This window comes from Jaculus jaculus, chromosome 1 (genome assembly GCF_020740685.1).
Source record: "Jaculus jaculus isolate mJacJac1 chromosome 1, mJacJac1.mat.Y.cur, whole genome shotgun sequence".
NCBI lineage: Eukaryota > Metazoa > Chordata > Mammalia > Rodentia > Dipodidae > Jaculus > Jaculus jaculus.
Window position 1 is genome coordinate 27,210,346 of NC_059102.1, and position 1,153,433 is coordinate 28,363,778.

The 1,153,433-nt window shown below is 39.0% G+C and overlaps 1 protein-coding gene, 3 non-coding genes and 2 pseudogenes across 10 annotated transcripts; 5 read left to right on the forward strand and 1 right to left on the reverse strand.

Annotated features, from left to right (window-relative positions):
• The first annotated feature begins 109,481 nt into the window (after window positions 1–109,481).
• Sorcs1 (sortilin related VPS10 domain containing receptor 1) lies at window positions 109,482–710,449 on the forward strand. Of its 7 annotated transcripts, none has more exons than XM_045156934.1 (27): window positions 109,509–110,066; window positions 308,626–308,693; window positions 419,739–419,838; window positions 474,389–474,547; window positions 498,677–498,750; window positions 521,797–521,861; window positions 539,741–539,859; window positions 541,819–541,908; window positions 545,991–546,170; window positions 555,981–556,127; window positions 565,789–565,891; window positions 566,159–566,235; window positions 568,142–568,233; window positions 570,213–570,320; window positions 571,700–571,817; window positions 573,353–573,483; window positions 577,059–577,172; window positions 593,313–593,484; window positions 612,377–612,563; window positions 618,107–618,240; window positions 619,941–620,064; window positions 626,526–626,638; window positions 627,692–627,823; window positions 634,490–634,589; window positions 651,137–651,242; window positions 651,371–651,531; window positions 656,344–656,495. In XM_045156934.1, the coding sequence occupies exons 1-27, from the start codon at window positions 109,509–109,511 to the stop codon at window positions 656,421–656,423; spliced, it is 3,612 nt and encodes a 1,203-aa protein (XP_045012869.1). In that variant the 3' UTR covers window positions 656,424–656,495. The 7 variants fall into 7 exon arrangements, with proteins under 7 accessions (XP_004659421.2, XP_045012869.1, XP_004659419.2 ...); XM_004659362.2 differs by lacking the exon at window positions 656,344–656,495 and adding an exon at window positions 653,248–653,393; XM_045156909.1 differs by lacking the exon at window positions 656,344–656,495 and adding an exon at window positions 652,265–653,117.
• LOC123458322 lies at window positions 545,519–545,624 on the forward strand. Its single transcript, XR_006635602.1, has one exon. It is a non-coding gene; the product is annotated as a U6 spliceosomal RNA (small nuclear RNA).
• Window positions 710,450–752,328: 41,879 nt separating the features above from the next.
• On the reverse strand, window positions 752,329–752,435 carry LOC123458229. The gene has a single exon (XR_006635526.1). It is a non-coding gene; the product is annotated as a U6 spliceosomal RNA (small nuclear RNA).
• A 55,367-nt stretch (window positions 752,436–807,802) lies between these two features.
• Window positions 807,803–807,907, forward strand: LOC123458329. The gene has a single exon (XR_006635606.1). It is a non-coding gene; the product is annotated as a U6 spliceosomal RNA (small nuclear RNA).
• Window positions 807,908–873,096: 65,189 nt separating this feature from the next.
• LOC123459548 lies at window positions 873,097–875,499 on the forward strand (annotated as a pseudogene).
• An 18,725-nt stretch (window positions 875,500–894,224) lies between these two features.
• LOC101594477 lies at window positions 894,225–896,506 on the forward strand (annotated as a pseudogene).
• Window positions 896,507–1,153,433: the final 256,927 nt, after the last annotated feature.

The window sequence follows — 1,153,433 nt, forward strand, 5'->3', positions numbered from 1 at the left end:
TCAACCCCCAAATATAGGTTATTTGAAAATGGAAAAGCCAACCAAGAAGATATACCCCATAACCTACTCTGACAAGAAAAGAGAGATTCTCTTTTGCAGTGCAGGTCTGTATACCTGTTGTTTTTTTTGTGTGTGTGTGTCACATTTTGGGGTAGCTTCTAATCTTATCAATGCTCAGTGCTCGCCTTGATACCTCTGTGTTGTGGCTAGAAGGCTGATGGAGTTGAAAAATCTGTTGTTTGGTCTGCTGTTGCTGCCGCCACTGCCTGGCAAAGGACTGAACTGGACAGGAGCTCAGATTGCGGGCCATGATCACCTCAGTGGGCCTCTGGTCATTTTACTCCTTTCTGGTGGTTCTTCATCTCTCTGGGTTCTCTCAACAGAAGGAATGTGGGAAAGTTCTTGAGCATATGAAAATTGAATTCTCAGTTTTTTAAAACATATTTTATTTAATTATTTATAAAAGAAAGAGAAAAAATGTGCATGTCAGGGCTTCCAGGGACTACAAATAAACTCTAGATGCATGTGCCACTTTATGAATCTGGCTTTTACATGAGTACTTGGGAATGAAGCCTGTGTCATTACACTTTGCAGGCAAGTGACTTAATCACTGTGTTATCTCTCCAGCCTCAATAACTCAGATTATAACAACCACTGGGTCAAAGAGGAAAGGCAAAGAGGTTTTAAAAAACTCTTGAGACAAACAAAAAATTAAACCACAATACCAAAAGCACAAGATTCAGCAAAGGCAGTAATGATAGGAAAATACATACTAATAAACATCATCAAGAAAAAAATAAGAATACTCATAAATAAATATTTTAACTTCATTACTTTAAGGACTAGAAAAATATGAAGATACAAGTAATCCAAAAGTTGGCAGAAAGGAGGAAGTAATGAACATCATAACATAAATACCAAGAAAAATCTATTTTAAAAATCAAACTGATGGCTTGAGAGATGGCTCAAAGTTTGAAAACATTTGCTTCAAGTCTTCCTCACTTAAATTACAACCCCCTCAGTGTTTATATAAAATTAGATACAAGGTGGCACATGTATCTATAATCCCAATGCACCAACAGTAGGGGGAGGCACAATCAGAAGAATCCTGAAGATGTCAAGCAAGTGTCAAAACAACCGTCACAGAGACCGACATCAAACAAGGAGAAGTTTTTTAACCATCAGAGTTACTACCAATGCATTTCCATGTTTTTTCTTTTTTTATCATGCAACCAACCTTTGACACTTTCATGTGCTGGATTCCACATGTTTAGATGCAAAAACTCATCAATGACTGTAAAGTAAATATTGATATGAGAATGAGGTCCCGCACAGGACACTGTATATTCTGTACACATGTATTTACATTATAATAAATGAATATAAGTTCACAGCTCAAAAATTGCAATACCTGTACAGACACACAAGAAGAGAGAGAACAGAGTAGCCCTTGATAATTCAATTTTTTTAAATAACATATAAAGAGTTAGGTAACTTGAGAAGAGTTGACAAAGAAAGATAAGGTGTTCTGAAGTATAAGGAGGAGAACCTGTCAAAGGAAGATTGATGGGCTGGGTCACAGCACAAGAACTAGAGAGAAGAAGAAGATTGTTTAAAAATGCACTAAATGGGATGACACAAAAACAATTCGGAGTCTTACCAAGAGTCTTTGCATGAAACATGAATTGGAAAGTGTTTCTGGCTTCAATGAAAAAGGAATCTTTGCATTATAAAAACATAGAAGTTATTGTGAAGACTGGAAAGTTCTTAGAAAGTTAAAAATATATCTTTACCAATAAGTTTCCTCCTGAATATTTATCTCAGGTAGATGAAAATACATGTCCAAAAGTACAAACCAAAAAAAAAAAAAAAAAAAAAAAAAAAAAAGAAAAGTAGAAACAACCTGAAGTTTACTTCTGACTTCTCCATGTAAAACTTGGTGAACACATGCCCATTCTCTTCTCTCTCTCTCTCTCTCTCTCTCTCTCTCTCTCTCTCTCTCTCTCTCTCTATCTATCTATCATCTATTTATCTATCTTCATATATACATGTATATAAGTATGTAATGATATATGTATGTATATACATATATATGCATATATATACACGTAAGTAATACATCTTTAATTTTATAACTTTTCATCAAAGTCAAAGTAATATTTGCTTACTTAAAAAAACTGACTAGGGCTGAAGAGATGGCTTAGAGGTTAAGCGCTTGCCTGTGAAGCCTGAGGACCCTGGTTCGAGGCTCGATTCTCCAGGACCCACGTTAGCCAGATGCACAAGGGGGCGCATGCGTCTGGAGTTCGGTTTGCAGTGGCTGGAGGCCCTGGCACGCCCATTCTCTCTCTCTATCTGCCTCTTTCTCTCTCTCTCTCTGTCACTCTCAAATAAGTAAAAATAAACAAACAAACAAAAATTTAAAAAAAAAAACCTGACTAATCTTAAGCTACAAATACAAAGATAAAAACAGAATACTCAATTAAAAAATATATATATAAATGAAAGAGATTTTCCTATGGATGCTTAATTGAAATAAATATTACTAGTTACAATTATGAATAATTGTATAACTTGAGAAATAGATACATTACTAGAAGCGTATTCTCTCCAAAATTGATTTAGGAAAAATGGAAAACCTCATAAGATCAGAAACACATAGTTGTCAAGTTATTGATTAAAACACAATCGACCAAGAACAATACAGAAATCTATGGCTTCACAGCTGGCATGTGTCAGCACTGAACAAACAGCTTCAATCTTTCTAAGACTCTTTTGATAATAGAAGCACAGAGGTCACTTTCCATCCCATTTCGTGTTGGCAGCATCACTCTGACCTCACTGCTAAGGGTCTGGATAGAGATATGGTGCTTTCACAGGCCCACATCATGCATACAATCAGGCACTGATGCTGTGCTGAGTGTGGTTCTTGACGTGGAGTATGGCACACATGATGCCAGAGGCATATGTACTGTTACAGGGCATACAGATGTGTAAGAGCTCAATGCCAGACCTTGCAAACAGCTCAGATGAAATAGCTATATAAATCACAGCCCTTTACATACAACTTCAATGAGAACATGAGCTAGGACCTTGCAGCACTGTGAATTTCATATCACAGAGTACTAGATCATGACACTATCACCATAGCTGTGCAGCTAGCAAAGAATCAGAAAAAACAATACATTTTTACTACTATGATCATTACAATAAAATAACAGTAAAAATTCTGGGAAACCTTAAGATGTTCAACCTCTATCTAAGCAACACAATAATTCATTAAGTATCAGAAACATATTGAGAAAGGTCTCCCCTTAAAGACCATATAATAATACAATTTTTGTTGCTTATTAAAACTATATACTTGGGAAATTAAGGGAAAGGTAGCAAAGACAAGCACTGATAAACTCCTACCAGTTCCAAAATGATTGTGTTGGCCAGTACTCAGTTCTCTTTCTGGGGCTCTAGCCAGCTCTCGTATCTGAGGGCAGACTATAATCCAATTGTGAGCCGCTGAGGCCCTGACCTTGTTCATTCACCTTCCTCTCTCTGTTTCTGTTTATTCCCATCTCGCCTTTGGAACAGTGTGGGCACCTGACAACAGAGAAGACTCCAAGTCACTATCTTCAGCCATTGATTTTCCGCCCTCTTGTCAGTCATTAGAGGAGATGTTATTCGTAAGTGGGAGGCAGAGTGAAATTTGGTTTTGTTTTTTTTTTGGACCTGGTATAATGAAATCTTGTGTTTTTTTTTTTTTTTTGCTATAAAATATGATGGTAAATCATATAACTTTGATGGAATGTAATATAAAAAGGAAATAAACATCTGAGTATATAGTATAAGTGAGGTAGGAAGACTCCCCCTAAATGTGTGCAGCACCATTCCATGATGGGGGTCCTAGACTGCAAATATAGGAAAAAGCTGAACGAAGTCATTTTTTACACTCAGTTTTCTGACTGCACCTTTCAGACTGTCACCGGCACCTTCCCTCACCACGATGTTGTATATATATCCTGCCAAACTGTGAGCTAAGGGTGTGTGTGTGAGTGTGTTTGTGTGTGTTTTTGTGTGTGTTTTCTTCATCTTTAGCCCTGGGAGTGGAACCCAGACCCTCAGAGATACTAAGGCCATGCTGAATGATGCCTACATCCCAAACTGGACCTCATTCTTCACCGTCAACATGGGAATGATTGAACCATTAAAATAAGGTTGTCAAAATAATTTCTATGTTAGCTTGCATCAGAAACATTTTGCTTTTCTTCTCACTAGTTCCCATTGTATGCATGGATAAAGCAAAGTAAAAACCCATTAACTTGTTTGTGTGTTCCACAGAAAAATATAATATTTTCCCCATAAAACAACTTTTTTTTTTTTAGGAAAAAAAAAGACATGCAAATTACTCTGACTGATTTAATTAATCTCTTTCTATTTGTAAATATGAAGTGTTACCTTTCCTACACACAGATGTGGCTTCTGCCAGTACGTGTAGGCAGAGCCAACAAAAGATGCAGAAGACCCTATGTTCAGTACCTTGTCTGCAAATCAGTAACACTTAGGTGTCAATAAGTGAAACCTGATTCTTGCCTAGTCTCTAAGCTCACTTTTCTTGTGGTTTCAAAGTGCCCTTTGCCGAGATAAACTTTCACTTGGAAGCATAAAACTTTGGTCAGACCCTCCTCAATAAAGCTATATGTATCAAGCTAGTGACTAAAGAAAATTTTAAAAGATGCATGCAGACGAACAAAGTGGCACATGCATCTGGAGATCCTCTGCAGTGGTCAAAGTCTTGACGTGCACATTTTGACATTTTTCTGAACACAGCAATATGCTGAAGTACTTTGTCTCTTCTGTTTTGGGTCCACTTCCTCCTCGATGCCTGGTGGGTGACTAATCTCGTCTGTTGTCTGCAGTTCTTTTGTTCTATAATCAGAGCTCATAGAGACACTCATCCATTACGATGAGCGTTTTGAAGGGGTAGGACAGTTGAGGACAGAGACCCTCCTGTCTTCACATGTTTTGGGTCACAGAAATTCGTGTCAGACTCGCTGGAAACTTGGGTGGGGAACATGATGGTTACAGAATCTCTAGCCATCATGTAAAATTCTTTGGCCAAATCCAGCTTTGAGATGCCCCCCCCCCCCTTTTTGGTATAACAAAACTCAGCAATGATTGTAAATAGTTGAGTTCCCAAGCACATGGAGGCCAAATGTCCCATCTATGCTCATTTTGTGACATGTCTCAGCATTCCTCTAATCTAGAATCAAATTAAGAAAATATCGGAATTATCAGCCTTTTGTGGAGTCAGAACATCTGATATGCAAGTACTGAGTAGATCATGTCCAGCTTTGCTTCTGTGATCACATAAAATTGTGCACATTTGGGGTGGCATGGCCTTATACATGCCTACACATGAGTACTATGTCTGGAGATTTCTCTTTCCATCCTAAATGGTAGTTTTTCAGCACTTTAATTATTTCAGGGGCTCTTAACACAGGCTATGACAACCATATCATGGATTTCCTTTCCTCTTAAGTTGAGTCTTAATAATAGCATTCAGAATTTGGGATTCAGTCTAAAACGCTGTCATACTGGCTAAAACTTGAAACGATTCAAAAGTTTTCCATTTTTATTTTATTTTTTATTAGTTTTGGACTTTTGGTACCATTGTTAGCCTTCTCCCTGACCTCCCCCCACCTGCTGCAAGGACCCTCCTTGTTGTGGAATATGGGTTGTGCATTGTGGGGTTGGGCATCAGTTATGGGTAGGAGGCAATGTCTCTGTGTATCATCATCTGACATGTGGCTCTGACATTCCTTCCACCCTCTCTTCTGCAAATTTTCCTAAGCCATGCTGGGTTAATTTTAGGTCTGCTTCAGTGAAGAGGTCTTGGGAGCCTCTGTGTCTCTGGACATCTGGTTTGGTAGGAGTTGATTGTTCTCTGTGTCTATCTTCACTGTTGTACTGAAACCAAGAATAATTGGGGAAACAAGCAAGAGTGCTGTGTTCATGGTGAACCTGGTACTGGCACAAAACTTTTCAATTTTTAACATTGCAAATGTTGAATTTTACAAGCTGTAAGTATTCCCTACCAGGTATATTTGCTTACCTTTCCTTCTGAGCCCATTGTTTTCTAATAACAATATGAAAGTTTCCTATTATAAACAGCAAACTTATATATAAACTTTAGGCTTTCAAAGTTCCTAGCCACACCACTATGAGTAGTTTTTGTTTCCCAAAATTACCACAGGATATCAGACACATTTACCATACATTTTGCCACATTATAACATGGCATTGATTTTTCCAGCTCTCCGTATGTAGTTTCTCACCTTACTTTCCCCAGTCACAAAGGCAAGGTTTATATATTAGCTGTAGTAGTTCTCTACTCAAGTACTATTTCTGTGTCTGTCCATTGTTGAACCATAGCATTGCATAAAACAGCATTCCAAAATGTCTACTGCTTGTAACTAGTACTCTTTCTTATACTGAGAGTCCGTGCCAGGATACAGATTCAGGTTAGGCCTGCTTATTGTTTGCTGACGTCTGGGGGAGCAGTAGCTACCTGTAGCATGAAGTTCTCGGAGAGATCAGTGGAACAAATCACTCACTATCTGAGCACCATTAAAACTTCTGCTAAGATCCGGAGAAGTATGCACCCACCCCAGAGCACTGACAATTAACATGAGTGGTGGTAATTGCTAGAAGGATGTGATAACTATATGTTGGGCTAGCCCAAACCTGGAATTAATGTTAGACTATTCTTTTTCAGAGAATAATCCTTTCAAAAATATAGTTAATTGTGTGGTAGAAGATCCCATAGCATACAAAAACAGAAGACTGAAATGGGATGATCTTCCATTGCTGCAATACATGAGATTTTCTAGATTCCTAATTTTTCTCTTTTCCCATGTACCAGTCCTTCATAATAGTCAGTGGTACCTTCTAGTTTTTGATACCTTTCCTTATCCATTAAATGTATCCAAACCTTATTCTTAAACTAGTTAAGGAGGTTTTCCTATCATTGGCAGCTAAAAAGGAACATATGGGGGGGCGGGCAAAATCCTATATTAGGTTGTCATTAATTATAACCTCTGAGCCCTAGCTATATCATTTGCAGCTTAGAAGCTCTAGAGAAAGAAGTTCCCTTGGCAGAGGTAGTCATAAGGAAATAACCATGCCTCTGTTAAATTAGCAAATGGTGCCAGAGTCAGTGAAAACTACAAAAAAGCAATCACAAAATTTAACATATTTCTCAAGTAAAATATATGTGTGCTTTTATTGCTGCATATAAATATTATCAAAACATCTACCAAGCATGTTATCTTCTGTCTGGGTCCAGAGAAAGCATTTCAACTCTATAACTATTATCTTTTTTGTGAGTGAGTGAGCGCGTGCATGTGAGTGTGTGTGTGTGTGTGTGTGTGTGTGTGTGTGTGTGTGTAAAGAGCAGTAAGTCAAAGAATAATAGGGGGAAAAACCCAGATGATCTTATAAGTGTGAATCTGCAAATAGCAAAGGCCTGTGTACTACACTGCTTTGAGACAAAATTATTTTCATTTCTGGACATAGGACTATTTAACCAATCAACTTAAGCAATTCTCTTCCTCCACAGGAAACTGAATGACAACCTCAAGTGTTATGCTATTATTGGAGAACAAAGCAGAGATGCTATTCCCTGCAAGGCAGAGAGCCATATCAGGCTGATTGGAAGTATTTTTTTTTTTCTTAGTTAGTCAAAAGTGCATTATTGCCAAAATGTCTATATAATTGCCAGATTACTTCACATTAGCTAGAAAAAAAATGAAAGTAAACCTATTCTTCCATGATACATTTGGACTATGAAGTTAGTTATTTCAGAAAGATTTGAGTTGAAATGCCATATAAATAGATATTACTAGTGATTAGACATTAAGCCATTTCACCACTTGAAAGCCTATGCTTAAGGTTGAAGTAATGACACTTTCTTTTATATCTGTTAGATTATAAGAAGATGATGTGTCAAAAGTGTTCAGAATTGTGTCTGACAAATAGTAAATTTGGGTTTTATATTCCTTGCTAGTTTCTCTGATGTTTCCTTGTTGAAAATTATATATGGATGCATAATAAATACTATAACTTTTAAGGCGAGCATGAAGGCATTCACTTGACATCTATATGTCTATTGCTGTTGGTTCTAGTCTAGCTCACTAAACTAAAGCTGCTGTATTACTTTTCAGCACTTTCTGGCTTCTGTGCTGCTTTGTCATAGAATATTACAACCAGAACCAGTCATCTGTTTGACAAATGAAGAAATAGATATCGGAAAAGAAAAGTAGGCTTTCTCAAGGTCATTTAATCAGGTCACGAGATAATGGCCATGCTGAGATGGGTCTCTAGTTCATTTGCATTTCGCATTGCTGTCCAAATTTTCATTAAAGAAAAATAATTATGTAAAGTCTTTTCTGCTATGTTTTTTAGCCCAAACTGATATCATAGTAAAATAGAGAATGTAGCAATTTCCCACTTAATTGTAGCTTGAGGTGAAGTGCTTAGACAAGAAACCCAAAGTTTCATAAGCAGGACACAGAAATACAGTCAGCTGTGCTGTGCTGGATTTCAGAAGATACTTCGAACTAAACAGTTAAATAGCTCTAAAAGTCAATGTCTTTGAAGAGTTCACCAGAATGTCCAGAGAAGGGAAGGATACTCCCAGGAACCTCACAAGCTGAAGATTGAGGTGCATTTAGCAGGGATCCTAGAGTATGTGCTCCAAACAAGATAAATTAAAATCCAAAACAATAAACTTGATAAACAAAGCTGGGCCACCAGCATCACTTATATCTTGTATTTGATGAAAACAGAATAAAAGAAAAAAAAATCCCAGGCAAGAAGTATGTTTAGATGGATGGAGACCAGTGTAAGGGCCTAATTATACAGGGTCAGTAGAATGTGCAGTAACTTAGGCGGACATGAAGACACACACAGAGAGACAGACTGTTTTCAAACTTGAGACATTTTAGGAACCATGCTTTCCCATGCACAAAGGTGACAGAGAATGACTTAAAGTGTCTACATTTTGATGAAAGTCACCATCAGAAACCTCAGTGCCTTCAGAGCAAGAAATGGAATGAATGAGATAGAGTCTAGAACTCTCCCCTCAAATAAAAAATCACAAGGGCTGAGCTATGAAGGAAGATTCCAAACAGGAAGTAAGAAGGGTATACATTCTCTCAGACCACACAGACCCAGACTCAGCTTATACTTGGTTTGTGGTCATCATTTAATACATATTTGGGTCCTGATGCTTGAAGTTGGTGAGGTTATTGTGGTGCCAGTATTTGCTAAAAATTCAGTACCATATTAGAAGTTTTCTGAAAGCTGTAACACAGAGCCCCAACTCCTGAGGTTGTATCTTCATCTACCCATGCTGTTCTATATGAACAGATATTCACTAGTAGGCACTTAGCAATAGAACAATTGCTCATCTTTCTGTTTACATAATTTTCAAGATCCTCATCTTCCTAAAGATATCTATAAAATACTGTGAAATTTTTCATGTCTTAAAAACATCCATATGATTTTACTATATAAATGTGGAATAGATTTCTCTGTCCAAAATTATTTATGTTGCTCCTATCGCTAACTGCACTTAAAAAATGGTTGAATTATAATATAGAAGTTTATTTTTTTCCTATATTTGAACTATTCAATTTCTGTGATGTAAGGAATTGTGCAGACCTGGTTAAGGAAATCTCATTACTCTTCTATGCTAGTCTTTATTTTTTCATATTATTATCCCAATTTGCCCTATCGTATTAGTGGCACACTAATTCTAGACTACTCTAAGATCCTCTTAACTGTCTCGAGATTTAGGCAATTACTATTAACATTACCTAGTAGTATAACCAGGATTTTTATCGTGAAATATTTAACAATAGATTCCCTAGGGAAATTAGACCTAATTTTCTATGATTGTCAACTTCGTTAGTATAAATTCTCTCACAAAATTTGACTTTTTTATTAGTTATATACATAGTGTATATACAGTCATGTTCATACTATTGTTAGCTCCTCCCTATCAGCATCTTGAGTAGATTCAGGCTAGGAGCTACAGATGAGTGAGACCACGTGATGATTATCTTTCTGTGATTGGGTGAGTTTGCCAAGAATGATCTATTCCAGGTTCGCCCATTTTTCTTCAAATGTCATTGTGTCATTTTATTCCTTACTTGTTGGGTGCTGAAAGGCCCAGGCGTGAGGCCTAGTGGAACTTCCTGAGTCTAGCTAAAGTTTCGTGACCTGTCTCTGGCCAGCTAGGACTCAGCAAGAGTCATAATGTCTTCTGGCCTGCCACTTCCATGTGGCAATTGTAATTACCATTTCAATAGTTACAGTTTACTATTGGCCCTTACCTCTCCCACCCCCACCCCCCTTCCTAAAATCCCCACCTTTGTCCCCAACATGATATAGGCAACTGCTCATAGCAAGAAAGAGAGTTTTTTCTGTGAGTTCATGCTTCGAAAAGACTCCTGACTCAGTGTGGCTTTTTTCCGGTGGCCAGGAGAGGTTTCTGAGTCGTCGTACGCTCATCTTTTTCCCTCAACCCCTTGGGAGGATCCAGCAGACCTGGTCCTTCCACAGCACTACCTGCCTCCCCAGAAAGGAGCCCAGCACTTACTGCTGTGTCGAATTTCATCATGTATATATATCATATCTTGGCTATTCATTTGTCCAATGATGGGCATCTGGGTTGATTCTAGATCTTAGGTATTATGAATTAAGCAGCTATAAACATGATTGAGCATGTTTATAGCTGAACTGAGGTGTGGGGCTTTTAGGATAAATGCCCAGTAAGGGAATAACTGGGTCTGTTGGTAACCCTATAGTCGATCTTTATAGGTGGTTGCACCATCTTACATTCCCACCAGCAGTGGATAAGGGTTCTGATTTCTCCACATCCTTGGAAACATTTGTTTTCATTTGACTTTTTAATGTTTGCTATCCTTACTGGGGTAAGGTGGAATCTCATAGTTGTTTTAATTTGCATTTTCCCTGATGATTAAGGATGATGAACATTTTCTTAAGTGTGTGTTTGCAATTTGTATTTCTTCCTCTGAGAACTGCCTGTCCAGGTCTTTGTCCCATTTTGAGAGTGGATTGTTTGACTTTTTATTGTTTAGGTTTTTGAGTTCTTTGCAGATTCTAGAAATTAGGCCTCTGTCAGTTGGATAGTCAGCAAAAATTTTCTCCCATTCTGTGGGTAATCTATTTTGCTCTGCTTATTGTATGTTTGTTTGTGAAGAAACTTTTCAGCTTCATGAGATGCCAATGATTGAGTGATTGTTTAAGTTTCTGAGCTACTGGTGTTTTATTCAGGATGTCTTTTCCTATTACTTTGTCATGGAAAGTTCCTCCTATTTTTTTCTTCTAGTACTAGCTGAGTTTCTGGTCTTATATTGAGGTCTTTGATCCATTTGGACTTGATTTTTGTGCATGGTGAGATGTGTGGATTGAATTTCATTTTCCTGCATGTGGTTATCCAGTTTGTCATAAAACCATTCAAAAAAGAAATTGAGGAGGACTTGAGCAAATGAAAAGACCTCCGATGCTCCTGGATAAGCAGAATTAACATTGTGAAAATGGCAATCTTACCAATGGCAATATGGAGATTTAATGCAATACCAATAAAAAGCCCAACATTGTTTTTCACTAAGATAGAAAAAATTATGTCAAAATTAATATGGAATGGCAGAACGCCTTGGATATCCAAGCATCTCCTCAGACAAAGAAACACCTCTGGAGGCATCACCATACTTGAGCTAAAGCTATACTACAAAGCCATACTAATAAAAACAGCATGGTACTGCCATAAAAAATAGGATTATAGACCAATAGAACAGAATTGAGAACCCAGACTTTGGGTCAAACAATTATAGCTACTTGATATTTGACAAAGGCCCTAACAATGCAGGCTGGGGAAAAAAACAAAACAAACAAAAAAAAAAAAACAAAAACCAAAAAGCAGCATCTTCAACAAATGGTGCTGGACAAACTGGATAACTTTATGCAGGAATATGTAACTCAAGCCCCACATATCACCATGCACAAAAATCATGTACAAAATTTGACTTTTAACAACATCATTGACATTAGTGGACAAAGTATTGGTAAGAACTTCACAATCCATACACAAACCCAATATCAGTGGCTCCAGTATACCACTGAACTGGTATTATTTAATAATGCAATTTATGTTATGCAAAATAGATTTTTTTCAAATTTATAGATTGAATTAGAAAAATGGATTCAGGAAATCAAACACACTTGAATGTATGTATATTTTTAAAAGAGCCAGAAAGATCAGGGAAAGTTTTCAGAATCCACAGGAGACATGTGATTACCAAGTACAGCTATCTCACACGTATGGAAATAGTATATGTATTGTAAGTCTATACCATTAGGAGTTTTGCATAAGACATTTGCATGTAGTTGCAATATTCATTTGACCACTTAGAATGCATCAAAAACATCTTACCCATGAGAAATTAATTATTAGCACCTGGTATATTCTAGAAGAAAGTAGGTAATGCCCTGCCATCATGAAGCATAACATCCTTTGAGAAGCCACCTTTGCCCATTTACCTACATGACTGAATGTTTGCACTGTTTCTAAGAGAATATGAAGGCTCTTCTGAGAGCTCACAATAGAACAACTGATATGACCGAGTACTGAGTTATGAAGAGACCCTTTCTGAGCATACACTAAGTAACAGTACAATAAATAATGGAGTGTAACTTAGGCAAATGACTGGTAATTACATAGTAAAATGAAAGTTGAGGGAATGCCTGTGGAGTTTCTGTAGAATTGGAGTTGTGTACGTCATATTTTAGCAGCTAATGACAGATGATATGTTCAAGGAAGATGGACAAAGATGATGCTATGGAGGCAAGCAAGGGCCAAATTAAGTGGGATTTGGAGGGTAGTGTTAAGGACTTTGAATTTTTCCTCAAGAACTGGGATAGTCACTGAGCTATAGATTGTAGGCTAATCTCATGGCAGAGCTATATGCAGGAAGACAAGAGCGTCACCAAAGTGTATAAGATGGAACAGATGTCCATTCCAATTGAAGAATTTCTGCTTATAAATAAGATAAAGGAACACATTAAGTTTGGTCCTGATTCTTGGGCATCCTTTTACAAAGGAGCCCTATAAGGTTCTCTAATTCAAATGTCAATGTGGAAGCTGTCTGAGAGTTCTGTTCTCAACTACCCCAACAGGAACAGTGGGGAAGAGCATGTTTTATCCCTGGAGATGACAGAGCCTTCTTGAGTGCTACTCACTAGCTTCTTGTAAGCTGATTTTTTTTTTTTTTAAATATAGAACTTCGATCTCCCGAACTGATTGACATAGACGTGTGCCTCTTTGGGTTGGTGATGGGGAGTAAACTACTTATTGATAAGAGAAACAATCAGCATCCTATAATTTTACATTTTGAAAGATATTTGAGCTGCATGTCTCTTTCACTGAAGTTTGCTGATCTTGCCCATACAAATACTCACTTTTTGTTCTGTAGGTTAGCATGGGTAGAAGTGGGCCTTCAAATGATTAAATATCAATTTGAAGTTAACAACCTGAGGCTTGGCACATCCATAGAAATTACTGAAATCAGCACCTCGAGGTTCATTTCACATGACAAGCACAAGAAATTAGACAGGGAATTTGTTATTGATTCTTGCCTGCTATGATCTGCTAAGATCCATTCTGAGAGACATGCTTTATCAACTCAACTCATCCTCCTTTTAATGTGCCCTAACCTTACCGGCCTCCCATACTTTTTTTCCTACTTATCAGCCCAAACCACTTAAAATAAAAATGAATGAACCAAAGTATGCTTTTTTTTTCTATTGCCCATCTAATGTTCTTTCCTTGTTTTCTTTTCTTTTTTTAATTTTATTGTTCTCTTTATTGAGGCTAAACTGAATAAAGGAAATTTTCTCCAGAAATGAACATATGAATAGTTTTCAGAACTCTCTAGTAGTTAATTCTATTAAATGGATGAGTGTGATACCAGGAAAATCATAAGAGTGAAATTCTTTGAATTATTTAATGCAATTGAAAAATGTCATGGAAGATGCTCTATCAGGAATATAGCCTTTTGAGACAAATGAAAATGAAGAGAAATATAATTTTGTATCTTCAGCTCAACTGTAAATCCTATAGCTCTTGCAAAAATCAGTTATATCCAGGGAGAAAAAGATTTCCATTCCTCTGTTTCTGCATTTCTAGAGTGATGGGGGCAGCATATGATCCTTCTTCCAAAGATCAAGAATCAACACAGGGCTAGAAAGATGGATTCGCAATTGAAGGTGCTTTCTTCAAAAACCCGCCAGCCCAAGTTCAATACCGCACATTAAGCCAGACACAAAGTGGGGCATGTGTCTGGATTTAGTATGCAGTGGCAGGAAGCTCTGACATGCTCATTCTCTCCAAATAAATAAATAAATAAATAAATAAATAAATAAATAAATAAGTTTTTAAAAGAACTAAAGAACAAAAAAGATCAACTCAGAATCACATACAAATTTCTTTACTTGCACTGTAGGTCCCACAGACTCTTCCCTGGCCAGCTATTGAATCTGTAGAGATCCTATACAAGTAGATTAGTATGTAATGTTTCATGAGAAATATGCTCCTTTCCTATCAATCTCATTGTCATTTCTGTCAATAATATTGACCAATGTTGTTTTCCCCAGAAGAAAGCACCTATTTTCTGACTGCAATGTATTATAGCAATTACTGTAACATTTGCTTAGATATTGCTTTGTTAGTTAGTTAGTTAGTCAGTTAGTTAGTTACTTGGTTAGTTAGTTAGTTTATTTGTTTTGTAATACATACCAGCAAGGAAGTCTGACTTGCAAGTAATCTTTCATGCCTGACCAGTGGTTACTATAAGGTTTCATTTGATAGTCTTCATGAGGGGAAATGTCCTCCCCAAATGATACTTTTATACTATTCAGTTAATATACTGCATTTCTCTGGAGGAAGCAGATGTCAAAATAGTGGGCTGGGCTCCTTTATCTAGTCTTCCAAGGAGGAATCCTCTGCAGGAGCCTTCCCAGGAGACTGGCCAAGACTTCCTCATCCAGCACTTTAGCTGAAGGACTTCACATCACTCTGACTCGATATATTATTAATCCATATGGAGGAAAATGAATGCTTCTACACTGCTGGTGATATTGTGAATTAGAATAGCCATTAATTAAAAAAAATACATAATAGGGGTTCCACAGAAAACTAAAAGAAGAATTAGCCCATGACCTGGCAGTTAAAGGGGCTAAACTCAGTATTCAGAATAATCTACATTTCTATATTCACTGCAGCATTATTCACTGAAGCCAAGACATGGCATCTACTAAAGTTTGTCCATCAGCAACTCAATGAACTTTAACATGTTATCTATACATGCAGTGAACCATCTAAAATCAGAGAAGTCTGTCATTTTCAACAGCATAGATTAATCTAGAGGATATTAAGGTAAGCAAAATAATAAAGATACAGCATGATATTTCAACTGATCTCACCTGAAGAATCTTAAAATGTGGAACCTATAAAAGTAGAGACTAATTGGCTGGAAAGATGGCCTACTGGGTAAGATCATTCACATGCATGCAAGCACAAAGACTTGAGAGGGACTGACTCACCCTGGGTTGAATTTCCAAGCACCCCTATAAGCACCTGGACATGATAACACACACCTGTCATCTTAGTTGTGTGGCAAATACAGACAGGAAACAGTGGAGCTTGCCTGGTCAGCCAGTCTGACCCAAAGCAGTAGCTTTTGTTTCAAATTAGAAAGTGATTTTTCAATAAGTAAACTGCACCTCAGAGGATCCCATGCACAAAGAACAGGGTATTGTTCATAACAACATTCTCTTTATGGACCACTGGGAAGAGTTAGAATGTTTGATTGACTTTAATTGTCAGTGACTTCCTAAAGTCATCCCTGTCTGATTCCATCCCACCTCACAACCATCCCGATGCGAAGGTAGATGGATTAAATGAGGGTGAGGCCAGTAAAAGCCCAGGCAGCCTGGAAAACTCACTTAAAAGTCTAAAGGATTTATACTAATAGGACAATCAGTATTTAATGTTGAATTATGGAAATTAACCAAATCTGGTAAGAGCCTAGTTTGGGAATAAAGCAAAGTAGCTGAGCTTGAATAAGTTTTCCACACTGACTGGAACAAGGATTGTTTGCTAGTAATTATGAAAGCATGTATCTAGGGAATAAGAAGATATATATGAAAAAGAATTTGGGAGGGAAAGAGAAGAGATAAAAGGTGTCACAGAGAGATAAAGAGACATTCTTGGTGGCTTGACTTAGGCTTCCCCTGTAAATGTATGTGTTCTGAATGCTAGGTCTCCAGCTGGTGACAATTTGGCAACTGGAGCCTCCTGGAGGCTCATGCCATCAATTTCCCCTGCCATCATGGAGCCAAAATAAGCTCATTTCTCCCATAAGCTGCTTTTGGTTGGCTGGTTTTCCAGCAAGGGGAAACTGATCACAATAGTAAAATTGGTACCAAGAAACAGGGATATTATTACTAGAAGCCTGTGGTGACTTTTGACCTTTTCAAACTGATTTGAGGGAGGAATGTGGAAGGATTTGAAATCTTGGCATAAGAGACTCCTTGCAGTGCTGTAAATACAGCTTGATAGACCATTCTGATCAGTGTTGAAAAGCTTGACTATAATATAATGCACATATATATATATATATATATATATATATATATATATATATATATATATATACACTAGGTATAGGGGTAGAATGTGGCAATTTAATAAACTTCTGTTTCCTGAATGGTAAGTCCCCAGCTGGTGGCATTCTGGCAATTGGAGCCTCCCAGAAGCAGTGTATTATTGGAGGTTGGCTCATGGGTGTTATAGCCAGCTTCCCCTTGCCAGTGCTTGACACACTCTCCTGTTGTTGTTGTCTACCTGATGTTGGCCAGGAGGTGATGTCCACCCTCTGCTCATGCCATCCTTTTTTCCCCTGGCAACTTGGAGCTTTCCCTTGAGACTGTAAGCCAACATAAACTCTTTCCTCCAATAAGCTACTCTTGGTTAGGTGTTTTCTGCCAGTAATTAGAATCTAACTGCAACAACATTCAACAAGTTCAGGACATAAAACCATAAGACCCAGCCCCAGTGGCCCCACAGCCTTCCCAAGCAGGGCCACTATCTAGGGACCAAAATGTTCAAGCTCAGGAGCCTAAGGGGGACATTTTACACTCAAGCCATACTCCATGTGATAGGAATAAAAGGTTAAAGAATAATTAACCCAGATATAGCTACAGGAAGAAATGAAGGGCAGAGAAAAGGAAAAAAGAGCACAGAAGGTTTGCTTTTCCAGAAGGGAACAGTAAGCACTAACGCCGACAGCAATCTTTAGAATTCACACTCGGAAGTAGCATCAATTATAAGACAAAATCTGGCTGGTAAACAGTAGCAAAAAAAGACCCTAGCTGGTCCCCCACGCTCAGTCACACCGAGTCAATGTTGAGGTCCACTCAGCTGGTGGGTATGATCCCTTCAAGCAGTGCAAATGCTCTGAATAAAAACAAAGTCTTTGATTCTTGGGTTGTTGGATGTTGGCAGGATCATTAGGGAAATGAAGGATTAGATCAAGAAGTATAATCCACCTCCTGGTCTCTTAGATTTACTGGTAACCTGTTAGATTTGGGATGAGCTTTTCTTTTCCCTTCATGGAATGTATAAGGAGATCTGTGATATTAACTAGCCCTCACAGCTACAGTGAGTGTCCAGATTAAGTGTCTTGCCATCCTCCTCACCTGCTGCTGACTTGACATTGCCCCTGTCCGAGGACCCTGCTGCTACTCCTGAATTTCCTGGTGGGGTACATGGTTGCTGTATGTCTTCAGTACACACACACACATATACGCACACGCACACACACACACACACACACACACACACACACATATACGCACACACACACAGGCTTCAGAGGCTAGGAACACCAGACACCATATAGAGCCTAATGATGCAAGATACTAAAACTGTTTGGGTGGGCAACTGTGATCTATGATTTAATCAAACTTTAGGTCTGGAAGTGAAGATCTCTGTGCATTTTTAAAAAAATTTTATTCACTTGAGAGAGAGCAAGAGAGACAGAGTGTGAGGCAGACACAAAGAGAGGGAGTATAAGCAGCCAGGTTCTCCTGCCACTGCAAAGGAACTCCAGATTCAAGTGCCACTTTGTACATCTGGCTTTACATGGATATTGGGGAATCGAACCCAGGCCATCAGGCTTTGCAGATAAGTGCCATTAACTACTGAGTAATATCTCTATCCTGACCCCTGTGCTTTTACACTTAAAGTTGGTTTTTGTCAGTAGTCTCTGGCCATTCTTGTGACATGCAGACAAGGGAGGATATCGACATTTCTTAGGTACTCCACCGATTTGTGCTTATAAACCCCGATTTGCCACAGGGTAATGGCAATGCTTGTTAGCCTCCTCCCAAGAAGGAAATGACCAAGTTTTCTCATTCTGTTTTTCCGCTGTGACTATTAGAAAGGTCTATAGAACTAGTGGCAGGAAGCTATAGTGTTTGCAACCTTCACAGACAACCAAAATAAGTTACCTTCTGTCACCTACAGAGCTTCCCACGAGGAACTGGGGGATCTGAGATGTATGCCACAGGAGTCAACCTTCCCTCCAGGCTGCACTACTTCCTGATGTTGCCAGGCTCCAGCTTGGCTCTCATAACATCTTCTACTATTGAGACTAAAGTAAAAAGAAAATTAATAAATTGTCCATCCAACATCTGATGCTAACAATAATTGCTTTCTGGTTCACCTGCCTCCTCCCCTTCACTAACAGATCCTGCCGACTAGCTGCCCACGCCTGTTACTGCTCACTGTTTCACTGGGGTAAGGAAAGATGCCTTGCTTACCTGCTCAGATTCACTGTGCTCTTGACAGTAGGAGTAACCACAGGAAGACAGAATTTGAATTTTGGTAAACTAATCCTAAAATCTTCTGATTTGGCTTCAGGCAAGATATTTTACACTTCAAGAAGATCTTCACAGGAAGGAGTTAACTTAAAATATTTTCAATTTTCCTCTCAGCTAACTAATTTTGCTATGTACTATGGTCAAAGATATTTCAGAGATTTTAATTTGCCTGAGATGTTTCAAAGAGAAATAGATTTATTTTCTGACCTTGAAACTTTCTAAGAGTGATATGGTTCCGCTTCATTGTACTACTTCTAACACATGACACTCTAGGTTCAGATTTTAATTGCTGATTTAGGAATGAATGTGGGTGAGATCAGCTAATTTCATGATACAATGAAGAAAACAACAATGTATGAAATCTCCATTGGCTCAAAGGGTGAGACATGTATCAGGTAGGTGATACTAGTTAAACCTCAGCTTTCATTTCTTTAAACTGGAGGTATTATGGGCTTTGTCAGTTTTCATAAAGTTTATATAAAATACGAAATATAAGTGATATAGCACAGTGTCTAAGAAAATGAATTTTTCAGCATAACTTTCATCTTCTTGAGTTTCAACCCAATAATTGCAGGTTAGTAATTAAAGGAAAGCAAAGCAATATTCCTTTTTGCAAACTTGTAAGAGGTTTTGGATGTTCCTGCTCTACCTTTTAGTAATCAACCCTCATGCACATTACTTTCAAAATACTGAGTTCAGAATTCTCACCTCTTCCAAATATGGTGAAATGAATGTACCTACCAGGTCTGATGGTCACTATCTTAAGAGCATTGTAGGAAGTGGGGCAATAGAATCCAAAGGGTTTTAATCTTTTGTGAAATAGGTTATAGAGCCACAGGAACAATGGGAGCCTCTGCTTTCAGTCCTTACGAACACCAGACCTCTGACTAGGGCTATTAGCCTCTTTCTAGGAGGCAGGTCTATGCTCATTTTTACACATTATGCAAAGCATAAAATTTCTTTAAGTTTCATAAAGTTCACTTAATCTTTTCTTGTCTGCAGATTCTTGCTTGTCTGTCCAATCTAATCACACGGTGATTTCTGAGCAATTGAGATTTGCTATATAATTTCCTCAAATTTCATGGTTCTAGTTAAGTTACATGATCTTTTCTGAGAATTTTTTCTACAGTTTGTATAGATCAAAGGTCTTTTGTCCTTCCGCCTACTCAGCACTAATATCCAATTGTTCCTATGTGTCTTATAAGAAGATTATATATTACCTTGACACTTTAGCAAAATACACACACATATATATACACATTTCCCTGGTATCTGTTTTAATGCAAATATACTATTGCCTTTCCTACTGTATGTTCACAGCAATACAGATGTCAGGAAGGGCAATTTCTCCAACTAGTTCTTTTCAAAACTATTTTATATATGAAAAATCCTTTGTACATTTATGAAATGTTGGAATCCTATTATATCTATTTATTTAGTATGCTGCTCAGAATGTTGAAGGGGATGGTGTTATATCTGTAGATCCATTTTGACAGAACTGACATTTTCACAATATTAAGTTTTCCAATGCAGAACTATGGTGTGCACCTTTATTTAATTCTTTTATATGTCTCACAGAATTTTATCTTGGGCTTTTATTTTTTTGTCTGTAGTGTATACAATATTTTATATCAAATGTTTTTCTTTTATCTAAAGCTTTTTTCTGGACTGTAGAAATGGCTAAGTATTAAGGTATTTGGCTGGAAAGCTATAAGACCTCAGTTCAATTCCCCAGGATCCATGTAAACCAGATGCACAAGGTGATCCACATGTCTAGAGTTTGAAGTGGCTGGAGGCCCTGGGGTGCCCATTCTCTCTCTCTCTCTCCCTCTCTCTCTCTCTGCCTATTTCTCTACCTCACTCTCTCAAATAACTAACTAAATAAATTTTAGAAAAAGAGTTTTCTTTTACTCTTCTTAATAATTGTTATTAATTTTTATTTAAATGCAAGCATTGGAGATAGTGGGGAGAATGGGCACACCAGGGCCTCTTATCACTGCTACCGAACTCCAGATTTATGTTCTACCTTGTTTATTTGGCTTTATGTGGGTACCGGTTAATAGAACCCAGGTCATCAGGCTTTGTAAGCAAGTACCTGTAATCACTGAGCAAACTCTCCAGCCCTTTTTTATTTATGTTTTCATTATTCAAGCATGCACATGAAATGAACTAATATCAACCTTCACTACACTATCAAATAGAAGAGTTCAGAGTACCTTGCATTAACCCCAATAATAGGCAGGCAGAATTTACTATTTCCTTTGAAGTATGATTTTAGATGTGAAGTTCCTTTGTTTTCTGTTTGTGTTATGGTCCTAGAACTCAAAGTCATGGCCTTACTCAATCTAGGCAAGCACTCTACCATTTAGCTATATCCTGAGATCATTTTTATTTTTCATAGATGCATTTATCAGTTACAGGAGTTTTTTTAGTGTGTGTGTGGGGGAGGGGGTGTGGACAGTGTATGAATGTGTGTGTATGCAGCTGTTCTCATGTCCTATATCATGTTATGTGCACCAAGCCAGAATATAGCACCAAGTGTGTTTCTCTCTTGCTCTTCCATGTTGATTCCTTGAAAAAGAGTCTTTCACTGAAACTTGAGCTGCAATATTTTGGACCGACAGCTGACCATGCAGGACCCAGTACTTTTTTCCCTCTACCCCCTTCACGTCTGGAATTACAGGGAGCCATGCTCAGCTTGTTCTTGTCAGTGTTGCAGGTGGATCTCAGGTCCTCTTTGTGGTGAAGCAAGTGCTATTACCCACAGGACCATCTCTCTCTCAGGAAATGCTCTTCTCTTTCTTGTTTGGATTGCTTTTGTAATGAATGGGTGTTACTTTTGTCAAATGCTATTTTAATGTTTACTAAAATAATCTTTGAGTTTATCTTTGATTTCGTCAATATAATTAACAATGCTGTTTTTGATTCAAATGTTTAAAACAACATAGTAGTTTTGTATGGATCCAAATTAATAGTAATTAATAATCATTTAAATTTGTATGGTCTGAGCTTGATTTTGGCCAAATTCAAAATGAAAATGACAGATACCTTTTATTACTTATAGCTAGCTTTACTCAGAATAAACAGATATTGTAAAGTGTATAGAAATGTTTATTTCTCTGGCAGGGTTGGTGTGAACATGTGGAGAATGGGACCTCTTTCACATTTCCAACAATACAGTTTTAAGTGAATAATCAATTTATTATTCTTAGGCTACATTAGATTTTTTGGGTTTTTTATTCGTACCCTAGTTTTGGTCATTTGTTCCTTTTTATGATTTTTTGCATGTAAATTAACTTGTCTTCATTTCTTTTTAAATATTTTATTTATTTTATTTGGGAGAGAGAGAATGATGGAGGGAGAGAGAGAAAGAGGCAGATACAGAACATGCACTTCAGGGCCTCCAGCCATTGCAAACAAACTCCAGGTGCCTGAATGTACTACCTTGTGCATCTAGCTTATGTAGGTCCTGGGAAGTTGAACCCGAGTCCTTTGGCTTTGCAGCCAAGCACCTTAGCCACTGAGCCTTGTCTCAAGCACCTTTGTTTCTTTTTAATAGTGCTAAAGATGAAGTCCAAAGTTTCATGTGTGCTGCATGAAATTTTATATGCCTGAATTACACTGATCTACAACCCTAGCCCCTAATTTATAGTTACCAGAATATAAATGCTAAGCTTCTTATGTTAAATTTATTTCCATGGATTTATCATTTTAAAGCTATTATAAAGAAAGAGTGTTGCTTTCTAAAGTTTAATTTTGGACTACTCATTAAACTATATGGAAAATATATAGAAAAAATAGACTTTTTAGTTCAAAGCCTTCCCAATGTGCCTCTCTACTTAAACAACTTTATATTTGATTCCTTCAGAATATAATAGATAGAAAGATGATAGGTAGGCTGATAGATAGATAGATAGATAGATAGATAGATAGATGATATTATCTGAAGTTGAAATGGCTTATTTCTTTTTTGAGCTGGTGCTATTTACTTCCAAGCATTCCATGATCTCCCATCTATAACTGCCAGTATAAGTTTGAGTAGATGTAGAGAGAACAGTCTTTGTTAGGTCATAAGAGACAAACCTTCATTACTTCACAAGTAAATATGATCTTAAACAGAGATGTTTAAAGAAGTTTTTTATTTATTTTTTTTAATCAAGGTATTGATCTATTGGCCACCTTGTTTTTGTACTATTTATCTTGAAGGAGTATTGGATTTTTTAAATGAATTTTCAGTGTGTATTTATATGATCATTTGGGTTTCTGTCATTTGTTTTGGCAAGACGCTTTTTTAAGCATATAGACAAAGAGCTAGAGGGGACAGATAAACCAGTAAGAAAAATAAAATTAATTGTATGGAAAAATATCATAATGGAAATATGTTTTGTTGTTGTTGTTGATTTGTTTTGTTTTGTTTTGCTTTCTTTTACTGACTCCCAGGTGTTAAAGAAGCTTTGTATTTCTGGTGTAAATCAAAATAAGTCATGGTATATAATCCCATTTACATGTTGCTAAGATGTCTTACTAACATTTTGTTGAGGATTTTTCATTAAAATTCATAAGCAATATCGCTGTGTAGTTTCCTATTTTCTATATTTTTCTAACTTTGTGATAAGAGTACTACTGGTTTCACCAGGAATTTTTTTAACATTGTTTCTTCCTCTTTTGTTAAAAAAAATAGTAAAAAAAAGAAATCCAAATTTCCTAAATATCAGGTATAATTCATCATATTTACCAACTGAATCTGCAATTTTCCTGATTATTAATTTTTAGGCAAGTTTCTAAATGGATTTAAAATTATAAGTATTAGAAACGGAACTGTGTCCCCTGGACCCCTAAACAAGCTCATATAATGAATTTCTAAATACCAAATGTAACTATATTTGGAGATAGGATTTTTAAGGAGCAATTTAGATTTAAATGGGGCCATAAAATTTGGGGCACAATCTTATAGGCCTGGTATAATTATAAGGAGAAACCGCAAAGCACATGAGCTCTCTCCTCTCTCTTTCTCTTTCTCTTTCTCTCTCTCTCAAAGGTTATGTGTATTTAAGGACATTTTGAGAAAGCGATGATTTCATGATTTCAAATAGTCAATAGTGCATCATAAACAATGTTACATGTGCATTTGTGAAGAATGTTTTACCGTAGGTGTTTAAATGCTTTGTGGATATCTGCTAGGTCTAATTTCTTTTAGAGTGTTGGCCAGATTTTCTGTTTTCTTATTGATCCTCTATTTGGCTTTCTGATTCATTATTTAAAATAAGATGCTAAAAGCACTAACTGTTATTATTAACTGATGTACTGCCCTTTTCAGTATCATAACGTTTTACAGTTACAATGTTTTATGGTCCTCTTCTCATGCATGTGTATCTTAATTAGGATCATATCCTCATCTTTAGTAACTTTTTTTTTTTTTCATCTTTTGCTTCACAGTAAATTTTGTCTTATGTTGTCAGCACCACTCCAACTACCTATGGCTATAACTTGTATGATATGCCTCTGCCCACACCGCTGCCTTTCTAATGTTAGAAATTAATGTGGACAGCATGTGTTTTTGAGATTTGTCTGTTCATTCATACAGACATTCTGTCTTTTGATTAAATTGCCTAACCCACTTACATTTGAACATGTCATTGAAATGTTGGATTTATTTCTGTTTTCTGACTTATTTTTATGTTCTCCAATTTGTTCAATTATTGTTTTCTTTTGTGTTAACAGAATAATTTTCTTTGTGTTTGTTCTCTGTGTATACATATACATATTAAATTACAAGAAACTACTTCAGATTTCTAGTATGTTGTGTATAGTTCACCATACAATCTATGTTAGTCCTACATACCTGTATTCCACTTCTTACTTGTGTGCTATTTTTGTTATATATCTACCATCCATGCAGGTAACAAATGCAGTTGTTACATTTGGGACTTTATATAATTTTATTCTAGTTAAAGAAACTAACAAAACAGCACAAGTTTGTGTTTATAGAGTTTGTTATATTAACTTTTTATTTTCTTTCTTATTCTCTTGGATTTAAATCACTATATATTGTTATTTCCTCACACCAATACAATTACCTTAACTTTTTTCCTGTTTATTATCATATGTATAACATCTAAATTTCTTGTTAGCCCCATAAAACATTGGTTTATTTAGTTGTACTTTAATTTTTTTATTATTTTTATTTATTTAATTGAGAGAGAGATACAGAAATAGGCAGGAAGAGAGACAGAGAGAGAGAAAGAGAGACAGAGAGAGACAGAGAGAATAGGCATGCCAGGGCCTCCAGCCACTGAAAACAAACTCCAGATGCTTGTGCCCCATTGTGCTTACGTGTGTCCTGGGGACTCCAACCTCAGTCCTTTGGCTTTGCAGGCAAGCGCCTTAACCACTAAGCCATTTCTTCAGCCCCCTATATAATTGTTTATAATCATTTTCAAGATTCACAATGCCCCTGATAAGGTTCTATAAGGAGTAGAATTGCTGCTGCAAGTGGAGAATTTCCGACCTGCCTAGTTGCCTGCAAGTTATACAGGAAGTTGCAGGGATGCAGTATTCATGTGTCTTTCCCAGTACTGGCTAGGCAGCTACCTTTGAGTCATTCATACTCCTGGATACAACCTCTCACTCATATTCCTATAAGGTCCCTGATAAACTCACTAACTCACTGTGCTAGACTTGTGAAAGCTTATTTTGTTTGTCTATTAGTGTCCTATTGGGAATAAGTACATGTTTATGTCTACTCACAAAAATTCACAAAACAAAATTAGAATTCAAAAATGAAAATAAAATAAAGACTATTCCAAGTAAACAATAGGTTTAAAAGTTTTCTGTTTTTCTTTGTTATCCTCCAGATATTGTTATTATGTATATTTTGGTGTCTTTAGTCATATTGCACATTAGTGTGAGGTTGTGATAATTTTCCTTCATTCTTTGTGTTTTTCAGATTGAATGATCTCTTGTTTTCAGGCTAATGCAGCTTTTTTTGTCTTATTACCCTGCTTTCCATAGTTTTGAAGAGTGACTTTAGGTTTTCTCTTTCCCACACCCTTTTCCTAATGAAATTAGTTCCTTTTGAGAGAGCATCCAACTGTCCTATACAAATTGTTGTCATATGTCCAAAGCTCCAGCCTGGGCCGTGGATTACTCCTACCCAAGTGACAAGCCTACTTTATAAGCTGATGCATCTTGGGTTTATTTTCCAAGAATATAACTTCCCACAGACAAGTAAAGTGACACAGTTCATTACAATTTCCAAATTCTTATCTATTTATGATGCACATCAACCTGACCATTGGGAACTGAGTACCAGAAGAGTCTCTTGGTCTTTTAGCCATACTAGTCAGGTGTTTATGTTCTGAAAAATCTCTTTATTTACTATTTCAACCCAGAATGGCTCACCTTCTATACAAGGAAGATAGAGTAGAAAAATCAGAGTCACACATTCACTATTCTTTCTTTCTTTTGTCATTTTTTTTTTTTTATGAGAGAGAGAGAATTGTCATGTCAGACCTCCAACCACTTCAATCAAACTCGAGATGCATGTGCCACCTTGTACACATGTTCAATCTTGCACGCTTGTATCACCTTGTGAATCTGGCTTATGCGGGACATGGAAGGTTGAACATAGGTCCTTAGGCTTTGCAGGCAGGTGTCTCTGCTTGACCATCTCTCCAGCCCACATTCACTATTCTTGCTATGACTTCCTTACTGAAATTTGTACAAATTAGCTAAGTCATGAATGTGATTGTTTTCTCACAGAACAGTTTTCACAGAATTTAAGTCGTTTTTTCTTTGTTACAACATTCACAAATTTTGATTGCTTCACCATTTACATAGTACACAATTCCTCTCAGGTAACTATTCCACAAGTGGAATGATGTCAACGATTATCCTCTTGGTCAACTGTACGGTCTATAGTGTGTTCTCCTTTCATGCTTACCTTGGTAGTTGGTGCATTCTTTCTTTTTCTTTCATCAATCTAATTATAAGATAAAAATTATTAGTTCTTTTAAATATCCAGATATTGATATTACTAAATTTGTGCTAATTCTTAGATTTACTTTTTATTGATATCATTATTGCTTCTATCTTGCCATTTATTATAGGTTTAATTTTTCTCCATTTTTATATTGTGACATGACAATCATTGATGTTTAGAAACATCTCATTGTCTAGCTGAAGTATTTAAGCCTTTATATATTTTCTTATAATAATTAATTTGGCAATGAAATTAAAACAAATCTCCAGACAAAATTGGACCAACAGAAGTATTCACAGTTTGGAAAGTTCCTTTTACTCAGGAGAACAAGTAAAAAGAAATTATCTGGAACTCCTAAACTGCCAGGGGAATATGAGTAATTCTAATTCCTTGGTGATAATCAACTTAGTTGAACAGTGCAATGTCAGACTTGAATATTAGTTAATAGAGTAGAAGGCTGAAATATCCTTCCACAGCCAGAAGTATCCTCATCAGTCACCTTCCTAGCTCTTTGATTGAACCATTCTTGTTTCAAAAAATATTTTATTTTATTTATTTGAGAGTGAGAGACAGAAAGAGGGAGAGAGGTAAATAGAGAGAAAGAATAGGTGTGCCATGGCATCTGGTCACTACAACCAAACTCCAGACGCATGTACCACCTTGTGCATCTGGCTTACCTGGATCCTGGAGAATTGAACCTAGGTCCTTTAGCTTTGCAGGCAAGCACCTTAATAGCTAAGCCATCTCTCCAGCCTTGAACTATTCTTTACCATGTACCAATCTGGTGCTAAATACTACAGTTAGTATCATGCACTCCACAGTGAACAGGGTAGTGTTTTAACAATATTACGAAGTGCAAACTTGTCTATTCTGATGGAAATTAAGTTAGATTCATGAATAGTTTAACAGTTAAGCTTTGCTGTATTAAAATATACCCAGTTATAAGACTAGCTTTCTAACTTACTTTGTAAAATCAAAAACAGTTGTGTAACTTCTCACATTTTTCACCTTTCCTAGTGGAACAAAGTTGTAGTGAAGGTATTCTCTGTGCAGAAGTGGACCATAACAGTGTCTGCAACATAGGCAGGAATACCAATAACCCAGGGTTGAAAATGCCCAAGTGGACAATTGGATGGGACTTTAGGTATAAATATATTTAACTTTTCAGGTTGCAAAAAAATGTTTTAAATATAAATTACTTACTGCATAACTGAAAGATTGGCAAGGAATCTTCTTAGACTGACAGCATGGGCTTCTCTTACAGTTTCTATTTCCTGGAAGCTCTAGTCCTGTGTCTAGGTATTACGATAAGGTTCAAATTGTTTTCTATTGCTCTGACATGTTTTATTGCGGGAGAATGAACATAGTACATGAAGTTGGAAGTTTAAAATCCTAATTTACATTTTCATGAAGATGGAGCTGCATTTTTCTTCAAGAGAATATGTCATTTATTTGTTAAAAAAATAAATCTCAAGGTTATATGGTCATGATGTGCTTATAGATGGGAATTACTGACAAGTAACTCCTCAGGACAGCAAAATGTAGTAAGCATTGGTCCCTGGCAAAAGTCTTACTTAATTCATTGATAACCAATATCACTCAAAGAAAGATAAGGCTCTTCAAGCATCCTGAGGTTTTCTCCTTTCAGAATTCAGACTATTGAACATTGTGTACTCCATAACTGTGGTCTCCCTTCTCACTCTAATGAACATATAAAGAGAAATGATGCAAAGGGGTTCCAAACGGTACATAGCAGAACTTCACATTTCATTCAATCTAGTAAAACCCAAGATTGGTTCTTACTTAGCAGATCCCAAGACTTTTTAAATCCAGAGCCCAACAAATGTATATTAATACACTTCATCAAAGATCATTTCTATAATCACGCTTTACCAAAGCTCAGAATATATGTTTTAACTGAGTTGGAATTTTCACAACTCTAAGAATGAGTAAACAAATCATACAAAGTAGGGGGCTGTCATATCAGAATTCAAATTGGAATCTCAGAGGTAGCTGTAAAATAATTCATTTCTCATATTCCTAAGTTCTTTAAATTAACTTCTCTGCAGTCAAAAACTATACAGATATCTTTCAATGCTTTTTCAGGAGATTATAATGTATATGCAGACCTCAATAGTGATAGCCTAAGACCCATGAACATGAATTCAATCTAATTGGAGAAAGTGATAGCTTGACATTCACAGCCGTTACCACACAGGGAAGAAGGAGATCTCTGCATTCAGCTTCGGCTTGAGGAAGATACAATATTCAGCTTCTATAACTACCTTGCAAATACAAGGCAACTCAGGGAAGAAAAGTGTTTATTTTGGCTTATGTTTCCAAAGGATAGAGTACATCATGGTGGGCAAGGCATAGCAAGCTAAAGCAAGACGTCTCAGCTTCACTGTCATATCCGCACCAAAGAAGTAGGATAGCAAGCATGGCCAACGCATGAGCCTATTGGGTCCACTTTACATTCAAATACCATCAATGAATTAAAAAATGGAGTAAGGGCTGGAGAGATGGCTTAGTGTTGAAAGCACTTGCCTATGAAGCCTAAGGCTCTAGTTTCTATTTCTCAGTACCCGCATAATCCAGATGCACAAGGTGACATGTTTGTCTGGAATTTGTTTGCAGTGTCTGGAAGCCCTGGCGTGCCCATTCTCTCTCGCTCTCTCTTTCTCTGTCTTTCTCTCTGTCTCTCTTTATCTTTCTCTCTCTTTCTTTCTCTATTTGTCTCTCATTCTCAAATAAATAAATAAAATGTTCTAAACAGAAAGAAAGGAAAGGCCTTGTATTTAAAAGAGTCTGGGAGCCGTTGTACAAGTCACTTCTTAAAACCAGCCCTACGTCCGCACTGCGCAATGCCGGAAGTTAGCGTGCCGGGTAGCTTAAGATAACTTGGTTTTAAACTTCAAATATCAGAGACAAAAAAATGTCCTAAGTGATGTGATGTAATAGAAACTTGGACTTAAAGTTAATTTTTAAGCTTGATCTCCAGATAATCTAAACCAACCATAGCATTTCTCAGCCAGTATGTTAGATCCATAGTTACTAGTGATAAAGGTACATTAAATTCAAGAGTGCTTACCTGAATCCCAGTGCATCATTTACCACTTCATATTATGTGAAAGAGAAAAAGAGCTCCTTTTACCTTTTGAAAGCAACAACATGCTTAGCTTTATGTATTCTTCCCCACAGTACAGAAAGAATATGTAAATGAGTTTATCACATTATGCACTAAACATTATCAAACATTTTTTTTGTCCGTGTTAAAAATTGCCAAGCAATTTAGGAAAAATATATAAAAATAGTTTTTGTCTTCAATAAATACATTTTCACCCTTATGAATTAAAATAGCAACACCTGGACATGATATATATATATTCTAATTTGTAGAACATAAAAAATATGAAAAGTAGCATTGGTGTTCAAGCATCCAGGCTTATTTTTTTATCACCTTCAATCCTGACTGTTTTAATTTTTAATTATTTATTAATTCTTTGTGTGTATGTGTGTGTGTGTGTGTATGCAAGGGTATGTGAGAGTGTCTTACCACTGCAAATGAACATTTCACACATGTACCATTTTGAGTCTGGCTTTATATAAGTGCTGGGGATTTGAACATGGGCTGGCAGACTTTGCAAGCAAGCTCCTTGCCCACTGAAACTTCTCCATAAGCAATTTAGTTGCTTTAAAACAAGTAACTATGAATGATTTCCTAAAGTGAAGATTAAATGAAATATAGGTTTGAATGCTCAACACCTTGTCTGGTATGCAATGCCCAATCATAGTTGATATGATTTTCTTTATGTACATAAAATATTTTACAACAGAATTTTTGATGTAAGTATAATGTAAGATTTGATTATACAAGGAATGTCATGAAGTGATAGGTGGGTAGTTTATTGTTTGAACCTTTTGACAGGTCATTTTAAAACTATTTTATTTCTTTTTTATTTATTTGAGAGAGGGGAAAAAGGGAGAGAGAGAGAGGAAAAAATAAAAAGAAAAGCTGTGCCAGGGCTTCCAGACATTGCAAATAAACTCCACATCCATGCTCCCACTTTGTGCATCACTTTATGTGAATACTTGGGATTTAAGGATGGCTGTCGGGCTTTGTATGCAAGCACCTTTAACTGCTGAACCATTTCTCCAGCCATCATCTTGCTTTTAAAATCAAAATATATGGAGCTGGAGAGGAGGCTTAGCAGTTAAAGCACTTGCCTGGGAAGAGAAAGGACCCAGGTTCAATTCCTAGTACCCACATAAAGCCAAATGCACAAGGTGGCACATGCATCTGGAGTTTGTTTGCAGTGGCTGGAGGCCTTGACATATTCCTTCTCTCTGTGTATCTATCTGCCCCTATCTATCTGTCTGTCTTTCTATCTCTCTCTCTCTATCTATCTATCTACTTACCTCTTTTTCTATCAAATAAATAAAATATTTTAAAAATTGAAGCTAAAATATGTTTAAATTTCTACATGGCAAAAAAGTAGAATCACATTTTAGGAATATTTCCTCTCCCATTTTCCAAGTTTCTACATGATCTCCTTTACTAATTTACATGTATTTCCTGCCAACATATTAGTTGCTTTCATAGACTTTTCTGTTTATTTTTTTCTTTTTCCTTTTGCTTTTTTTTTTTATATATATACAGGCTCTTATATATCCTAGCTGGCCTGAAAAATCACTATGTGCAAAGCTAAACCTTGAACTTCTGCTCCAACTTCCAAATACAGGGATTTGGGATTACAAATAGGCATCAATACCATCATACACAAATTAGATCACCAGTTCCATGACTTGATCAACAGGTTAATCACACATGAGTTCTACTTCAATTGATGGTTGAATTTGTTTCATAGTGCATATTTCCCACTTTAGACCATTATAATTGATTCTAGGGTCTAAGAAATGCTAAAGTACATAAATATGTTTCAAAATTGCTTTAACTACAATTACTTTTCTCCCCAAAGAAACATGACTTGGCATTGGAGTATGCTAGTACAGTTTATAAATAAACCTGTGATAGATGTTATAAAGAGTATGTATGGGAAGTGTGCCAAGTGTTTCTAGCACCTCCATTCTCAAAAATAGGTTTTAAGATGAAATTCACAATCTAAAGCTAAGAATGAGAATATTTAATGATGCACTATGAAGAAATGTATGTTGAACTGTTATGAAGAGTAAAGGTGATGGGAAATGGTACTGAGGTAATTTATGACACTCTTCTTTGAGATAAAAGGTCTCCATGGAAACTGCAGAGCATGTTCATGTAAACCCAGCTTTTGAGTTGTTGCCCTGATGTGTTTCTTTTTCTTTTTCCTATTCATATCAGTACAGTGATCACATAGTTGAAATCAAAACATGTCATCACGTGGGTTTATTATAGTTTATTACATGTACTAAAAAAGATTAGAGGACTTTAAGAGTGATGGTTTTCCTTTCTGACTTGGCGTGACTAGTAACATTTTACTTAACTCCTTTGTTGAAGGCTGAGTTTTCCCCTGCCCCATTCTTGGCCTTTTATTCAGATATCATTTATTTTTTCCTGTATAGAATTGGCCTTTCATAGTCAAATTTTCAAAAACTGCATGTTAATAATCCATAGTTAGGCTAATTAAGACATTTCTTATGAAGAGGAAACAAGTTGGAAAGTACAGCGTAGGAAAACAGTAAGGAAAATAATCACCCATCAGCATGCTATCAGGCTACATTTCACCCACTTTCTATAAACAGCCTAACCTTAGCATTCCCTTCAGCTTGACTAAACTTCTGGCAGTTTTCTGTCCTCTCTTTTCCTAGAGAACTTGCCTTAGAACACTAGCAATTATAAATCCTTTCTGTGGCCTTTTGAGATGCAAATCTTCTCCTAGTCTCTTGCCAGTTTTACAATCAGTCTTTGTTAAGAAGCTCAAAGCCATATCTTTGTAATGCAACCACCAGGAAAGATAGAAGATAGAGCTCCTATCTCCTTGGGAAAGAGCCTAATTTCAATAAAAAATCATTAGCAAATCCAGATGGCCTGATCACATAGACCAGCCTCTTCTCAAAGCTCTCCAGCATATTTCCCTTTGCTCCCCGCAAGGTTTGAAATCTCACCTGTGTTTTGTTTCATTGAAGTTGACTTTGAAGTTGAAGGATCCTGCAACCTGTGCAGAAACTGTGTAGCTTTCCTTGCCACTGCCTCTTTTTAAAGGCAATCTCACTCTATAGACAAAATGGCTTGAAACTCACTATATAGATCAGCTGACCTTGAACTTGACTATAATGTCACCCTGTCTCAGCTTCCCAAGGGCTGAGATTATACATGTGAAGCAATCATACCTGGCTCAGTGCAATTATCTTTGACACACACTAATTTGGTCTTCCCCCAAATTATACATTTACATATTATTTTGTATCTCATGTAGTAAATATTTCAAACACATATTGGTAAAAAATTATTAAAACACCATCGTAAATGGATAAAATAAAACTATTCAAATGCCAATTACTATGGTAAATAGCATCACAGTATCCTTACAAAGTGGAAATTATACACAATTAAGCCAGAATTACATATAGCACTGTATCATACAGACATAATGTTGAGAAAAAGAGACTATTTACTCACAGACTTAGTTCATGCTAATGAAAGTAAAAATAGCAATTACGTTAAAAGTAGTAAAGGTGAGTAATGGGTCTCTGGTGGGATTCTGAAGTGGTTAAGATCTGAACTTTGATATAGAGACACAAATCTTAAACTGCAGGTGTGTACCACTTGCCTGCACGTGGCTCTTTTGGTCAAAGTCCAGGTGCACTGGTTCCCGGCTTGCCTAAGGAACAGAGCTCGCATGCACATGAGTCACAGGAAGTGCGTTTACTAATTACAGATGGGTAGCAAAGGGTGGCCAAACAGGAGAAATCATCACAAGCCAGTTCCACAAGCTCAGGAAGGCACTGCAGGGAAGGCTCTACAGCATGTCCCTTACCTGAGGCATGACTAAGCCTGAAAATCACTCACCCAGTATTGAGTCTCACATCACAAGGTCACATTGAGATGGGGTGCCAGTGGCCCCAAATGTAAACTAAAAATTCCTAAAGGTACGAAATGCCTTTGAGCCTACAGGGGCAGGAGGTGTTTCTTCCTTATCCCTTTCTAAGTAAAGGAGTCCCTGCAACCTCCATTTTGATAGAGGCCAGATATGCCAGAAGGGTTTGGTCTTTTCGTTGTCTCTTCTTCTATAAAGGAATTCCCCTTTTCCTCTCAGGAAATGTATTCGCAACACATTCTGTAGTCATTGTTGTGACCACAAGCAGGAAATGAAAGGGAGGGGAGATTAGTTCCTCCCACGGCCACATAGACAACTCTTCTGCATTTATATACATCATGAAAAGTGTGGGTAGGAATTACCTAGTGTGACAGTTAGTCTTTATTGTCAGCTTGATTAGGTTCAGAATCAAAGAGAATGACAAATCTCTGGGGATGTTTATGGAGGCGATTATTGACTGTATGAATTGGGATGAGAATTAATTAGCTCTTTAAAATAATATCCTGACCATAGAAGGAAGTATGTAACTTCCTTCTGGAAGATAAGCATCACTTTTCTTTATTATAAAATGTTTATTTCAGCTTAAAATTCACAGGTGAAATTAAAACAGTCCACGTTTAAAATGACCTATAACCAAAATGTTCTTATCACTTGCCATCAGTTCATTTTTAGATATTGTTTGCAAAAACTTTTTTAGCACAGGCTAATGAATGGTCATTTTATGGTTTACTTACTTTCTTTACTTACTTTCTCACATTTATCGTTTCAAGGAAACAATAAATGTTAATGCTTCAAAACTGCCTTTTCACCCAGTGGTGGAGAGCCTACTTATGTAGTGGGAAGTATTCTGTCAGTAATGATCAATAAACACGATTACTGTTACATGGAAAAAAAAAAAAAAGCTGTGTTTAGAATTCTATCTCAGCACATATAATTATGGAAGTACTGGAAAATATAAATGTAGAGTCATTTATAACATCATATACAAAGGCACCACTACTTTTTCCCCACTTCAGATTAATTTACATTTCTCATGTGGAGTTGTTTTTCTCAGTCATCTACATACAGATAATATAACTTCCTGAAACTCAAAATCTACTCATTTCCTGTGGCATTGTTTTCACCCTCCCCTCCTTTGAGGTGAGGTGGAGATACCTCCTGATTTTAGGATTCTGTTATCTCTTTATTTTAATTTAAATATATATTTTTTCCCCAGTGGATGCAAAGCACAGAGAATTTCACTTTGGCCTTTGAGTGTTCTAATGCAGGAAGAGGAAAGTTGGCAAAACACCTTAGCAACTTTAGAATTGAGATGGGTTACTTTACTACATAATCCTGCCACTTGCCATGATCTATTAATACTCAGTAACAGGCATTCTTCTTAAATTCTTCTTAAACACTGCTGGTTACCACTGCCAGAACAGGCTTTGCAATTATAGATCTAGTTACTAAGAGAAAAAAAGCATGAAAATAATGAATAAAAACTACAAATGAAGTTTTTCAACAGCTTGCTTTCAGTAAGCAATTGGGTTGTCATAAGCACCAATGAATGGTCATGGCATTATTATTTTTATTTTTATTTTTTTAGAAACTGGTAAAGATTCTTATTGCAGGATATCTACCTAACTGGAGAAATTTGAGATGTCATGGCATCTCAAACCTTCTCACTGAATGATAACTACCGAACTCGAGAAATTTGAGATGTAGCAGTCACGAAAGGCATGGATTTAATCAATGAAGATTTGTTTTTAACTAGAAAAATAATTGATAGAGACTTTGATTAAGGTAGTGTTTGTTTTCTTTTTCTCCATTCCTTCCTTCCTTCCTTCCTTCCTTCCTTCCTTCCTTCCTTCCTTCCTTCCTTCCTTCCTTCCTTTCTTTCTTTCTTTCTTTCTTTCTTTCTTTCTTTCCTTGTATCTTTCTTTCTTTCCGTTTCTATCCATTCTATCTCACTCAGGCTACAAAATGGCAACTCAAAGCTGCTTTCTGATTCTGACCTTGAAAATCATTCACAGGTTTTCATCAGACCTGCATGTCCACCCATTCCCAGGCTCCGTCAATGCCTGTGCACCTGTTCAGTGTGCTTACCAACCAGTCACCATCTCTGCTGTGCTCCTAAGCCCACGAGACACATCCCAACTAACTGCCCTTTAATTATATTTCCGATGTCATAAAGAAACCCAAATCCAGCTACCATTGAGACAACCTGGTCAGAACTCCTTCCAGGCAATCATTTTGGGAGCTTTACATCTGTTCTTTTACCTACATTCTTTCTTAAAATAAATTTTTAGATAATTTGCTCTTCATGTATACATTTCCAATTTCTTTGCTAAATAAATATGGATAAGAGGATTCCTGATGGAGATCTAATGTTACTAAAGGCTCAGTTGCATATCACAATGATGAAACTTAACAGCTTTCTATCCCATAAGTTAATTAACCAGAAAACAGAGCTGGAGCGATGGATTATAGGTTAAGTCACTTACCTGCCAAGCCAAAGGACCCAGGTTTAATTTCCTAGGAGCCACATAAGCCAGATGGACAAGGTGGCACATGCATCTGGAGCTCCTTAGCAGCACTGAGACCATAGCCCACCCATTCTCTCTCTCTATTTCTATCCCTCTCTATCAAATGAATAAATAAAAATAAAGTAAAATAATACTAAGGAGAGAATCTCATGAGTTAGAACAGCACTCACTATTATCTTTATTGGGTCTTTTGTTTGTTTTTGTTTATGTGAGGAGAGTCCCATCCACTTGAATTTAAGGTAGCTGTCTGCTTTGATGATAACCTATCCTGGAGTTCACCACTGCTCAGGGTATATGATGATAACGGCAAGGGCATTGCCCATCACGGTACAAAATGTAGCCTAAACCTATAACTTTAGAAGTAAATAAACTGCCTTTTATATTAAAATACATTCATGGACTATAAATTCAAGTGAGAAATCCTCATGACTTTGAAAAATAATCATCTATTCTTCAAGGATTCCACTGAGGAGTATAAGCTGTGTGAGATCCAGGGGCACTTGCCTTTGTTGCTCCTGCAATTAGAAAGCATAAAGAACAGAGGGAGCTGCAGTTCACTGATTTTGAAATGACTTAACAGGGGATCTGTGAACTACAGTGACTGTCACAGACCACACAGTGTCTGTGGCCAGCTCTGGAGGCAGATCCTTCTTTCTCCCCCATCTGCTCCTCATACCCACCTCACCAAGTACATAGGAGCCACAGCTGTGGTGACTGAGCAGACCCATGCTGGAAGTCTATGCTTTGTATCTGGGGTATAGATAGTATCACTAGGTCAGTGATTCCAGGTCCTATATGAGCAAGGTCTTATCTTTGCCACCCTCTGTCTTCATTCTTCTGCAACACTCTCCCTCAGAGACCAACAAACAAAATGCCTAGGTATGTGTAGCAAAATAAAATTATGTAGGAAGAGCACTTCTTTTTAAATATTTATTTATATTTATATTTATTTATTTGAGAGAGAAAGAAAGAAGCATATAAAGAAAGCATGGGTATGTCAAGGCCTCCAGCCACTGCAAACAAACTCCAGATGCATGTGCCACCTAGTGTATCTGGCTTATGTGGGTCCTGGGGAGTTGAACCTTGGCCCTTGGGCTTTGCAGGCAAGTGTCTTAATTAATAAGCCATCTCTCCAGCTCAGGAAGAGCACTTATTGCAAGCACAGGAACTATAGTTACTGCAGTTAAAAAACCTATTATATACTTTGTGAATAACTAGAAGAGAAGAATTTGAAGGCTCTAAAGATGAAGAAATTATAAAATAAAAATTCCAGTTGGCTAACTTGATTATTGTAGATTGTGTGCATGTATTGTACAACATGTATTATATGATATACATACATACATAGTAAGACTCCCTTCTTTCATGTATCCCCTAAAAGACTGTTTGTTCAGTCCCTTCTTTATCTGTATTAATAATCTATATGCATCACATGCTTTTCAATTAATCAATACATATACAAGAAAAGTGGATACATATGACCACAAAAATGCATTTAGATTATGTATGAAGCCATCTTATTTATGTTAAAACATACTGAAGGGTGTGGCTATGATTTAGTTGGTAAAGTGCTTATCATACAGGTATAATGAATGAAGTTTTGATGCCCAGTACACATTTAAATGCTAGGCAGGTGGTACAGCCTTTCTTTGATATTTGCACACTTTCTTTTCTTTTTAAAATATATTTTATTTATTTATTTGAGAGAGAAAAAGAAGGAGAGAGAGAGAGAGAGAGAATGACAGGGGGAGGGATAATGGGTATGCCAGGGCCTCCAGCCACTGCAAAGGAACTCCATATGCATCTGGAGTGTGCATCTGGCTTAGTTGGGTCCTGGAGAACTGAACTGGGATCCTTTGGCTTTGCAGGCAAACGTCTTAACCACTAAGCCATCTCTCCAGCCCCTAGCACACTTTCTTATTGAGAAGCTAAGGAAAACAAAAAAGTTACCATGTGTAGATCCCAGCATTAGCAGACATCATTGTTACTCTCACATAGACTCTATTAGTCTACTTAGATCATAACTTCCAATAAGTGTGGTATATTGCCGCGGACTGACTCTCGGGGAGATCAGGACCGAGGGAGAACAAGGGCGAAGGCTCAAGGAGAACTCGGGATTCGGCAAGGAAATGACAGACAGACACACTCTAGGTAGAATATGCTGCTGCAATTTACTGAAGGTTTTATGAAGATTTTATACAGATTGAACAGAGAAACTTAGCAAGCCAACAAGTGATTTCAGAAATCATTAATCTAAACAATCTTAAGTATTGTTCTATTGTAAGCATACATGTAATGTTGATCAGGCAGGAACTGTACCCATTTTTTAAGAAGGGCGCCTTGTATCATTGACCACAACATTATACAAACAGAAACTAGGTGTAAGGTGAATAACAGGTTACTTATTTCTTATACCCCAAGGACTGTATAAACACCAAGGCTTACGCTTCCTTGTTAAGCGTTCCCATAAATGGAAGAGAATGCCATAGCCTCCTTTTTTCTTCATAATTCACCCATCTATTACCGAATTCATCATATCCTCCCTCATAGGGGAGTGGAACTAAGTAGATTCCAGCTCTAGGAGTCCACTATCTGCCCTGATCAAGTACTGAACATATCCCCCAGGAAGTTTCCTGGTGGGAATGCCTAAGTTTTGTAACTCCTTATCTGCAGAACTGTCATGTTTCTTATGAACACTACTGATCAATATTTCTACTTTCATATTCTCAGGCTCAGTATCGTTCTCAAACATCATAAGCTGTTTTTACTTTACACCATCTAAAAACTGTTCTAGAGTTAATTTTTTATTCCTAGTAGAGTTATACATTCTCTCCATTGCCCTAATCATAGGAGGGGCACATTCAATACTTATATTGTTTCTTGTACTCTGATTGCGTGCATGATTACTAATAAGTGTTGAATTAGCTGTTCTTAGACAAACAGCTAGAAGAAAGCAGGAAAGAAACAGCATTGGCGCCAGCAATTAGGTCGTCGTGACTTCATGGGCAGCAGGAACCTTTACAGTAACTGACTGCCAAGGGGTCACCGGGGGCATCCCTCCGAGGAGTGCTGGCCCTCTGTCCTCAGCTCTCTTCCAGTGCAGAAGCATTTCTGCTTGCTACACAGGCGAGGTCGCCGTGGACGTAGCAGTATATATTTTGGTTGAACAAAACTCACATGCATACTATTTCACTTATTCTTAACAACCATAAAAGATAAAAATTGTAACACCATTTTCCTCATTTTAGAGAGGTAGAAACTTTCTTGATATTTATTATTTATTTTGATACTATGTCATCCTTACGTTAAATGCTGCAATATATAATGAGTAGAGCTCATTACCTCCTCAAGAAATTACTAGTCTTTTGATGGTAGATTAAAAATATAAAACTTAGAAGCAAAATATTATAGGACCTTGATAGTACTATATAATTTTACATGCATAAAATAATATGCATTACAATAAATCATTATTATTTATGGATTTTAATAATCAGTTTCACATAGTAAAATCAAAGTGAATGTATATCAAAGGTGAAGGTTAAAGAAAGAAATTCATCAGGAAGATTTTGGAAGAAAGAAAGGGAAATATTTTCCTTTTTTAAATTATTTTATTTATCTTTTTTTTTCAAATTTGTATTAAAATTTTCCATGATCATAAAAAATATCCCATGGTAATACCCTTCCTCTCCCCTCCCCACTTTTCCCATTGAAATTCCATTCTCCATCATATCCCCTCCCCATCTCAATCATTTATATAGATTGAAACATACTAGCCCTCGAGTACATAACTATTTAAAGACAACAGTTAGGCCAAAGCTCTACATGATCTTCCTACCTATCAGTGTCCAGGTTGCTATCAAACTGCATTTAGTGTCCTGAATGAAATGAAGTATCTATTTAATTGGTTCTACATTGATGGCACAGGGGAAACCACTGGTGGTAGTCTTGATTTTAAGCTATATTAATTTTAAGAAAAATAAGTTTGTATTGACTATTCACAGTAGTTTTAAACATAGTGTAATAATATACCAAACAATCAAATGAAATTGAAATGAAAATATATTGATTCAAACTAGAATCTTGTTCAAGTTTAATGTTGTTCTTTATGACTTTTTTAGAAGCTGTAACAGACTGGCATGTGCATTGTTTTTATTGTTGGGCAATTTTTGTTATCAACCACATCCACAAATTATAAATAGAATACTAACCCACATTCTGTTGTCTGGTTCCCCAGGGTAGGCTGAAGAAGGTTGAGTAACATGCGATTACATTCAATCTATTATCAGCAGACTCTATTTGAACTGTTGTATGCATAGGTTGTTGTAGAGAGAAAAATTAACAAATTGCTTATTTTTTTGGTTTTCCTGACGCTAGGGATTATAGACCTTTTCCATTGTTCATGGGTTTATTCTGGTTGTTATAGCCCTTCTGGTATTTCTCCTGTTGACAATTTCTGTCCTCATGTTTTTAGAGGTTAAGCACATCTAGGAGTAGGGGCTACCAGACATGTTTTGAGGCTGAGTTGCTTTGACATGAGTTCAAAGGCTGGAGAAGATGAAGGAAAGACTGAAGGAAAAATGGGGGAGTGTGGCAGCACCGTCAGGAGTCTCTTATACCATTGCCTGGAATCCTAGTTTTAGTCTTCACATGGTAGATGGAGAGAGCTCCTCTTAACAGCTGACTGTGTGCATGCTGACTCTGTGCTTAACGCAGTGGGCCTCTTCCAAACAACCCAGTGATGGGCAATGCTCCAACGTGAGGAAAGCTCACAAGAGCAAGTGAAGGCGCATCCTTCTCCAGTTCCTCTCTTATTATTTGTATCTGTAAAGAAAGGAGCAAAATCGCTCTCTATTTTTCATTTAAGATCCAAAATATTCATACATGAAGAGCATTACAACAACTGAATTTTCTGACCCCTCTACAACTCACAACCAAGACAGTAGATAGACAAAGTGAAGTAAGTTATTAGATCTATTTTTGGTGGCTGGTTGTCCCGGGATGCAATTGCAATGTATGACTCATTAACCTCTATGCTGAGGATGCATTTCTGGATAAAACTAATACACCACTATTTAGGGAAAGGTCAGCTCCCTCTAGAATTCCATCTGTCAGCTCTAAATGGAAAAAAATAGGAAATCCATCCTGATTCTCCTACTCCACTCTGACTGAATACAAACCGTTCCCCAATGGCACAAAGCCAGCCAAGCATTTGGGGAAGGGGAGGTGTTCGTGCTTGCATGTGCTTTCTGCTTGCACATTTATTAACAGGCATGTGTAGTTTACCATAAAGATTAGGAGGTGGATCCATCATTGTTTGTTAGAAAACAAATCTTTGAAAGGCATTCAAATAAAAGATGAATTAATTGTGGTTTTTCACTAACTCAATGTTCTCTGCATTCACCTCCACCAGTTTACTTCCTGTTGGAAATGAGTTTTCTTAAGTAGAGTCAATGGGAGACCGAATACTTGTAGATGGTCTATTGGCTGCCATGTGAACTTAACGTATGTACTATCTGTCTGGTCCTTTACAGGAAAAGGTCTCCGCCCTAGTCGCATAATTATAATGATAATTTTTACTCTTTTGAATTATTTGTAGGATAAAATAATGGGAGATTAAATATTATAAATTGTTTTTAAATGTTTGTTTGTTCATTTGCAAGCAGCTAGAAAGAAACAGAGAGAGAAAGATACAGAGAGAACAGACATACCAGGGCCTCCAGCCACTGGAAACAAATTGTAGATGCATGTGCCACTTTGTGCAACTGGCTGTACACGGACACTGGGGAATTAAACCAAGGTCATTAGGCTTTACAGGCAAGTGCCTTAACTGCTGAGCCATCCCTCGAGCCTAGAGAATTTTTTTTTTTTTGTAGTTGGCGATGTGTTTTCTTTCTTTTCTCTTTATTTTTTAACTCATGTATTAGAAAGTAAATGAGTAGCTTATTAGAATAAATGATTTGTATTACTGCTATAACTGTTATTAATAATGTGGATGTTATAATAGCATTTAGATATTATTTAGGTGTTTTTATGTTGTTCTATAATACTTAGAATTAGGTAACGTTATTGCATTTATTTATGAATGAGGAAATTTAAATTCAGCAATGTTCTATACCTTGGTAAATACACACATGCACACACACTACGCACATACCTCTAACCTTGCAAAAGTCAGAACCAGAAACTAGGCCCTTTAAACCTAAAACATGTCACTTACAGGCCAAGGCAAAGCTAGAATATTATGTATACCTCATGAAAGAACAGTTAGTGACTTTATTTTTATTCAATTAGTCCAAAAGTTACTTAGCCCCTGCTTGTTCAAGGTCCTATGGTGAATCCTAAGAGGTCAAGACACTGGTGTACCTTTACGGAGTTCAGGCTTGGGTTGGCATGTGCACTCCTATGAAAAACTAAATATCCCATGAGTTATAAAAATTCATTCTTTCCTCCAGCTAAATATGTTTCACTACTTTCCCTTCCTTATCTTGTGGATAAATACAGTGGTGTCTGTTGTGTTGTGTAACTGACTGATAGAAACAACACTTTTGAACATACACATGTGTATTTGCCTACCTGGACATTGAGGAAGCATAGATAAAACTCATGTTAGCAGTAGAAGAATAGACAAGAATTTGAGTTGTGGAAGCCAATGTTTTTGTCCTAGAGATCTGTAGAAATGAGGAAATGAGAAGTTAAGAAAAAAAAAACAGGATGTTGAACGGGTGCCCTTTGATAGAAAAAATTGCCTACCAGGTGCTGTTATCCACATCTGGTTGGATGGATGAGGAGTGAGAAATTAAGAGTGACTACAGTGATAGTTTAAAATTTTCCACTTGTCCTTTGCAGATTTGTAAAGTCAAGATAATTACAGGGCAAGGCCAGATCATGAGCCCCTAAAACACAGTCTGATCTAGCTCCAGTAACTGAAAGATGAAGGGTGACACAATGCCATGCTCATGGGTTCTCAGGTACAGCAACTTACAGAGGTGACCACACCTGAGGAAGTAAATGCTACCTTGCCATCAACCCTCTGTGTTTGGTAAGAAGAATCCTCATACTCTCATTCTGTCTAGTTCACTTGACATCACTACGGAGATTACTACTCACTGACCTACCCCACATCCCCATATCCCCAAAGTAGATCTCAGCAACTAGGATTCCATGCCTCATCCTGGCACTCTCCCATGTGTTCCACTTAGAGAATTTCAAATCAGTAAGGGGGAAAAATGCTTTCTTCTTCAGTTCTGCTGCCAGGCTTCATTTGTGCTGATGCCTGCCTCTAACATCCCAGATCTCATCTCAAGATGTCAATCTGAAAATAAGAGCTTTGAATCTACCAAGTCCTTTTTTAAAATTAATGAAAAGAAAAGGGGGGAAAAAGCCTCTTAGTTAGAAATGGGTACTGTTCTGAGGCCATCAGGAGAAATGAAGACTGACAGTTTAATTTTACTAAATACTGTAAGAGAAAGGATGTCAGCAAGGATGATGGACAGTCCTGCCCTAGGTGACAGTAATAGACTATGCTGGAGCATCATAGTCACATTTCAAATTTTATTTCAGAGTTTTACATGGAAAGCCTCGGGAGTCCCCTTCAGAGTGAGGACTCGACACTACATCTTGTCGCATTTTTCACTGGTTTTCCCCCACGCAAGGTGAACCAGGTTTATTTATTTACACATGTATAAACATAATTCCAAAATGCCTCTTAGTGTTCATCGCAGTTAGCTGGATGCTCTCTGTGCACCCTCCAGTCATACCTAGTCCTTAGGAATAATGTCTCAGCAGTGATAACTGTGTTTGCCAGGCTCGAGGTATCTCCACACAAATGCATCAGATGAAAAAGGTTTGACCTTATTAGAATAGGCAAAAACGTGTACCCCTTTCTTAAGTTTACCTGGGCGTAAGGGCTGGAACCTTGGACTTCATTGCAGAGGGAAGCTCTTAAGTACTGAACTGAGTAAGCAGAACTGGCTGACCGCCACAGGTAGAAAAAGAGCCAGTACACAGCAGGGACGCAAGGCATACTGGGTAGGCAACACTGGGTAATTTCAGACAACTCAATTGTATGCAAGGTAATAAGGTGACACGTAATGTAAATAGTTTTAAAGTGGAAATAATCTTATTTTTGGACTGGATGTTTACAAAAACATCTCAGGATAACACCCAGAAAGTAGGCTCTGCAGGATGTATCTGAGGAAAACATCTAAGTTCAACAAATGGGAGAAAGTAAAGGAAGCACAGACGTCATGAGGAACCTGGTTCTAATGTCATCATAACCAGCAACTCAGCTGATTTCAGCCAGAACCCGGACACTGGAAAGACCTTTCAGTGTTGCTTCAAATTTGGATCACAGTGGTGCTGGGCATTATATTTCTAGTATGAGGGAGTATATTTGGGGAAGGTGTTTCCAGTCATATAATAAAGGGACAGAGGGCAGTCTGCAGGAAAATCTTAGTCTCCAAAGCCATCTTCCAATAGAACAATGAAAGCGTGGGTCCTGATGTGGGAGAATCCCATGAGCAACGCCTCACACAGCAGCTTGAGAGGGAGTCTCAGCTCGTTTGCTTCAGTTAGATGCTAGACACTCCACTCCAAGGATGCTCGTGCACACTTCTTTAAAACACAATGCAATGCCGATCTATTTTTAGTTTGTATCCACCCAACGTGCCAAGTTATCTGAGAATTATGCTTACATTTCGTGCACCTTCACCTACTAATCACAGGTCATCCATCTGCATATGTCCGCAAAGGGGGACTGGAAAGAAGCCTTGGTGAAGTGGCTGTGGGTGGCAGGAAGGTCGGGGGCTTGTGCTCATGCAGGTGCATGCACTCTCTATCCTGTCACGGCTCAGTCCTAGATGCACCTCTCTCATCACAGAATGCGTTACTGCTGGCCTAACCTCTCCTGTGCAATAATAGGTCCAACAGATCCCAGCTGAAACTTAGGGAAGAAAGGGTGTGATTCAGCTTACAGTTTTGAGAAGATAGCTTTTCACGTTAACTGGTAGGAAGCTTAGGATGAACTGCAAGTGAGGCTGGGCTACAAAACCTCAAGGTCCACCTCTACTTCTTACAGTAAGGATCTAACTCCTAAGATACACAACCTCCCCAGACACCAACAACAACTAGGAAACAAATTGTCAAATACATGAGTCTTTTGAGACATTTTATATTCAAACCACAATATCAGTTCGTGATACACACTTTTGACTAGAGTGATTTAACCACTTCTTTGATGTCCTCTCCTTTTAAAACTTTAAAATGAAGGCTGGAAAGATGATTTAGTTCTTAAGGTAAGTGCGAGCAAATCTTAAGAACCCGGGTTTGATTCCCCAGGACCTACATACGCAAGATGCACAAGATGGTACATGCTTCTCAAGTTAATTTGCAGTGGCTAGAGGCCCAGGTATGTCTATCCTCTCTCTGAATCTGCTTATTTCTCTCTCTCTCTCAAAAAAAAAATAAATAAATAAAAATATATTTTTAAAAATTAAAATATTACTATAGAATAGATGCTCTTTCTTTAAAATCACAGACTACTAACTACATTGTGAATCTTACACATTTTCTTGCCAAAAATCCCTCCTATCTCTTTCCCTACCATAATCATCTTTGATGCATAAGGTTATTTGTATTATGGCCTGATTCTTCTACCGATCCATTTCTTAATGGTTCTTCAATATCCAGCATGTGTATCCAAACAGTATTCCTAATAATGGCAAATTCCAAAGATTGAGCCAGGCATTCTGTTTCCATCTTCATGGTAGATGTTGTGAGGTACAGTCGTATCCTTTACTTTGACGATGATGCACTGATATGCTTCATTGAAACCCTAAGTAATTCACTTATGTTGTGAGCTCTTGAATATTCATAGATTTTATCTCACAGTCTGTGAACTATTTTACTACATCCTCTGGTGAACATACCATTGCTATGATCTGTTGGATGTCTGGATGACCTGGGTCTTTTGACTATACAACTGCCCAGAAAGTGGTCTGTGCCCTGGAGCCCCTCAGGAAACAAAGTTCTTCCTCATCAGCACAGTATATATATATATATATGTGTGTGTGTGTGTGTGTGTGTGTGTATGTATATATATATGTAAAAGGAAAGTTTTCCCTTCACATGGCTCTTCTCAGGAACTTATCACAGAAATGAGAAATCGAACATACCTGAATCTTTAAATAACAGGATTTTCTATATGCATCGTGTTGTTCCCTAAGATAACAAGGGGCTATCTTGATCATTATCTAGAAGGGCAGAGTGGTCTGCTTTGTCTTCAAGTATGGAGACGGTCTGTCGATTGCCACAGAAAATGGGCAAATCTTGCAGGCAGAGAGAAGGGAAGGGTCTCTAAGAAAATAATATTAAAAAGTTTATCACCCCAATCCTACACCCTTCCCGAAATAGAGCCTGGGATCTGTTGACCTACCAAGTCAAAGAAACCTCATTCCCTTTGAAACACTCTGGGTTATGAGTTTATCCGGAGTATGGTCCTTATATTTCTCTTCCCATAAGCTATAAGACAAAGGTATCTCCTTAAATGCTAAGAAAGTGGTCCCATGGCTTCCATTCTCAAATTTTAATGGAAGATTGGCCGTCAGCCTATTATTATCTAAGTAAGGGCATCAATCGCATCCAGTAACCATGTTCTTTTGATATTTGTTCCCAGTACTTTTCTTAACTCCCGGATGTGTGGCACTTGCCAATGCATTTCATACATGGATGTATCATCTCAGTTTTCTGCCAGTAAAAGTTTTAAAGGTGGGCTGGAGAGATGGCTTAGCGGTTAAGCACTTGCCTGTGAAGCCTATGGACCCCGGTTCGAGGCTCAGTTCCCCAGGTCCCACGTTAGCCAGATGCACAAGGGGGCGCACGCGTCTGGAGTTCGTTTGCAGAGGCTGGAAGCCCTGGCGCGCCCATTCTCTCTCTCTCCCTCTATCTGTCTTTCTCTCTGTGTCTGTCTCTCTCAAATAAATAAATAAATAAAAATTTAAAAAAAAAACGCAAAAAAAAAAAAAAAAGTTTTAAAGGTGCGCTGCCGTCTTGGACAGGATCTGCGTGGTCCAAATAACACCACTGGTGGATGGTCACCACTCGACTACAAGTGGGTGATTCAGCTCCATAAGCCCATTTTAGGATTTGCCTTTTCAAACCACTCTTAGGGACAGGAATTACAGATTCTGCACCTCAAGGTCAGATCCTAGAAAGGAGATTAGGGACCAGGAAATGTACTGTGGAATGTGCATTAGATATACTCCTGTGAGAAAGAGAAGGCTAGAAGCCGAACCATCACAGAATGCCCCCATCAATGTCCCTGGGACTTTTAAGGCTCCTTAACATTTTCTAAAATTAGAGCAAGAGGTCTGAATTATTGCACCCCATATCTATTATTATGCATCTATGTGGATGTCCCCAGAAAGGGCAATGTGAGCTAGACAAAGCTTATGCCAGTAGTCAGGAATGATCACTGAAAGCGACTTGGCCTTAAGCTCTGTTAGCTCTTATCCTCTGAGTAATTGGTTGCTCCAATCCTTCACTAGTAACATCCAGTCAGCAGATCATGATAGCCATGACTGGCCACACCAGTAAGATAATGTGACAGGGTTCTACAATGGGACTAACCTGAGGTGAATGCTGCACTTGTCTCAATAGAAAAATCTTAATTTATTTAAAAAATTACACTAATGCCCAAACCATCTACAGTAGAATATATATCAAAGTTTTAAGTAATGTTTGATATTTCTGTTTCCCCCACCCCTTTGCCTTAAACTTTATGTGTCTTAATATATTGCTGATGATATGACTGGTCTTGTTTGATTTGTAGATAATTCTTCCTATAAATATACCCAGCTGTTCATTAGCCTTGGAAATGATGCATGTAGTATTGAAATTATAAGGAAATTTTACTGAGGATCTTTATTTATACAGAGGTTGGGTCAAGGCCTTTAAGTAAAACACAAACTCCAATATTTTCAAGATAGTATTATAGTTTTCATTTTATAGAGAAGAGAAGGCAGGGATGATGCAAATATTAACAATATTTATGTATGTAAAATACCCCTTTTTACATGACTCTTGGTCATTTAAAAATAAATCAGTGTCATGATTATACAGTCATATTGAAATGTCAGGAAATGAATCAAAAGCCTTGATTAAACTTCATAACAATTTTTGTTGCAAAATATCAGTTGCAAATAAGAACCCAGTAAAAGAGTTTTACTTGGCATATGATGAGTATAAAGTCATGGCCTTTGACATTTTTTGCATACTTTCTAGAAGCATGCATTGTGATTCAAGGTCCATATTATATTCTGCATTCACAAGGGTCCTTCAGGAAACAAATACTATTTCTCCTTCATAACCAGGAGTAGGGAACTCTCAAGCACTTTTCTTAACAGACACTGGATCAAAGTTGTTAAAAGCAAGATCTTGAGCTCTCAGAACATATAGTTACTCACTTGTCATTATCCCATGTGTCACATGGAGAATGCATCTTCTCCCCTGTATGCCTCTGTCTCTGCATGTTTTCACACATATGCACAATTTTTGCTTGGCATTTCTCTAGAAAAAAATTTTAATTAATCCCAAATTTTCTACTTACACTGTTCGAAATAAGAACTAAAAGGTTTCCACCAAATCAGAAACAATTTTTATTTTTTTCTTGTTTTATTCTTAAAGCACTAATTGGGTTTTTAAAGAATAGAATTTATTTCAAACTGATAAAGTTAATTGGAGATAAACTAAGTGAGATATATATGTGAATATGGTTCATTGGTTCATGAGACAGTCCCTGCAATAAAAACGTGTATGCAAATTTCTTAATATTAAATTGAAAGGGGGAAATCAGGACAAGAATGGGGCACAGTAGCAAGAAGGTAAGAAGAGAAAGCCAGGAAATTTGTAATTATTTATAAAACAAATGAATCAAGATCCAAAAGCAATCTAGGCATCAGTCTATACCAAAGAGCATGCAATAACATAAATGTATAGCTTAGACTTTGTTCCAATTCCAGACAAAAGATGTGGGATTTCATACACCTGTTAGTCAATGACTAGGGGCTGCTAGTCAGATAAAAACCCACTAATTCTGGAAGAAACTCCTGTAGCCCAAGGCCAGTCCTACAGAGTCATTGTGAAGCAAAAAGCACAGCAGCTGGGAGGGGATTCAGAAGCTTAGGGCCCTGCCTGTGAAGGAGCAGGGTAACTCGTGATCCGCCAGTGCCGAGCCCACCATGACCACTCGCTGTCAACATGCACTTGACTTTCATACTGGGGTCACTGCACCTTTTGGCTTATTCTCAAGATGATCCCTGGATACTATTTCTGAAAGAACATCCCAAGGGGAAGTTTAGCAAGATGAGCTCATGCCCTTGTTCTAATAGTTAATCTGTAGACTCTAACTCGTATTCACACCATCCCTTCCTCCACGCAGCTGACCAGAAATGCAATATCCTTCTGTGTTCACTTCAGCTGGTGATGCCGTGTGGATGGTATTTATTGAGACTTCTGAATCTTGTATAAGCAGCCATCTTTCAGGAACGGTCTGGTGTAAGACTCATTCAATGTCAAACGGGTTCCGGGATTCTTCAAACAATTCTTGGTGAATCACCTGAGTAATGAATTTCACCCTGACTCCCTGTTGTAGTGGCAACCTTGGCATCTCACAGTGATGGGCATGGGCTTCCTTTATCAGGATGGTGTTTTGACCCGATGCATTCTGATCCAGAGGACTGAGTGGACCACACTGACAATGCAGTAGCAAAAACTTCAGGTTCAGTGAGACTCATAAACTATTGTATTTTCTGGTGCAATTCTTCCCCTGTATGGATTCAGGACCTCTCTTGTATTGCCTGATATAGTAGTAACCTTGTTGCCTGGGCCTTCTAAGCACTGAAAATGTAGTTAGTATAACTAGGAAACAGAATTTTAATTTGGATTAATATAAACTGAAAGTTACATTTAAAAGCTAAGATATTTATTTATTGAATTTATTTTGTGGTTTGTCATGTTGGACATAACCAGACTGTTTTTGAATGGTTGCATTTTTCTTGTTTGTCTTTGGTGCATTGTACTTTCTCACAGTGTACATAAACACATTACCACTTGAGGTAGGCTAAACAGGTTGGTGTAGTTAGAACTATTTTCTATGCACTATTATATTTTTGCAGTGTGCTTATTTGAATATTTTATGCAGATAGAAGCAATTAGAGGGATAGCTATGTGAATCATGATTTGTAATTAAGCTGAACTACAAACTTTCAAATATAATTTAATTACTTTTTAGCTAAAAATTAGTACAAACATAATTTTACATATAAGATGTAGATATACTACTATCATGAAATCAAACAAGGATGAAGAAGATAGAACTACATCCAGTGTTTATAACAAAAATATTGACATTTTAAAAAATTGTATTTATTTATTTGTATGTGTGTGTGTGTGTGTGTGTGTGTGTGTGTGTGTACCAACATCTCTGACAGTGACAAACAAACACCCATCAGGCTTTGCAAGGGCAGCTCGTGAACTGAGCCCAAACTGTCAGGCTTTGCAAGCAAGCACCTTTAGCCAATGAAGCCATCTCTCCAGCACCAAGTATTTATATTTTTAAAGAAAAAAAAAATCCATAGGGAAAAATATGTCTTAAATTCCCCAGTGAATTTCAGCTGTGACTTATTGTGGTGAAGCAAAATATAAAATACTATTTACACCTTGACAAAAAAATTAAGTCATAAAGTTAACACTGCTAAAAGATAAATACAACATGTGTGCAGGATGTGCATCATAAAATGGTATATAGGTATACAATAGTTTCTATAGTCAATTTCTATTTTCATAAAGATACCATGTCTTTTTAAGTATTGCTGATTGGTAATCTTATGAGACAGTACCAGGTCAACTTCAGACGTGTTGAATTTCCATCAGCTGCAGGTAAATCAGCTTTGGTGAGGTAGCCTGGACCAAAAGGGAATTGGTAATAGGTGACTGGGAATAGATGTTGAAGAAGGTATGTATGGTTTTTCAAAGCATCTTTTTTAAACATGATGTGTCTGTTATCCTTCCACCAAGAAGCAAATGATAGGTTCAACATGCCCCCCCTCAAAAAAATAATTCACGGTGAGACTTAATCTCTATTGGAGAGTTTTTTAAAATTTTTTTTATTAATTAGTTTTGTATTCAGCAAATATAGTCAGTTTGGTACCATAATTAGGCTCATCCATGACCTACCCCCTCCCCCTTGGCCCCTCCTTGTTGAGGTATATGGGTCATGCATTTTGAAGTTAGCCCACAGTTTTGGGTAAGATACATTTTCTCTGCATAACATGACCCAACATGTGGCTCTGACATTCTTTCCGCCCCCTCTTCTGCAAAATTTCCCTGAGGCATGTTGGGTTCCTTTTTGGTCTGCTTCAGTGATGAAATGTTGGGAGCCTCTTGCTCGCTGATCTGACAGAAGTTGATTTTTCTATGTGTTGATCTCCTTCCCCTTGTATTAAAAAGTGGGAACATGTGAGACATTTAGTAAATTATTAGGTCAAGAAGGTTCTGTACTCAGCAATGAGTTAACCCTTCATGGACTAATGGCTCCAAGAGTTTTCCTGCAAATGGTTCTGTTGAACAGCTAGTTTAGCTTTATCTTGGTTCCTGTACAAATGCTATGCCTGTTGCCTCGGGAACGTGTGCATGTTTCTTATCAGAAAGAAAGCACTCATCAGATGTGGTTCCTTGCCCTTGGGCCTCTACCACCTTGAAGTAGAAAAACCTTTATCCATTATAATTTACTTTTTTCTGTAATGTTAAGTTATACCAACAGAACATGTCCTAAGATGAGAAAATTAGCCTATTCTGCATATGAATAACACTCAGTGAAATACAGAAATTCATTATTTCCAAATGCATCACCTTTATGTCTTTAGTCGAAGTTTCATTTTGAAATACCTTCTTTTTAATTGGCCCAATTTTGCAATTGTAGGATGGAGATGGCGAAAATTCATCATGCTGCCGGGATCTCTTATATCTCAGCCCTGGGCCCGACCTTTGGTGTGATCAGCCATTCAGCAGCAGAGATAAGTGTCCATTAGGTGAATTTCAAATCAAAATGAAACAAGGTTCACTAATATGCAGGCACAATTAGAAAGGCAAATGCCCATGAATCCAGGGTTTCAGTGACCCTCATTCATACTGATATAACTGACAATCTTTTTCAGGGTCAGGTTTATTTTTACTATACCTGTGGCATATTTATTCTATGTTTGGAGTTGAGTCTTCTGTGGAAAAAAAAAAGAGAAACTCACATAGAAGGAAGACTTTGTGGTTAAGGACCCATTATAATGGCTCAGACTTCCCAAGGTGAAATGTTCCTGTGATTCTAAACCATAACGTGTATCCCAACAGTTGCTTCTAAGTAGAATGTCACTTGGAAACCTTAGTAGAAAATTTTGCTACTTGACCACAAAGGTGACAAGGTCTATGCTGTGCAAGTTTGTGAGTATTTTCTCTCAAACAAGGCGAACGTCTCCATCTGCCTGTTAGCCTGGGTCTCCATACTTCTTAAGATCTCTCCAGAGGCTTTTGTCTGTGCAGAATCTCACTTTGACAAGGTCTCCATGCAAGGTATTTGAGAACATTTATCAACATACCCTTCTCTTTACAAATATATAAGAATGCCTCTCATCTTCCCTAACCTTCCACTCAATATATCCAAATGAAATAATGATTCAAAGTTAAGAAGTTTGTCAACCTATTGTGAAAGGCAGAAAATAAAATTTAAAAAGAGAATATCTTTCTCATGGTAAAGCTTATGATTTTGTTATAAAGTCAATGTTAGTTACTATACTTGACACAAGTAGAGAGAGACTGATTCAAATGTTTTATCTAGTCCTAAATTGGTTTTCTTTAAAATTATGGATTTAGACTATACTGCCCATTCCATCCCACCACCACATGCTAATATATCTCAAATATTACCCACAAAGTCACTTGCCAGTCACAAAGAATAGAGAGTAGATTCCTAAATCAAAGTGAGTCAAGAAGACTCTTTCCTCTAAATGGTAGTATCCACATGACTCATCCTTTATTTCTTTTTTCTTTATGTGAGAGAGAGAGAATGGGCTCACCGGGGCCTCCAGCCAGTGCAAATAAACTCCAGACACATGTTCCACCTTGTGCATCTGGATAATGTGGGTCCTGGGAAATCAGACCTGGGTCCTTTGGCTTTGCAGGCAAATGCTTTAACCCCTAAGCAATCCCTCAAGCCCATTCCTTTACTTCTTGAACTGAAGAGACACATAAGAAATGAGAGTGTCATGACTAGAATACATGCATGGAATAGCCCAGAAAACCATTCTGACTGGAATTATCAAGTCAGGAAATTATGCATAAGAAATTGGTTGAGGTGGAAGAGGAAATGGGCAGATTAACAGCCTTGGATACTGAGGTCTCCAGATGCCAGCTGAGATCCTTTACCATGTTCAGATGGAAGAGAAGACCACTAATTCCAAACATATCCTTGGTATCTTGGGTACATTTCTGTTTTTAAATAAAGTAGTCTGAGAAGTGCTTTTAGCTTTTCCCCTGAAATTAGAGACCATATGGCAGTCGATGAAGGAAGCAGTCAATGAAGGAATTCAACATGACCTTCTAAAACAGTCAGAGAAAGCATTCCAGAGGCAAAAAGACCTAAGTTAAGATATAAGGTTTGTTGGACGGAGAGATAGATTAGCAGTAAAGGCATCTGTCTGCAAAGCCAAAGGACCCAGGTTAAATTCTCCAGTATACACATAAACCAAATACACAAGATGAAGCATAATTCTGGAGTTTGTTTGCAGTGGCTACAGGCCCTGGTGTGCCCATTCTCTCCCTCTGTCTCTTTCTCTCTCAGTCTCTCCCTTTCTTTTACTCTCTCTCTCTCTCTCAATTAAGTAAATAAATAAAATATTTAAAAAAAGATATAATGTGTAATGATCAAGGAATGTTTATACACAAGTTCTTCATATATGATTGAGACATCACAAGTGGTGAGAATGGTACCTAATCAAGGCAGAGAATCAGGACAGAGTTGTGACATACTGATGCTAAGTGAAAAAAAAAAAAAAAACCTTTTTGTGAGCCTATGACCCATCTGCCAAGTATTTCATAAATACTTATACTTGTGAGCAACCCTAACTGTTTTCCCTGAGAATCTATGGAACTTCTAAATGTACAAAACTCTTCTAAGAAATGGTTGATTTCAAGACTGTGGAAGAGTAGATTTAAAATAAGCTGTAACAAGTTTAGGGGGGAGGAATTAAGAAGGCATGACAAAAAATGCAATAGGGAATGCTATGCAAACCAATGCAACAACTTCTAGTGATAAATGATTAAATGCATATTGGTAAAGTAATTGATTTTTGGAAATATAAATAAGAGTTAAGGAAAAATTCTGGGTTGCAAATGTCTATGTGTAAGTGCAGAAGCAGTATTTAAACTAGAAAGTCATTTCACAAACAGTTAGGTTAGGCAAGAGTGATCAATGCATACTAAAAAGAGATGGAAATTTTATTTTAATTTATTTGTTTTTGTGATAGGACCATGTGTAGGGCAAACTGGCCTCAAACTTGCTATGCAACTAAAGATGTCTTCATAATCTTCATCCTCTAGCCTCTGCCTCCCAAATGCTGGGATTACAGACATGTTCTACTATGCTCAGCTCCTAGAGTGAGATGTGGACAAGGCCTAGAAAACTTAGGGTCATTTTAAATGGGCCTTTTGGGCTGGAGAGATGGCTGAGGAGTTACAGCACTTGCCTGCAAAGCTAAAGGACCCAGGTTTAATTCCCCAGGGCCCACATAAGCCAGATACATAATATGACTCATGCTTCTGGAGTTTGTTTGCAGTGGCTGGAGGCCCTGGCAATCTATTCTCTCTCGTACCTCTGTCTCTCTCAAAATATAAATATAAATAAAATATTAAAAAGGGGCCTATTACCACTTACCACTTGCCATGGAAGAAAGAAAGGATGCAGGAAGGGTAAGACAACACTATGACTCAATTAGTTTGCATAATCAGGGAAGGAGATAGGCTGTCATGTGTGGTGTGCTCAAGCACATGTGTGTGTACATGTGTGTGTGCATGTGTGTGTGTGATATGTTGATAATCGAACAGTGGGCAAGCCAAGACAACCAGGTGTGTAAATGTCTATCGACAAAGAAAGAAGAGGACAATTCTATTTCAAAATGTGAATGTTATATGCAACAACAGCAACCACTGTGGGCATGTTTCCAATTAGAAGATAATAACAACTATTGACAGCTAAATCTATTGGAAGGGGAAAAATGTTCTAAAGCACATTCTATAGATAAGCTGAACAAATTGGAGTAGAAACTATATTAGAATACAAATGATATTACACATAACATTGCACTGATATTAAATTAACTGAAATTGATAACTATTATGATTGTTAAAGTAATTATAATTATTACATGTATTCTAATTACACTTATTACTATATATTGAGCATACACTATGCTGAAAGATTGATGTGTTATTTCCTTCAGTCCTCATAAACCCCAAGAGGGAGACAATCCAGTGGAGATTTGTCCTTGTAAAGATTTTCCAAAGTAGATATCACTGGGATGGCAGCCAGCTGAATATTGAATCTGGACAAGTGAAAAAATTTCTGCTGTGAAATGTTTAATTCTGATGAAAAACAATCCTGTCCATCATCAAACCAAAGCACATTAGGATGGACTTACAGAAACGAAGATGGGAGACTTCAGAAGAAGTGCTTTGCTGCATTGTAAAGCAGGGGTGTGGAGGGTTAAAAATAACTCAGTGAGGATGGCTTCACTTGGTAACAAGAGAGTATAGGATACAAGGCAGGCACAGCTATAAGTGACTCTGAAGGCTGATTTTCTTATACATATAAAAAGTGATGTGAAAAATTATCATTTGATATGAAACTCTTAATATTGATCAGATTATAATTACCCAGGGGTGATTTTTAAAGTAAAGTAGCATCCAGGCCCCCTTTTTCTTTCAAGCTAGCCCCTCTCCTATTTCAAGGCTGTTTTAATGGCATACTTCATCTATTGAGGATATGCCGATGGGCTCAATATTGTGCAGGTCTGATACAGGTACAACCAGCTGCTATGAGGAAAGGAATGCAGCAGCAATGCCACGTCTGAAAGACAGCATTCCGAAGCACTCCTCCCCACTGTCTTGTTCCTATACTTCGGCACCATTATCTATATGTGTGCATATACACGGTATATATAATCTATAAGTATATTGTTCTTTGTCATAAAAACAATGAGCAAACCAAGAACCTTAGCAAAAATGATGGTCTAAAGATGCCATTCTCAGTTATTTTTATCTTGGCCATTATTATTACTAATTATAACACTTCCCAATAGTCACTAAGGATATAATGTTCTAGAATTAAAGTCATATAGCAAGATATAAAGAAGATACTACTTTCCCTGAGTTTTATGCAGCTGATATCAATCTTTTGTTTCATAAACTTCAGACTGGTTATTATCCTAAGCATAGGCTTTGACGCATTCAAAACAGGCTTGAGAGGAATACAAATTGGTCTCCTCCCTGCTGACATCTTCCTGCTGCCTAGGCAATGGGACACAGAGACGTTCTCAAAGCAGCCAGACTTGAAGATCTTTTGAGCTCAGCTGACTCAATGACTCCAAGGAAGTTTTGCTGTTTTCTTTTCCCCACTAGTAAGAGAATATAAACAAAGGCTCATAATGAGCCTCAGATTATGACTCATAATTTGAGCAGCTTAAAATGCACAGACTCAATGTCAAGAGTTTTAAAGGATTTTTCTTACCCAGGTGACAAGTCATTCAATTCCCTGGACATGAAAGTTTATGTGATTTTTGTTTCATTTATTTATTTATCTATCTATCCATCTATCTATATATTGGCTCCTGTCAGCTTTTGTTTTCATCTAATATGTGTGAAGCAAAAAAAGGAAAAAAAATAATTTCTAAAATCAATTTTGATCTTTACTTTTTTAGGTCTCTACCACTCCTCCTAAATGCTGCGAAATACTTGACCATGCCAGTTGACCTGAGAGCAAATTAGATTATCAACCCAATTTTACAATTAACTCAACTAACAATCATTTTGGGCATCTGCATGTAGCTTTTAAAAACAATGATTGGCTTCTAGGCTCAACAGACTAACAATGAGGGGTTTTTGTTGTGGTTGTTGTTATTTGTTTTGTTTTGTTTTGTTTCCCTATTCACAGTTACAGGAAGGTGAAAATAATTCTCCAACTTGTAAGTGATTTAATCTTCGTCCTGTCTGACTGAAAACCAGAGGAAACACTCGCTCGAAAGGTCAGATTTTTCCCATGCTATTGACTACAAGTATTCATCCCGTGAAAGCTGTATATCTGCTTTGAACACACATCAGGTAAATGGCTCTTCCCTCTTCAGTAGCTTGCTTTCCGGGTCATTCTCAGTTTATTAGATCCAGATTGAGTGGTGTAAAACAGATTTCCCTCAGAGACTCGTGCGATTTCAATGCTTGATCTCCAGCTGGCAGCCATGTGGGAGCCATGTGGGAGGTAGAGCCTTGCCAGAGGAGATGTGTTCCTAGGGTTGAGCTTCGGGATATTACAGCCCAGCTTCGCCCTTAGTAGAGCTTGACGTCCTCTCTTGCAGCTCTTTTCTAGCAGTTGGCAGGGGTTGCGTTGAGCTTCTGTTCTACCATCTTTTCCCTGCCATCATGAAGCTTCCCCTTTGAGACTGTAAGCCAAATTGAAACCTTTCTTCTCTCCAGATGACTGTGGTCATATGCTTTATCCCAGTAGCACAAAGGTAACTATCACATTAAGCAAGTGAGAGATAGGGTTGGGGTTGGGGGAGGACTTACAGAAGCAGCTGTGGATGTTTCTTATGTAGGTCACTTCATAAATGCCTGTATCTATGTTTGCATTCCATGACAGCAGCTTGGCTACTGCACCTGAGGACTAGGTGTGGGGCTCATATCTCAGTAACCCCTGCCAGTTCTTCCACTTTGCCACCAGGAGTAGAACCATCAAGTTCTGAGGAACTGTCTCTGTCTCTTTAAGTTTTCATTTTTACAAAAAAAAAAAAGAAAAAAGAAAAAAAGAAAATAAAATAAAATTGTTTCCTTTGCCCCACATATTCAGGTCACTTCCCACTTTCACAGATTTGCTTATTCTGCTTTGTTGTAGAATTTTCCAGATTGTCAGATCCTAATGAGAGTACTTGAAGACCATTAGGTCTTAGCTCTATAACTCCCTTGAGGAAATTAGAAGTACTTGTTTTAACCTCAGGGAAAGAAAGTGAAAAAACAATGAATGTGGAATTTCTCCTTTGAACACAGGAAAAATAAAATAAAGACAAAATCTAAATTTTGGTTTTCAGAGCCTTAAGTACACTGACCTTCTATTGCTGTCTAGTCATGTCCAAATGACTACACATTTCCTATATACCCACTCATGGCTTCCTAATATCATATTTTACTATTTAATTATTATATTTAATTATTTGCTTTACTTATAGAGGTATCAACCTTTGCATGTCTAAGATTGCTGTTTTCTAACAATCAAGCCTCAGTTCATGTTCCTCCATACACAAATGTTTCCTAAATTGCTATTAATAACTGGTATGTTCCTTCACAGATAAAAGATTTAGACCCCCAGAAGACATGGAATTAAGGTCAAACTTATCCTTCTAAGACCTTACAGACCTAGGTGGCATGCTGATTAAATAGGTGTTTTTGACTACTAAAAACATAGGCAGATAGTAAATGTTCATACATATTTGTTGAATTTATTTGCTTGGTAATTGATTACTGTTTGAGACCATTTAAAACTCTTTCACTCTTTATTAATGTATTTAATTAAATTTTTGAGTATAACAGATGATAGATAGATAAATAATCAGTTGATAACTGTATTACGTTCTGGCTTCTGTTTTTACTGGTTATCAACACTCAAGCGCACAATAGAAACAAAATCCCATAGTTCTGGACAGGTCATAAATGGTTTTGTCTAGAGTAAAATCATTGTATTGTCATGAATGCCATCCTTCTCCAGGCTCCAGAGAAACCTCCTCTCTGCCTCTTCTAGTCTCTAGGACTTTCCCATGTGCAATAGCATGTGACTTCCTTTTCTTTTTTCAAGCAAGTTGTGTGTCCTGTCCTGAGTATTTGCTATGATGATGAAGAACTCCACTATAACATCCCTGTCAAGATGTTAATTCAATCAAAAGAAAACTATCTTTGAGATGTAAGTAACACAGCCACTGATATAGGCATCCAAAGTGCATATTTTTAGGGGCTTTTCTGATAGCTGAGATAACAGAACAAATAAGTGGCCTAGATGAAGATTGGTGTTCATATTTTACATAGAAAAAGCATAACACTTCGTGCCAGAAGGAAAGAATTATGGATCAACACTAATACTCTTTTCCTTTACTCTGTATCATGAGGCAAACTATAATTTTGACCCTAATACATAAGAAATGAAATGAACTCTATGATGTATTTCAAAGCTCCCAGATAAAGCCAAAAGAAAATGACACTTTTTCATTTTGATGCTGTAAAATATTCAGTTAACTACTAAGACACACTTACTCATGGAACATTTACAAAGTGGTGAAAAATTTACAATCCAGTGACTCAGGTGGGTGCCATGCAGTATACTGGTTCCGTGGTGCAGTCAATTATGAATATAAACATCCAAGTTGGTGCTTTAAAGCATGTGAGTGAACACAAACCTTTCTTTATAATTCCTTTTATAATTTATAATTTTCCTTTTTTTATTCTGAAATATGTTGCTTTCTTGATACTTATGAAATGACATGAATAATCTATGACCATTGTTGCAGCTTTGCATTGCTGGCACAACGCACCTGACCAAGAGCAGCTTATGGGAGGAAAGGGTTTATTTTGGCTTACAGACTTAGGGGGAAGCTCCATGATGGCAGGGAAAAATGATGGTATGAGCAGAGGGTGGACACCACCTCCTGGCCAACATCAGTTGGACAGAAGCAGCAGGATATTGTGCTAAATTCTGACAAAAGGAAGCTGACTATAACATCCATAAACCAACTGCCAGCCCCACACTTCCTCCAGAAGAATCCAGTTCTCAACCCTCCATCAGCTGAGGACCTAGCACTCAGAAAACATGAGTTTATGGGCAACATCTAATCCAAACCACCACAGCCAGACCACCCTGAACACACCAATCTGAGCAGATAAAATGACATAAATAACCTAGTTATTTTCTTCCAGAAACATCAGTCTTTTGTTTCCATAATTTCATTGCACCCTAGATGAGCTAACATGTCTTGGTCCATTCTGGGCACTCTGTGACACATAATCTAAACATACATTTTTAAAGTCAATTTTCACATATATGTATATAATCATTTTACAATATAAATGAAATCATTTTACAAATGTACAAATAAGTCTCCACTGATATTTTAGTGGCTCAATTATACTTCTAGAGGCAGAAATGACTATGCAATGCCTGAACAGCTGGGAATTTATGATAATAGACACATACCCAAAAAGGAATTGTGGCAGAAAACATAAAAAATGAGCCACACCTTAAAATCAAAGGGGTGACATGACTGGTTAAAGTTGCAAAATCAATTTGGAAGACTTTTATTTATTTTTTTTTATGGGCATGCACATTTATTTGTTATAGTTTTATAATTTTGTGGATTATAAAATATGTGATAAAGATGGTAATTAGCATTTTTGTCTCAGCAAATGTCATAATCTCTGTGTTAAACACCTTCCAATGCTTCTCAACTTACTTTAAAAATTGGAGTTAATCCTTGCAGGGAAGGATTGTGACTGTGCTACGTAATCTTTCCCCAGTGGTGTCTGGTTACTCACTGTCACCCTGATCCCATCCATCCTCTTCTTAGCCTGCATTAACTTCTACTCTATTCTTTGCTTCTACAGGACCATGTATTTTAGCTTCCTCAGAGAAGTAAAAAATGCATGGTATTTATGTTTCTCTGCCTGGATTATTGCATTTAATATCCTTCAGTTCCAATCATGTTACCACCAATGACAGGTTTTTTTTTGTTGTTGTTGTTATTGTTTTTTTTTTTTTTGCCATTACCTTCTCATTGTCGCAGCAAAACTCCAGAAGCACCTTGTGGGAGGAAAGAGTTAATTGCAGGCTCATAGTTTCCAGGGGAAGATTTGTCATGGTATAGAAAGCATGGCAGAGCAGAGGCCGGACAGAGCATCTTGTCGTATTAGCTACGAGGTAATAGTAATAGGGAACTGAGTAGAAAAAGTACTCATAAGGACTGGATTAAAAACTTCAACTTTCTGAAACCACTGTCACACCTCCTCCAGTGAGGCTCCAACTGCCAAAGACTCCTCCAGCTGGAGACTGAGTATGAATGAGGCTCAATCATAAATACACGAGGCTATGAGACATATTTTGCATAGATTTCATCCTTCCTGTGGCTGAGTAGTATTCCATTGTGTGTGTGTGTGTGTGTGTGTGTGTGTGTGTGTGTATGTATGTGTAAAATTTATTTATATACAATATCTAAAAATTTGAAGACCTGCATACAAAATTAGGAAGGCCGAAGAACTGCATGCTTAGAAAAGGGAAATATTAATCATGTATTAGTTACTTTTCCCGTTGTTCTTTTTTTTGTGGAAGGTTCTAGCACTAGCCAGGCTGACCTCGAACTCACAGCAACAGTTGTACTTCTCCTGGGTGCTGGGATTAAAGATGTGTCACCACATTTGGCTCCCATTTTTCTTTTTTAAATTTTTATTTATTATTTATTTGAGAGAGAGAGAGAGAGAGAGAAGGAGAGAGACCGTATGAGTGTGGGAGGGTCTCCAGCTACTGCAAACAAACTCCAGGCGCAGCCCCACTTTGTGAATCTGGCTTTATTTGGATACTAGGTAAGTGAAACCCAAGCCATCAAGCTTTCCAAGTGAGCACTTGTAACTGCTGAGCATGTCTTCAGCCCACATTGTCCTGACAGGTGGTAGGCAGTGGTGCTAAAGGGCACAATGCTGCTTGCTCACCTCTGGGCAGGTCAGGAAGTGGAGGTAGACCAGGTGGAGATAGCGTGGAGCCCCATTTTCTAAACATTCCATAGCCTCACAAAGCAGAGCTGCCAGCCAGAAACCACATATTTAAACACATAAGCCTGTGAAGGACACTTTATATCTAAATCATAAAAAGTAATACTAACAGGCTATTAAACATTGTGCTAAACTATAATAGGGGAATGTGTGAGAACAATCCATTTCAAATTTCAAATCAATTCTATTTATCCTTGTCAACCCCACATCTCAAGGCTATTCTTTGACCTTCCAATTAATCATCTTTTCAGTGAATGTTACAAAGAAAATTATAATATAGAAAATGCATCATGATTTGAGATATTTGGAAATGTGACGTTCATGTCAGTGGTCATTAATTGCTTCATTTAGATTTAGCTGAAACCTTGGAGCTCATAGACCATCTGTTCAGCAGCTCCATGACCTCATGGACTGACCAGTTTCACAATTCTATGCTTTTGACTCCATGCTAGGAAGACCATTATGTGAATGTGGGCCATTGTCATAAGAGGACCAGCTGGCTAACTGCCACTACCACTGCAGAATCCTACAGCATATGATATGTTGAGCATAGTACAATAGCATTATGTTTGCAAAGAATAGCTCATTTGCTCACTTTCCAAGTAATTAATGTCAAGGATACTTAGTGGAGTTCCAAACTTCTAGTTTATTTGACAGAATTTTCTGTTGTATTACACACCTTGGAAAATTAGAAGCTTACCTTCTTGTCATTTTAATCAACTTTTAAGGTCCTATGAGAGGGATGTTTGTGTTAGTATCACTTAGTTATTAGTATTCTCTGTGTAATTGTGACATTCTTTTTTCAATATTTGAGCCTATCCTTTTTGTTTATATATTTCTAATTAAATTAGCAGGTGTCTCTTGAGATGGGATCTCTATTGTAAATTCTAACATACTATTGCATTGAAATATAGTTCATTTGTATTTCCTTGACCTTTTCTTATTCACACTTTAAAGCCGTGCTTCCCACAGTACTCATCTGATGTGCTGTTACTAAATGCTGCTTCTCCAGTGGCTCTGACAATTGTCTTCTCTGATATTTGTCTCCTCTGAAGCCTCAAATCCACCTTTGTCTTTTCTATGAACTATGTCATACATTCTCTATAACTATCATCGATTCACAGCAGGTAGTAAGTTACTCAAAAGCAGAGATTTGGAGTTGAGGAGATGGGTCAGCGGGTTAAAACACTGACCTTGTAAGTATGAGGGCCTGACAGGACCTTATTCTCACTGAGTTTGACTGCAGAATTCACATTAAAAAAAAAAAAAAAAAAGTCTTGGCAGGACCACACATGCCTTAAGTCCTGTGGGGATCAGAGTCCTGAGAATTGCTGGGGAACACTGGTCAGTCTGACTGAGAAAATAGCCACTCATGTTTCTCTAAAAGACACTGAGTTCTGTCACTCTGTCACAAGAAAATAAAAAAAGAAAAGAAAGAAAAAAGAATCAATGGAACAGTTGGATCTTTGATGCTGTCCTTTAGGCAATACATTTGTGCACACAGAGCATGCAGACATATGTACATGCACACACACAGCAGAGGTGTAACCTCCAAAAGTACTTAGTGCAACATGCCACAGATGCTTTGCATAGTAACTTCAAAAAATTTCAAGAGATTCTTAGGTTTAAATCTGGGTCCTTTCACATTGCTTTGACATTGTGGGAAAATGTCCTTCTCATGGTAAAGTTGGGCCAGGTCTCCTTGTTTACATGGTAATAATAAAATGAATCCAAGCTTCTCAACTGAAATAAGCTCTTTTGTTGAAAGGATGTCAATCCCATGTGTTAAAACATGTGAAAATAGTCAAACATAGCAATTAATGTCTATTATTATATATAATGGATTTTATTTTCTTTTTTACCCTGTTCCATCTGTTTTTTGTTTTTGTTTTTGTTTTGTTTTTCTTTTTAAAATTTTTTTTATTAATTAGTTTTGTATTCAGCAAATACAGTAAGTTTGGTACCATTATTAGGCTCATCCGTGACCTACCCCCTCCCCATTGGCCCCTCGTTGTTGAGGTATATGGGTGGTGCGTTGTGGAGTCAGCCCACAGTTATTGGTATGACAAATGTCTCTGCATATCGTGACCCAACATGTGGCTCTGACATTCTTTCTGCCCCTTCTTCTGCAAAATTTCCCTGAGCCATGTTGGGTTCATTTGTGGTCTGCTTCAGTGATGAGGTGTCGGGGGCCTCTGAGGCTCTGGATATCTGATTTGGTAGGAGTTGATTTTTCTCTGTGTTGGTCTACTTCCCCCTTGTGCTGGTATCCTGTTCATCAGGAAAACAGCACCCTTGCTTGTTTCGCCAATTTTCCTTAGTTTCAGTCAGGGCCCTTTTGAAGTATGATGGGGTGGCTTTCTCCTTAGGATCTACATCTATCTGAAAAAGAGAAGCAGATTCTCCAATGGAGAGTAAGTTAGCACCAGGACAAATGAGATAACCCTTACTTTTTTTTTTTTACAGAGAATTTAATATGTAGAGGCCCTCTTGTAGCCCATGATTGATGGTAGCTTGATATTGGAGAGTGGGCTTATATTTGGATATGGTTCTGACTTGTTTCCCAGCTCCAGCTATGGGTCCCACACCACTGAGGGGATCAGTTAGCCAAATCAAGAGCAGCTGGTTCCCCACCATGGCTGTGTGCCACTATTGCACTTGTGTGGGCATCACAACATGTTATTTGCTGCTAAGTAGATTGGACCATGAGTTTCTTGGACAGATATTGGTCATTTGTCCCCAGTTGCCCATGTAGCACCTTCTGGCACTAGACACACTGACTTTCTGGGGACAGACTCTCTTCTAGCTTCCAGCCATGCCATTCCATTTTACGTGTTAACTGTATATGGTGTCTTCAGCAGTAGGGGCTTACCACTAACCTTTGGTGGGTCATCAAGTACTCTGACGGAAATCTGTCTGTCTTTTAGGAAACCTTGTAGGTCTCTCTGATCAAAAGCTCATTGTGGATGATAGGTGCATTCTGGTACTTGGAGTTACAGGTCAGTGCCCACCAAGAAAATGAGGCAAAAGATAGCTAATATACAAAAGTTAGAGAGAAGAGAGAGAGAGGGAGAGGGAGAGGGGGTGGGAGGGAAGATGTAGAAGATTAAGGTTAGCCATGATCCTACCCTCTCCAGTGTCTTATGGTTCAGGTGTTCCCTGTAAGGGCCTGGAGCAGGTTCAGCCATTTGGTCTGCCTTTTAGGAAGTAGAATTTTATGATACCATTGCCGTTTGGGTCTAGACTTGTGTTTCCCACTCCTTGGATGCCCTCCCCTCTCTCCCCATCCATCCTAGTGACTAGTCTACAAGATGCTTCCTGGATATGTAAGGTATCTTGGGTAGATTCAGGTTAGGTGCTGTAGATGAGTGAGACTATGTGGTGATTTTTTTCTGTGATTGGGTAAGTTCACTGAGAATGATCTGTTCCAGGTTCAACCATTTTTCCTCAAATTTCATTGTGTCATTTTTTTCTTAAAGAAGCACACAATGGCAGCAGGAGAACTTGGCTTTGTTTGTGGGTTGGTAGTTGGTTGGTCAGTTTTCCTGTTTTAATCAAATATTTAGCTCTTTTTTTTTTTTGTTTGTTTGTTTTGTTTTTTGGAGGTAGGGTCTCACTCTAGCTCAGACTGACCTGGAATTCACTATGTAGTCTCAGGGTGGCGCCTCAAATGCATGGTGATCCTCCTACCTCTGTCCCCCGAGTACTGGCCACCACACCCAGCTTTTAGCCATCTTATATAATAGTTTTTGTGACGAGCTAACTACAAGGCTTGTCATCTGGAACTTAGAATTTTACAATATGGAGAAAAATAACAATAATCATCAAGATATCAATAAGTATGTAATGGATATCTCTTTTGTGTACCAGCCCCTGGGATGGATTTTATCTATATTACTGTATACAGGGCATGCATCAACATCATTCCACATCTATTATTTCAACAAGTTTTTTTTTTAAGGTTGAATTAATGTATAGAGATGTTAGCCACTTCTAGAATAGCAAACAGATAATGAATTAGAGAGATGAGGTTTGAACCAAAGAAATGTAAGGTGTCTATGTCTTTATATCATAAGTTTCCAGGATAAAGGAGACAAAACACTTTCAAGACAAACCTATTATTTCAAGACATGAAGTTCCAGAGAAGTACAATTTTATAGTGAGGAGAGTCAGTGTGAAATAAACTAGATATTTTAAAAATTCTACAACCAGCATCTATAATGATGTCAGGTATTAATTAAATTATGAACATAAAATTTTGCCTTATTAGAGCAAAGGAGAAATTCATTACGAGAAGAGTATGAGGGTGAAATAGAGGAAATGAGAGAAGGTGAGAGGAGCTGAGAACCTAGTGCTATGGTTAAAGGTGCTTACTTAACAAGACTGTCAACCCAAGCTTGATCCCACTAAAGCTGGATTCACAGCAGTACACATATCTTTAATCCCATGTGCTTCATATAATGGGATTGCAAATCCTGCAGCTCCTGGTCCTATCTGATTGGCCTTTCCAGAGCCCAAAAGATAACAAAAAGACACACTGTGTCAAAATCAAGGTGGAAGGAAAGGCCCAAAAACCACAGTTTATCCTCTGACCTCTGTGCATAATCCCATGCACATGCATATATACAAACTCTCTCACTCATAGTACACACACACAAACACACACACACACACACACACACACACACACACACACTAAAAGAAAGAAAATATGAAAAGAGTGACAGGTCCAGTGTCTAGGAAGGAGACTGCTTCTTCTCCAGTGCAAGCAGTGCAAGATTAGTCATCATGTCAGAACCCACCCTCACTTATTAATTTATTTAGATAATTGTGATGTAATGTAATTTGTAAAAACAAAATGTAAAAAATGCAAAAATGCTTATACAAAATTTCTTGAATTTCATATGCCTTCACTTCCTCTTAACTACCTATCATTTACTTATCTTTATCTATCATCTATCTATCTATGTATCTTTATGACTATCTTTCTACCTATCATCTATGTGCATTTGAATATCTAAATGGTCTCTACTAGAACCATTTCAAAAAAGAAACTGGAATTCATTGCTTCTTCATTCCATTTTCTATAATAAATATGTTTAAAGAAGAATTTTCTCTAACCATAAGTTTGGGGGAATTGCAATACTTTAGACCATACATAGACTTTATTGGAATATATCTCTTTCTCCAATAATACCCTTTATAGATACTTTTAACCAGGTCCAACATTGAACAAAAGACCAAGCACCATCTTTAGCTGTCATATCACTTTAGAATTCTTTAGTATTTTCCTTTCTTGATCTTAACATTTTTTGAAGACCCAGGCTAGTCATTTAGATTGATCCTCAATTTAGAGCTGTCTGGTATTTTCTCGTGACTAGATTCAGGCTGTAGAATTGTAATATTAGCAGAAATATGGCAGAAGACATCCTGAGTCTTTCCAAGAATAGCAAGTCAAGGTCACAAAAATGTGAATTTGGCCCAACATTGGTGTTGTTAGACTGTAAATTCAGTCAGAAGTTAAAAAGCCCTGCAGGATTAAACAAAACAGTGAGAACATAAATGATTACAAACTGCAATGAAAACATCGTAATAAGATATATAGAGAATCCATCTAATACTCAAAGAAACTTAGGCTTGGAAAAGGTTCAGACATCTGGAAAAGGTATGGCTTAGCTCACCATATAGCACAGACATTACACGGTTGAGCCAAAGTAAAGTTTGGGTAAGTGAGCAACCAAGAGGCCATTTCCCAGAATCTGACTTAGGTAGAGATTTGTACATGACCCTGCAGATCTGTATGAAATCCCAGGCTCGAAGAATCTTGCTTGCAGCTGGCCCCTCAGGTGGACCAGCTTCCTCTTTGGCAAAGTTGCGGAACAGTTATCAGAAGACTAAGCTGCAGAGAAACAAAGGAAATTGTCTACACACATCTTCGTGTAGACTGTATGAGATACAGGTACATATATGTATGCATTTTATTTTGTGTGTGCAGTTCTAATTAATCAAGCACCACCTAGTACATTGGTGTCCTTGTCTTTCATATTTGTGATTCCTCTATCTAATAATGACACTTCCTTCTTCCATTATATTCAGTATATTGACTACCCAATCCTAAAATATGTGGAGGAACTTTTCCATCAATAAAATGCCAGCAAAGACACTGTTAACAAACATAAATTTACAAAATCAAGTTATGTGCTTGTACTTCTCTACCTCCTTGGTTAAACACTTAAAAAAAAATACCATTATTTTCATTTTCCCAGAAAATGATCTTGTATCTCTTATCACTAAATATAAAAAACATAAATATAATCCATTGTGGCTCAACTTTTATCCCCAAAGGCCTGTCCCTGTGGATTGCCTTCCAATTTCTGCCAAAGTTTAGTCCTTTCTCAATGCATAGCTAACAAATTGACACCTTAATGATTAAAATAACAATTATTTATGTAGCCATTTATCTGTCATCTATGTATTCATTTATCTCCTGTTGTTTGCTATTCTGTAGGTTGACTGGGAAGTTCTACTGATCTCAACTAGGCTTACATGTGCAATTGAAATGAGGTAGGATTTGTCTGCTGAATGGTCTGAAATGACTCATTCACCTGCCTAACACTTGGAAAAGCCAACAGTATTTGTCAGGAAGCAGAGAGTTCTGAGGAGAAGACAGACAGTATAGTACTAACCAGGATAAAACATGGGCAGGGTTAGTATTTTAGGGTTTGAATCATTTCTAACTACAGTGGGCTTTATGGCATATACGCTTCTTCTAGTTACCTGGTTTCCTAGTCCAGAGTTTGATTCAGGAAAATGGAGGTACTAGCTTATAGTATGAGTTGCAAAGATAGTATGAGTTGCAAAGATAATGTGCTTATGGTAAGGACCCAAGATGTTGGACTTCCATATAGAAAGATGGATTCAGGATATTCAATAACCCCATGGATTAGCTGTAATAGGGACAAGAGCTGTCTGGTATTTTCTTGTGACTAGATTCAGGCTGTAGAATTGTAATATTAGCAGAAATATGGCAGAAGACATCCTGAGTCTTTCCAAGAATAGCAAGTCAAGGTCTTTAACTAGCCAGATTCATCAAGGATATCAAGAATTCATTAAGAATGTGATTGAAATATTGGAAAAGATTATATTTGATACTAATAAACTATTTGTCCAGGAACACCTAACCATCAATGTTCTCTGTGTGGCCCATGCCAAAAAATGAGGTAGCTGAATATCTTTCTCAAAAAATAATAATACTAGTTTTAATATACAGAGAGTCTTTATTCATGAGCCATGCATGACACACATCCCACATTCTGAGTTGGAAGACTGATTTTCAAACACATTTCATAATATAGGCTGTTATGCCCTCTGTTTCTCAGATAAATGAACCAGAGACATAACAAAAGAATTTTTCCTTTGGATCAAGGACAGACAGCTCACTTATCATTTTCTTTACAAAAGAGACATCACTGTGGTTGGCCGGCAAAATGAAAATATATTGGCACATAAGAATAATTTTCTAATGTTGGTTCAGTATAGAATTCCATGTGATACCAACTTTTTAATATTCATTCTAACAAATTGTCATCTGGAAAAAATACTGAATAAGAACAACAACTTTTTAACCATTTCAGAAAATTGAAATTCTGAACTTCTCTTCTCTGTCTCTAAAGTTGAAGTACTGAACCACCTAACCCTATTATCCTAAAGAACGTGGCATGGAGAAGTTCTCCCACCATTCCTCGCCCTGTATCACTTGAACTCTTCCAGTGAAGGTGCACAGTCCCCATAGCTAAGTAACACCAACTAAGCTTCCAACTTCTTCCTTTCTTTGCTGTGCTAAAATAGTTTCTCAATCACTACAGACTTCCAAGAGACTGAATGGAAAAAAAATATTGTGCAAAATGCATAAAATGATTTTTTGTAGTACTTACTCCTTTGTCTTCTTCATGATTGCTCTGGAACTCTTCATCTTTCTTGAAATTAACATTTTAATATTTGCATAAGTAAATATGTACATTCATATATACATATATGCATGTACACGCACATATATAAAACAAGTCTGGGAAGAAAGGAAATGTTTCTGAGTATCTGAGACCATTTGCTTTAGGAGATTGCATACCTCATTCCTATCATTCTCATTAAAGTGAATGGTCCATGAAGCAGGTTGTCCCAAGTGCGGTAATTACATTCTCCTAGTGCTCTGATTGTGGTCCTTGGGGGTGTTCCTAGAACCTTTGGTGCTGGAGGGAAAATGAAGTGAACACATAATAGCATCTTCAGCCCAGAAACTTATGTGTGGAAGAAAGATCCTGGGAAATGCTGCATATCTGCTGCCTTCTGTCCTTTTAGTAGGCAGTGGCATTTACTCCACATGACAACCAGGAAAATGAGCCATGAAGGAACAAGGCCAACTGAAAACTAGTTAAGTTTTCATATTGTGTAAGTTGCATTATTAAGATAAGCATGAAGCAAAATTTAACATTATAGCATGGAGTTATTTAAAAATCCCACCTGGATTAATTTTAATGTTTTTATTACGTTCTAATCATCACCATTATCATCTACCAAAATCTGCAACCTCCTAAAGCTGAATATGACTTAAGACCTTCTAAGAGGTAGCATAAGCCAAAAAAAAAAAGCATTTGCTATCATACTTTATTCTCTAGCCTAGAAACTACAATGGGACAGTAAAAATGATTAAAATCGTATTATTTTGTGACTGAAAGTATTTGAAATTGCAGGTTCAGAGAAGAAAGGATAACTGGCTTTTCCCCATTTTTAGAGAATACATCAGCTTTCCAAATGTAGGATTGGCTTAAGGGGATTTCAAGACAAAACATGGGATCAAATGCAAATGTAAATGAGTTAGCTAACCAATTTCTCCTTATGAAAATTATATGTATATATGTATAAAATATGTTAAGTATGGATATATATATATATACATATACATATACATATACATATACATATACATATACATATACATATACATATACATATACATATACATATATACATATATATATGTATATATATATACATATATATATATATCCACCACACTTTGTTTTTTGGAATTTTGTCTATACTTCAGCTCATGAAGTAGGGAATGGTTAGAAAAGTATGAGGACATCATACTTAAAATATTTTAGTTAAGCTCCAGCCAAAAGAAAAATGTATTTTAATGGCAATGATATTTCAAATATACTTTTAAGCAGGTATTAGAAAACTGAGAAAACAAAGAAGGATTTGAAGTGACAAAGGAGTAAAACATTACTATCCCTAGATCTTGTGAACAAAAGGAAAATTCTGGAACTGCTGAATGTGATACCTGAAAATTTCAGGGATCTGTAACACAGATGTCTTGAGAGGTCCTGACCCATGGTTTGCACAATTTAGCACAAAAGCTCAGAGGTGTTCTCAAGACCTGAGACCCAAACTGAAGGCCCACAACTGCTGCTGGGATGCTCAGGATCATCCAGGTCAAGTCCTGTGGGACAAAAAGTAATACAGTAAGGGGAAAGTACTGTACAGTTCTTTTCAATCTAATCTGGTCAGTTCCTCAGTAAAAGTATCAGAGTTGTGGGCTGGAGAGATGGCTTAGCAGTTAAGTGCTTGCCTGTGAAGCCTAAGGAGCCCCAGTTCCAAGCTCAACTCCCCAGGACCAAGGTTAGCCAGATGCACAAGGGGGTGCATGCGTCTGGAGTTCCTCTCCAGTGGTTGAAGGCCCCGGCGCGCCCATTCTCTCTGTGTCTCTCTTTCTGCCTCTTTCTCACTCTGTCACTCTCAAATAAATAAATAAATAATAAATAAACAAAAAGTATCAGTGTTGCATTGTAAAAGGGCATAAATTATCAGAATTAAGCATATTAGACCCAAATAGCACTCTCTACCACATTTAATTATCATCTCCAATAATGAAGCAGCTTGTCTTTCCCTTGGAGGGAATAGCACAGCATAACTTGGATCTTTAGAAAGTCCATAACCCCAGGGTGAATATAAACAACCACAATGAGGAGAGTGGAAAGGAATGGTACCAACACATGGTTTGTTCATACAAAGTTTCTACTTAATGGGAAAAAAAAAGTAAGAAAATAAAACATTTTACAAAGACAGTTCAAGGGATTTGTCTCCTAGGTGATCTGAGACTCAATCAAGTTGACAAACATTGAGATTAACTATCATAATAAGCAACTGTAAACTCTCCTGTGATAGTTCAACTCTGGTTACCAATGTGACAGTGTTTATAACCTGGAAAGCAGCTCTCTGAACATGCTTGTGAAGGATTTTCTAGATTAGGTGAAATGAAATGGGAAGACACACCCTAACTGTGGGCAACATCACTCCTTTGGTTGGGGTCCTAGACTGTTAGTAAACGGAGAACGTTAGCAGAAGAGCACCTGTTATTTCTCTCTGCTTTCTGACTGTGGATACAATGTGACCAGCTGTTTCATGAACCCACTGCCATGCCTTTCCAACCATGATGGACTATAGCCTCACACTGTAAGCCAAAATAAACCCTCCTTTCTTAAATTGCTTTGGTCAGGTATTTTGTCAGAGTCACAAGAAAGCAACTAACAGCTTCCATAATTTTTTTTTCATTTATTCAAACATATTTTTTTATTAACAATGCCCATGATTGTAAACAATATCCCATGGTAATACCCTCTCTCCTCCCCTACTTTCCCCTTTGAAACTCCACTCTACATCACATCCCCCCCCCCTCAATCAGCCTCTCTTTTATTTTGATGTCATCATCTTTTCCTCCTATTATGATGTTCTTGTGTAGGTAGTGTCAGGCACTATGAGGTCATGTACATCCAGGCCATTTTGTGTCTGAAGGAGCATGTTGTAAGGAGTCCTACCCTTTCTTTGGCTCTTACATTATTTCTGGAACCTCTTCCACAGTGGACCCTGAGCCTTGGAAGGTGTGATAAAGACATTGCAGTACTGAGCACTCCTGTCACTTCTTCCCAGCACCATGATGCCTTCTGAGTCATCCCAAGGTCACTGCCATCTGAAAAGAGAAAGTTGTCTACCAAAAGTGAGATTAGCATTAATATATGGGTATGAACATTAAGAGAAGTGTTTACTGGGCTGTTTTATGAGCATACTAAATACATTTATTCAGGCAAAAGCAGACATAATACCCCTAGGGATCATGACTACCCCGATGTAGGTTTTCAGTATCAGGGGTGTATTCCCTCCCATGGAGTGGGCCTCCAGTCCAGTTAGAGGGCAGTTGGTTTCTATCATGACAGACATGCCACTATTGTACTTGTTGGCTCATTTGGCCTGGCTGGCAAAATATAAGGCTTACAGTGTCCACTGTTGAGTATCTTCACTGGTGATTTCTCTCTCTTCCCATTGAACTGTATGCAGAATGGCTTCTTCTAGTTTTCTGTCAGCTGGTCTACATGGAGAAGGTTATCAGCTCAGTTCCAGCAGAATTTCTCAGTGGGCTTGCAACCCAAGTATGTGGAGTCTTTGGCAATAGGGTCTTATCATCTATTCCTGCTGGGAAACCAAGGGCCTTGGCAATGGCCTGTAATGTTTTGGAGGCATCAGGGACCTCCCTTGCCACCAACTCACTGGAAGGTATCCCATTTCTTTTTGACAATACAGGAGTCTGAAGTCCAGAGTGAGGTGTTTAGTGAAAGGTTGCATTCTGCCTTGTGGGCAATGCCTTCTCCCTTAACCCTCGCATGATCTAGAGAAGGAGTGACCACTGTCTCTCTTGAACTCCTCCAAAGAGTGTGCTGATCCAATAGTGAGGGTTCCATGGACACAAAATGACTATGTCCCAGGGGTTTCATGTTCACACGCCATGATAGTGTCGGCATGTGATGGGGAGGACCATAAATGGCCCATGGATATTTCTGTTTTTCCTTTTTTTTTATTCTTATGTTATATTTTATTTTACTTGTTATGTTTTTATAATTGTTAACAACATAGTTCATATGGATACATCATGTGTTGGTAGCCTCTTTTCCCTCATCACTGCCCCCATTCCACTGGGGATGCTCCTCAGTGGGGTTTCAGGTATTCCCTATTGGGTTGTGGTTTATGTGTTGTGGGAGCAACATTCAGATATTTCTGGGGAGGGGGGAGGGAATGCCTCTGGGCATGATGACTCAACCTGTGGCTCTTACAATCATTCTACCTTCTCTTCCACAAAATTCCCTGAGTCGTGGTAGGTGAGTTTAAATCTGTCCGTGATGAGCTCTTACAGAGCTTTGGATCTCTGCTTTTGTAGATGTTGAGTATCCTCAGGGTCTGTCTCCTACACTATGGTGCCGATTATTAGGTTCAGCATGGAAGCAGCACTCTTGCTCTTCTTCCCAATTCCTCTGTGGTTTCAGCTGTAGCTTGGCTAAAGTGCCAGGGGTAGTTTATCTCCTCCAGTATTGCTACCTTCTGAAAAAGAAGAACAGATTCTCCAAGACAGTAAATTCATCAGTATAGTTTAAATGGGGTAAGCATTCTCAATTTAGGAAGAATTTGATATATGTAACACTCTCTTAGCCAAAGACTAGTGACAGCATGAAACCGGAGAGTATAGTCTTTGTCTCCATAGGATTCTGATCTGTGTCCCAATTCCAGATATGGGCTCCTTTACACTGAGCAGATCTCTCAGCCAATCCGAAAGCTATGGCTTACCTGCCGAGGCTGTATGCTACTACTGCACTGGCATGTACATCCTGTAGCAGGGTATTTGCTTCTAAGTAGCTTAGACCTCTGGTCGCTCCGACCATTGTTGGCCACTTTCCCTCAGTAGCTCATGTAGTGCTTTCCAGCACTAGACACGCTGTCTAGGGACTAGCTTTTTTCGGAATTCCAGCCAGGTCTCTAGACACTCTGTGTCAGAACAGCCTAAGGTGTCTTTAGCAATAGGGTCTTAGCTTTTGCCTCAGGCAGGTAATCAAGTGCTTTGACAGAAAGCTTTCTTGATTTGGGAACCTTGCTCACTGTGGGTAGCAACCAGTCTCTGGCACTGGGAGTTACAGGCCAGAGACAGATTTTTTTTTTTTTCTTTTAAGCTTTGGCTTCATCCCACCCTGTCCAGGGCACTACTTTTCAGGTGCTTCCCCCTTACTCATTTTATGGGCTACCATGAAGTTATTAAAAAGCCATTCTCATATATATTCCATTAGCTTCTGCTGGAATTGGCTGCCAAAATTTTGAACATTGTTTAATGGTATACCAGCTATTTTCCTCTGTATCTAAATTCTACAAGCTTTCTCTGAAGGAATTGCAAGATATTTCCTTTGAATTCTGAGTTATGACCCTGTGGTATTAACTGCAGTTTTAAAGTAAGGCATGAGAATAGACATCCTCCCACAGGTATCTTCCTCTAACATAAAGTTTTTCTAGGGCCTTTCAATTCATTTATATATATATAGGATATTCAAGCAAAAGATATCAAGAGTCTTTAGACCCAAAAGAAACATACTGTTTTCTCTAAGAGTATATTTAAAATAACTTGAGAATTTATGATTTTCTCAGTCTCATCTGAGTCTAACCATTTATATTTTTATTTTTAATAATATTTTATTTAGTTACTTACTTATTTGAAAGGAAAGAGATAGCATGGGCATCCCAGGGCCTCTATCCACTGCAAACGAACTCCAGATGCATGGGCTACTTTGTTCATCTAGCTTTATGTGGGTACTTGGGAATTGAATCTGGATCTTTTGGCTTTGCTGGCAAGTACCTTAACCTCTAAGTAATATTTCCAGCCCCATTTATGTTCTTAAATTTCAGGCTTCAGTTCTTTTCACTATCTGTCTTAACTTTTACTTGATATACTTGATATTGCTCTGTATCCAGTACAATTGTAAATCTATACTTACACAACTAGTATGTGTGTCTTGACTGAGTTTCACTCTCTGGTTTAAGACTCAGCCACTTATGTAGCCAACAGGGAAGCCCTCCAATTCCTTAACTACGCCATGGGCTTGTAATTTCTTTCTTCATACCTTCTGTAGCACCCAGACTCAATTAATTCATGCCAAATTCTTATATCAGCTCCACTGACATTACCATCAAATACAGTAAGTATATCTAGACCCCACAGGCCTTGTTTCAGAGGTCACCCTAATCAGGAACAATCACTGAATACAATCGAATACATCATGGCTGTAAATACTATGCATATCACAAAGTCCAGCACTGCCAGCCTTAAGACCTAGACAAACCTATTCACCTGTCCATCTCTGAGGACTTCTTTCCTAAAAGAATTATATTTCCCAATTTCTGTGTCACTTGTGTAACTGATTTAAACAGTCACAGCAAGTAGCAGACATTTTAACTAAACAAACAATGTAACGTACTGATCCACTCATTAGACAACACCAACAAAAGTGGTCATTAAGGCCATAACCTTTAGCAAGAAGCCACAACCTTACGGGCTTGGAGAACAAAGAGAAAAGAGGGAAGATCAGGGGCTTCTCAGAGTTGAGACTATCCTCTGAGGTGAGTTAATAACTATAATTCTCAGAAAGCCACCTCATGCAAATAGTCCTCAACTCTCCGAGGGCAATATGTGCCTGTTGGTCATTCTGTCATGCACAAGGTGTCTGGCTCTACAGCATTCAACCACAGCAGCTCAGCTGGGTGTAGTGCTCATACCTGTAAGCCTAGATCTTGGGATAATGAGAGGTGAGGACTACTGCATGTTGGAGGCCATTGGGGGACCACACGGTAAGTGCAAGGACAATCTCATAAAAACATAAAAAAACAGTAAGTTGGACTTACCATTGGCACAGAGGTCAGCTGCTAAATCCAGAGGAAGAGTCGTGTCTGTGGCAGCACAGACAGTAACCTTAAGGCCACGTGTTATTCTTCCTCCTTACAAAGTCCATCTTTTGCTGTCATTAGTTGAGTCCCACAAAAGGCTAGTCAGCAAAGGAGAAATGAAATTCGCCTGACACTAGGCCCAGTGTTGCAGAGCAGAGCTCAGGAGGTGGTTCTGTGTCTTAATCTTTAACTATTTGAATTTAAATGTATTATTAACCGATTCATAAAATATAAAAATTACTTATTAATGAGGTAGTGGGACATATTTTATACAGGTATGAATTGCATACTACCCAGTTTATTAGACAACTACTCTACCTACTCAGACATTTATTGTTATTTATTGAAAAAAAAACATTCAGAATTATTTCTTCTAACCCTGAAAAGCACCTACTCACACCCTACTATACAACATAATGCCAGCCTTTCTATGTACTATAATTAGTGAGAAAGACAGATTTTAAAGATCATACTTTGATAATCACTGCAAACTGAAAATTCAAGTAGGTCCAATATCTAAACAAATTTGAGGTGTTACAACTTTTAGGCATTAACTAAGAACTTATTGACTGTGGGAACAATTGACTATGTAAGTGTGTAGAGAAGATTTTTTTTTTTTCATGACAACATAACTAAGAATAAGATAATAATGTACTTTTAAAAATCTGTCCTAATTAAATAAAATTTTGCTTCAACAAAAATTGCAACATTCTGGAATTGGTGAGTAAGAGTATTTGCAGAACTCATGTGCATGAGATATTTAAGAAAAGACTGTGCCATCTGGAGAAGTAAAGTGAGCCCTGGAGAAGGGAGCAATTTCTCTAGATAACCTTTAAAATTTCTTCCCATTCTTGGTAGCATTCTGGTATTTCTTTTAAAATCAATGTTCATTTCTCATAATGTTAGAATGTCTACGTTTACCACCATAAGAGCTTGCATCTGTATGGAATTTAGAAATGTTCACAGTTACCTCAGCTGTCTCTGGCTAGTGTAATAAGTTAGTGCACATTTTGTGACTTAAGAAGCATTCATTTATCATCTAGTAGTCAGAGGTTTGGTGTGGCGTAGCTGTGCAAAAAGCAAAGCACCAAAAAGGCTGTGCTCCTTCCTGGAGGCTTGAAGAAGAACCACCTGCCTTGCAATGCTGATCCCTCGAAATCAGCAAGCCTCAACCCTTTCCCTATGGCTTCATCTATAAAACCAGCAACTTTAAGTCTCTCTGGTAATTCTCTCATAAACTCTGTCTTCCTGTACTCAAGAATAGTTGCTTTCCTTTCAGAAGCTATATAATCAGATTAGGCTAACAGGAATAATCTAGGATAATGAACTTCGCCTTTGGTGCTTAACGTAATCTCATATGCAAATTCCCTATACCCATGAAAGGCAGGACATTATCAGTTTCCAGGGATTAGTGCATGGAGAATTTTGAGAGCCAACCCTCTATCAAAGCACTCCATGTTTGAGTTGCACAGGACCCGTGTAGGACTGAAAGACATGCATTTTGAGGAAGGAATCATAGCATCACTTTATGGGTGGGGATGAAGGATCTCTCAGAAGGGTGAAATATTGGAAGCTGGGTCCATAGCTGAAGGATCCAATAATGGAAAGGCAGAAGGAGTTTGGAGGCTTTGGATTAAATATTTAACATAGCATTATTGGGAGGACTTCATTACTGGGGCTTGGTTGAAAAACAAAAAGGTAACTTGTCCCTATCCCCTTCCCATTTTGTGGCCAGTCTGCTTACTGGATAACATGCCATGATCAGCTCTACTGATTCTTTGCATCACACAAGCCCAGAAACTACTGGGCCAGTCATCATAGACTGAAACCTCCAAAAGTATGAACCAAAATCAATTCTTCCATTTCCAAACTATTTCATAAGATATTTGTTAGAGCAGCAACAAAAATCATTAACACAGAAAGATGAAGTAGAAAACATTATACATATCACACTTCAAGTTGATGTTAAGAGTCTAAATCGAATTCATGTTCACACATTAAATTGCTTTCACTATGATGTCACACAATCTTAAGTAGTAACATTTAAAATTACCAATTGTTACATAGAGGGGAACTGGAGGATCTAATATAGTCTGTGTTATTCCAGATCATATGCCCATGAATGAAAGAACAACTTTTCCAGGACCAGAAACAAAACAGTCATGAAAGGTATGACAATATCTTGCACTGGAAATATTGTCAAATACCTATACAAATCTCTTCAATTAAAAAACTTGCAGTTCCCATTTCTCTGGGCATATGGGCAGGTGTCCACCTGTGGGCTTGCTGTAAAATGAGATTTACATATGCAGAGCTGAATCAGCTCTGGCTTTAAACTTTTTTTGAATTTGAACCACATTTGTTACATTGTTTCAGGTTCCACCAGTATGTCGAGCAAGCATAACTCCTGACACAATCAAAACACAAATTTGTTTGTTCCTCTCTTCATCTTTCTAAAATGTGTTTAGTTCTGATAATGGTTTTTCTGGCCCTGAAGAAATACTTCAAGTCCATGATATTTTGGTTCACTTCTTTTGATAATAAACCAGCCTGGAGACACTGTAACTAAAATGTGGTCCCAGTTCAGAAATTAGGATGACCAGCTCAAGACATTAAGGCCGATTTTGGCTCTTACTTGAAATTAAGGCATTCTCTCTTTCAACCTGTGTAAACCTGAAACTCCTGGAAGCTTGTCATGAATGAGAAGGGCATCCCTGACTTCTCATCTCATTCCTTCATGTCCTCACTGTCCTGCTCCACTTACAGGAAGGATACTCATTGACTCCACAGCAGAAACAAAGTGAGCCTAGAGTGGCAAAGACAAGTATTTATTTATTTTGGCAATAGATCAAGCATTGTCCCGACCAGCGGGACCTCGTTATTCGTGGGGGCGAGGGGGACCCTAACCTGAAATAAGATGGGCGAGAGAGAGGAAGAGACTCAAGCAAATGTACACTTGTCAAGAGTCCAATTTTATTGAGCCACAGTGGCCTTTTTAAGGGTTAGGGTTAGGGTCTTGGGTGGGGGGGGGGCTGGAGGAGGCAGGTGGTGGAAGGTTACAGAATCTTCTTGGCCTTTGGCCTAGGACAGTTTGCAGTTATTCCAAGAATTCACGGTATAGTTCTCATGTCTCTGCAGTCACCAGGCAGGATGTTAATTAGTTAGGTGTGGCGGGGTGAGGGGATGGAATCAGTTAGGTATGGCAGGGTGGGGGGATGAGGAAAGGTCGGAAGTTGCTCAGGGCAGAAGTTATCTCAGGGCAGAGGTTATTTCAGGGCAAAGATCTGTTCAGGGCTCATCTCCTCGTCTCCAACATCTCCCCCTCTTCTGTATACAAGGACCAGGATAGGGAGGTTACCGCGACCCCTTAATGATGTCCCAAAGAAGGGCTTGTTTTGGTGGCCAATTATTTTTGTTTAAGAGTAGAAATGGATGCAGAGGAGCAACCTGACAGTAACCTGACATCAGAGAGGCGAGGGAGCGTTCCCCAGAGTAGGTTGAGCGCTGTTACTCATAGGTCATTGATTTTAATAAAGTCATTTGGATTGACCTTAGAACAAGGGGCACAAATGGTCTGAGCCTGTTAGAAGGGCAGTGCTGGACGCTTACCCATCATTGGATCGGCCTCCTCTCGGCGAGGTCGTCCTGTCTTAGGCGGGTCAAGACTTAGCCACCCGTTCCGTCGCTGACTTACCAGACCACTCACTTTGTGGAAATGTAATGTATTTTGCTCTCAAAAAGACCGTCAAAGCCCCATAAGGATCCTGGAGGAAATATGTTTGGTAGCCAATTAGTATGAGGGGTCGCGGAGACCTGAGTTATTATTTGGAGGGGCGGGACCAAAATTTCCACCCCAGGGTGGGTTTTTGCAGGGAGGTAAAGTCTAAGGGTCGAGATGGGGGGTTGTCTTGTTCTTTTGGCGGGTCAGCGGCAGATGTTTCTTCTGTGGCGAGGCGAGGTAGTGGACTTCCACCGGCTTGATTGCAGAATCTACCTGACGCTTAATGAAACTGGTTAGTCGTCTGAAGGCCCAGGGGCCAAAGGAGATAAGCAAAAGGAATCCAACAAAAGGGCCTAAAAGACTGGGAAGCAAAGTAGTTAGCCAGGGAGATGTGGAAAACCAATTTTTATACCAAGATTCTTGTTGTTCTCGAGTCCTTTTTCTATCCTCTAGGTTTCTTTTAACTTTATCAAGGCTATTTTGTATTAGCCCAGTCTTATCTAAGTAAAACAACATTCTTCTTTGAGGGCTACACAGAGTCCCCCTTCCTTTAAGAACACCAAATCTAGCCCTCTCCGGTTTTGAAGTACAACCTCAGAGAGCGAGGCCAAAGAATCTTTGAGATCTTGTATCCCCTCATGTATGAGGTTAAGATCTCGGTCCACTAAGGCACTGAGTTGTGAAAAATGCTGTTGGGAGGTTACCAGCGAGGCAATACCTGTCCCGGCCCCTGCAGCACTAAGTCCCAGGAGCACAGTCAGGGTGAGGGCAGTTAAAGGCTCTCTTTGTGGTCTAATGGCAATGCCTTGATCTATAGTAGTTGTAAAACTTTCAGAATCATGAATGAAAAATCGTGGCAAAACTATAACTACAACACAATAGTCCTTAGTCTGTAAAAAGTCCTTGTTGACAATAAAGGGAGTCAGCCCCGTGGAACAAGCAAGATAGGAGTTACTAGGGGCTTTAGTATATATAAAGGAGTCATTGATAATAGCAGTTTGGTTGCATACTGGTTCAAGAGTCAGAGGAGGGAGCATATCAGGGCCTAATAGACACAGTCCGAGGCCGGAAATGGATGTAAGAGTAATACCCCCCTTTGGGGCAGAGTGCCAGAATAATCCCTCTGCACTGTTAGTAGACACAGGAGATGTAAGGATGGCAATTCCCTCATAAAAGGGAGGTCCTAGAACTTTTAATCTGTATGGCATTTCAATCAAGCTCTATAATTTTATTTGAGGAACTTTAAATAAACTTATTTTAAGTAAACTTTATCTATGACAACAGGAATGTATGGTATAGACAGTCTATTTCCCTTTTATTTCTCCCTCTCATGAGAAGACACTCTAACTGCTTTAGGGGACTGGGTCGAAGACATCAGATCATTTACTACTTCCTGCTGAACGGGACACGAAGTGGAGACTTGTTGCAGTTAGAGAATCTCTCCTAGAGAGGGGAAGTATTTTAATGTACCCCAGAGTGTAGGAAGATAATCTTGAAAGATAACTTTGGAAAGAAAGAATAAAAGTAAGGAGTTACTGAGAAGTGAACACACAGCAAACTGGTCTTTTTGTAGGTCGAGGGAATCCAGGTAGACAGACTTGGATCATCTCTGGACCATCTGAGGATGAGCTGGCTGAGATTTTCTTTCAAAACTGTTCATTAAATGGCACAGTAGTATTTAACATGGCTTGTAAAACAGATGAGATGCTAGCAGAGTTATCAGAAACATATACATAACATTTAATCTTAATAATAAAGAGCTATTTTTTATCTTTGGTTATACATTTTTCTCTGAGTGTTTAAGACCTTGCAGATAGCCAAAAGTTAATTAAGGATTAATTTTGGAGGTCATTAATGGCTCTCCAAAGAGACTTTAGGGACACAGGAGTAGCCCCATAGCTTACTGGTGTCTTTTGCCTGTTAGGATGAGTCAGGGCCATGCTGGCCAAGTAGTTTTCCCTTCTTTGGGAAGTCAGGAGGACTGATTGCTTCTCAATTGTGACTCTCCTGTTTTACATTGTACACCACTTTTGTTTGGGTCTCCATATCCTCCCTGCTCAGGAAGACAGGTGACTTACCAGGGGGCCAGTGTAGAAGTGTCCCATCATCTCCAGTGGCCTCATGACATAGGAGCACAGGCCAAAATATTGACACTTTTTACTCTGATGATTCCAATTGGCTTTGGCTTCTACATAGGTGATTAACACACTTAGAAAGGAAGTTACATCAGCTTGGATGTACATACATATGGAGCACATTTAATTACTGAAATAGACTTAACTAAAGAATGGCACAGGGCTTCTAAAATCATTTTGTCCTATCTTTAAAATTTTTGTTGTACTGTGGTAGCATAAGCCATATATCTGAGGTATAGAAAGTAGGCACATCTCCCATTTTAAATATCCAACATTTATAAGTATAGGCAGAACCTGTTATCAGTCTTGAAAACAGTACCAGTTGATTTACAAACTTAACTCATTTAATCTAGAAAACAAGTAAGACAGTATAAGGTCTTAGCACCTGTGTGAAAACATCTTTGATTAGTTCAGATACCTGTGTGGGTACAAATTACCCAGAGAACATTGGAAACAGAACCATGGAGCTTGATTTTTTTTTTTTTTTTTTTTTTTTTTTTTTCAGATGAGGACCATTGTTTGAGCATGAGGCTGTGCCCTAAAGTAGGGAATATGTCTTAAGGGTTAATTTTGTTGTAAGCACTGGACTGAAGATGCCAAAATTGAGACAGTTACTTTACATATAACAGAGTAGAATCTGGTCTTTTCTGAGCCCAAACAGCTAGCTAAATATTAATATAACCCTTGATAAATCTTTTTGAAAGAAAAAAACATTATTTGACAACCAATGATTTTGGCTTAAACTTGATAACTATTGATTTCATGCACCACAGAAATTTTTTATTAACATAAAACAATTTTATGTTTTACCCATGACTTAAATTTGATAAAGCTCAAGCAAACTATCCCAACATACTTAAGCCTGAAAATTTTTTTTTTCTATCACTGCAGCCAATATCCTATTTAAGTTCCTTTCTTGTCTCCTTTTCCCGTTATTTTTTCTCTCTTCTGCTTCCTTTTTTTTTTCTTTTCTTTTTCTCTCTCTCTTATGATAAACCTTTTTAGCTTCCTTAATTATGTCTGTCAAAGCTAGATCTTGTAAACCCTCCAGATGTTGTAATTTCTTTTTAATGTCTGGAGCGGACTGCCTTATCTATGTCATTGTTATCACTGCCTGTTGACCCGGAGAAGTAGGGCCAAAAGGAGTATATCTCTGGGAAGCCTCCATCAAGCATTCTAAAAAAATAGAGGGAGGTTACCTTAGCCAGATTCGTGGGGTGGCGAGCAGCCCCCCTGAGACCTGCCATCAGAGCCTGGAGGTAGACTGTCAGTTGCTCCCTACCTTCTGCTGAGTTGTAATTCCATTCAGGTCGGGTGAGAGGGAATCCCACATCAATCTCATTTGGGAGCTAGGTAGGCTACTCATTTGGGCCTGAGACATGCTAGGGTCAGGGGGAGGACCAAAGGCTTGTGCGGTGGAATCAGGTCCTTCAGTTTCTAGTCCCTGTAGCGGGCCCATCTCCTCCTCCCTCGGGCAAAGCTGGAGCAGGGAGAGCGGGGGGCTAAGGTGGGGGAGATGGAATCAGGGCAGAGGGCCACTCGGGAGGGTCCTCTATTTCAGGATATATTTTGGGCTGAGCCGAGGGGTCTGGGGCCACTCGGCTTGGTTTTCTCGTGGCTTGTTGGGCCACTGCCAGGACTCGGGAGCCTGACCGTGGCGGGAGGTGGATCCAGGGCTTGACCCATGCCGGGGGATCCGTCAATAGGCTCTCCCAGACCAGGATGTATGGCTGTTGATCTGGGTGAGAATGGGTCCCTTCTGAAAAACAATATTCTTAACAGCAGAAATAATGGTTAGATCAAATGCTCCCTCTGGCAGCCACTCAAAGGAGCAGAAAGTCTGTTATTTACCTTTTTTAATTTTTACAGATAAGTCATGAGCCTTACTTCTAACTTCAGAGAAATGAGATACCGTCAGAGTCAGGGGGGTCGTCACAGTCTGTCCCATAATTAGAAACAAGAGTCCACAAACAAACACAAAATAGATACTGACAAAAAGAAACCAAAAACCGTGACACCTCCGATGTGTCCAGAACCGAAAACCAAATGCAGTTTCAGATGGAAGATGCCTCTGTGGTTTCTCCTGAAGGAGAAATACACAATCTTCCTTTACCAGATAGGAGACTGTCAGCCACCCTGACTCTCCTCAGATCCTGGGGCGTCCCCCAGGATTGAAGCCTGTGGTCCTGCCAACCACCATTGTCAGGTCCTCACGGTCCTGAACAACAGCTGCCCAAACTGAAATTAAAACAGATCAGAGCAACAGAAATTACAGAAATCACTCAGACAAACACTCAGACAAACACTCAGACAAGCAGCGCTGCAGACATTTACATTGTTTACCTCCAAGGGGGTCTCCGGAGTCCTGGGTAGACGTGCAAATCCCTGGACGAGCTCTCAATTGAAAGACCCCCAGAGGGAGACCTTCACTCAAGTCTCGAGCTAGCACGCACCCAAAGACACACGTGAGACCCAACTTGCTGCAAAAGCATGCGGCTTTATTTAGGAAACCAGAGCTCTGGGGTCCACACATATCTCACGCAGGAGACAGAGGTGTTGACTCTGCCATTTCTTGGGATGAATGTTAGGTCCATCAATCATTAACCATGGACATGTCTTATCAACAAAAATAAAAAACTGTATAAGATCCTTTTTCTTTACCCGTATTCCTCGCTCTCTGGTAGAGGCTTTTAAATCCTTTATGAAAGAAGCCTCTTTAGACAATGAATGGCCCATCTTGATGGGACGGAATGAAGAGGGAAAACTTACCAGGTCTTGCCGTCTTCTTGGGCGGAGAAGCGGTGACCACTTAACAAATCCTGCGGAGGTCGCTGAACTGGGGGTCTCCATCCGGTAGGGGTCCGTGCCTCGAGCCGCCACGTTGGGCGCCACTTGTCCCGACCAGCGGGACCTCGTTATTCGTGGGGGCGAGGGGGACCCTAACCTGAAATAAGATGGGCGAGAGAGAGGAAGAGACTCAAGCAAATGTACACTTGTCAAGAGTCCAATTTTATTGAGCCACAGCGGCCTTTTTAAGGGTTAGGTTAGGGTCTTGGGGGGGGGCTGGAGGAGGCAGGTGGTGGAAGGTTACAGAATCTTCTTGGCCTTTGGCCTAGGACAGTTTGCAGTTATTCCAAGAATTCACGGTATAGTTCTCACGTCTCTGCAGTTACCAGGCAGGATGTTAATTAGTTAGGTGTGGCGGGTGAGGGGATGGAATCAGTTAGGTATGGCAGGGTGGGGGGATGAGGAAAGGTCGGAAGTTGCTCAGGGCAGAAGTTATCTCAGGGCAGAGGTTATTTCAGGGCAAAGATCTGTTCAGGGCTCATCTCCTCGTCTCCAACAAAGCATAGATCCTTACATATGCTAAGAGAGTATTATGCCTCCCATCCACAACCCCAGCCTAATAATCTTATATTTAGAGGATAGCTTCATCTGACATTTTTTTTTTTTTCTCATTTTGCTTGGATTCTGTTGGGACCTGTCAGAAATTATTTGATGATAGATCTCTCTGCCTATAGATCTTATATCCTAGGCCACCATGATGTAGATAGACTTATCTTAATTTCAGGAATTTCTGATCAATAAGGATAAAACCAAGGACTCCCAGTTGAATATTATTCTTCTGCATGACCCACTTCTGATCCAAGAGAAAGACTTATACTCTCTTGGCACTGAAGAATCTCATAGCGCAGAGGTGCTGCAAGGCACCAACAATGCCATTCAGAATGAGCCTTCTCTCACTCAGGGACATTAGACTGTGACTAGTAATCACAAAGGCTTACAGTAAGTGAGTTACCTGTGTTGTCTCGGAATAATGGAATTAACAGTGATTTGTGTGGAAGAGTAAGAACCTCATATTTCCAACTCTGAACCTCTTAAAAAAAAAAAGCTTATTTTATATAGTTGTGCATATGCATAATGATTCAGGGACAGAAAATGTGTACACAATTACTTACACACATACACACCCATACATACAGATAAGAAAGCATTTTGGGTATATTTGCATACACATAACCTAGCTGAACATTACAAGGTTTGTGTAATTAGACTGAATAACTTCCTTTGAAATTTTGCTTACACTTATTTGGAAAGTTTGGACATTTTTGATTTTTGTTTGTTGGCAAGAATTTATTTAGTATATCCCCTTTAGTTAACTTTCTCATGTGATTCATCATCAATTTGCTAATATTTTCCAGAAAAGTAGTTTTAAAGTGCTATGTGCATATAAATCCCTGGAGATTCTATAAACTTGATTCAGTGAGATTAGGTCACTACAAAGAGTTTGCATTTCTTTCTCTTTTTTGGCATGGGTGTGCATAATAATTATCTGTGTGTGCAGTATATGTATAGTGTATGCATACATACGCGTGTGTATACATGCACCATATGCACACATGTACAGGCCAAAGGAGAATGCTGAGTGTACTCCTCTGTCACTCTTCTGCATTGTCTGCTTCAGATGGGGTCTCTCTCTGAGCATGAAGTTGCTATTTTTGTTCAGGCTGGATGACATGTGAGCCCCAGTGATTCTCTTACACTTGCCCTACCACACACCTGGGTTTACAGGCATGCATGGCCAGGCTCAGCTGTTTGAGTGAGTGGTGGGGATTGAATTCAGATAAAATCATGCCCTCTTAGGCCCCCATGCCTTCATTGCAAATATTCTTAGACATTGAGCCATCTTTTAGCATTTCTGACAAGGGGGAAGGACTATTGGTACTCATTCAGGTACCTCACTAGATAGTGATGGGATGCCAGTGTACATCTCTAATATCATTTTCCAATTGCTCGGCATTTATAAATATGAAGTTGTTGAACGAAATTCAATAGATACAACTCACCTTCTAATCACCTGTGATAAAAGTACTATATTTGTAATTTGGGACCTGGCTTCCAAATCACAGCTATGAATAGCAGCACTAATGAATTTTGTTCTTAAGTCCTATCAATTTGTTCAAATGTTCATCAAAGATCAAGACCTTTCAGTATGTCTGTGCCTCGTATTGCTTCTTTGAGGCAGTGTTTCTCAAAGTGTGGTCTCTGGACAGTGGTGGGAACAAGTAATTCTAATTGTTTGCTAGCATCAACATCAATTGCAGGGCTTGTGAACAAACGTTGAAAAGCTCTGCTCCCAGAGTTTCCGGTCCAGGATGTACTGGATGGGCCTCAGGGGCTTATAGCTTTAAAATTTGTTCAGGTTTTACAACAAATATCTGAGCTGTCTTACTGTAATACATGCTTGTATTCACTCTTCCCTCTTTTTAAAAGGCATGACAATATTTTTCTTAGAAATAAAAATCTCAATTTATATAAATTTGAAATTACTTATCTATTGAAGGCAAAACTGGACACCTTATCAGTGTAGACCATATCATTAGTAATAAAATGAGCTTATAAATAATCATATTTACAATCATCTTCTCTGGATTATTTTCTTTACTTCAATCAGTTCTTACAAAATCAAATTAAGTAGACATGAGTGAGAGACAAGAATTTCTGTCATTTTGTAGATGAAAATAAATCTCCAGAATAAAATTTTCATAGTCCAGTTGGCACTGAGTAAACTCCAGTGAGATACTTAGAAGGGTCAGTGGAGCTATAAAAGTGAGAGAGCATTACAATATTTTGGACTCCTGGTTATAGCCAAGAGGTAATAGCTTGAATCAGACTAATCCCCCTGTTGAAAACAACTATAAAACTTAGGCAATAACATAAAACAACTGTTTAAAAGGCCTTGGAAATAAACTATGCATAGAGGACTCAAGGGGCTACAATTCACACCCTGAATTGAGCTCCATATTCCCAGGATTTTATACTTAAGTCCTTTTCTCAGTTCCAGTTTGGGGGAATATTTTACTAACAAAAAGAAGCAGTCCCATTGGGGCAAAGAAACATGAGATTGAGTTTATGATAGAAAAGCAGCTTACACTTTAAACGTAGATATTACAGATAACAATGTAAAATATATGAAGTTAAAAATAATTTAAAATTTTTCTTTGTGTTGTTTGTAATTTCAGACTTACACCAGTTCAGGATAAAACTTCAAGGAAAGCAACAGAAGCCAGTAGCTGCTGGGATTAAAGAGATGAACTGCAGCTACTGTACAGTAATGGGAAAAGAAACAGTTGGAATTCCAGACCCATGAAGGTATAGCAGTTCTTCTCACACTTTATTTAAATCCCAGATCTGCTATACCCTAGCAGTAAAAGCTGTCTTGACAAAGACCAGGAATACAAACTCTAAAGTCACCAAGGCAAAGTTCATGTATTCTATCAGCCCTCCAGAAGAAATCCTTGCATAGTTAGTGTTATTATGACATCATTCAAAGCTCCTAAAATATTTGTATTTTTCCATGATCCAAATTAAAGTAGAAACTATACAACAAATCAGATATGTGTGTATGTGTGTGTGGGGGGGGGGAGAATGAGAGATAATAGAAGCATATACAGATGAGTCATAGTTCACATACACAAAATTTTTAAATAAATGAAATAAATTTATTTATTTATTTAATTTTTTCCTTTATTGACTTGAGAGTGACAGACAGAGAGAGAAAGAGGCAGATATATATATATAGAGAGAGAGAATCGGCATGCCAGGGCTTCTAGCCACTGCAAACGAACTTCAGATGTGTGCACCCCTTTGTTCATCTGACTAACATGAGTCCTGGGGAGTCAAGCCTCAAACCAGGGTCCTTAGGCTTCACAGGCAAGCGCTTAACTGCTAAGCCATCTCTCCAGCCCTAAATTTATTTTTGAAAATAGTGGGAAAGAATTCTATACATTACAATAACTAATTATAATTCTTACAACCCCTAAAATGTAGTTTTGAAGCATAGAATTCAATAAAAAGTTGTAATCAAATAAAATGGTACTTATTAACTGTAAAGTATGTTAGAATTCAAAACAATGGTCAAAGAGAATAAGGATAGAACCACAGAAAAATGCACAGCAGTGTTAACATTCTTTTCATTGCAGTTCAGAAATTTAAACAAGGAAAATGAAGTCTGGGAAAGATTTTAGGCAAATTGGGCAATCGTTTTGTAAAACTGGCAAAAGAACAAAGTGTGCAGAACAAAAATCAAGAATTTTCAGTAAAGAACTTCTAGGCTAATACCACTCCTTCATTAGAATTCGGGAATGTTAGATTTCATGTATGTTGTGTTTTCATCCACAGTGACTGAGGATCTTTCTTTAATCCTTGATTTTGGACTCGTGGAACTTGCTCAGTCTTACAAAAGAATAGAAACTGAAGTGCAGTTTCAAAGTTGGATTTACCCTCTAACTCATCGGCCGCAACCACGAGAACATAACTCAGAAATCGCCAAACCCCACGAAGGATGGCAAACATTAGTAGGAAGAATGTGCTCCCTTTAAACAGGCTGAATTCACCAGCCATCTGCCAACATCCTCATTGACAACTATGATGATATATACGACTGTTGTTTACTGTCTTAACTTTAAGCTAATGATTTGTAGGATTTATCATATAGTACTATGAAGCAATGGAACATAATCTAAGATATTGAATGTTACTTGTTCCAATTAGAAGACAAAGTCTAGATTTGAGGAAGATGGAGTAGACATACTTTCTGCATTCCTATTAATGATGTATTTCAGAACACCAGGTGCTATGTACTCAACAAACATTAAAGTATCTGAGGGCTGGAGAGATGGCTTAGCAGTGGTTAAGGTGCTTGCCTGCAAAGCCAAAGTACCCATGTTTGTTTCCACAGGACCCATGTAAGCCATGCACACATGTCTTGAGTTTGTTTGCAGCAGCTGGAGGCCCTGGCATGCCAATTCTTATTCTCTCTCTCTCTCTCTCTCTCTCTCTCTCTCTCTCTCTCTCTCTCTGTTTCAAATAAATAAATAAATAAAAATAAAATATTTAAAAAAGTATCTGAAGCATGGACACAAACAGGAGGCCCTGTTGAGCACATTGCTGCCCGTGGAATGACAAGGCAGCCAGATACCTACGTTTTTTCTGCCTCATATTCTACAGGTTTGCAGTTGAAAGGATAAAAACCTTAAAATGCCCAATGATATAACCAGAAAAAGAATCCTAACAAAAGTCAGGCTTCTCTTTCAAAGGAGTATCAAAGATGCAGGTAACACAAAACATAAACCTTCATTCAAGACTTGCCAAACTGAGGTCTCCTTCCCACTCATGCCAGCAAAGACCCAGAGGAGAGGACTGTAATCATTTTCATGTCACCATGGTGTCTGAGTGTTTTCCTGGTTCTTGGTGTCTTACTCACAGAATGGAAGAAAGGTGCAATCAAGTAGTTAAGCTTAAAACACTTTATTAACAACAAAGCTATAGCAAAGATTTGAATACACTATCAGGGGGCAGCAGACCACTGTGATTTAGAGTAACCTAGGGCCCCAGGAAGTCATGTGAAACTTCTATTTTTAGGGGAGGATAAGATTACCTGTTAGGGATGTAGCTTGGATAGGCTTCAGATTTGAGTGACAGCTTTGAGTTATGTAAAATTTGCTCCATGATGTATCCGGTTGTAATCATATGTATGTCCAGTTACACATAGGCGCAGGATGATAAATAGGAATTGCTCCGCAAAGTTGATTTAGAAGATACAATTTGCCTTCTGGCTCGTACTCAGAAAAGCAGTACAAGCTTCATGCCTCCCTTTCCCCGCCCCCCGCCCCCCCCACGCCCCGTGTATTCCAATCCTTGATCTACCTAAAAACAGATTGCAGGGGACACTGAGCATAAGGAATGGTCCCTAAGTGGAGAAAAAAAGCTAATTCATTTCATGGAGCAGTTACTGCAGTTGGTTACAGGTGGGGGTCCCAGATTACTAACAGGTTGCTGAGCGTGTGGCTTGGGGAAAGGGTGTGTTTACTACTCAAATGAAGTTGTATCCCACAGGGCAAACTATTCCCAATGCCTGCCTGCCTGCCTTAGTCAAGGTGTAACGTGGGGTTTTCAAAGCCCCTAGCAGAAAATAGAGAGAGGAGAAGCAAGCACATGACGTCAGAGAAGATAGCGGAGAGAGCCACGATTTTGAGCTCTACCAGGCGTCGTTGTGGAGCGCACGTGGGGTCCGTGAAGCAGGGAAGTTCCATGGAGAGTCTCTGGACTCTCGTCACCTTAGGCTACCATCACTGAGAAATTACTAAAGGAAGCAATGTACAGGAATCCTACTGTGCTGCAAAAATGGTATCAGTGGAACCAGTGAGCTCCTACTGCACCCAGTGGGGCAACTAGACCCGACATATGGGTGGCAAAGGGGCCCAGGAGATTTTTCTTAGATCTGGAAGTAACAAGCATCCTCCTCCCTTGTCGTTAAAGTAGCTAAAACAGAATGTTTAACAAACACTCAGCTTCTTACAGGATTTTGAACTTTTAATTAAAAAACAATCTATCACCACTCCATGAACTTGTAAGATCTCAGTCTCGGTGCTAAGAGACAAGCAATATGTATTCACACCAAGGTGAAATAAAATGTTAGAAATTTCTGACAGATATAAAGCAGTCACCAAAAACAGTATTAACTGAAAATTATTGACACGAATAAAACAAATATTAAAACACAACATCTCAACAAAGAAATAGCAAGATAGCGCAAATAAATAGAAGAAAGAAACTAAAAGCAAATATTTTAGAGCCAAAATACATAATAACTAAACTACAACTCAACAAATAGACTCAAGTAAGGAATAGAGAAGGCAGAAGGAGAAAAAACACAAACAACAACAACAAACCCAAGAGAAGCACCTAAAATGATGCAGTTGTATGAAAAGGCTAGAGGGTAAAATACATTCAGAACAGCTTTAGGCACATAGTACTAAAAATTGAATATTTCTATTTATATAGATACATGATAGAGAAAGACAGAAGCAGACACACAGAGAGAGGGAGAAACAGACATGAAAGCCTTGGAGAAATAGTGGCTGTAAACCACACATTTAAGAAATAAGTGAGAAATTCCAAGAGAAATATATTAAAAAGTATCATCATCAAACTTCTAATTATAAATGTATGCAAAATTTCTATTATACAAATGTTTATTTCTGCTGTTATTTTATTTTAACAAGATACTTAATATGAGTTTTATAATGAATACATTTTAAACAAATGGTAATATGTACATCTCATTGGTAAAATTTATGCATCTAGATCATGTTATTTTTATTCATTCATCTCTCAGTAAATATACAAGATGTTTCCATATCCTGTTGATTACTAATAATGAGAAATTGAATATGTAATTGCAAATACCCTTCCCATATCCTGCCTTCAAGTCTATGTAAACATGCATGGGATTGCTGGCATCATAAGGTAGAAGCTCTATGTGTAGAATTTTTAGGAGTCACTTTACATGTACTGAAATGACTACAGCATTTTACCTTTTAGAACCAATAAAGGGTTAGTATCATTTTCTACCTAACAGGAGCAGAGCCAATCTAACAGGTGTAAGAGGGTCTCAGACACTGATTGTCAGTGACGTGGATCAATTTTTCACTTACCCCTATTGGTCATCTGTGTGTTTTCCTTGGGGATATTTCTACTCAAGACTTTTCCACATTTTATTATTTTACTCTGCTATTGATATGTATGAGTAACCAATACCTTGGATATTTGCCTGTCTTTAGGGTTTTCAAATATTTTAACTCATTATGTAAGTTTCCCTTTCTCCTTCCTTACTCTTACCTTTTCCTACATCAAGCTGTTTAGTTTGATGAGGTTCCACTGTGTCATTGTTGGGACAATGGGAAACAGAATCGGAAGCAGCTTATGGATGGAAGGAATGTGTTCATTTTGGTTTTCCGTTTTAGTGGGAAGCTTCATCATGGCAAGCAAGCATGACAAGAATAGAGGGCTGCCTCACCTTGACCTACATCATCTGGGGGGAAGCAGAAAAAGTGAGCTAATAAACCTCAAGGTCCACCCCATTTACATCCCACCTCCAACAAAGCTGCACTTGCTAAAGACTCCACCAGCCCGGCTCAATTATGAGGTTTGATCACAAACACATGACACTCTTGGGGGCATTTCACATTCAAACCATTCAAACCACCATGCCTACTTAGCAACTTCAATTTTTGTTGCCTAAATTTTTGGCATAATTTCCAAGAATTCATATCATTTCAAAAAGCTTTTCTTCCACGTTTTCTTCCCAGAGTGCTAAAGCCTAATGCCTTATGTGTAAGCCTTGTCTTGAATCCACTTTAAATTGGATATGAAAAGATAAATTTTTCTTTAATTCTTTTGCCTGTGACTAACTCTCCAAATCTCCTAACATCATTTATTGTGATGACTTTTTTTGTCATTGTTTATTTTTGGCTTTTGGCAGAAAATTTGTTGGCAATATGTGATAGAATTTATGTCTAGCCTTTCTGTTCTATTCCCTCAACCTGTATATCATTAAATTACTAATTAGTAGTTGAATAAATACATTTTTGTGATGTATTTGTAAATTAGGCAGTGTGATACCTTAGCTTAATTCCTTGTTATGAACTTTTTTGGAGTATTCATGGTTCTTTATGGTCCCTTACAAATTTTATTATTCTTTTTCTATTAAAAAAGCACCTTTAGGGATGTGGTAAAGATTGCTTTGATCTTTAGATTACTTTGTGTCTTGTGGTTATTTAAATAGTACAATTCTTTCTAGCCATGAACCAGAGATTTTGTCCATTTGTGTCCTTGAATTTCTTTCATTAATATTTTATGGGTTTTCAGTTCAGGTTTTTCACTTCCTTGAGTTAGTACATTAATATCTCTTTTATTATATATGTTACTTAGAAATGGAATTATTTTCTTCAGTTTCTTTAAGATAGTTCATTACTAATATAACAAGAATCCTGACCCAGTGAGAGAAAAGTCAGTAAAGTATAAATGGAAATCATTTCTTAACAGAAACCAGTAAGGCCAGAGAAGTTATCGCAAACCATTAGTAATTAAAATAATCTCTCCTTCTCCATTTCATATTTTCTAAATACTTGTTTATAGTAAAACATTATTACATATTCTAATGTTCTACATATATATGACTGCAGTAATTAGAACAATTACATTGAAAATTAGGAATAATAATGAGGTGTCTAATGGAGTTAAGATTTACAATGTTCTCTCAATTTTGGGGAGGATTTGAGGTAGTGTCTTGTTCTATTAGAGGCTGATCTGGAATTCACTTTGTAGGTCCAGGGTGGCCTCAAACACACAACAACACTCCTACCACTGTCTCCCAAGTTCTTGGATTAAAGGAATGCAACACCATGCCCAGCTCAATCTTGTTTCTGACAGGTAATTTTATCAGTAGATTCTGATAAAAAATAATATATATATAGATAGATAGAGAGAGAGAGAGAGAGAGAGACATATATGTAAAAATATCCTGAAGAAAACAATAAAGTGACATAAAGTAGACTAAAGTGAAATTTTAAGCAAAATTTCAAATAATTCAAAAGGAAAATTAAAAATATATACTAGAAAGCAAAACAATACACCAAGATTAATCTTTAACATATCAACAATTTAGTTCATCAAATGTAAATAACTTTTCTTGTGTTATCAAAAGTAATTTGCAAAATGCAAAAAGGAGAATGAAAAACCATTGGATTTACCAATATTTTATGAGATCCCTGGTCTCAATGGATTCTGTTGAAAATATTGTTTGATAAAATTATTTGATAAAAACATTAGTAAAAATATATAAGAAGAGATGGGAAATTTAAATAGGTTTATATGTACATATTTTAAAAAAATATTCTTAATATCACTTGTTTCCCATGAAGTAAATTCCAGTACAAGGTGATTTCAATATTTATTTACTCTCAGAAGAATAAGATAGAAATAATACCAAACTTGTAGGAACTTCAGCAGAATATAATTACACTGAGAACACTGACAAAGCTATTTTACAAAGTCAGAATGACCTTGATTATAAAATCTGGCAAAGATACTATACCAAAACGAAAAATAAATAAAGACAAAATATCAAACAATAATACTTGCATAAGTCCCAAACAAAATATAAGCAGATCAGAGTCATCAATATAATAGAATCAAAGATTTTGTTTTAAGTAGCATACATTCCAGGAATGCATGATTAGCTTAACATTCAAAAATCAGTTGGTATATACAGAGAAAGGGAGCAAAATAAGTGACCATCTCAAGATAATGCAATAAAGCCATCATAAAGTCATAAAACAATTTTACATGTATTTTTAGAGCACCTTTTTTATTATTTTTATTTATTAATTTGAAAGCAACAGACAGAGAGAGAAAGAGGCAGATAGAGAGAGGGGAAAAGAATGGGCATGCCAGGACCTCCAGCCACTGCAAACGAACTCTAGATGCGTGCACCCCCTTGTGCATCTGGCTAATATGGGTCCTGGGGAATCGAGCCTTGAACCGTGGCCATTAGGCTTCACAGGCAAGTGCTTAACCACTAAGCCATCTCTCCAGCCCTACATGTATTTTTTTAAATCATGAAATTAACAATAATGGAAAATTGGTGCATAAAGTCATTTTCCAAAGAGTTTTAAGTAATAAAATATTTCATATTAAAATTATAAAATATTTCCCCTATTTGGGCATCATTGCTAATGCACAAGCTTGTGCATTAATACTAGTTATATAAACCATCTTTTTCTTCCTAGATGAGTAAGCAATCTGTCAATAAATAAAAGCTAGATAAATTTGAAAGAAAAGTGGAAGTTTAGTTTAAATAAGATCATAGGCATATATAAATTATTAAACAGTAAAAATATAGACTTAATACATATATTCATTTTTAAATAGAATTGAAAGAATACGGCTTCCAGTGGAAAAAAAATACACCTAGGAACATTGTATAGAAAAAATTCTTACAACTAGAAAAAAAAAAAAAACATCAAATCAAATGTTTGATGTCATTGACAATTTGGATTATATATACTTAAAGACTTAATTTCTTTTTATTTATTTATTTTATTCATTTGAGAGAGACAGAGAGAGAGAGAGAATGTGAGGCCTGCATCCACTGTAAATGAATTCCAGATACATGTGCCACTTTGTGAAACTGGCTTACATGGGTCCTGGAGAATCGAACCTGGGTCCTTTGGCTTTGCAGGCAAATACTTTAACTGCTAATCCATCTCTCCAGTCCTTAATTTTCATTTTTGCTTTATTATGTATCTATGATACTTCATGCTTTAGTATACTTATAATAAAATTTTACTAACAAGTCAATTAACATTTTTCTCACCTTACATGGATGCATGTATATGTGTGGGTTGGTAAGAGCATCTGAAACACACTTGTTTAGAAAGTTTACAAGACTAATTTGTACTACATAAGTATGACTTCATGTCTCTGAACTACATCTCCTCATTTAACACCCATTCAAGAAGTAGAAATTTAGTTTGTTAATATAGAAATCATAATTAACATTTTTTCTGTTGGGGTGGATTTATATGAGAAATGGTCATGGTCAAAGTACCTTCTGTGATCTTGGAAGAGACTATCCTATTCATTTGTGTAAATCTACATGTATAATAAAATCATTGAGAAAAAGCGTCATTAATATTTTGACGCAGGAACAAAGGTTAAATTTCAATGAATTTTTTTTTTTTATTTTGGTTTTTTGAGGTAGGGTCTCACTCTAGCCCAGGCTGACCTGGAATTCACTATGTAGTCTCAGGGTGCCCTTGAACTCACAGTGATCCTCCTACCTCTGCCTTGCAAGTGCTGGGATTAAAGGCATGCGCCACCATGCCCGGCTCAATGTAATTTTTTTTTTAAAAGCCTTCTAATAAACACCATCTATGTTACTTCTCCATGTTCTCTAAAGTAACTTCAGGTATTAGCAATAGGTTGGAAGAGATGAGCATTTTCAGTTAATGATGGCTTGCATTGAATTGCTTTATTCATTGATTCAACTTGTCTCTTAGGTGTAAATTTAGCTTCATGTGACATCAGTAGTGGGTGTCTATGATTCATCCTAGAACTGAATATCTGACCGTATTAAGAAAGACTATCAAAGATGTGAGAACAGTAGTTTTGTCATTCTCTTAATCAACAATTACTGTCTCTTCTGTGCCAGCACTGTAAGAAATGAAGCTAGAAGACAGATATCACACAACCCCTAACCTACAGGAATTTGTAGTCTGATGGATAAGACAGATAAGTAAGACAGATGACTATAATGATGAAAGTGTAGTGACAGAGAGTCAGGAGAATGTAAGAAATAATGTTTGTTTAATTATGACTGGATAAAGAAATATGGCATCCAAAATACTTAGAAAATGATCTCAATAAGGATAACTTTCCAATTCTGTGAATTAATTCAAATGTCCCCTCCTATCATAACCAGATATAGGAGATAATATCACAAGATACAGCAGGTAAGGATTGAGAGTTGAGCTGAAGAAAACAGGGACTGATGGGCAGCAGGAAGCCAGGATTTCAGAGCTAGAGTTGCTTCTAGAATGCAGTAAGGAAGTGAAAACAAATAATTAAGGCTAAATAAATAACTTGACCAAAATCTGAAAATATGACAGGTGTAGGTGATGGAAAAATGAACTTTTTTTTTTTTTTTTTTTTTTTTTTTTAGCCAGGCACTCTAAAAGCATCTGGATATGGAGAAGCCAGCATTAACTTCTCAGTAAACCATTACCTGGCTCACTAGACTGCCTATATTGCGACCAAAGCTAACTTAAAAACAATATAAAAATAATAAAAGTAAAAAGAGCAGATGGATAGACCTGATAGGCGACTCAAGCCCCAGGCAACAGGGATGGAAGGGTATGCAGGGAGGGGAAGAGAGGGAAAACAAGCAGAAAATTAGATCTAAAATGAGCTAATACTATAGAAACCTTTATTCTTGGGAATATTCTAAAAGATATAACCCTCCAAAGGAGTAAGGGAGAACACCTGGAAAATAGGATCTTGGTGAGAGAGGGATGAAGGCTAAGCTTCCATGCTGAACCTGATAATCAGCATAAGGGTGAAGGAGACAGACTCTGTGGATACCAAACACCTACAAAAGCAGAGATCCAGAGGCTCCTAAGAGTTCATCCCTGAAGCAGACTTCAAACTCACCCACACATGAAAAGGAAAACAAAACAAAAAAAAAAAAAAAGAAAAGAAAAAAGAAAAACTTCACCCACCATGGCTCAGGGAATTTTGTAGAAGAGGGGGCAGAAAAATTGTAAGAGCCACAGGCTGAGTCATCATGCCCAGAGGCATTCCTCCTCTCCCAAAAATAACTGACTGCTGCTCCACAATGCATACACCATAACCCTATGAAGGAATACCTGCAACCACAATGAGGAGTGTCTTCAACAGAATGGGGGCAGGAAAGAGGGTACTAACACATGATGTATCTATGTGAAATATGCTGTTAATGATGATGATGATGATGATAGGTTTTTTTGTTTGTTTGTTTGTTTTTGTTTTTTTGAGGTAGGGTCTCACCCTGGTCCAGGCTGACCTGGAATTAACTATGTAGTCTCAGGGTGGCCTCGAACTCTTAGCAATCCTCCTACCTCTGCCTCCTAAGTACTGGGATTAAAGGCATGCACCACCACACCCGGCTGATGATAGTTTTAAATAGAGCAAATGTCATCCAATAATAGGAGATTCATGTAGGCATACCTGGATAGAGTAAAAGAACAGGTAAATGTAGCAAAGCATGTTCCAATTAAAACTTCCCATTGTAAGCAATCATGGGATTATATCCCTCCATTTATCTATATTTACTAATATCTTCAGATTCTATAGTATGTCCACAGGGCAAATTGCATGCACTTACTCTATGATGTAATAAATAAGGAACATCTCTCCATGATTTTTAAAGGTAACTTTTCAAGTTGTAGAAAATAATCCAAGTGTGTAATCAAAGTCATATAAAATTGCCTAACTGTTTTTAAAAAGTTGTTCACTTATTTATTTATTTGAGAGTGACAGAGACAGAAAGAAGCAGAGAGAAGAGAGAGGGAGAGGGAGAGAATGGGCTGCCAGGGCCTCCAAGCCACTGCAAACAAACTCCAGATGCGTCCGCCCTCGTGTGCATCCAGCTAACGTGAGTCCTGTAGAATTGAACTTTGAACTGGGGACCTTAGGCTTCACAGGCAAGCACTTAACCACTAAGCCATCTCTCCAGCCCAAAATCGCCTAATTTTGACCTGACTTCCTAGAGGCTTGTAAGATGCATACTCATGGAGGATCAGCTCAGCAGATGAGTGGAAAGCCCAGAAGTGGGCAGTGGTTTAGTACATCTTTCAACTTTGCAGCCCAAACACAACTTCTGGCTTCCATACCTGTTGTCTACGTTTTATATCTTCGAGGGGAATGATGTTCCTTACAAGTCATCTTTCTTGCAATAGACAAATGGATTTTGGAAAACTTGAATGGATTTTTGACTCTTTGTTTTCCATGTAGAGACACATGTTGGAGGCCATCTTGAATGTCACATCAGAATTGGTTGGCATCCAGCATGTGAGGTAAGTTAAACATGAGCTACGAAGTCTTGAGTTTTTACTCAGTGTCATACTAAGTTGTCTTACATGAGGAAATGATAGAACTACTATACAGAGTAGACAAGAGAAATCCCGAGCTCAAATGAGCATGTACAGTTAGTGGGTAACATCCATGAGATTCAGAAGAATAATATTGGTTCAAAGTTTTTGTTGTTAAGCTTCCTACCATGGTGACTTCAAGGACTAGGGACAGACAAACATAATCACCCTCAGGACTTTGGCCACCTCCGTTCCCTTTTCTTCATTGTACCTCTGTGCCACTACCAGAGATTGGCAAGCTGTGGAGGAAATCTAGACCGGAGGTCTGGAGCACACAGCCTGTCCTGACTAAACAGGGAAGTATGTAGTCACACACAGTGAATGTCTGCTTGACCTTGCTATTTATTCTTCCATGGGTTTCTTACTTTTCTAGGCAGAATACTTCTGTGCTTTGACTAAAACGTGCCAAATGCCTTGCTCCTGAGAGCTCTCATGCATTTTATAGAGAACAATTTCACTGTACAGTATGTTGCAGAAACCTACTGCCTTTAATGGCAGAACTAGCCCCCATTCATCTTTGAATCTATTTTTCATAAAATAGACAAAAATAACCGAATACATCTTCTTCTTGTGAGATAGAAGCTTTTGGTTAACCTATCATTGGCCCTTAAAGAATTTGGGGGATGATGACTTCCTGTTTCTTTTGCGATAAGCCTTTAACTTTTGATGTCTGAATGTATTTATTCCTATTTGTACTTTTAAGGAAATAGATGCAAGGAAAGTTACAAAGTTGGATTTGTGATTTAGGACATCAAAGCCTTTGTATATTGTACTTGCAGGCTGGAGGAAGACAACAGAAAGATCTCAACGTTACCTATTGTAGTTTCACATCATTTTGTGAGTATAAAGGACTTATGTAAATGTATTCTAAGGATTTTTAATAAAGATACATTTTAAGGTCTAATAACATTTCTAAACAAGTTTACTAGTCAAAGTGTACATTTCATCTATTTCACTATGTCTAAATATTAAAATGGAAAAAATATATGTATAAGAGAGTTCACAAAATGACAGTGACATTATTTCATGCCTCTCTTTTCCTAATGAATTATACAAACTCCTCTTTGAAACATGAAATGTTTGTGTGAATAATGAATAATAGGCAAATAATATAATGAGAGGTTTTAATTCACATATACACAGACTAGAGACAGAATAGAACTGAGAGAGAAAAAAAAAAGATCACAAAATTCAGTTATAAGTTTGTCTCTAACTCCATGACCTTGGATAAATGTCTATCTATTCTGTAAGATGCAGGCAAACCCTGCCCCCTGCCTATCTGTTGGAGCTGCTGCAAGATTTATTAAACTAGAAGAGAAAAAATACAGTTTAGAGGCTTGCTGAGATAGAAGTTATGTAAATGCAAGGTAGCATCCTTACTTCCAAGGGGTATGCAAACTTGGGCATGTTCATATCATCCTGAGTCACTCAGATAATCTTAGTTCTACTTTTACAGACAACAGAGTATAAATCCTTCTGATAAAGCCACATGATTTTGGTATAAGGAATGGACATGATAACTAGACTCAGGTTGAGGCCCATATTTGTTAATACTTGAACATAATTTGAAGGACAGCTAAAAAACTGCTCTATCCTTCCCTTGGCAAGCTATGAGAATAAACTGCATAACATTCCCCCTGGTTTCCTCCCTTCAGTTCTCCATGGAATTCATCTGTAATGCAAGACACCTTGTCTCAATGGTATCCAAGGAGAGCCAAGTATTTTGAGAGCTATTAAAATACATTGTTCCAGTGATGAGGCACACATTGTGATTTAATGCAATTGAAGCCAAAGTACCCATCAGAAAGGGTGCATCCCGGGGGAAGAGAAAAATGTCAGAGCTGGGAATGGTGACACATGCTCATAATACCAGGACATGGGAAGTTACTGTAGTAAGAAGACAAATTTCAGGATATTCTAGGCTACATAGAATTTTCTCAAAATTAAAAGGTTTTCACTGTATCTCTTGTAATACTATCCTTAGAATAATTAATATTCTACTCAATTTGGCATCATTTTTTGACAAACACCCAATAAAAGAAAGCAGATATGGAGGAGAAATGCATCATTTTTATATACCTAAAACAACCAACTTGCTCACTGTTTTCAAAAGGGTTCACTCAACATCACCACATCCTGTTCAATGTGTTGAGTGCCTGATCCACAGTAATAATCAACAAATATTATTTGTTAGTTGAACTTGGACTAGAAATAGAATTGGGTAAAATTGGTGGCATACTAAGAACAAGAATGCCTATATAGAAGCCACACGTGTGTGTACTGAATTACAGTGTGACCCCAGGTAGTGTGTTAGCTTAACCTAATCCACAAAGTTGGAGAAATGAGGGTGTTATGCACAAATTTTTGCTTCTAATAACATAGTGCAATTTCTTGATACATATTTGGTTAAAGTGTTCACTGTTGGTAGGATACAGGAAGTGTGCTACAGTGGATCAATCACTCAACCAGCCACTCATTCTACACATGAGCAAAGCTCTTAAGGAAATATTAGGGAAAAAGCAGATTAGCAAATATGAGACATCCCATTCACACATAACTTTTATAGGGACACTATGATCAACAAACACAACAGCATCAGATGAAATAACTGAAGTCTGTCATGCTTGCTAAGAAGCAAATAAAAGGCTGACTCGGAAAATTGGAAGTCAGCTTCTTCTATAGGTGAGGTCAAGGAAAACCTCTGTAAGGATGCACCCTTTCTAATGTAACATATTAGAAAGAGGAGTCAGCCATATGAAGTGTTGGTAGTGCTGGACATTCCTGACCCATGAAAGAATCACAAAGGTGACAAGTTGGATGAAACTTGGCACAATAGAGGAAAGGGTAGTCTCAAAAGGCTGAAGCATATGGGTGAGCCCCTGTCATCAAGATCAGGTGTCTTGATGGCATTCTGTTTGCCATGATAACTTCATGAAGTATATTACACATGGGTGATAAGCTATTGTAATATCCTTTTGAAAGACTACTCTGGCTTTTGTGAAAGGTAAGTTGTCCAATTTTTTTGACTATGTACACCAAGCAGCTATATGTATATATGTATGTGTGTGTGTATATATATATACACACACACATATATATGTATATATATATATATATTATGGCATATCAATGTATAATTAAACATGATCAACTCAAAATTTAAATTTTTGAATTAAAGGTAAAGCTATCACCAACTTGTATTACTTTCTTTTCTGCCCAAAAACAGCACTGGTGGTGGCAACTGTGACCTTGTACCTTACCTAAAGATGAATATTGATACAAGATGGACTAGAACAATTGTGGAGGAGGAAGGATAGTACAGAGTTTGCTTCCCTAGTCCAGATTAAAAATGATAGTGAGCTAAGCTCTGCAATGGCTTAATTTCATATGCATTATATGAAACTCTGTAAGAATTATCATTGCATGAGCCCACGTGGGGGGAGGCACAGAGACATAAGAAAAAGGCTGCTCCAGGTTTAGGCAGAGTCCTGCCAGTTTCAGGAAAGTATGCAGATAAGAGTTAGAGAAAGGCTCCAAAGTTCTCCTTTGCTCTCTGCATAGACAGGTATTGGCACATGCATGTGCCACACACGGTGCACTACACTATACATACTGCACACACACAAGATCAATCATCTCTCCCTGCTGGTGACATTAATTAATTTTCAATTACAGCTGGTTGAATTGGAAATACTGTGAAGTAAGACCTTCCCCACTAGTAGCTTTCACTTTAGAACATTCTTTTAAAAGAAGTTCTCTCTCTCTCTCTCTCTCTCTCTCTCTCTCTCTCTTTTTCAAAGACAAAGTTCCACTTTGTTGATTGGAACTCATTAGGTGGTCCAGACTATTCTTAAACTTGTGATCTTCCTGTCTCAACTTCTACAGTGCTGAGATTACAGGCATTAGCGACCACACAAAACCTTAGAGCGGGGGCCTGGAGAGATGGCTCAGCAATTAAGGTGCTTGCCTGCAAAGCCTAACAATTCCAGCTCTATTGCACATTGACCACGTAAAGCCAGGTGCACCAAGTCGTGCGTGCATCTGCAGTTCATTTGCAGTGGCCGGAGGCCCTGATGCACCCGTGCTGTCTCCTCTTCTGTCTCTTTGCTTGGCTTCACTTCTCTCCTCCTCATTTTTCCTCTCCTCTTCTCTCTCTCTTTCTGCTTTCAAGTGAAAATTAAAAAAACAAAAAAACTTTTGAGGGGTCAAGGAATCATTCTAACCAGGGCGTCTGGTAAAATGAGCGTTAAATGCTGTACCCCTACTTGTATGGCTTTTCTTTTCAGGAAATGGTTCATTTTAAAACTAAAATAATTTTGGTATAGCAATAATAGACTAAGACTTGAAGACTCAGAATCCACTAATTTATTTTTCCCATTTTTTTTTCCAGTTCTATATTTGGCTGGGTATTTATAAGGATTCTCACTCTTTAATTTGATTTTCCTTCCTTGGAGGCACTACCCACACACTTATCTAGAATGGAAAGGAGGTTAAGCAGGGTGTGCAGAGAAAGCATTTGCCAATGGGCCTGAGTAGGGAGGCCCGGCTCCCTGGGTTTGGTGAAGAGAACTCGTGCAGTGCGGGGAGGTGAGAAGCGCCGGCTTCTCTAATCTCCCATGTAGTGGCTTTGGCTGGCCAAGCCCTGCTTCTTCTTCAGGAAGGCTGTGATGATGCTTCCAGAGACAGAGTCCTTCTGTTTCAAGGAAGCATTCAGATGAGCATTAGAGAAAGACTCCAGAAGTTCTCCTCTGACCTTTGCATGCACAGATATTTGCACACACATGTGCATGGGCATTTCGTTACTCTTCTGCCCATTCTTATTCAGAAGGACTTTCTTAGGACCCAGAGCTTGATGGTTCCCACACACACTCCTTCCCCAAATTCATTCTTTCCTTCTTTCTTTCTTTCTTTCTTTCTTTCTTTCTTTCTTTCTTTCTTCTTTTTTTCTTTCTTTTGAGGTAGAGTCTTGTTTTAGTCCAGGCTAACCTAGAATTCACTAGGTAGTCTCAGGCTGGCCTTGAACTCACGGCAATCCTCCTACCTTAGCCTCCCAAGTGCTAGGATTAAAGGCATGCACCACCACAACCAGCCACTATTTTATTTTAATTAATTAATTATTTTTTATGGACATCTTCCATGATTGTAAACAAAATCCCATGGTAACTCCCTCCCTCCCTACCCCCCCACTTTCCCCTTTGAAACTTCACTCTTCATCATATCCCCTTCCCCTCTCAATCAGTCTCTCTTTTATTTTGATTCCATGATATTTTCCTCCTATTATGATGGTCTTGTGCAGGTAGTGTCAGGAATTGTGAGGTCATGTATATCCAGACCATTTTGTGCCTAGAGGAGCATGTTGTAAGGAGTTCTACCCTTCCTTTGGCTCTTACATTCTTTCTGCCACCTCTTCCACAATGGTCCCTGAGCCTGGGAAAGTGTGATAGAGATATTTCAGTGCTGAACACTCCTCTGTCATTTCTTCTCAGCACCATGGTGCCTTCTGAGTCATGCAAATTTCATTGCCATCTGCAAAGAGAAGTTTCTCTAACCAAAAGTGAGAGTAGCATTAATATATGGGTATGAATGTTAAGAGAAGTGCTTACTGGGCAGGTTGGTGAGCATAGTATATACATTTAGCTAGACAAAAACAAACGTTATACCCCTAGGGATCATGACTATCTCTATTGTAGGCTTTCAGTATCAAGGAGGCATTCCATCCCATGGAGTGGGCTTCCAGTCCAATTAGAGGGTGGTTGCTTTCCCCCATAACAGATGTGCCAATATTGCACCCGTTTGCTCAATTGACCTGGCTGGCCAAACATAAGGCTTGCAGTGTCCACTGTGAAGTATTTTCACTGGTGATTTCTTTCTCTCTCCCACTGAACTGCATGCAGCATGGCTTTTTCCAGATTTCGGTCAGATGATCTACATGGAAGAGGTTTCTAGCTCAGCTACAGCAGGATTTCTCAGTGACCTTGCAGCCCAAGTATGTGGCGTCTTCAGCAATAGGGTTTTACTATCTATTCCTGGTGGGAAGCCAAGGGCCTCGGCAATGGCCTATAATGTTTTGGGGGCATCAGGGACCTCCCTGGCCAACAATTCACTGGAAGGCATCCCATCCCTGGCACTGAAAATTTTCTAGTAATAATCTATGGCTCCTGAGTGTTCCATTGTCCAAAAAAGTAAGACTCTATATGACTTATTTGTAACCCCTTAGATTTTGATTAGCCTTCCCTCCTCCTTTCCTTTATTCAAGCACTACCCCTGACCTTACTTGGGCCTCTTCACCCCCACTAATCTGTTCTTCTACTTACATCTCTACTATACTATCCGATTAATCGCCCCCACCCTTTCTATTCACTTTGCCTTGCCACAAATTTTAGTGAGTTCTTGCTCTCCTATGGGACTAGGGTTACAGAAGTACATGGCTATTCCCAGCTGTTCATGTGGATCCTGTCTTTCAGATCTCTTCAGATCTTCACACTCCCAGGAACTGCTCTTTACAACTGAGCAATCTCTCCAGTCCTCATTTTGTATTCTTTTACTTACATTTGTTTTTTAAGACAATCCAGGCAGGCCTAGAACTGATTCTGTAGCTCAGGTTAGTCTCAAATTGGTAATAAGTCTCCTGCCTCACCCTCCAAAGTACTAGGATTGTAGGTATGAGCCACCATGCACAGCTAGTTAGATTCTTTGTTGGTTTTTTTTTTTTTCCTCTAAAATCTCTATGGATTCAATTTTTATCATTTTTTTTTCCTCTTGGGCAACAGTAGAGTTTCATCAGTTGAAGAGTAATTATCGCTCTACACTATTTTCAAGTGGGTCTCTTCACAAACTTATAATTCAATTTGTTTTTCAGTGAGATTATGATTCTATGTGTGAAATTGAGCAGAAATGAAATCACAAACTAGAATCAGTACTATTTGTTATGTCATCCATTTATTAAGTCGACACGTGTTCCTTAAATGGTGTAATAATTACTATGCGCCTAACAGATGCTATCCGGTATATGTAAACTACTGAGAAATTTGAAGGCATTTCAACCCTTAGACGCAAACTGTCATTTTGTACAAAGGCTTGGGCTTTGATAAATCCTCTACAATTTTCAAAGCCCATTCACCTCCTGTAAGGGGTTAACTGCACTTCTGAACAGTAGCAGTGGGTCTGGGGTAGATTGTTATAATAATCACACAATTGTAGAGTTTTAGAAGTACAAAGGGTTTTTAAAGTCATCGACTGCAACCCCTGAATTGTATAATGTAGGGAGCTCCAAGATGATATGGTGACTGCCAGAGGGCCCATAGCAAACCAGATACAATATTCAGCACGGTTTAATAATGGGAGTCCTAAGGCATGTATTAATTTCACTTGCGGTAAGAACCTGTGACACACGTTGCATACCGAAGTCCAGAACCTTGTCTCCTTCCCTGTGTTTGACATCCAAATCTAAAATAGACTCATAATGCCACGGATATTACATCAATGACTGGTGGTACTCCTTCCTTGTAGGGTGCTGTGTCAGGCCCTGAGAATAAAATGGCAAAACGAGTAAACGGGTCACTTTTTATAAGTTATCCACAGTTTTGTATTTCTGTTCTCAATGAGTTTGCAGTCTCTTAGAGAAGCCAAGATAGATGTGGCTTAAAACAAACAAACAAACAACAACAACAACAACAACAAAACACTTAGGAGATCTTGGATTTAAGAAAATGTCCTCAAAGGTGATTGTGATCAAATACAGTCAGTGCTTAAGGGGGTCCTAGAATGAACCTAAGATCATAGAAAAACTGCATAAACTGTGTTTCTGTTCCCCCCCCCCCGTTCCTCTCTCTCTCTCTCTCTCTCTCTCTCTCTCTCTCTCTCTCTCTCACACACACACACACACACACACACACACACACACACACACACACACACACACACACAGAGGAGCCGTTAATTACATCACTCTGCTGTTTTTCGGGATCTCCCCCAGCGCTGGACAGAGGCTCTGCTCAGTGTAAGGACTAGATGCCATCTCACCCAGCCTAGGAGGACGAGCGCAGCCCATCTATCCTTTTCGCTTAGACCAGAAAAGAAAAGAAAGAAAGAAAGAAAGGAAGGAAGAAAAAAAGAAAAAAAAAAAAAACCAGGGAGAATAAAAACAGGAGACAGCTACAGAGACTGACAAACAATAAAAAAGGGGGGGGGGGCAATATAGGAATCCTGCCCCAGCGCGCCTGCTCGGAGAATCCGGGACCAGCCGCCCCCGGAGGAAAGGAGCGCGGGCTCCCCGCGGGACCCGCGAGCCCAGGGGCGGTGGGAGCCCTCGGCGACCGCAGCCCCGGAGCGCAGCGCGTCTGGGCACCGGGAGCCCGGCGGCGTGCGCCCTCCCTCGCGCGTCGCCCGCCCGTGACTTCAGTGCGGCTCCACCCCCGCGCGGCGGCGGCTCGCTCGCTCCGAACCCGCGCTCCGCACCAGCCCAGCGCCGGCGAGCGGCCGCCGCCACCTGCCCGGCTGCGCCTCCGCGCGCCCCGCCGCGGCCCAACTTGGATGGAGTTGGGGTCCTGAGCGCCGCCGCCTGCCCGGAGCTCCGCGCCTCCGCCTCGGTCAGGGACCCTCTTCTCCGCTCCTTCCCGCTCCCGCGATGGGAAAAGTTGGCGCTGGCGGCGGCTCCCCAGCCCGGCTCCGCGCGCTCCTCGCCGGCGCGGGGCTCTTGGTCCTCTTAGCCTCCGGCGTCCGCAGCGGCGGCTCCTGCTGCCCACCGCGGCCCCCTAGCTCGACCTCCCGCTGGACTCAGAACCCTGGAGGCTTTCCTCACCGGGGACCTGGACACCGGGCTTCTGCCACGCCCCTGCCCTTCCCTGCACGCCCCCTGTTTGCCCTGGCTCCGGGGGACCGAGTGCTGTCCCTGGAGCGGGCCGGGGGCACTGGGACGCCCGCGGTGGCTGCCGCACGCTCGGGCCGTAGGAGAAGAAGCGCAGCGGATCCCGAAAGGGCAGAAAGAGGAGAGGGCGCGAGTAGGAGCCCCCGGGGAGAGCTGAGGGACCGAGGGCAGCCGGAGCCTGGGACTCCCGAGCGGGACTCGGACAAAGCCACCCGCTTCCGGATGGAGGAGCTCAGACTGACCAGCACAACATTTGCGCTCACTGGAGACTCGGCGCACAACCAGGCCATGGTCCACTGGTCTGGCCACAACAGCAGTGTGAGTAGAATGGGAAGGAGGGAAGGGTGAGGCAAGGAAGGGGTTACAGTCCTCTGTGCGATCTGATGGGGAATTGGGTGTCAGGGGGTTTCTGAGCTTGAGACACTGAACCCTTCCAGATCCATCTTCCTTCGGAGTTAACACTGCCTAGCTGGAGCCCCTCCCCTAGAGCCCCCACACTCACACACCTTCTGGGTCCTCTGCTAATGACCGAGCAGCTCAATTCCTCTTGCTGCCGCTTTGAAGGCATCGGAGTGTGGAGCAGAAAACCAAGCAGAAGGTGGTTAAAGTGTTCTTAACGCAGAGACGAAAGGGTTAAATTGCGGGCCCACTAACATTCACTTAAGTGACTTTCCTGTATTTGCTAGATTCGTAGTTCGGAGAAGGCATTACACGCAGGCTTGTTTTGTTTTTATGCAGGGCTCCTAGCCCCTTCTCCCCACACGAGGGGAAACTGCGGTAGAATGGAAGGTGGTCTTTGCTAGGTTGTGTGTTACGGCACCAAGTGGATGCAAGTTTCCGCCCAGGAACTCTCCAGCGTCTTCCGACAGCAGTAGCAAGTGTGTTTTGAGAGCAGGGGCTTTCCAGCCCATGAAAGAGCGGTTGTTCTCCGGCGTGGTCAGCCCCTGGAAGACCAGATAGATCCCCCATGACAACAACTCGCTGTTCTTCCCATTGCCTGACCTCCCCTAGAGAGGAGTACCAATGACCATTTGGCATTCCCTTTATGAAGGCAGCTTAGGGATTGCTAGGTCCTCACAGAGGATCCCGGGAGGACTGGCAGAGCAAGCCCGGTTCCATCTGGAGGTTTATATTTTAAGAAAAGCCTGCCTGTCTGGAATGAGAGGTGGCTCTCCCAGTTTATAACCCGAACCTAGAACTTCAAGGAGATGACATAGTAAAGATCCAGCTTTGATGGCTTTAACTGTCGAGTGTTTAAAAAGTATGAAAAGTTCTTCAGGCTCCTATGAAGCAGGCAAAAAGACCGCAAAAATCAAGGGTTTGTAAAATGGAAAAAAAAAAAAAAGTTCTGAGTTGCAGCTTCCCTCAGGTAATGGAGGTTGGAGTGTTTGGTGCCTTCAGAAATGTTCTCTGTCGTGGTGTAATTGCCTGAAACCGCGCCAGAAAGCTGCCACTTCAGTGAGCTGCGTCCATTGTCGGCTTTTAAATGAGAGCTATAAGCGTTTTGAAATATACCCTGCCTTGCATTCCGTGTATTACAGCAAGTCATGATGCAATGGATCTTGTATTGATACTTCTGCCCTGCGGATACCAGCACGGCTTCCCCATAATGCAGCCTGCATGGCAGACCCTGTGATTTGATACGGTTCTCGGGAAGAGTTTAATCATATAATTGAAGAAGGAATTCCTTCCATTCAAGTTCTGAAACCTCTTGCCCTAGTCACTTACCTTAACAATCCTATCTTGTATATCATAACAACTGAAATTAATCCTTTAATTTGACCATAAATCTTCTTATGCTGAGTGAATAACTTTCACAGTTATTGAATGATTAATGCAAACCTCTGGGTTTCAAGAGGAGATTTTGAACATATCAAATATGTTAGATCTTGTATTAGGGAGTAAAAAAAAAAAAAGTTGGACTCAAAATATTTCTGGCTTTTAATGTAATGTAGGCTGTAAAATATCACTTGCCCATTAGACCTTTACTTCATCTCTTGAAAGATCTTGGAAAGAGAGAAAAAGGAAAGTAGATGTTTGGCAAATTTTAAGTTCCATTTAAGAAATGGCGCCAAGCATTGCCAGCTTTTTAAATGTTTCAGAACTGGTGCTTGTAAGTCCAGTAGGGTTTATTAGGGTCAGGGCAGAGGACAGGCAGGCAAGTTAGACATAATGTAGGACATGATGAAGATGGTGGTTGTTAAATTAATGTATGAAATCTGTACTCTCTGAGGCCTCTTACTCAAAAAGACCTGGCCAGTTCTCTTTCTGGTCCCTTCTCTGCTCATGACACGTAAGTATCTCTTTATATTTTAAGAATTTATATGCCTGTGTGGAAACAGACACAGTCTTTATTAAAGTCCTTCAAAATAAAAGCTGATTTGGCTTATCTCGACCAGGCTTAGGAGTATTAAATGCAAAGTTTAGAATACTATGTAAAGGGAAGAGATGCAGAAAGAAACTTCTTGACAACTTTGTGAAATGAAAGCAATCTGGACAACTGAGTTCAACTTCTGTTTCTTTATGGTTTATCCTGTTAAATTGGTCATACTCTGGGAATAGACTTAATCTAAAGGGGTGGCATTCTCTCTCAGACTAATTATGTAGAGTGGCATGCCAGGATATCCAGAAGCAGACACTCCAAGTGTGAAGGCAATTACAACCACCTGCAAGTTTACCATGTTTCCCAATATTGGGAAATCCACTAAAATAAACCTCCATGCGTGATTAGGGGATTTCATCTTTTCATGCTTAGATGTCCATAAATCTACCTTACAACCATTCAGGGACACATGCAACACACAATCTTCAAGGCTGGCTCACCTTAGCTAAAATAAATAAAAACTATGCCAAAAGAGCCTCTGATTACAATAACACCTGCATTCAAGGAGCAAATGGATGGTAATTACAGGCTGCCTGTCAAACTGGCGAGGAACTCTGGATTGTTCACTCCTCTCTCTTCTGCCCCCTCAGCCTGTGGACTTGTGCAGTTGTGTAGAGACATGAGTGGAGTGCCTCATCTGTGGGGGTGATGTGATTCCTCTGTATTGATATCTTGCTTGATGGAAATTGTTGCTAAAGTGGATGGAACACCTGCGGGGGGTGGGGGATCTTCTGGCATGAAAGGTGCCGGGTATGATTCATTTGTCATGAGCTTAGTGTCGTAAGCAAGAACATATTGTTCCTACCCTGCTCATCCCAGGCATGCTGTGTCCTGATCTAAATTTATATAGTAATCCTTAGAGTGTTAAACTATATATTTGTCTGTATCTGTGTGCATGGTTGTATATAACTTTATTCCAAGGAATTTCAAAGTGCTATGCTCACTAATCTGTACAATCCCACAAAACCCCTGGTAGGTGGGGAGTAGCAAGTAGGTAATGAGCATTTGTTTTGCTTTTCAGAGTTTTATGCTAGAGTTCATTTGAATATTTAAATTCACCACTCTGTCTCCCACTTGCAATAGTGTTCAAAGGTTTAATAGCAGCAGATTTTACTTGACATACACTTTGCCAGCATGAGAGAGTTAATGCATCTGTGACAGAACTGGATGGTCTGGTGGCTTTTGCTACACCTCCTTCCTTTCAGTGGTTCTGAGACTGACATTTTCTCTCCAACCTTAATGAATTAGCAAGCCTTTACTGGGTCCTGGTAGAAGTCTTACACTCACTGTCCCACTGAATTCTCATAAAACTACTATGCATAAGTATTCTTATGGCTATCGCATAGAGGAGGAAACTGAGGCTTCAAAGGCATCAATAATTGTGAGGAAACACAAGGTGAATGGTGAGAGCAGAAATGACCACCTGAGGTGTTCCAACTCTACAACTCTGTAGTATGGCTTGCCTTGTGAGATTTTTATGTAAAGAGTGTTACTTAGATCTTTTGGAACCTTTGTGATTAACAATCCTATTTTGGGTTCATTTTTGTTCACTGTGGGGAAGTCTTTCGCTGAGTGGAAGTCTTCATCTCCTTGTAGAAAAGCAAAGGGTTTACCATATACCTGTCACAGAGCACTCCACTTTAAGTGGGAATCTGGTTGTTCTCTCTTCCACCCACATCTTCATCTTTTGTAAGACATAGAATCAAGAAGGGTAATCTGCTATTGTTCAGATTTTGGGTCTACTTTCCTTCAGGAATGAATTCAGTTTTATTTCTTAATGACAAATCTGATTTCATATAGAGCTTGAATATACAAATAATTTGGGAAAATATTTTGATATAATTTTCTTTCTCTTGTGAGGAGGTGCTACATTTCTTAAAAGTAAAATGATAAATGAATTTAACTTTTATACATTCCTTAAAATTTTTGCAAGCCCTCTTAATTCCATCTCTGATGCATCCTTTATGCTCTTAGTGAGTGTTAATATGATGTAGCACATGAAAGGAACAGTATTAGTGGCAAGTCAAACAAATTTGAATTCAAGTCCTAGCTGTCCTGTTTCCAGCCCATTTCTATGAAGAAGACACAAAAATTTGGAACACTTTGTCTCCTCACCTAAAACTTGAGTATGTTATGTATTCTGCATGTTTTTTTTTCCCCCCAAAGAGTCAATAGCAAGCACATGAAGTATGAATGTACTTAGCAAGTCTTCATTGAGTGATAATTAATTTTAGGTAAATATGGAAAAGAGGTTTCTCCTGGTAAGTTAAAAGCAGATTTATAGGGCTGACTATAGAGATATAGCCATAACATGCAGAAGTTTTGTGATTTCAATATCAATCTCTGTTAAGTTATACAAATAGAATGCCCTTAAAGTGAATCTAATGATCTGTCTAACCTGTGGGTACCCTGCACCACTGCGTTTGATTAAAGCACACGAGGACTGTCGGGGACACAGACCTGACAAAATGACCTATAGCTTTGGCCTATTAAGTCAGCAAACCTTTTAATTCGCATAATTCTTCCTTTTAGCACAGTTCATGTACATATTAATCTATGGAATATCAGAAGCGTTGAGATGTATACATGTGGCAGTTTCAATCTAAATATATATATGTATGCATATGTATATATGCATATATATATATATACATACATATATATATATATATTATTTTTTTCACAGCAAGATACAGTGAATTATGCTTATTGCATCATGTCCTCATCTTAAGAGATATACTATCTTTTGATCCAAAAGTGGAAAAAAGGACTCATGTGAAATTGGAAAGTAAACACCTCTTATATATTTAATGGGATTATTTTGTAGAAGAAATTAACATGACTGTGTAATCTGGGAATGTTATTCACATCCCTTGAAATAAATACCATATAAATTCATAACAGGGCTACAAAAGCAGGTGGAATAATTGAATTTATTTATGAAAAATAATTCTTGTGTTTGATAGGTGCCAACATTATGTTGAGAACTGTACATAAACTTTATGTACTCTTAAGTTCATAAATACTTGCTGAGCTCCTAATTTTTATTCACTGGCAAAAGGATATTGGTGGAGTGAAGTACCAAACTATAAACAAAGTAATAATAATCCCCACCTTCAGGATGCTTTCAATCTTACACACAAAGAATCCTTCAAGGCAACATCACTAAACACCAAGGAAGCAGTCACAGCACTCAGTGGGAGCTTAGAGGAGCACTGAGCACCTCCTAGAAAGGTTGTCTCCAAGCTTTATTACCAACTAGATGTTTCAACTGAACCTAGAAATAAAGATGAAGCTTTAAGGAACATTTGAATATTATGACAAGGAGATTTTGAGCTGAACATATGGCACAAATAAAGATCAAGAGAAAAGACACACACATTACTCTCCATACCTAGTAAATTAACCTAATTGAAGTTGAAAGTTTTCATACTAGCAGTAGCCTCTCAGTTGTGTTTTTTTTTTTTTTTTTTTTTTTTAAAGTGCACATTCAGTTTTCAGGTGAGTCTGGGTGAAAGCTGAGGATAATAAGTAAGGAACTGGTCTGGTCTTTCAAAGTGGCTGCAGCCCTTACTTTCACATTAAATCCCAGCGTGAGTTATCATTGTTTCATTTTCACCTTGCCATTTTCTACATATATGTTTTGACAAAAGAACTTTTCTTTGTTTAAATTCTTGGTAAGAGACCTCATCCGTGAGATCACATGGAGAATAAATTAATTTTACTATGTCCTAGCTTCTGTGAAGTCAGTAAATATGTGTAACAGATTTCTTCTGTCCTTGTTCATTCCAGCCCTACACCTCTGGCTAGCAAGTGTAGGGAAGGCAACTTCATCTCCTGAAAGTGATTCTGGACAACTAGTCTCTCTTTGGTGGCTGAAGAGGATGTCAGAGAAGTGGTTCGAAACCATGGACATATAAAGATTTTCTTGAGGATTTGAAATCCTTCTCAGGTGGGGTGTGTGGACTAGTAAAATAAAGATGCTAGTCACAAGAAGATGGGATCTTATTGTAGAAGGATTATAATTTCAGGCTCTAATTGTATATAAGACAGAAAAGGATATGATTCCATTGTAAGAAGTTTTGCATGTGATGCTTCATTTTATTATTTTTTTATTTATTTTTGTTTATTTTTATTTATTTATTTGAGAAGGACAGACAGAGAAAGAGGCAGAGAGAGAGAAAGAATGGGTGCACCAGGGCCTCCAGGCACTGCAAATGAACTCTAGATGCAAGCACCCCTTGTGCGTCTGGCTAACGTGGGGCCTGGGGAATCTAGCCTCGAACTGGGGTCCTTAGGCTTCTCAGGCAAGCGCTTAACCTCTAAGCCATCCCTCCAGCCCAGTGATGCTTCATTTTATAAAGATACTGTGTCTGTTTCTGTAGCACTCCTCAATGGCGTAGCACATTAAAGCTGTTCCAACCCATTGCCCATTTTTCTCTTTGGAGAATGCTTCCGTTTTCAAGGATTGTAGTACTACTTCCCTGACTTCTGTTTTATTCTCACCACAATCCTACCAGATAGGACTAATTCCATTTGCATTTCTCAGATAAGGAAACCAAGTTGTTGTTATTAAGCAAGTCAATTTTTGGACAAAGACAGTCAGAAACCTTGGATTACTCTGTACAACTGATGCTTGGTTTGGCGTGCATGGCTTCCTCTAGGCAGGGATTAGAACATAGATGATCCTGGCCTTGGGTTTGGATACAACCAATGCACTATGTCCAGTCGAGGTGGGGGCCTCTGTCATGTGGAGAAATGCACTTCTTGGCAGTGGAGCTCCTGAGTTCTAGGAATTCCAGTTCAGCTGTTCAAGCTCCTCATCTTGTGTAGCAGAACAGCTCCAATCATCCAAACACCCCCCGCCCCCTTCTCAATGTTTAAACCTTTAAGAAGTGATCTTAAAACGTGATGAAGGGACTTGCTGGAAATGAGCTTCCTGGCAACAACCTTCCCTATGCAATCCACTCCTATGGACTTCAGAGATGACGTTACTTACGACTGGGTTCACTATAGACACGAGGCAGGGGAAGAGAAGTACAGCCACTCGTTTCTTTAGTTGTTTGATACTGGTGAAATCTAGCTAAAAAAGAGATATTCAAGTTCCTCGCCACGTTTGGTAGTAGCTGTAGTCAAACTTGAATAGTGAAACATGCAAATGGACTCTATGTGCTCAAGAATTAAACTGAGTCATTAGTTATGACTTTATTCACTTCTAACTTTTGACAGGAAAGAGACAATTTGAGTTTACTGGATATTAAGAACAGATGTCTATTTCTAGCTACAGAGCACTGATGACCTTAATGATAGTATAAATAGCCAATGATTCAGTGAGAGCTTATACGATGTTCTGGAACATCACATTACTTCACTCAGTTCTTACAGTGCCTTTACAAGCTAGATGGCATTATCATCGTTCTAGATCTGTGGAAATCCTAGCCTATATAACTTTCTCAAGCGTGTCTAGCTGAGAGGTTTCCAAGCTGATATTTCATTTTACCCAAAGCTTTTTTTCTGCTAAATTGTGTTGCCCCTTTATATAGGGTTATGTTTCAGCCTCTTTCGTGAGAACTCTATAAGTCAGGTTGGTAAATAAACTATTGGGGTGAATGGGACACATTTTGGAGCTTTCCTTTTCACTTCACCCCATTCTCAGGTCAGCGATGTCTGATAGTGGGCAGTAAGGTGCTTCAGGGTGAAGCTTGATCAAAGCCCTAACTTCTGCTGACACTCCTGCATGCCTGCCTCAGCTTGGTAATGCGTCATCTTGTTATCCCGGGAGGGTGTGTGGGATGTGTTGTTTGGTTTCTCCCTGCTGCCTAATGACCCTGGAGTGACAGCGTGGGCAATTTATGCTTTTTAAAGAAAGTACTAATAAGAATCGTGTTATCAGACAACCACCTAATCATACTGTGCCCTGGAGCCAGTAGATTGATGGTGCTAGTCATCTTCCCTTAAGCAGGGAATAGCAAGGGATATTGAGACACACAATCATGGGCCATCCAGCCTGCTGCTGCTGTGGGTGGGGGGGCTTACGGACGGCAGTGGAGGAGAGTACTATTAAAAGTGAAAGTTATCGGCCATATCTCAGCAATTTCAGCTTGCAGTCTTGATTAGGCTATTTTAGGCATGTTCAAAAGGCTGGTGTAGACAGTCATCAGCAACCCTGCTTGTCCTGATGCACTTTGCTGAAATGATGGAGAGGTGTTTAACTGGGCAGCCCTACTCTCCATAGTAGGTACCTTGGTTAACATTCCCCAAAGGACTGTCCTCAGGTGACTCAGACTGAATTTTCAGGCGGAAAGCTTGACCAGGAGTCTCTATTTTGTATACTTGGGGGAAATCGTTAGAAATACACAGTTTGAAAGGAATTTACTTAATATTGGCATGTGAGTTTTAGGGTCCATGAAGTTTTTTAAATACATTTTCTATGAAGTGTCTTTTTTTGTGAAGGTGCTTTACTCTTCCCATGTAGAACTGAAGCATACCAATTTTCGTCATCTCCTCAGTGGAAACTATGACTTCCAATGGTTCAGTCTTGGTGGAAGGTTTTTTAGTTACATTGGGCAATACGTGGTCCCCAGGCAATGTTATTGTTATTAGATGTACCGTAGGAAGTCATTTTTTAAAATTTTTAAAATTTTATTTCTTTATTTGAGAGAGAGAGGGGGAGAGGGAGAGGGAGAGAGAGAGGAAGAAGTAGAGAGATTAGGCATATCAGGGCTTCCAGCCACTGCAAACGAACTCCAGATGCATGTGCCCCCTTGTGCATCTGGCGTATGTGGGTCCTGGGGAATCGAACCAGGGTCCCGAGGCGTCGCAGGCAAATGCCTTAACTACTAAGCCATTTCCTGAGCCTTGACGAAGTCATCTTTATGAACTTTGCCAAATTGGTACATGGCTTAGTGTATAGAAAAATAATTTGGGGTTGTTTGTGTTTCCCACTTCATATATTAGAAATGTGAACTTGGGCAACTAACTACATAATTTTCTGCTTTAGTTTCCTCATCAGTAACATGGGGTTAATGATGGAGATTTTTTTATGGCTTCTGATTATATATATATATATATATATATATATATATATATATATATATATATGGTATAAAAATGTTTAGGGCAGTGTTATAGTCAGGTTTGCATTGCTAGTAGAAACCACCCAGCTAAAAGCAGCATTTATTTTGTATTTCAGGCTCAAGGGGAAGCTCCATGATAGCAGGGGGAAGAGATTGCTCTCTATCTTTCTATCTCTTTCTCCTTCTCTTTCTCTTGGACTGTGTGTGAGGGGTTGTATATAAGTATGTGTGTCTGCAGATGCATTTGCCCCATGCACATGTGTACAGAGGCCAAAGGATAATGCCAGGTATCCTCTAAGCTCTTCTACTTTGTGTCTGTGAAATAGAGCCTTTCACTGAACCTAGCACTGAAGTTTTCTGTTAGACTGGCTGAACAAAATTTCCCAACAATTCATCTTCTCTGCACCTCCTCTCCCTCATGCATAGGACTGGGGTTGCAGGCATGCATGGCCATGCCCAGCTTTTTTATGGGGGTGCTGGGGATCATTTGCAGGCATTCTCAGGTTCTCCCAGGCCCTCATGATTGAGGCAAACACTCTTACCATCTGAGTCATGTCTCAGCTCCAGTTCTGTTATTTTATAACGAGATCCAAATCATTGTACCCCTCTTTATTGACATGCTTCTCTTTTTTGGGGGGGTTCAAGGTAGGGTCTCACTCTGACCCAGGCTGAACTAGAATTCAATATGTCCTCTTAGGGTGGCCTCAAATTCATGGCAATTCTCCTACTTCTGCATCCCAAGTGCTGGGATTAAAGGCATGTGTCACCACGGCTGGCTGGTGTGCTTCTTAATTGCACTTTTTTTTTTTTTTTACACATAATACTTACTGTCTAACTATTTGCCACTTTATTTGTTATTACTTTGGGGAAAACTGGAATTTTCCATAGTACAGCTTGCCCATGACCTCAGAAAAGTCTGTTGTGGAATGTTGGGGCTTTAAAAAGTGAATTATATTAAGGTGTATTTTGAACTGAAAAACTTCTCACAAAATACCAGAAAGGGCAAAGGGGGAGATTCATACATAGTACAAAGAAGGGGTCATGAGCCAATGACTGTGTAGACTTTGTTTTTCCTTCATAGATTCCAATTCCCTAAAAATGTACTTGGACATAGTAGGGCTTTGAAACACTTCAGTTATGTACTACAAGGTGACCATATGCTTATAAAAATGTAGTTAAGTACTTATGATTTGAATTGTTATGGTTATGAAACAAGTTGGGATTTTATGTGATTTTTTAGTCCATTTTTGTTATTTCTCAATGAACATGCATTGGTTGTTTGAATTATTTTTAAAAATTACATGAAGTATGAAAAATAAAACAAGGAAAAGAAGAAATGAGTTTGTGAACTTAGCATCATTAGAGCTGAGTTCCAGGCAACTGAGTTTGACAAGTGCTTATGTTCATGGGCCTGTGTTTGCTCCAACCACTGCTGTTGAGAGTCTGTCTTGTAGGCAGGGTCTGTGCCGCTGTGGGATGACTTCTTTCTTGTCTGGCTCCTGGAAGTACGTGAACATTTGTCATCACGCTTTGCTTCATCATGTCTGTCACTGATCCTCATCTCAGACACCAGAGTGACCTCTGCTTCTTCAGTAAATCACCAAGCATTTCAGTTGAAAAACCCTCAGTGGCTTTCTTGATTTTGGTCTCAACCTTTACATCATGGATATGCATATGAATCCAAGCAAAATAAATGTGTGCAGCCCTGTGAATTTATAATCACGCAATGCAACAAAAGCATCCTAGTGCACTATTAATGTCTCTGTTCTTAAAAGTGTCTTCTTACTACAGGAGATCTTAGTAGATCTCCTCCCCCGCTTTTTTTTTTTTTTTTTTTTTCTTTTCGAGGTAGGGTCTCACTCTGGTCCAGGCTGACCTGGAATTAACTCTGTAGTCTCAGGGTGGCCTTGAACTCACGGCAATCCTCCTACCTCTGCCTCCCGAGTGCTGGGGTTAAAGGCGTGCGCCACCACGCCCGGCTGATCTCCTCCCCTTAATAAAATAGCCTCTCTAAATGAAAAAAAAAAAAAGTGAAATTAGAATTAGTTGTTTTGAATCACACTTGTAATCCCAGCACTTGGGATCACCATAAGTTCAAAGCCAGTCTGGACTACACAGCATGTACAGGCCAGAGTGGGGTTCAGTGTGAGACCTCTTTCTCAAAAAAAAAAAAACACATAAAAACAATAAGAGGGGCTGGAGAGATGGCTTAGCAGTTAAGTGCTTGCCTGTGAAGCCTAAGGACCCTGGTTCGAGGCTCGGTTCCCCAGGTCCCACGTTAGCCAGATGCACAAGGGGATGCACGCATCTGGAGTTCGTTTGCAGAGGCTGGAAGCCCTGGCGCGTCCATTCTCTCTCTCTCCCTCCATCTGTCTTTCTCTCTGTGTCTGTCGCTCTCAAATAAATAAACAAACAAACAAATTAAAAAAATAAAAAAAGATGAACTTGTAAAGAAAGGTTTGTTTAAAAAAAAACAATAAGGGAAAGGTAAGAAAGAAAGAGGTATACATGTAAATCCATAAGATGGGTATTAACTGACAGCCAGAGCTGGATAAGGAGCTCTTCAGAACAAGGAAAGAGAAAAAGAAGAAGAGAGGTAAAGAAAATAGAAATATAAGATAATACAAGTATATATAGAGAGGGAAGAAGGATGAAAACAAGGATGGAGATTAAAAAAAAAACAAGAGATAGGAGAGAGAGGGAGAACAAGAAGGAATGAGAGAGGGAGGAGATAGATCCAGACTAACAATGGAAGTAGATGAAGAGAGAGAAGTACAGGAATTTTTGAGAGAAGGCGAGATACAGAGTCTCTAATAAAACCAAGGCATGTTGAGAGACAGAGATCACAAAAAATCATAGTAAGAGAATAAGAATAGATGTAAGCCAGAGTAAAAAAGTGTCATTGAGTAGAGAACATGTGTAGCATAATCATGTGAGCCAAAGAGTGGACCCTTCTCTGTGCGGTTGCTGTGGCTTCCTGCTTGCGGGACACTACGCCCAGCCATGTCACTTGGCTAGGAAGTGCAGACACTCCCGCGTGTGTGACAACACCAAGAGACATATGTGTACCGATCTGGGTGTAGAATGGAAGCAGAACTGCACTACCGATGTGTCATTCACAACCTCCTCAGAGTGATCGCCTTTTGGTAGCGGGACTAATTGAATGGCGGAAAGACAACTTTTTAACGTTTTATTTTATACTAGTCTATGCTAATTTGAATGTTTTGCATGGATGTGCACTACTTTAACAACAACACAAAAGCGTGTTTTAAGTGGCTGTTATGTGAGTGCTGTACTGAGCCCTGGAAATGCAAAGACCTGGTCTGTGCCCTTGAGGGTGCATTTTCTGGTCAAAATAGACACGTGAACAGACAAATTGCAATCTGGTGTGGTAAGTGCATGAGGGTTGTAATAGAGTTTCTGCAGAGCCCTGCGAGAGCAAAGGCGAAGGGGGGTAACTAATTTTCCCTGAGAGTGGGCGGCACGGTTTTAAAAGGAAGTGACATTTAGTGAGACTATATTCAAGATTAGAAATTCTGCACAGAAAATAAGACAGGGTAGGCTGAAAGGGCATTTGAACCCTTCTTTAAGTACCTATCTCTTGGTCCTTGGGTTCATCTTAGGTAGCTGGACGAGCCAACAGGAAGATATTGGGATGACTCCTTCTCCATCATTCCAGTGCCCAAGATAACTGGGATCAAGGCCAATAGTGTTTGGTGAAATCAAAATAAACTTCTTTATTTATTTATTTATTTTTTTGTTTAGAATTTTCTATTAAGTTATTTTCCATGTTTGGGGAAAAGGAATCTGATTTTTTCCCAAAGAGATAAACTAATAAAGATTTCCCTTGAAGTACTATACACACACAAGCATGTTCCCATGTATACACACCCTTGCACACACACACACCACACAATCTTAAAACAATGTTATCCTATCTCTTCACCATAAAATTTGATTATCTAAGCAGGGATGGGATTTCTTTCAGGTTCTTCTTTTTATTTTTCTTATTTTAGAGTAAAATGTGGGTGTTTATGTCATTTTAATGCTGCCTAAACTAATATGGAGGATGGATGTCTTAAGTTCAGTTGGTCCACACTTCCTTGTTATCAACAGTACCAGAGTGCGATTTTATAGGCAGTGAGATAGTGCAGGGGAACTTTCTGCCCCAGTATTTTCCAGACTTTGTTTTGTCTTGTGAATAGAAGACAGCAGAGAACAGTTGCCTTCCCCACCCCCCCCCCCTTGTTTATCTTCTTGGTGAAAGAAACAAAAGTGAACTTAGAGGAAGGGGTGGTGAAGGGAGAATACCTGGTGATACAGAGAGCTCACTCTGCAGACTGGCTCAGCAGATATGAGAAGACGAGAGACCTCTCTCTCCTTGTACGCAGTACTCAGGCCACTGCTGTCTGAGATGATGCAGCTTTGGAGTTCTTTGACTTAGAAAACTTTCCTTGACACTTTGTGCTCTGTATTGAAATGTCTAAAAACGAATTTCATCTTTTAAGATAAAACTGAATTGAGATAAAGCTATTCAGGTGATGTCAAAAATGTTTTAGGATATATAAATGATTACCTCCCCAAAGCAGACTTTCCATACATTCCGTTGAGCCCTTACTTAATTCCTTATATTCCTTTTAATAGTCATTGAATTATATTAAAAATTAAGGAAATAGGAAAAAAAATAATTTTATATTTGCCTTAAAAGCTCATCAACTTTATGGTATCTCTAGAATTAAAAAAAATTATTTTTATTTATTTATTTGACAGAGAGAATGAGACAGAGGGAGAGAGAGAGAGAGAGAGCGAGAGGGAAAGTGGGCATTCAGGTACTCCAGCCACTGCAAACGACTCTGGGTGCATGCATCACTTTGTGCATCTGGCTTGCATGGATCCTGGAGAGTCAAACTGAGGACCTTTGGCTTTGCAGGCAAGTGCCTTAACAACGAAGCTATCTCTCCATTTCTAGAAATTTTTATTCTTTTAATCTAAATTCATGTCTTGATAATATATATAAAGAACATGTAGCGAAAGATAAATTTATTTTTCTGTTGCAGGCGGAAACAGCAATTTAAGACAGGATCCATTCAGCAAATTATAGCCATAGACCAAATTTGTCTCAATATCTATTTTTCTGTGACTCACAAATTAAAAGTGGCATCTGTAGGCTGGAGAGATGGCTTAGTGGTTAAGTGCTTGCCTGGGAAGCCTAAGGACTCTGGTTCAAGGCTCAGTTCCCTAGTGCCTATGAAAGTCAGATGCACAAGGTGGAGCATGCATCTGGAGATCTTTTGCAGTGGCTAGAGGTCCTGGTGCACCCATTCTTTCTCTTTCTTTCTGTCCATCTGTCATGCACAAATAAAGAAAAATAAACATTTTTTTTTAAAGTAGCATCTACAATTTTAAATCACTAGGAAATTTAAAAGGAAAAATTGCGATACATAGGAGTTATTTATTTGATACCAAGTAATGCTAAGTGGAACACAACTATAATTGTTCACTGAAGTGTCATCCATGACAACTTTTTGTACCAAATTGAGCCAGTGGGGCAGAGCCTCTAATCTTCATCAACCTAAAATTTCTTCTCTGACTCTATACAGGACAGTTTGCCAACTGCCCATGTCAGGGTTTGGGGGGAACATAAACAGTGAGGCATGATTGAGAATCTGCTGCCGTCTGTATGCCAAGTCAAGATTGATTCTTTGACCTTGGTTTTCTTGCCTAAAAGGCATACATACACTCAACCGTTGCAAATTCACAGTCACAAAGTGTGCCATTCATTTTCAGTTCCTGTCCCTTTGCTTATGTTACTTCCTCTGCCTGGAGATCTCGCCTGCATGTTAAGTCCTTTTCAGTTGGAAATCACCTCCTTTCTGAGAATTTCTCTGATTTTCTCAAAAGGATTGCATGCATATTATAAACAAAAGTTCTGATATGATGTGTGAGGTCACACTGTGCCTCTGTCTAAGAATGAAACATCTTTGGATCTGTATGAGTTTTTGAGGGCAAGGGTTTGTGTCCTTCATGTTTATATGTGGCATACAGGAGGTGATGAATAAATGCATTTTTTATCAGAGCACTAATATTGTCTTAGGCCATTTTATTTACCATGCCTTATATAGTAAACAAATATTCAGCATTTGGAATGCCTGGATAATTTTCACTCTCATGGTTCTAGGAATGTAAACTAACTGGGTTGTCTTTGAAATTGTTGGGGGAATGTGGCTTGAATGTTGACAGAAAGAAAGAAGGAGACGGGAGAACTAAAAGAGAGAGTGACTAATGCCTATATTCAAACTAAATAAATTAAAATGTACTGGTGGCCACAACTTTCTTGTATCAAGGATGGTTGAGGTTCATTCTGATGTAGCCGGATGCTCCACTGCTGGGGTGAGCGGATGGCTGGTAGGGGCTAACCTTGCCTGGGGCCTGCAGGAGAAAATAACTGCATACTCCTCACTTGGATAGCTAAATTGCGAAGCAACCCCTGTGGTATAGCATCTCAGTAGGGCCAGAATATTTGAACAATGAGGAAGGCATATTGCATTGTGTGAGAGAGAAAATTGTGTTTGTGATAGTGGAGTGAGCTGAGCGCAGGTTGATGATGAGAAAGGGATTGTGGGCGAAGAGTACTTCTTTAATCCCGTGCACCTGGATGGAGCAGGTTGGGAGATTTTTTTTTTTTTTTTTTTTTTTCGTCTTCTGATTGAGCTTGGCCATGGCAGGATTTCAGTTGTAGGTGCAAAAAGACTGTTAGGTGTCAAGACAATAATTAATAGAATAGTGATCTGTATTTACTCGCTGCTTCCTGCATGCCAGCCCTATGTGAGCTGACACACATATCAGCAACAAGAGGAAGTGAGTAATATTATTATTCCCAGGACATGATTGCAATGAAATGTACCTTATTCCTAGTACAATAGGAAGTAGGCATGGCCATCATTCCCTCGAAATTTCATTTCAGAGTACTTAACCTAGAATCAGGACTTAAATAACGCACTCAAAGTCATATAGATGGCAGATGTTAGAATTCTCAATTCAATCAAGTTGCAAGGCTGGGTTCTAAAAACCCAGATAGTTTGGAGTAACCAAGATTAGGCTTAATCATTATTTTCTACAGCATTTCAAACACTATGTCATTTAACTTCAAGTGACCTCAAATTTTTGATGAATTTAACAACAACTAATTGAATGCCTCATGTATACCAGACACAGCCAAACCCCGAGGAATTTCTTCATGCTCACAGCTAGTAGCCTTAAGCTCCCTGCTCTCAATGCACTGTGGCCCTTCCACTGACTCACAGAGGTCTTGGATATTGTGATCTAGATCTCCTTTGGAAAGCAGATTTCTCAGAACTCCTGACTTTACTCACTACTTAGAAAATAACACAATTTAGAGAAATACATTTTTTTTTTCAGTAAATGAACATGTTTAGTCAGCAGGTAGAGTGCTATTTGTCATGATAAAAATAGTGTAAAATGCATTCATTGTGTAAGTAAATAGTGTAAAAATGTATTCATTGAAACCTCCACTTAAATAAGCACTTTCTTCTTTTGTTTTATAGTGAACGTTAGTGAGTTAGTGTTTGTGGTTGCATGTATGTATAGAGGACATTTAAATGTATATGCATATCTCTGCTTTTGCTTGTATTTCTATACTTACGCCTACAACATATGCCTGTGTCATGCAGTGTATCAGTTTGTATTCATATTTGGGGCAAATTACATCATATATTTACACATAAAATATTTAGGGCTAGTTTTCTGTGAACTAGGATGATTGTTCCCATTATATGATTAAACAGATGTTTTGTGTGTACATAAAAATATGATAAAACTATTTCAAAATATGATAGCAGCTAAATGCACCAAATTAAAAATAGAAATTAAATGAGCAGTATCTAAAAAAAAAAAAAATGAGATCTTTCCTTTCTGTGGTAGTGCTTCCTCCCATTTGGAAAATTCCTGATTCTAGAGTTTTTTTTTTTTTTTTTTTCCAAATTAGAGATTATTTACAACAGTTTGCATATATGTAATTTGCTGTATTTCACCTTGAGAGCTAAATTTCCTTAATTCAGTCAGAATAAACTGGAATAGTTTAACCTTGATTCATTATTTAAACCACCCTAGAGCAAATTTGTTTGTATTTTTAATGGACTCACTTATTTTTAGACCTGTTTTGACTTTATTTATGGTAAATCATTTGCAAAATCAATGGTATATAATTAATATCTATTCTTTTTCTTCATTAAAATACTTGGTACATGCAGGTAAATTTTACTGCCCTGTATTTAGTGTAGGACAGAGTGTCTTAAAAGGGCAGTAAATAGACCAAAATCTTTTAGACAAGACCATTTCTATGATCTGCCGGTCTGGGATGATGTGAAATGTTTCCTTCCCCAAAGTTTATAGTGTCTGGCCCTTCTTCACTCTCCTGTCTGCTGTTGCCCAGTATTAACAGTATTCCTGGTAGGTAGTTCATCTAGCTCATACCAGCTATACCAAAGATATTTGCATGAGACTTGACCAACAAACAGTATGCTCAGTTATGGTTTGTATTGTCTCCTGAGCCTCTGCCACTTAGACTAGCGTGTATCACACTGATGGATATGAGCAGCGATCTGAACACTTTTATACCTCCCCATCATCCATAGAACTATGGACATCATCACATCCTTGCTGAGGAGATAGACTAAATTGCACCGTCACACAGCTATCCTTATAATCCTACCTGAAAGCAGGCAAGTGAATAAATTCAAAATGCTTCTCTGCCCCTAAAGTGATTCTGCCATTTCTAGATACTTATAACTGCCCTTGGACAGGTCAGCAGAAAACTATGCTGAAGAGATGGATAAAGGGATGGCAAGGAATTCACCAGGGGGAGCTGTTCACTATGAGAAGGTGTTGAGACTGGCTCCCCAGTTGGGGCTCAGGTGCTCACTGCTCAGTACTGAGTCAAGGCCTACCTCTGGCTTGTTTTCCAGCAGGTATTAGCTGCAGAATCCTATTCTGGTTTTAAGCCCAGGTGACTTTTTTCCATGAGCATGTCTTGTGTTTGTTGAGATCGTGGAATTGTGTGCTTAGATCTTCAGCTGACCATTCTGGTATTCACAATCATCACTTATGGTCAACAACCCCTCATGACTTTGAGTTATATTTACTTACAATTCACCTTTTATGATTGGTGGTACTATTATGTTATTTAATTGTTTATTAGGACTGAGGATACAGACATGTTTTTTTTCTCCTAATTTGCTTCTCAGTCTGAGAGGGAAAATAAATGGAGGAAGTCTAGTTTGGCAAGTGTCATGCACAAGTACTTGCAGAAGACAATCTCGATGGCCTAGAGGTGAGGTAACATGTTGGCAAAGACATCAAAGAAGTCACACAGGAAAGCACCAGTAGATAAATGGTCAAATGATTTTTTTGGATGAAGAAATGAAGAAGAAGGATCAGGAAGCATAGCAGATGTGAGCACAGGACAGAGTAGCCCAAGGAAGGAAGGACAGCATAGGGTGGAATCGGAGGAGGAAGATGAGGCGAAGAGAACTAGCTTCATATGAAGGACTTTAAAATTCATACAGAACAGGCTGCTGGACCTCGTGAAGGTCTTAGTGGGTGACATGATCAGCATTCATTCTGGATGGAAAGAGACATGGAAACAGCACATTAGGTGACACAGAGCCAAGTTCGAAAGCTACCTATAAAGTACATCGGTCGCTTGAGCCATGCACAAGGCATGTGCGAGCAGATAAGTGATGGGCCACGGATGCCGGTCCTGTGGTCTTCATGCGTACTCTTCCACAATAACACCGTAGAAGGCAGGGCCAATGTATGGAGTCTGTCATGAAAGTGATATTTTTGAGGTGTTATGAACCTTTTCTTTTGCTTTTAGAAACAGAAGATTGATCTCGGCAGTGGTAGAAGACAGATAGAATGATGCCTGTGCTAGAAGTCGGGGAACCTGGACTTTGTGTCCGTCTTACGACGCTTTGTCTGCATTGCTAACGGTGGTGGTTTACGTTCTTGGGGTTTACTTTTCTTAACTTTAAAGGAAATGCCACACTGAACAAGTGGTAAGGTTTTGCCCATCTAATCACCTTGAACACACAATACTGCCTATGCTCTGGTGATGAGCAGGAAGTGGGAGAGCGGGGATGGCAGGGGTGGGGATGAGGTCTCAGGGGGAGCGAAGAGCTAATGATCAGGACTACTTTATACAGATGGACATTCGATTATGAACTGCGCACAAATAAAACACGTGGATAGAAGATGCGAGACTATTCTGAGTGTACCTGCGGTGTTTAGTAAATATTTAAAGGGGTCGCTAGGAAGCTGTGAGGAGCAGGTGACAGGTGCTTTCTTGCATTCACTGTGCCTAACAGACTACCCTTCTCACACCAGTGTTTGAAAAGTGCCAGGTAACGAAGGAGATGTAAATCTTTTGAAAAAAGTGAATATTTGTGATATAACAGCACTAGTAGTTTTGCTTTCTCTTTTGAAGCCTACGTTTTCTCTTCCACAAAATCCATACTCACTCCCGATGCAGAGTTCATAAAATCAGTCACCAGTAAGAGCTCTGCAACTCAGCTAGAATCCATATCTCCAGGGCTTTCATTTTAATATCTTTCCCCCACCCCCAAGCCTCTGCCAGAGACTTCACTTGGAAACTGCAAGAACATGGAGAATGGTCCCTGGGGGATAGCAAATGAAAGACCTAGCCCAGGTTCCATTTTCCTAAAATTGAATAGGAAAGCGGTAGGAGATTAAAGTGATTAAGTTTGGCTGGGGAGGACGACACAAGGTGCCCTGATCTCTTTCCTCCCATGCCATGTGTGCCCACTCCACAGATGAAGGAACTCTGAGCGTTTTGGATTAAGAATTGCTCTGAGGCAAAGAATGGAGCTATTTTACAGGAAAGTAGAGGCTGAGGTTTTTGATTGTGCAATATTCAGGGAAGTCAAGGCATGGTGCTGCAGATGGAAAATGAGCCTGCTGCCTCAGCAGAGTTCCCTCTCTGTAGGACTCACCGCTGGGACCACGCCTGGGCCGCTTCTGTGTTCAGCATGAAGCCAGGCATCTGGGGAGTCATGATCAAAGACAAACACTCCTCCTCGTAACAAGCAGTCTTTAAAACAGACCCAATTAGCCCTTAACTAAGAACCCTGGGAATTCCTCTACCGCCCCAGCCCTGCCTGTCACCACTCTACACTGCCTAGGACTTTTGCCTACACACAGCTGAGAAACAGTAATCATAACTTTCCCACATTGCATGCTAAAGAGTCAGGGATAATTCTTAATCACTGTGCTGAGTGCTTCCTCAAAGCTAGTCTGTGTTACATAAATTCCACCTTCTTGGAAAAGAGTCCTATGATCCATGTTGGGCATGATGCATACTTTCTCAGCTTGGCAAACATTCAGTGTTCATAGCCTATTCTGGAAGGAAATGTCAAAGTCTGTGTTAATCAGGAGAAGCAAGTAATAAATTTAATTTGTTCCAATGTTAAATAGCGTGTATATGCCCTGCCCTTTCACAATGTCTGTCCCTGACAAAGTGGTCGAGATGAAACTTTGCCTGTGGTTACCCAGTACTGACTCTTATGAGCACCTGAGTGTGCACTCGCTGGAGAATGTTATACTTTGCATTTCCAACAGTTGGATTTTGATCATAGGACATTGTTTACTTTTGCGACCCTTATAAAACAGGAAGATCTCTAAGGTCATGCCTTCTAGTGCCATTTTTTACAGATGAGAAATCCAAGAACTAAATATTCATGAAACACTTTATAATATGTACACCTTGGTTTTGACAAAGGGTTCAAAGGACTTGCTGATTTTATTTTTATATTTCTATATTATTTATTTATAAGGCGAGAGAGGACAGAGAGAGAGGGAGAATATGAGATGAGGGTGCCATGGCCTCTTGCCCTCCATTGTAAATGAACTCAAGATGCATGTGCCACTTTGTGCATCTGGATTTATGTGAGTATTGGGGATTCAAACCCAGGCTGTCAGATTTTGCAAGCAAACACCATTAACCACTGAGCCATCACTCCAGTCCCTTGCTTGCTGCTGAAATGGACATTTCTGGGATTTATGTACTAGTTCTGCCATTTAAAAGTTGGGAAACATAAAGCAAGTCATTCTCCAACATACACTCTTACCTACATGAAATGAAACTAATATTATATCCATATATCAGGATTAACCTGAGTATGACAAGAGCTCATATGTAATTTGCCCAATATTCAACTGAAATTAACCACTATGTATATCAGATGTTGAGATATTGAACAATGTCTTAAGAAGATGGTAGCTATGAGAGTCTTGAAAATACAGTTATAGTAGTATGTATATATGAGTATTACAGTAAACATATATATGTATATATTCCTCACTGTATGTGTTGGTAAAACATTTGGCCTTTGTAATAAAAAATTGTCTGCTGGGACAATCACAATACCATAGGATGTTTCCAGCAACTATGAAAGGATGATGGGCTTCTGAACAGAGAAATGCTACCTGGTAGTCTGCATCAGCCTCAACGGACTGGCACATGAGTGTGTTAACTTCAACTGTTACAGTCGTACCATGTTAGAATTTGCTTCTTTAGGTAATGAAGGCTTCCCTGATACACATGGTTTGTAGCAGTTAAAAAGGCCAAAGTAGGTTAGTATACTTTCTTTACTTTATCAGAGCTTAAAGACATAATTAACAAAGCCCATGCTATGGCTGGCTGGGGGCGTTGCTTAGTAGTAGAGTGATTGCCTGGTATATTTAGTATACATATGACCGTGTGTTCAATCTCCATCATTGAAAAACAGCAAACATATGATATCATACTTATTAAATAATGTCGAGGTTGTATGTCTGTGAGTATGTATGTGTGTTGAAAACATCTGGAAGAAGAAATGCTTTGGTTGGTAGAAATAGACAACTCTAAAGAGAGAATTGGGATTAAGTACTGCAATAAATGGAGATTTTGCTTAGTATTATTGGAGTTTTTATGGAATATTTTTTGAATTACCTGGGAAATTAAAAATTATAACAGAAAAAAAAATTGTCTGCTGGGACTAGAAAGATAGCTGAGAGGTTAAAAGCACTTGCTTGAAATGCCTGAAGCTCCTAGTTTGAGCATCCAGAATCTACATAAAGCCAGCTGCACAAAGTATTACGTGCATCTGGTGTGCCTAGTGGTAAGAGGCCCTGTTATGCCCATTCTCACTGTCTCTTTGTCTCTCTGCTTTGTGAATCTCTCTCTGTCTGTCTCTAACTTTCTCTTCTTACAAATAAATAAAATATTTAAATAATTGTCTGCTGAAGACAAGTTGCAGAATTTGTTTCACTTAAAAAATATATAGATATTTGATTTAAACAGCCAGAGTTTTAATTCAGTCTATGACAACATGGTCCAATAAGAAAAAAAAAAAAAAAAGTGTGTTCATTTATTTTCAAACTCAACACTTACAAGTAAACAAAAAATAAACCAGGGGGCTAGAGAGATGGCTTAGCGGTTAAGCTCTTGCCTGTGAAGCCTAAGGACCCTAGTTCGAGGCTCAATTCCCCAGGATCCACGTTAGCCAGATGCAAAAGGGAGTATATGCATCTTGAGTTCATTTGCAGTGGCTGGAGGCCCTGGAACATTCATTCTCTCTCTCTCTCTCTCTCTCTCTCTCTCTCTCTGTCTGTTGCTCTCAAATAAATAAATTAAAAATAAAGAAACCGGGCACAAAACTGATAGTGTGAAACTATTGCTGACAGGAAAATCATGTAAGTCACAAAATTAGAAGTTTTACTTTTAATAGCAGATTTAACACAACATACTTTTTAAAAAGGATTATTTCAAACACTGATTTGTTGGAATTATTATGTGTGAAATACATAGGATGCTGATGCAAACACCTCACACATATTACAAGGAACTTTTGTGGCCCAAGTTTGAGAAAGTTACTGCATATTTAGGTAAACATTGGTAGACACTTTGATAAATACAAGACAAATATGAACCAACTCAAGATTGAGGATTAGGGTTTTTGTTTGTTTGTTTGTTGTTGTTGTCATTATTTGTTTGTTCAATACTTTTTTTTTTCTCTTTTTGGTAGGTTTTCATTCTAGCCCAGGCTGACCTGGAATTCACTCTGTATTTTCAGGGGAGCCTTAAACTCACGGCAGTCCTCCTACCACTACCTCCGAAGTGCTGGGATGAAAGGCATGCGCAGCTGTGTCTGGCTCAATACTTTTTTGTTTGCTGGTTTGTTGTGTTAGACATTGTATTGTTCAATAGCCCAGGGTACTCTGTAGCTTACTTGGGCAAAGCGAGCCTCAAACTACACTTGAGTGAAAATATTTAAATGTTTAATTACTAGATCTAATTAGAATTCTGCTCAGATGGAAGAGTGGAATGTGGTGATTAAGAAAATCATGACAGGAAGATAGACATGGATTAGATTAACATGGTCAGACATGGATTTCATTAACCAGGTGATTTTGGACAAACTACTTAAATGGGGTGCTTCATGTATATAGGTTTCACCTTACTTTATGTCTGTATTTTTGTGTGTGTTTTGGGGAATATGGTATAAAGTCTGAGTATGCCTTTAATAATATTTTCAGACTTTTGTTCTCTATCTCTGTCTCTGTCTCTCTCTCTCTCTTTTTTTCTCAGTCTCTTCGGCATCTAATAGGATGTGTCAGGAGCTCTTGGCTAAGTCCCTAGCTTCAGTACCAGGCTATAGGGTCTAGATGGTGATAACCTCATTTTATTTGGAAAGAATTTAGAGGATTAGCAATAATGAATATTGTATTTTATTTAGCCTTTGCTTTTTTTTTTCTTTAGATTGTCCAAATAAGCCAGCCTTTTATTAACAAGGCTAAAACCAAGGGCATGTCTCACCTGTCATTGGTGTGGCTTGCAATTTTAAAAGAAAATTGTGGTTCTATCTTTGAAAAAACAGTGGCATAAATGCCTATGTTTATAACTGGATTCACATTCAAAAGAAAGAGATGATATCCAGATGATTTAAGCAAATAGGAGTTTAATTGATCATATTTAATCTTATTTCTGTGCTTAGAGTCATAGCTTTAATCCATAAACAAGTAGATCGTTAGGGAGGGAGGTAATTACACAAATGAGATTGGAGGATCTTTGCCAAGAGAGATGGAATTCGTTTACCCTTGTATGTTCAGCATCAGAGGAATTTCCCTTGCACAAACTTCCACCTCGATGGCGACAGAATAAGAAACAAATGGGGAGTCTAGGAAAAAAAACATATATGCATATATATATATATATATATATATATATATATACACACACACACACACACACACACACACACATCATATATATATATGTGCATACACACACACACACACACACACACACACACACATATATATATATATATACACACACACACACTTGTCTCCATGTCTGAATGTGCTCAGGGATGCCATGGGATAGGAAAGGACAGTTGAGATTTGGAACATGCTAAAATACTAAGATTTGCCCCTTTTGAGAGTCTGACAACTATTTCTTACTAAAAATCTTTTCTTTTCTTTTTTTTTTTTTTTTTTTGTCTTGAGAGGGAAAATCTCCTAAAATGTTAAGATGTGCTCTGCATATGTTGATTTGCACTCAACAACCAGGCAAATTGCCCTGAGACTCTTTACTGGTAAATGCAATTTCTAAGTTTTTTAAAAAAAGATGCATTGCCCTCAAAGCATGCATAATCACATGAAAAAAAAAAAAACTAAATGTGAATTGATGTCTCTGTTTTACAAGTAGGACTGGTAAAAGATTGATGAATGCTGTAGACAGACCATCAGCAGTGAGGAAAGTATACAGGAGAGCGGATTACTGTGGGTTGGGAATAATAGAGAAGAACAGGAGGAGAAAAGCGTGTGAAAAGGACATAATGAAGAAATATGTGGGCAGATGGGTAATATAAAGAAAATAATAAACTTGCAAAATAGTTTGATTTCTGGACATGAGACTACCTCTCTTACAGATATTAAGGAACCCATAAATATTCTCAAATATAGTAATGGTCAGGCTTGTAGTTTAACAAGGTTGAAAGAAAGAATCCTTTAAGGAAACCCTCCACATGTAAAGACAATTGAGTATCTATGATGTGCCAAGCAACATACCAATAGTATGTAACAATACAAATAAGTTTCTCCCCATCAGGGAGTTTAAATTTGTACAAAGGACACCTGAAAATATTATGATAGCTGTGTAGATTGTGATGTTAATGGATATAGAAATGAAATTACACAGCATTTTATCTAATTACTCATTCATCAAGCAGAAATTTATTATACTCCGGGAAATATTCCTGTAAGGAAGAGTGTACATGTATCCTGTCAACACGCAATATAGAGTTTTGTAAGTAAAAGAAAGATACTCATGTAGAAGAACATTAAAGTTTTCTTGGCAAGAAATATTGAAGCATAAGATACAAACAAATGGTATGTTTTCGCAAAGTTCATATGCTTATATAACATGCATTTTGATCAACAAGTAGAAAATTATTAGCACCCAGTAATACCATTGTGATTTCCCACTGGAATTAACCAGCGTCTTGTATCTACAGGTGAAATATCAAGGCTGGCTTTTTTTGAATATAGTGTAATGGAACCAAAGTATATGCATTCTTTTGTAACTGCCTTCTTGTATACATTTCAGTCATGTTGCTCCAAATTAAAATAGTTTGTTTATTCTCAGTCTTAGACAGGAGTCTGTCATATACATGTACCATACTTTATCCATTCTCCCAGTGATAATGTATTTGACCCTTTTTCAGTATTGGGCCAGACACGGGTGCTATGGATAGTTTTTCATAAAGAACTGTGTTGCATTCATTGGGATACAATAAGCAAACGTTTGTTATGAAAAGTAACATGTTGAGGAGGTAAAATTTAAATCGCGGAGATATGACCCAATCAGAATGAATGCTATATTCTGAAACCTATCACAAGAGAAAAAAATGTGCTTGAAGTGTCCCTTTGTGGGCTGGAAAAATAGCGTAGCGATTAAAACACTTTTCTGCAAATCCTGATGGCCAGAGTTCAGTTCCCCAGTACCCATGCAAAGCCAGATGCACAAAGTGACTCATGCATAAGGAGTTTGCTGGCAGTAGCTGGAAGCCCTTACATGATCATTCTCTGTGTCTGTCCCTCTCTCTCTTTGCAAATAAATAAATAAAATACAAATGAAGTGTCCCCTTGGGGTAGCAAAGGTTGCTACTGAGATGCACCAGGACATTGACACAGAACCTGTGCCCTCTCCTTTGAACACCATCAAAGATCTACACCATCCTTCCTACCATTCTGCCTCTCAGCCCTACCTTCTGTGTCTGTGCTGGTCCTGGGCTGGGGGATTGATGGCTGTACTCCAGGCTGGTAGAGAATAGAGATTCCTCTGAGAGGGACAACAAAGCCAAGGGGAACTTCATGACCATAAGCCCTAAGGCACTTCCTTTCCAGAACAGAATGAACATATGTCGTTATGAGAGGGTGGCTGACCATGGTCTTTTACTTGCTCATATAGTGTGAAACAAGTGGAATTTGCCTGAAACAAATTGTTTGGAGCTAATTACTCTCACATTAATTTTGTAGGTTGAATCAGGGGGAAAGAGGCCAGATGTGATGTAAGGGGATTGTTATTATGGTTGTTATTATGGTTGGGCTTTGAATATGCATCCTGAAGGCAGATGGCCTGCTCCTGCAAGCTCACACACTCTCACTAGCTGGCTAGTTTGTGGGCGTGGTACTTACTTCCTCAGTGCTCCATTTCCTCGTGCTCAACTTTGACACAAAAATCAAGCTGGTTGTGAATATTAACCGATATATGAGGCATTCAGAGTAACATCTGCCATATCTAAGCCTCTTGTAAATGTTGACTATTGTTATTTGGGCTTCCTTACACCAGCTGTTATTTTAGACAAGTCATTTTCCCTTTCTGAGCCTCCATTGGTTGTGCATTCAAGCTCTGAGATCTCTAAGACTCCATAGATTTGTAATGCTTGAGGTTCTTCAAAGCAAACTTAAAGGAGTTGGGAAGATTGGTCACTGGTTAAAGGAACTTGCTTGAAATTCCTGCCAGGCTGGGTTCATTTCCCTAGCCACCCATTTAAATCCAGACAACCATTTGTTTGCAATAGCAAGAAACCCTGACTTATACACACGCACACTACACTGAACTAAACTAAACAACTTAAAAAATGTAAACACCCAACCGGGTAAAGAAGTGTGTTTTGTATGATCCTGTATTGAAAATCACTGCCCCGTATTGTTTAGCAAAGAGTTGTAGTTAAGCTTTGATAGCACACAGGCTCAATGAGATGGATGTTGTCTTTCTCACAGGCTACAGAGAACCCCAGCTTTGCTCAGAAAAATGATAATTCATTGTTTATGTACTGTTTTCTCATTTTCTTTGGGTTATTAAGATTTTAAACAGATCACTTATCTGAAGAAAAACCAGAACTCTTTGCTCTCTCCCTGGCATATGTGTTTAAAAGTCAGTTGTGTGAAAATCTTTCATGAAAATGGTCCTATAAGTTTCCATATACTGTTTTATTTTACTCTTTGATTTCAAGTGAACTTTCGTTCACCCAGTTTAAAAAAAAATTACTAAATGACTACAGTTTTCACTACTAAAGAAGGGCTGCCACTTCCTTTTATTGTGACAAGGAACTTAAAGTATTACCAGAGGTTATTAATTTGAAAGCATGATTGTAGCAAGGGATGGGAAGGAATGAGAGAGAGAGAGAGAGAGAGAGAGATCAGGGTATGGTTTTGGTTGCTATGACAACCATACATAATGTCTGTATTTTTTCCTCTTTGCTTTTAGTACCTTCTCTAATCTATCATCTGGTTTCTGATTCTAAAAAATCACCTGGGATCATTTGAAGAAAGGCCATGCGATGTTAACAGTACTTGAAAAAGCAACCTCAATGTAGCAATAACTAGCAAGTATTTTGGGCTTGCTACCTGCCAAGCATTGTCTGGAAGTATAATATATGTCATTTCATTGTGATGTTGTCTTTTTCTCTGCTGGAAGAAACATCGCCTGCTCCTAATTGTTTTATAAATGATGTTGTGTAAATCTGTGGGTAGGAGAGCTGGAGCCATTGGGAACCTCATTCTGAGTCAGAACTTCTATAAGGAGCACCTTTGGGATAAGTGGCTATTGGACAGGAAGGATAGTTTGGTCAATGTCAGCTTATGGTTTGTTTGTGTGTGTGTGTGTGTGTGTCTGTATGTGTGTGTGTGTGTGAATATTTGTGTGAGTTTGGGCATGTGCAAGCCTCAGCATACTGGTGGAGGTCAGAGAACAACTTTTGGGTTGGTCCTTGTCTTTCCACTTCACTATGAGTAAAGTTTCTTTCTGTGGATTCTGTATGATGTTGTTCTTTGCTAAGCTTATCGCATGCTTCCAGGAAATTCTGTCTCTGCTGTCCATTTTCCAGTAAGTGGGCTGGAATGTCAGGAGCCCGTCATAGCTTGTAGCTTTTTGTGTGGGGCTTAAGAATGGGTCTCAGGTGCTCCCGCTTGTGGAGTAAGGGCCTTATCCACTGCGCCATCAGCCCAGCCCCTGATTTCTTTGTGCAGTAACTTGTGTCTCTTTCATACAGTAAAACTTATTATATATGTTGTGGTGATTTGATTCGGGTGTCCCTCCCCCCCATAAACTTTGGTGTTGTGAATGTTAGGTTCCCAGCTGATGGAGATCTGGGAATTAATGCCTCCTGGAGGGGGTGTATTGTAAGGGGCTGGTTTATGAGTGTTATAGCCAGCTCCCTCTTGCTAGTGTTTGGCACACTCTCCTGCTGCTATGGTCCACCTTATGGGGGCCAGGGGGATGATGTCCACCTACTGCTTAAGCCATCATTTTCCCTGCCATCATGGAGCTTCTCCCTTGAGCCTGTAAGTCAAAATAAACCTCTTTTATTCTCAGAAGCTGCTGTTTGTTGGGTGATTTCTACCAGTAATGCAAACCAGATTGCAACAGTAACGTGGTACCTAGCCTCTCTTGGTTGGGTGATTTCTACCAGCAATGGGAACCTGACTACAATGTATGTGTTGACACAGCAGTGTAACTTTCTCCTTTGTAGAAAGGCATCCTGGCCTATGTATATGAAACTGATTGCTGAATTGGAAGAAAGAGGCACATAGGTGAATATCACAAGTCATTTAACAATTGAACTAGTCCAAGAAGAGATTGAGGGAAGCTGGTGAATTACTTTCTTCAGCATAAATATGCTGTAATGAAAACTTCTCTGGTATATAATAATACTTCTTTTCATAGCCTTGTTTTGGCAATTAAACATCAACTCATAAGTTTTTAGGGAGCGCATACTATGTATCACACTCTGTGCTCAGTATTGGGCTTACATTAGTGAAATGCACAGAATACTTATTCATATGAATATATATTCAAGAATATCATGAGGTTTATTTTCAAAGGACCTTCTCCTTCCTGAATTTTCACCTTGTTATGGAGTTCCTCATTATATGCAAAGCCATGTTCATTCAACTAATGGCTGAAACGTGCCCCTGAGCTGCTACAGTCAGGTTTTTTAACACATATTTGATTTGTCACTGTGTTACAATCCAACATGGCTGACTATTGCATATCTGGTAAAAAAATAAATAAATAAATAATAAGAAGAAGAGTCTTTCCCCTGCTCACCTTTCTACCTTCTCTTCTGCTATTTTCTCACATTGGGTGATAAGGTTACTTCACATTGTGTGGAGTGAAAGATTGAATGCAAATTAAATTGGTCAGTATAGTTTGAGGTGTAAAGAGGCTATTCAGTAAGATTTAAATGCATCAAGTTAAAACATTGTCAACAATTTGTAATAATTTGATACTTATTTCCTCATGGAATTACTAATCCACATGCAGATTATTTTCTTCTTTGCCATTCTTACCCTTCTCCCTGTTATGGTGAGAGTATGCCAAGTACTTTGCCAGTGGCATCCTCTTACCTTTTTCATATTATTATTAGCAGTAACAATAACAATAGCAGCCATGGCATAGGGAAGATAATTCTAGTAGCTCATATGAAAAAGCGTAGCAATTTGGGGCAAAGACTTTGGATTTTTTCCCCTTGTTTCAGCAGCTTCTTGGCACTTGTTTAAAGGGATGCTTTAGTGAGCTGTTTGTTTGCTCAAGAGCAGACATAGACAAGAGAAGACAATAACTGAAATGGGAAACTGGGAAATCCATGAAGACTGGTGTGATTTTCAGGGATGTGGCTAGATCCTCATTTAGCATTCACAGTTTCTGGAGTCCTGATTCTTAAGAGTTCCAGGAGTTGTTTGCAATGCCAGATCATGCATCCCAGAATATAAAAAGAAGATAAATAAATAAATAAATAAATAAATAAATTACTGAAGCCAGGACTATAGAAAAGGCATGCGTGCTGAGTTCAAGGATTTTTCTCACATCAGAGGCTCCAAACCCCTTCAAAAACAGTATGGTTCTGACAAGGGAGACAAAACAAAAAACAAAAACAAACACAAACAAAACACACACTCCTCCTGTTCTTCCTGAAGTGTGGTGGTAGTTTCAAGATAAAGAATGAAGTTTGTGTGCTGTGCTGAGATAGATGCGCTCTGGGAGGAATTCTTTTCCTGGTTGTTATTATTAAACTATATGAGAAAAAGAATATCAGAAAGAAATATGATAACATTTACGAACAGCAGGATTCTTGAGCATGGGTTTCTTTTTTAAAAAAATTATCTTTATTTATTTAAGTGAGAAAGAGGCAGAGAGAAGGTGAGAGATTTAAGTGAGAAAAAGGTAGAGAGAAGGAGAGAGAGAGAGAGAGAGAGAGGGAGAGAGAGAGAGAGAGAATGGATGTTTTAGGGCTTCAAGCCACTGCAAATGAACTCCAGATGCATGCACCACTATTTACATCTGGCTTATGTGGGTCCTGGGGAATCAAACCCGGGTCCTTTGGCTTTGGAAGCAAGCGCATTAACTGCTAGTTCCTCTCCCTTCCCCCCCTCCCCACCTTTTTTAAAAATTTTGAGCATGGGTTTCTAATGAACATTGCTAACGCTTCAACAAACAGAAAGTGCTTAGAATTAGTGCATGGATTTGTTGCATGGAAGCAGACATGCAAGTACAGCTTAAAATCGTGTGCTGATTTTCACCTCAAAGTGGGCCAAACACTATATTGGCAGTATTAATTTGTTTAGTCTTTTATGTCATTGATATTAAGATATGAGGTAAGACTCAGCACAGGCAGATGTGACTAAATAATCAAGCAACAAGTGTTTATTGTCTACTCTCTGCCAGTGATTGCTGTGCACTAGGATAGATGCATCATGTAAACAATGCATGCTAAGTGCTCTCTTCAAGGAGGCTGGGATCTACAACTGATAGTGTGTTAACCAATTAAAAGCTACGCTCCATCATATCCATGGACACATAGCATGGCAGTAGCAAGTAGAAAGTGACATCGTACTACGAACCTAAATAGGCTCTCCTAGACTTTTAAGTGAGGCTAGATTTGAATAGGAAACAAATATGAAATTTCACGACCATAGGAAAAGCTTGGGATAATTTAGCACTTATGGGAAATGTGACTCTGTCGAAGAGATAAGGAAGAGGGTGATGAGAAATAGAAGGAAGGAGAAGAAAATAAGAGAAAGAGGGTTAAAGAGAAGGAAACTAAAGAGAGATGGACCAGGGCTAGATGCTTCAAATCCTACACAGAAGAGAATTATCACAAATTCTAACTTAATTGAGTTGTAGACATGGAATTTGAGGTTTAGTTTTACTGTTTTCTTCTTCTCTATGAAAAATCAGTGATGAAAAATGTAGCTTTTCTTTTCTTCTTTCGATAAATTATTATTTTTTAATTTATTTGAGAGTGACAGAGAGGAGGAGAGAGAGAGAATGGGCGCACCAGGGCTTCTGGCCACTGCAAATGAACTCCAGACACGTGGTGCCCCCTTGTGCATCTGGCTAACGTGGGTCCTGGGGAATCAAGCCTCGAACCAGGGTCCTTAGACTTCACAGGCAAGCACTTAACTGCTAAGCCATCTTTCCAGCCCTTCTTTTCTTTCTTTTTTTTTTTTTTTTTAATTTGTTAATGTCAGTGGTTTATATTAGAGGGAGTTTGGGCCAGTGGAGTGAGGAAGAAGAAGTGATTTTTCTCACCTGTACTAGTGTGGGGTTACTCAGTCTACACAAAAGATGGAAGATAACCTAGTCACAATGGGTGTTCTTGACAGCAACCTTTGCATGATATCAACTCTGCTCAGAATTATTCTAGTGGATAAAGTAGCAAATCTTCTCTCCAAATGCCACAATGTCCAATAAAGGCCATGTAGCCAGATCAGAGTAGCCTCAGTTTTTGCAGGGCATGGAGAGGTCTGTGCAGTTTTTAGACTAGTCATAGGAGAGAAAGTGCAGACAACATGGCCGAGAAGTGATCAGATCCAAGAAGGAAAGGGCACCATTAGAATTGGCTTGGACAACAATAGTGACCACTTTTAAAATAATAAACAGTGCAAGATACTTAGCTCATAACTAGGGATTGGGGGATGCAAGAAGCAGAAGAGTGAACATAGATTGTGGACTTTGGGAAGTGATGGGTGGTGTTTGTGACAAGGAATCCTCAGAAAGTGAATTTAAATTGTGACCTGTTGTCTTTGATGAGGAATTCGAAACAGACCTGTTTATAGAGATGGACACATCAGAGGAGTGATGAAGTGTTGGGGAAGAATGAAAAGGAACTGGCTAATAGCTTTATAGTTTCTTTGTTGTAATGAAAAGTTCAAGAAACAGCAAGCACCATTGAGAATGTGCCTATAATCACTGATTGCATGTTGGAGATGGTGAAGATGGGGGCTGGAGAGATGGCTTAGCAGTTAAGGCACTTGCCTGCAAAGCCTATGGACCTAGGATTGATTTGCTAGAAGCTACATAAGCCAGATGCACAGGGTACTGCATATATCTAGAGTTCATTTCTAGTGGCTAGAAGCCCTGGTGTTCCCATTCTCCCCCGTCCCCTCATAAGAAAGGAGAGGAAAGGAAAGGAGAGGAGAGGAGAGGAGGGGAAGGGAGGGGAGGGGAGGGGAGGGGAGGGGAGGGGAGGGGAGGGAAAGGAAAGGAAGGGAAAGGAAGGGAAAGGAAGGGAAAGGAAAGGAAAGGAAAGGAAAGGAAAGGAAAGGAAAGGAAAGGAAGGAAATTTATTTAAAAAAGTGATGAAGATGGTTGGTAAAAGACACTTTCCTTCCAGTTGTCCTTTGTATGTGAAACTCAAGCTCTCTTTAGAGTTCAGCATTTCCCCCTAAACTATATAGAATTATAGACTTGGATATATCTGAAGATGAGACTAAGCCTGTATTAATTATCAGAGAGATGACACCTCCTTTGTAAGGCATAACAGCATAATTCTACCTTTGGCAAATGGGCTTATATTGGTACATAGAGAAAGTTCCAAATAAGCCAGGCCAAGTACTTTGAAGCTAAGAAAATGATCCATGGTCTGTCATGAAGCCCTCAACTATAGCAATAGTGTAAATGACGGAAAAGTCAAAATCAATGAAGGAAGAGTTTTCAGCCAAAGCATCAATGAGGTTATTAGGGGCAAAAGGAGAACTAGAAGGTCAGTTGAAAAGGGACTTAAAGATCTTCTCTTTGAAAGGTTGTATTCATAGAAGCCTTTGGAATGTGTGATGACAAGAACATAGTCCCATTTTCAAATTAAATGGCAAGCTGGGAAGAGAAGGTAAAATGTAAAAATCAAATAGCACTCAAGTGAATCACTTTCCTAATTACTAAGTTAAAGCCTCCCCACCTGGCTTCTCCCTCATGAACGAAGGCAATTGCATTATTGTTCAGGCTTGTGTGGAGCCTTTGATAACAATAGTTATTTGTACATTCTTCTTTTTCCTCCATTCTTTCTATGCCAGTGAACAATTGAGCCCAATCATTGTATTTCTCTTAATATTGAAATAAGTGGCAGCTCTTGCTTGAGCCTGGCTGATTTATTCCATGTTCTTTCGTCCCACGGCAACTAAATTCTAGTTAAATTTATTCTTGAACAAAGGTAGTCAGCCTCTGAGAGATTCTCTTTAAAATGAATGACAGCAGACAGTTCTGAGACCGTTCATTTGCTTATATCTATTTGCTGTATCTAGACAGCTATTATCATGCATGCAGTACTTCAGAACAATTTCAGCCAGTCTGCTGTCAATAGCAACCAACCCAAGGAGCCTGTTGCAGCTGGACTGTGCTTGCCGTCCTGAGTCTGCACGAAAACTTTCAGCAATGCCTTGATAGTTATATGTGTATTTCCACATACTAAAGTTGAGGAAGAATTCTTATTGGCAAGCAGTGTTTGAGTCAAAAGGAGAACAAGTGTATACGTGTGTGTGTGTGTGTGTGTGTGTGTGTGTGTAGGTAACTTTCTAATTGACAATGTTGAAGAATTGAAATGTATTGCCTCTTAAAGTCTTATCACTAGAAATAGTGACACTGCTTAGCAGTAAAACCCTGAAAGTCTTATGAAATGGTAGCATGGTAATGGCAATGAAGAGAAAATGTCAGCAGATTAATACTAAACAACTGCCTGCATCAGCATTGCCGTGCAAGGACAAATTGAAGAAACATGAAATGTTCCACCTCTCACTGAGCTAGGTGATAGAATTAATGGTGTCCCAGCCAAGAAAGCCTGTTCAGGGGGAGTAGTGCCGGCAATCACTCAGTGATCATCTATGCTGTGACTAGGGGTTTCTGTTGGGTTGGCCTTTATTTTTTTTTTTAATTTGAAGCATATTGCATGGGTTTCTTCACTAGCTGTAATGGTCACACAGTATTTATGTCACTTCCATTTTATAGATGAGAACACTGAGGCTCAGTAAGGTTCAGGAATGTCTCCAAAGTCAAAGAGCTGAGAAGGCCTGATGATCCCAAGCCCATAATTGCACTGTACTGGACAGTCTGCTTCCCCTCTTGCTGATGCCAGGGGAAGTTTGCCTTGATGTTGGCAGACTTCCCTAGCTGTGACAGGAGAGGAGCACAGTGTGGACCCCGTGCCCTGTTCTCCCACAAGACACTTCTGTTTATTGTGTTTCTTTGTGCGGAAATATTTCCTGGTATAAATGAGCATTTTGATTTATTTACATTCATATGGAATAAAGTATAACCTACTCCTGAGCAGAAGTCGATAGTTTTGTGAAATTTCTTTTATACTTATGAATAGTTTTAAGACTTTATGCTTATTTTGAAGGGTTATTATCTATATAAACACTACAAGAAAAGTAATGAGCTGAGATTCTCCCAAGTTGTAGTTTCTTTCATAGCTGTTTTGCAGAAATGCTTTTAATTCAATCTGTGAAACAGGAAAGGTCAGTTTAATGGTTTTTGTTTGTTTGTTTTATTATTTTTTTAATTTTTATTCTGCAGTGCCAAACTGAAAGTTTCAAGATGACACCTGCCTGGTTCGTGTCCACACACATAGTAAATGAGAGGCAGATTTAAAATCCCAGTATTGCTAACAGAAAAACCAGTCTTTATTACATTATTTATTCAAATACTTATTCTATAAAGCATTATGCCATTAAAATTAGAGTTCCAAATGGGCTTACCTACCAAATGCATGGAATTATAGAAAGCTCTATGGCCTTGAGCGGGTCCATAAGGAGAGGAGGGCGTGGATTCTGAGGGTGGAGGGTGAGCAGCCTATGCAGGAAGACGTGTGGGTAAGGGTGAGCTGAGACAGAAACAGGACATGCACTGCATGCAGTTGGTCTTGGTTAGTGCCAGCTCTCTTAGCTAAGGTTCCCTCCTCTGTCAGAAAATTATCCCATCTTCATACTTTCTTGAGAAACTAACTGGACCACAGTAAGGTTATATCATGTAGGATTTATTTAAAGCAGAATTTGAGATATAATAAAATGAAATAAATTCAGTGACATATAAACATTAAAACAAGGTACCTTCTAAGGAAATTAAAGTAGCAGTGCAATGTGTTAAGTCCCAAAGTTTGATACCCCCTGGAGAATGGGAATTTCAAACATGGTGCCAACTGGAAGAGAACAATAGTGAGGAGAAAGTTCATTTGTTATTGGGCCAAGACACAGAAGAAGAAATGCTCTAAATAGCAAAATTGAATCTTGAATTAGTGAATTTCACTCCATAATATTACCAAGTGGAACGATTTGGCTCACTGTCATCCAACTTCCTTGAAGACCCAATGTACCATGGGCAATTTTTATTTGGAATTATCCATCTCCTTTGAATAATCAGCCTGTCAGAAACAGGGGTGAGGATGGTCTCTCATTTGCTGCCAAAGCCACCACAGCTGTGTAATCACATTAACCACAGAGAGGCTCAAATGAGCAAGAGGCCAGGAAAGGCCACTGGCCCAGGGCTCTGTGTTTTTCCACTCCTTGTTGCTATTCATGGCAAGCAAAGTACTTAGAAGTGTTCTCCCAATTTGCTCATTAGTTCCTAACATATCTTTTAGATATGTTTTTCTGTCATAGACAGACCATGTCCCCTTCTGCTTGGAATTGATTCATTAATACAATTACATTGAGGCCACAGATCCTCCTTCATAGCTGGGATGCAGGGATGCAGGGAAAAGCCCACAGTCAGAGGAGATGCACTCCATGTCCGTGTAAAGAAGTCCCTTGGCAATGAGCAGCTCTGGTGTGTCCCCTCTTTCCGGTGTTTCACAAGGAGCTGGAGACATGGAGACAGGGTGTCTTATGACCTGCAGGCAAGGCTCCTTAAGAAGATTGTTAACTTCGCCCTAGAGGCCTAACATGATTTAAATCCAATGACTGGGATGTGAGTATCGTAACTGTCTTCTCTTTAACAGGTCATCAGGAAGCCAGAGAATTTTGGCCTTATTCTAAAAATTACTTGTTATCTAGAATTCAAGAACCTTAATAAAGTAGATACCTGTCTACCTGGATCGTTTTCTTGTTTCAGTAGTGACCAAAGCATTCATGATGCCATGTGGAATTTTCAAGGTTGCTAACTATAAACTCGAGAAGTCTGAGACAGTTAGAGATTTTTCTTTTCAGGCTTATCACCTACATATTTTATCTAATTATAAATTTTAAACTTAGGAGCAGAAACTGGAGGGTATTTTATTGCTGTTCTTCCTACCCCCTGATTGTCAGAAATGATTATTTCCTTAGATCCTTGGAGGAGGTTAGGATTAAGATAAATGTATAATAAAATGGAATACAGTCACTCAAGGGACTTCTTCTAAAGCAAAAACATATACAGGAAGGAAAGAAAATGGACATTAGGTCAAAATGGAGACAGTGAAGTTAAGCAGAGATAAATGTGATTTTTAGATAGGTATTTAATAAGATTGAATCATGTTCAATGATGTGTTATGGACATTACCCAATGGGTTAGCTTAATGGCAAATCACCTTAGGGACAACGAATAACATTCCAATTTAGAATCACTGGTGGCCTTTCTTCTGGGACTGAAGCCTCTCCCATAATGATGGTTTAATATAATCTTGGTCAATTATCTCTTCTGAGAGCTAGGGATGTGTGCCACCTTGATGGGACTACACAAATCCTATTAAACTTCTGTTATGTTTAGCAGAGAAAAGGAAAACAAAACCAAAACCAAGATACAAATGATTCAATTAAGACACAAATGGCCAGGTGTCTGTGGCACTGAATTAGTTTTCCTGTTATGACCAAGAAAAAAAATAATAATAACTTTTCAATTTGGATTATAGCCCATTTTAGCCTGTATCCACTGCTGCTGGTAGCTTCCCAACCTTTTATGCAGATCCAAAAGCCACACTATCAGAGATCCACGTTATGTCTAGAACTATTTACTAATATCTTCTATGTGCACAGAGGACGCAGTACCTACTAGGGAGGTGGGTGAAAGTGGCTGGTGGGGCTGCTCCCGGCTCACTTCCTTGCTTGGTCTGTAGAGTGAGGTTGGCGGGAAATTTTCAGGATTTGAGATATTGCCTCTTAGAACACAGAGATGACTGCAGCTACCTGAAATATGTATATGAAACATTTGTATAAGAAAATAGTAAGTTTTGTGTGTCTTCAGTCTTTTTGGAAAATAAGCCATTAATTGCAATGTTTGTTGAGGAAGGGAGAACACTACTCTCAATTCTTTGTCTTAAAGAATGTTTTATTTTCAGACCAAATTTGCTAAATCTGTGGACATGCTTTTTTTTTTTTTTTTTTCTTTTTGGCTTGTTTCTTTCATATATCAAATAAAAGCCATGGGGTTTGAGGGGCTAGCTTAGTGGTTCAAGATAGTTTGCTATCCAATAACAATGGTGCTAATATGTCCTTATAAGAACTATGCCACATAGTTATGTGGAATATATATACATATACCAAGAAATTCAAACTGAACAAATAAATTTAAAATTGCACAAAACCTTGGGATCTGAGTATTAGATATTAGCATATTTGCGGATTTCTCCATTGATAATTTATGTATTGGCTATCATATTAGTTTATCTGTATGTCTGTAACCATTGCATTTATTATGTTAGAAATATAGCTTGAATTAAAGATCATTGTGATAATCATGAAATTTAGGGATGGGTTCAGTCTGATTCATTCTCAGTATATACTTGGATTGACATATTAAATTCAGTTGAAAACCAGTGATGAGTGTTTGTATAGTTAAGAAAATGTCCATCCAGAGATAGGCCTGGCCAGTGTAGATCAGAAGGCTTTGTACTCTTCAGAGCAGGACTGGCCAGGCAGAAGTTTGCCCCAACTTCTGTTTGTAAGGCTGAAGCAATGTCATGTAGGGATGGCCAAATATCACTGAAGTCCTTCAGCTTTCTACCTGTGTAAATGGGTGAGGCTTCTCATTCTTTCTGAACAAAAGGCTGATGTTTCACTTGATCAAGTGACAGAAAAGCTCTCTGCCCTGTGAATTTTGTAAATAAAATATTATACATTTTATACAATATCTTGTTATTTCCCAGGTTTGGCTGGTATCTGTTTTGCTTTATTTTTTTAAGTACTATTTATTTATTTATTTTTATTAATTAGCTTTGTACTCAGTGAATACAGTCAAGTTGGTAGCATTGTTCGCCTCCTCCCTGTCCTCCTTTTGGTTTTTTAGTCTGCTCTAACATCATGCATCAAGTTAATAGAGCACTGACCTGTAAACGGTCTCTCTCTTTCCATTTCCTTCCCTCCTTGTAGATGAGTGTGTGGGAATGTTTTTTTAACATGTTTCTTCACTTATGACCATGTTGGTACTCACATTAAACTGATCACCACCACTTTGCAGCAGAAGCAGGCAGGGAGGAGTGGAAACTATCAATGGTGCACTTACCTTCCTTCTTACTTTTCTACACACAGCTATGTGCATGGGTTTCAGGTACCCGCAGTGACAAGCAATTTAAAAGGAAACAGATATTTCAAGTATGACCTATTGTGATTCTGTTGTTTGTCAACTACCTGAGAGTTTTTCTATTTCAAACCTGATCTTAGTGTTGAAACCAGAAGTCAAGAAGAAACAAAAATTTAAGTATATTTAGAGGGACTTGTCTCTATTGTAGAATGCCACATTTGAGGACCAGTTTTGCAACCTGCCAAGCATGTGGAGGCACCGGCATACCATTTCTCTGTTCGTCAGACTGCTGTGCCTGGCGAGAATAAGAACTCCTATGCCGTGGGCACACCAGCACTGAAGCATGTTGCGAATTAGGTTTCACACATTACTCAAGTTTTAATCTGACTCTCACAGGTGCAGTGTCTCCATTTTTTCAAGAACCAGCAGGAGTAATGTATGAAATCAACTCAGCTACTTAGTAGTGGAAAGAGCATAGACTGAACCCCAACTTCCTGTCTCTCAGAACCCACAACTTTAATCAGTAAGGTAGATATTATAGGTAGAATAAAAATTACATATACACTAAAGGAAGCATTCTAAACATTTACCTAGACGCACGCAAGATTCTGGTTTATAATAGCAACGTCATTATCCTATAATTTATTTGTATATCTTTTGTGCTCTGTTGTGGAATAATTGCTTGGGTGTGAAAGTGAATTTTGACATATTCCCTGACCACCCAGTGTTCACAATGCTATTATTATTTTTTATTATTCCTTTTTTTTTTTTTTTGAGGTAGGATCTCAGTCTAGCCCAGGCTGATCTGAAATTCACTATGTCGTTTCTGGGTGGCCGTGAACTCCTACCTGTGCCTCACGAGTGCTGGGATTAAATGCATGCACCACCATGCCCAGCCCGGGGTTCTCTTTTATAACTCCATCTCACTACTTCATGATAACTTACTTGAGATATTTCTCTTTCTTTTGTTTATTTGTACTGTGTGTGATATGCACACATATATAAGCATGTGCAAGTGGAGACCAAAGATTGGCAACAGATGTCTTCCTCAATTGCTTCCCACCTTACTTTGGAGACAGGGTCTCTCATTGAATCTGGAATTAACCAGTTTGACTAGATAGCTAGACAGCTGGCCCCGGGGGCCTTCCTATCTCTGCCTTGGCAGAGGTGGGATTACAGGACTGTGCCATCATGCTTGGAATTTCCTGTGAGTGCTGCCGATGCAAACTAAAATCCTCATGTTTGTGAACCATCTCCTTATACCATAAAATTTGTTTTCAAGGCACACCTTCCTGTTGCTGTGGTCCACCTTATGTTGGCCAGGGGGTGATGTTCACCCTCTCTCTGCTCATGCCATCGTTTTCCCCTGCCATCGTGAAGCTTCCCCTCGAGCCTTTTCCCAGAAGCTACTCTTGTTGGGTGATTTCTACCAGCAATGTGAACCGGACTGCAACAACAGACAGGAGCTGGACCTGAGGAGATAAACAACCTAGTGCACTTCATCCCAGCCCCAGCGGAAAACACAGAGGAACTGGGAAAATGAGCAAGAGTGCTGCTTTCTCAGTTAACCTGATAACAGCACAAGGGTGAAGGAGATAAGACACTGAGGACCCTCAACACCTACCAAAGCAGAGATCCAGAGTCTCCTAAGAGCCCATCACTGAAGTAAACTTAAAATGCACCCAACATGGTTCAGGGAATTTTGTAGAAGAGGGGGAAGAAATATTGTTAGAACCATAAGTTGGGACACTATGCACAGAGACATTGCCTCTCCCCCATAACTGAGTGCTGCTCCTCAATGAATGACTCACAATCCCCATGATGTTGACCTATATTCCCAATAAGGAGGGACTCTTCAGAAAAGTGGCAGGGATGAGGTAAATAATGGTACCAACATGTGTTGTTTACATACTAAGTATGTCCATATCTAATGAAAATAAATTTTAAAAAACATAAGGAGCTAAAAAAAAATTGTTTTCAAGAATTCATAAATCAAACTATATGATTTAATTTTTAATATATTTATTTGTTTGCAAGGAGAGAAGGGGGAGAGACAGGGAGAGAGAGGAAGAGAGAATGGGTACTCTAGGGTCTCTTGCCACAGCAAACAAACTCCAGATGCATGTACCACTTTGCACATCTGCCTTTACATGGTGTGGTAGTTTGAATAGATGGCCCCCAATATATTCAGTGTTTCAATAGTTTTTAGTTTATATTTGCAGCCACATGGCTGGAGGTGATGTCTCTAGGAAGATCTTAAAGTGTGGTGGGTTTCAGATTTCAATCTAAAGATATGTACAGTGTGCCTAGCTGGAGTTCCTGAAGTGTAATGTGCTGTATGGCTTTTGATTTTTCAGCTTGTGCTTTTCTCTCTGTGTTTGATCATGTGAAAGAAAGCAGACCAGCTTCTTCTGCCATTATGGAACTGCCCCCAGATCTTTAAGCTTCAGTAAATCCCTTCCTCCATAGCTGTGCCTGGTCTGGAAGTTCATCTCAGCGAACCTGAAGCTGTCTGCTACACATGGGTACTGGGGCATGGAACCCAAGCCATCAGGCCTTGCAATAAAGCACCTTAACCACCTCTCCAGTCCTGATTCCATTTTAAATCCTGTCTGTGTTAGCATGGTGTATCATATCTATAATTTACATCCCATTTGTTCATCTATACTGAACAACCAACATGGATTGAGGGCTGAATTGTGAATGCAGATGTCCATTAAGTCAGGTGTAGCTTCCTTGAGAATGTTTGTCATGCAGCTACCTGACAATGTGGGAACGGCTCTAGTTCTGTGAATACTTCGAGCCTTGTTAAATTCTGCACCCCTCCTCCCGCCAATGTGTTTCTACCTCATGGTGTTTATTTGTTTTTTTTTGTTTGTTTGTTTGTTTTTTTATGGTGTTTATATCTGAGAAAAAAAAAGGAAAGAGAAGAAAGGGAAATTGTGAGTAGAGTAGAATCATTTTCTTATCTTAAATGTGAAAGAAATAACAGTGGAAAGAAGGGCTTGTCAAATTAACTGATAACTGTTTGTTCCTTGCTTATACTGACTGAGATGATTTAGCAATACTAGGCACTGGCTGCTTACTGCTCCCAACTTGAATATTCTTTCTTCTTCATGATCAATCCACAGCTATCCCTAGCTAAAGTAATGCCTTACTTTGAATCTAAACTTGTTTATTTATTTATGAATGAATTCATTTTCTTTTAGTCCACAGAAAGAAGGTAGTCATGGGAAAATGGCATAAGGGCTACATAGTGCTAATGCGCCGTTAATATCAAAGCTAAAGAAAATGAGTAGATAAAGTTGTGTCGTACATAAAAATAAGAAACTGCTACAGTGATTGAGCATACCTCAATGAAGATTACAGTCAGTACACTTTCCTCCTCCTTACACACACACACACTCACACACTCACATACTGTCTTCTATCCATAATTAGTCTGTACAGCCTCTGTCCGTCTTGTTTTTGCTGCTGGGACAGCAAGAGCTGCAGAGCCCTGGTGTTGGAGCAGTGCTCCAGCCACTCTCTGCTTGCCATTTCTCATTCCAAGGTGAAAAAGACAGAAATGAAAAACAGACTTCTGATCGTTTTACTTGAAGAAAAATAAATAAATAAATAAATAAATAAATAAATAAATAAATAAATAAGTGGTTGACCAGGTTCAGCAAAGGCAGGCACTTTGGTTGTATGGGATCAGGGACTGACAAAGAGATGGAAATAAGAATGTCATTTTGAAGATTATTTTCCCTCACAAAGTGACCTTTTGTGCCCTGTGGAATAGACGAGGCAAGAATCAGGCTCTGCCCTCGAGATGCGCCCTTCCACCAGCCAACTTCTGAATTTACCTGGCCTTCTTTTTCTCTACCATGTTGGTGTTTTTATTATGTAATTAAGTGTGAACACGTTTTTGTTTTATTCAGTAGATTAAAAAGATGCATAAAAATACTTTTAGAGATGATAGCCCCTCTCCTCTGCCCCAAACATAGCCCTCTAATGAAAGGGAACTACTGTGTGATTCTGATGTTATTTCATCATTCTTGTGCTAGATGGTGCTTATGTAGGGAAGTAAAAAAAAAAAGTGTATTTTCATAATCATCTTCAAGTGGTGCATACTATTATGTAGTTTTGTCTTTTCTGTAAGTGATATTTCCTGGGAATTGCTGTGAAGAAACCTTAAAGAATATCCTGTGGTTTTTAATGTAGCACAGTGCTTTATAATAGGGCTACATTCCAGTTAGCTATTTTACTTTTAATGTATTTCCCTCCAGTTATCACAATAATGGTACAATGGGCACCATCTAACTCTCTCTGTTGTCATTTTCTTTAAATAACTTAAAAGCTACATGGGATGGTCTCAAACATACCTTTCAAGAATTTTGCTCTTGAAAGTACAAGTCCTTGATTAAGAGCCAGGAGCATTCTCACGTCTGTAAGTCAGCTCCTGGCTTCCTGCTTTGCCTGTGACAAGGCACTTCTTTATATTTTTGCTTTATGAAAAATGACTGTGAAGATGAAGATAAAGTGATGCATTTTACCAAACTCCTCCTTTGCGCCACGAACACCTGTACATGTCACCTTATATCCTCCTGTGGCAATGCTCAGAAACCAGAGAGAATGCCCCTGCCTACCAGAGGAAGTGAAGCCCAGAGATAGGAAGTAACCAGCTTGAGATTCCACATGGAGTGAGTGATGCATTATATATGTAAACTTCCTGCTTCGCAAACATGAGTTCCACAGTTCTTTGTCACCCATTGAATCAAACTTTATTTTCAAAGTCCTATTAATCCCTCCCCTGCCCCACTGTCCTCGTTGTTTTCCGTACATACCATAAACAGAGCCGCACTTCCCACCTTCCTTTCCTCCTCTCCATAGATCAATGCTTCTTGTTTTCCTCGATTAAAAAATATATGCAGTTTAACGATATTTTCCCCCTGTGGTTTCCTCTACAAGGAGCATGTTGCATGGGGAGGTGTTCTGTGGAAATTAACTGGGCTTTCTTCACTGTGGTTAGCCTGTGTTCTGCATGTTCAGTTGTAGCAATTTGGTGCTAGTGACGCATGGCTGCTTGAAGCAACGTGCTTTACCTCTCAAATCAGCCATCTCTGGTTTCATGGGAAAGATTGCTTAGAGGACTGATGGGTGGGGAGAGTCCTTTAGCTTACACTGTGTTCCAAGACATGCCAACTGCTTTGAGTTTTCTTGGACCTTGCTTGATCCCTAGTTTGATTGACACCTCTTATAAGTCTTTGGCCTCTTTCTATAATGAGTGTCACGGCTGTGATTTTCTTAGTTTAAATTTCTATCTGGACATTTTGAATTTGGTAGCCTAAATCAGACTTTTTTTTTTTTCATCAGAAAATAGAATTATGTACTCATTTTATTTCCAGGTACTTTCCCACAGGCAACTATTTTTTAGTTTCTATGTATGTGTAGTTACTTATTGGTTCATTCAACAAATATGTTACCTGTCTGCTATGTGTATAACACTGAAAGTGATGTTTTTTGATGCATCACTGTATGATTCATGATGACGGAAAGCACTTTACATCCCATGCTTCTCTTCATCAAGCAGGACTTGTAATTGTTTTTCTTTTTAATTTTTTTTTTTTTAGTATTCTTTTCTCTATGTAGGTTCTCAGTCTAGCACAGGCCGACCTATGACTAATTCTGAAGGCTTAGGCTTGCCTTGAACTCATGGCAATCCTCCTACCTCTGCCTCATAAGTCTTGGAATTAAAGGCATGCACCACCGTACTTGTTGACTTCTAATTATTTTTGTCTATTGGCAAAGGTAAACCCAACTTAAGTTAAATGTCAATAGCATAGATATTTAACAAATTGGACCATGATGGAGTAAGTACCTGGTAATCACACAAGATATTCTATGGTTTATCCTCCTAGTAGACAGTCCTTGTTTAGATACCTATATCAGAATGAGGTAGAAGTCAGACAAGGCATTGCTAAGTGGGAGCAGATTGAAGGTAAGTATAATCAGTCTTAGCTCTAAAGCAGATAATATCACACAGACACTGTAGCTTGCTTCACTCTCAACAACTACATTTCCTTAATTATCAATGCACTTATTCTTTCATACAACTGAATTGAGTTTGATGTAATTTGTTGCAAATACACATCTTCAAGTCATGAAAAATAAGCTTCCATGGGTAATCTTTCTTTGGAACTCTGCATAAACCATCCAAATTTAGCAGCTATAGTATCTTCTTCTTATAAGACTTCACATTATTTTTATAACATCCACATCCCTCACTCTCACCCTTCTTTTTCCCCCCTTTCTTACTCATTTGACATAGGGCACACATTGACTTGGGCTTGCATGGAGCCTCCGGCTTCCAGGTGGCAGGATCATATCCACATTCTCCATTGCTTTGATGCTAAGAAAGTCTAAGAAAATCCAAGCTCAGTACAACTTGTCTTTTTAAAAAAACCTTCGAACCGGTACTGGTCATGATATTCTGCCCCTTTTCTAACCTTCCCAAATGTACTTCAGCCTTCAAGAACTCTCTGTCTTACCACATCTTCAAACCCAACACAATATCTGAATATCCTACATTTGATTTCTAGATCATCTTCTATCTATCCTTGCCACAAGTTTCTCATACCTTAACTGATATATTATTTCATGTCCTTATACTTTTCTCACCCTTCATATTAAAAACAACCCAAAATTTATCCTCAGAGCTTGATACCTCATTTAGGTTAAGCCTGTCAAAATCCTAAGCATAGTGAGCTACACAGTGCTTTCTCCAGGCATGTGAACTATTACTATATTTCCTAAACAAGCATTTATTTTTGAAAAACAAAATTGGGTTTGGGTTCTAGTAGTTCTCTTCTTATTCATTGCTTTGAATAATCTGACTGAATTCAGCTCACTCTGGGAGCCTCTTATATCTGCGCTTCCAGGACACACACCTGAGGGCATATTGTACTTGGCAGCTCCTTATTTATTAGCTTATGGTTTGTTCTTTTATATAATTTTGTACACACGCGCGCACACACACACATACACACACACACACACACACACACACACACACACACACACACACACAGGGATTCCATACTGGAATCACATGTGGTTAAAGATTTTTTCTACGTGACAAATCCTGGAAGGCCTTTCAGCCCTCCTCTCAGAGTGGCCATCTGAGAAACATTACACTGACGTCCCTTCATCCTGCTCATCTGTCAGTCCAGGAGTTCATACTAGAGGAATTTACACACTGCAGATCTCTGGTGATTCTATATGAAAGTACAGCATTTAATTTGACCAAAAACAGTGTTTCTAAAAAAAAAAAAATCTAGACCCTTAAAGACAAAAATATTTAATGTCCAGACTTTTGCTAAAACTAGTTGATCATTGGGACTTGTTTCAAATTAGACCTGCTAAGCCAGAAACTCATTAAGTCAGAGGGAAAAAAAAATGTTGACAATCTTTTGTCCAAATAGAAGAGGAGACCTTGGATCAATTCACAGTGAATTAGTGTTCTGCTGTACTTGAGATTGAACCCTTCTGAAGGAAGCTCATGCTGTTGACCACAGGTGCTCATAAGGATTCTGCATTTGAGTCATGCATGAAGTTGCACAATAGGAAATTGCAATGGCTAATGCATTCCTTATTGGGATTTCCTTCTCTGCCTCCTATCAAATTGCAAAAGCCTACGCATGCACATGGCATATTTCATCAACACAAGCAAAAGTCCAAGCAACAGATGCTTCAGGGACCAAGGGGAAAGGAGATCTCTATATTTCGCCAACAGCAACAAATCCGATGACAAATTTCTCCCACTGAGCATATTGAACCAAGAGCAGAGAAACGTCATTTTCAAGCCTTAGGCATTCCACAGTATTTAGAAGAAAGAAGATCAGAATCAGTATTTTTGTACAGAGAGTGTTTATGCTGAGGAAACTGTGGTTCCAAAAAAGGAGTGAGAAAGGGAAGCTGGGATATTCTTTGTGGATATCACAGGCCTTGGGGATACGCCAGATTTCTAGAATTCTATTTGACTATAAAATATATATTAATAAACATTGCCCTTAACAATGACAAAAGCCCAACTAAGTCAATTAGTTGCATATCAAATACTGTGTTAAGATAGCCCTGTTTTTTACACACACACACACACACGCACACACACTCCCATACAAGTCAGTAAAGGTAATGCAGAGGTGATTATTCAGAGAACTAATTTATATCCTATAAATTTTCTCTCTTTCCCTCTCTCTGGGTTTGGTTTAACTAAAAAAGCCCATCTAAGGCTGGAGAGACAGCTTAGCAGTTTAGGTGCTTGCCTGTGAAGCCTAAGGATCCAGGTTCACTTCCTCAGGATCCACATAAAGCCAGATGCACACGGTGGTGTATATGTCCAGAGTTCATTTGCAGAGGCTAGAGGCCCTGAAGTACCCATTGTCTCCATATTTACCACTCTCTCATAAATAAATGAATAAAAATTATGTATTTTTTTAAATGAAACAAAACTCTGACCCTATCTTGCTAGGCTCAGTGAGACTTTGGACAATTCCATCTGCAGTGGCAATGAAAGGAGAGGAATTGGGCCAGAAAGAATAACATAGACCTAAATTGCTTCTATGATGCGTTGATGCTATTTTGCCAAGAGAAGACTGATAACTACCCTTTCAGGCAATATTAACTCTAATTTTTGTGACTGAAGCATTTACATTAACTTTCACAAAAGCAGAAAGGAGGCTAAGTTGGAGGTAGGGGAGGCACAAGAAGGAGAGGATCAGAGAAGAGGGGAAGGGAAGCAAGATTGTCTTTGGAAACATTTCATACTTTTCACCATGCCCACTCCACATGTGTTTGCAGCTGACTTACTCGTGTGTGTGGAAGGGGCTGAGTGGAGCTGAAGAACCACAACTCACAGCTTTGTCTCTAGCAGGCAGACGCCGGCTTTACAAGGCTTTTCCTGTCCTGCTTTTCTCTTTTGAGTGCTGAAGTAAATCCCTAATGAAGTGCCCCCTGAACTATAAAAAGCAAAATAAAACATTGAACAAATCCAGGTTAGATTTACTTTTCATGTGCAACTCCAACAGTGATAGCATGAAAGCATCAAGCATGAGTGATCTAGGTGGGATCCAGGCCTCAGTGGATGAAACGTACTTGTCCCATATGTCCTGAAACAGATCCCTAGCTTCACCATCACCCTAGATTTTGGTATTCAGAGGTACTCTCAAATCCAGCTCTAGGAAGGTGAGACATGCATTTGAGTTTATATGAGAAAGAACAAAGTTTTTTTTTTTTTTTCTTTCCATTATTCACTCTGAACCATCTTACAACAGATACAGATCCACAGTATCTTGAACTTTGTGTCCAATTCTTGGTACACAACAAAGCAAGAACAATGATGAGGTCTCAACAATGTGAATGTCCTAAAATACAATGACTGTTCCCAGCCATGCATTCATTCGTTGTTCACTTACGGATGAAACACATACAGATTACATGTTGCAGTATGTTGATCTTTTTTTAAACCATTTTATTTTTTACATATTTATTCAAGAGGAAGAGAGAAAAGGAGAGAGGGAGAGAATGAATGCACCAGAGCTTCCAGCCACCTCAAACAAACTCCAGATGCATGTGCCACCTTGTGCATCTGGCTTACATGGGACCTGGAGAATCGAAAATGGGTCCTTAGGCTTTACAGGCAAGCACCTTAACTGGTTAGCCATCTCTCTAGCCCACTGTGCTAATCTTTTAAGGGAAAATGGTGACTAGTGGAGATCTTTTTATCCAGAAAGCTCCTTTTCTGTTTTTATTTCTAGTCCAGAGTGAAAACACGTATTAGATATTTCATACCTACAAAAAAAAGTCATAGGTAGAATAATCATAGTTCAAGGATTGCAAATAGAATAGTAGATCAGTAAGAGCTCACAGGGAATAATAGAATTTGTAGTTAACTGAAAACTGTCATATTTAAAGATAGTACATTCATGTTTATCGTATAAAATATTGAGTAAATAAATATTCTACATGTGCATAAGAGCATATAAGCATTTATTAACGTTCTTAAGTTTAAAGTCTTTTGTCACTTAATACTGTGTCTGTCATTCTTAGCAGAAAGAAAAATAGTGTTTTCCTGTGAAAGGAGAATTTTGAAGTAATATTAAGAATCTTGGCAAAAAAAAAAAAAATACTGTTCTTATATGGCATTTTCTTGTTCTTTTTCCCTAAACTTCTGTAGGAGTTAGATCTTAAAATAGTGTCAGAATAGTGTAATCAGGATATAGCCCACTAACTGCCGAAGTCTTGGGTTAGAACTGGTGCTCACTCCTCTGAGAGATGTTCAGCTTGAATAGCTAAAGATAAAAACTATTCCCACAATGAGATGACTTTTATACTAACCCAAAAGAGGACTTATTTCTAAACTCTTTCCTTGAGATTTTCACTAAATGCTGTTTTCTCTGGTAACTTAGAATTCATAATAGCTTTGGCTCTCATCAAGCATGAATGAGACAGTTTACAAAGTTTGTACAGTGTACCCATGTTGGAAAAACAAATATAGGAATCTATGTACAATCAAAACATAATTAAATACTAATACTTCATGTTTCAATAATCTGTAGAATTTACTGGAGGAAAATTCTTTTTTACTATCATGTGGTTTACAAACTTCAGAATGTGGTGTTGAAGACAAGTTCTCCATTGCTGGTAGAAATCACCTAGCCAAGACAGCTTGTAGGAAGAAGGGTTTATTTTGGCTTAGAGACTTGAAGGGAAGCTCCATTATGACAGGGGAAACAATGGCACAAGCAGAGGGTGGACATTATCCTCCTCACCAACATTGGGTGAACAACAGAAACAGGAGATTGTGCCAAAGACTGGCAAGGGGAAACTGGCTATAACACCCATAAGCCTACAATAAACCGCCTCCAGGAAGCTTTAATTTTTAATTGCCATCAGCTGGGGAACCTAGCATTCAGAACACTTAAGTTATAGGGGTCACCTGAATCAAACCACCACAATCTGCCCCCATAAACTGATAACCATACATGATGCAAAATGCAAAGCATTCATCCATATTTTAAAATCCCCATAGTTTTTATCAATCCTAATGATGTTCATACATTCCCATCTTCTGAGATCTTTTAACTGAGCCATACTATTTAAAAAAGAACAGCAACAACAGCAACACATAATGGCACAGAATACATCTTCACACTGCAAAAGATGGCATTGGGCATAGCAAAGAAATATTCAACCAGGGGTGGAGAGATGGCTTAGCAGTTAATCACTTGCCTGTGAAGCCCAAAGACCCCAGTTTGAGGCTTGATTACCCATGACCCACATTAGCCAAATGCACAAGGGGCACACACATCTGGAGTTCATTTGCATTGGCTGGAAGCCCTGATGTACCCATTCTCTCTCTCTCTCTCTCTCTCTCTCTCTCTCTCTCTCTCTCTTTCTCTCTCTCCCTGCCTCCCTCCCTGCCTCTTTCTCTCTCACTCTCAAATAAATAAGTAAAAGTAAACAAAAAAATTTAAAAAAAGAAATGCAACCAATAAAGTATTTAAACGGGGTAAACAAAACTCTGTAGCAACAAGTCCAACAACTCTAGTCAGTGACAAGTCTCCAAGTCTGACAATTCTAACCAGCAACAAGTGTCTGGAGTTCTAATTCCACCCCTCCAGCTAAGCTACTCACAGTCCTTGAAAACTTCACTTGGGGCTGGCAGCTTTCCTTAGCAGCCATCTCGTGGTCCCGGCATCTCCACTGGGTTTTCACTGTAACCCACGGTCCAATCTTATGGTTCCACTAGGTCTCCATGTAGGCATCCGACAAACCTGCTTCACACTGCCCATGGCCATTTCCAAAACACAAAACTGTGTCACAATTTCTATGACCCCTTTTGTTTTCTTACATTTCTTATACTCCATAATACCAGGTGTGGTGACATTTTGTTAATCCAGGAGGTAGTAAAGCATACTTTGAAGAACAGGACACTCCTTTAGCATTCAGGCCCCTTTGAAAGATTGCATTCTTCCTATTGTCCCAGGGCAGGTCACCTGGCCCAATTTCAATGATAGTTCACTCTCAATTGCAGCTAAATGGGCAGCAAGTTCACCCAAAGATTACATTTTATTTGCAGCCATATCCCTCTGCTCACACCAGTCCATTTCTACATAATACAACTCTGCACAAAGTCTCAAGACATGGGCATACTAGCAAGCCTCTCACACGAACTGCTTCTATCCCACTCCAGACAAAACTTTTTCTCACCCTCATAAGCCAAACCACACAGTCCATAGTTATTAGTGCATTCAAGTCTTTCAACTCTGACCAGAATAGTCCATCAAGCTGTACTTACAGCACTGCAATGTGTCTCTTAGGCTAATGTTTGAAATCCTTCCACATTCCTCTTGAAAATCAAATTCAAGAAGCCAAAGCCACATAGTCAACTGTCTAGCAGCAAATGACTCCACTCTCAGAACCAACATCACTATTGCAGTCAGGTTCATATTGCTGGCAGAAATCACCCGACCAAGAACAGCTTATGGGGAAAGGGGGTTTATTTTGGCTTACAGACTCGAGGGGAAGCTCCGTGATGGCAGAGGGAAACAATGGCATGAGAGAGGGTGGGCACCATCATCTTCACCAACATCAGGTGGGCACCAGGAACAGGAGAGTATGCCAAACACTGGCAGGGTGAGATAGGTTATAATAATCATAAGCCCACCCCCAACATTACACTGTCTCCAGGAAGCTTTCATTTCTAACTGCTATCAGCTGGGGAACCTAGCATTCATGACACCTAAGTTTATGGGGGACACCTGACTTCAACCCCCACAGGTGGTGACTAGATCTGCTAGTATTTGTGTATACAAACGTGAGGGAAGTTTTACTTACTGTGATTGTACCAATGTTAGAGGTATGAATACACAGCCCGTCATATTGGACTGCAGTTGTATGCTACGTTGTCTGTATGCCATCTGGGTTTTAAGGTGAATGAGGTCAGAATCCAAGTCTATTTTGCTCATGTGTTTGCTTCTCAAATACAATGCCTGGCATCTGCTCGACACTTAAGTGCACATATGTTGAATTCATTCAAAACAAATGGAAGAACAAATCCCATTCATTTTTAGATATGTTATTCACTGCATATTCATGACTTTATCTTATGAATAGTTTCTTGTTATTGAGATTTGGAATTAATAGGTACAGGAGAGAAGACACTGATTTCAGTGACCTGGTAGAGAGAAACCATGGCAGGAAATAGGGTTGAGGTGGGTATAGTTTTTTCATTTCATTTCTGTTTTTCTTTCTTTCTTTCTTTCTTTCTTTCTTTCTTTCTTTCTTTCTTTCTTTCTTTCTTTCTTTCTTTCTTTTTTTGTATATATTCTAGCCTCAAACACTTGCCTGTTCATCTGATATGGAAGCCTGAAGCTTGGGGTCTCTGTTGTCATAGTTACATTGTCTACATCTTAAGACACCCAGTATGGGGAAGGCAAGTGGGAGAAGATCTGGAGGAACAAATGGAAATGATTTTTTGGTTTTATGTCTTTACTGTGTTTTAAACATTAGGAAATGGAATCAAGATAAATAATTTTCTTAAATGTATGCACCAGAGGATTCATAACACAGAGTTGTGGTTCTAGATTTAACGTTTTAACATCCCCCTTTCTCTTTTCCCTCTTAAAATTTAAAAAAAACAAACAAACAAACAAACAAAAAAAAAAAACAAATTGGGCTAGCTCCTCCATCCCGTTCCATCCTCTGAGCACAGATGATTGAATCTGCCTTCTTGACAGAGGACTGTGTTTTCTGCCTGCATGGCCACTTCCTGGGACTTTGCATTCATCACTTGTGGACACGATGAGAGAGTGTCTCAGATGCAAAGATGCCAATTGTGAAGAAGGTTATTGTTCTTAAATCACATGTATTGGGAAAATCAATGTTATCATAACAAAGAAAAATGTATTAGGGAAATGGGAAAAGTTATCTCAATGGGAATCAGGGGAAAAGTTTATGGTGGCAATTTTGAGTGAAAGAATGAGTTATATGACTAGACAGATGGTTTACTGGGAAAGGCTTAATGTACAGCATAAAGGCCTGAGTTTGGATGCCCAGTTATGCATGTAAAATGCTGGGCATGGTGATGAGCACCGGTAGTCCCAGAATAGAGGAGGCAGAGACAGGCAGTCCCTGGGACTCAATGGCTCAGAGTTTAGCTGAATCACTGAGCTCTAGCTTCAGCAAGAGACCGTGACTCAAAGAATAAGGTGGAAAGTGATAGCTAAAGATACCAAGTGACATCCTCTAGCCTTCTCATGCACTAAACACCTGCCCACATGGATGTCCACACACATATGAACATATGTGCACACACATCCAAACACAAGTGCATGTGCATGCCCACACATACACAGACACACACACACATGCAAAAAATGAGCTTGTGTTTGCTTGTGTTAGTAGTTGGGCTTTTAAAATATGAGAGTAAAAGAAGACGGAAATGATAATCACGAAATTTAGAAGTGTGGTTACCATTGAAGGGGAAAGGGTAAAGAACACATGAGAAGGGCAGTTAGTCCCTTTCCCAGTGAGTAAAGCTGGGTGGGTTCATGTATGTTCCTGTCATAATACTGACTAGCCTGTGAACTGATTTTAATACTTTGTGTACATTTTTGCCTATATGATAAAGTTTATACTATATTTTAAAAAATTATAGATAGGTTTTAAGTACCTTTATCAGGTGAATATGGTATGGCAATTTGGTCTGTTATAGACAGCTAGGACTTTCTGTTCCTGACCTCGACATCTCCTATGGGTAAATATCTAACCTTTCCCATGTGAGTAAATGAATGATGTTGAATGACACAGCAACAGTGTGTGATAAAAGAATTTGAACTTGGTCATATGGCTTACCTCAGAGCACATCCCTTTTACATTTTCATAGTTAATGAAGTACAGCACTTAGCCTTTGGGGTGTTATTATTCCTCAGTCTTGAAAGGCAGGTAAAGCATAACTGCCTGGTTCTTTCTTCTGCAGCATCGCAATAGCTTAGAAACACAGTCTTGCATTTATGGAATCCGGAACTCTGGACCAGATGCAGCTCATCGATTAGCAAATCATGAGTAACTATGTCAGCTTAGTAAAGTCTGTAGTGGATATGGTTGTTTCCAGTTGGATGGAATAGAAAATAGCCAGTGTCAATTTCATAAATATAAGAGGAAAATTCTCAGGCAAGTTGTTAAATGTGTCTTTATCCTTGGCATTTTATGCAAATTCAATCCCACACACCACTTGGAAATAACTGTGCTAGGGTTACATAGTTTATTGTAAGAAGGGCACAGAATAGTTTCATATTTGGCTTTATATTATTTTAGCAGAATCACTTTTAGTACGCTTCTACTCAGATTTCAGTCTAATGTTTTCTTTTTTATGTTCCTTTTGATTTCTGTCCTGTACTTGGTAGCTCTTTGGTAACTTTTTAAATTTTTACTTTACTGTAAAACTCACTACTGATAAATCACTGGTACTTACATATAAAGCAGATTTTAAATTTATATGCTGTGACTTAGGTGGGTAGATATATAACTTTATTTCTCTAAAACTGAATACTGTTATCTCACCAGCACCCATTTATGCTAAGAGAAGGAGTACTCATGGCACTTACATTTATCTTACTCACTTTCAGTTAAAATATATCACTTTTATGTTTAAGCCTATGCTCCAGAACAGACAATCTTATTCTCTTACATCTTCCTTTTTAACCAGGCTTAGTCTCAGGAGGACTCCAGGTATAAGGGTGACATGTGGCAGGATGAAGTAGGGACACGACCCTGGGTCAATGTGCATCCTCTGTTCATGGGGGATTCCACTAAAGAGTGTCACCCTTGCCTCTTTCATACTGACTACTTTCTACTGCTGTGACAGATAAAATTGTCTTCTGACTCCTGGTCTGCTCAATGTAAGGGGACTGTCCTGCTGGGAGGTAATGCCCCCTTCACCATTCTTGCTGGTACTACATTTTCTGTTAAGACTTACTGCGTCTGTCCTTTAATCCCTAGCTCACATCATTGACTGTGAACTCCCTCTTTTCCCACTGGAACACTTTCTGGACTTCACAGGCCTTAGGTAATGTTGATATCCTGCTCCAGGCCAAGAGACATTTTCACATTTTCTCAACACTAGCCCCAGGTACCAAGGGGCGATTGAAAGACTGATGACGCACATGTTCCAGAAGAAATTAGGTGGATGGGTCTTTCTTGCCCAAAGATTATCATCTGCTCCAACATGTGAAGAAGAGTTTTATCACCCTGACAGCAGGGCTGATGTCTCATGTGTCTGTGTGTCTGTGTGAATGTATGTGTGTGTATGTGTGTCTGTATATGTGTGTGTGTGTGTGTGTGTGTGTTTGTGGTTGTCTGTGTTTATGTGTGTGTGTGTGTGTGTGTGTGTGTGTGTGTGTGTGTGTGTGTATTGCTTTATCTAGCGGCAAACTGATAGTGTATTCTTCCCCTCTCAGTACTTTGCTTATTCTTATTATACCATGGGAAGTCTTTTTAAAAACAAATGCAAGCAAAAACCATTTCCTTATTTTGTGCATCTAATTATTGCTAATCAAAATGTGATTATCTCTAAAATTACTTGTGTGACCAATAATCTTAAAAAAACAAACAGTAATTTTGGAAAACATGGATGAATGATTTTGCACCGCCTCCCATCACCATGGTCTGTCAGCTGTTGTCCCTCTTTTGAGATGATATGCCACAAATCCATGGTTACTGTTAAAAAGAATACACTACTTGAAGAAAAAATATACAAAGGGAAAGGGTGACTTGGGTAATGTTTAATAATATTTTTACTAAGCTGATTCATGTTAATATGAAAGAATATTTGATGGAAAGAACTTCTCAGGGTGCTATGATTTTGTGTATGATTGGATGCCATTCTTCAGAATATTGTGTACCTATCATTCATTAATACAGCAAAGATTTACAGTGTGTCTTTGTGAGGTGTTGAAGATGTACCAAAGAAAAAAAGTTATGGCTGTCCTCCTATAGCTTGCACTCGACAGAAAGACATAATGGGTACCTACATACACACACAGTGTGTCATGTTCTGCATGGAAACCTACAACTAGCATAGTATAGCAAAACTAACTAAGTAAATAATTTTTAAAGCTGAAGGTGAAGTGAGTACATGACCTCGGGTCAATGTGCATCCTCTCAATTCCTCAATGTCCCTTGAGCCTTAGTGGGTTTATTATTAATGTTCCTTTAGTGTCAAACTTTCTATTTTCTCTGAATTTATGCTCTGATGAGTTTTGACTCGATTCAGTGTTTGTCACCATCTCCCTGGAGGAGGTTGTCTATCTAGCAGTGAGAGAAACCCTCATGTTTTGGACTTGCCACTTCCTCTGTAATGTCCCCTGGGCACCAGCAGACGAGATAGAGACAAACCTCAGTTATTTGGAAATAACACCTGCTAGGCAGTGGTCTATCTTTCTTATTGTACAGTTGGGTGATGTTGGTTCATCTTGGTATTTGCGGCCACCTGCTTAAAAAAAAAGAGAGAGAGAGAGAGAGAGAGAGAAACCCTGAGTTGGGTCTGAAGAGATTGTTTATTGATTAAGGTGCTTGTCTGGCGAGCATAAGGACCCAGGTTTGGTTCCCTAGAACCCATATGAGCCAGTTACGCATGATGACACATGCATCTAGAGTTTGTTGGTGATGGTTAGAGGCCCTGGCAGGCCCATTTCTTTCTCTACACTTGTGTTCGAGTTTTACTTCAAGCTATAGGACCATGGAGAATTTGACCAAACCAAAGCAATATCAAACCATCTCCCAAGACCTCATCACTGAATCAGACCCAAAATGAACCCAATATGGCTCAGGGAAATTCATGGAAGAGTGGGCAGAAAGATTGTTAGAACCACAAGTTAGGACATTATGCCCAGAGACATTGCCTCTTCCCCATAACTGATGGCTACCCCCACAATTCACAACCCACAATCCCCAAAGAGGAGGGTCCCTGCAGAGGAGAAAGGACAGGGAGGAGGCTAATGATGGTACAAATATGTGCTGTTTACACACTGAATATGTACATAATTAATAAAGAGAAAAATTAATATTTACACATCAAAATATAAAATAAGAAGCTTGATTCGGGGTCAACTGAGGAGTGAAAGACATCAGTGATGTTTCTAGCTTAAACAATTTGAATCATGACCCAGCGTTAGTCATTATTATTGTCATGTTTCTTTTACTCTTAAACTTGAGAAAATAAATGAAGAATAAGAAAGCATTTAGCTTTTTGGAATTCTTTCTGTTTTGTTTTTATTTTATCATGGTCTTGTTTCAGCACATGAATTCTGGGCATTCACTCCCAAGAGATGAAAGTATTTTCAGGATTTGTCTGGCATAGGTGCTTAGAAGTAAAATATAGAGCCTTCTGTTTCTCAAATCCTCCACTTGGTTTTCAAATGTTTCTCCTGGTATTGTGTAGTTATTGAGAAAGGGGGAGGGATGTAAAAATAAAACTGTGATAGCTCTGTCATCTCCAGTCACTCAGTTATTCAACCACTATTTTTTTTTTCTTTTATGCGATATGTGTGTGTTTTATGAATGAAAGCTTGGTAAGAAGGAGGGAACTAATATTTGGTCAATCGACATATTCTTATTTCCAAGACAACTGAGCACAAGAATAGTTTTCCCGCATTTGATGATGAGCACATTTGAAGCCCTGTGTTATCATATCACTTCTCATCCTGTGAAATAGATGCTGTGTCTGTTTTCCAAATGACTGATGCTCAACACCAGTTAGCTTTCATAGGCATAAGCTACCATCTACTGTCTCTCATGTTGGTTTTCACTGCAAGCATAACTCATCCTGAAAAACATCACCTTTTGAAGTATCTGTAGTATCTTAAGATCTGACAGAAGATGTATCTAGTAGTCAGTGAGACTGTTTTCTAAGCTCAAGCAGTTCCAATCACCCCTTATATAGCTTCCTAACATCCTCACCTAAGTGTCCATCAACTGCAGAAGATGGACATGCTGTCTTTGCCACATTCCCATAGTTAGCTTAAGCAAGAGATATTTTCATCTTCTTCCATAAATCAAATTTCACTATCCTTGAATCACATTTGCAACTCCTCTCACAATTCTCTTAGATTTACTGGCATCTTTTGGATCTCCAGGTTTCACTGAGACGTATTAATGTACAGTATGCTGTGCACTCTGATGGCATTACTTAGGGACTCATTCATATGCAAAGACAAGATCATCGGACAGTGAGTGATTGGTCATGAAACCATGTGGCAGATACTTGGCAGTTGAATGATACTAAGATTTTCCCATTTCGCCATCCCAAGAGGGAGACAAGTTGAAGAATATTAAAAGTAGTTATATGAGCCATTTATGATTTCACGGAAGAAAGCCAGCTGCTTAAGGCAGTTGGGTCTCTGGTGGTTATTATATCTTCCACTTTCAGAAGCTTTTAGGCAAAAGACTTTCAGGTAAGCATTACTGCAAAAGTCAATTGAATCTCAGTGACTTATTCTCTACCTAGCTCCCTTAATGTAGCAGCAAATGAACTCAGTCAGTCTCTGGAATCTCACATCCATATGCATTTATAAACTGTTCAAGATGACTTTGAAACCGACACCCCATTCATCTACCTGTATTTATGGGACTGTCAGAAGGCCAAAGACACAGGTTTAGAAATATCACAGAAAGTTATTCTCTAGGAAATGGAAATCAATGTTCTCTCTTAACTTCAGGTATCATCTTCTTATTTATATGACACCTTTATATGATGATTATCATCCGAAGACTGGCCACAAAACAGGGAGAATAGTAGCATTCACTTGAACTCAAAGGTTTGTTTATTTCAATGTCAGCATATCATGTGCAGATCAGAAGAACTGTGAGATTTACCAGCAAATCTCAGATATAACACCCCCAGCTCCAGTACACAGGAAGAAAGGAGTCAAGAGAAGAACTCATTTTAGCGTCCATGGAAGGACAAGGTGTATAGGACAATTACTTTCACTGGGGTTTCCCCACACTGCACCCTAAGAGCAGCTTGGATCTCCCTTGCTTTATCCTTCAGCAAACTCTCATAGAGGAACTAGGGTGATGGCTCAGTGGGTGAAGAGCTGGCTGCACAAATATGAGAACCAGTGTTCAGATACACATTATCCACTTGAAAGACAGATTGGAAGCTCCCAGGCCAGCTACCCTGGATGATGGAGCACCAGCAACAGAGCACAAAAAATGAAGATGGAGGACATGGCCTAACATTTCCAGCTGTCCTCCAACCACCACAGGTGAGCCCCAACTCTTACCTTCACAGTCACATGCAAGGATTTATAAATTAAACCTCAAATAGAGCACCTTGTTTCCAGGTCTTTCATTATACTCACTAGATTGTGAATATGTGTGTGGGGGGGGGGGGTACCTTTGCACAGTTGTCTGGCTATGGAGTTTGGACCTGTCAGCTAATGCCTATCATTTCTGATGATGGTATCTCCTTCTAGTTACTTCCACTTATTACTTCAGTATAGGAAGGAGGAGGCCACAAAACAGAAACTTGGCTCTTGTGTCCCGCAGACCTGGATTTCTGCATCGCAGCCAGCCCAGCTTCTTCCTGGATAACCTTTCTGGAATGCTGTTCATCAAAATAAAGGCACTGCTCCAAATTAAGTGTGCAGTCAATGAGGCTATTATTAGCTATTATTCTACCATATCTCTCATGCCTAGAATCTCCTAACTCCAGATAAGCATCCAGGCTTAGTGTTGGAAGGTCTACACAGTTCCAAAATAGTGTCTGCCCACAAGCTCACATTTTATGAAATAATTAATTTTCTCTTACTTAATACCTCCAAAATTATTGGAAGATAAAAATGATTGTTGTCCTCAGTCATTATAACCATCATTAGTTCAATTATTATTTTACATATAAGAAGGGCAAGGTCAGGAAAAACAGTGATGGAAGCCAACTTACAAATACAAGCTACTCCCTAAAGTTTCCTCTTCATGTGGGGCCAATCCTGGAAAGGCTGGGCACACCAGGGAAACTACTTTCTCTTCACCTTACCTGGTGACTGTGGGCTACACTCCCCACTCTGTTTTCTCACGCCTTGTGCTCCTTCCCCCATGACCACATTAGGCTGGTGACTCTGCAGACCCCGGGGGCCACCCACTCTCAAGACAAGTGCTCACTGCGCTCCTGATTTCCTTACACCAAATCATGAGTGGGTGGGAAAATAAAGGAGCTTATCCATTGTAGAGAAAATCTTGAGCCTTTCTGTAACAGCCCTTATGGCTCTCCATTTTCAATGGCCCTGTGATAACTCTATGTCACTGTCCAGAGTTACGAAGGGAAATAAAACATGGACTTAAGGGATTTGGGGAGTCTGTGGATAATTCTTTTTCCTGTTTTTTTTTTTTTTTCCCTCAGAATTTCAGGTTTCAAGCAGGCTTCAGCAATCTTAAAATCGTTTAAAAATTGTAAAGATAGATAGGATGGGTAGGGCTGGATTTGGGTGGGGTTAAGACCATAATAACTTATAATAACTTGAATGCAGTTGATTTTTTAAAATCTATTTTTCTTGAGGTCAGCACTTGATGTGGGTAGAAATGGGATGTGGAAGTATAGAGGGGTGGAAAAAATCATGGTGCTAATTTTATACTTAGGAGAGTTGTTTTGTCACCATCTAACATAGGACTGAAATTATCATGCTTCTCCAGTTTTTTTTTTTTTTTTTTTGGTGTTTCAAGGTAAGGTCTCACTCTAGCCCAGGCTGACCTGGAATTCACTATGGAGTTTCAGGGTGGCCTCAACTCAATGGCAATCCTCCTACCTCTGCCTCCTGAGTGTTGGGATTAAAGGCATGAGCCACCATACCCGGCGCTTCTCCATTCTATTCATGTATTCTCTCCATCCTTGTTTCCTTCCTTTCTTTCCCTTTTTTTTTTTCTTTTGATTTGTACATGAGAACTAATTTGTGCCCCATACTGCAGGTTTGGTTATATGCTAAATGATAAGGACCCCACAAGGAAAAAGGACAGCCATTTTCTGATTCTTTGGAGATAAGTAGGTGATTAGTTTTTAGATATCAGTGAAACATGTAAAAAATTTGTTTTCATCTCCAAAAATGTTCTAAGCTGATCAATTTTTTTGTGTCTGGGGTAACTTAAGTTAATGTTTACTGAAGGTCAAAGTAATAGACCTTATATATTGCTTATGCGACTTGAGTAAAAAGTACTAAATTATAGAGCATTTCTGCCACTTCTTATTTATTCCAGCAAATGTTGATAGTTCATGACCAGTAATACCAGTTTGATTATCTGATAATTCTATGAAATTTTGGCTGTGAGTTTTATTTTGCATTACCAAAATTGCCACAAAAAGTAAAATTGCCAGGTACCATTCTCTAAATGATGGCAAAACATACCATGTGCTTGAATGAAAAATACAGAAATTTGATTCTGGATGACTATGTTTACCAGCCTTTTAATTTTTTTTCTCTTTATTAGTTCTGCCTATTTTACAAAGATAACTTTTTCGTGCAATAAGAACCTAAATTTTGAATTGTAATTTGAGAAAAATTAGTATTAGTAACAACAATAAGTAATAATAAAAATATGGCAGTAAGTAGCAGTCACTTGTTCAAATTAGCTTAGGTCAAAATGATACCAGTTGGAGAGAACACACATCTTTAACCTCACAGGCAAGTAGTAGGAAGTAGAAGGTTCTAGGTAGAGTGGAATTGTGGACCACTTTAGAATTTATTTATTTATTTCTAAACTTCTTTTCCTAAGGCCTTATCATTGATATAATCCAGAATATGCATCCAAATTACAAATGAGCAAGAGTGATTAGTTATACCAGTTTCATTCAGCTGTGCATGATCTAGGTGATGAGGGAACAGAGGTGTAACAGGCCTGGCAGGAAGAACATATTCTCAAGAAACACTATTGCCATTGCCTTTGGCTATCCAATGAACAATGAACCATAAGAAGCTAGGATTTCCCCAAGAATTTTATGTTGTGATAAAGGAAAGGGTGAAGCCTGCTGCTAACCACAAGGGAAGCTATTCTCCCCGAGAGGGATTTCATGCAGTGCTTGTCACGCGCCAGACCTCATTATAGGAGATCCAGTTGCCACCCAGACATGGGTGAGTAAAGCCATACCTGGTCAAGAACTGCTTACCTGTTGCAGTGTTTTGAATCAGATGTACCCCATAAACTCATACATGGTCTCCAGCTCGTGGCATTTTGGGAGGTGGAGGCTTGTTAGAAGAGGTAAGTGGCTGGGGGCAGGGGTTGAAGTGTTAGAGCTCAGCTTCGCTCTTGCAAGAGCTCAGCTTCCTCTTGTTGCTTTCTGCCAGCTGCTGCAGCATGTAATGTCTTGCCTGTACTCTACCTTTCCCTGCCCTCATGAAGCTTCCCCTTGGGACTGTAAGCTAAAATAAATCCTTTGTTCCTACCATCTGCTTTGGGTTAGGTGTTCTGTCCATAATTCAAAGGTAACTACAACACAATGCAGTCCTCGGGCCCCTGTTTAAACCTAAACCTTATGTGAGGACCCCAACATGGACTTGGGGGAGGGGGTCACTATTGTTTCTTTTACCAGTGTGGCCACATTGAACAAATCTCTTTATTTTTTCTTTTCACTATCAATTTTACATTTTAATTGGCCAGTGAGGACAGGTGGCCGGGGATGGCATGCTGTGCCTGCAGGGCACACAGGCTTAGGCAGATTTGAGATCAGGTGTGGTAGACAATCACCATCAGGCCCACTCAGTGCACCTTTCCTTCCGCCTCCTCTATGTATACTGCTAAGCATGAGATATGTTTTCTGTTATTCTACAGCCCAAGCACACAGACACCTAGAATGCTATTCATCCCTGGTCTGAGCTGGGAAAACCCACAGTACCACCCAGAGGCTGTGTCCAGATGCTGTGTCATGAGCAGCAACTGCTGACATGGCTCTTGGTTTCCTAGGTTATATACATGCTACCCTCATAGCATCATTCAGTTCTGAGATCTATAGATAGAATCCTGAATTTACCACTTTTGCAACCTGAACACTTTTTTGTTTTGTGGGTAGGGGCTTTAGAAAATGACAACAACCAAAAAAGACCATTTAGAAAAATGAGAAAGTTAGTTCAACTGGTGAGGCAGTTACCCAACTATAGCAACTGAGACACTTCAGCAGCCAAAGGGAAACTGGCTGTGGATATAGAAATGTGCCTGCAGACATCGAAGAAGCATTATTTAATAATTCTTTTTCCCTGCCGTACTGATATTCATTCCATTTTGGCAACCACGTCATACCTTTTCCTCAGTTGAATCCTTAATGGGTCTTCGTATTGAAAGGTCTAGTAACCTGCCCAGTTAACCTCTATCACTTTTCATTTTCTTTATCATTACTTTTGCTAAATGTTGAGTGTCTGCCAGGTGCTATAAAATGAGGTGGCAGCGCATGTGTATGTCTTTATTGCATCTTTACAACAAATCAGGATATCAGGAAGTTAGAAAGGAGCTAGTGAGTATTGCAGGATGTTTACACTTTGCCTGGTATTACTATGAGGAAATCATAGAATCAGTCTAAGCAGGACTTTATATCATATTATGCTTGCTTTTATGCAGAAATGAAAACCTCTCTTTCTCTTGGAAAATTTCACATATGGATCAAGCATAAAGCATAACATGACCAGACTAAATCATGCCCATATGAAATGGCATGGTTTCCAAAGTAGAGCATGAACTGTCCTCAGCCCCTGAGAAGCCTACATGTTTGAGGGTCTACTAAGCCATGCAGTAATGGGTTAATTGTATAAGTGTCTTTCTTTCTATAAGAAACAGTTCTTTGTCTTGCTAAAGACACAGCTAGGAGTTTCAAGTAAAAGAGAAGAAGCCAAAAGAAATGAAAATAATATCCAAATTCTGTCACTCTTAAGCTAGTGTTTTCTTCTATATCTGGTAATATTTTCTAACTGAAATTAAATAGGATGAGAGTGCTATATGTCCAAGCTTCCCTGAAGGATTACTTCATCCACTCAGTAATTATGATGGTTGAATTATTTCAGTCATTATTACTTTTGAACAATAAACAAAAACAGTCCAAGAGCTCCATTTGGTTGAAGCAGCCTATGCCTATAATCCCAGCACTTAGAAGGCTGAGGTAGGAAGATCCATGTGGGTATGAGGCAACTTGGAACAACAGATCAGCGTGTTCAACCTTGCTAGCATGGGATAGACTATGACTGAAAAACAAAAAGAAGAGAAAGGACAAAAAAAGCCTATGACTGTGAATGAGAACCTACAAATGCAAATGTTTATTCTGAATCTGCCTGACTCCTCATTCATGGGTTCATGGATATTCACTCTGCTATGCTTCTCACAGTTTGATAAATTTTGATTTGTTATCCAAAGGGATAAACCATATAGTTTAATTTTTTTTTAAATTTAAAAATTCCAGAATAAACCAACATTTTAAGCTGTTCTTGAATATCTTCTCTCCATTATTGAAAAACTAATCTTATAATGACCTTAAACATTCTCATTTTCCATCTTCCCCCACAAATAACCCATCTGCATCACATAGAATATCTGCCTCATCTCTTCACACAGAATGTCTGAGACGTAGATTAATATTGCATCTATATGTTGACATTTTGGACTTTTGTGGTATTGTCTGGGTTGCACTGATGGATTAGGACTTCTGTGTGAACCAAGAGGCTGACTGTGAATCTGCACAGCAGTGGGTCCTTCAGGGACTGTGCTGAATTGAGAGCATGTAGATGTTTCTCTAGTACCTGAATCCATTCCTCTGTGAACACAGGCTTTGAACAACCCATATTTTTACAGGATTTGTGGAAGTGCTTTGGACCTCTTTATTCAGCCACATTTTTCTTTCGAGCCAGTTTAGAAATGTGTTTGGTAATAGTGAAAAGTCCTTGGACTGTTTTATTGTCAAATTCCTGTTGCTTTGTGAGGGATTGTAAATTGCAGAACTAGTGTCTAGCATGGTTGCTTTGACATAATACAAAATCCTCATCTTTGACTCGTCTTGAGAAAAACATTGCATAGATTTTGAAGACTATTCTGTTTATACTTCCACAATATTCAGCCAATAGGATCTTCAAAGATCCATCTTAATTGTGTGACATACTTTTGGATACCACCAAACTTCAGTAGTTTCTGAGCTGGGAAATGTAGTCATTGCTCATGGGAACTTATTTTCCTTGTCCCAATTCTCTTCAAAAGAGTGCATGGCATTTTTTTTTTTTTTTTCAGCCACATATCCCTACAGTCATTTTGCTCAGTCCTTTTGTAGCTTGTAATGAGGGTGCTGTTGGTAGAAAATGAATTATTTATGAGTTTAATAAAATAAAACACTGCATGAATTGTCCATAAAGGACAAATTACCAAATGTGCTTTAATCATGATCTTGTGTTTTGAAAATAAATTTTACTTTTATTTGCAGACAAATCTTTTCTGTTTTCATAAAGCCACTTCAGATTGAGGAGACCCATATTCAGTCAGCTCAGACATTATATGCCAATTCTTTAGCCAGTTTCTGCCTTTTGCATTGAAGTAGAATTGGATTACCTAAGGCTTTCTGAAAAATTGCACTACTTTTTAGAATTTTTTTAAGCACAGAGGCAGAAAAGGTCTTGGTGGGCATCTTTGTCCCTTCTTGATTTTTATGAACTGGGATCTCTTCAATGAAGCAAAACCTATGAGACCCTTGTACCATCACCCAAACTCTCATTACAACCCAAATGAATTCCAGAAAGCTGTGCTTTTGAAATTTTACATGCACTGGCATTTACATGTGGTAGATTAGTAATGTTTGTTAATCTCGTGTTACGAGGTGAGTGTAAAATGGCACCTGCCCCCCGTACTCCTGCCACACTTGATTCCCCGCTGGTAGTGTTGATTAGGAAGGCTGTGGAACCTTTTGAGGTTGGATCCTTGGTAGAAAAAGTAAGTCCCTGGATGTGGTTGGATCTTGACAATTTTTTAAAAAATTTTTTGTATTAGTTTTCTATTCAGCAAATACAGGCAGTTTGGTACCATTATTAGGCTCATTCGTGACCTAGCCCCTCCCCAATGGCCCCTCTTTGTTGAGGTATATGGGTCATGCATTGTGGAGTTAGCCCACAGTCATTGGTATGATAAATGTCTCTGCATATCATGACCCAACATGTGCCTCTGACATTCTTTCTGCTCCCTCTTCTGCAAAATTTCCTTGAGCCATGTTGGGTTCATTTTTGGTCTGCTTGAGTGATGAGGTGTTGGGGGCCTCTGAGGCTCTGGCTCTCTGATTGATATGAGTTGATTTTTCTCTGTGTTGGGGTCTTGGCATTTTTTGTATTATTATTTATTTATTTGAGAGCGACAGACACAGAGAGAAAGACAGGTAGAGGGAGAGAGAGAGAATGGGCGCACCAGGGCTTCCAGCCTCTGCAAACGAACTCCAGACGCATGCGCCCCCTTGTGCATCTGGCTAATGTGGGACCTGGGGAACCGAGCCTCGAACCAGGGTCCTTAGGCTTCACAGGCAAGTGCTTAACCGCTAAGCCATCTCTCCAGCCCCTGGTCTTGGCATTTTTAAGGTAAATACACTTCCTGTTTGTTCTCTGCTTCCTACCTGTCGATGTGACCTGCCATGATCCATGTGCCCTGCCATGAAACTAAGTAAAAACTTTTTCCTCCCAACAGTCACTTCTGTTCAGGTATGTGGCCACAGCAACAAGAGAGTTAACTAATATAGCTGCTAACCAAAAGCTAATGTGATATAGATTCCAATATTTCCTTGGAAATGGAATAGATAAATTAGAACCCCAAGTAATTTGTTCTTCTATTCCTCTTTAGATAAACTCAAAAAAGTATTATTTTTTTTAAAAAAGGTGCATATAAGTTTTTGTAGTGTTCACTTCACAGCATCATAAAATTAGCTAAGAGACATATCAAATGATGCATTGGTATATTTCTATTTCCATTCAAGGTGAAGGGAACAAAAGAGGATTTGAACAGCTTGTATTTGCAGTTATTATAGGGAAGTTCTGAGTGTTCATAAATAAAACTACAAGCTAAGTTTCCCAATTTTCTCACAATAGAAAATTCAATATTTTTTTTCTTTGCCCCTTTTTTTTTCTTTGCTCTCTTCTTTCTCCATATATATCTGGCCAAAACAGTCCATAACTTAAAAATGATGGTTTGGCTTTGTTTGCTATCTTATGTCCTATTTAGAACATTTTTCTCTTACTGTGAATATTCACATTGTTTCAATAGTACTTATTTTTGCTTTAACTATAATCAGGTTACAAAATCATTTTGGCTAGAGCATGGGAGGACATATCATAATTCTCCCAGTCCTGGATTGATATTCAATACCTTTCTTTGCATCATGTCATTAATTGCTAGATATCCTGCACAATTCAGAATCATTTCCATAAGTTTTTCTAGTCAGGCAAGTTTAGTGTGACAAAGGAATGAACCCCTTGTCACACTAAATTTGCCTGATGTAAACCTAAAATGTCTATTCTCTCTTTAAAGGTATAGTTATTTATTTATTTTGTTTCTTTGTTTTGTGGGAAGCATAAAGTTTTGTACTTAGAGTAGTCCTGACACATCAAGAAGCTGAATCACATTTCAGTGGTTCATTTGATGTGTTCCTTGAGTTCACAAAATATTTATGAGAAAGCTTTAACCTTCTGATGGCAAAAGTGAGGAAAAATACAGATGGCTTGTGACACTATTGTGTTCTAAGTCTTAGTAAAAAAGGAAATTAGTCTTAAAACATGGTTACTGGGCCAGGCAGGCTGGCACACACCTTTAATCCCAGCACTCAGGTGGCAGAGGTAGGAGGGTTGCCCTAAATTTGAGGCCACCCTGAGATGACGTAGTGAATTCTAGGTCAGGCTGGTTTATAGCAAGACCCTACCTCAAACAACAACAACAAAAGACATGGCTATTGAGCTGGAGAGATAATGGCTTAGAGGTTAAGGTATTTGTGTACAAAGCCAAAGGATCCTGGTTTGATTCTCCAGGACCCACATAAGCCAGATGGACAAGGGGGTGAATGCATCTAGTGTTCACTTACAGTGGTTAGAGGCCCTGGCATGCCCATTCTCTCTCTCTCTTTCTCTCCCTGCCTCTTTCTGTCTCTCAAATGTAAATAAATAGATAAATAGATAAGTAGATAAAATATTTTAATATCATGGTTATCAAAGTAGAATTCAGAATAATAATAAATGAAAAATTAGAAATTGGTAATCAAAGTAAAACCACATAAAAATTGATATCATATTAACGTAGCGCCACCTTGAAATGTGAGAATAAGAAGCATAATATTTCTCTAGAGGATGCTGGTTTATGGGCTTAGGTTCTCCTCTTCACACATGCCCTTAAGTTCTTGTTCCCTGCAGCAAAGACAGCAATGAGAGCAAAGCTCATCTTCAGATTTCCTGTACGTACGTGCTGCCCAAGCAGGAGGACTGGCTCCCAAGCAGTCTTTTCTGCTTTAACAAGATTCAGCTTCTCAGAAATGCAAGCCACTGACTCTAGTGGATCACACCCACTTCAGGACGTGAAACTCTTGGTATTTGAACATCAGGGAACTTATTCACAAACAAACAAACAAATACAGAAACAATGCTTAACTTTTGTTCAATGTTATGTCTAACATTAAAATGACAATAAAAAGGAAAAATTTGAAAAATCATTTTTTAAACTTGATTGTGAAAAGTTGTAAAAGTAAAGTTTTCTCGATGTGGGACCAGTTCTTTTTCACCCCAGAACTTCTGAGGTCCGCCAGGGTGATGTTCTGACAGCCAGGACAGGCACATAGGTGCTCTGAGAGTGAAGGTGTGATTAAAACTCAAACACTGAAATACAAATGAAGGAAATTCCAAAACAAATTGGAAAAATTTAAAAATATCTCAGCTACTTCAAGGATTTCAAATTGGGAAATGTTCTTTCTCTGGGATGTTTTATCCATCTTAATGGGATTTTCATTCTTTACAGTCAAGGAAATGCAGTGTTTTAAATATGATCTTTGTTACAGGTTGAGAAAAACAATAAGGGGATTTTTTTCTATGAATCTCCCCTCTCAGTTCATGTGGGTCATGTTTTCCTTTGTGAATTTTTCCCTTTGGTGTTCTGACTCTTGCTAATGACCCCATGACATGAATAACCACAGGAAGGGCCAATGATCATTGAGTACACCTTGCTTCTGAAGTGATTAATGTCTTTCCTATAGCTTGTTCTTGCTATATTTTTCTTCCAGTATGCATATTCTTACTATAGTTTTCTTCTTTTGTGTCTGTGTATATTTATATTTACAGCCATAAAGAAACTGATAGCCATGAGCAGGAAATACATGAAATATGATTAATATTTTTCTAAATAATGGCTCAATCATTATTCAAAGACAGAAAGTAGTATATATTGAAAGTGCTTATACTCAAGTTTTAGCATACAAGAGATAGAATTAGGAGAGAGAATTTGGAACAGTTCTTGAAGTAGAATCTTATGGGTCAATGATATAATGGATTAACATGCTGGTGGGTATATTTATGTCATATGTGCAACAATACAAATAATGCTATTCACTTACATCTCTATCTATATCATGTATTTATACACATGTATTTATTTATCACATCAACTTTCCATATTTTCATTGAAAATTTCTGGGAAGAAGTTCCTGTTTGATTCTTCCTAAATAATATCCTTTATTGTTAGTCTGTGCCCAAATGTTTTATATCACCAAATTTGTTAAGTTACAAAGTTATGATGGGCTCAGTTCAAGTGAAAAGGAGAAAGATAGTATAGGGCTTAGTAATGAAGATTTAAAATTGGACAAATGACACACTAGTTAGGATGGTAGCTTTGTGACAAAGTTGATTTATTTTTCTGATCCTCTGCTGATTTATTAACAAAATGGAAATATTGATGATAATTCTTAATACAATTTGGTAAATGATTCTGACATATATAATGAGCTTAACATTCTATCTCTTTTCTATTATTTTATTTTTGAGAGAGATAGGAAAGGGGGGAAGAGAGAAAGAGGAAAGGAGAGAGAGAGGGAAAATGACTGCACCTTTCAGCCTTTCAGGGCCTTTCATCTGCTATGAAGGAGCTTCTGATTTGTGTACCCTCTTGTGTGCATGGGCGACATTTCACATTCACAGTCACTGTGTGTCTGGAGATTTGGCATGTATTCTTAGGCTTCACCAGCAAGTGCTTTAACCATTAAGCCATCTCTCCAGCCCAACATACAATCTCTTAAATAATAGCTAACTATAGTCATGGAAGAAAAATATCTGGGGAGGAGGTTGAAGGTTTCAAGTGAGATCTGACATGGTGAGAACCAAAGATTCTTTTTTAGTGTAATGTTTTATTTGAAATGCAGCATCCCAAAGCCTTTGAGATCAGCTTGTATCTTCAGGTTAAAAATTACTTAATATACTGTGCATTATTACTTGTGCTTCAATAGCACAGTTTTAGCCATGGATAAAGACCAGAACTTGCTACAGTTGGCTCTTCTAAGTTTCTCAGCAGTGGAGAAATTTTAGCTCCTCCATGCAAAATGCTTCTGAGGGGAGGGAAAGATTCTCTTGATGTTTTCATGGCAGACCTGCTAAAGGTTATTGATATACAGAGCTCTTTATAAAATGGTACAGCTTTTAATCACTAAACTGGCTATCTTATCAATAAGTATTCTGATACTGAGCTACACAGGAAGTTGAGCCAGAGTCTGTATGTGGATGCTCAAAGAGTCTATGATCTTTGGATCCAAAGAAACAAGTGGACTTTAAATCAAAGGCATTATTGCTGTTCAAAGCCATTGGGCTAATGCTGGAATGAGTAAGGGTCAAGAGAGATAATTTCATCATCCTGGTTGAATACAGATAGGAAGTATTTCAGGGAGAGATTTAGTGCAGGGGAAACTCATAGAAAGCTCTTACTTGGCAGTGGTAAGATTCTACATAGATAAACAATGTTATATTTAATGTCAGCCAATCAGACAAAGTACTGGGGGTTTTATCATTCATTGGGAGACATGACTGAGATAATAAAATATATTAGAAGCAAGTTGTGCAAAATAACTCTAAAAATGGAAAAGAACCCAAATGTTTATTGCAGCAATTTTATTGCTAGGAAACATGGGCTTTATGACTGAAGTTGTGGTAATATATTCACTTTGATCTCTGAGGAACTTCCTACTGGTGAGAATTATTTGGATTGCATGAGCATAATTATGTTACAATTTGAGAGCTTAATCTCTTTGGTTTTTTTTGTCATACATTTTATTTTATTAATCTTTCAGATGTGAGCAGCTTATGAGGAAAGTTGTAAGCTCTCCCAAGATAGGATCTGGGATCTGTCCAGAATGCCTTCATTATTGGTAGGTTGATTCAGCTGTCTAGTTGCACAAAATGATTTTTTGAGCTGGTGTCTGTGTGGCAAACATGCTGTCTTCTAGGGACCTGTGTTTCACCATGGGTCTTATTTAGATGGAGCATGTTTTTCATGTAAGATCTTCCAGTTTCTTTATGAAGAATCCCTTTTCTCAAACTTTTTGTTGTCCATTTTCTAGAATTGCAGTTAAAAATGTCTTTAGAGGGCTAATTAGTGGACATCCGTGCATCTAGCAGACCTTCCTTATCACAGCTCTTAATTTTACACTTGTCAAGTGGAATAACCAGTATTTGTCAGTGTTGCATATTCGAGTGGGAGGCGATTATCAATTCCTCAGGATTTACTAGTGGAAGAAGTACTGAATTTGAGAGAAGACTTAATATCAACCCTCTACTATGTCTATTTTTGTACAATATGACTATTTAAAACATGGGAATTCTTACTTGTTTAACATTAGTGGCTAATCCTTTCTATATTATCTACTATCTATCTATCTATCTATCTATCTATCGATTGATTGATAGATAGATGTGGATATAGATATAGATAGATAGATAGATGCAGATATAGGTATAGATATATATATTCTACATTTTATTATCTGTGTTTACACATCTAAAGAGCTCTTTCAAAAACTGATAAAAATCCTCTATTCAGGGAGAGGTTGTCCTTTGGAATCTTCCCTTATGATCATTTTTAATTCATTAACTTGAGTACCTTTTACATAATGTCTGATGGGTACAGTGAAATAAAATGTGGCAGCTGGCCTCAAGGGGTTTCCAGCTAGTTGCAGAGTCATTCCCATGGATGAAAGTGCAGGGAAATAATTGAAGGGTTTACTGTTACATTATCAATTTATTATTACATGCTAACTCATGAGATATGAAATATACATTTGCTTTGAAAACTCAGAACAGAGGGATATCCATTATACACACTCAATGATGATCCACAAAGATTGGCCACACACCAACGTTTAGGTAGTTTTAGTGTTCCTAAGCACAGATGGGTAGAAAATGAAGAGAGAAGCTAGTGCATAGGAGATCGGATGCCAAAGGAATGCTAAAGAACTGGAATAGATTGGATGTGTGTGTTTAGATTGGAGACATTCATTATTTTTGGAGTTTTATCACCAGAGAATACTTCAGTCTGGAATCTAGGCAAGACTGCTATGTAGAAAGAGTTCACATGCAAACTCCCTACCTCATAATTCAATGTCAAAGGCAGTGTCCCCTTCTTTGTTGATAAATTGCCTTCTCTTTCTAATCTTGTTTTGAATTCTCAGTTAGCAGAGCTATAACTGGCTGAATTGAATGGATCCTTATTTATTATTTGTTGCAGTCAGGTTTGCATTACTGCCAGAAAACACTTGACCAAGAGGAGCTTGTGGGGGGGGTGTTATTTTGGCTTACAGGATTGAAGGGAAGCTCCATGATGACAGGGAAGAATGATGGTATGAGCAGACATTTACTTCCTGGCCAACATCAGGTGGCCAAAAGCAACAGGAGAGTGTGCCAAACACTGACAAGGGAAGACTGGATATAACAACCCATAAGCCCACCCCCAACCATACATTGCCTCCAGGAGGCATTAATTCCCAAATCTCCATCATGTGGGAGCCTAGCTTTCAGAACACCTAAGTTTATGGGGGACACCTGAATCAAACTGCCACATTCGGCCCCACTTGCCCACATAAACTGATAACCATACACGATGTACAATGCAATGCATTCAGTCCAACTTTAAAAGTCCCCATAGTTTTTTTTTTTTTATCAATCCTAATGTTTAAACATTCCCATAATCCATGTCCTTTTAACTGAGCCATAATATCAAGAAAAAAACCAAAACACAACATAATGGCACAGAATAAACATTCATACTACAGAAGATGACATAGGGCAAAGCAAAGAAATATTCACCCAAAACAGGATTTAAAACAGCAAGGGCAAACAATAAAACTATGCAGCTACAAGCCCAACAACTCCAATCAGTGACAAATCTCAAGGCTGATAATTATAACCACTGACAATTCTCTGGAGTTCCAATTCCATCCCTCCAGCGAGGCTACTCACAGACCTGGGAAACTTCATGTGGGGCTGACAGCTCTCTTTGGCAGCCATCATGTGGTCTCAGCATCTCCACAGGGTCTCCACTGCAACCCATGGCCCATTCTCATGGCTCAATCAGGTGTCCATGCAGGCAATCCAGCAAATCTGCTTGCTACCCACCGCTCATGGCCATTTCCAAAACACAAGGCTATGTTGCAAATTCAATGACTCCCTCTTTACTGCATTTCTTGTACTCCACAATATGGTTAAGGTGCGATTTGTTAATCCAGGGATGAATAAACCAGACTTTGAAAAAAGGACACTCCCTGAGCATTCTGGTCCCTTCAAAAGAGTGTATTATTTTTGTTGTTCTAATGCAGGTCAACTGGCCCAATCTCAGTGGTTGTAATCTCTCAATTTCAGCTAGCCTGGCAGCAATTTCACCCCAAAGATTTCATTTTTCCTATGCCCTCTGCTCACACTAGTCCATTTCTATGCAAAGGAACCCTGCACAAGTTCTCAGGATACAGGCATAACAATAAGCCTCTAACACAAACTGCTCTTGGTCCAGTCCAGGTAAAGCTCTTTCTCACCCTCACAAGCCCATCCTCACAGTCAATAGATCTTACTTATTTCAACGCTTACCAGAATACTCCATCAAGCTGTACTTACAGCACTACAAGGCATCTCTCAGGCCATGATTTCAAATTCATCTACATCCTCCTGCAAAGCAGTTCCAAAGGCCAAAACCACAGAGTCAGGTTGCCTGCAGCAACAATTCCACTCCTCTGGTACCAACTTTACTTTTGCAGTCAGGTTTGCATTGCTGCAAGAAAACACATGACCAAGAGCAGCCAGTGGGGGGGGGGGGGGTAGGCGAGGGGGCGGGGATTGTTTTGGCTTACGTGCTTGAGGGGAAGTTCCATGATGGCAGAGAGAAATGATGGTACAAGCAGAGGGTAGACTTCACCTCCTGACCAACACGAGGTGGCCAGCAGCAACAGAAATGTGTGCCAAACATTGGTAAGGGGACACTGGCTGTAATAATACCCATAAGCTCACCTCTAACAATATACTTCCTCCAGAAGGTGTTAATTCTCAAATCTCCATCATCTGGGAACCTAGCATTCAGAACACCTAAGTTTACAGGGGACTCCTGAATCAAACCACCACATTATTATTTTTTTTTAACACTTCTACCAACCCAAAGTGGAATCCCTTTTCTTTGCCTGTAAGTTATTAAACACCACAACCATCTTCTTAGAAAAAAACTAAAATAGGTATAGTGGACAATCATATTGGAAATTGGATGAAAATAGGGTCAACATTCTCAGTACATCACAATAGTATTCATGCCATTATCACACAGGAACCACATCTTGAAACTAATATTGTGTGTCCTTTAATCCTTCTAATTTCCCCTTACTCACATAGTATTTTACATTGATTATATGTGAATAAGGAACAATAGCTTCACCTAACAGTTGGAAACCATACATTTCTGAGATACTAAATGATTGTTTGGAATCGTAACCAGTGAAGAGGATTTTCCATGGTTCGCAAAGTTTTGCTCTAATACCTCTTCTAAATGTTCACCTAACTGTCTTTCTCAGTAGCAGCTTTTCCCCCCATGACCTTATCCCCATCGAAATTTCCATCTTCCCCTTGAGCAGTGGTGTAGTACTCCTGTGGTTTTTCTGAATGCAACAAAGCACAGTGCTTATGCGGCAATGCTCTGTATCCAGGAAGAGCTGATATTCACACCCATGCATTTCAGTAGTGTGGTCTTGATCCGGTTCCTCAACTCCTTTGTTCAGCACTCTTATTGGTAAAGAGGTTATAGCAATGGCACTTACATAAGAGATGAAATAATATTTGTAATGTGAAATGCTTCATACAATGTTTTAACAAATTTTGAATAAACTTCACTAACAAGCAATAACCAACCATATGATTAATGAAAACAGCACTTTATGTGTATTATACCTACATGCATAATATGTGATATGTACATATATGTAATATATAAGTATGCACTTATTCCATTTCTGTAGATTCATTCTGTTCTTTTGTTCATATAAATATACAGGAAACATCCCAACATAATTATGACTTAATTTACAAATTTAACAAATGGGAGGGAGCAGTAGAAAGGTCTGGGAAGATGGGTCAGTGTGTACACAAGGAAGAGGACCTCAGTTGAATCCTCAGTGCCTACATAAAAACCTGGGTGTATCCATGTATGCCCATCACTTCAGTTCTGTATGGGTAGACAGAAACAGAAGAACCACAGGATTTCCCTGGCCAGACAGTCTTAAAACAAACAGCAGCTCTGGATTCAGAGAGAGACTTCTCACAAAAGCAATGTAGTAGAGCCACAGAGGCACACACCCAGTGTTCTCGTTTGGTCAGCACATGTGCATACACATCTGCATGCACAGGTGCATCGTGGATGTACCAGGCAAACACACCACACCCACATACTACATGCACATGCCCATGTGCATGTGCAGACACACAAATACACATGAATGATCATGTAGTACTTCTTAAGAATTTTGAGACTATATTTGACATTTTGAGTTTAGAATGGATACTACAGGTAACCTTAATGTCAGTCACCTAATTGATTTTAAAATGTTTATTCAAATGATGTTCAGTGTTAGGATTTTGATTATTCAATTAAGCCACTTGGGTTTTATTTTTGGAAAAAGTAGAAACATTTTTAGGTCCTATACAAGATGTCAGATGCATATGAGAAAAATAACAAGCATTAGAAGAGAGAATAAAACATGAGCACATGTATACCCAGGTCAGTGGTGACAAAAAGAGTAAAGAAAGAGGAGGATGACAAGACATGAAGCAAAACAAACAAAACAGAGGCTGTCTAAGTCTTCAGATGTTACAGATGCATATTATCCATCAGCTGCTTTCATTTTGAAGATACACACCAGGTAGGAACATGTATCAGATGTGACCACTGAACTGTACAATTTTTCACAAAGGTGTTAAGTGTGTTGATGAAAGACGCTGTTATCATGATGAAAGTGGCTCATCTACTCCAATGTCCCAGATACCCACTAAGCTGTGAGAAATGACTTTGGGGATGTGAGTAGAATAAAATCCACCCACAGAAAAGTCAGACAAATGAATGTCAGGAACAGCTAGGAGAACCTACCTCGCTCTGGTGGTCATTTCCATGGGAGCTGGGAGATAATGGCTTCCTTCAATGGTGGCATGAAACTCTAATTTGGTTACTTGGAAGCTGAGGAAAACATGAGCCCATCTGAGATGTAGGTGGAAAACTTACTGATCCTGTCTTTAAAAATGGGGACAAAGCTGAGAGTGGTGGCTCACACCTTTAATCCCAGAACTTGGGAGGCAGAGGTAGGAGGATTGCCATGAGTTCTAGAGCAGCCTGAGACTACATAATGAATTCCAGTCAGCCTGGGCCAGAGCAAGACCCTACCTCAAAAAAACACCAACAAAAAAATGGGGACAACAGGGTGCTGGGGAGATAGCTTAGCTGGTAACATACTTGCTGTGCAAGAATGACCACCTGAGCATACAGATCAAAAGCCTGGTGTAGTACTGAGTAACTGTAAGCCTAGCACTAGGATGGTAGGGAAAGGAGGATCCTGGCAGCCCATTGGATAGGCAGTTTAGTCTACTTGGTGAGCTCCGAGAGTAAGAATCATTCTTAAGAATGGCACCCCAGGTAGTTTTGGCCTTCATCCTCGTGCACACAGAAGCACCTGCACATACACGTTCCCACTCAAACATACAAAAGTTTACATTAATTTACAAAGAAGTTCATGGTATTCCTCACCCCTCCCATCTACAAAACCGGGCTCATGAAGTGTTGATCTGAGGCCTGAAATGTAAGCTATATGGAGACTTAACCATGTGAATAAACAGCTTGTCTTTATACATTATTAATCAAGTGTTTGTTGGATGAATGAGTACAAATTTGTTCAAACATTGTGTGGTCTGCTGGGTCCAGGGAGTTTATTACACATAATGTGTGTATGGTTTAGAGGAGATATCTTCAAGAAAAGCTTGTTTCAAGGGATATTAATAGGTGTTAACAAAAATGTTTAAAAGGCTCATGGGGCAGAAGAGATGGCTTATCAGTTAAGGCACTTTGCTCTGAAGTCTTAGGACTCCTGTTCTACTTTCCAGGTCCCCTATAAGCCAGACACACAGCGATGAAAGTGTGCAAGGTCACACATGTGCACAAGGGGGTGCACGCATCTGGAGTTTGCAGTGGCTGAAGGCCTTGACACACCAATTCTCTCTCTCTCTCTCTTTCTTTTGCATTCTCACAGTAATACAAAAAAAAAATGCTCCAGTGTTGAGTGGGTTTGGGTTATGCTGGCATATACAATATAAAATTGAGACATCGTGACTGTAGGACTTTAATGTGCTATTGAGCTCTGTAACTCAAGAAGGTTACATTGCTAATTTATTTCACTACAACATACATATATATATTTTTAAACAAGAAACATTCTCACATTCCCTTTTTATTTTTTATTTATTTGCAAACAGACGGGGGGGGGGAACAGAGAATGGGTGTGTCAGGGCCTCTAGACACTGCAAACCAATTCCAGATACATGCACCCTCTTGTGCATCTGGTTTACATGGGTACTGGTGACTCGAACCTGGGTCCTTTGGCTTCACAGGCAAGGACCTTAGTGGCTAAGCTATCTCTCCAGCCGTACAGCATAGATATTTAGAGTACATCTCATGGTCCTGAGGTTCTGCTGAACAGTGTGCCATGAGACTAGTGGCAGGCAGGCATTCCCAGTGTTACTTACTGCGGGCAGTACTCAGAAGCATGGCAGCTTCAGTGATTTGTAATTTTGTTGTTAGTGTTTGAACTTCAGGAACTGTGAAGAATGTCATTTGGCTAATTATGGAGCTCAGCTTTTCTTCATAACCTTGATTTTTCTTCCTGGCAGTGTCACCCATTTGAAGCAATAAAGCTTTTTAATAATTATTTTTCTGACAAAAAGGGCATCAGAAAAGTCACTGATAAGGCAGGTGAAAATAACGAAGTAAGTACAAAGTTAGTCACGAAACTGTGGCCAGAAAGTAAAGACTGTTAGAAATGCAGAAGAGGGGAAGATTGAACTTAGCTTGGGCTTTTCTGGATAGTAACACACCCACAATATGATCTGTGTGGCAACAAGGAAGAACAATTCAAGAATGGACTTCACTGAAAGGTATCCATTGAGCAAAAGTGGCTCCATGTAAAAAATGGCTGCTGAGCTGGGCGAGCGGGGCTCGATGTGCATCCTTTCTCTGCACAGCCGTACACAGGAAGTTTGTGACAGGAGAGAGGTAGAGAGATTTAGCGCTCTGATGAAGTGTCCATGTATCCGAATTTGTACATTTCTTTTTTTATTATTATTTTATAAGTTATAGTAGGTGTATTCTTGTTTTAAAATTTTATTTTTATTTGGTTATTTTATTATTTTTATTACTTATTTGCAGCCAGAGAGAGAGGAAATGGGTGCACCAGGGCCTTTGGCCACTGCAAATGACTTCTAGATATATGCAGTACATTTTGCATGCGACTTTACGTGGGTACCAAGGAATCAAATCAAATCAATCTTCCCCTCTTCCATATTTCTAATAGTCTCTATTTTCTGGCCACAGTTTCACGGCTAGCTTTATACTCACTTTATCTGCTGTGCATATTTATCTGTGAGCCATGTCCACAGATTTGTATATTTATGGCAGCCTGGTTGGTTCATCCTTTGAGCACATTAATCCTTGCTGACCAGGCATCCTGAACATACCTAGTCTCATCTACTCTCAGAGGCTGTATAAGGTGTGGAGAGTGTGTACTTGGGTGGGAGAGGATCAACAGTCCTGTTTCTGTAGGGCGGTACTTATCAAGGACCCTGTTATCTTTTATATCTAGATGGTTTATTCTAAGGATAGTACTGGTGTCTTCTGTACAGATGAGGAAACTGAGGTCCACAGAGACTGAGGCACTTAGACCACATCAATGAGACCAGGGATTCAAAGCCAAAGCTGCATCCAAACTCTGTTTGCTCTGCCAGGCTGCTTTCTAATTAGCGATAGCATCTTCAGACAAAGGTAGTGTGGTTATTTTTCTGGTCTGTGGCAATGGCACAGCAAATCTTCTGTTTTATCATCGGAAATTCAGTGTGTTCCTACTCCTTATAAAACTGTCCATTTTACATGACAGAGAAAAAGTCATTATCATTTTTCCCATAAAACAAATAATAGACAACACTGTGATTAAAAAAGTTAACATAAACTGTGTATGTTTGGTAATAAGTATTTGTCAACACAGCTTCATTATCACAAATTTACCCTCTTATGGGGGATATTATTAAGGAGGGAGGTTATAGGTATGTAGGGATAGATAGCCGGTAAGAAATCTCTTATTCTAGTAATCATATTTATTGTGAACCTAAAAAAATGTTCTAAAAACATTATATATATATATATTGGGGTACACAGGTATGGTCCAAAGGAGAAGTCAATTTTCAATGGGATCTTGATCCATAAAAATCTTACAGTAGAACTTATTTGTAAAGGGCATATTGTTGGACTAAAAAAAGAAACAGAATTATTTGGGGATGAATATAAATAAACATGCAGGTATTTAATATCAAAGCTTGCCTTGCTTTCTGGCAGGTGATGCAAGGCAGAACAACTGCTTTTTCTTGCCAAGGCCCAGCTTTCGCTTTGGCAACATAGTTTTGGGGCAGATGGGCTGTGTCTCTGACTCATGCGGACATTCCAGTGTGTCCAGCCTTAGCCTGGAAACAGCCAAAGCAAATGTCTACATTTTACATCTATGCATTATTCAGAGTTAAGCTTCTAGCACATGACAAATGAAAACTTCTTGGTCTTTGGAATTTGGTCAATTGTAACTGTTTTGTGAGATGTCTAATTCTCTGTTGGGAAGAATGTATATTGTTCTCTTTATAGACCATGCATGTTCATATGATAATTTTATAGGTGTGTATGTATGTGCATATATAAATTGATTGCTCCAAAATATTTAGCAGTACAATCATTAAATAATAAATTTTATCTTGAAGGTTTTGCCATAGTCCATACACAGTCATTCTAAGCCATGTATAATTTTCTTTTTTGAGCCATGCATTCCCTATGAGTGCTTGTCAAGTAGATTTAAATGATTGAGAAATAGTTTTGTAAGGATGGAGGCAGGATGGGGAGTTCTGGCCTACTCACTCTGTGTGTGTACTCTCCAGAGGTTGAGATATCGTGCCCAGAGGCATTCCCTCCTCCCCAGAATAACTGACTGCTGCTCTCATAGTGCATAAACCACAAAAACATAGGGACTAGCTGCACACCCACTGAGGAGTGTCCCCAGTGGAATGAAGACAGGGACATGGGGAAAGAAGGTGCCAACTCATGATGCATCCATACAAAATATGCTGTTAATAATAATAATAATAGCAATAGCAATAAAATATGCAGAAAAGACATTGCATAGAAACTTTATAAAGATGTAAAAGTAATCATTTCTGGGACTGCCACTGGGAACAATTGGAGAATGGTCACTAAAAGGTAGGTGATTTGTTTGGGGATGATAAATATGTCTGAAATTAGATTGTGTATATGGCCATATAAGTCTGTCCATATTCTAAAACCCATAGAATTATAGTTTTAAAACAGTGAATGTTAAGATATGTTACTTATACCTCATTTTATTTTTATTTATTTATGGGGGGGTTGAGGTAGGGTCTCCCTCTAGTCCAATCTGACCCGGAATTTCCTATGTTGTGTCAGGGTGGCCCTGAACTCACAGCAATCCACCTACCTCTGCCTCCTGAGTGCTGGGATTAAAAGAATGTGCCACTATGCCTGGCTCCCTCATTTATTTTTTAGAGAGCCAATTTATAAAGATTAGTGTTTTACATTGGTTGGGATAATTATTGCATAAAACATTGTTTGGGTTTTATACTCATTTCAAAAGAAGATTTATTTACCCAAATCAGAAGTGATGTGTGTGTGTGTGTGTGAATAGGCACAGGTGTTTAAAACCTGCTCTGAAGTGGGACTTTAGAAACATGGCATGATAGACATACACAGTGGTTCCATGTGGCTATATTTTGGTTACTTGTAATTACTTCCACTTCCCCAAGCCACAGGTCTGTCTTGATTCACACACTGGAGAAAGAAGAACAACTCTGGGGGTATATATTCCATCAGAAGCCATACCTACAATATCAAGCTAAATTCAAGACACTTTTTTTGGATTGAGCACTCAGTTTATAACTAGAAAGACAGGTGAAATCACCAGCTACAGCTACAAATAGCAAGTATGTGTTTCAGTGACTATATAAAACCTGTGAAGTGTGGGCTCCCTAGTTGGGAAGGGAGCTAGCTTTCATCTGGAACTGCTTGCTGGTGGGTGATTTACCCCCTTAACGGCTGCGGAGAGTTTTCTAAGGTGGAAATGACCCCTGAGGGTTAGGCTCTGATACATTCTTGTGTTGGGCACATTGCTGACTCAACGCTTAGTTACTAAGCACTCAGAAGGCTGACCACTGGGTGTCTGGTTGCTGTTGCTTCATTGCTAGGTCAACATGGTACAGTGCATGATGTGGCTTCATAGGATCCCAAGAAACTAACCCATTTCCTGTCTTGTTACCCTTCCCTGACCCATGATATTCAACCAGGGAGTAGGCATGTTGTTTAGTTTCCTCTGTGAGTGTAGCGGTAGTCATTACTGGGACAAAACACCCAAGTGGAAGTAACATATGGGAAGAAAGGGTTTATTTCAGGCATAAGAACTCAAGGGGGAGTTTCCTCATGATGGAGAAACCGTGACACATGCAGGAAGCTGTCACACATTGGTGGGATTCTCCTATGTCCTGGGCTTGGACTTGGACTCATAAAATGCCCCAGTGACACATCATCATCAGCAAGGCTCCATCTCCCAAATTTCCACTGGCTGTAAATTGAGTGTGAGGTTTAATCACAAACATAGAGATCATGGCAGACGTTTCACATTCAAACTCCCACAGTCAGGACATTGTTGGGACATACTGGGTTTATTAACACAACTGCCAGGTCCCTTTAACCAAAAGTCCTAATGCAGAAAGGAATGATGTTTCGTAGTACAAAGGAATCTCTACAGTAGATGAGGGAATTCTCTCTGAAGAAGAGTATTACGGTCACCTGAAGTAAGCCTCATGTCTTCTTTCCTCCTAATATCATTGTAGTAACAGCATGTGAAATTTCAAGATGGAATAAAGAGAGCAAGTCTTAGAACTAACAGGTTGTTTTGCATCTGGCTTCACATGGTGCTTAAAATTCCAGCAACTGAGTGATGGAACAGAATGGTTGCCATGAGTTTGAGGTCAACCTGATATGCATAGTGGGTGCCACTCCAGCTAGACCTACATAATAAGACCCTGTATTAAAACACCAACAACAAAACGATATATATGAAAGCATCAGAGAACCAGATTTTCATCTTCTTTTTTGTGTATGTATGTGTTGTTCACATGTATGTGTGTAGGCATGTTTGCCCACGTGTGTGAGTATGTGTATGTGCACGCATACACATGAACACATGGATGCCAAAGACTGATGTCAAGTGTCTTCTTCAACTGACCTCTCCTTTATTTACTGAGGCAGGAACATGAATCCAGGGTTCATGAACTCAGCAAGTCTAGCTAGGCCATGTGCTCCGGGGATCCCCAGTTTATGCCTTAAGGGTGCTGGTATTTCATGTGGGCTATCACTCCCATCTGGCCAGGTAAACTCAAGTACTCAAACTTGTGAGCCAAGTGTTATACCAACTGAGCCATCTCTGATCCCCAGCCTTTCTACCATTTATTTATTTATTTTAATTTTTTATTGCTCAAAGCAGGTGTATAAGAGGCACTTCTCCATCATCCTCAGCCACTTAATGTTGTTCTCTATGCACTGGGCATTTTCTACACATGACACAATCATCATGTTAGTGCAACAATTTCTGTGACTGTTTATCATCTCCATTTTACTAATGAAGAAGCTGAGTAAGAGTCGGAGAAGCAGAGTGAGTTATCCAAGTTCCTACCTGCTAAGACCTGAGAAAACTGGTAAGTTAACACAGATGGTCTTTTTGTTTTCAGTTATCCTCTGTTACGTACCTTAATTCATGCGATGCTCTCATACCTTTCATTTTTGCCATGTTCTTCATTGTTTAATTCTCAGGTTGCTTGAGTTTCTCAACTACCAGGTAGCTAATTAATACAGTAGATACTAGAATTCCTCTGTACTAGCCTCACTTCCAGCATCAGATGAGGCAGTGTTATAGTATAATGGCCCAACTATAGCCGCACGAGTTTTACATATCCTGATATTGACAAATCAACAAACACCAGTTCTCCTTTCCCTCCATGTATGTGATTTTTGAACACAATATTTTCCTTCCTTTTATATCTCTTGATCTTTATTTAGAAGACATAAACCTATTTTAAATTTCTTTTCTGGCGGAAATTGAACAGTGTTTAGAAAATAACAATAGAAGTGACTAAATTATTACAACAATGCAGGCAATTGTAGCTTGTGTGTAAGCGTCACGGCTGAATCAGAAGTATGAAATGAGTCTGGATGTGAGTACTTCATTCCTGTCCAGCCTGGGATCTCCAGTGCCTGGCGCACTCGATTCATTTTTAGAGACTTGTAGCAGATGGCTGGCTTTTCACTTTCAAACAGACATTATCTTTGAAAAAGAAGATGAAAGATAGTGAGTAATATTTCCAGATTTCCTTTCGGTTTGCATAACACATTTTCATTTCACTCAAAAACATTTTTATTTGGTAAAGTGATTGAAGGATAATGAACATGGTAGGAACGCACAGAGCGGTTTTATGTCTGAAGGCATTTCCAGCTTTCGTATCACAGCACAGCACAGTCTCCAGAACAGCGTGGGAGCTGTTTCATGGCTAAGTGGCAATCCAGAGTGCCTGGGACCTGAGGGCTGGACTCTGAGCCACAGAGCTCCCTCCACTTTAGTGCAAGTGAGTAAAGGAGCCGTCAACACTGAACGTTAGGGCTGTAAGACTTGAGAAAGATCTTAAAGACATTAATGAATATACCTGTTTCTACTTCTCTTCAAAGATGAGGTTGCCTGAGGAATCGAGGTCTTCATTTATGACAGTGATATGTTTTTCACTGTGCTAAGGAGGTTTGGTTAAGCTATGGGTCACAGGCTCAATCAGGTTAGACTTGAATCCTGTCTGTGTTGCTAATATGCTTGGGACCGTGAGCCTTTATATTTTTGTGTTTTATTTTAATTTTTATTTCTTTGTTTTTCATAAGTAAGCAAGGGAAATAGCAGTATTCATCCTTGGTATTCTGGAAAAATTAAATGTGATTATGAGTTAAAACCTTTCATTTTGTATTAGAATCTTTGAAGTCACTCACTAAATGTTGACATTAACCACCCCACCCTTTGTGCATATACATACAGACATTTTATACACACACACACACACACACACACACACACATACACAAAAGACAGAGAGAGAGGGTGTTTGCATGTGAGGATGTACGGATGCATGTACAAATGTGGGTGTGTAAGTGAGTGTGAGTATGTATGCATGTGGAGACCAGAGGTTGACATCAGATGTCTTTTTGATGGCACTCCAGTTTGTTTATTGAAGAAGGTCTTTCAGTTGAATACAGAGCTCACCAGTTCCGTTAATGGCCAGCAAGCTTGATCCGTGAACCCACTATCTTTTGTCTTGAGAGTTGGGATTACAGGTAGGTAATCACATCTGCCAAACATCCATATGGATGTGTAGGATCCAGTCTCAGGTTCTCATCCATATGTAGCAAGTACTTTATCCACTAGGCCATCTTCTCAAGGCCCTATTGCTCATTCTGTTGAATTTCCCTTTTGATGTGGAAGAAAAGGTCAGTAGGATTGGAACTCCCAAACCAGTTGATCTCAAGTTCTGGGTTCTTATCCACATTAACAAAGAATTTAGAACACAGACTCAGAGGAGGGTAGACATGAAGCTTGTTTTAGGGAGAGTTGAGGGAAAGCAAAACAGGAAAGTGCCCAAGTGCCAGTGGCTGGGAAGGGAAGGGGAGAATAAGAAAACACCTCTGACATAGAGAAGAGGATTAAGGACTAAAAAATGTATGGGGCTACACATGTGGCTCAGGTTCAGTTCCATGAAGCAGACATTCAGTTAAAATGAGCATTGTCACCTGGCTTAGATGTGTAAGGGGGGCACCTAATTGGTGGGTGGGGTTAAGAAGCTGACTCAGAAAGAGCCAAACTACAGGTGCCAAGTCTGGCAAAAGTTGAGAAAGAAGCAGGAGACTGATGGCTGCAGCCACTGTGGATGAGATGGAATCCAAAGCGAGATCTAGTCCTGCCGGAACAGGCAAGGTATCATCCATGCTTCTATGGGTCAGTCCCTAGCTAACTACATATCAGGAGAACTCCACCTTGCTCCCAATCTGTTCCATTTCTGATCTTCACCTCATTGCTACATCCTCATGATTGTGTCAAAATGTATGAATCAGGAATACTTGATATGTACAGACCTATCTTACAATCTGTAGTGTGAGGAGGAAAGAATATTCATTGTACTTACAAGAATTTACCATGTTTTATAGGCAGTCCAGCTACCTTCGAGTGTGTTCCCTGCTCTGTTTTGTCACTAGTTAAGTGATGTTCTTAGGCAAGAAGCTTGAAATTAATTTCCATCCTTTGTAAAATGGGAATCACCATTATTAGCCCTTTAGGGGTGTCATAGAGATGGATGGAACTCATTGGGATAGAAATTACTTGGAAAATAACATTATTAAAAGGCTACTTTCTTTACTCTGATCGTGGCATTGTAATAAAATCTTATAGAAAACACATACAGAAATGTTATGCAAGCACAGGATGTATAGCAGTGCAGTACCAAAACAGATGGCAACACAGTGAAGAAAAAGAAAAAAAAAAAAAAGAATAATAAAGGCTAAAGTTGATTTTGGCTGGGAAAGTTGATCCCTCCTCCGGATATATTTTAAAGAGACACACTTCAGAGGGATCAGTATGAATCAAATTCCAGAATACAACATGCATATCAGTATTCAGGCTGCTCATATAAATTAGTGTTGGATGGAAGGCAGGCTGGGGGCATCGCTCAGTGAGCAGGCCTGGGTATCAACTTTTGCCCTCAAACTCTGTTTCTTGGGAAGAGCTACAACTGTGCATCAGAATGGAATCGCTTCATACTTTTCCCAGTAATTTCCTTGTACAGGAAAAGTATATATTTAGTCTGCTTATGAAAGCTTAGGAATAATAAAAGCAAAATTTCAATTAATTATTAGGGTTAAAGAGACAACTGAGGCTTTGACAGCTAAGGTCAAATCATTTCCAAAATCCCTTCCAGCACAGAGTTAAGATTCTGAAGTAGCAGGATCCAGCTACTGGCACCATCGTCAATCTTTTCTATACTTAGCCAAGGTAATTGTTTAAATGTTAAAATAGAAATGGCTTCGACTTCTTCGGAAAGGGAAATTTAAAGCCACAGTTTTCCGTCTAAAAGTGCTTCAAAGATTTGTGAACAAGAACTCTTGGTAAGATGGGTGGGGATGAGAGATGTGTATCAATAAGGAAGTCTGTGGGTGTCTCTATCTTTCACTTCAGCTCAATGAAGTTTATCATGTTGAGTTCCGCTGACTATTTAAAAGGTGACATATTTTATTTTCTCCCCATTCTATGTTCTTCTAAAGTATTTTTAAATTCACTCAGACTTCATTCTAATGAGACAGTTACTGTCATCAACTTGTGCAAGACTTGTGAGCTTCTCTACTAATGTGAAGAAATGAGGAAGAAGTGACAAGTTCATTGAGCTGCTTTGCTGTAAGAAAGCTAAAGACTGATCACATTCTTAACCATCTATACATATGTCTACATATATTTATAACATATTAATTGGTAAACATATAATTCTAAGTCCCCTTCATGTGGACTACAAAAATGAAAACACAGATAGGCATGTTTACTGCATACTCATGCTCACTGAGATTTTATATTTATTATTATGACTGTGAGGAACCATGAGATTTTTGAATTGCCTTTCAAATTGTCAAAAGGACCTTAAATCATGCTAAACATCTCTTAGTGTCAAACAACCTAGTGTTTGAGAATTGATTTTTTGGATATGGTACACATGGCTACATTTTATTAACCAGAATTCAAAAGCCCACTAGCTCTTAAGTGGTTTAAATTATTTGGTCTGGATAACTTTTTCATCTAGCTATAAGACTGGAGTATTCTCTCTCAAGGAAATGATAATATATAAGTGTTTAGAATCCTGACTTCCTACAGAAGTTTATTCTAAAACTTTTCTTTTATAACAAGTATTATGAAACTACTATTAATTATTTTGGAAAACATGGGAATAGAGAACCAGAAAGGAAAGCAAATATTTTTTTTTTTATTTGCATGAATGGGAAATAACTCATTTATTGATTCCTTTACATATCTTGGTATTTATTTATAGATGAGCTGCCTATGTGCATATGCATATCTGGGGGACACAACCATACACAATCAGTCACACAGGTGCATCCCTGTGTCCTGTGACTTTCATTGAACCAGCAATCATTTAGTAAGACACTTGTGGACCAAGGAAAGGTCAATACTTTTCCCTAGCTGATTGATTGACCTTATGGAAACATTTATTTAAGCTTGAGTAATTTGAGACAGGCAGTAGGCTCATTTTCCCTTGATATAAATAATTATTAAAAAATAAAAATGGGGGCTGGAGGGATGGCTTAGTGGTTAAGGTACTTCCCTGCAAAGCCAAAGGACCCAGGCTCAATTCCCCAGTACTCATGTAAGCCAGATATACAAGAGGGTGCATGCATATAGAGTTTTTGCAGTGGCTGAAGGCCCTGGCACACCCATTCTCTCTCTATCTCCTCTCTCTATTCCTTTGCTTGCAAAAAATAAATTAATTTAAATTAAAAAAAAACAGGCTAAAGGGATGGCTCGGCAGTTTAAGTATTTGCCTGCAAAGCCAAAGGACACAGGTTCTATTCCCCAGGACCACTGTTAGCCAGATACACAAGGGGGCACACGTGTCTGGATTCATTTGCAGTGGCTGGACAACCAGGCATGCTCATTCTCTCTCTTTCTCTCCCTCTTTCTCTTTTAAATAAATAATTAAATAAATAAAAACAAGTGCTGGGGAGATGGCTCAGCAGTTATGACACTTACTTATGTAGCCTAATGACCTGGGTTTGATTCCCCAGTACCCACGTTAAGCTAGGTAGACAAAATGGCATATGCATTTGGAGGTCATTTGCAGTGTTTAGACACCCTACTGCTCCCATTCTCCCTCTCTGTCTCTCTGGTTGTTTCTCTCTGCTTGCAAATAAATTAAACATTTTGAAAAAAGAAAATAAGATGGGCTGGATTGATGGCTTAGTGTTTAAGGCACTTGCCAGTTAATGCTAAGGAACCAGATGGTTTGATTCCCAATACCCAGAGCCAGAGGTACAAGGTGGCACATTAGTCTGGAGTTTGTAGTGGCTGAAGGACCTAGCATATCTATTCTCTCTCTCTCATTTTTTTACTCTCTCAAATAAATGAATAAATAAAATAGTTTTGAAAAACTTAGAAAAACAATAAAAAATATTCAAAAACAAAACATTAGAAACTGTTATATCTGTCTACATCTTTACCATTGAGTTCATATGTCAATATGCAGTGTTTCTGACCTTGCTGAACTATGAGAGACTCAGAATCTCCAGAAGGGGAAGAAAACCTTAAGGCGTGGCTAAGGGCTCTGTGCTTTGCAAATGTAGCCATGATGGAATGGTTGCATACTCTCTCCTGCCAAATCCTCTTGTGGCATAAATGAATAACTTCTACTTTCTTGGTTCTGTGTTTATATTTTAACTTGGCTGCTTTCACTCTCCTGAGCCAGGCCAGGGTTTACCAGTAGGTTAGCTTTATGGAATGTTTTGACATTATGTCTTCTTCAGTTTTCATGAAGAATTGTATGCAAAGGATGGCTGATGTTAACTGTCCTTACCATTTAAATGTGCCTCTACTCCCAGTTAATTTCAGCTACGCCATTCATATACAGATTTGTAGTTTCTAACATAGAAAGAAATACTAAAGAAATAGCAACACATTTTAAAGTAGCCATTTTAATAACAAAGACGTGGTAAACATGAAGGAATTTCTTTGGATTTTTCCATTGACATAGCTGAAATTACATTTCAATGATCTTTCCTTTTACAAATAAATGTTGTCAACACAAGCTCTTTTAAGTAAATAACTCTGCATATTAATATGATATGCTTGTGGCTTGTGAGTTGCATGGCTTTGAACAGGTAACCCCCCTCCACATCTCATCTAGAGATGAGGCACTGGGAATGTTTACACATTATAAGTTTTGGTGTGTGTGCCTGACGGGGGGCTTTCAGCTTTCAGTGATTTAAAAACATGGAGTGTGTTTAATCTTGTCTGCTACAAAGTGAAAATCTCAGTAAAGGTAGCTACAGATAATATTATCCTTTCGGATTAGCTTTAATACTAGTTTCATATTTATTATTCACTTAACCTGATTCTGTTAGTGTATGTCATTATTTCTGTGCAATCAGCATATTTGACGCTTTAATGATTCATTGATGCTTTTATTATGCTCTACTTATTTGCAAAATAATTTAAAGATATGTCACATGGCACAATAGAGATAAAATGAAATCAGGAATAATGCAAGCAAATAAATGGGCAAAGAATGATTTTATTAGGACATATATTTTAGAAGGGATATTCTGTTAGAGCTTTGGGTTTTTCCTCTGAAAAGACCACTAAAAGCATTAAGGGATGCATAATGAATTATGGATATTTCACCAAGTTTTAAAGAGAAGCATTTTTTTTAAGAGGTGTCTTGAGACTGGAGTGGTATCCAGTCAACCCTGAGGGCCTGGCAGACATGAAATCACCCAAGTCCGATTCCTGCGTGCTTTCGTAAACAGCTGGGTGTGGCCACACAAACCTGTAACCAGAGTCCTTTGGGAAACAAAAATGAGAATTACTGGCATTCACAAAAATGGCAGGCTCCACAGTCAGTGAGAAGCTCAAAGAAAATAGTTGAAAGCTTAAGAAGTGGGGACATCCAACATGCAGTTATGGCCTCCACACAGATGTGTAAGGGACACAGGCATCTATATACATAGATGCATCTACCTTCACCCCTCCCCCAAAACACACACACATACACACACACAAACACAGACTTGACTTTACCTAGGGGTGTTTGTTAGTAACCCTAATAATACCTTCATTATGAACATTACCCAAAACAGTAGAATGTTCTAGATTGGCAAATTTTACAATGGCCAAGTCATATTCTTTTTCTTGGCACTATAAACTGAATATAATCATTTAAATTAGAAATACACATTTCCTTGGAAATTTACTTATTTGTTTTATTCTGGATGTTATAAGTATTGATTATGTATGTATTAAAATAAATTACTCTTTTCTTTTATCTTTTGATCCTTTATTTGAACATATTCTTTCTTCATTGAGATAGATTATAATAGGTAGTATAATTTATCATTAATTAACATCAGTTTACTTTGTAAAGAATTTGAACTGTTATGTTTTATGTCTAATTTACCTTAAAGATGTCTCGATAGTAGATCTTTTATTTGCCAAGCTAAATTACTGTTATTTTATTTTATTTTTTTTTTTTACTCATAGATGTATCTAGCTAGAGTTGAGACAGAAGTCATTTTCTTGATTTAACTTGAAGAAAAAGAGAAGGAATATTTGAAAATGCAAGAATTTAATTCAGTCTGCATGTACTGAGAAGTTTAAAGACATTGGATCAGCTGTTGATAATTCCATAAAATTCATCAAAACTTGAGATTATTATCTTAAAACATCTATAGAAGAGAGACCAAATACCATAAAGCACTTAAATGCAGTGTATTCAATATTTTTTCTTATGTATGATGATACTGACCAAGAGTAATCGTAATTTCCATATTAAGAAAAAGGAGAAAACTGTGAGCTGGATGTAGGGGTTCCTGGGCACAAATATCACTAAATGAAGAAACACGTTGGCAAAGACATGAGTCAGACAGCAACTTTTCCTGCTCACAGTGGATGCCCCCGGTCAGACAGGAGTTTCAGGGCTGCCAGCATGTTATTGGTGGTAAGACTGAGCAACCTTGTCTAGGTAGACGGTAGAGAGGTTTCCGGATGCTTGAGACCTTGCTAAGTATTTGGCAATAAAAATCATGGCAAAGAAATGTGCCTCATTGTAAATTTTCTATCTTCAAAGGCTTTTCCATCTATTAATTAATTTTAACCTTAAAAGAACCTCCTTATTACCATCATTCTACTTTTATAGATAAACAGAGATTAGGTGTGTTTTAAATTATTAAGAATAGGTAGATAGAACATGCAGATAACATGTAGAATACAGATTTTTTTTTTAAATCCTTATTGCCTTTTTCTATGCTCTCTCTACATGTTAAAAATCTGGTGTGCATGTGCAGTATGTGTGCATGTTGTGTGTGATGTACATAAAGTGAGTTCTGGTATGGGATTTTCTTTAAATAGAGTAGAGCTGTATCATCAGTGAATTCTGTACATGAAGAGAAATGATTATATTTCCCAGAATGACTCTTTGACCTTCATAATAATTAAATTTCTAGTATCATGATGGACTTCATAATGAATTCTATTTCATTTGGTATAATATTAATTCCTCAGCAGAATACTGAGATTTTTAAGCTACTTTTTATTTTCATTTTTATCTAATATCTAAAATGATAAAATAGAATGTTTCCATTATTTGGATGGTAGAATGTAGGCTAGCTTGGTGATGGAAGAATGGGCCAGATGGACTTCTGAGTCTCCTTCATTTTACAGAATTTATTATTGTCTCATCTCTTCCTACTACAAAGTGTCTTTCATACAAAAGCTCAGAGTCGAAGCACTATGCCAGCCATCCTTTATACAGAATCCCCTGGTCTCTTTAGAACAGCAGAGTTGAAGGTCCTTCGATCTGACACACACAGTGTTTCAGTGACTTTTTCTTCCATTGTTACTTATGTCCTCACAGAAACACTGGGAGCCTTGTTATGCTGGGTTTTGCACATCTCTTCTGAGCACTTACTAGTTGGGCACATAGCCTTTGTTTCAATCACAGGTAATATATTTAATTAGGACAAATCATAGCAAAGTCACTGCTTTTTTTCTTAAGGTCTTATCTAGAATATAGTGCATGGGAAAATACAAGCATGTGGGACACTGTAACCATATCCTGTCACAGTTTTAGAAAAAAAAAAAAAAAAAAAGCTAGATTGTTTGCATTTGCCACTTTTGCTGAAAGAGCGTTTTTATGATCTGTGCGTGGGATTTGCTTTTGGCCTCATCGTAAGCCCTAGTCTCTGCAGCAGAGTTCCTTGTTTTGAGCTTATTGGATGGCCTGCCCCATAACCTTATGTTTCACGCAGAAAACAACAAACCCAAGTTTTACGTTTTGCATTAGAAATGTTTTAGATTATACTGAGGATTTTTTTATGTGGACACAAATCATAGAAAACAAACTCTGATCAATGAAGATATAAAAATGGCTTAGTGGTTTCCCATCACAAGATGCCTTACAGGAAAGAGTTTTAGCACATGATAAAACACAGAGAAGGGCTATTATCAAGGCTGTTTTGTAGTTGATATGCTTTCCTAGATTTTTTTTTTTTCTTAAGAGATTGAAATATCCTTATCTTAGTATACTGGATATCATGAAGATTCACATTGGCAATGCTTTAAATCATATTACACATAAAATTCTACACAACTGGAGTGTAAAGAAAAACTCTGTATCTACCAGACTTTCTATGAAATGATGTTCACATTTGCAATATCAATGTTTGCTTGCAGGCATTCTGACTTCTGTGTGCTGGAAACAGTTCTATGTATACTAACTCATCATGGCATGAGGTATTTTATGTTTATTTTAGTAGTAAGGAAACTGAAGTATAGCAATGGTGAGCAAACTTGCTCAGGACTCTGAGGATGAGTGTCAGGACTGGGCTTCACACTCAATCATGCTGACCTAGGAATTCTCACTTCCTGAGTCAGTGTAGCCCGATAAGCCTTCTGAATCATCAAAACCTTACATTAAGGTAATTCCATTCTTAATAATCTAACTCATTATATTTTGTTTATTTTTATTTTCTTTTACAAGGTAGGGTCTCACTGTTGCCCAGGCTGACATGGAATTCACTATAGGTAGTCTCAGGGTGGCGTCAAACTCATGTGATCCTCCTACTTCAGCTTCCTGAGTCCTGGGATTAAAGGCATGTGTCACCATGCCCAGTTCATTATATTTCATTTTAAAAAATCATGTTTAACTATGTAAAAATATCTATTGAGAATATATATTTATTAAACAGCAGTTTGCATCTCTCTGTCATGTTGAATTAAAGTTGACTTTAGTTTTCACAAATGTTTTCATAATCAGGTCAATAAAAACTTCCATTGTCAGAAAGTTTTTACTCTAGTCCCAAGATAGCTACATTGCAGAAAGAGTTTTTGTGTCCCCCCCCCCCCCCATTGGCAACAAGTCTGTTCTATGAATAAAATGAGATTATATTCAGGTAAGTTGTACAAAGTATGCAGAAAACTGGGCTGTGAGCTTCTAAGAGAGAGAGAGAGAAAGAAATCTGTGAAGTGAGTCAACTTAGGGTAGAAATATTCCAAGGAATTTGGAAAGTTCAGTGGAATTAATTAATGAAGGAACAAATTACACAGTCTGTCTGCTAGTCCCCTGGATAGAGTGTTCCACTTGCCACATTGTAAACCTAATTTAGAAAGAAGAATTAGGACTGGTATGTCAAAGCAATGCACTTCTGTTTTCAGGCATCATATAAGCATGCATGATGGAAGTAGACTAATTATGCAAGAATTGGAATTTCTAAGTTGAAATAAATCTTGTCTAAAGTTCAGTATTTCCCCCGTTATTACCCTTTGTTAAAAAGGTTAATCTGTCTACAAAATATGACACGGTAGTTCAATTCTCTTGTAGATTGTTAGAGCCTGAGTTATAGACGGAGGGAAGGGATTGACAGAAATGGTATAAATTAAAAAAAAAATAAAAAGAAACTCAACTTCAAATGTACTATTTGAGGGAATATGAATTAATTATGTTTCTTTGATGACAGGTCCACCCCTTATGCTATCTGGATGAGGATGTTTACTGTAAAAGTAGAAAAGTTAGCATCAGAGCATTGGCCTTAAGACTTGTCTCTAGAAGTACTTTTCATGAGCAGAGAGTAAATGTTACCATTGCATCAGTAAATAGTTTAGCTTATCCCCCCATTTATTGTCCTTTGTAAGTTATCAATACTTTGGACGTGGAAGAGAAACCTTATTTTGCTTTGTCTGAACATTTGGATCAGCTGTCAATGGTTGTGTCCTGCTTATATGATATCAGAGAGTCTTCCTTGCTCTCATAAACTGTTTACATCTATGAAGCAAAGCAGCCGCGAGACTACACAACACGTGATTCACTTTCCTAGAAATTGTAGAAAGCAATTAAAGCTGAGACAAAAGCTTAGTGAGGAGGATGGTAGGATATCTCTTTTTGCAGTAGATGTCATGCATTTATCCTTCTGTGCCACCTTACAAGACTGGGACAGTGGTCATGCTCCATGCTTTCTCAATGAGGCGAGAGACCAGAGTGCAGTTAATGTGTTTTCAGGATGTGGTGGTGGTTTGGAATCTCTTGAGTCCTGGACCATTGCTGGGCTCTCTGAGCCATGCAAGCACATCCCTGCATCTGTTCTCCTTCCTGAGGTCCCTTCTCAGTCCTGGGTGCATTTTTTAATAATGTTGGATGGGATGTGTATGGTGATTAAAGCCCCCCAGATGTCTGTTCTCTGTAACTGCTAGCATCTACAAGGAATTAATTCTACAACTTCTCACACTCTTTTCTGCCAAATGTCATAAAGAAACTACTGGGTCCTGAAATGAAATAGCTTTGTTTCTCCATGCTTAGAGTACAGATTGTTAAAGGAGGGTAATCTCTCTCAATAGTCCCTCTCAAATGTCTTAAGCTTTCAAAAGAGAAAGGTGTATATGCATTTGTTCTGAGAGAAAACAGCTCCCTTGAACAAAATCCTTTTGCTTGTTTCTGTGTTGACATGGCTGGTGCTGAGACAGCCTGTGCTCTTGGCACGCTGGGTACACACCAGCGCCTCATGTGTCTTGAAAGGCCCTATATTTCTGAAGCATCCACAAGCTAACTGCAAGGTTTAATCAGAAATATTCAAGCTGCATTCTTTCTCTGGGCTTCTGTCTCCCTGATGGCCCTTAGTTATCTTTGAAACAAACTGTTGTTGCGACTGTCAGGTAGGTAGAAAGCACACAACGCTGATGTAAATTGATAGACACTGTCATGTGCTCAGACCCCACAGCATACAGTCAAGAGGACCATTATGCTCAGAACATTCTCCCCTGCTCTGGTTGGAGCATTGGTTTTGAAAAGTACTTTTTTTAAGGGTTAGGAAGATTGCTCAGTGGTTAAAGGCCTTTGCTTGCAAAGGTTGCTGATTAGGCTTGATTCCCCTGCATCCATGTAAAGCCCCAGACCCGTGACACTGGCATCTGTGATTCCCGCAGGGCTGTGACAATAGGAGTGGAAGCCAGAGGAATCCAAAGCTTGTGGCTAGACTGCTGTGAAGTGACAAAAGTCCCTCCCTCACAGGAAGTAGGACAAAGACACTTTAAGGTTGTCCTCTGGCATCCACATGTATGATGTGGTGCGTGTACACACGCACAACAGATAAGTGAAACTTTTCTTAAAAAGTACTTTTAAAAAATACTCTTTGTTAAGTTATAAAAATATTCTCGAGTCATCTCTATTACAAGCACCATAGGGAATCGGGATGAGCGTGACATGTCCGTGGCTAACAAATCCTGCCTGTGCCACTTGAACTCATTGACTGTTTCTTTATTCCATGTCTTCGGACCTTACCTGTAGTGGATCCCAGCTTCTTTTCTAAAGTTTGTTTCAAACTGAGAGGTTATTAGTGCTGTTGGATTACTTGGACTATAGGCAAAAGAAACCAAGGGAGGGGACATGATGGAGAGTGGAATTTAAAGGGGAAAGTTGGGGAAGGGAGGGAATTACCATAGGATATCACTTACAATCATGGAAGTCATTAATTATTAAAAATATATAAATAAATAAAATAGGGAGAACATGTTGTTGGCTCTCTAGGGCTTTTCTTGGGGCACTTAGCTCTCCAAAGTTTCTCTCAGAACCTTCTCTCCCCATGAAATCACTGTTAGTCCCTCGTGATTCTAGATGAATCTCCTTTCACTCCTAATATTATGGATTTTTTTTTTTTTTTGAGGCAAGGTCTCACTCTAACCCAAGCTGATGTGAAGGTCAATATGTATAGCCTCAGGCTGGCCTCAAACTCACCGCATCTTCATACCTCTGCCTCCCAAGTGCTGGGATTAAAGGTGTGCGCCTCTACACATGGTTTATTGTGGTATTTTTAAGTTGCATGGCCTTCAGAGCCTTGTAGGTTGATTCTGAGGTAGCTATGCTAATGACTCACCTAAGTAGATTGAGTCCTAAGAAGACAGTCCATATTGATTATGCATGCCCTATTGGTAGAGGCTTGGCAAGCTGTTGCAGTCCGGTTTGCATTGCTGGTAGAAATCACCCAACCAAGAGTAGCTTCTGGGAAAAAGAGATTTATTTTGGCTTACAGGCTCGAGGGGAAGCTGAACGATGGCAGGGGAAAACGATAGCATGAGCAGAGGGTGGACATCACCCCCTGGCCAACATAAGATGGACCACAGCAACAGGAGGGTGTGCCAAACACTGGCATGGGGAAACTGGCTATAAAGCCCATAAGCCCGCCCCCAACAATACACTCCCTCCAGGAGGCATTAATTGCCAAATCTCAATCAGCTGGGGAGCTAGCATTCAGAACACCTAAGTTTATGGGGGACACCTGAATCAAACCACCACACAAGCATTATCTCATTCCTAACTTACCTAGTAAGCCCTGGCAGAAAAGTCCTCAATTTACAGAATCTTACAGAAGAAACAGAGATGATACCTATATTGCTCAAGTCAGTAAGTAGGTGTTGGTACTGCATTTGATGGATCAGAACTCATTCTGGCCAGTGCCTCTCGCAGCTTGCACCTCAGAGTTGCTGCTTTGCTAGTGATTAATAGACATCTCAGAGAGTCAAGTACTCGGCAGTTAGCCAACCCATTCCACTTCCTGAACCTAGCCATCAAGTTTGCCTTTCCACAGCACTCTAGTGTGACGTGACCCTGGTTACTAGACTGCCACTACAAACCTCTCAGACTTCTCTCAGTTCCAGCAAGATTTTCTTTCCTCTGTCGACTAAAAAAAATATATATATATATATATATTATATATATATATAAAATATATATATATATATATATTTTGTCACATGGGTGGTGAATACATCTGATTTCTGTGCCAGGAACCTTCTTGTTTTACCTCATTCATTTCTTTTCTTCCCTCAGTGGTCAAGCTGACTTTCTTTCAAGAGCCCCATAGCAAAGCCTGCAATAGCATACTGCCTTTCTTTTTTTTTTTTAATTTAATTTATTAGTTTTCTTTTCAGTAAATACAGGCAGTTTGGTACCATTATTTAGGCTCATCTGTGATCTACCCCCTCCCATTAGACCCTCCTTGTTATTGAAAATGGGTCGTGCATTGTGGAGTTAGCCCCCAGTTATTAGTATGATAAATGCTGCCTTTCTTTTTAAAAGATCATCATAGGGCTGGGAGGTGGCTGAGTGGGTAAGAGGACTTGCTGCCCAAGCATGGGGCATTAGAGGGCTTGATTCAACCTGAATTCTATTGCACCCAGGTAATACACCCAGGAGTGGTCTCACATGCTTGTAACCCCGGTCCTGGACAGAGCAGAAACCAGAGAATCACAGAAGGTCCCTGGTCGGCCAGTGTACCTATAACGGCCACTCCAAGAGAGAAGAAAACACACTGATTAGTGACAAAGGAAGTGTTTTCTTTGGCCTGTCCACTTGTGCATGCACACAGAGCATAGACATCTGCACACGCCTGTGCACACACACAGGTATGTATACCACACACATAATGTGCACTTATGCAAACTGAATAAACAAAGAATAAAAGAAAAGAAAAAAAAAAACATGAGGGGATCACAGTAAGAAGTATAAATTGTTTGTGGATCCATAGTGGGTTTTGTTTATCACTGAAACCCTTGATTCCCCACAGTGGAAACATCAAAACTGTTCATGTAACTAGTCACATTTCAACATGCTTTTTTTTTTTAATTTATTTATTTGAGAGCGACAGACACAGAGAGAAAGACAGATAGAAGAAGAGAGAGAGAATGGGCGTGCCAGGGCTTCCAGCCTCTGCAAACGAACTCCAGACACGTGCGCCCCCTTGTGCATCTGGCTAACGTGGGACCTGGGGAACCGAGCCTCGAACCTGGGTCCTTAGGCTTCACAGGCAAAGCGCTTAACCGCTAAGCCATCTCTCCAGCCCTCAACATGCTTTTAACCTTCCTGAAGGTCTCCACTTTGTCTTAACTGAATCATCTAGAAAATTTGCCTCAGCTGTTCTTGAGGCATTTCAAAAGGAAGTTCATCTAAGCCAGTGGCATGCAATACTTGTTGCATATTAAATTCACTTAAGGAACTTCAAAAATGTAAACAACTTTGTATTACTTTTGATCAATTAAGTCTGAATCTGTTATACTTTTGAACAATTAGGTCAAAATTTGTTCAGGATAAGTGTCAAGCATCAGCATTTTTTTTTTTTTTTATTCCTTTAGGGATTACTAAAATGCAACCAAAATTGAAAACTACTGACTTAAATGTTGAGTGAACCTGGTGGGGATCCTATAGAAATGCTCTTTGCCAAACAGGTATATGCATCTCAGGTGCCATCTGAGTGTGTGCGGCAGCAGGTGGACCTGCTTGATTGAAAGAGCTCTTACAAACCCCTAGCAACGCAGTTATGAAACCAAACGTTTTGTGAGACTTCACTTTTTTCTGCTCATTTGCATTTTTTAAACCTTTTTTTTTTAATTTATTTATTTGAGAGTGACAGACACAGAGAGAAAGACAGATAGAGGGAGAGAGAGAGAATGGGCACGCCAGGGCTTCCAGCCTCTGCAAACGAACTCCAGACGTGCGCCCCCTTGTGCATCTGGCTACCATGGGTCTTGGGGAACCGAGCCTCAAACTGGGGTCCTTAGGCTTCACAGGCAAGCGCTTAACCGCTATGCCATCTCTCCAGCCCTCATTTGTATTTTTAATGAAACTCATTTGGTCCCCATATCATTTCATTTGCTTCTTCATGTACTGAAGGTAGGTTGTTGTTAGCATTTCAGTGAAGTCTTGGGAAAGAATCATAATGTAGCCCACATGTGAGTTTCAAATATTGCGACTTTCCAAAGTTGTCCTTTTCTAGATATAGTCAGTTTTTCACTGGAGCTAAAGAAATGATGCAAGAAAAAAAAATATATATATATGATTTGTGAGGGATCAATATTCCTATTTGGCTCACTATGGAGTGGGTACACCATTACAAACCTACCTACCTTTGAATGCCTAACTTCATTTCCCAGTGGCTAGATGTAACAGCCAATCTTCAAAAAAAAATAAAATTTCTAAAAGCTTTCTGTTAATGAGAAATGCCCTCTAAAAGCTGTACCCATTTTAGTATAATAAGACATGTGTGTTGAAAGTGTATTTCCCTGGATGTAAGCTTTTTAAAAAACTTGCAAGGGGTAGAGTGACACTTTGAGAGGCGCCAGTATCAGAACTCGGCAGTGGAAATCCCAATTAGAGATTAAATAAGGGAGTTTGGCTTGGTCTTTTCAAACTGCTGAGTGAATGTGAGTGGGTTTACATGAAGGAAAAGCAATAGTTTTGCCTGAATGCTTTTAATTTATGCAAAGAAAATGCATTCTTTTTAAAAATGCCCTTTATTTATCCATTTATTTATTTATTTATTTGATGAGAGAAGGACATAGGCAGAGAGAGAAAGACAGAGAGAATGGGTATGCCAGGACCTCCAGCCACTGCATAGGAACTCCAGACACTTGAGCCACCTTATGCATCTGGCTTACGTGGCTTCTAGGGAAATGAACCAAGGTCCGTTGACTTTGCAGGCAAATGCCTTAACCGCTAAGGCATCTTTCCATCCCCAAGAACGTGCACTCTTGAGTTAGATGTGCTATTGATTCATAGTTTAGCTGAAAGTAGGCGATACTTGCTTTGTACAGATTTGTTCTTAAAATAATATTGAGAAGCATGACTGTCAATAAAATTGTTAAGAGAAAAGAGAGGAGAAATCCTCTGTTACACTGAGTTTTCTATGCAATTCAGTGGGAAATAAAGGTCACTTCTACATGTATTGATTTCAGGCCTTTCTTATCATTAATGTCTACAATGCATATTTTACTAGAATGTGACCTAAAAAAACTTCAATGTAAGCCATTCCCATTAGGGAAGATGAGAGCTGAACAAGAATTCATGGGGATGAGTGAGAAGATAGACATGAATTCTTGGGAGCCAAGGATCAGATTTAGGATTTTTGTAACACTGCTATACCGAAGAGCCTCTGTGACCAGGAAAACTGGCTTTCAACTTGTAGATTTTCAAGGGGTAGAAAATGAAACTGTGCCTATACATAGTTAAAGTTCTGTGAGTGGTACTTGATCTTTTGATGCAGAGAACTAAGGTAACTGCACACACACACATACCATGATGGTTAGGCACATTTCTTTTACTTTCAAAAGCAGCCTGCCATGTTGATGATTTATAAGGTCATTTCCCTTAGGAGTGTATTTTAACATTCGAAGCTCATTTCCTGAGGTGTGACTAGCTATGTAAACCTTGTACACTGATAATGACAGTCATTTGTATTGGGATTGTCATCATCCCCATGGCTGATACTGTGCCTCAATTCCCCATGATAAGAAATTATAGATGAGTCTGTCTTCTGTAACCAGCAGGCTTCCCTAGGGAGGTCTGGAAGTTGATCTTAGCAACTCCTCTAATGACCAGTTGTCTTTTTTTATTTTTCTAGTAACGAAATGTGCAGATGACTCTAAATTCCAAATTCTGGGAATTGGAAACCAAACACTGAAGCACGAATAGCAGAGGGGTTTAAGCCCAGGCAGAACATATATCCACTTAGGGTGTATGATAGGGTGACCAATTCTGTACAACCTCAGTGCTCCATTAGACCAAGGTGGGACAGAGCACAAAGGCGACATATGCCAGTGGAAAGTCTGTAACAGTGATTCCTTCAGTTTCCAAGGGAAAGGGCAATCATTGGCAAGACAGAATTACCTGCAAACTACTTGGCATTAGGTTTCATCTCTTTCATGAGTTAGCATATCAAGCAACCTGCTGCTTCCCAGAGGTTCTCAGCTTCCTTTTGTAAATACTGAATCAGTATTGTACCCATAAATACTTGCCACACCCATGTATTTCAATTACAGTTGATCAGCAAGTAACAACAGCATTTTAACAACAAAATTGACCCTATATTCCATGATAGTAAGTCGTCATGAATCTCAGTGAACATACACATACAAGTTTCGAGAGATACCATAACACGTACGTGATGTACTTTTAAAATCACAATGAGGCGTTTTCCTAGTATTTGTTATATGTTCAACAACTCTGACACGTACTCACATACTAAGAATCTATAACCTGGATTGGAAACTTGAAATTTTCTAATTATCTCTTCTTTTTGTACTGATATCCAGTAATTTTTAAGTATAATGAAAACAGTATTCTGGACTTTCTGGCTTACTTCTATGTCTAATACCCCAGACAGCACCTGATTCATGCTAGGTAGTTAATTGTTATTTGTGGAAGGAAAAGAAATGGACAGAAAAAGAGAGGGAGGGAAAGAGAAACAGAAGGAAGGAAGGATTCAAGAGGATGAAAGGAATTTATGTCATGAATCACTTGGCACCGATACAAAGCAAATACTTTGATGAATGAAAGACTGAAAGGAAGAGTGTGAACAAATCAGTGCTAATCATCTAGGCTATTGCACATACACGAATTGGAAGGATGCTGGCTGAATGGGGTAATCCCCCCATTCTTCTCTGGCAAAATAGAATTTCACTCATGTCCCACAAAGCCTTTTGTGTCATTTGCTTCCACAGTAGTTCTAGGTTTTGCTGTTGGTTTGTCACATTGGTTCTGGACTTTAAGAATGGACTAGCTTTTTTTTTTTTTTTTTTTCTAAAGAACACAAAGACACTTTGATTCAACTGGGGCCAAGATGAACTCCTGATATTAAATTCTGTTCAGAATTGAGTTTTGAGGAAAGGTTCCACTAACGGCATTTTGTGCCTACGTTCAGCAAGGCGAGAAGGTTCCCGAAATAAAGCATAAATGGAGTGACATTCTTGTTACTGGGGTTTCTACTCAATTGTCCTACAATCAAAATACATCCTCCAAAATCAGAAAGCAATATCTTAAGTTCTTCTCACAGAAATCAACCTCTTCTGATTGTAGAAAAGGCCTGTGTTCCTGTTCTTATTTGATTGAACCGTTCCTCACAGTTGATTTTCTCTGTAAAGTGTATGAAAGTGACCATTTTCTTTGAATGCCCATCAGCCCTGTATAAAAAGCTGCAGAAAGGAAGGGAAGGGAGGGAAGTGGAAGGGACTTGTGAACAAATGACTATACACCCAAGATTGAGCACTTACAATAGGCCAAAAAAAATGATTAAACCAAAGTCCACCTTGGTGAACCCATGATGTAATTGGGCTACTTATAGGAGTGTAGGTGAAGAATTACTAACAGAAGCACATGAAACTCAAAGAAAGGTGACAGAGACGTGACAATGCTTGGAAGCTGCATCCCGAGTGCTCACTGCACAGCTTTCAGGCATCAAGGCTAATTGGAATGTCTCTTCTCTCAAATAGTTCTTACTCTTTATAGAACCTTGGGGAAGATCCTTGTGTATCTTTCAGCTTTCAGGAGTTCCCTTATATTTGCAAGGTCCTTACACCCTGAAGCTTGTTTACTCCCTTGGCCTTAACTAGCCTAAATTTCAGTTTTCGGCTCCCTAATGAACCCTCCTCAACACTTGCTTCAATAGGCAAGTGTTGCAGTCAGGTTCAGCATTGCTGGCAGAAATCACCCAACCAAGAGCAGCTTCTGCAAAAAAAAGAGGTTTATTTTGGCTTACAGGCTCGAGGGGGAAGCTCCATGATGGAAGGAAAAACAATGGCATGAGCAGAGTGTGCACATCACCCCCTGGCCAACATAAGGTGGACCATAGCAACAGGAGAGTGTGCCATATTCTGGCATGGGGAAACTGGCTATAATACTCATAAGCCAGCCGCCAACAATACACTCCTTCCGGGAGACATTAATTTCCAAATTTCCATCAGCTGGGAACCTAGCTTCAGACCACCTAAGTTTATGCGGGACACCTGAATCAAACCACCACAGGAAGAAATTGTTATACAACAGAAAGGATGAAGGAAGGTGAGGGAGTGAATGCAACAAGCAAGATAATTCATCATTCACATGTAAGCATCAGAAATTGAGCCACATCTACCAATAACTTTGACACAGAAAGATTAACAATATATTTATTTTGGTTGAATCTCTCCCTTTGGCTGCTTTAAATTAAATTATGCTTTCTGGCTGACGACATCTCTTCCTTCAGGATCACATGTCAGTAGCCAGGTTTATTGAAACAATGAGGATTTGCACATGTACTGTGAAGAAACAGCTCAATTTTATATACTGCTATCCCTTACTAAATGAGCCTGAAACCAAAATCATGGATAGAGGGTATTACATTTATAATTCCTTATTTGCATGAGACATTAACTTTTGCTAGAATTGTAACCTAATCATATATGCCCAAGGTGCTGGAAACTTTTCTACTCCTAAAAATCCAAATTCATCTCTCCATGCCTCTTGTAATTTTTATTGCATAATTAACAATAATGCTTGACACGGTCATCCTCTTGACAGAGTCTAACTTGGAGCATCTGGTGTTATTTAGCCAGGAGCCTAGTTCTATTCTCCCAGTACAAAAGGCTCTGATTAATTAATCAGAATCCAACCTGAATAATACATTAAAGATAAACTTCAATGCTTAGTTAGAAACAAAGAGGAAAGTTTTTTTTTTTTTTTTTTTGAGTTATAGAACATGGACTTTCCTACTGATAACAGTGTAAAACATGTAAGCTTCAGTTTCCATCGTGGTCTAAGGATGTGCAGTAGATTAGAACATCGTCTTAGCACATTGTAACTTAGGGTTCCATGAACGGAGAACTCAGCTTCTGCCCTGTGGTCCTTTCTCACTGCTGTCTGTGTCAGCAGCATACTCTTACCCCCAGGAACGTTGTGTCGTTCTGACTCATCTTTTGTCCCATGTTCTGTAGAGTAGGAAGGACTCTAAGAGACAAAAGTTCAGTGCTAATCTGGATTATAAATTCTGTATGAAATTTGTGTATTTCCTTTTCTATTGTGCTAAATGGAGTTGGTCCCAATAGACGAGATAGGTGGATTGTTGTTCAATTCGTGAAAGGGATCTTTGTTGTGCCAACTTGGGGCCTCATTGATTACCAAGCTATTAATGCCTTCTCAAAGGTGAGAGATGGGTGCTTTATGATTCCCCTTGTTTTCCTCTGTATCATTGTGTATTATAACTCGATGGGTGACCTACAGGTTTTATTTTCCCAGAGTCTTAAAGTGATCTTTCTTGGGTTAACTAAGATATTAGCCTGAAATGACTTGTACAACTCTATCTCCTTTTGTGAACTTTTCAATTTGGTTTCTGAAAGTCACTATTATGTCATTAAATGTGGCATTTGTGTCATTTGGCTTTGTGAAATTATCTTTGAGATGCCATTTTGTTTTCTATTTGTGTCCCTTGCATGACTTTTCCTTTGAGCCTAAAATAGATCACTTTTCTAATCCATAAAAAAAAGAAAAGCAGGGCTGGAGAGATGGTTTAGCGGTTAAGCGCTTGCCTGTGAAGCCTAAGGACCCCGGTTCGAGGCTCGGTTCCCCAGGTCCCACGTTAGCCAGATGCACAAGAGGGCGCACGCGTCTGGAGTTTGTTTGCAGAGGCTGAAAGCCCTGGCGCGCCCATTCTCTCTCTCTCCTCTATCTGTCTTTCTCTCTGTGTCTGTCGCTCTCAAATAAATAAATAAAAAATTAAAAAAAAAAAAAGAAAAGCATGTTTTCACCTACAGCATGAGTGGGTGTGAAAAGTTTCACTTAACTAAGTTGATATAGAGGCTGTAGCTTGGCTCTCAAGGTCATGGGTCAGTTTAATCATCGCATGCCTCATAAAATAGTTATTCACAAGTACTTAACAGATATTCATTCATTAAAAAAATATTTACTGTGCAGTAGTATGCCCAGGAGATGTTCTAGGTTTTGAGAGTACAGCCATATGCAAATCTACAAGCTCCTTCTTCTTGGAACTAACACCCTGATGGGAAAAAAAAAATAACAAATTAATGTAGGGCATGCTATTTCATGTGATGTTAAATGCCATTAAAGAAAAATTCAAACAGCCAATAGGAAGAGAGCAAGATAACATGCTACGGTTACCTGAATAGTTAGGGCTTGATGGGCATTACTGAATATCATATATAAGAATGTTTTGTCTTAAAGCCTACCCTCTGTAGTGGAGGTAAGCTATACATAAGAATGATTAAAATGTAATATTAAGACAATGGGCCAGGCATAGTGGCACACACCGTTAGTCTCAGCACTTGGGAGGATCACTGTGAGTTCAGGGCCACCCTGAGACTACATAGTGAATTCCAGGTCAGCATGGGCTAGAGTAAGACCTCACCTTGAAAGACAAAACAAAACAGAAATCAAAAAACGCTGAGGAAATGGCTTAGAAGCTAAGGCATTTGCCTACAAAGCCTAAGGACCCCAGTTCAATTCTCCAAGATCCAAATAAGCCAGATGTACAAAGGGGCACATGCATCTGGAATTCGTTTGCAATGGTTAGAGAACCTGGCATACCCATTCTCTCTTTCTGTCTATCTACCTCTTTTCTCTCTCTCTCTCTTTCTCTCTCTCTCTCTAACTCAAATAAATAAATAAGTAGACAATGGGGTACATGGCAGTATAGAGCAGTATCCAAGGCTTGCATAGAGCTAACATGCCCGTAAAGATAGCACGACAAAAGGGACTGCCCAGAGCAAGTATATAGGCCCTGGGCTCAGATGAGGATGGCATTCTCAGGGAATGGCATGAGCAATGGTATAATGGGGGTAAACAATGGCAATGTGCCAGATTGGGAAGTGGCCCAATTTGCCTCACTTGCAGAAGAAAGAGCTGGATCTGATCAATGCAGAGAGTGAAAAGTGAGATGGGAGCCAAGGTTGAAGGGCTTCACATGACAAAGTGATAAGTGGAATCTAATACCGAGTCTTAACTTTTATTTTATCATTTTTAAACACTTTGTTACATGCATGAGCATGTGTTGATGGAGGGGTACATGCTTGTCAGGATGTGCGTGTAGAAATAGGAGGGCATTTCTCCTCTCCTTCCACACTCTTTTCTTTCACTTCATTTTTACTTATTTTTGTGCATGCATTTATGTGTGCATGTGCCTGTATGTGTGTGTGTGTGTGTGTGTGTGTGCGTGTTTGTATGCATGCAGGTGTGCACATTTCTCTATGTGCATGTGGAGGGCAGAGGACAACTTTGAAGTGTTTGTAGTTTATATTCTACACTCTTTGACCTTTTGAAATCATTATTATTATTATTATTATTATTATTATTATTATCATTATTATTATTATTTTAATGACTCAGGCTGACCTGGAACTCACTCTGTAGTCCAGTCTGGCCTGAGACTCTTAGTAAGCCTCCAAACTCTACCTCCCAAGTGAGTGCAGGTATTAAAGGCTTGTTCCTCCATGCTAGGCATGAAAAAAAAAAAAAAAGTTTAAAATACTGGAATTTTTTTTTCTCATTGTCAAAATAATGTTGTCATTGTATGAAATGAAGACTGTAATCATATAATTACAGGCAGAAAGGTGAGATAATCAGAGCTTTAGTAAAAATAGCATAACCTATCAGAGATGAGGAGACAATCTTTCAGTGGAGAGAGTCACACCATGCTATGCAATCTTCTTGCTATCAGCTAGTCTGCCAGCACTACCAAATTATATCAGATGGCCTTCTCCCTGAAACCTACTAAAACCCAAGCATGGAGACACTCATGTGATTTAGGGAATGTTAGACACATATCAAGCCTTTTCTCTTTCATGTTTTCACTTCCACTTTCTGGAAATAGTGTTGTGGTTCTCAAGGGTGATGGATCCTAATGAGCAAGTGCATTTTCTGCAAGGTTTATAAATCCCAGCACTTAACGTAGGAGATTTAAAATGCCAAATGACCTTTTTCCTGGAGCCAAAGCCCATGACTCTGTTCCACAGCTTTTCTTCCCACCCCGTGATAAATTTCTCTCTTTTCACACACTCATAGGCATGAAACACATGTCAGTGACCAATGTAACTGTTTTCAGTCTTTTGTGTTCTTGTACCTGCTCTTTCTGGACAGCTGGTTGCCTTCTTTCAACCTTAGGGACCTGTTTTATTTTTGCCACAAAACATTTACTTAAAATATATATCTTGTGGGCTGGAGAGATGGCTTAATGGTTAAGCGCTTGCCTGTGAAGCCTAAGGACCCCGGTTCGAGGCTCGGTTCCCCAGGTCCCACGTTAGCCAGATGCACAAGGGGGCGCACTCATCTGGAGTTCGTTTGCAGAGGCTGGAAGCCCTGGCGCACCCATTCTTTCTCTCTCCCTCTATCTGTCTTTCTCTCTATGTCTGTCGCTCTCAAATAAATAAATAAAAAATTTATATATATATATATATATATATATATATATATATATATATATATATATATATCTTGTGAATGTGTTGATTTGAAGACAAATGCAACAATGTGAATTAAACATTCTTTTAAATATTTTCTTGAAAATTATTTTGTTTTTCAGGTTATAAAATAAACACCAAGCACTGTGATGGGTCCTTCCATCTCTGTTGTGCCTCAGGAACTCAGTTTATGTTAGCTGACAAATATGCAAGCCCTTCCCCTCCCTGTGGGGACTAAGGTTAACACAAACTGAAAGTCAGAATGTATGACTGGGGCCAAGGGCTTTCATTTCATGCCTTGTAAGATTATACAAATTTGGACTTTGAGTCAGATACTTCCAACTTTGGAAATACCTCCCAGGTATAGAGAAGGAGCAATGGATTCATTCAGATTCATTTAGCTGACCTTTCCGATTCTCCCTATTAGCAGCACCTTTAATATCCTATTTGTAGTAAATTTATGAAATATGTGGATGTCACAGGCTGTACATGAGAACTCCAGGATCAATTGCAGTTCAGTGTCCTAGAAACTTTGTAATGGAATCAACTATTTTAATCCAGAATCTCAGTGCTCAAGGTATAAAAATCTTATGCATATCTAAGTGTACACCCACTGTTGTAACAGAAAAATCTGGTTGGGTGACTTCATTCTAGTAGGTCTCCTTAAGACAGAGTCTAACTCCTTAGTTGGGCTTGATGGTTCTTCATGATGTGTGGCTGCTTTTTTAAAAGCCAGACATCCTGCTCCCTGGCCATATGCAGAAGCTTGATTTTCTCTAATGTGTATGTATGTATGTATGTATATATGTATGTGTGTGTGTGTGTGTGTGTGTGTGTGTGTGTGAATAAGGAAAGTCAGTTCTTTAAATTAGGACTATTGTTTATTTGTGAATGTATTTTACATACCATGCTTATTTTGTAAAGCTAAGTACATTTCATATTTACCTGTATATCGGTATCTACCTATCTCCACACAGTTTTTGGCAAACAAGTTGTGTGTAGTTTTGTTTGCTTGCATATCTCATCATTTCAACTAAATGTTGAAGCTAGCCCATGTTAGTTATGAGTGTTATCTTGACTCCCTTTCTTCTATTTCTTTGTTTCTTTTTCTAAAACCACCACATAGGGGAACTTCATAGTATTTCCATTGACCTAATCCCACAGTTAAACACTGAATTGGAATGTCAAGCAAGCATGCCAGGAACTTTGCTATGGAAATTTGGGGGCTGAAGAGGAAGATGGTGAAGATGGCCAGGTCTGGGTTTGAGTGGTATAGTAATTTCAGGTCACTGAGCTGAATTTCCAAACCAGGTACCATTATGGAAGAAGGGATATTTATTGAAGCTTACAGAGCCAGAGGAAGTTCCATAATGGAAGAAGAAACTGGTCCAAGCAGAGAGAGAGAGAGAGAGAGAGAGAGAGAGAAGCCACAAGCCAAATCCTTGAAACTGCACCACAGACAAGCACACCCCAGGAACTCCAGGATATCTTTAGATTGGAATTTCAAATCCACCACCACACCTTAGGTGTCCACCATAAGATCAGCCTGGTGACACCTCTTCCAGCCAGATGGCTGGAAGTCCAAGAAGTTTTAATAAGCTCCCGAATCTATTGGGGGTGATATATTCAAACTACCACATGTTTGTGCCTCGAAGGCCATGATAACTCAAACAACTGGAGTTAATGGAGCAAATGAAAGCCTAGAAATCTTTTGGGCCCTGAAGGGCAGGGATGAAACTCGCCACAGTGATGGCTAGGGAAGACTTGTTAAATTCTTATAGAAAGTTGGGAAGACCTTGTAGCTTTATATACTGTCCAGCTGTTCTTATAATATCAATGATGTATTTCTTATGTTTTCATAAAAAAAAATATCACTTCACCTGGTGGGGTAGAAGATGGTGTTCAATGGAGAAACCAACATGATATGAATGCAACACAAAGGCCACAAAGTGAATGAAAACCTGTAAAAGAAAAAGCCCATTAAAACACTCATGCCCAAGCCCCCTCCCTGAGAATATGACAAAAGAACTTTTTTTTCCCTTTTCCTTATATGCTTTCTGGCTCTTTGTCCCGCTTAGAATTTAATGACTTGAGTGCTAGAAATATTTTCCTTGCTATCAAATTGGCTTGTTCAAAGGAGTCTTTTTATTACCCCTTCCTCCTGACAGAGACTTCTTTGCTTGATTTAATTCTATATTTGAAGGGTGACAGAAGATGAAGAGGGCCAAATTAGAAGCCTGGTTTCTTTGAAATAACTTCAGAATTCTATTTCATATACTTTAACAAGTAACTTTCATTTATGTTGGGTTAGACACAGAGTTTCTAGCATTGGAGGTCTTGGGCCAACCCCTTCCTCAACCCCAGCTACATTACTTCCCCATTGATACAATCAAAATTTGAACTGGTTGAAGAATTTCCTGAACACAGCATGAAAATAGCAACTCTGCCATCCCATGCCATATTCTACCGATGGTCTGCCCCGGGCTGTGCTTGTAGAATCACATGTTCTTTGAGACCTCAACTACCCAAAACTTGAATACCCAAACTTAGCATGCCCAAACTTTCATAGGAGAGGATGCTAATTTCCAAGCCTTATCCAAGCATACTTTCTACCTCTAGATATGAGTCCCTTGGTCTGTTGTTTTAGACTCTGATAAATGTCATGCCTTATCCAGTCAAGGCATAGCTACTTATTATGACTACTGTTGTTCATACTCTGTTTTAGAGTAATTAAGTGCATAATTGTCCCAGTAATATCCCAGAAATGATTCTACCACATCACTGCAAAAATGATGTCATCACATCACTACAGAGGGAAAATTTTTGCTCCACGTTCTAAACTACAACAGGAGATCTATGGCTTCCCTGTCTGTCTGCATCTTTTAATTCCATTACTCAGAACATAATAATCAAGGATGTGTTTTATGATTTGCTATATTTCGGTTGATAGTACTGGGACATTTTTCAGACAGCCATCACTTTGCTTGTGATGGTGCATTTTAAGGTTGGCACATTTAATTAAGGACTCAGATTTGAAACTGGAGCAAAAGAATTTAATTTAAGAAAGCTTTATATTTCCCCCAAATGTCTTAAGAGCTATTCTTTCTGTTTTAGCAGATACTAGAAGGGGAGATAAAGAAATTGAGGTCTTGAAAGGCTGTGAGGTTTATTGAGGGAGAACCACATGTTTATTTTCTAGAAGCACTTGCCACTTTGTAAGAGCTGTGAGGTATGATCTCACCCCTCAATTTACTTTAGTTTTCAATGATCAACTGGATTGGCATACCATACTTCTGAATTAAATTTTATTTGAATATAAAGGTTAAAACTACTTTAAGCAATTAGTGTAGTGGAAGAAGATAACTGTGGATTTCAACATATTTCATTTGCCAGTGAAAAATAACAGAGATAAGCTGACTCCTTAACCTCTTAACCAGGGGGGATTATTGTGTATGTAATTAAAATGCAAAAGGGTATGGCTGGGGACATCTCAGTGGTGGAGTATTTGCATAGCACATTGTGTCCTGGGTTGCTTGGCCAGTAAAAAAAGAAGAGGAAAAAGACGGAAAAAACAGACATCAAGGGATAGAACTCTCTTTAGGCTACTTTTGATAATGGTGCTTAAAGTCGTCAGAAGGTTTCTTTTCCAAATTTCAGCTTTATTTTTCTAAATCTGGTTCATTTGGGACCAGGATGTATTGGAAGGTGGTGTAAATAGCCCAAAGCCAAAAAACACTTGAATCCAACAGAAGGTACAACACTGTTTCCCAATGGCATTAGGGAAGTCTGTGACTTCACTTGTTGCATTAAATGGAGCCACTTGTTTTCCTGGTTGAATGTCTATATAGGAATATATGTCGTAGAATACATTGTATTCAGTTGTTCATTTTCTAAAGCATGCTATTTTGTACTACACATTGTTTCAATATTTGTATGTATGTATGTATGTATGTATGTATGTATGTTTGCATGTCTTTGTGTGTGAGTGTGGCCATGTGTATCCCATGTTGTGTGAGTGGAGGTCAATATTGCAGAACAGAGCTCTAGGGGTGAGGTATTAGACATGTCCAAGCCAGGTTGTCAAAGAATCCACTAAGCCATCAAGCTGGTGGCTTTCAGGTTCATGTCCACAGTTAACAAAGAATTAAGAAATGTAGTCATAAAGAAAGATGAATGATGAAGGATTCATTATGGGAAAGTTGAAGTAGGAAGAAAAGTGGGAAAGCTCTCAAGGCAAGAGAAGAGAAATTCTTCTACAAACTGAGTGAGAAGAGAGTAAACCAGAAAATCTCTCACACATGGAGGCTTGGATCAACTCTATTTATGTAAATTGACATCCAGTGAGAATGAGTCTCATTACCAAGTTCAAAAGTACATAAAATGTCGTTATTTGCTGTTAGACACAGGAGGAACAATGATTCAGGAAGGGCCCACCATAGGTGGTAAACCTGCAAAAATCTGAGGAAGAATTATGAAGAACTGATGCAGGATTTGGGGGTTCGACAGAGGGTCTCCAAAATTCAAAAAAAAAAAAAAAAAACAATTTTGGGTCCTTATTCTACTTTAACAAAAGTTGATAAGAAATAGAATCAAGAAGGATAAATTATGAATCATTAGGGAAAAATCATGCATTGTGGAGTTTAGATAAGTGAAACTAGGGTTGAGGAAAAGGCTAGAGCAGAGTCACAGCATGTGGAAGCAGGATCTAGGATCTTATGGAGAGAGATTTAGAAGAAACATGCTCTCCTCTACCCTAAGCCTCCCCATGGAACAAAGTTAAGTGTTAATGGCTTAAGGAAGAAAGGTGGAGGGAAAGTACCAAAGAAGAGATAAGGAAATGCAAAGGAGAAATTGATAGTAAAGAGAGTTAAACACATGATTACCCCAAGTTTAGAAAAAGCGTATAGGTAACAGGTCCAGAGTTTAGAGAGAGCACCATGTGGTACATCGGTAGTGTAAAGGAAGTGCACATGTGGTAGACTCAGGGATCAGAGGAATAGTATAGGGGCAACTAAAGTGGAGAAGTTGCCCCAAAGCACAAAGCAGAGACAAACAGAAACTACCAAGGACAATAAGCTCCCTCCTACCTAGGTGGCCAGGTAGGGGAAAGCCAGACATGCACGTGTTCAGACAGAGATCACAGGACAAGGAGAGAAGGAAATGGCAAGGGCAAGCTTTATAGTATATTGAAAATGCATTCTTTCATCAGATTCAAGTATGTAGGGGGAAGACGTCACCGATTTGAAGATTTCAGGGGGCTAACCCTGAAGGCCAGCCCACCTAGATAGTATGCTGGATGGTGCAGGCATCAGGGGCTGCTGCAGACCTTGAACAGATAGGAGTTTCATGCCTGCCAAGAAAGGTGCCTCTTCTGTTTTCTCCTTGGGTTTCTGTCCCTAAGTCAATCTATTTCAAAGAAGCCAGCTTTCTCCTGAATCTCTTTTAGAAGCAGGAAACAGTTGCTGTCTTTATAGCCATCCTGGATGAGACTAAATCAGATGGGGGCACCAGGATCATCATTGCAAGGCTGGCTACCTACAAAGAAAAATGCTGCTCTGATCATAATTCATATCAGGAGGGCATCCTCACCTGCTGTTCCCTCCCCTCCTTCTTGCCTGTGACAGGGTCTGTCTTTTACTGCTGTGATCGCCCAGCAATCTTGTCCATGAACTTCTGGGGATTCTCTTCTCTTCCGCTCCCATCTAACTGCAAGCACTCTGAGATTACAGAGACACAAGCTACCACATCTGGCTTCATGTGAGTTCTAGGGATTGAAATTCAGATCGTCACGTTTCCATAGCAAACACTTTACCCACTTTGCCATTGATCCAGCACCTCATGCTGCACATTTATTCAGAAATCTCTTAACAGGTATCATTGCACGTATCAACACATGATGCAGTACCTCATTCTTTTCAAGTATTGAACAAATATCATATTGTATTTGGCGGTTTTATATAATAATGTGTCTTAAGCTGATTTATGTATATATTCTACAAAACTTTAAATACTTCCTGAGATGTTATCAGATTATTTCTCAAAGACACACAATAGGAAGTAGGTGTGCTGGGTAGAAAGCTATAAACTTTGGTAAGTGCCACTTAACCTCCCAAGAGTTCATTAGGGCTCTTTGTTTCTCAATGTCAAGAGGTGTTGCTTGTGAAAGATCCTTATTATATTCTCACTCTTTAACAGGTACTAGGATAAGTGTTCTACATATACATATGACATCTTATTTATCACTTTCAGTGACTCAAAGACTGTTATTCTTTGACATGAATGCTACTGTTTTTGGCCTCTTAAGAGAAACCACTATGACTTAAAGAGCGCTAGATACTTGCCTAGAGTTTAAAGGAATTGCCTTGTCTTTAATAAAGATGGGCTTTCTATCTGCAAGTGAGAAGATATTTGGCCTAGACTAACTATTTCATCTATTGAAGACATAAATTTGTCCCCAAGGCTTGGAGAAAATGTGATAAAAAAAAATCACAAATTTTTTATCCCTGGGTTGTTGTTATATGACTTGGATTCCATGCAGTACTTCTGTAGTTATATCTGTATAATTCAATGTACATGAAAATTTAAGAGTCAATAAAAGAAAATTGTTACTGAAACTCTAAGCATAGTAGCACCTGAAGAAAAGTGACATGGCCAGGAGCAAACTGAAACTCCAGACTACTGGATAACAACACATACACATTTTATGAGGTTCACATGGGGGCATTAATTCTTTTGTCGTATATATATATACGATGTCAGTGACTTGGGAATTGTGTTAAGGATGTCAGCATTACTACTTTGTCACTGACTTCCCAGGTCCAGCTAGTATTAAGTAGCTTTATTTTACTTAATCCTATTAGGAACCAAAGGTGTTTCTTTAACCTTCAGTTCCTGTGCTTAGGCATGTAACTCTTTTTAACAGATTACACTGATGGATATTTTCTGATCTCTTTAAAACATAGATTAGCCATTGAGCTCTTACAATGTGCTCAGCTGAGTTTCAGAGACGTAAAGACACCTCGAACATTCCACGTGAATCCAGAAGATATCCAGGAACAACCTCCACCTCTTCTGGAAATAGAGGAATTTAGGCAGGAGAGAATCAAGCAAGATAAACTTAAGCTACTTTTGCTCATGATAGAAAACTTTAAAAATATTCTTGGATTATTTAAATTTGAACTTTGTTTTAATGTGTGAGGGGGAGAGTAGCAATTAATGTCAAGTAGCTGTCTTGATTGTTCTTCATTTTATTTACTGTGGCAAAGGTCTCTTCCTTGAGCCCAGAGGTCACTGATCTGGCTAGTCTAACCAGACAGCATGCTTAGTGACAGGGGTCTGTGCCTCATGAAGGGTGGCTGCCATACGCACCCGGCATTTACATGGGTGCTGGGGGTCCAAAATATGCTCAGTCCTCATGCTAGTGTGGCAAGTACTATAAACACTGAACCATTTTCACAGCCTCAAATTTGGTAGTTTATATAGAAGAAAGAAGAGAGCAGCGTTAGGGTGAACCAGCATTCCCAGTCACTTTCAGAAGTTAGGTTTCTTAAAGATTTTTATACTCTTAATACAGCTTAATATTATTGCACTTAATTGAATTTGGTAGGTATTTATAATTTGCTTTTGGAAATAATTCCTCATTATTTTGTATAGACTATCAAGGAGTTCCTTGGCATTGGTTTTTTTTTTTTTTATTTTTAGTTCTAGGTTGAAATTATATTGTGCTCTAACCTTTATATTTTTTTTCTGCTAGTGAGAGAGAGACTGAGAGACAGAGAGAGAGAAACCAATTATTGTTGTCAGCATGCAGAAGGTATATCGAAATACTGCATAATTATCTCTGCTGGTTCATCCAGTGGGGGGAAGATGGCTCCCCTTTTGCACATGGTACATGTTTAGGAACAGCATGTGCTGTGTCAGTCCAAGTCTGTCAAACAGTTGCATGTGTAAGTCATTATTATACTTGAAATGGATGCCACACACTGAGCAATGAATCTCACATATGCACTGTCATAGGTAGGGTCTTTCATCTTCTTTTTCCCTCTGTACCAATTGAATATAAAGAAAAATTAAGCTATTTGCCTGAGGCCAAGTAGGGGTTATAAAGCCAGTTCAAAGTTGGCACATGCTTGTGACTATGTCAGGAGCTACATATATTTCATTAATGCGTCCTTTCTTTTCCTTTCCTACCCTTCCTTTGGCATCCACAATCTCCATAGAATTGGAAGAAATGGCGTTTTTTTCTCTTGTTCATCCATCTAGAAAAGTTTATGAAATTTCAAGTTAGTATTCCCTGACAACCCTCCTTTCTATCTTTTTGTTTACTCTAGCTTTATTTGATCTTACCTAGTCATAATTAGCTAAATGGGAGAATCAGTAAAATGATTATTTGATTGACTAATTAATTGTCCTCAAAATGAAACAGCTATAGCTTTTTTTTTCTTTTTTTCAGAAATATTTAGGGTATGACGAACCAGTTTATTCTACTGGATTCTACAGATAAATCAATGAGAAATAACGATCCTTATGGGGTGCTTACTTTAAAGGAATGCTGTAAGAACTGTATGAGTCATTTGTTGAAAACAAAATCAATTTTATGTCCAATATTTTGAGAATTGCAAGTTTATCCAACTTTTTGACTGGAACTGATTTTATCTGAGAAAGACACTGGGTTGCCCCATTCCCACAGCTCATTTATAAAACATGCCAATATTTATTCAAGCGTTTGTGAGTCTTGGAACCAGATAGCAATGCAAACAGATTATGGTTATTTAATATTAGTATTTCTACCACCATATCTGTATGCAGTACTGAAATGAGCACATAGTCCCATTCCTTCTTAGTGAACTTGTATACTAGCAAGACCTTCTGCACTGTGCACTTGGCTATGTGACCCTTGGCACATGGAAATGCATTACAGTCATTGACATTACAGTCACTGAGCCTTTTGACCAACTTAGGTTTATATTATTCATTTCTAATTTAAAACATAAATTACCAGCTAGAAAACAGATAGCATCGCCTTCTTTATAAATAGAACCTGAACAATAGCAGATAAAGTACCCAATTAATTGCTTTAGAACTTGAAATTTTCTTAAACTAGTGATTCTCTTCACCAAAATGAGACGGGGCCTGAAGCCATATATATTATCAGGAGTCCAGGGGATGCAAAAATAGAAGATCGCCTAAGAAGACTACCCTGATCTGAAGCACAACTGATTCTAGCAACTACCCTCCCTTGTGTTGAAGTCACAATTGAGAACAAGTCATGCAGGACCACCTTTGTGAATAATAATGACTAGCTGGGCCAGACGTGACATTCTCAACGATGTAACTGTGGAAGGAGTATCTATGTTCATGTTTGTTTGCATTAGCTCAGTCACTGTGGCATCACACATGTCCATTCTGGAATGAGAGGTGTGCAGGCTTGTTCACATGGGCAATGTACACACTTACTTGAATCTCCTCGTTTAATCCTAGAGTTGTTTTCCATTCCAGGCAAAGTATGTAAAGTGTTGGTATTCTAGAGCTGTCATCCCTCTATCTATTAGTCTGTCCTAAAACACATTAGTGGCTTAATGTTCCTCAAATGTGAAATTGCTAGTAATAGCTGTATGAGCTTTGCCATTGACAGGGAAAACATGGTAGAGGTAGCCTAAATTACAGGTGGCCATCCGTGAATGAGCCTTGAACTTTATCTGTTGTCAACCTTCTTGACAGTGACACTCCAAGTGATCTAGCAACATAAATAATATGCATATCCCCCATTCAATTTTAATCTGTAAGAGTGATTAATGTGAGTTTTCCACCTCCATTCTTCTGCCAAATCATAGTTTAGCTAGCACATTGATGGCTACATGGTATGAGGGTTCTGAACCACTGAGTCTGAGTGATGACACTTTTACTTAGTTGGTGAGAAGGGACACTTTGCTTTTTCACTAAAAGTAGCTGTTGATGTTATATGTGGGAAGATTTGTTTGGCTTGATTTTTATTCACCTGCACACATGTACCACATGCACCCCCCCACACATATTCACACACAGACAGAAATAATGAAATGAATGTCTTCACATCTAAGAGGACATATAGAGCATGGAGCTCATCTGGATTGCCATCCAGCATTCAATCTGGAGATTGGTTGGTATGAAACAGGTTGCCATAATCATCTTGAGCCTTTTCTGATACACAACTGGTGTTCAACTGAGGTTCTACATGTGTTTTTGTTCTTGGTTATGAACTACCTAAATCATGGCAGTTGCTTTATATTCCCCTGAATGTTGTTAAGAGATTGATTATATCACTGTGAGACAGAGAGCAGGTTAGCACTTTAAAAATTAAATACAAAATGAGAAAATAGCTTTAATTATAATATTTGACTTTTAAGTGAAGTATGGTGTTTATGGTGGAAATCATAAAAGGGATTTTAATGGAAAGGAAGCTAGGAGACAATAACCAAATTACTCTTCCTTCAGGATTTGACTGGGAGTACAGAGCTGTTCATTTTCTTCTGTTAGGGTTACAGGCAGTAGTTGACCATGCAGGGCTCAGCTGGTAGTGGCATGTATCCCATTAAAGCCATACTTTGAATCTTGAATTTCACCCATCTTCCTGAAGCAAGATACTGTACTTGGATGTTGGGTCGAGGCAGCAGGGCAGCTGAGGGTCACCATGCAATCATGAGAATAAACAGCCATTGCCCCATAGTGTGATGTGCTGCTGAACTATGTATTCCAGAGCATAGCTGTGTTGAAAGTCTTTTTGACCTAGGGTTTACTAGGGCACAATCTCAACTTAAATTGAAAGCATCATTGTAGTGTTATTTTCACCTATAACAGAAGAAGAAAAGGTGGCAAGCTCTCTGATGACTGTCACGATCATGTTCTTTTTTTTTTAATTTTTTTTTTATTTGAGAGCGACAGACACAGAGAGAAAGACAGATAGAGGGAGAGAGAGAGAATGGGCACACCAGGGCTTCCAGCCACTGCAAATGAACTACAGACACGTGCACCCCCTTGTGCATCTGGCTAACGTGGGACCTGGGGAACCGAGCCTCGAACCGGGGTCCTTAGGCTTCACAGGCAAGCGCTTAACCGCTAAGCCATCTCTCCAGCCCAACGATCATGTTCTTAATCAAGCAGCCCGTGTGCTTCCCTTTCTGAGCTCTTTTTGATACCTGGTACATGGCCAACGATATTGACTCATCTGGCATGAGCTTCCTCCCTCCCTTCCCTACTACTCCTGTTTGTGAGATCTTCTTTAGTACACAATCTAATTAGGATTTAACCAGGGTGCTCCCAGATGTGACAAATAAAAGATTTTCCTGCTCAATAGATCTGCTTGTTTCTGTGTCTCTCCAAACTGTCTTTTGGAAATCTCTTTCCAAATGTGTTTATGATGCAGATTAACAGTTCTCCCACAACACTACCAATGAACTTGGGGATTAACTGATTTATAATTGTAGATCACTTCTCCCAGGGCATCAGGTGTGATTAATGTACCACACACAGCTGCCTTAGGAACTCTGTATTTTATTGTTAGAAGTCTCCTTAGCTCAGGCTCCCATGCTTACATGGCTAAAATATTCTACTAGATTCAGGGACCTACTTTCAACTGTAGAAAACAAAATTCTGAAAATAAGAGAATGGGAGGAGGGGTGTGAAGATTTCAGGAAAAAAAAAAAAAAGGACTGCAAATACACCATATAAACTTCAAAGGAAGAGAAGTAACCAACCAGCTAAGCCCTAGGAGCTTTCTTAATGATGATAATAAGAGTTTACTCTCTCAGATCTATAGTTTTTTCTGTCCTTATGATGAAGGAATCACTGCTTTGTGGAATTATATTGTATGATCATTTGACAATTTAATTGGAGTAAGAGGTCAGTGTAGTTCCTGATAAACAGAAATCTGTGTCTCAGATAAATCACTGTTTCTGTCCAAGGTCTCCCTCCTCACCCCTCTGCTTTGGGGTGCTTACACAACCCATGCTATGACTCCAGCCAGAACTACACCAATGCCTTTTGTGGCTGTGCTACTGAAACTCACTGTGAAGTAAAAGCTGGGAAGGGACAGCACTCTATAGTACCTCTTAGAAACATGTCTCTCTTTGAACAGACAGATGATTTACTCTTGCTCCAGACAAACCTTAGAGTGGACAGATTTTGTAGTGCTTGGGGCAGAACTTGTTCCAGTAGCCTCTTCTGTAGTTCTAAGGAAATGGCTGTAATACTGATTATGAGTTATTATGTAGTTTGTGCTGTGCTCAGTGGGTGGGTAGTGGAGAGGGAGGCACTCTTCATGCTGTTATTTCACCCTTGCCTGCTTCTGAGCAACAATCTTGGCAACCACAGCTTCTTGAGGAACTCTTCCCACTTCACAAGAGCTTTCTGTCCTGTAGACATGTCTGTGGGACAACCAAGGAAACTTCTCAACATGATTGTTTATATAAAGTTTTTCATCTCTTCTAACTCATTGATGGTTCAAGTCAATTCATTTTCTTTTCCAAAGCAGGAAACTGTCATTAAAATAAAAGGGCAATGGTCTTGTTTTCATATCTAAGGGGAACTGTAAGAGGGTGGCTATTATCTACCAATGGAACATGAGAAAAATGCAACTAAACAAAGAGAAATCAAGAAGAGACCTGGATAAGGAGCGAATCTTGTATCCCAAGGTTCTTTGTGTTCTGTTTCAGGTCATAGAACATTTGACTCATGCCATGCCACTTTAGACATATAATAACTTCCTTTATTTTCCCTTCCTTGTCTCAATTAGTCCCACCTGATGCTTATTATTTGTTACACCTGGAAGAGGCATTCCTAGTAGACGTTTGTGCCTATGCATCTATGCTAATTTCTGTGTATGTTAATTTATGTGCCCAGAGTGCAGCTCAAGAACACATGAGACTCCTGAGTCTTGAAGCTTAGAGAAGTATGGAAGCTCTTCTTGGCGATTTGTCTAAAGGTTATAAATGTTATCACTGAATTCTGAGGACTCACCCTTTTCCCCAAAGTCACCACAATGATGTGTGGAGAAAATAACATGTCAGGGGTAGTTCAAACTCCTGAGTTTGGAAGGGAGAAACATAGAATCCCTATGGAGAATAGTTGGGGAAAGGAATGGAAGTGGAGTAGAGGACAGGCTGAGTTGAGAATGGAATGCAAATAAGGTTTGAAGTAGCCAAAAGAGGTCCAAAGAATATAACATCTAAGCAGTCAAAATATCTAAAGATCTGGACTAGAGGAATGGCTTACTAGTTAAGGTACTTACTGGCAAAGCCAAAGGACCCAGGTTTGATTCCCTAGTACCCATGTAAAACCAGATACACAAGGGAGTGCATGCATCTGAAGTTCATTTGAAGTGGCTAGAGGCCTTGGCATGCCAGTTCTCTTTCTCTCCCCCCCCCTTCTCACTCTTTAAATATAAATAAAATAATTGAAATATGTATATTTTCAAATACCAAGATCCTTCTCCAGGGAGATGGCACTAGACACTAAGGACACTCAATAATCATCAAAATAGAAAACAAGAGGTTAGTGAGAGCTCAAATTCTGAAGTAGAATTCTAATATGGCCTTTCAAGCTCAGGAACTTGCAAAAGAGAAGGTAGAAAGAATATATGAGGGCTGGGGGATGGCTTAGCAGTTAAGCGCTTGCCTGTGAAGCCTAAGGACTCTGGTTTGAGGCTCGGTTCCCCAGGACCCACGTTAGCCAGATGCACAAGGGGGCGCATGTGTCTGGAGTTTGTTTGCAGTGGCTGAAGGCCCTGGCACGCCCATTCTCTCTATCTATCTGCCTCTTTCTATCTCTGTCTGTTGCTCTCAAATAAATAAACAAAAAAAAAAAAATTAAAAAAAAGAATATATGAACCGTAGGGTGAGAAGGCCTATTGTGAAGCATTGTCCTCGCCACAGGAATTAAATGGTACATTCATGAACCCACAGTGATTTCCACACTGTTAATGTCCTTAGTGTAATGGGGTGGAGGGGAGAGGACATTAGTATGTAACCTAGTTGGAAATGTGACCAATTATTATATGTTCCTATGCTAAAATTCCCAATGAAACTCTAAAAATGACCAATGGGGCAGAAGTAGATCGGGTGTCACGTTTTGAAGCCATCTAAGTCATGTTACTTTGTACCACAAATGTAACAGAAACCTTCCAGAAAATTTTGTGACTTTGAATAAAAATGGAAATAAAGTTATTCTAGGCAACTTGCCAAATGATGTTATTCACTGTCTCTAGTTTCTGGGCATTGATTTCTAAAATGATTATAGACATGATCAATTTCTTTCAGATTGTTAATTTGATGAAATTATGGTCCATGTCTCTAAATAACGCTTTAATAGTAAATATATATATACCTAGATAAGGTTGTAAAAAATGAGTGTAAAGTTACTTTTTTGATGAAACCAAATGAGGCTGTTTCTCCATAAATGAAGAAGAAAGTATTGCCACACAATAGGTTTCTGTAATATTCAGTTTTTGCCAGGATCCACCAGAGAAGGGAAAAATACATATGGCATATTTTTCTTTTCCAGCAGAGGCAGTGAACCTCTGATATCTGTTGTGATTCCATCTGGTTATTCTTGTGCTACAGTTTGGATCATAACAATAATACCTCATATGAGTTCTAATCTGTCTATCTACTCTGGAAACAAACCGGTTTGGGGAACAAGATGACAGTAAATTGAGCAATATATTTATCCCCAGTGTTGTTTCCCTAATGACAAAAATGAGGTGAATAGGACCCTGGGCTTTCCACAGATGACAGAAGATCCAGTGTCCACAGTGTCCTTTATAAGGTATCCCTGGACACTGTCATTTTCTGCTGCTGCATCTCCTCTTCTTTCCATGTTTGTGATTTTGTCCTTTTCCTTAGTTCCTGAGCACCTATTTTTTTTTTCATATTATTTTTAACTTTCCTTTCCATTTCTGTAAGACTTTCTTTAAACTTTTAAGTTTCGGGGGCTGAGGAGATAGGTCACTTAGTAAAATACTTGCCTCATAAGTGTGAGGACCAGAGTTTGAGCTGCAGGACCCCATGAAAATGCCAGGGGTGGTGGCGTGTGCTTGTGTTCTCAGCACTGGTGAGGTACAGACATGTAGGTTCTTGGGACTCACTGACCATCAAGTCTAACCTAACTGGTGACATAAAGACCAAGTAGAGTCCCTGTTTCAAAATATAAGATGGACTATGCTAGGAACAGTTCCAATAATGTTTCTATGAATACCTATCCTGTTGAGCACTGTCAGACACAGGTTGGAGAATTCAGAAGACAGGCCTGAGCTGCCAGGCATGATTAAGGACCTCTCAAGCTACAGGTGGCCACTCCTTCTTCAAGCCTGGCACACCTGAACTTAGGCTTCACAAATAGACCTGTGACCTTTGGCCAGTTGCCCAGGAAACTCCTTATCAGTCAGCAGCCATCACAGAGCCCATCCCAGTGTGCCCCTCCTCTCCCCACTATGTAGAGCACCTGACTCTCTCCCTAAGTGCTGAAATGAACATCCATAGGCATTGGCTAGATGCCTTTGGACCCACCAATCCCCTTAGGGCCTTCTTCCCACTCCCAACTGCTTATAAATACATTTTTTTGACAAATATACAAGCTGTTCACAGAGACTGCCTCCCACATTTTCATCACACTCTCCATGGTTGCCTGGATGCCTTTGGGGGGAACCATGGCCCCAAGGGTCCAGGGACCCACATTATCCAACCAAACAGTTTATGGGATGAAAAGAGGTTTATTTCAGGCTTAGAGATCCAGGAGAAATTCCATCAATGGCAGAAGAAGCTGACAGAGAAACTACCATCAGCCAGTGAACACTAAAAAAGCAGCAAGCAGAGACTCCAGGACTCATACTTTTCTTTGTGCATTTGGACTGGAATTCAGATCCATCCCCAAACACACCTTTGGGCTGGACTCCAGAATCTACCACCAGTGACACTTTCTCTAGCCAGACAACTGGAGATCCAAGTTACAACTTTAATTTGAACACCCGGGTCAATTGGGACATATATCCATCTATGTTGCTAACAAGAACTACTAAGAAAAGTCCCCAGACAAAGAATTCTAAGACATATCCATGATAATTGTATACAGAAAATTTAAAGAGGACATGAGCAAGCATTTGAATAAAATGGAAGTCAATCAAAAGAATTTATAGTTCCTCTCACATTGCTGGGACAAATACAGCTGATATGAGGAACAGATTTATTTTGCTTATAAATTTAAGGGGAAGCATCATGATGACATGTGAAAGCATGGCGTGAGCAGAGGCTGGACATCACTTCTACCATAGCAGGTATGAAATAGCAGCAAAAAAAAGAAGATAATCTCTGGAAAAGGGTAACTAGCCAGTACCCTTAAGCACATTGCTAATAACATATCTCCTCCGGCAAGGATTCACCTCCCAGATTGCCATAAGCTGGGGATCAGGAACTTGAACACATGAGCTTATGAGGAACATATGATTCAAATCACCACAAGAGCTCAGTAGACAAGTGAATGAATTCAAAGAGGATACAAACACCTCAATGAATTCCAGAAGAACATAGATAATCAACTAAAAACCATGAGAAAAGAAAACTAAGAAATGCAAGCTGAACTCAAAGAGCTAGAGATGCTAAAGAAAAACCAAATGTAAATCAAAATGAAATAATTAAAAAAGTTCCCAGGAATAACAAATATATAATAGAATAATAGATCACATGGAGAAAAGAGTATTAGGACTGAAGGACAAGGCAACAGAAATAGATTAGAACAACAAAATCTGTGACCAGATTTTGGTGTTTTCATTTTGGGTTAGAGAACCTTTTTATAGATGGCAGCAAATATGAGAAACAGAAAACACATCAAAAAAAAAAAATGCAAGTAGAACATGATAGAAATTTAGACACCTTAAAAAGACAGAACATTCAAAACATGGGCATTCAAGAAGTACTTGGGCTGGGGAGATATCTTAGTCTTTAAGCGCTTGCCTGTGAAGCCTAATGACCTCAGTTTGAGGCTCTATTCTCCAGGACCGATGTTAACCAGATGCACAAGGAGGGCATACATCTGGAGCTCGTTTGCAGTGGCCAGAGGCCCTGGTGTGCCCATTCTCTCTCTCTCCATCTGCCTCTTTCTCTATTTCTGTCACTTTCAAATAAATAAATAAAAACAAACAAAATTTATTTTTTTATTTTTTTGTTCATTTTTATTTATTTATTTGAGAGTGATAGAGAGAGAAAGCGGCAGACAGGGAGAGAGAGAGAGAGGGAGGAAGGGAAGGAGAGAATGGGCACACCAAGGCTCCAGCCACTGCAAACGAACTCCAGATGTATGCCCCCCTTGTGCATCTGGCTAACATGGGTCCTGGGGAATTGAGCCTCAAACTGGGGTCCTTAGGCTTCATAGGCAAGTGCTTAACCACTAAGCCATTCCTCCAGCCCAACAACAACAACAAAAAATTAAGAAGTACTTCAGAGGCATACAAAACACTTTCAATAAAATTATAGAGGAATTGAGGCCACCCTGAGACTACACTACACAGTTAATTCCAGGTCAGCCTGGGCTAAAGCAAGACCCTACCTCAAAAAACAAACAAACAAAAGAAATTATAAAAGAAAAATTTCCAAAGCTTATAAGAGAGGGACATTCAAGTACAAGAAGCACATGCAACACCAAACTGACAGAAAAAGGGAAGAAATTCTCCATGATACATAAAACAATGAAAAGAAAAAGTAAATAAAGTATACTAAAAACTACAAAACAGAAACAGCTTGTTATTTAACATGGCAAATCCACAGAACAAAATCTGATTTTCCAACACAACTTCTAAAAGCCTGAAGGTCTTGGAATGGGAATATTGAGAAACCATAGAAGTCAACCCGAACTAACATAATTCCTCACAACCCAACACAATTCCTCATAATAGAAACCCAGAGCAGGCCACTGCTAGAGTACTTATTTACCCACCAGAACCAGTTGGTAAGACTCCATTGCTGATGACGCCATAGGCTGTTACTGCACAACCCTAAGAAGTGAAGCTTGAACTAAGATGAAAGATATCTCTCTGCCACATAACTGACATGTGAGCTGCTAGGGGAGAAAAGTCATCCAGAGGCTGAACAAACAGTGGGTCCTGCAAGCTACAAGATTAACCAGCCAGAAAATATTTATCCATGGGTGAGGTAATAGCATACAAGTGATGGGGGTAAGCAATTGCTTTCTGATTGGATCTGAGGCCTACTCAGTGGGAAGGAATTATGCTTGGTACTAAGAACAAAGTCTGAAGCCTATGGTTTGAAAGTCCATGGACCCTAGAGAGAAGTACTCATGGTGCTATGGGTTATACCTCTCAAAAATCCTTATAAGAAGTTGAAGATGGCAACACACACCTTTAAGCCCAGCAGTTAGGAGGCAGAGGTAGGAGGATCACTGTGAGTTCCAGGCCAGCCTGAGATTACATAATGAATTCCACAGGTCAGCCTGGGATACAGTGAGACCCTACCTTGAAAATCAAGAAAAAAAAAAAAAAAGCCTTCTAAGCATGTGTTTACATCTTTCATCAATGCTGTTTTCATTTTCGGTTAGAGAACCTTCTTTTTACAGATGGCAGCAAATACCAGAGACAGAAAACACATCAAAATGACAACAAGAGGTAAAATAGGGCTTGGTGTTGGATGAGTCATTTCTAGAGGATCCACCAGGGCTCAGGGAACATGGCAGAGATAGTTGAGGGATGAGTATGAGTGCTGCTCTCACTGCTGGCCAGAGAACCATGTCTATGGAGATGGCTGTAAACACCAAGAAGACTCAAAACTCATCAATGTGGAAAATAAGAGGATGTCAAGAGCTTAACAGTAAAGTAGATTTCTATCACTGCATATAATATCTACAGGGTGCTTAGGTGTACTTTGGGACACTATCTTTGGATATGAAATGATTGATGTATTCATGATCCCCAGTGTTTACTGATGGTTACTATGGTAATGCTCCTACAAGATTCTAAGCCCATCAATATTTTGACATGGAGGACAAAGAAGGACAGATGGAATAAAGAAACAAAACAGAAGACAGGCTGCCTACAAAAAGGATCTTCAGGAATGGTTTGTTCAAGTATTAAAGATTTTTAATTTGCATCCAGACATTCCACCTGCCAGAGGTGTTATTAGGATGATTTTTTTAAAAATTCAATAAGAAGTAGACCACTCTTAATCCTTTATTGTTTTTTCCAGAAGAAAAATAGCTTACTTGTTTTAAAATTATTTAGTGTCTTGAATGACGTAGCATTCTGTGTAGTTTAATGTGCTACTTAAGGTCCAATAGGCTACTCTTTGTTACCCCTACCACACTCCAAATACCACTCCAGTCACTTCTTCACAACTATGATATTCCTTGTTGTCTCAGAACTCACTCAGGATCTTCCCTATACCTAAGATTCTGCTTTCAATTTTTTTTCTTTTTTTATTCATCACCAGCAATCCTAATACAAGGAAAGATAAATAGGAAGAACATTCTTTAGAACTTGGATAAATATGAGATTAAGGCAGAATGAGTTTCATGTGTGTGTGTGTGTGTGTGTGTGTGTGTGTATGAGATTAAGGCAGAATGAGTTTCGTGTGTGTGTGTGTGTGTGTGTGTGTGTGTGTGTGTGTGTGTGTAAATTGATTAATATCGGTTCTACACCCTAATTGTAATGTTGGGATTCGTTCACCACCTTCTACCTCCAGGGAATTAGGACCTGATAACAAGGAAAGTTTTCAATACATATTTACTATATGGATTGAGTAACCCAGGGATGATTTAGCAATGCACAAGAGAGGTTCTCACTCCATTCTGGAAATTTTGCTAGGAATGACTGATCCCCCACTTATTCAATGTTTACTATGTACTTGAATTTGGAGGAATTTAAGGAGGGAAACCATCAAGACTGACTTTGACTCCGCACCACTTGAATAAACAGAATGCAGTGAGGCTAGGAGATCTTCTGATGGAGACACAGTCAAACTTCTGGTGGAACATATTCTCACTGCTAAAATCATCACCCTGACTAGTAATAGGAAATGTTGTCTATACCACAAGTTCCCTTGGGTTTCCCTGCCAGTAACATAGAAAGATACTGATTTGCCAGAAAAGACCCAGGATCCTCTTAGAAAACAAAGGGAAGGTCAGGCTTGCCTTAGGGAATCTGCTTTAATGGAGTATTACCACAGGTAGAAATCAGATATAAGCACACAGAGCACAGTTGCCTGAACATCCCATAGGCTTGCTTAGTAGACATTAATCTTCCTCTCATTACAGTAAAGTGTAAAAAATGATTGGGCTTCATTTAGTTTAATATCTTTAAGTTTTAAGATTTTTGATTTTGTCACTAGAAACTAGAATAGTCTTTCTTTAGAATTAAAAAACCACTGTGGTAAAAAGAGTAGAGATCAACTGATTTATTTTACCCATAAGCAGTAGATGCCTAGAGAGGCTAAGTGATTTGCAAAGGTCACATGCTAGCTTTAATTTAGAAGTAACCATATATGTGAATTGATCTGTAGTTTGTGAAAAGTAAAGGTGGGGGGGAAGAAGGAGGAGGATGAGGAGGGGGAAGGGGAGGAAGAAGAATAAAAAAGGAAGAAAGGAAGAAAAAGAAGTGCAGACCTGAGAACCTTAGAAGTATACCAGTAGATATCATGGTTTACCAGTTGTATGGTTATTCAAGACAATAGTACTTAGATGAATCACAAAGGCAATCCGAAGTATGTAGGTTGTATAGCCAACCAGTTACTCAAACCAGTGCTAGTGTCTAAGATAATGGATTGATGACCAAAGATCCTATCTCTAGAATGCGCTCCTACCAAGTCCTACCTAGATAACATATTAGAAACATTAAATGTAATATTTCCCCTAAACTCTATGATAGTGACTAGTATTAGAGTGCTCTAAATTACTACTGTGGTTATGCAGATAAGAAAAGTGAGGCTCACTGGAAACTGAAAGGCTGTCAAAGTTATAGTAAGAAGCAGGGCAAATGGAAATTGTAGTTACTCTCACGTTAGTGGTGCAAAACCCCAAAGCAGCTGATGGAAGGAAGGGGTTTATTTTGGCTGAGTGTCTAGAGAGAAAATCTCATCAGAGCAGACAAATGACAGAGTAGTGAGAACAGGCGGAGATCAAGCAAAGGGCATCTGGATATTCAAAATACATGGGGCCATCTGATTTAACCAACAATAGGAGTATAGCCCAAGTTATATCTGAATAAGAAATTCTGTTGCATGGTTTCTAATTGTCATTATTACTATGTCTGTGACTACTACTTCAATTAAACAAACAAAAAAAAAAGAGGCTGGGTAATTTGGCATTGAAAATATTTAATTTTATATAATACATGATTTCAATATATTAAATATTTTCAGGTGATAAATATTTTAGTATCACTTCCAATATATGTTGGTATTGACTCTGGGATTCCTCTTGAACCAACTAAGTGGTTTACTATGGAGGCAGATCACCCTGTGACGCTCCTGCAAGCAGCCAGCCCGGAGAGAACCTCCTCTTCATCAGATACTGTCAGTTCATTCAGTTGTGAGGAAGGAAAGAAGAAAGCAGACAAGAAAATTCACCTCCAGGACTGGGAGAGGGGCTCAGCAATTAAAGGCACTTGCTTACAAAGCTTGCAAGCCTGGGTTGATTCCCTGGTACCTCCATTTAGCCAGATGCATCGTGGGACATGTTTCTGGAGTCTAGAGTCCATTTGCAGCAGCAAGCAGCCCTGGTGTGTCCATTCTCTCTCTTTTTCACTCCCCCCAAATATATATATATATATATATATATTTGCTGGGCGTGGTGGCGCACGCCTTTAATCCCAGCACTCTGGAGGCAGAGGTAGGAGGATCACTGTGAGTTCGAGGCCAGCCTGAGACTCCATAGTGAATTCCAGGTCAGCCTGGACCAGAGTGAGACCCTACCTCAAAAAACTGAAAAAGAAAAAAAAAATACATGCATACATATATATTTTCTAGTGTTCTGTCATCTCTGGCAAAAAGCCATTACTACTTCCACCAGATTTGCAATTCATTTTGTTGGCATCTATCAAATATACACTAGGGAATATATTTTGTGCAAAAAGGTAGGTGGAAGACTGAGGTTACAAAGGAAAAGTTCTCTGTTCTTTCATTAGGAGCTGATATGGGCCCTGGGATGACAGACAAGTTTCCAAATAGTTATGATACACTAATATGTGTATCTTGACAGAAATCCTTTGACCACAAAAAGGTTGCAAAAGGGGCCTCGGGAAATGCTGTGCGTAAGGGTCTGCTGGATGACCTGAGGGTGGGAAACTCTCCGTACAGCACCTGGTGATTGAAACCTCTGCGGTGCCCTTGATGATCCTGCTCATAAATCAGGATGGATCCACCACATGGCTTTCTGTGTCTGTCCTTGAGGACAAGTGTCATCCAGCTGCTCAGGGATGAGGGTAATGGTTTATGACTTCAGCACCTGAAGTCCTATCACACTTGACTTCCCCAGGGGATGGTGATCATACAGAACGAATATTGCTTAGCTGGTGATAATGTCACGCTGCCACGCTGAGTTACACGGATTGCCTGATTCCTGCAGCTAAAAAACTCGTGGCTGATTAATCCCTGTGCCATGTAAATAGAGCCGGTGTCAAGGAGATCATAAATGAGAAAATGGATGCTCGTATGGGGACATTAGTGAGCAATGGAGAGCCACCCTTACCTCTCCCATTTCTCAGTCAGCTCCTGACAACATCATTATCCAGGAGAGAGGTGGTGCATTACTCTGCAGGATTCTGGAAGGCTTCCAGACTCTTTCCCTTCCCCAAACCCCAGTCCTACTTAAAAGGTGAATATTTTCCACATCAAGTCACCAGGCTTCCTCCTGCCTCTCATGCTTTAATGGAGGAGTTATAGACACATGTAAGCATAGGAGAATCTGATAATAGAACAGTTTAATTACCATATTGATAAATTGGGGCATCATTTATTAATATTGTTAAAAAAAACTCAGAAGAGTTGCTTTAAGATGTGCTCGCTTGTTTGACTTATAGAAGTTTAATTCCACATAAAAGCCAGATTTCCAGTTTGGTGACACTCAATTCTTTAATAGGATTACATCGAGAGATGTATAAGTGAACCCATGTCAATTACCTTTTCAGTATGATAATTGTTCTACCTATCAAAAGGATTGTGGTAAAGACTCCCCTCACACTTGGCTTGGCCTCCTGTCATCATATTTGTTCCTTTCTTTTTATTTTCCTGGCTCGGCTCTCCTCATCCTCCCCCGTACCTCCTCTGATACTATCTTCCCTCTAACCCCCTCTGTTCTTCTCATCGACTATCACACAGTTAGTCAAGACATCCCTTCCAAATACTTCTTTTCTACTCCCAGATTGGTCCTCACTTAAGACATGCAGGTAAGTAACACTCCCTGTCCATCTTGTAACACTTCAACTTTCAGAATCATCCCAATGTGTGATAGCAATTTAACTCCCATTTGTTTCACATTCTGTGGAGGTTTGAAGTCATCTCTTCCCACGTTGCCTGAGACTTCCTGTTGGTGTGGGCTGTCTTCTTTCCTGTAGCAGATGGTGGGTTTTTAGGTTGGCAACCATGAGGTGTCCTGGTGGGAGAGACAAGATTTTTTAGAGGGATTCTGTAACTCGAGAGGCTGACATTCACTTGACCTTAATCAGCCATCCCAAGGTTTATCTCTTTATTCCAGGATTGTTTCAGCGTTCCCTTCCCTAGGCCTCCCCTTTTGAGCTTTCGCTCTCTCTCTGTCAGTGCTGCTGCCACACGCACCTTCCTGAAGCCTTTCTTTATCCTGTCAGAGCCTGTGGTGGATTTTTCCTGCCCGTGCAGTGAGGCTCCAGCCCCTCAGTCTGACATCCGGGCCTTCTATGAATTAACCTTCACCCAACTATCTGAATGTTTTTATCTCCTTTGAACGTACCACAAGTTTTAGATTCCCCTTTGAGTGCCCTTAAGGCACAGAAATTGACCACTTTTATATTCCTTGATTACCTGATGTTTTTGTGAGTTCTTTGTAATTGTTTTCATTTAATCTATACATAAATGCCTATATAATGTCATGCCTCTATATTCCCTAAACCCCCTAAATAGTTTCAGGTGGATTTTTTGACGCTTATATGGTGATTTCAAGACAAGGGCACTGCCAGTGACCCCTGAACTTTCCTGGGTCATGGCTACCCCTTCAAAGTCTGCACTTTCTTGGCTGTTAGACAGACATTAGTTCATATATTTTTGCAGACTATTTGATGATTATTTTATTTTTTTGTTATTCATTTGCAAGGAGAGACATAGAGAAAGAGAGAGAGAGAGAGAGGAGAGAGAGAATGGGTGTTTCGGGATCTCCAGCTACTGCAAAAGCAAACTCCAGATGCAACCACCACTTTGCACATCTGACTTTACATGGTGTATTATTAAGGGTTCTCTAGAGGAACATAACCAATAGAATGATTTGTATTAAAAGGGAATTCATTGCATTAGCTAACGGCAGTTCAACAATAGCCCTTTGCAGGCCTGAGAGTCAAGGAACCCAGTAGCTGCTTAGTCCACAAAGGCTAGATTCCTCAGCAGTCCCAATCCAGCACTGAAGGCCTGGAGGCTTCCTGGAGAGTGGCAGCTCTTCAGTCCATGCTGGATTCAGTCTGTACCGGAAAGCAGCAAGCAGCAAACAGCTCCAGCAGCCAGGCAGAACGAGGAGAGCCTTTTCCTTCCCTAAGCTTCCTTAGGTAAAGCCCCCTACTCTAGAGGAAGGGCTCACTCTGGGGAAAGGATTCCTCCTGTAGTCAATCCTCCCTGCAGCAACCTCAGAGGCACACTCATGGATAATGTCTGTAGATTCCTAAATACATCAAGTTGACACAAAACTTAACCATCACTCACGGGTACTGGGGAATCAAGCCTGGGTTGTTAAAGTCTTTGCAAACATGTGCCTTAACTGCTGAGCCATCTCTCCAATCCCTTGTTGACATTTTTGTTTTTAATTTGCAAGGTGGGAGAAAGGGAGAGAGAAGTGGAAGAAGAGAGAGAGAGAGAGAGAGAATGAATGAATGGGTGTGCCAAGGCCTCTAGCCACTGCAAAGGAACTCAAGATACAAGTATTGCAGTGTGCATCTGGCTTTATGTAGGTACTGGGGAATTGAACTTGGGTTATTAAGCATTGCAGGCAAGCACCTTAATAGCTGTGCCATCTCTCCAGCCCAAATACATCACTTTTGTTTGTTTGTTTGTTTTTCAAGGTAGGGTCTCACTCTAGGCCAGGCTGACCTGGAATTCATGTGGTCTCAGGCTGGCCTCAAGCTCACAGTGATCCTCCTACCTTATCCTCCTGAGTGTTGGGATTAAAGGCACACACTGCCTAGCTACTATTTTAATTTAATTTAATTTAATTTTATTTTATTTTATTTTAGGGGAAGGCTTTCATGTTTTCAGCAAATTTAATTTCCTGGAAACCCATGTATAGGAATGTCCCAGTTTCTTGACATTTTGGTTTGTGTCTTCTTAGACAATGCCTGACAAAATTTTTAGATATGATGTTATTGGCCACACACCTGCTCCACATCAGGTGACTTTGTGGGTGATTAATCGGCTTCGGAAGTCCCCACTGCCTGAGACAACTCCCTGCCAGCTGCATGCTGGCTAGCTGAATCTCTGCTGATTATTCCCAGATAGTCACATCATTCCAGACTGCCCAGTAGGATTCAGGACTTGGTATAGTTTTACATGTGCTTAATGTCTTGAAGCTACTTTTAAGGGTCTATTTCTTTGAAAGATTCACTCTGAAAAATTGCCATTCACATGACAGGGCCTATATGATTTCCTTTATAGTATTCTAAAACTGAGAAATTAAACATGGTTAAATGAAACAAGAATTTCCATATGTTGGTAATTGTTGAAACTGGGTCACGGGCATTTCCATAGTTATTGCAGAGGTACCTCCCAAACACTGACAAAGGAAATTACCCATAAAACTTGCTAAATTGAAGATTATGATTAGCGGAAGTTGTAGCTTAGAGTTCTGAGCTACTGAGAGCTTCTAGTTAACATCTGCGATGCTTTACATTGATTGTCAATTTAGAACCTAAAATCATCTCTAAGTGATTATGTAGATTAAATTAGCCTCTGTGTATGTCTGTGAGGGATGATCTTGATTAGGCTAATTAAGGTAGGAAGACACACATTCACTGCAGGTCTTTACTGACACCACTCCACGGATGGGGGTACTGGTCCAGACACAAAGGAAAGAGCTAGCTGAGCAGTAGCGTTCATCTCTCTGCTTCCTCACTGTGCTGAATGTGGCCAGCTGCCTCAGAATCCTAGAGCACTACTTTCTCCACCATGGTAGATTATAACATGGAACGGTAAGCTGCAATGAACCCTTCCTTCCAGAAACTGATTTTTTTCAGATATTTTTTTTTTCCCCAGGAATAAGAAGCTGAGTAATACAATGGGTCCCACAAGCACATGTTTGAATGCTTTAAAAGGCATGATGTAATTATCTCCTTTCATCTTATAGATAGTTGGGATTTCCAACGTACCACAAAATATTCCTTCCAGCCTACCTCTCCAAGTTCAGTCTCCATGACCTTCTTGAAGATTTGTTGTTGTTGTTGTTGTTGTTTTTTCCCCCTCTCTTGATGTGTGTATGTTGTTTTGTTATTGCTTTATTTCTTGTTGTATTTATCTGCATTTGGGGGTAAAACAAATACCTAATTGAAAGCAGCTGAGGGAAGAAAGGGTATATTTTGGATTATAGTCTTCAGGGGAAGCATCATGATGGCACAAAAAACATAAGCATGAGCAGAGGCTGGGCACCTCTTCTGCCACAGCAACAACAGAGGGAGCTGATGATAATAGCTCTAGCCTGACCCCAGAAATACACCTTCTTCAGCAAGGCTCCACTCTCCACATTGCTGCCCTCTGGGGATAAAACATTGGAAGCACATGAGTTTATGGTGGGGGCAATCTTATTCAAACCACCACAGTTTTTGTTTTCATTTAAATCTCTGCTAGACTTTCTGTCTTTACCACATATTGATATATTAACTGAAGAACATTTTAAGTTGTTACTTTAAATTTATGTTATGTTCCAGAGACTATAAAAATCCTCATGTCACAAGCTTCATGTCTTTTTATATCCATATATACTATGGCACATGTTTATGGGGTTACTTTTGACTTGTGAAAAATAAAAAAGAGACAGACACAGAGAGAGAGAGAGAGAGAGAGGTAGATTTGTCCTAAATTCTAACACTAAAATAGAATGTAACTGATTTAAAATACCGGAGAGGTCGCTTGGGGACAGAAGATGGCAGAGAAGGAAAATAAAAGGTCTTACTTGGCCAGGAGATCAGGCACTTGGCCATTTCTGTGTGATATAAGAACATCAGCCCTTTCTGGGCACCATTATGTGAAGATGAATGAGCCCTGAGCAGGGTATCAAGACACCTGAAGGTTGGGTCTTCATTATGTAGAAGCCAATGGCACATCTTGGTAGGTGGTGGCTAGCCTTGCATGCAGGCTCCATGATTTCACAGTGATTATCCAAGGAGACTCGTACAACCACACTGCAGGCAATGATAGTGATCTTCCCCTTTCTGGAAAATGAATGCCTCACTGTGAATTGGACATGCCATAATTAGCAATCTGTCACAGTGAGATGTAAATGTAGATATGCCACTCTGAAGCCCAAGTTTTTCATTGCTTTGCCCTCATTCTACAGAAAAGTGACGTAAGCATGGGGATTTACCAGAAAAGATAAAGAATAATGTGAAATACGTCAGATCCTACCACTCCATCCATACCTGAATATATTTGGGGCCCACAAATCCATATTTCCACAGGTTATTCAGGTAGACATTTCTCCCTTACATATGACCCCTGGCTATGATCTTTGCTCAACTAATCAATTCATCATGTATTTCTGTAGGCTGTGGATACCCCACAGGCTAGATGAAGGTGAAGTTGAACTTAAGTATAAGTAATTGTTGACTGTGCATCACCCATGTCCCTAGGGGTGTGAGTCACGGTGGTCTCAATAGACAACCTATGAGCTTACCAGGTTGTGAACACCTTGATTGCAAGGAACCCCTTTGCAGGATCGCCCCATGCCCTACACCGATGACCTAACATGGAAGGGACTACAGTGAATTCAGTTCTACTTTCTTGCCGAAGCTAGCATATGTTCATTTTGGTAAGCTACCTCTCACTTGTCCTTTTCAGCTGCCATGATCATTCAATCATCGTTATCTAAACAGTCATGATGATCCGTTGATTTTTGATATGAAGCCATGTCTGCCACTGTTTAGTTCTATCCCAAAATTATTAGTGAAAGACATAAACATCCCCAGTAGAAAGGAGAGAAGCCTAAAAGTTACACATAAAAGAGGGGGTGTCAAGAATCACTTGGTTTGGATTCTTTTTTTTTTTTTTTGGTTTTTCAAGGTAGTGTCTCACTCTGGTCCAGGCTGACCTGGAATTAACTCTGTCCTCTCAGGGAGGCCTTGAACTCATGGCAATCCTCCTACCTCTGCCTCTCGAGTGCTAGGATTAAAGGCATGCGCCACCACGCCTGGCTTTAGTTTGGATTCCTAATGCTCAGTATTTCCTTCCTTTTAACTTCTGTTTCATTCTCCATCAAGATAATAGGGTATGAAGCCATCCAACTTGCACCTAACTTGGCCTCATGAAGGGATAATGCAAGTAACAATTGTACAAATAAAAGAGATCAGTACTATTCCCATAAGTTGAAGTTAGCAGATCTGTTTACCTCCCATTTCCTTAAAATTGTATTATTTCATGGCTAAATCACTATATCCTTTAAAAATATATTCATATAAAATATTTATAAAATAATTTCCTCAATCATATGATATGGGATGTGTTTTTAAATTTTTGCTTCACTCAAAGCAAAAGGTGGTTAATAAGGACCTAGGAAGATATGTTTAAAAAAAGAAAAAAGTTTTGGCTTGGTGGTTAAGGCACTTGCCTGCAAAGCCAAAGACCCCAGGTTTTATTCCCTAGGACCCATGTAAGCCAGGTGCATAAGGTGGCGCATGCATTTGGAGTTCATTTGCAGCAGCCAGAGGCCCTTTGTGGCTGTTCTTTCTCTCTCTTAAATAAATAAAAATATATAAAAATGTTTTTTAATATCAGGCTAAAGAAAGAATGTGAGAAATTACTCTTCTGACCTTTTTATTCATTTTTAAAATTTTTTATTTATTTATTTTTTATCTTGGTTTTTCAAAGTAGGGTCTTGCACTAACACAGGCTGACCTAGAATTCACTATGTAGTCTCAGGGTAGCCTCAAATTTATGACAATTCTCCTACCCCTGCTTCCAAAACGCTGGGATTAAAGGTGTGTACCACCATGCCTGGCTTCTTCTGAACTATTTCTCTTACCTAAAATACTCACTGATCAGTTATCTATCAATGGATTGAAGTGATAAAATTATGAGTCAAGACTAAGTTGACCTGAGCTAACACTTTTCTCTCAACCAATTTTGAGATCAAGATTGTTCCAGAGAGTGAAAATGAAAGCTCTGAAATTGCACAGCCTTTGAGAGTAAAGTTGCCATAAATATGTTTATCCTGAAATCCTCAGTTAGAGATTCCCCACATAGGCAGTCCTATGGAGCGTTGTAGAGGCTCACGTTATAGCATGCACTGAAGGGAACAGCTGTGGTGTGCACACCTGAATACATCTACCAAATCTCATCCCTCTCTCTTTCTCTCTCTCCTTTCTCTCTATTCCTTCCCCTTCCTCAGTTTTAATTTTATATCAATCCCTTGTTGGCTTAGGTTACCCTACCCCCAGTCCTCACTTTCCTTGATGAATGTGAGTTGTAACTGAGACAAAATATCTGCCACACAATATGCAAAATATCTGTCCCACAATAGGCAAACAACCAATAAGATTTTCTAGTCTTATTTTTTTTTTTTCTAATTTTAACACACTTCCCCAAATTCAATATTGTATGAGTGTGTGTGTGGTGTATGTAGAGAGAGGAAAAAGACAGGGACTGGGGAGGGTGAAGCAGTTGTGCTTAAAAAGTCAGTTCTTCAGGGACAGTAAGTGTATCTGGAGGCTTATGGATTCTGTGTACGTATGGAATTCCTTAAAATAGATTTTTTTTTTTTCTAAATCACCCATGCAACCAAAATAGTGAAATTTTGAAGAGCTTTCAAAATCCACTGGAAAGGTCTGGCTCCTTGACCTGTGGGGAGAGGTTACATCTGGAAAAGGAACAGAGCATGCATATTCAGTGTATTCCCCCCATGCTATTTAGGAGTTTAAATTCAAATCTTATTTCCTGAGCCGGGCATGGTGGCGCACACCTTTAATCCCAGCACTCGGGAGGCAGAAGTAGGAGGATCGCTGTGAGTTCAAGGCCACCCTGAGACTCCATAGTGAATTCCAGGTCAGCCTGGGCTAGAGTGAGACCTTACCTCGAAAAACCAAAAAAAAAAAAAAAAAAAAAACCTTATTTCCTTAAGGCACATTGTGAGGGACATTGATTTGTTCTCTGTTCATAGATTATATTAATTACAAAAAAAAAAAAAAACCTTCTAGGACTAGTAAGCAGGTTTCCTCAGTGAAGGATCATTCTATAATATGTTAGGAATTGAGGTTACATTACCTAATCATATGTGGTCTGGGCATTCCTTCTTCCTCCAAATAGTGTTCCAAAGAATAGATCTTCCAGAGAACATTTTTCACATATCCATTTTGAACAAAGTTCTACAAGCCAAGTCATTTTCAGATTGTTATGATTCTCCATGCTTGTCCATTTTGTGCATGCAAATCTAAAGAAAGAATTTTATTTTTTTATTACTTAAACCCAATAGTAAAGTCCTCAGATTAGAGGCTGTATATGTAATTAGCAGAAAGGGTAAATGCAATTGTTGTAGTCACAGCATATTTGTGTCATTCTTTATTTCTTTTTTTTAAAGTCCACCAGGCACAGGTGCCAAGATTGGTTTTTTTGTTTTTGTTTTTGTTTTTTATTTATTTATTTGAGAGCAACAGACACAGAGAGAAAGACAGGTAGAGGGAGAGAGAGAGAATGGGCGCGCCAGGGCTTCCAGCCTCTGCAAACGAACTACAGATGCGTGCACCCCCTTGTGCATCTGGCTAACGTGGGACCTGGGGAACCGAGCCTCGAACCGGGGTCCTTAGGCTTCACAGGCAAGCGCTTAACCGCTAAGCCATCTCTCCAGCCCTATTTGTGTCATTCTTATCTGGGCAAAGTGACTTTGGATAATTTAAAGTAAAAGCATTTGTCCCAAATTGACTTCAACAGAATGATCATTAGTGTAAGGAATCTGGGATGCTCTCTGTAGCAAGAGGGAAAAGAATGGCCTTGGGTTATTGAAGTTTTGGTCAATATCTTCCATGATTTGATTATTTTTAAAAAGCTTTCTTTCTGTGGATCTGTGGTAGGTTATTTTCCCCCCTTCTTGAAACCCCGCATCAATCGCTCTATTCACAAGTCTTGCTTGGCGTTTACCTTCCTTGTCTGTCCAGCAGCTGCCATTACTAGAATTGCCTTCCTAAATAGATTGTATGTTCTTAAAGTGCAGAGATCGCCATGCCCCAGAGGGCTCAGTGCAACAGAGCTCATGGTGCAGGGCTGACAGATATCTGCTATTGGAGTGGAAGGCTTAGCCATCTGCACATGCCGTTGGCATTGGTGAAGTTCTTGACGAGACTTGATTGAATGACACTGCCTGCACTTGGATAATAGAGCTCTCAATGGGGGGAGAGGGGTTGTAAATGTAACCACAGAAGTTTAGCAGGAAAGGAATGGTGGAATAAAGGCTTCCTTCCAAATTTCTTGGCCTCTCTGGAATTGAGGCTTCAGTCTGGATCTCTGTAATATGGCTGCCTATTCTTGTTTTTAAAATCTTAGGAATAATATTCATGGATCCCCATCTCATATTCCTAGTGTAACCATTCTTGACAGTAAAAATAAAATGGTGGGCAGTGGCAAGACAAAGAACATATGTTCCCTTGAAAAAGGAACAGCTACCACCACTTTCATTCTTTTGTAGTCACTAGGAATTATAGCCAAAGACTGCTAAAAAGTGTAACAAAATGCATAATATATATGAATGATGATAGATTCACTTATCTTTCAAAACATATATGTTAAATAAAAAGAAAAAAAAAAAAAAACTACAAACCACCCACTATGTCTATGTCTGTAGATCTATGGTTCCTATTTGTTGGTTGCACACTAGCCTGCAAACAAAGCTTAAGTGTTTACAAATAACTTATATCTGTTATTTTATTCAATATTTGAAACTATCCTGTGAAGTGGGCTGGGATTCTTTTCAAGGCTGAGGTATCTGTCTAAAAAACCAGATTCATTACTGAAAAGAATACACATTTATTTTATATATATTCAGTGAGCTGACATGGAGCCTTCTGAGATGAAAATCCAAAGAATCAGAGAATCCTATGTGTTGTAAATGTAGGTGTAATGAAGATGGCTAGGCTATGAAAAGCGTGGTTAGATAAATGGGGAATGAACTCAGGGTAAACTGCAAGGGTTCTCAACACAACCCATTCTTTGTGTCTCTGTGTACAGGGTTAAGGGCATGCATTTCTCTGGCATACCTGTGCATGATTCACCAGTGGGACTTACAAGCAACTTCAAAGAATGATCTGAGAATTCTATTATGATCCTTTTAGAGAAGGATGATAGGAAAGGCAAAAGAATGGTCATTCTGCCTTTGGTCTTTCCTCAGAGGTCATGGTACAGTATTATGCAGTAGTGTATCCCAAACCCTATCTCAAAGTTGAGGGGCTGGAGGGATGGCTTAGCGGGTAAGGCATTTGCCCGCAAAGCAAAAGACCCCAGTTCGATTCCCCAGGACCCCATTAGCCAGATGCACAAGGGGATGCATGGATCTGGAGTTTATTTTCAGTGGCTGGAGGCCCTGGTGTGCCCATTTTGTCTCTCCTCTCTCTCTCTCTCTCTCTCTCTCTCTCTTAAATAAGTATCGTTGACTAGTCTTCCAGATTCCAACTCAGGAGATTAATTTTGTCTGTTTTTATTCTTTTACTAAATAATGTATCTGTTTCACATTATTCTGAGTATTCCTTTGCTCAGAATTGTGACTGTAAGATTTATGGGCATTGATAGTTGCATGTAGCAGTAATGGTCTCATTTCATGGCTTTATAATTTTGTATAAATTTTTGTATACATATTCCACAGTTAATTTATCAGTCACTATGTATGGTCATGTGAGATATTTCTAGGCTTTGCTCGCTACGAGCAGTGCTGATCTTAGCACTGACATGAATCTTCTAGTGCCCACTATATTCATTTTTGCCAGACACATCTGTTATTCATTTATTAACTTGCTAATTTATTTATTTGAGAGTGTGTGGAGCGTGGGTATGCCAGAGCCTCTTGCCACTGCAAATGAACTCCATATGCATGTGCCATGTTATACATATGTGTTTAAGTTCTTACTAGGGTACTAAATCCAGGCCATTGGATTTGCAAGCAAACACCTTTAACTGTTGAGCCGTCTCCCCAGATCTTGATATATCTAAAGTTGGAACTATTGGCTTGAAAGCACTGTTTATTTTTTCAAGACACTGCTAGTTTTCCAAGGTAGTGAACCGACTCCGACTCCTACGGCAGTGCCGGAGAGTTCCGATGACTTCACATTCCACCACAGCACTTCCATGTCTATTTTTGACTATTCTTCTTGATAAGCACAGGCACATTGTTAAGGGAGTCATGACGTTTCCTGAAAGATGGGTAAAATACAAACTTTTACTGACTGTTATTCATTTAGGTGTCATTGTCTCTAGAGTGATTGTTGCCATAATTCTACTTTTCCTCTGTGCTTCTACATTTTCTGTACATTAAAGATTATTTATTTCCTTTGTCTTTTTGTTTCCTTCATTTCTTTTATTTATTTATTTATTTATTTATTTATTTATTTATTTATTTATTTTTAATTTATTTTTTCTGGAGACAGGTTAGCTCTGGTTGGCCTGGCATGCTATGTAACTCAGGCTGGCATTGATCTCACAATTGTTTTGTCTCAGCCTTTCAAATGCAAGAATGTCATGAAGAGCCCTTACAACTTCTAGAGATGAGTACCTTATCAATTAAACTAAAATATTTGTTTTATATTTTTATTAAAAATATTTTTGTCCATTTTATGTGAAAAAGTAAGGTTTTCCATTTTAAAATAGTTTACCACCACTTTTCTTTCATGTCAGTTCTAGGAATCCATCCTATATAAGAAAACCTTGTCTACATCAGGGTTACAATAATGTTGTCTTATTAAATTGACTTGTATAAATAAATTTTGTTCTATCACCTGCCGTGTATAGACCCACACTCCATGTAGAATTAACTTTTATGTGTAGTGTAACTTGGCCATAATTGTTTTTTTTTTCCCAATATTTATATTTCCAGTTGATTCAGAACCATTTGCTAAAACAGTCTGCACTCAATTCCCCAGTGCCCACACAAAGGCAGGTGCACAAAGTGGTGAATCCACCTGGAGTTCGTTTGTAGTGGCAAAAAGCCTTGGTAAGAAAATTTCCACTCTCTCTCTCTCTCTCTCTCACCCTCTCTTTCTGTTTCTCCCTCCCAACTTCCCTACATGTAAATATATAAAAAATATTTTTAACAGGCCATATTTTCTCCACTGTTTGCATCAAAACCTTCTTTCATAAATCACACATCTATATCTGGAAAACCTAATAAATTATCTCTATTATGAACTCTCTATATATTAGTCTATTTGTCTAGCTTTTTATATTGTTATGACTATTATAGAGTAACAAAACAATATTTTACTATTTTGCATTATAAGTACTTTCAATTTTTCTTGTATCTTTTTGACCAACTATTTTTTATATGAACTTCTATTTAGTTGATAGCTGTATATCTTTGACTTAGGTATTTTCTAGTTCATAGATGCTTTGGTTTGGCAGTATAGGTTAGTAGTAATATGTTTGCTTAAAGCCCTAGGTTCAACTTTTAGCACCATACACACTCAGGTTGTAAAGAGAATCTTGCAAATAAGTTTTCAGCTTCATTCAGAAATGATAGGAATGAAATTCTTATTTCATGCAGATAGTCCTTTTTTTAAAATTTAGTTTTTCAAGGTATTAGTCTCAGGCTGGTCTCCAACTCACAGTGATCCTCCTATCTCAGCCTTCAGAGTGCTGGAATTCAAGGCATGTACCACAACACCTGGCTTCATGCAGATATTCTTAATGAGATTATGGACTCTACTCCTTGCAAAACATCTTTCCTCACTGTTTAATGACATAGTCAATTCACATAGCCAGAAAAGCCACCAGTCAAGTGTTACTATATTATTTTAGTTGCTATACTAATATCACTTGTGAGAGCAGATACTGTACTCAGAGATACCACATATAGGGCTGGAGAGATGGCTCAGCTGTTAAAAGTGCTTTCTTGCAAAGTCCGATGCCTGAGTTCAGTGCCCTAGTATCTACGTAAAGCCAGACACGCCGAGGAGCACATGTGTCTAGAGTCTGTTTGCAATGATATGAGTCTCTGGCACTCCCATACACTCTTTCTAAATGAGTAAACAAGTATCTAAACAAGCAAAGCTCCCATAACTCTTCACAGATTTTTCTTCCGGGAGAATTGTGCCTGTCCAGGGTAGTAGAGCAAGAGTGCTTCTTCCTTTGACCTTTTGCGCTGGCTGAAGCCTATGCTCAGGATGCGCGCTTCACCCATTATTAGCATAACTAAGCCCCACTTTAAGTCCTTACATAGATACTAACATACAACCTAAGGAGGTTAATTCACACCCCCTTGCTTTGCTCTATTTCCAAATGTGATCATGGAGTCATTGCTTGATTTAAAGCAAAGTACTTGCTGACCAGTAAGCACTTTTCTGTACCTCTACAATGGCAGGGATTGTGATGTTTGGGGGTCATCTCTCACAAGGGAAGGACAGTACTTTGCATGCAGAAGATGCTTTACAGATATTTTCAGAACTAATTTAATTACAGCTGACATGCACACTGATCTAAGGAGCCTCTGGAAAGAACGTACTCTGTTCTAAAGCATAGTGTCTTGATTTAGTAATGTATTATTCTTCCCCCGCAAGGGAGATTCTGACTACATTCTAACACTTGATATTTTATGTAGGTAGTTCCTATGACCTTCCTAGAGGGAGGAGGAAATGCAAATTAAGATAACCACATGTCCCAGTTTATCAGTTAATGGATAATAAACATATAGCTGGTGAAAAATAGTGGCCTTCAAATTTGAGTGAATATCAAAAGTCATTTGGAAGGCTTGGTAAACCAAGGCTGCTGAGATCTTCTATCATTATGTTTGGATTTCTGGGGTTGAGAATTTGCATTTTTAACTTTTTTTTTTTTTTTTTTGTCATGAAGATGCCATTGTCCCAGGTCACACTTTGAGAATGAGTGCAAGTAATTTTGGCCTTAAATCCATCCCCCCCCCTTCTACCTCTCATTCTCCAAGGGCAGCCAGTTACAAGGTGGGCAAGAGGCTGTCTAGACATTCTGAGTGAGAAGCTAGATCCTAGATTCAGGTTTCACAGAGGTTACAATTTCTACAGACCTTTCAGCCCCAATAAGTTCACTAGAAACAAAATCTTCAGCGACCTAGACTTACATCTTTGTAGCATGTGGAGGTCAGGCTCACTGGAAGGAGGTGGTCATGAGGGAACTGATAGTATCATTGCACAACCGATGTTTTATTTAATTCTGTCTTCAACCACTGGCTAAAGATATCCTGCAAGCCATGGTGGTGCTGTATGCTAATACATATCCCTAAAGAGTTCTTGAGTTTTCACCAAAGCTTAATTACAATGTGTAAATATGAAGACAACCCCATTATTGATGTTAATCCTACTGCTAACACATGAAGGGAAAAAATGGCAGTGAAATAGAATATGGTTGGGGAATGACCTCTTATTAGCCTATCCAAAGGAACAGAGAGTCTTCTGCTGGCTACCTGTTATTCCAGGTTACCTCGGATCTAATTACCTTCTGTTTGGCGCCAGATTCCATCCCAGCATTCTGTGGAGTTCTGAGTCATGTCTGAAACCTTTTATGTCATTTGCTTTAATTTGTTCCAAGGTTTCTTATTGACTTTTAAAGAAAATTGGGTTGAGATGTGACCCCAGGTATCCAATCTTTGCTAGTGGTTAGATTTCTTTGTGCTGTGTACTCCAGACACACTCAGGCTAGATGCTTGTATAACTTTGTTACGGGAACCTGCTAGAGGCTGGAGAGTATGGCTTTACACTTATACTTCTTGATTCTTTCAACATTTATTAACTACCTGCTGTGTACTATGTGATCTGCAAGCCCTTGCAGATTAGTAGTTTAAGAAACTAGCAATCCTCCTTCCTAAGCTAAAGAGGCTCACACAAGGGAGGGAGTTGAGCAAGCTAAGATAGTGACAGAGGCATCATGGAGAATTAGGGAAGGCAGAGGAGAGGTTCAGTCAATGGAGGGAATGGAGCACGCTGACAAAGTGACAGAGGCATTATGGAGAATTAGGGAAGGTAGAGGAGAGGCTCAACCGACAGAGCAGAAAGATCAGAGTTGTAAACAGATGTGAGTGCTTGAATGCAGCTTACATATTTATCTAGAGTTACAGAATTGTAGAAAAGATCATCAAGAACAAACAAAATGATATAAACAAAGGCACGGAGATGATAATTGCATGGTGTCTGTGCTAGGTCTGGTATGTAACATAGGTGCATATGGGTCCTCAGAGGCTATTTGCTTGGGTTCAAATTCTGTTTCTTCTAGGAGCTAGTTCTGGTACCCAGAGCAAGTTACTGAACTCTCCTGTGTATGTGTGTGGATTAGTCTCACTGTGTTCTAATTTTCACCTGGAAAGTAGGAATGATGATACTATCTCACAGATATTAGTAATAGAAAATAAGTTTATATAATGAAAGAACTTAGCATAGTAAGAACCAAACAAATACGAACTGTGATTATCCTTTATCCTTAACACTTCATACACATCATCTGTATCATGGCACCTCACAACTGCCATGAGCTTTGAATAGCTCTGCTTGGATGCCCCATAGTCTCCACCAGAACTCTAAACAACTCCAGAACTTTGGGCCTTCATTATTCTACTGGACCTTCACACACCTCTGCTAGCATGAGAAAGAGAATAGGTTGAAAAAAAAAAATGGAATAAATCCTCCTTGCAGATAAACCATACTTTGGAAAATAGAAGGCAGGTGTGAAGGTATAGCCAATCAAATTTCCCCACTTCAGTCTCAGAGTAGGTCATGAGCAAACCTATGAAGTCAAAGTCCATTGCACAAGCAGTCACTCTGTCTGCTTCCCGACTATTAATGAACCATGAAAATGAATCCCATCCTCAGAGAATTACTCCTAAGGTTAAAATTTATCAAAAGAGGGGGTGGAAATAGTAGACATATTTATAGTTGTGTTATTGCTTCCTGTTAGAAGTGGAGAATGAAGATCTTACCTCTCCAGTGTGTGTGTGTGTGTGTGTGTGTGTGTGTGTGAGAGTGTGTGTGCGCACGCACGCATTCACGCATGCGTGTGTGTGTGTGTCAATGTTTCAATAGACTCAATCTTACAATCCAATGTTTTTGAGCACAAGATATTCCAGATGTGGGAAATTAGTTGCTTCATTACCCTAGACCTCTGTGGCATATGCTAAAAGAGGCTGAGGAAAGAGCCCCATTAGTAGGTGTTTGGAGAGTTAAAAATAACTCAGGAACAGTTATGGAAGTAGAAGGTCCACAGTCTGTTTTGTCCTCTGTTATATCTTGACATATCATCTGACTGAGATCTCTAAGTGCCTCAGTGGGCAAAATTTGTAATAGGTGAGGGTTCATTTGTGCCTTCAGAGATTTGGATCTTTCCAAGGGTTTGTACTGTGAAGGTTCCATGGGTCCACATAGCATGTAGTGCACAAATCCTCAGGTGGACTGAAGAACGGGACACAGCACTGAGACTAGTAGGCAGCCGTTTGAAACTTACCTGGGTTTGAATTAAGAAGATAAACCCATGCATCTCACTCTGTTCTCCGGGAGGTTCGTTAAGAGGCAGTATTGAAATGAGGAGTGAGGAATGCCTTGAGAAACAGGAACTAGAAAACGTCTTTCCACTGTGGACCATCCTCTATGAAGCGATAGTGGCACTGAAATGGGCCTAAAAAGAGAACATATTGCATTTCATCTATGGAAAAAGTATCCAGAGCTCAAGAACAGGAATTGGGTATTGTCAGTAGTTGGTGATTCAGGTACTGTTTATTTTCTTTTTTTTTTTTTCTTCTTTTGTCCTAAGGTCCCTCCCCCTTTCCTCGGCCCAGCATGAGGGAATTGCCCCTGTCAATCTAAACACATCTTATAGTGTGTTGCAGAATAACAAGGCTCAGCTCCATATGGTTTGGTCAGTTGATTTATGCATTTTCTGGTGGGGTGTGTGAAAAATCATTGTGTTCTTGTCTCTGTTGAGGATATCTGATTTGAAAGCTTCAATGTGAGAGGAGCTAAAATTAACTGCAAGACGTGTTCAGTACAGTAGGGAAAAAAGCCATGCAGGACGGTTCTGCCAATAACGACTGTCATGACCAGTTATCTGCATCTGAAGTGGCTGCGAGCTATGCTTGGGAAAGGAAAGGGACAGCCAACTCCCTTAGGCACATGAGTCTTCCCTAAGTGATCTGGACTCCAAAGTTAGTTTAATCATTGCAATGTCCCCCATCCCAGTTTCTGAAGAGGAAGGCTGATTTTTCAGGCTGTCTGCTCCGTGGATCAGAGAAGAACCAAAGAGAAGCTGATGTCACCATGTTTATCAACATTAGAGAGCTGTGGACAAACACTTCTTCAGGAGAGATGAGCCAGTGATGAATGTTCACTGAAGCACAGTGTCTAACTGAATAGCATCTTTTGTTTTTTTTTTCCCAAAAGTCATTCAACGAACCTAGACAAAAATGTGCTCTGCTTTGTGAGCAAGTAAGTAGGTCTCAGATCAGTGGAGCAGGAGTGGCTGTGGCCAGGGTTTTCTTTCATATTCTATTCTACAGAGCACCTGTGGGGGAAAAAAAAAAAAAAAATTCTTACTCAGTTTTCAAATCTATTTAGCAGGGAACCACTTTTATAAATTAAATCTTTTTGTGAAATGCCTCCTTTTCCAACCTTTGAAAAAGGTTTAAATAATATCTCATTTAACAAATTTGCATAGACTTATAAAATATATAATGCCAAATACTGAAGTTATTCGATTGAACAAAAAAATAGAAAAAAGGTAGGATGGGTGACTATTACTTTTTTTAGAACTGTGTTTAATTCTGAAATTATTCATTTTGGTTTATTTTTTCTAGAATTGAGAATAAGAGTGGCTCACAGAGTTAAGTAATTGCATATCACAATTTTTCTGACTGCTTTAAACACAATCACAGATCTACTTCAGTTTTCTATGTACCTTTCCACATTAAATTGTGGAAACCAGTTCATAATTATTTGTATCCCCCAGTCGGGAAGATCTCAATCAAATGACATTAGAATAAAGTTCGTTAGTGCTATGGTAATCTCATTTGTCAACTGGATTGGACCTAGAATTACCTATGAGACAAATCTCTGAACGCGACTGCTTTGGAATGTTTAGATTACATCGATTGAGCCAGGAAGAGCCACATGAACTGGGAATGGTTCCATTCTACACGCGGGAGGTGTGGGACTGAATAAAAAAGAGAGGGAGCTGGCTGAGCCACCGGCATTGATCTCTGGGTGCATCCTGACTGTTCAAAGTGTGGCAAGCTGGGCTGGAGAGATGGCTTAGCGGTTAAGTGCTTGCCTGTGAAGCCTAAGGACCCCGGTTCGAGGCTCGGTTCCCCAGGTCCCACGTTAGCCAGATGCACAAGAGGGCGCACGCGTCTGGAGTTCGTTTGCAGAGGCTGGAAGCCCTGGCGCGCCCATTCTCTCTCTCTCCCTCTTTCTGTCCTTCTCTCTGTGTCTGTCGCTCTCAAATAAATAAATAAAAATTAAAAAAAAAAAAAAGTGTGGCAAGCTGGCCCTTCCTCCTTCGGCTATGCCTTCCTTGCCATGGTGACAGTATTCACTGGAACTGTAAGCCAAACTAAATGCATGTATTATAAGATTGTGATATTTTCAATCGTTTTCAAACAATGCATATATTGGCACCTACACTGTAAAACATTATAAAGTAGGAAAATGATTCGCACTGGCGGTCCAGTGATAGGAATAGCTGCTTTCCAAAGAAGAAAAGAAATAAGCATTGTTCTTTATATACTGGTATAAATGTAAAGGTGGCAAATATGCCACCCCAGTAACTTTCTTCATAGACACAATCTCAGTGCACTATGTCTGGCTTTGTGCTCATTGTGTTTATAGAAAACATCAACAAGTTGTATAAGATTCTGTCTGTCTGTTTGACTACAGTGGGTGTGGGTGTGTACCAACTTGTTTTGTGGAAACAGTTGAATGCATGTTGTCGCTCATGCATGGATGTTAGAGGACAATGGTCACATTGGCTCTTGCCTTCTGCCTCATTAGAGGAAGGCATCTCTGGTTGTTCACTGCTACATTTGTGAACTTCTGGGAAAGTATCTTGTTTCTACTTCACTTCTTGTCATAGGCAGGCTGGGATTACATAAGATATTCACAGCTTCTGAAGAGTCAAACTCTGCTACTCTGAGCTGTTCAAAAAGAACTTTTTCCACTGAGCTATCTTTCCAACCCAAGAATCTTAATTCAATATATTCAATTTAGAGAAACAGGCAGAAATTTGATTATTTTGTTGCAACTTACACATCCATGCTTTCAAATTACATTGATCATAAAAATTGAATATGTCAGTAAAAGTATAAACTATGGTGGCACATTCCTGTCATTCAAGTATCTTGGAAGCTAAGGCATAAGGATTACCTGACTATATAGTGAGATGCAGGCCACCCTAGGGTGCACTGTAAGAACCTATCTCAAAATCATTTGATCAATCAATTAATTTAGGACTACAATAATTCTAGATATCTGCAATTTAGTGAGTAGTATAGATTTTGCTATCCAAAGTTTTGAGGGAAGTGGCATTTTAAATAGCAGCACTATACCATGCAACATATAAAAACTACTAGTCCTATTTGGTGATTGTTTTTTTAAAAATATTTTATTTTTTATTTATTTAACAGAGAAAGAAGGAGAGAGAGATTGGGTACACCAGGGCCTCCAGCCATTGCAAATGAACTCCAGATGTGTGTGCCCCCTTGTGCATCTGGTTGACATAGGTCCTAGGGAATCAAACCTGGATCCTTTGGTTTTGTAGGCAAACACCTTAACTGCTAAGCCATTCCTCCAGCTCCAGCCCTGGGGAGTGTTTTTTGTAAGCATTCCTGGTATTTTCTCAATACCTATATACAGATGTAACTACATTTCTACCATAGTTGATCATGTATGTGAAACAAACAAACAAAAAAAAGTCAGATTCTTAAAGATGATTTGTTTTTAAAAGTTGAGTGTGGTGATACATACCTCTAGACATATCCTTTAAAAGCTGAGTAACACTCTCTAAGATGGTACAGAAGGATCACACACTCTTGTCCAGTCTGGGCATCGCAGTCAGCTCAAGGGCTACGTTGACCATATTGTGAAACCTTGTCTCCAAAACCAACCAACCAAACAAACAAACAAACAAGCAATAATTTTTGTTTTATAAATTTATAACAGGGATAGAAAGAATACTGAGTGGTTAAGGTGTTTGCCTGCAAAGCCAAAGGACCAAGGTTCAATTCTCCAGGACCCACGTAATCCAGGTGCACAAGGTGATGCGTATGTCTGGAGTTTGTTTACAGTGGCTGAAGGCCCTGGCATGCCCATTCTTTTTTCTATCTAGCTGACCATCTCTTTCTCTCAATAAATAAAATTTACAAAGATAAATGGGTAACAATTTAATCAAATAAATCCTATCTTTGGCATGTCATTTTTTCCAATGTAATCAAAATGGAGATTCACAATAACCATGTTAATGTTCAGTTTCCACATCATCCAAGCTTCAGCAAATGTATTCTTTATGCAGCATTTCCTTTCTCAGTTAGATCTTTGTACTATCCTACCAAATATTATTTCTAGTAGTACTTTTTACCCAGGCTGTTCATCAGTCCATTTAATGTAATGCCAGTATTCTAAAAGGAACTTTTATGTTTGCTATGGTTACATCTTCCTTTTTGCAATGAAGCAATTTATCGTAACAATGCCTCAGCTGTATTTTCATCAACATATTCGAATTATCTTTGCATGCATTTATTTAATAACATTTCTATGTTTAATTGTCCCAGAAAAAAATCAAAGTTGTATATAGGTAATTTATATAAAATGACCTGTGACTTGGCTAACAAAGTATTTTTCAAAATTGTACTAGACTCATTATTTTGAGGATTCCTATTATCTTACAAAGGAAAGTTACTGATAAGCACTCACTGTACTATCCTTTTGTGTGACTTTACACTGCTAATTCATGTGCCCATGGGATAGTCAATGGCACAAGCTGAAGGGTCATATGATGCCCATGTTGTGTAAATTCAAAACTGCCATTTTGAAGCTGATAAATGACATCATAGTCATTTTCATTTATTTATTTTTTATTGTTAATAAACCATGGACTATTTCTAACACAGTTACTATGATTATTTAACCTGTATTAAATATTGGTCACCATGGGAGGTATTACAGTTTATAAAAGCATTGAACTTCTACTATAATATAAAGCATATTTGTTATTACTTGGCTACCATGTGGTCACAGCAAGGGTCAAAGCCTCATATACTGTCAACAGCATATAACAGAGAGAACTCACATAGTACATTCTCTGCTACTAATAAATAAATGTGGGTCTGAAAGTCTGAATTTTAAAAATGTTTGAAAGCTCATGCATAATATTCCAAACACCTCAGAATGTCTGACCTTTTAAAAATTATTTATGAGAAAGAGAGAGGTGGAGGGAGAGAGAGAAAGGCAGACGGATAGAGAGGGAGCATACAAGTGCCAAGGCCTCCTGCCACTGTTCATGAACTCCAGAGGTACGTGTCACTTTGTGCACCTGGCTTTATGTGGATGCTGATGAGTCAACCCCATGGCTGTTGTGCATGGTTAGCAAATACCTCTAACTGCTGAGTCGTCTTTCCTGCTTCCCTTTTCTCTTTTCTTTCAGTCACAAGTATGTAAAGTATTCAGGGCCCAGCAGGGCTGTTTCAAGGGCTGTTGACTAGGGAGGATCTTCCGGAGCTGAAGGATGAGTTCTCAGGATGGTACCCTTACCTGTCTGGTGCACATTGTTAGGGGGCTGGGACATCTGAGCTGGGGGGGACTTCTTTCCACTGTCCAGGCTTTCTTTGGCTTCCACACAGCATGACAGCTGTTTCAGAAATATCAACAATGAAAGCTGAGGGCTGTTTAATGCCTCATGGCAAAAATGGCACAATATTTTTTCTGTCACATTCTATTTGTCAGAGCAATCAAGGAGTTGGAGCCAGTCCAAGGAGAAAAGACAAAGGCCTCTATTCCTTAGGAGAAGGATTAACAATTTTGTGACCATGTTTGGTCACTCATCATAGTCAAAGAACTTTTAAAATCACGTCCAAATAAGTACACAGGAAATGTGGGCAAAGTTTGAGACTGAGGTTAACAACAGTTTATTACCACAAAACTGAAAATTGACACATAGGGATAGGTGGAATACAGAGACATGGGGAAATGATGTAAACTAGAAGAAAATATGACATTTTGTTTTATCCCTGGGATGTTAATATTTGCTGAAAAACATATTTCCATGTGTGTGAGTCACCTTTTATCAATTATAAACATTGAAATAATTTATTTTAAAAGGAAATAAGACAATGGAAGAATTAGAGTTCTTTAGAACATAATTTGAAAGTTACTCTTCATATTCCTTCTGGTTTGCTTCCCTTGTCTTTATTACATACTGGGCCCCTTACAAATCTATTCTATATCAACTCTGAGTTCTCTCTTGCTCCCTTCCTTCTTTTTCTTCCTTCTTTCCTCCCTCTTTCCCCTATTCCCTTCCTTATTCCCTCCCTTTCTTCCTTTGCTCCTTCCACACCCTCCCTCTTTCCTTTTCCATCCCCATTCTTTCTCTTCCCTTCCATTCCTTTTCCTTCTCCCTTCTTCCTTTATTTCTTTCCTTCTTTATTATTTCTTTGCTCTCTTTTTTTTATGTTTTTTTTTAATTTTTTATTTATTTATTTGAGAGCGACAGACACAGAGAGAAAGACAGGTAGAGGGAGAGAGAGAGAATGGGCGCGCCAGGGCTTCCAGCCTCTGCAAACGAACTCCAGACGCGTGCACCCCCTTGTGCATCTGGCTAACGTGGGACCTGGGGAACCGAGCCTCGAACCGGGGTCCTTAGGCTTCACAGGCAAGTGCTTAACCGTTAAGCCATCTCTCCAGCCCTTCTTTGCTCTCTTTAACAGACACTAAATTAGTTCCTAATAGCTTCTAAGCACAGGGCTAGCCATCTTGTAGTCTTTTCCCCTCACCGCTGCTATCTAGATACAGAACAAGTCAGGCCTTGAACTCTAGGCCTCCTGCTTCAGACTTCTGAATAGCTAAGATTCCAGACCTACATAACCTCCACCAAGCTAGCTTTTGAATTGCAAATCTCTGTAGTCACCTTCCCACCCCCCCCTCCCTTCTTTCTTTCCCAACAGCTATTCAGAGCCATAATTTTATAACCAGAAGCAGAATGGTATAGAGTCCAAGGTATGATTTTTGTAAAGTATCTGTGTTCCTATGTGGCCCATACAGAATCACAAGGTACTGGAGATAAGACCATTCATTACCTACCATAAGGACTGCAGTGTAGTCTGGTGGCATCTTCCTTCATATGACGATATTTGTAAAATATTTACTTATTTGCATGTAGAGAGAGAAAGAGAGAAGAGACAGAGAGAATGGTCACTTCAGGGCCTCCAGTTCCTGCAAACGAACTGTGGACACAGGAGCCACTTTGTTCAACTGACTTTACATGGGTACTGGGGAATAGAACCAAGGTCATAAAGCATTTCAAGATAGTATATAAACTGATGAGCCATCTCTTAAAAACCTGGCCAGATTTACTGGCCTGAGAATGATGCTTTAAAAAAAATAAAAGATAAGGGCTGGAACAAGAGCTTAGTGGTTAAGGTGCTTACCTGTAAAGCGTAAGGACCCAGGTTCCATTCCCAAGGGACTACATAAGCTGGATACTCATTCTTTCTCTATAATAAACAAATAAATAAAGTACATTTTTAAAAAATTGGATCAAATAGTCTCACTCAGAGTTTTATTAAAATAACTCATGTCTTTGTTTTATGAGATGGGTCAGACAGGAAGAAAACATCCAGGTCATTGCACACACACACACACACACACACACACACACACACACACACACGCACACTTTAGCAGTCCATGAATATCATGCTCGTGCATTGGTTCTTTACTTGGAAATGTTAATGTAAGGTACACATTATTTATTTTTGCACTAAGGAAACATTTTCATAGACATGAGTGGACTGAGTGACATAATCCACATTTCTGTCAGGATGGCAGTCTTCTGGTGGAATCTTGACAACACCTCCTTAGCGATCGATGCCCACAAGTAATAGGACAGAAACCATATGACACCTTTACACTTTTATTTAATAACAGACTCTGTTATTTCCTCTAGGACTAAAAAAATAATCAGACTTGTTCCATTATGAAGAGACAATGAGCCCACTGGTTCAGCTCTTGATAGAAACAGATGAGATTCTCTGGACAGAACGAAGCCTGGAATTGCTAGACCTAATTATCTTAGTTCATGAAAAGCCAATTCCAGTATACATACAATTCCTGTAATTTGGCTTATTCAGGGAAGTTATAGTGTGTTTTCTTAAATTCTCCCAGGTTTTCACTGCAATAGAAATGAGGATTCATTACCTCAAGTTTGAGCTTCAGTGTGTGCTCTGTGGGCTGCAGGCAGATTCACACAGTGAGAGACATGAGGCATCTAATGGCCTGCAAAACTGAATGTTTCTCAAAGCTCACCAAATGTGTCTCAGGTAGTAGCTATCTCAGATTCCTGGCCTGACACTGTAATTAAAGGAAACTGGGAATAATTCACTCAGTTCACAATTATTTTTAGTCCAATATAGTTTGGCCTTGCTAAATCGGAATTATGGAGAGAGATATTAGTTGGGCTTAATGAGAAGCATAAAAAATGAAACATTTTAAATTGAAGCACAGTTTTATTACTTGGGACCATATTTGAAAACACCAGCTAATAGCTTAACACCTTTTGTGGGGTCCGCTTTAATGGTGAGAGAAGGATGAGTCTTTATTTGCTTACAGCCTTCTTTTTCTTCAGCATACAAATCCAGTGATCTTCATTGTGTATTGCAATGTGATATATCATTTTAAATTTATATATTTTTTGAATTTTTCCCCTTCAAAGTCATAAAAATGACATATAACCTCTATGAGAAGCCAAAGGAAAAGAATGTGTATAAATACAAATGTTAATAAATTTCTTCTTTCCTTGAACTCAAATCTCCAACATAAGTGATAATAAGAGTTTGGCATGAATCCTTGTAGAACTTTAGTGAGTGCACATAGCAGAAGTTTGAAAGTGTCTGTCAAGCCAACTTAAAGCAAACCCTGCCTTTTAAGCAGCTTATTTCTGCCTCTACAATGTCCCACTTATTTTCATTCCTGTTTCAGCTACACCAGGTTGAGCCTCCACGGCTTTGCTCATAAAGGGTATGAAATCGGCTACATCCAGACTTCTCCACCAGCACATTTATCCCCATTCTGCTTAGCATGTGATATGGGAATGATTGCTGTCAATTTTATCTCATTCTGTACTTCATTGCCATACCATTGCCCACTGCACTTTCCATTGCCTTACAAAGATGGTCAAAGTGTACTTTAGACACCTCTATATCAGATCCCAGCTTAACAATCACCAGTCAGCTGACTCTGTTACCCTCATAGAAATCACTCTGAAGGTGGGGAAAAGTTACTTGTGTGCCAGTCCTCAGCAGCTTCTGTAACCCTTAGATTTTGGCAGTACAATGTTGCAACAGCAGGCAGGTGGCACCCTCTGGTGATCCAGCTCTTGTGTGGATCTCAGGGACTGACACCTTTAGTCCTACAGTGACAAAAGCTATAGTTCTCAACTAGTCCTAGAAAACAGAGATTACCAGTTCTTGGCAGTGTCACAGCTCTCAAGTCTAGGGTGTCCATCAAGGCTGGTTGTTGATGTCATGGCCAATGTCTCTGTTACCACAGCTGGCTCCTGTCACTGCTGCTCGGTCATCTCAAAGCTCTGCCTCAGCTGGTGGCTCCTGCGACTCTGCCTCCTCTGTGGTCCTGACACAGTGACTCCACTATTGCTGCTCTTGCTGTCATTTGCCACTTCCCACTGCTTCTCCTTTTCTTCCTCCTGCAACTTCATACTTCACGTAAACATCTCAGAATTCTCTTATCAAGGATGGATATCAAATTAGGCAAGCAAAGACCACATAAGAGAAGCCTTTTTTTTTTTTTTTTTTTTTAGGAGGCTAATATTGCAACACCAGAGTTCATAAAAAAGGAAGAGTATCTCTTGACTTGCTTATATAACTACAAAAGATGTATTAGCATCAACCACTGAGGACATTCATGCAGATGTAGGATTGTGTTTGTATGAGTAATGGCATTGCTACATTTGCGCCTGTCCCAACAGCTCCTCTGCTAAGCCAAGAGGAAATAATCCACTTGGCCTCAGTTAAAACAGGACGGCACTAATCTAGGCGTCACCAGGGTGTCTTAGGACAAACAGTTTCACCCAAACTCAATGCTATAGTCATGGCTAGGGCTGTATCTTCCAGCACTGGAGTTGGACTTCAGCAGTGAGCAGCTGGGATTGTCGTACCAGTTCAACAAGACATGCATGGAGTGCTCAAAATGGCCTTTCCTAGAATGATGGCAGTGCAGCCAGCTGCCTGACAGACAGTCCTGTGCCCAAGGCAGCATGAACACAGAGAAATGCTTACTAGCTTTCAAATGTGTAGTCAAACTGCCCCATCACACAAGGTTTTTTCTCTTTATGGGAAAAGATAAACATTAGAATGAGGGCATAGATATCATTAATAGCAATTCTAACAGTTTACCAGATCTGTGACAACGCTCACTCCTACATGTGCTGCGTGGCATGGTGGGTCCCTCATCTACCTCATATTTTCCATGTAGTTTCCTCTCTACTCTCACATTTTAGACTCCAGGTAAGTCAGCCTATGAAAATATGATCCTTCTGTGTGCTGGGTGACAGGAATGCGCTATCACCCCCAGGTTTTCGCACTGCTCATTGTCCAGTCGGAACTGTTAAGCATGCATGTCAGCATTCTACGGTGCCTGAAGTGATCCCATCACACCCCTCATCAGGTCTGCCACTCCAAAAACATCCACCTTCCAACAGCCTCTCCAAATCGCTCTCTCCCATCATTCTCCAGTCTCCCCTTTTGCCCCCGTCCCTATTGTAAACTTCATGTTGTGTTTTGTGTATTTATGTGACCTATTATGTTTCGCCTACTAGACTGCAAACATTGAGGGTTGGACTTGGTTTCTCCTTCCACAAGTCGTGTAAAGCACAGAGCTGGAAAGAGTGTTGATAAAGTACAAGTGTCCTTCACTTACTTTATTCAGTGTTGTCTGTACAGACCTGTTGAAATGTCTGCTTGGTGAAGCCAGGTGTTAGCACGATGCTTATGCAAACTGAAGCATGAAATCAAATTCTCCATTATAGTTAAAGTACCCCTTGAAGTTCTCTTTCAGTTTTGGGAGGTGTGGTCACATTCTTAATCTCAGGACCACATTTAGTCCAGTGATATCATGTTCAAAGAATAAGCACAGTATAGAAACCTCTGCTTTCTACCATGACAACTTAAAAATACATGTTGTTGCAGTCAGGTTCACATTTCCAGCAGAAATCATATGACCAAGAGCAACTTTTGGCAAATACGTGTGTGTGTGTGTGTGTGTGTGTGTGTGTGTACTTACAGACTAGAGCAAACGCACATCATGGTAGGGGAAAACGATGGCATGAGCAAAGGGTGGAAATGAGGTAGACAATAACAACTGGAGAGTGTGCCAAGTAGACACTGGCTATAATACCTATAAACCTGCCCCCAATAATACACCACCTCCAAGAGGTGCTAATTCCCAAATCTCCATCAGCTGGGAACCTCACATTCAGAACACCTAAATTGATGGGGGCACCTGAATCAAACCACCACATATGTCAAAGAAAAAATAATTTACATTCAAGCCTCAGTTTTGTGGACTTGTTTAGATTTGGCAGACTCTTTCGTCCTCCTCTTTCCTCCCTTCCTCCTCTTCTTCTTTGTAATCTACACCCAGAAGCCTCAAACCTCCCTGTGACATCTGATGCTGTTGTCTGCTCAATCTTTTCCTAAGTAGAAAACAGCAGCATAATCTAGGTGCATTTTCGCCCAAAGCCGTTTTTCTCTTAAGAAGAATTCTGGTGTCAGTTGTTAACATAAAAATTTCCCTAGCTTGTTACACTTGAGAAATCCCATTTTCTTCACGAAGAAGTAAATATGAGCTCAGCTCGTGGCTGAGTCTGTAAGGTCTAAATGAATGAGGTGTAATCTGGAAGCTACAGTCTGATTTGGAAACGAGAATGGTGCAAAACTCCCTGAAGCTAAGTTATCCTGTGAAGGTGCTGAGCGTCTGCTGGGTGTAAATGGAAACAGTTTGTCTTGAAGCCGACTCAGTGATTCCTCCTCTGGCAGAGTGACGAGATGAGAGAAGAAATGTATACCCTGGACTGCAGAATATTGTTATTGTTATGTAATTTAAAGTCAGGACTGAGCACATTTTCTTAAGTGAAATAAATGGTGCTATAAATGGTAATGGAAACAATGCATCTTCAGATTTTGATGTGTCTCTGATGAGACCCTGTTAATGAAATGGGCCAGGGTGATGCAACATGGTCAAAGGAGAAGATGGGAGATGGGATTCTATGTGAAATACAGATATTAGTTCCCATGTTTCCCTGTCTCTCAATCTCTCTCTCTCTGCATGTGCATATGTGCTCACTAATATATGCTTTATGTATGTATACCTATAGGTGTATATTTTGTGACCTGAATATACTATGCATTTCCATTACACCCAAACTATGTATGTGCAAAGCTATCGTGTGATGCAGCCCCTTGAGAAGCACTTTAAGACTTGTACTCATTTGACCAGAGGCACTGCTAAAGCAGTTTTGTTGTAAGTTTTCTCTGAAGATTTAAGTATTGTCATCCTTGCCAACTTAAGATCCCAAGAAATATTTAGCATTAAAGTTCTATAGTCAGTGACAAACGGGAGAACTGAGAAGCAATACAAGTATATGTATTTAATTACTTCTTTACTGTCTCTCCAGTTTGATTCCACTCTAGAGACTTAGCTTTACTAACCACAGAAATTAATTTTGAAAAGTCTAAAACATTAGAAGATCAAAGTACCAGATAGATTATTTTTAGAAGGGATAAACCAGTGATTGTTTAAGATGAGGTAATGGTGTATGGTGAAAGGAGACAATTTGTAAACATTGAGTGCTAATGAATAATTCAATTTGATTTACTGGAGAGAAGATAGGGGGTGGCATTCATGCCCTCTGTTAATGTAAAAACTATAATGGCCACTTCACTTTTACAATGTATCTGGAAGTGTCTGATACAGTTTTTCTAATCCAGGTCAAGTCATTAGCCTTTAAAAGTAGTTTAAGACTGATTGTCATATAAAGTGCACTTTAAGAAATATTCTAAGAATAATAAATACTAAAAATAATCAAGAAATCTAAGAAAAAAATAGTGCTCATTTATTTCCTTTCTACATCCCTACCCAGGGATCCTTGCAAAAACAAAATGCATTTTGTAATAGAAAAGTAAACACTTGAAAGAAACCAGAGATTGGGGAGCCCAAGGACAAGAAAGGTGAATGAACCCAGTCATTTAGGCAATGTTCCCACTGCATTTCTGGTTGCTATGTTGACCCTACAGTGGCATAGGTTCTCAGAAGTATAGTTTATTTTGAAGTTACTATCACATTACTGAGACAAGGCACTCTGACAAAAGCAGCTGATGGGGAAAAGTTGTTTTGTCTTACAGTTTGAGAGGAAGATTCATGTTGGCAGATGAAAGCATGGCATGAGCAGAAGCTGGACATCACATCTGCCAAGCAGGTAGAAAACAGCAGCAGAAAAGTGAGCTGAATTCAAGCAAAGGGGAGCAGGCTATAGCAATTTAAGCCCACCCTTGACAGCACACCTCCTCCAGCAAGGCTTCACCTCCCAAAAATGTCATCAGCTGGGAACCAAACATTCAGAACACATGAGGTTATTGGGGACATCTGATTCAAACCACAGCACTGGGTTACTCTTGCAATATAATTCTATGTTACTCCTAGCTCAGATACATTGTAACAAAAGACCAATACATTATGTTTCATCAATGGATACAAATATGTGTGAATGTATGTGTTAGAAAAGGCTGATGAAATTCTGTGCCCTGATCTATCCCTGCAAGGGGGTTTTATTCGCTGAGTTTCTGTTTTCTATCTCCAGAGGTTCTCTTTTATTGCATTCGGCTGAAATCTTTCCCTTATTTAGAAATAGACAATAGACAAATCTGCAACCAGCATCAATGGTTTGCAATGCCAAGACCTTCCTCCCCGTCTCCAAACCAGTGTATGCAGCTACTAATATTGCATGGACAGCTAAGAAGTGGAGATGAAGCTTGGAGAAATAGAAGCTTGTGTGGTAGAAAAAAGTAGTTCACCCAACTGAAGCACAGTTTTGAATTGATTATTTCTTTTTTTTTTTTTTTTGTCTTCACAATGACCAAGTTAAACTCCCATTTTTTTTTTAATTTTATTTTTGAGTGAGAGACAGAAAAAAAAAATAAAAAGAAGAAGAAGAAGAAGGAGAGGGAGAGGGAGAGAGAGAGCACACACCAGGCCCTTTCAGCCACTGTTAACAAACTCCAGATGCATCTGTCCCCTTATGGTTCATGAGAGACATTGCACACTTATATTATTATGTGTCTGGCTATGTGGGACTTTGAGATTCGAACATATGTTCTTAGCCTTCGCAGGAAAGAGTCTAAACCATCTCTCCAGCCATAAATCCCACTTTTTAAACCACAGTTTGGAAGTTTATGGAAAGCAATTAGTAGGTTATCATGTGATCCTCTCACTTTTAAAGGCCCTTTGGGAAGTTTCCCAAATAAGGGTAACCACTCAGTTATAACTTTTCTTCTGATGACTTGGAACCTGCTCTATTTGCATGTGTGTATTACTGAGAGATGAGATGGATCGGGACCATTCTTCATCTAGGGGATACATTGGAGAATTTTTTGTGGCAGAAAAACCAGGATAGTGCATCTCTGATTCAGTCCAAGGAAAATCAGAGAGGGAAAACTAAAAAAAAAAAAAAAAAAAAAAAAAAAAAAAAATGGTGGGTGCATGTTTTGGAAAATGAAATTCATGTTAAGGAGCAGAGGCAAGGGTAGTGAATGGCTCAGCCCAAGCTCACCACTCACTGAGAGATCATCCATTGTGTTCCAGGCACCATGCCACAAATGAAGATGATGCAAAGATGTTCTGCTTGGGGAAGTTCAAGTTTCTGGAAGAAAGAATACCAGAGGACAGTTTTATGTGATACAGGCTTTGCATTTGTAATGCTATGCCCAACAGATGACGGAAATAGGCTATTCTGGCATATCTTTATAAGGAAAAAAAAAGATGTATAAAGAATATTATCCATTCTTCCCACCTCTTTCTTTACCCTTAAATGAGAAAAAAAAAAAAAAATCTAAGAAAAAAATAGCAATGGAAATTGAGTCCCATATGTTTCCCTTGTGATTTAAACATATTTCCTTTCATTTTTAGAAAACATTATGGACATTCCTTTATACTGTCATGTAGACACCACATAAAGCTTTCTTGAGCATTAGAATCAGGGAGTTTCAACTGCCTTACAAACTGGCTTCATCATTTCCCCCCAGAGGGGTAGCAGTGCTAATCGCATTATGTTGGTGACACACTTGGGTCAGATCATCCGGAATGGTCACCACATGGCCTTCCTGTTATTACACCACTGGGATTCCTCATTTGCAAATGGAAAAATTGTAGTCATGAAAACAATGTGCTTCTGACTTCTAGTACAAAGGAAGGAAAGTGATGGTCAGGGTAATGTATGAGGCAAGATGCACCTGTGACTGCCCTGTGGGATTCTGCTGCCTTCCAAAGACCCTGACAGTTCAGACTGTGCTCACTTTACTGTTGTGGGGGAGAGTGTGTGGTGGCGGGAATTTGGATATTGTATGTAGCGTTCTGATTGTTATCTGATTCTGATTTAAAGAGAGCTATTTTCTGTTCTTTACATCATGGATAATAATAGCATTGCAATTTTTTTTTTCTATAGACTAGTAAATTCTGCCTGAGTCTGTAGGCCTTGGTTGGTCCACACCCTTCCTCCCTCTCTGAAAGTAGCTTTTCCAACATTTCCACTTTGTTAACTCCACAGAATATCCCTGCAGCATTTTAGACCATTCCTTCAACTGGCTAAAGTATCTGCCATGTTTCCAGTGTTATAAGTAAAGCAAAATATCTAACCTGTGGCATTTATTCCCATCTTACAGTCAGAATCTTATCTTTGCTTGGAAGTACATTTTTTCATGGGTATGTGGGAGGTTCATGTGTGTGGGTATACATGTGTACACACAGGCATGTAAAGACCACAGTTCAACATTGAGTCTTTTCTTGACTCACTCTCCATCTTATTCTTTACGACAGGGTCTGACTGCACTATAGCTCACTGATTGGGATAGACACGCCCCAGGGATTCCCTGTGCCCACTTCCCTGAGACTACAAGTACATACTTCCAAAACCCAGCATTAAACATGCCTGCTGGAGAGCTCAACTCAAGTCCTACTGCTGGGGTGGCACGTGTTTTATTCAACGAGCCATCTCCTCTGCTCCCAAAATGATGTTTAAAGCATGGCATAATGACAGTCAAAGTAGCAAGTGTCTCTGCAGCTGAGGCTGGTTTCTACTTCCAGCTTCATTAATATTGTCTAACAATGTTAGTGCTCAACTTAGTCCAAGTTAAGAAAAAAAAAAAAAAGAGCAACCCCATGCCCCAGGAGAGCAATGTTCCATGTAACATTGATTAACACACTTCCCCTATGAAGCGAAATCCCACATAGCACTTTACTCCTTAAAAAGCCACTAATACCTTCCTTTTGGAACTTCACACCTGGGGGAAAAAAAAGAAAAAAGAAAAAAAAAAAACTTGTGCCACACTCACCTTAGTTTTCCTGCCCACCCAGGCAAATGAGAAAGTCCACAACATAGTAACATTCGATTCAAATCCTACTTTTTTGCTAAGACTACTTTTCTCTGTTGGGATCTCACTCATACCCACTCCTGCATACATTTTGTGTTCCTCCTGTCAGCTATTGCTAATAGCCACATTACATAGCAAGATATCCAGTTAAATTTTACAGATTACATTGGTGGGTTCACTCTCCTTTTATGCACTGAGGTTGGATGAGGAAAAAAAAAAAAATTAGAGTGCCTGTTTCTAAGATATCTGTCAACTTTCAGCCAGATTGCTCTCAGTAAGTTATTACCTCTTCCTGTTTCGCTTCTCTTCAAGAACTATTCAACAAGATTTCAGAATGTTAGTCCCTGTGTTGTTAAACCTTCACCAGTATTTTAACATTGAAGTCATACTAAATAGCACATTTGCTGATAAAAGTTAAATTGAATCTGAACGATTTCTTTAACTCTGGGCAAAACATCTCAGTGTCATGTACTTCTGACTGAAATCATTTTAATCAGTTGCTGAAATCAAAACCACCCTTTATAGTGATAGCATTTTGAAGGAAAATGGTTTAGGGATCCTTGCCCTGTCTATCAGCTCACTTACTGTAATTGTGTCTGTGCAATGCTCACTTGCTACTTATATGGGTTAATCCCATTTTTTAAAATCCTGTTTACTTAGAACAGAATCAGGTTTTGAGTAGTAATATTAACTAGTAAATAGTACTAATAATATGATTTTTCTCTAAGTCCCAAATGTAAAACATTCAACATATTCCCAAGGTATATTTTGTCAGGCTGTGGTGTTTTTAACCTCAGAAAAGTCAATTTTGTAATCAAGACACTTTTGTTCCCTGTCAGTTCCCTGGACATTCCCTGGAGTTGTGAAACTGCTCTGACACATTGAAGTATGGGAAAAACTTACTGTCAGAGCCTTGAATGAAGGTCTCCTGAAAAGAAATGTAAGGATAGGATGCTCAGCACCCACTGGGGGATTTGAAGAGGTTTAACTAATATTGGTCCAAGGTATAGTATCTGACTGTAGCATAAAAGCTCACAAAGAGCAAAGCTGTGCTTCAAAGTGGAATCGAGGGCTAGAGAGATAGCTTAGTGGTGAAAGTCTTTGCTGGCAAAGACAAAGGACCTAGGTTCAATTCTCCAGGGCCTACGTAATCCCAGTGCACAAGGTGGTGGCACATGCCTCTGGAGTGTGTTTTCCCTGGCACACCTATTCAGTTTCTCTCTGACCCTGAAATAAATAAATAAGTAAGTAAATGATAAAGTGGAGAAGAAAGCTTAGTATGGAGGTCTACAACACAGATTTGTCCCCTTGGCAAATGCTATGGTAAACAGTGCTATTTTTCACTTCATTATTTTCTCTTTATATGAACTTCAAAATGGGCCACTATTTTCCTAGCTTGAACCTAACAGACAACGGCAGTGGCTCATTATCGTGACAAGGCGTATTGAGTTCTGGGACGCATTCATGGAAGCCGTGCCCCTGCTTTTGAGCCCATGCACACTCCAATGCTTGAGAGATGTGCACAGAAGTGAGCCACACACAGCCTGTCCATTGCAATCCTCTGTGGATGGCTCAGCCCTTGCCATTTTATTTCCATGTCTCTCTTCAGTCTAAGTTACTGAGACACATAATCACAGCCAGTGTGCTTAATTACACAGAATATTTAATCTTTTTCAGTTCTGCTACCAGTAGAAGTGAAGATAAAAGACCTGAATGAGTAATTTACTTGTAGACTCAAAATGAGACACTGAGTGTATTAATTAATGTGATGTTTACTTAGTTCTTAAGTGACTCTGCAAAAGGAAAAGACAAAAGAAGTGACTTTATGAAACATAGTTCTTCCTGTGCGTGTGTGTGCCTTTGAGTGTATGGTGATTGTGCATGGGTGCACAGATAGATGCATGGAGCCCGAATGCACGTGTGTACAGGCGGAAGAGGACATTGAAGGTTCCCCTGCATCACTTCTCTGCCTCGTTTACGTAGGATGCTCTCACTGAACCTGGTGCTCCTCTTTTCTCTGTTAAGCTGACTTGTCAGAAAACCCCATCAATTTTCATATCTCTGCCTTCCCTTCAGGGTTGGGATTGCAGGTATGTTCATCCATGCCCAGCTTTCTATGTAGGTACTTGGAATTGAACTCAGGTCCTCGCATTTACACAGCGAGCTCTGTTACTCACTGAGCCATGTCCCTGGCCTGCAAAAATGACTTCATACAACCTCAAATATGTGCTCTCTCTTCCTTTCCTTGCCTCCTCACCTCTCTTCTATTTCCCTATTATTATCTTCCCTTCCCCTTATACTGTTTTCTACAACACACCTTAGAGTTAAAAATCCATCTTGTTTGGGAAGTAATGATTTTTTTTTAAATCAAAATAGGTAATTATTAGTGATGTTAGGGCTGAAAATGACAGCTCTTCACCATTCTCCTTCCCTGGTTCTGTTGAATGTGCTCTGGGAGCCTTAACTACTCTTGTCAGTGAAGCTGAAAGGCATACATTGAGGACTCACACTGAGATGATCTGTTTGGAGAAAATCAATATTTTAAAGTAAAAATTGCCTATTACAAACAATTCAGTTCTGTGTGCTTTCAAACGTCTCTTCCCAGCTCACTAGTGAAACCCGAAGTAAAGTCTTATCAATGATTTAGGTTTTATGCCCATATACCTGTGGAATAGAAAGGCTACGGTGGGGGTTCATCCTCCTCTGCAGCTTGTCAGATGTACAACTATGGAGAGAATGACTGAGCCACTTAGCTCTGGAATCCAGGAAACAAGAATGCCATAATAAAGCTCGTACTTCCAGAATGGGCTCTGAATAGGCACTGGTTTGGATGGAAAGCTCTCTGTCTCTAAGGGCTTGCATGTCAAATACGAAGCGTAAGTCAGAGTCAATGGGACATAAAGTTCTGTGTTATACCTGGTATTTGACAAAGGGTTGAACATAAACATAAGTCAGATTAGTTCATCTTATGGAATACTGAGCAGGTGACAAAGTAGCAGCTTGCTTTGTCACATGAGGTAGAAGAACTGAGTGACAGAAATCCACAGCTGAGGATGACACGCTCTTCAAACAAACTCAGTTTATTAACAATTACAGGTTTGGAAAGCGCATGTTAAAAATGGCAGTTATTCATTCTATAAGAGGTTTATGAACTTCAGTTGAAAAAGATTATTAGAATTATAAACCTGAAATTACCATTAGTTTTCTTTTTCTTCGGTGTTTTGCACATGTATATATGTATGTGGTACGTGTGCATGTGTCGATTAGTGTTTGTGTGTATATAGGTACATGTGTGGGCACTTACATGTGGAGGTCAGAGGTTGATTTTGGTGTCTTTCTTGATTGCTCTGCACCTTATTTTGGGGGTCTAGGTTTCTCACTTGAACCCACAGGTCACTGATTCAGCTAGTGCAGCTGGCCAGTTTACCCCGAGTATCCCCTGAATCTGCCTTCTGAGTATTAGGATCAGAGACAGCCTCCATGGCCACCTGGCCTTTATTTGGTTCCTGGATATCTGAAAAAATTGATCCTTATGCTTGTGCAGCAAGCAAGCACTTAATTCACTGAACCATTGCCTCAGTTCTTGCAATTAATTTTACTTGTTTTTTTCTGTTTATCTATTTAATTTTAGGAGCAAGGATACTCAAGACTGTTTATAAGTAGACCTTATGCTTTAACTGTGTGCACACATGTACACAGATGAAGGCTTATGAACTCTCCACCCTTCCTAAATCCTGCTGTCTTTAATCATATCCCTTTGGTTCAAACTAGCCCTTGGTATTTGTACTTTTATATATATATATGATCAAATGAAATAGCATCAATCTGAAGAAAGACAACTTGAAACATGTAGTTGACTTCCAAAGCCATGCAGGCTGTGAGGAAGAACCTGTCATTAGAATAAGGGGAATGCTTTCTTCTGTCGGATCTAGACTAGATGATACATGTAATATTCGAAGGAACCTAGCATGATTGGTTGTCTCTATAATATTTTTCTTAATGCATTCTAAAAAGAGGGAGATTTATACTCTTTCAGAAAAGTCTTAATCCAGGAGAACTGTTGGCAAGGCCACTCCCTTTCACTGCACAGTATATGACAGTGCCATGAGTGAGGTTGAATTAAGAAAATGGGCACACGAAGAGCAATTTGCTGTAGGATGATCATAGAAATGAAGGACTACTTACTACCCGTTTGCTGGCTTGGAACTCCTATTCAATAAAGGAGAGAGGATGATGATGGTCAATAATGAGAAAAAGCACTGCTGGGGCATTTGCATTATAACTGAGTCTCAACACTGGAGGTGGAAACAAGAAACAAACTATCCTTCAAGACAATGGAAGGGGACAAAAGAGAGAGACAGTATTAACTTTCCATATTTCAAGGTTACTGCTTACTGTTGGTGAACATGATAGAAAGAGGGTACTGCCAAGGGAGCCAGACAGCCTCAAGGGGAGTTCTAAGGAAGGCTCTTGAGATATTCTAACATCATTTCAATTAGAGGGGGAAGCCCCTCCTAAGGATATTTGATCCCTGGCTCGTTAGTACCAGATTGTATCTGAGACAACACTCATTACTTGGCTTGGTTTACTGTAGCATTCCATGAAGGGACTTCTGTCTTTTCCCCCTGGGAGGCTATTATAAATTATGAAGATATTTTTATGTTATAATTGTGTTTAAAGGTACATTTTGAGATGTGATTTCTTCCCCGGTGGAACATTACCATTTTTAGTACTATGTAAGTGTTAAATATTAACAAGCTTTTTCTATTTTGCCAATACTCAAATGTCCTGTGTGTTTAATTAAAGAAAAGAAGCCCAAAAGCTTGTTGTACATTTTTACACCTAAAGGCTATCATCTTGTGCCAGGAGCTGGCTCAGTGGGCAAAGTACTTGCTATGCAAGCACAAGGACCTGAGTTCAGATCCTGAGCACCTCATAAAAGCTCATACCTCACAAAAGTGCACACCTACAATCCCAGTGCAGGGGAGGCAGAGAATATAGGATGGATTCCCGGTAGTTGTTGAATATGTAGTGCAGTCAAATTGTTGACCTCTAGGCTCGGCGAGACCCTATCTCAAAAAGTAAGATAGTGACTGAAGAAGAGAGTCAAGGCTGCACGAACACAGCCGTGAACACATGTGGACTCATGCGCATCACACACGCACACGCATAATCACTTTATGATTATTTTTTATTGACAACAGAGACAGAGAGATGGAGAGGGAGAGAGGGTGAGGGAGAACAGGCACACTAGTGCCTGTAGCCACTGCAAACGAACTCCAGACGCATATGCTACATGTATCTGGTTTACGTGGGATCTGGGGAATTGAACCTGGGTCCTTAGGCTACACAAGCAAGCACTGTAACTGCTAAGCCATTTTGCCAGCCCCCCCCCCCCCCCCGCCGCACACACACTCTTTACCAGCCGATTCTAAATAAATTATGTGAATACTTTTCTATCCAGTGATTCTGTAAATAGGAATCTCTCCAGAAGTAAAGAGATTGCCACGGATAATGAAACTGACCAGAGGGCTTGATCTAATTCTCCTTTCTCTGTTTCCAAATAATACTAAATAGTCTGACCTTAGCTTGTGGTGCTCAGAGGCAATATATATTTCTAATCTGTCAGCATTCTTAGTAGATAAGATATGGTGCTTTCCTTTCTCTGATATGGGATATAAAAAATAGTTTTATACCTACTACTCTTTTAGAAGAGCAGCTCTGTTTGCTCTGAGTGAAAGTAAGGATTGTGGGAAAGATGTTTTATAATAAAGGAGCTTTCTAATATTGTTGGATAATAGAGATCAGCTTGAGCTTTTGCCAGTATTTCTTCAGATAGTTTAACTGGACACAATATAGGAAATTCACTGGGCATAAAAGTAATGACAGATTGATGATCCTCACATTTGTCTGCAATACAGTGAGGGGAAAGAAGGATGTATCTGGTAGAATGCTCTTTTTTTTCCCCCAAGAGTAACAATATCTTTTCTGTCTTACCACTTTCTGTTAAATAAGTTTCTGAAGGGAGTCACCTTGGATTAAACAACAACAACAACAGAGGGCTGGAGAGATGGCTTAGTGCTTAAGCGCTTGCCTATGAAGCCTAAAGACATCGGTTCGAGGCTCGATTCCCCAGGACCCACATTAACCAGATGCACAAGGGGATGCACACGTGTGGAGTTCATTTGCAGTGGCTGGAAGCCCTGGCATGCCCATTCTCTCTGTCTCTGTTGCTCTCAAATAAATAAATAAAAATAAACATTTAAGAAAAGACATGTAAAAAAAAAAACATAAAATAAAACAATAGCAAAAAAAAGCATGTAAGAAATTCAAGAGCATAAGTAAGCAGGTGACTTAATATAATAATAATGATAATAGTAGTTAACTTCCACAAATGGGAAACAGGGTTAAAGAGGATTATTATACTTGAGTAAAAGGATAGACAGTAAGTTGAAGGAGAGGCACTATGATGAAAACATGTAACTGGTATTAGACTGGCCCTTCTAAAGATAACCACAAAATCTAAGAAAGAATAACACTGAAGAGACAGGAGAAGAGTGAATGATAAGTAAAAACAGAAAGAAACACAAGCCATGAAAAAAGGCAATAAAAATGTGTGAGACCTATATTTATGGAATTCCCTCTATTTTGTCTTTAAGGCATATGGAGGTTGAATGCAAAAGCAGACCTGGTTGAGAAGCTGTTGAAGGCTGTGGGCCAGTCCTGTGCATGGGATTGTCAGTTCCTTTGTAGCAGTGTGGATGCGCTGCCTTTGAGACAAAGCCGTTTCCCTTTCCACTACTGGGAAGCAACCAGGCCACAGCCGTGCTGGACTTGGCTCACTTCTTCCTAGGGCATCCTCCCTCTTTTTATCTCTGCAGTGGTCAGCTGTTCTGTCACTACCTTTGTGAATTTCCAAAGAACTCCCTCTTTCTCTCTTAGAAATAGTTTATTCTTTCCTATGCCGACTCTACCTTAACTGGGTCCCTGGCGGGTAGCTGCACTATTTTTCTGAAAGTCCTAATGCTCAATGACCAGCCTGTGGGAAGGGGGCACTGCGGGTCACATTTTCATCACTGTGAGATTGTCAGTAGCCAAGAACTATAGTAAAGCTTACGTAAGTTGATGTAGCCAGATAGGGCAATGTCCAGCAAACAGACTCTGTAATTGACCATTGTTTGCCTGCTTTTTCAGGCATTAATTGTGCCTCAAAATATCATATAGGGCATAACGGTGTATATTAGGTCAAAGGCCTCTGGTAATTTCAACTCAATTTTAAAAGTATTTCAGGCGGTATTTCTCCTTCACAGACTTTACGAGATCTACACAGGCAGTGCTGATTGCTGAAAAAGTACTATTTACTTATCCATATTTTCATGAAGATGATGAGAGGGTGGTTTATGTTTACTGGGCCTTATAAATTAGATTCAGGTTGTCTGCAAAATTTCAATATTGACAGTATCAGTGCCAAACTCATAAATATAGCTCGATGTAGCAAAGTTTACTTTGAGGTCTTCACTGCAGTAAAGAGGGTGAGGATGCCAACTTTTATGAATAAGAATGAAGAACACTACTTAATTTTTGAGAAATTCAGTTTATCTTTGCCTAAAGCCTTAGCAGGAAAATCTGGGAAATATGATTAGACAATTTCCATGTAAGTAAATGAGCTTATAACATTATAAATATACCTAGTTTGGTCAAAACTGCAGATGAACCATTTTCATCTATCATCATTCTATCCTTTTTGAATTAAATTTTTAATTATTGCCATAATTTTATAGACTTCTCTCTTTATGTTTTTGTCTCTATGTGAATAAATTATGTCAGCCTGCTTAAATGAGCCACCTAGGTCTTCTCTTGCACAGAACATTCAAGTATTGTATTGCAAGGGGAAAAGCAATGTTTTTTGTTGTTGTTGAGTCCCCTACCATCACATGGAAAGAGAAGAAGCACTGTAGCTGATCTTTACACTGCTGCACATTAGCCTTCCTACCACTCATGAGGGAGATAGTCTAAGAAAGTAATGCTAAAGTGCAACTTTACATGTAATTATGATCAGGCCATAAAGAAATAAACTGTATACTGCTGACAAAATAAGTATTTGAAATCAGTCCTGGTTTGCATGTTCTTTGGCACCTTGGTTATTTCATTCATTTAAATCAATGATATTCACTTTTTTTTGCACCTGTTCTAAAAAGTGAAGTATGGTGAATATGGTGAATCAAGGGGAAATTGTATGTTCCCTGGTATCTAAGGAGTCTTGGTAGTATGCTTTCAGGAACTGTCAGATGTTCTTCATTTCATTATTTCTACTAGAATTAGGAGAATAACATGGTGGTGGACAAATCTGATATACTTAAACTCTGATTCAGTTAGAATATTGAAATGCAAGTTCCAGTAATCTACATCCAGCAACCTAGAGCCTTGCTCTTATAGAATATTTAAACATTTTCTGTGTAATCTTTACTGAATTCTTTAAAAACTGAGAGAAAAATTAATGCACAAGGAGCAGATGGCAAAAGATGGTTGTCCTAACAGTTAAGTACCTTGAAAAGATATTTTTCTTTTCTTAACTTTTGAATTCAGATGAATTTCTGAAAATAGCAAATTTTATGAAGGGAAAGTGTCTCCTCACTTCTGAAAACTATCTCACTTGCCATCCTGAGATCTGGGCACAGTTTTCTGTTTACATGTCCATATTCTATAGACTAAGATGCTATGAAATCTCAAGCTAAGCTTTCTTGGCTCATGAATATACTATATGTTGAGAAGTACAATCTTTACCTTTGAAGTAACAAACACAGTTTGTGTTAGTAATTTCTCTGAATGTTTCTGCCTATATCTGTATCTATCCATCATCTATCATCTATCTATATTAGTTATTCTAATAATTCAGCACAGTAAAAATTATAGGAAGTAAGCCATGGCAGAGCCTAAATCTTACATTTTTCTTGACTACAGTTCACTAATGACCTTTCTTGTTTTGGTGGTTGAAGAATCCAGTTCAAACTGTTTTAGATATATTTTTATTTATTAGAAACAGAAAAGGAGAGACAAAGACAGAGCAAGGAGAGGACATGCCAGGGCCTCATGACACTACAAAAAATCTCCAGTTGCACTTTGTGTATCTGGCTTTATAGGGTACTGGTTCAGCAGGCTTTGCAAACAAGCACCTTTAATCACTAAGCCATCTCCCCAGCTCTCAAATTCTTATATTCAAAGAATTTAATACTGTATTCTAACTCTTTTATTTAAATATGACCACTTTCAGATACCTAAAGACTTCCAGAAAAAAAAAAAATATCCTCAGCCTTGACAATGTAAATGGTTGGTTCTTGGTGGACTGAAGGTTGGAACTCCACAGAAGTGATGACCTGCAATTGACCTGAACAAGTCTTTGGACCAGAAACTCTAAGAATTCTTGGTGATAATCATATTTTCTTAACTTTTCAGGAGATTATGAGCTCTCAACCTTGTAGGATGCAAAAGAATTAAATTCTTTGAGGAGGTTGTGGAAATGGACATGTCCCTGATAGTGAGGTGAGGAGCCCTTGGCTAACTAACATCTTTTAAAGGAGGTTTGTCTAGTTTTTCTGAATGCTGGCATTTTCGCATGCCTCTGTCTAATGTTGGAAACAAAAAATTTTCAAAGATGAAACCTGAATTATTGTTTAAAAATCACTTGAAAGCCGGGTGTGGTGGTGCACACCTTTAATCCCAGCACTCGGGAGGCAGAGGTAGGATGATCGTTGTGAGTTAGAGGCCACCCTGAGACTACATAGTGAATTCTAGGTCAGCCTGGGCTAAAGTGAGACCCTACCTCAAAACAACAACAACAAAAAATATCATTTGAGATTTTAAGTACCCAAGGGAAGTGATCATATCCTTCATATCTTTCCTGTGTCTACTTTAAAAGCACATAGCTATGCATAGCTCTTTGGCCAAAATTCTTTATCTAGAGTTGAATAAATTAGCTTTGGAACATTATCCCAGAGTCTTCTTTATATTTGTTGTTCAATATACAAGGGAGGTGTCACCTATATAACTGTCATTAGGTACTTAATAAAGTAATAACATTCCCAAATACTTAAGGTTAAAAGTTTAGTAGCTAGATTCGTATCAGAATTCAAATGTAATTATTTTTTATAAGGGAAGCATTTGGAACCACTCCTGCAAGTACACAGTTATCACAGAAGCATGCTTGAAGCTAAGTTGAAAATCTTTCCACTTCTGGGGTTCAGTGCTTTTTGGAAAATCCCTCTATTTATATATTTATATATTTTTATTTTGCATGGTAGAGTGGATTTGGTGCTCCTTGAATACTGACAAAACAATCACATTTCCTGGAATACTGACTTCCTTGAAAATTGGTTTTGCAAATCAATCCTTTCTGAATCACAGTCTTCTGATTGATTCAGTTCCCTTGACACTTGTTAAGGAATTACTTATGTTGTTCTACCCTGAGATTTTTTTTTTCATAAACAAATGAAGCCTTTAGCTCAAAGGTCAATGAATTAAGCCTAAATGAAATAAATTTAAGCTGTTAAGAGAATGAGTGTTGAAGAAGAATGCAGAATTGATAGCCTATTAAAAATGATAATTCCCTACCTTGAGTTATTGACAGCATGTGACATTATAACCTTACAAATGACAACTTATACACAGCTTAGAAAGTGTGACCTTTTGCATTACAATCGGTCCTGTGGAGCCCTCAGCTTATTAAAAACAGCTGCCAACAGCATATTTCTTGAAAGCGGCAAGGAAGAGGGAGTGATTTTAACCAGAGCACTAGGTACTATTTAGACAGAGCTCAGCAAGGCCAAATCCAGGCAGTAGTGACAGATGGTGAGTGGCAACAAACTCCTCAGCCAGGGTGGAAATGCTAGACGTTTGCTTATCAATTGATTTGCAGTCACTAAGTGCAAAGAGCTCATTAGAAGTTGGTTGACTCAGCACTTTTTCTCTACTTTGGAAGCAGTCAGTATGTGAGAATTCATAAACAGAAGTGAGGCACTCTGACATATTTTTGCTTATCTTCCTACCTAACATTGTTTTCCAGGATAGAATACAACTAAAGGTCAAAACTCAGGGTTTACACTCTTTTACCAATGACAAAATAAATAAAACAAATTTAAATTTTCTTTTTTCAACATTCACCACGTGTGTGTGTGTGTGTGTGTGTGTGTTGGGGGAATGTGGTATGCCTGTGGAGTATGTACATGTATGCACAGATGTTTGTGCCCCATGAACATGCATGCTGAGACCAGAGAAGAACTCTGGGTTTCCTCCACTGTTGCTTTTTTATATTGTTTCCTTGAAACAAAGTCACTCACTGGACCCGAAGCTGCTGTTTTCTGTGGTTCTCCTGCCTCTGCCTCCTCACACACGAATGAGGTTTTAGTCATGAGTGGCCGTGCCGAGCTTTTTACCTGGATGCTGGGCATCAAATTCAGGCCCTCTTGGGTTCTCATGCTTTCAGAGTGAGCATTCTTAACTGGTGAGCTATCTCCTCAGTCTCTCTTTAAAATATCTTTACATTACCTTTGCAAAAAAGTAATCAGACATAAAATTAATATATGCATTTTTATTCCAGTGTGCTGGGGTCGGGAGAAACTTATGGAAAGGGTTCAACATGCTAAATTCATCATAATCTCTGACTTGTTTCTGTCATTTCCTCTTCTTCATTTAGGGCATACTTTTATGCTTATTAAACATCTCCATCATAACTGTCATGATGCACACTGTGACTGAAAATAGCTTCAAAGCTAAGAGAAAATGTTACTCTTTCTTCCATGACTGTGCAGTGTGAATTTTGGGTGTTCTCTTAATGTATCCCAGGGTTGCTGTTTCTCATAACTATTACAATGTTCAACATTTAAGGAGATGTTGCAGAAATTTGCAGATAAAATTTCAATTGATCATAATAATTATCTGAAATAAGAACAAAATTCTACACGTTTACTATGAGGAACCTGAAGGTTTTTATCCCACATCGGGCAGTATACGTGTAGTGGCTATGTCCTTGCTGTGAACACATATCCAACCAGAACTAGCTTCTGGAGGGATTTGACTTATAAGCCTGTGGGGAGTGTTTCTCATGGGAGGGTAGGCCAGGCAGAAACATTGATATATGGGAGCAGAATGTGAAAAGCAAGTCAGGTTACATGATAGCATCTCAAGGTGCTAACTGAATGACATATTTTACCAAGTAAGGATAAATACTTCAGAAAGGTTCTACAACCTTTCAAACAGCACCATGGGCTGGGAATTAACTGTTCAAACACAAGAATCTGTAAGGACATTTTGCATGTAATCCACCTCAGTAGAGATGTTGGTGCAGCCTGGAGGTCTAACTCCAATGCACTGTGATGAAAACAGGTTTCACAGACTCAAATGCCTGTAGTGCCATGCAAATCATGTCGGTTAGGTTGCTCCAGTCAATGGAGAGAGGAAAGATAGCTTTCCTCAGTCCTTCAGTTGATTGTGTTTACGGTGCTATCAACCCAATAATGCCAGGTATATAAAGTAGTTCATTAAGAGGAGAAAAAAATATTCACCTAAATAGTTTTTAAATGGTGGCAATGAATCCACTTAACTTTAAAAACATATTGTCGAGTATTATGGAAGGCAAACAAAATATGGTTTGGGGCTACTGTGGTTTTGTGGACAATTAATTTGCTTGCTGTCAATAATATAAATATTTTGTTTGGCTCAAAATCTTCGCGTATTATCCTATAGTCTTCCTCACTCGACCTGCACCACCCAACTAGACATCTTCTTGGACTGCCCTATCATTTCCTATTAGGCTAGTCTTTTCTTTCCATTTCCCCTTCTGAACATAGCACAGCAATATATGCCAGTTGATACTGGAGTATTGTTTTCCTTTCTTTTTTTTTTTTTTTTCCTTTCAGTAACTTAATAGGCTAAGAGTTAGTGACTTGGGGGTTGCTCATCAATTCCCCAGTGTACAAAATTGCACTGATAATTTTGGGGTGTCTCTGGATTCTTGTCTTATAAATTTGAAGAATTCAAATCTACGACCACAGGAGAAAATTTAGAAGTTTATTATAGATAGAATTTAAGGGAAGGAAGAAATACAGAAGTCATGCCCAAGAGGCATAAAGGTGGGTTTCCAGAAATGGGGAAGCCCAGAGCTTAAGAGAAGGAAAGAATAAAGAATAGAGAGTCCCTGCCCATGAGATGGCAGGGGTGGCTAAATATCACCTAGAGACTCAAAATGGGGTTACTTATAAGTCCTGAATGGTGGCTGAGATGACCAGCCTTGATACTAATTTATGGGGACTGAGCTAAACAGCCAGAATTCCAGGTTTAAGCATTCCAGAAATACTAATTCTGGGTAAATTTGTGGACAAAAATATATATACACATACACACACTGCTCCTCCCCCCAAAAAACAACAAACAAACAGATCTAGGGCTGGGAAGATTGCTCAGTGGCTAAAGGCACTTGCTTGAAAAAACAGACCTAAGGGCTTTCTTTTGGTAGCGCTAAGAGACCAGATCTTTCTGCATATTCTAGCAAGGTTAATACTGCAAGTTTAGGCTCAAGGGCATTCCCTACTTTTACTTTTGGGGCCTAGTCACCCTAAACTACCTCAATGGGAATCTACAGAATAATGCTTCAGTCTAGCCAATAATCTGATTTTGGAAAAGAAAAAAAGAAAAAGAAACTTTTCATAGAATACAGTTGTGTCCACCTTGTCACTTATCTTTTTATAGGAACCTGCAAAATTGATGTGATTTTGATTAAGATTTTGTGCTCCATAAACATCAAATATTTACTATCTAATCTTTTTAATTATAATACTAATTAATTATCTTCAGGGTTCCCAAATCAAACTTTCTATTTCTAATATCACATTTATCAACCCTCTCAAAATTCATTAACTGTTAACTATTTAAGTAGAAACCTGATATGGACACATCATGTGTTGGTTCTACCCTTTTCCTGTTGCCTGCTCCATACTGCTGGGGGCCCTCCTCCGTGGGATTGTGGGTAGGCCCCCTGGAGTTGTGGGTTATGAGAGATCAGTCAGTCATTGTAAGAGGGGTGGGAAATGCCTCTGGATATTCCCTTCCACATGTGGCTCTTATAATCTTTATGGCCTCTCTTCCGCAAAATGTCCTGAGCTGTGGTGGATGTGTTTTAAGTTGTTCACAATTCTTTACAATATTAGCATACCCAAAGACTTCTTGAATCTTCTCAACCTGACGTTAAAGACAGTGTACTTTTATTTTATTTATTTACAAGGAGGGAGAGAAGAGAAGAGAAGAGAAGAGAAGAGAAGAGAAGAGAAGAGAAGAGAAGAAAGAGAAGAGAAGAGAAGAGAAGAAAGAGAGAGAGAGAGAGAATAGGCATACTCTAGGGCCTCACTGCTACAAACCAAAGCCAGTCTCACATACCAGTTTGGGCCCGGCTTTATATGGGAGTTGGGAAATTTCACCTTGGCTGGTGGACTTGGAAAGCAGACACTTTTAATCATTGAGCTTTCTCCCCAGCCCCAGGAAATATTTTTTTTTTAAGTTCAGCAATAAAAAATGCACAAATGATTGAAAGACACAGGTAGACACGTAATAAAAATGACAATAATGTGCTTTGATGATCATGGAAACACAGTTGTTAGGGAAGCAGGACACTAAGCCAAGAGACACCAGAAAGACTTCCTGAAGAAGAGGAAGCTTGAACTGGGCCTCTGATGCATCACAGTTCACGATCAAAGAATAGCTGGAAGTCAGCACTGCAGGACTGCAGGATTATAGAGGACAAGAAGTGGCAGCAGCCAGACCTGGAAAGCTACTCTATAGAAAGCAACCTGGGCGCCGTGTGAATGGGGAGTTAATGCTTTAGGATCAAGGGACCCTTACGTGTTTCTGAACAGAGGAATAGCAATTAGATTTCACTAAGATTATAAATTTCACATGGGTGGAAATTACATTTTGTGCATTTGTTTTTCTCCCATAGGGTTTATCAGCTCTGTTTTGAACATAGAAAGCATTCAGTGGTGGCTGTTCATTGATTAACTTTTTCCTGAGGGTGAAACATTTCTGGTTGGCTAGAAGCCAACAACATTTTGAGCTATTTTTTTTTTTCCACCCTGACAAAATGCTAAACACCAAAAGAGTTCAAAACAAAGCAGCAAATAGCATTAGGGTGATGTGTAGCATCTGATTCACGATGTTTCTCAGGGTTGGTCCCCTCCACTTCAGCAGCCAGAAGTGCTGTTTTCAGCTTTCAGTAAAGTTTGGCAGATTTTCAACTGCCTAAGAGGCAAATGTTTATTCTCACTTAAATAATTTACAGTGGATACTTGGAAATGCTGCTTCTCTAAGCTCCTTGGAGATGACATGCTCTTACTATTATTATTTAAAGCACAAGGAAATAAGATGAGCCCAAGTCTATCCGGTGCAGCTGACAAGATGGAGGCGCTTGGCTCTTTCTCTAAATGTTAAAATCCAGCCTTTGATTTATCAGCCTGTACTAATGATTATAGGGCTTTGCCTAGCAGGGTGATGAGCTTCGGGCATTCTTGCCATAAGACATCAAGCTATGTCTGTGGCATTGGCACTTACAAAACAAGATACATATTGATATTTTTACTCTAAGGGACTTAATTATCATTGTGACAGGGCTGCCTGTGTCCTTCCTTAGCACGACTTGACGTGGTATTTTATACCTTGAGAGCTTTGTGACGCTGATGCCAGAGAGTAGTTCCGTATCTGATCATTATGTGACAACTTTTGTGATTTGATATAGCTTACTTAAAAAAAAAAAAAAAAACTATTTTGATTTATTTACTTGAGAGAGGGAGAGAGAGAGAAACTGAGCACACCAGAGCCTCCAGCAACTGCAAACGAACTCCAGATGCATATGTGCCCTCTTGTGCATATAGCTTAAGTGGGTCCTGGAGAGTCGAACCAGGATCCTTTCACATTGCAGGGAAATGCATTAACTGCTAAGCCATCTCTCCAGCCCTCGTTTTATAAAATATTTTATTTATTTATTTATTTGCAAGCAGAGAGAGTTAGAGATAGAGAGACAGACACAGAGAGAATGGGTAACAAGGTACTCCAGCCACTGCATATGAACTCCAGACACATGTGCCCCTTGTGCATCTGGCTTGAATGGGTCCTGGGGAATTGAACCTGGGTCCTTTGTCTTCATGGGCAAGTGACTTAACCATTAGGCCATCTCTTCTGCCCTGATGCAGTTTCATTTACTATGGTTCTGATGCACATACATTTGTTTGTTAGCCACAGGTGGGAAATAGTACCAACAGTAGTTCTTGGAGACCCAGTAGGTTCAGCTTCTGGAGCCTGTGGCCTATCTGGAGTGTAGACTGTCTGTATTGCTGTAGATTCCCTGTAAGTTTCCTCTTCTGCAACACTTTTGCTGCTTCCTATCCTTATCAATATGGGTTGATGAATTCTACTCCGTCAACACCGTAGTTCTACAGCATCTCACATGGCTTCACACTTATATGCCTCTACTTCTATGGGGAATGTTTTCCCTTTTTCCTGCCAATTGGCTATGTCAAAATCCTGGACAATGACTCTTTCTTCTAAAACCCTTTCCTTATACTACCCTTCCTAAGCAATTGTCCACATTACTTTATATACATCTCTATCATGACTGTATAAACTTGCCCGAAGCCCCCAAAGGTAGCAATCCATCCAAGAAAAAAAAAAAATCATAAAACTCATTTTGTAGATCACAGGGATGGTAATTATAAACACAGATAACTATAATTAATAAGAAGTTACTGTGGGGCTGGAAAGATGGCTTAGTGGTTAAGTGCTTGCCTGTGAAGCATAAGGACCCCAGTTCGAGGCTCAATTCCCCAGGATCCATGTAAGCCAGATGTACAAGGGGGTGCATGTGTCTGGAGTTCATCTGCAGTGGCTGGAAGCCCTAGCATGCCCATTCTCTTCCTCCATCTCTCTCTCTCTCTTTCTCTCTCTCTCTTTCTAGCTCCCTCCTTCCCTCCTTCCCTCCCTCTTTCTCTGTCTGTGCGCTCTTAAAGAAAAATAAATAAAAGTGTGTACCACCATGCCTGTTTTTTTTTTTTTTTAATCTTTACTGTGGGCTTATCAAAATATCGGATATAGGGCTGGAGAGATGGCTTATCGGTTAAGTGCTTGCCTGCAAAGCCTAGGGACCCCAATTTGAGCCTCAATTCCCCAGGATCCACATAAGCCAGATGCACAAAGTGGCACAGTTAGTTTGCAGTAACTGGAGACCCTTGTGCTCCCATCCCCTCTCCCTCTCCCTCTCTCTCTCTCTCTCTTTCCCTCTGTCTGTTGCTCTCAAATAAAAATAAACAAACAAAAAAGATAGGAAAGGGCATCACACTGGACTCTGGCTTCCTCTAGATTCAAGTGAAATCCCTTGTGTAAAGCTATCATCGTTAACTTTATTGTGCCTGCCTCTCAACCAGGCACTGTCATTCAATAATTGTGCCAAGTAGTATCTTTTCCTCATGACAGAGTGCTAGGCAGTGATTTATGGCTCAGATACACATTGCTTTCATGGAAATGATTTGTTTGAAATAACCAGTAAAGAGCTAAATAAATTATTCATCCCATGCTAATTCTTCACTTTTATGTGCTGTAGTAGCATCAAAATAAACAGCCTGTGGGCCATTTCATTTTTGCCACATTAATCCTGGACAGTTTAAAGAAGAGAAAAGGAGGGAAATCTAAGAAAGTTTTGTTTTTCAAGAAATAGATTTCTTTTTATCCCCTCAGTCTCACGTAGCCGTAGACAGTTCTTTCAGAGCCACTTGCATCCTCCTCACCCCCTCAACCCATCACTTGTGAGTCACTTTCTGAAGTGATTCACTGAAAAGTGTCATTCACCATAGAAGAGACTCTGTCACTTTGCCAGGACTTTCCTGTGAGATTTTCATTTTTCTGGAGCTGACAGAATATTGAACTTATAAATTTCCATGAATGGTGATTTCGAATTAAAGGATTATGAGAAGTGGCTTTGTGATAGTTCTCCACTTTGATAACTGATTTCCAATGTAGAATATAGACATCATTTATTTCTGGCATTCCTCAAAGTCTCATTTTCTGTGTTTGAGTCGGGGACACTCGGGTGATTTTCAGTGTATGGAATCTTCTAGAAGCAGAGAAGGACATGGATGGGATTCTAATTCCTTGGTAGCTTTTTACCCTCTGTTAAGCATGGCCACAGCTTGTGTGCTTTTCCGATGGCTGCTGCACAGGTATGTTCTCTCTGCATGTGACATCCGCAACGGCCTCAGTGCAATACAGAGATAAATACTCAAGCCATCATGGAAGACAGCTGCCAACACAGCCTGTGCCTTGTCTCTGGATCCAGGTAAGAAACGAAGAAGATCTAGGTTTAAATGTATCCTACCTGAGCTCCAGTCTATTCGAATATCCATCTCCTATAAGGAAACACCAAAAACCATCTCCCCAGATTGTGGACTACATGTAAAGATAAACTATGTATTAAGCCCCTAGCATGCCATAGGAGCTTGGAAAGGTTCCTACATGCCACTAGGCAAGGATTGCCCCTTTGCCTTCATTCGAGCTCAGTTCCTAACACAGACCCATCAGTTCTCACTCTCCATTTGGCTAGTGTGTGTTATGTGAGCAGGTCTCGCTTTATGTTAGCATTTTTTTATAGCACTCAGTGAAACATACAATAAAAAGTTGGATGAGAGAGAGAGAATAATACAAACTTAGAACAGAATGGATTGGAATGAAATAGAACAGAAAAGCACAAGACAGAGCCTAGAAGTATAATTTGAAACGTTAAAGCTCTTGACTTTCCTTCTGCTGAAAGAAAATATGGTTTCGCTGTCAGAGGGTTTAAACCTCAAGTCACAGCGTAGAAGTACACATCCCAGCTATCCTGCATATGTGCTGATCATCTTAGCCAGGTCATTACAATTTACTAATCTGTGGCAAGGGAAGGAAGAATGAAAGGAAGGAGGCAGAAAGGAGGGAGGGAAGAAACAAAATAAATAAGAAAAAAAAAATAAAGGCAGGCAAAAAGAAAAAAAAAAAGAGAACTACTCTTGACATTTTAGAGTAGTAGCTGGGAGGGAGTAAACACTCATTCGGGACATTTAGCAGAGTGACACACACACACACAAATGCTTAGTAAGCTGGTGACGTCATGTCGCTGGTAAAGGAAATTCTACCTCAACAAAGCAAATGAGTAAGAAAAGGAGAAGAGGGCAAATGAATTAACGAAGGGAAGCTATTAAGGCTCCAGCGTTGGATTTGTAACCAACCTACGCCTGTCGACTGCTAGCTTTCGCCACCTCTCTGCCCTCATGCCTTGCCCCCATTACACAGAGAAGAAGATTTTGAGGATTTCATAGGAAATAGATTTTAAAAATCTGGAATTCAGATTTAAGTCCAAATTTGTGCCTTGATATGCTTGTATTTCCTCAGTGTTGTCCTTTCCTGCACAGAAAAGCCTACTGAATGAATGCAGGTCTCTGCAGAGTCCTGGCCAGCCTTCAGGGATCTTGCAGATTTTGTGCCTGAAAGTTAACACTCTTGAATGAAAGGGCAGGAAAATCAATAAACTTTTGGACTAATCACTCATCCTTGACAAAAGAGATATACACAGAATTATCTGTGGCATTTAATCCTTCAATCAATCTAAGCTATTCAGAGGAAATCCAAGGTATTTGGATTATCATTCCTAACCTGGAGTTTGAAGAAAGAGTAATATTCTTTTTACTACAAACTTTTATTCATTTATTTATTTTGGGGGGGGCATATAGAGAGGGAGAGAGGATGAGCATGCCAGGACTTCTAGTCGCTGCAAAGAAACTCCAGGCTCATGTGCAGCCTTGTGCATTGGGCTCACATGGGTTCTGAGGAACCAAACCTGGGTCACTTGGCTTTGTAGGCAGGTGCCATAATCTCTAAGCCATCTCTCCAGCCTAGAAATGGTAATATGGTCTTGCAGTTACAAGTCTGGCAATTTGACTCAACTCTGCAGGCACCTGCAGCAATTCTGTGTAACTGGAACATGTTGTTAATGCCTGGAAAAGCTCACCACCAGTAGAGCCAATCAGCCACTCAGAGCAGAGACAAATACGGACCCTCAGGGAAAGTCTCAGTTCATGTGGAATCATGAGCACAGAACAGATGTTGGCATGATGTGTATTTGAACATCAGCGTGAATCACAGATTGTGCCTATCTTAGTTGGGGAAGTTATTCAATCTGAACTTTTATTTTAGTGTTTACAGGTATGCTCAGAAAGCTTAAAATGTTGGTGACTCCAGTGGAAAGTGAGAAAAAAAGGAGGGACGTGAGCAGCATTATCAAAAGCATCTGTGGTGGTTTGATTCAGGTGTCCCCCCATTAACTTAGGTGTTCTGAATGCTAGGTTCCCAGCTGATGGAGATTTGGGAATTAATGTCTCCTGGAAGGAGTGTATTGTTGGGGGCGGGCTTATGGGCTTTATAGCCAGTTTCCCCATGCCAGTGTTTGGCACACCCTTCTGTTGCTGTGGTCCATCTTATGTTGGCCAGGGGTTGATGTCCACCCTCTGCTCATACCATCGTTTCCTCTGCCATCGTGAAGCTTCCCCTCGAGCCTGTAAGCCAAAATAAACCTCTTTTTCCCAGAAGCTACTCTTGTTTGGGTGATTTCTACCAGCAATGTGAACTGGACTGCAACAGCATCATAGTGGTCTTTAGGAGAGCTGATGTCCCCTAGACCCCGTGGAGGGCAGTGATACCTACATGAAATTTAGACCTTGGTGTTGTTTGTAGGAAAAGGTTGTGGAGTCAAGGAGGATGCAGAGTCCTTAGCTCTGTGAATACTAGCAAGACTGAAGATGAGAGAAGGTCACATTATTGAGCAGAGTGACCTCATTATGGGAAGGGACCCTCATAAGCACTGTGTAGTCATGGAGAAGTGCAAGCCTGAAGAGCCATATTGACTTCGTTGGTGGCACCTTGTGTGGCAGAGGAGTGAGAGTGTGGGCAAAGGTACATGTCTGCTGATTCATAACCTGGGACGACAAAAACGGGTAGCTCTGCCGAAAAGACTTAATGAACATCTAGTGGGAAGGGCCTGTCGGAAAGTGAATTTACAAGAGAAGCTAATGAAGTTTTCACTTCCGAGCCTCCACAGGCTAACGGTCTGTAAATGCTGGGAGTGTAGGGAGCAGTATGTTCTTCTGGGCAGGAAGGAGAAGCCAACCAGTCAGAAGGCATATTTCTATCGACTCCCTTCTGCTCATCCACATGAAGGCGTCTCAGAACAAATAGATATGAACAACTAAGGAACTAAAAACGTTGTTGATCTAATTTATTACTCCAATAAATATTCATTCAAGGAGTTTCTCTTTTTCTGCCCAGAAGAACATACTGCTCCCTACGCTCCCAGCATTTAAAGACCCTTAGCTGACCAGGAACTTACTCTGTCACTCCAGGCTGCAAATTTGCAGTGATCCTCCTATCTCAGACTCCTGAGTGCTGGGATAAAACACGTGGGCCATCATGTCCAGCCCAATCTTTTATTTAAGTAATAAAAAAGTGCCATTTTATGCCACCTATTGCCAGTGTGACATTGTAAAGATTTAGAATTAGGATTGTATGTATTTTGATTCTATGACAAGGAATCCATAAGAATCATTAATTTCTATGGAATTTCTATCCAAGAGATAACTTTGCTATTCTTTATTTTTTTAATTTGTTCATTTTTTTTGAGAATTACTGATAGTTTTAATTATTAAATTTTTAGTATACAAAGAATTAAGTGTCCTTATGGCATTTTTCAAACAACTCTTTTTTTGATATTTATTTTTTTAATTTTTTTATTACTTTTCCATTCAGCAAATACAGGCAGTTTGGTACCATTATTAGGCTCATCCGTGACCTACCCCCTCCCCAATGGTCCCTCCTTGTTGATATACATGGGTCATGCATTGTGGAGTTAGCCCACAGTTATTGGTACAATAAATGTCTCTGCATATCATGACCCAACATGTGGCTCTGACATTCTTTCTGCCCCCTCTTCCGCAAAATTTACCTGAGCTATGTTGGGTTCATTTTTGGTCTGCTTCAGTGATGAGGTGTTGGGGGCCTCTGAGGCTCTGGCTCTCTGATTTGGTAGGCGTTGATTTTTCTGTGTTGGTCTCCTTCCCCCTTGTGCTGGTATCTTGTTCATCAGGAAAACAGCACCCTTGCTTGTTTTGCCAATTTTCCTTAGTTTCAGTTGGGGCCTTTTTGAGGTATGATGGGGTGGGTCTCTCCTTAGTATCTGCATTTATCTGAAAAAGACAAGCAGAATCTCCAACGGAGAGTGAGTTACCACCAGGACAAATGAGATAACCCTTACATGTTTAGTATAGAGTTTAATAGGTGTAGGCCCTCTTGTACCCCATGATTGATGGTAGCTTGATATTGGAGAGTGGGCTTATGTTTGCATATGGTTCTGACTTGTTTCCCAGCTCCAGCTATGGGTCCCGCACCACTGAGGGGATCAGTTAGCCAAATCAAGAGCAGTTAGTTCCCCACCATGGCTGTGTGCCACTATTGCACTTGTGTGGGCATCACAACAGGTTATTTGTTGCTAAGTAGGTTAGACCATGAGTTGCTTGGACAGATATTGGTCATTTCCCCCAGTCACCCATGTATCACCTTCTGGCAATAGACACGCTGACTGGGGACTGACTCTCTCCTGGTTTCCAGCCATGCTGTTCCATTTTACGTGTCAGCTGCATATGGATTCTTCAGCAATAGGGTCTTACTACTGACCTTTGGTGGGTCAGCAAGTACTCTGACAGAAATCTGTCATTCTTTTAGGAAACGTTGTAGGTTTCTCTGATTAAAAGCTCATTGTGGATGATAGCCCAATGCTGGTACTGGGAGTTACAGGTCAGTGCCCACTTAGAAAATGAGGAAAAAGATAAATAATATACAAGAGATAGTTTAGTGGTTAAACTTTGCTATTCATTACTGTATTTTACATGACATTTAAAGAGGTAACTTAAATCTAAGTTTTATGACAGATATTTCAAACATTATTTTTTTGGCAAAATGTCCTTCACCATGCCTTAGCACTCAAAAAAGCAAACAAAGTATATAATTAAAAATATTTGACTGAGGAAATGCTTCAGTAAGTGCTGGTCATGCAAACATAAGATCCTGAGTTTGTATCCCTGAAACCCATATAAAATGCCAAGCATGGTGGCTCGTGCCTCTAATCCCAGCACTAGGAAGGCAAAGAGAGGAAGGAAGTTCCTGGGGGCTCTGTGACTAACTAGTCTAGTCAAAAGCACTGAGGTTCAGTGACAGACCCTGTGTCAAAGAATAAGATGGAAAGAGATGGAGAAGGAAGTCAACATCAGTCAATAACTGGCCTCCACATGGGCACACAAACATAGGTGCCCATAATCATCTAGATAGACACATGATAGAAACATAGATAGAGAGATATAGGTATATACATATGTGCATAGATATATAGATAAAGATACACATACAGGCACACTCCTTATATATACAAACAAACCAAATCAGTTGTTATTCTTTACTGATTATTATTTTCAGGAGTGTGAATTTTTTTTTTATTCTTTTTCTTTATCCCCCTTTCAGCTTTGCCCATGGGTAAGGAAAAGGTGTGATGTTAGTATATGTGACTTATTGCTGTTGTTTTATTCTTACTGATTTCTTAATTGTGGTTTGTTGAAAATGAGAGAAAAAAAAATACATGTACACACATACATGTGTAAGCTCATTGTGTCATTCTAAGGTTCATGTTCTGATACATGAATCACTGTAATATGAATATTTTTGATTTATTCATTTGGCATAATATTTATGTTATTCTTAAAAAAAATAGTATCTTCTAGAATTGAGTTGAACTTCTTTAGTCCCATGAATTACACTAGAGTATGAGCCCTCATGTTCGGAGGGCAAGAGCTCTTACCAGATAAGCCCGTTGACCAGCTCTTAGGACCTGTTTTGAGTTGAATGTCTCTCTCCCAAAGCAATGTAGATCCTGGGAATTTCATCTTCTTGAATTTTTTTTATTGTTGTTAAACATAGAGGGTTGGTTCTAGGACAAGATATTAATGGTCCGTTATTATAAATATTGTCTTACTTGCCATTAATGAGAACTTGGTTTTCAGCAGACTGTGGGAGTATCCTTGGGCAAGATCTTTTTGTTTTTGTTTTTTCCTTCACCCAGCAGCTCCTGGGACAGCTCCAGAGCTTCTGTGTGGAATGTTGCCTCGAGCCTTCTATTCTACTTATGCCCTCTCCTCTGTAGGGGATTTCTAGGAAGAACATGGCAAATTTACCCAAAAAGGTTTGCACTTGTCCTTAGGGCTCTCCACATAGGGCAGTTTGCTCTGCCTTGTGTTGATTCAGTTGTCTGTACATCCCTATCTTTGATCCATTGCCGACTTTAGTTCCCTAGAGGAGAGGCAGTTGCGTTTTAACTGACTCAATTTCAGTGTTATGCAGGGGATATTGCATAGATAAACATCACTTAAACTGTGTGGGGGATGTGATAAAACAGGAAGGTCAGGTGGGGATCAAATACATTCCAGAGGCAAAAAAAAAAAAAAAAAAAAGTACTGGCTGCTTTCTGTGAGTCCACAGACCTCTCATCCTACTCAGTCTTTCTATGGATTTTCCACTCCATAGCTGTGTTTGTGCATATTATGTTGCTTATGTCTGGATTTCAGGTGTGTGTGTGTGTGTGTGTGTGTGTGTGTGTGTGTGTGTGTGTACATCATATCTACCTTTCATGTACCCTCTGGGGCGTCTTCATGAAGTTTAGCAACTATTGATTCCCTCTCCCCTGTGATGAGTCAGAGGGAATAGACTTACATGTTCACTTTCATCTCCTTGGCTAACAACACTATAAAACAGCTGGGTGAAATCCGCAAGTAAGCGTGTGTGTGGTCACCACCAGGAGCCCATGATCTTGTTACCCAAGTTCATTAGTGAGTTAAATGGAGAGATCTGTTTCTAAAGAGGATTTCACTAGGTTAGGATCCCAAAATCAAAATAATATTTAAAAATGGTCTGAAGAGCTGGGGATGCAGCTGAGAAGTAGGGCATGTGTAAAGCTCTGTGTTTCTGTTTGAGCCCTGACATCACACACACACACACACACACATACACGTGCGCACATACACACATGCACACATGCGCATGCACACATGCACATGCACACATGAACACACACACACACATTTACCACTTACCACTACTGCTACTATTATTATTACTATTATAAATAGTAATAATGATGATGATGATGATGCATAAATAAATTATCCTAACATGTTTTTGACTTAAAATTATTAGTGGAATCTCATAATTCTCTATTTTACGGAAAAGCTAATGCAGGGCTGTTCAGCAGAAGGCACACCCGAGGGGTAGGAAGGACTTGTGAGTTTTGTCTTCTATTAGAACTAATGCATCTTCATTGGATGCTTTTTTTTTTTTTTTTTTTTTTTTATTTGAGAGCGACAGACACAGAGAGAAAGGCAGATAGAGGGAGAGAGAGAGAATGGGCGCGCCAGGGCTTCCAGCCACTGCAAACGAACTCCAGACGCGTGCGCCCCCTTGTGCATCTGGCTAACGTGGGACCTGGGGAACCGAGCCTCGAACCGGGGTCCTTAGGCTTCTCAGGCAAGCGCTCAACCGCTACGCCATCTCTCCAGCCCCATTGGATGCTTTTTAATTCAGCCAACAGTGGGAATGTTTGTCTCTCCTCTAGGACATTACAATAAAGGACAGTTGAATACAACTATTAGGATTCTGCATGTGATCTCAGACTTGTCTTCCACACACTCTCCTACAAATTTAAGCTACTTAGCTTCTCTGGACCTCACATTCCTACAGAAGGAAAATGAGATACTTGAAATGCCCTTGATAGCCAAATTTGTCTGTGCAAAGAGTAGACATTCAATAAATGTTAGATAATATTCACCAGAAATGTCAGTTTAGTATTGTAGTGACTCCCCAACGATCACACAGTGAGAGTTACAATTTTTCTTCTTTGTCAGAGTCCATCTCATACCACAGAAATGTCCAGTAAACAATATGAGCCCTCAATTATTCAAGTCTTCAGGACAGCCAGAGCATGGGCATGAGGCTTTATATTCATCAGTGAGGGGAAAAAGAATTAGCTTGGAAGAAATTTTGGAATGAGATTTATTTCCTGTTATAATTTGGATCTTACATATCCCTCAAAGGCATATGATCTAAAGACATGACCACAGCATTTGATGCTATTAGCACGTGGTGGAACATTCAGGATATGCAGTCTAGTTAGTGGGAGTTAGATCAGAGGTGATGCCCTTCAAAGGGGACCCTCTCTTTCTCTTTGCCTCCTGGTCACCATGAAGGAAACAGTTTTGCTCCATCAAACGAACTCTGCCATGAGGTTCTGCATTGCAATGGGCCTCAAAAAACAATAATAAAATAAAGCAAAATCAATTGACCATGGGATGAAATCTCTGAAACCATTAACCAGAAATAGATTTTTTTTTCCTCTGTAGTAATCATTATTAGCATTTTGTCACAGTGAGAGAAAGCTAATATAGCCCGAGATGAAGACATAAGACAGCATGAAGTGAAACATACATTTCAATATACTAGAGGTCTGTCTTCCTTCTGCTGGGTGTACCTATGTCTGTGTGGGGTGAAAAGACATTTTAAGCCTTCTTTGCAAATATGAAAGTATATAATAGTGAGTGTTGATATATCCAGAGAGGGCACATAAACATCAGCAGTGTCCTTGATAACAATTTCATGCTAAGCTAGTTCTAAAAATGCACCAATTCTGGACTTCTTACTATAAAAGGTAGCCAAGCACTTATGTTTTGAGTCAATTATAGGGGAGTGGTCCTTGCTGATAATGGCATTGTTATGAATATTGTGGCTAAAACAGGACTCAAAATCTGGTGCTTGGATGCGAGGCCTCTTTGTCTCCCAGGAAAGAGCCTTTCTTACCTACTACATAGAGCCTCCGGGAAGAACCAAGCCTTATCTGTGTTCTGCATATTTTCTGTATCCCTTCTCAGGCCATAAGTTTGCGAGCAACATGGGGACTGGCTCTCAAAGCTCTCTGGTTGTCGACATGTCCAAATTACTACTAGCATGCTCCTTTTTCTTTCATCTACCATCTATCTATTCTCTCTTGTCCATCGGCATCACACATGTCTTCTGGGAATGCCCCCTCTTATATGAACTCTCATCTTTCTTGCTTTATAAAAGGTGTGATTTTTTTTCCCCCCGATTCACCATGCTGCTAGGGACCAGTACCAAGTCTCATTCTCCTCTTGTTTCATCATGGAACATATTTGTTTTAATCAGGCTGATTAATTTTTTATGGATTTAAATTGGTAGGATTTCCAAGCTAAAACCCTTTCTTCTAAACCAAACTCTTATTTTTCTTGGAATTATTAAAACTTTTATTCTTGAATTCATGACCTTGTTAGGATCCAGAAAAGATCAGTGATATCATTATTGTTGTATTCATTGTTTTGTACTCAGGTTTTTGCCCAATCCTAATCTTAATGGATTTGTGACTCCCCAAAAAAATATGATAGCCTCCTTTTAAGTTCTAAGATTGTGAAAAAAAATACTTCCTGAGCCAAAGACACATCCTAACACATGAATATTTTAAGGAAAATCATTGATGTAAACTTACCTTTATATGCTAAATCTAGAGCACAAAGAAAACTACTAAAACCAAAATTTTCTAGCTATTGAACACCTACTTTGTATTGAAATCAATACTCTTGCATTAATGCACCCGATGGATTGTTCTTTAGCAAGCTGCTAAGATAAGAAGAGAGGTGGACCTTTGAGGCGGGCAGTCATAAAACACCTCAGCAGCTGGAAGCTGATGGGGAAGGAGGGAAGTAGTTCATTCTAGCCCTGCACCAACCTGCTGACATCTTTAATGAAGTGTCTTTGGATCATCAGAACCAGCTTGTAGCCAAGTCCAGGGATAGTTTGTGAATATTAGCCTGGCTGAGTTCTGTGGGGTCTCTCCAGGTCCACAATTACAGAAATCGCTGGGACATGGTTCTCATGGGCAAGGACCCTGTCGTCATCTTTGTTATTCAGGCTACTCAGCTACAGAGCTGAGTAGAAAAAAAAAAGAAAGAAACTTCAGAATCTTGGGGGCAAATTGCTCACTGTGTAGAGAAGCTTATGGCCTACTTTTATCCCCATTGAGATTTGTTTCCACAGTTGGACACAGGAGGAAAAAGAAAATTCCAATTGTTAATAATTGATAAATGCAGAGGCATGACACCCTTTCTAAGAAATTTTGTTTGTTTGTTTGTTATTTTTTTTTATTTATGTATTTGAGAGTGACAGACACAGAGAGAAAGAGGCAGAGAGAGAGAATGGGCGCACCAAGGCTTTTATCCACTGCAAATGAACCCCAGACGCATGTGCCCCCTTGTGCATCTGGCTAAACATGGGTCCTGGGGAATCAAGCCTTAAACCGGGTTCCTTAGGCTTGACAGGCAAGCTCTTAACCGCTAAGCCATTTCTCCAGCCCCATTTTTTTTTTTTTGAGGTAAAAATGTACTATTGGTCAGTGGCCAGGTCAAGTTTCATAAATACACGATGATCTCACCACCTATTATTTCGTTTGCTACAGGGTAAAATTCTTCAGTTACAAAGTATTGGGAAGTCTTGTTATTCTCAATTAGGGAAAGGCAAAATTACTTGACTGCTACTTGGAACATGATTAACAAATTTTCATCTTCTGCATGAATGTAACACTAAAGACAGAAATTTCCAAATGTACACTGTGTAGAAATATGTTACCAGAGGGAGTATTCTTAGGGTTTCTTAAGTGTTGGAGGTTTCATTTCAATGAAAAATATTGTGAAATCCAAAGTTGTTATATGACTAATAATTCACTTGGTGAAAATTGCCTATGAGTAAGCTTACATTGTTGCCACATTAATTCATTTTAGCAAATACCTAGAAAGAATACTTGCACTGCCGTTTTGGTTCAACAAAACAATTTTCACTGTTTCTTGCTAATTTATAGGAAAATACCCTGTTGAATCATCCACACAGTAATGTCTCTCTTTTGTCTCCACAAACCTTAGGTCTTGAATCCCTGTGCATAAAGATGTTAGGGCTAGAAAGGAGGAATGAATTGGCATATTTTTTTCTTTTGGAAAATGCATCATATCCTTAGAGAGGATACACAGAGAGAGGGACTAGACTTGGTGGAACTATTTGGTGAGTTTTGTGGAAGGCTCTAGGAAAATGGGTGATTTTGAGGAGGTGATGTTTGGGTCATGAATTCAAGCCATCAGGCCTTGGGTCAATACTGGGAAAAAATAAAAATCAAAACAAAACAAACAGAAAAAAGCATTGGTTTGCTTCATTGGTTACCCTGCCCTTTGCAGAATCAGTTTCTGATGCCCTCCTACCAATGAAAAATATGTAACTTCCAGAGAATGGTTGGTGGATAGGTACTGACGTTCTCTCTGATATGGACAGCATCAGGCTGCTCCTATGAGCCTTGTAAGACGTAGATGTGACAAAGAAGAACCAGTTATGTGATGGCAGCAGTCCCCAAGCGGGTTGATACTTGAGCCATGTCACTGTGGAAAGTTCCAGAAATAACTGGACACTGAGGTCCAGGTACACTATAAGTGGAGATTATGAGCTCATCAACATTTGGCAGCAAGCACCTTTAACCAGTGAACTGTGAGCCATCTCTCCAGCTCTCCATCGATATTTGAATCCTGGCGACTGGAAGAACTACCCTGAGATGTGAAAGAAACATAAAATAAGCTGTGCATTGGTTACTTTCTGCGACTAAATGGGGAGCAGAAGCAATCTCAGGAAAGGAAGCAGTTCTTCTTGCTTACAGTTTCAGAGAGGTATTCCATCATGGCAGGGAAGACATGACTGGGTGGCTGGTCACATTGCAGCCTGCTTCAGGAACAGGGAGGTGGTCGGAGCCAGGCTACAGAACCTCAAGATCCACACCGTTCCATAATCTTCCCAAACGGTGCCACAAACTGGAGACCATGTTCAAAAACAGGTACCTATGGAGGACATTTTACATCCAACCCACAAGAAGCCATCGTCATAGAGTGCAACTCACTGTTTTAATCAGGCTTCGTGGCACCATGTGCTGAAAACAAACCATAGCTGTAAATGGGAAGCTGACAGGCACTCAATTGTTGTAACATGCTTGTGAAAATATTGTTTGTATTTTAAATGCACATTTAAACCTAACCAAATCTATAAATAAAATTGTTTATGGAATGAATAAAAAGAAATGATCAGTTATTTAGTACTTAATTTCACATTTTACTAAACAGTCCTGTTTATGTTTTTACAGATGAGAGAATGGGGCCAGAATATGCAACAGTTGCTCTTTGCATTAATCTCTCACTTAGCAGTAGTGACTTTCGACAGGGATCCCCTATTTGTAAGTGCTGATGCTGTTATGTAGTGTCAAAAATCAGAATAACCAGAACAGAAAACATCACTAACAAAGAAACACAGAGGGGCTGGTGAGATCACTCAGTGGTTAAGGCACTTTTCTCTTTTGAATTGTTTATTTATTTATTTATTTATTTGAGAAAGAAAGAGGCAGATAGATAGAGAGAAAGGAAGAGATAGAGAGAATGGGCATATGCCAGGACTTCTAGCCACTGCAAATGAACTCCAGATGTATGTGCTACCTTGTGCATCTGGATTACATGGGTCCTGGGGAATCGAACCTGTGTCCCTAGGCTCTGTAGGCAAGAGCTTCAAGCACTGAAAATTCCCCAGCCCCCTCCTTCAAACCTTTTCTTGTTTGTTTGTTTGTTTGTTTTGTTTTGTTTTGTTTTGTTTTGTTTTTCCAGATAGGATCTCACTGTAGCTCAGGCTGACCTGGAAATCACTATGTAGTCTCAGAGTGGCCTCGAAATAATGGCGATTCTCCTACCTCTGCCTCCCAAGTGCTGGGATTAAAGGCATGCACCACCATACCTGGTTTCCTCCTTCAATTCTTAATGACCCATGACCCAGGTTTGATTCCCCAGGCCCCCATAAAGCCAGATCCACAAGGTGGCGCATGCATGTGGAGTTTGTTTGCAGTGGCAGGAGGTCCTGGCATGCTCATTCATCCATCTTCCCTACCTCTCTCTCTCCCCTTGAAAATAAATAAATAAAAATGGCTTTGTAAAAAAAATAAAAAAGAAAGAAAGACCTTTAATCGCAGCACTCTGGAGGCAGAGGTAGGAGGATCACCATGAGTTCAAGGCCACCCTGAGACTACAGAGTTAATTCCAAGTCAGCCTGGACCAGAGAACCTACCTCGAAAAACCAAAAAAAAAAAAAAAAAAAAAAGAAAGAAAGAAAGAAAGAAAGAAACACAGAAGTAGGTCTAATACAATGACATATCACTTAGCTGTCCGGGAGCAAGGTGGTAAATGATGCACACAGACAGCAGAGAGGAAACAGAATGGAGAGGCCTGCCGAAACAGAGAGAAATCACACCCGAAGGTTAGCAGCTCTCTTCCCCTTTTTGGTCTTGTTCTGAAAAACAAATCAGATTGGCTCAAACAGATAGGTATGCAGTGAAGTGCCACATAGCACACCTGTCCTGAGCAGGACCAGTGCACTGCGTGACTGCATCACTGGCATTTTAGTTTTCCTAGCCCCACAAGAAGAGACAGAGAACAGATTTCTACTGCCAGTACCTGCCTACTCCGGGAATGGATCAAATAGTTTCTGTTGGTGGAGAAGTGGATGTGTGGCCTCATACCATTCCATGCTGGGTTAAAGTGTTCCTTTTCTGGCATGCCTCTGAAGTTGTCAGATGAATGCGAGACGCAGCCTGTGACCAGCTGAACTTCATTGTTTAGTTTCCTGCCCTATTATATCACAAGAGCAACTACCTAGACATGTTTGCTGCCCACATCTCCATTTCCTTCGTGGGGGATTTATACCCTATTCAGCAAAATCGTACTGAGGGCTCCTGGAGACATCACTCTCTGTCTTCCAGCAAACAGCTACCCTGCTGCCACCGATCAGTGTTCATGGGATGAAGGTGATTGAAATTTAGCACTTAGAGTGACTTAATTGGCACAGGGATCTGCTAAACACATGCCCCCACCACAGGCATGGCATCTGATGTGCCCACAGGGTGCCACACACCTCACACTAGCTCACGCTTTGCTAAAGGAGCAAGTTTTCAACAGATTATTGGAGGAAGTGCATCCTGTGGGTGAGGTGTGGGGGGACATTAGAGGTCAGGTCTTCAGAGGTCTCTGCCTGTCTGTTACCATATCATTTTCTTAATTCAAACCAAATATAAGGTCACAGATGCCCAGTGTGCTTGCTGAGAAATTGTTTGTTGAGTATCTTCTCATGGTAGCTCCTGCCTCCAGCCAATCGGGTGCCAGTGCCTATAGTCTGGAACTTGGGAGGATTCTAACTCCAAGTTAGCATGTTCCTGCAGCTGCATCTAGAACTGAGTCCTTGGCTTTCAGAGAAAATCCAGGCAAATCAGTATCAGTGGTTTTCTGCTGATTTGGAAATACCATAGCTATGCCAAAACTTCTAGGCTGTGGGTACTAGGAGCAAAATACAAATGTCATCACAACAGTAAACAGACCAACTCCATTCTTTCCTTGTGTCAGAATTGTGAGCAGATGTGTGGTGCACACTGATTCAGAAGCAGGCTGCTTTCTAACATTTTCTTAAGAACCTCTGCGTTTGGGAAGTTCAGGGAAGCAGGAGGTCCTTGTTTACTGCCACAGGTGCCAAGGACGCTATCTTCTGGAACCACAGTGATGGCGAAGACCTTCTGCAGCAGAAAGAAGTGAAGACCACCCACTAGGCTAGTGAGGAGGAGCTGGCGTTGCCCTACCGCATCACAGGCTCCCAGGCTTCACCGTGTCCCTCCTCTTCCTGCACCGGGAGAACCCTTGGACACTTCCAGTTTCCTCAGTATGGGGGAATGAGCTACATAGCTTGGTTTCCTCCCAATGGGGCTGAAAATGTTTGTAGGTTACAAATCGGAGGGCCTGAACTATGGATCTGAAGAAGCTTGTCATCAGTGTCCCTCAACTTCAGATTCTTTTTGCTTTTTCCCTGCGTGTGCCTATGCAGTGAGTGTGAGGGTATGTGTGCTCACACGCATGCAGACACGAGGGTGCACGCAGTGGTGCACGTGTGGAGGCCAGAGGCTGATGTCAGCTCTCTCCTTCATGCTCCATCTTTGTTAGTGGGATAGGGTTTCTTACTTGAACCCAAAGCTTACAAACTTGGCTCATCTAAGTGACCAGTTTGTCCCAGGCAATCTCATCTGTGCCTCCAGAGCAGGAGGATCACAGGGGTCCTCCACATCCTCCTGGGTTTATCTGGGTCGTGAGGATCCAAACCCTGCTCCTCATGCTGCCTCACTAAGTGCTTCACTAACTCAGCCATCTCTCCACACACTTCTTCTCTCGATTTTCGTGTTATATTCTTTGTCTTGTGGATGGTCTCCCATATCCAAATTCTATAAACGTCAAGACCCATCCGTTCTAGAATTGCTCCCGTAAGAAATGTTGTTAATTAGCCTTCCTGTGGTTCTTAGCGGCTGCCGTCCAGGGCTTTTCTCAGGAAGAGGGAGAAAGAAGGAACAGTGAAGACCCATATGCCGATATATGTACTTTTATTATTATAACAGTGTCTTCTACAACTCCTCAATAATACTGGTGCTACTAGATGGACATAGTGAAGTACAGTCAAGTTCAGGAACCAGACCTCACGGCTCAGCTGTGGGGGCTGGGAGCCGCTTCTCTGACTTCCTTTTCCAACCATCTTCACAGGGGCCACCTTGGCAACGTTACAGACTTCCCCCCAAGTGTGACACCCTCCTTTGTAAGACGCACACATGCATGAAAATCGTTTTTGCTATGGGATGACAGGGGGAATAAGAGGGAGGGCCCCTACCTTGACTTCTTGCCTGCCAGGCTGGGCGGCCTGCTTTCCCAGTCACAGCAGCAAAGCAGTATCTAGTCATTCAATTATGCTCAGGGTCCATTAAAGGAATCCTAAGCCTTCCCCAGGGCCACTTCAGACCTAAGAGAGTGTAATTGTTTGAGACTCATGGTGATTTCCTCTTCTGCCTTCAGGTGATTCTCATTTTGACAAAGCTCTATGACTACAACCTGGGGAGCATCACGGAGAGCTCACTTTGGAGGTATGTAGATAAACTGAACTAGTAATTACTGTGGTATCTATGCTTCGTGTCTGGGCTCGCTCTTTCTCTATTTCTCACTTTACCCCCCCCCTTTCCTTACCTCCCCTCCATCTCTCTCTCCCTGGCTGCTCCTTCATTTTCTGGTGGGAAGTTTCCTTGGCTTATGCAGCCTTTCCTGGTTTCCTTCTGTTTCCTCTAGCAATGGGGTGGGCTTTGTCTCCAGGCAGGCCAAAGAAATGCATTCTTTATTTGAACGATGAGGTCTTTGTGCTACTTTACTCATCACGCTGTGCTGGTGTGTTTTGGTTCTCAGGGTCTCACTATGTGGAGTTTAAGGAGAGCTTAAGGAGAGTAGAGGCCTCTTTGTAGAAGAGACCAACACAAGCTCCAAGTGGGCAGAAGCCATGCTTCCTGCAAGTACAGCTACCTCACTGCTCGCTGCCCATAGTCCCACAGTTTGCTAGCTGGGGACATACCAATTTGAACACATGTTCACATTTCTGCAGTTCAGGCTGTGTTGTTCATGCACACAAACTGTGTAAGAACTACTCTTTCATGGGTGTTTGGTAGCTTGGAAGTAAACTGTTTGGTTTAAAATCTGAGAACCCAAAGCCGGGCATGGTGGCGCACGCCTTTAATCCCAGCACTTGGGAGGCAGAGGTATGAGGATCACCATGAGTTCAAGGCCACCCTGAGACGGCATAGTGAATTCCAGGTCAGTCTGAGCTAGAGCGAGACCCTACCTCAAAAAATAAAACCAAAACCAAAAACAAAACAAAACAAAAATCTGAGAACCTGAGTTTTCTCTTCAGTACACATGAAATTCTGAACTTGGTGGCCTGTAATCCCAACACATGTAGACTGAGGCAGGAGAATTTCTGGAGATCATTGCCAAGCCAGTCTAGCCTAAGTTGGTAAGTTCCAAGCCAAGAAAAATTCGTTGAAAGGAGGAGGACAGTGTTGCTGAGGATATATATCACCAAAGACTTTTCTGGCCTGTGCATGTAAAGGCACACATATGTACACACAAATGTACACCCACAGTTAAAAATATGCATACATACATGCATGCATACCACACACACATGCATGTGTGTGCACACATACATTCATGCACACATACACACACACACACACACACACACACACACACACGCACACACTACTCTTTCATATGAATGGATGCTACATCTTCAGGATCAGAGATCCTTACAGAGAACCAGAATAAAGATGCATTTGTGATACTATGAGCCCGATAAAAGATAGGGAACACCTCAGAAACCCACTGTAATCTGGTTTACTGTTTATTTGCAAATAAATAAATAAATAAAAGGATTTTTCCACACTCTTGATTTTGTGCTTCTTCTTAGCCTATGTCAGGTACCCACACCTACATTCATTCCTACCTGGAATCCAGGTGAGACCGCCTATGAATGGATAATCCTGGCTCACCTGACAATGAGCCTGAGGCAAGACAGAGTTCTGTCTGTGTTCTGGCCAGTGATGGTATTCAGTGATGCAGTGTAGGTCTGGGCATTTTGGTTTGAGCGTTAAATACAGTGTTTTAGCACATTAAGTACCCAGTGCCTACTGCGCTATTTAAGTTCACTAACCTTTGATTAGATCTTGCATGACACAGTCAGCCTGTGCTTTCCTGGTCACTTCTTCTAATATGTGTCTATATATAAGAATAAAAGCAGTCTTTTGTTTGTCATGAACAGAGAAGTCTGCATATTAGGAAATTAGGAGATATGTAGCCTTGTCTGTGAGGGACAGAGGCTTTTCAGTGGACTTAACTCTCTGCCCGTACAGTGGATAGGACACTCTGGAGGCCATGAGGAGAAGATTGTTCCAGACCACTGAAACTTGGGTTCAGCTTGCTTCTTTCTCTCTGATGAGGAAATATGAGAAATGACCTTTTTAGTCTCAGGAAGAGGATAAATGAAATAAAAATGGCCCTTCCTTCCATCCATTAAAATTAATTTATTAATCTTCTGAGGGAGTAATGTCTGATGGCTGAAAATTGAGAAGTTGTGGCAAAATGTCCTGGCAGCTTTTCAATATGTGTACATATTATATCTATAAATATTTAATAAGCTTTTATATATACCCATGACTGTTATAGGCTGTATGTGCTATATATTGGAAATAAGCCCTGTGACTGTTCTGTCCCATTAGGAACAGTCTGATTTAATGTTTTAATAGGGGATACAAACACCTTACCGAAAATGTTATTTCGATAACACAAGAAATTGAGAAGGACAGTATTTATAACACTTCAAGTTAGCTTTGCTAAAACTCGTATTTCTGAGCAGCTCAGGATGCCCATACCTGGGGTTTAAGCAACCCCCAAAGGGTGTTAGGGGAGGGGTGGCAGATACAGGATGATGATCAAAGAAAAGAGGTTCTTGAAATTCTGAGAGGTGTAGTTAAGCCTTGCCTGAGGAAACTCCTCAAGTGTGGACTCGTTTTCACTTGTGCCAGCTCTTCCTTTTTCCTGTAGAAACTCACAAATGAAAAAAAAAAAAAGAAAGAAAGAAAGAAAAGGAAAAAGAAAGAAAGAAAGAAAAAAAGACCTGTGACCTCAGACCTCCTGCCACTCCAGGTTCAAGTACAAGACCTAGTACACTGAAGATACTGAATTTATCTTTTTGAACATGCCATAATCCTCATGCTGTTTTTCTTGTTCATTTATTCAATAAAGTTAAATTTATTCACATCTTTGCGCACTGGATTATTTTGGTCCAGGAATAGAAAGTGGTTCGCACATAGGCTCAGTCCTCCAAATGCTTATTTCCCAAGAATGACAAAGACCTACGTACATTCAAGGTGAGAGACACAGAAGTACTCCAGTGTGTAACTTTCCTTATGAAATTCTATTGAATAAGGTATTAAGCAGCACCAAGAACTTCCAGGTCCCTGAAGAAGATAATTCTAATTTCAATAGACAAGCTGTCATACAACCATAAGTGTCCTAATAAAGATTTGAAGTAAGTGTTGCTTCTTTGCTCTGCTTGTATGCATAGTTTGTCTACCAGACTTTAAGCTCTTAACTCAGCATCTTGCTGGATTAATGATTGTAGTGATACACTGACAGCAATAATAAAAGATATTAAGCATTCGCTGTTTGTCGGGCATGGTGCTTAGTGCTAGCCAAGTGTTATTATTGCATCCTTGAAATTCATTTTTGTGGTGCTTAAGGTCATACAATTAATAAGTATAAGCCCACAAACCTAAAGGTATGTTAGATTGTAAACAACATATGGTCATTGTTTTTCTTTCTTCCTAACCCCTGACTTCTTGTGAAGCTTTCTATGTATAAACACATAGGTAAATAAATATTTTAGGTAACTGTGATATACACATATGTATAAGATGAATATGATTTTTAAAATACCAAGCATTTTCTTAAGTCCTGCAAAATACTGGGCAACAGAGATATCCAACAACTATATCCAAAACACTCTTCATGAGCCCTGATTCTTGGGAACGTTTTACCAGCTGAATAAACAAGAACAGGCAAGTGGCAAATGCCCTTGGGGCACTGGGTAGGTGGGAGGCCAAGAGCCAGTTGACTTTGTACTGATGTCCTAGGCATTCAAAGCTCTCTGGACCCACCAGTCAAGAGATGACAAAATGCCATTGTATCAAATTAATGAGCTTTTGCTCCTGGTGTGTGCTGTCATTGATTATACCTTAATCCTGGTGCTAGTTGCTGATTTTGTTTTGTGTTGTGTTGTTGTTTGCTGAGGGAGTCAAGCTGAGAGGAGAAGGCTGGTCTGACACAGAACAATTAACGGCCCACTGAAAACCAACTCCATCTTACAGTGGATTAAGCATTGAGGTTTGTGGGGCACAGTGGTTTTATCATTCGAAGCAAGATAAGCTTAAAGGTTGAGATAAATAAAATGTCAAAATATAGATACAGTATCTCTGAGAAGTATGTTCATCTTTCCCCCTCTTGAGCAGGGTAATCAGCACTGTGCTGAGACAGGCTTAGCTGGTGAGCAAGCCCTAGGCAATTCTGAGGAGCTCTGAGTGCAGAGTGCACGGTCTTAAAGAGGCACACACCTACAGTGCTTCTGTCTTAAGAGGTTGACTGACAAGACTGACTTGTTAAATTTAGTGTGCCACTCTCAGTTCTACATAAGACACTAGTAAGCTACTAATTATGCCTCCAAAAGTAGTCATTCAAGCAGCAGACGTTTCCTTTATTTTGCACAAAATGACATGTGGTTGACACGGAGGAAATGCACCGCTTTTTAGGTCCTTCTACATTGTAGCCAGCCCTGTTTCCCATTTTCCTGGGAGACACATAGTGATTATCAAGACAAGTTCCCAAGTGTGTTGTGACGGTTGTGTGGAGGCAATGCTGTGGGATGCTCAGGGCTATGATACAGTCTGTCTGGGGAGCTCCTGGGGTTCTGTATAAAGAAGCTGATCTGAAGGCTGGGAACCTTCCCATCCCTATGGGGAGTACCCATCACTGCATGGAAGCCTCTTTTTTGCTTTCTATTTCACTTCCTGGGAAAGAGCAAAGGGTGGCTTGAATCAGTTTGTTAGCCTCTGCTATGAGGAAAGATTTTCTGCAAAATCCAATTTTACTCAGCTATAAATTCAAGGCTATCAAACAGAAATGCATGTACTAAAAATGATATGTGTGGTAATTTCCAGGCATGGAAATTCAACATGTGATACAAACCCAATTCTCCTGCTTATACCTGTGTTTACTCATGTGTGCTTCTCTCCACTAAGGCCCATCTTGCCAAACCACAGACCCAGCCAAGGTCTGGATGCTTTCTGGGTGCTTGACTTTGATAATCTGAATTCAAATTTTAGAATTTCTATTTTAATCTCATGTTTGTGCCACAGTGCTCCTTTTACATTAAATCATTGTTTGTTATTTTTCCAATCAAAAATGTTACAGATATTCAATATAATGAGTCATATAACACAGAAATGAGAGTTTCTGTGTTTCTATCAAGATCCAGGTTTCCTGAGGTTGATAAGATGATCAGCATGGGTGCTATTTATACATTTAAGACTTGATTTGAAAATGCCATTTGATAGATCTGTTTGCTGGAACTGTCTGTGTGTTTGCTTATTTAAGCAAATAGGAGCATACTATTCACTGAACTCTGACAACCTGCTTTATTTCCCCTGCCAGTGAATCATGGGAATGGATCCTGATGAACGCCTTATTAAACTGGGTCAGGTGTCCATATTGGTGTGGATGTTGCATATGCTAAATTACATCAACATGTGCTTGATTAACTTGTGCAGTTCTTTATGCACCAGTAAGTGTTCCCAGTGCTTTAGTTCTTTCACCAGTTCTTTAAAATAGGCCCTGTTAATCTTACCAGTATCTGGATAAATCCAGAGAACTAAGACAGAAACACGAAGCCACAGGGCCTCCAGTCGTGCGGCTCATGCAGAGCTGGCTCCTAAGTGTGTTTTCTCTGTGCAGGTGGAACACGCTTCTTCTTCACCTTTCTGGTGGCTTTTTAATCCATATCCTTCAGACTTCAGAAGACATTTGAAAACATGACCTTATACTTGGGTACCTTAAAAGTGCTGGACTTGATGGATTCTCAGCGTAAATCTACCACATCTTCACTGGAGAACTGGAGCCACTTCTTTTGTCACTCAACATATCAGAGTACAGGGAGTGCTCCCCAAGTCCTTCTATGGAGCCAACACCACCCCATTATCAAAACCACACAGATACACAATAAGAAAAGAGAACTGCAGTCCTGTATCCCTGATCAACTTAGAGCAAACATCCTGCACAGTATCCTCACGAACTGAATTCAACAACACATCAAAAGCATCATCCACCTTGATCAAGTAGGCTTCATCCTAGCCTTGGAGGGATGGTTCAATATATGGAAATCAATTAATCTAATATACCACATAAATAATCTTAAACACAAGAACCACACAATCATTTTAATATATGCAGAGAATGAATTAAACACAATATCACATCATGATTAAAATGCTAGAGAGAATAGGTTTAGAGGATTTATATCTCAAATAATAAAGACTATATTTTAAATTATTTATTTATTTATTTATTTGAGAGTGACAGACACAGAGAGAAAGACAGATAGAGGGAGAGAGAGAGAATGGGCGCGCCAGGGCTTCCAGCCTCTGTAAACGAACTCCAGACGCGTACGCCCACTTGTGCATCTGGCTAACATGGGACCTGGGGAACCGAGCCCCAAACCGGGGTCCTTAGGCTTCACAGGCAAGTGCTTAACCGCTAAGCCATCTTTCCAGCCCTAAAGATTATATTTTAAAAAAGCCCCTAAAGAGGCCTGGAGAGATGGCTTAGCGGTTAAGCGCTTGCCTGTGAAGTCTGAGGACCCCAGTTCAAGGCTCAATTCTCCAGGACCCATGTTAACCAGTTGCACAAGGGGGCGCATGCGTCTGGAGTTCGTTTGCAATGGCTGGAAGCCCTGGAGTGCCCATTCTCTCTCTCTCTCTCTCTCTCTCTCTCTCTCTCTCTCTCTCTCTCTCTCTCTCTGCCTCTTTTTCTCTCTGTCACTCTCAAGTAAATAAATGAAAATGAACAAAAAAAAATTTAAATAAAAAATTAAAAAAAAACGCCCCTAAAGCCCAAATCATGCTTAATGGAGAAAGACTCGAGGAGTTCCCGTTGAGATCGGGAACAGGACAGGGGTGCCACTCTCAGCACCCCTCTTCAACATAGTTCTAGAAGTCCTAGCCCTGGCAATAAGACAGAAGAAAGATTTAAAAGGAATACAAATTAAAAAGGAAGAAGTCAAACTAGCCCTATTTTCATATGACAAAATCCTGTACATAAGTGACCTCAAAGACTCTACCATAAAACTTCCAAAGGCAGTAAATTCTTTGAGCACAGTGGCAAGATACAAAATCAGCACACACAAATCAGTAGCCTTCATATTAACAACGTTCTAAAAAGTGCAGTATATGGCATTGCTATACCAAGGCCATATGCATTTATAATGTAAATAGATATTAGGATTACTTCCCAAAAATATGGAACTAGACATCCACGAATAAAAAAAAAAGACTCCAAGTGTTCCTAAGTTTTCACCAGGATAGTATATTTTCTTTTTTTTTTTTTTTTTTTTTTTTGGTTTTTCGAGGTAGGGTCACACTTTAGCTCAGGCTGACCTGGAATTCACTATGGAGTCTCAGGGTGGCCTCGAACTCTTGGCGATCCTCCTACCTCTGCCTCCCGAGTGCTGGGATTAAAGGCGTGCGCCACCACGCCCGGCTTAGGATAGTATATTTTCAATAATTACTTTTATCAATATGTTGGGTAGAGATAAAGTATTAATCTCAATGTGTTTTCTTTGCTGGGCACCATGCTTATTCTTTCAGAAGAAACGTGTGTGTGTGTGTGTGTGTGTGTGTGTGTGTGTGTGTGTGTGTAACAAGTTTTTCTTCCTCTACAGAAATTCAAACTCTAGTGGAGTAGAAATTCAATTCATAATTGTAGAAGTATACTAAATTCAGAATAAATATTATGCATAAGTTATTGTGCTATTTATCTTTTTTCCCTTCTCAGTCCAGAAATGCAAAGACTAGCCATGGTGTGCTTCTGATGGTGCCAATATTCAGCACTGGATTAATCCATTGATGACATCATAGCTGATTGGGCTACGAGGAGAGTGGATTGTAGGTCACTGAGGGCATGTCTTTCAGGGCTATTGTATCTTGTATCTGTCTCCTTCCCTGCTCTCTCTGCTTTCTGGCCCCTGTGAAGTGAGCAGCCGTGTTCCACCACCTGCTCTCCACCATGGTGATCCACCTTGACCTCACTGTCTGCTAGAAGCAATGACCAGCCAACCAAAGACTAAAACCTTTGAATCTGTGTGCCAAAGTCAATCTTTCTTCCCTTAGGTTGTTCATCTCAGGTATTTTTCCATAGAGATTTAGGACTGGTTAATAATGACTTGTTTTAGTTTCCTTTGTCTTTGTTTGCTCTATAGCCAAAACAGAACCCCGTGCATATTCATCATCAAAACCCCCTTTGGTTTCTTGGCTACAGTGTATAAAATGTGGACTAGGTTTACTAAAATCTAATTGTGTATCTTGGACTTTTTGTATCTTAAAGTGTTAACCTAATGCCTTGCATTTAACAACTATATATCTAGGTGTAGTTCTTTTTATATATTGCTCAGTGGTTAAAGGCACTTTCTTTCAAAGCTTAATGCCTGGACTTCAATTCATCTGTTCAAATGTGTAGCCAGATACATACATTGACACATGCATCTGGAGTTCATTTGTGGCAGCAAGAGAATCTAACAAACCAATTATATTAATAATTAATATGTAATTAGAAAATAGAATGTTAACCTAGTTAAATAATATTTAAGTAAGTGAATATAAAGCTAATTAATTAATTGAGAAGAATACACACACACACACACACACACACACACACACACACACATATTTCTGAAGAGAATGCTTCATGTCTTCTGACCTTACACTCCCACTCTGAGAGGAAGAACACAACCTGTGTCAAGTATGTAAAAACTAAATTTAAGTAGGGACTCTGATCACACACAATCAGACAGCCCTGACACTCCTCCTTACCAGAAACCATTTAAAGGTTGTTTCTGAGAGGGTCTGGCTGCATTCTACCCAGCGACGCCCTGAACCTCCCTGAGCTCTATGAGGCCACCTGAGAGAGCTCATAGACTCAGTGGTTGGCATTCTGCAGATTTCTCCATTTACCCTTTCGGCAAGCCATAGATGCAATACACTGTAAAGCAAGCATCACCTTGATGGTCTCAGAAAGTTGCCAATAGTATCCAAGGAAGCATGTGATGAAAGTTTTACTACAGAAAACAAAGCAAGTGGCATTTTGATGTGCAATCCACTTAGACATTCAGGAATCATATATAACATTAATTCCCCTGTGGTTACACAGCCTCTGCATGTGAGTTTCACAGCAGGTGGTGAAATCTTACATCATGAAGTCCCTTGAACTGTTGATTACTACTATCTAGTTCTCTTGAAGAACAAATCCTCCTGAATCCCTATTGTCCCTAAGGGCTTTCCTCCTCACTCCATGGCTTGTCTTACCTTTCATGTCAAAACTTGAGCTTGTTCTCAAGACGCCAAAAGGGGATTAAGTGATTGTTTGAGATTTGGGAACAAGTAAAATCAAAAGAGTGCCAGGACAAGATTTGCTCTTCTCAATTTTCATTAAGAATGATTAACATCCTCTCTTTTTTTTCCAGGTCTCAGCCAAAAATACTGATTGTTAAAAGGCCACTATTACAGTGGACCCTTCTTTCTCCTAGAGCTCTTTGTTCCCTACATTCACTGTATGTCATTATCTAATCTGTAATGATTTTATTTGTTACTTTTACTTTTTTTTAATTTATGAGAGATAGAGAATTGATGTACGGGGGCCTCCTGTTGCTGCAAATAGACTCCAGATAAATGTGCTACTTCCTGTTTCTGGCTTTATGTGGATACTGGTGAGCTGAATCTATTCTGGCAGGCTTTAAAATCATGTGTATTTAACTGCAGAGCCATCTCCCCAGCCCATTTATTACTTCTATATTGTCTGATGTCACCACTGAAATATATTCCCTGAAGGCAAGAGATCTTAATTTTCTTCTCACAGAGCCTAGAAAAGTGCAGAGCAAAAGCAGTTCCAAGTGTGATTTGGAATTGTATCTAGAAATAATAACACATGTAGATCTTTACTCAATGGTATTTATCCAAGCACTTCCCTTAAGTAATTCATTAAAAAATATAATGAGAGAAAGAGATGACTAACTGGACATCACAGTTATTAGTAACACTGATAACTAATATTAACTAATATTAATAGAAGAGTATTGATGTTCCTGAAGAGGGAAAGGATGCTTCCACAGTGTGAGTTGAATCATTAAGGAATGGGAATTTATTGAGAAAGGAGACCATTAATTGATTGAATGCATACTGAGTTCCATGCATATTTAGGTGCTGGTAGCATAGCGATCTTAGGAAACCACAGTAGGTCATAAAACAGTCTGTGTAGAATTGGTAAATTCAGATTCTTTTCTAATATGTATCTTGAGGTTTACCCTAAAGAAAGTAATACATCTTTGAAAAGTTAGGGACAGGGGGAAGGAGAGATGAAGCTATAAATTTCAGAAAAAATATGGTGTTATGTTGAATCAGAAAAATGGATAGGTCTTATTGGTTGACAGAGAAGGTGGAGAGGAGAGACCATAGGACATGTTATTTTCACTTTTGTCTTGTGTTGTCCTGTGGATGTTGAGGCCACTTACTGTAAGAGAATCAGGAAGGGAAGATAGAGATGGGCCATAGGATGAGGTAAAGAGACTAAGGGTTCTTGTCTTACATGTGGAAATAGGAGTATGTTTAGATAGCTCAAAGGGAAATTTCAGTAATTATGCCTGATCTTGGAGTTGCCCCAAGAGCACTGGGGTAAAGACATGTATTAGGAAGGCTTCTGCACAATTAGATCTTGTATTAGTTGAAAACTAGAGTAGAGTATAGAAGAAAACTGACAGAGAAACTGTATTTTTCATCAATGCTGAGCTAAACATGGATGCCTGAGGCTTGTAGCCATTGCACTTGAAAGTTAAAGGAGATATGAGGCAAGCACATTAAGCCTACAGAATTATCATAGAAGAAAAATATTTGTGAAGTAGATTTTAATTTATCAGTTCAATGAGCACTGGTCAGACGGAGACACTGAAGGGAAAGGTAGATTTCAGTGATCTGAGAACAAGCTATTGTGTTCCGATGACTGATGAATTAGGTGTATGCTAGGGGAAAGGTAGGGTAAGAAATTTTCCAGAATGAAGCTGTGATAAAACTAAAGAGAAGGATATGAATTTGTAAAAAGGAGGTCATTGATGACAGTAACACTTTCCATTTTTTTAGTGTGTACAAACCTAAGCATGTTTATATTTTCCAGAGACAAAGCAGTAGGAAACATTCAAAATGTATGAAAACTTATGGAGATTTACATGATAGAGAGCTTTTAGACAAATGATCTACCTGCTGTGCTATATCAGGACATCATGAGAGGCAGGACTATTCTTTTACCAAGCAGGGAGGCCCGATTAAGTGGAATAACTGCAGCTTCCCCATATTCCTAAGATATTAGCCTTTTTGTCTGTTTGTTTGTTTTGGAGGAACACTGAACTTTCTTTCTGGATTGGGTTGGGGTAGCTGATTTCAGATAACTTTTATTCTACGACTTTCATTTTGTGCTCAGCTGTTACTCACAGTAACACCTTGGTGATGACTAGTGAGTGGCCCTGGTACCGTGATGGAGATACATTGGTTCCCTTTCTGGTCAAAATCTGGATTTCTTCCACAACCTTATATGAAGCCCATGCTAAATATTTGAACCTTTTTTGAAATGGAAAAATGTGACATTCGTTCTTTTAAATTTTTCTTTCTTTATTTGAGAAAGAGGTGGGGGGGAGGGAGGAAGAGGCACATAGAAGAGATAGAATTGTTACTCCAAGGACTACAGCCACTGCAAACAAACTCCAGACGCATGTGCTACCTTGTGCATCTAGCTTATGTGGGTACTGGGAAATCAAATCTCAGCCCTTAGTCTTCATAGGTAAGCACCTTAACTGGTAAGCCATCTATCCAACCCTGACTTCTGTTTTTAGAGGTAAATTTTCTGGAGTCTCAGATAACTTTGTATTAGTTTTTCTCATTTTCCTGCTATTATGTACTCACTCACTTGACTGTGATAACTCTAGCTACTAAAATTAATAATGAATAAAGAGAATTATACGTTTCATCTAAGGTAAAATAGTCATATGCTCTGCCAAAACTACATGTATTTTTGGAAAATAATTTCACATACGGGACCCACTTTTGGGCTGTATTCCTGGGTGGTCTCAGTGTGGGTCCAGGCTCTGTCTATTTACATGCTCTAAGGATGGGGGCAGTAAATATCTCTTCTTTTTTTCCTCGTTGGAAAGTGTGTATATGTCCCATATAATTATAGTGAAGTTGAGTGTGCCTTACCCACTAACTAAACACACAGTGAATGATAACAAATACTGACATAAACAACTAACTTGGATCTTATACATGTGGGTGTCTTTCTTTTATTTTACCCTCTATTTGATTTGCCTCATAAATAATAATGATAGAAATTTTATAGTGATTTACAGGATGTCTGGCACTCTTCCAAGTGTTGTCTATGTGTTAGCTAATCCTCACAATAAGTCTCTGATATATACTACCATTATGAAATGGAGTGGTTTGATTCAAGTGTCCCCCATATACTTAGGTGTTCTTGATGCTAGGTTCCTAGCTGATTGTGATTTGGGAATCATTATTGGCAGTGGGCCTATAGATATTATAGACTGTTTCCCCTTGCCAATGTTTAGCACATTGTCCTGTGGTTGTTGTCCAAATGCTATTGGTGAGGAGCCCTCTGCTCATGCTCTCATGGAGCTTCCCTTCAAGTATATAAGCCAAAATAAACTCTTTTTCTTCCCCATCATCTGCTCTTGGTCAGGTATTTTCTGCCAGCGATGTGAACCTGACTGCAACAATAAAGTTGGAACCAGCATTGAGGTTTGAACTCACACAGATATAAATCCATTAATTAGATTATGGTAGTCCAATAGCAGTTGCAGGCCCGAGAATCAAGGAACCTGGTAGCTGCTCAGTCCACATGGATGGATGCTTCAGCAGTCCCCATCCAGCACTATAGGCTTCCTGAGGAGCCACTGGTCTTAAATCCACATGGATCTTCAGTTGATGCTGGTATTCAGTCCACGCTGGAAGGCAGAAATTAGCTCCAGCACCCAAGTGGAAGTAAGGGGCTCCTTTCACCCAGAGCTTCATTATATAATGCCCCCTCTGAGAGGGTCCACCCCCTGTAGGGGAGGGGCTCACCCTGGGGGAAAGACTTCTCCCTTCAGTTAATTCTTCCTAGAAGCAACCTCAGAGACTCGCCCAAAAGGGACATCTGTGGATTTACTAAATAGATCAAGTTGACAACACCTTAACCATTGCAAGTCCATCCCTTGTCAATTTGACTTCAAGCCATAGCTCCTTACATCCTTCTTGATTTCCAAATTAAAACAGTAACAAGCTCATAATTCCACCTAAAATAGTATAACTATCCCACATACAACCAAAAATGCACAGTCTTTCCCCCAACACAAAGCAAGGTTCCTTGAGGAATGCTTAGTCTCGAAGATAATAGGTCAATCATAAATTCAAGAACAGTCCGCTAGTGATGTAATCTTTTTTTTTTTTTTTTTTTTAAGTAGGGTCTCATTGTAGCTCAGGCTGACCTGGTATTCACTATGTAGTCTCAGGGTGGCCTTGAATTCATGGTGATCCTCCTACCTCTGCCTCCCAAGTGCAGGGATTAAAGGCCTGCACCACCATGCCTGGCTAGTGATGTAATCTTAATATTGGTGTAGATATGTACAAACGCTTTGTATCAAGGTAGGACAGACACATAACAATTATAGTCCTTAGTCTTGTCACTGGTCACATGGCTTTAGCTGGTATTTGTAACTGCCTTCTTCTACTACTTGTTCTGTTTTCCCCCTTCCATAGATGAAGAAGCACATGCTCAGATAAGTAACTGTAGCAGACAGCCTCAGGTTCACTGAGATGAACTTCCAGACCAGGCACAGTTATGGAGGAAGGGATTTACTGAAGCTGGCCTGCTTACAAACTAATAAAACACTGAATATATTGGAGGCCATCTATTCAAATTACCACAGTAACCAGCATGGTCTGAGGAAGATGAGCAATGGAGCAAAGATCAGATCCAAGCATTCTAGCTCCAAAGCACCAAGTCTGTCAATCAACACAGAAAATACAGCATTCTTGTGCAGATTTCTTTTTATTTTTGAATGTGTTGTTTTCATGCATGTAGTACCTTTATAGAGAACTAAAATTACCTTGTTTACCACCACATTCCTGGCACCAAGTATAAGTTCTTGTGCCACAATAGACTACTGAACATTTATTTATTGGGGAAAGTTTTTTTTTTTTTAAATCTATCTTTGTCATCAGTGTATTTAATTATTAGATGTAAATCACCCCCCTTATATCTATCATAGACAATTAAAGACTTACTGAAGGTCATTACACTCAAATATTAGGTTAAGCTCTGACTTGTCATCACCACACATGTAGGAGGTGAAAAATATTAATTTAGTTGTAGCACATAGGCTGATACTGGAATGTTTCACATACACAATGAGCTCACTATGTATGCCTGGAGCACATGCCATGGTAAAGGCGAGGCATATATATTATTTTGTAATCACAGAGTAATTTATGAACAGAAAAAATGCTTGGCCCATTGACTGCTAAGCTTGGACGCTCCATGTTTTGCCATCACTTCACAACCACCTTAGGATTGGAGATATGGATCACCACTAAAGGAAGTGTCCACCTGTGAACTAGAAGCTGTGCATGGCAGTAAAGCCAGCGTCCATGGGGAGAGAACATTTCACAGGACAAAGCAAATGAAAGGTGTCACTATTGGAGAACTTTGGAAAACCCCTTTATCTCTTATTTTAGGTGATGTTGCCAAAATCCTGTACAACCATAAATCAAGCTGAGGTGCTTTCAGGGCTGGTCTCTTCTTTCCAAAGAGAGATGGTGTGCTGAAGAGTTATTCCTCAGCACGACTTCATTTCTTCCTCCTGCTGGGATGTATTAGCAAGGTCGTCACCTTCCGTTTATTGGCTTCAAACAATCTGTGATTGCACAGGATTATGACTTCTTAGCTTGCAGAAGCAGGAGATGCAATCAATTCATGAAAGGCACGGGGCTCTTTTTCTTTCTTTTTTAAAAAATGTATATTTATTTCAGCTTTCACTTCTAGGGAACAGACTTAAAACAGCTTTTTGAAACGAATTTATCTTTGAATGTCCTGCTTCATCGCACCTTTCAAATGAGAAAACTGAGCTGGGCCACTGTAGGCTCAGTTTTTATCACTTTGAAAGTTAGGAAGAAATAAAATAACATCACCAACATCTGCCTTTCCCACCACTAACCCTTAACCTAATCAAGTAGGAAATGCATATTCTTTGAATTTTGCCAAACACATACTTTTAGAAATAATTTAAGGTGTGGATTAACCACGTTTAGGGTTGGAAGAGGAACATTTCTGTTCAGGGGCACAAAGATTTGTCTGGAATTCTTTGGAAATTGACTGTTATTTATTGGGACACCACTTTTCTCTCTTATTTAATATCATTTCCCAACTTCCTAAACAATTGTACTTCAATTTGTTACTTTTTGGTTTGTTTTGTTTCTCTGTATGAGGATATATCACTTCTGACTCAAAAGGATGCCAGAATTTTAACTGCCCACTTCCTTCTGTATTGGACAGGGGCATTTCCTTTTCAGGGTTACAGAACACTGCACCAACACCCTTCCCTTCAGAACTCGGTAAATGAATGTTCAGTATGGAGGTGGAGATGGTCTATGTTTTGGTGGGTATCAGAGGGCCCTGACCTATAGTAACTTGGCAAATGAAATTTTGCTGACACCAAGTACCTCTGGTTCCTGCTACTCTTTCCACTCAGGTCTGGCCTCTGGGTACCCTCCCCCCCTTTTTTGGCAGCTCTTTAAGCATCATTAGCTGATCACTTATGAAGAACTTGTGGATTTTGTAAATAATCACTTCTTTTCCTGGTTCAAATTTGTATGACATGTAAGTGTGGTAGTCTGTACTTTAAATGGGCAGTAAGAACACATGATAAAATACCCCATCAGTCATCAGAAAGTGTGTGTGGTTTGGAGGAGGACAGTGAAGTCAGCAACTTTATGAACTCTAGGCAGCAGGGAACAGCCAAGGCAGCTGCTTCTGTGGTGCTCCTGATCTGTTTGGCTGCCTCAGGTCTTTGCCGGTGGAGCTTAATTTAACCAATGTTCTCCATCTTTTCCAGATAAAATGTGCAGGATATATTCAGATTGGAATTTGGGAGCATTTCTTTTATCAGGCACATTGTAGTAGAGAAAAGGTCAAGGAGCATTGCCCGAGGTCATTTACAATGACAAAGTCTATACATTAGTCCTTGGAATGAGCTTTAGTAGACTAGATCAACGAGAGCCTCAAGTCTAAAATTTGTTTCCCCATCCCTGTACTTCCTGAGACTACTTTCTATCTCAATCTGATATCGCCCATTAACCCCTCGTCCCCAGACCCACTGGGAAAGACAAAAAATAACCAAAAATATACCTTACCTTTCCTTATGGATTCATCTTTCAGTTGAAGGAGATTGAAACCAGGGCCTTATACTCAGAAGAAAGCCACTTGATTATGGAACATAACCCATTTTTATTTTTTCTTATTTATTTATTTATTCATCATTTGTTTGTTCAAGATAAGTTCTTCCTAAGTAGGCATGACTCACTGTACAGCCTAAGCTGGCTTTGAACTTCAATTCTGTTGTTTTCACCACCAAAGTTACAAAGTCTACAGGTCTTCACCACAGACCAATTTCTTTATGGATTCTTTGCCCCTATGAAGAAGATAGTCATGTGATGTTTATATAGTCTATGCAGGCACTGGTTAAGATTACCGACTCTGGGCCTCATTTGCCTTGTCTAAAAGTGAATAGGTTGTTAATATTTTAGCATATCAGATCAGAAAGATGAACATATGCTCACTTAAATTTATTGAGAGTTTCTTTTGGTTCAAGCCAAGGCATAGCTTTACCAGAAACAAACTGAGCACAAAGTATGAAGAGTAGTTTTCTACTGTGTCCGAGGATGGTATTTTAGTTTCCATGATGCTTTTGGGGACATGAAGGTGGAGCTTTCTTTCCTTTGAGGCTGTGGCTGGCCTGTGAAGGGAATCTTGGAGGTCAGGAGAACCCTGTACCAGAACTATGCTTGAAGCTTCCTATTGCTCATGAAAGCCTTTCCACACATGAGTGTAGCCTATGTCTGTTTTTTTCTGAAAGAAAATATTCTTGAAGTGCCAGATGAATTGTAGGATCGACTAAATGTCATTTCCCTTCATTTCTAGCATGCTGCATGCATTCTTCTTTTCTTTATGCCCAAAAGTGTCTGCATTGTGGTTGTCCAACTGAACCCTGCCACTTGTCTCTTAGACCCGAGTGGCTCTTCAGTACGTTTCATCTCCATGCTGTGCAGTTTACTAGGCATGGGATTCCAGGGAAAGGAGCGAGAAGCATCCTGTTGTTTTGCCGGAGGAAATCGTAGAACTGAATGCTCATGAGATGCCTGTCAGGCCCCAAGTGGAAACAGGAAGGCAATGAGTCTGTGAAGAGTTCTGTGCCAGAGGCACAGCACGATGTTGACTTGAGGCCAAGTCGTAAATTGGAGGACAGCAGAAGTGGGATCCTCAGCCATGATTCAGTACTCAAGAATACTTAGCTTTCTGAACTCCATTGCAAAGACAACTTTTTTAGGTTTTCAGAAGGCAGAAGCAGTGGCTGACATTCAGATAGGCAGTAAGAGTTGTTTACTCAAAAAAAAATTGAGTTTACAGGCTGCTAGTTCTTCAATTTAATTCTTACATTTTAAAGAGGGCTGCAGAAATGTTAGAAAGTCTAAATGGAAAGGGAAATTACTTGCTTGAAATTCCCTGAAACTTTTGCAAATAAAATATAAACAGTAAATCTGTTGGTGATCACTATTTCAGTGGGTCCTTTGAAACTGCATAATCTGTAAATACTGAGAGCATGTCCAGTCTCAACACACATCCTGATGGTATGCTCTCTGGAAAGTTCTTTTGTGTGCAGAACTACAGGAGAAAAGTATATACTGGACATACTCTGATTTCCAAGTGTGCTGGAACATTTCACATTTCTAAAAAATGTTACCCTACATGTTGGCTTTGCTTATAGAAGATTTCTTTTGCAGTGTTAATGGATATCATTTTTGTCTATATTGTGTCTGAGTAGGAAAAGTAATCCTATTTTTCCTCTTAAATGTATTCATGATACACTGACAGTTGACTAAAGGTAGACAGAGGCATATAAACTCCCCATGACTTTACAGGTGGAAGTGTGGTATTTTTGAACCAATAGAGTTCCCATGTCCAAATTTAAATAAGTTGAGAGTCATGTTATCTTGAACAAGTTAGCTTATATCTGTGAATTATGAATTCCACATCATGATTGGGGAATCACAATAATTGAATTATTCATGTTATACAATATTATAATAATATGGCATTATAAAATTATATGGTACATATAATAAAAACACAATATAAATCACAACAGAAACTTTATAATTATATGAGGTAGAAACATAACAGAACCTCATGTCCTCTGATTGTAATGATACATAGAAAAATTATGACATGGGATTTTTATTTTATATTTTTTTAGGTGGGAGGACCTGAGTTCAATTCTCAGTACCCAGGCATAGTGGTTTGTGTCAGTAATCCCAGTGTTGGAGAGGTGGAGACAGGAAAATCCCTATTTATCCTAATCAGTGAACTTCAGGCCAGTGAGAGACTCTGTTTCAACAAGAGGTGGATGGTGTGCCTGAGGAAAGTGCCTAATGTCATACACATGCATGCATACACATGTATGTACACATGCACCTGTACACACATGCATAACTACATGCATATGTGCATGCACATATACATACATGCATTCCACACATGCACACACATATGAAAAAGAGGGACATTCCTAACTACCACTTATTGAAAAACAGCTGTGTGCCTCAGTTTCCTCATTTGTAAATTGGTTTTGCAAAATTCTTTCCTTAGGTAATGTTGCTGTAGATCATGAATACAAATATGTGGTATGTTTACAATGACCAGCACATCCTGGATGTCTGGACGTTGGTTGTCCCTAGCTCAGAGTAGAGCTGAAGAAAACTGCTCTTTGTGAGTTCTTCTATCACAGCCATGATGGGGCAGGCTGAAGCAACTGTCTAGGTATCTTTCTATATCACCAGATATGAGACTTCTTGGGAGTATTGAGTTTGCAATTATTTCACCTAGTAGCACCAGAGGAAAGAACAGTGGCTATCACATGGGGGTCACTCGGAAACTCCCTTTACTTGGTGTGTACACAAACTGCTGTTCTTACGCTGCTGCTACTCTACCCACCAATGCCTGGTTGCATGCTAAGTAAATTGCCTACTCAGTGCTTCTGCGCTTTGGACACATTACAGTCACCTGGAGATCATTTTATTATGGTGTGTATGGCTATATCCAAGACTAATTGAATGAGAAACTTTCATCTACCCCCAAGCATATAGGAAATCTACAGGCAACCCTGGTGATTTAAATATGCAAGAGAGGTGTTTCACAGGATGGTGGCGGGTGGGGGGGGGTAGATGCCAAATGAATGGTATCAAAGGGCCAACCAGCATCCAATGCGAAGTTGCTTCCACTCAAGATTGTATATTCCACTGGTTTTTCAGAAGCTCAGAGTATGTCCATATAGTTCAAAGAACATCATGAAAATGTCAAAAATAATATGCTTGTAAAACATATTAATGCCATAGAATTTTCCTACCCAGTAAGGATACACTTGGATGAAATTTCAAATAACATCTCTGCTTCATAAATAGGGGACAAAATGGATTTCTGATCGGCTTGATGCCTCACATCAGCGTGAGCACACTCCCACTGTGTGACTATAGCCATCATTGTTTTCAGGCTTACTACAAGGACATAATCCTGTGAACATCCTGCTGTTTTGGACCAACATTATCTTCTAGTATGCTTTTGTTTCTCCTTTTCTTCTTGTCTTTGATTCTCAAATGTTTTGAAAGGAAAGGGTGGTTGTTAATAAACAGAATGACAGGCAGGAAAATATCAACATCAAGGTGCTCATGTTGATAGACTATTCTGTCTGCAGGTAATTTACCTGGGCAGAGTGCTGCCATACACAACCACACAAGAAGGACTTACCCCTATTCTTCATCAAAATCATTCTTGAAAGCTTCCATTATTCATCAGGCCCCATCCATGAAAACTATGGGAGGCTGTCCTGTGATCATGCCCCTGAGCTGGTGGTTTTCCAGGTCAGGATTCAGAAACAAGCTAACATCTGTATTTGTGCACTTGGAGATATTGCCAGCTTTTAGAGAAAGAACTTTGCACTGGCATCCAGTATGGTGATGCAGAGCTTTCTGCCCTCATTAGAAGCATTTCCCCTGCTCCCTTGCATGGGATCTGCAATAAGTCCTGAGACCCCTGATCCTGCAGCTGCCTTTAAAACTATCACATTGAACACATTTCATCATTTTTCTGTCTTTTCCTTTCTATGAACCTCTTGATGGTAGGACAAGGTTGCTTTGTATATCCCTAGCTTAGTTGAGTGCCTGGCACATTAAATAGACTCATTAAAATTAATTAAAGAATGGATCAATGAATGAAAAATGAACTGAAGAAATATATCTGGAATTCTCTACATGGGATCAAAGTGAAATTGCTTAAAAGAATTGACTCCCAAGGGTCTACTTAGAGAATAAAGGAAGGACAAGGATTTTGGTGGATCTTTTCAGAATTTGTCTGTGTTTTATAGGATTTCATTGCATAGTATGTGGTTTTTCCAGAATCAGATTTAGGTGGAGTCTCATGCAGTATGTGATTAAAACATCTCATTGTGCCAGGTGTGGTGTCTCACACGTTTAATCTTAGCACTTGGGAGGCAGAGGTAGGAGGATCTCCATGAGTTCTAGGCCATCCTGAGAATACATACTGAATTCCTTATCAGTCTGGGCTAGAGTGAGACCCTACCTTGAAAACAAAACAAAACAAAATAAATCTCATTCTAGTTTTACCTCATATGCACCTTTAAAACTGCTAATTGCAAAGCCCCATTTAGATCTGTTGAAACTGTCCTATTACAAAAGTTAGAATGTTCCCCTCATCTCCAGTTGGTATAAGAAGGATTTTGAGACTGTAGATTTGGGGAGGGGAGGGTGCAATATGTTTCCTGGACTCTTGTTAGACAGGTCATTATAAAATTTCCTTGACTAACCATATGATTAAGAAATAAATATCCCTGATTCCTGAGCACCACCAGGTTGCATCCCAGATTCTGCTAAGGAAGGAATAAAACAAAGCCAGATGAAATAAGATGCCTGGTTCAAGCATATGAGCTGTGGAGTTCTCCTCTATTGGTGATGTGCCCAGGAACTGGTGGCTTTGTTTAATGTAAGGCATTAATTAATTCATAATGGGATAGACAAGTGCAACACACACACACACACACACACACACACACACACACACACACACACGCCCCGTACTCTCCCCCTTCTGTATGTCCCTAGTGGTAAAATGAATTAAGGACAGCAGAGAATCCTTCCAGCAGATAATTTGTATTCAGATATTCTGCAGCCAGGCCACATATTTTTCAGGGTAAACAGACGACTATTTACTCTAAGGATAATGACTCTGTTAGGGGTGACCTTTCTTGGTAATTTCCTAACCAATCTGTCTTAACCCTTTAATTAATTAATTTCCTAAAGCAAAAAAAAAGGGGGGGGTCCTTCTACCCCTGCTCCCTTAGCAATCAATCATTTAATGGTATATTCAAAATTATGAGTTTGGGAATTTTAATGACCTTGCACCATTTATTTTCATCTTGTATGCTGACGTCTCTGGCAGCTGAGTGTACTGATCCACAGTGGGTGTGCATGTATGGTCACAAGCGTACACCCTTGCAATTGTGTATCATTAGTTTGTTTGTTATAGGAACCTTGCTGAATGTTCTAAAATTCACCCAAGAGCAAAAGCTTAAGTGATAAAGTTTGATGTTCCATCCACTCAAGTTTCTTAAGCATGAATCAGGAAGCTGTAATACAACATTCCAAGGGGTGAGCTGCATTTAGAGAAGAGTCTGGGACTCTATTCTATCTCAATGTGACTTAATTGTTGAGAGAATGATGTTTTTTAATTTTCTCTTACATAGCAAGGCCATTTTAATACGGCAGGAAAGTGGGCACAAGCCATGTCTTGGGGAACTCCATTTTCCCTAATTGGCCACTTCATGTCTGTTTCCATTGTCATCCTCTAGTCTTTCCCTGGTCTTTCTTTTATTTAATTTTAAATTTTTCTGTTAACTACTACAGGGAGGCATGTGTAGAATGTACAGTGGCAAGGGATAGAAGGATAAGTCAAGGACAATTTCTAAGGATTTTAGAAATCATTTGTACTGAGAAAATTCATTCTCTTCAGATATCATAGCATAATCCCCTCAAAGTCCCTCCCTAAAGATTAATTCACCCTTTTCCATAAGGTAGTTCCTTACCATGGACTCATGGAGACAGAGATCCTGTACCTCTTCTTGCAGGGGCTTTAATTATTGCATATCTTCATAATATTCATTAGTTGAATGGAAGTGTAATTTTAATGTTCTGTGTCCATATGGACACAGAACATTAAAATATATATATAATATATATTTTAAATATATATAATTATATTTATAATATATATTTTAATATATATAAGATATATTTTAATATATATATATATATCTGTGTATACATATGGATATATAATTATGTGAAATTTTTTCTATATATTTATATGTTCATATGTTTATAGAGAAATCATAGACAATCATAGACATACTAAAATTTCATCCAAAAGCACATGGTAATACAAACAAAACAGTTAACTCTGAGGTTAGAGAATTATTAAAGGTTGGTAGTTCACAGTTTCTCCCAGATAAGAAATCAACTGTGGTCTGCAAAGTGTCATGTACACATCTCCAGATGATCTCTCTCATCTAAGTATTAGTTACAAAGAACCCTATCTGTAACCTTGGCCACTTTTTCTAAGTTTTGATCCTAATAGCTAGATGGATAAATTGGCATGGCTCATTGATGCATTTGCCAGTACCTCGTGAGTGTGTGTTTGTGTGTCCTCTAGACATTTTGGAGGTCACATGGCTATGGCTGGATATTCTCAATCTAATATCATCTTAATATGACTAAAATCCATTCATAATCCTCTTATTTTAGAGGTTACAGCTGCTGATCCGTGTCTGTGTCTACCTTTGAGTAGTATTTCATACTGTACTTAGCATTCTGTCTTTTTTCTTAATACAGTAGTGTATTATTTTCATAAGAGGTTTTCAGATATTTACCATTTTTTTGAACAAGACAAATGGTAATATCATATGGCTTCATTTGCCTCTAGGAAATAAATACTAAATAAAAGGTAGCTTTATCATTGGCTAAGCATGTCACATATATCTCCTTTAATTCACAAAGCTGACGCAGGGAGTTACAGGTTCTACCCCTCAGTTTTCAGTTGTGACTATTCAGATTTGGGAAGCTGAAATAAGTAGCCCAATAATTAGATGAACTATGAAGGAGTCAACTTAGTACTAAAACTCAGTCCTTGTGCTGAAGAGATGGCTCAGAAGTTAATAGTATTTTCTGTGTAAGCATGAGGACCTAAGGAGGCCCAAGAGATAGGCTGAGCTTCATGCCCAGGACCAACATAAACTACTGAACGTGACTATGCACATGTGTGACCCCAGTCACATAGAATCGCCAGAGCTTGCAGAGAATAGGAATGAGAAGCAGCATGCACACCGTCAGTAAGAGGCTCTGGCTAACACAGAAACAAAAAGGGCTGCAGAGCTATGCAGTGGGGCATCAATATGCTGCTCTGGACAAGGCAGCCTAGCATGTCCTGTTATAGGTGAGCATATGAGGTGCTGTATGTGCACATACATGACACACACAACACATAACACACAACCTGGAACATACATGTGCACACACACTCCATCGTCACAATTGAATATGAATACTTGGTTCTCTCTCACTCAGGAGTCTCTGTCAAGACACAGGATAATGATCCCAATAGCACATATTCTTAGGGACACTATTCACTAAATGAGTTTATTTTCTTTTGTCTTAATTCTATGCTTAACATTGAGTTTATTTCCTCTTTTTTCAATACCATGAAGAATGTTTTGGTGAATGTAAGTCTGAGGATAAAAACACATACACGCTTCAGCTTAGAGTGAGTACATATATCGCATCTCAATCAACTCTTTGTTCTACATTGATGGTAATGTGCTACTCAGTTTCCTGTAAAGGGACAGAACTGATGGGCTGAATATATGTTACAAAGATGATTTCTGAGACTGGCTTACACAATACAGGCAGGGTGCTTCAACAATGGGTGTTGGAATACTGGAAAAGCTGATAACCCACTGACTGCTTAGTCTATAAGCTAGGTGTGAAGGGAAAAGCAGTAGTCATTGGCTTCACTTCTTTTTTTTTTTAATTATTTATTTATTTATTTGAGAGCAACAGACACAGAGAAAGACAGATAGAGGGAGAGAGAGGGAATGGGTGTGCCAGGGCTTCCAGCCTCTGCAAATGAACTCCAGATGCGTGCGCCCCCTTGTGCATCTGGCTAACGTGGGACCTGGGGAACCGAGCCTCAAACCTGGGTCCTTAGGCTTCACAGGCAAGCGCTTAACCGCTAAGCCATCTCTCCAGCCCTGGCTTCACTTCTTCATGAAATTAATCTTCCCTCTAATATCACCAGCAAACATATGGGACTATAGTTTTTATTGTGCTGTTGTGTTCACAGGGGATAGTTTCATCATGACAACACATGAATAGGCTTAACATAGTTGTATATGAGATACAATTAATTATCTGAGCTCAAACATTTTCACTTTTCCCAAGTCATTGTTAGTTGGAGGGAAGAGGGAGCGGGACAACCACTGTTCACAGTTGGAGAAACTCTGCCGCTCATTGTCTTAGATGTGAAGGGGATACATAACATTAATCAATTTTGAGAGCATTGGGAGTATATGTTTATCACTTCTGAACTTCTAGATAATTTCTTGTTATGCAGGAGCCAGTGAAAACTGGACGTTAAGTGTCTGCATCGGGGACAGTCATTGTGGTGTGGTTGGTACCAACCAGATTTTTCAAAGCATAGAATAGATATTTTCCCTTATGGGACTCATTCACGTATGGGAGGGCAGTGAGTCAAGGCCTCCTGTCAGCCCCCCGGTGCGTGGGAGGATCAAGAGGCCTTGGTATAAGGCGTGGGTGAGGCATGGGAGGGTAAGTCTGTGCTACACCAAAGAATTCAGAGCCAGAATTGTGAGTTCTGCCTATCCCAAGTTAGGAGCGCTGCCAGTTTCAATGTTCTAATGTGTAACAAAACATTGTAAAAGATTCTCTACTTAATAAGATATGACACATAATATAATATGTAAGTAAAATATGGTTTAACTTAACTTAATTTCATAGTAGATATGTCCTTGAAATTATATATGTTTAATTAGGATAAACACATTGTGAGTCAGCAAAAATTATATGTATATAAAACATATATGACTTCTTAAAAACAAGAACAAGTGTATATCAAAAATCTGAGTACTAATTCAAAATGAACATGCAATGCTTTTATATTTATGTACTCATAGAAATTTAACAAAAAACATGCATTCACACTATATGCTGTCATAAGATGCAAAAATTAAAAAAACCTCTTAAATGTAAAAATAAATTCAAAAGAAAATATGCTATGTGTTTCCAGCTCTTGTGTTTTTCCAGAGATCTTCAGGTATATTCCTGGAATCTTCAAGATACAGAGGATGGTGGCCAAAGATCTTGACAAGGTCTCACTAGAGCAAAGTATTATTAATTAGGAGATGATAATGTTGAAAATATTTGTCATGACAAAGGGAAGACAAACAGAATGGTAGAATATACCCTAAAAAAAAGGACACACCTGATAGATGACAGTTACTCAAAATATGCAAGTACCGTTAATACTCAAAATTAAGGAAACAATCAGTATTTTTTTCTCTGCCAATCTTAGCCATCTGTGTTTTGCCTTTCAGAAATAAATTGAATGATATTGAAAAAAGGGCAAAAGACCCCAAAAGTTAATTTATCAAAGATATTCATATGGCCAACAGGAAGATGAAAACTTGTTTATCATCATATTACAAAAGAGGACCATAATGAAACAAAATGAAAAAGCAGTGTTACACATGTAAAACAGTATAGTAGCTAAAGTCTAAAACACTGGTACCACCTAATGCTGGCAAAATATGGCATTCAAGTTCATGGTTCATGCTGTGGCAATGCAGAATGATGCAGCCACTACACATAAGTCTGTAGTTTCATACAAAAAGAAACATAATCTTATCATAAGATCCAACAATTATGCTGCCTGGCATTTACTCAAATGGATTCTAAATGTATGTCCACAAAAAAAAAAAAAAAAAAAAAAAAAAAAAAAAAAAAAAAAACCTGGCAAAGATGTATATAGCAGCTTTATTCATGATTGCTTGAATTTGGATCTAACCAAGATGTCCTTTAAGAGATACGAGGATAAACAAACTTTCACACAAACATGCAGTGGGATACTATTAAACTCAAAAGCAATGAGCAATCATGAACAGATATGGAAGGAATTTAAGTGTGCATTTCTAAGGAAAAGGAAGCAGCGTGGGAAGCCTGAATAATGTGATTTCTACAAGGGCTGTGGAAAGGAAAAGCAGGGTTGCCCAGTGAACAGCTCCTCTGCTGTCATATGTAGAAGGAAGGTGGAGGGGCAGTGAGAGTGCTCCATTTGATACTGCAAAAGCAGGCATGTGCCATCCCACCCTTGACCAAACCTAAAGACTGTAACACCAAAAATTGATCCAAATATATACACTATAGAATTAGGTGATAAGTGCATAAATGTTGGCTCACCGGTTGTAACATTTGTCCCAATCTGGGGGCTGATTTTGACAGTGTAAAAGACAGTGAGAAGGAAGAATAAAAAATATATGAGACTCAACTTTTGCCTATTTTGGCTGTGAGCCTTAAGCTGCCCTAAAGAAAAATAAATAAATAAATAACAGCCCTCAAACGCTGCACTTGATGCTCTCAGTGTTTTGAATCTCTGAATTAACAGTGGTTTAGTAGTTGTTATGCTCATAGGTTTTGTTCATTTTCACATATGCATGCGGCATGTGGGTATGCATGTTAGTGTGTGCGGGGATACATGTTTGTGAAACCCAGGTGAAGGCAGTTTCAGATGCCCTGTTTAGTCACTCAAAGCCTTATTCTTTGAGTCAGAGTCTCTCACTACAACTAGAATTCATGGAGTTAGCTAAACTGGCTAATCAGTAAGCAGTAAGGATTCCCTTTCTCTACCTCTCCAGTGCTGGCATTATAGATGTATACCTTTATGTCTAGAATTTTTCCTGAGTAACTGGGGGTCTGAACTCAGGTCCTCATGTTTGTGAGGCAAGCACATCACCCACTGAGCCATTACCTCCTTTAGTGGGTCGCTGAGAAGGTACCAGGTAACAGAACCTGCCACTGTCTTTATGTTAAGCTGAAGCTAAATAGCTCCTCCCACATTCATTGTTGGTGAGGCAACCCCAACCCTCCTAATGCTATTGAGTTTCCACATTAGTGCTCAGTGTTGGCTGTAGTGTAGTACATGGCACCTGGAATCTGCCCAGGGGAACTTATAACTTTGTCCTTGGCTCAAAATTAAAGTGCCCAGAGAAGTTTATCCCCTTCATTCTTTCTTAAGCCCTAATGTAAGCTTTGTTCACTTCCTCAGAAGACCTTTCTACCCAATAAGACTGTCCATTTACAAGTGGCATTTTCAGATTCTTGACCTTTTTATATATTTCTTAGTGTTTTCTTCCTCTGGGATTCCAAAAGTTCAGCAGATCAGAGGGGATTTCTCAACTTGGTATAAGACATAGCACACTAGAAAGCAATTTCTTAGATTTCCCTTGTGGGAGTAAGGTGCGTGAATTATATGAGAGGACCTTAGAGAGAGAGCTTTCCTGAAAACTCTGGCAATACTGGAGAGCATAAGCATTGCTTGGGTTGAATTTGTAATGGGTGGAGGACAGATCTCATTTTGCTTACCTGGTATTGCCTCCCTGGAAACCAGAGCATGTTAACATTAATACTCACAAAGGATTTATGAAAGCTTATAGCTTCACTGCATCTTTATTAACTATACTTTTAAAAATTGTTTTTGTTTATTTTTTATTTATTTATTTGAGAGCAGCTGACAGAGAGAGAAAGAGGCAGATAGAGGGAGAGAGAGAATGGGCACACCAGGACTTCCAACTACTGCAAATGAACTCCAGATGCGTGCGGCCCCTTGTGCATCTGGCTAACGTGGATCCTGGGGAATTGAGCCTTGAACCTGGGTACACTTCACAAGCAAGCACTTAACTGCTAAGCCATTTCTCCAGCCCTTAACTATACTTTTATGGTAGGACTTGTTATGATTTGGGTTTGAAATATTTCCAAAAGCTAGTATTTTGAAGTGCTGGTCATGTAGCAGTGGACAGGGGCACTTAGGTCTTAAATGGGCTGATTTCAACACTCTGTTGATGAGATTATAGTTGAACATGCTATTAGGAGGTAGACCTGAATAGAAAACATAGTTTCTGGGAACATTCCTCTGGATAGTATACATGGTCCTGTTGTCCTAGACCCTTCTCTGTGCTTGCTGGCTGGTATGGAGTGAGAAGCAGAGAAGCTAAGTTCCACTGTGGTCACTTGCCATGATACACTGCTTCACCAAAGGTCCATTTTTATATATGCAGTAGTGGACTGAAACCACTAAAACTGTGATTCAAAGGCTTTTCTACTCCCCACTCCAGGTATATTATTACAATAAAGAAAGTCTGATTCATATGGCACCCAATGCAATATATATTATAATTGCAAAGTACATATAATATGAACATCACTCCCCAGATGCCCAACACACACACACACACACACACACACACACACACACACACACTCACCTGCCTTCTTTATACTAAATTATAAGTAAATCATTCTTGGCACCTGTGTCAGTACAATTGCACTCTTCATTCAAATATAGGAAGCAAATAAAAGATATAAGGCTGGATTAGAGGGAGAAAGTGGGAGGTTGTAAGCCTGATATTTGTGTAGAAAGTCATTCTCTGAACAGCATTTTTCCCATTTTATAACTATGGTGCTTATGGCTTCAGTTCAGCCTTGTAAGGACCAAAGTGACATGGTCACTCTGTTGGACTTGAACTTGATTCCCTCAGTGAAGAAAATTTTTCTCTTGCTGGATGACTTAGTTTCTCTATAACATAAGGGTGATAGGAGTCTGTCCCTCACTTCAAGCTAAGTGAGGGGTTGGGATTCAAGCCATCCTCTAGTCTCCAAAATTTTAGAGATAGAAAGATTGGAACCTTGTCCTATCTGAAACAATCAAAGCAATCTGTAGATTGTTGTGGTTTCAACATAAAAGCTTCCTCAAGGAGCATGTGTTTGAAAGCATATTCACTGCCTGGTAGTATTTTCGATAGTATAAATTTTATGGAAAATCTTCATATATATACATCATGTATTTTGATTATACTACCCTCCCATTATTTTCTTTTGTTCCCCTCACTCAACTCCCTTTCACATAACATCTTCTTTTCCAACGGGTCCTGGTTCCAGTGTGCCTTTTTTTCTTTTCTCCATTGTCTATGGTGATAAGATGATAGGCTCAATGTAACAGCAGTCACTGTGAGGTTGTGTGGTTTGATTCAGGTGTTCCCCATAAAATTATGTGTTCTGAATGCTAGGTTCCCAGCTGATGGAGATTTGGGAATTAATGCCCCCTGGAGGCAGCATATTGTTGGGAGTGGGTTTTTGGGTGTTATAGCCAGTTTCCTCTTGCCAGTGTTTGGCACACTCTCCCGTTGCAATGGTCCAACTTATGTTGGCCAGGGGATGATGTCCACCCTCTGTTCATGCCATTGTTTTCCCCTGCCATCATGGAGTTTCCCAAAATAAACCATTCCTTACCCCAACCCAAAGCTGCTCTTGGTCAGGTGATTTCTACCAGCAATGTGAACCTGACTGCAACAGAGGTCATAAATACAATGTCCACTCTGAGTCCAGATGATAGCATTCCAAAATACTCCTCCTCATCCACTGAGTCTTCTCGTCTGCATTAAACCTCTTTTGTGATATCTCCTGAGCCTTGGTGGGTGTGTTAAAAATATTGTGTTTGGTGTTACACATGTAACTCATCTATTGTCAGCACTTTTATGAGTCTTGAGTTTCACCAGTCATTACCACATCTGCAAAGTGAAGCTTCCCTGACTAAAAGTGAGAGAAGCTCTAAAGGCATAAGCAAATATTTTGAGGCCAGTTTGTTGCACATTGCATAATCCTTTCATCAAACAATGGTAGCTTTCCACTAAGCCTTATAATCTTCCCAAACATTCACTTTTGACTAGTTTTTAAGTATCTGGTATAGATTCCTTCCTGTGGAGTAGCCCTCAGATCCAAACAGAGAGCAGATGGTTATCCCCAAAACAGTCATGCCACTATTGCAATGCTAGATACATCTTGCCCACCTGGCTAGTGGTGTAGCTTCATGGCACACTGCTGGGTAAGACTGTTGATGTTTGTTCTCCCCCAGCACAATGTATACTGCTTTCCAACACTGTAACAGCTATCCAACAAGGAAGAGGCATCCAGCTATGTTCTAACATGATTTCTCAGTATCTTGTAACCAACACTTGTGGTGTCTGCATCAGTAGATCTTACTATCTAGTTCTGATTGGCAACCAAGAGTGTTGATGATAGCCTGTATTGTTTGGGGGCATTCATGGTTCTCCCTGACCAACAACTCCCAGGAAGATATCCCATCCTTGGCTCTAGGATGCTTTTTTATAACAAGCTGTGGCATTTGAGCACAGGAGTCTATGTACCTGCTGGATATATTAGCCCAAATTCTCTCTATATTTAAAATTATATTTTAATTGGCTAATGAAAATAAATGGGTTTCCATATGGTTTATTTTTGTAGTCTTTAGTTTTAATGAACTCACCTCAAACCAGATCTTCTGTCTTCATCTCCTGACCTGAACTCACTTAGACAGTTATGGAACCTGTGGGTGATGGAGTGCTTTGCTGAAGGAATTGAGTCACAGCAGACAGACCTTGTGGTCTTGTTGCCTAGCTACACTGCCTTGTGGCCCTGCGCATCCCAGCTGAAATGTGATGGACTAGCCTGCCATGCCTTCCTTGCCATACACCTTCTCCTAGAGTCTCCAGCCTGAAATAAACCCTGTATTAAGTTCTTCATGGTTAGGAATTTATTTGCTGAAATGAGAAAGTAACCAAGATAAAGACTGAGTTCTGATTCCTGTGGTGGGTGGAACCTAGAGGGCTAAAGAAGAGCGAAATGCCTGCTAGATGTCAGATCAGGAAATCTCTGGCTTAGACTAGAGACATGGTTTAGTGGTTAAGGCACTTTCCTGAAAAGCCTAAGGACCTAGGTTCAATTCTCCAGGTCCCACGTAAGCCAGATGCACATGGTAGAGCATGTGTCTGGAGTTTGTTTGCAGTGGCTAGAGCCCCTGGCACACCCATTCTCTCTCTCTCTCTCTCTCTCTCTCTCTCTCTCTCATAATTAAATAAAAATAATTGAAAAACAAAACAAAACAAAACAAAAAAGAAATCTCTGTCTGCTTTGGTGTGTTGGAGAAAAATATAATGTTTCCCTAAAAATGTACAAGAAATTATTGCTGGGACCTGTTCAGCACACCTATGTCCAGAGCAAATATGTAAAAGTCTTTGAGCAGGTGTTGTGACTAGAATGCTAGAACCAATGCCACCTTTTTCCTTCTCTTGCCTTCCTGTAGCAAGGCAGCTTTGATAGCAAACTCCTTACACTGGTCAGAAAGAAGAGCACCTATCTTTTCCACAATGCACATGTCAGCCAGTGTAGGAAGGAAGAGTGCAGGGACAGGGTGGGAATGGAGGTTGGATGAAGACAGGAAAAGGGAAAGGTTTAATGTAGTCACATTCAGGTTGTTCATTATTATCTCCAACTGGACATTTGCTTACTGAATTAAGATACTCCTTTGATTTACAGTGACATTGGGACTACCTATTACATAGGAATAATCAGAGTCAGAGATGTGCTAGAAATTATACCCAGAAGTAAGGGAAGATTGCTTCCAAAGACTGCAATTTGAAAGAAGATGGAAATCAAGACCCTGGTTTAAACTAGTAGTTACGTTTGTCTGTCACCGTGATGTAGGTGTGAGCAGGCTGTTGTCCCGATGATTCTGCCTCCCCGTCTGCTTTTCTCTCTGCAGGAATCATTCTTCTTATCCATAACAAGGTCATGTATGGTGATGATGGTGGGAGAATGAAGCTCTTTGGGTAAAGTAATCATGTAGCCTTCAGTGGAAAAAGAGAAAATTGTCACCCATCCCCTTAAACTTTTCTAATAAGATGAATAATGTGTGGAGTGGAAATATGTAGTCATGTTAGGTATGACTAAGCCTGAAACATGACAATATGTTAAGCTTATCATGGGTGTTGTGAAACTCAAACCATGTTAGGCATGGCTGAATTATATATCACTCAATCTAGAATGCTTTGGAGAGTGCACAGTGCAAATTGTCACATAAAAGAGTGAGTCAGGATAGGTCTGAGTCAACAGGGTGCAATTGATCACTGTCTCATATTTGAATACTCCTGAACTGTTCAAGACCAAGGATGCTATTTGTTTTTTGTTGTTGTTGTTTGTTTATTTATTTATTTGTGTGTGTGTGTGTGTGTGTGTGTGTGTGGTGGCTATATGCTCAATTCCAAGAGGACACTGTGACAAGCTGTTGCTTGAGACCACAGGATATATTAATGAATGTTGTTAATGCTGCCACCAAAAGGGTAGGTTCTGAAGACCTAAAGAAAGCGTTCAATCTTTTGAAAGAAGGGACATGAGGCAAGGCTGACTTATAAGAAAGCAGACATTGGTTAATAAGTAGCCCATAGTACCTAGTTGAAGACAGGTTACTTCTGGTGTCTGGGCAGTAGAGGTGATAGGATTGTGTCCTGCTGTCACTACAAGTGTTAATTATTATGTCTGGATAGAGAGGTGGCTGCTACACATGGGTACAGTCTGAGCAACACCTAGCTTGAGATCTAACAGGGAAGCTGAAATCAAGACCTTCGTAATACAGCTTCAGTAAGTAGCAACCGCTATTAAGTGTTGCGTAATCAGACCAGAAATCATTGCTTATTTACTTGCTTCATCCAAGAGCACACACACACGCACATTAGTATTTTTACAAAACACATAAACTAATGCAACATATTATGAGTCAGTGTATTGCTTCCTGTGGAACCATACCATTTCCTGGAAAGAAGACCCCATGGATCATGTTGAAGAGTAAGAGAAAAGCTGACCACAAGTTGGCAGGCTAGGAGTAAGGGCACTGTAGCATTAGGTGTGTTCCTTAGTAGTTTTGGGGATGAAAGAATACTTGAATGTAAGCACTTCATATGTACTGCATGAGTTTTCTCAAATGTTTTACACTCTATGTTAAAAAGAACAAAGATGTCATAAAATGGCTCCTTTTAAAGAATGCTTAAGTACTGTAGAAGACATCAAAGGGTGCATAATGCATAGATTTCGTTATGAAAGTTCTTATTCATTCCTCTCATTTAACACTGAGAACAAGCATAAGCCTCTCCTGTCCTCCGCTTTCAGACACTAAATCTTCTGCTGAGGGTGTTTCACTGTGTTTTCACTACTGTGAACCCGGATAGTCTCTGTCTGTCTCTGTCATCATTCTCTCTGTAGCACATGTGAAGGCATGAACACACACACACGCACACACACACACACACACACACACACACATAGTGTTCATTACAATTATACATATATGGATGCATAGCAAACGGCCAAGTTTGACCCAGATGTCCACTGTCAGAGCTGTTTTCTCAGGTTCCCCTCTGCCTGAAAGTAGACAGAGATTCTTTCCACTTAGCCATCTGTACTGGAAAGAAAGAATTTAAAAATAAAGTAGGTGCAATGATTAAAACATAATTTATGAGTTCAGGGAGTTGCAAAAATGATATGAATCTACCCAGTGTTGTTTGGCTTAGATTGCAGTTATTGAGAAAACAATTACTAAGGAAGATGTTAGCACAGGCTCCTGGCCAGTTTGGCTGCAGTTTCTAACACTTGAAGGCAGAACCACTCATAAGTACTGCCAGGTATTTCTAGGTTTTGTTCAATACATTGGGTCTAGTGTGAGTCATTTTAGATCCCAGAGATGTCCAAGCCCACTTTTACTGTGTTAATCAACATTAATTGGATTAAGCCCTTAGCCAGTTGGTTTGCAGCAGATTTTTGCATGTGAGGAGACAGATTTTGTCTGTAGAAGATACTGGGCAAAGTCCAGAGACTTACTGGATCACCAAATTTGGGACTGCAGGGTACTGTGGTCAGCCTGTGCATGGGGGCCAGTCATAGTGCAGGGCATGCTGCAGAGCACAGGGTGACCATGCAGGAGAAAACCTGACCTGGTACTCATTCCAGGAGCTCTGAATTAACCTAATTTTAGGTTTGATGATAAGCAGCATAAAAAAATAGAGAAGAAATATGATCTCTGGCCTCAGAAGATGTGGCCTATGATGTGGAGATGACTAGAATAGGCTCATTAGTTTAAGTAATTTCCCACTCCATGTTGTTTATTTAATCATTTTGTATGTGTATGCATATGATATGTGAGCCTGTGTGGGTTTCTACGTTTCACATATATGTGTGGTGTTCTGAGGTCAATATTGGGTGTCATCCTCAGTTATTCTTGACCATTCTCAAGCAGACCTTACTTACAAGCAGTGAGAGAAAATGGGTTTGCCAGGGTCTCCAGATGCTGAAAATGAACTCCAAATGCATGTGCCATGCTGAGCATCTGGCTTTACATGGGTACTGTGGAATTAAACGTGGGTCATTAGGCTTTGCAGGCAAGCGCCTCAACTGCTGAGCCATGTCTATAGTTGCCACCTTATTTTTTGGAGTAGTCTTTTTTTTTTTTTTTTTTGTAACAAAACCAACATTCACTGAAATGGCTATACTAGCTAGCCAGTAAGTCATGGGTACCTGCCTTTCTTTACTTTCCCAGTACTGGAATTACAAGCGCACGCTATGGTGCCTCGAGTTTACATGGGTTCCAGGAAGCTGAACTCAGGTCTTCATGCTTGTGTTATAAGTTATTAAGTCACTGAGACATTTCCCAAGCCTGACCTAATGATGATTTTTGAGAGCTTATTATGTGCTAGATATTCTGCAAGGGTTGGATATTATTTATAACTGTGACAAAATATATTTTTTGTGTCCTTCACTAAGCTTAGAGTTCATTAAGGAAGACACATGTGTAAAATGCAATCACACTCTTACACTGTGTATTCGAATAATGACATTTACAGGGTAGAGTCAAAGTTGACTGGACAGAGTCATGGGCATTTATTAGAATGGGTAAGGAAGCTAACTCTGAGAACATGGTGTTCATATTGAAAAAGCCAATTAAGTGAAAAGTAAAAGAAAAAAAATGGAAAAGTAAGCTGTCTTTTTTTTTTTTTTTTTTTTTAGAGTGACAGACACAGAGAGAAAGACAGATAGAGGGAGAGAGAGAGAATGGGCGCGCCAGGGCTTCCAGCCTCTGCAGACGAACTCCAGACGCGTGCACCCCCTTGTGCATCTGGCTAACGTGGGACCTGGGGAACCGAGCCTCGAACCGGGGTCCTTAGGCTTCACAGGCAAGCGCTTAACCGCTAAGCCATCTCTCCAGCCCTGTCTTTTTTTTTTTTTTTTTTTTTTTTGAGGTAGGGTCTCACTCTAGCACAGGCTGACCTGGAATTCACTGTGAAGTCTCTTTTAAAAAAAAGAAAGAAAGAAATTATGTGGGAATTTTTATGTGGGAAAAAAATTCCCCTGTTGGGAACATAATAATAAATTAGAAGAAAGGAATTGGATCTAGAATGATGAATGCGTTGACAGGAGAAAATAAAGCTTGTTGACACCAGCAACTGTCTACTTCATTCACTACTTAAATATAATGAATTGTCTTCTGTAAATTGAGGGCTGAGCACAAATTAGTGAACAAAATAAGAAATTGTTCAGTTCTCCAGATATTTAAACTAAGTGTCTACTAAAATAGGAAGTAAAAATGATTAAAGTATTCACAAAATTCAGTATTCAAAGAAGCAAATCTTTGTCTTTAGGAAAGCCTGTAATCAGAGGATTTGTTTTTTAACCTAGGCAGAAGTGACCCAGGCATGATTCAACAAAGCAATAGCGAAGCGAACAGTTTAATCATGTGATGTGGGCAGAAAAAGCAGTGAAGTTCCTTGGAGCTGGCTTAGGGAGAGAGCATTTGCCTCCCATGTACAAGACCCTAAGTTTGATCCCAGTACTACAAAAAAGAAAGCTGTAAAAACATCTAGAGAGACATATAGTCATGTAGCCAACATATATGGCAATAAAGAGAAACTGGAATGGCTCCTGTATGAGTAGAGTGGGAATGGGAAGGAATGTGTGGTGATATCAGGGTGGGGAGGACAAGATGGAAGTGGACATTGTGGAAAGGAAGTCGGTGGAAGAGAAGGAAAATATTCTTTTTTGGAGAGTCCAAGAGGAAACCTTTTTAAATGAGTTAGGAAATTTTTACAGAAAAAGGAGAAATCATGCATGCATCAGATTGGTTATGGTGGGAATACATGAGTTTATTCATGTTCAAGAAATCAGAGAGGAAAAGATAGACTTTGAGGATTAGCTAATTAAAGGGGTGGCATCAAACATGAAGACTAGGTACCAAGTCCACTGCAGGATGGAATGCACATCCACACGGATAACAGAAACTCTGAAGCAGCATCCATTTGGGGATGATCACCAATGCAAGTTCAGAAAACTTGACTTTGACATCAGTTGGAGATGCAGGATTATAGTTACCAAATGTAGGTCTGGAAATTCAGAAGATACGGGAGTTGAAGGAAAGCAACCACTTTGCTCCTGCATCATTCAAAGCAGAGAAGCTTCCCTCGAGAGAAGCTGGGATTTGGACTCCACACCACTCAATAGACATCTCCAGGAATCTGTGACTGAGGAGAGAGGCAAAGAAATCACAAGTGTGTGTAGTTTGCTTAGCATGTGTTGAGTGGAGAAAGTCCAAGTAATTAAAAGCCAATGGGGATAAGTTTTCTATCTCAGATAATTTGGAAAGAAGAGAGAATTGAGGTCTCATGTTGGTTCATGGTCATTCATGTAAGCCATGCAGTAGCCAACTAATATTATGGCTAACAAGCTCTTTATATGGGAAAGGACTGCTAATGTTATCTGTATCTGCCCATGTCTTTTACAGTTGAAACTGAGGTATAGAAAGGATAAATGTCTTACTCAAGGTTTACCATGGATCATACAGAGCTTGGCTGTCATCTCCCACCTCCCCGTTTATTTCCCTGTCCTACTTAGCCCTATCCTCCAGAATTTCAAATGTGAAGGGAGTGTCATACAGCATTTTTTCAGTGGTGGCATTTTGTGTATAGATGTTGGCAAAATAGCCTCAGGCACCCTTTAGTTAAAGGAGAGAGTGAATTTTGCTAGCACATTCTTATAAATCACCCCACTGAAATCCAGGATAGTTGTGATAGTGATATGAACCTTAACTTCGAATTTAGAAGTTTGTCACTGCATCCAGCAGGTTTAGTTTATGACTGCCTAAAGGAGGAAGGGAAATTAAAAAATATATAGCATAAGAAACAAGCTAATAAACTTGTTTTTAGATCCAGAATCCTCCTCCCTCCCCTAAGCAATGTTGTAAATTCTGTCCGTTTATGGTTTGCTTCAGGAAGCCAGCTCAATGTAGGAATGTTTTCATGGTCTTTGATTTACTTTTGAAGTGCTTGTAACAAGGATGGATGCGAGTGTGTTGAAACCAATCACAGTCGTGGGACTGATGGTAACTTCACCACCTTCCTCCCACTGACCAGGGGTTGGTTAGGTTTGGGGAGGACTCCCATGCACAGCAGGAACACAATCCACTTTGCCTTTGCTCTGTTACAGGTAGCTCTTGATTTTTCCTTTTGTCACTTAAAAGAATATAGTGGCACAGGACTTTTTAATTTTTAGGCTGCTCCTCTCAACGGAAAGCTCCAGTAACCACCTGATGAGTGAGAATAGAGTAACTGTGCTGGGGGCTTCCTTCAATCTACCTTCCACATCTACAAGAAAAAAACAAATGCCTACTGTGTTAAGTCATGGGTTCACACAAGAATTCTTAGTTCATTTTGCATGCCTCAAGGTTCTGCTGAAAAGCAAACCAGGTGGTCGCAGGAGTAATTGGCTTGAGTTTGCATTCGTTCCAGCCCATAATAACCGCCTCACCGTGCACAGCAGCCCCACTCTGCAGCAAAGAGAATTAAGCTGAATTTTATCCTGTGATCTTTCTGGAATACTCAATAGCCTGCCTCACTGAGAGGAATGCAGAGTGGCCTTTTGAGATGTAAATACTATGGCTTGCACGTGAAAACCATGAAGTCAGTTCCTGCGTCTTTACTTGCAAGACGTTTCAATGAAGAATCTGTGTGTCTCAGTTCCTGCCGCATTTTTCTTCCCTTTATTTAGATCTAGCTTCAGTGTTTATCAATTTCTTTAATCACACCCCTGGAGACCTTGGCTTCGGCAGTGAATAGTGAACACACAGAGTGTCCACCGCCTCAAATACTTTCTAAAGATGTCTTACCTTCTGTGTGTGAAAGGCAGATGAATAGCAAAGACACTTTCCTTTCCTCGTTCCAGGAATGACCCCAGGACTTGGTTTAGGCCAAAGAAAATGGACTTCAGTAATGTAGACCTTCAGCTTCATTACTGGCAATGCAGTGTTAATGATGTGGAAGCGATTAGATCTCTATAAAGACGCAGGATGCACTCAGACCTGTGGCCCCCAACTTTGTATCCTTGTCCAAACAAATGAAAATGGGGACACAGAGGAGGGTAAAATTGGAAGGTATGACTTTTATTTTAGGGGAAAGAAAGAGGGAAACGAAGCAGGAAACCTCAAGCCAAATGAAATTCTCCATCTTTCCAGGTTGAGGAGGGGTAGGGGGGAAAGAGAAACTCTGCCTCATGTGTGGAGTGGTCTTTCTCAGGGAGACAAAACACTGTGGGGAAGGGGCTCACATTAGAGTAAAGCAAAGCAAAAAAGTACCCAAGAAAAACTAGAGTACCAACCCAAAAGTTGTCCCCTTCCAAAACAAGTTGGGAAGGGTGAGGAGAGAGCAAGAAGATACCCTCACAAAGGGTCTGAGAGAGCAGAAAGAAAGGAGAACAGGGCTTTTATAAAAAATAAACACTCAGGGGCAGAGGGACATAGGTGTTTCAGGTCCATTTATATTAACCAGACATCCAGTTAAAGTGAGCCTCATCATTACTTAGGTGTGTAAAGGAGAGACATGACTGAAATTACATATAATGAATTATATAGATATATAAATTAGGTATATAATTGATTATGTATACCCATCAAACATATATACATATATGCATATTCATAATCTATCCATCTCTCTCTACTTGTGCCTAGGTGAGTGTTGGAAGCCATAAAGCAAAAGCCCCGCCATTTTGCCTGGGCCTGTTCTTAAATTGACTCATTTATCAGAAAGCTGGTCCATCCAGCTTTCTGTTAGGTACTTCTGGAATGTCAGTCAGCAGACTGCTTACAGAATCTTATCTTTTGCAAAAGGCCAGTTTATGGTCAGGCTGTGAAGCCTGGTGCAGTTAGGATATTAAGCCATTGAGGCAAGATTAGATAAACACCTGATTACATCCCCTCTAGGTTTCCTAACAATTCCAAGGCCCTAAATCACATCAGCCAATTTATTCCCCCCTATTTTCCTTCTCCTATATAATCACTGTGTAAAAAATAAAATTCCGAGACCTTGACCAGAAACTCGGCTTGGTCTCCTTCTTTGTGTCTTTTTCTCTCATCCAGGGTAATTTCCCCTTGGGTCCTTGTTTAACCCCCGCTGGCCGGGGCACGTGAGTGTGTGTGTATATATGTTTGTGTGTACAGATTTTATTTTTAAAACAAAGAGCAGTACTGTTTCTACCATATTGAGTCTATTGCTGGTAGACTCGAGAATCTCACCATGTCACTGCCTGCTAGAGTAGCCCACCATAGAATCCAGAGTGATATATCAGAGGATGAGCTTATGGAGGATGGCAGACTGCTTCCTGCTCATGAGTCTGCTTCTTGGCTGTTGAAGCTTAACTACAGCAGCATTAAGGAGTCACTGAGAATCTCTGAAAATTTCGCACCGTGTATTTGCATAGTTTCTTTTTGCACATATGCCTCCTTGGTCTGCACAGGAAGTATGAGCTAGACAAATGAATTTAAGGGATTTATCCAAGGTCAGACCTTAGTAATATATTAGTACTGGAACAAGAATGCAAGTCATAAGGATGTGCTTCCAAATCTAGGTAATGCTCAGGCACATTAGTACTTATTATATGCACATAAGCAGACATCTTACATCAACAGAATATTAACATGTTAGACCTATGAGGTCATCATTATTACCTTGGAGCAAAACAAAGAAAAATTGAATTGATTTAAAGAATAAAGTAAAATAACTAATAGCAATAATAATGACACATGTTTTGGTACAGGATTGAGTGTAGAGTCCTGGTGTTATTACATACGTGCTCATAGTTAGGGCCATATAGCCACAATTACACTATCAATGCATGTGTGTCCATGTCCAATGGACAGTGATATCATGTGCTAGTGAAGAACACTGATTAGCTGCTTTGGCCTTCCACAGGAACGATATGATGGTTATCATTGGTCATGGTATTTCTGTATACCACACACTTCATCAGACACTGATGAGATGAAGCTTTATGAGCCTGTGTCTAAGGTGAACACATAAGAAGGCTCATGTTGTGCCAGGTACAAGATGAACACCTTTCTATTTAAGCTAACCCATTGTTCATCTCCCTGCCTCCCTGTATAGTCTACGTCTACAACCAAATTCTTATTGCTGGACAAAATGTCTGACAAAATCATTTTAAAGGAGGACGGGTCAATCTCCATTTCCAGCTCCAGGTTTTATCCTATGATGGCAGGCAGTGCCTTGTGGTAGGGGCTTGAGGTGGCTGGAGCCATGTCCCACAGTAAGGAAGCCGAATGATGAGTGCAGAATGCTCACTGACCTTCCTCTTTTGAGTACAGTCCAGGGACAGAGTCCATGGGATGCGCTGCCCACAGCTAGGGTGGATCCTCCCACCTTAACCAATGCCATCTAGAAAATCCCTCATAGGCATGACAAGAAATTGGTTTCCATGGTGACTCTGAATAATGTCAAGTTGACAACAAAAGATTAGCCATCACACTATCTACCTGTCCATGTAGATGTAGGAAGAAAGACACAGATATGTTGAGTATCTTATCCCGAATTTCAGATTGTGAGAAAATTAGCTTCTTGTATAAACAACCTAGTTGTTTATTACTTTTCTCTGCTCAAACATATTAAAAATTGCATATGAAAGGGTAGCAAAATCAGATATGAGTTAGAAGCAGTAGCCACGGAGAACAAACTGCACATTTTATGTTTATAGACATTGCTTTGTTTGCTAAAGCAAAAGGGTGTAACCTGACAAAAATATTAAGTAGGTGGTAGTGAGTAAAAAATTTTAGAAAATAATTAAAGACATTTTTCTCTAATGATTCATAATCTGAACTCCTCATTAGTGTGTCAAGATCTGGAGCTCTAACACTCCCCTTCTCACCCCCAATGAGCAACCTCCAGCAAAACAAGACCTGTGAGTATGTGGTGTGCTTGTATCTTTTAGAGTCTGTGTGTGTATGTGTTTTGTGGTTTTGTGTGTATGTGTGTGTGCATGCACATGCATGTGTGAATGCATATGTGCAGAGACAGTGATTAAGGAAATGGAAATGAGATCCGTGGACTTAATTGAGTCATCACTAGTGGTGATTTGTAAGGTGTGGTGGTTTGATTCAGGTGTCCTCCATAAAATTAGGTGTTCTGAATGCTAGGTTCCCAGCTGATGGATATTTGGGAATTAATGCCTCCTGGAGGGAGTGTATTGTTGGGGGTGGGCTTATGGGCTTTATAGCCAGTTTCCCCATGCCAGTGTTTGGCACACCCTCCTGTTGCTGTGTCCACCTTATGTTGGCCAGAGGGTGATGTCCACCATCTGCTCATGCCATCGTTTTCCCCTGCCATCGTGGAGCTTCCCCTCAAGGCTCTAGGCCAAAATAAATCTCTTTTTCCCAGAAGCTGGTCTTGGTTGGGTGATTTCTAACAGCAATGCAAACTGGACTGCAACAGTAAAGTGGTACCAAGGAGTGGAGTTGCTGCTAGACACCTGACTGTGTGGCTTTGGTCTTTTGGAGCTGATTTTCAAGAGGAATGTGGGAGGATTTGAGACCTTGGCCTAAGAGATGCTTTGCAGTGCTGTAAGTACAGCTTGATGGTCTATCCTGGTCAGAGCTGAAAGACCTGAAGGCAGTAAGAACTATGGACTGTGACTTATGGAATTATGAGGGTGAGAAAAAGCTTTGCCTGGACTGGGCTAGCAGTTTGTGTGAGAAACTTGCTCTTATGCCCATGTCCTGAGAAGTTGTGCAGGGTTGCTTAGTGTAGAAATGAACTGGTGTGAGCAGAGGAATATGGCACAGAAAGAAAAATCTTTGGGTGAACTTCTGCCTGTTCAACTGCAACTGAGATATGACAACCTTTGAGACTGGGCTAGCTGACCTGCGCTGGGGCAACAGAAAGAATGTCGACTCTTTTGAAGGGGCCTGAGTGCTCAAGGGGTGTCCTGTTCTTCAAAGTCTGCTTTATTCCCCCCTGGATTAACAAATTGGCACCCTACCTGGTATCGTGGAGTATAAGAAATGCTGGAAAGAGGGTCATTGAGTTTGCAACACGGTCTTGTGTTTTGGAAATGGCCATGGCCAGTGTGAAGCGGGTTTGCTGGTTGCCTGCATAGAGACCCCATGGGGCCATGAGGATGAACCGTGGCTTGCAGTGGAGACCCAGTGTAGATGCCTGGACCATGAGATGGCTGCCGAGGTGCTGCGGGCCCTGATGAAGTTTCCCAGGACTGTGAGTAGCCTAGCTGGAGGGGCGGAATTGGAATGCCAGAGACTTGTTGCTGGTTAGAATTATCAGACTTGAAGATTTGTCACTGGCTAGAGTTGCTGGACTTGAAGCTACAGAGTTTGATGTTTGCCCTGGTTGTTTTAAATCTTGTATTGGTTGAATGTTTCTTTGCTTTGCCCAATGCTATCTTTTGTAGTGTGAATATTTATTCTGTGCCATTATGGGTTTTTTGAGGTTATTTTTTGGTATTATGGCTCAGTTAAAAGATCTTGGACTATGGGGATGTATGAACATCATTGGGATTGATAAAAACTATGGGGACTTTTAAAATGAGATGAATGCATTGCATTTTACATCATATATGATTATCAGTTTATGGGGGCCAGGGGCGGAATGTGGTGGTTTGATTCAGGTGTCCCCCATAAACTTAGGTGTTCTGAATGCTAGGTTCCCAGCTGATGGATATTTGGGAATTAATGCCTCCTGGAGGGAGTGTATTACTGGGGGCGGGCTTATGGGCTTTATAGCCAGTTTCCCCATGCCAGTGTTTGGCACACCCTCCTGTTGCTGTGTCCACCTTATGTTGGCCAGAGGGTGATGTTCACCCTCTGCTCATGCCATCGTTTTCCCCTTCCATCGTGGAGCTTCCCCTCAAGCCTGTAAGCCAAAATAAATCTCTTTTTCCCAGAAGCTGGTCTTGGTTGGGTGATTTCTAACAGCAATGCAAATCGGACTGCAACATAAGTACAGGATTGGAACTGGAAATGTATTTTTTAAAATTTTTATGTATTTGAGAATGACAGACAGACAAACAGACACACACACACACACACACAGAAAGAGAGAGAGGGAGAGAGAGAGAGAGAGAGAGAGAAGGGGCACACTAGGGCCTCCAGCCACTGCAAACAAACCTCAGACACATGCGCCACCTTGTGCAACTGGCTTATGTGGGTACTGGGGAATCGAACCTTGAACTGGGCTCTTTAGGCTTCCCAGGCAAGTGTTTAACCACTAAGGCATCTCTCCAGCCCCATGGAAATATATATATATATTTTTAAGATGAAGACATTGTAATTAACAAAACTGTTTGGAAGCATGTAGAATAAAGGGTCTTTAAAGCCAGGTATGGTTGTGCACACCTTTAATCCCATTACTCAGGAGGCCAATAAGCAGAGAAAAGAGAGGATTTCTCTAAGTTCAGACTAGCTTGGGACTATGTAGTGATGTCCAAGCTAGCTGGGGTTAAAGTGAGACCTTATATCGGGGGAGAGGGGGTACTTGAAGCTTGTAACAGGATATTTGAGGGTTTAGGAAATGTTCTTAAACTCCAAACCCCGAGTTCATATCTGTTTTACCAAAGAATTACAATAAAATAAGACTGAAAATGATGGTTTCCAAACCATTACATTTTTATTAGGGAGAATATGAGGGAGAGAGAGCTCAGGAACCAAGGAAGGGAAAAGGGATATGCCCACCTGGGGAAAAAGATGTGAAAAGGTTTTTTTTTTGTTTTTTTTTTTTTTGTTTTTTTTTTTTTCCCCCCTACAGAGGCATGCACTTTAAAAAATAAAAGGCAAAGCCAGGTGTAGTGGCTCACGCCTTTAATCCCACCCAGCACTTGGGAGGCAAAGGTAGGATGATGGCCAAGAGTTCAAAGCCACCCTTAGACCACATAGTGAATTCCAGGTCAGCCTGAGCTAGAGTGAGAGCCTACTTTGAGAAAACAAAAACAACAACAAAAATAAATAAATAAATGACAAAGGTGATAAAAACAAAATAAAAATTTCCATTCTGCCATGATCTTACTGTTGTTGGGACTCCCTGGTACCTAGAGACCAAAACAGCCAAAGACAAGAAAAAGAATTCTCACCTTTGTGGCCCCTAAGTATTATTGGATTTGGGGGGGGGGGTGTCTGTCCTCGGAAGAGGTTAACATCCTGTATATGGTATGAGAGCCATTTGGCCTAGACTCAGAGAAGGGTTTCACCTCTACACACCTGAGCTTGGTGCTTGGCAGAAGGTGCTGATGGGGTAGGCCTGGGGCAGAGGCTGATTTCCAGTTTCTCTGGTGTAGCAGGGCAGCAGTACAGAGGTGAAAGGAGACACTGGTGTTTCAGGAGGCAGGCAAGGGCCAGTTTGAGATTTTTCTAGTAAGCCTTTGCTCTAAGCTGCCTAAGAAAGCTATCTGACTCCCTCTCAAGATATTAACTGGGATATGAACACAATACTATCCTCCATTGCAATTATGCAGTAATGTACGGGAACCCAGAAGGGCATGCCTAAATGGTACTTGGTAGAGCTGAAGAAGGAAACTGTTTATAAGGAATCAAGAGAGGGTAAAGAATCTGAGCGTGTGTACATATGTGAGTATGAATTTCTCTGTTCCCATTTATGTTTCTGAGAGTGCCCTGTTGCTTACTTGTATTCCTCTGCTACTTATAGCTTTTTTTTTTTTTTTCAAGGGAGGGGTGGTGACTTTTGACAAAAGGAAATGCATTATTTTCACTCTAATGAAATCAGCCAGAGTCCTCAGCAAGAGGGAGATGGGTTGAGGGCATGTGAGGCAGCCAGCATAAAATTGAATACAGTCCTCTAGGAGCATGTGTTCTGTAGATTTCCAAAGAGCTACACTGGAGCCACCATTCAAAACAGCAAGGGAGCTAGCATACTGATTCCAGGAAAGCAAGTGATGGGGAGGACTGCTTCCTGTCTTCTCCAACACATACATCCATTTCTTCCAGAAGGAGTGCAGAAGACAGGAGGCTATGCATATAAAGATGAAGGACGGAGTGAATGACATGTTTAGATATATGTGGAAAAACCACAGTTGGGCAACTACAGCATGAAGTTTCCTGGGACAAACATTAGTGGTGTCCCTGGATTCTGGTTTTGATAGTTACGTAATATCATAAATGAGCATCTCAGGAGTTGGCTAGGAAAGACTGCAGCACAGTCTGCATACATTGATAACTTTTATTTTCTTGATAAGCAAGTCCATATGAGTAGGCTGTGTGTGTAAGGACTGGCGGGTCCTTTGGACATGACCAGCAGAGCCCCCGGCTCCCTGCAAATTCATTCAGCTTGGGCCTTGGATGAACACATCCTCCTAAGCAGAAAACTTCCTTAGCCATTCAACTGAACAAGAGAAGCTCTCCTGGAAACAATAATAGCAGTGTGGGGAAGGTATGAAAATTATCATTGTTGCAAAAGAGAAACCAGATTAAGTCTAGGGAAGTGCTGAGTATTTATAGGTAAGTAACATTAGATGCAGTTTTGATATTTACATGCCACATAAATGTGTATTTGTGAAACTTCTTAGTGACAAAACCTCTATTTCATATTTCACATATTTTCCAGACTAGGTGGTAGTTTAGAAGAGTTACACATGCCCACAGATCATAATACATGGAGTTGAAAGCTGGTGATATTAGTGAAAAATGCAAATACTTAGATATGCAATATGCAGGTTCAAATGTAGAGACAGGGTGAGACTAGGATTGCATATACAGTAAACACATTAGCTATGTATATTCCTGATTTCTATAAGGAGGTCTTTATACAAGGAAAATAACTAGTGAATAGTCCAGACAACATCTGTTGAGGAACAGATAATGAGAGCTTTTAACGTCACAGGAATGACAATGGTCTGTGGTTTTCTTGATGCTTTCCTAGGATAATAAGCATGAGAACTATACTCTCAATATATTTGGAGTTCTATCTACATGAACATGTTCCTTTAAAATTTATTCATAAATACAAATTTGCTATAAAAATAAGTCTGCTTAGGGGGCTGGGAAGATGATTCAACAATTAAAGGCACTTAATTGGCTAGCTTGGCAGCCTTGGTTCAATTCCCAATACCCATATAAACTGGACAAAAAGGTAACAAGAACATCTGGTGTCCCTTTGCAGAGGCAAGAGGCCCTGGCAACTTTCATGCACACAGCCGCGCTCTCTCTCTCTCTCTCTCTCTCTCATACACACACACACACAAATGAAAATAAAAAATAATAAAATTTAAGAAATGGATATAATTTTATTATTTTTCAGAGTCTAAGATAGCATTAATTCTTACATATTAGAAAAAAATGTCAGTCTATATAATCTGCCTCAATCCTAGCACCATTAGTAATCTCAATGTCAATATATATGTGTATATATATATGTATGTATGCATATATATATACATATATATATGCATACATACATACATATATGTGTACATATAATCTTATTTTCTATATCTGTACACAAACAGTTTGGTAATAATATGTTTTTATTTGTTTTTATTTTTGTTTTTTGTTTTTTGTGGTAGGGTCCCACCCTAGCTCAGGCTGACCTGGAATTCACTCTGTAGTCTCAGGGTGGCCTTGAACTCAGAGATCCTCCTACCTCTGCCTCCTGAGTGCTGTGATTAAAGGCATGCGCCATCATGCCTAACTGGTGATAATATGTTTGAACAATAGTATTTTTTATCTTAGTGTGTGCTATACTTGCTTGTCAATCAACATCAGTTTACATCATTATTTTGCTGTGTCAACATTCATTTAATATATATGTCATAAATAACTGCCAATTCCTTCAGCATTAGGCATTAGGTCCTTTCCAATGTGGTACTATTTTTTACAATGCTAAGATAAGAATCCCATTATTTAGCAAGGTCAACACTAGGAAATAATGAGCAAATTTTGCAAATATTCCAACAAGATTGTGTGCATAGTTGCTCCCTAGGAGAGTTGTACTAAATATATATTTTCTAGAAAGTACTTTGAATGCTTGTTTCCCTACAAATTTGCAGCAGTGGGAATTGTCATTCTTTTTCATCCTTCTCTATTTGTTAGCTTGGAAAAAAACCACAGCTGAGAATTTTTTTGGAAGAGTCTAGATGAGTTTTATAGTGTCTGCAGGCTGAATTCCTCATACTATGACAAAGTAGCCCCTTGGCTCACCACTCAACTTCACAGTTGATCCCTTCCCCAAGGTGTTTGTTACCCATGGACTGTCCACACTCTATTGATTAGAAATTCTTTTGGATCCAAGCAGAGCCTAGAATTTCTTAACTCGAGATTCTCAGGTTTATATTTTAAACCATAGTCACCTGTTATAAGTTACAGTTGTTAAATCCAAGTGTATCCCCAAAGGAGAGAGAAAGAAAGGGATGCTGATATGAGATAGATGAGATTTGGGTCGTAAGAGGATAGAAATTGAGTTAGTTATGACCTCAGAGATAGTACCAAGAGCTGGCCATCAGTTATAGCCGAGTCTGATAGTAAATTTTGAGATTGTTTTAAAGCATTTTAGAGCCTCCTAGCTCAAAAATTCAGTGTTTTAGTGGCTGATAGTGGAGTTGGCTGACATCTGATGTAATTCATCCCTGCAGAGCGCATACAAATGCATACCCACACCCAGAAACTGTGTGACAGAAGAAGGGGGACTTAGAGTTTGATGAAAATCCAACTATGTATTGTTGGAAAAGAAGAGTTCCAACACCCTTGATTGTTTGCAGTTATGTTCTCCTTTCCTGTATAGCTAAAATTTTTAATTTTAAAATGTATTGGAATGAAAACATCATATATACTTGTAAACATATTATAAATATGTATTATATGTGTAATTTTATGTCACTAATAAAATAGAAACATGTGCAATCTTGTAGCCTTTTCTTGAGGGCAAAAAAGAGGAGTAACATAGTTTTCTAATTTTTTTATAATTTTACTTCAAAGTTTTGGTAAGGTTGAGTTTTGGCCTTTAATTTTTATTTTTTGAAACTTTTAAATACAATTGAAAATAATTTTCTGGGGCTGGAGAGATGGCTTAGTGGTTAAGCCATTTGCCTACAATGTCAAAGGACCCAGGTTTCATTCCCCAACACCCACATAAGCCAGATGCACAAGATGATGTGTGTGTCTAGAGTTTGTTTGCAGCAGCTGGAGGCCATAGCACACCCATTCTCTCTCCTTATCTGCCTCATTCTATCCTTTTCTCTTTCAAGTAAATAAATAAAAATTAAAATATTAAATAAATTTCTATACATTTTGATAACATCTAATTTATTAGAAACGTAATCATTTCACTCATATTTTCAAATATCAAAGAATATAATTCATTTTATTTTGCAACTAAGTACTTAGTTATTTTTCTTTTTGTCCATTTATTGGCATGGGTGTGGTATGTGTTCGTGTGTGTGTGTGTGTGTGTGTGTGTGTGTGATCATGTGTGTTTTCCACTTGTATGGGCAAGCATTTATAGGCTAGAGGCAAACCTCACGGGTTGTTCCCAGGAATGTTGTTCACATCTTTTGTAGACAGGATTTCTCACTGGCTTGGAGGTCACTTGTCATTAGGTCACTTGCCTTTAGGCAAGACTGAGCTCCTGGGGTCTCTTTGTTTTACCTCACCATTCAGGAGTTTTGGGGGCATCAGGGGACCAAAAGCTGAGTGAGGTGAAGGAGAGGAAGTTTATTTACCCCAGAAGACTGGCTTTAGGAACTCTCCTTATTGACTCCAGTATCTCTCCTTAATAGTGTCGACCCATGTGGTCGTTTGAATAGATGGCTCCCAATATATTCAGTGTTTTATTACTTTGTAGTTTGTATCTGTAGCCACCTGGCTAAAGGTGGTTTCACTGGGTGGATCTTAAGGTGTGATGGTGGGTTTAAGATTTCAATCTAAAGATATGCAAAGTGTGCCTAGCTGGAGTTCTTGAAGTATGCTGTGCTATGAGGCTCTTTGGCTTGTGCTTCTCTCTGTCTGCTTGGCCCTGTGAAATCAGGTCAGCTTCTTCTGCCATTATGGATCTTCCTCTGGATCTGTAAGCTTCAATAAATATCCCTTCCTCCATAACTGTGCCTGGTCTGGAAGTTCATCTCAGTGAACCTGAAGTTGGCTGCTACAGAATTTGGTACCAAAGAGTGGTCTAAGATGAACCTGACCATGTGGATGTTAATCTTTTGGATCCTTTGTTTTGGAGGAATAGGCATGGATTTGGTGCTTGTAACTGAAGATGCCTTTTGAAGTGGTAAGCCAAGTTTTATGGACTGTTCTGATGAGAGTTTAAGAACACTAAGTGCAGATAGTATTGAGCTTTCTAAGAGGAAGAAAAGACTACAGAGGACTTTGTTGGAACTGGGCTACTGGCAAAAGGGCTGGCTGCGTTCTGCTGCTGAGACCCAGAGAGTTTGATCAAGGTTACATTTGATATGGACTGATGTGCTTGGCTAGAGATATTGGACTGAGGGATTTATGATTTTTAAGCTGGCAAACTTTAAGCAAGTTAAATTTACTGGCACAGAGACTGGTTTTAGGTTACTAAAGCTGCTGTTGTCAACACATTAGCAATCTTAAGTAAGATGGTCCAATTGCTTTTCATTAGAACAATGGAAAGGATGCCTGAGGAAAGAGTACCATAGAAATGCAAAGTCTTGGAAAGAGTTGACTGGAGTAGGACTGGAGTAGCTTTTCAAGGCTATGATTTGTTTCGTCCCTGAATTAAGAATATGGCTGTATCCTGCACAACGGGTATTGCTTTCAGAAGCATGAAAAATGTGAGGAGTGGTCCTGAATTGCACATGGTTCCAGGAGCTGCTGCTGAGATGCGGCATGAGGCAGGGCATGATGCCCTGATAGTCTGAAAGAGCCTTTTAAAGATGGACTGTAGTTTGCATGGAGACCTGAAAATATTTTGGATATACCAGGACTGTACAAGGGCTACCATGGTGGGCACTGTTAGCCTAGGATGGAAGTGTTACCTGGCTACTCTGCCCAGCTAGAGGGGCAAATTGGAAAATCTGGATACTGTTAGTCTCTGATTATATTGAACATAAACTGCAGAAGTTTGATGTTTGCTTGATGGTGGTTAGCTTGCATTGTTTTAGTCTCTCCTTGTTATGTATTATACCAGTTGAAAATGTTTACTCTGTGCCTTTATATGTTAGAAATGTTTAGCTTGTTTGATTTTACAGGTCTTAATATCTTAAATTGGTCAAGACTGTGGGGACCTTTGAAATTGAAATGAGTACAATTGCCAGTGTATGATGGTTATAAATCTACTATGGGCCAAGGGTGGAATGTGGTGGTTTGAATAGATGGCTCCCAATATATTCAGTGTTTTATTACTTTGTAGTTTGTATCTGCAGCCACCTGGCTGGACGCAGTTTCACTGTGTGGATCTACAGGTGTGGTGGTGGATTGAAGATTTCAATCTAAAGATATGCAAAGTGTGCCTAGCTGGAGTTTCTGAAGTGGGCTGTGCTATGTGGCTTTTAGGCTTGTGCTTCTCTCTGTCTGCTTGGCCCTGTGAAATCAGGTCAGCTTCTTCTGCCTTTATTGAACTTCCCCTGGATCTGTAAGCTTCAATACATAGCCCTTGCTCCATAACTGTGCCTGGTCTGGAAGTTCATCTCAGAGAACCTGAAGTTGTCTGCTACAACCTGGAGCTGAAGTTTCCTAGGTATTTTATAGTATATGGGGCTGAGCAAGCATGGGTCATAATAGTGAATACATGACAGCTGACCACGCAATTACAATGGATTACATAAATCCTAACAGTTTCACAAACAAAGATTACAATGGGGTGTATTTGGTAGTTAAACCTGCAGTAAACCTTGAGGGCAATGAACCACAAGGGTTGAGGGCACCCTCCTTAGCCCCTGCCATTCCTTTCTTACCTCTTCCTGGGGGTTCCCACTGTTCAAGCTTTTTGGCATATTTCTACCACCACTGTAGGACTAGGGTGTGCTCTATTGTGTCTGATATTTTTCTATGGATTCTGAGGATTGGACTTCACACTTCAGAGGAATGCACTTTACCTGCTGAGTTATCTCCCCAACCTATTGTTCCTTTAATAAATTTACCAGATCAAGATATTGACATTTATTATTAATTCTTTATTTTTTACCTATGTAACATTTCCATGAATATAGAGCATTTTAATGATCTCTTTCTTATTTCTCCTTAAAATCTGTTCTTCTGATTCTATTTTTAATATTTCCATCTTTCTTAGTTTTTTTTAGAACTTTGGATATGTTTGTACATTTTCAAGCTTACTAACTTTCCAAGTTGCACTTCTCTCATGAAAGTTTTAATGTTAAACATATTTATTTGCATGGTCCACTGGCTGGTCTACATTTCAAGTTTGGGTAATAGTGCTTGCATTTTCATGTTTTGTTAACCTATAATTGGAATTTTTGTGTCTTCTTTCTCTTAACATTACATTTTGGAGATTGTTTTTGATTTTTGTTTTAGAATGGATTTATTTAAAAATGGATTTTGTGAGGTTGGAGAGATGGCTCAGTGGTTAAGGTGCTTGCCTATAAATCCTAATGAACTGAGTTTGATTCACCAGTACTCACCTAACGCCAGATGCACAAAGTCACACATGTGTCTGGAATTCACTGCCAGTGGCTACAGGCCCTGGTACACCCATTTTCATCTCCTCTCTCTTTCTCTCCTTCTGTCAGGCGTGGTGGTACACACCTTTAATCCCAGCATTTAGGGGGGCAGAGGTAAAATAGTTGTTGTAAGTTTGAGGACCGCTTGAGACTAGACAGTGAATTCCAGTTCAACTTGCGCTAGAGAAAGATTCTATGTCCAAAAATCCAAAAGAGCAAAAGCAAGCAAACAAACAAAAACCACAGATTTTATTTGTGTAAGGTTGAGAAGTTGCCAAGACCACAGGGACCACTCTGAGGCAAAGATGGTAGTTTTATTTGGGAAAAGTACAAGCTGCCAGGACTGACTCTCAAGAGAAAAGCACAGCCAACTTTGAGATTACAGACAGTGGGCTGTATAGAACTCTTCAGTTGGGGGAAGGTGAGGAAGGGAAAAGAACTCCTTTGTGCATTAGCCATTTGAAATAGCTACGGTGTGAGACCAGAACAGTGACCAGGTGACCTGAGAGAGAAGGGGGCAGGAAACCTAGACCTGGGGCATTGTTAGGCAAGGAAGGGATAATGGATGGGTGGTTTCTTGAGGAATGTCGATGACCCACTTACTTGTGTTTGTCACCATCCTACAGTTTTTGGTGACTCCATTTTGGGAAGCCCATCTTCACCTAACATTTCAGCCTTTTGTTAATGACAAGGGACAGTAGTTTTTTTTTTATTCTGTAGTATCTTCATGATGACCATAGGAGGCAATGAGCTCTTTCGGGAGAGGCTGGGTAATATGGTCAATGGTCTCACTTCAGGGTAGGTGATGAGGAGATGGTTCCTCGGTGGCTAAAGGCTGGTAGGAGATAGAGGAGGGACAGGTCATTAAAAGTTGGTTGAATTTTCAGTGGGTGAATTGGTCTCCTTGATTTTGGATGCATCTCAGAAGGCAAGGGGTCAGAGCCAGTAGCAAGAATAGTCCAGATATACGCCCTGAGATTGGCAAAAGCCAGGGCCAGACTGTCCCAAAGATGTTCCATGACTCTGAGAGGATTGGTGTTCATATCTGAAGCTGGTCAGCCAGACTTTTTTTTTAGTTTTTTCGACCTCTGCCTTGCCTGATCAGTTAACATAGTAACAGCATTCCTCATTTCAGAAAAGGCAGTTCCCTCCTTTGTCCTCTGTCAAGAGGTCTAGGGCTCTGCGGCTCTGTAGCACGACTGAAGCCACAGAAATAAGTTGCTCTTGTAGCAGTCGCAGGGCCCTGGTGGATCCTCTGACTGCGAGGCTCAGTTCTACAGAAAGCCTTTCATAGGAGATGATGACTCAGGCCTCCTGTAACCAGTCCTGTGGCAGCTATGGAGGCTGCCAGGCTCACCCCCACCCTCGCAGACAAGAGGACAGCTGTTTTGTAATGATGAGCCCACTTAGGAAGAAGGACTGGCAGCTCTCCTTCTGTGTACATGGTGAGGCTCGGTCCCAAAGTGACTGGGGTGCAAGAGCCAGAGTGTGTTCTCGGAGAGATGCAAATATGTAGCATGGAGTCACAACAAAAATAAATTCCCTTAGGTAAGGTGTGATTTTTTAACAATAGAGTTTTCCCAGAAAGCTACTGACCAGCATTGAGAGATGTCTTTAGACCAGCAATCAAAGTGGCTCGGAAGAGAGAGTGGTATTGGGAGCTTGGAGAGAGGACACCAGATGTAGTGATTGTCTGAAGCAGAGGTGGCCTTGAGCAGGGCGAATGCAATAATGAGGGGGTGCTCAAGGGAAGCACACAGGAAGCAGGCAGGGTGATTAGTAAGATTGACTTGATTGAGGAGGGAGAGAGAAGAACTAAGGATGGACACCCTGACGGTTGTGGAGAAGGTTAGATCACACAGAGCTTCCTGGAGCTTGCCATGAGCCTCTTGGATGTCCATAACTGTCTGGCTATGGGAATTTAGACAGTCTTAGGGGCATTTTGAATGGATTTAAATATTTCTATTCTGCCCCCACAGCGAGAGCCCATAGTGTATTGGGTTGTCACCCCTACCATCCCATTTGCCCATTTTTGGTCCCATGCGTCTGTGACAAAAAAAAAAAAAAAAAAAAAAAAAAAAGTGAATATCCCCTGAGATTTGAGATGTGGTGGATGGATGCCATAGGACTCAGTCAGATGAAAGTCATGGTACCCACAGGATGGGGAGATGGATAGTGAGCTCCCTCCAACAGAACCCGTGTAGCATGCTGTTACGACTTGGTCCTCAGCTAAGTAGAGACTTCTTTCATACCATCCCTGTATTGAGCTGGCTTCCAGGCAGTCGTTGGCAACATCTATTATAGAGAGAATGAGGGAGATTTACTTCGCACACCCCATGAGAGGAAAGAAGGTAGAATTACAGAGGTTGTAATCCTTATCAACAGCTATAACACCAAAATACAATTGGGGTGGGGGGGGAGGATGAGCACTCAGAGGCCAGCGATAGAGGGCTTCGGGCAAAAGAGAGGAGGCAGAGGGGCATTGGTGTCAAGAGGCACATTCTGGGATTGAGGGAAGAGTTGGAATATGAGAGAGTTTAAGTTTAAGAAGGCCCTTTGGGGTGACAAGGCACTTATCCCGGGATGAGGCAGGGTAGGAAGGAGGTAGCTTGACTTTCTTGAGCTGTGATAGGTGGATGCAATTGGGCATGTCCGGAACTTTGCACCCATGGGGTGGTTAGGATCACCAATGAGGTCCAGTCCACAGAGGCTTGAAACCCTGTGGGCAAGACTGCTTAAGGTAAACTTGATCTCCAGAATTAAATGAGAGAGTTGTGGCTCTCTCTGGTTGTTGAAGAAGGTGGTCAGCATGTTCCCACAGAAGGTTCCAGATAAAGGTGGAAGTTGCTAAGTACCCATGGAGACGGTTTCTGGTAGTGGGGGGAGGTTGTTTAAACAGGAAGGGGTGTCCATACATGTGTTCAAAAGGAAGGAGGGGCCTGAGGAGTAGCTCTGATTCGGGCTAAGAGGGAGGAGCTGGGGCCAAGACAGGTAAAGTTCAGAAGTTAGTTTAGACAGGTGAGTTTAGAACGACATTTATAGGCTGGAGAGGTGGCTTGGCGGTTAAGCGCTTGCCTGCGAAGCCTAAGGACCCGGGTTTGAGGCTCGATTCCCTAGGACCTACGCTAGCCAGATGCACAAGAGGGCGCATGTGTCTGGAGTTAGTTTGCAGTGGCTGGCGTGTTTGCTTGCTCTCTGTCTCTCTCTCTCTCTCTCTCTCTCTCTCTCTCTCTCTCTCTCTCTCTCTCTCTCTCTCTGTTTCTCTCCTCTCTTTCCCTCTCTGTCTCTTTCTCTCTCCATCTGTCGCTCTCAAATAATAATAATAATAATAATAATAATAATAATAATAATAATAATAAAGTCGTTTGCTCTTTCTCCTTTGTCTGTGGACTCAGACATATATGGAGTATGGAGTTCCCAACTTATCCCCAGTACAACTGTCCCCTGGTACTTCCTGGGTTAACTTGGAAATGAAGGCTGGTCCATTATCTGATTGGATGGTAAGGGGAAGGCCAAGCAGAGCAGAATAGATTCAAGAATGTGAGAGGTGACTATTTTTGCAGTATCTCCTGTCATAGGAAAAGCTTCAACGTACCCAGAGAAAGTATCCACCAGAGTGCGAGGGTATTTAGTTGCTTTTGGAAGAGGCATGTGAATAAAATCTGTCTGCCAGTGCACCCCAGGAAGTGAGCCCCTGTGTTGGTGGGGTTTGAAAGAGGGAGGGGGATGGACTCCACCTTGTGGAGAAGCCTTGGTGCAGAGTGAGCAAGCCTGTGTCACCTAGATTAGAGAGCAGAGGCAAAGATGGAAAAGGAGCGGGGTCAAGAATCTTTGTAGAGGGCGGGCTCACACATGAAACAGATTATGTAGGTGGGTCAGGATGGTAGTAGCCTGCAGATCAGGCAGGCAGTAGAAATGCCCCAGAAGTAGCCAGCTGTGTGGCACCAAGATGGTGCCAAGTTTTGTTAGAGTTTGGTACTGTCCTGGGGTGAGAAGGAGATAGGGGCAAGGAAAAAGGCTAAAGCTGAATGCATACTGTGGAGGCTGGATTCCCTGGCAAACTCTTTCTGCAAAAGAGTTTCTCTTGGCCACAGGTGAAGTTAGAGCCTGGTGTCCCCTACAGTGAATGACAGCCACCGTTGTAGGAAGATAGGAGTTGTGGAGCAGTTCAAGGATAAGGGGTCTGTTAGTTGGGGGTACCTTTAGCTGAGGAAGCCTCTCTCCTTCCAGCTAGCAGCATGGTGATGTGGAATATGGAAAGTCAGTTGTAGTCCAAAAGTGAAAATCTGTGCCTCTTGGTCCAGAAGAGCAGCTGTAACTAGAGTGCATTGGCACGGTTGCCAGCCCTGCACAGAGGTTTCTAGTTGCTTAGAGAGAGAGGCTACGGGAGCAAAGTACGGGTCCTTCATGTGACCTAGAACTCCCACGGCCATACCCCCTTTTTCTGTGGAATAACGAAGAAAAAGCTGCTGAAAGTCTGGAAGTGCAAGGCCTGGAGCTTTCCAAGGGCATTGCGTGGGGAGGAGAAGCCAGCATCTGTCTCTGACTTAGGGTCTAGGGTCTCATGAGGGCTTCCCTTAGCCTTGTCATTAAGCGGCTTCACCGGGAGGGCAAAGTTTGGAATCCATATTCTAAGGAACCTAGCAAAGCCAAGAAAAGAGAGAATTTCTTCCTCATAGAGAGGCAAGGAGAGAGAGAGGGCAAAGATGTTCTATTTGGTCTAGGGTGAGTTGTGAGTTGGTTGTAAGGAGTCCAGCTTGCAGCAGGTGAGAAATAATAGGTTCAAGACCTTGGCAATGCTTATGTGAGATTAGGTACTGAAGGCAGCAGGGAAAGGATGTGAGGTCTTTGAGTCTGATGAGGATAGGCTTGTGATGAGAGGCTAGTGCAGGCGAGAAAGTGTCCCATGCCCTGGGATTAACTTTGGAGGCTGAGAGAGGAAAACCTGAATCCTTTAAAGGGAGCGAGTTGGCGTGAGGAGGAAGACAGTGTGTGGGCAGTAAGTTAGAGGGAGAGTTTTTGCATAAGATTTCAACCCAGGAAAGGAAAAGGACAAGAGGGTATTACTAGAAATGAATGGGAGAGGGGAGTATCCCAGATTATACAGGGTAACGGGGGTGATGTGTGGGGAGGGGGATTGGTTGTCAATACCTGACACAGAGGTCTGTGAGGGGAAAGTCTTACCAGAGTAGGATGGCAGGACTGACCCACTGGCCCTTTGTATTGATCAGAAACGAGATAGATGTTCCTTCCTGCCAGCCGGACGGTGACCCTGGGCTTCTTCATTGTGATATGGAGAGGGTTGGTGGGGGCCGAGGTCCCAGGGCACTGTCAATCTTCAGCAGCCAGGCCCAGAAGATCAGCATTTGGCTCTCATGGGGGACGAGGGGGAAGAGGCTGGCCTTCCTTGTCGAGGCAAAGAAGGACAGTCTACCTTCCAGAGTCCATCAAGTCTGCAGTGAGTGCAGGGCCCTGGAGGCAGGCATGGGCTGCATCAGGTCTTTACCCAGTGGTCAGTTTTGTTGCACTTGAAGCAGGGTCATGGTGGTGAGCATTGCAGCCATATTGTCTTCTTTGGAGGAGGCCTCAGGGCCACAGCCAGCACCTACAATTTTTACCTCTCTCTGGCCACTCTCTCAGTCCATTATTGGTCCTCTCTGTCATTAAAACTTAAATTCTAAGTCAAGCAGTTCTGAGGGGATTGAGGGCCCTTTTCTAAGTGTTTAAGTTTTTTTTTTTTTTTTTTTTTCCCTGATGTCAGGGGCAGATTGGGACAGGAAATGGGTATTGATAACTATCATACCCTCTTGGGAAGAAAGGTCTAGGTGAGTGTATTGGGTAAGGACCTCAGTTAGGCATCCCATAAACTCAGCTGGATTTTCATTAGGCCTCTAGGTAAGTGTCCGGAGTTTGTCAAAGTTGACAAACTTATGGGATGCCTTTTGAAGGCTAGCCAAGAGGTAGAGAATCATTCTATCATGGGCCACCCTTCCTGGGGAGTTAGCAGGAACATGGTATTCCCAGTTATGGTTTTCTCTGTGGACAGCAAGTGTCCCCACTGGGAAAGTGCTATCAGTTAAGTGAGCCTCATCAGCATGAGCCTGAGCAGCCACCCAGGCACGTTCTCGTTCATCAGGAGTGAGAGTGGAGGAAAGAACTACAAAGGGATCATGTCACTTAGGTTATAGACCTGAGTGAGGTAGCAAAATTCTTTGGCATAGTGAGTTGGATCAGTAGAGAAAGACTCTAGAAGTTTTTCAATATGGGATAAATCAGATATGGAAACGGGAATGTGAATGAGAAAAATTCCTTCAGTGCCTGCAACCTCATGCAAAGGGTATATACCATACCTGTGAGAATGAGTTCAGTGGGCCGGGGGATAGAGAAGGAAAAGATATGTGAGATGGCATGGGATGGGGGGCACGGAGGTGGAGCAGGAGAAAGATGAAGGGAGGGGGAGTTTGGCATCAGGCAGGGCTCAGGAGAGGCTGAGGGAGCTGGAGGAGCCAGAGGAGCTGTTGGGGCCAGATCATCTATGGTGTCCATCCAGGGTGAAAGCGGAGGGTGAAGACAAGTATGGGGGAGGTGTTGAATTGGAGCACATTTCTGAGACCTTGGCTAGAAGGACCTGGCGAGAAGAGCAGGTAGAGCAGAGAGAAGGCCATGTACACAGAGTTAAAAATGCTTGGATATTTCGGACCACTTGCCTGTACATTGGCAGGCATTTTCAAAATCAGTGAGAATTTGGAAATCAAAAGTGCCATGTGCAGGCCATTTGGACCCATTGTCCAGTTTATAATGCGGCCAGGCAGAGTTGCAGAGAATGATTAGATGGCAAGGTTTGATGTAGTCCAAGAGTCATAGAGGTTTTAAGTTTAAAGGGGTAGGCTAAGGGGGTGGTAGAAATTGTTTTGCAGGTTTTATTCTCCATGGAGGTGTGAGAGTATAATGAAAGGGCTAGTGAGAGGAGATAGAGAAAGAGCAAGACAGAGGTGGGAGGAAGAAACCAGAGCCTAAACTGGTTTTACACAGTATACCAGTATGACCACCTGGCCTATTATGGTGAATGGAGCCTGCACCTCCCACCTGGGCAGAGGCCTTACAGGTCACAACTATCGGCCTTTTAGCCTGTTAGTGGGCAAGGAGGTCGACTGTTCTCCCAATGGTAAAAAAAAAAAAAAAAAAAAAAAAAAAAAAAAAAAAAAGCAAAAAAAAAGCTGGCAGTGAAAGATAAAACCCCGGGAGGGAGAGTGGAAGGAGGGAGGGAGAGGGAGCGTCCCCAGATGGAATAAATGAAACAAAAGGGGCACCTTAGGGTATGGTAGACCAGAGAGTAAGAGACCCAAGGTATCAAGAGTGCATCTTTCTTGAGACCTAGAAGTGTAGCCTGGTGTGCTGACATGGCTTCCACGAGGAGGGATGAAACCCAAGAGCAGTCCAACCCGAGAGGGACACTTACTGAGAAAGAGGGAGGAGATGGAGAAGGGAAGAGCGAGGCCCGAATTGTGGTGGATGTGAAAGCCGGTACCAAGCAGAGATGGTCTGAAGCCTTCAGAAGGTCAAATGGCAGCTCAGTGGTCTGGTCAGGGGAAAGGAGATCTGGCCACCCATGAGAGCAAAAGGGAGACTCCTTTGAGTCATGACAACCAAATGTAAGGTTCAGGAGTCACCAAGACCACGGAGACCATGGGGAAAGCACAATCTTCCAGGACTGACTCTCAAGAGCAGAGCATAGCCAACTTTGAGATGACAGATAGTGGGCTGTATAGAGCTGTTCATTTGTGGAAAGGCGAGAAAGGGGGAAAAAAATCCTTTCTTCTTTACATTAGCCATTTCACATAGCTAAGGTGTGAGACCAGAACAGTGACCAGGTGGGAGATAAGGGGGCAGGAAGCTTAGACCTGGGGCATTGTGAGGCAAGGAAGGGATAATGGTTGGGGCAGTTTCTTGAGGAATGTGGATGACCTACTTCCTTGTGTCTGTTACCATCCTGCTGTCCATTTTGGGAAGCCCGCCTTGACCTAACAGTTTGTAAGTTCACTTCTTAAAGTTAACAATAATATGTCTCAGGAGAGAAGGCCTGAGTTCAACACAAGCTTTTAACAGAGCTTATCATCATTCAGGTCGAACTATACGATAGTAGGTGAGATTCTTCCAAACTAAACTCCTCTGTGTGGCTGTGTATCTTGTTAAAGGGAGAGTTAGGAATTCTAGATGATAGTAAAGCCTTAAAGCTCTATGATAAATAGTTAATGATGTAGTTTAAGTTCTTGTTTAAATACCCAGACCACCTCTCTTCTACAACTCTCACATTAGTAGAACTTAGATATATTCCTCTGGGGCATTTTTAATGTTTTTAAAACATTTACTGGGCCTGACCTATTGGTATGTGAACCTTTAATTCATCACTACAAGGTAGGTTTCCAGAAAGTTCTTTAGGGTCTTTATGAATGTTAATGTGGAACTGAACATTTGCCTTTGTATTAGTACATACTGAGTAGTTTAAAAGTAATATTATGATCAAATATGTATGTTAAGCTCTTTATAAATTTGATAGATTTGGCAAACTTCATGGATGTCTATGAGCCTAGTTAGAGTATGTAAAACTTTATTTTTCCCTGATAAAAAGATTGACAGTATTCTGGAGAGAAATTTGATAATCCTGGATTATAGCCATAATGCCAATAGCAACCAAGTGAGTTTAGACAAGGTCTGTTAACGTCTCTGATTCTTCTGTGTTTTCCTAGAGCTGAGTCCTGACTTTTGAACTCTGAGGGGAGGCTGGGGATATGGATGATTATTCTAAGTCATTCGAAACCAAGGAAAGTTGTGGTAATTTGAATGTATGTCCCCCATAGACTTGGGTGTTTTATTAAAGTTGAGTTTGTAGCTAGTCACCTAGTAGGCAGACTCCTGCTTCAGGGGAGTGTGTCACTGGGGACCGATCTGAATTCCAGCCTAAATGTGTGCAGAAAGGTTTTGAGTTTTGGCTGAGCTTGCTTTTGGTGCTGGCTGTGTTGTGGTATCTCTCTGCTTGGATTTATGAATGAGAGCCAACTTCTTCTGCCATTTGATGCAACTTACCCTGTAAACCTAGAATAAACACCTTTCTCCCATAAACTGTGCCTGATTTGGATGTTCATCCCAGGGACATAGAGCGGAGCACAACAAAGGGTTATGAGGCATTCTATCACTTATCTGGATGAGATGACAGTTAATAGGCAAATGCTTAAGTCCCAGGCATAGGAACATGGACATAAACTATTACATTTGAAAACCTCTGAAGTCCATTCAGCAAGAGGAGAAACAACAAAAGGATAGCGTAACCCACTTCCAAGCCAATGAGAAATCTCTTATTAAGTAGGATTTGATTCCTATGTCCCACCAAGAATCTTGTTGTTAATGTAATTTAAAGGTAATTAAAAATACATTTGATTTATTTATTACTCTTCTTTAAAATTTCTGTCTGAGAAAATCCTGCTGAGTCAGTTCTATGTTCCCAATCACATAATGTACATGAATTTTCAGCATTTCAGGCAAAATGGTTAAGATGACAGTGTGGGGAATCTTCCCAGAGCACAGTCACAACAGGATTGCCTTGGATCGAAATCTCTGTGTCATGTTGGTTAATCTCCTGCAATTCTTGGAGATGACAAGAAGCAACTGGCACTCACTGGGCACCTCATTTTTCTCAATTCAGGAAGGCAATTCATTACCAGGCATATGGCCTTGGCTCCACTGCTTCATATGCTTGTCAGTTCACACCCTAATTGAAACCATGAAAACAAATGCCTTTGTATGGGTTTATGAGCTCTTGAACCTAACACAGGTCCATCAACTATAACATGCCATAGCTGCATGTTATGGTTGGAGCTTTTACAATGAAGGGAGAGAGGAAGTATGAACCATGTAGATTTGAGGAGGTGAGTTAAATAAAGCCAATTTTACATGTTTCATTTTGCTTATTTTTGCTCTAATTATTCTTTACTTGATTCTTGGTATTCGTTAATGAAGGGATAAACACCTGGAGGTTTACTTCTAGACATAATTAATTTGAATCATTTCTAAAATAATTTTATATAACCACAAAGGTTATGCATATGCATTGCAGAGAGTTTGAAAGTTTCATAAATGTAAATAAGAAGTTACCCATAAGGCTATCATCAGTAATAGCTATTAATCACTTGCTGTATGTTTGTTCCTGTCTTGTTGTTGGATTTATTAATACAGATAAAGAATTTAGTATCATATATAAATTATAAAATATGCAGCTTGCTTTATTTATTATTTTCTTGCCATGTCACAGCATCTGGAAACTCAAACATTAAAGCTTTTCTAAACTTTAAAATTTTTTTGCACATATGTGTGTGTTTATGTATATGTACATGTCAGCAGCAATGCTCCAGGGCCTCTTGATTCTTTAAATGAGTGCCAGATGCTTGCTCTGCCTTTTAGATTTGGCTGGCATAGGTGGCTAGTAAATTGAACTGGCTTTGTAACCCAGCACCTTTAACCACTGAGCAATTTTTCCAGTCCCTCAACCTTTTAAATTTAAGTTTTAAAATTAATAATTGGATAAAAAATATATATAAATATGTATAACGTCATTGGACATATAGGTGATATATTTTTGATTTGATTATAATAAATAGTATTCTATTGATTTTAAGGAAACAATTTTATTTTATATACTGTCACATGGATGTTCTTTATAACTTAAGGCAAATCCATAGAGACAAGTAATCAGCTAAAGATTAAAATGTATTTGGACAAAAAGATCATTAAAATAAAGTGTAGAGTCTGAGTTGAACATCTGTTATAAACAAGTGGATTCCCCGACAGTATTTCTTCCCATTCATCACACCTGTAGTGCTTATTTAACTAGAATTTCACACTCTTTGCTAATATTGCTATGAAGTAGTGAAACCTCATTTTTAGAATTGGTATAACTTTATTTCCAAAGCTTACCTCCCTGGTCTTTTCCAGCATGGAAGCCCCAGCCATGCTGCTCTCTCTGCGGAAACCCTTTTATCTGTGGGAAAAGACCACTTTGGGATACTATGAGTTGCCAGGCTCAGCGATGTCGCACCTTCCCCAGATGGCTGGCTTTTGAATAAAGGGCACCATTTATAGCTCATAGGGTAACTACATTAGAGATGACAAAGTAATTAGAAGAAGAATTAAGCTGGTGGATAAATAGAGCAAAATAACAACAACATCAATAAAAAGCAAGCGGCCCTGTTCCTCTTCATTATCAGCCCTAAACTTACAGAATTTAAACTTTGCCTCAGTTCCCTTGTCTGTGTAATAAGTTCCTAGTTACATGACAATTTTTAAACTAGAATGATAATTCCACAGCAGATGGAATATCCTGTACATGCCTGAGCCTGTAAGTATCCTCATCCATGGGGAAGGCATCCCAGAGACCTCACACATCCCAGAGTAATTCCTGGCAACATGGTTGCTGGGAGAGGAGAAGTCATGTCTTCTGGGAGAGTAACCATCAGAGGATTGCCCATTCTCCAGTAAATTACCTCCCACCCATGATTATGCAAGGAGCCCTAATTTAAATCAGTGGGTCACATAAGTAAGTAAGTAAATAAATAAATAAATAAATACATAAATAAATAAATAAATAAATAAGGAATGGAAGTAAAAGGGAGACCTAATGGAAGAAGAAGTGTTTTTAATGGGTGGAGAATAAGGAAGACAGAATGTAAGTGGGGAGATCAAAATGTATTTTAAACATGTATGAAATTTTTATAAATGTTTTTAATAAATGGTGCTAGACACTGTCTTAATGGACAGCCTCTAGAAATAAATTCATAGAGTAGGATTTGAGAGCAAGTCATAATTTGGAAATTGATGTCTTGGAAACAAACTGCAGAAAGGAGAATTTAGACAGGGATGGAAATCTGATCAATAAAAGGCCAGTTCCTGACTCATCTACCACAAGGAGTGATTGGAGCTTAGTCTCCATGGAGAAGTCAGATATTATCTGCTTAGCATGTTTTCTAAGGGGTGAGGGCTAAGGTGAAGAGAGCTCCTGCAATCAGAAAAAAGAAAAAAAAAAAGAAAGCCATGCACAGAAGTTGGATAGTTAACACATTTTAATACATTTCTGAATTAGGCCAAGGGGCTGTGAATACAGAACAGAATGCTGACGGATTTGCTATGTTTTTCAGTACCAGAGAAAATAAAGATCTCAACATATTGTTGTTATTCCTCAGCCTTGTCTCACAAACAAGCCCTACGATAACTTTTGATTTCAATCCTATTTAACACTGCCCTGTCACAGCCATGAGTAGCAATGATTAAGGCATGGCCTCTGATCTCTAAACCAATTTGTGTTTAGAGGAGTGAGCCAACAGACAACAAGGTAAGTGTATGCAGATTCAAATACAAATTAGGTCACAGGGTGCATTTTGCTTATTTTTGCTCTAAACACCCTGTTTCAAAACACAAACAAAAGCCGGGCTTGGTGGCGCACGCCTTTAATCCCAGCACTCTGGAGGCAGAGGTAGGAGGATCGCCATGAGTTCAAGGCCACCCTGAGACTACAGAGTTAATTCCAGGTCAGTCTGGACCAGAGTGAGACCCTACCTCGAAAAACAAAAAACAAAACAAAACAAAAAACCCACAAACAAATAAGATGAAATACTAAGATTTGTGACTTCTTTGTACTTCAATATTACTTGAAAGTAGAAGTCCTGTGGTCCATAGGTGGTTATTGTATCCAGGCAGCCATGCCGCTACCAGATCAGCAGACATAGAAGGCCACATCAGTAAACCTCCAGGATCTTTGAACCCAACTTGAAAGGCTTAGGATGTTATTGGATGATGGTATAGAGAGAGCTCTCTGAGCATTGTCTGGAAGACACTGTAAAAATATGAATCTGTAGAGTTAGTGGGGTAATGAGCAAGAGCTGCTTTCTCAGTGAACCTGGTATCAGCACAAGGGTAAATGACACAGACACAGAGAACACTCAGCTCCTACCAAACCAGAGATCCAGAGACACAGGCACTCCCAAGACCTTGTCACTGAAATAGACCTAAAATGAACTCAACATGACTCAGGGAAATTCGCGGAAGAGGGTTCAGAAAGGTTGCTAGAGACATAGGTTGGGTCATTATGCACAGAGACATTGCCTCTCGCCCATAACTGATGGCCACCTCCACAATGCCACACCCACAGTCCTCATGGGGGATGACAGGGAGAAGGCTGACAATGGTACTATCATGTCTGTAGACACACTGTATACATAATGAATAAAAAAAAATGTGAATCTGGAAGTAGGGTGGACAGTCAGAGGCTATTCTGAAATCTTCTACAAAATAGAATATAGTGGCAGAATGGATTTATGTAATAGTAGGGATGTGAGATATAAAGAGTGTGATGTCATCCAGCAGAGTTTGGAAGCATGAACAATAAGAAGGAGCAGCCCTGGGTGAGGTCAGAATTTTAGCTGAAGGGCCTTTGACTTGGGTATTCAGCTTATTCATATAGATGCTGGAGAGAGAACCTGGCAATTTGAGGGGAAGGAAAAATTGGGGTATGAAAGATGGTAGGGTTTTGCTTGTATGTTTTCTTATTGTCCAACTTTCCTCCCCTGCCACTTGCTCTGTGTGAGTCCTCAGTCCAAGAGGAGCATGACTGACTTTCTTACCCAAACTTGTGTTGTTAAATCCAAGGCATATTGGGGAGTGGAAGTGGGGAACTTCTTGGCTGCCAGTTGTGTTACTGTGAAGATGGGGATGGAGAACATCTGGGCCAGATTAAAGTTGATTTGAAATGATTACAGAGCAATGCAGATTGGTTCCCGGTTCTCACCTCACCAGCACCATGATCTGTAACAACCTGGAAAGACTGGTAAAGAAATAGTGACACTGGTACCAGGAATCTGCCCACTATGAATATGATCGAAATACACTATGAACATATATGAAAGCCCATAAAAATAAAAGTAATTCTTTAAGTTCTGACTAATAAACAAGTAAGGACTGTGTTGATCTGCATGCCAAAAAAAAAAAAAAAAATACCAACTAAGGAGAGAAATTAGGTAACTAGCATTACTCTCATAAGAGGAGTCAGTAACACCCAGTAGGTCTTGTTCTTATGAGTTGGGGACAGAGTATAACTTACAGTATTTTAAGGTTTTGGGTAAAGGCAGTCATAATGATGGAGACAGCAATAAATGGCTTAGAATAGAGGAAAAGTATCAGAATTAATACCTGAAATAAGGAGCTGTAGCTTTGGAATAAATATGGGAAGTAAGACCAAAAAGAGAAATGATATCATCGAGCTGGCAGCCCTGTGCATCCCCCACGCCCCCACAAGCCTGACTCTGTCACCACATCACCCACATCTTCTAAGCAGTGTAGCTCAGACTTGCATCCTGGTGGGCAAACCCCACCACCAAAGCAAAAAGTCATCTTTTGATCAGTGACAGTGGCCAGGTGTTTGACACTAGGTGACTTCCTATTGCAAAGCTGGCTTGGGAATGGTGTTTTTTTTTGTTTTTTTTTTTTTTTTTTAATAAGGGGGAATTAGAGAAATATGATGGAGGTGGATGTCTGAATTGTCCCTCATCTACCTGCAAAACTACTGCATAGAAAAGCCGACAGAAGGAAAGCTGTCACGCAGAGGAACTCGGCTGCTAGCTGTGTAATTAGGTGGGAGGATGATTAGCAAGCTCAGCGCTGTGGGTGGGATGATTTTCTTCATGTTTGGGACATCGATGGGCAGAACATCAGCGGATCAGCTTTTCTTTAGAGAAATCTGAAAATTGAAATAACACAAGCAGGTGCATAGGGATATCCTCTCACCTGTGTCAGAGAGAACCAAAGCCGCGGGAGGCATTCTCCTTGCTCTGAGAACTTGACTATGGCCCCAACATTGGCCTTTTGAAGAAGATCTGAAGATAAACATTGGCAGGTAGTTTCCTGGTTGAAATCAACAATGGCCAGTACAGAAAATTTCACTGTAGGGGAGTGTCACCACACTTCCCTTGTAGCATAAGCAGTATTCAGAGAACCAACAACCAACATGGCTGAAGTTTCAACTTAACATGGCAAACGTCAGGAATGAGCCCAGAGAACTGAAAAATGGGATCCTCCACCAATGCTAGTAAGAATTCTGCTGGCATCATGCTAAGCACAGTATTTTGGCCCCTTTGTATCTTTCCAGCTTCAAGGTGAAGTTCTTGGACTGCTGTGTCTCAATGGCCAGCCTTTAGTCATAGGTTAACCCTGTGACTCTGTAGAGTAACAACAAAAGTATTATGACTCCTTTGAATTCCCATGTAAGAAACAGAAGCCTGTCTTATGATTTTTCCTTTTATCTCCTTTTTATGTGTATGTGTTTATGTGGTGTGCACGAGCACATGTATGGGTGTTCATGTGTGTGAGAACTCATACACTTGTATGTATCCATGCACATTTGTGTGTGTGTGTGTGTGTGTACACTACGCACTGATATGGGGGTCTATTCCTCTTATTTTTTTTTTTAATTTTTATTTATTTGAGAGCGACAGACACAGAGAGAAAGACAGATAGGGGGAGAGAGAGAGAATGGGCGCACCAGGGCTTCCAGCCTCTGCAAACGAACTCCAGACGCATGCGCCCCCTTGTGCATCTGGCTAACATGGGACCTGGGGAACTGAGCCTCGAACCGGGGTCCTTAGGCTTCACAGGCAAGTGCTTAACCGCTAAGCCATCTCTCCAGCCCCCTCTTATTTTTTTTTTTAATTTTTTATGTATTTATTTGAGAGCGACAGACACAGAGAGAAAGACAGATAGAGGGAGAGAGAGAATGGACGTGCCAGGGCTTCCAGCCTCTGCAAACGAACTCCAGATGCGTGCGCCCCCTTGTGCATCTGGCTAACGTGGGACCTGGGGAACCGAGCCTCGAACCGGGGTCCTTAGGCTTCACAGGCAAGCGCTTAACCGCTAAGCCATCTCTCCAGCCCCCCCATCTTATTTTTTGAGAGAGAGTCTCACACTGAACCTGGAACTCAATGATTTAACCACACTAGCAGGGCATCAATCCACAGCATTTCTCCTGCCTTCTGTCTCCACCTCATCAACACAGGGATTAAACACTTGCCACTGCGTGGCTGGTAGGAATTCAAACTCAGATCCACTAGATTGTGTGGGAGTCACACTGAGCTATCTCTCCAGTCTCCAAAGGTTGGTTGGTAAATAGCCCTATTCTATGAGAAAGGGCTAATTTCCTTAAATGCCCTTTGAATATTGGACTGTAGAGAGTCACATACAGAGAGAGCAAGAAAGACAGAGCATATGGAAGTGGTAAGAATGTTTTAGGAAACGTGAACCACATAGCTAATTTTTGAATGATAAAGATTATGAAGTGTTAAGGATTTATGCCAATCTGGAGCAAACAGAAGGAAAAAAATAAGTGCATTACTGTTTCTGCAGAACATATTTTCAGGATGGAATGAAATGTACAAAGGCCCCAGAAGGTATTTGGAGGCTGATCATCGATAGTTACCTGACCTCCCAGCCTCTGTCACTTCTGCATCCAGGCACATAAATCAAACAGTATTTGAGACAAGCACAATGGAGTAAAGCAGGCAGTGGGGAAGAACACCTGGATCTGGGATCTCCTGTCATTTCACTTCTCCTGGGACTCTAAGAACTCTGAAATCCACTCCAATATTTAAAACATTGTTACTCTGTTGCACTTGGTGCAGTCTTTTGAGATAGGTATCAAAGAATGAAGCTAGAGTATATCTGCAGAGTTCATCTTAGTATTTTTAGAAAAGTACATTTTATTTACTTATTTGCAAAAGAGGGAATGTGGGCATGTCAGTATCTCTTGCCAAATGAACTCCAGTCCCATGTGGTATTTTGTGCATATTATTTTACATGGGTTCTAGGGAATTAAACCCGGCCAGCAGGCCCTGCAAGCAAGCACCATGAACCACTGAACCATTAACTATTTCTCCAGTCATCCAAACCTCATTTTATTTTTTTTAAACTGTGGTTAAAAATTTGCTTAACACAAAATGTGACATCATAACTCTAACTGTGCAGTTCAGTACTTAAGTGTATTAAGTGTATTCACCGTGTAATAGAACAAATCATCTGAAGTTTTCATACAAGTCTGAAACCTAATTCTCATTAATCTGTAGCCTCTTTCCCTCATCCCTGGGGACACTCATTCTGCATTCAGTGTCCGTGAATTTGACTGCTTGACATATGCCACCTATGTGGAATCATAGAGTGTTCGTCTTTTTGTTACTCACCCAATTCGCTGAGCATGATGTCCACAAGGTTCACCCATGTTGTAGCATGTCAGTGCTCCTTTTGAGCATCCAGTTTGATTTTTGTATTTTGATGACGTGAAAGTTATGTATACTTAGTAGGCATCATACTTCAAATGTCGTATTTTGATCGTTTCCTGTGCTAGCCATTCCCAGTAGTTTAACTGTCTTAATTCCAAGCAGGTATGAGCTTTCTAAGCATATTCAAGATATACTGGGCTAAACTGTGGTGTTTGGTAACTCGGATGTATTGAATATACTTTCAATTTATAGCATTTTCAAACTATGATGGCCTTATGGAGACATAACCTCATTCTAAATTGAAGAATAGGTATATATACGCATGCAAATTTATCTACATAGTCATGTTTTCTTTATCTGTTCATCCATCAGTGGCTACTGGTGTGAATAACTGCTAAGCTATCTTGAAAATTGCTGCTCTTTGAGAACTTGCTTTCAATTTTCTTGCATATTTATCCAAAAATGGGATTCCTCATTACATGATAACACTATCTCCAACATTTTGAAGAGCCTCCATGCTATTTTTCAGAAAACAAAATACCATTTTACAGTCTCACTAAGGTTGTGCGGTAGATTACATACCTCCACGTTCTTTAATCCCAGCACTTGGGAGGCAGAGGTAGGAGGATCGCCATGAGTTCAAGGACACCCTGAGACTACAGAGTTAATTCCAGGTCAGCTTGGACCAGAGTGAGACCCTACCTTGAAAAACAAACAAACAAAAAAAATTTTGCCTTTTAAACATAACAACTCATCCTTCAAATGGCATGCCATGCACAGGAGAATCAGTGGATGACCAGGGAAGGTGGGGGTCCTAGAGTGGCTGCCATATGTCTGAAGGGTTTCTCATGTTTAAAAAAAAAAAAAAAAAAAAAAGCCTGGGCTGGAGAGAGTTTGCTTAGTAATTAAGGCAGTTTTGGCAAAGTCAAAAGAACCAGGTTCGGTTACATTCCCTACTGTCCATGTAAAGCCAGGGGCCAAAGGTGGCTCATGTGTCTAGACTTTGTTTGCTGTAGCTAAAAGAATGAGTATGCCTATATTTTCTCTCTGTATGCCTCTTTCTGTCTTTCTTTCTCTCTCTCTCTCTCTCCAGTAAGTAAATAAATAAAATATTTTTTAAAAATCTGCTGCAAATGAGGAAGCAGAGAAAACAAAAAAGGTACTGGAAGTGGGTTCTCAAGAAGCCACCTGACTTTGAGGACAATAGTCAATGGACAAAGTATAGGGCATGCAGCTTAAATGCTGGACTGGACAAACTTACCCTAAATATTCCCTTCAGGTAGTCTCCTAGTTGACACCTGTGATATATGTATTATTAGAAAAACTAGTGGTTTGAAATACTTCCAAAATCAGACTAATTTAGCCTCCCCCACAAAGACATACAGACTCCTTATATTATGGGTCAAGGGGTTCTAAGAGTTGTGCCAAAAGAATCTACCAAAATTGCAGTAAGAATGATTTGGCATCTAGCCAGAACTTCTGTCTTCCAGAGTTTGAGATGCTTGTTAATGTCCGTAATGTGATTAAAAAAAAAAAAAAAAAAAGTCTCCTTTTGTTTTGCCTGCTTAGAAAGGTTTGATTATTGGCATTCCCTATATATAAAATCATGTGTAACTGTTTTCAGCTCATAAGCAACTACTTTTCATGTTGGATACTATAGATTGATGGTTCCTTCAATTTGTGTACATCTTTATATGGCACAGGTTTATTCCAAACAATCTCGTGAACATGACTGATCTCCTGCACTGCAATCATCTAGCTTAGGGTTTAATGCTGGGAATATATTTCCATAAGGACTTGGCTCAAAATAACCACATCTCCTTTAATGAGGACGATCACTGCAGGCTTTACAGCTGCTTCAGAAGGCTATGGTGTGTGGTTGGAACCAATGAGTTAAAGTAAAAACTCCATACACATAATGTGAAAGAGTAATCTTCCTGTTTAATTTTCTTTACCAGAAAAGCTTTTGTGATGTTCTCACTATGCAAGAATCCCTCTCAAACCACACACGTACATGTGCACATGCACACACACCCACACGTGCGCGCATGCATACAAGTTCTGCTAACTTCCAGCAGGGTGATGGTTCTTCTCAATTTGCTGTTTATTGGGCTACATCAACTGTGGAAATAAAGTATGTCGCATAATCAAATGTTACCAGATAAAAAATGAGTTTGCCACCTGCTGCTTTCACCCGCCCATCTGGCTGATAAAAGAAACTGAATTTGCTTTAAAAAAATTCCTCTGGCTTCTTGTTTTACTTTTTCTTGAAGAATCTCAATATGTCAGGGTCAGAACACAGCTGTACTTAATAGTGAAAAGTACATCACTGTTATTAATTAAAAAAACCCTTGTATATGAAAAAAACTCCATTTTATAAGATAAACTTCCTGTTTACTGGCAAGCTCATGTTTTACATCAGAATTGATTATGCATTCAACTTCATGCTGCTGGCCTGAAGAGCTGGATAATTAGACATTTTTGAAAACTGAAACATCAAATAAAAAATGTTTAGTTTGTCATTTAGGCTGAGCTCTTACTTTACTTCCACTCCTTTTTTTTTTTTAATTCTTTTTTTTCCCCCATGAATCTGCAAGTGAAGAGAAAAAGAAATTACCTTTGAAATTATCTGCAGTGGTTTATTTCTATTACCTGCACTGACCTCCTCCTACTGAGTTTTCAGTAGCCTCAATGTGTTATGTACCAATAGCATCTTGGAATTTGTAGGCATATGGGGGATTTCTAACTTTGGATATTTAAGGTTATATTGCATTAATTTATTTCATCATTACTCATTTTATTCATTCCATTCATTACTATGGATAATATTATGCCAGACACATGTGCTAGGCACAGAGGATACCTTAATGATAAAAGGTAAACACTGCCTCTCCCTTAGAGAGCTTATGAAATAACTGGGAAGAAAAAAAAAATTCAAAAGCTTTATATGCATTAGCCATACTAAGATATGAGACAAAATAAATAATTCATATCAAAAGAAATATTTCTCATTTATTTTGTTACCTTCAATCACTACACTTTTTAAAAGTATTTATTGAAGGTGATTAAATTCAATATCTGATGGCAAGACCTAGCAAAGCATATGAGTAGGACAAGGAAGCTCATTATAATTTTCAAACTATATTTTTCATTGTGATTTGTTAGGGGAGTTTTAAAACTGTAAAATATACTTTTTTGCATTTGAAATTGAGTTCTTAGTTAATTTAATTAATTACACTTTATCTAGTGACAACTAGTGCTAATACTACCCACTGAACTCTGCAAGGTTAAAACATTCTTACTCATATTTGCATCTTGGCTAAAGGAGACACTATGAAAAAACTAAGAAAACTAGAACAAATGAATAGATGAATGAATAAATGAAGGAGCAGATCTTGGAACTTAATAAATACCAAGTGAATTTATCTACCCCTTGGTTACTCAATGGAATGTGAAGGCACATTGACAAGTGCTTTTATGGAAGAGTAAGGTGTGTTTGGTGTTTTACAGAGCACAGAGATGGCATATTCCCTAAGCTTTCCCGTTATTACTATGCTGTGATTGAAGGCATTGTCCTGGGTCTATTTGAAATGGGTAAACAACCATGTCTGTTTAAACAAAGTCAAACTCCAGGTGACTTATAATAAAAGGTTGTTTACAAATCAGAGGCATCACATGCAATTGTAATCCTGTTTGAACTGTTGCTTAACTCTAGAGTGTCCAAGGAGAACTGGTCAACTGTGGACAGGTGGTTTAGCTACAGAGGGAGTCTTAGACCATCTCATGCAATTTTATGTGGGCAAAATAGTCTAGTAGCAAATCAATGTAGGGTACAAAATGCCAGGAACTTTTACCTACAGATGCAGAGAAAGCTTTGTATCAGGTGTATTTAGTGTTCCCTGCCAACACTATGCCCAGATTAGGAGAGCTGTGGTGAAAGGGAAGATTTAATCCCCTCCTCAAATGAAAATGAAGGCATAGTAAGTACATCTACTGAGTGAGATGGCACAGGAGTCGAATGTCAAATGAAGCTACAAGTTTTAATTCTCCATTGTGGTGTTAACAAAGAATGCTTGGATTGGTTTTCCTGAGGCGCTAAATTAAGACAAAGCCTTGGTGTTGATTCCTGTTTGGTCTGCTTTAATTTGTTATTCCATGTATTTGTGAGAGAATCATTATGCTCAATAAAGATTTCAAGTGAAACTTCTGTTGTATTTATTGTTGACATATTGATCACGTGAACCTGAAGTTCAAACCTGTCCACTCATTCATCTATTTGTCACATGCTGTGTAGAAGACATTCATTGTTCATTCTCACCATTCAGTTAACCCTGTGCTAATAGGTCTTTCATCTAAGCATACTTTTGCTTTAAATTTCTGAGGGGCCATTGGTTAATAGCACAATTAACCAGGTGCACTGTACAAACAGCTTCCAACCCCCCTTCAGACCAGTCATCAGCTTGATTAATTAATTTAATCAAACACTTCAGTGTGACAGTTCATCTTAATTAGCTAATAATATTCTATTTCTCTTCACTCTTGGGACCAAGATATTTTTGTCTTGTGAAATAACAGAGTTGCCATATTGCCTTACCCTTCCAGAAAGCCCAATTTGAGCATGAAATACCTCCATTGTATGGCTGTATTTGGGGAAGTTATGGAAGTATTGAGATGGGGTACATCTGTTGGAGTTAGATCTTTCTCTTGAGATGGGCCTTTGAAGGATGCACCCAATTCTGGTTTCTGCCTGGCCTATAGGCTGCTTGTTCCAGACAGTGTGTGAGAAGTCACTGTCACACTGACATGGCTTCTCCACCAGGATGGACTGTATTCTGTAAAACTGAGTCAAAGTAACCTCTCACTCCTTCAGCTTTTTAGGTCAGAAATTTTGTTCACAATTGGAAGTACCTATTATACTACCCAAATGTGTGTGTGTGTGTGTGTGTGTGTGTGTGTGATGTGGACTACAAGATATGTTCTCTACTGAGAGTGAGACAGAAAAATAGTGTATCATACATGACACCTAGGATCAGGAATAAAGGCTCAATGCTAGTCTCATTGCTAGAGCCATTACAGCTTCTATGATGTGGTATGGATGCTGTAAACTCCTCTGTTGAGAAACTTACTAAATTGTTATTGAGTATGGACGTATGATTCTACTTTCAGAACAGTATGATTCATGTAGGCAGAAATGTCACCAGTCACTGGTCTTCTACTTGGGATTGCAGCCCTACAATGTTGCTAGTCATTGTTTTCTCCTGACCATAAGTCAGGAACGGATTTTGTGAATGTCAAAGCTACTGATAAGTTGAGAATCCAGAAAGTCTTCCCTGTGTTTCTATTCAGCATTCTCCCCTAATAGCCCACTGATTTATTTGACCATTTTGCCTTTCTAAGGTGTCATTTAGATGAGTTTTCCCTTCACTAATGCCTCTCAGGGTTGATTTTACATACTCATTGCTAGTGATCTCATTTTAATTACATGGGCTTTGTTTTTTCTTTCTCCTTTCTAATAAGGCCGTGCTGAGGAACTCTCCTTTCTGGCCCTAATCAGGCTGTCAGATCAATTAGGGTAATTGACAGCAGGTTTATCACATTCCTTAATCAACAGTGTAGCCATTTTATTAGAGCAAAACAATCCCCAGATGATTTAGAGAAAAACTAAAAGATGATTCAGTTCATGCAAATAGTGAGGGAAGGAAAAGTCACCTGAAATGTCACAAAGTCCTGGCTGGAAGAAGGCCTTGGATGAAGACCATGGACAGGGGCCTTCATGTCTGATGCCATGGAGGACGGAGCTGTGGTCCCCGGAAGTCAGTGTGCATCAGAATCATCTACGGTAATTTTTCTAAGGATGCAAACTACTATAATGCTCCATTTCATTAACTTCAGTAGGTCGTGAAATCCAAAAGTCTTTATTTGCAGCCTCTTCCCCACAACCAATGATTTTCTCTACAAGAAGACCTATTATGTTTCCACCATCAATGTCATTGGGAAAGCAGGTTGCCCTAATATCAAGTCATGGTGAGGGTGGTACTTCATATACTTTGATGGGTACACACATGCCCTGGAGCCCTTTGTCTCATGGTCAGTGTGTGCTATGAGGTTCTGTGTTAACAGGCTCCCTGGCAATGTCATCAGTGCTGGTCAGTGTGCTCTCTTTCAAGCTGTGCTGTTTCCTTGGTCCCCTTGTGCCATGGAGAACAGACAGGTGGCAGGGACAGTGGCCAGGTTGTCCATTTAGAGCTACTAACTGTTATGAAGCTCTCTGCCAATGTCTGGGCTGCCTGGGGTATAAGTGAACAGCATGTTTCAGCTTACTATCAGAGAAAACAACACGTGTTACCCATAATTCTCTGACATATAGAAAAGTACCTAATTTCTGAATACATGACACAAGGATGAAGTCTGTCTTTTTAAATTTTTTTGTTTATTTTGTTTATTTATTTATTTGAGAGCAACAGAGAGAAAGAGGGAAAGAGAGAAAGAGAGAGAGAGAGAGAGAGAGAGAGAGAGAGAGAGAGAGAGAGAACACGGGCGTGCCAGGACCTCCAGCCACTGAAAACAAACTCCAGACACATGCACCCCCCCTTGTGCATCTGGCTAATGTGGGTCCTGGGAAATCAAGCCTCGAGCTGGGGTCCTTAGGCTTCACAGCCAAGTGCTTAACTGCTAGGCCATCTCTCCAGCCCGAAGTCCATATTTTAAAAATAACTTCCTCTTCCTCGGGAGAAAAATTTATGGGAAGGACCTTAATGGTTAGTTAATGTTAGTAAATAAATCTCTCTTAGTTATTATTGAATATGAGCCTTGTTAGTAACAGTTTTAAGGTCTTACAATTTAAAATTCTTACAGAAGATCAAGATAATTTCACATTCCTGATTATTTAATTTATGTACTTAAGCTCTGTCCCACTCCGGCAGTGACTGGTGCACTGGCTTGAGCAAGGGCCACGATGTGGGCTGTGTTACTTTGAAGCACTCTTAATCTATTTGAGAAGATAAGACATAGTCTCATGCTTGATCTTTTTGGTTGTACTTTATCTCTTGATATGCGTTTAGGATATTCGGGGCAGTGCAGAAGAGGTTATTTGAATTTGAGAAGGCTGTTAAAGTGACACTGAAATTGATCACGGAAGAAAACCCTGCAAGAGCAACAGGACAAAATGTTACTACTGACATTTGATGTAATGTAACCAAGGCTAATTGATTTTCCAAGAGTAGAACTAGGATTGAAGACTTTTGTTCAAGAGTCATATATTGATTATCTGCCAGGTATTCAGATGTTTCCAGATATTCAGCAAGACCACTCATCATATATCACATGATAAACAGGACATACATGCTTCTTTCTTTATGTGACCCACAGTTTTGCAGTGTTGGCTTTCAAGTATTTCCATGATGAAAAATATTTTTTTTAAAAAAAGTTGTTAACCTTTAAGGTCCCATCCAAGGTACAGTCTAATTGTTCAGGAGGCCTTGATCAGTTTCATCATGTTAAGGATGCCCCATAGATAAAGGGACATAGATTTGAGCAATTTCTTAGGCCACTGATATTTTATTTTTTTTCCTTTCCACCCATTGTTTATTATATATGCTACATCAAAGCACCTTCTTAAGAACCAAAGTCATCTGTGTTCCATGGGTTTTATTTTAAATAGCCAGAGAATATTCTCAGATTCTATTATACTGCACCCTATGACTTCACGGGCGCAGCACTATTCATATTTATGCTTGACAAAGCTAAAGTCTTAAGAATTGGGGAATGGTAGTGAGTTGGCATTAGAGGGAAGAATAGAAAGCCTGCCTGGGCACACAGCTTGCACCTTTTTCTACATAGCTACTCCCTCATCCAATAGAATCCATCTATTTGTACGCAATGTGCAGGAAACAGATGACAAGGTATATCAAGAAGCTATTGGTCAGGCTGGATGAAAATTATAGTCATTTAAACATTAGTGACTGTAGCTTTAACTCTTTAATGTACCCAGAAATAGAGCTGAATTCTTCCTTTGGAGCGACTCTATTGCTGTCAAATGAATGAGTATTTTGTCAGCAAATTATTTGTCCTACCAACAATAATTGTCACTTTGTGAAAGCCTACTATCTGTAGATCCCTTAATATCTGTTCCTTTATTGAGTGGTTATATTTTCTGTATCATGAATCTGTGTTAAATCGATATTTTTTCTCCTTTGAATAATGTTTTAATCTATTGAATATGACTGAAAGTCAAATATATTTTCCAGTTTGATTTCTGATTTTGAACATGTCATGAAACAAATTATTGTTGAACTCATATAATATTATGCTAAATAGTGTAAATTGACATATTTCTGATTTCATCTTCATTTCAACTTAATTCTACGGTTTTAACCATTCATTAAATGTGCTTAAAATTAATGTAACTTTTATAGTTTTGATAAGTTGTTAATAGTAATATTTGCCATGTGCATTTGTGCATGTGTGTGTGTGTGTGTGTATGTGCATGTGTACACATCCAGGGGTTAATGTCCAGTCTTTTCCTAAATCTCTCTCCACCTAAAGCTCATGGATTCAACTAAACTAGCTGGCTAGTCAGTAATCCCACAGTGTGGCACATGTCAGTATCTCTTGCTCATACCACCATGCTAAGCATTTTGCATGGATACTAGGGATATGAGTTCAGGTTCTCACACCTGTTTTAGGAGAAATTTACTCCCTGTATCTTCCCATCCATAATCACTTCATACTAATTAGTGCTAATGCTGTCTTATATTATTAATGTGTGTCCACTGGTACTCCATTGGGATTTGGAAGTCTGTAACACCTATTATGACAGATAGTTATATTTAGTTCCAGAAGCCATGGGCTATCATATATGAACACTGAATCCCTCATTTTTGCAAAATCTTTTCATCTTAATGCCAAGAATTTTTCTGGAAACATGGTGTGTTAATAAATAACTGTTGGTTACTGACTCTAATTACTCCAGTTCTTGTTTTACTCAGTTATTTTTAAGGTCTAATAAATTAGAGCTTCTGATTTATATACTTTAGCCATAGGTCAGTTCATTTAAAGTAACTTATATTTTATGACAGTAAGTTATAAGTTCTGGAAAGAACTTGCATCTCCTACATAGTCTTTTTATATACCTAAAATGTGGTGCAATTCATTTTCTCCTAATGCCTGATGCCTGAATGGAAGGTCTTCATGGTCTTTAATAGCATCCATCCTTCTTTCATGACCACCCTGGTAAGGTTTAGTTGCAATGAGCTCAACAGAATAGTAATCACAGGGTGCTTAGGAAAAACAGCCTCATCAATAATTGTGGGGCAGCTCAGTTAATATTGCCACTCAAACTAGGGTGACAGGTGTGTGTGTGTGTTTGTGTGTGTGTGTGTGTGTGTGTGTGTGTGTGTGTGTGTGTGTGTGTGATGACTGAGTCTAATAACTTCTAAGGAATATTAACCCACCCACTACCACAGCTATACACTTCCAGTACACTAGTAGATCACACATATATGATGCTACCAATATCCTTGCTTCCTGTTCCATGAGTCTATCTGTCCCTTCACTTTTCCTCAGTGGAACTCAGTGATAGACCTGTGAGCTGCTGCCCTGTAAAACTTATATTTAATAAAATAATTTACAGATGATGTAGCAAATTATAAAACAGAATCCAAAGAAAGATATGATTACTATAGCACTATGTCTTTACCTGTCTAAAGTGATGTTTCATGTCATCTTTCAGGTTTCATAAAGCTTTCCCCAGACCAAAACAAAATACATGTTATACTTTTTATAACACACACTGTCTTCAGCCTAACATTAAGCCATGATATATCACACTTTGCTGTTGATAATTTTGTGTTAATTTACCGTAATAAGGTGGTCTCTTACCTCTAATGAGAATCACAGATTTCAATAGTCTTCAAACCACATCTGAGCACAGTACACAAGCCAGTCATCCCAGTACGGCAGAGACTCAGGCAAGATCAAGCTCAAAGACATCCTAGAGACTTAGGAGGACCCTGTCTCAAATGTATATAAATCAATAAGACTTCCCTTCACTTGTTTCATCCACTCTAGGTACAGAAATCCTCACCATACTGATTTTAAATTTTCTAGTAACATGGGCCATTGCTTTGTTTGTTTGTTTGTTTTCCATTACCATTATGAGATAGCTTTTTAGTAAGAGCAAAATTAACCAAATCTTGAATAAAGTGTCTAATTCTTGAATAAAGTATTCATGATTTTTTTTATTAGATGTAGACATACTTAGTATGTAAATAGCACATATTGGCACTACCCTTACCCTCATCCCCCTGCCCCACAAAGGGACCCTTCTTGTTGGGGATGCCGGTTATCCCCATGGGGATTGTGGATCGTGCATTGGGGGGGGTAGCCATCAGTTATGGGGAACAGACATTGTCTCTGTGCATAATGGCCCAACTTGTAGTTCTAACAATCTTTCCGTCCACCTCTTCCGTGAATTCCCTTGAGCCATGTTGGGTTCATTTTGGGTCTATTTCTGTGATGGGCTCTTACAAGCCTCTGGATCTCTGGTTTGGTAGGAGTGGAGTGTCCTCAGTGTCTGTCTTCTTCACCCTTGTGCTGATATCAGTTCAATGAGAAAGCAGCATTCTCATTTCCCCAATTCCTTTATGGTTTCATCTGGGGCCCTGGTAAAGTGTGATGAGCTCTTTCTCTCCTCAGGTCCTGTTTCAAAAAACTCTCATTTGTTATTTTTTTTTGTTGTTTTTCCTAATTGATGACCACTGAGATTTCAGAGTTGAAAGTGTTTATGCTTTAGACAAGTGGAGGTAAACCTAATTTGTCTGACATGGGCTTTAACTGACAAATGTTAGACATTGACCTTTTCAACAGAAATTTACTCAGAAGTCCTAAGTAAAGCTCTGCTTTAAGCTGAATTTGTCACTGAGACATGATTAAATTCTCTTAAATGTAGATCAACTGCACATATTAGTGATGGGAATTGGAAATCTCTAAATGGCACCCATATATATATATATATATATATACACATAATTTTAAGAAAATGAGAATGTGAAGGCAAGGTGTCTCATATGTATATAAGGGAAACATTTCCTAAATATAAGATGAAGAAATCTTTATATTTCCTGAGAAAGATGTGTATAGCTGAGATATCATGTTAACTCAGAACTCCATGTGGAAGAAAATTCCTTTTACAGTAGGATTTGTATATTCGGAAAGCTTTTATAATGGAGCTAAATGCCTTACTTTTTATGTCACTGAGATTAGTGTAAAACTGTGTTTAGAATGAGAGAAAGAATGAAGGAGACAGGGAAAGAGTGAGTACAGGAAAAAAGGAATAAATTTTGACAACTTCTCTAGATGTAAAGTAGCCCACAGAAATACTGAGAACAAGCAGTGTTCTTGAGATGTAGTGTGGTCTGAGAAATGACTGATGCTCTCAGCAGGGGAAATATCAATTTATTGGCGCAGAACTCCAGCTATGGTCTATCAGGAAGTTTGAACAAGGCTTGGGGCCTTAATTACAGAGGCCAACATATAAAAATAGTGAATAAGACAGGTTCTTCCTGCTGTGCCAGTGTGTTTTCAGTCAACTTACCTGTGTAAGGACGGTGCATTTCCATTTTCTTTACCCTGGTCCGTCTGAGAAGCTAAAATCAAAGAAATGAGGATGGCTGAGAGTAGAGAGATAATCAAGACTGTGGGTTAATAGAGTTGCTTATTTTACAAATGATTTTACACATTAACTTCTACGTCTCTCTTCCAGTCTTTTAGCATGGCATAGAATCCGCAAGATGAAGGAGGTGTGAATACCTTTCAAGAGGATTAAAAGAAAAGACTATGAAGGTGTTATTAGCATTGCTGATAACAGATTCTAACTCATGTCCTTTCCCTCACTAAGAGGCACTTTTAAGGATTATAACATGCTCATGCAAATTAGTTGTGTATCTTAGGTTGGCAGTAAGTGGTTCTTATCAAATCAAGTCGAATTGAAAGGCATCTGGTTGCTCAGAAATGTCAGTGGATTTCTATACATGCCGAGGAAAAGGATGGATGATAACTCCACAGATGCTTGAGGTATTTGGGATTTAACCTTTTTTTCTGAGTCATTCCACACCCATCTCTACATATTATCGGTCTTTTGTGGTTCACATAAAATAAAAATCTATTAGGTATGTGGCAATAATCATTCAATACAATCAGTAAGAAATTTGATATTATGAAAATGTTCGTAAGCTTGTGTGTGTGAGAGAGAAAGATCTCAAGGTAAAATTAGTACTGGGGGTCCATCAATATAAAATATTCATCTGAAGAATTTAGACTAGTGTCAGTAAACCCTGGTTGGATTATATCCACCACTTGTATTTATAAATAAATTTTCATTGGAACACTTCTGGAATCATCTGTTTACATATTGCCCAGGGATACCTTTATTATTTAACAGCGGAGTTGCATAATTGCAAGCAGATAGCCCAATGCCCACAAAGCTAAACATATTTAGAATCTGATCCTTTACAGAAAAAAAAAAAAGAAATAAAAACAAAAACAAAAACAACAGCAGTTTGCAAAATGCTGCTGCAAAGTATCTTCCCAACTGTATTCCAGATTCCAGTGGGCTGAATCTGGAGAACCGCAGGCCTTGCTGAAGCCACTGTGATAGGCGCACAAAGGATGCAGGCATTCTTTGCCTCCTATGGGCCAAGAAAAGTGGTAGTGACTTCCACCACTCTCTCTACGTGCACTTGCCCTCAGTGGTTCAAGACAGCAGTTTTGTTAGTCTTCTTTCTGTTTCTGTGACAACATCTTCCTACTTGTTTTTCTGCTTCCTATATTTTAATGAGCCTATGGAATACAGAAGTATGGCTTATCACACATTGAGTAAATAGACTCAGCAATATCAAATACAGAATATTATCATGAGGTTAGCAATTTACAAGGGATAAACTGGATACAAGGTTAAGAACTTTAGTCTGATGATAGTGGCTCAGTGGGGGGGGGGGGTGTGCTATTTGACTAATCTTCTTAGCTTTCTCTGTTCAGCCCACTGGTTTGTAACTACATTAGCTATGTCATTTTAATTTCTTCTCCTCTCTATGAAAACATGTTGAAGGTAGATAACAGGTTTAAGTTTCATTAGGTGGGATATGAAGAAGGTATTCTTGGTAAATGTGGTATTGCTGGAACAAATGACTAGAAGATGTTAATGTATTTTGTTTTCTGGCCTTTAAAAAAATGATGGTTTCAGCTGGGGCCCTGGTGAGGTATGGTGGTATGATTTTCTCCTCAGGTTCTGTGTTATCTGAAAAAGGAAGCAGATTCTCCAATGGAGAGTGAAGTCAGCATAACTGGGGAATCGAGCAAGAGTGCTGCTTTCTTGGTGAACCTGGTACCAGCACAAGGGTGGAGGAGGTAGACACAGAGAACACTCAATTCCTACCAAACCAGATATCCAGAGACACAGAGGATCCCAAGACCTCATCACTGAAGTAGACCTAAAATGAACCTAACATGGCTCAGGGAAGTTTGCAGAATGGCGGGGGGGGTACCCCCACAATACAAGACCCACAATCCCCAATGAGGAGGGTCCCTACGGAGGGGGGGAGGACAGGGAAGAGGCTAACAATGGTACCAACATGGCTGTTTACACATTGATTATGTACAAAATCAATGAAGAAAAAAATAATAATAAATGACAAAAATTGGGCTGGAGAGATGGCTTAGCAGTTGAGATGCTTGCCTATAAAGCCAAAGGTTAGATTCCCCACCCAACATAGAGCCAGGTACACAAGGTGGTGTGTGCATCTGGAGTTCATTTGCAGTGTCTAGAGGCCTTGGCATGCTCATTCTCTCCTCTATCTGCCTCTTTCTCTCTTCAATAAAAGAAAAAATATTTTAATAAGAAAAAAAGTAGTGGGATACAAGTTGTCCTCTATGAAATGGTTAAGAACCAGGACTGGGATTAGTCAATATGGAATGTATTTATTACCCTTGGAACTTTTGCATGTAATAGAGAGCAGACACAGTAGATATTTATTAAACATTAACATTATCCTAGGTATAAAGGACTGCTCTTCCCATTTGAAGAGAAATATACTGAACCTTAAAAATCAATAGAGAAATTTCATTATTTCCCACTGAGACTGAAAAACCCAAGGTTCCTATGAATGTCTACTGTCCCCAAAGCTCAAGGGACCTTTTAAAAATATTTTATTTTATTTATTTGAGAGAGATAAAAAGAGGGAGACAGAGAATGGACATGCCAGGGTCTCCTTTTAAAAATATTTTATTTTATTCATTTGAGAGAGATAAAAAGAGGGAGACAGAGAATGGGCACGCCAGGGTCTCTAGCCACTGCAAACAAACTCCAGACACATGTGCTACTTTGTGTATCTTGTTTCACATGGGTCCTGGGGAATTGAACCTGGGTCCTTTTCCTTGAGGCAAGCACCTTAACTCCTAAGTCATTTCTCCATCCCCCAAGGGCCTTTTCAGTGAACCATGTCCCTTTCTGTTTGAAAGCAGATTGCCCCTTTGTCAAGTGTTTTTAATGGATTTATTATACATTTAAAACTGATGTTATCATTTGGTTCTTTGGGTAGAAGCTGGTGCCAAACACTTACATGACAAACTTGCTCTAATATCTTTGTTTCATTTTATTTCTTCATTTTTGTTTTTAATGCATTTATAGCATTGTTCACACAACTTTTTTTTACCTAAACCTTTTCTCAAAATAGATTGCTCCAAATATAAAGCTTATTAAATTACAGATGTCTAAAATCTTTCATGACACATTGCATTAAAACCTCTAGGTGGAAAAAAAAATCAAGAATTTGAGTTTTTAGCAGAATTTAATCCTTACTCCAATCTCCATAAATACTATGCAGACTTTTCTTTAGAGAACAATCCTGCTAATGCCTACAATTGATATTATATTTGGGAACACAACTGAGAAATGCTTCCCCAGATATGTTGTAGATTTTTTTCCAACTCTGTGTGTATGTGTGTTTTCATGTGTGTGACTATGGCATAAATGTGTGTCAGGGCACGTGTGGAGATTAGAGGACAACTTTCAGGTATCGTTCCTTATCTTTCAAAAAGTTTAAGGCAAGGACTCTCCCTGTGCACCACTGCTTGCCCACATCGCTGGCCCACATGCTCCTTGCAGCGTCTCCTATTTCCACCACTCTTCTTGCTACAGGCACAGCGAGATTAGAGACACCAGTGCTAGAGCCTCAGGCCATACGTGAAATAAGGGGTGAGACTCCTGCCTGCCCAGCAAGTGCTTTTTTCAATGCACTTTCAGCCAGTCCCTGATATTTTCCCTTATTAATACCAACAATATTAATTCATGGTTCTTTAGCTCCAAAGCTTGTCTTTTATCACAACATTTTTAAATGTGACATACCTGAGGTAAACTAAATTTCTATGATAATTGTCAGGAAGAACTGGACTCCTGGGTATCACAAGTGTAATGGAATTCCCCTGCACAAATTTATTTTAGGTTAGAATTGGAGTTTATTGGATGACTGAGGACAGTGCCGCACTTTGCACTTGCCTTCCAGCCCCCTAACCTTCACTTGCGCAGGTGAGTCTGTCGTCATCAGCCTCATTAGAGTCAGTGTCTCACACGAACTGCGGTTAGTCTGTGTCGCTGTTAACAAATCACTGCTCACTTAGCATCCCCAGGTAACCTTACTTTTCTAGAGATCAGAATTTCCGGCAAAAGCAGTTCGCTGTGTAGGTCTTCCTAAGGCTGACATGGTCTCATGTACTCTGATGCTGACATACTTGGGAACCTGTGTGTCATTCCTCTGCCACCCACTGGGAGTCTTTGACACACTGTCCACATTACTGGCCATTTTTCATCTGGGAAGCAGCCGGAGAAGACATTCCCTTGAGTGCTTGCACTGGCATTAATCTCCGACAATGTGCTTTCATGTTACTTCCTGTAAAAATCCATCTCTAGATCCTGTGCTTGACCTGAGGTTAGATGTCAAGGGAACAAAATACTGATTCTCATTTCACAACACAATTGTTGCCATAAATAGCTTGTTTTATAACCCAGTAGATACAAGGTGTGTGCAGTGATGGATGAGTTCCTGCTGATTAAAAAAGAAAGAAAAAAGTCCATAACTTTCGAATTTTAGTTCAAGTTGAAGTAAATGGAAATAATAAAGCATAACTAATATGCTGCTGAATTATTCATGCTGAGTGTAAGGAATATCCTCAATGTCAGAGTGGCCACCTCCTTAGCGGGGTTCTCTAGCCAGCTGTCTCGGGATTGCCAAGTTCAGAGTGAGAAGGAAGGACATGAGCACTGAATCTGGGCTATGCTAATGCAGAACTTAAACTGAAGACACTCCTTTAAGTTACAATGAGAAATTGATATAAATAATACCTAGAAATTGTTAGGAATTATAAATAGAAGTGATTATAAGTAGGGTTGTCTTTACTTTCTAGCTCTGCATGTATGGGTATATCTAGCACGGGAGCATAGCTGGCATCGGTCCCTAGCCTGACACATCATCATCACTACCTGACCTGCTTTTCTGCTTCAGCCGCTCAGTGATCTTCACATAATGGCCAAAATAGGTTCCTTTAAAAACAGCGTTGATTCCAAACATCTTATCATTTCTTCCTGTATCTTACCGACTCATCCAAACCCCTAGTCCTATATAGCAAAACCGAGCCCCTTCCTGCCTTGTTCTGACCCTTACCCTCCAAGCTCTGAGCATGTGGCTGCCTTGCGGGTGTTTCCTCAAGAGACCTTGGTGCTCTTGATTCCTTGTGTGGATGCACAGTCACACCCCTCCTCAGAGGACGACATCTGCTCTGATGCAGTCTCCAAGGCCGTGCGGGGTAGCTTACCACACTGTCATTCTTAAGGCAGCACTGGTGTCATTTCTACTGAATACTTATGCAAGCAGCAATGCCAGCAGTTCTACTGTGGCACCTGATTCTTCTGATAAGATTCAGACTCCAGACAGTAGAATCATTGCTTATTTTATTTTATTTTTTATCCACAATACCCAGAGCTTTGCTTTTTCTGTGTTGTCTTTTATTTCTCTGTTTCACTGAATAATAAGTCTCATGTACAAACATCATCATATGAAAGTCTCATTCCCCTCTTCCCTTTATGTACACTTTTACCACTTTAATAGACTGGAAGCTCTGTTTTCTTTGCCTAATATGTGACTCTAAGGCTCCCCTGGTGTGATTCATTGTCCTCACTTAACATGAGGAAGCAAGACCATCCTATAGTGCTGTGGATGTTATAGAGAAAAGGATCACTTCAGACAGTGTTTACTACTTTTCTGTGGGTCAGAGTTTTCTGTGATTGTTAAAATGTCTTGCCTCTTAGATACAGTGGGCTCACCGTACAGTAAATATTTATAAAGGGCTCTGTATTGACTAAGTGTTTCACGTCAGGTTGATCAGTGATTCCTCCCCAGATACCTTAGAAGGTCAATCAGCATTATTAAAGCATATTGCAAAGAGGTTGGGAAAGTTGCCCAAGGTGACTGAGCAGGTCATTGGCACAGCCTGCATTGGCGACTTCAGAGCCTATCATTGTGACAAGCCCTGGCACCCACTCTTTTTGGAAGGGTGACCCTTAATCACTTTCCTTGTACTTTAGGCATATGAACACTAGTTGTTCTAAAGTAAGAGAAGTACAAGGGCTTTGAGTTCAAGGAGTTATTGGTGCAATTGTGACTTGAAGCCAGCTATGGGAAATTGAAAATGCTACTCAGAGAGAGAGAGGAACTGGATGATCCACTGAGAGAAGTTGAGACATACAGTTTGAATGGCAGGAGTGCAAAGGACAGAAACATAGATAAAAATCACTGGAGGTGGCTTTGGAGAGGGTTGCAATGATAAGTTCTAGGCTCAAAATGTTTTCGAAGTATTTTGGTAGATCATGGTGTCAGAAACTGAGTTCTCCAAAACAGTGTGCCTCATCCACATTATACAACACTCCTCACAAATAGGTTCTAATGTCCTAAGAGGATGAAATCTGTTTTTCAGTGTTGGAATATTTTCACCCTTAAGCCCAACATGCAATTAGCATAGGCTCCACTGTTTTCAGCATGCCCTGATAATTAAACCTAGTAATACATATCTGGGGAAATCTCAATTTTAAGCAATGTCAAATGTATCCTCTCACTTATGTTTTCTATTGGTGTATTCTTTTGCCCTTTCCCCCATATATGACTGTGATTTCAGTTTGATGTTGTCTGTGTTATAAGAAGATGAAACTTTAAAATGCTTAGGTTTCTTTTGTTGTTTCCTCCCACCCCCAAGGGAGTTGAGTAACGTCTTCATATTATATCACATGCCTCTTTTTTTAAAATTTTATTTATTTATTTGAGAGCCACAGACAGAGAGAGAAAGAGGCAGATAGAGAGAATGGGCACACCAGGGCCTCCAGCCACTGCAAACGAACTCCAGACGTGTGCGCCCCCTTGCGCATCTGGCTAACGTGGGTTCTGGGGAATTGAGCCTCAAACTGAAATCCTTAGGCTTCACAGGCAAGCGCTTAACTGCTAGGCCATCTCTTTAGCCCTCACATGCCTTTCTTGAAGTATCAATGAAGGTTTTCTTTCTGCCTAAGTGTGTGTTTGTGTGTGCATGTCAGTGTGCATGTTTGTGGGATGTGTGGCATATACACACATATATGCAGATGCTTGCTCCCCACAGTAGAGAATGCCAAGTGTCCCATCTTGATCACTCACCTGTGCACCGCCCTCAGGAAAGGTCTTTCCCTCAACTTGGAGCTACTTTTGGTTTGGAAGCTGTAGCAGTTCTCTGGTTTCTACCTCCTATGGACTGGAGTCACAGACTTTTTAGGGACATGCCCAGTTCTTTATGTGGATGCTGGGGAGTCCAACTGTGCAATCTCTAGCCACAGGAGTTCTTCATAGATAAGCACCAAGTGAATTTACCCACTGTTGAAACTTAATAAATGCCTTGCCTTAATAAGATGAAGATGCTTTCATATGTATGATAACCCATCATTCTGTGACATATTAGCATAACAATCATACAAAACCTGAGTTTTCTTCATGTCTTGATTCTCAACTAAATGCTTGACTTACTCTAATTTAAACTTCAAATACTTCTGCAGAATTATAAGTTTTCCCTGATCCTATGTCATGGGCATTCCCTTCTTTAAACCTCAGGGACTGAAGAAAATATAAACCAAGTAACCATCATGTAAGAACGCATATTCCATCATCTGTAGGAACGAAGAATATGATGGAAATGTATACAACAACAAAACACCCTAATATGTTGCCCTTAACCATCACAACATTAGAATAGCTTATATGATTGAGCTTCTTGGATCATTTTAGTCCTAGTGTGATAATTAAGTTCTATTGTCACTTCTAAATATTAAGTTGTTTTTTGTTTATTCCATACTACATATTTCTATGATGTCGATGTGTATACATTTCTGAGAGGCTAGGAGGTTGAATGGATATGGCTTTCCCTTGATAAATATTGACATTTTTATTAATATTCCAAGAACAGGGCAGTGACACTGCTTTTTCAGCCAGCTTGGTGCCTCGTGCGAGGAAGATGAAGCGTGTTAACAGAAATACAAGACTGTCGCTGCGGCTCAAATTCATTTCAGAGTGAGCTTTTCAAGACAAGCTGTAAGTGTAGCTGCAGCATTTCATGCCTGAACTTGTACATCATTCACAGGCAAAGAAGTCTAGACCAGCCTCGGTTACCACCAGTAAGTGCATCATTCACGGGCAGAGAAGAAATCTAGACCAGTCTAGGTTACCACCAGTAAGTGCATCATTCACGGGGAGAGAAGAAGTCTAGACCAGCCTTGGTTACCACCAGTAAGTGCATCATTCACGGGCAGAGAAGAAGTCTAGGCCAGTCTATGTTACCACCAGTAAGTGCATCAATACATTTGGATTTATGATGGAATAAATGTTTGGCTAGGGCTCCTCATTTTTAATAAAATTCAATGTCACAAAGATAATATATAGATATTACAAACAGCAGTGGGCTGATGTGTGGGGATCAAGTAATCTAAGTTCTGGAATTTCCACTTGGAATTTCTGTATTTTTTCGTATACGCTGTTCTATCCTGCTCAGAGTACTATACCTGAATATATTGTTTCTAACATCATCAAATGCACAATTTATTTCACACATATATGTTTTTAGTAACCCCCTAATTTATCTAATACTTGCATATCATAATTCTCCTTACTTGCCACAAACTAACCATGGAACCCTGATGTTTATTTCTCCCTTACTCTCCAAAAAGTAACACAAAAGTCTCAGGAATAAATTCTCCAATTAGTTTTCCTGGTGATGGAGACGACCTCTTCAGGGTATTTGTTCAGTTCAGCTCTGCAGCCTCACTTGAGCAACTTTTACTTTGTACTAAGAAGCTGCCGCAAGGATGTAGGAAAGAAAGTACAGGTAGGTGCACCTTGCTTCCTAGCGGATGGCTGTCTGGAAGGAGATTGGACCCTAAGAGTGAGATGCAGAACTGGAATGAATGAGCAAAGAAGAGGAGTTCAGATGAGTTGCCTGAGGCACAAAGATGAGGTCATTGTGTGCAGCAGATGGATATGAGACAGTTCAGTGAAGGAAGGCGCATTCAGGAGCAGCCTTGGAGTATATAAATGAATTGTGAAGAGAAAGGGTGAATGTATAAACATGAACTAGTCCTCTATTTGCAGAATTTAGTCTATCACCACAGGAAACCACGAATGCTGATGATGACATTATCAGGTAGAAGAGTCTGAAGTACCACTGGAGATAAAGGACATCTTGTTAATTGGCAGTCAAAAGAGGCATCATGGGAAAGGTGACTGAAGTGGAGCCTCAAAATATGCGATGAAGTATAATTCCTCTGCCTTCTCTACAGTTATCAGTGTTTCTATTGTAAAGGGGGAGAGACGCATCTATGAAAAGGGGCTACAAGTCTTCTACCCTCTCTGTAACTATCAGCGTGTCTCATGTAAGAGGGGAGGGATGCATCTATGAAAAGAGGGTACAAATCTCTGCCCTCTACACAACTATCAGCTTATCTGTGTGAGGTGTGAGGGACCCATCTACGAAAAAGGTTTGCTAGTAAATTTACCTCAACTAACTGGAAAACTGTTCTAGGCAAGCAGAAATAGAAATTTCATCCCTGAGCACTAGGGAGGAAATAAAATGAAGTATTAGGAGAACTAAAATGAAGAGTACATGTATGGAACAATGGGGCTCATATTTGTGTGTGTGTGTGTGTGTGTGTGTGTAAGAAGTAAGTCATTCATGTGAAAATAGTAAAAAATAATACTTCTCCTTACACTAGATCCTAGCCAATATAAATAGGAGAGCTCTATTCTAATTACATTGCTTTTCTTAAAACAAAATAGAGGCATTGCTATCAGGGTCAATATTGGAAATTTTTTTATATTCAGATATAAAGGGAGTATACCTTATCTTTAATGTTCTCTGTATTCCAGGAAAATTTAACCTATAGCAGGAAAATCACTGCCATACCATATTTTAACTACTATATGGCCACATTTTCCTTGGAACAATACGCATGTAATTCCAATCAAATTCTTATTTAAAATGTCTTGCATTGAACCTATTCTAAATGGCTAGAAAGATGATGGGCACAACATGAAGACACCCAGAAGAATGATAACATGAAGAAAGCCAGAAAGCTGGGAACTTTTTAAACCTATCAATGGTTAAGTACCTGCTACTTTCATTTAAGAAACAAAAGTATTTTATGGGCTATTACATGCTCTGTAAAATATAATCATACAGCAGAAATATCAATTTACATACCTTCCTTTAAATCCAGCATTTACCCTGAGCAAAATCTGCAAGTGAGGCTAAAAAGCTCACTATGTCCAGGAAACAGAAGGAAACTTGTTCAGTTCAGAATGCACCAGAACATCTGAGCAGAACATTTAAATTATATGCTCAGGCTGACAGCAAGCATATCCAGGGCAGAATCCTTAGAAAGTAGGAGACAATTTCCGTCATCATTTGATGTAGATTGCCTATTATATTCTCCACGTATTATGAAAAATAGATTTTGAGATATTTTCTTGACAGTGGGGAGACTAATGGAATCTGGTGACTATTTAAGATGTGCAGGGGTTTGTTATAACATGGTAATAGAAATACCAATTGTACTGACAGGTTAAAAAAATCTTTCAATGAATGATAATGAAGTTATTTAAATGTGGGCTCACTTGCAAACATTTTCCAAACCCTAAATTATTCTCCCAGCTTTAACCTCATGCATCTCAAGATATTAAAAAGTGAATTCTGTGAGGCAGTCCATGAGCCTTTGGCTTTGTGAGCTATTTTTTTTTATGCCACCAAATGCATAAGGAGCAATGAAAGGGATTGTTCCTACTGATTTTAGGGTAGATTCAAAATATAGATTCCACCAATGTTTTAGTAATACTCCTGTACTTTTGGCCCCCAAGCTTTACTGGGAGGCCTGAGCCTTTACTTTGTGACCTTGGCAATATTTCTCTCTGTGTCCGACATAGGGCATCTTCCGTTTTTAGGGCTCTCATGGCAAGAAATCCAAGTTGTGAAGATATACTGTACAGCTTTGTTAGAGGTGCAGCTCAGCTTATCCCAAGGTCAGAATGTGTCCATGAAGGTCAAAGCATCTCCACAAGAACAAGGAACCCTATTTGTGCCAGCTCTGTCCTGGGCAGAGAACTTATGGATGAACAAGGATGTGTTCACTGCCAAGAGAGCACTAACCATCCAGGATCAGGTGCCATGAGGAGGTTTCTTAATAAAGGAAAACATAGTCATTACCACCCATCTTAAGAGTAAATAAAACACATGAAAAACAAAAATTTGGAGAAAAAGTATACATTACTTCAGATATTTTTCAGAGAAGTGGGGTCTCAGAGCCTACAAATATCAACAGGCAGACACAGTCACAGCTAACTAGATCATGAACTAACCAGAGAAAATTTCCACAATTCAGGTTCTGAAACCCTGAGCAGAAACTGGTGAATTGCTGGACACCGTGTGGACTGTTCTGAGAGTCACAGGTGACATTTATCCCATTGTGAACTTTACTGCCACAGGCTCTATTAGGTTATCACAGTGACTACAAAAGAAAAATCCTTTGTACTTCCAGGAAGGGGAGGGGAACATAACTACTGGAAAAATTACCCAAGCATGTGTCCTTTTGATTTTTAAGTCCTTGAGTAAAATTTTACATATGTATCAGTTTCCATCTAAATTTTTATTATATTTATTATTATATTATAATAATGTTATGTATTGTACCATTTTGGTACATGCATGCATTCTGTTCCTAACAAGGTCACAACCTAATCTGTTGGGGATTTATGAATCTAACAACCTGCAGAAGGAGATACACAGCCACAACCTCCTCTTGCCATGCATCCTACCTAAGCAGGGGATACTTGAAACACACTATTAAAGTTCACAATACAGGCCCAAGTCACCCAAAAACTGAGACTTCATCACAGGCTATCACATGGTCATCCCTTTCTACCTTCTCACCATGTTGCAGAAAGCCAATTGGCAATATTTTCTTTAATCACAACTTTGTGTCAGCCTTTCCAGTATAGTGGGAGACAAAAAGCAAAACTGAACAAAGACAAAAGTAAATATATCATAGTTTGAGAAACATATATGTATATGATTACTATTTCAAGATTTTTAATAGAAAAAATCGGTAATGCACAAGAACAGATAATATTTGAAAACCAGTATCAGGTATCAAAGCGGACATCCAAAATCTCAGAGAACATCAAGTGGCAGAATTTCCCACAAAACAGAAACTGCATCTAACTGACATACTCAAACTTCAGAAGCAGTCAGGGAGTGGGGACAGAGTACCTATAGAGAGAAAAGATAACAATGATGAAATGTTATATCTAATCTGTGCTTTAACAGGAAAGAGTACGAGGAAACATTTTGAACACTGAGAGAATAGCAGCAACTTAACATCCTACATGCTGACAAATCATTAATAGGAATGTCTACAAACTTTGTCCGGTAGGCAAAAAATGAGGGATTTGTTGCCAGCAGACTTGCTTTGAATGGAATGTTAAAAACTGTTCTTCAGAGTAAAGGAAATTGGTCTAAGTCACAAACTCAGGCCAACAGAAAGGAAGAACATCAGGGAAGTAGTGTGTGAAAGTGCAGTTTCTATTTTCTTTTATCATTTTCTTAATCAACCTAACAGATAGCAATTTATAGAAACAATAACGACAACTCTATATTTGTCCACAAGTGCTCACATATAATGAAAGGTGCGTGTTCATGCCTAAGTTCAAGGAGTAATGGTGATGACAACACTATGCAGCAATTGTTCTCATGAGTCAGTACGGTGTCGCTTGAAAGTGGACTTAGAGTGCAAGTAAATGTGTGCTAAAATTCTAACTTTAAAGTAGTGAGAAGAAACATAATTTACAGGCCAAAGAAGGAAAAAAAAAAAAAACTAAAATTATATTGAACATTCAAATAAAATGACAAAAGATAGGAAACGTGAAATAGAACAGGTGGCACAAAGAACAAGGAAAACAATAGAGAATAGTAACAAATATATGCAGAATTATATTTTAAAATATCAGTGTTCTAAAAATGCCAAGTATGTATTTATGTGTCTGTCTTCTCTTTGCTAATTTCATATTGTGGTGGTTTAATTCATGTGTTGTCCATAAAGTTATATATTCTGAATGCAAGGTCCCCATCTGATGTCAATCTGGGAATTGGAGCCTCCTTGAGCAGTGTATTGTTGGGGGCAGGCTGATGGGTTTTTAGCAAACTTTCCCTTGCCAATGTTTGCACACTCTTGTGCTGATGTTGTCTCCCTGATGTTGGCCAGGAGATGATGTCCACCCTCTACTTATGCCATGGTTTTCCCCTGCCATCATGGAGCTACTTCTTGAGTCTTCAAGCTAAAATAAACCCTTTTTTCTCACAAACTCCTCTTGAACAGGTATTTTCTGTCAGAAAAGTGAAGATGACTGCAACAGTAAAATTGGTACCAGGAGTGGGGTCATTGTTTCTAGAAACTTGTGTGCTTTTGGCCTTTTGGAACTAATTTGATGGAAGAATGTGGAAGGATTTAAACCTTGGCCTAAGAGATGCCATGCAGAGTTGAAACTACAGCTTTATGGACTATTCTGGTCAGAGCTGAAAGATCGGAATACAGTAAGCACTATAGACTGTGGGGTTTGGCTACTAAGGGGAAGGAAGAACTTTTCTAGACTGGGCTAGAAGCGGTTTGTGTTGCTTGCTGTCCTGTCTGTGTCCTGAGTGCTTGTGTAGGGTTTCAATGCACAGAAATGGACTGGTGTGAGCATAAGGATAGGGCACAGAAAGAAATGAAATCTTTGGTTTGAAACTGCTGCCAATTCAGCTGCAAATCTTTGAGAGCTTACAACCATTCAGATTGGGCCTGTCTGTATCGGGACAATAAGAAGAATGCCAACTCTAAAAGGGCCTAAATGCTGAAGGAATGTCCTGTTCTTCAGAATCTCCTTTATTCCTCCCTTGATTAAGAAATGTGTAGCTCACCTGGTACTGTGGAGTGTAACAAATGCAGAGAAAAGAGGGTCATTTGATGTGTAATATGGTTTTGTATTTTGGAAATGGCCATAGACAGTGTGAAGCAGGCTTGTTGGATTATCTACATGGAAGATTAATGGAGTCATGAGGATGAACCACAGGTTTCAGTGGAGACCCGATGGAGAGGCCAGGACTATGGGATGATTTCCATGGAGAGCTTTCAGCACCACATGAAGTTTTCAGGGATTGTGGGTAGCCTAACTAGAGGGGTGGAATTGGAATTCCAGAGACTTGTAACTGGTTACAGTGATAAGATTTGGAGATTTTCTACTGACTAGAGTTGTCGGACTTGGATCTACAGAGTTTGATGTTTGTCTTGTATGTTTTAAATAGTGTGTTGTTTGAATATTTCTTTGCTATGTCCAATACCATCTTTTGCAGTGTAAATGTTTATTCTGTGCCGTTATGGTTTTTTTTTTCTTTTTCATTTCTTTTCTTTTTTTTTTGGCATTATGTCTCAGTTAAAAGACCTTGGACTATGAGAATGTTTGAACATCACTTGGATTGATAAAACGAATGGGAACATTTAAAGTTGAACTCAATATATTTATTTTTACATCATTTATTGTTAGTTTATGGGGTCTTGGGGTGGAATATTGTGGTTTTATCAGGGTGTCCTCAATAAATTTTTGTGTTCTGAATGTTAGGTTCCAAGTTAGTGGCAATTTGGGAACAGGATCCTTCTGGAGGTGATGTATTATTGGGTGTAGGATGATAATTATTTTATCTAGCTTGCCAGTGTTTGGCATACTTGTTTGGCACACTCTCCTGTTGCTACTGTCCACCTGATGTTGGTCAGGAGATGATGCCCACCCTTTGCTCATGCCATCATTTTCCCCATGTGTTGACAAGAATCGAACATCAGGGGTCCTTTTGTTTTGTTCTTTGAATCTGTTTTCATTAAATGGAGTCTCACTGAGCCTGGAGCTACAGAGCCTCTGATTTTCTTGTCTCTGTCATGCTTAAGGTTAGGGTTGCAAGTGTGTATGGCTACACACAAATTTTTATATGGGTAATATAGAATAAAATTAAGGCTTTCATACTTATGTCACAAGCTCACTTACCTACTGAGTCATCTCCCTGCACCCCCCCCAAAAAAATTTCTGACCAAGGCTGAAAGCAACAATAATCTGGTTATGTAGACATAAAAATTTAGAAAGTGTTGCAATAACGTTTGCATTGCTGGTAGAAATCACCCAACCAAGAGTAGCTTGTGGGGAAAGAAAAGAGGTGTATTTTGTATTACAGGTTTGAATGGGAAGCTCTATGATGGCAGGAAAAATGATGAAATGGGCAGAAGGTGGACATCACCCCATGGTCAACATAAGGTGGACAATAGCAACAGGAGAGTCTGCCAAACACTGGCAATGGGAAACTGGCTATACTACCCATAAGCCTGCCCCCAACAATACATTCCTTCCGGGAGGAATTAATTCTGAAATCTCTATCAGCTGGGAACCTAGTATTCAGAACACCTAATTTTATGGGGACACCTGAATCAAACCACCACATGCCACCCCACCCCCATAAACTGATATCCATACATGATGTAAAATAAAGACCCCATAGTTTTTTTTTTTTTATCAATCCTAATGATGTTCAAACATCTCCAAAGACCACTGTCTTTTAATTGAGCAATAATAGCACCCTCCCTCAAAAAAAAAAAAAAAAAAAAACCAACCATAATGACACGGAATAAACATTCACACTGAAAAAGATGGCATTGGGGCATAGCAAATAAATATTCAAACAATACGAGATTTAAAAGAGCCAGGGCCAACATCAAACTGTGTAGCTTCAAGTCCAACAACTCTAGTGATAAGCCAGTGATAAGTCTCCAATTCTGGTAATTCTTGCCAGCAACACGTCTCTGGAGTTTCAATTCTGCCCCTCCAGGTAGGCTACTCACAGTCCTGGAAAACTTCATGCGGGCCCACAGCTTTCCTGGCATCTCCACTGGGTCTCTGCTGCTATCCACGGTTCAACTCACAGCTCCACTGTGTTCCCATGCAGGCATCCAGCAAACTTGCTTCACACTGTCCATGGCCATTTCCAAAACACGAGACTGCATTTTAAACTCTATGACCTCTCTTTTTTGCAATTCATTATACTCCACAATAACAAGTAGGGTACCAATTTGTTAATACTTGGGGGAATAAGCAGACTTTGAAGAATAGGACACTCCTTGAGCACTCAGGTCCCTTCAGAAGACTCTACATTCTTCCTTTTGCCCCAGTGAAGATCAACTGGCCCAATCTCAATAGTTGTTATCTCCCAAACAATTTGCATGTGAACATGCAGCAGTTTAGGCCCAAAGGTTTTTGTTTTCCTATGCCATATTCTGCTGCTCACATCAGTTGATTTCCATGCAAAGCCACCCTACACAACTTCTCAGGACATGCACATAATAGCAACATTTTCACACAAACTGTCTCTAGCCCGATCCAAGCAAAGGTCTTTCTTACCCTCATAAGATAAACCTCATAGTCCATGGTTCATACTACATTCAAGTCTTTTAACTCTGACCAGAATAGTCCATCAAGCTGTACTTACAGCACTCAAAGGCATCTCTTAGGCCAAGGTTTCAAATTCTTCCACATTCCTCTTGAAAATCAGCTCAGGTGTCTAGCAGCAATCCCACTCATTGGAACCACTTTACTGTTGCAGTCAGGTTTGCATTGCTGGTAGAAATCACTGAACCAAGAACAGCTTGTGGGAAAAAAAGAGCTTTATTTTGTATTACAGGCTTGAGAGGGAAGCTCCATGATGGCAGGGAAAACGATGGCATGAGCAGAGGGTAGACATCATCCCCTGGCCAACATAAAGTGGACAATATGAACAGGAGAGTGTGCCAAACAGTGACACTGGGAAACTGGCTATAGCACCTATAAGTGTGTCCCCCAACAATACACTCTCTCCAGGGGGCATTAATTCCCAAATTTCTATCAGGTGGGAACCTAGCATTCAGAACACCTATGTTTATGGAGGACACCTGAATCAAACCACCATAGAAGGCAATTTGACAACACATTGTCTCCATTTAGTCCATTTCCCCCATTCTCACCCCTGCTTAACTCTTTCCAGTAGTAAAACTCCCTTCACTACATTCATGTCACTTGTAATGTACTGTCCTCCCACCTTTCCCCTGCCATATCTCATTTGCCCCTATTCTAACTTCCTGGTCTCTACAGACACTCTATGTAAACACACATATCTGAAAATCCAAACCCAGGATCCTCATATGAGAGAGAATATTCAGGGTATGGTTTTCTAGGCACGAGTTACCTCACTCAAAATATTTTCCAATTCCATCCATTGTGCAAATATTGCCATTTTAATTTTCTTTACAGCTAAGTAAAATTCCATTGTGTGTATACACCCCATGTACTCATTGCACTTTTGACTGCTTCCATCTCCTAGCCATTGTGGATAGGACAATAACGAACATGAATGTGCAAGTAGCTCTATCATGGTGTATTCAGTTCTTTGTGTATACGCCTAGGCATGGTATAGCTGGGTGATAGATTAATCCTATTTTCAGGTTTTAAGGCACCTCTAAAGTGATTTCCATATGGATTAGCTCTGCCAGTTTACATTCCCACCAGTAATGAATAAGTGTTCATTTTTCCCAACGTCTTCACCAGTATTTGTTATCATTTATTTTCTTTTTTTAATACTTTTATTAATTAGTTTTGTATTCAGGAAATACAGTCAGTTTGGTACCATTATTAGGCTCATCCATGACCTACCCCCTTTCCATTGGCCCCTCCTTGTTGATGTAAATGGGTCATGCATTGTGGATTTAGCCCACAGTTATGGGTAGGGTAAATGTCTCTGCATATGATGACCCAGCATGAGGCTCTGACATTCTTTCTGCTCCCTCTTCTGCAAAATTTCCCTGAGCCATGTTGGGTTCATTTTTGGTCTGCTTCAGTGATGAGGTGTTGGGGGCCTCTGAGGCTCTGGCTCTCTGATTTGGTAGGAGTTGATTTTTCTCTGTGTTGGTCTCCTTCCCCCTTGTACTGGTATCCAGTTCATCAGGAAAATAGCACCCTTGCTTGTTTCGCCAATTTTTCTTAGTTTCAGCTGGGGCCCTTTTGAGATATGATGGGGTGGCTCTCGCCTTAGGATCTACATCTATCTGAAAAAGAGAAGCAGATTCTCCAATGGAGAGTAAGTTATCACCAGGACAAATGATATAACCCTTACTTTTTTTATAGAGAATTTAATGGGTGTAGGCCTTCTTGTAGCCCATGATTGATGATAGCTTGATATTGGAGAGTTTGGATATGGTTCTGATGTCGTTTGTTTTCTTGATAACAGACATTCTGACTGGAGTGATGAAGACTCTCAAAGTATTTTTAGTTTGCATTTCTCTGATGACTGAGGATATAGAGCACTTTGTTATATTTAATAATCATTTGTATTTCCTCTTTTGAGAACTCTGTTTAATTCCATACCTCATTTTGGTTAGGTTGTTCATTTTCTTGATATTAGGGTGTTTTTTTTAGTTCTTTGCATATTTCAGTTGTCAGATCTTCTGTCAGATGTGCAGCTGAGAAAGATTTTCTCACATGCTGAAGGCTGATGCTTCATTAGAAGGATAGTTTCCTTTGCTGTTCATAAGTTTTTAAGTTCATGAGCGCCCATTGGAATATTGTTTGTTTTATTGCCTGGGCAACCAGAGTCTGATTCAGGAAGTCTGTATTTGTACCTATATCAACACTGTATTTCCTACTTTTTCATCCAGACATTTCACAGTTTCAGGTCTTATGTTGAGGTCCATGATTCATGCTGAAATGAATTTTTTGCAATGTGAGAGATAGGATATAGTTTCATTCTTCTACATGTAGAAATCCAATTTTTCCAGTATCATTTGTAGAGGAGGTTTTCCTTTTTTGCATGCAATTTTGGCATCTTTGTCAAAAATTCAGGTGAATGCCATTACATGGAATTATGCCTGGGCCCTCTATTCTATTCCAGTGCCCCGACCCGCGGGACCTAGTTATTCGTGAGGGCACCAGGAGGACCTTAGCCTGTGAAGAAAATGGGCGAGAGAGGGGAATGGACTCAGGCAAACCAATGCTTGTCGAGAGTCGTTTATTCAGCCAGAAGGCTCATCTTTTAAAGTCAGTTTTAGGTAGGGGAGGGGTAAGGGGAGTAGAGGGTGAGACAGTACAGAATCTTCTTGCACAAGACAGGAATCATATGGAAGACATGAATCATATGGAAGGGGGTCAGGGTGACCTAGGTGGTGGAAGGTTACAAACTCTTCTTGGCCTCAGGCCAGAGACATTGTGGTTGTTCTGGGGAGTCATAACTCAGGGGCCTTGATACTGCAGGCACAGAGCAGAATGTTTGTTCTTTAGCCAGAATGCAGCAGGGGTGGAGGAGGGGGTAAGGGAAAGATGAAGCATTTCCTAAGGGTGGTCCCCAACATCTCCCCCTCTCTTATGTAAAAAATGAGGCAAGTGAGGCAGTCACTGCGATCCCCTTGGTCACATGTTAACAATATTTAGGTTTTAGTGCCAATTGTTTGCCACATTCAGTGGGTCCCAGGGTAGCCCTGAGGATGTTAAACAGGGAGGCAAGCATCCCCCAGGGATCGGACAAATCCATTATATTATTTTGGCAGGATGTTTCTGTGGCCAGAGTGTCTAGAGTGATCCCAACAGTAGGGGCACAAACGGGACCTGAGCCTGTTAGAAAGGCAATGCTAGGCCCTTACCCGTCATTGGGTCAGCCTCCTCTCAGCGAGGTCACCCTGTCTTAGGTGGGCCAAGACTTAGTCACCTGTTCCGTCACTGACTTACCAGGTCACTCACTTTGTGGCAGCGCAACGCACCTCTCCCTCAGAATAAGCCGATAGGGTCCTCCCGGGATCCCAAAGGACGGACCTTGTATGTTAAAAAGATGACCTTAAGTATTTGAAGTTCTTTTTGTAGCCAATAGTGGGAGGGGGATCGCAGAGACTTGAACCATCACATGGAGGGACGGGACCAGAATTTCCACTGAAAGGAGGGTTTTTGCAGGGTGGTAAAGTCTAAAGGTTGAGGGGGAGGGCCGGCAGGTTCTTTGGCTGCATATGTGGTGGAGACTTCTTCAGTTTTCAGGCGATGGTAGTGAACTTCCACCGGCTTGATGGCGGCGTCCACCTGATTCTTAATGAAACTGGTTAGTCGTCTGAAGGCCCAGGGGCCAAAGGAGATAAGCAAAAGGAATCCAAAAAAGGGGCCTAAAAGACTAGGAAGCAAAGTAGTTAGCCAGGGAGATGTAGAGAACCAACTTTTGTAATATGACTCTCGTTGTTCTCGGGCTCTCTTTCTGTCCTCTAGATTTCTTTTTATTTTGTTAAGACTGTTTTGTACCAAGCCAGTCTTATCAGAGTAGAAACAACATTCCTCCTTTAGAGCCACACAAAGTCCACCTTCCTTTAGGAACACCAAATCTAGCCCCCTCCGGTTTTGGAGTACAACCTCAGAGAGCGAGGCCAAAGAGTCTTTGAGATCTTGTATCCCCTCATGTATGAGGTTAAGATCTCTGTCCACTAAGGCACTGAATTGTGTAAAATGCTGTTGGGAGGTTACCAGCGAGGTAATGCCTGTTCCTGCTCCCACAACACCAAGTCCCAGGAGCACAGTCAGGGTGAGGGCAGTTAAAGGCTCTCTTTTTGGTCTAATGGCAATGCCTTGATCTATAGTAGTTGTAAAACTTTCAGAATCATGAATGAAAAATCGTGGCAAAACTATAACTACAACACAATAGTCCTTAGTCTGTAAAAAGTCCTTGTTGACAATAAAGGGAGTCAGCCCTGTGGAACAAGCAAGATAGGAGTTACTAGGGGCTTTAGTATATATAAAGGAGTCATTGATAATAGTAGTTTGGTTGCATACCGGTTCAAGAGTCAGAGGAGGGAACATATCAGGGCCTAATAGACACAGTCAAAGGCCGAAAATGGATGCAAGAGTAATACCCACCTCTGGGGCAGAGTGCCAGAATAATCCCTCTGCATTGTTAGTAGACACAGGCGATGTAAGGATGGCAATTCCCTCATAAAAGGGAGGTATTGGAGAGAAACAAATCCAACATTCCTGGTAGGCAGGATTACTAGTATTATGGATAGCCTCTAAGGAGCCATTGACCAAGGAAACAATAAGATCAGAAGAGCTTGGGGGTCCTTCAGGAATGGTGGGACGAAACAAGGTATGTGTAGACAGCCTATTACCCTTTTATTTTTTCCTCTCACGAGAAGACACTCCAACTGCTGTAGGGGACTGGGTCGAAGACATCAGCTCATTTACTACTTCCTGCTGAACGGGACACGAAGTGGAGACTTGTTGCAGCTAGAGAATCTCTCCTAGAGAGGGGAACTATTTTAATGTACCACAGAGTGTAGGAAGATAATCTTGAAAGAGAACTTTGGAAAGAAAGAATAAAAGTAAGGAGTTACTGAGAAGTGAGCACACAGCAAACTGGTCTTTTTGTAGGTCGAGGGAATCCAGGTAGACAGGCTTGGATCATCTCAGGACCATCTGAGGATGAGTTGGCTGAGAATTTTTTTTTTTTTTTTCAGAACTGTTCATTAAATGACAGTAGTATTTAACATGGCTTGTAAAACAGATGAGCTGTTAGCAGAGTTATCAGAAACATATACATAACATTTAATCTTGACAATAAAGAGCTATTGGGTGCCATTAAAGGCTATACAAATATATAATTTTGGTCTCAGAACTTATTTTTATATTTTAGATTTGAAAATAACCCTTTGAACATCTATAGTTGTTTTTCTTTATTATCGAATTAGAACTGTGAGGAAAAGATATCTTAATGTTTATTTGTTTCCCCTCTTGAATAGCTCTTGTATTACTTAATAGGCCATTCATATACTTAAGCTATTTTTTTTGTCTTTGGTTATACATTTTTCTCTGAGTGTTTAAGACCACACAGATAGCCAAAAGTTACAAAAGTTAATTAAGGATTAATCTGGATTCATTAATGGCTCTCCAAAGAGACTTTAGGGACACAGGAGTAGCCCCATAGCTTACTGGTGTCTTTTGCCTGTTAGGATGAGTCAGGACCATGCTGGCCAAGTAGTTTTCCCTTCTTTGGGAAGTCAGGAGGACTGATTGCTCCTCAATTGTGATTCTCCTGTTTCACATTGTACACCACTTTTGTTTGGGTCTCCAAATCCTCCCTTCTCAGGAAGACAGGTGACTTACCAGGGGGCCAGTGTAGAAATGTCCCATCATCTCCAGTGGCCTCATGACATGGAAGCACAGGCCAAAATATTGACACTTTTTACTCCGATGATTCCAATTGGCTTTGGCTTCTACATAGGTGATTAACACACTTAGAAAGGAAGTTACACCAGCCTGGATGTACATACATATAGAGCACATTTAATTACTGAAGTAGATTTAACTAAAGAATGGCACAGGGCTTCTAAAATCATTTTGTCCTATCTCTAAAATTTTTGTTGTACTGTGGTAGCATAAGCCATATATCTGAGGTATAGAAAGTAGGCACATCTCACATTTTAAATATCCAACATTTATAAATATAGGCAGAACCTGTTACCAGTCTTTAAAACAGTACCAGTTGATTTACAAACTTAACTCATTTAACTTAGAAAACAAGTAAGACAGTATAAGGTCTTAGCACCTGTGTGAAAACATCTTTGATTAGTTCAGATACCTGTGTGGGTACAAATTACCCAGAGAACATTGGAAACAGAACCATGAAGCTTGAATTTTTTTTTCTTTTTTTCTCAGATGAGGACCATTGTTTGAGCATGAGGCTGTGCCCTAAAGTAGGGAATATCTCTTAAGGGTTAATTTTGTTATAAACACTGGACTTAAGATGCCAAAATTGAGACAGTTACTTTACATACAACAAAGTAGAATCTGGTCTTTTCTGAACCCAAACATCTAGCTAAATATGAATATAACCCTTGATAAATCTTCTTGAAAGAAAAAACATTATTTGACAACCAATGATTTTGGCTTACTTGATAGCTATTGATTTTATGTACCACAGAAATTTTTATTAACATAAAACAATTTTATGTTTTACCCATGACTTAAATTTGATAAAGCTCAAGCAAACTATCCCAAAATACTTCAGCCTGAAAATTTCTTTCTTTTTCACATCCGCACACCTTCATCTACATACTTTAACATTCTGATCTAAGTACTACTCAAAAGGCATTTTTAACAAGCACTCTATGTCCCAACATTGAAAAATTCCTTCCCAGTTTCTTTCTTTTTGGGGCATTCACGAACCCAACATCCTCTTTCCTTGCAATACATACATTGATCCTTCTCAAGGGGCTTCCTAAAGCCCTCAGGTTCCTTTTTCCTTGTTTGCTTGTTGCCCAGGTACCCTGGCTGTTTAAGTCTTCCTGATCCTGATGCTCTTTTTTTTTTTTTTTTTTTTCCCTATCACTGTAGCCAATATCCTAAGTTTCTTTCTTGTCTCCTTTCCCATTTATTTTCTCTCTCTTCTGCTTCCTTTCTTTTTCTGTCTTTCTTCTCTTCTTTTTTCTCTCTTTCTCTTATGATAAACCTTTTTAGCTTCCTTAATTATGTCTGCCAAAGCTATATCTTGTAAACCCTCCAGATGTTGTAATTTCTTTTTAATGCCTGGAGCGGACTGCCCTATATATGTCATTGTTATCGTTGCCTGTTGACCCAGAGAAGTAGGGTCAAAAGGAGTATATCTCCGGTGAGCCTTCACCAAGCATTCTAAAAACATAGAGGGAGGTTCTGTAGGCCCTTGGAGGACCTCTCTTATCTTAGCCAGATTCGTGGGGCGGTGGGCAGCCCCCCCTGAGACCTGCCATTAGAGCCCAGCAGTAGACTGTCAGTCGCTCCCTACCTTCTGCCAAATTGTAATTCCATTCAGGTCGGGTGAGAGGGAATCCCGCATCAATCTCATTTGGAAGCTGGGTAGGCTGCTCATTTGGGCTGGGGCATGCTAGGGTCAGGGGGAGGACCAAAGGCTTGTAGGGGCAGGGCCACGGTGGAATTAGGTCCTTTGGGACTTTGGCTTTTAGTCCCTGCAGCGGGCCCATCTCTTCCTCCCTCGGCCAAAGCTGGAGCGGGGAGAGCAGGGGGAGTAAGGTGGGGGAGATGGAATCAGGGCAGAGGGCCACTCAGGAGGGCTCACCCTAAGACTATGTGGAACTCATGTTTTATATTGGTTGATTATAGTTTGTGTCCCTCTGATGTAATTTGTAGGATTCCACATATAAAGAGCCCAAATACCACTGTAAACACACAACATAGGTTTATTGCTTCATAACTTATTTATGTGCAGGCATGTATTTAATGTGTATGCATAGGCATATTCATGCCAACCCAAGAAAGTGAATCAGATGACAAACTCAAGATGTACTTTCTCCTTTCCTTCAGTCTCCTTTCTTTTGCCTCTGAGTCTTTCTTTCCACTGCTGCTTACAAAGCTTCCAGGTTCTTCTGTCCTACCTCCACTTTCTATATTCATGCTGGGAGACCACTTTTCATTCAGATTTACGTGTATGCTGATGAGGACTGACCTCCAGTCATCAGGCTTACAAGCAAGAACCTTTAACTATTGATCCATCTTTCTGGAAACCCCTCTAAAATGTCTTAAATTTTTATTTATGTGTGATGGTAGTATGTGTTATGGGGCACGTGTAGAGTGGTCAGAGGACAACATTCAGGTGTCTGTGCTCAACCTTCTTTAGGGCAAGGACTCTTGCTGATTCCAGACTGAACAAGATTGTCAGACTAGTTGGCATGCAAGATTCAAATTTTCCTGGCTCTCCTGCTCAGTATCTAAAGCTCATGGGGATCACATATGAATAAGCCACTTTGTATCTGGCTTTACTTGGGTGTTGTGGAATTAAAACCTCAGCCATCTTTGCAAACAACTTGTCTTTAACTGCTTTGAGGTATCTTCCCAGCTCTATATTGCTTATTTATTATATTTTGTTTTCATTTATTTTTTTGATATATATATAGAGAGAATGGGTATTCCATTGCCCTCCAGTCACTGCAGACTAACTACATATGCATATGTCACTTTATGCATCTGGCTTATGTGGGTTCTGGGGAATTGAACCTGGGTCCTTTGGCTTTGTAGGAAAGCACCTTATGGCTAAGCCATCTCTCCAGTCCTACATCATTTATTTTTTTTAATGTAATATACTTAGAGTTTTTAAACACAATAATGTATTTAGCAATGAAATTCGGGCTAAACAAGGCAGAGTTTCAAAATCTTCATTTCCCAATTGCAATCCTTATGTCTCATTCTTTGATGTAAGTCCTAGATCTCTTCCTCTAAAATGTAAAAGAATAAATTCAGCTACATTTTAAAATGTTGTAACAGCTTCATGAATGTCTCCCCAGCAAACTAAGTTGACATAATTTTCATTGATTAAGATTTTCCTTGAGGGTTCACATTATGGGTATTATTGAGCAATGGGCAAGGAACACAAAAGGTAATTAAAAAAAAATGCATTAGAAAACGAACAAGAAAAGCTCTCACATATAGGGTATTTATTATGTACCAGTCATTTCCACTAAGCACTTTTCTGGATTAATTTATCCCATAAATGATTCTGTCTTCACTATTTCATTTGATCATATACAATTATAGTAGGGAAAATCCAAACACATGTTTTACTTCTGCAGATTTTGTTTTGTTAGTCACATGCTGTTTGGACCCTTTCTTCATGAGGCATGGGAGATTTTGCCATCTCAAAGATGTCATAAGTTCATGGGAGGTTGGGAGGATGCCTCTGAAGTAGTGTCTCCACTGCTCAAAGCAGCTTAGCTCAGCTCTGTCTATTTAGCAAATACTTAGCAGGGACAAGCTTTCAAATGTTCTGATAATCACCACTTATGATCTCCTTCTTAGAAGTACAGAGTAAGGCTTAAGGATCAAAAGCAAAGGAAGCAAACTTGTTTTTAATCACTTACATATGTATTTTACTGAAATCAGTTTTTCAAACTTTCAGCTTCTTCTAATATAGTGTAGGGGTTGCCAGGAGTTCGGTTATTTTTTAATCTACATATAAGTCAATTTATACACAAATCATAACACCACAAATAATTATTCAGAATATTTTAAATGATACGAACTTAAAATCCATAGACAAATATAGCATATCTTACATACTTCTATGTATACATATCTTAAATACCCTGTATTTGATTTGATTTGTTTTTGTATTTATTTTGATTTTTCCTTTTGTACATACACTCACTATGTAGTTAGCACAAGTGGGCATTTTTAATATATAATTTTATTTATGTATTTACAATCAGAGAGAAAGAGAGAGTATGTGTGTAAGTGCATGCAAGAGAGAGAATATATGGGCATCATAGGGCCTTTTGACATTGCAAATGAACTACAGATGCATGTTTTACTTTTGACATCTGGCTTTATGTAGATGCTGGGGAATCAAACCCAGACAAACAAATTTTGCAAACAAACACCTTTAAGTGCTGAGCTCTCATGTTTGCAAATTATATTTGTTTCAAATACTTTTGCTATCCTTCTTTCCTTAGGTAACCAAGTTATTGTCTTTCTTTTGCATTTTTTCTTATGATATTGTATTTCCCAATGTGTGTTGCTTGAAACACTAATCTCATTCGGTATCACTTAATAATAAATCCTATAATCAAATATATTTGGAAACCGCTACATGATCTTAGAGGGACAGTGTCAGAATCATGTAATTGTGATAAATTATGAAGTAAAGGGGTACTATATTTTATGTAATCAAGCATTTTCCCACCTCTTTAATCTTGGGGATCTATTCTCTAAAATGCTGAGGGATGGCATTTAAAATATTTTAACAACTGTGGCAATGTCTCACCATCAGCCTACCGCTGACGCTGCCTCATCTGCTCATGCATAGTCCATGGTCTTTGGAAACTACTGCTCCTGCCAAGTATCCCTATGAGGATCACTGGGAGCCTCTGACACCTGCTAATTAGAGGCACAGCACCACCCCCAAGTATACTGTTCCTAGTGTACTGAGAATGAAGCTACTTGGGCAGATATTTACCAGCAAGTCCGTGTTCTAGCCTTGGTACTACAGCAAGTTTCTGGAGGCTTTCTTCTGTGCCAGCCCTAAATCTTGTGTTTGTCAAATGGTGTGGAAACCCAGGTGTTACCCAGCTGAGAGACCATCTCTCTGATACTGGAGGATCAACTCCTCAGAGGACAGTGCATGAAATGTCCATCAACTAGCTGGCAAACATTTAATATTTTCATTCCTGTGTCACGGTGGCAATCTATATCAGCCAGCTGTGAGGTTATCTTCTGATACTTGCCGATGCCTTCATTCTAGTTATGAAACTTCATTAGACAACAGTCAATCTATACCATCTGAGTAGGTAAAAATGCATTACTCATTTTATTTTTTTATATCTATTTATTATTACAAATGTCCAATGATTAGACCGACTGCTGTATTTGGAATGAAAAATTCATGAACTTTGGTTCCAAATTTAAGCTTTGTAAAGTTAAGATATAAGGATTGTACAAAGAATAATAGCAGACACCTTAAAAGAGCTGGAACCATTAATGAGTGATTTCAAAATAAGAGAAATGTATCCAGTTAGGCGCTGTGTACACCCTGGAGAGAAATGACTAATGCAAATCTGAGTGGCTCACTCCATACCTTTTGTCATGTTAGGTTTGGACGTAACCATATGCACATGCACACATGCACCTCCCACCCACATTTGCCTATGTAGCATCTCTTTCCTATTTGGGAAAATAATCACCTGGGTACCTGTTAACAGAAATTACAAATATACATAAAGAAGCTGAATAAAAACTAGCAAAAATTTACAGACAGACAAGTCCTAAAACAGGTACAGGAATGCTATGGTATGAGTTGAGTGAAGCCCAACATCAAGTCCAAGTGAAGAAAAATATATTAGGCATTTCTTTAGAAGTAACAGAAAATCTCCTCATATCAATGTGAATGTGAAGAGGGAAGAAAATAGGAATTTCAGAGGAGTATTTTAAGAAATTTTGTAACTGACTTCCCATCCTGCTCAGCCCTAATTAGACTCATTCAAGTAATTTTAAAAAAGACATTAAAGTAGAAGGAAGTTGAGTTGGGAAGAGGAAGGGTGTCACAGGAAGGGGGACAAAAGAGGGTAATGGGGGTTAATGCAATCAAAATGCATTGTGTGTACAAGAAGCCATGAAAAAAGAAATGGGGCCCTTGGATGAGACTTGTGGAGGCGTTCTGAAGCAGAATTGCTGGCTACCAAATGGAAGATTGTAAGGCAGTCCTGAAGAAATGCAGTTACAAATCCTCTATGCCAACATTGATAATACTTTGCAGAGTTATTTTTTCCCCATTCCTCTGTGGTTTGGAATGCCATCTAAACCCTCTGATGCATTGACCTTTTAGTATGTACCATTTGTGTACAAACTTTCAGAAGAAATGTTTTGGTTCTCAGGCCAGAATATATGCTTGATTCCAGCAATACTTATGTAGAGCTTTCTTGCTCCAGCTCTCTTGAGTTCAGAGTGGACTCTTCTTCTGAGGCAGTTACACAAAGAGGCAACTATTAGTTGTTAGGTCCTGTAGGAATTTGTAACTTCTCAAATTTAAAAGTAAATTGAGGGGCTGAAGAGATGGCTTAGTGATTAAGCTGCTTGCCTATGAAGCCAAAGGACCTAGGTTTGATTTCCTAGTACCCATGTAAAGCCAGATGCACAAGATTTAGCATGTATCTAGAGCTTTGCTTGTAATGGCTATAGGCCCTGGCATGCCCACCCCCCCGTCTTTCTGTCTTTGTCTCTGTCTCTGTCTCTATCTGTGTCTCTCTCTCTCTCTCTCTCTCTCTCTCTCTCTCTCTCACACACACACACACACACACACACACACACATACCTGCCTGGTTCTCTATGTCTCAAACAAACAAATAAATAAATTCATATAGTTTTAAAATTAAATAAATAAAGGTGAGAAGAAAAGATTATATTGTTTGCTTTTTTGTTAACCCACCCTTATTTTCTATGAATTCTTAGTTTATATCCTTGTCATTGCACCTGACTATTGGATCATATTTCTCTCTCTCTCTGATAAAGCTGGTAGCTTTTTGAGAGCAGCCAGTGTGTTCCACTCTACATCTTCATAGTGTCCAGTGAATTTTAGCTCCATAAACATACATGAAGAACTGAATTACACCATGAAGTTCTTTTGTGAGAACAGAAGGCTGCGAGGAAATTAATCCCTAAAATGAAAAATAACAACAACAACAACAAAAAAAAAAACATTGAGAAGGTTGTGAAACTTCACTTCTTACTAAGACATATTTTTCCTCTGAAGTAATGGGAAGAGACTGAATGCCCTTTGAAGGAAGGAACTCACCATCTATCCTATGACTCATGAATAAAAAGACAATTTGTAGATAAATCAAGAGTAACTTATTTTATATTATGCCAAAGATAAAGTTTAGATATGTTACAGCTAATTAAAAAAATATGATTTTTTGGCCAATTCAAGGGATACCCTCATCTCTTAATGTTTTAAAATTAACTGCATCCATTATGTGAAGTACATACTTTAAGGAGCAGCAGAAAGATGGTACTTTAATTTTTACCAATTTAATTTAAATGCAAATGTTAACCACTCACATGATGCTACTGTGTACATAATTAAGCATCATTTTATGCAGCATGAATCATTTAGAAACATCCCGAGAGCCATTCTACTATGTAAAACATGCATTATACTGACAAGCAGCCAGATGACATATACTTCTGTCCTCATTAAAGCTTCTTTCAAATTACAGGTCAACCGATTATGGAACAACCTATGAGAAGCTAAATGACAAAGTGGGGTTGAAGACAATTTTGAGCTATCTCTATGTGTGTCCGACGAATAAGCGGAAGGTAAGAAATGTGTATTCAGCATGCTACTGATGTATGATGTGACATCTGTCTTGGTTGGCTAATCTCTCTTGCTACCTAAAAATCAATTATGCTTAAGCTGAGATAAGAGATGTAAAGATGAACTGATGGGTGTTAAGGTAGTGAAATGCCTGACACATCATAATTTCCAAATAAGCACCTATGAATGGAGGAGAGTGAGAGGTGGATCTGTCATTGCCATTTTAGAAAGGCAGCTGCAGTGTGTCTTACTGAATGGGAAATGCTGGATCCTAAAAAATGATCTCCCCAGTCAGTCACAAGGATTAGAATTAGTCTTGACAAAGGAGAAGAAGGGTGGGATTTTGTCTGATGCTCTCATTTTCCCTTGTCATGGAATACACAGATTAACTAGGATGTAAGGGGGATGCATGGCCAACAACAATGTGGGAAATTGTGAAGTTTCATTGGCAAACTGAATTTTATTTTTTTGCACAACACTATTAACATGGAGTCAATATATCTGTCCAAAAAGTAAAATTTGGTAAAAGTGGTGACTTTAATCTCTTCTGTCCATAGGTCTAAGTTGCCAACAGTTTGGGAATTATCATATAGAACACCCTTATTTGATAGATGAGAAAACTGAGTTTCAGAAAAAATAAATAAATAATGTATGGCCATCTCAGAGTTGTAGGCATCATTGGGACTACAACCTATGTTCCTTCCTTGGTGACCATAAGTCTTTCACTACGTAATTATTCTCTGTAATTCCCTATGAAGAGTGATCTACTTTTCACTAGACAAACTACTTTCTCAGAAATACAATGCTTACTTCTAAATGAAAGAGAAATTTTTATCATGAGAACAGTTCTGTTACACCCACATATTTTTAAAAACTTGTGTTAGCAAAATTTGAATCCTGACATATTATCCCCAAGCATTATGTAAATTATAGGAACTAATAATATGTAACTGGATTCAGAAAAGTGTTGCCTATTAATATATCCTAAACTGGATCCTGTTATCATTATAACACTGTGACCTAGGTTCTCATCTCATATTTCTCATTGGATACAGCTAGTGGACTTGGGTAGTTTCTGACTTCTGGCTTGTCATTCTCAAACCTGACTATAATATTAGAAGCCCTATGCAGTTCCTAAATATGCCAGCCACAGTTCCATCCCTATTGCTCTGGATCAGGGACCAGGTGTTTTGAGAAAGCTTACCAGATGCTTCTGATATGTACATAAGTTTAAGATCTACCAATATGAAGTTTAATCTTTCCTCTCATTCTGAGCATGCCAAATTCTCCAGAAGATACATCATACCCAGTGAACATAGGCTGGATTTAGATGGCTTAGTAAAGACACAGCTAAGCTCAGTGCTAAGCACATGGTCATGGTGAGTTCTTACATCTCCCCAAGCACAGTGTCCTCAAATTTAAAATGGGGATAATTATAGTACCTAACTTGTGAGAGAAACTAGAAGGATTATAAGAAATTAGACATTTCAAGTGAAGTAAAGTCTTAATGATTGTTTTCACTTTACTCTCATTTTTGTATTATCCTGTTCCTCCTGCTTCACATAATTATCGTGAGCAATAGTAGTGATTATATCCTATAAATAGGAGTGTTCAAGAGAAACTTTTGTGATGATAAGAATATTCATCTAAGTGCCCAATAACCTGGACGTAAACAACTTGTGGCTGACATTTTATTTATTTATTTTTATTTTTTTATTTTTTAATTTTTATTAACAATTTTCATGATTATAAAATATATCCCATGGTAATTCCCTCCTTCCCCACCCCCACACTTTCCCATTTGAAATTCCATTCTTCATCATATTACCTCCCCATTACAATCATTGTAATTACATATATACAATATCAACCTATTAAGTATCCTCCTCCCTTCCTTTCTCTTCCCTTTATGTCTCCTTTTTAACTTACTGGCCTCTGCTACTAAGTATTTTCATTCTCACGCAGAAGCCCAATCATCTGTAGCTAGGATCCACATATGAGAGAGAACATGTGGCGCTTGGCTTTCTGGGCCTGGGTTACCTCACTTAGTATAATCCTTTCCAGGTCCATCCATTTTTCTGCAAATTTCATAACTTCATTTTTCCTTACCGCTGAGTAGAACTCCATTGTATAAATGTGCCACATCTTCATTATCCACTCATCAGTTGAGGGACATCTAGGCTGGTTCCATTTCCCAGCTATTATAAATTGAGCAGCAATAAACATGGTTGAGCACGTACTTCTAAGGAAATGAGATGAGTCCTTTGGATATATGCCTAGGAGTGCTGTAGCTGGGTCATATGGTAGATCAATCTTTAGCTGTTTTAGGAACCTCCACACTGTTTTCCACGATGGCTGGACCAGATTGCATTCCCACCAGCAGTGCAGAAGGGTTCCTTTTTTTCCACATCCCCGTGGCTGACATTTTAAATATACAATTGAGTAATTGAATTTTAAATATTACTTAATTTAAATAAGCTTAAATTTATATAGCTACATGTGGTGGATGGCCACACTACCAGACCTCACAGTTCAGTGTTAGAGTTATAGCCTGGCTATTCCTTCCTTACTTACTTACTAGTGAAACATCAGTAATTAAACAATTTTGATTTGCTTTATGCAATCTCAAAATGAGAAACTTGAATTTACAGTCTGTATTTCATAATAAGATTTAGTTGTTGGTTGGCTTAAAATTGATTCTTGTAATCTATATTGATTTTACTGCTTGTTCACATTTTTAGTAAATTTAATTGAACAAGCAAGGAATTGTAAGCTAGGCAAGACAGTTGGCACAGTGAAATAAAGAGAGATATGAGTTAGAATCCAATCTTTAGTGATCCAATTCCCTTCAGTGGTAAAAACATTATGACTCTTAACTGAAAGATTCCTGAAATAATCTTTAGGAATCACTATCCCTGCCTTGATTCATTCTCACCTCCAAACTGAGTGGGACTTTAGCTTGAGTCATTTCCATTTGTAATGTGTTATAATCAAGGCATTTACAGCTGGAATAGTCTTAGATTTGTTCTGCTTTATTTATTTATTTATTTTATTAGTTATATACACAATGTATACAGTCATATTGTTACCATCATTAGCCACTTCCCTGTCCTCCACCTCCACAGGAACCCCCTTGTTGGGGGATATGGGTTTTGCATTGTGGGGTTAGCTATCAGTTATGGGTAGGAGGCAATGGCTCTGTGCATAATGACCCAATGTGTGGCTCTGACATTCTTCCTGCTGCCTTAGCCATGGTGGGTTCATTTTAGGTCTGCTTCAGTGATGAGGTCTGGTGGACCTCTGTGCCTCTGGGTATCTGGTTTGGTAGGAGTTGATTGTGTTCTGTGTTGATATCCTTCACCCTTGTGCTGGTACCAAGTTCACCAAGGAAGAAGCACCCTTGCTTGTTTTGTTTCACCAATTGTTCTTAGTTTCAGCTGGGGTCCTTTTGAGGTTGAATGGGCTGGTTTTTTCCTTAGAATCTTAGAATCTGTGCCTATTTTTTTTTTTTTTTAGTAAGAATTTAATAGGTATAAGCCCTCTTGTAGCCCACAATTGGTGGGAGCTTGATAATGGAGCATGGGCTCATTATTGGATATGGTTCTGACTTGATTCCTAGCTCCAGCTATGGGGTCTATTCCATCTAGCAGATCAGTTAGCCAAATCAAGAGCAACTGGTGTCCCATTATGGCTGTATACCACTATTGTACTTGTGTGCATCATGTTGTTTGCTGCTGAGAAGCTTAGACCATGAGTTGCTTGGACAGATTTTGGTCTACATCCTAAAAAGTCTGTCTTTTAGGATGTAGAATTGTATGGTACCATTGCCATTTGGGTCCAGTTTTTCAATTTTATTTTTTAAAGTAATATGACAAATACAGGTTATGATTATAAAGTTTTCTGTAGCTGGAGAATATACAGTGATGATCCCAAGACCAAATTGGTTTCCCAGGATCCAGACTTGAATAGTGATCAGGACCTTTGTAGAAGCTGCTCAGTAGTTAGCGGCTATGAATTAAGACTTTGAAAACCTTGCTTTCAGAAAAAGGGAAGTCATCATCCCTGATTATGTGAAATTGGCTTTCTCTAGGTTGATACTTCCCAGGTATGGGTGGGGGGGCCTCCTTCAAGTCACAGTATTTTTGAGTGAACGTAAAGAAGTGGCTGTTTATTTATTTCCCCCCTCTCAACAGATAAATGAGATCTTCAGGGTCTCCTGCTGAAATGCTGATGGATTTAAAAAATATTGCAGGAGCTTGAATATCATTACAATGGTAAAAATGCCAATAAAACTGATGTAACTGTAAATTTGGTAAAGTTCTAGTTCTTCTACTTAAGAAGAAGATTATCTCATGAAGTTTGAATACCACAAAGGGACATATGTGAGCCAAAGAGATAGTACTTGGGCAACATCTGAAAATTTGAATATATTTTCCCCAGTCAACAAAGTTTGTATAAAAAGAAAGAAGGGGGAGGAGAAAAAAGAGCAGGAAGTAGAGGGGAAGGAAGGAGAAAATGGAGGAGTAGGGAGAAGAGGATGGAGGAAAAGAGAAAGAATAAAGAAATAGGTGGAAGAGGGAGAAGGTGGAGGAAGCAAAGAGAAATAATTTTCTGACTTTAACAATTACACAGGACAGAGGCAAACAAGTTCACTTCCATTCTGCTAGGATTTTTGTGATACCTCAAGAGATGGACAGGACCCTGTGAAGGTTTAATATTAATTCTTTAGGTTCTCTAACAAGTTAAGATGTTTCCTGTGATTTTTGCATCAGAGGAAGCAATTGGAATAAAACTGACAGCATCTGCACACCTGCCTGCTGTGTTCCCCCAATCCTGTTTGTATCTACATTCTTGTTGGCTATTTTCAGATATTGGTAAGGAGAAGAACAGTACCTTAGTCATCCTATGTCAAGCCTCAGGCACCATGCCCTGGTATTGCAGGTAGCTTATTAAGGGCATTGCTGGAATTGGAGTCTAAAATAAAGCAGGCCATTATTTATAGTTTGGAGTAATGATCATCCACTGGCCTTTGTCCATAAGTCTGCAGTAAATTGCAGCAGCTTTTGTTTTGGATATGTCCATAACAGCAAAAACTATCACCCTATCATATGTCAGTCTAGGAAATCTTGACTAAGAGATACAGAAATCTTGCTCTTAAACATTACCCTAGCTCAGTCATACTTGGAGAAGGACTCTGGTACCTAGTCTCTGATATACGAGGCTTTTTGGAAAGAACAAGGCTGAATGTGTCCCTGGGCCAGTGGGCAGGTGGGTAGCTATCTGTCACCATGTCTCTAAGCAAGAACACTTCTCCCACCTCCAGCTCCAGATAAATCACAAGGCATGCTCATGTCTATAGAGCTTTCTGGGCTATACACATACAGTGTGCCTTGGGAAAGGATGATTTAACTCAAACTTGAAAGTAACAGACAGGATGCAGAGGGTTATGGGTAAGCTAACATAAATGTAACAAAGGAAAAATGTCAATGCTGAAATCTTTAATAATTTTTTTTTCTGTTTGATGAATATCATTTATTATGTTTCACATTTTATCATGTCACATTTTATACTTAAATTTATTTCTATTATGACATCAAATTAATAGGTTAATGTAGTTACCTAAGTTGACTGAGAACTAGCATATTTCACTGGGTTAAAATGAGACACATTAACTTACATGACTGGCTGAATTTTAATGGTTGCATAACACACTGAAATCATATAAAGATTATTTTTTTCAGTCAGGTTCATATTGCTGGTAGAAATCAACCAACCAAGAGAAGATTTGGGGGGGGGGAGGTTTATTCTGGCTTACAGGCTTAAGGGGAATCTCCACAATGACAGAAAAAATGCTGACATGAGCAGCTGGTGGACATTACCCCTTGGGCAACATAAAGTGGACAATAGCAACAGGAGAGTGTGCCAAACACTGGCTTGGGGAAATTGGCTATAAAACCCATAAGCCTGCCCCCAACAATACCACTGCTTCCTGGAAGTGTTAATTCCCAAATATCCAGGAGTTTGGATACTAGCAGTCAGAACACCTAAGTTTATGGGGGACACCTGAATCAAACCACCACCTTACACCCCAACCCCCATAAACTGATAACCATCCATGATGTAAAATACAATGCATTCAGTCCAACTTTAAAAGTTCCCATAGTTTTTATCAAACCCAATGATTATCAAACACCCCCATAGTCCACAGTCTTTTAACTGAGCCATAATACCAACCCCCCCAAACCCATAATGACACAGAATAAGCATTCACATTGAAAAAGATGGCATTGAACATAGCAAAGAAATATTCAACCAATACCAGATTTAAAACAACCAGGGCAAACATCAAGCTCTGTAGCTTCATGTCCAACAACTCTAGCCAATGATAAGTTTCCAAGTCCATAATACCAATTACAGTGCCAATTTGTTAACCCAGGAGGGAATATAGCAGACTTTGCAGAACAGGACACTCCTTGAGTACTCAGGCCCCTTCAAAACAATTCCACATTCTTTTTGTTACCCAGGTGCAGGTCACCGAACTCAATCTCAAAGGGCATAATCTCATATAATTGCAGCTGACTGAGAAGTTTCAGCCCAAAGATTTCACATCTGTGCCATATACCTCTGCTCACACCAGTCCATCTCCATGCAAAGCAACCTTGTACACATTCTCAGGACACTTGCATAACAGCCACCCTCTCACACAAACTGCTTCAATCATATTCCAGGCAAAGCCCTTTCTCACCCTCACAAGCCAAACCCCACAGTCGATAGTTCTTAATGCATTCAGGTCTTTCAACTCTGACCAGAATAGTCTATCAATCTGTGCTTATAGCACTGCAAGTAATCTCTTAGGCCAAGGTTTCAAATCCTTCCACATTCCTCTTGAAATCAGCTCCAAAAGGCCAAAGTTGTACAGTCTGCAATCCCACTCCTCAGTACCACTTACTGTTACAGTTAGATTCATATTGCTGGTAGAAATCACCAAACCAAGAGCAGCTTTGGGGGGGAAAAGAAAGGCTCGAGGGGAGCTCTACAATGGCAGGGAAATTGATGGCAAGATCAGAGGGTGAACAACACCCCCTGGCCAACATAAGGTGGACAATAGCAACAGGACATTGTGCCAAACACTGGCAAGCAAAAACTGGCTATAACACCCATAAGCCCATCCCCCAACAATACACTCACTCCAGGAGTTTTAATTCCCAAATCACTATCAGCTGGGAATGTAGCCTTCAGAACACCTAAGTTTATATGGGACACGTAAATCAAACCACCACAGCTCTCCCTGTAGTACATTTTAGGATTACTGTTAAAACCCTAACAGCCACTTACACTAGATGAGATGTGTATGCATAAAAAGTACCAAACACATTGCAATGATTCAGAAAATTGCCTGGATACTTACTTGTGAATCGAGTTGCTGTTTAGTCCAAAGTATAACATATTCTTTTATTTAAAATTTATCTTAGTCAATTATTCATAACTTGAGGTTATTTGTATGTAAGTGTTTGTTTTTGTTTTTGTTTTTCCTGAGGTAGGGTTTTGCTCTAGCCCAGGCTGACCTAGAATTCACTATATAGTTTCAGGTGGCCTTGAACTCACTGCGAACTCACATTATCTCTGCCTCCTGAATGCTGTTACCCTTTAATTCTTATCAAGTTTACTTGTATTCTTCCTTAAAAGACAAAGTTCTTTTACTCTATGTGTTATAGAAATGATACCATTCCAACCACCAGTCAACCAACCTCCATGGTCCTCCCTTAAAAACAGGGGTTGGAGGGGTAGTTTAGTTTTATCTTCAAACTACCTGTTCATTTAGCCTCTATAATCTTGCAATGTATATATATTATGTTATTGGGGGGGGGGGAGACAGTATTGGAAAATTTTATATTCCTTGTGCCACTTTTATATCCCCTCTCCTGCATATTTCTGTTATCACTTCTCAATTAATATCATTCCTGCTGAGAGAATCTTAAGACTTTCATCCTATAAATAGGACCCTTCCTTTATAGCACATTGATCTTTCTTGCAAGTCCCTTGGTACCTGCCAGCATTAAACACTGTTTGCATTTTCTCCAGAGGTTCGTTTTGACCCCAATACTGTGTGTGTCACATTCTGTGTCAGTGTTTGATGATTGACTTGTGTCTTTTTTCTCCTTAGGCTTGTTTAATTTCTCCTGGCATCTTTTTTTTTTTTTCATGGTTTTCATGTGACTTTTAGGGATGAGAAAGAGGTAGGATTGATAAAGTATCCTAATGTATCTTTGAGTGAATCATTCCATCATTGAATCAGATTCTAAAAGATGGGGCTTATACATTCCTATTCATTCATTTAATATATATAGAAACTGAAATCGAGAGTTTAGTGACTTTGCTGGGGTAAAAGAGAAGCAATATGAAATGCCATTTCTGTAAGATCATACAACATGCTATGGGAGCTTGTGGCCATGTCTCATCTCTCTTTAAGAAGTCAAGGTCCTGAAAGACACAATGGTCTCCAATGGGCTTTGAATCTACACCACTCCCAGCTCGGGGATGTGGTCTATGCAGAAGGTGCTGAACACATGGTTGAGTACATGACTTGAACTTAATGGTGGAATTTAGACTCTGGGGCTAAAACTTGCAAAGGAAAGGCCCTGCTGGCACTAGCTTTGACTCATTATTGTTTTTTTCTTTCAAGTGAATAAGAACGATAAAGAATCCCATAGGTTTTAGTCATTTCTAGGCAATAATTTATAATTGTATCTCCTCTAAATATGAAGCTCATGATTAAACTTTAAGTGCCAGGCCTTGCATAGTTCTCATATTAGCTAGCAAGGCCAAGGGGAACTCGTGCATTGTATAATACATCAAAGGGGGTACATGACATTTCCCTTGGCAGGCACTCAGTATTTGCTCATTCTACCCTAAACTCTTTTATCTGCCTCTTTGTACACAAACTCATCTGTTTGCCTCTAATCTTTAAAAAGAATATATGTTTCATTCATAAAGAGGTGTCATGAATGAACTCAGAGTGGAAGTGGCCTTTTCCGAACTTCTTAGTGAATATCTGTTTGCTATCCTTCACTTAACCTGGAAAATGATAGTTATAGAAAAATATCACTTCTGATAAATCTGAGTATTTATGTTGTTCAGGGCCATTGATTATTATCCACTTATCTTCCTGAGTATTAAAATATAAAATCTAAGAAAGCTTTATCACACACAAATGCACACACACACACACTTCCTTTGGTTGATTTTCCAACAGTTATCCAAGACTTCGGTTGTCAAACACACTGTGTAATCATGACAGGATGTTCTCTTTGAAGCAAGGGGAGTGCCAGGAGGTTTGTTGCCTTAGGGTGGCTGCAGGGAACTCCTGGGGTTTAGAGAACTCCATTAGAAACACATACACACACACACACACACACACACACACAGAGAGAGAGAGAGAGAGAGAGAGAGACTGATTTTAGATATTCCTCTTTCTGTGCATCTTAAATAGCCACATGCTCTGACATTTTATACTATAATAACATTCATAAAGATATGTTCATAAGGCCATTCTTTTCCATTTGAACACTGTATATTATATCATATAGCATATATCAAGTGTTTGGTTGATTTTTGTTCCATATTAGCTGTGTGTTTATAATTTGTTTAATAATTAAACATAGCATCAAGTATAGGGAACAAATTTGTGATTCATGGTGTCTGAAATGTATTTCATCGCATCTCTTTTCTCCTCACCATCCCTGATATCACCTGATTGTTGTGAGTTTGCAGAACTGATTTAAATAATGGATACTTTACTGTTTTACTTTGTGCAGTATGAAGTAGGATCTAGTAGCTGGAAGTTTCTGGTCTCACTAACATCCCATGATTGTCATTCTTCATCTGTATGATACAGTGTCTATCACATTTCATAACTGTATATTACATTAAAAATTAATCATGAATCAATGACTTTAAAACCTAACTGGTACCTGTATGAAGGCAAAATTAATGGGTTACTAAGAGTCTAAGACATGATTTCAGTAGCCATATTTATATGTTAGGGAAAAATACAGGTATTTAGCTATATAATTAAATAAAAAGGTTGTTAAGTCCACAGAGCTATCTTTTCTATTAAGGTAATTTTATCTAAAAAAATAGAAATCTGTTTTTGTTTTATTTACTTTTAAAATAAAATAAAGAGAGAGAGAGGAGAAAGAGAGAGAGAAAGACACAGATAGAGAGAGAATGGGAGTGTCAGGGCCTCTAGCCACTGAAAATAAACTCTAGACATGTGCCACCCTGTACATCTGGCTTATGTGGGTACTGGGGAATCTAACCTGAGAGCCTAGGCTTTGCAGACAAGCACCTTAACTGCTGAGACACATCTCTCTGTCCCATTGTTTACCTTTTAGCAAATAAAGGTAATGAAAATAATAATCTATTCAATCAGTCTCTAAATACTATGAAGTAAGACTGACAGTAAATCTACATAATTTTATACTGTTGCTGACTGGTACTCAAAAGGTAGGTGGCTAGGCAAAAGAGATGGATTAGCAGTTAAGGTGCTTGCCTATGAAGCCTGAGGATCCAGGTTAAATTCCACAGTACCCACATAAGCCAGATGCACAAGGAGGTGCATGCATCTGGAGTTTGTTTTTAGTGGCTAGAGACCTTAGTGTACCCCTTCTCTCTTTCTCATTCTCTCTCTCTCCTCATTCTCTCTCTCTCTCTCTCTCTCTCTCTCTCTCTCTCTCTCTCTCTCTCTCTCTGTCTGCCTCTTTTTTCTCTATGTCTCTCAAATGAGTAAATAAAATATTTAAAAACTGGAAGTTGGCCTCAGTGGCCGGGTGATGTGAAATTCTCATCTATGAATGGATACTCTTCAGAATCTAACCAATCTTCAAAAAATATGTAGTAGACTGTAAGCTTAACTTCTTTTGTGGATCAAGCTTTACTTACTAAAGAGATACTTATTTATTTATTTTTATCACATCATCTGTCCTTATAGAGCCTGTGCTTCCTGAAGTCCGCCTAGCCTAATGTTAAATGCCCATCTATTACCCTTTTATGAAGGTCAAATGTATTATTTCAGGTTGGTTCCAAGTTACGCTCTGCTGTAGAATGTGGTCAGAGGTCCTTTCAACATTCTGCTCTGTTTGCCTCCAGCACACTCCCTGTGGTTTCTCAGGGGTTTCCATCATTCAGTGTTTGACATCCTGTATCCAGAACATTTGTTTCTAGTGAGTAGCCCATGCTGCTGTCATGATGGATGAAGATGAGTGCCTTCCACTACAGGAAATGTGCCAAATTACTAGGGGGTGGGGATGTTCCACTCCAGTATATCAGAGCTGCCCCCAGCATTCTCTTGGTGATGTCAGGAAAACGTCAGTGTGGATTGATCTTTAATGAAAACTACCTTTTCATCCCCAGAGAAATTAAGAGACTACTACCAGCCTCAGGAGTTAAGTGATTTCCATTCAGACATTTTTGTTGACTTGACCTTTTCCTTGAGGTAATCTTTTGATGTATTGCCCTTGTGTTCCACCAGGGCCTCTGCTTCCCGGGTGGTGTTTTTTTTTTTTTTTTTTTTTTTTTAACTCTACTATATGAATCTCTTGTTATTTATGTTTCACCTATTTATAATACACTCTGCAAAATAAAAACACAGTAACCCCTGGGTAACAAGGACTCTTTAGATACTCCTAGGTTAAAAGACATACAGGATGGAATATGCAATGTTGCGGTTCTATTCTCACAGTTTTATCCTGATTTCTTGGGGCTATGTATGTTTGTTTTGGCACTTGGTTACTAAATGTTTCCAAGGCTTACAGCATCTGCCACCAAGAAATGAGCATGCCTGTAGTGGACAAAAGGACCTTGTAGATGAATGGGGAAAAAGAAGGAATAGGGAAAAGAAAACAACCTGGACACATACCACTAGCAGGCAAGAGCAGAAGAGGGATAGCTGCGAAGGCACAGATGTGCATCCACGAGGGAAGAAGGAAGAAACTACTGCAGAAAATTTAAGAAAATGCAATAATAAGGAGGGAAAATTAATGCAAAGGGCAGTGGGCTGAAATTAAAAAAAAATAATAAAACCATAAATATGTTCAACAGCAGAAGAATCTCTTGACACCTGTGAAAGTGAAGATGGCTAATTTAGCAAGAATTCACTAAGCCTTTGGGGGAGTACAATTCACCTTTATCTTTGTTCTTCCTGAGTGGCCTCAAATGGGAGAAAGATGTTGATGACTGCGGCTGAAATTGTTTTTGCCAGGAAGGAAAACACAATTATCACTCAAGATGTGGGAACCTAGATCTGGGCTCCCTAGGAGCAAATTCAGATATTGACTGCTGCCTACAATTAGGCTATACTGACTCTCTTTTGAAGGTTAACTTCTCTTTGTGCATCTCTATTCCTCTCCTAAGTACCGGTGATGTTTGGGCACCTACCTTATCTTTTCAGCATGGGTCAGTGAGACCTACCTATATCTGTTTCCTGTAACTGTACACTTACATGTTTTTGACGGAGTGAAGTCATCATTCTTGATTAATGGTTAATTTAATTGACCATGGTGCCAGTTTTCCCAGCTTTATATTCCAGCTAAGGCACATCCTAGTTAGGTGCCTTTAGACAAGGTACTATTTGTTCACTGGTTTGCGCTGAGCTTTTCTGTGATATTTTCCTCCTCTTTAAAGTAAAATGTAATAATTGTGTCAACATCCTAAGGCATTTATAAGAAGAGTCAAAACAAGTAAGAAACAGTATCTTCATATAAGTGAGCATTAAAGAAATGTTGTTTTCATTGTTATTAGTTTCTTTCTTTCTTTTTTTTTTTTTCTTTCAGAGTCTATGGCTATAGCTTAACCTGGCATTTGTCACCCTGAGAAGATGCTGTGGCATGCTCATTTTATCAGTTTTTTTTTTTTATTTTAAGAACTGAAGTTGGATAGAAATAGAAGACATCCTCTTGCTCTTAAGTGTTGTACAACCTGATAGAGGTGACAGATGTTTAAACAATCAACTGTAGTATAGAACTTAGGTATCATGATAGCTATGTACATAGAATTGTCTTTAGGGATTCTAAGAAGCTTTCACAGAGAAGCAAATATTTGTTAGAGGAGAAGGGCAATAGGAAGATGAAAACTGTCTTTTAGTATGCGTGCTGCAAGGAAGCAGTGTTCACAGAGCACAGTATGTAGCTTGGAGAGATTTCCAGTTTTAAATGAATTCATGCCTATTTTGAATCTTAAATCACATTAATTTCCATTAATAGCAAACTATTAAGACTAATTAGATCCAACCAACATATCTTCTTGAGCATTTGACTTATGATTTCAATGTAATAATGAAATTTATTTTCAATTTTACAAGCATTTTTCATTTATTATTATTAACAACATATTTTGCATGGATGCATCATGTGTTGTGAGCCTCTTTTCCCTTGCACTTGTCCCCATTCCACCAGGGACCCTCCTCAGTGGGATTGCAGGTATTCCCCCATGGGATTGTAGGTTAACATATTGTGGGAGCAGCAATCCATTTTGAGGGGAGGCAATGCCTCTAGGCATGATGTCTTAACCAGTGGCTCTTACAATCTTTCTATCCCTTCTTCTGCAAAATTCCCTAAACCGTGGTGGGTGATTTTTAAGTCTACTTCAGTGATGAGCTCTTAGGAACCTCTGGATCTCTGCTTTGGTAAGTGTTGAGTGTACTCGGGATCTGTCTCCTTCACCCTGGTGCTGATTGTCAGGTTCATTATGGAAACAACACTATTGTTCACCTCCACAATTTCTCTGAGGTTTCAGCTGTGGCTTTACTGATGCATGAAGGATGGTTTATCTCCTTGGGACATGCTACCTTCTGAAAAAGAACAGATTCTATAATGGAGACTGGAGCCAGCATAGTTAAATGGGATAATCATTATTAATTTAGGGAGAATTTGATGTATGTAAACCCCCTTTTAGCCAAAGACTAGTGAGAGCATGACACTGGAGAGCATAATCTTTTTCTCCATAGGATTATGACCTGGTTCCTATTTCCAGATCTGGGTTCCTTTATACTGAGTGGATCTCTTAGCCAAGCAGAAAGATATTGGTTACCCACCGAGGCTGTCTTCCACTATTGCACTGGTGTGGACATCCTGTCAACGTGTTTACTTCTGAGTAGCAGAGACCTCTGGTTGCTCAGACTATTGTTGGCCACTTTCCCCCAATAGCTCATGTAGCACTTTCCAGTAGTGCTGGACCCAAAAATCTGGGCACTGCCTATCATCCAGATTTCAGCCAGGTCTTTCCATGTTCTGTGTTAGCAGCATATGCTGTCTTCAGCAATAGGGTCTTGTCTTTTGCCTCAGGCAGATAATCAAGTGCTTTGACAGAAGCCTGTCTTGTTTTGAGGACCTCATACATCTTTCTCATCAATACCACAATTTCTTCCTTGAATGTTTAATGTTTTCATTATGTAAGTCTTTAAAATCCTTGGTTAGGGTTATTCCAAGTTATTTGATTTCTTTGTTTTGCTATTGAAAATGGAACAGCCTTGCTGATTACTTTTTCTATACATTTGTTCTTTGCATATAGAAAGACTACTGACTTTTGTGAACTGATTCTATATCCTGTCACATTAGTGAAGGAATTAGTCACCTTTCAAAGTATTGAATTGGAGACTTTTAGGTCATTTATGAATAAGATTATGTCATCTGTAAATAGGGCTAACTTGATTTCTTCCTTTCCACTTTGGATCCCTTTTATTTCTTTCTCCCGTCTTACTGCTTGTGTTAGAACTTCTATGTTCTACTATGTTGAAGAGTAGTGGTGAGGGGCTGGAGAGATGGCTTAGAGGTTAAGGTGCATGCCTGCAAAGCCTAAGGATGTGGGTTTGTTTCTCCAGGTCCCATGTAAGCCAGATGCACATGGTGCTGCATGTATCTGGAGTTTGTTTGCAGTGATGAGAGGCCCTGGTGTGCCCATTCTCACTCTCTCTCTCTCTCTCCCTCTCTGTCTTTAATAAATAAATAAATAAATGTCTTATAAAAAAGAGTAGTGATGACAGTGGGGCCCCTGTCATGTTCCCAATCTCAATGGGAACTCCTTGAGTCTTTCTTTATTGGGTATTAGGTTTATCAATCTTGTTAATTTTTCCAAATAACCAGCTCTGTGTTTCAGTGATTTTTAAAAATTATTTTCTAAGTTTCCAATTTCTTTCCATCCAGAGCTCTTATAGTTGGATTCTTCTTGTTTTTCTAACACATTTAGATGGATAGTTTGGTTATTTATTTCAGATCTCTCTGTTTGTGTCATGAAAGCATTTATTGCTATGAATTTTCTCCTTAATGCCTTGCCTTAATGGTGTCCCATAAGTTTTGGTAAGTTGGGATTGGGGATCCAGGAGCCAGAAAGTTGGGGAGCCAGGGACAAAAGGCCAGGTCCCACAGTGTCCTGTGCACCCTCTGGAAGTAGGAATTTAGGGACCCATGGGATAGTCACTCAGGAAACTCAAGTAAAAGCACTACTTCTGCAGCACATACTGACAGACCAGGCTACCTCAACCCACAGCAGTGGTACTGGGACCAGGGAACTTGGAAGTGTGGAACAAACTGGGAGCTGTGGCCTACAGCAAGTGATTTGGGGACCCAGGGGCCTGTCAATCAGGAAACCAGAGCAAAAGGCCTGATTCCAAAGCACATGCATAGACTGGTAGGGGTAAGCCAGCAGCAGAGGTACCGGGACCAAGGAACTGAGAGGTTGGAGAAGAGCTAGGATCTCTGGCCTACTCCACATGCGAACCCTCCAGAGCAGGGGATCTGAGAGTTGGAGACCCAAGTGCCATTCAATCAGGAAAGCAGAGCACGGGGCTTGCTTCCGCAGCAAGCTCACAGGATCCACACAGCCCCATTCTCGCAGGAGGGGAACCAGGACCAGGGAACTGGGAGGTGGGGAAGCTACTTGGAGCTCTGGCCTACTCACTCCATGCTCAAACCCCACCCCCACCCTGTGAGCCTCATTTTTTCTTTCTTGACTTGTCTATAAAGCTAGTAAATGGGCACTAATTTTGAATAAATAGAATGAAAAGTCCTCCTACAATAGAGTTGATAATTTTTATCTTCAATAATTGGTCAGTCACAGCTACTGATGATCTAAGAAGATGAAATATTAAGAAATAAAACAACTTACACATATTTTGTCAAATATGTGATCTTTCTTGGTTCTTTGAAAGCATTCATGAATATAAACAGAAGACACTCATGGATCCAACTCTTCAGGCTCCTTATACAATTTTTCATCCCATTGTAAGGAGGCTGTTAAGTAACATGAGGTGATGGATAGCAAGATGACTTCCTGAATCTGGAGTCTATAAACTGGACTTAATCTGGAGTCTATAAGCTGGATTTGTCAAAAGTCAGCACAAAAATGTTTCAGTTGATCAGTGGAGCAGATTTTTGTGACACATTGTCAGGACGTTTACAGCAGAACAATCATAATTCAGTAGAACCAATATTTATTGGCTGCTAGACAGTAGGGATGCTAACATGTATGAACAAAGACTTCACAGATGAGATACCATAAATGAACATGGGATTTACACTGACACAGGTAGTGTGCTTTTATTATCCTGAAACCCTTTGCTTTCATTTTGGCTTGTGTGTACATGTGATATGGTGTATGTTTGTTAGTGTGGTATATGCCCATGCAGGCGCCTGTGTGTTGCCCATGCACTGACTTGCAGTGGTAGAGGAGAATGTCCAGTGTCCTGCTTCGTCATTTTTCTCTTTGCTGCTGTGTGAGCTGGACTTTCTTACTGACCTCTTGACTTTCTCTGGAATTCTCAAGTCTCTGTCCTCAAAGGACTGGCATTACAGACTGGCATAGCCACATCCAGCAGTTTATGGTGCTCCTGGGGATTTAATTCAGGTCGTTTCTTAGGAGTCCCTCAGGTCCTCCTGCTTACACAAAAAGTGGTCTTCGTCAATGAAGCACCTCTGAGCCCCTGTCCTGAAATGTTAGTGATGTGATAACCTACATTACACATCCTACTCTCTTCTTAGTCTTAAAAGATGCTCCTTTGGCAAATCATTTGTCCTGATGGCTTATTTAAAGATAGAGTCTGTGCAGACCTATTAAACACTGAGGAGGCCTTGATCAGGGAAGGGGATAAACATTGGGAAGGGGAGGAGATGAGAGTAAGAGACAGAAACTTGGCAATAAGAGAAGCAGCCAAGCACTCGTAGGGAATCTTAAGGGATCACTGTGTTATTCTAAAAAGAGCCCAAATTTCCTGAAGGAGGTAATAGCGACAACTTAAATGCTGATGCTTTCTTTCCCCGTCAGCAAGTAAACATGTCGGTAGAACTGAGCAGCTTTTCTTAGCAGCCGGAGCCATCCAACCTCCTTCACATCATTATACTATTTTATTTTCAGAAACTGTCCAGGCAAAGAGCTTAACCTATCCTGGGGAAAAAGAGGATGGACCTTAGGAAGATATTGATCTGACATTAGAAGCTCTCTACTTTTGTTTTGAATTTGTGTTATGTGGTATGTTCATATGTGTCCATCCCTCATGCTTTATTAGTGAGTTATTTCACCAAAGCGTTCATGTATGTCCTCCACTGCCTAATGCCGTCTTTGTTCCTTGGGCCCAAGGCCGTTGTCCTCCCACTTAGGGTGCATTGCTGACATTTGAAAGCCCCCACAGGGGACTCAGTCAGTTACTAACATAGATGCCCATTGTTGCAAGACAGATGACCTTTACCCTGAGCCACCAATTAAAATCTATTGCTTCTCGCCCCTGTGGTGCTTGGTATGCCCTGTAATCCTGGCTCAGTGCCCAGTGCAACTGGTGGGTTGCATTCTTTTCAGTCCTGTTCTTCTTTCCCTTCTCCAAACAAGAACAGAGGGACCTGCAGATGAAACTCTGTACCCTCTCTGGAGGAGGAAAGGGGCTGACCACCATGGGACTGCACAAAGAGTTTGAATCAATTGACCTTTTGTGTAAACATAAAGACCCTACACCAGTGAAAGAATTTGGGGAAAATTGGGACAGGGGCATTGCCTATAAGTATGTTCTACATTTGCCTATCACAGCTCCTCAGTGACTTAATGATTATTCGTTACTAATTGCAGGGGTATTCAGCTCTAGGCCTAGCTGGACCACTCTATGGCAAGCTGACAAGCACTCTGAGGGAGGTCTTTGATCTGTCAATTCTATGAGTATCTGACACCTGCTAGGGTGGCAGCCTTTTGAGTACATTTAAGTTTCTTCCCTATCGTTAAATTCGGGATCAAGGAAGTTAAATGTTGAAGTAGTTTGTTTGAGATCACAGATGGTCATATTAGGAAGATTTATGGAACTTGGACAGACAAATGTAGAAATGGATCGCAAGATGGGTGTATCATCCCCCTTTTTCATCTTTCTGCTCTCTAGCACTATATTCCATCTTTACTTCCTAGGGCTGTAATGCTCCTGACATGTTAATGGGGTTTCAAGCTAAATTTTATTAACCATATTATTTTGGCTAAAATAGGCAGTGGCCCACAGCAGGTCGGACTATACTCAGATGGAGCCAAGAAAGCCCCGACTTGCTAAAGTTAAATGGAGCTTGAAATTTGCCTTTCCGTATCTGGTTTAACATCCCGCATCTAAGCAAGTTAAAGCTGGACCGAAAACATTGTTTATTCCTGTTGGAGAGAGAGGGCCCTCCTCCAACTTCTCCCCGAACTGTTGTAGATCTTCATGCAGAGTCCTTGCCTTGCATCCATGAGGAATTAGGTACACAGACAACAACAATAAGAAGGGAGAACTCAAAGGAGACTTGCTGAGGAAGCAGTGAGAGAGCTGAGAGGGCCAGGGAGAGCATGCTTCGGTGTGGATCCAAAGAAGTAAAAGAAAAGTGGGCAGGTTTAGCAGTGAGGAAGGGAAGGGCTTCTGGAAGTATAAGCACATGACCTCATTAAGGTACGAGTGTTCCTCCCATTTCCTTAGCATATCTCCAGGTGAAGCACATGCCCTGAGGGGTGGTTTTGCCAAGAAGTCTGACAAACTAAATTGGATTAGCTTTTAGGAGAGACCGCTGTGTGTTTTTGTAATCTTATGTTTTGTGTAGCTTGCAGTATCATGTCTCCACATGGGGCTAGAGGCAGAACACAGACTTCCAGGAGAAAGCAGGTTTTCTCTTAAAGCGTCACAGCTAAAACCTGATACTTTCAACCTCATCTCTTTCATATGGTATTTTAAATCCTATGGAGGGGTAATTGTGATGTTTCCCCTTTCAGTGTTACCAGGGAAACCGGAGATGGAGTCCTTCCTGGATGACCTCCAAGTCAGCCAATGCCTGTCTAGTTACTAAACTACCAGCACTCACGGGATGCAAGTGATTCTTTGATCTGCACCGACTATGAATGCCTCCTGTGGTTATAGTACCCCCCCTTCTAACAACATGGAATGTGATAGACTTGTGAAGATTATATCTGTAGTAGGGTTTAAAATTTCCCAAGAGCCTCGAACATTTCCCTTTTTCCACACCCTGCAGGCCTCTGTGGTAGGAACTAGGCAAGTAATATAATAAGCAGGAAGTTGTTTGGCTCCCTGGAGAATCCTGATCAGCAAGCATTCCATTACCCAGTAGCCAATAGAAACTGGTTACGCACATGTGATAAACCCCAAAAGATTATGGAGCCCAAACCATTTGGCTCTATTTATTACAAATACAAAGTTTTGCCCATGGTTCATTATGTTCCTTCCATATAAACCCAACTCAGGGGACTTACACAGTACATTGAAATAAATATGTAGGAGAGAGCTGTGTTAAAATTGGGCATTACCTATCTATATCTGCTTGATTGGTTTCTTCTTTTATTTTATTTTATTCCCTCAATTCCTCCATCCCTGCTTTCCTTCCTGAAGGCATCTACAGGGAAGCAGAACAAGAAGACCATCTCTTGTGTTTACAACAGAGCGTGTTTTCAAAATAATTATAGAAATGCCTCTATGTGTAAATGTAACCATCCTTCCAAAACTACTGTGTATAAGAGAGCCTGTGACATGTTGTTTTGTTCCTGTGACCTAAGGAGTAGCTAATCTGTAACTAGAACCCAGAGCTTTTTATTTCTCCTCTCATCATTCATCATCCTGTAAACATCACTTCAGGTTTCTTGGGAGGGTTATTTTTCACTTGTATTCTTGAGGCTAAGTACTGATTCCTTCACAGATCTTTAATAAATTTCATGTTTTAAATATGTGTTATATGATGACAGATAAAATGCAAAGTACAGAGAAAACTTAAAGACAGCCCATCCATATGCTTTAAGTCAGCCTGTAGAAGACCACTTGGCCTCCTGCTTCTCATTTCATGACAGGAGCTTTACAGGATCAGCAGTGCTTTCAGAAATCTGTAAAGAACTCCATGTGCAGGAGCCCAAGATAGCTCATCTTCATCACTGAAGCAGACCAAAAATGAACCCAACATGGCTCAGGGAAATTTTGCGGAAGAGGGGGCGGAAAGAATGTCAGAATCACATGTTGGGTCAGGATATGCAGAGACATTTATCGTACCAATAACTGTGGGCTAACTCCACAATGCACGACCCATTTACATCAACAAGGAGGGTCCATTGGGAGGGGGTAGATCATGGATGAGCCTAAACAATGGTACCAAACTGCCTGTATTTGCTGAAAAGAAAACTAATAAATTAAATTTAAAAAAAAGAAAGAAGTATATCAGCACTTGCTATTGAGTAAATGAATTAAATAAAGAAGATTTGTGACTTTTTTTTTCTCTGTTCATATTTCCAAGATTAAAGCTGCACACAGTAATCAGGATTGGTTTTGTTTTTCCTTGCATATGCATGAGTGTTTGTGTGTGTGTGTGTGTGTGTGTGTGTGTGTGTGTGTGTGTGTGTGTAGGCCAGAGGTCTTATTCCATTGCTTTCTACCTTACTTTTTGAGACAGGGTATTTCCCTAAATCAGGAGCTTACCACTTCGGTGGGACAAGCTCCTGTGTAAGCCCTCCTGTCCCTGCCTCACCAGTGCTGAAATTACAGGCACATGCCCCTAAGCCTAACATTTTATGTGGGTGCTGCGGATCCAAGTGCAGGTCCTCATGTTACACAGCAAGCACATTATTGTTTGAACCCTCCCTTCGGCACCCAAAACAGCCTTTCAGAGGTAGGAAAATGAGCAGAATGATCCTCTTAGTTCATTTCATTTCTGTTATACCATCGCTATAGCTGCACAACATTCATTGCTTGAGCTCACCTGGTGACCCAGTAGGCTACCTCTATTCACTCATAATATCCATGTTTTCCCAGGGGCATAAGAGGTAGAAATTAAATCTAAAGAATCTTGCATTTTTCTACAGAAGCTACTATCCCAATGCAATTTCCTAGAAAAGAGATCTTACAAGCAATTTTATTTCTTAAAAATAGTTTATTTATTTATTGAGAGAGAGAGAGAGAGAGAGAGAGAGAGAGAGAGAGTGAATTGGCATGGCAGGGCCTCTAGCCACTGCAAATGAACTCTAGATGTATGTGCCACCTTGTGTATCTGGCTGTGTATGGGTCCTGGGAATAGAACCTGGGTCCTTTGGCTTTGCTGGCAAATGTGTGAATCACTAAGTCATCTCTCCAGCCCACCAATTTACTTTATAGCAAAGACAGTTCCATGCATATGTACATTAAATATATAAAATATTTATTTTGTTAAGGATGGGTACATTAGCCCTAGTGAGTACATTTCCCCACACATTCTGTCAAATATTTAAAGGAAATTTTTGAAATCATGGGAGAAAAAAAATGGAAAAAAAGTTGTAAAACAAATAGTTTAAGATGGTATTTAAAACCAGACTTAAGTTGGAACTAGAAATTTTGCCTTTTCACTCAGACTCACACTTCGCAAAGACGAAATAAAGCAATGATGGTTCTCCCTTCTCAAAGCAGTGATCACAGTAAAGTGTAAAGGAGATATGATTGTGAGAGTGCAAAGGATGTGGTGTCTTGATGGAAGCTGATGCCGAAACAAGACAGCGCCAACTCCACTGCAGACAAAGGAAGCTGAGGCTCAGAAAGTAAACTGGCCATATCATGTAACCAGAAACTGTGGCCCAAGAGACTTTCCCTGTTTTCTTGTTTAGCAGATGTTCTATATGACAAGAATTCTGGTTTGAAACCATTATGATCTGAGTGCCGTCAGTAGAATATTTTGGTATCTTTGTCATTTCCCAACGTGCACATGCATGAAGGTCATCAGAAAGGTCCAGCTTCCTCTTGGGGATCCATGGACCGAAGTGGGTAAATTACTGAAACTCTTAAACCACAGCATGTGTGCACAGCCTCCAGAGAAGGTGTAGATTACAGTGCAGGAGAGACAGCTTGGTTGGTCAGTGAGTCAGGTGTCATAGGTGAAGACCTGAGTTTGGATCACTAGCACCAAGTAAATCCGAGTGGGTGTGCTTGGCAACCTGTCTGTAAACCCAGTGTTTGGAAGGTAGACACAGGGCATCCCCAGGATATACAGGATATATAGTGAACCTAGCAAGTGGGTGAGCTCTGGTTTTAAGTGAGCAATCCTGCCCCAGTAAATAAGGGGTAGAGCAATTGAGGAAGATACCTGATGTTCACCTCTAGCCTCTATACTTATGCCCACACATGCAAATATCCATGCATTCTCACATGCAGGCCTTCACATATGTCCACTCAAATACAATTACACACACACACCATATATCTATATCTATATATATTCATGTATGTGTATATATATATATATATATATATATATATATATATATATATATATATATATACATACACACACACACACACATACATACATACATACATACATACTGAGGGGTTAATTCTCAGGAATCCTTGTCTGGTCTTGTCATAAGAATCTACAACCTACCAAGTGTTACCTCTCTATTCTTTTCAGTTTTACTAACGCTTAGATCAATGACTAGATATTCCTGCACAGAGCTGCCTTGTGATAAAGGGAAGGTATTTATTTTTCTATGAAACTTCTGGTCTCATTTTCTTTGTGAAAGTTAGACAAGTACTGGTAGGGTTGATACATGTATAAAATATTAGTTGTGTATTGTAACCAGCTGCCCTCTACTGGACAACCGAGGATTTTGTTTGAAATTGAACTCTCTTTTTACTTGTTCTTTTGACTTAAGAATCTAGCATCCATAATTTTTCTCCCAGAAAGACTACTCTGTTTTGCACTTGACTTCAGTGTGGTGCCGAGGTCAGGGAGCCCATGGGTGAGCTCATTACATTTCCCGCTGTAAGGCAGGGAGGCTCACAACCTGTAGGAGTGAATTAGGAAAGCATTTGGGTTGAGATAGATGTTACCCCTACACTCTTCTACCTAGGATTAATAATTCTTAGTCACTTCATGCCAAAGTATGCTTACCAGCAATTAAACTGTGCAGACCCTGGGAGGCTACTATTGCCATGGTTTCAAAGACATTTGTTCAGCTCAGGGAGGAGGGCTCCTTGGAATGTTGTATTCTAAAAGTTCCATTCCATTATTCCTGAGTTCTAACTTCATCCCCTTACACAGCAAGAGTCTCTGCCTTGGTATGAAACACAGGCATCCCACACAGGCTTATTAGACACAAATCACTATTCAAAGAGTCTGAGAGAGAAACTTGAATAACACAAAACACAATGCAAGAATATTTCTAAAAAACATATTTGGTACTAAACTCTAAACTGTTCCATTTTCCACAGGATGAGTAAGGAAGGATTATCATTGCTTTAAATTCATACTGAGGAAGAATAAGGCTTTGTACTGTGGTTGTTATTTTTGTTTGGATTTTAGTTTAGTGTGGTTTTATTCTGCAGAGCTGGGGATCAAACCCAGGGCTCTACTCCCAATCCCAGAAAGAGTAATTTTTCAACCAGATATCTTTTTTTTGTCTGTTTGTCTTAAACCAGCATTCATAGTAATGGGTTTCACTGTAGCCGTTTCATGCACACTTTATGCACCATCTACCTTCTTGTTGCTGGGACAATGTACCCAAGAAGCATATAAGAAGAATGGTATGTATCAAGCTGACAGTTTCACAGGGAAGTTTTTTCATGGTGCAGAAAGCATGTCAACAGCTCACATCTTCACACATCACCCACAGAGAGAAGGTGTACCAAGAGCCAGCTAGCTCTGAACGTCCAGACAGCTTGACTAACCAACCCCAAGATCCACCCCCAAAACCCTCCAGCAAGGCTCACCTTCAAAAGGCTGCACCAGTTGGGAGCTAAATCAGAAGCTTGATCACAAACACTTGAGGCTATGGAGGACATTTCACCATGTGCAAGCCATCACACCCCCGCTTTCTCTCCTCCATCCATCTGCCCCTTCTGTGGGTTCTCTTTCTTCCCATGCTATCACCCCTTCTGTTTCCATGTCCCATGTACGCTATGACCCTCCCTGCCCTTCAGATTGGATTTGTGAGCTATTGCTTATTGCTAAATGTGAACTTCCCCCAGTCCTCCAAAAGGCAGAAGGATGACTTAAACATGGACATTTCTGTGACTAGAACCACACTGGCTCTCCTATCCTCAAACACAGACGTGCCTGAACATGAAATAAAGCACAGAGGAAGAAAGACTAAAACAAACAACAACGACAAAGATCAATGCTTGTTTAAAAGGAGACAGGCACGGTCGCACAAGGAGTTTCTACCCCTTTGTCAGAGTGCCAGGTGCCCAAGCCAGTGCACACACCGGTGCACTAAAATCTGTGTAGCTATGGAAGCCAGATATCCCCAGAGCCCCCACCTAGCTCCTTCCTTTGCAGTCAGCAGCTCAGCCTTCCTCTACCCTCGTGCTGGCTGCCAGAGCAGGACTGCCACTCATGTTCTGTTTGCAAGTAGGCTGTCATGTCTTTCATGTCCCTGTAGTGACAAGTGGAATTAAACAGAGCTAGCAGGGAGATCCTGACACAATGAGAGGCCCTTCCTGGTAGACCAGTACAGAGTGGATTCTGCTGTTTTCCCAAAGGGTAGCCTGGCTACAGAACATCTCAGCCAAGAGAAGAGCAAGTTCCCTCATCCCTCGCACCTCCTGCCCCTGGGCAAATGCAAGGCCAGGTTTCTTCTCCATGTCTGAGAATTTAGAGGAGTCTTTTTGTCTGGAGAGTTTCTTTTTTTTTTATTTTTATTCACTTATGTTTACAGTACTATTGAATTGATGGCCTCCTACAGGCTAGGCAAGCATTGAAACCATAAAGTTTTATCCACAGACTATGTTTCAATTTTTAAAGTATATTCCTATGCAATTACCAAATTAGAAAAGGGGGGATAGCAGGAGAATCAGAGGAAGATGGTGAAAGGGAAATTAATAATTAAAAAATTAAAAAAAAGTCTTGGATAGGAAAAAGAGAAACAAAAAAGACCATGCAAAGCCTGAATCAAATTCCCATGGCTTGGCTGGATTCCCATATCTTGTTTTCTTTATAACTGGCAGTAAAGTGGACAACTGCTTTGAGACTCTCTCAGCTTTTCTCTGAACAAGTTAGCTATCTTTTTTATTCCCTATTTGTCCTTTGGCTTAGTTTTAAAATTTTGCAGCAAATAAGAAACATGAGAGCAATGTTATTTGACAAAGAAAAGGTGCCAAGTTGATCAGGGGAGATGGGGCCAAGCTGAAGGTCAGTTAGAAGTAGCTACTGAAGATAGAAAATCTCCACTCAAACCCCAAGCTCCAGGCCCTGGGCAGTGAGCTGGAGGATGGACTTCTCTATGCCATGGGGAAATAGCATGGAAAGTATGATAGATATCAAATAAAATAGCACAAAGTATGTAGACGGGACCTTGGAGTACTAATTACTCAATACACACTGAGGTTTTCTTTTATTGTCTGTATCATGTATTTAAATAAAGATATCCAGTAGATATGAGAATTATTGTTGACACTGAAAGTATGTTTAAATAACGCAAATGAATTATAGCTGCTTCAGCAAAACTGTGGCTGCTGTGAGCACACACTGGGATTTTTAAAACTTATGTTCTCTCTCTCTCTCTCTCTCTCTGTGTGTGTGTGTGTGTGTGTGTAAGCCAAAACAAATCCTCCCTTAACTTGCTTTTTGTCAAGTATTTAGCCACAGAAACAAGAAGATAAACTAATACAGACTATGTAACCAAAATAAGGATCAGATACACATGATCAATTTAATTATAGCTAATTCAAAGTTAGTATCCTCTTTGGAAAAAAATGTCACGGGGAAGGAAGCTAGGTTTTTATGTAGAAAAGATATTAATTGAACCATGGATATGGAAGAAGATATGGATGGAGAAAAAGTACTGAAGTGAGCAGAATCCTTGAGACTTATGCTTTGTGGATCGTGTTGAACAGATTTCTCCAGACATTGCACCAGGAAATCAGTGCCAGCAAAGCAAAGGGAATTTGAGAAAGAGAACAGAAATTTCTAACTAGGACAAAGATCTCAGAATATCTGAATATCTAATCATAATTACCACTTTAGCTAACAATGGCATGCATTCACTTAGCCTTCACTATACTCTTGTCTGACTTAAACACCAGATGGTAGAGGAAGGTGGCACTCCTTGATCTATGGACATAAACGATAATACAAGCCCTGTTAGCTCATTGCGTGAGAAGGTGAACCAGGAAATCACAAACATGACATGGTATTGGAAGGCTTCACTAATTTGGGATGAGGCGACATCTCAACAGTTCAAATCTACAGTAACTTCATGAAAAGTAAATGGAATGGATGTGAGAGGCCACAATGGGCAAACACATTTGAAGGATTCTGGAAGCTCCAGTGTCTGGGAAAACATTTAGACCTTGGAAAATCAGAACACTTGGGCTGAAGTAGCCCAGTGGTTAATGTGCTTGACTGCCAAGCAAAAGGACACAGGTTTGATTACCCAGCACCTATGTAAAGCCAGAGGCACAAAGCGCTATATGAGTCTGGAGTTTGTTTGTAGTAGCTGAAGACCTGGTCCACCCATTCTTTCTTTCTCTCCCTCTCTCTTTCTCTCTGACTTCCTCTTTTCCTCCCTATCTCCCTCTCTCTTTCTTTCTCTCTCAAATAAATAAAAAAAAAATTCAAAAAATAAAGAAAATAGGAAGACTTAGGGCTGGAGGTATGGCTTAGAGGTTTAGGTGCTTGCCTGAAAAGCCAAAGGACCCAGGTTCGATTCCCCAGGACCCACATAAACCAGATGCACAAAGTGGTGGTCCATGAATCTGACGTTCATTTGCAGTGGCTGGAGGCTCTGGCGGGCCCATTCTCCTCCTACCCCCCCTCCTTCTCTCTCTCTCTCTCTCTCACACACACACACATAAATAACATTACAAAAAACAAAAATAGGAAGACTTAATGTTTTGATATTGCTAAACCATGGGCAAGATTGCATATGAGAAAGCAGCCAGTGCTAGTTGGCACTCACAGTGTGTATTCTTCAATGATTTCACTGCAGAAACTGTTCTGACCCAGAAGTAGTTGGAGCTCAGCTGCCAGTGTGTTCCTGGCAGAGATGCTGAAGAAGACTGCATGGGAAGAAGAGGCTCTTGTTAGAAACTGCCTGGTGGAATGCAATTACTTGCAAGGGAATCTAGCCAGGGCAACTGCTGTTAACATCACTGTTCCGGCAGAAAGTTCCCAGGGATCCTTAATGAGTGTGAGTGGTCAGGACCTGTTTTTGTCTTAGTGAGAAGCCTGCAGAACCACAACCAAAATTCACCAGCCAGCAGATATCACTAGACATCCAAGTTCAAGGGGGTGTGACAAGCAATGGGACCTGGAGGAAAGATGTAATCCAGAGCCCCAGGGTTTAGTCCATGAGTCTGTTTATTGTATCATGTCTAAGCGCCATTTGGCAGAAGCTTATGTTTTCACAAGATGCAGTTCAGCCTTCATTCACTACTTCTGTTTGGTTTCCATCTGGACACAAACATTGAGAAGGAGAAGTTCTTTTCATGCAAACCCTGCATCATCCTAACTGACGGAATCCTTCCCCGCTCCTCTCATGCATTCCGCTTTGCTGCAAAACTGATCATTTGGTTCACAAACATCCGATGGATGATGGTCTTGATCTATGTTGTAGGACAAGCTAAGTATCCATAGATGTTACCTAAAGAGAAAAAAAAAAAAAGTTACCAAATGAGAAAATTACTTGATTCCATTGAGTTGATGGGGAAATAAAATGGTGAATATATGTGTTCTTCTCCCATGCACTTACTGCTGTTTTATTCAGGACCATGGGAATTGAAACACTCAGTTTCATCTTCACGTATATATAGCATGGTAGTGAGTGGAGCAAGATGTGGAATAGAGTCAACCACTGTACTTTTGTCACAGGGAACTGATCAGACAGAATTTTTTACTATTTGAAAGGATGTCCTCTCTAATCAAATAGGCTTTAGTCAGAAGAACTAGGATTACAGTTTAATTTGTAGTGTTAGCATTCTTTTAAATACAAGGGTAGATATTCCATGAAACGCTCTTTTACATATTTTCTTTAAATCATTGTGATATATGCATACAGACCTAGAAAAATGAATAAATGCCATGTCCATTGGCATATGAATTTATTCCCTGATGGCATGAACTCAGAACTAGGAACTTTGAATGGCAAGGCATCAACAGGCTGAAAGCTCTGGGGCAACTTGTCTAATCTTCCCTTCATGTGGAAATAAAATACTTAGCATTATAGGATCTTTTTTTTTTATAATGAATTAAATGGATAGTAACCTCAAGATGAAATATAAATGCCAGAGGGTCCTTTCTACTTAACATATCCCAGTTTCTTTGATGTCTACTGAAACCTACTCTTACCCTGACCTTTCCTTTGTTAAACTAAGTAGTAATTTGCAGCTGTTCTCTTTCTGGATGGAGACCCTAAGGCAATAGATTCCAAGCCTCACAGGATGCAAGACACCTTTTAATGGAGTCAGTTAATCCTTTGAAATCTCTTCATCATCCTTATCAGACTGCCTACAACTTGTTTGATAACGTTCTGTAAACGAATCCATTGATTTTTTTTTTTTAATCTTTAAACACTGTTTTTGTTTAAATGACAGCAATGATGTCTATTAGCAAGAGATATGATCAGAGTTAATGCCTGAAATTTGCATATTGAGATGCGGTATATTCTCAAGTCCCTGGACATGCTTGGGGAATGCCACATCTCAGAAAGGTGTGAAAGACCAAGACAATTGGATCACTGGATCATGTTGTCCATACTAACAGCTTTGCAATCCCACTTCTTAGATTCTTAGTTTGCATGAAATCTTAGTGTACCAGTGAAAGGTCAACCTGGGAAGAACTGAATAAGCAGGAGCTAGTTTGCAGCTGTAATATAAAACAACCTGCTCTGTGTAAAGCACTTAAATCCTACAAAATGGGCCACCTATTCTTCCTAAGGCAACTTTTCTATTTCTGAGTATATTTACGCATTGTGGGTTAATAGTGATGCAAGATTTTGAGGTTCAGGAGGAGCTTCAGAATTTATGAACCCCAAGTTTTGGGCATTGTCCTACCTTTAATAAAGAATTAATAAAGACAGACTCAAGAAGGATAAATTATGAATTAAGTTAATTTAGAGGGAAATCACAAATTGTGGGGTCTATTTGAGGGAGGACTTACAAATTGTGGGGTTTAGGAAACACACTTTTTTGTGGAAACACTGAACAGGATTCACTTAAGAGAAATTAAGGCTTTGGAGGAAAAACTGGAGTAGAGCCCAAAGCCCTTGGAGGCAAGTTAAACAGGCTTTCAAAGGGAAATTCGGTTGAAGCAGCTAGTGTGTGGAAGAGGACACACTATGAGGTTCAAGGAAAATTAAGAGGGCAGATACCAAAACAGACACCGAGAGATTCAGAGGAGAAAAGAATGAAGAGAGCTACACTCATGTTTATCAGTAGTTTAGAGAAATTACACAGGCATTAGACCTAGAGTTGTTGAAAGCACCCACGTGGTGGGTCAGTGAAAGCATCCACATGGTAGACCTGGGGTCTAAGGGAAATACACACCTGGTAGATAAGAAAGCAGAAGATAATCATATGTCTATTCAAAGTGAGAAGTTACCCCAAACCATAAAGCAAAGGCAAACAGAAAAGTGCCCCCAGACCAAGAGACAGTTTTATGGTCTCTCCCCCACCCATTCAGGGATGCCTGACTCATGTGACCCCGTGTCCCAAACCAGGTAGGCATGCTGAGCAGGGGCAGAAAAGCAGAACTGAGCTGAGCTGAGCTAAGCTGGGTGGTCAGAGTCTGCAACAGCAGGAAGTTAGGAGCCTTATAGGCAAGGGAAATACCCTATTGGCTTGTAAAGAAGGGGTAGGGCTGGGTCCTTGGTGCAGCCCATCCACGGCTGTCTGTCTAAGGAGCATGCTAGTGGGTGGGCAGCAGGAGGCACTTAAATCTTCAGGCATGAGTTCCATTTCTGCAGAGTTCCAGTCTTCTGTTAGGGCGAGAGGGCATGTGAGGTGGAGTCTCCTGGTTCTCTTTTTGGGCCTCAATCTTTAACTGAAAGTGTGTTTAAAAAACAAACAAACAAAAAAAAAAACTACCATTCTATCTTCCTTCGTTAGAGTGTGTTCATTAAGAGAGCAATTTTAGTATTACTTGGACATACACAATTCTAATGACTCCTGTACTCTGTAAATTTTCTAGGCAATTGAAGCTTGTCTTTTATTTTTAAAATGTTTCAAGTTGGGTTGGAGAGATTCCTCGGTGGTTAAGGTGCTTGCCTGCAAAGCATAAGGAACCAGCTTCAATTCTCTAGTAAATCCAGTTGCACAAGGTGGTGCATGTGTCTGGAATTCCTTTGCAGTGGCTAGATACCCTGGTGTGCCCATGCCCATTCTCATTCTCTCCCCCACTTCCTTGCAAATAAATAAATTCAACATTTTAAAAATAACTCAAGTTATATTTTTATTCTTCTTACTAAAGATATCTATTTTTGGTATTTCATTATATGAATTTTACATATTTTTGTGAAGCTGTTCTTCTAGATCTATATTTATACATTTATTGCTATATTGTTTGAATTTAAGGGCCATTTATTTTGTAGTCTTCTGTGGCTAACCTACTTAGTGTGCCTTTACTTACGAAATAGAAAAAAAAAACTTAACCTTGGGAAATAGTTTCCTGTAGCTGTATTATTAAAATGTTATTAAGGTTTGTTAATGAGGAATTTTAAAATCGGAAATAAGAAACCAATGAACATGTCATATTGGCTTGATTTAAAACAACTATGTCTTGAATTGGCCTCTGATGAAGATGAGAGACTTTGAATAACTATAAAGTCATGCTCTCCAGGCTAACCTGCAGCATCTTTCTCCTAAGAAGGTTCATTTTATCAACACTTGAATTCATTTCACCTTTGCCTTGAGTCCCCATCCCATAAACACTTTCAGATGGTTGCATTTGCTCATCTCTAGCCTGATTCTCTAATGAGGTGGCCACATTAAGGTGGTTTTCATATTTGGAGCTTGAGAGTAGCTTTACCCAATGTATCCAAAGGCAACAACAACAAAATAGGATCCATTACTTTTTTCTGAAAAATGAAAAACAAAACAAAACAAAACAAAAAAAGTGGATAAGGGGGACATCTTTCTGTGTCTACTCACATGTCCTCTGTTGCCTCTGAAGTAGGTGGAAAATAAGCCTTACTTTTGTCAATTTGCACTGCTAGGTTTTGGAAGAGCCTTTTCTTGTTAAAGTGGAACATGACCCAAAGGCATATCAGGTCCTTCTACTCCCGACCATGAACAAGATGTCTTTGCTTGTTTTCCATTAGGAGGTGGAGATAGCAAGAACTGAAAGTACAGTGAAGGTATGTCTGGACAGGAAAGGCAGATCCTACTGCAAAATCTTTCACAGGCTTTCAGTCATCCCACAATATTTGACAGGGTTCCATGCTCCTGAAGAGGGCCCCAAACTCTGTCTTCCACAAGACCACGCTTGTTAATTCAATAAGGACTTATCAAATCATTCTTATTTGAGAGGAAATATGCTAAATATAGAATTAGATAGTCAATATCCATCTTCTCTACAATAGAAATCTATACACATTCTAATCGAATGCAACCATATTATGCAATAAGTGTTTGATTTCTAAAGGATATGCCAGTGGAGAGGCAGAGTTTCTTAAAAGCCTCAGATTGCAGTACATTTCCTAGATTTTTAAAAATATTTTATTTTTATTTATTTGACCAAGAAAGAGGGAGAGAGAGAGAGAGAGACAGACAGAGAGAGAGAGAGAGGGAGTGAGAGGGAGAGAGGGAGAGAATGGGCATGATAGGGCCTCCAGCCACTGAAGACAAACTCCAGACACATGCACCCCTTGTGCATCTGGCTAACGTGAGTCCTGAGGAATTGAACCTCCAGCCCCCTTTCCTAGATTTCTAAGCTGGCAGAAAGCTTGGAAAGTTATTACAGAGAAGACTTCCTTTCAAAGGAATGAGGAAATTGTAGAATTTTCCTGCTTTTAATGGAGGTTGCAAAAGTACTTATGACTAAGCAAAAGGCAGTGATAAAAAAAAAAAAAAACCCATGGGCTCACAGATGTTTCACAAGGAGTCACTTAGGGTTGTAGATAAGGAAGCTGTGTGAGCTTTAAGATGGGTGTAGGAAGCAGATTGTATTAGGTTTGGTATAGCCTGCTGAGAAGCTTGAATATGATGAAAGAGACAGGAAATCATTCGAAGCTTCAAGCAGATATGTTTGAGAGTCAGACAGGGGCAAGGGCGTGTAAGCAAACCCTAACACATGCAGGAATACAGAATGCATTTCTAAGTACCAGGCCACTGATCTTGAGAGAAAGCAAATAAATCCTACTCCCTCGTGTAAACACCATTCTATATCATTCATGGATAAGACACAAAGATTCCTGTAATGGACTAGGGGAAAAGTTTGAGTCTAAGCCTTTCAAGATTGGAAAATTTGAGGTTAAGGTGAGTAAGTGATATAATTTCAATTATAGTCATTAAAATTATTGTACCAGAAACTAAGAGGCACAAGTAATGCCCCCCCCCTTAATTTCAAGAATCCCCATATTCAGAGGTTGCTATTCTGACTGAGAGACAAGCACCCCCTTTCCTGCTGATGGCTCTGTGGAAGGATTTGGCTGTGGTGATTTAAACTCAAGATCCTTTGAATTTGAGAATAACGGCCCTTGACCTTCACTTTAAGAAGGATGTTATGGACACTTGTGTATAGTCTGCTTTTCTAGAGCAGAGATCTTTCACAGACCTGGGGGGCTTGGAGCTACCTGTACTTCCATCATAAATTTAATCCTGCAGAACCCCCATAAGCACGGCTGCCGAGTCCATGGTTCACTGCCCTGGAAGGAGCTCCTTATGTCTACATTCCAGAACTCAAGCCCCCATTGTTTTCTCTGACAAATAGCACTTTACTATGAATTTTCCCCAAGAGTGAGAGATTAGTTATTTCCATTCACCATTGTTAATTATGTTTCCAAATGGAAACTGAGATAGCTACTAGCCAAATTAGTCCCTAGGCACACTGTCCTCTGTTTTAAATAACAAAAGGCTTTTCTTGATGCAGCATTGACTACAAGTGCCTTTTCACTCTTTCTCTCCCACCCATTTATTTATATTCCCACTCTTGTCCAACACTCACATTTCAAAATTCCTTCCTTTTTTTGATCCTCAACATTAGGCCCATAACCTCCTCAAATTTATCGAGCTCTGGTAGGCTGATCGATAAATGGTTGCATGTCAGTTTTACTAACAGGTGTCATCTGTACAGTAGATCTTTGGAGGTTTTGATAAGAAAAGTACCCTGTTAGATCGAAATCAACTCTACTAGGAGACTTTCTCCAGCCATTTTCCACTACAAAGCTACATGAGGAGCTGAGATGGAGCAGCTTGATCATCTCCCGTGTCGCATTCCTTGGCTGTTAGGGTTCCAACAAGTAGTGCATTTAGAAGCTCTTTTATGAGCTGTTCATAACTTCCAGGAAATGTTACTCTCCCTACATTCTTTGTGTTAGTCAATAAAGTACATAAGCTAGAGTGAATCAAGATATGTAACTGAGATCCCCAGGCATGAAGAAGTGAGACCTGTGGAAGAAGAGATCCAAAGTGTAGCCAGGATCAGAACAGCTTGTATTCTAACAAGCTTCCACCGTAAAAGTGAGAGGACACAGTCTATTCACTCAGATGTGTAGAGATGCGAGAATAAAGTCTAGCACCAGACTGTGAGTATTTGTCTAGTTAACTTGATGAACTCTGAGTTCAATAATAGAGCCTGTTTCATAAATAAAAGGTAGAGAGTGATAAAGGAAGCCATTCGGTGTCAACCTCTGGCAAATGTGTGTATTAACCACATATACCTATGTATACATGTATGAACAGACAAATGCATATACACAAGGCACATATAAACATGCAACAGAAAAAAAAAAAACTAGCTTCTGTAATGTGACTTAGTTTTCCTGTTTCGTATATTTGCCACTGATACTTACTTTGTAAACTACTATGTATTCAAGAACACTATCTTCATTACTGAACTGTGATTTTTCAATTTTGGATATGTTGGTTAAGCTCCTGCTATTAAATTATACAAACTGGCTGATGTAGGTTGACTTCAAGTATGGTATACACAGACATGATGTTGTTACATCTAAGTGAAAAGGATATCATCCCTGAGTGAAGGATGGGCCCATCCTGCCATTACGTGCATCAAACAAGTACTTTATGTATGTGTGTGTGTGTGTGTGTGTGTACATACACATATATATGTGTGTGTTTGTGTTCATATACATATATATGTGTGTGTGAATACATACACATATATACATGTGTGTGTGTGTGTGTTGTAGTTTGATTCAGGTGCCCCCCATAAACTTAGGTGTTTTGACTGCTAGGTTCCCAGCTGGTGGAAATTTGGGAATTAACTCCTCCTAGAGGCAGTGTATTGTTGGTGGCAGACTTATGGGAGTTATAGCCAATTTCCCCAATTTCCCCTTGCCAGTGTTTGGCATACTCTCCTCTTGCTAAAATCCACCTTATGTTGGCCAGGAGGTGAAGTCCATCTTTTGCTCATGCCATTGTTTCCCCTCATCATGGAGTTTCCCCTCAATTCTATAAGCCAAAATAAGTCCATTTTTCCCTACAAACTGCTCTTGATTGTGTGATTTCTGCCAGCAATGCAAACCTGACTGCAACAGTAATGTTGGTACTGAGGAGGGGTGTTGCTGAGACACCTGACTATGTGGCTTTGGCCTTTTGGAGCTAATTTCTAAGAGAAAGGTGGAAGGAATTGAAACCTTGGTCTAAGAAATACCTTGCAGTGCTGTAAGTACAGCTTGATGGACTATTCTGGTGAGAATTGAAAGACCAGAATGCAGTAAGAATTATGGACTGTGAGCTTTTGCTTGTGAGGGTGAGAGAGAGCTTTGCCTGGACTGGGCTAGAGGCAGTTTGTGAGAGAGGCTTGCTGTTATGCCTGTGTCCTGAGAACTTACAAAGTGTTGCTTTGTGTGGAAATGGACTTGTGTGAGCAGAAGAGTATGGCACAGAAATGAAATCTCTGCAATTGTATGAGATTACAACCTTTGAGGTTGGGCCAGCTGACCGGTAATGTGATTTCTACCAGCAATGTGAACATGACTGCAACATTATATATATATATATACACACACACACATTAAAAAAAATTAAACCATGAATCCCATTGACAATGCATTTTTCTGCTTTCTCTGCTCATAAATCTTACCTGAACATATCCATACTAGCACCTTTGACTAAACTACATTCTTTGATTAAACTACATCAGACATTTCTACTGACTGCACCTCTCAGTGTACATGGCAGCTCGAGGCTTTGTCAGGAACCCAAGAGGCTTATTTACCTGCTATCTTAGAGAATGGGAGATGTACTCAGCAAGGAAAGTGTCAACACCGGGAGGTATTATCGATGAGCACATCTCTCTTGTGCCTGGACAAGTGACATGAACTGTGAAAATGGAGCTGTGCCATGAATGCCTACATGCAGAACAGAGCATGAGAACTCAAGCACTGGGCCTTGCCTGCCCATGTGAAATGCAAGTTTGGGAATCTTTTCTCTACACGATCTCTGTCTAGTCATAGACTCTTGCCTGGCCTCAGTGTATTAATCTGCAAAATGGTAGTACGTTTAGTAGTACCCAACTAACAGAATATTGACAAAGCTATGTTAATAAGCATAGACTTTTAAAAGGGTTATTAAATATGGATAAAGACAGTGTTGGTATTAATAGGCTCATGAATAAAAAAAAATAAATTTTGGGCTGAGGAGATGGCTCTGAAGTTAAGACACTTGCCTGTAAAGCCTAATGACTTAGGTTTGATTCCCCAGGACCCATATAAAACCAGATGCACCAAGCAGTACATGCATCTGGAGATCATTTGCAGCAGCTGGAAATTCTGGTGCCCATTCTCTTTTCTTTCTTTCTTTCTTTCTTTCTTTCTTTCTTTCTTTCTTTCTTTCTTTCTTTCTTTCTTTTTTTCTCTCTCTCTTTTTGTCCCTCCGTCTCTCACTATCCTTTCTCTGCTTGCTAGTAAATAAAATATTTTTGGATGACTAATGGTTAATGTACATGTGCTACACAAAATACTGTTTACAGACTTTCTTATATATTATTTCTTCTCTGATCTTTACTCTTTCTTCTTTACTTTATCCCTATGCCATGCTGTCCTTAAAACTATGTAAACTAAAATACATTTTATGCTATTATATATGAATATGAGTTATTCATATATTGGGTGATAGCTTATGAACAAATTGTTAGATAAGTTTATATTTTTCCTGGTGCATTCAATAAACAAGCATCAATTTACACCTATCTGAGTGCAAAAGGCCCTAGAGGTAGTGAGCAAAAGTAAAAGAATCACTACCTTCTGCACATATGCCAACCCAGTAGAGGTGATACAGATAAAGATACAGTAAGATGTAAGGTTTGTGTTTAGCACTACACTCAAGGTGTTTTGGAAGGACTGGAGAGGCTTGCATAACCCAGCTCCTGTTTGTTCTGAAGCTTGAACTACACTCTATATACCTGTGACCACTCATCCTATGGGGCCATTGCTCTGTTGAAATACAGCGCAATAACCCAGTAACACTTGTATTGTTTTATTAATTAATTTATTTTTGGCACAAGTCTCAAAATATTCTGACAGAGATATATTCTTTCAAAGAAATCTTATATTCATATGTTTGTTTTGTGCAAATATTATTTAGGGAATATGTTTTACTTTTCAGAATGATACATGGAAGTAAACTATTGCTTTTTACAATGTATAAAACCCACTGTTGCATTTAATTAATAATGGGATGATGTTTCTTGCTTGGAAAATTCAAATCATAGTTTAGAGCTAAAGTATTAGACGACACCACCAACTACAGATAGATTGCAAGTAAGACCGTTTGTTCCATTGTATTTGTACTTCAAAAACAGAAGCCTTGCCTGTCTTAGAGCAACATTGGACCCTAAGATAACTCTGATCCTCTGTTAGGTCCTGTCGCATCCCTTTAGTCAAATATTGCAATGTTGAACAAGCATGTAGCACATAATCTGCCAACTCTCATTCCTAAATCTGAGAAACTTCAGAATTTCTTGTAGGGAATAGAAGAGTAAAGGGGACAGAAAGCAACTCCATTTGCAGTCATTAAGAAATGCTTCCTTATATCTCAAAGGTCAAGTACAAATGGCTCTATTTTGTAGTCTATGCAGACCTGCTGTTCTGGATCAAATGTGTCAGCTTTAGTTTCCCTGGCGTCCCGCATCTCCCTGGGGATGAGGTGCTCAGTGGTGTCCAGACTCCATGGGCACAAGCTGAGTCCTGTAGAGCTTTCAGCTGGGAGCAGCTGCTGCTGGACTGACAGCGGTAAAAGCAAACTGTCCATCTGCCCGGGAAGAGTGTAAACACATAACAGCGATGACACTGGGTGATATCCTGATTGGTGTTTTACTCCAAGGGCGGTGGGAGGGTTTTGTTTTGCTTGCTTTTCAGAGGACCTAGTTTAAAATTTCATGGATGCACCTGGCTGTTTGCTTCTAGCCTCTGTTGTTTATATGTTCTGCCACGGCCAAATGCCTCCTCAAGAGACTAAATTGACTAAGGCTGTTTTTGCAGCTTATAAGGCAATCTGTGTAGTTTTCCTAACAATTGCTTGAGTATGGATGCTGAGCTGGTAGGGGAGAGCATGTGTGAGGTCAATACTCCAAAGAGTTAATACACCATGAAAATTACTATTCAATCATTAGAGGAAGAAGATCTTTCAGAAAAATGATATATTTGGGGGAAAATGCGGCATATAGGTGTGATCCCATCACATATGCATTTCAAGGTGCTGGAAGGTACTTGAAGCTCTTTAAGACAAAAAAAGCCAGAGTAAAGTGCCACTGTTTCACCTGTAGATAATGGGACAGAATCTTCAAACGTAAAGATGGTAGATCATTAAGAAAAGTGTTTGTTATGCAAGCTGAGAAAGGTACTGTTTATTCTAGGCTGTGACTTATTTCTGATTTGAAGTGAAATTCTAGTTTAAGTATGGATAAACCAAATTAAATTTAGTTAGGAGCCAAGGAATTTAGTTTCACATCAATTAATCCATAAAGTTTGTTTCCCCAAGCTTCTCCCTCCCCAGTCCATTTTTTCTGCAAGAACAGTGAGAAAAGATATTTAGCCTAAAGGTGTAGCTTTAATAAACAAAGTGACCTTTACATTTAGCTCAAAGAAGTAAATATAATCTTAAAGGTGCCACTGGCAATTGAGCCTTAGTTGGAAAGGACTTAAGAGTCTAATGTCATACTGAAGGATTTTTCCCTTTGGGGGGAAAACAAATTTCATAAAGGTGCCAGAGAGAAACCCTACATGTCACGAAGATCTACATCATCTTGAAATTTTGTAATCTTAGATTTGAAAGCATACTTACGTTTCTATAATTTGGAAATTCTGTTTAGCACAGACTTTCTTCCTTTTTACATTGCAAGCAATCTTGGAATATTTTGCTAAGAAAGAGTAAAATCTAGGTAAGATTTAAATGTCATGGTCCAGTGCCATATGGAGACCAGGACAGGGAAAGAATGTTTCTTTGGAAAATATAGTACTCAAAAGCATATAGGATTTTATTCACTAGAGTTTTGTTTTCCATAACCTTAGCATATTGGTTCTTTGACTCCAAGAAAAAAAAAACAAAAACTATGTTTGAGCTGAGAGGGACAATAGAGACTTTTTTGGTTGAATTCAGCATTTTAAGATGGTGAAATGTGGTTTATAGAGATTTAGTAAATTTTCTGTTGTCCCTGAGGTAGACAGTGGCAGAATGGGAGGCTGTCTCACATTGACTGCACACTGCCTCCACATTACCTCTGTCGAGGTTGAACTGCTATGCTGGTATTGGGAATACAGAATTACTTCTTTCCAAAACCCATATTGTAGCATATTTTCTTAATTTTATCTCACTGGACAGTTTTAGACACATAGAAAATATCTTTCCTGCCCCCCGACCCCCAGGCCAAAGTTAACAGGAAAAGCCATGGTTGTTAGAGGTCAGAACAATATAGCTCTGTCTTCACTCCATTTAGGAGGGAACTCATACCAGAGTGTCCCCTCTTGTAGCCAGCATCACCAAGTCTGGGCTTTTCCTCAGTGTTCCCACTGTTACTAGTTTGTACCTTATTCTCATAGATGAGCTTGGGAATGCTGATCTTGATACATCGCTACAAATTCTAGACCCTGACCTGATACCACGTGGCTAAAACAGACTGAGTCAAATGGGAATAATTTATTGTTAATCCTCAACTGTACTGTCTGGAAAGGCTACCTGACGAAAGTAGATCTTGCTTTAAATATATTTGCTGGCTGCATTTCCTTTTGGCTTCAGGACATGCTTTTCAGAGAGTGTATAAAACGCAAGGGAACTTTTAAAACTCTTTCTTTACTCTGATATTTCTCACACAGGCACAGCAATTATTTCTGTGTTTATCACCACTTGCTTCACTTAGAAAATGTTGTACCTTGCCTTTGCTCCATTTAATCATGAAAAAACTTACCTTATGAATTGGACCTGTTAATCCTCATTTTGTTGTTGTTGTTGTTGTCTACCAGAAAGAAAAAGGGAAGCAAGCACAATGGGTTATTTCTGAATGTCACAAGACAAGGCTAAACTAGAACTCAAATTGTTAGTGATGTTAGTCCTTACAGGCATTTCAACTCTAACATTTCTTGGTTTGAACACATAATTTCCATATTGCAAACTAATGAAGGATCATTTGAGCACATTGCTGGACAGAGGAATATTTATGAGGTGTCCTTTGATGTGGACCACAGTGGAAGAGACATTCAGGTCCAGAAGTTCTAAAGCAACATTTGTTAGCATTTGTACCCCGATTCTCCAAGGATAGCAGCTATAGACATCTTGTGTGCAGCCATTGGAGAATAATGCATACTATGCATGGACATGCCTGGAAAACACACCGAGGAACAATGATCTGGGAGGTAACCTCACCTACATCAGACAGGATGAGGTCTATGAACCACGGAGCTTTTTTTTTTTTTTTTTAATTAATTATTTATTTATTTGAGAGAGACAGACACAGAGAGAAAGACAGGTAGAGGGAGAGAGAGAGAATGGGCACGCCAGGGCTTCCAGCCTCTGCAAACGAACTCCTGACGCATGCGCCCCCTTGTGCATCTGGCTAACGTGGGACCTGGGGAACCGAGCCTTGAACTGGGGTCCTCAGGCTTCACAGGCAAGCGCTTAACCGCTAAGCCATCTCTCCAGCCCACCATGGAGCTTTTAAGGCTGTAAGTCAGGTAAGAATGAGTTCATTAAAATCATTCTTTTCAGCCTGATAGTGTCCTTCCTTTTCCCTTCTGTGGCTTTTGGAATTTGTTCAACATTGATGGGCACATGTGCTTATTTACATTGGCAAGTGTTGAACTGGAAAGACATATGGTTTCTTTATTTTTGCCCTCCTGTTAGATCCTTGAGAGGAACTGGTTTTCAGACTTAGTTGTAATTTTCCAAGCAGTAGGCTTTGGCAAATCTTCAGTTTCTAGTACTTACAAGCTTAGCCAGAAATAACTGTAAAGTAAACTTGGACTCCTAGTGGATATATTTCTGGCAATACTTAACTGGTGACCTGCCCAGCTCTAAGGCTATTTTTATATGGCCTAAGCCAAGGTTGTCATTGTATGTTTCCTAAACATTTCCTTAGCTAAACCATTATAATAGAATCTTAACTGAGATCCCCACATTCTCTTGTCTTAATGCAACCTATATGTCAATTCCAAAGGGATAATCCTAAAAAAGCTGTCGTCCTTCAATGCCCTTGATTTAAAACCTTCATTGTGCACCTATGGATTGTAACAAATTCTGTTGCCATTTATGTGAAAACCCCTTTGCTTGGTTAGTTAATTTCTTCACACGTTGCCACAGATCGCATTGCCTTGTTTCTGCCACACTGAGGAACTTGTTACCTAACCAAGCACGAGACACTTGCATGATTCCCTTTCATATGTAACAACTCTCTTGTGAAATCCTTTCTACCCCTTCTAGGAAACATCAAACACTTTTAAAATCTATCGCAGTGTGTTCTGTTGTACTATCTATCTGTACTTCCAACAGACCACAAAGAGGCTTTCCTGTGTTCAGTATATTTGTGCCTGTCACTCACTCTGTGCTAGATTCCTTCCATTGGATTCTGTTTGTTATTTATGTCAGTGCCCAGGAACTACATCTGATAAGTCATTAGGTGTCTCATTCATCCTATAGCACACAGATGCTAGTTGGCACAGGGACTACCTCTTGATGCTGAAGATGGTACAATAAATTACAGAGAGAAAGAAGAAATGAATGATAGGATGGCAAACATCTGACAACCACATAAGAAGTAAATATCTTCTCAAAAAAAAAAAAAGAAAAAAATCTATCTATAGTCCTCCAAAAGTTATGCTTTGTTATCTTTTGAAATTCCTAAAAGTATTCTAATCATTTATTTTTTTGTCTTTGAGGACTATCTCTATCTTTTAGGAAAATATATTGTAGATAAAATTCATTGTAAGGTTGCATTTACTGTCTTTTATTAAACGAATGCAAATTCTATCTATAAAATAATTTATATTTATATGAATTTAATAGTGTTTGGTAGCCCCCATACTAACCCTGTGGTCATTGGTCAGAGAACCTTCTTATTGTGTTATCTGTTGAAGACAAGGCATGAGGTCGGAGCACCGTGAATGTTGTCCCTCTAGAGAAATGACTGTGCCCATGCCTACTTCTACTGTTCGAGGATCACTTCAACTCCATTGGGGATATCCTACCTAATATTTCTAAAGTGTCCTGTAATGCTTAAGTGAAAAATGTCGTATGAGAATCAAATTGTCTTAAATAGTAGTTTAACCAATTTCAGTTTCTCATGCAATGAACTATTTTTTTTAACATCATATAACTTACAATAAATAAATTACAAGTAAGGTTTATCTATAATTTGATGGCAAAATGCAGAAAATGTGGTTTTCTTCATCTACTTTCCTCACTGTAGTCACTAGAATACTGTGCAGTTGAGACTGTCTAATCTCTTCATTGTCTTAAGCATCAAGTACTTACCTAGGGTCTGCTATGTGTATGTGGTATAATATATGCAGAGCATTATTTCATCTTCTTTGCCAGAAATATAGTTGAAATGAGAAAATGTGCAAAAAATACACCAGCCTCACAAATAACAGAATAACTATACTTTTAAGTAGAGAAATATAATAATATAATCTTGCAATCTATAAAATGACTATTCAAGAGGCAATACACAAAAAAAAATATGTAAAGGACAAGAGAAGGAACAGAAGAAAATCCATATCAAGAGGAATGAAAACAATTTGTATTAACAAAAAATGCACAGGTTTCATCAGGCATCTCAGGAAACATTACTTTAAAAGTATCTTGGGCTGGAGGGATGGCTTAGCGGTTAAGCGCTTGCCTGTGAAGCCTAAGGACCCCGGTTCAAGGCTCAGTTCCCCAGGTCCCAAGTTAGCCAGATGCACAAGGGGGCGCATGCGTCTGGAGTTCGTTTGCAGAGGCTGGAAGCCCTGGCGCGCCCATTCTCTCTCTCCCTCTATCTGTCTTTCTCTCTGTGTCTGTCGCTCTCAAATAAATAAATAAAAAATTAAAAAAATATATCTTTATTTACTTATTTGAAAGCAGAGGGAGATAGAGAGAGGAGGAAGGGAGGGGTAGAGGGTGGATGGAAAGGAGAGAGTGTGAGAGAAAGAGAGAGAGAGAGAGAGAGAGGGAGGGTGCTGCTGCAAATGAACTTCAGACGCATGTATCACTTTGAGCATCTGGCTTTATGTGAGTACTGGAGGATTGAACTAGGCTATTTAGGCTTTTCAGGTAAGTACCTAACTAATGATCCATCTCTCCAACCTTCAGAAAGCATTATTAAAATAGGAGAAAGCCTCATGATATAATCTTTAAAGTACTGTTGTCTAAAAAATACCTATAAATTAGTACTATCTTTTTTTTTGTTCCTGAAGACATTTGATGGTACACACAAAAATGGCTACAAAATACATATTATTTTCTGTATTCATTCTACTTCTAAAAAATATATGAAAAATATTAATCTACATTAGGGCATAATATTATATTACTGAAAATTAAAAAGCATCTAATAATAGATTAATAGTGGCATATCCATGCAATCAAATTCTATATACCCAGTAAAAAGTTACAGCACAGGAGAATCTTAAATACCCTGCAAAATATTTGCAAAGTTATTTTAAAGTGGGAAACACAAGCTAAGAACAGAAAGTGTCATATGCACTTTTATTGTCTTTCTCATTTCTCTTTCTCATACAACAGCTGTTAAATGTCTATGAGAGTGTCTCTGTGTATGTTGTGGTGGTTTGATTCAGGTATCCCCCATAGACTTATGCGTTCTGAGTGTTTGATCCCCAGCTGATGGCAATTTGCTAACTAGATTCTAACCAGGGGAGGTGTGTTGTTGTGCTTATGGCTATTATAGCCAGTTTCCCCTTGCCAGTGTTTGGCATACTCTTCTGATGCTGTTGTCCACCTGATGTTGACCAGGAGGTGATGTCAGTCCTCTGCTCATGCCATTGTTTTTCTTACCATCATGAAAATTTCCCTTGAGTTTATAAGCCAGAATAAGCTTTTACTTCCATAAGCTGCTTCTTGTTGGGTGTTTGTCCAGCAACATGAAGATAACTGCAACATATGTATAGCAACAAAAATTATAAAAAATCAAGTATTAAAATGTTCACGATTATAAACCTTATGATGTTCAAATGTTTTTTTTTTTTTTTGTTGTTGTTGTTTGTTTGTTTCCTATTGTTGTGATCTGAGTACACGTTTGGATGGGGAATATATTCCAGAAGATTCTGTTTTGTGTATTTTCATTCATGTTTAGACATAAATATCAAAAATCCAATGTATGATAAGTAAATAGAAATGACATTATTATAGTTTGCTACAGATATCCATTATTAGAAAAAAAAAATCTAGATACCCAACTGTGTTTTCTGATAAGGATACATTTTGCTGCTCAAAATATTCATGAAGATGTGGTGGTTGGAGCTTGAACACGTGGTTCTGAGGAGGTGGTGCTAGATGGAAGGAATGAGGAGCCTGTAGGAGGTGGAGGCGCTCAGGAGGAAGTGAGTTACAAGGACAGGCCCTTGAGATTCTATAGCTCCGCCCCAGATGCTCTTCTTCCCGTCGCAGGGTGCAGCGTGGCCGGGTGCCCCCTGCACCTGTCAGCATGCCGTCCCTGTCACGGTCTACCCCAGGGACTGTCATCCAAAACAAACCCTCTTTCTTCCCTAAAAGTACTCCTTGTCAGAAATTTGGTCACAAGAATAGCCACTAATACAGTAAGGTTTGTAGAAAACCTTAATCTGTTGTTAAGAATTGCTTTGAAAAATTATCTTTTATCAAAACACCTCATCAGAATAAACACAAGATAGAAAAGAACATTGTTTTATGTTTTAGGAGCCTTTTGGACAGTGGAAAGACAAGGATTGTGGATGGTGTAATGGAATACCTGAGGAGAAAACAAACAAACAAAAAAAAAACCCAAAAACAAAAAACAAGCATTCCTATCTCAGGGGAACAATTTCATAGTTCCAGAATGCATCACTATATTGCAATAAAAAGAATTAATTGAGATACAATATTATGCCCCCAAGTTTAAAGGAAAGGTTGATCCTTGAACTCTGTTAAAGAAGACCACACATTTATGCATAAATTTCAATAATTTTTCACTCTAATAAAACCTGGTTACTACTTCTTAAAAATTTACTCAGTTTCCTGAATGGTTCACATTGGGGAGTTGTTTTATAAGAGTCTCATATGAAAAAAAAAAGCAAGTGGAGAAGCCTTGTTGGGAGTGGTGCACCCCCACAGTTGACATCATAGGTGTCGGAGTAAACAGCTGAGCTTCTCCCAAGTTCTTGAATCAGAGAATCATGAGCAAAACAAAACGCCCCTTTAAAAGCACTGCTCTGAGATAGCTTGTTATAAAACAATATATAAAAGGTCTCTCTTTCCATTAAATATAACACATTAGCCTGCTGTTTCTGTGACATGCAATTAGCCTGAGCTACAGAATTTCCTTGAAAATACAATTACAGAAAGAAAAAAACAAAACCAAAAAACACACATCATGAGATAGCATCGTCTACTCTGTCTCCCACTTCAGATTATCTGCTGTTTTTTCTAGGAAAAAAGAAAACAGCACAGAGGAAAAGTAGAAGACAATATAATTAGGCTCAAAGACATGTCCATTAAGCACACTCACTCTCTTTTTCTTCTCAAAAACAACTTGAGATGATAAATGTCTGTCATTAAATAATTGAAGAAAGATGGAATTTTTCCCATGAAATCAACCTCCTTGTTAATAGGAGGCACTTACTGTGTGACCCTCTCTAGCCCCTTCTTCTTGGGAGTTCTGCAGATGAGCCACAGAAGGGATTCACACTCCAGTAATCTGCAAATCGTCTCAGAGAGAAGCCCCTGGTGGTCTCTACAGTCTTTTCAGGAAAGCTTTAATAGCCAAATACATTAGCAAGGTCTCTGGTGACTAAAGCCTCATTAATCTTCCCTAATACACCCTGGCATATTTGCCAGCTTATCACGGAACATTAATATAAGTAAATAAAACTAAAACATACTTGTCAGTATGCTGATGCAAACAGAGAAAGGATGAAGAATGTGGGCACATTATATTCACTAACTTTTAGAAGAGATTTTTATTCCAATGGGCTTCCCTTTTCATTTTCCTGACTTTTAACTTGGCACTTATTGAAACTCTGAAATCAAGAACATAATTTGAGAGTTTTCTAAAAATGGTGTTGTCCTCACCTAAATTGATGTTAAAAATATACTGATAGCTTTTCTTATTTTCCCCTGCTTTCTCTTATCATTTCTAGTGGAATAAAGAGATTTCTTATCATTAAATGGACATCATTCCTTGTAAAACTTTCCTATGAGTGCAGATGAATGTCTGTTTCTTCCAGCATCATGGCTGTCTATGATAGCAGCTAACATTTTAAAATGAAACAACCTTTTGGCATTTATAGATCTTTGGGGATTTAAGAGAAGTTACTCCAGGACTTGTAATGACCATGGAAGTGTGTTCTGATTACATTTTTGCAGAGGCTGTGGGAAGTACTGGCCTTTCTAAGGTGGCTCAAATATTCTCAAGGTATTTAATCAGTTTCTATGGTGACTGAAATAATAAAAGTGTCCTCTGAATTTGTACATCATTCTTTCCTTCTAAAATGCCATGCTTAAAATTTGAAACCAGATGACACAATGTTAACCATTAATCAATAGTACATATTGGCATATTTCTTGTGATCATTTTGCTATAATAATAGCTATGTCTTCAGCAAAACAAGTCGATATTTTCAGATGTCAGACACAGGATGCATTCTTTAGGAAAACAGTTACAGTTTCATAATTCTTATTGGTTCTATCAACTTGTTTATGAACTATCCTGTGGGGTCATATTTATTTCGCCAATATTATCATTAAATCAAAGCTTTTGTGTCTATTTTTATCACTTCTTTCTTACTCGTTTCTATGGAAAGCACAGAATTAATTATGGGAGAGTAGTGCTCTAAGAACAGGGGAGAAGATGTGAAGGCCATTTAACAAATCGGACTGGAAGGAACATAGGGGAATTAGGTTTTTTTTTTTTTTTTAATATTTGCAGCCCCCAGATTATCTTTACTTTTTCAAGAATATCATTGTATTATCTTGCTACCGAAGGCCAACCTTGTCTTGTACTCATTTTTTTGTCCCTTCTTTGTCCCATTTGGCAGTATTTTTTATGAGAAATTTGTAATATGAGCCTCTTAGTTTCCTTCTCCCTTTTCCAGTACCCTTCCTGCCATCTCCTTTCCTCCTATATTCTTTCACTCCCTCCATCTTACACAACCAACATTTTCTATCAGAGCACGTAGAACTGAATACGTCATTCTTTCTGGGATAAACCTACTGTTATTCACACAAACCCTTGAAGAATATTACGTAAACAACAGCATCACCACTATCTGTGTGACCTTGAGCAAGTTACCTCATTTCTCCAAGCCTCATCTCCTTGTCTGCCAAATGGACATAAAATTTCCATCTGACATTTTTATAGCAGTTAATTGGAACAATACACTTTCCAGATATAGTAAGATACTGGATAGAGAACGGATGCTCAAAAAATATCAGCTAGCTCACTGTCACTGCCTCCAGAGTGCTAAGTGAGAACACAGTTCAGTGAACCTTGGCATATACAGAGTGCCACAAATATTTGTGGCAGAGAAAAAAAAAAAACTCAAACTCAAGTCTCTGGACTCAAGCCCCAATTATTTTCTCTGTGGCACATGCTTAAGGCTTTCCCCTTTCTCAATGGTATAGATAGCTTCGCTAAACACATTCTCTTTTTCTTTCTTTAGTGAAAATGGGCATACATCAATGCAGACAATTTCAAGTCAGGTTTAGGACTTGTCTTGATTTTCCTTGTCTGTTGTGTACAAACACTCAGCCTTATGCATTACATTGTATGTGAACATGAGAGTGCCTCTTATTAATGGGCACAAGGAGCCATCTATGACTGTGGGAGCAGAGTTTTGTACTGAAAGATGCTCTTAGGTTTGAGATATTCTCCAAGTTGATTCCAGGGAGGGGTTGTGTTCAAGCATCCTAAGCAGGAATGGTCTATCAATTCTATTTTGCTTGAATTGTTTTCCTAGGAGTGTCACTCATATGTTGTCATTTCTGGCAAACATACATGTCTCTTGTGTACTTTGTATTTGTCAAAGAATATTTTATTGAATGGATTATTATTGCTATAAATAATAATTATTGGATGCAGACTACTGATAAGACAATTAAGATATATGAGAAGGACTGAAATTATATACTCCTTGAAAATCTATCCCCCCAAAAGGCAGTCTCATTAAAAAGAAAAATAAGAACGGAAGAAATGGTTCAGTGGTTAAGGCACTTGCCTGCAAAGCCTAAGGACCCAGGTTCAAGTCCCCAGTACCCACATAAACCAAATGTACTAGGTGGCACATGTGTCTTGAGTTTATTTACAGTGGCTGGAGGCCCTGGTGTGCCCATTCTTTCTCTCTCCTTTCCTCTCCTTGTCTTTCTCTCTCTCTGTGTCTTTCTCTGTGTGTATGTGTGTGTGTGTGTGTCTTTCTCACTTCTATTTCTCTCAAATAAATAAATAAATAAAATACTTTTTAAAAGCATATAAAAGTAAACTCACTGAACAGACTGTAGAATACAAGACCAAAGTTTTCCAGCAGTGACCTGAAGGTCACAAGGTCGCAAAGAGATGGTCCATTGCCCACATGTCCTCGTCATCTGTTAGTATTGAATGGCACTATTTTGTGTTTTGACAAAGATGGTGTACTAGGTAAGCATTGTTGGCTGAGTTTGGTGGGATGGGATTTAGCTCAAGTGGGTATGTTGTGTCTGTATCCACAGACTTATTTCTATCAGTGAGTCTTTATTGAAATGGTTTTTGTGATAGATTGAATGGATGGCTCCCAATATATTCAGGATTTTATTGAAGTTGGTAATTTAGATCTGCAGCCACCTAGCTGGAGGAGGTATCAGTGTGGGTGGATGCTAGGGTCCAGCACTAAGGTGTGGGGCGGATTTGGAATTCCAGCTTAAATTTACGTGAAGTGCCTTATATTCAGAGTTGGTAAGTGTGCTTGCTTGTGGTGCTGGTGTGGTTTATGGGTTTTCCCCTCTGCTTGGACCTCTGAAAGCAGGCCAGCTTCATCTGCCATGATGGAACTTCCCCTCTTTCAATAAGTCTCGTCCTCTCATAACTGTGTTGTGTCTGGAAGCTCATCTTAGTGACCTGAAGCTGACTACTACAATTTTCTTTCAATCACCTTCTTCTCTGTCCCTATTATTTATAGTTCAGTGGTTTTCTTTCCACACGTCATTCTAGGATCTGGTATAACTTAACCTGATACTGTCCCCCAAACAGCTGACCATTGCTAAGTCCTTCTTACCTGTCCCCTTAGCTCTCTGCAAAGGATACATGCTTACTCCATGTTAAGTATAGGCAGATTTTCCCACCCACATGGGTCATCAAATTACTTTCTTGCTCTGATGACATTTTTGCTTTATTTGTTTTTAATTATAAGGCCAGTGATTCTTAAATATTCTCTTGTTCTGATTATAGGGGGTGTGGAATATTTGTTTTTGAATAAAGAGGGTAGATAACTGGAGTACCCAAGTGCTATTGTTGGCATTTATCTTCCCCGGTGCCATGATCGTTATCAAAAGCATTTGTTATGCACCTGTGATGTGAGCATTTGGAGCTGAGCAAACCAAGAACAATGTCCTCAGCAGCAGGGCATTACCTGTGCTTGAGTCAAGTCCAGGAAAGACAAAGAATAGACAGATGAATAAACAAGCCGTGAATAACATAAAATGAACACTTTTTTTTTTGTCTTAGGGCCAAAGAAACGATGGAGAAAATACATGCACAGAAGTGGTGACATTCTTATTAACCCCACCCAATCTCAACAAGTAAATAATGAACATGCCAAGAACAACATGCCCAAGATAGGAATCTATAAAACTACATAGTAGCATTCCTGTGGGAAGAGTGTCTAGAGTAGACAGCTGGAAGATAAGAAAGTTGCTTGACAGCTGTCATAGAATTACATCACACACCCATATGTTGAATCTCGTGCAAATCAAAGAGTGCAGATGCAGTTAATTTTTTACCACACTGGCTGTCAGAAGGAATACTACCAAAAGGAGAGAGAAGTGATGTACTTGAAATCTATAAATTGTATTTAATGTTCATTTCTCATCTCTAGGTAAAGCAAATAAAGATTCTTCTCCTCCTGAAGTGGATGATGAATGGTTGCTGGGAGCTGGGTGGCAGGTGACTGTGTAGCAAATATTGACTCCTCTGGGAATAGTCCATCTGCAGATGTAGTCCATGTGTGTCTGCACACCCCACAGGGATAGGTAATACAGGTGCTAATCACCCTGAGTCCATCTGAGCAGAGTGATTACTCCTGTTCCAAGCAGTCCCTTCCTCTTGTCTTCACCCTCCTCCTGTCCAAGTAGAACAGCAGAGGTGGTGTGAGAGGACTGGACTGTCAATACTGCATGGGCCCTGGGTTGAGTTCAGCAGAGGATGGGAGCTGGAGGGTTCATTTATTCATTTATGAATTTACTGATTCTCACAGAGACGTGTGGACCTGCCATGGAGCAAAATGCCTCAGACAGATTCATCTCTTCTTGGAGAGCTTGTGTTGGGATTATGAAGAGCTTAGATCCATGCCTTTTTTCAAATTCTTCTAATATCCCAACATTCCATTACTCATCACATCTTCCAGAATGCTGAAAACTGAGCACAGCAAAATCACATGAAGAGATAGAAAATGTTTAGGTAGCCATCCTGAAATAGCAAAATAAAGAAACATTTTACATTTTTGAAGAAATGAAAGCTATTATTCTAGAATATTTTTATTAAAATAAACTATTTTGAAAAAAATACCCTTGGAGCACATTGAGATGACAGTACTTATTTATGAATAAGTAATAATACCTATGTCTGAAGACAGGATTATGTTTTTTATGCATTCTCCCTATAGAGGTTAAAACTTCTGTGTAGAACTTGTTAAATAATTTATTTACTCATTAACTTACTCACTGTAATCTACAGAGCAACAGGGCAATCCAAAATTTATTTGAGATAAAATCGTGAAAGAATTTTAATTTAACACTGAAATAACAAAGGCTTACATACTAGTTTAACAGGTCATTGACCATATACTATATTTCAGTCACTAATTTAGCCCAATTAATTTGAAGGATGTGATTAAGCAATTGGAATACACAGCACTGTGTGTCAAAATACATGCTTTTATTTATATGTGTATGATTCCATTAAATTATATAAGTTGTGGTATTAAATGCAAAAATAAAAATAAAAATTTCAGTCTATGATCTGACTCACAGATGAGAATAAAGTGATAAAAAGAAACAGAACCATAAATTACCTTAAGTAACAAGTTGTTTTGAAATCTCCTAGAGGTCTTACAAAGTTGTTAGTGTAATAAAAAGAAAAAATGACTTAATAAAACTGGACTCCTGTTAGCTTGCTTGTCTTGAGTGAATTTTTGCAGAAATTAAAGCCTACTGAGTTATTTGTGTAGTCCACATTTACCTGAAAAGCTTTCAGGGGAATTCCTACTCCTCCAACATTGCCAATATTCCACTTTCCCAAGAGAAGGGGTCCCAGTAATTGCTGAATGACAACAATGAGGTTTTTTAATTTTAATTTTTTTGTTTATTTTTATTTATTTATTTGAGAGAGACAGACAGAGAGAGAGAGAGAGAGGGAGGGAAAGAGAGAGAGACAGAAAGAATGGGCACACCAGGGCCTTCAGCCACTACAAAAAACTCCAGATGCGAACACCCCCTTGTGCATCTAGCTGAAGTGGGTCCTGGGGAATCGAGCCTTGAACCGGGGTCCTTTGGCTTCACAGGCAAGTGCTTAACCACTAAGCCATCTCTTCAGCCCAACAATGAGTTTTTTGATATGCCTATTTTTAGCACCAAGCAGAAAAAGAAAAGCCATCAAACTTAAGTAGTTCTATGTACATGATATTAAGTATCCATATATTGGAAAGTATTTGCATTATTCCAGTCTATCTCTACTATGACCTGGTTGCAAAATATTTCATACTCTGATGAATTTTGAGTATGACTAAATATAAAATTATTTTTTTCTTACTGCCAAAAAGTAGTTTCCATGATTACATGAAGAGGTCTGCATGAAGAGGCCCAATTTTATAGTCATCTAATGTTACAGTCCAGGTGATTTTCTGATTTCCTGGCTCCCTATTAACTAGATTACACTTCCTCTCCCATATCACACCTGCTTCTTCTAATAGATGACTTCATAAAAATAAAGTAAATTGAATTGGAGATGACAAAATATCATCAAAACAAATGCAGACCTCTTCACATAATCAAGGAAATTACTTTTTAGCAGTAGGACAAATATTTGTTATTTATTATTGTTAATTGTGATTAAGGACACAAAGCAGTATTATTACTTAGTAGATTTGTTTTTAGAAAAATAACAGCTTTTTATGTACTAATAAATATGATATCATTTGGAAAAATGTCTGCCTATTTAAAAGCCATCTAAACATCCTTGTTTACAGCTCACAGAAGATTTAATGAAACTATGTGAGTTTGTACTTAGCAGATGACCTGATGGCTCCCTGTCAGTCACCCACTGGGGGAAGGTGTCTGTTGGTGAACATGAGATAGACAGACTCATAACGTTTTTCAGAATTTATGGTGGCTTCACTGGAACCTGGCAGGAGAGGCAATCAGGCTGTGATTGTGCATGCACTTACTGTCTTCCTTCCTTGCCCAAAGTGCAGCTGACAGCCTCAGCATTCCTCTTACCCCTTTTGTCTTGTGCAAGAAGAGGAGGGTGGGGCAATGGCAAGGAACCTTAAATTCGTCCGGAGTAAGATCAGACACAGTGTGTCTGCTATGCTACCTCTGTGCCTTGGCCGCAACAGGACAGAGATGACCCAGCAATGCTGAGGGTGAAGAGTTCTCTGACTGCCCAGTGCTCTGCTCTTTCCTGTCATGACTCAGTGTATCCTCCCTGTCCCTCTCTCTTCCTGCAATAACAGCATTTTTGCCGCATAATTTTATACCCTGGACTGAGCGTCAGTGACTTTTCATCATACAGCTGCCTCTTCCATGCCTCTCTGAAGCAGGCATATCAATGCATAGGATGATGGGGTGACATCACTGGGTAGCATAAAAACCACCTGAAATGGACAGTGTAGGTGTTCACTTAGAGCCAACAGAGATGATAATGAGACACTTTATCACATATTCCTGGAGATGGAAAATGAGAAAAATAAGTATTTTTAAGGGCAGGCCTATCATTTTGTTTATATTCCAAATATGAATATGAACATGAATAAGTGCAGGCGTCCCAATGGCAGTGCAAAGCGAGCATCTGAGGCTGTGAATTTTCAAGAATTTTAGCTTCTTGGCTAAAGATGGTGAGGGACATGCAGCTGTGCTTTCCATGGAACTCCCATTCATATGTATTCAACAGTATTGAGCATATTTCTAAGTCTACATGACTACTTTGAAAACATTTTCATTCCCTCAATGAATAGTTATTAAATGCACAGTAAATCATATAGATCACCTAGCAATATTCTTGCCCATTTCATCTAAGTATCCTTTCTTACTGCTTACACTCCACTATATGTTAATGAAATCATGTTAGCTGTTGTTTACTACACAGATGGACCAAGGGTGCTGTATCTATCATCTTTAGCTACTGGGAATATTTATTTACATAAACAAATAGCCTGTTCTCAAAGAGCCTGAGATTGCCTATAAACATGTGCATACAAATGTTATAAAATAGTTATGGCATGGGTTCAATGGTGGTAAATGCAGTGGGATTTAATACCATTTGCATAATCCAAGATAAATCTTTCCTGAGTCCAGACTTTGACTAGAGACTGATAGAATCAATCTAAAGGTAGAAAGATACAAGATATTGTTGATGTAAACCAAAAGGGTAGGAAGAAAAGAAATGGGGTCTATCTTCCATGACTTCCTCTCCTACAACAAGAAGTGGGTGGCCTTAATCTTTTATTTCTACCAAGTGGAACAGAGACAAGGTACAGGGATGAAAGAAATACTATGAAATGTTTCAGGTTGAGGAAGAAACTTTAAATAAACAAAGAAAGAGTGAAGCACATTTTTAAGCGAGTCTTGTGGAGATGACAGTGTTTTCTCCCATTGCCTGACATTTTCTTGTGAGCCTACTTCTTAGTAAAAGTGATCTGGGGGCAATGGTCCAAGACTGGAGAGCAAACAATGCTGAGTCAGGGATCTTATTTGGCTGAGTTCTCTGCCTGCCTTTTGTACCTTTCTTGTCAAAATTTTAGTTTATTTTCAAGTTTCATAAATTTGCAAACTTAATTTTCTGTTGCTTTCTTCCCCAACAACTTTTACCGCAGATTATGCTACTCACAGACCCAGAGATTGAGAGCAGTTTGTTGATCAGCTCAGATGAAGGGGCCACCTATCAAAAGTACCGGCTGAGCTTTTACATCCAGAGTTTGCTTTTCCATCCAAAGCAAGAAGATTGGATTCTGGCATACAGTCAAGACCAAAAGGTGAGCCTGATTACCTTGCTTCAGACCAGGGGGGCCACAGTGGCCGGTGACAAGACCTCTAGCTAATCAGCTCTACACTTTACCTCAGTTATCATTTCTGTTTCATGCAGGAGTCCGAACTCAGTGTCCGTGAGAGAACCTCAGGTTGCTAGTTTAAACTGTGTAAACTTCTGTAACAGCGTATAGAATAAAGTTTAAGTAATGAACAACATAGTTTGGAGAAGCAGTACTTAATTTAGATGCTGTCTTGGTCAGCTTTCTGTCAAATACATGAGCAAATCAATTTATGATAAGATAAAGTGTATTTTGGCTGACAGTTCTGAAGGCTAGGTATCATGATCAAGAGCCCATGTGGAGAGTCAGCACAGAATGATTAGGGCATGTGGCAAAGGAACCATTCCATCTTATCAAGCAGGAAGTATGAAGACTTGAGGATGGTTCAAGGGGCTACACTTCCTTCTAGTCAAATGACCTAAGGGCATTCTGAAGTACCTCCCAATACTGTTGCCTTGGGGGATGAAGATTTATCACTAGGATCTTTGGGCAGTGTTTAGCATAAGAACTGTAGCAGCTAGTCAGGGTTGCCCATAGCCAATGACCTACATGGAATGGAGACTGTTTGTGGGTGTGAATTGATGATTATTTTTCTCTGCCAAAGACTCAGAGCTTGGCTAAGACCACAAAGTGAGCTTAATTCAAAAATGGTAAATACTACTAAGAATTTACTTTAAAAAAAAAGTGAAGGTTGGTCGTGGTGGTGCATGCCTTTAATCCCAGCACTCTGGAGACAGAGGTAGGAGGATCACTGTGAATTCAAGGCCACCCTGAGAGGACATAATAAATTCCAGGTCCGCCTAGGCTAGAGTGAGACCCCACCTCAAAAAACAAATCAAACAAACAAAAAAAAAAAAGTGAGCGAAATGTCCAGTAAGGAGGACAATTGTCTCTCAAGACCTTTACCTCAGAATTTTTTTCTTTCTTTCTTTTTTCTTTCTTTCTCTTCTTGGTGGCAAGGTTGAAGGAGAAGTCCACTTCTTAACAAGCATTAGAAGTTGTGTTAGTGCATGTGTGTGCATGTGCATGTAGGTGTAACAAATGTTATTTTATAGCTTGTACATCCTATGTGACTTATGCATTATCAAAAACTGCATTATTTTTGCCTGTAAGGAACCTAAATTCCCAGGTACAGTATAAGGCTTGTAATAGCCAGTAAATCTAAAATGAAAGGAAATAAAGTACATGCAGACAATGTGGGAGAAACTGTAACCATGAAAGCTAAAGGAAAACCAGTTACAACACTGGAAAAGGTTTTAAAAAAATGAAATCATTCTGAAGATGCTCCTTAGAGAAATCATAACCTAGAAATTACATATATTTAAAGAAATGCTGGGCTTCCATAAGGGAGAGAGGATTCTAGGGTTTTAATTGTCCAGAAAGGTCTCAGTGTGGGAGATTCTCCCTGCAGACAAAGGAATGATGTCGGCAACTTCCCAAGGTCTCTACTGACATGAGCATTTGGAAGAAAGGGAATTAGCATCTTAGAATTGGAGTTTTATTCATGCTGCCCTTACTGCCAAATAAAATGCACATTAAGCCTAAATATAGAAAAGATTTACAATTAGTATTTTGTTTTTCCTCTTGAGCAAGCTGGCTACCCTTTTAGCAGAATGTACAATTTTGTTCCTGGAGTACAGCCATGGTGCATCTGGTGCAGTTTACAGAGGGGAGGCTGGGCTGCTCAGGATAGAGGTTATCAGCTCTACTGGGTTATTGTACCTTATTCGACAGTTGGTTATTTTTTTCTCTTCTGATGCCAGAGGCATAGTGAAGGCCAGATTTACCTGACTATGTCAAAACTAGGTACCTTGGCAATTATGCAGGAGGCGATGTGCAAAAATGTAACCCTTTAGCTTGCCGTATTCCACAGTGTCTCACAGCTCTAGCAGAGTGGAAATCCCTGAAGGGATGATATCTAGGCTGTGGTCCCAACAGCCATTTAAGGGGAATAGTGTTTGGTATTGGCTTCTGTGACTTAAAATGTGCTGCTGTGGTTAATTAATTTTGCAGGTGCCCCATCGATGTGATTGCAGAAAATATTCCACATCTGTTTTCAGTACTTTGTGTGGTTGTAATCTTTATATACAAAAACCATATCATTTAATCCAAATCGAGTTGGAAGGTTAACACATGTAATTTCACTGACTGTTTTTAAGAAGCCTAAGAGTCCGGGCTCTCACTGAGGCATAACTGAATCACAGGAAAAGTGGCTACATAGATCTACATCAGCTGAGTGAGCTAAAGTTTAGGAGATAATCATCTGGCTCTAGAGGAAATAAGAACTGACTCTACCAAAGTGGACTCTGGCTTCCACACGCACACACACACACACGTGTACCAACAAGCATAGATACAGTGATGCACACCACATGCACATAAACCTGACAAAAAAAGAAAGAAAGAAAAAGAAAAAAAACAAAGAAACACTGAACTTTGGCAAAGATAATAATACTACACACACCACTATGGAAACTAATCATGACTAGTGTTTTTCTTTTTAAAAAAATAAGCTCATTTAAAAAAAATATTTATTCTTTTGAAAGAGGCAGAGAGAGAGAGAGAGAGAGAGAGAGAGAGAGAGAGAGAGAGAGAGAATGGACATGCCAGAGGCCTCTAGCCACTGGAAAGACTTCCAATGCATGTGCCACCTTGTGCATCTGGCTTAATTGGGTCTTGGGAAATTGAACCTCAGTCCTTGGGCTTGCAGGAAAGTCCCTTTACTGCTATGACATCTTTCAAGCCCATGGCTAGTTCCATCTTTCAAACCCATGGGTTTGACTGACAGGAAAACATAGTCTGTGTTTTCCTCATAGACAGCCTCTAAAAAGTTTGGCTAAGTGGGATATGCTCCGAGGTATGGATTACTAGAGTCAAGCTGTAGTGACATAAGGAGGAACCAAGTTTTGACCTCATGGTCAAAAGCAGAATAACCAGTTATATGAGGCTACAGCCATTCTTTCATCATGTGCTGAGTGTCTGGACTCAATAGCATTCTTTGAGACCACAGACTCGATGAATAATATCATCTCAGAGCTGAAGTAATTAACCTTTTTCTATATTATGCCAAGGATCCAAACATCTGTTTCTTAGTACATTTTATAACAAAGGACAATGAATTGATGTCACGTATGGATGTTGTAGGAATAGGAAAAGAAATCCTCATATGAAATTTGATGCGATTCTCATTTTTTCTGGTAATATTTTGAAGTGGACGCAGGAGCAGAATCCTGTCCTTCTGCTGACCTCTGGTTCCCTGAGACTGTAGGACAGACCATGTGGTGGTGGGATTAGTCAAACTGACAATGTTTTCAGTAGACCTTAGTGTCTAAGGCTTGCAACACACCATGCAGACTTGGCATTAGCTGGAGGACTATGGGCTGCAGTCTTCAGGGGAGCCACTAGCTGATGGTACTGGCTGAGTCTAGCTGAGAGGGGCAGTGGGCCTCCAGGTGGGGTCAGTGAAGGGAAGTCACAGCTGGTAATAATAGATGAACCACAGACTGATGAAATACAATGATGGACACCAAGGAGGGCTGAGTGCTGGCACTGGCTGGCCTGTGGCTTCCGTTTTTAGACAAGGTGGTTATTTCTCCAGGCATATATGCGTTGCTCAACAGTTAATTCTGTGACAGCTGCTAGTGCTGTCTTTGCAGAGCCTCCAGCTGAGACCTCAGCTCAAACTTGGTCAAATGCAACTTCAGAGAAAGAAAGAATCTCTTAAAAAACACCTTGGTATGGTAGCAACTCCTCCAGCCCTATATCAATGACTTCCTCATTGATGGGACGAAATGCCGCCTAAAAGTCAGTTTAGTGGAGGGTGTATTTCAGCTTACATTTCCAGATTACAGCCCATCATGGCTGGGAAGAGAAGGCAGCAGAGGCTTAAGGCAGTTGGTGTATTCAGTCCACAGTGAAGAAGCAGAAAGCATGAACGCTGTGGCCACTCACCAGCCACTCTCTTTTTAGTAATGCATTCCAAGACCATAGCCCATAGAATGTTGCTGCCCCCATTTAAGGCGGGTATTTCCACCTTAATTAGCTTAATGAAGATAATTCCTCACAACCTTTTGGCCCCCATTTTTCAGCAATACACCCTGAGCCTTTGCACACATGGTATAAGTCTCCTTTAGTGTTGAGCTCTCTATGTCCTCTGTATTTCTACTTTTATGAATTTTGAGTCTCCTTGGTGTCTATCACCATCTCCCTGGAGGAGGTTTCAGGCTAGCAGTGAGAACAGCTGTCATGTTTAAAACACCATTTCCTCTGAAGTGTCTCCTGGGCCCTGGTAAATGTAATGGAGATGACTCATCATGTGTTAGGCAATCAGCTTTCTCTTCTTGTAGTATTGATGGATCTTGGTTCTCACCTGTATTGGCTGCCATCTGTTAAAAAAAAAAAAAAAGGCAAATTCTCCAACCAAGAGTAAGATCAGAATGGAGCAAAGGAGATAAACATCAAAGAGGGCCCTCCCCATCCCCAAAGACTGGCACATTCATGACCCCACAGTGAATCCCAGTAACCCAACCGAGGAAGACCTCAGTAGAATAGGACAGGGAAAAGGGAACATAAAAGTATAACCCAATGAGAATATGACCAATTTGCAATATGCTCATACTATAGTGTACAATGAAAAAAAAACAATTATAAAATATGATCCCTCACAGACAGCCGCAGAGGCTAACCTAACCTGCATCACCCCTCAGAGGTGATTCTCGGTCCTTCCACCTTGATAATACAAACCATCCCAATAGAGAGAAGAGTCCTCCACCTTCGAATCTTCACTTACTTGCTTTTTTCTTAATACCTTTCAGCACTTTTTTTTTTCTTTTTCTTCTAAATATATTGCAGAGTTTATTTTTCACTCATTCTCTGATATAATTTTTTTCTACTTCAGTGACTGAGACTTTAAGAGCTCTGATGATAGAATTTGGATCCTTTGCCTAAAGAGAGCCCATGTGGACCATGGGGCTGATCTTTAATGCATCTTGGATGAGTAAATACCCAGTGGAGACCCTTTGATGTGAGCATTATAAGGCACTCAAAGAGTTCTTATGAACATACTATCTTTCCTGGCCCAAGATATAGTTTTACTGGCCACCAGTTCCATGGAAGATCTATTTTTCAAAAGAAAACACAAGTGGTTTTTGATCAAGGAGAAATTTGTATGGCCATCTGGCTTCAGACTTCACAACATCAGAATGTTTTGATGTTTTAGCCTCTGTATCTCCCTCTCTATCTTTCTTTCTCTCTCACACACACACACATACATGTTCACACATTATTCATTTCTCTCTTTGTGAAAATGACTGGTGACTTACTGTCTGGGTGATTGTGCAATAAGTGTTCTCAAAATTAAAAATAGCATAATACTACAGGGTGTATATATAGAGAAAAAGAGGGACAGAGGAGGATAGACAAAGAGAGAGATGAGCACACAATTTTATGAGAATTTCACATGCAGTTATGGAGGCTGGAAAGTCCCAAGATCTATGTACAACTTGAAAAAACAAAAAAAAACAAAAAACAAAAAAAAAAAAAAACAAGAAAACCTCATCAGTGTAACACAGTTCAAATTCAAGTCTGAATTCATGATAATTGGGTGGAAGTTGGAGGTGGGGTAGGGTCACAGGTGTCATTCCTGGTCCAAGCTCAGTAATTTAGTAACTAGGAATGTTGATCCTTGAGGGAACCTAGGAGATAGATTTCTCAGCTCAAAAGAGAGAGCATATTCACACTCTAGGGATTCCAAATGATTGGATGATCTCCACCCACATCAAGGAAGGAAAATCTCCAATTGGAGTTCTTAGGATAAAAGCCTGAGTGCCTTCCATGCCAACAAGCTAGGCTCACCTAAGGCAGCAATTAAAGAGATGAGTAATTCTGAAAGACAGAGGTTTATTCAATGTGGTAATATTTGAAAGTGGAATTAAGCTGGGCGTGGTGGCACATGCCTTTCATCCCAGCACTCGGGAGGCAGAGGTAGGAGGATCACCATGAGTTGGAGGCCACTCTGAGATTACAGATTGAATTCCAGGTCAGCCTGGGCTAGAGTGAGACCCTATCTTGAAAAACAAACAAACAAAAAAAGTAGAATTAATTTGGGGTACTAACATGAAGTTTCAGCTTAAATAAAAAAATATAATCTGGGTGCTATAGAGATGGCTTAGCTATTAAGCGTTTGCCCGTGAAGCCAAAGGACCCCAGTTCGAGGCTCAATTCTCCAGGACCCATGTTAGCCAGGTACACAAGGGGACACACGCATCTGGAGTTCGTTTGCAGTGGCTGGAGGCCCTGACATGCACATTCTCTCTCTCGCTTTCTGCCTCTTTCTCTCTTTGTCTGTCTCCCACAAATAAATAAATAAAAATAAAATATTAAAAAAATGATTTGGATCAACAGGCAAAAGGTATGCATAATTAGGCAGTTCTTTTCAAGGTATGATCATCATCTTGATGCAGGATTTTGGGGTTCAGGAGGTGTCACCCAAGTTTATGAATCATAATTTTGGGTCGTGTTCTCTCTTTAAGAAAGTATGAATGAGGACAGACTCAAGAAGGATAAATTATGAAATATTAAGTTCCTTTGGGGAGAATCACAACTGTGGAGTCTATTTAAGTGAAACTCAAATATAGGAAGACTGGAGCAGAGCCTGTGGGAAACATGGAGCATGCACGTATGTGGAAAGCATAGCCTACTCCATGAGATTCATTCAGGAGTGGTGGTTGATGCAGAGCCATAAACACATGGAAGATAGAAACTAGTTACTTATGGAGGGAGATTTAGAAGGGACACCCATGGAATTCACCCTGAGTTTCCCCATGGAAGAGGGAAAATGCTGGTAGCTTAAGGAAGAAATAGCAGAGAAAATACCCAAACAGAAACAAAGAAATTTACAGGGGAAATGAGTAGTAAGAGAGTTAGATTCATGGGGGTAGGTCATGGATGAGCCTAATAATGGTACCAAACCAACTGTATTTGCTGAATACAAAGCTAATTAATTTTTAAAAAATTTAAAATAATAAATGTTTTTTTTTTTTTTTTTTTTTTTTTTTAAGAAAAATAAAAGAGAGTTACACTCATGGTTGCCATGAGTTTGGAGAAATTACACAGGTAGCAGGCTTGGAATTAGAGAGAGCGTCCATGTGGTTGGATCTGGAGTAAAAGGGAAGTATGCATATGGTCGATTTAGAGAACAGAGGAGAGTCAGAAATGTACCTAAAGTGAGAAGTTACCACATAATATGAAGCAGTGACAAACGGAAAAATTATTCAGACCAAGACACACTGCTTTGCTCTCTCCTGGCCCAGCCTGGCTGGGTGTGGGTCAGGGAGGGGGCCACACTCACACGTATCCAAGCAGCACCGGGTCAGGCAAGGAAGAACCCACAGAGAGAATCCAGGTCAGGAATCGTCTTCACAGTTAACTGAGGTGTATCCTTTCCTCAGAATCAGGCATGTAAAAGGAAGACCAGACTGATTTGCAGTTTTGAAGGGTGGACCCCGGGGCCAGCCCACCTGGGAAGGGAAGGCCATCTATCTAGGTAGTGTACTAGACTGTGGGCAGCAGTGGGCACTGTGGCTCTTTTGTAGATCAGACAAGTGTTTCATCCCTGCCAAGAGTTCATTCATGCCAGAACGAATTGGCTTTTGTTCTCTTTGCCCACCCCCCCTTTTTTTAAATGAAACTGCCTTATTTCTCCTTCAGTCTCTGCTTCAGTCCTGAGGGAAGTCACTGTCACCCTGTTTGGGGATCAACCTGACTCTCGGGAGGTCATTGTTCCCGCACTAGGGTACAGCCTCACCACATTAGACAACGGCTCTTGTCTTCTGGGGATGGAAGAGTCTGTCATACAAGGTTCTCTTGTTCCAGCATCCAATCTTAGGACAATGACTTACCTCCGTTCCTTTGACCTTGGAGGGAGATGATATAGTTACAGAGTCTAAATACATGCACAGGTAAGCAGGCAGCCAACAGTAGTGTAGACACATAGACCAACACAGATGCCTTGCCTATATTGTTTTCAGTAGCTCACAGGCTCATGTGAGGAGTCATTAGCTTTTAGTAAACACAGCTTGGAAATCTTGTCTCTGATTCTTTCAGCCTACTAAGTCAGCTGCTAATGGATTCTGAAAACACTCTCAGGGACACACTCAGAGATAATGTTTACCTGGTATCCAGTGTCCCTGAGCCCAGTCACATTGGCCCTTGAAGTCTGGAGGTAATACTCTAGTGTATGGGCAGTGGCTAGCCAATCACCCAGAACACTGAAGAAAGAGTAAGGTTGGGTTTATTATTATTATTATTATTATTATTATTATTATTATTATATTTCCAGACAAAATGTTAAAGACATGGGCAGATAGTAGAAAGCATAGACCTTGTCCTTGTGTTTCTAGTCCCCCTCACCCCAATTTTTTTTCCTTAGTACAGGAAACCATCCAAGGAAGGTTTGACAGCAGGCCAACTCTGCCAGATTACATCCTTATTTTAATTTGCCAATAAACTAGTGTACAAACTGTGCTATAAAACACTTCCTCCAACGGCATCTCTCACTCTGTCTTAAACACCTCACGAAACATGATGTGTTGGGAAACATTTGAAATGAGAGAAAGCAAGGAACAGATGTGATTGTAAGAAAAGGGGGGAAAAAAAGGAAAGAAAGAAAGAAAAAAAAAAGACAGGAGAAAAGTGTAGGAATAGGCAGATAACCCAACTTTGTGAAGCAAGCCAGGCACTGGGCTCTGGTCTCTGTAAGAGCTTGTGTTGGACAAACAGTTTGTCAAAAGAAGAATGCAATGACGGAAATAAAGCAGGTCCTCTCTGGATGAGAAGCCCCTGTCTTCCTCATGTGTCCTGTTAAGGGCTCTTTGCTCAGGTACCCCTGGGAAAGGGAAGCTGTCTTCTCTTTCCTTCTCACCTCCCTTGTACATATATACCACCACCTAAGAATGAACTCAGTTCTTACTCAGACCTCAGATTAGAAAGAAGCGCAACAACAGAGCAGGCTAGGGATGGGTATTGGGCACTCAGACAGTAGGTGCTTATTTAGAGAGGGAAGGGGGCGTCCAGCTCAAATCTCTGCCCCTGGTTTGGAAGATAGTGGGGCTTGTGTTCAGAACTTCAGGCTTATTTGGAAAAAGTGATCAGGCTTTATTTGCACATTTAAAAAATATCTTATTTAAAATTTTAATTTGTTTTTATTTGTTTGAGAGAGTTGGGTAGAGACAGACAGAGAGAGAAAATAAAGAAAGGATGAATGAGAGAGACAGAGAGAGAAAAGAATAAAAGAATGGGCATGCCTAGAGCCTCCAGCCTTTGCAAATGATCTCCATGCACATGTGCCACCTTGTGCATCTGGCCTATGTGGGTCCTGGGGAATTGAATCTGGGTCCTTTGGCTTTGTACGTAAGTGCCTTAACCACTAACCCATCTTCCAGCCCTGCAGCATTTGTTTTAATAAAAATAAATATTTTTAAGTGTTGACAAATAACTCTTACATTTCCAAAAATATCTGAGAAAGTTTAAGAAACTTCATCAACTCACTTGTGTTGGTTTCCAATGTTTTTCCTTCTTGTTATTCCCTAATTTATTTTGTACAATTAGCATATGCTAATGAGAAAGGAAAGTTTAGCAGACAGCTTTAGGTTCACTCAATGAACTTCCAGACCAGGCATAGTTATGGAGGAAGGGATTTATTGAAGCTTACAGATCCAGGGAAAGTTCCATAATGGCACAAGCCTAAAAGTCAAAAGCCACACAGCACAGCACACTTCAGGAACTCCAGCTAGGTACACTTTACATATCTTTAGATTGAGATCTCAAACCCACCACTATACCTTAAGATCTGTCCAGTGAAACAGCCTCCAGCCAGGTGGCTGCAGATGCAAACTACAAACTAATAAAGCAATGAATATATTGGTAGCCATCTACCACAGAAAGTAATTGCATTCAAGCAGTTTGTATGGGGAGGGCAAAGCCTTTAGGGCAGTTCAGTGGGGCACTCTTTATTTTATTCTGGAATATTAACAAGTTTCTATTACCTCACCTATGAAAGGTTAGCATACACGGCGCTGGGTTTTCAGATGACATCTTTATACTTATGCATGTGTCATTGCTGTTTGCTATGCTAAGACCATCCTCTATGTTCCCCTCCTCTGGTAGGTTCTATTCTTTCCCCTTGTTAATCACCCTCTTACTTGTTTTATCACTGACCCTCTTTTATTTTCTCCCCTCTCTTAAGATCTCTTCTTCTCCTCTCATGATCCTCAGTTAAAGACCTACACACATATAAAAGAACACACACACACATGCACGCAAACACACACACACACATACACACACATACAAATACACAAGCATATATGATATGTATATGTATAATTTCAAATCTAGGTTCCATATGTAAAAGAAAGCATGTAGTAGTGGTCTTTGAGAGTCTGCCTTATTTAGCTTAACATAGTGATTTCTGATTGCATCCATTTTCCTGAAAAAGTCACAATTTCTGTCTTTTTTATGAAAGCAATACTAGCCAGCAGTCCAAGGGATGGTATGAAGGAAACCTGCTTCATTACTGACATCCTGTAAGTGCCAAAGAATCGCAGTTCATAAGAAAAAATAAAAACAAAAAACAATCCAGTATTCTCATGTTGGCCTCAACTTTAACATTTGGCACAAATGTGTGAGATATATGCAAACAAAATGTGGTTTTAAGGGGAAGAAACAGGTTGGAGGTTGGAGGGGTTCTGTTGACAAATAACAGAAATCCTGAATAGTATCCGTTGGCATTCTCAGTATAAATGAAGGTTGACTTTTAGTGAAAAGCACATGTTGGTGGGAAAGGAAAAATGTATTGTCAGTGTGTTTGAAAGCCAAATGATAGAATTTTAGTTACTTCCATAAAATATGTATCTTAAGTAAAGATCTACTATTAGTTCTTTCTCTCTCATACTTATTTTTTTAAGCAGCTTCATATCTTTAAAAAAATTGAAACATTCCTTTTAATACTTTTTTTGGCAGCTCTTAATACAGAATGCCTCTCCTAGTTGGTCTGAGTGCCCAGCCATTCCTAGGAAGTAATGACTGCTGGATAAGAAAGTATAGGAGATGTCAGCATTTTCATAGCCTTGGCCATCCCATATTCTCACCATAGACAGACAATAGAATAAACTGATGAGTGTTGGATCTCCAGTCTGTCAAGCCCTACCACTGGTGGTGTAAAGGTCAGCAGGTCACTCAACCTTGTAGTTACTTTAGTCTGCCTCACAGGATTGATGGAGGATGCTGAGATAATGTATGTAAAAATATAACACCACTCCTGGTCCCGCAGCAAGGATTGCAGAGGATCAGCCAGTGTCTTATTCAAAGACCTTAGAGGCAGCAGACTCAGGGAGCTGCTACTGGAATTAGCCATAGCCAGACTCGGTTCAGTGTCTTTCCAGTGCAGGAGACATGGACACTTTACTCACTGTGGAATTGCACTTTTAGTTATTCACGAAAATCTATCATGGAACAACAATGAAAACAGCAAGGAAAATCAGTGGATGGGGCTCAGAAAATATTATTGATTATAATAACATTAAACCGTTAACTATTAATGTATTTATCTTCACAGTAATTCTATTTGTTTTTGACTAGCAAACAGAAGCCCTTTAGTTTCAAAAGAGTAAGATTAAGATAAAAGGCAAATGGATCCTTGAAATTCAGCCCTTAGGGATTTTCAAATGATTTCTGAAAGCACAAGCACATAGGAAACTGTTATCAACCTAATGCCTTCACATTTCCCCCTCACTACATTAAATAAAAAGGCACTCAATTATTTACACGAAATACGTTGAGTATTATATACCATGCTGGCTTGGCAGGATTTCCGAGTGCTTGAAATTTTCCAATGTCAGAGCTGATTTCTAATCTTATGAATATGTAAATAATTTAAGTATCCAAGTACAAAACTGGCAATTAGAGTGGAAACCAGGGAGCTTTGTAAATGTCAAGCCCAATCCTTATTTATAAAACAAATTCTCAAGCTGAAATGCCATCATATGCAAACAAGGAAGGCCTGCCTTCAACTTAGATACCATGTTTAAACAAGTGGCATCATTATTTTCAACTACTAGTGAGAACACTTTCATCTGTCTGTTACTAATGAACGGAAAGAAATGGGCTTCTGAATGGACAAATAAAGAAATTGAAAAATTAAAAAATAACACAAGTAGTCAGAATTAACATCCGAACAGAAATGATTATATTAGTTCGTGGCTATATTGTCTTTGATATGGAGGAATATGTTTGTATATCCAAGTGTATAGTAAATTTTGATCTATTGAATGCCATCCATCTTGCCTTAAAAAAAAAAAAAAAAACTTTAAAGCTAAGATTTTGTCTCATTATTTTCCCATGTGCCCTCAGACCAGGATGCATAGGAAGTGTCCACATAGCTAATGGCCACATATTGACCTTTCCTTTCTTGCCAGCTCCAGTTCCATATGTTTAATTCCCAATTCTCGGGCTGTCAATCCTAGCTGTGGGGGCTCTGACAGATTTCAGTGACAGCTGAGGAATGGCCAGTGACAGCTTTGATAAATCTAGCCACAGGAGAGATTGATGGAGCCAGCAGCATGTCATCGTGTCATTGTCCCTCCTCACTCTTCATCAGCAAGGCGGGGTGCTCAGCCTTGGTCCTCTCGTATTTTGACCTTGCCGATATGTGCATCCTGTCACCATCAGCTCTGTAAGTTTTGAAAGATTGGTGCCTCACCACTATGCTTCCAGGTTCCATCTGTAGCTCAGGTTTCCTTATGCATAACAGTGGATCTCTTGCTTTTGAGAGAGGACAAATACGGTTCTCTGAGTGTGCTGTTCTGTTTATTTGCTCAGCACAAACCATTTCCTTGGAACACTTCCCCTCCACAAGCTCATACTTAAAGCATTTTAATTGCTGTACAAGGTCTACCTTGAAAGAATCTTCAAATTCCCATTTTCCCTCCTTTTAAACAGGCAGCCAGAATACCCTGGACAGCTATGTTCATTACAAGACATTTCTGAGATGCTCCCAATAAGATGGTATTTTGTTCTTAGATAAATTAATTTTTGGAATGGAGTGGTGGTGTAAGGTAGATGGTAAACTCTCAGGGTTGACACTGTACCAGTCAGCCAAGATTATGACTTCTCGGTTCTTGGTAAAGTTTTGTGGTAGGATCTTAAGGTGCTGTAAACTTCTGATTTCTCAGCGTGAGTTCAGACCCCTTTCCCTTCCTTGCTGCATGCATAACCAGCATGGGAATGCACCTCTGAAGCCTGCTTCTTGGGACTCACCCCTTTTCTTCTGTGAGTCTAGTGAGAGAAAGAACTTGATGTTTTCAATGCCTCAGGCCTTGTATTAGGAATGTATTTGATGTCCTTAAGGTACCTTCTCTTTCTTGCAAAAGAATGAAGGAACTGGAAAAAGAACTGGAAAGCCTTGAGGTAGATGAGAGCTTTGTACCAAGGCTATCCCCAGGGCAGTATTAGGATGAGGCAAATAAATAGATTTGGCAGGCTTTTCAAGAAGTGCTATTTGCAGGCTCCCTGCTTCCAAAATGTTCAAGGCATAGTAGGGAAAAGGAACGATCTTGCAATTGCAGAGGATCCAGAGCAGGAAGCCTGCCACTGAGGAAGCCTTTCCAGGAGTGGTTTGGAACAGGCCCAGAAACCTTCCCCTGACTGCAGAAGTAGCCCTGGGAAGCTTTCTGGTGAGCAGCATCTAACCTCATCAACTAAATACTTACAATATGTTATCACAACTCAGCTTCCATAAAAATGTCCCCGCACCTATTTCTCTGGAATTGGCCTCCTTCCCACAATTTCCTAGTGGCAAAAGAAAATCCATAATAGAGACCTACTAATCCAAAAAGAAAAGATTCTCAGATCCAAGTCAGGAGTATTGAAAAGACATGCCAGGCTGTGAGGGTTATGAACATTTGCACCAACACAGCATGCTTAAGTTCTCTTCCAGTAGCAGAAAGATGGTACTATTGGCTGAGCCAGTATGGGAGCGGTAAGAAGGCAGAAAAAGGCAGCAGGAAATAACCACCAGCCTTAGCCTCTCCTTCTCTGATGCCAGGTCTATCTGTTGCAGGAATTCATCCTAAAGACAACAGTTGATTCAGAAGTTTTCTCTGGGAAGTCATACCACATACCTTTTCACCCCAGATAGGGATCAGATGCCAAACCAAAGTAAAACTATAATTTCATCAACACTGATTTTAGTGAAATGAGTTAATTTTTAGTAGTGAGTTTATTGGGGTTACTTTCAGAGCTGGGCGAGGGGTTGCTTTCAGGAGCAAAAGGAGGCTGCATCGCTGCAAAGCCCACTGAGGGTAGGGGGTGACTCAAGGAAGCTTCATCTCTGGAGCTCGCTGCACAACCTGTGCACTATAACCTTGGGCAGGGGTCTTATGTCTTTTACTTTCTTGCTTTCCCAGATTTGCTCAGCTTCCAAATCTCCTAGCCTCCCTCCTCCATCCAATTTGCTTCAATTTGGAGGAAAATGCTACCCAACAGCAATGCACCTCATTCTTCCTCACAGTCAAGTTTCTTGGTCCATCTTTGGCATTTCTTTTTTTTTTTTAAAGTATAATTTTTTTATTAGTTTTCTATTCAGCAAATACAGGCAGTTTGGTACCATTATTAGGCTCATCCATGACCTACCCCCTCCCCAATGGCCCCTCCTTGTTGATGTATATGGTTCGTGCATTGTGGAGTTAGCCCACAGTTATTGGTATGATAAATGTCTCTGCATATCATAACCCAACATGTGGCTCTGACATACCTTCTGACCCCTCTTCCACAAAATTTCCCTAAGATATGTTGGGTTCATTTTTGGTCTGCTTCAGTGATGAGTGTTGGGGGCCTCTGAGGCTCTGGCTCTCTGGTTTGATAGGAGTTGATTTTTCTCTGTGTTGATCTCCTTCCCCCTTGTGCTAGTATCTGGTTTATCAGGAAAACAGCACCTTTGCTTGTTTTGCCAATTTTCCTTAGTTTCATTTGGGGCCTTTTTGAGGTATGATGGGGTAGCTCTTTCCTTAGGATCTGCATTTATCTGAAAAAGAGAAGCAGAATCTCCAAGGGAGAGTAAGTTAGCACCAGGACAAATGAGATAACCCTTACTTTTTTAATTCAGAGTTTAATAGGTGTAGGCTCTCTTATAGCCCATGATTGATGGTAGCGTGATATTGGAGAGTGAGCTTATGTTTGGGTATGGTTCTGACTTGTTTCCCAGCTCCAGCTATGGGTCCAACACCACTGAGGGGATCAGTTAGCCAAATCAAGAGCAGTTGGTTCCTCACCATGGCTGTGTGCCACTATTGCACTTGTGTGGGCATCACAACAGGTTATTTGTTGCTAAGTAGGTTAGACCATGAGTTGCTTGGACAGATATTGGTCATTTTCCCCAGTCACCCATGTATCACCTTCTGGCACCAGACACGCTGACTGTCTGGGGCCTGACTCTCTCCTGGCTTCCAGCCATGCTGTTCCATTTTACGTGTCAGCTGCATATGGAGTCTTCAGCAATAGGTTCTTACCACTAACCTTTGGTGGGTCATCAAGTACTCTGACAGAATTCTGTCATTCTTTTAGGAAACCTTGTAGATTTCTCTGATCCAAAGCTCATTGTGGATGATAGCCCTATGCTGGTACTGGGAGTTACAGGTCAGTGCCCACTAAGAAAATGAGGAAAAAGATAAAAAGGAGAGATCACAACAGACATAAGTGAATCTGGGGAATCAACAGGACTTATTTCTTAAACCTCTACTCCACAAAACTGGAAAATGTGGAGGAGATGGATAAATTCCTGGATGCATACCATCTATCAAAGCTAAACTCAGAGCAGATTAATCACCTCAATGAACCCATCACACTCACAGAGATTGAAAAAAGTAATAAAAAACCTCCCCAAAAAGAAGGGTCCAGGACCAGATGGCTTCTCATCCAAATTCAATCAAACCTTAATGGAGGAACTCAAACCAATCTTCCTAAAACTGTGCCACACAATTAAAGAACAGGGAAAACTACCCAACTCCTTCTATGAAGCTAGTATCACCCTAATCCCAAAACCAGGAAGAGATGCCACAAGAAAAGAAAACTACCGGCCTATTTCCCTAATAAACTTAGATGCAAAGATCCTGAACAAAATACTTGCAAACCAAATCCAACAACACATCAAAAGCATTATCCACCTTGACCAAGTGGGATTCATCCCAGGAACACAAGGGTGGTTCAACATAGGGAAATCTGTCAATGTAATACACCACATAAACAAGCTTAAACATAAAAGTCACTTGATCATTTTGATAGATGCAGAAAAGGCCTTTGACAACATACAACATCACTTTATGATCAAAACGTTGGAGAGAATTGGCATAGTTGGTACATATCTTAACATAATAAAGGCAACACACAAAGCTCCAAAGGCCCAAATGATACTTAATGGAGAGAGACTGGAGGAATTCCCATTAAGATAAGGAACAAGACAGGGATGTCCTCTCTCACCTCTGCTTTTCAATATAGTACTGGAAGTCCTACCTCAAGCAATAAGACAGGAGAAGGATATAAAAGGGATACAATTTGGAAAGGAAGAAGTTAAGTTAGCGCTATTCACTGATGACATGGTTGTATATGTAAGAGACCTGAGAGACTCCATCCCAAAACTCCTGAAGGTGATTAACTCCTATAGCAGAGTAGCAGGATACAAAATCAATGCACAAAAATCGGTAGGATTTCTATATGCAAATGACAAAGATACAGAGAAAGAAATAAGAGACATAGTCCCATTTTCATTAGCAACAAAAAATAAATAAAATACCTTGGAATAACGTTAACCTAGGAATTGAAAGATCTATATAACAAAAACATAAAAACATTCAAATAACAAACTGAGGAGGACTTGAAAAAATGGAAAGACCTCCCATGCTCCTGGATAGGCAGAATTAACATTGTGAAGATGACAATCCTACCAAAGGCAATATATAGATTTAACACAATTCCAATTAAAATCCCTACAGTGTTCTTCACAGAGATAGAAAAAATGATCTCAAATTTCATATGGAAAGGCAACAGGCCTCGCATATCCAAACATATCCTCTGCAAAAGAAATACCTCAGGTGGCATCACCATACCTGATATAAAGCTATATTACAAAGCCATAGTAGTAAAAACAGCATGGTACTGGCATATAAACAGGAGTATAGACCAATGAAATAGACTTGAGGACCCGGACTTTGGGTCAAGGAACTATAGCTACTTGATATTCGACAAATTCCTGAAAAATATAGACTGGAAAAAAAAAAAAAAAAACAGCATCTTCAACAAAAGGTGCTGGGAAAACTGGATAACCAGAAAACTGAAACTTGATCCACACATTTCCCCATACACTACACTCAAACCCAAATGGATCAGAGACCTCAATATAAGACCAGAAATTCAAATGCTACTGGAAGAAAATTTAGGAAGTACTTTCCATGATATAGGAATGGAAAAAAACTTCCTGAACAAAATCCCAGTAGCTCACAATCTTAAACAGTCACTCAACTAATAGGATCACATGAAGCTGAAGAGTTTCTTTACAGACAAGCATACAATAAGCAAATCCAATAGATTACCCACAGAATGGGAGAAAATATTTGTGGGTTACCCAACTGATAGAGGCCTAATCTCTAGAATCTACAAAGAACTCAAAAATCTAAACAGTAAGAAGTCAAACACCCCACTCACAAAATGGGGCAAAGAGCTGAACAGGCAGTTCACAGAGGAAGAAACACAAATGGCAAACATACACTTAAGAAAATGTTCATCATCCCTAATCATCAGAGAAGTGCAAATTAAAACAACTATGAGATTCCACCTTACCCCAATAAGGACAGCAAACATCAAAAAATCAAACAAAAATAAATGCTGGCAAGGATGTGGAGAAGCAGGAACACTCATCCACTGTTGGTGGGAAGGTAGGATAGTACAACCACTTTGGAAAGCAGTATGGAGACTCCTGAAAAAGCTGACTATAGAGATACCTATAGATCCAGTTATTCCCTTACTGGGCATCTACCTAAAACCTTCAAACAACAGGCCAGAGAGATTTGCTCAACCATGTTTGTAGCGGCACAGTTTGCCATAGCTAAGAGCTAGAATCAAGCCAGATGTCCATCACTAGAAGAATGGATAACTAAGATGTGGTATATCTACACAATGGAATTCTATACAGCAGTAAGAAAAAATTATAGAAAGAAAATTGAGGAAAAATGGTAAATGGTTGAGCCTAGAACAGATCATTCTCAGTGAACTTACCCAATCATAGAAAAAAAAAATAAAATTGCCACATAGTCTCACTCATCTACAGCACCTAACCTTAATCTACCCAAAATACCTTACATAACCAGCAAACATCTCATACACTAGACACTAGGATGGAGGGGGAGGGAGGGGAGGGCATCAGAGGGATGGGAAACACTAATCTAGACCCAAATGGCAATGGTACCATAAAATTCTACTTCCTAAAAGGCAGACCAAATGGCTGAACCTTCACCAGGCCCTTACAGGAAGCACCTAAACCACAAGACACTGAAGAGGGTAGGATCAAGTCTAACCTAAATCTTCTACATCTTCCCTCCCTCCATCTCCCCCTCCCCCTCTCTCCTCCCTAAGTCTTGTATATTAGTTATCTTTTTCCTCATCTTTGGAATTTCTTTTTTTTTTTAAATTTTTCTTTATTGTTTATTTATTTATTTGAGAGCAACAGACAGAGAGAGAAAGAGGCAAACAGACAGAGAGAGAGAATGGGTGCGCCAGGGCCTCCAGCCACTGCAAATGAACTCCAGATGTGTTGTGCCCCCTTGTGCATCTGGCTAACGTGAGTCCTGGGTAGTTGAATCTCGAACCGGGGTCCTTAGGCTTCACAGGCAAGCGCTTAACCACTAAGCCATCTCTCCAGCCCCATCTTTGGCATTTCTAATCATCATCACATGCCCGGTGCCCATCATCCAATGTGTAGCTTCCATGGCCTCCCGAGGAGGACGCCAGAGATGCCAGTTGGAAGCCATATCCTTTACAATTAAATATATTTTTGTCTGCACCTTTCTTACATCAGACAAAGGCAGATGGCGAGAAAACAAGTGAATGTGAGAATTTTGTCTTCAAATCCTCTGGAGAGGAATGTGGTAGGAAAGAGAGGTGTTGACAACCCTAGGCCAGGAAGTGTAGGGACAGTGTGGAGGGTCAGGCCCTCTGTCTGCTAATAGATCTCGGGTTGGATTTGCGCCCATTAAGTTATATTTACTACGTCAGGGCAGTGATCTGATTGCAGACAAGAAAGCTATTCTGCCTTGCATCCTTAGTTAACTGGAATCTTTCTCTATGACCCCTTGAAAAGAAATTTCTTCTCCTTCCCTTCATTTCCCAGATCCCTGCCAATGTCAGTAGCATGAAAACAAATATCCCCAGGGTACTGATTTCTGGGTGCATAGCAAACAGTCAGTAAATGAGCACTGCTCTCCTGAAAGTAGCTCAAATGTCCTCTCTTGCATTCCTCTCTTTCTTTCTTGTTTCCTCCAGGCTTGGCATGGTTGGAGGAAACAGCTGCTGCTTCCTCTGATGTGACAGATAGTAATGACAGTGCTCAGTTCTGTCTTCTGACACTCAAAAGGAACCTTGGAGCTGGAGACAGACAGGGAGGGATATAAATCTTATTTAGGTCCTGCCAACACTATGAATTTTATTAAGGGACACTGACTCACTCTTCAGGGAAAGTCTGGCCTGGCAGCTGAGCCAGAGTCGATGGGTGGGTAAAACCTTTGATAGCCTTCTGGTCCCTTCATTGCATAGGTCTTTGCTGTTAGACTCGGCAGGTGTAATTAGCATATTAACTTGAACTTCTCAAAGTGGTGTTTTTGCCCTTTCTTGGTATAAGACAAGGCTGGACAATTAACTTCTTAGAGAGAAGTTTGAAATACAAGATTGGGTATTAAAACCAGCTTTGCCTTTTGGTAAATATACAAGGCCATGTTTGGTAATCCCTAGGAATTTCAAATGTACTGATAAGTAGAAATTTTCTTTTTAGATCCTTCCTTCTAGATATATCCATGGAACCAAAATATAGTCCTCTAATTAATCACCATTGTCCATGCCTTGGAAAATCTGAGCTCTTTACTCTGCTATGGAGATTCATGACCAGTGAATGAATTGAGCAAAATCAATACATTTTTCTTTGTTTATCTACTATGTTCTAGGCAGCAACAGATATAAAAGATTCAAACCCAGTGAATGTAAAAATTGTTTATGTCTCGTTAAAGAGTCAGTGATATTCTCAGTGAGTTTGAAGTATGTATGTATGTATGTATGTATGTATGTATGTATGTATGTATGTGTCTATCTATCTATCTATCTATCTATCTATCTATCTATCTATCTACTGATCAATCTATCTATCTATCTGAATGCATTTCTGCTTCACAGTGTCAGAAGCCTGTCTTGAAAGACTGCTACAATAGTTAAATATAAATGTGACCAGTAATTGGGTAGTGTGGTTAATGTTGTTAGATCGTATGTCTTTGGAGATGAGGCCAGAGGGAATCATGGTGGGTAGGGGAAGGTGTGTAGAGAAGATGCACTTGGACATGAAATTTTCTAGGAAGACTGGCATTGGGATACAGCAGTCTTGAAGTAACCTCCGACAAAGTAGATAGCATTATTGGACGCATTGCAGGAGCTTGATCCACAGGTTACTGTTAGAAGGTGAGAAAGTCCATCCTCTAAAACCAGAGGGTGCCTCCCCAGAGGTGGAATTGAAAAGTCACCGAACTGATTAAGAAAGGCTAGGTTTCCTGAATTGGACTGCACACCCAATGTTCTAGCAGCCTCTAGGTATTCACAAATAACAGAGAAACCTTTCAGGATATAAGCTAGTATCATGGGACATGCCTCACTAGTCTATAGACTCTGAATGGAAGCCTTCTGGATAAATCAAAAGAGACATATAGAAAATAAACTGCCTAGGTGCTTGTCGCTCAGCAGTTCTTCACAGAGCTGAGTCTCTGTGGAACAGGAATATTAATGCTCTGGTGTCTGGTATGAGCCCTTAGAGCTTATATATATATATATATATGTATGATTTTTGAGGATGTTTGTGAGTCCAGCTTTCTCACACAGATCAGTTATTTTGAATCCTCTTGGTTCAGTTGCATTTCCATCTGTATTAATACATAAAATAAATACTATTACTTTGAGCTCACCAGAAATACAGCTCTGGGTTTACAAAATAAGCAGAACAAGGAGAGAGAAGAGAGAAGAGAGAAGAGAGAGAGAGAGAGAGAGAGATGTCTCCAGGACTTTCTGTGTTTCAACAACACTGTGTCAAGATGCAAGACGTGTGGGACTTGGGAAGAAGAACCACAATTGCATACACTGGCTGCTTCGATTCTGAATGAAGAAAGAATTGTCCTATCCTCTCTTTCTGTGAGGGAAGCTGTCTCCCTTCTGCCCTTGATATTCTTAAAATATATCAAACATAAAAATATGGCCAGGAGGGGCTGGAGAGATGGCTTAGCAGTTAAGCACTTGCCTGTGAAGCCTAAGGACCCCGGTTCGAGGCTCGCTTCCCCAGGTCCCACGTTAGCCAAACGCACAAGGGGGCGCACACATCTGGAGTTCGTTTGCAGAGGCTGGAAGCCTGGCGTGCCCATTCTCTCTCTCTCCCTCTATCTGTCTTTCTCTCTATGTCTGTCGCTCTCAAATAAAAAAAAAAAAAGTTCAAAAATTAAAAAATATGGCCAGGAAACCATAGTACCTGGAATGATGGGACTTGTCAGCTCACCATCACTGTAGTAAAATACAAGAGATAATCAGTTTATGAAAAGAAAAAGTTTGTTTGATGCATAGTTTTAGAGGTTGCAGTTCATGCTAAATTACCTTGCTTGCTTTAGGCCTATGATAAGCCAGGATATAATGGTGGAAGAGTATGGTTGAATAACTCTACTTACTTGATGGCCCAAGAGCCCAGAAGATGGTGACCCTGGGGCCCGATAGTGATAGTGACATTTGCCACCAGTCATTGTGAGCCTTTTATAATACTTCACCTTTCAAAGGTTTCAACATCTCCCATAGCATCAACCTGGGACTTCAAAACTTTGAGGGACATTCAAGATTTAAACTTTAGCAATGGGCAAATGAAAAGTTACTAAACATATTTTGGAAGAAAAGAACACTCAATCTCCTAACTGTGATGATCACATACTATCATGTTGAAGCTTGCTTCAGTAGCCAGGTGTTTCTTCCTTTATGTGATTTGATCAAATGAACACAATGTCATTTTGGGTTCTTTCCATGAGCAACTAATACTCAATTGAGCTAAGTTATTTGTTTCCCTTCAGACTTGCCTGGTACATCAAGGGCCTTGATGAGTCACTTGGTGAATACCAATGGCCCCTGTGCTTCTGTGGGGTGTTGGGACGGGAGCAGAAGAGAAGGCAGGCAATCTTTGTGTTCTGTGCACTGTGACTCACTGTCTATTCAGTGTGGGAGATGCCGAATTCAGAGATGGAGAATTAGAGGGGCAGGTGTGCTGCAAAACAGGAAGGGGATGTCTCAAGTTTCAAATTTGTAACCCAATACCCAAGGGAACTAGTGTATCTAAAGAAATGAGAATATCTAAAATGATATCAGATGACGTCACTGGGTGATAATGTCCTACACCGATACGAATAAGATCAGGAACGAAAGGAGAAATGAAGAGGAAAGGACACTTATGACGGGCCATGTTTGGAGGCTTGTTCTAGCCATGTTTCTGCTGGCACAAAACATCCAGCAAAAAGCCACTTTGGGGATGAAGGGCCTGTTTTGATTTACAAACTCGAGGGGAAACCCCATGATGGCAGGAAAATGTGGCATGAGCAGAGCCTGGACATCACCTTTCGGTCAACATCGGGTGGACAACAGCAGCAGGAGAGGACATTGAGCACTCACAGGGGGAAGCTGGCTGTCGAACCCAACAGTATGCCTCCAGAAGCACACCTCCTCCAGCAAGTCTCTAATTCCCAAATTCCCATCAGGTGTGGGCCCAGCATTCCAAACATGTGAGTTTATTGAGGACACCTGACTTAAAGCACAAAAGGTCAAGTCTTCTTGCCTGAGCAGTGACTGCTCAGAGGTACAGCTGCGCTTGGAGAGCACTGCAGCACTTTCGCAAAGGATTCGACATCTGAGAAGCTGTGAAACCAACTGCAAGACAACCGCAACGCTGTGACGTATCACAGGGGCAGTGCGGGGTGTGCAAGAGAGAACGAGAGCAAAGTGCTTGTATTATAGCAAGAGCGTTCTCTGTGGAACTTGAACTTCCTTTGGTTACTCTGACTAGGTGTGACATTGACTCCTCGGTGCCTACAGGAACAAGTCTGATATCCTTAACTTGATATTCACAGTCTTTTCCAAGCTGCTCTCATAGCCACCCCGACATTTCAATAGGCCAAGTTCATTCATATCTTGCCTCCCTACCCCCACACTTTGTCTCATGTTGTTACTTTTGTGACTCATGTCATTTTCTCATCAGTTTGAATCCCGTCATTGGTTGATGATGTCCAAATGTTTGAGAAGTACCCTTGATTGAAACCAGACTTACTTGCCTTCCTTAGTCAATGGCTTTCTTGTATATATCACTGTTTCCATCTGGCTCAGGTTTTTCTGGGCATACTTCCAGAGTTAAGCCTGGATTTTATCATGTTCTTCTCATGCTATCAAGTGGGACAGAAGACTGTCACCAGACAGAAGAATATATGAATTCCAGTGAACTGCAGTATTTACTAGACATGTGATTTCCAAAAAAATAATTAAAAAAAATCTTTCTGGGCCTTCCTTAACTTAAGGGTAAGAGTGAGATGCTAATATCTACCTTGTCAAATTCACATGAGAAGCAGAGATGTTAAAATGGGCAACTTCCTAGATGTGGCAGGTGCTCAGTACATTTCAGGCATTGTTATTATGGCTTTAAAGACCTTATTCTTCCGTTTCATGTGCCCTGGGGCCATAGTGCTGATCAATCTCTTTTCTCTCCAGCTGTACAGCTCGGCAGAATTCGGGAGAAGATGGCAGCTTATCCAGGAAGGGGTGGTACCGAACAGGTTCTATTGGTAAGTCTCACTGTATTGTCTGCCATGTTATAACGTAACTTAGCAAAGGGACATTTGAATAGTCCCCTTCCATAGAATGTGATAGACACTACAGTAATAAAAATTCTAACAAAATCTTAGAAGTGGCATCACAGGGCCTGTGGAGATTTCTCAGTGAGCCAAGTGTTTGCCACTCAAGCATGAGGACCTTAGTGTAGATATCCAGCACCCACATAAAATTCTGACACAGTGTCACACCCTGATATTTCCAGACCTAAAGATCCCTGGTAGTAGCTGGTTACATGGTTTAACGGAATCAGTGATCTCTAGGATTATGAAGACCCTACCCTGTCTCCAAACATAAGGTGAAGAGTCATTGAAGAAAAGAACCTCTGGTCTCCACATGTAAATACACATATATCCACCTGCACACATATGTGCCCACACATGCACAAACGCGTGTACACACACACACACACACACACACACACACACACGGGTGCGCTTGCTTTCTTCACAGCCCCTACAAGGATCACGAAGATTAGCGACATTCTGGGACTCTTAACCTTTGCTTTGTTAATTTCAAAGAACTGGTGAGAACACTGTGCCTTTCCCAGACCTGCCACTCTCCTCTTTATTTATTTATTTATTTATTTTTTGTGTGTGTGTGCTATCTAGAAAGGAAGGGATTGAAATAAAATGACTGAAATTAACAAAGTCTTTCCATTTCAATATGGAAATGAAGTTGAGGCTTTACCAATAAAAAAGTTATGAAGAGGGCTAGAGAGATGGCTTAGTGGTTAAGCACTTGCTTGTGAACCTAAGGACCCCAGTTCGAGGCTGGACTACTCAAGACCCACGTTAGCAAGATGCACAAGGGGGTGCACACATCTGGAGTTCGTTTGCAGTGGCTGGAGGCCCTGGTGTGCCCATTCTCTTCTATCTCTATCTGCCTCTTTCTCTCTCTGTCTGTCACTCTCAAATAAATTAAAAAAAATTTAAAAAAAGAAAAAAGTGTTATGAATAATGGGTGTTTTCTCATGCCATGACTCCAAGGACCTATAAACATCTGTATAGAACACACAGCACTAGAGGACAGAAAGTTGTAACTAGACAAAAATGCTGGTTTTGCTTCAGTTCACAATATAAACAAGAGCAATACCCATTAAGAATAGTTAATCCATCATATATTCCTGAATTGGAAATCACCGAATCTATTTGTATAATTGTTACAATAAATAACAAATGTTAAGAAAAAAAAAAAAAAAACAGCTATGGGAAAAGACTTCAGATGAGGTTGTTTTCCATATAACTTATCAATGGTCTGCCATATTTCTAGCTCATTGGAGGTCTTATTTGTACCTAACATTATTAAAAGGCAAACCAACCTCATCCCTGATTTCACCAATGAGAATTTCTAATCTTTGAGGATTTGAAAGATCAATTGACAGTGCCCTAGTAATCAAATCTCACAAAATTATTATCTTCATAAACTCATTACACATTATTGTGTATGAGTTCTAAATAATCTGCCTGTTAAATAAAATAAATAAAATTCTGTCTCTTTTTCCACTGGGAACAGAAAAACACAATCTCTAACCAAACCTGAGTTATTAAATGTTAAGACTGGGTCTGAAGAGCTAGCTTAGCAGTTAAGTTGCTTGCAGGTAACACCAAATGACTCAGGTTGGATTCCTCAGTTCACATGTGAAGCCGGGTGCACATGCATCTGGAGTTGATTTGCAGTGTCTAGAGGCCATGGTGTGCCCATTATTTCTCTCTCTCTCTCTCTCTCTCTCTCTCTCTCTCTCTCTCTCTCTCTCTCTCTCTCTCTCCCCTTCCCTCTCTCCCTTTCTGACTTTTCTCCCTCATAAATAAATATATATATATTTTAAATTAACACTTTTTCATCATAAAAACTTTTTGAAGGAAGCTATTTGTTACGAGCATTAACAGCTAGGAAATTAATGGTTCAGAAAGATCAAGTCCTTGGACCAAGGTCACACTGGTGGAAAGTGTCAAAACCGTGACATGAAGCTATCCCCAAAGTCCAAGTTCGACTTCATCAGTGGATCTGTTGCCTCTGTCTCTTGGCTTTCTCCTTTTGGCTGGGGCTAGAAATCCAGCCCATTGAGGCAGGTAAGTCATGAAAACTCACAGGTCGTCTTGACCACAGTAGCTGCTTTACATCTGGGCTTGGAAATTGCCCCTCATGTGCTCTTTTTGTTTTTCCAGAGATGGCACGCAACCTTGCACATAGCATAATACTACGACTACTGGTGAAAATCTCTTGGTGTCTGCCTGCAGAGTTTGCATTTGCATTTTTCTCATGACAAGCTACTTCTCATGATTCTGCTGGCCAAAAAAAAAAAGTAAAACTGAAAATATTGCAGATGTTTTAGCAAGCTTCATTAAAAGAAACTTCCTGTAAACATGTCTGCTTGCAGCTTAGTACGTGGGTGTGGTTGGGTCTGATTCAGTTTTTTTTTTTAATTTTTTTGTGCTAAATTGAATAGTTAAGTGATCATGAATAATCACGTAGCACTTTCCATGGGGGCTGGGGGGGGAGATGAAATTATAGCTTTTTCACATCACTCACCTAACACACTTCAGAATGATCTTTGAGTGGCAATAGTTAAGCTACCCCTGGAAGCAATCAATGGCAATTGTGAAATAATTATGAAATATAGCAGCTTACTTTCATGTTATCACAGTGACTACTACTAATACTATCATGGCTCCTATAAATAGCATCTTTCTTCCAAGGAGTTTAAATTGCTTCCAGAACTGACATAGGACATAGTACAAGATATCTCTTAGTACAATGTTACCTTTTATGGATGAGGTATTCTTTTTATTTATCTGACAGCACCAGTGACTGTGCCATCTCTATCTAAGAAATCCGTTGTATTGGGAGGTAGGAAACTTAAAGATTAAGCGCCTCAGGAACATTTACTTTCCAAGTTCAACTCCCAACAAAATAGCAGTGATTTTTTTTTTAATTATGAAATTATGTCATTTCAGCTCAATATTTGGTAAAAGCTAAGGTGTTTTATTAGCTATTAAAGAGGAAGATTAAATTGGAGGGCCAGTGGTAAAAAAATGCCCTGAAATAAGAGTTTCATCCAATAGCCTGATTCTTTATGAGATGTTAAAGAATGGGGTTCGTTGGAATTTGAGTTAACCTTAAAATAAAGCAATGATATAGTTCTCATTATTAATAATCCAGCTGTTTCTTAAATATGAAATACTAAAAAATCTTAGGACTATTTCACTTTATTGTAAATTGGTTCAAACTTACTTTATTTTGTTGATTTGATATACATGGGCATAATAGAAAAATACTCAGATGAACTATGATATATGTGTTTTGAGTGCGTGTGTGTATGTGCATGTGTGTGTGTGTGTATGCGTGTGTAGATATGATCATGATCACTTGCATGAAGAAGACTGTGGTTGACATTTGGTGTCTTTCTCTAGTGCTCATCACTTATTTGCCTACACAGTGTCTCTCACCTGAATCCAAGACTCATTGACTAGGCTAATCCAACTTGCCAGTTTGTCTCTAGGAACACCTGTATTTGCCTCCTCCAGCTGAGATTACAGGGGCATTTATGTGGATGCTGGGGGTCCCAACCTGGTCCTCATAGTGTCCTAGTGACTTAGCAATTGCCTCACCCCAGGATACATGAACTCTTATCACTTTGGAATGCCTACCTTGTTTCTATGATATATGGAGGCATATTATGCATGTATAATATTTGCAAAGAGGCAGAAGAGCTTACAACTCTATATACAATGTGTTTGTAAATATATACTTATTGTTTCCCACAGCTCAATGCCCGTAAATTTAAAAGAACACTCTATGCCATGTCTTTGGCAGGAAACCAAAAATCCTGTTTGTGGTGTATTGATTCTGTGCCAAGCTTGGTGATAAGAATTTTACATATAATATTTAATTCAATTTCAAAACAATATTTGAAAATAGTTTCTTGATCAAGACTCTGCCAAGGTAAATTGAAAAAAAAAAAAATGGGCTGGGGAGGTGGTTCAGCAGGTAAAAGCCTTGCTATGCAAACACAAGCACCTGAGTGTAGATCCCACATCCTGAATGCCAGGCTTGCTACTGTGCAGCAGTAATCCCCGTGCTAGGGACGAAAACACAGGCAGCCACTGGGGCCCACGTGCTAGCTTAGCTTGTTAGTGAGCTCTGGGCTCACAGTAATGTGGAGAGCAACTGATGTCAATCTCTGGTCTTCACACGAACATACCTGTGGATCCACCCACACGTGAGCATGCATAAATGCACGTATTCATGCCTCACACAAAAGAACATGCAAAAAAAAACTAGAAAAATTATACATTACTAAAGAAAAGAATAAAAAAAATGTTTCCTTATAGCTTTGAATCATTAAAGGGTCTATTAGTGTCTCTACTCCATTAGAGGAAGAGGATCATTAAATTCAATCAAATCAGTCTCTGACCCTGTCATTCACCCCCACCTCTTCTGTGTTTTATACTCTGTCTTCCATGGGCATATTTTATCCTCCTCCAAAGAGAAAATGCCTTCTTCCCTGGTCCAGCAAAACTCCTGGCATGAAATCTTCGGGGCCTGGTTAGGCCCATGCCTGTAGACAGACCTGGAGGTAAAAGCAACTTCAGAAAGCCACATGAGTATGGAGGGAGGGAGGGAGAGATTCCTGGGCCACTCTCTCCCAGGAAAGACAGCAACAAGAGGCACTTGCTAGAGACAGAGACATTGTAAACTTAATTTCACATGAGTAGTGTATAAAATATGCAGAAAATAAAGTCCTTAGTTCCTAAATGGCTTTATGACTAATGTAACACATGGCAGACAGAGATGGCAGAATTTAAGTGTAAGTGTATCTGGCTAAAGAGCCTGTGCTTACCATTTCCCATGCTGGATTTCCATCTGCAGTATCTTTTTGTGACCTCCATGATGCTCTCAACCAGAAAACTTGCCTTGAGCCTAGAACTTTTACTGGTAACCATAGTCCCGCACACCTGGTGATGAAAGCTGGTCCTCAGCTTAGGTTTGTCTTTTCTATAGTCCAGGACCCTAGTACCTAGAATGGTTCCACATTGAGGCGGGTCTTCCCATCTTAATTAATCACGATAATACCTCACAGGTATGTCCGGAGGATAACCTAATCAATATAATCACTCAGGTATGCCCAGAGGTTAGTTTCTTAGGTGATTCTATGTACTGTCCAGATGACCATCAATATAAACCACCACAGCTGTCAAGTTTGCAGGAAACAGGCAAGCCCATAATCATTTAGTTGCATATCTATTTGCAGCCAGAAAACATCTGGCAATTCCAGACAGTTTCTGTCTCTAATGCAACTTCATATGACTACCATTCTGCATTCGGTCGTTACTGAATATTGCAAATCAGCCTATATTAGGGTCCACCATATTGTTGTTTTACAGTTAGCTAACTTTATAACGTACTATGTTCCACGGCTTTTCCCTACTCAGATGTACTCTGTGTTCATCCCAATATATTCAGGCTCCCATACCAAAGGGACTTAGCAGAGGTGGCATGACCATAGTTTTATTTCTGATGGATTTAATGGACTCAGTTCAAAGATCTACACTTCTATATATCTCCTCTCCCAGGTCGTAAAGAATAAAAGTGAGGTATAGTCTAGTGATATTCAAAAATAAGAAAATACAGATGGAAGAAAAGAAGGAAGGAAGGAAGTTAGGAAGGAGGAGGAAAGAAGGCATCCTGGTATGGAAATAAGTAGATATGTTGGTAATATCTGGGAAGAGGCTGGCTATTTTTTTTCAAGGTATTCTGCCTCACGCTATTCTCAGTGCTATTCTGAAGCTTGTTATCATTGGTTCACCACGCACCACACTGTTCACTTTCATATTCCACTTTCAGCACTTCAAGGTCACAATCAGTTCCCACTTGTCTACTTTTTTTTTTTTTTTTTTTTGCAGTAGATCTTATTGAACCTTTATTTATTTTTATTGAGAATATACATTGTATGGGGTAGAGAAATGACTCAGTAGTTAAGGTGCTTGCCTGTGAGGCCCAAGAACCCATGTTTGACTCTGCAGATTCTCCATAAGCCAGACACACAAGGTGACATGAGAGCATAAGGACGTACATGCACACAGGGTGACACATGCATCTGTAGTTTGAGTGCAGTGGCTGCAGGCCCTTGGCACACCAATTCTCTCTCTCTCTTTCTCTCTCTCTCTCTCTTTTGTTTTCTCTCTTTTTCAGAAAAATATTAATATACTTTGTATGGATACATCATGTGTTGTTACTATCTTTTCCCTCCTCCCTGTCCCCATTCCACCAAGAACCCGCCTCAGTGGGGTTGTTGGAATTCCCTGTGGGGTTGTGGATTATGAGTTGTGAGCCCAGCAGTCAGTAATTGGGGTGAGGACAGGGCCTTTGGGTATGCTGTCCCAACCTCTGGCTTTTACAATCTTTTTGTCCCCCTTCCACAAAATTCCCAGAGCCATAGTGGGTAGATTTTAAGTCTACTTCAGTGATAAGCTCTCGGGAAGCTCTGGATTTTTGCTTTGGTATGTGGTAAGTATCGTCTACTTCATCATAGTGCTAATTGTCAGGCTCATCATGGAAGTAGTGTTCTTGCTAATCTCCCAAAGTCCTCTGTAGTTTCACCTGAGCCTTGACTGAAGTGTGAGGGGTGATTTCTCTCCTCATGTCTCACTACCTTCTAAGAAAAAAAAAGAAAAGAAAAGAAAAGAAAAGAAAAGAAAAGAAAAGAAAAGAAAAGAAAAGAAACAGGTTCTCCAACAGAAGATGAATCAGCACAGGTTAAATGAGTAAGCATTGTTAATTTAGGGAGGTTTTGATGGATGAAGCCCCTCTCTTGGCCAAAAGTGAGTGGGAGCTTCTGGTTGGAGACCATAATCTTGGTCTGCACAGGATCCTGACCTGGTTTCCAGTTCCAGCCATGGGTGGCTTTTTACTGAGTGGATTGCTTAGCCAATCAGAAAGCCATTGTTTACCCACCAAGGCTGTGTGCCACCATTGCGCTGGTGTGCACATCCTGTCAAGCTGGTTACTTCTGCATAGCTCCCACCTGTGCCTGCTCACCGAGTAGTCGGTCACTTGTATGGAAGGTGACCCATGGGGGCAGGGGAAGGGGAGGTTGCTGGGAAATAAGCACAAAACTAAACCTGAAATGATTGGGTATCACAGAAATCTTTCTTCTTGAAGGAAGACTCAAAGATTTAACCCTCAACAGGAATATTGCTTGCCTACTCTTAAATTGCTACATTTCTAAGTGCCTCAGTTCTACATTCAGGTCCCTGTCTACCACTTACTCTTCCATCCTTCTTTCCATTACACTGGTTTGACACCTGCTCCAACCCAACTCTAGAAACACTGAAAAAGCCCCTGAATGCCTCCTCTCCTATCATTGTACCACCTAAGGTACCTTGTATTTCCCCAGTGGAGGAAGCTTAGAATAAGAACCTAACGAGGGGGTTCCCTTCCTGAGTTGGAATTTATACTTTTAGAAATATTTTTCGTCTAACACTGCATGCTAAATTCCAGAAGACCAGGTAAGTAATTCCATGCACTTATTAATTTGTACACATGCCGATACTTCCCACTATTATGGTTTTATACAGGTTTCTACCAGAATATGAACTAAGCCTATTAATTTTAGCAATGATTACTCTTTAGCACTCAATGATTAGGAGAATAGTTTAAATCAGTGTACACAAAGATGGTGTGTGTAGTATGCCATAATATGTACTATATTTCAGATCTATATGAGAAATTGGTATGAAGAACACAATTTTATGTTGAACTCATCCAAGTTCAATCTCAAATTTTACTGCTAATCAACCCAATACTTACTAACCAGGTAAACTTAAGAAATTTGCCCATGCCTTATATGCCCAAGATTTGGATTCATCTATGAACTCCTATTTAGGGGACACAAAAATGACACAGTATCACTATTATTAGCAAATAAATTATCATTTAAGGTGTCCACTGTGTGAATGATTTACTCCTTGCTGTGATATAGTCCCTGGTAAGAGGGTTGGTGTCTTCATCACCATGGCTTGCTAATTTGTTGTTATGTTAAAATAGTTTAAGGAAGAGAAAGGCTTATTCTGGTTTATAACTTCAAGGTGATCCAATCTATCATGGCAGGGCAGGAATCCAGTAACATGATCACATTACAACCACAGACAAAAATTAGAGCAAACAGGAAGTGGGGTCAGGCTACATTAAGTTAAGGATCACCTCCAGTAATGCTCTTCCTCCAACAAGGCTCTGCCTCCTAAAGTTTATGCAACCTGCCAAAGTTGCACCATCAATTAGGCATTGAAACACTTGAGCCTGTGGAGATGCTTTCCTCTCAAAATGCAACAGACTCATTACCTGCATACCAAATGACCCAGGTTTGATTCCCCAGGACCCATGTTAGCCTGATGCACAGGGGAGTGCACGTGTCTGGAGTTTGTTTGCAGGGGCTGGAGGCCTTGGCATGCCTATTCCCTCTCTCTCTGTCAAATAAGTAAATAAATAATAATAAAATATTTTTTAAAATGCAACAGCTTCTCTGACGTTGTCCTTTGAACTTTCTCCTTTCCCCCTCCTGCTAAAAGGTAAGCTTCTTTAATCCAAGACACTACCTTGCACAAGGTCCTCTCTGTCTTTCACATCCCAGTACCCTACTACAGCTTGTGCACTTGCCTCTACAGTACTGCCATTCTCCAAATTCACACTTGATTTTGAATGCTTATACATAAAGCAGACACATCCTGAATAGATCTCATTTGTTACAATAGGCGAGTATCATAGATGATGTCTGTCTTTCCTTCTTTCATGAAAAGGCTAGCATTCAATGACATTGCCGGGAGGACAATTCTAGATAAGTGGAAGTCACAGTTTGCATTCATCTTTGTATTAAGCTATTTGTTACCTCAGCAGTCTGTGTTAGGAGGTCATGAGATCCATGTCAGAGGAATCCCAGCCAAAGGCAGAATGACCGTGCTTAGATCTCTCTCACAGGGAGACTGCCCTGGACCACTCTTACTGACAGATGCTTCCCATGTTTCATGATGCTGGCTTCTTGAGAAGAAATCAGAGCCCCATTCTTTTGTACTATAGGCATTATGGACTTCCTTATCTCTTTCTGGGTTCACCCTCTGAGTCCTCATCCCATGAGCTGAACTGTGTGTGGTTTGGTAAGGAGCAGGGAGCCATGGAAGGAAGGTGTTGTGAGATCACATCCTAGAGGCTGTGCTGGGCCTTACCAGCATCTGCATGGGGGGAGCTCGATAATTAGCCTTGAGCGGCCTGGCAGATCATCTGTTCTCCCCTGCTACTGATCTCCTCATGAGTGCTGCCATCCTACTCTCTTGCACCTTCCTCCACTTTTAATCTTGCCCTATGACTAACAAGTTTTCCTTACAAATTAAGCTAAATGTGCCCCTCTGCAGCATGAGCCCATCACTTTCCCTGTGGCCTGTGTGCACTAATGGTCATCATCGATTCCTGTCCTCTTATCTTTGTGATTTCCTGTCCCCCTGGGCTGCAGCCTCTCTATCTTTGAACAATTGAGATTCGATCGCTGCTTTAGATTCCTACTAAGAATCGTTTAGATGTGCAAACTGTTGCCATGAGGCAGAATGAAAGATGTGTGTTGGAGGGGCGGGGGGGGGGGGGGGTGGAGGGGGGTGGGTTGGTGCCTTCATCACCATGGCTTGCTAATTTGTTGTTATGTTAAAATAGCTGGCTTGATGATGGTGAGCATAGCACACCCACCTCACTTCAAGCCTTCTGGTGTTTTCCTTCCTTCCCATGTTTTCATGTAGAGTTGTACTACTCCTTCACTCAATTATGATCCACCTTTGATCGCTGCTTTTCCTTCAGTTGAAGATGGCAGGTAGTGTTCCAGCATGACAGTCATGGAGCCACAATGCCTTGGTTAGAGCCCTGTTTGAAGGTCATGACAGGAAGCTGTTTAATTAGCTTTAAGTCTCACAGTTGCTCATCACTAAACTAGTCATCATAAGAGAGATTGTCCCTTATACCTGTCAGCAGAATTAAAATCAGATAGCTCAGGTTTAACAGTCAAATTGTATGAAACATATGTCAATTGATATTAAAATGGGATAGGGGAGAGTAAGTTAGTCATGCCATTCTGAAATATGACAGTGCTGTTTTGATTTTATTTAATAATTTATGTTTCCGGTGGGGATCTTCCGTGAGCACCTGTGGCCTCACTTGTTGCTACGGAACTAGAGCACTGGATGGACACTGGGCTGCTGGCTCTGTTCGTAGCTTTTGCATCTTAGGACGGTCAGTTCTCACCACCAGCATCAATGGAGTCATCTGAAAAGGTAAATCCTGGCCAGCAAGAAAAAGAAGAGAGAGACCCTGTCATCAAAGGGCTTATAGCTCTACTTAGGTGGAAAGGGAGCTCCCATAGAAGTATGGGGGAGGATGTTGGCCATCTGCAAGGAAAGCTGGGCATGAGACTGAAGAAGGAAGAGCAAGGACCATGTGAGCCTGCCAGACAGCCCCTGGGCAGTGGCCTCTCATCACATCTAACCCACACCATTTTTACATGGAACGTCTGATCTTCTCTCCTGCCTTCCCACCTTCACGTTCATTTTCTTCCTGACACGAAGCCTGCGAAGCCCCAGGAATAGAGCTCTACCTTAGCCATGTCAACCTAATCCAAAATCTCCACAAAATCCTCCAGGACAACTTGGCACCTGAGCACATCTTTTAAAAACAGAGGCAACTTCTGAATCCAAACACAAATAAATATCATGCTTCAGTCTGACATGATGAAATTGCTGTCTAATAAAATTAAAATATGGGAAATACCTTCATCCAAAGATGAGGACATTTGAATAGGCCATTTTATCCATTTTTTGGATGTTATCCCTTTCCTTTTGAGTCATATTTCATTTTCTAGTTCCTATAGCAAAATACTGAGGTGTAGAATTCACCAATATTACCTTATGCTTAAACATCTGACAGTGGGTAGAGGAAAAATAAAGGTAAAGAGTCACATGTGGCACTGGAGAGATTGCTCAGTGGCTAAGGTACTTGCCAGAAAAGCCTAATGACCAAAGTTCAATTACCCAGAACTCCTGTAAAGCCAAGATGCTCAAAGTGGCTTATTCATGTGGACTTCGTTTGCAGCGGCTGGAGGCCCTGTCATGCTAGTTCTCTCGCTGCATCTGTCTTCTTTCTATCTCCATCTGCTTTCAAATGCATGAATAAAAATATTTAAAGCAAAAAAAGATTCACACATTCACCCAAGCACTAGGATGTATACAGATATGAGAAGAGCTTGAGTAAAGATTTAAGAAGGGTGATCAACCTTTGGACATTAAAGCGTAACACATCATTAAATACAACCTAATTGAGAACTGATAAAAATTTTAAGATTTTTAAATTTAAATGTACATCTTGTTTCATCTTGTCACTGTAGTCATAAAGTTGCTCTGTTCAGCCCATGATAATGGCTCTGCAATTCAATTATTGGTAGTACTGTCTTCTGGGATTTATCTGCTTTAAATTTAAGAATTCAAGAATTTGAAATTTAAAATTGATTAAACAAGCTCTGAATATTTGCTTGATGAGAGAAAATGAGAAATAGATTTTGGCGATGAGGTAGCCCCAGATATTTTTTTTTTTTCTTTCAAATGCTGGATAGGGTTGTCTAAGTACCTAACTTAGGAAGTAGTTAGGAAGGTAGAGCTTGGTTGATTTGATTGGGTCACTTGTGTGGCCAAACATGACACACACATGCATCAGAACCATAGGATTCAAGGAAAATATAGAAGCTATCCCATCTGATCTGCTAACTCTCTAGACTCCATTCTTCAAAGTGCTAGAAAAATGATGGCAAAACCCTTTGGAAAGGAGACTAGAACTTGTCTATCAGGCCCCGTCTTCCTCTAAGTGGAATAGCTCGAGGAAATGGACCTGTCTTGCTGTTTTTTATTGTTGGCACAGGCACTTAAAACATTAACACCTCTAAACAGAACAATCCCATAATTTAGAGAAAACTGTCAAGGTTTCCCAGGTATGGTAAGATGTGCACCAGGGTGGGGAAAGAACCTGCATTTATAAGATTTATGGTAAAGGGTTTTACATGAGTGCCCAAGCTTAAAGCAGATAAATCCCAGAAGACAATACTACCAATAATTGAATTACAAAGCCATTATCATGGGCTGAACAGAGCAACTTTATGACTCCGCAGTGACAAGATGAAACTTGTTAGAATATTTATGTCCTGAGACAGTCTTTGCATTCTCCTAGAGAACAAACCCATTCCCCTGTGCCTCCAATGAACCGGATTTCTCCTGAGCAATTCCATAGCCGAAGGAAACAAGCTCCTGAGGGAGAAGAATGCAAGTCAGAGAGTGCAGAGCCACATCAGGAGCAAACCTGACATGTATGCCTCCATTACAGAAGCTCCTGGGACCTTGACATGAGCACGCTGGGTTGTGATAGAGACATTACCTCAGGCACACAAGCACTGCTCACAGCCAGCCCCCGACACTGCAAGGTTCCTCCCTGTCTCTCCCTGTCTTGCGAAGGGACATTTTGTGTCAGAAATGTCACTACTTCCTAATTGACATTATCCTCAGCTATCACAACCAAGATGGTCTACCTGGTCAATAGACCCTAGACCCTGCACATCAGTCCCGAAGGAGTTTCTGGTGGATCTTTTCACCATCCCCATCTTCAAAAATGACCAGCTCACCAAAGAGCACTACCTGTGCATGGGAGTTGAGTGTACTGCCTTTCACCAGGGTATGTGACCACTGATAGCCTGAACCTCCCGAGGTTCCTATCTAGACCTCTCTCTTGTGCTTCCCTGGGAAAGATTTTACATGAGGGCTAGGGTGCCCAGAAATGTTGGCCATACTGAATTTCATCTGCCAAGGCTCATTTTAACTGGAAATTCTCAGAAAGCATGCCCCCAGCCAAGAGTACAAATAAGTCTTTTTTTTGTTTTTGTTGTTGTAGTTAGAAACAAATAAAAAGAGTAAATCACTAACAAAACAGTTGAGAATAAGAACAGCCCCATGGTAAAAGACATTATCCTAACTTTATCACTTTCTTTCTAAAACGTATTTCCTTTTTTATGTAAATTCAGAAACTATGAATTATAGACTTACAAAGATGAAATAATGCAGTGGTTAACTTGCTTTATATGGTGAAAGGGCAAAATGACCAAACCATTCCTTGTGATGATATTAAATTGATAAAAAATAAAAGGCTGCCTTCCTATTTGTAGTCAATCTCCTATCATTCAGTTTGATCTCATAAGATCTGGATATTATCCCATCTGCCCTGACAACCTTTAATTTTCAATAGTTTTAAAATTAAGGAGCAATAACAATGACACTAAGAGAATCACATAGTCTCTTAGTATACCTTTACCTAATATAAACATCTTTCATAACCATGGAACTATGCTCATGACTAATAAACTCACACTTGGAGAATAACACTAACACAACCACAAACTTCATTTTGATTCACACTGAGGTTCCTACTAATGTCCTTTTTATCTGCTATAGAATCTCACTTCACATCTGTCTGTCATGATTTTTTTGAGTCTCCTAAAATCCATGCCTTTTTTTTTTCAGTTTTCTTTGTCTCTGTTAATATAAATAATACTTACGGACATCACACAATTGTTTTGATGAATATCTACCAGATTGAATTAAGTCCATATTTTCTCATGGTTACAGGGATACAGAGTTTTGGAAAGAATTTCATAGAATTATCTTCACTTTTCTTTATGCCAAGGATCACAAAGTATCAATAATGCTTTTTTGCTGATGTTAAACTTGTAAAGATAAAGGAAGTGGCTACCAGGTTTCTGTGTTCCAAAATTAATTTTTTGCCAAGTCTTTGTCTAGCTGATAGTCAAAGGAAGGAGAACTGAGCTCCAATTCCTGGCAGGAATGTGAAACATTGTATGTGCATATGCTAAAATGACCAGAATAATCACTGAGGATTTTGTAAGAGATACTCAGAAGCTGTGAATGTTAACCACTTGCTTTGGTATTCTTCATTTAACTGATAATAGTTATTATTTATGTGTTCTTAAAAAGGTTTTGCTTTGATCATTTATTTAGACTACTTCAGAGGGATTCATCTGGAAGCAATAATTATTCCTCCATTCATCCAGGTTTTAAGATGGTTTAGTTGCTCAGAAAATGCACTGATTAAAGTAGATACTGAGCAAGCCCGTTTCTGGATAGTGTTTACTCAATAGTGGACCTCCCTCACTTCAGCACTGTGTCTACCCTGGACCTGAGCAGTGAGCAAATATCCCCTATGTACTCCAAGGCACCACTGATGTATCACCTGCTAATTATAGGCAAGAATCCCCTGCTTAATCTGATTTGAATATGGATATGAGCAATCTATGCTATGTTACAGTAATAATATGATATAAAACTTGTATAAAGAAAGAAATGCCTATAGAAAAATAGATAAAAGACAAAAATAGATAAACAAATATTCATTGGTTATTTCTAAATGGAGAAAATCTTTTCATTTCTGAGGAGTTGTGGCAGCATATAAAATCCTACCCTTTCCCCTTTGCCAGCCTCATATTTCTCAAACAATTCATTCACTCCACATCTTGTCATTTCCTCTCCCTCATGTGCTTTCCTATCCCTCTTTTCTCATGCCCTCTTTTGTTCTATTACACCGAAACATGAAAGCCCATCTCAAGAACTCACATCTATGTAGTGGCATACTGATCGAAAAGCAAACGAGAAAGAAGTGAGAAATTAAAAGGTGTGGTTTTCATTTTCCATGATCACATTGGCTTTCTTTTCCAAGTAGTTAACAGAAGTTCAGAATAAAGTAGGAGGGCCTTTGAAGTCTTTGAGAGGAAGACAGTCACCGTCTTTGCCCAGTGCAAAATGCCTCCACACCTGGTACTCAGAACTGAGTGAATCATTTATAGACAAATAAATCACTAAGAAGAAAAGCTGCTCTTAGCCAGTGCAGGAGTTTATCTCTGTTATGAAGATAAATCCAATTTCCCCATGTGTCTAACCCAATTCTATCCTTGCTGCCTTTATTGAACAGAATACTTCGCCTTCTCATGTAGAGTAATTTGGGGTAATAATTTCTTAGAGCATTTTTCCCAATGTACCACTGCCAGGAAATGAAAGAAGAAAATACTTTTTGTCACTATAGACTGATAAAGTATTGAGAAATGGCTTCAAGGAAGGGTAAACTAATATGACTGGTGGTCTAGGCACATGGAAATCCGAAGAGTTCCTGGTGTGCTTCTCTGAGAAAGCTCAGGATTTATTAGCTATTGTGTAAAAAACAAGGTTTCTTAAAATTTAGAAGTCATGTATTTGATGGTTGTTTTATTCTTGCTGTTATTATGATTTGAGACAGGGTCTTGCTATGTAGCCCAACTTGGTCTCCAGCTCATAATTCTTGTCTCAGCCTCCCAAGTGCTGGATTTATAGGCATTCATGACTATGATGGAATTATTTGAGGATCCAACCTGCAAGTTAACATCCAGCCTGGGGAAACTCTAAAACTTGAAACTAAAATGAATGCTCACACTATACTATTCTAACCCTCCCCCCGCCACACACACACCTCTATTAAGCTGCCATACATCTCTTCTTCCATTCTTTCTTATTTTTTTTTTTTAGTCAAAGACATGCATATCTTCCAAATTAGTTCTGTCTTCCCTAAGACATTAAGGGATAATACAGAAAAAATCCCCCCCCCCCCACACACACCCTTTTCCTTTCTCTTCACCACAAGGAGTAAATTACCTGTGTTAGAAATTCTAACCTTGATCATTTGGTGTGAACTTAACTAACTTGTTTGCTCTTCAGAAGCCCTGGTTTCTTTAGCTGTAATATGAATGATCAGGCCAATTTATCTCTAACACTCCTAAAGGTTCCTAAAGATCGTTGCAGAGCCATAGCAGTAGTAGCACACGCTCCTTCTTTTCTCAGCACACACTGTTTTGTTGTTGTTGCTGCCTTATTGGGGATGCTAGGGATTGACTTTAGGGCCCTTGCATGAGCTAGACAGACACTCAACCTCTGTGCTATTATACCTCCAGCCTACAAATTCATGAAATAGTGTTATTATCACTACCCTTTTTTAGACCTGGTATATAAAGCCATGATAAAATTAAACAGCTTAAGCTCTGACCTGATTTTATCATTTATGAAATGTGCACCCTCCACCAAGGGAATTGCAGTCAGAGCTAACATTGCCTTCCTCTTACCTTGCATTAGTTTTCCTGACTATTTTTTGGTCATCTGTGAATTTCCTATCTGTGCATCATGCATTTTCATTCACGTTCTTGACAGATGATAAGCAGGACACCATTATGGACACAGATTCTCTACCATGACAAAATCCCACACTTAGTAGATGAACACCCGTCATTGATGAAAGCCCTAGATAAGAAGCTTGTTTTATATATAGTTGAATGTCTCATAGTTTATATATTTTATCTCCCCTATAGCTTTCCAGAAATTTCATTATGACCTGAAACTTTATATCTTTATATCTATCTATCTATCTATCTATATTTACTATATATAACACTATATAAATACTCATATATACATATATATTTTTATTAAAAATTCTTGTTATATATATATATATATATATATATATATATATATATATAATCTTCCTCATTGACTTATAACTTTTGTGAAGTAAAGGCCTTTCTTTTGTTTTATTTACTTTTAAACCCTCATGCTTAGAACTTCACCACTCAAGCTGTAGAATGTCATTAAATTATTTAATTCATTCATTTATGCACTATAATATTTTGGTATCAGTTTGATATTGATATATTGTATTTTCTCAAGGAGCTAGCTGGAAAAAAAACATCCAACCAAAATGAGTTTATGGTAAGAAAGGGCTTATTTTGTACTATGGACTTGAGGGTGAGCTCCATGATGGCAGGGAAAAGGATGGTATGAAGGGAGGTTAGACATTATCATTGGCCAATGTCAGGTGGACAACAGCAACATGATAGTGTGTTGAACATTGGCAAGAGGAAGATGACTATCATACCTGTAAGCCCATCTCCAATAACACACCTCCTCCTGCAAGGCTTTGATTCCCAAATTCCCAAGTTGAGAACTTAGCATTCAAAACACATGAATTTATGATGGATGCTGAATACAAATTGCCAAATTCTGACCCTGATCCACATGAACTGAAAACAATCCATGATGTAAAATGCAGTACATTCAGTCCAACATTTAAAGGCCTTATACATTTTATTAATCCCAACACTGTCAAACATTCCTATGGTTCAAGGTCTCTTAACTCTTATCCTGCAAAACTAAAACAAAATAATGGCCCAGAATAAACAATCACGCTACAAAAGATAACATTGGGCAGAGCAAAAAAAAAAAAAAAAAAAAAAAAGAACCAATATGCAAACTAAAATAAAAATGGAAAATACCAAGTTCTATAGTTCTAAGTCTTATATTTCCAAATAGGGATCAAGTTTCTGGAATACCAACCACGTTCTCTTGAAGGGCTTATTATACACTGGGGAAAACTCTATCCAATTCCAGCAGCTCTCCTTCACAACTGTCCCATGGTCATGTCATGACAAAAAGCCCTATGAGTCTCCACAGCAACCCACAGTTCATCTTTGTGCTTCTATTGGGTCTCCACCCAGGGTCTTCAAACAACCCTGCTTCACATTGTCCATGACCACTTACAAAAAGCAAAACCATATTGCAAATCCAATGCCTGTCTTCCTCTCTCTCTCTTTTCTATTTTTATTATACTCCACAGTACCATGTTGGTTACCAATTTTTTTTTTAAATTCAGATTAGAATAAATCTAACTGTGAGGAGCAGACAATCCCTCCACATTCACGCTCTCTACCTTCAAAACAATCTGCATTCTTCCTACTGTCCCAATGAAGAACAGCTGGCCCAGTCTCACTGGTGGTGAATCTCAAATAATTGAAAATGAATGGAAACTTCTTCCAGCCTAAAACATCCCTTTCGTTCTGTACCATATGATTCTGCTCATGCCAGTACATGTCTACACAAGGCAACCCTACTCAGGTTCTCAAGATAAAAGCAGGCAAAAGGCATCAAACCTCTCTCTTCAACCGATTCTAGGCCAATCTTGGCAAAGTCTTCGCCTCACAAGCCGAAGGTCACAGTCCATAGTTTTTCCGAGATTTAGGTCTTTTAAGTCTGAATAGAGGACCAGAGAATGATCTATCAAACTCTGCATTCAGCACCGCAAGGTGTCCTGTAGGCCAATGTTTAAAATCCTTCCACATTCTTCCTGCAAATAGGTTCCAAAAGTCATATAGTCAGATTTCTACAAGAATCAACCCCATTTCTTGGTACCACATTTTTGTTACAGTACCTTCTTGCTACTAAGATTAACACCTGACCAATGGAGGAAAAGGTTTATTTTGGCTTAAAATCTGAAGAGGAGGCTCCACGATGGCAGGGGAAAAGATGGCGTGAGAAGATACCGGACATCACCTCCTGGCCAGCTAATTGTAGGTGGACAACATCAACAGGAAAGTGTGCCAAACAGTGACAAGAGAAAACTTTCTTTAACACTCATAAGCCTATCCGGAACAGTACACCTCCTCTTGCCCTGCTCCAATTTGCAAATTGCTACCATCCGTGGACCTAGCACTCAAAACACATGATTTTGTGAGGGTCACCTGGTTCAAACAACCACAACCCCACAGTAGGGACTGATGCTCCCACAAGACGTGCACTGTTCTGAGTCCATCCACATTTCAACATGGAGGATGCAGGCCGACAAAAGGTTTGAGACAACCAAAAAGAGGTTAGAACTACCTTGAAAGAGGAAGGGCCTGGGGGAAAGAGTGCAGCGACAAAGGGGAATAATGGGACTGAAATAAGATCGAATTATCGTGTGTTCATATGTTAACGTTCTCAATACATAATTTAAAGAAGCTGTACTCTGGAGACTTGTTCTTTCCTTCTAGCATTATTCAGAGCCCTAGCATTGTATCTACCAAACAACTTGCACAACCAATGTGCTCCCATCTCATTTACACATGCACAGGTACACACACACACTTTGCTAAAGACATATACACTTCTGGGCTTTGATCTGGGGAAGTAAGGCTTGAAGATTGAATTTGGTGGGCTTTTGGTGAGTGACTGTGCTCACCAATGGTAGGCCAGGATGCATTCAGGAAGCTAAACATGTCTGTTTATTAATTTACCTGTTTATTTGTGGTTCTTAGGACGTGGCTCTGTGCTTTTAGGGAAGCAGTGTGGCAGGGTGGAAGCCAGAATAAAAGAAGCAAAAGCAGGTATCTTTCTTAGGCTAAGCAGGTTCAAGTAACTCCTTTAGGCTGATTTCTATAGCACCTTGCTTGTTTTCCCTTAGCAGGGAGCAGATGAGACTTCAGGCTAAGCTGATTTCTTCAAGAACAAAAGCTGCAGCTTTAGTCAGGTTTTTTCCAGAGGATGTTTGTTTCCGAGGCTAACTAGCACGGCAAGAGAAGAGCAAAGCCCTTGGCTGCAGAGAAGAGTTCAAGGAATCCAACTGCTAATACTAGCCGGGAACATTGTTCTTCTGTCTGCTGCAGTCAGGACTTCTTGCTTCAATGGCACTGCTTTTGAGGAGGACCTGTGGGCCCACGAATGCTCCATGGAGAGTGAAGTTGAGGAAGGCAGGGGTCTCTCCTCCCCGCCTGGGTGCCTCTGCAGCCCCCTCCGCGCCGTCATGTCTGCTCTTGCTGCAATTTTCAATTGGAATAAATAGGTGCTGTCCAATTGTTGGGCTTAAATTTGAATACTTGCTCTGTGGTTATTTACATCAGTACGTTTTGTGGCTCTGCAGCATTTACTGTATGCTCTATTAACTTCGTGTAAACTCAAGCCAAATGTCAGGATAACAATGAATTAGTCTTATTTCTGAGTTCCCCTGAAGATCATGTCCACAGAGCCTGCACTGGGCTGATCATCTTTCGGAAATCTAATGCCGCACTGCTAATATATGGGTGGGCTATGTGGGCGGTGTTTAATTTTCTTCATATTATTGGTTTTGATCATTTTTAGAATCTATTCTAAAATGACTCCTCAATAGAAAGCCAATGTTTTATAAGTAGAGAGGTGCGAGGCCCTGGTAATGACAGCATGTGATCAGCTGTACTGATGTGCTTCCCTAGGGTGAGTGCCCGGACCATCAAAGCTGGAACCTAGTGAGACATTTAGCATTGTTTACCTTCAGTATTTTGATTTACCAGAGCCACATATTAAGAGCAACAACAGTTCCATTTCGCCCTTGATTAGGTAAGGGGTTGATTACATCACATCACAAATTAAAAGTCTTGGAAATATAGGGGTTTGTCTTAGTGTTTAAAGCTTTATTTTGCTGCTGTTGTTTTACTGAAGATTAAAAATATTTTATACGGCATAGGAAGTTGCATAATTACAGTTTCTATTTTGCCATTGCTTTGATCTCCTTATTTAATAAGAGGAAGCTGTTAATGGGAGCACTATACCCTGAACTTTGAGAGAAGACAGAGATCTTAAGACACAAGGGCAACTCTTGGGCCAGAGCAAGGAATGAATGTACAGAAAAACACAACTGGATCCAGAGAATCCATTTTACCCCCTGTTGGCAATGGCTGGCCTTTGTGCCAAACAGACCAGCTTGCTAATGCTTAACATTGTGTTTCTGGAATACAGTTTTCAGGAGAGTCTAAACTGGTTGTCCCTTCAGGGAAGAAACAGAATAACAGATGAAGGGGCCAGGGAATGGCATGCAACCCATTCGTATTTTGAAGAAGCAGGTGGCAGTTTGAGGTTTGCCAGGTAGCCAGTTTTCATTTTTAATGCTCATGACTTGTGACCCTGTCAGAAGAGGCCGCCTGTAGATCAAGGCAATGGTTCACTGTGGGGGATGGAGAGCCGCTTCCAATGGACTCTACAGTGCTTCCCTATAGAACTTAACTGAAATGATGTTGGGAGGGAGTGCTTCTGCCTATTTTCAAGCAAATTCCAGTGATGTAAAATGTTCAACTGCATGTTTCACATGTCTTTGGGGGGAATTATAAAACCCGTGTTTGGGAATGACTGTTTCTTGGGAGAAGCAAAAAGCAGGATTTAATGTTTCCAACATAGAGTCTGAATTTCAGAGCATATATCAATCAGAGAACACTTCCTGACAGCGATGATAATAGGGCCTCAAGGAGACTTTTGTTGTAAAGATGAAGAGCAGCTCAGCTAGTGAGGCCTCTGATTCTCTGAAGTGGGAGAATAAATTAAAAAGAAAATAAAGAGTTCTGGGAATGCCCCTGGGACAATGAATAATTTACTTACCACAAAGGTTTGTGGCCCTTTTTGCCCTTCCATTCTCCTTTTCTCTTCTTCCTTTCTATCTTTTATTCTTTCAATTATTACATGCTAAGAACTACAAATATAAGGTGCTTAAAACAAAGTGCCACCGATATCTCTATTTGTAAGTGTGTGTGTGTGTGTGTGTGTGTATGCTTGCACAAGGTCTTGTTGAGGGATTTACTCTCAAATTTGGAAAAACACATGAAATAATCATTTATAATAAATATGACAAGTATAGAATTTATATTAAAATTCCCATTTGTTGGTAGGAGGAAAGGCTTTCCCTAATTTAAGTGAGACATATTTAATAGAAGCAGCTTTTCAGTTATCTTAGGAGTCCACAAGTCTGCAGAGAAAGAGTAACAGAGCTTTCCAAGCTATAGGCAGAACCATTCAGAGACTCCAGGGGGTGGGGGAACAAGGGAATGAATGGGACACTTTCAAGGGTGGCAGATGTTGAGACAGCAAAGGTGAAGCCTGTTGTGTGAGATATTGGAAACCACATGAAGTCCTGACGTAACGTGTATTTATGAGACATGCATTTTTTTTTTAGTATGGTTGGGCTGAGTACCCGAGGGCAGATAGAAGACCAGTTTTGAAGCATTACACTACTTTTCATGTAGAAATGGAGTCAATAAAGTTCTGTGAATCATGATATATTTTTTTCCCAAAAAAGTAAATGAAGCCCCATCTTTCACTGATCCTGCTCTATAAAAATTTTAGAGATAAAGTATGGTTGCCCATACTACTTATGTCACTGAATAATTATTTTCTCTCTTAGTTAACTACAGAATTGTACAAAGTTATATGTGCCTCAAAAATTTTTGAATAGATTTGTTTTACACACACACACACACACACACACACACAAACACATGGATTCTGGATATTTCAGAAAGGAAATATATCTTCAAGGCCCACTGGTCCAACCATATAGGTAATGGCCACTTGCTAAAGGAATATTTGTATTTGTTTGTCCATAGAATTTGTTTATAGTTTATAAGTTAATAGTATTTTTGCAAATCCTTTAAAATGTTATTATTTACTTATTTATTTGCAAGATGAGTGATAATGGATGTACTAGAGTCCCTGGACACTATAAGCAGACTCCAGGTGTGTGCCTCACTTTGTGCTCCTAGCTTTACATGGGTACTGGGGAGTCGAGCCCAGGTTGTTAGGCTCTGCAGGCAAATACCTTAACCACTGGACAATTTCTTCAGACCTATTTTAAATGAAAACTCTAAATGCAAATTTAGATTTAAATGCAAATTTTAAATGGAAACTCTAAAAAGATGAAGTTGCTATGTAAATTACTGTACCGGGAGCTGGATGAAGCAGCCTGGCAGCAACACCGTCCCTTTGACATGTGACGTGCTGCCGGGCGCAGCTGTAAGCATGCCTGTGTGCGGCAGGGGGCTGAGCTACGCTTATGCGCTAAAGAGCACACGTGTCCTTGCTAGAGCCCAGCCTGGCATTCATCAACTGGCGGATTCACTCTTGTTTTATTTGAAGTGGAAACTTCACTGTCTGGCTTTCCTCATAGAGTAAATGTATTTGAGGAATGGGTTTCAGAAACCAGTGGAAATTAACAGTCTTTGGGCTTGATGGAGGCATATGTGACATGATTAATCTGGAGTGCTCTTTTCCTGTTTCTCCACTATTTAGGTCTGTGATGGGGTCGAGCAAGGAACCAGATTTGGTGCACCTCGAGGCCAGAACTGTGGATGGTCGTAAGTAAATCATTTGTGTCCTAAGGTCCATAGTAATATCAGTTCTATCAATCTGTCATGGACGACATCTATGCTGTCACTGTGGTGACAGTTCAAGTCATACATGTGTTCCCTGTACCAAACATTTTACATATATATGTATGTATGTATATATGTACACACACGTTTGGATAAAGACACTATCAACTAAGTAACATATCCTGGTAAAGAGAAAATTCCAATATGATGACTTCTAAGGTGCAATATTGCTGTGAAGTCTATTTTGTTTTATTATCTTATGCCCTTCATTTCATTAGCTACAATGCAGGCACTACCTCACTCTCTTATTTAGAGATTCACAGCTATCATACACAGTAAGAAGAGGAGATATTGGATTATATTACCCACCTGCACAACATAGTTCTTATGAGACCCTTTTCAATATGCTTCAAAGAAGAGCTTCACTGTGTGGGCATTATGGGAAGCAATTTGTAAATCCAGAATTCAAACCATGTATAATGTCTCATAACTTCCACTCATTAATTGTGTCCTTCTGCAAAATTCACTTAAGCCTTTTATACCTATTTCTTTATCTGTAAATTAAAGAAGGTATTAGTAATAGTTCTTTTAGAAGCTAACATTGTTTCAACAGCTACTCCATAAGAGTAGTTTTGACAAGTGCTTTATATATCTCCTCGCAATTAATCCTCATGACAACTTTTTGGGTTGTTATTACTATTTTACAGTTGAGGAATACAAAACTATATATTGAAATAATAGTGTCTATAGGATATTTTATATAGACATGGAGGCCAATGGTTTCTATATTATAACCCTTTAGATGAGAATTAGAGAAAAAATATCTATCCCTCTCTCTCTCTCTCTGTCTCTCTATCCATCTATCCACACACAGACACAATCTCTCTCACTCTCTTTCACATGCACACACAGAGTAACAGACTAGACAACATTTCTATAACAATGTAAATTTATTTCTTCTATTTTGGCCCTATGGAACCCCAGAAGGGATAAACAGTTGTTAGCATACCACTATGCCTAAGCTAGCACCAAACAAGAGGGGGCGGAGGGAGAAGGGTAGAAGACAAAAGGACCTAAGGGAAGAGGACATAAAATACAGAGGAAGAGGAAATAAAATACAGGGGGATAGAAGGTATCATGTATCAAAGAAGGAAAGGGGACAGAGCACCTGATTCTGATAGAAAGAAAGGTTGCCTGGCACAGAGCTTCTGAAGAACCCTCACAACGGGAAGGCTGCTTGGTCACTTCTCATTGTACCTGCCAACATTTCCTCAGCTCTTCTGAATGCAGAGTTAAGGGAAGCATTTACCTTCAAGATGGAAAAATGCCCATCAGTCATGCAATGCAATCCCCGGAGCTATATACTTACCAGAGCTACCATTTCTAATCTTCGTGGGGGTATTTTATCCTCTCTAGAAGTCATGGTTCCCCCTTTTCAGCATGAATACCTTCATTAGCATGATCAATGGGAGCACAAAATGGGGCTCAATATGTACCATCTCCTTTCCTAGTACAAGCAAGGAAGGCTGCCCCGTGTACCTCCCCAGCTATGTGCCTCACAAAGGACTTGGAAGTTAGGGCTTCCTTCCTTCCTCTGCAGAGGACTAGCTCACTCAAAGACCTTTCCATCTCCCTTAAGTAACTGGTGGTGTCTTGGGTGCCAAGGTCCAAACATGCCATACATCCGAGAGAGTGATCTTTTCCTGTGCACAATTAAACACCCCATGAGTTCAAGGGTCTAGTTGACTTCTGAGTCCTCTGATGGTGAAGAGAAATGCAGAAACCTTTAATTGTATCTTCAGCATAGCCACATGCAGCCTGCCCCTTTCCTCAGTCCAATTCTCTCTTCCTCTGTCCTCCCTTCTCTCTGCTCTTCACTCTACCCACAAGCCTTTGCACTTGGTTTCAGAACTTAAAACATGCCACGTTCTGTGTTTTGTCACAAGGTTGTAGTACTATTTTCTGAGCTCAGCAGGTCTTCATGTATGCCCCTATCCTGACCAACTAAGTGCAGTTAATCCCTATGAATGATTTCGTCTCTAGGTGAAACCACCATTTGTTACCCAATTTCAACTAGTTTCTTTTTTCAAGATTATGTATTTATTTCTTACATAGTGAACAATTAGAGGGAAATAGTGGTGGAAAGAGCTCTGTTCTATTTCTTTGTCCCAAACCACAATGAACTCCCCCACCACCACCACAAACACACTTACAGCTCACACAACACACCAAGAATCATACTTCCTTATTTTATCTAAGTATGTTAGTTACCCAAGTATGTTCATTTCTTCCTCTTGCTTTTATATCAACAGGAAAGTTTACATTCTGCTTATGCAATGATATGCTCACCTTTTTCATCCTGAGTGGTTTATAAATGTTATTTGTGTAGGGACCATACATACTTCCAATGCAGCACACACAACTTTGTACTCAGGAGGAGCCTACCAAGTATATGAAAAGTGAGTGGATGCAGAGGCAACTAATGGTGAAATTCACCAGCACCCTACAAGCACTACACCCCCCCCCAACATATTAAGCTGCTCACTGGCTGATTACCTTACCACACATAGTAGTTAGTTGAACTTTTTAAAACAGTAGCATGTATACAGATCATGTAAGGACCTAATTAAGGTACCAATTCTGCTTCTGAGGGTCCTGAGATCCTATATCCCCACAGTGGTGCTGGTCTGTGCAATATGCTTTGTGTAGCAAAGTGTCACAAACAGAATACTAATAAAAGAAAGCTCTGGATGGAATTGGTAGCATGCAGAGTGCTTTAATTTTTGAGCTTTGGGGGATAATGCTGCTTTTTGGCTTGTTGCATCTGGTTCACATAACTCTGTTTCCTGAAATCAACAAGACCATTGCTAATCCTTAAGCTGCATTTTTTTCTTACCCCTAGTATTATTTTATTTTTCTGTCCCTGAAGACATAGCAATAGAAGATACCAAAGTATCATCCAAGGTTCAACTTTCAAAAAGCATGGAATATTTAATTCTAATTTATTTATTTTACTTTGTACTTTTGTAAAGGCAACATCTTCAGAAACTATCCAAGGGTGAAAATTCAGTAAAGGGGTTTAATTTGAGAAGTTATCTCTGTCAAAACTAAACAGAAAAGAAAACAAGGCACCTACCAACTGAAATAAAGGATTGAAACATAACATCTGACCTGTCTCACTGAAAGAAAAATGAGATTGTCTTAGTGCCACAATATCTTTCATTCCCTTCCTGCCTCTCTGATGCCCTTCCTTCCGTCTTCACCCCCGCCCCAGCGTCTATATCAGTGACAGTTAATGACCTTGGTTCCAGGTAAAAGAAACAGAGACAAAGACATGACACAGAGATCAGATTAGAAAAAAATAAAAAATAAAACAAACAATCAGTAAATGCAGCTAGCAAGATTGGAGGATGCATTGATCAAAACCAGGCTCAAGGCTGGTCAATTGCTCAATGAGTTATCTCTTCTTATTCTGGTTGAAATAATTCATTATCATCCCATCCTTTCATTGTTTGGTGTATGGATTCCACTATTTATAGTGAAGGTTGTATGTCTACAGGCATTTTGATACTTTAAGCAAGAAATGTGTTTTTAGTTTACAATATTTGTAAATTTTGTGGCCAAAGCACTGGGACATTTGACACAAGGAAGATACTTTATTTGCCAAACTAGCCATGTGACTGACAAATGCTTATCTATGCTGATTATTCAGAGTTTCAATTTGATCTCATTTTAGATGTCCTGAGATTATATTTTAAAATTAATTTATGTTTCCACCAGAGTCCCATGTTTGACAGGGCATTAGCTCTACAGAGCCTTTGTTCTATGAGTGGCACAGATGTTTCTTATCAGTTGTGCACTGAAATATGTGTGTTACAGTTTACATATCTGACTAGAATGCTGTTACTCCCTTCATAACTCTGCCTTGGAAGGCAAGCTGATAAGAACAATCTCAATTAAAATCAATCAAGCTAGTATTGCTGGAAAAATTCGAACATATTTATCATTTGAACATGGCCTTTATTATTAGTCTTCATGTTCAGCTGCAAACAATTTGACAGGTCTTCATCCAGGATGCAAGGGTTTTATTGTCACATTTCCATGTGAGTTTCAGTGTGAGATGATCCACATATGTGTGTGTGTGTGTGTGTGTGTGTGTGTGTGTGTGTGCGTGCGCGCGCACGTGTGTTTTAATATCCTTAAGGAAAAAATATGTGGGACTGAAAGCTTTGTGAAAGTTCAGGTCATATTTAATCCTCGGTCTGCATATAAAACTTAGTGCATGAAACAGTCAAGGCTGATTGTATTACTGAGTGTGTTACATGTGGGCGTTTAGGAAGGCATACCTTCTGAGGTCATCTACAGCACCAACTTTGGCCACTAGTATTTCTTCTTTGTATTTCTGAAAGTAAAGTCCCAGCCAGTGACCTGAATGCTTCTGCACTAGTGGTGATCCATGCCAACCAGGGGACAAGGGACAATTACTTTCTCAGTATCTATTTGCATGAGTAAGTAACCTTGTAACAACTCTCTCAAGGACTAATCTCTTTCACTGGGGAAAACAAACCTTAGTTCTTTAGCCAACTGTGAAAATGACTGCCCCAAATCTCTGTGAAATGAACCTCAAACTAGCACATTATGAGTGGAAATAAAATAAATGAAACTCACAACTTTATTTCGCTGTTCAATCCACTAATTCTGTCTTGAGTGAGTACTGAAAGTCTCTTTATTTCCTGTCCTTCACCCATCTAGTCTGTTTCCACACAGAAGAGCACATGTGCTGAGAACTGGCTGTGTGTCAGCTGCTGAAATATCATAGGGCAGCAATGGAGTGGTTGGTCCTTACAGGCTTCCATAGCTGAACCACTGAGTGCTAGGGAGGTTTTCCTGGGAAGACAGACTACTATTATAACCTCATCAGCTGGCTCTACAACAAAAATAACAACAATAGCAATAAAAGGGATATATCTACATATATATAGAAATATATATCTTCTATTTTACCATATGATAAAATCCATTTCTGGACCATCCTTTTCATTTCCAAGAAGTGGTCCTCACCTTAGATGGTTTAGACCTCCGGTTAAGCATGTTTCTTAGGGAAACTTTTTTTCACCTCTGAATCTAAACTTATTTTATCTTATTTTTCTTGCTTTCATCTAACAATATTTTTTCTTTCATGCTTTCATGTCAGTTTTAATGATGCATTCTGTTTATATAATTATTTGATCACAACTTCCCTTCCACCTTCACCATTTTGTAAGTTTTCTGAGAGCAGGGACCATGTGACATATATATGTATGTATGTGTGTGTGTGTGAGTGCTAATTTTCAATGAATTTGTGTGTATATTCATAGATGGACACACACAAATTTTCATGTTGTGAAGGGTGGTGTCACATTTAGTGAGTAATAGAAACCGAGTTATTTTTTCATATCTGTAAACTGAAATTTAGTGACTTTATGGTAAATCACTACATGGGAACCAAATCCACAGTGAATTTTAAGTTAATAATCGCTATCTCATTAAAAATATATTGACCTTTTTCTACTTCAAACCATGCTGGCATGGACACGCTTTTATAAAACATTCTGTTAGTTAGCATGCACGTTTGTGCAATAGCAACCTCTACAGGGTCACCACCAAGGGGAAATCCTTGGGTCAGAGAGTACATGCATTCTTGAATTTTCCTAAGTATTGTCTCCCTGTCACCTGAAATACTTACAACAACACATAGTCCAATAATCAGAGTTGTTTTGAGGCTCTTGGCAATCAAGGATGATGAGAATAAGTTTTTAAACATAAACCATCTGATGAGGAGTAAGACATGGCATGTGTTTATTGTTTTAATCCATGTTCAATTTGGAGCAAGCTTGAGTGTTTTTATTTGTCCTGGTTGATTATTAGATTTCTGCTTCAGTGAACATCAAAAGACATAGAAACTCTTTGCTATTGTAGAGAAGATTAACACTGGCATTTTTTGAATAAAATCTAAAATGTATCAGTCTTTCCACCTCATTACAGCCAACGTTCTGATGAATGATCAGGTGGCATTGTCGATTCCCAAGACATGCACTCTTCACGTGTCTTCTCTTTCAGTAGATTGATGAATAGCTCTTAGGGTGGAGCGTGCAATGGGAGAAGATTCTATTTTCAGGTGGCTTCTGACCATAATGATTCCCCACCCCCCGCCCATTTCCCCACACACTGAACAAACATATTCACCTGTCTTCTACCTGAGGCTCTGACAGGAATCAGACACCTGCCATGCAGCAGTGCTTCTTAGGGGTGTCAACCTCATCTTTTACTCCTCCACCATTGCAAAAGTCTCTTGATTTTAGTTATTAGGTGCCCTGAAAATTAACCAGAAAAGTGTGAAGGAAGCAAGCACAGGCCTTCCCACTGAGCAGGGTAGACCTCGTATGAGAACGTCCACATCAGCTCAACAGGGCAGCTTTCATATCAGATTCTTTTTTTTTTTTTTTAGTAGATTTTGTTTATTTGTTTTCTAAGCAGAGAGACATAGAAAGAAGAGAAACAGACAGAGAGAATTGGCGGGTACTCCCAAGGCTGCTACTGGTGGCAAATGAACTAGAGATGTATTTGCCACTTTGTGCATCTGGCTTTTCATGGCTACTTAGCAATCAAACCTGGGTCCTGAGGCTTTGCAAGCAAGTGCCTCAATGACAGATCCATCTCTCCAGTCCCATGTCAGATTTTTCATAGTCACCTTGCACTACTCTTTTTGCCTTCTGTGAGCTACCAATATGCTAGGAGACCTATGGCCTAACTTCTCATACTGAGAACTGGATAGCGGAGGAGCCCCAGAAAACCTGTCACTTCCAGGACTTAACTCCAGGCCAAATGTCTGTATTTCTTAGGGTCACGTCCTCTGGATCTATCAGTAGTAGTCCATATGTGTGTATGTGTGGCTGCTTCTAGGTGCAGAAATGCTACACTTGCTTTCAAGAAACTAGGATCATAAAGACATTGGCACTTACCCATGCATTTTATGCCCTATGCATTCTCAATGAACAGTGATGCTAATTGGCATTATTTATTTTGTTCCTATTGTTTTCTTCATGCCTATGCCCCATCTACTGTTCAGCTGCACTTTTCCTAACAGGCCTTTGAAAGAAGGACTGTTGTTACTCTCCTCATTTTAATGAGAATGAAATAAGGTCTACAATGATTGCTTTCCCACTGCCTCTGTCCTACGATTTAAAGACTGCTCTGGTTGGCTCTAGGTCTGCTTTTATTTTATTTTATTTTTTAAATATGTATTTATTTACTTATTCATGAGAAACATAAAAAGAGAAAGAGAATGACACACAAGGGACTCTAGCCACTGTAGATATACTCCAGATATATGTGACACCTTGTGTACCTGGCTTTACACAGGAACTGGGGAATCAAACCTGGCTCCTTGGGCATTGCTGGCAAGCATCTTAACTGCTAAGCCATCTCTCTAGCCCAGATCTGCTCTTAGCAATTTGACAGATATTATTGGATACCTGTGCTATGCTTGGTCCTCTCCTGGGCATGAGTGAGGAATGGGGGTTACTGCTTTCATAGATGTTGCTGTCTCTGCTGTAGAGGACAGATTACAAATAAAGGTATAATGCATTGATGTGAAACACATGTACACAGATACGTAAGAAAACAAACCATGGGCAAGAATCAGAGGGGGATGATAAGGAAGAATTCTCTGACTAGACGGCATTTGACATTCAATGCAAGCCCTTACAAAAATAAAGGAGAGGTGTGTTGTCTGTGTGGAATGGCATTCCAGACAGATGGAACCACATATGGTGTTTGAGCATACTTGGCATGGTTGAGTATGACATGAAGGCCAGATGGCTGAATTATCAAAGGGAGTGCAGGCCCGTCCTTTCTCTTTGTGTACTTCATGATGGAATACATGCATGGTGCTACATTGTTAGTCGCTGTGAAGTTTCCAGGTTCAAAGTGTGATACTATAAGGAGTAGTGATGACCACAAGTTACTAAGTGAAGAAACAGTCAGATGTTCTCCGGCCTCAGAGACAACTGTTCTTGTGTGCTGGAATTAGACTTTTCTTTTATGTTGTATGTAAGGTGGAATGTAGTATATGATGTGTGTATGTGTGTGTGAGGGGGAACAAGTGCATGCAGACAGGCAGAAGCTAGAGGAAGACGTCATGCGTCCTCCTTTATCACTCTCCCACTTTGTTTCCTAAGACACAGATTCACTGAACCTTGAGTTCCCCCTTTGGTTAGATGGGCTGATCAGGGATCTCATCTCTGAGCATCCTCAGGACCAGGGTTCCAGGCACGCACATCTTTGCCTAGCTTTTGACGTCCATGCTGAGGATCAAAGGAAGAGAAGCATTCTTACCTGCTGTGCCATCTCCTCAGCCCCTAAAATTGACCTTACAATGGGTACATAAGTAGATTGTGTACCTAAACCTATTCCCCCAATTAAAAGAAAAACTGAGAATCCGGATGTGGTGGCGCACACCTTTAATCCCAGCACTCAGGAGGCAGAGGTAGAAGGATCGCCATGAGTTCCAGGCCACCCTGAGACTACACAGTGAATTTCAGGTCAGCCTGGGCTAGAGCAAAACCCTACCTGGAAAAAAAAAAAAAAAAGAGAAAGAAAGAAAAACTGAGAAAAGAAACTCTGGAAATTTTCTCAGTCATATACACCACTCCTTCACTCCTTTGTTCATCTTGCTTTCCTTCCTTCTCATATTTTTCTTTCTCTCTTGTCTCCTCTATCTCTCACAATTATATATCCTTCCCCATTTTCTTTGTAAGGTTCAATGAACAATATACTTCTTAGTTTGCCATGGCTTAGTGTGAACCTATTATTGGCTTGTTTCTTTGCTCAACTAAACCGCTGTCTGGTATCATGTCTACCATGACTTGCTTATGATGCATACAAACTGGTGTCTCCCAACCACGACGCCTGCTTTCTCATGACCTTGGCCCTTTGTGCCATTCTTCATGGGATGATGTTTGGTCCTTGTAGTTGTTCCAAGCACTCTTCCAGATTTCTCTGGGGTCTTCTATGTAGATCCTTGAACCCCACAAAGGTAATTGTTGCTTCTATGGGACAGAGTGAACAGTAAAATATCCTCTACCTTCCAGAGCACTCTGGGCTGTGGCAGATGACAGTCCACCATTCTTTGCAACATAAAGTCAATCCCATGCAGCAGCACAGTCCGGCTTTCTGATAGGAGAAGAGCATCTGTGCAGAGGTGGGATGCTGCTCACCCGTTGAAGGGAGTACCTGCACATCTCATACGCTCAGCGTACTGTGCTGTATTTGGCTCATGATTTATCTGCATTTCCATCCTTTTTTAATTCCCTTGCTTGATCCTAGAGAATGCTCAGCATAATTCTTATGATTCTAGAGCCTTCTTTGCAGTATTCACAGCCATTCAAATGTCCAAAGGCTAATACTCAATGAAGCTACTTGGGCTGGGAATCTATCTCAATGTAGACAAAATATTTCATAAGTCACAGTACCCTCAGCCAAGAGTTTTTATATAAGAAAGAAGATCACGTTTGAAGTTCATCATGATAGAGCAGAGCATGTGGAAATCCCTCAGGCTCACAGGAATGGAGGGTCTTGGGTGTGGACATTCGGGAGCTTGTGTTACTTACTCACTTTTGAGGAGCTCAAGTTTCAACTGGTACATGATACCTGCTAGTCTTCAAGGCTCACTGGAAGTAGGCGCATGTGCTCTGTGGTATGTTCACATATGTGTACAGGTATGTGTGGGTGATTGTGTGTGCATGTAGCAGGTGGGAACATGTAATAGAAATGTTTTAAGAGAAGTAGAAGTAGCATTAGAAGGACTTTAAGGAAATGGTATGACTTTAAGCATGATTCTAATTTACAGGTGAAGATGTATATGTATTGGAACGTACTTCAAAATGTTTAGGGTTACACAGTTTATAGTTGTGGTCACAGTTGAACTTCTACCGCTGAGGCATGCTCACGTATTTGGTGTGGAGGGTACATCTTTCCTCAATATGGGAAGGAATGAGTAGAGTCCTGTAAGCTTGTGATTAATATTTTTCTGCCATTATTTAGTAGCATATGAAATTGCACAAATCTCATCCCCAAGTCTTGGTCTTTTCATCTGTAAAAAGTACCAAATTCTGGATTTTTTTTTGAAAAGTTTAAAAGTAAAAAACAACAAAAGCAATAAGGTTGTGTGGTCTGTTTTACTTAGTCCAGGGCCTGAGCCAGAGGAGAGGGTACTCCAGTGGTATTGGGGGCTCCTGCAGCTGCCACTGCCAATGGACATATTCTGAGGAGGAGAGCTCTGCCTGAGCCACAGGAAACTCCACTTCGGGCTCAGGAGTACTTGAACTGAAAAACAAGAAAAGGCCACTCAAGACAGCATTCATCTCTGAATGAACAGTTTGTCCATCGACCAGGAACCTGCGTACCATTTAGAAGCAGCAGAAGTGAGTGTCAGCAATATCACAGATTTCTTGGCAGGAGTGGAAAGTAAACAAGTTTCAGTGGGTAAAAAAACATGGGGAAGTCCTGTCAGAGTTTAAAGCAAGAATTAGGTTTTTAATATCTCTTTTGGCTCTAAAATTCAAACAATGAAAGGGAGAGAGAGAGAGAGAGAGAGAGAGAGAGAGAGAGAGAGAGAGAGAGAGAGAGAGAGAGAGAGAGAGAGAGAGAATCTGAACCTAGCTTAGTAAATAGTCTGCCCACGGATATGCAGCATGCTGGAGATGGAGCTAGGACCTTGGACATCACTCCAGTGGGAAGAGAAAAGTGCAAAATGAAGAGGCTCATGTGGGATCTATGTGCTGGGTATACAGGGGACTTCCACATTCTTCTCCAAGTCCTACTTATTTTCAGATTCTGCCTGCTTACTGTTGTTTCACACTGCCTGAACAGAATATCTGTCATCTACTAGCCATGAAGAAGGGTATTTTTCATGGCGTATATAAATTACCTTGGCAGCAATAATTGTACTGCAATGTTTATGGACATAATATGATATTTTCATATAGATATGTATTTACAACATACAATAATCTTTTCATTTTTGGTGTAAAAACATGTAAACATACTCTTTTAGCCATTTTCAATCTATGTGTGTGGCCACCATTCTGTGCAAGGGACTGTGAATCTTCAGGCTCCTAATTGAAATTTTGTAACCCTTTAGTGACTAATATCTCACTTTCCCTATCCATCTTCTTCCCATAGCCACATGTATCCTCCATTGAATTTCCTGCTTCTGTGTAAGTCACTCTGTGCATTTCACATGGTAATGAGAGTACAATTTGCCTTTCTGGACCTGGTTTAGCATGGTGGGCTCCATATTCATCCATGACATATGTCCCCATTTTAAAAGCTGAAAATTAATCCATTATGTACATACGTGTTGTTGTTTTTTTAATCTCTTCATCTGTTGATAGTTACTTAAGTCAAGAACATACCTTGGAAATTGTGATTAGTACCCTAATGATCAAGGGAGGACAGTGGATTTCTTCAACATACCATTGTTAACTCCTTTCGGTGTATAACCAGAAATATTGCAGAAGCATATGATAATTCTAATTTTAGTAATCTGAGTAACCTTTATGCTGTCTTTCATAATAGTTTTATTTATTTACACTCCTATCAGCATTTCCTCTTTAACCACATGTTTACTAACATGGATCTTTCATTTTTTGATCATGGACACTCTAATGGATGTGAGTTTACATCTCATGTGCTTTTAGTTTGCATTTCCTTGATAGTGATGACAAGCATTTCCTCAGTTGTTGGCCGTCTGTATGTCTTTTTCTGAGAAGGGTGTTTTCAATCTTTTATTTATTGCTTAACGGGATTCTTTGTTGCCTTATTATTGAGTTGATCCTCACTTATTGTAGATATCAGTTTTTGATCATATGTGGTTTTAAATTATTATTACAGTTATAGGTTTTCTCTTCACTCTTATTTGCTTTATTGTACAAAACTTTTGGATTATTTGCAATCTTGTAATGATTTTTGTTTATTTTTTATATTTGTCCTTTTAAAACATCATGGGCTAGAAATCTGTGCCTTGATCTGTTTTGTAAAACACTTCTATGTATTTCTGAGTGGTTTTACAATTTTTAGGTTTATTTTGAAATCTTTTATTTGGTGTGTGTTGATTCTATATGTTATGTAAACTAAAAATCCAATTTCATTCTTCTGCTTATCAATATCCTGTTTTCCCTTAAGTTATTAAAAAAAAAAACTCTTCCTACTCTTCTGTGTATTTTTGGCTCCTTAGTTGAAAATTAATTGACTATAAATATGTTTGTTTATTTCTGGGCTAGGCTCTATATCCTGTATCATTGGTCAGTTTTTCTGTGTCCAAATACCCTGCTATCTTTATTAGTATAGATTTGGAAGTCAGATAGGAAGATTCTTCCCACTTTGTTATTTCCATTAAACATTGTTTTGGCTGCTTTGGAAGTTCTATTGTTCAACTCGGGGTAAGGAGGGGAAGTGTGGGAAAAAAACAGTATTCATCTGAACTAAATATTTTTTTTTATATTTTATTTAGTCATTTGAGAGAGGGTAAGAGGGAGAGAGAGAGAGAGAGAGAGGGAGACAGAGAGAGGGAGAGGGAGAGGGAGAGGGAGAGGGAGAGGGAGAGGGAGAGGGAGAGGGAGAGGGAGAGGGAGAGGGAGAGGGAGAGAATGGGACACCAGAGCCTCCAGCCACTGCAAATGAACTCCAGACACATACACTACACTACCTTGTGCATTTGGCTTACGTGGGTCCTGAGGAATCGAACAGAGGTCTTATGGCTTTTCAGGCAAGCACCTTAACGGTTAAGCCATCTCTCCAGCCCCCAAACTAAATATTGATTGTAACAAAAATACTGCTAACAGATATCTGTAACACTTTACAAGGGGTTACCTTGGACACAATAGTATTGGTGATTAAAGAGAACAAACTTAAACTGCATGGACAGCTGCCATAATTTGAACACAGTCTAAGCAGACACTAAGCTAAATACTTTACAGTACTAAGGCCTTCTATTGCCACAAACACTGGCAAGAGGGATACCATTCATTCCCATATTGTAGGTCAAAAGTATAAGATTGAGTGATTCGCTTAGTTTTACCAGCCCAGCAATGTTTGTCCTACACTGAACCCTGTGTTCCTTGACTCAAAGCCTGATCTTTTAAGAGCAGTTGCCTTTCCCTATATCAGCACATATCTTGGGTGGATGGGGACTATAATTTCAAGCAGCAGCTGTTGCAGAGTAAGGATGCTTGAAAGGAACAGCACAGTGTCCTAATTACCTGTGGCAAGGAAAACATCTGTGTGAGGAAAGTAATGAAATTAATTCCAATGCCTCACAGTAGCATACATTAATTGACATTAATTAATGCCAAATTACAAGAGACTTCCTATGGAATCGCATCACACACTCACCAGAATTGGATATGGAAAGAGTTCATCATACTTAATGCTATTACAGCAAGCCCCAAGGGGAATAAGAGTGATTGGTCTCTCATTATGAACAGCGGCCAATTTCTTTCCATTTCCATTAGGAGGAGAAAGAGAGCAAACCTGGAACACTTTACCAGGCAGGCAGCTCAAAATTGATCATTTACCCTTCAGCTTGTAAGTTTCACTTTGGGCAGTTCTGAGCAAGCACTGAAGACTGCTTTCAAAGCTTTCCTTATGTCACCTTCTGTGGATTTTAATCCTCAGGCTCAAAGACTGGTTATTATTTAGCTTACGCAGGGAATATGGCATGAGATCTAGAGGAAAACAGAGCACAGAGGATTCACACAACTCCTCTTGCAAGCCCTAAGCAATCCTCTCACTAACCAAGAGGTGCTTAGTCAGGGATTTGATGCAGCATCCTATTCTCTCACATTAGTGCCTCTCCACTGTTGTTGACATCTTATGCATGTTTTATTCATTTTTCCTATTCAAACAAACATGCCCACAACTTACAAAAATATTACTCCCATAATGCCATATTTTGGTAACCTACTTAAAAAAAATGTATGAGAATAATTTTAGACCCACAGAAAAGTTACCAAGATAGTATAAGATAGTACCAAGTTTTATCTGGCTTTAATTTATAGCCAAGGAATAATTCTCAAAATTAAACGTAATATTGGCATAGTATTATTAATTAGCAATCTTCTGTTGTAACCTGAAATTTATACATATGCTCATAGGAATAGGATCTCTGCAGCCAAATACATATTCCCTTTATGTTGACCATTTTGTTCTGTTCATTTAAATTATTATTAGTTATATTCTGATTTATATCCAGTGATTAAATTCTTTCACATATCATGATTATCTTAGATCATATTTTCAGAAATGAATCCAAGTTTCTAGAAAAACATTTTTGTACATATCTTGTTCCATATTGCTAAACACCACACAAAGTTATTGATTTATGGATGTTTGATTTGTTATGTAGGTATACTCATGGATACTTGGCTAGAAGCCAATATACATTTAACAAACATGTGCTTTATACTAATGGAGGTTTTCCACACAACATGGTATAGTAGAAATAAACCAAACTTGGCCTGCTAAGTCACAACTACATCCTGTGATGCCTATAGATCATTATCTCCTCACCTCAAAAATCTTGATGTGTCGAAGTCTACAGTGTGAAGATAAACTGCACTAAATGAATGTGGACATTCTTTAGAATGTCTGGCACACAGATGCTCAACTAATGTTACTTTCCATACCCCACAGTTTTCTTTCCTAGTTCCTCAGATTGTTGGTTTCTGCATAGGTGAGCTATATATGTAACTCTATGTTTATATTTTCCATCTAATGTTTGCTCAAGGTCTATGAAGAGAAAATTTGGGTCTTAAGAAGGAAGTTACTAGACAGTATTCTTCTAGAAGTTTTATTAATATAGACAATATTTATCCAGAAGTCTTCACTATCAACTGTAGACATTATCACGTTACCAGAAAAACAAGAATTCCTAATCGCTTTCATTTGACATGCTTCACTTAAACCTCAGCTTTTGTTTATCTCTCGCAGTTTAATAGTCACAGTGGTAGCCGTGGCCTCGGCGCACTCACTGCTCATTGATGTCATCAGGGGACTTGGTCTTTCCTTCGTTTTTGTGTTGTTGTTTTTTTTTTTTTTTTTTCACACACATTATGCAAGCTTGACTACAAGACAATCTCCCTGAGATAAGAAGAAAGTTGAGATTGTGTTGTCCAGCACTACTCACCCACCAATTCTGGTTTTTAATGTCCTATTCTAAACCAATCATCATCCAAGGGCATTAGGGCATAGAGGAAATCTGAGCAAGCAGATGCCATATTGACTTTCCAACAAGTAGAGATGAGTGGGTGTGGGGCAGGCCATGCACAGAACGGGAGGCGTGACGCAACTAGAACAGCCAAGTTCCATTAACCAGGATTTTTTTTTTCTTTTTGGCTTTTAAAATATCTCATTAATATATTTGCAGAGAGTTAGAGATAAGACAGACAGGGAGAATGGGCATACCAAGGCCTCCATTCAATGCACACAAATTTCAGATGCATGCACCACTTTGAGCACCTGGCTTTACATGTGTACTGGGTTATTGAACTCGACTCTTTAGGTTTTGCAGGCAAGTACCCAACTGATGAGTTGTCTCTCCAGCCCCTCAGTTGTTTGTTTGATTTTTTCAAAGAGCCTACTGTGGGCCTCAAAACTGATCTGAGCATTGAAAAATAGAAAGCCAGAAGTAGCTTTCATAATAACTACTGATATTTGCCAAAGTTTAAATGTGTAATATATTTATTATTTATGTTCATTGTCTCTAGAAGCAAATATGCAAGATAGTTGATATTATTTTCTGTTAAATTGAGGAGGGATGCATTTTTATGAACATGAAGTGTTTTCCTATGAAAGAGTCAGGTGGTAAGTGACCAGAGGAGAATTAAAGCCCAGGTCCCAGAAGACACAAATCTTCATATATATATATATATTTTTATGTGGCCCCAGGCCACCTATAGAATACAATGAAGTCACTTAAGGCTGAAAAATGGTCCACTGGACTGTGAAATTGTGAGGTAAGGATTCTGTGTGCTGTAGATAGAGAAGACCAGTTTGGAAGCAGAGGAGTCCCAGAAATTGTTTTCAAGGAGAAAGATAGAGAGATCTTGAGCAATGCTCAAAAATGTTACCTTAGGGATGTGTAAATGAGGAGCTGTGAAAGGACTGGTAGAGGACTTTCAAGTATGTCAACTTTGGAAATGCTTTCCTCAAGACTAGATGAGGTAAATGAGGGAAAGCTTGCCCATGCTGGCAGAAACCACCTGTCCTCTGTGTGGGAAGATTAAATATTGGGTGCAAATGTGCATGCCGCCCCCTCATGACACTTCTTGGGTAAAGGAATACCCAAGTTCTTTACTATAGATATTCCCAGAATGTTCTTGTTTGATCATTTTTTTTTTTTTTTTTTCCCGAGGTAAGGTTTCACTCTAGCCCAGGCTGACCTGGAATTCACTATGGAGTCTCAGGGTGGCCTCGAACTCATGGTGATCCTCTTACCTCTGCCTCCCGAGTGCTGGGATTAAAGGCGTGCGCCACCACACCCGGCTATTTGATCATTTTTTAAGAGAATCTTGAGGGAATTTACATGTACTATAGGAATTTACATAAGGGAGTTTACATACATCTTAACATACTTTTGCCATCCCCATTTCAGATATACAGTCCTCTGAAAATTTCATGTGGGAGAGGGATCTGCCTGTCTCTGATATCTTAAAAATCAAATGGGCCTTGAGAGATAGCTTAGCAATAAAGGTCCTTGCCTGTGAAGCCAAAGGACCTATGTTTGATTCCACAGTACCCTCTTAAGCCAGATTTACAAGATGGCACATGCATCTGCAGTTTGTTTGCAGTGGCTACAGGCCCGGGCATGGCCCCTCTTCTTCCCTCTCTCCCCTTTCTCTCCATCCCTATTTCTCTCTTTCTCTTAAATAAATAAATAATTTTTTATAAAATCAAATGCATTCTGTAAACAGAAATAAATACAATAACTTCTCACTCAAAAATATATATTTGAATAAGGAGGTATATTCCAAAAACATTATCTGTTGCTTACTAGTGTCACGACTGGTACAGGACCTGGGGTGCAGAGTGGGGCATAGGAAAGTGCATTCCAACTGGGGCAAGATATTGATAAGGCAAACCCATTTTATGTAAGGACTGACATGATTGCATTGGGAAAAACTAGAATAATCTCTCTGATAAAACATTCTTCCAGCAATAGAGATTGAACTGACACCAGGGTTATCAGTGTGGGTGCTGTGTCTATTGGCTGCTGTACAGTCTTGAATGAGATCTAGTTACCCACCTACACCATGACAACCGGGTTTTTGACTCAGAAATGTCTCATCCATGCTTCATTTTCAGTTCAAAATATAAGAAGCACATTTATTTTGATAAAGAATTTTACTGTCCATAACTACAGGGCTTTAACCTGAAATTTTTAGTTACTGCATATATGTGTATTTACCTACTTGTTAGACAAAGATTAAAGTGTGGAAGGGAACTTTACTAAAATAAGAAATTAAATATTAACTATTCTCCAGACTTGCTAATAGTTATTGAACATATTTTCATTTAGGTTAGCAGACAAAAAATAAAGAATTTGCAATGTAGATGAGCAAGGTTTAGTGGGCACATCAGGAGAGGGTGGTGCAAGGAAGTAAAATAACAATGATAACAATTTTAATAGTAATAGCGATAACAAGGGTGTGCTTAGAAATTGTGAGGATATTCTAAGACTTAGAAATAGGAAGGAAAATACAGGATGCCTGCTCTGACTATAGCTCTGGATGTATGTCACCTCAGTTCCATTTTCTTTTCAGACTCACAGTACCTAACTTGCCGCATGCAGAACTGCACCGAGGCCACCAGAAGTAAGCCTTTCCCAGGCTACATTGACCCTGACTCTCTGATTGTCCAGGATGATTACGTATTTGTTCAGGTATGAAAAATCCACTTCTGCCGATTGCCTCAAAGGCATTTATTGTACTGGCTTCTGTCCCCAGTGTAGCCCTTTCTGGAAGGAAGAGAGAGAGGGAATAACAGAGGGAGGGATGGGGAGGAAGGAAGCAAGGAAGACAGGAAGTCAGGAAGACAGGAAGAAAGGGAGGGAGGGAGGGAGGGAAGGAGGAAGGCTTACAGAGCATTAATTAGATTATTCTGCCCATGTCTGTAGGACTTCAGCCACAGTCCACTAAGTGCTCGCAACAGAACTAAAACTGTCCCAAGAGTGATACAAGGTTCCATTCATAGCATTCATCAGCTTCACAAAGACACACCCAGTCATTAAAAGGACTAAGCAAATCTGTTCATCTCTTTTGATCAGGGGGAATGGGCAGTCCATCAGCCCCCTCCTCAGATACTCCTTTAAAAGGAGAGGAAAGAATGTGAGGAGAGCTGTGTGGTGGCTGTGATGGTAAGAGGCAGAGTCTAAGGTCAGAGTAATCAGCTGTTACTGTAAGAAACTGACTGTGGTTAGCAGAGACATGTGGGAGATGTCTTCAAGATAAAGCGGGAAAGAGTTTGAGTACCTGATGTTTCACAAGATATGGCCAGGAAGCATGACAAACACTCTATTCTTGCTTGGAAAATGCACTAAATAATTATGCTATTGCTTTCCATGTTAGAAGAGGCAAAGGTATCTGTGCTAAATGGCTGGCACACACGAGTTTCCTTATTCTTCAGGGAAAGGAGTAATGAGTGCTCTGAAATTTCCAGTGACATTCAAATGGCTGCATGTATAGGCTTGTCTGATTCATTTCTCCATCAGCAATGCTCACAGGAACCTTTCCTGGCTTACAGTAACAGATTATAATCTGCACTCAAGATTTACAAATAAATTCTGCATTGAGACATGATCCTGTGACTCAGTTCATTTCCTCCACATAATGGTGAAGAAGGTGTTAACTTTCCAGCCAAGCCCCTGGGTCTGATGAACAGCGATCGGAGTGGTTGTTGACATTCTGAGTAAGAAATCTCCAGCTGCCATTCACATGCCAGACACTTACCTAGGCCTGAGTGGCTCCTAAGGAGAAAGACATTGGCAGGGGTGCCCTCTGCATTGCCCAGTGTGAAAATCAGATCCCCCCCCCCCCCCCGTCTTCCTCTTGTTCACACCCATCAGGATTTGTTAACCTATATGTTTTGGACAAAAATATACTAGATTTTACAACTTTCCTCCAAAAAAAAAAAAAAATAGTAGAGACCTAGAGTGGATCTGGACCCCAATCCTGACTTGGCTTTTTACCTCACATGCTGGGATACACCCACCGACATCAATGTGACACCCTCAAACTGGACTTCAGTTAGAGATAGGAACCTCTCCTTCCACATTTCCCAAAACAGCCCAGCAAGCCCTAGCCTTGGGACTCAGAGGCTGACATGTTGATGGACAGTCAATCACTATCCCCTGAGGCTTCCATCATTTGGAAAAAAATAAAAATAAAAATACCTGAGACTTTTTCCTGAAATCTGAGCCACAATGCCAATTAAAATAAAATTATAGTTTTGTGGATTGAGCTGAGTTTGGGCCTCTGACCTATCCATATACACTGTGTCAGTTGTTTTTCAAATAAATACCACTTTTTTATTATTTTTATTTTTATTTATTTGAGAGTGGTAGAAAGAGAGAGATTGAGAGAGAGATTGAGCGGGCCAGGGCTTCCAGCCACTGCAAATGAACTCCAGACACATGCGCCCCCTTGTGCATCTGGCTGACGTGGGTCCTGGGGAACCGAGCCTCGAACCAGGGTCCTTAGGTTTCACAGGCAAATGCTTAACCGCTAAGCCATCGCTACAGGACATAGTGGAGTAGTTATCCTTCCATTCGGGCAGCTCACTGTTCTTCGGTGACCTGACATCTCCTAGAAGTTCCTCTTACAGCCTTGTTTTCCTGATCCAGCTGACGTCAGGAGGGAGACCACATTACTACGTGTCCTACCGAAGGAATGCCTTTGCCCAGATGAAGCTCCCAAAATATGCTTTGCCCAAGGTATGATCTGAATTGTTTTTCATTTTTTTAAAGTTTCTCTTATTCATACAGTACTGCCTCCACTCTCTTTTCCAGGGCCCTACTAGCCTTCCATAATCGTAAGTCTCACCATCCCTCACCTCTGCTGCTCCTTCCTCCCTCCTTAATATTCGTGCCAGTCTCACTGTCTTCCTTTCCCTCTGCTCTCTCTCTCCCTCTTCTTTTCTTCACTTTTATTTCTCTCTGGACTTCTTGTAATAGAATCACCAGAATAAACTACTAATAACTTTGCTTTTGGTATTCAATATTGAACATTTTCAAACAGTAAAATTCATTTTACTGTTATTAAATCAAGGCATATTTTCTTTTGATTTATGGTTTATCAGCACAACAGGTGTTAGTGATCCTTTGGATCTGGTTATCTTTAGAGTTCATAGCCACCAGCTTTTGAAAACAGCAGCAAAGTTAAATATCCTCCACCGCTGACGTCCCAGGCTTTTTCCAGAGACGCTAAAGAAAAAAAAAAAAAAAAAAAAAAAAAAAAAAAACCTGTCTTAATATGTAGCGCCACCTAGTGGAGATCAGAATGATATGGGCTCTGAAACTGCCTACTTAAGATCTCACTGTGATCAAAATTTAACCTATAGTAGATTAATTTTAGAGCAAGAGAGTTGTATGTAGATCAGAGCGTTGGATGAAAGAGTTCATGCAGGTTTAAATAGAATTATATCTTAACTTTTAATCTTTTGGGTTGCACAAAGTACATAATTAAAGGTTTATGTCTGTTCCTCTTGTATTTTCATTTTTTTTTAAATATATTTTTCTTATTTGGGCTGGGGAGGTGGGTTAGTGGTTAAGATGCTTGCATGAAAAGCCTAAGGATCCAGGTTTGATTACCCAGAACCCACGTAAGCCAGATGCACAAGGAGGCTCATGCATTTGGAGTTTGTTTTCAGTGGCTGGAAGCCCTGGTGCTCCCGTTCTCGCTCTCTACCTCTCTCATAAATAAATAAATAAATCAGTAAAAAGTAGATTTAAACTATGTTTTATTTATAATATGAAAGAGAGAAGAGAGAATCAGATGCTAAGGCTTCTTAACACTGCAAATAAATTGCAGATCCATGTGCCACTTTGTGCATCTGGCTTTATGTGGGTACTGGAGAACTGAACCCAGGATATGAGGTTTTGTGGTCAAGAGTATTTAACCACTGAGCCACCTCCCTAGCCCGTGTTTTCTTTCTTGACCGTGTACACTGCTACCTTGGAACAACATCAGCTACATGTCCATGAGGTCTTATGATAGACACCATACGGGCATCGCTGACCGACTTTCCCAGGAGAGTCAGTGGTTAACAGATTGCACTGGCTTCTGTAGCTAGAGTTCTCTCTGTGTCCACCCCTGTACCCTGACCCTAACAGTGAAAGGTGGGTTGTAAACCCCAGCCCATTTGAGGTAATCACACATAAGGAACTTCATTATACCCATCTTGCTAGTTGTTACTATTTTCAGCTGCTATGAGATTAATGATGATGGTAAATGGCCCAGAACCTGTGTCTGCATGTGAGCATTCACACATTTTAATGCTTCCCACTTCACATTGCCTATTTTCCCAATAACATAAAAATTGACACTTAAAGCTATGCCTTTGATGATAATCGGATGAGGCTTATATATAAGAGGAAAGCTGAGGAGTGTTCAACTTACCCTGGATAATCCCCTAGGAAGGTTCCTGAGAGACAGGAGTGTACCAACTCAGTCCCTGAGGACTGGTATGAATTGTAATTTCTCTCACCAATACCCCCCACCTCAAAGAAGATGGCTTTCAAGATTTTGCCTTTAAAGATAAGATTTTTTGCTCAGCATGGTGAGATGCTTAGGTTTAAGGGGCCTGTGGAAGAGAGACCAAATCAGGAAATAGCAGGGTAAGTCACTCATTGGGTCCTCATTGGATTAGCATAGTCTGGATGGAACAAGTCTTGGCCAAAACCAGATGGCATTGACCACAGATCTGAGTGGGGCTAGCACTAAGTCCACTCACACATACTGTCTATGTTAAAGGGGTAGTCTCACTGTTACAACACAGCACCACTCCTCCTCAAATCCCCCACAAATTGATGAACTACGAACACAGAGAGGAAAATCCCCATTGGGCTAAAGGAGCCCTGGAGATGGTAGTTTAAAAATCAAAGAGAATCATTACCGTAGGTTTGGGAGATGGGTACTTTGTATTGCTGGCTCACCGTTGTCACAAAGATCACTGCTGACAGCTGCCCCCAGTGGCATCCAGCCAACATGGGAGGAAAGTTTTGCTTTGAAGCAGAATCCACTGTTTATCCTCCTTATCGTCTTCCATGACTCAGCCTCATTAGAGCTCCAAGGGTACAATGCAGTGATTAATTTAGCTTGTTACCACTAACGTGGGAACGAATACAACAAATGAATGGATTATTTGGTCCAGGTGGGTGTTTATTTCATAATGCAATGAGGTGCTTCATTATAATCCCATTATACCTTCAAAGAGAGGCCGCAGCTCAGGAGGAGTTATCTGCCATAAAGGGGCTTGTGTTTCGCGGCCTTAGAGGGCTGCTGCACCTGGAAAGAACAAAGCTTCAGGCTGACCAAAGGAACCGAGAACAACCAGCTCTTGTGCACTCAAATTTCTTTAATCATATACTGCCATTGTATCAGCCATTGAAAGAGCAGAATTGCCTTGAGTTGTGCTAAACATATATATATTAATGACATAATGGTAAATAAAGACAAGGGGAGAAGATGGGTGAATTTTAATGTTGCCAATAAGGGCATATGGCTTTTTAGACAGAGCAATGGAGACAGTCTCCCTTCCCTTAAGTGCCTAGGAGCTTATTCTGAGCAACTCAAGTGAGATAAATGAAGCAATACATATGAAAGTGCCCTGAGCATTTTGGAGGACAGATACTCTATAAAGGCAAGGTAATATTATTATTAGTATGGATCTAGTTGTCTCCGTAGTGGAAGATCGATGTGCACCAGGATGCAGGTGGTGTGATGGCTGCTTGAATCACGACAGGAGACCCTGATTCAGATGTAGATTCGTCACAAACCTGCCTGAAACTTTCAATGGCTGTTTATCAAGTTCTGTCTTTCACTCTTTTTTAAAATGAGTTTGCATCAGTATTTTCCCAACTATGTTACTCAGAATAAAATGTTCTAAGTGATATATGGTAAAAATTTGCTACCGTAATAAAATAAGTTTAAAACAAGAAGGAGGGCTGGAGGGCTGGCTTAGCGGTTAAGGCATTTGCCTGCAAAGTCAAAGGACACAGGTTCAATTCCCCAGGACCAACGTTAGCCAGATGCACAAGGGGTGCACACATCTGGAGTTCGTTTCTCTCTCTCTCTTCCTCTTCATCCCCCACTCAAATAAATAAATAAATAAATAATAAAATATTAAAAAAAAAACAAGAAGTAGGCTCTATGCTGTATTTCTTCCCAAGAGATTAATAAATAGCAGTCCAGTGGCATGTTGAAGCTGCACAAATGTCCTACCATCAAGAAAACATAAATTAAACATTTTACCACTACACATGGTGGAACACAGCTACAATCCCAACTCTTAGTATATATAAGCAGGACCATCAAGAATTTGAATGCTGACTTCGACAGCACATATACTAAGATTGGAATGACACAGAAAAAATTAACATGGCCCCTGGGCAAGGATGACATGTAAATTCATGAAGAATTTGAGAACAGCCTAGGTTGTATAGAGAATTCAAGGCCAGCCTGTGCTACATAGCTAGTTACATAGTAAAGCCCTATCTGAAAAAAAGAGGGGAGGGCCGGAGAGATGGCTCATCAGTTACAATACTTGCTTGCACAGGCTACTGACCCAGGTTTTATTCTGCAGTACCCAGGGAGAGTCATTCCTCTGTGCTAATTTGTCTTTTGCCATGACCTTACTGCACAGCCATCAGTAATGAAGAAAATACATAATTAACACAGCTAATTAATTATCATATTCATATTTGCAAAATATGTGTTCCATCAATGTCTTCAGCATGCTGACTGTGTGCTGGAGTAACTCAAAACTCTCTTCCTCCCTTCTTGTATTATCCGTCAGGACATGCACGTCATCAGCACAGATGAGAACCAAGTGTTTGCAGCAGTCCAAGAATGGAACCAGAATGACACGTACAACCTCTATATCTCAGACACTCGTGGCGTCTACTTCACTTTGGCCTTGGAGAATGTTCAGAGCAGCAGAGGCCCTGAAGGCAACGTCATGATTGACCTCTATGAGGTATGTCACCAAACATGCATGGAACTGCACCACAGCTTTTCCTAGACTGGCCAATGAATGGAGTGCTAGCCATGTGATTATTCAAACACTGGTTGTTTTTATTTCTCTGAAGAGGAGCTATGTGGATAAGGGCATCTTTGCATGTCATCAAAACTCATTCCCTTTGGCCTTGAAGGAATTTCTGACTTGATAACCTCAACTAGTTAAAACCCTTCCTCTACAGGCCATGTGTATCAGACATAATAATGTCATTTTCTCCAAGAAAAATATATTAACAAAACATACACACATATACACAACAAAACACAGTTTACTCAACTTTCTTTATCAATTGTAGCTCTTTATTTCTCTACATAACCAAATTCAAAATTATGTCATATAACTTGAATCAGTTAGTGTTCGTGAAAACACAAATAGAGCCACAGCTGTTTTTGAAGGTTCAGTAGGGAGAAAGCAAGCTACTGTTTGAGGATGGATTTTAGCATTTCCTTGTTCTTACCGGATTTGTAACAGGTTAAAATGAGCCATTTAACAATATTGTCAGGATTTGGGAAGTGCAATCATAGACCTGTATTCTTTCTGTAAAAAACTCTAAAAGTCAAATATGTGCAGTCATAATGACATTATCATTTATTGAGTAAATTCAGGGAGTTAAGTAGTTACATAAGCAAAAAATGTAATTGTATACTTTGTCTTAATACTTACTATTTTGCTTTTCACTTGGGGATTTGTAGTGATATTTTCCTATTATCTAAATTCTGTGTGCATAAAGTATTAATAACAAACTGTATGTTCCAAAAACAAATAAATAAACTAAACTATATGCCTAGTTCAGAACATATATATATATATATACATATATATATATATATATATATATATATATATGGCAGACTAGCACATGGTATGGTTCAAGGGATATATTGAGCCAAATGCACTGAACACTTTTTGATGCCTGCACAAGTTTTTCTTTTCATACTTACTCTCGTTCCCATTTTCAGATAAACATATCACATATCTCAGCCTCCAACTAGATATTTATTCTGTAAAAATGTATACATGTTTGATGATTTCATTGCAATATTTTTTGGATAAAATTTTATTTTGATTTATAGGTTTTGGATCCAGGATGCTGGGTTTGAATCCTTGCAACCTTGTCTCTATGAATTCTTGAGATATATCCACACCTCTGGGCCAGAATTGTAGTGTGTAAAATAAAGAGATGAATATAGCACCTATTATGTTTCTCTGAGGATGAAGTTGGTTGTTATAAACTATTGAACATAATGCCTGAAATACAGCAGAGTTCAACAACTTATAGATAACATAAATTGGTATCACCTTCCAGTGTTCCTAAATACCACTCCTGATCATCTATTTAGTTGCTCTTTGCATGGACCCACATCATTGACTCCATTATCTTGCAAGTAGCAGGAGCATATACCATTCTTGAACAACTCACACATGTCTTCTTGTACACAATTATAACTTGCCATACTTCCTAATTTGTAAATATCCAATGTAGCATTTAAACTTGAAGTATAATTTGTTGAATGCCATGTACTTTCTTGCCCTGAGCATCACTTACAATGGAAATATTTTGTCTGAGTGTCCAGCCATTGTAAGGTCACAGTAGCTCTGATGGCTTACTGACTGAGCTATGTCCTGACCTTAGTTCCATCCTTAGTTTCTCCACATTTTTTTTTTAATTTCCAAATTACTTTTATTCTCCTTCTTAATTAACCTTTACCCTCTTTAAAAAAAATCTGAATAGCTTCTCTACATAAATTTTCCTTCTTGCCAGAAATCAAGACAATGTTAATTGATCCGTTGATGATGGGAAAATGACAGAAAAATACTTTGTAATGTATCATTATTTACAACTATTTCTACAAATAGTGTTATGAATTCAAACATGGGTATCAGCCACAGATGAGTAGAGGAGCTGGGTGATGTGTGGACATTGCAAACATTCCTTTGTTCATCCTGAATTTCCTCCCATGCTGTGTCTCTCTCACTGTTGATGATCAGTAGGGAAACCGCTGACTCTTATTATCATCACTGAGCAGTGATGTGACTGTGTTATGTAAAGGTGTTCTGCATCCTGAGGTTGGGAGAGAAGTGTCTTTGTTTTACTATCTTGATAGTTCAGAGCAACTCAAATTGAAATTGATGCGGTCAGAATGGCAGGGCCGTGTCTGCTGATTACTTAGATAGAAAGAATATTGGCGGACACAGAGCCTGGCACAAATGTTCCCTTAAATTTGATTGTTCTGGCTAGCAGGAAGCTGAAATTCATCCAGCTTGAATTTCCCAGTAGAATTTCAATGACTGATGTGCACGTAGAGATAAATGAAAAGTAAGAAAATCCATAAATGAATTAATAAGGAACAGAAGTGAGCAACTTGTAAGAGGGGTGCGACAGAGATGGATGCATGGGGTCATATCTGTGGGTAACTGAGGACATTGTCATCCTTCTTTGCATACTCGTGCCAGCCACTTACCTGCTCTTTAGTCCCACACTCCTGTGTTCCTTAAGCTTACTTTAGCCCAGACGGACTGTTTAATGTATAAGTATGTTGCTGGGTCAACTGTTTCAACGATATATGCAGTAAATGGGTCCTTGTGAAGAATGCAGACAGAAGCCCAGATCTTACTAAAAGCAATCTTTTTTAAAAAAAACAGTTGCACTCATACTGGAATCTGATTACAAAACTCCCCACTTCACTGTGGATCTATCTATGTATCTTTCATCACATATACGGAGTGAGTTTGGGAAATGATGGGGACAAACTGATGGTGGCATGGTTTAGTTACTGCCAAAATTTTCTGTCTAGTATGAATTGGTCACAAAGCATGTGTTATATTCAAGGGAGCAAAGAAATGTGAGCCTGAAAGCTGGCTACAGACCAAAGTCACTAGAAATGCACTGAGGTGTCATTATATGCAAAGCACCCTGTAAATAGTTTTCCGTAATTCTCTCACTTAACTGATGTATTAAATTTAGGATACAGGGACTAGATAATCATTTTGTTCTAATTAAATAAACAGTGGTTTGGACAGTACAGACACTTGTCCAGGGTTCCAACAGAGACTTAAAACCTAAATCTAAGAGTCTACAAGTTTTCAACTACAAAGTACCTGCCTTCCCTGGAAGGTCAGTGTTAAAGCTTCTCTTCCATTGTGTATGAACAATAAAGTCAGGCCCGAAAGGCATTGTAGATATGAATAAATAGACTTAGGCTTTGCCTAACAGTACAGGAAACCACAAGAAAGAGAAAGCAATGAATAAAAACACAATGTAAAGAGAATCAGCGCTAATTGTTCCAGACCTATGCACCCTCTTTCAAACCATGTCTTGAATCTTGCTTAGATTCAGAGAGTAAAGACATTTAGCTTCCATTTTGTTTTCTTGTGGAAGTATGTGTTTAGGAAAGCATGGAAGCAAATGTCCTAAAACTCTGTGATTATTGAATAGTAAAAATGTTCCAGTATGGCTTGAGTAGCAGAAAAGAGCATGTGAGATGGTGGCCAGGGCAAGGGAAAGATGATTGTATCTGAAACATCTAATTCTTGGTATTTTTGTGTGGCATGCATGATGTGAGGGAGTCTGACAGCTTTGGAAAATATCCCTGCTCCTTTGGGGAGAGAATATTAATTAGTGATGATGATGAACATGTTGGCTTAATGGACAATGACAGCACAACCCAGCTGAATGGAAAAAGCTGTGATTGGGAGTGAGGGCAGTTGGCTGACAAGTTCAGAATGTACAGAACATGAAAGACACGGCAAGTGAGCAGGGTGGATTTTGCTACACACAAGGAGTCTTCTTCTAATGAGTATCTTCTCTTTTAAAGAGAAAACACAATCACAACATCTTGTCTTACATCATGATTGCTTAAAGAAAAACTGGCAGAGAAGAAATATTCTCTCCAGTTCAAGTCACATTCATCCCAGCATATGCACTGGGTGACTGTTTTTCTAGGAAGATAGTGCTACTTGATCCTGTAACAGGAAAAGAGTTAATCCTTGGGCCATTTGAAGTGGGTTCACTGATTATGGAACATCACTGGCTCTCTTGGGGCACATATCTTTCATGATTGGAATGTTGTTTTTAGAGGATGGAACTATCCCATCCTCAAACACAAAGTAACCATGGTCATGAAAATGTCTTTGATGGCTATGGTTGTTTTGTCCTTATTTTCTTCAAATTTTCATACTTAAGATTTGTAACTTAAGAATGTAGTAATAAATATTTCCCCATCAGCTTCAGAGGTAAATACAAAAAAAAAAAAAAAATCAGTACATAGGTCTTCCCAAATTCTTAACCTCTACTTGGAAAGTATGAAAAATGAGTGTAGGAAAAAGAACTCTATGGAGTAAATATGAATGCAGGGAGATATCTCAGTGACTTCCTTTGATTTATTCAAGAGACAGCTAGCATATTCTGATTCTCAAAACCCTTCTGTTAGATGAAAGAATACTTATTTAATTGTTCCAAGTATTAGATCCTCAGTCATTTAAAGAATGCCAGATGCATAGTTCAGCTGAAAAAAAAAAATTTACTATATGGCTGTTGAGCGAATATACTAAAGAATAAGAAACTTACACAGTTCTATCCACATGATATGCCAATATGATATTTCTCACAAAATACTCTAGGATGAAATAAACTTGTTAAAAAAAGCAAGCAACAACAACAACAACAAAACACAATGACTGGGTTTAATATATGGTCTCTGGAGTTAGACAGACAGTGTTGTAACTACCGTTGTGTTGCTGGCATAAAATACCAGATCAAAAGCAGCTCGTGAGAAGAGAGGATTTATTTTGAACTTCAGTCTCAAGGGGAAGCACCATGACGGCAGGGGCGGCATGCGGTGAGCAGAAGCTGGACGTCACCTCTGCCACAGCAGGTGTACAACAGCGTTAGTGAGGTGAGTCAGTCCAGCAAGGGGAAGCTGTCTGTAACAACCCTGCGCTTCCCCCCAACAATACACCTCCTAAAGCAAGGTCTCACCTCACAAATTCCTATCAGTTGGGAACCAAACATTCAAAATGCATGAGTTTGTGGGAGACAACCTAATTTAAACTACCACAGGTAGAGTCCAATGCTAAGGTTCTGTAGTTGAATGATAGTAGGCAAGTCACTTGCCATATCTGACCCCTTGTTTATTCTTCTTCAAGCGATGAAAATATTTTCTGTATGATTTGTAGCATGTGGTTGATTTGTGTGTTGACAGTTGTTAAAAAAAAATCTCTTGCGCACTACCTGGTATTTCATGAGCACTCAATAAAGGTACATAACTTATTGTATCTTCTCTCTTTTACCCTTGCTCTGTCTTTCCTGCTGCCAAGGTCAGCCTGGAGTAAGGATAGAGCATGGGGCCCTCAACTCCTGGCTGTCTTCCTGCCTCAGCCTTCTTATGTTCTGTGTTCTAATAGAGATTTCTTACTACTTAGCTAATTAGAAGCAAAACTGCCCCCCACACAAAATGACTTCACTATTAATAATTTTAATGAAGCAATAAATGAATGATAACCAAATTTATGTCAAGGCTGGAGGCCATAATGTGAGAAATCACACCAACTTGAAATACAGTTCAAAGGTTACTAGAGACATTTCTGGGAAGATTATCACCCATAAGATTCATCCTAGACAGGAGTGATGACACAGACCTTTAGTCCCAACACTCTGGGACTACAGGCTGAGGTAGGAGGATCAGAATGAATTTGAGGCCACAGTGGGTCTACAGAATGAGCTCCAAGACAGCTAAGACTGGAGGAAGACCCTGCCTCAAAATTAAAAAAAAAAAAAAAAAATAGGACTCACACTGTTGAAACCAGGATGTAGGAGGTACTATGAATATGAAAGGCAAAACAAAGAATAAAGACGTGTTGGGATCAGTAAATGAGGATGAAAAATATATATTAATTTCTTCAAGAGGTTTATTGAGTAAACTGAGGGGTGGCTATGGGGGGAAACATCTAGGGTTGTTCACAAGATTCCAAGATGGCCATGGCCAACGTGTCCACTAAGGTAAGGGAAGGCAGTAGCATTCTGAGACCGTTGTCTTGGGGCAGTGTATATGCTTCATGTTCACCTGGGGTTTGCGCTGTTCTCCTCAGGCTTAACTTTTTTTAAAAAAATTTTTTATTTATTTATTTGAGAGTGACAAACACAGAGAGAAAGACAGATAGAGGGAGAGAGAGAGAGAATGGGCGCGCCAGGGCTTCCAGCCTCTGTAAACAAACTCCAGACGCGTGCGCCCCCTTGTGCATCTGGCTAACGTGGGACCTGGGGAACCGAGCCTCAAACCGGGGTCCTTAGGCTTCTCAGGCAAGCGCTTAACCGCTACGCCATCTCTCCAGCCCCATGCTTAACTTTTAATCAAAGCAGTATGTTGGATTTTATGATATCATATGTTAATGAGTAATTATGAACTACTTTGGAGGATTCAGTTATAGAACTTTTCCATATGAAAAGTAAAGAGAGAAAAGTAGGTTTTAGGATATTCATTATCCACAGGGATTGATATGCTAAATTCAATAGGAATAAAATATAACAGGTATTTCTCCAGAGGAGGAAAAACTCCCAACAGCAGGTGTATTATTTCTTAGGAGTATATTCACTGAAAATCCTATATCGGGAAGAAGACGCAGTGCTCAGAGGATATATGACTTTGCTGATTCCATGCCATCCTTCAGGCCCACTTGGGTAGCGGATTCAGAGAAAGGTTATCTGGCAGCATAGACACGCCCTCTATCCCTACCTGGACTCTTCAGCTTACACATACACACATAGGCACACACATCCAAGGTCACCCATGTAGAGCCATGGAATTCAACTGTTGTGCACAATGATTCCCCATTTGATAAAGAATTGGCAGAAATTTCAGAAAAGACACAATGTGAGTTTACAAACAATGAATAGAAAATCACATTTCATCCAAGGAAAAAGAAGGCCGAGGTGGGCAGATGGCACAAGAAAGAGGAGGGTGAATATAAAGATGGAGAAAAGAAAAAAAAATAATAGAAATTTTACTCTAAAAACACTATAATAAAAATTAATTCTTTTTATGCTAATAAAAAAAATTTAAAAAGGGCTGGAGAGATGGCTTAGAGGTTAAGGTGTTTGCCTGTGAAGCCTAAGGATCCAGGTTCAGTTCTGCAAGTCCCACATAAGCCAGATGCACCTGGTGGCACATGTGTCTGGATTTCTTTTGCAGTGGATAGAGGGCCTGACACGCCCATTCTCATTCACTCTCTATCACTTTCTCCCTCTCTCTGTGTCTAATAAATAAGTAAATAAAAATAAAAAAAATCTAAAAACATTAAAAAGAAAATGCAGCATACATTGTAGTTGCAGTGAGAGGCAGAGAAAGGTAGGTGCGTGAAGGCCAGGACAACCATGAAGGACACAGAAACCTCTGCACAGGGAAGTCCATCTTACCGACGAAGCTAGGTGAGCAAAACAATAAGCAATAAGTAACGAAATAAAGCACTTTCAGTGAATAGAGCGCTTTGGCTCTAAGAGAAAAATAAGCAAAAGCCCTCCTTAGCTTTTCCCCCTGTTGACACTCGTTCTCTCCACTTCGCCAAGTTCTTATTCCTCAAGATAAACCTGAAGGCCACACTTTCAGAGATGAATTGCACAGCCCAGCTCTGCGCTCAACTGGCTTTGGATAATGCCAAGTAGTCAGGGGCCAATAAAGTCACCACTTCTACAAATCAAATGAACCAGTTCCCAAACATGCAGAGCCCCACTCTGACAGCCCAGCCAAAGATGGAGGCGTGAGGAAGAACACAGAGTGACTTTACCGAAATAGGAAACACTTTTTATGCCTTTTGCACATATGATTGTAACCCTCGAGCACAATGGCTCAGATAGCCATTTCTCATATCTGGTTATATAGAAAGAAAGAAGACTGGCGTAACTGATTGTCCAAATTTAATTTATGTTTTTAACAACTGGCAGTTTGGTCATATGTAAGTATGAAACAGTCTCTTGAAAGTAAACACAAGTAAGCTGGGGTTTCCCGCAGAGCAGTCCTCATGGAGCTGTTTAAGTGAATAACTAAATACCTGTTGTAATTAACATAGACCTGGTGGAGGTGGCACACTCCTGGAGTTTATGCCTTCCACGTTTCTTAGAGATCAACAAGGCACAAGAAATCGTTCTGCCTTTTGTTGATTGCCCAGAATGTCTCGTTTTCCTGAGTCAAAGTGTTCCTGTCAACAACTTGTTTACAAAATTCTTTTGTTTAATGAACTTGTTCCAAAAGAGTAGAAATCTGGCCCGAATCTAAATGATCCCAGATGCCAAATAAGCAGGTACAGACTAACCAGGTCTGACTGTGTCAAAAGCAGAAATGAAACGTGTGTCTGCTCTTGATTGAAATCCAAACTCTCCAAAGTGAAACATTCAGTTGGGCTGATCTGAAGAATTTTGGAAAGCTGTAAGATATGAGTATGAAACCACTTTTTCTGCAATCTTAAACAAAAGCACATTCTGTTAGTTCCTCAGTTTCTTCATTCAGAGACTTGGCATAAAAGCTGTTATATATGGTTCATGGCAAGCAATTGAAGTTCTACCTGCAGATGATGGGACCTAATGTGTTGCAATTACAAGAAGCATGACTCATTGTTTCACTCTTTGTTTCAAATCCATCACATAATAATGGGTCAAAGCTAAGTGAAGTCAGTTCAAATGCGCTTCCTGGCATATTGAATGGCTCCTTGTTTGTATCTCAGATAGTTGTGAACATAATCCATGTCTATATTCACTTATCCTAACACTGTGGCTAATGACTATTTCACAGTTATCACACACACACACACACACACACACACACACACACACACAAACACTTTGAACCTTTTTCTCACTGCCTTCCAGTTTCCCTGGGTCATGATCATTTCTCACAGGTTAGACCATGTGTTTGGTAAACTCTACAATGCATGAAAACTTAGTGTACAAGTGATGATTTGTTATCCCACAGTTTTGGCAATTTGTCCATTGTTACCGCTTCCCTAGCATGTAGAAGAGAGGAAGCACTTGAATTTTCAGAGTTAAGTGATTAGCAAGAACTGCTTTGGTAAGAATAATGATGTAGAGATTCAGATTGGATTATTTGGTAATTTGGAGAAAAATCTACTGCTTCTTTAAGTTTAAAAGCCAGATATTTTGGTGAATTAGCAGGAATTATTTACTAGGGAAAAATTAATAGTAATTATATTAAAATCTTTAACTGACCTCTTTCAGTTGTCAAGGTAAGCCAGTAATTTAGATAATTGCTAAGAGTATCGGCTCTAAAGCTATAAAGTTCTGAATTACAATCCCAGGTATGGTACTTACAATATGCTATTGGACAGTGTGACCTTGGGCACATCTGAATATGTCTGAGATGTCTCTCCTGTGCGAAATAGAATCAGTGCTTCTTTCCCAAAGGAATGTCACAACCATTAGAAATAAAATACTGATGATTCACATGCTAGTGCAGCATACATGAGAAGTAATAGAATTAATTGTGCTAGGCCTTATCTCTTGACAACTGACAGCTGTGGCCAGATTACCTTAAGATAGAAACCCCACATCGAGCTTCTGTTAGCACCCCCATGCAACAGGTGCTGCAAGTCTACTGGATTTTCTCCAGCAGGCTAGGGAGGTATCCCCATCTCTAATTTTTTATCCTTTCTTTCATCTAAAACAAATAAATGTCCTCAATTAAATATGGCAGCTTTTAAAATATAAAGAAATATATCTGTTCTCAGATTGATGTATTTTTCAGCCATGTCAATTTTTCCCAGGTAGCAGGGATAAAGGGGATGTTCTTGGCTAACAAGAAGATTGACAACCAAGTGAAGACTTTCATCACATACAACAAAGGCAGAGACTGGCGCTTGCTACAGGCACCAGACTCTGATCTAAGAGGGGACCCCGTGCACTGTTTGCTGGTGAGTTGGCATGTTGAATAGCACTCTCTGCACTGTGGCAGGCTGGACCTGGTGTCCAGCAGGAGGATGAATATGGTTCTGGGACTTTGTTCAGATGTTGAACAAAGCGGGCGAGGCAGGGAATGAAGTTGGAGTGTGAGGGAGAAAGAGCTGCAGGCCTATCGTTTGTGATGGGCCAAAGAAGAGACTGGAACATAGTTTTTTCATGCTAACTTTCAGGATACTTATTAGCAGCCTGAGTTGTTTTGTTGGGTTGTTTTTTCTTGGCGGGGAGTACTGGCAGCCAAATGGAGAGAACTCTACCCCTGGGCTATCTTCCCAGCCCTTCATCCCAACTTCTGATGAGTTCCTCTGAAGAAAATTTGTAGAATATGGAGTTGAGCATCTCTGGAGAGAATGCTTCCTGAAACCTTACACTGATTGAAATGTCACCTGTTACTGACTTCATGATGCATAGGTTAGTTACAGAATTGGGGAAATGAACACAGATTTGTGTGCATTTTCCTGTGGAGATGTTTTATCACATTTTGAGAGAAGTCACCCCTCCAAAAAAAAGATAAAAGATCATCTCAGTTTCCTTATCTAATTGCTTTGTTCACCTGCTTTAGTCTACAAAGTGTGATTGGAAAACAGTAGGACCAGTATGGATAAAGATAGCCTAGGACTTATTTTACTTAGTAACATTTGTGGCAGCACCATCTTCCTGATTTACTCAAGTACTGTCTATGATTGTTTCCTCTCTGTTTTAAATTACAGAGATTTCTTTTACTTGTCTTGCTTGGTCAATAAATGCATGACCTTGAAATTTTATACACACATGCACTCACACACACACACAAATATAGGATAGTACCAAAGATAAGAATGAAATGTAGATCCCCATTTTTCAATCTGTGCATCTCGCTAGTTGAGGCAAGATAAATGCTGGGTTCCATGGTTGCATCTTATTCTCATTAACTTTGGTGTTCACTGTATACTGGACAGACCCATAAGAACTGAGTGAATGCAGATGAGGAAAATAAAATATTAATGGCTGGAGAGGTGGCAATTTCCTATAAAGCCTAATGACCCCAGTACCCACATAAACTCACATGCACAGAATGATACAAACATCTGGAGTTCATTTGCAGGTTCTAGAAGCCCTGGTGTGATAGCTCTCTCTATCTCTGTCTCTCTCCCCTTCTAATCTCTTTCCCTCCCTCAGTCCCTCCTTGAAAATAAAGACTTTTTAAAAAGAAGAGATAATTATTAATTATTTAATTAATACTACTATATTGTGTAGATCAGGTCAAAATTTTTGTTTAAGATTATAAAACGGAGAGAAAAGTTTTGTGAATTTAATGAATAGACTATGACTATAAATATATTTTATTTAGTTATCTATTTGAGAGAGAGAAAAAGGGAGAGGGACAGAAAGATAGAGAGACAATGGGTACGCCAGAGACTCCAGCCATTGCAAATGAACTCCAGATGCGTGCGCCCCCTTGTGCATATCTGGCTTATGTGGGTCCTGGGGAATTGAACCAAGGTCCTTTGCCTTTGCAGGCAAGCACCTTAACCACTAAGCAATCTTCTCCAGCCCTAGACTATTACTTTAAATGGGAGGATCTCTCTCTCTCTCTCTCTCTCTCTCTCTCTGTCTCTCTCTCTTTCACGCGCACGCGTGCTCTTTGTATGTAGTTGGTCTACTCATCCTTCTTTCTTTTTTGTTTTAATTATTTATTTATTTATTTGAGAGCGACAGACACAGAGAGAAAGACAGATAGAGGGAAAGAGAGAGAATGGGCGTGCCAGGGCTTCCAGCCTCTGCAAACGAACTCCAGACGCATGTGCCCCCTTGTGCATCTGGCTAACGTGGGACCTGGGAAACCGAGCCTTGAACCAGGGTCCTTAGACTTCACAGGCAAGCGCTTAACCGCTAAGCCATCTCTCCAGCCCTACCCATCCTTCTTTCTGTCTGTCTATATCTACCTGTCATCTATCACCTATCTGTTCATCTACCCATCTCTCATCTATGTATCCATCCATCACTGTTAGCACGTTCACACAACTCTGGCATTGATGCTTATTTATCTTGCTTTCTACTATCGCAGGAAGTCCATACAGCCATTTTACTGGTTCATCTCACAAAGCACTAGATGGGTCACCCTCCTACTAGAGAAGATGCCAGCAGCTATAGCTTTGCCTTATTAGTTGAAGAGGATCTTTCAGTTGTCACTGTGTATCAGGGAAGATGCCTCAAATTCAACCTCCCACTCAGCTTCCATCCTTATTACTGCAACTTACAGGGAGAAAAACAGCCCATTGTAATAGTGAGGGCACAAAGCCAGTGACAGACTAAATGTTAACAGCTATTTATTGAATACCTATAGCATGCGAGGCACAGTTCAGGGCTTTTTTTTTTTAAAAAGGTGACCTTCCTAGCTAAATTATTCCAGTTTATTGCATTGTGATATTTAGCCAAAGATGCATGGGATGTGCCAGGACCTTAATAGCATTCTCCATTCTTACCATGTAATTTGGAGATTAATGCCTACTAGAAAGAGAGTTAGCTATGTCACCTTTAACATCCATTAAGGATGGCTCTTAAAACACTTAGCAAGATACTCCCTGTTCCACCCCCAACCCAGGATCATGCAGTTGTATTGTGGTGTTTCCAGAGTGTGTATGCAGCCTGTGTTTTCTTTCCCATCTCCGCTGGTGCCGTCTCAATTGACACCACAGTCACATCTCACACAATCCTTGATCCTTCCCTATGGGCTCCCAACTGGTTCCACCATTTTAATCTGACAATCCGTTCTTCACACTGTAACTCATGTGACCATGTTAAAAAGTCGATATTATTGAGGTGAAATGTACCTTAAAAGCATCCGTGAATTTTCACAAATGTATGTGTCAGGTAACCATTACTACAGTTATAACAGAGCATTTCTATCACATTGAATGTTTCTGTTGTGTTCCTCTGTAGTGAGGAGCACAATTCTGATGTCAAACAACCTCTGCTCATATTTATAGTGTCACATTTATATAGCTATTTACTTATTACAACTCTTGTGTGTGTGTGCGCAGAGTGGTATGTCTCTGTGATATGTGAATGTGTGTGTGTGTGTGTGCTGTGTGGGTGGGTGGGTGGTGTGTGCATATATTATGTGCCTGCTGAGGGATGGATTCAGTGCTCTTACTACCTGTGGTGGCTGGAGGGAAAGGTCAGGGGTCCTGCTCCATCACTCCTCTGCCTGCTCTCATTTAAGCCGGACTCTCTTGAGTCTCTTACTGATCCCAGTAATTGCCTTTTGTTTGTGAGCTCTGATGACTCGCAGTCTCTGTTCCTCATGGGACTGGGGTTACAGACTCATGGGCACCAATCTCAGGTGTCCTTGTTCAGACCCTTATGCTTGTATATAAGCCACTGAGTCATCGCTGCAACCATCTTTATAGCATTCTGCATTTCTCATTTCTTACTTAGAAAAATGTGTGTTTGCATGAGTATGTGTGTGTGTGTGTGTGTGTGTGTGTGTGTGTGTGTGTGTGTGCAGGCACATACATGCTAGGGCATGCATATGGAGCACAATGGACAAATTGATTTTCTCCTTTCCTTCTCATTTGAGGCAAGAGATTTTTCTCTCTGGCACTTACTCTGTTGCTATTGTTCTCTGCCACACTTGCCCTGAGCTTCTGGAAAATTCTCGTGTTTGCCTCCCATCTTGAGCATGCTGGGATTACAGAAGCCCACTACGGGGTCTGGGAAAGGTCTAACTTGGGTACTTGGGCTTGAATGGTAAACACTTTATTTCCCAGCAATCGCCTGCCTTTGTTTCTTCATTTTTATGAAATGGCATCACTGTGAGCTTTTGAGTAGCCACATCACTCCTGCTTCTGATGGTTTTCTAGTTCACGTAAAAAAATACATCATCCCAAGCTGTAAGAATCCTACATATGCCTCTATCTGGTATCCAGCGTCTCCTGCCTTTCTTCCTCATTATGGATGAGGCCATGATTCTTTCTCCATTAGGAATTTACTGTGTCATGCATGTCTCATAGCATTTGAGTTTTCTTTGTCTCTTGAAAATCCCTTTTCTATGCAGAGGTTTTCTTTGCATTCAGATTCTTACATCTCAAGTAGCATTCATGAGTATCCAGTCAAGTTTGATCTTGTCCTTACTATTTTTTCTTCTTGAACTTTATTGCTATATGAAGTCATCCCGTGCATATGTTGAGTTTCCTATCTACCTTCCCATGTGGAGTGAGCTCTGAGCCAGGCGTGGTGGCACACTCCTTTAATCCCAGCACTCGGGAGACAGAGGTAGGATGATCACTGTGAGTTCGAGGCCAGCCTGAGACTACATAGTTAATTCCAGGTCAGACTGGAGTAGAGTGAGAGCTTACCTCAAAAAAAATGAAATGAACAAACAAACAAACAAAAAAGAGTAAGCTCCAAGAACACATACCTGTGTCCCGGTCAGTGCTCAGCGTGCATGTTGTCTTTGAGTCTTTTATGTTTAATGTAGGCACTCCAGTGAAAAGTGTTTGAGCTTCACAGTTTGATTTTAGGGGCAACCATGCATGCCCTCTGTCAGTTCTTCTGATTTGTCAAACTATCCGCCTTCTGGACATATAGGCTGCAATTCACTCCAGTGTTAACAAATCAAGGGCTGCATTAAGATTAAAGAGAGATGGATTATTGGGATATAGAGGTAAGGTACCCAGGAGTTTTGCACCTTCCTGTCTTATTAGCCATGTTGCCTATTGTAGATTTAACATGACCATTAGAAGCCAAGCAACAGAATGAGGGAGGAAAATGGAATGAGAGTAGGGAATAAAGACTAAAATCACTTTATAAAAATCTGTCAGAAGTGCAAAATAGGAAAAACAAAATCTTTGAGTTACTGGATACCTAGATAGTTAATAACCTTCCTTAGCCTTGGAAGCAGTGCCAGAGAGGAGATAAAAAGTGATTTTAGATTGTGTGCACTTGGAAAGTGATAGTGTCTCCGAAAGCACAGCCTAGTGATTAGAAAGAGTTTTTTTTTTTTGTTTGTTTTTTTTTTTTTTTTTTTTTTTTTTCCCAGCAAGGCTGCTACCATTGTGGAACAAGTTCAGAATTACATCCCCAAATGGAATGTTTCTGGTAAAATATATTCTTTAGAAATAAGATATCCAGGATAATTCAGGACTGTATTTGTAGGATTTTCAGACTGATTACCCAGAGGGCCCAGCTGGGATTTCTTTTCTCTGAAGACTGTATTGTACAATAAGATAGCGTTTTACAGGTTATGGTCCACATGCCTCCAAAACCTTAGAATTGCTCTTCCAAGAAGCAAGATGTGAGTATTACTGAACCTATGACAATGTCTTAGTCTCTTAGGGAAAACACAAGAGTGTTTTAAAGAGAGAGGACCTAACTTCTTTACAGATTCTGTGTGTCTGTGTGGTGGTGTGTGTGTATGTGTGTATGTGTGTGTGTTTACTGGAGCTAAGCATTTAACTATCCCAGGAAATTCACAAGTCGGTTTTATATCTCTGCTGCATTGTCTGCTGGGTAGGAGTGGGGCTAGTACCCCATGCAGAGACAACTGTTTTGAGGGTCTCTTACTTCTTTGCAATTGACTCATTACTGAAGAGATAGTGGATTCCTAGACACAATTTGGAGTCATTGAAAAGCATGTGTATATGGGGAGAGGACTTTTGATGCATGTTATTTGTGAACTCCACTGCTGTCCTGTCACGTATGTAAGTTCTGATTTGTTTTTATATTACAATATTCAGATTAGGAGGCATGGGAGGAAGTTACCAAAATATATTACATAAAGGAGCTTGAAGAGGAAGAAGTAGAATTCAATTTTTTTGAATCTCAAATCTCTAACAGTTTATTGAGTTTCTTTATTTAGTGGAGAAATGTCTTTTGATTATTCCCCAGTAGCCAACTATAGTACTCCAACACAAAGATAATCAGTTACCTGGAGAACATTATGCTAAGTGAAATTAGATAGGCACAACAAAGACAATTCCTCACTTTCATGTGAAATCTAAATGATGGAACTCACAGAGGCAGAGAGTAGTGTATCGGGTATCAGAGGCTGAGGAATTATGGGAGTTGGCAAATGTTAGTCAAAGTACCCAGCCAGAATACATAGTATGACACTTTGTGTCCAAAATACAGCCAAATTAAAAAATAAAAAGAGTTAAAATGCAAGTGAAACAATATTTAAGTTAGACAGGGTAAATAAAAATAATGACTGATTAAATTCAGTTACTATTTATGGAATCACTTAGATTTTTTGACAACTCAATACAAGGACTATTTTAGACAAAATACACACAGATTCTATTGGTTAAAATATGAAAGAAATTGGGGATGGGGAGGGAACTGTGACCTGGAGCTTCTTCAATGAGCTTCAGGGTTTGTGACCTCCCTCAAATAAAATCATGTACTCATCCTTTCACCCTTATTAAGGTCCTTTATTTGCTTCAGATTCTCAAAGCTTGTACCTGACTATGACATGATTAAAAACTAAGACCAATGCATGGTATGCCTTAGCTTGAGACTACGTGTGAGGAAAGGCCCATGGGAGGCTTTGGCATGTGCACTCTCTCCTGCCCTCCTCTGCTGTCTGCAGGCAGCTGCCAGCTCATTGTAGGCACCAGCAAACATTCTGGCACTTTCTTTGTATGGAAAAGGAAACAATATGGAGAACTGCCCTTGGAACAGGCTTCTGCTTTTGACTGTATTTTTGTCCTAGAGACAACCGCAGAAACATCACTACTATACCTGTGAATATTAGCATTCTGCACCTGTTTTATAATGAGCCAAAGAAAGGCAGGAAGGACAGAAGAAAGGAAGAAAAAGGCATATGAAGTGCTCCTGCCTGGCCAAAATGACCACATGAATCCAAGAGCCAGCAGCTTGGAGCAGTGACCATTATCACACACTTCTTTCTTGGGTTTTGGTGACTAAATTTGGCAACCATCCCAAAGTGATCAGGCACAAACGTTTTAGTTTAAAAAGTAAAGATGAACCATTTTTAAAATCATTTTTATTTAAACATTGGTGTAAGTGATGAAAGGAATGTTTTTTGGGGGAACATAAAATGAAAGAATATAGAAGAAAGCCATTGAATATTCTCCATGTACCAGCTGGGGGCAATCCAGTACTACAAATACAAGAGTGGAGGGAAAGTGCAGTGAAGAGATAATTTCTAATGTAGCTGCCGCAGTATTATCTGGTGCTTTTTCTTCCTACATGAATACCTCGTCCCTCTGAAAGCCAGAGCCATAGAGCAGTTCTGAGACAGCCAATGAGAGACATACTCTCTTAGTTGTTACAGCAAGTTTCCATACCAAATAATTCTTGGCTCAGATGGCAAATGTTCCGCTGTGGTTGCGCAGCTGGCTCAGGACTTCCACCTGGGTTCTCCCATGCAAACTTCCTTCATGCCTGTGCTCTGTGTCCAAGCTGTAGTGGCCTTCTTGGAACGCCGTAGGGATGACCACCATGCTACTCAAATTAATGGAGTTTATAATCGAGTCTATGCCCTAGTGTTCTAAGTAAAATCATAATGTCTTTCATGCCACAACACAAAAGAATCACATGGTGTGCTCTTTTGTTGATTACAGTTTTCAGTTTTTATTCAAGATTCCACAGAAAATACAAAGGAGTAGTTTATGTGATCGCAGTTCTAGAATGTGCATTCCGAGGAGATGAAGCAGTGAGCTATCCTTAAAATTGATAACATAGAATTACCTAGGGAAAAGAAGAAAAAGGGAGCCCATACCACACTTCGGGTGCCAAGAAAATTTTTATTGGACAGAAGGAAACCAAGTGTTAGCTATGGTGTTCCTCTTCTTTTTTTTTTTTTTTCTATTTTTTTTTCATTCAGGGACGATTTTTCTTACCCTGATAAAATGTTATGAAGAGAAAACTTCCTTTGAATTCATACCATGAAATTTTCATGCAAAACCAATAATTTCCCACTCCTTGAGGGCTTTACTTTCTGTGCTGGCAGTGAGGGAAATATCCTGTTGTGATCTCCTGTTTTATTTTTCCAGTATTTGTCTGCTTTTTGTTCTCAGGTTTCATTTTTAGTTTATCATTTACTCCATCCTATATAAATTTAATCATTGCATCTCTGTAGCTCTCTGAATATCTACTGACTGAGACTTACAGAGCAGAATAAAAGTAATAACAGAGATGCACTGTGATTCCAAAAGCTCAATTCAATAAGATTAGAAAGTAATCTTCTTGGGAGATGAAAAGAAATGAGAGTTCAAACACAAACTTTTATTTTTTGACAACTCAATACAAGGACTATTTTAGACAAAATACACACAAGATTTATTATCCTTTTTTTAACGGTTGACATCTTAATCAGAGAATTTGATCGAGGTATCCAGACACAGATAAGCAAGTCCTTTAAATTTTCATTTAAAATTTTATTACTACTGAATTTTGTACAAGAATGAATTTTATATCGAACAACACTAAAAAAATGGCAGGAAAGATAAATATGATTAAAGTTTGTTAAATGCATGTATGAAAATTTCTTTATGAAACTGAATGCTTTGTACATTTAATATTAACTAATAAAAGAGGAACAAGTTCTGTTGGAAACATTATATCAATTCTCTGTGGCTTTTAGGACCATTTCATACATTATTCGTTTCTATGATGAACCAAAGTCTTTAAAAGGGAATGAATGACATGACAACCAGTGTCTTCCAACCTCCAAACTCACCCTCTCCAACCCCAGCCTGACTCAACCTTGTTTCTTGGCCTGTTTCTCATCTTAATTCTGACCTGAGCACATACTGTGCTGCTATTCTTTGTTACTGATATTACCCATATCTCAATTGTCCTTTCAAACAAACCCATGATGTCACCTACATCATATCTTATCAATACCTGCCTCGGGAAGCATTTTATCTTGGAAGATACCCCTATCCCCAAAGTGGGCTCTATCTCTTCACCTCCTAGAACATCATCATATTCTGTGTCTACTTGTCTTGTGACTCTTAATATACTATCTTTCTACATCAATGAAAAGATCTTGTATCCTATCTTTTACTTGTAAATTCTGTAATTGAAGATACCAAATTTGATCCTATATATAATTCTTTCATAAGTATCACCTATCATCTTTCAGGTAACCTATTAAAATGTCTACTAAACTCCAAAGTATCCTTTAAGTAACTAAATTAGACTGGTAATGGAGGTGCTTACTTTTTAAAGCAAGCTAAAAACTGTCCTGCACGTGGAAAATACAAGATATCTGCGGAAGGGCTGATGACATGCAGATGGGTGGGTGAGTCCAATGGGTGGATGGATGGAGGAGTGCATAGATGGAAGACTAGGGTTAGTAGATGGATGAGTGACAGATGGATGGATGTTCTGAATCTGAGGGTATTTTGTTTATTTGGTTGGTTTGTTTGGCTTCAGTTTATTTTGGTTTATTGCTTGAGACAGGGTATCACTGTTTATCTCTCGCTGGCCTGGAACTCACTGTGTAGACCATGTCACTAGAACTACCGTCACACACTCCTGCCCCTGTTTCCCAGTGAGCTGTAATTACAGACATGTGCCACCACACTCAGCTCCAGTTAACCTAGGCTTTAGATAGTCATTCAGATTATGTGCATTTGTGCCACTTATTTCTCCTTTCCCTAGCCCTACTGCTCACTGCACCTTCACCTGAAGGTCTCTGAGAACCCCTATACTTCAGGGATCATCGCCAGCAGAGACTCAGCCCCGAGTATTATAGTTGCTTCAGGTAAGAAGCTTGTATGCTGTGCTTGCTGTCATAAATTTTGTTGATTTTGAGAAGTGGAGTATCTGTGCTTAGAATTTAATGAGCAAACTAAAAATATTTTTTGAAAGGCACCTAAACCATTGACCCTGAAACAAGTATGGTAAAAATCTCTGCTTAGACAGAAAGTCTTCAGTTGAAATCATTGTGAGGCAATGCTGACTGCTGATACAATCCATAGTTTGCTTCTGTAGAAAGTTCCTTCCACTAATGGCAATGTGTTCTGTCTAGGTAATATAGGTTCTGAGTTGTCTGACAACGACATTAGCATGTTTGTCTCTTCAGATGCTGGCAACACTTGGAGGCAGGTAAGAAAAAAACGTTACTAATGCAATTATTTTTATTAATGGAATTTTTGAATACAAAATTTAATTTAGAAAAGTTTAGGCAGGTTACTATTTTTGTTATTTAATAAGACTTTTTTGAGATAGAATCTTGCTGTACACGCAGGCTGATCTAGAATTACTCTCAGGCTGGCCTAGAACTCATAGCAAATCCTCCTACCTAAGCCTCCCAGTTCTGGAATTAAAGGCATGAGCCACTCCACCCAGCTAGTAAGACCTTAAAAATAGTTTTCTTATTTATTTCTAAAGAAAGGAGAATGGGGGGCACACCAGGGCCTCTAGCACTGCAAACAAAGTCCAGATGTATGCACCACTTTGTGTATCTGGCTTTATGTGGATACTGGGGAATCAAGCCCAGGTCTTTAGGCGTTATACACAAGTTCCTTAACCACTGTCCAATATCTCCAGCCCTAATAAAACTTTTCTTATCAAGAGCCTGCATGTAAGGAACCATGGAACCAAATGAGATCTTATAGAATTTTTCTATAAAGGAAAACAGATACTTTGAGTTGTCACTGAAAGCATATAGCCTGAAGAGTCTAGTTTTGAGTTGCCCCTGTAAATGCCCTTTGCCCTGAAAGCTAAACAGAATGTGATACAGTGATATAGAAGTATCCTTCAACCAGATGATGTTTAGAGATGTTTAAATCTCATGTGCAAAAGACAGTTCCAGGCATCAGATGCATGTTGGAATCACTTAAAAACTTGTGTTTAACTTAAACACTTCCTGCCTTTCTTCAGAATGAAAACTAGATACCCATATCTTATAAAATAGGTATTTAGTGAGGTTTAGCAGTCATGAAATATATGAACCTAATTCATGGTTGTTATATTTGAATAAATGTTTTAATAACCCATTGATGTTTAAGTATCCTACAATAGCACTGTTACTTGACATCTAATGCATAGACTATTATACTTAGCAATGAGAGCACATTGTTTTAGAGAGATCCATCTGATAGTCCATTTGCTAATTCTTACCTTAGACCCTCAATGAGGTACTGATATTTTGAGAAAAGTAGGACAGAGAAGAAATTTATTTAAGAAACCCCAGAGCAATTGATTTTGGAGTTCTGAAAGAAGATGGGCAATCTAAGGAAGCCTCCTATGGAGAAAACAGACTGAATAACCTAACTTATCAAACAATTCTGCTTGTATAGTCCTGGGGTATATGTTGGGTATAAGAATTAAATGAAAGGTAAAGGGATCATGATATTTAGTGCAACTTCCCACAAGTCTATAGTAGCAATTTGACTGATAATACAGCATGCATCTTATATAGAAAGGATTTGTAAAGTGTTTCTTGCTTGGCTCCAGTTAACTTATTTTTTTTTCTCACATTTAATGAATGTCTCAATGACACATGTAATAATAGGTGACAATTTTATCTTGATCAAAACTATGATTAAGAAAAATCGTCCATGAGTCAAACAGGCTAACACTTAGATAACACTTGTAAATTTGGAAGTAATTTGGTATGAAGCAAGCACTGGCATGCAGAAAGCCTATCCGATGCTGTCTGCGCTGCCTCTCTCTACAAGAATGAGAATGTTGGAATAAGTTATCTCTGCTGTTTCTTGATCTGGAGATGTGTAGTGTCTGAAAGTTAGCCAATGTTCTGACATCATGAGAATTAGTACTGCTGTCATAAAGGTAAAGACAAATCAATATAAATATATGCCATTCATTTTCAAATTTTATTTTATGCATATTGGGAAGCATTGTTTATCACAGATTTCCTCAAAGATTTTGGGAAACCTTTTATTATCATGAAATGGACTTTTAAATAAAATTTTCACATGAAAACTGATTGTTTGTGCCTCGGGTTTGTGTGGATGTGTGTCTGGGTGTTCTTGTTTTTCTCATCCAGATATTTGAAGAAGAGCACAGTGTTTTGTACCTTGATCAAGGCGGAGTCCTGGTTGCTATGAAACATACATCTCTCCCAATTCGACATCTTTGGTAAGGGTATCTCTTATACCTGATGGTTCCTCTAGGGCCAAACTAAGAGTCAGGATATCAAATTAGACTGTGTTTCTTCTAACATGCCACTGTCTACTAAACATAACTTATACCTTTGCTCTGTTTAAAAAAAAAAAAAAAGATTGATGCTTACAGTCTTGAAAAAGGTAATTTGGAGAGGAAAAACAAAATAGAAAGGCTAGAGATTACTTCTCCTAGGGAAATAATTGTATGACAATTTTTCAAATGTGACAGTGCCCTCATCCGTGCCTTATTCTTCCAGCACTGTCACAGGCAGAAATATTTCCCAATCACCCATAATCTGAGTAGCTTAGCTGCTCGCAGTCACCCATTGCAAACATCCTTGTCTGATCCTGAATTCCAGTGTCTGCACTGCTACACACATGCCACACAGACGCTGGCGATTGGCGATCATTGTGCTGCCAGGTTGTTTCTCCCGAGGGACTTGCTGACTGTCCTTTTGTCATGTGACACTCTACACATCTGCCAGTGGCTTCCACTGCTGCATGGTGCAAGGCCTAATTTCCACAGGGATTTCTAGCAGGCTTGTTCATCTGTTTTTGAAAGTGGTTCTCTCCATGTTGGACCTGTTCATTATGTTGATAATTATGGTAATAATGCCCAAAGCTGCAGATAATGATCCAAGGCTGAGCACGCATCTTCCATAAAAAGCAAAGGAAGGGCTGGGGAGATGGCTTAGCTGTTAGGGCACTTGCCTGCGAAGCCTAAGGACCGAAGCTTGATTCCCCAGGACCCACATAAGCCAGATTCACAAGTTGGTACATGCATCTGGAGTTCCTTTTGCAGTGGCTGGAGGCCCTGGTGTACCCATTCTACCTGCCTTGTTCTCTCCCTCTCTACAATAATTAAATAAATAAAATATTTTTTAAAAAGCAAAGGAAATCTAACTGTGCCTGTCTCTATCAGTTCAGGTTGTTATGACAAAGCAATTAAACAAAGTAGCTCATAAATGACAGTAATTTGTTTCTTACATTTCTGGAAGCAGGGATTACAAAAAAAAAGGGGGGGGCATTGGCAGACTCAGTCTCTTGGTAAGCCGTGTTTGTGTGTGTGTGTGTGTGTTTTCAGATGGTTAAAGCAACCAGGGAGTTCTCCAAAGCCTTTGTTTATAATTTACTTATTCCATTCAGGAGGGCTCTACCATTATGATTGAACCCTCACCCAAATGTCCATTCCCTACTACCATGACATCATTACACAGTATTCTTGGTTAGAACCCAGATGCTTATATCATGATAATGATCTTAAGAACTACAGACTTCTATTGCTCTCAAGAGCCCATCCTCTGATACATATTCTTTACACAGTGAGGTCAGCCAGGATTCATATATAGAAGAGGAACTTGCTTGTGACACAAACACATAAAGATGGAATTGTAGGAATCATAAGTCAGTTTTATAAGACCATCACAGTCCAAGCTTACATATAAGATTTGCTCCTAGATGGCAATGCACACTTGAAGGAATCACACAGAGATTGAAGAACTGATTAAAAAAATTGGGCTGCAGATATGGCTTAGTGGTTAAGGCACTTGCCAGCAAAGCCAAAGGACTCAGGTTTGATTCCCCAGGACCCACGTAAAGCTAGATGCACAAGCTGGCACATGCATCTGGAATTCGTGTGGCTGAAGGCCCTGACACACCCATTCTCATTCTCTCTTTTCTCCGTCTCTTTATTTTTTTTTATTCTGATAAAATATTGAAATTCAAATGTGTTCTATCAGAGTCTTCCCATTTCACACTGCTCTGCTCTTGATTTTACCCCAGCATATCTGAATCACAATGGTTTGTATATCCTTATTTCTACTTTTGATATGAAGAACAGGCTCACTTTGTAAATGTGTTCTTTACTGGTTGCTAGAATATTTCTTTTAAAAGGGCTATTTTTTAAAAAATTTGAAATATAATGATTATTATTTTATTCTTCCTTACCATCAGGCTGAGTTTTGATGAAGGGAGATCATGGAGCAAATACAGCTTCACATCTATTCCACTTTTTGTGGACGGGGTTCTGGGTGAGCCAGGAGAAGAGACCCTAATCATGACGTAAGTAGAGTATTGGGATCTAATCCAGTCCTAAGATGAGAGAGAACACCTAAAAGGATGATTTGTAGATAAGCCTATCACAGAAGCCCTTATCAAAAGTAAAAGAAAGTGTGAAAAATATTTTGTACGATACCCAGACTTAAGGATGGTAGCAGAGGGCAATATTTTCTTTCTACATACAGTAAGAAGATAAATAAGGATTCTTCCCACAGAATTCTTCCTACAGAAAATAAAGCTACACATTTAAAACAGTAGTAATAAGCAAATAGATGTATAGAAAATGTCAGACAAGAATGAAATTCTCAGTTAGAACATAGCATTTAGACAAAGTCCCAAAGAGGATTTGACTTTTCCTGGGCTATTCTCCTAAGCCAATTGTGACATATATTAGGAAAACCCTGAGAACAATCTGTTTTTGTGAGATTGCATTTATACTTATTCTTGACTGGAAACTGATGATCATTAATTTGTGAGAGACTTGATTGATGACTCAGCTACCTATAGGTTTTAGAACATGGGCTTTTAAGTATGAAACTGGATTGTCCCTTCATATGGAAAAAAAAAAAAAAAAGGAAAAGTGGATAATTGTCTTGATTTTAAGTCACCTCCTCACTTTTGCTACTGGAAAAAAAAAAACTAAAAACAAAAAAAAATTGAATGTGTCTGATGGCAACATGTTTACTTTCACATGTGGAAAATATAACTGGATTACCAATTTGCTCAATAGTTTGCTTTGAGTCCTTTTTTTATATTTATCAAACACAAAACCTTAGCAAAAGTGATCTGTAAAGGTACTCCATGACTCTTACTCACATCTTTAATCCCTGGATAAAAACTGCATCGTATGTCTGTGTCCTGTAGAAGAGCAGAATGTACACAGTAAGGGACGAATTTATATACTTGGCCCTGCTGAGCATCTTCCCTGGAAGATAAATATCATAAGAGCCATGGGAACAATGTCTATTTGCCAAAGAACCTATAAGTATATTTAGAGCTACCTATACTAACATAATTGTGATTGTTTCCTCTATGATTTTTGATCATTGTTTATGGTGTAACACATATAAGTGGGTTTTAATTGATACACCCTGGTTTCTGGCTATGCCTTTTATGTATAGCCTAATTTTGGTGCTCCCATGTTGACAAATACTTTGAGCCTCAATGTATCCATCCATAAAGTACAGCCAGTGATCACATCCTCTTAATAATATGTTTGTATTTCATAAAGGGTTTTTTGGCCATTAAGTTTGTGTATTGTGACTGACACCTCACCATCCTCATAGTAGCCTCATAGTAAACACTTTGATGCAAGCTGTTGGTAACACTTTTGTCATGGTTATAATTGCGACCTTGTTTATTTGTCACTTTGAATCCTGTAGAGTGTTCGGACACTTCAGCCACCGCTCTGAATGGCAGCTCGTCAAAGTGGACTATAAGTCCATTTTTGATCGGCGGTGTGCGGAGGAGGACTACAGACCTTGGCAGTTACACAGCCAGGTAGGAGAAGGAGAACTGAGACTGAGTCCTGGGCAGGAGACATGGCAGGTAGATAAGGAAAACTATTCCTAGAGGATTTTGACCTGGACTTCAGTTCACAATGTTCAGTTGATTCTTTCCACATGTTTTATGCTCCTCAGAATCAAGTAACCAAACTCAATGTCTGTATACTGGTGTGAAGTAAATTGTGTATATTGGTATTTTTGTATATTGTTGTTGTTTCTGTTTTATTATGCTAGGATGTAATAAGATAAGAGGTGCTTGGCTTAGGCTTATCCTTCATCACTAAATGCCAACTCAGCACTGAGATCCCAACAGAATTTTTTTCTGAGCATAGATGGCATAAAGCTGTGTGGTAGGAGTGAGGTGAGGAAAGAGCTTCAGTTTCATCTAGCTATGGCAGCAAGGCAAGGCAAAGGACAACAAATCAATTCTGGACAGTAAATGATGTCAGGGAAATTCTTCTTCCCCATAGCCTTGAATTCCTAGGAATGTGCAGTGCCTCTTGCCTCCTCAAACGTGCTCTTGGTATAAGAAGGCAGAACTGCTCATAGGAAGCCTTTCTATATCCTGCTGTCTCAGTGATTCATCTCTCATCACAGTCGTTGGCCGAGAGCCTCTCTTTTTGATTTCCCAAGGCAGAACTCATTCTACAGGCAGTCAAAGAGTGCAGTAGAAGCTAAGCTGAAAATCATCCCTGTATTCAAGCTATGAAAATCTTATGCTCCATACACAGGCTCTATAATATATTTACATGTAGATGTGAAATGGAACCAGTTACAGTGAGTTTCTTCAAGAAACACAGTGGTTATTAGACTAAAGAAAATTTTACTCTGGTCTTTCAGAAACACAAAAGGAGCTATGTTTGATAGCGGGTGCTATATTATCAAGAAACACCTAGTTTATTCAAAAGCTCAACAATAAAATTATCACTGATTTACATTGCTGCTATTTTCCCTCTGTGGAATGCAGAGGCATTGGGATATTCACAGCTTTTATTTATCTCATGAAAAAAAAGAACACATTGAATTTAGATCTCTTGCTTGTCTAGTAGACTAACATAAAATCATGACTATAAAGTTACCTGGGAAGAGGCATAATAAATTGAGACAAAATAGATCTTTCTGTTTCTTAGCAAGACTCTTCTTTCAGATGCTCATAAATTGCCAACTACATAAATCTTTTCTTAGAGTAGAACTGCATTTAATTACTACAGGCTTACTGACAATTCATTTATTGTAGACAATCTTGTTTTCTGTGAGCCCTTTGTTGCCCTAAGACTAACACATTGCCAAGTAAAGTTTTGCTCAATACATAAGGAGTTGTGGATATTTTAGAAAAATTTAGTGTTTTTAAGGACTACTTGTCTAGCCATGCTCCATAATAGGTATCAAGAAGAAAAATCTGTTGGCACAAAGTAGACTACCAAAGTCAATATTACACTAAAGTTTATGAACATTTCCCCAAGTTCCATTGATGTGGAACGGGAGCTGAAGCTATGGACTCAATTGTGTGTGATGCTTGTCTGCTTGCAGGGGGAAGCATGTATCATGGGAGCCAAAAGGATATATAAGAAGCGAAAATCTGAACGGAAGTGTATGCAAGGAAAGTATGCGGGAGCAATGGAATCTGAACCCTGCGTATGCACAGAGGCCGATTTTGACTGGTGAGCTTGCTTAGTTACCCACAGAGCCATTCAGCTGTTCAGAACCCCCATAAACAGCTGTGGATGGGCACGCATGTCTAAACATCCCAGTCCACTGGGGGCTGAGACAGGAAAATCTCTGGAAGGTGACTGAAAATAGCAGATCCAGGTTCATGAAGAGACCATGCCTCAAAGAAATATTTGGAAAAGCAATAGAGAAAAAGTATTCAAAGTCCTCCAATGGCCTTTGTACACACATGCATGGTGAAAGCACTTCTGCACACTCATGGAGATACACCACACATCATACACCACACATACTACACACACACACACACACACACACACACACACACACTTGAAAAGTGATGAGTACATAGGGCTAAGTGGCTAGCTTCTTTTTATTAAGTTAAATTCTCTCTTAGAACACCATAGTTTACTAGCTATGTGATTGTATCTTTGGGAAAATCAGGAGTTTCTTTAGACTTAAAGGGTTTTTAGAAGATGGCTGGTAATTCATGAATGTTATCAGTCAGTGTTCAGCTGGCTTCAGCTAATGAGAACTGTGAATGATCCTTATCAACCCAGCGCAAGAATGGGCTATGATAGAGTGGGTCTTTGACTCTGTGAGCCAAGCAGCAATGTGCTAGTTTAAACGGGAGAACTGCCAAGGCACTGGGAGTTTAAACTGAACTTAAAGTACAGTAGAGTTCTTCCTGGAATATTTGCTAAGCAGAAACCTTGCCTGTGAAGTCAAAAATGTCCTTGCCTTGTTCTTGCTTGTTGTTCAATGCTCATGTAAAGTTGGCAAATTACTGATGAAGAATCATAATTATTAACTCAATAATCCATCACAATTGCTCTGACTGTTTCCTCTATTGTGATTTTAACATATACCTATATGATAATATATATTAGAGAACTAATGTATACTGTGTAGATGCTAAACAATTAAACTCCATATAAATGTGCCATTTTTTGATAATCTCTTTTAGCTGCATAGCAAACATGGTTCATGTATCTGGTCAACAATATCAATGGCTGGTCTGAGATAATATATTAGAATATTTGAGGAAATTTAAAAGTTGTTTTATAATTTTATTTTATTTGCAAGAAAAAAGAGAGAGAGGGAGAGAGGGAGAGAGGGAGAATGGGCATGCCATGATCTCTAGATATTGTAAAAAACAAAACAAAACAAAAAAAAAAAAACCCTCCAGATACATGGGCCATTTTGCTCATCTGGCTTTACATGTGTACTGGGGAATCAAACTCAGGTCTTAGAGTGTGCAGGCAAGTACCTTAACCACTGAGCAATCTCTCCCACCCACATTTTAGAAAATATAGTGTTCTCTATCTGTTGACTACTGGATATGTTCTTTAAATGAGTATTGTGGGAGGGCCTGGCAGATTTCGCTGATAACTGTTAAACCAACCATCCACCACTTGGTGTCAGTTCAAAAGGTTAACAAGAGCCAGGACTGTATCGCTTTGGACTCATCTAGAGTGTAACAGAGCTTCACTTAGGCTGGAGCTCACAAGCAGTTCTGCAGGGACCTCATAACTAGTTCTTCTCTGTGGGTACATGTGTGTGTGCGTGCACCTGTGTGTGCATGTGCGCACGCATGCATGTGTATATTGGAAGACAACTTCAGGTATCATTCCTTACCTTAGACCTCTTTTTTGGGGGGCGGGGGCTGTCTTTATTCACTATTCTTACCATCAGGCTCATGAGATTCCACCAGACTCCCCTATTGCCACCTACCTTCTCATTGGTAGGTGTGCTCAGATTACAAATGCATCCCTATCCCACACAGTTTATGTGGGTGCTAGGGACCTGAATTCAGGCACTCATATATGTAAAACAAGCACTTTGTTCACCAAATTGCACCCCTTCCTCATTCCTAGAAGTTCTGCTTTAGACAAGGAATGTAATGTACCAGAAAAAGCATTTTATACCTGGCCTGTCCCTTGAGATGACACTCTGAAACATGCTCAGGGAAACAACTGTCATGGAGTTTTAGTTATGCACCATACTCCTCTTTCCAAAGTCCAATTGCTTCCCATGGTCTGCTTTATTCTAGGAGAATTTGAAAGGTAGTCAGCATGGTTTGTTACTACTACAACTGATTGAACATTGGTCTTGTGAACAGACTTATCTTTAGAACAATTTTTAGCTCTAGGTAAGATGAGATATCCTTGTTTTCTAGGTTTTTCTGGAAGCATGCTCTTCCATGGAGATTTGATTTTTCTATAAGTTTCCAAAAGAAATTAATATTTTATTTGTCATTAGTATTTTCTTTTGCCCAAAGTAAGAGAAAAAGAAGAGAATTAGACTTTTCTCCTTCATTCCGCACATTAGTCTTGTTTCCATCCTTGTTGTTCATGTATGGCTGGATCACCTCACACCCTAACTGTGCTGCACTTAGAAGGGTGGAAAATGACACATACATAGGACTATTATAAGGTTTCCTGGTCAAGTGAGATTTTGGTGACTGCAGAATTTTTGCAAATATGTTTGGAAGGCTCACCATGACCTTGTTGGGTTTCTACCAGTTACTGGAGTTTGATTGTGCAAGCTGACAGTAGTATAAAGGCGCTGTTGTTAGATGGTACCTTTTAGCCTCCCTCCCTAGATGTTCCCAGGTAACCTTGTTCTCATTTGCAGCATCTGTATGATAATTCCCTAACGTGAACCCTAGGTGTTCTGGAGGCAGCATGCAGTTTTCCTATTTATACGGTGTTGAACCAGCCCCAAATCTCGTTGGTATGTACAAAATTCTAAGTTTCAGCTGCCTGGAGACTGTCCCCACAGCCGAGCGTATTTCTCCCTCACTGCCCATTTTGTGCCAGCATCTCACCTGTATTACAAAGATGGGCCAATTCATTCTAATGCTTGCGGGTGGCTGAGTGCAATTTGTCTGCGCATGTGGAGGTGCAGTTTGTTGTCTTTCTCTGTGCCTGGTTTGGTCTTCCAGTAGTCAAGAAGACCAGGCCACTCAGAGGCTGCTGGGGGGTGGAGGGAAATAAAGGGAAGCCAGTGGGAGTCTTTGATTATTTCCTAAGGAGATACAGAATTTAAAGCAGTTAGTACCGACTGGCAGTGCTAAGTGCCGAGGACATAACCTTTCCTTGGGGGAGTGCTTGTGACACTCCTGAAGGACATTAGCTTTTTGGCTGTAAGTTGGAAGCATATGGCATGTGCACAGAGAGACCTGGCTCAGCTCCACCTGGAAGATCCAGAAGTCCTGGAAGTGCATCCCAAAGACATCACCGCGTGTGCTGCTGAACCTCGGCATGAAGTTTCACTGATGCTCCAGCTTCCACCCCAGCCAGTTTGCTCATTAGTCAGTATCGTGTATTCTTCTAAGGAGAGTGCAATCCATTCCATCGGCTTACAGGTGTTCAGGTGTAATTGTGCTTCTGTAGAATGTCTTCACGGATAATTAATTGTCTACAGGAAAATATAGTTCCATTTTTAGGAATACGTTGGTTTAGGAAATGCTTACAGACTGATGAAGTTGGCTGTATGCTAATGTGGAACTGCCCTGAGTAATTTTTATACCTATTGAAGGGTTTGTCATGTCTTTTTCCAATAGCGACTATGGCTATGAGAGACACAGCAATGGACAATGCCTGCCAGCTTTTTGGTTCAATCCATCTTCACTGTCAAAAGACTGTAGCCTGGGACAGAGCTACCTCAACAGTACCGGGTGAGTGTCTGGGGTGGGTGCTTATGAGTAAGTGATATACTGACAGAATTACTTCTAACAAATGACAGCAAGGTTTTCTAATACCACAATGCATTTCTGTTGCTCATTTTACTAGTCCAGCCTAGTTTAGCATGCATGGTGAGAGTAGGACCCAAGAAGAAAACCCACGTAACAGATAAAGAAGCAACAAAGATCCCATGATTGAGAAGATGATGACATGTGCCTCTACTTTTGATACTTGATTACCATCCATCTAGTCCCATGAGGTTCCTGTCTACCTGTTTCTTTTTTAAATTTTTTTGTTTATTTATTTATTTATTTGACAGTGACAGAGAAAGAGGGAGGGAGGGAGGGAGGGAAGGAGGGAGGGAGGGAGGGAGAGAGAGAGAGAGAGAGAGAGAGAGAGAGAGAGAGAGAGAGAGAGTGTGAATGGGTGTGCCAGGGCTTCCAGCCACTGCAAACAAACTCCAGATGCTTACCCCCCCCCCCCTTGTGCATCTGGCTAACGGGGGAACTGAGGAATCAAGCCTTGAACTGGGGTCTTTAGGCTTCACAGGAATGTGTTTAACCACTAAGCCATCTCTCCAGGCCTTCTGTTTACCTCTTTTCATTCACAATGACTCTGTGAGGAGGCCAGTCATACTTGACATTGTGTCTCCAGCTTCATAGATGTGGAAGGTGGATTTGAACACATATTGGCTCATAACATATCAGGCAGGAAATTCTGTAGAAGCAGAACCAGTAGGATGTATAGCTACATAGAGATAGATTACTTTAAGGAATTGCCTCCTTTGATAATAAAGACAAGTACATCACAATTTTTGCAGGCTGGAGCCTGAGGTGACTTGATGTTTTTGCTGCAGTCCCAGTCTGAAAGCCCAGAGGCCCAAAGTGGATTCTGTAGCTCCACTCCAAAAACAGGGAGTTTGAGACCCAGGAGGAGTCTGAGTCTGCAGGCAGTGAGGGCAAAGCTGAGCCCTTCATCAGTGCCATCAGGCACTGGCAGCCCTCTCTCCTGGGGGAAGAATCAAACTGTTCTTTTGGGGATTACAACTGCTTGAATTAAACTCATTCACATTATGAAGACACATATGTTTGTCCATCACCTTAAGTATTGATATCGTCTAAAAACGTCCTCACAAGAAACACCTAAATAATGCTTAACCAAACCTAGAGACATATTTGGACCCACTCAAATTGATTTATAATGTTGTCCATCACAAATGATTTGGCTCAGAAGGTCACAAAGTATTCCAGCTGCTGATCAAATTCCAGAAGGGCTTTTCACCTTTCATTGTACAGAATTTGGAGAGTCGGCCATTTGACTGCAGTCCCATTGAAATAGGAGGAGTTGGAGGCACATGGCTTCATACAGCTTAAGTCTGGGAGTTCTCAGTGAACATGAATATGGAACAATATAGCAAGAAAAGAAAGAGAAAGAGGGACTCCTACAAATTATGATACAAAAGAAATATAAGCTGGCGAGATGGCTTAGCCTTTGAGGCGTTTGCCTGCAAAGGCAGGTTCAACTCTCCAGGACCCAATGTAAGCCAGATATGCAAGGGGGTGCACGCATCTGGAGTTCATTTGCACTGGTTGGAGGCCCTGAGCAACCACTCTCTATCTTCATATTTCTCTCTCCTTCTCTCTCTCCCTCTCTCAAATAGGTAATATTTTAAAAAAGAAATATAGGTGAATTACAATGTTCTGCTTAGAAGGACTTATTAGCTATGTCCTACAAATTGAAATTATTATTATTCATGTAGAAAACATGGTTCAGTGATAAGCATCCAGGTACAAAAATGTCTGGCACTATAACCTTCATGTCTGCAGTCACAGTATGGCAGTTCCTCCTAGGGCTTAGCCTCTCTTCTCAGGGATATATTCATATAAGTGGGTATGACATGACAACATCTGACCCTACATGAGTTTGTCTTGCTGTTCTGCACTGGTCTCATCCATTCCACACATACTTTCATACAAAACTATCAGCATTGGCATGTGAGCTGACAAAGAAATAATGTACGGCAAATATCATCTGTGGGTGGGTATGATAAAGTACTCAGCACACACAATGAATGTGCTTGCCAGGAGAGGAGTGACCACTCAAGCACACAGGTGAAAATGAGGGGGAGAGAAATTAATTCCCCACTGATCAGAGTTTTGTCTCAACTACGCAGTTTACATTAGGAACGAGAAGATGTTAGTTAGCTAAGTTGGGAACCTGAAGTCTTTGCATAACATTGAATTCCCATTTAATATCTCTAGCCAGGAAGCAAATTAGAGAAGAAATTGATGAAGAACTTACTTCTGGCCAAGTATGGCTCCAGCATGTCACAGGCTCGGTGATGACTCAATGGTGTTTCATTAGCACAGACTTGGCAGCTGAGATTGGAGGCTCTAGAGTGCTGCCATTGGACATTTCACTTTTGCTTACAGTATTTAATTCCTAAAGAATCATACACATGGGTCTTATATGTTTAAAGTGTCTATTTAGATCACCATCCTAACCCTTACCTTTTCCCAAAGCAACTGTGGTCTGTATGATGTGCAAGTTATCACACGCTTTTTTTTCTTTAACATTTTCTAACAAATAGTTGTGCCAGGAAACATATATAAAATTAATTTGAAAGTTTATTTTCATAAGATTGCTACTGTATGTAGCAATCTACTTTTGCTTTTCATTCAAAAACGTATCTTAAATATCTTTCCAATTCCAGATATACTGGGCTCCTTTTCATCTCATTTATTTTCCCATAATATTAAATATTGTAGGATTGTAATTTTGTTTCACAGAAATTTGGGTTATTCTGTGTGTCTTTTGAACACTATAAAAAAGGCACAGTTAATATTCTCATATTTTTCTGTCATGTTATTAAAAAAGCTCAAAGAGGGCTAGAGACATGGCTTGTGGTTAAGGCATTTGCCTGTGAAGCCTAAGGACCCATGTTCGACTCTTCAGATCCCAAGTAGGCCAGATGCAAAGGTGAGGCAAGAGCAAGGTCACACATGCCCACTATATCACACAAGTGTCTGGAGTTCGGTTGTAGTGTCTGAATCACTAGTGTGCCAATTATTTCTCTCTCTCCCTCCCTCTCTTTCTCCCTCTTGTTCTCTCTAAATGAAAAAAAAAAAAAAAACATAAAAAAGCTCAAAGATTAATTGGATTTCAATTGGTGATAGGTGATGTTTCTTACAGATTACAAAGCAAATTACAGTCAGCCAACTATTTCTTCTTAGACTTGAGTGTGAGGAATTGGCAATATCTCATCTACAGTAATTCAAACAGTAGCTTCCTATTCACATGCTGCTTGAGAAGACCACTAACTAGAGATTCATTTGAATTATCTGTTATCACCTTTAAAATTCAAGTGTCAATGGATTCTGTTGTGGAAGCTTAAAGAAAGGATGAAGAAGTAGGACTTTTCCTCATTCCTAAATTGAGAAAGGTCAATTCAGGCAAAAGGAACATGATCCTGGTGACAGGGCTACGATGGTCACTTTCTAAAGGAAAGGTCTTCACACAGTTGTCTGGAAGCCTGTAGAATTCAGCAGGTAAGTTTCAGGACAAGTGTTCCCATTGCCAGTTTATTTTTTTTTAATTACCTTTCTTTTCTTTATTTATTTATTAGAGACAGAGAGGGAGGAAGGTAGAGAGAGAAAGTGAGAGAATGGATGTGCCAGGTCCTCCAGCCACTGCAAATGAACTCCAGATGCATGCTTCACCATGTGCATCTGGCTTACATGGGTCTTGGAGAATCGAACCTGGGTCCTTAGGCTTTGCAGGCTAGTGCCTTAACCGCTAAGCCGTGTCTCCAGCCCCCAACGGCAGTTTTTAGCTCTTGCCTGGGTACTTGATATTTATTCAGTGTAGAATCTGTGTCAGGCGCAGGGCTAGCATGAAGCAGAGCAGAGTCTCAAATGCTTGACCTTCAGTTCTTGCCTTCTTAGGTGCTCATGGCCTTACCCGGTGCTGAGCAGCACCACACGTGGTACACCCACAAGCAGGCAGTGAGTCTGGCAGATGAGTGGGGGCTTCTCATCCAAAGCTAGTGTCAGATGACCAATGAGAAAATCTCCCAGCATCCTCTGTCTGGGCCCTTACTGGGAAACATTCAAGGACTTCTTGCTTTAGGTGTTTAACTATCTCACTGTTTAAATGGGTATGGTTATACTCACAATCAGTGTATCACTCTGTGTATATAGCAAAATTCTCAGGTTCACCCCCTTCCACTTCACCATGATTAAAAAGTCCAGCATTGGCTATTGTTTTGCCTCATAGAAACATTCTGTTTTGTTTTGTTTTGTTTCTCATTGAGGAGGTACCAGAATTTTTATCAGCTTGATTATGTAGCAAATGAATGGTTTTTAAAATTTTGTTGTAGTTGTTAGCTAGGGTTCATCAAGATAGTTGAAATAATAATGGAGTAAATGTAAACTGTCCCCCATCCACATCCTCTGGTCCAGTAGTATCAAGGTTCTAAAGTCCACACATACAGCAGGATGTGAGCTGTGTTTGACACTGTGGATTCCCTGCTTCCCTCACCTTTTGAAAATATATTCTATTTACGTACTTATTTGAGAACAAGACAGAGAAAGAGAAAGTGAGAGAAAGAGAGAGAATGGGTTCACTAGGGCCTCCAGCCACTGCAAACAAACTCCAGATGCATGTGCCACTTTGTGCATCTGGCTTACATAGGCCCTGGAGAATTGAACCTGTGTCCTTTGGCTTTGCAATCAAATGCCTTAGCAGCTAAGCTATCTGTAGCAGGTAGCTTCAGGTTCACTGAGATGAACTTCCAGACCATGCACGATTATGGAGGAAGGGACTTATTAAAACTTATAGATCCAGGGGAAGTTCCATAATGGCAGAAGAAGTTGGCCTGCCTTCATGGGACCAAACAGAGAGAAAGAAACCCCAAGCCAAAAGCCACACAGCACACTTTAGGAACTCCAGGTGCTTTGCATATCTTTAGATGGCTATCTCCAACCTACCACCACACCTTAGGGCTGGACCCTAAGATCTACCCAGTGACACTGCCTCCAGCCAGGTGGATACAGATGCAAACTACAAACTAATAAACACTGGATATATTTGAGGGCATCTATTCAAACTACCACACTATCTCTCCAGCCCTTTTTTTTAAAAAAATATTTATTTATTTATTTATTCATTTATTTGGGAGAGAGAGAATGGGTTTTACCTTTTTCCCTCAGAGCATGCATTAGTTATTACACATCCAGATTAAAAGTATGGAAGCAGACATGGCATTTCTTTTTTACCCAGGATGGATCAAGAGTAAAATAAAATTGCAATTGTTTTCTTAGGTTCACATGAGAAATATTTGAAAATTAAACAAATAATTGTTTTCCATCTAACTTCTGTACATACTGTTTACCTTTAGCATGTGACTTTGTTCCTTTAAGCCTCAAGTTCTTTATATATTTCTGTTTGCCTTCAGCATGTGACTACCTATGATACTGTACAGAGATAATGTAGACTAATGCCTATCATGTAGTCCTTACTTTATAAAATAAAAATGTATCACTGGTGACCAAGGTTTCTCTGGAGTATGAGAAAAACTTCTTTGTTATAAATCTGTGGCTTATTCATATATTTGACTCTCAAAGTCACAATATTTATATTTATAACATATTTAACTTATCTTCATTTTATTATTTGGAAAACAGAAATAATAACTTCTAAAGGCTCATAAAGTTGCATAATTAGAGTGTGATTGAACCACTGTAAACCAGAGCATGTGTTCTCCATTGCTGCCACTTAGGCCAGACAAGTTACTTATCTGATTATTGAACAAAATTCTTTTGCTCAAAGAAAATGAAAACTATATCTATTTGTATGCTTTATGACATGTTAAGAATATAATAACTCACTTTTGGGTTTTGGCACCAAGAAAAGAAAAATAGAAGGAAAAAAAAGAAAGAAAAAGAAAGTGATAAACCCAATGACTTTCTTCCTTGTTTTTCATGCTGTGTCCTTCAATATCTCTGTTTATAAGTGTATAAGCTCATTTAGCTGTACTTATACATGGCTCAACCTATTTATATCAGTTTGGACCCAGGGAATATATAGAAATTTTAGGATGCTAAATTAACTAGGATATTCTTGCTTGTCCTGCAGTAAAGGATTCTGCAAATATCAAATAAACTGGTCATCAGGTGAGTTTACTCTAAGGAAACATGATGGTTTTCTTAAGGGACATATTTCTTCTTGTTATTAAATTGAGATATTTCTAGATGTGTTTAAAATCATATGTATAGACATCTCCCTTTGTGGAGTACCCCCCCCGCCCAGGGACCTTAATTCCTTGTTCAAACTCTTAGTAATTGTTCAGTTGATTTGTAATGGGAAATTGGTGTGATCTCCATTACACAATCGGGAAATTGGAGTTCTGGGGTGCTTCCTAGAACCCCAAGCCCTGAGTTCATATCTGCAAACTAACCAAAGAATTGGCAATTCCAGATTCAAGAGAATGATTTTAAAAAGAAGCTATTTTATTCAGATTTTGCAAAAGAATGGAGAAACGGGAAGGCTGGGAGGTAAGGTGAGAGAAAGTGGGGAGAAGAGAAGTCTATCACATGAAGCCCAAAAGCCTATGTGGACCATGTGTAGCTCAGGCATCCATGTGACCAGATACATATCTGGGGGGAAATAGCATGGAAAGAAGAGAAAAAAGAAAGTTCAAGAAGCTCCTGCCATGTGGAGAGCTGGAGGGGGTGAAGGACCCATGCGCAGAGTAAGGCCTAGGGGGCTATCCCTGAGCCAGACCAGGCCTGGCTGAGGGAAAAAGTCACCTCCCGCAGGGAGGTCCCCAGTGATCAGAGGATACCAAATCACCCCAGAATCGAGAACTGACAGCTATTCCCTGTGACCTTGGGCAGCATCCGGGACTGTGCCTTATTTCTCCTTTCCAGATGTCCAACAGAAGGGATAATATGAAGGTGTGATGAAAGACCTTCAAGGGATGACATTTTCATGACCAGTAGAAATGTCTCAGTAGCAGAATTGCTTGGGCTGTAGATGCTCCACCAAAGGAAAAAAAAAAAAAAACAAACTTTTTTTTCCCCATAATCTGGTTGTACAATTTGACTCAGATTGTATATTCTATGAGCCAGTCTCATTATTCTTTATATTAAATTATTTAGTTAAGTGTAGCCATATGTCCTATTTCATCAACTGTGTGTTCATAATGAAGCCACATTCCATTTACTATTTAAATTAAAATTATGTGTGCTTCTATACTGTTTAATGCAAAGAAAAAAAAAAGAGACTATTCCATCTACCTGCCTAGGTTGTGCCTCATATCAACCCCTTAATCCATAAGTCATCCTGCTTAGTTCAAGAAAAATGTCCTGAGAGCTACAGAGTTGGAGGGGATAATTTGGAAAACTTACTTTGTCAGTCTGGACCCTCATTCTTGCTGAATGGTAATATTGTGATGGCTGCCTAATGTTGTTGTTGACTATGGGCACATTGTCACCCCCAAATAAACCTTACCACATGAGATCCCAATACAAGCACAAATTAATACTCTTTGGGCAAATGTACCTAGGGATAGATTCCCAGCAGTGCATATGCAGCCACTAAGAAAGTCTGCCTCTCTAGACGCTGGGCACAGTCCTGATTCCTTTCCATTTCCAGGCATGAACATGCACATGTTCCTGTTTTCTCATTGCTAAGGTGGGAGTCGAGGAATGTTTTAAATCTGCATCATATGGTCCACCCAGAAGTAGCCTCTTTCAATACCCCTGAGGCTCATATCTTTTCCTGCTTCAATATTTCTACCCTCACCGTAACAAAGAAGAGTTTCTCTTATAAGCAAAGGCAATATGACATACCACAGCTCAGCGGCAGTTCCCACTTGTGGTATAAGTTGACCTCAACTACCAAGGTCTTTATGTGTGATAATTACTTTGACGAAAAAAAAAAAAACAAAAACGAAGCAACTTCCTGGAGAAGCATGATTTCTAAGATGATTTGTAAGGGATGAGTCCCGATATGCTGGGAGGAAAGATCATCCCACCTAGAGTGGACCAGACTCTCTAGAGGAGGCCTGTGGTGTTCATGGTGACCTTGGGAGGCAGCACAGACAGCAAGAGGAAAGCTGAGCTGGTGAACAGCACACAAACTAAAGAAGGGAGAGAGACATGCTTTGACGGATTTCCTTTTGGCAGGGAAAGGTTTATCAGAATGGGGATTAATATACATGGAATAGCATGACAGGGTTCCCAAGCTGAGGCTTCCCTTTCAAAGAACGAGGGGAAGTGTCTGTTTTTATGTTTCTAGGGGAAGAGTGTATGTCTGGGGATGAGCTGCATAAGAGACCCCATGGAGGTAATGGAGAATGGGAGATGAAGAAAATATCTGCTCCTTCAGGGTCTATAAGGGACAGAGTATTCTGCCCTGCCACATGCACAGGAAGCTTAGAGAGAGTATATATAGATATATAGATATGTATATATGTTATTTTTGAACAAATCTAAAATATATACAATGTATCATGATCATAGTCCCATCCCACCACCTTTCCTTTTCTCCCCTCCCTGAGTCCTTCATTTCCAGCTAGTACCTCTGCTGATTTTCTTTTTTTAGTATGTGAATATTGTTGAAGAGGTGACATGAAGATTGTAAGTAAAGTCTGAGAGCTTTTTGAGGCATTGTCCTCCCCACCATAGAGACTAACTGATGTACTTATGACTCTTCAGGGAACACCAATAACCCCGCCAAAGAGGGCTATCAGTGTATTGAGGGAAGAGGAGGAAGGCTAAAAAAAAAAAAAAAAAAAAAAAAGTGTAACCTGATGAGGATATGACTAGCACCTGATAAGATCATAAAGGACCATTCATAATCAATTAAAAATTAGAGGGCAAGCCACGTGTAGTGGCGCACATCTTTAATCCCAGCACTTAGGAGGTGTAGGTAGGAGGATCACTGTGAGTTCGAGGCCACCCTGAGACTACAGAGTAAATTCCAGGCCAGCCCGAGCTGAGGTGAGACCCTACCTCAAAGAAACAAGAAAAAGAAAGAGGGCAAAGTGTTAATTCAAGGGTACCTCAGTTTGGATAGCATGAGTACCAGGACTGAGCACCTGGGCTCAGACCTACGTTCTCTAACCATCGTGATCACAGTGGGTCTCCTGTCAGCTCTCTCGAAAAGGAAAGGCTGCAAGGGGCATTGCCTTTAATGAGACCACAGCTCTGATCTAACAGATCATTATTTTAAACCTGAACACTGTTGTTTAGAATAAGCATATTTGGAACTGAAAATGTTAAATAATGCTAAGAAAACTATTGACATGGTAGGATCTGGCCTTGAGATGATTTGGGCAATTAGAACATCTTTTTCCTTCTGACAGAACAGCTAACATTCAATGTTAAACATAACTTTTTACTAACTTTTGATATTGAAATATTTATTAAATTCATAAACAGTATGCCAGGCTTTGTGCTGTTTATAAATTCATCATCTCGTTTAATATCTTTTGAAAATATTCTATAACTATCTCTATTTTACTGGCAAAGTTTCCAAAGATTTAAAGGAGAGTTTCGTTAAATCGCTCAGGTTTCTATTCCTGGGAGCTTGAACTTAAGTTTGGGCAATGTGGTTACACAATACCCGCTTTAGCATCCACAAAATAAAGTTACCAAGGAAACATCACACACACACACAAAGAAACTGATTCCCAACGTGCTCAATTAATTTAGAACTTTCAGGGGGAGGTCATGGATTTCCGTAAATTTTCAAGTTTCCCCAAGCATCACAAATACTGTGCAGAAATGGGATTGCAGTTCTCTGAGAAGCTGGGGGGTTACATGTACTGTCGCGTTTATTGTAGCATTATTCAGAATTGTCAAGTTACAGGAGCAACCAAAGCGTCCACCAACAGATAATGAATAAAGGAAATGTCCCATATATGTGCAGTGGAATAACAAGGTTTTTAAAGAGAATGAATTCCTGTTATTTGCAACAACATGGATAGAGCTGGAGGCATTATGACAATATTTGGGCCCAGAAAGATGAACACTGTGTGGTCTCATTCATATATGGCATGTCAAGAAGCCGATCTCATAGGAACAGAGAACAAAAAGATAGTTGCCAGATGGGGAAGGAGTAGGGAGTGTAGTCAAAGAGACACATCACAGGGTATAGAATTTTGGTCTGGAGAATTAAGTTGCAATAATTGTCTCTTGCACTGTACGGTAGTGATAACTTATTATTGCCATTTATGTTAATAATAACATACTGTATATTTATACTTTTCTTTAAAAATACATCTTCTGGGCTGGAGAAATTGTTCAGTGGTTAAGGCACTTTCCTGAAAAGCTTGAATGCCTGGGTTCAATTCCATAGTACCCACTTAAGGCCAGATACACAAAGTGGCACATGCATCTGGAGTTCATTTGCAGTGGCTAGAGGCTCTGTCTGCCCATTCTATCTGTCTCTCTGTGCTTGAAAATAATTGAAGAAAAGTATTTTTAAAAAATACACCTTTGTAGGAATCTTACAACAAAACAATAAAAGCTGGTAAAATGATGGATATGGATATTGAAACTTTTATGTTCTTTCAATAATGTCTACAAAGATCAAAGAGTAATATTATGTCCCATAAATACATATATATCATTTGTTAATCAAAAATAAATTTTAAAAATAAAGGGTACCCAGGGTTTAGATCTGCTCTGTTTAGATATAATGTCACTTGAGCACAGAGTGACTTGCCACAAATGTGGAAACTGAAATACCACCATGCCAAAATCATGGGGAAAAATATTAAATAGAAAAATCACACAATATGAAGACTTTTAAAGATTTCTTTTCCAGTTTCAGCTTTACAAAGGAAAAAATATATATGTGGCCTTCATCTTTCTTAAGCCTGCCAAGCAGCAATGAAGCAAAAATCAAACAAGGCACAGGTAGAAAGGCAAAGGTAAGAGAGGCATATCCAGATAGGAAGGGAGAGGAGCAGAAATCTGGGCTGTTGGAGTAATAAGGCGCTTTCTACTGATGAGTTGTAGGTAATATCAAAGGCACATTTGCAGAATGTTTCCTTTTCAGTAATTGTACAAAGACTCCCTTGCCATTACAAAGCACTTTTCTTCTTGGCAGATTGAAGACTGCTTTACCAACTAAATGCATCCTAGTAATATTCAGTGTTGTGGTCCAACATAATCATAAGTTGCCTTGTTATTACAGAAGAAGCAGCTCCATTTAATAACATATTAAATGCATTATTCATTTATGTAACTCAGACCCAACGACAGCTGCTGGGATGAAAATAGAACTATTCTGTAATGCAAAAAGCAGGTGTGTGCTTATATGAGAAAATTAACTGTATTTCTGCACAATTTTCTTCTGAATTTCAGGGACAGGTCTGTTAGGGCTAATGTGATGTCATTTTCATCCGAGAAGTAAAATGGTTTCAGGATAGTTTTTAATGAATATTAAAAAAAAAAAAAATCCCCAACAGTTCTCTCTGTGGCAGATTCCCAGGAGGATAGAGTCCTGCTTTGGATTGAAGCAGAATCCTGTTGCTATAGGATTGGGGAAAGCCTGACATGATGGTTGGTCAGAGCAGCAGCAAACAAAAGCTTTGCTCAGCATCTGATGATGCCGGTGAGATGGGGAGCCTGGGACTCTGTCACCGCTCACTGAGGCCGAGCCGCAGGTGTGCTCGGAGGCTAAGTGATTGAAAATCATGGCCTGCTTTTCATTTGCACAGGGCTTTGCCTCTGAAACATGTAGGTCATTTAGATGCACAGTTAAACTCGCCCACACGCCATGGTTATCCTGGATGGCGTTGCTGCTCATTTTCTTGCTCCCTTTGCTGGCACCAGAATGCTATCATTTTCCTATACTTGTATCCTGACTATGTTTTTTTTTCTTTCTTTCTTTCTTTTCTCCACCTGCCCTTATTTTCTCCTCTTTTAATGGCCCTTACTCATACACTCCTAAAAAGGACTTGTTTAGATGTGATGACATTCAAAATGCCCAAGTTACGCCAAGGTGCCATCAGCATGGGCAGTGATCTTCATGCTAAAGCAGGGTGCTTTGGAGGTACCCTGGTGGGAACCTTAGTTACTGGACTACAAGTAGAGGCAAGGACTCCAAGTTCAGACATTGTCACACCTGGATGGGTGGTGAGGTGCATATGTTGTTTGGACCAGTGCTAATAACAACCTGTTATGTGGGTATTTCAACATCCAAGCTCAGACAGTCATAGCAGAGTGGACACCTGGTGCCCAGGTTTGCATATCTGGAGCACAAGGTCTTTAACATTCACACAGTCATATACAGGAAGAAACTCACAGCAGGCAAAGGATGATTGTCATTTACATTATTAAGACTCAGGAGGTTAGAAAGAAGGTCAATCATATTCCATTTAAAGAGGCAGTATAGGAAAGTAAGACAGAGAGATGCTCTGTGACAAAAAATGAAAATAAAGGGCTGGAGAAGTGGCTTAATGGTTAAGTGCTTGCCTGTGAAGCCTAAGGACCCCCGTTCAAGGCTCGATTCCCCAGGACCCATGTTAGCCAGATGCACAAGGGGGCACATGCGTCTGGAGTTTGTTTGCAGTGGCTGGTGGCCCTGGCGTGCCCATTCTCTCTCTCTCTCTCTCTGCCTCTTTCTCTGTCTGTCGCTCTCAAATAAATAAATAAAAATAATTTAAAAAATAAAAATAAAAAATCAAAGGTCCTAAGTAATATTTAGAAAACTAAGGTATATAAGCCTGAACTCCTTTATTTGTATAGTGTGAATAATGACAGTATGCTTTGTTATAAAGGACATTTTAGAAAAAATAAAGATGTAATTCTATAAAGAACATGGCACCATGACTAGAGAATAGGAAGTAGTGTGTAAACATGAGTTTTTAATTTTATTTTTATTTGAGACAGAAAAAGGAAGAGAGAAAGAGAGAGAGAGAATGAGAACACTAGGGCCTCTAGCCACTGCAAACACTCTTCAGACACATGTACCACTGTGAGCATCTAGCTTACATGGAACGTGGGGAAGCGAGCCTGGGTACTTGGACTTCACAGCCAAGTACCTTAACCACTAAGCCATCTCATCTCTCCAGCTTTTTTTTTTTTTTTTAAAGTGAGGCATCCCAGGCTGACCTAAAAGTCACTATATAGTCTCAGGGTGGCCTCTAATTCATAGCTGTCCTCCTACCTCAACCTCCAGATTCTGGGATTAAAGGTGTGCACCACTACACTGAGCATTTGAATGTTGCCTGCTTTTATATGGTAGCTAGAAGAATTGATGTAGAAAGGACAGGGTATAAGCTATGCCATAAGGATGGGTAAGTAGGCAGAAGGTGAGGCATGCAGGGAGACACAGAGGCAGAAGCAGTAGAAGAAAATTGTACTTTCAAAAGGACTTAAGGGCTGGAGAGATGGCTTAGCAGTTAAAACACTTGCCTAAAAAGCCTAAGAACCCAGGTTTGACTCCTCAGAACCAGAGACACATGGTGGCACATACATCTGGAGTTCATTGGTAGTCACTAGAGACCTTGGCATACCTATCTTCTCTCTCTCTCTCTCTCTCTCTCTCTCATAAATAAATAAATATAAAATATTTTGAAATGGATTTAAAAGAGAAATTTACCTGAAATAAAAAGGAGCTCAAGAACATCGCCTGCAAGTAGCTTGTGAAGGCTTATGTAATGGATAATAAACTTTGCAATTTATCCTGAAGTTGTTTGGCAGTCACAAAGGTTGTGAACAGAAAGGAGACATTATAATAATATCAAGTAAACTAGTTGGCAATGTTTCATGAGCACTTGCTAAGTGATGGGACAGTTTTATATAATCCTTTCACATGAGTTCATCTAAGCCTTGTACCTACACTGGGTGAGATAATGCTCATGATTGGCTTAGCATCGATCCATAAGTCTTAAAGCACTTCTGCAGACAACTCTGGTAGTCAGTGCGGAGACTCAGCAGCAGACTCCAATGGACTAGAAAAGTGCCTGCAGGCCAAGCCCAATCCAGAGTGTTGCAAATAAAGTTTACAGTAAACAAGCTTTTTTCCATCATCTTAGTGGATTGCCTATAAGTTCTTTCCTTGTATAGTCACAGCATTGAGTAGTTTTGAAGACTACATAGCTAAACATTTACTATCTGGCCCTCTACAGAAAAAAAAAAAAAAGTTACTAAAATCTGGTTTAGGAATGTTGGTCTTTAAATGCTTCTGACTTGAACTCAACGATTTGGGAAGTCAGGAATGTAAACCCATAAGGCGGTCACCGTGTGTCCAGTGGTAAAGAAGAGTAAGAACTTCTGAATTCTTGTTTGTGGTCCAAAATCACAGCTATAATTTATAACATGTATGGTAAGCAGCACAGAGTAACTTTGTAGAAGAATTCCTTGATTTTTTTTTTCTTAACGCTAAAATAAGAGATAAGGAAAAGTAGGAAGGAATTGCTGAGTCTGATAAAACTGGAGACTCCTTAGAATAGGTATTAGTATTTTGAAATATTTATTTATTTATTTATTTATTCACTTATTATTTGCATGCAGAGAAAGACAAAAAAAAAAAAAAAAGACAGAGTGTGGGAACATCAGGGCCTCTAGTCACTGCAAACCACCTCCAGATTACATGCACCACTTTGAGCATTTGGCTTTACATGGGTCCTGGGGAATCAAACACAGTTTGCAAGGCTTTGCAAGCAAGCTCCTTAATCACTGAGCCATCTCCCTAGGCCAGAATTCATTATTTTAATTACTTTACCCTCCCATGCAATAAAAAGTGAAACTATATTAAGCGTGGCCATTTTTCTGCACTGTGTCAGGATTATGCCATTTTGTCCCTTCAGTGTTGGGTCACATATCCTAATCTTTTTTTTTCTCTGAATTAGGGATTCTTTTATAGCAAGCCCAGTAAACCCTTAGCTATAGCTGCACATTTGATAGCTTCAGCGACCTGTGATCAACCCCAGTCACTCTTGCACAACTCTACAGCACATGATTCATCTCATCATATAGATTTTATATCTCTCATATCATCACGAAAGTGAGTACATTATTTTTTTCGAGGTAGGGTCTCACTCTACCCCAGGCTGACCTGGAACTCACTCTGTAGTCCCAGGCTGGTCTTGAACTCACAGCAGTCCTCCTACCTCTGCCTCCTGAGTGCAAGGATTAAAAGCATGTGCCACCATACCAGGCTGGAGTTCAGCATTTTGTTAGATAAATCACAATCACACAAATCTTATTACAGTGTTTATCATAATTGCTCTCTTTTATCACATATTACTGTTTTAATGACATGCTTATTTGTAAATTAATTTCAGTTAATTTTCATCTAGAGGAAAGAGCATAATCTTTACATATTTTGGTACTCTCGGCCATTTTAGGTGCCCACTGAATGTATTGAAACATATCTACAATATTTGAGAGGGAATTCCTGTGTATTTACTCCCTTCTAGTCCTCAATCATTTGTTTTTAAATTATCACTGAAATCAGATTAAAATCTGTTCACCTAGATTATTAATCTAATTAGATACACAAATTCTACTCTTACATTTTCGGCAGTGCCAAATTTAGCAATGACTCTTCAGTGAGTAGCTCAATGAAAGAATTAAAATTCTTATAATAAGTACAGTTTATTTTGTGGCTGATTTGTCCCTTTGCTAGGTGCTATGGCACTTATTTTTCTTGTCTGTGACAGAATACCTGGCAGAAACAATTTAAGGGAGAAAGAAGTTCATGTTGGTTCACAGTTTGAGAGCTGGGGACCTTTGTGGTGGTGGCATCTTGCAGAAAAGTTTCTTTATATCTTGTCTACCGGGAAGCACATAACTCCAGGGAGGAAAATGAAAGAAGATATCTTCTTCAAGGCCCATCGTCAGTCACCTACATCTGACAGATAGGACCCATACTGAAAAGGATCTACAGCTTCCTGAAGCAAGGCCCCCATCTAGGGACACATGAACATTGTATATCCATATTGTAACAGATACTTAATAAAAAAAAATCTTAATTCTCAGAAACTTGATAGGTGGGTAGTTGGGAGGTTAGTGATTGTCTTCAGGCTAGGTAATAGTTATCATTTTAGAATTTGCTATTACTCTCCACTATAGAAGCTGGTTTATGATGTGAGATTTTTCTCCATTTAGGTATAGGAAAGTGGTCTCCAATAACTGCACTGATGGAGTGAGAGAACAGTACACTGCCAAGCCACAGAAGTGTCCAGGGAAGGCCCCTCGTGGGCTCCGGATCGTCACAGCAGATGGAAAGCTCACAGCAGAACAAGGGCACAACGTTACTCTCATGGTGCAGCTGGAAGAGGTAAGGCTGCCACTAACTACCATCTCCTTTCCAAGGACGTTGGCTTATTCTACTAGTTCCTGGCTTTGTTGTCAGATCTTTGGTAACTTTCTGGATGCTAGAGACCACAGTGTTTGTTACTTTATGTTACTTTCAGTTTCATGTTGTCTGTTGCTGTCATTCCACTTTCCCTGACATGTGGTCCTCTATGTCTTTTAATTTACTACATTTTTTCTTCACTCCCACTTAATTTCTTCCTTGTTAGTGGTTCTCTTTGAATTTAACTTTATCCCATTTGCACTGTTTGGAAAGTATTTTTTTCTCAGCATGCAGGAATGGTATCTTCAGAGTCACTCAACACACAGTGACTCAGCCAACGCACAAGGCTCTACACTTATGTCCTGTCTTTGCCTAACACCTTGACTTTCCTCCCGAAGGCAACATGCTGTTGAATCACAAAGCACAGAAGCCGGCATAAACATAACTGAGTCTGATGGCTTTGACAGGTGAGGTCTTGTATCTTAGTGACGCTTCCAGAACATCATCAGAAGCATCAGTTGTTGTTTGACAAAGTAGGGTTGTCTGAAACTTCTGAGTATGCTAATGGCAGATTAGATAAAATTTGCCCTAAAAAGGCAAACTTTTCATCTGTAAATTAGGAAGAAAGTCTCTGAAGTCTGAGTACTTTCGACAAATCTTAGTTATTAAACAAAGCCCATATCTTCAACCTCATGTTTATATCTACACCGGGGACAACACTGCAACAGGCTTTGTGAAGAGATTCGAATCTTAAAAGTCAGTCATAATCTAGGTTAAAATATATAACACTGACTTCTGTCTTTCTCTTCCGATATCCAGTGATTCTTCATCTTTATTATGCATAAAGATCACCTAGAGAGAATATTAAGCAGTGTCTTCGGTTTCATCTCCTGAGATTGTATAGTAGGTCAAGGTAAAGTCTGACAATTTTAATCTCTAAGAGAGTCACAGGTTATACAGTGTGCTTCCAGGAAAAAAAAAAAAAAAACAAACAAAACAAAACAAACAAACATGGTAAACAGGGGGAAGAAAGAGAAGGAAAGAGGGAATTCAAAGTCTCCAGAGTATGACCTGAAAGAAAAGTTAAACGATTTTGGATTGTTCTGTCATGTTTGATTGAAATGATTAGTATTATAATTCATAATACTCCTGTTGAAATATTAAATAAGACTCATCCCACTAAATACTATGATTATTAGCAATTCTTTTCTTAGACCTAGAAATATACTTGCCAGTTTAGACCAGTTAAAATATCTGATATTTCATATAAAATCTGTGGGGACTTCTCCCCAGGCTATAACAGATTTGAGTGCAGCAAAATGAATATTTGGAGGGGATGAGACAGAGGGGAATGAGGCAGAAGGGGAGTTAAGAAGAGGAGTGAGGAAGTAAGTGAGGGGTGGGGAAGGAGAGGAGGAGGAGGTAAAAGTAACGACCAAAAGACTGAGAGGACGCAGTTATCTTCCGGAGAGATGAGGAAATCATCAGGATGAAACCAGAATTTCTCCTGCACTTCGCCTCCTGCACTTTGTCAAATCATGTGTTACACTACATGATCCTACCATCATTTGTAGCTCACTAGGGCGGTAGGCAGAGAGCTTTGAGTAGGAATAAATGAATCAAGGTTAGGACATAAAGAAAAGGGAGATAAAAGATGGTAGAAAATGGTTTCAAAGGGCCTAAACAGATTGAGTTATAGTTGTGGAAGGTGAAGAGGGACTTTGGGATCCAGAAATATTGCTAAAGAGATAATGACTGAAATTTTATATAAAAAAATAAATAAATAGCTGAAGAGATAGCAACATCTAGATGTAAAAGAATCAAATTCCTCCAGGGAGAATAAATATAAAGAAAAAACAGACTTCAGCCTTCAAATGGCCGAACTGTTAATAACAAAGAGAAATGTGAACAGTAGCCCCTTAAAAATGAGGTGTGATTTTTGCAATGCTATGAAATATAAATATGTATGCATATGTATGGCTTATATATATTATATACATATGTATTCATGTATATGCATATGTATGGTTTATATATATATAAGCATTTGTTATGTTTGTATGATAATTACAGAATGAAATATTATGCAATAATCAAAAAGAACAAGCTAAAGGAATAGGCAAAAACTTGAAGATTTATCTCATCTCCAGTGTTGAGATAAAGAAATCTGGAAAAAAAAAAATGGCATGCTTCCACTTAATAAAATTGCAGAATAACTTAATAATAAACATATAGTAAAAGAAATAAGACCAAGGGGCTAGAGAGACAGCTTAGTGGTTAAGTGCTTGCTTGTGAAGCCTAAGGACCCCAGTTCAAGGCTTGATTCCCCAGGACCCACGTTAGCCAGATGCACAGGAGGCACATGCTTCTGGAGTTCCTTTGCAGTGGCTGGAGGCCCTGGCATGCCCATTCTCTCTCTCTCTCTCTCTCTCTCTCTGTCACACTCAAATAAATAAAAATAAAAAACAAAACAACAACAAAAAGAAGTAAGACTAAGTGTTACCTGTGGAGGGGGCATGATAGAGGGCAAAGCAGTTTTCTCTTGCCTAAAATGGTACCTGATGGACTCTTTATAAAAACTGAAGTTGTATTTTTAATGGTGTTTATATTTCAGTTCCTATTTTATTCCACAGAATGCTTATGTAAAATATTTTAGAATTCCATGTGACTATAGTAGTTTATATTCTTATCTTGGAGGTTAAGGAGAGTAGACCTTGGATTGTTAGGGGAAAATTCATTTTCCAGAAGAGTCCTTAAACCCCAAATACACCTGTAGGGTGACTGTACACATCCCTTTTCCCCCGTGTATCAGGAACTCAGGTGAATAAGCAGGGACTCATGAGGGGACAAAATTTAGCTGGAATTCCAATTCTAAGCATACAGCAAAGGAAAGATAACTCAATGGAAAGAGAAATTTCACTCCAGGTCAGTTCTGAAGTTTGCATAGATGATGGAGAACGCAGCTTGGGGACAGAAGCCAGACTCTCAGCTGCTCCACTTTGCTTTACTTGTAACAACAATCATTGTGCGTCTCACAGTGGGCTGAGCATGTGGGAACAGATTGGGGATCCTGTTTCTAAGATGTGTGAATTCATGCCTTCTGGGCTCAAGAGGGTAGAAAATATCACGTCAGTTCATTCCTCTTGAGTGAACAGAGCGCGAAGAGGCCATCAGGGATGAGACCTGCTGCCTTCTGCTTGGAGACCTGCCCCTCAGGCTCCTACCCCCTTGGGCAGAACTGCTGTTAGACATGGCCCCGGTGTCCTTGTTCCTTAGAGCAGAACACACAGCCAAAATGACTTCCATGGGGACTTCACATTTCTCTGTGGGTTTCTGGACTAACGAGTGGCAGTTTCCTTCTAGAAACAACCTTAGTTTTTTCTGTTTCTGAATTTTGCACATAGTCATGGCCATGGCATATGATAAACAGGAAAAATAAATGGGGTCCTGGGGAGGCTTAAGGTCTGACACAATAATAGTAGCTCTTCAGATGGCCAACATTGATTGAGCACTACTCCACTTTGTAAGTGCTTCCCATGGGGTATTTCTATTAGACCTCACAGCGTCCTTATGCAAGTAGATGGGATCACCACTATCATTTTATGGACGACATCCCTTCACTAAGGCATAGAAAAATGCAAAGTAACTTACCTGAGACCACACAGCTCCTAAGGAGTAGAGCCAGAGTCAGGTTCATGATTTGAAATACCTTTCCTTTACATTGCTTTTCTTTGGTGGAAAGAAATCTGTTCCGAGTAAGAACTTCTTGTGGTTCTAAGACTCTTGGGGTACAGATAATAATAAGCAAGATCAGAAGAAAAGCCAGAAACATTTATACCTGAGCAAGTTTGTCCTATGCTTGTGCCCATGCTCTCAGACACTAATCAGAAGATCTGTATAAAAAGTTTCTTTGATGGCTTAGTGGTTAAGCACTTGCCTGTGAAGCCTAAGGACCCCGGTTCGAGGCTCAATTCCCCAGGACCCACGTTAGCCAGAAGCACAAGTGGGCACAGGCGTCTGGAGTTCGTTTGCAGTGGCTGGAGGCCCTGGCTCAACTGTTCTCTCTCTCTCTCTCTCTCTCTCTCTCTCTCTCTCTCTAGTTCCCTCTCTGTCTCTGTCAACTAAATAACCAACAACATTTTTTTTTAAAGTTTCTTTCTAACTTTCCTGAAAATAGACATAGTTTATGGATAGTTTGTTAGAAACATTTTCACAAACACAGAAGCAAACTCCTCCTTTGTACTGAGTTGTGTGCACGTGAACCCCTCTGTATAATCTCTATGTTCTCAGCACATAAGCCAAAGCACCGAGGTCCCAAGGGATGAACTGACTGTGAAATGGTTAGATATTGCCTCTCTGTGTTTGTTTTAATACCAATATTTTGCCAAGATTTTATCATGCACTTTTCATTCATTAATAGACTTTGTTGTGTGAATGTATACTTTGAGTTAGCCATCATTACTGTTGGATTGAGTTTCATATGTCCAATCTATGAAACAGAAAGTGCTAAAACACACAAGACAAAAAACTAATTTATTGCATGATATTGCATTAACACTTTGAAAACCCTCGATGAACTATAAATATCACTGAGTTGGAAATGTCAATCCTAGTTACAACTTTAGCATCTATATGAAAAATGTCTAACATTGGTGGGAAAAAATAGTCAATAAATATGGGTGGATTTGGAAAGCTTCCCTGAAGAAAGTTGAGATAAAGGCCAAAGCTTGAAAGGGAAATGCTCTTAAATTTAAACACCATCTCAAAATCTGAAGATCATTTGAAAGCTAAATCTCTTCCTTTATCCTCTTCTCCTACATGTCCAGTTATAGCATAAGATTATAAAAAATATATATATTGGGGAAACCAAAGCCAAAAAAATGTTGTTCCTAAAGAAATTCAAAGGAAAAATAAATTGGTACTAGCTAGTATTACCATACATTATGGTAGGCACCCAAACCAGAAATATTAGCAAATTTGATGTGCGTAGGAATTAAAAACCCCTTCAAAAAATTAACATATGAAGTCATCTTGAAAATCTGGGAGATGCAAATGAGTCAGTATGACAAATCCTGCCCCTTGCCAAATGCTACAATTTGCCTCATCCAAATTGTTAACTCAGAGAATCGCCTAACTATACAAAGGTTGATAAGAACTTTCACTGCTTTCCATCCCACCACTACTGCTTTCTGGATTCTCAGCAAATAGAGAATAAAGAAGTGTCCTGACATGGAAGAACAAGGGGAAAGCAGGGTTACTTCTATTTAAGACTCACTGTGGATAGCCAAGAATTCACAACAACACATATGTATTCATATAACACACATTCAATAATGCAGCATTTCCTTACATAAACAATTGGCTGGGAAATAATCAATAGAGAAGTTATGTCTAAAATGTCAAATACTTCTTCCACTATGCCTGAATATTAAGCCAATCAACAGTGTTTTGAAATGAGCCACAAATGTACCATAAGAGGTGGCATCTCTGTTTGTGGACTCACTCAAGACAGATGTCCCCAGGATGACTAATGAGCACCTAATGAGTGCAAAGTCTTTTGGTGCCATCACTCGCTTTGCAGGGAAATCTGACGCTAGAACGAGTAAGAACCAGATGATGGTGAAGAACCTAATCAGTCTTAGTCACTCAACAAAATTGATTTGGGAGACATTTGAGAAGGACGCTAGCCAGAAGTAATGTCTCCATGTTACAGATGATAATTAAATCAGTTTTAAACAGCTGTAAGAATAAAGAGATGCAATTCTCTGCATATCTTAAAACTTCAAAATTAAAGCTGAGACAGGGAATAAAATTAAAACTTTGATCTGCATCTCATCATTTCCAACTTCAATTTACATATAAAGAATGGAATTCAATAAGGAAAATTCGTGGTTATAAGTTATGTGAAATTTAACTGAATCATGAAGGCAATATCCTCATTACACGGATTCATGTCAACTATATTTTTTGATACTTTGAAAAATTGATGGGGACAAAGAAGTAGCCACAATGTAATAACACATCAGAAATATTACCAGATGCTAGAACCTCTGGAGGTAGAGAAGATGGTTTTAGAAGTACTTCCTGAGAGATCCTTGTTTACATAGAAGACAGAATTTGAGCTGAATTTCCATGTAGAGGAAAGCCTACTTGGATCAAGCGTTTGGATAAAGCACAAAGGCAGAGTTAGTTTGGGACCAATATTAGATTCTAGCCTCTCTCATTTTCTCCTCCCACATACGCACACAAAATGGGAGCTTATATCAATGAGCCATGAGATTCAGGACTTTCTTATATATAACTCCTTAGCCTACTCAGCTTTAGTCTCTTTCCTTTTAACAAGGTCACTGGCTGCTTTACTTCTTCTCCCTTGCTGCTTGATGTTAAAAGAAAGAGACAGAGGAAAAAAAAAAAATCACAAAAAAAAACTAGAATGACAACATATATCTAGAGGCCAAGTGTCTCAAGTTCAAGATACATTGGTTAACAGCTCTAAGCCTCCACGTTTCTTGCCTCTGAAAATTGGTCTATATACATCAAGCTATTGCTATTCCTTAGGGTCACAGAAGAAAAATATTTTCAGATAACTGTAAGTTTCTCCTGATAAGCAAAGAGAGATACCTGGACCATGGCTGACAGTTCCCAGGCTGGAGTCATAAGAGTATCCAGTTTAGATTCTCTGTCTTCTAGCCTGCTTGCTCAAGGACTCATCATACTAATGTGATACTCTCACATGGGTGGGAGTCAGCCCAGGATCAAGGATTCACCACACCATGTAATCCTTATCAGAGAATAAGGCTTTCAGTTCACCATTCCATGCCTCTGTGTCAGCTACTCAGTCCTCAATCTAGCCGAGGACTGATGTGAAAAAGAAAACCTCTGTCATGTGATAGCAGCCCTTGCAGTCGTCCTGTGTTGTACCTATGCTTCAAGATTACTCCAGCTTCCCAAAAAGGTGCTGATGTCACCATATATGTATGTTCACAAATATGAATTGCAAGAATAATATGATTATAATAATAAACCAATCTAAGTTAGAAGTAGCAATGAGAATCTTTAGTTTACAAATGAAGACATTGAGATACTGCTATACAGCATACAGATGCAAGGCGATCTGACTGTGAAATCTGCCACTCCATTGATTGTCAGGGTGGACTTGACTGACCTGTCTGCATTTTCCTAGAAAATGTTTCCTTTCACCTTTATAGTCTTCTGTCCATCCCTTCAAAGCTTCATACTGTGTGTAGGGAGACAGCCATCCTCTATAGAAAGAAATATTCTTTGGCCCAGGTAATATGAGTGGCTTTGCTCCCCTACTAGAATCTTCCAACTCACATATGTAGTGTGCTTCAAAGGAAATAAAAATGAGTCTCCTAGCTCTGAGGTTATAACCTGACTGTATAGGGTAATTGTCCCCATGTAACAACTCTGTAGACTTACTAACCATGAACTCACTTTGATTTCATGGCAGCTTAATAATTTGGAAAGGGGTAGAAATAAGCTTCCAGGCCAAAAACAACAACAACAACAAAAAAATCATACCCATTTTATCAAAGAGGTCAAGTGATGCCAGATATAAAACTTTGGTAGCTATTTTTAAATGTTGATAACAAGATGCTAAAACCAGTAAGATTCTGGATCTTTTGTGTGTGGAGGGGGGAGGGTGGTATCCATGTGCATTTAAACTAAATGAAATACTCTTTACCAATCTGTTAACAAATTTCTGTATGCTTTTTTAAATTTTTCGTTACATGTATTCCCACATTTTCCCAATACGTCATGACTCTTTCTGCTTTCTTCTTTTCTCTTTTAACAAAGCTAACATTTTTTGTAGTACATATTTTACCATTAGAAAAAAAATGATTGTACAGGTTTATTCCCACAGGAATCTCTCTACTATTCATTTTTTTAAATGTATTTTTGCTCTTATTACATAGCTGAATGCTTAACTTTATTAGCGATTTAAAAAAGTCATTCAAAAGCATTTTTAAGATTTATGTCACTTAGTAGTCCCATAGTTTTTCTGCCAAAGGCTGCTGAGGTAATTTCTAAAGCCACTGTATGGTGGTAATAATATGGCAATGTCCTGAATTATCTAGAAATATCTGCATGGAGCAAAAGGGCCTTAGCTTACAGTCATCTTTCTGCTTATCCCATCCAAATGTTGTCTCTGCCCTGTGAATCCTGACCCACTGAAAGCCAAGCATCCAACCCCAAAGACAGAAAAATGAAAACTCAAAACTGGTTGCTTGGTAAAAATCATATGGTGATATGTCCCATTAGAAAATGAAGGGATAAACCATTTTATAAGGATTCAATTGCATGTCCTTGACCTGGGTTAAATCTAGAAGCATTTGGATGATTAGCTGAGCAAACCCCAGATATCAGAGTCCTCAGATAAAGGCCTGGGAAACCAGCCATGGGCATTCCATCTGATGAAGGTAAAATATGCATGCAGTCCTGATTGGGTGGCTTGATATCTGACTCCCCTAACCTTGGCAGATCTTAGTATTTGTGTGAAATTGCAAGACCCAGTGCTGTGTTCTCTTTCTCCGCAGAACTGTCCATCCTCTGGGTCAGCTCATTCATGTTCCATGTTGTCTTCACACAAAGGCAAAAGAAGTCTATGCATGCATAAGCTTTAGAAAACTAGCCCTGAGCAGGCAAGGGAAGGAGGCTGACTATATTCAGTGGTGATGCAGGTGTTTGGACATCTTAGAGCTGTCTGGAGCTCAGTTTTGAATAAAATAGCCCATAGGGCATGATGCCAAGGTAACTAGCGAGGACCATATTCTCAGTTGATCTGGTAGGTGACCTGGGCTTTCAGCCAGGGCAGCATTTCTTGAGAAGAGACCGAAGAGGTCTGGGAACTGGCTTGGGGGCAGAAGGGAGGCTGAGATCAACTTTGTCTAACCAGGAGCTGCTCTATCCGGTGAGAGAAGAACTCACTTTACCCTTACATAATGTCATATGGGACCTTCTGAAAGTTAGAGTTGTTTCCTCATCACAGTATCTCAGTGTCAAACACTTATACCAGCTGGGATCCTCACAAACTTGTCTTGCAGCTTCTCTTGTATTTTGCAGAGCTTTGTGTAATACACTAGTATCCGCATGCATCACTTTTCTGAAGAATCAGATCCCTGTTTCTATGCTTGTAAAAGGATTTGAATTCTTGACTTTATCTGTCTCTGTTGCTGTAACAGAGTGACTCAGGCTAGTTGATTCATGAAGAACAGATGTTTATTTCTCATGGTTCTGGAGGATGAGCCATTTAAGAGATACAGAGGCTCATATCTGGGTAAGAATCTTCTTGATGCATCATCACATGGTGTAAGGTAGCAAACATCCCATAGAGGAGAATCCTACAGAGAATGAGACAGACAAGAGCTACTGGGAGGGCTCAGGTAACCAAAGAACATGTCTAAGCAAAGAGGCAAAGAGGTTTAGTTCATTCTTTTGTGACAGCCAACCCATTTCCATGTTTATGGCACTGATCCATTCACCAGGTGCAAGCACCACCTCTGAACATTTTATCCTGGGGCTTCAGTTACCAACACTTGACCTTCAGATGGTCCATTCAAACCATAGCAACTAGTAAAGTTTATGAAAGCTCTGTTTGCACACATATGTGAGACCAGGAGCTTGAGCATCTTTTTTTTTTTTTTTTTTTTTTTTTGTGAAGAAGTAGTAGGAATGTTGGACTTAAAGAAGGACTGCAGAAAAATGTTGTCAGGTCTGAGTCTTTTAGAGTTGAAGTTTGAAGTTTAAACAAGATAGTATCCAAAACAGTAACTATTACTTTTGGCCCAATAGGCTTTCCAGAAATCATCTGATTTCTTCATTTTCAAGAAAATATTTTATTTAGCTATTTGAGAGAGTGTGAGAGAGAGGCAGAAAGAGAGAATGGTGTGCCAGGGCCACTAGCAGCTGCAAATGAACTGCAGACACATGTGCCAATTGTTGCATCTGGCTTTACATAGGTACTAGGGAATTGAACTCAGGTCCTTAGGCTTTTCATGCAAATTCCTTAACCACTGGGCCATTTCTCCAGCCCTGTCTTCTTCTTTAGTGACTAGTAGGGCATGTCGTGGTGCATCTCCTGTGTGCTTACTTCAGGTATAAGACTCATGCCTGTTTCACTTATTCCAAATAAGTGCACCGTAGGGAGAACTCCTTCATATACGTACAACACTTTAGCCATCACATTTTCTCCTTTCCCATCATTTTCATTAATAAAAGTAATTCTAAAACCACAGGAATGGGATAAGGAATCTGACAGTTGTATTGGAATCAGGGGTGACTATTGAATCAGGCAAAAAAAAAAAAGAAAATATAAGAACATTTTATATAGCAATATCAGGTTACAATATTAATTTCCAATAGTACAGTGGCTGTAAGGTGACAAGTCTCCTCTGAAGATAAGAACATGTTTTACCACATTTAGTTCCTTCCCCGCTCATCAAGTCCTTGCCTCGCTGAGCCTCCCTCTCCGGAGTAGGTTTTCTCAGTGATGATGATTTACTTCGCACAGCCTATATATTCTCAGCCATAAGAAGAAAAGGCTGAAACATCCAATTTTCAAAGTCCAACTCAATGTTATCTAGTAATATTTTGTGCCCTAATACAAAAGTTCATTAAAATAAAACATTCCCCCAAACATAGTTGACTATAACTTACCACCAATCAATACAATATCTAGGTTACTTTCTTATTATCCATAATTTAATCCATATTTAAATATTCACAGTAGTAGGATGAATTCACTTTTCAATGTTTATTACATTAATATGATATTCTATACCTGCTTAAATATTATAAAGTCATGATTTATCTTCAGTTACTCCTCTGTCTTTCAGTCTTGTTGGCATCTTCTTGTCTTAGCCTTACTCTACTCCCAAGGTCAATAATATTCACAGCATAGGTTATATCTTCCTGTACCATTCTCTGCTCTCATCAGAACAAATAAGCGTAAGCAATACTCTGCCTTGGTCTTTTGTTTGTATGTATGCTTGTTTTTAATAAGCTGGGAGTAGCAGTTACCTTCTCATTGCTGGGGCAAACACCCAACCAGAAGCAGCTAGTGGGAGGAAAGGGTTTACTTACAGTTTACAGATTCTAGGGGAAGGAAGTAATTTCCTTTGGAGGAAGCTGGCTTGCTCCATCATGTATTCACAGCAGAGAGAGAGAGAGAGAAAAGAGCAACAACAGAAAGCACAAACTGCCATAGCTCAATCACAAATACCCCAGGCTGTAGGGGATACACATTTACATTCAAACTACCATATTCCTCTGCTGGCCCTCATAGACCCATGACCATCTCACAAAGCAAATTGCAGTCAACTCAACTTCAAAGATCCCTGTAGTTTTTACCAACATTAACACCATTCAGAAGTCCAAAGTCTCTTGTGAGATTCAAGACTGTCTCATATCTGTGAGCCCTGGAAAAACCAAACCACAAGTCACATACTTTCACCACATCATGGCAGAGAGTACACATTCCCATTGTAAAAAGAAGGAAAAGCAAGGAGAGAGTGGACCAATGCAAAATCAATAGCCAGCAGGCAAACACCAAACAGCTGCAGTTCCAAGTCTCACACCTATAAGCAGAGATGAACTCTCTGTGTATCCAGTTCCATTCCTCCAGCATGGTTACTCAAAGCCCAGGAAGACAATCCTGAGCCAGTAGCTGTCTTTGGCAGGTGGTCCACAGCCATGATGTATCAAAAACATGCTTGAGCAAAGCCATTTATCTTTTTTTTTTAAATTTTTATTTATTTATTTATTTGAGAGTGACAGACACAGCGAGAAAGACAGATAGAGGGAGAGAGAGAATGGGCGCACCAGGGCTTCCAGCCTCTGCAAACGAACTCCAGACGCGTGCGCCCCCTTGTGCATCTGGCTAACGTGGGACCTGGGGAACCGAGCCTCAAACCGGGGTCCTTAGGCTTCACAGGCAAGCGCTTAACCGCTAAGCCATCTCTCCAGCCCAAAGCCATTTATCTTAATAGCCTCTCACGATGACCTTATTTGACTTCTATGTAGGAATTTTAACACTGCTTCACATTGCTTCATCTCAGCATCTGTTGGAACAAAGGGTACTTTAGGACCCTCTTACCTGCATTCTAATGCTTCCAAAATCAGTACCAAAAAGGCAACCTAGCCAAATTTGTAAGTCTAGGGAAGAATAAAGCATGATCTTGAAGAGCATGGTAGTCCTTTAGAATTCTTCTTTCAAGCCTTCTCCTTGCACAAGAATTTGCATTACTACTTACTGTAAGCCCTCCATTGGGGTCAATTGTACCCTCACAAATCTTTTCCATTGTCCCAGTGCAGAGCAATTGGTCCACCATTCATGGTGGTAATCTTAACTGTAGTTTAATCTAAAATGAGTCTCTGTTCCTATAGCTTCAAACTTGCTTGATTTTTTTTTCCAGTGATAAACTGTGCATCTTTCATATATTTCTCTTTTATACGTAAGAAAACACACCATTACTTTCAAATTCAACTGGTTCAAACTCTCAGAGTTTTGTCAGAACACAGCTAGCCTTTCTGCCAGTATCCCAGTTCCAACAAAGGTCTCTCTCTCTCTCTCCTTTGCAACTTCATGAGCCAAGCCTTTCTAACCTATAATTCTCTCTAACTTAGTATTTTCAAACTCTATCCAATAAAAAGCTCATCAAGCCATGCTTAACAGAACCACAAGTCTTCTCCAGTTTAAAGTACCAAATCCTTTCACGTTCCTCCCACAAATATATTCCGAAAGACAAAAACCCACCTGGTCAGATTCATCACAGTTACAACCTCACTTTTTGGTACCAATTCCCTGTTTCGGTTACCATCTCATTGCTGGGAAAACACCTGACCAGAAGCAGCTTATGGGAAGGTGATGTAATTTAGTTCAGGCTTACATATTCCAGGGGAAGCTTCATCATGGTGGAGGAAGCTGGCTCACTTCAGCACACATCCAAAACAGATACAGAGAAAAAGACCAGAGAGAGATCAAGCTGGCTCTCTACACACCCAGTACTGCTGGACTCCAAATCTGTCCCCAGTGACACACCTCTTCCATCAGGGATCCACCTACTAAAAAGATAGTAGGAAGATTAATCTTAATCAGAAATACCTTAGGTTATAGGGGACATAGATTTAAATTCAAATCATCACACTGTGTTATGCTAGTCATTTCTCTACAATGCTTTTTTTCCCTATAGTTTTGTCTTTATTTCTTTTTTTTCCTCCATCTCACATCTTACAATGATTCATTTTATTTTGCTTCTTTTATTTATTTATCTACAATACTTTTTTGTTGTATGATCTTAAGCTCCCTTCCAAGACAAAACATTGGAGAAGTCTATGTCAGAACTGCTGTCAATTTCTGTATAGACCATACAGACTATACCAGCAGAATCTCAACCCTGTCTACAGTTTTTATCTCTGAGTCCATATATGTGGCTTCCCCACATACTTATGCCCTATTCCTTTCACACTCCAAGTACTCCAGAGTGATCACTTCAAATTAAAAATATTACTATGCCATTTTCCTCACATTCATAATGTACTTTTTGCATGACTGTATGTGCAACATGCATGAACTAATGTGTGTTCCTATGTGTGTGGGCACACTTGTGTGTGTAGATGTGCATGCACATGTGTGTAGAGGCCAGAGATTGATATCAGATGTCTTTAACAATCACTCTCCATTTTGTTTTTGAGGTCTTGACTTTACTGAGAGATGACACATGCAGCTATACTTTCCAGAAAGCTCCAGAGATTCCCCTGTCTCTGCCTCCCCAGCACTGGGGTTACAGACACACATTGCCCTGCCCTGGCTTTTATGTGAGTGTGTGCTTTATGTGCTCAGTTCATGTTTGGACAGCAACACACGTGAATAACTGAGCCATCTCCACAGTCCCTTTCTCAAAGCATGTTAATGGCTTACTTTTATTCTAAAAGAGAGAGCAAGACCAGAACCTTGGCCCATGTGTCCTAAGAGACCTTTCTCTAGTCACAAGCACAAGCCATTGTATAACATGGCCTTTCTATATCTCTCCCTTTCCTCTTTTCCTTAGCTTACTCACTCCCATCATCTTGCTGTGGCTGCAGGACTTTGAACTTCGGTTTCCTCATGTTCCATTTTCCTGGACTACATAACCTCCAACTTGCTTACTCTTCTACATTCACTGTCTGTCATCTCTTTCCAGAAGATCTTAGCCTGAAAGCCAAACCTTTCTTGGAGTTTTGAATCAGATTAACTTTCCATTTTTGTGATATAAACTTACACCACCATAGGACTCACCTTTATAACACCCTATATTCATATTTTAAATTATTTGTGCAAACATTTAAAGGGCTCCTTTGTCAATACCGGTTTGTTAAGTCATGATACTCCCTAAGACATTCACTTTGCTAACTGAGTTACTTGCTTGTATGTATTTACCCATTTAGTATTTAACATGAGATCAAAACCCTATAAGTACTGGTCAGTTGTTGAATGAATGGATGAGCAAGCTAAAGTAGAGCCAGCAGGCCTTAGACAAGTGATGTTCTAGGACATAAGCTGATATCGCTTTGCTCTGCTTATTATTCTATGAAAAAGGGCCAGCATCCTTCCTCAGGTGGTAATTAGTGACTGAGAAAGCTGGAGGCTGGTGACAGGTGAACCCCAAAGTGTTCAGTTACCATGCTGTTAGGCTTACTGCCTACTGGAGAGCTGCAGACCAGAGGCTTGGGACCCAGTTTCTTCCCCTTGAGTTGACAAAGCTGCAGGTGTGAGAAACAGCACCTTGACTTAAATCTGGGTGCAGAGCTCAAACCTAGAGGCCTGGCACCAAATTAAGAGTCCTGGAACTTCATATTTATTTGTAATATCCCATGCCTTTGCCTTTAGTGTGTGTGACAATCTTATAACCGAGCATATCTATTCTGTCGTCTATGTATCTATCATCTATCTATCTATCTATCTATCTATCTATCTATCTATCTATCTATTTATCTATCTATCTATCATCTATCTACCTATATATCTGTAAAACCCTCCTCTACAATGGGAGCCTAACTGGTATACTTGTGCAAAAACTGAGTTACTCCTTTTTGCACATAGAGAGAACATTATCACGAGTAGAGAAGTAAGCATTCTATCAAACCAAACGACCATCTGGGCAGACAGAATTAGGAGGTAATTTATGTAAGTGATGAGGTGTAAATCCAGGCCAAAAAAAAGTAAAGACTTTAACATAGGCAACTAAACTGTCACTCTTTTAGGGTGTGTGGGTGGCTATTCCCAGTGGAAATTAAAGCAGATGTGAATCTCCCCTTGGTCCTCTTGCAAATGATGGGGCCTGCCTGACACACACTCTGTATCTACAAAATACCTTAAACTAGCCGGGTGTGGTGGCGCATGCCTTTAATCCCAGCACTCGGGAGGCAGAGGTAGGAGGATTGCTGTGAGTTCGAGGCCACCCTGAGACTACAGAGTGAATTCCAGGTCAGCCTGAGATACAGTGAGACCCTACTTCAGAAAACCAAAAAGCAAACAAATAAACAAACAAACAAAAACAAAAACCTTAAACTCTCTCTCTCTCTCTCTCCCACTGCTAATCCATCTCCAGTTCAATCTCTACTGTTGTCTTGTGCCTTGAATAACAACATCTGTGCTTGATATACACCTCAGAAACATTTTTTTCAGACAACTCTTCTCCCTGACACACACTGAGGGTTAACTCCCAACTGTTTAAAATCTAGAAAACGTGGATGCAGAGACTCACCAACAACAGAAAGGAATGACTGATCAATCCACTTGAGCTGTCCGCATGATGGACAAGTTAGCATGAACGTTGACATTTGTATTTATTAGATAAGGGAATTCAACCAGGTTCACAATGTGCAAACTGGAGGATGATTGCTGTAGATGGAATGGAGTTTCTTTTTGCGCCCAGGGGAGAATTGCTGCCTAAATGCTTATAGACAGTTTGGCTCCAATTGAACTGCCACTGGTTGACTGCTCAGTGTCCCTCACAGGACTTGCTGGCTTTTCAGATCAGTGGAGCAGGTCACAGAGATCCATTGCATTTGAACCACATTTCCTTTTCTTGTGAATGAATTTTTGTAATATTTTATTTACTTATTTGTTTATTAGAGAGAGTGTGAGGTAGATAAAGAGAATGGATGTGCCACAGCCTCTAGCCACTACAAATGAACTCAAGACACATTCAGCACCTTAACTGCTAAGCCATCTCTCCAGCTCATGAATGAATTCTTTAAATGTTAGTCTTCATTATAAACCTGGCCTTTTCAGAAATTATAATACCATTGTGAAGTTTACTTAACCAAAAATGCATTTCCAGGGACTTGAGAGATGGCTTAGCAGTTAAGTGCTTGCTTGCGAAGCCTAAGGACCCCGGTTTGAGGCTCAATTCCCCAGTATCCATGTGTGGTAGTTTGAATAGATGGCCCCCAATATATTCAGTTCTTTATTGTTTGTGGTTTGCATCTGCAACCACCTGGCTGGAGACAGTGTTACTGGGTGGATCTTAAGGTGTGGTGGTGGGTTTCAGATTTCAGTCTAAAGATATGCAAAGTGTGCCTAGCTGGAGTTCCTGAAATGTGCTGTGGCTTTTGGCTTTAGGTTTGTACTTTCCTCTCTATGCTTGGGCCTGTGAAGGCAGGCCAGTTTCTTCTACTATTTATGGAACTTCCCCTGGATCTGTAAGCTTCAATCAATCCCTTCCTCCATACCTGTGTCTGGTCTGAAAGTTCATCTCAGCAAACCCAAAGCTGTCTGCTACAAAGCTTGGTACCCTACACCATGTAAACCAGATGCACAAGGTAGCACATGTATCTGGAGTTCCTTTGCAGTGTCTGGAGGCCTGGAGCATCCATTCTCTATCTATCTACCTGTCTCTTTCTCTCTCTGTCTGTCTGTTGCTTTCAAATAAATAAAAATAATGAAACTATACAAAAATGCACTTCCAGTTCAAAGGTTTTGTTTTTTGTTTGTTTGTTTTGTTGTGTTGTGCTTTGGGGTTTGGTTTTGTAACAATTTTTTTTTTTGGCGTGAAAAAAAGAAGGCTGTTTGATAATTTATATAGATTCCCTCCCCCCAATATATGAATTATTTTATTAAAGCTTATAATTTAGATCTGTAGCCACCTGGCTGGAGGAGGTGTCACAGAGCCAATCTTAGGGTCCAGCCCTAAAGTGTGGAGGTACATTTAGAATTTCAGTCTAAAGATATGCAAAGTGCCTGAGTTCTGCCTGAAATGTGCTTGTTTATGGTGTGGCTTCGGGGTGGTGACTTGTGCTTTTTTTCTCTCTGTTCTTGGACCTGTGAAAATAGGTCAGCTTCTTCTGCCATTATGGAACGTTCCTTGGATCTGTAAACTTCAATAAATATTCCTTCCTCCATGACTGTGCCTTGTTTGGAAATGCATTTCAGTGACCTGAAGCTGTCTACTACAGGCTATTAAAAAAAAAAATCCTTGCTGAAGGGTAGACGAAGTGTAAGAGAAGCTATACTTTGCCAACTGAGTCTAATCTAAACTGATATTCCAAAGATGATTTTATTTACAAGTCTGGGATTTTATACTTGCAAACCTTATCTTCTGCTTATTAATGGGAAATTTAGTATCACATGATTCAAGTCACACTTTAAGGAAATTATTAAGGTCTTTTACAGCTTCATTGTTTTAGTAGCTATTTACTCTTGCATAGTTTTGTACAGATTCCCGTTTAACTACATAACTTTTATAACCATTGAGTTAAAATAGAAAGATAATATTATGACCATTTCACAGATTTTGTAACTAAAGCCAGGGGAGGTTGAATGACTTACATAAAGTCATCTAACTTGTTAATGTGATATAGGATTCTATAACAAGGGGGGCTTCCATTGCTTTAGCCACAACACTAACTTCCACTTACCATGCATGAAGAGCAAATCCAGAGAAAGTATCTGGGATCCCAGACCTGTTAACCTTTAGCAAATAATGACACTTTTCTAGACCTTAATTTCTTCATCAGTGAAGAGGATGGATGTTGCCTATTCTTCTCTGTGGACTAACGTGCTATGGAAATTCTTTGATCATGGGAAAAGTATTGAAGTATAAAGGGATTGGTCATTAAGTAATAATAATGTTCAGTCCCATGTAATATCAGGAATCAGGCCAAGGGCTTTCTGTCTTTCCTGTAGCATGGCTAGGGAACTGGAAATGAGGAAGATAATTCAGGGTTTTTGAGTACCCAGAATGTAGTCTGTAACCATATCAAGTTGGCTAAATTTATAAAGCCTTCAGATGAATGATAGGTCAATTAACAAAGCACTTCAAGTGACTAAATACCCCATTGATAATGACAATGGGCCGGGGAGATGTCTCAGTGGGTCAATGCACTTGTCACACAACTCTGATGAGCAGCATTCAGATCCATAGAAGGCACATGAAAGTCAGAACAGTAGAGTGCTTCTGTAGTCCCTGACCTCTTACTGGGAGATGGAAGGCAAAGACAGGAAAATACTAGCTTCACATATGCAGTGGAGAGCAACAAAGAGACCAAGCCTAAAACGGCAGGGCATGCTGGGACTGACCAACAAAAGACGTCTTCTGACCTCCACACACGTGCATAACAGACACAACCTCATTCACACACAGAAGCACGCATCTACATTTGCAAAGATTTAAAAAAAGAAATGATTACCAAATGCTACTAATTTTTCCAAGCCTTGAAAACTTGAATATTGGGGGCCCTTTCCTAAATGACATTAGGTATGCTCTCCCAACAGACAGATATGTCCAGCTGTGGAAGGGAGTCAGAGGTGCCCTGTTATGAGGCCAGGGACCAGGCAAAGCAACTTTCCTTCTAACACCAGGCTGTTTTTCAGGGCGATGTGCAGCGGACACTTATCCAAGTGGACTTTGGCGATGGAATCGCAGTGTCTTATGTCAACCTCAGCTCCATGGAGGATGGGATCAAACACGTCTACCAGAATGTGGGCATTTTCCGAGTGACCGTGCAGGTGGACAACAGTCTGGGGTCTGACAGCGCCGTCCTGTACTTACATGTAACTTGTATGTTATTACTGTTGTTGGCTATATACTGTTTCCTTAAAAAATCCATCCCAGAATTTCCTGTCTAAAAGAAAGCTGGTAGTTATGTTTTTCCTTTCGTGGGGGTGGGGGGGATTAAGAAAGCAAGGAAGCACCGTACAAAGGAAGCAATAAGACCAGCAGGCGGGCTGTGGACAGCCTCAGATTCTGGATGGCTTCAAATTAGTAACATTTAACTTTCTCTGCCACTTCTGGATGTTCACAGAGACACTACGCCTGGCTCTGAGGTGAGGAGCCAAGCAATCACTTCAATGTTATGTATTTGTCCTTAATTTTTTTGCCCATTTTTTCTCAGTAATAGCTAGAAACTTTGCATGTGCACAGCTCCATCCAACTAACACAAGTCAAGGGACTTCTCTCCATGTGAGGATGCTTGTTTTCCCATGGAGCGCCTTGTCCTTAGTGAGCATCAGAGACTTTTTCTATTTAAACATGAAACACAGTATTCCTGAGGTTTGATCTATGAATAATTTCATCTTTGACAAAAGATAATATAGGTGAATTATGTAAAGAATGCAACACTAAGAAATGCTGACTCTGTCCCCTAATAAGTAATTAGTATGAGTAATATGATAATAATTTCTCAGGCGTGTTTGTTTGTTAGTATTCTAAGAGTAAGGTAGATGTGAGGATTTCCCAGCAATCCTAAAGCTTGTATTGGGTTACAAAAAATTGCTTTAAAGTGAAACTAACTTCTTAATATGAATGTCCCTGGTCATATTCCAAGGTGTGGGTCAACAGTATTAAGAGTGCAAAGGCCAAGAGTGATTCCATACCTTTCCCTCACACCTGGCCCATGGAACAAAGTTGAGTAAAGAAAGTACAGGCAAGATTATCTTCTTAAAAATAAATAAATAAAAGCTGTTGTGGTCCGGTGGGGGGATGAACCTGTTGAGAGAGGCCAGCAGATTGGGTGGCTGCTGAGGGCCTCAAGAGATGACGCATCTTTCTCTTCATCTCCTGCATACTCATGGTAAGGGCCATGATAACTCAGTCTCCCTATTTTTTGGTAATACTCCATTACATTGTTGTTGTGTTTTTCAGCCCTCCTTTGCACTAAACGAGCCCTTTGTATGACTTTTCTCAATTCTCAAATCTGATCAGGATGTAGACACAGTTAGAAAGATTACTGTGATGTGGCAGGTGGACCAACTGAGGAACTCCAAATCCTGACCTCTAAGTGCAGTGCCAGTGCAAAGGCTGACCTGAGCATTCAAGAACCAAGCCCCCTCCACATTCCTTCTCCCTCCACCACTTTCCAGATCTTCCTGAAGAGATGTGAGTCTAATTAGGTTAGAAGCAGAGTCTCCGCAGTTATTGCACAGGCTACATGCATTGCTTGGGCTCCCGTCCATTTTACTGACAGTCATAAGCGTTCCTAGATAGCCTGACAAAATACCCCTTACTTACCATCCTTATAGGAATAACAGTCCTAGTAAATAGCATGAGGAGAATCTTTTAATTTTAACAATATATCATAAGCACTAATTGTATTCATATGAAGACAATTTGCAAGAAAAATCACAGTGCATATGTTGAGAATGGCTGTGTATGTGCTTGTCAGCCAGAGGCTGGATGATGTGGGGGCTATTGGCTGGAGCGCTACCCTCAGTGTGTATACGTCTGCCCCAACACGTGTCCATACGGATTTGAAGTTCAGAAACTGCCTTTGCTGTCAATTGTCTCACAGTTTCCCATCCAGTCTTCCACAACTCCCTCCTCTTGCCACCCTGTGGACTCATCACAATTCCTCCACTTGCTCTTTCCATTCAAGGGCTGCCCCCACCCCTTGCCTCGTTCCCCTCCCACACTTACCAAATCCTGAGAAGGGAAACAACACAGAGCTTGTCTCTCTCAGAGGTTAAGTACTGCTAAGGCCCTGTGACTTCTAAGAAGAAATGACTTTCTTTGTTTATATGCAGTTTCCTAATTTCAACAGCCTAGTTAATTGAGTAAAATATTTGACCTCAACCTTAGTGGGAAATGATTTGTAACAGAACATTTGTGTCTTGACTTCAATCTCTTAGACTCATCTTGGTTGAAGTGGCCGAGTAATTTTCTCTAGTATAATGGGACCTCTTTCTAAGCGTAGCCATGTGGCTGAAAGTGAACTCTTGTACTTACTGTATTAAAGCAGGGTATGTTTTAAACTGTTAGCTTACAAGAATCTGAGTCCCCTGCTCTGACAGCCTCAGCAGGTTCTCACAGTGTTGCTTGGAACCCCTGTCCTAAAGAACCCAAGCACTTTGCTTTGCATATCAACTTACTTTATTCATTTCTTCCTCACGACCATAACATGAGGTAGACCTCTTGGTTCAGATGGAGAAAACAGGGCTTGAAGGAGTACTATGTCTTTAGAGCCATTTCATACCTAAGAAATTAGAATAACAGTGACAGTCACACTCACAATGATTCTTAAACACCAAAGTGTCACAAGTAACTTTTTGTTCCAAGATTCATATATATATGGTTAAGGGAGAGGTTGGCTTTGAGGTTAATGAAATCTCAAAAGAATTAGGGAAGAAAGCATTCTGATTCAGCACAGATTTTAGATGAGTCACTCCATCTCTCTGATCCTAAATTTTCTCCAATCAAATGACATACATCTTGCACTCAAAGATTCCACCAAGCAAACATGAAGCATTCTGCCTCCTAATAGAGATAATTTATTCCATCATCATAAAGTAGCATATTCATTAACACCTATTAGATTTTTGAGGTACAGGAAAGTTAGCAGTTCTCAGCTGCTAAGTCTCTTCTTTTCTCTCCCTTCCTGGCTCTCTCAGAAAACCCATTGCTTGTCTTAAAAAGCATTCCTTCCACTGTCCTGTGCAGGAAGGCAATTTGATTCCAAATCAGAGGTTTTTCAATATCAGTTTGTGAAGGTCGTCAGGAACAAATGGAGCTGATGTTCTGGCTGTAGTGTTTCCAGGAGTGGGCCAGCAGCTCTTGCAGGGCGCCTGTGTAATCTATTGCAAGCTGACAGTTGGAAATTCCTTGGGGATAGTATTCGCTGTGCTCTGCTACTATGCAAACTAATGAGACATGCGAGGCAGCCAGCACTGCCTTCAGCTCGAAGGGCAGAGGATTTAGAGCGTGTGGATTTCTGTTCAGAAAGCTGCCCTGTCACAGCCATCCTGCAGGGAAAGAAAGCCACTGGAGTGCCTGCAAACCTGACAATGAAAGGTGAAAGAGAGAGGGTGAGTGAGTTTCATGTTCTTATCCTCCCTAGATTCGTCTTTTTAACTACTCCCTTCATAAGAGCATTGACCCTGCTAGCATAAAATGACGGGGAGCTTGAAAAAACAATGTGGCATTGCAATGATAAGACCAGGCTTTTCAGGAGCATGGCTTGATAAACCACCTGCCCCATAGTTAAATGATAAAAATATGACATTGTGGGTTCATCTCATACCTGTTTCAACTAGCACACGTGTGAATGTAGCATCATAATGTACTTGGAGGAGATCATGCAGTTCCTGTGTACCACGAGGTTTGAGGAACTATGTCTCCTCCTCAGAGTCGGAATTGTTCACTTCCAGTGACTTTTTATGCCCTCAGATAAATAGCAAGAAGATAAATATGCCATATTTAATTAGGTGCTCTGATGTGTTCAGACATAAATGCTAGAGGCAGGTCAGAATAGTCAGTAGCCATGAGACACGAAACAAACGCATGCGCGCGCGTACACACACACACACACACACACACACACACACACACACACACACACACACACACACACACCAGCAGCAGCACGGAATGGCGATGTAAGACACCAGGTAGTCTCAGTTCTCATAATCATATGGTGTGATGCAGCGCCACCTTCTGTATCTCTTGCTCATTGCAGGCACCTGCATGATCTAGCCACATTTATGGGTTTGCTCTGCGAGGGCAGCTCAAGAGGCTGGATTTTTCACTCTGTGGCTTCTTAAGGAGTTACCGCTCTGTCTCCGCAGAACAGACATGCTTAATATATAGGCTTCAGGGCAGCAGTAGCCAAGGGTTTTATAGCAAAGGAAAGTAAATGAATACAAGAGGCCACAGAAATCTGAAACATAAATTTACTACCTGTTTCTCAGTATAATACAAAATTTACATTAAGTACATATATGTGTATATTCATGCATATTTAAGAATAAGCTCATCTAAGCACTTACACACATATATTATAGCTGACCAAGTTAACATGATTTGGATCCTCAGTGCCTCTTGGATCTACGTGACACAACAATGCCCATGCCTTTGCATTCACGCTATCCTTGCCACATGCAGACACGCCTCCTCACCAAGATGCTTGCAAGTCCTCCTGTCACCATGGCACATTCCAAAAACATTTTTGGTGCAACCTTTCCATTCTGAGAGGCTTTCTTTGTCCAACTCCATCAAAAGCCTCATCACATCTCCTAACACTGCTCTATGCACTCATTGCCCTCTTTCCTACCAATCCCCAAGCTAAGTGCTAGGTATTCCTACCCCTAAAATAATGCCCAGCACCTAGAAGCACCCAGAAACTATTGAATGAAACAGTGTCCATAACCCAGCTATGATTCCATGTTTTTGGTTGGTATGGCACATACAGATTTTTCTCATTTTGATGTCATGACTTGAAAAACTTAATGTTCACTTATGAAAGAGGTTGAGAAGATGAGCTCTTGTGTTGTGCAGCTAGGATCACCTATCCAGCTCTTGTCTTCTAAGTTATGCATTTACCTTTGATCAGAGGTGTCACAGAGAGTCATAGAGGAGAGGGTGCTGGGTATGAGGGCGGCGGGTGCCTTACAAAGGTGATAAACACAGGACCCTGGGAGGACCAAGACATGTCCTGCTGATGGAAATTACGTAGTTAGAGGAGATCAAGAGTCCTATAAGGAATGAGCAAAATGTGTGTCCCAGTAACTGGACCATATCTGCACAGGGCTGTCTACCCAGTTGTGGGCACCTCAGTTCCCGACACACTTAATACCAGTGTTTTGCATGGCCATATAAACAAATGCCTTTGCCTTTGACTTCTCTCTCTCTCTCTCTCTCTCTCTCTCTCTCTCTCACACACACACACACACACACACTTTTAAACCCTAAATACTAAAAATAATTACTTGCAGAGTGGATCGTGAATGTGTCTATCTATTTCTCTATCAGGGATTCTGTAAGGTCTCTATGATTTTGCTTGACCACTGAGAATTTGATTTCATGAAAATAGTTTACATCTCCCTGTGAAATCTTATGGCTGATGATTTATGGACTTCATGAATTACCTTGAACTTAATAAAAAAAAAGACTTTTCCACATACACAACTTAGTTTATAGGTATGGTAGAGAGATCTGTTAAGTAGAAAATTACAAATTCCAATTATTCCAAGTAAGGAATACACTTCATACTTCCTCAGAGAAGGTGGTTGTAATGTTTGGAAACTCCCAGAGTGACTGTTTGTCCTTGCAGAGCTGAGGAGATGGCACTAAGGAGGCCTTTCTCTCTATGGCCCGTTTCTCTTGTGACTCAGGTCCCCTGGAGCATGTGCACCTGTCTCTTCCTTTTGTCACAACAAAGAACAAAGAGGTCAATGCAACTGCAGTGCTGTGGCCCAGTCAAGTGGGCACGCTCACTTACGTGTGGTGGTATGGAAACAACACGGAGGTGAGTTGACTTTCCACCTGGAGCCCAACGAGAGAGGCTCAGCCCATCCTGGCTGCAGTGAGGCACACTGAAAGAGCTAAAAACCTCAAGTGCAGGCATAAATCGCATAGACATCTGTGCTGACATTTTTCTTCAGTTTTCTATGTTTGTTATTTCTACCTCTACCTACCATTATCCATCTATCATGTATGTATGTATGTATGTATGTATGTATGTATGTGTGTATGTATGTATCTGTCTATCTATCTATCTATCTATCTATCTATCTATCTATCTACCTACCTACCTACCTATCATCTACCAGTCTTATCATCTATATTATAATCTGATGATCATCTATTTCTTTCTATGCGTGAATCATCTCTCTCCGATCTCACTCTATGATCTGCCTGTCTGTCAGTCATCTGTCATATATCTATTGTCATCAAACATCTGTCACCACTCTTCATAACCGTTCATTTCTTTTCATTCCCACATGTTTGTATTCTTCTCCAGCTGGACTCTTCTCTTGTCCCCTGCATATGTAGTTTTGCAGAAAAATTAACGTGGTTCCCTACAGCACTGCAGAACTCCTTGAATGGCATCTTCTCTGCCAGGCTGTCATGGATCACTGTGCCTCCAAGGTGCAGAATTTATTTGTTGAAAATCTAGTGCTAAAGGTGAAAGCAAAAAAAAAAAAAAAAACAAAAAAAAAACGTTTTATTATATTATAAGCACCATGTTTTCAACATGTTTTACACATTGTTTTCTTGATTCCTCAAATCACAATCACATTAATGCTTGTTTTTAGGGCAGCCACTTCCAGAAACCCACTGATGGTGTTTCTCAGAGGAAAACAGTGCATAGGCTGCTCTGATCTAGCAGGCATCTAGAGTGCTGGGCTCCACTCTAGTTTTGTGTAAATAGTATACCCTGAAGATGTACATCTGCTGGCTGACCGATTTTCAGTGGATGCTGGTCAACTTGAATTAATAGAAGCCTCCTGTTCTCAGTTCATTTAAAGGGATTCATGGGTTGGCTCGATGAAAGAAAATTATGCAAAAAGATATACATATCTGGATGAATTACTTACTCTTTGCTGAGAACAAATACATGACAAGGAGTTCAAGGAAGGACAGGTTTAAATCAGCTTGCTGCTAAGGAGGAAACAGTTCATGATAGTGAGGAAAGCCCAGCAGCAGATGCCGGAAGTCTTCAGGTCACATTGCATCCAGAGTCAGAGAGAGACAAAGAACAAAAAGTGGGGGCAGTGCCACCTCCAGTGACGCACTTCCTCCAACAAGGTGCTTGCTCCCAAAGGTTCCACAACCTTCCCAAAGAGCGTCACCAGCTGACTCAAATACTTGCACCTATGGGAGATGTTTCCATTCAAACAACAGCAGTAGGCTACCAACAAGCAAGACATCAGAAATAGTCATTTTCCCAGCTCTGAATCAGGATGCTACAGGAGGGAGGCTCCAAACTCCTGAGGAACTAGCAGAGTCAACTGGTGTCATTGCTGCAATGGCTCACCTCCTTCCTTCCTCCATCCTGCCCCGACTTCAGGGGACTGGGAAGCCTAGAAAGTCACACGGTGGTACACTAGGAAGAGTCCCCCTCCTCTCTGCTACTGATGAGTGCCGTTCATGGCTTGGAAGTAAAGGCTGTGCCAACTGTAACTAGATGACTCTACACTCACTTTATTCCCTTGTTTATTGTAGCCCTTGATCACTTTGGAAGGGAGCATATCATTCAAGTTTACGTCAGAAGGAATGAATACCATCACAGTACAGGTCTCGGCGGGGAATGCCATCTTGCAAGACACAAAGACGATTGCAGTGTACGGTGAGTGCCTGGCTCTCCTGCTCCATCTCTGTCCTCTGCAGATAATGTTATCTGATCCACAATGCCACAGACTCGCCTGGCTTATGACCTTCACATAGAGAGTAGAGCACAGAGTCTGAGACAATTTAGTGCTCTTAAGAAAGGGAATTCACCAGCTAAACAGCCCTCCGTAAGCCAGCCTGGTGTAGGAGTGAGAAGGCGGCCCGCCTTTTCTTCATTAGGGCTACATTTCAAAAGAATATCTCCCAGATTCTAAACATTCCTGAGTTATCCAAGAGTTACTTTTCAAAGGGACAACTGTTCATTCATATTATGTAGGCTGCACTGGGTTTCACTATCAGACTAACCATTTCACTTTTGTTGTTTGTTTGTGAATGTGTGTTATTTGAGTAGTTAGAGCCAACTATAAGTAAACACATGTAATCCTGAAAGTTTCTTTTTAAGTTGTTTGTTTTAAAAATAAATCCTCTGTTATCTAAGTACTTTAAAAAAATCTTTCACAAATTTTGAATTTAAAATAAAACTTGCCAAATCATCAGCAATAGTAAACTTTCTACCAAACTGTAAGAAAAACTAAGGCCATAACAACCAGAGGCTATGCACAGATGAGATATCAATTAGAACAAATGGCTATACAGTACAATTTTGTGATCAACTGGGGAAAATGAGTATATTTGGAGTATGAGATAGCATGACACTTACAGAAATTGAAAGATCCTATCTTGAAAGTGGGAAAATAAAGCATTTTGTACAGATTGATCCCATTTTGGTGTTTTTTTTTCTGCACGAAAGTTATTCAAATAGATATGAACAGTTATCAGCAGATGGTAAAAATGTAAATGGTTATTATTAATGTAGATGTGGTATATATGCATCTTCATGGGAAATTAAAAATGGAAATACAAGATTTTAAAATTAAATACAGAATGTATATTCTATGTACCGAGACAAAACAAGAAGGTGGGAACAAAAGAGGGAAGATGGGGAAGAAAGGTTAGCTTTTGTTCTAGGTAATATCCCCTTACCCTGCTTCCAGAATTAATTGATTCAAATGATATAACCTTGGGCTAGATTTCCCTACAAATATCCAGTCTCATTTCCCACTGCACTTCTCTCCAAGTTGATCTTCAGAGCCAGAGAATATTTTGCAAGCAACTTTAAACATGTCTGGGGACTAAAAAGGCCTAAGAGAATCATTCCATGTATGGATGCCTCAATATCAGAGCTCATACCCCTGCTCCATCAAGGGGCCTCATCAGGCCAAACAGCAAGAGAAGCCAGCCTGAGTTTCCTGACTAGGTCACATCTGTCCCATTGGTGATGCAGCTTCCCAGCAATGTAGCCACACAATGGCCTTGAATAATTGGTAGAGCTTTTGATTCTCCTTCTAGCCTTACCTCTTTTCTGTGTGCTGGAAATACACTTAACCTACAAAGAAACTCAAGCATCAGACAAGTAATATTACTAATTTTTATAGGCATAATTTATATTTGGCTGTAATAATTTACATTGGCTGCATACTTTACATTTGGTTAGAATTAAACTACTAATTCAGCCCATTTAGGCACTGGGCCTATGGCTTAATATTATCCTCACTGACTTGACTGTCATGTTTTTTTTTTTTTGTTTTTTTTTTGTTTGTTTGTTTTTTTTTCACCAGATATTCTTCCCTTCCTATAAAGATTCCTTTCTCTATCTCCTGGGTATGACAGGCTGTACCCATTAATAAGGGTCTGCTGGTTATATGTATGGGTGCCTCCTTATAGAACCATAGGGAGTATCTTCAATCTGGAAGGTTTGAGGGATTTTCTTTCCCAAGCCATCATTTCTGGATTAAACTTATTCTGCTAGCCAGTGACAGTTCTATTAGTATAGATGGAGGTAGTCATGACAGACACTAATGTTGATGAAGCCTTTATTAACCACAAGCATCTGTCTCCAGAATTTGATACACATGATCTGTTTTATTGAATGTTGTGAATAGACTCATGAGAAAAATACTGCAATTATCCCTGTTTCACAGATGAGAGAATGTAAGTGTAATTAACAAACAGAGCCTAAGAATTCTAATTCCAGAGAGAACATTTCTGCCTCCTACCATGTTCCAGGCTTGTTTATTTCCCCTTTTTTGAGGCTTTTCTGTTTTAAATACATTCTTCAAACATGGTCAAAAGTGGTGTTTTATAGACTAGTAGTAGTCTGTCCCTTCATTAGAAGTTTTAGTAGGGTAAATTAACCAAGTCCCTGGCAGATGAGTTAGATGTTCAGACTGTCTGTCATAACTTTGATTTGTAACCTTTAATGAATGAGCAATTTAAATAAGAAACACAGTGGATGGAGTTTATCAGACAGGACTGAGTTCAACTAAGAATAAAGGCAGAGAGGCTTTTAAACACTGGATTTTGTTGGTATGAAAGAACCCTAGAACCGAAGGAAGTATAAGGGGTCATTTCTGTGGTTTGGCCCTTTGGATTAATTAACGACTGCCTGAGGAAATTACTCCTCTATGCTCTCCACACACACACACACACACACACACACACACACACTCAGAAAGAGAGAGAGATAGGTGGCAGGCAGAGGCATTTCAAAGGAATATCTATCAGGTTGTAAATAAACATTCCTGAGTTGTCCTGCACTTACTTTTCAAAGGAACAAAGTTAGAATTTATAGCTATATGTTCTCTAGAGTCAATGTTTTAAGGAAAGTGCAGTTAGGGGCTATAACCAGAAGGCATCTGTATAAAACACTGGAAGAGAGGGAAAGTAAAAATGATGTCATCAAACTAGATGGAGATAAAATACTGAGGAGTCATGGAGGACACCAGGCCACCAATGGATTGAAAGGAAGAAAATCTTCTTATATGGTTTTGCTTAATATGATCCAGGACACAGCTGTGGCATTAAATTAAAAGGTGAGGGGACTAGGGAGGTAGCTCAGTGGATAAACACGTGCCTGACTTTGTATTCCCAGAACACACGTAAAGCCAGAGACTGTGTTGGGAATCCTTAATCCCAACATTCCTCTAGCAAGAAGGCAGGTGGAGGTGATGCAAGATATTTTTGGTCCAGGGAGGGATTAAATTCCATAAAGATCAAGGAGATCCCAAGCCTGTGGACACCAACTCTGGTATTCTTATCCAAGTCTGAAAACATGGATCATGAGACAGGTAAATTATGAATTGTGAGATTTATTATAAGGGAGAGTAAGGAACCAAGGGGAAGGCTAGCAGAAATCCCAAGCCAACAGCTGTTTCTCCTCATTGCCCAGCTCTAAAGCAAGGGGACGATGGAGCAAATTTCCTTCACATCAAGGTCCAAGACACAGTGTTCCCCTCACATAAGGGATCAGAGAAAGTGAAGAGATAAGAAAGAGCTTAGCACTCAAAGCGAGCACATACATATAACAGCGAGAAAGCACCTTGAAACTAAGTGGGAAAGTGTTCAAATGAGAATATTCCTCCCCCTTCTTGCATACTTGTGTTCAGACAAAACCAGTGGATGAAGGGGACTTAAGAGAAGATTGATACCCTCAGGGTTAGGCAAGAGAGCATCCAGAACAAGGCACACACGTGGAAAACCGTAGAAAAATGCCCTAGCCTCAAGGAATTTTACCAAAGTAAGGGCCAAGAAAGTCAGGCACCAGAAGAAGGTGTGGACCAAAAGAGTTGTACACACGTGCCAGGCCCACTTATAGGATAAAACACCCCAGGAAGAGGAACCTCATTACTACATTTAGGTGTGTGAGGAAGAGACCTTATTTGTTTGTGGACTCAAGAAGGTAATTGAGGAGGGCCCATCCCACATGGGTGTGCTAAGCTGAGGAGGAAGAAGAATTAAACCTGCCATGGAGTCTTGCTTGCAGCCCTCGTGGGTGAGGCAGGATCAGACACAGGCTCTCTTCCTTCCAGAGCAGGCAAGGTGGCATCTCCTTGGGCCTCTGTCCTTGGCTGTATGCCTGTATGAAAGCTATATTGCTCCTTCCATTCAGAAATAAGAGGATACATCCAGTCTACGGCCATACTACCCTGAACACACCCAATCCAGTCTGATCTTGGAAGCTAAGCAGGGTTGAGCCTGTTAGTATTTGGATGGGAGAATACACCCAAAGGTCACAGGCCAGCTAGCCTGGCAAAATGAGCAGGAAATGAGAGAGCCTGCCTCCAACAAGGCAGATGACAAGGACCACCACCCTGCGGCATGTTCCTACCCTTGCTCACACTCACCCGTGCACATGCTGTACACATACATCATATACATCAAAATATGCATGTACACATCCCTCTCCTTTATCAACTAAACTGTTGTGCTGATTGGTCCTTTCTGTTCCTTCTGTACACACCTTGTATTTGAATACTTCGTCACACATAGAGTTTCTAGGCCATTTTCTTGGGCTGTTTTCTGATAAGTGATCACAGATGCATCAGAACATTTGTGTCCTTTTTCTATGATAAACATCTTCCCCTATAGAAGTCACTAGCCTCTCATGAGAGGTATGGAGGAAGAAAGAAGGCCATAAACTTCTGCCTGAACCTGAGAGCTGAAATGCCTAGACTCAGTGGGTGACTCTCATTATTATGCATTTCATTATGCTCTATCGAACTGAATCGGTGAAATTCCCAGGGGTAGTCACTCACACAATAGTCAGGCTTTAGGAAATACATTTTTGGGATAGTGTAGCTGCCATAGTGAGGGAGTCATCAAAGCTTGCATTGGGTAACTTGTTAGTGTGATGAGGAAAGGCACAAGTTGCTATTTTATGCTTCATGGATGTATGATTAGCATTACTGATGTCACTCAGCCCATACTGAAACAAAAGGACGTTCTGAAAACAAAAAGGCTCATTGAATGAGCAGTTGTATGACTGACAGAGTCTTCACTGTGATTTACTTATTTACGGATTCAACACACATTCCCTAATTACATGACCCAGCCTCCATCATTAAAGACCTGTACGGTGTGAGGCTTTGTCCCACAGCCGGGAATACCAAGTTCTTGTTCTCAGTTGAGCTGATATCCAAGTTGGGAGGCATTTAGTGAAACAAAAACCTTTTGGCAGCAATAGGTGTAAGGAAGACAAGCAGGGATAGGTGATGAAAGATAGATGGGGTGGTGAGTGGGAGGCTACCTAAGCTTGGATTATCAGAACAACCTCACCAAGGAAAGACTAAATGATGTGAATGAGCCAGGCATCCCATGGGGAGAAGCCAGCAGACATGGAATGTGGACAGTACACTGGGGGGACAGAGTGATGGACAGGCCCTGGAGCACATGGTGTGGAGAAAAACCTACAGGACATGAGGTGGGGCGGAAGACTGCGACCGATGGTGCAGAATGAAGAAGGCTGTGCTCAGACCTGCATGTTATTCAAAGTGCAATGTGGAACCACCAGCAGATTTGGTAGGAAGGTTGCTAAATACTATCAAGGGGTAAAGGTGTGAAAAAAGCACCCTACAGCTCTCTAATTACAGGGAACAAAATGTAAAGAACCTGGATCTTTGGTCAGAAATGAGTCAGTCACCAAGCTAGAGCCCAGACTGTGCTTTCTACAGGGTGACTCTAGCCAGTGACACTGTGTCTTAGGGGTGCTAAGGCTGACTCACTCATGGAGCACAGGGATTCCTCTGCCAGGTGACTGGTTCAAGGACTCCCACATGTTTTTGAATCTTTTTCAGACTTTAGACCAGACAACCCAGTTTCCTGATCTCTTCCTGCCCTGCATGTCTTGAGCATGCAGGGCATGTTCCCCATGCCTCCTCTGGGCGCTTCTCCATTTTCTCCCACAAACAGTTCCTTTTATGAGGTCATTTCTTATTTAATCATCACCATGCATCCTACTTCCTGGAGGAAGAGGACTAACTCAGTTGTTACAGAAAAACTAGCAAGATCCCTGACTACTTCAAGACCCTAAAATTCCATTCAGCGAAATTTCTATGCAAACAAAATGTAACAATAGACTAATTATAATAAGAAAAATAAGTTTGTAGTTACATAATATTTTATCATTCCATAATAGAAGAAAGGCTGTGCACAACACAGTACTACCAAGAAACATTCCAACACCAATGGTGAGGCTTTAAGGCTACAACTAGATTTTGAATATTTTATAGGTAGGCAATGGAATGGGCAGGCATTTTCCATAGAGGATAAAGGTATGCAGATGCTCTGTGATCATAAAGCTGTGATGTATTCAGGATCCTCAGATCACTTAGTGCGTAAGAATGTAACCTCTATGAGTGTTGAAGATGGGCAAAGGCTATAGAGCTAGGCACGGGCTGGAGTCCAGAGCTTCATTTAGAAGCTGAAGAGCAAATGAGATAATGGGGTGGGACAGTGGATTTGTCTTTTACACGGATCCCTCTGGCAAGTGTGAAGGGTAAGTTAGACTCTTCATAAGGGTTTTGCAGACTAATTGATAGAACTATTTGATGTGTAGTAATCTACATACTGTCGCATCCACAGAGGAATTCCGATCTCTTCGCTTGTCCTTTTCTGCAAACCTGGATGACTACAACCCTGACATCCCTGAGTGGAGGAGAGACATCAGCCGAGTCATCAAAAAGTCTTTGGTAGAAGTGAGTGTAAATGATTCTTCCTCTTGGTCACATGCATTGCTTCTCTGTCCTTGATGAGCTTCGTGGAGAGTGAACCCATCACATAGGAAGGGCAAAAAGAGCTCGAGCCCGAGGGAAGTCAAGTATATCTACCTGGGCTCTTCGCCACTGGGACCCACACAGGCCGGTCAACCTCAGTGTATGGGGACTGTTACCCTCACAAACACATGGTGCTTGCTTGCTTTCTATGACACTGATTCTGCTTAAAGAAGAAGGATTTGCATGGCCATGGAACATATACATAACTAGGAGTACTAAGTACGGCAATTTGAAAAACAAGGGTTCTGGGGAACAAACTTAGGTCTGAATCCTTCTTGCCAGGAAAGCACTTTACCATTTGTGCTATCTCCCCAAGTCCACTATCTGAAATTTTAGCAGTAGAGTCCAAAAGGCCAAGCAAAGAGCCCATGAATCAGAGGTGGTCATCAGCTGTTGTGGCTGTTGGGGAGTCACCATGTCCCAATGAAAGCTGTGACATGGAGTGCCTTGTTCAGTGAGATGATCTGATGTGACTATCAATCAGAAGAGTCACTCTCCATGGGGTAACAGAAAGAAGAAGCTGGGATAGCCAGGGCTAACTCACGAGAGACAGAAGTAATGTGTGAGGGTCTTCTCACCAGTCTGGCCCACATGTTTGTGGGAAAATAAAAGATAACATTTGAACCTCATCAGAAATACCTCATGTAAAATTCACTTCATTCACAAAACCACTCATTATCAAGTCAGGTGATATTCTTACTCTGTACTCAAAGTAGTGTAAGTATGGAGAAACTGGTTAAGCTGCCACAATAGTAGAGCTGGGACTGAACGGGGGTAGATTCTGACTTCAAACCTACACTTGTGGCTCACTGCTCTCTTTTGCACCTCTTTCTACCACCAGCACCCAGGTCCTTACTCTAAAGCTCCACATTCCCTTGCAGCTTCCAATCCTTATTCCCAGCACCACAAAACATCTGGCCCTTTGTTACCATTCTTTCCCGTGATAATCACTCAGCCACTATGTTTCTCCTTCAGGCCACTGGGGTTCCCAACCAGCATATCCTGGTGGCAGTTCTGCCTGGCTTACCTACAGCTGCAGAGCTCTTTGTTTTGCCATATCAAGATCCAACAGGAGAAAACAAAAGATCACCTGAGGATCTGGAGCAGGTGAGTAACTCCAGGAGATATTTCCAGACAGGGTCTCCCTGAAGCCCATCACCCCCTCTAGTCCAACCACCACGGTAGCTTTGAGAGGTCTTGGGGAGTCTTGGGCAAACTCTATATAGGCATCACCAGATCATTTAATCAAAGATCTGAAAGTAAATGGTTGTTTGTAGGCACACAGGTAAGAAATCTTGGCATTTTGGTAGAAAGATCACTTGGTTTCTTAGAGAAATATTTCTAGTTTCTGTAATTTTATTTACAATATTTATATGTTGGTCTTATATATTAGATAAACAAAGACCAGAAAAGTTAAATAATGTAGTCAAGATTACAGCAATCCCCATAGGAAAAGAAAGAGGGGTAGAAGTGCAAAACTCCAAAAGATATCACCTTTCTTCTCACCACTCCTATGCAGGGAAAGTGGGCATCTCTGTCCTGCATTCACACAGATGGAGTATTGAGTGGAAATCTGATGTTTTAGTCCCTCCATGGGTCAGGGAATTGGGATATCCCTTCCTGAAACAGATGGAGTAAAAGCAGAGAAGGATATAATTCCTCATAGGAAAACAGGAGTGGAGGAGATGGTCCACTGGGAAAGCAAACACAAGAGCAAACTTCCCCTGTGGTAAAATGCACACAATCTTAAGGCAAATTAAGCACAAGTCCTAGCAACAAAAATAAGCTCCTCACTTGAAGGTTAGACTTGGCATGGCTGATCTTACCTGCTCCAGTCAGGCTCTGCCCCTTTCATACAAAGAAGCAATGCAGAATACAGGAAAAAGAGCTAAGATCCTGTGCATTGGGCCCCAGAGCATGGGAGAACAAAGCCACAATGAGGAGCCTCTGGTTAGCCTCTGCGAGCCTCCCCTGAGAGTATTCCTTTGGGAGCAGAGGTCCAGGCTGGATGGAGGTATCTTGTCTGTGAGATACACTGAGAGTTCTTCACAGTGAAAAAGCACTTGACCCTGCTATCAGGATGATATGTCTGGGTTAATCGAGGGACCTCTGTCTGGAGGGTTCCAACAGTCTTGATTTCAGATCTCAGGTGAGTGAGGAAAGGCTGTTTTTCCCTCAGTTGCCTCATTAAGGAAGACACAGCCTGCTGTCCCCAGGCTGGCTGCTCACAGATGGAGCCAACTCTGCCTTGGGTTCCGCACTCCCTTAATTCTCTCTAAGTCCTCATGGGTGACAGACACTGATTTGTCTCTCCTCAAGAAGGAAAAGGCCACCAATGCTCTAAGGAGATGTTGATACTATGCTTGGGATATTGGGGGCTTATGTTTTCTGAATCCTTATGAGGCATTAAGATCACTTAACAGTAGCAAAAGAGACTATGAAAAATGTTTACTGCTCATGATGCTTTTCCTCCTAGTCTCCGTTACTGCTCACTTTTGATAGATAAAGATTCCAAAATCTAGTGAAAAATGGAAAGCAGATTTGCAAATGGATTGGTCTGTTGGTAGCATTTTAAGAAATATATGCTTCTCTAGGAAATGTAGTTCATAATTTGAGTCTTTTCTGTATGTCTATATGGTCTTCTCTGTCATTTCTGAATTTTTCACATTTTTTTAAATTATAAAGGCCTTCAGTAGATCACAAAGAAGAGCAGTGAAATAGGAGCACCATAGGTTAAAATATATTTGGCAAGATATGAACCAAGGCATAGCAGAGTGGGCAAAGAAATTGAGAGCTGGTGATTAGCCACCATCCATGGGAAAGAAGTATTTATGCCCAGTTTGTTTCTTCAAGTAAATCTCTCAGTGAACTCCTTTCAGTGCTTTAATCAAACCAAATCTTTGTGCTAAGAGAGGAAAAAAATTGGGGTGGCAGTATAAACTAGAGTATAGATTTTACCTTTAAAATATAATTCAGAAATTGTGTGGCATGAGTTGGGAAAGAGCTTCCTCTGTTGGAAATGAAAAGCTCTCTTAATTGTTATTTGAAGACCCTTAATAAAGTGGCAGGACCACATTTGACCAACTGGATCATTTCCAAGGTCACCCAGTCCTGGATCTTGAAAGATGGCACCACTGAGCTACTTACATGTAATCAGCAGAGTTTGCATTTGTCACAACAGCTGCATGAGTACTACTCTTTGGACCCAGAGTAGCCTTGCCAGTGATAGCTTGGCCAAAGCATTTCAAATCTATATCTTTACCTTGGACCACTTCTTTCCATTATGTACCATAGGCTTCTCAATTTATTTCTTCACCTTAAATGCCTTTTTTTTTTCATGTTTCAATGATAGACACTCTAGCAATCTAAGAGTGTGCTTTTATCTAATAATTTTATGAAAATTTTCTGTTGTATGGTAATCACCAATGAGATTGATCAAGTATTTCTAGCCTTATGCCTTTTGGGTACACGACAGAATTGTATTGATGGGTCTCTTCTGGTAGAGCACAGCCACAAAGTGTATACAGGCCAATGAGTTGGGAAAAGAAGTCACTCTTAAACTAAAGAATTTTAGTGCTTTTGAAACGTGAGTAGTTCTTTCCCTTCCCATGCTGCAGTGAATGGAGAAGTATGAGCAGACTGCTCCCTCAGGCTAGCTCAGAGAGAGAGAGAGAGAGAGAGAGAGAGATTGTTATGAACTGCCCACCTGCAGTGGCTGGGATATGTGAGCTGGAAGCATGCCTTTTTTGTTTTGGTTGTTTCGTTCAGGTCCCTGAGATCGTCCCTTGTCACTTCAGTCTAATCACTTTCCTAAGGCTGCTTCACTCAATCACCTTTTACGATAAAGAAGGAGAATCGATGTTTGTGCTATCATAAGTCCCTCCCACGCCATCCTTTTGATGTTAGCATTTCTACTACATTTTTATTGAGTTCCCACTGTCCTTTAAAGCGGTAATTTAAATAAAGTGTGGGCTGCTTCTGAATCATAGGCATATTCTACCAAATAGGCAGATACCAAGAATAATTGGGTTGTTTCTTTGGCCATGATTGTTTAGCTGAAGTAGACTAGTAAATGGACTGTGTGGGAGAACAGCAGAAGAGAAATGACAGTATGAAGGAAAAATGAAACTTGCTCAGGAAACACACTTTTCACCAGGCAGGAAAAAAAAAAAAGAAAGAAAGAAAGAAAGAAATGGAACTCACTTCAGCACATTTGGTCTCTCAGCAATCATATATTATTTCACTTGAGTCTCGCCAGAAAAAGTGTTTGTTCATCTCATTTAGACACTTGCTATGCATTTCCTGTAGATCGTAGTTTGCTCTTGAGAGCCAAAGGTTCCTCATACATTGCAATGTGTATAAACTGGAGGGATGTAGCTAACTTGGGGACAATATTAGGAATTGGCTATCCGTGTGGCCCATGCTGATCGCTGTGAAATTGAGAAGGTGTCTTAATCTATGTGCTGTACAGGTGGGTTAGACATGACAACATAGTTTATGTAATCTTCTAAACCTACTCAATCAGATTTTTCTCTCTTAGATACCATCTTCTCTCCCTTTTGGTTAAGTGGTTCAAGAAACATATTTAATACAGGGACAGGTCTAGTATTAGGAGCCAATCAAAGATGAAGTCTAGTCTCATTAACTGGATAGGTTTAGGTATTTCTATGAAAGTTCTGCTCTTTTATTTGATGGAGATAGTGGCAGTGACAGGTAAGACATGCAGTGTTAGGAAAAGCAGACAGACCTAAGCAACTTTACCAAAATTAAGCATGCAAAACGTACGTCCTGACTTAACTATGTATGTAACAGCTCATAATCCAGGCACTCAGCACAATAAGTACTTCTGCAAGTAACATGGTAAACATTTAAAGTCTTGTCAAAACTTGTCAATGGTGTCATGCTAATATATTTGCATAGAAAAATATTTCAAATGAGTTTATCCTTTTATGGAATATACATTTCATTAAATTTTGTTTTTATGCATAGTTTTTCCCCAAAGAATGTATGTTCTTTAATGAATGTACTTTGATGCAAATTAAATACATGAATCACATCCTCTGTTACCAGATACATTTTACATGGCCTGCTTAATTTTGTAAATGATACGGATAAAGCCAATGAAGCAACGCTATAAACCAAAGCACATTTAGGAAGCTAATTATTTATACAAGGGACTCTCCTAGAGATAAGAAAGTAGAAGTATGTTGTTCTCATGAATAATATTTTCTGGTTTAGTTATTTATAATTCCCACTTGGGGGGGAAACATTTTCAGGGGTAAGATATAATTATCACTTCACCTGTTCGAAAGTTGAAAGTCTTTCCATTAAATATAGATTGTTCCATTTTGGCTATTTGATATTTTATTTTAGAAAATGGATCTGTTCCTTATTTGCTTATGAAAAGTCATATTTTAACTAAAATACTTTTAATTGTACATATATATTCAATTATTCACATTCAACATATATCTACATAAATTCAAATATATATATATATATGTATATATATATATATATATGGCATACACATATGCTTGTATTTTAATGCATGTGCATATATATGTGAGCAATTTATATATGTTTAGGCACTTCACAACCAAAACTTTTGTGATAGACTTTTACTAAAAGCTCGCTGTCAGAGTCCTGTCAAAACCTTACTAGTTAAATATCTGAGAACACAGAAGACACACTTTTGCTAAGGTATCTTGGAAATCTATAAACCTGGACCACTGAGGAAGGTTCCACTGCTAACAAAAGTGAGTACCTCACTAGTGGGGATTGAGTTGTCTGTAACACAGCTTTAACACAGCCTGCTTTTCTGCATGATTTGGCAAATACCAACATCTGAGAGACTACTGTATCCCAGCTGACCATTTCCAGGGCACAGAAGGTCACCCTATACTGCTCTTGTTCAACGAAGATCAATCAGTTCCATTACAACCTAGGGACTCTACTTGAAGCTAAGTCATCAGAACCTGCTTTAATTATTAAAGCTCCACAGTGCCATGTTGCCAACTCTTTTACTTGGAAAGTGAAACTGAATAAATACAAAAGGAAAAACAAAAAGACTTTATGTAGCAGAATAATGGTCAGAAACCATTTAACTAGATTTAAATAGCATGTTAAATCAAATATGAACTTTATCCTTAAAATTGAATATTAAAATAAGACAAGGGGCTGGAGAGATGTCTTGGTAACTAAGGCACTTGCCTGTGAAGCTTAAAGCCACAGGTTCAATACCCCAATACCCATGTAAACCTGAGGTACAAGGTGGCACATGCATGTGGAGTTCATTTTCAGTGGCTAAAGGACATCACACACCCATTTTCTTTCTATCTGCCTCTTTCTCTTTCAAACAAACAAACAAATAAAAGGAAATACCAAATTTAAGAAATAAAGAGCCTTTAAATATGAGTCTGGAGGAGTGGTCTAGCTAATGTGCATGTATATTCACTATTTAAAGTGTGGCTTCACTTTCATTGCATAATTTATTGTCATAGTAGAACATCTATAATTCAATAAACTATCATAAAGCAAAAGCCACAGTGGCTGGTTTAAAGAAAGGAAGAAGTAAAATAAATGCACATGAATCTCACCTCAGTGTGGGAATTGCACATAGCTACTTCCTTGTTAAAGATCATTTGTGTCAGGGGAGTTGGCCCACACTTTTAATGCCAGCCTTCCAGGAGCAGAGGTAGGAGGATCACTGTGAGTTTGAGGACACCATGAGACTACATAGTGGATTAGAGTGCAGCCTGGGCTAGAGAAAGACCCTAAAAAAATAACACTATTAATAATTTGTACTGGGAACTTTAGTATATTAACAAATTGTAAACTAGTCTTATTCCCATCTAGTTCTGGTGGGTAATGAAGTGTTCTGATAGCAGCCTACATTGTTTGGGAGGCCTCAATCAACCTTTCTGTGGAAGGATGACCTCCTTCAGGTAGAGGTACTTCTTTTGAGTTCATATGCTCCCTTAAAAGTGTGGAGTTGGGGGCTGGGGAGATGGCTTAGCAGTTAAGCGCTTGCCTGTGAAGCCTAAGGATCCAGTTTGAGGCTTGATTCACCAGGACCCATGTTAGCCAGATGCACAAGGGGACGCACGTGTCTGGAGTTCATTTGCAGTGGCTGGAGGCCCTGGCGCGCCCATTCTCTCTCTCTGCCTCTTTCTTTCTCTGTCTGTCTGTTGCTCTCAAATAAATAAAAATAAACAAAAAAAAAATTAAGTGTGGAGTTGGGGCTGGTGAGATGGCTTAGCGGTTAAGCACTTGCCTGTGAAGCCTAAGGACCCCGGTTTGAGGCTCGATTACCCAGGACCCACATTAGCCAGATGCACAAGGGGCCACACACATCTGGAGTTCGTTTGCAGTGGCTGGAAGCCCTGGCGTCCATTCTCTCTTTCTCTCTGCCTTTTTCTTTCTGTGTCTGTCACTCTCAAATAAATAAGAATAAACAACAAAAAAAACCAAAAACAATATTTAAAAATGTGTGGAGTTGACTTTCTAAGGTAATATAGAATATTAATAGTTATGAGGTAATATTGATAAGAGTAGAAGTTAGTTTAAGACTGTGTTGTTGCTAGCAATAAGCATGTGAAATTAGGGTATACTTTGAGGTATTAAAACCGTAGTCTCTGGAATGACAGCATCTGATTCATGTACTTTGTTGGCATGATATTGACATGCCCTGATAAAAACTGTTTCTCAGCAGGCATGCTCATAGTAGGATGATGTGGACGTCACTAACCATAACACTTCTCCTCACTTCAGATATCCGAAATACTCATCCACAAGCTCAACCAAAACTCGGTGCACTTTGAGCTGAAGCCTGGGGTGCAAGTGCTTGTCCATGCAGCTCACTTAACAGCAGGTGAGTTTTCTCATCTCTGGGGCTGGAGGGCGATGCGAGGAGAGAGAAATCCCACCCAGCAATCCTTACATCATCAGCAGGGTTGTGTGTTAGTCTTAACTCTGACACCACTTCTTGGAAGTGTCCTTGCTTGATGTTTCAGCATTAATGTGGATCCAGTTAAGAAATAAATTAAGATTCTGTTTCCTACTTAGTCTGTGGGGAATAAGTCTCAATGAATCATTCTCCCCCAATCCCACAGACTTCAGCAGATGAAATTCCACATGATAGCATGCTTTTTTCTCAACAGAGCTCTTAGGAAGACCATTAACTTTGTAAATTACTTCTTTTAGATCTTTCTGTAAAGTCCTATTTTCAAGTCATTCCTATCTCAAGGAATTTTTTTCTTTATGTTTTCATAATAAGATGGTGCTGGGGAAAAATCATGGAGTTACAGTGGACCAAAGTCAAGAAGGAAACTGATCTGCTCATGATTTTGTAGACAAATACATAACAAATCATTGAGTTTCTGTCTCTTTCACCTATAAAAACTAAGTCAGGGCAGGTATGGTGACACACACATTTAATCCCAGCACTCACGAGGCAGAAGTAGGAGGATCGCCGTGAGTTCAAAATCACCCTGAGACTATGTGGTGAATTTCAGGTCAGCCTGGGCTACAGTAGTACCCTACCTCAAAAAAAAAAAAAAAAAAAAAAAAATTAAAGTAAGGCCGAAAAAACTTTACCCCTTGTTTATGTTTGCAGAGTGCTATGCTGTGGCTTTCTGGAATACAATAATGTTTGTCCTGGAGATACTTAAACTCTGGTTGTGGTGTTGCAACATTTGAGGGTAGCATTTAGGTGGTGTATGGGACAGGGAAAATGGGTGAGGAAGTAAGTGGTATCTTAAGGAGTAAAGGATAGGATTGCTTCTGTGAAGTGGCAACTTAGATTCCCTAAGTACATAGGAGTTTTGTGATTTTAGTCTTTCTGCAGCTTGGTCATTGGTTTTTATCCTTGTTCTAATACACACTATAAAGACCTAGGAAATAGATTTGAAATTCTGTGCATCACATAGTTTGTGATGCTACTTATACCAGTGGGATTTTATAATGAATAAGTTTATTTGGGGTTTATGCTAAGAAATAGTGCCTTGTATAATATAATACAATATTGTTTCTCTTTGTACTTTTGTTTATTATAAGTAACTAAAGTAGTATAGGATATTAATAGCAGCTATAAGTGGTATGTGTTCAAAATGATATTGGTATTCCATAATGGAGGATCTACTCAGGAAGATCCTTAAAGGCTGGAAAGGACTGCACTCACGAGATCACAAGCACCACAACCCAGGGGTAGCCTTAGCGGCAGTCAGGATGCAGAATAAGTGACAGTGAAGTGCAGGGGTTCCCAGCTGCATCCGCTGGTTTCCGGTCGGTGCTCAGAAGTGCTTCTAGGTCAAAAGGCAAGTGAGGCAGATTGCCAACAACCCATCTTCCTCCTCTATTGCCATAAGCACATAGATATTCAGATGTCATTATTCACAAGTATGAGAACTGGAAGTGGAGTGTGGAACATTCTGGTCTGAGTAACCTGTACTTACTTTTGTGGACTCTGGGTACCTGTAGCAGGTATCACTGATAAAGTGGTGTGTGATTAATTTCATGCAATGACAGGCTGCTTAGAAAGTAGGCGGCGCATCATGACACTCTCCCGCAGCAGACAGAGCTACTCGTTCACTGTTGAGACAGAGCTAACATTGCATAGTCAGTTCTGCATGCACAGTGCATGGATGTTATAGTCTTTGTACTATAAACTTTTTTTCCAAGTATACTCAGCTTCTAAATATATAGTGTCTTCATAAAGCTCCAAAGAAACTTGATCTATCAGAAAACACTCCTTAGCTTTTTGTTTGCTTGTTTGGGCTCTATGTCTACAAATGTGAGAAGAAGGCATTTTCTCTTCAGGCATGGGAAACTTGAAATTTAGGTGAGGGATAGGTGATTTGAGATGCTTGTCATGATTTATTAAGTTAAAATTAGCATATACACATGTGAGGGAGGGAGACTATTAACATTCACACATGAAGGAGGGAGACTATTTGATGGAGAAATTTCCTTTGGACTCTTATTTTCCTCATGCCCACTACAAGAAGGAAAAAAAAAAAATCTTGTGAATTTTTTTAAAGGACAACTGTTTGCAACATTTCACATCTCCTAAGCAGGATTGTTAGAACTTTCTCAGGGACAATTACAGCACATGGCTGCATCCCATTAATTGCTCAGCAGATGTTTAGTGGTCTTCTTTGAAAAATGTTGAAGCCCCAGTGTGTTGCTGGAGAGAACAATGAATAATTTGGTGAGTCTCCAAGGGAAAAGAGCTGCCTCCTTTCAGGAATTTACTAGCTTTACTGTGGTTTTTGAATCCTGTTCCCTGTGTGTGTTTATAGGAACACAAAGTAAGCATTTGCAGAACCTGGATATCATTAGAGATTGCATTTCACTTATTTCCACCTGTATGTTCTGTTTGGGAGTTCATTAATTTAGAAAAATAAGCAGAAATGAACTTTGAATGTAGCACTGGTCTTGTTCTCACTCCTTTCCACATTCCTTAGAAAGTATGTAATTTCTCTAGGAGGGCCTAGTCATTCCTGACAGATAAGTTTTTGAAATTCTGTTTACAAAAAAGAAGATATTTGACATTTCAGGAGAATAAGGAAAAGATGAGAAACATGTCATCATGAAGGCTGTGAGAGAGTCATAACCTGAGTGGATCCCTTTGCCTTATAGATCCCATGGCTATTGGCATTTATGATTGACAGAAGAGGTTAGGAGATTGCAGAGCAAAGCCAGAGGGTTAGAATAGAAATTAATCAGGCTGGGAATCGGGTTACAAACTCTGGTGTTTTGGCCAAAGTGTACTTTTTTTTCTCATCTTCAGCCTGATTGGGATATTTCTTCTCCTTCTTCAGGTCTCTATATTTCCTAGGTGTCTTTGTATTTTAAGGCTCATCTTAATGTCAGTATTTACATGTTTTTGAGAGATCTTTGTCTAAATCATATCTCCCCCTGTCTGAGCTCACATGTAGTTTGAAATCTTTCTAATGATGGTGATCATGAATGTAATTATTATCATCTTCTTCACCCCTGTTATTTATTGTGAAAAATAGATTTCATCATTTTTATATTGACACCATCATTGAAGTTAGTAGTGAACTTTGTAGCTTGGAATGTGCATATGTCAGGCAATCAAGTAAAATTTCTCTTACAAATAACTAGATGCATATTTAATATATTCTGTTAAAACTATATTTGAAATTTGATTTCCCAGTCAAGTTTCAGCCCATTTTTACAATTTTCAACCAGTCTTCTTGGATACCCCTTTTACTTAGATAGCAGCCTTGCTCAAGTGCTACTTATTGGCCCTTAATTTACTTATCTTCCAGTATCAGAGTGCAGTCCTAACTCATGGTGGAGCTTCTGCCTATCCCATCTTCACCTTGCCAAAGCTTCCAGATCTTCCTCACATCCATTATGTCATTGCCCTTGCTCCTCCTCTCTTTCACCTAAATATTTACCCTGTCCTTCTGTATGCTGAGAGGTTAGTAACTTTAAGGATAGTGTTTCAGAGACTTTGGAAGGTCCTAAATGTAACCTAAACCATTTCATTTCCATAAACACTTTGAAAAGAACAAACTTGAGCCCTAAATAAATACCCCTGAATGTCAGTAGTTTTGTCAGTGTCCCTGATATATCAAGGGTTGTATCCACTTCAGAATTTTCATATTATTTACATTACTGTACATCTCAGTTTCCAATTGTTGCCTTAAACCGAGGGTGATTGAGAAGGATAGAAAATGAATGAGGATCTCTACTCACTCCACATGGATAGACCTCAACTCAAAACAGTAGTTCATGAGCATTCATTCATCCAAAATAAACAGACAACATACCTACATTCAGAAAAAAAAATCATCAATAAAGACAAATATTTACAATGAATAGGATTTTACCAAACGGAAAGGAAATAAGCATGCAAAGTTGAGAGACCATGTGGTGCTAAATAGTATTGTGTGGTCTGTGTATACAATGCTGAATTGTCTAACATGGTGTGGAACATCTGGGAAAATGCCCTTCCATGCTGTTGACTGCTATATTTACTAAGAAAAACTTATGAGTAAGGCACGGAGATAAAATTGAAAAAGGTTAAAAAAATTATGGACATATATCATAACTTTTGTAGACAGTCATCCATGTGTGATTGTGAAGATTAGATTAATGCATGTTTAAGAATATTTGATAAACATTAGAAAAGGGGGAAAGGACTCAGATGAAGTGATTATTTTAAATGCATAATGGGCAGGAATGTAACAGAACAGCCATTCACTGGAAGGGTCTTTATTAAGTACATGTGTGAAATACTCCAGAACCCTTTCTGGTTATAACATAGACTTTTAAAACCATTAAGCAAGGTATAGTAATTTGTTTGGTGGAGGAGCCTCTTGTTTGTCAAAGAAGGTAAGTTCGGGAGTAGTTCATGGTGGGTTTGACATCATAAAAAAAAATGCTCATAGTAAAGCTGGAAATAGGAGGTTGAAACTCAGAAAGGAAAACAAAGACCAGAATGCATGCTAAAGTAATAGCTTAAAGCTATCAGCCAATTCTCAGGCAAGGGGAATCCATGGACATGTGATAAATTATAGCCCTAATTGCTGGTACAAATCTTCCGAGCTCCATCTAACCCTATTAGCACCCATATTCAGAATCCAGTTCTTATATATGACTGGCATGGACAGAGGGAACAGCACCAGGGCAGCTGGTGGATTATTCCGTGGTGGAACAGAGAGTTCAGAAGGAAAACAGAGAGCCATGCTGACATTTATTTGAAAACATAAGTCCTAACTTACTGAAATACAAACACCTCTTCATGCCTATTCACTTTTTTTTTTTTTCCCCCTACGGTAGGGTCTCACTCTAGCTCAGGCTGACCTGGAATTCACTATGTATCCTCAGGGTGGCCTCGAGCTCTTGGCGATCCTCCTACCTCTGCCTCCCGAGTGCTGGGATTAAAGGCATGCGCCACCACGCCCGGCTCCTATTCACTTTTTACCAGAATTATTTACTGGGCAAATGAACTGAAGTTGAGGTAATGGGATTTCTACATAGTGGCTGTGCAAGAGCCAGGGCTGACTGGTTTCTTTAAACCATTGGGAAGAAATGAAATCCCCTTCCCACCTAAGGTGGGAGCTTTGTTATAGAACACTTGTTCTCAAACCTGAACACATTGTACTTAACATGGAAAGCACAATGAAAAATAGAGACTTTGGGACTTCACTGCACATAGTAAAGAGACTTATGGAGAATCCCAGGAAATTCTACTGAAGAATATTTATTTTGAGCAATTTCTCACATGCTATTTATACAGTAGCACCTCCACCAGTTAGAGAATATTCCACAGGCAGAAGTTTGTCAGCATAATAAGGAAAAATTACTACCTCCAGCAATAAATCTTATTTACAACTCATGGAAATAGACAAGAAAGAAGAGCCTGTGATATTAACCATAGTAATAAACATTAAAATCTAATTTCTTGGCATAGTTGCAGACAACCTTACTGGCAAACTTGGTAGATGACAGTGAGAGGAAGGGGTGAAAAATGAAACATGCCTACAAATTTGGAATATGCTATATTCATAATCAAGATGAGTGCCAAAGGCCAGCCAAGAGCTGTGGCCATGGAACAGTTGAAAAATGATCAAAGTATGACCTGGAGTCTCAGTGGCAGAGGTAATTGAACAGCTGTGGGTTTTATGAGAGTTAAACAAATGATATTATCTAGATGTGAATCATATGCTAGTATGAGCAGAAAATGATGCATCCATTTCTTACTCTATTTCTGCCCATATTTCAGATTCATGCAATACACTGTTTTACTGTTAGCTTTATAGAAGGTTATTATTCTGAAGTTTGGGGCATGCATGACACAAATGTTTTTAAACAATGAAAAGTTACCATTTCCTCAAGGGAAGAACCTCAAATTTCAGGTTAAATAACAGCAAGGAAAAAACAACAGTAATAATACTGCTCTTTCCCCTTTCCTGTCTGTAAGTTGCCTTGTTTAAGTAAACACATTTAGGAGCACTGTCCATTGTTAAGAGTGTGTTAAGACTTTGTAATAAAACTGTTAGCTTGTGGTACCTTGGACACCATGTTGTTACTCACTGATTTAATTTATTTTGCAGGTATAAGAAGAAGATAGTATTGCATAGATATTAGAGAATTAATATTTCTAGGCTTCATTTGCTCCCATTGGATATGTTATGAAAAGCCGAGGGGGGATAAGACACTATGACTTGCCACCTACACTGTAATAAATTAGGAATTCTGCTTCCCAGCCCCATACTGAAAATCATAGTTTCTGTTTGGAGGTAGCATATGCATTGGACAAGAAGCTTTAAAAGATACAGTCTAATCTAAGCCACAGAATTATAGGTGCAGATGCAAAAAAGAAGCTGTGGAACTCTGAACTGTAACATGAAATCAATTGTCACAGTAACATTTTCCATTTACATATGAAATTAGCAAGAGAGAAATTCTTCCACAGTGAATACATTTACCTGCCTCATCAGTCTCTGATTGTCCAGTCATAATTTATAGACCTTTATTTCATAAGTAAAGCCATGGCAGTAGTATTTTTTCCTTCCTTCTATTTTTTTACTTAAAACTAAGTATATTTTCCTCTTCAAATAATCAGGTTGCTTTGGAGTGGCATTTGACAGTCATTAAAGTGTTATGATAAGTAATTACAGGTGCCAAGAGATGTAAGTATATCCCTTCCCCCATGTGATTAAACATCCATGACAGTTTCTTATATCTACCAAGGGCCAGCCATGAAGTTCTCTCTAGCTTCTAATGGAATCTCTCAACTCTTTATTAATTTTCAGATGTGTGTGCAATCTGTGCTCACGCCAGCATGCACTGTGTGTCTGTACATGAGTACGCACAGGAATATGGAAGCTGGAGGGCAACTTTCGATGTCTTTCTCAGGGGTTATACTGTCTGGCCAGTGAGCATCAGCAACTGTCCTTTCTCTGTCTCCGCAGAACTTAGGAGTGAGCACCACCAAAACTGGCATTTTTACGTGGCATCTGGAGATCAAATTCAGGTCCACATAGTTGAAAGACCAGCACGTTACCAACTGAGTTATCTCCCAAGACCCTCCTCCGTGTGTTTTAAAGGCTCTCTGAACCAATAAAAGGGGTTGAAGTGATAATAGGGTAATTGGCCTGAAGATGTATGTGGAAACTCTTGGTCAGAGCATGATCATGGGCAAATATTTTAAAAAGGGAGGTGTTAACAGAAATTAAACTGGAGTTCCCTTAGGGAAATGCAATCCATATGGGTTAGGCATTTCATTGTCAAATACAGGCGCCAACAGTAGCTCAGAAAGAGGGAATGAAGAAATGTTCTCTCGGTGAGATATGCTTCAAACTCAATGTACAGGGCATGGGCAAAGGAAGAAGGAGAATGTGGGCTCATCCATAGGTAGTGTGAAAGAAAAAAGTAAATAAACCAAGAGAACATGCACAATAGAGAGAAGATCCCAAAGCCCAGCACAAGCTACCCTTCCGTTTCTTATACTCTAAGTGACCAGGACTGCCCTGTCCTGGGATAGATCTCTTGTGTCAGTGTGGACACATTCCTTTGTTAAGCTTTCAAGTTTTAGAAGAGAACCTTTCTGATCATGTGACTTTTACTATGCCACCCTGACAGTGGGAACAGAAATTAATATAAAGCTCACAAGTGAGAAGTGTGGTTGGGTGTTTAACCATTTTCAAGACAAGAGGGTTAGGGACAGAATGGAGGATACTACTGTGTAACCAACCTTCCAAGTATTCAGTGGCTTGACAGTGAACATTCAGTTGTTGCTTATGAGCTGTGGACAGCAGGTTGGCTTTTCTGGTCTTGTCCATAATTTCCTTGCTTTCTGCTGTGGAGCTTTCACATAAAACCTTAAGCCAGATCTACTGAGCCATCTCTGCTGATGTCAGCCAGGCTTCCTCTCATACTGGAGGTGTGATGGATGAAGGCTGTTCTAGAATGGCCTTGTTTGGGGAGATTAAACTTCCATACAGTTTCTTGTCCTTCAGAAGCACTGTCCCGGGCTTGCTTGAACATGAAGTCGGGAGCACACCAAGCTCTGAAACTCATAGTTCACACACCATTGCTCCTGGTGTAGAACACTGCCAAATGCAGGTTATACTGGTAGCTCAGACATAGAAGATGAAGAAAGAGAGTTCAGCTTTCCCTAACAGAAGCTTCAGGTTCATTGTGCAAGCCTTGGACAAGGAGAAGGACAGTCCAGTGCAACCACTCCACATGAGGCTGACTGCTTAATTAGGGAAGACTTGAGATGTTTTCAAGTAGTTTAGAAAACTCTCTTCCAGAGCTAAAACCAGATTAAACTAATATTAACATTAAAGGACACATTTGTTCTCTGTTTTGTTTTCATTTTCAAGAGAATACAAAGGCTAGGCATGTCTTAAAGATGTGGGCTGGATAGGTTTATAAGTGAGTAGCCTAGAAGGATATTGCCTAATAATTCCTTATGTACACACATGGATTTTTGAGACCCACTCTCAGAGATTATGTTAGTTCATTCTATATTAATGTAATGAACTACTGGAGTCCAGTAACTCTGTAAAGAAAGCATATTCATTTAGCTTGCATTTTTGGTGGTATCAGGACTAATATATGGTCATGGTTTTCTTCTTGGCAATATCTTGAGGTGGCTTAGTGAACCATGGCAAAAGATGAGGAGCATGTATATAGATCCTTTGAATCTTATTCTCTCTCTTTTCTCCCATCTTCCCTCATTATTATTCCATATAAATCAAGTGGTACTATTAGATTATGGAGACTAATATATTCCTAAGTATTGTGAGTACACTAAAGTCACATTAAGTTCTAACTCTCTAAACTAGATGTCCCAGCACCCTGGATATGGAGGCAGGAGGACTGAGACCAATTTGAAGTCAGCCTGGGCTACAGAGTTCCAGACCAGCCAAGGTTACATAATGACACACACACACACACACACACACACACACACACACACACTCCCTCCCCCCCCCCTCTCTCTCTCTCTCTCTCTCTCTCTCTCCCCATCCCTCCCCACCTCTCTCTATTTTCCTCCCTCCCCCTCTCTCTCTCACACATACATTTCTACCCTCTTAATAATTCACAATAGCTCACAATGCTGGTTAAATTTCAATACATGAACCTCAGTGCCCCAGCCAGCAGGTAGTTAAACAAGGACCCAAGGGGAAATTAACCTGGATGAGAGACAAGAGACACAAAGAAGGAGACCAAGTCTATATTCTGATCAAGGTCTCTGAATCTTTATTTTTTACACAGTGGTTATACAGGGGAAGGAAAAGGGGGGAATAGTCTGGCTGATGTGATTTAGGGCCTTGGAATTATCAGAAAACTTAGAGGGGATGTAATCAGGCCAAAGATCACAGAGTTACTGGCTAATCTCTGTTTCTTTATCACTTACCAACAGCACGGGGGAGGGGGGTTTATCACCCAAGGGTACGATTTCTTCATTGCTGGTAACTGAGCATTTAGATGAGGAGATAGAAACTTAACTTGCTATAGGGCTGTTTCTGTCAACATGGCCGAGGTTAGGCTCATAGCTCCCAACACCTCAGACGTAATACCATACTCAAATTATATACAAATAATAACAACAACAATAATAAAGAGTAGTTTATTTTTTGCAACCTTAACCCCCAGTAATTCTGACTATAGCTCCTAAACTATACTTCAAGAAAGTCTGTATATTATAGCCACTTCTTGTGACAGAATATTCATGAAGACTCATCTTCAGTTTAAAAAGAAATGATGTGTATATGTGTGTATCTGTATGTATGTGTGGCTGTGTAAGTGTCTGTGTGTGGAGGTGGTGGTGCATGTGGGGAGGTCTTTTTATTTACTTATTTATTTATTCATTATTTTTGAGGCCACTTTAGCCCAGAGTGACCTGACACTCACCGTGTAGTTCCAGGCTGGCCTCAAACTCACAGTGATCGTGCTATAACTGCCTACTGAGTTCAAGACTCAAAGTGGTATGTCACCACTCCCCAGCACAGGTGCGGAAATCTAAGGATAACACCGGGATTGTTTGTCCTCTCTCATCCACCCTGCTTGAGACAGGATCACCCTTGTTATTTTTTGTTTCTGCTTCATTTATTCTGAACCTGCCTAGTTGGCCTGAGATCTTCTAGATTTTTCTGATGCTACCTGTCATTACCAGAGGTACATTGGGATTACAGACACATGCACCACATTGCATCAAGCTTGATGTGGGTGCAGGGGATTCAAACTTAGGCCACAGACTTGCAAGCAAGCATTTTAAGTGCTGAATAATAATATCTGCAGGCCCACGAAGGACTTCTGTGGAGTGAATGGAAGCAGGCAAAGGAAATGTGACTGGATTGTCTACGGTGCATTAACTTTACTAGATCAATCCAGTCATGGTTTTCTCTTCCTGGACAGTGACTGTTTATACCGAGATGTGGTTTTGGTAGCTTATATAGAAGCTTGGGCGGGCTGCTGCATGTGTTTTGGTCCAGTGGGCTTCTAGTTAACAACTTTGACAAGCATATAGGTAGTGGCCCTTAAGGCTCATGATTCAGTTTGAATATGCACAGGAGAGAAGGCCACAAGGCAAGAGAGTGGAAGCCCACTTTGTACTTGAGAAAACCAATTTCTGTGCTCCCAACACACCTCCTTAACCCTCACCCCAATAGTTTGAGCATGTAGCCTTTTTGTTTAATATTCAAGGCATGTTACATCAAGCTTTGGATAATTTCAGATTCAGGAGAGGACAATGAAAATCAAAGTAATGTGTGATGTTTTTTACAATCTCTTGGCAGCACTAACTTCTGGATTTGAAATATGTCAGAGTTCAGAGTGCAGTGGGGTGTTAGGGGGTCTAGGAAAGTCCTTGAACCCCAAACTATAGGTTTGTTTGAATTTTTATCAAAGAATTGAATAAACAGTAGACTGAAAAGGGTCATTGTTAAATTATTATATTTATTGAGGCAAATACAGAACCGAGGAAGGGCATCCATGTAGCTAGAGATCCCACCTGGAGGGCCTGGGAAAACTGTGGAAAGAAAAGAAAGTTCAAAGAGCTCCTGCCATGTGGGGAACTAGAGGGAATAAAGAACCTACCTGGAGAGAAAGGGCTAGGGAGCACTCCCTTGGCCCAGTAGAGGGAAAAACTTACCCACAGCTGGAAGTCCCCAAGTGGTCAGAGAGCCTGTCCTCCCCTTGCAAAGGTATTTAGAAACTTACAGTGGTGGGCTGTTTTCCTGCTCAATTGAAGCAGATGGACAGTTGGTTGGTTAGGGCTGGGGGCTGTCGCAGGAAGAAGCAAGCACTAACACATGAGTTTCAGACACTGAATTTGGCCGACCACAGTGTTTAAATGCCATGAAAGACCTCCCTTCCAGGAGGGGTCCTGGTTGTTTGTGGGAAAACTAGGGAACTAGGCAAGAGATAAGAAGTCATCTTTGACTATCTTTGATTTCTAGCAAGTGTAGACTTTCCTACTGCTTTTTGTTTTACTTCCAGGGTCCAGTCATCCTAACTGTACCCCCTCTCAAGAGGATCAGGGGTCACAGTGCAGGCTGATGTTCTCCAAGGAAGTTCCTTCCTGTGTGGGACATAGATCCGCAAAGGGTCTGTGGTCAAATTATTCTGTAACACTGTGGTAAAGCTATATGAGTTTGTCTCCTGCAAGACTATAGACCTCTACTACAGTGCTGAAAACTTCCTGTTCTCCCAAATATACTTTACCATGAACCTTTTCCTGGTCTTTTTTGACTTCCCTTTTTTCTATAGCATTATTTTGAGTAGTATAATAGTATTAAGAAAATATAAAAAAATTTGGGTATGTTCTTCATCCCAGACATCATGACAGTGCTTTGTAAACACCATGTAATATTCTTGACACTTTTAAAAAACTGAACATTAGTTTTATCTCCAATATTCAGATGAAGAGTCAGGTTTATTTGAGTCTGTTATCCCCAAAACAGGCAGAGCTAGGATCTGATTCCAACTAGAGACCAATCAGCTACCTAATCCCAAATGTGGAGGTCTACCTTTGTTCTCACAAATATAACCATGAGCACTTACTCTGCTTAGTCAATGTGAGTCACTTTTCACATAATGCATTTGTTCCCCAAAGCATGCCTACTGTTCTAATCAAACAGGTCCTTGTGAACAGAAGAAAATCATTCAAAGCACTTCCCAGTTCTTCCCAGGATCTTAGCCATGGTGTGTGTCAGCTGTTGAATCATTTCAGAACTCCTTGTGCTCTTGTTCTCTACATTTACAATGCAAATAAAAACTGCTTAGCACTTTTCTCCCACACATCTACCTTGTTGAGGCCGCCACTGGAGAAGGATTAATTTATGCTAATTCCACACAACAAGCCAAAGTACATTTATCACCAGATTACATCTTCTGCAAAACAAGCAAATACACCTAAGTACTGAGCAGGCTAAGGTGCAGCTGCCCTTGTTACAGGAGCAAAAACAGACCTGTTTGTACTCAGGCACAGGTCAGCAAGCAGAATCCCCCTACACCACACAGGGGGCAGTGGCTCTCGGTCTCTCCCTGCTGCTGCCCACTGGGCCTCTGGAAGCGCCTTGGCCTTGCAGCGGAGAGGTGGAGAATGGGTAGCACACAATTTAGAACTCAAAGTGTAGAAGCTTATTTTCTCTGAAAAATACCATAATTATCCAGCAGTGTTAATGCTACAACATTAGGGTTGATGAATTGAAATGGAATGATATAGGATTGAAAGAAGCAGCAACAAAGGGAAGGGAGCAATTGAAGGAAGGAGAGAGAGACAGGAAGAAGGCCAGAGAGGGGAGAGAGAGAGAACACATGCATACACACGTGTTTCCCTTTGTGTAGAATCTGGTCATGATAATTTCCTCTCAGAAATTTCCATGTATTTCAGACACCACCCTTTAAGCAAACTGGTATTTCTTGGTCATGCCATAACACTTTTGTTCTGGATATATTAAAAAGAGCCTAACCCATGGATAAGAAGTTTAAACTTTTTTCCTGCCTTGGATCATTCTCACCATCTGTGGACCCTCTGGGCTTTCATTTATTTCTTGACAAATTAAAAGTTTACAATGGGCCAGGTGTGGTGGCTCACGCCTTTAATCCCAGCACTGGGGAGGCAGAGGTAGGAGGATCGCCATGAGTTCAAGGCCACCCTGAGATGACAGAGTTAATTCCAGGTCAGCCTGGACCAGAGTGAGACCCTACCTCGAAAAACCAAAATAAATAAATAAATAAATAAAAAATAAAAGTTTACAATGGAATGGAAGATTAACTTTAAATTACCTTATTATTTCTTTAATATGATGGTGGGATTATAATAGAGAATGTTAAAGAGAGGGGGAGACAAAGAGAAACTATTTTTTATAGTTGCCAATGATAAAATTGTATAGTATCTGAGATTTTTCTCCAGAATGATCCAGTGGTTGAGTTGGGTAGATTGTGTGAGGGTAGAGAAACAACATGATGTGAGGTCAGACGATGGTGGTTAGATTCATTATTTATCAGTCAGCTTTCTCTTCACACACATATACATGCTATCTACATTTCAGAGTATGATCTGGGATTCTAACTACTCCTTTTAAAACACAGAATCTTAACTTGTATTAAACTATTATTAGCCTTAACCCCCACTGAGAGAGATGCCTTTTTAAATTTTGTAGCATCTCACACCAACCAGATGGACATAAAGAAATGTATATTTGTGTTTAGATGACCTCATCTCAAGTCTTTTTTCTCCTATTTACTAGTTGAAGTCCTTTAGGATGATATTAACGAATGAGAATTTCATTTTTCTTATCATTCTATGAAGATTTAGTCCCTTCCTTCAACTTATTGAAATCAATTGAGACAATTGCCATCAATTGATGGCAAATGAAGGTGTTCTTTCCCACTACCAACTGCAGTGTGAGTGCTCATGTATAACACTAAGGGTTTTGTTGCTTTTAGTTTGAGTGGGAAGCAAACTTACCTTGAGTGTTCTGCTGCAGTGAGGCTACACTTGCCACCTCTTTCACAGTTACACTAACTCCATAGCCTCTTTGCTGCTTGACTTAGAGCTGAAAGAGCAAATGGGTCCCTAACATTCAGTGCCTGACAACTATCCTAGCACACCAACTAGGCCCATTTCCAAAGAAAGCAGCCTTGGCTTTCATTAACACCAAAACTACATGATCCTATGAGATACACTTTCTAGCAGTGACCATTAAGAAGCTGAGATATCATCCTCCAAAAATCAGACAAGGCATAAACAGCCAAAGGTCTTGTCTGAGACTATTGATATTGCAATCATTTATTCTTGAACATTTCTCCCTGGATGACCACAGAGCATCACTTTTTGGCTTTCAACAGAGAAAGGTGTAGAAATGGTTCTTAAAGGTTATTTGTATTCCTGGGCAGCAGACTCTGATGAAATTGATGGGAGGTAAAGGTCACCATCCAGCTTCCATAAAGTGCTTGTGAATTGTCTTCAGGCTTGAACTCTGCCATATCTGCAAAATGTCAGTTAGTAACACGGTAGAAATTAATTGCGAACAGTCACTGTAAGTCGAAGAGGTTTAACTTAGAGGTTGAAGATTTGGAGTTGGGAAGAGATGTTTTCTAGAACTGTACCATAAGAGGGACTTTGAAAGGAAGACTGGTACATACAGAAGCTTCTAGTTTGTCTGAGAGGATGGTAATGCACTTAAGGGGCTGGATCTGCTGGGTGCACTGCCAGGAATTTGGGAAGTTTCGTAACTGACTGGGTGGTACATATTTCCTCCAGCATCTGAATGATTTTGCTTCCAAAACACTTAGCCCCCATTTCTCTATGTGCAAAAAATATCAACACGATCCATGACTCAAGAGTCTCCTGCCCTCAAACCTCAACTGCCAGGATAGTGGTGAGAAGTGTTGGATAATCCGCAGAAATATTCCATTTATTCATTGCGCATTTTGCTTAGTGCAAGAAGCCTGCATATGGAAAATAGAAAGGTATAATAATTAGAGGCAAAGGAGATAGCTTACATGGTAAAATGCAAGCCATGCAAGCAAAAGAACCTGAGTTTAGTCCCCAGGCCCTGCTTATAAATGTCAGGCGTGGCGGCATGATGCTTTTAATCTCAGTACTGAGTTCTCAGAATGAGATGAGCCATGGAAATCATTAGCAACCCAACCCAGCCTAATTGGCAAGCTCCTGGCTAGTGAGATATGCGATCTCAATGGAAGGTGGAGAACATTCCTAATACCCAAGGCTGAATCCTGACCTCTACATGCACATACATGACACATGCCCCCAGCCCCAACTCACACATGCACACACATATAATGCTGCCTTAAATAAAGAAATAAAACAAATAATTATCACTATAAAATTACAAGTGCAGACTATCCCTGAACTTAGCAATGCTTCATTTCTCAAGCAGTTCAAAGAATATCCGTACAGTCACTCTGCTCCCCACTTTCAGTGCAGTATTCAATGAGTTACATGATAATTCAACACTTTCATTACAGTTCTTTGTTATGAGCTTTCGTGAGATGATTTTTAACCTATCTGTAAGTTAATATAAGTATTTTGAGCACATTTAAAGTGTGCTATACTGCACTATGATATTTTCTAGTTTACATATATGTTTTCACCTTATAGTGGCTTTATCAGGATGTATGCCCATCAGTGATACATACATTGGTTAATTAATTATTAATAATATCAATAGCATCAACTATATAATAGAAGATAATATGTACATAAGGCTTAATAAGCAGATAGAGTAACTCAGACCTCATAGTCATCTACTGAGATACGTAATATTACTGTTCTTTAGACACACAAAACGTATTTCCATAGTCAGACTCACATTGCTGGGATGAACTTCCAAATCAGATGCAAGTTATAGGAGGAAGGGATTTGTTGACAGATCTAGGAGAAGTTCCATAAAGGCAGAAGAAACTGGCCCTCTTTCCCAGGTTCATGCAGAGAGCGATATCACTACCACACCATAAGCAAGCACACTCCATGAACCGGAAGCAGAATTCAAACACTTTACAAGTCTTTGGATTGGAATCCTGGGCCCACACCTTAGTGCTGGATCAACCCACAGTGACACCAAGTTACAAGCTTTAATAAAACTCCTTAATCTAGTATTTGGTCATCTATTCAAATTACCATACAGATTAAGGTAAATTAACTTGCCCAGGATTCCACAGCCAGAAATTGGTTTAGGAGGGCCAGAACCTAAGAATCTGACTCCTCCAGGGGCTGTGCACTGTTCCATTGTACACTTCGGCAGGCCAGCTGGAGCCATCTCGGAGCCTAGACAAACTCAAATGCATCTTACATCCCGCATGTTTCTGTGAGACTCCCGCAGTCTGGTGTGAACCACTTGTCTCTCCCAGGAACCTGCCCAGGTTTCAGCCCATGTGGCTTTTCTCTTTCTCTAGCCCCACTGGTGGACCTCACCCCAGCTCACAGTGGATCCGCCATGCTGATGCTACTCTCTGTGGTGTTTGTGGGGCTGGCTGTGTTCGTCATCTACAAGTTTAAAAGGTGCGTATCCGTATCCCTCCATCCTCATCCCCCCTTCCCCACCCCTCTTTCTGACAGGTTCAGAAGCTTACATGACAATGATTTGCACCACCAGTGAAGAGCAGTGATGGTTTCTGTTAATGTTTTAGGAAGATTCCGGGGATTAATGTTTATGCCCAGATGCAGAATGAGAAAGAACAAGAGATGATCAGTCCAGTCAGTCCCACTGAAAGCAGGCCCAGTATCCCTCACACTGAACTCAGGAGGCCTGGCCAGCTTATAGATGAGAAGGTGGAGTCACAGCTCATAGGTAAATGATTCCCAGTAGCCATCAGCTGCCCAGGCTGAGTAATCAATGGCTGACTCTCCCTCTAATCCTTTCTGGCTTCACATAACCATTTTCTTCTGCTCTAACACCCTTGAGAGAAACAGCTAAGATGTCTCTTTCTTGCTCCTGTCTAGCTTTTATTTCTCTCATTAATATTCCCCTCTTTTGCAAAATTTGCTCTCTAAAACCCCAGGCATTAAGTATGAGTAATGAACATAGTATTTGCTCTAATAACACATAAGAAGGAAAAGCATCAAGTCCGGGGGTGGTGGGTGGACAGTCAGAAGATACACAGGATGTGTATTGACCTAAACAAAACATGATGTTCTCTACTAAAGATAGCTCTGAGGAGGGAAAATTGCCCTGGAACACCAGAAAACGGGGACATAATAAGAGTGACCAGCCTGATCACCTGGGGAGTTTAAAAAAAAAATCGAGGAGTTGTCTAGAAACTATCTCCCCAGGACACATGAAACATGAGCGCCTGAGGACAGGGCCATAATATTTGTGAACATCGAAGGAAGCTAAGTGACAAGTTGGAAAGTTAGGCTGTTGAAGGACAGATGGGTGGATGCTTTGTTCCTTTTGGACCACCCCATGCTAGATTGACAGCCTATTTAAGTTTAGCTTTCAGCCCCGAAATAAGTATGGGAACCCAGTTAACCAGGTGCAATGAGTCTAGAGCTCAGTTGCTAAATCCTACTATCTATTACAGAAGAAATTTTCCAGAAACATAGACAAACCCATGGAGCCACCATTGCTGATCCGTTTCTCTCCTTGGGTCCTCCTGTCTGTGACCTCAGGAGTTGAAGTTATAGATGTTCACATCTAGGACCTGCATTGCTGTAGATGTTCACATCTAGGACCTGCATTGCTGACTGCGGTGGATGATTACATAACTGCTCATGCATATCATAACACCAGATCATGCAGAAGGCTTTCTTACAGGATGTTAAGTCTGTTGTTTGGTGGGGGAGGTGGGGATGGAGTGGAGGAAGGAGTTATGTAAATGGAAGAATGCTCTTCTTAAGTGGGTATGGAAAAGGCATGGGTTGTGTTAAGGGGGAGTCTAACTGCAGTGACTAGGTCCTGACAGAGGCAATGCCAGCTGCAGCCATGTCTGTCCAATTGTCACAGTGTATGTTCTTTCATCCAGGTAGACAGGGTGATATATGCTGTGGGTTACAATGGAAAGAGGCTTTTCTGTCTTCATGCCCAGAGAAGCATGCACTCTGTTTACTTCTAAAGCATCTAGCATTCTTTCAGTGGGTGGTCATTGGTTCTGGGTCCCACTTCTCCAGGGCATGCAGTATGATGGTTGTCCACCCCACCTGCACTGAGAACATCTCCCAGCCCAGTGCAGTGTCGGACACCTTTCTATTTGCAATGTCATTAAATGAGTAAGTGTTACACGTTTTCTCTTAGGAGAGTAGCTTTACCCTCCCCTCCCTCCCCTTCTACTCAACCTGGTGACTCATCTCTTCGATTGCAAAGACCAAGACACTCCACTCCACCATCAACGCCAAAGCGGGGATCTGCTGGGGCACAATTTGCAATTTAAAGAAAACCCCCAAAGGCTACAGGCGACCTGCTGATCAGGAAAGAATTTCCTCCTGTCAAGTGCATCATCCTTCATGACCACTAACTTTATGTTTTGTTTTTTTCTTTCTTCTGTTGTTCTGTTTCCTATTTTGCCAGGAAGTATTTCCATAGTTGCTGAGACTCAAAGCACAAAAGAAATCCCTATCTATGTAAATGTTTGAATGGAGGACGCCAGTAAAACATAAACAAAACAAAACAAAACAAAATAAAAACGATCAAAATACAAGCCAACAAACAAACACTCACTGCATTGGGACTTTTTGATTCTTCAGATACAGACAACAAGGGTTTTTAGCTTTAAGCCTGTGCATGTGGACAATACCTTGAGGACAAGTTTGGAGGGGCAGTGTACAGGTGCTCTATTTTAATGGAAAACATGCCCCTCCCCTTTCTTCTCTCTTTTTTTTTTTTTTTTCTGATCAGTCATGTTTGTAGAAAATTCATAACATATATAGGCCAAGGAAATCTGCATGTATTTTTGGAAATATTCTTGGCTCTAGATTTAACAGCTATTTTAGCACTCTGGGCTGATGGGTGGATTAGCCACCTCAAGCCTTTTCATAAGACACAAAGACATGCACAGAGGTTTGAGCCCCTGAGCTGTTTCTCTGTTCTACTTTTCCAATTGACATTTTCCCGTCTAAGTTAGCTTTGGTGGCTCTGTTGGTCAGCAGTGACCACAAGGCTGCTTTCTCTCCATTTTCTGTGGCCACAGGGACAAAGATGCAAGTTAAAGATTTGTGTAAGCAGGTGTGGTAGGACAGGAAGGGCCCCCGGAAGCAAAGCACATCAGAAATGGACCTTGGTTTCCGGCTCACCTGTGCTCCCTGCAGCTTCCCCCACTCTTGCCCCAGCTGAGGTAGAAAACGGAATATTTCCAGTAGTTATCCATGGTCTTTCCATCCCATTTATTTGCCATCCTCAAGTGGCCATGGTCTAGTGACATCTGTCATCTTGTTCCTTCTAATCCCCATTAATTATCCAGCCGCTGCTCTCACTTGTTATTGTTTTGTTTTTGTGTGTTTCCCCCACCCCCAAACATGTTGTCAGCCATTGGATGTCCACCCTGAGATTTCTCCAAACTAGCCTAGCCTCTGCTAGGCCTGAACTTACCATGTACAAGTCTCTGTCAGTTTTCAATACTCCTCCCAAGCATGCCGGCCTCTGGGCACACTGGCCAGGCAGTATGCTGCCGAGTGGGCTTGAGTGTCATGTCCCTTTTTTCTCTTCTTCTAGAACCTTCCTTTTCCAAATATCCCCACCTTTTCCCACCTGGAGACATACAGTAAGTGTGAAAGAGGTGACATATGCCATGTAGTCCAAACCTGGCCACATACTTTGGAAAAGAAAGCATACAGTGGTGTTTTCATGCATTTGGAAAGATCTTCTGGGATCAGATTCTAGAAGATTCACATAAGGAATGTTTTGAATGTATGGCAATATTGCAGAGCAATATTTCCCTATGATGGTTGCTCATATCTAATACTTCCTCTCTACAATAACCATATTTGTGAAATAAAACTGATTTTAATCAGGAGAAGCAGGTTCCTAGACTTACTGTTTAAGAATGTTGGAAAAGGCTGAGAAAACTAGGTCCTGTTTTATATTAGGATGGCATTTTTAACCATTTAAGATAATCCTAGTGATTTCATGTGTGCTCTCTGATCTCTGAGTATCATGGTATCCAGAAAAAAAGAATGAGTAGATATAAAAGGAAGGAGATAGATGATTATAGCAAAGCATAGGAAATAATCCTCAAACCTTCAAAGCAGAAAAAAGTCACAATTTCCTGTGGGTGTTTGTAAAAGATGCCCCAAACAAAGAAGGAAAAAACCCCTGTCCTCTACCAACACACCTTTGCTGTGGCTGAAGCCCCTTCACTCCTATGTTCTGGACAAAGCCCACTCTAAAGTTAATGGGTACGCAGTTCTGACATACCAGCTGGCTTCTTGGCTCTTCCTGTAATCCAGATACAAGGTGTGGCAGGAGGCCTGGGGGTCTTATTAATGACCTGAAGAACCCTGCCCTTGTTGGCTCAGACAGGGAAAGAATAGACAAGCTCTGGTCAGAAGGAAATGAGGCAGAAAGCTCTATAGTTAAGGTATGGTTTTGGGCAGCTGATGATGCTTGGGGCATCTGCCACTTTGTAGAACTCAATTGTTCCCAATGTGCCAGGCTTCCTATCTCCTAGGAAACGTCTTCATTGATTCTCTTCAGTTGGAGCTTTCCAAATTTAATCGGGAAGATAGTTTGCTTATAAACAAACAAACAATAAAAAAAAAGTTTTGCTTAAACCAGTACAGGGAGTCCTCAGAGTTGCAGTTCAATTCTTACCAATTAAGAATATATATGTATATATATAGGAATAACATGCCTAATCTAGCACAGTGCCTTGCCTAGAACAGTATTGTGAAAATGATTTGTTCATGAACTAAGGGAGTGAAAAAACATCAGGAAGAAGAAGCTTTAAATGTTTGTTTAAAATAGAGTTGGACATGAGATGCCTGACAAGATGGAATGTGACCAAAGTTGGCCAGCTATAGATTCAGCATCTCGAGTGTCCCCATGTGCCTCTCCTCCAAGCTCCCTCCCACCTGTAGGTGAGGCCAGGTACTGCTAAGAGGAATCTACATAGTTCCTACAACCCCAGCTAATGGCTCTCAAAAATGTGGTGCGTGGGACAGCACTATCGTGTCACTGGGACTTGTTAGAAATGCAGGTTTTGGGTCCACATGCCAGACCCACTGTTTCAGAACTTTAGAGGACCCACAGTGTGGTTTTCCACTGGTGGGTGACAGTGAGCTCAAGAATCTGTTTAAACAAGCCATCCCAGTGATAGCAATACATGTTCATGTTTGAGGACCAGCTTGTGAGGCCATTCTAGCTGAATCCCAAAGAGAAGATAGTATTGAGAAATGGGAGGGACCCAAGTGCCTACCTAGTCAAGAACAGCAGGTGCAAACACAATGAGGAGTTTGGTGGGCATAAGGCCAGAGAGAATAGGAAGGGATTTCTTTGGATGGTAAGATTCAGGGCAAGCTAAATGTCTGATACTGCAACATTTCCTAAAACCCCCAGAAGGCAAACTGCGCATGTTCTACCCTGACCTACCCACTAACGTTTTCTCCCTTGCCTTATTCCTAATTGGATTCACTGTCCAAAATGCAGAGGTTCGCTTTGCTTTTTTTCCAGAAGTTACAAACAGCAACTTTGAGAGCAATGGGGTGCTTGGCAGCTGTTCTGTGTTTTCCAGGATTCCAACTGAGCATTGAAACCCCTCATTTGCCAACTTATTTTTATAGGAAGCAAATTAAAAAAAAAAAATTTAAAAAAGTTTTCTTATAGTATTGGAACTACTTCTAATTTTAAAACAACTTTTTGATGTAATTTTTGTTAAATACTATGTAGTGTACTGTATAATCACTCTTGTTTATTGCTTTTACAATCATATTTATTAAACAGATAATGTCTCTAAAGTTTCTGCCTCAATGTGATGTTTTCACCCCCAAACACGGTGAGACATAAAAGTGATGTTTCTTCAACTTCACAAAGGCTATTTGTGTGAAAGAAAGTTAACACTATGGACTCAGGCTTTCTTCATTACAGCGTAGACTATATTCTCCTGTGTGAACTCAATTTGCATTTCAGTGGATTACCTAACACATGGCACATTAAAAAAAAAATACATTCTTCCATTTAAAAAATGCCTTATGGCTGGAAGATGGCTCAGTTTGTCTCCAAGTTCAACATCCCATCATTCATATAAAGCCGGACACATTTCTGTAATCATAAGTCAACAGGAAACGAGCAAGGAGAATCCAGAAGCTTGGGGCTAGATGGACTGGGGCACACATGGTACGAGGCTGGGGAGGAGGATAACTAGGGGGTCACCGTCTCAAACAAGGGGAAAAGAGGGAATAGACACCCTGACTGCAGATCTTCACATGCCCACAGTGGTATGCACATGCCATTCACATTCATGCATACATTTACACATGCACATTATTCATGCAATAAAAACCAAAAACAAAACCCACTCCAAACATGACTTTGGAATGAATAATATGTTCATGTGTTAGTTCACTAGTAAACACCAAACCATCTGAATTTGCTCTAAACTTTGTAGTTATCACAGAACCAAATCTGCATGCAATGAACTGAAACTTGGAAAATGCCAAAAGCTCAGCTGGTAGAATGAAAAAGAAAAAAAAAAAATACTACTTTGGACTTGGAATTGAAGAGGGATGTTTCTCTTCAGGCTGCACCAGCTGTGCGACCTTGAATAAATCATTTTAACATTCAAGAGTTTCAGTGTCTTCAAGCATGTAATAAGGAGGAAGAGGACCCTTTCCAGCTTGACATCCTCAGTGGGTGAGTCAGTTCCAAGAGGCCAAAATAGATGATTTAAAGTTAGTGGAAAATGAAGAAGTAGACTGAATCCAAATATTTTTAGCCATGTGACTTGCCTACATAAAAGCATCCCTTTGGGCACATGGTCCTTATATTGGATCAAAGCATTTATGGAGGTATGAAACTCTTCTTCATCATCCCAAAGTCCAACTGGAGTCAAAACCTTTTGGCCTCATTAACCCAGCCTCAGCATGCACGAGAAGTCTTGCTATACTCAGGTTGTCTTTAACCTTTCCTTTCTATGTCTTGGGTCCTTGAATGGATGCTCATTCCTTTCTAGGCTGAGATGTATGTCACTCTTTCCCATCAGGAGCAGCTTCTCTCATCCATCATTGTTAAGACAGGGAAGCATATATTTCACATAGAATGGAATTAATACAAGGAAAAGAGCCAAGGTGTAAAACAGGAGCAGAGAAGTTACTCTCAGGACGTAGTTTCTGATTCCCTGGGGCTGGTAGGGCACGTGTATTGCCAGACCCTGGAGCCAAGACTGCTGGGTTAAAACTGAAGTCATAGAAAATGAGACTACAGGAGCTCAAGCCACAGAGGACGCTGAAACCATAGCCAGTGTTGTGACCCATGCAGAGGAGACAGGAAGAGATAGTCCTTTCCATTGAACTGACCCTCTCATCTCTGGTCACAAAACCTCAGGCACTGGAGACTGCAAAATGTCAATTATAGACCGAGCAGGGCAGGGGCCGGAGGGGAATACGGGCTTGAGAGAGCACAGCTGATGAGCAGTAACACTGTTTATCTTTCAATTTCAGTGTAAGTCAGGTGGACACATCTTCTCTGCCCAAAGGCACCCATTTGTCAGAGGTGCCTCTACTAGTGACTTGTTGCACAAATTTGTAAGAGCCCATCTGTAGAACTTGGCATTCTGCTTATGTGTGATTACATCTTTCTGGTTGAATCCTATTTAAAGAGAATCTTTATTTTATTTTATCTTACTCATTTCATTACTTCCACATCTGTCACTGGACATTGCCATTAGGGGGCACTAGATAAATGTTTCATGAAACACAAGCCTTGATTTTTTTTTTTTTTTTTTTTTTTTTTTTAGCTTAGCATTGTGAGCAAGTCCATTCTATTTAGCACTGATCTCTGAGGTGGCATCATGGGTCAAGTCAAGCTCAGCCAGCACTTCTAATTACATGTCTAGTTACTGTTTGTGAGGGATTAACACCTCCCTGTCCTCCACCTCCGTCACCACGGAAGCTGCTGCATTCAGGGAGCTTTTATTAGACATTCATTTACATAAAAATAATTTCAGTTTAGAGAAAAAAAATGGACAAAATACTAGCTAGAGAGTGAAATAAAAATCAAAGGCCTGAATTTTGTTTCTGAATCATTAAATAACTTGTTTACTTATTTCCTAAGGATTTAATAGAAATGCATGTTTGAAAACAGTGCATTGGGATGTTGCTGGCATTATAGGGAAATTCAAAATCATTTCAGATTAATATGTTGAAGAAAATGGCTATTATAAAATTTAGCTGTTAAATACACAAAAACAGAACGGTGGTTCACACAATACTGATATTTATTGATCTGTATGTGACAGACATGTCCATAGGAACTGATAGTATAGTCGCTAGCAAGGCCTGTAGAATATCTGTCTTCACAAAAGGTAAATTTGAACTAGAATACTTAAGAGATGACATAATTTAGTGCAATATGAAATGTTATCATATATCTAAGATAATTTTAAGGATAATTGAAGGATAAAAATAAATTACATATATAGCCGGGCGTGATGGCGCACACCTTTAATCCCAGCACTCGGGAGGCAGAGGTAGGAGGATCACTGTGAGTTTGAGGCCACCCTCAGACTACATAGTGAATTCCAGGTCAGCCTGGGCTAGAGTGAGACCCTACCTCGAAAAACAAAAAAGCAAAAAAAAATCATATAAGTATGATATATTCAAAAATAAAGCATTATATGCAGCCGAATGAATGGAGGGAGGACTGGGAGAGTGGGGGAGTTGGTCCCCTTCAGCAAAAACTTGTAGACCACCCCCAGGGAAAGCTTCTTCCGGCTGAAGGCTGATAGGGGAAACAGCCATTCATAAAAAACATTCCCTGCCACACAGTTCTAAGTCAGTCTTAAAATCACTTGGCCCAAAAAACAAATAATTTCAAATCTCAGCAACAATAACCTAAAATGCGTCTGAGCTTAAGGGGAAACTGTGTGCTTTCTGTATGCGCAGGGGTTTCCCCCAGGGAATTGTGTTATTCAAACAGTCAGTTCTGAGTGACATGTTTGTTTTGAAAACTCTCCTCACTATGCAACACACTACCACAAATAATAGGGAACAAATGAGGCTGAGAGACAAAACTCAAAACCCTTTTTCATATTCACGAACAGTGTCTCTGGACACACTAAAAGTTGTAAAACCTTATTAAGAGATAAAATCCTGGGCTGGAGAGATGGCTTAGTGGTTAAGGCACTTGCCTGAGAACCTTAAGGACCCATGTCTGATCTCTCTCCATATCCCACTTAATCCAGACCACAATGATGACATGAGTGCAAGTTGCACATGTGCACTAGGTGGTGCAAGCATCTGGAATTTGAATGCAGTGGTTGAGGCCCTGGCACACCAATTGTCAATTCTCTCCCTCTAAATCTCTCTAAAATAAATAAATAAGTTATATATATATATGTACATATAAAGTTATATATATATATATGTATATATATATATATATGTACATATAACTCTCTCTCTCTCCATATATATATATATATATATATATATATATATATATATATATATATATATATATATATATAATCCTGGGCTGGAGAGATGACTTAGCTGCTAAGGTGCTCACTAGCAAAGCCAAAGGACCCAGAACCCAGGTTCAGTTCCCCAGAACTCAAGTAAAAGCAGATACATGAAGTGGCACATGCTTCTGGAGTTCATTGCAGTGGCCAGAGGCCCTGGTACACCCATTCTCTCTCTCCTTCTCTATCTCTGTTTCTCTGTCAAATAAATAAATAAAATTTTAAAACAGAATCCAAACTACAATGGTGGCATAGGTTTTTGTATTTCTCACATGAGATCATTAAGAAATACTCAACATCCTCACTTTGAAAGGTTACCTACATTGTTATTTTGTGGGTAGATACTAGAATATGTAAAGCTTGTGAGTTACTGTGAAGTGGTAAAAATGTTAACATCAAATGTGGCAGTGGAAAGTAGATCATAGATGTCTAAGGGGTGTGTGTGTGTGTGTGTGTGTGTGTGTGTTACACTTTTATAGTTTTAGCTCAGTGAATTTTTTCATATCTAATTAGTGTTTCTCACTGTCAATGTAATATGTCAGCAGAAAATATGACATAAGATTTTGGGATCCCAGTAAGGGTTCTCCAAATTTATGAACCCCAATTTTGGGCCATGTCCTACTTGGAACAAAGAAATGATAAAGATGGCCTCAAGAAGGATAAATTGTGAATTATCAAGTTAATTTAGTGAGAAATCACAAACTGTGTTTCTTTTTTTTTTTTTAAGGGAATTTGTGATCCAAGAAGAAGGCTAGAGCAGAGTCACAAACACGTGGGAAGTAGGGAGCACACTCAGATGGGACACCTTGCCTCATTCATAAGGTTCGTTTAAGAGAGACTGAGGCTTTTAAGGCAAGACTGGGGTAGAGTCGCAAGCATGAGGAAGAATCCTCAGAAAGTTCAGTTAAGAGGAATTGAGGTTTTCAAGGGGAAGACCGGGATAGAGCCACAGCACCTGGGGACGTAGAAACTTGTGTAGGGAGACTTAGAAGGAACCCACAGAGCATTTTCCCTATGCTTCCCCCTGGAATGACGTTAAGAGGGCAAACAGTTGTGGCTTAAAGAATAGCAGAGGGGGAAGATCGAAGCAGAGACCAGGAGATTCATATGAGAAGTAAACAGTAAAGAGAGTTCTACTCACGGTTACCCCAAGTTTCAAGAAATTCACAGGGAGTAATAGGCCTAGAGTTAGAGAAAGCATTGTGTGGTCAACCCAGAGTGTAGGGGTGAAGTAGACATGTGACAGAGACCAGTGGAAAGTCAGACATGCAGTTAAAATGAGAAGTTAGTGCAAATTATAAAGCAGAGGCAAGCAGCAAAACCATCCAGAACAAGAAGCATTATTCTGCCCCCACCAACACAGACCACCACCACCACCACCCCGGCCAGGCTGGGTGAGAGGAACACTGCTCATGTGTATCCAAGCAGGGATGAGAGGAAATCCAGAAAGAGAATAGGAGGAACTGGAATAGGCTCTATAGTTGACTGAAATGTATTCTTTCATCAGATTAAAGTATGTAAAAGGGAAGACCCCATCATTGGTTTGTAGATTTGAAGGGGCTGGCTCCAGGGCCAGCCCTCCTAGGCAGTGAAGGCCTTAGCGTGCTAGACTTTGGAAAGCAGGGGGTGTGTAGCTGAGTGTCCATCAGACACCATTTCCATTCCTGCCAAGAGTTTCATTTATGTCAGGGCATCAGTTCTCTGTGGGCCTGTTTCTAACTGAAACTGCCTAAAGAATCTAGTTTTCTCCTATTTCTCCTTCAAATCATCTTAAATGGTCCCTCATTCTTCTATAATATATCAGCTGTATGGAAACAAATTAACATTTTCAAGAAAGCATTTTGTAGCAGAGTATAATAATGCAGGTGGAAATGTCAAAGTAATCAAGACTAGGTATGTCAGTCTGCCTGTAACCCCAGCACCAAGTACGCAGGATCAGGAGGCTAGAGAGCCAGCTGTCTGGGCCACATAAGGAGACACTCCCCAAAATAAAACAAAGCGGCAACAAATGTAAAGTGGTTTAGATGTGCTAGCAGAGGAAAGATGTTCTATTCGGCAGAGAGAAGAAAGGTAAGAAAATAGTGTAACTCCATACTCAGCACTAATTCAGTCTGAAGTCTCCTGGTGTGGGACGGGTAGTTCACCCACCTCTTCAGACCTGGGAAGGCACAAAGTCCCAAGCAACCCCATCATCTCCTATGTGGGGATATGTGTCTGGATGTTAAATAGTTGTTAAAATTCCTTCTTAAAGGAAAAAGAGGCTCAGCAGTTAAAGGTTATTTGCTTGCAGTGCCTGCCAGATGAGGTTCCATTTCCAAGCCTTCCGTTAAAAGTGGACACAAAATGTGGAAAAGTGTCTGGTGTTCCTTTGTAGTGGCAAGAGGTGTGCCCCCCCCCAAAAAAAAAAATCACACACAAGCTCGTGCAAATAAAAATAAAATAAACAAAAGATTGTTTGAAAAGCACACTTATTACAAGTTGTACGAAAAGAAGTCAAGGGGCTAGGAAGATGGCTTAGTGGGTAAAGTGTTTGTCATGAGTCCCTGAGTTTGTTCTGCAGAGCCCACAGCAGACTTGGATGCTACATGAGTGTCTATAATCCCAGCACAGCTATGGCAAGAAGTTCAGAAAACAATGGAAGAATCCCCTGGGATCTCACAGGCCAGCTAGTGACCCGGACTCACACAAGGTGGAAGGCAAGGACCACCACCAAAATTGTCCTCTGAGCTCTACACGCAAGCCGTTTAATGTGAGCTAATACTCGCATGCACTCACACACATACATATGCACTGCACATGCACACACGGACACATAAAATCAAGACAAATGAAGAGGGTTTGAGATAGTTAAGTTTAAGTATACATTTCTATGTAATGAAATTATTTCAATAACATTACTAAGGTATTTCAATAGGCACTTGTGTCTTCATAAAATTGTCCTGCATAAATATATATGTTTTTAGATGGTACATTTTATAGAAAATAACCATATATTAACAGAAGCCTTTGAGTGGAATTTAGTACTATATAATATAATACCAGTTTGTTGAGAAATAGTGGGTTGCTGTGCCATTCAATGATACATCACTTGCCTAGCACATACAAAACCCTGAGTTCTATCCACAGCACTCCAGGAAGATATGCCAGTATGCACACATAGATATCTAAAGATTTGATAAAAACTGAAAAGCACTGGTTATTACAACAGATGAAGCTGTGGATATTGTATTTCTCTTCATTTGTTGAAATACTTGCTATATTTTTCTAAAATGAACATATAGTTGTATACTCAGAAAAATCTATTTTAAATGAAATATACAAAAATATATATTGAAATCAATTTATTTGATTATTAAATTTAGCATATAATTACAAACAATATGTAGGAGCTGGAGAAATTGCTTAGTGGTTAAGGTGTTTGCCTCAAAAGCCTAAGGACCCAGTTCAATCTCTCTCTGGACCACATGTAAGCCAGATGCACAAAGGTGAGGCAAATGCAAGGTCGCAAATGCCCATGAGGTGGCGCAAGCATCGAGTTCAATTGCAGTGGCCCTGTTGTGCCAATTCACTCTCTATATCTAAATTGTGTGTGTGTGTGTGTGTATATATATATATATATATATATATATATATATATATATATATATATATATAATATATGTATATATATAATATGAAGTTTATACTGTTATTATTGACTGATAGTTTCTTCTGTATGACTTTTTTATTGGTTTAAATTCATAGATAGATGAAAATATAATCGTGCTAATATACTTCTTTTAAATTAATTCATAAATGTTCTTTTACTTATATATTTTATTCCATTTACTTTGACAATAATTTTTAAGTTAGCAATGAAGTAATGTCTTCATTATGTCACATATACATATAAATATATTTATCATTATACTTTGTTCTTACATTTTCCCCTCTCCCAGTGTCATTCATGAAATTTTACAGGTTGCAAATATTTCAACTGTATAACTTTGCACCATATATATATATTCTACACACATTTACACACATGTATACCCATGTATATAACTGGAAAAGTTTTACAGCATAATAATAGGTAAGAATATATGCATATCACCCATTATTGATATAGATATCCATACCCTCTAGACGTACACTCCAAGATGTTGGTCTGAGGAGCTGGCTCAGTGGTGGGAGTGCTGGCAGTGCAAACATGAAGACCTGAGTTCAATCCTCAGAACCCATGTAAAAGACAAAAGAAACAAACAAACAAAAATTCCAGCCATGACCACACTTGCCTATAACCCCAGCAATGAGATAGGGCTAGAGATAGGAGGATCATTGGGGTTCCTGAGAATATAGTCTTACCAAGTAATGGGAAGCTTCTATAAACTGTCTCAGGAAATAAGATACAAAAGCAATACAGGAGAACAGCCAAGGTCTTCCTCTGGCCTCTGCACCCATGTGAATGGAGCATGTGCATGGGGCATACTCACCTGCACACACAAATAAAAGCCAAGGTAAAAGAAACCCTCAAATGTAATCAGGTAAATATGTATGGACCATAAACATAAAAAAGACATGCTTTAGAACACTTAGACTGTATATTTTATGCCTCACTTTCTGATTCAGTCACTGTGATCAGTACTAGTATAAGGTAGTAAGGGGTGATGCTGATAGAAAATTATACGTGGGGAATTAGATACAGAGGCTCTTGAATGCTGTGGAGGTTTGAATCAGGTGTTTCCCATAAACCTAGATATTCTGAATGCTAGGTTCCCAGCTGTTGGAGATTTAGGAATTAATGCCTCCTGGAGGCGGGGTATTGTTGGGGCCGGGCTTATGGGTGTTATAGCCAGTTTCCACTTGCCAGTGTTTGGCATACTCTCCTGTTCCTGTTGTCCACCTGATGTTGGCCAGGAGGTGATGTCCACTTTCTGCTCATGCCATTGTTTCCCCATGCCATCATGGAACTGCCCCTTGAGTGTGTAAGCCAAAGTAACCCTTTTATCCCACAAGCTGCTCTTGGTCAGGTGATTTCTGCCATCAATGCGAACAAAGCTGCAACAGATTCCCTCCAATTTAAAATTGGATAGTTGATTGCCCAATCAGCACCTATCTACTTCCTTTACTCCCTTTAAGCCACATAAAAGGATGCCAACATTACTTAACAAACCCATAATACGCCGCTCACTTACCCATACACTTGACAAGTGGCCAAGTGTTTGGGACTGACCTACCCATGTGAACGTTGAGACACTGGGGGCAGGAACTTGTCATTGGCAATTCCAAGGCACGGAGGCAATGCAAACCACCAAAATGGAAATGAGCTGAATTCTCAGTGGAAATTCCATGTCTAGACATGGATGTGAACATATGTGACCTCTAAGTCTCAAGACCCAAATGCTCCTAAGCTTTTAACTCTCAAGCCAAAAGTTAAGAGTCATTACAGGGGTGGGAAGATTACTCAGCAGCTAAAGGTGCTAGCAAGACTGGAAGCCATCGTTCAATTGCCCAGCATCCACATAAAGCTAAACATGAGGTGGTCCGTGCATCTTTGTTACACAATATGCCTATGCTAATGGAGAGCAAAGCCAAGGAAATCCAGAAGCATATGGGATACATAGATTGGTGCATGTGCAGCAGCAAAACAGGAGACTCTCAAAGAAAGAGGAGGAGCAACAGGAGGAGGAGGAAGAAGAAGAAGGACAAGGGAAGGAGAAGAAGGAGGAGAAGAGGAGAAAAAAGGAGGAGGGGGAAGAGGAAGAAGAAAGAGGAAGGGGAAGAGAAGGAGGAGGAATAGCAGAGAGGAGAAGGAGAAAGAGGAGGAGAAGGAGGAGGAGAAGACAGGAAGGACACACACCTTCAGACTTTTCCTCTGAACTCTACATGCATGCCATGATACATGCACACCCATATCCAACACACACACACACACACACATTTGAAAAAAGTTCTGAAAGAATAGATGAAGCCAAAAAGAATGGAAAATTTGTGAGTGGAAAATATAGTAATAGAAATAGTCAAACAACTATATTTTTTAAGATTATATGCATTGTACATGTGTTATCATGTTTGACTGCCCCTCCATCCTCCAAGTAAGTATTGTTTCCTCTGCATTCGGTGGAACAGGGGCCCAGAGACCCGAAAGGAATCACCTGTGATCACAGAAACACTGCCTATTGGAGTCAGCTGTGCACAGGGTTAAATAAGAGCTGCTCAATGCCATGGGAACTATTTTCCCACTTCTTCAGCATGCGGCATTGCACAAAGCTCAAATGCAAGGAAGACACAGTTGTCCTCAGCAACATGCCTGGCCAAGTTTCTGTCTGGAAGAATGCCCAGATGAGATTGAATTCTTCCTTCTTCCTCTTCCAAGCTTCTCTTCTACTTTAAATTTAATAGATGTCCCTAGGGATTTAGGGAATCAAATCTAGTGGAAATGAGGGTTGGCATAATCTGTGCCTCTCCTATCTCTTTTCGTTCTCCTTTTTACCCACCTCCCCTCCTTTAAAGTAGTAAGTACAAGGAAAATAATATGAATAGAACACTGTCATAGAAATAACTGGAAGTACTTCCAGGAAATCAATAAGAAATTTTGTCTATTGCATCATTCTTTCCATGTGTGTATACAGGTGTGATCCCTATGTATGTGTATTCTATGAGTGTGTGTGTATGCATGTGTATGTGTGTGCATATGCATGTCATTATGCATATGCATTTTCATGTGCATATGAAAGCAAGAAGTCAATATTTAGTGACTTCCTCCATAATTGTTCCATCTTATTTTTATTGATGCAGGATGATGGGGTTCAGTAAGGGTTGCCCAAATTTATAAACCCCAATTTTGGGTCCTGTCCCTTTTTAAAATTTATTTTATATATATATTTGAGACAGAAAAAATAGGCAGGTAGAGAGAGACAAAGAGAGAGTGAATGAGCACTCCAGGGCCTCCAGCCACTGCAAATGAACTCCAGATGCATCTTGTGCATCTGGCTTACATGGGTCCTATGGAATAGAACCTGGTTCCTTTGGCTTTTCAGACAAGTGCCTTAACTGCTAAGCCATCTCTCCAGCCCTCCTGTTCTATGTTTAAGAGATAATTGATAAAACAGATCTAAGAAGTATAAATTGTGAATTATTGAGTGTATTTAGGAAGAAACCACAAGTTGTGGGGTTTACTTAAGAGAAGTTTGGGTCTAGAGAGAAGACTGGAGCAGAGGCGTAAGCACATGGAAGGCAGGAGATGCACACTCATGTAGAAGGCACAGTATGTTCCATGGGATCCATTTTAGAAAAACAGAAGTCTTTAGAGAAAGAAGCAGGAGCAAAGCCATAAGCACGTGGGTGAGGAGACCTATGTAGAGAGACTCAGAAGAATCACATGTGGATGCACAGCATCTATCTTGAGCTTCCCTGTGGAGGAAAGTTAAAAGTGGTTATAGTCTAAAAATAGGAGAGAGTGCCTGGTGGTGAGAAATGGTTAGTAAGGAGTTATACCCATGGTTGCCCCGAGTTTAGAGAAGTTACACTCACAGTAGGCCCAGAGTTTAGAGGAGATGCCCATGTGGTAGGTCTGGAGTCTAAGAGAAATACACACGTGGCAGATTAAGAGATCAGAGGAACATCAAACATGCAATTAAAACAAGAAGTTACCCCAAAATATAAAGCAGCGACTGGCAGAACAGAAGAACTGCCCAGACCAAGAGGCAGTGTTCTGCTCTCCCCTTACTCCATGTAGCCTGCCTAGGTGGGAGAGAAGTCACTCACATGTGTCCAAGGAGAGCTCACCGGACAGAGCAAGGGGATGCAGAAAGAGAAAATGAAGGCTGGGAGCAGCCTTTCTAGCTTACTGAAACTGTATTCTTTCATCAGGTTCACATATGTAAAGGGGACAGCCTTCTGATTTGCAGATTAAAAGGGAAGGCTCCAGGGCCAGCCGTGTAGTGAAGGCCACCCTCCTAAGCAGCTTGCTAGACCGTGGGCAGCAGGGGCTACTTTAGCTGTTGTAGATGAATCTAGATCAGACCAGTTTTCCATTCCTTCCAAGAGTTCCATTCCTGCCAGGGCAGAGTAGTATCTTCTGGTTCTCTCATGTGGGTATCTGTCCCTATCTGAAGCTGACACAAAGAAGCTAGCTTTCCCCTGAGTCTCCTACAGTATGACAAAGGGTCCCTTACTGGACACGGATCTCCTTGATTCTGCTAGACTAGTGAGCCAACAAGTCCTGAGGATCTTCCTGTTTTTTTTTTTTAATTATTATTATTTAATAATGTAGAACATCAGCCTGGGAAATATGATCACTCATCTAAAACTTCAATCACTCATCACAGCATGGCTACTAAACAGGGAAGTCAGACTTTTTTTTTTTTAATTTATTTATTTGAGAGTGACAGACACAGAGAGAAAGACAGATAGAGGTAGAGAGAGAGAGAATGGGCACACCAGGGCTTCCAGCCTCTGCAAACGAACTCCAGACGTGTGCGCCCCCTTGTGCATCTGGCTAACGTGGGACCTGGGGAACCGAGCCTCGAACCGGGGTCCTTAGGCTTCACAGGCAAGCGCTTAACCGCTAAGCCATCTCTCCAGCCCTGAAGTATGCTAACGGGTGTGCCTGCGCCTACTTCTACTCTCCTAGCCCTCTTGTCCTCCTATAACTAAGCCACAAATAAGGGATGGTTCAAACATGAAAATTATACATTTAGTTTTCTCTTACAGATGTGGTGCTTGAAAACAGTTTACAGGAAAAAAAGATCCTGCAAACCATACAACAAATCCTATTTCAGGGGTAGTCTTTGAGTTACACAAGTCGAGACTTTGTCTTTTGATTTTCACTGATATGATACACAGTGGAGATATGCCATCTGCAATCTCCCAAAGAAAGAATTGGCATTTCCTACTAACTTCAGTAAACAATAGCTATAAAGTGTTTTCTAGATACCTGCACTTAGGAATTTGACATCTAAACGATCATATCTATAATGTATGTATGCTTGATCTACGAGAGATTGGATTTCTTATTCAAACACTGATGCTCATGCAGGAGACTTTTCTTCTATGACCTCATTGCAGGGAAATACTTCCCTTTCTCACTTTGGCTCAAGAAATAAAAACATATAAGAATTGAGAAGGAAGCCTTGTGGCTCTGATATATATGAACACATTTGATGAAACATTTTCTTGTTTCTTTGGCTTCATTTTACTTTTGTGCTTCTTTTTAATAATATGAACCCCTAGACCTTGCACATAAGTATCTGGTTTGGGGTGTCCTGCTGAGTTATGAAGCATCTTTGGAATGAAATGGAAAAGAATGAGGAACCAGATTACAAAGACTGGTGAATGTTGATCAGCCCAGCTGAGGAGCTATTCCCTGAATTTAATGTAAAATCCAAAGAAACAAAAAAACACTCAGTGTGCTAGACCCAAATGCAGCTACAGAATATTTATATTCTAATCAGTGATTAGGCTAGAAGTGGAATCCATAAGACAGGTGATCCTCCGACATCCAGAAGAATCAGTACTGGTCTATGATGAATAAGACTTGACTAAGGAACCAGAGACCAAAGTTTAGGCAGAGCTGTTTGTACAAGTCACAGAATATGGGGGCGGGGGGAAGATCAGGGCTGGCAGGAGAGATGGCACAGGAGTTAAGGTACTTGCCTGCAAAGACAAAGGACCCAGGTTTGATTCCCTAGTACCCACATAAATCCAGATGCACAAGGTGTCTGTAGTTCTTCTGAGTTGCTAGAGGCCCTAGTGTATCCATCCTCCTTCTTTATATACTCTCTCCATCTCTCTCTCCCTTTCTATCTCTATCAAATAAATAAATACTTAAAGAAAAAAAAAAAGTCAGGGCATTTGAGATCCAGGAGGCCATGACAGACATAAGAGAAATATGGAGTTTCAGCAAAAATCTGAGAGAAAGACTAAGTGCCACATGCCCATCAAGTTGTAGAGAAAAGAGAACTGGTATTCAATTAATTATTGAGTGTACAGAGTTACCCTCAGGAACACCAAACTTACATAGAAAAGCATCTGAATGTCCTCCAGATGAAAGAAGTGAACTGTAGTTACCGGTATACTCATCACCCTTGGCTGAAGGATGGTTCTGAATACTGTGTATCCCATTTCCTGTAGGGACTGAGTTACCAGTATCTTCAGAGCTTCATTAACAACTCCTTAGAAAATGGCATAAGAAAGAAGCCACAGAAGTAAGAGTAACTTCTAAAACATGCTCACTTATTATTAGGCTTAAATAGATGCTCATCTGCCCTGCCTTTTCTCCATGTCCTTCACATACTCCTCTTCCTCTGTCATCAATGAATGCTCACAGAGCTCGGAGCAACCACAAGCTGTGCACTCCTGGGGAGCAGAGGCAGGGGAGAACTGAGCATAAACCAGGTTTGCAGAACTCAGAGTACACCTCTATTGTACAGAGCCTGTCCAAACTGCCTTATTACAATTAGTCTCATGGAATTCCAGAGCTGGTAGGGAAATTAGGCATTGTTCTCTAGGTATATATTGATAAATAATTATATATCATGCTTCATATTTATCATGGACTTAGGCAGTCACCTTGTTGGACGAGGTCCAGCTAGTTTCTCATGGACACATCGCAAACTTGTAGCAGAGAGAAGCCTTTCATATCCAGACTAAATCCTCTTTCTTATACCATGCTGCTAAGTCTTGGCTGCTTTGTAATGCCATCCTGACTCTTTTATATGCAGAACACTACCAGAGTTCTAAGAATGAGTCAGAAAGATTAAGAAGCATGAAAAAAAAAAACAGAAAGCTTCTTTTATTGAAGGTATGGAAATGAATATACCTTAGGCTGGTTCATGCTTGACTATTCCGACCTTAAACTTTTGACTTTCCTGCCTCAGCCTCAGAGTAGCTCAGGTTACAGATCTGAACCAGCAGAAACAGCTTTCCTGCACATGTGTCAATAGTACTACCTTTGGGATGTGATGAATAGTAAATGAGGTTATAAAGGTAAGGGTCCTCATGATGGTTTAGTGACATTAGCCCATGTTTTCATGCAGTGTAGGTAGCCCTCTGCCCATCAGATGATGACAACAAAGTCTCAGACCTCCCTATCCCAAAACCACAAGCTAAATAAATCTTTCAAAATCACCTATCCTATGGTGTTTTGTTGCAGCAATCAACAAGGTTACACATTTTCCTTAGACAGAAAGCATAAAGCATAACAACAAAAGCATGGAGTGGATGAGATGAAAAATAAAGATTTAAAAACACATCAAGAACAAGCAAATCAGGGGGAAAAAAGAATAAAATAATTAGAGAGATTTTTTGTTTAGTCAAATGATGCACAAACTCAAAAAGTTTTGTAATGTCAGGGAGATTGAGCATGCTAAGTCCACACTTGTGGACAAATAGAAGCGAGGAGCAGGGAAAATCCAGCAGGACGCCCCTGCAAGCAGCAGCTCTGAAGGTACAAGGCCCAAAGTCAACAGAAGAAATCACAGTGCCTCTTGTAACCAAGCAAGACAAAGCAATTCTGGTGCTCCTGTGGAATGATGTGCCAGTTCACAGGGCCATATTCATATCTCTGTCTTCAATCTAATGTCACAGATACCCTTCCATTATACGCCTACATTCTTACAACTGAGGAGGGCTTACAAAGATGTTGAAAATAAAATGAAAAGTCTCCATAGTTACCATGAAAGGCTCACTACATTTTTTCCCCAGGAACAGAAATAACACAGACATATAGAATACAACAAGCAGGGGATAGATAATCTTCCAGATTGGCTAGAACATCAGCTGCAGGAGAGTGTGCTCTGGACACAAAGCTGAAGAGATGGGCTAGTGATACAATGCATAACATAGATGGTGTATCAGTTGTCTATTGATAAACAAGACGTTGACCCAAGATCTTGCAGCTTGAAATGACCAGTATTTATGTTACACAGTTTCTTTTATTTATTTATTTATGAGAGAAGAAAAGTGGAAGAAGGTAAAGGAGGAGGAGGAAAAGAAAAGAAGAAGAAAGATGAAGAAGAAGGAGAGTGGAGAGGTAGGGAAGGAGACACACCAGGGCTGCAAGAACATGCTTCTTTGTGCATCTTGCTTTTCATGTCTGATTGAACCTGGGATGGCAGGCTTTGCAGGAAGTGCTTTGGACCACAGGGCCGTTCTCTCCAGCCACAGCTTTTACTTTTCTTTTCTTCTTTTTTTTTTTTCAAATATTAATTTATTTGTATGTGTGTTGTATTATGTGTGTATTCATTTGTGTGTGTGTGTGTGTGTGTGTGTGTGTGTGTGTATGCACTGGTGTCTCTTTCCACTGCAAATTAATGCCAATCCAGCTTTACGTGTATGGCTGGGGATTTGAACCTGGGCCAGCATGCTTTAACCATTGAACAATCTCTTCAGCCCCCGTTTTTTTTTTTTCTTTCATTTTTTAAATGTTAAAAAGCAGAAGATGCCACAGTATCTCCTTAAGTGGCTATAAAATAAAAGAAAAGGGCAATGGGGATTGATTGAATGTTTGTAGCACATACAGCTTGTAATAGCTTAGAATTAAAGGTTTAGAGCCAGGCGTGGTGGCTCATGCCTTTAATCCCAGCACTCAGGATGCAGAGGTAGGAGGATCACCATGAGTTTGAGGCTACCCTGAGACTACATAGTGAATTCCAGGAGAAACCCTAACTTAAAAAAATGAAAAAAAAAGAAAAAGAAAAAGAATTAAAGGTTGAGTTAGAGAGGCATTTCTAACTCAAGATTCCTTATCAGGGTGAAGGTTAACTCAGATATGACAATGTCATGGCATTCAAAAGACCCTTTATTTCTTCCCTATATGGGACTTCAATAGCTAAAGAGATGCCTTCATTATATATAGGGTAGCTTCCCTAAGACTGTTCCAAGAGAAGGAAGCTTGGTGTTTTCAATGACCCAGCTCTCGAGCTGCACACTGTCCTGTCATTTCTGCTCTATGTGAGCTCACAACTACTGTTCACATGCAAGGTGAGGAAGGACAGTAATTGAGCTCCACTACTTGAAGGGAGAGATAACAAAGAAATTAAGAATCCAAATTAAAATCAGCAAAGATGTATATTTCTCCAAACTGCTCTGCACACCAGATCTGTAAGCAGGTATATAAATGACAAAAGTGGGAGAGAACCAAATCTTTTCACATTTAGCTTCAGAATGTCCTAAGGTCTTCTACGTCACATGCACTTAGCACTTTAACAATGATTTGAGACATGAAGACACATTAGAATTTAGTGTCATGGACAAGAAAAGGATACTATCATAACAAGAGGGACATTGGCATTAACACATAAAAGATACAGCACATGGACCAAGGATATTACTCACTGGATAAGAGTACTTGCTGTGCAAGAATAATGACCAAAATTTGATCTCTACCATCCACCAGAAAAATTTTGCTTGGCCATGAATATCTCTGTAGTCCCAGTGCTGAAATGGGCATGGAAAGGATCACTGGGCCTCTCTAGTCAGCCAATCTAACTGAAAAAAACAAAAACAAAAAAACAACAAACAAAAAACAAAAAAAACCTCAAAGAAACAAAAACAAAAAATGGGAGCCCCAGGTTCAGTGAGAAACTCTGTCTCAGGGAGATGAGGTGAAAAAGTGATAAAGAGGGATGCCTGGAATTTTCTCCTGGCCTCTGCACACGTGCCTCTAGACACACACATGCACACACACACACACACACACACACACACACACACAGAGAGAGAGAGAGAGAGAGAGAGATAGAGAGAGACATATACACAAAGAGATAACACTATAGAAGTTGATGCTTTCAAGTTATTTAGTAGATTTTAGGCTGAATGTGTTGGCATACGCCTTTGATCCCAGAACCTGAGAGGCTGAGGTACAAGGTTTTTAGGTAGATTTCATTTTTAGAATTCATCAATTTCTTATTTCTAATCCATCTGTATTCACTAGATGCAGTCAGTAGAATAATCAGATGATATCATTGGTACAAATAAGGAAGTCAGGATATACTAAGGAGAGATGATGAGATAATATGTTAGCTTTAGGAAAGACTATGTTTATAGTAGCAGCTTACCTACCCTGGACAAACACCTACCAGGAGATTAAAAGACTAATTGGGATCTAAACTGAAGTAATGAGTAGAAATGATGAGGTAATACATTGGCTTTAGGGAAAGACTATGTTTATAGTAGCAGTTGACCTATCATGAATAAACACCTACCAGGAGATTAAAAGACTATTTAGGATCTAAACAAGCAGAAAACAAAAATTTAGCAGTAAGCTAGGTCAGTACTAAGATAAACTTGGTAGTAAGTGAACTGGCCAAGGTAGAAGAATGAAGATGGTTTTGTTCAGTCTTGACAAATAACTACATTGAAAGGAAAAAGGGAACACAACTCTTTGCAGGGGGGTGGGGGGTGGCAATTCCAACAGCCTGGCCTTTTTTCTACATGAGAAATTGAGTGTGTGTGTGTGTGTGTGTGTATGAGAGAGAGAGAGAGAGACAGACAGACAGACAGACAGACAGACTGGTGTTCCAGGGCCTCCACCCATTGCACTCGAACCCCAGACGCATGTGCCAACTAGCTCACCTGTGTGCTCTCACATCCTGCATCGCTGTACGCCTGTCAAATGTCTGGACAGCGGAGCAAGAGCTCTTAGGCATCACAGGCAAGCACCACAACTGCTAAGCCATCTTTCCAGTCCAGAAACACAACTTTTGAAGCTGACTAAGGAGTCAAGAAATAATCCTAATGTAGAAAGAGAAGAAAGATACTGTCAATTTATAGAGCCAAGGCCAGGGGAGGTCAGGGAGGATGTGGACTGTGTGAGAAGATGTGTATTGGGGAAATGCTGCTGCCTGCTGCTTAGTGGGAAGGGGAAGTGAGAAAAGCCTGCGTGGTGTGGAGGTGTCCTGTGAGTGGAATACATAGTGTGTACTGAGTGACTGAGTAGAGTCCTTGGGTCCCAGGTTAGTTGCATTTTCTGGATTCCATGCTATAAATTTGACTCATGAGATTTTAGAAGAAAATACTAATTTATTATAAATATGGCATTTCAGATTTTTTTTTTTTTAGCAAAACCAGCATGTTGACCTACATCTATACCTTGTAAATGGCATCCTCTCAGAAAACTCTAAGTACCCCAAGAGTATTGCATTGACATTTGGAGTTCACATAGTCAATTTGGTTTCAATATTCCTCAAGGATTGTACTTTCTTCCTCTCTGCCATTCCATCTGGTAGGATGAATTTCCCCTCAGTATCTTCTACATTGAGCTCTCACACTCTTCATGGGTGAGATATCCCAAAAGCAAGCAAAACAGGGCTGGGATGATGGCTCCATAGGTAGAGCACTTGCTATTCATGGGTGAGTACTTGAGTTCAAATTCCAGAACCCACACAAAACCGGACACAGAAATACAAGCATCTGTAGTTCCAGGGTGCCTGCGGCCAGGTAGGAGGCAAAGACAGGTGAGTCCCATGGAAGCTTATGAGCCAGCTAGCCCCATGAATGCAGCGACAAACAAGAGAACTTACTGCGTGCAACATGGAAGTTGAGAACCAACCTCCAAAGCTGTTCTCTGACCTCCATCTGCCCACTGTGGTGGCACATGCTTGTCAGAACTCTCATATACTCATATTAAAAAAAAAAAAAAAAAGGTAGGATGATTGCTATGGTGGTGCCCACTGGGGAGACCCAAAACTTGTCAAAGGGCTGATAAGTGACAGTAGAGTACTCAGAATTAATGAGACATTTCTATTATACCCTCCAATAGCAGAAGAGACAGGGGGTGGGGAGGAGCGTATGGGAACACTGTCTCCCAGAGAGAAAGTGGCCATTATGTTCATGACCTCATAATGGCTGTCATTATCTTCACAAGATGTGTCCAACATTGGGCTCAACGGGTTGTAGTAGATGATGGAGGAGGGCAATAGAGAGATGCACAGACAGATAAATAATAAGTAAATCTTATTTTCTTATATCCATCATGCCCCATGGAATTTTGGCATGGCATGCTTAATGCATTAAAGCTGTCTTCCACACTAAGGAATAAAAGATAAAAACAGTGACAAATAAAGCAGGATAGGTGAAAGACAATCTTATCTGCATGCTTAAACATATGAGATGAAAGTTCATAGTTAAATAAAACCTATACAATAAAAAATAAAACTTGGAGGAAGTTGCCCAGTAAGTTGTCCACCCCTGTCAGAATATTGGCACATTTCACCGCCGCTCAGACTTTGGTGAGCACTGTTCTGTGAGCTGAGTACCTCTTCCCACTAAGGGCTCCCTGTTCAGGCCATTCAAAGAAAAGGGCTATCTTTTAACCTGTAAGTGTCTCTATTATGGCGGTAGATACTGTGCTTACTGGGGAGTTTCAAAGAGAGTCAGTGCCAACATTTATTAACGGTCTATGTTCTTCCAAGCCTAAAATTGCCAGACTTGAAATTTATATGATTTTAAAGCAAATTGATCAAGACCACAACTGTTAATAAAATGCATGACTATAGTCAGCGTACTAGCTGTGCTCTCTGATGAAATACGTCTGGGGATCATATGCCAGCATTTTATAATACAGCTTAGAATTCTCATTTTCCTTAAAAAATGAAACTTTATTGTGATTATTAACCCACAGAAAGTTTAATCATCTTTTAGATGCTTGGAGGTTCATGATGGAGGAGTGCCAGAAAACCCCACTGCTAATTAAATCCAATAGAATATTTCCTTACCTGAAGATATAGAAGGGATTCTTGTTTGTCAAATCCCTTTCAGCCAAATAACCACTTAACTAATCTCAAATTGAATATCTTATTTAAGATTTTGAATTATCCTTTCTCTACAGGGAACTGCTGTTGAATAGTGTAATGACATCATCTAGGGAAATGTTCTTACCCTCCTGACTGGAAGAGTGAAAAAAAAAGAAAGTATGCCTCTTTATATCACTGAGTGTACTGAAATCTGGGAGAATGGACCAGCTAACATTTTTAGGGAAAAATGCATTAGTGAGAGGCTTCCCTCACTGCATACAAATGTGAGTCCAAGTCCACAAAAGAAAAGGGAGTTCTATCTTTTCATATGCACACTAATTTCTTCCTTGCTGAGAATTGAATTCAAAATTGAGACTCCTGTTATCATGACTATAAGGACTATAAGTCCTGTTATCATCACTATAAGTCACTAAATAACTGCACGGCATTGCCCTAGGTCAGGGGAAGTATTACACTAACTATGATATAACAATTATGTGAGGGGGAAGAGAATCTAGAGCACTCCTTTGTTTGAGTTGTGCAATGATGGACAATTACATAAAGCTGAAATGGTACCTCAGACACAAGTGAAATCATTCCTTAACTTCTACCATTTAGGCCTGTTTTACTAGCAGTAATATAAACAAAACCCAGTGGCTAGTTTTATTTAGGTTATTCCTGTGCTCTCAGCATGGAAATTCTGGCCATTTCATTTAGGTTAAAATCCAGCAGCTTTTCTTAGAACTGTCTTGACTCCTCACACTGCTATGATTTCAAATTCTGAGCCTCCTTCTGGGGCTCCCCCATGGGGCAGCCATCCTGGCCTCCTTCCCGTTTGTCAGAGGCAAACACTTCCACACTAGGCCTTTGGTCTCATGGCGGCCTCCTCTTTGAATGTCCTGGTTTTCTGTGGGGCTTTCCCTCCTTAATGCTCACAGCACCTCATAGCTGCTTCTTACTCCTCTTTTTTAGGAGATAACATTTGAAATCCCACGTCCCATGTATACATCTCCATGGTTAATTTTATGGGACAGCTTGAGGAACAGCTTTTGGATGAGATTCACACTTGGATCAGTGAAGTCGGAGGAAGGAGACGGTGCTCTATAGCACAGACAGGCGCCATCCAGTCAGTTGAAGCCTGGATTAGAACAAAAGCAGGGCCTCGGTGAACAAGATTCACTTCTCTAGCAGAGTGCTTCAGACAGGAACTGCCCTATTGACTCTTGGCAACCTCCAGCTGTTGGCCCACGCTGCAGATTTAGGGCTCTTATAATAAATCTTCTGTGCATGTCCTGTTAGTTCTACTATGCTGGAAAATCCCAAGTAATACAATATCAAACTAACAAGTGTCAAATATTTTATGTAACTCATTAATTAATGAGTAGAACATCAAGATATAATGTCAGAGTCTAATAAAAACCGCACTTGCAGTTTCTGTGGGTCAAGACTATGGCTAGTCCTAAACTGGGTCTTTTGCTTCATGTCTTACCAGACTGCAATCGGGCTTTGTTCCCATCTAGCTTGTGACCTAGGGAAAATCCATCTCCAGGTTCAGATCATTGGCAGAATTATTTTCTGCAACTGTTGAACTGAAGAATTAATTTCTTTCTATCTGTCATCTAGATATTGTCCTCCACTCCTGTGGTCTACCTCTGGTTCCTGTAGGCTGGTTTCAGTTCTCACCACGTGGATTTCAATAGCAGAGTCACTTGCCCTGCGGGATTTATAAAGAAAATATCTATCATAAGTATGTTAGCAAGTCGGAGTCTTTAACACAGAGTGACTCTGAAAGTGCCATGCCCTCAGCTTCCTAATCTAGTGCTGAGAAGCAGAAGATACACTCGCCCTCAAGGGGAGAGGATTATTTAAGATCATATGTACCAGTGGTGAAGATCACTGGGATATACCTTAGACTCTGTCTGTTATGCAAAGTTAATCAAAGGCTTAGACTCCCATGGAATCAAATAATCCTTATGGGGCCCAGCGGCTCACATAAGCATTTGGAAGACAGTTTGACATAGTCTTACCATATGTCCAACAATTATACCCTTAAGGCATTAAATTATGAGTTGAAACCTGCAAAAAACTGTTTCTATTTTATTTTTACCAGAAACTGGTTCTGAGGAAGAGAGAGAAGGTTGAATAAGTCAGGGAAGCTACTCTTGGATAGTGTAATTGTGCATATATAACATTACTCATTATTTTGAGAACCTTACCAAACTTTATAGTAGAGAAACTGAAACAATGTGTGCAAATTTGAAAATAATTCATTTATTAGTTTAAGAGAATTCTAGGATGACATTCAGAATGTGAAGTGAATTCACTTTATTATAAGATAAATTATTGCTTGTTTTACTACTGAAAAAGATTGGTGGAGATGTGGAAGGAAAGTGAAATTTTCCTTTACCAGCAAATCACATGTCTGTCAGATGCTAAGATACTAACATATTTAATCACCAAAGTCATACTCTCAGGTCATTCTAATTTATCCTAATTTTATAAACCAGGAGTTTGAAGATGAAGACAGCTAAATCGATCTTATAATAATGTATAATGATCCTTCTCCCAGAAAGACTACAACTTCCACTTCTATTTTCATAATGTTTTTCTCCCTGATTAAGATAGAAGAAGAGAGAACCACAGAAAGAGGTGCAGTTATTAGTTCTGACAATTAGAAAAGAAACAAGGACAAGTTCACAGATAAAATAGCCAAGGCCAGTTGTGTTAGTTACATCTCTGGTTGCTATGACAAAATACGTAATGGGAATGGCTTAAAGATAATTTATTTTGGTTCACATTTTCAGAATATTTCAGTCTATCAAGGCAGGAAACGTGTAGCAATGAGACACCTCAGTTTGTGGGAATCGGAGCCTGGGATCACTGGCCACATCATGGCTACTGCCCAAGAAGTGGAGACTGGGCTACAGACAGGGTTTGCCTATAACCTTCTATCAAAACCTGCTCCCAGCCAGGTGTGGTGGCACACGCCTTTAATCCCAGCTCTAGGGAGGCAGAGGTAGGAGGATCACTGTGGGTTCAAGGCCACCCTGAGACAACATAGTGAATTCTGGGTCAGCCTGGGCTAGAGTGAGACCATACCACAAAAAAAAAAAAAAAAAAAAAAAAAACCTTCTCCCAGGGGCTTATGACAGCCAGCTAAGTACCAAGAGGCTCCACAACCTTCCAAAACACAGCTAAAAACTGTTGACCAAATGTTCAAGCCTGTTGGGGCATTTCAGATTCAAGCCCTCACAATGATGAGCTCAACTTGAGAAAGGGTAAAGGTGGATTCCTTTGTGGTAAGTACATTGGAGCATGAGAAAAAAGGCCATTTCAAGCCAGTATCCAGCAATGCCCAAGCCTGAGCCACATGAGGATCAGATACCACTCAGGCTGCTGCCCACTCTAATTGTGGCTCTACAGCTGGAACTGAGGGATGTGATACCCTAACTAAGTGAAATTCCCTTTTTCCCACCTGCCACCCCACCAACGGTATGGAAATCGAAAGAAAAGACATTTTGACTTTACACAGCATCCAGAGACTAGAAGTTAAGTACTGTAAAAATGAGAAAGGTATATGTTTTCACCAATAATGGCTTTGCCACTTCTTTTAAAATCAGAGAAAATTGATCGTGACAAATCGGGATAAAGGGTAAGCAAAAATGTCCCCTAATTGAGGGCAAGAGCATTGCGGGTCACAGCAACCAGGGAAGGTGTACATAGAAGTATGAAGAAATGTCTGTTGCTCTTTTATTTTGGAATTTCCTTGAAGGGAAGGAGAGAGAAAGAGAGTTTGGAAGAAGGAAAACTACTTTGCAGCAAATGTGGTGATTTTTTTTGTTTGTTTGTTTGTTTTGTTTTGTTTCAAAATAATTTAAAGGGTCTTTGTTCACACTTACATTTCTCTACTGTGTAATGCTGGCATTTTCTTAGAATTTACTATGTACAGCACATTAACTATTTGAATAATATTGAATTAATTCCCACCATTGCTTGATGAGGCCACTTCTATTGTGTATCCATTTTCCATATGGGAAAACTGACTCACCTACAGGTGCCATTCTTTATTAAGGGTCACATGGCAAAGTAAGTGATTCTCACCCCAGTAGCTCATAACCAGTCACTTTTGTTTTTAAATTTAATTTTATTTATTTATTTATTTATTTGAGAGTGACAGACACAGAGAGAAAGACAGATAGAGGGAGAGAGAGAGAGAGAGAGAGAGAGAGAGAGAGAGAGAATGGGCGCGCCAGGGCCTCCAGCCTCTGCAAACGAACTCCAGACGCGTGCGCCCCCTTGTGCATCTGGCTAACGTGGGACCTGGGGAACCGAGCCTCGAACCGGGGTCCTTAGGCTTCACAGGCAAGCGTTTAACCGCTAAGCCATCTCTCCAGCCCAACCAGTCACTTTTAATCACATCACCTGACTGGAATAATACTACATATGTCTCCAACTCCTATCCTCACCTATAATTTTGCTTAAATCATTTTATTATCTAAAACAGGTGCCTCACTTTCCTCTGCATAACATATGTGAGAAAAGCCTATTGTCAATAGGCAAAACTCATGCCTGACCACAGCAATCACACTGCTCATAGAGAGGTGTAAAGAAATCACTTTTGGGCTGGAGGGATGACTTAGCATTTAAGGCATTTGCCTGCCAAAAGACTCAGGTTTTATTCCCTAGGACCCATGTTAGCCAGACACACATCTGGAGATCGTTTGCAGTGGCTGAAGGACCTGGCATGCCCATTCTCTCTCTCTCTTTCCCTCTTTCTCTGTAAAAATAAATAAATAAATAAAATATTTAAAAAAAAGAAATCACTTTCATCCACTGGGAATGTTTCAAAGTACACACTCTTAAAGGTGGTGCACACCTTTAATAGCAGTACTTGTGAGGCAGAGGTAGGAGGATTGCCTTGAGTTCAAGGCCAGCCTAAGACTACATCATGAATTTCAGGTCATCCTGGGCTAGAATGAGACCCTACCTCAAAACATACACACACACACACACACACACACACACACACACACACACACACGGGGGGGGGGGGAGAGAAAATCATAATCTCATGGCTGGCTGGAGATATATCTAAATTTGTAATGTACTTGCCTCATAAGCATGAATATCTGACTTGGATCCCCAGAGCCCATGGAAAAATGCCAAGCAGAGGGTATAATCTTAGTGCTGAGGAGACAGGATGATCCCTGGAGCTTTTTGACAGCCAGCCTCGACTAACGAATGAGCCCTAGAAAGGTGGATGACATCTTTGAGGAGCTTCGCTTGGACCTTTCCTTTTCCCTCCACAACGTTTGCACACATGTGCATGCACACCAACATACCCACGAATGCACACAGTCAGAGATAAAAATGGTAAATCACACACTCAGAACTTTGCTCCCATAAGAATGGAAGCAACAACAACAATGGCAAAAACAAACAAACAAAACTCCCTCAGGATGCTTACAGATGAGATGGGGACATGACACAGGTGTGAAATATCAAAGGAATGATGTACATGATTTCTTAAAGCAGGATAGTGTTATTTTTAGATTTTTTTTAAGTTTAAAGTTATAGAACATCAATTCAAACCAGCTTATACCTAAAGAGAATTTATTAGCATATCCATATTCAGTGTTTGCAAAGTGTCATCTGGAAACTGCCTGTATCTCTTGGATCTGTTCTAGTGTCTCTAAACTAGCTGCTAGAGCCTTATCTTCTTTTATTTGGTTAACTAGCTAAAGGGTGTATCTTTTTCAATACAACTACAAAATATCCATGTGATTACTATATGTGAGCCAGGCATGGTGGTGCATGCCTTTAATCCCAGCACTTGGGAGGCAGAGGTAGGAAGATCATGGTGAGTTCGAGTCCACCCTGAGACTGAGACTACATAGTGAATTCCAGGACAGCCTAGACAAGAGTGAGACCCTTCCTGGATAAACAAACAAACAAAAAAAAAACAAAAAAAAACCGTAACTGTGCATTGAGTTGTGCATAATTCCTGGTGAGCTGTAGGAAGAAATTGAGCGATAATACCTAAGTTCTCTGCCTATAGTAGTATTGGGTCAACACTATGCAAGTCACATAGACTGTAATTAGAAATTATCCAAAATAAATATCAAAAGTCTAACTAGGTAAAGGGAAAAATGCATTTTATGTGAGCATACATAGGAGGGACCTCTCATGTAACAACAAAATCATTTTGTTAAATATTTTTTAGTCACATTAAAATTAGATTTGAGTGGCCCCCCACCCCCACCCCAAAGCATGTCTCACATTGTGGATGACACAGAGATATTTTCTTTGGGATCTAGTTTAAAGTTTCTTCTGGAGAAAGTTGGCTTCCTTTCAGCCTAAGACATTATCTACTTAATTTACACTGGCTTTTGGTTAGCTTCCAAGTTCAAGTCACGGTGATGATTTTAAACCAAAGTGTTATATATATATATACATATATATATGTATATGTATATATATTCTTACCCACTGTATTAATGAAAGAAGAGTTTAGAGCTTTGATTCTGCCAACCTAGATAAGTCAGTGTGGGGGCTGAATGATGGCCTCACTGCTGAGCACTGCCCTTGTGCTCACTCCTTCCCACTGGCCCACACTGCCTCTCAATGTAGTTTTTAAAACCAAACAGATTGAAGACATACTTGTTGACTGGAGATCTACCACTAGCATCAGCAAAATATAGTGTCCTCATGAGCTCTAGGCAAGATAGACATTTTTATGATTACCTCAACTGCCTTCATTACATTAAGTTTTTAAAAATATATTTTTATTTACTTTCAAGGAGAGAGAGAGTGAGAGAAATAGAGAGAGAATGAGTACCCCAGGGCCTCTAGCCACTATAAAGAAGTTTCAAATGTATATACCATGTGGATTTACATGGGTAATGGGGAATCGAACCAGTGTTGTTAACCATCTCTCCAGCTGCCACATTAAACTTTTAATTGTGATAGGAAAATGTACAGTACAAATTGTTATTACAGGCATACATAACAGTCCAGTATATCAATGTTGACTATATACATATCACCAGGAAAAATTCTCTAGAGCATTTTCATTTTTCTAAACTGAAATTCTATAAACAATGAGCAAACTCTTTTTTTCCATGTATACCCCCACAAGCAAGGACAAGTCTACTTTCTGTTTCTAAAAGCTGATTGTAGATGCCTCATGGAAATTGAACCAGTAAGCATTTATCTCTGGATGATAATCTCTCTGACTAAAGAATGATTTCCATAAATTTCCACCATAAGGCTTCATGATATTTCATTGCATGCATGGGTCATGTTAGCCATTAATATCACTGAAGTTGTTTCCACCTCTTACCTGTAACATGGGTGAATTATTGAGTTGGCATAGACCAAAGAGTAGACTTATGTCTTTACAATTCTAAATATCAGAAGTCCAAGAATGAGGTTCCAGTATGATCAAGTGCTAGTGAAAGCTCTCTTCTGTACTTGAAGATATCTGCCCCCATAGATGTCCTCTAAAGGCAGAGAGACATACTCATTCTCTCTCGCTTCTCGGAATGGAATCTAGGGTCTCCTCAATTCAAGACAAATGCTTTGCCTCTGAGCTTGAACTCCAGCCCGGTTCACTATATCTTTGACTTGTGGTTTTAGGCCGTACATTTTTTTAAAAAAATTCTGTGGCCTTTCTAAGCCAGTCAGCTAATCCTTCCGTGCCATTAAGTGACAGTGTGTCAGAAACAAAAGTGAAAGGAAACTTCAAAGGAACAGAGAGAACTTGGCATTGAGAAGAGGTTTCAATACCATGTAAAGGGATTCAAAGAAAAATGTAGGACTCTGCGCATTGGTGCTTTTAGACTCTGAAGAAAAAAAAAAAGTCAAATGGGACAAAACGAACAGTGGGGCTCAAGGCTTGCTTGGATATTGGACTTGGAAGGAACACATAACTAAGAGAAGATAGCATCTATGATCATTCTAGTTTCCTTATGCACATGTTACCACAGCGTAGATGTAACCACATTGCCTCCAAACACATTTTCCTACTTAACTTCCATCACCTGGTTCAAGAAGTGTAACAGGATCATGTGCTTAGTTGCTGTGTCATTTATTTGTCAGCCAGTGATGAAGACCCATGTGTGATATGGGATATGCTCAGTCTTCACAGTTTACTTACATGAATAATCTTTTACATCGCCTCTCACCTTTGATGTTCAAAGACACATGAGCATTTTGGAAACATGGATGTGGTGCAGTCCATACCGATGCTGTTGTGGAGCTAAACCAAATGAGATCAATATACAACCTTGTTGTAGTCAGCTTCATGCTGCAAGGATGAACCTCCCTCCAAACCTGACATGGTTTATGGAAAGAATGGGATTTATTTCTGGCTTTCAAATCTAGAGGAAGTTCCATAATGGCAGAGAGAGAAAGAGAGAGAGAGAGAGAGAGAGAGAGAGAGAGAGAGAGAGAGAGAGAGAGAGAGAACCCACCATGAAAAGCAAGAGCAAAATCCTGCAGCCAAAGTGCAGGAAACCTAGACAGAACTTAGACTGCTCTCTGCAGAACTGAGACTGGAATTTCAGCTCCTCCCCCCCCCCCCCCACCACACACACAAATACATCTCAGGTCTAGCCCTGAGAATCTGCAAAGAGTTACACCTTTTCCAGCAAGTGGCTGAAATCCAAGTTATAAACATTTTTTTTTTAAATTTAAACTCCTGAATCTATTGGGGGACATCTATTCAAACTACAACAATGCTGATCGGATATGGTGACAAAACCTAAACTTAATAAGGACATCTAGAAAGACTTGATATTTGGGGCTAAAACATACCAATTTTCTATTGTATTTCTGGGATATCTACATGAATATAATTTGTTTATAAAGTGCATGACACTGAAACAAATGGAGAGGTCAGGAAACTCCCACAGAATATGTCCAACGGAAAGAGGCTAACCCATGTGACGCAAAGGGCAGAAGCCTGCAGCAGAGCAGGCTTCGGACACCCAGGAGCTATGGCTGAGCATACCTTCTGCGTTGACTGCTTCAAATGTGATTTGCAAATTATTAAGAAATAAATAAGCTGTGAATGATTCCCGTGGCTGCCTTAAGAATCAGACAATGGAATGCACAAGACGAAAGGATCTAGGTCAATTTAAGAAATTACTTGCACTAGAGCTGTCTTATCATGAGATGATGTTCCTCTGGGATGAATGAGCTATAGCCCACCGCAGAAATTAAAATACAAGCTGTCAATAAGACAAAAGCATTGTTCAGGTTGCTTAGATATAACTCAAGGATTACATTACATGTCCCTTAATTCTACTAACCAACAATGAAATATTTCTTTAGCTTTACTAGGAAAAATGCTGTGGTTTATTAGATATTTGGCATTGCATAAAATGCAAAATTCAGTGCTTTATTTAAGATTTTGAGAGTTGAAAATCCAAGCCTGCTTATGAAGTTACTAAACTATAGTACACTTTATCAAAATTTAAAATACATTAGTGATTTGAGGCATTCTTTTTTCCTGGCCCAAATGGAATACAAGGAGTCATCATAAATAACTATAAAACTGGGAAAAATACATGTTCTAACTGTTTTCAGACCTGGAGTCATGAAAGTACTGAAATATGATTCCAGAGAGAAGGAAAATTAATGAAGTACTATAACTTCCATGATTGAGTATTATAATTTCTGTGGCTAGGAACATTGTGTAGAACATTTGGGAAATGGAAAGGGGAAAACAAACAAGGCCTAGTAATCTTGCCAAATAAAAGAGAAATCAAATTCATGGAAGTTGTGTCAGAGCTCTGGAGAAGAAAGCAAGGTTGGAAAAGTGCTCCAGAAGTCTGCAGAGGAATCACCATAGAGAGAAACTCCAGAAGAGAGAACAAATGTGGACCACAGGACAATAAGCTGAACAAGACATGAAGCTTACATCGTCAAGGTATTGGCACTCCAGACAAACAGAGGGGAGAGTTTCTTGAACCTATTAGAGCAGTGAGTGGCATCCCAAGACACTGTACATGTCAGGAGGGAGCTGGAGCTGTCTTGAAATGAAAGTTGCTCTATCTTTAGACCCAACAGGGAAAAGCTTCAAAACTCACCACAAGAGTGTGATATTAATCCATATACGAGTACCTGACAGAGCAAAGTCACATGCTCTTTAAAGGAAAACAGCACAACCTAGACATTCTGCAACGTAACGGTTACACTACTGAGCTATGACAAGACAGCAAAAGAAGCAAATGCACTCTTTAAGCAGGAGAATTATCTAGTCTAGTACAACGTGAAAAGAACCAGAAATGCCAAAAATAGCACCATGGGAGCGCTTTGGGACATGTGTAAGTTGTTCAAGATTAAGATGAAAACTATAAAAGAATCAATAGAATATCTAAATATAAAAAAATAAGGAAATAAGACATGTCAATTTAAACAGTAATGTATTAAATTAGTCAAGATTAGAAATTGCACAAGAGAATGTTAGAAAACTTGACAAAGAGCATAAAGACAACATAGGACTGAATAAAGAAGCCATGGTCTTGGTGACCTCTGGAATAATGAGTTGGTCTAAAATGAGTGAAATCCATCCAAGGGAAAAAATTAAGGGGAATAAAAAGTATTTAAAGAACAATTTTGGAGCTGGAGAGATTGCTTAGTGGCTAAGGTGCTTATCTGCAAAGCCAAAGGACCTCGGTTCAATTCCCCAGTACCCTTGTAAGCCACATGGAGTTTGTAGTGGCTGGAAGCCCTGGAGTGCTCATTCTGTCTCTCTCTCTCTCTCACTTTGCCTCTTTCCCATCGCAAATAAGTAAATAAATAAATAACATTTTAAAAAATCTGTTTTAAAAAAGAACAATTGTGCATATTTTTTTCAAAATTTTGAAATAAAATTCATGGTCTAGGGAAATGGATCAGTGATTAAAAGAGCTTTTGTGCAAAGCCTGCCTTCCCAGGTTTAATTGGCCAGCACCCATGTAAAGCTGGATGCAAAGTAATGTATCCACCTGTGATCCCAATTCAGTTTGGACAATGGGAGATGGAGTCAGGAGCATCTGAAGCTCTCAGGCCAACTGAATCTGTCTGTCAGTTTGTTTGCAGTGGCAAGAGACACTGTCTCAAAGGAAGTGGAGCATAGACACTTCTGGGATTAAAGGTGTGCACCACCATGCCAGGCTGACAGAGGCTTTATTATTATTATTATTATTAAGTAGACTCTCCATATGGACACATCATGTCTTGGCGCTATCATTTCCCCCCTCCCTGTCCCCATTACTCAGAGGCCCTCCTTAATGGGATTCTGGTATTCACCATGAGTTGTGAGAGAAGCAGCCACTTATTGTGGGGTGGGGAGATGCCTCTGGATATTCGCTCCTGCCCGGTGGCTCTTAAAATCTTTCTGCTCCCTCTTCCACAAAATTCCCTGAGCCATAGTGGGTGTTTCATGTCTACCTTAGTGTTGAGCTGTCAGCAGCTTCTTGATTTCTGCTTTGGTACGTTTAGAGTGACCTCAATGTCTGTTTCCATCACCCTGGCATTGATGGTCAGGCTCGCCCTGGAAGTAGCACTCTTGCTCATCCTGCCAATTCGTCCGTGGTTTCACCAGGGCCGGGGTGCAAGGGGTGCCTCATCTCTTGATAGGGAGTCAGCTATCTTTTCTTGTCTTGCTGATAGATTTTCGTTGTTTTCTGTTCTTGCTACCTTCTGTACAAGACAAGTAGATTCTTTAATGGAGAGTGACTTTTTACCACTATGACAGCTAACCAGCAGGAAAGAGTCTTCCAGCTCAGTTTGCTCCAGCTTGATTTCACTATATCCTGCAACCAAGGCATGTGATGTCTTCAGCAATGGAGGTTTACCATCCATTTTTGGTGAGCAGCCAAAAGCATTAGTAGCAGATGCATTATTACTGAGACCTCGGGGGCTTCCCTGACAAGCAACTGCCTGGGATATCTCACCTCTGATGCTGGGATTTTCCTACATCAACCTATAGCTGTGGCAAGCAGCATTTTCCATCCCCTCCATCCCCACCAGTACTTCTGCCCAAATTCTCTCTTTAAAATTATATTCATCTAAGTTTGATAACAACAATATAGGGTTCCCTAGAGCCCCTTCGTCATGACTTTGGTTTGGTTATCCCCACCCCCTTCTCCTGCCCCTCTCCTAGTCCCCCTCACACCTTCCCACCCTGCCCCACGCGTCCTCCCACTATCGATGTATCTACTATGTAAATAACTACATTTACATAGCTTTAAGCCTCCTCCTTACTCCACTCTCGGTCCTTTCGTAGTTTCCTAACCTCTATTGACTAATGACTCCAATTTACATGCAAATCTGAAATTTCAAAGTTAAGATTCACATGTGAAAAAGGCATGCATTAAGATCTGTCTTCCTGAGCCTGGGGTTACATTTACAACACTATTTTCCAGATCTACCCATTTCATTTCAAATTTCATTTTTCTGTACATCCGAATAATACTCCATTGTGCATATGTGCCGCCTATTCATTATCCACTTATCAGTTCATGGGCATCTAGGCTGAGTCCATTTTCTATCAGCAACAATCGTGGAAGAGGAAGTTTCTCTAGTAAATGAAAGAATCCATGGGCTATATGCCCAGTAGTGGCATAGCTGTGCCCTATGGTTGTTCTATTTTTATAGCTTTTTTAGAAGCCTCTACATGATGGCTATACTAGTTTACATTCCATCCAAAGTGATTAAGGGTTTTCTTATTATTATTTTCTCCAAAGCCCTGTCAGTATTGTCATTTGATTTATTAATAGTAGCCATTCTGATTGTGATGTTTGTTTGTTATTAATGCTAAGTCACTAATTTTTAATATCGCTCATAGTAACCATTAGAGGGTTACATAGAGAAATATATTTTGGATTTCACAAATACTTCAAATAATTCTGTGTTATAGTACACATTGTAAGACATATGAACAGAATATGAATTTTATAGATTATATTGTTAAATGGAATCAGATATATGAACCCTGTTCACATCTGTAACCCCAGCACATGGGAAGCAAAAGAACTGCTGAGCATTCAAGGCCAGCTTGAGCTGTATAGTGAATTCCAGGCCAGCTTAAGCCACAGAGTAAAACCTTATCCTATAATGAATACATGAATATATAAAAATTACATGGAACACATAGATGAGAAAAATACCCTAATGATGATAAAGAAATGCATTAATTTTGTGGAAAGGAAACAACTTTAGCATACACTCATTTTATTACATGTACACAACCTCTCAAATTTTCAGTGTTCAATTACAAAGCCATTCTTCTGCACCTTCCTTTTTTTTTTTTTTTTCTCCTATCTATAAGCACAACTTCCCTGCACCCCATCCTGGCCATAGCTACAGACTTGTATGCCCACGCACATAAGCACACACAAATGAAGTTTCTCTGGCACCTAGCCCTCCTCTGGGAAGTGTTTTCATCATCAAAGTGTTGAACATAGGGGCAGGAGTAAAAAAGCAAGTGATGTGATGAGTGGAGTTTAGACTTGAGAGTTGAACCCGTGAACTCTGACAGGTTTCTAACCTCATAGTTTATCAAGAGGCAGCTCAAACAAATGGTTTGGGGAGTTTTCTGTGATATATGAGCTTTCACAATAGGTTGTGAGTAGCAAATAAGTGCCATTTATCAACTCTCCGGAGCCAATGGCAAAGAGTTTGAGTCAGAGCAGAATGTTGGGTCCAGTAAGGAAATAGCTCCTCTGTACCCAGAAGGAATAAAGCCCGCTGGTTTCCTTTAGCCAGAAGCAAAGACTCCATCATAATCTCACCAAGTACCACTTTGCCAAGTAATATTTCAGTTCCAATTGTAAGTCTTATAAAAAGAACATGTCAAAATTAATGTTGAGAATTGATGTTATGAATAAAAAATTGTGCCAAATTAGCACTTCAGACTTAATTTTATGGGTAGTACACTGCCAAGGAATGGAACATTTGTGGGTTATTGAGAAATACTTTTACATGGCAAACAGCTTTTTCCACCCCCTTCTGCTCACCTCCTGCCTCCTTTATAGCATCTCATAGCACAAATATGCGTGCACGCAGAGCTGGGTTTTACAAACTTCTAGATTGGGGGCGGGGCATGTAGAGCATTGTTGTACGGTGGGATGTGTGTGTGGTGTAATCACTTGTGTGTACAGACATGCATGTTCCCTGTGTAGGGCCAGAGAGCATCACCTGGCATTCTCTTCTTCGAGCGCATTCACTTGTTTCCATGAGAAGAGTCTCTCACTCAGCTTGGAGTTGCAGTTTATTTCAGTCACCTAGTCCTAGTGATTCTCCATTTTCTACCCCTGGCAGGAAATGAGGTTAACGACATGCATGACCACGCGCAGAACTCAGCAGTCTCAGGCCCTCTAAGGCCCTTGTGCTTACAACCGCTGGTGCGGTTAGCTCTGAGCCGCCTCTCACCAGCCCCGCAGTGCGTGCTAGCTACGTTCCTTACAAAGGTTTCAGTTCTCAGACTCTGAACAAAGACATTATTTAAATCCAGTCCCCTCTATTTAAAAATTCACACTCGGGCTGGAGAGATGGCTTAGCGGTTAAGCGCTTGCCTGTGAAGCCTAAGGACCCCGGTTCGAGGCTCGGGTCCCCAGGTCCCACGTTAGCCAGATGCACAAGGGGGCGCACGCGTCTGGAGTTCGTTTGCAGAGGCTGGAAGCCCTGGCGCGCCCATTCTCTTTCTCCCTCTATCTGTCTTTCTCTCTGTGTCTGTCGCTCTCAAGTAAAAAAAAAGAAAAAAAAGAAAAAGAAAAAGAAAAAAAAAATTCACACTCCATAGAGCAGAAAAGAGAAGAGAGCTAAGTTTTCATCATCTGTTCCCCCCCAAGAATGTGTAAGGATTCATTATCTGAAGTTTCTCTTACTCATCCAAGCTCCCTTAAATGAGGGAAAAAAACAAGCAGACGAATGAAGTGTGCACTCCTCTACTCAGATCATGTGGGTTATGGCAAATTTAAAAAAAAAAAAAAACATGTTGGGTCATGATATGCAGAGACATTTATCCTACCCATAACTGTGGGCTAACTCCAGAATGCATGACCCATACACCTCAACAAGGAGGGGCCAAAGGGAGGGGGTATGTCACGGATGAGCCTAATAATGGTTCCAAATTGGCTGTATTCACTCAGTACAGAACGAATTAATAATAAATAAAGAAATTAATTAATTCAAAAAAGAAAAACCAAAATAAAGAAAATAAAGAAAAATTTAAAACAATCATGATCACTATTCTAAAGCTGCTTTTGAGGAGTTTAATAAAGGATTTAACATGTACTCCTCTCTTCCCATGGTATGACTTCACCCAAGCGATTTTCATTTTGGAAACAGTCAAACCATGGCTGAATGGTATAAGCTTACTGCATGTACGTGAGGCTTTCAGCTATTGTGGAGCAGACATCTAAGTGCTTCTATTTTTAACCACTCCTTTCTTCACATATCATTATACTTTGTATTATTCTGTTTATAATGCATTGTATATTTATATAACTGTACATTTGGAAGCGGTCTGGGAAGAAAGCTGTGTGCTTTTTTATTTTATTTTTTCACTTTTACAGAAAAGAAACCTGGTCTGGTCCTTTCTGCTTCTACTCTTAGTTCAGACATACAGTGTCATTACCCCATCTCAAATAGCAGAGTCAGGCCTATACTCAAGTGAAAACTGTACAGTGATCTTTCTAGAAAGACGGTCTTAAATCCTTGGTGAGGGCATGTTTGAACTGTGAGGCTTGAAGCTTCTCTTGGAAATTTAACATGTTCTATTGTCAGTTATTCAGTTATCCATACTCCTTCTCTGCTCATGTGTCCTGGAGTCAAGGGCCTTCAGCCTTGCTGCTGTGAGATCTCACCTTCCTTAATGGGTCTCAGTGCTGTGGAGAACCTCAGGCCACCTGCCCGGTGCTCAGAGCAGTCTGAAAAGGGAAGGAGCTGTCCACAGGCTGGGAGCTAATGCAAACCTCAAACTAGTGTGTGGATGGAAGAATAAACAAGTAAAATGTGCTGATGCATAGTTAGAGGGCATACTCCAGAAATCAGCTAGGGCACCCATGTATTTATCTATTCACACAGCAAACACGGCTGGGCAACCATTATATGAATGCATTCTAGAAGATGTGATGGTAAAAACAAAACAAACAGCTCATGCATCCTTAGCTCCAAAATTGAATTAGAATGCCATACCTGAAAAAAAATTCCAAATAAAGGAGCTGTAAAAAAAAAAAAAAAAAAAAAAAACAAAAAACAAAACAAAACAAACAAAAAAAAAAACAGTGGGACAGTTTATGCTAAAAATGTGGCAAAAAAATTGCTGGAAATTTTCTATGTGAGGAACAAGTTTATTAAAGGCTTCTGTGACACTAATTGCTATTTCTCAGTCACATATTATATGCCAAGCACTGTGATGAATGTTTTAGGTACTTAAGATTATTTTAACATTTAAAAATGAGCAAAGTTTTAGCAGATTTTAAATAACTAATGGAAACAAACCCAAGCAGCTATCAAGTATTGGAGCCAGGAGTCAATTCCAGGAATTTTAAATAAATAGCCAAACTTTCACCATGAGAGTCTTCATAGAAAGTATGACAGTGCAGCTAGGATAATTTGTAATTGGAGCAGATGACAATGACATAAAAGGGAAGAGTCCTCCATGTTTTGGAATCCAGTAATCCCAGCTAAATGGGATCTTTGGAGAGCCCATCACTGGCATGCTGGAGCCAGGCGTATGCAGGGTCCAGCTGGAGCCTAGAATACTCTGGCCTGAGAGCACAGAAACTAATATCAGGACAGATGACTTGTGATGCTACCTACACAAAAGAAAAACAAGTATTGTGAATCATACCATTTATCACTTATGTCATAATTTCCTCTCCCTTGTGTTGTGGGTAACATCATAATTGAAGCCCATTAAAAATAAAGAAAACTGGTCCTGAGAGAAGCAGGAAAAAGAAAAAAAAATTAGACCTGTTTTCATTAGAAATGCTCTTCATCTGCTAGGCCTGCTGCCAAGAAAAAAAAAAAAAATAGAGGGCTGGGGAGACTGGGAGACTGGCAAGATGGCCTAGCAGTTAAAGCCTAAGGACCCAGGTTCTATTCCCCAGAACCCACACAAGCCAGATGCACTAGATAGCACATGCATCTGAAGTTCATTCTCAGTAACTGGAGGCCCTGGAGTGCCCATTATCTCTCTCTTCCTCTCTGCCTTTCTCTTTCAAATTTTAAAAATGTAAAAAAAAAAATAAAAAGAAAGTGGGTCGGGGATATAGTTCATGTGCAGAGTACATTCCTAGCATGTGCAAGTCCTTATAGTTTGTCACTGACATCACACAAATGCATGAATATCATAATAATAACAATAACAATAATAATAGCAATAATAATACTTTGGTGGTTTGATTCAGGTGTCCCCCCATAAAGTTAGGTGTTTGGAATGTTAGGTTCCCAGCTGATGGAAATTTGGTAAATAATGCCTCCTGGAGGCAGTGTCATTGTTGGGGGCAGGCTTATGGTTGTTATAGCCAGTTTCCCCTTGCCAGTGTTTCACGCACTCTCCTGTTCCTTTTGTCCACCTTATGTTGGCCAGGGGGTGATGTCCAGCCTCTGCTCATGCCATTGCTTCCCTCTGCCATTGTGGAGCTTCCACTTGAGCCCATAAGCCAAACTAAACCTCTTCTTTTATCCACAAGTTGCTGTTAGTTGGGTGATTTCTACCAGCAATGCAAACCTGACTGCAACAAATACCAATAACATTAATCCTATTCATAAAAATGCAAACAATTGCTGCTTGTGGTGGCCTACACCTGAAATTTCTGAACCTGGAAGGTTGAGGCAGAAAAAAATTTAAGGTTATTAAGGACCATATAACAAGTTCAAACCTATCTTGGGCAACATGAGACTGTCTCAAATTAAAAAAAAAAAAAAAAAAAAAAAAAAAAAAAAAAAAAGGATAAAAGAAAAAAATGCAAAACCAATAAATTAGGTTTACTGCTTTTGCAAAGTACTATACCATACCATAGAAGAAATGGAATGGCTTATATAGCTGCACTAGAATCATATCATCTAACACTTTGATAAGGCTGTGGTTTCGCTCTATGTTCTTTTGTTATAGGTGGTGTGTGTGTGTTTGTATGCATGTGTAGCCTAGATGTTCATATCAGCTGTTGTATTCTATTGCTTTCCATCTTTTCCATCTTATTCTTGAGACAAAGTCTCTTAATGAGCCCCTGTCGCTCACCAAACTGGACAGATTAAATGGCCAGAGACCTCCAAAGATCCTCTTGTCTCTGCTTATCTACCATTGGGATTATAGGTGTGCACCAACCCACTTGATTTTATTTTCCTTTTAAAAGAAAAATAATGTACATATTTTACAGAGATAATGGGTACCTGGGATTCAAACAAAGGTCCTCATGCTTGCATGAACAAGCATTTTACCAACTGAGCCATCTCACCCTTATCTTTCACTGTAGTTCATAAATGTCTTTGATATGGGAACATAGCTTTATCTTCACAGAAGGAGAGGCTGGCTAAAGAGTCAGAGATTTAGCCAAAATAATACTTATGTTGGGGCTGGAAAAATGGCTCAGCAGATAAAGGCATTTGTTTGCAAAGCCTGCTGGGTTGCTGGCCCGAGTTCAAGTCCCAAGCCATCCACATAAATAAGGCACAAAAGTAACACAAGTGTCCAGTGTTAATTTGCATCAGCAAGAGACCCTGGCATACTTATACACACACACACACACACACACACACACACACACACACACACACACACAGAGGTGGGGGGGATGGAGGGAGAAATAAAAGCCTAAATTAATAATGTTCATATCAGAATCACACAGAACATCGATTTTCAAGACTGTCTGGATCATCTAGAGAACATACTCTTTTGTCAATATATTATTTCCATTTGAATACTTAAGTATCCCCTCAATGAAGCAATGGTCAACTTTCTTCCAAATTTACCCTTCAGTTTTTCACAATAAATCATGTGTTTGCTCAACATTTCTGCCTTTTTACAATAGGGGTTTCTTCCATAGGAGGAAAAGCATATCATGTAATCTTGGTATCCTTCACAGCCAGTCCTAGTGCAAACATGTCATGCCAAATATGCATCACTTTCGTTCAGTCAAAAACCCACTCCTCTAGATGGCTGCAGAGGCTCAAAACTCACCAAAGTGATGAAATAAGAGGCTGCTGAGAGCTCAGTGCAAAGTCAGGCAACTCTGTCGTGCCCTCCAAGGTTCAGGGACCAAAGAAGAACAGACAGAAAGAGGGAAAGAGAATGAAGGTACTTAGGAGTGCTTACACAACCTGATCATGGCATTCATGAACTCATAGCAGTGGTCAGCAGTTGTTACCTCCCCAAGACCTGAACAGTATTGATCCCACAAATATTTCACATAGATGATGGAGGACTATCAAAGTAGAAGAAATACAGTTGGAAACACGAGAGGCTATAATGGAATGGAGGTGGAGAAGTGTGGGTCCCTGGATCCTCGAGACGTCTCCCTGAAGGCATCCAGGCAACCCTGGAGAGCAGGGTCTTGAGCAGCCTGAGCATGATGGAAACATCTTGAGGGCATAGCTCCATTTATTCAATAGGGAAAAGGGTTTATGAGCAGTTGAGAGAGAGCAGGAGGAGGTGCTTAAGGGGAATAGTGGTTTCAAAGGTTGCTAGCCAATGCCTAGGGATGCTCATTCCAGCACCTAGGGAGAGAGTCAGGTGATCTAGATAGTGGCTGGGAAGAGGGTCCCAGGAAGATGGGCTCTGTGAAGGCTGCTGGCTGATAAGGACTTTCCTAGGCAACTGACTAACAGTCACAGAGCTATGGGCGAAGCCTAAGTCTCAGGATGTCCAGGTGTCCCAGGCTTGGAGAGGGACTGGCTTCCTGTAGCCTGGGGGGGGGGGGCCTTACTTGTCCCTGGCAGCTCAGGCCCCTTTTAACCCTCAGTGGCCCAGGCCCTAACCTGTGCCCCACAGAGAAGATGGGGCAAAGGATAGTAAAGGAGATAAATGACCAAATTATAGTATGTTCATGAACCACATTTCACAATAAAAAAAAGAAAAACACCTTTAAGGGCAGCAAGTGACTGAAAGATAAACATTAACTTAAAGAACATATGATATATATATATATGCGATATGTGATCAACAAACATATAACCTAGAGTTGTTTGCAGAGCGACTGAGACTGTGTCATGATAGGTTCCTTTGTTAATGCCCAAGAGATTTTATTCTTTGTTCATTCTCCCTCCGTGCCCAGAGGGTGGTAGGCTGAGATGGTACCATTGACTTGATACTGACCTTCCCTCTTTCTCTGTAGCTCTGAGGGTCTGTTTTATTTGTTCAGATCCCTGGATAGAAAGCCTCAAAGCACTCCATGATGACATATACACTGCTGGTAATTACGTTCCTAAAATGGAAAGGGAATTAAAATAAAAGCCTCAATGTAGAAGGAGGTGGCAGGCTTTTGGAAAAGTGTATCAGCAATTTGAAACATGAATAATTAATTTTGTCTTGAGATTAAGTTCAGCCTGTGTTTATTATCTGTTGAAAAAAAAAAAACCCTCTAATGGGTTCTAAATAAATTCAGTATCAATTTAAGCTATTAGAGGAAGTTAAATCAAAATAATTAGGATATTAAAATACTTTGTGCATTTCCAATCACTGCCTTATTGAGGTTTTGGATATTTTCCAAGGAACAATAATAGCAGGAATATATTAGGATGTTTGCCTCCTTTAGAATATGACTGTTTACTCATGTAAAGATGATTGAGAACTTGTAAGAAACAGCAAGCCAGATTTATGTGTTGACATGCAGGGGAGTTGGTGCTGTATAAATGATGGATTATTTTGCTCACATGGAATATAACAACACAGTGACACTTTACTGTTAAAATAGTTGAACTAGATTATTCTCTATTTACAGCAATTGCTCATTTCATACTATGGGCAAAAGATGTGTTATTTCTGTGACACTTTCAGTTACTATAGCAAAGTTCAGAGGATGTGCTGAATGCTTGGATCCCATACATGAAACCATCGGTTTGATTGCCATTATCTACAAAAAGGAAAATAAATAGATAAAAGCCTTAATGCTTTTATTATTATAACATTAAATAGTACAGCTGGACATTTAAGGTAAGTTTCAATGGAACTGAGAGTGTAGTTGCCTATTTTGCTCATAGCTTTCTAAGCCCAGTATTCTTTCATTGGGGATCAAGCTATTCTGCCACTGATTATGATGTCTATTGTCCCATCCTTTCTTTTATGGATACTTTAAAGTTAGTCAAGGGTAGAAAGTAAAACAAATCCAACACTCTTTCAGATATACCTTACCACTTTTCAGAAGTAATGACATATTTTCCTAAAAATAATTCTGGTAAATTATGGAGTGATTCCCATGGCAGATGTCACTGAACATCTGAGAGCTTATAAACTCTTTGGACTTAATTATAAAATCTCCTAAAAGATTTCTTCATATTCTAATATTTTAATTTGCTTTTTCTCTTAAACATCTTGTACATATTTAAATTTTACTTAAAATATGAATTAGTAAGGCACAACCATAATATGAAAAATGGTGATGTGACCTGCCTGAGCACTATTATGGAAATTTATGACTTGCATTCCCCCTTTGCCCAGAGAAAGAAAATAGGGGATAAAATTTTAGTTAATTCAAAGCATTTTATACAGAAGCTGAAGTCCTGGACTGAATGATTCTTGGACAGTCAGAAAAGAAAATAAGGGTTTATACTGCCCTGACAGACAGCAGGTGTTTGATTTCATAGCAATATTATAAATGATTTATCAAAACACTTTGAGGGGCTGGAGAAATGGCTTAGTGGTTAAGCACTTGCCTGTGAAGTCTAAGGACCCCGGTTCAAGGCTTGATTTCCCAGGACCCACATTAGCCAGATGCACAAGGGGGCTCACGCGTCTGGAATTCGTTTGCAGTGGCTGGAGGCCCTGGCGTGCCCATTCTCTCTATGTATATCTGCCCCTTTCTCTCTGTCTGTTGCTCTCAAATAAATAAATAAAAATAAACAAAAAATGCTTTAAAAAAGACTCACTGAAATGATAAATGAAGATTAACAAGCAACAGCAAAATTTATTCTTGGTAATATCATGAAATGTTTGGGATGTATCTTAACAAAAATGCATGAAATACATCCAATTTACTGTACATGTATATTAAGATTTCCCTTGCCTAAAATATACTTTTCAATATATATTGCTAATTGAAATGTACTTATTATGTGCCTCATTAGAATTTGGATGTTATGGCTACAAATCATACAATTTCACATTTTTAAGAGACAGAGCTGAGTATCAGCTCATGGAAAGTTATGTTTTAAAGGTTTTATGTCTCACTTCAGAGATTTATATAGACTTGTTCTAGTATTGTGATATTATGAATCTTTTTAATAATATTTTTAATAGTAAAATAATGTTTTCCTTTGTTTTTAGTGATCCTTGTAATTTTCCTCTCTGGGGGTCTGCCTATTGTTAAGTACTCATGTAAAATAGAGATGCCAGTTTCCCTTGGTATATGCACCCATATTGTATGAGAGAAGCCAGACATGTTGACAAGGTGAAGGTAGGCCAATATGGTAGAAATCAGTGGCTTTGGACTCTGATAGTACTTGGGTCTGTTGCTGACAATATCACTGGCTTTGTGCATATTTTATTAAGTTTCATTTGTATAATGTATAAATCACTGCTATCTTCCTTGCGACTTTCTCATTGGTAGTAGAGATAATTCATTCACTTCTATTACAGGGCCTGCTAAATAATGTGTGCTTAATAAATTCTGACTAGTTGGGGGTGGGGGTCAAGATGATAGTAATTGCATGGTAATTGCAAATGCTCAGATGATATTATTATGTTACATGTGGTCTCCAGTCATACATTAATGGATTGTTTTCTTGCTAATTTCAGAATCTTCTGATTCTACGGCTTACATGTGTAGAGTAGGCAGTTTGAATGAGTGCCTTCAGTAAAGGTATGTTGTGAGCAATGGAATAAGGTATTCAGATTTTGGATCAGAGGCAAAGCAGCAGGTACAGAGCCCAAAATGCTAGAAGACACAGTGAGTCTGAGGCAAAGGCTCCTAACTTCCAGCTAGTGTTTCTTTTTAGGAAACAAAGTCTCCAAATCAAGATTTAATATTCAGTGTCTCTCCTTGCATGTTCACAGCAGATTTAAAAACTGTTGTGCAAGCCTGGCATGGTGGTGCACACCTTTATTCCCAGTACTCGGGAGGCAGAGGTAGGAGCACCTCTGTGAGTTCAAGTCCACCCTGAGACTATATAGTGAATTCCAGGTCTGCCTGAGCTAGCATAAGAGCCTACCTTAAAAACAAAACAAACAACAACAACAAAAAATGCCTGTTGTGTATATCTATTTTGCATTTCCATTCACTGTTTACAAATTTAAGTAATGACTTCTTGATATAAGGATGAATCAGTTTTTTTAAATGATATTTATCACTTTGACTTAGAATTTTACAAAAAGTAAATTTAATATCAGTCTTGAGTTTCATTTCAGGCATGAATAATTCAGTAACATTAAGTGAATGTGGTTAGAATGCATAGACATCAATGACAGTGACAAGGTAAGAAGTTGTGGGCCTTACCTTCCCAAAGACATAGGTGAAAATTGAAATATCACAGTGTAAAAAGGATCTTCCCACATTGTTGTGAGTACACTGGTATGGAATTGAGGGCTTTAACTATCTTAACAATGGATAGCTTCATAAACGTACTCAATTTTATCTAAATCTTACATAGATTTTAGCAGACAGAGTTGGTAGCACTAAATATCATGATAAGCACATGTGCTGTGATGGGAACTCAATATTTCAGCAAATAGCAGAGAATATAAGGAAAAACTTAACTATTACCTAATTAGCATTATCAGATGATAGAAGAATAGAATGGTATCTAACGATGTTCTATTTCAACTCATAGTAATTATATGTGTTCATTCCCTAACCTTTGTCCATGTGTGAATCGCATATGAACACACATTCAGAAAAATATTAATACCATATGTGTATATCAACTTGGTGGAAGGGGCAAAATATCTTAAACAGTTCAGTAGGATCAGATATTGAAATCATCTGCTACTGATGTTCTTATAACAGAATTGCGAACCATCACAGATAGAGTTTCATTTATAAAATATGAGTCATAGTAGATGGAAAGATATTTCAGAACGTAACTGTAGACATAAGCTGTATTTTAGGAAAGGGGAAGGAGATTATGGATTACCATGCGTGGGAGCTGAGCATTCCTGGAGCACTGCCTCAACTGCATTGTATTTCTTGCTCCACTTCAAACAGCACAGGCTTTGTAATCTACAACACTGCCTAGGCCATCACAGTGGTTTCAAACACATAAAAACTAGCATTTGGAGTCAAATGTTTATGCTCAGTGATCACTACTAAATTGATAGAGGTCAATCCTTTCTTTTCTTTTATTAAAAAAAAAACAGAAAAAAACATTAACTTCTATTTTAAAACATATAAATGCAATTTGAAGATGAGCTAATAGAAAGCTATTATAATAGAGTGCATGATACTTAGCAGGAATAAACTGAAGCTAAGCAAGGTCCTTCTTGGTTTTGGCTCCTAAATCTTTTTGTTAACTCATTTCCTCAAGTGAATATGTTTTATGTATATAGAGCATTATCACAGTACATGGTGTGGAAAACAGCTTCACACATTTGGCTGTGATAGCAATATTACTAGTAATCATTTCTATCAACATCAGCAGAAGATCTCCTCCCAGGCTGCATTAGAAAACCTATACCTTCTATTTATCTCAGTTATTAACCTCTACTGGGATGGTATTGGATTCATGAAGTCTGACAAGGCCAAGCCTGGACAGTAACTTGTGGAAGGCCATTGAATTTCACCACCAATCACTGAGACTATTTATTTGCTGCCCAAGCCTTTAATTTACTATGTTAAATCACAACTATAGAAATTGTCAAACCAAATCTTCCCCATCAAATATAAAGCTTTAAGATACAAATTACATTTTTTAAAGCATACATTTATTATTCTTTCTTATTTCTTTTCTTTCTACTTCATTTTCCCCCAGGGGTTGGGAAAAGTGGTTCAAGAAGAGCCTGTCTTTGAAGTTATTTTAATCTTCATTCTATCTAGTTCTTTCCTAGACTCATTTAATCTACTTGATTTTTAAGTCATGATTATATCCTCCAGATACCAATTCGTGACATCCTTCCAAAGAATTGTTCATTAAAATCTAATTTTTACCTTCTAATGCTGGCTTTTTAGCTAATGAAATGTGCAGTAATTATAAATATCCATCTTGCAAAGCCTCAGAACTATTGGCATTTATATATAAAGTCAAGCAGTAAAGGACTGATATTAGCATTCAAAGCTAGCTCTCTCCTTTTCATTTCATTGAAGTGAAGTTAGTACATATATAGTTATGTATATTTAAGTAAAAGAATCTCATTTAGCTTCTTTCAATATTTTTACACTGTCATTAGAGCTCTTTTGAATGGTTCCCAGGGGGTGCCACATCTAATTTAAACTTCATGGCAGGAAAGACATCAGGAAACTTCAGATTCATTATTTATCGTCATGATCTGAGGAGATTGCGGTTGCGGGGGGGGGGGGGGAGTTCTGCAATATTGGTCTCTGATCTACCCAAGGTGCCCTGTAGTGATAGCCTCTGCTCAATTTTACTGAAGTATCAGGTGGAATTTGATCAAAAGGATACATTATTTATGAAATGTTGGAACACTTCCCTGACTCCTGAGTTTGAGCCATACCTAAGCAAAACAATAAGCTATAAATTCCCTTGGCAATAACAATGTGAGAGTGAATCATACTAGGATAGGAATACACTGCAGGGGGCTTGACGCTGGTCACTTTCCAGCCCATGTGACCTGTGAGAATGATCAGATATGGAAGAGGAAGTGCTATGAATACACATGTTCTTCACATTGACTCTTGGAGGAAAGAATGCTCATACTGTACAGTGAAAAGTTAGATAAGTATTCAAGGAAAACAACAAAACTGTAATTTTAATACAGGTCTGGTTAATATAAACAACTTTTCATTTTGTTATTTGCAAACTGAGAGTGATATTTTCCTCAATGGGATGAATATCAGAGTGAGATATGACATTTCCCATAGTGTTATTAGATGCATTTGATGAATCAGTATACTGTTTTCACCCAATGCCAAATATATCCTTGAGACTGGAATGGACAATTAAATAGTGCTATTGAGGGTTTTTTGCAGTCAGGTTAGCGTTATGGCTGGTAGAAATCACCTGACCAAGAGCAGAAGCTTGTAGGGAAAAAGAGGTTGGGCTGTAGAGATGGCTTAGCGATTAAGCGCTCGCCTATGAAGCCTATGGACCCCGGTTCGAGGCTCGGTTCCCCAGGTCCCACGTTAGCCAGATGCACAAGGGGGCGCACGCGTCTGGAGTTCATTTGCAGAGGCTGGAAGCCCTGGCACACCCATTCTCTCTCTCTCCCTCTATCTGTCTTTCTCTCTGTGTCTGTTGTTCTCAAATAAATAAATAAATAAAATGAACAAAAAATATTTTAAAAAAAGATGTTTATTTTGGCTTATAGGCTCAAGGGGAAGCTCCACGATGGCAGGGAAAAATGATGACATGAGCAGAGGGTGGACTTCACTCCCTGGCCAACATAAGGTGGGCCATAGCAACAGGAGAGTGTGCCAAACACTCTCAAGGGGACACTGGCTATAATATACCCCAACAATACACCACTTCCAGGAGGCTTTAATTTCCAATTGCCATCTGCTGGGGAACCTAGCATCCAGAACAGCTAAGTTTATCGGGGCATCTGAATCAAACCACCACAGGATAGAATAGTAGAGGAGGACAGCACAGAATAGAATGAATCCTGTTCACAAGCAACTGGTCTCAGTGTCTTTCTCTGAGGCTGGAGCTTCAGACTCATGCCAATCTATACTCCATAAGTCTTCCTTAGGGGGGGAAAAATGGGAAATACCAATCTCTGAACAACTGAAACAAACTTCTGCATGGGAAAGTGAACTGAGCTCGTGTCAACATCAGTGGGTCAGCATTGCAACATAAATTTTGATAAAATAAATTTTATTGTTCTAGCATAAAATCACAAAAGACTTAATCAGGTTAACATACTTCTTATTCATGCCAAACTTAATTTCAAATACCTCTTGGCTAAATCTGATTTTTTTTTTTTTTCTTGTTTTGGTATGTTCTCATTCTAGCCTGGGCGACTTGGAATCTTAGGCTGGCCTCAAACTGCCAGTGATCCTCCTCCTACCTCTATCCCCCAGGTGCTGGGTTTAAACGTGTGTTCCACAATGCTCAATAGCTTTTGTACTACATTGTTTAACAATTTCACTATCATATCAAGGAGCCCAGTCTTTGCAGACAGAGGATACTCCTGATAGCATTTGGCTTATGTCTTTCTAATTTAGTTTAATAAAAAAAAAAAACAAGAAACATTTCCTTAGAGATTTGTTATATTATAATTTATAGTTTCCATGGTTTTAGAACTACCAACCCATAAGATTTTTTATCTTTATTGATATCTTTTCATCATTTCTGCATGGCGGATCCACATCTTTATTCATCAATTTGGCATATATTACTATTTATTAATATGCAACCAGCAATATACATAACCATAAAAGGTAGTAAAATATTTTGCTTGTTTTCCTGAATTCTTTTTTTCCCGTGGCAGAGTCTCAGTATAATGTCACTGTAGCCCAGGCTGGCCTAGAACTCATTCTATAGTCCAGTCTCCCTTTGAAACCAGAAATATCTCTTCCTTATTCTCCTGAGATCTGGGATTATAACCATTAACCATGACACCTGTGTCTTTTCTTATCTTTTAATCGATCAGAGATGATTCAGGAAGACATAATTAATAGATGAAATTCAAGAAAACAAAACAAATATTGGGGTAGGAAGTACAAGGATTTTTAATTTTTTTTATTAATTAGTTTTGTATTCAGCAAATACAGTCAGTTTGGTACCATTATTAGGCTCATCCGTGACCTTCCCCCTCCCCTTGGTCCCTCTTTTAGTTATGTGCCAAGTACTGTATTTATTCATATATTAAAAAGGATAATTATGGTCATCATCACAATTCAACAATCAAGATGCAATTAATCACCTTTAAAAGTACTGATAAAAATAATGAATGATTACAAAGCTTGTCATGGACATTTTCCAAGATTGTGGTTGTCTTGGTTACTTTCTTACTGCTCTTACAAAGTACCTGACAAAAGCAAGTTAAAGAGGAGTGATTTGTCTTGGTGCACAATTATAGTGTACCATGGCAAGGAAGGCACAGAAGCAGGAACGTGAGACAGTTGGAGACATCGTGTCCACAGTCAGGAAGCAGAGACAATGCTTGTGCTCAGCAGCTATGTCCTCTTTACCCAGTCCAGTACCTCGGCCCATGGAATGGTGCTGCCTGTGATGACGGTGGTTCTTCCCTCTCCAATTAACCCAACCTAGCCGTGCCTCACAGGCATGCCCAGAGGCTTGATTACTTAGTGACTGTAGGTCCTGTCAAGTTGACAAGATAAATCATCACAAGTGTGTGGTAGTTTGAATATATTTCCTCTATACACTCAAGAGTTTTATTACAGCTTGTAGCTTGGGTTTCTAGCCGCTTGGCTGGAGGAGGTGTCATTGGAGGCAGATCCTGGGGTACAGCCCAAAGGTGTGTTTGGAGGCAGATCTGAATCCCACCACAAAAGGTGTACAGAGCACTTTGCTGCCAGTGCATTTTGGCTTGTTACTGCTTTTTGGCATTTGCTGGTTGTTGGTGGTTTATGTCTGCTTGAATCCGTGAAAAGGGGCCGGCTTGTTCTGACATTGATAGAACTTCCCCTTGGATCTGTGAGTTGCAATAAGTCCTTCCTCCTCTAAACTGGGCCTGGTCTGGATGTTCATCCCAGCAATGTTGGCTGTCTATAACAAAGGGTGAAGAGGCAAGAATGGAACCAATCAGAACCATCAGTTTTGGGCTGGAGGGATGGCTTTGCAGTTAAGGCACTTGCTTGCAAAGCTTAAGGACTGAGGTTTGATTCGCCAAGACTCATGTAGGTCATATGTACAAGGTGGTGCATGCATCTAGAGTGCTCTTGCAGTGGCTGTAGGCCCTGACACTCCAATTCTCTCCCTCTCTCTCTTTCTTTCATCTCTCTATATCTACCTACCCCTCTCTCTCCATCTCAAAAAATAAAAAAAAAATAAATACTTTAAAAAATAATTAAAACAATGGACCCTATACTGTTCTGGACAATCTACTTCACATAATGGCAGACCCAGTGCTAAGGGACTACATGCGTAGGGAGATAAGCCATGAGGATCCCATGGTGAAGAGAAATGTTTTTTCTTTGTGGCAGTATCTATGACTGTCATGACCATCTAGATTTCTAGTTTTAATAATTTTCTAAAAGATAGGCTACTACATGATTTGTTTATCCTAATACTGAAATTGTGCATTTTTCATAAATATCAAATTACTTGGAGGTCTTGTCTACATTTTAGTTCTGCCATACATTTCGTGTGTAAAGTTTGAATGCGCCTTTAGCTGAAAGATATGCAAGAATGAGAATCTATAACACATGGTTTCATTATTCATTGCCACTGCTTCCTCTCTCCTTGTCCCTCAGTCTTTCCTTCCTTCTTTCTTCTTTGTTTCATTTCTTTCTTCCTTTTTCTTTCTTTTCATACTCTTTTTAAAAATTGAGTTCTCATGTAGCCAAGGCTGCCCTTGAACTCTGCCTCCCAAGTACTATTCTGGATTTATACATTGATCCTAAGCACTAATTTTATAATGAAAAATCTGAAATCCAGAAAGATGTTCAATTCTGTGTATGCATTTAAGAGAGGTTATAAAGCCACAAGACTCATCCCTCAGTAAGCCTCTTTCTCCATCAAAGCCCCATAACCTTCCAAAATATCACCAGCTGGGATCTATGAACTTATGATGGACATTTTACATTGAAACCTCTCTCCCACTCTCTTTAGCTTTATTATTTAAATAACTTGTCCAGGTGTCATTTAATGACAAAATATTTTAATTTATATGATATAGACCCCAAAATTTTCTAAGCATATACAGTTTTATTTTATTTTACATTACTCTAGCAATTTGTTGAGAATTTCAAACTACATTTTCCGTTCATGAATTAGCTATTTTAACTAAGTTGTATGGAAAAAAAAATGTTTCCCAAATAATATAATAATTTTCTTTTTCCCCTAAAAATCTAAAAGTCCCCACATAAAAAGAAATTTAAGCATTCAGAAATTACAGCAGGCACAGTGAGCACACACAAACACAGGGAGACCTTGTGCTTATTCTCAATGTACATATCCACAACCAAAAATGCAGACCCAATACCAGAAAGGAGGAAACACAAACATTCATGATGTATTTTCAAATATGCAATGAAGATGATATGAGTTATAAAGTCATTCCCATATCATTCTGTACATATTCAATTGTCTATGCTCATTTTAAGTTTTATTTATTTACATATTGACTTTTACCTCTAGAGTACAAGAAGTTTTTTTTTTTCTTTAACTTTTTATTGTTCGCTTTTATTTATTTATTTGAGAATGACAGAGACAGAAAGAGGGACATACAGAAAGAGAATAATGGGTGTGCCAGGGCTTCCAGCCACTGCAAACAAACTCCAGACACATGTGCCTGCCTGTGCATCTGGCTAACGTAGGTCCTGGAGAATCGAGCCTCGAACCGGAGTCCTTAGGCTTCACAGGCAAGCGCTTAACTGCTAAGCCATCTCTCCAGCCTGAATACAAGAAGTTTTAAAACCTACCCCTGCACATCAAAGATATAGCTCTGGCTTCAGGTAATTTGCATTTTAAATAAGTTAACAGTGAGTAAAAAAGTGTTCAACAATTGGAAAATGTTTTACAGAGAACCTGAGCTTAGATTTTGAAGACTGGGTGGAATTGGGCAAATTAGATGGCAGCAAACAGCATTCACTGCAGAAAGAACTGGATATTGGTCACAGAGTTGGGAGTGATCGCTCAGTGTTCATGGATCAGGAAAGAATGAGAACTCACACAAGTAAAGGATAGAGGTATAGGGATGTGAACAGAAGAGTGGGGGATTTCATAGTAGGCCACGGATCAGAGAAATCCTTGAAAGTTAGAACAAGACATTTAAATCTATACATATTGCACAGTAAGTCTTGGACAAAGGAATGCAATGGAGGAGCCCACGACTTTGCATGTGGACTGGACTGAGAGCTGCAGAGTGAGCAGGAAGATCTCCTGCACATAGCCCATGTGGCACCAACAGCAGAACCATGTAGCTGCCAGTCACCTAACTCTACTACCCACCATCCCTCCTTAAAACTCTAGTCTTTCTGATAAGGTACCTAGTCCCAACTCTATTGCTCTCTCAAAACTGAAACATTCATTCATTTATCTAATGTGACTTTCTTGAATATTTTCCATGTGTCAGGAAATGTGTGATTTGTTGGAATTAAAATCTTCAAAAGACGATTACATATCTGAAGCTGAAATAAGTTCCTTCAACATATTAAGCTCAACTCACTAATATAAAAAAAAAATTGAATCTCTATTTTTTTAATTTTTTGTTTATTTTTAATTTATTTATTTGAGAGCAACAGACTGAGAGAGGAAGAGGCAGAGAGAGAGAGAGAGAGAGAGAGAGAGAGAGAGAGAGAGAGAGAGAGAGAGAGAGAGAGAGAGGGAGAGAATGGGCTTGCCAGTGCTTCCAGCCACTGCAACCAAACTCCAGACATGTACATCCCCTTGTGCATCTGGATAACATGGGTCCTGGGGAATCAAGCCTTGAACCAGGGTCCTTAGGCTTCTCAGGCAAGCACTTAACCACTAAGCCATCTCTCCAACCCTAATCTCTATTTTTTAAAATAAAGTTTTTTTTTTATTTTTGTCATGTTTTTGAATTGATTATGCTTTTGATTATGCCTTTACTACCATGTAAGCAAGCTTTACTCATTCATACTATATTTTTTGAATACTATCTAATGCTATTAGAGGCATAAATGTTGATGTAGGCGTAGATAAATAGAACTATTGTCATTCTACAACATCAAGTTTTATAAGAAAATTACATGGAACCGAGCTGAGAAATTTAAAATATTCACATTTTTACTGTGCTATATATAGAGTTTACTCTTCTCATGAAGGAAATTAAACCTCAAAGGTCTGTATTAATTATGGTGTTGGTTTCTTCTGGGGAAGGTAGACTGCTATAGTATTTATTAAAGAAACTCAAGTAAATAAATGTAACAAAAGATCCACTAAGACTGTACTAATAGCTAAGAATGTCCATGATGATTCCATGTTTCAGGAGAGTTTATCACCTAGATTTGCAATTACAGAAATGATAGGAAAATGTGACTTGTAGTAATCAGAGGGAAATTTATTGATTAGGGAGAGTCATACTATTAAGTATACTAGCATGATCATATAAAATTGACAGGACTTTGTCAATGTTAAACATGAAATTACCATCCTCCTAACTTGTCTTCACATACAAGAACATTTCCTTTGATTAGCTCTTGAATTTGATGAATCACAACTTAATTACTGGATCACTGTATTTGTGTTTTATTATGTTTCTACTCCATCCAAGCGTTGCTTATAAAAAGCCAAGAAAAATGTTGCAAGAATGCAGGTCAATTCAAACAGATATTGAGATCTCCATGAGGCATCCTATATGGAATTATGATCTTATTGTATTTATTTTGTCTTTAGTTTTACTCTGTTAATGGTGTTTCTGCTGAGGCCACCAGTCTTCACCCTATTTCCAGAATCCATATCTTTGTTCAATCTTTCACTTATCATCCTTTAATAAACAATCCCAGAAAAGACATTTCATCCCTTACTTTTTGTTTTGTTTTGTTTCGTTTTTAGAGATAGGGTCTCACTCTAGCCCAGGCTGACCTGGAATTCACTAAGGAGTCTCAGGGTGGCCTCAAACTCATGGCAATCCTCCTACTCTGCCTCCCAAGTGCTGGGATTTAAGGCATGCGCCACCACACCCGGCTTATCCCTTGCTTTTGATTGATTATGCTATCTAGGCTCTGCAGTAGAACTATCTCATTACCTTAAAGCTTTGCAAAAGTTTATTAACATTTTACTGATAATTTTAAATTTCTACAGAACCTATTCAATTGCTCAATCAAAATTCATTACAAATGAATAGTAGAGCTATGGGTGATCAATATTCTTTACTACTTCCTTTTCAGTATTATGCTAATTTCCTTGGATGAACTTACTGTTCTGTTTCTCATCCATTTTTTTTTTCTGTAGATGAATTATTTATCAGAAATCTACTGGATCTAGTTTCTGGAGAAGCTGACTCACTCATCTTCAAGCTTGGCCAGACAAATCAGTAACTAAAGAATATATGTTCACTTCTAATTGGTGAACCCTTACTTTAATGGATAGATGCACCAATGTTGCTATATTTCACATTAATTTAATTGTTCATTATGTCAAAATCTGTGTATATAAGTTGCAATTATAATATTGTCATGAAAACATTGATATAGTTTGTTCATAGATAATGGATATACATATTATTTGTGAAGGAAATGAATATGAAGTTTGCAATATTACTTTCATTTTGTGTGTTTTAGTAATTTAATCATTTATACTAAATGATTTAATGACTTGAGCTTAGTTTTATTTTTGGTGTATTCCTCCATTGAGGATCATGCAATTGATTTCAAAACATAAAATAAGCAGAAGAGAGTGTTATAAGCACACACCATTGCTGTATTCGTTTGAACTGTGAGGAAAGTTTGTATATATAGTACACTAATGCATTATTGAATTTCAAAAGTAGGATTATCAGTCATTGTGTAGTGGGCCAACCCCCAACTTCCATTTACTTACATACCACATGGCTGAAATCTACATATTAAAAGAGTGCACATTCTAGAAGGTCCATTTGTAATTTTACAATGTGAAATCATTATATCTCCCTAAAATTATTTCAATTGACAGTAGGGTTAAAAGCATTACATGTTAGATGCTATAACTAGAATTCAATGACCCACACTATTGATCTGATTTATTATGTAAATAAGGAACAAGATAATAGGTTCCGTTTAATCATGTAGAATTTTTATTTTTATTTTTATTTTTGATGCAGAGTCCAGAAACACAAATGAACACTATGAGTACATACTGTGATTTAGAAAGGAATATGTTTACATGGGGTTGGATTAGCAAAATTTCAGAAGTGAGATTTACAGAATTTACTCAGTCGATTTTAGAAAACAATTCATTTTCAAACAGCTAAATTTTATAGTGAGAAAATCATCAGAAGCTTTTAGCTACTCAGATTATTTTAAACGAAGGAAGAATTAATGTATTATGGCTATAAAACCCATTGATTACTTGACTTGATTACTGCAACCTTATGGCCTGAGAATCTTGCTGACTGATACATCCCTGCTTCAACCAGAATGCATTATTCAAGAATGATTTTATGATACCTCAGCATTTCAGGTGAGCTGTGTTCTCTCAACAAGGATGAGGAAATAATTCACAGTGGCAAATGAAATATAGTTAGACCTCAGCAGCAGATGCTTGACTGCTGTTGCCAGTCTTATACCAGGTCCAAAACACATTTCTCAAATCTAAAACATGAACTCTGTATTAGAAGTAAGCAGTGGTTTTGTTTCTAAAGTTTGTGTTCAGGCTCCACGTAAACACCTTCCAGCATCATGGCTCTTCTCTACAGAAGGACAAATGCACACCAAGAAAGGAGAGGGCACAGGAATCTCAGCTGAGACGAGGTGGCTCTGAGTTGCTGGAAACCCTTGTTCCAAACACTAAACCCCTTCATACCTTAATGTTAAACTTTTGGGGTAAGGTTTTTACAAGAGACCTTTAAACTTGTTTTATAAATATAACTCTTCAGAAAATTTTAATAACTTTTCTTTTCTTTTTTTTATTTCCCCGGGCCCATGTAAAGCCAGATGTACAAGGTAGCACATGCATCTGGAGTTCATTTGTTTTTAAAAATAAACTTTAAAAGAAAATACCCAGCATGGTGGCACATGCCTTTAATCCCAACACTTGGGAGGCAGAGGTAGGAGGATTGCTATGAGTTTGAGGCCACCCTTAAACTACATAGTGAATTCTAGGTTAGCTTGGGCTAGAGTAAACCCTACCTTAATTTTAATAAAATAAAAAGTAAAAAAAAAAAAAAAAAAAGAACACAGATACCCTTATGTACCCTAAAAGCCACACCCCTCCAGGTTTCACTTTTCTTATTTCCTTTTTATTATGTGTATTTTTTTTTTAAGTAGGGTCTATTTTTAGGCCAGGCTAACCTCAAGCTCACAATAATCTTCCCACCTCAGCCACACAAATCCTGAGATTAAAGGCCCTTTAATAACTTTTCTAAAGATATTCAGATGAGAAATTATATGGCAAAGCTTTCAAAATGGACTTTTTTCTTATATATACTCTTGGAGATGGAACATCAATGATTCCAGATCTTGGTTCTTGAAAAATATTAGAAAAGCAACACACGCAGAAATGACTATTCAAAAATACAAAAATTGTGGGGTGGGGGATGTCTCAGTGGTTAAGGCACTTGCTGGCAAAGCCTAAGGACACGGGTTTGATAACCCCTGTACCTGTGTAGAGTCACATGCAAGAAGTGGGCCATGCATCTCAAGTTTGCTTGCAAGTTGCTAGAGGGCTTGCCTGCCCATTCTCTCTCTCTTTCATCCTCTCCTTTCAAATAAGTAAAACTGTATTATAAAACAACTATAAAAATTGTGCTAATACATTATTCAGAAATCAATGTACTCTTAATCCAGATAATTTGATTTGTGCCTTGTAATTAATTTCAAAGTTAGATAATTGAAGACATGCCAAAGATTGTGATCTTCATTGCATTTACCTAATTCCCCAAACTCAGCAGACTTTTTCCAGATTTCCTTCTCTCTCTTCAAACCATAAAAGTTTGATGAATTATTTCAAGAGGAAAATTTTGGATCTCATGTCTTTGGAAAAAATAACATAAGAAATAAAATTTGCACTCAAACTGTCAGATATTTAAGACTTCAAGATATTTAAGATACTTAAGATTTGTGTTATCTGAGGCTAGCCAAGATGATTTAACTTATGATCTTACAATAATAAGAATCATCTGCCTGCTGCTATGTTCATATAGAACTAATCTGTACAAATGTTCATTGTTGAAATAATAATAATGTAAACTATTATGCATTTTTAAGTTTGATTGCTGAATCTTAAGTAGCCTTCAAAGTGTCAGGGTAATTTCTGAAAAAAAAAAGTAACTGTTATGTTATATATTGAAACAATTGTGGGTAATTCCTACATGTGGACTTTTCAATTTTGTGTACTTTTTTAAGGTAGTTGAATAGAAATAAATCTTTGCTTTTAAAAGTTTATCTGTTTTGGGCTGGAGAAATGGCTTAGTGGTTAAGCTCTTGCCTGTGAACCCTAAGGACCCCAGTTCAAGTCTGAATTCCCCAGGACCCAGGTTAGCCAGCTGCACAAGGTGGCACATGCATCTGGAGTTTGTTTGCAGTGGCTGGAGGCACTGGTGCTCCCATTCACTCTTTCTTTCTTTCTTTCTTTCTTTCTTTCTTTCTTTCTTTCTTTCTTTCTTTCTTTATTTATTTATTTATTTTATTTTATTTTTTGAAATTTACTCATTTGAAAGTGACAGACAGAGAAATGCACATAGAGAGAGAGAGAGAGAGAGAGAGAAAGAGAGAATGGGCACGCCAGGGCCTCCAGCCACTGCAAATGAACTCCAGACTCATGCTCCCCCTTGTGCATCTGGCTAACATGGGTCCTAGGGAATAGAGCCTTGAATTGGGGTCCGTAGGCTTCACAGGAAAGCGCTTAACTGCTAAGCCATCTCTCCAGCCCTTGCTCTCTCTATCTATCTTTCTCTTTCTCTCTCTCTGTCCCTCTCAAATAATAAAAAAAAATAAACAAAAAAAATTGAAGTTCATCTGTTCCTATTATTATAGTCTCACCTGCCATTATAAATTCTGTTTTTGACATGAGTTGTCATGAGGATGAATTGTTTTCTGGTTCTACAATACAAAGAATATAAAATTTCACAAATACTCTTTCATAACCATTTTAAAAATAAAGCCAGGGAGAACAGGCATGAAAAAAAAAAATCCTCTGGTCACTGTTGAGCAATGGTGCTTTCATTACATTGGATTTCTTCTTTGTACCTGTACTAATGTGTGCATGTATTCTTGCCATGGAACTCCATTGGCTGAGGGCAGCACCAGATAACCAGGAAGCAAAAGCATACAGGCGAGTTTCTACCGTATATAATGATGTACAAGGTAATGTGCAACTTAATAGTGGACATAAACTGCAAACTCTTTGAAAGGCATAAAACACTTGTGTTTTGCTACTATTAACTGAGGTTATGACTTAGTAGGTAAATGACTATTTATTTTATTTGAGACAAGATTATACTCTTTACCAAAGTTTGGTTTGAAACCATGTAGCCCATGCTGGCTTCAAAAATCCCAATCTTCTTGTTTAGGGGTTATAGGTGTCAGGCATACTCTCAGCTGAAGATCACTGCAGTTTACTCAGAAAAAGGAGATGTCCAGTCCTCCAGCATCTGCCTGTATGCATATCTGGTAGGAAAATTTGAAGATATGCTGAGTTAAGGGATTGAAAAGGAATGATATGTGGGGTACTTGTTGGAGCAAAGTTTGGGATAATTTTGTCTGTGGATTACATACACATACATGAGCAATCACAAAATTATAACTGCATAATTTATAAATCTTCCTGCATAACTTTGGGCTGGGTATTATTTGTGCATGTTTGTATCAGTGAGAGAAGAGAGATACACAGAAAGAGAACCCATTCAAGAGAGAGAGAGGATCTACTCAAGTATGTTTTCTTATTATTATTATTATGAGAGGGGCAGACAAAAGTGGGAAAATTACAAGGTGATTAGGTAGACGACGGGCAGCTCAAGTGCACTGAGCTGGTGTTCCCATTGTTTCAATTGGATTTCATATAAGAGGCAATCTGTATTTTTCAGTAAGTGAAAATTTTAATCAAGGCACAAATAATCTCCTAATTAACTGCTCTTGTCTGAGGCTCTGGGGTAAAATGTCTTCTGTTTAGCAAAGTGAAGTGGGATTGAGAATCATTCTAGCCTATATCAGGAAGCTTCACATGACTCTTTTCAAACAAACCCATTACATTTTCCAGAAAATTAATGCCAATGCATTGCAAGAGTCACATGAGCACCAAGCAAACCATGCCATTGTGTTTGCCAAACAGGCATATTATAAAGTTTTGAATTGTGATGTGTCCATATTTTATAATATTGTATGCATTGCCTTCTATTGTCATCACAGTCATTCTTAATCTGAGTGCATATCCAAATTCCCTGAGAAATATGAAATATTAAAAAAAATTGCTCAAATTTTCATTTCATATCATTTTTATTAGAGGTTCAGATCATTTAAATAAGAGGTTGAACCCCCAAGGAAGTTGATTCTAATAGCGACTAGCCTAGAGAATTACTGACATAGACCAGTGTCAAATATATCTTTTGTCTACAAAGAGAAGATGGGAAATATTTCAGGCTATGTGTGTCTCTGTCACAATTGATCAACTCTTCCAAGAAGGCAACTGTCATTAGTATGTAAACAGATGGAAAAATATGACCATTCCCCAATAAAACCTTATTTACATCCAGACACAAGAACAGTTTTGTTCTGACATGAAAAATTTGCGATAACAACTTGTCCATCCTGATTTTAGTGGCAGTATCCAATGACCACATTACTGCACAAGGACCACTCTATTATTATTGTGAAATAGTAACAGAACACCTTGTTTGCACCATGACTCATCGGTATAAACCAATGTGGGAATGCTACCTAACCACTTTGAGATGTAGTTTTTTTTTGTTGTTTCTACAAAAGACTTTGTGATTTTCAAGGCACAGGGCTCAATTTCTGGAAAGTAGTCTCTTCTCTTGGTTAAGAAAAAAAAAAAGCTTCACATTGATAAAGCAGTTATTATATGCCAGGCAATGGTCTCATCATTTTATTTCTACCACTTTATTTCCTTCTGCTTTGAAAAAGAAAGACAAAAATACTATATGCTTTTTTTCAATCAATTTTTACTATGATGGAGAAAATATATATACATAAATATATACATTTCTAAGAAGGATATGGGAAATGCTAAGCCCTAAATTAGGTATTAAAAATAGTGAGAAAAGCCAGGCGTGGTGGTGCACGCCTTTAATCCCAGCACTTGGGAGGCAGAGGTAGGAGGATTGCCGTGAGTTCGAGGCCACCCTGAGACTCCATAGTGAATTCCAGGTCAGCCAGTGCTAGGGTGAAACCTTACCTCAAAAAACCAAAAGAAAACAAACAAAAATATAGTGAGATCACATAAACATAGGCCAATTAAAAATCTTAGAAAATATAACTACTATGAAGACTAATAGCAGAAAACTATGTACATTTTACTTACAGACCTTGTAAGGTGAAAGGAAAAGTGTAGAGAAAATGTATGGAAGAGGAAGGCATGGGATTTTTGAGGAAAGAGCATGCATGGCTCAGGATTTTAAGTCAGGAAATTTGATGTATTTGTAAATCAATAGAGATATATTAAAAGAGATTAGAGATTGAAGCTATGATCAGAGCTTAATCTGAAAGTGATGGATGTGTCAGAGAGGGAGGGAACTGTGGTGCTTTTCCATTTGTATGTTCATTACCTTGAGCTTTTGAAATGATTAAGTGAGTCAATAAAGGGAAAGCTCTTAAAGCAGTGTGCAGAAAGGGTAAGAAATGTGTAATTGCTAGGAATTATGATGATTCTAGAAAAAGGACCATCCCTTTTCTTTCTTTTTTTTTTCCTATGTTTTTCTTTGTTGAGGTAAACATCACTCTAGAGGAAATTCTATGTTTATATGCTTTGTATAATCCTTACTGATTTGCAGATATGTGTCAAAGCTTGTGGGACAGGCAGAAGATCATACTAACATATTGCATAACAGACCCACGCACAGATGACTTAACTCAGATTTAATACTTCCGCCAAGTGCACGCCAGGATATCTTGTGTACAGGCTGGATCGAGCATGGGGAAGCATGGCCGTACAATGAAGCATTCGATGGATCCCAGAGGGAGACACAGGAGGCCTGAGCTCAGGCTTTCCAGCCAAGGAACAGGAAGTATTTCCCTATCCTGATGACAACAGAAGTGTAGATGATACTGATCCAAGAGAATGCAGTTAATTTGGAGGAGTAAAGAAGAGGTGGGGGGAATGGGAAGAATGTAATGAAAAATTGGGGATTAAATGTTTATTAATAGTGGTTTATCAAAACAAGGAACGTGTTCAGTATGGGGTTATTTGTAATGTCGATGGAGTAAATCTGAGAGAGATTCTGTTAGATGGCATACACTTGGAGGTTAGAGCAGGCCCAGTTTTCAGGCAGATGACAATGTGAAAGAAAATCTGATAAGTGCCTGGATTTCAAAGATTAGGTCACTGTGGTAACCATCTCTGGAAATTCTGACCTACATCTTGCTTTCTTGTTACCACAAAATTTTGGCTCACGAAGACAGACAATAAAGGAAATACTTCATTGATTATAACGAATCGTCAAGGTTTTTGTTTGTTTTTTGTTTGTTTGTTTTGTTTTTAACAAACGACCCCACTTTGAGGAGTGTAGTCCCACACAGCTCTGATGAGACCTGTGTCCTAGTGAGCACGTTTACATTTTTTTCATTTTACCACAGGTGTACTCGAAATATATATATATATATATATATATATATATATATATATATATATATATATATATTGCTCAAGGAGAATAAACATCAAGCATTTGAAGAAGTCAACCAACCAGAAAAAATTAAGACAAGAAAACGTGCAAATAAAGTCTGTCTAGTTCTGTGAACAGAGGACTCACCAGTGTAGAGTGTAACACTTTGTGTTGACAGATTACAAAAGAAATAGTAGAAATGAGAAAAGTATAAATAAGTTGAGAGTTATTTTATGGGATAATTTGGAACCAGGAAATATTTCTGACATGAGTCTTAGTACAACTAGATTTGTTTAAATATATGATGAATAGCATGATAATGTTGGAGAGATTAAGAGGAGAAATGTGAGTTAGGAAGTTCTTGAAGTGGGACTGGGATTGTGAATAATGGAAAATATATGAAGGATATTGCAGAGGGAAGACTGATGTTACCTAGCAATGGGGGAGATGAAAGTATAGGTAGAAATGTGAATCCAAGGCCATCACATGTTTCTTGAAGCCCATATGGCCTGAGAAATGTAATATAATTACACATACTAGGTGAATCTGGGAGGGCATGTGACTGTTCTCTGTTCTAGATCAAGAAAAGTTTTGAATATAAATGTTAGCTGACATATTAAGAGCATATAAAAGAGAAGAAATGGTTGTAAAGTGATTATGAAGAAGAGGAGAGCTTGGGTTGGGCTTCAGCAGGGTTGGTGATATCTTTAATGAGACAATAATCACATGATCAACCTGTGAACTTGCAACTCATGTTTTCTGAGACAGTTTCTGGGGTCCAAACTTCTAGAAAACATTACGAGACAGAAACCCTTTGTTGAGCTTTTGTCCTGATGGGAATGCCACTTAATTGGTGGCACCCCTGTAAGAATATTAAGAATTAGATAAGGGACTGTGTCTGTGAAGAGTGGGAGGAAAAACAAACTTGGGGACCCACTATAGATGTTGGAAAATGATCTTTTTACTCAATGTATACATCATCTTTTAATATTGTTCTGGTGTTTCTGGTTTATTATAATGTTATACTCCTTTTCACTTTTCTTCTTAGACAACTTGGCTATCCAACATTCCCACCAAATTTTCCAAACGATTATCTGCCAGTATCACTGTAGTAGTTCTAGAAAAGCACAGGTTTAACAATGTTGCCCCCCAAAATGCCTGTCATTCAAACTACTGCTTATCCCCTATGTGAGTCACTAGGATTATTATTTTTTTTTTTGTTTAGGGAAAGCCACACTTTGTGTGTGTGTGTGTGTGTGTGTGTGTGTGTGTGTGTGTGAAGCTTTATGGTAAACATGTCTTTCCTGTAGAAGATGCAATGGAAAGAAATAAAAGATTATAGATAACATCCATTGTAGGCTAGTGATTCAACATAACCAGTATACATTCAGTTTAAAATCAAATCATTCTCTTGTATCTGTGACCCGGCAACCTTGTCTCAGAAGACGCCTTTGATAAAACAATGCAAAAGAAGAAAAAAAAAATTCTCAATCATCAATTAAATGAGCAATTAGTTTTAGAAAACTGGTAATGTTACCTGGAATTTTTAGGCTGTAATCCGTTTTGTATCCTTATATGCAATTAACACATAACCAAATTGTGAACACAGTGCTGATGCTGTTATTTTCCCAGCTAAACTTAATTCTGCTTCATTCTCTGGCCCCTTTGAAAAATTATGATTCAAATAAATGATGTCAAATTTCCTTCCCCACAACCTGCTTCAACCTTTGCTTCTCCTGATTTCATTTCAACAAAGACTGTTGATCTAGTTACATTAAAGCTGACAAATTATTTAATGTAATTAACCAGATTTATGTTGATAGCTAATGACATTCTTACACTTCCCCAAGATTTATTGTCCAGCTTTGCTTAAAAAATTTGAAATCAACAAATTCCTTCTATTTTCATCTCCACTCATTTTATTTATTTATTTATTTATTTATTTATTTATTTATTTACCAGTATTGAGAGTTTCTGTTATGTTTTTAGGTCAGTAGCAATTTCTAGCTATCATGCAAATCCTTGCTTATCTGTGTCTTTATCTTATGCCCTAAAAACAAACAAACAAACAAAAACCTGGCCTTTGGATCCCATGATGAGTCAGAGCCTACTGAGGAGGCAGATTAAATGAAGCCAGATCCATTTTGCTGCCACCAGCCAGTGGAGTCGACAGCTAGGAGCCTTCTGACCAGCAATTATGATGTGGCAGCTTTCATTTCTAAGCTAATAATGAGTGGAATCACACCAATCCATCTCCAATACAGCTGCCTGCCAATGAAAATAAGAGAAATTGCAGGGGGGAAACCCTGGGTCTGAAACAAAACAAACAAAGGATGCAGGATTCCCAGGAGGGTTTTTATCAGCACAAATTACCAGCTTAGTGATGTGGGCTCAGAGAAAAGGAGTAACTGTCCCTTATGTAGGTGTCATATATAAGCAAAATATACTGCCACATGCCAGATGATGCTGGTGGCAATACTTTATGCATGTAGTGCTGTCTTGGAGAGGAATTTTGATTCATTATTCTTTAGGACTCTGCAGCCCTGCTAACCCCCAATGATCCTCCTGTCCCTGATTGCTGCTGGGGCCTCAGGAGTGTACTGATGAGTTCTGAAGCAGGCTCCCACCTTGTGATGTTATGTTTAACTCCAGGCCTTTATTTTATCAGCTTGTAGAGGACTGAATATGAAATGTCTCCTAGTATGTTTGAATGCTTGGTCTATAGATGTGTGGCGCTGTTCAGGAAGGTTGTGGAAACATTAGAAGGGGGAGCCTTGGTGGAGGAAGGGTGTGACCAGGGACTGACCTTGACATTTTATAGTTCAGCCCCACTTGCTCTTTTCTATATCTCCACTTCTCCTGCTATGACCATGCGATGAATGGTGGCTCAGAAGTCCTGCCAGGCTCTCCCCACAGTGATGGACTCTACATGCTGAAACTGTAAGACAGTGCAAACTTTTCTCTGAGCTGCTTCTTGTGGTGTCATCTGTCTTAGCAACGTGACAGGAAGTGAATAATCCACAGCTGAACGAAGTCAGTACTTTCCACACTGTCCTTTTATTAGTATGAGTACAAGCACCATATTTAAATGAATTACTCTAACTGGGTTCCATGGAATAGATTGATTTGGCCAAGCATAGGACATTAATCAAAATTATAGATGAAAGTGAAAGAGAGGTTCACTCTGGAAAGCCAAAGTGTAGTTAATTGGTATATGAGTAAATGGCTGCTAGAGACACATACATAATCTATAAAATCTACCAATATTTGAAATATATTAACACCTGACAAGTTTCTCTTACTTTCTTTTGTTTTGTTTTTCTTGTAAACAGTCTTTTTGTCATAGGACAGAGCAAACCCTTCACTACAGAGGATTTTCACAGAATTGAAATATGAATATATTATTGCCTTCATTACATTTGACATATTTATAATTGGCGTTAGTATTTCACTAAACATTTTTGTTTTTTGAAGTAGGGTCTCGCTCTAGTCAAAGCTGACCTAGAACTCACTAGGTATTCTCAGACTGGCCTCAACCTCACAGCCATTCAACTACCCTTGCCTCCCAAATGCTGGGATTAAAGGCGTGAGCCTCCAAGCCTGGTGGCTTCCTAAACACTGTTTTCTGTCACAGCAACATAAGATCTATGTAAACAGAGAAAAGGCACTTTTATTTTAAGTGTTATATCCATTCTATGTCCTCATAACAGAGCCTTAATAAGTAAGTGCTCATTACCAATGATTGATGATTCACATGTAACAATGTAGTGGGCTTTGGTTGTGTCTTTGACCACCAATGATTGATGATTCACATGTATGCAATGCAGTGGGCTTTGATTGTATCTTTGATCACCAATTATTGGTGATTTACATGTACTCAATGCAGTGGGCTTTGGTTATGTCTTTGATCACCAGTGATGGATGATTCACATGTACACAATAGAGTGGGATTTGGAGTATATTTCCTGTTTTTTCTTAAACTTTTATTTATTTATTTGAGAGAGAGTGAGAAAGGAAGAGACAGAAAAAGAAAGAGAGAAAGTGACAATGGGTGTGCCAGGGCCTCTACCTAGTGCAAACAAATGCCAGACAAATGTGCCACCTTGTGCATCTAATTTACATGGGTACCAGGGAATCGAACATGTCTCCTTAAGCTTCACAGGCAAGCATATTAACCACTAAACCATCTCTCCAGACTGTATATCTCCTTTTTATAACCTTAAATTTTAATAATATATCAGTAATATATGAGAAGGAGAGACCATTTTCTGCTTATCATCTTGTTATTATCCCTCCTGAATAACTCAAAACCATTTTATACATCTATGTTGGAAATGAGGGCTATTCAAATATAATGAAATTCCATATTTTCCCTCATATTCTTCGGAGCCATTATATGATTTCTTGGTTATTAGATGTCCCATTGATAAGAGTGGAACATAAGAAATCAAAAAAGAAGAAATTAGATTATGAATTTGAAATGACTAAAGAACATCATTTAAATGTCTATGTTAGTGATATTAACAAAACTATTAACTCAAATCTATTGAAAGATAAATATTAATGATTTTCTGCTTTTCTTAATTTTTACTACAAACATATTTTATTTATATAGTACAAAAATCAAATTTATGAAAACTTTAAAATGACTTTATATGGTTTTACAGCATACATGTTTATTTTAGATTACAATAATGACATCAATTATTCCCTCCCTCTCTCTCTCTCTCTCTCTCTCTCTCTCTCTCTCTCTCTCTCTTTTTCTCTCTCTTTATCTATCTATCTATCTATCTATCTATCTATCTATCTATCTATCTATCTGCATTCAACCTATTCATCACTTTTGGTGATTTAATTTTGGTGAATTAATTCCGCTAGTCAGTGACCTTGGGGGATTTTCCCACCTTCTAACATCTTCTTTCATTCCTTTATTCAGTGTCTTCTGGTTTTCATTATAGAGGTCTGTCAACTGTGTGGTTAAAATTATTTATATGCCTTTGAGTTTTCTGAAGATACCCTGATAAGATCTTTTCCTGATTTCTTTCTTGGCAATTTCATGATTGATATATAGAAAAAACTACTGTGTGCTGTATTTTGAGTTTGTTTATCTTCTACTTTGATGTAAGCACTTGTAGACCTATGAATTTTCAGATGGAGTTTTAAGTTGTTTTCTTTAGGCAAAGGATCATGTCTGAACATAGTGGACTTAGATTATATTTTTTAGGCTTGTTATATTGCTTTAACTATGATTTCAAGTATTATATTGAATTATAATGAGAGTGTGCACCTTCATGTTGTTTCTGATTTCAGAGAAAATAGTTTCCATTTTTCCTAATTTATTATAATGATGACTAAAGATTTTTAGTAGGTAGCTTTTATGATGCTGAGATATGCTCATTCTATCACTAGTCTCTTCTGGGATTTATCATAAAAGGTTGATGAACTTTCTTGAAAGCTTTTTCTACATTAATTGAAATGATCCCGCATAGGTCTATTTATATGCTACGTTACATTTACCGGTTTGCATATGTCAAACTAACTTTTCATCACTGGGATGAAACAAATTTGGTAATGGTGTCTGAACTTCCTAAAGTGTTCATGAATTTCATTTAGAAGTATTTACTGAGAATTTCTATGTGTGTGTTCATTAGGGAATGTAAATAGTTTAGAAGTTAAATGATGGAAGTTGGGTCAGGAGAGAGAAGAAAGTAAAGGAAGGGTCTTTATCAATCCATTTTCCAGTGTGGCCAACTAGATTTTACGCATTAAGAAAGCTCTGGTGCTATTATTTGAATATAAAATGCCAAATCATATTGTGAGTTTAAAAAATAAATAAATAAATTTAAAATGTGAGCTGGAGAGATGCCACAGTGGTTATTGCACTTGTCTGCAAAGCCTAACAGCCCTGTTTCAATTCCCCAGAACCCACATAAAACCAGATGCACAAAGTAGTGCATGCATCTGGAGCCCTGAAATGCCCATTTTCATTGTTTCTCTTCTCTCTATATACCTCTCTGCTTGGAAATTAAAAAAAAAAATTGTGTTGAATACTTTCTCTATAGATGGTGTTGGTACTCTAGGAAGTGGAGAAACTATGACACGTGGTCCTACCTGGGGAAACTGAGTCATTTGGAAGATGCTTTTGAAGATCGTGGTAGTTTAAATAGATGACTCCCAGTATAGGCTATGAGTCTGTAGTTTGCATCTGCAGCCACCTGGTTGGAGGCGGTGTCACTGGGTGAACTGGATCTTAAGGTGTGATGGTGGGTTTGAGATTTCAGTGTAAAGATATGCAGAGTGTGCCTAGCTGGAGTTCCTGAAGTGTGCTGTGCTGTGTGGCTTTTGGCTGGTGCCTCTCTCTCTTTCTCCTTAAACCTGTGAAGGCAGGCCAACTTCTTCTGCCAGTATGGAACTTATCTTGGATCTGCAAGCTTCAATAAGTATCCCTTCCTTCATAACTGTGCCTGGTCTGGAAGTTCATCTCAGTGAACCTAAAGCTGTCTGCTACAGAGGTCTTATCTTGTCTCCTTGGCTTTCATCACTTTTTGCCTCCCTCTGTTGTGAGGTGAAGAGCTTCATCCACCACGTGGTACTGCCACCATGACATACTGCCTCAGCACAAAGGAGCCAAGGAGAATGGACTGAAACCTCTAAACTCATGAGCCAAAATAAAACTCTTTCTCCTTATGATTTCAACTGATGTGTTGGGAACGTGGTCACAGTAATGAAAAAAAAAATCATAAATGAATTTAGGAAAGAGAACACAGCTAGCTTCAGATTATAACCAAGAGGCAAGGGAATCAGGCTGTTTATGCTCCAATTACCTTTACTGATTATTTGGAAGCTGAACTTTAGTGATGTTAATTCCTGGACAGTTTAAACTACAGTGCATAGGAGCAGTGAGAGAGTGTCAGGGAAGGGAGGTGACAAATGTGAAGAAAGCCATAGTGCTGAAGTTGAAATCCTAACCTACACACAGTGAAATATGAAGTGGAAGGTGTTATGTGTAGGGCCCTACCATGTCTGCTATTGGGCTAGACATGCGAATTCATTAAACTACAGTCAGTATAAAGTCCTACAATTAAAATAGAATATCCATAGTTTTGATGTTGAGCTCTCCAAAAAATTATATTTTTATGTAACTAATTGATTATGATACCAAGTCTCTCAAAAACCAATATATGAAATATGGAGAATGTTTCAAAATAAGCTAATACCCCTCCCTAGCTAGTATAAATACTTAGTAGGCTTGTTATAATATTACTTTCCTTATACATTCCTTCATTCAAAACCAAAACCTCTCCTTATAAGACGGTCCTAGTTTATGATGTCTATAAGACAATGCAGCATGGCTGAAATTGAGACTTTAAATGCCAGTGGAATTAGATTCAAATTCTAGCTATCCATCCAATAGCTACTATCTATGGTGAAATTATTTAACCTCTTTGACCTTCAGGTTATTATCTACTGAACACTATATTAAGTATATAAGAGATCTGACAATCAGATTAAGGAATGTCAGGGAACCCATCATGTAGCAGAGATTCAGCTAAATGTTACTTTTTAGAATCATTTTCACATGAGGAAGAACTGCAGGCTCAGTAATGTGAATTTTTCAAGGTCACTCAGGTAGTAAACTTTAGAGCCAAGATTAAATTCCAGTCTCCAAAACTAGATACCATATAATTCCACAACACCATTTATAATATAAATCTTCACCTCCACTTTTTCTTTTGTGCACGCCATACAACTGGTTAACTATGATTATGGTCCCTGGTGCATGAAACCTAGACCTCCTACTGAGATCTATTATAATCCAATTTATGTTGCAGAACTTTAACTTTCTAATTAAGTGATTTCAGTACAAACTTTCTGTTTGAATTTTAGCTATATCTGAAATGATGTTCATCTGTAAGTCTCTGTGACAAAGCTGCCTTATATTTAGTCTAACTGACATTCAAACACATTAAAAGTGAGGAAGCTGGTGTCTGAAACTAGACATTTTAGATCTGGATCTTTTTCTACCATTTGCCAGGTGTGTTTGTGTCTCAGTACACTTATCTGTACACTATACAGAATGGCTTTCCCTATAGTTACCACAAAGCACAAAGATTTGGCTCAGTGAACAAAGCACTCACAGCTCAAGCTTGTGTGTCTGAGTTCAAGTCCCAGACCCCACGTAAAATCCAGAATCCATGGTGGGTTTTTGTAATCCTAATCCCAGTACACTGATATTGATGTCAGGATGGAAGGCAGAGAGAATTTCTTAGATGCTCAAGGTGAGCCCAGCAAAGAAGAACAGAATGAGAACCCAGCACAAGAAACTCAGTCTCTAAATTAGGTGAATGGACAAAGACCATCCTGAAATTGTCCTCTGACTTCCACACATGTGCTATAGTGTGCATGCACTGGGACTTCCATACAAACTCATGCACACATGCATACAGACACACACACACACCCAGGCACACTCTAGTGGTTTGAATGTAAATGCACGTCCCCCATCACCACAGGAATTTTTGATTAACATTAAGTTTGCTACTTAAGTCTCTAGGAGCCTGCTAAAGGGGTAAATCTTTTCATCCAGCTCTACTAGGTGTGTGAAGGGGCAGTTTGGGCTCACACTGATGGCTGTTGTTTTTCTATGCTGTGGATGCTAATGTGAGCCAGGTTCCTCTGTCACTGATGGATTTCCCTCTGAAATCTGTAAGCCTGGATAAACTCTTCCCTCCTATAAGCTGTTTTGATTTGAATGTTTGTCCTAGCAACAAACAGATCATTGCAACACCCACCCGCCCCCCCCCAAATTAATAAAAAGGAACAAAGTGTGAATGCATATAAAATGTCTAAAATGGTTTTGGTTTCATAGTAACAATAACTGCTTGTATGTATTTGGGGGAGAGGCTTCCTAAAGCCAATGTGTAATGATGCATATCACAAATCACAAGATGGGTCTATAAAGCTGAATGGTGAGAAAGTGTTTGGGCTAGGATCTAAGTCTCAGAATCTTAATTGTGTGAAAGGAGAAAATGATATGATGAGAAGTAAGTCAGTGGACAGAAGATGGAACAACAGATAAAGGAGCTCATGACTCTTGCCTTCTGACAGTGGGAAAGATTAAAAGCATCTGAGTAGAAATGAGCTACTTGGCCTAATGGTACATCTGTATTGGAGATGGTGAGTTCTGCTAGGAGGACGCACATTCATATCCTATATCAAATCATTTTATGTACAGTAAACCATTTCTGTAGCTTTTAGTAGATTTACTTAAATGAAAGTGGGATTTGGTCCTTTGATAGCTAGAGGTTTGCCTGAACGATTGTTTATCCAACATCAGGACCGGCAGCGTATCCAAGAAGTAGCAACTGTATCTGGAAATATTAGCTTCAGAGAGGCAAAACTATTCCACTGGATTTATCCTTTCTGTAAATAAACTTCAGTTTATACTCCATGTGACCAGGCTATGAAGCTATAATGTTCATATATGCAAAATCTTGGGACAGAACATTTAATCCTTAAGCTTGGTCTTTTGTGATTCTGATGAAGTTATCAAAAGTAGAAAGCACTTTGGATAGGTTCCAACCAAATTCAATCAAATGAAAACAACTGGAGATTTATGATACAGTGATACTAACATGATTACTTCTGAATGGGTATAATCAACACCAGCACAGTAACGCCGTGGTAATTTGGAGAAGAGAAATTGTTTTTCTTTCTGTGTTCATATCATTTCCTGCTAGGCTTGTCATACAGCTAAGGATCAAACCAGACCTGTGCCATCCACAGTGAGCTCTGCCTGAGAAGCCATCTTGTCTAGATCAGTGCAACAAGAAGGATAACCTCTACCCCAGGATTCTGAAGGTTCTGTCCTCAACTTACCTCATTTGTTTCCCAAGATGTGTGATTTGATTGTTGCAAGTTCTTTTAAATATTGTATTTATTTATTTGTCTGTTTGAGAGAGACAAAGAGAGAGAGAGAGAGAGAGAGAGAGAGAGAGAGAGAGAGAGCAAGAAAAAGAGAGAGAGAGAGTGGGAGAGAGAGAGAGATTGAGGGTGGGCATACCAGGACGTCTAGCAAATGAACTCCAGACACATGTGCCACCTTTTGCATCTGGCTTATGTGGGTCCTGGGGAATTGAATCTGGGTCATCAGACTTCATAGGCAAGCACCATCTCTACAACCTAAGTATTGCTAATTCTTAATGTAGTTTTCTCAGAAAGCTAATCCCTTTTTCGTTCAAGGCCCCAAACTGAGTTAAAACTAAAACTAAAACTGAGTTAAAACTGAAACTAAAAACATGCAGTGATACTTTTGTGATTGCATGTGAAATGAATAATCAGAACAGAAAACAAAAACACAGGATAAGAAGAAAGGGTGAAAACGTTCCCTTCTTTTGTCCACCCACCTGCTGTTCCCTGAGATGGAGTATCTTTCAGATTTTAGAGCTTGCTGTTTTGTTTTTTTTTTTTTCTTTTCTTTTTCTTTTTTCCTTTATTTATTTATTTATTTTTTCTCATTTGCTTGTCTTGGTTTCCCCTCCAAGGCCCAGTGGACTGTGGTACCAGGCATGCATGGACACACTCAGCTACTTATGTGGGTGCTGGTGGTCTGAACTCAAGTAGGCTCAGGCCCTCATGCGTGTGCAGGGGTAGGCTTACCTGCTGATCCAACTCTCTAACCCACTTTCACTTTTGCTTGTCACTCCCAACATTATATGAGTGCACATCCATTGTGCAGTGTGCTGAGTGCCATATTTCTGTGCGTATATATCATGTATTTTGCCTGTATACCCTATTACCTCCTTCCCCCTTTCTGCTTGTCTACATTTCTGGTTGGTCTCCTGAGACTTTTCTACTGTATGTTTGTGTGTATGTGTACATATGAACTTACAAACATATATTTACATGTGTGTATGTGTACCTTCACTTTTTTATAAAAGCTATAAAATTCATATTATCCCCTCCCACCATGATCCTTTCTCACCCTTGTACCTGCCTCTCCACTGAACCCCTCTTCTTTCCTACTAATGGTTCCCACTCATAGTAATGTCTTTTTTGTTTGTTTGTTTCATTTTTCCCTCCTCCATCTTCTAGGACAACCTGTTGATAGGTTCAATATTAGGGACATCCTGTGAAAGTAAGGGCAGCCCCTATGAGGTCATACATGCAATGGCCACTTTGTGTCTGCAAGACAGCATTTCAAAGCACTCCAACCCTTTGGCTTTTACCATCATTCCATCACCTGTTCAGCAATCATCCCCGAGTAACTAGGGATGTGATAGAGATGTCTCAGTGCTAAACACTCAACTGTCATCCCTTTGCACTTTGACCAGTTTTGAGTCACTCCAGAGTTCACTGACATCTAAGAAGATAAACTTTTCTAACCAAAGTGGGAGAAGCACTAATATCTAGGTGTAGACATTTGTATTTAGAAGGAATTTGGTGTGCATACTGTATCCATATAGCCAAACAGTAATGGTGGCTCACCCCTAAAGCTTGTGTCCTTCCCAAACATGGGATTTGACTAGGTGTTTAATCAGGCATGGATTCCCTTCAGGGCAGTCAGCCTCAAATTCAGTCAGAGCGCTGTTATTTAGCCCCCTAAAACATTCAACTCTAGATTGCAGAGGAGGAAAGACATGCTCCCCCATAATGCTTCATCCTTGCCTCCCTTCCACTACCAAGATCCCCATGTCCCACATTATATCCTTCCTTTGCCCATCTCCTTGCGTTTTGGGTATAAAATGAGTACAGAAAGCTCAGAGCTGCTGATGAGATGGAAACACTCCCAAAGGCTTTTCTGTTTTTAAAAACCATTTTGTTTAATGTAGATATATTTAATTACTATAATTTCAGATGTTTTGTGCGAGGCTCAGTGGCCTCATTAACAAATGTACCAACCTTCCCTGAGGGGGAATGGTCACATGATATCTTCCCAGAGAGCTTGCAATAAGTTTGTAAGCATTCCTACATTTTCAAAAGGCCACTTTGTTCCCTCTACATGTTCTCTTTGTTTTCTTTCTCCTAGTAGACTGTTAGTGTCATTAAACACGGGGGCCTGTTAACTTGTCCTTGTGTGTCTGTATCCCTCGTTCCATCTTGCAGCCTCTAGACCAAGTCCACAGTATCCAATAATCTTTAAATATGTAAGACTTTCTCTACTTCTAAAGATCAAACTTTTGGATGCATCTAATGTTTTTCTTTTCTTTTTGTCTGTATGCATGTGAGTGGTGTGTGTGTGTGTGTATGCTTGTGTTGGGAGTGTGTGTATGTGTGTGCAATAGCACTCATATGGAGGGCTGAGGATAACTTCAGGTGTAGGTTCTCACCTTCCACAGTCCTTTGAGACAGAGCCTCTAGCTACGCACCTCTGTACTCACCGGGCTAGTTGGCCTGCCTTCTCCTCAAAAATTCTATCCTTTCTTACTCACTGTATATATACTGTGATTCCAGATGTATGTTCTACAGAATCTTTTTAAAAATTACTTAGTTTATTTATTGAGAGAGAAAGAGAGGTAGAGAGAGAAAGAGGAAGAGGCAGATAGAGGCATAAAATGAGCATGCTGGGGCCTCCAGCCACTGCAAACAAATTCCAGAAATATGATCGACCTTATGCTTCTGTCTTATGTGGGTACTGGCGAATCAAACCTGAGTCCTTAGGCTTTGCAAGCAAGTGCCTTAACCACTAAGCCATGTCTCCCGCCCTATAGTATCTGGTTTTATGTGGTTCTCAGGGCATGAGTTAGGTACTCACACTTGTTATCTGCTAATCCGTCTCCCAGCACAACCATTGTTTTTCAAAGAAAAAAAAGCAGAGGTTATGTTTCTTCCTTCTGAGAATAGAATGTCCATTTTAAAAGTAAATACCAGCAATCCCACAGAGTAGGGCCTTCAGTGGAATGGTGGCAGGGAGGAGGGAAATAATGGTACCAAAACATGATGTGTCCATACAAAGTTTCTACTTAACAAAAAATAAAAAAAATCTTCATTTATTACTTCTGTTCAAAAAAAAAAAAAAGGAAGAAAGAAAGAAAGAAAAACCTTTTGAAGCTATTACTGCAAGAAACATGGTGTTTGGGGGAAATTTGAAGACTTTTTCCAAGCCACAATGACTCATACTTATTTCCAGAGTTAACTCTCTTATTCCTTTGAGTTAATAGCTATATGTTTGCACTGACAACATAGAGATATACTTTTTCTTTTCTTTACTTTTATTTTTATTTTCTTTGTTGGTATACAGGATTTAGGTTTCATTCTTTTTGAAAATTTCAAAATAATTTATTTTTGTTGATTCATCTCCCCCCTCTTCTCATTCCACCCTTCTTTCTTTCAATTTTCCTTCCCTCCTTCTTTTTACATGTCACATGCATCCATCCTTTTGACCTTCACTCCTCCTCTTCCATCTCATGTCTCACCTTGGTTATTTTCCAATCTTTATAGGTGTTAACAACACTTGCCACTCACCACACACGCACACACACACACACACACACACACACACGTATGTTAAGAGCTGCATATCAGAGAGCATGCCATTTTGTTTTTTCTGAATTTGACTGATTTTACTTAATATGATTTTTTCAGACCCATATGTTTTCCTGCAAATTTCATAGCTTTATTTTTCTGTTTTGCTGAGTAGAATTCCAGTGTCTATATGTATTACATTTTAATTATCTATTTATCTGTCAATGGGCATCTAGGCTGATTCTAATTCTTAGCTATTATAAATAGAGCTCTACTTTTGAAACATGAACCAATTTTACTGACATTTTGAAATCTATTCTCAAACAATACTCTTCAAAAATAAAGGGAACTTTATGAACCAGGTCTCTTTAACTAACCTAAGGCATCAACATTTTCAAATAGGCCTCTGCCATTTTCCTGGTGTTAGAGATCATAGACCATGGGAAGGGAAACGAGATTTGTAGTCATTGGTTAAATCCTGCCTCCTGTCATGATCTATGAGCAACCAATGAAAGACAGAGACAAAAAGCCCATGACTATAAAATGCAGGGAGTTTTGAGTTACTTCAGCCTGTAGTCTGACAAGCATCAAATTCAGAAAGGTGAGGATTAGAATAATATAAGGAGACAGAATGAAGGAACCAGAAAACTGAAGAGATGTTAGCAAATAGAATCTACACCGAGGCAGACAAACCCAAGGCAGGACATGAGAAAAAAAGGTTGAGAATTTCTCTCAGTTTGTTACAGTATTCTGTGTTATCTCCTTCCTTGCCAGAGAAGTGTCTGACACAGTGACACCAGCACTGTTTTCATGGATATTTTAGTTATTTTCAGGATATTTTCCTCTCTTACATAATTCAGATGATTTAGAGAAAATAGCGCTTTCTTAAAAAATAAATTAAATTCTATCTGCAAATCAATTAGTGTCCATGCCAAGTTGTCAGAATTTTAAAACCAGTGAGGAAAGATAGGAGATGTTTGGTTCATAATTAGGGGAATTCAGGTGACATCATTGGGTGCTAATTGCTTTTTTACAATTGAAGAAGGGGATTGTTAACATCGATTTAGTTGAATTTAACAGCATTCAAGAGCAGGTAAGTGGAAATGGTGTTCTCAATAAAGGACATGCTACTAAGAAAAGCAGATTGCTATTAATGATGGGACTCAATAAAATAGACATAAAAAGGTGAAGTTCACTTACAATCCAGAAACAGCTGTCACATCCTAAGAGACAAATGGGGGGTTTTAATGTGTCTTTGATAGCTTAGTGAGGAAATTATAGTTATTTAAAGATAAATATAATTATTTTAAAACTTTTGACCTTCTGTGGTGTGTTAGGTACTCTAACTGGGTTTTTTCCTCTCCTGATAAACCATTATACAAGAATCCAGTGATCATCAAAGGAGTGGAGCTAAAATTTGCATATTCTCCATAATCTCATTCCTTTCAATAAAGATGCTTTTATGTGATACATTTCATTTCAAGGAAGGGGATGGTTTAAGTAGTCTGTACTTTTATTTCCAGAGTAAAGTTCTTCTCACAGATAGTCAGAAGTTACTGACATTACACACTCATTCCAAATGATTCCTGAGAAATTTACAGTGAACCTTGTGCCAGGTTTGGCAGCTGAGACTAGAAAATGAATTCAAGAGAAAGAGAAAAGCCTTTTTCTTTTCTTTTTTTTTTTTTATTACCAAAGTGTCTCATACTTCATGTCCTTTCTTTTTTTTCTTTTTTTCTTTTTTTTTTTTTTGAGGATGTGGCATTTGGGACTATACAGTGTATCATGTGGGTGCAGGTCTGGTACAGAGTTAATAAACAAGGCATATTTCTGGTGCATTTTCTGCAATATCCTAGAGAGATGGTCAAATATTCCAAAGACTTCACAGGAAGTCAGTATAAAACATACTGAGCAACTGTCACAAGGGAGCCTATTTGATTTCCATATTTATTTTCTTATGTGCTGCTGTAGTGACTTTGACATTTTCTCTAGCTTTCATGATGCTGGTAGAGTTTTCGCAAGTTTTGTTTACTCCCTTTCTTTCTTCAGTGTTCTGTTTTTTCTTTTTGTATAATAAGTCAAATGACATACGGTGTTAATGACAACTGTGTCTGGAGGAAACAGGCCTGGGATCTTAGGTACATTAGAAGCCAATCTACATTGGCTGTAGCTGATTCAACAGCAAACTGGACAATTTAGTGAAGCCTTATCTCAAAATCCAGAAAGGGAGCTGGGCACAGTGTTGCACACCTTTAATCCCAACAGTATGGAGGCAGAGGAAGGAGGATTGCTGTGAATTTGAGGCCAGCCTGGGACTACTCAATGAGTTCCATGTCAGCCTGTTGCTAGAGCAAAACCTTGCATCAAAAATAAATAAATAAATAAAACACAAAAATATAAAATAATAAAAAGTAGAAAGGGCTAGGAACGTAGCTCAGTTGCAGAGTGCTTATCTAGCATCTATGAGATCCCAGGTTTAATCTCAATATTAAAAGAAGTTAAAAGCAACTCCAGATCAAATCACTGGGCATTGGATGTAGCATGTTATTTCTGCTTTAAAGAGTTATTAATATATATCCATTGTACAAAGATGTGGATTTTGTAATGACATTTTTATTCTAGAATATCAAGTAGGTTCTGTCTTTTTCTCTCATTGTAAGCAATAGAAACTGGTTGTGTTGACTATTTTTCAACCCCAAGATCCTGACAACTCAGAAGCTTAAGAAGTTTTCCAACATATTTCTGTTCTAGTAAGCAATTGGCTACAAAGGAATACTTTTCATCATATTGCTATAAATGAGGAGATGCTTCCTGAGAAATTCACTGCAGTCTGCATCATGGCAGCAGGCAGCAGTTTTTGTGTGCTGAGGAGTTCACCCTGCAAAGTGGACAGTGCTGTGAGTCAATGGCAAGGCCTGCTTCTAATACCTGGACTTACAAGTCTTGGTCTACCATTCTTCCTCCCCTTGCCCACTCCTACTGCAGGGGACTGTGGACTTCCAACTCTGGCATCTACTCCTTTCAAAGGAGCCAGTTCTCTCTGCTTTCTTTAACAATTACGTTGAAATAAACTTCATTTGTTTAAATACTTCTCTGTGTTTTACTTCTTTAATTGGCGGAGAAAATGAACCCAGTACCCTAGACACTCTCAGTTGAAATAGCCGTTTCCTTGCCTGCCGTAATAATGAGTTTGAATAAAATCTTTCTTTTTTTAAGTCTAATTTATTTTTTATTTGACAAAAATTTATTCTAAACTAAAAAGGTGTTAGGGGGGTTGGACATGTTGTGTTCCTGCAACCCCCCAACTACGTGTACGGAAGCAGGAGGAGCCTAGATCCAAGGCTGGTCTGTTGACTACTGAGACTCTAACTCAAAAACAATTTTAGGGCTGGAGAAATGGCTCAGTCATTAAGGCACTTACCTGAAAAGCCAAATGACCTGGGTTCCATTCCTTAGTATCCACATAAAGCCAGATGCACAACGTGGAGCAGGCATCAGGAATTCTTTTGCAGGGGTTGGAGAACCTGGCCTGGCCAGTCTTTCTGTCTTTTGGTCTTCACTCTGTCTCTCTCTTTTCTTGCAAATAGATAAATAAATATACATAAAATAACAAAAACACATTTTAAAGAAGATAAGAACATAAAACAGTTCAAAGAATAACTTGTTCTCAAAAAATTAAATAAAGAAAGAAATTAGCTGGGCGTGGTGGCATATGCCTTTAGTGCCAGCACTCAGAAGGCAGAGATAGGTGGATCACGATGAGGCCAGCCTGAGACTACAGAGAGAATTCCAGGTCAGCCTGGGCTAGAGTGAGATTCTACCTTAAAAATTAAAAATCACATCACATCACATCAAATCAAATCAAATAAAAATAAATAAAGGAGCTACATTCTCAGAGAGGAGAATATGGAAAGTCAGCCTGGTCTTAATAGTGGAAGTGGAATCCTAAAGTATGGAAACAGTGGAAATGAGACCAAACCACACATAACGAATAAGCCAGGCAAGTCTCTTTCCCAGGGCTTCTACTCCAGCCAGCTGACTCTAGCTGAAGGAAGCCCCACTGACTAGGTGACAGGCTGCTCCTTTAATCAAAGGAAAAGGCAGGGCTTTATTGACTGATCTCGGTGGGGCAGGGTGTGATGTCTGCAATTGCTTATTAGTCGTATTTTGTCATTACTGTAGAGTTTCTCATGACCAGGAAAAATTAGGAACACAGACAAAGCAAAACTAGGGCAAAAGTGATTTACCCAAAAGAAAGGGAGAAAAGCCCCAGTATCATGCTTAGGGTTTCAGCCCCCAGCTAAAGAGGAGAAGGCAAGGATAAAAGGGGAAATTCATGCATTTTGAGTTAGAAATCAGAAAAGGTGGCAGAATCAGCATGAGAATCACAGAAGGAACTGTTTCCAGATGTGTAAGTACATTATCTCATTAAGGGATCATTATTATTTTCTCCACCTCCTACATGTCTAGGGATCATTGTTATTTCCTCCTCCTCTTGCATGTCTACAAGTGAAGGATGCTCTCTTGATCAGATAATCAGCAGGCTCAGTTGGATTAACACTTTTTTTTTTTTTTAAGCTTTTCCAAGGCAGGGTCTTAGTCTAGCTCAGGTTTAAATGAAATTCATTCTGTAGTCTCAGGGTGGTCTAGAACTCAAGGCAATCCTCCTACCATGCCTGGCTGGATTAATGATTAAGAGGAGAACTAGAATCTGATGTTTGAGTGGTTTAGCATGCCATATCCCCATCCAAGTTAGGGGTAAAACCCACTGTAGCTTTCCCTCAATAAAAATAAGAGTTCTTACATGCACTCTAAGTCTCAGGAAACATTGTGGAAGAAGGGGAAGAAAAATTGTAAGAACCACCATCAAGGCACCCCCACACACACACACACACTCATCCAGAGACTGACTTAGGCCTTCAGGGCTCAGTGAAAATTAATAGCCCAACTGAGGAGGGCCATCAGTGGAATGGAAGCAGGGAGAGGAGATATAAGTGTATAACATTTTAAAAATATAAAAATTTTATAATCTGAAAAATTATTCCTGATACTTCCTCCTTCCTTTCATGGGGAAATCCTAGCAATTGTGATGTCTCCCTTTCTAATGTTCAATGGAAAGAGGAGATTGGGTCTGACTTTCAATGACCTCAAAGTTCAATGTCTGCCTACACACCTATTAGCATGGCCTCAGCATATTTTGTTTGCAAATATCTTTGTTGTGTTCTTATTTATTTATTTTTCTTATTTATTTATTAGAGACAGAGAGAGGGAGAGAGGAAAAGAGAGACCTGGGACCTGGAAGATCAAACCTAGGTACTTAGGCTTCTCAGGCACACACCTTAACTGCTCAACCATCCCTCCAGCCCTTGGCTGTGTTCTTGCTGTGCATTAGGTGGGATAATGAACAGTGGCTTAAGCTTTGAACTGCTGAAATCTTCCTACTGAGGGTAGCTTCTTGCAAGAGAATCTTCAGTGCTTGAGCCAAAAAGCTGTTGCATCCCTCCTATTGTTGGCATCATCAACTTGCATAAAAGAACTAGCCTTGTGATTTGGTCTGTGTTTTATGAAGAACCTGAGGGACAGTAGATGCTTGAGCATTGAAGAAAATATCAGTGTTGTAGAGTGGAAAAGCAGATCCTCTCTAATTGTCAATAAGCCAAGCAAGTCTTGTATTATGATCTTAGATGAAATCTTTCTCAAATGATTCACATATCTATGGTCTGAAAAGTTAATAGCAAAGGGGATAGTCATAAAATGAAGACAGAGATGCCAACCCTTTTTATATCATTCTAGCTATCAATCAGATAGCTGTAACCTTCAATGAAGTCAGTACTTTTGGAAAGAGAAGCATTCAAGAGGCCGAAAAGTAACATAGGTAATTGTTACCATAACTTACACATCACAGGTGTTGCCGGCTGAAGCTACTTGGAAGATAGATACTTTATCAGTTACATGACCTCTAAAGTTTTCAAGTCAACGGTGACTGCTATGTTTTTGTTCTGAGAGTTTATCTGATAATTTAGTTGATTCTTGTGTAATATTGAGGGTAATGGAAGAAAGATATTCCATGGTAACAATTGACTATCACTTTCTGTCTTGAACTCCACTAATTTTAGCATAGTTTAGTAACAAGAGGCTTTTGGTCTGTAAACATATTGCCATTAACAAAGCTATTGAAGGCCTGCTTTGGTAGTATATTAAGGACTCAGATTTTACCACTGCCTTTTGATGATAAGCCCTACCTGTTTATTCTGATTTGAGTTACCAAAGGGTGCATAGTCACCTGTATTTGTTGCTTTCCTTATTGCTCTTTGTGACAAAATACTTGAGAGAAAGCAACTTAAGAGGAAAGATGTTATTTTGGTTTATAGTTTGAGGGATGTGGTCCATCAAGGTACTAAGGAAAGATATGGTAGTACAACTGTGGTCACATTCAATCTACAGTCAGGCACAGAGCAATGCATAATGTTGTTCACCTCACATTCTTCCATTTATTTATGTGGGGACCCTAGCACATGGAATGTTGTCACTTATATCTTTCAACCTCAGTTATTCCATTCTAGCATCTCCCTCACAGACATTTCCAGAGGTTGATTTTCATAGTGATTCTAAATCCCATCAAATTGACAATCAAGTTTAACTATCACAGCTCTACCTCTTATCATCCTGATAGCCATATATATCACTTTTAAGCCATACTGTCCAAACTTTTGTCTCCATAGGCTCATGGCCATTTTATAATGCAAAATCTATTTAGCCCAACTTCAAAAATACTCCTTATTCTCTAACAGTTCTATCAATGTTAGAAAGTGTAAGTACAGAATCTCTTCTGAGACTTAAGGCAGTTTCTTAACAGCGAATGCCTGTGATATTGAAGAGAAAAGGTTACCAACCCCAGACATAAAATGTCATAAACCTTCCCACTCTGAAAGAAAGAATGTGAGCAAGAGAAGACTGAACCCAAGCACCACTGAAACCCAGCATGGAAAACACAAAATCCTAAATCTTCATGCCCATGATGTGGAACTCAAAATAGGATTATTTGGGCTGAAAATGGTAGCCCTGTCTCTCGAACTCTGCCACACACATAGCCTCTCACTTGGGTCAGCTTTACTCCATCCCTGCAGCTGTCCTCACTAGACATCCCATGGTTTTGGCATCTCCAGAGCAATGTCGGATTCCCATGTATGGCCTGCAAAGCAACCACTTGATGTCACCTTGATGTACATGTTTTCAGTTTCAACATGTTGGCAGTCGTATGTATGCGACATAATTCTGTGTCCGTACTTAAGTAGCATGTGTCTGAAGTGTCCTGCCTGTCAAGTAGCGGTGGCTGCAATTACTATGCAGGTGACTACGCTCGATGTATAATTTATATGTGTATAAAACAGATATGAACTCCTACAAGGATTCCTTGCCAACTTTCAGTTTTACAAGCAACTGTACAGAATTATTCCTCTGTGACTTTATATTTTTTTTTTCTCCTTTACTTTAGCAGTATACTATAAAAGTTCTTCTTTTTAATTAGGAGGCTTGGTATATTTGACTTTTTTTTGGTAGGGGGACATTTCGAGGTAAAGTCTCGCTTAAGGCCAGGCTGGCCTGTAATTCACTATGTAGACTCAGTGTGGCCTTGAATTCGTGGCAAACAGCCTACCTCTGCCTCCCAAATGCTGGGATTAAAGGTGTGCACCATCATGCCTGGCACAGTTAATTTTTTTCTTTTTGACAAAGAATAAAATTTATTTAACATGTTGATAGACACAGTTATTAAACAAACTGATGAGCCCATGGTCCAGAGAATCTGAGACTGCATTTCTTACAATAACATACAGAATATACCACAAGGCCACCATAATGTGGCTTTCTGCTAATGCCAGTAAGGGTGGACACTGAGACTCACGCCATCCATGCTGCTTGCTAACCTGGAACTTGTGCCTCTCTGAACAGGACAGGATGCCCTGCAGTGCCTAGGTGTGGAGAGAAGTCTCACTCTATCATTAATGATTGGATAATAACCTAGAAAGACTTTGGTATGCAGGCCTGAACCCACTTATTTTAATCAAAAAGCAATAATTTAGTTTTAAAATAAATTTAGTAAATGTCTGTGTGAGGAGAGAGAAAAGTGAGAGGGATATATAGATTTTCATTTAAAAGGACTAAATAAAAATTTTAATTGGGGTCAGATTCTCACTAAGAGTCGCTGAGAAATCCTAAAGATGTGTTTAACTTCTTCAGTGGTCAGGGCTCAGGAGCTGCATCAGGACTGAAATGTGGGATTTGGGCATTCACCTGTGAAGCCCTGTTGAAGGCACCAGAGTTTAGCTCAGCTGACTCAAGGGTCTAAGGTCTCAGATGTAGATCTCAGCAAATTTGTTGGTAAATTCGTGAGGAAATTAGAACAAAACAAAGTAAATGAAGCAAACCAGAACACCGTAAGACAATGAGCCATCATGAAGTATCTGTAAAAAGATTCAGAATACCAAGAAGTAGTGCCAGAGACAGAAAAAGATCATGTGTGGGGCTTCTAGAAAGTGGAAAATATTACTTTCCCATTCACAAGAAAGACTCAAATGCAAAGTGATTGAGGTCAGATTTTTGCAGATATGTAAAAACTTTCAAGATAATTTTTTCTGTTGTGTAAACCCAGAATATCCACTTACTAGTTCAAATACTGGCTCCAACCTTTGCATATTGGATATCTTCAGACACAAGATATTTGAGATTGCTCTCTGTAGGAAAGTGGATACAATGAGTAGCAACTTCACAGCTTGTTTATGAGAAACTCTAAATAAAAGACAGTCTAATAATATGTCATAGAACACTTGCAGGGATACCACAAGATAAATCCCACTAAGTGCTAGCTGAATTCCTACTATTATTGTTCTATAAGTACCACAAAATGACAAAAAATAAGTCTTTGCTCTGGCTAATTCATATAAACTCCCTGAACTATTTTTACCTACCCTATATGATAAAAAATATTAACCGCAATCTCCCTTAGATTATGTCTAACTTCCAGCACCACTTGAAACCACGCAGTCCTCAGAAGAAGGTGAAGAGGAAGAAAAGACGTTGCATTATTTATTGTATGGGCAAAATAACAGAGTTATAGAGATTCACTGAATTTTCCAAAGCCACTCTATCTACATGACTTTAAAAGCAATGTTTGGGTTGTAACATCCTGTTCATGTTTTACCTTGCTCTTCTAAACTCTGTCCAAACATAGAAATGACAGAATTTGAGCCATGTTGAAGGCAGGACATTGGTAGGTAAGCAGTTTATCATTATTGTCCTCTTTCTTTCTATTTCTCCCTCTTTGTCTTCATGGCAGCTGCAAGCAATGTTATGGAGAGATGGCTTAGCAGTTAAGGTGTTTGATTGCAAAGCCAAAGGGCTTCAGCTCAATTCCCCAGGACCCATGTAATCCAGATGCACAAGGTGGCACATGCATTCTGGAGTTCGTTTGCAGTGACTGAAGGCCCTGGCACGCCCATTCTCTCTCTCTCTCTCTCTCTCTCTCTGTCTCTCTCCTTCTTTCCCTCTCTCACTCCCTCAAATAGATAAACAAGTGAAAAAAAAAAAGAATATAATTAATCTATTTGGGCATGTGACCTTGACATATTGCCATAGTATTGAACTCCTGTGATTGAACTCGTCTGGTTTAAGGAGAGGCAGTTTTTTTTTTTTTTTTTTTTCCCCTGGAGGCATACCAAAATGAAGATTTTGCCAATGATTCTGGTTTCAACCAATCATGGGATGAAGCCAGAGCATGCCTAGGACTCACCTGATACTGCAACTAGCTGTGGGATAAATCCAGCAGGAGATCCTTAAGAAACCTGTCCAGTCTAATTCCTAATGCCATGGTTCTTAATAGCGTGACCTGCAATGTCAAAGCCTGTTGCCATGGTTTATTAACCTGTTAGGAGTATATCTATGAATAATAATGAACTCAAAGAGACAGTATTACCTTGCAGTCAGAAGAATGTAATGCAGGTCTTTCATTGCCCTCAGTTCTTTATTACAGAATGAAAACAAATGCAGCAATAGCAGCTCTCCTTCCTCCAAGCCTTCTTGCTACCCTGCATACCCTTGATATTAGTGTCCAGCAAACAGTAAGTAGCATTACATCAGCACTGGTGACTCGGTGTGAGCGAAGAAGGATTCCTCTAATTTCCTCTATGGCCCAGGTATGCACTCTGTCAGTGTGAATTTCAAGATTCCTGTCAGTTACGCTGACAGAACAAACCCAGAATGACAGTAAATGTCACACATCTGCTACTCAAGGAGCTCTGGGAGCTTTTATGTATCATTATTCACCTTTAAATAAAAGACAGCTAACACTGGCACTCAAGTTTGTAATGAGATGAGCACCACTGATGTTTTTAGTACAGCAAGACAGCCAGCACTCTGACAATTCCTCAGGAGGCGACCTCATCATTTTTAATGGGAAATCACAGTCACCCAGTATTTATTGGGCATTTCCTTTATTCAGCTCTCAGCTAGATATTGTATGTGAGCCTTAGAATAAGTAAGTGATGTAGAGTTTGTCCTGTAGGAATTCATGGCATCTCTATCTAGAAAGGTACTACTTATGCAGCAGCAATATCTTTTAAAAACCATAAATGAATCAAGTGCTAAACTGAGCTCATGATGGAAATGCTTGCATGTGGATGATAAAGGAAACAAATGTTTGAATGTTCAGGAAAGGAGCAACTATCCTAGAGGAATAGCATGTGATTTAGGGAAGACATAAACTCAATTCCATTCTGAGCACACAGAGAAGGAAATGTGCTAAGTAGTCATTTATATTGGATGAGGAGAAGATAAGGAAACTGTCATGAGGAAAACCTAGGAAAATTGAATTAAAGCTTCCAAATTTTCACTCACTTTTGAGAGACTTACATATGTCTGCTTTTGCTACATCTATGGTTGGTAGGTTTATCCTCCCTGTGGTGGTTTGACCCAGGTGTTCCCCCATAAACTTAGGTGTTCTGAATGCTAGGTTCCCAGCTGATGGGGATTTGGAAATTGGCACCTCCTGAAGGCAGTGTTCTTGGAGGTGGGCTTATGGGTATTATAGCCAGTGTCCCCTTGCCTGTGTTTGGCACACTCTCCTGTTGCTATTGTCCACCTTATGTTGGCCAGTAGGTGATGCCCACCCTTTGCTCATGCCATTTTTTTCACTGTCATCATGGAGCTTCTTCCTAAAGCCTGTAAGCCAAAATTAACCTCTTTTTTCCCACAAGCTGCTCTTGGTTGGGGGATTTCTATCAGCAGTGTGAACCTGACTGCAATCGAAATGCTGGTAACGAGGAGGGGAGTTGTTTGTTGCTAGACACCTGACTGTGTGGCTTTGGCCTTTTGGAGCCTATTTTCAAGAGAAATGTGGAAGGGTTTTAGACCTTGGTCTAAGAGACACCGTGTAGAGCTGTATGTATAGCTTGATGGTCTATTCTGGTCAGACTTGAAGGACCTGAATGTAGTAAGAACTGTGGACTGTGAGGTTTGGCTTATGAGGGTGAGAAAGGGCTTTACTTGGACTGGAAAAGAAGCTTGCTATTAGATCTGTGTCCTGAGAAATTGTGCAGGGTTACTTTGGGTAGAAATGAACTGGTGTGAGCTGAGAGATATGGCACAGACAAAACGAAATGTTTGGGCCAAAATTTCTGCCTGTTCAGCTGCAAGTGTATGAGAGGTTAAAACCTTTGAGATTGGGCCAGTTGACCTTCACTGGGGCAACCGGTAGAATGTAGACTCTTTTGAAGGGGCTTTAGTGCTCAAAAAGTGTATTATTCTTCAAAGTCTGCTTTATCCCCCCCTCCCCCAATAAACAAAGTGGTACCCTACCTGGTCTTGTGGAGTATAAGAAATGCCTGAAAGAGAGGGTCATTGAGTTTGCAATACAGTCTTATGTTTTGGAAACGGCCATAGGCAGTGTGAAGCAGGTTTTCTGGATGCCTGCATGGAGACCCCATGGGGCCATAAGGATGAATCGTACATTACAGTGGAGACCCAGTGGAGATGTTGGGTCCATGAGACAGCTGCTGATGGCTGCTGAGAACAACAGAGTTGTTGGACTTTGAGCTACATAGTTTGGTGTTTGCCCTTTTTAAATCACATATTGTTTGAGTATGCCTTTGCTATTCCCAGTGCCATCTTTTGAAGTGCGAGTGTTTGTTCTGTGCTATTATTGTTTAGGGGGGATTATTTTTTTGGTATTATAGCTCAGTTAAAAGACCTTGGATAATGGTGGTGTATGAGCATCATTAGGATTGATACAAAAATGTGGGTTCTTTGAAAGTTGGACTGAATGCACTGCATTTTACATCATGGATGGCTAACAGTTTATGGGGGCCAGAGGCGGATTGTGGTGGTTTGATTTGGGTGTCCTCTGTAAATTTAGGTGTTCTGAGTGCTAGGTTCCCAGCTGATGGAAATTTGGGAATTTGCACCTCCTGAAGGCAATGTTGCTGGGGGTGGGCTTATGGGTGTTATAGCCAGTGTCCCCTTGCCAGTGTTTGGCACACTCTCCTGTTGCTATTGTCCACCTTATGTTGACTGGGGGTGATATCCACCCTCTGCTCATGCTATCATTTCCATCTGTCATCATGGAGCTGCCCCCTCAAGCCTGTAAGCCAAAATAAATCTTTTTTTTTTTTTTTTCCCACAAGCTGCTCTTGGTTGGGTCATTTCTACCAGTAAACCTGACTGCAACACTCCCTTTACTTTGTTCTTAACCTTGTGAATTCCTTTTGTAAGTAAATTGCTACTGGTTTTTGATGTAAAGAGAAGTTTAACTTTGTGATGCTGGCTAACCCTTTTCTATCTTTGAATATCTCATATAATTGAGGTTTCCAGTGATGCCCCTTTTTTGCTAGATCAATGAAGAATAATTTTTGCTCAGATATAAATCTAGCCAATAGACTACATTCTTGCACATCTGCATCAGTATCCTGTGGAAATTTGCCCAGAAAATTCAAAGTAGAAGAGATCATGTTTGTTTAATTTGTAGATCAAGAGCAGAAGAATTCTGTTATTTGACTTTGGGGTTATACAGCCAAATCTGGGTGATATGGAAATTAACATTGCTCTTTATAAATGGTAATCTATAATGGAGGTTAGAGTCTTTGTTTAAGTAACTATTACTCAGAAAGTAGTACCAAGTTTTCTGGATGGGAAAGGGCACAAGACAGGAAATGAGTCTATTTTTTTTTTATTGAGTATCATTTTTTATGAACATAAATATTGAAGTAAGAGTAGTACCTTGAATAAAATGAAGGATTTGAATAGTTTTTAGGGTTCAGGGAGGGAAAATGGGATGGCATCTATGGTGCTTTCATTCAGGTGACCCATAAACTTAAGCGAATGCCAGGTTCCCAGGAGGCAGTATATTGTTGGGGGTGGGCTTATGGATGTTATAGCCAGTTCTCCCTTGCCAGTGTTTGACACACTTTCCTGTTGCTACACTCTACCTTATTTTGGCCAGGGGTTGATGTCCACCCTCTGCTCATGCCATCACTTTCCCTGCCATCGTGGAGCTCCCCTCTTCAGCCTATAAGCCAAAATAAACCTTTTTTCCCCACAAGCTACTTTGGTTGGGTGATTTCTACCAGCAATGTGAACCTGACTGCAACAGTAAAGGGGTACCAAGGAGTGGGGCTGCTGCTAGACACCTGACTATGTGACTTTGGCCTTTTGGAGCTGATTTTCAAGAGGAATGTTAAAGGATTTGAAACCTTGGCCTAAGAAATGCCTTGTAGTGCTGTTGATACCAACACATGATGTGTTCACACACAATTTCTATGAAATAAAATAAATAAATAAATAAATAAAACAGTGGAGCATACCAGAAACATATTCAATTTCTAATTACTGACATGAAAAAATAATAAAATATAATGATTTAATACTCACTTTATTCTATAGTTTTATAGTTGTGAAATTTGGGGACACCATCAATTATCAATGACACTGTATAAATCTAACTGATTCTTTGGTTGCAGTATTGGGACGCCAATACTAAGGTGTTGACAGGCCCTTAGTCTTCTGGAGGGCTGGGGCATGCCTGCCCTCCCAGGATGACCAAGCTGGCAAGTCAGTTCTAGCTAATTATTTTTGCCAGACCTCAACTGGACTTGTTGCTGCCCTTTTCATTTGCACACATGTTTTTCAGGCTTCCATTTGGTCCCTTGTTCCTCTTCAGCAATGATGGCCAATGGGGTGGAGTCTGTCTTATGTTTTGAATCCTTCTGTCCTCCTTCTTCTCCCACCATAGATCTCTGAGTGACTTGTCTTCTCTCCTATTCTGCATTTAAGAGAACACTAAGTTACACTGGGACAACAGCTAATCCATGATAACCTTCCTATTTAAAGTGGTCTGATTATTAATTTTAATTCCATTCACAAATTCTCTCACAACACAACCTGGATTAGTGTCTGAAAGATGAGAATGAATGGAGGGCTTATTTAGAATTTTGTCTACCACATGTGGCACATAAGGAAATTGGTCCTATTTAAATAAAATAAACTCAGACAGATTGATTTGGTTGAAATTAGAAAAGTCTATATGTCAAAATAAGCGAGGTAATGGGACTACCATATGTGTATATGGTATGAAAATAGAATTGCATATTAGAATTAATGTTTGGAGAATATCAGTATGCCATTTGGTTTGGGGAAAATTTCTGGAAGTAGAAATAGGTGTTGCAGTAATGAGATTTTAATTTTCTTTCCTGGGAGCAAGAAGACACATTTATGAAAGTTTATCAAGGTCAAATCCCAAATATTTTGTTCCCTGAGTAATGAGAATGGAAATTAAGGGAGGAGAAATAGTCAAGGTGGTTATGATTTCAAGCATCAGTGATTAGAAGGTAGAACTATTAATTTATTAATTTAAATATAAAATAAAATGCATGAGTAGAAGATTAAGTTAATTTGGACAGTTTATGACATATATTGTCTATCAGGCATTTGGAAATGTCTAAATTTGCCTGACAGTACCCATTTTGTAGCTCTTGGCAAGAGATGCCTGACAAGGCTTGAGGACAGTGAAGGTCAATGTGGGGATCTGGAGTTCAGAAACAAAATTTAGAGAACAAAATGATGGAGAGTGTCTATATCTTGCAAACGGAAATAGAAAATGGGTGATAAGGGCTGGAGAGATGGCTTAGCGGTTAAGTGCTTGCCTGTGAAGCCTAAGGACCCCGGTTCGAGGCTCAGTTCCCCAGGTCCCACGTTAGCCAGATGCACAAGGGGGCACACGCGTCTGGAGTTTGTTTGCAGAGGCTGGAAGCCCTGGCGTGCCCATTCTCTCTCTCTCTCCCTTTATTTTTCTTTCTCTCTGTGTCTGTTGCTCTCAAATAAATAAATAAAAAATTTTAAAAAAATATATTAAAAAAAAAAAGAAAATGGGTGACAAGAGAATGTACAGATGAATAAATCACAACCTAAAAGAGCTAGAAGTGCCACAAAAGTGAAGAGGAATGTTAAAGTGATCAAAAATGAGGAGTTTGATCTTTAAACTTTTTTGTTGACTGTTTTCTTGCGTTACCTGATATGTGTTCAGACATTCTGACAGCTTCCATGAATCTGCACGACGCACACTGATGGCCCTCGCCTTTCACGACCCTCCTTTGTCTCTCTTCTTGCCCTCATGCAATGGTTCTCTCCTCCTCTGCAGCTGCTCTGTCTTCCAGTCTGATGCCATTGTTTTCCCCTCTTGCTATGCATACCTTGTGTGAGGGGTATTAGCCACCATGAGATCTTAAATACCGTGGACTTGCCTACTGTTTGTCTGGAAGACAGTATTGTAAGCATACATCCCCTTCCTTTGCTGATAGGGTTTTGCTTTTTGCTTTTTTTCCCCCAATTTTTACTGACATATTCCATGATTATACACAATATCCCATGGCAATACCCTCTCTCCCCTCATGTTCCCCTTTGAGATTCCATTCTCCATCATATCCCCTCCCCATATCAATCAGTCTCTCTTTTATTTTGATGTCATCATCTTTTCCCACTCTTATGACAGTCTTGGGTAGGTAATGTCAGGCACTATGAGGTCATGGATATACAGGCCATTTTATGTCTGGAGGGAGCATGTTGTAAGGAGTCCTACCCTTCCTTTGGCTTTTACATTCTTTCCACCAACTCTTCTGCATTAGACCCTGAGCCTTGGAAGGTGTGATCAAGATGTTACTTGGTAATTTTGTCACTTCTTTCAAGCACCATGATACCTTCTAAGTCGTCCCAAGGTCACTGCCATCTGAAAAGAGAAAATTCTCTACCCAAAGTGAGAGTAGCATTAATATAAGGGAATGAGTATTAAGAGAAGTGTTACTGGGCAGTTTGATAAGCATAATATATATATATTTATCCAGACATCAGCAGATGTTACACCCCTAGGGCTCATGACTACCCCTGTTTTAAATTTTCAGTATCAGGGATGTATTCCCTCCCATGGAGTGGAACTCCAATCCAATTGGAGGGCAGTTGGTTTCCACGATGATAGATGTGCCACTATTGCACCTGTTGGCTCATTTGGCCTGGCTAGCCAATTATAAGGCTTGCAGTGTCCACTGTTGAGTATCTTCACTGGTGGTATCTCTTTCTCCCATTGAACTGCACGTAGAATGGCTGGCTTCTTCCAGCTTTCTGTCAGCTGGTCTACATGGAAGAGGTTATCAGCTCAGTTCCTGCAGGATTTCTCAGCAGCCTTGCAGCCCAAGTATGTGAAGTCTTCAGCAATAGGGTCTTGCCATCTATTCCTCGTGGGAAACCAAGGTCCTCGACAATTGCCTATAATGTTTTGGGGGCATCAGGGACCTCCCTGGCCAACAACTCACTGGAAGGTATCCCATCCCTGGCATTGAAAATTTTCTAGCAAAGATCTATGGCACCTGAGTGTTCCATTGTCCAAAACCAGAGGATTTCATATGATTTATTTATATCCTCTTAGATTTTGATTAGCCCTCCAACCACCTTTCTTTTATTCAATCTCTTCCCCTGACCTCACTTTGGGCCTTTTCACCCCCATTAATCTATTCTTATACTTTCATATATACAATACCAACCTATTAAGTACTCTCCTCCCTTCCTTTTTCTTCCATTTGTATCTCTGTTTTAGCTTACTGGCCTCTGCTACTTAGTTTTTTTTTTCCCTTCTCACACAGAAGCCCAATCTTCTGTAGCTAGGATCCACATATGAGAGAGAAATTCTGGGTCTGCATTACCTCACTCAGTATAATCCTTTCCAGATCCCCACATTTTCCTGCAAATTTCATAACTTCATTTTTCTTTACCACTGAGTAGAACTCCATTGTATAAATGTGCCATATATTCATTATCCACTCATCAGTTGAGGGACATCTAGGCTGCTTCCATTTCCCAGCTATTATGAATTGAGCAGCAATAAACATGGTTGAGCACGTACTTCTAAGGAAAAGAGATGAGTCCTTAGGATATATGCCTAGGAGTGCTATAGCTGGGTCATATGGTAGATCAATCTTTAGCTGTTTTAGGAACCTCCACACTGATTTCCACAGTGGCTGGATCAGATTGCATTCCCATCAGCAGTGTAGAAGGGTTCCTCTTTTTCCACATCCCCATCAACATTTATGATCATTTGTTTTCATGATGGTGGCCAATCTGACAGGAGTGAGATGGAATCTCAATGTAGTTTTAATCTGCATTTCCCTGATGACTAGTGACGTAGAACTCCATTGTATAAATGTACCACATCTTCATTATCCACTCATCTGTTGAGGGACATCTAGGCTGGTTCCATTTCCCAGCTATTATAAATTGAGCAGCAATAAACATGGTTGAGCATGTACTTCTAAGGAAATGAGATGAGTCCTTTGGATATATGCCTAGGAGTGCTATAGCTGGGTCATATGGTCTTTAATCCATTTTGACTTAATTCTTGTGCATGGAGAGAGAGAAGAATCTGTTTTCATCCTTCTACAGATAAATATCCAGTTTTCCCAACACCACTTGCTGAAGAGGCTGTCTTTTCTCCAATGAGTAGTTTTGGCATTTTCATTGAATATCAGGTGCCTCTAGCTACCTGGACTTACATCTAGGTCCTCTATTCTGCTTCATTGATCTACATGTCTGCTTTTGTGCCAGTACCATGCTGTTTTTGTTACTATGGCTCTGTAGTATAGGTTAAAATCAGGTATGGTGATACCAGCAGCCTTATTTTTGTTGCTCAGTATTATTTTAGGTATTCGAGGTTTTTTTGTGATTTCAAATGAATTTTTGGATAGTTTTTCTCTTTCTGTGAAGAATGCAATTGGAATTTTGATGGGGATTGCATTAAATGTGTAGATTGGTTTTGGTAGGATTGACATTTTCACAATATCGATTCTTGCAATCCAGGAACAAGGGATAATTTTCCACTTCCTATTGTCTTATGCAATTTCTTGCTTGAGTGTTTTAAAGTTTTCATTGTAGAGATCCTTTACTTCCATTGTTAGGTTTAATCCAAGGTGCTTTATTTTCTGTGATGCAATTGTGAATGGGAGTGATTCTCTGATTTCATCCTCTGTGTGTTATTAGCATATATGAAGGCTACTGATTCATGTGTATCTATTTTGTATCCTGCTACATGGCTGTAGGTTTTGATCAGCTCTAACAGTTTGCTGGTAGAATCTTTAGGATCCTTTATATATAGAATCATGTCATCTGCAAATAATGATAACTTGATATCTTCCTTTCCAATTTGTATCCATTTTATGTGTATCTCTTGCCTTATTGTCATAGCTAAGACGTCCAGTACTATATTAAATAAAAGTTGGGACAGTGGACACCCTTGCATTTTCCCTAATTTTAGTGGAAAAGCTTCCAGTTTTAGTAATTTAGTAATATGTTGGCTGTAGGCTTGTCATAAATAGCCTTTATTATATTGAGATATGTTCCTTCGATTCCCAGTCTCTCTAGGACTTTTATCATGATGGGATGTTGGATTTTGTCAAATGCTTTCTCTGTATCTAATGAAATGATCATGTGATTTTTGTCTTTCAATCCATTTATATAATGTATTACATTTATCGATTTCTGCATGTTGAACCATCCCTGCATCTCTGGGATAAAGCCTACTTGGTCATGGTGAATGATTTTCCTATATATTCTTGTATTCTGTTTGCCAATATTTTGTTGAGACTTTTTGCATCTATGTTCTTAAGGGAGATTGGTCTGTAATTTTTTGTTGTTATTTTTGTTCTATCTTTGCCTGGTTTTGGTATCAGGGTAATGCTGGCTTCATAGAAGGAGTTTGGTTGGATTCCTTCTTTTTCTACTTTATGGAAAAGCTTAAGAAGCAATGGTGTAAGCTCTTCCCTAAAGGTCTGATAAAATTCAGCAGTGAATCTATCTGGGCCTGAGCTTTTTTTAGTTGGGAGATTTTTTGAAAACTGCTTGGATTTCCATACTTGTTATAGGTCTATTTAAGTGATTAATGTCATCTTGATTTAATTTAGGTAGGTCATATAAATCAAGGAAATCATCCATTTCTTTCAAATTTTCATACTCTGTGGAGTATGTGCTTTTATAGTATGTCCGTCCCTATGATTTTTTTTTTTTAATTTCTCTGGCATTTGTTGTGATGTTACCTTTTTCATCTCTAATTTATTAATTTATGTCTCTTCTCTCTTTCTTTTGGTCAGATTTGCTAAGGGTTTATCAATCTTGTTTATCCTTTCAAAGAACCAACTCTTTGTTTCATTGATTCTTTGGATTAGGTTTTGGTTTCTATTTCATTAATTTCTGCCCTGATCTTTACTATTTCTTCCCATCTACTGATTTTTGGTTTGCCTTGTTCTTCTTTTTCCAAGGCTTTAAGATGAAGCATTAGGTTGTTTACTTGCAACCTTTTCTAATTTTTTTTTTTTGGTTTTTCGAGGTAGGGTCTCACTCTGGCTCAGGCTGACCTGGAATTCACTATGTAGTCTCAGGATGGCCTTGAACTCTCGACGATCCTCCTACCTCTGCCTCCCGAGTGCTGGGATTAAAGGCGTGCGCCACCACGCCCGGCTCTTTTCTAATTTTTTAATATAAGCACTTAAAGCTATAAATTTACCTGTTAGGACTGCCTTTATTATGTCCCAGAGATTTTGGTATGTTGTGTTCTCATTATTGTTTGACTATAAATTTTTTGATTTACTTCTTGATTTCTTCATTGACACATTCATCATTTAGTAGTGTGTTGTTTAATTTCCATTGTTTTGTGTATGCTCTATAGCCTTTCTTGCTATTGATTTGTAGTTTGATTCCATTGTGGTCAGGCAGAATGTAAGGAATTATTTCAGTTTTCCTGTATTTATTAAGATTTTCTTTGTGTCCTAATATATTGTATATTTTAGAGAATGTTCCATGTGCTGCTGAAAAGGATATATATTCTGCAGCCTTTGAATGAAATGTCTTGTATATATCTGTTAGGTCCATTCCTTTTATGACCTCATTTAGTCCAGATGCCTCTTTGTTTATTTTTTCCTGGGATGATCTGTCAATTGATGAGAGTGGGGGTGTTGAAGCACCCACTACCACTGTGTTTGGTGTTTTCTGTGACCTTAGTTCTACTAGCATTGTTTGATGAATTTGGGGGCCCCCATATTAGGTACATATATGTTTAGGATTGAATGTCCTCCTGTTGGAGGGTGCCTTTAATCAATATAAAGTGCCCTTCCTTATCTTTCTTGACTCACATTGGACTGAAGTCTACCTTGTCAGATACTAGGATAGTAACCCCTGCCTGTTTTCTAGGCCCATTTTCTTGAAACACCATTTTCCAACCTTTCACCCTAAGATAGTGTCCATCCTTTGTAGAATGGTGGGTTTCTTGGAGGATCCTGCTTTTTATCCCAGTCTGCAAACCTATGTCTTTTGTTTGGGTCACTGTGTCCATTGATATAAAGAGATATAATGACATGAATTTTCATGTCATCCTTGCACAGGGGTCATGCTAATCTTCTCTGTAGTGTTCCAATTTTAGAATATGTGCAGACAAAGCGAGCACTGATACTGTTTTTCTACCACTTCTTTTGCAATGTTCCCTAAGCCTTAGAAGTTGTGGTAAAGATGTATCTCAGTGCTGAATACACCACTGTTATTTCTCCTTAGTATGTGGGTAAGTTTTGAATCACCAAAGAAGTCATTGCCATTAGAAAAGAAAAGTTTATTTAATCAAAAGCAGGTGTAGCATTAATATGTGCATAAACAAGTATTAGAGGACAGTTTGATGGGCATAATGTATCTAGCTAGTCAAATATCAGTAGTAGCTTCTACCCCTAGGGTTTATGTCCTTCTGGTCCATAGACATTTTTTATGCAAGAAAATGAGAGAGAGAGAGAGAGAGAGAGAGAGACGCACACACACACAGAGGGAGGGGGCCATCCAGCTACCACAATAGAACTCCAGATGTGTGTGCTCCCTTGTGCATATGCGTGACCTTGAGTGCTTATGTCACTGTGCCTCTGGTTTATGTGGGACCTGGAAAGTGGAGCATGGGTTGTCAGGCTTCACAGGGCACATTAAAGCCAATAAGCCATCTCTGAAACCTATCCATAAACTTTTGTCTAGGTTATCAGTACCAGGGGGCATCAAGACCAATGAGAAAGCAATTATTTACTCATAGTAGACACGCTGCTGTTGCACCAGTTAGCACATCTTGTTAGTGCCCAGCTTGATTTCTCAGTGTCCTGCAGCCAAAGCATGTGCTATTTTCAGCAGTATGATTTTACCATCTAGTGTTGGTGGGCAACCAAGAGACTAGACAATGTCCACTAATGTTTTGGGGACATCAGGGCAATGATGAATATGTTAATGTTGAAAGTTAAATTACACCTGTAATTGAAGCATTATTAGTTGATCAGATACCCATGTCCTCAAATGGACAGAAACAACCAAACCTCTCTTTCTCTCTCCCTGTCCTTGCAAATAAATGCATTTTTTTAAAAAGGAGGAAAAAGAGAGGTTCGAAGGGGTTGTCTTTTGTTTTTCTAACTGGTGAGAAAGAACACTATTCCTCTTTCAAATAATATAGCACTGAAGTATCATCCACATTCCTTTGAAGCAAACATATATTTTGGTTTAGTTGCTCATAAAAATTTTAAATGAAGAAATGTGATTGTATATATTGTTAAAGGGAAACATATTCAGCCTTTTATTTTTATCTGTGCCTAAGTAAAGTATGAATATATATGCATATATATATATATATATATATATATATATATATATATATATATATATATATATATACAGAAAGAGAGAGAGAGAGAGAGAGAGAGAGAGAGAGAGAATTATCTGCCAAAACATGACAAAATATTTTGTACGTGAAAATATTTGTGTCTAGACCTTATCTTTACTGTTTATATCATTTCTATTCTCTCCTAATTTTTGATCAGGAGAATTAGAAATTTAAGCAGTAAACAAAGTTATTTTGGTCACTCTTGAAGGGCATTGCCGAAGGAACTCCTGTTCTCAGATTGTTGTGAGAATGAGTCAGGTAACTTTGTTAGGTAGTTAGGGTGGCTTCTGAAAGTAAAAAGCAGGAATGGCTTTAGACTTCCCCCTATAGTCTGCATTTTACTGGAGATAAGAGAAGAACCTGGTTTCTCCTTAACTCTTGCCTAAAGAACAGATACAGCTGATTTTACACACCTAAACCCCTCCCCAGAAGGGAGGTCACCTTTCCTAGAACGCAAATCTAATTCTGACATTGGTCAAGCTTAGACCCCAGAACTTGGGGTCATGGTTGGCCTCTTCCTGAGCCAGCTTCTAGCCCAGACTAGTCAGCTGTCTCTCTGGCTCACCTGAGCTAGAAGTCAGGGCCAACCACCAGAAGGTTGTAAGTATGTTTACCAGAAGATGGCATGCTTCCGTGGCTGGCTCCTGAACTATGAGTTTCTGGGAAGCTTCCCTCATCCCAGCCCAGCTGACATGAGCTCTCTATCACTTCCTGCCCTCCACCTGGCAGTAGCTCTCTGATCTTCTCTTTCCTTCTCAATCTAGTAAAGTCTTTCTAAACCTAAACCACACCCTCTGGGGTATGGATTTTAATTCTTTAAATTTATAATTCAAGAATCTCTGGGGTTCTGTAAATTTTTTGATGCAATGGGATATTGGTGTACAAGGAACCCCAAAATTCCCATCTCAGGTAGGTTTTGAAAGGGCCCTGGTGGTAGACAACCCAGTCAGTTCCAACTGATGCTGCTCTTGGTCAAGTGTTTTCTGGCAGCAATGCGAACCTGAATGCAACACCACCTCTCCAGCCCTCATTCTTACTTTTTGACAGTACTATACCTAGGGTCGGAGAGATAATCATAAAAAATAATGTTTCTTTGAATAGAATCTAGAAAATATATTTGACAATATTATAAATAAAATTTAGTCATTAAAAATGTGATAAAGTGAAAAGCAAATAAAAAAGTAGTAAAATCATGTATGCAAAAATTTTAATAGCAAGGTATTTGTAAAGTAATATAGAGCTCTTGCATAAACAACCTAATTGAAAATTGCAGTCAAATACTATTTCAAATAAAATATAATTGTCTGATAAGATTGGGAAACATATCCAAATACGCTAGTGGACCAAGTTGAAATTTCAAGCTGTTTATTTCTAAGCATGTAAAATCATAGTTTTTTTTTTTTATCAATATTGTAGGCAAGGCTATAGTTTAAAGGATATCTCTTATAGGTTTTGGAACTATTATTGTTAAAACTTCCCTAGAAAACAAATGATTAACATTTTTCACCTAGTAATTACATACAAATTTCAATATTAGAGATGAAAACAGTTCCATTACAGTGTTCTTTGTAATGCATAAAATGGAAACCAAGAGTTAGAGAGGTGGCTCAGTAGTTAATAACACTTTCTGTGTAAATATGTGAGTCTGAGTTTGATTTTCAATACCCATGCAAGAAGTTAGTATGGCCATGCATGCCTATAACCCCAATGGTGCTGTTGTTGAACACAGGAAGAATTTGGGGCTCCTTGGTAAGTCAGTAGAGGTGGAAACAGTGATCTCTGAGCTCAGTGAGATATTGTTTACAGGGAAATAGGAATGAAGAGCCACAGTTCAATCAATAACAGGAAACCAGCATTCTGCTTTGCCCTCTGCCCAGGTATGCATGTGGCATGTACGCATGTGCTCACACGTGCATACACTGTACACAGACGCATGCATATATAAACCCCAAACAACACACACACACACACACACACACACTGATAAATTTGAAACAGAGACTAATATTTGAAATTCTACTACTCAGGAGGCTGAGGCAGGAGGATCGACACAAGTTAGAGGTCATCCTGCGCTCCACAACAAGACTCAAACAAAACAAAACAGAGTGGACACCAATGCGAACATTTGTCAATATTACACTGGCTGTTGTATTTTTGCCCTAGGGCTGCTGTGGCAAGTTGATTGCAACAAGAGAAATGTATGCTTTTATACTTAGAAGGGAGTTTTCTTAGATTCAGAGTGCTGGCAGTGCCACAGGACCTCCGCAGGCAGTATCTCTGCCCTTTGCCTGCTCCAGCTTGCAGTGACTCTCAGCTTGTCTTCTGAGTACTTGATTCCTGACTGTGACTCCTCGATTATGTGGTCTGGTCTTCTGACTCCTCCATTCACCTGTAAGACACCTACCATTGACGGCAACGTACAGGGAGAGTTTTGTCTTAGAAGATCTATACACTAATTATTTCTATCAAGGCTCAATTCCAAATAAGGGAGCACTCATAGGCTTTAAAGGTTGAAATATAGATTTAACTAATGTGGAGAGTAGCCATTCAACCTAGTACAGACAGTTCCAAGATTCACTATTGCTCAATGTAAAGATTTTCTGTCTTTGCATTTGTAAGGAACATACATTGTATACATTCTATAAGAACCATGCTGAAGGAGGGTCAGGAGAAAGATGGCTTTTTATAGGCAGTCAGCCAGGGACAAAGGCCCAAGGGGAACAAGAAGATGTCACATAGCCTGCCCTGGTAGGACTGAAACCTGTCTAGTGTCATCCATGATGGCTGCAAACAACACTTCCCAGCAGAAACTCCCTCCTTCTTCTTTACCTCAGCACACCTGGGTGGGTGGGCCTCTCCAGAGTCAGCCCCTTTAGTCCATGACCCTTACACACCTGTGTCTGATAGAAAGAATGAACCTGTTGGAGGTCTGACACATATAAAAGAGCCTGACACATGTATGTAATGCTCTCTGGATCTCTTTTCATTCTGGTGCCTGGATCTCTTTTGCCTTGCTTTAGTAGGCTCTGCTACCCCTTCCTAAGGTAGAAGAAGGGGATTTCTTCTTGTCTGGGGTCCTTCCTATCATGTTTTTGGGTGATTTACAACTCCCTTCCTCCTTTCTAGCAGGGCAAGGAGAATCCCATTCTAGCTTGAATCTTCCAGCCAACCTTTCTGTGGATTCTAATCCTCCATAAATTAAACTTCATAATTCATAGCTTACCCTTCTTGGAACTCATGTTTTTGTTTTTGTTTTCCAATTCTTTGCTAAAAAGAATAAGTATCAAAAAGATAGGATTTACATGTTTGGGATATCCTGCACAATCCTTCCCTGGACCCAAAAATCCTGCATCAAGGTTTTGAAATCTTGACTTTTATTATTGGTGAGGGCTGATGGTATACGGTGTGAGACTCATCTGTGAGGCTGGGCAGTGGCAGGTAGGTTGAGCTACAATATTCTGTAAGATACCTTTCAAGTACATTTTGAACTTCGGCTTATGGAATATAACCTTGTCTTAAGTTGAGGAACATTTGTGCATCTGTTATGTTGCTATATCCATATGTTGTAATAACCATTAAAATTATATTATATGGCATGGGAAAATGATCTACAAAGTTTTAACTAAATATAGAAAGTAATTGCTGAACTATTCCAACTTTGCAGGGCATTAAAGATAAAGCAAGAACAAACAACCCATAAATACATAAAATAAGAAGTAGATAAATTTATTATATGACAGGCCACTGTACTTTTCAAGCTTATCCCTTTTAGATAATAGGGTTTAATTTTGCTTATATTTTATTTCAGCATATTTGTTTTGTAACAGCATATGCTTTCATAACACAACATTTGTTTTATTCTATTTTCCATCATAGTAGAATAAACTAAATTGAAGCCAATGAAAAAAATTAACCATAATTAACTAAATTAAATAAAAGTACTAATACCTTCACATGAATAAACAAAAATGTGAGCTTCCCACATTCTTATCCCCAATTAGGAAAATATTATGGAGAAAATCTCTAGTACTTTTTAAAATGCTTAAGTATGAGCTATTATATTTTATCTACATGAAGAAAAACAAACTAATGAGGAATAAGAAAAAATGAAAAACTTAGCCAGCCATGGTGGTGCACACTTTTAATCCCAGCACTTAGGAGGCAAAGGTGGGAGAATCACCTTGAGTTTGAGGCTTCCCTGAGACTACACAGTGAATTCCAGGTCAGCCTGTGCTAGAGTGAAATCCTACCTCGGAACCCCCCCACCCAAAAAAATGAAAAACTGGAAACATAGCTGCATTACTCAGTAGGGAGAAGGAGTTACTGTTTTAAAATGTCAGATCCTCAAATTATATATTTACGGCAAATAAAGGCAGCCATACTCACCACCATCATGAAATTAAGGATCTTATGCAAGTGCTCATATGACAAACTCCTCAGTGCTGCCTTCAAGCTATTAAATTCAAACCATGAACCCAGTGCTTATTTTAGTTGAGCCAGTTTCATTCATCTGCTAAGTGGGCATGTTAACAACCATCTACTTTCTAGGATGTGAGTTCCTATCCATGTAAAACACATAAAAGCAATTATGAATACTCTGAAAATCTGTAAACTTCATTGCCCTTTCTGCACCCACTACCTGTGTTTGAAGTGATGATAGTCTTTGGAGTCCAAGATGTCAGCAGAGGCTTTCCTGAGGATGCATTTTCTTATCCTTTGTCTTCATTACTTTAGATCATTTCCATTGTCATTTGTAAAAACACTTTTTAAAATATTTTATTTTCATTTACAGATGAGAGAGAAAGAGGAAGAGAGAGAAAATAGGCATGCCAGGGCCTTTAGCTACTGCAAATGAACTCTGGAAGCATGGGTCACATTGTGCATATGGCTTATGTGGGTCCCAGGGAATCAAACCTGGGTCCTGTAGCTTTGTAGGCTAGTGACTTAACTACTAAACCACCCCTCCAGCTCTTTAGAAAAAAAATGATTTATTTGCTTCATAGACAAATACATCATTTAATAATATGGTCATAAAATTTTAGAGAAGAGAAGACCTGTGAAATTATCTACTGAAACTTTCTTATGGTATAGATAAGGAAACTGGACCTGAAAGTTTCTGCATTTCCCCAAATCCCTGTAGGTGCTCTTGCTAAAGACAGACTCGGTGGTGGAGATGGAAAGAGCTGGGCTGTTGCTCAGACCTCATTTTTGAACAGTACATTTCTACTTCCTAACACTAAATGAACTCACCCTGTATAGTGACATAACTAAGCAATAGCTCATTGAAAAAATGTTGGGCAACATTCAACTGATCTCACCCTAACAGATACTGGTTGTCCTTATTTCCCCAATCCCAATAAGAGTGGCTCAGATGGATATAGTGACACACACCTGAACTCCTAGCACTTGAGAAGGTGGAACATGAGGGTCACAAATTCAAGGGCATCCTGAACAACATATAAATACTGTCTCAAACACTCAACAAACAAAACCACCCTATTGACAACAAAAATCCTACATATAAGTATATATATATATCATACACGCACATATAAATACATTAATTTTAAAAAAAATACCCATTATGTACTTAAACAGTAAAATTGTAAGAGTCATGAGACCATCTGAAGAAGAGGATTAACTGAAAATTTCACTTCACCGAAGATTTAAGAACAGATTTTCCATCTAGGTTATAGACTCAGTGCTCCAGAATTGTCCCCTGCCTTAAAATTTAGTTAGGAAACCAGTTTAACAAATAGTAAGAAATTCAAAAGCACTTAGGACATTAATGAGATTTAAAACTATAAAGTGTGCAATGATGAGCTAGTCCAATGTTGGACTTGGGAATGATGAATGGAAGATGTGAATTATTTTTTGTCTAGGTCACATAGACCCCTTAGCAAATATGTAGGACTAGATGAACTTAAGCATGAAATTTAAAGGGTCAACCAGCTTAAACCCATTTTTGTTTATGGTCCACTAATGCCCCTTGGAGAGTTAAAAAGTCATTATGTTCACATTCAAACTTGGACCTCCTTCACCTCCCAAATATTCAATTGCTTGCTTAGTTAACTCAAAAAATTGAAATGTTTCTTACAAGTGAGAAGATGAAATAAGGTGAATGCAGACTGGAGATATGGCTTAGCAGTTAAGCACTTGCCTGTGAAGCCTAAGGACCTGGGTTTGAGGCTCGATTCCCCAGGACCCACAATAGCCAGATGCACAAGGGGGCACACACGTCTGGAGTTTGTTTGCAGTGGCTGGAGGCCCTGGCACACCCATTCTCTCTCTCTCTCTCTCTCTATCTCTCTCTCTCTCTCTCTCTCTTTCTCTCTCTCTGTCTCTCTCAAATGAATAAATAAAAAAAAAAGGAAGACAGAAGGTGAATGCAATGAAAGATATGCCTCGGTGAATCATATTACTAGGTAATTGTGTATCTGTATGTTTTTACACAATGTAAATTAACTTAAGGGACAAGGTGTATTTTTGCACTGCTTTATTTTCCCAGCCCTGGGGTATGGTTGTTGTAGCAGAGAGTTTAAGGTTTGCTGAGATGAGCTTCCAGACCAGGCACAGTTATGGAGGAAGGCATTAAAGCTTACAGATCCAGGGGAAGTTACATAATGGCAGAAGAAAGTGGCCTGCTCTAACAGGTCCAAGCAGAGAGAGAGAGAGAGAAGCACAAGCCAAAAGCCACACCATACAGCACACATAAGGAACTCGAGGCAGAACTAGGCATACTTTGTCAAGCTTTAGATTGGAACCTCAAACCCACCATCACACCTTGGGGCTGGACTGCCCATTGACAACTCCTCCATCCAGGCTGCAGATCCAAACTACAAACTAATGAAACACTGAATATGCTGGGGACCATCTATGCGAAACCCCAGTTGTCTTGGGCATTGTTTGACCATCTAGGAGGAAAAGGAGGCTTGTGTGCAGCACATCAGCATGGACACAGTAGAAACCTTTGCCAACTGACACTCATATTTGTGCTTCACTTTAATTTTCTGTCTTCATTAAAAATCTTACAGTTTACAAGAACCAATAAAACCTGACATTGAAAATGTTCTTTAAGTTAATCAGTAACATTTGTAATGGCCACAATTTCTCTTAGTCTTTTAGTGTTCTATTAAAAAAGTCTATTGGTTTCAGGAAACTGAAACTTGATCCACACATTTCACCATGCACTACGCTCAAATCCAAATGGATCAAAGACCTCAATATAAGACCAGAAACTCGAATACTACTGGAAGAAACTTTAGGAAGTACTTTCCATGATATAGGAATGGAAAAAGACTTCCTGAACAAAACCCCAGTAGCTCACAATCTTAAACAGTAACTCAACCAATGGGATCATATGAAGCTGAAGAGTTTCTTTACAGACAAGCATACAATAAGCAAAGCCAATAGAATACCCACAGAATGGGAGAAAATATTTGTGGGTTATCCAACTGATAAAGGCCTAATCTCTAGACTCTACAAAGAACTCAAAAATCTAAACAGTAAGAAGTCAAACACCCCACTCACAAAATGGGGCAAAGAGATGAACAGGCAGTTCACAGAGGAAGAAATACAAATGGCAAACATACACTTAAGAAAATGTTCATCATCCCTAATCATCAGTGAAATGCAAATTAAAACAACTATAAAATTCCACCTTACCCCAATAAGGATATCAAACATCAAAAAATCAAATGAAAATGCTGGCGAGGATGTGGAGAAGCAGGAACACTCATCCACTGTTGGTGGGAATGTAGCATGGTACAACCACTTTGGAAAGTAATATGGAGACTCCTGAAAAATCTGACTATAGACATACCAACTGACCCAGTTATTCCCGTACTGGGAATCTACCCTAAAACCTTCAAACCACAGGCCAGAGATATTTGCTCAACCATGTTTGTAGTGGCTCAATTCGTAATAGCTAAAAGCTGGAATCAACCCAGATGTCCACCACTAGGAGAATAGATAACTAAGATGTGGTATATCTACACAATGGAATTCTATACAGCAGTAAGAAAAAATGACACAAAGAAATTTGAGGAAAAATGGTTGAACCTGGAACAGATCATTCTCAGCGAACTTACCTAATCACAGAAAAAATAATCACCACATAGTCTTACTTATCTATAGCACCTAACCTGAATCTGCTCAAGATACCTTATATACCCAGCAAGCGTCTCATGGAGTAAACACTAGGATGGATAGGGAGGGAGAGGAGGGCGTCTAAGGGGTGGGCAACACTAATCTAGACCCAAATGGCAATGGTACCATAAAATTCTACTTCCTAAAAGGCAGACCAAATGGCTGAACCTTCACCAGGCCCTTACAGGAAACACCTGAACCACAAGACAATGGAGAGGGTAGGATCAAAACTGACCTAAATCCTCTACATCTTCCTTCCCTCCGTCTCCCTCTCCCTCCCTCTCTCTCTCTTTCTCCTTTCTAACTCCTATATATTAGTTACCTTTTCTCCTCATTTTCTTAGGGGGCACTGACATGTAACTCCCAGTACCAGCTATCACCCACAATGAGCTTTTGATCAGAGAAACCTACAAGGTTTTCTAAAAGAATGAAAGATTTCTGTCAGAGTACTTGATGACCCACCAAAGGTTAGTAGTAAGAACCTATTGCTGAAGACTCCATACACAGCTGACATGTAAAATGCAACGGCATGGCTGGGAAGCCAGGAGAGAGTCAGTCCCCAGACAGTCAGCATGTCTAGTGCCAGAAGGTGTTACATGTGTGACTGGTGGAAATGACCAATATCTGTCCAAGCAACTCATGGTCCACACTACTTAGCAGCAAAGAACCTGTTGTGATGCCCACACAAGTGCAATAGTGGAACACAGCCATGGTAGGGAATCAACTGATCTTGATTCAGCTAACTGATCCCCTCAGTGGTACGAGACCCATAGCTGGATCTGGGAAACAAGTCAGAACCATATCCAGACATAAACCCACTCTCCAATATCAAGCTACCATCAATCATGGGGTACAAGAGGGCCTATACCAATTAAACTCTATATAAAAAAGTAGGGGCTATCTCATTTGTCCTGGTGCTAACTTACTCTGTGTTAGAGAATCTGCTTCTCTTTTTCAGTTAGATGCAGATCCTAAGGAGAGAGCCACCCCATCATATCTCAAAAGGGCCCTGGCTGAAACTAAGGAAAATTGGCAAAACAACCAAGGGTGCTGTTTTCTTGATGAACCTCATACCAGCACAAGGGGGAAGGAGACCAACACAGAGAAAAATCAACACCTACCAAATCAGAGAGCCAGAGCCCCAGAGGCCCCCAACACCTCATCACTGAAGCAGACCAAAAATGAACCCAACATGGCTCAGGGAAATTTTGCGGAAGAGGGCGGTGGAAAGAATGTCAGAGACACATGTTGGCTCATGATATGCAGAGACATTTATCATACCAATAACTGTGGGCTAACTCCACAATTCACAACCCATATACCTCAACAAGGAGGGGCAATGGGGAGGGGGTAGGTCATGGATGAGCCTAATAATGGTACCAAACTGCCTATACTTGCAGAATAGAAAACTAATTAAAAAAATAAATAAATAGAAAAAAAATGTATGTTGGAACTTTATGAAAACTCTCGAATCAGAAGACATTAAGATGTTAGGTAGATACACAAGCACAGGAAAGAGTTTTCTCTCAACCAGACACTACTTACATTTGCAAATTTTGTGTCCATTTTTATTAGAAATCTAGTCGGTGAGGGTCAGTATTTTAGGGACTATTCTGTTTATACAAGCGGATTGCTGTGTCTCTTGGCTTATACGTGAAATGACTCTCTGCTGCCTCTTCCTCAGAGCCATTCTGAGCAGGTGTCATCTTTATGCAGACTTCATTCATCACACCATTAAAACACTACTGGCATCAGTCCTTCCAGGTCTGTAAGTAATCACCTTCTTTGACATTTCTTGGTCTGCTTTCATCTTCCACTAAATAGAACAGAAGTGTTGTACAATTTTAAACATTGGTGGATTTACTTATTGCTGCTTTTTGTTTGGGTTAATTTGTTTGTTTTGGATGGTAGTTGCAATAAAACATGAATTTTGCTGCTTACTGAGAGCACACTAATTCCTAAATTCACCATTGCAAAATGCAATAAACATATAGGCATGTCCAACTGAATGCCCTATTGATTCTCACAGAACTATACATGCACTCTGAAGCATGGCCTAATGTCTCAGTATGTCGTTGTGAGATCTCACCCCTTTCTCCCTGACTAATTTGGAGATAAATGTATAATATAATTCTAGCTTAATGAAAGCTAAAGAAATTGCTCTAGGAAACTTCCTGGAAAGTAAAACCCTGATTATAGTAAGAGACAATTCAGGAAATTTTTACTGTGTAAAGTTATACTCCTGAAGCCATTTTATGACCAGTAAGGCATCACGTGAATGATGATGGAAAAAGAAGAAAACAAGGTATACTTCAGGAGTCACTAAAGCATAGATATTTTCAGCCATGGGATCATGTTAACAATAGTTCAGGAAGTATTCTGCAGTTTGAGGGAATTAAAAACAGAAAGAAAAAAAAGAGTTCTTATGGTGCTTGACGGCATATTTAAGTTTCTCAGAGACAATTAATACATAACAAAGTTTACATGAAAATTGATTTGAAGATAAAATGGAATAGGACCCAGAGTTGGTATTATTTAAACTACCTCTCAGACACTGAACCAAGTAGAAGTTCAAATATGAACATTGTTTCAAAGGAGAAAGTTTGAGGCATAGAGACCTCAGCAAAGGAGCCAAAGAATAACAATTATGCAAGACTCAAAACAATAAGCAGTTCAGCTTTCTAGACTTGTGAGCTTTCAACCGTTCATTGAATTACTTACTGACCAGAAACCAGAGATCTTAGCATGAGCTTTTCACATGATTAATTATAGCAGAATATGGTTTAGCACATGTACACACATACATTATTAATCCTTCTGCAGATTGCTTTCATCTGAACAAGTACTGCAAATTAGAATTTGTCACAACGGACATGCCATTTTGATGTAATCTGAAGACAACTTGATATAATTACTGGTTGGAATGAATATAATTACAAAGAACTCAAGTCTGAACGAATGATCTGAGATTTTACTGAGTAGTCCCTCAGATGTGTCTCCTCAACCATCACACTAATAGAGAAAGCATATGGAGTCTCCTGCTTCCACTAATTTATATTGAAAATGCCCATGCGGAATCCACACATTACCAATTTAGGGCAATGAAAGGACAAATAAAACATTACATGGCAAAGACTTCAGGATAAAGGTTACGAGAACCAACAGACGATCCTGTTGATTTTTGCCTGGGGAACTGAAGAAATCTTTACATTTCTTCAACTGTTTTCTAAATTTAACACAAAGGCCAATTAGTTTCTTTCCCTTTTAAGCTTTAGTTGATCCCCTAAGTGAGGGAGAAGCATACAGAAGGCAAATTTGTAAATGTGTGTGTTTAAGTATGTGTGTAAGTATGTGTGCATGTGTGTGTAAGTGTGTGCATATGCATTTTGTGTGTGTAGTGTGTATGTGGGTACCAATGTGTATATTTGTATTTGTTTCTGCTTTGAAGCCTGTGTACATGCGTGTGTGTGTGTATGTGCATTTGGATATGTTGCTGCATTGGACCTGTGTAAATGTGTATATATGTGAATATGTGTGCAAGTGTGTATGGGTATAAGTGCGTTTGTGTATATGTGTATGTATGTTGGCACTTGGATGTGTTGATTAGACTTGTGTAAGTGTGTGTGTGTACAAGCAGCGTGTGTGCGTATCAGGGATGTGTATGCGAGTATGTTTTTTTTGTGTGTGTGTGTGTAGTTCAGTGTGTTGCTGTACTGGAATTAGTTGATTTACATTAATGTTGGTTTTTAACATTTTTCCACTTCATTTCTTTACATCCAGAAGACTTGTATACTGTGTGTAAAAGCATGGGTCTGCAGCATGTTCACTAGGACACTTTTGCTGAGATCTCAGAAGGAACTCCTGAGATGGACAGAACCCAGAGCTGGGCGGGACTCACTGCAGCTGCGTGGCTGTGCTGCAGATTCAGCTTCTCCCCACCACAGCTCCACACTCCTCACCAAGTCGACTTCGCACCTCACACCACTGCCAATAGCAAGTGGAATTCCTCCAAACGTTACTTAATCATTCCAGTACATGGTCCACTTTTGTTTATTTCAGTCTTACAATTTTGAGATACTCTAATATATATAATAGAGAGTATCCCATATATATTTTGTGTGGAATCTCCACCAAATAACTTCTGAAACAAATATAAAAACACAGAAACCAAAAATTGCAGAGCTATAGCTTTTAATTTTAACATAAATAAAGATATTTGGTGGAAGTGGGAGGCCAAATATGAATTTACTAGCATCTTAATATTAACGAGCAAAGAATTCACAAAAACTTTAGTGAATAATTAAATTAAATTTACTTAAATCATTATAGGATAAAATGAGTATTAATGACTGTTTTAAGCTATCAGCCACTGAGATTATATTAAAAAAACTGATCTATACTCACAAGCTGATTTTATTTGCTCACTATAAAGAAGACCTGAAAAACTCATTTTGATGCACAGAGTCTCCAAAACAACTCTTATAATTTAATAAACACATCCATCAGTGAAGGTCTGAAAATATTCAGGATACTAGCATCCTTTTGGTCAACTAGTGATAATGGCAAATATCTCCAAACAACCACTTTTTGTATTATATTTTAAATTTTAATAACTACCACCTTATGTTTTTATAATCATATGTTATACATGTCATAATGATAAATTTTATTGTGACATTTTCAAAGATGTGTGTAATGATATATTTTGACCACATTCACTTTTCATAACCCTCTCATGTTCCCACTTCACTCCTGCTCATCCTCTTCTTCCCACGAGGCTATGTTTCACTTTCATGTCTATTTTCATTTTTATGGTGCAATGTACTAAATTAGAGCTGTTTACAGGAGCATGGATGAATGACTATTTACAGAATCAGGCACAACTTTCCAGTGACTATACTACTGAAAATATGTTTCTACCTACCCAGCAATCATTAGCAGCTCCCTCCTGAGCTCCTCTCTACGTCACAGCAGAATGGTGCAAAGCCAATCTTGAACAGATTACTGCTATCTGCAGAGTGTTCAAGAGTGTGATGGCCATGTCATGTCTAGAAGCCAGTGTTTTACAACACTGTGCCACTTCACTTGCCCTTATTCTCTTCACCCCCTCTTCACGAACTGAGCCTTTGAGGGAGTGATAGAGATGACTGACTCAGGCCTGAGATTTCAACTTTTTCTTAGCACTTTGACCAGTAATGACTCTCTCTAGTTGATTTTCATGGGTTAATAATTAACATTTAGAAAAGGTGCTTATCTATTTTAATTTTGTACATAGACATTGGAGATATACTTTCCACCTGTGTAACACATCGATGCATTTTGGCTATCACTAGTTGAAGTTCCACGCACACTGCTTTGAGAACATGAAAAGCTTGTGTTCAGTGGCTCACAGCTCCTCCAGGCAGCCACAGGAACATCTGTTGTGACAGGATTTTGGCACAACGGAACTGTAGATATTGCTCTAAAGATGAGAGGCAAGGGGGCGCATCAATGTGAAAATGAATTCAAAGCTCCAAATAGCTCACAGTCACTTAGTGGTCCTCCCCCCTTGACCTCATTCAAGGTCTTTTGTAAATAAAAATGGACACAGTATGTGACTTCTATGCAAAAGGAATCTCACCTTTATCAGTCTGTTTTATTATTTCATTCTTCTTTCATGGTGAGGGAAATATGGAAAGGAATGCACCCATGGTAGGTAGGTAGAAACAATGGCTGCAGAGAGGAAGTGTGTGGGGCTGCCTGGCTTCATTTCCTGTTCAGTCACTATTGGCAACGTGATACTGAGCAAGATGCTCAGTCCTTTGAGCCTTAGGACAAAAGGAGGTTGGTTAAAGCGCCCACACTCTAGCACTGTTATTAGGACAAGATGGTTGATGCATGCAAGGGACAGTGTCTGGAATATAGCAGATGCTGTGTATTGTTAAATTGCTCTGTTCATTCAGTTTACTGCTAAGACACATCTTTGATACCCTCAACTTCTACATTTTTTTTCTTTGAATTTTTGGTTTTCTGTAGGTAGCATTCACGTCTTTAGCACTACACACAGCATGAAGGCAGAAGTCTTTGCCATCTTGATGACATTTCAGTCAAGTGGGTGGGAGTCTTCAGATCCCTTGTGGAGAGCTCTCTAGTTTTCTATATCAAGAAATTAAATACTCTGCATTGAGAAAGTGAGGAGAGACAGCTTGCTGCACTAGTGTCTGACAAAAGTTCTTGGAGTAGTTGTAAACTCTGTGGGGACAGAGCCAACATGTTCTTTTGCTGGATTCAAATCTTCCATCGGGGTTATGTTCATTTATAAAGACATTTTCTATTTTAGACATAGACTTTGATTTATACAGATACCCAGAGCTGTTGTGATAACTTAATTCCCCTAAATTCTGTAGATATGAAATTCAGATACCATTACTGACTGATAGCGTCTACTAAGTGGTTTAACATGATAACATGCACATACCTTAGAATACTGACACCAGGTTTCTTTTTGTGCTTTCATCTTATGGCTGTATCTCCCGGATAGCAATTTAGATTATTTTCACATCCTTTCAATACAATGAATATGCAAGAATTTAAAAAATGAAAGCAGTCAGTTTGGGCAACCCAAGTTAATTTTTTTTTTCTCGTTGTTGTTGTTTCTTTTTTCCATAGTGCTCTATTCTCTGAACCAGTCCTCTGATATCTCTGCTTCTGGATCTTCTGTATTGAGAGGAGCCTACATGAAAAAAATAAAAAATAATAATAAATAAAACAAAAGATTCTTTAGTTTACATGAAAAAGATTTTTAAGTGCAATCATATTCAAGAAACATTTTTGTAAAACTGTTTAGGAATTGGAGGTAATTGTTGTTATGAATTACTTGAGATCTCACAAAATCCCTTACTTCAGCTGTAACTTTGTTTTGCAATGTCTTTGTAAAGTGACCTTCAATGAGCTTCTCAGTTATAGCCCAATGACAGGTAATTAAGTAATAGATTCAGATAATTAGTACTGGCCTTGCATTGAGTTAGGTGTGGAAGATATAACTTCACTAAGCTTTTATCAAAGAAACATAAGATTGTGTGACAGGAAGAAAGCCATGTCACTAATGAACCCACTCTTAAAATATAACATCATGTCTTAAAAAGGAACAGAAAAAACAAAAGCCAGTAGTTTTGTGACATTTTTGTGTTATCAATTCTATTGTAAGAACTACAACAATTATTCTAAGCTTTAGTGATCATAAGAAGTATTCTTGATGTCTATTAAAATGTCAGATTTTTTTTGTCCACCTTGGAATTATTAAATAAGGAATAAGAATTTTATGCATTGTGAAGTTTGAGATGAACTGGCAGAAAGTCTCCCAATTTTTCTTTGCTATGATTTGAGTCACTTTCTTAATTAAACTACTGGCTAATATATATTTTCATCTAGAATGTAAAAAGTATATATACATATGCACATATATGTATATATAACAATTTTTAAGATAAATCATTCCTCCCCTGCAGTATTAAAGATAGAACCCAGAGATTCCTTCATTCTAGGTAAGTGACCTACTATTAAGCTATTTTTTTTCAGGCCAATAAAATTAATTCACAGATATGAAAAGTTGTTAGGGTCAACATGATCCTAAGTTTACTCTAGTTTTCACAGCATGTGTTGAAGAATGACTTCATGCTATGTAAAGGATCTTTGGCTCTCAGGTAATAGCATGCTCCCTGTCATCAAGATGCCTATGGTTGGATTGCAGATGAAGATAAGATTATAGATACCTGAGTCTGTATAGTAAACAGTGAGAAGTACATTGATCTGGCTCTACAGAAGGTTCCCAGCCTAGAGTTATGGACCTATGTATGGAGGGTCAGGAAATGCATTCTAGAGGCAATGACACTAGAGGCAATTCTGAAATGATAAATAGGCTTTGTCTAGGACCTGGAGTTTTTCAGAAGACCCGGGAAGGTGGCATCAAATTGGGGAAGTTCTGGAAATGCAGTGCCAAAGGAATTGTGTGCATGATGCTCATGCAAAACACAGCTTCTCTTTGGCTACCACACATAGGACCTTTTATTTTGACCTTCAAATAGGGAAAGCTAATGAGACATTTTGCCAGATATACTCATATCAGAAGTGACACACTTTTACTGCATAACAATATAGAATGGTGGAGTTTTTTTGCCTGCAAGTTGGGTTACCTTTAATGTGTAAGACATGACTTTTCCTCCTGTGGTGGTCAGAAAGAACTAAATCCTTGGTGAAGAAGCACTAGAATCCCAGCTGTGAAACTGAGGTGAATGAGTGATGTTTATATTACTTTGAGACTTGTGCTACTGGATAGAGATGTTGTGGTGGGGTCTAGTGATACTGCTCGCCAGTATAGCCCAAGCAATGATTTCAAGTGAACTCTTCATAGAGATAATGCAGCCGTGTGTTGAGGACCTCTGGTTGTATCTACAGATGTGCTGGGCCACAATCTATATCCTTCCATCCATACTCTACCTGTGTGACTATTGATAATTTACTTAACCTTATACTCAATATATTTTTTTGTGAAATATGGGTTATAATACAACTATGTCTTAGCAGTAGCAAGAATTAAATGAGGTAATTAACTGGGAATAAGTTATGTCACCAAACTCATGTGTTGCTAACCTATCCAATTTAAACATGACACCTCAGGATATGACTTATTTTGAAAGAGAACTTTATAAGACCATCAAATTAAATAAGTTCATTAGGGTGGTAATTCAAGCAACTGTTCTTAAACACAGAGCTGGTAATGTAATTCATTATGACTGATATCCTTACAGAGAAGCGAACTTGTACATAGAGATAGACACACAGGGAGGATATGTGAACAGTAAGGAAGAGATATAGGTTAAGTATGCATGCATACCGCAAGGAATGCCAGAGCTGCTATCATAATAACTAAGACAAGGACATGGGACCAACTATATAAACCACACTCACAGAGGGAAGCAGTCCACAGATATTAAGCTTGTAATCTCAAAAGCTGTGAGTCAATATGTTGATGTTGTTTAGCTATCTGGTGTGTGGTCCTTTCTTCTGGACTCCCCTACTAACAGACTTATTCATGTTAACACCAAGTTACATAGGAAGTCCTCAATAATCATTAGACTTTCCTATTACTTATAACACTATGTCTTGTCACACTCACAGTTTTCTACTTAGACTCTTTCTTACCCATCCTTGGGGCATTATTCAGAGAGTGTAGGACTGGGAAACCAGAAATACAATGCCTAGTGAAATACACAAATGTCTCCCAGCTAAGTGCCTAGGAAAGGACGTTCTGGAAAACATAACCAGTTACCAACTAGTTCCAGATACTTGAGATTGTGACATGATAGGAGTAATGAGCTCAATAGCCTTAAATAAAACAGAACTAACCAACAAATCAACTATCATGTAGGATTATTCCAGAAGGAAAACACTTGCAAGAGGAAGAATAAAGAGGGGACAACATGAAAGCAAAAGGAAGAAGTGGAGTAGATGAAGGAGAAGGACATTGGTAGCATCCTTATAATCTAAGTAGTTCTTCCCTCTGATGATGGTATTTGAGCAGATTTTTCAGGGAGACGTGAGAGAGCCTTGAACAGGGCAGTTTTTCTTTTGCAGAAGGCGTTTTTGCTTTGAGATGTCTGAGTTTCTTTTCTCTTGGCTCAGCGTATCGAAGTTTTGTCAGTTTACCCAACCAACTATCAAGAGAGAAGGAAGAATAAAATAATTGGGACCGTGTGTTGTGTGATGAGTGACAGTCATAATGAAAATAACAAGAGAGGAGAGCCAGAGATAAAGTAATCCAAAATTAAAGATGGGTAGACATCATGGCACACAGGATTTATATACTCTCTCTGTGACCTTGAGGAAATTATTGAACTATTTTAAGACTGTGCATCTGTTGTAAAATGAAGTAAAATGAAGCGGCATCTATACTATTGAGATATGTGGGTTAAAGTAGCAACTATTCAAAACACCTCACTTATTTCTAATCTTTATTATCATTATGCTGGGTAGTCAGAAGAAAAGTTGATTTTATAAATTTGGGTGACTATAATTTCTAATGTCACTAAAAAGAAATCTACTAGGACTTCCTGTGTCACTAAAGCAGGAGGCTCAATATGGTTGGTTAAGGATGAGTCACTTTCTCTCTTGTTCCCCTTACAATTTTAATCGTTTGCATATGTGATTTTTTTTTCAATTTAACTAAAATTCAATAAAATGAAATATGTATGAAAGAATAACTCCTGTCTCATTAGTTAAGAATCTTAAGTAAAATAATATAAAAGGTGATATTGTACCTGACAATTATAACACCCTCTAAAACCATTATTTTTTAATCATAATGATGATGATAATAATAAAATAAGTAATCACTATGTTGCAATATAACTATTGAATAAATGAAAATAGGAGCACGCTGGAAGGATGAGATGGAGAAATCATGAATGATGTTGCCTTTATACTTAGCTGCCTCTTCGGAGATTATATTGAGTGCCCTTTGTGTGGTATGGTTTACATTAATGGTGCAGGTGACACCATTCCCAATTCTTTCCCATCCTTTTTTTTTTTTTTCAAGGCAGGGTCCCACTCTAGCTCAGGCTGATGTGGCATTCACTATGTATTCTCAGGATGGCCTCAAACTCACTGCAATCCTCCTACCTCTGTTTCCTGAGTGCTGGGATTAAAGGCGTGCGCCACCACGCCCGGCATACTTCCCATCTTCTAATGACTGTGCTCATGGCAGAGCACCATTTTCATTTCATCCGTATGGAAAGAGTGTAGAGAACTGTTTGTAAGTGCTTTTTGGAGTTTTTTTTTTTTTTTTTTTAACTCACAGAGAGTCTCGGACCAAAGATGTTCAGCACACCTGTTAAGGGTTACCATGACCCCAATTCACACTTGAGTAAAAGTTTTTAAGTTAAGAAAAAAATACCAGAAGATAGCTGCATATTTTGCACCTAATAATGTGCACAATAATTTTGGTCCTTCCAAATGGGATGTTCAAAAGGAAAGATTTCTTTAAGCCTTAGATTGCTGCTATTAAGCAATCTCCTAGCAAGACTAGTTCTTCCTTTTATACCTTGAAAGTGCTTAAATGGAGCTCTGAATATATATAGACACACACATACATAGATACATATCCATATTTAAATGAGAACAAGAAAATCCCAGTCTTGACTAGGTAATTTTCTGAGGCTACTGTTGGTTTCTTGGCCCCTTGTAAACTTCTTTTATTTAAAAGTTTATTCAAGGCGACACTGTGAGCCAGTCTTATCCTGCTGACTTTCAGTGTAAAGGTATTCAGAAGCTTGTTTTGTTATCTTTTGCTGTACCTAGACCAGGGAAAGGCTACCTGTAATTGGTGATTTGTGGAAAAGCACCTAGGCCGGAGCTCATTAGAGACCAAGCCAGTGACTCAAAGGCCACTGTTTGGAAATGAGATGAACTTGCTATCCATTCCAAACTTACCCTTACTGCACAATCTAACCTTAAGCCATCTGCAAGAAACAAAGCATCTAGGGCAAACACATTGTTATTTAATATTTTTTCCACTGTATGTAGCTACACATACTAGACATAGTACACATGCATACATATACACATAATATAATACACACACACACACACACATTTCATCTTGATGGAAAAAAAATCTATCCATGTTTGCTTGACAATATTTAATCCCCACCAACACAAGTAGTTTATAAAATAGGAATAATTTCCAAGTTTTCTCATTTGTTTCTTTCATTAATTTCTAGTTCCTAAGTTGGTTAACTATATTTTCCAGTGTACACATTGCATAATGAGGAGGAGATCCACTTGGTCAAGAAGCACAGTTACTTGCATCTGTTGGTAAAACATTGAAGTCATTAATCTCCATAGAACCAAAGCAAAGGATGTCAGGTGCTGCTGTTCCCTTCAGCTGCTTTGGCAAATGGATGTAGTGGCAAGATTTTCCCAAGTTTGTATGAGTTGGGGAATCTGAAGTGCTTCCTAGGTAAGTGTGTCTCTGTCCTCACTTGTCAGCTACCCATGACACGTTAGTTCAGGAAATGACAGTGGCTGTCTTACTTTGTGTGTTGCTCCTCTTGTAACCATGTTTTCATGCATTTATGCAAGAAAGCATACTTACTTTCAGGCAACCTTTGTTGAGTTGTTACCATCTTCCAAGCGTTAGTTGAGATGCTAAGAATTCCTGAATAATAAACAGGACAAATGTTGATTTGTATGGCCTCTGGTTTAGTAAACAGACAATTTCACCACAATATTCCAGAACAAATATAGAATTCTCTAGACACACAAAGGATGGGCAGCTAGTTTGTATTTCAGTGGGCTGGGGATAAGAGAAACTTCCAGATAGTAGATATGGCATTATCAAAAGATAAGTACATGTTGGCTTGGTAAAGAGTTGTACAAATATACTGCTTTGAGCCTTAGCATGAACACTTTTATCACTACTTAAGGGAATATTGTAAAATTGAGAACCATTGAAACAACACAGATAAGGGCAATGAATCTATATTCATAAGGAAAATATTGCATATGGGGTTCCTGACAAAAGATTCTAGAGAGATGCTAGGACAGAAGCAATGATGAGGAAGGTGTAACATTGATTTTTAGTGCCCTCCAGAATAGCTATATACTTTTTTTTTTGTTGTTGTTGTGGCTGTTTGTTCAAGTTAGGGTCTCACTCTAGCCCCAGCTAATCTGGAATTCACTAAATAGTCTCAGGCTGGCCTCAGACTCACAGTGATCCTCTCACCTCTGCCTCCTGAGTGCTGGGACATTCACTACCATAACTGGTTACATATATATATTTTTTTTTGAGAGAAAGAGGCAGATATATATATATATAGAGAGAGAATGGGCGTGCCAGGGCCTCCAGCCACTGCAAATGAATTCCAGATGCGTGCGCCCCCTTGTGCATCTAGCTAACGTGGGTCCTGGGGAATCAAGCCTCAAACCGGGGTCCTTAGGCTTCACAGGCTACTGCTTAACCACTAAGCCATCTCTCCAGCCCATATAATTTTTAAAAATAAGATTTTCTCTCCTGTCATTTATGAATTCTGATTTAGCACAACTAGAGGATGGTCTAAGAATATGAATTTCTAACAAGTCAACTAAAATAGGATACATTTTCTGTAACCATAACTAGACCCAATGTCTTTTTGGATCTTAGATTTTCTGATTAAGGATGCACAAATGGGAAACTGTATGAAAATATCTCAAAATTCTAAAAACCCTGAAATCTAGAAGTTTCCTACCCTTAAGTATTTCTAACAAGGGATAGATACGTAGTCAACATGTGCATGCATTTGCTAAGCAAACTTGGAAGTACTCTGCTGCAGTTTATTTAAAGGTAAGAACATAAAATGATGTCATCCACTAAGAGACTATAAAGTGGACAAAATCCACATTATATGGTAATAGGCATACTTGGGTAAAATAATGTGTGGTGTATACATGTGCAGGTGTATTTGAATGTGTGCGGCTGGCTGTGCATACATGTGTGCAAATGGAGGCCAGTGGTTGACACTGTGTAAATTCTTTGAGGTCTCCTATTTGAGCTCAGAGCTTGCCTAATCCATTAGTCTTGCCCCAAGGATTCCTTGTTCCCATTTCCTGGATGCTGGATAATGGGAGGCCACCAAACTCAGTCAGCATCTACATGCGTGCTGGGCACGTCAACTGAGGTCTTCAGTCATGTGTCTAGTGCTTTTACAACTAAGTGATGCCCATAGCTGTGCAGACACTATTAAATGTGTGGATTAAGTCTCCAACACAGGATAACAGCTTCTCTCCAAACCCCAAGAACCTTTTGAATTGTGATTTATTGAGAGAGAGAGAGAGAGAGAGAGAGAGAGAGAGAGAGAGAGAGAGAGAAAGAGAAAAAGAGAGAATGGGCATTCCAGGGCCTATTCATTGCGAATGAATTCTAGATCCATGTGCATCTGGCTGTATGTGGGTACTGAGCAATTGAGCCCAGGCAGTCAGGCTTTGCAAGCAAGCACCTTTAGCCAGAGAGCCATCTCTCTGGCTCTCTCTTACCTTTTAAGCCATGGACCATGTGGGTGCATGACAGTCCAGTGGGAGCAGGGTAAATCCCATAGCAGGAGTGTTGTGACTCTTCTCATTTTCTTCTGATGTCTCTAAGACTTTAGTCAGATGCGGAATGGGACGGGCTCATTCTCCAGAAAAGCCTGCTCTATTAGGGGGAAGCTATAACCTTTGGCGAAAAAAAAAAAAAAAAAAGATGCTGAAATGCTAGTAAGCAAACATAGGAATTAACATTTAAAAAATTGCTTCTGTACCAGCTTACAACATAAGTAACAACAACTATAATTACTGTTATTACTTCAGAAAGCTGTTAGTCTCAGAGTGGGTGTGGAAAATCAGATCTCGAAGTAAACTTTGATTGATATTTTGAGAGCATTTTTTGCCCCACTTATCATTGCAGATTTGAAGAAATATGAAAAATAATGACCACATTTCAAAAAGATGCAATTTTTATTTAACTAAAGATAACCAAATGAACAAAAACAAATCCAGGAAATTTATCTACTGAAAAACAATTCTTGCTGTGTTATTAGCCACATGGAAAACATACATAAAGGTTAATTGAATGAGCATGAAAAAGCCACTATACAACTCTTAGCAAGATAAAATTTTTTGATGTTTTCTCAAATGAATTCATCATTGTTTACTGAGGGTATAATTGTGCACACACTGAAAATGAGCTGGATATATAAGGATCAATAAAACAGACATGATCCCTGATTTTTGAAATGTACATTTCATTATTTCCAAGTATCTCCAAATATTTTCTTTTTTTAAAAAAAAAAAACTTTTATTATACTTGGTTTTGCTCTTGTGGTAAGTGTTGTTACAGGGAATGTGTGTATTTGTGGGATGCATGGTTTATGCACATTTATGTGCAGATGCTGGAGCTTAGTGTGGCCCCCTGTTTGTCACACACTCATCCCATGATTTTTAATGAAGTAGTCCCTTCTCTGAGTCCAGAGTTTCCTTTTTACGTGAGTCCCAGCAACCCTTTGGACTCTGCTCCCCATAAGACTAGGGTTATAGGCACATGTGGACATGCACAGCTATTGACATGGATACTGAGAAATCCAACTCAGTTGGTTCTTATGGTCTCTAGGCCCTCATGCTTATGCGGCAATTGCTCATATCCAGTGAGCCATTTACCAAGCCCCACATCTCTTACCAATTTTGTGTTAATACAATTCTTCAATGCTTAGGAAATAGTGATACATAATATGTGCTCAAGATGTAAATATTTTATGATGTAACAATGGGAGAAAAGAGAATTCCATTCTGAGAAGTTGTTAGTAAGTATTGTGAAGGAAATTCCATATGTAATTAAAAATAAATATATACATATATACATATATATATATGTATATATATATTTATTTTTAATTACATATGGAATGTATGTATATATATATGTATATATATATATGTATATATATATATGTATATATATATATATACATATATATATATATATATATATATATATACATATATATATATATATATATATATATAAAACTGTGATTCAGCTTCTGAAGACAACTACTAAGCGAAGAGGCCGAGAGTAACTGATGCATAGGGCTGGTATCCTTCCAGTCGAGACTCATGAGGGAAAGTAAAAGGCACTTCTGAGAGGCAATGTGGAAACAGCAATTCCAGGCAAAGAGAAAAAGAAGTAAAGTTCCAACAAAATAATACATAGAAATTAAACTCATAAATGAATTGTAAAAAGGTAAATAATATATTAATACAGTCTAGATAAGAGGCTGCATTTTGGTGGCCAGGTCTGGAGAGATGACTTAAGGGTGAAAAGGGGCTCATTTGCAAATCTTGCTAGCCTAAGTTCAATTCCCCAGTATCCACTTAAAGCCAGATAAAAGAAATAATGAGCGTTAAATAGAAGATTTAATATCCTGTCATTCAGTAGTTTTTACTAATTGCTTTTTTATGGTCAGGGTATGGCTGTGATGCAGGTTCCTGCTCCTGCCATGCCTTCCTGACATAATGGACTCTACCCTCTCTCTGTCTACATGCTTAATTAAATACTTTTCCTTCCACCAGGTGCTTCTAGTCAAGACTATATACATTCTGGAAAGGAGGGTGTGTTCTTTCTAACTTCTACGGAAGATACAGAACTGGTAGCCATCATATTTTGTGAGCTATTTGGACAACTTGCAGGACAGCTGTCATGGATGTTCTAAAACCTGCCAGATCACCTTTGCCGGCGAAATGATCAATGGCTTTAGGAAGGAAGATCCATTTGAAATTTTATTTAGAAAATGGAACTATCTAAGTACATGGAGATGAAAATAGAGGAAGAGAATTTTTTTTAAAATTTTTATTTACTTATTTATTTGAGAGAGACAGACACAGACAGAAAGACAGATAGAGGGAGAGAGAGAGAATGGACGCGCCAGGGCTTCCAGCCTCTGCAAACGAACTCCAGACGCGTGCGCCCCCTTGTGCATCTGGCTAAGGTGGGACCTGGGGAACTGAGCCTCAAACTGGGGTCCTTAGGCTTCACAGGCAAGCCCATAACGGCCTAGCCATCTCTCCAGCCCAGGAAGAGAATTTTTAATACAGGAGCAAAGTACCCACAAGCCCAGCTCTGTTCGGGAAATGACAGAGTCTGATGTGGTGTGTGTGTGTGTGTGTGTGTGTGTGTGTGTGTAGGGGATAGATATGGAAAGAGATTACAGAGAGTTTGAAATAATATGATTTGGTGTTTGTGATCCACTGTGATAACAAGATGCTGTTATATTTAAGGATGAATAGTATTAATAGAAGACTACCTTGAGAATGGAAATCTGGCTCATTTTTGTTAGTTTCATTGAAGTTGGGGAAGAATTTGCTGGAAACTTACTTTAAGGAGAGTTTATTAGGAAAGTACAAGTGCATATGTAAACAAAGGTTGTGTGTTATTTTTCTAATTGACTGTTAAGCCATTGAGCACGACAAGACATAAAAGAATGAAGAAAGATTTGTTACCCTTAGTAACTGAGGAGAATACGAGAATTGTAAGTAAGGCACTGATCTTCCCAAAGAAAGGAAGCATGTGGATATACTCTGGACGCCTGTGCATATTCACAAGAGAAATCCTACTAGATGGCAGGCTTTTTGTGACCAGGCTCATTTCAGGTTTATATTACTGTGCATATTCAGTTTAAGATTAGAGTTCAAGAATCAATAAAATCAGCCACTTTTCTGAACTCACCCACATAGCATAGACCACATGTGTAAAAACTGGAAAATGGAAGACATGAAAACTTTCAGGCATAGACAATTCAACATTATAATGACTCAAGTTCAATCTAACTATCTGACAGAGTAAGAATAGCTGAGTGACTGTGGCTGCCTCTTTATATATTTCATAAATTAAAAAAAAAAAAGGTTTTAGCTGAAACAAAAAGAAAGGATACTTGGAAGATTAATTGGTTTAAAGCTTAGCCCCAACAGTGACTTTAGTGACTAAAAAACTTCACCTCAAAACAGTAAATGTAGCTGGAGAGATGGTTTAACAGTTAAGGTGCTTGCTTTTGAAGCCTAAGGACCCAGGTTCGATTCCCCAGAACCCACTTAGGCCAGATGGACAGGATGGCACATGCATCTGGAGTTCATTTGCAGTGGCTAGAGGCCCTGGCATTACATGTGAGTTACATAAAAAGAAACGATGGAATCATTTACAAATTAGGCTTATTTGCAGAAATAGTAGATACAATACTTGCATGTTAAAAACTAAGTCCTGCAATGCTGTGCATGAATATTTTGTTTGGATTTGTGACATCCTCACTCAAAATGCATTGTTGTTGCCAACAATAGATAAATGAAGAAATAAATATCTTACTGATATTTCAAATTTTAAACATGGTAGAATTGTGAATACATGACATCTGATTCCCATATCTGAAGCATTGAATGTATGTTGCAGTAGAATGAAAAGGCCCACCAGTCAGTCACCCATGTGAAATATGCATGCCAGGAGAGTACCATTTTATCATAACTTCTTTACTGTTTCTGGTCAAATAGAATGATTTATGAGCTGGTGCTAAATTGACAATTCTCAGATACATATACTTCTAACTCACTTCATCTGAAAGAATTTAGTATCTTGCTGTGGGATATTACATCCAAAGTCCCATTTCCCTCTGCACCCTCACCATGGCTTTGCTTATAAAAGAAACACTACATACACGAAAAACAGTGATTTTATTTATTTATTTTACTTCACAGATGCTTCTGAAACTCTTAATTTGACCTCCAAACAAGGGAAACAATTTTACATTTCTCAGCAATCATATGTGATTTCGAAATATTTTTCTCACGTTAATCTTTTCTCATCTTTTTTTTTTTTTTTTTTTTTTTAATGGTAGGGCCTCACTCTAGCCCAGACTGACCTGGAATTCCCATTGTAGTCTCAAGATAGCTTTGACCTCATGGTGATACTCCTATCTCTGCCTCTCAAGTGCTGCACCATCACATCAGGCTTTTCTTGGCTTTTTTGACTGATAGTTTGGGCTAGAGGCAGAGTGGAGACTATGACATTGAATTTCCAGTATCTAGATCCAATGAGCTGTGGGATTCTGCAAGATTTTATAACTCCTCTTACCTTTTGTCTGAATAAACTTAATTTTTAATTGAAAATTTTATTGAAAAGGGGCATAAGTATGTATGAAATTGTATATATGTATGAAAATAAAGTAAATGGGCATTTAAAAATTAAATTTTATAACCTCCTTCCCCAAATACAGTTGAGCTAATGTTTTTGTGTTCCTGAAAGTTTACATGTGTTATCTTTATGGTCTTAAACTCTTTCTAAGTTAATACACAACAAGTGAATAGCACATTAACTCTAGTGTACACAGTTTTGTGTGTATGCTGCCACAGCCAGGAGGAAGAATGATTTCTCTGCCATAAATACTTCCTTGTGTGGTGGCTTTATAATAGTATCTTTTACCTGTCTCAATCACTGGAAACCCCCAGATAAAGTCATTACTGTGGCTTAGCTATTTCAAGAATGTTATTTGTTGTGGTTGGAATGTAAAGTAGCCCCCCCTAGACTCGTGTTTTTGTGTGCTCAATCCCAGGTTTGTGGAACTGTTTGGAAAGGGCGTGGCATTTTTTGGAAGTGTAGCCTTGCTGAAGGAAATGATTAAGGGCAGGCCTTGAATTTTATAATCGGCCCCCATTTTGTTAGGATGGCTGAATGTTAACTACTGGTATCCCTGGTGTCTTACTCTTTTTCTAGTGTTTTATGTATTTATTTATGAATGAGAGAGAGAGAGAGATTGAGAAGAAGAACATGTTTTAGCCACTGTAAACAAACTCCAGACACATGTACCTCGATATGTATGTGGCTTAAATGGGTTATGGGAGTAGAACTTGGGTCTTTAGGCTTTGCAAGCAAGCTCTTGAAGGGCTAAACTGTGTCTTTGGCCTCGAGGAGTCTTACTCTTATTGCTATACCTTCCTTGTCATGATGCATTATATTCACTTGAAAACAGAAGTCAAAATAAACTCCTTCCTTAAGTTGCTTCTTGTCTCGTATTTGGTCACAGCAACTAGTAAAATAGAAAATACTTCATGTGTAATCAATCAGGAAGACTATAACCTTGCGCAGTTAACCTTTGAGATTATCCAAGTTATTTCATGTGTAAATCATGCATTTCTTTTTATTTCTGAATTACCCCTAGATAAGGGTCTATCATCATTTGTTTGTCCTTGCACTCACTGGAGGCAGTTTTGTCTACTTTCAGTTTCTAATTTGGCTCTATTACAATAGGTCTACTACAAATAGTGATCCCAACACCTTTGTTTCCATTTCTGAAATATGTAAAGTTGTTTTCATTTCTGAAAATATGGATCTAGAATTACGACTAAAAGGGCTTTAGGTAAACATATGAATTTATAAGTAATTAGGAAATTACTTCCCACATTATTCATACAGTAATTGATGAAAATTCCAGCTGCCTTGAGCTCTTAACGTACTTGTTTTTGTCCATACCTCTTTAAGCCACTCTAATAGAGTTGTGGTCATACCTCATTCTGGTTTAATTTTCATTCAACAGCTAATATTTGTATTGACATTTCTTATGCCTATTTACAGAAGCTATAAATCTACTTTGAGGAAGTCACCTATTCTCCTTATTGTTTGAGTTTTTTAATTGTTTAATTCATTTGCTCATTTCTTATTAATTGATAATTAATACTGTTTGTCATCTCATTCCTCTGTCCTTATCACTTTGTAAAGTGATGTGGATTACATGTGTTCCCCCTAAAGGTGTTCTGTGTATTAATGTCTCCATATTGTCACTACTGGAAATTGGTACCGGAAGGTAGAGACGTATATGAGGTCCCTAACACCAGGGGCATGTGTGAGTAGGGGCTGGAATGACTTGGCCTTTTCTTGTGTTTTTGTTTCTTCACGTCTAACTTGAGAGTTTTGCACCAGCAAGTACTCCTCCCCCATGCGCCACTTTTGCAAAGCCCTGATGGGATGGGCCTGCTCAATCATGATTTAGTGATGGAAACCTGGTATCCAGAGGAAAAGGCTGTATTCAATTTTATTGAAGTAGAATTTTCCATTATCTAATTCTGTATAATATGCTGTTGGAGTCATGAATTTGTTGTCTAAATGCACAAAAATGTAAATGATTGCAGGAAGAAATATAAAAATTCATAATCATCATTACAGTTTTGGTACTTCTCTCTCCATAATCAATACAACTGTCAGTGGGTAGAAAATCAACACCACATTAGAACTGAGAGCACTTACCAACCAGGTTTGTATCTGATATTTATAGAACAAAACAATCAATAGTAGGACACAAACTATTTTCCAAGACCACATGAGATATTACATGTTCTGGGATATGGATCATATCCTAGTGAAAAAAGAAAGTTTTCAAGTAAAAAACAATTACTGTAATGGAAGCAATGTTGAAATTGCCATTAAAGACAAAAAAGAAAATCACAAAATAATTGGAAATTGAGCAATATGGGCTAATAAATAAGTATAAAGGGATATTAAAATATGTTTAATGGAAATAAAGAAAAAAAAAGCATAAACTCTTGTGAGATGCTGCTAAAATTGTATATGGAAAGATTTAAGGCAATAAAGCTCATGTTTATAGCAATAAAGTTTATATCAGTGACACAAAGCTTATTTTCAATTTACTCTGATATTAATGGAGTAATTCCAGCTGTCTGCTTATTTTAGAATTTAAAATTTAGTTTTATTTTTCTTCTATTTGTTAAATGGTATATTGCAAGATATACTTGAATTGGATGTATTAAACTATTAAGAAATATTCTATTTTACTTATAAAAATTTTACTTATAAGTTGTTATTTCCTATCTCTTTATATTAATTTTTAATTGTATTGAATGCTATTAGAAAGATTTAATTTTTACTATTTTTATTTCATAAAGTATATTAATATTTATTTCTTGGTAAATATAAGGCCAATTTTACTAAATGTCCCATAGATATTTGAAGCAATGTTTTTTCTTATATCAGGATATATGTGTTTGGTAGAGATAAGCATTTCTCCACTTGTTTTTTTATAGAATATACGTGCTTGAATTGCTGATGGCTTTGTAAAATGAAAACACTATATTCAGCCTATATGAAGCTATGTTTTTACTAATGGGATGTAAATATGCCATCTGTAAATTTCAAGAAATTTACATAAGAGGTAGGCACCAGGCACTTATTGGCATGCTTTCCTCAGCATTTTCATGTTACAATTTAGAAGTAAGTATATGGTTAGAGAGGTCATCAGTGATTAAAGGCATTTTTTTTTCAAGACTGCCAACTAGAATTCATACCAGCAGCACCCACACAAAGATGGATGCAAAAGAGGTTCATACGTCTCTAATCCCAGCATGCCCTCAGCCATGGGAAGATCCTGAAGCTCAAGGACTAGCTAGTCTGGCCCTTCAGAGGCACAACAAGAAAGATCTTAGCTTGTCTTTTGGCCTCCATGTACATGCCCATGCACCCATAATCATTATACCCACTCACATTATATGTATACACTTAAGTCATACACACATATACCATAAGGAGTTGGATGTAAATTGAGTAGTACAGTTACATCTTGTATCATAAGCATATGTGTCACTCCTTTATAAAGATCATAGTGAAACCTCCAAGAAGTGTCAGGACTTTGTAAATCAAAATCATACTCCAAGCCTGGGTGAATATATGCACATAGATATGCATATATGCATGTATATACATACACACATTGTGTGTGTGTGCGTGTGTGTATGTGTGTGTGTCTAGTTTAGGAAATGGATGAATGGGTGAATAACTTTCCTATTGCAGTTTATTCTTCCTCACAGCACATTTTGAGTGTGTTCTCTGCATGCTATTTAGCTCGGCCATCATCTCCTTTCTTTCCATGCACTGCTAAGGAAAGCCTGTTTCCCTGTGCTCTTGGCATTGCAGATGATTACTGTTTTGTTTTATTTGCCGTTCTACATTAGTTAGAGAATGGTTTCTATACCACACTGAGTGTAGGATGAGTTGACTCTAGAAAGTGCCTTGATTTTGAAGACAATAAGGGAACTTTATCAGTCACAGTCACCAAATGAACTTTGGAAATTCAAGGGCAGACAATAGAGAGTCTAATCATCATGTTTTCAAGACTGAGGAGAATAATTTTGGGTCATCTGATTTATGGCTTTGGAATAAAACATGTTGGACTCATGAGCTATGGGTAGTTTACTTTCTTTCCAAGATCATGCCCATGTGAGGCTTCCATTTCCCCCAGATCATCACCTTTATAGTTTTACAAGTGTTTTCTCCATTTGCAGCCAATTCTCCATTAAGGGCTGTGGGACAGAAATTAGAATAGTGTTAAACCTAGTGGGAGAAACACATAGGTAAAAGTATACCTTCTTTCCTGGTCTTTTCTACGTATAAAGAGAGTTATTCTGTTGCTAGAAACGGTAGGACATTGTAGGGAAATGTTCACATTTCCAACTTACTCTGTAGAAAAATCTGTTCAGTTGTTGGGGGAGGACTGACCCTGGAAAAAAAAAATAATAAAGCTGGGGCTGGAGGGATGGCTTTACGATTAAGGCATTTGCCTGCAAAGCTAAAGGACCCAGGTTTGATTCCCCAGGACCCACATTAGCTAGATACACAAGGGATCACACGTGTCTGGAGTGCGTTTGCAGTGGCTGGAGGCCCTGGCGTGCCCATTTTCTCTCTCTCTCTCTCTCTCTCTCTCTCTCTCTCTCTCTCTCTCTCTCTGTCTCTCTCTCTCTCTCTTTCTCTCTCTCTTTCTCTGTCAAAACTAACCAAATAAATAATAAAGCTGTCATCAAAAACATCACACCTTTGTATAGATTTTGCATAAAAGCTTGCACTTTTTATTAAACAAAAAGGAATACAAAGAAAAGGCTTGTGTATTTACATGTAAGCTCAGGGTAAAAGCAGGCTTGCTTCCTCTTCAGGAACATGCATGTGCTCCATGGTCTCTCTTTACACCAAATATCCTCTGTCCTTGGTATTTCTTGGCTGGTGGCATAACCCTAGATTTCCTCCAGTCACAGATTCATTGACTCTCAGTGTTTCAGGCATCCCTCTGCCTTTCTCTTATAGGATGCCTGTGTCTGGATAAAGTCATCTCAAAGTTCACTAACATGTTAAGGACATAAATTTGTCGGGGACCACTATTCAATGCACCAAAAGGTCTATCATATCTTCACATAAAGGTGATTCATCTTCACATGTAGAAGTGATAAAAATGTCCTTTGGCATATGTAGGATGCCTCTGATACAGCCAAGAGGAAAGGGTACATGTTGAAGTAGGGAGGTAGTAGGAAGGAGGTACTCTTTGTTAATGGATATCACATTGGTGTGTTACCAATCCATATGCATGTCTCCTCTTAGTATATTGCCACTCTCATTGTGCAGGGAGAATATAGGAATTATATTTCATGCAAAGAAATTGTTTTGCACCAAATCATTATTTTCACTCTAGGATTTCAATTTAATATAATGCTTTCAAAAATAGCTGTTGATTAAAAACAGGTAAGTATACACTTGGGCCAAATAAGCATGTGAGGTTTGAATGATGCACCATCTAAGGTGTTAATGGATTTTGTTGAAAAACTTACTGAACCACTGCTGTCGGTTATTTATGAAAATTTACTGTGAACTGGGAAATGAAAGGACTGAATACTAACATTGTATCAATTTTTCAAAACAGAAAGAACTGCTACCATGGCAATTACAGTTCAGTGGATGTAACTTAAATCCTTCAGTAATGGGACAACTATTAAAAAGAATACCTGTAAAAACCTCTCAAAGGTAAGTGAATCATGAACAATAAATAGAATTGGTGTATAAAGCAAAAAAATTTGCAGCAGATGGAATTTAATGGCTTTTTGATAGGATTACCAAATTAATAGACTATGGGAAAGAAGTGATTGTAATATGTTTTTACTTTATTGTATGTGATGGTCTCCAGTGAAATTTACATCAACTCAAATTTTCTGGAAGTAAAGTAGTGCCTTGTGGCTTGAAAACTACTTAAGGTCTCACAAAGCAAAATATCAACAGCAAAGTATCTAGTTTGCGGATGAATAAACTATTCTGATCCATTTTGTTTTAGAGTGAATCTGAGTTTTAATAATGCATTTATGGTCTCAAAATGACAATTTTGTTGCAATAAACTGATTAATTTTGAAGGATGAAAGACAGAGCACATTAATGAGACTATCATATAATGGACATTCCCACTCCTACCTTTATAAAAGGAGTTGTAGGAAGGTGATGGAATTGAAAAAACAAGTAATACAACAGCTAAAATTATGGGAAAGATTTTGGGCCTGGACTTTAGGTTTAGACATTGCCTTTTAATCTACAAAACTCTCTATATCTTGCTTTCCCTCATTTATAAAAATCCATTTTCTCCAAATTCTATACAATTTTATTGAGAATTTGAATACATTAACATCATATAATTGATCATAATCCCCTCCCATTACTTTCCCCTGTCCCCCCTCTAGCACCCCCATTTTACTGAACCTCTCCTCTCACCAACTAGACCTTTTGCTCTGAGGTGTGATTCCAGAAACATTTTTATGAAGATATTTCTATGTTTGGGGATGATTTTGGTGTATACTTTACTGTAAATAGAGGAAGGTGGTTTTGAAGTTTGACAGTTATATGTGCTGTGTTAGTGAGAGTTAGGAATTTTGTGGGAGAAAAATGAGATAGGATCATAAAGAATTCCAATCAAGGATAATATAAAAAATATTACTCACAAGAAGACACAGCAAGCATGAAACACACCATCACTTAAAAGATATTATAAAATGACATAAGACATCAAATTTTAAGAATTCAAAATTTTACTTCTATAAGTCCTGTAAATATGCAGAAAGTAATGAAACGGGATACTAAAAGTGTTTTTAAAATTCTGTTATTTTGTGTTATGATTAAAATAAATCATTAAGGTCTTTTTCATGGGGATTTTTCCAACTTTTCCATGATGAAAATGCAAGCTGGCATTAATATATTCTTTAAAATGATAAGGCTTTTTTCTCATGAAATTTCCTTAGACCAAAACATGAAATCAGTCGAATTTCAATGGGTATTTATCAAGCACTTGTCATATGTAAACGTGATAGAGTACCATACACATCATTTCCTTAAATCCTTAAGCACTCATTTGGGATAAATACCACTTTCACCTGTCCATTTGCAACATGGTGACTTGTGGATAGCATGTTGCTGAGCAGATGTCAAAGATAAGCTGGAGAGAGATTAGAAGCACAGAAAATGATGAAAGAGCCTCAAATGCCTACTTATGGTGAGTGTAACTGCAAACTGAGTTATGACAGGCATAACTGGTTAAGAAGGGACAAAATAAAGGTAAGAATGGTGTATTAAAGCAAAGAGCTGGCAGAACTGGTAGAAAGAGTTTAATTATCTCATTAAAAAAAATCAAACAACAGCAAATATTGGTGAGAACGTGGTGAAAGAGGAACTCTGATTCCCTGTTGGTGGGAACGCAAACTTGTACAACCACTGTGGAAATCAATAGATAGAGTCCTGGAAAATATGAATATAGAACTACCAATAGGCACAGTTATTCCCTTATGGGAAATTTACCCTAAATTCACCACATTTCACTACAGAACGTACTTGTTCAACAATATTTATAGCTGCTAATAACTGTAATCAACTCAGGTGCCCATTATTGGATAACAAATTTGTCATACATATACACAATGGAATTCTACTCAGCAACAAGGAAAAAATGATAAAAAAACATATATAGGAAAATGGATGGACTTAGAAGAGATCATACACAGCGAGCAACACACAGTCACAAAAAGGTAAATGACATGTGTTCTCACTTGTCTGCAGTTGCTAACCTGGATCAGCTTGAGTTGATGGCATGTGAGCTAGGCAACTTGAGGCCCAGACAATAGGAATGGAAGGTTTTGGAGGGGTGGGCAATAGGTGGGTGGGAGGAACACAAAACTAAACCCCAAATTAACTGGTACCATAGAAACCCCTTTAAGTTAGACTAAAAATATACAATCCTCAAAAGGAGTAGAGGGGGAATGCCCAAAAAGAATGGCCCTTGACAGGGTGGAATGAAGCCTAATCTTAAAAAAAAACACTTTGGCTCTGACCTGTGACTCCTAGTACCAAGAACAGGTACTACACACACTGAGCTGTTGATTTGAGAGCACTGCAAGGTCCCCAAAACAATACAGACTCTTGTCAAAGCAGTTGATTACTCACCAGAGGTAAAAGGTAAGACCCTATTGCTGAAGCTGCAGTCAGGTTCACCTCGCTGGCAGAAAACACCTGACCAAGAGCAGCTGTGGGGAAGAATGTTTATTTTTGCTTACAGACATGAGGCTAAGCTCCATGATAGTAGGGGAAAAATGATGGCATGAGTAGAGGGTGGACATCACCTCCTGGCCAACATCAGACAGACAACATCAGCAGGAGAGTGTGCCAAACACTAGCAAGAGGGAGCTGGCTATAACATCCATATGCCCGCCCCCAACAATACACTGTCCCCAGGAGGTGTTAATTCCAAATTGGCATCAGCTGAGGAACCTAGCATTCAGAACACTTAACTTTATGGGGGGACACCTGATTCAAACCACCACACTCTACATGCTACTGGTACAGAATACTGAGAGATCTGTTACCCAATTGGTGCTGGAAAGTGCTACATGAGCTACTGGAGAAAAGTGGCCAACAATGGTATGAGCAGCAGGGTGTAAGCTACTCAGAAACTTCCAGCTTGACAAGAAGTACACACCAATGCAGTGGATGCACACAGCCTTGGGTAACCAGTAGCTTTCTGATTGGCTAAGAGATCCACTCAGTGAAAAGGAACCCTTATCTGGAACTGGAAACTAGGTCTTAATCTTATGGAGACAAAGATTATGCACCCCAATGTCAAGCTCTTGTTAGTTTTTGGCAAAAAAGGGGGTGCTGCATCTATTCAACTCTCCCCAACTTAATAATGCATATCTAGGTTAACTTATGCTGACTTTACTCTCCGTTGGAGAATCTGTTTTTCTTCTTAAGATGGTAGTGAGACCCGAAGGGATAAATCACCCCTTGTAGCTCAGCCAAGGCCCAGGTGAAGCCACGGAGGAAGCGGGGAAATGAGCAAGTGTGTTCACTCCATGGTGAGCCGAGCAAGCAGCACCAAGGTGAAGGAGACAGATGCTGAGAATACTCAACACACACCAAAGCAGAAATCCAGAAGATCCTAAGACCTCATCACTGTAGTAGGCTTCAAACACACCCACCAAGGCTCAGGGAGTTTTGCTGAAGAGGGAGTGGAAAGAATGAAGGAGTCACAGGTTGGTATGTCATGCCCAGAGACACTATCTGCCCCCCATAACTGACTGCTGCTCCCACAATGTACAATCTGCCCCCCTATGGGAAATACCAGCAACTCCATCAAGGAGGGCCCCCTGGAGAATGGGGACAGGGAGGAGGGAACAGATGGAGATGGTACCAACACATGATGCACCCATACAAAATATGTTCTTAGTAAAACAAACAAATAAATATATAAAATTAAAAAAAAAAATGAGCCAGATGTGGTGGCACATGCCTCTAACCCCAGCACTTTAAAGGCAGAGGTAGGAGGTTTTCTGAGAGTTCAAGACCACCTTGAGACTACATAGTGAATTCCAGGACAGCCTGATCTAGAGTGAGACCCTACCTTGAAAAAAAAAAAAAGATATTATTTTTAAAAATGTATCAGTATAGGAAAAAGAGAAGATTTAGCATGTAATAATGGAGTCTATTTGAGTTTAATAAGGACATATCGTTGGAAAAATTGTATTTAAAAATTAATACTTGCTAACAAAGCCATCACTTTGTCACAGAATAGAGAAATCACACAAAACAAGTAAGGAAATAAAAAAGACAATTTCCATTGCAGCATAGGTTGAAAATAAGAGACAATCTCTCAACAGTTCTAGGCAAAGAGCATGCAAAGTTCATTAGAAGGCAGGTGAGGGCTGTAGAGATGGCTTAGTGTGTAGACATTTGCCTTCAAAGCCAAAGGACCTCAGTTTGATTTCTCAGGACCCATGTAAGCCAGATGCACAAGGGGGCTCATGCCTCTGGAGTTTGTATGCAGTGGGTGGAGGTCCTGGCATGCCCATTCTCTCCCTCCCTCCCTCTGCCTCTTTCACTCCCTCTTTTTCAAATAAATAAATAAAAAACAAAGTTTTTTTTTTTAAGTATAACCTGTTTCTTTTTTAAAGAGAACATACTGAGTCATAGTTATAAACGTTGCATCAGACTGAACATTCATATGCTTTCTTCTCATCATTAAGTCATGAAAATGGAGTCAAGCAACATTAGGATTCAGTGAACAGGAAGAAATAAGTAACCTGCCAGATTAAATGAATATGTCAATGTTGAAAACAAAGCAAACTGGCATCTGGCCATTTTTCTAGATCTTTCAGCTCCAAGCCTACCATCAAAAAAATAAAAATAAATAAATAAAGGGCTGGAGAGATGGCTTAGTGGTTAAGCGCTTGCCTGTGAAGCCTAAGGACCCCAGTTCGAGGCTCTGTTCCCCAGGTCCCATGTTAGCCAGATGCACAAGGGGGCGCACGCGTCTGGATTTCGTTTGCAGAGGCTGGAAGCCCTGGCATGCCCATTCTCTCTCTCTCCCTCTATCTGTCTTTCTCTCTGTGTCTGTCGCTCTCAAATAAATAAAAATGAACAAAAATTAAAAAAAAAATAAAGTACAAAAAGTCTAGTAGAAAATTCCAAAGAACAAATATTCACTTCTTTGACATAATTAATATAAACAAGTGATCAGGAGAATACAGAGGTCACAAAGTAATTAAAAGAGGAATTGCTTAGTGCTGGTGAGAAAGTAACAAGAGCAAGAACTGGTCATCATCCTTCCATCCCTGACTCCTTCCTCTTTCCCTCCCTCCATCCTTTCACTCCTTTAATTTACAAAGCTACACACACACACACACACACACACACACACACACACACATATCATATGATATGATGTTTTTAGACATTTATGTAGCATGAAATGGCATTTCAAAGTCATCACCATAAATATCATCTCACATACTTTTATCAGTTTTGTAGAAAAACAATTAAAACTGTTACCAGCAATTTTTGAGATTATAATGCTATCTAGTTACCATAAGGCATATAGTGATTTGAAGGTGAAATATGCTGCATATTCCCATATTTATTCCCCAGATTTGGAAGGCAGAGCTTGCTAGATGAGGTGTGTTGCTGGGTTCAGGCTTTTGGGTGTTATGACTCATCTTCTTGTTGCCAGAGTTGTCAATGTTTGCTTTCTGCTCTCTGCTTCTATATGGTGAAGAGTTTTAGATGAGAATCTAAAACTCCTAAGATATATTATTTGTCTTTCCACATATTTAACTTATTTGGGGGGGGGGTTAAAATGTTAAAACCACTTTGGAAGGCAGTTAGCTTCTTCCAAGGCTAAACAATACTGTAGCAGGTAAAATGAAGTGATTATGTTTATCATTTCCTGGACTGATTTGAAAATATATGTGCACATATGGAAACCTACCAGTAACATTTATATCATTTTTGTTCACCATTGTCTCAAATTGAAAACAACTAAGATGTCTTAAGCAGATGAGTGAATAAACAAACCAAATCCATATGATGGGTTCAGTGATAGAATAATGAATAAATCATCAAGTAATGGCATGTTCTGGATGAATCTTAGTTATTTCTAAGGTAAAGAAAGCAATATGGAAAGGTTACATATTTCATGACTGGAAATAGAAAAACTGAAGAAAGTAAAAATACCAAAAATTACTAGAAATTTGAGGAGTGAAGAGAAATGAGTAGGTGAAACTTATAAATTTTTTCATGTTTTTAGATCGGAGATAGAGGGATAGAATGGGTGAACCCGGGTCTCTAGCAACTGCAAATGAACTCCAGATACATGTGCCATTTTGTGCATCTGGCTTTACATGGGTACTGGAAAACCAAATGCAGGTTGTTAGGCTTTGCAGGCAAGCACTTTAACCACTGAGCAATCTCTCCATCCTGAAACTTTCTTTTAGAGTAGTAAAGTATTATGTATTATACAATTGTGGATATATAACAGTTTGTATTTTTCAAAAGAAAATAAACTTTATAGCATAAAGAAAAACCCTTAATGTTTGCAAATTTAAAAAAAATTCAGGAGTTGGGGAAAATCCCATGGTGAAGTGCAGTGTATGGCAAAAAAGTATAAATACATTAAAATACATAAAACAGCTAACTGAAGAGGTTGAGGAGATGCTGACACAAGTAACTTTTAAAATGTGCGGACTTTGGAAAATCAAAGGAAAATAAACCGTGAATACACAGTAAATTCTAATTGACAAGGTTGCATCCTGTAGGCAATGGTTTAGCAAATTTTACTCTGTACCATACATATTCGCTAGAGTTAAACAATTAGATAAATGCTAATAAATGGGAGTTTAAGATCAGCCAGCGTAGGTAATGAAAATCACCCATGTGGTAATATGTTATAATTGAAGATATCAATATGAATTCATGTCTGGTTTTGTGAAGATATACATGGAAACAAAGAAATACTTTTTTTCTGATTTTATTATTCACTCGTGTGTGTACACTTATGTGTGCATTTTCTTGTCTGTGCAATGGTATGTGTGTGTACTGGCATGTGTGGGGGTTAGAGGGCAATCTCAGAGTGTTTTTCTCTCTTTCTTTTGAGATAAGGTTTCTATTTATATTGTTTCTTACAAACTTCTGGATTCTGCTTTCTCTGCCTTCTATCGCCATAGGCGCGTTGGGATTACAGACACACTCTTCACTGCATTTGGCTTTAGATGGATGCTGAAGAGGATTGAACTCAGGTTGACAAGCTTGCAAACAAGCACTTTTAACAGCTGAGCCACATCCACAGCTCTGAGGAAAGAAATCAGTATACTAATAGTCATGAGAACATAGAAGCTATAACACACACACAAACACACACACATTTCTTTTCCCTGTTAGCATAAAATAAATATGTTTCCAGTAGTAATAAACATATTCATTGTTCATGGTGTCCTTTTATTTTATATTTTTCAGTTAGCATACAACTTATTGTAAATCATTATACTTTATTCTAATTAATCCTTCATCCCATTACCCTTTTCAATACACCCTGCTTCCTCTTTGGTTGGTTCATTTTCTCTTCTACATAGTCAGATATTGTTCATTTAGTGTGTGTGTGTGTGTGTGTGTGTGTGTGTGTATGCCAACGTGTGTATATGTATGGGAACAAGTATCCATGCAGGTGTATGTGCACATGTGTGTGAGGCATGTGAAGGCCAGAGGTCCACAACAAATGTCTTCCTCATTAGCTCTCCACCTTACTTATTTGACACAAGGTCTCTCCCTGAGCTTAAGACTCATTGATCCAGTTAAACCAACTATCCACTGAACCACTGGGGATTCTCCTGTTCTGCCTTTCCAGTGCTGTGATTGCAGGCACTTTCTATGACATTCAGCCTTTCCTGGGCTGTTGAGTATCTGGACTCAGTTCTTATGCTTGCACAGCAAGAACTTTATTGAGTGAGCCATCTCAAAAGCCCTAGATCTTGGTTTCTAACACTAATGTCCAAGAAGTAAATCTGGAGTAGTTGGAGAAATGGCTGATTTCATCACTACAAAATGATATATGAAAAATTAAACTGGTGAATCATGACATATAATAAAACAAACAAAATACAATGAAGAAAGTTAATAAAAGATACAGAAATATATTGTTAAAAGTAATAATGATAAAAGTATGAAAAAAGACACAGAAATCACAAGATGAGTTATTTAGTGCTAAAAATTGAATAATGGATAGCAAGATAGAAAAGTATTGGCTTACCAATACAAAACAGTCTTTTTAGCTTATAAGTCAATATATAAAATAAATATTCCTAAGTCTAGATTTACATAAATGAATATAGTGAATCTGCATACAGGGAAAGGGATGTTTGCTGTGTGACACTATTTTAGATATTTTTCATACCATATGCTTTTCAGAAGATGGAGATCTGTGAATTTGTTATTCTATTCTCTATTGGTCCTTCAGGTTTGTATTATGAATTGCACTAATAGTCTCATAGGCGAGACTGAGATGAAATATTGCACATTTTTGTTGTACTATATTATTTTGTTTTCTTTTAAACAACTTCTCACCCCAATCCCTGGCTGGCCTGGAACTCACTATGTAGCTCAAACTGGCCATAAGCTCAAAGAATCTTCCAACCTCAGCTATACAAATGCTGCAATTACAGGTGTGAGTACCAACACCCAGGCTCCTTGGAATTTTAAACAATTCACCCTGTGTTCACTTTAAAACCTTTTTATTGATGTGTTTAACTTCAATAAATTATTATAATATGCCTTAAGACATAATCTTTTGGCTGTAGTTTTTTTGTAGACTTTAAGTTTTTTTTTGTTTTATTTTTATTTATTTATTTGAGAGTGACAGACACAGAGAGAAAGAGGCAGATAGAGAGAGAATGGGAGCACCAGGGCCTCCAGCCACTGCAAACGAACTCCAGATGTGTACGCCCCCTTGTGCGTCTGGCTAATGTGGCTCCTGGGAAATGGAGCCTCGAACCAGGGTCCTGAGGCTTCACAGGCAAGCACTTAACTGCTAAGCCATCTCTCCAGCCCTGTTTGTAAACTTTTGAGAGTCATTGTTCTGGATAAGCCTCTCTTTCCATAAGAACTTCAAACTTTGTATTTCCCTGCTTCTGCTCTTTTCTTATTTCTTTTCTCTCTCTCTCTCTCTTATTTTTTTGAAGTACAATAATGCAAAAACACTGAATTAAACTGTGTTCCATAGATCTCAGACACCCCTGTCACTTCTTTTTACTAGGTATACTGGGATTACAAAAGCTTGTCACAACTTCTGGCTCTTGACGTTGGGTGTGGAGATCCAAACTCAGGTTCCCAGAGTTGAGCAGAAAGCACCCTATACACTGAGCTCTGTCACCACTCCCTGGTGCTTTTATAATACTTACTTCTTTGCTAAGTTTATTAGCCTAATTGCATGTCTTTTCCTTTATATATCACTGAATTTTCTTAAGATAATTATATGTACTTGTCAGGCAAACTGTACGTTAAGTTTGAGTTGTAAACAGTGATTTCCCTTTATAGAGGTCAACATGAATAAAAGAGTATAAAAAAGAAAAGATTTACTTCATAACAGTGAAAGCTGACAAATACAACCTCAGCAAAATAAGCAAGGTCATCATGTGTGATTAGCCATGTATGGATGGGGTGTGATGAAATGACATCTTTCATTATTTATCCCTACGTTTCTTCCCAACCAAATCCATAAGCACTTACCCTCATTGCAACAAAAGAACAGAATCAGGGGCTGTAGATATGCCTAAGAGGTTAAGGCCCTTTACTGTGAAGCCTAAGGATGAATATTTGATTCTCCAGGTCTCACTTAGGCCAGATGCACAAAGGTGAGGCAACTGCAAGGTCGCACATGCCCAGTAGGTGGCGCAAAAGTCTGGCGTTCAATTTCAGTAGCCGCCCTGACACCAATTCTCTCCCTCTGTCTCTTTCTTTCTCTCTTGCTTGCTTAAAAGAAAAGACTCTTCTCCCAAGGCTGGGGGGGGGGGGGGGGGGCGGGAGGGATAGAGTCTGTCAATTTCATAAAGAGGAGTTCAACAAAATACTTGACTAGCAGTTTTCTAAACCATGAAGACCATCAATGATGAGGAATACCTGTGAAACAGTTAGCAATGGGTAACAGGGTAACATAGGAAAGATGCATAATATAATGGGACATTTTGCATAGAATACCGAGGAAGAAAAGGGCATTAGAAAAAAAGTAAAGAATCTGAATAAATGTTTAATCTTGATAGCTAAATCAATATTGTTTACTAATATAGCAAATAACCATAGTAAAATATGGTGTATTTTGAGATGTTTGAATATATTTTCATAATTTTCTACCTATATTTAAAACTTCATATACTTATTTTAAAGAAGTTTTCTTAAGTTAGTAGAAAATATTTAAGCTGAATTTATAGCAACTTTTTGGATTGTGATTTAAAATTAAAACAATAAAAATGAAACAAATTTCACTAATGGTAAAAAATTTGATGATATTACTGGATAATTTAGAATTTTTTTATGTTGGATTATAACATTATGGTTTTGTTCATAAAAATAATATTCAAAAGATATTTTTAAAGTACTAAAATAGTCACAGAGGAGCTAGAATGGGCTTCAACATAGTTGAGAAGAAGGTTAAGAATAAGGAAGAAAAGTTGACATGCAATATATTGACTATGTGTTAATAATATTGAAAATACATGTGTATTGAGATTGCATAAACAATTTTATCTATTTATGTAAATATCATAAATATTTCATAACTACTTTTTGAAGTATGAGAAAATTTTAAAAGTCACTGCAACAAATTTTAGGGAAAGTGGTACAGCTGTATTTTGAGGAGTTTTTTTTGTCTTTTGTCTTTTTAATGTTGAAGTGATATATACTCCACTGACTGGATATCTAGAAAAAAATGTATTGCTCATATTTAGGATGGTATCTGAGGGCAAATGGAAGTTTAGTCTATGGAAAATATCTGATTTCAATAGTTTAGAGCCATTTCTTTAGAAACATTTTATCTCAACATGATCTGTTGTGCTGGTCTACTAACCAACTCATAATCCATTCAGTAGGTCCATGGGAATGGATGCTATATGCTTTTATCAGTGTAATTCCCAAATCTCCATCAGCTGGGACCCTAGTATTCAGAACACCTAAGTTTATGGGGGACACCTGAATCAAACCACCACAATCAGTGAACCCAGAATTATTTCTGTAAAAAGACATAAATCCTTTTTTTTAAATAGTTTTGTTGTTTTCTCTTTAAGTTCTCTCTGTGGGCCAGAAAGAAGTTCAGTGGGTAAGTGTGTTTGTTGTGCAAGCATGAGGATCTGTGTTCAAGTCCTGGAACCAGGATAAAAAGCTGGGTGTGGCCACCCACCTAGAAGCAGAGCCCAGAGGAGTGGAGAAACTGAATTACTGGGGTTCACTGTTTCAATAGAGAACTGGGGAGCTACAGGCCCAAGGAGACTCTCTTTAAAGTAGTAGGTTATAAATGTGGTAGAAGACCCCAGAAACCCTTCTGTGGCTTTTGTATATATGCACGTCTGGGCACTTATCTATACATATGTATATACACCCCCTACACTCACATGCTGTACACCATACACACCATGCTCCGTATACCACAATGCCCTGCATTTATTCCTCAATGCATTACAATAGAGAACTTTATTTTACTACATCAATTTGATGAGAAGATTAAGATTGCTCCTTGAATGTTATTCACTGTGCTTGCTAATATATAAAATACCACCATATGCTATATAATTCTTGAACTATTAATGACTTAATATTCCATCTTCCTCTCCCACTTCTCTTTCTCTTTTGTTTTCCCTGTCTCTGTAGAAATTTACTCATTTTGTTCAGAACAATTTCTTTATACTGACAAACTTAGTTATAATTAGAAAGAATGAACAAGGTCAATTATCTTTCCACTGGATCTCCATGACTTTACTATTTCAGGTAACTTTGCTGTATGCTATTAGCATCATCCCCTTTGGAGATTAAGTAACACGCTGAAAGAACTATTTTTCACACATGTGCATTAATATGTTTTGCAAAAATATGACAGAAGTACTAAGAAATAGACACAATCTCAACTCAGTAAATGTCCACTTACTTAAATAGATTGACATTCATTTGATCCAAGCTATTGTTTATGGCTAAAGACATAGAATTTTCTCTGCCTTCACAATTTCCTTATGATTGCTCCATTTCAGAATCCATCCTGCAATAACACATTCTAATAAATGTGTGCCTTTCCATACTCCTTGATGTATGTGAACAAGCTATAAGGCATGCACAATGTATAATCTAATGTTAGAGGTCATTGGACATGTAATCCTAAATTGCATGTAGTATCTATGAGTGACAGTAGTAAATAATGGACATTTTTCAAAGATACTAGTTTCAGAAGCAAAAGAAATTATGGCCAAACTAAAAAAGCTAGGTGCAACCTAATCGCTTCTGTAGGAGATCACAATATAGCCGGTGTTTTCTATCTTGCATTGGCCTCTGAGTAGTTGTTTTCTCTTCCTATTAAAATGGTCTTGAATGTGAGGGCCACGTATATAACCAAGGATGTACTGGGGTGGAGTTACTCATAGAGGCCAGCATCTCAGTACTAATTATCTGGTGGTGGCTGCAGTGATTCCCCACGGAAGCAAAACCCATTACCTACAGCAGCACAAAATGAGTCTGAGAAAATTTCTGCCTCATTTTCAAGTTTCTGAAACTTTACGTATTGGATGAACATTTTAATGTGGAAATATCTAAATGCCAACATGATGGGCAGACACTAGTTGTCCTCCAATGCTCTCTGCCTTCTTGCTGACAAAAAATTTGTTATTCCACTCTCCTTAAGGATAGGCACAACTTGCAAGGAAAAAAAAAAAACAAACAATCAAACAAAAACAGTAGGGGCTGAGAGATGGCTCTCTAGTTAAAGGTGCTTGCTTGCAATCCTGCCAACCCAAGTTCAATTCCCAAGCATCCACATAATGGTTGTTAAAAATGTGGTCACACATCTGTGATCCCAAGACACCTATGGCAATGTGAGGTGGTGCAAGGAAAATATAGATGTTTCCAGGCCAGCAAGATTGGCGAACACACAGCAGCAAATGTAGCAGTGGAGACCCTGTCTCCAAAAGAAGGTGGATGAACATCACCTGTGCGTGAATTTCTGTGCATGCATGTTCACAAATTAATAATTAATATTTCATTTACTTATTTGTAAGCAGAGTGACACATGCATAGAGAGAGAGGGAGGCAGAAACAGAGAGAAATAGAGAGATAGAGAATGGGCATGCCAGGGTCTCCATTCACTACAAACGAACTCCAGACACATGCACTACTTTGTGCATCTGGCTTTATGTGACTAATGGAGAATAAAAACTTGGTCATTAGGTTTTGCAGACAAGCACCTTAACCTCTGAGCCACCCAAATTAATACTTAAAAAGAGAAAAGGAAAAACATTTGACTATGACAAAACTGAAGAAATGCTACTTTCCTAGTAATGTGACAAAACCCCCACTTCAGCATCCTGACAGTGGACTTCATGAACGTGGTCATGTTGGAGAATTCCAAGTGGGAAGGAATGAAGAGGCCTCCAGGAACTGGGTAGCTGCTTGAAGTTTAGGGTTTCTTTCGTGTGACAGCAAACTAAAAGCTTATTCTCACCAATCTTACAGCCACAATGTATTTGCTATCTACCTGAATGAGCTTGGAATTAGATCTTTCTACCAATCAAGCCTTCAGATGAGAAATCAGCTAATCTGAATGTTGATTTTTTTAGCCTCATAAGATCCAAGGCAAAAGGCTGTGTTAAACCATAGCTATCTTTCTGACCTCTACTGACTGTGAGAAAATCTATGAACTCTTTGTAGTCATTAAATATCTGGTAATTTTCTATGCTAAGCTAGAAAATTAATATAAGCAGAGCTTGCCTGCTAGCTTTTAAACTAACAAATTATCCTATCTAGTATTTGCCCATCTGACCCAGGTAATAAAGAAATGAAAATTTGAACATGTAGTCATGATTTGACTTGACAGGGCAGTGTAATAAAAGGAAGAACTTTCAGTCGTTGGTACCAAAAACGAAACTTTTGGAAAAAAAGAAATAAACTTTTCTGTTATGCCCTTACCTACTCTCACTATAACACATTGACATGCTTTTTTTCTTTTTGTCACTTCTCATAAATTTTCATTATAGGAGAAAGAGGGTAATCTTCATTTCTTATCAATGAAAGCATTGTTTCCCATTCTGCATTTTCCAAGGATCACTTTTGAAAAGTAACAAAGGGATTCATTATGGAAGCTGGCTTCTGGGGACTGATAATTCATTTGCCTTGTTATTCAGTGTTCAGTGTGAGAATTGAAGGAGGCTCTCTCCCTCTTTAGAGGGGAACAATGATATAATGAAATTCCAATCAGTGGCTGGCTGGAAGGTTGCATCCCATACAAGGCAGAATCCAATTAAGCACATCTGCTAGTGAGGAAGGTCTACAATACTCCATTAAAATAACCCAGCTGTTAGAAAGACATGAATCTGTTGGTCTTACTTCCATCATATTTCTCCCTTTGAACACTATAAAATGCAATTCATTTTTTTCTTTATATATTTACTAGCAGACTACTAAGTTTATTAGAAATTATTATAGAAAATAATTATCTGGGGAGTAAGGACATGAGTGTTCATCAACACAGTTAACTTTGTCACAGATATCAACAGAGATAAATATGATTTCATCAATAATTGCATTTGGATCAGCATACACACTGCTCTTTACTAACTGCATGGAAGCATGCATAGCCTCTTCAGGTCTGATTCCCTTTAGCCTATATAAAATAGCTAACTGTCCCTGGTAGCCTAGTGTGTAGAATTATATTAAATAACCATCTTTGAGTCTTTGAGATATATGGTTATTTGAGATACAAACATATGTGAATATATACATACATATATATACGTATATATATGTATATATATATGTATATATATGTATATATATATGTATGTATGTACACACATATATATATACATATATATATATGTATGTATCTCAAAGATGGTTTATATATATATGTATATATATATATATACATATATATATATTATAACTAACTTCAACATAAATTTGTCCCTATGTAATCACAGATTTCATATGTTTATATATATATATGGATATATAGATATATATATATAGTATTACTCATCAGTTGCACCCGTGTCTTTAAAATTGACAGTGGTGTACATTACTAGTACATACATGTTAGTGAAGTGCTTCTGAGAGAATGTGTGTATGAAAATCCAGTCAAGTCCACTCTCAGCTTTACTGCTGGCATGTGCTTCTTACTCTATCCCAGGACTGCTGCAATGTGTTGCATATTTATGTAAGGAGTTAGGGGGAAAAAAGACTGGTGAATCCTATAGACTTTTTTTATTATTAAAGACTTGGATATTTGGGGTCTGCTGTTTTCCAAATAAATTTTAGCATCCACTAATGATTGTGGAATTTTCTTATGGGTTACATGAAATCTGTACATCAAGGTGAGGAACGTTGTCATCTAACAATGTATGCCTTCCTATTTTTTAAAGAAGAATTTTCTTTCAACTATACATTTATTTGTTACTTTATTTTAGTGATATTTTGGAATGTTGAGTATATAATACACCTTTTTGATAAGTTAATTTCTGTGTAATTTATTTTTTCTAGTGCTGCCATAAATGTAGTTGTTTGCTTATTTTTAGAAATACAATTGAGTTATATGTATATATATTCAAAAAACTTGAGTCATATGTACATATGTTCAAAAAAATTTTTTTACTCTGAGTACATTGATTTTTCTCATTAAAATGTGTTAGATTTTGTAAAATGATTGTCTAAATATATTTGAGATGTTTTGTCCCCTTTCTTCATATTAATGGTGTAGTTTGGTCCATTATCATATCAATTATCTGTAATATGTTGATTAATTTTATGTGCTCAATTGTCCTAGAAATTTTGATATAAAGACCATATAGTAATTATTTCTATTTAAAACGTATGTGACTATATTTAGTTTATATTATTGAATTTTTATGCTAATGTACTTGAGAAACATCTATCTATCATTTTTTAAAGTTTTTTTCATTTTTACAAATTTTTTGAGAGCCAGTTTTGTTGTTTTAATTGGGGGAACAGTGTCCTCATAATGAGTTGGCAAGTATTTTCTTTTGATTAGTATTCTGCAGACTATAGGGATGATCTGTCTCAGTAATACTGTAAACAGAGGGTAGAATATCTATGAGTCTTGGAGAAGCCCTTTCCTTGTGGCAAGAATAGGACTTATAAAAAAGTACGGGTTCAATCTCTTATCTTATGTCTAATAATAATTTTATTTAAAATGTCAGTTTTAGTGATTATTGACATGCAGTTGTTCATAGTGATTCCTAAACATCCTTTTCTTCTGCTCAAAGTCTGTACTCATGGTGTCATTTATTTCTGATTTTGTTCGTTTATCTTTTTAATCTCTTTTAATTATTTTTCTCTTCAATTTACCTAGATTGAGAATTTGGTTGATTAAACAACCCATGTAACCGAATTACAATATACTCATATACTAAAATTCTCAGTTAAAAGAACCTTCTGGACTAGAGTGATTGCTTAATCGTTCAGGTGCTTGCCTGCAAAGCCTAAGAACGCATGTTTGACCCTCCAGGTCCCACATAAAGCGTGCAAGATCACATATGTACACAAGGTGACACACACCTGCTGCTTGATTCCAGTGGCGGGGAGCCCTAGCGCTCCAACTCTCTATTTCTCACTCTCACTCTCTGGCATAAAAATCAGCTGGTCTGCTGGGCTTGCCTCAGGGGGAAAAATTAAAAAAAAAAAAAAACCCTCTATGTTATTTATTTTTCTTTTCTACCATCAATTAGGTGATTTTTTTCTCACTGGTATTTATACTTCCTTACTTCTGCTTTCTTGGGCTATTACTCAACTTTTTATTCCCTAGCTTCCTAAGATAGAAGAATAGGTTATTGATAAGAGAACTTTCTTATTAAAATAAACAATGCTTTCTTTTCTTGACTGCCTTTGCTAGGTCCAAGAATTTCTGGTGTAAGTATTCTTTCATTATCTCAATTTATGTTCTAATTCTAATGTTTTCTCTCTTCTTTGATGAATTATTACTTATAAGTGTGTGGTTAAATTTCCATATTTTCATGAGTTCCCCAAATTTTCTTCTGTTTTACTTCTAATTCCATTCTATCATGGTTTGAGGGAACATTTGTTATGGTTTCAGTTCTATAAAATATACTGTGGCTTTTTTGTGGCCTAATTTCTATGTTTCTTGGAATTGCCACATGTGCATGGGAGAGGAGTGTGGGTTCTGTTGTTCAATGGACTAGTCCATAGTTATCTGTCAGGTCTAATTGCTATGTAAATTCTGATTCTATTTTAGTAAAGATCTTCTGACTTGTTTTGCTATACACTGCTGAATTTACTGTTAAAATTTTTACCATTACAATGGACCTATCTTTGACACATCAAGTTCTACATTTCTATAAGTATTTGTCATTCATGTAATTTGGGGCTTTTATTAGAGACATATATTTATATATTTGATGCTTTCTTATTGTTCTGTAAATTTATCATTTTAAATGTCTCCAATAAAAGGGCATTTTTAAAATTATTTGCAAGGAGAGAGTGTGTGTGTGTGTGTAGGAGAGAAAGAGAGGGAATGGGCTCACCAGGGCCTCCTGTCATTGCAAATGAACTCCAGATGTACATCCTGTGATTCTGGCTTTATATGAATACTGGGTATCAACCTTGGCCATTAGGCCTTTCAAGCAAGTGCTTTTGACTGCTAAGCCATCTCTCCAGCCCTAACTTTTGTTTTAAACTGAATTTTCACAATTTTATATCCAGTTTGGTATGTTGCGCGTGCCAACTTGATGCACTTGGTGGATTCATATTTTTCTCTGTTTTTTATTAATTTAACTTTTTTTATCAATTAGTTTTGTACCCAGTGAATACAGTCAAATTGGTACCATATTTTTCTCTGTTTTCATGTAGATTTAGTGTCCAAACTTTTTTTTTTTTTTTTTTGTTGTTTTGTTTATTTTGAGGTAGGGTCTCACTCTAGCCCAGGCTGACCTGGAATTCACTATGTAGTCTCAGGGTGGCCTCGAACTCATGGTGATCCTCCTACCTCTGCCTCCCAAGTGCTGGGATTAAAGGCGTGCGCCACCACGCCCGGCTCTAGTGTCCATACTTTTACTTGCATACTAATTGTGTCTTTGAAATAATATTATTTCTGATGAATGTGATACATAGTTAAAAGATTGGTTTATTCTTCTTACTATGTTATAATTTAATCATACTATTTGATCAATTTAAAATAGATACAATTACTGCTAATATAAGATGACCATCTGTGTTTTTTTCATGCATATGTGACTATTTTTCTGTACTAATTTATTTTGTATAAAATGTATTCATTCTAGCATACCATGTAAAATTCTTTCTAATGCCTTTTATATTTTAGTGGTTTCTGTTTATTAAAATCATGAATCACAATTAATCACATATGCTTTACATTCATACCAACTCAACTGCAATATGATATCAAAATTTAGTCCTTTATTATCCCATTTTATTTCCTGCCCATTTAATTCTTATTGTCACACAAATTGCAAATTTATTTATGTAGTGTTTGCATATCAACCAATTTTTTGCCTTTTAAATTAAATAGAAAAAAATTATGAGTAAGATGTATAGTTAGCATTGGTATTTTGTATATTTACCTATTTAATTATGTTTGCTGATACTTAATTATTGATGCTAAAGTCTTGTATCCTTTTATTTTTGCATAAAGAATGGTCTTATCAAAATCTTCATGATAACCTATAGGAAGTTTTTACCTAATTTTAAATTGACTTATTTTTCAATAGCTGCATCATATAAAATTGTCATATATATATATATATATATATATATATATATATATATGGAGAGAGAGAGAGAGAGAGAGAGCATACTCACCTCCTATTATCTTTTCTTGCCCTATGACTACAACAAAGCCTATTCCTTTCTACTTAAATGTCATTTTGTGAAACCCATGGAAGCTAATTAGATATAATTTGTTTTAATTTTTGCATTCATATTTATTGTAGATATATAGAATTGCCATGGTTAGTTTGACAATGTGTCCCATGGTTTTTTATCCCCATGGTTTCTGATAGGAAATCATTTACTAATCATACTGAAAATCCCTTGTGCATCAAGATATACTCCTTTTTTTATTAAATTGTTCACTTATTTTTATTTCTATCGTTAGATATGGACATATTTTGTATGTAAACAACACGAAGGGGTACCACCCTTTCCGCCCTCCCTGCCCCTTTTCTGAAGAGGCCATCCCCTGGAAGCAGGTCAACCCCATGGATATTGTGGGTCATGCATTGTGGGTTGGGGGGAGGATGTCTTCATGTGAAATGTCCCAATTTGTGTTTCTAACCATCTTTGCACCCGTTCTTCTGCAAAATTCCCTGAACCATGCTGGAAGCATTTATGTCTACTTCAGTGATGGGCACGTAGGAGCCTCTGAATCTCTGGTTTGGTAGATGTTGACTATCATCAATCAGTGTCTTTCTACATCACCCTTGTGCTGTTATCAGCTTAACTGAGAAAGCAACACTTGCTCATTTCTGCAATTCCTCTGTGGTTTCAGCTGGGGCTAGGGCAGACTGACTGCACTGGGTGGTTTATCTCCTTAGGTCCAGGTCCCATCTGAAAAAGAGAAGCAGATTCTCCAACAGAGCGTGAAGTCAGTGCTCGCTAAATCGGATAACCATTATTAATATAGAGATAATTAAAAGGGTTTAGACACTCTTATATTCTAAAGTTAGTGGGAGCTTGACAATGGAAAGCAGAATCATTATCTGCATATGATTCTGAATGGTTTCCTAGTTCTAGATAAGGTTTCCTTTCCACTGAGTGGATCTGATAGTCAACCTAAGAACACCTTGTTTGGTCTCTGCTGCTGCCACAGCTTGGTGCACCAGGCAGGTGGTGCCTAGCAGGTGTGTGGAGCACAGGGATTGGCAGGCCACAATCGCCTCAGTGAGAATCAAGAAATGGGTCGGGCCTACTCACTCCAGACTATCCAGAAAGATATCCTTCTTTTATCTGCTGCTTACGATTCTTTTTCCTAGTCGCCTGTAAATTTGGTTGTGATATTTCAAAATGCAGATAGTTTTAGACTATAATATCTACTGTTTCATTGGCTTCTTAGATGTGTAGGATAATGTCATTCATAAAGATTGGAAAATGTTATTATTCTACATGGAATATTGTTTCACTTCTTCCTTTTCTTTCCTGCTCCAAGATGTCATGGAATGTACGTGCATCTATGATATGCTTGACAGATTCTCACTGGTCTCTAAGACTTTAGTTTTTCTTCATTTTTCTTTCAGATTTTCTTGATAGTAATTGTCCTCTGTTCATTTTGCTGATTCCTGTTAGCCTTTCAAATTTGCTACTGTGCCCCTCTAGTGATTTTTAAGATCTCAGTTGTTCTTTGAATATCTACTAAGTCTTTGAATGCATTTATGAGCTCTCTAACTCTTGGTATTACCAAAACATTTCTGGTGAGCCATTATGTTAATATTTTATTTAAATAATTTCCATTAAAGAGATGAACCAACCTTGAGGAATGATTTGGATCAAAATGGAGCTTATGTCGCTATTCCTATGCAGCCGTACACTGCTTATCAATGAGGATTTATTTGAAGAAATATGTCATTTTTATCTTCATGTAAACATCATGGGGCATATTTATACAAATCAAGATGCTGTGATGAATCCGAGGAGATGTAACCTTTCAGCAGTTGTTTATATTATCCGTCATGGGATAAAAATCATCATGTAGCACATTACTTGATTTCTGTGTGGGGAAGACAAGGTGCTCTCATGTAGCACATTACTTAATTTCTATGTGGGGAAGACAAGGTGCTCTCTATAACAGACATCTGGTCTAGAGTGCCATAGTGCTATGGACTGCTTCTCTACCGAAAGTGCAGGTGGCTTCTACTTTTCTCCTTTGGTTCTTCTATGTTGTTTATGTATGCCCCATTTACTTAAAAAGTAATAAACTAATAAAACAGTAATAAGATATGTCTTGTGTTGAATACTTTTTTTTAATATTGTTGCCAGTTATCCTATTTTTGAAAAAAAAATTAATTACAGTAATAGGCATTCAATAAAAATAAATACACATATAAAAAATGAAAATATTTAGAGCCATATCATGTTTCACCAGCAGGAAATGATTACATTTAAAAATTTTTTCATGCTTGTACATAATTTCCCTGTACATATATGGGCAACTATGTTATATATGCTAATATGTATATAATTTATTTGTTCCCATATTGTATGCTATAGTTTACTTATGATTTTAAAATGTTTTTTGTTCATTTTTATTTATTTAGACAGTGACAGAGAGAGAGAGAGAGAATGGGTGCACCAGGGCCTCCAGCCACTGCAAAAGAACTCCAGACGCGTGCGCCCCCTTGTGCATCTGGCTAACGTGGGTCCTGGGGAATTGAGCCTCGAACTGGGGTCCTCAGGCTTCACAGGCAAGCACTTAACCACTAAGCCATCTCTCCAGCCCTAGTTATGATTTTAAATAAAGTACATCCTAAAATATATTTTAAATAAAATATATTCTTCTTCCTTCAGTGTCAGATTTTGTTTCTTGTCTATCAGGAAGAATAAGTTATGCTTTGTCAGGCTGCACATATATGAAATTGGAATGATACAGAGAAGATTAGCATGGCTGCTTTGTAAAGATGGTAACCAAATTTGTGAAGTGTTCTCTCGTTTTAAAAAGAAAGTATCATTTCACTCACTTTGAGTAGGTGAAGTTTGAGCAAGGCAGACCATTCATCAGTTGCCACTTGAAACTGAACTTATCTCTTAAATGGGTCAATGCGGATGACCCTTGTTTTCCTGTTCCTTACATGTTTCCCCCACATAGACTATTTTTAGTGCAATTTGCTAATAATTTGCTCAAGACAATAAGAGCTTCCTATCTCACTGAGAGTAAAGGGCAATCACCTGCACTAGCTAATCTGTCATTGCTCCTAATTTACCCAACCCTGCTTCCCTCTAGATTGTGCAGTTTCAGATTCACTCGTCTCTTTCTTTCCTTTTGCCTCTAACATACCAAATGTACTCCTATCTCAGTGTCTTTTTGCTTACTTTTAAAAAACTTTCATTGGATTCTCTTATCTCAGGTATATACATGACTCGAGGTGTTTTTTTTTTTTTTTTTTTTTTTTTTTTTTTTTTTGTTGTTGTTGTTGTTTTTGCTAAAATGGGAGCCAGGTGCTTCTCACTCTTATATAGCATCACCTGACACAGCATGGTTTCAGCAGCTTTGTCTTTTCCCATGACACTACACCTTGCATATGGTAATCATTCAATATGCATTGTGTACTCATAGGCACATGCTTTTGTGGGTGTGCATGTATGTGCATATGTGTATGGAGGCCAAAGATTGATGTTGAGTGTATTTCTCCACTGTTCCATATTTCTGGTTATTGAGGCAGGGTCATTCACTTGAACGCAGGGTTTGCTTATTTGGCAAGCCTAGGCATCCAGCTTGCTTTGGAGATTGCCTAACCAGGCCTCCTGAACATAGGGATCACAGGCAGGGTGCCCCACCTACTAAACATTTATGTGGGCACTGGGAATTTGAACTTCTGTCTTCATACTTTTGTGACAAGTGATTGATCATTTCAGATGTCTCCTCAGCTTAGCCCTCTCAATACACTTTTATTTTTGGCATCTGACTTACATGGGTCCTGTGTAATCAAACCTAGGACCCTTGGCTTTGCAGGCAGGAGCCTTGACACTAAAACATCTTTCCAGCCTTCTCAAAACACTTTCCAAAAAAAAAAATCACCCCCAGTTTGTAATATATTTGTGTCTACGTCTGTGCTTTAATATTGAATAGTCAAGTGCAGTTCTTAGTGATACTTCAGCTCTTCAATTAAATTAATTACTGTTAATTTAAAATGAGAGGCATGAGTATGCACTTCCAATTCTTTACTTTGGAATTAATATAAAAAAATAAATTATAAAACTCAGAAATTTTGGGCTAAAATTGGGTAAATTTAGATAAGAAATTATAGGGGAAATGATCAGGAAATGGAAAGCTGTGATACCAGTAAGACTTCTAGCTCATGTACATCACATTGGAAGAACAATGCAGCAGGACATTGGCATTTGATCTAGCCACTGCAGGCAAACATGCCCTGGCACAGGTGAATGTGGGGATTGCATCATGGACATATAGACATGCATATGATACACACATGTGCACCATGCCACACATGCACACCACATTATTCACAGCACACCACACACACACACACACACATACACACCCAAAGAAAGAATGGTTACAAGTAGAAAGCTACTTTTACTTTTCATAAGAATATCATGTGGATCAGGGAATATTTGTAATATCATGCTGTATCTGATCCTATCTCCCACTACCTCAATAGGTATGTTAAGTACATCATGAAAAGTGTTCTTCTGCCTACTAAAATTCTCATGACACTATGTTTACTATGTTCATGTTATAAGTCATTAAAATAATGATATGAGGGGTGAGGTCTAGTCTCCCAAGATTTTAGACTCTCAATTCCTTGGAAAAGCTCATAGTATGTACAAATAAGTAATTTCCAATAATGTTTTGATTCTATTTAATATAGTGCTGCTATAAACATTGAGTTTTAGAAGAAATATCACACATGGTATTAGGGCAGTTACTTAATGTGCTTCTGTCTTTATTTCTCTAAACAGCACTGGGGGCTTACAAAACACATTCAGATCCTTTATCAAATCTTATTTTTTAATGAACTTTCTATTGATAATCTCCATACATATACACAATATATCCTGATCATAATCAACTTCCACTTCTTTCTTTTGCCCACCACCTTGTATTGCCTCTTCAATGAACCTCTGCCTCTTCACTACCCCTCTTGTATTTTATGGCATCTTTTTTTTCTTCTTCTTATTTTTTTTTGGGGGGGGCACTTTTTGGGTTTAGCTTTTTTGGTTTATCTCCAGATCAGGCCTACCTGGATCTCAGAGTGGCCTAGAACTCACAGCAATCCTCCTACCTTTGCCTCCTGAGTGCTGGGATTAAAGGTGTGTGCCACCACGCCCAGTTTATGTCATCATTTTATTTTGTTTTGTTTTGTTTTTTTGAGGTAGGGTCTCACTTTGGCCCAGACTGACCTGGAATTCACTATGGAGTCTCAGGGTAGCCTTGAACTCACAGTGATCCTCCTACCTCTGCCTCCCAAGTGCTGGGATTAAAGGCATGTGCCACCACGCCCGGCTTATGTCATTATTTTTTTTTTGAAGGGCTTGTATAGGTATTATCAGACACTGAGGTCACATATGCAATGGCTACTTTGTGTTTCAAAGATAGCATTCCAGAGAACTCTTCCTGTCTTCTTTTGCCTCATATCATTTCCACCATGTCCACAATGATCCCTGAGTCTTGAAGGAAGGGACAAAGATGACTCTCAGTGCTAAACACAAAACTGTAACACCTTCTCAACACTTTGCTGAGTTTTGAGTCTCCACGGTAGTCACTGCATCTGAAAAGAAATGCTTCTTTAATCAAAAAATAAGAATTGCATTGATACATATGTGTAAACCAATATATTTCAACTCTATCTTATTATGAGGCTTATTAAATAACTAAAGAAATAACATTTGGATAAACATTTTCAGGTATAAAAATATTTATTAGATACTTCAATAAATTATGTGTATAATTTTTAGAAACAATGTCCTCTTATAATCCACACACACACTTATTTGCTTTAAATTTTTATAAGCCTTTTTTTTAAGTTGTCATCATTCTTCCCTAAGCTGAGGTTTATAATTCTGATGAGCACTTATTTTTAACATTCTGAATTTTGTTAAACTGGCATTAATTTAAGAGTGTAGTGTTGATCTAAAAAGAAATTGGGCATGCTGGGAATTACTATCTTATTTTCACAAGTGAGAAGATAATTTTGAAATTTGATTATGTGAGCATGGCAAACCTCTTAGAAAATCTTTCTAATCTACCCATATGTGAAGTATAATGCTCACCTTAAATCCCATTTTAAGAGAAAATTTCAGATTATGAAAGTAATAATTGTACAGGACTCCAAAATTTCAATCAGTGGTATCCATGGTTTCAAATTATACTTGCCAAGCCAAACTCATGCCCAGAATAACATTTGAAATTTGTTAATATTTTACTTTTATTCATATGAAAATAGAAAAAATAAAATAGTGTATATCTGAGAGAAGAAACTGTTTGTTTCTTTTAATTTTTATTCAGTGACTAGTTTTTTTGGTCCGTTTCAATGCTTGAATATCTCATCATTTTATAATGTTGAATAACATGTTCTTTTAAAATCAGATTCTTGTTGCATTATTCAGATAACAGCAGAATCTGGGTGCTTTCTGTTTCTGGGAATATGATGATAAATAAAAGAATAATGGCCATTGATGATGAATTTATTGGGGACAGTTCATTCCACTTAGTTTTAGGCTGTCACCATCTATTCTGCTAAAAGCATTGGATATCTATTTGTAATACATTGTATTTGTTTTTAAAACAAATGAGCACTGAAGACTATCGATGTTTTGGACAGTGTTATTCATACTTGCTTTTATACTGCATTTTGCTTTCAATTTATTTCTTCTGTGAAGTGTTTCCATAACATCCTGAACTCCAGGTGACCTAGACCATGCCTTTTTAAGCTGTGTTACCCTAGCTCACAGTGTGCCCAGCAACCAAAGAGAGCTAAGGATATCCTGTATTGTCCCATATCATATGCCAGGAACACAGCCTTTCAGTCATCCCAAGATGTTATATGGCCTGATAGAATTCAGTGAAAATTATTTTATGGTTACGCCATATTTCTGCAGGACAAGAACAAACAAATAATACATGCGTGTACAAAAGCTAATTTTTCACAGGCACTCTTCATCCTAACACTGAATTTAAAATGCTCTTTGAGTAGCCTCTTAAAATGGAAAAAAAAAATAACATATCAAAGACCTTCAAATGCATAAGGCTTATCGCAGTGATCTGTAGAAATATGGCTAACAAGACAAAGCTATGATCTTTTAGAAATAGTGCTTCAGAAGACAGATCTGTAATTTTAAAAGCATATAATTCATGAGAAGTCAAGAGGTGTAAAATATTAACACCATGCATTTTCCTCTTCATATAAAAGGAATTTTAGAGAATGTGCTATCTGAGAAAAGGACTCTATACTCTGGCAGGTGCGGCATCGACAAACGTTGATGCGGTGGGGGTATGAGAGCATGGGCCACAGGGGATGATTGCTTTTTGTATGCTTCCATCGTCACTCTTCTCTGAGCTCATGATATCATGCAAAGAGGGAAGAACATTTGCTGAGACATGAAGTTCTTTTGCGTCATGTTTCAGATCAATAATCCTACTAGTAATAGTATAAAACCTAACGACAACATTAACACTCAATGAATTTTCTAGTCTTGAAAGAGTTAGAGGTATTCAGAACTTGAGCAACATTTGGAAAAAGAGAATGCAAAAGAAATGATTTTGAGGCTGCTTTTATCCCGGAGATTATTAGTGAATGTTGCTGATTTCTGCCTTTTTTGTTGTTTATTTTGTGATAGGATCTCATATAGCCTCAGATGGCCTCAAGATTGATATGTAGCTGAGGTTGACCTTGAACTCCTGATCCTCCTGCCTTAGCTTAATAACAATTTTCCTGTTTTAAAGGCATAAGTGGTGGCCAAAAACCTATAAGCAGAGAACTAAATGATATCACAATAGCCAAGAGAACAAACATTGGAATTGATGGCCAAACAATGAAGATATACCCTAACAGAAGACCTACTTAGAAATATAAAGAGCTGTATCCTAGCAAGGAATACAAACTGAGAATTCACAACCTTGTAAAAACATTGACATCAATCTTCAAATCATTTTAAAACTATATTGGGAGGCAGGCATGGTGGCACACACCTTTAATCCCAGCACTCAGGAGGCAGAGGTAGGAGGAGTGCCATGAGTTCGAGGCCACCCTGAGACTACACAGGGAATTCCAGATCAGCCTGAGCTAGAGTAAAACTCTACCTAAAAAACAAACAAACAAGAACAACAAAAAAATAAGCTAATCCTCCGTTTGTGACACATCTATCCAGATAGGAGAAAATTAATCCATTAAATGACTGAGAGTCCCCTCCCAGGTCTGAGTTCCTTGCACAGACAGTGTATGGGCAGGTGCTGTGGTCTGGAGTGAGTAGGCCAGACCCATTTCTGGGCTCCTCCCACCTCCCTGCTCATAATTCCTTGCTCCATCAGTATGTGGGCAGGTGGAGCAGAGTGGAGTAAATAGGACAGACCCCTATATCTGGGCTCCTCCCATCTCCCCAGTCTGGGTTGCCTGCACTGCTCTGTGTCCTGGAGGGCAGGGCAAGAAGTAGGACAGATCCTTGTTCCCTTGCTCCTCTCAGTTCCCTGCTTCCTGCTTCTGGTAGATCCCAATGTACCTTGCTCAGTGAGGCCTGACCCCCATGTCAGCTGTGGAATCAGGCCTTTTGCTCTGGTGTCCTGACTGGCAACTAGGTACCAACATCCCCCTTCACCTGAGTCAGAGGGTGAATGGGCCAAGGGAGGGGAGGTGGGAACTTGCTTCCTCATCAATAAAATAATCTTCATAAAATTGGTAGACAACAGCACAAAAAAAGCCAATGAAAGTCAGAAAACTAAGAGATCTCCACCAAGGATACCTAGTCTTACTATGGAAGCCTCCAATGAAATCACAGAGAAATCAACAGAAATTTACTCCCAAAATGAAAACACAAATAACAATGAGACCCTGATAAAAAAGAACCACTGAAATTGAAGCAAAGTATCAGAGCCAACAATCATGTCAATGAAAGTGAACAGAATCATCTCCTAGAGCATTCAGCCTTTGACAGTAGGCTTAACTTGATTGAAGACGTTGTTAGAACCTTGCAAAAAAGATATGAATAAACTGAATGTAAGTCAAGGAATGGCAAACCTCAGCAACTGGTTGATTAAGCTTAATGAAGACTAGATCAAATGCAAGAATGAACTACAGGAAGAATCGAGAAAATCAGAACTCTAATTGAAATCATACCTCAAAAAGGAGATGGACATGATATAAAATACAACAGAAAACAAAAATCAAATAGAAATTCTTAAAACCTCCCTAGAATCCCTCACCAACAGAATTACTCATATGGAAGACAGAACATCTGACCTGTAAGATTTGACAGAAGAAATTGTTCAGTAGGTCAAAAACTTTGCTAAATTCAAAAAATCAAGTGTAAAGAATACAAGTTAACTAGGGGATATCATAAAAAGAGTAAACATCCAGATCATGGGTATACCAGAAAGAGAGGAAATCCAGAACAAAGACATAGAGAATATAGTCAACAAAATTAATAAAGAAAAATTTCCACATCTTACAAAAGAGAGGCCCATCCAGATTCAAGAAGCCCACAGAACACCAAAGAGGCAGAACCAAAGAAGAAACTATCTAAGACACATCATCGTTAAAATTCTTAAAAATGAAAACAAAGAGAGAGTGTTAAAAGTGGAAAGAAAGAAGCAAATCACAACATACAAAGGCAATCCCATTAGAATACCATTAGATTTCTCAATGGAAACCCGGAAAGCAGGAAGTACCTGGAATGGAACACTTCAAAGTCTGAAAAAGTATGGCTTCCAACCCAAGGTACTTTACCCAGTAAAGCATCCCTCATAATAGATGGTAAAAGAAAAACTTTCCATGAAAAAAGTCAACTCTATGATCATATGAACACAAAGCCAAAACCTACAGAGAATACTTGAAGGAATACTCCACACAGAAAAGTCAAACAACCAATCTCAAGAGACAACAAGAAGAAGATTACAATAACCAAAATAAAGCAGGCTTAAAATAGTACATAACACAAGAAAATGCCAAACCACATAAAGAACTTTATCATGGCAGGGGTTAATTCACACTTCATAGTAATAACCTTAAATATTAATGGTTTTAACTCACCCATCAAAAGACACAGGTTATCAGGGTAGATCAGAAAACTGGACCCTTCTATCTGCTGTCTTCAAGAAACCTCATTTAATTACTAAAGATAGATATCTCCTCAGGGTAAAAGGTTGGGAAATAATATTCCAAGCAAACAGAAATTAAAAAAATAAACAAGTGGGTGTTGCTATATTAATATCTGATAATATAGACTTCAAACCAACAGTAATCAAAAAGGATAAAGAAGGCCACTTCTGACTCATCAAGGGAATGATCCAACATGACCACATCAGAACCATAAATATACATGTGCCAAACTCAGGGGCATCAGTTTTTAAAACAAAATCTACTTGACAACAAAACAGAAATAAACACCAGCTCCATAATAGTCAGATACTTCAATACTCCACTATTATCAATAGACAGATCATCCAAGCACAAAATCAACAGAGAAATGATAGAGCTCAACAACATCATAGATAAACTAGACCTAACAGATATCTACAGAATTTCCACCCCAACTCTACAGAATACACATTCTTCTCAGCAGCCCATGGAATGTTCTCCAAAACTGACCATATATTAGGCCATATAGCATGCCTTCATAAAGTCAGGAAAATTTGAAGTAACTTCCTGCATCATGTCAGATCACAATGATTTAAAGCTAGAAATAAACAAGAGACACATGAAGGATTATACCAACTTACAAGACACATCTAAACAATGAATGGGTCAAGTAATAAATCAAAAAAGAAATTGTAAAATTCCTAGATTTGAATGTTAATGAAAACACAGCCTACCAAAATTTCTGTTACTCAGCGAAAGTAGTCATAAGGGGAAAATTCATAGCCCTCAATGCCTTCACTACAAAGACAGAGAGATCCCAAATCAATAAGCTGACTGTCCACTTAGAGGCACTGGAAATATAAGATCCGAAACTCTTCAACTACTGGAAAAACAAGAAGAATTCAACCCAAAGAGCTCCATATGGGAAGAAATAATCAAGATTAGAGTAGAAATGGATGAATTGGAAACTAAGAAAATAATTTAAAGCATCTATGAAATGAAGAGCTGGCCCTTTGAAAAAGTAAACAAGATTGACAAACATGGCTAAACTGATTAAGCAAAGAGAAAGAGAGAGACAGAGAGAGGGAGGGAGGGAGGGAGGGGGGAGGGAGGGAGAGAGAGAGAGAGAGAGAGACGGAGGGAGGGAGAGAGAGAGAGAGAGAAGTCTCAAATTCACACAATCATAAATAAAAAAAAGTGGAGATCACAACAGACATCAATGAAATTGGAAAAATCATCAGAGCATACTTCCAAAACCTCTATTCCTCAAAACTGTATGATCTGGAAGGAATGGTTGAATTCCTAGACATATACCACCTACCAAAACTAAACTCAGAGCAGATTAATCTCCTAAAAAAACTTATCATATACATGGAGATTGAAAAGTTAACCAAAACCTCCCCAAAAAGAAAAGTACAGGGAAGGATGAGTTCTCAGCTAAATTTTGTCAACCTTCATACAAGAGTTGAAACTAATTTTTCTCAAAGCATTCCACATAATTGGAGACCAGAGAATCCTCCTTGATTCCATTTATGAAGCTTGCATCACCCTAATACCAAAACTAGAGAGATGCAATAATGACAGAAAATTATAGGCCTGTATCCCTAATTCACTTAGATGCAAAGATTCTGAACAAAATCCTTGCAAACTGGGTTCAACAGCACATCAAAAGCATTATCAACCTTGATCAAGTATCCTTAATCCCAGGGATGCAGAGGTGGTTTAATATATGACAATTGGTCAATTAGTATACCACATAAATAAATTAAACCACAATAACCATGATCATCTGAATTGATGCAGAGAAGGCCTTTGACACAATATAACACCACTTCATGGGCAAAACACTAGAAAGAATAGGCATAAAGTCTTCATATCTCAACACAATAAAGGCTATATGTAAACACAATAAAGGCTATATATAAAGACTGGAGAAAAGACATCATCTTCAACAAATGATGTTGGACAAATTGGATGACCATATGTGGAAAAATTAAATTAGACCCACACATTTCACCATATACAAAAGTCAAGTCCAAATGGATTAAAGACCTCACTATAAGACTTGAAACTCATCAACTACTGGAAGAAAAAATAGGAGGCACTCTATGATAGAGGACTGGGAAAATACTTCCTGAACAAAACCCCAGTAACCCAGGAAATAAAGCAAGCACTCAACCAATAGGATCACATGAAGCCAAAGCTTTTGTGAACAGAAAAAGATGCCATAAGCAGAACCAATGGATTACCTGCTGATGGGGAGAATATATTTGCCAGCTATAGCACTGACAGAAACCTAATATCTAGAATCTACAAAGAACAATTCACTCCCAAAAGTGGGGCAGAGAGCTAAATAGGGAGTTCTCAGAGGAAGAATTACAAGTGGCTAACACACACTTAAGAAAATGTTCAACACCCTAAATCATTAGGGAAATGCAAATTAAAACAATTACAAGATTCCACCTTACCTCAGTTAGAATAGCAAACATTAAAAAATCACATGCTCAGAAAGTCTTTGCCAAGACCAACATGTTGAAGGGTTTCCCCTATTTTTTCCTCTAGCAGTTTCAGAGTTTCAGGTCTGATGTTAAGGTCTTTAAACCATTTGGACTTAATTCTTGTGCATGGAGAGAGAGAATAATCTATTGTCATCCTTCTACAGATATATATCCAGTTTTCCCAACACCATTTGCTAAAGAGGCTGTCTTTTCTCCAATGAGTATTTTGGGCATTTTTATCGAATATCAGGTGGCTATAACTACTTGGGCTTAAATCTGGGTCCTCTATTCTGTTCCACTGATCTACATGTCTGTTTTTGTGCCAGTGCCACACTGTTTTTGTTACTATGGCTCTGTAGTATAGGTTAAAATCAGGTATGGTGATACCACCAGCCTTATTTTTGTTGCTCAGTATTATTTTAGATATTCGAGGTTTTTTGTGATTCCAAATGAATTTTTGGACTCAGGTAATAAAACCACAGATTAATCACTGGGACCTCATGAAATTACAAAGATTTTGCTCTGCGAAGGACAGAGTGAAAAAAGCAAAGAGGCAACCTACAGAATGGGAAAAAAAAAATCTTTGCCAGCTATATATCTGATAGAAAATTAATATCTAGGATATACAAAGAACTCAAAAAGTTAAATAATAAGGAATCAAACAAGCCAATCAAAAAATTGGCTACGGAGCTAAATAGAGCATTCTCAAAGGAAGAAATATGAATGGCATATAAGCATCTAAAAAAATGTTCCACGTCACTAGCCATCAGGGCAATGCAGATTAAAACTACATTGAGATTCCATCTCACTCCTGTCAGATTGGCCACCATCATGAAAACAAATGATCATAAATGTTGATGGGGATGTGGAAAAAGAGGAACCCTTCTACACTGCTGATGGGAATGCAATCTGATCCAGCCATTGTGGAAATCAGTGTGGAGGTTCCTAAAACAGCTAAAGATTGATCTACCATATGACCCAGCTATAGCACTCCTAGGCATATATCCAAAGGACTCATCTCATTTCTTTAGAAGTACATGCTCAACCATGTTTATTGCTGCTCAATTTATAATAGCTGGGGAATGGAACCAGCCTAGATGTCCCTCAACTGATGAGCGGATAATGAAGATGTGGCACATTTATACAATGGAGTTCTACTCAGTGGTAAAGAAAAATGAAGTTATTAAATTTGCATAAAAATGGATGGACCTGGAAAAGATTATACTAAGTGAGGTAACCCAGGCCCAGAAAGCCAAACACCACATGTTCTCTCTCATATGTGGATACTAGCTACAGATGACTGGGCTTCTGCATGAGAATGAAAATACTTAGTAGCAGAGGCCAGTAAGTTAAAAAGGAGACATAAAGGGTAGAGAAAGGAAGGGAGGAGGGTACTTAATAGGTTGATATTGTATATATGTAAGTACAATGATTGTGATGGGGAGGTAATATGATGGAGAATGGAATTTCAAAGGGGAAAGTGTGGGGGGTGGGGAGGAGGGAATTACCATGGGATTTTTTTTTATAATCATGGAAAATGCTAATAAGAATTTTAAAAATTAAAAAAAAATCACATGCAAACAAATGTTGATGAGGCTATGGAAAAATAGGAACACTCATTCACTGTTGGTAGGAGTGTAAGCTGGAACAAACACTGTGGAAATCAATTTGGAGACTCCTGAAAAGGATCACTATAGAGTTACCAACAGACCCTGTTATTCCCTTACTGGGCATTTACCCTAAAAGCTCGACATCTCAGTTCAGAAATACTTGCTCAACCATGTTTATAGATGCTTAATTCACAATCGCTAAAAACTGAAATCAACCCAGGTGCCCATCATTGGATGAGTGGATAACCAAGATGTGGCATATCTACACCATGGAATTCTATTCAGCAGTAAGAAAAAAAAAAAAAAAAATGACCCATCGAAATTCGTAGAAAAAAAATGGCTGAACTTTGAATAAATCATTCTAAGTGAACTCACACAATTACAGAATGTCAATCATCACATGACCTCTGTCATTTGCAGTTCCTGACCTGGATCAGCCCAAGTTGTGGACCTAGTTGAATAGAATCTTGAGGTTTGGGCGATAAGGAAGGTAGGGCTTGGGAAAAGGAAAAGGGTAGGAGAACACAAAATTGAACCCAAATTGAATTGGTACCATAGAATCCTATATCCTGAAAGTCAGACTAAAAGGTGGAACCCTCAAGGGAACCTTAAAGAGAGCACCTGAATTGAAGGGCCCTGGAGACGACAAGACGAAACCTAACCTCAAATTTCTCCTGTTTCTTTTTCTTCTCTGGATTTTTCTTTTTCTTTTTCCTGGGCACTGGCCTATAACTTCTTGTACCAGGATGTGATATACATCCACAATGAGCTGTTAACCAGAGAGACCTATGAGATCTCCCAAAACAACCAAGACAAACTTCTATTAGAGCACCTGATTACCTACAAGAGGTTAATGGTAAGACCCTACTGCTGAAGACACCAAATGTTCTTGGCATGGACCGTGGAGGAACCTGGTTGGAATCTGGAGGAGAGCCAGTGCCCAGACAATTATCCCATCTATTGCTGGAAGGTGCTACATGAGCTACTGGGGAAAAGTGGCCAACAACTGTCCAAGTAAGTCAAAGTTTAAGCTTCTCAGAAGCAAACAACTTGACGTGATGCTCACCCAAGTACATTAGTGTCACACAGCCATGTTAGGTATCCAAGTGTTCTTGGATTGGCTAATAGATCCACTTAATGGAAAGGAAACCTTATCAAGAAATGGGAAACAATTCAGAGTAATGGTTCTGCTTTCCATTGACAAGCTCCCACTAACCTTAGACTATAAGAGTGTCTAAACCATTTTAATTCCCTCTAAATTAATAATTTAACCAGTGCTGACTTCACTTTCTGTTGGAGAATCTGCTTCTTTTTCTCAGATGGAAATTGGATCTGAGGAGATAAACCAACCAGTGCTCTCCACCCTGGCCCAAGCTGAAACCACAGAGGAATTGTGGAAATGAGCAAGAGTGCTGCTTTCTCAGTTAAGCTGATATTAGCACAAGGGTGATGGAGAAAGACACTGATGACACTCAACACCTACCAAACCAGAGATCCAGAGGCTCCTAAGTGCCCATCAGTGAAGTAGAATTAAAATTCTCCCAGCATGGTTTAGGTAATCCTATGAGAGAGGGGGCAGAATGAAGTTGTGACATTTTGCACAGAGACATTGCCTCTCCACCATAACTGAATGCTGCCCCCACCACAGTGCATGCCCCACAATCCCCATTGGCTTGACCTGTATCTGCAAGGAGGAAGCCCTCATCAGAAAAGGAGCAGGGAGGAGGGAAAGGATGGTACCAACAGGTGATGTTTACATACAAAATATGTCTATATCTAATAATAAAAATAAATAAATAGATTTTAAAATTAAAAAGGGACTGAGATTATCTTTCAAAGTTTATAAAAGTTTTCAGTTGTTAACAAACAATAGTCATTTTCAAAGGAGACAAATTTTGACTGAAAACAAAGACAAATATACAATAGAAGCAGAACCTGAAACACTCATATATTTGGATTATCAGACACTTACTTCAAAATGTCTATTACTGAGCAGAAGAGATAGCTTAATGATTAAGTCACTTGCCTACAAAGCCTAAAGACCCAAATTCAATTCCCCAGTACACATGTAATCTAGATACACATGATGGTGCATGTATCTTGAATTTGTTTGCTGGAGGCCTTGCTGTGCCTAATCTCATTCTCTTTTTCATAAATAAATAAATAAGCTATTTAAAAATGCATATTAATAATAATTTATGGTATTAAATGACATTTTAGGCATAAGTGTGGATATCATTGTGTAATATGTGTTTGTAAAATAAAATATAAATAGACAATATATGTAAGTTACTTATTAATTACAGTAGAAGCTCAAAAGCAAAATAAATTTAAAATATTTTGTCCATCCAATTAACCAACAATCAGTGAAAATGATATTTATCTTTTTTGCCATAAACACATGGAAAAATCTTTAAATATTCTAGGTAAGAACAGGAATTATTATAGCATTTTAGAAAAATTATCTAGTACTGTATTTTCTATTTTCAAAATTACATTTATTTTGATTGTGAATATACTTCATAGGGAAAAGAATTTAAGAGGATTGATATTTAATATGTATTAATGTTCTAATAATGGGAGTTTATTATTTTTTTCAGGTTTTATTTATTTATTTATTTTTCTTTTCACAATTTTTATTAACATTTTCCATGATTATAAAAAATATCCCATCGTAATACCCTCCCTCCCCCCACCTGTACTTTCCCCTTTGAAGTTTATTATTTTACAAAGACATGTTTTTTAAAAGTAATTATTTTATATTAGTAATCTATTTCTTGCTTTTCTTAGGGAGCACTGATCTGTAACTTCCAGTACCAGCATGTGGCTATTATCCATAGTGAGCCTTTAATCAGAGTCCTACAAGGTTTCCAAAAAGAAAGACAGATTTCCATGAGAGTACTTGATGACCCACCAAAGGTTAGTGGTAAGAACCTACTGCTGAAGACACCATATGCAGTTGACACGTACAATGGAATGACATCACTGGAAGCCAGAGGAGAGTCAATCCCCAGTCAGTGCATCTAGTGCCAGAAGGTGCTACATGGATGACTGGGGGATATGACCAATATCTGCCTAAGCAACTCATGGTCTAACCTACTTAGCAGCGTGTCCTGATGTTCACTCAAGTGCAATAGTGGCACACAGCCATGGTGGGAAACAAACTGCTCTTGATTTGGCTAACAGGCTAATGGGACCCATAGCTGGAGGTGGGAAACAAGTCAGAACCATATCCAAATATGAGCCCACTCTCCATTATCAAGCTACCACCAGTCGTGGGCTACAAGAGGGCCTACACCTATTAAATTCTCTATTTAAAAAAATAAAGGTTATCCCATTTGTCTGGTGTTAACTTTACTCTCTTTTGGAGAATCTGCTTTTGTTTTTCAGATAGATGCAGATCCTAAGGAGAGAACTATCCCATCATACCTCAAAAGGGCCCCAGTGGAAACTAAGAACAATTGGCAAACAAGCAAGGGTGTCATTTTCTTGGTGAACTAGGTACCAGCACAAAGGAGAAGGAGATCAACACAAAGAACAATCAACTCCTACCAAATCAGATATCCATAGACCCAGAGGTCCCCAACTCCTCATCATTGATGCAGACCCACATGGCTCAGGGACATTTTGCGGAAGAGGGGTTGTAAAGAATGTCAGAGTTACACATTGGGTCATGATATGCAGAAACATGTCTCCTACCCATAACTGTGAGCTAACCCCACAATGCATGACCCATATACCTCAACAAGGAGGGGCCAGGGGGAGGGGGTAGGGCATGGATGAGCCTAACAATGGTACCAACTTGACTGTATTCACTGAGTACAAACTAACTAATAAAATAAAATAACTCAATAAAAATGGAAATTCAAAGAAAAAGAACAGTTGATCACAAGTGTTTGGAAAAGTCGTTGAGACCACAGGAAGAGCTATCCTCCATGAATTCAAAGTAAGTTCAGATCAAAGAATAAGAAATACTATTCTAGCTTGGGAGATAGTGACAGATTTATTCAGGGATAACTTAGACACAAGGCAGTGTGCAGTGGCCACAAGATGAGGCAGATCTCCCAACTTACAGTGCATGCTGATTCCTTAATCGTACTTACTTTGACTTCTTTGCAGCCTTGATAAGGTTTCTTGTGAACTGGTCAGCTGTCCTATTCGAGAAGGGCAAGGTTCCCGGCCACACATGTTGTCCTGGTGGTCTCATACGCCCATGTTTCCTCTGAGTTTTAAGACTTATCTTTGAGAGCAGACAGCAGGATACATTTTCACATCAGTTTGAAATTTTGATTGAATACTGTGAAATACAATTGAAATTTGTGTGTGATGTAATATATATGTTGTATTTGTATGGGATGGTATGTTTTTTTTTTTTTACCTTCAGTTTTCTCTGATGCAGCTTATATGAAATAATTGTTGTTCTGTTAACTGAATACCACTCTGTAATTGCAAAAATAATTACAGCTGTGTTGTTGCCATTCTGAATGCTTCTAAGTAAATACAATTATTTTTATTTAAAAAAAAAGTCTTCTAAATGTCTATGGTTATCCTATTTTAATCCGTGTTTCTCTCAGTCTTGACTAGAATGTGCTTTAGAAAGATGTCAATAAGCACTGGAAAGACTCAAGAACCATCAATATGACAAGAAAAGAAAGCTGTCTGCCTAGCACAGATGAGTTATCTTTACCATGTCTGCCAGGGCTTGGAATACATTAGAGTGGAAGTTGTAGATTAGATATGAATGCTTCTCTCCCTGCTAGCTTGAGAACTTCTTCCACAGAGAAGGTGGTAGGCAATGAGGAGACTCAAAACTCATCAATGCAGAAAATCAGACATTGCTGAGAGATCAACATTACAAGAGACCTAAAATATGCTCACAAGGCTCAGGGATCTATGCAGAAGAATGGAAGGAAATAATGTAAGAGCCACAGGGGGAAATTGGTACTCTGAGGCATTGTCCTCTTGACTGACTCCACTGAGAAGGGCCCTCCTAAGAATGGGGAGAAGAGAGAAGGAACAGGAAAAGGGTAACCCAATAGGAATATGAGTAATTTTCAATATATTCATATAATAAAGTTCGCAATAAAAATATAAAGTAACTTTTATAAAAGAAAATATTTTAAGAACCAAATTTAAAATAAAATGTATATCATTCTTTCTATAGTGCTTCTTGAACCAGTCTAATTTAATTATTTATACTTAAAATAACCAGATAGGGAGGTAGATTATGTTTCCACAAAAATAATTTTCTTGGTATATTTCCATTGGAACTTATACATTGTCTGCCCAAAGAACCATCACACTGTAAAGTATAGGATGCCTCTCCTATTTCTCTTCCTCAGAGCAATAAAGCTGTTCAAAGACAAAAGGCAGACTTTACATATCACTTTATAAAATGGTGTGCTACAGGTTGTAGAAGAAATAATCATAGTTTCCTAATTTTCCTGAAATGCATTTAAAATCTTCTCACATTAACCTCTGTGATTCATAAAGCAGGGATGAAGGCTGGCAGAGCTGAAATGATGGAAAACGGTGCTGGTGGCCTTCTGCAAAATCTGATTACAGCTTTATGACTGATAGTCCACCATTAGCAGAGTGGGGAGATACTTAGAAAATGAACTGAGTAAATCAACCAAAACCTTTCTGGTTTATAGGGAACACTGAGACATGATTCAGAAATGTTTTAACCAAGATTTCATTTTCTGTAAATATATGCTGCCTTCGAATATGAAGTATCCATTTCAGTGACTTTTCCCTGAACTGCACTTTAATCTTGTCTTCAAGAAAGTCCGACTTGTCTTGACACCTTCCTCCGGATTCAAGGCTGGGGTGATTTACTTAAGTGATGGCGCACGGCTCTATTTGTATTCCAGCTTTTACTTGGCAGCTTGTAAAGAATGCATGTTGCTGTTGCTGGGAGACATGGACATTGAAAGAAAAATATCAGAAGTAAGCAATGTTTTGCTTGGAGACTTCCTTGCATTTGTAAATTGTCCCATGTCGACATGACATGAAGCGCAAGCTTCCACAGATCACTAGACTGAACTTCAATACGTTTACTATGCATTCATACCTCTCTTTAACATTAGAGACCCAAAAAGATACTTGAGAGTGTCCTCTGTCTAAGGAGTGCATACGAAGGAGCATGTTCAAATTTAGGGTGTCATAAAAAAGGCCATGTTGTAGCAAGTTTCTTAGTAGTTCAGGTAAGTTAATAAGTATACTTACAAAGATCATCCATATATATTTGTATACAGTATTTTTATGTAACATTCTTTATACTGTATTTTTACGTATATGTCTGTATGGTGCATTCACCTGTATCCATGTTTGTGTGCTTGTGAGCCCACATGTATATACAGGTGTGTGTGTGTGTGTGTGTGTGTGTGTGTGTGTGTGTGTGTGTGTTTGGGACAGAGATTGACATCAATCATCTAACTTATTGCTTGAGACAGGATGTATCACTGAACCTGATGCTCATTCATTCACATGGACTTGCTGTCAGCAAGCCCCAGGGATCAGGCTGTCTCTGCCTCCCTAGCTCTGGGATTACAGGCATGCACCATGTTGCTTGATAATGGATATGGGTCCTGAGACTCCAATCACAGGTCTTTCTGATTGCATGGTAAGCACATTACCCACTGAGCCTTCACCTAGCCCCTTAATGTATTCAGCCACTAGTAAATATTTATAGACATTTACTGTATAACTTAAGAAGTGATGCTATCCTTGCTAAGGCTATTATAGAGTTAGTGTTTGCCAAGCACATATGTGTGAGACTAGCCTGTAAACTCCTTTAAGGCAGAGGTTATGTTCTTTGTAAAAGTTGTTTGAATAAATGAACATATTAAATTGTAGAGTTCTTGTTTAACTCCATTTAATATCTTTAGAAAACTATTAAATAAGTGCTTGATTGATACTTTTTATAGAAATTGAAATTGAGAACTAAGGATAATTATAAACCTTCCATGAATACAGAATTTAGATTCTTCATGTAGTGTTTTCAAGATGACTAAAAGCTAGGTGTGGTGATATGTGCTTGCATTCACACTTTAAAAAATATGCTATTTTTAATTTATTTATTAGAGAGAGAGAGAGAGAGAGAGAGAGAGAGAGAATGGGCGTGTCAGGGCCTGTAGCCACTGCAAATGAACTCCAGATACATGTACCCCCTTGTGTATCACACATATGTGGGACCTGGAGAATTGCACGGGGGTCCTTAGGCTTCACAGGTGTGTGCCTTAACTTCTAAGACATCTCTCCTGTTCCCAACTTTTAAGAGACAGGAAGATAGCCCCAAAATTTGAAGTCAGTACATAGTAAATTCCCCTCAATTTTTTGAAAACATGAAGTCACTGGGAAATTTTAAGATAAAGCAATGGGACTAAAGCAAAAATTAGTAAGAAGAAATGCTATGTAAAGATGAGAACAAGAGATGGAAATGAGAACAAAATATTGCATATTTCTCATATATATGTTTATATATATAATATATATATATATATAATATATATATATATATATATCCCATAATATTTTATGCTAACTTAAAAAAGTTAAAAACACTGTATATAATATTTGAGTTACTCAACCAGATAGTTTAGTTATTCAGATATTTTGATTTGTTTGTAAATATTACTTATATATGCTTATAAACTAATGACATCTGAATGGTAAATATTTTTTAATGAGACAAGGATAAAGGAAAAATCCTATGATTAGGTTTTTGAGCATTGTTGACTTTCCACATCTCTCTATACCTCATTATCTTCCAAATAATTGAGATATTTCTACATTAATTTTCCTTTGCTATAGTAGTGAATTCTCATAGGCTCGGTGCCTTAACATATCACCAGTGCAATATCTTACTGTTCTAAAGGTCAAAAGATCATAATGTGCTGTTATAGGTGCAAATCCAAATGCATACAGGTCTTGTATCTTCCTGGAGGCTGCAGAAAGGATATATTACTTTGGTTTTTCCAGATCCTGAAGGTGGCCATCACAGGTTCCTTTGAAACTGTCTTCTTCTTCCTCACTTTTCCATTCTGCCTTTCATCCTCCCTTGGGTCCATTGCCCATCTTCCTCCCTGCCCCACCTTATCTCTTTTGAGCTGTGGATGTCTTTAGTGTAAGTGAGCTATGCTTGGGATTCAAAATTACCAGTGTATAAATGACTGATGTATGGCCAGTTTGTCAGAGATATGCCAAAACTCCTAGAGAATAATTTCAGGTATTTGAATCCATATTTGAATCCACTGACAGAAGGGAGAAGTACTTTGTTTCCTTCTCTTTTGAAGGGGATATTTCGAATGCAAACTTGTGATAAGATTTTTATTGCTTCTCTGAGCACATTGATTTTGTTCATGATCTTTGATGTGCACTACGACTCAATTATAATTATATCCATTTAATCACACTACAGGCAATATTTTAATCTCCCAAGCCAGCCAGTTAATGTACTACAGTTTATTTTTCACTGATATAATATTCATTATGCTATTTTCTTGTTCAAATTGTTCATTCAGTTTCCACTGGTAGAGATTAACCCAGATTTATCTGGTCATTGCTCAGTTTTCAAGGTGGTTTGGTTTGGGGGTCCTACTAATATAGAAAAATTGGCAGATATTGAAGTCCTTTGTGTCATAGGTCATAGTACTTGCATGTAACCACTAGATATGCTACTATAAATTTTAAATAATCTCTAAGTTACTTCTTATAAACACTCTGGTGTAAAATATATGCAATTACTTGTTATATCTACCCTCTCCTCTTCACCCCTTGTGGTTGAGGTATATGGGTCATGCATTCTGGAGTTAGCCCACAGTCATGGGTAAGATAAATGTCTCTGCATATCATGACCCAACATGTAGCTCTGACATTCTTTCTGCCCCCTCTTCCACAAAATTTCCCTGAGCCATGTTGGGTTCATTTTTGGTCTGCTTCTGTGATGACATGTTGGGGACCTCTGGGTTTGTTATAGTATATTGTTGATGTAATAATAACAAGGAAAAAACATGTTTGTACAATCTCAGTACAGATATATTCTCTGCATAGTTGCAAAAGTTCTCAATACCTGAAAGCTGAAAAAATAAATTTTGCTCTGTGAGGGATTGAGTGTGGTTGGTGGATACATACATTTTGAATGCAGAAAGCCTACTATATTAAAATGCTTATGCTAGCCTCAGCTAAATTTTTAACTTTCACTATTCTTTTATGACAGTTTATTCTATTGTATGTTACTTTATACTTTATTTTCTAAAGTGTGCAGAGATCTTCTGTAGATGTTCTGGAGCAGAAGGAAGATTGAAAAATTTCAAAGCCCCTTTCCATCTTTAATCCAAATAACAAAGCTTCATCTGGTGTGAGCATTGGCTTTTATTTCAAAGCTGTTGTTGAAGAAAGTGTCCAGAGAAATATGGAGGGAATAGAGGAGCATGGTGGATGCTGATTGTCACTGACCTGTTGATTTAGTTTGTTTAACATTTATATTTAAATAAAATCTAACCAACTAGTTTAGGGGGAAGAGAGAGTTTTAATGCTTCCAAATAGTCTAAATACAATGACATGATAGGTGTAGTAAGTGATTATTATACAGAGTTTAATCTTTCTGGTAATTATATGAAGTATCACCAAAGAAGAAATCAAAACCAAGGGAGTTAAACAAAATTCCCATGTCATAGAGCAGTCATGCATGGGTTTAGAATTTAAGTCCTAGCATGTGCTCTGCTCATTTACTAACTACTTTTTAACATCTTATACCTAGAAAGAAGCAAATGTTCACAACATCCCATAGTAGTTGAGACCTGCTCATGTAATTTGAAAATACTTTCTTGGAAATAGATTAATGTCTTTGGCAGATACCCTCATCTAACATTGTGAGCCACAAGTGGTTCTCACAAGGGCAAGTTAAGTGAAACTTGTGGGAGTAAAGATAAGAAGTCATTCGGAACCTTAAGCAGCCCTGGTGCTAACACTAACTCCATATTTTTGCTGGCATCAATTTTTCATGGACCATAATATAAACTAACTCTCTCTCTTTTTCTCTCTGTGTGTAAAGAAGCAGCTGGTACAAAATAGAATAAGAATCATGAAAGCCAATGACAACAATCAACTGCTTTCCTAATTTTATGGTACTTTTATATGATTTTAATTCCCAAAAAGGTAGAGAGCTGAATAAGCAATGAGTGCGACAATAAAGAACATTTCCAAAGGGATTTTCCATACAAACCATACATTGAACGAGGCGTCACAAGCTCACACACAAACAATAAAAGCTAAACCATAGTAGATTGCGTAGTAGGTCAGGTAGAGCCCCCACTCTTCAGTCATGCTCTAGTGACTTACGTGAGGGGAATCGGGAACCAAGCATTTGAGTCTAACTTGACAATGAGACACACAAGTTGAATAATCTCGCTTAAAAAGAAAATAAAACTCCATTCTACACTGTAATTCTCTCACCTATAGTGCAGAACAACCTTATGAGGCTTTAAAGAAATGGAAAGTACAAATGACAATAGAATGCCTACCACTTATTATTAAAGGCCAGTAAATGTTGATGAAGGCAGTAGCGCTTGTCAGTGACCAATAGAGGTCAGTTTATTATGCCTTAGGAACTTTGTTAAATACATTGACTCCTCATAGTAACTATGTAAATATTGTTATGGACCCTTTTGTTTATTTTTATTCATTTATTTGAAAGTGACAGACAGAGAGAGAGAAAGAGGGAAAGAGAGAGACAGAAAGAGAGAGAGAAGAGAGAGAGAGAGAGAGAGAGAGAATGGGCGCATCAGAGCCTCCAGCCACTGCAAACGAACTCCAGATGCATGCTCCACCTTGTGCATCTGGCTTATGTAGGTACTGGGGAATTGAGCCTTAAACTGAGGTCCTTAGTCTTCCCAGGCAAGCACATAATTGTTAAGCCATCTCTCCAGCCCTGTTATAGTCTTTTGAACGGATAACAAGCATCTTTATAGTGGGGCCTCTGATATATCCCCTACATAGTCCTTAGTGATTTTCTTAAACAATTTCCCTTTGTTGGGCAACTGCAAGTATCACTTTTGAAAACATTGTTGAAAATTCATCTTTGGTTCCTCATACTTTATATCTAACCAATAAGTTCTATCTGCCTTATTTTCAAAGTGTATTTTCAGTCCACAATCCAAGTTTAAATCCTCTCTGACGTGGATGCCTGTGCTGATCTCTTGTCTGGTTTTCCACCTTCTGCCACAGTCCCCCTCACACTGGTTCCCTTCATGGCAGCTCTGGTGATATTCTAAAAGCATAAATCAGACTGTGGCACTTGTATGTTCATAACCTTCCTAGCACCTTCAGAGTGAAACTCTGAACATGACTTAACAAAGCTTTCCTTTTGGTTCTGAGCTCTCTTTGACCTCACCTTTTATGCTCAATCACCCTGCTCCACAGACACTGCTCTCCCTTGACCTTGTGTGCAAAACAACCGTTTCTCTAACCAGCATCATGCTGTCTCTTTGTCTGAAAATCTTCTACTCCACATTTGTCTCCCTCCCACCTCCATCACCTTATGTAGAAATGTAACTTTGGGGCTAGCGAGAAGGTTCAGCATTTAAGAGGCCTGCTTGAAAAGCCAAATGACCAGGGTTTGATTTCCCAGAACCCAATTAAATCTGGATATGGAAAGAGACACATGTGTCTGGAATTCATCCTTATCAACTGGAGGTCCTTGAGTTCCCATATTCATTCCCTCTTTATCTTTCTGCCTGCACGTAAATAAATGCAAATATGTTAAAAGGGCACTTTGTAAGGGAATCCTTATATCACTCACAAGCAGCAACATTACCCATCATTTTTAAATTAATTAATTTATTTTTATAAATTAGTTTTGCACTCAGTGAATACAGTCAAGTTGGTACAATTGTTAGGCTTGTCCATGTTCTATCCCCTCCTCCTGGCCCCTCTTTGTTGAGGTATATGGGTCATGCATTGCGGAGTTAGCCCACAGTTATGGGTAGGAGAAATGTCTTTGCATGTCATGACCCAATGTGTGACTCTGACATATTTTCCATCCCCTCTTCCACAAAATTTTCCTGAGCCATGTTGGGTTCATTTGGGGATTGCTTCAGTGAGGAGGTGTCGGGAGCCTCTGTGTCTCTGGGTATCTGATTTGGTAGGAGTTTATTGTTCTCTGTGTTGATCTCCTTCACCCTTGTACTGGTTCCTGGTTCACCAAGAAAACAGCACCCGTGGTTGCTTTTCCAATTATATTTAGTTTCATCTGGGGCCCTTTTGAGGTATGATGGGGTGGTTCTGTCCTTAGGATCTGCATCTATCTGAAAAAGAGAAGCAGATTCTCCAACAGAGAGTAAAGTTAACACCAGACAAATTGGATACCCCCCCTACTTTTATAGAGAATTTTGTAGGTGTAGACCCTTTTGTAGCACACGATTGGTGGTAGCTTGATAATGGAGAGTGGGCTCATGCTTGGATATGGTTCTAACTTGTTTCCCCACTCCAGCTATGGTCCTGTTTCACTGAGGGGATCAGTTAGCCAAATCAAGAGCAGTTTGTTTCTCACCATGGCTGTGTGCCACTATTGCACTTTTGTGAGCATCACGACAGGTTATTTGCTACTATTTAGGTTAGACCATGAGTTGCTTGGACAGATATTCATTATTTTCCCCAGTTGCCCATGTTGCACCTTCTGGCACTAGACGCACTGTCTGTCTGGGGACTGACTGTCTTCCAGCTTCCAGCCTTGTCATTCCAATTTTATGTGTCAACCTCATATGGTGTCTTCAGCAGTAGGGTCTTACCACTAACCTTTGGTGGGTCATCAAGTACTCTGACAGAAGTCTGTCTTCCTTTTAGGAAACCTTGTAGGTCTCTCTGAACAAAAGCTCCTTGTGGATGATAGCCACCTTCTGGTACTGGGATTTACAGATCATTGCCCACTAAGAGAGGGAAGGCAAAGATAAAAGAGTTAGAGGAGGGGGGGTGGAGAAGAGGGAAGATGTAGAAAATTAAGGTCAGTCTTCATAGTACCCTCTCCAATGCCTTGTGGCTCAGGTATTCCCTCTAAGGGCCTGGTGAAGGTTCAACCATTTGTTCTTCCTTTTAGGATTTAGAATTTTATGGTACCATTGCTCTTGGGTTCTATATTTGTGTCCCCCACCTCCTCCCTTGTCCTCTGCTCCCTCCCCAAGCACCCACCTTATTGTCTATTCCTTGAAATGCTTGCTGGGTACGTGAGCATCTTGGGTAGATTCAGGTTAGGTGCTGTAGATGAGGGACACTATGTGACGATTATCTTTCTGTGATTGAGTAAATTCACTGAGAATGATGGTCTGCTGGTAACTCTATAGTTAGCTTTTTTAGGAGTCTCCATATTGTTTTCCAAAGTGGTTGTACCACCTTAAATTCCTACCATCAGTGGATGAGGGTTCCTATTTCTCCACATGTTTTCTATCCTTACTGAGGTAAGGTGGAATCTCATAGTTGTTTTAATTTGCATTTCCCTGATGATTAGGGAGAGTGAACATAATTTTTTTACCATTATTTATTTTCACCTGAAATATCACACTACACAAATATTGTATCATTTAAATTTTATTAAGTATATATTATATATTAAGTATATATTTAACTTATACTTGCATTGATGTTTGCATCTATACTCACTCTTCAAATGTATACATATATATGAGACATACAGACACATATTTATATACTAATATGTAATTTGATCTGTTCATATTTTAGTATACTTTTCATGTAAAACTCTTATTCTCTGTGCAAGGCTTCAAGCAGTTTGAGATTCAGAAACAAACCAGTGTGTTTACCTACTACAGTGTTAGCACACAATAATCACTCATTAAATGTTTCTCAAATTTAATTCAATTAACAAATGTCACTCACAGACTGGAGAGTTGGTTTAGTGGTTAAGTTACTTGCCTGCAAAGCCAAAGGACCTAGGTTCAATTCCCCAGGGCCCACATAATCCAAATGCACAAGGTGGCATATGCATTTTGAGCTCATTTGCAGTGGCTGGAGGCCCTGGCATGCCAATTCTTTCTCTATCTGCCTCTTGCTCTCTGTTTCTTTTTCTCTCTAAAATAAATAAATAAATAAAATATTCTTAAAAAATGTCACTCAAAATTATTGTTCTAATTTTTCTTATTCTTATTTTTCATTGCATATGTTTGTAAGGGATGAAATGATTAAATAGGTCATATTTATAGGATCAATAGAGCATTAAAACAATTAAAAGAAAAATATAGGTTCAGGCTCGAGAGATGGCTTAGTGGTTAAGGTGCTTGACTGTGAAGCCTAAGGACAGAGGTTCAATTCCCTAATACCCATGTAAATCAGTGCACAAACTGACACAAGCATCTAGAGCTCATTTTCAGTGGCTGGAAGTGCTGACACATTCATTTATTCATTTTCTCTCTGTTTGCCTATTTCTCTCTCACACTCTCAAATGAATAATCAATAAAATATTTAAAATATAGATTCATTTCTCTGTTTTCAGCTTAATGCCAATCTGTGCTTAACGTGTCCATTCCAATAACTTTCCCACAAAAGAACACTTAGAAGTAAAGATATAACTGCTTTCTTCCTAATTTGATGTTAAAGGATTGACTATCTGCTTTGAGTTTTGCATCACAAACTGCAAAAACAGGAAGGGACAATAGGGTACAATTAGTTGTATACGTACAGATGAATGAATAAAGTCTCAAAAAAGCTTGCAGAAGTTGCCAACGTTCTTACACACTTAGAGGATGCAAGCCTAAAAGTTAGTGTGCTGGCAATATTGGGATAAAGAGGTCTGTTTCCCTGATGCTCTGTTGGAGTCTACCCATGAATACCTCATCTTCCATTCCCTCTGGGGAGGTGGCTTGCTGTGTGATGGGAGACCTGGTAATGACCACTCTGTGGATCCCTGTGCATTCCTCAAGTTATAGCTACTCATATGGAAGAGCGAATTTAGTTAACAGTGGATCTTGATAGCAATGACAATGATATGAGTCTCCATTCCCCCTCTTCCTGGATATGAGGATTTAACATAACATATGATAGTACTCGCAATGCACGGAGACTGCTATGAGTGTGGTTATATTAACATTATTTTCAGATGTGGTTTTACTCATATTGAGAATGCAAATTGCATGTGGAATAACTGTATTTGATGGAATTTATCTGTCTTGAGTATTATCAGAAAAACATCATTATCTTGGAAATTTATGGATAGAAAGGAATGATTGAAAGCAATTAACCCCACTATAGGATGAGCAGCCTCTGCTACATAACTTGCATCAGTGTGATTAGAGAAGGCTGCTCTTGGTATCACAGGAAAGGTTGCTGCTGTGCACTTTCCTTCCTAATTAGAAGCCAGTGGAATCACAGAGCTTGGTGAAGCTGGGGAAAGAGGCTCTGTGTTCATAGACTCTCAGTTTCACCTACTTTCTTTCTTATGTATTGACTAAGCACAGAACCTGTAAACTGCACTATTACTTATGTCCAGAAAATTCTTGCTACTGCTCATATGCTTAATAAAATTCCCATGTAATCTTCGTAAAACTCTTTATTTACTAAAAAAAAAAAAAAAAAAAAAAGAAAGAAAGAAAGAAACTCAAAGTACTTAGGGTATAGAACAGGACGTACAGAGTTGGTATGATGGCTCAGTAGTTAAAAGCACTCTCTTGCAAAGCCTGATGGCCTGGATTCAATTCCTCTGTTATGCATCTAAACCAGAGAGTAGTCATTTGCAGAGGTGACAGACTCTGGAACACCTGTACACACACATACACACACGTGCATGCACGTGCACACACTCACACAGACACACACACACACACACACTCACATTTATATTTACAAATAAATAAAAAAAGAAGAGAACTTATTATAGAGATAATACACTCTTTCCTTCAACTCTAGTTTGGGGAGTAGAATTAAATCTCAAGGAAGCTGGAATATGAGTTTTTTTTCAAAGAATTCTAGAATCTCAAAGTTCTCAAGAATCAACACATGGTTAAAGAAACAACTCCTGGGAAAAGAGAAAAAAGAGTATGACATTATGGTAAAGTCTAATTCTACAAATGATGGTAAATAAAATTAAAAGGGCTGCCTTTCAATTCATAATTTTATTACTATATTTATTGGCATTTTTCCTAATTTTTCACTTTCTGAGTTTATAAATATTTACAGAATGACCAGCAGAGATTGGTTAGCATCCATTAATCCCTACTTAACCAGTAAGTACAAAGTTACTGTACTATGGATTTATTTACTTGGATGAGAAACATGTCTTTGCATAAGTCATCCATAGTGTTGGAAGAGTCCCAGTAGAGCAAATGGGTTTTAGGTTTCAATTCTTAAGTTGAGCATGGAGGGAAATTATCATAAGAGGAAATCTGTAGGTAAGGTGATACTCCAGAAATTGTCTCTGGAACATGTTGACTTCTCTATCAGTTGAACTACAAGGAGGCCTTTTACCTGTCACATGTATTAACATTTAGTCCTACATGGTGCTATATAGTCATTGCAGAATGTTTAGAGCCAAAGAACCACCCAGCTTCCTCCATTTCTCTCTTTTGTGAATGGTCAGTGTTCCCTTATGTGTATCAATGTGTATCATTGCCTCTTTGTAGTCCGTGTACTAACCAATGGACACCAAACAGTTTTGCCTGTGTCCATTACTGAGCAGAGGTTCATTGACTTGTCCATAGGTCATGACTGCTGTGCTACAGAAGTAATTGTCTTCCTTCATTGCTTTTCTTCCTGCTTATAAGAAAGTCCTAGATATTGATGGAAAATATTCAGGCATAGTGGTGCATTTATTTTATTTTCCATCTCAAATAGTATCAGAATATCTTCTCACATTCTCAATATATCCCAAATAATATAGTGACCCCTTTAAAATAATTTTATACTGCCATTTATAGTTTTAAAACTTCCTCAATTTCAAAAAGAAACTTATTGGGCTGGAGTGATGGCTTAGCGGTTAAGCGCTTGCCTGTGAAGCCTAAGGACCCCGGTTCGAGGCTCGATTCCCCAGGACCCACGTTAGCCAGATGCACAAGGGGGCGCACACGTCTGGAGTTTGTTTGCAGTGGCTGGAGGCCCTGGAGCGCCCATTCTCTGTCTCTGTCTCTCTCTCTCTCTCTGTCACTCTCAAATAAATAAAAATGAAACAAAAAAATTAAAAAAAAAAAAAGAAACTTATTATATGCTGTAACTTCCCTTATAGTTTATTGAGATAAGGACAATTAATAAGCAATTCCCCATCTTTCCAATATCATATTTACCAACCCAGATGCATATATACTGATGCTCTGACTTGGCATGTTTTAAAATGGTTGAATGTGTTTAGATTTTTATTCAATACTCTTTCTTCCATTAGGTTATGAATCTATCCACCTGATGAATACTTCATATCATCTTCATTCACAGTCCTTCCAGAATGATTATCTATATCTAACTATCATCATCATCATCATCATCTATCTATCTCTATCTCTCTGTCTTCCTCATACTCCCTCACTCCCTTCCTATCTCTAGTTACATGATAAAAATTGATACATAACCATGATTCCCTATCTTACAATCCATACAGTTTACACTAGTGAGCATCCTCCTGTCAACACTGTGTTTTTCTTTCTGAAGTATGATCTAGCTTTGTGTACCTCCCATGCCTTCCCCTCCCAATATTTACTGATCAACAACTCTAGTAGCTACAATCCTGTCAAAATTACAAAAAAAATATATATTTGCCACATAGAATTCTAATCCATTCAAATTATCAGTCAGTTGTGATACTGATAGGAGCAAAATCCAAGTTCTACAGCTTTTCTGTAATTATTTTAATCGGTACAGGGATTTTGCATTCCTTGCACATCAACGCACTGATAAATTGGGGTGTTCCTGGATCCGTGTCCTATGAATTCAAAAATGAAATCCAGGGGCCAGAGGACAAAGGCCAGAAGACTTTATAATAGCTTAAAGCCTTAGGAAGATGAGAAGGAGGCTTAGGCCTAGAATACAAGAAGAGCACAGAGGAGCTATTGCCCATGGAGGCAAGAGAGGGCTTGAGAAGCCCCGTGAGAGAAGAAGGCAGAGATCTTGCTCACGGAGGAAAGACGGCGTGGAGAAGCACACCTCAAGACTCGGATCTGGGTGTTTTATGGTGACTGGCTATGTGAGGAAGACCAGGTCCACAGGTTATTATAGGCAAAGACTAGATTTTATAGTTTTCCCAGTAATCTTAGGTAAGGTTCAGAATTTCTGTCACCTAGGAAGGGTGCAAACCTGGAGTGTGTAACATTTAGGTTTCTGTTAGCTTAGTGACATTTTCAGCTTTTAGTCAAGGAATAAAAAACAAAACAAAGTGAAACAACAGCAACAAAACCCACTCACTTTTGGAGTTCTGTTACTCTGACTGCCTAGAAAATATTGGTCTCATATCATTCTGTCCTCCCCTATCAATATATTGATGGACTCAGAACCATTCTTGTCTTGTGTGGATATCAGTAACTAATGTGAGATCATGAGTGCACCAGTCAGTTTAGGTCAGAACAATGCCCCAAAGTACACCTAAGTGCCCTTTAGCTCTTATATTCTTTATGGTCCCTCTTCCGCAATGTTACTCCAGCCTTAGATAATATGAAAGAAATTTCCTTTATTGTTGAGCTCTCAACACCTCTTATTTTCTCCTTTGGTAAATCTGGAGTCTCCTTAGTGTCAACTCCAGTCTCCAGAGCGATATTTCTCTGGCTAGCAGTGTGAACAACACTCATATTCCTTCTGTGACCACCTCTGCAATGTTCCCTGAATCTGGCAGGTGTAATAGAGATGACTCATGGAGGCATTATATCCTGGGCTTTCTCTTCTTATTGTCATTTTGATGAGCAGTAAATCTGTAAAAGCAAAGTTTTCTAACCAAAAATGAAAACAGCATTAATCCAAGGACTTAAAAATATACTTAGAAAACATTTTGATAGACATAACTTCTCCATTTAGCCAATGAAAAACACTCTATCTTCCTTCTGTGATTTTGGAAGTGAGCTTTTATCACTCTTCTTTCTCTTGTATCCTCTTATCAGCCCACTCTAATTGTTCATGTCTCTGCTACTCCACTTAGATTGCTCTTGGGTCAAGATGTCCATGGCACTCATGTTGCAAACACTATCACTATTCCTCTGTGATTATTTTAAGCTCTTGTGAGCACTCACTATGGCTGATAATTTCATGACTGATTAAACTCTCCCATCTCCCATGACTACACTTTCCTGAGTTTCCTCCTGCTTTGGGAGGGTATTTGTTCATGGCCTGCTTTTCTAAATATTCCTCCTCTGTTCAATTTCTAAATGTTGCATTGCACCATGACTCAGCATAAACCCCCTTCTTCCCAGGGGAGCTTATTCATTATTCTGATTACAAATGGCCTTCACATGTCCTTCATCTTCAAATTCACATCTCATATTGTGATATCTTTCTACATTTATACAATCATACTTAACTCCTGCGTAGATCTCTAACAGACATTGCAAACAGTCAAATCAGAATTTTTGGCCATTGTTCAGTCCAGTGAAAATCTACTGCCACTTTTTTTTAGAATGAGTGAGGAAGAGAGAGAGAGAGAGAGAATGGGCATGCCAGGTACTATAACCACTGCAAAATGAACTCCAGATGCTTGTGCCACCTTAAACATCTAGCTATAAGTGGGTATTGGTCCTTTGGCTTTTTCTGTCAAGTGCCTTCCTTATCTGCTAAGCTATCTCTCCAACCCTATTTCTTGCTTCGTTTTTTTTTTTTTTTTGTTGTTGTTGTTTGTTTGTTTTTGTTTTTTGTTTTTTGTTTTTTTGAGGAAGGGTCTCACTCTAGCTCAACTGACCTGGAATTCACTGCTGTGTAGTCTTGGGGTAGCCTCGAACTCATGGTAATCCTCCTATTTCTGCCTCCTGAGTGCTGAGATTAAAGGTGTGAGCCACCACTCTGAGCTCCCTATTTCATTTTTAAGCATATCTTTATATTACTATCAAATTGTCTTTCGTGTGTGTGTGTGTGTGTGTGTGTGTGTGTGTGTGTGTGTGTGTACATATGCCATGGAACAAGGAATATTTGGAGGTCAAAGGACAACCTCAGGGTGTTGGTCCCATCTTTCTACCTTGTTTAAGACAGGGTCTCTTGCTGCTTATACCTGAGAAAGACAGACTATCTGGCCTGTGAGTTCTGGTAGTTTTCTGACTCCACATTCATTGCCATAGGTAACTGGAATTATAACAATAGGCTGCATTTTGCTTTATGTGGGTGCCAGATGTTTGAAATCCAGTTGGCAAGTTTAGAGAGCAAGTACCTTTAACCACCTCTCCTGATTCTGCATATTAAAACTGGAAAAAAAAAATAAAACATATAACTTGACTTCCCTCTGCTGAAAATAGAACCCTATGATGAAATTGGCATTTTAATCTAATTTCTCACTATGATGTTCAAAGCTTTATATAGTTAGGTCACTAACCAACTCACTAAATTCATCTGCACAATTCTTCCTTAACTTTATCATAATGAGGACAGAGGAAAGATAACACATACACACATACATGCACATTTCCACCCTTCCAGGCTCTACACACTCCAGTCTGGCTCAGATACGGCAGGTTGTGCATTGCCTTGGGCTTCTCTAGAAAACTGCCGTAGAATGACTCAATAATTAAAACAATGAACATTTATTTCTGATAGTTTTACAACCCTGAGCCTTGGGAGTACCAACCACATCATCCCCTCCCAAACTCTAAAACTGGCAATTAGAGTTTGAACATGGAAATTTTACAGGGACACACATAGTCCCCTGAAAGGTCTTCTCACTGCTGTTATAAAATGCTATTCTCTTTCATTTTTGCTTGGCTATTTTTATCAACATTCAATTTCCAATTTTACTACTGCCTACTGAGAGACATCTCTTACCATCCTTTCTTTTACATGGCCCCATTTTCACTACTGGAAGAGCACTGATCTCTCGAGACTAAAACTGTTTATATCTTACTTATATGTGCTCAGTAAATATCTGCTGTTGCTGCTTATGCATACTACCATGGACAGTTTGTAAAAAAGGACTTTCTTTGTGTTATTTTGCTTTCTAAAGAAATAAAACAGCAACATCCAATTTGATCTGAATTATAGTAATTAAGCCACAATATAAAAGTGCAATTGAAAATAAAGCAAGGAACAAATTGAACCTTAAATTGAATATTTTTGAGGCAAAGTGTAATTAACTAGAATAGGATAAATCTGCTTTTGAGAAAATGGATGGGGATAAGATTCCATAATGATCCTATCTCTTAAAATTCTGGTTTTACATATTATGACTAAGGATTATGTGGCAAATTATTTTTACCCTTTACTGGTCATGAGATTTCAAAGCTCTGTGGTCTAGTTTTTGTGGAAACTTGAAACTAGACCTCTACTTTGCCCATGCAGTTCATGTCTGGCTCAGACTGTAGACTGTGCACAGTTTAAGCATACCCCTGGGCCATCTAAAGAAGATAATGGGATTATATAATGGAGACACTCAGGCATTGAACTATGGTTCTCCAAAAAAATGTTCTTAATTTTATATCACTGTACCAAGGATATATCATTTAGGAGTAAAAATGAGTTGTCTGATTTCTATATCTACATATTTAAGTATCTACCAACTAATCACTTTTTCATTTATAGCAAAAACATGCAGTTTTTAATTTCCCAACAGATTTTTCGCCCTTTATTTGGTTACGTTCCCCCTTGGGAACCAATTCTTTCTTCTACTTTTAGGTTACCAGGTTTTTGTGGAATTGAACATGACCAGCTTCATGAGTTCAGGGATGCACATATAATTAGCATCAAGAAGAATTAAACAGGCTACTTTGTGAAAGATAAGCATTCTTCTGTTTCTCTCTTTCTCTCCACCTTTTTTTACTTTCTAGTTAAGTTCAAAGAAAACAGATAGACTGTCCTGGCTTGTATTGGTTTTCAAGTTGTATTTAATAGTCATCCTGATGGCACTGTGTCCATGTTTTACTAAATTTTCAAAATCATTGAACATACAGTGAAATTACTATTAACAATGGGTATCTTATTTTGAATTGTGTTTGTTCTTTGTGGAGTATATGACATTGGTTTTTAAATGAATGACAGAGGTCTATTAACAAAACCCTGTCATCCCAGACTCTTATTTATGATTGATACCATAGGATTGCTCATAAGTCAGCTGAGTAAGAAGATATCTTGATATAGTTTTAAAAATGGGAGTATCAGCTCAATTTGCTGGTTCAAAAAGGGTGAAAAACCAATGTCTTTGCATGTCCATATGAGGATATGTAGAAAATTTATCACTTAAGTTAGAACATTAAGGGAAGGTAAGCCTCGCATACTTGGAGAAGATTCAAGAAATTATGTTTACTGAATGGCAGGCAGCAAAACCTTTATGTCTTTGCAAACTAATATGGTTGGAACTGAGAATGACACCTAGGAATACTAGCCATTCTTCCTATAAATTTGCAAGTTAGTCATTTTGTTAATATTGTTGTTCTGTTGTAAGAACTCACAATTCTACATTAAGAGGTTTTGTTTGTAGTTCATGGACTGAAAAAATTGGGATATGTGCAGTTATGAACTTTCCCAAATTACCTACTTTTAGGTACTATGGTGGTGAGTGAAACACATTTCTGACTGAATAGCATGTGTTTTTTGGAGGTTGCATGCTGGCCCGTTCCCACAGCCTCAAAAACTACACTGGCAAAACCTGGTGTCAATCCTAGGAAGGACTTTATGAGCAACCATCCAGTTGCCCACACAGTCAGGTTTTTATGTCACATCAGGACTTCAGTATCATTTGAGGCAGCTTTATGGAGGTCTATGATGACATGGGTAAAGAATGACCCTTTCCTTCTGAAGGTGGACTTATTTTCTCCTCCTTTCATACCCTTCTCCCAGGGAGCATGTTGGCCAAGTCACTAGCTCTCTTCCACATCTTGTTCACATAGGTTAGAATGAAATTAGAATTGGAACAAGAATTTTAAGGCCTGTTTTGCATGAGATGTATTTAAAGTCTATTTGCAAATTTTTGTAACAGCTGAAAAGTAGCTTTTCAACACATCCAGTAATTGAAATTATTTTGTGATGCTGGTCTTGTCACACATCATTAAGATCATCCTCCTACCTCTAGGCCAGTTTAAGAGTAGCTCTGACATTTGGACTGCCCTCTTGAATAAATCTAATTTGTTTTATAGCTATCAGGACTGCAACATTAGGTTTGGTGATTCTGGGGTGACTACTGCATTTAGATGTTGACAGCCTTACCAGCTTTGGAGTTATTTTGCCAGATATCTCCTTGACTTAGTTACCAGGGTGGGGAAATGCCCATCTATTACTATTCATTATATCTAATAATCCCTTCCCCTGAGACATGTATCTTTATCTCTGACCATAACATTTAGAAGTGGGGAATTGCTCTAAGTGATACAGCATCTTGGTACCAGTGTGCTTAGCTTTACACTCCTTTGATTTTTCTGATGATTTACTGCTGCTCTTGTCAGGGCAGTGAGTTTTGCTCTTTTACAATCATAGTGGTCTCAAGAAATGAGTAAGTTGCAAGCAGTGTTTTGTTTTCATTCTTGCTGGTTAGAAATACTGTCATATAAACCCTTATCACTATAAGTGCATTCATACTAGAATGAAATCAGAGCACTTAAGCCAGGGAGAGAGCAACTATACCATAAGCCAGAAGCAGGCATCAAAATAATCACTAAAATAAATACTCACTTTGTCAAAGATGCCAGTAAATAAAGGAAGAAGACATAGCCAGGTGGATAGGCAGGTGTTGTAGTAAGGAAGGAGAAACAAAGCCAGAACCAGAGTTTATTTCAGAGGAATTGAGCAGCAGAAACTAGAAGGCCAGTATGGGTCAAAAACCAGCACAAGTCAGTTGATTACTATGGAGCAAATGTTGGGCACTGGGATGGAATTCTGCTGGGCTGAGTTCTGGGGCTTGCAGCTTTTATTTTGACTTGTTATTTAAATCTGCTCTGCTTCCAGAAGTCTGTACTTGCATAAATGCTTTAAACATCAAGTGATTTATCCCACCCTTGATTGAGAACTGATGCATGGTGCTTTGCATATATTATAACTAATCCTCCTAAGAACCCTCAAGGTAAGTATTTTTACTTCAATTTTACTGATGAGGAATTTGTAACTCAGAGTGATTTAGTGAATGTACCCAGGGCATTGAAGCTATGCTGTTAGAGCCAGGATTCAAAGCCAGTTGTGTCTGAGTCCAGTGCTGGTGTGGTTTTCTCTAAATTCTCTTCCCTTTATTTCTTTTCTTTTCTTTTTTTTTTTATTGAGTGAGATTCCAAATCAGGATGTTACCTTTCCAGCTGGAGGATTCTCAGATATATCGAGAGAAGATAGGAAACTGAAAATAGAAGTGGTCTAATTCATCCATCCTTACAGATAAACTTACAGAAAATAAATGACATTTCAGGTTATTCACAGCATTATGGCCAAAGTCAGAAATGTAACTGGCATCTTTAAATTCCTAGTCCATTACTGTGCTTCTAGAACACAAACCAATGCTGATATGCCACTGATTGCAAACTGAGAATCTGGAATTTTTGTCATTTCCATCTTCTGTCACTCTCAAAAAAGCTTTCAAATGGAGAAATGTATTCAGAAGTTAACCAAATATTTTGCCCTTTTTTATGGTTCAAGGGAGATTTCCCTCCTAATGAATATATATGTAGGAATAATTTTATGCGAGGGAGATCTAAGGTGAGTGTCTATTTTCAAAATTGAACTATTCCACATGAGTAGTTAGCATGTGAGTCTAGAGTTTTGTTATTGGCCTCAGGTAATAATAAATTTCTTTAGCCTTGAGAGAATTGATGCAGCCCCAGTTCTACTATGGCAAATCCCATCATTCTAGTAACAGTGAAGTACTACTCTAAGAGAGATGTGTAAATGATTTCTGATATTGAGAAAACAACCTAAAGATTTAGTCATTTACATGGAAATTAGATGAAGCCTCGAAGCTTGGGACCTAGGTTTGTTTTGGACATTATTGAAAAAGAGAAGCACTTATAAGATGCCAGAAAGACAAAATAACATTTCCATTGAATCAGTTGTAATGTTAAAACTGATTAGAACAACGACAGTAACGTATTTCTGCTTGCTGGAATTCTTTGACTCACCAAACTACTATTTAAATGATTGCAAGTGGTAGTTCTCAAAGCATGGTTCTCAGACTAGCAGTCCATGTCTGTGCATTAACTGTGAACTTGCTAGAAATGGAATGCTGATGATTTACTCTAAATATTCTGAGTTAGAACCCCAAGGATGGTGCCCAACAGCCTTTCCCGGTTACTATAGAGCACACTAAACTTAACATTGCCCTTAAAATTTACACTTTTTTGTGTCATGGTGGGTGCATAAATCAAGATAATGTGCTTTGTACATCAGGAACTGGGTTAAATACAGTGTTCTTTTTAGTCTCATAACCTGTTAACCACTAGTGCTCAACTGAAATCATTGTGGCATCGTTTCCCTGAAGCTCTTGAGTCTGTTTCCCTCCACATGCCCTCATTAAGCTTGTTCCTTCTTTTTAAAAGGAGCAGTGGTAACACTAGCATTACATCACCACCATAGACCTCTGTCCTAACCTTAGTCAAAGTGTGACAGGGTTACTCTAATAGACCTCTCTTAGGACACTTGTTCATCCCTAATGAGGTCAATTATGACGAATTGGATGGGTTGTGTCTTCCAGTGGGAGCCAGTTAATAGGGTCAGAAGTACCTGAGACACCTCACCAAAGGCAGGAGAAACATACAACTAACAAAGGGAGCAGGAATCCATTAAGAAGTCCTGGGCTGGAGAGATGGCTTAGCAGGTAAGCACTTGCCTGAGATGCCTAATGACCCTGGTTCGAGGCTCGATTCCTCAGGACCCACGTTAGCCAGATGTACAAGGGGGCACACACATCTGGAGCTCGTTTGCAGTGGCTGGAGGCCCTGGCATGCCCATTCTCTCTGTCCCTCTATCTGCCTCTCTCTCTCTCTCTCTCTCTCTCTCTCTCTCTCTCTCTCTCTCTCTCTCTCTGTCTGTCTCTTTCTGTAAGGACGGAGTGTAGAAGTCATGGGGGAATGTAAGGAGGGAGTGTAGACATCATGGAGGACTGTAAGGAGGGAGTGTAGACGTCATGGAGGACTGTAAGGAGGGAGCTGTAAGGAGGAAGTTTAGAAGTCATGGAGGTCTGTAAGGAGGGAGTGCAGACGTCATGGAGGACTGTAAGGAGGGAGTGCAGACGTCATGGAGGTCTATAAGGAGGGAGTGTAGAAGTCATGGGGGACTGTAAGGAGGGAGTGCAGACGTCATGGAGGACTGAAAGGAGGGAGTGAAGACATCATAGAGGACTGTAAGGAGATGTGCAGACATCATGGAGGACTGTAAGGAGGGAGTGCAGACATCATGGAGGTCCATAAGGAGGGAGTGTAGAAGTCACGGAGGACTGTAAGGAGGGAGTGCAGACGTCATGGAGGACTGTAAGGAGGGAGTGCAGACGTCATGGAGGACTGAAAGGAGGGAGTGCAGACATCATGGAGGTCCATAAGGAGGGAGTGAAGACATCATGGAGGTCTGTAAGGAGGGAGTGTAGAAGTCATGGAGGACTGTAAGGAGGGAGTGCAGACGTCATGGAGGTCTATAAGGAGGGAGTGTAGAAGTCATGGAGGACTGTAAGGAGGGAGTGCAGACGTCATGGAGGACTGGAAGGAGGGAGTGAAGACATCATGGAGGACTGTAAGGAGATGTGCAGACATCATGGAGGACTGTAAGGAGGATGTGTAGACATCATGGAGGACTGTAAGGAGGGAGTGCAGATGTCATGTAGGACTGTAAGGAGGGAGTGCAGACGTCATGGAGGACTCTAAGGTTGCAGTGTAGACGTCATGGAGGACTGTAAGGAGGGAGCTGTAAGGAGGAAGTTTAGAAGTCATAGAGGACTGTAAGGAGGGAGTGTAGAGGTCATGGAGGACTGTAAGGAGTTAGCTGTAAGGAGGGAGTGTAGACATCATGGAGGACTGTAAGGAGGATGTGTAGACATCATGGAGGACTGTAAGGAGGGAGTGAAGTCATCATGGAGGACTGTAAGGAGGGAGTGCAGACGTCATGGAGGACTGTAAGGAGGGAGTGCAGACGTCATGGAGGACTGTAAGGAGGGAGTGAAGACATCATGGAGGTCTGTAAGGAGGGAGGGAAGTCATCATGGAGGACTGTAAGGAGGGAGTGAAGTCATCATGGAGGACTGTAAGGAGGGAGTGCAGACGTCATGGAGGACTGTAAGGAGGGAGTGCAGACGTCATGGAGGACTGTAAGGAGGGAGTGCAGACGTCATGGAGGACTGTAAGGAGGGAGTGAAGACATCATGGAGGTCTGTAAGGAGGGAGTGAAGTCATCATGGAGGACTGTAAGGAGGGAGTGCAGACGTCATGGAGGACTGTAAGGAGGGAGTGCAGACGTCATGTAGGTCTGTAAGGAGGGAGTGTAGACATCATGGATGACTGTAAGGAGGGAGTGTAGAAGTCATGGAGGTCTGTAAGGAGGATGTGTAGACATCATGGAGGACTGTAAGGAGGGAGTGTAGACGTCATGGAGGACTGTAAGGAGGTTGTGTAGACATCATGGAGGACTGTAAGGGGGATGTGTAGACATCATGGAGGACTGTGAGGAGGGAGTGCAGACGTCATGGAGGACTGTAAGGAGGGAGTGTAGACATCATGGAGGACTGTAAGGAGGATGTGTAGACATCATGGAGGACTGTAAGGAGGGAGTGCAGACATCATGGAGGTCTGTAAGGAGGGAGTGAAGACATCATGGAGGACTGTAAGAAGGGAGTGAAGACATCATCGAGGTCTGTAAGGAGGGAGTGAAGTCATCATGGAGGACTGTAAGGAGGGAGTGAAGACATCATGGAGGACTGTTAGGAGGGAGTGAAGACATCATGGAGGACTGTAAGGAGGGAGTGTTGACGTCATGGAAGACTGTAAGGAGGGATTGTAGAAGTCATGGAGGTCTGTAAGGAGGATGTGTAGACATCATGGAGGACTGTAAGGAGGGAGTGTAGACATCATGGAGGACTGTAAGGAAGATGTGTAGACATCATGGAGGACTGTAAGGAGGGAGACTAGACATCATGGAGGACTGTAAGGAGGATGTGTAGACATCATGGAGGACTGTAAGGAGGGAGTGCAGACGTCATGGAGGACTGTAAGGAGGGAGTGAAGACATCATGGAGGTCTGTAAGGAGGGAGTGAAGTCATCATGGAGGACTGTAAGGAGGGAGTGAAGACATCATGGAGGACTGTAAGGAGGGAGTGAAGACATCATGGAGGTCTGTAAGGAGGGAGTGAAGTCATCATGGAGGACTGTAAGGAGGGAGTGCAGACGTCATGGAGGACTTTAAGGATGGAGTGCAGACGTCATGGAGGTCCATAAGGAGGGAGTGAAGATATCATGAAGGACTGTAAGCAGGGAGTGAAGACATCATGGAGGACTGTAAGGAAGGAGTGTAGAAGTCATGGAGGACTGTAAGGAGGGAGCTGTAAGGAGGAAGTTTAGAAGCCATGGAGGTCTGTAAGGAGGGAGTGTAGACGTCATCGAGGTCTGTAAGGAGGGAGTGTAGATGTCATGGAGGACTGTAAGGAGGGAGCTGTAAGGAGGAAGTTTAGAAGCCATGGAGGTCTGTAAGGAGGGAGTGTAGACGTCATCGAGGTCTGTAAGGAGGGAGTGTAGATGTCATAGTTGTCTGGGAGGAAGGTGTATTGACATCTGTAAAGAGAGAGTGTAGAAGTCATATGGGTCTGTCAGAAGGTTGTGAAGAAGTCTGGAGAGCCCTTCTTTTCACATGAAAATAATGGCTACTTCAGCTGTAGCACAGGTGCCCCTAGCAGTTCTGGTTTGTTTTGAGTTCTTCCAGTAGGATTTCTCTTACTTCAGGTTGTGGTAGAACTGTCAGTGATGCCCTTATCTCAGGATCATTTTAGATATAGCCATGCCTCACCACACCCAACTTTGAAGGAATTTGCTATATGGTTGAAAGGATATGTTATTTCTGGGGTCTGAGGACCATGTATTCAGTTAATAAATACTAGTTAGTGAGTTCAGCAGTTGAAATGAATTACTACATGCAAGCTATATGGCCCACAGAGTCATAAAGCAGAATTGAAATAGCAAATTCTAGTTATGCCATACCATCATTAGACTTTTACCAATTTGAAAACCTATCACTGTATTAAATAGTGTGGCAAAGGTCACTGTAGGTCTGTGGTGAGGAGAAATGGCTAATTAATACCCATCTGAGCATACAGGATAAGAATGTAAATGTGTAGCTCAAGTTTTATTTAATTTCAAGTGATGGGAAGCACTTTCAAGTTTTAAAATCATTGGAGCCTTAGTTGATTCTTTTTACATAGCCACTGCTGTGCAACTAGGACCATCACTTCATGCTCTGTGGTGAAAATCTTGTTAGTGTCATTTTGCAGAGAAGCAAATATATTTAGAACTTAGTTTGAAGAGAATAATGTTTGACAGGGGTTTCTCTAGAGAAACTCATTTTGGGGGAGAGGACAATTTATGAAATAGAATTTTCTTTGCCTATGTACATCAAGTCCAGCATTGCAATGGTAAGATTGGCTGGGAATGGGCAGTATCTTTCTGGAAATGATGTCAAGTAACAAAGGATTATCAGACCCCTTATATATATACATACATGTCTGGGGGCTGGAGAGCTGGCTCCGTGCTTAAGGTACTGCCTGTCTGTGACTCCCCAGTACCACATAAGCCAGATGCCCAAGGTGGCACATGGGCCAGGTATTGGTTTGCAGTGGCTAGATGCCCTGGTGTGCTCATTCTTTCTATCCCTCTGTCTGCCACTTTTTCTCTTTCTCCAATAAAAAATGAATAAGTAATAAATAAATAAATAAATAAAATATTTTAAAATATTTTGGCTAGAAAAAAAATATCATACAGAAATCACCATATCCATATCTTCTGCTCTCCACTTCCCTTTTTTGTACCTTCATTGCATCCCTCTGGTCCACTTAGTCCTTCTAAGTAGTTCTGCTTTTATGACAGTCACTTTTTTTTTACTTCTCTTGTTCCCCAGTACTTCCTATCTTTAGGCTTTTCCCTCCCCTATTATGGTACCCTATTTATAAACCTGTGAATGTGTGTGTACCTGTGCATGCATGTGCACACACATGTTTAAGTCTGAATTCGACATAGGGAAGATGTGAGAAAAGCATGCAATATTTTTACTTCTGAGTCTTGGTTTATTTCAATCAATATAATGCTCTCTATTTAAATTCATACTATTGTGAACATCATAAGAATGATGGTCTTTCATTCTTTATTGCTGACTGCCCCCACTGTGTGTATGTTCCATTTTTTTATTTAGCCATGCTTCTGTTGATGAACCCCTAGGCTGGTTACATCCTTAGGTATTACTCAGCAATTAACATCATGTGCAAGTGTCTCCATCACATGTGACTGAGAGGCTTTCATCTATATACCTAGGATTTATATAGCTTAATTATAAAGTCATTTTACTTTTTCATAATGTGCCTAATGATTCCCACAGTAGTTGTACCACTTTACATTCCTACCAGCAAAGAGTGACATTTCTTCTTTCTCTACATTCTCACCAGCACTTGTTATAATTTGTTTTCTGATATTAACCTTCAGACTTCATTGAAACAGAATCTCAGAATAGTTTTAACATGCATTACCTTGATGGTTAAGAATATTAATCATGCTTTCAAATATTTATTGGTTATTGGTAATTTTTTTTCTCTTTTGAGAACTACATTTTCAGTTCATAGGTTCTCACTCTACCCAGCCTGTACTAGAATTCACTCTGTAGTCCCAGGCAGAACTGAAACTCACAGCAATCCTCCTACCTCTGCCTCCTAAGTGCTGGGGAAAAGGCATGTGATACCACCTGCCGCTAGCCTTGCAGGCAAATGCCTTAATGGCCAAGTTATCTCACCAGTACAAATCATTTAGGGTTTTTCAGTATAGGTTTAAATTATCTGTAAATAGGGAGAATTTGAATTATTCCTTTTTATACATATTATTTTTATTTATTTGTCTGTTCTTACTGGTATAGCTAAAGCTTCAAGCACTTTATTGAATAACAATTTGGAGAGTGTTTACCTTTGATATTAGACAGAATATTTTCAATTTTCAACATTTTCTATCATTGATTACTACCTTGCCACATATAGTCCTCATTATGGTGAGGTGTGTTCCTTCTAGCCCTAGCACATTCTGGCTTGAAACATGGAGGGATGTTCTGTAGACTTTATGTGAGCCACATAAAAATCACTTCCCTGTAACATAACTTTACTCTAGAATAATGTTTTATATTTAAAATTCCCCCAATTCTAACAGGGTATGAATCTGTCAATACTTTTTTTTTCTCTATAATGACAGATCTTTAAGTTATTCTACTTTTAACTTTTTCTTTAAAAATTATGTATGTATAGACACTACCCCTATATCGCCTCTCATATCCTCCTCCACTGAATCCCTTCTTCTTTCCAGCCTACTTCTTGTATATGTTTTATATGAAAAGATCATGTTTTTATCAGTGAGCATTTTATGAACATGGCCTCTTCAATAAGTTCACCAACAAAATTAAAGTCTTCAGCTGGGTGTGGTGGTGCACACCTTTAATCCCAGCACTCAGGAGGCAGAGGCAGGAGGATCACCATGAGTTTGAGGCCACCCTGAGACTACATGGTGAATTCCAGGTCAGCCTGAGCTAGAGTGAAACCCTATTGTGAAAGACAAAACAAAAACAGAAACATAAAACAATAAAATAAAATAAAATAAAGTGGAAGCAAAAATAAAGTCATCAAAACAAATGAGGACCAACACCTGTACAGAATCAGCTCATTAGCTATGTTTTTTACCCTGCTTCTTCAATCAATTAGAAATATGCTGCATTTTACTAGTTTCTTCAAATTATTTTTATACTTCATATACAAATCTGAAAAGTACCTTCAAATACTTTCTTGAAATTCAATACATTGTGAGTACAACATTGTCCCCTGTAATCATTTTTTAAAACCTACAAAAAATAAAACGGGTATGGGGTTTGTTTGATATTACTTATTTTTAATTATTCATGATTTTAATAAAGAAATTTCTACCTTTTAATAACCACAAATCATTCTATTATAACATTATGTTCTAACCCTTCTTCAAAATCATATAAAGCTTGCCAGTGAGAAATTTATAAAGCCTGCCTCTTTTTTGCTAAGCCTAGGGAAGACATGAATTTGCTCATCTCCAATTACTTTCTTCTCATTCACATCTTGTGCAACTCTTCCCAAAACTGAGTTAAGTCTCTTATAACTCATTTATTTCCTTCAGCATTCTAGCTTGCAATCCTCTTAAGGATAAATGTGGAATTTTTATGTCTCTCAGTTTTTCACTCACCTTGAAATCTGTAACTTTTTTCCAGAATTGAGTTCATATCACTTTCTTATTTGGGAGGGTTAAAAATTTAACTCAGAAAGTTCAGATTAATGTTCATTGGCAATGGGCACTAAAACAACTGACTGTGTATAGAATTTTAATTTCCTTAATACATTTTACAAAATAGATGTAGTTTTGCTGACATTGATCATACTCTATAGTTTTCACCCACATGAGCTCATCACAAATCATACTGGTTTCTCTTTTTTATGTCCCAATTTCATGGTAAAAAATGCATTGCTCAGAGCCTTCAATCTATGGCTCTTCCATTATTATTGGGCAGGGAAACCCTCTTAAGAACTGCATAGTGAAAATACTGCATGCCTAGAAATCCATGTCAGTTATTTCTAAGCCAATCTTCACATTTTATATATTAGACCTTAATAAGAAACATTGTTTATGTCACTTGCAATTAATTGTTATTTCAAAATTTATTTATGATTCCTTCATTTCCCTAGCCAATAGTCTTCTTTAATTAGAATTAGAGTTTTTTGAAAGTACAGTGTTTCAGACTCTGAGCTATTCAAGTATGGGCTAAATGTAATCTACTGATGGGCACTGAAATGTGCATTGCAGGGTTCTTAGCACCCATGGGTTCTATCCAATATAGGCCAAAGCATCAGGACCAAGTTATGACAATTCTGAAAGCATTGTCAAAGATCTTATTGTGGTGATATAAGAAAAACTGGAAAACACGGTTCAATTTGATTCATTTTCTCTCTAAGAAAGTAAAATTTCAGGCAGGATTTTGCCCCTTGCTTTCTTTCGAGTCTCATAACTACCACTCTTCAATTATGTAACTATAGCATGATATGCAGGAATAATTCACTATCCTTTTCTCCTTTCCAGTCAAACTTAATGATATTATTATTAACTATTTTTTCCTTTTATCTGTGATCTAATGCATCTCCAGTACCCTTTTGCCCTCAGATGTATTAGAAACTATGATGTATATTACTTAAATACAGTGTGACTGCCTCTTTAGGACCAGCTTAGGGTTTTAAATTATTAAAAGATAATATTTTTCTTTTAACAATGTAGCTTGTAAAGAGTTAAATGCTGAAAACTACTAATAACATAAGTTTATAAAGATGGACTGAGCACTGAGTTATGGAAGTCTAAACAAATGATATAAAACCTTTGCAGTTAGAACACTTTTGTTACACCTTTAAGGAACTGTAGGATTAGTTATATAGAAGATGGTCAGGTCACAGTGATAAAACTTTAAAAAGAAACACAAATCGAGGTAGCAAAAGTATTTGGGGTCAAATAGCATATTTTCTACTGCTGCCATGATAAATTTCCTCAAATTCCACAGGTTAAAACAACACAAATATATGTGATCACAAATATATAGTTTATACATCCTTATTGGGCTAAAATGAAGCCATTGGCAAGTCTATGTATTCCTTTGGGAATTTTTTACTTCTATTTTGCAGTTTCCAGAGGCCAACTGCATTCCTTGTTTCATGACCTCCTGGTTTTACTTCCCAAGCTAGCATAAGAGAGTGTAGTCTTTCCAGTGATGCATCTGTCTGATTCTCCTTATCTAGTGAACTCTGACTTAAGGATAAAAAAAAATTAAATTGGCTTCATATAGCTAATACAGACAAATGTACTTTAGATGCATGGGGCACCTGGCACTTCTGGCTTGTGTGGGTACTGAAGAATTGAACCTGGGTCCTAAGACTTCACAGGAAAGTGCCTTAACTGAAAAACCACGTCTCCACTCCCCACTAACTTTCTTAATCATATGACTAAAGTGCTTTTATCCACATTAACTAAAATAGTAATAAGCTCTAGAACTAGAACTTTAACATTTCTAAGCACTATTTTTCTGTGTACTATGGATCAATTGGCTAAATGTAGAGATACTTCAATAAATGCTTAAAGTGACCATAATTAGACTTGCAAGAAGGAAAATGGGGAGCCACTCACAGGGAGCCTGGTTAACCACTATTGTCATCACCATTGTCGTTACATGGGAAAATGTCCCCAGCATATTATTTTATTTATTTATTGCTCTTTTCTAATATTTTTGTTTCATGCTACCATTTCCCCCATACCTGAGACCACCACTTTGATGTCACATATGCTACCATTGACATGAAACTTGGAAATTACCTGTGTGAAATACTCTAATAGAAGCAATGTTATTCCCATTTAATGCTTTAAGGCAGAATGAAAGATAAACCTAGCTAGAATACACAGGAGCCAGACTGGCACAAAGGCCATGCTTCCAACTCATGGCAACACACTCTCGGGCCAAGTTGCCTATCATGTGATGCATTATTCCATAAATATCAGGATAATGACTGGCCAGAGGTTAAATGAAATAGGTAAAATAAGTAGAGTTTGGCACATTAAGCAATAGTAGTTGAAAAGGGAGTCAAAGTCAGTTTCAGCCAGAAGTACTCAGATTCTGTCTCACAGAATAGGACTCGCGATGTACGCCAGTTATGGTTCAAATATACCTCAAGATATGGTGATTGGCATTTCTCCCTACAACCTCTAATACCAGGAAGTTTGCAGATAAGAAAGATATAGAATGTTGATACAAAATATACTTATTATCAGAGTTTTCTAAATCTACATTATAGTCTCTTGGGAAAAGTATTTTAATAATGTATAGTCCTAACCAGATCAACTCTGCCAGATGGAATCTCTACAGTCAAGCATCAGAGGACTCATATTTTGATAAAGTTTCCCACAGTTCTAAGGAAATCCAAACACAGCTCATTGTACTTATAGACATGAATAGAAATAATATACATGCATATCTTTGTGTCTTTGTTCTTGCAAATGGCAAAGTGACATTGTGGTCTAAAGGCATTGAAGAGAATATGTTTTATAATTTAGAACTTTAGTATATGAGCATACTTCAATTTGGTCATATTATTATCAGGTTATACTCTTTTTTTTTAAATTTTTATTTATTTATTTATTTGAGAGTGACAGACAGAGAGAAAGACAGATAAAGGGAGAGAGAGAGAATGGGCGCGCCAGGGCTTCCAGCCTCTGCAAACGAACTCCAGACGCGTGCGCCCCCTTGTGCATCTGGCTAATGTGGGTCCTGGGAACCGAGCCTCGAACTGGGGTCCTTAGGCTTCACAGGCAAGTTCTTAACCACTAAGCCATCTCTCCAGCCCCAGGTTATACTCTTATGTATCTCTCCTTCATCTCCATCCCTCTGAGGACCCTCCTCACTGGTGTTGACTGTAATCAATGCAGGATCATGGATGCCCTAGTTAGTCTCAGAGAGGAGTGGGCAGTGCTTCAGAATATATTTCATCCTGTGGCTTTTACTTTATTGACATCCCTTTTCCTCAATATTCCCTGGGTCTTGAAAGAAGATATTTTTACTTTGCATCCATACATTTGTAGAATTCATTCTCAGACTAAATATCTGCAGTCCAATTTCCTGGGCACAACCACTTAGAGTCAGGAAGACAGGAAATGCCTTCATATGGGCAATGAGAAGTTTCATGTACAAAGTTTCTCCCAGGCACAGGACAATTTTGAGTTTGGCTTTTATGTATAGCAAGAATGAAAATGTGTCAATCAAAGAGCTGATAGGTCAATGGATTTATACTTTCATTTGCTCGCAAGCATTTACGGACAGTTTCTTGCCTTCAGAATGAAGAATTTAAAGATACTGGATCTAAGACTTCTGGCCTCTTGTTTTCCTCTCTACCTCTCCTTCCAAGTGGGCCTATTGTGCTTGAAATGTTAGACATTCATGATTTTCCTTAGGCCTATAATACATTTTTTGAAATCATTGCAGAGAATGGAGATTTGATTTAAGGGATGCATTGAAATGGCAGAGGTCTTTCCACCTCATCTAACGGAAATCAAGTGCCTTGGGAGATGAGCTCGCAGACAATGAGCCCCGAAGCAGAACTTCAAGATGCTCATCAGCTCACTTGGCTATTTAATATTTCACTTTCTACAGTTTCTCTTTAAATAATATAATGCAAGCAATGCAGATGAGTTTATGAAAAAATAATTTCTTTTAAAAATGGTATGCTTTTCTTTGTGCCTCTCCCTTATCTCCCCAGACTTTGTATATCAGCAATAGAAAATTTATTCCACTTTACCTGCACATTGTCAAAACACAGACAGATTTTTGCCAGAATAAAACATAAATGGCCTCTAGCACAATTCTTGAGAGTCCTTGCTTTTCTCTGAAACCCCATGAGCCAAATTTCACTGTTCTTCAATAAGTGTTCAGGGATTCTGAACTTCCACCAGCATCACCTATTAGGTTTTGTTTACAGCGGAGTAGGCATTCTCTCTCACAGGTAGCTCATTCCCACAAACAAGTTCCAATTATCTATATGAAACATCAGATTTATCACAGTAGGGACTTCACTTCTGCTACCCATTTATTTGTATTAGTTATTTTTCTCATTACTGTGACCAAATGTCTGACAAAAACCAGCATAAGGACAAAAAGGTTTATTTTACTCATGTTTTAAAGCTCAGAAGGTGTGATCATACGAACAGTTTCCTACCTGTAGTGGCAGGATTGATATGGCTTCCTGCTCACATCTGGGCACATCAGGAACCAAATAGGAATGAATGTTGACATAGAGCTCGCTTTTTCTCTTTTCCTCTTTTATTCACTCTGAGACTATAGTCCATTGGATGCTACCACTCACACTCAGGATAGTTAATTCTCTGGAAACACCTTTCCCCACACATACCAACCAATGCTTCATGAGTGCCATAGGCCTCTTTAAAATCAATGAAAAGACTATCAAAATTAACTATCAGAAATGGATAATAGGAGTCCTTGGTAAGAAAGGAAAGGACAATAGAAGGACTGGAAATTCAAAATGGAAAGAAAGTAAAAAGGCACAAATAGAAGTAAATTTAAACGTAAATCATCATGATCTTAGCTATTGTCCTTGGTTGTAGAACAATTTATAATGCAATCTGATGGGAGTATTAAAAAAAGTTAAGGAAAAATCTTAAGACCCTTTTTTTTTTTAAAGTGGGAAGGATAAGGAGACCTAAATAAAGGTAAGAATTTCACATTTTAAGTGCTCATATATTAACACTAAAAGATCATGATAGATTATTCATATAATATAAAGCCTAGGACAATGCCAAAAATTACATAAAGTGACAGTATAATAAAAACATAGATAAATAAAAAATGGAATCCTAAATGTATTGCCTTGAGCCATAGGAAAGCAATAAAAGAAAAACTTAGGAAGCAAGCCAAACACAAACAATAATAACAGTTAAATCCTAAAAGATCAGTAACAACCTTTTAGATAAATGTTCTAAGTATATCAATTAAAATACAGTGATAGCACTTAGAATTGAGAGAGAGTTTTTTCCAATGTGTTGCTTATCTATAAAAAGTTTCCTTTTCTATAAGAGTGTTTATAGATTCTCAGTAAGAAAACAATATAAAAATATATATCATGAACCTTATCTATGAAGTAGGAATAGTTATATAATTTTCACATATAATAGATATCTTAGAGCAAGGAATATAAAGGAGAGGTGTATCTAATGGCTAAAAAAGTTCATCCCTTCAAGAATATGTAACAATGTGGGCTGGAGAGAAGGCTTAGTGGTTAAGCGCTTGCCTGTGAAGCCTAAGGACCCCAGTTCGAGGCTCGTTTCCCCAGGTCCCACGTTAGCCAGATGCACAAGGGGGCGCACGCGTCTGGAGTTCGTTTGCAGAGGCTGGAAGCCCTGGCGCGCCCATTCTCTCTCTCTCCCTCTATCTGTCTTTCTCTCTGTGTCTGTCGTTCTCAAACAAATAAATAAAAAATTTAAAAAAAAAATATGTAACAATGTGACATGAGCATATAACAAACATCAGGACTCAAAAGTACAACACACACACACACACCCCTAAAAAAAAATCAGAAAACAAAATCGGATATAACTCAGGAGAATAAAAGAAATCTCTACTTATTCTTGTTTCTTGGTCAATATATGATTGCTTTTTGAATCCCTCCCTACTTACATTTGATTCAAAATTAATATCATTATCTATTATTTCCTGATTTCTTCTAAGTATGCTTAAAATTGAATTATTAGTTTCAATACAAATAACATTTACAATTGTTGATTATATTTATTCTTCATCAACTCAGCAGAGTAGCAAACATTTTTATAGCCTAAAACAACAAGCATTTCTATCCTCACAAGTCTGTGGTTTAAGTAGGGCTTGGTGAAATAATTCATTCTGCTAGATGAGGTAATGCTACTGTAGCCCTTTGGGAATTGGAGAACTCACTTTCTAAATGGCCAATTGTAGCACTGGAAGATGCTGCTTGCTGAGAGCTCAGCTGTTAGAATTGTGAGCTTAGGCTGCATGGTGAGGGCCATGGCCTAAGGGGTTCATTTCCTACTGACCTGAACTGTCCATGGGAGTTGACTTTCAAGAAGCAAGTGGCTCCAAAAAACCAGCAGAAACTTGGATTGCCTTTTACATATCACATATCAATGAATCAATTTATTAGTCCCAATCTACCTACTTTATAAGGGTGACACTATTCTAAGTGAACCAATTGTCAATATAACATGTATAATATATGTTTCTTGAAATTGCTTTTAGAAAATACATAATTTCTTTTATGAAAACATATAAATCTGTCTAGCAGTTATATAAAACACCCCATAATATGATTTAATTGACACATTAAATAATTAGTTAATTTAAGTTTAAAAAATTAATCAACCAGTTCTTTAATTAATGGGATCTGCCATGAACAAGAAATGATGGAGCCTGTTCTTCTCTGTTTATTCTGCTTATTCATAATTGTTTTAGTAGAGGTTTACGAGTTCCTTTAAGATGCACACTCATTTCTATATTCTCCTTAATTTTTCATACTGTTCAAATTTGTGTTTGAGATATAGAGGAAGAAATGATATGTTTTTCTCTTAGCATAGTGATATTGAGTTTCAGGTAGTTGGAGAAGAAATGCAAGCTTATATTATGGGAAGTCACCTCAAGAACTCACAAGCCCTTGGTATATCTGTTGCTATTTTTTGAATATCATGAGATTCTTCTGCAGTGTCTCTTTCATAGGTATTTTAGACAAGACTTATTGATCAAGGTGCCCCCTGTCACCTCCTGACATTTTACTTAATGCTATCTCCATTGCCCTGAATCCTTGCATTGATGGTGTATCAAGAGAGTCTGCAATAAAATGTGGGCTTCTGTATACAGGCTCCTATTTCTACTAGGCCTTCCCTCTTGTCTGCTCTGCTTCTACATTATAGTGTCATAGTGTTGTTTGTCTGAGCCTCGAGATCATGTTCTTGTAAAACTACCTGAAAGCATGCTTAATGTCATTACTGGATTTTTTTTTAAATTTTTATTTTGTGGTAGGATCTCATTCTAGCCCAGGCTGACTTGGAATTCACAATGTAAATACAGTGTGGCATTGAACTCATGGCGATCCTCCCACCTAGGCCTCCCGAGTGCTGGGATTAAAGGTGTGTGCCACCATGCCTGGCTAATATGATATTGATATATTATTGCATGAAGTTTATCTATAACTTTCACAGAATAGGGGTTATATGGAGTCCTGGGTTAAAATTTGTAACAAACATTTACTTTTCTAAGGAAAATTCATGTCTTTTTTTAAGTTTCTTTTAGATTAAATGTCTTATATTTCTTAATACTATCATATGTTGATCAATTCATAGCATGTTACTGACTGGTGTGAAGCATATAACATTGAATTAGGGCATGTTTTCCCTTTAGTCTTACTTCTCATGCAGCTACATGATACAGAGTTTCGCTTGAACTATTGTTATAAAATCACTATGGCTTCCTCACAACAACTACACATTGGACATTGGTGATTTTCATTATTTCCTCCTCTAATACCTGAGCATCCTAGACATGTTTTCTTTTAGCTAATTGGCACTCCCAGTATGATGTTTTTAATAATGAGTATACTGTATATTTTATTATATGCTCTGAACCTTTTGAAGCCTAAAGCCTATTGTAAGGCTTATAGATTTTTCATTCCTAAACATAAGTTTTCACTTTGTTAGAGATGCTGTCACCCTTCTTGTGAACATGGTGTAATCTGTGTTCAGGGAATTCATTACACATTTTATACTGATGTTATAAGATCTTTTCAATTAGTTATTTCTGTATCACTGGTCATTAATCTTATTACAAATTAATATGACACTTTTCAATTAATATAATTATTAATCAGTATAAAGTGCTTATAAGTCTGTATTCCAAATGCCTAACTAACATACATTTTCCTTTTCCCTTCATTTTATTGATATTTATTTTCTCTGCCTCTGCCTTCATGTCACACTAATCTATGCATCTAAACCATGGGACATGGGCACTGTCAGAATACTGAAGTGTGGACACTATGTCATACTACTATGCAGATAAATACTGAAGAAGTGTATGGAATGTCAATCAAAAATTTAGGGCTGGAGAGATGGCTTAGCAGTTAAGCGCTTGCCTGTGAAGCCTAAGGACACCGGTTCGAGGCTCGGTTCCCCAGGTCCCACGTTAGCCAGATGCACAAGGGGGCGCATGTGTCTGGAGTTCGTTTGCAGAGGCTGGAAGCCCTGGCGCGCCCATTTTCTCTCTCTCCCTTTACCTGTCTTTCTCTCTGTGTCTGTCGCTCCCAAATAAATAAATAAATAAAATTAAAAAAAATAATTTAATGGCTATTTTTCTTATTATCTATATCATGTCTCTGCACCCAGGCTTAAAAAGATGCAGACATCAGAGATGCTCATCTTGTTTGGAGTGGGGTGTGGGGGGAAACCTGTCTGTCCTATTTACTGCAGAAATCCTGCTAGCATTGTCTAATAACTGAGTGAATGAATGAATAAATGAGTGCATCTTCCATAGAGCACATTTGATAGCAAAGTAGACTGCCAAATTAATTTGAATCACTGGTGTCCTCTGGAAGCATAATTTAATTTTATTTATTTATAAATTAGTTATAATCATATACATATTTATTTGTATTCCATGTAATTCTGTTTCTGGAAGTCTACTGAGGATCAGAGCATAGATGAACAACAAACACAAAGTTGGCTTTATTAATGGCTTGGTTAATTTATATTACCTATGAGTAATTTGAGCCAAGAATAAAGACTAGAGTCATACAGCAGAGGAAATGGAGACCCCACAATCATATAGGCTGGATCTAGAGTCAACATTCTAAAAATATAAAGACACAACTATTTACATTAAGGTAGAACAAAAGCAAACATAATTACAGTAGAAATCATTATTGGGCCTATTATATAGCAACAAAGCAAAAATTGAAGGTTGTGCATTCCCATGGAAGTTGTTCAGATGTTTCCTCCAATATTCCATTCTTGGAGTGAAAACCTTTGGACTTTCCAATAATACTCTTTTGTGTGCAGCTCTTTTGATAGCAGCCAAAGAATCTTTACTAGTCAAATATATTTTGGCCATAAAACAATTCAAGAGAAAAATATATTCCATGGGACTATAAGTGCCATGACTTTTGTCTGTTAGGTAGGCAATTTTATTTCTGCCAGTTTAAAAAAAGTATCTGTCCTCTAGCTAGAGTTCCTGGAAAATTGATGGATTATTGAAAAAAAAATTGGCATGATTAGCATATATTTGCATTGCAGAATCTGTGATACTTTCCTTATGTGAGATGAAAATATGATGGAAAGATAATGAGGAATAATCTGAAGATCATTTGTCCTTCCTTTTTTTTTTTTTTTTCCCTATGGTAGGGTGTCACTCTAGCTCAGGCTGACTTGGAATTCACTATGGAATCTCAGGGTGGCCTCAAACTCAGGGACTCACAAACTCAGGGTGGCGTGTGCCACCACACCTGGCTAAACCTTCCTTTCTTTATGGTCCTAGAATAAAGTTCTCAACTATTTTTTGTTTGTTCTGTTTTACTTTTAGTTTCTTTATGAATTTAAAGAGATTGCATATAAGATACCACTGTTCACTACTCCTAGCAGAAAGCAAAATGAGAAATTTTTATGATTTGACCTACTTAGAATATTTCCCAGGGAAATTCACCCCCTATTCTCTATGTCGCCCATGTAAAACCCATAATGATATAGCAGAGTTACTATTCAGAGTTTTGGATGTCTGAAGCTCTTACAACACCCAAAGAAAATTTCACAATCCATAACAGTTATATGGTTTCATTTATCCAGGTAAAATCTTTAACATGAGAAAGGAAAAGGAAATTCCACCAAAATTAATTCATGGGAAAACAATGGAATTGATAAAATTTGAAAGAATTTCATCTCAAAGAAAGGCAAAGTATGCTTATTTTAAGCACAACTTGCTGTATTCTTTAAATTTTATATTGATTGATGGTAACTTCTGTCCATAGAAGCTCTGCACAATTGTTAATTCAAAGAGAAAAAGGGTTGATGGACTTTAAAAAATATAGGTTGGTTATATCTTATCTGAAATTATTGATAGTAGAAGTAATTGAGATTTCAGATGTTATTTTGGAATACTATATTTTCATATTCAAAATGAAATATCATGGGAATGGTTAAGTGTGTTAACACAAAATCTACTTGTGATCTATATCCTCCATACATAGAGTCTGAAAGCAGGTCTACACATGTAATTGTGTCTGTGCTCTTACAAGTCAGCACAAAATCAGCTACAGAATTTTGCACAGGTGTTGACATTCAAAAACGTTTTGATTTGGAGTCATTTCAGCTTTTAGATTTTTGGTTAGAGAAAATAAGTTTTTTTTTCATATCCTGAGGTACAGATAATTGAATAAACATTCTTTTTTGTTATGGTCTGGCCTTGCCTTAGATCAATCTACCCAAGTAACCAGTTATCAGTTTCATGAAGACAAAATCAGGATCCCTCATGTTTTAATATGTGTTTGTAATAAGTATTAATTATGGGGTGGAGAGATAGCTTGGCAGTTAAGACATTTGCCTGTCCAGCCTAAGGACCCAGGTTCAAATCCCCAGGACCCACGTAAGCTGGATGCATAAGGAGGCACATGTGTCTAGAATTTGTTTTCATTGGCTGGAGGCCTTGGAACACCCATTCTCTCCCCTCCCCCTCTCTCTTTTTCTTTCTCTCTCTCAAATAAAAAAATAAATAAATAAAATAGCCAGGCATGGTGGTGCACACCTTTAATCCCAGCACTAGGGAGGCATAGGTAGGATTTTTGCCATGAGTTTGAAGCCAGCCTGAGACTACATAGTGAATTCCACATCAACCTGGGCAAAAGTGAGATATTACCTTAAAAAAAAAGAATATTTGAAAAAATAAGACAGAATATTAAAAATAAATAAAATAAACATTAGTTATCTTGGGATTGCTTAATAAAAAATCTTTTAGTTGTCATAGTCATGAAAGTTGTGAGAAATATTAATTTTTATTAAATTGTTTAAAAATACTATTTAGGAGACTAAGGAGTTGGGACAGCGGTTAAAGGCTTTTAATTGCAAAGCCTGGTGGTTAGCATTCAATTTTCTAGCTACCTGCTTAAAGCTAGATAACCATTTGCTTGTATGAGCAAGAGTCCATGCTGTGAACAGACACATACAGACACACACACACACACACACACACACACACACACACACACACAAATGAATTCTAAAAGTACCATTTGACAAGCAGCATTGGCAGTTATGTCACTACTGATAAGATTACAGGCTTAATTTCAACTTCATTTAGTAATATCTTCTTTTTAAAAATAGATTATTTATGAAACACAGAGACAGAGGAAGAGAGAGAATGGGCATGCCAGGGCCTGCAGACACATGTGCCACCTTCTGCATCTGGGTTATGTGTGTACTGGAGAATCAAACCTGTATCCTTAGGCTTTGCAGGCAAGCACCTTAACCACTACACTATCTCTTCAGCCCCTAGTATTATCTTCTTGACCAACATTATACTTTGAATGTGACACAGCTGTATTATCAAAAGATACTTCTTGGGGGCTGGAGAGATGGCTTAGAGGTTAAGGCATTTGCCTGCAAAGCCAAAGGACCCCGGTTCTACTCCCCAGGACCCACATCAGCCAGATGCACAAAGAGTTCATATGTAGTGGCTGGAGGACATGGCATGCCCATTCTCTCTCTTTCCCTCTCTCTCTCTCTCTCTCTCTCTCTCTCTCTCTTTCTCTCTCCCTTTCTCTCTGCCTCTTTCTCTCTCTCAAATAAATAAATAAAATATTTTTTTTTAATTTTTAAAAAGATACTTCTTGGGAAAAATGGCAGTGGGTGGGGGTTCTCTGCCAAGGAGAAGGAATAACACTATTGATTGATTATCCACATGTGTCCACACCTCTGTGACTACATATGAGATGTATTTCTACCCTGAGCCTTCTGTTGTTACTATGTTTATGTAAAGGTAGACCCATATATCTCACGATTTTTAAATTATAACAATGCATAGAAAACCCACTGGACTATGAAGGATAAATGGGTTTTGCATGGAGTTTTTCTTCTTAATTATCAAATGGAGTAGAAGTAGAGATGTGACTGAACTGCTTTTGGGGAAGTTTTAATCAAGTGTTACCTCAGCAGGCAACAGATGGAAGCAAAGCCACTTGATACCAGCTCTAGCAGCAATGTGCCCAGCACACGATATGAAACACAGATGTTTATCTGGAATGGCCATGATATTGGAAAATGACAATTTGGAGGAAAGCTATTGAGTTCCAAAACCTCTCCAGTGCCATATTGTAAACAGGCAGGACAGCCTGCATGGGGCTGTGTTGCTACCTGACTCTCTTACTCTCTTTTGGTGACAGAGGGCACAGCGAGTGCTGTGTTTGGCAATAAAAACTCAAGTCACGGATGCCTGTTTCTGCATCCTCTAAACAATGTTCTCATAAGAGATTTCTCTCCTTTCCTTTGTCTCTATTAAACTTAACATTCAACATTTTACTATACTCTTATGTATTATAGGTGAAAAATTTAATCTGATCTCTAAACATATTTTGATCCTAAAATTGTCCAGTTTATAGCATTTAGGCATTCTACTTGTTGTATGTCACAATTAGCCTGCAGAAGATTTTTTTTTCCCTCCTGAATAGCTATATTTTTAAATTGTTTATTATATTGGTTACATAGCATTTTGCATTCTGCCTGCTCTAAAAGCAGTTCTTCTTCCAGCAATGAGGGTAAATATCGAGTGAGCATTAATTTGAAACCGTAGTCATGAGTTGCAGTATGTGGTCCGAGTTGCATTTATATTTTCCATATGTTGATAGGCCCAACACCAGCATCTGTGAGACTTTACGTAAAACGCAAATGGAAAATTCTCAGTGTAGTAGACCCTTCATCCATCCTCTTCCCTGGGGCTAACACACACTGTGAAGATCCAGGAATCTCTGTGGATAATTCAGGCCATAAATCTCACTGCTGGAAGCAAATACCTTGTAAAGAACTGTCAACTCAACTACATCAAAAACTACAGCATACATGTCATAGTAGCCTGTCCTTTCCTGGGGTATCGACTAAGAGAAAGTTCTCAAGTTAGGCTTGGGGCTGCTTGAACAGGGGTTTCTGCGAGCTTGGGTACCTATGTAATAGCAGAGATAGATGAGGCCTATCAGGTGAGGCTCCTCCCACTGCCTCCCACTGGGGGCAAGGTTGGTCCTGTTTCTTCTTCTGTTACGTGAGTATGTGTTCCATCATAAGTGACTCCTCATGAGCAAATCTACCCCGCCATTACCTCCTAAAGGTCCACTTCTAACTGTCATCCTTGTGGAACTAGGGCCTCAATATCACATTGGTTAAAAATAATTTGTTTCAGCAACAGAAACTAATTTGTTATTTGGAGCTATTTGTTTTTTCTTGTATTTTTCTTTTCCTTCCTCCTTCTTTCTCTCCTCCTCTTCCTGTACTGTCTTCTATTTTATTAATATATTCTTAAAATATTTTATTTTTAATTACTTGTGAGAGGAGAGAAAGGAGAGAGAGAGAGGGAGGGAGGGAGTAAAGAGAGAGAGAGAGAGAGAGAGAGAGAGAGGGAGAAAGAGAGAGAGAGGCATGCCAGGGCCTTTATCCAATGCAAACGAACTCCAGATGCATGTACCATCTTGTGCATCTGGCTTATGTAGGTCCTGTGGAATCAAACATTGGTCCTTTGGCTTTGTAGGCAAGCACCTTAACCACTAAGAAATCTCTCCAGCACTTCATATTTACTTATTTTTGAGGAAGGGTCTCATTCTAGGCCAAGCTGACCTGAAACTCCTCTGTAGTCATAGGATAGCCTTGAACTCACTGTGATTCTTTTACCCCAGCCTCCTGAGTGCTGAGATTAAAGACCTGGCCTTCTTTGCTTTATTTTAGACAACCTTTTCCTTAGTTTTTATGCTCTGGAAATGGCTTTGTTTCTTGGCATGCAACCTTACTTTCTTGATATCCACAACCTTTGTTAATTTCATGATTTGAATTTGATTTCATGGACTTAGAAAGGTCTTAATATTTTGTGTTCATTCATTAAACAAGCAAAGATGACCATTTGGGGATCAGGATTTGAGGTTTAAAGGCACCCCAAGTATTGTTAGTATTTGCTAGTTGGTTGCATTTTGAGATTTTCAGATAAGTATACAATGTATTTTGTTTGTATTTATCCCCCTATGACTCATATGTCCCTGTCAGGGATCCTTTCTGTTTCCCAATAATTTCCTTTCTATATTCATGTTTGTTGTTTTAGATTACATAACTGAGAGAAAACATAATTTTTTTTTCTTTCACAGTCTGACTTGTAAATTTTGAAAAACCTGGTTATGACTTACTTTCTAACCTATCCTTCAGTTACACACATACTCCTTTGACATTTTCTTGATTTCTTATTTGGATATTTGGCACAGAAAGAAGTATTTTCTTTCCCTCCTTTGATATATAAACCATTTTCTATGACCTCTTTTAAAGATTTATTTTAACATTTATTCTCGTTCATTGTGATTTTGTGAGGCCTTTCTTTCCTGATTAAATTATGTGCTTCTGGGGTGGAGGGAGGAACAAGGAGATTCAAAATAAAATCTTTCATGTTTATAGCCTGCTTTTAATTCCAAGAGTTCTGTGAATAGACTGGTCTCTCTTAGTTAGTTACATGTATAAATGAAAGTGGTATTAAACTGCAGGTTTTACTCTACACAAACCTCAAACTAAGGAATACAAGCAACTTAGGATTTTTTAACTGTTTCTTTCTTTTTTTTTAAATCTAACAAAAGTAAAAGATGATGTGTATTTGGCAAAACTCAAGGGATTGTCAAGTTATTGATGGAGTTGGATAATTTGATTAAGAGAATCTTTGTTTGCTTGGAAATTTGGTATTGCCAAGACTGGTTGGATGGCTCAGTTGATAAAGGTGCCACCAGATGATCTGAAGTTTGAACCCCAGAACCAATGTTGACAAAATGGCTCCTGTATTTATAGTCCCAAATGAATCACCAACTTTAGAAGGCAGAGTCAGGAGAATTGTGAGGCTTGCAAGCTAGCTAGCATGGCCTTCCCAGTGACAACCAACAATGTAAGGACAGACCCTGCCTCAAGCAAGGTGGAAGGAGCAGACCAAGACATGGAAGTGGTCCTCTGACCTCCATGTGCAGTCAGTGACAAATACACACTCACCCCCCCCCTCCCTGTCACACTCACTACAAGAAGAATATTGCAGGCTTAAAAATGTTTTTTAGAAGTGCAGACAGACTGAAATAAAGTGGCAAAGTCTTGTGACTACCTGAAATTTCTCCCCCAGTTCTTCCTCGCTTACCAAGAGCCAAACAGAGCCTCCTGTGATTTTGTGTCATTCTTGGTTGGAGCTTTGAATGTTGGCTGGACTGTCCCATGGGCAAAATAAAAGGAAGAGTTGAGACAATAATGTGCATCGTTCAAGCACTGTGTGTGTTATTAGAGAAAACAGGCTCTTAGGGCTTGGTGGATCCTGCTATAATGAATACCCTAGGTGAATGACCTTCCCACTGCTTTCTGTGACATAACTAGAGGCAACTTGGTCTGCCTTTGAGACACTGCTGGAAGCTAATCATGTGTCTGCTTGTGTCCACTTCCTATAAACCTTAACCTCCTTACAAAAACATTTTAAACTTCACACATGACTGTAACATCTCCTATTAAAATTCAGGCACTCACTTCAAATAACACTGATAGTCTAAGATTGAACAATTACACAAAAATGTACTGGGGATTCAAATGTCTTACCACAACATAAAAGGCTTAATAGAGAAGAGGCTTCTAGTAGGAGAAATAATGTTATAATCAATTTGAATTGAAGTCATAAGAGACTGCTGTTTTTGGATTAAATATCTCATTGATGCTTCCGGGAGGCAAAGAGGGAGTTTGTTTTGTTACAGTCTACTGGGCAAATGTAGGAGGAAGGGAGGCTGATTCAACATTACACTTCCTCACTCTGAATAGTGGATAAGTACACTTTTTGTTAATTTTCTATGAGAGAGAAAGAGAGAGAAGGAGGTAGAGAAAAAGAAGGTGAATTGGTACATCAGATCCTCTAGCCACTGTAATTGTAATCCAGACACATACATCACTTTGCGTGTCTGGTTTACTTGGGTTCTGGGGAGTCAAACCTGGGTCTTAGGCTTTGATGGCAAGCACTTTAACTGCTAAGCCATCTCTCTGGCCCAAGTGAGCATACTTTTCGATGTTAATGTCAACATCCACTCTGGAGTTAATGGAGACAGTTTAGCCAAACTTTCTCCACAGAAGTTCCTTGGATGTTAAAGGGGGGTATCTGAAATCATCCACACAATATCCTCATTTGATTTTTAACACCTGTTTGGTTAAGTCTGGTCAATGAAACAACATGAAGCCATAGAGTTTCCTCATAGAGTAAATAGAAAAGTTCTTGAAACAGGACAATGAGATCACAGATGACCACTTGCAATCAGAACAGAGTAATTATATTTCCAAAACAATCCTCCATTGAGTGAAATAAAATGGCAATGGGTAGATCATGCTCCTCCATCTCAGAATCCCTTTCAATATCATTCTCCATGATTCTAAATGTGATTGCTAGTCACATTAGTGTCTGTTACGCATTATTTTTGCTATTCTTTTTGTGTGCAAATTTCTTTAACTATAAGCATGGATTTTCATTGCTTATCTAACTTCAGTAAGCGTTGCATACATAAGATTATGTGATGGTTTGATTTAGATGTCTCCCATAAAGTTAGGTGTTCAGAATCCTAGATTCCCACCTGATGGATATCTGGGAATCAATGAATCCTGGAGTCAGTGTATTGTTGGGGCAAGCTTATGGGTATTATAGCCAGTTTCCTTGTGCCAGTGTTTCACACACTCCCCTGTTGCTATTGTCCACCTTATGTTGTCCAGAGGGTGATGTCCACCCTCTGCTCATGCCATCATTTTTCCACTGTGATTATGGAGCCTCCCCTCTAATCTGTAAGCCAAAATAAACCCTTTTTCCCACAAGCTGCTCTTGGTCAAGTGATTTCTGCCAGCAATATGAACCTGACTGCAACAGTAATTATAGTACTGAGGAGTGATGTCATTTGCTGTTAGACATCTGATTGTGTGGCTTTGGCCTTTTGGAGTTGATTTTCAAGAGGGATGTAAAAGAATTTAAAACCTTGGCCTAAGAGATGCCTTGCAGTGTTGTAAGTACAGCTTGATGGACTATTCTAGTCAGAGTTGGAAGACCTGAATGCAGTAAGAACTATGGACTGTGAGGTTTGGCTTGTGAGGGTGAGAAAGAGCTTTGCTTGGACTGGCCCAGGGACAATTTGTGTGAAGGCTTGCTGTTATACCTGTGTCCTGAGAAATTGTGCAGGGTTGCAGTGCATAGAAATAGACTGGTGTGAGCAAAGGGATATGGAAAAGAAAAAAAGAAAGAAAATTTTGGGTGAATTACTGCCTGTTCAGCTGCAATTTGGAGATTAAAACCTTTGAGATTGAATTGGCTGACCTGCACTGGGGCAAAAGTAAGAATGTTGACTCTTTTAAAAGGGCCTGAGTGCTCAAGGAGTGTCCCTGTTCTTCAAAGTCTGCTTTAATCCCCCTTTGATTAACAAATTGGCACTCTACCTGGTATTGTGGAGTATAAGAAATGCAGGAAAGACAGGGTCATTGAGTTTGCAACATGATCTTGTGTTTTGGAAACAGCCATAGGCAGTGTGAAGCAGGTTTACTGGATGTCTTCATGGAGACCCAATGGAGCCATGAAGATGAACTGTGGCTTGCAGTGGAGACCCAGTGGAGATTCTGGGACTATGAGATAGTTGCCAAGGAGAGCTGCTGGCCCCAGATTAAGTTTGCCAGGAATGTGAGTACCTAGCAGGAGGGATGGAATTGGAACTTCAGAGAGTTGTTGCTGGTTAGAATTATCAGACTTAGAGATTTATCACTTACTAGAGTTGTTGGACTTGAAACTACAGTGTCTGATGTTTGCCCTGGTTGTTTTAAATCTTGTGTTGGCTGAATCTTTCTTTATTAAGCCCAGTGCCATCTTTTGGAGTGTGATTGTTTATTCTGTGCCATTATGGGTTTTGGCGGGATTTTTTTGGTGTTATGGGTCAGTTAAAAGACCTTGGATTATGGGGTTATTTGAACATCATAAGGGTTAAAAATTACAGAAACTTTTAACGTTGGACTGAATGCATTGTATTTTATATCATGTATGGATATTGGTTTATGGGGGCCAGGGGCAGAATGAGGTAGTTTGATTCAGGTGTCCCTCATAAACTTAGGTGTTGTAACTGCTAGTTTCTTAGCTGATGGAGATTTGGGAATTAACGCCTCCTGGAGGGAGTGTATTATTGGGGGTGGGCTTATTGGTGTTATAGCCAGTTTCCCTATGTCAGTGTTTGGCACATTGCCCTGTTGCTGTCCACCTTACATTGTCAAGGGGGTGATGTCCACCCTCTGCTCATGCCACTGTTTTCCCCTGTCATCATCAGCTCGAGTCTGTAAGCCAAAATAAACCCTTTTGCCAACAAGCTGCTCTTGGTCGAGTGATTTCTGCCAGCAATGCATACCTGACTGAAACAATTATCTTTCATGAAATATCTCTTATTTCTTAAAAAAAATAAATTTGCATAAAGAGAATGTATTCTATATCACTGTAATCTAAAAATTTTGAAAATAATATATGAAGAATTGAGTGATACATTTCAATTCCAACAATTCTGTTTTACATAGACACAACTGTAGTTAATGTTTTATTATAATTCTGTTTGCCCTTTCTCTAAGATCATGTTTATATTTGGGTATTTAGTATCAAGGAATAGATCTCACCCTTCCTCTCAGTAAGTGCATGAAATTGTACCCTACATATTTCTGTCTTTCCATAAAGAGCTAATTTGTTCTCTAATAATTGTATACACACTAATCTTTGTATATACCATATTTTATTTACATTTTTTCTAATTATAAATATCACACCTTATAGTGTTTTTTTTTTTAATTTGTATCAATGCTCAACAATTATCAACATAGCTGCATCTTTTTTTTTGGCATGTGTGTGTGCGCATGCATGCTTGTGTGTGTTGTGTGTCATGTCAACGTGTGGGCCCTGTAGCAGGGTACACCTGTCTATGGAGGCGTGTACTTGCCTGTGGTGGGATGTGCTCACCTGTGGTGGCAATAGAGGAATATTGGGTGTTCCCTTCCCTCACACTTCTTCCCATTCTTTTTTTAAAAAAATATTTATTTATTTATTTGACAGAGAGGGTGTGAGAAAGAGAGGGAGGGAGAGAGAAAGAAAGAGTGAGAATAAGTGACCAGACATTCTAGCCACTGTTAACAAACCCCAGACACATGTGCCACCTAGAACATCTGACTTATATGTGTACTGGGGAATTAAACCTGGGTCCTTAGGCTTCACAGGCAAGTGTCTTAGCTGCTAAGTCATTTCCCCAGCCCTTCTTATTGTTATTTTTTTTAAGGCATATGCCACCACACCTGGATTAAATATATTATATTTTATTTATTTATGAGAAAGAGAATGGGTATTCCAGGGCCTTTATCCACTGCAAACGAATTCCATACTCATGTGCCACCATGCACATCTGGTTTACATGGGTTCTTCAGAATAGAACCTGGATCCTTAGGCTTCACAGATAAGCACCATTAAGCCATCACTCCAACCCTATTTTTTTATTTTTGGGGGGGGGTTGAGGTAGGGTCTTGTTCTAGCCCAGGCTTACCTGGTATCTAGTATGTACCTTCAGGGTGGCCTAGAACTCACATCAATCGTCCTACCCCTGCTTCCCCAGCAGTGGGACAAAAGGCATGTGCCAGCAGACCCAGTTTTTCTTTTTTATTTTATTTTATGTTTTCTGAGGTAGAATCTTACTTTAGCCCAGGTTTACTTGGAACTCACTCTGTCCTCCAAGGCTGGTCTCAAACTCCCCTTCTCATTATTCTTATTTGAGCCAGAGTCTCTTACTTGTTTCAGTTTGTTCCTTTTTTTCCTATCTAATGTGAAGCTTTATCTTAGACTACATGTTTACATGGAAAGTGCTCCTAACCCCACTGAACTATCTTTCCAGCCCCAGATGTATGTTTTCATTTCTTTTATATGACTAATTATTAAACAGGAGTTTGCAAGATGACGGATTATATAAGAATAAGTTGACATAGATACAAAAGGAAATTCTAACCACTTGCAAGCTATGAAATGAAGAGATTAGGTCCTACAAATCTATGGTGAAAATGAGACTAAAGGCCTTCCTTCTTCCATAAGTGTACTATTTTCCTTTTTACATAAGGAAATACAGTTGATGAACAACTGTATTTTTAATACCCACCCTCAATTATGTTTCTACATATTTGAAGTTAAAAAAGTCCTTTTAAATTTATCTATTTGTCATGAACTGTGGCCTGCTTCTGGAAGCACATGGCTTACTTTGGGAGGGAAAGGGAAGCAAACAGTTGTTACTGAATTAGGAAATCAGAAGTGGAAGTTACTATGTAGCAACATTGGTAATCACTTTTGTTGGCTGGCTCACTGATCTATCTCTGAACATATTACCTGAGCATCTGTACGTCCCACCCATGGTGCCAAACAACCCACACTTGCCCAGCACTGCTGTACTCCCTTTTGCCTTGGATGTTAGAAACTCACTCATCCAAGAGTAACATATATTTTAACGAGTTCATCATACTGTACTAACATAAATTTCTTTCATGGGGACTTACAAAATATTATGGCCTCCTTAAGAAAAGGATGCTTAGATTTCTAGTAAGTAATAAACAGATAAGGAAATGACAGATGGTACAGCATCCAGAAACTACGTGAATGATGGAGTGCAGGCTGAAGGAGAACCCAAAGGTACTTGTATGGGACTGAGTTCTGAGTATAAAGAGATCAATGTGGGAAAGTTAGTAGAAATAGGATTACTTTACCTGGGAAGCAGGCTAAAGACATTAGGGTTATTATAGACATGCAGTAGAATGTAATGCATGACCTAAGTATTTCCACAGTTAGAACTAAGTTTTGACAATGGAGAAGAAAACTCTAGTAGGTGTTAAAAAGTTTACTTTTGAAGTCTTGGCCTATTACTAAGCAAAACCATTGTTAATGTTCAAACCCATAGCATATATGTTTTGGAACATTATGTTTCTTGTTGCACAATAGTGTTTCTTTCTTTATGGAATTTATACTGGATCATAACTATGTACTCATTGAAAGGAGTATAGAGTTTGAGCTACTATCATACCAAACCCCATGTTTTTTTTCTAGTTTTCTTTTAGATACTCAATATATATGGGGTGATTTTAAATCTTCCTTTCTTTATAGTTTGTCTTTGAAAAAAATGTTTAAGCATTTTTATTTATTTGAGAGTGACAGTCAGAGAGAGAGTAAGGCAGAGAGAGAGAGAGAGAGAAAGAGAGAGAGAGAGAGGGAGAGAGGGGGGGGGGGGAGAGAGAATGGGCACACCAGGGCCTCTGGCCACTGCAAACGAACTCCAGATGCACACACCCCCTTGTGCATCTGGCTAATGTGGGTCCTGGAGAATAGAGCCTCAAACCGGGGTCCTTAGGCTTCACAGGCAAGTGCTTAACCACTACGCCATCTCTCCAGCCCTTTTAAAATTTTGCGATGGAATTTCACCCTGGCACTGCCGCTTGCATGGAACTTGTTGCATAGCTTAGGCAAGCTTCAAATTTTTTATTCTCCTGCCTTGGCCTTCCAAGTGCTAAGACGACAGGTTTGCACCACAATGCTGTGTCTAATTTCTCTATTCTTCACTTCATTTAAACATGTATATAATGTGCTTTGATCATGTTCGCACCGTCACTGTCTCTTATTGGTCTCTCCTTCCTACTGAAATTCCCATTCTTCCTAAAGCCTCTTCCCCATGTTTTAGGTTCGTATTAGGGTCGTTTGCATGAGCGTGAGTGTGGGGCGTGTTTGCTGGAGCATGAGCGCTTGCCAGTGACACACTGCTAAAGAAAGTGACTCACACAGGTCCTAGTTTTGTGTTGCCTTGGAGAACCCGATAGCTTTTATCGGCAATGACAACTTAAAAGTTTCTTAGTAAGTGTGAATTATCAATATAATTCTGTAAGTTCATAGTGGTTATGGGAAACCTGTTCCTACAGTCTTGCTAATGATTTTTGCTCTGTAAAGTTCATGGTTATTTGCCCTTCTCCTGCATGCGGGTCATATCTGTGACTTTCTTCTAGTCAACATCATATTACAAGACTGACAGGTGTGTATGATGACTTGCACAGTAATGTCACTTAGAGGGTGATGAGGCTATATTATGAGAAATACGACTTTGGTGATTGCATGTGCATTCCAGAGCACATTTACACAGGCCTACATGTGATAGGTCGGTCACTCCAAATAAGGCTTAATCCAGTCAAGAGATGTGGGTGATGGCGATCACTCTTCTGCTGCTCTTGTCCATCTGATGCTGGCCAGAAGGTGATGTCCACCCACTGCACATGACATCATGGAGCTACCCCTGTAATCTGACTGTCTGGAATAACGACCTCAGTGGCCATAGTGGCTCCACTCTGGGTGCCTGCTGTGGGCTTCACACCAGTGCCCAGCCTGGGAAGCTTTGTGAATGCCACTTTTTGCATGTCAAGGGCCTCCATTGGTAAGCAAGCCTGCAGAAGCTCTCTTGGCATCCATCCTGCTTGGACCTGGCTCCTGTCTGGGGCACATTGTATTCAGCCATGGGGTGTGTCTCCTAAATGGTCTGGAAAGATTGGCGGGCGGTTCACAGAGGAGGCTGTGGTTCCGTTGGGTCTCTATACTGGTCAGCTGGCACTGAACTAGAAATGCCCCCTATCTTCTTTGGTACCTGGCAGATAGATGGGGTAAACCTACCAGCTTCTTGCCTGCTCTGCCCCTACCTGGCTCAGCTGGCCTTTGCCACCATGCTCAACTACTATGTTTGGTGTTATAACCATGGTCGGCCTGGGGCGGGCATCCTCCAGAGTGAGGATGCCCTAGCTGCCAAGGATTGCAGCATCACCAGCCAGGTGTCATGGGTGGTAGTAGCCATCTTGCTTTCATGGTCATCAGGCCTGCTGGTCTTCCTGGATCTTGGCCCAGGGGGGACCTTCAGTCCAGAGGTGGTCCTCTGGAAGAAGAGGTTGTCCAAGAGCACCATCCTGTCTTCCCACACTGCCCCAAGAGTTATTTTGTAACATTGGGTTTTACAAGCCAAATACAGTCAAAAAAAAAAAAAGATATGGGTAATCAGCTGTGCTGATATAATACAACATACTGTCTTATATTGAAAGCCTGTTGATAAGTAGAGGAACATCCAAAGGAGCTATAACAAGCACATCATAGTAAAAACATTGCCAGTCACAGTTGTTCATTATAACTGTCAGGTGGTATTCATTGTACATAATTGCATGTGTACTACTTTTGCATGACTGGAAGAATAGAATATTTTTTTATACAAGCATCACTACAATGTGAGAAATGCATTACCTGATGATATCTAAGATATCACTATGTGATAGAAACTTTTTCAGCTCCATTATAATGTTATAAGGATGCCACCACTGTACATGGTTCCATCATTGAGATGTCACATGGCACATGACTTACATGAATGATGAGTCCAATAAGATGTGGTGCTCATCTTGCTGGAGTCCCACTGACTGTCACTTAACTTAAGCAAACAAGGAACCATGTTGGTGAATTCTATGTTGCAAGTGTGATTGGCATCTAGGAGCTAGTATCTAACAGGTTATTTAGGCAGGAATTTTGAGAAAATAGTCATTAACACCTTCATTAAATTCTGCATTGTGGTCCTTCATCTTAACATTGCCTAGTGGTATTCCAGATCAGAATTATCAGAATTCAGGTTGATTAGTTATCTGTTTTGCTCTTAGAACCCACTCTTGGAAACAGTGGTACTTGAAATTCTCTTCTGTGCAATCCATTGCTTTTTATTCTTTCAAGCCTTGCCATTGGCACTCACCTTCACGTTTGCAAGCTTGTCACAAAGTACGAATCTATTTTAAAGTTTTTACCATTTGTACAAGTGCTGTTGTTACAAAAGAATGAAGATATAGACATAATTTAAATGCATAACATCATGAATGTTTTTAAGAGGGCCCTAAGCAATTCACAGTACAGTTAACATAAATAATATTAGCTTAATCCAATGATTCTGAGGAGAATTAAGATGTGCAAGTAGACCGTGGGGGATGCAAGCATCCTTACATAAAGAGACCATGTCGAAATGTGGTTCAGCTGCTGTGGAAAACTAAATAACGACAGCAGAAGCTCTGAGTTGTGGAAGCCTTTGCTTTATTGCTCTGTTTTACTTGTCAGCTGATTTGTCACAAGCCCTTCCTGTCTCAGTGAAGCATCATCCACGGGGCTGGTTTTTGTCTTTTGTCAGTTATCATCCCACACAGGAAGGACTAAGCACCAGAGAGGAGTATTCAGTGTGATGGGCATCATTATTTCTGCAAAGCAAGGTGGGGGGAGAGGCACATTCTTTGAATTAAGACATGTCCTGGAAAACTGTGGCCTGTGGGAATCACCTCATAAAGATTCAGTTCTCAAAATGAGTCACCTTTGTAGAATGATGTCAAAACTTGCCATTAGCAGGAAGAAACCATTATATGATAACTGGCTGAAATATCCCAACTACATTTTCAAAATTTAGCTATTCAAATATATGTCATAGTCAAGGAAAAATCTCCCATACTTAAGGATTCAATAAAAAAAATGAAACTCACATATTTTTGAGAAGTGATATAAAGGAACATTGAATCTTAGCTAACATATATTTGGTTCTTATTTTATACTAATCTATCTAACTATAGATATTACAGTGAGGTCATTGCACCAAATCCTATCAGATGTATGGTATGCTTAACACTTCCTTATTTCATGAGGGATGGAAAACAGTAAGTTTTTTGTTTTGTTTTTTTTTTTTTGTTTTGTTTTTGTTTTTTGTTTTTTAATATAGGGTCTCACTGTAGCCCAGGCTGACCTGGAATTCACTCCATAGTCTCAGGTGGCCTTAACCTCACAGTGGTCCTTCTACCTCGCCCTCCCAAGTGCTGGGATTAAAGGCCTGCACCACCGTGCCCAGCAAACAATAAGATTTTAGAAAATTTAGACAATAGCATGATGTTTGGATCTATGTGAAGGAGCTGGGAGTTGAAATTACAACATGAGCCAAATTTAAATGTCCGAATGTCATGTATGTACTGAAAGATTTTGTACATAATATGAACTGGAATTAAACATTGACTGCCTCTTATTAAAGCTCCGATCTTGGAAATACACATGCACACTCGCACGCGCACTCGCACAGACACACACACACACACACACACACACGCACACACACACACATTTCCACATTTTGCCTGCTGAGAGGAATTAAAAGCAATGACATACCACAAAGAATTAGCAACCTAGAACTTGTCTATGTTTCTCATGTCATTTTCCTCCAGTGATCTTTCCACAAGTAAACAAACCCTTATCCAAGTCAGAATCTCCAGTGGATCTGTGTGAGTCTGACATATAGTTCGATGTCTATCTAGAGATTTGTATCTAATGTTGTCTCTAACTCCACATTCCCACATTACAGACCTTTCTAACCTATTCCCCTTACTTTTCTCTAACTTTTCAGTGCCAGAGTAAGAAACATGGCTCCTAGCATACATACGTGTTAGTTTCCCAGCACCTCAAGGAAGCTGGCTTTGTCTCGCAGTTCTAGAAGTCTCAAATGCAAAACACAGGTTTTAGTGAGGAAGTAATCCTTCATCCCTCAATGCCATTAGAGAAGCTTCTTTCTGTCTCCAGCTTCTAGAAGCAAGAGGCCTGTGAGAGGTGCAGTTCCAGTCCCTGCTTCTGTCTTCATCAGACCATCTTCCCCTTCTCTGCGTGCTCGCCTCTGTGCCTCTAGTCCTTGCCTTATGAAGAAAGCAGTCATACCAGCACAAGGGGGGAGGACACCAACACAGAGAAAAATCAACGCCTACCAAATCAGAGAGCCAGAGCCGCAGAGGCCCCCAACACCTCACCACTGAAGCAGACCAAAAATGAACCCAACATGGCCCAGGGAAATTTTGAGGAAGAGGGGGCAGAAAGAATATCAGAGCCACATGTTGGGTCATGATATGCAGAGACATTTATCATACCAATAACTGTGGGCTAACTCCACAATTCACAACCCATATACCTCAACAAGGAGGGGCCAATGGGAAGAGGGTAGGTCATGGATGAGCCTAATAATGGTACCAAACGGCCTGTATTTGCTGAATACAAAACTAATTTAAAAAAATTAAAGAAAAAAAAAGAAAGCAGTCATATTAGTTTAGGGCCACCTTGACAACTTCAATTTGACTGTATCTATCAAAGACCTAATTTCCAAATAAGAACTTCAAGATATCTTTTCTTTAGGGAACACATTTAAAACTATAAGAACATATTGAGACCATTCATATCCTTATAAAGAAAGCATTTTTTTAAGTTTTTCTCTAAATTTACATATAGTTGTACATATTCATGGGTCTTGTGCTTGTGTATCATTTCTTTTATTTTTGCAGATTGGACACACCCATAGTTAAATAAACCAGCACTTTCAATTCACTTCCTTCATTGAGGTTGTTTTATGCTTTTTTTAATTTTCAAAATATTTTATTTATTTAAGAGAGTGAGAGGGAGACATACTAGAAGGAGGAGGAGGAGGAGGAGGAAAAGGAGGAGAAAAAGAAGATAGAAAGAGAAGGAACATGCCTAATAGGGTCTTTTTCCAGTGCAAAGGAAGTCCAGATATATGAACCACCTTACACTTGACTTTACATGAGTACTCGGGAATTGAACCTGGATCCTTAGGCTTTGCAGGAAAGTGTCTTAATTACTAAACATCTCTCCAGCCCCTACAGTTTTTTTTTTTTTTTGTGGGTAAAAAGGGTTTATTTTGGTTTATAGACTCAAGGGGAAGCTCCAAGATGGCAAGGGAAAGCAATGGCATGAGCAGAGGGTAGACATCACCTCCTGGAAAATATCAGATGGACAACAGCAACAGGAGAGTATGCCAAACACTGGCATGGGGAAACTGGCTATAACACCCATTAGCTCACCCCCAACAATACACCACCTCCAGAAGGCTTTAATTTCTAAATAGTCATCAGCTGGGGACCTAACATTCAGAACATTTAAGTTTATGGGGACATCTGAATTAAACTACCAAAAAGGCCAACCTGGGCTACATGAGACTCTGTCTCAAAACAAAACAAACAACAAACCCAAACAGTATTATATAGCACTTAGGAATTCAATCATACATAATAATATAGAATTTACCTCATGGGTGAGGATAAGGGTTACAAGTAAGAGGCATTTACAAGAGGCTTTAGCAGTGAGAGGGCTGCATTTCTTGGCTTACAGATTGGTAAATTATTCTATGTACCTTGGTGTATCTTTGAATTCGCTCAGAATTTTTAAAAGGAAAAGTCTTCAGCTCTCATCTAATTTTTTTTTTTTTTAGTTTTCTAACTTTTTCTGTCTGTGCTTATCCCATAAATGAAAATTTATATTCTATTTTTTCACCCCATAAGTTCTTACATATAAGGCTCTTGGTAAACACTATCATTTTTATTTTAAATAACAATTGAGACCTGGAGAGACAGCTTAGTTGTTAAGGCACTTGCCTACAAAACCAAAGGATCCAGGTTTGGTTCCCTAGTACCATGTAAGCCAGATGCACAAGGTGGCACATGTGTTTGGAGTACGTTTGTAGTGGCTAGAGGTCCTGGTATGCCCATTCTCTCTCTCTCTCTTTCTCTATCTATCTGTTTTTTTTTTTACATTTTACTTTCCATCCTTGGGTCATATAATACTTTAAATGACTTTAAAAATTTTCCATACATTAAGGCCCATTTGCTGTGTTGTAAAGCTTTATAGGTCAGTTGAGTATATAATATCATATATTCACTATGTTACTACAGAGAATCATTTCACTACCTTTAAAAATATAATATGCCATTCTTCAGACCCACATATTTCTAACTTCTTTCAATCAGTATTTAGTATCATTATAATGCTGACTTTTTCATAATGGTATATAAATAGACTCAACCAGTGTGTGACTTTTAAGCCTGCTAATATTTAAAAATATTATATGTATTTATTTGAGAAAGAGGAGGAGGGGAAGAAAGAGAGAGAGAGAGAGAACAAGAATGGGCATGTTGCAGTCCGGTTTGCATTGCTGTTAGAAATCACCCAACCAAGAGTAGCTTCTGGGGAAAAGAGGTTTATTTTGGCTTACAGGCTCAAGGGGAAGCTCCACGATGGCAGGGGAAAATGATGACATGAGCAGAGGGTGGACATCACCCCCTGGCCAACATAAGATGGACCACAGCAACAGAAGGGTGTGCCAAACACTGGCATGAGGAAACTGGCTATAAAGCCCATAAGCCCACCTCCAACAATACACTCCCTCTAGGAGGCGTTAATTCCCAAATATCCATCAGCTGGGGAGCTAACATTCACAACATCTAAGTTTATGGGGGACACCTGAATCAAAACACCACAGGGCACATCAGTGCTTCCAGCCACTGCAAATGAACTCCAGAAGCATGTGCCACCCTGTACATCTAGTTTTCATGGGTACTGGGGAATCAAGCCTGGTTCCTTAGGTTTTTTTCAGGTGAGCACCTTAACCAATAAGCAATCTCTGTAGTCCAAGCCCATATATATATATATTTTATTTAGCTGCGTTTCTTATGATAAAGCCATGTCTCTGGAGACACATCTAAAGGGTGCCTCACTAATGGACTGGCATTTATTAATCTGACCAAGTTGACTATTAAAATTAACCAACCAGGTTATAAAGTTTAGTAACATCTAAAATATTTTGAAACTTTTAATGAACAGCAATAAAAATGTTGAAATTTAGTACAATTGAGAGCTGGAATCTGTGCAACTATGGCCTTGAGTCAAATAGGTCTTATGTTGTGTGGAAATAAGCTTTATGAAAAGTAGTAAAAAAGATTAGACATGTTATGTACTCTGTATTTGAGCGAAAGTTTTCCCCAAGATTATTAAAACTCTCCTTGTTTTATCTTATAGATCGCTTAGCTAAAATATGGGCTATAAAATGCATTGCTCTCAATTATGAATGCCCATTTAGTAATTCTCTGGTTGTTAATAGTATACCACGTAGCTAGCTATATAAGCAAAGGAAAATTTCTCCCTTCAACTTTAAAAATTTCTGATTGTAACCAATAACCAAGATTCAAGGCACGTAGAAAACGCACACAATACTTACAAGGCAGGATGACCAGATCAAAACATCTTGATCTGTATTATCTTGGCACCAAAATTATATTTTCATTCATTTTGTTGGTATGCATTGAATGGAGTTAGTGCTTGTTTTATTAAACGTGCTTTGTGATTTCTAGTCCTGAATTATTCTCTCTTCCCTTTAATAGTATTTTATTATTATTATTATTATTATTAATTATTATATTAAGCAAGCAGACTAGAATAATAGTTAAACTAGAATGGGAGTGTAGTATTCCAGGATTTTGAGGCAGGAAAAAATTACCACCACCAGGTGGCAGTAGAACACGTGAGCTTTATTCGGTCACCCCCTTGACAGTCTCACATATGTGGAAAGTCACAGTAAGGCGTCTGTCAGGCTGGGTTAGGGGGCATGTGGTACCACCTAGAAGAGAAGGAGGGAAATGAACTCCTAGAAGGACAGTACGGCTGGGAAAACAGCATGTCACTCAACAGCATGGTGGCTCAGAAACAGCTGCAAAAGACGCAGGAGCTCGGGCTGGTTATTTTGCAGCCGCTTATCTATGGCAAGCAGATGTTGGGCACGGTTTCACAAGGTATGCAAAGCAAGCCAAAATATGTTTATTATGTTTATCTTTAAAACAACTGTATGTGTGAAAGCCGAAGTTCAGTGCCAGAGGGCTTCTGAGCTCCTGGACCTCAGCCAGTTGTGAAGACGTGAAGGGAGCACAGTGGTTCATTTGCAGTGGGAAAATGTCAAGTTGAGGTGAGAAGAAGGTGAACTTCAAAGCCAAGAATCAGAATTTGATCCCTTATTAGCTATTTTTAACGTCAGTAGATTCTGTTATCTCTTAAAAACTTCAGAAATCTAAGTTGGAACAAGGGACTCACACTAGCCAAAATATGCCTGGATAAAGATTAAAAGAGACAGTCCAACCTGAACATCAGCTACGTAATATATGTCTAGCAAATATGAGTTATTCTCATGGTTTTTTTTTCCTGTACTTTTGAGGTATGTCTTCATTTGAGTGCCTTTTGGAAGATTCAAGTCATAGGTAGTAGGGATTCTCCCAAGAGGTTGAATTCTAAAATACTTTATGGTGAATCATTCTCAAGGAGTATTGCGCTCAGGATGGAAAATCTGAGTATTGATGTTGTCTGTGGTCTGTTTTGGTAGTACTCTTGTGTGATCTGACAAACACACTGAATGCAGGATTGTCTTCCCGAGGACCAGAAACAGGAAATCAATCTGTGTGTGTGCTTCTTCATGCCAACCACCTGACTCAGTGTTATTCATTGACAAGCTCACTCCCCATCTAGATTGCACATGTATTGGTCCTGGTTGGTTTCTGGCGGCTTTCTCATACCACCACCATTCTAAAGGCAGAGACTCATAAGAACAGAAAACCACAGCAGTGTGCCTCTAGGGGTGGAAGTAGTCTGGTCCTCCCTGTGTGAATCTGGCTGCAGCACATGGTTGTAATACAAGGTAGATCAAGTATTTATTGAAGCGGGAGTCCCCAGAGTGTTCAATAGAAACTGCTGGGGTCAAAAGAAGAAATGAAGTTGACAATGGGATAAAATACAATTTAAAGGGCTGGGAAAATGGTTTAATGGTTAAGGCATTTGCCTGTGAAGCCTAAGGGCCCTGGTTCAATTCCTCAGGACCCATGTATTCCAGGCTCACTATGGGGTGCATGCTTTTGGAGTTCATTTGCAGTGGCTGGAAGTCCCAGCACACCCATTTTATCTCTCTAACTCCCTCTTTCTCAAATAAAAAAAATAAAATAAATACAACTTGGAAAGAATGTTTTTTAATACAACCATGAACCTTCTTACTGATTTTACCTCTAGAATATATTTTTGTACATTGCATGCTCTACAGTTTTCTTTCGTCACTTTTGAGCAGATATGATTTTAGATCTTTCCAACTGTCTGCTCTATTCCATAAATAGATAACATGATAATGTACATAACTTTACTATTTTATTTAGACATTACAGGTTGCAAGAGAGTATTGCTTTGTTGTTGCACTTAAAGCTTTTGCGATTATTTAAGAGCATGTTCATGAGCAAGGACCTGGAACACATCCTAAGAAAGATATTTATGCAAATTGCACTCTACTGTTTTGTTTTTTTTTTCTTAAAAGGAAGAGGGATGGAAAACTTAAGCATGTGGGACAATCCAGTTACTATTACATTCAGTTAGCACATACCTGGGGCCAGGCATGAGCTGGAAGATGAGAGTCTTCTGACTCCTTGCTCACAGTCTAAGTGAGACCATTGCAGAAAATCCTATGGGATATCAGTGTTTAAAGAAGTAGATTTTTTCACACAAAATTTCTCTCCAAGCAAGGCAGCCACTTCATCTAGTGCTCAATGAAAGAAACCACAATCTGGATCAAAGCTGGAAGAGGAAAAAATGTTATACTTCAGTGCTGATAGTGCCATTTCCCCAGAGAATTTTCAAAGAAAAAGATAATTCCATTTTTGTATCACGCACTCATTGTGTGTTCCAAATTCTGGGTAGAATATGATGCAGTCGACAAGCCAGAGCAACAGCATGGCAGTACCAGTGGAGTGTTTCAGCTCTCTCCTCTTCTTATGTTTGCTCTCCCTATACTGATGGTGTCTATGTCCATAATGATTCTTCTTCCCTATAATGTTGGTAGAGTCATGGCTTTAGTATATGATAGACCAGTCATGGATCAAATTATGTTAAAGGCATTCTTGAAGCATCCTCCCTTCTGCTAGTAGACCAATTTTCTGATTGTTTAAATTAGTTTTAGCCTTAAATGACAGTGTACTTCACCCCGGCCCCAGCTGAAACCACAGAGGAATCGGGGAAATGAGCAAGAGTGTTTCTTTCTTGGTGAACCTGATAGCACAAGGGAGAAGGAGACAGACCCTGAGGACCCTCACCACCTGCCAAAGCAGAGATCCAGACGCTCCTAAGAGTCCATCACTGAAGTAGACTTAAATGAACCCAACATGGCTCAGGGAATTTTGCAGGAGAGGGGGTAGAAAGATTTTTACAGCCACCATGGGACACTATGAACAGAGACATGGCCTCTCCTCCTGACTGACTGCTGCCACCACATTGCATGACCCACAATGCTCATGGGGTTGACCTGGATCCACAACAAGCAGCGCCTCCTTGGAAGAGGGGCAGCGACGAGGGAAAGGATGGTACCAACAAGTGTTGTCTCCATACTGTGTATGTCCATATAGGATAAAAATAAATAAAAAATAAATATTACATTGAGAATGTTGAAATGGTTAAAATTAAAAATATACACTTATTTATTTTTATTAGTTATGTATCATATGCTGGTAATGGGAGTTACAGGTCAGCGCCAAAGAAAAGAAGGAAGAAAAAAAAAGGAAGAAAATAAAATAAAATAAAAAAGAAAAGAAGGAAGACAAAAATAGATGGAAGGAGAGAGAGAAAGAAACAGGAGAAGATTAAGGTCAGGGTTAATCATACCCTCTCCAGGGCCTTGTGATTATTTCCTCTAAGGAACTGATGAAGGTTCAACCTTCTCTCTCTCTTTTAGGATGTAGAATTTCATGGTATCATTGACATTTGGGTCCAGTTTTATGTCCCACATCCCCATCCTTATCTTCCCCTCCTACCCCACCAACCTATTATCCCATCCTTGCTATGCTTTTTAGGTATGAAAGCATCTCGGTTAGATTTCAGGTTAGGAGCAGTAGATGAGTGAGACTATGTGATGATTATCTTTCTGTGATTGGGTGAGTTCATTAAGAACGATCTGTTCCAGTTTCGACCAATTTTCTTCAAATTTCATTGTGAAATTTTTCTTACTGCTGTGTAGAATTCCATCATGTAGATATACCACATTTTTGTTATCCATTTTTCTAATGATGGACATCTAGGATGATCCCAGCTCTTCGCTATTATGAATTCAGCAGCTATAAACATGGTTCCTTACCCCTATTCCTTCTTCTGCCCCTCCTTTCCTCCAACTATTCCCTCAATTATGTTGTTGTTGTTGTTGTTGTTTATTTATTTGAGAGTGACAGACAGGAGGGAGAGAGAGAGAATGGCTGCACCAGGGCCTCCAGCCAATGGAAACAAACTTCAAATTTGTGCGCCCCCTTGTGCATCTGGCTAACATGGGTCCTGGGGAATGGAGCCTCAAATGGTGTCCTTTGGCTTTGCAGGCAAATGCCTTATCCTCTAAGCCATCTCTCCAGCTTGAGAATCACATTTTTGTGACCAGTGATGCTATTGACAAACTCTATAGCAAATATGTAAGCTACATGTTTGATACCTATAGTGTGCATGACTTCCAGAATACATAGGTTCAAAATCCATCCATATTATTGGCTGTGAGACTCAGAAATACAGTACGTAATCTGGATTTGAGATCTCAAATGTATAACTTAAAATTAAAATTTCACTACGGTTGGACTTGGGAGATGGCTTAGTGGTTAAGTGCTTGCCTATAAAGCCCAAGGACCTTGGTTCAATTCCCCAGGATTCACATAACTCACATGCACAAGGTGGCACATGCATCTGGAGTTCGTTTGCAGTGGCTGGAGGCCCTGGGGCACCCATTCTCTCTCTCTCTCTCTCTCTGTATCTGCCTCTTTCTATCTCACACTCTCTCAAATAAATAAATAAATATAATTAACAATTAAAAAATGTAATTGGGGCTGGAGAGATGGCTTAGCAGTTAAGCGCTTGCCTGTGAAGCCTAAGGACCCCGGTTCAAGGCTCAGTTCCCCAGGTCCCACGTTAGCCAGATGCACAAGGAGGCGCACGCGTCTGGAGTTCATTTGCAGAGGCTGGAAGGCCTGGCGCGCCCATTCTCTCTCTCTCTCTCTATCTGTCTTTCTCTCTGTGTCTGTCGCTCTCAAATAAATAAATAAAAATTTTTAAAAAACTGTAATTGTCACATTTAAGAAAGAACCTTAGTTGACCCTTAATAATGAGTTGGAAACCAGATGCTGAAATGACTTGATCCTTCATAAGGCTGTAGACTCGAACCATATGGCCTTTTTCTATCTTCATAAACTTTAAGACAAATTGAAGCATAAAAACATGGAATTACAGGAAGAGCAGTGCCACAAACATCAGTATCTCTGCTTCCTTATCCACAAGCTATACATCCTAGATTACCAGTGGATGACTGAAACTATATACACTGGAATACAATGCTATACCTATACCATAATATTATACTATATCCTATATACTACCTTAATCTCATATGCAACATGCTTTTTCCTACATAAAGATAAAGCTTTACTTATAAATTAGGCATAGTAAGAAATTAAAAGCAATGCATTAGAGCTATAATAAAAAATATTTTTAATTAAAGCCAAATGAGTAAGGATTAAGGGAATATCTAGGGAATAGCTCATCTGCTTTAGGTGCCCAAGACATGGGGTCTAATTCCTGTAGCACCATAAGAAAGTACATGACTGGGATGGAGAGATGGCTTAAAGGTTAAGCACTGCCTGTGAAACCTGAGGCACAGGTTTGAGGCTTGACTCCCCAGGACCCATGTTAGCCAGATGTGCAAGGGGGCGTGCTCATCTGGAGTTGGTTTGCAGTGGCTGGAGGCCTTGGCGAGCCCATTCTCTCTCTCTGTCTCCCTCTTTCTCTCTCTGTCTGTTGCTCTCAAATAAATAAATAAAAATAATTAAAAGAAAGTACATGAGTATGGCCTCACTTTCCTAGCCTCAGTATCAAAATGTTCTATCATACCATATCACCCTTTTGGCCCAATAGGGTACTGATCTGGAATTATAGGAACAGACTCTTGGATTCTTTTGTCCAAGAGTGGGATAGCTGTCCTTTGGAGCAGAGCCTAAAAGAAGGAAAACTGACACTTAAATCATTTAAAGCAAGGGTGAACCCACTGTTTCTGCTCTCACTGCTGCTCTGATCAAATGAACTCATTTGTTGAACAGTAAAACCCCAAAATACTTGAAGATTTATCATTAAATGGACAAATGACAGAAAACATGTGAGTGAAGGGCAAGTGATATTTGAGTCCATATAATTCTTTAACTATTTGTTACAGGAAGGGATTTAGGAGTATGACCTATTGGACTCAACTGAACTACAAAACACACTCTGTTCACAAATATAATCACATTTAACCTAACTGTGCCTTCCAAGATTTCTGTGGCAATTTGTTACTGGAAAAAAAAAATTATTTTTTAAACATTCTCTCTCCCTGCTTCCATCCTGCTGAAGGTCATTTCCTTGGAATTGTTTGTATTCACTGTTGGATCCTCAAGACCTCACTCATTGTCTTGGATGCACTTCACATATTTTATTCATGCACACAAAGTTCTGGGTCAAGAGTGAAACCATGTCATTGAGGAAGCAGGACTAACAGCACAGCTGAAGGTCAGTCTGCATCTCTTAACATTCCTTGTTGATATTGACCATCTAGGCTGTTCAAGGCAGAGATTAAACTAAGGCCCAGGGTACCTAGTCACATGGTTCTAAGAAGATGGATTACCTGGCTGTAAGATTAAATTCCGGGCCAGTTACAAGACAGAAACTTAATAGCTAAAGGATCTCATAGCAATATTCTCAGAAAAGGTATTTGCAAAGTTCATAGGAAGTATTCTCACAGTTCTTCCCCATATTTCATTCTGCGGTTCATTCCCACAGTTCATTCTTGTAGTTCATTTTTACACCTTTTCTTTCTGATGATGGGAACTTACATAAAGAAATTAAGTTAGATGTATGATGTAGACATTACAGAGTAAAATTATACTTCTATAAAAATGTTAAACATCAGCACGTGATGTCATGATAGTGAATCTGATTTCCGGTCTCATGACTGAGGAGGATATGGAGTAGCTGACAGCATGCTATATATTCATTGTGGTTATTTGAGATAAAGGAATGGGGATGGAGAGATTGCTTAGTGGTTAAGGTTCTTGCCTGAGAAACCTAAGGACCCAGGTTTGACTCCCTAGTACTCACATAAGTCAGATGCACAAGGTGGTAAATATGTCTGAAGTTCGTTTGCAGTGACTAGAGACCCTGGTGCTCATTCTTTCTTTCTTTCTCCCATCCTCTCTCAAAGATATGCATACATACATACATACATACATACATACATACATGAATGATTCACCTCTCAGGCTGGATGGAGCAGGATGATACAGAATTTTATATAATACTAAAAACAGGTAATAATTTAAATTTTTAGATTTGCTTATTTCTAGAATTTTCTATTTAATATTTTTGAAGCTGTGAATAACTAAAACTGTAGGAAGCAAATCTGAGTATTCTAGAAGATTCCTATAGTAACTGAGGCCATTTCCAGGCCAGACTCTGTCATTGATGTGTCATGTTACCTTAGTGTAATGATTAACCTCTCAGAACCCCAACTGGTAGCATTCCTTGTGAAAAGTAAGTTAAAATAAGTGATACCCAGAGTCAGGGTGGGAAGTATAGACTGAACTTGAATGTGCAGTTCAACTCCGACAGTTATCAAAAAATCATTCACTGTGTAAGTTTTTTGGCCTCTCCAGACTTTATTCTGTTTTTCAAACATGACAAGAGTAGTCCTTACTTCAGGGTTGATGTGAGGATAAAATGAGATAATCTAAATAAAATGCCTGCTTCATCATATGCACTCAATAAGTGATAGTTATCTAAAGTCCCTCCAGGCACCAAAATTTTTACAAGTCAGGGATGTTCACTGAATATTTACCAAGACTCCAAGGTCGCTTACCAGTGCTAACTCTGGAGCACACATTGCTCACAGAAACTCTTCATTTCAACAGCCCTGAATACATACATACATATATATGTATGTATGTATGTATGTATGTATGTATGTATGTATGTATAAACTTTTTGCTTTGCTTAGTACAGTAATTTTAAGTTCATATGGTGTGGACTCACAGGGGGAAGGTGGGCATGTGTGAGTGAGCACACACTGAGACTACCCTTTAGTCATAAGTCCTTAACAAGGTCAAATTCCTTAATTAAGGCTCTAAAAACTCCTTTCTCTCTTCGAATTTATATTTGACATGCCCTCACTGTTAGTGTCTTATCCACGTTTATTGATTGCTTTATTGTTTCAGGTCCCTTCTGGCTCACTCTCACATTTTCATCATAAAAAGAAAGCCGATAATCAATTGTCTTCGTCATTACCACAGGATAAAGGCTACAGTGGTCACTTTGAGCTAATGCCATCAAGACATTCTGCATTTTAGATACACTGGACACTAAGCTGTGGCCTCAAAGTGGCATTTTTCTCAATCTTAGAAAACTATTGGCACCTGTGGTATAGTGTTCCTAACTAATTGTTCCTTTAAACTTTGGTTACAAATGTTAAAAGAACAAAGTTGTAGAAGTTATTTTCTTGTATGTTCTGAAAACACAATCACTGTTTAATATTTTAAATATTTTTATTGAAAATTTTGATTACAATTCCCTTTCATTAATTTTTCTTGTTCTCCTTCCCCATATCCTTTCCATTGAACCCCTTCTTATTTCCAATTACACCCTCTTCTATTTTGAGGCCATTTTATTTATTTATTTATTTATTTAGGTATTCTTTTGCATCCATGACAACATGTTGATAGGCCCAGTATTGTGCAGGTTTGTGCAGGTAAAAATATTTATGTTTTGTTCAGCACATCAATTTCTCTCAAAAGATCTCTTCATGATTCAGACATATCAAAAGTGTAGAAATTCCATGGGGCTACATGGCCTCACTGAACAACGTGTACTTCTAAATACTGGCAATTCGTGAAGACAAATGAATTTGCCTCCATTATGTCATTGAATAGCATGCTCACAAAGTAACGTTAAGAGACTTAAATCTTACAGTATGGCATTATTTGCTGTGTTCAAATTTGAAGTGTTAAATTCTCAGTGCCTGAAAGGTATCTTCTATACAGTGAGGTTCTCTTGGATACTGACTGCACCGAAAGTGAGGTCCATGCTGAAGATATAAGTTGAAGTCAGGATGCTCACAAGACTGTATCAATTACCCTCCATGAGTGAATATGGGGAACTGAAGATTCTACAAAAACTTCCCCATGATACAAAGCAATACTAACAATGGTCCATTGTCATCACCCAGTGGGTACTAAAGTTGTTCCTTACAGAGGGGGTTTGTAAATACCTTCACCTTGCCCCAGCCGATGTTTCATACATTTAATATGTATCTCTGCTATATTGTCTTCACATAATTTAAGACCAAGCTCCTGATGGATTTTGTAATTTTTCCTCAGTATGCAAGACTGAATAACTTTGGAAGTTGAGTTCAAGTTTTATAAGATAAGACCCTCCTCTCTGTTAGATGATATCTTTTGAGTTAGGATTTGAATTTTTAGGTAATGTCTTGATTTTGTGACAATGTATGCAACATGTCATCCTTTAGCTCAAGGAACCACTTCAGATGCTTCTTTAAACACAGGCCACATGGCAAAAACATGCAGGTCAAGGCTTCTTTGTGGTTATAGCAAAAATGGAAAAACAACCAAAAAAAAAATCATGTAGCTACTTGTATGGATAGGACTAGTGTTATTACAATTGATAACAATGGGGGTTTAATCAAGTATTTTTCCTTATATTAAGCGTTTTCTGTTTTATGGCAATAAAAGCTCCTGTCACATATTTATGTATGTCACTATGAATTTACTGGAAAAAAAAATAGGGGGAGCATGTGTGTTTGCTTTATCCATGTAATTAAAGAGACTTGGAGTTTGAAAGATACTTTGAGATTTACTCTAAGCTTCCTCTTAATTTGAGGAGGATAGAAGAGAAAGATGGCTGGAACTATAGTTGAAACTAGTATGCTAGTAGGAACAGGTAATATTTGGGGTTTTATTTTGTAATTGGGTAGTTTTTTTTTCTTCTCTAAAAAGAATGTATATGTATTCCTTAAACATGTAAACATTTTTTTTTATTAGTTCTTGGATGCTTTTTTCCTTTCGATATTAAATTCATCTAATTAGTATATGTCAATGTCTGAATCTTATTAGTTTCTTAAGAGAGGAAAATGTTATTTACATGAAATTTAGATGTGCAAATTTTAATCCATAGCTAAAATATAGATCATCCTATGTTTTAATTTAAGATTTTATTAGTAGAATGAAAGATAAAATTGTTTTTTAATTACATCTGTCAGTGTGATATAATGGAAAAGAATTTAGAATACCGGATAGGATATCTGGATGTGGGTTAAGCTTTGCTACTTGCTATCTCTCTGCTTTCAGAAATTGATTAACTTTTGTTGCTTGGTTTTCATTCCTGAAAAATGATGCATTTTGATGAAATAATTTTCTTTTTATTCTAAAAAATTTGTGAATGCATTATATATGATATATATGATGTCTGAGTCAATTTCCTCTCTTCTTACTATCTATTGCAAAATTACCACAAACTATTAAAATTGCAGAACAGGAGCTGGAGATATGGCTTAGCAGTTAAGGCACTTGCCTATGAAGCCTAAGGACCCAGGTTCAACTCCCTAGAACTCACATAAGCCAGGTGCACAAGTTGACGCAGGCGCACAAGGTCGTGCATGTACACAAGTTGGTTCTCGTGTCTGGTGTTTGATTGCACTGGCTTGAGATCTGGCATGCCAGTTCTATCCCCCCGCCCCCACTCTCTCTCTCTCACCCCCTTGCTCGCTCGCTCTCTCACACAAATAAATTAAAAACTAAAAATTTTAAAAATATTGAAGAGGGCTTGACTTCCTAATCCAGAATATTCAAGTCACAATGTTTGTATATCTTCTGTGGTTTGTGGGGACATTGGAGAATATTCACTGATTGATACATGTCACTATCTTTCCAGTACTCCATATCTCTTTCTGATAAGTTTTCCTTAAATGCTGGGTCATTTAACTGAGCTGTGGAACCAATGAAAGCTTGAGTCCACTGTATCTAGAAAGAGTGTAATCCCTTAAAAACTCAATCCCAAATTCTTTTGTAATTCTTATCTTAACCTTGTCTCTACAATTCCTCCACCCACTAGCTCTCAGATGCACAGAATAACCTGTATCAATGCTAAATACCAATTCTCACAGGACAAGGTTTCCAACACTTTGCAGATTCTATCCAGAAAGAAAAAGAAAACTCAAAACTTTAGCAACTGCTGGGCTCCCTTAGGGGTGAACATGACAGCTGTTTTAACAGCTGGAAAGTCACATCCCCTGACAACTCAGCAAAAGTGCTGTAGTCTGCTGAACTATCAAGAAGTGTGCATGAGCAAGTTGATCTAAAAGCTTGCCTTCTCTGAATAGATAACAACCATGAGCTGTCAGCAGGTTGGATCTGAGGCCCAGAACTATGTCCAACTCTCCACTATTCTGAAATCCCTCATTGTAGTATCAGATTAGGAATAGTTCAAGGTGAATGAAAGCTACTACTTGATACTATTGGTGATTTGAAAATAAAATGCATTTAATGAGAGCTGACTGACATTTGTCAAGGGCAAGGGGAGTGGAAATGCTCTTGAAAGGTTTTGTGGTAAAGCTTGCAAGCTAGGAAGCAGTGCTATGCATAGTTAACCATTCATAAGAATAATATGAATGGTCTTACCACATCTCCATCACTCCATCAGGTGTCTACATATAGCTTTCAGGATACCATTCATTTGTTCCTTCATTCCTTTATCCCTTTTCTCATTCATGATTTCCATATACTTATGACCACCTACTACAACAGTAAACTAGTGAATGTTAAAACTGGGTTAGATGCTGATATATGTACAGTCCGTCTCTCATGGGACCTGCAGAAGATCAGCTATTAACCAAAGAATTCCAGGAACAAATGAGTAATACTTACAAATGTCTAAGTGAAAAATTAGCATGATTGATTGCATGAAAGAAAGATCCATACAACATGACACAAACAATTGGCAGATCACATTGATGGAAGACTTCATCCTATGTAAGCCAGAAACTCTAGAAGCTTTAAAAAAGAGAGGGTGTTGGAAAACTAGATTTTAATATTACAGGTATTCCAGAATTGACTAGAGATGTGGATGAGTTCTATGAGACCCAGTGTAGACTTGCATTCTTCACACAAATGAGGAATTTACTGCTGTTGTCAAGGAAGGAGAAGATGCTGGTGACATGACTTGTGCCAAAAGGAAATGCTGAACACATTTGAAAGACAGAAACGGAGTGATTGGGACTTGTCAGTCCATGTGGGCTTTAGTGCATGAAGAATAAATAGCGTAATTATTGAACTTATCAAGGTGATCGTAAGTTTAAAACTATACTTTCATTGACCATTTAAACATATAGATATAAAATAGTGCTATTTTGGGCTGGAGGGATGGTTTAGCAGTTAAGGCACTGGCCTGCAAAGCCAGGGGACTCAGGTTCAATTCCCAAGGACCCACATAAGACAGATGCACAAGGTGGCACATGCATCTGACGTTTGTTTGCAGTGGCTGGAGGGCCTGGTACACCAGTTTCCCTCTCTTTCTTTCTTTCTCTGTCTGTCTCAAATAAATAAATAAAAATATTTTTAAAAATAGTGCTACTTGGGCAAGCTGTGCTGGGGCTTCCGGCGGGCGGCGGACGGGCCTTTGCTAGTGTGGCCGGGCCACCCTCCTGTCTGCCAGCTGCGGTTCCGTAGAAACATTTTAAAGGGTCGGGTGTTCCCCCAAAATGAGTTTGGTGATTAGAAATTTCCAGTGAGTCATCCCTGTCAAGAGAGCACCACTTCGCAAAAATATGGAAATTGTGAGGACTATTTTAGGAGTGCAGAAATTTGACATGGGGATCATCTGCATTGACAACAAGAATACTTAGCACATTAATAGGCTCTACAGAAAGAAAAACGTTCCAACTGATGTGCTTTCTTTTCCATTTCATGAGAATCTGAAAGCAGGTGAATTTCCTCAACCAAAATTTCCAGATGATTATAACTTGGGGGACATTTTCCTAGGAGTGGGATATATCTTCCAACAGTGCAAAGAAAGTGAAGATTATTATGACATCCTGACCGTAAGTGGGTACACAAAATCACATGTTAACTGACAAAAACACAAGTCATAGACTCAGGTGTATTTTATTAAAATTGAGATTTCAGGGCTGGAGAGATGGCTTAGTGGTTAAGCGCTTGCCTATGAAGCCTAAGGACCCCGGTTCGAGACTCGGTTCCCCAGGTCCCACATTAGCCAGATGCACAAGGGGGCGCACACATCTGGAGTTCGTTTGCAGAGGCTGTATGCCCTGTCAAGCCCATTCTCTCTCTCCCTCTATCTGTCTTTCTCTCTGTTTCTGTCGCTCTCAAATAAATAAATAAATAAATAATTGAAAAAAAAATTTTTTTAAATGAGCTTTCAGCTAGGCTTGGTGGTACACGCCCTTAATCCCAGCATTTGGGAAACAGAGGTAGGAGGATCCCTGTGATTTCAAGGTCAGCCTGAGGCTACTTAGTAAATTCCAGGTTAGCCTGGACTAGAGTGAGACCCTACCTCGAAAAAAAAAATGAGTTTTCAAGCAAGGCATGGTAGCATATGCCTTTAATTCCAGCACTTGGGTGGCAGAGGTAGAGGATTGCTGTGATTTTGAGGCTAGAATGGAACTACAGAGTGAGTTCCAGGTCATCCTGGGCTAAAATGAGAACCTACTGGAGAAAAAAAAAAAAAAAAAAGTGACTGGGCGTGGTGGTGCATGCCTTTAATCCCAGCACTTGGGAGGCCGAGGTTGGATGATGGCTGTGAGTTCAAGGCCACCCTGAGACTATAGAATTCCAGGTCAGTCTGGGCTTGAGTGAGGCCTTACCTTGTAAACCCAAAAAGAGAAGAAAGAGAAAAGAAGAAATTCATGAATCCACTGGCAACATTGCCAGTCCCACTCTCACCCCTTTCCTTTCTGCACTTAACCTTTCTTTTTGCTGCTTAACATGTCTTATTATTTTGGAAGTGGCCTCTCACTGTGTTTCCCAGGATAGATTTGAACTTTTGACCCAGGTGACACTCCAACCTCAGCCTCTCAGGTTACTGGAACTACAGGCTTGGGGTGTCTTAACTGCCCAGCTGCCTTACTCTAGTTAGGCTCTCCATAGACAGTCAGCCCTGTTTGTCCATGCCCAGTCCCTGAGAAAGCTGGGATGTAACTCAGTGGTAAAGCACTTGTCTAGACAAAAGGAACTGAGGCTGTGCCTGGGGCAGCAGCTACAGGTTCTTCCCCAGTGTCCTGGGACAGGACAGCTCAGTGTTACCGAGGGCAGCCTGTGATCCTGGGGTGATCCCGAAGGAGCAGATTCCTGCTATGTCATCCTGTTATTCCAACAGGTGACAGCCACCCATGGACTCTGTCACCTTCTAGGCTTCACACACAGCTCGGAGACTGAGTGGCAGAAAGTAGGAACATCTGGACAAGGATTGGAGTGCTTCACATGGAGGCATTGCCAGGCTATTGCCCAGCCCCCATGCACTCCATGGCAAGAGGCACCCAGTGTTTAATAGACTTAAGTCATCTTTGTAAGCACATAGCCTATTGCTCTCAGAGATGTGAAAAAACACTTATTCAAATAAGAAAGGATCCCCTCCTGGCTCCACAGCCTCTCCCATCCCATGCCCCTCCACACCATGCCTCCACTGGGCCCTTGGAACCTCCCCTGCCCTTGAGCTCCTGCCTCCTGTGTACTGCCCTCCCATAGCGCTTCCAGTCTCTGCTCAGGTGTTGCCCTTAAACTTCTGCAGAGCCCTGACAGAAGCTGTAGGGAGGGCTTCTGGAGGAGGTGAGATGGATAGTCAGGGTCTCACTAAAGGGTCCCAGGAGTCCCCACTTGCCAGCATGTGCTCAGCTGTATTCTAGATGTATGGACAAGAGAAACTGGTCCTGGAGGAGCTGAGCCGCCACACTGGAACCAGGCTCCAACCCCTGAGCAGGGGCCTCTACTGACTCCACAGAGGCTCCAAGACACAGACAGGGGTTTATGTACCAAAGAAAAGGCCCAGAGTGGACCTCTGCTATTCATGCTGTCCTGAGAGGCTGCAGAGGCATCATCCTATGCTGACAATAAATTCCATGGTGGAATGTGGCTTCCAGAAGTATAAAAGAAGTGTCTGTTTAGAAGGCTGTCTTCATTATTGTGAAGAGAACTGTTTTAACCCCTTACTGAGAGGCACAACACATAAGCCCATAGCTTCTTCGGTATGGATCTCCCTTGGAACTGGGTGAATGAAATACCGAGCTTCCTGCCTGTAACCTGCAGAAATAGAACCAGCAGCCAGAGCACTGGAGTATTTTCTTCATAGGTGGGTGGGCTCCTGCCAGCAAGCAGACTGCAGAGAGCTGAGCTTCAACCCTAACCCTCGGGAGCTCTGTGGCCTGGCCTTTCTGCTCCCAAGAGGAAGAAGATGCAGAATTGCCCTGCACTTCCCCCCCCCCCCCATTGCTTCTGAGGCATTGGCAGCAAACCCGACCTGGAAATGCTGATATCTGATGGCCAGAGGAGGGGTACTGGTGGCTTTCTGCCTCTGTGCTTACTGAACCCCTCCCCTGGTCAGTATTGCTTATTTCTCTTCTAAAACTTGAAATTAGAGCCAGGCATGGTGGTACACTCAGGAGGCAGAGGTAGGTGGATTACCATGAGTTCAAGGACAGCCTGAGACTACATGTGAATTCTAGGTCAGCCTGGACTAGAGTGAGACCCTACCTCAAAAAAAGAAAAAAAAAAAGAAAAGAAATTAGCCAGCTCCCATCTTCAGCTCTTATATTGGGCAAGGTGGGCCGGGAAGACCGTGGCCTCTGACACCCTCCCAGGCATGGTGGATCCTGCAGGGAGCACACACTTTTAAGATGAAGCCTCTTAGATTCATTTTTCAGTCCTCAAATCTGCTGGTAGCATTCTAATCATTTATCTTGTGGATTTAAGTTCCCTGAAAAAGCCACATCAGTGCTTAAGGTTCTGCAGACTGACTGTAAATCCCACAATTAGCAGAGAGTTGGAATATTGCAGATCCAGAGCTAAAATGATCTCAGGTGGTCTTTAATCCCCTTAAGAGCCACCTATTACCAACCTCTGTATCTGATCCCCTTCACCAGGTAAAACTTTAGAATATATTTAATTTAGGAGGGCACTGGCTCCCACCAACCCAAATGCTAAGACGGTCACCAGGTAGCATCAGAGAGCTACAACAGTTTTCCCCACTTAGAGTTAAGCCACCTTCCTGACGCCCTCACCAATGCATGTGGTAAGCACATCAACTTATGGCTCTCTTCTGACTAGAAGAGTTCATGTAACGTGATGATTCAGAACAAATTGAATCTGTGATTCCAGGCCATGGTCATTCACACTTGACTCAGAATAAACTGTGACTCTTAAAAAAAAATAGTGCTACTTTAATATTTGCTTTCGTATCTGTATATGTAAATATATGTAACATTTATACAAGGTAATCTATATGTCACAACAAATAAAATTATTTTAAAATAAATTTTATATTTAAAGATTCAAAAAGTAAATAAATACTAAAACAATTATACATGCACCTATATATGTGCACACACATGTATATTATACATTATTATTTAAATAAGTATGGAACATTTGAATCTTTAATAAAAACCAAATAATTATCCTTGAATGGTAGTTGGGATTTAACCTACAGTATTTTACATGATAAGCATGTACTCTATGACTGAGCTATAGCATTTATTTTAATTTTTTTTTTGATATTTTTTATTTATTTATTTGAGAGCGACAGACACAGAGAGAAAGACAGATAGAGGGAGAGAGAGAGAATGGGCGCGCCAGGGCTTCCAGCCTCTGCAAACGAACTCCAGACGCGTGCACCCCCTTGTGCATCTGGCTAACGTGGGACCTGGGGAACCGAGCCTCGAACCGGGGTCCTTAGGCTTCACAGGCAAGCGCTTAACCGCTAAGCCATCTCTCCAGCCCTAATTTTAATTTTTTAAACATATTCAGTTACTTATTTGAGAAAAGGAGACAGAGATACAAAGAAGAAAGAGAAACAAAGAAAGAGAGAAGGGTAGACAGAAAAAGGAAGGAAGGAAGGAAGGAAGGAAGGAAGGAAGGAAGGAAGGAAGGAAGGAAGGAAGGAAGGAAGGAAGGAAGGAAGGCACTCAGGCAAGGCATGTCAGGGGCTCCTGCTGCTGTTACATACCAACTCCAGATACATAGGGCATTTTGTCTACCTGACTTCATGTGAGTAATGGGAAATTGAATCTAGGCTGACAGGCTTTACAAGAAAGTACCTTTAAATGCTGAGCCATTTCTCAAGCTGCCCCCTTTTCCCCTTTTTATTTTGATTCCGGCAATGGACTTGAGTCACCTGCCTCAAAACCCAAGTTGTTGAGACTATAGGTCTGCACCACAGACCTTATTAATAATTGCCTTTAAAACACATATTTGATTTGGTAGTTGTGTCCTTAGGGTCGATCTCCATCACCCTTGTGCTGATACTAGGTTCTCAGAGAAAGCCGCATTCTTGCTCATTTCCCTAATTCCTCTATGGTTTCAGCTGGGCCCCTGGTGAAGTACATGGATCATTTCTCCCCTCAGGTTCCACTTCCCATTCCTAAGAGCCCATCACTGAAGTAGACTTAAAATGAACCCAACATGGTTCAGAGAATTTCGATGTAAAATAGAGGGCAGAAAGATTGTTAGAGCCACAAGTTGGGACATTATGCACAGAGACATCGCCTCTTCCCAATAACTAACATCTACTCCCACAATGCATGACCCACAAGCCCCATGGGGATGGTTGGCACCCCCAAGGAGGAGGGTCCCTTTGGAGGGTAGGCAGGGACTAGGGAAAGGATGGTACCAACATGTTTATATATTGGGTATGCCCAAATATCAAATAAAAAATAAAATACAATAACACACATATTTGAGCTGGGTGTGTTGACACACACCTTTAATACCAAAACTCTGGAGGCAGAGTAGCAGGATCACTGTGAGTTCAAGTCCAGCCTGAGACTACAGAGTGATTCCTACCTTGAAAACCAAAAGAAACAATATGTGTGTGTGTGTGTGTGTGTGTGTGTGTGTGTGTGTGTGTGTGTTGGACAAATAATTAGTGGTTAAGTTAAGGCCTAGGAAGCCTAAAGGTCCAAACACAATACCCAATACCCATGTAAGCTATATACACAAGGTGGCATGTGCATCTGGATTATGTTTGCAGTGGCTACAGTCCCTGGTGTGCCCATTCTCTCTCTCTCTCTCTCTCACTCTCTCTCTCTCTCTCTAGATAGATAGATAAATAGATGATGGTAGATAGATGATAGATAGATAGATGGTAGGTAGATGTAAATATGGCTGCCTCTCTAATAAATAAATAAAATAAAAAATTTACATACATATTTAATTTAGTATTATTTAATATCAACTGCCTCTAACCAGTAGCCATTGCTAAACTAGGGGATATGGCGCAAACTCAGCTCCTGTTTCCATTTTGTAAACACTGTTTCATCAGAACAGACACACACATTTATGTATGGGCCTGTGGCTGCCTTTGATCTATAATAGCAAAGAAAAACATAATTGTGAAAGAGAATGGTAGATGAGGCTAAATTCTATCTGACCCTTTATGGAAAAATTTTTCAAATTCCTTTCTAATCCATATTAAAAAAAAACAGCCTTAGAATTGTTCAGGTGGATGAATATAACATTTTTAACTAGATAATTTTTATAGCATTGAAAATGAAACCCATTGTGGGATTAAAATATTATCATTTTCCTCAAAAATGTCATTGTTTAACAGGATTTAACAGGAAGTGGTAATAATGGTTGCTACAAAGGAAGCTAATTACTGTAAAGAAAATAATTCTGTTAGCTGGATCAATTTTTCAAGATATAATTGTTGGGCATTTGCCTGCAAAGCCAAAGGATCCAGGTTCAATTCCCCAGGACCCATGTTGGCCAGATACACAAGAGGACACACATGTCTGGAGTTGGTTTGCAGCGCTAGAAACCCTGGCACTCCCATTCTTTCTTTTCCTCCCCCTTTCTCTGTCAAATAAATAAATAAATAAATAAATAAATAAATAAATATTAAAAATTAATTGTCGTCAATGAAGTAAAGAAACAGAATTTTTATAGAATTTGATGTTACTTTTGCATGCCAAGTTCTGAAAAAGGTATCCATCCCTACTATATTTAAAATTTTCATAATCTTAAATATGAAAACTTAAAATATTAATTTATTTATAACATAAAGAAAAAAGTAAGTGGATTCTTATGACTGTTCTTCATATGGAACTAGACTTGATAATATAATAAAAAATTATACTTTTATAATTAAATAGATTTCTCTACCTTAAACTTATTAAATCAAGCTTGTATTATTTTGGTTTTGAATTGATAGCTGCTAGTATCTTTTTTATGTCATATAAATAGCATAAAGTAAAAATGAGGGGCTTAAACATTTTCTCCAAAGACTTTTCATCTTGATTCCTTATTATAACATATCCAACAATGGCAAATCATTATTAGTAGATTACTACCGAAATAAAGTTTAGGTTTGAATTAAATTTTCACCAACTGGTTTTCACAAAACATGAAATTATCTCAGGGCAGAGAATCACTAATTGAACTTACAGTCTTGGCAAAATTTCCTTAGTAATTTTTACTCAGGACAACTGATTCATTTTCTTCTTCTTTCTTTCTTCCTTCTTCCTTCCTTCACTCATTCCCTCCCTTTCTCTTTTCTTCCTCCCTCCCTCTGTCCCTCCATACTTTCTTTCTTCCCTTCTTTCTTTCTTTTCTTACTTTCTTCTTTCTTTTGTACTTGTACAACTGGAGTTATTTGAACAAAGGTGAAAGATTTATAGGCTCCAAGGAGAAACCAGAATATGGAGCTATTTAGTTAGATAAGAATGTGCTTTCATTTCTCACTGCTCTTGGAAACTGTCTCCATGAAGATTATTCTTATAGCTGAGAAACTCTTTGTGGGAGGTGTTAGGCATATCCTTGGTAATGACAGTGCAGATCGACACATTCCCATTGCCAGTAAGTGTTATGACAGCATCTTTAAAACCAGACAACTTGCATCCTACACACTATACTCCATATCAGTGACTTTGTTCATCATTAAAAGTCAATTGTCTTCACAAAGAAAGAGTCTGAGTATCCATTGCTCTTTGACTTTTGCATTCAATCTTCTTGGTGATCTAACACCATATATATATATATATGTTATGAAGACACCCAAGTTTTTGTGTGAGAAATGAGAGAAGTCAAGATAAAAATGGATATTCAAATTCTCAGTGTAAAGTGTAAAGAATCAACCATGCTACTTTGTATAACATCACTGGAGTCAGGGAGATTAATTTTGTGAACTTTGGAATGTTAATTTTATTCTGTCAGAGATGATTTTTAAAAAATATTTTATTTATTTATTTATTTAAGAAAGAGAGGAAAAGAGAATGAGGCAGAGAGAAAGAGAGAATGGATGTGCCAGGGCCTCCAGCCACTGCAAATGAACTCCAGACACATTGTGCCACCTTGTGCATCTGGATTACATGGGTTATAGTGAATCGAACCAGGGTCCTTAGGCTTTGCAGGCAAACACCTTAACTGCTAAGCCATTTCCCCACCCCCAGAGATGATTTTTATTTGCTATGTTTTCACTGACATTAAGGAGCTTATTCCACAATATGCCAAAACCATACTGAGTAAAAGTGTGGTCTCTGTATTTCCATTATTTTCTTTAACAACCATTCAGTCAATCCTGAGGTTAACATCGAATTGACACATGGTTTGTGTATTAATGCTTAACAATTTGCCAGATCAAGGGGAAGGAAATAAGTGGAATAAAACACAAAGGACCACATGTACAAAAAAGTTGAAGTGAAAGAATCTGTGGCAGATATTTTTTGTACCTTGAATAAATCTCAGACTAAATATGAACCATCAAAACCCTTTTTATTGAGTCCCTCCCTCCTTATTGACATGATACGATTTTTATATCTGTAGTAAACTAGTTTTCATCATTTAACCTTTTAATTAATAATTTCTTAAGCCTGGAAAAATCTGTCCAGACTTTTGACGAGACAAGTTATCGTCTTCATATTCAAATATCTGCTAAATGTCACTTTCTTGCTAACCCCACCCCCACCCCCAGACTAACACTCACTTCAATATTATGTTATTGAGCATTTTAAATTTATTTCCTCACATCAATGGTGTGTTATGTTCTAATGTATGTGTCTGAAATTTTTCACTTCCACTAGGGTGAATATGTCTCTTAGATTCATAATGGCATTCACAGGGCTTAACACAATGCTTGTTTCATGGTAGAATCATAATACATACTTTAAAAATATTTCTGTTTGTTTATTTGCAAACAGAGAGAGATATAGAGAAGAGACACACAGAGAGATAAAACTGAGAGAGAGAATGGGTGTGCTAGAGCCTCTAGTTGCTGCAAATGAACACAAGACACATGCACAACTTTGTGCACCTAGCTTTATATGGGTACTGGGGAATTGAACTTGGTTCATTAGGCTCTGCAGGCAAAGCCCCAGCCCCATAATAAATATTTTTATGCATATTTCAAAATTACAGTGGATGACTTGGTGAATATCTTAGTGGTTAAGGACACTTGCTTACAAAACCTTCCTCTCAGGGTTAAATTTCCCAGCCACACACATAAACTAGATGGGGATTAGTTGGTAGCAGCAAGAGACTCTGGTATGTATAACTCCACAAGAAAGAAAGAAAGAAAGAAAGAGAGAAAGAGAGGAGGAAAGAAAGAAGAAAGAAAGAAAGAAAGAAAGAAAGAAAGAAAGAAAGAAAGAAAGAAAGAAAGAAAGGAAGGAAGGAAGGAAGGAAGGAAGGAAGGAAGGAAGGAAAAAAGAAAGAAAGGGAGAAAGAGAAAGAGAAAAAAATCTAGTGGGTAATTCTAGAGCTAATGCAGAACAATTAAACAGAAACCATGTATTATAGACAATGAAGATCATGCTAAATGGGACAAAATTTTATCCCAAGAGGAACAATGCAACTGAGATAAGTTTAATCTGCAAAATTTAGCTATTACATATCATGGACCTTCTTTTATTTTCTGCTTTAGCTTGTAAATATTTATATTATTTTGTAACTCCAAATATCTTCCTAGAATTGACCATTCTCTTATGAATACTTCTGTTATAAAGGTATTTTTTTCTCAATTTTTAATAACATTTTCCATGATTATAAAAATTATCCCATGGTAATATCCTCCCCCCCTACTATCCCCTTTGAAACTTCATTCTCCATCATATCCCCTCCCCATCTCAATCAGTCTCTCTTTTATTTTGATGTCATTATCTTTTCCTCCTCTTATGATGGTCTTGTGTAGGTAGTGTCAGGCACTGTGAGGTCATGGATATGCAGGCCATTTTGTATCTGGAGGAACATGTTGTAAGGAGTCCTACCTTTCCTTTGGCTCTTCCATTCTTTCCACCACCTCTTCTGCATTAGACCCTGAGCCTTGAAAGGTGTGATTGAGATGTTACTCAATACTCCAGTCACTTCTTTCCAGCACTATTATACCTTCTGAATCATCCCAAGGTCACTGCCATCTGAAAAGAGAAGATTCTCTACCCAAAGTGAGAGTAGCATTAATATAAGGGTATAAATATTAAGAGAAGTGCTTACTGGACAGTTTGATAAGCATAGTGTATACACTTATCCAGACATCAGCAGATGTTACACCCATAGGGCTCATGACTACCCCTCTTTTAACTTTTCAGTATCAGGGATGTATTCCTTCTCATGGAGCAGGCTTCCAGTCCAATTGGAGAGAGTTGGTTTCCACCATAATACATGTGCCACTATTGTACCCATTGGCTCATTTGGCCTGGCTGGCCAATTACAAGGCTTGCAGTGTCCACTGTTGAGTATCTTCACTGGCGGTATCTCTTTCTCCCATTGAACTACATGTAGAATGGCTTTTTCCAGCTTTCTGTCAACTGGTCTACATGGAGGAGGTTATCAGCTCAATTACAGCAGGATTTTTCTGTGACTTTGCAGCCCAAGTATGTGGAGTCCTCAGCAATAGGGTCTTACCATTGATTCCTGGTGGGAAACCAAGGGCCTTGGCAATGGCCTATAATGTTTTGGGGACATCAGGGACCTCCCTGGCCAACAACTATTTGTGGCACTAGTTAATAATTTTCTTAAGCTGTTTGTATCATGAGATGGATTCTGAATGGCCAAGGAGTAAAGACTATATTTTTGTCACTGACACAGTATCTGCTTCAGGGCTATTGCTTAATGAATTATAAGAAGTAGGTTGAACAAAGAGTAACGTCTAGATACATTATTTTAAGTAGTTGGGAGAAAAAGAGGATTGAGCCTTTGGTAATAGACTTTAAAACCTTTGTATATAATGGCTCATGTTTAACCCTTTGTGTGCTACTTGGTAAATTTTAGCTCACAGGAAAAATTCATTGTTCAAAAAGCTATGGCTTTTCATAGCAGGAAAATACTCCTGTATTAGTATCACATACAGGTAGATGTTACAAAAATTCTCTAGTTCCTTCAGCACTTTTGCACTGTAAAATTCTGTCATACCACCAATAAATGCTAATATTTCAAGATCATTAAATGAAGTAGGACTGAGCCACTCTTGTGCACTGTAAATATCATTATAGGCTCTGATTTCCCATTCCTCTATTTATGAGGACAAAATTCCTCTTGCTCCAGTAGGCATCTGCTACTACAATAACAGAAAAGGACAAGTTCGATTTTGAGTGGGTCAGGGTTGCTAAGCCTCATAAAAATGATCTCCTATAAGATAAGACGGGAAGTGTGTATCTGTGGTTTCTATTACATTGTTTGACTGGAAAACCAGAGATCCAATTTATTGCTAATAGTTCATGGTGAATATATATATGCATAAAACCTTAGCCAAAGGAAATCAATTGAATTGATTAGATCTTAAATATTATAGAGAACATATTAGAAAAGTTGTCATTTATTGCATGGTTAAAACAAAATTCCACTGATTTTTGAAATTTTTAAATTTTTCAATACCTATATCTAATATAAATAGAAAACCATGAATGTTCTGATTTTTTAAAGCAAGTGTTCTCCTGTACAGCTCTCCAAAAGCAAATGTGATTTTTTTAATTAGTATTGTTCACTGTGTGAACACAACATGTTGGTATGGTCGTTCTCCTCCTCCCCGTGCTCCCCCCTCTGCAGGGACCTTCTTCACTGGGGAACGTGTGTGGTGCATTGTGGGATTAGCCATCGGTTATGGGCAAGAGGCAAATGTCTCTGTGCATAATGTCCCAACATGTGGTTCTAACAATCTTCTGCCCCCTCTTCTGCAAATCTCTGTGAGCCACCTTGGGTTTGGTTTGTTATAGGCTTACTTCAGTGATGAGGTCTTGGGAGCCTTTGTGTCTCTGGATATCTGATTTTGTAGAAGTTAGGTGATCTGTATCTATTTCTTTACCCATCTGCTGGTACCAGGTACACCAAGAAAACAGCCCTCTTGCTCATTTCCCCAATTACTCTTGGTTTCTGTTGGGGACCCGGTGAAGTTCGATGGGCTGTTTCTCTCCTCAGGATCTGTGTCCAGCTGGAAAAACAAATGTGATTTTTAAAACTAATGTCTCTCTCCTTCCCCATAGACAGAAGGCACAGTCATTTAAGGAATACAGCTAATTTTATTTCCTTTTTTTTTTTTTTTTTTTTGCTTGTTTTATATACTCCATTTACCACACTTTGCCCCAGGGTAATTACAGTCATGCAAACCTTAAAAACAATTTCAGTATGACTTTTAAGGACACTTTCATTACAGCAACTGAACAGTATTCTTTCTTTAAATTGATCTCAGAGTAAAAACTGTTTCTATGGTGAATTTTGTGACATAATTTGCAAAATGCTGGTATTTTAGACTGAGAGGACAATTATTTTTTGGTCCTTAATTATGCTAAAGTCTTCTCTGAAACTATTTGCAGCTCCATGGTGATTATAATGGTAAAATAGCTCACTTTTTATGTAAAGATGTTAAGTCATTACAGTCCCAGCTTCTCTAAACAAATACTATTTCTGGTCTTAGAGATGGACAATAGTCAATTAAGTTGACACACACACACACATTTGTTGAATGCCTTTGACAATAATGCATCTGGCCTGAACAGTGCAAATAATGCAAAGTTAAAGGAAAGATAATTTTTGCCCTCCCCGAGATTAGCATTCAGGTTGAAAAATAGAAAGAATATATGTAATGATGAAAGAGTACCTTAGATAAACAGTATTTCAACATAAATATGTACTTTGTAATATGAGTTAAAATAATGTAATGACATTGATATCAATAGGAAAATGGATGGAGCTTAAGGTGGCTTAAGGTGCTTTCCTGAAAAGCCAAAGAACTGAGGTTTGATTCTCTAGTACCCATATAAGCCAGATGTGCAGGGTGGCGCATGAGTCTGGAGTTCATTTGCAGTGGCTGAAGTCCTTGGGAACACCCATTCTCTCTATCTGCCCCTCTCTCTCTCTCTCTCTCAAATAAATAAGTAAAATACAAAAAGTGAAGCAAATTTCTGCATTTATCTCACTCACTTTATAACTTTTTCTAGTAAAATTTTAACGATATCCTTTGGAACATATAGGAAATAAGTGTAGTTCAGATTCCTCAGCACATATGTGGGTATCATAGGATGTGTTGCCTTCCTGTCCAAGTCAGTGGCCACAGAAACATGACAAACTCCTAACACCCTCGCTTTCGCTCATCAAGATGAATATAATCTTGTATAATGTCTTGAGGGTAGAGATAATTTTCTTTTTGACCTTTAGAATTTTATTACTTACAAGGTACATAAAACAAAGGGAATCATAAAAGATGCCTAATTGTGTGAATTGAGTTACTTCATGCTCAGTAGTAATTATGTAGCAAATTTTCTTCTTATGCATAATTTTTAAAAGTATTTTGAAGTTTGTAAATTAGATTTCTAGACAGGAAATTAAGCAAAGTTATCAACAAACAAAATGCACTATGAAATATATTAATGTGCAATGGTAACCTTAATAAAATGACATGATGCAAGTCTTCTGAAATTTAATTTTCTTCATGAGAATGCTGACTGGAAAAAAATGAAAATTTTATTCATAGTAATCAAAGCCAAGAACTGGTTAAAAATATAATTTACTTACAACATCCTGAAATTACTGGTCCAGCCATATGATTAAAAAAAAAAAAAAAAAACAACTGATGGTCAGATCAACACAGATAAACTAACTCAACTGTCAACCAATTTAATTTAGGATTGAAGGGACTTTCTATAAGAGGAACAAAAAAAAAAAAAAAAAAAAAAAAAAACAGATGACACTTAGGAAGTTACATCACATGCCCTATTAGAGATTTCAAACTCTAACAGGGATCAGGATATTATAACCATCAATCCTTATTTATTCTCAATTACATACAAATGCCCAGTAATTCTAGGTCAAGTTGTTGTTGCAAGAATAAAGATTTATTCAAAAAATGAGAAAACCAAAGAAGGCAGAGGCCATCACTGCAAAGACTATGGGATATAGGTGCAAAAATTAGACAAGGAGGTGTGAAGAAGCATATGAGATAAGCAGAGGCCAAGGTACTTAGAAATGTCCAGTAGTCTACGTTCCTGCTGATCAGGTTGCTGTTACCTACAGGCCATGATATACTCTATGACCGATAAATCTGCAGATAAGTGACTGGATGAAAAGCTGTATGGTTTTTTTAGTTCAGTTTTCCCCAGAAATAGTTAATTCTGCAGATACTTATTTGTATATTAAGTTCTGCGATTTCCTCCATAGAACAACTAAAAATGGGAGATGGCTACTTTTCTCCCAGAGGAGCAGGGGGATAGAAGAAAACAGTGTGCTTCTGGAGGACAGGGAAACAACAGTCTTTGGAGAGTGTTTTTAACCAGCTGGGTGGTTTCAGCCAGAGGTGCCTTTTCCAAGAAAGTCAAGTTGCTCAGCACCAGAACCTTCAAAATGAAGAACTTTAAAATGAACTAAAAATAAGTGGAGTTGAAGGGCATGCCTCGGTCTGCCTTCCTAACAGAGTGATGTGAATTAAGTTTATTTAATTCTTGTGCCTTCCACAGTAAATAGTCTTCCACCCATGATCATGCAAGAATCCCCAATTTAACTCAGTAGGTTAAAAAAAAGTTAAAAGAAAGTAAGACGAGGCTTAATATGAGCAAGTGTGTTAGTGAGGGGAAGAGAGGCTAAAAGAATGTAACTGGGAGGAATAGGTCAATATGCATTGTATAAATGCATAAAATGTCAAAAATCATTAAAATCATTTTTATAAGCACATTTTAATACTTGTTTCAATACGGGTAAGCTTGTGACTGTTTTATTTATGTGAACCAATAACATGAAATAGAAATACAACAAAATCATGATGTAAGAACAGCACTTCTGTTTTACAGATAAATGAAAATTTGAGGTGACCTTTAATTTCCCAAAGTCCTATGTCCCATAAGAGGTAGAGCCAGGATTCAAATAAAGGCATGATGACTGTGAAACTTGTGCTTTTAATTCATATGTCATACAGCTTATAACATAATTGAGCAGTTCCAATTACTGGTGAGAAACAATTATGACAATGTTTAAGCTATATCTTCTGGGGTTTATTTAAAGTTAAAATTCTCCATTTCATTTTTTTTTTTTTTTTTCTGAGGTAGGGTCACACTCTAGCCCAGGCTGACCGGGAATTCACTATGTCATCTCAGGGTGGCCTCGAACTCACAATGATCCTCCTATCTCTGCTTTCCAAGTGCTGGGTATGCACCACTATACCTGGAAAAATTCTACATTTTTAAAAAAAATTCCTTCCAGCAAACTTATGTATCTATTTTCTTAAAGAGGACTTACTTTTTTATTTCATTTTAAAGCTATGTTTATTTATTTACTTACTTTTAACCATAGAAAGAACAAAAGAAGATGTACAGAGAGAATGTCCACACTAAGGCTTCCAGCCACTGCAACTCAACTTCAGTGGCACGTGCCACTTTGTGCTTCCAGCTTTATGTGGGTACTTTATGTGGGTACAAACCCGGGTCCTCAGGCTTTGCAGACAAGGGCTTTAATTGCTGAGCAATCACTCTAGCCCATGAGAATTTACCTTTGTTAAAGAAAATAAAAATCTGTCTTTGCTGGGTAGCTCAATTGCTTAGGGAATGGTGCTAATAATCATAAATAGACGTTATTCTGTCCATAGTTCAAATGGTCAAGAAGTCTGTATCCAAGATTCTTGCAGAAGACATGTGGTGGCAGTGCCCAGAGACGAGACTTGACTCAACTTTGAATGCAGTTAAGATGTAAAATTAAGGGGCAGGATGAGGGAGTATGTGGCTATTATTAAGAGGATATACTATTAGCACATTTAGATTTTTGCCACTAACTAGTTTCTTGCTAAAGGTAAGCTAAAGACTTAAGCATCAAAGATGGGAGGTGAGGAACGTGGCCAGACAGGGGGATTCTTACCAGATTGACTGAACAGATTTCTTATTAAGACAAGGCTAGAAAGCTGTAAAGAAGAACAGGACTAATGTCAAAGTTGAGAACAAGGATTAATGGAGTCTAACAAAGTTAGATCGGGTCTCTGTTCTATTCAAAAATCTAAAAGCGGGGCTGGAGAGATGGCTTAGTGGTTAAGCGCTTACCTGTGAAGCCTAAGGACCCCGGTTCCAGGCTCAACTCCCCAGGACCCACGTTAGCCACATGCACAAAGGGGGCACACGCATATGGAGTTGGTCTGCAGTGGCTGGAAGCCCTGGCATGCCCATTCTCTCTGTGTGTCTCTGCCTCTGTCTGTAGCTCTCAAATAAATAAAAATAAACCAAAAAAAAAAAAATTAAAAAAAAAAAACACCTAAAAGCGTAGCTCCATTCTGTCTCATTGCCTTTGTTTACTAAGGAACATTCAGAACTTAGTACTAAAGGATATTGATCTGGTGGTGTAAACCATTAGCTATCAGCTATTTAATGAGTGGATAGAGTATAAGCCAAATTTATGAAATAGTTGAAAATATATCTAGATAATTTTAAAACCTTTTTATATTTTATTTATTTGTGAAAATTAGAGAGGAAGAGGGAAAAAGAGAATGGGAGCACCAGGGTCTCTAGCCACTAAAAATGAACTACAGATGCATATGTCACCTTGGGTATCCAGCTTTCAGGGATACAAGGGAATTAATCCGGGGTCCTTATTCTTTACACAAAAGCACCTTAACCTCCGAGTCACCTCTCCAGCGAAGAATGTCTTTTTTTTTTTTTTTAATTGAATTTATTAGTTTTCTTTTCAGCAAATACAGGCAGTTTGGTACCATTGTTTAGGCTCATCCATGATCTACCCCCTCCCATTGGACCCTCCTTGTTGATGTAAATGGGTCATGCATTGTGGAATTAGCCCACATTTATTGGTATGATAAATGTCTCTGCATATCATGACCCAACAGGTGACTCTGACATTCTTTCTGCCCCCTCTTCTGCAAAATTTCCCTGAGCCATGTTGGGTTCATTTTTGGTCTGCTTCAGTGCTGAGGTGTTGGGGGCCTCTGAGGCTCTGGCTCTCTGATTTGGTAGGAGTTGATTTTTCTCTGTGTTGGTCTCCTTCCCCTTTGTGCTGGTATCCAGTTCATCAGGAAAACATCACCCTTGCTTGTTTCGCCAATTGTCCTTAGTTTCAGTCGGGCCCCTTTTGAGGTATGTTGGGGCAGATCTCTCCTTAGGATCTGCATCTATCTGAAAAATAGAAGCAGATTCTCCAATGGAGAGTAAGTTAGCACCCGGGAAATTGAGATAACAATTACATTTTGATAGCGAGTTTGATAGGTGTAGGCCCTCTTGTAGCCCATGATTGATGGTAGCTTGATATTGGAGAGTGGGCTTATGTTTGGGTATGGTTCTGACTTGTTTCCCAGCTCCAGCTATGGGTCTAGTACCACTGAGGGGATCAGTTAGCAAAATCAAGAGCAGTTGGTTCCCCACCATGGCTGTGTGCCACTATTGCACTTGTGTGGGCATCACATCAGGTTATTTGTTGCTAATTAGGTTAGACAATGAGTTGCTTGGACAGATATTGGCCATTTCCCTCAGTCACCCATGTAGCACCTTCTGGCACTAGACACACTGACTGTCTGGGGACTGACTCTCTCCTGGCTTCCAGCCATGTCATTCCATTTTACGCGTCAGCTGCGTATGGAGTCTTCAGCAACAGGGTCTTACCACTGGCCTTTGGTGGGTCATCAAGTACTCTGACAGAAGTCTGTCATTGTTTTGGGAAACCTTGTAGGTTTCTCTGATAAAAAGCTCATTGTGGATGGTAGGCCCAAGCTGGAAGTGGGGGTTACAGGTCAGAGCCCACTAAGAAATTGAGGAAAAACATAAATAATATACAAGAGTTAGAGAGGAGAGAGAGAGGAGAGAAAGGGAGAGGGAGGGAGGGAAGATGTAGAAGATTTAGGTTAGTCTTGATCCTACCTTCTCCAGGGTCTTCTGGTTCAGGTGTTTCCTGTAAGGGTCTAGTTCAGTCATTTGGTCTGTCTTTTAGGAAGTAGAATTTTATGGTACCATTGCTGTTTGGGTCCAGATTACTGTTTTCCACTCTTTGATGCCCTCCCTGCCCTCCCCATCCATCCTATTGTCTAGTCCATGAGGTGCTTGCTGGGTATATAAGTTATCTTGGGTAGATTTAGGTTAGGTGTTGTAGATGAGTGAGACTATGTGTCAATTTTTTTTCTGTGACTGGGTAAGTTCACTGAGAATGATCTGTTCCAGGTTCAACCATTTTTCCTCAAATTCCTTTGTGTCTTTTTTTCTTACTGCTGTATAGACTTCCATTGTGTAGATATACCACATCTTTGTTATCCATTCTTCTAATGATGGACATCTGGGTTGATTCCAGCTTTTAGCTGTTACGAATTGAGCTGCTACAAACATGGTTGAGCAAATCTCTCTGGCCTTTGGTTTGAAGGTTTTAGGGTAGATGTCCAGCAGGGGTATAACTGGGTCTGTTGGTATTTCTATAGTCAGCTTTTTCAGGAGTCTTCATATTGCTTTCCAAAGTGATGGTACCATCCTGCATTCCAACCAACAGTGAATGAGTGTTCCTGCTTCTCCACATCTTTGCCAGCATTTATTTTCATTTGATTTTGTGATGTTGGCTATCCTTATTGGGGTAAGGTGGAATCTCATAGTTATTTTAATTTGCATTTCTCTGATGATTAGGGATGATGAACATTTTCTTAAGTGTGTGTTTGCCATTTGTATATCTTCCTCTGTGAACTACCTGTTCAACTCTGCACCCCATTTTGAGAGTGAGGTATTAGTCTTCTTATGGTTTAGACTTTTGAATTCTTTGTAGATTCTAGATATTAGGCCTCTATCAGTTGGATAACCTGCAAATATTTTCTCCCATTCTGTGGGTATTCTATTGGCTTTGCTTATTATATGCTTTTCTGTAAAGAAACTCTTCAGCTCCATATGATCCCATTGGTTGAGTGACTGTTTAAGAACTTGATCCACTGGGGTTTTGTTCAGGAAGTCTTTTTCCATTCTTATATCATGGAAAGTACTTCCTAAATTTTCCTCCAGTAGTATTCGAGTTTCTGGTCTTATGTTGAGGTCTTTGATCCATTTGGATTTGAGTGTAGTGCATGGTGAAATGTGTGGATCAAGTTTTAGTTTCCTGCATGTGGTTATCCAGTTTATCCAGCACCATTTGTTGAAGTTGCTATCTTTTATCCAGCCTATATTGTTCGGCCCTTTGTTGAATATCAAGTAGCTATAGTTGCTTGACTCAAAATCTGCAAGTCTATTCCATTGGTCTATACTCCTGTTTTTATGCCAGTACCATGCTGTTTTTATTACGAAGGCTTTGTAGTATAGCTTTAGAACAGGTATGGTGATGCCACCAGAGGTATTTCTTTTGCTGAGGATATGGTTTGACATACGAGGCCTTCTGTTTTTCCATATGAAATTTGAGATCGTTTTTTCTATCTCTGTGAAGAACACTGTAGGGATTTTAATTGGAATTGCATTAAATCTATATATTGCCTTTGGTAGGATTGTCATCTTCACAAAGTTAATTCTGCCAACCCAGGAGCATGGGAGGTCTTTCCATCTTCTCAAGTCCTCCTCAATTTCTTTTTTTGAGAGTTTTTATATTTTCGTTGTATAGATCTTTTACTTCCTTGGTTAATATTATTCCAAGGTATTTTATTTTTTTGTTGTTGCTATTGAAAATGGGACTATGACCTTTATTTCTTTTTCTGTATCTTTGTCATTTGCATACAGAAATGCTACCAATTTTTGTGCATTGATTTTGTATCCTGCTACTTTGCTATAGGAGTTAATCACCTTCAGGAGTTTTGGGATGGAGTCTCTCGGGTCTCTTACATATACTATCATGTCATCAGCGAATAGAGCTAACTTAACTTCTTCCTTTCCAAATTGTATCCCTTTTATTTCCTTCTCATGTCTTATTGCTTGAGCTAGGACATCCAGAACTATGTTGAAAAGCAGAGGTGAGAGAGGACATCCCTGTCTTGTTCCTGATCTCAATGGGAATTCCTCCAGTCTCTCTCCATTAAGTATTATTTGGGCCTTTGGAGCTTTGTATATTGCCTTTATTATGTTAAGATGTGATCCGGCCATGTCGATTCTCTCCAATGTTTTGATCATGAAGTGATGTTGTATCTTGTCAAAGGCCTTTTCTGCATCTATTGAAATGATCATGGGGTTTTTATGTTTAAGCTTGTTTATGTGGTGTATTACATTGACAGATTTTCGTATGTTGAACCACCTTTGTGTTCCTGGGATAAATCCCACTTGGTCAAAGTGGATAATGCTTTTGATGTGTTGTTGGATTTGATTTGCGAGTATTTTGTTCAGGATCTTTGCATCTATGTTCATTAGGGAAATAGGCCGGTAGTTTTCTTTTCTTGTGGCATCTCTGCCTGGTTTTGGGATTAGGGTGATACTAGCTTCATAGAAGGAGTTGAGTAGCTTTCCCTGTTCTTCAATTATATGGCACAATTTTAGAAAGATTGGTTTAAGTTCTTCCATGAAGGTTTGATAAAATTCAGCTGGGAATCCATCTGGTGCTGGACTCTTCTCCTTTCAGAGTTTTTTTATTACTTTTTCAATCTCCATGAGTGTGATGCATTCATTGAGGTGATTAATCTGCTCTGAGTTTAGCTTTGGTAGATGATATGCATCCAGGAATTTATCCATCTCCTCCACATTTTCCAGTTTTGTGGACTAGAGATTTTTGAAATAAGTCCTGATGATTCTTCCAATTTCACTTATGTCTGTTGTGATCTCTCCTTTTTCATTTTGAATGTTGTTAATTTGGAGTCTCTCCTTTTTTTGCTCGATCAAATTGGCCAGAGGTTTGTCAATCTTGTTTATTTTTTCAAAGAACCAGCTCTTTGTTTTGTCAATTGCCTTAATTGTTCCCTTGGTTTCCAATTCATTAATTTCTGCTGTGATTTTAATTATTTCTTTCCTTCTGGAGCTCTTTGGGTTGGATTTTTCTTGTTTTTCCAATGCCTTTAGGTGGATGGTTAGGCTATTGATCTGGGATCTTTCTGTCTTTTTTATGAAGGCATTGAGTGCTATGAATTTTCCCCTGAGGACCGCCTTCATTGTGTCCCATAAATTTTGTTATGATGTGTTCTCATTGTCATTCAATTCCAGAAAATTTCCAATTTCCTTTTTTATTTCATCCACGATCCATTTATTGTTTAAGAGTGTGCTATTCAGTTTCCACTTGCTGTTGGGGTTCTTGTTGGTTTTCTTTTTGTTGTTGTTGTTTATTTCTAGGAATATAGCATTATGATCTGATATCATGCAGGGAATTTTGTCGTTCTTCCTAAATATATGGAGGCAGTCTTTGTGACCCAGTATATGGTCTATTTTAGAGAATGTTCCATGGGCTGCTGAGAAGAATGTGTAGTCTCTGGATTTGGGATGGAAAGTTCTGTAGATGTCCATTAGGTCTAAGTGTTCTATGGTTTTGTTGAGCTCTCTTACTTCCCTGTTGAGTTTCTGTTTGGATGATCTGTCTATTACTGATAATGGTGTGTTGAAGTCCCCAGCTATGATGGTGTTGGTGGTTATGTCTGTTTTATTGTCAAGTAGGTTTTGTTTTATGAACTGTGGTGCCCCTGTGTTTGGTGCATACAGATTTATGATTGTAATATCCTCTTGATGGATTGTTCACTTTATAAGTAGGAAGTAGCCTTCTTTGTCTCTTTTGATTGTTTTTGGTTTGAAGTCATTTTTATCTGATATTAATATAGCTACACCTATTTGTTTCTTATTCCCATTTGCTTGGAATATTGTTTTCTACCCTTTCACCCTGAGGAGGTTTCTGTCTTTAGTGGTAAGATGGGTTTCTTGAAAGCAGTAGATTGAGGGGTCTAATTTTTTGATTCACCCTGTTAGCTTGTGTCTCTTGATGGGTGAATTAAGGCCATTAATGTTTAGGGTGATGACTGTGAGATTTGATTTGATCCCTGCCATGTTGCGGTAGTAGAGGTGTGTTGGTGTTTTCATGGAATTTGAAATTTTTGTGTCTACTCTGGGTTTGGTTGTTGTGATCTGCTTCTTGTAGGCATTTGTGTTTGGTTATTGGTTTCTTCTCTGTGGAGAACTTCCTATAATACTTTCTGTAGGTTTGGTTTTGTGTTCATATAATTGTAAAGCTGAGTTTTGTCATGGAAAGTTTTCCTTTCACCATCTATTATAAGCGAGACTTTTGCCGGGTAGAGTAGTTTAGATCGGAAGCCATAGTTTCTTAGAATTTGGAGAGTATCACTCCAGGCCCTTCTAGCTTTCAGTTTTTCCATTGAGAAGTCTGAAGTAATTCTGATGGGGTTTCCTTTGAAAGTGGTGTACTGTTTTTCCCTAGCTGCTTGTAGGATTTTCTCCTTGGTGTTAATGTTTAGAGTCTTAATGATAATATGTCTTGGGGGTTTCTCCTTTGGTCTAGTCGGTGAGGAGTTCTGTTTGCTTCTTGTATCTTGATGGGCCTTTCTTTTAAGAGACGGGGGAAGTGTTCTTCAATTAGTGTGTTAAATAAGTTCTCCATGCCTTTGGTCTGAAATTCTTCTCCTTCTGGTATTCCAGTGATTCTGATATTAGGACATTTAAGTGTATCCCACAATTCCCTCATGTTCTGTTCTCAGGAACTTTTGAACTTACTGAAATTTTTGGACTCTCGAACTGTTTCTTCCATCCTGTTTTCCAGATCAGAGTTTCTATCTTTCTGCTTCGCTGACTCTATTCTTGAGAGCCTCTAGCGAGTTTTGGACTTGTTCAATTAAGTTTGCATTTTGTACTACTTTCCTATGTATCACTTCCATCGCTCTGTCCAGCTCCCTTTTTCCCTCATTTTCTGATTTTCTTGATGATTCTTGGAAATCATCCTTGCATTTCTTTATATTTTCATTTAGTGTGGCCAGCTGATTTTTAAGGTCCTCTTTTTTTTCACTCTCCCTCAACTCTCTTAGCTCTCTTTGAATTCCTTCCAGTGTCTTATCATATTGCTCTAGTTTAGTGATGGTAGCATCCACACGATTATCTGTTCTTTGTAGCTTTCCTGCAAGTTCTAGCAGTAGGTTGGTTAGGGTTGCATTGCTCATAGCTTCCACTTGATGTTCTGATCCTAAACACTCTTCTATGTTTTGGTTAGATGTAATCCTTGTTGGACTGGGTGATCTGTCTGGATTTTCTTGCATTTTATTTTTCATGTTATTTCTTTTGTGATGTGGTCTACCCATGTCGGTGTATGGGCAGGTAGGTGGGTGGAGCAGCCTGGGCTCTAGCTCAATGAGAATCCAAGGCTGCCTGGGGCAGTTGCAAGCAGCCTGGGATTTGGCTCTCTCTTGCCAAAGCCGCCTATCTACTGCCTGACAGGGGCGCCAAAGTTGCCTGATTTCTCACCCAGTAATGCACCATAGCTGCCTGCCTTTGAGCTTGAAAGTGGACTGAGGTAGCAAGCCCTGAAGCTGCCCAAACTCTGACTGGGAACACTGGAACCTGCAAACAGTCTGCGCTCTCAGGGGCTTGGGGGATGGGTGGCAATGTACAGGTAGGGGATGGCACCTGAGCTGGCGCTAGTGACTCAGTGTGGACTTGTGTGGTGCTTGCTGTGGGACTGTGCCTGCTGCACATGCAACTGTAGTGCAGAGGCAGCTGATGCTGGCAAGGGATCAGGACACAGCAGAGGCTGGCTGGTGGGCAAGTGATCGGAGCACAGCAGCCGGGGGGGGGGGGGGGGGGTCTGGCAGCCACCTAATCACGCCAGAGTTGGCCTCTACAGGTGTGCGAACCAAGCACAGTGTGGTGGGCCAGCATGCGATCAGAGCACCACAGCAGAGATCCCTGCGTCAGCACAGCAGACTGGCAGGCGTGCAATGGGCTGACAGGTGCACGATAGGAGCACAGCCACTTGGGGTGCGGGGTGCGGTGGCTGTATGGGGGGTAGACTACGCACCCGAGGGGGTATCCATGTTTCCCTGTTTTTCCCCACTCTGTGCCCTCCCACTGGCAAGAAGACCCTGATAACCCTTAATTTCTTGCCTTTCTTTCCCTGGTATCTGCAGCGCAGCTAGGCAGCTGCCATCTTGGCCAGAAGTCAGCCCAGAATGTTTTGATGTTATGTTAAAGGTATCTTTTGGTGGGAAATGAGCAAAGAAGTGTCCATCTGATGAATTTCTTGGTCTGATCTTTAGGCGTCTTTGGTAACATTATACATAAGGGTGAGTAGCAATGGCTGTTGTTTGGAGCAGAGCATAGAAGATGTGGGTGTTCTATGATGAAAATCCCAAGTGGCCTTAATAGCAGCATACATGACCATTTTCTAAATTTGTTATGGACATGAATTCTTGAAATTCTTGTCAAGTCATCTAGCCTCAGCTTCCAAAGCTTCTTTGTAGTTATGAGACAACACAGATACCCAATTATCAACTGAGCAGTCAGGCTTGGTTCTTAGTGACATTATGTCAGGAGACAAAGTAGAAATGTTAATGTTGAATGTTGTAGGTTCATACTAAAAAAATTTGAAGAACTGATAAGTTCGTAAAAACTGACAAAGTATCTAAGACTGCCAGAGCTGGTTCAATTTACATAAAAATTACAAAGTAAAATAAATGCATATTATTGCCAAAATGGTAAAGAAAATTACTAAGTTATAGTGAATAAAAAAGTAAATCTAATAACCTATGAAGGTGTGCTGTTGTTTCCTACTGAAACAGCATTGTGCTGTACAGTCATTCCTGTTTTGTATTAAAGAAAAACATATGTGTTGGTCAGAGTTCTCTAGAGAAACAGAAGTGATAGAATGATACACTATTCAGGTGAGGCAGTCCCACAATAACTGGCTGCACTATAGAGATACCAAGAGCCCAGGAACTGTTCATTCCACAAGGGTGCATGTCTCCGAAGTCACAGTCTGTTGTTGAAAGCCTGGAGGGTTCCCAAGAGGTCACTTACCTTCAGTCTTCATTGGGAAACCAAAGAAGTTGTGTTTCAGTGTCATCCATTGATGGCAGCAACAGGGAAGGTCTGCTCTTCAGCAAGGAGTGAAGAAGGGAAGGCAAAGTCAGCCCTGCTTTCTTCTCACTCTTTATGTCTGAACAGCCACTAGTAGGGCTGAATTCTGAGGGAGTGTTTTACTCCATGGTTAATCTTTACTGGAAATGCCAATACAAACAAACCCAGAAACATAATGCTATGTTCATGTAGAAAAGAAATATTATCCCATTGTATTAAGCTGATTAATTACATAATTAATAGAAACAGACTACATAGACTCAGAGTTTATTCTACTGGAATTTTTAATGTTGAATCTCAGTTTAGGCATTTAAAAGTCTCTCAGTGATAGAAGAAAGACCTCATCTGTAGTACCTATGTACTTGGATAAATTCCTTAACCTAAAAATATTGAAATATTCTGCACCCATCACACCTGTGAAACTGAGAACTCTAGCTCAGGTAAGAAGCTGTTTTGTGTTTTCAGTAGTGTTTTGTACTCAATAAATTCATAAAGTCAGTATTATTTCTTTCAAACTAAAGCATATTTTTCTTTATATTTTCATATTCATTTATTTGAGAGAAAGAGAGAGAGAGAGAAACAAGTATAGAGAGATAGAGCTAGATAGATAGAGAATGAACACTCCAGGGTCTTTAGCTGCTGCAAATGAACTCCATCCACATGCACCACCTTGTGCATCTGGTTTACGTGGGCTCTGGGGAATTGATCCTTGATCCTTTGACTTTACAGGCAAGCTCCTTAACTGCTCAGCTATCTCTCTTGTACCACACATCTTATTATTAGCATCATTATTCTTATATATGACATTCAAATCAAATACTTGGTAATATAATCAATTTATCCAATTATGTTTTATTACAAAGAAACACAAGATACTCTTTTTATTGTTAATTAGTTTTGTACTCAGTGAATACAGTCAAGTTGGTACCATTGCTAGGCTCCTCCATGTTTTAACCCCTCCCACTGGCCCCTCCTTGTTGAGGTATATGGGTCATGCATTGTGGATTTAGCCCACAGTTATGGGTAGGAGAAATGTCTCTGCATATCATGATCCAACATGTGGCTCTGACAATCTTTTCGCCCCTCTTCTGCAAAATTTCCCTGAGTCATGTTGGGTTCATTTGGGGTCTGCTTCAGTGATGAGGTGTTGAGGGCCTGTGTCTCCGGATATCTGATTTTGTAGGAGTTGATTGTTCTCTATGTTAAGCTCCTTCACCCTTGTGTTGGTACCTGGTTCACCAAGAAAACAGCACCCTTGCTTGTTTCGCCAATTATTTTTAGTTTCAGCTGGGGCCCATTTGAGGTATGATGGTGTGGTTCTCTCCTTAGGATCTGCATCTATCTGAAAAAGAGAAGCAGATTCTCCAATGGAGAGTGAAGTTAGCATCAGACAAATGGGAAAGCCCTTATTTTTTTTTTTATAGAGAATTTAATTTAGGTGCTCTTGTAGCCCATGATTGGTAGTAACTTGATAATGAAGAGTTGGCTCATGTTTGGATATGGTTCTGACTTATTTCCCAGCTCCAGCTATGGGTCCAGCACCACTGAGGGGATCAGTTAGTCAAGTCAAGTGCAGTTAGCTTCTCACCATGGCTTTGTGTCACTATTGCACTTGTGTGAGTATCATGACAGGCTACTTGCAGCTAAGTAGGTTAGACCATGAGTTGTTTTGACAGATATTGGTCATTCACCCTCCCTCCATCGCCCATGTAGCACCTTCTGGCATTAGAGGTGCTGACTGTCTACTGGCTCTCTTCCAGCTTCCAGCCATGTCATTTCCATTTTACATGTGAATTACATATGGTGTCTTCAGTAGTAGGGTCTTATCACTAGCCTTTGGTGGGTCATCAAATACTCTGACAGAAATCTGTCTTTCTTTTAGGAAAGCTTGTATGTCTCTATGATCAAAAGCTCATTGTGGATGGTAGCCACATTGCTGGTACTGGGAGTTACAGATCAGTGCCCACTAAGAGAAGGAAGAAAAAGATAAGTAATATAAAAGAGTTAGAGTAAAGAGAGAGAAAAAGAGAGAGAGAGAGAAAGAGAGAGAGAGAGAGAGAAGCTGTAGAAGATTAAGGTCAGTCTTTATCATACCCTCTCCAGTGTCTTGTGGCTCAGGTGTTCCATCTAAGGGCCTTGTGAAGGTTTAACCATTTGGTCTGCCTTTTAATAAGTAGAATTTTATGGTATCAGTGCCATTTGGGTCTAGATTTGTGTCTCCCATCACCTCCCTTGTCCTTTCCTCCCTCCACACCCACCCAATTGTCTAGTCCTAGAGATGCTTGCTGTGTATGTCAGCATCTTGTGTATATTCAGGTTAGGAGCTGTAGGTGACTGAGACAATGTGGTGATTATCTTTCTGTGATTAGGTAAGTTCACTGAGAATGATCTGTTCCAGGTTTAACCATTTTTCCTCAGATTTCATTGTGTTATTTTTTTTTAGAACTGTGTAGAATTCCATTGTGTAGATATACCACATCTTTGTTATCCATTCTTCTAGTGATGTACATCTGGGTTGATTCCAGCTCTTAGTTATTACAAATTGAACTGCTACAAACATGGTTGAGCAAATCTCTCTGGACTGTGGGTTAAAGGTTTTAGGGTACATGCCCAGTAAGGGAATAACTGGGTCTGTTGGTAACTTTATGGTCAGATTTTTCAGGAGTCTCCATATTTCTTCCCAAAGTGTTTGTATTGAGGTTATATAAGTAGCTATACGGTCATGTAAATTAGAGTGCTCAATATAAGTTGCTGAATTCTAGAGGGATCAAACAGAGGGAAAAATAAAAGCTTTTTTCCCCCCATTTATAGAAGAAATGACTACTCATTGTTGTAAATTTAGATATCTTAAGACCAATAGGAAAAGTTTCCTTTTATCCCAAGAGTACAGCAATAGAGATCTGTCTCCTTTTCTACCTGCAGATCCATGAAACTTCACACTAATTCTTTATCAAGTCAACTTATTGTTTTGTTTTGTATTTTTCTTTTTGAGGTAGGGTCTCATTCTAGCCCAGGCTGCCCTGGAATTCACTCAGGATCATCTCAAACTTATGTGATCCTCCTCCCTCTACCTCTTCTGTGCTGGGATTAAAAGTGTGCACCACCACGCCCTGCTCAAGTCAACAAAGCATTATTTCTTTGCTTCCTCTTCACTTACTAATCTTAAGAGCTTCTCAGATTTCATCCAGAGTCCTGGAAATCCTTGCTTTGGTTCAATGGCCTGGTATTCAAGTTAGTTAAATAATTTCTTCAAATTCTGTATGTCAGAGAAATTGTTGTAATCTCATAAAAACAGAAATGTTAACTAGTCAGACATGCCAGAATTACATAAACTTGAAAAGGGCTTGTAATCATTTCTATATGTGGGCACATGTTATAAATGAGTAAGTTTTCTAATATCTGATGGAAGTTGAAAGATATCACTATACACTGCATTTATACACACACACATATATAAGCAGAGGCGATTATGTGAACAAAGATCTCTATAACACAATAATATGTAATTCACTAGATTAGACAAAAGAGTTCACTTGTCTGTTTTCTCTGTTCTATATTTTATGAAAATTATGTTTTTGATAAATACAAATGGTAAACTGTTAGCAGAGCTTAATGAGGCAAGTCTTAAAGTTGAGGATGTTTGTATGTTTTATTAAAATAATCCAGAATAGTTTTGTGCCTATTAAACTTATTAAAAGCATGTACTGGCACGTTATTTATATTGAGCTTGTCATCTCAGTTTTCTAATCATCTATATTTACAACATTTAAAAATATATCCATGTGTAGTAGACTTGAAGAAAATACAAGGGAGCCAATAATGCTGTAATATTGATGACTGAAAAATGATGGTCTGTTCTAGATGAGAGATTCAGAACCAGGAACCATTTGTACATGGCCAAGCATGTGGTGTTTTTAGCCTTAAAAAAATAACAATAACACATCCAAAATCCACTTACCGAGCCAAGTGTGTTGGCACACACCTTTAATCCCAGCACTAGGGAGGCATAGTTGGAGGATAGCCATGAGTTCAATGCCACTTGAGACTAAGTGAATTCCAGGTCAGTCTGGGCCAGAGTGAGACCCTACCTCAAAATAACAACAACAACAACAACAAAATCCACTTACCTACTCAGGGCTTTCTCCTCTCTTTACAACATCTATCATTGTATAGAACAAATGGGCAGAGTATTAAGCAATATTGCTTCTCTTTAAGTGTTCTTTTTTTCATAAAAAAGTGGCTTTGTTGTATATACTCTCATAGAATCATATTAAGGTTAATAGTAATCACAGACTAGTGAAATTATATGAGCCTTTTATTATATCTTCTATGGTTAACTCACCTCACACTGTGATATATTTTGCAACTGGAAAACTTAATTGGTAAATTGCCCATATGACAAAGAAATTACAATTTTTCATCCCTTAATCAGATAAGCAAACATCATTGAGAAATTACATACAACCTATCTACACAATTATTGCATATGAAATACTGAATCAACTCACTGTTTTGTTTTGTTTTGTTTTTTCCCTCCGCCAGAGTACTGTGAGTGACTTTTCCCCCCTTCATTAACTTGTACTTATGGTATCATGTATGTGGAGTCTTAGTAACTAGTTCACAGGTTTAAGTCATCAAAACCGATTAAATTGCAATAATAATACTATAAGATTTTAAGCAATTTAAGAGGAGGGTGCCTTGATTCATGAAAGTTACGGGTTTTGTTGAACTAAGTGTTTTATAATGATTTTTTTCTCTTGCATGATTGATGTTATCTAGAATTTCAAAAATAAATAAAAGAAGTATGCTTTTCCAAGTGCAATAAGCTACAATTTAACTTGAACTAAATTTTCTTTTTTCATAAAAAGGTTTTAGTTTTTCCTCTGACTATAAACTTATTTTTCCTTTGTGGTACTTTGACATGGTTATTATCTGCATTTTTTACATGTTTTTTCTGGTAAAAACTTGAAAATATCTTTGATCTTAGATGCAAAATTATAAATTGAAACTTCTTTGTCTCCTTTTCACAGTAGGACAGCTTCTTGTTGGTAACAGCAAAGGTGATATATTTAGAAGAAAGATTCCTCTTCCTTGATAAATTTAATGTGGCCTTACATATTTAACAAAGGCTATGTTTGAATGTCCTTTATGCCATACAGGAATAATACTAGCTCCATTCATTTCATCAGTGGCTGTGAGTGAGGATCACAGGAGATAATGGATGTGAACTCAGCTTGAACAAGTATTCATGTATTCAAGATGCACAATGTTAATATTTTCTCATCAAAGAGTGTCTAGCAAGGTATATTTTTCCCAAGAGAAAATGTATATAAATTAATGCTAAGAAAGTAACATAGATGTTGATGACCTTGAAGCCTTTGGCAAAAAGTCATATATCAAAAATAATGTACACTTCAAAGATGTGGGTCTTTACTTTCATTAAACTTTTACAGGCTCAGAGATTCTCCCATCTTTTTTTTTTTTTTTCAGTTCCTATTGTAATGGTTATAACCTGAGCTCTTCTTGAGAAATCTATCCTTCCCCATCCACCATACACACCTGGGGAAGAAATAGGGTGTGCCAGTCTCCCATTTCTCTGGTTGGTATCTAGAAAACAAAGAAAGCACTTTTTAAAATTTTTCTTTATTTTAGTTCACAGCTTTAGCAGTTTGAACATTTAGAACGTTCTGCACTTGAGCCTGGATCCAGGGTGAGTCAGAACATTATGGAAGCTAGAGTATATGGCAGAGCCACAACCTTGTGAGAGACAGAAAGAAACAGATACACAGAGAGACATCCAGACAGATGCTGGAACCACTCTCAGCGACTAAGTTTCTTCAGCTAGGTATGACCTACCACATGAAACTTATAGTCCTGTGGACCAAACATTTCATACACTACGCTGTTGGTGGTGGTGAGCGTTCAAACCCAACAACGACATTAGGGCTTTTGTTTACTAAAATGCTTATCTTACCAAAAAGGCAAAATTCCACCTAGTGATTTATGATTACTTGAAACTTACATTAGTTGAGGTAAATTCTTAACTTTTCAGGAGAACTGTGGGTCTTCTGTGGCTTAGGGACTGGAGCTTTGGTCTATTGCATGGAGCAGTTTTCTCTGACATCTGAAAATAAAACACTTGCAAAAAAGATCAGGGTCATGTAACAACATACTTTTCACCTAGTATTTTACAAAGGTGAACACTAGACACTTTCCAATGTCTATCACAATTGAATAGTAGATTATTATGTGGAAAAGTCATTAAATGTAGTGCTATAATTGAACATGGTAGTGCCAAATTTCTTTGTATTAGTTTGTGGACTACGAGGACAGGATTTACTGATATATTCTGATGTGCAATCAATAGGATTTGGGGATAATGTGACAAGTGAACAAAAATATCTTGACTGATTCTAAGGTTTATGAAGCACTGAACAGACGGAGTTGACATTGTTCAAACATGGGATGACTTCAGGAATAACATATGTGACAAGGAAAGTCAAGGATTCCGTGTATTGTCATCATGATTGATATTATCTAATATGTTTTATTTAAGAAAATAATTGAATAGCATTAATTTTATGTTCTACAAGATATTACAAATTATTTTAATTACTTATTTATTTGAGAGAGAGACTGAAAGAAAGATAGTGAAAGGGAGAGATAGAAAAAGAATGGGCACACCTGGGCCTCTAGCCACTACAAATTAACTCCAGATACCATCTTGTGTATCTAGCTTCAGAAGGTTCCTAGGGAATCAAACCTAGGTACGTTGGCTTTGAAAGCAAGTGCCTTAACTGCTAAACCATCTCTCCAGCCCCAAAACTTTGTTTAAAATAATAGTTATACCCATTTACTTCACCCCACTTAAACATGAGAATTCTTGTTTCTCTTTATATTTACCAACATGTATATTTTTTGAATTTCACAGAAGATTTATGAGTGCAATGTGGATAACATTTTCATTTTTATTTCCTAAAATGAAATTTAGCTTATTTTATTTCTCTTATTTTAAGTTTTCTATTTTTTTCTGTGAAATATATGCTCATACTATTTTAATTTTTTTTGTTTGTTTTTTTGAGGTAGGGTCTCACTCTAGCCTAGGCTGACCTGGAATTCACTACGGATTCTCAAGGTGGCCTCAAATTCAAAACAATCCTCCTACCTTTGTCTCCCAAGTGCTGGGATTAAAGTTAATTTTTATTTTATATATATATTATAACAGATAATATGGTCTTATCCTATTAACACAATTCCCATTACTCTGTGGGCCCTCTTTAGTGGGGTTATGATAATCACTGTGGAGTCATGAAGGCCTCAGTTAGTCCCTATGGGATCGCAGGCTGTAGTGCCTCTGGGTGTTTCTAGCCACTCTGTGGCTCTTAAAATTATTCCTCCTCCTCTTCCATAATACAATATTCCCTGAGCCATGAAGACCTGTTGGTAATCTGATTTAGTGTTGAGGTTTTTTTTTTTTTTTTTTTTTGCATCTCTGTATTTCTGCTTTCGTGGATTTTGATTATTCTATGTCTGTCATCATCAGCCTGGTGCTGGTTGTCAGGCTAGCAGTACGAGCAGTATTCATGATGGCACATCCTCTGCATGATCTCACAGGCCCTCCGGATGTGGTAGGGCTGGAAAGTCTCATGGTGAGCAGTCGGCTATCTTCTTGTCTTACTAAGAAAATTAGGCTCTCCTTGGTTTTCTCTGACATCTGAAAATAAAACAGATTATCCAACCAAGCTTGAGAGCAGTCTGGGCTAAAGTGGGTATGCAAAGTTGTTTAGCAGATATTTGGTGTGCTAGCCCACTTTTTCCACACATTTTGTGGTATGTTATTTTTATATATTTGTTAATAGCATAAAGTAAGTACAGGTTTCATTATGGAATTTCCACACAGGTAATGGTCCCTGATCATACTGAGTTCTTCTAGGGCACTTTGGTCCCTTGCCACTTTTCCTCTTCTACATGTTCCACAGTCTATTTTACTTTCATTTTACATATGAAAGAAGATATATGGTACTTGCTTCTCATTGTGAGCCTGGGTTATTTGTTTTTAATTTTTTTGTTCATTTTTTATTTATTTATCTGAGAGTGACAGAGAGAGAAAGAGGCAGATATATATATATATATTATATATATATATATGGAGAGAGAGAGAGAGAGAGAGAGAGAGAGAGAGAGAGAGAGAGAGAGAGAGAGAATGGGCATGCCAGGGCCACCAGCCACTGCAAATGAACTCCAGATGAATGTGCCCCCTTGTATATCTGGCTAACATAGGTCCTGGGAGAATGGATCTTGAACTGGGGTCCTTAGGCTTCACAGGCAAGCCCTTAACCACTAAGCCATCTCTCTAGCCCGATTATTTGATTTTAAACAGGGTGAACTCCAGTTATAATCAGTTTCCTAAAATATCATAATTCTTACTTTAAGCCTGAATAAAGCCCTGTTATATATACAGCAGAGTTTACTTGTCCATCCATGAACAGATGCCTAGTCTGGTGCAAAACTTGGCTGTTGTGTGTGGAGTTGTGTTAGACATAAATATGGAAGCCTCTGTGTCATAAGCTGACTTCCAATATTTTGGCTGCATACATGGAATGGATATGCCTGGCTCATATGGTAGATCTATTTTTTTTTTTTTAATTGAGAGACAGTGTGAAAGAGGCAGATAGAGACAGATAGGGAATGGAAGCACCAGGGCCTTCAGCTACTGCAAATAAACTCCAGACACATGCACCACCTTCTGCATCTGGTTTACATGGGTCCTTGGGAATTAAACCTGGGTGCTTTAGCTTTACAGGAAAGCACCTTAACCAATAAGCAATCTATCCAACACTGGTAGATCTATTTTTATTTATTTCAGTAACCTCTGAACTTAGTTCTGTGGAGGTTGGGCTAATTTTTACATTCCCACTAAGTTTATGTCTTTTTAAAAATATTTATTAGAAGAAACAATTCAGGCTGCTTTTCTCTGTTTTTAGTTTAATTTAATTTTATTTATTTGACAGCGAGAGAGAGAGACAGAATGGGCATGCCAGGGCCTTTAGCCACTGTAATGAACTACAGATGCATGTGCTACCTTGTGCATTTGGCTCTTGTGAGTCCTGGGGAATTGAATTTGGGGCTTTAGGCTTCACAGACAAAGGCCTTAACATTTAAGCCATCCCCGTAGCCCAGGATTTATTGTTCCCCTGCATCCTCACCCACATTTGTACATTCTTTGCTCACTTGATGTCAGCCATTCTGCCAGGCGTGAGTTGGAATCTCCATGCGACTTTGACTTGGATTGCTCTTGATGGCTGAAAATATGATGATATTTTTCATGGACTATTGATCCTTGTACTTCAATTGAAAAGTGTCATTTTCATTAATATTATCTGCTTGAATTTTTACTCTTAATATTTTCTTTCATATTGATTCATAGGATATAGGGAGAAAGATGAGTTATACATTTTGAAAACAAAACGTTGCTAAGTTTCATATATTACTATTATTTCTTTCACTATCATGTTTATCTCTTGTTTAATTATCTATTAATTATATAAAAGTTTTATTTTTTTATGTTTAATGCATCAAAGTTTCTTTTATAGCTTATACTTTTTTCTCTTTTTAATATCGTCTTTAAATATACTTCTATACTTTCCTTTGAAAAATGTTTGCAAAGCTTTTCAATTAGATGTTTATTATGACTATAAATTATTTTTTGTGTACAATATGAAGTACAGCTCTATGTAAATGATCAGTTATTTAATATTACTAAACAGTTTTTCTTGCAATATGTTATCAAGGTTTAATATATCCATGACTCTCTTTTACTGTTTATACTAGCATAGTTACTGTCCAGTTTGTCCCTGCAACAATACCAAGTGATTTAATTACAATGGTGTTATGAATTTTTGCAAAATAGGGAATATTTTCTCCTTTCACTATTCTTTAATTTTTTCTGTATTAATTTATGTCTGTGATGATAGTCAGAGATACCTAGGCATATATACAGACAATAGATAAAGAAACAGTGCCTGGAGAGATGGCTTGGTGGTTAAGTCTACGAATGCTAAGGACCCATGTTTGCTTCTCCAGGTCCCACATAAGCCAGATGCACATGGTGGCACACGCACCTGGAGTTCATTTGCAGTAGCTAGAGATCCTGATATTTCCATTCAAACTCTCTCCCTCTCTCTGTTTCTAATAAATAAATAAAAATGAAACCTTAAAAAAAATAAATAGGTACATAGATGTATAAATAATTGAATCAATATTTAGATACTCATAATGCCCAATGAAATACCCTTGGAGATTTACATGTTATTCACACTGATGTTATTAAATATTTCAATGAGGAAAGAACTACCAGCTTTATACTATCTCATCTTCTTAACCATGATTTCATAAAAATGCTGTATATTTTGTTTAATTACTGATTACACTTATTGTATGCATCAATAAAATTTTGCAATTTTACTACAAAGATCTGCAACTTTTTGTCAACTTTTAACAGGATATCTTTATTTTACTTAAAAATCACTGTGAATGTTACATTTTTCTTGCTGGAAGTCATAAACATAGGGCTTGGCATCAGCCATTGAAGAGCCCACTTATAAAATTTTTCTTGTGTTTTAATTGGCTGTGTGCAAGTCTGTCCTCCAGGAAATTATATACCCTACAGCTCTGTAGCACTCAGATGACCTCACTGAGTATCAGGTAGGCGGATGGATGATTGAGTGCCTAGATTTCAATTATCTCTTCCTATAGATCATCAATAACTCCTTTGTGATCCAGATCTCTCTGCTGTTGTCTAATCTGTCAAATGAGGTTATTGAAAAATTAAAGCTTTCTGGGTATGTGAAGCACTACAGATTCCTTTATCTTTTTGGTGTGGACTTGACTATCTGAATGGATAGTCAAGTAGTATATGGTTCTCTACCCCAACACAGGATTTACTGTGTGAACCTGTATTACATCTACAGCTCTGCTGTATTAAAAGTAGCCCCTGCCTTGACAGATTTCTTGCACGGTATTATCCTTTCCTGAGATAAACGTGTTTAGAGGTGGCTCCATTGTCAATCAAGGGCAAGTTGTGAAAAAGAAATGATCTGAACCTGTACATGCAAACACTAAATCTTTTGATGTTTCTCCAAATCTTCTCTGCAAATGGATTGTTTCCAGATTTATATCACATTTGCTCTGTTGCATGTAACCTCTGGGGAGGCCCATCTACCTTTCTGGTACAGATTTTTGACTCATGAATTATCCTTACAGAGCAACAATAGACAACATTAACAAATGAAAGAAAAATAGTGAAGGGGGATTTGAATTTGCAATTTCAATAAAATGGCAAGAACAGATATTTATTCTGAATGTCCTTTCTAGTTTGGACAAAGACCTTCCCAAGTATAAGATTTTTTTTTTATTTTTATGGGCCTTTGTATTAGAAATAAAATATTACTTGGTAGGCATGTATAATGCATTAAATTTATAGACAGAATGCTTACTGAGAAACTCATAGCACTTTTTTGAGTGCATCTGTATTTCTTTTTGACTTTGGAAGGTCAAGGTATTGTCCATATTTTTGTAATCTATGTCACTTAGACTGATATTACTACTCTGGTTCTGAATGAATCAGAAGCCTGAATATTCTTCCATTTGCCAAAAAAGATAATCATAACATGTTATGATAATAAGGAAAGATAACCACATTACAAATTCTTCCTCAAAATAGAAATAATTCCCTTGGTAACCAAGATTGAATAAGAAATTCTTAAGGTCATTTTAGTATGTGATCTTCAAGTTATAGATGTCTGTTTGTCTTCAACAGTCTAGTCCTCTCACTTAACACACAAAATTAGCTTCTTGTGTGAAATAAAATGTCTTCAATGACAATTATAACAATCTTATTATGAATTCCACTTTAATAATGACAAATGATATTGGAATAATATTTACTTTGAATTACTTTCAATACCTCACTTAATAAAAATAATTGTCATTATTTCATATATAAGAAACTAACATATAAAATGTATATTTGTCTCCCTAAGATTATAGAGAAATTATTGATTCTAGTATTAGTTTATATCTTTCTGAACTTCAGGCCATTGCTTTTAAGTATGACCTTGAACTCTCTTTATTCATTAGTTATAAAACTACTAAGAAAAAAAGGGAAACCAAATGAATTATGAATGTGATATTGTGGATTAAACAAAAGGCTATATATCTCATACTTATTACTACAAATAATAACAATTGAGAGTTATTTGGTATTGTTTTTTTCTTTTTTCAAATTTTATTATTATTAGTAGTAATAACAACATATTTCACATGGATGTATCATGTGTTAGTACCCTCTTTTTCCTTGTTCCTGCCCCATTCTGTTGGGGACACTCCTCAGTGGGGTTGCAGGTATTCCCCATGGGGTTGTTGTTTGTGCATTATGGGAGCAGTAGTCAGTTCTTTTAGGGGGAGGGAATACATCTGAGCATGATGCCTTAACCTGTGGCTCTTACAATCTTTCCTCCCCCTCTTCTGCAAAATTCTCTGAGACATGATGGAAGTGTTTTAAGTCTGCTTCAGTGAGGAGCTCTTAGGAGCCTCTGGATCTCTGCTTTGGTAGGTGTTGAGTACCCTGCATGTCTGTCTCCTATACCCTGGAGCTGATTTTCTGGTTCAGCATGGAAGCAGCACTTTTGCTCATCTCCCCAATTCCTCTGTGAATTCAGCTGTGGCTTGACTGAATTTTGAGGGGTAGTTTATTACTTCTGGTCTTGCTACCTTCTGAAAAAGAACAGGTTCTCCAATGGAGAGTGAAGTCAGCATAATTTAAATGGGATAAGCATTATTAACTTAGGGAGAATTTGATGTATGTAACCTCATTTTTAGCCAAAGACCAGTGAGAGCTTGATAATGGAGAACATAATCTTTTTCTCCATAGGATTCTGATCTAGTTCTCAATTCCAGGTATGGGTTCCTTTACACTGAACAGATCTCTTAGCCAACAGACAGCTATTGGTTACCCACTGAGGCTGTGTGCCACTATTGCACTGGTATGTACAACACGTTAGGGTGTTTGCTTCTAAGTATCTTAGACCTCTAGTTGCTTAGATCATCATTAGCCATTTTTCCCAGCAGCTCATGTAGCCCTTTATACCACTAGACAGGGTAACTGTCTGGGGACTGGCTTTCTTCAGAACTCCAGCCAGGTGTCTCTGGTGCTTTGTATCAGCAGCATATGGTTTCTTCTGCAATAGGCTCTTAGCTTTTGCCTAAGGCAGGTAATCAAGTGCAAACATTGGATTCAAGCACATAATTAATACAAGAGAGAAGAACATCTGAGAATTATTATGACAAATGAGAATTCCTTACAAAATAATGCACTATTAAATAAATAACCCCATGTGTGTTAATCACAAATGTTATCATGTCTGGTGGCTTAGGGCTACTCAAGAAGCTGAGATAGAAGAATTGCTAGTTCAAGGACTGCCTGAGCTATAGAGTAAATTTATTGTATTTTTTTAATTTTTTGTTTTATTTTTATTTATTTATTTGAGAGTGACAGGCAGAGAGAAAGAGGCAGATAGAGAAAGAGAGAATAGTGTGCCAGGGCCTCCAACCACTGAAAACAATCTCCAGACATGTACACCACCTTGTGCTTCTGGCTAATGTGGGTACTGGGGAATCGAGCCTCAAAATAGGGTCCTTATGCTTCATAGATCAGATCTTAACCACTAAGCCATCTCTTCTGCCCATACAGTAAGTTTATAGCTAGCCTGGGCAACTTAGTGAAGCTATATCTCAAAATCAAAAGTAAAAATTTGCTTGGATATTCAAGTCAGTTGTTGAATGCTTGCTTAGCATATGTAAGATTCTGGCTTCAATACTTAGTGTCAATAATAGTAATAATTAATAAACACAGAACAAATGTCATTTGCAAGTATTTAGACTGTGTGTGCCTTTATTAGAATCCACCTACATTTGTCTATTTCTCTACCTTACTTCTTGTCTTCTTTCAGCTCCTCTCCTTCCTTCCCTTCCTACATTCCACCTTTCCATCCTTCTTCCCTATTCTCCCTTTCCATCTTCTCTCAATTCCTCCATCTTTCTCCCCTAATCGCTTTCGTCTGTCTTTCCATTCTTTTCTCTTGCTTTTCTTTCATTTTTCTGTATCAATAACAAAGATCATTACACATTTATCTTCCACATGGATAAAGGTATAAAGAAGACTACTTGTCATTCTGAGACCATGTAAGTTTCAATGGCTGACTTGGGCATTTTATTTATGTCTTTCTGGTTGTTCATGGTTATATAGTATTCTACTTTTAATGTACTGGAGAAAAAAAATCTTTATGTTTTCTCAACTTACACAGTTCTTATCTTCCTGCTTATCTGTCTTTGTAAACAATTTATAAAGCTTCTCAAGTTTGTGGTTGACAAGCTCATCATTTACAGAGCTAGTTGGGTTATGGTTAAGCTGGACACCACTGTCATCCTGCTCTTCCTTCTTTCCTTCCTTCCTTCCTTCCCTCCGTCCGTCCCTCCCTCTTTTTTATCACATGTGTGGTATGATGTTTGTGACATCTGTTGTGTGCATGTGTGTGTACATATGTGTGTGCCCCATGCACCTGTCTTGCAGATATCAGAAAAGAATGCTAGGTGAACTTCTTTCACCACTTTTATGCATGTTCCTTTCCTAGAGACAGTGTCTCTTAGGTCTTTCCCTCAACTTGGAGCTGCTGTCAATCAGTGAGCAATAGTAAATTTTCCCATTTCCACACTAGAGTTACAGATATACATTGCCCCACCCAGCTTTTATGTGGGCTCTGAGGAGACAAACTTGATGGTTTCCAGCCAGGAAGCCCTCATGTTGGAGTTGTAAGCACTTTTAACAACTGAGCCATCTTACCAGCCATCAGCTTTTTTTTTCTGTTCTTTTATTCTTTCTCTCCTTCCTTCCTTCCTTCCTTCCTTCATTCCTTTATTTTATTTTACTTTTTTATTTTATTTTATTATTTGGTAAAGACTCATTCTAGCCAAGGCTGAACTGGGATTCATTCTGTCTTCAAAATTCATTCTTCGCTTCAGTCTTTCCAATAGTTGGATTTAGGTTACTCTTGATCCTACCCTCTCCAGTGTCTTGTGGTTCAGGTGTTTCCTGTAAAAGTCTAGTGAAGGTTCAGCCATTTAGTCTGAATTTAGGAAGTAGAATTTTATGATACCAACGCCGTTTGGGTCCAGATTACTGTTTTCTACCCTTCGATGCCCTTCCCACCCTCCCTTCCATCCTATTGTCTAGTCCATGAGGTGCTTGCTGAGTATGCAGGGTATCTTGGGTAGACTCAGGTTAGGTGTTGTAGATGAGTAAGACTATGTGTCGATTTTTTTTTTCTGTGATTGGGTAAGTTCACTGAGAAAGATCTGTTCCAGGTTCAACCATTTTTCCTCAAATTTCTTTGTGTCATTTTTTCTTACTGCTGTATAGAATTCCATTGTGTAGATATACCACATTTTTGTTATCCATTCTTCTAATGATGGGCATCTGGGTTGATTCCAGCTTTTAGCTGTTACGAATTGAGCCGCTACAAACATGGTTGTGCAAATCTCTCTGGCCTTTGGTTTGAAGGTTTTAGGGTAGATGCCCAGTAAGGGAATAACTGGGTCTGTTGGTATTTCTATAGTCAGCTTTTTGAGGAGTCTCCATATTGCTTTCCAGAGTGGTTGTACCATCCTGCATTCCCACCAACAGTGAATGAGTGTTCCTGCTTCTCCACATCCTTGCCAGCATTTATTTTCATTTGACTTTTTGATGTTGGCTATCCTTATTGGGGTAAGGTGGAATCTCAGTTGTTTTAATTTGCATTTCTCTGATGATTAAGGATGATGAACATTTTCTTAAGTGTGTGTTTGCCATTTGTATTTCTTCCTCTGTGAATTGCCTGTACAACTCTGCACCCCATTTTGTGAGTGGGGTATTTGTCTTCTTATTGTTTAGACTTTTGAGTTCTTTGTAAATTCTAGAAATAAGGCCTCTATCAGTTCGATAACCTGCAAATATTTTCTCCCACTCTGTGGGTATTCTATTGGCTTTGCTTATTATATGCTTGTCTGTAAAGAAACTCTTCAGTTTCATATGATCACATTGGTTGAGTGACTGTTTAAGAATTTGAGCCACTGGGGTTTTGTTCAGGAAGTCTTTTTCCATTCCCATATCATGGAAAGTCCTTCCTAAATTTTCTTCCAGTAGTATTTGAGTTTCTGGTCTTATGTTGAGGTCTTTGATCCATTTTGATTTGAGTGTAGTGCATGGTGAAATGTGTGAATCAAGTTTTAGTTTCCTACATGTGGTTATCCAGTTTGTCCAGCACCATTTGTTGAAGATGCTATCTTTTTTCCAGCCTATATTGTTTGGGCCTTTGTTGAATATCAAGTAGCTATAGTTGTTGGACCCAAAGTCCGGGTCCTCAAGTCTATTCCATTGGTCTATACTCCTGTTTTTATGCCAGTACCATGCTGTTTTTATTGCCCACACAAGTGCAATAGTGGCACACAACCATGGTGAGGAACCAACTATTCTTGATTTGGCTAACTGATCTACTCAGTGGTACTAGACCCATAGCTGGAGCTGGGAAACAAGTCAGAACCATACCCAAACACAAGCCCACTCTACAATATCAAGCTATCATCAATCATGGGGTACAAGAGGGCCTACACCTATCAAACTGTCTAGCAAAAAAGTAAGTGTTATTTCAATTTTCCAGGTGCTAACTTACTCTCCGTTGGAGAATCTGCTTCTCTTTTTCAGATAGATGCAGACCCTATGGAGAGAGCTGCCCCAACATACCTCAAAAAGGGCTCAACTGAAACTAAGGACAATTGGTGAAACAACCAAGGGTGATGTTTTCCTGTGAACCAGATACCAGCACAAAGGGGAAGGAGACCAACGCAGAGGAAAATCAACGCCTACCAAATCAGAGAGCCAGAGCCTCAGAGGCTCCCAACACCTCAGCACTGAAGCAGACCAAAAATGAACCCAAAATGGCTCAGGGAAATTTTGTGGAAGAGGGGGCAGAAAGAATGTCAGAGTCACATGTTGGGTCATGATTTGCAGAGACACTTAGCATACCAATAATGGGACTAACTCCACAATGCACAGCCAATTTACATCAACTAGGAGGGTCTAATGGGAGGGGGTAGATCATAGATGAGCCTAAACAATGGTACCAAAGTGCCCGTATTTGATGAAAAGAAAACTAATAAATCAAAAAAAAAAGGTATCAACCATGAAACCCATCAACTATTATAATTTTTATTCTAAAATTTAGACATTAATCTCTCTCTTTCTCTCTCTCTCTCTCTCTATCTATATATAATCACTAAGCATTTAAAATTTCTCCTTTTCTTAGAGCTTTCTTATGTTTAAACAGCTATTTATTTTTCTTTAAGTATGGCTACAACTCTCAGTTCATTTTCTTTTGGAACAGCCAATAGAATACACATGAGCTTTTAAATTTATGATAATAATCCCCAGGTGTCAAGAACACTTAGAAAACCTTGAATAGCTAGATGACATTATCAAGAATTTTTACTCAAAAAAGCATGGATAGTTATTAATTTTTCCCAGAATTTCCAATGGTGAGTTGTTAAACATTCCTTTTCTTTCTACTGAAAACAAGTCTTTGGAAGACCAGTGACTTTTTAATTAAATATATGCCCCCCCCACCACACACACACATACAGCCTGAAACCAAGTATAGACTTGTAAGGAATGGCATGTGTTCATTTTTAATTTGTTTCTTCCAATATAAGTAATAACTATAATTGACATTGAGCAATGAGATGTTCAACCATTCACAGTTTTCTCAACTGCTATGGTGATCAGCAAGTGTGCATTTTTAATTCTACTGCTGCAGGTTTATTAAATTTGAAAGAATCACTCATCTGGGCATGCATCACATGGTTGTTTCAGCCTCATTACCTAGACTATTATACCATAAGTAGAGGATATTTAAATACCTATTTATTATCTAATTGCTAAAGAAACCTGATAAATTTTAGTTGCTGGCTCACTGAAAATAGAAGACAAATTGAGAAGTAACTGAATGATTGATTCATCTTCTCTAGGGAGAAAAAAAATATAAAGCATAAATGTGTCAAATCTAGTTATAGAGAATTGATGTTTTATGTAACTCCTTTTGAAGTCAAAATTAAATTTCCTTAAAAGGTTATATTAAAAAGGAGATGGGATGGAACCATGAACCAACACACCATTACTGTAATAAATCTGTGAGAAAATACATTTTGAAAACTTTTCTGAAGTATGATATTAAATTGATTTATTCACTCTTAAGCAGTCATTATGGAATATGCTTAGCTAGAAACCCTCTCTGTCTATTGATCCACATGTCTTCTGATGAAAAGCTCATAATTCATTACATTCTTGAAGTTTAGAATTGTTAGAATTATTTATGATCCATGATCATAGGTGCCGGCAACTCAGATAGCTGGAGTGGTAATTTGACAACGCCTCACACTTGTGGTTTTCTGATCCAAGTGATTAACATCTAGATCTGGCCAGTATGGATCAAAAATATGAAGGGTTTTTGTGGAGCTGGGGGAACATGACTGTATCTTAAAACTAAGAATTTGTAAGAGTATTTTTTTTTATTCAATTTTCCCCTGGGAAATTTATTGGTTAAAGAGCATTGCAGGATCTCCTTACTTTAATTAGCAAACGAATTTGAACTTATCCTGAAGAGACATAGTTCTGCAGATTTCTTTTCCCAAGTGTCCCAGAGAGGACAATTACTAAGCAATAGAATAAGGATGCCACTGGGCCATCACTGCACTTACCTAGTCAATTTTCAATGCCCACATACTGTGACCTAAACCTAAACTCTTCCCCTTAATTTTAGAATTAAATTTGCATGTAGTAATGGCCCTGAATCTGTTCCCCTTCCACTATTTCTTGTTTCTTTTGATACACCCAAGACTGCCCAGTAATCTGGCACTAAGCAAGGAAGTCATCTTTGACTTCTTTTGCCTCCTTACCAGTACTATCCAATCAACTATGACTCCAGAAGTGCCTCCTATCTGTCAGTTTCTTTAAACTTCTATGGCTGCACCTATTTTAGGACTTTATTATATATTGCTGGGACAATAGTAATTATCCCCTAAATGGTCTCCCCTCTCTTAACCTCTTGCTTAGTCAGTTGTCCCTCCCTGCAATATTAATCTTCTTCAAGTACAGCTCTAATTGTGCCACTCTCTAGTTCCAAAACTTTTAATGGCTTCATTTTGATTCTGAAAGTGAAGTTAAATTCTTCCATTTGGCAATCATGATGATGCCTCATTTGAATACATCCTCCTCACCAGTGACCTACCTCCCACTTAGTCCTGCCAAGAAGACCGTAGTTTGCCTACTAGAATTTCCTATGTGATACATTTACTATTAGTTTAATTTTGGATGTAGTACATCCCTTTAATTAAATCAATAAAAATAAGTATTTATCCATTTGTTAGATAGAGAAGAGGAACACATAGAAGAGAGAGAGCGCAAGAGAAAGGGAATGGATGGGCATGCAAGGACCTCTTGCTGCTGCAAACAAATTCAACATGTTTGTGCTACTTTGAGTAAGCTGGCTTCATGTGGGTACTGGGGAATCAAATCCATGCTTTCAGGCTTTACAAGCAAATGCCTTTAACCACTTTAATTGCTCTGGCTCCAAAATAAAACTGCAATATCCATTGAAATGCCTTCCTTGAAACACTTCTCATTATTTTATTCAAAAATAGAAAACTTAGTTTCAGTCGGGCACCTTTTGAGGTATGTTGGGGCAGCTCTCTCCTTACAATCTGCATCTATCTGAAAAAGAGAAGCAGCTTCCCAATGGAGAGTAAGTAAGCACCCGGAAAATTGAGATAACACTTACTTTTTTGATAGAGAGTTTGATAGGTGTAGGCCCTAAGGGTGATGTTTTCCTGTGAACCGGATACCAGCACAAAGAGGAAGGAGACCAACACAGAGAAAAATCAACTCCTACCAAATCAGAGAGCCAGAGCCTCAGAGGCCCCCAACACCTCAGCACTGAAGCAGACCAAAAATGAACGCAACATGGCTCAGGGAAATTTTGTGGAAGACAGGGCGGAAAGAATGTCAGAGTCACATGTTGGATCATGATATGCAGAGACATTTATTGTACCAATAACTGTGGGCTAACTCCACAATGCACGACCCATTTACATCAACAAGGAGGGTCCAATGGGAGGGGGTAGATCATAGATGAGTCAAAACAATGGTACCAAACTGCCTGTATTTGCTGAAAAGAAAACTAATAAATTAAATTTAAAAAAAATAGAAAACTTATAAACATGTAGAAAGACAATTGATTCTAAATGAACCAATTTGTCCTCATAAAATATTAAACACTATATATTTTTTTCATATTTTTAAGAACATGTGAATAACTTATAATGGTTTAAAAATCATCATTATAATCATTAACATGATTTCTTACCAAATACATACCGTGTTTTGAACTTGAATGCTATTCTTTTACATATATGTGCATATATATATATATGTGTGTGTGTGTGTGTGTGTGTGTATTTGAGATTGGGACCTCTGTCTCCTTCTTTGGTTCAGCAAAGCCCATAAATTTGAGAGGATCTCCATAATTTCTTAATTTTTTTGTTTATTTTTATTAATTTATTTGAGAGCAACAGACAGAGAGAGAAAGAGGCAGAGAGACAGAGACAGAATGAGCATGCCAGGGTCTCCAGCCACTGCAAACGAACTTCAGATGCGTGCGCCCCCTTGTGCATCTGGCTAACGTGGGTCCTGGGGAATCGAGCCTTGAACCTGGGTCCTTAGGCTTCACAGGCAAGTGCTTAACCACTAAGCCATATCTCCAGCCCAAGATCTCCATAATATCTTCTGGTCTTATTAGCTATTATTGAATGGAACTCAAATCACATGATGTCTATAAGAATTTTAATATATATTTATTCTACATAATTCATTGTCAACCAACTATGAATTAAAATTTGTACTCTTCACTGCCTGTTACTGAGAAACAACAATCATAATAACAATAAATTCCTCTTCCATGTGATATGTCATGCCATAGTCTTGATTACATTCAATATTGTATAATCTTATACTATCCACAATGATATTCAGAAAAGCTTCAATTTTTAAATGATTAGGACACAAGTATTTATAATACAAAACAATAGCTTAGATGGTATTATCCTAGATGATAAAAATTATTATAAATTTAGGCTATCTATTTTTTTTTGTAAATGTCTAAATAATAAATGTTTTAGGCATAGCAAAAGACCACACCCTGTCATAAGAAGTTAGCCTGGGTATTATAATGTAAAAATATCCATAGACTATATTCTAACAGAATTTTACTTGGATACAGTAAAATTTAAATTGCAAATACTTTGCCATTTGAAACATATCTTTTAATTTTGAAAAGCTTTAACTATTTAAAATATAAAAGCCATTGTCATCTTTTAGGACAGTGAATAATAGTTGTTGATGTATCACAAGGTTCAGTCACCTAATAGTTGGTTAATCATGGGGCATACCAATTCTCAACACTGGTTTCCTCATCTCCAAAAGGATGAAAAGGATAGTACTCTTTAAAAATATTTATTTTAGAGGAAGAAAGATGACAGAGAGAGAGATAGAGAAAGAGAGAGAGCAAGATAATGATCCAGGGCACTCTGACACTGCACAGGAACTTCAGAAACATGCAGTACTTTCTGCATCTGACTTTACATAGGTACTGGGGAAATTGAACTTGGACCATCAGGGTCTGCACGTAAGTTCCTTTAAGTTCTGTGCCATGTCTCCAGCCCCATTGATAGTACTTTTATACAATGCACTAAAGGATCAATAGGTGGAAAGGTGAAAAGTGCTTGTGATAGAATTCACTATCTATCTGATATGATGAAACATAAATTCTTCTGTTGTATTTATTACTACTGATGTCATACTTAAGGGAAAAAAAAACAAAAACACAGTAGGAGTAAATGTACCTGACCTAGTTTTCAGCTGGACAGAAGAAGGCATTTGGAAAAGATGTTTGGAGGAGATAATGTACAGAGTGTGTCTTAATTTATCTGAACTGAGATAGCTTTTTAATCCTGTTATTCACTTATCAGGACAAGGCTGACATGTCCTATTTTGCCATATAATGGGGAGGTCATTGCTCACTGTTCCCCTATCCTTTTCTGAGTTCTCCCAACTCAGAGGCCTGTGGTCCAAAAGTGATCTGATGTGATCTCCCATAATAATTTTTTTTATAAAAATATTTTGTTTGGGGCTGGAGAGATGGCTTAGCAGTTAAGCGCTTGCCTGTGAAGCCTAAGGACTCCGGTTCAAGGCTCGGTTCCCCAGGTCCCACGTTAGCCAGATGCACAAGGGGGCGCACACATCTGGAGTTCGTTTGCAGAGGCTGGAAGCCCTGGCGCGCCCATTCTCTCTCTCTCCCTCTCTCTGTCTTTCTCTCTGTGTCTGTCGCTCTCAAATAAATAAAAAAAAAAAAATTAAAAAAAATATTTTGTTTGGGCTGGAGGAATGGCTTAGTGGTTACTGTGTTTGCCTGCAAAGCCAAAGGACCTAGGTTTGATTCCCCAAGACCCACGTTAGCCAGATGCACAAGGGTGTACATGCATCTGGAGTTTGTTTGCAATGGCTATAGGCCCTGGCACACCCACTCATTCCCTCTCTCTCTCTCTCTCTCTCTCTCTCTCTCTCTCTCTCACACACACACACACACACATTCCTTCTTTCCCTCTAAATAACTAAATAAATATTTAAAAAATATTTTATTTTTTAATTAGAGAATATAAGAGGGAAGGAAGGGGGAGGGAGGGAGAAAGAGAGTGAGAGAGAGAGAGAAAGAAAGACTGTGTATGCCAGGGTCTCTAACCACTTCAAATGACCTCCAGACTCATGTACCATTTGGTGCCTTCGTATCTACATGGGTACTTGTGAATCAAACTAGTGTCCTGTGGCTTTACTGGCAAGCACTTTAGCCACTAAGCCATCTCTCCAACCCTCCAATGCTCACTTTCTGCTAGCATCCACTTGTTATTCCTTTTTCTTGTAGAGATATTGTGAGTGAATTGTTGAAAACAAAGTATCAAAATAAACTGGAAAGCAATTTAATTAAGACCATAATCTGTTCGCAAGTTTAAATACTGTTCAGAAATTCTAAAGATTAATAGCCTGGGGAGGCAAAGGTGCAGTTTCTGATAAAAGGTTTTTAACTGATGTTGATAATGATCAGCATGCAGATTACCCACAGGAAACCTAGAAATCAGACAATCATAGAGAATACAACTTTGGACAAGGTACAAGGTCCTCACAAGGTCCATGAATAGCAGAGTTCAGCAGCTTAATGGAATACCCTTGATTCTCCATTCGTATTGGCAAATGTTATTTTTGTCTGCTGAAAATGATAGAAGGATGCTTCCCACTGGGAGAGGTGAGGTGAGTCCACATGAAACCTGTAATTCGTGTGATTATAGCCAGTGCAGAGGAAAGAATCTGATTTTCCAGGAAACCTAATAATAGGCAAGACCATAGGGGAAAAATAGCAATCAGAGATTAGTCAAACATTTTTTACATTTATGGAGAAGAATCTCTGTTTCTTCTGATTCTGCTCAGAGCCATGCTGAGAAGTGGGTATTTCCACACAATCTGAAATGCCCACCACCCTAATTAGCATGGATGTGGTTCTCACCTTCACGAAAGCTGATTGTGCTGAGGATTCTGACAAAGTTCCTGTTTAGGCTCAGCTTTGTCTTTGGTTTAAATTTCATCAACTTACTTATTATTATTTTCTCTTTTGTTTCCACAGCACCCAAGCTCTAAGGTCTTATTTAGTGATTTCATTCTTTAAACAAAACCACCCAGATAGACTATACCTTAACACCATAGGGTTTTTTTTTTTTCTGAAATCCCCACAGTGGCATCCCAGAGTTCCTTGTTACACTAAAATCCTGTCTGATCAAAACAAAACAAAGCAGATTGCATTACATATTAAATGTACATCTTTTCCATAATAGAACACTCAGTAGAAGACCATGGGCAAGTTTTCAAGATAAATGAATGTCAGTAGAGTGGGAGGCAACAAGGCCTATTTTTGGAGAATCCACTTAAAATTATGCATTCTGAGGTTTAAAAAAACAGTAGCACATTATTTATCATTATTAATGGCTTGTGGAGAAAGGGTAGTAAGCAAAATCCTGCAATTCTGAATTTCAGAGTAGCTTGGAAAATGTCCTAGAAATTTATATGAATAGTTGTTGTAATTCACAGGACTTTTTTTTTTTTTTTTTTTTAGTGTTTGATAAAACTATTAGTTTCTTAGCTGTAGCAGTCATTTTTTCTGCTTTTCATTTCAGTTTGCTTTTGGAAACTAAGTTGTTTAGTTTCTATTTGTATTTTTCTTCTTTTTTTTTTTTTTTTTTTAATTTCCATTCCGTCTCTCCTAGGTACTCTAGCATTGTTGCTTTTTCTCCAAAACTCATGGCAAATACAGCTTCTCTGCAATGTATTGTTACATACAATTACTGGTAGAAGAATCAAAGTTGTCAGTATTTAATGTTTTTTTTTTTTCCCCCTTTGCATCTTAAAAAAATACAGATAACAAAAGTAGCTGTCATAGCATTTGTCAGGTAATGTGTGTCTCAATACATCATACATTAGTACCTGTGGTCCCAAAGTTTCACTTTAAAATTAGCAGAAGTATTATTAGCATATAAGAACTAAGATAATGGCTTCTCAGGCTTTGTTGCTAAGATCAAGTAAAGAACTAAGATGTAACATCACCAAATCGTTACTGAGTTGTTTGGATGTGTCAGTTCGTCCTACAGATGGTCAGAGCTGCCTTTGTTGTTACATGTGTGGTTACACTTTTTTTTGAGGCAGGCATTATTATCTTCATATTTTATAGGAAACAGTAAAATAATGAAATTTTTGAATATTTTTTTTCAGGAAGTCATTACTTTGCTGACAGAGTTTGGAATAAAAGACAAGTGTAGTTTGGTCCCAGCTTTAGATATTTCTAAAGGTCTTCCTGACTCTTACCACTGTTGGCTATACAATCCCAAGCATATCAATATCAGCAGAGAAACAGAGAAAGATTAATTAAATCTAAAGCAAAGCCTTTACAATGACACCAAAAAGTCACAACTTTTAAACTAAAACTATCTTTCACCTTTTTTTCCTATTAGACAATTTGCTGTGGGGACAAAAAAAAAAAAAAAAAAAAGAAGTACTATCAACCAATTAACTGGTCAGTAACACACAGCTGGGGTCCTGACTGTGGCTTTATGTTCAGATCCAGGTGCTGTATCTTCACATGACAGGTATTTGTGCTCTCTGTAGGCATGTACACTTATTATAGCTTACTAAACTGTCAGCAATCATCCTTCTTCCCCTCATTACCTTATAACAGGATCATTGTACTAACCCCATTATAAATACCCTACCTCCACATTGGGAAATGTCCATTCACTCTCCATTTAGGATCCTCTGCAATCAGCCTTTCTATCAGTTATATATATTTGACTGAATCTGAATTTTTATAAATTATAAAATGAACATCATTTCTAGTAGTGCAAGCTACTAATTTTGTTGTTTAATTTACTTCTAAAAATCTATTCAACTTTTCAAAATCAGAGAAAATCATTGCTATGCAAGCAAATAAAAGTACTTAGAAAATGCACAATACTATTTCTTTGTATCTAAGACTACAGTAAAATAATTAGACAATAGAGGAGGTATTATGAGTCCTGTAAAAGTAGTTACCTGAAGGTTGTGAGTAGGAAAGCCAGAGTACAAGTTTTGTTGTTTGTTTGTCCAAGTGCAAAACAAAATCTGTCTTCATAATAAGCAGAGACTTGAAGCTATATATGCATTAAGTATTTGGTAGAAATTAAGCAGCACATTTCAGCCCCATAGTTAAGAAGATAAAGAATTAAACTGATATTTAATAGTTAAGCCAAATTTGAACTTAAGTCCATAATACTATGAAGATATTTCCACTGTGTTCTGGCTCTCAAACATAAACACTTAGAGAATAGTCTTTTGGACACTCTCATGTGGTAAAGTCATTTGGTAAAAAATAAAGCAAATCTTGGCTATGGACAGTAACTTCTAAGAGTAAGCAGATATAACTTCAATGATGCAACTAAAAGACTCCCAAAGGATTAGTGTAGTCAGTTGAGAAGGAAATTCCAAAATGGCAAAGAATTGTTTGAAATTCACTAAGCCATTTGAGTAGCTCTACACGCTTAAAGTATTTTAATTCAAATACTGCCTTCTTGCACTGAGAAAAACAATTCAGAAACATTTTCTTTCCCTTGAAATTAAATGTTCTTAATTGGCAATCTCTCGTATTTTTTAATTCCATGCATTAAACTTATTAATAATAACAATGTTTTGGCCTGCTATGCTCCAGTGTGCAAAGGAATATGTAGCCTTGTCTGGAGCAGGTTTAAAACTTTAATTTGGGGGCACAGGAGCTGCCTCCAGCACACCCCAGGAACAGATGGTTAAAATAAAATCAGTTTTCTGAATTGATTGCATAATTTAAGATCAGGAGTCAGTGCTGTTTTGAGGGCAATATGAAAGAAATTTTATAAGTTTTGCATATTAAACTTCAAAGTTAACACTGCCAACTTCTACTTCTTTGTTCTAGTCCACCAATATTAATGTATAATCTGAGTAAAGCTGTCTTGTTGTTCTCTCTTATAAGAAATGACCTGGTCTCAGCCAAGGGACATAAACAGAGGACCACAAATTAATTCACAATGTTCTGAAAAAACTTATGTGCATCTTTATTGAAGATTGACTTAAGGGGTATCTCAGAAAATAGATACATATTGCATATATAAAAATATTTTTAAAATCCTATATATGCTGTAATCCTCCAAAGCTATGTCAATTATGAAACAGCTGCATTGTGAGAAGACTCCAACCAGATCCCTGATCCATACTTCAGGCTCCAACTTCTCAAACTCTCTGGAGATGGCCCATCTCTCCATTCTTCAGTGCCTTACAAAAGTACCACCATGAGCCATGAAAGGATCTTCATTTGCTTTCCAGTTTTTTTGAGTGTTGAAAAAATATTTTGGTATTTTAGTAAAGACATTCATTTCAGTTATTTCTCTCTCCTTAACTTGGCCTTAGGTTAAGATTTTATTTGGGTCAAGTAAGGAATATGTAGGAGAGATATTACAAATAGTAAATGGACAAAATGAAGAGCTTGACTATAGAAAAGTTAAATATATGTATCTTGATATAATTAAATCATGTAAGAACTAATAGTGCTATGTACATTTCCATTGTTTCACTTGGGGCTTATTCTAAACTTAAATGTAAGTGAACAGACTGTTAAGAACATCCGGAAGCTGCTTTTCAGGAATTGTTACCTAGTAAAAGAGCCTAGTGAATAGTCACCACCAATAAAACTCTCAGAAGCTGCCTCCAAATTTAGCTTGTAGTTCTTAAGGGAATCATACTATTTCATCTGTGACTATGCACTTAAAGAAACATTTAATTGACACAGAAAAAAAGTCCATATACAATACAAAAATACAAAACAAATATTCTATAGTACACAAATCTTGCAGAGTATATGTGGTGAAAGATTCCATAGATTTAGATTCAAGAAAAAAGGTATAACATTGTATGAAGACAGGAAATTGAGAAGAGGTACTTTCTGTGACTGACTTCTAAGTTGTTGAGTTGAATTCCCTACAAAATTTCTTGTAATTCTAAGTATGAATGTACTGATCAGTGGCTTCAAAAGCACATTTTATTTACTGAAATAGAAGGAAAGAAAATATATCTTCAAACACATTTTATGGGATCTTATTTCCATTTAAATTTAATGATTACATACTTATAGTTTTTTTTTCTTTCATCTATTGGAAACAAGTTACCAAACCATGTTGTTTCGTGTGTGCCTGTATTCCCTAACATGCTCAACGTCTTGCCTCTCAGATATTTATCATTATCTCTTGAGATAGGCATTCATGGCCATGAACTGTGGGCAGTGCTGCATGGACAACCTGCCTATGTTCATGATATTCTTATTAAGGAGAAACTCATTCAATGACCTATGGAGGCACCATCCCTTCAACCATATGAACGTTCTGAGTTATAAGTCTAGAAGTCCTAGATAAGTGCGTAAACAACAGAGTGAACAGTTTTAGGTGTATGCATACATAACTGAAGTCAGGTAACCCTGAAAGGACAGATGCATAATAGTTATATATAGTTAATAGACTTACTCTGAGATATCATTAGCCATCTTCCTAGCCACACGCCAAATAGCATGTGTCTCTTTTCTTTCCTTCCTTCCTTCCTTCCTTCCTTCCTTCCTTCCTTCCTTCCTTCCTTTTTTTGTTTCTTCATTTCTTTCTTCCTTCCTTCCTTCCTTCCTTCCTTCCTTCCTTCCTCCCTCCCTCCCTCCCTCCCTCCCTCCCTCCCTCCCTCCCTCCCTCCCTCCCTCCCTCTCTCTCTCTCTTTCTTTCTTTCTTTCTTTCTTTCTTTCTTTCTCCTTTACTTTTTTTTTTTGAGGTAGGGTCTCACTCTAGCCCAAGCTGACCTGGAATTCACTATGTAGTCTCAGGCTGGCCTTCAACTCACAGTGATCCTCCTACCTCTGCCTCCCAAGTGCTGGGATTAAAGGTGTGCACCACCACACCCAGTTCAGCATGTGATTTTTTTTTCAAACCTATTTATCATTAGCAATTCAAGCAAAGGTAATCACGAGATATGTGAAACTCTTACCAGAGAAAAAATATCACTGGCCTTGTTGCATTTATTCCTAGAGATAGTAAGCAGACTCATAGAGTGTATAGCAGTACTGAAATAGTTGTTAACGTTCCTCTCCCCCTTCCTGTTTTCCTTCAAAACTTTGTCTGTTTGTTGTTTGTTTTAAGGGACGTCCTTCTATTACGGAGTAAAAAGTCCACAGTGTGTAAATCCACAGATGTATAGCTAAGGAGGATACCAATAGCATCCCAATCCAAATTATAGAAGAAATTTCATTTTGAGAAGAGTGACGTGGCTTTCAGAGGGTCAAACTGTGAAACGAGCTGACTTACACCCTGACTGTCACAGTGCTGATATGTGGCGCATGCCAAGTCCTTGGTAGACATTCTGCACATATCAATTTAGTGAACTATTTGTTGAATTGGTTAATATTGTAGATGTTACCGGTACACAAATTTCCCTAACTGCTTCTATTTATCCAGTGTTCCAGTTCAGTAAAATGAATTTCACATGATCTTCGGTCATTCTTTGATTATCAATATCAATGAAGGGAATAGCTATGAGTATGAGAAGAAAGATAGCATATGGTCCAATGGTTAAAAACACTGGTCTACGGGATGGAGAGATGGCTTGGCGGTTAAGCGCTTGCCTGTGAAGCCTGAGGGCCCTACTTCGAGGCTCGATTCCCCAGGACCCATGTTAGCAAGATGCACAAAGGGGCGCATGGGTCTGCAGTTCGTTTGCAGTGGCTGAAGGCCCTGGTGCGCCCATTTTCTCTCTCCCTCTCTCTCTCTTTGTCTGTCACTCTCAAATAAATCAATAATAAGCAAAAAAACTAATAAAAAAATACTGGTTTAAATGGCAGAATAGAACATAAGGAAAGCAAAACTCTATATATGAAGACTGACCAAAACTATTCAAGATTTATAGACTTTAAAGAGTAGAAAATGGGACAAAACTTTAAAAAATGGTGAATAGAAAAGCATGTGCATTTATTATTTTATTTTTATGAGTGTTTACATTACACATGCAAAATATATGCAATTTTATGATAATATAGTTCACATGAAATTTGTGAACATGTTGGAAGAACTAACAGAAATACTACCATGTAGACAAAATTAATGTTAACATTTTCATATGTGTGTGTGTGTGTGTGTGTGTGTGTGTGTGTGTGTGTGTACATGCCCATTATTGTTTCATTTCTGTGGAAAATTAAATTTTTATTTTATTTTATTTTATTTTATTTTTACAAATTAGGGTCTTACACTAGCTGAGGCTCACCTGGAATTAATTTTGCACTGTTTAGTCTCAGGGTGGCTTTTAACTCATGGAGATACTCCTCCCTTCACAAGTTCTGGGATTAAAGGTGTCTGCCACCATGCCTGGCTTTAAGACAATTTTTAAATATAATTTATCCTCTGTTGCAATGGCACTTTCTTCCTTTTTCAATTTTCTCTTATAATGTTTGATTTTTTTTTAAATAGTCAACTAGTGTGGTAAGAACAATGTAGCTATCATTCATCTCCTAAACATGACCTAGATATTCTGAGTCACATGTCCATTAAAAATGTGCTTGGCATGGCAATGTTTGTGATGCTGCTCCATGTGTTTCCCTCCCACAAAACATTTTTTAGGTAGATATTTACACAGCTTTGTGAAATTAACAAAATGAAGAAAAGCTAGAAATAGAAGGAAAAAGACAAAAAATAAAAAATCCTACCCTCATCGTCTATCCAGTGAAAAAGTTTCGATTTGAAAATTGTAGAATATTCCTAAGACTTCTTGTTCCTAATTTGCTAAATGAATTCACAGCCAAGCAAATTTCAAATGAGGGAATGAATTCACTAATAAGTGGAGACAGTTTTTAAAATAGGTGCCTGGAGAAATAAATGTCTGAGAATTTCCTTACCTTTAGAGGCAAAGAAGAAAAAAAAAAAAAAAAGAACCTTTACCATATTCAGGAGATCATATAAGATATCCTAAGACCAATATTATAGCTATTAGGCACGTGAACCTCTTCAAACTAAAATTGTTTAAAATAAAATAAAAATAAATATTCAGTTGCTTAATGCCTTTAGCCATTTATCAAGTTTTCAATAGCTACTTTTGAACAATGGCTGTCAATAGGACAATGGGACAGTCCATTGAAGGAGTATCAGCAGAAATATATCTATGGGAGAAAACACAGCTCCTGTGTTACAGAACACAGAGAAAGAAGATACAGATATTAGATCTTAAGTAACAGAGGGACACCATAAGACCAGGCATATCTAATTGGTAAACAATGCACATGACAGTGATTGCTCTATGTCTTGTTCATATATCATGGAAAACACATACTGGAAATTAACTTGAAAGAAAATTTAAATATGCAATATTAGATGATAAAGTGAAAGACTGGCTTATTTATTCTTTCATGTATTAATTCCAAGGCTAAAAGAAGTGATAGCCCTTTTGAAAACTAATCAGACATAACCTAATAGCCTACTGGCCTAGGAATGAATAGGGTAATTTTCACCTCTGTTCCTAGCCATGGACCTTATGCCTAGGACATCAAAGTAACATATCTATTATCTGTCTATCTATCTATCTATCTATCTATCTATCTATCTATCTATCTATCTATCTATCTATCTGTCATCTATCTATCTACCTAAATTTACAGCTTCACTTTATGCTTTGTATATTATCCCAATGTACACAGCAGGGAGATCTCTGAAAACTGACCATTTAAATTTATAGATGCAAATTAAAATTCACTTCCTTTGTACTTTTTTCTTTTTCTTCTTTTTGTATGAGAGAGAAAGAGGCAAAGAAGTGGTATGCTAGGGCCTCCAGCCACTGCAATCAATCTGCAGACATGTGCACCACCTTGTGCACATGCACGACCTTGTGCGTGTGTACCTTGTAAGTCTGGCTTACATGGGATCTCAGGAGGTGAACATGGGTCCTTTGGCTTTACAGGCAAGTGCCTTAATTGCTAAGCCATCTCTATAACCCTCTATCTGCTTTTTAAATGTGCATGTTGCTATTTTTTTTTATTTGGAAGTGTTTATTTATTTGAAAGAGAGAGAGAGAAAGTGAGTGTGGTGCACAAGAGCCTCCTGCCATGGAAAATGAACCCTAGACACATGTGTCACTTTGTTCATCTGGAATTATGTGGATACATGGGAAATAAACCCACACCATCAGGCTTTAACCACCAAAACCATCTGTTCATTATCATCTCATATTGTTACGTTTTTTAAAGAGTGGGACTATATAAGAAGAAAATGGTGAATGTGTGTGGAATGACAGATTCATCAAGGTCAGGAGATTAACAAGGCATACTTGACAGCTAAAATACTAAGCCCAGGAGCTTCATATCTTCTATATAGATGGAAATAACTTGGAACCCTCTATGAAACAAATATTGATTTGTGTAAGAATGTGGGCAATCATCAACTGAGTAGGAATTTATAATATAATATCTATAAAAGAAGGATGCTTTAATATATGAGGGATGAATTACAAATGGCCTGAAAAACCGAGAGGACATGCAAATATTAGCTTTGTAGCTCCAAGTCTTGAAATGTGCAAGGAAATGTATAATTGGATATACAGGAAGATTTTGATCTTTTCTTCCCTACTTCCCTCTATCCAACTCTTGCTTCTCTTTCTCCATCCCTTTCTTTTTACATTCTAATAAGAGTGAAGTGTTCTCTGGATGATGCAGAGAAATGCTTCTTCCCACACGTGCTTTATAAACACCTTGGCATCTCTATGTAGGTGAGCTCTGCCCCTTCTTCCTCCTTAGCATTTCAAGGGACCACACTAGGTATCAGTCAGCAGGCTGACATTTTGTGTATCAATCATTTTCCAAAAGAAATGATTCAACCTGAAGCTTGAACTTCTATATCACACAAAGGTGAAAACCTGAAATGCAATCATGATTACCATTCTAGAAGGTGGAAGTGACTCTTGCAGCATGGCCCATCAGACTATTAAATTAACAAGAGGTTTTATTTTTTATTTATTTTAACATGGCATTGTGACTATGTGTAGTTGATAGAAACCCTATCACCTTTGTCCTTTCTCAGATATCTGTGCACCCCCCACATAGGACTAAGAAAACACTTATACTTTTATGTTTGATTATGTATTTTATAGCAAATGCATAAATACAAACAGTATTTGCACACTATTAAGAGATCCAGTCAGGCATAGTGGTGCACACCTTTAATTCCCTGGTGAGTAACAACTTTGAGGTTAGCCAAGATACCATAGCCAGTCTCAAGCAAATAAATGTGAATAGAGCCATGGAGGTAACTAGTTTTATAGAACTTTGCAAACAAGTCCATGTGTTATTTATTCTGAAGTTTTTTCCCTGGCAAAATGAAGAAGTTGAATTAAATCAGTGATTCTCAAACACAGGTACATGTTCAAATCTTTTATAACTATACATGGGGATACAGAGATAGCTTAGGAACTTGCCTGAAAATCCTAAGGAACCAGGTTTGATTCCTCAATAACCATATAAGCATCTGGACTTCATTGCAGTGGCTAGAGGTCTTGCAACCCCCATTATCTCTCTCTGTGTCTTTCTCCTGGCCTTTTTCTCTTTCTCTCTCTCTTAAATAAATAAATGTATAGATAAATAAAATATTTAAAAAAAAACATGTATGTTTCGACCCACCTCAACCCAAACTTAAAATTAACTAATGAGATAGGATGTTGGCATTTTATTTAAAAACTCTTGGGGCTGGAGAGATGGATTAGCAGTTAAGCGCTTGCCTGTGAAGCCTAATGACCCCAGTTCGAGCCTCAATTCCTCAGGACCCACCTTAGCCAGATGCACAAGGGAGCACATGCATCTGGAGTTCGTTTCCAGTGGTGGGAGGCCCTGGTGAGCCCATTCTCTCTCTCTCTCTGTTGCTCTCAAATAAATAAATTAATTAATAAAAAACTCCTTTAACATATTAATTGATTACAACAATGCTATACCACGGCTGAGGACCATTACATTAGATTATGTTAACTACCTTGTGATTTATTTTTACAATCTAATTAACATTACCTGATTTACACATGGAAAATATACATATGAATTTCAGAAAAAAATAATTTACCACTTAAGTATACTCAACTGTGCATAGGGAACACAGAGCTGATGTGTATCTGAAATTCTGTTTTATTAATTTTAGTGCATATGATTATTGCAGTCAGGTTCACATTGCTGGCAAAAAAAAAAAAAAAAAATCATGCAACCAAGAGCAACTTGTGGGAAAAAGAAATTTATTTTGGCTTACATGCTCATGGAGAAGCTCCATGATGGCAGGGAAAAACAATCACATGAGCAGAGGGTGGACATCAACCCTTGGCCGACTTAAGGTGGACCTTAGCAAGAGGAGAGTATGCTAAACACTAACAAGGGGAACCTGGTTGTAAAACACAGAAGCCCGCCCCCAACAATACGCTGCCTCCAGGAGGCTTTAATTTCCAAGTTGCCTTCAGCTAGGGAGACTAGCATTCAAAATCCCTAAGTTTATGGGGGACACCTGAATCAAACCACTACAGTGATCTATCAGAAATCATGGATATTTTATGCAATTTCTTAATTTTCACAATATACTTTGGTCATTTTCACCCTTCATTACCTTCTCTTATTCCATTCTACACCCTTTGAATTCCCTTTTTGATTTGTAATCTTCTCCTTCTTTATATTGCCTTTATTTAGTTTTTTTAAAATTTTCATTCCACACATGCTTGTCATTTCCATGTAGCTTATTACACGTCGTGTGATGACAGACCCATGCATTGTCCTACAAGTTATATGAATCCATTCTTCTTTTTTGTCCAAGTAATGCTTTATTGTGCATGTCAACAATATTTACTTATTCATTTATCTATTGATAAGACACTTAGGCTGAGTCCATGACTCACCTATTACTGACAGTGCCACAATACACAGCTGATGTAGTTTGAATCTAAAATGTCTACATCAAGCTCATATTTGAACACTTTCTTCTAGATTCCTGGCACTATCTTGACAGGTTCTGGAAATATGGGAGAGTTGTACCCAGGTCATTGTTCCTCTCTTTCCATTTCATGGCCCATTGTGATGTAAACAGTTTCTGTCTCATGTTCCTGCTTCCACAATCTGAGCTGTCAATCACACCTTCCCACCATGATGAGCTGTGAACTCTCTGAGATTGTTGCCAAAATTATATTTTCTTCCATTAAGTTGCTTCTAGCTAGTATTATTGTCACAGTGAAACAAAAGAAATTGAGAAAATTGGTACCAGATAGTCCCTGCTACATAAGTAAATCACCCCTGTAAATAAAACTGTTCATGTAGTTTGTAGGCCTTTTGCAAGTGGCTTGGAGGAGGAACTTGGAAGCTTATTGGAGGCTTATTGCCACATGCTACAAGCAGAGCTTAATTATAGTAAGAGCTCAGGAGACCAAAAGGCTGATGATAGAAATGCTGAAATTAAGTGATGTGCTCATGAGGTTTCAGATGGGAACAAGGATCATACTGAGCATTACACTGTAGGCCATCCATTCTAGCAATACTTTCTCACCATTTACCCATGTCCTAAAAATGTGAGAAATACGCAGTTGAAAAGCAGTGAAATAATTAAGTTGGGAAATGTCATGACAGTAGAGCATGCAGGCTGTGCCATTGCAATTTTTCACTACTCTTAGCCTGGCTTACAATAGTAATTGGATCCTCCAAAGAGAGAAAAAATACTTGAAAATTTTGCTTCAAATTGCAAAGCAAGTGTCATTAAAGAGAAGCCAAACAGTTTCCACTATAAAAGGGAACTTAAGTGCATTTCAGGAATGAAATGAGACCCCATCCTCATCACAGGCTCCAGAGTGTAAAATTTATAGTCATTTTAAAACACTTTTTTTTTTTTAATTGGAAAAGAGAGAGCCTTTGCTGTTCTGTTGAAAAGGGCTGCATAAGGAAGTATTTTCACAGGTTCAGCCACACAGTCCCTCAGAAGGGACTGCTGTTGCTCTGGTCCATGGAGGACCAAGGGTTACTTGAAATGTCAGCTGAATTTGGCAGAATTCATTGGTTATAGTTTTTAAGCATGCAGTCTTTAAGAACTATGAGTTATAGAGGCTTCCACTTAGATTCCAGAAAAAATACCCATCAAGATAGCCTGGAAGGTGATGCATAAAGCTGCAAAGGTAAAGACTAAACCGCAATGGAGATGTAGGAGAAGGAAGGAGTGTGGATCATCTATCAAGAAACAATACCAAGTTATTCCCTATAGACTATACGGTAGGGAAAGTCACAGAACAGAGCTGCCCAAGCCCATCGGAGTGCATATCATAGTATCATTTGTCCTACACTGCTACAGATTGAACAGAGCTACAGGAATGAATATTTGCCCTACTAAATTTCCGTCATGCTTTGGCACCTAACTCCTTTTATTTGCTCCTCCTTATTGAGATTAGAATGTTGATACTGTTCCATTGTATGTTGGAAGGATACACATTCTTTTTAAAAAAAATTTATAGGCATTTATAGATAAGAGGTTGCCTTGAGTGTCAGTACAGATTTTTGACCTAGATTTTTTTTTTAAATTTATTTATTTATTTATTTATTTGACAGCGACAGACACAGAGAGAAAGACAGATAGAGGGAGAGAGAGAGAATGGGTGCGCCAGGGCTAGATTTTTTTTTTTTAAACAATGTTGGAATTTTTAAGACTTTGGAAGTGTGACAAATGTACTTTGCATTACAAGGTGGCCATGAGAATTTGGAGGTCATGGATAAAATATTAAGGTTTGATTTGAAATGTACCCCACAGACTCAGGCTTTGACCTAAGTGCTAGGATTAATTTTGAGAGGTTTCAGAAGCTTTGGAGGTACAACCCAGATGGTAGAAGGTCACAAGGGATAGTTTTTGAAAGGTATGTGCAGCCCTTGGATCCTGATTTGCTCTCTGCTACCTGGTCCACAGAAATGATGCTTCACCATACCTTCCACAACGTGACAGGTAGAAATCTTCCGAAACTATGAGCTGAATTAAACCTCTTTGTCTTTAGGTGCTTCTATCAAATAGTTTGATCACAGTGATACAAAAGTAACTAATATAACAGATATTGCTAAGTGTATTGATTTTGAGTTATTTGAACATATAACCTGCAGCAGGGAATATTTCCATTAAGTTTTATCCTTTATATGAATACCAATATAGATTTTATTTATTTGTTTGTTTGTTTGTAAGCAGAGGGAGATAAAATAGAATAGAAACAGATAGAGAAAATAGGCATGCCAGGACCTCCAGCTGCTAGAAACGAACTCCAGATGCATATTCCATTTTGTGCATCTGGCTTTATATGGGTACTGGGGAATTTAATTCCAATCATCAAACTTTGTAGGAACCGTCTTAACTACTAAGCCATCTCTTTGTGCCCCTTGTTTTTCTTTTTTTTCTGCATGGGTATATATGTGTTGTATGTGTGCATTTGGTCATTTATGTTTGTGTATGCATGGGCACACATATTTATATTTGCATAGAGAGGCCAGAGTTCAAGATGGGGTGTCATGTGCAATTATTCTCCACCTTAATTTTTGAGACCAGGTCTCATATTGAACCCAGAGCTCATCAATTTACCCAGAAAGTACTAGGAATCCCTCTCTGTCCTCATCCTTAGTGCTGACATTACATGTGCATGCTATCACAACTTTGTGTGTGCGCTGAAAATCTAAGGCTCTGATGTGGGCAAGGCAAATACATTACTACACTGACATACCATTCTTATTTCAGTAGCAGTTAGACTAATTTTCATGCTATAATTCCCTCAAGGGAATGTTCTGTATGTTATTTAGCAAAAGTTTTACCACTCATTTGTCACATATTTATTGAAGATCTGTGATTCAAGACCTCTTCAAGGTTCTGAATATATAGTTGTAAACAAGACTGAGGTGGGTTTTAGGCATATAGAATTTACTACTTTTTTTCAGTGTTAGCTTTCCAACTTATCCACTTACCAACTATGTGTCTTTTCTCAAAAATTTCTATATTGCTAGTATCTCTGTTAACTGTTAATTCCTGTAACCTAACATAATGGATTATTTTAAATTAAATTAAATCCACTGTACTTGATTATCTTGAAATAAGTTACTTTTATACTCTTCAAAGAGTACTGTTACACAAGACAAATTTTATTTGTACTACACATTAGCACAACAGAATTATGACATAAATAAAATACTTATGGATATCAATTTCCAAAAGATTGAACATTATAACTATACAGATTTTTTTTAATTTATTGATTTTTTTTAAAAGGTTTCCCACAAAGATCTGCAGGGATGAAGGAAAACTCACTCTGAGGCTCTTCCATATTTCTGCCCCCTCTTCTTTTATTTTATTATTAGTTTTCTATTCTGAAAGTACAGGCAGTTTGGTACCATTATTAGGCTCATCCATGACCTACGCCCTCCCCATTGGCCCCTCCTTGTTGAGGTATATGGGTCCTGCCTTGTGGAGTTAGCCCACAGTTATTGGTACGATAAATGTCTCTGTATATCATGACCCAACTTGTGGCTCTGACATTCTTTCCACCCGCCCTCTTCTACAAAATTTCCCTGAGTCATGTTGGGTTCATTTTTGGTCTGCTTCAGTGGTGAGGTGTTGGGGGCCTCTGGGGCTCTGGCTCTCTGATTTGGTAGGCATTGATTTTTCTCTGTGTTGGTCTCCTTCCCCCTTATGCTGGTATCTGGTTCATCAGGAAAACAGCACCCTTGCTTGTTTTGCCAAATTTCCTTAGTTTCAGCCGGGGCCCTTTTGAGGTATGATGGAGTGGCCCCACACCACTGAGGGTATTAGCCAAATCAAGAGCAGTTGGTTCCCCACCATGGCTGTGTGCCACTATTGCACTTGTGTGGGCATCACAACAGATTACTTGCTGCTAAGTAGGTTGGACAATGAGTTGTTTGGTCAGATATTGCTCATTTCCCCCAGTCGCCCATGTAGCACCTTCTGAAACTAGACACGCTGACTGTCTGGGGACTGAATCTCTCCTGGCCTCCAGCCATGCCATTCCATTTTACATGTCAGCTGCATATGGTGTCTTCAGCAATAGGGTCTTACCACTAACCTTTGGTGGGTCGTCAAGTACTCTGACAGAAATCTGTCATTCTTTTAGAAAACCTTGTACGTTTCTCCGATCAAAAGTTCATTGTGGGTGATAGCCCCATGCTGGTACTGGGAGTTACAGGTTAGTGTCCCCTAAGAAAATGAGGAAAAAAGGTAACTAATATATAGGAGTTAGAGAGGAGAGGGGCGGGGGAGGGAGGGAGAGGGAGAAGGAGAGAAAGGGAGGGAAGATGTAGAGGATTTAGGTTAGACTTGATCCTACCTTCTCCAGTGTCTTGTGGTTCAGGTGTTTCCTGTAAGGGCCTGGTGAAGATTCGACCATTTGGTCTGCCTTTTAGGAAGCAAAATTTTATGGTATCATTGCCGTTTGGATGTAGATTAGTGTTTCCCACCCCTTTGATGCCCTCCCCGCCCTCCCCATCCATGTTAGTGTCTAGTCCGTGAGATGCTTGCTGGGTATGTAAGGTATCTTGGGTAGATTCAGGTTAGGTGCTATAGATGAGTGAGACTATATGTCGATTTTTTTTTTTTTTTTTTTTTTTTTTTTTTGTGATGGGTAAGTTCACTGAGAATGATCTGTTCCAGGTTCAACCATTCTTCCTCAAATTTCTTGGTGTCATTTTTTCTTACTGCTGTATAGAATTCCATTGTGTAGATATATCTCATCTTAGTTATCCATTCTTCTACTGATGGACTTCTGGGTTGATTCCAGCTCTTATCTATTACGAATTGAGCTGCTACAAACATGGTTGAGCAAATCTCTCTCTCCTGTGGCTTGAAGGTATTAGGGTAGATGCCCAGTAGGGGAATAACTGGATCTGTTGGTATCTCCATAGCCAGCTTTTTCAGGCGTCTCCATATTGCTTTCCAAAGTGGTTGCACCATTCTACATTCCCACCAACAATGGATGAGTGTTCCTGCTTCTCCACATCCTTACCAGCATTTCTTTTCATTTGATTTTATGATATTTGCTATCCTTATTGGGGTAAGGTGGAATGTCATAGGTGGTTATTTTGCATTTCTCTGATAATTAGGGATGATGAACATTTTCCTAAGTGTGTGTTTGCCATTTGTATATCTTCCTCTGTGAACTGCTTGTTCATCTCTTTGCCCCATTTTGTGAGTGGGGTATTTGACTTCTTACTGTTTAGATTTTTGAGTTCTTTGTACATTCTAGAGATTAGACCTCTATCAGTTGGATAACCTGCAAATATTTTCTCCCATTCTGTGGATAATCTATTGGCTTTGCTTAGTGTATGCTTGTCTGTAAAGAAATTCTTCAGCTTCATATGATTCCATTGGTTGAGTGACTGTTTAAGATCGTGAACTACTGGGGCTTTGTTCAGGAAGTCTTTTTCCATTCCTAAATCATGGAAAGTACTTCCTAAAATTTCTTCCAGTAGTATTCGAGTTTCTGGTCTTATATTGAGGTCTTTGATCCATTTAGATTTGAGTGTAGTGCATGCTGAAATGTGTGGATCAAGTTTCAGTTTCCTGCATGTGGTTATCCAGTTTGTCCAGCACCATTTGTTGAAAATGCTATCTTCTTTAAAGGCTATATTGTTTGGGCCTTTGTTGAATATCAAGTAGCTGTACTTGCTTGACCCAAAGTCTGGGTCCTCAAATCTATTCCATTGGTCGATACACCTGTTTTTATGCCAGTACCATGCTGTTTTTATTATTCTGGCTTTGTAATATAGCTTTAGATCGGTGATGGTGATGATGCCACCTTAGGTATTTCTTTTGCTGAGGATATGTTTGGATATATGAGGCCTTCTGCCTTTCCCTATGAAATTTGAGATCATTTATTCTCTCTCTGTGAAGAACACTGTAGGGATTTTGATTGGAATTGCCTTAAATCTACATATTGCCTTTGGTAGCATTGTCATCTTCACAATGTTAAGTCTGCCTATCCAGGAACATGGGAGGTCTTTCCATTTTCTCAAGTCCTCCTCAATTTCTTTTTTGAGTGTTTTTATATTGTATAGATCTTTCACTTCCTTGGTTAACGTTCTTCCAAGGTATTTTTTGTTGTTGTTGTTGTTGTTGTAGTTGCTATTGAAAATGGGAATATGTCCCTTATTTCTTTCTCTGTACCTTTGTCATTTGCATATAGAAATGCTACTGATTTTTGTGAATTGATTTTGTATCCTGCTACTTTTCTATAGGAGTTAATAACCTTCAGGAGTTTGGGGATGGAGTCTCTTGGGTCTCTTACATATACAATCATGTCATCAGCAAATAGAGCTAACTTAACTTTTTCCATTCCAAATTGTATCCCTTTTATTTCCTTCTCCTGTCTTATTGCTTGAACTTGGAGTTCCAGTACTATATTAAAAAGCAGAGATGAGAGAGGACAACCCTGTCTTGTTCCTGATCTTAATGGGAATTCCTCCAGTCTCTCTCCATTAAGTATTATTTGGGCCTCAGGAGCTTTGCATATTGCCTTTATTATGTTAAGATTCGTACCAACTATGCCAATTCCTCTCCAATGTTTTGATCATGCAGTGATGTTATATCTTGTCAAAGACCTTTTCTGCATCTATCGAAATGATCATATGGTTTTTGTGTTTAAGCTTGTTTATGTGGTATATTACATTGACAGATTTTCATATATTAAACCACCCTTGTGTTCCTGGGATGAATCCCACTTGGTCAAGGTGGAAAATGCTTTTGACGTGCTGTTGGATTCAGTTTGCGAGAATTTTGTTCAGGATCTTTGCATCTAACTTCATTAGGGATATATGCCAGTAGTTTTCTTTTCTTGTGGCATCTCTCCCTTTTTTGGAATTAGGGTCATACTAGCTTCATAAAAGGAGTTGGGTAGCTTTCCCTGTTCTTCAATTGTGTGTCACAGTTTAAGGAAGATTGGTTTAAGTTCTTCCATGAAGGTTTGATAGAATTCAGCTGAGAAGCCATCTGGTCCTGGACTCTTCATTTTGGGGAGTTTTTTTTATTACTTTTTCAATCTCCATGAGTGTGATGGATTCATTGAGGTGATTAATCTGTTCTGAGTTTAGCTTTGATAAATGGTATCACTCCAGGAATTTATCCATCTCCTCCACTTTATTCAGTTCTGTGGAGTAGAGGTTTCTGAAATAAGTCCTGATGATTCTCCCAATTTCACTTATGTCTGTTGTGATCTCTCCTTTTTCATTTTGAATTTTGTTAATTTGGAGTTTCTCCTTTTTTTGCTTGATCAAATTGGCCAGGGGTTTGTCAATATTGTTTATTTTTTCAAAGATCCCACTCTTTGTTTTGTCAATTGTCTTAATTGTTTCCTTTTTTTCCAATTCATTAATTTCTGCTCTGATTTTAATTATTTCATTCCTTCTGGAGTTCTTTGGGTTGGATTTTTCTTGTTTTTCCATTGCTTTTAGGTGGATGGTTAGGTTATTGATTTGGGATTTTTCTGTCTTTTTTATGAAGGCATTGAATGCTATGAATTTTCCCCTGAGGACCGTCTTCATTGTGTCCCATAAGTTTTGGTATGATGTGTTCTCACTGTCATTCAATTCCAGGAATTTTGCAATTTCCTTTTTTATTTCACCCACTATCCATTTATTGTTTAAAAGTGTGCTGTTCAGTTTTCAGGTGCCATCATGTTCCTTGGTGGGTCTTTTGTTGTTGATTTCTAGCAATATAGCATTGTGATCTGATATCATGCAGGGAATTACATCAATTTTCCTAAATATGTGGAGGCAGTCTTTGTGACCCAGGATATGGTATATTTTATAGAATGTTCCTTGGTTTGTTGAGAAGAATGTGTAGTCTGTGGATTAGGGATGGAAAGTTCTGTAGATGTCCGTTAGGTCTAAGTGCTCTATGGTTTTGTTGAGCTCTCTTACTTCCCTGTTGAGTTTCTGTTTGGATGATCTGTGTATTGCTGATAATGGTGTATTGAAATCCCCAGCTATGATGGTGTTGGTGGTTATTTCTGTTTTATTGTCAAGTAGGTTTTGTTTTATGAATTGTGGTGCCCCTGTGTTTGGTGCACACAGATTTATGATTGTAATATCCTCTTGATAGATTGTTCCCTTGATGAGTAGGAAATAGCCTTCTTTGTCTTTTTTGATTATATTTGGTTTGAAGTCTATTTTATCCGATATTAATATAGCTACACCTGCTTGTTTCTTATTCCCATTTGCTTGGAATATTGTCTTCTTCCCCTTTACCCTGAGGAGGTATCTGTCTTTAGTGGTAAGGTGGGTTTCTTGAAGGCAACACATTGAGGGGTCTGATTTTTTTGATCCATCTTGTTAGTTTGTGTCTCTTGATGGGTGAATTAAGGCCATTAATATTTAGAGTAATGACTGAGATTTGATTTGATCCCTACCATATTGTGTTGGTAGATGTGAGTTGGTGTTTTCATGGGCTTTGAAGTTTTTCTGCCTACTCTGGGTTTAGTTGTTGTGATCTGCTTCTTGTAGGCATTTGAGTTTGGTTGTTTGTTTCATCTTTGTGGAGAATATCCTGAAATACTCTCTGTACGTTTGGTTTTGTGTTCATATAATTGTAAAGCTGAGTTTTGTCATGGAAAGTTTTTCTTTCACCATCTATTATGAGAGATACTTTTGCTGGGTAGACTAGTTTGGGTTGGAATCCATAGGTTCTTAGACTTTGGAGAGTTTCACTCCAGGTCCTTCCAGCTTTCAGGGTTTCCTTTGAGAAGTCTGAAGTAATTCTGATGGGGTTTCCTTTGAAAGTGGTGTGATGTTTTTCCCTAGCTGATTTTAGGATTTTCTCTTTGGTGTCAATGTTTAGATTCTTTATGATAATATGTCTTGGGGAGTTTTTCCTTTGGTCTAGTCGGTTAAGAGCTCTGTTTGCTTCTTGTATCTTGATGGGCCTTTCTTTTAAGAGACGGGAGAAGTGTTCTTCAATTATTGTTTTAAATAAGTTCTCCATGCCTTTGGTCTGAAATTCTTCTCCTTCTGGTATTCCAATGATTCTGATATTAGGACATTTAAGTGTATCCCACAATTCCCTCATGTTTTGTTCACAGGAACTTTTGAACTTACTGAAGTTTTTGAGTTCTCGAACTCTTTCTTCCATCTTGTCTTCCAGATCAGAGTTTCTATCCTCCACTTCGCTGATTCTGTTCTTGAGGGCCTCTAGAGACTTTTTGGCTTGTTCAATTAAGTTTGCATTTTCTACTATTTTTTTTATGTATTATTTCCTACACTCTCTTTAGCTCCCTTTTCACATAATTTTCTGATTTTCTTGATGATTCTTGGAATTCATCCCTGTATTTCTTTATGTCTTCATTTAGTATGGCCAGCTGATTTTTAAGGTCCTCTTTTTTTTTTCACTCTCCCTCAAACTATTACCTTTCTTTGAATTCCTTCCAGTGTCTTATCATATTGCTGTAGCTTAGTGATGGTAGCATCCACACAATTATCAGTCCTTTGTTGCTCTCCTGCAAGATCTATCAGTAGGTTGGTCAGGGTTGCATTGCTCATAACTTCAATTTGATGTTCTGATCCTAATAACTCTTATATGTTTTGGTTAGATGCATTCATTGTAGGACTGGGTGGTCTAAGTGGGTGTTCTTGCATTTGATTTTTCATGTTATTTCTTTTGTGCTGTGGTCTGCCCATGACAGTGTATGGACAAGTTGGTGGGTAGATAAGCCTGGGCTCTAGCACAATGGGAATCTGAGGCAGCCTGCGGCAGTTGTCAGGCATCCTGGGCTTTGGCTTCCACTTGCCAAAGCTGCCTTTATACTGCCTGACAGGGGCGCCAAAGTTGCCTGAATTCTGAAGTGGTAATATGCCAAAGCTGCCAGCTTTCAAGCTTGTATGTGGACTGAGTTTCAAAGCCCTGATGCAGCCCAAACTCTGGCTGTGACCCTGAGTCCCTGAAAAAGTCTGCACTCCCCTGCCATAGGAGAATGTAGGATGCCTGGCATGGCAGACAGGTAGGAGAGGGCATCTGAGCTGGTGCAAGCGAGAGACACTCTGGGCTTGTGTGGCAATTGCTGTGGGACTGGGCTCACTGAACAGTACTGTGGGCAATTGTGCAGAGCAGTTTAAACTTCTGCATGCAGGGATCAATCTGTGTGCACGATCTGGGCATGGAAGCAGGTGTGGTGGTGGCAGTGGGTTGGGTCGTGGGTCTGCTGAGGCGGGTGTGGGTCCCCGGTGGAGGGTGCAGAGCTGCGGCAGTGGGTGCAGAGCTGCAGTGGTGGGCACAGAGCCATGGAGGGGTGTCTGGGGCTGCAGCGGCAGGTCACAGGGTCACAGTGGTGGCGCGTGAAGGCTATTTGGTGTTAGGGGTGGTCTACCCACCCTTGAGGGGGTCCACGATTCACTGTTCCCCCCTCCCACTGATAATAAGTCCCAGAAAACCCTTAATGTCTTACCTTTCTTTCCCCTGGATTTGCAGGGCAGCTAGTCAGTCGCAATCTTGGCCTGAAGTTCTGCCCCCTCTTCTGAGAGGCTACCTAAGTCTTGGAATGCAAGATAGTGATCATAGTTAGTGTTTCTTTCTCTATAGACTCTGGAGCTCTGTTTTTATTAGGTCTGAGAAACCATACAGTCTGTTGCCATTTCCTGGAACTGGTTTCAAGGGTAGCTATGAGAGCAGTATTCTTGTTACCACTACCACTGTAGTGACTTCTGGGTCTGGCAGATGAAGCAAAAGTGACCGATCTCATGGTAGACAGCCAGCTCTCTCTTCTTAGTGTAATGATGTATTCTTGTTCTCCCCAGTATTCTCCTCTATCCGTAAGATAGAATGATTCGACAACCAAAAGTGAGAACAGTTTGAATAAAAGGGAAGAAGCCTAGTTACTAGAAAGATATTGTGATGTGTATGTCAGGTCTTCCTATGAAATGACCAGTGGAGGTTCTCCCTGGATCCTATGAGTTTCCTGTCCTGGGGAATCTGGCTTGGTTCCCTGAGCCAGATAAGAGTTCTCCTCTGAGCCGTCTCATGTTCTACCCACCAGCCACTGGTTACCTGCATCAGCTGTGAGTCAGTGTTGCACAAGTGTATTCTTTTTGCTTGGCTGGTTGATTTTGTAACTGGCAGGGTCTCTTGTTTATTCAATCTATTGACAACTATTTTTCTCTAGCTGCTCTCATAGCACTTTCCAGGAGAAAGGGAAGAGGATTCCCTTTCATTTCCAGCATGATCACTTGATCTTTTGTGGCTATAAGCTATGGTGTCTTCAGCAATATGGGCTTATCCATTAGCTCTTACAGGTCACCAAGTGTTTTAGAAATGTCCTATGTTATTTTGAGAACCTTGTGTCTCCCTGACCACCAGCTCACTGTGGGGAGGAACTAAATTCTGGTCCTGGTAATGATCAGCCAGAGCCCATGGTTTTAGTGTTATGATTTCCCCACCTTTTATGGAGTTATTCCAGTTAGGTACCTCTTCCCCTTATTAAGTGTAATGACTTGTAGAATCTTATCCTGGAAGAAAATTCCTATGGCACTGAATCATGTTGCCCTGAGTTATAAAAGACAAGTACTATTCTACATTCTATTTACCTATTTTCATTAATTCCTCTACCAATCTAAGGATCTTTTAAGCCATATATATTGTGAGATGTAAATGAGACTAGACAACATTTTCCATTACTTATCTTATCGCTACACACATAAATGTAGTGTCCCAAAGAGTGAAAATGCAGAGTAATAAATACAAAAATTCTTATTAAAAATTTCATTGGAAACTATCTTTGGTCTTTTGAAATTTTTTTCACAAATAAAAATATTCCACTTGTTATTATTACATGAAAAATATAATGTAGCTATTTAGCCTTCATTATGAAAAATATTGAAATTTAAAAACTATATCTCTATCTCTATGTCTATACCTATCTATCTATCTATCTATCTATCTATCTATCTATCTATCTAGTCCATGCATGTGTAGTTTTATCTCTTAGTTTATTATTCATAGTGATCTAGTATAGTCTCCAAAACTTGCACAAGACTTCTAATTTATTCCTTTGTTATTGTAAGGACTTTGGTAGAAACACTAAACATGAGATTTAATAATGTATACAACTCAAAAGTGTTCACTATGGACAGTGTGGTTTGATTCAGGTGTCCTCCACAAGCTTAGGTATTTTGAATGTTGGGTCCTCAACTCATGGCAATTTGGGAATCAAAGCATCCTGGAGGCAGTATTGTTGGGGGTGGGATTATGGATGTCAGATTTCTCTTGCCAGTGTTTGGCTCACTCTCCTGTTGCTGTTGGTCATCTGATGTTAGCTAGGAGGTGATGTCTATCCTCTAATCATGCCATCATTTTCCCTGCCATCATGGTGCTTCCCCTCAAGTCAAAAAAACCTTTGTTTTGTCACATAAGCTGCTCTTGATTGGGTGTTTTCTGCCAGCAATGTGAACCAGAAATACAACAGTAAAATTAGTACCAAGAAGCAGAATCATTAATTCTAGAAACCTGACTGTGTAGCTTTGGCTTTTTGGAACTGTTTTGCAGAAGGAACATGGAAAAATTTGAAACCTTGGTAAAAGAGACACCTTGCAGTGCTGTAAGTACAGCTTGATGGACTATTCTGGTCAGAGTTTAAAGACCTGAATGTAGTAAAAGCTATGGACTGTGAGGTTTGGCTTATGAGGGTGAGAAAGAGCTTTGTCTGGAATGTGATTGAAGCAGTTTATATGAGGGCTTGCTGTTATGCCTGTGTCCTGAGAACTGGTACAGGATTGTATTGCATAGAAATGGACTGTTGTGCACAGAGGGATATGGCACAGAAATTAAATCATTGGGCCAAAACTAGTGCCCATTTACTTGAAGTTGTATGAAAGATTACAACCTTTGTGATTGGGACAGCTGATTTGCACTGGGACAATGGGAAGAACACTGTTTGGAATGGGCCGGGATGCTGAAAAGGTGTCCTGTTCTTCAAAGTCTGTTTTATCCCCTCCTCCCTGTATTAATAAATTAGCAGCCCACCTGATATTGTAGAGGATAACAAATGCAAGAAAGAAAGATAAGGTCATTGAGTTTGCAACATATATTGTTTTTTGGAAATGGCTATGGGCAGTGTGAAGCAGCTTTATTAACAGTTTGGAAGTCTGGTGGATCCATGAAGATAAACTATGGGTTCCAACTGGAGACCCACTGGAGATGCCAAGACTGTGGGATAGCTGCCAAAAAGAGCTTCTGGCACCAGTTGAAGTTTTCAGGATTGTGAGCCAGGACAATGAGTGGCCTAGGTGGAGGGGTGGAATTGGAACCCCAGAGACTCTTCATTTCTTCATTGATTAGCATTATTGCACTCTGGACTTGTCAATGGTTACAGTTGTCAGTCATAGAGCTATAGAGATTAATGTTTTCCCTGTTTAAATCTTGTATTGGTTGAACATTTCTTTGCTATATCTAATGCCATCTCTTTAAGCATGAATATTTATTATATGTTCCAATATTTTTTGTTGTTATCATTGTTGCTGTTTGTTTGCTTTTGCTATTATAGCTCAGTTAAAAGACCTTGGACTATAGGAATGTTTGAACAACATTGGAATTGATAAAAACAATGAGAACTTTTAAAATTGGACTGAATGCATTATATTTTACATCATATTTAGGTATCAGTTTATGGGGGTCAGGGATGGAAATTGATGGTATGGCTCAGGTGTCTCTCCCCCCCATAAACGCCCTATAAACATAGGTGTTCTGAGTGGTAGTTCTCCAACTGATGGAAATTTGGAAATCAAAGCTTCATGGAGGCAGTGAATTGTTGGGGGTGGGCTTATGGGTGTTACAGCTAGCTTCCTTTTGCCAGTATTTGCATACTCTGCTGTTGCTGTTGGTCATTTGATGTTGGCCAAGAGGTGATGTTCAATCTCTGTTCATTCCATTGTTTTCCTCTGTCATGTTGAAGCAGTTCCTCAAGTCTATAAGTCAAAATAACCCCCTTTTATCCCACAAGCTGCTCTTGGTTGGGTGTTTTCTACCAGTAATGCAAACCAGACTGCAACAGCCGTGATGTAAAAAGACCTCCAGAATGGAATTAGCTTTAAGACTGAAGTTTCATCTTTTAATCCCTTTGTTTTCAACATCTCAGGATATGTATTATGGAACTCACTAAGCAACTACAGCAGTAACTTTACTAAAATAGCTCATGTTCCATTTCAGAAATCAATAAATATAAAGTCATGTATCAATTAACAGTGGTAATGTGTTTTGAGCCATGAATTCTTAGTTAAATGAATCATGAGTATGTGAACAAGAGTGCCATTACATAAGCAGAGATCACATGGTCTGCTGCATACCTAGGCCATAAACCTACATTCCCTGTTGCTATCTTGGATGCTGTAAACAGTGGTAGCATACGGCACTTGTGTATCTAAACATATATAAACATATAAAATTTATTGGAAAGCGCTTAGATAATAGGAAATTTTCAGTCCCATTATCATATTATGATAGCACTTTGATATATGCAGTTCATCACTGACCAGAAAAGAAAAATAAGGGCTGGAGAGATGGCTTACCAGTTAAAGTGCTTGCCTGCAAAACCTAAGAACACATTTGAATCTCCAAGCCTCAGGTAGCCAGATGCAGTGATGCAAGCAGGCAATGTCACGCATGTACCACTAGGGGGCACACCCATCTTGAATTCATTCAACATAGCTGAAAGGCCCTGATGCACCAACTCTCTCTCTTTCTCTCTCTCTCTATTTCTTACTCAGAAATAAAATAATATTAAAAAGAAAAATAAAAAAAGAAAAACAAATTGCATTTTAAGACTACTACTAGGAAAATAAATTTGGGCTACTGACCCCATAGAGAACTCAGTTCATCATGCCTGTAATAAAACTGCATATGCTATCTAAATAATACATACATTAATTATTCCTTATGATAGCAAAGAAACCAGATAGTAATTAGTTTTCCTAAGAGCTCAGAGAAGCAAATCGAACATAGAATGAAGTTATCACATGTGAAACCGTTCCTTCAAGAAAACCAATGAATATAATTGAAACCTCTCACGACATTTGATTTGCTTTTGCCCTATAACCAAATGGCTCAATTAAACTCATTTGTATTAGCATGGCTGAGATCATTTCCAACACTTTGTTTAAATTACCACACATTTTAGCCTGGAATATCAAACTCAGAATTCAGAGGAGAGCCTGGTCCCTGGACTAAATTAATAGGGTTCTTTATCATTCCCATGTGGGAGTACTTATTAGTGACTATAAGCAGTTTTTTTTCTTATCCTTGAAACAAAAAAATCTTCTACATAGAACTAAAGAGCATCTGAAGTCAGCAAACATAACTGTAATGGAGTTTTCCATTTAAAGAGGCACCTAGTTTGGTAATAGAAAGTGAAAACATGCTTGTTGTAGCATTATGGGTTTATTAAAAATTATTAATGTGTTTCAGAAGCAAAGCTGAGGTTGAAGGCCAGCTCCTCATGGGATTCCTTGTCCACGCTATTCCTAAAAATCAATCATGTCTAATTTGTAAGATATTTGTGCAGTTACTTTTAGATCAGGAATTGAAAACACTATTGAATGTCAATTCAAATTTAAGTAACTACGAATATTGTGTAGCATTATGGCATTCTGAAATGCACTCAAACTGGGAAGGAGTCAGCTGTGTTATATAATGAGTCCTATTTTGGAGGCATAGTCTGTCTATGGCAGGAAAAGATCTCAGTGAAAAGTGGTAGCCTGTGTATTGATAGGTATAGTGAGTATCACACATAATCACTGAATCACAGATACTTAGAATTGTGAGAAAGTAGGAAGTACAATCTATGTCACTGTAGATGACAATTTCAGGTCAAAGAAAGAGTTTTGGCTTGACCCAAGGTCACACAGCTATTTTGTGATAGAGCTGAAGTTAGAATCAATATTTTAGAGATTTCAGCCTTGTTCTCAGTGGATCTGTTGGCTATAAAGCAGCTATTTTCCCTTCTACATCTGAAGTTAAACCACTTAAATATAAAACAACTTACCCATGAATTAAGTTTTTTGTCTTTAATACAGGTTATAAACATTGTCTAAAGTATCTATCTATCACCTATCTATCTATCTTTCTATGATCATAAGATTTATGAGGCCAAGCAGTGAATATTTCATTTTATGTGTTTCCTCCAAGACATGACCAATCTTACCTCAATTTAAGTGCTTAACCATGGCTAGTCAATGAGAAGGAGCATCACTATACAAAAACTGAGGCTGTTCCACATTTCTGTAACGATGGCCCTAACATAATGTAAAAGACATCATAATACTTGGCATAGAATAAGAGCATGCTTCTGAATGGACTCATTTTTAAGGTGTTCCTTGGAAACTGTTTTTGTCCTTTGTGTTTTCCTCTCTCAACGGTGCTATGAAATGCCATATAGGATTCTGAGACTTGAATCACAATACGCACTAAGAGAAGAAGGGCTAATCATACCCCCGAGCCACAAAATCAACTTGGAGGGATCAGCCCCATCTTGAAGATTGATTAGGATCCTTTGAGCCAGAACCTTTGTTTTCAATAGCAGATATGCATTATAACTATTTCACAGGGGCATGAAGTGATTTACTTACTTGGCAATGATCTTTAGACAACTCTATTATTTATATAGTTGGACAGGATCTGTAACTTGGCTTCTTTCTTAGTAAATAATAATTTTCTTAATATTCATTCTTTTCCTAACTATATTGACTATTTGATAGTTTGTACCACATAGAAGCAATCATTACAAAAAGAAGAAACAAGGGCAGAATAATCTGGGACATTTTCAATGACCCAAATAATATAGGCAGTTAACTCCTAATTGTGAAGAAAAGCCCTAGTCAAGTCTTAACAAAGAAGCCAATGAAAACAGTAAAACAAGCCCATTGTTCACCCAATCAGAACATTTCAACTGGCTTCTGACTAGGAGCTTTCCATTTGAGCCAGTCGGATATAATATCCTTGTATTGCTTCTGCAAGCACCTTTCAAAAAATGTACTTCCTTAGTTTTCCTTCCTTATGGGGCATTGAACCTCTTAAAATCTAGTGATGTGATGTCCAATTTCTTTATCACCAATGTTGTAATAAATTTGAGAATTTTAATATGCTGAAGGTTACTTATTAGCAAGTCTAAAATGGAGGACTGACAAATATGGCAGGGAACACTGATAGCTAACATAACCTTAAGCATGCTAAAACATTCAGAGGACATTTCAAAAAAAAGTCTCTAAAATCTATATTGTAGCTTTGCTTTAAATGAATATATATATTTACCCTCTCTGTTGGAAATTGCTTTAATGTTAACAAAAACCTCATCAAACATATCAAATTCAAGCTGTACCAAGGTTTTATGAATCTTATAGTGAAGAGTACAAAAAATATATGTAAAAGTAGTAACAACTAGTGAGCATGGAAAAGGACCTTTGTTTCGCAAAGTCAGTGCACAAAGCAATCTGGGCATGTACAGCCTGCCTATCAAGTCAAATGCTTTCCTTTGGGAGGCAAAGCCCTCTATGGAGTGCTGGCGAGATAGAGCAGCCATGAGCCTGATAGCTTGTAGTTTTGGTAGAAAAGATGTGGATAGAAAGAAAACTTGGCTACTAGAATTTTTAGTTAATATTTTACAAAGTTAGGAGAATAATCTAAGACATTCTGGCCATGTTACCAAGTACTGAACTCAGGGAAATGAAGAAAAAAATCTGAGGAAAAATATTTTACCTAAGGCTTTTTGTTTGTTTTTGTTTTTTTTTTTTTTTTTTTTTTTTTTTTTTTTTTTTTTTTTTTTGAGGCAGAGTCTCACTCTAGCCCAGGCTGACCTGGAATTCACTATGTAGTCTCAGGGTAGCCTCAAAATCACAGCAATCCTCCTACCGCTTCCTCTGGAGTGCAGGGATTATAGGTGTGCACCACCACACCCAACACCTACGGCTTTTTTTTGATACAAGAAGATATTGTTGTATCTGTACTGATGTCTATAGAGCACAAAACAAAGTTCTAAGACCATAGTAGATGAGGAAGAAATTAAGCCTAATACTTGTAAAACCCACTTCACATCTGTTGCCTAACTTGATGTTCTGTGTTATAGGGAAAGTCCCATTGCTACTTCAAAGAAAGAAAAATGAGTTCTGGTAGAAATAAATGCTATCTAGAGATTGTGTGTGATTGTTGAGGGCAACAGCAATGTAAATATTCTATCTTGAGAAAATGGTTTTCATTTAATACGTTCCTATATATCACTTGCATTAATTTGAATTCTAATTCAATTTTAATTCATTCACTGCCAGTCATATTCAGTTATGATACATTTGAAATCCCCTTGTTAGGCTAGGAAACTTTAGAGACTGAAAATGCAGGTTACCTTAGCCCTGTCTTCAGTGACACAGTGTTTAGAGAGGGTTTGATGACAGAAGAAACTACTGAAAAATGTAAGGATGGGAAAATTAGGTAAACAGTATCTTTGGAACCTTTGAGAAACCTTGAATTTAAAATAATCCTACATCTCAGTTTGTCAATCTCAATTCTGTTGTGTTTAGGAAATTGTTCCTAATACCCAATTTCACCCTAGAAGGCATCCTGCTTGAGATCATATGTTATATAATTAAATTTCACCTGTGTGTGTGTGTGTGTGTGTGTGTGTGTGTGTGTGTGTGTGTGAAGAAACAAAGTATTTTGACATAATTGTCTTAATCATATGTTGTATAGGTTTTCAGTTAATTTTTCAAAGACACTTCTTCCCAACTTTCAGCACTGATGAAATTCCAACATATGGCATGGAGTAAATAATCAACAAAGTGCTGAAAACAGTACATCAATCAATTACACAAGTAGAATTTTCCTACGCAAACATTAAACATGAGATCTCCTGGCTACTATCTAAGAGGTGATTTGTGACATGAAGCTCTTTAGATTACTGGGGAAACCATGGGCCATTTAGTGTAGTGATTGGGTCTGGTATTGGTATTATGTATATGTGAGTTTGTGGGTGAGGTGGTCTCTTTTCCTTTCTTCTTCATTTTAAGAGAACTGAAATGTTAAAGGAAAAGAAAACATGCTATTTAATGCATATCTTTCATAAAATCCAATGTTAATTTCCCAAAGATCTGTGACTTTCATTGTGAATTTTTATTCTTAAAAATGGACAATATGGAGTGTAAACACTGGGAATTTTATCCTAATGTGTGGGTCCAGGATTGATTCAAGAAATCCATAATTATGCAGACCATGATGCAGAATTCATTTTAGATGCATATGGTTCTGTTACAGAGTTCAAAGGAATCTTTAAACCAAGGGAACAAAACACTCAGGGGCATCATTATATTTTACAAAAGTGACTGCTGTGAATTTTTTTTATTTTCTTAGTATGATCTTTCAACTAGGAAGACTTCTTTTCCAAAATAACACACTAAATCAATGGGAAGATATTTTTGTTTTGTTAACCTCAAGCCTATGCCAATGCACAATAATTTGAAGCAAACTTCTTCTGGACAATGGCTTTCTCCAATTTACCCTGGACAAAGTTGTACTGTAAGAACTCTTATTAGTGATTTTAAAATGAGTACATGTGAACTCTGTAAATATAGGAAAAGTTTTTCCCTCAGAGTAGACTGTTTTTGTTATATTCTCGAAGTTTGCACATCTGACAAATATGAAAGCAGGGTGTCTGGAGAATTGGTTCAGTCGCCCTTGCTTGCACACCTTATGGTAGGGGTTGGATTACCTGGTCTGTATGCAGTGCCAGCTTCACAAAGTGGCACATCCATCTGGAGTTGTTTCACAGTGGTGGGGGCCCCTGCTGTGCCTATTTCCCCATCTTTCCTCATGTTCTCTCTCTTTCTGCTTGCAAATAAATAATAGAAATAGCACTTTTTAAAAAAGAAGGACTATTCACTTATTTATACCTATTCCATTTTTACTTGATCAAGAAGTAAAAGTGCTTTCATGAGATGTTATTGAGAAAACCAAGTAGATGCCATGTAGGAAGCAATATTAATAGAAGCCTTCCTTTTTTGGCGGTGAGTTTATTTCTGTAGTTTTAACCTATTTTGTCTTGAAAAACGAGACACACATGGAAATTGTCAATGGCATCACTGTGAGAAAATTATTTTATTTAAAACAATTCTTGTTTTTCTTAAATTCTAATAATTGCCATTTAAAAGCCCAGCACATAAACTGTAAGATAAAATTCTAAGAAGTTTTACTTTCATGTAAGTTTTCTTATAAGGTCCTTTAGAACAAGATCCCTTTTCTTTACCTCCCCACAGCTTCAATTGCTACCTTTTAAAGCATGTAAGATCACAGCATAACTATGTTACAGCTATCTTTTATTCTCACATTTAAAACTGATTTTTAGGAAAACACAATGTGTGGGAATTGTGTCACGAGTTTTCTCCTCAGCAAAGTTACCTATTTTTTCTGCAAAGCAATAGCTTTTTAACAAATGCATTTGAAAAAGGCATACTTGATACAAATTGCAGATTACTTCCTCACTGCTCCTGACTATGTCCTCCCAAATCAATAGAAATTCATGGGATCTGAAAATTAAATCTTGCGGTGCTTTTTTTTCACTCTGGCTTTATTGATAAGGTTATAATCCTTCTGCACCATTTTAGCAAGTTAAAGTGGAAAAGAATTAACATTGACATTTGAAAATGAGTGTGTTGGGCTGGAGAGAGGGTAGAAATGTGAAGGCTCCTCATTAAATTTCATAGACTTCTTTAAGTGCATCAGCAATATTTTGCTGGAAGGCCCTGTGATTACCCAGGTTGTTCCTTGTGCTGTTACTAAATCAAAGGGACCGGATTCATCCAAGTATGAAAAAAAGGTGAAACTCAGTCTTCTCCAATTAAGGAACTGCCCATGTAGACCATCAAGGCTCTGAGACCTTTGAGGAAATCCAAGGTCCTCTTATAAACGCAGCATCTACCATCTCACTTTTTAAGGGCTAATATTTGCTCCTTGATTTAAAACTAAATAGATTCTGAATGTAAATATGGTATTTATATCTTCTCCTGGACACAGCCTTGAACAAGAAATGAGGTGTTTTCTTACCTCACCTCTGCATTTGAAAAGCACCAAACTAACCCCTACACTGTGACTTACGCCAACACATTGTGAGAATAGGGTATCATTATGTGTGTTCAGCATTCTCTGGAAAGAACTCAACATTCTTTATAGGCTTATTTGTGTTAATCACCATGAGAAGTCTAGAATCGCATTTCTCTACTGAAATTGGCTTTCCCAACATGAGCATGTATATTATATTTTAATTCATTTCCTTGAGTTCTTAGTTCTCCCCAATACCTCAACACACTTAAAGTTTTTATCTGTCATCATCCAAATCTTCTGTCTCTTTTATGTCAGAGTTATGGTTATTACCCTGTTGTCACAAATGGCAGATTTTCCCATGACTAAGGTTCAGTTGTTACGGTTTTGTTGGTGTTTGTGTCTTTTTTTGTGTGTGTGTTTTTTTTTGTGTGTGTTTTTTTTTTTATCTCCCCCATACTCTGTGCCCAGAAATAAGATCACATCTTCTTTTACACTTTATAGGCTTCCTTCTTCCCTGATATGCTGAAGGACCTGACACTCAGCTTCACCATCTGCTCCCCTTATCCTGTCTGCTAGCTACCTTTAGCTGCTCTGCGGTCAATTTTGCTCCTCTTTTTGGATTTCTTTCTTCCTTTCTTTCTTTTTGTGTGTAAGTGTTCTAAGGATGGTTCATCGTAAACTCTGGTTTCTTAGATTTTTGCTCTGGGACCTCAAGCATCCATTCCTATATGTATTGCTTAGTCAGAATTATCAGGAATAACTGCCATTTCTCTATTGCCTCAATTTTAAATCTCTTTGGACATCACCATCTCCTATGCTTTGTGCTTATTTTATTGATTTGACCAATGGCAACAGGTCAACTACTCATCTTTCCATTAGCTTACTTATCCTGACTTACACACTTAATCTTTCTTTTATCAGCTTGCATTCTCTGCTCTGTCTCTGTAGTATTGTATATGTGTGTGTGTGTGTGTGTGTGTGTTCTTTCAACTACCTTACAACTCCCACCACCATGAAAATATCACAAAGTTCTAGTACTATTTAAGCCCAACTTCGTATATATCCTGTTCCTATTTTTATTAGGTCTCTGGTGCAGTGCTCCAAAGACCTTGAGAAATAAAAGATGAATTTTAATTTTTAACTATAAATTGAAGGACATGGGTCCGAAAGCTAGATTTCCTCCATCAGACTCTCCCTCTTGCAGGAGGGTTTCATTTGGCATAGAATTACCAGTGTTGATTAATAGGATCAGGCTTTGTAGATGATGGACACAGAAGATGGTTTATCGATGACGAAGCAAACTCACAGCCTGAGACTTGTACCTTCCAAGTCATGCAGTGGGAAACATTGGTAGATAATTGAAATAGCTCAATGTCCGAGGGAGAGGAGGAGATTGAAACAGAAAGATGCAACACAATTGAAAAAATATTATTATCATTTTTCATTTCCCAATTTGTGATTTGATAACCTCATTACAGATAAATTTTCTATTATCTATTAATTCTTTTTTTTTAATTTTTATTAACATTTTTCATGATTATAAAATATATCCCATGGTAATTCCCTCCCTCCCCACCCCCACACTTTCCCGTTTGAAATTCCATTCTCCATCATATTACCTCCCCATTACAATCATTGTAAAGGAGACATAAAGGGTGGAGAAAGGAAGGGAGGAGGATACTTAATAGGTTGATATTGTATATATCTATTAATTCTTATACTGTATCTGACATTATACTAGAGAGTTCAGCATGGACAAAAGCTGATTTTACTTAAATAAAGTACACAAAGATACACAAAAATGCAATTTTCCTGATTTGGGAGGGAGTCTTTTTCCACAAAATTCTAGTAGGTTTGGCAAAATTCATAATTTTAGAGGTCTTTCATGTTCAAGCCCTTGTCATCACTGAATCTGATAAACTATACTTGCATAAGGACGCATCAAATCAGACCAGCTGTATGAAGCTGAATTTTAGCCTCTTTGGAAAACTTTTGGGAACTATTTGAAGACACGGGTCTTTTCGACTAAACCATCTCTCCAGCCCTCTTCTGAATTTATTCCATCATTGGGTAGATACTCTGTTTTTTAATGTATTTTTTAAACTCTGATTTGCTTTCTCTGTGCAGCACTGGGTATTGAACTCATGGCTTTTCTACGCAAGAACTGTGCTAGTAAGCTACATCTCCAGCCACCCCCCCCCCCACCTTTTACTTTAGTTCCTTACTCACTTTTTTTTTGTTACTCTAGCCCACCATAAACTTCAATATTTTATTTTTCATTTCTGGTTACTTTCTCCCACCTTTTATTCCTTCATTCCTTCCTCCCTCTCTCCCTTCCTCTGTCTCTTTCTCTCTCCTTTAATTCCTTCTTTTCTTCTACTTGCTCCTGTTACTAGTTTTGAATAGCACAGGTGCTCTTATGAGACAAATATGTTTAGCACAAACCAAATAATCAGCTTCAACACCTTTAAAAATTGTCCTTTACACAAAATGGAAAGGACATTTCAATATTATTGATAATATGGCCTTATACAGATCATAGAATTTATGGAATGGACATTCACATCTCTTCTGATTTTTAAAAAAAATTATTTTATTTTATTTATTTATTTGACAGAGAGAAGGAGAGAAATAGGGAGGTAGAGAGAAAGAGAGAATGGGCACGCCAGGATTTTCAGCCATTGCAAATGGACCCCAGATGCATGAACATCTTGTGCATCTGGCTTACGTGGGTCCTCGGGAATCGAACCTGAGTCCTTTGGCTCTGAAGACAAGGGTCTTATCAGCTAAGCCATCTCTCCAGCCCTCTTCTGAATTTATTCCATTATTGGGTAGATAACCACATGCTGAATTTCTGTCTATTAATCTAGATGTCTGTTTGCCTGTCTGTCTGTCTATCTATCATCTTATCTCTCATAGCCTGGCTCACTATTTATTGAGTGGATACAGTTAAAATGTTTAATTCATCCTGCTAACTAGCTAACTAGTTGTGTTGTCTTTCCAGTGAAGGTGGAATTGCTCATAAGGAGTCTCCTGAGAAGTCCTGGAAAGTGAGCGTGGATGGAGGCAGGCTGAGATACAGGGCTGAGAATCATTCCTAGCAGAGGAGTGTTGGCGCCCAAGGATGCCCTTCACATTCTGGTTGATCTCAGAGAGAAACTGGGAGTCACACATATGAGGAGAGATGCACGTACAAACCAAGAGAAAATGGCACTTTGTGATAAAAACCAAGGGGAAACTGCCGAGATTCAGCGGGTCAGTCTGAATCCATCCAGGAAAATACAACAGCTTTCAGACATCAGGTTCACAGACTGCCTATGAAACTGGGTGCAGTGAGGATAGTGTATCATGGACTCAAACCCAGGGTCTGTGTGTGATTAAAGGGAGCTGAAATCAGCACTAGGTGATTCGAACAGACATACTCAGCTAGAGGCACACATTTTAAACAAATTCACTTTAAAGATCTTGAGTAATACTGGAAGCCCACCAACAAACAAGAGTTCAGGTATTTTTAAATATATTCTTGCAGACCATTTTATTTTGAAGCTACTCTCATATTTTGGGGATACAACAGTGAATAAGACACCTTATATCTCTCATGTAGGAAAGTGATACTTATCTCCCTGTTTTCAAAAACCCTAGCCCAATCACCCGTGTGTATTAAGCCAGAAACATCACTTTTTATGCAGAAGTCTGCGTCTCTTTCTTCCCTTGTTATCCCCCCTCCTTTTTACACTCAACAAGCATGCTCCTCTGAAGACACCCTGTAGCAGAGAAGATAAAGCTGCATTTCTCAGAGCGGAAAGCCTTCTCCTTCCTCTGGAAACATGCGCAGAGACAGGAAGCATTAGCATAGGATTGGCTTATCCACCACAGCAGCAGGAGCCCGGGAGCTTCATTGCAGAAAGCTAGTCCTTGGTGTACATATGGAGATAGAAGCTGCGCCTTGCTTGGCTTGTTCTAGGATCAGCGTGTAAGCTTTGTTTCCAGCGGTGTTTTCTGTGGTAAATGCCTCCCCAAAGCCAGGCTGCATCTGTTGACTGACTCCCAGTCCCAAACCTTCAGAGTTCAATGAGCACGCGCCGTTTATCTGTCCTCCAGAAGGAAGACTCACTGAATAGAATTAACAGAGAACTTCACCCCTATCCCAAACTTTCTTTGCAAGAAAAAAAAACCAAAAACAAAAACAAAAACTGTTGCCTGTACGTACATTCAAGCCGTTTTCATATTTTTGCAACCCTGTGATTCTGCTATGGCCTAAAAAAAAAGTAAACAGGAAATAGCCCTTTCCAGGTTTGTCTTTTAGATCATGTCAGTTAAGCGCAAGGCAGGCAGAGAAAAAAGCAAGGCAGCAGCCTAGGCGAAAGCGCCCTGTGTTCACTCCGAAGCAGAGGGCTTGGATACTCCATAGACAAAGGATTAGGAAGTAGCAATAGCAGGGCCCTTTGGGAATGAAGCATTCAGTCCAACCGTTTTTAGTATCATTAGTTACAGACATGTTTTTTTTTTAATTATTTTGTTTATTTTTATTTATTTGAGAGCAACAGACAGAGAGAAAGAGGCAGAGAGAAAGAGAAAGAGAATGGGTGCGCCAGGGCCTCCAGCCACTGCAAAGGAACTCCAGATGCGTGCGCCCCCTTGTGCATCTGGTTAATGTGGGTCCTGGGGAATCGAGCTTCCAACCGGGGTCCTTAGGCTTCACAGGCGAGTGCTTAACCGCTAAGCCATCTCTCCAGCCCCACAGACATGTTTAATATGTCAGCAGCATATGTGGGTACCATTGTTTCCCTCATCCCTGCCCCTTTTCCAAAGGGACCCTCCTTGTTGGGGATGCAGGTAATCCCCATGGGGATGGTGGTTCATGCATTGTGGGGAAAGCATTCAGTTATGTGGAAGAGGCAATCTCTCTGTGCATAGTGTTCCATAGTACCTCTGAAAATCTTTCTGCACGCCCCCCCCCCCCCCCCCCGTTCTGCAAAATTCCCTGTGCTATGTTGGGTTTGTTTCAAGTCTACTTCAGTGATGGGGTATTAGAACCCTCTGGGTCTCTGCTTTGGTTGGTGTTGAGTGGCCTCAGTGTCTATCTCCTTCAACCCCTTGCTGATATTAGGTTCCCTGAGAAAACACCATTTTTAGTCATTTTCCAAATTCTTCTGTGGGTTCAGATGGGACCTGGATGAAGGGCCATAAGTAATTTCTCTCCTCAGGTCCTGCTCCTCTCTGAAAAAGAGAAGCAAAGTCTCCAATGGAGAGTGAAGTCAGTACAAGTTAAATGGGATGACCATTATTAGTTTAGGAAGAATTTAATGAGTGTAGACCCTTTTATGGCTCAAGATTAGTGGAAGGTTGATAATGAAAAGCAAAATCATTCTCTGGATATGATTCTGGCTTGTTTCCCAGTTCCAGATATGGGTTCCTTTCCACTGGGCTGATCTGTTAGCCAATCCAATAGCAGTTAGTGGGTTACCCACCATGGCTGTGTACCACATCACACTTGCAGAAGCATCATGTCAGCTTGTTTGTTTCTGAGTAGCTTAGGTCTCCCATCTCTAGGATACATGTTGGCAACTTTCTCCCAATAGTTCATGTAGACAAACTAACTCTCTGGGGATTGGCTCGCTTCCAGATTCCAGCCAAGACTTTCTGTGGTCTGTAACAACAGCACATGGTGTCTTCAGAAGTAGGGTCTTACCATTAACCTCTGGTGGATAATTAAATACTCTAACAGAAGTCTGTCATGTTTTGTGAAACGTTGTAGGTCGTTCTGATCAATAGCTCATTGTGGGTGTTAAGCACATCTTGCTACTTGGAGTTACAGCCCAGCTCTAAGGGAAAAGAAAGAAGAAAAAGGAAGAAAATAGAAAACAGAAATAAAAGACTAATAAATGAAAGCAGGAGAAATTTAAGGTTAGGCTTGAGCTCACCCTCTCCATGGCCCTTCAATTTAGGTGCTCCCCCTAAGGTCCTGTTGAGGGTTCAACCTTTTAGTCTATCTTCCAGGATATAGGATTCTATGGAACCAGTTCCATTTGGGTTCAGTTTTGTGCCCCCCTGCCCTCCTCTCAAGCTCTACTCTTCCTTTTGTTCAGGCCTTGAGATGCCTGTTAGGTATGTCAGCATCATGGGGTGATCCAGGTTAGGAGCCACAGCAATTGTCTTTGTGTGATTGTGTGAGCCCACTGAGGATGATCTGTTCCAAGATCAACCATTAATCTGCAAATTTCATTGTGTCATTTCTTTTTCTTACCACTGATCAGAATTCCATCATGTGAATATACCAAATGTTAGAGATCCATTTGCTTAATGATGGGCACCTGGGTTGATTCCAGTTCTTAGCTATTATAAATTCAGCAGCTATAAACATGGTTGAGAAAATAATTCTCAACTGAGGCAAGGAATTTTCAGGATAAATACCTAGTAAGGGGAAAACTGGACCTGTTGGTAACTCTAGTCAACCTTTTTAGGAGTCTCCATATTGCTTTCCATCATGGTTGCACCAGCTTACATTCCCACCAACAGTGAATGAGTGTTCCTGTTTCTCCACATCCTTGCCAACATTTGTTTTCATTTGATGTTTCTAATGCTTCCTATCCTTACTGGGATAAGGCAGAATCTTATAGTTGTTTTAATTTGTATTTTTCTGATAGTTAGGGATGTTGGACATTTTTTCATATGTGTGTTTGCCATTTGTATTTTTTTCTCTGAGAACTCCCTATTCAGTTCTCTGCCCCACTTTTGTGAGTGAGTTGTGTGATTTTTTTAATGTTTAGGTTTTTTAGTTCTTTGCAGATTCTAGAAATTAGGCATCTGTCAAGTGTATAGCTGGCAAAAATTTTCTCCCATTCTGTGGGTAATCTATTGGTTGTGCTTATCATATGCTTGTACAAAATGTTTTCAGCTTCATGAGATTCCATTAGTTGAGTGGTTGTTTAAGTTCCTGAGCTACTGGGCTTCGTTTAGGAATTCTTTTCTTACTCCTATATCATGGAGAGTTCCTCCTCTTTTTTCTTCAGTATAGAAGAGTTTCAGGTTTTATATGGAGGTCTTTGATCCATTTGGACTTGAATTTTGTGCATGGTGAGATGTGTGGTCTTGTTTCACTTTTCTGCATATGGTTATCCAGTTTGTCCAGGATCATTTGTTGAAGATGCTGTCTTTTCTCCAGTCTACATTATTAGGCCCTTTGTTAAGAGAGAAGAAGAAGACACAGAGAGAAAATATGAGAAAGAGAATGGACACTCCAGGGCATTCAGCCACAGAAGACAAACTCCAGACGCAATCACTACTTTGTGCATCTGCCTTATGAGTGTCCTGGAGAATCAAACCTCAGTGTTTTGTCTTTGTTGACAAGTCTCTTAACTGCTAAGCTATCTCTCCAGCCTCAACTTCTTTATGAAATAAATGCAGACAGACCCTTTGTGTAGTATCCCCACAATTGGCGTGCATATTCCACTGTCAAACTGATGCCTGCCCTCTGGTCATCAGCTCTTCTCTCTCCAGGATTCTACCTGCTTACTGGCTGATGTCTGATTCTACCAAGTTTTCCAGAAAAAACATAGACATTTCATTTTAAAATATTATTTATTCACTTCTAGGAAAAAGTGAAAAAAAAAAAACTGAAAAAAATCTCTGAGGAATCCTGGATGGTCTTTTAGAATCCTAAGAAAGCATAGAGTGGGTTATCCATTCTTTTTTTTTTTAATATCTCACTACATTGTCAAATAAAAAAAAAGGGTTGCATAGGTTGGGTATTTTTACATTTATTTTTATTAGATATGGATATGCTTAAATGTAAACAACACATGTTGGCACCATTCTTTCCCTCCTCACTACCCTTTTTCTGAGAGGCTTCCCTCATTAGGTTAAAAGTCAACCCCATGGGGGATTGTGGTTAATGCATTATGGGGGGAGTAGTAAATTATGTGGGAGAGGCAATGTCTGTGTGCAAGATGTCCCAACTTACGGCTCTAGCCATCTTTACACTCCCCCTCCCACAAAATTTCCTGAGCCATGTTGGGTACATTTTAAGTCTACTTCAGCATGGGCTCTTAGGAGCCTCTGGATCTCTGCTTTGGTAGGTATTGAGTGTCCTCAGTGTCTATCTCCTTCACCCTTGTGCTGATGTCAGGTTCACCAAGAAAGCAGCACTGTTGCTCATTTCTCCAATTCCTCTGTGGTTTTAGCTGGGGTCAGGGTGAGGTACACTGGGTAAATTATCTCCTCAGATTCCACTCCCATATGAAAAAAAGAACTAGAATCACCAACAGAGAGTGAAGTCAGCCCAAGCTGAATAGGATAACCTTATTAATTTAAAGGGAATTTAAAGGCTATGAATGCTTTTATATGCCAAAATTAGTGGGAGCTTGACATTGCTATCTATCTGCATATGATCCTGACTTATTTCCCAGTTGCACCTATCTTCTTAGGTCCAGTTGCCATCTGCAAAAGAGAAACAGATTCTCCAAAAGACAGTGAAGTCAGTGCTGGTTAAATTGAATAACCATTATTAATTTAGAGAGAATTAAAAGGGTTTAGATACTCTTATATTCTAAGGTTAATGAGAGATTGACAATGGAAAGCAGAATCATTATCTGGATATGATTCTGAATTGTTTCTCAGTTCCAGATAATGTTTCCTTTCCATTGAGTGGATCTGTTAGCCAGTCTAAGAGCAGTTGGTTACCCACCATGGCTGTGTGCCACTATTGCACTTATGTGAGCATCACGTCAAGTTGTATGCTTCTGAGCCACTTAGACTTTGAATTGCTTGGACAGATGTTGGCCATATTCCCCAGGTAGCTCATGTATCACCTTCCAGCAACAAAATGGGCTAATTGTCTTGGGACTGGCTCTCCTCTGGATTCCAACCAGGTCTCTCCATGGTTCAGGCCGGTATACCATTTGGTGTCTTCAGCAGTAGGATCTTACCATTAGCCTCTGGTGGGTAATCAAGTGCTCTGACAGAAGTCTGTCTTGTTTTTTTAGGAGATCTGGTAGGTCTCTCTGATCAACAGATCATTGGGGATGTAAATCACATCTTGTTATAGGTAATTACAAGCCAGCACCAAGGGAAAAAAAAAAAGAAAGAAAGAAAGCCAGAAAAGAAAGAAAAACAGGAGAAATTAAAGGTTAGACTCTGTCTTATACTCTTTAGGGCCTTTTGTTTCAGGTGTTCTCCCTAAGGTCCACTTGAGGGTTTCACCTTTTAGTCTAACTTCCAGGATATATGATTCTATGGTACCAGTTCAATTTCGTTTAAGTTTTGTATTCTCTCCCCACCTGTCCCCTTCCCCCACACCCTACCCTCCCTATTGTCCAAGCCTAGAGATGCCATTCAGGTATGTTAACAACTCAGGCTAATCTAAGTTAGGAACCACAGATGAGTGATTTCATGTGACAGTTGTCTTTCTGTGATTGTGTAAGTTCACTTAGAATACTCTGTTCCAAGTTGACCATTTTTCTACAAATTTTATTGTGTCATCTTGTTTTTTTTTCTTATTGCTGAGTAGAATTCCATCATGTAGATATGCCACATCTTGGTTATCCATTCATCCAATGATGGGAAAGTGGGTTGATTACAGCTAATAGTTATTATTAATTGAGCAGCTATAAACATGACTGAGCAAATATCTCTAAACTGAGATGTGGAGCTTTTAGGGTAAATGCCCAGTAAGGGAATTACATTGTCTGTTGGTAACTCTATGTTCATGCTTTTCAGGAGTCTCCATATTTTGTGGAGTAGAGTTTTAGAAGTATGCCGTAATGATTCTTTTGATTTCACTGATGTCTGTTGTGATCATTCTTTTTTCATTTCTGATTTTGTTAATGTTATACTTCTTTTTGCTTGATTAAATTCGCCAGGGGTTTGTCATTATTGTTTATTTTTTCAAAGAACCAGTTCTTTCATTCCATCAATTTTTAAAATTGTTTTCTTAGTTTCCAATTCGTTAATTTCTGTTCTACTCTTGATTACTTATTTCCATCTGGAGCTCTTTGCATAGGATTCTTCTTGTTTTTCTAATACTTTTAGGTGGTCAGTCAGGTTATTAATTTTGAATCTCACTGTCTTTGTAATGAAGACATTAGTGCCAAGACTTTTGCCCCTAGGAATGATTTCATCGTCTTGCATAAACTTTGCTAGGTTGTTTATTCATTATCATTCAATTCCAGGAATTTTACAATTTATTTTTTGATTTCTTCCATGACCTATTCATTGTTCAAAAGTGTGTTGTTTAGGCTCCAGGAGATGTTAGAGTTCTTGATGTGTCTCTTGTTAATTTCTAGCTTTAAAGCATTGTGATATGACATGATGCAGAAAGTTACTTCAATTTTCCTGACTTTTTGAAGACATGCTTTATGGCCTAATATATGGTCAATCTTGGAGAAGGTCTGTGGGCTGCTGAAAAAGTATGTGTATTCTGTAGAATTTGGGTGGCAAGCTCTGTAGATAACCGTTAGGTCTAGTTGATCTGGGATATTGTTGATCTCTATTATTTCCCTGTTGATCTTCTGCTCAGATGATCTGTCTATTGATGATAGTGGAATATTGAATTCTCCAACTGAGATGGTGTTGGTATTTATTTCAGTTTTATTGTTGAGTAGATTTTGTTAAAGAGTGACAAGTATTCCTTGAATCTTTTAAAACTATAATAATTGCAACATATTAAAATATAATAATTTGTTATAGGATATGCCAAACCTGTACCAACTTAGTTGTGCATACTATATCTGATAATCACCTGGGTAAGACAGTATCAAAGTATTCTATTCATTCTTTTGAAAAACTAATGTGTAGCCTTCCCCATACAACCTTCAACGTGCACTGATCAAATGGCCTTGGCCTGAATTTGAAGACATTTTAATGGTAATGAGGAAAGAGAATAACAAAATAAATCAATAAGTGTAAAGGTAAATGAAATAAATAAAGGCAAAATAATTCTTTACCTCTAAAAATGTCTTTTTGTACATCAGTCTTAAGTGTTTCTATATTTTTACCTTCTGAATAGTAAATACTTCTATTGTAAAGAGAATAATATCTGCAGTGGGCGTGGAGAGCTATTGTGAACATTTTATGCAGAACTGAAAAATGCATACAAATAAATTAACTTGTGCTTTAAAATATGTCTACGTTGTAACATTTTTGTCAAGTGATTTATGGGCTATGGTTCATAGCATAGACTCAAGGAGTAATTGTATTTTCAGCTGTCCTTAGCAAGTTAAAATATGAATCAAGAAAATCAAAGAATATCATGTGCTTGTGTTTTTGAGAAGACTGCCCAAAATTGTGCTTATGTTTGCAGGATATCAGCCTACATTATGTGATTTAATAAACCAAGCATACTACTATTTCTCAGAATTTATGTGTAAAATTTTGAGCAACCATGATAATAGTGTCTTAATATTCTCAGTTTGAGAGAAAGAGCTAAGTTAAATTTCAAACAATTGTACATGTTTTAATGTCATAATTTTCTTTAGACATGTTCTATAGAATCCTCTTAAATATTTGGAGTATATTGATTATGCAATATCAAGTTATATTTAATTCAATTAAAAATGCATGGCATTTTCAGATTAAATCCCTTCCTTTTTCTTGGCTAAGGGACATCTTCTAAGGACAAAACTACTCTGTGTTCCATTCATTCTTGACCTTGAATTTGAGCCTTCACTTTGGTACTTACTAGGTATCAGTTTGATCAACATTAGATTTATTTGTAATTTCTTTCAAGGCTATCATTACAGATGGAGAAATAAACTATCATCTTAATTACTCTTACATGAGCAAAATATACAAAGATAATAAAGTTTAATTGTAATGTCATCTGTGAATTTGAAGAGTAAAATGATAATTAAGCTGAAAGCTAATTCTTTCTGAGTGTTTTTAATAGAGAAAAAATATTTATACTTTGTATTACTCTACCACTGACCTACATCCCCAGATTCTGAAATTCAATTTGAATGCCTACTCTGAGGATTAGGTAGAGAAAATATGTTCAGGGGACAGTGGTAGAATGAGCATATGCAAACTGAGCAGAAACTGTTGCCAGAATGACAGAGATTATATAAAACAAATGTGGGCCAATGCTGTTACAGCATAAATCAACAGTCTATTTTCAGTATTCTGAGCTGAAATTCTTCCACATTCAAGCACCAATGCTTTCATTTTCCATGATGTTGGGCATAGCTATGTCATAAATGCTCTATTGTCCATGGAGAAACTTGGGAAATTCAAAATGAAAGGCCCATAGCATAGGAAATCTTGTAAAAGTAGTGAAAATCCACCGAGATAAATACAACCCTTCTCTCAGTATACTGTTATTTATAATAACCCCTTTAATACATAACAGTATTGAGATCAATGTCACACTAACTCTCCATAAGAAACTTGCTAGTGTAAAGTGATGAAAAATTTGAGGTATCCACTAACTAATGGACAGAGTACATGGGTTTCAGAATAGGGAGCGGTAATTGATAAGGGCAAGGTCCGGTACAACTTCATTTATGGTACGAGAAATAGCTATTGAATGAAATCTTGAGAGTGCACACAATGTGGGAAGAGTTGGGATAGAGCCACAGCCAGAGGTGAGGAAGCAGAGGTCCACCAAGGCCCCAAGAGACATCTGCTCCACATAGGAGAAGAGAAGAAATGGTAGAGGTATAGTTTTGCTCAAGAGTACATGACCTTGAGTTCCTGCAAGAACACTTGCATTAGTAACCAGTGAAGAATCAGTGCTGGATATTTGAATAGTAAACCAAGATGAGCAGAGTGAGAGTCAAGGAGCTCTCCATTGACAGGCATGTCCAGGAGATGGTATTCAAAAATCAGTTTAGAAAACTATTGCACAAAAGTAAAAAATAATAATAATAATAATAACTATGCTGGTAGAATATTTAGAAACTATTTATAGGTGGTATGTAAAGATGGAATTGGGAGGAATCAGAGTCCAGACTTCTGAGTGAAGGAAAAAATAATAGAGGCCTATATTGGCCTGTATCCTCTGACTGTGCTAAGAAATAATTGAGCAAACACATAAGACATAGAAAACACATAAGACGTAGACACATAAACATCTTTCTTACATGTGCTGGCAATTACAAGTGAACATCAGCAGCAATCTGGTGATCAAGCGGTCACCCAGTGAGTGTGCTGGTTGAAACATAAAGAACAAAAATATTAGGGCTTTACCGCACAAACATGTGCCTCTAGGTTGAACTTCAGGTGTGCTCCACAGTTAAAACTGTGTGAGCAGGCTCGGAGATAAAGGTATTGGCACCACACACTGTACTCGGTAGATTCTGTAAGTAGATGGGTAGTGGGGATGATTGTTTTCCCAAAATTTCTAGCTATCCACAGTGAAGGGTCTGAGAAGATGATTCCGTGACTAAAGTGCTACCTGACAAACCTAAGCACCTGAGTTTGGCTCCCCAACACCTACTTAAATATCTGCTGAGTGTGTTGGCCCACTGTAAACCCCAGTGATCAGGAGGCAGAGATATGGGATTCCTGGGATAAGTTGAGTAGCTAGACAAGTCAAATTGGTGAGCTCTAGATTCAAGTGAATGACCCTGTCTTGGTGAAACAAGGTGGGGAGTGGTTGAAGAACAGATCCACTATTAGCCTCCGGCCTCCACATTCACCCTACACATGAATGCTCACATGTGTGCAAACCTGTACATTTGCACACACACATACCACATGCACATACAGAGGCCAAACAAAGTGTTTCCTAATTTATCCCAATGTTGTTCCATTGGAAGACCAGGTAATCTTTCCAGAAGCACAAAGTTACTTGTTATTCTCATTCAATAGGTAGAAGCATAGGAAAGTTATTATTGTGGAGAACTGCTAAATTTCACAATAGTCCAACAACCACAGGTCCAAGTGAGAGTAGCATAGGGGTAGGAATACTGAGTGAAGATAAAGTGGCCCCCAGTTTTGATTTTGACTTTCTCCCTGTTATATAAATGGTCGTGATCAGCTAGTCTAGTAAGTCCATAATGACTAGAGGCCCTGGTGTGCCCATTCTCTCCCCACTTTCTCTCTCCTTGCAAATAAATGATTAAAAACAAAGAGAAAGACTTTATAAAAATGCATCATGCCATCTCCCCTACAACATGCAATGTGCCTACCATCACTGCTATCACTATTATGAGAAAGTTCCATACTGAAAGATGCTTGCTGCCCTCACTTGCCACTTAGCCTCAATGAACCAGTGTTAAACTGGCAGCAGTCAGCTTTGAAGCCATGTGCAGATTTGTGGGCATGGGAATCAATAGTGACAGTAGCTAATTGTGAGGCTTGAACATGGGGAATCTTAATTGAAATAAATCAATGCATCAAGGAAGGAGATAAATGTGCTACCATAGAGGCTTAAAATGGAAAATAACAAGGGGTAAATTATACTTTCAAACTTTCGATCGGGTCGTCAGGCAGTAGAGAACAGTTTTATTACAGAAAAGTAACCAAGCAACTGCTTTACAGAAAAAGCAGCCATGTTTCAGGAGTTACTGGTGGTGTCAAAAGCACTTAGCTGACATTAAGTCCAATTAACAATAGAACGTACTCTAGCCACTTTAGCCAAGGTGAAATATAAAGAAGCCATTGAAATATGACAGCACAGGAGTAAAAGGAAATAAAGAAAAAAAAAAAAGAAAAAACAGCTTTAAGGCTAAATGCTAGTAATGAAAAAATTCAGTTTTGCTTTTCAATCTGTTACCTTTTTATTGATTGCCTGCCCTCAGTTCACAGAGTACTTTCGAGCTCTTCCAGCCCCAAATGGTCTACAGATTGCTACAAAATAGAAATTGTTCCTGATTCTAGGTACTCTGCAGACAATGAATGGTGACATTACCTACAAGTTTTCTCTACACTAAGAAAGTTTTCATGAAGAAAAGCTTTGCACAGGACATCTCAAAAATGAATGAGCAACTTAATCCTAAATTTCAAATATTAGCCTTTGCTTTCTCTGATAACTTATGCCATTTGGATTTCTGCCTCTGGTAGAAGCACTGAGGGCAACAATCAATAAATTCATTAGGAATTACAAGCATCTTTGATTAATACTGCTTGTCTAACTCCCTGAGAAATGTGCTATATCTTGAAGCTTAATGAAGACAAGCTTGAGTTATTTAGGTGTTTGTTAGTGAGGCTTATTTGCATATAATTAACTCAATTCTCTGTTTATAGCAAGCAGCAAAAACTTTGTACCAATAGATATAAACTCAACCAAGTTCTGCGTAATTAAAATACTTCTGTTCCACTGGAAACTCCCTGATGCCAAGGACTGAAGCTCCTGCCTGTCAATTACAAACAAAACACATCCATATAAAAACCCATCGGTGTCTGCATGGAGAGCAACTCTCCTTTTTTAAGAAAGAAACATATTTATTTATTTGCAAGCAGAGAGGTAAAGAGAAAAGGAGGGAGGGAGAGAAAGAGATGAATTCCAGCCTCATGTGCCAGTTTGTGCATCTGGCTTTACATAGGCAGTGGGGAATCAAACCCAGGCTTTCAGGCCTAGTAATAAGTTCCTTTCACTGTAGAGCCATGTCTCCAGCCTATTACATTTTTTTTAAATTACTAAATATTATTTTTAGAGAAGTTTTAGGTTTGCAACGTGATTCAAATGAAAGTGTAGTGTTACTGCCAGCATCCTGCCTCAGAGTAGTATAGTTGATGGAACAAGTAAGCTCACGTTGACATCTCATTCTCATGCTGCCAATACTTTATCACGATTGATGCTGATGATGTATTCAAAGGAACGTGACAAAAGGAATGTGATCTTTATCCACCAGCAGTACCATATTGAGTAGTTTCACTGCTCCATGTCTTCTCTGTGTTCTGCTTCCTATTCAACAGCCCCTGGCAACCATTAACATTTTTATATCACCAGAGTTGTGCTTGCTTCATATGTTGGGAACTATGCAATCAGTAACTTTTTAAGATGAAGTTTGTCTCTTACAAATAGGCTTTGGAGTTTTAATCATGACTTTTTGTGAATTAGTGGCATTACCTCTTAGCTTCTAGCAACATCTATTATCTGGATATACCCAATTTTACTTATACTTACTCATCTGCAGATACCTTAGCTGCTTCTGAGGTTTTATAATTATTCAAATTGCTACAAGTATCATTACCCTGGATTTTTTTTTTAAACAAAATTGAGTTGTAAAGTAGTTTCTTATTTATTTATTTATTTGAGAGCGACAGACACAGAGAGAAAGACAGATAGAGGGAGAGAGAATGGGCGCACCAGGGCTTCCAGCCTCTGCAAACGAACTCCAAACGCATGCGCCCCCTTGTGCATCTGGCTAACGTGGGACCTGGGGAACCGAGCCTCGAACCGGGGTCCTTAGGCTTCACAGGCAAGTGCTTAACCACTAAGCCATCTCTCCAGCCCTACCCTGGAATTTTTATGGGAAAAAAAATTTTCAATTTACTTTGTAAATGCAAAGGACTAGGATTTCTGAATCAAATGTTAAGGGCATATTTATTGATATAATAAAATATTAACTTTTTTTTTCAAAGTTGTCACACAATTGTACATTCCTGTCATCAAAACATGACATTCCAGCCGGGAGTGGTGGCACACGCCTTTAATCCCAGCACTCGGGACGCAGAGGTAGGAGGATCGCTCAGAGGTTGAGGCTAACCTGAGACTAAGTAGTGAATTCCAGGTCAGTGAGCCAGAGTGAGACCCTACCTCGAAAAGCCAAAAACAAAAAAAAACAAAAAAAAAAAACAAAAAAAATAATAAAGAAAGAAAGAAAAAGAAAAAAGATAAGAAAAAAAGCCATGACATTCCTATTTGTTCCATATCCTTGAGCATTTGGTTGTGTCAGTATATGGGGTTTTGTTTAACATACTAAATATGTTTTACATCTATTTATTTTAGTTTGCAAAACCTGTGAGACATAATGGCATTGAACATCTTTTCATATTTCTGCTCAATATCTGTGTTCCTTCTTCAGGGGTGTTCAGGTTACTTAACTCTGTATTCTCTGAAGAGAATTTTATATCGTTACTTTTAAGTTCTACTTGTAAAAAAAATTCCTTATTTTAAATTACATTTTATGCTGCCTCACTGTTGAGTTTCAAATGTTCTTTGCTTGTTTTAAATGGCAGTTCTTTATCAAGCATTCCCTTTGCAAATATCTTTTCCAAATCCATGGTTCTTCTAATCATTCTTTTGACCATGTCATTTTAGAAGTATCTTGGTTTTATTTATTTAGTTATGTTTATTTTTATTTTTTTCCTAGCTGAGGCTGACCTGGAACTCACTCTGTAGCTTAGGGTGTTTTTAACTCATATCAATCCTCCTACCTCAGTCTCCCACGTGCTAAGACTAAAGGTGTTTGCCACCATTCCTGGATATAGAAGGCCTTTTTAAAAATATATTTATTTGAGAGCAACAGTCTGAGAAATAGGTGGGAGGTGGGAGAGAAAGAATGGGCATGCCAGGACCTCCAACCACTGCAAACAAACTCCAGATGTGTACACCCCCTTGTGCATCTGGCTATCATGGGTGCTAGGGAATAGAACTTTGAACTGTGGTCCTTAAGCTTCACAGGCAAGTGCTTAACAGCTAAGCTATCTCTTTCCAGCCCAGGTTTTAGTTTTCATGAAGTAAGTTGAACTTGTCATTTATACCTCTTATAGATAGACAGACAGACAGACAGACAGACAGACAGATAGATAGATAGATGATAGATTGATATAGATACAGATGATATACATATAGATATAGATGATATAGATATACATAGATAGCATGTGTGTGTGTGTGTGTGTGTGTGTGTGTGTTCTCTCTCAGTGAACCCAAAATTTACAAACTAGCCAGTAAAAGAAGCTAACCAGCAGGCCTGGGGCTCTTTTGTTCTCTGCCTCTCCAGGGCAGAGATTCTAGGCATGGGCTATTCTGCCCACCTTTATGTGGGTGCTGTTGATCCAAACTCAAGTCCTTTAATGACTGAGCCAGCTACCTAGCACTCAAGTATGTCTTGCAAGGCTTGTGCCCTTAGCATTGCATCTAAAATGCTTTTGCCATGACCTGGGTCATGTTATTTTTCTCCTGTTCTAGAACTTATGCTTTTAGGTTTTGCATTTTATGCATATGCTTAAGATCCAATTTCATTATTGTATTGTTTTCTTTTTTAAGACAGGGTCTCATATGTCTCACTCAGGCTGGCATAAAACTCTCTATGTAGCTGAAGATGACCTTGAACATCTGTTACTAATACCTTCCACTATTTAGTACTAGAGTACAGGTGTGTACCACACAACATTGTCTAGTTCATGCTGTGCTCAGTAGAGAAGCCAGGCATCCATGTATGGTGGGCATACATGCTGCCGACTGAACTACATGTCTTGCTTGAATTAATTTTTGCAGGGGTATAGAGCCTATGTACAGATTCTTTTTCTTTATGTTTGTAAAATCATTCCGTAACTTTGAAGGATTATCTTTGTTCCATTGTTGTGTCATTTTGGGTAATTGTCATTGTATAATTTATATATTTTTTGGATCTCTGTTCTTCCATTGATTTATTCGGAATATATTTTGCCAATTCCACAATGTTATGATAGTGACAGCTTAAAGTAATTCTTGAGGTAAGTTGTGCCAGATCAGTGTTTACATTTCCTTCATTATTTATTTGGATATCTTAAGACTATTGCCTCTCCATAGAAATTCTGGTGTCAATTGGCCTAGGAGGAAACCTGATGGGGATTTAGTTTGAATTATGTAAAATCCAAAGATCAAACTGCAAATCATCAACACCTTAATAATGTATTCTCCACATAAATGTAGAACATAATTCTATCTTTCTGTTTAGAGACACAGCGAGAGAGAGGCACTGGCTAATGTGGGATCTGGAGAGCTAAAGATATGTCCTTAGACTTCAAAGGCAAGATCCTTAACCACTAAGCGATCTATCCAGACCTCATTCTGCTTTGATATATATTGTTGGAACATTTTAAATTTCTTCAAATTAATCATGTATTATTTGGTGATATATATATATATATCACATATATAGAGATAGATAGATAGATAGATACATACATATATATATATATATATATATATATATATATATATATGAAGAGAGGGTGTGTCATGTGCATATATGTACATAAATTTTAGAATTATGACTCTAGTGATAATAATGCATTAACTTCAAATTTTACTTGTTCAATGTTGGTATATGAATAAATTATTAGCTTTTGCATGTTAATGTAAATTATTCAAATATTGCTATAATTGTTTTTTTTTATTAATTAGTTTTGTACACAATGAATACAGTCAACTTAGTGACACTGTTAAGCTCAACCATGTCCTACCCCCTCCCCCTGGCCTCTCTTGTTGAGGTATATGGGTCGTGCATTCTGGAGTTAGCCCACAGTTATGCGTAGGATAAATGTCTCTGCATATCCTGACCCAACATGTGGCTCTGACATTATTTCTGCCCCCTCTTCCACAAAATTTCCCTGAGCCATGTTGGGTTCATTTTTGGTCTGCTTCAGTGATGAGGTGTTGGGGGCCTTTGGGTCTCTGGATAGCTGATTTGGTAGGAGTTGATTTTTTTCTGTGTTGATCTTCACCCTTGTGCTGGTACCTGGTTCACCAAGAAAACAGCACCCTTGCTTGTTTTGTCAATTGTTCTTAGTTTCATTTGGGGCCCTTTAGAGGTATGATGGGATGTCTCTCTCCTTATGATCTATGTCTATCTGAAAAAGAGGAGCAGATTCTCCAACAGAGGGTAAGTTAGTACCAGACAAATGAGTTAACCTTTACTTTTTTATAGAGAATTTAATAGGTGTAGGCCCTCTTGTAGCCCACCATTGGTGGTAGATTGATAATGAAGAGCGGGCTTAAGTTTAGATATGGTTCTGACTTGTTTCCCAAATCTATCTATGGTTCCTGTGCCACTGAGAGGATCAGTTGGGCAAATCAAGAGCAGTTGGTTCCCCACCATGGCTGTGTGCCACTATTGCACTTGTGTGAGCATCACAATAGGCTATTTGCTGCTAAGCAGATTAGACCATGAGTTGGGTTGGACAGATATTGGTCATTTCCCCCCAGTTGCCCATGTAGCACCTTCTGACACTAGACACACGGACTGCCTCTTCCAGCTTCCAGCCATGCCATTCCATTTTATGTGTCAACCACATGTGTCTTCAGCAGTAGGGTCTTACCACTAACCTTTGGTGGGTCATCAAGTACTCTGACAGAAATCTGTCTTTCTTTTAGGAAACCTTGTAGGACTGTCTGATCAAAAGCTCATTGTGGATGATAGTGACATGCTGGTACTGGGAGTTACAGGTCAGTGCCCACAAATAAAGGGAAGAAAAAGATAAATTATAAAAGAGTTAGAGAGAAGAGAGAGAGAAGCTGTAGAAGATTAAGGTCAGTCTTCATCATTCCCTCTCCAGTGTCTTGTGGTTCAGGTGTTCCCTCTAAGGGCCTGGTGAAGGTTTAGCCATTTGGTTTGCCTTTTAGGATATAGAATTTTATGGTACCATTGTGTTTGTGTCTAGATTTGTGTTTCCCACCCCTCCCTTACCCTCCACTCTCTCCCCACCCAGCCTATTGTCTATAATTGCGTATTAATGATTTTTCTTTATTCTTTTGAACCATATTATATATATATATATATATATATATATATATATATATATATATATATATATGACCATCTTCAGATAAAGACAGCTTTATTTCTTCCTGCACAATCTGTATTCCATTGATGTACTTTTCTTATCTTGTTGCATTACTTGGAGTGTTTAACATAATGTTGAAAAGTATTGGTGACAAAATAGTCTTGTCATTGTCCCTATCTTGGCAGGAAATCTTCTAATCTATTTCATGATTATATTCGATGATAGCTGTTTTGGCTAGATGCCTCTTTAATTTTTATTTATCTGCAAACAGGGAGAGATGGGGGAGACAGACAGAGAGATAATGGGTGTGCCAGGGCCTCTAGCCACTGAAAATGAACTCCAGACATATGCACCCCCTTGTGCATCTGGCTTACGTAAGTACTGGGGAATCAAACCTGGGTATTTTGGCTTCTCAGGCATCTCTCCAGTCTGCTACATATTTGAATTAACTTTAAAACTTCTTTTCTATTGATTTGTTGAGTTTATTTTAATGAATAGACATTAGATTTTTGTCAAATGACTTGGCTCTAATTATTACTATATTCATATGACACTTTCTATACCATGTGGATATGATGGATTACGTTTATTTATTTTTTTACTCAATTTTCTTTATTTTATTTTATTTTTTTTGAGAGTGAGAGAGATAGAGAAAAAGGCAGGTAAAGGGAGAAAATTGGTGAACCAGAGCCTTCTACTGCATCAAACAAAGTCCAGACACATGTGCCACCTTCGGTCCTTTGGCTTTGTAGAAAATTGCCTTAATATCTGAACCATCTCTCCAGCCTCTACCCCCACTTTTTTAAACAAGAAATGAAAAGCTAAACAATGTAAAATATCAACAACTCTATTAGATCCACAGGGTAAGGCATTGACCCCAAATTAGGGATATGGACAGGCAAATACTGAGATTCCTAACTTAAAGTAGTAGAAATAATAATTGGAAACCACTGCAGGAAGTGGTACTGGGGAGTGAAAACGTGACTGCTCATTGACAAGTAGACATCTTGCAGAGTGAAGACCAAGACCACCTTGTTATGAGAGCATGCAGAACTTCATGCTCCAGGGACTCAGACCTTCACAGTGAGTATCAGAGACAAAGCTCATGTTTTCTGCAAAGGAGGGGGGAAAGAAAACATAGTGAAGTATGTCAGAGATTTTTGTTCTTAAAAGTCCAGCTCTCAGGAGAAATAATTTATGTCAGAGTCTGAAGAAAGGAAAAAAAAAGGGAAAATAAAAGGGCTGGAGAGACAACTCAGAGGCTAAGATGCTTACCTGTAATCCCTAACAACCTGAGATCTATTTCCCAGTGCAAATAAAATTGAATTATAAATAAATAAATACTTTAAAAATAAAGAAAACATATGAAAACTTTGCATGGTGGTGCACATCTAATTCTATCACAGGGAGGCTGAGGTGGGAGGAACAGCTTGAGTTCAAGTCCTGCCTGAGGATGCAGAATGAGTTACAGATCAGCCTGGGTGAAAGTTGGCACCCTACTTAGAACACAAAAACAAAGAAACAAACAAATAAGCATCCAAAAATAAATGAATGTGGGCTTGAGAGATGGCTTAGCAGGTGAGGTGCTTACCTGCAAAGCCAAAGGACCCAGGTTTGATTCCCAAGACTCACATAAGCCAGAATTACAAGATGGTGCATGAATCTGCAGTTTGTTTGCAGTTGCTGGAAGCCCTGGCACACCCATTATCTCTCTTTCTCTCTCTGTCTTTCAAGTAAATTAATTAATGAATGAATTAATAAAATACTAAGTCTTTCAAAAAGACACCATAAAGTTTGTATTGTTGTATTGTTTCTATTGAACTTTATGTGTATTTTGCTTTTTGAGGGGTGAAGACCAGGCAGTCAAAGACAACTTGAAAGATGAGGGAGTCTACTGTGCTCAAGGAATAGTCTTATTAGACTACAGATCAGTTAGAATCTAACTGATATTGTCTTTTGATTATTGATAATGTACTGTTATTTACATATAGAACTGCATTATCACAGCTAGTAGGGGTGTTTTAAGCAAACTTGATAATCTGGATTAAAATGTTGATTATGTATGATTATACTTGTTACCTATTAATTCCTCAGGAATTAAATAAAGGAAGGAAGGAATTAAAGAGTATAGTGAAGTATAAATTATAGACCATCAATAAATGTAAGGAAAATATTTTCAAATATTTCATCCATTTATTACATGAAAAGAATACAAATTACCTGGGTTTTGGGGATATGACCAAGAATTGGATCCCTTCCTAGAAGATAATACTTTTATATCTCAAGGTTTATATAAAAATAATTCCAAATATTGAATAATCAGCCTAACTTTGTTTCTATAACAAAATCAATCTTGTGATCCCCTAATAAATAGGTGCTACCAAAAGGTGTGTTCTATTTGTTTTGTACCTCAAAGAATCTCTAGTCAACCGTAAAATAACAAAATGGTTTAAGTTTTCTCATTTTAAAAACACAGAGTTAGGTATCACTGCTATAAATTCATATCACACATCTAGAAAATCAGATTACAAGCCATAGCACTCACTAAGAAAGATGAATATTTATCACTCTGCCAAGCAAACTTGTCATGTGGACATTTCATCAAATAATATCATATGTAATCTAAGGAATTGACAAAACCTAGTAAAAGCTTTCTATAAAGTCACCCTAAATAAAACAGTATTTCTCTACATTTTTATTTCTGAAATATATTTCAGTATGTGGTGAGAACTGTGAACTCTCTCCTGAGACAGATAGATATAATCAAATATACTCAAAGTTTTTCATTCAATTTTCATGAATCCTCTGTAGATGCACACCTCAGACCCAGGACTTCCATAGTGTTGATTAAAATGAATAATTGCAAACATAGGCTAAATTATAGTTCTGAAGGGAAGACCTTGGTTCCCTCTGTCACTTTCTTTTTGTTTTATGAGAAAATATAGGTTTTGTTTCCAAAATAGGCTATTTTTAATTTTTTATATACACACATGGTGAAATTTTCCAATAAAGCAAAATGATATACAGAAAAAAAAGTATTCTTTTTCACATTTTCAATGTCTTTGTATCTGCTAGGAGATCACTGTATATACACAAGCATTTATTACACACCTACATGTGCCTATTCTCTCTCTTACGTATTAGAGATTAAGAAATGCAAAAGCTGCTTTGAAATTTTGAAGAATTCTCCATGCCCTGCCCCCAACCCGAGAGAGTCAGTAACATTGGAATGTGCCTAACTCTTAATATTATCTTCAATGTATGTCCAATTACTTATTTTCCCTATCACCTAATATACATCTAGGTTATTGTGGTTCTTTGCTGCTCAAACAAAAGATGCAGAAACACTCCTAGCTATATGCATGTACTCACGGATGTCGCCCTATTGTGGAAACGATGAAAGACCTATGGCAGTCACGGAGTGAATGACATTTGTTCAGACTCACCACTTTCAGTGCAGCATGTTCAGTGACAAGAATGCTGTGGCAAAATTAATTCATTACATTCATGCCACCTCAGGGTACCAATCATCCTTTCTATTCTCACTCCTGTGTCTTTCATTGTAGCTTGATTCTGTAAGGGAACAGAAATAAGGCTGGGCCTTAATTATGTTCCACCGTCTAGGTTGCCTGAATTACAGGACAGAAAAGCTTTCAAGGCTCGGTTCCACCTGCCAGCACGTCCCTTTCATAGCAGCTGTCCAATGCTCTCTTGTACACTGACTATTGTCTGTGGGTGCAGTTGGCAGAGTTTCTCCCCAAGAATATCTGTGGGTTGCTGCCTTCCAGGATGTCTGCTACATGGACTTTTTATTATAGAAAACACTATGAGTTAAAGGGCCATAAAGAAATAATTGTTAGTTTTCTCTAATTAGGGTTCTGTATGTAAGCTTCAAGGGCAACAACTTTGTGGTAAGAAGTTGTCTATGCTTTGGAAGGGAGCACCTAGCTAAGTCACTTTGGACCTAAGTGACCTCCAGATCAGCATCATTTTTACTTACCTTGCCTCTCTGAAAGAGTTTGTACAAGATCAGTGAAAGTAAATATTTGAGTTTCAATAAATTATTGTATGAATATTCTAATTTAATATTTAAAGTAATTTATTTATTTATTTGAGAGAGAGAAAGAGGGGGAGAGAGAATGAGCGCACCAGGTCCTCCAGCCACTGCAAACAAATCCCAGAGGCAAGCTCCCCCTTGCGCATCTGGCTTATGTGGGTCCTGGAGAATTGAACTGGCATCCTTTGTCTTTGCAGGCAAACGCCTTCATCACTAAGCCATCTCTCCAGCCACATATTTTAATATTATACTTAGACTCCTTCTCTAGTTTTTACAATAGTTCTGGTTTACTTTGGGCCTTAACTGGTGCCAAGCCTTCCTATATTCCCAGCCTCCATCCTGTTGAGAAAATTTCTCATTTATTTTTGTACTTCATATATCTACATGCCTTAGTGGCTTATTTTCCTTGGACTGGCATTATTTTTGTGCTAATTTTCATGATATCATGTGATCAGGGTGTCAAGAAGAAAGTGCAAAATGAAAAATGAGACACTGACTTCCGGTTAAGATGGCGGCGTAGGTACCACACCAAAGCAGCCTAGGGGGGAAAAAGACCAAAAAAACTCAGAAAATACACACTTTTACTAAAAAGTGAGGTGTATAGGAAATTGAGGCGGCAGCGGAGAAGTAGAAGAGTTATAGAGCATCCAGAGCCCGCACAGGCGGGAATAGCGGCTCCAGCGGCTCCGGCAGCTCGGCCAACCGCCGCAGCCGCGGCGCAGCAGAAAGCCGCCAGACTCTCGGCTCGAGCCGCAGGAAAAGCCAGGTGCGGGATTTTCCCCTCACACCGAGCTCTCCGCAACTCGGGAAACGTGAGGGGAGAGCGGCAGTGAGCAGCGGAGGAGCAGACCGCGAGGTAGAAGAACACGTGGAGCAGCGAGAGAACCAGAGCAGCTGCGGCTCCCTCCCCTGCCCCACCGCCTGAGCCCAGCTCCAGCTAACACAGCAGCGGCCCGGGACCCAGCCACGCCAACTTGGGCTGACAGCGCGACCCAAGCAGGAGCAGAGTTCGGCAGCAACTTCAGCGGCTCCAGCACCGGTACCAGTGACCCCAACAGCAGCGGACCCAGGAGCGGCAGCGGCGGCAGATCCCGCAGCAGCGGCTTCGGGGGGGGGAGCAGCAGCGGTGGTCACGGCAGCGCCAGCTTCAGCAGCGGTGGTGGCTCCGGTGGTGGCAGCTATGGCAGCAGCAGAGGCAGCAGCAAAACCAAAAATCAGTAGACGGGAAGAAATAATAAAGATTAGGGCAGAAATTAATGAAATAGAAACAAAAAGAACAATCCAAAGAATTAATGAAACAAAGAGTTGGTTCTTTGAAAGGATAAACAAGATTGATAAACCCTTAGCAAATCTGACCAAAAGAAAGAGAGAAGAGACACAAATTAATAAAATCAGAGATGAACAAGGCAACATCACAACAGATTCCGGAGAAATTCAAAAAATCATAGGGACATACTACAAAAGCATATACTCCACAAAGTATGAAAATCTGAAAGAAATGGATGATTTCCTTGATCTATATGACCTACCTAAATTAAATCAAAATGAGATTAATCACTTAAATAGACCTATAACAAACATGGAGATCCGAACAGTTATCAATAATCTCCCAACTAAAAAGAGCCCAGGCCCAGATGGATTCACTGATGAATTTTACCAGACTTTTAAGGAAGAGCTAACACCATTGCTAATAATAGTATCCAATTGACTGTATTCACTGAGTAAAAAACTAATTAATAATAATAATAATAATAATGATAATAATAAAACTTTATTTAAGGAAGAGCTAACACCATTGCTTCTTAAGCTTTTCCAGGAAATAGAAAAAGAAGGAATTCTACCAAACTCCTTCTATGAGGCCAGCATCACCCTGATACCAAAACCAGGCAAAGATAGAACAAAAAAAGAAAATTACAGACCAATCTCCCTCATGAACATAGATGCAAAAATTCTCAACAAAATATTGGCAAACAGAATACAAGAGTATATCAAAAAGATCATTCACCCTGACCAAGTAGGCTTTATCCCAGAGATGCAGGGATGGTTCAACATACGCAAATCTATAAATGTAATACATTACATAAACGGGTTGAAGGACAAAAATCACATGATCATCTCATTAGATGCAGAGAAAGCATTTGACAAAATCCAACATCCCTTCATGATAAAAGTCCTACAGAGACTGGGAATAGAAGGAACATCTCAATATAATAAAGGCTATTTATGACAAACCTACAGCCAACATATTACTAAATGGGGAAAAACTGGAAGCTTTTCCACTAAAATCAGGAACAAGACAAGGGTGTCCACTGTCCCCACTTTTATTTAATATAGTTTTGGAAGTCTTAGCCATAGCAATAAGGCAAGAGACACACATAAAAGGGATACAAATTGGAAAGGAAGAAATCAAGTTATCATTATTTGCAGATGACATGATTCTATACATAAAGGACCCTAGAGACTCTACTAGCAAGCTGTTAGAGCTGATCAAAACCTACAGCAATGTAGCAGGATACAAAATAAATACACAGAAATCAGTAGCCTTCATATATGCTAACAACAAACACACAGAGGATGAAATCAGAGAATCACTCCCATTCACAATTGCATTAAAAAAAATAAAATACCTTGGAATAAACCTAACCAAGGAAGTAAAGAATCTATACAATGAGAACTTTAAAACACTCAAGCGAGAAATTGCAGAAGACACTAGAAAGTGGAGAAACATCCCTTGTTCCTGGATTGGAAGAATCAATATCGTGAAAATGGCAATCTTACCTAAAGCAATCTACACATTTAATGCAATCCCTATCAAACTTCCAAAGGCTTTCTTCATGGAAATAGAAAAAACAATCCAAAAATTCATTTGGAATCACAAAAAACCTCGAATATCTAAAATAATACTGAGCAACAAAAAAGAGGCTGGTGGTATCACCATACCTGATTTTAACCTATACTACAGAGCCATAGTAACAAAAACAGCATGGTACTGGCACAAAAACAGACATGTAGATCAGTGGAACAGAATAGAGGACCCAGATGTAAGCCCAAGTAGCTATAGCCACCTGATATTCGATAAAAATGCCAAAAATACTCATTGGAGAAGAGACAGCCTCTTCAGCAAATGGTGTTTTGAAAACTGGATAAATATCTGCAGAAGGATGAAAATAGATTCTTCTTTATCGCCATGCACAAGAATTAAGTCCAAATGGATTAAAGACCTTAACATCAGACCAGAAACTTTGAAACTGCTAGAGGAAAAAGTAGGGGAAACCCTTCAACATATTGGTCTTGGCAAAGACTTTCTGAATACAACCCCAATTGCTCAGGCAATAAAACCACAGATTAACCACTGGGACCTAATGAAATTACAAAGATTTTGCACCGCAAACCACACAGTGAAAAAAGCAAAGAGGCAACCTACAGAATGGGAAAAAATCTTCGCCAGCTATATATCTGATAGAGGATTAATATCTAGGATAAACAAAGAACTCAAAAAGTTAAATAATAAGGAATCAAACAAGCCAATCAAAAAATGGGCTATGGAGCTATATAGAGAGTTCTCAAAGGAAGAAATATGAATGGCATATAAGCATCTAAAAAAATGTTCTACGTCACTAGTCATCAGGGAAATGCAGATTAAAACTACATTGAGATTCCATCTCACTCCTGTCAGATTGGCCACCATCATGAAAACAAATGATCATAAATGTTGGCGGGGATGTGGAAAAAAAGGAACCCTTCTGCACTGCTGGTGGGAATGCAATCTGGTCCAGCCATTGTGGAAAACAGTGTGGAGGTTCCTAAAGCAGCTAGAGATTGATCTACCATATGACCCAGCTATAGCGCTCCTAGGCATATATCCAAAGGACTCATCTCATTTCCTTAGAAGTACATGCTCAACCATGTTTATTGCTGCTCAATTTATAATAGCTGGGAAATGGAACCAGCCTAGATGTCCCTCAACAGATGAGTGGATAATGAAGATGTGGTACATTTATACAATGGAGTTCTACTCAGCGGTAAAGAAAAATGAAGTTATGAAATTTGCAGAAAAATGGATGGACCTGGAAAGTATTATACTAAGTCAGGTAATCCAGGCCCAGAAAGCCAAGCGCCACATGTTCTCTCTCATATGTGGATCCTAGCTACAGATGACTGGGCTTCTGCATGAGAATGAAAATACTTAGTAGCAGAGGCCAGTAAGTTGAAAAGGAGACATAAAGGGTGGAGAAAGGAAGGGAGGAGGCTACTTAATAGGTTGATATTTTATATATGTAATTACAATGATTGTAATGGGGAGGTAATATGATGGAGAATGGAATTTCAAACGGGAAAGTGTGGGGGTGGGGAGGGAGGGAATTACCATGGGATATATTTTATAATCATGAAAAATGTTAATAAAAATTAAAAAAAGAAAAAAAAAAGAAAAATGAGACACTGTGTGGGTCATATCAAACACGAACATGAGTTAGATGATAAGCAGTGGAATGGGTTCAGATAGATCACTTCCTGAAAAAAAAAAAAAAAGAAAAGACAAGAAAAGAAAGAAAGAGCAAAAGTCAATCTCGGCAGATGAGCCAGGAGTCAGACAAGTTGACATGCATTCCAGATGTTGATTTTCAAGATCTGGATGAAGCCAAGGATGGGCTTATACCCCAGGCAGAAAGCACTTATGTTGGACCTACTATGTACTTGAGGCTGCTCCAGGTCCTGAGGATGTGATAAGTACTTAAGGATGTGAAAACACAAATTGCCCCATAGCTATTGAGTTTATCTGAAGCACACTGCCTATTTATGACTAAAGGGATGGACCAAATTCCTTTGGGCAACAAACCTGAGATTTTTACCAAGAAATAATATATAGCATTTGAAAAACCTTTCATTGGATAGCCTACCTTACCTAAAGTAGAGTTTTCATGGACAATAATTTTATGATCATTTAAAGAACATATTTTAAAACTCATGAATTTTTAGTACCTTTAATAATGTAGTGTGCCAGTGAATTTAAGAGGAGTTAGTCATGTTAGTCATTTTGAGTGTTTCTCATAGCTACATATTCTTTCTTTTTTTTAAAAAAAATACTTCATTTTATTTATTTGCAAGGAGGGAGAGAGACAGAGAGAGAGAGAGAGAGAGAGAGAGAGAGAGAGAGAAGAGAGAGAAAGAATAAATGAAGGAATGGGTACTCCAGGGCTTGTTACCACTGCGTACATACTCCAGATACATGTAACACTTTGTGCATTTGGCTTATGTGGCTTCTGGGGAATTGAACCTAGGCCAGCAGGCATCTCTCCAACCTGATGTATTCCTTCTTTCTTCTTTCTTTTTTTGAGTGGTGTGTGTGTGTGTGTGTGTGTGTGTGTGTGTGTGTGTGTGTGTGTTCATATGCATGTTGGCACATATGTATATGCAGGTGCAGGGGCTTGTACTCATGTGTGTACATGGGTGTTGAGGCCAGAAGTTGATACTGGGTGTCACTCTTTGCCTTATGCACTGAGACAGCGTCTATCTGTCTAAACCTAGAGCTCAAGGACTCAGTTAGACGGGCTAGCCAATAAGTCCTAGGTATCCTTCTATCTTTGCATCCCTAACACTGAGATTACAAGGGGGAGCCATCACACTTGGAATTTTTCACATGGATGCTTGGAGTCCAAACTCGGAGTATTATGCTGCTTCAGCAAATATTTCACCTACTGAGACTTCTCCACAGCCACAAAGCTAGACATTTGTGGAAACATGTTTTGTTATTGTTGTTGTTTCATTGAAAATTTATTTATTTATTTATGAGAGAGAGAGAGAATGTATATTCTAAGGCAACTTACCATTGCAAATGAACTCCAGACATATGCACCACTTTGTGCATCGGGCTTTACTGAGGTACTGGGGAACAGAACAGGACAACAGGCTTTACAAAACGAACACTATTAATCACTGAGCAATCACCTCATGGGATCTTTTTTAACTAAGTTCCATTCACAAGACTCATGATGATTAACATTGATATAGGGAGTTCAAGGATGAGGTTAGAGAGCATGACTCCACCCACCTGACATCCAGAATGATTCCACAGGCTCCCCTTACTCCTCTTGTCCACTTCTGTGCTGCTAATGTTGGCACTTCTTCTGCAAGGAGACAATTTCAGTGCTTCACTTCCTTCCCTTCCTCTGGAATGAGAGCCCTTGGGCCAGTTGGCAAAAGTCTGTTAATCTTTTCTCTAGCATATGGAGCAGTGAGTGTTGGATGCTAGCAGAAGAGATGGCAGGTGCCTTCCTCCGAGCTGCTGGCTCTGGAATGGCTTATTTGTACATAAAGCAGTGTTGCCATCTGTAGCAAAAGTCAGCAGCCCCCCCCCCACACACACACAACTGAATGTGGAAATGTGTGAAGCCACAATTCCAAATTGTCAATGTGTTTTGACATGTATAATAGCAGAAGAATTTTTTTTTTGTTTAAATCTGCATATGGATAATCCTTTCTAATATCAGGTAATCCCATCTCATTGCTTCTAAATAAAATCCCACCTGTCTGCTTCTAATAAGTATCCCTTACATGAAGATATAATTTTACCAAATTAAAAACAAATTGTTAATAAATGCATTCTGAACATCTACTTTTTAATAAGAATTTGCTATGTGTATAAATGTACTTGTGCAAAATTTCAATTATTTGATTTGCATGGGCCATTGAAAGAAAAAATAATATGTTTTAGTGTTGCATTTATTTTGCATAAATGTTTCATCACTGTTACTAAGTATATTATTACTGTTTTCATATTTAAGTAATAATAGACATTTCACCTAATGACTCTTATATAACAATATCAGATCATCTCATGTATAATGCTCATGATCATAAGGATGAAGGTCCTTCACTTACTTTCCCAAAATACTTACAGATAAAAATATAAATTCTGTCCCATATGGAAGGAGCAGAGGAAAGATTCCTGATTCTATCAGTGAAGCATAAGTGTATTTGAAAAGGACAGAGAGATAAAAATGCCATTCTTTGGGGTATAAGATGGCAGCTTCAATAACAGTATTAAATGAGAGCATTTCTCATTCTAATAAGTTTTGATGGAATGTAGTTAACCTCATTGTTCAATAGACTGAAAGTAAAATAAGGTGTTGATTGGCCTTGCTATCTGTGCAATGCATGAGGGTATTTTGACAATCTGTATCCAGTCTGGCACTAATTAATGTATGATTCACAGGAGATGGGCGCTCAGTGACTAAATGTCCTAATTGTCACAAAAGTTTTCTACTTGCTGTGACAAGAAGCAGAAGCATGGGCAAGTCGCTTGTCTGTGATGATAAACATCACTGTGAATTAAAGGGTAAAGATCAAAATGTGTGCAAAGGAAGATAAATGAAATAGACAGCACCTCCTTTTCTTCTCTGTATCTCTGCTTTCATTTTGAAAGTGGTTGAGGCAAAAGCAAGGGGAGACTGCATGGATACCAGTAGCTGAGGAAAATGAAGTGCTTTTGGGAATGAAGCAAAGCAGGGCAGAAAACATGACCCTTGTGTCTCTGAGGATCCCAAGTTCATATCTCAGTTTTAATTCCATTTACTAGAATAGATCTGTGACTGCAGACATGCCTCATTGTTATCAGTATAAATGCATAGTTGGGAGGATAAAACTAGATAATACATATGACATACCTTATATAATAATGGTTAATCCAGCAGTAAATGATTAATAAAAAGCATAGTTTGTGGCTGGAGAGATTGATTAGTGGTTAAGGCATTTGCCTGCAAAACCAAAGGATCACAGTTCAACTCTCCAGGACCCTCGTAAGCCAGATGCACAAGGGGGCACATGTGTCTGGAGATTTTTACAGTGGCTAGAGGCCCTGAAGTGACCATCTTCCCCTCTCTCACTCTCTCTGTGCCTCTTTCTCTCAAACAAATTATATATATATATAATATTGAATATATATGAAGTATAGCCCTACCCACTCTTCCCATCATATTTAGATGTACAGCATTATATATATATATATATATATATATATATATATATATATATATATATATATATATGTATATATGTATATATATACACATACATGTATACACATATATGTATATATATATATATATACATCCATATGTATGCAAGACAGAGAGAGATTAGAGAGGGATGCATATATAAAACACCATGACAACATAATCTAGAAATGCAGTAAAATGAATATTTTTGCTATAAATACTCAATGGCATACTATCAGATTATACATTAGTATAAATAATAGCAGAGTAAGAAATATGATTATTGAAACAAGTAAAAATAGAAATAAAATGGCTTTTTTAAGAAAAATAAAACAAACAAATTCTTGATCAAATGCCTCTGTTTTCCGATACAGTGACTTCTTTCCATGCTAACTTGAAGGGCATAATAATTACCATTTTGTTGAGTCCATCTTCTCTCTTGTCCCCTCTCTACATGAGCTAGGCTATCTTAGCACGGAGGGCACGATGTGTTAAAAGTCCATTCTCCCAGATTTTAACAATGTTATTGTTATTTCAGAAATGCCAAGAAGATTTTTGAATACTAGAATAGGCTCTATATTTATTGCTCATATCTTACTTGAAATTATGTTGTTATTTTTTTTTTAAATGGTAACACAAAGGTTTTTACAGATGAAGACACAAAAGCCTGGAGAATGCAAATATCACACCTTACTCCAAGAAGTGCCAGGCAGGGTGGAAGTAAGCCTCCAGATCCACACCATCCCTGCAATGCACCATGGGGCCTGGAATCCATCTTATTTCCCTTTCAACCATTCCCTCAACTGCCTGTAGTAAAATCTAATGGAATTCTAATGAGAAGACTGTGGGGAGGAAGAACATGCTAAAATCCCCACTTCTGTGTCTCTTAATGTCTATTGACTTTAAACACATGTAATTGAATTGGTTGACAGGCCAATTAAAACACAACTTGACTTTCTCCCTGGCAGAATCTCACCTTTGAGACTCATTTGTTGATAACAGCCAAGCATTAAGACAAGTCTTTTCAATTCCACCAGTGGGCTATTGTAAATTGAAGCCTAACTTTTTTTTTTTTTTTTTTTTTTTTTTTACAATAACTAAGACTAAGGCTCCTTGGAAGGAACATTAGAAGAAATTTAGTCTTAGATTTAATATTATAGACTTCTCTTGCTTATCCTACCCTTTAATACTTTGCTATGTAAATACAAGTAGTTGTATTTCAGCATAGAAGGAAGGGCTTGTTATGTCATTCTAACCTATGCTTACACTAAGAATTGAGTTCAGAGAAACATAAATTTATTAAGTCCCTTGAGTTAAGTCTATAATATATATATTTTGTCTTCTGTGCTCCTTGATTCAATATTCTTTTCTCTACTTTATCTCACTGTAGCAGCTTTTTAAAGCCTATGCAAGCCTATAAATATCCTCACAGTGAACAACTTCTTTATATCATAATCTTGCAGCTGGAATTTTATGATTTATATAAGATTTCTCATTAGCTTAGATCAATTAAAAATGTTGGCATCTGAGTTAGCCTTTTAATCAGCCATATATCCTTAAAAACATGTTTTTAATGACTGATTAGAAAAATCGTGCACTCAAACATCTCACATGATAAAGACCTATGACAATTGTAAGGATAAACATTCAGAGACCGACTCTAGGAACAGTATCATGTCCATAGATTTGTGATGCTAGATTAATGTTTGTTTTGTTGTCCAGAGACCCTACCCCCCACAAAGAAAAAAACACACAGGTAGCCTATCAGATAGCAGCAGAAGACTTCCACTGTGTACGTACTCACGGTATAAAAGGTACAGTGGTATCATGCTGGCTGAGCGGTATCTCCATCTTCATGATGGTCCTCTGTTAGTTCTCATTCACTCTGCAGTGGTACCCTGGTGACCCAGTGATGCACTGGACCAAGAGCATTCCTTGATAGCTCTGTGTAACTCAGGAAGAGGGATTTTAAAGTCGAACTGTACAAGCAGAAGCAGTGACATCATTAGCTGAACTGGCTTTGTTATTATATAACAAAATTCCAATAAAAAGCTGATCGGACAGACAGGAGGCAGGATCTCTGCAACCCAATGCCAGTTTGTTACCATTTGCAGTGTATACAAAAGAGAGTCATCCCCCCACCCAGGTAGCTTTGATCCTGGCATTCTGACCTCAGCTCCTTTTAATTAACCCTTTTTCTTAACAAAAGTCTTTGGAATAGACAGGGTCCTTTCAGATACAATGCTGATGTACTCTATTTCTCAATTATCATAAAATTAATGAATATAAATATCTAGATGTTATGTCAAAAAATGCAATATTCTAGGGTAACCCTCTTACACAGAGGAAGCTTTCACTCCACAACCCAGAATGAACAAAAGTGCAATGGTTTTACAGATGGTGCTTTCTGAAGTCATTGGCTGATCTCACTCTGGAATTGACCTTGCTGCCTAATCTGTGGTACCACTTGCTGATACTTGCATACTGTCCTTTACCTGGTCTTATCATGCCCTTTCCTAGTTAGGCTTTACCAGTCCCCACAGTCAGAGTCCACAAAGATAACAGTGTATGTCCACAGAGAGCGCATAGATTTATTTTTACTTCCATACCATGTTATAGATACCAGGGACCAAGGATTCCCTCCCTTTAACCTGTTTTGGGTCTTATAGAAACTGTAAGTTACTCTTTCCCAAATTAATATTTTTAAGACAGTCTGCAGTAGTCTTGGCCCTAGTGTGGATGGTGAAGGAAGCTGGGTGTGTACACTGATGACAAATATGCAACAGTATCTTATATTCTTTTCCAAAGTCACATGCTAATAGTATTTTTGGTAATAGTGATTTTAAAAGCATTTTTTTTCTAAATAATATCTGAGAAAACACAAAAACTTGTAGAATATTTAAAAAGATAATGTACATAGAATTTTATAGTCAACAGAATAGAATGTGCATTTTGTCTTATTATACTTTTGTTTCTGAGTGCATTATGTTTCTGTTTTAATATACATATGTATTAAATCTTTAAAATAATATTCAACATTAGAAGTTTTCAATAATTGTGAAATAGGCTCATGAAGATACATGTACAGAAGCTATTCATTTCCTTTTCATATAAGAATTATAATCTTGATGCTCATCAGCCATGTGATCTTTACAAACAGGTCTGTATGTAAATTTTACTTGCTCTTTTTGATGTAAAGATTGCAAGTAAATCTAGAAAAGAAATTTATAATAGTATATAAAAATAAATTATGAAGAACTGGATTCATACAAGCAGTACAATAACATTTTAATGTTGGGAAATTAAAATATACATAGTGAAGGCTAACCTAAATACCTCAAAATATGAAGAAATACTTTATGTGTCTTCATGACAAAACTCAACTTTATAATTATATAAACACAAAACCAAACCTACAGAGAGTATTTCAGGAAATTCTCCACAGAGAAGACATAAATAACCAAACACAAATGCCTACAAGAAGCAGATCACAACAATCAAACCCAGAGTAGACACAAAAAAATTAAAATTCCATGAAAACACCAACACACCTCTACCACCACAACTTGGCAGGGATCAAATCAAATCTCACAGTCATTACTCTAAATATTAATGGCCTTAATTTACCCATCAAGAGACACAAGCTAACAGTGTGGATCAAAAAATTACATTCCTCAATCTGCTCCAATCAAGAAACCCACCTTACCACTAAAGACAGAAACCTCCTCAGGGTGAAAGGGTGGAAAACAATATTCCAAGCGAATGGGAATAAGAAACAAGCAGGTGCAGCTATATTAATAAAGGATAAAATTGACTTCAAACCAAAAATAATCAAAAAAGACAAAGAAGGCTACTTCCTACTTATAAAGGGAACAATCCATCAAGAGGATATTACAATCATAAATCTGTATGCACAAAACACAGGGGCACCACAGTTCATAAAACAAAACCTACTTGAAAATAAAACAGAAATAATCACCAACACCATCATAGCTGGGGACTTCAACACAGCATTTTCAGTAATAGATCATCTAAACAGAAACTCAACAGGGAAGTAAGAGAGCTCAATGAAACCATAGAACACTTAGACCTAATGGACATCTACAGAACTTTCCATCCCAAATCCATAGACTACACATTCTTCTCAGCAGCCCATGGAACATTCTCTAAAACAGACCATATACTGGGTCACAAAGACTGCCTCCACATATTTAGGAAAATCGACATAATTCCCTGCATGATATCAGATCACAATGCTATATTGCTAGAAATCAACAACAAAAGACCCACCAAGAATCCCAACAGCACCTGAAAACTCAACAGCACACTTTTAAACAATAAATGGATAGTGGATGAAATAAAAAGATAATTTTAAATAAAAATAATTGTATCTTAAAAATTCTTTATGAACACCTATTATCAAGCTATGAAAAATTATTCATCCACATTAGGGAATAGATTATTGTGCCTAGCATGTATGGACATATAAATATATGGTTGTATCATTTCATCCAGGGCAAGAAATACCAGTCCAAGGTTTATATCCTGGAGGCATGTAGAGAATATTTAATGACATTTGCTTCTGATGAAAGCCAGTTTGTTGAAAGAAGCTGTATACCCATTCTCAGAGAAATTAGTATATAAAATAGGTTGTTTGGTATATACATATGATAAATATGGCACAGAGACACTAGTGAGATTCATATTTTGAAAATAAGCTACATTTCACAAAGAGGGTAAGGTAATTACCCAGAAGAGAATTTGGAACAATATATATATATAAAACAGTAGTATTCCTTATCTGTAAGAAGGAACTGAGTAGCAGTACAAGAGAGGAATGACAGAGGAAATATTACAATGAAATTAAAGTGGAGTACTAAAGGGGAATGATGGGTGTGGGTATGAATGGGTTAATTTAATTCTTCCCACTCTTAGTACATACAAAATTTTTAAAATAAAAAATGGAATGTCATATATTTATATTTTTCAGTTCCTTGGTGGGCTTTTTCAAATAGCAGGTTCTCCAAGTACTATGAAACATGACTCAATATATGTACCTTTAATTGCAATGAACACAAATAACATAAGGTAGGTTTCATTAGTGGTGCTTTGAGCATTGTTGAATTTTCAGGGAATTCAATGCTTCTCCCTTTTCTTTGTTAGAACAAAAAGATTGATATATTTTCATATTATCCTGGTCCCTTCAGATACAAATAGTGAAAGGAAATTTTGTCTTCAGACAGCCTTTGAGATGGCAAACTGTTACCTTGAACCTGAATTAAGTCTTCCAGGGGTCAGACTGACAACATAAGTAGTCTTATGAATAATATTCCTAACATTAAATTAGTTAAAACTGAACAGCCAACTCAAATGCACCAGCAAAAGCCAGTTATGGTGAGCCAGCTACAGCTTACCTAAGAAATGGAACTTCCTGGTCTAATTTAAAAGCAGTGTCATTTCTCTACTTGGTACTACCTTCATAAAGTATTCAAAAACACTGTACTCAGGGTCTGATAACAAAATTCATCATCAGTGTCTACAACTTTATGACACTTTCCATATAGTTTGGAAGTTTATAGAGTAATGTAAAGTAGCCATTGATGTCTTAAGCACAGACATTCTAGACTACTAAAGTTTTAATTAACTGCTAATATTTTCCCCTGTGATGTGCACAGTAAACTTTATCTGTTTGCTGTCTGAAGCTCCATGTTTGCAAATTAGGAGTTCCTGCCTCTTTCCATTTTAATTAAAAATTGTGAGCTTGACATAATCAACTTCCTTCCTTTTTTAGTTGTTTAATGAACATTAATGAAATGAAATTAAGGTGCTATTTAACATTCAGCCAATTTATTAGTGGTTAGGTAGGATGACTTTGTTTTTAGAAATTGGATTTGAAGTTGAATAACTTAGGGAAATGAACTTTCTCAGTATCAATGACACACACACACACACACACACACACACACACACACACACACACAAATACACAGTAGATCACCAGGCCTTTGAAGCCAGGTCAACACATTATTGATGTGTTTGTTTATATTAATATATGACAAAATAAGAAAAAAAAACTTCAGAAGTTTAATCAACATTTGTTTATCCTTGATTAAAGTTTGAACATCTCCACTGGAGCACTATGTGGTTTTCTTATAATTGTGTCTACTGTTCCTTTTATCTATACACCTCCTGTATCTATATATGTGCTTCCCAGTGACTTTTTAATACATTCTCTGCTGACATATTCAATGTCATCAAAGTGCTTGGTGATATGCCAGACTTTGTATATTACACTCAAAAATTGCTCAGTGAAGCCCATGGGAGACAAGTCTTTTATAGAGACAGTTCAACCTTTGACACCAAAAATACCTTTGAATGCTGTACTTGTCCCTGAACAGCTTATGATCTTGAGAAAGTCATCACCTTCATTGCTTTCAGGTTCTTCTCATGTGTGAATGCCTCATGGACTTGTCATTTAGTCAACACTCATTTTATGATAGGCCTTGTCATACAAAAATTTACATAATTCATATACAGGCACACTTGTGGAATTGGGACAGATCAACCAATTACCATAACCACACATGATTGTTTACTTGTGGTTTTGGTTTTATTGTTTGTAGTAGATGGCTCCACAGTGTGGTCCAATGAGCATCCAAGCAAACACACTTTTATGGGAGGGAGAGATTTATTTCAAGCTTTACAGATCTAAGGTGAGTTCAATCATTATCAGAAGAAGCTGACTCCCATTCATAACTCCAAGCACAGAGAGAAACCACCACCAGCCAGCAAATGCCCAAAAACAGCAAATAGAGCCCCTGCCTGAGCTCACGTTGCTCTTCACATTTTGGGCTGGGACAGACCTGCTCTTAAACGCACCTAGGAGCTGCATCCCAAGATCTGCCTCCAGTGGTGGATGGAGACTCATGTTACAAGCTTAATAGAAAAGCTGAGTCCATGGTGGGGGTCATACATTCACATTCAAACCACCATACTTTGTAGCCTTGTCAAACCTTTAACTCACAGTGTAGACCAGACTAGCCTCAAGAATGCCATGATCCTTATAATTGTGCCTCTCTCTTGAGGGCTAAGAATACTACCCTAGTATACTACCATGCCATACTCACTGAGTTTTTAATCATTATTTTGAATATTGGACAGACATTACAAATCAATAAAAGCATTGTTGTGGAGATGTAAGAAGACTCAGTATCTTTCTCATAGACAAGGTGACATTATCATTGATTATGGAAACTAGGACCTGACTGTAGGTCAAATAATGCTTTTGATAAATATGCTTGAATAAAAAGTTAAAAGATGGCAATATATCATTTTTTTTAACTCATAAAAGTCCCATAATTCACATACAATTGATTAAAGTGTGCAAGCAAGTTGAAAGCTCTACACCACACAGGTCTAAAGATAAGTAAGTACCTGGTATCAGTGGAAACAACACAAGAAGCTCTTGAGAAATGGGCACAGGTATAGCCACATTAGTCCTTGCAGGAATTCTGGCTGCTGTCTGCAGGCCAGGCTCTTGTCCACTAGCCACCTCTCTTGACTGCTTCCGCAGGCTTCTGAAAAAAGGCATTTTCCCTCAGCTGTGTCTGTAACTCTGGTTCTCCTCACTGGCTAGCTGGAGCTGCAGCTTTCATTTTCCTTGAATCTGACCACTTCACTGTCAACATGGCCCCTGTTGACTATTATAGCTTAGCAGTTTCCCCAACCACAGCATGATTTTGACAAATGATGTGACAGTTTAATATGGGAGATGTTAGAGGGAAACAAATCACAGGTCATTTGTGAATGTGGACCTCAGTAATGAAGAAAGACCAAAAATTCAATCTGCAACGTTTGTGTTTAAAAAGCATGAGCATTTGACTTTGCTTTTGAGTAGACATTACTGAAAATTTCAAGAGATCGGACACTCTCTAAAAGAAATGCAAGTGATCATAAAATGTGGGGAGGAAATAATTTCATTAAACAGTTTGGTGTTTTGGCAATATGATGTAAAGTATGTAAGTAACTGAAATAGGAGGAAAACACAAATTATATTGTTACCTTGTCTTCTGCCATATGTTGTCACACAACACCCACACACATGTCCAGACAAGAGTGCCATGATATTCCTTCCTCATTAAAAAAAGTTAAATCATAAATTCCGTTGCTGCTGCTGTCTTCTGACACTGGGTATAAAACAAGGGCCCTGCGGCTTAGAAAAGTTGTTAACTATTTCTTTCCATAGTATGTTTGTTTTGGAAAGACTAATTCAGGCATAAATATTTATATTACATATATTAAAGTATATGTTTTAATAACATAATATACCCTAAAGCTAAAAACTTGGAAAGAGACAAAAGATTTGAAGGGAAAGGAAAACACTACTTTATAAAACCATCTAGCCTCAAAACAAAAGTGGTTATCTACTGACCCAATTTTTCCCCAAAACCATACAGAACGTGAGAAAGAATATGTACCTATGCCTTTAGCAAAGATTACAGAGAGAAAATGTACAATTTTCAAAATAATTTATGTGAAAACATGAAACTAAGCAATCCTAGCTGTGAGCTTTGTGCTCCATTCTACAACTGCTGCTTGCAAACCTATGTAGCACAGGCGAATGGAAAATAATTGTGAAGAGATGGAAAAGTTAATGATAAGGTCTAAGATTAACATAGAGCCACCACCATTATCACAAAAAAATACTTTAAAATTTTTTCTGACTATATGAGGGCACAGAAGCAAGAAGAGAGTTAAGTAGATGGATGTTGTAAAGGGGTAGTTTTAATATGCACAGATTTTTTTAACATGCACTTGGAATAAATTCCACTGAAATAGAAGGAACAGAGAGTACAAGAAAACTAGACTGTCTCTCCAAACAAAATTAAATCCACTTAAACAAGTACTTAGCCTTTGTTTTTCCCCTTTACTTTGTTCTGAGGCAAGGTCTTTCATAGCCCTCTGCATTGCCAGGCTAGCTAGTCCACCAACTGCAGGAAATTCTTCTTTCTCTGCCTCAACTTCTTGCCACCGGCATGCCAGGATTACAGAAGATTCACACAATTTCCAGCTTTCACACGGGATTAGGAGATACAAACTCAGGCACTCATGCTTGTGTGACCAGTGCTTGATCCACTGAGCCGTCTGTCCTGCCCCGTGAAAATTATCTTAAATGAATAAAAAACTGACTATTAAAATGGATAGAAAGCAAAACCATGAAAAGTGGCTTCATTTGACTAAAGGCAGGAGAAAAATTCAACATTATTTCCAATAAGAAAAAAAAAAAACATACTACAACATGGCTGAGGGAGAAGAGATTGAAATGAAAATTCACTATGGGATCTTGAAGAAAGCTGTAGAATCAAGAAAGAGAAAACATGAGACTAAGAACAACCACAGAGGACAACAAAACATAGAACAAATACATCACGGACACAGAAGAAACAGTAATAAATAATAATGATGAAATTAATAATAATTGCTAAATCCTTTAGAGATAAATGCAAAATGCCTGAATTGAACTCATTAATAAATTCTCCATTTGAAAAATACTAGTGTACTAGGTATTATAGGCATGAACCATTGATGAATATAAAAAACACTGTATCATATTGTCAGAGGAGAAATATGGAAGCTAGAAACTTACTCAAGCAATAAAGCTTAATATTACCAATGCTTTGACTTGTATATATATATATATATATATATATATATATATATATATATATATATATATATAGATCTATGTAAAGAGTAGATATTTTATATATATACATATATATATGTAAAATATATATATGTAAAGAGTAGATATTTTATACAGATATTTGTATATGTAATATCATTTCTTTTCTTCAAGGTAGACTTTTACTTCTGGTCCAGGCTGACCTGGAATTAACTATGTAGTCTCAGAGTGGCCTCCAACTCATGGCGATCCTCCTACCTCTGCCTCCCAAGTGCTGGAATTAAAGGTGTGCACCACCATGCCTGGCTCTTTTCTTTCATATATATATATATATATATATATATATATATATATATATATATATATATATATATATTTTTAAAGGTTGGTTCTCACTGTAGCTCAGGCTGACCTGGAACTCACATCTGTAGTCCCAGACCGGCCTCAAACTTATAGTGCTCCTCCTACCTCTGCCTCCTGGGTGTTGTTATTAAAGCTATGGACCACCATGACTAGCTGGTAATATTATTTTTAATATAAGATTTTCTCCAACTGAAATGATTCCTCAAAAAAAATTTCCCTTTGTTTTTCCAACTTAAGTATTTGAACAGTTATGGTAGATGTCATTTTACTAATTAATTGAGCTATCAATACCTGTTAAAAACAACATGCTCTTAAGTTACTACAGACTTCACTTAACATGCCTGAATTCTGTTATTTTTGTTGGGTTTTTTAAAATAAATTTTATTTATTTATTTGCAATCAGAGAGAGATAGAGAGAAGAGAGACAGGCAGAAAGAAAATGGGCACACCAGGGACTCTAGCCACTGCAATCAAACTCCAGACACATTTGCCCCTTGTGCAACTGGCTTACATGGGTCCTAGGGAATTGAATCTGGGTCCTTTAGTTTTGATATAACTGTTTTAATCATCAGTATAGTTCTATTACAGGTTGAATAGATTGTGGTAAATAAAAGTGTTTGCTGCACAGACAAGAGGGCCTGATGCACCCTGAGTTCAATTTCGGAGCACCCATGTAAACAGCTGAGCATACAACATTTGTAACCCCAGTCATGTGGGAAATGGAGACCAGAGAATTGCTAGGGCTCACTAGTCAACCAGTCTGACTGAAATCAGCAGTTCTGGATTCAATGAGAGACTGTCTCAAGCAAACAAATGGACAAGCAATTAAGAAGGGACACCAGTGTTCTCTAGATTCCATGTGAGCACAGCACTTGCGACAGCAAGCATACGTGTGCGTGCATCACACAAACACACACACACACACACACACACACACACACACACACACACACAGACACACCAATTAAGGTTGCAGTTTGTGTTCTGTAGCAGTGACATCTAAACATCTGTTTACCTAAGGAGTTTTACATATTATATGAATCTATTGATGAGGATATCTCTAAATCTTTTATTCTGAGAGATGGCATGGAGGGAGGAGGCTAACGATGGTACCAACATGGTTGTATACATACTGTGTACATAACTAATAAAAAAGATACATATTTTTCTTCTGTTTTAAAATTCATCTTAGGGCTAGATAGATTGCTCAATGGTTAAGGCACATGCCTGCAAAGCCTAAAGACCAGGGTTTGATTTCTCCAGGACCCACATAAAGCCAGATGCACAAAGTGAGGTAAGCATCTGGAGTTCATTTGTAGTAGATGAAGGCCCTGGCAAGCCCATTATTTCTATCTGTCTCTCTTTAATCTCTCTGCTTTCAAGTGATTAAATAACTATTTTTTTAAAAAATCATCTTAGAGTTATTTGCCCAAGTGGTGAAAGTACTTATATTTTTGTATTTCTAAAAGTTGTCTTTATGTTCTTTTATATTTTCTTAATTAAACAATATTTAGTATAGTAATAAAGATTAATTGATAATCTATCTTAATTATTTGCCTTATTTTCAATTTTTCTGTCACATACATTTTCATCAATACTGATAGTTTTTATAGGCTCTTCAATTTAGTGTGCATTCCCCAAATAGTCTTTTAATGCACAAAGTGAATTAAGAAAGCAACTTATAATGGGAATCAATAAGATGATTTTTTAAACTAATGAATATTATAGTTTTGGCATGTTTTTGCCTTAAAGGAAAATGCCAAAAATCCAACAGAAGTTTACGAGTCTTCCTGGAAGTGACTTAGGACTGTGCACACAATGTCAAAGGGGTCATTACTTCAAGTCATGCCTTAGTGCATTGGGCCTCTGGACAATAGAGATTCACATTATCTTGTGACCTCTGTTCCTCTTCTATGGTTCTGATGAAAGTACAATGGCTTCACGGAAACTTTACAGTAGCAGACAAAAGTCTGCCTATTTTGGTAGAGATGAAATAATGTCTGACAACTTGTCAGAGATGAAATGAGATGAGAAAGTGCCTACCTCTGGAAGTGGCCAGGGCCACTGCTTAGTTCTCTCCAGCAAATGGAGAAAATCTGTCCACAAATTTTATTGTCTTGTCTCTAAGACTACATGGCTGCCTCTACAAATATTTTGCTTTCTTTCATGGAGCTGTGGATCAATATTTATTTTTATTGAGTTTGGTTAGTCCTGAAGCTCAGGAGCACAAGAGAATACCAGTAACAAATCCTACCTTGCTCAACTATGGGCAATGTATGCACTTTTAGGAAAACAAAAGTTCTAGTCTCTAGCCTGTGATGTGAGTTGAAACTTGCTTATATTTCAAATTCACATGATCCCTTAAATACATTTGAGTCCAGGATTCCTTACCACAACGTGGCATGCAATTTCTTGCCAAGGCAAGAACAGCGATAGGCCAGAGGCTGACCTCCCACAATTTAAAAAACCCAATTCACTAGATGTTCAACCAGTAGAACAGAGTGATAACTAGAAAAAAGAGAGCATGTTACTGCATGTGAGCCAAGAGGCTCAAGGTCCTTCTTGCAAAGGGAGACACATCTCTGTTTCTTCTATAGATTGCAGTGACAAGACTGTCCTTATTCTCCAGTACACTAAGAATGTTCTCTTCCGTGAGTTGAAACTTTCTCTAAAGATAGGGAAAAAATTTCACATTGAAGTTTATATTTTCTTCTGTAAGATCCCTGTATAATGAAACACTGAGAGCAGACACACATGGAGAAGGGTAAATATCATATACTGGTAGATGCCATAGGAAGAGAAAATAGTGATAGATGGTGACTGGAGGATGTTTGTGGAGAGGCCCAGTGGAGTCTGGTGACATCTGAATTGAGTTTTGGGTGAGAAGAAGACAAGCATGTCAGAGTACAGGGGAGTGTGTTAGGGCTCTCTAGAGGAACAGAACCAGTAGAGGGAGCATGTTACAAAGGAGATTAACCAGGTTGACTGGCAGGGTATGGACTAGACAGTCCAGCAATGGCTCTGCAGGGTAGAGAAATAGAAATTCCAATACCTTCTCAGTCCATGGGGCTAGGTGCCTCAGCATTCCCAATATGGAACGGAAGACGTGGAGGAATCCTGGAGAATGGCTCATCTTCAGCCCATGTTGGCTGAAGAAGCTGGGCTGTGAGGTCTGTGAAAGACAGAAGTAGCAGCAGCATCTGACAGACATACTCACTAGCAAGGAGCATAGGCGGGCAACAAAAGTGCCAGTGTCAGAAGAATGACCTTGCTGCAGGTGTGCAAGTAATAAAGGTGAGATGATATCAATGAAGAATATTCTTCAAAGAAATATCAAAACTATTTTGTGGTAGTGATAAAAATCTTATCATTTGCATTGAGACACATGCCTCCCTATATCATCTCATTCATGATCTTAGATACTATTATGCTTCGAAGCTGACATAGCCACCAGAAGTTCCAGTGTTGAAGGTTTGGTCCCAACTAGTAGCTGTATTAAGAAGTGATTGAGACTGGAAATATTGCCCAGTAGTTAAAAATACTTTCTTTATAAGCAAGAGGTCCTGAAATTCCAGGATATGTCCAGAGCACACATCAACAACTGGGTGTAGTACAATATCTCCTGTAGGGAAGTAGAGACCTGGGAATTGCTAAAGCTCATGAGACAGCTGGAAGCTCCTGGATAAGTAGAAGAATCTTGCTCAAATAAAGATTTGATGAAGAACAATGAAGCCAAACATCCCATATTCTGTATCGGCTGCCACAGGAGATTGAAAACCTTTGTAGGTGAGAGCATGGGCGCTTGTACCATAAACCACACATCACACAGATGACATACAGAACACACAAGCAAAAGTAATGAATGAATGAATGCATAGATAAATACATAAATGTATCTGGTTAGGCAAGGGAGTACAAATCTGTAACCTATGGGGGTGGTCACCAGTTTGAAGTCAGCTTCAATAAAATTGAGACTTAATCTCAACAAAATAACCATGAATAGAACCATAACGGTACACAGTTTTATGGAATTTTGTAATCTGGTCCATGAGTCATTGATTTGAATTTTTTATCATCAAATGAAGAAGTTGAACTGAATCAGTAGTTGTTGAACCCAGCTACATACCGAAATCTCTTCTCAAAACTACACATGATTAGATCACTTCAAAACAAATTTTAAAATATTTGATAAGATGAGTCGATGACATTTATTTTAAAGCACTTGTCACACTAATAAATTACCACAACCCAAAGCCAAGGCTGAGAACCATTACATGAGATTAATTTTACTACATTATGCAAAAAGTTTAAATAAATCTGTAAATCTGCACTACAATTTTAACTTTCCAGTATATCTTAACTGCTACATAGGTAAAACATAAAATGAAGAAATAATCATATTGGCATTTATCTGAAATTCTTTTTTCTTAATTTTTATTAGTGCACATTAGCTGAAGAAAATCATACATTTCATTATGGCATTTTCATTCATACACATAACATACTTCGAACATACAAACCTTCTATTCAACCTCTCATTTGCCTGCCCTTCCCTTAGTCTCCTTCCTTTTCCCTACCCCTCCCCTTGCTTTCATGTTTCCTTGATTTTTTTGACTTTTTAGGTGTTTCCTTTATTAAGTTTCATTTTTAGCTTTCATCTAGCTTCCTCCACACATGATAGAGTGCTTAGAGTTATTTACATTTACTCTGGTTTGTTGCAGTTAACATAACGGTCACCAGTCCCCTGTATTTTCCTGCAAGTAGTCTGATTTCATTCTTGTCTTATTAGTATTTTATTGTGTGCATGTCTATTTATTCATTAATCTGCTGGTGGACTAATTCCATGCCTCAAATGTTTTTAATAGTGCTCCAATATGGTATGTGAGCATACGCCCCTCCATGGTACATCACACACACACACACACACACACACACACACACACACACACACACACACAGAAATTCTCTCTTTAAAGTGATTTTTGCAACTATTTTGTCAAAGTGATGAAACAGACTAGAAAATGCAAATCTCTTTTCAAAAGAGCTTTCTGTGCTTTGTGATCTCTCTCAACACCAATATGTCCACCTTTTACTTAGCTCTTCCTGATTTCCATGTCTATGGAGCAGGTTTTCCTTTCAAGTCACATACCAGGTGCCCAAAGTGGCAAACCCTGGATATCACAGCTCTAAAATATTCATTGTTTTGAGTGTGGTACCAAATACACGTACCACACACTTGGTGAATGTTGTTGACAGCTCTACATCACTAGGATGAACCTCCAAGCAGACTTAGTTTATGGGAGGATATATTGGAAGCTTACAGATCCCAGAGAAGTTCCACTCATGGGGAAAGAAGCTGGTCCCCTTCACAGACCCAAGCAGAGAGGACAAACTTCAGCAAACAAATGCCAGCACACACATGAAGGCACATGTGTGCCTACATGCATGCATACACACACACACACACACACACACCAAAAACAGCAAGTAGCAAGGGCCCTGCCTGAACTCAAAATTTTCTTCATACCTTTGGGATGCAATTCCGATTCACTCCAAAACTCAGCTTTGGGCTGGATTCTAGGATCTGCCCCTAGTGATACCGCCTCCAGCCATGTGGTTGGAGACCAAGGTCACTAGCTTTAATAAAAAACACCTGAGTCTATGGGGCAGGGGTTATGCATTCAAACTACCACATTGAGGTTACTGGTATTGCCCCATGTGAACATTCAGTACACAAAAAGGCAAGAATATGGGCTGATAATTTTTAGCTTCAGAGCGGCACCTACCAGGAAAATTGTCATGACATTTTACTTGGTGGGTTTGATACCACCCTTGTGGAACTTAAACAGTATTAAAGCTCATATTGACTTCTTGGTTTCTTTTCGACATATTTTCTCTATGGAAAGACTGAATAATTAAAACCCCCTTTCCCAGACTCATTTACAACTGGATCATGATATAAATTGGGTAATAATGGTGAAGCAAATAGACAAATGTTCACCATAGATGTCAACAGTTCAAATCAGAGGCCATCATTCTTTGTTGAGGTGATTGGAAGCTTTTAGAAGCACTAACTAAATCACTCCATTGTCTTTCAAATGGAAAGTATAATGAATTATGTGTTATCAGGAGCATAAACTGATTTTTGGATGATTTTAACCCAATAATCTTATTTATTTATTTATTTATTTATTTATTTATTTATTTATTTATTTTGAGTGAGAGATAATTTGAATTATGCCATTTATGAATTTTCAGTCACTTCATTTAGAAAGTACCAATCCAAGTGTGGTGGTGCATGTCCTTAATAGCAGCACTCATTCAGGAGGCAAAAGGACTGCTGTAAGTGTCAGGCCAGTCTATGACTATACAGTGAGTTCAAGGTCAGCCTTGGCTAGAGTGAGAGCATACCTTGAAAAGACACAACAAAATCAAGAATAAATAAATAAATACAAGGTATCAGTCCCTTATGACATTGAAATTATGACACTTATGAAAAGTGTAAATTGGAAAGTTTCTTTACATCTCTGGGCTTTGATCCAATCATATGTAAAGTGGAGTGAGTGTAAGGGCTATGAACCAGTTGGATTATGCCTATGTATAATAATGCAATTTTTTTTATCATCTATGAATCCCAGTATTATCTAGTGACACTAGCATTATTAACTCTAGGGACATATAATCCAGCATTCTTGGAGTAGTCATTGGCTTCTGCATGACTAGTGGAAGAAACTGAGATTGTTTCATGAAGTTGCTTAGAGCAATTAGAGCTTTTGTGACAAAGAAGACAGCTGAGGCAGGTTCCTGTGGCGACATAGCTTGCAGAATGGTGTGGAAGTGCAGTGGAGCACCCTACTGTGGACCTACAAAATTGGCCTTAAAATACATTGGAAGATTTTCTCACTTTGCTTGGGGGAATACGTCTTTCAAAGATGATTTCCAATTCCATTATAAATTTAAAACTTGAATAACAAAACGTTTAATATGTAGTGTGCTCTCAATAATGGATCTGCCATCTCTGCACATCTATTGCATTGTCTGTCTCTTGTCAAGATTTTATCCCCTCCCCACAGGGAAGAACAGTTTGCCCAGCCAGTCTTCTCATAAGCAGAGCTCTATGGTACTCGGCAGAGGAAAGATTAAGAGGTGCCATCATCCTGCGATGATTAAGGACCCAAAGGAAATCATTTGCATCGCTCACTAAAAGGCAAAGTTAGGGGCTATATATTTTGTAAGATTTCCTAGCACAGACATTGATTTTGCAGCGGACCACCAGAATCCATGCTCCGTTCCTGAAGAAGCAAAATTTAGCGTTATTTTAAAAAGTTAATTAAACCCACTGATGTATGACCAGTTTTAAAAAAATGCAGCATGTCAAAATGCTGCTATTGCAAGAAGGCACTCTGGATGAGCAGAGTGTGAATGATGGATTCCTAGCCGAGCAGTAGCCACCACCATCACCACTTATTTTTTATTTTGGTTTGGTTTATTTTTCAAGGTAGGGTGTCACTCTGGCCCATGCTGACCTGGAATTAACTATGTATTCTCAGGGTGGCCTCAAATTCATGGTGATACTCCTACCTCTGCCTCCCAAATTCTGGGATTAAAGGTGTGCACCACCATGCCTGGCTCACCATTAGCTTTTAAGAATCCTACTATTACGTGTGTGTGTTTGTGCACATGTGTAGGTATCTATATTACTTCTATACCACCAATGAATCCACTATCTATTTATAATTTGTCTATTATATATTCATTATCTTTTTATCTAATCAAAAAACAACTATTGAAAAAAACCTACTTTTTGTAATACTGAAGATTGAACCCAAGACCTGTTGCTTGCTAGGCAAATCCGCTACCACAGAGACACCTCCATAGCCCATGAGAAATCAAATGGAATCATAATAGAAAGGATACAGTGATCTATTGATTTGCAGTTCTTATTTGATCCATTATTTATTTTTAATAAGTTTTTAAATACACAAAATATGCTAAGTGCTGTGTCTGCTCTGAAAGAAAAAAAAAAAAAAACAGGATCTTTTTCTTCAATAAAAAATGTTCAGTAGCAGGGGCTGGAGAGATGGCTTAGCAGCTAAGGCATTTGCCTGAAAAGCAAAAGGACCCAGGTTTGATTCTCCAGGACCCTCATAAGCCTGATGCACAAGGGGCATATGCATCTGGAGTTCGTTTGCAGTGTCTACAGACCCTGGCATGCCCATTCTCTCTCTGTCTCTCTCTCTGCTTTCAAATAAATTAATAAAATTTTAAAAATGTTCAGTCGGTCCTTGTTCTACTTGCTACATGTTTTTTTTTTTCTTTTTTTCCCTCTGTAGCTCAGTTTTCCTATCTCTTACTAGAATGATGAACTTTAATTCCTTTTTGTCAGAAATTTGAGATAAGGACATGTAAGATGAAAATTATATTTGGAGGAAGGCAATGAGAAAAACATAAGCTTGGTTTGGGACACAGTATGTCACCAAATATTTGGTATATTAGATTGAATCTAGTGATAGATTTTAAATGTAGAGGAAATGAATTCATGAGTAAATAGAATTCTTCAAAAAGTAAGGAAAAAAGGATGGATGACAACACAATGCAGGTGCTCTTACTATGCTACTTTGCTGATTCTCATAAACACTGTACAGTTAGAGGAATTTCATATTCATATTACAGAGGTGAGGAATGTATGCCATAGGATCAAAGCATCCAAGGTCACATACTTGGTATTTTGTAGAGTTCTATCACTGCCAGCTCATGTTAGCTCTACAGACTGATTTCCTCTTACTCTAGTTGGTGATCTTTTGTAGATTGCATGAGATAAAGATGAACAAAAGGAAAACATGTGTCCCACTGGGGGACACCATTTTGAGTTTTTTGGATAGGTCATACTTGGACCTTTGTTGAAGGGGTATAGAAGTAACATAGTGACATTGGCCAAAATGCATTATTGAATAAAGGAATGAAGAAAGAAATATTAGAGCTAGCACCTAATCATATAGTACAAAGAAAATCAAAAGTAGAAATAAAAGTTGGAACCGGTGGCTTCCGGTCAAGATGGCGACCGCCTAGCTGCACTACAAACAACGAGGGAAAAAAAGATAGATGCAGATCCTAAGAAGAGAGCTGCCCCAACATACCTCAGAAGGGGCCCAACTGAAACTAAGGACAACTGGCGAAATAAGCAAGGGTGATGTTTTCCTGTGAACTGGATACCAGCACAAAGGGGAAGGAGATCAATTCAGAGAAAAATCAACTCCTACCAAATCAGAGAGCCAGAGCCTCAGAGGCCCCCAACACCTCAGCACTGAAGCAGACCAAAAATGAACCCAACATGGCTCAGGGAAATCTTGCGGAAGAGGGGGCGGAAAGAATGTCAGAGTTACATGTTGGGTCATGATTTTCAGAGACATTTATCATACTAATAACTGGGGGCTAACTCCACAATGCACGACCCATTTTCAATAATAAGGAGGGTCTAATGGGAGGGGGTAGATCACAGATGAGCCTAAATAATGGTACCAAACTGCCTGTATTTACTGAAAAGAAAACTAATAAATTAAATTTAAAAAAAAAAAAAGTTGGAACCACTTTGTCAAGGCTTAAATGCTGGGCTAAATATTCTAAACTCATAGCCAAATGGTAGGAGGTCTAATCATGAATATTTCTGTGTTATGCAGTGAAGTTTAATTTCACATCATTTTCAGCTTGACTGAGGTCTTTGACCAGCATCACAAAGGGACTTGTAGGTATAGGAGAAACTACTTTTAATTGTAGAACATGGCTCATGTACATGGTTGATTTTTCTTGGTTAAACTTTCTGACTCATTTCTTGTTCTTTTAAAAGTAAATTATAATGAAGGCCAGAGCTGAAATACTTGAACTTTCAAAGGTATGTAGACTTCATAAGTGACCTTAATCTTTCTTGACTTATAAATACAGATGAAACATAACTTGGACATTTCTTATAAATAACTCTATTAAAGAAAAATGAATGAAAGCTCCTCCTACAGGAAACTCCTGACACACCTACAATCATGTAAGTTGAAAAGAGTAAGTAAAGAACTGTGTAACTGTTCCAAATGCAGATTTTCCTTCTATTATCACCTGACAAAAACCTCCTTTCTGTTCCCTCCTGGTTCCGCTTTAAAGCTGTCCATTTTATGAATTTCTGCTTGTTTAATAACTACATTTTTAACTGAACTTCAGATTAATTTTAGTGTGTGTGTGTGTGTCTGTGTGTGTGTGTCTGTGTGTCTGTGTGTGTGTTTGTGTGTGTCTGTGTGTGTATGAAAACCAGAGGTCAGTCTTGAGTATATTTCCTCAGATTTACCTTTTAACATTTCTCAGAACTCTGGGCTTCTAGGACCCCTGTTAATTTGTTCTCAGCTTTGCAGGAATATTGTGGTGTCTTCAGCAATAGGGTCTTATCATTTATCTCAGACAGGTAATCAAGTGCTTTGACAGAAGCTTGTCTTGTTTTGGGGACCTAGTAAGTCTTTCGGATCAACTGCTCAATGTGGGTTGTAACTGATTTCTGGTACTGGGAATTACAGGTCAGAGCCAACTTTTAGGGTTAGCCTTCATCCCACCCTTTCCAGAGCCTTCTTATCTTCCCATTGAAGGATGTATCATTTAGTCTGCTATCCAGGAGGAAGGTTTCTATAGTACCAATTCCTTTTGGGTATATTTTTTGGGTTTCTCCCCTCACTCTCCTTATTACCCTTCCCCAAGCACTTCCATCCCTGTTATCTGACCCCTACTTGCCTGTCAGGTATGCCTGCAACTCAAGCTTTTCCACATTAGGAAAGACAGATGAGAGAGAATGTGCAGCATTTGTCCTTCTATGCTTGTGTGAGTTCATTTGTATCTGTTCCAAGCCCATCCATTTCCCTCCAAATTTCATTATGTTATTTTTCCTTACTGCTGAGTAGAATTCCATTTTGTATATACACACCTTCATTATACAGTCGTCAAACAATGGACATCTGGGTTGATTCCATTTCTATCGTGAGTTGAGAAGCTATAAACAGAGTTGATCAGATATCTCTGCAGTGAATAGTGGTGCATTTAGAATAAAGGTCCAACAGATGAATATCTGGGTCAGTTGGTAACTGTATTGCATCTTTCTCAGGAGTGTCCATACTGATTTCCATAGTGTTTGTAAAAGTTTGCACACTCACCAGCAGTGGATGAGGGCTCTTCTTTCCTGGTGTCCTTGCCAATATTTATTGTCAATCGGGTTTTTCATGACTTCCAATCTGACTGAAATAAGGTGGAATCTTATAGTTGTTTTAATTTGCATTTCCCTGATGGTAAAAAAGATGTTGAACTTGTCCTTAAGTCACTATTAGTCACTTGTATTTCTTCCATTGAAAATTTCCTATTCAGTTCTCTGCTTCATTTTTTGAGTGGGTTGTATGATTTTTACTGATTAATTTTTGAGTTCTTTATAGATTATAGACATTAGGTCTTTGTCAATGGTATTGCTGGTGAAGATTTCTCCTATTCTATGCAGAGTCTTTTTTCTCTGATTTTGGTATGCTTGTCTGTACAAAAGCTCTTTACCTTCATGAAATCCCACTGGTCTAGTGATTACTTAACTTTCTGGGCAACAGGAGGATTATTCAGGAAATCTTTCCCCACTCCTATATTGAAGAGAGTTCTTCTTAATACTTTTTCTTCCACGAGTTTAAGAGTTTCAGGTCTTTGTGTTGAGGAGTTAGAGTTGGAGTTTGGAGTTGATAATTTGTGCATGGTGAGAGGAGTGGGTCATTTTTCTACATGTGGTCGTCCAATTTGTCCAACATCATTTGTTGAAGATGCTGCCTTTTTTCCTCTGTATGTTCTTGGCACCTTTGTCAAAGATCAAGTATCTATAGTGGCTTGAACTAAGGGTTGGTTCTTCAATTCTGTTTCCTTGGTTTATATATCTGTTTTAATGCCTGTACCATGCTGGTTCTTTTTCTTTTTCTTTTTTTTTTTTACTTTGTAGCATAGCTTTAGACCAGGTATGGTGATACCTCTAGTGTTGTTTCTTTTGCTGAAAATGTTTTTGGATATTTGAGGTCTTGTTGCAGTCCGGTCTGCATTGCTGGTAGAAATCACCCAACCAAGAGCAGCTTCTGGGAAAAAGAGTTTTATTTGGCTTACAGGCTCGAGGGGAAGCTCCACGATGGCAGGGGAAAACGATGGCATGAGCAGAGAGTGGACATCACCCCCTTGAGTCTTTCTCATTAAATATTATTTGGGCTTTGTGTGCTTTGTATATTCCTTTATTATGTTGTGATATAAACCCTCTAGGCCTAGTCTTTCTAGCATTTTGATAATTAAGTGATGTGTTGTGTTGAAGTCCTTCTCTGCGCCTATTGAAATGATCACATGGTTCTTTTGTTTGTTTATATATGTGGTGTATTTTGTTAATCAATTTCCGTATGTTGAATTGTCCCTAGGATAAAGCCTACTTGATAGAGGTTGATAATGCCTTTGATGTGTTGTTGAATTTGGTTTGAGAGGATTTTGTTCAGGAATTTTGCATCCAAGTTCATCAGGGGCATAGCTCTATACTTTTCTTATTGTATCTCTGTCTGGTCTTGGTATTAGCATGATGCTGTTGCTAGCTTCATAGAAAGAGTTTTGGAGCATGCCCTGTTCTCTGATGATGTGAAATAGCTTGAAAAAAAGTGGTTTCAGTTCTTTGATGAAGGCCTGGGAAAATATGACTTGAATCCATCCTTTGAATCCTGAACTTTTCATTTTGGAGAGGCTTTTGATTACATTTTTAATTTCAAAGGATGTAATGGGTTTGTTTAGGAGATATATCTGCTCTGGACTTAGTTTTGGTATATGGTATGTGTCTATTGTCCATTCTTTCAATAAGAGGTTTTTGAAATATTTCTTGGTGATTCTTCCAATTTCATTAATGTCTGTCTTTTGTAACCTCTCCCTATTCATTTCTAATTTTGTTAATATGAGACTTCTCTTTTTTTCATTTGATCAAATTGTCCAGGGGTTTATCAGTCTTGTTTATTTTTTCAAAGAACCAGTTCACACTGAGCACACTTACTCAGTGTCCACCAGCTCCTGGTGAATAGGATTCCCTGAGTCTATTTACCCCAGCAAACACTTACCTGTGGGCTACCTAACCCCAGAGGCATGCTTCCTGGTGTCTACCTGCCCCCAGCAAGAACTTCCTTGGATTCTAGACGTCCCCAGAGAACAGCCTTCCCCAGTTTTTGTTTTAACCATAGCATTTAAATGAAAATCCATGCATTGAGACTATCCGTACTGTTAAAATTAATTTTCCATTACCATATATATATAAAGTCCTTGCTTTTGTGTTCATGGACAATTACATCTGTATTAAATTCCTCATGTCATCTGTTAGGAAACAAACAGCATGAGAAATAACTTTGAGGTCAAGGAGATAAAAGCAAATGGATAGCAAAGGCAATGTGGAAATACAACTCCTTAATAACCACACCCTGCCCTTTGACACTGCTGCCTTCAAAACCAACTCCATGTTCAGCCTTTCCATAAAGTGAAACTGGAATAAAATCCTTCAAAGGAGTAATCTTGGGTCTCATTCATTTTATCTAAGGTAAGAGTACCTTGAACAAAGCTAGCATCTGAAAAGGCTCAATGCACACAAAGAGAGTCCTCCTATGTGAGCAGGCCCCTGTGCAAAGTCCAGAGAAAATTGGTTTCCAACAGAATTGCATTAATTCTTTCCCCTGCTTATCTATAAGCCCAAATGCAAATACTCCAAAGGATTTTATATCCAGTCACTTTTATGATGCCATAATAGACCCTCCTGGGCTGGCTTGCAGTTCCTCTCCATTTTATTTCCTTTGATTATTTAATCTTTCATGAAAACCTTTCTCCCCTCTGGTACTCTCCAATTCTATAGACCCTGATAATAGAAAGATATATTTTTAAGGAACCCAGCTAGGGACTTCATAAATTCCATCTACTCTCAAGACAGCACCTACTTTAAGATGATGAGGGTGGTTTGCCATTGCAAACACAGCTCCTGCTTGGTGCTTCTGGAAAGTCATTTGACTGAAAGCAATTTTGCATGCCTTTTGTTTGCTTTAATCCTAACTCCTCCTCCCTCACATTTTTTTTTTTTTTATCAGATTTCAGTCAGTGTTTAGATCCTTCTATCAAACACTGATCATCTTTTTGTGGGATGGTGAAACAAAATTATAGAAATGCTGACTCAACCACTTGCATTTCAAGTATGGAGTTCTTATTTATTTATTTATTTATTTACTTACTTACTTATTTATTGCTCTTTTGACAGTTGAAGCCCCAGATTTATTTTAAAGTGAGCCTTATTATTCTCTGTAAGATCCAAACTGACTTTCGGAACTTTGGAGTTTCCACCTGAATGTTCTGTTATTTGTGAGTACCTGCTGCTGCTTCTGCATTCCTTTCTGCTTCTACCTTCTTATATTTTTTCTTTCGTGCTCATTCTTCTTCACTGTTGCTTTCATTTGCAGTGCATGTGTGGTGACAATGTGTGTGTTCGTGTTTGCAAGTGTGTGGGCACATGTGATTGTCTGGAAGCACATGCATGCCTGCACGTGTGGGGGCCAGCGTTGGCACTGGGTGCCTTATTCAGTAATTCCCTCCTTTATTGTTGAGACGGCACCTTTCACTGAACCTGGAGCTCACCAGTTGGGCCAGAGTAGCAGAAGTGCAAACTCCAGAGGTCCTTCTGCATCCACCTTCCCAGAGCTGAGATTTTTAGAGGTACTCACTTCTGTTCCTGCATCTCATGTGGATGTGGGGTTTCTAAACCTATTTTCTTATGCTTATATGGCATACACTATACCAAGTAAGCCGTCTTCCAAGCCCCTTTCATCACTTTTGCAACAACCATGCTCTACCAAACATTAGGGTGTAATTATAATGTAAATAAAGTCTAAACTTCACAGATGTTGAATTATGTGCATGCATAAGAAAATTCATAAAATTGTAAATAAAAACTAATGACCAAATTTATAAACTGCATATTTTAAATATATATTATTTGTTTGTTTAAGAGAGAGGACAATGGGCATACCAGGGCATCTAGCCACTGCAAACAAATTCCAGACTCATGCAGCACCTTATGCATCTGGTTTTACATGGGTACCAGGGAATCAAACCTGGGTCCTTAGGCTTCATTGACAAGCACTTAAACCACTAAATCATTTCTCCAGCCCTTAACAGTATATGTAAACAATATTTTTTTATTATTTTTTTGTTTGAGAGAGACAGAGAAAGATATAAAAAGGGAGACAGTCAGAAAGAGTGAGTATTGGCTTCTTGCTACTGCTAACAAACTCCACACACATGCACCACTTTGTGCATCTAGCTTTGAAATTAAAATGGATATGGAGTTGATTTTGAAAGTAGCAGGGTAAAGGGCAGGGTGTGGTTATTCAGGAGCTATGTTTCCACATTGAATTTGTTATCAATTTGCTTTTATCTCCTTTACCTCAAAGTTATTTATCATGCTGTTTGTTTCCTAACAAATGACATGAGGACTTTAATACAGATTTAATTGTCCCTGGACACAAAAGCAAATACTTTAAATATGCACTGTAAAGGTAAACTAATTTTAACAATATGGATAATCTCAATGCATAGATTTTCTTTTTAAAAATTTTTTTTTGCTTATCTTTATTTATTAATTTGATAGTGACAGAGAGAGAAAGAGGCAGATAGGGAGAGAAGAGAGAGAATGGGCGCGCCAGGGCCTCCAGCCACTGCAAACGAACTCCAGATGCGTGTGCCCCCTTGTGCATCTGGCTTACGTGGGTCCTGGGGAACTGAGCCTTGAACTGGGGTCCTTAGGCTTCACAGGCAACTGCTTAACTGCTAAGCCATCTCTCCAGCCCATAGCCATCTCTCCAGCCCTAGATTTTCTTTTTAATGCTACAGTTAAAAAAAAAAAAAAAAGCTGGGAAAGCCTGCTTACTGGGGGCAGGGGGACATCTAGAATCCAGGGAAGTTCTTGCTGGGGGCAGGTAGACACCAGGAAGCATGCTTCTGGGGTTAGGTAGCCCACAGGGAAGTATTTACTGGGGGTAAATAGACTCAAGGAATCCTGCTCAGTGGGAGCAGTGGACAATGGGTAAGTGTGCTCAGTGTGAACTGCTTCTTTCAAAAAACTGGGAGTTGGGCTTTTCAAGCAAGTGCCTTTAACCATTGTGCCATCCCTTAACTATATCCATTTTATTGTTGTGTCTATATCCTTTCATAAAACTTTCCCCATGATCTTGTTACAATCCTACTTCAGGGATGCCAGTGGGGATCAGGCCTCTTTTTGGTCCCTCTCTCATGTTAAACATTAAAAGAAGCTGTGCTGAGCTCTAAATCTATGGCTGTTTCCTACGGCACAATTCTGGAATTGTTGATCAGATTAGGAAAGACTATCTCTTACAGCAGAAGCACATGTTTGTGGCAGATAAGGCCCTCAGTCCCAGCATTACATCCTTTACCAAGTAACGTGGATTACATGTCCTGGCAAGAAGTAACAAGTATTAAAAGGCTACATAAATATTCCATGCACTGGTTTTTTCAGAAACTCAGGTGAATATAAATAAGTGCGCATTTGTAGGAATAGCCTTTTGAATTGTATGTGTGTATTTGCATATGTAGGTAAAGGAAAGAAGAAAAAGAAACAGATAAATGGAGAGGGACAGATAGAACTATATAATGTGATAGCACTAACAAAAATAATAATAACAAAGATATGTGTAACACTTTTTGGTGTGTAATACATTACATATCAGGCAAACCTTTGAACAAGAAAGGTAGTGACTACAGGAGCAATGTTTAAGATGTTGAACAGTAGTCATGATAACATTTTTCAAAAATAATTCCAAAAAGCAATGTCAATTATATAAGAATCAGAGAGAAAAAATAATTAAGTGATTGATTCAGTAGTAAGGCACTAAATTCTTTTCCTACTTGTCTACAGCTTTATAAGGTTGATCGAGGAGAAAGCCAGACATGAGAATGCATTTTTACCAGCAAGAACCTGCAGCTTCCAGAACTGAAGAACTAGTGGCCTGATAGATGGCTTGCATCCCCCAGGTTTGGAAGCTTTTGTTGGGAGACCTGTTCAAAGTGGACTCAGCTCTTGCTCTCTGTCCACTGTACTCTGGCAGTGCAAAGGGATCCAGGTACAGTCAGATGCTAGATGAGGATAGACTCTAGCTCTGGCCTGTTGGGTTTTGAGCTACACGTATGGGTGGGACATGGCTCACCCTGATGGGAATGGGACTGGCTTTACTGTCATGTACTGATCCAGTTATCTCCACACCCTGTTCTTGCTCATCACTATCCAATGTTGGCAGGACTTACCTCTCCTGTGCATAATGAATTTCAAGAAACTGTGGATTGTCTGGGTAGTTTGACTGCTGCTCTGCGCCTTCCTTGGTGGGAGCTTCAAGTCTCCTATATATACTGTGGCCTTGCAGATCCTGTGTGATCCCTGGCTTCTACAAAGTGTGATTGATCACCTGAAGTTCAAAAGCATGTATAGTTTCCTATGAGCAATTTTCTATCTTCATGTAGCCTTTGTCTACAGTTGGACCCACTTTTCCTGTGGAAGGCTTCAGGGAATACTCTACTCCTAGCTAGCCCTTCTCTCTCAGTGATTCAAAGTACTTATACAAGGCCACAGAACTGAGTAATTTGGAAAAACTTCAAATACAAAGAGTTTCAGATCACCATGTTGAAGAATTTAGCTGCTTTTGAATGTTGAAAAAAATATATTCTCTCATCGACTCATTTGGACATCTATTAGAGCTTCTCCTTGAGCGCCACCATCTTCTAAGCGCAGGGTTACAGCAGCACCCTAGGCAGTCCACAGTTTTATCTTCACAGACTTGAGGAGGGGACAAAAGTACAGATCTTGATGGGCTTAAAGCAAGGCTTTCTTTTCATGGCACTCAGGGTTTCTGCCATGTGACTTGCTGTCATGGAGTACCAACAAAATCAGAGCTCTATTTAGAATTAAATCCAAGCCAGATAATAGAAAAGCTGTGCAGTTTGGGACCTTTATGTCTGTAGTCATGATTTCAACTTCATATTCTAGCCAGTCTGGTCTTACCGGGTTCCTCAAACACACAATATCCTTCCTGCCATGAGAAATACTTTTCTCTCTACAGGTAACATTTCTCCCTAGACTTTTCTCCCAAAGTTTTCTCTCTTTCAATCTCTCTCTCTCTCTCTCTCTCTCTCTCTCTCTTTTTTTTTTTTTTTGAGTTTCTCTAAATCTACCCCAAATCAAAGGCCTAACATGCCACTCTACATGAGACTACAGCCTTGATCATTTTCATCCTGGCTCAGTTTCTCAAGGCTTTTTCTTTTTAGTACTGCAGTGCTCAATAAGTTCATGTATATACCTGTTTCCTTAGTATTCTTTAGGAGAACTTCAGGCAAAGAACAACTTTGTCTTGTTTACTAATATATCTCTGGAAAAATACAGAGTGTCTTACATAGAAGTATGTAATAAGTGTTTACTGAATGCATACACTTGAATACTAATATCTATGGTAACAATTTCCTATATTAAACTAGGTTTTGGTCTGCACAAAGTCAATAAGTGCTTTTAGCGCAGATAGGAACTATTTTGTAAATACCTCTTGCTTTAAAGTTATAAAATAACAAATATTCAACAAGAAGAAATATAAATAGTGCCAAAACTCCCTTTCCACCTAAATTCATGCTCAACTATACCTACTAGTGCAAAAATTTCAATATACCTGCAGATATATTTCCAGTCCCAAATTATTTTTACTCAGTTTGATCATGACCCTATGTTTCAATCACTTTTCACATTTCAAAGGGATTCACTTTGGTAGCAAATTTGAAAATGGGGTAAGAGCTAGCTGATTATGAAATCTCAGCAACTGGCCATTCACTAAGTCAATATTTTCCTCTCTTTTTGGATTTTCAAGATCTCACTTTATCCCAAGCTGACTTGTAATTCACTATGTCATCTCAGTCTGGCCTCAAACTCACAGCAACCTGTGGGTCCCTGGTTCCTCAGGGGGCCATTGCACATGGGCTCCTTGTAGGCATCCAGGCAACTGTGGTGCAGGTTCTCCAGTGGCTGTGAGTGAGACCGGGAAAAAAAAAAAAAAAAAAAAAAGCCAGGAAGCACCATCAGAGATCAGCTCATTTATTTGTCAGGGGAATGGGTTTATAAGCATTGTGACCAAGTGGGAAAAGGTATAGATCATAAGGGGATTGGTTAATACAAAGCTACTGATAATGCCTAATTAGCATTAGTGACATCACAGGTGAGAGGGAAAGGCTCACCAAGTCTAAGTAGTGGTGGGAAAATGTATATGCTAAGGGTTGCAGTGGGGGGTGGGGGTGGGCTGCTGGCTGATACCTCATTAACAGGGTAAGCAGCAAGGGGTCACAAGGCTCTGGGGAAAGCGGAACCTAAGTCTTATCAGGATGTCCAGGTGTCTCCAGCTAGGGGAGGGTGCAGCCCCATTCCTGCCAGCATGTGGACATGAACTTGTCAGGGTGCAGGCCAGCTGCAATCTCCTGTGGCCCCGGGGCCCTTAGCCATGCGTGGCAGCCCAGACTTGCTTTAACCCTCAGTGGCCCTGGGCTCCTACTGTGTCTAACAGCAACCATCCTACCTCTGCCTCCCAAGTGCTTAGATTAAAGGTGTGCACCACCATGTCTGGTTTCACTAAGTCTTTTAAGAAGCCAACATAAGAGTTGCTGTAGTTTTTAATAAAAGGATGCATTTAGAGACAAAAAAAAAAATGCAGGTAGAGGAGTTTCTTTCATTTATACTTGTCTCGGGATATCTATCTATGTCTTATTTAAGTCTCCTTAACAGAGAGTATAAAATATGTTCTCTATTATTTCTGGAGCAGTGAAGAAGATAATTACATCTAGGATGCAATTATATACTTATAAATGGCAGATCAGATGTGTATGCTGGCATATGAGTAGATATGAGCCATGTATGAGACAGGCTTGGTATCCTAATATTGCTAGAGAGAGCCACACGGAGGAGCAAGGACTGCACAGGCAAACATGTTAGGGCCTGGAATGGCATCAAGTGCCCAAGAATGAAAGCAAATATGAGATGAAGTCACATTCCTGTGAATCAACAGTACCTTGGTGATAAAGATATCTTCGTGGTTAAATGTTTCAAAACAGCCTATAATACATAGTAGTCTGGAGATGATAGAGCCTTAGATACACACCTAATGCATGTTAAACAGTTGGTGGGTTTTGTTCATACTAGTTAAGAAAGCCTCTGAGGTTATCAGGTATGGTGACATAGTAATGAAGAAACTACTTAAGATTACCACCTGGAAAGTGTTACTCTTGGTTCAGAGTGTTATATGATAGGCTCAAAAATTATAGCACTTCTTCCTGTTCCATTCTTTTTTCTTAGTGCTCCAGTGAAATGGGGCAGTATTCCATTTAGAGATGTCTCGGATGGTCAATTCAACTCGGCAAAGGTCATGGTAGATGGGCTACAGTCAACAAGCCGCTTCTTGCCTAAGAGAATAACAGGAAGCTGCCTGCTTGGGGAGGTAGCACTTCTGGATCTATGAGGCTTTCACAATGTTCACATTGCTGATGAAGATCCAACAGTGCCTTTCCTAGAACTGATAAAAAAGAAAACTTTTGGCTATGTCATTCTTCAAAGATGAAGAAAAGAAACCAACACAGCAGTTTTATAAGTTCTTCAGTTTGAGTGCATCCCAGGTGCTTTCTTCACATTGAGCCCTGACTTTCAGATCTACTAGGAAATGCTAATAAGTAGCATTATCTACACTTGCTTACATTCATGTAGCAAGAAACATGTCTTTAAAGAGATACTACAATAAAGTGTAGTAAGGGAACATTGACCTTGAGTCACTGGACATCACTATAACACTTCCATTCATCCAAATCTATGCTCTCAACAGCAGCTACAATATGCAATATATTTTATGAATATAAGGAAATATCAAAAGGCCTTTATTGACTGAGTTGAGTTTCCACAAGTTTATATTTCCAGGAGTAACCCAAACAGTATTGAATTTGGAGATAGGTCTTTGAGAAAGTAATTAAAGTTAAATTAAGTCATAATGTGGGACCCTAATCCAAGAGAAATGCTTGAAAGAAGAGGAAGAGACACCATGAGTGTGAGTGCACAGAGAAAAAGCCCTGGCAGAGTGTGGCTGGATGGACCAAGGAGAAAGACCTCAGCAAAAGCCAAGCACGAGGGCACCTCCATCTTGAACTTGCAGCCTCCAAAGTGTGAGACAAAAACCTGCTATTTCAGACCCTTGAATTTTTTGCTATTATGATGATCTTAGAAATCTTAAGTTTCTGATCACTCCCAAATTTATTCAGAATAAAATGGCGTATTTCCAACAAATTTTAAGCCAACATATAAATAAATGGGCTTATTGTGATATTTACATGCATATTGTTGTTCTGTGGTCTTATACACCCCTCCACTCCTCATCCTGTCTCTTGCTGGTCTCCTTCCTCCTAGCTAAGATTCCCTCCTTCAGATTTTATGTAATATATACTAAATTATCCTCTCCTGTTCCCCACTGTCCCCTTTCCCTTCATAGTCCCCTTGCTACTTTCATGTCCTAGACAAACACTATAGTATACACACACACAAATTGAATCTAGATTCCAATCTTCTCTTTGAAAATGTTATGCATTCATATATACATGTGCTCATATGTTTATTGGGGGTAAGTGTGTGTGTGTGTGTGTGAGAGAGAGAGAGAGAGATGCATGTCTGTGTGGAAGAAGGAGGACAACCTTAGCTATCATCTTCAGGATTTCCATCTACCTCTGTTGAGACAGAATCTTTCAATGACCTGGAGCTCAACATTTCGGCTAGACTACCTAGCCAGCAAGCCCCATGGATTCTTCTATATCCAACTCCCTAGCAATAAGTAACCCATCACCTTACCACCACCACACACAGCATTTTATGCAGTGGACATTAAAGTCAGGAACTCAGGCATGTGGTACTTGGCCATCTCCACAATGACTACATTTAGTCTTCTTAACATGGCCTCTGAAATATTTCATCCTGTCTTCACTGTCTAACCAAACTTATTCCCAAATGTTTCTCCACTACATACTGTCCACACTGACTTGTGTAAATTTGAAATATAAGACCTGTTGGATAAAAATAATAAATCATCCAGGTCATTACACTTGAATTTCCTCTTTCCTGACAATTTGAGGGGCTGGATGGTCTTAATGCACACCTCAGATCAAGTTTGGTCTCATCCAATGCATTGGATCTAAATGAGTTTTGTTTGTTTGTTTTGTTTTGTTTTATTTTGCAGCCCCTGCCACTCTCACAACTTACCATTTTATTGCATTGACTTCACAGGACTTATCACTGTCAGATAGTATCTTCGTTTATGATAGATACTGGCTACATAGACCAGGTATTTAGCTCATGATGCTTTTGTGTATGCCTGCCAGGTGCAAGGTGAAAAGTAAATACCAATATACATTGGACTCTTTCATTTTCTTTTCTTGTTGTTGTTGTTGGATCTATCTTTTGCTAGATGAATGCTCCATGACAGTCCATACCTGCCCAGCTTGCTGAGTGTCTGTGCCCCAGGTATATATTAAATAGTGAATGGTGCATATTTCTCTTCTCTCAGATTCCTAATTCCCATTCCATCACCCCTTCTAACCTAATACTACTATTGAACACCACTAACACAAAGTACTTATCAAGCTAAGGTAAGCAGCACACACAGCACCAGTTATATTTACTTTAAAACTATACTTCTTAATGCTGAATGAAACTTTTTACCTGTATAGATGCAAACACCTGTCTGGTTGCCCCACATAGGACCCAGAAGACAAACCAAAGTAACAATTGTACCAAATTCCTGCTTTGTTAACCAGTGACTTTTATAAGGGTTACTTACAGAGTGTAGCTGAGAGGTCATTTATGTGAGTATGACTCCCTCAGAAGCAGCTGCTACCCTGTAATGTCCCCCAATATTCTTCCTGGGAGCCTCATGGAGGCTGCATTGTGAAGTGCCCCCTTTCAGTTAATCTTTTACTTCCTATATCTTTTAGCATCTCCCAGTGCTATTTGCAACTGCAGGGAGGCAGGAAAAGAACAAAATCTGGCATTCCAAGTGAGGGTCATATGGCCCTCCTCTCCTCCTTCTACTACAGCATGCCAGTAACCATGCTCATGGGGCTGGTTGTCACTATGCCGTTCTGCTCCAGTGTTGCCATGGCTCCTGGGCCTAAGCAATTCTCTACTCCAACATGGGATCATAGAGTGCCCAGAAGAAAAGAACCATGAAACACCGTCACTGGCAACAATCAGAACAGGGAGGGTGGAAGGAAATCATAACCACTTGGCTGCCTCTCATGTGGAGCTCACCACAAAAAAAGCCTTGATTTCTACTCACTGTAAAGGACTTACTGCACTTTAGAGCTTATGAGACCATAATTATATTAGTACAGATTCCTTTACTTATTATGAATTACCTGAAGATAGTTTCTTTAAAAAATATCTAGCCTGGCCTGGTGGTTCATGATGACAGCACTCAGAAAGCTGAAATAAGAGAAACAGCATGAATTTGAAGCTATCATGGGCTTCATGATGAGTTCCGGGCCACATAGCTAGCCTAGTGAGAACTTGTCTCAAAAATAATAAATCAATAAAAAAGTGAATAAACAGATAAATAAATAGAGAAGGAAGGAAGGAAGCTGAAGCAAATGACTGGAGGCTGAAAGTCCTGTGGTTGTATCCTCTGGAGAAGGCCTTATTGAGAACATCATCATGGGAAGGTATGTGAAACACAGAGACCATACTTCCAAAAAGGAATTCAGTAATAGATGCAGGGGTCAAGATTGGGATTTCATAGCAATTGTGTCTAGGGAGAATTAACTCAGGGTCCCACCAGAAATACTGTAACTACTTCCTTCAGCAGGCCCTAGTGACTAAGAGTCTCTCAGCAGGTTCTGCACTCTTAAAGATTTCACACTGTATTCCAAAACTACAGCCATAAAACCAAGCTTCCTGTTCATGAACTCATATGTCAGAAGCTACATTCAACCCATACCATTAGTCAGACCAAATACTGGTTAACTATGATGTTTTCTACTGCACAAAGGCTCACATCAGCTATACCATTTCATCTAATGACAAAATACAGAAGTCTCTGCTTAAAACCAACTAGATCCCTTTATCTCCATTTGTTCTTGCAAATTGTGCAAACTAAATCTTGCTGACGAATGCCACATGATGTTGTGTGTCGTTTTCTACTGCAAGCGTCGACCCAGGACATACCATTGGTCATTCTCCAAGTAAGACTTGATGTTCCTCTCTCCCTTTGCTTCAGTTTTCTCAGCCTAAGCTCAGTTTCAGTATCAATCACTGGGTCAATGATATGAATCCAATGGATTGATTACAGAGGAGAATTAGCCAGGCCTCTTTGATCAGACAGCTTCTGCTCTCATATCCAGCTAACCACTTCCTCCTCCTGTTTTATTAACATGGCATGACAACTTAGCATAGCTATGCGTTTTCCCCTTCATTATCCAATACACACATTCAGTACTTGGCTGAAGATTCTATTCGGATGTATTATATAGTTAGCATTGAATATATACTTATTTTCCTCCAACTGTGTGGAATAGGATAAGGTTTCATGATTTCATAGAATTCTTAGCATACAAATAGCTCTCCAGCTCATTGAACTATGCTAATAAAAGCTAATCTCTGTGAGTTAAAACAGTACCTTCAATCTATCTCATTGGGCATATCCCCACTGCCTGTGCATGTACAACCTTGTCTCATTTTACCTTAAACTTGATTTTATTAAGCACAGGTTGCTTGTGTTTTCTTTTCCTAAAGTTAAGTCAAATAGGAATATCTTTCACCTTTCACAGGAAAGAATTATAGTGATGACATGCAACCAATGCAGGAGAGCTGGTAAGACCATAGTAGTAAGGAAAAGAAGTGAGAAAAAGTATTTTAAATTGTAATAGACTGGGAATTGAAATATATTACTGTCTCCCCTGACAATGATTTCTGCTCAGAAGGTCATAGTCTTTGTTTTTCCCCCTTAAGAAATAATTCTCTGGAAATGGGAAGTTTTTTTGTTTTTTTTTTTTTTTGTTTTTTGTTTTTTTTTCCTCCTAGCAAATAGAAAATTATTGCAGGACTGCAGCAACACGGAAACTCAGTAATAGAATGTGTTCCATTTGTAAACATGTAATCCTTTTTTGGCAGACTTATTGAAACAGACCAGCAGTGGTATTTGGTCTGGCATTTATTTCTACTTTAAGAATTCTTGCTAAAGTAACTTGCTGATTACATTCAATGCCACTTATTAAAATAGATGGCAAGACTTGTGAAGGATTTTCTTCCTCTATGTTTATAAATAAATAAAATGCTGATAAAGAAAAATTCTAATATTTGTCCTATCATATGCAAAGGTTTGCTTATTTAAATTCATAGGAAGTAGAATGAAGCATAAACAGTAACTGTATTTTTCATGATCACTTGTTTTTTTTTTTTACTCACAAAAAAAATTGTGCTGCATTCCCCCTAGTTCTTAAATAAGAAAGATGAAGAACTCAGTACACTCTTATTTCCATAGTTCTTATCTGACATAATTCTTTGCATTAGTTAGAATATTATCAAAAGGTGAGAGGACTAGATTTCAAACCCCCTTGGTATTTGTATTTTTCCCTAAAGACTGCTACAAACTTGTGTAACTATGTTATGACATAAGATTTGTTTTTTATAAAAAATAATTTAAAAATATTAGCCTTCATCTGGTATAAATTTTCTTGCTAATTAGCATACTAAAACCATTTTTTTATTTTATAATTAATATATATTTTGTTCTTAATGTGTTTCATATATTATTTGAGTAAGAGAATGTAGTGATTTTTCTTAAAATGGGACATTTTGTTTTATTTTATTCAGATGTTGAGATTTTCCTTTTTTTACTGCATATCTTGATAGTTGCTACATGTCTTTTACAATCTACAGTCTGCTGGGTCCCGTTTCTGGGCTGTAATAGATGACGGGCATCTTGAATCACTGAATTACAATTATGTTTTTAAGGAGTTCATGTTTATTTGTTCTTATAATGGTGCAATTTTAAGAAAGCACCCCACTTCTACCTCTATGATTTATGTGATAAGAGCACTTATTTAATATAGAATGTGTGGTTGATTCTCTTCTAAGCTTTCAATAATAGGAGAAAAAATATAGCATACAAAAATTGATGGTGACTGACATATTAAGTATGCCAAAAGGAGGTGGACAGACTTCCTCGAGTTGTTGGTCATAGAAGGTAGAAGCTACTAACCCTGAGCTGGAAGGAACATAATTAGGAGAGGTTAATAGAACTTGGGAAAATGACAGAGCTGGAAGATTGTTACTTGATGCTAACATTTCATAGTAGTTATCTTCTCATTATTGGGACAAAAATTCCTGACCCAAAGCTGTTGATGCAAGGAAAGGGCTTATTTCCAGCTTGTTGTCTCAAGAGGAAGTTTTATTATGATTTTAGAATAGACACCTGGGTATCACATCGTGTCACATAAGCTGGAAGGGTGCAGCAAGAGTGAGATACTTAACTGTAGCAAGGGGCTGTACTGTAGAGTTCCAAGGTCCACCCCCACAGTGACACTCCTTTTCCAAGGTCCCAACTCCCAAAGGCTTCACAACCTTCCTATACTGTCAATGAAGATGGACCAAATATTAAAAAAGAAATGAGGGCTGGAGAGATGGCTTAGCGGTTAAGCGCTTGCCTGTGAAGCCTAAGGACCCCGGTTCGAGGCTCAGTTCCCCAGGTCCCACGTTAGCCAGATGCACAAGGGGGCGCACACCTCTGGAGTTCGTTTGCAGAGGCTGGAAGCCCTGGAGCACCCACTCTCTCTCTCTCCCTCTATCTGTCTTTCTCTCTGTGTCTGTCGCTCTCAAATAAATAAATAATGAACAAAAAATATTTTAAAAAATAATATTAAAAAATAAAAAAAAAAGAAATGAGCCTTCTCACTTGACTTTGGGTTGATGATGGTTACATTGCCCATCTCTGGCTTGTCAAAGAGCAGGACACTAACAAAATCTCAATTTCCACATGCCTACCAGCCCCCTTCATGCATGCAACTTGCACTTATCAGATAGAGGAATACTTGGTACTGAAGAAACCCAGGCTCCCTCTGAAACACTAACTAGGAGGGAGAATAGTGGAATATTGATCGAAGCCATAAGTGATCCTGTCAAAAACTGATTTAATCTTCACAGTGACCACATCATATAGTTATATTATCTGGCCCTGTTTCATAGGTGAAACAACTGATTGAAGTGATTTTTTTTTTTATGTTCACAATTTCATTGGGACTGGAATGTGCACTGTCTTTGAGAGTGACAGAGTCATTCTTGGCTCCTGTCCCAAAGTTAAGGTAACAGATGGTTATCGTGGTCTCCAAGTTCTTGACACATGAATTTAAAGAATGAAATCCATGGACCACAGAGGATGAAGTTTAGAAAGAATTTATTAAGGAGATTAAGAGAATGAAAGAAGGCAAAGCTCCTGTATCACAAGGGAGTTATGTTCCCTCTCTATCCCCACTCTCCTGAGGACTCTCTCCACTGAGTGTGATTATCTATTTTCACTGAACTTCCAGTCTGTCTCTGGGGGAAGTGCCTACAATATTTTTTGTTGTTTATTTTTGTTTATTTGTTTTAGAGAGACAGACAGACAGAAAGAGAAAGAGGCAGATAGAGAGAAAGAGAGAGAGAGAGGGAGGGAGGGTGCACCATGGCCTCCAGCCACTGCAAATGAACTCCAGATGCATGTGCCACTTTGTGCATCTGGCTTACATGGGTCCTGGGGAATAGAGCCTCAAACCAGGGTCCTTATGCTTCCCATGCAAATGCTTAACTGCTAAGCCATCTTTCCAGCCCGACTTCAACTATTTTTTTTATAAGCATTAGTATTTACTGGATGGGATACTGGAAAGTGCTATGCAAGCTGCTGGGGATAATGGTCATCAACTGTGTGAAATGGAGCCCTTCCTTAAAGCAATAATATCAACCAGTCAGGCAAGATGTACACACCTATGAAATAGTGGCACATAGGCTATGAGATAACCAACTGCTCTCTCATGAACATGAGGCCCATTCAGTGGGAGGGAAGTCATACCTGGTACTGAAAACCCAGTCTGCAGCCTGTGGCTTGAAAGGTCATAGACTCTTGGGGGAAACTCTCACTGTTCTCTGGTTAAAATGAGAGGGTATACCTGTCAAAGTCTTTTTCTCAGTGTATATCATTGTCCCTTTTGACCCAAGCTGCTCTCATTCTTAGTTAGAGAATCTGATTTTTACAGATGTCAGCAAATACCAGGGAGACCCAAAATCCATCAGTACAATAAGAAAACAAAGTGAACTGCCTAGCACAAGATAAATCATCTCTATCATACCTGCCAGGGCCAAGGAAATATGACACGGGCAATGACAGAGTAAATATGAGTGTTACTCTCTCACTGCCAGCCTGAGAACCTCCTTCAAGGTGGCAGAAAATGAGGAGACTCAAAATGCATCAGAGCAGAAAGTCAGAGGCTGCAGAGAGCTCTGCACAGAAGGAGACTTATAACCCTCACCCCAGGGCTCAGGGAACATTGAAGAAGATGGAAAGAATGACTATCTGAGTCATATGGTAGAAAAGTGTACCCTGAGGCATGACCCCTCCCTCCCCGGAAGAAAGACTAGCATAATCATGAACCTATAGTGAAAACAGATAATCCTACTCACTGGAGAGGGTCCTCAGGAAAGTGGGGTTGGAATATAACCCAAGGGAAATATGATCAATATTCAGTAAGCTCATGCAGTAAAGCTCACAATTAAAAAAAAAAAAACTAACAAGATCATGACAACAGCAAATATAATTTCCTGGATGATAGGATGAGCTGGTCCGTATAGTTCTCAAGCCAGTTTTCTAGGTGCTTTGTAGTCTTAACCACATCCTTCCAACTGGTTTCTAGTGGAGAAGAGCTCCTGAAAGAAACTTCAGGTATGAAAAAAAGACACTTCTCTTATGGCATTGCTGGCCTCCAGCAAGGGTGGCAGCTTCTAAAGTCTCCATTAAGGTGAAAAGGGGTGAAGAAAAATCTTGCCTACCAATGCCCATAGGATCAAGTACATTCCTGCTTTTAGAGAAGAGGAAAATAATAAAACCAGAAATCAAAAATCTATTTACTTTCAGTGTCCTGCTATACTAAAAGGATTAGTCACTTCCGCGTTCTTCATGATCAGCAGAGGCATGATGTCGACTCATGAACACTGCTCTCAATCACCAGTGGGCTACCCAAGAGATAGATACCTTTCCTGTGCCTCAAGGATAAGACCCAAGGCAAAGACTATGTAGAAGAAAGAAGCATCTTTATTTTCTGAAGGTTGTTCTTTCCATTCATCTTTTCCTTTTTTGTATCTGTGGGAAGTTAAGTCTGAAAAACCACAGCAGCCCTAGAGTTGATAGAATTGATGTGATCTTTGTCATTTTCTTTAGGGTGTAGATTACCAGGTAAATGACTTGTTTCCAGAAGAGAAGTGTGTGTGTGTGAATAATAGATGTAACTATACTAAGTTAATTCTGTGTTAATTTTAGTCCTTTGTGTAATTATTCTAAATATCTATGTACAACTGCATAAAGGTTTATAATCTCTTGATCAGGAAAAATTATAATCTGAGATAGGTATAGTTGTCTAAAGATGTACATGCTAAACACTTAGAATTTATCAGAAATGCTAACGATTTCTGAAGACTTTTATGCTGAAAGTCTCATTTAGGTCAGGTTTCATGAATTCTGGAGTAAGATATTTTTTTTCCCATGTCATAAATCTTATTAAATGTTACTTCATTCTATATTCTTGTTTTGACATTTTGTGTTTCGATTAATATGAAGGCTTACAATACTGGTTTCATGCAGATTATTGTTGGTTTGAAAAGCAAGGAAAGATACTGGCATCTAGACAAAAAGTATATGATGTTATTAGAGCAATCAGAGGCACCACCCCAGGAACAATCTTTCTCTACACCTCAGACTTGGTTCACACTTGCTGCTGCTTTTCAGCTTTCTCTGCATGTTGGTGACATTCTTTCTTTCTTTTTTTTTTTTTTTTTTTTTTTTTACAAGGGCATACGTCATAACCTTAGCAACTCAGAAGAAAGGTTCTCTTTTCCTTAGGATTCAAATATAAGTTTAGGTGATGAACTCAGCTTTTAGTTCAAAGAAAGGATCACTCCACATCCTAACTGTGATTCCCAAGAAGATAAGGGGTACTATAATTGCATAGAAGGGGTTCAACCACCAATTCATTTGATAAAAAGTACTGTGAAAGGTCAGAAAATCTTTTCTTTTTCTGGTGTTCACTAGGACAAAATACCTGACAAGAAGGAACTGAAAGGAGAAGAGTTTTACATTGTAGCGTGACACAGAAGCTGTGACAGCTGGTGGCCCTGTGACAACAGAAGCATGTGACAGCTGCCTGCTTACTCACAGCAGACCGGAAACTAGAGACGGGATAGGAAGTGAGGACAGACTATAATCCCAAAGATTTATTTCCTCAAGCTTGGTTCTGTCTCCCCAAATTCTATAATCTCCCAAATTAGCACCTACAATTGCAGATCAAGTATTCAAACACATAAACCTGGGAGAGGCATTTGATCTTTGCCATAATGACATAATAAATCTAATGAGCTACCTAAAGGCTGAATGGATTGTTTACTTGCCTCCTCCCTTCCTTCATCTTCTTCTTCCTCAGTGGTCTTGGGAAAAAATAATATTTTAATTTACATGACAACTGTTGTAATAATATCATAAACTTCAGAGATATAAAACTGTTTTTTGTTTGTTTTTTATTTATACTTTTGTACATCTTATAACTTGGTGAAGAACAGTGTTGCCATAGATACCCATGAGTTATTCAAAACTTGTCCTTGCTATATGATTCATGTTCATTTTCATCTCATCTGAAAGCAGGACCCTACACTTAATCAAGTGTTCACAATTCACGAGACTTGTCTATGTAGCATATTGGCATTGTATTCTATTTCACCCAATACAATAAATTCCACTCTCATCATCCCTGAATCAATCTTTAAAAATTTACTGCAGTTTTCACTTTTCCAGTAATAGCAGGTCATATATTTCATATAATAATGGTCATTTGGCTCAAAATTCTGAAAAGTGGAGGAGGTTCATATCTTTCTATGTTTGTTAAAATTGTATTCAAATCTTCTTAAATTTTTTATGTTTTGTTTTGTTTTTTCAAGGTAGGGTCTCACTCTAGCCCAGGCTGACCTGGAATTCACTATGTAGTCTCAGGGTGGCCTCTAACTCATGACGATCCTCCTACCTCTGCCTCCCCAGTGCTGGGATTACAGGCATGTGACACTATGCCCTGCTAATATTAATTTTTTTTAACTTTATTTATTTATTTACTTATCTTTAAAGGGGAGAGAGAGAATGGGCATGGAAAGGCCTCCAGCTACTGCAAACAAACTCCAGATGCATACACCACCTTGTGCATCTGGAGTACATGGGTCCTAGGGAATCAAACCTGGGTTGTTTGGCTTTGCAGGCAAGAATCTTAACTGCTAGGCCGTCTCTTCAGCCCAGATGTCTTAAATTTTTAATTCCAACAAATAGACCAAATATGAAATAGACTATTTTGTTCACCTCTACTTTTATTAAGCATTTATTAAATCAATGTTAATAAATTAACACCTTTTTCAACTAAGTTAAAAATAATTTATAAAAGAAAGAATTTTTTTTTTTTTTTTTTTTTTTTTTTTGGTTTTTCAAGGTAGGGTCTCACTCTGGTCCAGGCTGACCTGGAATTAACTCTGTCATCTCAGGGTGGCCTCGAACTCACGGTGATCCTCCTACCTCTGCTTCCCGAGTGCTGGGATTAAAGGCGTGTGCCACCACGCCCGGCTTAGAATTTTTATTTCTACATAATACTCTGGAAAGGATTATGGATTATGTGAGTTTGTCAGTTAGAAAATAATTATTTATATGATTTACACAAGGTAGAACAAGAAACTGAAATGCTAGGTTGTTCAAACATTTTGAAATTTTGAACATATTTTTCTTTTAGATTTTTTTATGGTTAAATTTTAGAAAATGTGTAATTCAACATGTTTTTTTCAGTTGTATCTCCAACTGTGTGGAAATTCCATAATTTCTATAATAATGACCCCATAACTTTGAGGTGGAAGCTAGGTAAAGGGCAATATGCAGAAACACATAGAGAAAGGAGCCAAGCACTGAGACACGCTGGATATTTTCAGGTGATGATAGCAGATAAGGTTGATTAAACAGTTAGCATAGATCAGACCATAGGCCAAAGGACCTTATGTGTTGTGTTACTTAGACAACTTCAAGAGAAAGCTACACACACCACATGTTTATGTAAGCCCTCTTAAGGCTTAGCAGTGCAAGGGAAGTTATTCATAGACACAGCACCCAAATAGTAGGCTTTAAGTCAAGCACAATCTGAGATCATAAATTCTGATCCTAACCTATATGTGTATGTGTGTGTGTGTGTGTGTATATATATATATATATATATATATATATATATATATATATATATGTGTGCTTTCAAGCTTTGTCACAAGACTTTCACTTGAGAATTGATACTACCACACAGGGGGTTGAAGGTACTTAATGGAATTACATGGTTCACTCAGGTCCCTGAGTTAATAAAGGACAAACCTTGAATTGGATTCCATTAACTGGTACTACAGTGTCACTTGTAAAAGAAAGTACACAAAGGGAGATATTGTACAGCTTCATCTTCTGATGAAATGGACTTTCCTAGAAGAGTTAGCTGTTATTCTCATTGTGTTCACTTTAAGAAGTCAATGAAAGTTTAAGTTACATCCGAAATACATACACTTCTGAGAAATCAAAGTGGCCCTGAGGGAATCACCTGAATAAGTTGTTCCCACAATGTTGTTACTTACAAACCATCTAACAAGGTCTAGAAATATAATTATCAAATTGGTCATTGGTTTAGAATCTTAGATTTATCTGAATTAAAAAAAAAATCATTTGTTCAGAGTCCCCGGATGGGGAGGGGAGCATCAAGGTTGTGATGAGCAGATATCTCCTTCTTTAGACACTTGACAAATTTCAAAATCTCCACCATAAAAAGGTGACACCCAGTAACTGCTATCAGGACCAAGTCAAGGAAACATGGTAGGGTAGAGTCTTGAAGCTTATATTCAATGTCTCTGTCAAATGGCAAGCCATAGGCATATTCTGATGCTACAATTTGTATGGTCAGTCTATTGTGTCTATTAATTTTCTGTTATTGATGACAATTTGTCAAATACCTAAAAACTCAAATCAACATCCACTCATTATCTCTATCTCCATATTTGGCCAGGCTCTCTCATCAGGAGCTTACCAGGCTGTGTTAGCTTAAACCCCATCTATCTTTCACCTGCAGGCTGACTGTAAAACCTAATCTGGTTTCTGGACAAAGTCATTGGCTTCAGAGTGAAGGACATGTTACCCTGGCTTCTGTCTGACTGTTGGTAAAGGACTGTCTCGATCGTCCACAGGCCAGCCTCACAGTGTCATCTCAGGACCCTTACATGGGTCCTCTTAACAGTGGCTTCTTTTTCTAAGAGCAACAAGGAGGGAGGCAGAGAGCCAAAGAAAACAGGTGATAAACATTTCTATAATCACCATTGACTTTGAGTATTCTATTGTTTATATCAGGATTTTTTCGACTTTTTCTGGTCACAATCCTTTTTTGTCTGAGAAAATTTTACATGACTCTGAGTATGGATATGTACAAACTACATATGCTGATCAAACACTACTGATGAATCATAAAGAAATTAATCTTAAAATTTTTTTGTTGTGCATGTAACTTTACCATTTACTAAAGATGAAAGGAAATTTGTAGACTAATGACGTGGGTGTGCTTATGTATTTTTCGATAACAATTTCAACCTTGGTAGCATGTTTACTGTTTGGGGTTAGCAAGCACATTCAATGTTCTTTAGAGTTGATCAATATCTTGCTTTTATGATTATCAGTGCTAAGAACACCGTTTAACATAAATATATACTACAAAGTAGCAGAAATATTTTGAAAACCTTTTTAGAAATGGGAAATTCTGTGTTACTCTAAAGCCAGCATTCATTTAACAATTTATGATGCAGCTAAATGAGCTTCTGAAAGATCAATTTCTAAAAGTCAAACACCATAGCACAATACAATCCAAAGGATTATTAATTTGGTATTTACATGCTGAAAAATCATGGAAGGAAAAATCTTAGTTTTCTATAGTTATTATGTTTCTATAAGTGCATGAAATTCTCTCTGTATAGTAAAAACAAGGCAGTTTATAACATGCAGTAGCCCCGAATCTGAGACAAGGTGTTTTCAGGCAGTGCTCGTTGGCATTAGATGGTGTTACGTCACACGTAGTGTAAATCACACGTGCGTATACAGAACCAAGGCCGCAGTAAAGTCAATGCAACAGCAAACAAGTGCTGCCAGAAACCCCGTGCATTCATTATCCATTTATTTGGGATCGACTTTTCATTGTTTTGGATTTTGACTTTCCACAAACCATTTGTACTGTGACCCCCACATTGAAATCCAAGGTCACTCCCACTCAGGGTGAAGAGATTTCACAAAGGTATGGATAGTAGCATTTGCAATTTAAAGGTTGCATTAAAGTCTGTCTTATTCTATGCTAAGATGGAACAAGATTGTTCCAAAAGTGCATAAAATTATTTTACACACTTTCTGTGTCCTTCAAAGGGCCAAACTCCACAGTTTTCTAAGAGATAACCTTTAGCTATGAACAATGACTAGACACTTAGAATCTTTTTTTTTTTTTCCTCATAAGCTTTGGAGTCTTATGAAACTAAAGTTAATAAAAATAATTTATGGGCATAATTGCTATTCAGAGTCTCTGGACATTAGGTGCAATGGAATCAAGGAGCAGGTCTTTGCAGGGATGCACAATTTTATTTGCATCTCTATTTTGTTTCATTCTCAAATTTCCCTGTATATTTTTTCTAAGCATAAATATAGTTTTCTTTTGTATTAACCATTACACAGGAAAATTTATGAACGTAAGAAAGGCATTGATGAGGTATCTACTGCTGTACATTGGACAGGTATGGGGCAAGAACTCATAAACCAATCATTAGGGACAGATCAGTAAATTCACCTGTCAACCTCAGCCATGTTGTAGAGGGACATTAACAAAAGAGAACGATTTCTAGAGAAGAAGTGGTGGAGAACGGACTTGGTATCCTCTCTGTTTGATTTCATACCTAGGAAATTCTCACATTCAGGTACCAACCAGGCCTGACTCTGGCTAGCTTCAAAGATCAGGAGATATTGGGTACATTTTAGGATAGTATGCCCTTGAGCTTTCTAGGAAATTCTCAATTCTCCTTCTCTCTGCAACTCCCTCTGTCCCCATTTCCTTCACCATCGCCCTCCCCTTCTTCCTCTCAGCTATGTGTTTTTCAAGTACTTAAAACCTTTATGTTTCAACAGCCTGGAATTTCTTAGCACTGTGCTTTTGTATGTTTAAGACCAACAACATTTTAAAATTACTTCACTGAGACTATGTGAAAATACCATTTGTGCCTTTCTCTAGCAGTGTGGAAAGCAAATTCCTAGGGTACACACAGAATGGTAGCAGAAGCAGAAGACATCATCTGAGAGGAGCATGTCTGAGCTGCAGCATGATGGAATTACACGGCCTCTGGTATCCCGAAATTGCTTTATAATCTGGTCGTTTACTGATGTTTTATAATCTACTTTAATGACTCTGTGTTTGGGTCGTGGAGAGCTGCGCTCTTTGTTTCTGCAGCATTTTGCATTTAAACATTGAGTGGAATACTCATATAACTAGCACATAAGGAGAATGTTATCAGTGTCAAAATGATATGCAGTAAAAATGAAAATAAAGCAGCAGTCTTTCATTGTGCAAGTGATCTTATACCTTGTTTTATTAGCCCTGAAAGAATTTTGCAAATTGGATTTATATTTCCTAATTTCTATTAGTGTTCTGTTTTCATTACTTTCAGCTTGGAAAATAAAAAAATGAGACACTTTCTATTTCTCGAACGTGTTTGCACTTATGTTGGAATATAATACAGGAAAGATGCCCATGTATAAATATATATAATCACATTTGTGAGGAGCACTACCTACTACTTAAGGGCTTCAGAGTTTTTAGCTAGCTGAACTCATAGCATTTCTCATGCACCAATATGTTTATGGCAATACAGTCCTTTGATCAAAGCAGTAATGTTAAATATGTTGTTGGACTAAGACAAGTGATTTCAGGAAACGAGGGAGAACATGACATGCATAAATGTATCTACTTATTCTATTCTTACTCATTGCATCAAACACTGTTGATGCCTCTCATCAAAGTTTTTTCTTTCTTTGCAGATTGCTGGGATTGTATCTAAGGCTTGATGCATACGAAGCATACACTCTGTCACTGAAATGTACCACTAGTAGTTTGAATATATGTTCCCCATACAGTCAGACATTTCATTAAAGTTGTAACTTGTATCTCCAGCCACCTGGAAGGAGGAGCTGCCACTGTGGGGCAGATCCTGGGGTCCAGGCCAAAGATGGTTTTGGGGACCGATCTGAATTCCAGCCCAAAGGTATGAGGAGAGGTCTGACCTCTGAGGATTCTGCCTGCTGTATGTTTTGCGTTTGGTGTTTTTGATGTTTGCTGGCTGGCATTTGGTTTTGTTTGTTTGTTTGTTTTCTTCTCTCTTTCTCTCCTTGGATTTATGAATAGGAGCATCTTCTTACACCAATGATGAAAATTTCCCTCTGGATGTGTAAGCTTAAAAATCAAACTCTTCCTCCCATAAAACTGGTTGAATGTTTATCCCAGCAAGGTAGAACTGACTACTATAATACTCCGACCCCAATTTTTCTTGATTTTACCTAGATCATAATTGGATGGCGCAATAGGTGTGTGCTAAGAATGAGCCCTGACCAGCTTTGCCTGGGATGAACTCTCACCAGCCTGATCTTTACTCAGGCTCGGCTTGGCAAGACTGCTTCACAACAGTGTCACTCACTTCTCACTTTCTATTGGTTCTTCAATGTTGACCTGAACTGATGGATGCTATGACTGCAGTTCCACTTGTGAGATCTTCATCCTGCCTCTCTTTTGATTCCCTAAGTGCTGTACCAAGCATGCTTGTCCTGGGTATAGAAGCAGTGTATACATCTTCACATTATGGACTCACTGCATTGAGCAAGGTAGATTAAGGCAGTTGTTATCAAGAGATGCATCAGAGGGTTGGAGAGATGGCTTAGCAGTTAAGCGCTTGCTGTGAAGCCTAAGGACCCCAGTTTGAGGCTTGGTTCCCCAGGTCCCACTTTAGCCAGATGCACAAGGGGGCACACGTGTCTGGAGTTTGTTTGCAGTGGTTGGAAGCCCTGGCACACCCATTCTCTCTCTCTCTCTCTCTCTCTCTGTCTCTCTCTCTCTCTCTCTCTCTCTCTCTCTCTCTCCCTCTCTCTGCCTTTTTCTCTCTTTGTCTGTTGCTCTCAAATAAATTAAAGAAAAAAAGATTAAAAACACGTTTGGGAAAGAAAAAAAAAAAGAGATGCAGCAGAAAGGAGGTGGACATTTAGAATTCTATTGACCAAATTACAATAAGGATTCTATTTCTGGTGCAATGCGGAGGGATTAAAACCACAGCGATTTTCAGTGGTGAACTATAAGGAGGGAATAGAGTCAGAGAGTCAAGCACTGGGTCTTCAGTGGTTAAAGCTTGGGCACATAAAGGAAATGATATCTGTGAGAAGCAAAGATAAGTCTTTGATTGATTACCGACAAAATTGAAGGTAAAATATCAGAAAATATGATGATCAATTGGACATTTGAGAGTTTCCAGGCCTCTGGGATAGCTGTAAAGGACACCCATCTGAAGCAGGCCCTAAGATGACCCCTCTACATGAAATTATTCCTCCAGAACATCAACTGACTATGTGATATCAGGTCAAATAAACTGAAACCTATTTTTTTTTAAACTCTGGAAGGAAAAGAACTCCTTTATATAGGAATTGACATGTCTTCAGAAATGATACATTTTTAGATCTTCTACCCTAACTATATATAGATTTAGAAAATGCCTAATACATTTCCATGGTTACCTACACACTGTTCATTAACAGTAAAATTCTTCTGCAGGGAGCTGGAGAAATGGCTCAGTGGATAAAGTGCTTGTCACACATAACTGAGGATCAGAATTCGGATTCCCCAGCACCCAAGTAAAATCCAGGTGGGTGTGACGGCCCACATGCAATCCTAGTTCAACGGAAAGATGCACCCTCCACAAGTAAGGGGGAAACAGTCAAGGAAAAATACATGATGCCCACCCGTGGCTTCCATGAAAACACGTACCTGCACCCACACGTGTGGACACACATACACTCATACTTAGATGAGCAAAAGACTTCTAAAACAAAGAAGCTATATATTACTGATGTTTGCACCATGACAGAAGCAAAATCAAAGATGTGCTATCTTGACTGAAGAATAGAGGTTATTGGTAAAGGTTAAGGAGAAAGTTTGGGCACAATATACTGAGACTAGTCACTGCTTGCCCAAATGTAATCAGTTTGCTGTGATTCTGTATGCGGTGGTTTGAATAGAATAGATGACCCCCAATATATTCAGTTGTTTATTTGTCTGTAGTTTGTATCTTTAGCCACCTGGCTAGAGGCAGTATCACTGTGTGGATCTTAAGGGGTGGTGGTGGGTTTCAGGTTTTTGTATCCATTTCGGTTTTAGGGTAACATTGAGATATTCACATATTTTAATGGTTTAATTAATAGGATTTTATTCTTTTGCCTCAGATCATTGAGTTCGAAATCTTATCACTTACTAGTTGAGTGACAGTAGGCAAGTTACCTAACTTTTCTGCTTCTCATATGTAAAACCGTGTGATAATAAAAGTCAGTTCTCAAGGTCATTGTGATAATTATGAATGTTAAATATTTAATAAACAGTAGTCATCATATTTTTATTGCAAAGTCTTATACATATTAACTCTGTTGTTTAGGAAAACTGAGAAGTAAAGGGTACTTTTTATGCTTAGCTGAATCATAGAATCACAAAATATTAGACACATAGAAAGCTTTTATATTCTGTCCAATGCTACAACTTCCCTATGCATGATTGAGCTAACAAGTAAAAGAAAATGTTGGATGACTTCACCATATAACATTGAATTTATGCAATAATGTATTCAAATTTATACATATACCAAGACAATTTTCTTGCTCTGGTATCATGGTAGAAGAATAACTCAACTCCATCCATGCTACACATGCATGAGTACCCTAATGGACCCTGCACAAAGTCCCGTGAAGAATTGTCTGGGCTCTCTTGGCTGAGGTAGTGATGCATGGCTTGCTTGAGAAAATGCTTCTTAGTTTTGTACCTGAAAGCTGGATGAGGTTGGGTCTCTACCTTTCAGGCCTATTTACATTTTACATCCTTCAGTTTCTAATGATGTCTTTTTGTTAGTTTTAAGATATAGTGTAGATACAATTCCTGAGAATGAAAATAGAATGGAAAGATGGGAACCTGAGAAAAACTGGTAAATTCCAAAAAGTTAGTAGCTATCCTTTACTGAATGAAGGGTTGAGAAAGTCTATAATCACTGGTCTCAACAGTTTCAATGAGAGTCCAGAATGTAGTAGCGTGAGTTTCAGAGGACAAAATTTCAGCTCCAATGCAGAGAACATAAGAAACAAAACAAAGCAAGGAAAACATGATCAGCCAGAAACATTTTAAAATGGAATGCATCACTTAGATCAATGACAAGTTTTTGTTCTTAGCATTTTAAAGCCCAGGTAGAGTGACAGAGGTGATGTGGAAGGGTGACATGACCTTTGCAAACCCTTCTGGTTCCTTCAAAGTCCTAAAGGTTCATTTGTTACTTGAATGTATTGACCATCGACCTGCTCCATCCATCCCCTTATCCCATTTGCTGTTCTCATCACCCTGACAAACATATGGCAGATTTATTCCCATACATAATATGTCAGGTGCATAGAAAACAAGAAAAATAAACAAAGCTCTCAAGTATTGCCTAAGATGATAATTGGGTGATGATTAAGTCTCAGGTTCAAAAATACACACACTTCACATTCCACAAGCTGGCATTAAAGCAAAAGCCATTTCATAAGTGCAAATAAGGAGCTGGCTGACTTCCTTAGGGTAAAATAATAATAATAATAATAATAATAATAATAATAATAATAATAATAATAAACTTAATCAGTGAAGGTGAGAAACAAACCTGATATGGAATGAGACACTGGATCTTGATAAAAACACTGAGGAATTATTGTTAATATCAGATCTGCTATGCCACTTTGTTAGAGTCATTAAGCAAAAAGGAAAGGGAGAAAAGTTAAGCATTCCACTGATAGGCTTGAGGTCTTAACTTCCAGAATCCCTACAGGCATTCTCTCCCACACACTATTCTGTCCAAGGATGTTGTTTGCTTTTTACTAAAAATGATCCTCAAGGTTTTTTTTTTGTATAGACTCAAGCAAGTCAGTTATCACGTCTGAACTTGAATCTCGGACTCTAAAATAACTGTGAAAAGATCAACTATGATCATTGGAAAACCTGAATCGAGTGATGTATTTCTCTCCCAATCAAGTACTAACCAGGCCCAACCCTGCTAAGATTCCTAGATTAGATGAGATTGGGTGCATTCAGGGTGGTATAGCCATAGATGAGAGATGCATTTGTCAATCAAAATTTTCAGCATTATGAAAACATCATGTGCCTTCCTAGGATCCCAAGTGAACAATGCTTCACGTGAACCATGGTATCCTGCTGCTTTCTCATATACTCAGAATTACTAATGGAAGTGAACTGTCTTCATCTGTATCAAAATTTGAAAAGACCATTTGATGTAATCTCAACATCAGGGTTATTCTGACATGAATGGGTGTCTCTCTTATTCCTGGAGATTGGTACATTTCATCGGTAACTAGTACAGACTGTGTTCTTCCTGGTGGCTAATTAAAATCAACTCTGGTTTATAGAACTTTATTCCTCATTGGTTTTATCTTCAAAATAATTGCTTAAGATTCTTCAATGAAGCATTTAAAAGCAGTCTAAGTTTGGGGGAGAAATGTCTCATTACAATGACTGCTATCTTGTGGCTATTACACACAGATTCGAGTGCACATCAACACTGCTACAGATCCCTTCTTAAGACATTTCTTGGAGCAGAAATGTTCAAAAGAATTATATCAGGAGCAAGAGCTAAGAGGACAGTAATGGAGCCTTGCATGACACATGAAGACCTGCCACTGGTTTAAGCCAAAGATGAACTCGGCTTGCCTTTATCTCAGTGTCTCAGTACCTATGACAAAAGGGAGATTTTTTATTTATTTACTTTTTTTGGTTGACTTTGGTGAATTAGACCAATAAAATTAGTTATATGAAGTGTGAGATGCATAAAAAATTCTCTTGGTAAACCTAGTGAAATGCTAGCCTTGAGCATTTGCTCATTCTGCTAAACATTTTTTTTGTTAGTTTGAAATTGCAATTATTTTTATAACAATACTATGAAACAGCTTGGAAGAAAAAAAAATTATGACCTTTCCCTCCCATTTGTATACACTTGCTTGAGCTCAGCAGAAGGCTGAGAAATAACTACTTATTTTATACCTAATTCTGCAAAGACAGGATGACTGTGTGTTTAGACAACTTCATCAAAGTAATTATAGTTTTTTCTTAAGAGTTGGGATTATTTAGATGGTCTGAGCCAATTATAGAGTCTACCCTAAGTATTTTGATGGCAAGACAAAATTTTAAGGAAAAATTCCCACTTGAGAAATACCAATAAATTGCTATATCAAGCATTAATTGTAATATCTACCTGTTATGGGTTAGTAAATAATCAGGTGATATCATATACATACAATTTTCTTTTCTTTTTTTTTTTTTTTTGTTTGTTTTTTCCAGGTAGGTTCTCACTCTAGCTCATTCTGACCTGGAATTCACTATAGAGTCCCAGGGTGGCCTGGAACTCACAGTGATCCTCCTACCTCTGCCTCACAAGTGCTGGGATTAAAGGCGTGTGCCACCATGCCGGGCCACATAAAATTTTCTTAACCACAAGATGAAGTCTTTATTTAAAATAATATTCTTGCCCATTTGCTTGTTTTTAAAATGAGAAATATAGTTTGTAAAATTTATGCTTCCATTTAAAATTTGGCCAGAAGTGGAGGTAGAAAAATAAAATGTCATCAGTAGAACCAAGTGTTTGAATAATTTATCTCCAGCTGGTGGCAGTGTTTGGGAGGGTTGTGGAACCTCTAAGAAGTGGAGCCTTGCTGGAGGAAGTATATCACTAAAGGTGAGCATATAGTGGTTACAGCTCAGCCCTGCTTGCCATCTCTTTCTGTCTCTCTGCTTCCTCCTGCTGTCTCAATGTAAAGCCAGCTTTCTGCTCTCACTATGATTTTTCCCTTTTAACAGACTTCACCATAAAACTATAAGGCAAAAATATACCCTTTCCTTCCCTAAATTGCTTCTGGTGAGGTATTTTGTCCCAGGAACAAGAAAGTAACTGATATACCAATCATAAATTCAGGAAAACCTTCAGCTTTTTAAAACTCTGTTTAGAGTCATAAGGTTACAATGATCCTTCAATATATACTTGAGGTGGGAGACAGCATCGCTTTTTGTGCTTCAGTGCTGTTGACTTTGAGGATAGAATTCTCAGCATATCAGCCATAGACCAGAGGACTGTTTGCTTGATTTGGACTGTGGTTTTGATCTAGGGTTAGGGTTTGACATGTATCTTCTAGCTCATCCTCCTAAGTACTGTGATTGCACATATGCATATCCGTGCCCAGCTGAGGTTATTTTTTTCTGTTTATTTACTTGTTGGTGGGTGTATTGGTGGAGTTGTAGGCCTGCCACCATCTCTCACCACTGCAAGTGAACATCAAATACTTATTCTACATTTTGCATTAGCCTTTTTCATGGCTTCCAGGGAAGCAAACCCACACCAGAAAGCTTTGGAAGTAAGTGCCTTGAACTTTACAACCATTCCCCAGGCCCCAAACTGCTTATTTTTTAGCAAAATTATTTTATTTTTTATTATATTTATTTATTTATTTTAGAGTGACAGGCAGACAAAAAGAAAAAGAGGCAGATACACATAGAGAGAATGGGAGAACCAGGGCCTTCAGCCGCTGCCAACAAATTACAGATGCATGTGCCCCCTTGTGCATCTGGCTTACATGGGACCTGGGGAATTGAGCCTCAAACTGGGGTCCTTACATTTCACAGGCAAGCATCTAATGGCTAAGCCATCTCTCTAGCCCAAGTAAAATTATTTTATTCAGCAAGATCTTGCCATAATTATATTTCAAGATGTTAGTATGTGTGTGTGTGTATAAATATGTTTATATTTCTTAAGGCTTAAATACATGTACTTAGAAATTACAGTTTCATAAGAAAAATAAAATTATAAATAGAATTTTAAAACAATAAGACCTATTCACTCACAAAGGATCCATAATTTTATTACTTTTCCTTAACTGGCATTACCTCAGTGGTATATCAGTATGAGTAGAAGATATAGCATATCTTATATCAATGTATTTATTGCATGATAGAGCATATAGATATAATGCATGAATTATAAGGTCATACAAAGGCATAGAAAGGCCGGGGTCATATTGGTCTTTAATACCCTTTCCTTTTTACTTTCTAAGCTTGTAGTAGCCTCTATCAGATTATCTGTTCTGTCTGCTTTACCTTATTGTTACTACCTTTAACTAAAGTGGGAACCACTTCGGAAGGCTATAGTTTTGTATCTAAGATATACCACTTTTCTCTTGGTGGCAGAATCAGGATCCTATCTAAATTTAGTAGACTGCTTAACACATTAAGAAAACTTCCTGGGACTAGGGGGATAACTCAGCACTTAAAGGTGCTTACCTGCAAAACCTGCCAGCCTGAGTACAATTCCCAGCCATCCATATAAAGCTGGATAGGCATTTGTTTAAAGCTACAAGAGACTGCAGTGTTCCTCCTACACATATGTATGCAAATAAAAAATATTTTAAAAAAAGTAAAAGAGAAATTTTCTTCTCTTTGATACTGACAGTCTTTTGAAATATCAAAAGAGTTAAGATCTTCTAGTTTGTAAGAAGACAAGCTGATGAGAATAAATGCTGATAAGAATGATACCCTGAATCCTGATGTGTGGGAAGTGACCACAGCCCAGGTATGAATGAATGACAAGGAGAAAGTACGGCAGCAGCTTCCATGCGTGAAGCAGTCCTGGGTGGAAATCCCATCCATGTCTCAAGTGTTCTCCTGGTCACCTGCTTCCCCTAGACCACCACAGGTCACACTCCTACCAGTGTCTCTATTTTTGAATTTTTTTATTTATCAAGAGCATCTTAATACAACTCCTATTGCTCACTCAGCCCAGAGGCCTTCAACGCCCAAATTAGATCACTGAAATGATGCCACTAGGCTGAAGCCATTTAATTTTGTCTGGTTGTATTCATTTGCATAATGAATATTGAGCTCATTTACAGCTCTATAAGAACACTCCATATTAGCTGGTGGAAAAATAAAACTTTTCATAAGCAGGATTTCTCTAAGTAGCATTTGCCTAAAATAACTTTAGAAAATATTAAAATTGTGAATTGAAGATAAACTTGTCTACATAATTTCAGATTTAAATTGAAACTCAAAACTGAAAGGCATAATTTGTTATTTGGTATAATTTAGTGACATAATATGGGGGACTCAGGGAGGATGGTTGACATTTGTTTAAAGATGGCTTGCTCATCTGCTGTTTCCTTCAGCCTCCTGTTTGGCCCTCTGAACCCTTGAACTGCTAGGACAAGCTACGATTGTCTAGTAGAGAGCCAGACAGTGCAGGCCAGGACAATCTCCAAAACAAACAAATGGGAGAAAACCGCATGCAACTTAAAATTCATGTGTATAAAGGCGTTAGAGATGCAGAAGCCAAATGCAAATGACCATTCGCTTAATGATCCTACTTATATAGAGTTCTAAGAGGCAAGCATATGGTGATGGAATGCACAGTAAGTATAAATTCATGATGTATCACCACACCACAGCCTGTTACAGATTCAGAGGCTTTAGAGCTCACATTTACTGTCTCATGATTTCTGTGGGCTTGGAGGTCAGGATGGTTTATTTAGGGCTTCTGCTTAGCGACTCTCGAGAAGCACTGGAGGCAGCCATTCAGTGACAATGCCATCTGGAGTCTGGCCTGAGAAGCTGCTTCCAGGCTCAGTGAGGGCGTAAATAGAAACTAGGGGCTTTGTGGTAGCGGGAATGAGATGCATGTCTTCTGATCACGCTGCTCAGTGGGAGCTGCCCTTCCACAGTAGAGGCTTCTGGAAGTTTCTAGGGGTTGCTATGAATTTCTTGCCAATTGGGTTAAGCCAGCATGGCCACATATTTCTGCAAGCCAGCACTGAGATTGTCTAGCGTCAGTTTGTTAGCAGGTAACATTATATCTAACACAAGCACATCATCGTCTTCATTGTGCTCTTTAGGTAGGAGAAAATCACAAGGTCATACAAGGGCATAGAGAAAAGAAAGCAGGGGATCACAGTTAGGGCAAGGGGAATATCTTACAATCTACCTGCCATTCATGTTCAAAGAAATATTGGGATAAATTAGTGGAATCAGGCACAGGGGAGGATGCATTGATAATATTATATCACAATATAACAATTTAGCAAAGTGTATATTTATATATATATGATTTTTGAACTTAAAGAACATTATGTTTTAGATAACAATTCTTTTTAAATAAAAGGAAATTATATATACATTTGGACATATACATTTGTAATATTTTATATTTTCCATATCTATAAATTATAAATGCAAAGTGGCTTATCAATATGTCATTCAACGTCAACTGCATTAGCTGAAAAGGAATATATATCTAATCTAAATAATATTATCAATATTAATATACTAATTATTACTTTTTTGTGCCAAACTCATACTATCAAAATGTTCAAACTGGAGTATTTATATATTTTTATAAACCTTACAAATACCATTAGGCAAAGTCAAGCAAAATTATGCTATGTCATATTGAATAAGAGAATTTCTTCAGAGACCACATTGTGTGTATGCCATTTTCTTAAGTTAGTGAAACATTTACAGAAATATTCAACTAGGAAACATAATTGTCAGTAAACAAAATCTAATCTTCCAACCACTGAGTTCTTTTCACAACAAATCTTTGATAATAGCCCAAATCATATTATATAACAACAGAAAGAAAAAGACACATTAACTTAAAAGTTCAATAAAAGAAAACAAGTTATTATTCTATGAGAATTGAAAAAATAAAAATATACTACTCCAGCTTTGGGAACCTAAATCTATCATTATCATTAATTTGGATATAAATAAAGACAACAAAGTTTAGTGTAATATGAGTTTAAGTTAAACCTAGTCCCAAATAAATATAAAATTTATGCAGATTTTTAATTAAAATTATTATTTATTATGAAGTGATTATTGCTTTTAAAATTCTAGCATAATAACAGTAAAAATAAGACAAACTTTGAAAGGATCATTGCAACAAAGAAATAAAAATTCATGGCTTAAGCAAATAGAATATTGCATTCAATGCCATTTACTACCTAGACTTTAACATACTTGTCAGTTTGGTCAAAGAAGTAAAAAAAAAGAATATAAAATTTGGAAGGAAAAGTAGATATATCCTAGAAAATAAATGGAGATTAAAGGTAAATAGATGATTTCACAATAGAATATAGATATTACTTTTAAGTGAATAAGGCCCAATAAAATAATAATCACAAGATAATGTCAAGTTTCCTATTAGTTACAAATTAAAGAAACCAACCCAAAAATGAGTTTTGTACATATAGTTTCTTTAAGAGTTATGTAAGAAGTGAGCTTAAATGAACTTAAAGTATTTTCTAAATTTTGATTGCCCCATGTTTGCAAATAAGAAGCCCCCAAAGTACAAAAATATAGAAAATTTTCAGGTTAGTTTTTAAAAATATTTTTTATTCATTTACTTATTTATTTGAAGGCAAGAGAGAGCAAGAGAGAGAGAGAGACAGACAGACAGACAGACAGAAAGGATGGGTGTTACAGGGCCTCCAGCTTTTGCAAACAAACTCCAGACACATGTGCCACCTTGTGCATCTGAGTTACATGGGTCCTTGTGAAATGAACATAGATCCTTTGGCTTGGCCTGCAAATGTCTAAACCGGTAAGCCATTTCCTCAGCATCTCAGGTTAGTTTTGTAAATCATTCTACTTTTTGTAATCTACTCATTGATTAATTAATGTTATACATTTCATTACTGATGTCTTTCACATACTTGGTAAAGGCTGTTTCCTTTACTTTGTAGATATTGTGAAAAGAGTTGCTTGCATGATTTCTGTATTATGAGTTACCTGTATAGAAAAGCATCTGAATCATATTAATTAATATCATGCTACTTTACTGAATTTATGTTTTCAGTTCTGATGATATTTTGGTTGAGTCTATAGGTTTCTCTAAATATCTTACTCTTTGCAAGGAGGGATAATTAGATATTCTTCTTGTTTTTAGGGCTTTTATAGCTTCCTCTGTTCCCCTGTCTAATTTCTCTGACTAAAACTTATGATAATACTATCTTGGATAAGAATGCTGAAACTGTAGAGTTTTCCAGATTCTGATCTTAGGGGAAATTATTCAATGTTCCCCTTAGTCAGAATGATGCTGCGTGAGGGTTTGTCATCTTGAACCTGAATTCTTTTGTGGAATGATCCTTCTATACTTCATTTGTCCAGGACATTCAGCATGATGTATTATGAAAGGATGCTGCATTTTATCACATGCTTCATCTGTCTCTCCTGAGATAATCATACTATTTCTGTCCTGTGTGATGGCTAATTTCTATTGTCTACCTTATTGTATCAGGAATCAAGTAAGAGCTATGTCTCCTGAATCATTTCCAGGAAGGAATAATTAACTTTCTTCCACAGTGGAGGACCTTCTGGTGGTAGCCTATAAGCAAAGAGATTGCAGGAAAAAAGCAAATACTTTTTGCCTGGGTGTCCTTGACACTTTCTGCTGAGTGCATTTGCTCTGTTTCTTCCATTATTTGTGGACATCAGGGCCCATATTCTTTAGCTTTCCAATGTGTAGTATATATCAGCAGCTCCCGAGGAATCTTCTAGGCTTTCAGTGCCAGACTGGGACTGCTGACACATCCAGCCTTGAGGACTGGGCAGCTTTCAATTATCAGACTCTCCTAGCTGCAATCAGGCCTTGTTGGATTGCCCAGATTTTATCCTATATACCAGTCTGATAAATCTCCTTTATAATATATATGCATTCTATTGGATCTATACCCCTGGATAAACCAGACCAATACAGATCATGGTATCAGGAGTGTTTCAAAAGCAACAAAATTGTAAGGATGGTGTGATATTCAGAGTTGGCTCAACTCTACTAAGCCTACAGTTACTAAAGACTCTCAAGATAACAGGAACACTGATAATCCATGCTGAATTAAAGAACTATCCAAGATTGATGTATTTGAGGAACCTGATTCACCTCTTGGAGTGAGCAAGAATTTAGTGATTCTCTATGTAAACTGTTTGAATATTTGTGGATAAGTATGGAACATAATGATGTTAGCTGGTTGCTTATCACATCTTAGGATATAGTAAGAAAGAAAAAGAGTGACGTCAGAGATAAAAAAGAAATAATTACCCAACTCCAGATATGTACGATAAATCTAACTTTTTTTTTTTCTAACTTTGCCATAAAAGAGATTCTTCCAGCAGCTGTGAGGTTCAAGTGGCCAAAAGCCAAACCCAAGCACTTAGCATGGGATTCACTGACATACAATGTAAACTCAAGACCTAACCTTCAGTGAGTCAGCAGTTAAAGTGAAGGCGCTGAGTGGGACAAGAGTGAGATCTTGTAACTTGGGATGGAAACCTGTAGAAAGACTCTGGATAAACTGATGACAATGAATTCTCAGATTATGTTGGTTTTATTTTGCCTGAGGAAGAGGTCTTCCTACACTTTGCAGCAGATAAATCCCCACTTCCACCTTATGCAGCATTGCTTTATCTGTCTGTGACTGAAAAACATAATCCTGCAATATAATGATGCCCTTCAGTGCCCAGCTATCTTTGTCTGAAACTATACCCAGACTGTAAGTAAAGCATCCTCCAAGAGGTCACATAGAAAGTGTGGTCCAAGGGGAGGTAGCTATAACTGGAAATAACTTCATAAATAGCTTCATAAATTTTCTAATTTATACAAATAGATATCTGGAAATGTGTATCTGAATGTACTTTAAGGGCATGGGATGATGGGAGAGCAACATCAAACTAGATCAAAGTGTTCAACAATATGATACCACTAAGCAGAAATTCTGTGTTTAAAAGACTCTACCTTGCACAGTTAAAATAGTTGCTAAGAGTTTATTTATTTGGTTGGCTGAAGGTCAAATGTGCTACAGTGAGTGAGGTGGAGTTGTCTGGTATCCCTTGGGTTAATGCTGATGAAAAGATTAAAAGGCTCAGGGAAAATGGAATGCTGGGATAGATAGATAATGCCTAATCGCCCAAATGGGAGCATCCAGATGATTGCCTTTCAACAAGACTGTAGAAAGCAGGTCTGTGAGAGGACCACGCATGTACTGTAAGAGCTTTGTAATTGTTCTTCTCTGTAGTGCAGATCTCACAATGGGGCCTGCGGTTGCTGAATTTGATGACTTATTTCTGTGGGTCTAGTTATGTCCTGGAATAACAGGGGTCAAGTGGTAGCACAGAACCACCAAAGTATAGATGAGCACAAGCAGCACAATGGGCAGCATGGGCATAGCAGAGTTGATCATTGTCCAACTCATGAAGGTCTTTGGCACTGACTCATGCTTTTCTTTTTTTTTTTGGGGGGGGGTACTGGCTCATGGTTTTCCCAGAGGTGAAATAGATAGGAAGCTGTATTTGTCAGGGTACTGTAGAGGAACAGAACCGATAGAGTAAATTGTATTAAAAGGGGGGTTATTTATTTATTTATTTATTTACTGGGTTAGTTTATGACAGTCCAACAACAGCAGACTACAGGCTTGAGAGGAACCTGGTAGCTGCTCAGTCCATGAGGCTGGACGCCTTAGCAGTCCCCATCAGGTGCTGAAGGCCTGAAGGTGTCCTGGAGAGACGCTGCTCTTCAGACCACACTGGTCTTCTGTCAACACTGGAAAGCAGCAAGCAGCACCAGCCAAGTGGGAAGGGAGGAGAATACTCCTCTTCCCAGAGCTTCTTTAAGGGAGCCCCCACTCTGGGGGAAGGGCTCATGCTGGTGGAAGGATTCCTCCTTTAGTTAATCCTTCCTGGAAGCAACCTCAGAGATGCACTTATGGGGAATGTCTGTGGATTCCTATCAAGTTGACACAGACTAAGCCATCACAGAAGACTACTAAATTCTTGATTCATCAGTATAAGAACAACAATCCCAGAGCAAATGAGCAAAGGCTAGTTTGAATCATTGCCAAAGAAAATCACACCTTCACAGACTTTCAGACTTAAGCCAGAACCTCTTGAATGTCAAGGAGGCCAGGTTCTCTTAATGAAGAATCCTGCTACAATTCTAAAAAGTTTTAATGTTAACCTTTCTCTCATTTAGAGTGATATATGGCCTTTTACAAGGGAAAATAAAAAAATGGGGCAAAGGAATTAATTAGACTTTTCATAGTCTAATGGTACTGACATGGAATTACCACTGATTCGAGGGGACTCCAAACAGAATTATTACCCTCCTGTTAATAAAAGATGCTTCTGGAAGTCAGGTGGAGATTTGTCCAAAGTCTGGTTCATGGTATGGTTTAGTGGGTAGCCAATTTCATCCTATGGTTATTTCCCCAGTTCCAGAATGCACTCTGGAACAGACATTTTTAGAAGTCATAAGAATTCCACAATGTAGCCCTGACCTTTGGAGTGAAGACTACAAGACCAGTTAGAAACCAGTAGAGGTGATTCTACCAGGCACAGGAATAAATCAATATTGCATCCTGGAAGGAATTATAGAGCTTGTAACCCTGAAGGGGATACAGAGATAATCAAGGACTTGGAACATTCAGGGGTGGTAACTCTCATCATATCTCCATTTAACTCACCTATTTTAGCCTTCACAGAATATATATGAATTATGGAGAATGTATAGTTAATATGTGAATGGATTAAATAAAAGTACTGGAAGTTAACACAAATTATCTTAATTCTGGAGAGTCCAAAGCAAACCATTAAACAAACTAATTCTTAAATATACCTGTGAAAATTCAAAATAAAATATCAATAAATTATATGTCAGAATTGGTGCAATAAGCAAGTGGAAATTTTATTAAGAATATTAAAACTTTTCAATGTTATCTATAAAATGTGAAAAATGCTTTATACTTAAGATGAAAGTAGCATACACAATATAGTAAATAAGAAACATACTGAAGGAAAGCAAACATTTATTGTCAGTAAAACTCAAGGTAAGTATAATAATAGTAGTATAAATCTGTTCATAAATTGCCTTACTTGCCAAAATCAATAAAAACCACCATTTTAAAATATAAAAGACTAAGACCATTCTGGACCAAAATAATGATAACTACTGACATCAACATTAGTGAGCCATTTACTAATATTTTTTAATTGAAGTAATATAATGTAAAGAATTATAGAACATAAACAAAATAAAATTAACTTAGAATATTAATTGTACCCTGACTACATTAAAAATCTGATGCTAAACTAATATGCTGACATTCATTCTATTTTGATACTTATTTAGAAAATAAATATACAAATTCTAATATTTTCATTATTTAAAAGATTAGTGAAGACAGATATAGAAAAAATGATTCATGATGATGACAAAAGCCATGAAAAGCAATTCATTTCATAACAAAGATACAACACCTAATGTGAAGAAATCTATAACATTTATAGAAAAGCATAAATCAAGATTTTAATAAAGACTTTTATTAGATGGTATGAATTCATAACTTTAAAATGACATTTTTTCCAGAGATACATATATAATCTGGTATTTGAGTTTTTACACATACTAATATGCTTTGAACCCATTACTGAGATTGGGTGAAGGATAGAAATATATTAGAACAATTATCAGTTTCAATAAAAGAAATCAACATGAGGAAATTTTTATGAGAAGGAACAAAACTATAGCCATGCTTAAAACCATGGCAATCTACAACTGTTATTTTACTAGATGGGCACAATGTAAAACTTCTGTGGCTGTTTGAATGTAAAATGTCTCCAATAGAATCATGTGTTTGAATAATTTACTGTAAATTGATTGTGCTATCTGGGAAGAATGCAGCAACTTTAGGAGGTGGATCCTGATACTCCTCCCTGCTGATGTGATGGTGTAACGTCAGCTTCCAGCCCCTGCCGTGCTTCCCCCTCCATGATGAAACTTCCCCTCAAATCCAGAAGCCACAACAAACCTTTGCCTTCCATATATTATTTCTGTTCTGGTATATATATATATATATATATATATATATATATATATATATATATATGTGTGTGTGTATGTGTATGTGTATGTGTATGTGTATGTGTATGTGTATGTATATGTATATGTATATATGTATATATGTATATATGTATATATATACATATACACATACACATACATACATACCAGTCAAGTTCCATTCAAGGTGTTACAGACAACTTCTTTTTCCCAGTGCTTGGCACACTTTCCTGCTGCTGTGGGCCACCTGATGTTGGCCAGGAGGTGAAGTCCTCCCTCTGCTCATGTCATTGTTTCCCCCTGCCATTATGGAGCTTCCCCTCCAGTCTGTAAAGCCCAGATAAACCCTTTCCTCCAACAAGCTGCTCTTGGTCGGATGGTTTCTGCCAGCAATGAGAAGCTGACTGCAGCACACCCTTACCTCAGTGCTGATCTCAATGTTAGTCAAAGAAACTTCTCTTTGTAGTGAACAGCAGCCAATGCTAAGACTCAAAATTCAACTATAATTTTAACTTCATTGTATGTGCATTAGCCAGATTCACTACAGGAACAAAATTAGTTACATAAATATACACTAAAAAGGGCATTTATTAAATAATTAGACAATACAGGTGGTATAATCGATCAACGGATGTTTATTCCACACATGGGACAGTCCATGAGACTGAGTGCTTCAACAGTCCCAGTTTGTGTGGAAGGCTTGGAGAATTTCTGTAGAGCAATTGGTCATCAGACTATGTTGAAAAGGCAGAGAAGCGGGGTCTTGAAGACATCAAAGTATGGCAGCAACAGGGTAAATGAACTCACCAGAAGGAATCCCAGGTAGACTAAGAAAAAGGACCACATTTCCTAGATATTCTCTATACATAAGCCAGAAGGCTTGCCCTCTAGGGGAAAAGTCTGCCTTCCTCAGCTAAGCCTTCTTGGAAATGCCTTCACAGAATCAGGCTGCTCATGTGAATCAGAAATCATCATCTTACTTTATTTCTGAACCAAACATGCTGAGACTAGAAATTTAACTGTCACAATATGCTTCTGGAATTCCATAATTAATCACTGCCATAATCAGACAAAGGTATCAATTTCCTAAACATATTTGCACAAGGGTTTTTTTTTTTAATGTACTGTGCTAATAACTGTTAAAATAATAAATGCCTATTGCAGGGGAAGCATTTAATGGGATTAAATTCATACATTTTATGAATATTTATGCAGCTAAAACAAGTATTTACAAGTATTGATACAGCAAAATGCTCTTAATATTGTTAACCAGGTGAAACTATACAGAAAATATATGTTATGTTGACTTATAATTTAAAAATGAGAAAAGAATAGCAAAAGGAACAGTTAGACACTGATATGTATATATGTTGTTCCTAAATGTGATATTTCTCTATAATTATCTAGACAATTAATCTAACTTTATAGAGTAATTTATATAGAAAGCTGATGTAGGACAATAAAATGTACTAAAAAATTCTGCTACCATGAAGCAAAGTCTTTTATACATGAACAATAGGTATGGGGAAAAGTGGCAACCATTACTAATCATCAGAAAATTCAATTAAAAACCACAAGGGTAGCTGGGCATGGTGGTGCATGCCTTTAGTCCCAGCACTGGGAGACAGAAGTAGGACGATCACCATGAGTTCGAGGCTACCCTGAGACCCCATAGTGAATTCCAGGCCAGCCTGGGCTAGAGTGAGACCCTACCTCAACCCCCCCACACACACAAAAAAAAAAAAAAACAAGGGTATATCAGCCCACACAAATTATGATGGCTATTGGCCAAAAGTAAAACAATAAAGTCAAAATAACAAGCATTGATGAATGGTTGGTGAATAAAGGATATTCAGATATTGGATGTGGGAATGTAAATTGCTACAATCACTAAAGATAACAGTATGGTGCTTCCACAAGAAGTTAAATGTGGTGAAATACATTCATGATTCAACAATTCCTCTCCTTGATATATATCCAAAGAAAATAAGGTATCTGAACTCTGAAATGAAGGAGAAACTGGAATAAAATAGCTTCTTATAGGAAGTTAGTCAGGGACAGAAGCCGAAAGAGAGAACAGAGATTCCACTGTGACTAGCTGTGGTGGTTTGATTCAGGTGTCCCCCATTAACTTAGGTGTTCTGAATGCTAGCTTCCCAGCTGATGGAGATTTGGGAAGTAATGCCTCCTGGAGGGAGTGTATTGTTGTGGGTGGGCTTATGGGCTTCATAGCCAGTTTCCCCATGCCAGTGTTTGGCACACCCTCCTGTTGCTGTGGTCCATCTTATGTTGGCCAGGGGGTGATGTCCACCTTCTGCTCATGCCATTGTTTTCCCTTGCCATTGTGGAGCTTCCCCTCGAGCCTGTAAGCCAAAATATATCTCTTTTTCCCAGAAGCTGCTCTTGTTTGGGTGATTTCTACCAGCAATGCAAACCGGACTGTAACACTAGCTTACCACATTCATCCTCAGCATCCGATGCAGTCTCTTCCAAGATGGCTGGCAACAACACTTTGGAGCAGGAACTTCCTGCATCTTCTTCAGCTCAGCACACCTAGGTGGGCTGACCTCTTCTGGGTCAACTACTTGAGTCCACAAGAAGCAATCAGGTCTTGTGCATCTCTCTTTGAATACCTAAGTATGATAGATAACAGGGCTCACCCTGATTAGATAACTGATCTCTATAGGGAAGCATGGCCATGAGGACAAGCCCTCTTTTCTACCTGTAAGGTTGCCTGATCATCTGTGAGTGTCTGTGCCTCCTCCATATCCTTTTTACTCCTGGAGATTGATCTCCACTCTTCCTTTCCAGCTGGCAAGGAGGCGAATTCTCCTCTGGTTTCAATCTTTCAGCTAGCTTCCTTCCTGATGGTAGGGGAGAAGTGATGACATGAGCAGAGGATGGACACCATTTCCTGGCCAACATAAGGTGGACAATAGCAACAGAAGAATATGTCAAACACTGGCAAGGGGAAGCTGGCTATAACACCCATAAGTCTGTCCCCAGTAATATATCACCTCCAGAAGGTAATTACCAAATTCCCACCATATGGATACCTAGCACTCAGAGCTCATAGGTTTAGGGGGGACACCACTGGCCCCCATAAACTGATAACTATCCATGATGTAAAATGCAATGTGTTACGTCCAACTTTAAAAGTCCCCATAGTTTTTATCAATCCCAATGATGTTCAAACATTCCCAGAGTCCAAGTTCTTTTAACTAAGCCATATGCACCTCCCCCGCCAAAAAGGCACAGAATAAATATTCGTGGTGCCAAAGATGGCACTAAGTATAACAAAGAAATATTCAACCAATACAAGATTTAAAGCAAACAGGGAAAACATCAAACTCAATAGCTCCAAGCCAGACAACTCTAATCAGGAGCCTGAACAATGAGCTACCATATCCACTAGTTTTTTTCATGGTTTCTATAGACCAGTGTAAGGACAATCCAGCTGTCTACTTGACTGACAGCCTCTTGCTTAAGGCAGCTGGGGCAGAAAGGGAGAATCTAACAGCAGCTACGTAAGTAATCACCTTGCCCCATCTGACATCATCTTTGCTTATTTTTTTAAAATTCATTTGAGAGAAAGAGAGGCAGAGAGATAGAGAGAGAGAGAATGAGAGAATGGGTATGCCGGGTCCTCTAGGCTTTGCAAACTCCAGATGCATGAGCTTCTTTGTGCATCTGGCTTATGTGGGTCCTGGAGAATAGAACTGTGGTCCTTTGCCTTTGCAGATTATTTATAGGAACATGACCATCAGAAGCATCCAGTTTATGTGCGTACCAGACAATGAGGCTGGGTCCTTATACCTTGTAGACTATTGCCTTCACCACTAGGCAATCTCTCCAACCCTCTTTCTTTTGTTGTCTTCTTTTCTTTTTTCTCTTTTCCCTTCTCTTCCCTTCTCTTCTCTTCTCTTCTCTTCTCTTCTCTTCTCTTCTCTTCTCTTCTCTTCTCTTCTCTTCCCTTCCCTTCCTCTCCCTTCTCTTCCCTTTCCTTTTCCTTTTCCTCTTTCCTTTCCTTTCTTTCCCCTTCCTTCCTTCCTTCCTTCCTTCCTTCCTTCCTTCCTTCCTTCCTTCCTTCCTTCCTTTCTTTCTTTCCCTTTATTTTTGGAAATAGGGTCTTACTCTAGCTGTGGCTGACCAGTCTGAAACTCCCTCTGTTGCCCAAACTTGTTGGAGACGAGGAGATGAGCCCTGAACAGACCTTTGCCCTGAGATAACCTCTGTCCTGAGCAATTTCTGCCCTGAGCAACTTCTGACCTTTCCTCATCCCCCCACCCTGCCATACCTAACTGATTCCATCCCCCCACCCCACCACACCTAACTAATTAACACCCTGCCTGGCAACTGCAGAGACTGAGAACTGTACCGTGAATTTCTGGAATAACTGCAAACTGTCCTAGGCCAAAGGCCAAGAAGATTCTGTAACTTTCCACCACCTGCCTCCTCCAGCCCCCCACCTCACCCAAAACCCTAACCCTAACTCTAACCCTTAAAAAGGCCGCTGTGGCTCAATAAAATTGGACTCTTGACAAGTGTACATTTGCTTGAGTCTCTTCCTCTCTCTCGCCCATCTTATTTCAGGTTAGGGTCCTCCTCGCCCCCATGAATAACTAGGTCCCGCGGGACGGGACACGTGGCGCCCAACGTGCGGGCTCGAGGCACGGACCCCTACCAGATGGAGACCCCTAATTCAGCGACCTCCGGAGGATTTGTTAAGTGGTCACCGCTTCTCCGCCCAAGAAGACGGCAAGACCTGGTAAGTTTTCCCTCTTCATTCTGTCCCATTGAGATGGGCCATTCATTGTCTAAAGAGGCTTCTTTCAGAAAGGATTTAAAAGCATCTCTCAGAGAGCGAGGAATACGGGAAAGAAAAAGGATCTTATACAGTTTTTTATTTTTGTTGATAAGACATGTCCATGGTTGATGATTGATGGACCTAACGTTCATCCCCAAAAGTGGCAAAGAGTAGGTAGAGAATTAAATCAGAAGCTCACTGAGGAAGGCAATGATGCACTATCCCCAACTATTTTCCCTTTCTGGGGCTTAATTCGAGACATTGTTGAGGAAGCAAATAATGACTCTGGTAAATGCCACCTTCTCTCTGTGGCCGAACATTGTCTCTCGTCTTCACAGCCTGGCTCCCACTGCCCTCACTTCCCCCCTCTCGGGCTTCAGACTCCTTTTCTCTTGTTGATGTTTCTGACTCTCATACTTCTGACCCTTCGAATCTTCCCCAACTTTACCCTCCACCTCCCCCTGGAATACACCCATCTTTGTTATACAAAAAAAAGGGGGAAAATGGAGATTACTCCAAGATCTAAGAGAAATTAACAAGACCATGGTTCCGATGGGGGCCCTTCAGCCTGGCCTCCCATCACCATTAGCCATTCCTAAGGGCTATACTAAATTAGTCATAGATCTTAAAGATTGCTTCTTTTGCATTCCCCTCCACCCAGAGGATTGCAAACGTTTTGCCTTCAGCCTCCCTATTGTTAATTGTATCGGTCCATCTCCCCGCTTCCAATGGAAAGTTTTGCCGCAGGGGATGGCCAATAGCCCTACCCTCTGTCAAAAATTTGTCGCCCAAGCAGAAGATCCCTTTTGGCTTAAATATCCTAATTTATATATCATTCATTACATGGATGATATTTTATTAGCAGGACCAGAGACAACAAAATTATATGAGGTGGGATAAGAATTAATCCTTATACTCCAAAAATTTGGACTACAAATAGCCCCAGAGAAGGTTCAAATCCATCCTCCCCACCTTTTCCTTGGATTTGAATTACACTCCAATAAAATCCTATCTCAAAAAATCCAGTTAAGAAAAGATTCTTTAAAAACACTTAACGATTTCCAACGGCTCTTGGGGGACATTAATTGGTTACGACCTTATTTAAAATTGACTACTGGAGAACTTAAACCCTTGTTTGATATTTTGTGAGGGGATTCTGACCCCTCCTCTGCTCGAGAGCTTACTACAGAGGCTAAAAATTCCTTACAAATTGTTGAAAAGGCCATTCGGGCACAAAAGATTGGATACTTCTCTCCCACCTCCCCGTTATGGTTACTTATTCTCCCTACAACTTTTACACCCACCGGTCTTTTATGGCAGACTAAGCCTTTATATTGGATCCATTTACCTGCTACCCCCCCAAAAAAAAAATTCTGCCTACCTACCCCTCCCTGGTTGCCCAGGTTTTAAAACTTGGGAGAGAAAGTTCCCTTAAACTTTTTGGAAAAGACCCAGACACCATTAGTTTGCCTTATAGCGCCTCCCAGGTTCAATGGCTAGTACAGTCTTCTGATGAATGGGCTGTTGATTGTGTTTCCTTCCAAGGCAAAATAGATAATTATTATCCTTCAGACAGACTAATTCAATTCCTTTATAGACAGTCCATTGTTTTCCCAAAACAGACTAAAAGCTCTCCCATTCCTGGAGCCATGTTAGTTTTTACTGATGCTTCTTCATCTGGAATTGCAGCCTTTAACAGCAATGGAAAAATCTCCAAAGTCCAAACTAAACTTCCTTCGGCACAGCTTGTGGAATTGGTTGCTGTTATACAGGTGTTTGAGACTCTCTCCAATCACCCATTTAACCTTTATACTGACAGTGCCTATGTAGCCAGCTCAGTCCCTTTGCTCGAGACAGTCCCTTACATCCGTCCCTCTACCAATGCTTCCCCTCTTTTTGCTAAACTTCAACAACTAATCCTGGCCAGAACTCACTCCTTCTTTGTAGGACATATTCAAGCACATTCTGGTCTTCCTGGACCCTTAAGTAAAGGAAATGACCTTGGGTATCAGGCAACTCAAAATAGTTCTATTGTCCTAACTGGCATGGTCACCCCACCTGACCCCATATCTCAGGCACAAGAGGTGCATCGGTTACACCATCTTAATGCCCAAACTCTCCGACAGATGTTTTCTATCACCTGAGAACAGGCCCGACAGATAGTCCGCCAGTGCCAGGGCTGTATAACATTTTTGCCTGAGCCACACTTGGGAGTTAATCCTCGTGGCCTTACACCAGGGGAATTATGGCAAATGGATGTTACCCATTATTCGCCTTTTGGCAAATTAAAATATATTCATGTGTCTATAGATACCTTTAGTGGATTTATTTGTGCTTCCCTTCAGAATGGAGAAGCTACTAAAAATGTTGTTAATCATATATTTGCTTGCTCTGCCTTTATGCCATTGCCAAAAGTCATCAAAACAGACAATGGCCCTGGGTATACCAGCACTAGCTTTAAACAATTCTGTGCTCAATTAAAAATAAAACATCTTACTGATATTCCCTATAATCCACAGGGACAAGGTATAGTAGAAAGAGCACATCAAACTCTTAAAAACATGCTCTTTAAGTTGCAACATTCTGGGGGAATATTATACTGCCCAGCAAGAAACCCGAAAACATTATTAAACCATGCCCTGCTGGTCTTAAATTTCTTAACTTTAGATAAAGAAGGCAAATCTGCAGCAGATAGGTTCTGGCACCCCTCCACATCAAATAATTATGCTCAAGCTCTATGGAAGGACCCAGTAACTCACAAGTGGTCTGGCCCAGATCCTGTGTTAATCTGGGGAAAGGGACATGCTTGCATATATGACTCTAAAGAACAAAATGCTAGATGGCTCCCAGAGAGGCTAATAAAATTGATTAATTCTCCCAGGGAAATCCCTGAGAAAGATTTTAATTGTGCTTAATTACAGAAAGATGCTCAGCCTTGCCATTCTCTCATTTCTACTTGTAACCCGGCTGGTGGTAAGTGCCCCCTCCCCTTATCAAATTTATAACTACACTTGGATCATTGAAAACCAGGCCGGAGATATTGTTAACTCTAGCTCTTCGGTCGGACCCCAGCCTCAATGGCCTGATCTAGAAATAGATCTCTATGCCTTTGCCCTTGGAGCACACCCTGATTGGGGTCTTGAGGAAGTATTCTGGCCTTGGCCCAAAGGTTTAGCACCTGAACTTCCTGCACGCAACCCCAGTTTCGCTGGCTGTAGAAACGATGTCGAAAAAAGTCTCCTTCACGGCCTGCAGGGTTTTTATGTCTGCCCGGGAGCCCACCGAGATAAATCCCTCAATTATAAGTGCGGGTGGGCTAATGACTATTTTTGTGCCTCCTGGGGTTGCGAAACTACTGGGGACGCCTATTGGAAGCCTTCTTCCTCCTGGGACTACATTACTGTCAAACAAAAGTGGAAACATCCTCAGGCAACACCTAACCATTCCCCCCAGGATGTAAGACGACTCTGTAATACTGCCTACTCCTCTACAGGTGGATGGTGCAACCCCCTGTTAATTCAATTCACCCCTCAGGCCAAACAACAAGATTGGACCGGTCGGGGATTTGAATGGGGGCTCAGAGTCTATCAAGAAGGAAAAGATATTGTACTTACTTTTAGAATCAGATTACTTAAGTCTATTCCCAATAAAAATTCTGCAGCCATGGGACCAAACCCCATCTTACTTAAGCCAGCCAGACCCAAATTAACTATTGGGTCTACCACACCCCCTATTGTCACTCAGTTATCTCAAAAATATACCTTGTTCCAACCCACCATCCCTGAGGGACCCCCAAGTTCGGCTGATCTCATTGTTTCTTTAGTAAACGCCTCCCTAGAAGCTATTCATAATACTAGCAATCCCGATTATCAAGAATGCTGGATTTGCTTTTTTCCTACACCTCCCTTTTATGAGGGTGTTGCCATGCTTATGGCCCCTATATTCACCAATGATACAGATGGCCTATCCTGGCATGCTGCCCCAGATGGAGGCCTTACTCTTAGTTCCATTTCAGGTATTGGACTCTGTCTTGTTGGCCCTAAAATGTTGCCCCCCCCCCCATTCACTCATATCAGTCTGTAATCAGACTGCTATTGTCAATAAAACTTCCACCTATACTAAAGCCCCTGATAACACCTATTTTGCTTGCTCCTCAGGTCTGATTCCTTTCATAGTCAATAAGGATTTTATTAATAATAAAGATTACTGCGTTGTAGTTACTGTGCTACCGCGATTCCTTGTCCATAATCCAGAAGAATTTTTATCCACTCTGGATCAGGGTATCTCCATCAGACAAAAAAGAGAGCCTTTAACTGCTATTACCCTGACTGTGCTCCTGGGGCTTAGTGCTGCAGGGGCCGGGACAGGTATTGCCTCAATGGTTACCTCCCAACAACATTTTTCACATCTCAGTGCCTTAGTGGATAGAGATCTCAGCCTCATACAGGAGGGAATACAAGATCTTAAAGATTCATTAGCTTCCCTTTCTGAGATAGTTCTTCAAAATTGGAGAGGATTAGATCTAGTCTTCCTTAAAGAAGGGGGACTCTGTGTAGCCCTCAAAGAAGAATGCTGTTTCTACTCAGATAAGACTGGGCTAGTGCAAAATAGCCTTGATAAAGTTAAAAGAAATCTAGAGGATAGAAAAAGGACTCAAGAACAACAAGAGTCATGGTACAAAAATTGGTTTTCCACATCTCCATGGCTAACCACTCTGCTTCCCAGTCTGCTAGGACCTTTTGTAGGTTTCCTTTTACTTCTCTCTTTTGGCCCCTGAGCCTTTAAACGATTAACAAGTTTTGTTAAGAGTCAGGTAGATTCTGGGCTGGAGAGATGGCTTAGCGGTTAAGCGCTTGCCTGTGAAGCCTAAGGACCCCGGTTTGAGGCTCGGTTCCCCAGGTCCCACGTTAGCCAGATGCACAAGGGGGCGCACACGTTCTGGAGTTCATTTGCAGAGGCTGGAAGCCCTGGCGCGCCCATTCTCTCTCTCTCCCTCTATCTATCTTTCTCTCTGTGTCTGTCGCTCTCAAATAAATAAATAAAATTAAAAAAAAAAAAAAAGAGTCAGGTAGATTCTACAATCAAGCCGGTGGAAGTCCACTACCATCGCCTCGCCACAGAAGAAACATTTGCCGCTGACCCGCCAAAAGAACAAGACAACCCCCCCATCTCGACCCTTAGACTTTACCTCCCTGCAACTATCCCTCCCATCTTGACCCTTAGACTTTACCTCCCTGCAAAGATCCACCCTGGGGTGGAAATTTTGGTCCCACCCCTCCGAATAATAACTCAGGTCTCCGCAACGCCTCATACTAATTGGCTACCAAACATATTTCCTCCAGGATCCTTATGGGGCTTTGACGGTCTTGTTGAGAGCAAAATGTGTTGCATTTCCACAAAGTGAGTGGTCTGGTAAGTCAGCGACGGAATGGGTGGCTAAGTCTCAACCCGCCTAAGACAGGACGACCTCACTGAGAGGAGGCCGATCCAATGACGGGTAAGGGTCCAGCACTGCTCTTCTAACAGGCTCAGACCCCGTTTGTGCCCCTTGTTCGAAGGTCAATCCAAATGACTTTATCGAAATCAATGACCTATGAGTAACAGCGCTCAACCTACTCTGGGGAACGCTCGCTCGCCTCTCTAATGTCAGGTTGCTCCTCTGGATCCATTTCTACTCTTAAACAAAAATAATCGGCCACCAAAACAAGCCCTTCTTTGGGACATCATTAAGGGGTCGCGGTAACCTCCCTATCCTGGTCCTTGTATACAGTAGAGGGGGACAAACTGACATCACACCCATGGTGATCCTCATACCTCATCCTAGGCATAAGCCACCAATCATAGCTTCAGTAAATACATTTTACCCAGTGCTTTTCACTTCATTTTGGAATTGAAGGGTAAGTATGCAACTGGATGGAACTCGAATGGTACCATCTTTCCAGCACCACCCATACAGCTCAAATGGATACATGACTAACTTATTCCTGGGAGTAGAAAGTATGCCATACACAAATTCATCATGGTGAACTGGGACTATAGGAACACATGAGCATATTAAAATCACAAAAGGAAGCCAGCCCCAAGAAAACATCAGTCACAGCAGATCAAGGAAACGGTGTACCCCACTCATCACCTGTCATCTGACCATTTCCTGTGAACATCAAATGACTTAGTTGCCTGTTCACTGGTCCAGCTGTCTGTCTGTTAATCTGGACCTGGTTCTGGTTCTGGTCATGTCATTCATTTCATCTCATTCCTGATGCTCAGCCTTGATCCTAAGGCCTGCAGCAACACACATAGTTTCTCCAGGTCCTTGTGCAGCAGATTACCTTACCAATATAGTTTCTCAAGCTCTGGTCTCCCAGGCCCCATTGAAACTCTGCATTTTTAATCCTTTTATAATTACTCTATAACCTACATAGATATAAGTAGATAAATGGATGATTGATAGTTGATAGACATATAGATGATAGGTAGAAGACAGATCATGCAATGTATAATTTGAGAGTTAATGCTAGCAATTAAGAATGGAATAAAAGACCATGTGTTTGCATGAGCCAGGATTATCAGAAAAAAAGAAGGAATAGCTAGCAAATTACTGCCTTTGAACTCACTATAACATTGTGAAGTTATTGTTATTCAATAAATTGTTAAAGACACAACAAAATGAACTGACCAGAGAGTAGAAAGGACTTACCAGAAAGTGAAGCCTAGAGAAAAAGGTAAGATTCCTGTAAAAGCATAAACATTTTCAGTTAAAAGGATTTCTAGAGACTTAATGAATTGAACTGTGACTATAGGTAATTATAATGTATTCATGAAATATGAGTTGATCTTACATATTATCATCAGAACAGGTAAATAAATCATGAAGATAACTATGCAAGGGGATAGGTATGTTAATCTGATTTGTGGTAATCATTTCAAATGTTTATTTATCATACACTCATAGTGTACATGTTAAATACATGTTATTTTTGTCAATTATATTAAAAGTTATCATAATAAGAAAAATTCACAGAAATAAACATGAGAGGTATTATTGGAAATGTCTAAGGATGACTGTACAATCCTAAGCATATTGGCAAGACAGTTTGCTTCTGAAGGGTGCATAGTTTTCAGAGTTAAGACAAGCATACACACCCAGTCTGCTTGGTTTTCTTCCTTACTCAGGACCTTGGGATTTACTCTGTTTAGACAGAGCTTGGCCTCACATTCTCATGAGACTGGCTAAGCTTTAGTTTCAAGAACCTTTGAATCAGTAGGGGCTTTTTTATTTTAACTAAATAACATCCTTCAGAGATGAGTTTCTTTATTTTGTCAAACCCTTTGAAAGAAAAGGCAGAATGTCCTTAATATTTCTCACACTCGGAAGGTATGAATTAATGTAACCCATGCTCTGTGTTTCTTTTAGTTTCTTTATTTAGCTGACCTTGGTTCTAATTCTGCATGTGCATGAAGTTTTAATCTGTATCTTAAGGCTTAGATATCTACAGATCTAGTCACACAATGAGTCGCTTCACAACCTGTAAATTTCTCCTCTGGAAAAAAAAAAAAGAGAACTTTAAACAGCAGGTGTTCAGGAGCTCTGGTATGTTAAGCCTGGAAACTTAAATATTAATTAATATTAATTTTATATATTAAATGTATATATAGCATATGATATATATAATATATGTGTATGTGTACATGTTATATACATACACATGTATGTGTTTACATCATATATATGTATGTATGTATGTATATATGCTGGTCATCATTATATTTCTATTCCTTATAACACATAGAGATAAACGGATGCCTGTATTATTGTCTAAGACTGAAATATCAGAGAAGATAATGATGTAGCTTGTACACTGACTCCAATTACATGAGAACCAAGAGGGAATCATTAATGTGAAACTTTGAATATAAGCCTGAAAAGTATCATGAGCCTGGGCTCAGCTAAGACATAGAGAGAGAAATACTGACTTATTCTTTCTCCATCTTTTTTACCCTTAGTGGGTTGGATGACTTCTGTCTGTATTGGTGAGGATGAAATGGTACTCTCTCCTGCAAATAGTGTTATCAACACATTCTGAAAGCAACAAAAAACAAGCAAATGAGCAATACTGAATCCACTGACATCATTTAAGCAAGTCCATTAAGCAGACAGAATCAGCTATGGCAAGCCAAATGTAGTTGTGCATACCTGTCATCTCAGCACCAGGGAGGCTAAGGCTGGCAGAAGGGTGATGTGTTCAAGGCTAGCCTTACTTAAACTCATGTCTGGTGAGACTCTGTCTCCAATCAATTAGACAAATAAATAGAAGCCTGCAATGTAGTTCACTGTTAGAACACTTGCCCAGTAGGTTCAAATTCTGAGGATCAAGCTCTATACCACAGAGTAACTAGCAGCAGTGGCAGTCAAAGTCGAAGTACAGGTAGAAATACTAATAGTAACATTAACAGTTACATCTTCAAAAGGCAAGGTCCTTTGTTCAGCAGTTTTGACTGGCATCTGTATGATTAGCAAGCTTAATCTGCTTTATTATTGTTGTAGGACAGCAAAAAAGATTTCATGGAGCCAGATGTGGTGGCCCGCACTTTTAATCCCAGCACTTGGGAGGCAGAGGTAGAATTTGAGGCCACCCTCACAATACATAGTGAATTCCACGTCAGCCTTAGCTAGAGTGAGACCCTATCTTGAAAAACAATAACAATAACAACAACAAAAAATTCATGGTTAATAGGTCATCATCTTATCCCTACTTTTATTTTATTTTATTTTATTTATTTATTTACAACAATTCTTCTTAACTCCAGGCAAATCAATTATTTTCCAAAATGATCTGAGTTAAAATTCCACTTATTTCCCAATGGTTTCCTTTGTAAAATTGTTTACTTATTTATTTGTAAGCAGAGAGAGATAGAGAAGAGAGACAGACAGAATGGGAGAACAAGGACCTCCAGCCACCATAAATAAACTCCAGATGCATGTGCCATGTTGTGCATGTGCGCTTTATGTGAGCACTAGGGAATCCACCTTGGGTCCATAGGCTTTGCAGACAAGTGCCTTAACCACTAAGCCATCTCTGCAGCCTCTGCCCCCACAATGCTTTTCTTAATGATAGGAACTGAATGATATGTTGGTTATGGTATCATAACCTTATATTAATACTTTCCCAGTAACACTTAACAAAAAACTTTTCACACATTGGTCATGCAATATATTTGTATGAGAAAGTGTTCGATATTAAAACACTTTCTGTCATGTTTATACCATAGTAAGGTAATTCCTTAAAAATATTTCAATTTGGGTGTTATGGTGAATTGTACACATAGTCCAAGTTTTACAACAGGAAATAGTTAGCATGAATCAGAAAGCTGGAGTAGAAAAGGCAGTCTGCTGGTTCTACAATGTATTCTAAAATAGTTCAGAGACTAGAGAATATTGGAATTAGAAGATTTATAAAGCATTAGCACTCCAACTTTCCACTGTTTGGTTTTCCAGATGGTACAGTGAATTGTGTATGCATTTGTACAATACAGATAAGTATAATCAGAGAGCAAACTATGTGTCTTTCTTTTAAAGCATATGTTTAATTCTTTCTTATTTGTACCTTCAAAGATTTACATAAAATATTTTCCCATAGTGGTGGTATTTTTCTTTGGAATGCAAATTCATAGCATAAATCAGTCACAGGAACATTCCAGGTCCAATATATCTACAATCTTTAGCATATGTTAAAGTTTTACTTAGGAACTTATGGGATGCTAAAAAGGCCCTGATAATTTTAGATAAACACAAATATAGAAACCAAATGGAAGTATTTACCTATCTTAGAAAAATAAAGCTTGGTTGGCTGGTGTCACCTTTTAGGCCCTGGAATAAAACTTGTTCATCTCTGTGTCTGCTCACACACAAACATCCTTAACCTACCCTTCCTCTTCACACACAGAAACCAGAAGGAGAATACAATGGAAAAGTCCAAAGGAGAAATGTGTGAGAAAAGACTACAATGTTTGTTCTGCTACAAACTAAGTTAACAGACCAAATCTACATGTTTAAGACATAATACCTCATGGAGAATGGCCACAAGTCATGATACAAGAGAAGCGTGGTACTCAAAATGATCACAGCCCATGAGACAAGAGCAGTATGATCCTAACTAGGGGCGGCACATCATGGTTTTTTTAAATTCTTTTTTTTTCTTAATTAGTTTTGTATTCAGCATATGATGAAGTCAGTTTGGTACCATTATTAGGCTCATCCTTGACCTACTTCCTCCCCATTGGACCCTCCTTGTTGAGATATATGGGCCGTGCATTGTGTAGTAAGATCAAAGTTATTGGTACGATAAATGTCTCTGCATATCGTGACCCAACATGTGGCTCTGACATTCTTTCTGCCCCTCTTCTGCAAAATTTCCCTGAGCCATGTTGGGTTCATTTTTGGTCTGCTTCAGTGATGAGGTTTTGGGGGCCTCTGAGGCTCTGGCTCTCTGACGTGGTAGGAGTTGATTTTTCTCTGTGTTGGTCTCCTTCCCCCTTGTGCTGGTATCTGGTTCATCAGGAAGTGGAACTGTAGACTGCTCCACCCAATCCCACATCATGTTTTCAAAATATTTTCATTGGGAGCTGGAGAGTTGACTCAGGGGGTAAATCAATTCCAGAGAACCCATGTAAAAGCCAGGTGCACAAAGTGGGACATGTTTCTGGAATTCTTTGCAATAGCTGGATGCCCTAGAGTGGTCATTTTCTCTGTCTCCTTGCATATATATTCATTTATCCAGAGATAGATAGATAGATAGATAGAGAGATAAAGAGATAGAGAGAGAGAGAGAGAGAGAGAGAGAGAGGGAGGGAGAGAGAAAGAGAATGGGTACACCAGGTCCTCTTGACACCGCCATCTCCAGACACATGTATCACTTTGTGCATCTGGCTTTACATGAGTACTGAAGAATTGAACCAGATCAATAAGATTTATAAGTAAGTGCCATGGACTGCTGAGCTATATCCCAGCCTCCTTTTCTCATTTTAAAGGGCTTTTAAAAATGTTATTTGTATGTGTGTGAATATATATGTATATATGCATGTGTGCCATCATGCATGTGTGGAGGTCAGAGAACAACCATAATGTGTCCGTGCTCTTCTTTCACTTTGAGACAGAGTCTCTTAAAGTTGTAAATAAACACCAGCAGGATTCTCCTGGCTCCACCCTTTTTGTCATAGGCTGTTTGTGTCAAGCCTTAACGGGTTCACGGGAAGGATCAAACGTGGGTATGTAGGCTTTGCAAGCAAGTGTCTTTAAATGATAGGCCATCTCCCCCAGCTGCCCCACCATCATGTTCAAGCCAATATTTCTTGAAAATTGAACAATTGTCAGGTGTTGAGTCTAATCAGCTTATATCTTTATCCTTTAATGTTTTCACTATCTCTAAAGTATAGGGAGTCTAATCTACAAACTATCTAAATTTTATGGAAATAGTATGTGTTGGAGTTACATTCACCTTGTTGTCACTTCATCAAAAGCAGCTGAGGGAAGAAAGGTTTTATTTTGGTTTATATTCTTGAAGGGAAGCTTAATGATGGCAGGGAAAACACAGCACAAAAGAGCATGGACATCAGTTCTGCCACAGCCAGTGGAAAATATCAGCAAGAAAGTGAGCTGAGCTCTGACAGGGGCAACTGAGCTATAACACCAGCAAACCTGCCCTCAACAGACTTCCAGCAAGGCACCACCTCCCAAATTGCCAACACCTAGAAACCATGTATTCAAAACACTTGAGTTTATGGGGAAAATCTGATTCAAACTACCATAGATAGCTGCATTTAAAAGGAGTAGTTTCTATGGGCATGCTATGAAGTTGTAAATAAATGCAAAGTGAATAGACATTATAGAAATTTGATTATAAGATACATAGCATGAGATCTAGTCAATCAAATACATGGGAAACTCCAATCAAACAAAGCAATCCTAGGAGGAAGGAGAACTGTATGAAATCTGAAGAAGAAAAGCATGCTTGCTTATGGGATGTTTGGTAGTGTCTCTCATAGCCAGCTAGACTCACCATTCTACACCTGATTGCTGGCAATGATATGGTAAATGAATCTCTCTTATGTCTACCTCAAACTAATATTCCCAGAAAGAGAACTGTGGTGCTCAATGCATGGATTAGATCACAGGAGTTGTATAGAATCCATGTGTTAAGTACTAATTAAGAAAAATTGATAAAGTGCCAAATGCTAGTAGTCAAGCAATTAACATGGTGAAGGGGCTCAAAATCATTTCACAATAGAAGTGTTGATGGTTTTGTACTTACGGAAGAGAGATGGGGACATCAGATACACTTTTGTATGTTTACAGGGTTGGTGAACAAATTCAAGCATTTGGATGATTATAAAATATAACTTTAATTGGGTTCAGTTGGCATCCATAGGGAAATTTTAACAATTATTTCTATATTGGAAAGTCTTGTCATGGAACTGGGTGAATTTCAAATCAGTGGAAATTCGAAACAAGATTGTGCCACTTCTCATGAGCAAAGTCCTCTGTTATTTTTTTTTTTTGTATTGAATTTTTGCAATGACTGAGCAACAAATTCTTCTGTGTTTCAAAGAAAAGAACAGCCCACAATAATATAAGGCAACCCATCAGCTAATAAAAATGGAAGTCAGGAGGTGAGGCAAACTTCAAAAGCAGCTGAGGCCGAGTGTGGTGGAACACACCTTTTATCACAATATTTGGGGGGCAGAAGTAGGGGAGTTGCCATCAGTACATGTCCACCCTGAGACTACATAGTAAATTCCAAGTCAGCCTGAGCTAGAGTAAGACCCAACCTTGAAAAACCAAAAATAATAATAGTCATAAATAAAGTAAAATAATACAAAAGAAAAAAATTTGAAAAGCACTTAGGATCCAGAGGGACAGGCAGCTCTGCTACCAAGAAACAAGTGTCACATCTGAGTGTGGCTTCACTGATGTTGGCAGGAATTTGTCATGCTTCTTACATTCCATCTCTCTTGTCTCATAAATAGACAAAAGTCTTTATTTTAATTAAATTTCCCACACTTGGTCTCATACGTAACCTTGATAGCTAAAATGGCAGAGGTATGTTTGATAGCCTGTACTTGACCCATCACTGGAGGAATTAGTTTATGAGTCACTGGATAAATATGGCACATTTCCAATTTTTAGCACCATAGGAATCATGAATATTACATAATAGAACACACAATATTGGGCTACATCATCAGATTTTCTTATTTCGTGGTTATTTGAGTATCTTTCACTTGTGGTGTGCAATGAAATTATATATATATATATATATATATATATATATATATATATATATATGATGAGCATGAATCACCTTACATGAAATTGGAAGTCCCCCATGCCTGATGATGATGCTAATTCAGGAACACAACATGAAGAACCCTGACCTAGGACTCCTATCAAAACAACTGTCATTTCTTATGATAAAAATGGTCACATATATTTGTGAATATTGGTACAATTTACTGGGATATCCTTGTATTTTCTTACTCAGCTATCCAGAAAAGGGCTTGAAATTCTGAATTTCTAATAAGTTCATGGATAATACTCATGATATTGACCCAGAGTCCTTACTTGAGTGACGAGGATTTAGTATAGATTTTGAATGCCTCTTCTCAAGAAGAGCCTCATATTTAATGTGTGTTTTGTCTTGGAGAATCAGCATCCTACTTAATCAGGACTCCAGGGTTAAACAAAACCCAATAAAGGGAGAGAAATTCATCTGGACAGGCAATATCTGTAAGAAAATATGAGATTATATTGACTGCTACCTTGCAACTTTTAGTATCTAGGAGTTGCCTTAAGCTAATTTGTGTTAATGACAAAAGAGAATTTATCTTCAGAGACAATTAGTAATTGAAAGCCAACATAAATCTATTTATGGATTTTCTTTGTTCTATTAATTCAAAGAGTCTAAAATCATGAACATCCATGCTCAGACCCAAAGTCATTGTTGTTATTATCTTTTTTTTCAATCAACACCACTTTAATCTTTCTAAAGACTATACAGCTGTCAATAAGAAAACTACAAAAAGAAAAGCTTTTCACAGATAGGGATGGACTAGTATAAGCACAATTGTCTTCATTTTTCTCAACTAACTCCTCTTCAATATTTTAGTTTACATTTGACCATATACTTTCCTTCCTTATAGCTGAACAGAATGATTAAACTCACTTATAGAAAAGATCTCATTAATAGAGAATCAATATGGTGGGGTAGAAATCTCCAGATAATAGAGACAACAAATAGGACAAATCAATCTGGTGCTTATTGACAATGTAATTATGAGCAGACATGTGAAGGACTCTACAGGTGGAGGAAGGAAAGTTTAGTGCTACCAATGGTAAATAACAGAAAGTATAAGGACAGCATTTTAGATGTTGTAATTCTCTGTGAACAAGTGAATTAAGTTGATGACAGATTATAAACAGTATAGTTGTGAGAAAATAGCTTAGAGTCCAATGTACATTTGTAATAATTTTCCAGTGGTACCAAAAAGATGCCTTAAAACAATAGGAATTTTTTTTTTTTTAGTTCTTTGAAGATTCTAGATGTTATGCTTCTGTCAGTGGTGTACCTGGCAAAGATTTTATCTCAATCAGTAGGTAATCTAGTGGCTTTGTTTATGGTAAGTTTGGCTGTGCAAAAGCTTTTGAGCTTCGTGAGATCCCATTGGTTGAGTGCTTGTTTAATTAATTTCCTTGGCTATTAGGGTTTTGTTCAGGAAGTCTTCCCAGTCCTATATCATGGAGAGTAATTGCTATTGTTAATTCCAGTAGTTGAAGAGTTTCAAGTCTTATATTGAGGTCTTAAATACATTTGGACTTGATTTTTGTATATGGAAAAAATGAGTGGGTCTAATTTCATTTTTCTACAAATGGTCATCTAATTTGTTCAATACCATTTGTTGAAGATGCTGTCTTTTTTCCAGTCTATATTATTGGCAACTTTTTCAAAGATGAAGAAACTGTAGTTGATGGTCCTAATATCTGGGTCTTCAATTCTTTTCCATTGGTCTATGTTTCTGTTTTTATTCCAGTACCATTCTGTTTTTGTCACTATGACTTTGTAATATAGCTTTAGATCCGGTATGGTGATACCATCACAGGTGTTTCTTTTGCTGAGGATATGTTTGGATAACTGAAGCCTTGTGCCAATCCATATGCATTTTGAGATTTTTTCATTCTCAGTGAAGAATGATGCTGTTTTTTTTGTGTGTGTGTGTGTTGCATTAAATCTGTATATTGCTTTTGGTAGAATTGCCATTTTCACAATATTAATTACCCCTATGTAGGAACATGGAAGGTCCTTCCATCTTCTCAAGTCCTCCTCTATTTCTTTCTTTAGTGTTTTTATGTTTTAATTATAGAGTTCTTTCACGTCATTTTTTAGTGTTATTTCAAGGTATTAATTTATTTTTTGCTATTGGAAAAGGGACAGCCTGATGAATTTATTTCTCTGTATATTTGTCTCTTACATGTAGAAAAGCTACTGATTTTTGTGTATTGATTTTGTATCCTTTCACTTTTCTGTAAAAAAATAATTATCACCTTTAAAAGTTATTGTGTTGAGATATAAACCCTACATGCCTATTCTTTCCAGTGTTTTGATCATGAAGTGGTATCGTATTTTGTTGAAAGCCTTCTCTGCATCTATTGATATGATCATGATGTTCTTGTGGTTCAGTTTATGACAATCCCATTAAAATTACATCAGATTTCTCAATGGAAACCATGAAAGCCAGAAGTTCCTGGAATAGAGCACTTCAAAGTCTGAAAAACTATGGCTTCCAACCTAAGCTACTTTACCCAGCAAAAGTATCCCTCTTAATAGAGGGTGAAAGATAAACTCACCATGAAAAAGTCAACTCTATGATTATATGAGCACAAAACCAAACCTACAGAGAATACTTTAGGGAATACTCCACACAAAACAGCCAAACAACCAATGTAAATAGCCAACAAGAAGAAGATCAAAATAACCAAAATAAACCAGGCTCAAAACAGTACATAACACAAGTAAGCACCCAAGCCCATAAACACCTTATCATGTCAGAGATTAATTCAAACCTCAGAGTAATAACCTCAAATATTAATGGTCTCACCCATCAAAAGACACAGGCGGTCAGGACGGATTAAAAAACTAGACCCTTCTATCTGCTGTCTTCAAGAAACCCACCTCACCACTAAAGACAGATACCTCCTTAGGGTGAAAGGTTGGAAAATGATATTCTAAGCAAATGGAAATAAAAACAAGCAGGTGTTTCTATATTAATATCTGATCAATTACACTTCAAACCAAAAGTAATCAAAAAGGACAGAGAAGGACACTTCTGACTCATAAAGGGAATGATCCAACATTAACACATCACAATCATTAGTGTAAATGTACCAAACACAGGGGCACCAGAGTTTATACAACAAAATCGACTGAACAATAAAACAGAAATAAACACCAACACCGTCATAGTTGGAGACTTCAATACTCCACTATCATCAATAGACAGATCATATAAGCAGAAAATCAACAGAAGAATAATAGAGCTCAACATCATAGATCAACTAAACCTAATGAATATAGAACTTTCTGCCCCAACACTACAGAATACACATTATTCTCAGCAGTCCACAAAACCTTCTCCAAAATTGACCATATGTTAGGCTATAAAGCATGCTTTCATAAAGTCATGAAAATTGAAGTAACTTCCTACATCATGTCAGATCACAATGCATTAAAGCTAGAAATTAACAAGAGACACATCAAGAACTCCATCAGCTCCTGGAGACTACACAACACACTATGGGTAGTGGAAGAAATAAAAAAAGAAACTGTAAAATGCCTAGGTTTGAATGATAATGAAAATACAATGTACCAAAATTTATGGGACTCAATAAAGGCAGTCATAAAGGGGAAAATTCATATCCTTAAATGCCTTCCTTACAAAGACAGAGATGACAAATCAATAACCTGACTGTCCATCTAAAGTCACTGGGAAAACAAGAAGTATCCAACCCAAAGAGCTCCAGATGGGAAGAAATAATGAAGATTAGAGCAGATATTAATGAATTAGAAGCTAAGAAAATAATTTTAAAAATCAATGATGAAATGAAGAATGAACAAATAAACAAGATTGACAAACTCCTGGCCAAAGTGATCAAGCAAAAAAAAAAAAAAAAACAAGTCTCAAATTAACAAAACCAGAAATGAAAAAGGAGAAATCACTTCAGACATTATTTAAATTAGAATAACCATCAGGGCATACTTCCAAAATGTCTACTCCACAAAATTAAATAATCTGGAAGAAATGTATGAACTTCTAGACACATACCACCTACCAAAACTAAACTCAAAGCAGATTAATCTCCTAAACAAACCAATCACATCCATGGAGATTAAAAAAGTAATTAAAAAAAAACTCCTCAAAAAGAAAAGTCCAGGACCAGATGGCTTCTTACCTGAATCCTATCCTTCCTTCATGGAAGAACAGGAACCTCAATTTTCTCCTGTTTCTCTGTCCTTTCCTTTTCTTTTCTTTTTTTTTTTCTTTTTTTTTTCCTTTTCTCTTGGCACTGGCCTGGAATTCCCTATACCATGATGTAGTTTACTTTTACAATAAGCTGTTGATAAGGGGAAAGTGGCTAACATCTGTCCACTCAATTCAAAGTCTAAGTGACTCAGAAGCAAACAACTTGATGTGATACTCATACACGTGCAATGGTGGCACACCACCATGGTGCATAACCAACTGCTCTTGGATTGGCTAACACACCCCGTCAGTGTAAAGGAAACCATATCTAGAAGTGGGAAACAAGTCAGAATCATACCCACATAATGATTCTGCTTTCCATTGTCAAGCCCCAACTAACCTTCCACTATAAGAGTGTCTAAACTCTTACTTCTCTCTAAATTAATAAATGGGTATCTCATCTAACTGGCAGTGACTTCACTACCCATTGGAGAATCTGCTTCTCTTTTGCAGATGGGAACTCTACTTAAGAGATAAATGACCCAGCACCGTCCACCCCCACCCTAGCTGAAAGCACAGAGGAATTGGGGAAATGCGCAAGAATGATGCTCTCTTAGTTAAACTGATATCAGCACAAGGGTGAAGGAGATAGACACTGAGGATACTCAATACCTACCAAACCAGAGATCCAGAGGCTCCTAAGTGCCCATCACTGAATTAGACTAAAATGCTCCCAGCATGGCTAAGGGAATTTTGGAGAAAAGGAGGCAGAAAGATTGTTAGAGTCACAAGTTGGGACCTTTTTCACAGAGACATTACCTCTCTCCAATAACTGACTGTTGCTGCCATAATGCATGACCCACGATCTCTATGGGGTTGACCTGAATCCCCAATGAGGGAGACCTCTTCAGAAAAAGGGAAAGAAGGAGGGAAAGGATGGAAGCAACATGTGATATTCACATACAAAATATGTCCATATCTAATAATCAAAAAGAAAATAAATCTCATGTCAGACAACAGAATGGATGTTAAATATGTTATGTAACATAATAAAAGGAAAAAAAAACTATTCAAGAAAAAACAGGACTGTGTTACTTCATGGTACTTGAAACTAAAAGTGTGAAATACAGGTGTTGGCAAGGCCATGATCCCTTTTGCTTTAGACACTTGATTCATTAGCCAAGTGTTGTGTTTTACTCAATGAAGTGATATACCTAGATAATAGTTTTAGGTGATTATGTGAGACTACTTTAGGAATGTCTTTTTTTTTAATTTTTTTCATTTATTTTTATATATTTATTTGTGAGCAATAGCCAGAGAGAGAAAGAGGAATATATATATATATATATATATATATATATATATATATATATATATATATATATGGAGAGAGAGAGAGAGAGAGAGAAAATGGGTTTGCCAGGGCCTCCAGCCACTGCAAACGAACTCCAGACATGTGAGCCCCCTTGTGCATCTGGCTAACATGGGACCTAGGGAATCAAGCCTTGAACCAGGATCCTTAGGCTTCACAGGAAAACTCCTAACTGCTAAGCCATCTGTCAACATGCAAGTAAGTGGGAAAGGGATGATGAGAAGACAGCATCTTTCTTTAGTCTCTTAAGGTTGCAGGTACACCTTCTCCTTGATTCTGAAACCCAGTTGGTAGAACTGAGCAGTGTTGGTGAGGGTCATATTTTATAAAGTTCAGGTAGTAGTTCCTCCTGATATTCACTATCTTTTCACACATATTTTATCATTTGGATCTGTAGGGCAAGCCTCATAAAAATTATAGATTTTATCACCCCACATTAAAGTGACTGGTGTGATGACTCGGATGAGTGAAGAGCACGGTTAATTACCCACCTCTTATCATTCACAAGGTCAGTGTATCAGCTGCTGAAATCTGTCCTGGGTGAAGGGCTGACAAGGATTTGGGAGGCATTGTGGGAAGATCAGTGAACTCCATTTGACATCTTTGGCTAAACAGGCTCCGATCATGCCTTCAGAGGGCAGTAATACTTATGCCAGCTGTTACCATGACAGAGGCCAATGGTAGATGTGAATGATGATAGCTGTGGCAATAACTACAGTGACTGATTACGGCATTATTTTGTCAAGCCTTTTTATACATTCCTCCTTTTAGCTTGCAAAGCAAATGTGCATATCACTTTATTGATATGAATGAAGCCGCATGCTTTGGGAGTTTATAACAGAAAGAGTTGAGCAAATTCATGTATAAGTGAAACAAGCCTTTGATATCTGGTACTAGCAGCAGATATAAATTTCTTCAGAAAATTGTCAGGAATACACCTATCTTTATCATAATAAGCATTATTTCCAGTGCTATGAATTGAACCCAGGGCCGTACACATGCTAAGCATTCAATGTATCACTGAACTCGTCCACACTCAGTGCTGTTCTCCAATTCATGATGTGCTGCTCATGGTCAAATTCACTGGCTACAGTACAGCTGCATATCAAGACACTATCTTGTGTTCTTTGGAGAGGTGGGTGTTGCAGGTGATTAGAAGTAGAATAAGAAACATGAATCATGACTAAGGCTATTTCTTATATTATTTCTCCAAGAAAGAGCTACTCATGAAACATAATCAGTAGAGTCTTTTCTTCGATGAAAAACAGTTGAAAAGAGGTCAACAAGTGAACTAATATAAGACCAAGAGATAAAGCCAAGTGTCTTAGACCATTTGGTCTTCTATAACAGAATATCATATACAGACAAGGCAGTAAAGGAATGGCAGATTTTTATTTTACATAGTTCTAGAATTTGAGAATCCAAGGTCAAGGCACCAGCAGACTTGGTAACATACAATGACTTTTTCTGGTTTATATAGGGAGATCTTCTTACTGTATCCTCATGTAACAAAAAGAATGGGGACTTTCTCTGAAGTCTCAGTAGGATGCCAGTCTCATTCATGACTGTGTTGCCCTCAGGGCTCTCGGAATTTCCCCAAAGCTCCACCTTTACATACCATCATGTTTACATAAGAATTTTTGTTGGGGTGGTGGTGGTGGCATAAATATTCTATAGGTAGCACCTAGCTCTGGATCTTTGCGTATGACTAAAGAGATTATCTCCTATTCTACCCCATTGTGAAAGCTAATACCTTTGTTCCATTTGGTATGAATAATAGGGTTAAAATAGTGCATTCCAATGACTCAGATGGGTATAAAATTGTTTAGTACTTTAAATATGATGCATGCAGGATGCTTGTTTAAATATTCTGATATTTCATCCAGGAAATTAATATACATAATGACTATATCTAAAATTGCAGTTTTTCCCAGGTGATTTTTCCCATATTTATTATTTAAACTTATAGCTTACCTAAGGAAATGGCTCACAAGATTATAATAATAAAAGCATGCTTTTCCTCAAAATATGTTTGAGACCATGAAATTGAAATTTTGATAAATACTTTATAACAGAACAAACAAAAAGATCAGGCACATTGGTAAATGTGATAGGTTAGGACAAGAAGAAAATAATGATTTTTTAAAAAATTTTTCTTTATTTTTATTTATTTGAGAGAGACAGAAAGAGAAGGAGAGAGAGAGAGAGAGAGAGAATGGGCTCACCAGGGCCTCTAGCCACTGCAAATGAACTCCAGGTGCATGTGTAACCATGTGCATCTGCCTTAAGTGGGTATTGGGGAACCAAGCCTTAACTGGGATCCTTAGGCTTCACAGGCAAGCACCTAACCCCTGTCATCATTCCAACCCCAAGAATAATATATATGTATATATGTGTGTGTGTGTGTATATATATATATATATGTGTGTGTGTGTGTGTGTGTGTGTGTGTGTGTGTGTATATATGTGTGTGTGTGTGTGTGTGTGTGTATATGTGTGTGTATGTATGTATGTACATGTATATATATATATATATATATATATATATATATATATATATATATATGTGTGTGTGTGTGTGTGTGTGTGTGTGTGTGTGTGTGTGTGTGTGTGTGTGTATATATATATATTAGTTTCTATGAGTATATAGTTACTGAAATTCATCTTGTTTGACTCTGAACTTCTTAGTAGCTATGGCAGGGTTAAATTTAAGTGTATTCATTAGTGACCTAGGGTTGCTAGTTGGAGTTGAAGTTTGTCATAAGAGTATGTGAACAGATACAAGAGATGGCAACCAGTAAAATTAAGAAGAGCAAGGAAACCACAGATATTCAGAGAAGGTGAGGGGGCAGAACCAGTGACTCCTGTCTGCTTGGTTTCCACTCTGTTCTGGGGTCCTTATTTGGAATTTATTTCTTCACTTCCTTCCAAGACCTTATCTATGCAGTGCTCACGCCTCAGAAGGGATTGTAAGCATCAAAGATTAAATCTTGATATGTGTTCTTTCTCTGTGGATCCAACATGAATCTGCCAACTGAGTTATGGAGATTATAAATAAAAAAGAAAGAAATAACATCTGTGAGATAATATTTGGATACATGGCCTGAATGGGAAATTTGTACACTATAGAGGCAGAACAAGCATTAGATTTTAGCAATCCTTAAGCTAGTAGGAATAGACTCTTACATCTGGCCTCTTTCCCAATAAGACATACATCATTATTGTTTTATGTATCTGTTGTGTTGTACACACACGTATGTGTATTTACAATGTGCCCACCTGTGGCGCTCAGAGGGAACACTGGGTGTCCCATTCCATTGTTCTTTTGCCCAGTCTTGTTTGAGTCAGAATCTCTTACTGATACCAGAGCTTGCTGCTTTCTGTGAACCCACATAGTTTCCTGGTCTCTACTATGAACTGAGGCTACAAGTGTGTGTGGCCATGCTTAGCTGCTTACATGAGTTCTAGAGATTGGATCTCGAGTGGTTTTAGGCTGTCTCAAGTCTTCATACTTTTTCAGGAATCGCACTTAACCACTATGCCATCTCTCCTGCCCTAAAACCTAAATACTTTTTTGGTGCCAAAGACACTATTTCTATTACTTTGTAAACTATGTGGAATAAATTTGAACCTTAAATAACTGAATTTATAAAACAATAGGAATCTGGCTCAAGCAAGTTAAATTATTAAAATTGAAAGGTGATAGAAGGTTCTAACATTTTTGAAATAAGGAAACTGAATCCCAGTAGGGATTTGTTTTTTCTTAATATGGGTGGTGACATAGCTAAGCCTTCAGGTCACTGTTCTTTTTCTGTGCAGTGCTTTGACAGACTGCTTAACCCTATGTCAGTTAGCATCTCAACCCTCAAAGCCCTTGGGTATTGTGTAACTCAACTCATGGAGTGTTTGAGCTAATTAGAAGTCAAAGCAAGGGAATATCTGATGGACATACAAAAGAAAACAGATTTCACCTGAGCATGAAGGAGGAAAATGGCTGTGTTTCACATTAGAAGGTGCTCTGGGAGTAAGACTAAGCACTCAAAGTGAGACAATATTGACCATGATTTGTAATTACAGGAAGTTGAGCTGATGAACTCCGTGAGAAATGGTATCCATCTTCTCAGAAAGCAGTTTCTGCTAGCCATGGGGATGGAACAAATAAGACCACCGAGGGATGTGATTAAATAATTAAAACCTTCGTCATCTTATAAAGAGTAATTGTGAGTCTGAATAAATATTTTATCATTTTAGCTTCTGAAAAATGTATGAAGCAGCCCCCACTTCACCATTGCCAATTCATATGATTATGTTCATAACCTGCATACACACACCAGCTTAATTTATTAATTGACTGATAAAACACATGCTATTACTCAAATGTGAGTGAGTCTGATAAGTGCCATAGTGTGTAACACAGTGATAGATATAGTTCAGTCCTAATAGCAAAAGACGGACACCATTATAATTAATTACAGTCAAACCACCATGTATCCCAGCTTTCTTTAGGCCACATCATAGTGTATTCATGTGTACCATATGTGTTTTATGCTGCTTGTATGAAACAGTTGCAATTATTTGTTTATAATAGCAAAGCCAAATCCCTCAATATTGTCATTTATTTGTGTTTCCCTTCTTGGACGTTCTTCCAGAACCATAAATTTTCTGGAAGCTCTCAGCTATCACACAGAAGCAACATAAACAGATGGATATAAACATGAATTTAAAATTTGAATCTGGATTATCCCACTTAATAATCTTGTAACCTTGAGCAAGTTTCTTAAAGTTAGTATACATGATAACATTTACAAAAGGGACAGAAATATAATGTTAAATCTTCCCTATATACAATATGAAATAAGTTTTAATATTTATTATAAGCATATATGGTCATAAATATTGTTATGCATGTTATTTGCACTGATCTTATGTTAATATATCTGAAGTTGGAATGCTGATTGGAAACTTCAACCTCTTGTATGTTATGGAAAATATAATTACATAAAATTCACATTTATGTAATGGCAATATACAATATCATGGAATTGGACTCATAAGCAGATTTCAATCTTTCCATATTCCTGTCTTTTATTCCATCCTGGTCCAGTTCAGATTGAAATCTCATAACAGGGACATTACATTCTAAATTTGCCCAATAGAGTATCTTGTGTTTCTATGATTTTTGCAACTCCAGCCTTCTTATACTTCCACTGAAGTGTTTAAAAGGGAAGGGATGTGCATTGAGGTTACCATGGGCACCATTAACTTCTACTACTACAAGAACGATTGTGCTTATTATGCAAAAAGTCACTTTAGTTTCTACTAATGAGGGAATAGTTTCTTGGTCTTCCTGTTTGTCATAACATGAGGTAGTTCTGCTTGGGGCTCTTTATAATTTATTTATTTAGTCATATTTATTTAGTCATCTCTTGTAGACTTAGCTTGCAGGGGGTAACTTGCATAGGTCTCTGGCTTGTGTTCTGTGGTTCAGCTTAGGCTGCACAGCTAATGTGAAAGATCCGCAGTGTTCCATCATCCACAGCTGCTCCTTTCCCAAGGAAAACATGAACTTTTTCCTAGGGAGTCTGTGCACTTGCAAGGTTACTGAGCATTCCACACTTGCCACAGTACAGCATTGAGGCTAGAATTTGAAGAGCATCGTATGGTAGGTAGCCCTGGGGTCTGCTCCTGTGCACCATCCTGCTTGTTTGTATGCAGGTGTATTTCTCACCCTTTGCTCTGCTCACCATCATATGGAATTGTCTCTGTGACTGTCTCCAGAACTACTTTTCCTCTGACATCCAGCTAGGTTTGGTCAGGGGTAAGCACTAACAAAAACTTTGAATTGACTGATTAAAAGGAAAATCTGGGTTGTCTTTCATTTTTGTCTGCTTTCAGAATTATTAGCAAGAATTGAAAGTCCTTTATGGTTCCTTCTCTTGCTGGTCATTTTCCTTTACTGGACAATTGACACCACTTCCACTTGTTTCCACCTCACCTGGACTCTGGAAATGTCACTTTCTCTTTTGCCCTATAGCCTAAAAGTAGTTACGAGTTTCTGCTTTGGTTAATTTTGAGTTGCTTCTCCTTCTACACCTGGACCTTTATTTTTCCCTCACATCTTTGTAACTAGATTTGTAAGTTAAAGTGAACTTACTTTTACACATACTTATATACAATAAGACTTCAGAAGAACTGAATCTATATAAACTTGAAATTAGCTATGATGTATCTGAACACTGGTTCAAACAATATGGACTTAATCTGAAAACTAATTATACAACTACTTAATTAACCGGTGATAAAATGCAGAGTGTCATTTTCGAACCATTAAGAATGATGGGGTGCAGCACAGCTGATTGGGAAGATAACAACTGTGGGGATGAGGCTGTTTGACACATGGCATGAAGGATAAATGTTGGAACCTTTCAAGAAAACCACAAGACACTGGAGAGGGTAGGATCAAGACTGACCTAAATCTCCTACATCTTCCTTCCCTCCCTCTCCCCCTCTCCCCTCTATCTTTCTCCTCTCTAACTCTTGTATATTAGTTATCTTTTTCCTCAATTTCTTAGTGGACACTGACCTGTAACCCCCACTTCCAGCTTGGGCCTACAATCCACAATGAGCTTTTGATCAGAGAAACCTACAAGGTTTCCCAAAACAATGACAGACTTCTGTCAGAGTAATTGATGACCCACCAAAGGCCAGTGGTAAGACCCTATTGCTGAAGACTCCATACGCAGCTGACACGTAAAATGGAATGACATGGCTGGAAGCCAGGAGAGAGTCAGTCCCCAGACAGTCAGCGTGTCTAGTGCCAGAAGGCGCTACATAGGCGACTGGGGGAAGTGACCAAGATCTGTCCAAGCAACACATTGTTTAACCTAAGTAGCAACAATTAACCGGATGTGATACCCACACAAGTGCAATAGTGGTACACAGCCATGGTGAGGAATCAATTGCTCTTGATTTGGCTAACTGATCCACTCAGTGGTACTAGACCCTTAGCTGGAGCTGGGAAACAAGTCAGAACCATACCCAAACACAAGCCCACTCTACAATATCAAGCTACCATCAATCATGGGGTATAAGAGGGCCTACACCTATCAAACTGTCTATCAAAAAAGTAAGTGTTATCTCAATTTTCTGGGTGCTAACTTACTCTCCGTTGGAGAATCTGCTTCTCTTTTCCAGATAGATGCAGATCCTAAGAAGAGAGCTGCCCCAACATACCTCAGAAGGGACCCAACTGAAACTAAGGACAACTGGCGAAATAAGCAAGGGTGATGTTTTCCTGTGAACTGGATACCAGCACAAAGGGGAAGGAGATCAATGCAGAGAAAAGTCAACTCCTACCAAATCAGAGAGCCAAAGCCTCAGAGGCCCCCAACACCTCAGCACTGAAGCAGACCAAAAATGAACCCAACATGGCTCAGGGAAATCTTGCGGAAGAGGGGGCGGAAAGAATGTCAGAGTTACATGTTGGGTCATGATTTTCAGAGACATTTATCATACTAATAACTGGGGGCTAACTCCACAATGCACGACCCATTTTCAATAACAAGGAGGGTCTAATGGGAGGGGGTAGATCACAGATGAGCCTAAATAATGGTACCAAACTGCCTGTATTTACTGAAAAGAAAACTAATAAATTAAATTAAAAAAAAAAAAAGAAAGGTCCAACCAATGAAACAGTTAAAATATGAAATATACTTTTTCTTGAGAACTCTATTGTATGAACATAATGCATATTGGTCATATGTGTATGGTGTTATACTCTCGTGTTTCTTCTCTCACCCCATTCCACTGAGGGCCTTCATTGGTGGGTTATGGTAACGAACTATGGGGTCATGAATGTACCAGTCAGTCTCTGCTGTTGGCATGTTTCTTAAAAGTCCAAATGTAATCTTCAAATGAAAATAAACAAAAGAACATTATACAAAAAAAAAAAAAATAAAGAAAAGTGCAGGAAAATGGATGGACAGGCCCAGAAATGCAAACTCTACATGTTCTTGCTCATATGCGATTCCTAACCTGGAGCAGTTTGAGTTGATTGTAAACAGTAGTAAGTATCAGAAGTATTTAAATGGACCTAAAATGAAGCTAGGTGAAATGGGAAATCAGAAGTCAGGAGAAGAAGCAAGTGACAAGCAAGTAGAGGGACAGAATGAATATATACACACACACACACACACACACACACACACACACACACGTGTGTGTGTGTGTGTGCGTGTGTATATATATATATATATAAAGAGAGAGAGAGAGAGAGAGAGAGAGAGAGAGAGAGAGAGAGAGAGGGAGAATACAGAGGGGTAGAAGAGTCTAAGGGAGGGAAGCACAAGACGCAGGGAGGGGACAGGGAATTATACAAAACTAACCACAACATGAATCAGTACTCTTAATCTTAATCTTAAAAGTATTTGCTCTGGTTGGCAGATCCCAGTACTATAACTTATGCCCACATTGAGCTATTTGATAGGGAAACCCATGCCGAAATAATGCCAAAACCCTCAATTACCTGTCAGAGGCAAAAGATATAATCCTATTGCTGAAGAAACCATAGTCTGAGGACAAAAGATGTCAGGAGGCCATGCTGGAAAGGACAGGAAACAAGCTTCCACCTCAGTAGCCTCCATAGTGCTGGAAAGTGCTATAGTGTAGCTACAGGGATAATTCACCAATACCCTGAATAAGAAAGAGATCCCGAGAGACAGAAGTCAACTAGACAGGCAAGAAGTACATACCTGTGCAACAGTGGCATTCAGCCTATGTAGGTAACCGTCTGTATAACTGGACATGAGACCTCAGTGGGAAAGAACTGATAGGTGGTATTGGCAACTGTGGTAGTTTAAGTAGGTGGTCCCAGTGTTTTATTAGTTTGTACCTTGCATCTGCAGCCACCTGGCTAGAGGCAGTGTCACTGGGCATATCTTAAGGTGTGATGATGGGTTTCAGTTTTAGCCTAAAGATATGCAAAGTGTGCCTTGCTGGAGTTCCTGAAGTGTGCTGTACTGTGTGGCTTTTGACTTTTAGGCTTTCTTGTGCTTCTCTCTCTGTGTTTGGTCCTGTGAAGGCAAGCCAGTTTCTTCTGCCTTTATGGAACTTCCCCTGGATCTGTAAGCTTCAGTAAATCCCTTCCTCCATAACTGTGCCTGGTCTGGAAGTTCATCTCAGCGAGACTGAAGCTGTCTGTTACAGTAACCAAGACAGACTAACATAGGTTGGAAAGTTGTAGAATCCTGAAATAACCACAAGTGCTTTTTGGCTAAGAAAAGTGGATGCACACTTTAAAAAGTTTCTCAAAAAATCTATGCTTACCTCCTTTAATCCAAGGTGCTCTCACTTTTAGTTGGAAAGTCTGTTTTGTTTTACACAAGTCAGAGAGAACTAGAAAGATTCAGGATCCAGTAATAAGGCAAGAAAGGATAGCCAACTGCCTATCATAAGATGGCTCAACTCCACTGCATGCACAGGGAACAATTAGACATCGCACAGGAAGTAGGGACACGAATATTGCTCTCACTGCAACCCTGACTACAACATAAATACTGTTCTCACTGCTAACCTTGATAATCAGCTCTAGGGAAATAGCAACAAATACTGTGGCCTATCAAAAATCATCGAAGAAGAAATCCACATGTTACATAGAACTCAACAAAGAATCAGACCTCTAGCATCCTCAGCAAGGCTCAGAGGACTTTGTGGAAGAAGAGGGGAAAGATAGTAAGAGCCATAGTGTGAGTAGAGTTAGCCCAAGACATGGTTCCACCTCCCCTGCAACAACAGAGAATGGCAGAGTCTGCAGGATATCACAGGGAATACCAATAATCCACCAAGGAGGGACTTCAGTGGAATGGGGATGGGAGAGAAGGGATATAAGAATATAACCTTTTTAAAAAATAAAATTTAATTCATTAAAATAAAAAAAATTAAATAAATAAAATATATAATGGCAAAAAATGTGCCACATATCTGTACCCCCAACACATCAGTGGCTAAAGCAGGAAAATCATGAATTCTAGGCTACATAATAAAACCTTGTCTCAGAAAAAATAAAAGATAAAAAATAGCAATTGAGGGAATGATGAAATAAGTACCTACTTTGGAATACATTATATTATAGAAGGCATAAGTAGGTGTTACAAATTAATAATAACTTGCCAGAAGCAATTAATACCACACACTTTTGGTCTTCATGTTTCCTAAGTGATCCCTGTGCATTATGGCACTTACTTTATAGAACCTTGTAACAAAAGTGTTATTGACTACAAATAATGACACAGAACCCATAGGCAGGGAAAGTGAAATAACTCTTCCAGGAAATCGGTGGAAGCTGCTACGTGGCTGAGCTAAGGCAAGGCATATACTCTTTAGCTCATCCCAACCTTATTTTTTTCATTCTTGAACATGCCAAGCTGGTTATCTGGTTCCAGGACATTTTTTCATTTTCTCCATTACCTCCTTGGGATACTATGTCTCTTTTTTTCATATTTCTCTCTTTTAGAAATGGTGTGTCCAGTGGAATTAGTCTTACTTTGTCCTACTCAGCTAGACTACAAGATTCATGAGAGTAGGACTATGCTTTCGCATTGACGTATTTTGGTACCTAAAACAGTCTGTAATCAACAGTAGATATCTAATAACTGTTCATCATGTGGAAAAATTGTGCATAGTCATCTTATAGTAACTAACAGCCATCCTTAAATCCTGGGTGGCAAAAGGCCAGCCCCCTTTGGATACTGCCAAGGGCAGCATGAAGTGTAAGCAAATAAAGACCTGTGGGTATTATTCTAAAAAAATAAATAAATAAAATAAGGTAATCTTTATGTAGCAGGATTTGGACCATTTCACACAGTCATTATTATCATTTAGGCTAAAAAATGAGAATATTCTTATGTTGCCAAAGTATTTATGATTTTTACACAATTAAAGTAATGAAGTTTTCTGGGAACACAGCTCATTGTATGCTACTCCCTGAGGTCCAATTCGTCTGTTTAAGTCTCTGATTCTTAACAATTTTATGGATAAAAAGCACATAGAATAGTGGGAAGTTAGGCAGTACCTCATGAAAGAAAAAGAATTTTCTCTTTCTAAAAATGAAATTTGTGAGGAACAGTGAGAGGGCTTTAGCTTATCTGTTTTTTGTTGTTGTTTTTGTTTGTTCTTGTAAAGCAAGAACTATGCATTTTAAACTAATTAGTCATGAAGGGGACTCAACCTTTGCAAAGTGAAAAAATCATGTATGTATGCCCATGAATATGAGAATATAGAAATGGGGTTATTTTCCTACTGTTGAGTACAACATGAAATATATGGATTCTTTTGGAAATATGATTTTAAAAACGTAATGTTGCTCTTCCCTAGATAAATCTCTGGTGACACATTGACTCTGGGATGGCCTAATTTGAGTTTCTTTTTTCTTCTTTATTTTCCCCCCAAGGTAGGGTCTCACTCTAGTCCAGGCTGACCTGGAATTCATTCTGTAGTCTCCGTGTGGCTTTGAACTCTCAGAGATCCTCCTACCTCTGCCTCTGGAGTGCTGGAATAAAAGGCATGCTCCACCATGCCTGGCTTAGTTTGAGTTTCTGCACAGGTTTAGGTCCTCTTCCTATTGTAAATTCACACTAAGATCAGCAGGCTAAGGATAGACTGTGCAGGACCATTTTGTCTAAGTCAGTAGACTCCCTGGTTCCTTGGTACTTTAAAAGCAGGCACCTTGGCTGCGAGGACACAGGCATTGCAAGAATATAGGCACAGACAAAGGAGCCAGTGTAGTGGATGGTTTCAATATAGTCAATGCAAAACTATGTAACATCTTTTTTTTCTTTTTTTTTTTTTTTACTATATTTCCCTTATTCATTTCACTGTGTAGAAAGCCTTTCATTGTAGATATTCCACATCATTATAATTCCAGTGCTAAGCAGACTGCAAATATTAAGCTCAGAATACTGTGGTAGACCCATCAAGATGACTCTCACCTGGTCTTAGCATTACTGGAAGACAAAGGAAAAGAACCTCCAGATCGACCCACATGCACTAGAAGCCACCCATATGTCTGTACATATTCGGACATTTATTCGTGGCAGCCATGCCATGAATAGGAATATCTTTGGAATCACACCTCCAAAGATCACCTTTGGCCCAAGGCTGATGATTAGTTCATATGGGAAAAGCCAGAGCCATATACCTGGGGTTTAAAAACAAAAACAAAAACCCATTATAATGATAAGTTTCAGATCACATTTGCATGCAACCTTTAAGTTACCTCCCCTTTAACTTATAAATGTGCTTTCTTAGCATCTACATGCAGACAACTGTTACTTCAAGTGAGCTCTTTGATCCAAGCCTGTTTTATGAGTACATATGATGCTACTAGCATAGTAAGTTATTATTTCCTTGTTAATTTTAAGGATAACTTGTTGGTAGGGGTGTTATTGCCACTAATTTTCAAACCACATTCTAGTTATTTCAAGTACATAATAACTGTATTTGATAAATGAACACTGCATTTGTATTCCTTTTTGAGACATGGTTTGATGATGTAGGCTGGGCTTGCAATCTTACTGACTCACTCTCCCAAGTGCTTGTACTGCAGGAATGGATACCATCCTACTCCACTTGGATTGAATAAATGAGATGGATGTAAAATTTAGGGAAAATACCCAGGCTTAGATGACACTGTATACTCTAAGCCTACTGAGTATACTGCCTGCCAGAGAAGAAGACACAGAAGAGAGACGTTCAGGTCATCAAGAAAAATAATGATCATATTCTAGAGACCTCCTTGGTGATTACTCTTCTGCCTACGATTTTTGTATTCCACCTTGGTAAAGAAGTTAGTAATTGATACAGAAATTAGGTGCTATCTCTTCAGAAAAGTCTATGCTCTAAGTTACTTGCTTTGTAAAGAAATTGAATTAGCAAAGTAATTGTATTATAGAAGGGCACAAACCCCATCAACTCATGCCCCAGTCTTGTGTTTTGTTTGAGAATGTTAGAGAATACAAATGGAGGTAACAAGAAAATATATTCTCCAATAACCTTCAAACACATTGGTTTACATTTGTGACATAACTAAGTAGGTGTACCCTTTTTTCCCAATAACCACATTTTAAAATGACATTTAGAACTGATCATACTTCACTTCTTGCTGCAAAGTCAGAAGTATTTAAAAGTGGCACTACTCCATTAAGGAAGTAATGGTGCATAGGTATAACTTCATATCATACAGAAACTATTTAAAAAAAACAAATGGCATGGGACATTCTTTCCAATATCTTAAGTGATGAAATAAATCAAGATTAAAATAACATAGTGCAATATAATCTAAAAAGTTTTAAGTTTCAGCATTAGTAGTTTTCTTTGTTTTTCAAATTTTCTATAACAAATCAGTACTATTTTATAAACAGAAAGAAAATCAATAGCTGTTCTGCTTTACAAAGGAATTCATTGGCCCTTTGATCTTACTTATAGATCTTGGCAAGGGATTCCATCGAACCCAGGCACAGGCCTCTGGAAGTCTAGGAGGCCATTGAAACCTTTCTATTGAATATATTATAGGAATGATTGTGCAGGAAATCATCCCAGTCCATTAACCAGATTTCTGAAGCAAGGATTGAGCTCAGCATCATGCAATATTATTTAATCTTGGATGATGGGAACTTTCTGCCTCTATACTTCTCTCCCTGCTGTGGTCAGTCTTCATTGTCCGCTTTGTAGATTTTAACATGGTGCACTTTTATGTGTGTGCATGACATGCATGTGTACACATATATGTACATGAAATCCAGAAGACAGCATTGAGTTGTATCCTCCAGGTCTTACCTACCATTTCTTTCTTTCTTTTTTTTTTTTTGAGGGAGGGTCTTACTCTAGCTCAGGCTGACCTGGAATTCTCTATGTAGTCTCAGGGTGGCCTTAAACTCACAGTGATCCTCCTACCTCTGCCTCCCGAGTGCTGGGATTAAAGGTGTGTGCCACCATGCCCAGCTTACCCATCATTACTTGAGAAGGAGTCTCTCACTTGCAGGGACCTCATCAATTGGACTAGACTGGGTGGTCAATGAGTTCTGAGGATCTGACTGTCTTCACCTCCCAAGCCCTGAGATTACAAGCATGTGTAACCACAAGTAATTTTCTTTTTAATTTTTTATATTTATTTATTTATTTGAGAGTGACAGACAGAAAGTAAAAGAGAGAGAGAGAATGGGCATGCCAGGGTTTCCAGCCACTGCAAATGAACTCCAGACACATGCACCCCCTTGTGCATCTGGCTAACATGACTCCTGGGGAATCGAGCCTTGAAGCAGGGTCCTTAGGCTTTACAGGCAAATGCTTAACCACTAAGCCATCTTTCCAACCCAAGTAATTTTCTTTTTTATGGGTTCATTGTATCAAAATCATGTCCTTGTGATAATGCAAGCCCTATAATGGCTTAGCAATCACTTTTTTCCCCACCTTTGAGGAAATATCCAGAGAAGTTTAATTGAGGAGGGAATGATCACTCTGAATATAGGTGGCACCATTACATGAGTTGAAGTTTCAGACTTAATAAAATTGGAAAAGAAGACAGCAAGCTAAGCACTGGTGTTCATCTGTCTGTGCTTCCTAACTCTGGTCAAAAGATGATTTGCTCTCCTGCAATCATAGCTAATAATATTCTCCACTATGCCTGCCCCAGTATAGGGGCTCTACCCTCAAACTGTGAGTCAGAACGAACCCTTCATTCTTGAGACTGCTTATGTCAAGTTTTGTCCTTTCTATAGCAGTGAAGAAAACAACCAATGCAGAAAATTCATATCAAGAAGTGGGACTATTTCTTTGATAAATCCAAATACATGGTTCATTGGTCTTTGGAAAAACTATTGAAGAAGAATAATGAAGAATTTGGCTCTGTGAGTGGGAGAACACATAGAATAATGCAATCAGACTTCAATGGGCCATTCTGGTGAGAGTTTCCAAGACCATAATGCTGAGAGAAAGGCTGACAGTTGAGGTTTTAATGGGCTTTAGATAAAATAAAAACTAGATTGGGAACTGAGCTTAAAGCCATTCATGTTACATTGAGGCAAAGAATCTGGACACATTGTGTCCATGTCCTGAAGTTTTGAGAATGACTATATTGTTTGACAGAGAAAATTTCAAGATTATATCCAGACTGTGTCATGGTTACTACTCATTGCTCATACTCAGTGCTGCAGGAAGAGAAAGTGGACAGATGAAGCATGCACAGTTTGGTGAAGACAGGAGTTGAGTGTAAAGCTGCATCAAAGCAGGGCAGAGAGTGCTACTGAAGTTGCTAAAAGACTCACCTCTTCACTAAGTCAGCAGTAAAAGTGCCCTAAAGGTAAGACCCCCTCTCATCAAAGACTCCAACAACTTGTGAAAAATAAAAATTCATTTAAAATGAGTAAGCCTGAATTGAAAATTTTGCTGAAGAGGCTTCTCTGCAAATACACACACACACACACACACACACACACACACACACACACACACGCACGCACGCACACATGCACGCACACAAACTTAGGAAAATGTTTTCTCAGATTTAGACATCAAAGTACATAAGGGTATGGGCAGCTGTGGTATAAAGGACCAGATTGTATCTGTAGCTGGCAGTAAAAATTGACAATGTTATCCATAAGTTTTCGTAGGCATGCAAAATGCAAGAGTTGTAAGAAAAATAGAGTCTTATGCCAATGTTCTATAAATCCATCAACGGCAGATAATGTATGACAGGGTCTGACTCTCTGCAGAGGCCCAAAGAATCATGGAACTGAAGTCCTGGTTGCAATGGAAGTCCCAGGATTTTAGAAATGACAAGAATGAGACACATCTGCCACAGGTTGCTATAGGCATAGAATAGAGCTGAGACAAGAAACAAGCTTCAAGCATAATAAGTGGCAAGACTGGACAGGTGGAGATTCCTAAGCCCATTTGAGCCCAGCTGATGTTACCATGTACATAAGATACAGCATGTGGAGCATCAGGATTTGGTATCTGCCTGTTGGGTTCCATTCTTGCTCTGGCCTGATCTTTTCTTGTGTGGTAGACTGGTGATGGCTGATCTTCAATCTAACTGGATTTATAGTCACCTATGGGACACAGTTCACTCTGTGTGCTTTGAGGAAGCTTAAGAAATGTTTAAGTGAAGGAGGAAACACTTACATAGGCTATGGAAGGCATTACTCCCTGGGGAGTCAGGAGACTCAGGCAGAATAAATAGGGAAAGAGGAGAAAGTAAGCGAAGTATTAGCTTTCACCTCTCTGCCTTCTGACTGGAGATCGAGTGTGACCTGTATTGTCACACTCCTGCCACCTGGCCTTCCCAGCCATAGCAGACTCTGTCCTTAAAATGTGAAAAAGCCATTTCTTCCTTAAGTTAAAAAAAAAAGTGCTATGACAATCCCCTCTCTATATCCTACCAGCTTTCCAGACCCTTATTTTTTTAAACCTTATTATACTGTGTGAATATAGACTAATTCTTTTGTAAAAGTCACAGTCACATCTTCAATGCATTCTTAAGCTCTCAGCCTATCACTTAATGATCAAAGAAAAGCCATGGGTGATTTGTACCATGCTAAAAATAGACATAAGCAAGGTCCCATGCCAACTGCTTTAGGGTCTGCAAAAATCAGTATTATCTACACAGGACTTTCCTTTGAAAGAGTGATAAGTTGAGATAGGCAAAGTGGTGATATCAGGACAAGGACAAAAATAATCATCATAGGGCTGTAATAGTGAAGATTATGCCATATTGTCACAGGTAAAAACTAAATCATGGGAGTTACTGAGGAGGCAGATGTGGCATAGTTTAGTGGCATAGCATTTTTGAAGATGACTCATGAAGAATTGATCACTCATGAGGTAAGGTAAGTGAGGCTGATTTTTATATGCAGACAAGTAGATTATTCCAAGTGCTTCACAAACCATTAGTAGTTGAAAAGCATGAGTAATTTCTAAAGTCAAGATTATTGTGGTGGTTTATATGTAAATGTCCTCTATAACCTCAAGTCTTTGTGATTAAGCTCATTTCTCCCCCACTGGTGGAGGCTTTAGAAGGTAGAGACCTTATTTATGCAGAAAGTCTCAGAGTCTAGGAAGACTAGACTCTCATTCCAATATTTTTGGTTTGCTTTGGTTCTTATCAAGTCAAGGCTCTAACTTTAGTGCATGCTAACCTGGAAATCACTCTGTAGCCCAGACTACCCTTGGACTCATGATGATCCTCCTACCTCTGCCTCCCAAGTGCTGGTACTAAAGGCATGAGCCAATACCCTGGCTATTCCAAAATTTCATATAATACATAGAGAGGGAGTTCAGTGTGGTAGCATTATAATTACAAAAGATAGGAAAACTAAGATAGAAAAGAGCCATGTAGTTTTACTTTAGGCATTTTATAAGATGAAGAATTACAACTTGGATTTAAATTATATCTACAACAGTCATGCAACAAGAAGGCTCAGCTACCAGACATAGTTCTGTTGCCCTGAGTACATGATTCTCTGTTCTGTTACTTTGCAGGGGCCACCTGTGTCCAGAATGTCCTTCTCTCCAGCTCACATGCTGCATCTCAGTATTTATTGACTCCTTTACACACTTACTTGTTCCAGCTAAATGTCTCGACTATATATTTTATATCTCTGACATTTGACTACACTTGGTAATTTAACTGAATGCATATCTTTCTTCTCTACTAGGGAAGAATTTCACTGAGTTCTTACTCCCAACCAAAGGATACCTGCAAACTCAAAAAAATTTCTTCTAAGTTTTTGTTTTTATTTTTGTCAATTTCTTAAAGGAGAAAACCCTATCATATTCCAAATTCCTTTTAAATAACTATTCAAAATATGTCCGGAACATTGACTTTATTATATCTTTTGATGGATGTCAAGCAATACTTGGAAAAAGTAAAATATATAAGCCCCATTCCCAAGTTACTCATCCTAGAGGAAAGATGATGATAAATGTAAAGAAGTGAATGATGACTGCATAGAGTAGTTGGGCAGGAAAAAAAGAGAAATAGCAAGGCCAGTAAAAATTGTTCCCTAAGTCACCTTCTCTGGCTCTTCCATGTCCAGGACAAACAAAGGCCTTGAGTGTAATGGCTACAATTAGGGCATGTGACTGTCACTGATTATATGGGACAATGGATTACATAGGTTTCAATGCACATATGTGGCCTGAAAGAACATGCATGCACACATCAGGCATACTGGACAATGGCATACAATGGTTTCAACCACTGTGGCTGGAGAGACCAAAGGAGAATTATCAACTACACGGGACAACTATCCATACACTGTGCATGTATTTTCATCTGGACTTAGATCTAAAATTTATGTGACCTAATGCATTATTCTTTTATGCAAGATGTAAAATAGTTCATAAACCAGAACAAAATTAGTTTATTCATATTACTTATCCAAATTCCTCACATCCAAATCTTTGTTTTGCTGCTAAAATTTTCAAAGTAAAATTATAAGTTAAGAGGTAAACTGATGGTATCCAAATGGAACAAATATAAATAATTCTAACTTCTCATTTTTTTGAGGTAAGTCCAACAGACTGGCCTTTTTAAATGAGAGACAGTGAGAGAGAGGGAAAATGCATGAGAAAGAGAGAGAATTGGTATACCTGGGACTCCAGCCACTGTAATCCAACTCCGCATGTGTGTGCCACCTTGTGTGCATATGCAACCTTGTGCACGTTTCACCTTGTATGTCTGTCTTACTTGACATTTGGAAAGTTGAACATGGGTCCTTAGGTTTTGTAGGCAAGCACCTTAACTGCTAAGCCATTTATCCAGCCCTATATCTTTTTTTTTGTTGTTGTTTTTTTGAGGTAGGGTATCCATCTAGTCCAGGCTGACATGAAACTCTCTATGTAGCCCCAGGATGTCCTCAAATCCTCCTACCTTAGCCTTCCAGTGCTTACATTAAACATGTGTCCCACCATGCATGAATTATAAAGTTTAATTGTAGTATTTTATTTATTTGCCGTTTACCATTTCTAAAGCCAAATATAGCACATGGCTTGTAGATTATAAAAATTACAATCAAGCCTGATGTCTTCATCGTTTTGCTGGGACAAAACACCTGACCAGAAGCAGCCTTTGTAAGGAAAGGGCTTCTCTTACCTTGAACATTTAGGGGAAGATTTATGTGGTAAAGAAAGCATTGCAGGCCTAAGCAGGAAGCCTGAGTCACATCTCCACATCAGCTGAATGGATGTAGTCTCAGTGAGTAGAGTTCGGAACACCCATGTGCTAGACTAATAAACCTCATGGACTGCCCTCAGAGGCACACCTCCAGCAAGGCCCCATCAATTTCTCTAATTTTACCCAGCTGTGACTAGGTATTCAAAAGACCTGAGGCTATGGGAGGAAGTGATATTTTACTTTCAAACTGCCTCACTCTCCAGAATTGATAAATATTCTATTTCAACATTGGAGCTGCACAATCTTGACTCTGAGCATTGAGTGAGAGATTGAACTAACAGAAATACTATATTTGATCCATAACCAAAGTGGTTTCTTATTCAAACAAAAGGAGTATTATGTTTCTATAAAATAATGATATTATTTTTACACTGGGTTTTGGGATATATTCATTGAGAATTAATAATTCTAGGGAAGAAAGATGGTATGAATTATTATATTACATATATATATATATATATATATATATATATATATATATAGAGAGAGAGAGAGAGAGAGAGAGAGAGAGAGAGAGAGAAAGAAAGAAATATTTGTATATTATAGTATACATTTGTTTCATGTAACACTATATATAATTCTTATATAAGGATATGAAAAAATATTGGTTTCTCTGCAATATGTAGATCCATTTGCACCACTATATTTTAGATGTGATGATGATCTGTGTATGATTCAAGAATCAATTGCATTGTTAAGCTTAATATAGGGGAAGAAATTAGTTACAAAACATAAGGATACAAATGTAAAAATGGTACTTTCCACCTACTTTTACTATCTTTGACCACAAGGTGGCAATCTCTAGATATGTCTAAATTCAAGCTTTTTCATAATGATGCTTCAAAATACAAATCCCAAATCAACCTCCATGCTTAACAGCCTTCTTGAGAAGCCAAACGAATTCACAAATACAGCTTGGCAAAACTAGCATGGTTCAACATATCACAAAGATCAGTAACAAGGTGTCACTATTTATATTTTAGAAGTGTGAAGTATTTACTTCTGGTTCAGTCAATTTATGTCTAATTTTGATCCCCGGTACTTATACGAAAGTAGATTGTCCACACAAAATCTGATTAGTCTTGAAGTTACTGTATTTGGTATCACTTTGTAGGGCTTTCACAGTCATACCCCAGATTTGGAGTTTGTTGCAGAAACAGGATGCATGCAATATGACACTGTGACCTTATGTTCCACATTTACCTAGACAAAAATGATGCTAATTTACTGATAACATCATCTGAATATTCCCTAAATCTGCATTCTAGTTTTAGAATTTAAATTTGTAGCTGAGCATAGTGGCACACGCCTTTAATCCCAGCACTCGAGAGTCAGAGGTAGGAGGATTGCCATGAGTTAGAAGTTACCCTGAGACTACATAGTGAATTCCAGATCATCTTGGACCCTACCTCTAAAAAATACCAAAGAAAAAGTGTGTGCAACTTCAATGAGCAGCAGAAAAATAGATGCACAGTCCTTTTCAACTCCAATACAGACCCTTGGAGTTTCCTACTCTTGAGTCAGCAGATGATGGGAAAGTATGGTCTGACAGACTTCACTACTTCACTGCTTTTCTTATAGCCCATGAAGGCAAGAGATAGGCCTTTTGTTTGAGTCATTTCCTTCAAAATTGAACTTTGATAGTCACAGGACTTTGTGGTTACCCCAAACAGTCCCATTCGTTGTTATCCTTGTTCTTCCTGTTGGATATTTAAAAATTCCTTTATCTTTTACTGAATAAATGTGAACTAGATTTTTTTTCTTATTTTTGTTTTATGAGAGAAAACTATTCATATTTCCATATCATGACACTAGTAAGGTGAAACATGTTGGAGTGTTGATTATAAATAAGTTGTCTAGAAATCACATGGCCCTCTTGTCCATAACAGGAAAGTTACACTATAGCTCATAACAGTCTGTTGAAAGAGTGTAATGTAACAGGTTAAGTTTATTCTACACTGGCATTCTTTGCTTTTTGCTTATATACAGATCAAACAGCCACCAATTTTACTTTTATGCATGTGGATAATAACCGCCTGTTCATGTTTCAAAATACTCTCTTGGATCATGGAATACCTCATCAAAAGGTTTGTGTAGAAAAGGCCATTCATAAAATAAATTACCAACATTTAAAAAGATGTAAAAACAAGGAGCCTATAGAAATTCCAAATGCAGAAGAATTGGGAATGGGTGATGGCCATAATGGGATAGCAAAAATATTAAATAAAATGAAAGGGTTGACTGAAAATATATACTATGCGGAGGAGCATGCTGTAACATTTTTATTTTATTTTTTTAAATTTTTATTTATTTATTTGAGAGTGGGAAAGAGGCAGAGTGAGAGAATGGGCATGTCAGGGCTTCCAGCCACTGCAAACGAATTCCAGACGCATGCGCCACCTTGTGCATCTGGCTTATGTGGGCACTGGGGAATCAAACTGAGGTCTTTGGCTTTGCAGGCAAGTATCTTAACCACTAAGCCATCTCTCCGGCCCTGTCACATTTTTATAATCCAGATCTTTTCCTTGTTGTTACCATAGAAATAACAACTGGGTGGAGTTATGAGCTTGTAAAATTGACTTGATGCAATAGAATGGGAAGAATTTTGCACTGGGAGGCATCTTTAATACACTCAGTATTGTGAAATGCCTTATAGCTCCAGCATACAGAATCGAGGTGTAAGTATACCTGATAGACATTTGCAAGTGGTAATGTAACTAGAAAGTAAACAGAAGAACTTGATTTGATTTAACACGAGGAGAGAATTTGATAAACCCAAGACTATGATGGAGAGGTCAAATTGGAGAACACGGGTTACTGAGCAGAAACAAATCAGGATAAGGAGATGGAAATGGGCACAGAGAAGAGCAAAAATCTCATCCAAACACTAAATGCATTATACATCAGGCTCCTACTGTGCATAAGGAATGTGTGCTGCATGATCTCAGGGGATAAAGGATAGCACAAGACACAGCTATGTTTTACCAAGGATTCTGTGATCTTAGTGGGCAGAAAAGACCAAAACATATTAAAATCTAGACTCAATAGAAATATTAATATTAAAATACAACAAGATAGTAGGATAGAATCCATGGTGAATTCCCCAGATATTTCACATGACTATCATTGAGGATACTCACATTGAAAGAAAAACTAGATAATTCATATTCATTTTATGAGCAAAGTTTAATTCTATACAAATATTTGATTTCTGACAATATGAATATAATTACCACAACTTAAGATACAGTTTTATAGACAAATGGTTGGCTCTGATTCAGCATTTATAGTATTCTAAAAATTCAGATTTCAGCCTTTGAGTTTGGAGATCTAAAATCATAGCACCTATGTTTGATTTCTTAGAAAATTAAGCTTTAGAAATCCTTTGTAGTAAATGTGTATTTCATCCAAGCCAAGGAGAAATCAGCTAACAGAGATTTTAAAAAGTGACTACATATAAATGAACTTACTTTAAGAACTATCATGTTTTAAAGTAATTTTTGAATCCAAGTAAAATAACTTTTTAGATTAAAAAATCTCTCCAGTGGTCATTAAATATGTGCAATAATTTATGAGAATTATAAACATTAAAAACTTTGACTCACTTTTTATTTAAAGCTGTAGAAAATTTTTTTCCAGGGTACATTTTCTTACAATTGAGTTATTAAATAATTTGTAAACATATCACTGGAAATAGTGGTGTGACAATTCTTTTATTTGAATACCAAGGTCAAGAAACATATATAACAGTTGCAGAACTATTCCCTTCTGTTGGTTGTCGAATTGTCCCACACTTGTTACTTGCTATGACTGTCTTTGAAGCCGTGTTAAGTGGGGTGTTGCAGTCAGAAATTACACAGTATTTTTCTCACTAGTGTCATTTTTATATCAACCAGGTTTTATAATAACTATATCTAGAGACTATTTTAAAGTTTCAATGTGATAACATACTGGAAAGACTTCATACTATTCTGTGTGCCATGCATATTCAGCAACAATGTTCACTGAAATTTCACACCCTACTCATTAGCACTTTCAACTTAAAGATAAACTTTGACCTCTAAAGATAAACAAATGATGATGAATACTGATCTTACTGCAACACATCCCCCCCCCCACCTAACCCTGTTCTTCTCCCTTTCTCTCTCTCTCTCACATCTACTGCCAGCGTCTGCCTTCCAGTGTAGCTGTTGTTTCAGCACTGCCATGCTGGACAGTTCTCTGCCCTTAAGGAACTACAAGAAGGGCAACCACATGCGGCCTCCTCTCTCTTTTATTCCCCGATGTTTTCGTGTAAATGTGAACACTGTTCAAACTGATCCCTACTGTAGCCTAGATGTGCAGGGTGTTAGCATCTGTGAGAGTGTCTTTCAACCTCCGAGATACGGGAATTCAGTGGATAGATGTGCAGTGTCCTAACCTCAGAGTGCCAATTCAGAGGCATACTCTACCTGGATCCCACTCTTTCCTTCTTTCTCTCTCCCTACCCTCCTTATCAGCCATAATCACAGCATCATATCGAATTTCATCTTAAACACACCACCTGCAACCAATATCTTGCCTCATGCTCCATAGGGGGTTTCAGCAAGGAAACCATTCACATAAACTTGTCAGATTAGGTAAACCCAAAAATCAAATTTCAACAAATTGCAAGAAGTAAACTAATGTAATTTATCCAGACAAGTAAAATTTCTTAAAAAAGGATTTAGTCTCACATGAATCTATCCCCAGACTATAATGATTTTTGGTAGATTTCATTCTTTCCATATGCATCACCTTCATTTCAGGGTTATTTTCCATTTCTCACATGATGAACCCTGGCAGCTACCTGGATCACATGGCCACATGTATTTTATGAAGGAGGTAGCATATTCACCCAAGGCTATTTAAAAATTGAGATTTCCCCCGATTGGACCAACAGACGTTCCATGTCTACACCTGTACCAATCACAGTGTGCTTGAATTGGATCTATTGGTGGGTCTAGACTGAGTCATGGGAATCTCCTTAAAGCTGATGAAAGAAGCATATTCCACAAAGCTACATAATTTCCAACAAAATTAAAGTTATTGGAAAGGACGAACACAAACTACTCTTTTAGCATGCAAACTTATAAAACACCACTGATATCTCATAATATCCTCTACATCTATTAAGAGCGACCCAGGTGCCAGTGCTGTTTTTCTCATCTGTGTTGCTTTGCCAAGAGCAGCTCATATGGCTCAGCCCTTTTGTGTTTAACCAACAGCAAGTTCCTCTATGTGCAAGAGTCCAAAAGCTAGCTTTTCTGACACTAGGTTCTCAGTGTTATTGCTGTCTTTGTGAGCCATGACTTTCCAGCAGATGTGTATGGATAGGGAAGCCAAGAAAAATGTCTATGTATACAGGAGTAGCCTTGTTCCTCTGGGCAACATTTCATGCTCATTGAAACAGCTGTGGTACTGTGCATAAGGTTAAAGGGAAGAAGATACCATCAGTATAAGCTCAAGCAATTTTTATCTTAGCAAAAGAACTATATCACACATGGGCCCTACTGTAAGGATAAGCATTTTAACTGTGTCCTTCACAAGAGGAGATAATTAACTTGTCTCAGAGAAAACATCACAGTCTACCCTAAATACAACTTGCATTCTTCTGCTTTCAATTATCACTCAGACCTGAAATAATACATGAGTAAAGAATCTTGACCTCATAGTTATAAATATGATACATTTAAGGGTGGAATTCCTATATCTGTGTTTCACCACCAGCTCAATTCATATGACTCAGATAGTGCATAGATCAATGTGTACAAAAATGAGGTACAAAATATCTTCCTACAAAGTTCCCTGAGCTTGGGAGAGTATGAGAGAGATGTCACATGGAACAGTGAACTTTCAAGAGCCTTTTGTTTTCAGCACTTTGAGGAGTTTTTAGACTACTAATTATCCACAGCCACCAACCAAAGAGACTTTCTGGTGAGTGGAGGAAGTAGGCAGAAAGAGCTTAAGAGCCAGAGAGTGGGAAGGAGTACTTTGGGACATTATCCTCTGGTCATGAAAGGACTAGTGCTTTTGGGAGCTCATCTGGAGCTGCATCTCCACAATGCCTGCACAATACTGAGCCTGTCAACATTTTGGAAGAGATGATGAAAGAGGGGAAATAAGAATTAAATTCCAAAGTAGAAGAGGGAATGTGTGGAAAAAGCAACAGATTGAACTGGAATGGGGTGAGGGAGAAAGGACTAACTAGGGTAAGGGGGCAGGATTAAGGTAAAGTTGCAGTGTGTTCATGCATTAAGATCCTCAATAAACTATCTTTGTAAATAATGAGTGCCTCAAACACAAGAACGTTATATGTAACACAGAGACAAAAATCTTTGAAACAAATAGAACTTAACAAATGTGTGAAGTTTTGCAATGTAAATGCTTTTCCACTTTAATGACAAACCTAGATGCCATTTGCTAGAACACAAATTGGAGGAAAAATGGACTAATCTGGGAAAAAGAAATAGGTCAGCATTAGTTGTAGCTATGCTTTATAGCGATAAATGTGTTTTTTAAAATGACTAATTGAATACACGACAAGAAAAGACATTCTGGGAAAATAACTGGCAATTGAGAACATATCGCTACCTTACAGAAGCCATGGCTCATAGTAACTTGTCGTAAAACCCAGGGAAAAACAGAGTGAGGACTGGCAACGCACAGCAATAACTCCGGGAGTTGTAAAATGGCTGAAAGAATAGTCCTTACTCTGCAAACATTTTGACACAAAGCTTTGAGAACTGATCCCATCTGTTTCCTCAGGAAATCACATATGATGGATAGCTACATGAGTAACACGTCATTACTGATTCATATTATATCAGTCAATTAAAGGCAAGCAGGAGAGATGGAGCTACGAGAAATAGCTGAGATGGTTCTTGGTAATATGTGTAGCTTGGAGTTGGTTTGTAAACTCATGTCCAAAGCCTCACTTCTTTTCAAGACCTGTGTCCTCTTATTGATGATACAAACATGGTGTCCTAGCATGGATAAATGTATGAGAGAAACATTATAGGGTCATATGTAAAATGTTACAATATAAAAGCTAGAGTTGTGTGTCAATGGAGTGCAGGACAATCACCTAGGAATTTAGAGCAGGAGTCATATCAGTTGATTCTTTATCACTTCTGTGTGCATTCAAAATTGTGTGTTAAAATTGGACAGTTAATTTCAGCATATTACAGACAAAATCTTCATACCAATGGGAATATTTCAGGGCAGGGTTTCTCATCAGATCCTCTTCAATAACTATGATCAGAAAGAAAACTTATCTTCCTCCAGAGTCCTTGAAAAGCATCCAGTTCAGGATTGACTCACATAAATACATGAGGATGCAAAGGCTCCAAGAGGAAATTATTTTCTTTTCTTCCCTCTGCAATTGTTTCTATGTTTTTGGGCCTATGGAAGTAAGAAGGAATTTCTGAAGCCTTTGAGAAGCATATTTGATATGGAGGATGTGAAAGCAAGGAGATTCACTGCAGTTCTTAGAATTTCTGGATCTATGATGGAGATTATTGTTTTGATGTATTTAGAAATACTTTTTTTCAAAATAAAAAGTTGGTGTATGCGTGTATTAATGTTAGTGAACTGAGAGAAAAGCAAAAGGATTAGTGTTCCAAGTATAGTTTGTTAAAGTGATGATTTGTATTATAGATATGTTATAAAATTGAATGAGATTGTACATATAAAAGACCCAGTATAAAACATTGATTCTCATCTGTTCATTGAAAAATTCAGGAGACATTGTTTGTTTTTTTTAAAAAATATTTTTATTTATTATTTATTTATTTATTTGACAGGGACAGATGGAGAGAGAAAGACAGAATGGGCATGCCAGGGCCTCCAGCCACTGCAAACGAACTCCAGATGCTTGTGCCCCCTTGTGCATCTGGCTAACGTGAGTCCTGGGGAATCGAGCTTTGAACATGGGTCCTTTGGCTTCACAGTCAAGCACTTAACCGCTAAGCCATCTCTCCAGCCCCTCAGGAGATATTCTTATATAGTTAATGAAGTATAGAAACTCTAAAGGCCTTTAACTTGATTATAATAACCAAGAGTTCAGAAAAGCATCCATCCCAGAGTAATGACCCTTTATTCTTATTTGTCGATGTGTCCATAGTGTCTATGAGCCTCATATCTGCAAGGGGCTGTTCAGGTTTACTCTTCTTGATTGTGGCTGGTAAAAACCATAACTTTACCATGTCCAAGCTACAAATGCTAAAATTGTTTAATCTCCCAAACCACCTAAGGTTCCCAGTCACAAAAGTGCAATTTATTTAAATATCAATTCCAAGAATTTGTTAATTCTGAATAAAGGATGTGTCCACAGTATGGCAAGGTCTTGCTTCCTGTGAGCAAGGTGAAAAAATGGACTATGGTATTCTGTTGAGTGTCAAGGTATAGCCAACCAGGCATAAGGGAGTTCAGAAATGAAGCTCTCTAGCAGAAAATACTAACTTCTCAGATATATCTTTTGGAGGAATCTTACTCATGAAAAAAAAAAAGACTTGGACTAAACAAAAATGAAATCTGATGCAATCAAGAAGACTTTCCAGGAGCTAGGCCTAGAACTCAGTGGAAGATGATGGATTCTTCCTGCGCCTGCTAACTTTGGACCTGATGGGAGGGAGCCTTTAAAGATTGTCCTTTAACAGAATGTATGTTTCAGCATCTTGTTGAGCCATCAGGTCCACTGTGTTAAGAAATCTTGGTCATCACATAAGCAACTCTTAGATGCAAGCCAGTATTGAATTTTTGGGTGGCCAGAATGGATGTAACACCTAACTTGCCACCAACAAAGAAGCACATCTTACCATACCTGTTACTGATTGTCTCCATCTGGGTGTTTCCATGTTAACAGCATCCTGGTCAAGGAGCTGAAGAAATGTGCACATAGCTAGCAAAACAGCAAAAATTGAAAAATAAATAAATAAAAATATTGAGAGGAAATTGATGGCAAAGAATTGTAATACATTTCTATGGGGCTTGGGGACACTTGAATGAGTGCTCAAGAGCACCATTGATTGTGGTTATTTTCTGAGGTTCCTTTTACAAGTCTTTTTAAAGGAGAATCAACTGGTTGCTAGAATACAGTAGGAGTGATCCTGTTGTTTGATTGACAGGTTAGGTTTGTATAAGACTTTTCTACTTTCTTCTTTCCCATGACAAATATGGTGTTAATCAGATGTACTCTCAGTCATACATAGGCATAAGGTGGTAAATTGGAGTTTTCCCTAAAAGTTCACTATTAAGACACAATTTGCTATGCTGCTCATTCATCTAAAACCAGTCTAGGCTGATGGCTCCCTGATGTTCTGATCCCAGATCTAAGAACATGTTTGAATAGGAATAGATAATAGAGCCCCTGTGTAAGAAAATATTAGTACTTCAGAGTGTGAGGGACACGAAACACAATACAGGCGGGAGTCCTACATTACCCAAAGGTTGCCGGATGCATTGTTTAGGAAAACTAGATGTTTACGCACCAGGCTAAGTAGGTTCCTAAATGGCTAAAATAGTTCCTATGCTTACCTTCCTCATAACTCAAATATAATCACTCTAAATGTAAACTATCTGACTATATTCTTCTCTGTGCCATCAGTGCCTAAAGCATTGCAATTTCCCTTTTCAGGAAGGTGGTGTTGAATCCTAAGTAATTTTTTAACTGAGTTTTCTTTCTGAAGTGACTAGCTCTATTCACAGAAAAAGACAAACACATGTCTAGTAGGATATAATAGTAAGTATAGAAATTTTAAAATATTATTTATGAACATTTCAGATCAATATTCCTGTGACAGCTTTCTATCACTGACTGTAGATTTCATGCTCATAAAAAGCAGATTAATCTTTGCACAGGCTAATCCATGGGACAAGGGAAACTATGCACCTCGGGTATGTGCTATCCTAGGACATGCGGGACTCAACAGTGTCTCCAGAAATTTCCTGTTAGGATAAGCATGAGTTAACAACTCATGGTCTGTCTTATGGTGAAAATATATATTTCCAGATCATTGTAGACTTCCCGTAGCTATTACTGCCTTTAAACCTCAGTAAAATTTTGAGTAGTCAGGATTGGGCTTTACTTTAGTGGAGCCCATGGACATCCTTCAAATTCTGTCTTATTTGTTGTGTGAGCATGTTGCATCCTCCCAGGTACTGAACTACAGTACAGACGATTAACAAAGTACCTGAAAAAATAACCTCAATGGAGCAGTTGTATTTTGGGCTCATTGAGGTTTCATACAGTCTATGTTGGTTGGATAGATGGTTTCTTGTTTGACCTGAAGCTGGCAATAGCAGCATGTGGCAGAAGAGACTGCTCACTACATAGCCTTGTAGAAGGCAGATCAGGGAGAAAGATGAGAGAGAGAGAGAAAGAGAGAGAGGGTGGTGGGAGGAAGGGAGAGAGAGAGGGAGAGAAAAGAGAAGAGAAGAGAAAGGAGAGGAGATGGAGAAGAGAGGAGATGGAGAAGAGAGGAGAGAAGAGGGGAGGGGAGGGGAGTGGAGGGGAAGAGAGGATAAGGGAAGAGAGAAGGAGAAAACAGAGAGAATGTCTTACAGACAAGTTGCATTCTTTGAAGTCATATTCTCAGTGACTTACTTTCCTCTACCTACTTCACTTCATAATATCCCATCATCAATGCACTAGTTCATTGGTAACTTTACAACCCTCATGAGCCAATCACTTCTCAAAGCCTTACCTCTGAAAACTGCTACACTGAGGAAAAATCCCTGAATACATGAGCCTTCTGGTACAAGTCACATACAGACAATAAATTCCTGTCTTCCTTCCTTTTCCCTCCTCTATTCCCTACTTTCCTACCTCTCTCCTTTCTTTCCTTCCTACCTTCTTTCCTTCCTTCCTTCCTTTCTTCCCTCCATCTGTCCTTCCTGCCATCCCTTCCTCATTTGCTTTCTCCCTTACTTACTGACTTGCTTTATGAGTTCCTCCCTTCTTTTCTTCTGTGCTTTCTCTTCTCTTTCTTTTTTCTTGCAACAAAATATTGAAGATTTGGGGAATTAAGAAACAATTAAACATTTCTTTCTTCCCATAAGATTATTGAGAAATTAGTCCATTTATTTGAGTTTCTTTAATGTTTTCTGGTACAGTGTAAAATGTTCTCCATTTAAGTTGCATAAATTATCTTTAAAATTATGATAATTTGATGATGAGGACATATTTTAAAACTAATAGTGGTCTAGCTGGAGTCTAAATTGTCATTCTATGATTTCCTAGTGCTTGGGTCTCTTTTAGCATTTGTTCTCTTATGTTTCTATTGATCAAATTTCATTTTTAAATGATGCATATATCTTTGCTTTTCTATTTGTTGTAATATCAGTTAATATTTTTCTTATTTGTGATGTTATGGTAACATATATGTAATCATATAAGGCTTTCATAGATAATCTTTATAAAATTAACTTCTCTTGAATTCCTATTATGAGTATTTGTATAAATCATGAAATGGCATTGAATATTTTTCAAATAAAATTTTTGCATCAATTAAGATAATAAGATAGTCCCTTTATTATATGAATATTAATGTGGTGATTTGATGTTCCCCATAAACTTAGGGGTTCTGAATGCTAGGTCCTCAGCTGATGGCAATTTGGGAATTAAACCTTCCTGGAAGCAGTGCATTGTTGGGTGCAGGTTTAGGGGTATTATAACCAGCTTCCCCTTGCCAGTGTTTGGCACATTCTCCTTTTGCTGTTGTCCAACTGATGTTAGCCAGGAGGTAATGATCACCGTTTGTTCATGCCATCATTATCATTTTCCTCTGCCATCATGGAGCTTCCCCTCAAGTCTATAAACCAAAATATACCTTTTGTTTCCCACAGGCTGCTCTTGGCTGTTGTTTTCTGCCAGCAATGAGAAACTGACTACAACAATGTTGTTTTACATTATTTTTAAATATTAAAACAACCTTACAATCTGGGATAAATCCCACTTAATATTGGCACATAAAAATTCTGTGGGTTGTTGGATTTAGCTAATATTTTCTTGAATTTTAGCATGTCTATATTCATAAGAGTTATTGACTAGCAGTTTTCTTGTGATCTTTTTTAAAGTTTTTGTTTGTTTTATTTTTAATTTTTGTAGTCAGTGAATACAGTCAATGTGTTAGCCTCCTTCCTGTCCTCCCCCCTCCACAGGGACCCTCCTTGTTGGGGTATATGGGTTGGGCATTGTGGCATTAGCCTTTAGTATGGGGTAGGAGGAAATGTCTCTGTATGCCATGACACAATGTGTGGCTCTGACATTCTTTCTGCCCACTCTTCCAAAAATTTCCATGGGCCATGTTGGGTTCATATTAGGTCTGCTTCCATGTTGAGACATTGAGCGCCTCTGTCTCTCTGGATATCTGATTTGATAAGGGTTGATTGTTCTCTGTGTCTATCTCCTTCTCCATTGTGCTTGTTCCTGGTTTGCCAAGAAAACAGCATTCATGCATGTTTCCCCAATTATTCTTAGTTTCAGCTGGGGCCCTTTTGAGGTATGATGGGGTTTTTCTGTCCTTAGGATCTGCATCTATCTGAAAAAGAGAAGCAGATTCTCCAACTGAGAGTAAAGTTAGCACCAAGTAAGTGTGATAACCATTGTTTTTTAGAGAGAGTTTGATGGAGAGTAGGTTTGTTTTTTGGATATGGTTCTGACTTTTTTTCCCAGCTCCAGCTATGGGTTCCATTCCACTGAGCAGATCAGTTAGCCAAATCGATAGCAGTTGATTTCCCACCATGGCTATGCACCACTGTTGCAAGTGTATGAAGATCATGTCAGGTTTTTTGCTGCTAAGTAGGTTAGACCATGCCTTGCTTGGGCAGATATTGGTCTTTATCCCCCAGTTGCTCATATAGCCCCTTCCAGCACTAGACGCGCTGTCTGTGGACTGACTCTCTTCTAGATTCCAGCCATGTTGCTGTTGGAACATACCAACAGTGTATGGTGTCTTCAGCAGTAGGGTCTTACCACTAACCTATGGTTGGTCATAAAGCACTCTGGCATAATTCTGTCTTCTTTTAGTAGACCTTGTTGGTCCCTGTGATCAAAAGCTCAGTGTGGATGATAACCACTTGCTGGTATTGGGAGTTACAGGTCAGTGCCTGAGAAGAGAAGAAAGAACAAGATAAGTGATATAAAAGAGATAGAGAGATGATAAAGAAGAAAGAAAGAGGGGGAGCAGAAATAGGAGGAGATAATGGACAATTTTCATCATAACCTCTCCAGGGCCTTGTGAATCCAGTGTTCTCTAAGGGCCTTGTGGAGGTTCAACTATTTGGTCTATCTTCTGGGATGTAGAGTTTTATGGTACCATTGCCTTTTGGGTCTACTTATGTGTCTCCCCTCCTTCCCTTAAACTCCCCTCCCTCCCCATCATACCTATTGTCTGGTCCTCAAGACACTTTGTAGGTATGTCAGCAACTTGGTTAGATTTAGTTTAGGAGCTGTAGATAAGTGAGACTATGCAATGATTATCTTCCTGTGATTGGATGAGTTCGCTGAGCATAAGATGTTCTAGTTTCCACCATTATACTTCCAATTTCCTTGTGTCATTTTTTTCTTACTGCTGTGTACAATTCCATTGTGTAGATATACTGCATGTTAGTTATCTGTTTGTCTAATGATGGACATCTGGGTTGATTCTAGCTCTTGGCTATGATGAATTGAGCAGCTACAAACATATTTGAGCAAATCTCTCTGAGCTGAGGCATGGAAAGTTTAGGGCAAATGCCCAGTAAGGGAATAACTAGATCTGTTGGTAACTCTATAGTCAGTTTTTTTGAGTCTCCATATTGAGTTCCAAAGTAGTTACACCATCTTACATTCCCACCAACAGTGGATGAGGGTTCCCATTTCTCCACATCCTCACCAGAATTTGTTTGCATTTGATTTTTTGATGTTTGCTATCCTTACTGGGGTAAGGTGAAATCTCATAGTTGCTTTAATTTGCATTTCCCTGAGGATTAGTGATGATGAACATTTCCTTAGGTGTGTGTTTGCCATTTGTATTTCTTCCTCTGTGAACTGCATGACCAGTTCCTTGCCCAGTTTTGTGATGGGGTTCTTTGACTTTTTATTGTTTAGGTTTTTGAGTTCTTTGTAGATTCTGGAAATTAGGCCTCTGTTAGTTGGATATACAGCAAATATTTTCTCCCATTCTGTGGGTAATCTATTGGCTCTCCTTATTGTATGTTTGTCTGTGAAGAAACTTTTAAGCTTTATAAGATCCCATTGGTTGAGTGATTATTTAAAATCCTGTGCTACTGGGGTTTTGTTTAGGAAGTCTTTCCCACTCCTAATTCATTAAATGTTCCTCTCAACTTTTCTAGTAGTAGCCAACTTTTTGGTATTATATTGAGGTCTTTGATCCATTTGGACTTGATTGATGTGCATGGCAAGATGTGTGGATCAAGTTTCAATTTCTTGGATGTGGTTATCCAGTTTGTCCAGCAGCATTTGTTGAAGATGCTGTCTTTTTCTACCCTTCATTGTTAGGGTCTTTGTCAAATATCGAGTAGCTGTAGTTACTTAACCCAAAGTCTGGGTCCTCACTTCTATTCCATTGGTCTACACTCCTGTTTTTATGCCAATACCATTCTGTTTTTATTACTATGGCTTTGTAATATAGCTTTACATCAGGTATAATGATGCCTCTGGAGGTGGTTCTTTTGCTGAGGATATGCCTGGATATCCAACACCTTCTGCTTTTCCATGTTAATTTTTAGATCAATTTTTCTATCTCTGTGAAGTATGATGTTGGGATTTTGATGGGAATTGCATTAACTCTGTAGATTGCCTTTGTAAGGATTGCCATTTTCACAATGCTAATTCTGCCTATCCAGGAGCATGGGAGGTCTTTCCATTTTCTCAAGTCCTCCTCAATTTCTTTTTTGAGCATTTTTTATGTTTTCATTGCATAGGTATTTTACTTCTTTGGTTAATGTTATTCCAAAGTATTTTGTTTGTTTTGTTGTTGTTGCTATAGAAAATGGGTTAATGCCACTTATTTCATGATCTGTATCTTTGCCATTTGCATATAGAAAAATTACTGATTTTTGTGCATTGATTTTGTATCCTGTTACTTTGCTTACGGGGTTTATCACCTTTCAGAGTTGTGGAATGAAGACTCTCAGGTCTCTTACATATAGAATCATTACATATAGAACTTGACTTCTTCCTTTCCAAATTGTATCTACTTTATTTCTTTCTCCTGTCTTATTGCTTGAGCTAGGACTCCCTGAACTATACTGAAGAGCAGAGGTGAGAGTGGAAACCCCTGTATTGTTACTGATCTCAGTAGGAATTCCTCCAATCTCTCTCCATTAAGTATTCTTTGGGCTTTAGGAGCTTTGTATATAGCTTTTATTATGTTAATATACAAACCAACCATGCCTTTTCTCTCCAGTGTTTTGATCATGAAGTGATGTTGTATTTTGTCAAAGGATTCTTCTGCATCTAAGGAGATGATCATGTGGTTTTTGTGTTTAGCCTTATTTATGTGTTGCATTACATTGACAGATTTCCATATGTTGAACAACCCCTGCATTCCTGGGATGAAGCCCATTTGATCAAGGTGGATAATGGATTTGATGTGTTGTTGAATTCGGTTTGTGAGGATTTTGTTCAGGACTTTTGAGTCTAAGTTCATCAGGCAAATAGACCTGTAGTAATTTTTTTTTTCTTATGGCATCTCTGCCTGGTTTTGGTATTAGGGTGATAGTATCTTTATAGAAGAAGTTGGGACCTTTCCCTAATCTCCAATTGTGTGGCACAGTTTGAGAAAGATTGGGTTTAGTTCTTCCATGAAGGTTTGATAGAATTCAGCTGAGAAGCCATCTGGTCCTGAACTCTTCCATTTGGGTAGGTTTTTTTTAATCACCTTTTCAGTTTCAGTGGGTGTGATAAATTTGTTAAGGAGATTAATCTGCTCTGCATTTAGCTTTGGTAGATGGTATGTGTTTAGGAATGTATTCATTTCCTCTATATTTTTCAATGTTGTGGAGTAGAGGTTTTTGAAGTAAGACTTGATGATTCTTCCAATTTCACTTATGTCTGTTGTGATCTGTCCTTTTTCATTTTTAATTTTGTTAATTTGAAGCACCTCTCTTTTGCTTGATCAAATTTTCTTGTGACATTTTTTTCTGATTTTAATATCAAGGTAACATTGGCTTCAAAGAAAGATTTGGAAACTTCTTTATTACTTTGGAGATTGCTCAGTAGATAAAGTACTTGCTATGCAAAAATGAAGATCTGAGTGAAGGTCTGAAGTACTCAATAAAATCTAAGCATGGTGGCACATACTTATGATAACCACATTGGGGAGGTGGACACAGGAAGGTCCTTATGGCTCACTGGCTAGCTCCTTAGGCAGAGTCAGTGTACTTTAGATTCAGACAGAGACCCTGCCTCAAAAATTAATGTGGATAGTGAGTAAACAAGAAACCCAGCATCCATTTTTGGCCTCCCCAGGCATGCACACAGACATGTAATTTCACTGGCATGTACATCTGCACACACACACACACACACACACACACACACACACACACACACACACAGTAAAAAGAAAAGAAAGAGTTGGAAAGTACTTTCTCTTTTAAAAATAGTTTCTAGGGCTAGAGAGGTGGCTTAGCACTTAAGCGCTTCCTGTGAAGCCTAAGGACCCCCGTTTGAGGCTCGATTCTCCAGGACCCACGTTAGCCAGATGCACAAGGGGGCACATGTGTCTGGTGTTCATTTGCAGTAGCTGGAAGCCCTGACGTGCCCATTCTCTCTCTCTCTCTCTCTCTCTCTCTCTCTCTCTCTCTCTTTCTCTCTCTCTATCTGCCTCTTTCTCTGTATGGCACTCTCAAATAAATAAATAAAAATGAACAAAAAAATTGAAGAAAATAAAAATAGCTTCTAAAAGCTTCAACTGTGGGCTGAAGAGATGGCTTAGCGGTTAAGCGCTTGCCTGAGAAGCCTAAGGACCCCGGTTCAAGGCTCAATTCCCCAGGACCCACATTAGCCAGATGCACAAGGGGGCGCACACATCTGGAGTTCGTTTGCAGTGGCTGGAGGCCCTGGCGCGCCCATTCTCTGTCTCTGTCTCTCTCTCTCTCTCTGCCTCTTTCTTTCTCTGTCACTCTCAAATAAATAAAAATATTTAAAAATAAAAATAAAAGCTTCAACTGTTTTATGAGTGTTTGGTGGAAAGAACCTTTGAGTCTATACCTCTTGAATTTTTTACTATAAAAGGTTTTATAACCACTAACTTCATCTCTTTGCTTGTTTAGGTCTACAGTATTTTTCATTTCTTCTTGAGTCAGTTTTCAGAAGTGTGTTTTAGTATGGATTTGCTCATTGATTCTATTAACTTTACTGGTATACAAATCAGTAGTTTTCCTTACATCTCTTCTGATTTATAAAGATGGTAGTCATTGCATCTGCCAAAACGATGGCCATTGTTGGTAAGTATTTTTTTTTTAAGGTCAGTAATTATATTGTACAAATTCTGAAGAAGCCATAGCTTTTTTCCTTGCTCTAACATTTTGTGAAGTGTGATATTTTTGAAACGCAAATATTTATTTTGCCTAAGGTCTACATGCTTTATTTCTGTTTTTATTTCAGTTGTTTCCTTAATAGCTCTTTGATTTAAGTTTGGTTCTTATTTTTCCAATTTTTAAAGAGTCTATTGAATTAATGCCCTTCTTATTTTAAAATATAAATGTTTATACTTAAAACTTCCTCCTTATTACTGTCTTTATTATATTTCATAAATTCTTATATATTAGTAGACTATATTACTGAGTTGTACTTTTTTTCTATTTAGTACAGAATTTTCCCATCTGGTCATTTCTCCAACAACTTTTTTTTGTTATATAGGACTATATCATTTATTTACACATATTCTGAATGAACAAATTTTTATTTTTGTTACATATTTTAAATTAAATTTAATTTAATTTAAGCAGAGGCCATATATTATATAATTTCAATGTGCTTATATGTATTGAGACTAGTTTATGATCTATCAAGGGAAATGTTTTATTTGTTCTATGGGAGAATATTTATTCTGTGAATGGAGGGTGTTCTATGAGTCGAGTAGTTTTGTATTTGTTTTTTCTTATGTAGTGCAGCTTAAACAGAATGACATGGGTATATTTTTCTTTCTTTGAAAATTATTTTATATTTTAAATTATATATATATATATATATATATATATATATATATATATATATATATATATACATATACATATATATGGAGAGAGAGAGAGTTGACAACTTCTATATTTACAGAAAATAAACCATGACAGTTCCCTTTCCTTCCCAATTTTCCCCTTCACAACTCTGTTCTTCATCATATCCCCTCTCTCTCTCTCCATTAGTAGCTCTTTTAATTTGATGTCATCATCTTTGTTTCCTATTATGAGAGTCTTGTGTAGGTATTGGTAGGCACTGCGAGGTCTTGGATATCAAGGGCAATTTCTGTCTGGACAGTTGCATTGTAAGGAGTGGTACCCTTCCTTTGACTCTTCCATTCTTTCCACCACCTCTTCCACAACGGACCCTGAGCCTTGGTGGGTGTGATAGAGATGTTTCAGGGCTGGACACTCCTCTGTCCCTTCTTCTTAGGAGTATGTTGCCTTTTGGGCTATCCCGGTGGTCATCTCCATCTGAAAAGAGAAGCTTCTCCAACAAGAAGTGAGAGTAGCATTAGTATATGAATATGAAAATTAAGTGTAGTGCTGATTTTTACTTTTGATGTATTTTTATTGACAGTTTCCATAATTATACACAATAAACCATGATATTTCCACCCCCATATTGCCTTTGCAACTCTACTCTCCATGGTATACTCCCCCTCAATAAGTCTCTCTTTCTATTTTGATTTCATCATCTTTTTCTCCTATTATGATGGTACTGTTGAGGTTTTGTCAGGCATTGTGAGGTCATAGATATCCAGCCCATTTTGCATCTGGAAGACTGAATTGTAAGCAGTCCTACCATTACTTTGGCTCTTACATCCTTTCTGCCATCTCTTCCACTATGGACCCAAGCCTTGGAAGGTGTGGTAAAAGTATTTTAGTGTGTTGAGCATTCCTCTGTCACTTTATCTCAGCACCATGGTACCCTCTAACTCATCCCAAGGTCACCACCATATGAAAAGTGAAGCTTTTTTCTCTCGACGTAGGGTATTACTCTAGCCCACGCTGACCTGCAATTCACTATGGAGTCTCAGGGTGGTCTTGAACTCACGGTGATCCTCCTACCTCTGCCTCCCAAATGCTGGGATGAAAGGCGTGCACCACCATGCCTGGTTAAGTGAAGCTTCTTTAACGTGAGAATAGCATTAATGCATAGATATGAACATTAAGAGAAGTGCCCACCAGATAGTTTGGTAAGCATTTTATATACATTTAGCCAGACACCAGCAGACATTACACCCCTAGGGCTTGTGAATTCTGCCATCAAAGTTTTTCAGTATCAGGCATGTATTCCCTCCTGTAGAGTGGTCTTCCAATACAATTAGAGAGTGGTTGCTTTCCCCTATAACAGACATGCCACTCTTGCACCCATTGGCTCATTTCATTTGGCTAGCCAAATTTAAGGCTTGCAGTGTCCACTGTTGTTTATCTCCACTGGTGATTTCTCTCTCTCTCCCAAGGAACTCCATGGAGCATAGCTTTTGCTAGCTTTCTGTCAGCAGGTCTAAAAGCAGGAGGTTTCCAGTTCAACTCCAGCAAGATTTCTCAGTGAGCTTGCAGCACAAGTATGTGGAGTCTTCTGCAATAAGGTCTTACCATGTATTCCTGGTGGAAAACAAAGAGCCTCAGCAATGGCCTGTAATGTTTTGGGGGCATCAGGGACCTCCCTGGCTAATAACATACTGTAAGGTATCTCATTCCTGGCACTGAAAATTTTCTAGTAACAATCTATGGGTTCTGGGTGTCCCCTTGTCCAAAAAAGTTCAAAAAATTACATGGATAATTTTTAAAAATTCTTTTGTTTGTTTATTTTATTTATTTATTTGAGAGTGACAGAAAGAGCAAGAAAGAGGCAGAGTGAGAGAGAGAGAGAATGGGTGCACCAGGGCTTCCAGCCACTGCAAATGAACTCCAGACACATGCACCCCCTTGTGCATCTGCCTAACGTGGGTCCTGGGGAATCAAGCCTCAAACTGGGATCCTTAGGCTTCGCAGGCAAGCACTTAACTGCTAAGCCATCTCTCCAGCCCACATGTATAATTTTTAAAGGTCGAATATCTACTTTCTCACAGTTGTAAATTTTGAAAAGTCCAAGGTCAAAGTTCCAGCACTTTTAAGAATCTTCTTACTGTACAAGGTAAAAAGACAAAAAAAGAGAACAACCTCTTTTCTGATAAGTTTCCTATGGCTATTTTAATAACACTAATTGTTTCATGAGATCTCACCTTCAAGAATTAATTACCTCATAAGACCTTACCTCTCAAACTTTCACATTGGAATATAATTTCCATTTATAAACTTTTGATTGGTCACAAATATTCAAAGCATAGGATTGTGTTGAAGACCTCTACGTCTTTGTCATTTTTTTCTAGCTGTTCTATTACTTAAGCAGATACATCAAAGTGTAAAACTATTGTAATAGAATTACTCCATTTTCCCTTTTTTCCCCATTTTTCCCTTTAATTCAACCGATTTCAGTGTATGACTCTGTAAACCTTCTTAGGTGCATATTAATTTATAATTTTATATCTTTTACATTTATTTTGCCATTGTAATTAGAAAATATTCATACACCAAAATTTAACATTAAAAACTCCCATATTATAATATTGTCAAAGTGAGCTTATGATTTTTGATTTCCTACTATGTGTCTTTAAAATCTAATACATTCAGCCTGTTTCTATCTTTAATTATAAAGAGACAAAGAACTGCCTACTTTGGAAACATATGTATATATTAACATTTTTTGTTTATTTGTATTTATTTATTTGAGAGTGACAGACACAGAGAGAAAGAAGCCCATATATATATATATATATATATATATATATATATATATATATATATATACACACACACATATATATACACACACACACACACACACACATAGAGAGAGAGAGAGAGAGACACAGAGAGACAGAGATAGGGCATGCCAGGGCCTCCAGCCACTGCCAAGAAACTCCACATGTGTATGCCCCCTCGCGCATCTGGTTAACGAGGGTTCTGGGGAATAGAGCCTTGAACCAGGGTCCTTAGGCTTCACAGGCAAGTGTTTAACTGCTAAAGCATTGCTCCAGCCTGGAAATATTTTTTTATCTCACTTTTTTCAAAATCTTCACTTATTTATTTGAGAGAAAGGCAGAGTGAGAAAGAGACAGAGAATGAATGGTCTCACTCCTGCAAATGAACTCCAGATGCATGCACCACCATGTGCATCTGGCTTGCATGAGTTCTGGGGAGTAGAAGCTGGGTTCTTAGGCTTTGCAGACAATTGCCTTAACTGTTAAACAATCTCCCCAGTGTCACACTGGACAATTCGAAGGAGGTATCCATGTCTTTCTTGTCTGTGCTGTCTCTGCTCTTTTATTCATAGGACAGGTGTTTGAGTTTTCTACACTGGCCGTTTTGTTTTATTTTGTTTTTGTTTTTTGTTTGATGAGGTACATTCACTCTCTATCCCAGGCTGACCTGGAATTCACTATGACATGTCAAGCTGGCCTTACAGTGATCCTCCTTCCTCAGCCTCCTGTGTGCTGGAATTAAAGCCTTGTGTCACACCTGGATACATTTGCTTTCAACACCCCCACCCCCTCCTGGGATTTCCTCTCCTAGTGTGAATCTCTACCATGTAAAGTCAGTGTGGTAATCCTATCCACTATGGACACATGCATTTCCTTATTGCACTAAGGGGCTGGTGAAAAATAATTAGGTGCAGAAGTGCAATTGAAAAATGGGCTTTCCACAATCAGGGGCAGAATACACTTTAATTTAAATAATTTATTTATTTTGGGGGGGGGTATGGTCTCACTCTAGCCCAGGGTGACCTTAAATTCAGGGTTCCCTTGAACTTTTGGTGATCTTCCTACTTCTGCTTCACAAGTGCTCAGATTAAAGGTGTGTGCCACTACATCTGGCTTCTTAATTATTATTTTTTTCTCTTTGTTAGTTATGTACATACTTGGTGTGTAAACAGCCATGTTGGTACCATTGTTAGCCTCCTCCCTCCTCTGAATTGACCCTCCTTGTTGGGGTTTGAGGGTCATGCATTGTGGGGGTAGCCATCATTATGGGGAAGAGGGAATGACTCTATGTATAATGTCCCAGCTTGTGGCCCTAACAGTCTTTCTGTCCTCTCTTCCACAAATTTCCCTTAACTATGTTGGGTTAGTTTTACGGTCTACTTCAGTGATGAAGTCCTTGGAGCCTCTAAGTCTCTGAATATATGGTTTGTTAGGATTTGAGTGTCATCTGTGTCTATCTCCTTTACCCTTGTGCTGATACCAAGTTCACTAAGAAAACAGGATTCTTGCTCATTTCCCCAATTACTCTCTGGTTTCAGTTGGGGCCCTGATGAGGTGTGATGGGCTGATTCTCTCCTCAGGTTCTGGGTCCATCTGAACAAGAGAAGCTATTGTCCAATGGAGAGTGAAGTCAGCATCAGATAAATGGGGTAACCATTATTATTTTAGAGAGAACTTAATAGGTGTAGGCCATCTTGCAGTCCAGGATTGGTGGGAGCTTGATATTGGAGAGTGAACTCATTTTCTGGATATGGTTCTAATTTGTTTTTCAGTTCTAGCTATGGGTTCTGTTCCACTGAGCAGATCCATTAGCCAATTCAAGAGTAGTTGGTTACCCACCATGGCTGTGTATCACTATTGCACTTGGGTGAGCATAACTTCAGGTTGCTTGCTGCTGAGTAGCTTAGACCACGAGTTGCTTGGACATATGCTGGCTATTTCCCCCCATTTGCTCATGTATCCCCTTCTGGCACTAGACAAGCTGTCAGGGGACTTACTTTCTTCAAGATTCCAGACTAACTTTCTTCAAGATTCCAGACAGGTCTCTCCATATTCCATACCAACAGCATATGATGTCTTGGGCAGTAGGGTCTTATCATTAACCTTTAGTGGGTAATCAAGTGCTCTACAGAAATCTTTCTTCTTTTGGGAAACTTTGTAGGTTTCACTCATCAACAGTTTATTGTGCACATTAACCACATCCTGGTACTGGGAGCTACAGGCCAGTGCCAAGGGAAAATAAGGAAAAAAAAAAAAAAATATATATATATATATATATATATATATAATATAAATGAGAGAGAAGAGAGAGGGGGAGAGAGACAGAGAGAGAGAAAGAGAGGAGAGAGATTAAAGTTAGTTTCTGGGGCCCTTTGATTCAGGTGTTCCCTGTAAAGATGTGATAAAGGTTCAGACGCAGAGTCTGTGATAAAGGATAAACCTTTTAGTCTGTCTTTCAGGATGTTCGATTTTATGGTATCAGTTCCATTTGGGACCAGTTTTTTGTCTCTGCCCCCTCATACCCTTACCCTCCCCTCTTACCCTACCCTCCCTATTGTCTGATCCTCGAGATGCCTGTTAGGTATGTCCACATCTAGGGCAGATTCAGGTTAGGATCCACAGATTAGTGAGATCATATGATGATTGTCTTTCTGTTATTGGGTGAATTTGCTGAGAATGGTTTCATGATTTTTGTTCAAATTTCATTGTGTCATTTCTCCTTACTGCTGTGTAGATTTCCATCATGTAGATATACCACATATTGGTTATCTTTTGTCTAATGATGGACATCTGTGTTGATTCCAGCTCTTAGCTATTATGAATTGAGCAGCTATAAACATGGTGGAGCAAATATCTCTAAACTGAACATAGAGATTTTAGTTATTGCCCAGTAAGCCAATAACTGGGTCTGTTGGTAACTTTATAGTCAACCTTTTTAGGAGACTCCATATTGCTTTCCACAGAGGTTGTACCATCTTACATTCCCACCAACACTGAATGAGGGTTCTTATTTCTCCACATCCTCACCAGCATTTGTTTTCATTTGATTTTTTCATGTTTGCTATCCTTACTGAGATAAGGTGGAATCTCATAATTGTTTTAATTTGCATTTTCCAGATAGTTAGGGATGTTGAACATTTTCTTAAATGTGTGTTTTCCATTTGTATTCCTTGCTCTTAGAACTCCCTGTTCTGTTCTCTGCCCCATTTTGTGAGTAGTTTGTTTCATTATTTATTGTTTAGGATATTGAGTTTTTTGTAGATTCTAGAAATTAGGCTTCTGTCATTTGTATAGCCAACAAAAAATTTTCTACTATTTTGTGGGTAATCTATTGGCTCTGCTTATTGTATGCTTGTCTTTGGAAAATCTTTTCAGCTTCATAAGATCCCAATGGTTGAGTGATTAATTTCCTGAGCTGCTGGGGTTTTGTTCCTCCTATTTTTTTTTTTTTCCAGCAGTAGCAGAGTTTCTGGCCTTTGATCCATTTGGTCTTGATTTTTGTGCATGGAGAGATGTGTGGATGTAATTTCATTTTTCTGCATAGAGTTGTCCAGTTTGCTCAGCACCATTTGTAGAAGATGCTCTTGTTGTCCAGTCCACATTGTTAGGGCCTTTGTTGAATATCTACTAGCTGTAGTTACTTGACACAAAGTCTGAGTCCTGTATTCTTTTCCACTGGTCTATAATCCTGTTTTTATGCCAGTACCATGCTTTTTGTTACTATAGTTTGTAATATAGCTTTAGATTATGGACTGTTTCTTCTGTTGAGGATGTGCTTGGATATCTGAGGCCTTCTGCCCTTCCATATGAATTTTGAGATCATGTTTTCTGACTCTGGGTCTGATTAGCCTGTGGTTATTGCAGGAGGAATCTCACTTTAATGTTATAGAATTAACAATCTATGTTGTTTTAAGCATTCACATTTTATCTTATAATTATTATTGTAGGCTTATGTTTGTTATTCTGTTTTCTGTGTTCTATATGTCTTATATAATTTTTTCTTTGTGCATTCTTTTATACTTCTTTCTTTTGCAATAAAAGTTTCTAATATAAGTATTTAATTAATTCAATTATTTTGCCACTAAAAAGTCATTTTATGAGTTATGATGTGTATTTATATGTATGTCATCAAAATTTGGTACACATTAATACTAGCCATTACAGTGGAATTTAGAAAAGATGCTTCTATGTAACTTAGTTCCCTCTTTTCCTTTTTGGTCCTATTATTATTGTACATATCTACATATTACAAACCCAATTGTAGATTACAGTAAATATAATGGTATATATTTTATGATCCCTAAAGTATGCTACAATAGGAAAGAGTTCAAAGTATATTTAGTTTGTTATATCATCTTTCTTGTCTTCTATTTCTGATTATCTTCATTTGTTTCTACTTATTCAAATAACATCTGATATCATTTTTGCATTTCAGTACAATTTTTTCCTCACATCTCTGCTTCATGCTGTTATTTTGAAGTAGAGCAGGTTTCTGAGTCTCATATGCCCAATATAAATGATACAATTTTATACATATTGAGTAATACAATTACTTTTTAAATCAAAATATAAAAGGAAATTATTATGCATTAATGCTGTCTTTGATAATTATCTAATTACCTTTACTAGTGCCACTATTTTTCATGTGAATTAGAATTAATATCTGGATCACTTCGTTTCAACCCAAAGAAATTACCATAGCATTTTCTGCAAGATGAGTAGGGTAGTGATAAACTCTCATTATATGTCAAAAAGACTATATTTATTTCACCTTAAGTTTTGAAAGGTAGTCTTTGAAAGGTAGTACACAATTATTACATGGTGTAATAGCTGTCTTTAGGTTTGCTGATTCTCATTTATCAATTTAAAACAGGCCTTATTTTATGACTTATTTGAATTTAATTTGCTTTAAAAGGAATATGTAGAGACTTCTGGCCAAGATGGCGACCACCTAGCTGCGCTGCAATTCCCGGGGAAAGAAAGGCAAGACATTAAGGGTTTTCTGGGTTTTCTTATCAGTGAGAGGGCACGGGGGGGGGGGGGGGGGGGGGCGGACGGACGACAGGGAATTGTGGATCTCTTCGCAGGCAGGTAGAACACCACTAACAAAAAGTAGCCTTTGAGACCTGCCAACACGGCTCTGTGCCCCGGCCGCACCCACCTCCATGCTCCAATCATGCACCAATACCTGCATGCAGAAGCTTAAACTTCTCTGCACACTTGCCCACATTACTGTTCAGCGAGCCCAGTCCCATAGCAACTGCCACACAAGCCCTGACTGTGTCTCTCGCTTGTGCCAGCTCAGGTGCCATCCCCTACCTGTCTGCTGCACCCGCCATCCTACATTCTCCTGTGGCAAGGGAGTACAGACTGTTTCTGGGTCTCAGTGATCCCAGCCAGAGTTTGGGCTGCTTCAGGGCTTGGTACCTCAGTCCCCCTCCAAGCTCAAATGCAAGCAGCTTTGGGGCATTACCACTTGAGAATTCAAGCAACTCTGGCACCCCTGTCAGGCAGTAGATAGGTGGCTTTGGCAAGTGGGAGCCAAAGCTCAGGCTGCTTGGCAACTGCCCCAGGCTGCCTCAGATTCTCATTGTGCTAGAGCCCAGGCTGATCCACCAACCTACCTGCACATACACTTTCATGGGCAGACCACAGCACAAAAGAAATAACATGAAAAATCAAATGTAAGAAAACCCAGTTAGACCACCCAGTCCTACAATGAATACATCGAACCAAAACATAGAAGAGTTATTAGGATCAGAACATCAAAATGAAGCTATGATCAATGCAACCCTGACCAACATACTAGTAGAACTTGCAGGAAAACAACAAAGGACTGAAAATTGTGTGGATGCTATCATCACTAAGCTAGAATAAATTGATAAGAGATTGGAAGGAATTCAAAGAGCGGTAAGAGTTTTGATGGAGAGTGAAAAAAAGAGAACCTTAAAAATCAGCTGGCCATACTAAATGAAGACATAAAGAAACGCAAGGATGAATTCCAAGAATCATCAAGAAACTCAGAAAATGATGTGAAAAGAGAGCTTGACAGAGCAATGGAAATGATATATAGAAAAGTAGTAGAAAATGCAAACTTAATAGGACAAGTCCAAAACTCTCTAGAGGCTCTCAAGAATATAGTCAGCAAAGTGGAGGATAGAAACTAGGATCTGGAAGACAAGATGGAAGAACCAGTTCAAGAGTTCAAAAACTTCAGTAAGTTCAAAAGTCCTGTGAACAGAACATGAGGGAATTGTGGGATACACTTAAGCATCCTAATATCAGAATCATTGGAATACCAAAAGGAGAAGAATTTCAGACCAAAGTCATGGAGAACTTATTTAACAAAATAATTGAAGAAAACTTCCCCAGTCTCTTAAAAGAAAGGCTCATTGAGATAAAAAGAAGCCAACAGAACTCCAAACAGACTGGACCAAAGGAGAAACTCTCCAAGACATATTATCATTAAGACTTTACACATTGACACCTAAGAGAAAATCCTAAAGGCAGCTAGGGAAAAACAGCGGACCACTTTCAAAGGTAACCCCATCAGAGTTACATCAGATTTCTCAATAGAAACCCGGAAAGCTAGAAGGGCCTGGAGTGAAACTGTTTAGTCTAAGAACCTATGGATTCCAACCCAAACTAGTCTACCCAGGAAAAGTATCCCTCATAATAGATGGTGAAAGAAAAACTTTCCATGACAAAACTCAGCTTTACAATTATATGAACACAAAACCAAACCTACAGAGAGTATTTCAGAAAATTCTCCACAATGAAGAAACAAATAACCAAACACAAATGCCTACAAGAAGCAGATCACAACAACCAAACCCAGAGTAAGCACAAAAATCTTCAAAGCCCATAAAAATACAACACACATCTACCACCACAATATGGCAGGGATCAAAACAAAACAAATCTCACAGTCATTACCCTAAATAATAATTGCCATCAAGAGACACAAGTTAACAGGATGAATCAAAAAGTTAGACCCCTCAATCTTTTGCCTTCAAAGAACCCACCTCACCACTAAAGACAGACACCTCCTCAAGGCAAAGGGGTGGAAAAGAAATAAGCAGTTGTAGCTATATTAATATTGGATGAAATAGACTTCAAACCAAAAATAATCAAAAAAGACAAAGAAGGCTACTTCCTATTCATCAAGGGAACAATCCATCAAGAGGATATTACAATCATAAATTTGTGTGCACCAAACACAGGGTCACCACAGTTCATAAAACAAAACCTACTTGAAAATAAAACAGAAATAACCATCAACACCATTCTATCTGGGGACTTCAATACACCATTATCAGTAATAGACATATCATCCAAACAGAAACTCTACAGGGAAGTAAGAGAGCTCAACAAAGCCATAGATCACTTAGACCTAACAGACATCTACAGAACTAGCCATCCCAAACCCACAGACTACACATTCTTCTCAGCAGTCCATGGAGCATTCTCTAAAATATACCATATGCTGGGCCACAAAGACTGCCTCCACATATTTAGAAAAATTGACATAATTCCATTCATGATATCAGATCACAATGCTATATTGCTAGAAATCAACCACAAAAGACCCACCAAGAATCCCAATGGCACCTGGAAACTAAAGAGCACAGTTTTAAACAACAAATGAATAGTGGATGAAATAAAAAAGGAAATTGAAAAAATTCTGGACTTGAAAGACAATGAGAAAACATCATACCAAAACTTATGGGACACAAAGAAGGCAGTCCTCAGGGGAAAATTCATAGCACTCAATGCCTTCGTAAAAAAGACAGAAAGATTCCAAATCAATAACCTAACCAACTACCTAAAGGCACTGGCAAAACAAGAAAAATCCAACCCAAATAGCTCCAGAAGGAAAGAAATAATTAAAATTAGAGCAGAAATTAATGAATTGGAAACCAAGGAAACAATTAAGACAACTGACAAAACAAACAGCTGGTTCTTTGAAAAAATAAACAAGACTGACAAACCCCTGGCCAATTTGATCAAGCAAAAAAAGGAGAGGCTTCAAATTGACAAAATTCAAAATGAAAAATGAGAAATCACAACAGACATATTGAAATTGGGAGATTCATCAGGACTTATTTCAATAACCTCTGCTCCACAAAACTGGATAATGGGGAGGAGATGGATAAATTCTTGGACACATACCATGTATCAAAGCTAAACTCAGAGCAGATTAATCACCTCAATGAACCCATCACACTCATGGAGATTGAAAAAGTAATAAAAAACCTCTCCAAAAAAAAGAGTACAGGACTAGATGACTTCTCAGCTGTTTTATCAAACCTTCATAGAAGAACTCAAACCAATCTTCCTAAAATTGTGCCACACAGTTGAAGAACACGGAAAGCTACCCAACTCATTTTATGGAGCTAGTATCACCCTAATTCCAACAACAGGTAGAGATGCCACAAGAAAATAAAACTACCAGCCTATTTCCCTAATGAACTTAGATGCAAAGATCCTGAACAAGGGCTAGAGAGATGGCTTAGCAGTTAAGCGCTTGCCTGTGAAACCTAAGGACCCTGGTTCAAGGCTTGATTCCCCAGGACCCATGTTAGCTAGATGCACAAGGGGGCGCACACGTGTGGAGTTCGTTTGCAGTGGCTGGAGGCCCTGGTGCACCCACTCTCCTCTCTCTCTCTCTGCCTCTTCTCTTTCTGTCTGTTGCTCTCAAATAAATAAATAAAAATAAAAATAAAAAAATTTTTAAAGATTCTGAACAAAATCCTCGCAAACCAAATCCAACAGCACATCAAAAGCATTATCCACCTTGACAAAGTGGGATTTATCCCAGGACCACAAGGGTGGTTCAACACAGGGAAATCTGTCAATGTAATACACCACATAAACAAGATTAAACATAAAAACCACATGATAATTTTGATAGATGCAGAAAATGCCTTTGACAAGATAGAACATCACTTCATGATCAAAACATTGGACAGAATTGGCATGGTGGTTTATATCTTAACATAATAAAGGCAATATACAAAGCTCCAAAGGCCCAAATAATACTTAATGGAGAGTGACTGGAGGATCAGGAACAAGACAGGGTTGTCCTCTCTCAACTCTGCTTTTCAATATAGTACTGGAAGTCCTAGCTCAATCAATAAAACAGGAGAAGGAAATAAAAGGGATACGATATGGAAAGGAAGAAGTTAAGTTAGCTCTATTTGCTGATGACATGATTGTATATGTAAGAGACCTGAGAGACTCCATTCCAAAACTCCTGAAGGTGATTAACTCCTATAGCAAAGTAGCAGGATACAAAATCAATGCACAAAAATCAGTAGCACTTCTATATGCAAATGATAAAGATACAGAGAAAGAAATAAGGGACATAGTCCCATTTACAATAGTAACAACAACAACAACAACAAAAACAAAATACCTTGGAATAACGTTAACCAAGGAAGTGAAAGATGTATACAACGAAAATATAAAAACACTCAAAAAAAAAAATTGAGGAGGACTTGAGAAAATGGAAAGACCTCCCATGCTCCTGGATAGGCAGAATTAACATTGTGAAGATGACAATCCTACAAAAGGCAATATGTAGATTTAATGCAATTCCAATTAAAATCCCTACAGTGTTCTTCACAGAGGTAGAAAAAATGATCTCAAATTTCATAGGGAAAGGCAGAAGGCCTTGCCTATCCAAACATATCCTCAGCAAAAGAAATACCTCTGGTGGCATCACCATACCTGATCTAAAGCTATATTACAAAGCCATAGTAATAAAAACAGCATGGTACTGGCATTAAAACAGTAGTATAGACCAATGGAATAGACTTGTGGACCTGGGCTTTGAGTCAAGCAACTATAGCTACTTGATATTTAACAAAGGCCCGAACAATGTAGGCTGGAAAAAAGATAGAATCTTCAACAAATGGTGCTGGACAAACTGGATAACCACATGCAGGTAACTGAAACTTGATCCACACATTTCACCATGCACTACACTCAAATCCAAATGGATCAAAGACCTCAATATAGGACCAGAAACTCTACTACTACAGGAAGAAAATGTAAGAAGTACTTTCCATGATACAGAAATGGAAAATGACAAAACCCTAGTAGCTCATGATCTTAAACAGTCACTCAACCAATGGGATCACAGGAAGCTGAAGCTTTTCTTTACAGACAAGCATACAATAAGCAAAGCCAATAGATTACCCACAAAATGGGAGAAAATATTTACAGGTTATTCAACTGATAGAGGCCTAATCTCTAGAATCTACCAAGAACTCAAAAATCTAAACATTTAGAAGTCAAACACCCCACTCACAAAATGGGGCAAAGAGCTGAACGGGCAGTTCACAGAGGAAGAAACACAAATGGCAAACACACACTTAAGGAAATGTTCATCATCCCTAATCATCAGGGAAACTCAAAACAACTATGAGATTCTACCTTACACCAATAGGGATAGCAAACATCAAAAAATCAAATGAAAATAAATGCTGGCAAGGATGTGGAGAAGTAGGAACACTCATCCACTGTTGGTGGGCATGTAGGATGGTACAACCTCTTTGGAAAACAATAGAGAGACTCCTGAAAACGCTGACTATAGAGATACCAACAGACCCAGTTATTCTACCCTAAAACCTTCAAACCATAGGCCAGAGAGATTTGCTCAACCATGTTTATAGCAGCTCAATTCATAATAGGTAAGAGCTGGAATCAATCCATCCATCACTAGAAGAATGGATAACTAAGATGTGGTATATCTACACAATGGAATTCTATACAGCAGTAAGAAAAAATGACACAAAGAAATTTGAGGAAAAATGGATGAACCTGGAACAGATCATTTTCAGTGAACTCACCCAATCACAGAAAAATATCGCCACATAGTCTCACTCATCTACAGCACATAATTTGAATCTACCCAAGATACCTTACATACCTAGAGAGCATCTCATGGACTAGACACTAGGATGGATGGGGAGCTGGGGGAGGGCATAGAAGGGGAGGGAAACACTAATCTAGACCCAAACGGCAATGGTACCATAAAAATCTACTTCCTAAAAGGCAGACCAAATGGTTGCACCTTCACCAGGTCCTTAGAGGAAACATTTGAACCATAAGACACTGGAGAGGGTAGGATCAAGTCTAACCTAAACCTTCTACATCTTCCCTCTCTCTCTTTACCTCTCCCCCCAACCTACTCTCTCTCTTCTCTTTAATTCTTGTATATTAGTTATCTTTTTCCTCATTTTCTTAGGGTGCACTGACCTGTAACCCCAAGTACCAGCATGAGGCTATCATCCACAATGAGCTTTTGATCAGAGAAACCTACAAGGTTTCCTAAAAGAATGACAGATTTCTGTTAGAGTACTTGATGACCCACCAAAGGTTAATGATAAGACCGTATTGCTGAAGACACCATATGCAGCTGACACATAAAATGGAATGGCATGGCTGTAAGCTATGAGAGAGTCAGTCCCCAGACAGTCAGCGTGTCTAGTGCCAGAAGGTGCTACATGGGGGACTGGGGGAAATGACCAATATCTGTCCAAGTAACTCATGGTCTAACCTACTTAGCAACAAATAACTGGTTGTGATGCCCACACAAGTGCAATAGTGGCACACAGCCACGGTGGGGAACCAACTGCTGTTGATTTGGCTAACTGATCCCCTCAGTGGTACGAGACCCATAGCTGGAGCTGGGAATCTAGTCAGAATCATTTCCAAACATAAGCCCTCTCTCCAATATCAAGCTACCATCAATCATGGGCTACAAGAGGGCCTACACCTATTAAACTCTCTCTATAAAAAAAAAAAAAAGTAAGGGTTATTTCATTTGTCCTGGAGCTAACTTACTCTCCATTGGAGAATCTGCTTCTCTTTTTCAGATAGATGTAGATCCTAAGGAGAGAGCCACCCCATCATACCTCAAAAGGGCCCTGTCTGAAACTAGGAAAATTGGTGAAACAAGCAAGGGTGCTGTTTTCCTGATGAACTGGATACCATCACACAGGGGAAGGAGACCGACACAGAGAAAAACCAACTCCTACCAAATCAGAGAACCACAGCCTCAGAGGCCCCCAACACCTCATTAATGAAGCAGAGCAAAAATGAACCCAACGTGGCGCAGGGAAATTTTGTGGAAGAATGTCAGAGCCACATGTTGTGTCATGATATGCAGAGACATTTATCGTAGCAATAACTGAGGGCTAACTCCACAATGCATGACCCATATACCTCAACAAGGAGGGGCCAATGGGGAGGGGGTAGGTCACAGATGAGCCTACTAATGGTACCAAACTGCCTGTATTTGATGAACAGAAAACTTATTAAAAATGCAAAAAAAGGAATATGTAGTGTGGAGAAATTATACATTGAATTTTGAATTCTGAGATTATCTCTATAAGTGAGAAGTATCTGTTATGACCCTTTAGTGGTATAGGTTGTTCAGTGAAGCCTGATTTGTATTCAGCCACGTGGTCCTGAGTGTAGACTACCGAAACTCTATGTGTACTGCCTGGCTAAGCTATCGTGTCTATTAGATTTGGTGTATTAAATACAGCTTCAAATTATAGTATTTTCCATTATGAGTTTAGAAGAACTTAAGTCCATACCAATCAGGTAAGATCTGCAGATTATTGAGTTATTCTAGGGAAATTTACAATTTAGTAGTTGAAATTTTCACTGCTAAATTTCCATGTGTTTCTAGTTAAATGTATTTTTATATTTATGTAATTTCCTCTGTTTTAGTAAATTTTGTCTTCATAGCTTCTTTTTATGTATATGTGATCCACTTTAGCTATTTAAATGTCTCTATTATGTATGCCTTGAACTCACTCCTCATTAAATGACATCTGATACTCTTGAGGGAAGAATTTCCTTCCTCCTACTATTCTTGTATGAAGGTCACACTTTGCTAATTCTTTTTTTTCTAATTGTTTTCCTTTAAAACCTGTGTGTTATAGGCATGAATTATAGAAATTAATCCTTTTTCTTTTGTGTTATTGAAATAAGATCTTGCTCTCACCAAGGCTGACCTGAAATTCACTATATAGTCTCAGGGTGGCCTAGAACCCACAGTGATCTTCCTACCTCTGCCTCCCAAGTGCTAGGATTAAAGGTGTGCGCCACCTCTCCCAGCCTGAAATTCATCCTTTTAATCCTTTGGAATTTCTTATTCGAATATTTATCTGATGGTTTTGCTGGGCTATTTCAGTAAACTCTGTTCTCCCAGTAGAGCAGGACCAGTGATACTGCATCTCAGCAAGTGCAGCCTCAAGCACCTGGGACTTAACACTTCTAATGCTATTACACCCAGCTGGTAGTCTCCACCAACTGCCACATGATTGCTCTATTTTATGCTGCAATAGCACCTTGTGTTGTCCAATGAATACCTTCAAGGGATTACAGTCTTACTAGTTGTTGGGTATGTTCTGACCTCAAGCGAGGACTTCTTTGAGATCTCCATGATTATTGTTAAATGACTTTTATATCATCTACATGCTTCTTTTTTTATGGAAAGGAGAGAGCTACAAGTTTACTCTTAAATATTTATTTGGTAATGTAACTTGTGGTCAACAGTGAATGTTCTTAGATAAGAAATTCCCCCAACTGTTCCAAAATGAGCTCTGTCAGAGCTGTGAACACTTCATTCATACTATTCCTCTCTGAACACACCCTGGACAGGGCTGTGTGCAACACTGTCTGGGCAGAGAGCAGAGAAAGTAGCCTACCCTCCCAAAAGTGACATTACTGCTAAGCAAAGAGGGCAGGGGGTAGCCCTATGGTCTTCCCTAGTTTCCCTTTTTGAGTTGAATACCAGCCATTCAAGAAAAGTGGCACAGGTATTTTGGGGTCTGGGTGTCTTGCGCTATGGTGCTTAAAATAGCTTATGTAAGTGGGGGCTGGGAGATGAAATGGAAACTAGTCTGCTTCTCAAGGTTTCTCAGATTGCACTTCTGGGGATGGAGGGGTGGCTTGTCGGTTAAGGATCTTGTCTGAAAGGCAATGGACCCAGGTTCAATTCCCCAGGACCCACATAAGTCAGATGCACAAGGTGGCAGTAGCTGGAGGCCAATGTGTGCTCACTTTATCCCTCTTTATCTCTGTCAAATAAATACATAGAAATAAAATATTTTAAAAAGACACAGTTCTGTAATTGAGAGGGGTGGAATAAAACTGCAGTGAAGAGGACGTTCAGGCTTTCTGGCTTGTGGTATGGCTGCTGCAGTCATTTCTTCACTTTGAGCTTGGGAGAGAACAGGATGTGAGTCCCGGACAATTTTTATTTTCTTACTCAGATTAAATTTAGATGTTTTTGATATATAATTTTCCCTTTTGTGCATAGTCTTAGAACAAATTCAAAAATCTTTAAATAACTAAATGATAAATTTTCATTAGTGAAATATTTTATTTATTTTTGCTTGTTTTTGACTACAGAGTGATTCCAATGTGCTTCTAACTCTACCATTTCCATAGTCAAGTTTTATCTATGCTTTTAATATAAGTTTTGTCTTTGATAATTTGAAGCTTCATTATTATATGGGTAATTATAACTATTTTCAATTATCTCATGATAATTTCTTTCTCCAACTAAAAACTATGTTCTTTTTTCAATTAAATGATACTTTTAAGGATTATGATTTTTAATATTGCTTAATTTTAAATAATATCTTACTCATTATTAATTTCATTTTTGAGGTATGTTGTTCATCTTGTGTGTTCCCACATCTCTAATTCTCTAATTTCCTTCTTGAGTAGATATTAGTCACACTTACAGGGTTAATTTAAAGATAGATTGACAATTCCGCACCCTGAAATTCATAATTCCATAAATCTGGGATAGAATTCCAAAGTTACATCACATACAAGTTTTCAGATGAAACTAATACTCTCATCTGAGGGTTATACTTTGAGTTTAACTTTCAGGTTTATATCACATTCCCACACTTCATACCATATCCTCACATTTAGCTTTCAGTTTTCATTTTTCTTTAAGTGTGCCTGACTGACTGTTTATCATTTCTGGGAATTAAATTTCATGTCTAATCTTTTCTTTACAGAAATTCAATTTAATTAAGTCTCCACTATTTATGCTTAGTGTGCCTTGTTTTATTTTTCATATTTTTATCTTATTTGGTATATGTATTTCTTATATCCTATTTTGAAATGCTATATTATATCAAGTTCTGTGATGCTAATTATTTTTGTTGTGGCATGTGGGTTATTTTTGATACAACATTATTCCTGGCACAGATTATTTGTTAATAAGAGCTTTGTTTACCTGAGTTGGAGTGAGTTTTATATAAATGATGGAACCTTGAATATTATGTTTTTCAAAAAAACTTATCATATAATTCATACACAATATTCAATACCAATTCTGTACTAAATTGTTGGAGTATTTGACTTGAATTTTTATCCCCACAGATAAGAAAAAGTCCTTTATTTATTGCATTATGTGTGTACACACATGTGTACATACACACACATTGTAATATATCTTGTTTCCCATCATGTGAGATCATAGATTCCAAACAGTAGCATCATGCATAGCAGTGACCACTCCCAGAATCTTAAACTACACACACTTGGTGCCATTGTTGGGGATTTCAGATCTTCCATAAAAAACACATTTTCTTAATATCTGTGTTATTAACATGGAATTAATTATATTTAAAGTTTTGTTTATTAATCCTATGTTGAAATGTTGTAGAATATGCATCATCTGAATATAGCAACTGTTGAAAGTTTCTATTTTTATAAAAATGAAATCTCAAAATAATAAAAATATGGTATTAACGTTCAAGAGTTTTTATTCTTATAATCTGCGCACTTATGATATCTATGTATGTATAACACACACACACACACACACACACATATATGTGAAATACAGAGAAGGAAAGAGAGAGAGAGAGAGAGAGGCTTTAAGTAGAAGGCACAAGCCAAAAGAATGTTTAAAACAGGAGTGTCCTTATAATTTCTTTTTGTTATATTAACTTCTTCCCCTTCCAATCCTCTTGTTATTCTAGTCATTAATGCATCACAGATGCCCTATTCTGAGGTTTTCTGTTTCCTAAATGCCAAACAGGAGATGAATTCACAATTAGTCTTAAGAACAATAGAACTGGCCATCAACTGGACTAAAAAGTAAATGCTCTGGTGCTGTTATGATGGGCAGTTTCTCAGTTCTGCATAAGCGGTTGATGGGCAGGCAGCCTTAGCTATGTTACTGACTGATAGTTTCTAGCATTTGTAATAGAAAACAACATAACATGTGTGTTCAACAAATAATTGTTCAACAGTTTCATGGTTTTTGTTGAGCTACCCTAAACCAAGGAATTGGCTATGGCTTCTGAAACAGCGATCTCACATTCCTCATTTCTGTCCCCAGTTAGAATCCTAGTCTCTGATTTTTTTTTTTTTTTTTTTTTTTTTGCTAGCCCAAATATTAAGCTGTTCTCATCCTGTGAATGAAGGATGGGGAAATTTTAAAATTTTACCACTTCTCAAACTTTGCATTTCCTGAGATATAGGGTATTTGTAGTTCATCAAGTACCCTTTAATTTTAAATTAATAAATATCTATTGTATGTGTCAGGTAATTAGGTAATTTTTAATAACCCCATAAAATGGATAGGTAAATTTATGCACAGACGTTGATTAATTGCTAAATACTAAGCTCATGATCTGGGCAACAGACAGAATGAGAGCTAGATCTATTAGAAATAGCCACTCAGCTACAGACACCCCTAGCCTTCCTGCCTTTGCCTCAGAATGGATACAAGAAAATTCAGCTTACCTTCAGCACTCAGCATATTTACCCATAATGCCTTAAGTGGACTTTGAACAGTGAAAATTCCCTCTTGAATCTTAGAAGTTTATAATGAGTCTGCCTAGAGTGCAACTCTGTTGCTTTCAAAACTTGTTCAAAGTGAGACAAAGCTTGATAAGGTGTTGTCAGTTATCAGCTAAGTTAAAATCAAAGCATCTAGAATTCTGGTAGTCATTAATCTGAAGGGTTTAGTTTCCAATTTGCCTACTGAGAATCAGCTCCTTAGGGATATTGCTCCTTTCATAAACAGTGTGACATAAATACTGCTTCTAAACATAATATAACCCATGGAGGACACCCATAGCATTGCACTGACTATGACTAATTATAATTAATGAATGGGTTTGTGTCCACTGGTAGATTGTATGCTCATAGAGAATAAGTTTTATGCATTATTTTCAGATCTTTGATGGCTGATATTGTGCCTGAAACAATAGTTACTCTATGTATTTGTTAAAGGAATATAATATTTCTCTCCCAATTTTATGTTTATACATCCAAGTCTCCGAGGAGCCATTCAGGTGTATGAAATCATCCCTTCTCCACACCATGTAAATCCTTGACACTTTTCTATTTGTGAAGTGGGTAGATTTGCATGAATACTGTAAGAATAGTAACCCAGTATGGTTAATACAAAGTGAAAATTAAATGCAAAATAAAATGAAATCCTCATCTAAAACACTCTTATTCATTTTCTTGTTTAAGATACAAAAATGTTATCTTTGAGACAAAATATTGGAATACTCAGAACTTAATTTGCTAATGGTTTTGTTTTTCTTTCTACAAATTTTCCTCCAAGGGAGACAGAGAGAAAAGTAAATATGCTATATTGGAATTCATCTCTTTTAATCAGCTAATGATACTGAATCATCCCCATTTACCAAATCAGGGCCCTTGGTTAGTAAAGACCATTTCTCCTATTTTCTGTTTGACATGATTAAAAGATTTCTATTTATAAGAAATAAAAATGTCCTAGGGAGGTGAGAAAGGTTGGGATGTATGGGTGAGGGACTCAAAAAGAAGCAGGACCCACGGGTCATTGAAAATCTAGGCTTGACAGGACACTACTTTCTTTTAATTTACTGCCCCATCGCTAATAAACATGAGTCTTAATCTAGAGTATCTCTTCCAGGGTTAACAATTCTATCCACTTTAGCTTGTGATGGAAATTCAACTTCCTCTCTCATAATAACCAACAACAACAAATACAATAGCTGGAAATATCTACGGGGGTCAAGATACTAAAGCAGAATCAGAGACATATGCTGGGCTCCTGCATTGACACATAATATGGCATCACTGGAATCCTCTATGTCTGAAGCCTCTTTGAAGCTGCTGTATTTATGAATCTCAGCCTGTTCAATGCAGTCTGTGTTTGTTTACAGTGTCAGGCATGATGAAGTGGTGGGGGGAATAGAAAAATGAAAGGGTAGAGTAATTAAGTATATTCTGACTTTATTTTTCTGTTTTCATAGAAATGAGTTTATAAAAAGTAATGTATTTAATAGCTATCCAGAGTGGCTTCAGTTTGAATAATCACTGTTAGAGAGATATTTCTATCCCAGACACTAGCTCCCAAAGGGCAAGCAGCTGTCCCTAACAGTCTTTGAAGAAGCCAGGTGCGGGGCTGAAGAGATGGCCTAGCAGTTAAGGCACTTGCCTGTGAAGTCTAAGGACCCAGGTTTTACTCTCTATATCCCACATAAGCCAGATGCACAAAGGTGAAGCAAGAGCAAGGTCTCACATGCCTGTTAGGCCAGCATCTGGAGTTCGATTGAGTAATGGAGGCACTGGCATGCCAATTCTCTGTCTCTCTCTTTTTCTCTGTCTAAAATAATTTTGTTTTTTAATAAAAGAAGCTGAGTGTGTTTTACTGTGAGTTTGTCTCCTCTTGGGAATCCTATATTCTACATCCAGTTAATTCATTGTGATGGAGAAATAGGAGAAAGCTCACTTCTCTTAGGCAATTTTAATTAGAAACAGAGGCCCAGAGAGAACCAGAAGATGCCTCCCCAAATGTCAATCTCGTTGGAATAAAAGGAACTCTTGGCAAGAATGGAACTTGTATCTGATCAAGACTTACCTACAAGACTTATCTAGGGCCAGAGAGATGGCTTAGTGGTTAAGCGCTTGCCTGTGAAGCCTAAGGACCCTGGTTCCAGGCTGATTCCCCAGGACCCACATTAGCCAGATGCACAAGGGGGAGCACGAGTCTGGAGTTTGTTTGCAGTGGCTGGAAGCCCTGGAGCG

What these genes read in the sequence shown, in the direction of transcription:
- Sorcs1 (XM_045156909.1), top strand. Translation starts at nt 109,509, where the DNA reads ATGGGAAAAGTTGGCGCTGGCGGCGGCTCCCCAGCCCGGCTCCGCGCG. An exon ending in ACGGAGAGCTCACTTTGGAG is followed by an intron (nt 308,694 to 419,738) that starts GTATGTAGATAA and finishes TTCAAATTACAG; the next exon opens with GTCAACCGATTATGGAACAA. An exon ending in ATGATTACGTATTTGTTCAG is followed by an intron (nt 539,860 to 541,818) that starts GTATGAAAAATC and finishes TTCCTGATCCAG; the next exon opens with CTGACGTCAGGAGGGAGACC.